Source organism: Pongo pygmaeus, chromosome 6, assembly GCF_028885625.2.
Source record: "Pongo pygmaeus isolate AG05252 chromosome 6, NHGRI_mPonPyg2-v2.0_pri, whole genome shotgun sequence".
Lineage (NCBI taxonomy): Eukaryota > Metazoa > Chordata > Mammalia > Primates > Hominidae > Pongo > Pongo pygmaeus.
In genome coordinates, this window is record NC_072379.2 from 10,806,843 (window position 1) to 11,944,384 (window position 1,137,542).

At 50.4% G+C, this 1,137,542-nt stretch overlaps 17 protein-coding genes, 1 long non-coding RNA gene and 1 other non-coding gene across 71 annotated transcripts in view; 9 read left to right on the forward strand and 10 right to left on the reverse strand.

The window, feature by feature from the left end:
* Window positions 1-30,839: 30,839 nt before the first annotated feature.
* Window positions 30,840-47,051, reverse strand: MYL10 (myosin light chain 10). Of its 6 annotated transcripts, XM_054495555.1 has the most exons (8): window positions 46,795-47,051; window positions 41,911-42,003; window positions 41,640-41,741; window positions 40,711-40,786; window positions 39,809-39,913; window positions 33,727-33,805; window positions 31,171-31,219; window positions 30,840-31,082 (listed from the first exon to the last, which is right to left on the reverse strand). In XM_054495555.1, the coding sequence occupies exons 1-8, from the start codon at window positions 46,870-46,872 to the stop codon at window positions 30,984-30,986; spliced, it is 681 nt and encodes a 226-aa protein (XP_054351530.1). In that variant the 5' UTR covers window positions 46,873-47,051; the 3' UTR covers window positions 30,840-30,983. The 6 variants fall into 6 exon arrangements, with proteins under 6 accessions (XP_054351530.1, XP_063523206.1, XP_063523207.1 ...); XM_063667136.1 differs by lacking the exons at window positions 41,640-41,741; window positions 46,795-47,051 and adding an exon at window positions 42,365-42,484 and having other exon boundaries at window positions 30,866-31,082; XM_063667137.1 differs by lacking the exons at window positions 41,640-41,741; window positions 46,795-47,051 and adding an exon at window positions 42,198-42,302 and having other exon boundaries at window positions 30,866-31,082.
* A 193,557-nt stretch (window positions 47,052-240,608) lies between these two features.
* CUX1 (cut like homeobox 1) lies at window positions 240,609-705,577 on the forward strand. 15 transcript variants are annotated; one of them, XM_063668185.1, is made up of 24 exons: window positions 240,609-240,905; window positions 340,581-340,691; window positions 452,115-452,162; window positions 494,421-494,499; window positions 521,493-521,630; window positions 528,525-528,648; window positions 535,230-535,306; window positions 538,757-538,823; window positions 579,235-579,283; window positions 590,663-590,767; window positions 598,660-598,842; window positions 609,980-610,038; window positions 614,011-614,059; window positions 615,681-615,777; window positions 616,808-617,479; window positions 618,973-619,038; window positions 620,232-620,333; window positions 621,513-622,357; window positions 624,545-624,710; window positions 625,271-625,327; window positions 648,667-648,969; window positions 655,407-655,595; window positions 660,563-660,827; window positions 669,634-679,533. In XM_063668185.1, the coding sequence occupies exons 1-24, from the start codon at window positions 240,843-240,845 to the stop codon at window positions 670,280-670,282; spliced, it is 4,563 nt and encodes a 1,520-aa protein (XP_063524255.1). In that variant the 5' UTR covers window positions 240,609-240,842; the 3' UTR covers window positions 670,283-679,533. The 15 variants fall into 15 exon arrangements, with proteins under 15 accessions (XP_063524255.1, XP_054352476.1, XP_054352478.1 ...); XM_054496501.2 differs by having other exon boundaries at window positions 240,610-240,905; window positions 598,654-598,842; XM_063668189.1 differs by having other exon boundaries at window positions 240,611-240,905; window positions 598,654-598,842; window positions 617,114-617,479.
* Window positions 614,252-614,381, reverse strand: LOC129041837 (small nucleolar RNA SNORA48). The gene has a single exon (XR_008503971.1). It is a non-coding gene; the product is annotated as a small nucleolar RNA SNORA48 (small nucleolar RNA).
* Window positions 705,578-706,703: 1,126 nt separating the features above from the next.
* SH2B2 (SH2B adaptor protein 2) lies at window positions 706,704-742,060 on the forward strand. 8 transcript variants are annotated; one of them, XM_054496510.2, is made up of 10 exons: window positions 708,539-708,820; window positions 717,240-717,479; window positions 721,919-722,679; window positions 728,164-728,265; window positions 730,244-730,335; window positions 734,992-735,083; window positions 735,168-735,338; window positions 737,885-738,093; window positions 740,673-740,844; window positions 741,651-742,060. In XM_054496510.2, the coding sequence occupies exons 3-10, from the start codon at window positions 721,948-721,950 to the stop codon at window positions 741,977-741,979; spliced, it is 1,899 nt and encodes a 632-aa protein (XP_054352485.1). In that variant the 5' UTR covers window positions 708,539-708,820; window positions 717,240-717,479; window positions 721,919-721,947; the 3' UTR covers window positions 741,980-742,060. The 8 variants fall into 8 exon arrangements, with proteins under 8 accessions (XP_054352483.1, XP_054352482.1, XP_054352488.1 ...); XM_054496508.2 differs by lacking the exons at window positions 708,539-708,820; window positions 717,240-717,479 and adding an exon at window positions 706,704-706,884 and having other exon boundaries at window positions 735,171-735,338; XM_054496507.2 differs by lacking the exons at window positions 708,539-708,820; window positions 717,240-717,479 and adding an exon at window positions 706,708-706,884.
* A 26,579-nt stretch (window positions 742,061-768,639) lies between these two features.
* PRKRIP1 (PRKR interacting protein 1) lies at window positions 768,640-799,548 on the forward strand. Of its 2 annotated transcripts, XM_054496515.2 has the most exons (7): window positions 768,640-768,791; window positions 768,879-769,442; window positions 770,534-770,612; window positions 772,439-772,539; window positions 777,471-777,556; window positions 780,295-780,359; window positions 797,895-799,548. In XM_054496515.2, the coding sequence occupies exons 2-7, from the start codon at window positions 769,317-769,319 to the stop codon at window positions 797,990-797,992; spliced, it is 555 nt and encodes a 184-aa protein (XP_054352490.1). In that variant the 5' UTR covers window positions 768,640-768,791; window positions 768,879-769,316; the 3' UTR covers window positions 797,993-799,548. The 2 variants fall into 2 exon arrangements, with proteins under 2 accessions (XP_054352490.1, XP_054352489.1); XM_054496514.2 differs by lacking the exons at window positions 768,640-768,791; window positions 777,471-777,556; window positions 780,295-780,359 and having other exon boundaries at window positions 768,820-769,442.
* A 6,838-nt stretch (window positions 799,549-806,386) lies between these two features.
* Window positions 806,387-819,875, forward strand: ORAI2 (ORAI calcium release-activated calcium modulator 2). 4 transcript variants are annotated; one of them, XM_054496517.2, is made up of 4 exons: window positions 806,387-806,518; window positions 809,089-809,197; window positions 811,828-812,065; window positions 819,158-819,875. In XM_054496517.2, the coding sequence occupies exons 2-4, from the start codon at window positions 809,190-809,192 to the stop codon at window positions 819,695-819,697; spliced, it is 786 nt and encodes a 261-aa protein (XP_054352492.1). In that variant the 5' UTR covers window positions 806,387-806,518; window positions 809,089-809,189; the 3' UTR covers window positions 819,698-819,875. The 4 variants fall into 4 exon arrangements, with proteins under 4 accessions (XP_054352492.1, XP_054352493.1, XP_063524262.1 ...); XM_054496518.2 differs by having other exon boundaries at window positions 806,397-806,518; window positions 809,066-809,197; XM_063668192.1 differs by lacking the exon at window positions 809,089-809,197 and having other exon boundaries at window positions 806,398-806,518.
* Window positions 819,876-829,624: 9,749 nt separating this feature from the next.
* On the reverse strand, window positions 829,625-837,639 carry ALKBH4 (alkB homolog 4, lysine demethylase). Its single transcript, XM_054496523.2, has 3 exons — window positions 837,498-837,639; window positions 832,442-832,639; window positions 829,625-830,805 (listed from the first exon to the last, which is right to left on the reverse strand). The coding sequence occupies exons 1-3, from the start codon at window positions 837,618-837,620 to the stop codon at window positions 830,218-830,220; spliced, it is 909 nt and encodes a 302-aa protein (XP_054352498.1). The 5' UTR covers window positions 837,621-837,639; the 3' UTR covers window positions 829,625-830,217.
* Window positions 837,640-837,664: 25 nt separating this feature from the next.
* Window positions 837,665-845,699, forward strand: LRWD1 (leucine rich repeats and WD repeat domain containing 1). The gene is made up of 15 exons (XM_054496522.2): window positions 837,665-837,944; window positions 838,578-838,812; window positions 838,915-839,031; window positions 839,949-840,089; window positions 840,329-840,433; window positions 840,672-840,797; window positions 840,873-840,987; window positions 841,164-841,264; window positions 841,465-841,672; window positions 842,186-842,258; window positions 842,354-842,494; window positions 844,750-844,841; window positions 844,986-845,141; window positions 845,226-845,338; window positions 845,443-845,699. Exons 1-15 carry the CDS (start codon window positions 837,865-837,867, stop codon window positions 845,581-845,583), a joined length of 1,944 nt encoding a protein of 647 aa, XP_054352497.1. The 5' UTR covers window positions 837,665-837,864; the 3' UTR covers window positions 845,584-845,699.
* A 263-nt stretch (window positions 845,700-845,962) lies between these two features.
* On the reverse strand, window positions 845,963-856,046 carry POLR2J (RNA polymerase II subunit J). 2 transcript variants are annotated; one of them, XM_054496524.2, is made up of 5 exons: window positions 855,944-856,046; window positions 851,268-851,377; window positions 848,668-848,757; window positions 846,818-846,992; window positions 845,963-846,188 (listed from the first exon to the last, which is right to left on the reverse strand). In XM_054496524.2, exons 1-5 carry the CDS (start codon window positions 856,034-856,036, stop codon window positions 846,153-846,155), a joined length of 504 nt encoding a protein of 167 aa, XP_054352499.1. In that variant the 5' UTR covers window positions 856,037-856,046; the 3' UTR covers window positions 845,963-846,152. The 2 variants fall into 2 exon arrangements, with proteins under 2 accessions (XP_054352499.1, XP_054352500.1); XM_054496525.2 differs by lacking the exon at window positions 855,944-856,046 and having other exon boundaries at window positions 851,268-851,405.
* Window positions 852,452-859,970, reverse strand: LOC129041183 (uncharacterized). The gene is given in 2 exon segments (XM_054496527.1): window positions 852,452-852,701; window positions 858,165-859,970. Coding segments are annotated over 2 exon segments (525 nt in total). The 5' UTR covers window positions 858,572-859,970; the 3' UTR covers window positions 852,452-852,583.
* Window positions 859,971-861,053: 1,083 nt separating this feature from the next.
* LOC129041178 (ras GTPase-activating protein 4) lies at window positions 861,054-896,069 on the reverse strand. Of its 2 annotated transcripts, XM_054496519.2 has the most exons (21): window positions 895,905-896,069; window positions 890,216-890,272; window positions 888,461-888,574; window positions 887,881-887,942; window positions 885,064-885,193; window positions 881,506-881,587; window positions 879,432-879,563; window positions 879,034-879,128; window positions 875,152-875,269; window positions 874,773-874,923; window positions 874,444-874,508; window positions 873,589-873,701; window positions 873,192-873,384; window positions 872,829-872,966; window positions 872,118-872,262; window positions 871,489-871,658; window positions 869,366-869,503; window positions 866,513-866,648; window positions 863,122-863,242; window positions 861,737-861,801; window positions 861,054-861,625 (listed from the first exon to the last, which is right to left on the reverse strand). In XM_054496519.2, exons 1-21 carry the CDS (start codon window positions 895,967-895,969, stop codon window positions 861,504-861,506), a joined length of 2,412 nt encoding a protein of 803 aa, XP_054352494.1. In that variant the 5' UTR covers window positions 895,970-896,069; the 3' UTR covers window positions 861,054-861,503. The 2 variants fall into 2 exon arrangements, with proteins under 2 accessions (XP_054352494.1, XP_054352496.1); XM_054496521.1 differs by lacking the exons at window positions 861,054-861,625; window positions 861,737-861,801; window positions 863,122-863,242 and having other exon boundaries at window positions 871,485-871,658; window positions 895,905-896,043.
* Window positions 896,070-922,820: 26,751 nt separating this feature from the next.
* On the reverse strand, window positions 922,821-929,006 carry UPK3BL2 (uroplakin 3B like 2). Its single transcript, XM_054496526.2, has 6 exons — window positions 928,699-929,006; window positions 926,677-926,838; window positions 926,260-926,479; window positions 924,942-925,018; window positions 924,532-924,652; window positions 922,821-923,421 (listed from the first exon to the last, which is right to left on the reverse strand). The coding sequence occupies exons 1-6, from the start codon at window positions 928,808-928,810 to the stop codon at window positions 923,313-923,315; spliced, it is 801 nt and encodes a 266-aa protein (XP_054352501.1). The 5' UTR covers window positions 928,811-929,006; the 3' UTR covers window positions 922,821-923,312.
* A 16,820-nt stretch (window positions 929,007-945,826) lies between these two features.
* On the reverse strand, window positions 945,827-952,151 carry UPK3B (uroplakin 3B). Of its 10 annotated transcripts, none has more exons than XM_054496546.1 (6): window positions 951,612-952,151; window positions 951,297-951,446; window positions 950,474-950,699; window positions 949,194-949,273; window positions 948,250-948,379; window positions 945,827-947,293 (listed from the first exon to the last, which is right to left on the reverse strand). In XM_054496546.1, exons 1-6 carry the CDS (start codon window positions 951,694-951,696, stop codon window positions 947,134-947,136), a joined length of 831 nt encoding a protein of 276 aa, XP_054352521.1. In that variant the 5' UTR covers window positions 951,697-952,151; the 3' UTR covers window positions 945,827-947,133. The 10 variants fall into 10 exon arrangements, 8 of the variants coding, with proteins under 8 accessions (XP_054352521.1, XP_054352520.1, XP_063524267.1 ...); XR_008503814.2 differs by adding an exon at window positions 947,389-947,549 and having other exon boundaries at window positions 947,158-947,293; window positions 951,297-952,151; XR_010127035.1 differs by adding an exon at window positions 947,389-947,549 and having other exon boundaries at window positions 947,158-947,293; window positions 951,273-952,151.
* Window positions 952,152-957,557: 5,406 nt separating this feature from the next.
* Window positions 957,558-1,006,381, reverse strand: DTX2 (deltex E3 ubiquitin ligase 2). Of its 11 annotated transcripts, none has more exons than XM_054496533.2 (12): window positions 1,006,208-1,006,372; window positions 1,004,307-1,004,480; window positions 990,804-990,868; window positions 987,240-987,596; window positions 984,850-985,489; window positions 975,744-975,844; window positions 970,677-970,817; window positions 963,060-963,139; window positions 961,121-961,279; window positions 959,989-960,150; window positions 959,110-959,199; window positions 957,558-958,172 (listed from the first exon to the last, which is right to left on the reverse strand). In XM_054496533.2, the coding sequence occupies exons 4-12, from the start codon at window positions 987,505-987,507 to the stop codon at window positions 957,945-957,947; spliced, it is 1,869 nt and encodes a 622-aa protein (XP_054352508.1). In that variant the 5' UTR covers window positions 987,508-987,596; window positions 990,804-990,868; window positions 1,004,307-1,004,480; window positions 1,006,208-1,006,372; the 3' UTR covers window positions 957,558-957,944. The 11 variants fall into 11 exon arrangements, with proteins under 11 accessions (XP_054352508.1, XP_063524263.1, XP_054352506.1 ...); XM_063668193.1 differs by having other exon boundaries at window positions 990,804-991,038; XM_054496531.2 differs by lacking the exon at window positions 990,804-990,868.
* Window positions 995,230-997,951, forward strand: LOC129041186 (farnesyl pyrophosphate synthase-like). The gene has a single exon (XM_063668198.1). It carries the CDS (start codon window positions 997,080-997,082, stop codon window positions 997,884-997,886), a length of 807 nt encoding a protein of 268 aa, XP_063524268.1. The 5' UTR covers window positions 995,230-997,079; the 3' UTR covers window positions 997,887-997,951.
* Window positions 1,006,382-1,025,614: 19,233 nt separating the features above from the next.
* Window positions 1,025,615-1,069,218, reverse strand: ZP3 (zona pellucida glycoprotein 3). 2 transcript variants are annotated; one of them, XM_054496551.2, is made up of 9 exons: window positions 1,068,943-1,069,218; window positions 1,040,641-1,040,865; window positions 1,036,294-1,036,412; window positions 1,033,192-1,033,295; window positions 1,032,608-1,032,785; window positions 1,032,100-1,032,217; window positions 1,027,323-1,027,414; window positions 1,027,051-1,027,187; window positions 1,025,615-1,025,845 (listed from the first exon to the last, which is right to left on the reverse strand). In XM_054496551.2, the coding sequence occupies exons 2-9, from the start codon at window positions 1,040,797-1,040,799 to the stop codon at window positions 1,025,631-1,025,633; spliced, it is 1,122 nt and encodes a 373-aa protein (XP_054352526.1). In that variant the 5' UTR covers window positions 1,040,800-1,040,865; window positions 1,068,943-1,069,218; the 3' UTR covers window positions 1,025,615-1,025,630. The 2 variants fall into 2 exon arrangements, with proteins under 2 accessions (XP_054352526.1, XP_054352525.1); XM_054496550.2 differs by lacking the exon at window positions 1,068,943-1,069,218 and having other exon boundaries at window positions 1,040,641-1,041,099.
* On the forward strand, window positions 1,056,776-1,077,363 carry SSC4D (scavenger receptor cysteine rich family member with 4 domains). Its single transcript, XM_054496549.1, has 11 exons — window positions 1,056,776-1,057,059; window positions 1,062,244-1,062,442; window positions 1,065,708-1,065,743; window positions 1,066,163-1,066,468; window positions 1,067,951-1,068,028; window positions 1,068,908-1,069,222; window positions 1,071,415-1,071,492; window positions 1,072,803-1,072,877; window positions 1,072,993-1,073,304; window positions 1,074,651-1,074,728; window positions 1,076,318-1,077,363. Exons 2-11 carry the CDS (start codon window positions 1,062,277-1,062,279, stop codon window positions 1,076,632-1,076,634), a joined length of 1,761 nt encoding a protein of 586 aa, XP_054352524.1. The 5' UTR covers window positions 1,056,776-1,057,059; window positions 1,062,244-1,062,276; the 3' UTR covers window positions 1,076,635-1,077,363.
* Window positions 1,077,364-1,105,618: 28,255 nt separating this feature from the next.
* YWHAG (tyrosine 3-monooxygenase/tryptophan 5-monooxygenase activation protein gamma) overlaps window positions 1,105,619-1,137,542 on the forward strand; it is a 34,360-nt gene continuing 2,436 nt past the window's right edge. Inside the window, exons 1-2 of the mRNA XM_054496552.2 lie at window positions 1,105,619-1,107,940; window positions 1,136,530-1,137,542. The exon at window positions 1,136,530-1,137,542 is cut by the window's right edge and continues 2,436 nt beyond it. Coding sequence (XP_054352527.1) covers window positions 1,107,854-1,107,940; window positions 1,136,530-1,137,186 — 744 coding nt within the window. The 5' untranslated portion in view covers window positions 1,105,619-1,107,853 and the 3' untranslated portion in view covers window positions 1,137,187-1,137,542. The remainder of the gene's footprint in view (window positions 1,107,941-1,136,529) is intronic.
* LOC134739921 (uncharacterized) lies at window positions 1,107,957-1,110,674 on the forward strand. The gene is made up of 2 exons (XR_010127037.1): window positions 1,107,957-1,109,534; window positions 1,109,621-1,110,674. It is a non-coding gene; the product is annotated as an uncharacterized LOC134739921 (long non-coding RNA).

Below are 1,137,542 nucleotides of genomic sequence, written 5' to 3' on the forward strand. Positions count from 1 at the left end.
GGCTGGGGGAATGGGTTGATTGGGTTTGGGATTGGCTCATTTGAGTAATTTCAGCAGCCTCCAGGGTATAGGGGCCACTCCTAGCTGTCTGATGTCTGGCCCTGGGATGCTGGGGGTAGAGGAATATTGTCTCCAAGAGTGCAAAAGCCAGATGGAAAAGGTGGTCGAGTTTAGGCTCTGGATTGGTTGGTTTGCATACCAAAGGCGTGCTAGCGCTCGCAGGAAAGTTGTTTACCATCTCTAGGAATTCACTAGCGCTGGAAGGAGCAGTCTCTCCAGGATTAGCAAGGCCCCCAGAAGTCAAAGCATCATAAAATACAGAAAATTTAAACAAATATTACTGATACAAGCTATCTTCTACAATGTGCTGTACACATTGAACCAACAGTCGATGCACCGTATCCCAATAGCTGGAATTGAAATGTTCCCAAAGCAAGGACTGACCCCTCCCAACTCACTCCCAGTGTCCCCAGTGGCACCAGACAGCCCGGTTTTCCAGTTGCCAGAGAAACACTTCCATTAGAAAATTCACTGAAATGGGCCAAGTGCGGTGGTTCACGCTGTAATCCCAGCACTCTGGGAGGCCGAGGCTGGTGGATCGCTTGAGCCCAGGAGTTTGAGACCAGCATGGGCAGCATGGTAAAACCTCGTCTCTACCAAAAAAAAAAAAAAAAAAAAAAGTTAGCTGGGTTGTAGTGGTGTGTATCTGTGGTCCACACTACTTGGGAGGCTAAGGTGGGAGGATTACCGAGCCTGGGAGGCAGAGGTTGCAGTGAGCCATGATGGCACCACTGCACTCCAGCCTGGGCGACAGGGTGAGACCTTGTCTCCAAAACAAATAAATAAATAATAAAACCATGAAAAGTTCCTCTGAACCTGCGTCTGTAAATGTGTAAATGTTATCTGTCACTTTGGGTTTCTTGTGCCGATGAAATAGAATTCAAAGGAAGGAGCTGCAATACTAACGGGGGTCATTACTGAGTATTATGAGGGGTCTGGATCGCTGCTGCACAGTGGAGGTAGGGAGGAGTCTGTCTGGAACATGGGGTTTCACCGGGACCCCATGAGCCCAGCAGACCATGAGGATCTTGGTGCATTCGTGCCTGGTGATAACGGTGAACAGGGGGCAGTCATGCCTGGCAGAGAACAGGCAACCAAAGGCTGGGGCCCCTCAGGGATGAGGGCCTGGGTCACCCCAGCAGGCAAGAGCCTTGGACCATCTGAAGTGCTGGCTCAGGGTGAAGGAAATCTTGCATGGGGTCTCCCTAGAGGGGACTGATGACAAGTATTAATTATGGACTTGGGACCAGCTGCAGCTGCCCGGAATGTAGCTCATTCCAACACATCTTTGTATTCACTGTCTCTGTAGCTCATGCCTGTCCACTCTCCCGAAGACTCAGTGCTACCATGGACTTGGGGTGGGCACATGTGGATCTGAGTGGTGCAAGGGGTGGACTGTGGCAGACACTTTCTGGTGCTCTGTGTCAATTTCCATTGATTTCCTTCTGATTTCTGCAGCAGCAGTGGTGGTCAGTTACGGGCAAGCGCAAGCATGCAGGGAGTGTCCCACATCAAGCATGTGACAGCATCTTTTCCCGCTCTGGCTCAGGGTCCTTTCAACAACAAGGGTCTGTTGAGGCTATGAGCAAGCTCTGTCCAGAATTGTGAGGAAGTCAGTGTCCTCAAGGGACACCCTCTACCTCTCCGGGGGTGGAGGAACAGGTGGATACATGCTCCAGGCTCCTTCTTGCAGAAGGACAATTCTGGGAGACGTTCTATACTCTTTGCAAGTGTTCCTACAGAATCAAGCCCCCTTTGCTGAAGCAGCAACCATGATAACTCACCCTGACACCAGCTTTTCCTCTTTCTCTTTAACACTCTTTTTCCTTCTGTCTGTTCCTTGAGGTGCCTCTCAAATAAACTCCCAACTCCCAAGACCTTGTCTTAGGTTCTGCTGTGAAGGCTCCCAAACAAAGACACCCCCGTGTTTTTGTTTGTTTGTGACGGATTTTCGCTCTTGTTGCCCAGGCTGGAGTGCAATGGCACAATCTTGGCTCACTGCAACCTCCACCTCCCGGGTTCAAGTGATTCTCCTGCCTCAGCCTCCCGAGTAGCTGGAATTACAGGCATGTGCCACCAAATCCAGCTAATTTTGTATTTTTTAGTAGAGACGGGGTTTCTCCATGTTGGCCAGGCTGGTCTCAAACCCCCGACCTCAGGTGATCAGCCTGCCTCAGCCTCCCAAAGTGCTGGGATTACAGGCATGAGCCACCACACCCGGCCTGTTTGTTTTTCTGAGGCAGGGTCTTGCTCTGTTGCCTAAACTGGACTGCAGTGGTGCAATCATAGCTCACTGCATCCTTGACTTCCCAAGTTCACGTGATCCTCTCACCTCAGCCTCCTGAGTAGCTGGGACTACATGCATGCATCATCATGCCTAGCTAATTTTTTGCTGAGATGGGATCTCACTATGTTGCCCAGGCTGGTCTAAAACTCCTGGGCTCATGGCTGGGTGCGGTGGCTCATGCCTGTAATCCTAGCACTTTGGGAGGCTGAGGTGGGTGGATCACTTGAGGTCAGGAGTTGGAGACCAGCCTGGCCAACACGGCAAAACCCCGTCTCTACTAAAAATGCAAAAAAAAAAAATTAGCTGGGCGTGGTGGTGGATGCCTGTAGTCCCAGCTACTCAGGAGGCTGAGAGAGGAGAATCACTTGGACCCGGGAGGCAGAGGTTGCAGTGAACTGAGATCGCACCACTGCACTCCAGCCTGGGTGACAGAGCAAGACTCCATCTCAAAAAAATAAAAATAACAAATAAAACTCCTGGGCTCAAGTGATCCTCCTACCTCAGCCTCCCAAAGTGCTAGGATTACAGGCATGAGCCACCGTGACTAGCCAAGGACACCCTGTAATCAAGCAGTCCTGGTGGAACGGCTGGGGTGGCCCAGGGCAGCAGGTGTCTGGCCAACAGTTTCTAGTGTTTTGTGACTGCTACTTATTGACACACATAAAAGAGACAGTCATACTGGTGTGTACTGGTGGAATGTCGACTCTTGTCTTCAACAATGCCAAAGTTCAGGGTTTAGTAAAAGTATTTAAACAGGGTGTGGTGGCTCACACCTGTAATCCCAGCATTTTCGGAGGCTGAGGTAGGTGGATCATGAGGTCAGGAGATCCAGACCAGCCTTGTTAATACGGTGAAACCCTGTCTCTACTAAAAATACAAAAAATTAGCTGGGTGTGGTGGCACATGTCTGTAGTCCCAGCTACTCGGGAGCTGAGGCAGGAGAATCGCTTGAACCCGGTAGGCAGAGGTTGCAGTGGGCCAACATCGTGCCACTGCATTCCAGCCTGGGTGACAGAGCAAGACTCTGTCTCAAAAAAAAAAAAAAAAAAAAAAAAAGTACTTAAACTGGGCCTGGGCCTGGTGGCTCACGCTTGTAATCCCAGCACTTTGGGAAGCTGAGGCAGGAGGATAGCTTAGGCACAGGAGTTGGAGACCAGGCTGGGGCAACGTAGTAAGACCCTCCATCTCTATAAAAATTAGCCAGGCATGGTGGCATGTACCTGTAGTCCCAGCTACCTGGGAGGCTGAGGTGGGAGGATCGCTTGAGCCAAGGAGGTCGAGGCTGCAGTGAGCTATGATTGTGGCACTGCACTCCAGCCTGGACAACAGAGTGAGACCTTGTCTCAAAAAAATAAAAATAAAAAACAGTATTTACAGGTCTGAGAACTGCTCAGGTCGAGCCATTCATAACTAGTTCTTTCATGGATTCATAACATTCCGAGACAAAACCTCCATTTAGGTGATTATCTGAATGGCTGGGGCCTACGCCACTGGTATATAGAGTATGCCGCTTGGTAAGTGGTCTCTCTTTTCCTAAATGGGGCTTCAGCCAGAAATTTGTCTTGTTTGGTTTTGTTGGGTGTTCAGGTTGTGCCAAGCATTACATATGATGCTTGAGTCATAATCACGTTGATAACAGACAAAGAAGCAATTTATGGGCCCTTCCTGTACTAAGCACTTCATATGCAGGATCTTGTATGCCTCAGAATTACTCTCTAAGGTAGCTATTGCTGTTACTTCCAATTTCTTGATGATAACACTGGCTCAGAGAGGTTAAGTAACTTGTCTGGGGCCACTCAGCAGTTAGGTGACAGAGCTGGTATTCTTGTCCTCTCCCTGGGCTGTCTTTTTAGTAGCACCTGTGAGCTCCAGAGCCTGGAAGAGATGCAGTCATTTCTGCTCACATCCTATTGGCTGGAACTGGTCACATGACCCCAGGTGAATTGCAAAGGATGCTGTGAGGTAGAGAAGCACGTGGCTAACTGGTGAACATTCGCAGCTCAGCACCAGATACAGCCGGGTGCAGGCAGGGCTCTGTGAGATGTGGTCATCTCTGCACATTGATTGCCATGCAAGGCTTGACTCAGAGCATCTGTTGGCCTGTGTCTGCTTCTCCAACCTGTGCACGCACAAATGGGACCAGCCCTCGGCATCTCTGAGAGACTAGAAGAGGCCTTGAACTCCACTCGGGATCAGCTCTTCCGAACGCAGATTAATTGCTGTTGATGTTCTTTGGACATAATTTTCCGCGAGACAGGATCATTTGGAAACCCATAAATACACATTCAGATGCACGTGATGGATAATAAACTCGGCTCCAACGAGTCATTTGAGCTGCCATAAATCTTGTTTGCATTTTCTTCCCTGGTGCTTGTAAATCAGGCCCTATCTCCGCCTTCTAGGTCCTGGTGGCCCCTACCTGCCATCCATTACACTGCAGGTGGAGCATCTGACAGCCAGCCCCACACACTGCCCTCATGCCCTACGCACATCCATCACGTGGCCAACCCTGCATCCTGCTACCCTCCTGGGGGGGCCCAGGTTCCCTGAAGTTTTACTTGTCTCTTGTGCTTTTCTGAGTAGCAGCTGTCCCCTACCCCCAAAATCACAGATTACACGAGCCTGATTGGGTTTTAACGACATGGAAGTTTTAAAAGCAAACTGGAGCGAGCTGCCACTGGGTTTCTATCCTTTCCTTGGCCTGTGTCCCTGTGAGCTGTTTTGTTTTCAACAAGCCAACCATGCAAAGAGCAGACAAAACCTCACGGGGTTTGGAATCAGATGCGGTGGGCTGCAATGGTTCTGTAATTAAGAGATTTCAGCCGAGTTCTTTCTCTGGGCCTCGGCGTGCTCATCTGCAGGATGGAGATAATAAACCCTACTTCCTCGGATTGTATCTCAGTATAATAATACTCAGGTAATCGACATTAAAGAAACCCCCAAAACTCAGTTGCTTAACCCAATGTACAGGTTTGATTTTTGCCCCATGCAAAATCCAGTATGGCAGCTTCCTTCTCTCTTACAGCTTTGTTTTCTGGAGTGGATATTCCTCTAAGATCACTGCGGCAGGAGAGGAGAGAGACAGAGGACACTGGCTCCTAACTGCTCCAGCCCAGAAGAGATGCAGTCACTTTCTGCTCACATCCTATTGGTTGGAACTGGCCACGTGACTCCAGGTGAATTGCAAAGGATACTGGGAGGTAGAGAAGCACATGGCTAATTGGTGAACATTTGCATTCCTGCAAGAGTGGTTGTGAGTGTTCGATCACATGCAGTTCTCGGGGCAGGGCACCGGAGGGCTCTAGCAGAGCCTCGAGATGTCAGAGATGAGCCTAAAATAAGATTGACCGGGCGTGGTGGCTCATGCCTGTAATCAGAGCACTTTGGGAGGCGGAGAGGGACGGATCACTTGAGGCTGCCTGGGCAACATGGTGAAACTCCGTCCTTACTAAAATACAAAAAATTAGCTGGGCATGGTGGCATCTGCCTGTAGTCCCAGCTACTTGGGAGGCTGAGGCAGGAGATTCACTTGAACCTGGTAGGTGGAGGTTGCAGTGAGCTGAGATCGCTTCATTGCACTCCAGCCTGGGTGACAGAGTGAGACTTTGTCTCAAAAATAAAATAAAATAAAATTTTGCCTGTGACCTGCTCTGGGCTGGGCAGCAACTTTTGTTCCTTTGGAATCCAGGCAGGACCCAGAGGTCAGCCCTGGATCAGAGGGACTGTTCCTCCTTCCTTCCTCCTCCCACCCTAAGGATGAAATCTGTTGCTTGTCCTGGTGGAATTCTCTTTTTCCAGCTCCTATTCTCAAAAGCACCCCATAAAATACCAAAAATAAACACTGTGCATGGCTTCCATTTGGGGAGGATTTGTCTTTTTCCTTTAATACTTCTTACCACGACATACCAGCCTTTCATCTTTGCACGCCTGGGTCCGCGACCCTGGGAGGCAGGCCAAAGGCGGTGTATGCAGGCCTCTTGGGTCAAATGAGGACTTACCCCTCTGAATGCTGAGGAAAGCACAGGAGACTGTCTGGGGGAGGCAGCACGCAGTGAACAGACAGGGAGATGCTGGGTCTGGGCCTGGAAGGATGCGTAGGAGTTTGTCAAGTGGCAAAGTTGAGGGAACAGACAGGGAGACATTAGGTCTGGGCCTTGAAGGATGCATAGGAGTTTGTCAAGTGACAAAATTGAGTGTGTTCCTGGCAGAGGGAGCAAAGTGTGCAGAGAGATAGGAATGGGAATGGACTGGCGTGTTCTGGGAGCAAATGGAAGTTCAGGAAGTCTGGATGTGAGGGTTCCTGGGGATGCAGAGGCCAGGAGGACTGGGTTGTGGAAGACCAGACTTTATCTCCAGGACAGTGGGGAGCCAGGGAGCAGTGCAAGTGAGGCGGGGACGTCCCGGGACACCTGCCCGCCACGGCCAACTTTTGTGACAGCACCGAATCTTGTATTGGTGGCAGGGTGACCTGTTTTCTCCCCACATTTCACTTCCTGGGCAAAGGCAGTCTTGCAAGAATCTGAAAGGAGGCACCACATAAAATGACTCTTTTTTTTTTTTTTTTTAAGTAAAAAGTCAACAGTTCCGTGATCTTTATAAAAATTAATCAAGAACACATGCGTTCTATTTTTCATAAATTGCGAGGGATCAAAAGGAAAGGAAAATGCTCTTAGGGTAAAAGACAATGGGAGTTCCATCACCAGCTGGAACACTCCACACACTGTCTTGGAGTGGAGGGGCCTTCCCTGCACCCGGCGTCCTGGTGTGCCTCCCTGGAGAGAGAGCATGGGCTGGGCCCGAGATATGGGGTGGGCTTAGATACGACCCAGACCTGAGATACTCCCAGGCAGGAGCAGGGGACCAGGCCCAGCAGGGGGCAATGACAATCTCTGGAGGGACAGTCCATGGCCGAGGGAACCCAGAGAAGGTCTCTAAGTGTCTCGGACACAGGAGGAGGAACAATTAGAGAGGAGACCAAATGGGTGGGCTGGGGATGTACTGAGACTGTCTTTTTTTTTTTTTTTTGAGACAGGGTCTCTCTCTGTCACCCAGGCTGGAGTGCAGTGGCACGATCTCAGCTCACTGCAACCTCTGACTCCTGGGTTCAAGTAATTCTCCTGCCTCAGCCTGAGACTGTCTAGAATGTACAGCTAATGAATCTCGATTTTTCTCTTGTACTTTTCTCCCCAGCTATCTGAGGATGGGGGCACAATGGCAAAAGCCCTGGGCACAGAAAATCAATCCAGCTTTTCTCTTACACTTTGTAGGGTTTTTCATTTTTTTTTTTCTTTTTGAGATGGAATCTCGCTCTGTCACCCAGGCTGGAGTGCAGTGGCACAATCTCGGCTCACTGCAACCTCTGCCTCCTGGGTTCCAAGCTATTCTCCTGCTTCAGCCTCCTGAGTAGCTGAGATTACAGGCATGCGCTACCACGCCCTGCTAATTTTTGCATTTTTAGTAGAAATGGGGTTTCACCATGTTGGCCAGGCTGGTGTCGAACTTCTGGCCTCAAGGGATCAGCCCACCTCAGCCTCCCAAAGTGCTGGGATTGCAGGCGTGAACCACCGCGCCCAGCCCCAATCCCATCCTTTGAACCTCAATGCCCTCATCTGTAAAATGGAGATCATAATGAGCCCTACTTCCCCCAGGGGAGCTATGGACAGGTGCATGCTCTCCGGGGCCTCTCTCACACTGGCCTTCCCCTTGCGGGCCTCCCCTGGGTCTATCTGCTGTGGGGGCTGCAGTCACTCATGGGCAGGAGAGGTGAGGAAATGCAGTTGCACAGGCCTAGACCCAGCTGATGCCCTGCATGTCCAAAGCCCAGTGGGGCCTGGGCCTCTGGTGGCCGGGACACCCCTGTGTCCAACCCAGGGTGGAGAAAGAGGCTAGGAGGACATGGTGCTCTGAAGGCCTTTTGGCATCCTCAGGGGACCAGATCCAGGGCTCCTCCTGCACCCTGAGCCCCACCACAGGAGTCGAGCAGCACCCAGCCTGCCGCCAGCCACCCCCGCGGTGGCCTGGTGCCAGCCCTGCAGGCGAGCAGTGAGATAATCCGGCTAGACAGGCTGCCATCTTGGCACGTCCCAAGACGCCCGAGGCCACGGGGAGCTTCAAAAGGAAAATTAATGTCTCTTACCAGCAATTAGAGGAAATTATTCAGATAGAAATCTTGTTTTCTATCTCCTCATCCTTGTTTTTGAATCCCCAGCCTTTGATTTCTTTCTTCTCTGGGGATTCTCAGAAAGACGCTCTGAGAGCCTGGGCTGTGCACCGAGGCCTAATGAGGGCCTGGCACACCTGGCATCGCAGCCTCGCCCGGGGTAGTCGGCTTCTGAGGCCTGTGCCTCCTGAACCCAGCCCTGAGGTCTTCCAAAGAGGCTGGCGGGCCCTTGGCAGCTGAGGGCAGCTCTCCCGAGGTGGGTGGGCCTCTGCTGGGGCTGGCTCCCCCTGATGCCCAAGGGAGGTGGCACGGGGCTACAGGCGGACGTCATGCACCTGGGGTGAAGGGGTGCTGAGGGCACTCCTGGGTGGAGGAGAGGCCCGAGGGGTGGACTCAGTGGGAACTGACACCCTTCCTGTCTCAGCGGGGACCCCTCACGCTCTCCACCTTTCAGTCTTTCCCCACTGCCTCAGATGCAGCCTCAACTTCCCAATCTGGCGCTCAAAGCCCTGCGGATCTATCTCCGTCAGCTTCCCTGGCCTTTCCCCCTATCCCCTCCTCTAAATGTCCCCCACTCCACCTGCCCAGGGTGCCGGCTTATTCCAGACAAGAGCTCAGCCGCCATGACCCACGGTGGCACACACCTGGACCTGACATAAATGACCTTCTTCTCTTTTTCTACCTGGCAAACACCTGCACCTCCTCAGGTGGCCCAGCCCTGCCTCACCTTCTCAGAGATGCTGGCTTGGACCCCACCCATCAGAACAGTTGGCATCTCCGTCACCTAGCCCAGGCCACTGTCCTGAGCTAATCAGGAGCTACTCATGGGCTCTCTTCCCTAGAAGCTCCTCGAAGCCAGGGAGAAGGGCGGCTTCATCTCCAGGTTCCCAGCACCAGGTGGCCCAGAATGGGCTTTAATAAGCTCCTGCTTGAATGAGTGACACCCGATGATAATGATGGCTTGAATAAATGAAGGAATGAATGAATGGGACTGATTAGAAGAGTCACCAGGAACAAGGTGTCAAGAGACTAATCTTGAATCATGATTCAGTCACTTCCTCCCCGTGTGACATGGAGCAAGTTGCTTTACTTCTCTGGGCTTCAGTTTTCAGTTCTGTAGAATGGGATTAATAGTTTTAGCCCTGTCTTCAAAACAGTTGTGTGGCTAAAACAAAATAAAGGGGTTGCCAGGCATGGTGGCTCACATCTGTAATCCCAGCACTTTGGGATGATGAGGTAGGTGGATCATTTGAGGTCAGGAGTTCGAGACCAGCCTGGCCAACATGGTGAAACCCTGTCTCTACTAAAAATACAAAAATTAGCTGGGCATGGTGGCGGGCACCTGTAATCCCAGCTACTCAGGAGGCTGAGGCAGGAGAATTGTTGAGCCCAGGAGGTGGAGGTTGCAGTGAGCTGAGATGGCACTACTGTATTCCAGCCTGGGTGACAGAAGGAGACTTAATCTCTGAATAAATAAATGAAGAAATAAAGGGGTTGAGCATGCAATTATATTAAAGGTCCATGTACCACTCATCCCTCCCTCCCTCCATCCATCCATCTACTCATTCATCCAATTATCAATTCATCCATCCATCCACTCATCCATCCACCCATCTATTCATCTATTCACCCATCCACCATCCATCCACTCATTTATCCATCCATGCACTCACACAGTCATTCACCCCCTCACCCATCTATGTATCCATCCAATTATCCACGTATCCATCCATTCACTCATTTATTTATCCATCCAATTATCCACCCATCCATCCATTCACTCATCTATTTATCCATCCAATTATCCACACATCCATCCATTCATACACCCATTTATTTATCCATCCAATTATCTACCCATCCATCACCCATCCATCCATCCATCCATCCATCCATCCTCTTGTCCATTCATTTAACAATCAATCACTGAGACCTCCTGCATGCCAGGCCTGTGTTGAGGAATGGGGGACAGTGTGGGGTCAGAAGAAGTACCTGCCTCCAGAACACTCTCTCAGGGAGAGGTCATCAGTGGCAGCAGAGAAGCCCAGACAGGAGCTAAGGGAAGGAGGCTGAGCATGCCATCTCAAGAGTGCAGCCCAAGCCGGGCGCAGTGGCTCACACCTGTAATCCCACCACTGTGGGAGGCTAAGGCAGGCAAATTGCTTGAGCCCAGGAGTTCGAGACCAGCCTAGGCAACGTGGTGAAACTGTCTCTAGAAAATATTAGCCAAGGCCGGGCACGGTGGCTCATGCCTGTAATCCCAGCATTTTGGGAGGCTGAGGTGGGTGGATCACCTGGGGTCAGGAGTTCGAGACCAGCCTGGCCACAATGGTGAAACCCCATCTCTACTAAGAACACAAAAATTAGCTGGGTGTGGTGTCATGCACCTGTAGTCCCAGCTACTTGGGAGGCTGAGGCAGGAGAATCGCTTGAACCCAGGAGGTGAAGGTTGCAATGAGGCAAGATTACACACCACTGCACTCCAGCCTGGGTGACAGAGCAAGACTCCATCTAAAAAAAAAAGAAAAGAAAGGAAAAGAAAAAATTAGGCAAGCGTGATGGCGCATGTCTGTAGTCCCAGCTACTCAGGAGGCTGAGGCAGGAGGATCACTTGACCCCAGGAAGCAGAAGCTGAAGTGAGCCCAGATCACGCCACTGCACTCCAGTCTGGGTAATAGAGTGAGACCCTGTCTCAAAAATAAAACAAAACAAAAAAAGAGTACAACCCAAATCTCTGCTTCCCACCACCTCAAATGCACCTGCTCTTGTCATGCTCAGCCGGCTTCAGAAACCCTAGGAGGCCAGGAACACTTCTGCCAGGGGTCCAGTTGGGAGGACATTTGGAGGACCTGGTCATGGAGGTGGAGGTAAAGAGGAAGGGAAAATCAGACACAGAGAGGTGAAGAACTATGCCCCCAACTACTGTTGAATTGGGATGTGAGTCCTGAGCCACATTCTTAACCAGGTCCACATCCTGGATCAAATGGGCCCTCAAGTCAAGTGCTCGGAAAGCCTCCAATAAGTGGCTGGCCAGCATCTGTTACATACTTCCCCTGACGAGACACTCACTACCTTTCCAGGCTAGTGAGGCTCATCTGTGTATGGCTCTGACTGTGAAAAGCTCTTTCTTGGATAGAGGATCCACACTGGCCCTGGCTGTGCCCTCTGGACCCTGTATTCCCGCTGGCCTAGAATGTCCCTGCAGAAACTTGAAGACAGTGGTGTGTCTCTGAACCTTCTCTTCCCCAACATGGGTACTCTTCCCTGCTCCCCACAAGTCCTTTCACCTCCCAGCTGTCCATCTGGCACAGAAGATCAAGTGCATTGCTGACACCACAAGGGAGGGGAGGCAGCTTAGAAGATCAGGAAAAAACCTTATGACACTAATTTAGGGTCTTAGCCTCACCCTTGGCCTTATCCTGTGCTTTCTAGACATTAACTTTCGTCAGCCCCCAAATCTTGATTTAATCATTCCATCTTAATGTATTGATGTATTGTCTTCATTGCTATAAAATGCCTTGATTCCTTTTGGGGAGTAGAGATAAATAATAAATAAAGGTACTAGTTAACCCCCCCTAAGTTTTGGAAGATGATCACATCTGGGTCCTTTCTCTCTTGCCTGCTTCAAGAAACAACTGTTAATTCTTTTAGTAAGTTTCAGGCCAGTTGATGTAATGACAATATCTTGAAATCAACCATAGTGGCCAGGCATGATGGCTCATGCCTGTAATCCCAGCACTTTGGGAGGCTGCGGTGGGTGGATCACATGAGGCCAGGAGTTCGAGACCAGCCTGGCCAACATGGCAAAACCCCATCTCTACTAAAAATACGAAAAATTAGCTGGGTGTCATGGTGCGCACCTATAATCCCAGTTACTCGGGAGGCTGAGGCAGGAGAATCACTTGAACCCGGAATCCGGGAGGCGGAGGTTGCAGTGAGCTGAGATCACACCACTGCACTCCAGTCTGGGTGACAGAATGAGACTCTGTCTCAAAAAAAAAAAAAATCAACCACAGTGAGGGTCTTTACACCATGAGAATTGGCAAACGCTACCAGTCAGGGCTTTCCCCACTACATTTTCCAGCACACAACTGAATATGCCTCTCATCTTTCTTCTCCCCACACAGCAGTCAAGTGAGGAGGACTGCCTGATCCTAGAGAGTCCAACCCTCCCAAGACGCAGACCAGGGCTCTATTCTCACAGGACTTTCCCCTCACCTGACTCTCCTCTGCACATATGCTGTCTTATTCTGTATTCTTTTAGGAGCCGCAGGGCTTCAAGAATGCACCCATTCATTCAACATATGTTCAACACCACTATCTGGCAGGCCCCGGGCTGGGGACTTGTGACTGGGGACTTACGGATTGGACAGAGCTGCCTTCTCTACCAGTGCCTTTGAGGGGACTCACTCTATGTCATGTGCATGATTCATGCTATCTCATTTAACCCTCACAACATCCAGGCCCATTTTATAGATGAGAAAACTGCAGAGCCTGGAGTGCCAAGTGGGTGATTGCTATCGGTTCCGCTCCGAAGACCCAGGCTTATCACTCCAAAATGACAGTGGTGGTGATTTTTTCTTTTCTTGTTTGGTCTCACTATGGCTCTGAGAAGAAGCTGTTCGTTGCTCTATTTGCCAAGGGGGAAAACCTGAAGCTCAGGGATGTTGACCGGTCCAACTTGCAAGCTTGAATGAAAATGCAGGACTCTGTCTCCTAATCCAGGTGGTGGTGCAAAGTGAGCCCCCCTCCTGGGGTGGAACCTTGAGTTGGGAGCCCTGAGTTCTTGTCTCAGCTCCACTGGTGATGTCAAGGGTGACATTGGACAAGTCACTTCTCATGATCTAAGCCATTCTGTGCCCCTTAGCACTGATCGTTCTGAGCCCCAGACCCTGCCATCCCCTGTCACTTGAGCTTCATCATAAGATGTTCCATGAACATTGCCACTTATTGCAACACAGATGGAACTCTCTAAGCCTCTGTTTCCTCATGCGTAAAAACTGGATAACAGTAGTTTCCACTTTACAGGATATTGTGAGGATACAATAATATCATACTCTCAATGGATTCCTCACAGCGCAGTGGTGTGATCTCGGCTCATTGCAACCTCCGCCTCCCGGATTCCGGGTTCAAGTGGTTCTCCTGTCTCAGCCTCCTGAGTAGCTGGGATTACAGGTGCGCTCAGTGAATGTTAGCCATTAAGTATCTGGGAACATGTCCCCACTGTCTAGCTGGCTGTGGTACTCATGTATGAAGCCCACAAACATTCAAGTATCCAATAATCACCTAAGATGCACACAAGTTCATCCATTCAGTGTTGACATGGACAGATGGTACGATGGATTACAGATGGCTATAAATTATTTGTCATGCCTTTCAAGAAATCTATTTCCTTTCCTGTTTAGTCTAGACTATCCTCATGGCTGCTTACCCAATAGAATGCAATGGAAGGAACAGTGGCCAGTCAGTGTCCTAGTCTTCAAGACTGGCAGTTTCTGCTTCTCCCTCTTGGAACACTTGCTCTTGGGACACTGCTTCTCTGAAACCAGACATCATGCTCCAAAAGATGTACAGAAGCCACATTTAGGCACTCTGGTTGACAGCCCCACTAAAGTCCCAGGCAACATCCAACATGAGCTGCCAGTCATATGGATGGGCCATCTTGGATATTCCAGCTCACTATAGCCCCCAGATGGCTGCATCCCCAACTAACATCACATAAAGCAGAAGAACCTCCCAGCTGAGCACAGTCAACTCATAGGGTAATGAGATTTAAGATGGTTATTGCTTTAAACCACTAAGTGGTTGGGAAAATTTGTTATGCAGAAAACCAAAGTGTTGGGGCCATCTGTTATGCAGAAAACCAAAACATATAGTATTCCCATTTATGAAACTTTAAAGTATTTATTTACTACTTTTTGAAAAAGATTAGTCATTCTATACTACAGAAAACTATAACAATAATTTGCTGCCTGTATTTGTATAGCCTGCAAGGTAAGTAAGGCTTTTACACTATAACATGGCTGGAAAAAATCAAAAGAAGAATATTATTTTGTGAGCTATGTGAGAAATTTATACAAAATTCGAATTTCAGTATCCACAAATAAAGTTTGATTGTAATACAGGCATGCTCATTCATTTATAGCTTGTCCACAGCTGCTTTGTCATGAGAGCAGTAGAGTTCCATGGTGATATCAGAGGCCATATGGACCACAGCACCTAAAATATTTGCTGTCTGGCCCTTTCCAGGAAAAGTTCACCAACTCCCTTCTCTAGAGCATTAATTATGTATCATCATTTTGAACTTAAAATCCTGCATATAAGAACTTGTATGTGTCTGAACACTTACTTACTGAGTCCTGTAAGGAAAAAGCAAAAAAGCAACAGTGGGCTTTTTTGCTTATTTATTTTTAATGTTTATAGAGACACGATCTCAGTCTATCACCCAGGCTGGAGTGCAGTTGTGCAATCACAACTCACTGCAGCCTCCATGTCCCAAGCTCAAGTGATTCTACAACCTCAGCATCCTGAGTAGCTGGGACTACAGGTGCATGCCACCATGCCCAGCTATATTTTTTATGTTTTATTTTGTAGACACAGGATCTTGTTATGTTGTCCAGGCTGGTCTCAAACTCCTGGGCTCAAGCAATCCTCCCACCTTGGCCCCCCAGAGTTCTGGGATTACAGGTGTGGGCCACGGTGCCAGGTCTATTTATTTGTTTGTAAGTTTGAAAGCTTTCAGAAGTATAAGAGTGGCCCAAGCTGGGCGCAGTGGCTCACACCTGTAATCCCAGCACTTTGGGAGGCCGAGCTGGGTGAATCACTTGAGGTTGGGAGTTCGAGACCAGCCTTACCAACATGGAGAAACCTAGTTTCTACTAAAAATACAAAATTAGCTGGGTGTGGTGGCACTTACCTGTAATCCCAGCTACTCGGGAGGCTGAGGCAGGAGAATTGCTTGAACCCGGGAGGCAGAGGTTGCAGTGAGCCGAGATCACGCCACTGCACTCCAGCCTGGGCAACAACAGCAAGATTCCGTCTCAAAAAAAAAAAAAAAAAAAAAGAATGTCCCAACAGTGTGCAAACATAGATAGGAGGAACGCCTAGAAAGCATTCAAAGAGAGATCAAAGGGAAACTCTGATAATGGGGACGAACAGGGGACTTTGAAGAAAGAAACTAGAAATGGAAGGGGTCCTAGTGGGAAAAGGACATTCCCTAAGACCAGCACAGCATCCATGCCCCCAGCCCTTTCTATCCTCCCCGCCCCCACTGTCCTGCCCTGGCCAGAGCTCCAGGCCACACTGTTCCCACTGTAGGGCCTACACTAGCTGTCTCCATCTTTGTCCCCTTCCCATCTTCCTCCACTAGGGCTCAGCTTGACAACCCTTCCTCATGCAGCTTACCACCTCTAAGCCTGCATTCCCTCCCTTCTCTATGCGCTGAAGTTCTGTATATAGGACTTGCCTCTAAGATCCCACTGGCCACGTGGTAACGTTGAGACCCAACCACTCATTCTTCTGCTCCCTGGGCTGGGTGCACCTCGTGGGTAGTCATTGGCCTTATTTATCTCTGGGCCCCCCAGGAAGGCATGAGAGCCAAGCTGCTGAACACAGGGGCCCTGCAGCTTGTACTGAGCATTTGAGTACCAGACACTTCTAGGATTTCACGATGGAAGACCCTACGATACGGCATCTCCTTCCCATGCCACGCTATCAGGGACAAGGGGTGCAGAGACAACGGGGCCTCCCAGCTGGAGGGACTGTTCAGGGCCAGCTCTGAGCTGCCTCCCACCCTCGCCTAGCCTCTGGCAGGGCCTCTGGCCAGGCAGGAACGGCCAACAGAGTCACCTCCTGCTGACAAGCCTGGCGCTGACAGCCAGGATCTGGGAGAACAAGAAGTCCATTCAAGGCGCAGGGCCGGGCGGGCCCACTTTCAGGTGTATGATCTCACCTCTTGGAAACTGGCAAGCCGCCGGAGGGCCTCGTCAAGCCTTTGATGACCCTGTGCTGAGGACGCAAATCCTAGGCCTGGCCGACACCCTTCTCCAAGGACCAATGACTGAGGCCAGATAGGGTCCCAGATGGAGCCTGGGTAGGGGTGAAACTGCGCAGGCAGATGGGCAGAGCATCCACCCTGGAGAAGAGACCCAGGCCCAACCAGGCCCCAGAGCCTGCACGAGCACCTGGAGTGGCAGGGACAGCCCAGCCACCTCCTGTCCCACTTCCTGGGAAGCAGCAGCTTGTGTGTTCTGGTCAGTCAGCCTTGGCAAAGCTGACTGGTGACATCAGGCAGGCACCCCCTCTCACCCAGATCCTGGGCCCCCCACACACTGGGCCCAGCTGGGGGATGGAGCTGAAGGAACTTTGCTCCCAGCTCATCTTGTTTCTAGGCTTTGTCGCCCAATGGCCACTGGCACCCTGGTGGAAGGGACCAGCCAGGGGGAGCCGTAGGCCCCATCTCAGTTGGAATCTCCCAGGGTAACTGGGCCTGCAGCTTGCTGGAGTCCATACTCTTCTGTGAGCTCACAGGGCAGATCCCAGGAGCCAAAACTGACCCAGAGGGAATGGAACTCAGATGGTCAAGAAACCACTGCCCTCTGCCCTCTTGGCATGCGACCTTAGTTCCACCCATAGAGACCAGATGGCAGTCTCTGGCTTTTCCAAGGACCCACGGGGCAGGAATCCAAGACAGAGCACACACTGGCCTCTCACTGTGACCAGCAGTGGCCTCTGTTGTCACCTCTGTGGACAGCAACACATGCCTTCCATCCATTCCCCAAAAGGAAGGCAAAGCCACAACACCCATGCAGGGGCCGAAGCCTCGCGAGAGGTTCCCCATGCCTTTGAAATGACTACTCTGCTCTGGCTGGAGGCCCCGGGTCCTGCCACCTGACCCGAGAGCCTCTCTCAGCTCAGGTCCTGCCTCCTGATCACTTGCTGAGCTTGGCCTCCCAACAACTGTGATGACAACAGGCTGTCTACTGCCTCTCGGAGCTCCTCCTGCCCTGGTGGGCCTGGCTCATTGGTGCCCTGGATGGCTCCCCATCTCCCAGCAACCAGGACTTCCCCCTCCTCTAGGCCCCCGGGACTCTGCCTAGCCCATGCCCTGGGATGTTTATGGATGTGTCCACTGCCCAGCTTCTCAAGAACAGAGGCTGGGTGTGAGCCCATACCGATTCCTAGTGCTTAGCACGAGCCTGGTCCAAGGAGGCACCCACTGGTGGTTTGCAAAGTGAAGTCTCTGGTCATTGAAAGGGCAGTGTGACCACATCCTTGGAGTGAAAACATGACAGGCTTCGAGAGCAGACAGCCGTGGGCAGTTGGGGCCCTTGGACAAGTATCTTAGCTTATCTGAGCCTCAGTTTCCTCATCTGCAGAATGGGAATATTAGCACCTATTCCTCTACAAAATAGCACAGCAACACAAGGCTAAAGAGAGGTGTTTGTTGCTTTTGTTTTTGTTTTGAGACGAAGCCTCACTCTGTTGCCCAGGCTGGAGTGCAGTGGTGCAATCTCAGCTCACTGCAACCTCTGCCTCCCAGGTTCAAGTGATTCTCCTGCCTCAGCCTCACGAGTAGCTGGGACTACAGGTGTCTGCCACTGTGCCTGGCTAATTTTTGTATTTTTAGTAGATACGGGGTTTCACTGTATTGGCCAGGCTGGTCTTGAACTTCTGACCTCAAGTGATCCGCCCATCTCAGCTTCCCAAAGTGCTGGGATTACAGTGTGAGCCACCATGCCCTGCCCTAAGGCTGGAGAGCGGTTTTAGAGAGACCAACCATGTGAAGCCCTGTCTACCAGATTCAACACAGGTGCTCAAAAAAATCAGTCCCTGCTCCAGCTCTGGGCTTCTCTGTCACTGGCCTTCTGTGCCCAGTCCCCCGGAAACTGACCTGAGCTGGGGTGTGAGCCTTTACATCAGCGTGTAGGGAAAGTGCTGGGCCAGGGTCCTCCGCCCTGACTTTTGGGCTCATCCTGCCACTTCCTGCCTATGTGTGCAAATGAGAGCTGCCTTTTCTCTCTGAATCCTAGCTTTCTCAACTGTAAAATGGGTACTCCAGGCTGCCTGGCCCACCTCGCAGTGGAGGTCCAGGTGCTGTGTAGACTGTCGAGGGTCATGTGTCAGGTGGCCCAGGCCATCCAGGGACTGGGCAACCTCACTGGCAGGTGGGCATAGGGACGGCTCTTGTCCAGGAGGGCCTGCCTGGATGGTGACCCAGTGAGAGTCCTCAATCCCCAGCCAGGGCTGCTGTGGGCCCAGCCTGGCCTGAGATCCCATCCCAAAGGCAATGACCATGCTTCCGCCTCTCGAGTAACTGGGATTACAGGCACACAATCATACCCAGCTAATTTTTTTAGTAGAGACAGGGTTTCACCATGTTGGCCAGGCTGGTCTTGAACTACAGCCCTCAAGTGATCCGCGTGCCTCCGCCTCCCAAAGTGCTGGGATTACAGGCGTGAGCCACTGCATCTGGCCAGGCCTCCAGCTTTTAAGGGAGACTCACATCTGCTCGCTTGATGGAAGTTCTGGGCAGGGCAGGAGGGAGAAGAACCAGTATTTACCAGAATGGATGAGAGCATTCCAGGAGGGGCCTTTCACTGAATGGAGGCAGCATGGAAAAGAGGCAGGTGGGACCGGACAGTGCAGGAGCCTGAGGCTGTCCCTCCAGGCTGTCCCTGGGATCCAGAGCCTCATCCAGGCCCCATCCTTGGCTCTTCTACCGCCCCTATCCATGGAAGCCAGGAATCTTGTTGCCCCACTTTGGGAGTCAAACTTCACAGACAAAGAAAGCTCTCCCACTGGAGGTGCTTGGAGGCCTCAAACCTGCATCCTGGAATAACCCAATGCCCTGATGGGCTGGGCTGCAGAGAGGGAGGGAGAGGTTATGGGAGTGCTGGCAGTGGAAATGGCTGGAGGTATGTCATTCCATCTGCAGACCAGGAAACAAGGGATGGCAGAGGGGACCGCACAGCCAGGCAGTGACAGGTGGGGGACACAAAGGGAGACACCCCCCCTGCCACCCATTGTCCTGGGGGTGCTGCCCAGGTTCCTGAGTGAGTGGTTGTGTCAGGTCACCTAAAGAACCCTTGGAAGCCCGTGAGGAGAGGAAACCCCCTTTCAACAAATGTGGAGAAAGGCGTGGATCAGAGTGTAACAGCTGAGGTCCCCGATGACTGTGTCCCGCTCCACGCAGGGCCCGGGGCACACAAGCCTCCTTGGTCCCCTCCTGTGGACATGGGACAAGGACCAAGGTCTCTTCCCCCTGAATATCCCATCCTCCCCAGCCTCCTGCCAACTGCCTGCCTTCCAGTGCCCCCAAGGACACAGGACGGAGGCTGGATAGAGGATTGCTTCGTGGACCTTTTCTGGGGACATGTGGACAGGCAGGGGCTACCAGCTCAGAGCGAAGACATCACAGATGTGTGAAAACACTGAAGATAGGGACACAGAAGCACCGAGCGTTAGGTGGCTGGAGTCACTGGATCACAGCATCTGGAGCCAAGGGTTTCCACTGTTCCCAGGTGTAATTCTTCCCCGCAGCCGTGCAAGGCGGGTGCCCCAGCTGTACTCACTTGGCTGCTCTGTGGGTCGCACAGTCAGTAAGAGGCAGAGCTGGGACAGGAGGCCAAGCAGGTAGGTGTCTTGATTCGGTGTCTTACCCTCTCTGGCCTCAGTCTTCTCATCTGTCAAATGGTATAATAATAGGATGTACTTCTCAGGGTTGCTGGGAGGGTTACACACGTGAGTGCACAGTGCCTGGGGCTCGGTGACTGTTCTCTAAGTGTTTGCTGCTATTTTTTTTCACTTAAGGAAACAACATCGAATAGGTTAAGCAGCCGGGGCTTGAATTTAGTCTTCTCTGCACCAAAGTTGCGCTGTGGACTCTTGGGCCGACGGTGATCTAGAGATTCCCAAGCCCCAGAGGCTTTGGGGAAGGCGGAGCCAGGAGAGGCTGCTCAGCTGTCAGTAGATGGCGCTGTGGGGCCACAAGGGCCGCCCTCGCTGCAAAAGCGCGTTGACGCACCAGGCTGTGCACAGACTAGGGTCTCCCCGCCCCGGGCCAGGCCCTGCACCAGATATGGCCCCAGGAGAGGGGGTGCCGCTTACCCTGTTTCCCTGATGAGGGATATGAAGGCTCAGAGAGGTTGAACCACTAGCCTTGAGGTCACACAGCTATGAGGCGCAGAGCTGGGGCTCGCCACCCCAGATGCCTCACTGAGATCTCCAGCCCCACCCCCATCCCACCCCTCACCCTGGCCCTCCAGAGGCCACAGTGACTCCCTGGCGCTTGATGGGAGCCAGGCGCACCCGTCCTCCCCCCATGGCTGGACATTCCAATGAAGCTGAAGCCACCAGCTTTGAAGTGAGAGCTAAACCCGGATTAGGGCGGCTCCAGGCTGGCCTCTCCTTCCCAGCCCCATTGCCAGGCCCACGCCCACCAACCACGTCAGGCCAGAGTCCTGGCGGCGCAAAGGGGTCTGGGGCCCAGAGGGGGCAGGACTTGCCCCGCACAACACAGTCCCTCTCATTGATGCTGTCTGCTAAGAAGCCTTGGGGGCCCCCACGACCTGCTACTAGCCTGAAACCCCACGTCACGCGGGTGCCAGCACAGAAACTCCCACGGGGCTGGGAGGCTGTGTGTCCGTCTGTCTGTGAGCAGCCACACTTCCCTGGCCTCATCCTGCCTGTTTGGGTCCCAGGATCAAGCCTCTTTATTCAAGGAGATTTGGACTCAAGACTGGAAGATGACACTGGTATAGTGAAGCTACACCAGTTCTGGAACCCGTGTTCCAGAAGGTTCTAGAACATCCGCCTTCAAATTAATCTCTCACAGCCTCTTCTCCAGAATTCAGCTCTTTCCAGACTTCACTTTTTTATTTTTTATTTTATTTTATTTTATTTTATTTTATTTTATTTTACAGAGTCTCGCTCTGTCGCCTAGGCTGGAGTGCAGTGGTACAATCTTGGCTCACTGCAACCTCCACCACCAGGGTTCAAGTGATTCTCCTGCCTCAGCCTCCCAGGTAGCTGTGATTACAGGCATGAGCCACCACACCCAGCCTTATTTTATCATTATCTTTTTGAGACGGAGTCTTGCTCTGCCGCCCAGGCTGGAGTACACTGGTGCAATCTCTGCTCACTGCAACCTCTGCCCCCTGCTGGGTTCAAGTGATTCTCCCGCCTCAGTCTTCCGAGTAGCTGGGATTACAGGCATGTGCCACCACGCCCGGCTAATTTTTATATTTTTAGTAGAGACAGGGTTTCACCACGTTGGCCAAGCTGGTCTCAAACTCCTGACCTCAGGTAATTCGCTCACCTAGGCCTCCCAGAGTGCTGGGATTACAGGTGTGAGCCACCGCGCCCGGCCTTTTCCCAGACTTCAGTGATTCCCATTTCACTTTCATGACTTTTTTTTTTGTAGCTAAATATTGTTTACATTTATCTTTTTCCTTAAATCGACTCTATACATATGTTTATTTTAAAGAAAGCTTTTATAAAAAAGGAACCTTGCTATCAAAAATGAAAAGCTAGTCCCCTGTGCCACGTACAGACAATATATATAAAAATGCATGCCACGACTGGGCACAGTGGCTCATGCCTGTAATCCCAGCACTTTCGGAAGCCAAGGTGGGTGGATCATGAGGTCAGGAGTTCGAGACAAGCCCGGCCAACATAGTGAAACCCTGTCTCTACTAAAAATACAAAAATCAGCCAGGTGTGGTGGCAGGTGCCTGTAATCCTAGCTACTCGGGAGGCTGAGGCAGGAGAATTGCTTGAACCCAGGAGGCAGAGGTTGCAGCGAGCTGAGGTCGTGCCACTGCACTCCAGCCTGGGCGACAATGCAAGGCTCCATCTCAAAAAAAAAAAAAAAAAAAAAAAAAATTGCGTACCACGAAAACGGAACAATGCCGTTCAATTCTGGCTGGCTGCCGGGGCCTAAGGAAGGCTGTCAGCCTGGTGTCTGCTCCCCTGCTAAAGAGGGCAGTAGGCTGGTCAGAGAGCTGTCCGCAGCAAATCCAGCCTCTCTCCTTGATGCAGCCAGGAGAGAACATTGTGGAAGAAGACTCCCTTTCAGCATCTTTCATTTGGAGACTGGTCATCATCTCCTCTTTGTCTGCATTTCTCCCACCCATTCTTCAAGTTATCACCTCCTCCAGGAAGCCCTCCAGGCTGAAAAGGGCATCTCCAACTGTGCTTCTTCAGCTCCACAGGCATTTCCTGACTTGGCATTTGTCATCCTGGTTTAATAAATCACATTTCTGGTTATGTCACTCCCAAGGGAGTGAAAGTGTCCCTTTTTTTATTCCTTAGAGACAGGGTCTTGCCTTATCACCCAGGCTAGAGTGCAGTGGGACAATCATAGCTCACTGCAGCCTCCAATTCCTGGGCTCAATCAATCCTCTTGCCTCAGCCTCCCAAGTAGCTGGGACTCCAGGCACACACCACCACACCTACCTTTTTTTTTTTTCAGAGATGGGGTCTCACTATGTTGCCCAGGCTGGTCTCAAACTCCTGGCCTCAAGCAGTCCTCCTGCCTCGGCCTCCCAAAGTACTGGGATTACACACGTGAGCCACCGCACCCAGCAAGGGCCAAACCTTTACCATGGCCCACACGGTTGTGGGCCACTCCCTTCTATCCGCCACAGCCTGTCCTCTGGCGGTCTACCTTTCTGCCACCTTGAGTCCTTCTTACATCATGATGTCCTCACTGGTCATGGTGTCGGCCTTCTCCTGGATATAAGCTCATTGTGGTCTGGTGAGGTGTGATCTGTCCACCCTTGGGTCCCAAGGCCTAGCCTGCTTGAAGGAGGAGAGCAGCCTGGAAACTTAGCATCGTCACTGTCTCCATTTTCCAAATGGAGAAGCTGAGTCCCAGTGAGGTTGGTGACTTTCCCAGGGTCACCCATCTAGCCGTGGCAGACCTGGATGCAAACCCAGGCCTCCGGGGCCAGCAGGGATCCACTCTCCCCTAAACTCCCTCCCTCTCAGGGTTCTACTTCACCTTGATCAAGCGAGACGTTGTGTTTGAGAGAGACAGGAAGAGAAAAACAGACAGGGACAGACCCCTGGGACCCCCAGAGGCCCAAGCCAACCCCCAGCCAGACTGAAATCCTTAGCCCAGCCCGGGCCTCAGCTCACAGCAGGCATGGAGTACAATTTCCCAACCAGACTCTAGCTATGGGGGCACCCCCTCGGAACCTCACCGCATGCCTTCACCAGCCCCTGAGGCCTGAAATTCCATGAGGACATTTCATTGCCCTGAAGTGTGGTGTCCCAGGCTAAAGACACCATCAGCCCCTAGTCCCCACTCCCACCCCAGCCACATCCTGGCTGTGAAAAAGGTGCAGCCGCTCCCAGGATTGCCAGAAAAACAGAGTGATGGTGGAAGCCGGTGCCAGGCAGGGTCCCTCCACCAGCCACGCTGTCCTGGGAGGGGCCCCACCCTCCTGCGGTCAGCAGAGGATCTCTGGGAGAGTCGCCGCCCCGCCAGCTCCAAGCCCCTGGGGTCCGTCCTGGAAAGACCTTCAAAGGACTTGGCCATTCTTGAGTGAGTGCCAGGATGGAATCTGCTCCCAGAGTCAATTTAAGCAGACACACGGGCGGAAGGAATTTGCCGTTTCTCTTAACAGCGACCCCCTCATGATTTATGCGGGGGCCACTGTCCGAAGGCCCCCGGCTGATGGATCCCGAGCGGAAAAATGAAATGCCAAGACCCAGGCGTCTTGCTGGGCTAATTACTCTCAATGAGACCCAGCTGGCTGTGGGAGCCGGCGGCGCCGGGGCAGGCCCGGATCCCTGTACCCAGCTCCCTGGGGCTACAAAGGCCTGTCCCAACCCTGCCTGTGTTCCCTGTCTGTCACCTACCAGGCCAAGTCTGGGGCTACCAGGGATTCTAGGAGAGCCACTTTGGCCAGATAACAAGATGCATCACCTTGGATGCTGCCAAGCAAGCCCAGGACTGGCCATGGCCTTGGGTTTGCTGCTGCCCTGGGGGGTACAGATTCCTTAAGACACCAGGGGCCCTGGGGTTCCATTCTGCTTATGGGAAGTCTAAGGCCTAGACAGACAGGGAAAGTACCCTGAAGCCTCCAGGAGGCTCAGGAATAATTGCAATTCCAGCCTCAGCTTCTGCCCTGCAGTGTCTTGGAGGCCCAGAGCCACAGAGCTGCTTCCAGATAACTCCCGTGATTCAGGGCTGGCTCTCTGGGTGTCCTGGAGCCAGTCAAATATTTCCCAAGAGCCTCCTCCATGCCAGGCCCCACGTAGGGTGCTGGGGGCATAGCCATGGGCAAAATCCAGCCTACTCCCTGCCCTCAGGGACTTATGGCACTCTGGGGGAAGACAGACACCACTTACCAAAAAGCGAAAGTTCTTAGTGCCATGAAACTATATGGAAAGTGATTTGGCCTATTCCGCTGTCAGGGCCTTAGGATACGCTGCTGATCTGAGACCAGAAAGCTGAGTAGGGAGTGTGATGGTTAATACTGGGTGTCAACTTGATTGGATTGAAGGATGCAAAGTATTGATCCTGGGTGCATCTGTGAGGGTGTTGCCAAAGGAGATTAACATTTGAGTCAGTGGACTGGGAAAGGCAGACCTACCCTCAATCTGGGTGGGCACCATCTAATCAGCTGCCGGTACGGCCAAAATACAAAGCAGGCAGAAGAATGTGAAAAGACTAGACTGGCCTAGCCTTCCAGCCTATATCCTTCTCCCACGCTGGATGCTTCCCGCCCTCGAACATCGGATTCCAAGTTCTTCAGCTTTGGGACTCAGACTGGCTTCCTTGCTCCTCAGCTTGCAGATGGCCTATTGTGGGACCTTGTGATCCTGTGAGTTAATACTTAATAAACTCCCCTTTATGTATATCTATATCTCTCTCTATATATATATTCTATTTTATATAATATGTTATATAATATATATTATATAATTCTTTGTATATATAATTTTATATATATATCCTATTAGTTCTTTCCCTTGTGATCCTGTGAGTTACTGCTTAATAAACTCCCCTTTATATATATATCCTATCCTATTATATATAATATATATAATAATTCTTTATATATATAATTCTCTATATATAATAATTCTCTCTATATATATATCCCATTAGTTCTTTCCCTTGTGATCCTGTGAGTTACTACTTAATCAACGCCCCTTTATATATATATCCTATCCTATTATATATAATATATATAATAATTCTTTATATATATAATTCTCTCTATATAATAATTCTCTCTATATATATCTCCCATTAGTTCTTTCCCTTGTGATCCTGTGAGTTAATACTTAATAAACTCCCCTCTCTCTCTATATATATATCCTATTTTATATATATATCCTATCCTATTATATATATATATCCTATTAGTTCTTTCCCTCTAAGAACCCTGACTAATACAGGAGGGACTGGGCAAAGGGGGCAGGGAGTGTTCCAGGCAGAGGGAGCAGCACGAGCAAGACTCTGCAACAGGAGGAAACGTAGGGCCCCCAGTGAAACTGTGCAGCTGGAACCCAGAGCCCAGGGCATGGTGCTGCAGGGAAGTTCAAGAGGCCAGCAAGGGGTTCTTTTGTTTGTTTTGTTTTATTATTTCTTTTAGAGATAGGGTCTTGCTTTGTTTCCGAGGCTGGTCTTGAATTCCGGGGCTCAAGCAGTCTTCCCACCCTGGCCTCCCAAAGTGCTAGGATTACAGGTGTGAGCCACCGCACCCCGCCACGTTCTTGTGCCGTTAAAAAGGTGCTTCCAGAAAGAACTCTGGAAAGACAGTGTGTCCATCCACATGCTCATTCTTGCTGATTTCTCTCTGGCTTTTGGGAGCCTCAGCCCTCCACCCCTGGAAGGGCAGCTCTGTGGATTACCCCAGTTACCGGGACCAGAGGAAGAACTGGAGAGCCTGGGGTCATCCAGGTATTCCTCAAGGACTGGACAGAAAGGTGTGGCTATTGAAGGCAGCTGGTCGTGTGCCCAGGTCAGGGGCAGTGGAGACCACCAATGAACCAAAGCTTGGGAGAGAGGGGCCTCCAGGAGGCCATGCTGTGTAACTCCCAAGAGTGGCAGAGACCAGGGAGTTGGAGCCACCAGCAGCCTCACAGTCGGCTTGTGCCTTCTGAGAGGCCCCCTGCTTTTCTTTTCCCTGGGGCCCCACTGGAGTCTCGTCACTCCCATGCCTGTAGCCTACCCCCATCCTGGTATCTCCCAGCCAGAGACCGTTGAGGGCAGAGGTGTGGTGTTACTGGTGTTATTGATCACCCTTTCTGAGCACTGGTACAGAGGAGGTATAGACAAGTGGAGACACTGAGGACAGAGGAATAAATGAGATGAATGCCCCTGGCCTCCTCTCTGAGCTGACGTGGAGTCCCTCTGGCCTTCCCTGCCGACTGGCCCTGTGTCTTGGAGGAGCCGGGCTCCTGCAGGTGGGCAGGCCTAGCTGCAGGGAGCAGCTGGCAAGCAGTTGCCTGTGGCCTACGGTGCCTTGGCTCTGGCTTGGTTCTGCGGGGCACAAACAGGTCTGACAAGTTCCTCAGCAGCAGAGACAGGGCTCGGTCCATGATTTCCAGGAAAGTCAAAGTCTTGGAGAGCAAGCGGAGCCAGGCTGGGGGTGGAGGGAGGAGCTCCTCTGCCACGTACCTGTCCCCTGTGTCCTGAGCCCAGAGCTCCAGACTGATGGTGGTGCTTCTCTCTCCCGCCTCCCACAGAGGGAACAGGAACTCAGCAGTGGGGGAAGAGGAAGGGAGACCTTTCACTGTGGCCGAGGGGTTGGGGAGTGTGGCGCCTGTGGTTAAGCAGCTACCGTCAAAGCCAGGGCTGGCCCTCTGTAGGGTCCAACATGCCACCCTCCCTGGCCTCCTTCCTCCTGGCCTCTCAGGTCTGAATTCTACCCTCAACCCACAGCCTCCAATCCTTGGCTGCAGGGACCTCCTCCCTCAGCCTCAGCCACCGTATTCCAGGGTCACACCTTAGACCTGCTCTTCTCTTCCTTAAACACTCGGTTCTTGTTTCTTACTTTTCTTTCCTTTCCCTCCCTCCCTCCCTCCCTTCCCTCCCTCCCTCTCTCTTTCTTTCTTTCTTTTTCTCTTTCTCTCTCTCTCTTTCTTTCTCTCTCTCTTTCTTTCTTTTTCTTTCTTTCTCTGTCTTCCTTCCTCACTCCCTTCCTCCCTCCCTCCCTTCCTTCCTTCCCTCCTTTCTTTCTTTTCTTTTCTTCTCTTTCTTTCTTTCTTTCTTTCTTTCTTTTTCTTTCTTTCTTTCTTTCTTTCTGTCTTCCTCCCTTCCTCCCTCCCTCCCTTCCTCCCTCCCTCCCTTCCTCCCTCCCTCCCTTCCTCCCTCCCTCCCTTCCTCCCTCCCTTCCTCCCTCCCTCTTTTCCTCCCTCCCTTCCTCCCTCCTCCGTTCTTTCCTTCTTTCCTCCTTTCCTTTCTTTTCTTTATTTTTTTTTCTTTTCTTTTTGTTGAGACAGGGCCTCAGGGTCTCTCTCTGTCACCCAGGCTGGAGTGCAGTGGTGCAATCACAACTCACTGCAGCCTTGAACTCCTGGGCTCAAGTGATTCTCCTGCCTCAGCCTCCCAAGTAGCTGGGACTACAGGTGTGTGCCACCACACCAGGCTAGTTTTCTTGTATTTTTAGTAGAGATGATGTTTGGCCATGTTGGCTGGGCTGGTCTCAAATTTCTGACCTCATGTGATCTGCCTGCCTCGGCCTCCCAGGGGCTGGGGTTACAGGCATGAGCCACTGCATCTGCCCAACAGTTGCTTAGGTATAACACCCAAAGCACAAGCAGAAATAGCTAAAATAGACTTCATCAAAATTTAAAACTGTTGTGCATCAAAGGGCACTATCAAGAGAGTAAAAATACATCCCACAGAATGGGAGAAAATATTTGCAAATCACATATCTAAAAGGGTCCAGGCTGGGCATGGTGGGCTCACGCCTGTAATCCCAGCATTTTGGGAAGCCAAGATGGGAGGACTGGTTGAGCCCAGGAGCTCAAGACCAGCCTGGGCAGCTCTCCAAGTAAATAAAAAAATAATAAAATAAAATAATATAAAAATTAACCAGGTGGGGTGGCTCATGCTTATAGTCCCAGCTACTTGGGAGGCTGAGGTGGGAGGATTGCTTAAGCCCGGGAGATTGAGGCTGCAGTGAGCTGTGATGGTGCCACTGCACTCCAGCCCTGGGTGACAGAGTGAGACCCTGTCTCAAAAATAAATAAATAGACAAATAAATTAAAATAAAAAGATCTAGTATCTAGAATATATAAAGAACTTCTATAACTCAGCAACAAAAAAGTGTAACACAATTTTAAAATGAGCAATGAACCTGAACAGATTTCTCCCAAGAAGAGATACAAATGGCCAATAAAAACATAAGATGCTCAATGTCATTATCCATTATAGAAACGCAAATCAAAACCCAAATGAAATACCACTTCATACCCACTAAGATGGTTATAATTTTGGAGAAAAAAAAACAGAAAATAACAAGTGTTGGCAAAGATGTGGAAAAATTGAAACCCTTGTACATCACTGGTGGGAATACAAAATGGTATAACCTTTTTGAAAAGCAATTTGGCAATTCCTCAGAAGGTTAAATATAGACTTACCATATGAACCAGTAATTTCACTCCTAGGTATATGCCTAAGAGAATTGAAAACATATATTTACACAAAAACTTGTACACAAATGTTCATAGTAGCGTTATCCATAATAGCTAACAGAAATATCTCAAATGTGCATCAACTGATGAATAAACAAAATGTGATCTATCCATAAAATGGAATCTTATCTGGCTATAGAAAAGAATGAAGCCAGGTGCGGTGGCTCACGCCTGTAATCCCAGCAATTTGGAAGGCTGAGGCGGGCAGATCACCTGAGGTCAGGAGTTCGAGACCAGCCTGGCCAACATGGCGAAACCCCATCTCTACTAAAAATACAAAATTAACCAGATGTGGTGGCACACGCCTGTAATCTCAGCTATTCGGGAGGCTGAGGCAGGAGAATCACTCGAACCCAGGAGGCGGAGGTTGCAGTGAGCTGAGATCATGCCACTGCACTCCAGCCTGGGCAACAGAGTGAGACTGTCTAAAAAAAAAAACAAAAACTGGGTTTTATGGTATGTGAATTGTATCTCAATAAAAAGGTTTTTTTTAAAGTATGCACTCTTTTGCCTCTTTTTCCATACAACATAGTACATATGAGCAATCAACGAAGCTGTTGTGTACATCAGTAGTTTATTCTTATTGCCATGTGGTATTCCCATGTATGAGTGCCCTATCATTTATTTATTTATTTATTTACTTATTTATTTTTTCAGACAGGGTCTCGCTGTCTTCCAGGCTGGAGTGCAGTGGTGTGATCATAGCTCACTGCAGCTGCCAACTCCTGAGCTCAAGTGATCCTCCCACCTCAGCCTCCTGAATAGCTGGGACTATAGGCATGCGCCACCATGCCAGGCTAATCTTTAATTTTTTTTTTTTTTTTTTTTTTTGTAGAGATGGGGTCTTGCTATGTTGCCGGGACTGGTCTCAAACTCCTGGCGTCAAGCAATCCTCCTGCCTCGGCCTCCCAAAGCTCTGGGACTACAGGCCTGAGCCACTGTGCCTGGCCTCTTTTCAGATCGTTATGGCCATTTGGATATTATTCTTGTCATCTACCTTTTTTGGGGTTATAATCTATTATAGATATGTAGGATTTTAAAAAAAATATCTTCTGGATATGAGATCTTGTCACGATCTATGTGTTGCCGGTATCTTTTCTCGTCCAGTGCCTTTTTGCATTCTTAATTGCATCCTCTGGTGAGCAGAAGTTTTTAATTTTGATGAAGTCCAATTTATCCACTTTTATGGTCAGAGCTATGTGTGTCCCGTTTAAGAAATCCTTGCCTACCCCCTAAACATCCCTTGAAGCTACCTCTTCCCTTCTGACGTCTTCGCCTCTAGCCAGCTCTTTACAGCCAGTTTTCTCCCATGCTTCTCCATTCTTCTCCCACCGATGTCTCCCACGTCCCCACCCCACTTTTTGCCCCCTCCTCTGCCTTCCTCACTGCAGTCAGCACCATCTCCTGCCCAGGGACAGTCCTGGCTCCTCTGAGAGTCCCTGGGACCAGCACAGCCTCTGGCACGCACTAGGTGCTTAATAAAAGCTCCATAAATGAAGGCAATATCCTGTGGCTTAGCTGGGAGTCGTTAAAACTGTCAATTAGCTCTAAACACCAGCTCCTCGGGAACATTTGAGCAGAGCCAGAGAAACAAAAAAGTTTTGGAAAAACCAACAAGATAGGAATGTTTCGTTTTCTCCCTCGCTGGAGCATTTACCGCACAAACTCAGACCTTGTTAGCATTATTTATTCTTGCTTTGTCCCCAACCATAGGACAAGGGAAGCCTTTTTCCTGCGCCATCTGGCTGCAAGAGCTCCCTGTCACCCCCACAACAGTGTTTGCTGCCCCTGAATGTCGGGGAGACTTGTCATCCCCTAATCCTTCTCTTCACCATGAGTGATGACGTAGCACAGGTTTCTGTAGTCCAGGTTGCCGTACACATCTGGGGGAAACGCTGCAAACATCTGCTTGACCTGGGAAGGAGGAGAGAGTCAGCCGGCACCAGGCCAAGTGGGAGCCAGAGCAAAGAATCCGCTGTGACCCACCAGAATCCCAATTTACCTCCTCCTCACTGAAGCGGTCTGCCTGGGTCATAAGTTTTTCTTTGATGCTATTCAAGGGAGAGACACAGTCATGTTCAGGGAACGGGATACCCAGCTTGAACATGCAGATCCCAGGGGTGACGAGGGGCAAGCGGGGGCAGGGGGACATCCTGGACCAGGAGGACATCAACCTGGGGCTGGCCCTGCCGGCCCCTCCGATGGCCAAGTAGCTTCTGAACCTCAGTTTTCTCCTCCATGAAGTGGGCTTTCCTCCCAGCATCAGGCAGGGACCAAAAGCAATGACCTGGAGACCCCATCATGGGAGCTACTCCGATTTCCCATCATGCACTATAACCAAGCTCTGGATCATTGAGGGGAGACACCTCAGGTCCCCCGCCACAGAGCCTCTTTTGCCTGATTCTGGACACACTCTTTTCTCCAGCTTGTGACGTTCACTGACACCTGCACAGCGTTTTAGAGACAAGATGCTTGTGCTCCGCCAAGGGTACAGGAAGGCCTGCCCAGGTCCGTGTCCTCCTGGGCCTGCAAGGGACTGGCGCCCCCTCAAGCTTGGAGGGTCCTGCAGGGTTCTTAAGGGAGCTCAGTGGGCAGGGATGGGATCAGATGGCTGAGTGGGGCCTCGTTCACCCAGAGCGTCCTCTGGCACCGGCTGCAGCAGGCCTCGCTAAGGACCAATGCACATTTTCCATTATTTATGTTTCTGTGGGACAGTCACAGTTTCCAGCTCTCCAAGCTGGGGACTTTTCACAGACTCTGTTTCAACCAGAGCCTCCACCATGGCCTGTCTGGCCTGCCTGGCCTGCAGCCACAGATCCAGGTCCCATGTCCCAAGGCAGTGCCTTCAGTTCCCAAATTAGGTCCCCAAAGGGTCTTCCCGGCCTTGTCCTTGCACCGGTGAGAGTGAAGGTGGTTGACAGTAGAGGGAGGGCTCGGGGTTACTCTGGGGTTGCCTCTGATGCCTCCTCAGGTCCCCAGGATGAAAGTAGGAGCCACAGACCCCGAGGGAGGGGTGAAGGGGAGGACTGTGGCCTGTGGCAACCCTCAGCATCCCCTCCCCATCCCAGGGGAGTATGTGACTCATGGTCTTGGAGTTGAGAACGTGTGAGACGGGACAGACCCTCTCCACCTCCACCCCTGCTGCATCTGCCCTCTCCCTTCGAGATGGGAGAATCTCAAAACTAGCAAAACTAGCCTCAAAATGAAGGCCAGCAGCATTACAGTAATTGATCTGGAAGCCTGGGCTTGGGGAGGAATCTCACCTGCCCCAGGCCACCCTCAGGTCCAGCAAGGTTCTGAAGGGACTGCATCGGCACAGCTCAGAGGTCAGCCCTGAATCTTGGGTCCTGCGAAGGCTGCCACTCCCCTGCCCACTCGTGCCTGCAATTCTTGGCTCTCTGTTCCCTTGTTGTCACTGGGTGGGGCACCCCCTACCCTCACGATGGCAGCCCCGGTACCTGCCAGACAGCAGCCTGCAGCCACTTCCTCTTCATGCATTCCAAGTGAGCTGGTCACTTTCCCCAATCCTTACTGCCCTCTTGCCCAAGGCGGTGCTGGCTACGATCTGGCTCAGTCCTCTCCCCAGACCCTGGATCCTATGGGCACTGGCCCCTGGCTCTTTGCTTATCTGTCCGCCCGACTCCATCTCGACGGCCGTGACCCTCCTGGGAGCTGCAACCCTCTCCTCTCCTTCTCCAGGCTGGCCTCCATGGTGTTCTTGCCTAACTCCTCCTCAGGTTCTCCCATGCTCCCAGGGCAGACGCAGGGTCCAGGGGCTAGGGTGTGAGCGCCCCCCCACAGGCCCTGCCTGCCACTCTGTGCTCAGTCTCCCCTACACCATCTCCACCTGCACCCTCCAGCTGCAGCCAACTCTGAACAAACATGCACAGGCCAAGCCCTGGCCCTCTGAGCTCTCTGTTCCCTCACCTAGAATGCTGTTCCCGCCCTAGCCTGGGCAACCCGTAGTCATCCTTCAAGACCTGCCTTTGCCCCCACACCCACCCCACTAGGAAGCTCTCCTGGAGTGACCCACTACTTCTTTTTTTTTTTTTTTTTTGAGACAGTCTCACTCTGTCACCCAGGCTGGAGTGCAATGGCGTGACCTCGGCTCACTGCAACCTCCACTTCCTGGGTTCGAGCGATTCTCCTGCCTCAGCCACCAGAGTATCTGGGACTACAGGCATGCACCACCACGCTAATTTTTTTAAATTATTTTCAGTAGAGATGGGGTTTTGCTGTGTTGGCCAGGGTGGTCTCGAACTCCTGGTCTCAAGTGATCTGCCCACCTCGGCTTCCCAAAGTGCTGGGATTACAGGCGTGAGCCACCGCGCCCAGCCTGACCCACCATTTCTTATCCATTTCTACTTCCACGCACACATAGAGAAGGGGACACCAAGGCCCAGAGAGGGGAAGGGACATCAAGCGATATCACTGGGCTGGGCAGCGGCCCCCCAGCTCCTGGCTTCTGGGAGAGGAGACTGGGCGACCATCCACCCTGACCCCAGCCCAAAGCTGGCTTATTCCCCTGAGCATTTTCGGGGAGTCAGGGGAAACTTACACATCGGCCTTGACGAAACCTTTCCCTTCAGTGTCGAACACTTTGAAGGCGTGAAGAATGGTCTCCTCTGGGTCCGTGCCTATAAGCAGCACATACAGGGCAGGGAGAGAGGCAGGTGAAGAGGGCCCCACAGAGACAGGCACCAGGCTGGGCAGGGGCTGGGGATGGGGGCAAGTCCCACGGCCCCTGCACAGAGGCACAGCTCTGGGGAACTTCTTCCCCAACTTTCACTGCACAGCGAGTGCCGAGCTCACTTGAAGCAAGAGCAAGGAGGGAAACAGGTAATTGTAATCATAGACAAGGGTACCACATATATATATTTTGTGAACAACCTGCGCAACTGTACACGGAGACCCTGATTGAGCATTTAATTTGTGCTTAACCCTTCCCTATTTTGCAGATGGAAAAGCTGAGACCCAGAGAAGTTAAGTGACTTGTCCAGGGTCTCACAGCTGCATGACCAGTGGTCTGGGTGAGGGGGCATGACTCTGGAGCTCACGTGTTACCCAAGCTGTGCACAAGAGGCCGTGGGTGGAGGAAAAAGAGTTCTGTATGTGGATGCCAAAAGGCTGGGGCTTGGGCAGTGGAATTGGAGGGGTCTGAGAGACTGTCCCGGCCAGAAGTCGGGCAGGTGGGCCAACAGGCCAAGGGAAGGGATTCAGGGGGGCAGAAGTGAAGCCAGAGAAGTTCCGCTTTTATCACAGTCACAGCACAGCCTTGGGAAGAGATGTCATTAGAAGAAATGAATCTGATACCCACAATGGGATTGAATGTGCAGCCCCCACATTGCACCAATGGGAAACTGAAGCCCAGAGAGAGGAAGGGTCTTGCCCAAGGCTTCACAGGCTGCGTGAATGACAGCAGGTGACCTGGCCACCCTCGCCCGGTGCCCTTTCCCCCTCTGTCACCATGTCCCCCTTGTTCACTGTGGATGCGGGGGTGCCCCCTTCCTTTCTTCAGTGCTCAAATGTGTCATTGGTGAAAGGGGACAGAGATGGTGCTTGCTACCCACCTCACAGGAGCAGCTAAGATAACATACCATTCATGGTAAGGTTTTAACGAACATGGGTCGATCAGGGCTGCAAATACAGCTGAGCACTCTATGCCTGCAGCTTTAAGATTTTATCCCCTGGAGCTCTGAGAGCACCCATAGAGTAGATGTGGATTTCTTGGTTTATCATAGAAAAAACAGGCTCAGAGAGGTTTCATTACTTGCCCAAGGCCCCACTGATAAGAGAAGGGAGGATTTAAACCCACCTCTGTGGACTCCAGAGTCTCCTGCTCCTTTTGTCACCCTGTGCTCCTGCCTGTCAGATTAGGTCAGCCAGGGCCATGTGCCTCCCTCATCAGACTAGGTCAGGGCCATTTGTTCCTCCACCATCATGCTAAGTCAGGACCATCTGTGCCTCCCCCATTAGACTGGGTCATCACCATCTGTTCCCCCTGCATCAGACTGGGTCAGGGCCATCTATGCTTCCTCCATCAGATTAGATCAGGGCCTCATCTGTTCCTCCCCCATCAGACTGGGTCAGGGTCATCTGTGCCTCTCTCATCAAACTGGATCAGGGCCATCTGTGCCTCCCCGATCAGACTGGGTCAGGGCCATGTGTGCCTCTTCCATCAGACTGGATCAGGGCCATCTGTGCCTCTCCCATCAGACTGGGTCAGAGCCAACTGTGCTTCCCCCCTCAGATTAGATCAGGGCCTCATCTGTTCCTCCCCCATTAGACTGGGTCAGGGCCATCTGTTCCTCCCACATCAGACCAGATCAAGGTCATCTGTGCCTCTCCCATCAGACTGGGTCAGGGCCATCTGTGCCTCCCCCATCAGACTAGGAACTAGCCAGGACTGGGCAGTGTCTGAGTCTCTGCGCATCTCTGAAACTGGCACAGAGTGAAAAAACCTGGCACACCCTGGCCTCGCTGGCCTGGGAACTCCTAGAGGGCAGAGCCATGGACTGCCTCTGGGCAGGGTGGCAGGGAGCTGGTGTGCCCAGCAGAGAAGCTCAGCCCAAGGTGCAGCGAGGGCAGGGCTCCAGGCCCTCACAGCCTGGCCAAGCAGGCAGGGGGTAGCGGGTGCCTCTAGGCGGGTGAGGGTTGAGTGACCAGAGCATCACGTGGGGCACCCATGTGGGATTTGCCTCCGAGGCCACAGCCTCCCAGGTTTCACTGATTAGTTGAAAATTCCCAGCGTCTTTGAAGAGGCCTCACTGCTGGGGTAGGTTTGTGGCCGGCTCCAGCCTGTCCCCCTGCGGACCATGCACATGGGCTTAGGCACCCAGCACAGCCCTGCCACTCCCTGTTCCTGTGGCTGGCAGTCTTCCCTTCTCTCCTCCCCAGAAAGAGCCTCTGTTCTTGAGACTGCAAACCTCATAAAATCTGCTATAAAGTGGCCACCTCCCCCCATCATCGTTGGGAATCTCATGACACAGTCTCCTCTTCCCAATTAGCGGGGTGAGGTGGCGCCCGCCCCAGCACCCTGCCCTCCCGGCTCCTGTCCCCTCCCACCGGCCTCTCACGCAGTCTGGCCACGTCTGCACGACAGGCTCAGCCGGAGCCCCAGTCCCGGCGCCCCTGCAAAAATGAGAAAAAGCTGCAGCCCTGCAGCCCACACCAGGCCCCAGGTCACAGCTTCAGCTCAACCATGGACCGACACGAGGTTTTAGTCTCAATATTCCCATCTGCGAAACAGGTTTGGGGCCCACCGTGAGCTGACAGAGTCCCCTCCCCTTCCCCTGAGCACTCTTGGAGGTCTCTCTAAACTCCTGCTCTGGCAGCAGGGCCCCTTGCCCATGCCCAACACCAGGGGCGGGAGGTGCTCACAGCCTCACCTTCTGGGCCGGGCCCTGGGCCGTCCACCCTGGCAGAACCGCAGGCCACTTCCCCAGGCCCTCCCGCTGGCCTTTAACATGCCTCCTTCAGTTACATGCCTCTGGATAAAAGAATCAGGCCTGTCTGCTTCCTTTGAAGTTGCTGGCTGGAGTCACACATGTCTTTCCCATAGAGCATTCTTCTCTCCCGGCCTCCTGGGCTTCTGAGCTCTTCCAGGAGGCGGACATGGTCCTGGAAATAGGCCCTGACAAGCTGCCTGGAGGTGGGCCCAGTGATGCTCCTGATTCGGCTAGACAGCCCCAAGTTCAAAGCCTGCTCCGGATGAGCCTGCCCTCCCCAGCCCTGGGTTTCCTCATCTCTCGCACCCAGGCTGACGGCTGTCTTCCTTCTGGCTCTAGATCTGCCAGGACACGGTGCGTGGAGGCTGCTCTACCCCACAGCAGGTCACGACCCATGAGAGTACTGATTTTTCACCCCATCAAACCTGTGATGTCAGGTCGGATCACCCTGTGGTGGAATGGTGACCCCTAAAAAGATACATCCACCAGAGGCTGGGCACGGTGGCTCACGCCTGTAATCCCAGCACTTTGGGAGGCCGAGGCGGGCGGATCACGAGGTCAGGAGATCGAGACCATCCTGGCTAACACAGTGAAACCCCATCTCCACTAAAAATACAAAAAAATTACCCAAGCATGGTGGCGGGCACCTGTAGCCCCAGTTACTCGGGAGGCTGAGGCAGGAGAATGGTGAGAACCCAGGAGGCATAGCTTGCAATGAGCCAAGATCACACCACTGCACTCCAGCCTGGGTGACACAGCAAGACTCCGTCTCAAAAAAATAAAAAAAGTTATGTCCACCAGAGCCTGCAAATGTCACCTTATTTGGAAAAAAGGACTTTGCAGATGTAAGTTAAGCATCTTGAGATGCAGAGATCATCTTAGATTATCCTGGTAGGACCTGAATCCAACAGCAGGTAGATTCTGGGCACGGGGGCTCATGCCTGTAATCCCAGCAGTTTGGGAGGCCAATATGGGCGGATCACTTGAGGTCAGGAGTTCGAGACCAGCCTGGCCAATGTAGTGAAACGGTGTCTCTACTAAAAATACAAAAAATATTAGCCGGGCATGGTGGCGGGTGCCTATAATCCCAGTTTCTTGGGAGGCTGAAGCGTGAGAATCGCTCGAACCTTGGAGGCGGAGGTTGTCCTAAGCTGAGATGGCACCATTTTACTCCAGCCTGGGCAACAGAGTGAGACTCCATCTCAAAAACAAAACAAAAAGAAACAAAGAGGCAGGTGGAGGGAGGTTAGATAGAAGAGGATGGGGCCATTGACGATGAGGCTGAGATGGGAGAGGTAGAGCCACCAAAGGCTGGGAGAGACAAAGAATGGATTCTCCCCAAATCCTCTGCCAGATTTCGCACTTCTAGGCTCCAGGACTGTGAGAGAATACGTGTCTGTTGTTTTGAGCCACCCGGTTTTGCAGAATTTGTTAAAGCGAGCTCAGGAAACTATTATAAGCCCATTTTACAGACCAAAAAACTGAAGCCAGAAAGCAGATAAATCTGTGCAAGGTCAGTCTAGGAGTCAATGGGAAGCCAGGGTCTGATCCTAGGCCTAGCCAAGGCAGGGGGTCCAAGGGAGGGGGCCCAGCAGGGGCAGCCTGAGGGTCGGGGGCTGACAGTGCTCACTTTCCAGAGGCCACTGCCTAGGCTGGCCCTTCCTTTTTTTTTTTTTTTTTTTTTTTTTTGATGAAGTCTGGCTCTGTCACCCAGGCTGGAGTGCAATGGCACCATCTCGGCTCACTGCAACCTCTGCCTCCTGGGTTCAAGCGATTCTCCTGCCTCAGCCTCCCGAGCAGCTGGGATTACAGGCACCCACCACCATGCCCAGCTAATTTTTGTATTTTTAATAGAGACAGGGTTTTGCCATGTTGGCCAGGATGGTCTTGATCTCTTGACGTCGTGATCTGCCTGCATTGGCCTCCCAAGGTCCTGGGATTACTGGCGTGAGCCACCACCCCCGGCCTTCATTTGTATTTATGGCTGCATCCCATTGCTTGCATTACCATCTGAACTCTGCCTCCTGTCAGATCAGCCAAGGCATTAGATTCTCGAAGGAGTGTGAACCCTATTGTGAACTGCACATGGCATGCGAGGGATCTAGGTTGCTCCTTAATGAGAATCTAATGCCTGATGATCTGTCACTGTCTCCTGTCACCCCCAGATGGGGGTGAGCCACCACGCCCGGCCTTGGCCCTTCCTTCTAACCATGGAACCCTCAAGCTCCAGGACGTCACTATAGGAAAGCTCCCCCAGGGCCAGGACAGAAAGGAGACACAGATGGCTCCAACCCTCCACCCAACGTCTAATGCTGTGTCTCGGGCAGGTACACTGGTTACAGCCAGGGTTTGGGGTTGAGGCTGCATCCCGGCCACTTTTTGCTGGAGCATCTGGGGCAGGGGGCGTGACTCCTCTGGGTCTGAGTCTCTTCATTTGTGAATGAGCCTCCCGATCCTTCCTCTGGGGGCTCCAGTGACCACAGAAAAAGACAAGGGGAGTAACTTGCCCTGCACAGGGGTCAACCACAGCATTTTTGGAAACACCCTCCCTCCGGCACCCTCTGCCTATCCCCCCAGCCCCATGTGCAGAGCGGGTAAAAGGGGCTCACAGGTAGGAAAGTAGGGAGGCAGCATGGATGGGGGCAGTGGGATGAGTGGGCAAAGGGGTTAAAGACAGGGTTTAGTTTTTGTTGTTGTTGTTGTTGAGACAGGGCCTTGCTCTGTCACCCAGGCTGGAGTGCAGTGGTGCGATCTCGGCTCACTGCGACCTTCACCTTCCAGGCTCAAGTGATCCTCCCACCTCAGCCTCCAAAGTAGCTGGGACTACAGGCATATATCACCATGTCTGGCTAATTTTTGTATTAGTAGAGATGAAGTTTCATTATATCATCCAGGCTGGTCTCAAACTCCTGGACTCAAGCAAACCGCCCACCTCAGCCTCCCAAAGTGCTGGGATTACAGGCATGAGCCACCATGCCCAGCCAAGACAGGGGTCTTTACAGTTACCCCAGTCTGCAGTGAAGAGAGGGAAACTGAGGCAGGGCCCCTGAAGGTGCGTGCACCTGGGGGCTGGTGTCTGGGGCCACATCATGCTCCCACCTGTGTTGTGTATGTGTGTCAGGCCCCTGCCTTCCTACACCCATCCCCCTGCCATTCCCCGCTGCCCCCCAGGACTCCAGGAGCCTGGCTCACCCTTCAGCTTCTCCCCAAACATGGTCAGGAACACCGTGAAGTTGATGGGTCCGGGGGCCTCCTTCACCATGGCCTCCAGTTCCTCGTTCTTGACATTGATGCGGCCTGCGGGAGGTGAGACGTGGGGGCGCACGGGAGGATAAGAGAGAACAGAGCTTGGGCCTCAGAGGATCCCACAGAGCCTCCTCACTCAGCTGCCCCACGTGCCCCCCACTCAGCCCTAAGGCCCTGTCGCCTTTTTGGGGGACTCTTTAGGGGGCATTTGGGCCACAGCCAGCTTCCGGCTGCCTCCAGCCTCATGAGAAGGGAGCAAGTCACTCTCATCCCCATTTTACAGGTGAAGAAACTAAGGCCCAAGAAGCTGCAGCTGAGGTGCACGGGAGCTGCAGGCTCAGGGTTCCTGTGCCCCAGGAGGGGATCAGTGGATGCCTGGATGCTGGGATTCCCTGTGGTTCCAGGGGACACTCAGATTCCCAGGGGCTCAGGGCCTGGTTACATCCGTTCCGCCACCTAAACCCCGCATAGGCGACTTCAGGTTCTTCCCTGGGGCCTTAGAGGGGTCAGAAACCTCAACCTGGGAGTTGGGTCTTTCCCTCCGACTCAGCTTGTCCCCTGCTTTCCTGGCCCCTCCCCACACCCAGGGTCCCCTACACCAGGCCCAGGCCCAGGCCCATGCTGCTACTCCTGTCCCTGAAGTGTTTTCCCCTTCCCTGGCCAAATCCTTCTCCAACGCCCCAGGAAGGTCCCCCCCCACCGACTTTCCAGGCAGCGGCTGTCTTTCCCCTGTGCTCCCCAGCACAGGAGCCTCTCATGCTCACCGCGAGCCCTGCCCCGCTGGCCCCAGCTGCCCGCTCTCTCTGGATGGCCTGGCCCTAAGCTCCCCCGGCTGCTGGTTCACCCACCCAGCGCGGCAAAGGTGTCCCTCAAGTCCTCTTTGTCGATGAAGCCATCGCGGTTCTGGTCCATGATGGTGAAAGCCTGGCAGAGACACAGGTGCTAAGTGGCCACCCACCCTTCCGAGCCCGGCCACCTCCCCTAGGGACCGTCCTCCTGCCGACTGCTGCCCAAGGAGCCTCAGGGCAGGTCCCTCTGGCAGCCCAGCTGGGATAGGCTTCATCCCCAACCCCTCATTTCAGGCTCACAGCAACTCCAGTTTACAGACAGGGAAACTGAGGCTCAGAGAGAGAAAAGCCTGACCCGAGGTCACACAGCAAGCACAGGGTCAGGTACAGAGAGATGAAGAGGCTGCCTGAGGGCAACAGGTCACACACCCAGGCTCTGGGCCAGGGCCATGGCAGCCTCAAAAAGTAATGTCATTGGCCAGGCATGGTGGCTCATGCCTGCAATCCCAGCAATTTGGGAGGCAGAGGCAGGAGGATTGCTCGAGGCCAGGAGTTTGAGACAAGCCTGGGAGAAATAATGAGACCCTGTCTCTACAAAACATTAAAAAATTAGCCAGGCATGGTGATGAATGCCTGTAGTTTCAGCTACTCAGGAGGCTGAGGTGGGAGGATCGCTTGAGCCCAGGAATTTGAGGCTGCAGGGAGCATTGACTGCAACACTGCACTCCAGCCTGGGTAACAGAGCAAGACCCTGTCTCATAAAACAAATAAACAAACAAACAAACAAAACCTAATCATTTGAAAATGTAGTAATGGGCTGGGCACTGTGGCTCACATCTGTAATCCCAGCACTTTGGGAGGCCGAGGCGGGTGGATCACCTGAGGTCAGGAGCTCCAGACCAGCCTGGCCAACATGGCAAAACCCCATCTCTACTAAAAATTCAAAAAATTAGCCAGGCATGGTGGTGTGTGCCTGTAATCCCAGCTACTTGAGAGGCTGAGGCAGGAGAATTGCTTGAACCTGTGAGGCGGAGGTTGCCGTGAGCTGAGATCACGCCATTGCACTCCAGCCTGGGCGACAGAGCCAGACTCTGTCAAACAAACAAAATAATAATAATAATAATAATAATAATAATAATAATAGTAATAATGACATCTTCAGCCCCTTGAGACTGAAGACTGAGCCTCTGCCCAGCTCCTTGAGCAACTGGCGTGCATTCCAAGAATCCTCATAACAGCCCCATGGGGCAGCAGACCGACCTCTTTAAACTCCTGGATCTGGGACTGATCAAACATGGAGAAGACGTTGGAGCTGGCGGTGCCTTCTGCTCTTTTCCGAGCTCTTCTCGGTGCCTGCGAGGTACCAGACAAGGCCTTGCAGCGGCCCCTGCCTCGGGGGTCAGCCCCCACCCCCTGTCTCACCTCCCAGGGCATCACAGTCCAGAATGACACCGCTCTGCCCTCCCTGGTGCCCACAGCAGACAGACAAGGCTACCCCTGAAGCCTTGCAGGTAATCAAGACGTTTTCCCAGCCCATGGCAAGAAACCTGCACGGCGTGCACCCCCACAGAGCTGGACAGCTGCTTCCTGGCCCTGTCCCCCCGGCTCCGGAAGGTGGGCGGCCGGCGCCTGCGCTGCGGAGCAGAGGCGGGCATCTCTTCCTTCAGCCTCCCCATCTCTACCCCGGCATCCTCCACTACAGCTGGAATCTGACCTTATCGCCAGCTGCTAAAAACCTTCTTTGTGTTCTCAGGAGAACAACTGAGCTCTTAGCACCCCCACAGGATCTGCCTCTTGCCCCCTCCCAGAGCTGCTACTCCCTCTCACCCAGGCCCTCTACTCTGTCCCAGAGCTGCCTTCCCTCCCGGCGTTTGCCGCTGCCTAGTATGCGTTACTCTGTTGGAATTCCCTGCTTGGAATGTCTTCCTTGGAGAATCTATCTAGAGACTCCTACCTATCCTGCAGCCTCAGCTCCCTGTCACCTCCTCCGAGAAGCCTTCCCTGACCCCAGGCCCTTCTCCCCTCCCCGCATGGTTTCACGGTGGACTGTCACCCCCACAGCACGTATCACACTGTCCTGACATATCTGTGTGTCTGTGTCCTCGACTAAGTGGACACCTCAGGGGTAAAACCCACTTTGCCCCATCTTTGATCTCTTCTGTCCCCAACCTGAACCTGGCTCAAAGTGGGGATCAGCCAGTGCTTGGAAATAGCTGCCCAGAACTCAGGGCCAACCCACGCAGCAGGCAAAGCAGGAGGCCACCCACGTTGAGTAGTTAGATGGTCTCCGGCAGGCCTTCCTGCCTCTGTGAAGTCAGGGTGTCTGGAAGTCCACCATTGGGCATATGCTGAAAGCCCTAAGTCTCCAAGACCCCCTGTGGGTCCTGTCCCTCGGCAGCCATCCTTACAGCCCCCAGGGGCGCTGTGAGCCCCAGAATGGGCTCTCGATGGGGGAAAAGAATTGCTGGATTCCAGAGAGGGAGGTGGACGGGATGGCACAGAAATGGGTTCCCACCGCCAGCTCCTGTCTCCATCACAACCTGTACCACCCTCTTCTGCCAAGCCGTTGTCTACCCGCCCCCGCCAGAGCAGAGGAGTCCCCTCATCCCCTGCTCCCCTCCCCCCACGCCTGTGTGGTCCCCCCTGCCCCCGGCTCACTGCTGTCCCCACCCCCGCCCAGGAGCCTGCCACGTCGAGGGCGGGAGCAGAAGCGCCGGCTGACTTATAATTAGCTTTTACTGGGTGCTTTGTCTCTCCTAATCCTTTGAAAGGGGGCTGCCAGGGCGGCCGGGACGTTATGATGCTGTAAAACCTCTGTAATATTTATAAATCCTTTCAGACATCATAAAGAAAAGAACTTCCCCGCAGAGTTCATCTCACATAATTACATATACATTTCCTCCGATTAATAAAAAATGATCACTTCCGTCTGTGGGAGGTTCTGCCCTTTCTCTGGCAGACCTGGCTGTGGCCTCGGCGTCCTCAGTCCCTGCCCCCCACGCCCCCAGCCTCTCATGATCCCCCTGGTTACACCCCCACCCTACAGTGTCCCAGAGCTCCACGAGGGAGGGCGAGATCATGTTCTCTACTGCGCAAGAGAGTCCTAAACCCTAGGGTCTTTGCAGCCCAGCTGTCTTGAAAATTCCTTTTGAGAATGGGCCCCTGAAAAATAAAATATTCCCCTGAAAGGAACATCTCAGGGAAGAAGGGGGGTCATCCGGATCTGGGTTCAAAGCCTGGCTTGGCTGCTCCCAGCCTCTGTGATGTTAAGAAATTCACTTGTCTTCTCTGAGCCTGTTTCCCCATTTATAAAACCTAGAGCATGTCGAGCTCAAAGTATCAGGACATGTATTAGACATCTACGGACCTCCAGGCAGGCCCCATGCCCAGTCCTGGGGACCCAGGGCTGAATCAGGCCCCGTCTTGGTCCCCAAGAAGCTCACAGTCCTGCTGGAGGCAGTCCATAGAGGCTGACGCGGAGGAGGGACAGGCGCTGAGAAGACGAGACAGAGAAGCCCCTAGGCCCTTGGGCAGTCAGGAGGTGACAAGCCGAGGCTGACAGCTGAGTCAGAGCTCTGGGCCGAGAGGGACTAACTAATGAGGCAGGTGAGATGCAGGCACAGAGGGACAGCCAGATTGATACGCCGCAGGGAGTCCCCAGGCACAGGAACCCAGAGTAAGCCCCATGTCACATGAGGTGCACAGGCAAAGGTGAACAGGGGGACCTCGGAGTTCCAGAGGTGCCACGCTGTCCCGAACACTGACCCCCGGCCCTCCCAGGGGGCCCCTGCCCTCAGAGCCACTGCCCCTGTGAAGCCCCCAGGCCCTGCCCACCTCGTCTCTCTCCACCCTCCTCTTCCTCATTCCCCAGCAGTCCCCACGAAGTCCAGGAAAGCAAAGGCTCAAATCAGGACCCACGTGGAGAGGAGTCCCGAGTGGGGCAGGTCCAGGCATGGCATCGAGAGGGAAGAGCAGGTCAGACCAGGGGCAACATCATATCAAGGTCAGGAAGGTCAGTGAGAGGCAGGGTGAATTCAGGCAGGAGGTGAAGGTCAGAATCACACACGGAGTCAAGGTCACAGAACAAGGTCAAAGCTGGGAAATGAGGCCGGGCGCTGTGGCTCACACCTGTAATCCCAGCACTTTGGGAGGCCGAGGTGGGTGAACCACTTGAGGTCGGAGTTCGAGACCAACCTGGACAACATGGTGAAACCCCATCTCTACCAAAAATACAAAAAAAAAAAATAGCCGAGTGTGGTGGTGGGCACCTATAATCCCAGTCACTCGGGAGGCTGAGACAGGAACCTCACTCAAAGCCAGGAGGTGGAGGTTGCAGTGAGCCGAGATCGAGCCACCGCACTCCAACCTGGGTGACAGAGTGAGATTCTGTCTAAAAAGAAAAGGAATTGCAGAATGAGGTCAGGGGCAGGGGCAGGGGCAGGGGCAGGGGCAGGGGTCGGAGGGAGGGGACCGCAGTGCTGAAGCCAAAGACCCAACAGCCACAGGCCTGAGCTCCCCAGGGAGGAGGTGGAGGTGAGAGGAAGGTGGCCGTGGCAGAGGCAGAACAACCCCAGCCTACCATGGTCTGGAGAGCTCCCTGGAGCTGCAGCTGGCCTGGGGATAGCTCAGAGATGGCCCTTAAATAGTGGTCCTCCCAGGGCCCCTGGCATGCACCAGGCCCGGTGTGGAAGGTGATCCATGACAGGATGAGGACCTCCCTGCCAGGCACCTGCCTTGGGCCATTCAGAGTGGATGGGGTTGGGGGGAATCTGTGGGCAAAAACCACGGACGCAGGGACTGCCTAAGCCTCCAGGATCTCCGAGAGCCCTGGGCCAACTGTTTTCTCTAGAGCCAAGGGACCAAGGCCCAGGAAGGGGCATTTGGCCAAGGACACAGAGTAAGTTGAGGCCGGCAACCCCAATGGGAAGACTTGGCCTTGAGTCATCAGGGAGTGTTGCCCAGGGTGGGGCCACCCATGCCGGCTGGGACCAACTCAGATTGCAGTGTGGCCGGACCTCTGGAGCCGTGGGACTCTGGGTGGGACATCACCCTCTAGGAGGCTCAGCCGTCTCATAGGAATTGGGGGGAGGGTGTGACACTCCCCTGGTCTGCTTATGGAGAGGGTTTCTGCACCAACCTGGCCCTCGGGGGCCCTTTCTACCAATATGCCTATTATCAGGGCCCCCATTCCACACCCACAGGCCAGGGGACCCCCTCAGGGCACTGAAATGCTCAATGAACAGAGAAAGCAACAAGACAAATAAAAGAAAAATGGGGTGGGCATGGTGGCTCATGCCTGTAATCCCAGAGCTTTTGGAGGCCAAGACGGAAGGATCGCTTGAGGCCAGGAGTTCAAGACCAGCCTGGGCAACATAGTGAGACATCCGTCTCTACAAAATACAAAAAAATTAGCCGAGCATGGTGGTGTGCTCTTGTAGTCCCAGTTACTCAGAAGGCTGAGGCAGGAGGATTGCTTGAGTCCGGGAGTTTGAGGCTGTAGTGATCTATGATTGTGCCACTGCACTCCAGCCTGGGCGACAAAGTGAGATATTGTCTCTTAAAAAAAAGAAAATAGAAAAATGGAGGTGACTCTGATGAGGAAGAACTGAAAAATGAGACCTCCGTTCCACCCTGGCCTCACACACATACATATCCATCCCCACCAGGCCTGGCCCAGCCCAAGAATTCTCTAGTAGATCTGCCAAACAGAGCCCACACCTGCCCTGGAAAGCCCCTCCTGTGTCTAGTGCAGCCCCAGCAACCCCAGCTCAGCCTCAGAGGCTGCCACTGTCCATCTGGGGCCCGCCACATCTGATCAGCTGCCAGGGCCGGCAGTGCAGGGTTCAGGCAGTGAGCCCACAGGTCCCCAGGGGCTGGAGAGCTTAACTGTCCCTGGAGCTGGCCTCAGGCCTTCAGGCCCGGGTACAGCTGATCCCCTGCCTTGGGGGAAGGGAATATCATCATAATAATAAGAAGAGTAGCTAATATACAACACAGAAGGTCAGGCCATGTCTTAAAACACGTGTCCTCACATTCAATCCATACCCCATTTTTCAGCTGAGGAAACTGAGGCACACATGGGTTAAGTCACTCACCCAAGGCAGATAAGAAGTGGGGCCAGAGGCCAGGCACAGTGGCTCATACCTGTAATCCCAGCACTTTGGGAGGCCGAGGAGGGAGGATCACTTGAGGCCAGGAGTTTGAGACCAGCCTAAGCAACATGGTGAAACTCTGTTTCTACAAAAAAAAATTTTTTTAATTAAAAAATTAGTCAGGCATAGTGGTGAAGGGAAAAAGTTCCCTTATCCCCTTCACAGGGCATGCGATGGGGGTGTGGCTCGCTTCCTCCGTACCCCGCTGCTCAAACCTCTAGGGGGACCATGCAGACAGGCAGGCTATGGGGCTCTGACCCCACAGCAGTGTCTAGGGGTGGATGCTTACAGCTCCTGAAGCCCCAGTGGGCACGTGTTACAGGATGTTCTTTTACTTTTGCCATCTGTAGGTGGCTTGTGTTCATCAGCTCAGTTAGACCCTCTGCCTTATTGCAAGGACAAAGGGCTTTCTGTATCCTGGGGTTCTTGCCTTGGTGTACTATGAAAATTGAATCACACGTGGGCTTGGAGAATGAGTGCGAGGTTTTATTGAGTGGTGGAAGTAGCTCTCAGCAGATGATGGGGAGTCAGAAGGGGGATGGAGTGAGAGGGTGATTTTCCCCTGAAGTCAAGGTGCTCAGTGGCCAGACTCTCCTCTGACCATCCCCAGCCAAATTCCCCTGGGCATTTGTGTTATTCAGCCAGTCGATGGCCTGCCAGCATCTGCTGGTGCTGTCGATGTGCTCTTCCGATCCTCTGCTCCTCTTGATGTCCAGCCACCTGTGTGTGTGCCCACTGGGGTCTCAGGGTTTTCATAGGCACAGGATGGGAGGGGGGCGTGGTGGGTCAGGGTGGTCTTGGAAAATGCAACATTTGGGCATATAAACAGGAGTGCCTGTCCTCACCTGGGTCAGTGGGCACAGGCCCAAGGGTGAAGCCCTCTCCAGGGACCCTGCCTTTCTCCTCTCAGCACTTCCCTGTCCCCCTTCTGTATCAGTGGCACATGCCTGGAGACCCAGCTACGTAGGAGGCTGAGGTGGGAGGATCACGTGAGCCCAGGAGGTTGAGGCTTCAACGAGCTATGATTGCACCACAGCACTCCAGCCTGGACAACAGATCAATGTCTCATTTCTTAAAAAAAAAAAAAAAAAAAAAAAAAAAAAAGAGAGAGAGAGAGAGAGGTGGGGCCGGGACAAGAGCCCCTCTTTCTAGTGTTTCCAGAAGGAAGCTTCCAAAAGGTTCTGCTTATTCAAACTCTCCCCTCCTCCTGCTCCCTTCCAGTCATCCCTGACTACAGCTGACTCTGATGTCCCTAAACTCCTATGACTGAGTCCTCCTCCCAGAGCTGGGGCCAGGTCCTGCCATGATGCTGTACAGCCCGCTTTCTGCAGCAGGAAACTGTGTGCCTCAGTTTCCCTGACAGGGCTGCTCTCCTGGTGTCCTGGCGTTCCTCTCCGGGGAGACAAACCACACGTTCCACAGGTGTTCAGCAGGGCAGGGGGAAAGGAGAACCCAGCTCTGGGGATGGGAGCCTGGATTCCAGTTCCAGCCGCCTGGACCTGCTGCAGAAAGGGGCCTGTGTGACCGCGACAGTGGCTGGGGTGCAGGCTTTCCATGCCCGGTCTGTGAGCCTGGCCCTGGGGCCTCCTGGCTCTGGGCTTACAGAGTGGGTAGCGGACCTATAATTCCTGCTTCCTGGCCCTGGCTTCCTGCTGCCCTGAGGCCTCTGCGAGCAAGGGTTCTTGCCTCCGGGGAGCACGCCCAGGACCATGGCAGGGGCTCCCAAAGGCCGGGGACAGGCCTGAGCAAGCGGAGAGCCCCCCCGCCGCCTGCCCGGAGGAGGGGAAGCGGTGCTGGTGAATCACACCGGGCTTACAAATTAGTCTGAGTGGATTTCCTCCCCGGCCTCCTCCTTCATAGGACCGGAGGCAGGAAGAACCGGTGAGAAATCTGGTAGAGACGTGAAAACCCCCCGGTGAGATGGTTGGGAGATGTTTGTTCCTGGGGGGCGGGAAGTGTGAGGGTGCAGTGGCCTTGAGAAGGGGGAGCCGTGAGTTCTGCACCCTCAGTTTTCCCCATCTGAGAAATGGTGCCAGCGGCTAGGACCCCTTGAGGCTGCCATCGGGAAGCCTAGTGCCATTGGAAGGAGGTGGGCTTTGGGGTCGTCGGCCTGGGGTTTGGAGGACAGAGCCTTCCCCTGTCCCCCTTTCCCCCGTGTAGACGGAGTCCTTGACAGAACTCGCAGCCTCTCCAAGCTGCAACCCCCTCTCCCAGGTGACACTGCAGTGAGTCAGTTGTCGTGGCTGGGTCGCACTGTTTGACTCAACTGACCACAGGGCCAGGGCCAGTTCTTGGGGTCAGAGACAGTCTGAGGGGTCTCTGCTCCCAGCCAGGGGACCCTGGAGAGCAAGAATCCTCTGGAACTGGAATTCCAGGTCTGCCTGGGGTTGAGTCAGAGAATACTTAGCACTCCCGGTTTCCAGAGGTAACCGAGGTCCTGGGAGTGGCCAAGCCGGGAAGGGAGCTTGGAATGAGCCCAGCTGCCTGGCAGGGGGACAGCTGTTCCCCCAGACAACACTGGAACAAGCTGGGGAGATGCTTTCCCCTTTCAACCCTCACCCCTAACCTCTCACCTCTAACTCCTCAGGGCCAGCAGGCTGTCCCTGTCCCCCAGCCCCACAGCCCTTGACCCCTTCCCTGGCCAGCCACCACCCTGACCTTAGCTGTTCTGCAAATGCTTCCCGAAATCTCCTTCCGCCAAGCCTTTGGCCACATCGTATGTTTCCCTACTCATCACAGTCGGTCTCCAGCCTGCTTTAGAACACCTCTCGGATGGGCGCGGTGGCTCCTGCCTGTAATCCCAGAACTTTAGGAAGCCAAAGTGGGCGGATCATCTGAGGTCAGGAGGTCGAGACCAGCCTGGACAACATGGCAAAACCTGTCTCTACTAAAAGTACAAAAATTAGCCAGGCGTGGTGGTGTGCATCTGTAATCCCAGCTACTCGGGAGGCTGAGGCAGGAGAATCGCTTGAACCCGGGAAGTGGAAGTTGCAGTGAGCTGAGATAGCACCACTGCACTCTAGCCTGGGTGACAGAGTGAGACTGTGTCTCAAAAAAAAACCATAAAAAACAAAAAACAACAAAAACAAAAGGAAGCCAACAGTGCTGCCTTCGGTCTGTGGCCAAAGGCCCGAGAGCCCCTGGCAAACCACTGGTTTAAGTTCAAGAGTTCAAAAGCTGAAGAACTTGGAGTCTGATGTTCGCGGGCACCTCGAAGCTTCCAGCACAGAAGACGAAAGCTGGAAGACTCAGTGAGTCTTCTTATTCTACTTTCTTCTTTCTGCTTTATTCTGGCCTCACTGGCTGATTAGATGGTGCCTACCCAGATTAAGGGTGGGTCTGCTTCTCTCAGTCCACCGACTCAAATGTTAATCTCCTCTACCAACACCCTCACAACACACCCAGAAACAATACTTTGCATCCTTCAATCCAATCAAGTTGACACTTAATATTAGCCATCACACCTACCTACTGAATTTGAGAGCCTAGGCCACTTTCTGACCCTCCCTGAGCAATCCCAGGCTGCCATAAAAAATGCCTGCAAATTCTTTGACACTTTTTCCATGGAGAGGAGGGATCTATACCGTCATTCCTTGCCAACGGGTAGGCTTTTGTGACTGCTTTGACCAAGAGAGTAGGGTAGAAGTGTCACTATGTGACTTCTGAGGTTATAGGTCACAAAAAGCCATGGAGCTTCTACCTTATTTGCTGGGACTTTGTGCTGGAGCCCTGAGTCACTCTATGATGAGTCTGACTACCATGAGGCGGCCATGTTGTAGGGAAGACCAAGTCACATGAAGAGGCCTCGTGTCTGCACTCTAGTCAGCAGTCCTTGCCTTTGAGTCATCATCCGAGCCTCCCAGACAACAAACATGTGAATGACCAGTCTTCAAGTGATTCTGGCACCAGCTATGGAGTCACCCCTATCCTTAGAGTCCCCCAAGCTGAGGCCCTAGACATTATGACAAGCCACCCTCACTATCCCTTTTCTGAATTTCTGATCCATAAGAACCCCTGAGCACACTGCTATGCTTTGGTGTGTTTTTTTGTTTTTTATTTTTCTTTGAGATAGAGTCTCACTCTGTTGCCCAGGCTGGAGTATAGTGGTACACTCTCAGCTCACTGCAACCTCCACCTCCTGGGTTTAAGCAATTCTTCTGCCTCAGCCTCCTGAGTAGCTGGGATTACAGGCACCCACCACCATGCCCAGCTTATTTTTGTATTTTTAGTAGAGACTGGTTTCACCATGTTGGCCAGGCTGGTCTCGAAGTCCTGACCACAAGTGATCTGCCCGCCTCGGCCTCCCAAAGTGCTGGGATTACAGGCATGAGCCACCGTGCCCTGCGCTTTGGGGTGATTCTTTACAAAATATCATAATAACCATCACAGTGAGATTTAAATGTGATCTGTAGGGGGACAGACTGCACAGCCACAGCCCACTCCTCGGGACTCTGGGCCCGTGGAAAAATGAGAGCATGAATTTGAAATCAGGTGAAAGTGATTTCAAGTCCTGCCGGACCACTTGCTCTGTGACCTCACCCACATCACTGAATTTCCCAGAATCCTCAGCTTCTCCACCTGTCACATGGAATCAGTTTTCACTTGGCAAGTTTGTTACATGCCTGGCGCTTGTAGATTGCGGCTACCAATCCTGTCTGGTTATTGGCAGAGGACATGCTGCCCGTGACAAGACACTGAGCCAAGAGATGCCTCTATTGGGCTTCCAGAACGTGCTTCCTGTGCCATGGCTCCAGTGTCTTTAGTGGAAGAGAGATGCCCTCACGGCCTGCCCTTTCTGGCCTGGCCAGGGCAGCATGACTCATTGGATGACCCCTCACCCCATCCTAAATGTCACAGCCCTGCACCATGGCTTCCCTCAGACCCTGTGGCCCAAGGACAGACAGTAGGCTGGGTCCACAGGAAACACCCAAAGCCACACAATGCCATTTGCCTATTCCCCCATCTGTATCTCCTTTACCCATCTCTGTCACATATTGAGAAAATGGCTCCAGATTGGGGGTGCACACAGCCCCTGAGCTCCTGCAGCCATCAAGGCTCCTGACAGGCTGGAGCCGACCGGGAACTAGAGGCCGGCTCAGGCCAGAGCAGCCACACATAGCATTTCAGAAAGACCCTGACTCGGGGCCAATTCGCCTCTTTCTCCCTTACCCCAGAGGAAATAGCTTCTCATGTCCATCAACTCTCTCATTGCCAGGTGGGATGCCTAAGATGTTGACAGTTAGAGAGGGTGGGTTGTCTTTTCCCAAAGCCCCTGGTGTCCCCTCCTCCCCAGCTCCCGTCCCATCTGGAGCCTTCTTCCAACTGGAGGTCACTTAGAAAAGACAAGGAAACCTTTAAACTAAGAATGCCTCCTGGAATGCCTCTTGCCTGTTACATAGCTGCAGCTCAGCGGGCTGGTGAATGTGCTGTCTCGCCCACAGAAGCTCAAGAGAGGCATCCCATTCAAGGGGCCTGTGGTCACAGCATCCTGCTGTAAAAATAGCTGTGGATGGCTGGGCACGGTGGCTCACGCTTGTAATCCAAGCACTTTGGGAGGTAAGGTGGGAGGATCACTGAGGTCAGGAGTTCGAGACCAGCCTGGCTAACATTGTGAAACCCCATCTCTGCTTACAAAAAAACAAAAAAATTTAGCCAGGTTTGGTGGCACGCACCTGTAATCCCAGCCACGCAGGAGGCTGAGGCAGCAGAATCATTTGAACCCAGGAGGCGGAGGTTGCAGTGAGCTGAAATCATACCACCGCACTCCAGCCTGGGAGATGGAGGAAGACTCTGTCTCAAAAAAAAAAGAAAGAAAGAAAAAAAACGGCTGTAGAATCAATGGCTGACAGGAGAAAGAGTAGGGTTTTTCTGCCCAGTGGTACTGGAAGTCACCCTAAAAGCGAGTAGATGAGGTCTCTGAGCCAGGTCTGGGAACCTGTGGCTGGATCTTGTTTGCTATTTTTTTTCTTTTTTTTGAGACAGGGTCTCGCTCTGTTGCCCAGGCTGGAGTGAAGTGGCACAATCAGGGCTCACTGCAGCCTCCCAGCCTCAAGCAATCCTCCCACTTTAGCCTTCTGAGTAGCTGGGACTACAGGTGCACACCACAATGCCTGGCTAATTTGTGTATCTTTTGTAGAGACGGGGTCTCGCTATGTTGCTCAGGCTAATCTCAAACTCCTGGACTTAAAGGATCCTCCCGCCTCAGCCTCCCAAAGTGCTGGGATTACAGGTGTGAGCCACCACACCCAGCTGGCTTCCTGACTTTTGAGGTTTTGGGACTCCAACTGGCTTCCTTACTCCTCAGCTTGCAGACGGCCTATTGTGGGATTGTGTGAGTCAATTCTCCTTAATAAACTCCCTTTCATATATACATCCATCCTATTAGTTCTGTCCCTCTAGGGAACCCTGGCTAATACAGTAGGGGAGGCAGAATTCAAATACAGGCCTGAGGGACTCTGTCCCACAGCCAACTATGTGAGCCGAGGAAGTCCAGGAAACTCAGTGGGGGGTGGCACAGCATAGCAGGTCGTGGCTCTCTGGCTACAGCTAGGAAGGCCTGCATTTGGAAAGGGACCCGAGAAGGGAAGAGAGGTCGGGCCCCCTTTTGCTGCTGAGAATGACCTTGAGAGGAGGCTGGGCCTTCCTTCAATGCCAGCTCCCTCTGACTCAGCCTGGACTGGGGCATCACCTCTCTGGGTCTGCGTGTCCCCACATACCCTTCCTTGAGCCCCTGACCCAAGCCCTGGGGGAGGGAGGGGCTTACACATTTCTCTCTTGCCTCACTGTCCATCGACAGCTGTAGAAACTGAGGCTCACAGTCTGGGCATGGAGGCTCACGCCTATAATCCCAGCATTTTGGGAGGCCGAGGCGGGTGGATCACCTGAGGTCAGGAGTTTGAGATCAGCCTAGACAACATGGCAAAACCCTGTTTCTAGTAAAAATACAAAAATTAGCCAGGTGTGGTGGTGTACGCCTATAATCCCAGCTACTCGGGAGCCTGAGGCCAGAGAATTGTTTGAACCCGGGAGACGGAGGTTGCAGTGAGCCCAGATCGTGCCACTGCACTCCAGCCTAGGCAACAGAGTGAGACTCTGTGAAAGAAAGAAAGAAAAAGAAAGAAAGAGAAAGAAAGAAAGAAAGAAAGAAAGAAAGAAAGAAAGAAAGAAAGAAAGAAAGAAAGAGAGAGAGAGAGAAAGAAAGAGAGAGAGAGAGAAAGAAAGAAAGAGAGAGAGAAAGAGAGTGAGGGAGGGAAGGGAGGGAAGGGAGGGAAGGGAGGGAAGGAAGAGAAGGAAGAGAAAGAAGGGAAAGAAAGAAAAGAAGGAAGGAAGGAGAAAGAAAGAAACTGAGGCTCAGGACGGCTGAGCCTCCTAAGCCAGCTGCTTCACCAACCTTCTGCCAGCTCTAGCCCTTTCATCCTTCTGCCCTGTCAGTCCCTGCCCTCTGCAAGTGGGACAGGGGTGAGGGGAGTGTAGGAGCTCAGGTACGTGCATTCTCCAGTCCCCGTGGCATTTCTGCAGGGGTTTGGAGCAGAAGAGAATGGTGGGGTGGGCGGAATCCCCGGAGCCTGCGTGGAGGAGGAGAGAGAGGATGAGCTGGGCCCTGCTGGATGCCTGGTTTTCCTATCTTTCCCCTAAGAGCCAGGCCGACCTCGTCCTGCTGGACGCCTGAGGAAACTGAGGCTTGGAGCAGTGAGGGGCCTGCTCAAGGTGCACCACTGCAATTCCAGCCGTGACTCCACCCACCCCATTCCCTAAGGGGTGCCTGGGAGCTGAATAGCCTGGAAGTTCAGGTGGGACCTCCTGGAGGCTCTAGGCATCCATGTAGTGGACGGTGGCTCAGGCAGGCAGTGCCCAGGGTCGGAATCTTCCCAGGGGCCTGGAGGTTGCCAAACGGGCCCAATTTGCTGTGCTAATGTGGGCTTTCTGCTACTTGGAAACTGCGCACACCCTCCTCCGAGAGCTGAGCCAGCAGCAACAGGACAAACTATAATTATGACAAGTTACATCCTGTTGTCCTGGCTCAGTTATTAGCCACATCGCCCAGCACCCAGCAGCTTGCACTCCGGGGGTCTGCCAGAAGCAGGGAAGGTGAGGTGAGCCATTTGTTAACGCTCGCCCCCTATCCTGCCATACAACCGCTCCCCCACCCCCTGCCAACTAGGGGTGCCTTTTCCTGCTGGTTACTCATCCCCTAAACCTGACCTCAATCAGCCTCCAAGAGAGATCGCTGAGCTGGACATTCCACCAGCCTCCACAGACCGGGGCACCCACAGCAGGGAGGATGATGGACAGTAGGGAGTCCTCCCGAAAGATATCCCACAGCAACCCTCATTTTGATGCCTTTAATCCCACACTTCTGGGGCTGGGCTCTGAGACAGGAATGCCATCCGTGTTTGTGCCTTGCACAACTCCAGGGAAGCCACTCATATAGACCGCAACAACTTAGAACCTTAGACTCCAATGAAACTGTGGCCTCTGCAGTTGGGCAGTGTACAACTTGAATGGCTGTACATGTTCTGCAAGGTACAATTTCTCAACTCCTTCCCTCAAGCAAATAAGACACAAGTCCTGGAGGCACAGATCTGTCCACCCAGCTGACAAATTCCGGGACTGCATTTCCAGAATGTTCTATGTGAAGTGGGAAAAGGATTCTTTCTCTTCTCTCCTCCTCTGGGCCAGTGTCATCATGGGAGTTCTGAGTACAGTTGCAGGCCTGCTCTGGGAGAGAAACAGATACATGGAAGGAGAAATTCCAGGAGCTTGGGAGATAGCAAGGACTCATACCCAGATTATCTGAGCCTGGCTGATGTTCTTCAGTCAGCAGAGCTTCTCGGACCTCAAGTTTAGAGAGTTAGATTCATCATGAATTTTGGTTCATGGAACACCCGATCATTGGCCCATAGCTGGCCCTTTTTTTCTCCATCTGGTTGATTAATTGATTGATTGGCTGATACAATGAACATCCATGAACACCACCCAACTCAGGGACTAGAATGTCACCAATAACTATGTCACTTATGCCTTCTGATACAGTTTGGCTGTGTCCCCCGCCAAATCTCATCTTGAATTGTAGCTCCCACAATTCCCACGTGTCATGGGAGGACCTCCCATGACCTGGTGGGAGGTCATTGAATCATGGGGGTGGGTCTTTTTCATGCTGCTGTTCTCATGATAGTGAATAAATCTCATGAGATCCGATGGTTTCATAAAGAGGAGTTTCCCTGCACAGGCTATTTCTCTTGTCTGCTGCCATGTGAGACGTGTCTTTCACCTTCCGCCATGATTGTGAGGCCTCCTCAGCCACGTGGAACCGTGAGTCCTTTAAACCTATTTCTTTTGTAAATTACCCAGTCTTGAGCATGCCTGTATCAGCAGTGTGAAAACGGACTAATACATATTCCTATCCACCTGCCCTCCTCCACACAGAGGAACGACCATCCTGAATTTATGCCTATTATTCTCACCCTGATTTTATGACGTCTACATGTACACTTAAACAACACATACTTGAATTTTGCTTGTTTTTAAACTTTTTTTTTTTTTTTGAGATGGAATATTGCTCTGTTGCTCAGGCTGGAGTGCAGTGGCATGATCTCAGCTCACTGCAACCTCTGCCTCCTGGGTTCAAGCGATTCTCTTGTCTCAGCCTCCCAAGTAGCTGGGACTACAGGTGCCCACCACCATGCCCAGCTAATTTTTGTACTTTTAGTAGAGATGGGGTTTCACCATGTTGGCCAGGCTGGTCTCAAACTCCTGACCTCAGGTGATCCACCCACCTCAGTCTCCCAAAGTGCTGGGATTACAGGCGTGAGCCACCGCGCCTGGCAAAAATGCCATTCCATTTATTGTGCACTTTATTTCTATTATTATTCCATTGTAATATATAATTAAATAATTCTACAACTCACCATTGTGTAGAATCAGTGGGAGCCCTGAGCTTGTTTTCCTGCAACTAGATGCTCCCATCTGGGGGTGACAGGAGACAGTGACAGATCATCAGGCATTAAGGAGCAACCTAGATCCCTCGCATGCCATGTGCAGTTCACAATAGGGTTCACACTCCTTCGAGAATCTAATGCCTCAGCTGATCTGACAGGAGGCGGAGTTCAGATGGTAATGAAAGCAATGGGATGCGACTGTAAATACAAATGAAGGCTGGGGGTGGTGGCTCACGCCAGTAATCCCAGGACTTTGGGAGGCCGAGGCAGGCAGATCACAAGGTCAAGAGATCAAGACCATCCTGGACAACATGGTGAAACCCTGTCTGTACTAAAAATACAAAAATTAGCCAGGCATGGTGGTGGGTGCCTGTAGTACCAGATACTCAGGAGGCTGAGGCAGGAGAATCACTTGAGCCTGGGAGGCAGAGTTTGCAGTGAGCTGAGATTGCTGTCACTGCACTCCAGCCTGGTGACAGAGTGAGACTCCATCTCAAAAAAAAAAAAATGAATACAGATGAAGCTTCGATAGCACGCCCAGCCCTCATCTCCTGTGCTCCAGCCCAGTTCCTAACAGGCCAGGACCGATACCAGGGGTTGGGGACACTTGGTCTCGCCTATTGCTCCTAAGCTACAAACCTGTTCAGTACGAGACTGTACTGAATATTGCAGACAACTGTAACACAATAGTATTTGGGTATCTAAACATAGAAAAGAGACAGTAAAAACACAGTATAAAAGATAAAAAATGACACACCTGTCTACAGCACTTACCACAAATGGGGCTTGCAGGACTGGAAGTGGCTCTGGGTGAGTCAGTAAGTGGAGAGTGAGTGAATGTGAAAACCCTGGACATTACTGTACACCACTGCAGACTTCATAGACGCTGGACACTCAGGCTACATGATTTTCTTTCTCTTTTTCTTTTTTTTTTTTTTTTTTGAGATGAAGTTTTGTTCTTGTTGCCCAGGCTGGAGTGCAGTGGCCCAATCTTGGCTCACTGCAACCTTCACCTCCCAGGGTTCAAGTGATTCTCCTGCCTCAGCCTCCCAAGTAGCTGGGATTACAGGTGCACACCACCACGCCCAGCTAATTTCTGTATTTTTAGTAGAGATGGGGTTTCACCATGTTGGCCAGGCTGGTCTCCAACTCCTGACCTCAGATGTTCTGCCCGCCTCAACCTCCCAACGTGCTGGGATTTCAGGCGTGAGCCACCACGCCTGGGCGATTTTTTTTTGAGACGGAGTTTTACTCTTGTTGCCCAGGCTGGCCTGCAGTGGTGTCATCTCTGCTCCCTGCAATCTCCACTTCCTGGGTTCAAGCAATTCTCCTGCCTCAGCCTCCCGAGTAGCTAGGATTACAGGCATGCGCCACCACGCCCGGCTAATTTTGTATTTTTAATAGAGACGGGGTTTCACCATGGTGGTCAGGCTGGTCTTGAACTCCTGACCTCAGGTGATCTGCCCGTCTCAGACTCCCAAAGTGCTGGGATTACAGGTGTGAGCCACCACGCCCCGCCATTACATGATTTTTATTTAAAAAAAAAATGTCTTGGCTGGGCTTGGTGGTTCACAGCTGTAATCCCAGCACTTTGGGAGGCCGAAGTAGGAGGATCGCTTGAGGCCAGGAGTCCAAGACCAGCCTGGGCAACACAGCTAAACTCTGTCTCTACTAAAAAAAAAAAAAAAAAAAATTAGCTGGGCATGGTGGCATGTGTCTGTCATCCCAGCTACTCAGGAGGCTGAAGTGGGGGAAGATCACTGGAGCCCAGGGGTTTGAGGCTGCAGTGAGCAAAGATGGCACCACTGCACTTTAGCCTGGGCCACATAGTGAAATCACTTCTCAAAAAATGTGTATTTTTTCTTTCTTTAGTAATAACTAACCTCGGCTTACTGTAACTTTTTTACTTTATAAGCCTTCCAATTCTTTTTAACTTCTTTACTCTTTTGTAATAACATTTACTTTAAAACACAAACACATCGTACAGCTGTACAAAAATATTTTCTTAGGCCGGGCGCGGTGGCTCATGCCTGTAATCCCAGCACTTTGGAAGGCTGAGGTGGGCGGAACACTTGAGGTCGGGAGTTCGAGACCATCCTGGCCAACATGGTGAAACCCCGTCTCTACTAAAAATACAAAAAATTAGCCAGGCATGGTGGTGGGTAACTGTAGTCCCAGCTACTCGGGAGGCTGAGGCAGGAGAATCGCTTGAACCCAGGAGGTGGAGGTTGCAGTGATCTGAGATCACGCCACTGAACTCCAGCCTGGGTGACAGAGCAAGTCTCCATCTCAAAATAAATAAATAAATAAATAAAAATAAAATAAATTTTTTTCTTTATATTCCTATTCTATAAGCTTTTTGCTATTTTTAATTTTTGTTTTTACTTCTTAAACTTTTTTGTTAAAAACGAAGACACAAACACACACGTTAGCCTGGGCCTACGTGGGCTCAGCATCATCAATATCACTGTCTTCCACCTCCACATCTTATCCCACTGAAAAGTCTTCTAAAACTCCTGGGGCTGTCATCGCCTATGACAACAATGCCTTCTGGATACTTCCTGAGGGAACTGCCTGAGGCTGTTTTATAGTTAACTTTTTTTTTAATAAGTAGAAGGAGTATACTATAAAATAATGATAAAAAGTGTAGTATAATAAATACATAGGCCGGGTGCAGTGGCTTACGCCTGTAATCCCCACACTTTGAAAGGCCAAGGCGGGCAGATCACTTGAGGTCAGGAGTTCGAGAGCAGCCTGGCCAACATGGAGAAACCTAGCAAAAAATACAAAGATTAGCCAGGCATGGTGGCACATAAATCTCAGCTACTCGGGAGGCTGAGGTAGGAGAATCACTTGAACCCGGGAGTCAGAGGTTGGAGTGAGCCGAGATCACGCCACTACACTCCAGCCTGAGCGAGAGAGCGAGACTCTGTCTCAAAAACTAATAATAATAAAATACATACATACATAAACCAGTAGCATAGTCATTTGTTATCATTATCAAATATTATGTACTATATATCATTGTATGTGCTAGATTTCTTTTTTTTTTTTTTTTTTTTTGAGACAGGGTCTCGTTCTGTTGCCCAGGCTGGAGTACAGTGGTGCAGTCACAGCTCACTGCAGCTTCAATCTCCTGGGCTCAAGTGTTCCTCTTGCCTCAGTCTCCCAAAGTGCTGGGATTACAGGTGTGAGTCACTGCACTTGGCCTTGCTTATTTTTAAACTTTAAATAAAGTTTAAAGTTAGCAAAAGTCTCTAGGAGTTGCCTTTTCACTGCACATGACACAATCAGGCATCGCTTAATGACAGAGATACGTTTTCCGAGAAATATGTTCTTAGGTGATTTTATTGTTGTGTGGACATCCTAGAGTGTATTTACACAAACCTAGATGGGCTAGCCTCCTACACATCTAGGCTAGAGGGTCTAACCTGTTGCTTCTGGGCTACAGACCTGTATAGCGTGTGACTGCATTGAATACTGAAGACGCTTGTAACACAGGGGTAAGTGGGCAGGCATTTGGCCATCTCACACTATTTAGACGAGGGATTCCTCCTTCACCAATGGGGTGAGTAGGAGATGATCAGGGCACATGTGACTTGCTTTGATCAATGGCATGAGAGGAGAAATGACGGGCCAGTCCCAAATCTAAAGCCTTGACTCTCTCCTTCTGCCTTCACCCCATGCCATGACCAAGAGAGAAGCTGCACCCTCAGCTTGGGACCCAGGAAGAATATACTCAGAGCAGAGCAGCCCTGGCCAATCCCCAGACCCTTAGCTTGAGTCAGGACTTCCCACCAAGTTCAACATAGCCCCAAGCTAGATCAACCAAGCCCCAGCCAAGCTGCAGAGCCGTTAGCATTAACGAATGTAGCTTTGAGCCACCAGAGATGGGGGTGATCTGTTACTCAGCATTATGGTGTCAATGGCTAATCCATTGCATCAAAATTCACTTTTGTTGCTATATGACGTCACATGTGGCTTATTCTTAAATGTGTAACTATAGGCCCATTAATGTATCCGCTTTTCCTATTGATGAGTATTTGAGTTGTTTCAATCTTTTGCTACCATAAATAGCACTGTCTTAACCTTCTTTTAAATTTCTCAGCCAGGTGCAATGGTATATGCCTGTAATCCCAGCACTTTGGGAGGCTGAGACGGGCAGATCACCTGAGGTCAGGAGTTTGAGACATGCCCAGCCAACATGGTGAAACCCCATCTCTACTAAATACAAAAATTAGCCAGGCGTGGTGGCGGGTGCCTGTAGTCCCAGCTGCTCGGGAGGCTGAGGCAGAGAATCGCTTGAACCTGGGAGGCGGAGGCTGCAGTGAGCCAAGATTGCGCCACTGCACTCCAGCCTGGGTGACAGACTGAGATTCCATCTCAAAATAAATAAATAATCTTGATGTGTGTAGGCAAGAGTTTCTCTGGAGAATATAGCTAGAAGTAGAAACGCACATATTCAACTTTACAAGATAGTATCAAATTGTTTTTCAAAGTGGCTGCACCAGTTGTCACTCCTACCAGTTATCCATGAGACCCGGCTCATTTCATCCTATCCAATATCTGCTGTCAGAGTTGGGTGGTTTTTTATTTTTGCTTTGTTTTGTTTTGGGTTTTGTTCTTGCTTTTTTCTTTCTTTTTTTTTTGAGATGGAGTCTCGCTCTGTCGCCCAGGCTGGAGTGCAGTGGTGCGATCTCAGCCCACTGCAAGCTCCGCCTCCTGGGTTCACGCCATTCTCCTGCCTCAGCCTCCCGAGTAGCTGGGACTACAGGTGCCCACCACCACGCCCAGCTGATTTTTTGTATTTTGTTTAGTAGAGATGGGGTTTCGTCATGTTAGCCAGGATGGTCTCGATCTCCTGACCTCGTGATCCACCCGTCTCAGCCTCCCAAAGTGCTGGGATTACAGGCGTGAGCCACCGCGCCCAGCTGCGCTTTTTTCTTTCTTTCTTTTTTTTTTTTTGGGACAAAGACACAGGGTGTCACTCTGTTGCCCACGCTGGAGTGTAATGTTGCAATCATAGCTCACTGCAGCCTCAAATTCCTGGGCTCAAGCAATCCTCCTATCTCAGCCTCCTGAGTAACTGAAACTATGGGTGCATACTCCATGCCTGGATAATTTTTATTTTTTTATTTTTGTAGAGATGGGGGGGTCTTGCTATGTTTTCCAGGCTGGTCTCAAACTCTTGGCTTCAAGCAATCTTCTTGCCTCCGCCTCCCGAAGTGCTGGGATTACAGGTGTGAACCACTGTACCTGGCAGAAAAATATTTTTTTATGAATGTAGTGTAGCCCAAGTTCTCTATCTTAATGTAGCCAAATTTTTATTTGCTGTTTTGGTGTGTCTCACACCACTTCACTAATAGCAAACAACATTAACAGCAACTAGATGCTAAATGTTCTATAACAGGGATGAGTTGAATTATGTCAAACCCACACAATGAAATACTATACTGCAGGCCGGGTGTGGTGGCTCATGTCTGTAATCCCTGCACTTTGGGAGACTGAGATGGGCGGACCACCTGAGGTCAGGAGTTCAAGACCAGCCTGGCCAACATGATGAAACCCCCATCTCTGCTTAAAATGCAAAAATTAGCTGGTCATGGTGGTGTGCACCTGTAATCCCAGCTATTCAGGAGGCTAAGACAGGAGGACTGCTTGAACCTGGGAGGTGGAGGTTGCAGTGAGCCGAGGTCATGCCACTGCATTCCAGCCTGGGTGACAGAGCAAGACGCTGTCTCAAAAAAAAAAAAAAAAAAAGAAAAGAAAAATATTATACTGTAGTTAAAAATCATTATTTCAAACACATATGATATAAAAAGATATTCACATTGTAATAAGTAAAACAGCTAAGTAACAAAATTTGATTCTAAATGTGTTAGGATAAACTGAAATGTCTTCCACCTGTCATTAGACCCAGACTTAGAATAAAAATCAATCTAATCCGAGCTGAGTCCATCCACACAGGTTAGAAAAGAGCCCTTTATTGCTAGAGAGGGTTTTATGGTGATATAAGTCAGGCTTCCCAGGAAAATCTACGGAGGGGACAAGACCAACACCGTATAAATGAGGAAAACAGATTCATCTTTTTTTACAGAGTCTTTTTTTTTTTTTTTTTTTTGAGACAGAGTCTCGCTCTGTCACCCAGAGTGGAGTGCAGTGGTATGATCTCGGCTCACTGCAATCTCTGCCTCCCAGGTTCAAGCAATTCTCTTGCCTCAGCCTCCTGAGTAACTGGGATTACAAGTGTGCGCCACCACGCCCGCCTAATTTTTGTATTTTTAGTAGAGACAGGGTTTCGCCATGTTGGCCAGACTTGTCTTGAACTCCTGACCTCAAGTGATCCACCCACCTGGGCCTCCCAAAGTGCTGGGATTACAGGTGTGAGCCACCATGCCCAGCCCAGGTTCATCTTGATTTGAAATTGGCCACGTTACTTCTGAGAAAGAAATGATGAAAGCAGTGGTCGTTTTGGTGAGATGTGCTTAGTTCTTGCCCTCCTGAGGGTGGCCCCTGCAGCCCTCTCTGGGGGGATCCTGAGGTGGCCCAGGGGTGCCAATCTTTGCTCCCCAGCAAAGCACCAGAAGGGGCCAGTGGAGGGTAGGGGAGACGGGGAGAGTCAAAAATTTCTCTGTCATATAAGATTAGAAACAAGTCAAGTGTGGTGGCTCATGCCTGTAATCCCAGAGTTTTGGGGGGCCGAGCGGGGAAGATCACTTGGGCCCAGGAGTTCAAGACCAGCCTGAGCAACATAGCAAGACCCCGTCTCTACAAAAAATGTAATAATTAGCTGGGTGTGATGGCGCAGGCCTGTAGTCCCAGCTACTCAGGAGTCTGGGGTGGAAGGATCCCTGAGCCTAAGAGTTCAAGGCTGCAATGAACTATGATGGCACCACTGCACTCCAGCCTGGGTGACCAAGGAAGACCCTGTCTCTAAAAAATAAAGCCAAGAGGGCAGGTACGGTGGCCAGCACTTTGGGAGGCCAAAGTGGGTGGGTCACTTGAGGCCAGGAGTTCGAGACCAGCCTGGCCAACATGGTGAAACCCTGTCTCTACTAAAAATGCAAAAATTCCCCGGTGTAGTAGCGCATGTCTGTAATCCCAACTACTCGGGAGGCTGAGGCAGGAGAATCGCTTGAACTTGGAGGCGGCGGAGAATGCAGTGAGCCAAGATTGCGCCACTGCACTCCAGCCTGGGTGACAGCAAGACTGTCTCAAAAACTAAAAATAAAATAATAAAATAAATACAATAAAATCAGGAACTACCTATTGGAAGGTGGAACTTCTTTGAGATTTGCATCAAAGTTACATTTGTATAACAAATGCCCTAATTTATTTATATTGTCTATTTCAGGTGGCTGGGCGCAGGTGGTGGGGGTAAGCCCCTACAGAGATTGGAGGGAGAGCTAAAGATTCCCTTAGCCCTCACTTGTGCTGTGTGTGGTGTAGGTGAAAGTGACAAGGGGTTTCTTTCTCCACAGGGGAGGAGAGGCGTATCTACGACCAGGATGTATCTAACACGGGGACTTAGAGGGAGGGGATGCAGAGGAGAAAGGAAAACAGGAAGAGGGTCTTCTCCTCTCTGCTCCACCTCAGAGCCCCTAGCAGAGCTGGGCACATGGCGAATTCTCCGGGAAACCTCCCAGGCTCCGCTCACGCTCCCACCTGGCCCCAGGTGACCTCGGGGTGCCCGCGCTGTGGGGAGCCTTCAAGGCGCCCGAATGAACCTGGGGACTGTTTGAAGTCCCGGCACCTTCTAAGGATTCCGTTTAACAAGCTGGGTGCCGTGAGCACTTGGATGAAAGGCATTATGTAAAGACATGATATCATTACCTATTAAAGCTCGTTTTCTTAGAAACAGGAAGGTCCATTTGCCAAGAGTAAACAGTAAGGGCAAACCCTGCCCGGGCACAGGACCCCGCAGTTGGGAAAGTCATGCTGGGTGGGCTCAGGAGCCAGCATGAGTCAGAGTGTGGGGGTGAAGAGGGGTTGGAGGTCTCCCCCGCGCCCCAACCCCAGGAGGGAGAAGTCAGCAGAAACAGCAGCTGGGGCCCCAGGGGGCTGGAGAATTCCAGCCTAGCAGGAATGAGGGAATTACTGGCCCAGCCTGGATGGAGGGGGCCACTCTGTCAAACTCAGAAACACCCCGACATCCTCTGCAGGATGTCACCTCCATGAAGGGACAAATGGGGGTTGCTGGCCCTGTAATTCCCCTTTCATTAATTCTACAAATGTCAGGCCGGGCACGGTGGCTCACACCTGTAATCCCAGCACTTTGGGAGGCCAAGGTGGGTGGACCACTTGAGGTCAGGAGTTCGAGACCAGCCTGGGCAACATGTTGAGATCCCTGTCTCTATTAAAAATACAAACAAGTAGCCAGATGTGGGGGTGTCTGCCCATAATGCCAGCTGCTTGGGAGGCTGAGGCAGGAGAATCTCTTGAACCCGGGAGGTGGAGGCTGCAGTGAGCTGAGATCGACCCACTGCACTCCAGCCTGGGTGTCTCAAAAAAACAAACAAACAAAAACATTTTTTGGAAGAGGTGGTATCTGAGCTTCACCTGGAAGGATGAGTAGGACTTGAGGGAAGGAACAGGAAGGAACACAAGCACCTTGAATATGTCCAGGGATTTCCAGAGGCAAAATGCACTTCACTCACCCAGCAGGAGGGCCCTGGACTGGAAGCAGGGCCGGGCTTCCCATCCCTTCTTGAGCATGAACAAGCCAAGGCTTACAGTGGGCCTGTGACCCATCCCTGACCAGACCCCCCACCTCCCACCCAGCTCTCCCCCACCCCCACCATGCCAGGCCCTGGCACTGAGGTTGTACCCCGTCTCCCCGTCCTGCAGAATCCAATCAGCTCCCCCAAACTCAACCTCAGGCCGCGACCCTCGCAAAGGCCCGGAGGAGCCAGGCGCTGCTTCCCAGCAACTGCGTTTCCTCAGCCTTGTTTACAGTTGTTGAACTATTTTCGCCAAATTAATTAAATACATGCTAAATCCTCTCCAATTTGTTGTGCGATAAATTAAAGATGCGAAGATTGTGAAACGCTCAAGGAAGCTCGTTGATGCTGATAAAAGCCGGCACCATAGCCCCGAGTCAAGCGTCAGGCAGTCCAGAGTCTGCTTCTACAACCCGGCTGAATCAGAGCGGGGTTCTGAGGTCTCAGCCGCCAGGGTCCCGGGGAGACTTCATGTCTACCCACAAAGGTGACTCAAGGTGCAGGGGTGCCCCATGTCACTGGAGAGCACAGTACATGGCTGCCAGGGGCACAGGACACAAAGTCCTTCCCCAGAGTGTACCACAGGGCTTCCTACAACCCCTCGGGTCAGCAGCTTGCGGGAATAGCAACAGCTCGACCAGGCGTGGTGGCTCACACTTGTAATCCCAGCACTTTGGGAGACTGAAGTGGGAGGATCACTTGAGCCCAAGAGTTTGAGATCAGCCCGGGAAATACAGGGAGACCCCATCTCTACAAATAATTTTTTAAAAAACTAGCCGAGGCTGGGTGCGGTGGCTCGTGCCTATAATCTCAGCACTTTGGGAGGCCGAGGTGGGTGAATCACTTGAAGCCAAGAGTTCAAGACCAGCCTGGCCAACATGGTGAAACCCCATCTCTACTAAAAATACACAAAATTAGCTGGGCATAGTGGCATGCACCTGTAATCCCAGCTACTCAGGAGGCTGAGGCAGGAGAATCGCTTGAACCTGGGAGGCGGAGGTTGCAGTGAGCTGAGCTAACCTCTTTGCACTCCAGCATGGGTGACAGAGCGAGACTCAATCTCAAAAAAAAAAAGAAAAGAAAAATTAGCCAGGCATGGTGGTGTGCACCATGAGTAGTCTCAGCTACTCAGAAGCTGAGGCAGGAGGACCGCTTGAGCCCGGGAGGTCAAGGCTGCAGTGAGCTATGATCACGCCACTGCACTCCAGCTTGGACGACAGAGTTAAGAACCTGTCTCCAAAAAAAAAAAAAGAAAGGAATAGCAACAGCTAACGCTGATCTGAGATCGCAGTGCGCAGTAACTCATGTAATCCTCATGCATCTCTCCAAGGGAGCACAGGAAGTAACTGGCCAGGTTCACACAGCCTGGGAGGACAAAAGGCCTGGATAGAGGCTGGGCTGTCCAGCTGCAGAGTCTGTGCTGTCCAGCTGTAGAGGCTGGGCTGTCCAGCTGTAGAGTCTGTGCTGGTAACCGCTATGTACATGAGACCCTCCTCGAGATCCTCCTCTAGCTCCGGCCTGTGCCAGGCATGGCTTTGGCAGAATCAGCCACCACAGGCCAGACCACACCCCTAGGAGGCCTCTGGGGTCTAGGACACACACCATCCCACCCACCCCACAGCTAGCATCTACCTCGTTCTAGTCTCGTTCTGTGTAAAGTGTACCCCATTGGCCTACATGAGAGGGCAGGTCACCTGTGAAAATCCCTTCACTCAGACAGGGGCCTCCTGCACCTGCCTGGGAAAAAAAGAGAGGCATGAGTGTTCTAGCCAGAGAAACTGAGGCACAGAGGGTCTTGCATCTGTGAGTCCGTGGCCTAAGCCCCCTTTCCTGGAGCAAGGTGATGCATAGATTCAAAGTGACCACACAGCCATTGCCCAAATGTGGATCCAGTGGAACCCCAGGCTGTGTGTTTGTTTGTTTCGAGATGGAATTTCACTCTTGTCACCCAGGCTGGAGTACTATGGAGTGATCTCGGCTAACTGCAACCTCTGCCTACAGGGTTTAAGCAATTCTCCTGCCTCAGCCTCCTGGAATTATAGGCATGCACCACCACACCCAGCTGATCTTTGTATTTTTAGTAGAGAGGGGGTTTTGCCATGTTGGTCAGGCTGGTCTCAAACTCCTGACCTCAAGTGATCCGCCCACCTCGGCCTCCCAACGTGCTAGGATTACAGGCGTGAGCCACCACGCCCGGCCTGTGTTTTCTTTATTCCATGTTGTGGATGAAGAGACTGAGGTCCAGAGAAGAACAGGGACACGTGCCCAACATGCAAAGAGAGCGGGTAGGAGAGCTAAATTCAGACCCGGGAATGGCTGGCTGAGCTGCTGGTACCCAAAGCCCAGGTCCCATGCTGGGCTCCCCGGTCACTGCCATCACTCCGCTCCCCCAAGGCAGGCAGTCTGGGTGTCTTGTGGCCCAGGGTGCATTTCACAGAGCTTTGATTCCACCCTGTGAGGTGGGCACGGGTGTACCCCACCCGCTAAGCAGCACTGAGAACCCAGAAACAACTGTGGATTTGAAAACATCTCGTAAACTCCAAATCCCAAAAAGGATGGTGATTTTTGGAAATGTTGATGCTGGAGAAGAGGATGGGGACAAATTAGGTGAGCTCCAGGCCAGCGCCTCTTGCTAAGACACACGCACCCCCTCAACAGACCTCATTCCTTTAAAAAATATATATATTTTTTTTTTTAAGAGACAAGGTCTCAGTCTATCACCCAGGCTGGAACGTAGTAATGCAATCATAGTTCATTGCAGCCTCGAACTCCTGGGCTCAAGTGATCCTCCTGCCTCATCCTTCCAAGTAGCTGGGACTACAGGAGTGCACCACTGCAGCTGGCTAATTTTTTAATATTTTTAGTAGAGGTGGGGTTTCACCATGTTGGCCAGGCTGGTCTCGATCTCTCAATCTTGTGATCTGACCCCCTCGGCCTCCCAAAGTGCTGGGATTACAGGCGTGAGCCACCACACCCGGAAGCTTTTTTTTTTAGCTCATCAGCTATCATTAGTGTCAGTGTATTTCATATGTATGGCCCAAGACAGTTCTTCTTCCGATGTGGCCCAGGGAAGCCAAAAGATTGTATACCCCTGGATTGGAGGGACAGTGGGGAAGAGCCAGGAGGATATGGGACCACCTGTGATCAAGGAGAAAGCTCACCCCCACTTCCTGTGCTGTGGCCAATGGGTGGTGCCAGTCATGCTCCTTCAAGGAAGCAGAACCAGGAAGGGTATTTATTATAGAATAAGAATGAGCATTGGCCAGTCTTGGTGGCTTATGCCTGTAATCCCAACATTTTGGGAGGCTGAGGCGGGCAGATCACATGAGGTCAGGAGTTCAAGACCAGCCTGGCCAACATGGTGAATTCCCGTCTCTACTAAAAATACAAAAATTAGCCAGGCGTGGTGGTGTGTGCCTATAATCCCAGCTATTCGGGAGGCTGAGGCAGGAAAATCGCTTGAACTCGGGAGGCAGAGGCTGCAGTGCGCTGAGATGGCACCACTGCACTCCAGCCTAGGCGAAAGAGCGAGACTCCGTCTCAAAAAAAAAAAAAAAAAAGAATGAGCGCTGAGATGGATGGGACAGTCTACAGAAGTCAAGGTTCAAAGAGGGGGAGATGTACTGGGGACTAGGGAAAAGTCACTGGCCAGCTCTCCCGCAGCAGGGAGGCAGGCAGAAGAGCTGGAGCTTGTGGGGAATCTGGGAGCCCGGAGGATGTGGCTGCTTCAATACGAAGGCAGGGCCAGTGTAGACGCTCATGGAGGTCTCTTCACACCATCTCTGTAAGATCACAGCCAAGCGTCCAGGGAAGGCACGGGTCACTGTGACTTCTTAACAGGGCCAGCAGCCTGGGAGAAGAGCCAGCTACCAATCAGGGAATAGGACACGCAGAAGAGTGTGGATAAACTGGAACCTGCGGGCACCTCTCTGTCCGTCTCTCCGCCCTGCCTCTAGCCATGATGATGCTCAGAGCACAAAGTTCACTTTAGTCCAACTCTAACTCAGACCCACAGTGGGAAGGGGATTCTAGGAAACAAGGCTCCAGCTTGGCCAACTTGAGTCAGTACAAAACCACCACAGCAGGAAGAGATGGAGCCACTTGCTGAGACCAGGCGCCGGGGATGGGGCCAGGTTCAAGGATGCCTGGTATGGTTGTGTATGTTGTTCACTGCTCAAGAGCACCTGGCTAGGGAGCCAGGAGGGGCTGAAGCTGACCCTGGCATGAAGCCATATCTACTTGGAGGAAGGGGCATCTTTTTCTAACTTGCATAAGATACCATTCAAACCTGGGCAGGATGAGGGAAAGGCGTGGTGTGCTGGTTGAGGTGGGAGGTGTGGGGGTGTCCATAAGGTTAAGCTTCTCCCAGCATCTGTCATCCCCCTCTGTGACCAACACTGTAAGAGCCCCATACACAGGGCCCTTGCTGTCAGTTGGACTAACCAGTAACAGGCTTGTGGCATACGGCGATGGTCCTAAAATTCCCAGAGGGCAGGCAGTGCAAAAGCAGGCAGAGCCAGCTAACTTGGAGGGGGGATTGTGCCTTAGGCAGAGCTGTTTCAGATAGAACGAGATGTCTTTTGAGGTAGTGAGCTCCCCGTCACTGGAGGTATGCAAGCAGAGCCAGATGGATGCTTGCAGGGTTTGGTGCAGGGGATGTCATGAAGCTCCAGGTGGCAGTTCAACCACTTGCTCCTCCTGGACAGTGAGTCAGACATGAACAAGACCTCAGAAGATTGGTGTTGGGTCTCGGGCGGGGTTGGAGGGAGTTCCTATCCAGCCCTCCCCCACCCTTTGTCTCTGCTCAATTCTTTTTGGAACCAGCTTAGGTATTTAGAAGATTAATTTCATGTTTGTGCAAAGCAGGGGATTAGGAGGGGAGGAGACTGAGGCTTTCTGCAAGTTGTTAATCTAAAAAAAGACTGCAAAATCGCTCTGGCTACGAGTCACAGATGAGGGTGCCACTCACCGCCAACAAGCCAGGGCTTTTCATCAGTAGTTTGCTTTCATTTTCTGCCGTCTCAGGACCAACACTCTTGAGCTCTGGGGAAGATCAAAGGCAGAACATGGTGGGGTGGCCTCCATGCCACAGAACAAGGAGGCTGGAGTGCCACCCCATCACCCCCATCCTGCCGAGGTCCAGACTGCAGACCTCCGACAGAATTCCTGCCACGAGGACCACCCTGACTCCTCAGTCCACTGACACCTCCTGCCTCGCTCCTTGGTGCTCCTGGAGGAACCAGAGGCTCAGAGAGGGCATGGATTCACCCCAGCACACACAGCAAGTCGCTGATTCCTAGCTCAGAGCTCCTCCTCGATGCTGCCACTTAGAGTTGAGGCAGTGGGAGCTGCTGGAGCCATTCTGGGACTATCTGGAAGCACAGCCCATGCATCCAGGAGGGATTTTTTTTTTCATTATTATTTTTTTGTAACAGCATTATTGGGATAGAATTTCCAAGCCATACAATTCATCCATTTAAAGCAGGGATGTCCAATCTTTTGGCTTCCCCGGGCCACACTGGAAGAAGAATTGTCTTGGGCCACACCTAAAATACACTAACACTAACGATAGCTGATGAGCTAAACACAAACAAACAAAAAAACTGTCGCAAAAAAAGTCTCATAATGTCTTCAGAAAGTTTACGAGTTTGTGTCACATTGCATTCAGGGCCATCCTGGGCCACATGTGGCCCACGAGCCACGAGTTGGACAAGCTTGATTTGAAGTGTACAATTCAATAAACTATTGAATTTTTGTATATTCAGAGTTGTAAAGCCACCACCAAAATCAATTTTAGAACAGTTTCATCTCCCCAAAAAGCAACCGTGTACTCATTGGCAGTCACTCCTCACTCCCTTCCCCATCCCAGCTCCTTGTAAATAATCTACTTTCTGGCCAGGCAGGGTGGCTCACGCCTGTGATCTCAGCACTTTGGGAGGCCGAGGCGGATGGATCACTTGAGGTTGGGAGTTCGAGACCAGACTGGCCAACGTGGTAAAACCCTGTCTCTACTAAAAATACAAAAATTAGCCGGGTGTGGTGGCGCATACCTGTAATCCCAGCTACTCAGGAGGCTGAAACAGGAGAATTACTTGAACCCAGGAGATGGAGGTTGCAATGAGCCAAGATCACGCCACTGTATTCCAGCCTGGGCAACAGAGTGAGACTCTGTCCCCCGCAAAAAAAAAAAAAAAAAAAAAAGATGAGCTCAGGAAAGATTTGGCCAGTTTATAAGCAAAACTAGAAGGGAAAAAGGAAGAGGCCAGAAATGTCGGGGTTTGCAGGGTTAGAAAAGCCAACTGTAGGCTGGGTGCAGTGGCTCCCCCCTGTAATCCTAGTTCTTTGGGAGGCCAAGATGGGAGGATTGTTTGAGCCCCGGAGTTAGCGACCAACCCTGGTGACACAGCCAGACCCCATCTCTACAACAAATTTAAAAAATTAGCTGGGTGTTTTAGCGTGTACCTGTAGTCCAAGCCACTCAGGAGGCTGAGTGGGAGGATCACTTGAAGCTAGGGGTTTGAGACCAGCCTGGGCAACATAGCGAGTCTCTGTTGGAGTCCAAGGCTGCATTAAGCCATGATCGCACCGCTGCACTCCAGCTTGGGTGACAGAGAAAGAACATGTCTCAAACAAAACAAAACAAAATAGAAGAGAGAGAGAGAAGAAAAGCCAACTCTTTCTGGCTTTTAACTTCATATATGTTAAATGTCAATAAATTTACCTTCGTGTATGTAAAATGTCAATTAAAAAGTGCCCTTGATGAAACAAAGTTAATTCAGGAGATAGAAGATAACGTGAACAAAAACTCTAACATCCCCAGGATATTCACTAAGTAAACAAAAAAAAGAGCTCTGGGGAATTCAAAATATCTTTGCTAGAATTTTTAAAAGGTAACAAAAGAGTTGGTGATTAAAGCTGAGGAATCTCCCAGAAAGGAGAAAAAGAGAGATGGGAGATAAAAGATCAGACGTAGAGGGGAAAATCCAACCGCTCTCCCTGGGCGTTCCAGAAAGACAGAACAGAGAATATAGAAGGAAATAAGTGACCAAAGACACACAAGAAGAGAGGTTCCCAGAACAGAAGGCTAGGAGCCTTCAGATTGACTGGCCATACAGCACGATAATAAAACTAAAGATGGCAAGGTGCGGTGGCTCATGCTTGTAACCTTAGCACTTTGGGAGACTAAGGTGGGAAGATTGCTTGAGGCCAGGAAATCAAGACCAGCCTGGGCAACATAGTGAGACCCCATTTCTATTTAAAATAAAATAAAAATTTATTTTGTTTTTATTTTTATTTATTTATTTATTTATATATTTATTTTGTGGCAGAGTCTCGCTCTGTTGCCCAGGCTGGAGTGCAATGGTGCGATCTCAGCTCACTGCAACCTCCACCTCCCGGGTTCAAGTGATTCTCCTGCCTCAGCCTTCCGAGTAGCTGGGATTACAGGCGCCCACCACTGTGCCTGGCTAATCTTCATATTTTTAGTAGAGATGGGATTTCACCACGTTGGCCAGGCTGGTCTCAAACTCCTGACCTCGGCTATCCGCCTGCCTTGGCCTCCCAAAGTGCTGGGATTACAGGCATGAGCCACCACACCCGGCCAATAAAATAAAATTTTAAATAAAACTAAAGAAAAGGCATGAAGAAACATCACTGAGAAACTTCAGTAGGTGTACCAGTGATAAACAGATGGTCCTAAATATTTCCAGTGGGCAGAGGTGAAAGCAAGTCACTACAAAAGAACTGCTGATCAGCTGGACACGATGGCTCACGCCTGCAATCCCAGCACTTTGGGAGGCCAAAGTGGGTGGATCATTTCAGGTCAGGAGTTCAAGAGCAGCCTGGCCAACATGGTGAAACCCCATCTCTACTAAAAATACAAAAGTTAGCCGAGTGTGGTGACACATCCCTGTAGTCCCAGATACTTGGGAGGCTGAGGCACGAGAATCGCTTGAACCTGCGAGGTGGAGGTTGCAGTGAGCAGAGATCATGCCACTGCACTCCAGCCTGGGCGACAGAGAGAGACTCTGTCTCAAAAAAAGAAAAGAAAAGAAAGCAACAGAGCTGTGTCTTCTGGGTTCTCAAGGAAAAGTTTTTTTGTTTTTTGTTTTTTTTTTTGAGATGGAGTCTCGCTCTGTCGCCCAGGCTGGAGTGCAGTGGCGCGATCTCGGCTCACTGCAAGCTCCGCCTCCCGGGTTCACACCATTCTCCTGCCTGTCTCCCGAGTAGCTGGGACTACAGGCACCCGCCACCACGCCCGGCTAATTTTTTTTTTTTTTTGTATTTTTAGTAGAGACGGGGTTTCACTGTGTTAGCCAGGATGGTCTCGATCTCCTGACCTCGTGATCCGCCCGCCTCAGTCTCCCAAAGTGCCGGGATTACAGGCGTGAACCACAGCACCCAGCCAAGGGAAAATATTTTTAACCTAGAATTCTATACCCAATCCAACTATTGTGAACGCGGAAAATCTGAGACGGGTCTCCGTTAATTTAGAAAGTTTATTTTGCCAAGATTGAGGACACGCGCCCGTGACACAGCCTCAGAAGGTCCTGATGACATGTGCCCAAAGAGGTCGGGGCACAGTTTGGTTTTATACGTTCTAGGGAGACATGAGACATCGATCAACATATGCAAGATGAACATTGATTCAGTCCGGAAAAATGGGACAACTCAAAGCAAAGGTGGGAAGACTCAAGCAAGGAGGGGGCTTCCGGGTCTTAGGTAGGTAAGAGACAAATGGTTGCATTCTTTTGAGTTTCTGATTGGCCTCTCCAAAGGAGGCAATCATGATGACACGCACCTGTAATCCCAGCTTCTCGGAAGGCTGAGGCAGGAGAATTGCTTGAACCCTGGAGGCGGAGGTTGCAGTGAACCAAGATTGTGCCACTGCACTCCAGCCTGGGCGACAGGGCAAGACTCCATCTCAAAAAAAAAAAAGATATGCCTTTATTTCAGTGAGCAGAGGGGTGACTTTGAGTAGGATGGGAGGTAGGGCTGGGAGGCAGAGGCTGCAATGAACCGAGATCAGGCCACTGCACTCCAGCCTGAGCATCAGAGTGAGTGAGACTCTGTCTCGAAAAAAATAGATAAATAAAAATAAAAATAATAAAATGAATTTAAAAATCGAAAAATGCTTTTGTAGAGATGGGGTCTTGCTATGTTGCCCAGGCTGGTCACAAACTCCTGGGCTCAAACGATCCTCCCACCTTGGCCTCCCGAAGCGCTGGGATTACAGGCGAATGCCTGGCCTGTGAATGCTTTTTGCTTTAGGGTCCAGTTTTTCTTTCTCTGGAAGTTTCTAAATGCTGTTATTTTGCCTGCATTTTCTGCACCTTGAGTTCTTCTGGTGTTTCAGAAACAACATCAAATCTATGGGGCCCTCGTTTTCCCCGGGTTTCTGGTCACTGGTGTTCACTACTCGCTCATCCTCTTTTGCTGATCTGGATCCTGGCATCTGGACACCCCCTGGACTGCAGCTGCTATTGCCTGCATCCCATTTCTCCCTCTTTCTTTTTTTTTTTTTTTTGAGATGGAGTCTCGCTCTGTCACCAAGGCTGGAGTGCAGTGGCTCAATCTCGGCTCACTGCAGCCTCTGCCTCCCAGGTTAAAGCGTTTCTTCTGCCTCAGCCTCCCGAGTAGCTGGGACTATAGGCGTGAGCCACCACACCCAGCTAATTTTTGTATGTTTAGTAGAGAAAGGGTTTCACCATATTGGCCAGGTGTGTCTCAAACTCCTGATCTCATGATCTGCCCGCCTCAGCCTTCCAAAGTGCTGGGATTACAGGCGTAAGCCACAGCACCTGGCCTTCCCTCTTTCTTGGTTTATTTATTTATTTTTCCCTCTGGGAGGGATGGATAGACAATACACTCGTGAAGATTTTGGAAGTCTAAAAAATGGCATGGTCCCCAGGCTTGTTCAGTAGTGTGAAAGGAAAATAAATCCTGGGGCCCCCACTTCACTAAGCTAAAGAGAAAAGTCAAGCTGGGAACTGCTTAGGGCCAACCTGCCTCCCATTCTGTTTTGTTTTGTTTTGTTTTTTGAGATGGAGTCTCGTTCTGCCGTCACCCGGGCTGGAATGCATTGGCGTGATCTCAGCTCACTGTAACCTCCACCTCCCGGGTTCAAGCGATTCTCCTGCCTCAGCCTCCCTACGGGCGCCCGCCGCCATGCTTGGCTGATTTTTTGTATTTTTAGTAGAGACAGACTTTCATCATATTGGCCAGGCTGGTCTCGAACTTCTGACCCCAGGTGATCCGCCCACCTTAGCCTCCCAAAGTGTTGGGATTACAGGCACTGCACCCAATTTTTATTTTTATTTTTTGAGATATATTTATTTTTATTTTTATTTTTTGAGATGGAGTCTTGGTCTGTCACCCAGGCTGGAGTGCAGTAGCGTGATCTCAGCTCACTGAAACCTCTGCCTCCCAGGTTCAAGAAATTCTCCCAACTCAGCCTCGCAAGTAGCTGGGACTACAGGTGTGTGCCACCACGCCCGGCTTTTTGTATTTTTAGTAGAGACGGGAATTTGCCATGTTGGCCAGGCTGGTCTCAAATTCCTGACCTCAGGTGATCTACCTGCTTGGCCTCCCAAAGTGCTGGGATTATAGGTGTTAGCCACTACGCCCTGCCCCCCCAAATTTTTTTTAATTAGCTAGGTGTGGTGGTGAGTGCCTGTAGTCCCAGCTACTTAGAAGCTGAGGTGGGAGGATCACTTGAGCCTGGGTGGTTGAGGTTGCAGTGAGCTATGATGGTGCCACTGCAATCCAGCCTGGGCAACCAAGTGAGATCCTGTCTCAAAACAAACAAACAAAAATTGTGGGGTCACATTATGGTTGATGAGCAAGGCAAAGTGTGACAGTCAAGGGAAGCCTCTGAGTGGGGTGGAGAGGAAGTCATTTGCCTCACTGTGAGATAGGTGACCCTCGAGGCTCAGAGGCTGCGAGGGTGGAGGAGTGAGAGGAACCCCATAAATGGGGCTAATGTCTTCACCGAATGAGGGGTTATGGGGATCAATGGATGAGCCTCCAAGGATCCTCAGAGACATTTCTGCTGCCTGACCAGGCCAGCATCCCACAGCCCAGGAGGCTGGGCTCTGTATTTGGTTCATTGATCCAAGTTCCCTCTAGACCCCGGGATCATCTTCCTACCCCACACCACACTGATCCCTCCCACCTCTCATCTCAGCCCACTCCAATTCTGACAAACACGTTCCCCAGGACCTCATCAAATCCCACACCGGTACATGCTCGGGAAGGGGTGGAGGTGGTTCCAGAGAGGTTGGCAGTGAACTCAGTGAGGGATGGACAGATAAACTAAAGGAATTTTCCTGGAGGGAAGGGCTTGAGGGTGGAGGTTGGGCGGGGGCTGTACTCAGCTGCTGTCAGCAAACATCTGTAGAAGATCCAAGGAGGAGGACGCAGACCAACTGCAGTCTGGGACCCCAGATTGCTGAACCATCAGCAAAGGGAGGGTGCTGCAGGGAGTTCCATTTGGGTTCAAATAAGGAAGCCCACTTGAAGGACAAGGAGTGAGTTCTCCATCCAAGGGGGTGTGTAAGCAGAGGCTGCACATCCACCCTGCTGGGATGGTGCTGGTAGGATTCAGGCATGAGATGAGGATCTCCAGCCCTGAGACTCTAAGAAAAGGAGATGAAGAGCAATGGGAGGGAGGGGAGAGCAAGACAGGGCCCGAGGCTAAAGAACAGACGCCACGATCTCAGCTGTGGAAGCGGCAGCTGGAGATGGAACAAGCCCTTATGTGTGGGGAATTCGTCTCAGCAGATGACGTACAGCGAGGATGCTCACGATGTCTCCTGAAATGAATACCTTCTGGAAAAAAAACAAATTCAACAGAACCCATTTTTTTTTCCACTAATAAACCAAGCCAACTTCAGTGCCATCCTAATTTATCTGTTGAGAAAGGTCTTTATTCTCAGGAGGTGGGAATACCCCTTCTTATTATTATTATCATCATCAACATTTTTTTTTTTTTTTGAGACGAAGTCTTGCTCTGTCGCCCAGGCTGGAGCACAGTGGCATGATCTCGGCTCACTGCAATCTCCACCTCCCGGGTTCAAGTGATTCTCCTGCCTCAGCCTCCTGAGTAGCTGAAATTACAGGCGCACGCCACCACGCCCGGCTGTTTTTTTTTACTTTCCTTTAATAGAGACAGGGTTTCACCATGTTGGCCAGGCTGGTCTTGAACTCCTGGCCTGATGTGATCCGCCCGCCTCAGCCTCCCAAAATGCTGGGATTACGGGCGTGAGCCACCACATGCCCGGCCAGGCTCCCAAGTTTTCTTTGTCAATTCTTGCTTTAAATATCTTGAGGCTATGTTATTAATGTATAAAAGATAAAAATTTTCTATCTTTCTGATGAATTTACTCTTTTTTATTTTTTATTGACCCTCTTTATCTCTAATAATGCATTAGACCTTAACATCTATTTTTTCTAACATTGATATAGCTACCTCATCTTTTTTCTTTATTTGCCTAGAGCATATTTTTCATCCGTAGATTTCTAATCCTTCTGTGTTCTTATTTTTGTGTGTCTTATGTTTTTGTGTGTCTTATGAACACCATATACTTGAATTTTATTTTAATATTGTTTGACAATCTTTGTCTTTTAACTGGAGAGTTTAGTTTAGTTTATTTATTTATTTATTTATTTATTTATTTAGAGACGGAGTCTTGCTCTGTCACCCAGGCTGGAGTGCAGTGGCTCGATCTTGGCTCACTGCAAGCTCCGCCTCCTGGGTTTACACCGTTCTCCTGCCTCAGCCTCCCGAGTAGCTGGGACTACAGGCGCCCGCCACCACGCCCAGCAAATTTTTTGTATTTTTTAGTAGAGACAGGGTTTCACGGTGTTAGCCAGGATGGTCTCGATCTCCTGACCTCGTGATCCGCCCACCTCTGCCTCCCAAAGTGCTGGGATTACAGGCGTGAGCCACCAAGCCCGGCCTATTTATTTATTTATTTATTTATTTATTTTTAGATACAGAATCTCACTCTGTCGCCCAGGCTGGAGTCCAGTGGCGCGATCTCAGCTCTCTGCAACCTCCACCTCCCTGCAACCTCCACCTCCCGGGTTCAAGCGATTCTCGTGCCTCAGCCTCCCAAGTAGCTAGGACTACAGGCATGTACCACCATGCCCTGCTAATTTTTTGTATTTTAGTAGAGACAGAGTTTCACCATGTTGCCCAGGCTGGTCTCGAGCTCCTGAGCTCAGGCAATCTGTCTGCCTCAGTCTCCCAAAGTGCTGGGATGACAGGCGTGAGCCACCACGCCCAGCTAGTGAAGTGATTGGTGAGCAATTTGGGTTTATTGCTATCATCTTATTATATTTTACTATTTGACTCATGTTTTCTCCTTCTTCTTCCCTCTCTTTTCTTGTCTTCCTTTGGTTTATTAGTTAGATATTATTGTAATAATGTTGCATAACAGAAAACTTCAAAATCTCCGTGGTTTACAACACCAAAAACGATTTCTCACTCGAAGATCTGAGGCTGGCTACCGCTCTGCTAGGTCTTGTAATTATTCTATATTGTGGGACTCCTCTAAGCATATTCTCACAGGGAGCAGGCTGAAGCAGGAGAGGCTACCTAGGGCATGTTTTTCTCACAGCAGTGGCAGGCACAGAGGGACAAAGCTAAATCATGCAAGGACATTTAAAACCTCAGTTTGTGGCCAGCTACAGTGGCTCACGCCTGTAATCCCAGCACTTTGGGAGGCTGAGATGGGTGGATCACTTGTGGTCAGGAGTTTGAGACCAGCCTGGCCAACATGGTGAAACCCCATCTCTACTAAAAATACAAAAACTAGCCAGGCGTGGTGGTGTGTGCCTGTAATCCCAACTACTCAGGAGGCTGAGGCACGAGAATCACTTGAGTCTGGGAGGCGGAGGTTGCAGTGAGTCAAGATCACGCCACTGCACTACAGCCTGGGCGACAAGAGTGAAAGTCCGTCTCAAAAAAAAAACAAAAAAAACAAAAAACAAACAAACCAGAATGTAGATTTTCCCCATGAAAGACAGTTTTGCAGGGCCATTTCAAAATACATCAAAGAAATATATTTGTGGGTAAAATACTTTGATTTCTTTCAGGGCCTGCTATCTGTCATGCTGGTATCTTATTGCTAAAGAGAGTCTTGTTTTGTCAGTCTTAAGGTCTCTGTTTTAATGTGAATGCTGGTCAGCTGTACCTGAATTCCAAAGGGAGGTGGGTATAATGACACATGTCTGACCAAAGCCATTCCCATCACAGCCTGAACTAGTGTTTCAGATTTACTTTAGAATGCCCTTGGCCAAGAGGAGGGAACTATTCACTTGGCTGGTGGGGGTGCTTAGAATTTTATTTTTGGTTTACAGCTCCTAGGAGAAATATGTGTGTAGGTACACCCACCACACACAAACACCCCCCACTCATATAGATTATAATCTAAAAACAACACATTCTGGCCGGGTGCGGTGACTCACGCCTGTAACCCCAGCACTTTGGGAGGCTGAGGCGGGCGGATCACCCAAGGTCAGGAATTTGAGACCAGCCTGACCAACATGGTGAAACCCCGTCTCCACTAAAATACAAAAATTAACCGGGCATGGTGGAGGGTGCCTGTAATCCCAGCTTCTTGGGAGTCTGAGGCAGGAGAATCGCTTGAACTTGAGAAGTGGAGGTTGCAGTGAGTGGAGATGGCACCAATGTACTCCAGCCTGGGCGACAAGAGTGAAACTCCGTCTCAAAAAATAATAAATAAAATAAAAAATATAAATACATAAAAACAACACATTCTGTTAGATTCTATTTTATTTATTTTACAGAAGACAAAATGAAGTTCAGAAGTGTGAAGTGACCTGCTTGGGGCTTCCCCACTTAACAGGGGCCAGAGTTAGAATCAAAATCCTGTTCAACTGGCCCCAAAGCCAGAGTTCCTTGTACTACCTTGTCCCTCCCACCTCTATCTCTGGTCATCTCTGCATGAGGCTGAAACAAAAAGGCAGATCATTGCCTTGCTCAGCCTTAGCTGGGAACAGGTGCATCGGGCAATGCAAATCTTTCACCACTCTACAGATATCCGTAAGGGACAGCAAAAGGGAGCACCAAGTCACTGTGAGTATCGACTTTGGGATTACAAACAAATTGCAGTGTGTAGGTGAATTGACAAATGCAGAATTCATGAATGATGAAGATCAACTCTACAGATGCTCCTTGACTTACGACGAGGTTGCATCTCAATAAACCCATCTTAAATAGAAAACATTGTAAGTTGAAAAATGCATTTAATGGCTGGGCACAGTGGCTCACACCTGTAATCCCAGCACTTTGGGATGCCAAGGCGGATGGATCACCTGAGGTCAGGAGTTCGAGACCAGCCTAGCTAACATGGTGAAACCCCGTGTCTACTAAAAATACAAAAAATTCGGTAGGCGTGGTGGTGCACACCTGTAATTCCAGCTACTCAGGAGGCTGAGGCAGGAGAATCACTTGAACCTGAGAGGCGGAGGTTGCAGTGAGCCGAGATCACGCCACTGCACTCCAGCCTGGGCGACAAGGGTGAAGCTGACTCAAAAAAAAAAAAAAAAAAAAGAGAGAGAGAGAGAAGAAGAAGGAAATGCATTTAATACACCTAATTTACCAAACATCGTAGCTTAGCCAAGCCTACCTCAAACATGCTCATGTAACCAAATACCCCCATTTTTCTAAGAGATAGTTTAATTATTTTTCTCTCTCCCTTCTTTCCTCTTTCCTCCTTTACGCTGCTTCCTATTTAGCTATTTAGAAATGCAATTATAGCCTTTTACCTCCCCTGCACCAGATACTCCCTATTTAGGGGTCCCCAGCCCCCAGGCCATGTTAGGAACCTGTTAGGAACCGAGCTGTGAGTGGCAGGTGAGTGAGCATTACTGCCTGAGCTCCACCTCCTGTCAGATCAGCGATGCCATTAGATTCTCATAGGAGCGCAAGCCCTATTGTGAACTGTGCATCCGAGGGATCTACGTTGTATGCTCCTTATGAGAATCTAACTAATGCCTGATGGTCTGAAGTGGAGCAGTTTCATCCCAAAACCATCCCCTGCATCCACGGGCTGTGGAAAAAACGTCTTCCATGAAACCAGTCCCTAGTGCCAAAAAGGTTGTAGACAGCTGCCCTACAGGCAGTTAGATGTGCCCTAAGCACATCTAACTATGTGCTTAGAAGCTCCAGAGCGGAACTCTCTCCCACCAGGAAGTTGCCTTGGCAGACAACAGTCCATCTGCAGCCCAAAGTGTGCCCGCTACGAAACTCTCCCCCACCTGGAGAGTTTTTGGCCACTTCTCCAATGTAGTCCTATCCACGAAGGTGCCAGCAGTCACCAGCTCAACGGCCTGGTCATGCTAGCACCAAAGCTATCATGAAGAACCCCCCAACCTGCTTGCTTCCTTCCCTGCGTGTCACTCATGCCAAGCCCCCTTCTAAAAGCACCTTCTAAAAGCACCTGCCTTCTGCTCTAAAAGTGAAGTGATACCCTTAAGGCAGGAAGCCTGTACTTCTCCCCCTAAGCTAGCTTTGGAATAAAAAGTCACTTTCTTGGCCAGGCGTGGTGGCTCACGCCTGTAATCCCAGCACTTTGGGAGGCCGAGGCAGGCGGTTCATCTGAGGTCAGGAGTTCAAGACCAGCCTGGCCAACACGGTTAAACTCTGTCTCTACTAAAAATACAAAAATTAGCCAGGCGTGGTGGTGCGCACCTGTAATCCCAGCTACTTGGAAGGCTGAGGCAGGATAATGGCTTGAACTCAGGAGGTGGAGGTTGCAGTGAGCCAAGATTGTGCCACTGCACTCCAGCCTGGGCGGCAGAGCGAGACTCTGTCTCCAAAAACAAACAAACAAAAAGTCACTTTCTTTTTTTCTCTTTTTCTTTTCTTTTTTTTTTTTTTTTTGAGACGGAGTTTCACTCTTGTTGCCCAGGCAATGGCGCGATCTCGGCTCACAGCAACCTCCGCCTCCCGGATTCAAGCGATTCTCTTGCCTCAGCCTCATGAGTAGCTGGGATTACAGGCATGTGACACCACGCCCATCCAGTTTTGCATTTTTAGTAGAGACAGTATTTCTCCATGTTGGTCAGGCTGGTCTTGAACTCCCGACCTCAGGTGATCTGCCCGCCTCAGCCTCCTGAAGTGCTGGGATTACAGGCGTGAGCCACCGCACCCAGCAAAAAGTCACTTTCTTTATATCAGACTTTGCTCTTGTTCATTGGACTCTACAAGCAGCAAGCGACTGCACCCGCAATTCGGTTACACTCAGAACACTGACATTAGCCTACGGTTGGGCAAAATCATCTGGCAACACAGTACTCTGTCCAGTATGATTGTTTACCCTCATGGTTGCCTGGCTGACTGGGAGTTGCAGCTCACTGCAAGAGAGTATCATACTGCATATCGCTTGCCCCGGAAAAGATCAAAGTTCAAAATTCAAAGTATGGTTTCTGCTGAATGCATATCGTGAAGTCAAAAAATCCTAAGTCGCACGATTGTAAGTCTGAGACTGTTTGTATGTAATCTTTCATCCTCTGCCAGAAATATCTCTTCAATAATTGTCCAGTGCTTTAAGTACATTTCCAGAGAGCTGGGGAGTAGGGGGACAAAGGGCCTTGAGCAGAATGGTCAATGCCTTTGTGCCTCCAAACTTCATCTGTTAAATAGAAAAAAGAATCCAGGTCAGATGAGCAAATGGAATGATGTCAAAGTGCTCAGCAAACAATAATGTACAAGAAAGTGCTTAGCAAACAATAATGTATAAGAAAGTGCTTAGCAAACAATAATGCACACAAAAGTGCTTAGCAAACAACAGTGTACATGAAAGTGCTTAGCAAACACTAAGGTACACGAAAGTGCTTAGCAAACAATAATGTACACAAAAGTGCTTAGCAAACAATAATGTACACGAAAGTGCTTAGCAAACAATAATGTACACGAAAGTGCTTAGCAAACAATAAGGTACACGAAAGTGCATAGCAAAAAATAAGGTACACGAAAGTGCTTAGCAAACAATAATGTACACGAAAGTGCTTAGCAAACAATAATGTACACGAAAGTGCATAGCAAAAAATAAGGTACACGAAAGTGCTTAGCAAACAATAAGGTACACGAAAGTGCTTAGCAAACAATAATGTACACGAAAGTGCTTAGCAAACAATAATGTACACGAAAGTGCTTAGCAAAAAATAAGGTACATGAAAGTGCTTAGCAAACAATAATGTACATGAAAGTGCTTAGCAAACAATAGAAGTGTTAATACCACCTGCATTCTTGCAATAGCACTGAACCTACAACTTCAGTGACACTCTGGTTCTAAGAATGATTTTCAGTTATTCCCAAGGAACTGAAGTTGATGTAGCAATGAATGTCCCAGGAGCAACTAGACCCACTTCACTTCTCTTGATTGTCATTTAATATTCTTTTATTAAGCATCAGTTGTGAGTGCAACCTAGAGAACCACTTCATGTCAGAGACATCAGAACTGAGCTCAAGAGACACTCAGGTACCTGATCCAGACCTCAAAGGAAAGATCTGTCCAAAGTTGAGGAACTAAGAGAATGATCTGTCCACCTAGACAACGCCAGGCCCTAGGAGAAGGTCTGTCTACTCAGACCCTACAGGATAAGCTCAGGGAACAGTTTGACCACACAGGAGCTGCTGAAGAACAGCCAGTCATAGGTGCGGGGGGAGAAGGGTGCAGGGAAAGAGGCAGGAGGAAGATGTGCTTCCAGGGGGGCAGAAGTTAATGGCGCCCAATGCAGCTGAGATGTCAAGCATGACACAGACTGAGAATTACCCATTGGGTTTGGGCCATGATGTGGTTTGGTTGTGTCCCCACCCAAATCTCATTTTGAATTGTAGTTTCCATAATCCCCATGTGTCACAGGAGGGACCCAGTGGGAGGTAATCGAATCATGTGGGCAGTTACCTTCATGTTCTCATGATAGTGAGTGAGTTCTCATGAAGGCTGATGGTTTTATAAAGGCGTTTCCCCCTTTTGCTCGGCACTTCTCCTTGCTGCTGCCATGTGAAGAAGGACATGTTTGCTTACCCTTCCACCATGATTGTAAGTTTCCTGGGGCCTCCCCAGCCATGCTGAACTGTGAGTCAATTAAACCTCTTTCCTTTACAAGTCACCCAGTCTCGGGTATATCTTTATTAGCAGCATGAGAACGAATAATATGCCCCATGTGTCATCTCATCTTCAAGCACCCCTCTGGACGTGGGTTCAGAGAGGCAAGTGGCTTGCCAAAGGTCACACAGGTGAGAGGAGGCAGAGGCAGGATTTAGAGGCTGGCCAGGCACAGTGGCTCATACCTGTAATCCCAACACTTTGAGAGACTGAGGTGGGAAGATCACTTGAGGCCGCAAGCTCAAGACTGAGCCTGGGCCACATAGCAAGACCCCATCTCTACAAACGAAAAAGAAAAAATTATCCGGTCATGGTGGTGCATGCCTGTTGTCCCAGTTACTCGAGAGGCTGAGGTGGGAGGATCACTTGAGCCCAGGAAGTTGAGGCTGCTGTGAGCCATGATCACGAGACTGCACTCCAGTCTGGGTGACAGAGTGACACTCTGTCTAAATAAATAAATTAATTAAATAAAGCCTCAGTTTGTGTTACCTCTACTCACAATCATTGGCTAAAGCAAGTCATACCGTCAGACTCAATATCAAAGGTGGGGGGAGTTTGAAAACCAACGGCCTCAAATTCTTTGGTTTTGAATGTTTGAACTTGAATGTGATGAGAATCTCCAGGCTACTCATTAATTTGCATCTGAGATGGGACTCAGAAGTCCACTGCACACCCACGAGGCCCCAATAGCACGCATGGCCTCCTTCCTACTGACCCTTGTAGCCGGGGGTCCCTGAGTTCTGTTGGGCTCCCCCTCACCACCCTGCCTGCAAACACATCTGAGTACATCACCGAGGTTGCTCCCCAAGGGAGGAGGGTGGCCCCCAGGGCACTCACGGCCCCTCTCCTCTGCCTGGCCGTCCCCTGAGCTCTCTGCAGATTCCTCATTAGCAAGTGCAAAGCCAGCCCCTTCGCGCCTTCCCAGGCCTCGCAAGGACTGAGAGAGGCCGGAATGCAAGCCCCGAACCGCCCTCCAGCAATCCTTCATTATCCCTTCCCTCGCAGGTCCCACCACCAGGTAATTCCATTGTTAATTAAAATCCTGCAGCCTTTAATATCTCGGCTCATAATTGCTGTTTTCCCCAGCCCTGGATTGGCTGTGCAGGCTTCGGGGGGACCCGGGATTTTTTCCTGGGCTCTGCTTTGTACAACCACCGGCTGTCTATTTCCTCAGCCTCAGCCAAAAACCTTCTCTGTGGGCTTCAGTAGTGGAGCAATGGGGACCACCCTGGTGGCCATATTAGCACCCCCTGGATGCCTCCTAGGAAACGAGGCCAAGGAAGGAGTCGGTCTCCTCCCCCAACCCCAGGCAGGCCTCCAAGTACAACCCCCAGCAACATGGCCTGGGAGACAGAGACAGCCAGCTCCTGTACACGGCGGGCCACGAAGGCTCCAGAGTCCCGCAGAGGCCCCCTGAGACCATGTTCATAGGCAACAAGGATCTTCCTCATCCACGTATCATTTGCTGCTCCCCCGAGCCCAGAGCCCCCATTGTTCAGCTAAAGAAGAAAAAGATCAGAGAGGGAGGTGAATTTCCCAAGGCCACACAGCAGAGCCGGGAGGCCTAGAGTGCAGACCTTCTGCTCTTCTGATCATACCCTCTGCCCGTTGACCTTCAGGACCTTTCTCACCTTCCTGCTCTCAGCGTCGATACCTTTCTTCCTCCTCTGCTAGCCTCACTCACACTTAGCCCGGCCCCTGTCTCTTCCTCTGCCATTCCCATTCTAGCTAAGGAGCTGAATGCTGTAGATGCCCACAGGGGAGGCAGGGGGCCAACAGTGAGAAAGGACAGAGGACTGTGACTATTGGTCACAGATTTCAAAGGCTGGAGGACCACAGTGGAGCCAGGAGGCGGGTGTGCTGAGGTTAGCCCTGTCTTTTTTTTTTTTTTTTTGAGATGGAGTTTTGCTCTTGTTGCCCAGGCTGGAGCACAGTGGCACAGTCTCGGCTCACCGCAACCTCCGCCTCCTGGGTTCATGCACTTCTCCTGCCTCAGCCTTCCTGAGTAGCTGGGATTACAGGCATGTGCCACCATGCCCAGCTAATTTTGCATTTTTAGTAGAGACGGGGTTTCTCCATGTTGGTCAGGCTGGTCTTGAACTCCCAACCTCAGGTGATCCACCTGCCTCGGTTTCCCAAAGTGCTGGGATTATAGGTGTGAGCCACCGCGTCCAGCATGCTCTATCTTAATCACTCTGTGCTGTTGATCCAAAGGCCCCGTAAGGACTGAAGGATCATCCCCCCGTCCCCTGCCTGCTGGGAAGGGAACCGGGTATTGCCCTCTGTGGAAGACAGCACCTCACTCAAGGTCAGGCCTTTCTTGGGCAACCGTGCAGATGGGGGCAGAGCTTGGCTGGCCTGGCTCCAGCTTTAGAGGGTCTGAGAGTGGACCGAGCTCTTGACGCAACTGCCTTGCTCCTCCCTCCGTGCCCCCTGCTGCCGTCCTCCTCCCCGGCAGGTGTTGACCCCAAGACCATATGACCATAAAACCTCCATCCAGAGTCTGCATCCCGGGGGGACCTGGTCTTCTAGAACCATTTTTCTTTTTGGGATTTCTAGGGCCTGCTTCCTCTACTCTCCCTTCCCACAGGGACCCCAGACCCTGTGCACCATGACCCATTACCCACGCCTGTCCCATGCTCCTGGCTGGTCTGTCCTTTCAGAACTGGAGAACGGAGACGTATCCTCTCCACTCTCAAGAACCTCAGCTCGACCAGGTGCTACAGATCCTGCCTGTAATCCCAGCACTTTGGGAGGCTAAGGCAGGAGGATTGCCTGAGCCTGGGAGTTGGAGGCCAGCCTGGGCAATGTAGTGAGACCCTGTTTCTACAAAAAGTTTAAAAATTGGTTGGGCGCGTGGTGCATGTCTGTAGTCCCAGCTACTCAGGAGGATGAGCGGGGAGGATCATTTGAGCCCAGGAGGACGAGGCTGTAGTAAGCCATGATTGCACCACAGCACTCCAGTCCGGGCAACAGAGTAAGACCCTGTCCCCCCACCAAAAAAAAAAAAACAAAACCTCAGCTCCCCCTAACAGAAAGTCTTCAGGGGCCGAGGACCCCTTCAGAGCCCTTGATGCTTCTGAAGTCAGCTGTGTCATCCCAAATTTCCAGGAACTGGAAAATCTGTCACTGTCCCAGTTGCATAGCTGGGAGGTGTTGGAGATGGAGTTCTGAACACATCTGATTCTCATCTAATCCTCAGCTCACAGCTGCCTCAGTCAGCCTCCAACAAGATTCCTCTCTTACTGGTGGCTGTGCGAGAAAACCAATCCTTGAACTGACCAGCTCTTCTGACTGCTCAGAAGTAGGATCATGTTTTTGTTTTTGTTTTGAGATGGAGTTTCACTCTTGTCATCCAGGCTGAAGTGCATTGGCATGCTCTTGGCCCACTGCAACGTCCACCTCCTGGATTCAAGCAATTCTCCTGCCTCAGCCTCCTGAGTAGCTGGGATTACAGGCACGTGCCAGCATGGCCAGCTAATTTTGTATTTTTAGTAGAGATGGGGTTTCACCATGTTGGCCAGGCTGGTCTCGAACTGCTGACCTCAGGTGATCCGCCTGCCTTGGTCTCCCATAGTGCTGGGATTACAGGCATGAGCCACCGTGCCAGGCCAGAAGTAGGATCGTGTTTACAGAGGACTGCTTGCATTCATTCATTCATTCATTCATTCATTCATTCATTCACTCATTCAATAAACATGATGTCTTGAGCATCCCTTGTGCCAGGCAATGTGTTTGTTGCTGGGGACACCTTAGGGAACAAGATGGACAAAGCCCTGATCCTCTTGGAGCTTCTATTCTAGGGAGAAAGACACACAATCAACAAGATAAATAAGTAAAATAACATACAATAGGTTAGATAGTGCTAAGTGCTAAGGAGGAAAATAACAGGGAATATGGACAGGAAATGCCTGTGGTGGGTTAGAGGGTGAAAGTTGAGTCAGGGTGGCCAGGGAAGGCCTCAATGGGAAGGTGGCTTTTGACAAAAGGGTGCAGGAAGACCAGGTGCAGTAGCTCACAGCTGTAATCCCAAAACTCTGGGAGGCTGAGGCAGGAGAAGTTTGAGACCAGCCTGGGCAATGTAGCAGGACCCTGTCTCCACAAAAAAACTTTTTTAATTAGCTGGGCCTAGTGGCACATGCCTGTAGTACCAACTACTCAAGATGATGAGGTGGGAAGATCACTTGAGCCTGGGAGGTCGAGGCTGCAGTGAACTATGATGGTGCCACTGCACTCCAGCCTGCGTGACAGAGTGAGACCCTATCACAAATGATTGAGAGAGAGAGAGAGAGTGAAAGGGTGAAAGGGTGAAAGGGTGCAGGGCCCAGCTGGGAACAATAGGTCACATGGAGCCCTTTCTCTGGACTCTTGGTGGGGAAGTTCCTCCAAGGAAGAAGTTCCTCCAAGCAGAGGCTAAGCAGAAAGGAACGGCTGCTGCCCCAGCTTCCCAGTCTGGTTGTCCTGACAGCGGCAGCAGGAAGGGTGCACGGACACCCACCTGAGCGAGGAGCTTGCTAGGCAGGGGGCCCCCTTGTCCCAGTGCTTCCACCAGTGCACCCAACCTGAGCCCCGCCCAGGTCCTGCTCACCTGCTAAATGGCCTTCCAACACTGAAGACCTCAATCAGTTGCTTCCTGGCAATGAAACACCTGCAGCCTCCTTGCAACAAGTACTATATATTGGAAGGGCACCCTGAGATTCCAGGCGAAGGAAATCGGTCACCCAGCGGTGTTGTGTGTTCCCTGCAGGAGATAATGCAGCTTCAACCAGGTCCCCCAGCCTCCATGAGGAAAGTGCCCTGCACTGTCATCCTGACCACAGTTCCTGGAAACCCACAAGGAAATTGGCACATTCTGCAGATCTGATCTGCTGGCTTCATCTCTGTGAGGCACCTAATCAGTGACAACACCCAGATCCAGGCTAGAGCCCTGTAGCAGTCCACTAGTGAATCTGTGCTGGCTGCCCCTTCGTGTTTGCTAACAAGCCTTCTGCGGTATCAGGGAGGGACACCAAGCTCTCCCCACTGTGTGACCTGAGTGTCTCTCTTTAGCTCCCATGTGTGGAGGAAAGAAAGGGAAAGGTGCCAGCTGATATCAAAATGGACTGAGTAAAACCATGACAAATACAAGACAAACTACCTAAAGTCCTTTGGAACCATTCTGGCCTTGGGAGGTGTCTGAATCCACAAGAAAGACTCAGTGAGAGTTAAAAAGAAGCATTCTGCTCAAGACTGGAGAGCAGCTGGGATGAGGCTAAGTAGAAATGGACAACAGCTACAAATTCATGAGAACGGGAACTGCCATGGATTGGACAGCAGGGCCCTTTGTGTGTGTGTGTGTGTTTGTGTGTATGTGTGTGTGTGTATTTAAGAGATGGGGTCTCATTCTGTCACCCAGGCCAGAGTGCAATGATGTGATCACAGCTCACTGCAGCCTCAACCTCCTGGATTTAAGTGATCCTTCCACCTCAGCCTCCTGAGTGGCTGGGACAATAGGCATGCACCACCACCACCATGCCCGGCTTATTTTTAAAACTTTTTTGTAGAGATGGGGTCTCAGCCAGGTTGCCCTGGCTGGTCTCAAATTCCCGGCCTCAAGCAATCCTCCCGCCTCAGCCTCCCAAACTGCTGAGATCACCGGTGTGAGCCACCATGCCCAGACCACACACACTTTTTATTCATGAGAAAAGTGAGGCTCAGAGAAATTAAGTATCTTCTCCAAGTGGTGTGGTAGGGATTTGAACCTGCATCTCTTCAAATTTCAAGAGGCATCTTTTCGCCTTTGAGACAGCCAAACCCCTCAGGATGTGCATGTTTTCCATAGATGGAGGGAGCACCTTGAGTGCCAGCAGGAGGCAGTGTGGAGCAGAGGAAAGGCCAAAGCTTTGGACTCAGACCCACCTGGGATTGCATCTCAATGCTGTGCTATCTTGAACAAGTTACTAAGATTCTCTGAATCCTGTTGTTGTTGTTGTCGTTGTTGTTTTCCTTATTGGTGCTGCAATAAGTTATCACAAACTTAGTAGCTGAAAACAACACAAATGTATTATCATTCTGGCAGTCAGAAGTATGAGATGGGTTTCACAGAGCTGAACTCAAGGTGTCGGCAGGACTGTGTGGCTTTCTGGAAGCTTGAGGAGAGAATCTGTTTTCTTAATTTTCCTTCTTCTTTTATTTTTTATTTTTTTTAAAGACAGCATCTCGCTCTGTCGCCCAGGCTGGAGTGCAGTGGGATGACCTCGGCTCACTGCAACTCCACTTTCAGGGTTCAAGCAATTCTCCTGCCTCAGCCTCCCAAGTAGCTGGGATTACAGGCATGCACCACCATGCATGGCTAATTTTTTTGTATTTTTAGTAGAAACAGGGTTTCACTATGTTGGCCAGGCTGGTCTCAAACTCCTGACCTCAGGTGATCCACCCACCTCAGCCTCCCAAAGTGCTGAGATTACAGGAGTGAGCCACCAGGCCGTGCCTGGCCTTAATTTTCCATCTTCTAAGACTATCCACATTCCTTGGCCTGTGGTCCCCTTCCATCTTCCAAGCCAGTGTGTTAGTCCCTTCTCATGCTGCTATGAAGAAATACCCGGGACTGAGTAATTTATAAAGAAAAGAGGTTTAATTGACTCACAGTTCCGCATGACAGAGGAGGCCTCAGAAAGCTTACAATCATGGTGGAAGGCAACTCTTCACAGGGCAGCAGGAGAGAGAATGAGTGTCAGCAGAGGAAATGCCAGATGCTTATAAAACCATCAGATCTCGTGAGACTCACTCACTATCACGAGAACAGCATGGGAGAAACTGCCCCCATGATTCAATAACCTCCTACCAGGTCCCTCCCACAACAGGAGGAGATTATGGGATTACAATTCAAAATGAGATTTGGGGCCAGGCACAGTGGCTCACAGCTGTAATCCCAGCATTTTGGGAGGCCAAGGAAGGCAGATCACCTGAGGTCAGGAGTTCGAGATCAGCCTGGCCAACATGGTGAAACCCCATCTCTACTAAAAATACAAAAATTAGCCAGGCATGGTGGCATGTGCCCGTAGTCCCAGCTACTCGGGAGGCTGAGGCAGGAAAATCGCTTGAACCTAGGAGGCGGAGGTTGCAGTAAGCCGAGATCACGCCACTGCACTCCAGCCTGGGCAACAGGGCAAGACTCCGTCTCAAAAAAAAAAAAAAAAAAGAAAAAGAGAAAGAGAGATTTGGATGGGGACCCAAAGCCAGACCATATCAGCCAGCAAGGTAGCATCTTCAAATCTTCTAACACTGACCTCCTCTTCTGCCTCCTTCTGCTTTAAAGAACCTGATCACGGCTGGGTGCAGTGCTCATGCCTGTAATCTCAGCACTTTGGGAGGCCGAGGCGGGTGGATCACCTGAGGTCAGGAGTTCCATACCAGCCTGGGCAACATGGTGAAACCCCATCTCTACTAAAAATACAAAATTAGCGGAGCGTGGTGGCTCATGCCTGTAATCCCAGCTACTCGGAGGCTGAGGCATGAGAATTGCTTGAACCTGGGAGGCGGAGGTTGCAGTGAGCTGAGATCGCGCCACTGCACTCTAGCCTGGGCAACAAGTGAAGCTCTGCCTAAAAAAAAAAAAAAAAAAAAAAAATTAAAACCAGTTTTAAAAGCGATTATCTCACCAAGGTTATCAAAATCTTTAAAGGAGCCAGGGCCAGATGCTCCCTGCCACCCGCAAACCCACCCCTGGTCTGCTGTAGGCAGGCTGGGTCACAGCAGGCTTGGCAATAAGGGGGTCCCCAGGGGAAGTGCTCCCTCCAACTGGAGGCTCCTGCCCTGGCTGCGGGGATGCCCTCCTGGGAGGTGAGCTGGCTGGAGTTATGTGCCAAGACTTAATTAACCCTGGAGCAACCAGATGTCCAAGGACAACTCTGGAGCCACTGAGAATGACCCAACCTAGATCTGGCATTTCCCCCAAACAGCCCCAGGTGCAACAGACTAGAGGGGCCACCTCCCAGTCAGCCACAGCCAGCTGGCTCCGGGCCTCTGGAAGTGCTAGTGCTTGGGGTCCGCTGAGCTTTCTGACTCCTCCTCAGATATTTTAAAAATCCCAGCCTAAATGAATTTGCTACTTGCAGTCTTGTGCCTTTAAGTGAAATTCAAGCCACTGATTTCCAGAGTCTAAGTCACCAGCTGGTTTTACAAATAGACATGCAAGTTCCTAGAATCTTCCAGCTGTTTGCCTTCAAAGACGGGACACCAGATTTCTTTTATGAGGCAACCCTTGAGCCCCTAGAGGCCTAGCTTTGGAAGGAAGGAAAGATTTAGGCTGCTTAAGTCTTATTGCAGCCACTCATGGCTACCATAGACAGTTGTGCAGCCTGCGCACTGCACAAATGCCCCCATCTGGGATGTCAGGGGGAGCAAGCATGGGAATTAAGATTCAGCCACACTGCACTCACCAATGGCATATATGATCTCAGACTGGCCCCTCCCAGAGGGAGGTGCACACACAGTGCAGGCTCAAACTCTGCTTCTCAAACTAGCTGTCCATCATGCACAAAACGTGGCCTACCCGCACAAAATCAGGATGCTGCTCAAATCAAATGTGACACAGCTCAGAAGCTGACAAAACTCAAACTGGTCTATTTCCCCGTGTGTTTGAGGATCACAAACTTAGATGTCAAGGCAATGTCGAATTTCCATCTGGGTGCCTGGACGTTACTCTCAATCTCTGTGTTCATCGTGTCTCAACCTGTAACTGTTTGCCCAATGCTGGGCCTAGAGGCAGCCCTGCTCTCACCCACTGTGGGTTTCCTGCGTATACTCTGGGGCCTCCTAACCTCACTCTTTGGTAAATAGTCAGAAATCAAAGCCAGGGGTAAGTTCTGAGTCCAGAAGAAGAGGCAGTGAGGACCTCCTTCCACAGGCCCCATTTTTCTTCCTTCCTTCCTTCCCTTCTCTCCCTCCCTCCCTCCCTTCCTTCCTTCCCTCCCTTCCTCCCTTCCCTTCTTCCTTCCTTCCCTTCTTCCTTCCTTCCCTTCTTCCTTCCTTTCTTCCTTCCTCTCTTCCTTCCTTCTTTCCTTTCTCTGTTTCTTTCTCTCTCTCTCTCTCTTTCTTTCTTTCTTTCTTACAGAGTCTCACTCTGTTGCCCAGGCTGGAGTGCAGTGGTGTGATCTCAGCTCACTGCAACCTCACCTCCTGGGTTCAAGCAATTCTTGTGCCTCAGCCTCCCAAATAGGTGGGACTACAGGTGTGTGCCACCACACCTGGCTAATTTTTGTATTTTTCGTAAAGATGGGGTTTCACCATGTTGGCCAGGCTGGTCTTGAACTCCTGACCTCAAGTGATCCACCCACCTTGGCCTGCCAAAGTGCTGGGATTATAGCCATGAGCTACTGTGCCTGGCCCAGGCCTAGCTTTCTGTTACGCCTGGACGTGCTCTCAGAAGCTTACTAGCTGGTGTGGAGAGGCCGTTTCAGAGGGAACACGGACTGTCTAGGCTCTGAAAAGCTGCCTAGATTCTGTCCTGTTTGTGAGAAGGCTGGCACTGAAACCTCCACATCACCCTGAAGTCCTGGTCTAGACCCAGGAGGCATCAGCAGTGTGAGGTGTTGGCTGGTTATCTGTTGTTCCCTAACAAGCCACCCAAAGCACTGTGGCTTTACAAATTTTATGATTCTCGTCCTCATGGTTTCATAGAGCTTACTGGTTTCAGCTGGGTGGGTGGTTCTGGCCTGGGATCACTTGTGGAGTTACAGTCAGATGGCATCTGCGGCTGGTGTCATCTGACTAGAAGTCCAGGATGGTCTCCTTACTTACATGTCTGGTGGCTCAGCTAGAAGACCCAGGTCCTGGCCAGATCACTCTCTCCCCCTACCAGACTTCTCCATGAGGCTCCTTGGGCTTCCTTCCAACATGGCCACCTCAGAGGAGTCAGACTTGTTACATAGTGGCTGGCTTCCCCTAGAGCAGGCATTACCAGAGAGCCAGGTGGAAGCTACAAGGCTACTTCTGACTTAGCAGGGCACACAGTCCTGTCCACTGTGTTCTCCTGGTATACCCAGGGCCAGCCCCTATGTATTCAAGGGGAGGGGATTATATAAGGGCATGAAAACCAAGAGGCAGGCTGGGCGCGGTGGCTCATGCCTGTAATCCCAGCACTTTGGGAGGCAGAGACGGGCGGATCACAAGGTCAGGAGATCGAGACCATCCTGGCTAACACGGTGAAACCCCGTCTCTACTAAAAATACAAAAAATTAGCCAGGTGTGGTGGCGGGCACCTGTAGTCTCAGCTACTCGGGAGGCTGAGGCAGGAGAATGGCGTGAACCCGGGAGGCGGAGCTTGCAGTGAGCCGAGATCGCGCCACTGCACTCCAGCCTGGGTGACAGAGCCAGACTCCGTCTCAAAAAAAAAAAGAAAAGAAAAGAAAACTAAGAGGCATGGTTCATTGGGGCCCTCTCTGATTACTATCCATGACAAGGGCAAGCAGGTCCAGGGTGGGAGAACAGAGAACAGGTGGCCTGACTGTTCCCTCCAGCTAGGACTGAGCTGGGCTTTTCCACAAGCACCATCATCCATTTATTTCACAATTGTTCTGTCACCTGCCACAGTGATGACTCAGCCCCTGTGACTCAGCCAACTATCTTTCCTATAGGAAATGATCCTTCCAGGTGGAGAAACAATGCAAGATATTCCCGTCCTCAGTATTCAATCCAAATCACTGATTCAATATCTGTATATTTAGTAACAGGCCTGTAATCCAAATGCTTTGGGAGGCTGAGGCAGGAGGATCTCTTGGGCCCGGGGTTCCAGACCAGCCTGGGCAACATGGCAAGAACCCACCTCTATAAAAAAGATTGGCGTGGTAGTGCACGCCAAAAGCCTCAGCTACTCAGGAGGCTGAGGTGGGAGGATCATTTGACCCAGGAGGTCGAGGCTGCAGGGAGCTATGATCACACCACTGCACTCCAGCCTGGGCAACAGAGAAAGACCCTATTGCAAATATATTTATATCATATTTATATTTATATTATATAATTATATTATAAATATATTATAAAATATAATGTAAATATAAATTTATCTTTATAAACATATATAATTATATATTTTATATATATATACAGTATTGATTATAGCCCACTCCATTTTTCAGCTAGTTCAGAAAGATCCACAATTTTTTTCCTCAAGCCACAGTCTCCAAATGATTGAACTCTTTCGTGTATTTCCAGCCAGACACGCACAGCTCTCTATCCATCCACCCAGGAACTCTAAACAAGCTCCTCCCCTCCCAAGTCTTGCTTTTCTTCTGGAAGAAAGGGGGGTTATGGAGACAGAGAGGTTGACCAGATGGCTGGACTCCAAGAGCCACCATTATGATCAAGGGGCTCCAGCTACCTTCATACTCTTCGGCAGGTTCCTCCCTTATCAGAGTCTTAATCTCCTACCTGGATCACAGAAAGTCAGACAAGATGACTCTATGGGCCCTCCCAGAACCACCATTCTTCAGACTCTCATCCGACCCCCTTCTGCACATCCAGGAATACAACCACTGCCTTGGGATTGGGATTTCAGCCCAGATGTTCAGTGTAGCCTGTTCTCCCCCAGATCCCACTCCTCTGAAGTTCAAACCATTGCAAACAGGCAGACACTGCAATGGAAGCTGATCTGACTCCATTCTCTGGCTGGGTGCAGTAGTTCACACTGGTAAACCCAGCACTTTGGGAGGCCAAAGCAGGAGGATCACTTGAGCCCAGGAGTTGAAGACCAGTCTGGGCAGCATGGCAAAACCCCATCTCTACAAAAAATAAAAATAAAAATTAGCTGAGCATGGTGGTGCACATCTGTAGTCCCAGCTACTCGGGAGGCTGAGGGAGGAGGATCGCTTGAACCCAGCAGGTCAAGGATGCAGTGAGCTGCGATCACACCACTGTACTCCAGCCTGAGCAACAGAGTGAGACACTGTCTCAAATAAAATAAAATGAAATATTAATAAAATAAAAATAAATCCAGCTGGACGTGGTGGCTCATGCCTGTAATCCCAGCACTTTGGGAGGCCGATGTGGGTGGATCACGAGGCCAGGAGTTCAAGACCAGCCTGGCCAACAAGGCAAAACCCCTTCTCTACTACAAATACAAAAATTTGCTGGGCATGGTGGTGCATGCCTATATTCCCAGCTACTTGGGAGGCCGAGGCAGGAGAATCACTTGAACCCGGTAGGCGGAAGTTGCAGCGAGCCGAGATCACGTCATTGCACTCCAGCCTGGGCAACAAGAACAAAACTCCGTCTCAAAAAAAAAAATTTTTTTTTAAATCCATTTTCTGGCCCCTAGCTACCACTGAGTGATGGGGCCAGGGTGGGCAGCAGCTTAGTGTAGCAGAAAAGATTGAGATGAGGGGTCTGCCAGGCTGGGTGACAATCCAGGCTTTTCTACTTGGTGACAGCATGACCTTGAGGCATTTCTTAACCTCTCTGAACCTCAGTTTCCCCATTTGCAAAATGAGGGTTATAACGCCCACCTCGCAGGATAGGTCCTATCTGAGAAGGCCGGAGGAGTGCATGTTATTATTCAAACTGCATACTGGAAAGTGACATCTGTTTCAAAGGCAGCGGCACTGATTCTTGTCACCGGCTCAGAGCCCTCCCTGATATAATTTAGGAGTTCTGGGTTTGGGAGTGATCCCCGGGCAGAGCTGCCATCTCCCTCCACCCCTGACATCCGCAGGATGAATAAACCCTGCAGCCCGCCTGGAAGGGCTCTCGATGCAGCAGCCTCGGAAGATGCCCTGGGCTGTCGTACTCTCCGACAGGCCGTGCTAAAAAATGACTCCAAGGAAAAGTAAGCAGACACTCCGGGCCATAAATATTTCAGAGCGGAATGAACGTCCTTTCCCCAGCACCGACTTGCCATATATATTATTTATAAAACCATAACTTGAGTTGAAAGGTAGTCGTCGAAAGAATAGACAGTCTCACTCAGATTCACCCGGCGATTGGGAAAACCATCTAGATGGAGAGAAAATAGTCTCTGGGCTAGGTGAGGTCATAGGAAGTCACCTGGCCCCATCCCCTGGCCCCAGCCTCACCTGGAGGGACAGCCCAGAGAGGCCCTGGACCCAGCAAACTGCCAGGTTTGCACAACCCGGGGCCTCCCTGGTTTCTTAGGAAATCTCCATTAAATGACAAACAATAGTCACAACCAGATGGTTAAAAAAAAATCTGTTAGCCCCCTTTATAACAGGGGTAGGGCTTGTCATGACAGAGGAAGCTGAGAAGGGCTTCCCAGAGGCTATTGGGTGAGCAGACTCACTCCCCAGCTAATTTTTGTATTTTTAGTAGAGACGGGGTTTCTGGTCTCGAACTCCTGGCCTCAGGTGATCCGCTCATCTCGGCCTCCCAAAGTGCTGGGATTACAGGCGTGAGCCACTGTGCCCAGCCCTATATTGATTGTGTAATATGTATGTGGATATGAGGTAGGAGGTGGGGCTTGATAGAGGACCAGATAGAGGACTGGTTGAAACAGGGAAACAGCAGCAAAGCCCCTCTCCGTAAGACACGCCCACCAGCACCATGTCAGTTTCCCTTTGCCACAACATCCGGAAGTTACCACCCCCTTTCTATAAATTTCTGAATACTCCACCCCTTCATTTGCATGTAATTAAAACAGAGTATAAACATGTACAATAAGACAGCTTCCACTCCCTCTGATTTTATCCCTGACCCATCAGCACTACTGGCTCACTGGCTTCCCCTCGCTTACCAAGTTGTCCTTTTTTTTTTTTTTTTTTTTTTGAGACGGAGTCTCGCTCTGTTGCCCAGGCTGGAGTGCAGTGGCGCGATCTCGGCTCACTGCAAGCTCCGCCTCCTGGGTTCACGCCATTCTCCTGTCTCAGCCTCCCGAATAGCTGGGACTACAGGCGCCCGCCACCACGCCCAACTAATTTTTTGTTTTTTAGTACAGACGGGGTTTCACCGTGTTAGCCAGGATGATCTCGATCTCCTGACCTCGTGATCCACCCGCCTCGGCCTCCCAAAGTGCTGGGATTACAGGCGTGAGCCACCGCGCCTGGCCCCAAGTTGTCCTTAAAAACTCTGCTCCCCAAATGCTCGGGGAGACTAATTTGAGTAATAATAAAACTTCGGTCTCCGGCACAGCCTGGTCTGCGTGAATTACTCTTTCTCTATTGCAATTACCTGTCTTGATGAATCGGTTCTATCTAGAGAGGGCAAAGTGAACCCCTTGGGTGGTTTCAGCCACACCCTGCCATGGTGTGCATGCGCGTGTGTGCAGATGTATCTTCCTCCCCCATCCAATCCTCAGGCCGGGCTTGTGCCCCTGAAAGCCCGCAGTTCTGCAGGAGGGGGTCCCTGTGTTCCCCCCAAGATCCTCCCAGATTATGCCAGGAACCCAAGGAGGACTCACAGATGCCCTGGAAACTCCAGCTTGGCTGCAGTGGGCCCCTGAGGCTCTCCCTCTCCTGTTGCAAGGCACTGCAGCCCCCTGAGCTACTAGAACCCTCAAAGGTTGGCCACACTGCCCACCTCATGGAAGACACCACCACAGCAGACACAGGTGAAGTTCGCTCCAAAGTGTGGGTGTCCAATGTCAACAGCATCACAATCTTCTACGAGGCACCATCTCATCATCACCAAAGCTGCCACCCCCGTGATGTGGAAGCACAAGAGGAAATGGTCCCAGCCAGGGACGGTGGCTCTTGCCTGTCATCCTAGCACTTTGGGAGACCAAGACAGGAGGATTGCTTGAGCCCAGGAGTTCAAGACCAGCCTGGGCACCATAGCAAGACCTCCCCACTCCAACCATCTCTACAAAATATAGAAACATGAGTCAGGCATGGCAGAGTGCACCTGTAGTCCAAGCTGCTGGGGAGGCTGAGATGGGAGGCTCGCTTGAGCCCAGGAGTTTGAGGCCAGCCTGGGCAACACAGCAAGACCTCCCCCTCCAGCCATCTCTACAAAATATAGAAAAATGAACCAGGCGTGGCAGAGCATGCCTGTAGTCCCAGCTACTGGGAAGGCTGAGATGGGAGGCTCACTTGAGCTCAGGAGTTTGAGAACAGCCTGGGCAACATAGCAAGACATAGCAAGACATCCATAGCACAAAAACAATTTTAATAATTAGCCGGGTGTGGTGGTAAGTGCCTCTGGTCCTAGCTACTTGGGAGGCTAAGGTGGGAGGATTGCTTGAGGCCAGGAGTTTGAGGCTGCAGTGAGCCGAGGTTGCACCACTGCACTCCAACTTGGGCAACAGAGTGAGACCCTGTCTCCAAAAAAAGAGAGAGAGAAAAAGAAACAAAATAGAAACCACTGGTAATTCCGTGACCCAGAGGTACTCCAATTACCACTGGTGTCCATGTGTGTGGATGGACGGTTACATATGCATAAATATCTATACACACACATATGTATATATCCCTGTAGGATAGTATGAATGAACTTTAATTTATTTAAACTATTCCCTACTATTGTTCCCACCTAAGGCGTGGGAATCCCAGGTCCCAGCTGGAGAGAGACTGTCCCAAGGCAATGCTGTGGCAGCACTGAGGTCAGTGAATCACCAGCAGAAATGAAAGCCGCTGGGCACTGGGCCGAAGGTCTCAGGAGACTCAGAAGAAACTTCTGGGATCAAGGCCCAGCCCAGCTGTCTGGGGGCTGTGCAGTATCTGGGGACAAACCAAGGAAGGACAGGGATCTGGTGGGGTCTTCCTGGCACCGTGGTGTTCAAAATGAACACAGCACCATCTGCTCCGGCCCCCATCCCACAGATCCCCTGCTCAGACTCATGACTCCAGTGGGGTGGCCCATCCCACCCTACATGCAGGCTGGGGCTCTTCTCCATCCCTACAGTGGATCCCAATCTAGCAGCCACGGTCAACAGGACCAGGGCACGGCAGAGTGGGGCATGGAAAGGTGGGAGAAGTTGCGGGGAGGGTGCACGAGCTAGGGAAGGTCTCGAAGGCTCTCAGGGAAGGCAGAAGTTAGGCTGCTAAGGGCCTGGATGGGGCCTGATGCAGAGAGAGGAGGAGACCTTCCAGGAGAGAAAAAGTGTGCACCAAGACCCCAACCAGAAGCAGACGTCACCTGGTCGGCGGGGAGGCCCAAAAGGCCACAGTCCCCCACCACCACCCAAGGGAAGCCCCCAGGATCGGAACCACTGGCCACCCTCAGGCTCATTGGCTTGGTATGGCTCTTTATTTTATTTTATTATGATCATTTTTTAAGAGACAGGGTCTCACCCTGTCATCCAGGCTGGAGTGCAGTGGACCATCATAGCTCACTGCAGCTTCCAACTCCTGGGCTCAAGCAATCCTCCTGCCTCAGCCTCCCGAGTAACTGGGACTACAGGTGTGTGCCACCACACCTAGCTCTTTTTTAAAATTTTTCATAGAGGCAGGGGTCTTGATTGCTGCTCAGGCTGGAATGCCGTGGCGCTATCATAGCTCACTGCAGCCTCAAACTCCTGGGCTCAAGCGATCCTTCCGCCTCAGCCTCCCGAGTAGCTGAGACTACACTACAGGCATGTGCCACCACATCTGGCTAATTTTTAAATTTTCTCTAGGGATGGGGTCTCACAATGTTGCCCAGGTTGGTCTTGAACTCCCAGCCTCAACTGATCCTCCCACCTCGGCCTCCCAGAGCGTTGGGGTTACAGACATGAGCCCTGGCACCTAGCCAACTCTTTAAGATCAAATGCTGGCCGGGAGCAATGGCTCATGCCTGTAATCCCAACACTTTGGGAGGCCAAGGTGGGCAGATCACCTGAGGCCAGGAGTTCGAGACCAGCCTGGCCAACATGACGAAAATCCATCTCTACTAAAAATACAAAAAAATTTAGCCGGGCATGGTGGTGCACACCTATAATCCCAGCTACTCAGGAGGCTGAGGCAGGAGAATTGCTTGAACCCAGGAGGCAGAGGTTACAGTGAGCCGAGATCATGCCATTGCACTCCGGCCTGGGCAAAGAGAGCCAAACCCCATCTCAAAAAAAAAAAATGCCTTTTGTACCCCCAACCATTTGAGGCGGGGAAGATACAGGGCCCTACTGAGAGGGGAAGGGAGCAGGGCCCGGGGTCACTGTGTGAACTCGGGTGAGATTCCTGTGCTCAGGGGGTAAAACAGGGTTTGCAGTACCTCCCTTAGGGCTAGAAGTAAGAATGAAATGCAAGAGCAAACGTAAAAACCCCAGGCTGGAGGGCTGAGCCTATTGGTGCCTTGGGAGTCACAACAGTGGGATCATTCACACACAGACAGGCCTGGTGGAATCTTCCAGACCGGCGCCTTGTGGCGAGGAGGCAATATGTCCCACGAGGACTGCTCAGGCCCCAGGAGCCCCCCTCACTTGGGCACAGCCCAGCTACCATGCCCTCCTGGTTAGTGGGCACAAGAGTGTCGAGGGAATATGCTTTGTGGACAGCAAAGTCCTTCTTCAAAGGGGTGTTTCCACCTGCAGATCTGAGCAGGACATGAGGTCATGTCGGGCCCCAGGACAGCAGCCCCTGTCCTAGGCTCGGCCCTGACCCACCTTTTCTGGAAGCCGGTCCTCGAGTACCCTTAGGGCCTTTACACACTCACACATGCAGACACACGCACATGCACACACACACGCACACACACACACACGCAGACACACGTGCACACACACAAACACACACACGCATACACGCGCACATGTGGACACAAGCACACACTCACACACACATGCACACACGGCTGCCTCCACTCACTCAGGCCTCCAACCCCCTCCCCAGCTGTAGCCACCACCGCCACCCCCAAAATTAAAAAGAAATAAAAATAAAAAACTGAACGAGTTAATTTGCTAAAATGAACCAGAATGCAATAACTGATTACATTTTTCCCCAAAGGAAACTTGAGTTAATTTGGCCGGTGACTCATATGCCTGGCTGCCAGTGACAACACACACCATCCCAGACACAGCTCCTCGCTGTGCCCCGTTGCCAGCCGTCCCCCTCCTGGCTTCCCTCCTGCGGGAGGCGGGGACGGAGGGGTGGAGGCAGAAGTGCCCACTGGATAAAGAGCTGTTTGAGGCCTTTCTGAAAGCGCAGGATACACACGCATGCACACAGACATATATCTGTACAGAAGTGCGTGTCTGTGCACTCACACCAGGCACGCACATGCACACACACACACGCCTGCACCACAGCTGAACTCTGGCATGGGCTACTCAGTAAATCATTCAACGATAACCTCTGCATACCAATACTGGGGGAAAATCCAATTAAAGTAACTCATTACTAAGTCATTCCTATTTTCCCAGCATCTTAAAGCTCCTGGGAAGAGAAGGGAAGGACAGGCAGATTACTAATGCGACCTCTCCTAGGCTGTGGGGAAAATTCCTGGCCCGGCTCCCAGGGGTGGAGGCCCCAGATGGATTTCTCTGTCTGCTCAGGGGTGGGGGGAACACTGGGGACAGCCCCCCTCCCCATCCCTGTGCCCTGTATATGGCCATAGCCTCTCCTGAAAACAGCACACATAGCTCAAGCTAAGTCCTAGGGTCAGCAGACCCAAGAGGCCCAGCCTTGTCATTCACATGCTGTGTGACATTGCACAAAGCGCTTAACCTTTCTGAGCCTTAATCTCTTCTCTAAAATATCTTCATCTGGTGGTTGTTTTTTGGGTTTGTTTTGTTTTGTTTGAGACAAGGTGTTCCTCTATCACTCAGGCTGGAGTGCAGTGGCACAATCATAGCTCACTGCAACCTTGGCCTCCCTGGCTCAAGCAATCCTCCCGTCTCAGCCTGCTGAGCAGCTGGGACTACAGGTATGCACCTCCATGCCTAGCTGATTTTTTTGTATTTTTAGTAGAGATGGAGTCTCAACATGCTGCCTAGGCTGCATCATCTGATTTTTTTTTTTTTTTTCCTCCCTGAGATGGAGTTTAGCTCTTGTTGCCCAGGCTGGAGTGCAATGGTGTGATCTCTGTTCACCGTAACCTCCACTTCCTGGGTTCAAGCTATTCTCCTGCCTCAGCCTCCTGAGTAGCTAGGATTACAGGCACCCACCACCACGCCAAGCTAATTTTTTGCATTTTTAGTAGAGATGGGGCTTCGCCACGTTGGCCAGGCTGATCTTGAACTCCTGACCTGAGGTGATCCACCTGCCTTGGCCTCCCAAAGTGCTGGCATTACAGGCGTAAGCCACCTCATCCATTCCACCTGATTTCTTTAAACTGGGGGGTGGGGGAGGGAAGGAAAGGTACACACTTTTCCCCTCCTCTTTCCCCTTTGCCACTGGTTGGGTTACAGAAGTGATGGCAGGAGCTGAGGCAGCCGTGTTGGACACAAAGATAGAAGTCACCTACTGAGCAAGACAAGAAAACCCGGCAAGATACAAGGAAAACGGAGAATGGTTCCTTGAGACTGTGGAGCTGCCGTAGAAGCCCTGGATTGTTTGTCATCAGACTATTATATGCAAGAGAAACAAACTTCTATGTTGTTTTCAAAATATGTTACGTATATTTATGTATCACCATCATCCCTATGTTCACACATGGTGAAATCTAAAACCATTCAGAGGCCGGGCGCAGTGGCTCACACCTGTAATCCCAGCACTTTGGGAGGCCGAGGCAGACAGATCACTTGAGGTCAGGAGTTCAAGATCAGTCTGGCCAACATGGTGAAACCACGCCTCTGCTAAAAATACAAAAATTAGCCAGGTGTGGTGGTGTGCACCTGTAATCCCAGCTACTCAAGAGGCTGAGGCAGGAGAATCACTTGAACCTGGGAGGTGGAGGTTGCAGATAGCCAAGATAGTGTCTCTGCACTCCAGCCTGGGCGACAGAGTGAGAATCCATCTCAAAAAATAAAATAAAATACAAAACCATTCAGAGGAGGTCACTCGATAAAGACAAGAGATGTCCCCGGACTCCTCATCCAGTAATCCAGTGAAAGGACACTACCCAGGGCTCCAAGTTTTGGCCCAACTCACCCACCAATTTCTGTGCATCCTCAGGTACATCATTTTCCTCCCCATGCCTCAGTTTCCCTACCTGTCTTTTGACACTAATATCAGTCTCAATTTTTAAATGCTGATCAATGAAGGACTCAAGCCAAGGATAGGCAGGAAATCACTTTGTAAAGAATTGGGTTTGGGCAAGGTGGCTCATTCTTGTAATTGCAGCACTTTGGGAGGCTGAGGTGGAAGAATCACTTGAGGCTAGGAGTTTGAGACCAGCCTGGGGAACACAGAAAGACCCTTGTCTCAAAAAAAAATTTAAATTAGCTAAGCATGGTGGTGAGCATCTATAGTATAGCCCAGCTACTCTGAAGGCTGAGGCAGGAGGATCGCTTGAGCCCAGGAGTTTGAGGCTGCAGTGAGCTATGCTCACGCCACAGCACTCCAGCCTGGGTGACAGAGCAAGACCCTGTCTCAAAAAAAAAAAAAAATTATTTTAAAGAGCAGGGAGGCTGGGCATCTGGGCATGGTGGCTCACGCCTGTAATCCCAACACTTTGGAAGACCGAGGTGGGAGGATCACTTGAGCCCAAGGAGTTCAAGACCAGCCTGGGAAACACAGGGAGAACCCCATCGTTATAAAAATTAAAATTAAAAAATTAGCTAAACGTGGTGGTGCGTGCCTGTGGTCCCAGCTACTTGAGAGGCTGAGGCGAGAGGATCCCTTGAGCCCAGGAGTTGGAGGCTGCAGTGAGCTGTGATCACACCACTGCAGTCCAGCCTGGCAACAGAGCAAGACCCTGTCTCAAAAATAAATAAATAGGAGGGTGGATCACGAGGTCAGGAGATCGAGACCATCTTGGCTAACATGGTGAAACCCCGTCTCTACTAAAAATACAAAAAATTAGCCGGGCGTGTTGGCGGGAGCCTGTAGTTCCAGCTACTCAGGAGTCTGAGGCAGGAGAATGGCGTGAACCTGGGAGGCGGAGCTTACAGTGAGTCGAGATCGCGCCACTGCACTCTAGCCTGGGCAACAGAGCGAGACTCAGTCTCAAAAATAAATAAATAAATAAATAAATAAATAAATAAATAAATAAACAAACAAACCAATAAGTAAATTAAAGGACAGAGAAAAGCAGGAACTGGGTCTAGGTGTCTAGGTGGGACTGATGACTGGCTGGAGCACAGAGCGTAGAGACACCCGCAGCCACCAAGCTGGTTTCAACCTCACCTGATCCTGTTGCTAAACCACCTGGCAGGAGAGGAAGCTGAGAAAGAGAGAAAGCCCGGAGGAGAAGCTGGAATCCCACCACCCAAGCCCTACCACACAGCTGCAGGTCGTCAGAGCCTGCCAGAGCCCTGTGCCCTCCTCCCAGGCCAGACAATGGAGACAAAGGCAATCCCATGTGGGGCGCAGGTCAGGGCTCCGTGTGGCCCCAGGAATGATGACACCTGGGGACGGTTCTCAGAGTGGCCAGACGTCTGCCTAAACTCTGAGCCCAAAATTCAAGCACAGAATAACTGTCCACCATGACCTTGAAGGCCAGCTCTCACAGCCCCGGGGAGCAACAGCCAGGCTTCTGGGCAGCGGGCACCAGCGGTGCCCACCCCGAGGCACACCCAGGCCCCACCATCCCCTTGGTGTGGGTCTGAGCTCGTGCCTTTCGGCATGTGCACAGCCTTGGGGTCGGTCTAGCCTGGATTCGAATCCCACCTGTATCACTTACAAATGGAGGGACCTTGATCGAGGAGGTTTTACAACCTCCCAGAGGCTCAGCCCTGCCCCCCTACACCCAGGGGACTGCTGAGAAGCTGAGAAGCTGAATGAGATCAGGGCATAGACAGCCGCGCATGCTGTAGGCTCACACATAGGAAGGGAACTTCCCCTCCCTCCCAACCATGGCCATCTGCACCCTGACTGGCGTGACAAAAGGGCAAAAAACATTGGTCAAATTTCTATGCAGCATCCTTCAATGTCCCCAAGCCCTGTTATTTCAAGATAGAAATCGGGCCAATGTGCTTCCTCTTCTCCAGAAAACAGACTCCAAGCATGGTCAAAAAACCAAAGGTGGCTGGGCGCAGTGGCTCACGCCTGTAATCCCAGCACTTTGGGAGGCAGAGATGGCTGAAACACCTGAGACCAGGAATTTGAGACCAGCCTGGCCAACATGGCAAAACGCCGTCACTAACTAAAAATACAAAAATTAGCCGGGCATGGTGGCACACACCTGTAATCCCAGCTACTCGGCAAGCTGGAGTGTAGTGGTGCGATCTTGGCTCACTGCAACTTCCGCCTCCTGGGTTCAAGTGATTATCCTGCCTCAGCCTCCTGAGTAGCTGGGATTACAGGTGCACACCACCACGCCCACCTAATGTTTGTATTTTAATAGAGATGGAGTTTCACCATGTTGGGCAGGGTGGTCTCAAACTCTTGACCTCAGGTGATCCACCCATCTCAGCCTCCCAAAGTGCCGGGATTACAGACGTGAGCCAGCACTCCCAGCCACACCTGGCTTTTTCTTATTATTTATTTATTTATTTAGAAATGGGTTCTCACTCTGTGGCCCAGGCTGGAATGCAGTGGCGCAACCACAGCTCACTACAGCCTTGACTTCCAGGGCTCAATCGATCCTCCTGCCTCAGCCTCCCAAGTAGCTGGGACCACAGGCACGTGCCACCACACCCGGCTGATTTTTAAAATTTTTTGCACAGCTAGGGTTTTGGTATGTTACTCACACTGGTCTCGAACTCCTGACCTCAGGTGATCCGCCCCCCTCGGCCTCCCAAAGTGCTGGGATCACAGACATGAGCCACCGCGCCAGGCCCACATTTTGATTTTTAAAGCACGCACCACATAGCTTTATGTCCTCATTGTTTTCCACCTGAATCTCCTTATACAAGACTCTCAGGCTGGGCCGGGCACAGTGGCTCATGCCTATAATCCCAGCACTTTGGGAGGCCGAGGCAGGCATATCATTTGAGGTCAGGAGTTCAAGACCAGCCTGGCCAACATGGCAAAACCCCGTCTCTACTAAAAATACAAAAATTAGCTGGGCATGGTGGTGCATGCCTGTAATTCCAGCTACTCGGGAGGCTGAGGCAGGACAATTGCTTGAACCTGGGAGGTGGAGGCTGCAGTGAGCCAAGATCATGCCACTGCACTAGAACCTGGGCAAGAGAGTGAGACTCAGTCTTAGAAAAATAAATAAATAAATAAATAAATAAATAAATAAATAAATAAATAAATAAAAATATTCTCAGGCTGAATCACGAAGCAGGGTGGTCCCAAGCCCCCCTCAGCTGACACAGCCCAAGAGGGCATCTGCAAAGAGCAGGACTGTGGGTTGTGGGCAAAACGTGGAGGGGAGGTAGAGGAGAGAAGGGGACCCCCTACACCAGGAGGAATTTGCAGGCTTCGCCAGGGAAATAGGAAGGCACCCCCTGCCCCAGGGAGGCGGGCAGGGCACAGAGGGCATTTTCCAAATTGTACAGCCACAGGCACCACTCTGCCCAGAGCTCCACTCACACCCTCCAACCCCCTAGTCACACAGACACACATTCACGCACACACACTACAGTCATACACACACAGACGTGCATTCACATATACACTCACAGACATACAGATACACACTCACAGGCACACACAGACATGCATTCACATACACACTAACGCAGAGACACACACAGACAGGCATTCACAGAGTCACACTTACACACAGACATGTATTTACACATTCAAATGAATACACACACTAACACACAGAGACACACACAAACACGCACACACAGACATGTATTCACACACCAGATGCACACACATACACTAACACACAGAGCTGTACTCACGTAGACCACACACATACACACGTAGGCATCATCACTACGCTAATGTCTCTCAATGTCCTACGACAGGTGTGCACCGCCTTGCCTTGTATTGAGGTGCCACTGCAGTACTGGGGTTCCGCCATAGTACTGGGGTCCACTCACCCATAGACCGTGCATCTCCAGCTTCACGTGCAGGAATTTCCCGATGCCACAGGGCCTTTTGCTGGGGAAGATGCTGGTCTGCTCAAAGTCAACGTGGAATCTGGGCAGAGCCAGAATGACCTGCCCCAGGCTTGGGAGCCCAGCATATAACCCCCCTACACACAGCGCCATTCAGACCCTGGCACCCCACCGTTGGGCTCCCTAAAGATGTGTCCGTTCTGCTTGACTTAAACACTGTATTCCTGGTTGGTCCTTCAGTGACAGGGGAGGGAGGAAGAGGCTGTGGCTTGCAGGACAGGGGTTCAGAATATGGGCAATGGCTTGGGGACCTCCTACTTGTAAGGAACCAGGGTGGGGTCCTATTGGGGGGACGGAAGCCCCAGCAGCCCTGGCCTCACTGCCTCCGGGAATCCTCTGCCACAGGTTCCACCCCGCAGCCCATCCTGGGCCTGTGACCCACAGCCTGTGCCTCCTGTCCCCTGTCCCTCCCAGCGCATCCTGAGCCCACCCTACCCGGCCCCCGCCACCCCTGCTGCACTCCCAGGGCTGACCTTCTTCCCTGCCCAGGCTGGACATCCCGCCTCTCTTGCCTCCCCATTGACCTCCCTGATAGGACTAAGTGGAGGCTTCTGTTCATGGAAACTGGGGTTAAGGAAGCAAACTACAGGGCCTGGGGTCAAGGTCAGGTCCAAGATCAGGGCTGAGTCAGCCCTGACTTCCTTCCTCCCGCCTCTTCCCCCGGGCATCCAGGCCCTTAGGTGTCAGGAGTTACAGCCTTGCCCTCGCCTCCTGCTCCTCTGGCCGAGGCCAGGGCGGCCCCTTCCTGCCCCCCTCCCCGTCGTTCGCTCCCTGAGGGCGCAGCAGAAGCACGGGGAACTCCGGACCCCACGAGCCGCCCTGGACGAGGTCGCGCCGCCGCTTCCCCCGGACGCCGCTAGGTGGCGCCACGCTAACGAGGATCGGGATAGACCGGAGGGGCCGCGCTGCCACCAACCGAGTCCCCACTCCCCGGGTCCCCATTCCCCGGGCCCCAGGCTCGCTCCAAAGCTCAAACACGCACCCGGGGCCCCTTCCACCACCCTCCCTCCCCACCCCTGGCATCCTTAGCCCTCGGCAGCTCCCGTGGTCCCAGGGGCCTGTCCGGTCCCTTAGCAGGAGACCTGGAGTGCACGGCCCGTCCATGGCTCTGGGACGCAGGACAAAGTGGACGAATAGGAATCAACCATGGGGAGAGAGGGGCCACCCAGGAGAATCCCAGTCCACGGAGTAAGGGAGGGTGGCATGCTGAGTGCCAGGCAGAAGGCCTGGCCCAGGCGGTGCTCCCGAAGTGAGGGTGCACCCTCACTTACATCCTTCCAGGATAGTTCCTCTTCACATCCTTACAGGATAGTTCCTTGCCTAGGCATTTTCTCCCTTAGTTTGGGGGTAGTGGTTTTTAGGGCCCCGTGTGAGAGTGAGAAGGCTCAAGAGTGCCACTACCCCAAAACCAAGGGGGCAAGTGGCAGACCCCACCTGTACCAGCAGCAAGGAGCTGCTTTAATTTACTCATCCCAACATGTCTATTAGAGGTTTTACCAACGAGGAAGATGGGCTCAGAGCCCAAGGTCACATGGGGGTGGATGGCAGAGGCAGGGTTGGAACCCAGGTCTGGCAGATGCCCTTGCCATGCCCTGGGGTGCCCCAACTCTGACCACAATGAGCCCTTCCAGCTCCTTCCCTGCCCAAAACTAAACCCTGAGGCACAGTGACCGGGCCACACTCAGACATCCCTGACTCTATGCTCCACCTCTGTCCCTCTGAGACTCTCACTGTCCTACAGCTGCCTTCTGGTCTTTGCAATGGCTGATCTTCCTGCCGGAAAAGGTGTTTCCCCAGCCTCACCCTTCAGGGCCCACTCTGGCATCAACTCCTACAGGAAGCCCTCCCTGATTGATCCCTAAGTGGAGGCTTCAGGTGGGTCCCAGCCTCAGGAAACTGGCATCAGAGCCTCCCATGGTCCCGGGCTCAGACACAATAGTGAACTCAGCCAGGTGAGGGAAGACCACGATGCTGGTCCATCAGCAGCCTGTACCACACCCCATTTACAAATAAACTTTTCAAAGGGCATTTAGGGTAGATGATAAAACTATGGCCCAGAGAGGCCAACTGACTGGTGCAGAGTCACACAGCAAACCAGAAGAGAGACTAGACACCAACCAAGGTCTGTCACTATATTCATGAAAGAAAAGAAGACTGGGTGCGGTGTTTCGTGCCTGTAATCCCAGCACTTTGGAAGGCCAAGGGGGGCAGATTGCTTGAGCCCAGGAGTTTGAGACCAGCCTGGGCAACATAGTGAGACCTCATCGCTACTAAAAATGTAAAAATTAGCCCAGCATGGGGACGTGTGCCTGTTGTCCCAGCTACTCAGGAGGCCGAGGCGGGAGGATTGCTAGAGCCCAAGAGTTGGAGGCTGCAGTGAACCGTGATTGTGCCACTGCACTCCAGCCTGGGTGACAAAGCAAGGCCCTGTCTCTAAAAAAAGAAAGAAAATAAAAGGAAGACCAAAAGCAATGAATTTAAAACACACACACACACACACACACGAATGCATGAGTGCATGCATGTACTTAAGTGGTAGGGCAAAGTGCCGCTGTGGACTGCAGCTGGGAGAGAGGGTGACTCAGTGCCAAGATGCCCTGCACGGGGCCCCTCGCTTCTGAGAACAGTCCAGAAGCCGCTCCCAGCATGCAGCTAAAGCCATCCTCTCCTGTGGGCACATCCCTGGGGACAGACCCCGTCTGTCATCACCTGGCTTGTGTAACCCAGAAAGCTCTGTCCTCCAGTCACCAGGACAGTGTCACCCATAATGAATGCCCCAGAGCACCTAGGGGTAAGTTGAGCTGGGTCAGGCCAGGCCAGTCCAGGCAGCCCCCAGGGACCCCAAAACCCACTGGCATCCACCTCTCAGGGTCTCAGGCTGAGAGCCATAGGTGCTGGGGGACATTATGGAAAGTGGCCCCAAGAAGGCTTCACAGAGCAAGTCCTACACTTAGGAGTTGGATCCAGGTTCAGCCCCTGCTCTGCCCTGCCTCAGTGTAGCTCTGAGTGCTTCTCTGGGTTTCATTAATACAACCATGGGCTGGGGTGGGTGGGCACGGAGTAACGTGTGTTGAAGAGAGAGAGAGAGAGACAGACAGAAAGAAAGAGAAGGCGCATGCATATCATGCATATCTTCACACTACTACTTCTTCTCTCTTTTTTTTTTTTTTTTTTTTTTTGAGATAGGGTCTTGCTCTGTTGCCCAGGCTGGAGTGCAATGGCATCACCATAGCTCAATGCGTCCTTGAACTCCTGGCCTCAAGCAATCCTTCCACCTCAGTCTCCCAAGTAGCTATGAGTACAGGCACATGCCAACACACCTGGCTCATTTTTAAAATTTTTTTGTAGACATGGAATCTTGTGCTGTGTTGCCCAGGCTGGTCTTGAACTCCTAGCCTCAAGTGGTTCTCCTGCCTTGGCCTCCCAAAGTGCTGGGATTACAGGGCATTAACCACCTCTGGCCCTTCTCTCTTTTTCTTTCTTTCTTTCTTTCTCTTCTTCGTTCCTTCCTTCTTCTTCTTCTTTTTTTTTTTTTTTTTTTTTTTTTGAGATGGCGTCTCGCTCTGTCGCCCAGGCTGGAGTGCACTGGTGTGATCTTGGCTCACTGCAACCTCCACCTCCAGGGTTCAAGCAATTCTCCTGCCTCAGCCTCCCCCATAGCTGGAAAACTACAGGCACCCACCACCACGCCAAGTTAATTTTTTTTGTTTTTTTTGAGATGGAGTCTCGCTCTGTCTCCCAGGCTGGAGTGCAGTGGCGTGATCTCAGCTCACTGCAAGCTCCGCCTCCCGGGTTCATGCCATTCTCCTGCCTCAGCCTCCCGAGTAGCTGGAACTACAGGCGCCTGCCACCACGCCCGGCTAATTTTTTGTATTTTTAGTAGAGATGTGGTTTCACCATGTTAGCCAGGATGGTCTCGATCTCCTGACCTCGTGATCCACCCGCCTCGGCCTCCCAAAGTGCTGGGATTACAGGCATGAGCCACTGGGCCCAGCCAATTCCTTCCTTCTTTCTCTTTTCCTTTCTCTTTCATGCTTTTTTTTTCCTTTCTTTCTTTTTTTCTTTTGAGAGCCAGTTGTAAATCATTTACCTGCAGAGGCTGAGAGAGCAGCCTCTTCCTCCTCCAGCCCAGGAAGCCAGCCAGCAGCACATCCAAGCAGCAAGCTGACCCTGTCCTCCCTACCCCGACTTGACCTCTGCCCCAGGGACGCTCTGGGGCCAGACATCCTCTCTGATATTTTCAGAGAGTCACCTCTGGGCCTCCCGGGGACCATCCATACCAGGGGGTGATGGTTTCTGAGGTTCGACCCCAGGAGAACACAGCAGTAAGCCCTGAGCCTCCCGGACAATCTCCGCACCACTCAGCAGAGCCCAAGCTGATCAATCAGTGAAACGGGAAGGCAGGGCCATCGTTAATTCAGGCAGCACCGGCATGGAGTTGGCCTAATTTGGACATGGCCTCTGCTAAAGCTGGCCTTTGAACCCTCCAAGAGGGGGGAGAAAAAAAGAAAAGAAGAGCTTTACTAAGCTATAAGCAGAAGCAGGACTGTAATCGAGCTGCTTCACCTATTTAAGGAAAGTGATCATTTTCAAATGCGTTTAATGCATGAATTCGGGTACACCAAAAACTGATATCCTGATTATGATCCACCCTTTGTCCCCTAAAGGTGGTGACACCCTCCTTAGCACCACCAGCAGTCAGAATTGCTGCCAGCACTGAGCATTAAACTCCCCATCTTGTGTTTTGTTTTTGTTTTTGCTTTTGTTTTTTGAGACGGAGTCTTGCTCTATTGCCCAGGCTGGAATGCAGTGGTGCAATCTTGGCTCACTGCGACCTCCGCCTTCTGGGTTCAAGCAATTCTCCTGCCCCAAACTCCTGAGTAGTTGGAATTACAGGCACACACCACCATTCCTGGCTAACTTTTGTATTTTTAGTAGAGACAAGGTTTCGCCATGTTGTCCAGCTGTTCTCGAACTCCTGACCTCAAGTGATCAATCGGCCTCAGCCTCCCTAAGTGCTAGGATTACAGGCATGAGCCACCGTGCCCAGCCAAAACTCCTTTTTAAAGAACATCCTTGGCTGGGCACGGTGGCTCATGCCTGTAATCCCAGCACTTTGGGAGGCCAAGGCGGGTGGATCACCTGACGTCAGAAGTTCAAGACCAGCCTGACCATTATGGTGAAACCCTGTCTCTGCTAAAAATACAAAAATCAGTGGGGTGTGGTGGCACGTGCCTATAGTCCCAGCTACTTGGGAGGCTGAGACAGGAGAATTCTTTGAACCTGGGAGGTGGGGGTTATAGTGAGCTGAGATCGTACCACTGCACTCCAGCCTGGGCGACATAGCGAGATGGTCTCAAAAACAAAAAAACAAAACAAAACAAATTCTGGCCAGGCACAGCGGTTCATGCCTATAATCCCAGCACTTTGGGAGACCGAGGCAGGAGGATCACTTGAGGTCAGGATTCTGAGACCAGCTGGAGCAACATAGTGAAATCCTGTCTCTACAAAAAAAAAAAATGCAAAAACTTAGCCAGGCGTGGTGGTGCACACCTGTAGTCCCAGCTACTCAGGAGACTGGGATGGGAGGATCGCTTGAGCCCAGGAGATCGAGGCTGCAGTGAGCCTGTGATCATGCCACTGCACTTCAGCCTGGGCAACAGAGCGAGCCCTTGTCTCGAAAACATAAAAGAACATCCCGCCATCCATTCCATCAGGCAGCCCTTCTCTCTTTCATGTGGCAATGTTTATGAGAGGACAGCTGTGGCCACAGCCCTGTTGAGTCCACACACACAGATATTTTCTGTGGCACGTTGCTCCTGTCCTGCCCTTCGTGGGGTCTGATTGCAGAGGCTCTGGGGATAGGACATCACTGGACTGCAAATTAGCACCGGCGCCATGTCTGTCCCACGTCCCGCCCAAGTTTAACTTGACTTCTCTTAGTTGCTACCCCGTCAATGTTTGCCCAGTGAATGTTCACTGGTCCTGCTCACATCCCAAGTGAGTGGCTGGCAGGAAGGCCAGGGCTGTTGGGGAAAGCAAGTAACTGCCTGTTCTGGACGAGGTCAGTGGCTTTTAATTATTTTTCAGCAGAATTCTCTTTACAAGCAAAATCATAGTCAGAGCCTCCGGATGTAAAACAAGAGAGAACAAAATGGCTATAGTTGAATTGGGCCCTGCCTAGCTGCCCCTCCGCCTGGAATTTCCTGGATTTTCTCTGGATCTTCTAGTTTTGAAGTCTTTTTTTTTTTTTTTTTTTTTTTGAGATGGAGTCTCCCTCTGTCACCCAGGCTGGAGTGCAGTGGTGCGATATCGGCTCACTGCAACCCCCACCTCCCAGATTCAAGAAATTCTCCTGCCTCAGCCTCATGGGTAGCAGGAATTATAAGTGCCTGCCACCATGCCCGGCTAATTTTTTGTATTTTTAGTAGAGACGAGGTTTCACCATGTTGGCCAGGCTGGTCTCAACCTCCTGACCTCAGGTGATCCACCTACCTGGGCCTGCCAAACTGCAGGGATTACAGGCATGAGCCACTGTGCCCAGCCTAGCTTTGAAGTATCTGGTTTCCACCAGGGCCTGATCCTGCCTTCATCCAGAAACTCAGTCTCGAACTCCTGTGGGTGTAAAAGAAAATATAAGGAACAAAAATTGCTGGCACAGTGGTTCATGCCTGTAACCCCAACACTTCAGGAGGCTGAGGCAGGAGGATCGTTTGGGGCCAGGAGTTCAAGACTAGCCTGGCCTCTTCACACATAGCAAGATCCTGTCTCTCTCTCTCTTTTTTTTTTTGAGACAAGGTCTCTTTCTCTCACCCAGGCTGGAGTGCAGTGGTGTGATCTTGACTCACTGCAGCCTCGAACTCCTGAGCTCAAGAAATCCTCTTGTCTCAGCCTCCCAAGTAGCTAGGACTACAGGCACGCACCACCACACCTAGCTAATTTCATTTCTTTTTAAAATTTTTTGTACAGACAGAGTATGGCTATGTTGCCCAGACTGGTCTCGAACTCCTGGCCTCAAGCGATCCTCCCACTCCCGCCTCTCAAAGTGCTGGGATTACAGGCATGAGCCACTGTGCCCAGCCAAAACCCCCATCTCTACAAAAATGGAAAGCCTGTAGTCCCAGCTACTTGGGAGGCTGAGGCAGGAGGATCACTTGAGCCCAGGAGTTCAAGGCTGCACTCCAACCTGGGCAACAGGGTAAGACCTCCATCTCTAAAATAGAAATAAATAAATAACAAACACTGTGCCAGGTGGGTGCGGTGGCTCACGCCTGTAATTCCAGCACTTTGGGAGGCTGAGGCGGGCAGATCATTTGAGGTCAGGAGTTCAAGACCAGCCTGACCAACATGGTGAAACCCTGTCTCTACTAAAATACAAAAATTATCCAGGCATGGTGGTGGATGCCTGTAATCTCAGCTACTCAGGAGGCTGAAGCAGGAGAATCACTTGAACCCAGGAAGCAGAGGTTGCAGTGAGCCAAGACTGTCCCACTGCACTCCAACCTAGGCGACAGAGTGAGACTCCCTGTCAAAAAAATAAAATAGGGCCAGGCGCTGTGGCTCACGTCTGTAATCCCAGCACTTTGGGAGGCCGAGGCGGGCAGATCACTGGAGGTTGGGAGTTTGAGACCAGTGTGGCTGAAACCCTGCCTCTACTTAAAAAAAAAAAATAGCCGGGCATGGTGGCACACTCCTGTAGTCCCAGCTACTCGGGAGGCTGAGGCAGGAGAATCACTTGAACCCAGGAGGCAGAGGTTGCAGTGAGCCGAGATTGCACCACTGCACTCCAGCCTGGATGACAGACAGAGACTCCATCTCAAAAATAAATAAAAATAAAATAAAATAAAAGTAATAAACAAAAATTGGAAATTACAATAACGTCTCCAAAACATCATATCCTGGGCTCCACCTCTAGCTCCCCAGAGTCCCAGAAAGAAGAATTCTCTTCTTTCGCACCTAACAGCTACCCTGTCCCTCCGTGGCTCCAGGTCAGCCTGGCAGTGATGATTCTGGTTATATCATCTTCCAAACCAATGACTGGGATGCTGAGGCCTGCAGAAGACCCCGTTGTCCCTACCAGCACCTCGGACACCAGATTGGACCTAGGAGCCATCTCCCATGACTGTACAAGTGACAATAAATCACTTGTTCTTCATTCATTCATTCATTCAATGCTATCGTGTCCCTGGTGTTCAGGGCAGAGCCAGGGACAGCTGTGAAGGGCACATTCTCATTGACATGTGCCAGGCTTTGCACTGGGCACCAGGGACATGGCAGTGCCCAGGTAGACGGAGGTGCTGCCTGCGTGAAGTGTGAGATGGACTCTGGTGAGGACACGGGCAGTCCCAGCCTGGAACCACACAGGCATCCATGAGAGCAGGAGGGGAGCTCTGGGGCCCATGGAGGGATCTGATTCAATCTGGGAGTCAGGAAAGGCTTCCTGGAGGAAGTGGCCTCTGAGCTGATACCTGGGGAGTTAGCAAGAAGAAGAGGGTACAGGCTGGGCACGGTGGCTCATGCCTGTAATCCTAATGCTTTGGGAGGCTTAGGCAAGAGAATTGCTTGAGGCCATGTGTTTGAGGTCAGCCTGGGCAACATAGCGGGACCCCATCTCAAAAAAAAATTTTTTTAAAGAGGGTGGGTGCATGGCCGGGAGTGGTGGCTCATGCCTATAATCCCTCTGGGAGGCCAAGGCAGGTTGATCACCTGAGGTCAGGAGTTCGAGAACAGCCTGGCTAACATGGTGAAACCCCGTCTCTACTAAAAATATGAAAATTAGTCAGGCGTGGTGGCACATGTCTGTAATCCCCGCTGCTCGGGAGGCTGAGGCAGGAGAATTGCTTGAGGCAGAGGTTGCAGTGAGCCGAGATCGCACCACTGCACTGCAGCCTGGGCAACAGAATAAGACTCCATCTCCAAAAAAAAAAAAAGAAAAGAGGGCCGGGTGCGGTGGCTCACGCCTGTAATCCTAGCACTTTGGGAGGCCGAGGTGGGCAGATTGCCTGAGCTCAGGAGTTTGAGGCCAGCCTGGACAACATGGTGAAGCCCTGTCTCTACTAAAATACAAAAAATTAGCCAGGCGTGGTGGTGGGCGCCTGTAGTCCCATCTACTAGGGAGGCTGAGGCAGGAGAATCACTTGAACCCAGGAGGCAGAGGTTGCAATGAGCTGAGATTGTGCCACTGCACTTCAGCCTGGGTGACAGAGCAAGACTCTGTCTCAAAAAAAAAAAAAAAAAGAGGGTGCAGGCGAAATGGGGTTCCAGCAGAGGAAATGGCACGTGCCAAGGCTCAGGGTGTTGCAGGAGTGTGGGAGCTGGAGTTTGGTGTGGCTTGGAGAAAGAGGTCAAGGTGAAGGTCTGGGCTGAGGAAGGCTAGTGAGGGACAATTGGATTTCTAAGGTCCTAGTAGGCAAAGCAAAGAGGGAAACTCTATCAGTCATCACATTCATGGGTCCAGGCAGGTGCTGGGGATATGGACATTTTTTTCCAAGGACTGAGGCCAGGGAGAGAGGCCTTCTGTGTGCTCCCATAGGTGCGTACAGGGGTAGAGGGAGGGTAGCATTTTGGACAGCACCCCCATGACAGAGGCACGTTGGTAGTCTGGGGCCAAGCAAAGGCTGGTAGAAGTCAATCTGTGAGCGTCCAACTCCCAGGGGTCCCATTCCACCATACCTCTAACTGGTAACATTTGGGATCCTGGAGCAGCAGAGGGCCCACAGCAAACAGCCCAGTCCCTGTCTTCCGCTGCTTTTCCTCATCCTTCCTCAAGGCACACCTTGTACCAATGTGGCATTGGCCTTTAGCAGGCAACCTTGCCTGAGCACTGCAGAGGTGCATCCTTGCCTGCACTGGCTGGTTCCCGATGGAGCTGCAGCTGCCACCAACCCCCGGACCCCAGGCTGCCTGCTGGTGCTGCACAATCTCGGCTCACTGCAACTCCGCCTCCCGGGTTCAAGTGATTCTCCTGCCTCAGCCTCCTGAGTAGCTGCGATTACAGGCATGCACCACCATGCCTGGCTAATTTTTGTGTTTTTAGTAGAGACGAGGTTTTGCCATGTTGGCCAGGCTGGTCTTGAACTCACCACCTCAGATGATCCACCTGCCTCGGCCTCCCAAAGTGCTGGGAGTACAGGTATGAGCCACTGCGCCTGGCCTCTCCTATTGTTTAAATGCATCTCTGTACGCCTCCTGACATCCTTTTCTGAGCAAGGCAGGTGACTTGTTTATTGTTTATTGTTTATTATATTGTTTATTGTTTAGTATATTGTTTATTATATTGGTTATTGTTAACCAAATAAACAAATTCAAAATGACTCCCCACCCACCCACTCCTCCCAGTACTGAGCCATTGCCGAAAGGTGAGTGTCATGAGGCCAGGGTGACTTTATTCCCAGGGGGCCCCAGGCTTCTTGTGCCAATGAACCCAGGCAGACCTGCACCCATTCTGCATGTGCCCTGACATCTTAGGGAGGCAAGACCCCCTTCCCACCCCAAGCCATCCATCCATTCATTCACTCAGTCACTTGTTCAGCAGATGACGGGTCTGAGGCTCTAACTGGCTCACCCCCTGGCTGCCCTGGGCCTAGGGGACGTGGGCCTCAGCAGCTGACCGATGGGGCCTGTGGGACAGTCTGTCCTCACCCTGGTGTGAGGCTTGCTGCAGAGTCCGAAGTCACCATGTGCCTCCCGGCCTGGCTCTGTGCTGGCAGAGGCTGTTCCCTGGAGCAGATGCAGGCTCCCATATGGGGCCTCAGAAGCCCGGCCCTGCCCGCTGCCTGTAGCCTCTGTCACCTGCTCCTACGCAGGCATCTTCGAGGCCTCCCCTGCAGACACAGCTCCAACCTCCGCAGGCATCGGGCCAGGGCTCCCTGCAGGGCAGCCATCACCCCAGCGGGGACCAACCTCCTTCCTCTTCAGAGCTGCCCCAGGTCTCCAGGGACTGGATCCAAGGCTCTTGGGTCTTAGAGAGGACTGGAGACGCCCCGTCCTTCATCCCCTCCTCCTGCCTCAGTGCAGCCCTGGATCCTCAGATCCTTCCCCAGGATGAGAGGTGGCAGTAGAAGTGAAAGCTCCATTTCTCCTTCATGCCAATAGGCAGACAGACAGACAGACAAAAAGGCAAGCAAATAGGCAAGCAGACAGACAGGCAGACCGGCAGACGGGTAGGCAGACAGACAGGCAGGTAGGCAGGCAGAGAGATGGACAAGCGGGCAGGCAGACAGGCAGACAGACAGGCAGGCAGACTGGCAGACAGACAGGAAGATAGTCAGGGAAACAGACAGACAGATGGGCAGACAGGCAGACAGAAAGCAGACTGGCAGGCAGACCGGCAGACAGATGGACAGGCAGACAGACAGGCAGACTGGCAGGCAGACAGGCAGACAGACGGGCAGACAGATGGACAGGCAGACCCACAGACAGGCAGACTGGCAGGCAGACAGGCAGACAGACGGGCAGACAGATGGACAGGCAGACCCACAGACAGGCAGACTGGCAGGCAGACAGGCAGACAGACGGGCAGACAGATGGACAGGCAGACCCACAGACAGGCAGACTGGCAGGCAGACAGGCAGACAGATGGGCAGGTGGGCAGGGAGGCGAGCAGTTGGGCAGGCAGACAGACAAACAGGCAGACAGACAGACAGGCAGACAGTCAGGCATGCATAAAGACAGGCAGACAGACAGGAGGCCATCAGACAGGTGGTCAGAGTTGCAAAACTCCCAGGCCAAGCAGAGACATTTTGACAGAACAGGGTGGTGGGTTTCCCAGGGTCCTCTCCACTGTGGTGATGAGCAGTGGCTCAACGCCCCCACAGGAAGTTGGAGAACAAAGACCAGGCAAGGGGGCCACCTGGTCCTCACCCTGGTCACCCCGGCCATCACCCCATGGGGCCCGGCTGACCCACGAACTCTCCGTGGCTCCCGGAGGTGCCATCACCCTCATCTTAGGGGAGGGCGCCTCGCGGGGCCGAGAGTACAGAAACAGCGGAGTCTTATTGTGCACTTTTTCTTAAGTCTGTGATAAGCTCCTTCTATTAGACTATAGATCTCATCACATAAAATAGATTTGTGGACTCGCAGCCAGGGAGAGCCACGTTCTGGAGCGGCGGAAACGGCTCATTTTTCCCTCTCTTCCGAGAGTAACTGATGGTCATGAATTTTTCACCCAAATGTCGCCACTAAAGATGTCACCAGCCTCCCTCCCCTGGAGATTTTACAATCTGGCTCTAATGGGGTGGGGGTGGGGGGCCTGGGGAGAAGGGACTGGTGTGACCTGGAGCTGCAAAAAGGATTCAATGTCATCCGATGGGGCGGTGGGGAATCAAAGGGGTCAGAGGCTGGGGTGATGATGCCAGGTGACAACAGCAGTTCTGTTTATTGAGAAGTTACTGCATGCCAGACATGTCATCCACCCTCTCTGGCTGAAGTTCTTGATGCAAATAAGATAACATGAAGTAGCTGGGCCAAGATGTAAGCCATACACTTGCCTTCTCATCTGTAAGGAGAGAATAACTCTTTTTTTATTTTTTATTTTATTTTATTTTATTTTTGAGACGGAGTTTCGCTCTTGTTGCTCAGGCTGGAGTGCAATGGCGTGATCCTGGCTCACGGCAACCTCCGCCTCCTCGGTTCAAGCTATTCTCCTGCCTCAGCCCCCCGAGTAGCTGGGATTACAGGCATGCGCCACCACGCCCAGCTAATTTTGTGTTTTTAGTAGAGACGGGGTTTCTCCATGTTGGTCAGGTTGGTCTAGAACTCCCGACCTCAGGTGATCTGCCTGCCTTCGCGTTCCAAAGTGCTGGGATTACAGGCAAAAGCCACCGTGTCTAGCCTTTTTTTTTTTTTTTTTTTTTTTTTTTTTTAAAGAGAGAGAGAGTCTTGCACTGTCACCCAGGCTGGAGTGCAGTGATGCAATCGTAGCTCACTGCAGCCTCAAACTCCTGGGCTCAAGTGATCCTCCCACCTCCGCCTCCCGAGTAGCTGGGACCACAGGTGCCCGCCACCACACCTGGCTAATTATTTAATTATTCGTAGGAAGGACAAGGGCTTGCTATGTTGCCAAGGCTGGCATTAAACTCCTGTACTCAAGCGATTCTCTCTCCTCGGCCTCCCAGAGTGCTGGGATTATGGACACAAGCCGCCACACCTGGCTGGGAGTAACTCTTTTGCAAGAATCTGTGTCAAAGTCCTTCTGCAAGGCTACACTCCAGGAAAATGGGATGCTGGCTTTGGCAAGGTGTGTTTTCTGTTTGGGTAACTCATTAGGGAAATACCTACAGCCATTGTGGGAGAGGGGATGAAATTAGGACTGGAAATAGCCACTGTCTCCCTGCTCATGGAATCCCAGCCAGCCTCCCCAATCAGGAAGGGTGAAGTCCATGCCGGGAGGGCCTGACCAACACCTGAAGTACCAGGAGAGCTGGAGCCATAGACTCGTCACCCTCTGCGGAAGGATGGGAAGCCGGATTGAATGAGAGGGTTCTGGGAAACAAACAGAAAGAGGAGATCCAGGCATGGGAAGAATGTTTTTGAGGGACGTTACCCCCAAACATCCAGGCTGGCAGTGCCTGCTCCCCTCGGACGGTGCAGAGCAAGGAGAAGGTCAGACAATGGCCCCCTCGTCCTCCCACACCCTGAACCACAGAGTTAAATAACAGCGGCACCTCCATCACAGCCCAGGGTCTATTTGGTTTGCAGGGACTGGCACCAAGCGACAGACAGTCGAGGAAGGGGTGCTACTTCCTGATCAGCAGAGAAGGGACTAAAGAAATGCTCCTGGCCGGGCGCGGCGGCTCACGCCTGTAATCCCAGAACTTTGGGAGGCCGAGGTGGGTGGATCATCTGAGGTCAGGAGTTTGAGACCAGCCTGACCAACACGGCAAAATCCCATCTCTACTATACAAAAATTAGACAGGCGTGGTGGTGCATGCTTGTAATCCCAGCTACTCGGAGGCTGAGGCAGGAGAATCACTTGAACCTGGGAGGCGGAGTTTGCAGGGAGCTGAGATCGTGCCGTTGCATTTCAGCCTGGGCGACAGAGCAAGACTCTGTCTCAAAAATATAAAAATAAAAATAAATTTTTAAAAAAGTCCTCTTTCCCAGGGTGAGGAGGCCCAGCCTGGGGGAGAGGGAGGCAGTTTGCATGGAGCCCATGGGAGGGGGCAGCAAGACTGAGGGATGGGCGGCAATGGAGGAGACACATCGAACGCCAAGCCCCAAGAGGGGACTTGGGAAATGTCCAGGGATTGATTGACACTTTACAAGCCTCAAACACGTTGCACGTGGCACTCCCCAGATTATTGCCCTATAAATGAGTATGCAGCACGTTGACTGATTCATGACCGGGAGGAATCCAGTCCGAGACAAGTAAACAGATGACTGCAGTACCGCCCAATAACGCTAATAGGTGCTTTGAGAGAAGCAAGTTCAGGGTTCGCTTTCCAAGCTCAGGGTTAGTGACTGGCTTGCTGGGCAAATTACTCACTCTGCCTGGGGGCAAGGAGATGTCCAGGAAGGCTTCCTGGAGGAGGGGACAACTCACCTAATAACCATTAGGAGCACTTGGAGTGCAATTCTCTTGTTGGCAAGAGAGTGATTAATACCGGAGGTGGGTCTACTGTGTGGAGGAGAGAGTGGAGGGACAGTGAGAGAGGAGAAAAGGTTGGGGACAAGCTCAGAATCTCTTGGAGCTAGAGCGTTTTTTCTTTTCTTTTCTTTTTTTCTTTTTTTTTTTTTTTTTTTTTTTGCGACCGCGGCTCACTGCAATCTCCGCCTCCCAGGTTCAAGCAATTCTCCGGCTTTAGCCTCCTGAGTAGCTGGGATTACAGACCCATGCCACCATGCCGGGCTGATTTTTGTATTTTTAGTAGAGATGGGGTTTCACCATGTTGGCCAGGCTGGTCTCCAACTCTTGACCTCATGATCCGCCCCCCTCGGCCTCCCGAAGTGCTGGGGTTACAGGCATAAGCCATCGAGCCCAGCTGGGAGCAAGAGTTGTATTTTGAAAAATACATGCAACTTTTGCATCCTGCTCCGTAAGACAGTGTTGGTTTTTGTTTTGGGGTTTGTTTGTTTGTTTGTTTGTTTGTTTGTTTTTGAGAAAAGGTCTCCCTCTGTCTCCCAGGCTGGAGAACAGTGGCTCCAGCATGGTTCACTGCAGCCTCAACCTCCCAGGCTCAGGCAATCCTCCCACCTCAGCCTCCCGTGTAGCTGGGACCATAGGTGCGCACCACCACCCATCACGCCAGGCTAATTTTTAATTTTTTTGTAGAGATAGGCTTTCACCAGGTTGCCAAGGCTGGTCTCGAACTCCTGGGCTCAAGTGATTCTCCTGCCTTGGCCTCTCAAAGTGCTGGGATTACAGGCATGAGCCACACGCCCAACCAGCGTTGGTTTTTATGTAAAAACAAGTTTTCTTTCTTTCTTTCTTTTTTTTTGAGACATCGTCGCTCTGTCACCCAGGCTGGACTTCAATGACTGCAATGGCACATTACAGCCTCCGCCTCCTGGGTTGAAGCAATTCTCCTGCCTCAGCCGCCTGAGTAGCTGGGATTGCAGGCATGCGCCACCACACCTGGCTAATTTTCACATTTTTAGTAGAGACAGGGTTTCACCATGTTGGCCAGGCTGGTCTCAAACTCCTGACCTGAGGTGATCCACCCGCCTCGGCCTCCCAAAGTGCTGGGATTACAGGCGTGAGCCACTGCGCCTCGCCTAAAAACAAGTTTTCTAATTACTTACCACATATGAGTAGACAGGTCAATGGAACAGGAAACAAAGCCCCAAAATGTACCCCAAAACATACTGGAATTTAGCATATGATAAAGAGGGCCTTACATCAGTGAGGTAAGCATGGGCTTTTTAATAAATGGTGTTGGTAAAACAAGGAAACCATCTGGAAACAAATAAAACTGAATCTGTTCGCCAGAACACAAAAACAAATTCCAAATGGGCCCTGAGATTTAGATGTAAACATTAAAATCATAAGAGAACCAGAAGAAATATGAATGAATCCCTTTATAACTTTGGACTGGGGACCACCTTCCAATGACTTAAAATCCAAAAACCAAGAAGGGGGGATAGTGAGCATTTAAGTTGATGATGATGATGATGATGATGATGATGATGATGATGATAATAATAATAATAATAATAATAATGGGGCCAGGCACAGTGGCTCATGCCTGTAATCTCAGCACTTTGGGAGGCTGAGGCAGATGGATAACCTGAGGTCAGGTGTTTGAGACCAGCCTGGCCAACATAGCGAAACCCCGTCTCTACTAAAATTACAAAAAAATTAGCCAGGCGTGGTGACGTGCCTGTAATCCCAGCTACTCAGGAGGCTGAGGCAGGAGAATTGCTTGAACCTGGGAGGCAGAGGTTGTGGTGAGCTGAGATCATGCTACTGCACTCCAGCTTGGGCAACGAGAGCAAAACTCTGTCTCAAAAAATTAATTAAATTAATTAATTAATAACAATAATGAACAACTTCTACATGACAAAGAACATCATATGCAAAGTAAGTCAAAAGACAAACAGGGAGAAAATATTTGCAACTCATATTACAGCCAAGGGGCTGCTCTCCCTAATATGTAAAAAGTTCTTACAAAAAAGAAAAAAAAGACCAAAAATCTGGTAGAAAAATGGGCAAAGGATTTGAACAGAGCATTCCAAAGAAAAGAAATATAAGTGGGCTTTAAACATATGAAAATGCTCAACCTTATTCATATTAAGAGAATAATGGACCTCGGTGGTGGCTCACACCTGTAATCCCAGCACTTTGGGAGGTTAAAACAGGAGGATCACTTAAGCCCAGAAGTTTGAGATCAGCCTGGGTAAAAATCTCATCTCTACAAATATTTTTTTAAAAAAAGTTAGCCAGCATGGTGGCACATGCCTATAGTCCCAGCTACTCAGGAGGCTGAGGCAGGAGGATTGCTTGAGCCCAGAAGGTAGAGGTTGCAATGAGGTGAGGTTGGGCCACTGTACTCCAGCCTGGGCGACACAGTGAGACCTGTCTCAAAAAAAGAAAAGAGCGAGAGAAACGAATTATACACCACACCAGAATACCATTTCTTACCTATCAGATAGGCCAAAATCCAAAAGTATGCCAACATGGTCCAAGGATGAGGCTATTGTGTAGGCAAACAGGCCGTCTGGTATGTTGCTGGTGGGAATGCAAAATGATACAACCCCCAGTGGCAAGTGATTTAGTAATTCTTATCAAAGTTACAGATGCATTCACCCTATGGCCTGTCAGTCCCACTTCTGGGAATTTGTTCAACAGTTTCACCTTGAGCATTTAAGAAATGATGTACATATAAGCTTAATCATCGCAGCTGCGTGTAGCAGCAGAAAGCTGGCAGCAATCCAGTTGTTTCACACGTTATCTATGCAAAAAGACAGTGAAATAAATCATGGTACATCCACGCAATGAAATACTATGAAGCTGTTGAAAAAGGAGGAGGAGGAGAAAGAGGAAGAGGAAGTGGGAGAGGGGAAGAAGAGGAGGAAGAGGAGAAAGCTCTCTATACACTGACGTGGAAAGATCTCCCAGATAGAATATTAGGTAAAAAACACAAGGAGTAGAACACCATAGGCTGGTGGGGTGTCTCATGCCTGTAATCCCAGCACTTTGGGAGGCTGAGGCAGGAGGAACGCTTGAGCCCAGGAGTTCGAGACCAGCCTGGGCAACATAGCGAGACCTCGTCTCTGCAAAAAAAATTTTTAAATTAACTGGCATGGTGGCTCACACCTGTAGTCCCGACTACTTGGGAAGCTGATGTGGGAGGATTGCTTGAGGCTGGAAGGTCAAGGCTGCAGTGAGCCGTGATCATGGAACTGCACTCCAGCCTGGGTGACAGAGCAAGGCCATCTCAAAAAAAATAAAAATAGGCTGGGTGCAGTGACTCACGCCTGTAATCCCAGCACTTAGGGAGGCCGAGGCAGGTGGATCACCTGAGGTCAGGAGTTCGACACCAGCCTGGCCAATATGGTGAAACCCTGTCTCTACTAAAAATACAAAAATTAGCTGAGCATGATGGTGGGCGCCTGTAATCCCATCTACTGGGGAGGCTGAAGCAGGAAAATCACTTGAACTTGGGAGGCAAAGGTTGCAGTGAGTTGAGATTGTGCCACTGCAGTCCAGCCTGAGTGACAGATTGAGACTCGGTCCCAAAAAAATAAAAATGAAATAAAAATAAAAATAAATAAAAAGAACAGCATCTATGTCAGCAAATACAGATTGCTTTATGCATTTGCATAAAGAAATACTAGAAGGATACACAAGAAACTAATTGTTCCTCTAGGGATCAGGGGGATGAGATCCCTGGGACATGGATAGAAATGGGACTTGTGATAAATGCCTTTTCATCGCAGTTTGGACTTCAAACCGTGTGAAAACATTACATATCCACACTTTTGTAATGATATTAACATAAATAACTTGCCAAGAAAGTAAACATCGATATTTATCAGGTATAGGTCTGGTGGTTTGTTCATTCCTGAATACCAAGTCCTAGATCCATGGGAACTTGCCCCCCAGTTTGGAGGAAACAGCAATGGGGAGCCATTGAAGGTCTCTGAGCAGGGCAGGCACATGGTGAACCCAAGAAAGCCCATAGCCCTGCAGCCAGTGCTCAGGGCCAACTGACAGCTGTAGGGCCAGGGGACCTATGGCTGCAGCACTATGGGCAGCTTTGGATCAAAGCAGAACTTCCTTGGGGGCCCAAGCCCCCATGCACCCCCGTATCCGATGTCCAAGCTGCCCTGGAAGCAGCTTATCACTCAGCTCTTGCCTTCTGCTTCCTACATAGGGAGGAGATTTCTACTATCGGGAGAGAGTCGCCACCCGACAGGGCTCAAGGAAGCCCACGAGAGCCGGTTTCCAAGACCTGGGGCTCAGGCTGGGCTGGCTGAGCCCAGGTCCCTCAACCATGGCAAGTTGCTGAGAAGCCTTGCATGGCAGCTCTGATACCCAATGGGGACCTAGTGGGTGTCCCTCTTCTCCCTTTCAAAATGAAGACATCCTTCCAGCTGCAGCTCAGGTATAAGTGGAGACAGAGGGAGTCCTAGGATCACTCTCCACACCCCACCTCCTTCAGGAAGCCTTCCCAGGCCATCAAGATGGTGGAACACCTCTTCAGCCTCCGTCTTCTGGACCAAAACCTGCCCTGCTGCCTTCTCCGAGTCCTCCGTCCAGGGCTGCGACCCTTGGTCCTGACTTCACACCACCCCATGACCAGCCCTCCAGCTCTGGCATGCTAGTCCTTCATCTACAGCTCCCAGCCCCTCACCTTTGCTGCCCCTGCTTGGGAGCTTGTCCATACAAACACTTTGCAAACTGTAAAGGGCTGCATACCGACAAACACTTTGCAAACTGTAAAGGGCTGTGCACCCACAAGCACTTTGCAAACTGTAAAGGGCTGTGCACCCACAAGCACTTTGCTAACGCTAAAGGGCCATGTACCAGCAATGTCTCCTGAGGTTAGGAGGAGAGGGAGGGAGAGGAGAAAGCCTCTGACTGTGGTTCTCCACCACAGGCCTGGGTTTTACTGCCCGCATGAAATGCTGTGTTTGCTTGGCACCCCACCCGGTGGCTTGTACACACCTGTACGCGGAAGACTGTAATTTTGCAGCATTAATCACAGGTAGGATCACACCCAAGTTCCTGGCACTCCACTCCCCAGGGAGGGCTGGCCAGGCCGTCGCCTTTGTTTTTCAATTATGCTGTCTTTTATTGTTTTTTTGTTTTTTTTTTTTTGAGATGGAGTCTCACTTTGTCACCCAGGCTGGAGTGTAGTGGCGCGATCTCAGCTCACTGCAACCTCAAGTGATTCTCCTTCCTCAGCCTCTCGAGTAGCTGGGATTACAGGTGCCCGCCAACATGCCCGGCTAATTTTTGTATTTTTGTAGAGATGGAGTTTCACCATGTTGGCCAGGCTGATCTCGAACTCCTGACCTCAGGTGATCCGCCTGCCTCCCAAAGTGCTGGCATTACAGGCATGAGCCACCATGCCCGGCCTTATTGCTCTTTTAACAACAACAGAAACACTTAAAGAGGCAGGGTCTGAGGGTGAAAAATGACATGCAAAAAAGCCACGCAATGCCACTGCACTTGGTACCTAGAGGAAGTTCTGTGTCTGGACAGAGCACTCCCCATAGGCGGGTGTGAAGAGGCTGTGCGGAGTAGTGGCTAGCACATGGGCTCTGGCATCCTACAGCCCTGAGTTCAAATTGTGGTTCTGGTGCTAACCAGCTGTGTGACCCCAGGCAAGTGACTTGCCCTCTCTGAGCCTCCATTTCCTAATCTCTAGAACAGTATATCAAAGACAAAGGACTGAGATGACCGTGGGGAGAGGCTGCTACTTAGTAGACCTTTGTCAATGCCAAGCCCTCCCAGGCCCTCCCATAGCTAGTGCTGTCTGTTTCTCCCTCCAATTCATATCATTTCCTACAGGTGTTCACTCACTGCTATGCACGCGGTAGGTGCACAGGGTGGCCGAAACAGCGTGGGCTTTGGAGTTGATTTTTCTTTTCTCTTTCTTTTCTTTTCTCTTTTCTTTTCTTTTTTTCTTTTCTTTCGGTGTCTTGATCTGCCACCCAGGCTGGAGCCCAATAGCGTGATCTCGACTCACTGCAAACTCCACCTCCCAGGTTCAGGTGATTCTCCTACCTCAGCCTCCTGAGTGGCTGGGATTACAGGTGCCTAGCACCACGCCCAGCTAATTTTTGTATTTTTAGTGAAGACGAGGTTTCACCATGTTGGCCAGGCTAGTCTCAGACTCCTGACCTCAGGTGATCCACCCACCTCAGCCTCCCAAAGTGTTGGGATTACAGGCGTGAGCCACCGTACCTGGAGATTTTTCATCTATTCAGTAAATATTAACTTCCTGTGGCCAGGGTGCTGGGGATCTGGCCCCACACAGACGGTGTAGGAAGGTGTCTTTTGGCCCATGCCTTCCTGATGCTGTGCCCTGGGTTGGGGGAGGAGTGAGGCAGGCGCAGGAGGAGGGCAACACGTGCGAAGGTCCGGAAGTGAGACAGAGGGGCTTTGGGAACAGTAGACTGGAGTGTGCAAGGGAGGGCAGGAGACAGGAGGCCCAAGGCCAGATCCTAAAGGGCCTTTGCACCTGGGCTATGGAGTCCGAGCTCCATCCAGAGCACATAAGGAGCCACCAGAAGGACTCAAAGCACTTTGATGCGCTAAGGGGAAATGTGGGTTACGAGGCCAGGACTGGAGGCAGAGGGTTGGTAAGAGGTTGCAGTTGTGGACCAGTTTCAAAAGATGGATGGGAGCTGGGCACAATGGCTCATGCCTGTAATCCCAGCACTTTGGGAGGTCAGGAGTTCGAGACCAGCCTGGCCAACATGGTGAAAGCCCGTCTCTACTAAAAATACAAAAAAATAGCTGGGCGTGGTGGCGGGCACCTGTAATCCCGGCTATTCAGGAGGCTTCAGCAGGAGAATCATTTGAGCCAAGGAGGCCGAGGTTGCAGTGAACCGAAATCACACCGCTGTACTCCAGCCTGGGTGACAGAGGGAGATTCCATAAAAAAAAAAAAAAAAAGATGGATGGGAACCAAATCTGGGGTTACTTTTTTTTAGAGACAGAGTCTTGCTCTATCACCCAGGCTGGAGTGCAGTGGTGCAATCACAGCTCCCTGCAGCCTCGACCTCCCGGGCTCAAATGATGCTCCTACCTCAGCCTCCTGAGTAGCTGGGACTACAGGCATGCGCCACTGAGCTGGGCTGAGGTAACTTTGTGTCCCTTCTCGGCCATTTACCAGCTGTGAGACCTTAGGCACGTGATTGACGTAACTCCAGGCCACGTTTCCTTGTTCCTAAATTGCAATAGTGATGCCTGGTTCCCAAGGTAGCAAGATTTAATAGAGATTAAAAGAGGGGCTAGCCGGGGGTGGTGGCTCATGCTTGTAATCCCAGCACTTTGGGAGGCTGAGGTGGGTGGATCACCTGACGTCAGGAGTTTGAGGCCAGCCTGGTCAATGTGGTAAAACCCCACCTCTACTAAAAATACAAAAAATTAGCCGGGTGTGGTGGCGCACGCCTGTAATCCCAGCTACTCAGGAGGCTGAGGCAGGAGAATCGCTTGAACCTGGGAGGGGGAGGTTGCAGTGAGCCAAGGTCATGCCATTACACTCCAGCCTGGGCAACAAGAGCGAGACTCCATCTCAAAAAATAAAAAAATAATAAAAGAGGGGCTATACCATACTTAATAAATAATTGCATAACTAAATAAATGGGAACAGAAAGACTGCTCTTTCATACAGTAGAATGCTGATTAATACGTGTACAAGAAAAGAAGGAAATAGGAAAGTCACCAGTAGACAATGAGTGTGGCAAATGATATCACCAATGGATGCTAAAATTGATGGATGAGAGTTTAAGCAGAAACAGGATGTGCCTGGTCTCAAAGTATCACCCCAAAATAACGGTTAACTAGCAAGAGAAGGGAGACAGTAACTGTACAGGGAGAATCCACTGTAATCAGTGAGCAAGGCTCCTACTGCAAGATGCGCACAGACTGCACTGAGATGGACGTGATGTTATCTTTGTGATATTCTCACCCAAAATGCATACACTCGCTCTGAGCAAGAGAACGCACTGGACAAACTCAAAATTGAGGGAAATTGGACAAAATAGCTGATTGGGGTTAGTCTTCAAAAGTGACTTCCGGCCAGCCACGGTGCCTCACACCTGTAATCCCAGCACTTTGGGAGACTAAGGCAGGCAGATCACCTGAGGTCAGAAGTTCGAGATCAGCCTGGCCAACATGGCGAAACCCCATCTCTACTAAAAATACAAAAATCAGCCAGGCGTGGTGGCTCGCACCTGTAATCCCAGCTACTTGGCTGGCTGAGGCAGGAGAATCGCTTGAACCCGGGAGGTGGTGGTTGCAGTGAGCCGAGATGGCACCACTGCCCTCCAGCCTGGGTGACAGAGCAAGACTCCGTCTCAAAAAAAAAAAAAAAAAGTGACTTCCAGGCTGGGCACAGTGGCAGTGGCTTATGTCCATAATCCCAGCACTTTGGAAGGCTTAAACAGGAGCATTGCTTGAGCCCAGGAGTTCAACTCCATCCTGGGCAACATAAGGAGACCCCGTCTCTACTAAAAAATACAAAAAGAAAAATAGCCTAGCATGGTGGTGCATGCCTGTGGTCCCAGCTACTCAGGAAGCTGAGGTGGGAGGATTGCTTGAGACCAGGAAGTGGAGGCTGCAATGAGCTATTATTGTACCACTGCACTCCAGCCTGAGCAACACCGCGAGACCCTGTCTCAAAAAAGAAAAAAAATGACTTCCAAAGCGTCAAGGTTATGAAAGAAGAAAGACTGAGGAGCTACCACCAACAGCAGGAGGTGAAGGAGAAATAAGAATTACATGCAACATGGGATCCTGAGAACAGGATCCTGAGACAGAGTAAAGACAGCCATGGAAAAACCAGTGAGATTCAAATAAACAGGCTTTGCAGTTTTCTTAATGGTATTGCACCCACGTTAATCTGCTTCTGATCATTGCACTGTGTTTATATAAGACGTTAACTTTAGGGAAAGCTGGGTGTCACCTATACAGAAACTGTATTTGTCCAACTTTCCAGTAAATCTAAAATTATTAATAATTTAAAATAAAAAAGTTGGTTTATTTTTTTTTTAAAGGACTATATCAGTTATCAGTTGTTCTTAGCCTCGGAGACACATTTGATCACCAAGAGACCAAGAGAGTTGTGTGTCTTGCTTTTTTTTTTTGAGACAGGGTTTTGCTATGTTGCCCAGGCTGGTCTCAAACTCCTGGCCTCAAACAATCCTCCTGCCTCGGCCTCCCAAAGTGCTGGGATTACAGGCGTGAGCCACAGTGCTCGGCCCCCAAGAGAGGTTTTTAATACTGTGTCCTGGTCCCTCCTGGGATCAGTTGAACCAGTATCTTGGGAGAGGCCCAGGCATGGTTAGTTATTAAAAGTCCCCAGGCGATGCTCATGGCAGCCCCTGTTGAAGGGTGGGCTATATGTAAATTACTTGGCCCAGAGTAGGCTCTTTTTTTTTTTTTTTTTTTGAGACAGGGTCTCACCCTGTTGCCCAGGCGGGAGCACAGCGGTGCAATCTCAGACTCTCTGCAGCCTCAAACTCCTGGACTCAAGCAATCCTCCCACCTCTGCCTCCCGAGTAGCTGGGACTACAGGCACGCAGCATCGCACCTGGCTAATTTTTTTTTTTTTTTGGAGAGATGGAGTTTTGCCATGTTCCCCAGACTGGTCTTGAACTCTTGAACTCAAGCGATCCACCCACCTCAGCCTCCCAAAGCTACACGCATGTGCCACCATGGCTGGCCTGGTTCTTCAATAAATGATCATTCCGCAATATAAATGTGTGGGTTCATCACCTGACATCTTCATGCACTCACAGACTGTTGAGCACCTACTACGTGCCAGGCACTGCGAGACACGGCAGGGATGCCACGGTGGGCAAGAAAGACAAGGTCCTCGTATTCCAGAGCGGAGTGGGGACAAGACAAACAATAAATGCATGAAATGATCACACATGGGACTTTACAAAAAAGGAGGCTTTAATGGAAATAAATGGATATGATAGGGAGTAACTGGAGATGGAGGTGCAAGCTCCATTAGATGGAGTAGTTCAGGAGGACATCCTGGAGGAGGTGACATTTTAGCTGACAGTTAAATTGGAATGGTGAGAAAGATGCAACCATAAGAAGAGCCGGGGAGAGACTAGATTTTCTGTGCAATGGAAAGACTCCAGCGATCATTGAAGGGATGAAGGGCAAGGCAGGGATGTTCTTTGATCTGATTTTGTTTTTTTTTTTTTTAAGACGGAGTCTCGCTCTGTCACCCAGGTTGGAGTGTAGTGGTGTGATATCAGCTCACTGCAACCTCCGCCTCCTGGGTTCAAGTGATTCTCTCACCTCGGCCTCCTGATAGGCTGAGACTACAGGCGACCACCACCACACCCGGCTAATTTTTGTATTTTTAGTAGAGACAGGGTTTCACCATGTTGGCCAGGCTGGTCTCGAACTCCTTTCCTCAAGTGATCCACCCACCTTGGCCTCCCAAATTGCTGGATTTACAGGTGTGAGCCACCACACCCAGCCTCATATATATATATTTTTTAAAATTATTATTTTTTAGAGACAGGGTCTCGTTCTGTCACCCAGGCTGGAGTGCAGTGGTACAATCATAGCTCACTTCAGCCTCCAACTCCTGGGCTCAAGTGATCCCCCAACCTCGGCCTCCCAAAGTGCTGGGATTACAGGCACGAGCCACTGCACCCGGCCTGATTTAGGATTTTTAAAGATTACTCTGGAAAGCAAAAAGGTTACTCTGGCTGCCAGAGGGAGGCTGATCCATGGGGGATGAGTTAGGAGGTTCTAAGATCTGTACAGGAGAGAGATGATGGTGGCTTAGACCAGAAAGGCAGTGACAGAGGAGGAGTTGAACACATTGAAACTGGCACCCCATTGAGCTAAGGGTTGGGGTAAGCAGTGCCCTGGCCGCCTAGCTCCTCAGCAGAGCAACTGCCCTTTCGTTTATTATTATTATTATTATTATTGAGATGGAGTCTTGCTCTGTCACCCAGGCTGGAGTCCAGTGGTGCCATCTCAGCTCACTGCAACCTCCACCTCCTGGGTTCAAGCAATTCTCCTGCCTCAGCCTCCCAAGTAGCTGAGATTACAGGTGCCCACCACCACACCTGGCTAATTTTATACTTTCAGTAGAGACAGGGTTTCACCATGTTGGTCAGGCTCGTCCTGAACTCCTGGCCTCAAGTGATCTACCCACCTCATCTTCCCAAAGTGCTGAGATAACAGGCGTGAGCCACTGTGCCTGGCCAGCAACTGCCCTTTCAAATCCAGCCAGTGCCTACTTGTTAGCACCTATCGCATGCCAGTCCCCCAGCCCAGCATCATCATGGCCACAGGCTCCCCTCCTGCAGTCACCCATATGCCTGGACATGTCACGTCCTACAGTCACCCTGTAAGCCACATGCTCCCAAAGTCCCTAATACTGATGGCAGAACTAAAGCTCAGAGAGGAGAAGACACTCAGCCAACATCACACAGCTTGTGGAACCCAGGACAGCCTGTTCCGCTGCCCCAGGTTGGTTCCCCAATCAGGACCCACCACTTCCTCTCAGCCTGGAGGATGAGGGGAGGTGTTGGCAGAAAGCCACCCTAGTGCTCCGAGCAAACAAGGACAGGATTGATCTCCAGAGCCAAGCTGGGCCCACGCAGCTGAAGATGGCAGCACTGTCATCTCCAGGGTGCCTGGGCCTCAGCCCAGAGATGTAGTTCTACCTGCCCAGCCTGATCCCCGAATTCCTAGACATCCCAGCCCAGGAAGGCCAGGTTCCCAGGAAAGCAATTCTTACTAAGGTGTGAATGGCTGATAGCCAGTCCTTTCCTGAAAGGGAGTGACAGCATGGGGACACTGAGCTCCAGAAGCAAAAGAAAGGGGAAGGTACTAAAAATAAAACCTTTGGCCAGGTGCAGTGGCTCACACCTGTAATCCCAGCACCTTGGGAGGCTGACGCAGGCGGATCACTTGACGTCAAGAGTTTGAGACCAGCCTGGCCAATATGGTGAAACCCCGTTTCTACTACAAATATAAAAATTAGCTAGGTGTGTTGGCAGGCGCCTGTAATCTCAGCTACTCAGGAGGCTGAGGCAGGAGAATCGTTTGGGGGGCAGAGGCTGCAGTGAGCCAAGATCACGCCACTGTATTCCAGCCTGGGAGACAAAATAAGACTCTGTCTCAAAAAAAAAAACTTAGCCCCTTTTCTATTTTACATCCTCTTCACAGCTGGAGCTCCTCGGGGCTCAGTTATTAGCTGCAAACTCCTCCACTTAATTCCTCAAATCAGCAACAGATGGAGGAACTCAGCTTCCAGCTCAGCCCCACCTAATGCTGGAGTCCCGTCGACAGTGGACAATTGTCCCCTCCTGGCTTGGATGCCTCCAATGACCAAGCCTTATTATGTTCATTTAAAAACCTAGTGTTATTTAACAACATTGCTATTAGAAAGTCCCTTTGCACGTGTGAGCAACAAAGCAGCAGATATAAAGCAAACACGGCTGGAACTATTGGTTTCCTTTTTACAGATGGGGAAACTGAGGCACCAGGAGGTGAAGGCATTGCCCGAGGACACCCATGAAAGAATGGAGCTGGCCAGGCACAGTGGCTCATGCCTGTAATCCCAGCACTTTGGGATGCCGAGGCAGGCGGATCACAAGGTTAGGAGATCAAGACCATCCTGGCCAACATGGTGAAAATACAAAAAAAAAAAATACTAAAATACAAAAAAAAAATACAAAATTACTAAAAATACTAAAAATACAAAAAAAAAAAAATAGCTGGGTGTGGTGGTGCTTGCCTGTAATCCCAGCTACTTGGGAGGCTGAGGCACAAGAATCACTTGAACCCAGGAGGTGGAGGTTGCAATGGGCCGAGATCACGCCACTGCACTCCAGTCTGGCGACACAGCAAGACTCCGTCTCAAAAAAAGAATGAAGCTGGGATGTAAACCAAGGCAGGGATCCTGGCTCCTGAAACCTCTCCAGTGAGTGATCTGAAGGCCCCGGACCCTGGCCTGCTGACTGCATCATTAGCTACTCCCCAACTAAAGTGTGGTCTCCCAAAGGCCACTTCCAATGCCCTGCCATGTGCCCCAGGAGGAAGTGGGGCCTTCCTGACCCAACTTTGAACATGCACTTGGAGCTGGGCGCGGTGGCTCACACCTGTAGTCCTACCACTTTGGGAGGCTGAGGTGGGTGGATCACGGGGTCAGGAGATCGAGACCATCCTGGCTAACACGGTGAAACCCCAGCTCTACTAAAAATACAAAAAATGAGCTGGGCGTGGTGGTGGGCGCCTGTAGTCCCAGCTACTTGGGAGGCTGAGGCAGGAGAATGGCGTGAACCCAGGAGGCGGAGCTTGCAGTGAGCCGAGATCGTGCCACTGCATTCCAGCCTGGGCGACAGAGCCAAACTCCATCTCAAAACAAAACAAAAAAAAAACGAACATGCACTTGGAGTCCCCAATCAAGACAGCCTGGAAGAAATGAGGGCAACATGGGCGACTCAGTGGACCCCAAATGCAGCCACCATGGCTTCCCCTGATCCACACATCTTCTCTTGTCCCCTGCCTTCCATCCACTCACATGCTAGGCTTTCTCAGCATCCCTGGCAGGGACCTCTGTCTCGGATCACAAAGATGAATAAGAGAAGGAGGCTGTTGGCCTGGCGCGGTGGCTCACAGCTGTAATCCCAACACTCTGGGAGGCTGAGGTGGGCGGATCACCTGAGGTCAGGGGTTTGAGACCAGCCTGGCCAACATGTGAAACCCCATCTCTACTAAAAATACAAAAATTAGCTAGGTGTGGTGGCGCACACCTGTAGTCCCAGCTACTCGGGAGCCTGAGGCAGGAGAATCTCTTGAACCCGGGAGGCAGAGGTTGCGGTGAGCCAAGATCGCACGACTGCACTGCAGCCTGGGCAACAGAGCAAGACTCTGTCTCAAAAAAAAAAAAAGAGAGAGAGAGAAGGAGGCTGTTTTCCTCTTGACCACAGAGTGGGGTGGGCGGGTGAGTGGGAGACAATGTAACGAGAGGACGCAGGCCTCCTCGTCACAGGCCAGCTTCAGGATGAGGCCTCAGCGGAGGATGGTGGTTCCCACCTTTAATCCCAGCACTTTAGGAGGCTGAGGCAGGAGAATCGCTTGAGCCCAGGAGTTCAAGACCAGCCTCAGCAATATAGTAAGACCCCCATTTCTACAAAAAGAATTTTAAAAATTAGCCAGGCATGGTGGCACATGCCTGTAGTCCCAGCTACTCAGGAGGTGAGGCAGGAACATCTCTTGATCCCAGGAGGTCGAGGCTACAGTGAACTGTGATCATACCACTGCACTCCAGCCTGGGCAACATAGCAAGACCTCATCTATATGTAAATAAAATATGCATAATAATACTTTTTTTTGAGACGCATTCTCACTCTGTTGCCCAGGCTAGAGTGTAGTGGCACGATTTTAGCTCACTGCAACCTCCGCCTCCCGGGTTCAAGTGATTCTTCTGCCTCAGCCTCCCGAGTAGCTGGGATCACAGGCATGCGCCACCATGCCTGGCTAACTTTTGTATTTTTAGTAGAGATGGGGCTTCACCATGTTGGCCAGGCTGGTCTTGAACTCCTGACCTCAGGTGATCTGCCTGCCTCAGCCTCCCAGAGTGCTGGGATTACAGGTGTGAGCCACCGTGCCAGCCTAATAATAATTTTTAAAAGACAAGGCCGGCTGGGCACGGTGGCTCATGCTTGTAATCCCAGCACTTTGGGAAGCTGAGGTGGGCAGATCACCTGAGGTCAGGAGTTTGAGACCCACCTGGCTACCATGAGGAAGCCCCGTCTCTACTAAAAATACAAAAAATTAGCCAGACGTGGTGGCACACGCCTGTAATCTCAGCTACTCAGGAGGCTGAGGCAGGAGAGTTGCTTGAATCCAGGAGGCAGAGGTTGCAGTGAGCTGAAATCGCACCACTGCACTCCAGCCTGGGTGACAGAGGAAGACTCTGTCTCCAAAAAAAAAAAAAAAAAAAAAAAACAAGGTCTCATCCTTTCCTGGTTGGGGCTTGGGAAATCACCTCTCTGAGCCACACAAGATTCCCTCCAAAAACAGTCCCACATCTAGAGGACACAGAGCCGTCTCTGCCCTTGCACCCCTTCCACAGTGATTGTGGACTCTGGGATGAAGGGACAGCTGCACTCATGCCCCCTTCTGCCTGTTCTCACATCCTTCCAATCCTAGACCACCCCTCACCTTGTTCTCTTGGGAACCCCAGCTGCCCTCAGCCCCAGACCCCCCGAACCATACTCCTACTGGGACCTGGGCTACCTTAATCCGGGCCCCCTCCCTCCCTGCAAAAGGCTGCGAATGCTTTTGAGGGCTGGAACATCTGGCTAATGGCGGGGAAAGTGCTGAGACGACAGGTTATTTCAACACTGTCATCATCTGTTGGGTATTTCAACACTCAGTGCTTGTGCAAGAGACTTAATGGGACCTGTCATAAACTCACGCTGTCTCAAAGCTCGGGCACGTCGCGGCGGGGCTGATGGGGAGTTGTCGGGGTTTAGCAATAGGCCCTGTCTTGGGGCCCGTAGCCTCCTTAAGGGTTATTTTGGCTCCACCGTGGAAGGCTCAGAGAGAAATCTCAAGGTGTCAGAGAAAATCCCGAGCAATTACCTCCCGGGGTAATTAGATGGTGGCACAGATAGCCTGTCTTCCTGCCTTCCCTCCTGCCCGGCAGAGGGAGGGAGAGTGGGGGACCAGCCAGCCCAGCCCCCTGCGCCAGCCCCGTGGGGGAAAGAGGCCGCAGATGACCTCATGGAAGCAACGGTGGTGAATCACGGCCCAGACCACGTTCACATTTCCCCGGGGGTGGGCAAGCGTGTTGATCACCGGAGCGGCAGCTTCAACACCCAGAGAGATGGGGGGCAGGTTGGGGGCTGGGGGTGCTCCAGGAACCCTCCGGCCTCTGTGCAGCAGACCAGAGCCTAGATCTGGACTCAAGATGTTCGATTCGGTTCAGCCCTGATCCAAGACTTTGTCTGAACTCAATCGCCTCTCTGAAAGGCTACACAGGGTGGAGGGTGGGGTAGCGCCTCCCGAAACCAGGAGGCGAGGTCCCCGGGAGGGAGGTCGCCAACCACACTTGTGAGGGCTGTGCAGAACTCCCCACCACTGGCTCTCCTGGGGCAAGTAAGAGGCCCTGCCCCATGCTGGCAACACCGGAAATGAACTAAATTGGGCAGAGCAGAGACTCTAGGGCCTCAGGCAGCCCCACTGGCCGGGAAGAGGGGCAATGGCTGAGCTACAGAGGCCTCTTGGTATAGGGATTCATAGGAGGGCCCTGGGGAGGCCTGAGGGATGAGTGATCAGAGACTCCCTCAAAGACAACCAGAGCCCCAGCTGAGAACCAGCTCGGTGCTCATCCACCCTCCCTGTTCCACCCCAACACGCTTATCCCCAGAGTGTTCCGGAGAGGTGGTTCCAACTAGGGGTCTGGTGGGAGTTCATGAGGATGGGCTGGAAAGGGAGCACAGAATTCCCAGCCCTGGATGGGACAGACGGGGAGGTGCCGGGACTGGACACCCAGGGAGAAGGAAGAACGTGGAGAACGAGGAGAACGCATCAGGTATGCCAGCAGGACTGTGTGCCGGGAGACCAGAATGCAGGCCATTAAGACACGGACCGGGCAGGCCTGGGCAGGGCAGCCCACGAGTGCGGATCCCTTGGGGCACTGGGGAGCTACAGAAGGTCTTTGATTCCTGCAGTTACACATACACCAAGGGACTTTGAGCCCCTTCTCGGGCTCGGTCTGGCAGCAGCTAGGGAAGAGTTCTAGGGGTGGGTAGGAGGAGGTGGGAGGTGCAAAAAGTCGGAGAATAATCTGAGTGAGGACAACCGCCAGGATGAGAAGGCGGAGGGGGCATGGGACTAAGGACGCTGGGAAGTAGACACCCCAGGACTGGGGCCTGAGCTAGGAGGAGCTGTACGAGGAGGGGCCCCTTCTCAGAACCAGTCTACAGAGGTGAAAGGGAGGACAGATAGGGAGGGGCTTGCTTGGACTTTGGGATCTTCCTAGAAATCGGCCACACAGGACCTAGATGGTCTCTGTGTCCCTCTGTCATGGGGAAAACAATCCTCCGCTTCAATCGGACCCTTTAGAGTCACTCATTCTCCCAGTGCATACATCAACCAAGAATACGGCTTTTTGTTTTGGTTTGGTTCGGTTTTGTGGCTTGTTTGGGTTTTTTTCCCAGACAAGGTCTCACTCTGTCACCCAGGCTGGAGTGCAATGGCAAAATCATAGTTCACTGCAGTCTCAAGCTCCTGGCCTCAAGTGATCCTCCCACCTTAGTCTCCCAAGTAGCCAGGACCACACAGACGTGCGCCACCATAACTGGCTTTATTTATTTACTTATTTTTAATTTTTTTTTTTCTTGAGACAGAGGCTCGCTCCGTCACCCAGGCTGGAGTGCAGTGTCACAATCTCGGCTCACTGCAACCTTCACCTCCCGAGTTCAAGTGATTCTCCTGCCTTAGCCTCCCAAGTAGCTGGGATTACAGGCGTGTGCCACCATGCCGAGCTAATTTTTTTGTATTTTTTAATAGAGATGGGGTTTCACCATGTTGGCCAGGCTGGTCTCAAACTCCTGACCTCAGGTCAGGAGATTCACCCACCTCGGCCTTCCAAAGTGCTGGGATTACAGGCATGAACCAACGCACCCGGCCATTTCTTTCTTTCATTATTTGTAGAGACACTATGTTGCCCACGCTGGTCTTGAACTTCTGGAATCAAGCGATTGTCCTGCCTCAGCCTCCCAAAGTGCTGGGATTACAGGTGTGAACCACCACGCCCGACCTGAGCCCCTGCCTTTATACGATCACATCACCACCTCCAAACAGAGGAGAAGCTGCCCGCCCTGCCATCTTCAGACAGACAAGGGTTGGGGACAGAATGGTTTCCTCTGACTCGCAGTCGGGACTCACCTGATGCTCACTCCTGTCCTGTGCGGCAGGCACTGTGATCATCCCATTTTACAGATGAGAAGACTTGCTGCTCACAGGTGCGGAGCCCAGGCCAGCCATCCCTGTGACCTCTCTCCTGCCTGGGGCAACTCAAGTGTCAGGACTGGCCCTCCTTTACTTTCTGGGCAGGAAACCTCGTTGGAGCTCCCCTGGGTGAGGTGGGAGGGATCCAGCCCCTGCCCCTCACCAACACTCCAGCGTGGCTTCCTGTCTGCCACCTGCCTCCCTCCCATGCCAAGGACCAACGTTGCCTGGGTACAGGGGCCCATGGTGAAGCAACCATGAAATAGAAAGGGGCCCTGGGATGGGAGTCAGGAGACGGATGCTGTGGCAGCCCCAGCCCCGACCCTAACACCTTCTGCCATCAGGAGGAAGTTATCTATCAATTCCAGGCTTCCAATTTCTGCCCTGCAGAAAGGCAGTAGCCTCAGTTTCTGGTCAAGAGATGACATCGTGGCGTGGTGGAGAAAGGCCCCCCGAGCACAGCCAGCCACCAGGTTGGGGTTTTAGTCCTACCTCTGCCTCTGGAGTGGACAACCTCGCTTCCCCAGGCCTTGTCTTCCCTTTTTTTTTTTTTTTTTTTTTGGAGACGGTCTCGCTCTGTCACCCAGGCTGGAATGCAATGGCACGATCTCAGCTCACTGCAACCTCCGCCTCTTGAGTTCAAGTAATTCTGCTGCCTCAGCCTCCTGAGTAGCTGGGATTACAGGTGTGTGCCACCACGCCTGGCTAATTTTTGTATTTTTAGTAGAGATGGGGTTTCACCATGTTGGCCAGGCTGGTCTTGAACTCCTGACCTCAGGTGATCCACCTGCCTCAGCCTCCCAAAGTGCTGGGATTACAGGCGTGAGCCACCATGCCTGGCCTTCTCATCTTTAACTGGGGTACAATAGCATCTCTCTCAGACACAGCCCAGTGCAGGTGCCACAAGAGAGACGCATGATGTTCTCAGTGTGACAGGCAACGTCCCCATCCTGCTCTAGAACCTTCTGTGGTTCCTTGACAGACCGTCCCCAGCTGGAAGGCTGGACCACCAACTACTTGCTAAAAACAGGTCTGTGGACTGTGGGCTAAGTGCAGGGGCTCATGCCTGTGATCCCAGTGCTTTGGGAAGTGGAGGCAGAAGGATCGCTTGAGGCCAAGACCAGCCTGGGCAATTCAGTCTCTACAAAAAATTAAAAAATTAGCTGGACATGGTGGTGCATGGCTATAGTCCCAGCTACTCAGGAGGCTGAGGTGGCAGGATTGCTTGAGCCCAAGAGCTGGAGGCTGCAGTGAGCTATGATCACACTACTGCACTCCAGCCTGGGCAACATAGTGAGATCCCATCTCTACAAAAAAAAATAAATAAAATTTAAAAAACAGGTTTGTGCCAGGCACGGTGGCTCACACCTGTAATCCCAGCACTTTGGGAGGCCAAGGCAGGTGGATCACCTGAGGTTGGGAGTTCAAGACCAGCCTGGCCAGCATGGTGAAAGCCCATCTCTACTGAAAATACAAAATTAGCTGGGCATGGTGGCGGGCATCTGTAATCCCAGCTACTCGGGAGGCTGAGGCAGGAGAATTCCTTGAACCTGGCAGGTGGAGGTTGCGGTGAGCCGAAGATCGCGCCACTGTACTCCAGCCTGGGCAACAGAGTGAGACTCCCTTCGTCTCAAGGAAAAAAACAGAAATACAAATACAGAGCAAGGAGAAAGCACTGGAAACCCAAGAGTGGGGAGCGTGAGGGCTGGGACAGGGGTGACAGGAAGGGTGACATTTCCTCTTGCATGCCCCGTGGCAGGCCACGTGCCGGGAACGAGATGCCCACAGTCCCTACTCTTCTCACCCCAGCTCTGAACCCAGGCAGGGCTGCATACAGCATGCCGAGAGGCTCCTAGCTCCTGAGAACGGGGCCCAGGAGGGCATCCAGACTGGCTCTGACCCCTCGCTCTGGAGCAGCCTCCCAGCCCGGCCTCCCACTCGGCACAGGGCAGCCCAGACACCATGGCTCAGGCCAAGGGCCTCCCACCGTGGCCTCTCCCTCGGCTGCACTGGATGGCACCGTCTCCTCACGCATCTGCCAGTTTACATTTCCCCAACGAAAAGCAGCTTTGTTTATGGAAAGAGCTATTTTGGTTCCACGATTTCCCTCCACTCCTCCGGCTCACAGGCGGGATGGCGGCTGCTCTCTTGGGGAGCTAGGAGGAACCGTGGAGCCATCTCCACCCCCTCGGGGAGGGGACCACAGGGCTCTGGCAGGTGGAAGGGGACAGAGACCAGGGACACAGTGCCATCACCCCCACGAAGGCTCTGGGAAAATGACCAATGCAAAAACCATGTCCAACACCAGGTCAGGGCAACCTTGCCCAGAGGCAGGAGAATGGGGTCCCCACGAGCTGCTGACTTGGGCACGGCACACTCTGCCTGCCCCAACCACGTGCCCTGGGCTCTTGGACCATACCCTCCTCTTCCCACAGCTCTGCCTGGTAAGGAAGGTTATTATCCCCATTGCACAGATGAGCAATTGAGGGTCCTGGAGATGATGAAGCATCTGCAAAATTACAAAACTTGGGGACAAGGGGCAGAGTTCCCTTCCCGGGACCCGGGGGTCTGACCCCAGATCTCATGCTTCTTCCCCTGATGCCACCCTCTGATGGAAGTAGAGACACATTTCTCATAGAGACGGGAGCCAGTAGGAGTCCAGGGTCACTGCCATGCCTCAAAAAATGTGTGGCAAACATTAACTCCAGTGACAGGAGGCAGCGAACCAAGTGTGAGTGGCCATAGTCCAGTTTACAGCATGGAGGCCTGCCTGGAAGGAAACTTCAGTTTCCTAGATGGGAGCCCCGATGTCCCAAGGGGCAGGAGGGATCAAATAACAGTGTCCCTCCAAAAAAAAAAATCAAGAGGCCAGGCCAGTAGCCGTGGCTCATTCCTGTAATCCCAGCAGATTGGGAGGCCAAGGTGAGAGGACTGCCTGAGGCCAGGAGTGTGAGACCAGCCTGGGCAACATAGCAAGATCCCGTCTCTACTAAAAAAAAAAAAAGCTAGTGCAGCATGGTGGTGCACTCCTGTAGTCTCAGCTACTTGGGAGGCTGAGGAGGGAGGATCACTTAAGCCCAGGAGTTAGAGGCTGCACTGAGCTATGACTGCACCACTGCAATCCAGCCCAGGAGATGGAGCAAGAAACAGTCTCAAAAAAAAAAAGAGAGAGAGGCTTGGCCAGACACAGTGGTTCACGCCTGTAATCCCAGCACTTTGGTAAGACGAGTCAGGCAGATCACAAGGTCAGGAGTTTTGAGACCAGTGTGGCAAACAAGGCAAAACCTGTCTCTACTAAAAATACAAAAATTAACTGGATGTGGTGGCAGTTTCCTGTAATCTCAGCTACTCAGGAGGCTGAGGCAGGAGAATTGCTTGAACCTGAGAGGCGGAGGTTGCAGTGAACCGAGATCGCACCACTGTACTCCAGCCTGGGGGACAGAGCAAGACTCTGTCTTGAGGGAAAAAAAAAGAATTATATAATAGATCTACTTCCTACTCTTCCCTCCAGATGAAGAACTCCTGGCTGGGGGTCAGACACATTCCTTTTGCCTCCCTGAACACCTCCAAATGCCCCTCCTATGTCTGGGGAATTCCCCACCTTGTGAATTACATGCACCTTTTCAGACTCCCTTGGAGCTAAGGTTTAATCATGTGACCTGGGCTCCACCAATCCATGCACCCACCAGACTCACAATAAGGAGCAATGACCCAGGAAATAGAGGCCATGTGGAATCCATTCTGGCTGGCAAAGGGTCAGCTCCCACATCCAGTTTCTGAAAGCAGCACCGTGACCCACGTCAGAGCCCAGTGGAAGGCTAGCCTGGCATGCGGTGGGATTTGGGGCCTCGCTTCTGATTGTACAGCCTCAGAGCCTGGAACTCTGGCTTTCAGGGAGATACTGAGTTACGTAGGAGCTTTGAATAAATTCCTTATCTGCCTAACCCAGCCAGAGTGGGTTTCTGTGTCTGGAATTACAGACCCTGATGTGTTCACCTCAGGATAATGAAAATGCTCCGGGAAGCCCCGGCTCAGCCCAGCTTACAAGAGTCAGAGGTATTTGTGCATGAGCAAGAGGCCTGCCCTGCCTCCTCCAAGACGGCCCTGTGATGGGCCACAGGCTGGGGATGGGAGGGAATGGAGGTCCACCAGGCCAGATCCTCCCTGGCGTGTGAGATGCCCCGACACCAAACCCAGCCCAGGACAGAGGTCTGGGCAAGAGTGGCTTTCACACCCCAATGGTCCTGCACATCCATGTGCCTCCTGTGGGGCACATCCAGAGCTGTGCCCCACAGGAGGATCACTTGGGCTCAGGACTTTGAGACCAGCCTGGGCAACATAGTCAGACCCCATCTCTACAAAATATAAATAAAAATAGCCAGGCATGGTGGTCCCAGCAACTTGGGAGGCTGAGGCAGGAGGGTCACTTGAGCCCAGGAGGTCGAGGCTGCAGTGAGCCATGGTTGTGCCACTGTACTCCAGCCTGGACAATAAAGTGAGACCCTGTCCCCCACCGAAAAAAAAGACTTGACATCTCATCTTCTCTTTCAGGAAGCTTCTAGCCCTATGCTTTCTGAGTCAGGTGCCTCCCAGGAACATCCAGAGGCACTGGGGCCCCATCAGCTAACACAAGTCCACACTAGATTGAAACCGTCCATTTCAGGTCCTGTCCGTCCATCTCCCTATTGAATGGCAGCCCCCAGAGAGCAAGGGTCATATCCGGACCACTCTGAACGCCCAGTGCCAAGCACAGTCATGACGCGGTAGATGCTCAGTGTGTTTGCTGAGTGACTATATGAGTCACAGAATGGATGTGCTCCCTTGTGGGAGAAGCCTGAGGTCTTGGCATGGTGAGAACCAGGAAGGAGAAGAGCAGTTGCAGAGTGGCGCTGTGGCTTGGTGGGCAGCACACACTCCTACCTGAAGCCCCCAGGCCATTGATCACCTATGCAAAAGGCATGAGAAGGGCTGGCCAACGCCTGCTGCTCCCACCACTGTGGGTTTATTCGTGAGCCCCGCAGAAAAGTATTTCCCAGGAATCTGGAGCTGCGGACTTGCTTCAACGCTCCACTTATCCCACTATTGATGTGGATTTTTAGACACAAGTTCTCACTCTGTCGCCCAGGCTGGAGGGCAGTGTTATTATCATAGCTCACTGCAGCCTCAGCCTCCCCAGGCTCAGGTGATCCTCCTACCTCAGCCTTCCAAGTAGCTGGGACTACAGGTATGCGCCACCACGCCTGGCTAATTTTTATATTTTTTGTAGAGGTGGAGTTTTGCCTTGTTAGCCAGGCTGGTCTCAAACTCCTGGATTCAAGCAATCCACCCACCTCAGCCTCCCAAAGTGCTGGGATTGCAGGCATAAGCCACCACACCTGGCTCCCAACCACTAATGGTCTGTATCTAGGAGACTTGCACCTCTCCATTTATTTGCCAGGGACACCTGTCCAGCATACGTCAAGGAATGAAGCAGTGATTGAGCGGCTTTGGAGTCTCTCTTCTTTCCCTAACATGGGCAGGCAGAAGGAAGTTCCCAAGGGGCCCCTCAGAGGGAATCTGGCAGCTCCAACCCGCCAGCCTGGCTGCCATCGTCAGCAGAAGAGGACAATTGCAAAGGGTCTCTGCTCCTCCAGACCATAGCTGCCCGAGACTCACACCTGGTCTTGCAAGCTGGCATCAGTGGGGTTATCCTGGCCCTACAGGGCTGGCCCAGAATGACTCACAGCCCATACCAAACCGTGGATGGTGGAAGACTCTGGACTCCCTTCCCAAGATGTCTGTGACGTCTTGTTGTGGACACAGCATTAGTCATATGTCACAATTGCCTGGGACCCAGAGCCCAGCTTCCACTGAATTTCAGTTCAGGGACAGCCTCAGCTTCTTGCATGAGATGCCTCCAGCCTCCAGCACAGCCACCAGATGTCAAAATCCTTTACCTTAATTTCCATGCCCAAACCCACTCACGACAGGCATCTCTGTGGGTAGAAGGTTTACTGTCACTTGGAGAGGCAGAGGGATTTGCTTTGCAATTATCAGGACCTATTAAAATCCTTCTCCCTGGCCGGGCGCGGTGGCTCACGCCTGTAATCCCAGCACTTTGGGAGGCCGAGGCGGGCGGATCACGAGGTCAGGAGATCGAGACCATCCTGGCTAACACCGTGAAACCCCGTCTCTACTAAAAATACAAAAAAAATTTAGCTGGGCGTGGTGGTGGGCGCCTGTAGTCCCAGCTGCTCGGGAGGCTGAGGCAGGAGAATGGCAAGAACCCAGGAGGCAGAGCTTGCAGTGAGCCGAGATTGCGCCACTGCACTCTAGCCTGGGCAACAGAGCAAGACTCCGCCTCAAAAAAAAAAAAAAATCCTTCTCCCTAGATGTTTCTGTGTCATCTCTGCTCTGGCCTCCGCCTTCTCCTTCCTCCTCCCGCCCCTGAAATCCTGCCTACCATCCAAGCAGAACAGTCCAGCCCCCATGGTCCTGCCTTCAATCCCGAAGCATCTGATCCATTTTCCTAAACAAGGAGGATTTGCTTCTAAGCAGAATTTGGTGCTGGTTCTTAAAATAATGGATTTTTTTAAAAAAATCCCTTGACACTGGGATCAGAGTCATCTTCTCAGCACAGTTCCTGGTACTTCTTATGTTGCAAGAACCTGAACTGAATGCACAGAGACTCAGACCTCAGAGAGTCCAGGAGAGGTGAGGCCTACGTGGACAAGAGCAGAGCCGGTGGGGTGATAACAGGATGAGAGAAGGCAACCCAGCCCTGGCGGGGACTAATGAGAGCAGTGGCCTCTCCTTGGAGGAGCCAGAGAAAGCTTTTTCTAGAGAGGTCACAGGAGAGCCAGTCTTGGAGGGGTTTCATGAGCAGAAAAGGCAGCTGGGATGGTCAGCCAGCAATACCTCTCCAAGATGCAGCACTCACACTGCACCGTAATCATTGGGTTCAGACCAGGCATGGTGGCTTACGCCTGTAATTCCAGCACTTTGGGAGGCTAGGGCAGGAGGATCACTTCAGACCAGGAGTTTGAGACCACCCTGGGCAGCATAGCAAGATCCCACCTCTACAAAAAATAAAAACAAAAAATTAGCCAGGCGTGGTGGCACGTGCCTGTGGTCCCAGCTACTCAGGAGGCTGAGGTGGGAGGATTGCTTGAGACCAGGAGTTAGAGGCTGCAACGAGCTATGATTGCACCACTGCACTCCAGCCTGGGTGACACAGTGAGGCCCTGTCTCTAAAAAATAAAGATTAAATTAAAAAAAATAATCCGGTTTAGTGTCTGCCTCCTCCATCAGACTGGAAACTCATGGAAGGTGAATGACAGGGGCTGAGGTGCAAGTTCAGTCAGCCTCTGGCCCTGGGAGGAAGAAAGGGAAAAAGCGGGTTAGGGGATGGGACTGCAGTCACAGCTCAGAGGCCCTGCGTGCCTCTGACACTGAGGCAGAAACAAGGGAGAGCATTAGCTGGATTTCTATCCTACACGTGTCAGCGGATGTGATGGCTTCAAACTGAAAGTGAGCAGGTTGCAGGTCGTTGGGCCACACCTATGAAAGGCTTTTTTATTTTTTATTTTTTGAGACAGGGTCTTGCTCCATCACCCAGGCTGCATTGCAGTGGTGCAATCACAGCTCACTGCAGCCTCAAACTCCTGGGCTCAAGCAATCCTCCCACCTCAGCCTCCCAAGCAGCTGGGACTATAGGCAGGCACCACGATGGCCAGCTATTTTGTTGTTGTTGTTGTAGAGATGGGGTTTCACTAGGTTGCCCAGGCTGGTCTTGAACTCCTGGCTTCAAACGATCCTTCTGCCTCTGCCTCCCAAAGAACTGGGATTCGAAAGGCCTTTTATATGAAGCATTTGTGACCCACCAAAAATCCCATCGTAAGTCCTGTTGCTCTGACAAGCACCATAATTCCGCATCTGTCCAGAATTCTGCATTTAGGAGGAGGCTTCAAAGCCCACGTGCTCAGAGCTACGGTGTAGACTCTATACTCCACCATCATCCCACAGGATTCAGGGAGCAGCTGGAGGTGAGATAATTGTAGGCTCCGGCTCTGCACCCTGGGTGGGATTAGCATTAGTTAGTAGGTTTCTCTGTCCCCTCAATCTCCCCGCTCCCGGGACTTGCAAAGCAGTGAGAGTGGGCAACACGCCGTCTAACACAGTTAATTACACGTTGCTTGCATTGTGCTCTAATTACTGTTCAGGCGTGTGGGGCTCCTCGCCTGCACTGGATCCTGGAACTCAGAGAAAGAAACTTCTGTCTCCTGTAATCCCAGCACTTTGGGAGGCTGAGGTGGGCAGATCGCTTGAGGTCAGGAGTTTGAGACAAGCCTGGGCAACATGGCGAAACCCCATCTCTACTAAAAATACAAAAATTAGCCAGGCGTGGTGGCGGGTGCCTGTAATCCCAGCTACTCGGGAGACTGAGGCAGGAGAATCACTTGAACTTGGGAGGAGGAGGTTGCAGTGAGCCGAGATGCCACCAGTGCACTCCAGCCTGGGTGACAGAGCGAGACCCTGTCTCAAAAATAAAAATAAAAATAAAAATAAAAATTATAATAAATAAAATAAAATTGATTGTAGAAATTGCATTAATGGATACATTAGAAGTCATTGAATTGTATATTTTTAATGGATGAATTGCATGTTATGTGAATTATATCTCAATAAAGCTATTACTTAAACAGGAGAAAATAAAAAACCCCAGCGACAATCTTCCTCAAGCTCCTTGGCAATAGGAGGCCTTGCCATCCCCACCCAGCCTGCCTGAGTTCCTGCTTACAATTGCTTGTTTGTTTTTTTTTTTCCTTTGACACGGAGTCTCCCTCTGTCACCCAGGCTGGAGTGCAGTGGCGCAGTCTCAACTCACTGCAATCTCCACCTCCCGGGTTCAAGTGATTCTCCTGCCTCAGCCTCCCGAGTAGCTGGGATTATAGGCACACACCATGATGCCCGGCTAATTTTTGTATTTTTATAGAGATGGGGTTTCACCATGTTGGTCAGGCTGGCCTTGAACTCCTGACCTCAAGTGATCCGCCTGCCTTGGCCTCCCAAAGTGCTGGGATTACAGGGGTGAGCCGCTGCTGTCAGCTGCTTCTTAAATGCAGCTGGGGACAAGCAGAAAGATGGCCCTGTCTCATGCCAGGCAAATGCAGAGCCCACTGGACAGAGTTCCCTGAGATCGAGGCAGGGATGACGCATGGCTGCCTTGTGACCAGCTGTCTCTCCGCTCTCTGGTGAACTATTCCAAGCCAGATCGTGGTTTTGTAATCTGAAGTCTAAGGCCGTGAATCAACATAATCTACTTATCAAGACCAAAGGCTGCGGTTGCCGTGCATGTAAAAGGAACAGCTCACAGTGCATGGCGCCTTCATGCCAGAGGGCTGGGCCACACCCTGGTGCCCACTGGGGGTGGTGCCCAAGGATCCTGCTGGACTAACCAAACACAGCCCTGGGCCACACCTTCCCACAGGCCTCTCAGCCATCTCAGCTCTTCCACTTGGAGCCTGAGAGTCTGACACCCCCCACCTCACCCCCAGTCGGCTCTGTGACTCCCAGTGCTCTGGCTTTGGGATTTGTTTTGCTTATTTTAGAGACAGCGTCTCTCTCACTGTGTTACCCAGGCTGGGGTGCAGTGGCGCCATCATGGCTCAATGCAGCTTTCAACTCCTGGCTCAAGCGATCCTCCCACCTCAGCCTCCAGGGTACCTGGGATGACAGGCATGCGCCACCATGCCCAGCTAATGTTTTAAATGTTTTGTAAATGTAGGGGGTCTATGTTGTCCAGGCTGGTCTCGAACTCCTGGCCTCCAGCGATTCTCCCACCTCAGCCTCCCAAAGCCTTGGGATTATGGGTGTGAGCCGCCGCACCCAGCCTGGCTTTGGCTTCGGCATTTACTTTACGTTGTAAAAGTTCAATCAAGGCCAAGTCTTTCAGCTTAAAACCCTTCAGTGCCTTCTGGGGATAAATACTGAGCTCTTGGACCCAATTTCGTTTGACCCCTGGGAGTCCTGCCCTGACTGGGAGCCCCCACAGCTCATCCTCCCCGTGGCCCCTTCACTCCAGATACACAGGTCTTATTTTAGCTCTTTGGTTTTTTGTTTGTTTGTTTGAGACAGAGTCTCGCTCTGTTGCCCAGGCTGGAGTGCAGTGGTGTGATCTCAGCTCACTGCAACCTCCGCCTCCCGGGTTCAAGTGATTCTCCTGCCTCAGCCTCCCGAGTAGCTGGGATTACAGGTGCGTGCCACAATGCCCGGCTAATTTTTGTATTTTTAGTAGAGACAGAGTTTCACCATATTGGCCAGGCTGGTCTCAAACTCCTGACCTCATGATCCACCCTGGCCTTGGCCTCTCAAAGTGCTGGGATTACAGGCGTGAGCCACCACGCCTGGCCTATTTTAGCTCTTTGTAGTCCTCCTGTCCCCTCTTACCTGTGAGCCTCTGGGTAACGTCTTCAGCCCGTTGTCTTTGCATCCAGCTAATTAGGTCACTTATCCCTACAGAAACCCATCTTTCAAGGAATGGCCATCCCTGCTGAGGCCACTGAGCCCTGTTGACTCTGGACTCTCTCCCGTCTCTCCGCGGCGCTGGTCAGTGTGTCCATGTTGCTGCGATTGCTGAATTAATGTCTGTCCCTCCCTCCAGGCCATGCATGATGACACCCCCTGTAGCTGCCATGGAGCCCAGCACCCAGCGGATATGCAAAAAGCCCACGTAGGCCAGGCATGATGGCTCACGCCTATAATCCCAGCACTTTGGGAGGCTGAGGTGAGATGATCGCTTGAGGCCAGGAGGTTGCAACCAGCCTGGGCAACATAGTGAGACCCCATCTCTACAAAAAATTAAAAAATTAGCCGCGCATGCTGGCATGCACCTGTCATCCCAGCTACTCTGGAGACTGAGGTAGGAGGATCACCTGAGCCCAGGAGTTCCAGGCTACAGTGAGCTATGATGACACCACTGCACTCCAGCCTGGCCAACAGAGTGAGACCCTGTCTCTGAAAAAAAAGAAAGAAAAGAGAGAAAGAAAGAGAGACAGAGAGAGAGAAAGAGAGAAAGGAAGGAAGGAAGGGAGGGAGGGAGGAAGGAAGGAAAGGAGGAAGGGAGGGAGGGAGGGAGGGAGGGCGGGAGGGAAAAGAAAGGAGTGGAAAATTCAAGGTTGGTGTAAGCTGAATGAAAAAGCATTGTCCTGGAGTTGCACTTAAGCCCATTCCTGTTTTCAGCCTCTCAAACTCTCCCATTTTTCCCAAGCATAAATTGATCCCAGTCCTCCTCTACCTATAACCCACCAAGAGCTTCCCATTGTGATTGTAATAAAACCTAAGCTCCTTACCATCACTCACAGGTGACGTCACCTACAGGTCCTACAGGGACATGGTCCCTGCCTCCTCTTACATCACAGTGGGAAACTCTTAGAGGGTTCAAGGAGGAGAAGCGTCTTCCCTCCTAGATTGACATTTCAGCCACTTTGTGCCCTGACCCTCTCCAAGTTCATTTCCGTCTCCCTCTCTGCAGGGCCAGGTGAATCAGAAACTGATCGCATGCTGGAGAACCAATGACCCACTGCCCTTGAGCCTCTTCACAGGGACATTTGCAAGAGGAGTTTTTTTTTTTTTTTTCACCAACGTCATTCGGAATTGCCAGGACAAGGTGATAATCAAAAGCAGACGGCTTTGAGTAATTTTATTATTGTTATTAAATTGGCTACAGACAAGGCATTCCCTCATTACCTGCACCTGGGAGGGACCATTTGTACCACTGCCAGCCCCAGCCCCAGCCCCAAAGGAAGACATCCACCATCCGTCCCTCTGCTGGGCAGGCATAGGAACAGAGGATGTGACCTCATGGCCACCCCATAGGGTCACCTGATACAGAATGAGGCAGGCACCAGCATGGATTTTATGTCACCCCACCAGGGTGGTGAGGGGGGCAACAGGCCCTCAGTCATGTGGTGACAGGGCAGGCGTTCAAGGAGTATCCACATGACAGGTTTTTGATTTGGGGCTTGGAAAGAAGTAAGGCATCCATGGCCAGGTGTGGTGGCTCACGCTTGTAATCCCAGCACTTTTGGGGGGCCGAGGTGGGCAGATCACCTGAGGTCAAGAGTTCGAAACCAGCCTGGCCAACATAGTGAATCCCCGTCTCTACTAAAAATGCAAAAATTAGCCTGGCATGGTGGTGGGCGCCTGTAATCCCAGCTACTCAAGAGGCTGAGGCAGGAGAATCACTTGAACCCGGGAGGTGGAGGTGGCAGTGAGCCGAGATTGCATCATTGCACTCCAGCTTGGGTGACAGAGTGAGACTCTGTCCCAAAATAAATAAATAAATAAATAAAAGAAGTAAGACACCCACCACACACCCCTCTGTCAGCTTCCTCTGGGACTAGCGTGGATGTTCTCAAAGGCAGCAGAACTCTAGGACCATTCCTTTATTTTTTTTTTTTTAGAGACAGGATCTTACTCTGTTCCCCAAGCTGGAGTACAGTGGCACAATCCTAGCTCACCGCAGCCTCCAATTCCTGGGCTCAAGCGATCCTCCTGTCTCAGCCTCCTAAGTAGCTGAGACTACAGGTGCATGCCACCATGCCTGGCTAATGTTTAAATCTTTTTGTAGAGATGGGGTGGGGGGTCTCACTATGTTGCCCAGGCTGGTCTTGAACTCCTGGCCTCAAGCCATCCTCCCACCTAGGCCTTCTAAAGTGCTAGTATTACAGGCCTGAGCCACAGCGTTTGGCCTAGGATCCTTCCTTAGAGTCCCTGCTGTGAAGCTGGGCTGGGCTGCTGACGGATCATGGCAGATGCTGATTACAGGGAACAAGAACAAAATAGGAAGAGCCTCTGAGCATCCTTCCCTGGCTGTTCCCTATGCTTGTCCTTCTCCTTGCCCTGAACCTACACCTGTTCCATGCTCTCTCAAGGAGGTCCAGTTCTGTGCATTTTATTTTTTTTAAGAGGTAAACTGGAGCAGGCTGGGCAGGGCACAGTGGCTTATGCCTGTAATCCCAGCACTTTTGGAGGCTGAGGTGGGCAGATCACTTGAGGCCAGGAGTTCGAGACCAGCCTGGCCAATGTGGTGAAACCCCATCTCTACTAAAAATACAAAAATTAGCTGGACATAGTGGTACATGCCTGTAATTCCAGCTACTCAGGAGGCTGAGATAGGAGAATCGCTCGAACCCAGAAGGTGGAGGTCACAGTGAGCCAAGATCGTGCCACTGCACTCCAGCCTGGGCAACAGAGCGAGACTTGTCTTAAAAAAAAAAAAAAAGATGTGAACTGGAGCAAAGTTACAGCCAATGGGCTCTGGTTGCATGCCAGCAGGGGTTTTTTCATTTTGCCTCTCTGGGAACCCTCATATTCCCTGTACCCCTGCCCCCTAACAACAGAGAGGAGCTCCAGGACAGCAGGAAGAAGAGACAGGACTGGGGAATGGATCAAACACGGTCCTGCTGAATAACTAGCCAGGCAGTGGAAATGCTTCTGAACAGTAAAATTTCAACAGAAACACCAGAGAAAGGAGACGCCGGCCAAGTGGGCAGAGAAAGCTTGGCCCCGAACACAGCCTCCCGTTCCAGCTTCCGCAGGGGGATTAAAGACAGATTCGGCCGCTCACATCCAGCCCTTGTGAGGGGCCCGCCGCTGCCCCAGGCATTAACACCCACCTCCTGATTCATTTTGTCCTGACCACAGCCCTTGGGGGAGGAAGAGGCATGCCCATTTTACTGGTGGTGGCACTGAGTCTCTGAGAAATGTAATGATTGCAAGGGAAGCCAGGCTCTTTGCCTGCTGGCCCAGGGCTGTTTTCAAGGGAACCTGAAACCTGACCTCCCTGCCCTGGCTCTCAGCACAGCCTCCTGCCACCCTCCCACTGTCCCCCCCGCCCCGCCACTCCCATCCCCCTTCTCACACACCTGCCTGCAGGCTGGTGGCTGGCCACTACTGGAAGACTTCCAGGCGCTCTCCCCTCTCCATTCTCTGAAACATTTTGGAAGAAGGGAGAGGCCGGGAACTTTGGGCCCAACATGAAGGACATTAGTAGGTGTTAGAAAAAATAGTCAAGTGTGAAATAAATTCCTGCAAACCTCCCGGCCTTGCTGGGAACCTTCACTTCACTATCCGACAAACCCACAGCTAATAAATCAGAGGCGGTGACCAGAGTTGGAATGACCAAAACAGCCTGAGCTGGATCCACACAGAGCCTCAGAGGGGCAGAGAAGGGAGCGCTCTGGCCACCTGCCCCTCTCCTGTAGCGCCAGCTCCCTGAGCATTTTTTTTTTTCCAAGACAGAGTCTTGCTCTGTCACCCAGGCTGGAGTACAGTGGCGCAATCTCGGCTCACTGCAACCTCCGCCTCCTGGGTTCAAGCGATTCTCCTGCCTCAGCCTCCCAAGTAGTTGGGATTGCAGGCACGTGCCACCACACCTGGCTAATTTTTGTATTTTTAGTAGAGACGGAGTTTCGCCCATGTTGGCCGGGCTGGTCTCGAACTCCTGACCTCCAGTGATCAGGAGTTCACTGCGGTGATCAGGCCCGCCTCGGCCTCCCAAAGTGCTGGGATTACAGGTGTGAGCCACCTCACCCAGCCCTCCCCAAGCTTTTTGAGTTCTCCCTGCAGACTTAGAATCTTTGGACAGCCTCCAAAATGACTCCCTTACAGCCAGAGCTGGGTCCCAGGTCATGAGAGGTTTTCAGAGCATCTGAACAGACAGGCCAGCTTGGGGATCGCTGAGAGGGTATACCTCCCACTCTACGAAGCCTCCTCCTGAGACCGCAGCCCCCATACCCTGAATCCTATCCCAGCTGGCCAGGCCTTGTGCCACCTCTTCTCACCAGGCAGGAATTGAGGCCCACAGAACAGAAGAGATCTGTCCAGAGCTTACTCTGAGTCTATGTTCCCTCTCTGGGCCCCAGCATGTTGTGTCTGTACCTGAAGGGTATATGTACAACCTGACGTCTCATGTGAGCATGTGAATTCTAGCCGGCTGGCCCAACCAGAATCCAAGCGCTGTAAAGGCAAGGCTTGAGCCTGGTCTAATTTTTGCAGGCTAAAATGCTAGCTCAGACCCCAGCTATAGAAAGAAAGAAGAAAGGAGGGAAGAGAGGAAGAAGAAATGTGAAACAAGTAAGGTTTTGGAACTGGGATTTTATTCTGATGGGGCCACAATAACAATGACTTGTACAATTCCTTCAGGCGCGTTGGCTCACACCTGTAATGCCAGCACTTTGGGAGGCCGAGACGGGAGGATCGCTTGAGGCCTGGAGTTCCAGACCAGCATAGGCAACAAAGCAAGACCCCAAATCTACAAAAAATTTTAAAATTAGCCATGTACTGCATTCCCAGTGGTGCGGGCCTGCAGTCCCAGCTACTCAGGAGGCTGAGGTGGGAAGACGGCTTGAGCCCAGGAGGTCGAGGCTGCAATGTGAGCTATGACCATCATGCCACTGTCGTCCAGCCTGGGTGACAGAGGGATATTCTGTCTCTAAAAAATAAAAATTAGCAGCCTGGCACAGTGGCTCACACCTGTAATCCCAGCACTTTGGTAGGCTGAGGCAGGCAGATCACAAAGTCAGGAGATCGAGACCATCCTGGCTAACACGGTGAAACCCCGTCTCTACTAAAAATATAAAAAATTAGCCAGGCATGGTGGCACACACCTGTAATCTCAGCTACTCTGGAGGCTGAGGCAGGAGAATCATCTGAACCCAGGACGTGGAGGTTGCAGTGAGCTGAGATCATGCCACTGCACTCCAGCCTGGGCAACATAGTGAGAATCTGTCTCAAAAAAGAAAAATTAAAATTAAAAATTAGCCAGGCATGGTGGTGCATGCCTGTAGTCCTAGCTCTTCAGGAAGCTGAGGCAGAAAGGTCACTTGAGCCCAGGAATTCAAGGCTGCTGTGAGTTACAGTCATACCACTGCCCACCAGCCTGGGCGACAGAGCAAGACCCTGTAAAAGAAAAAAAAGAAAAGGGATTTTGTTCTCCTGCTCTAGAGTGTGAAGTCCCAGGGAAGGACTGTGATAGGCCCAGGCAGTGTCATGTGACCACCCCATTGGCCCAATCACGATGACCAGAACTGAGTCTGTTCCAAGAAACAAGGAAATGGCCCAGGGCAGACAGAGTCCCAGATGTCCACTACAGGTGGGTTTATTTCGTTTGCCCAGCATATCAGCTCTGGAAAGGAAGGCAAGAAGAAGGGGTAAGTACTATGGCCTCCACCTTCTGGCTGAGAAACTGAGACCTTAAGAGATTTCTTTTCTTTTTTTTTTTTGAGGCAGAGTCTGGCTCTGTTGCTCAGGCTGGAGTGTAGTGACATGATCTCGGCTCAATGCAACCCCTGCCTCCCAGTTTCAAGCGATTCTCCTGCCTAAGCCTCCCAAGTAGCTGAGATTACAATCGCCCACCACCACATCTGGCTAATTTTTGTATTTTTAGTAGAGACGGGGTTTCACCTTGTTGGTCAGGCTGGTCTCAAACTCCTGACCTCAGGTGATCTACCAACCTCAGCCACCCAAAGTCCTGGGATTACAGGCATGAGCTACTCTGCCCAGCCAAGATTTCTCCCATCATGAAACACTAAGTGGAACCTGTACCTGCCTACACCCATCTCCCACAAAGCCCAGGCCACAGCTGCCCCCACATCAAAGGAAAATTCAACTGGGGCCAGACACAGTGGCTTACGCCTGTAGTCCCAGAACTTTGGGAGGCCGAGGCAGGTGGATCACCTGAGGTCAGGAGTTCGAGACCAGCCTGGCCAACATGATGAAACCCTGTCCCTAATAAAAATACAAAAATTTAGCCAGGCGTGGTGGTGGGCGCCTATAAACCCAGCTACTCTGGAGGCTGAGGCAGGAGAATCGCTTGAACCCGGCAGGTGGAGGTTGCAGTGAGCCGAGATCGCGCCACTGCACTCCAGCCTGGGCAACAAGATTGAAACTTCATCAAACACACACACACACACACACACACACACACACACACACACACACACACACGAAAAAAAAAGAAAAGAAAATTCAATTGGGACTTAACTCCTGCCAGAATTAAAGTGAGAGAAGGGAAAATGGATTTCAAATGTGTTTTGAGAGATTTCTTCAAGACTGAAATGGCATTTTCTAGTACATGTCTCAGCACAAATCCATGTAGAGAAGGAAGCCGTGTTCAGATGAGAATCTGAGAGCTCTGCGTGATAGAATTGGAAGAGGTCCGGCCAGGCGTGGTGGCTCACACTGTAATCCCAGCACTTTGGGAGGCTGAGGCGGGCAGATCATCTGAGGTCAGGAGTTCGAGACCAGCCTGGCCAATATGGTGAAATTCTGTCTCTACTAAAAATACAAAAAGTGGCTGGGCATGGTGGCACATGCCTGGAGTCCCAGCTACTCGGGAGGCTGAGGCAGGAGAATTGCTTGTACCCGGGAGGAAGAGGTTGCAGTGAGCCGAGATCAAGCCACTGCACTCCAGCCTGGGTGAGAAGAGTAAAACTCCATCTCAAAAAAAAAAAAAAAAAAAAGAATTGAGAGAGGTTTTAGCAATAATGTCATCCCCCCAGGTGGGTGGTCTCACAAGTTCATGCAAAACCAGAAACAGGCTAATAATGGCTGTTTATTGAGTGCTGGACATTTTTTGTATATTTGGGGAGCACTTCCTCCCCGACCCCTGAAGTTTGCATTGACAATGAGGAGTCCCCTCTTCACTTCCTGCTTTTCTGATCCACTTCCTTCTCCCCTAGGAGGAGGACTCATCTGATTGGTGGGTTTGGGAAAAGGAAGTGACTGCCCATTTTAGTCCCTTCTAGGCACATTTCAGTCCAATCAGCTGCCCACAGAGGGTGCCTTCCCATCTCAATTGATCCAACTCCTGCAAGTCTCTTGTGTCAATTGAGTTCTGAACTTCGGAGGAGGAGTTTGAATGTGTGTGTGTGTGTGTGTGTGTGTGTAAAATATATATAATACATAATAATATATATTGAATTCCCAACAATATATATTACTATAATTATCAACAATACTGTGAGATGAGTATTATTCCCACTTTATTTTTATTTTATTTTATTTTTTGAGATGGAATTTCACTCTTGTTGCCCAGGCTGGAGTGCAGTGGTGCTATCTTGGCTCACTGCAACCTCTGCCTCCCAGGTTCAAGCTATTCTCCTGCCTCAGCCTCCCGAGTAGCTGGGATTACAGGCACCTGCCACCATGCCCGGCTAATTTTTGCATTTTTCATAGAGACAGAGTTTCACCATGTTGGCTAGGTTGGTCTGGAACTCTTGACCTCAGGTGATCCACCTGCCTTGGCCTCCCAAAGTGCCGGAATTACAGGGGTGAGCCACCACCCCAAGCCTCTCTTTCTCTTTCTTTCCCTTCCTTCCTTCCTTCTTCCTTTCTTTCTTTTTCTTTTTTTTTGAGACAGGATCTTACTCTGTCACCCAAGCTGGAGTGCAGTGGCACTATCACAGCTCACTGCACCTCACCTGGGGTCAGGAGTTCGAGACTAGCCTGGCCAACATGGCGAAACACCGTCTCTACTAAAAATACAAAAATTAGCTGGGTGTGATGGTGCGCACCTGTAATCCCAGCACTTTGGGAGGCCGAGGCAGGCAGATCACCTGAGATCAGGAGTTCAAGACCAGCCTGGCCAACATGGAGAAACCCTGTCTCTACAAAAATACAAAAATTAGTTGGGTGTGGTGGCACACGCCTGTAATCCCAGCTACTCAGGAGGCTGAGACAGGAGAATCACTTGAACTCAGGAGGCGGAGGTCAGCCGAGATTGTGCCACTGCACTCCAGCCTGGGCGACAGGGCGAGACAACGTCTCAAAAAAAAAAAAAAAAAAAAAAGAGAGAGAGAGAGAGACTGGAGGGAGGGAGGGAAGAAGGAGGGAAGGGAGGGAGGAAGGAAGGGAAAGAGGGAGAGGGGAGGGAGGAAGGAAGACTATCTACTTTTCAGGGTTAGTATGTAGCATTCAATGTAAAACTACACACAGAGTGATTACAACCGGTCATAGCACACAGTGAACACCAATACAGCCTGTCTACTGCAGTTATTATCCATGTGCCCTTGAACAAGTCTCCTGCCGTCTTGGAACCTTGGCTTCGCTATCTGCGTAGCAGGTGAAATGGTGGCACCCCGTGAGGTGGTTCACATGAGTGTCACATGGGAAAAGTTTTGGAGAAGGTCTTTGCAGTGTGTCCAGCTCAGATCAAAGGCAAGGGGTTGGGATTCTCTCACACCCTACAGGAGCCCCAGTGCATAAAAATGGGCTGTTCCTGCCCTCTGGGAGCTCACGGTCCAGTGCAGGGGATTATTAAACTATGCAAGGAAATACAGTATGGAAGGACCTGCAGGCTCTGACATATGGAATTTGGATTTTGTCTTAAGTCCAATGAGAAACCATCAAAAAGTTGTAAGCAGGGGGAAATGTGATCTGATTGACATTTTAATAAAATTACTCTGGGCCAGGCGCGGTGGCTCACGTCTGTAATCCCAGCACTTTGGGAGGCCGAGACGGGCAGATCACGAGGTCAGGAGATCAAGACCATCCTGGCTAACCAGGTGAAACCCCGTCTGTACTAAAAATACAAAAATTAGCCGGGCATGGTTGCAGACACCTGTAGTGCCAGCTACTCGGGAGGCTGAGGCAGGAGAATGGCGTGAACCCGGGAGGCGGAGCTTGCAGTGAGCCGAGATTGTGCCACTGCACTCCAGCCTGGGCAACAGAGCGAGACTCTGCCTAAAAAAAAAAAAAATTACTCTGGTTGCCAGGCGCAGTGGCTCAGGCCTGTAATCCCAGCACTTTGGGAGGTCAAGGCAGGAGGTTCACTTGAGGTCAGGAGTTCAAGACTAGCCTGGCCAACATGGTGAAACCCTGTCTCTACTAAAAATACAAAAATTAGCCATGTGTGGTGGTGCACGCCTGTAATCCCAGCTACTTGGGTGGCTGAGGCAGGAGAATTGCTTGAACCGGGCAGGCAGATGTTGCAGTGAGGCCAGATCGTGCCACTGCACTCCAGCCTGGGCGATGGAGTGAGACTCCATCTCAAAGAAAGAAAAAAGAAAAAAAGTTACTCTGGCTGCAGGGTGGAGGATGAGTGAATTGGAGGTGGAGCGAGGGCAGAGGCCCCCACGGGTAGGGCAGCGGAGATGGCCAGGAATAGCTGGATTGGGGTACTTTTGGGAGCTGGAGTCTACACAGTTTGATGTCAGATTGGGTGGGGAAGGTGAGGGGCAGGGTGATGTCAAGAAGGACTCCAAGGCTTCTGGCCTGAGCCCTGGGTGGAGGGCGGGGACATTCCCTGAGAGGGGAGAGCCTGAGTTGAGTTTGGGACACGGGGAGTTGAACATGCCCTTGAGACATCCAAGTACAGGTCCCAGGGACAGCAGGGTACACACCGTGACAGAAGGGACTCAGTGAGTGGGTGAGGGCGGGTCTGCTATCCTTGGAAACAGCGCTTCAGAGGACCTAAGGGTGAGACCCTTGGGCCAGGGAGACCTGGACGGCCCCAACCCCTTCTTCCCATGTCCCACTACTGCCAACTCTAGGGGAAATCTGGAGTCTTCCAAGGACTTGGTCCTAACACAGTGGTGCACATTCCTGCAATTTTCAGGGAGAGAAGGGGCCCAGAGGGATGGAGCCAGCCTGGGCAGTCTCCAGGGAGGAGGAAGAGGAGGAGGAGGAGGAGGAGGAGAGGCACAGAGTGTGGCCTGGAAGCCCCTTCCTCAGTCTGTTTGCACAGCTGTCCAGGCCTGGCTGGGCAGGGAGGAAGTGAGTCATGGGTTTCCGGTTCACCAACCCCCACCTCCAGGGGAGGACAAGGTGCCTGCAGGTATGGAGTTTGGTGATTAAGTCTCCCCTGGGGAAGCTCCTCCTCTCTCCCTCCTCCCCAGCCCTTTGACCACACCTCTGGGGATTGTTTTAGCTTTGTTTTTTGGCTTTTTGTGTTTGGTTTTTAGAGATAGGGTCTCGCTCTGTTGCCCAGGCTGGAATGCAGTGGTGTGATCATAGCTCACTACAGCCTCCAACTCCTGGGCTCAAGCCATCCTCCAGCCTCAGCATCCCAAGTAGCTGGAACTGTGGGCACACACCACCACACTTGGCTAATTTTTTAATTGTTATTTTTTGTAGAGACGAGGTCTCGCTATGTTGCCCAGACTGGTCTGGAACTCCTAGCCTCAAGCGATCCTCCTGCCTTGGCCTCCCAAAGGGCTGAGATTGTAAGTGTGAGCCACCATGCCTGAGCAATCCCCATTTCACGGTTTAAAAGGAAGACTCGGGGCCTAGCGCAGTGGCTCACGCCTGTAACCCCAGCACTTTGGGAGGCTGAGGTGGGCAGATCACCTGAGCTCAAGAGTTCGAGACCAGCCTGGCCAACATGGCAAAACCCCATCTCCATTAAAAATACAAAAATTAGCTGGGCATGATGGCACATGCCTATAATCCCAGCTACTTGGGAGGCTGAGGCAGGAGAATTGCTTGAACCCAGGAGATGGAGGCTGCAGTGAGCCAAGATTGCACCACTGCACTCCAGCCTGGGTGTCAGAGTGAAACTCCAACTCAAAAAAAAAAAAAAAAAGGTGGATTCGGGAAGGTCAAGTGACTTCCCAAGGGCATTAGGCATCTCTGTGCTGGGCCTGCTTGACCCCAGGTCTCTGCTCCTGCCCACTGTGCCCTCACAGGATACCTCTCAGAAGTGAGAGAACTCTCTAGGTAGGAAACAGAATAGCATGGGGGGAAATTTCCCTCCCAGACCCATGATTTGGTTACTCCTCTCCTCAGCCCTGCCAACAGCCCCAAGGTACACAGAGACCTTGCTTCTGAGACTCTGGCCAAGCTGGCTCTGAGAGTGAAAGGCTCAGTCTCTCTTGCCTAGGGAAGAAAGATGCAGCCTTTACAATCATGCAAGTAACCGTTTACCCACTTGGCTTCCTGTTAGGTTGTGTTTTTTTTTTTCTTCCTTCCCCCAAGGGGTGTCTCTTATCTGAAGGTTCTTAGGGGCTTTTGGTGCTGGGCTGTTTACCAATGCGTGACAGTTAGTGTCAGAACCAGCCTCTTGGGAAGAGTGAGGTGAAGAAAAGCAAGACCAGGTGAGCCCTCGGTCATCCACACAGACACAGGAGTACAGGCTGGATGGGACAAGCACGCCCTGGGCAGTGAAGGACCATGGCCACATCCAGCTCTCCTGCCAATTTCAGGCTCCGTCTTCCAAACAGGGCCCGATTTAGCCAAGTGAAAATGAGTTGGTGGCTGGGCGTGGTGGCTCAAGCCGGTAATCCCAGCACTTCGGGAGGCGGAGGCAGAAGGATCACTTGAGGCCAGGAGTTTGAGATCAGCCTGGGCAACATAGTGAGATCCCACTCTATAAAAAATTATAAAGTTAGCCAGGCATGGCTACACAATCCTGTAGTCCCAGCTACTTGGGAGGCTGAGGAGAGAGGATCACTTGAGCCCAGGAGTTTGAAGCTGCAGTGAGCCACAATTGCGCCACTGCACTCCAGCCTGGGCAACAGAGGGAGGTTCTGTCTCTTCAAAACAACACATTTAAAACATTTCGGCTGTAATCCTACCACTTTGGGAGGCCAAGGCAGGTGGATCATCTGAGGTCAGGAGTTCGAGACCAGCCTGGCCAACATGGTGAAACCCCATCTCTACTGAAAATACAAAAATTAGCTGGGTATGGTGGCTGGCACCTGTAATCCCAGCTACTTAGGAAGCTGATGCAGGAGAATCACTTGAGAGGGGGCGGAGGCGGAGGTTGCAGTGAGCTGAGATCATGCCACTGCACTCCAGCCTGGGCAACAGAGCAAGACTCTGTCTCAAAAATAAAAAATAAAATAAAAATAAAACATTAGAACAGTGCTTGGTACACAGTGATGGCTCAGTAGGTGTGAGCCAGTTATGCAGCACTTAAAGCATAGCCTGTGCAAAGAGGCCATGCTTCTAGCTTAGCCTTTCCAACAGCATCTTTCCAGAACTTTCTGTCTCCGGTGGGCAAGGACCATGAGAAACACCATAACCTGGAGAGGAATTCTGGGTCTCGAGATGGCTCCAGTTGTGCCTGTCTTAGGCAAGTGGGGTGGTGTGTGTGTGAGGGTGAGGATTCCAGGAAGGGTCCCCGCACTTCACTCCTGCACCTCTCGCTCCCCACAGCCCCCCTCCCCTTCTCTAACTCCAAAAAGCCCAGAGGCCCAGCCGTGTTTGGAGAAGGAGGGGGCCCTGAAGCTTGGGCCACCTTCAAAGTGACTGCAGGGAGGAAGATGTGGACACTAGACTACGTACTGACCACTCTGAGAAGGAAACCCGCAGGGAAAGGTGGATGGGCGGTGGGCGTCACGGCAAAGGGGTTTAGGGGATACAGGGATGTCTGTGAGCTGTGGGAGGTGCACACTGAAGACCCAAGAGGTGAGAATGGATGGAACTGCCCCTGAGAAGGGCGACAGGGGTCCCCTCCTCCCCTGAGAAGGAACAAACCCTTGCACTTGTCGGCAGGGCCCTGAGAAGTGGAAAGTGGATTTGGTCTTCCTTAGGAGACCATCACTCACCCGCAGCACCCTAGAATGTAAACAGGGCTGGGAATGCAATGACCAGGTCCTGGTACCTTAAGGGCTGGTACCTCTACCTCCATCAGGACCTGGTGCCAGAAATAAGAAGATTCTTAGACTATCCCCACTGGAGGCTGGGCGCAGTGGCTCAGCCTGTAATGTCGGCACTTTGGGAGGCCGAGGCGGGCAGGTCACTTGAGGCCAGAAGTTTAAGACCAGCCTGGCCAACACGGTGAAACCGCTCTACTAGAAATACAAAAATTAGCCGGGCATGGCGGCGGGGGTCTGTAATCCCAGCTACTCGAGAGGCTGAGGCAGGAGAATCACTTGAACCCGGGAAGCGGAGGTTGCAGTGAGCCGAGATTGTGCCACTGCACTCCAGCTGGGACGACAAGAGTGAGACTCCATCTAAACAAAATAATAAATAAAAAATAAAAATAAAAAAAGAATATCCCCACTGGAAGGGTCCTGCAAGGCCAGCCACGAATCTATACAAGTCCTCGGACAGACTGAGAAACTGAGGCTCAGAGAGGCGGCCCCCACCCCATCGGAGTGTCCCAGCTCCAAGCGCGCGCCTGGCAGGGGGCGCCCTTCCCCGCCGCGCGTGCCGGGCAGGGTCCCCCAAGGAGAAATCCCTCTTAAAAGAGTTTTTCCTTTCGCGTGAACTCGCCGCCTGCATCCAGCGGCGCGGTCTCCAAGGTGAGCCTCGCACAAATGCGTTGCAGATGTGCTCCTTCCATTTCTGGCTACCGCAGAGCTGCTCGGGAGCGGCGGCGGCGTCCCCAGAGCGATCCAGCCCGCGTTTTCCGTTCCGCCCGCCAACTTTTGCAAGCTATAGTTATTTGATAATGATTTTTTTTTTAAAACCTCTCCCAATAATTGTTATCCTCCCCGCCCGGTGCAGCTCAGGTGATGGGCACAGACGGCAACGCAGCCGCCGCCTCCTCCTCCTCCTCCTCGTCCTCCTCCTCGTCCTCCTCCTCCTCCTCCTCCGGGTGCGCTAGGCTCTGGCTCCAGCCCAGGGGGAAGAGCCACAGCGGAGGCGCCTTCTGCAAAGGCAGCGGGGAGGGCCCCCGAGGCTGGGCCAGAGCGACCCCGGATCCGCCCCCGCCCCCCTCCGTGAGGCCTCTCACATCCTCCCCCGGCGCAGGCCACCTCCCCCAAAGCCCACTCTCCGGAGGCCAAGGCTGTCTGGTGAACTGCTAGGGGCTGCTGGGCACAGAGTTCAACGTTGCAAATATTTATTAGGCACCTACTGTGTTCCCAGGCCCTGAGCAGAGCTGGCCTCCAAAACAAATGAGAACAGCCCTTGCCCTCAGGGAGACTGGGGGACGCCACCCCTAACCTGGGAAGGTGAGAGGGCTTCCAGGGCAGGGATCCCCCCACATAACCTGCTCAAAGTGCCAGTGATAGACAAGGAGGGAAGGCTTGGCTCCGCAGCAAAGCTCAAGGCAGAGCTCCGCCCCATCCCCATCACCTTCAGCCCTTCCTCCGGTTTCTGCCAAGGGTCATCACTGAAAGCAACCTCAGAGCCTCTTTTAGAAAGCTACGGGTCTCTGCGGTCTTGTTGGCTCACGCCTGTAATCCCAGTACTTTGGGAGGCCGAGGCGGGCGGATCACTTGAGGTCAGGAGTTCGAGACCAGCCTGGCCAACAAGGAGAAATTCCGCCTGTACTAAAAATACAAAATTTAGCCAGGTGGGATGGTGTGTGCCTGTAGTCCCAGCTACAGCCTGGGCTGAGGCAGGAGAATCGCTTGAACTGGTGATGAGCCGAGATCGTGTCACTGCATTCCAATCTGGGCCAGAGCAAGACTCTCTTAAAAAAAAAAAAAAAAAAAAAAAGAGCTACCGGGCTCAGAAAATGGAGTCAGGTAGGTAAGAGTGGAAGCAGGTGCTGAGAGGCAGACCCACACTGACTCCTCTTTGGAATCCCTGAGATGCACACATAAACAGGAGTGGGAGGAGGGCAGGCTGGGGAGAGCCCAGGTGAGCTCCTGATCCCCACTGGGAGGGGGTCACATCTGGGTCTGATGGCTCAGCCACAAGTGGTTTGAAAGGGGCCCTTTGCTGGAGGGATGTGAGACCAACCTCAGCTTGGTTACATCCCCAGAAAGCCCGGAGAGTTCTTTTTTTGTTTGTTTTTGTTTTTTGAGACTGAGCTCATTTTTTAAGTTTTTAAGTGAATATTCAGTTTTGGTTTAAAGTTTTTAAATGAATACTAAGAGTTTTCGTTAAAGTTTTTTTATGCATACTAAGTTCTTTCTTTCATTAAGCCTGGGTTGATTTTCAGCTTTTTAATGAATACCATTTTAATTATTTATTTTAAATACTAAGGTTTTGTTTTTTGTTTTGTTTGTTTGTTTTTGTTTGTTTGTTTTTTGAGACGAAGTCTCACTCACTTTGTCACCCAGGCTGGAGTGCAGTGGTGCAATCTGGGCTCCCTGCAACCTCTGCCTCCTGGGTTAAAGTGATTCTCCTGCCTCAGCCTCCCGAGCAGCTGGGATTGCAGGCATGCACCACCATGCCTGGCTAATTTTTGTATTTTTAGTAGAGATGAGGTTTCACCATGTTGTCCAGGCTGGTCTCAAACTCCTGACCTCAAGTGATCCACCCACCTCGGCCTCCCAAAGTGCTGGGATTACAGGCGTGAGCCACCGTGCCTGGCCTTAAATGCTAAATTTTTATTTTAATAAGTTTTTAATGAATTCATTTTAAGTTTTTGGGGGTTTTTTTGTGGGGGTCCGGGGGGACAAGGTCTTGTGTGTGGTTCTGTCACCCAGGCTGGATGCAATGGCATGATCATAGCTCACTGCAGCCTCACACTGCTGGGCTCAAGTGATCCTTGGTAGTGGCCGGAGTTCTGGGTACCTGGAGGTGCGCAGTGATAGAGGCATTTCCCAGGCAGGAGGTACCACTTAGGTGATGACTGACTCCTGGTAACTCTTTGGCCTTCCCTGAACCACGAGTCACTCTGGAGCAGCGAATGTATTATCTCTATCTCGCCAACCAAGAGCTGGTATAGATAGGACATTATTGAAGATCTGTCTAAAGGCAGATGGAAGAGGGGCCCGTGAAGCCACACTCCAAGGTCTAGTTTTCTTCTTGTTTTTTTTTTTTTGTGGGGGGAGACAATTATGGGTTTTTGTTCTTTGAGGGGTTTTGGGGGTTTTGTTGGTTTTTTGGTTGGGTTGTTTGCTTTTGAGACAGGGTCTTGCTGTGTCACCCAGACTGGAGTGCAGTGGCACAATCATGCCTCACTGTAACCTCAACCTCCTGGGCCCAAGTGATCCTCCCACCTCAGCCTCCCAAGCAGCTGGGACTACAAGCATGCACTGCCATGCCTGGCTCATTTTTAAATTTTTTTTAGAGATGGGGTCTCACTATGTTTGCCCAGGCTGGTCTTGGACTCCTGGCCTCAAGAGGCCCTCGGCCTCCCAAAGTGCTGGGATTACAGGTGTGAGCCACATCACAGTTGCCTAAAGTCTAGTTTTATCTTGTGAAGAGTGAGGAGCCACTATGAGGTGATAAGTCAGGGTCCTTCCAGACCCTTCCAGGAAGCCCACTCCAACTGTTACCCTGGGGTTCACTGGTATCTCTGAGCACCTTGTGCCTCTGAGCCAGGTCCCCGGCTATGGAAGGGGTGGGGGCAATGCTCCTAGAGGTTGGAGGACAGATCATGAAGGACAGAACAGTCTGATTTTCCTGGAGGATGCCGCTTCTTAGACAGGCCAAGCCCCCAGCCAGTGCCTCCTCCTTCCCAGCACTCAATGCTGCTCCTCTGCCTCCTTCATCTTTCACTTCCTCTTCCTCCACCTTCTGCTGCTCACCAGAGCCCAACTCACATTTCTTTAAAAACTTAAAATGGGCTAAGTGCATGCTGGCATGCACCTAAAATCCCAGCACTTTGGGAGGCTGAAGCAGGAGGATCGCTTGAGGCCAGGAGTTCGAGGCTGCAGTGAGCTATGATCACACTGCTGCACTCCAGCATGGTTGACAGGCTGGTTGACAGGCCCATCTCTAAATATTAATAATAATATTATTATGACAGGCTGGGTGTGGTGGCTCATGCCTGTCATCCCAGCACTTGGGGAGGCTGAGGAGGGCAGATCACCTGAGGTCAGGAATTCGAGACCAGTGTGGCCAACATGGTATAACCCTGTCTCTACTAAAAATACAAAAATTAGCCAGGCCTGGTGGCGGGCACCTGTAATCCCAGCTACTCGGGAGGTTGAGGCAGGAGAATCGCTTGAACCTGGGAGGCAGAGGTTGCAGTGAGCTGAGATCGCACCACTGCACTCCAGCCTGTGCAACAGACCATGACTCAGTCTCAAAAATTAATAATAATAATAATAAAGCTTCTTTGATGAATGGATCCAAACTTTTCCAATCAGAAAATCTAGAAAGAAGCTATTTTAATTTCGGCATATGTATAAGTTTCATGGTTTCAGGGGTGTCCAAGGGAGAGAATACAGTCACCGGTTCTTAGTTTCTGTTTCTGGTTGGGCCAGTAAATCCCCTTCCTCATCCCTCTTTTCCGCTTGTCACTAGAGACAGAAACTAAAAACCATGGCTTCAGGCTGCTAAAAGCCTAAAACGGAACAGAACAACAACAACAGCCACATAAGGCAGGTTGGACAAGCTTGATAGGGTTTAGTATCATTTTTTATTGTTTATTCTCTGTGGACAGGGCACATCATCTGCTCATTGTGGGACCTGCGCAAGACCCAGATCAGGGCTACCTCCTCCAGGAAGCCTTCCAGGCTCTACAGGCTGCATCAGCTCCTATCTGCCATGCTCCCACAGCCCCTGGGGTCCTCACCATTGCAGTCCTCAACACACGGTATTGGAGTCATTGGTTTACCCATCCCTCTCCCTCATCACGAGCTCCTGGGGGCAGAAACTACAGTCATTCCTCCCTGTGTCCCCAGCAGTGCAAGCAAGGTGCCAGGAACAGTTAGTGGCACTGAGTCTGAGAAGCAGCCTGGCCTGTGTGAGTTGCCTTCTGCTCCAGCTGTGTCCTGGGTCGTGATGGGATCAGGCCTCCTTATAAGAGGCCCTTTCACAAGCTTGCCACCCTCCCCCACCGGGTTGTGGGACCCTCTTCGGAGCCTCGGAGAAATCCCTCTCTTCCTGTCTCCCTGGGCTCAGCCACCACCCTCCCAGCCTGCCGGGAGGGGCTCCCACAGGCACCTCCCCTCCCTGTCCAGCCCGGAGGAAGGGGATCAGATGCCGGGCTGGAGGCCCCTTGTCTGCACGGAGGCAGGATTTATCTCAGTTTGGGGAGGTCTGGGGCCCCCAAAGTCCTAGATCATCATTAGTTCCATCAAAGAGGCGGCTGTGATCTCAGAGACAAGATGCATGGTGTTCAAATTGGAAACAGCCTGGTGGGCCGAGGGGCAGCACTGGGTGGGGTGAGGGTTCGGGCCGCCTCCGGGGGAGCCCAGGACACTGGAGGCATCCCACAGACGGTCACAGGAAGAGGAGGAGGAGGAGGAGGGAAGAGAAAACATTCCACTCAGGCTCCAGGGAAGACAGCCATGCACAGATGGAGCAGAGCCAAGTCTGCGAGTCAAGGCGACCTCCCCACGGAGGCTGGAGAGAAAGGATGGCCAACTGTACTCACTACTCACCCCATGAGGGTCCTACTGTGTCCCACCCCGCACCGCAAACCTTCGTGGGCCCTGTCTTACCACCCACAGCAACCCCTGGGAACTAGAAAGTGAAGGAATGCATTGCCTTTGCTTTACAGATGGGGAAACTGAGGCTTGGGTGGAGGGGGGCAAATGGATGTGCCCTAGATCACCAGGATTACCCGGCACGGCTGGGGTTCCAGCCCAGGTGCCTGGGTCTCTGGAACTTCACCCCGACTCTGGAAAGCCATATCAAGGAATTGGTTTGTTTGTTTTTTTTAAACGGAGTTTTGCTCTTGTTGCCCAGGCTGGAGTGCAGTCTCGCGATCTCAGCTCACTGCAACATCCGCCTCCCGGGTTCAAGCGATTCTCCTGCCTCGGCCTCCCAAGTAGCTGGGATTACAGGTGCCCACCACCATGCCTGGCTATTTTTTTTTTTTTTTTTTTTTGTATATTTAATAGAGATGGGGGCCTGGGCGCAGTGGCTCACGCCTGTAATCCCAGCACTTTGTGAGGCCGAGGTGGGTGGATCACGAGGTCAGGAGATCCAGACCATCCTGGCTAATATGATGAAACCCTGTCTCTACTAAAAATACAAAAAAATATTAGCTGGGTGTGGTGGCGGGTGCCTGCAGTCCCAGCTACTCGGGAGGCTGTGGCAGAAGAATGGCATGAACCAGGGAGGCAGAGCTTGCAGTGAGCCAATATCGTGCCACTGCACTCCAGCCTGGGCGACAGAGCGAGACTCCGTCTCAAAAAAGAAAAATAGAGATGGGGTTTCACCATGTTGGCCAGGTAGACCTCAGGTGATCTTCCCGCCTTGGCCTCCCAAAGTGCTGGGATTACAGGCGGGAACCACTGTGCTCGGCCAAGGGATTGTTGAGCGTGTACAGTTCTCTATCCTTGTCGCTGCCTGTTAGCGGCTGGCACCGAGACAGCAGTTCGATTTGAAACTTGAGGTTTAAAATAGAGCTGGAGAAACAAAACAGAAATTTCTCCTAAATATTGAGAAGTAGCCATACTAGCAGACAGAATGAGATTTAACTAGTACATTCAACTATAGAAACAAACATAAAAGATCTCTCCCACACTACTGCTCTTTGTGGATGACCATCTCTGTCTAGACCCCCTCCAAAGGATGTCCTCTAACCCCTGCCCAGCCCATAGGCCTCCAGACATCTGGTCTCTCTGGTCCCCCTGGTCCTCCACCTGCGCTCCCCACATACTCCCCACAAGTCCCTTTCCAGTGGATGGAGAGTAGTTGAAGCCGCCGTCTGCTGGTGCTGTGGGCCACCTGGGCGCAGTCCCTGCCCGGCTCTGCTGAAAAGAGAGAGGCTCTGACTTACTGGATGTGGCCCCCAGCCCCCAATGGACAGAGGGAGCCTCCAAGAGGTAGCCAAGACATTAAAATGCCTGCAAGGCGGGTGGGGTGGTAATGGTTTAGTGGACAATAGGACCAGAGAAGTGATCAGGTGAGGAAGCTGTCCCTAGGAGCAGGGGAGAGAGAGGAGATAGGACTTCTGTTGGTCAGGCATGGCAGTTCGTGCCTGTAATCCCAGGACTTTGAGAGGCAGAAGCAGGAGGCTCACATAAGGTCAGGAGTTCAAGACCAGCAACATAGCAGGACCCTGTATATAAAAAAAAAAAAAAGCCTTCTGCCTAAGAGTGTTTCAGAGACTCTGTTTATAATGGTGAAAAATGTGGAACAACCTAAATTTCCAGCAATAGTTAACTAATCCCATGTGATGTTCTATCAAGTCGCCATTACAAGCAATGCTTGTGGACTTCTTTTATTAGCATGGGAGAAGTGCTGTCAGCACGATACAAGATTAAATGAGATAATTTATGTAAAGGATTTATCACAGTGCCTGCCACAATATAAACACTCAAAAACTGTTAGCTGTGGTGTGTGATACAGGCAGGAATGAAAAAACATATATATATGGAATAATTCCAGATTTGTAAACAACAACAAACACGTTTTAAAAAGCAGGAGGGGCTGGGCACGGTGGCTCATGCCTATAATCGCAGAGCTTTGGGAGGACGAGGCGGGAGGATCGCTTGAGCCCAGGTTTTCAAGACCAGCCTGGGCAACATAGCAAGACCCCATCTCTAGAAAAAATTTTAAAAATTAGCCAAGCGTGGTGGCGCATGCCTGTAGCCGCAGCTACTCTGGAGGCAGAGGTGGGAGGATGGCTTGAGGCCAGGAGTTTGAGGCTGCAGTGAGCCATGATTGCACCACTGTACTCCAGCCTGGGTGATACAGCAAGACCCTGTCTCAAATAATAATAATAATAAAGGCAGAAGGAAATATTAGAAAATATTGTTGAGTTGTGGGATTATTGGAGATTTGGGGGCTCACTCCTCTGTATTCTCCAATTTTTCTATGACTGGATATATTTTTCTATTAGTGGAAATTTTTTCCAGCATTTTATTATGCAAATTTTCCAACATGCAGCAGAGTCGAAATAATGTTACAATTAGCGAATATATACCTCTTCCTGGATTCCACACTAACACTTTATTATCTTTTATCTCACAACCATTCACCTACCTAACCTCGCTCTATCCAGTCATAAATCAATCTTAGTTTTCATAATGCCTTTTAATTAATTAATTTATTTTTTTTTTGAGATGGAGTCTCACTCTGTCCCCCAGGCTGGAGTGCAGTGGCGTGATCTCGGCTCACTGCAACCTCCGCCTCCTGGGTTCACGCCATTCTCCTGCCTCAGCCTCCCAAGTAGCTGGGACTACAGGCTCCCACCACCACGCCCGGCTAATTTTTTTTGTATTTTTAGTAGAGACGGGTTTTCACCGTGTTAACCAGGATGGTCTTGATCTCCTGACCTCGTGACCCACCTGCCTTGGCCTCCCAAAGTGCTGGGATTACAGGCGTGAGCCACCGCGCCCGGCCCTATAACGCCTTTTAAAGTAAACTGCAGACACCTTCCCGTAAATACTTCAACACGCGTATCAGGAAAAGTAGGGTTTTTTTGTTTTTGTTTTTGTTTTTGTTTTGAGACAGAGTCTTACTCGTTGCCCAGGCTGGAGTGCAGTTGTGCGATCTCTGCTCACTGCAACCTCTGCCTTTTGGATTCAAGTGATTCTTCTGCCTCAGCCTCCTGAGTAGCTGAGACTACAGGCGTGCACCACCATGCCCGACTAATTTTTGTATTTTTTTAGTAGAGTCAGGGTTTCACCATGTTGTCCAGGCTGGTCTTGAACTCCTAAACTCAAGTGATCCTCCCACCTTGGCCTCCAAAATTGCCAGGATTACAGGCATGAGCCACTGCACCTGGCCAGGGAAAGTAGTTTTTAATAGTTACCTAGAGGAGAGAGGCTGTCCTCAGCCCTGAGAAAGCAGCCCCCCTTCTTCACCCTTCTTGCAACAGGCTAGTCTGGAGGGGCTGCCATGGGGTGGGGTGAGGCCCAGCCCTCCAGCCTTCCTCTCTGGGGGACCTAATTGGCGCTTGCAGCCCCTGGGTTTCTCCTGACCTGATGCAGAGACAATGAGATGTAAATAAACCTCTCTTCTCTTCATCACCGAGGGTGTGGTGAAGGTTACCTGAGATTAATCTGAATTCACCTTGGGCTTCCTATAGGGGTAAAGTTGTCAGATTAAGCAAATAAAAATATAAAAATCAGCCAGAATTGGTGGCATGCACCTGCAGTCTCGGCTACTCAGGATGCTGAAGTGGGAGGATCACTTGAGCCCAGGAGTTTGAGACTGCAGTGAGTTATGATCGTGCCACTGCACTCCAGCCTGGGCAACAGAGCAAGACCCTGTCTCTAAAAAAAAAAAAAAAATTGCCGGGTGCAGTGGCTCACACCTGTAATCCCAGCACTTTGGGAGGCCGAGGCGGGCAGGTCATGAGGTCAGGAGATCAAGACCATCCTGGCCAACATAGTGAAACCCCGTCTCTACTAAAAATACAAAAAATTAGCTGGGTGTGGTGGCGGGTGGCTGTAGTCCCAGCTACTTGGGAGCCTGAGGCAGGAGAAGGGAGTGAATCCGGGAGGCGGAGCTTGCAGTGAGCCGACATCACTCCACTGCACTCCAGCCTCCTTGGCAGGGCGAGACTCCGTCTCAAAAAATAAAAAAAGAAAACAAAAAATACATAATATAAAAAATACAGGACACCTAGTTAAATTTGACTTTCAGATTAACAAATTTTTTTAGTGTAAGTTTATCCCATGAAATATTTGGGATATACTTGTACTAAAAAAATGACGCAGTCTGTATTTTATCTGGCAACCCTATGCAAGAAGGGAGAATCAAAGTCCCAGAAAGGAAAGCATGTCAGGAGTTAGGATACGGGATGGGATTTTTTTTTTTTTTTTTTTTTTTTTTTTGAGGCAGGGTCTTACTCTGTTACCAAGGCTGGAGTGCAGTGGTATGATCATAGCTCACTACAGCCTCGACCTCCTGGGCTCAAGCAATCCTCCTACCTCAGCTTCCTGAGTAGCTGGGACCACGGGTGTGCACCACCACACCTGGCTAATTTTTTTATTTTTAAGAGAGATGGGGTCTCACTATGTTGCCCAGGCTGGTCTCAAACTCCTGGCCTCAAGCAATCCTCCCACCTCAGCCACTCAGAATGCTGGGATTACAGGCGTGAGCCACCATGCCTGGCCCAGCTGGGGATTTTTGATAATAAAGTCTCACATTTGTACTGTTCATTGTAGCCCACAAGGTGTTTTCAGTTTGTCATCTCACTCTAGGCTCGTTATCAGTACCCAGGAGAGTAGGATTTTATTCCCATTTTAGAGTTGAAGAAACTGAGGCTCCTAGAAGCCCAGCTTCCAGCTTCCCCACCCAGCTGAAAAGGTGCGGGGTTGGTGCTCAGCCGCGGCATCTGGCCTCCCGTGCAGGCTGTCCCCAGTCTGGTTTCTTGCTCTGAGCTCTCAGTAGACTACACGTTTTTATCCTGAAACCCACAAGCGGGGTTCCGGGACCAGGCTTTCAAGCCTGCAGCTCCAGCGAGCTTGAACGACCCTGTTTAAATGGACGTTAAAACGATGCAGAGAGAGTCCACCATCTCATCTCACTCAGAGGGGTCACGCAGAGTCAGAGAGAGGCCTCTGCAGGGTCTGCCTTCTCTGAAGTCCCTACTTTCCTATTTGCAGGGCACCTGTGTGCCTTGCAGGGCTGTGTGCAGAGCCGAGAGGTAGGCACTTACTAGGCGACAGAGTTGAACCACCAGCCAAGACCAGTGATCCAGGCAGAGGCTGAGCTCTGTGTAGCTTTGGTGCAATTGAAGTTTTAGAGTCTTTCTTACATCAAGTGAGAAAGACCATTATCTGGCCGGGCGCAGTGGCTCACACCTGTAATCTCAGCACTTTGGGAGGCCAAGGCTGGTGGATCACCGGAGGTCAGGAGTTTGAGACCAGCCTGTCCAACATAGTGAAACCCCATCTCTACTAAAAATACAAAAATTAGCCAGGTGTGGTGGCACGTGCCTGTAATCCCAGCTACTCAGGGGGCTGAGGCAGGAGAATGGCTTGAATCCGGGAGGTGGAGGTTGCAGTGAGCCGAGATCATGCCACTACACTACAGCGTAGGGGATAGAGCGAGACTCCATCTCAAAAAAAAAAAAAAAAAAAAGACTATTATCTCATATATCTGCATGCATGTGGCCATTGCTTCATCTATTGGTTGCTTGGTTTGTCTGGAGACAGGGTCTCGCTCTGTCACCCAGGCTGGAGTACAGTGATGCAATCATAACTCACTGCAGCCTCTCACTCCTGGGCTCAACGATCCTCCCACCTCAGCCTCCCAAGTAGCTAGGACTACAGGTGTGCATCACCATGTCCAGCTAATGTTTAGTTTTTATTTTTGTAGAGAGTGGTTTTGCTATTTTGCCTAGGCTGGTGTCAAACTCCTGGCCTCAAGTGATCCTCCTGCCTCAACCTCTCAAAGTGCTGGGATTACAGGTGTGAGTCCCTGCACCCAGCCAGTTCAATGCATTTAAGCAGTGATTTTAAAACGTACTTTCTTTTGCTATCATTATTCACTGAAAAATGTGCATTTAAATTTAGTAACGCAGTAACCAAATCTTTCTAGGTTGAATATCGTTGCATGCTGTTCTGACAAAGGAGGGGAAAACTCCCTGTCTGAATTTCCATGTTCCCTCCTCCTACACACATACACATCCTGTGCCACAACAGACTTTTTCTTTCCCAAAAGGAAGGTTCTTTTTTTTGTTTTGTTTTCACTTTGAACTCCTGAGATTCGTTTCTGGCAAGGTTCCTTTCCTCTCTCTCTACCAAACGGTTTTGAAACAGTCATCATTTCTCTGAGATGATAAACAGTGAGAGATTGCTTTTACTTTTGAAGGCAATGAAAACACGTCTATGGTTTCACTTTGAAACACATCAGGAAAAACACTCCTATCACATTTAGCACGTGTAAAGGAATTCTCCATTCATGGGCCACCTGTGTGTCTGATGATCGTTTGATACTGCTTCCCAAGTTTCAGCAATCGCTGGAAGCCACTCAATCACATCCAGCCTCGCGATGTGCTACCCGATGTGTTTTCAGCAGTTACCCAGCGTTCTGCAGGTCTCTCCGCCACTCCCGTTACATGTGTTTTTGGGTAATCGCCAATCTTTTCACAGATGAATGCCAGAACGTGGAACAAAGGCTTGAATGCAACGAAAGCACGTCGCGGTTTTTTATTTTTTCTACAAAAGCGTCAGCATCACAAATTGCAATGGACAATGGTCCCCGATGTGCCTGCACAGACCCCGTTATTCCACCTTGTACAATACCGCGGTGCCGCCAGCATTCCCCACAGATGCGTCCACCCTTCTGTTGCGAATTCGGCCCCATGTGACAAATTCCACTTTCATTAGCGGATGATAATTCATTACTGACAGTTTCATTAGGAAGTCAATATCTTCGCCTCGCCCAAACTGCAACGATTTCAGATGTGCTTTACTTCTTCTGTATTTTCAGAATTTTTACAGAGATTTTATTTTTCAAAGCAGAAACTCCTGTGCTATGTGAATGAGTCTATATATATATACAACTTTATATATATACACAACTTTATATATATTATTTATATATTTATATATATTATTATATATTATATATTTATTTACATATATTATATATCATATGTAATATATTATGTATATGTCGTATATCATATACGATATATTATGTATATGTCGTATATCATATACGATATATTATGTATATGTCGTATATCATATACGATATATTATGTATATGTCGTATATCATATACGATATATTATGTATATGTCGTATGTCATATACGATATATTATGTATATGTCGTATGTCATATACGATATATTATGTATATGTCGTATGTCATATACGATATATTATGTATATGTCGTATGTCATATACGATATATTATGTATATGTCGTATGTCATATACGATATATTATGTATATGTCGTATGTCATATACCATATATTATGTATATGTCGTATGTCATATACCATATATTATGTATATGTCGTATGTCATATACGATATATTATGTATATGTCGTATGTCATATACCATATATTATGTATATGTCGTATGTCATATATCATATATTATGTATATGTCGTATGTCATATATCATATATTATGTATATGTCGTATGTCATATATCATATATTATGTATATGTCGTATGTCGTATATCATATATTATGTATATGTCGTATGTCGTATATCATATGTATATGTCGTATGTCGTATATCATATATTATGTCGTATGTCGTATATCATATATCATATATAATGTGTATGTCGTATATCATATATCATATATTATTTATATGTCGTATATCATATATCATATATTATTTATATGTCGTATATCATATATCATATATTATTTATATATCCTATATGATATATCATATATTATTTATATATCATATACGATATATAAATTCTTTATATAGTATATGATATATGATATATTATTTATATATCATATATGATATAGATATATTATTTATATATCGTATATGATATACGATATATTATTTATATATCGTATATCATATATTATATATTATTTATATATCGTATATCATATATTATATATTATTTATATATCGTATATCATATATTGTATATTATATTATATATTATATATACCATATTATATATTATATATACTATATTATATATTACATATACTATATTATATATTATATATACCATATTCTATATATACTATATTATATATACTACATACTATATTCTATATATACTATATTATATATACTATATTATATTATATAATATATAATATATCACATTATGTATTATATATAATATATAACATATCACATATATAATATATAACATATCACATTATATATTATATACAATATATAACATCACATTATATATTATATACAATATATAACATATCACATTATATATTATATACAATATGTAACATATCACATTATATATTATATACAATATGTAACATATCACATTATATATTATATACAATATGTAACATATCACATTATATATTATATACAATATATAACATATCACATTATATATTATATACAATATATAACATATCACATTATATATTATATACAATATATAACATATCACATTATATATGATATAATATATAACATATCACATTATATATGATATATAATATATAATACATTACATTATATATGATATATAATATATAATACATTACATTATGTATGATATATAATATATAATACATTACATTATGTATGATATATAATATATAATACATTACATTATGTATGATATATAATATATAATACATTACATTATGTATGATATATAATATATAATACATTACATTATGTATGATATATAATATATAATACATTACATTATGTATGATATATAATATATAATACATTACATTATGTATGATATATAATATATAATACATTACATTATGTATGATATATAATATATAATATATTACATTATATATTATATATAATATATTACATTATATATAATATATATAATATATTACATTTTATATAATACATAATATATTACATTTTATATAATACATAATATATTACATTTTATATAATATATAATATATTACATTTTATATAATATATAATATATTACATTATATATAATATATAATATATTACATTATGTATTATATATATTATATATATTACATTATATATAATATATAATATATTACATTATATACAATATATAATATATTACATTATATATAATATATAATATATTACATTATATACAATATATAATATATTACATTATATACTATATATTACATTATATATTATATATTATATATATTACATTATATATTATATATAATATATAATACATTACATTATATATTATATTTTATATATAATACATTACATTATATATTATATTTTATATATAATATATTATATGTTATATTATATGTTATATTATATTTTATATATAATATATTATATGATAGATTTTATTTATAATATATTATATGTTAGATTATATTTTATATATAATACATTATATGTTAGATTATATATTATATATAATGTATTCTATATTATATTATATATAATGTATTGTATTTTATATTATATTATATATAGTGTATTATATAATATATTATATATAAAAAAGACATATATAAGTTGCCCATATATTATAAAGTTGTATATATATACAACTTTACATATATATACAACTTTCTATATATACAACTTTATATATATATTTATATATATACAACTTTATATATATATTTTTATATATATACAACTTTATGTATATATTTTTATATATATACAACTTTATGTATATATTTTTATATATATACAACTTTATGTATATATTTTTATATATATACAACTTTATGTATATATTTTTATATATATACAACTTTATGTATATATTTTTATATATATACAACTTTATGTATATATTTTTATATATATACAACTTTATATATATATTTTTATATATATATAACGTTATATATATATTTATATATATAACGTTATATATATATTTATATATATATATACACACACACAACTTTATAATATATGGGCAACTTATATATGTCTTTTTTTTGAGATGGAGTCCCCCCTCTGTTACCCAATCCGGAGTGTAGTGTTTCAATCTCAGCTCACTGCAACCTCCACCTCCTGGGTTCAAGAGATTCTCCTGCCTCAACCTCTCATGTAGCTGGGATTACAGGCATCTGCCACCGTGCCCAGCTAATTTTTGTATTTTTATTACTGATGGGGTTTCACCATGTTGGCCAGGCTGGTCTCGAACTCTTGACTTCAAGTGATCCACCCGCCTTGGCCTCCCAAAGTGCTGGAATTATAGGCATGAGCCACCATACCCAGTCTATATATGTCTCCTTTTTTAGAGAGAGATGGGGTCTTGCAATGTTGCCCAGGCTGGTCTTAAACTCTTGCTCTCAAGCAATCCTCCCACCTCTGCCTCCCAAAGTGCTGGGGTTACAGGCATGAGCCACTGCCCCTGGCCTCAACTTATGTATGTCTTTATGACCATATATATAAGTTAGTCTTAATCATCTTTTCAATACCAGCAAAATCAAAGAGTCTCTATAAATTGAGATAGTGATTCAGATTTTTCTTACCTAAACTACAGTGGTTCTTTCCCTTCCCAGAGATGGCCTTTACATGTTATCAGGAAACATGGATTTCATCTGCCATGCCCTGCAATGTTTCTGCTTTTATTTTTCTGGTGATTTCATTTTGAATTTGCTGACTTCTATAGGCATCAACAGATTCATACATTAGAATCACTCTCTTTTATGGCCTCCCAAAACTCCCTCCAAATTGGCTTTATTCACAGAAGGAATATTCTTGTCATGACTCCTTAAGGATAAACACTGTTTCGCAAGAAATAAAATATGTTTAACTTTGAATTTCAGGTGTGTTCTTGTTTCCTCAAGCTGTTATGAGTGAGCAGATAATAATTTGTTAGTGACAGTTTCACTAGGAAATCAATATCCTTTCCCAATTGCAAATGATTTCAGGTGCATTTTACTTCTTTTGTATTTTCAGAATTTTTACAGAGATTTTCTTTTTCAAAGCAGAAACTCCTTGTACTGTGCAAATGAGTCTGCTCTGCAAAACATTGACAGAAACAATGAGGAGGGTTTTTTTGTTTTGTTTTGTTTTGTTTTGTTTTGTTTGAGACAGGGTCTTGCTCTGTCGCCCATGCTGGAGTACAGCGGCATGATCTCAGCTCACTGCAACCTCTGCCTTCCGGGCTCAAGCAATTCTCATGGCTCAGCCTCCCAAGTAGCTGGGACTACAAGCACATGCCACCATGCCTGGGTAATTTTTGTATTTTTAACAGAGATGAGGTTTCGCCATGTTGGCCAGGCCACTCTCGAACTCCTGACCTCAACTGATCCACCTGCCTCGGCCTCCAAAAGTGCTGGGATTACAGGTGTGAGCCACCTCGCCTGGCCAGGGAGGGTGTTTTTTTTACCCCATTTCCTACCCTGGAAATCTGACTCCAAGAGTTTTCATCACTTCCAGATTTGCCTTAAACTCCTCACACATTAAAAATACATTTTAAGACTCGGTAACATAGTGAGACTCCATCTCTACTAAAAATTAAAAAAATTAGCCAGGCGTGGTGGTGCATGCCTGTGGTCCCATCTACTCAGGAGACTGAGGTAGGAAGATTGCTTGAGCCCAGGAGTTCAAGGCTACAGTGAGCTATGATCACACCACTGCACTCTAGCCTGGGCAATGGAGCAAGATCCTGTCTCAAAAAACTTAAAATTAAAAATAAAGTAGAAATAAATTTTAGCTTATCTATCACAAATGTCAAACTATGTGTGGCATCCTGGCATGAAACCCTGTAATTTTCTATATCTATATTGCCGTCATTTATATACAGATTAAGTACTGGTGATAAAGGCATACTTGAAACATTGAGTCCCACCATTTGACAACATGACTCAAGAATGAAAAACAGATCGGGTACGGTGGCTCACACTTGTAATCCCAGCATTTTGGGGGGCCAAGGCAGTAGGATGGTTCAAGCCCAGGAATTTGAGACCAGCCTGGGCAGCATAGTTAGGCCCTCATCTACACAAAAAATTCAAAAATTGCCAGGCACGGTGGTTCACGCCTGTAATGCTAGCACTTTGGAAGGCCGAGGCGGGCAGATCACCTGAGGTCAGGAGTTTGAGACTATCCTGGCCAACATGGCAAAACCCCGTCTCTATTAAAAATATAAAATTTAGCCAGGCCTGGTGGTGGGCACCTGTAATCCCAGCTACTTGGGAGGCTGAGGCAGGAGAATCACTTGAACCAGGAGGTGGAAGTTGCAGTGAACCGAGATCGCGCCATTGTACTCCAATCTGGACAACAAGAGTGAAACTCCATCTCAAGAAAAAAGAAATCAAAAATTAGGTAGGTGTGGTGGCACGGACCTGTAGCCCCAGCCACTTGGGAGGCTGAGCTGGAAGGATCGCTCGAACCTGGGAGTCGAAGCTGCAGTGAGCGATGACTGCGACATGGCGCTCCAGCCTCGGTGACAGAGTGCGACCCTGTCTCAAAAACAAAACAAAACAGAAAAAACATTGCTGGCATTCCTAAGAATGGGGTCAATATCTTCAGAATCGAACTGCCCTGGACTCAAAACGCTCCCACGTTTCCACTTATCCACAGGCTTTTTAGACTGACTGAGCCAAACTCTTAGAAATATAAACACAGAATTTGATTTTCACATCTTTTTTCCAATAATTGCACTTACCAAGAGAGAAACCATAGCTGACCATGATCAATGTATCCAATGATTGAAGGAGTGTAAGACATTTGTCTTCTCAGCAATACAAAGGTACGCACTTGTCAATGTGAACAGGAGGTTTACTTCAGTCAGCAGACACAATATTTGTCAACTGAGGATGCTAAACTGATGGATCCCATGGTGTTGGCTTTCATTTTTCTTTTGTAAGTGCCTTTTTAATTTTTCTTTTATAGAGATGGAGTCTCACTATGTTACTCAGGTTGGTCTCGAACTCCTGGACTCAAGCGATCCTCCCACTGCGGCCTCCCAAAGTGCTGGGATTACAGGCATGAGTCACCATGCCCAGCCAGCTTTCATTTTCTATCTTGATGAGGAGATAACTATTTTTTATTATTACTATTATTTTATACTACTACAGCAGAAAGAGAAGAATGGGCTAGGTGTGGTGGCTCACACCTGTAATCCCAGCACCTTGGGAGGCCGAAGCAGGAGGATTGCTTGAGGGCAGGAGTTTGAGACCAGCCTGGGCAACATAGCAAGACCCCAGCTACAAAAAATTTAAAAATTAGCCAGGCCTGGTGGTGCATGCCTGTAGTCTCAGCTACTCAGGGGGCTGAGGCAGGAGGATTGCTTGAGGCTGGGAGTTTGAGACCAGCCTGGGCAACACAGGAAGACCCCATCTCTACAGAAAGAAAAAAAATTTTAATTAAATTGTTTTAAAAAGAGCTGGGCCCAGTGGCTCACACCTGTAATTCCAGCACTTTGGGAGGCTGAGGCAGGTGCATCACCTGAGATCAGGAATTCGAGACCAGCCTGGCCAACATGGCGAAACCCCGTCTCTACTAAAAATACAAAAATTAGCTGGGCACGGTGGTGAGCGCCTGTAATCCCAGCTACTCGGGAGGCTGAGGCAGGAGAATTGCTTGAACCCGGGAGGCAGAGGTTGCAGTGAGCCAAAATCGCACCACTGCACTCCAGCCTGGGGGATAGAGCAAGACTCTGTCTCCAAAATAAAATAAAATGAATTGTTTTTAAAAGAGGATGATGAATTGTATTTCATACATATGTAGCTAATTCCACGTTGTCTGACTTCTCGAACACGTTTTTGACATTAATGCAGTTTTTCTTCTCTGCCTTTTTGGGAAATCGGGGTCACTCCTGGGATGTTCCATTCACCCTCTTACTCCTTGGACTTTTGAGGAACATTTCCATTCCAGGGACACAGCTGAGCCCTGGACATACAGATGAACAACCCATTCCCTGGCCTGGAAAGCTCATAACTCCAAAGGTAAGACAGCTGTTGACAATTCCAAACTGTTTTTATTTACAACACTTCTAACACCAAACCCAAACGTGTGAGGTTTTCTTCCCCATATCAACCAATTCTCCAACTTTCCGGATACCAACTGGGTGTCCTACAATTCAAATCAATTCTTCTTTATTTTATTAATTTATTTATTTTGAGACAGTGGCCCAGGCTGGAGTGCAGTGGTGCAATCACAGCTCACTGCAGCCTTGACCTCCCAGACCCAAACAATCTTCCTGCCTCAGCCTTCCAAGTATCCTCTGGGACTACAGCACCACCATACCTGGCTAATTTTTAAAAAATTCTTTTTGCAGAGACAGAATCTTCTTATGTTGCCCAGGCTGGTCTTGAATTCCTGGGCTCAAGTGATCCTCCCACCTCAGCCTCTAAAAGTGCTGGGATTATAGGCATGAGCTGCAACACCCGGCCAATTCAATTCTTTTTTTTTTTTTTTTTTTTTTTTGAGACAGAGTTTCTCTCTGTTGCCCAGCTGGAGTGCAATGGCATGATCTCAGCTCACTGCAACCTCCACCTCCAGGGTTCAAGAGATTCTCCTGCCTCAGCCTCCTGGGTAGCTGTGACTACAGATGTGCACCACCACACCTGGCTAATTTTTGTATTTTTAGTAGAAATGGGGTTTCACTATGTTGGCCAGGCTGGTCTCGAACTCCTGACCTTAAGTGATCCACCCGCCTCGGCCTCCCAAAGTGCTGGGATTACAGGCATGAGCCACTGCACCCAGCAATTCAATTCAATTCTGACACTAACTGCCAGGAGTTAGGGCAGATCCCACAGGATAAGGACTCAGTCCCGCAAGATTGCTGCCCACTTCAGATGCCAATCACATGTATTGAGTGCACAGAGGACCCACTTTTCTTTTGAGATAGGGTCTTGCTCTATCACCCAGGCTGCAGTGCAATGGCACACACAATCATACCTCACTGCAGCTTCGATCTCCTGGACTCAAGCAGTCCTCCCGCCTCAGCCTTTCAAGCAGCTGAGACCACAGGTGTGTGCCGCCATGCTCGGCTAATTTTTATTTTTTATTTTGTAGAGACAGAGCCTCGTTATGTTGCCTAGGCTGGTCTCAAACTCCTGGACTTAAGTGATCCTCCTGCCTTGGCCTCCCGAAGTGCTGGGATTACAGGCATGAGCCACGGCACCCAGCCCCATATCCGCATTTTTGTCCAACTTGGCTATAAAGTTGTGGGTTGGTTCCCACAACCCCCTCCTCAGATTCAGTAATTTGCCAGAATGGCTCACGGAACTCAAGGAAACACTTTCTTTACTATTACCGGTTCATCTTCAAGGATATAATAAGGGATACCGATGAAGACACAGAAGAGATTACACACGGCGAGGGGTGGGGGACTGGTGGAGTTTCCATGCCCTCTCCAGAGAGCCATGCTCCGCCCAACTTTTTTTTTTTTTTTTTTTTTGAGATGGAGTTTTGCTCTTGTTGCCCAGGCTGGAGTGCAATGGCGCAATCTCGGCTGACGGCAACCTCTGCCTCCCAGGTTCAAGCAATTCTCCTGCCTCAGCCTCCCTAGTAACTGGGATTACAGGCATGCACCACCACGCCTGGCTTATTTTGTATTTTTAGTAGAGACGGGGTTTCTCCATGTTGAGGCTGGTCTGGAACTCCTGACCTCAGGTGATCTGCCCACCTCAGACTCCCAAAGTGCTGGGATTCCAGGTGTGAGCCACCACGCCCGGCCTCTCCCCGCATCTTGATGTGTTCACCAGCCTCAAAGCCCCCTCAACCCAGTCATTTTTAGGGGTTTATGGAGGCTTCGTTACATAGGCATGATTGATGAAATCATTGGCCATTGGTGATTAATTCACTCTCCAGTCTCTCTCCCCTCCTTGTAGGTCCAAGTTGGGGCTGAAAGTTCCCACCTTCTAATCATGTGGTTGGTTTTTCTGGCATCCACCCCCATCCTGAAACTGTCTGGTGACACAGAAAGTGTCACCTCATTAGCATAAACTCAGATTTAGTGGAAAGGAGTTAGTGATGAATAATAACAGACACTCTTGGGCCGGGCGTGGTGGCTCACACCTGTAATCCCAGCACTTTGGGAGGCTGAGGCGGGTGAATCACCTGAGGTCAGGAGTTCGAGACCAGCCTGGCCAACATGGTGAAACCCAGTCTCTACTAAAAACACAAAAATTTGCTGGGCGTGGTGGTGCACACCTGTAATTCCAGCTACTTGGGAGGCTGAGGCAGGAGACTCACTTGAACCCAGGAGGCAGAGGTTGCAGTGAGCCAAGATGGCACCACTGCACTCCAGCCTGGGTGACAGAGTGAGACTCCGTCTCAAAAAATACATATAAAAATAAAAAAAAATAAAAGACACTCCTAGCACTCAGGAAATTCCAAGGGTTTTGGAGGCCTGTGCTTAGAACCAGAGACAAAGACCAAATATAGATCTATTTCTTACTATATCACAGTTACAGTGGGATAACTGCAGGAGATCGGTAGGTCATTTCTTCCTGGTGGGGTGAGGAGGAAGGAGCAAAGGTTTCATAGAAGTGACTGGCAGCCAGGCAGGGTGGCTCAGGCCTGTAATCCCAGCACTTTCAGAGGCTGAGGCAGGAGGATTACTTGAGTTCAGGAGTTCAAGACCAGCCTTGGCAGCATAGCAAGACCCCCATCTCCACAAAAAAAATTGAAAAATTAGCCAGACATTGTGGTGCACACCTATAGTCCCAGCTACCCAGAAGGATGAGGCGGGAGGATAGCTTGAACCTCAGAGGTTGAGGCTGCAGTGAGCTGATTGCATCACTGTACTCCAGACTTGGTGGCAGAGTGAGAACCTGTCTCAAAAAAAAAAAAAAAAAAAAAAAAAAGGCCAGTTGCGGTGGCTCATGCCCTGTAATCCCAGCACTTTGGGGGGCTGAAGCTGGTGGATCACCTGAGGTCAGGAGTTCAAGACCAGCCTGACCAACATGGTGAAACCCCGTCTCTACTAAAAATACCAAAAATTAGCCAGGCATGGTGGTGCACGCCTGTAATCCCAGCTACTCGGGAGGCTGAGGCAGGAGAATTGCTTGAACCCAGGAGGCGGAGGTTGCAGTGAGCCGAGATCGCGCCACTGCACTCCAGCCTGGATGACAGAGAGAAACTCTAGCTCAAAAAAGGAAAAGAAAAGAAAAGAAAAAAAGAAGTGACTGGCAGTGGCAGGAGCAGGGGATGACTTGTGGCCACCCATAAACCCAACCAACACCCAAGCCACCACCTCCAAAATCATACAACCTCAGTGGAAAGGCCATGAAAATTCAGTTTCAAGACAAGTTCCCAGTTTCTCTACCCAACCTGATTTCAACCCTCAACCCTCTCCCAAATAGAAATTTGGTGGGGGGGTTGCTTTTTCAGGCCCTTTGCCCACCTTTAGGGAGAGACAGCCTCCTCCTCTGGCACTAAGAGGATGCTGGTGTTAGCTAGTGCCATCCTTCACATCCAGAAAGGACTCCCTGCTCCCGGCCCCCAAAAGCAGACCTTGTTCCACCTTGGATGGGGCTGATATGACAAACACCGGTGCCTGTCCCAGGATCAGACACATTTCCACAGAATCTCTGGGCATGGGACCTAGGTGTCTGCATGCATTTAAAACAATTTTTTTAATTTTTATTTTTTATTTTATTTTATTTTATTTTATTTTATTTTTTTTTTTGAGACGGAGTTTCGCTCTGGTTGCCCAGGCTAGAGTGCAATGGCGCGATCTCGGCTCACCGCAACATCCGCCTCCCAGGTTCAAGCAATTCTCCTGCATCAGCCTTCCAAGTAGCTGGGATTACAAGCATGCACCACCACGCCTGGCTAATTTTGTATTTTTAGTAGAGACAGGGTTTCTCCATGTTGAGGCTGGTCTCGAACTCCTGACCTCAGGTGATCTGCCCACCTCAGCCTCCCAAAGTGCTGGGATTACAGGCATGAGCCACTGTGCCTGGCCAAATTTTTTTTATTAAAGAGATATGGAGTCTCACTCTGTCGCTCAGGCTGGGGTGCAGATTATAGTTCACTGCAGCCTTGATCTCCCAGGCTCAACTGATCCTCCTGCTTCAGCCTCCCGAGTAGCTGGGACTAGAGGTGCGCACCACTACACCTGGCTAATTTTTTAAAATTTTTGTCAGCCGGGTGTGGTGGCTCACACCTGTAATCCCAGCACTTTGGGAGGCCAAGGCGGGCAGATCACCTGAGGTCGGGAGTTCGAGATCAGCCTGACCAACATGAAGAAACCCCACCTCTACTAAAAATAAAAAATTAGCTGGGCATGGTGGCACATGCCTGTAATCACAGCTACTCGGGAGGCTGAGGCAGGAGAATCACTTGAGCCCAGGAGGCAGAGGTTTCAGTGAGCCGAGATCGCACCATTGCAGTCCACCCTGGGTAACAAGAGTGAAACTCCATCTCAAAAAAAAAAAAAAAAATTGAAGAGACAGGGTCTCACTATGTTCCCTAGGCTGATCTTGAACTCCCGGCTTCAAGCAATTCTCCCACCTCAGTCTCCCAAAGTGCTGGGATTACAGGCATGAGCCACCGTGCCTAGCCCTGCACTTTTAAACACCTGCCCGATCACCTGTTATGCACACTGAAGTTTGAGAACCGCTGCTCTTACCTTTTGTTTCATAAAGGGGAGTGGGGCTCCCTGGGAAGCCAGACCCCCAGGACAACCAGGATCACTGATGCCCATTGGAAGGCTGGGCCTTGGAATTGAAAAACCTGCCTGGTTGTGAATTTGGGCTCTGTCCAACAGCCTCACCATGGAGGACGTCCTCCATCTGTCAGGCCAGCCTGACTCCCACCCAAACCAATCCAGACAGAGGAAGGAAATCAAACATAGCATCTGGATTTTGCCAGCAACCAGGCACTCGGGACCTTACCCGCTTTTCCATTTCCTGGGCTCACAGCCCGCACCCTCTTCCCCCTCCCCTACGACACGGCCTTGAGTCAGGTCTCCCCAGCTCCTACAGCTTCCTCTATGGTCTTTCTGCCTCTAGTCTCTGCGCCTCCAACCCATATGCCATTCTGCTGCCTGGGCAATCATCCATAAATGCAAATTGATCTGATTTCTCCCCATCAAAATCCTTAAATGACTCCTCATTGTCTATGAGGAAATGTCCAAATTCATCAGCCCAGCATTTAAGACCTTTCAGACGTCCGACTTCCTTTCCTTGTCTCCGAATAGCCCCACTGATGTTCCTACCCACCACCTACCTGCTCCCTCATCCCAGCATGTCCAGGCGCCCCTGATGCAGTGTAGACAGTGGTTATGGACTCAAGCTTCTGGAGCCAGACCTCTTGAGTTAAGATCCTAGCCATGCCTTTGACAAGATCTTGGGCCTGGCTGGGTGCCATGGCTCACACCTATAATCCCAGCACTTTGGGAGGCTGAGGCAGGAGGCTCGCGTGAAGTCACAAGTTCGAAACCAGCCTGGCTAACATGGTGAAACCCCATCTCTACTAAAAATACAAAAAAAAAAAAAAAAAAAAAAAAAAAATAGCTGGGCATGGTGGCAGGCGCCTATAATTCCAGCTACTCGGGAGGCTGAAGCAGGAGAATCATTTGAACCCGGGAGGTGAAGGTTGCTGTGAACCGAGATTGCACCACTGCACACCAGCCTGAGTGACAGAGTCAGACTCCATCTCAATAAATAAATAAATAAATACAAATAATAATAATAATAATTTTAAAAATGTAAAAGCCTGGCATCCCTTTTGCTCCCTCTGTTACCATGTGACACACCTGCCCTCCCTTTACCTTCCACCATGAATAAAAACTTCCTGAGAGGCCGGGCATGGCAGCTTACACCTGTAATCCCAGCATTTTGGGAGGCCAAGGCATGCAGATCACTTAAGGCCAGGAGTTCAAGACCAGCCTGGCCAACATGGTGAAACCCCCTCTGCACTAAAAATACAAAAATCAGCCAGGCATGGTGGCACATGCCTGTAATCCCAGCTACTTGGGAGGCTGAGGCAGGAGAATTGCTTGAGTCTAGGAGACGGAGGTTGCAGTGAGCAGCCTGGGCAATAGAAGGAAACTCTGTCTCAAAAAAAGAAAAAAAAAAGGCTCCCTGAGGCCTACCCAGAAGCTGAGCAGATGCTGGCACTATGCTTGGACAGCCTGAAGACCCCTAAGCCAAATAAACCTCTTTTCTTTATAAATTATCCAGTCTCAGTCATCCTTTTTTTTTTTTTTTTTTTGAGACAGTGTCTTGCTCTGTCACCCAGGCTGGAGTGCAGTGGTACAATCTCGGCTCATTGCAATCTCTACCTCCCAGGTTCAAGCGATTCTATTGCCTCAGCCTCCCAGCTAGCTGGGATTACAGACACGAGCCACCATGCCTGGTTAATTTTTGTATTTTTAGTAGAGACAGGGTTTCATTATGTTGGCCAGGCTGGTCTCGAACTCCTGACCTCAGGTGATCCACCTGCCTCGGCCTCCCAAAGTGCTGGGATTACAGGCATGAGCCACTGCTCCCAGGCTCAGGCATCCTTTATAGCAACGCACAATGGACTAACACATTTACCTTGTATCAGCTTGAGGACCAAACACTAAAAGCCACATGATAAAGGAGAACGCTGATTTTTATTTATGCAATGTTTCCTAAAGCCATAAAAGACGATGAATATTTCCAAAAAGAAGAAACTGAACAGAATAAAAGGTTAGACTTTTTTTTTTTTTAATATCAGAGAGGTAATAAAATAGAAAACCTTTTTTGTTTAATTAGTCATTATGATCAGGTATCTATGGAAACAAGTCCGTGATCATGCTGGAAATAGGTAAATCATCTCCTCATTGAACAATGTAACAATCAACACAAAAGCTGGAGGTGTGAAACATCAACGTTCATTTCTTCAACAAGTGCTTTTTTTTTTTTTGAGACAGGGTCTTGTTCTGTCACCCAGGCTGGAGTGCTCTGTTGCCCAGGCTGTGGTGCAGTGGCGTGATCTTGGCTCACTGTAACCTCCGCCTCCCCCATTCAAGGGATTCTCATGCCTCAGCCTCCCGAGTAGCTGGGACTATAGGCACCTGCCACCACCCCCAGCTAATTTTTTTTTTTTTTTTTTTTTGAGACAGAGTCTCGCTCTGTCGCCCAGGCTGGAGTGCAGTGGCGCAATCTCGGCTCACTGCAAGCTCCGCCTCCCTGGTTCACGCCATTCTCCTGCCTCAGCCTCCTGAGTAGCTGGGACTACAGGTGCCTGCCACCGCGCCTGGCTAATTTTTTGTATTTTTAGTAGAGACAGGATTTCACGGTGGTCTCGATCTCCTGACCTCGTGATCCGCCCGCCTCGGCCTCCCAAAGTGCTGGGATTACAGGCATGAGCCACCGTGCCCAGCCCACCCCCAGCTAATTTTTACAATTTTAGTAGAGACAGGGTCTCACCATGTTGGCCAGGCTGGTCTCGAACTCCTAACCTCAAGTGATCCACCTGCCTCAGCCTCCCAAAGTGCTGGGATTACAGGCACAAGACACCATGCCCAGCCTCCTCCTAGTAATTTTCTATCCACTCACCCCACCCTGCTCCCAGGCTATGAATTCCCACTTTTTCCTGTGGTATTTGTAGTTAAGTCCAATCTCTTTCCCTACTGCAAGATCCCATCGTGGTGGTTCTTTACCCTGTTGCAGTGGGCCCCGCTTTTATTCAAGGTGTTAATTTTTTCTTTAACACTGGAAACTTGTTAGAAACACAGGGTCTGTCCAGGCCCAGTGGCTCATACCTGTAATCCGAGCCCTTTGGGAGGTCTAGGCGGGAGGATGGCTTGAGCCCCGGAATTCTAGACCAGTCTGAGCAACACAGCAAGACCCTCATCTCTATTTTAAAAAGATTTCAAAATTTAGCCAAGCGTGGTGGCACACGCCTGTGGTCCCAGCTACTCAGGAGGCTAAAGCGGGAGGATCGCTTGAGCCCAGGAGGTCAAGGCTTCAGTGAGCTGTGATCGCACCACTGCGCTCCAGCCTGGGCAAAACAGTGAGACCTTGTCTCCTAAAAAAAAGAGAGAGAAAAACAAAACAAAAAAAGATCACAATGAGCCTTTTTTCCGTTTTACAGGTGAGGAAGCTTCAGCTCAGAGTTGAGGGTTTCCTAAGTGGCCCAATAAGGGTGGCCTGGTGCCTTGCTCCAAAAGGCCTTATCAGTAGACCTGAGATGATGGGCTGTGTGGTCTTCATTAACCTCTGAAAGCATGCCTGGGGAGGAAGGGACCAGCCCGGGCCCTGAGGGCCTCCTCAGAACAAGACCCTGCTTGTCCAAGTGCCTCACTCCCAGGTGGCTTGATTTCCAGGAATATCAGAGCAGTTCCCTGCAACGCCCACTCAGACCCAGGAGCCTTCCTGGTATCAGTCCTGATCCCAGCAAACTGCACAGATGGCTGTGTCCATCCCCCGGCTGTGCAGGGAAGCCCAGGGAGAGCCTGAACTTCAGCCACTGGTCCCCGCTTTCAGGCCTAACCCTGCAGCAGCTGAAACCAGGGAGAGTGGGGGCCGGAGTCTGCAGGGGTGGTAGGGTTTCTCTCTGCTACTGTGAGCTGCAAAGTCCATTTCTGGCCTCAGCGAGGGCTGCCTCCTGCCCTCTGTTCTACTCTTAACCCCTACACCATGGGACCATTTGCTGGTCTCCAGATTTCTTTTCTTTTCTGTTCTCTTTTTTTTCTTTTCTTTTCTTTTCTTTTCTTTTCTTTTCTTTTCTTTTCTTTTCTTTTGAGACAGAGTCTCACTCTGTCACCCAGGCTGGAATGCAGTGGAGCAATCTCGGCTCACTGCAACCTCTGCCTCCCAGGTTCAGGCGATTCTCTTGCCTCAGCCTCCCAAGTAGCTGGGACTACAGGCACCCACCACTACACCTGGATAATTTTTGTATTTTTAGTAGAGACAAGGTTTCATCATGTTGGCCAGGCTGCTCTCGAACTCCTGACCTCAAGCGATTCGCCCGCCTCGGCCTCCCAAAGTGCTGCAATTACAGGCATGAGGTCTCCAGATTTCAAGCTCGCACATGTTAGAGCTCACCCTTGGAACTCAAGCCAGCTCTTCATTGTGCAGAGAGAAAGATAGAGCCCAGAGAAGGTAATGGAGCTGCCCTGGTCACACAGCAAGCCAGAGGCACAGCCAGCCTGGCACCCAAGGCTTCCCTTTCCAGGGCTTCAGCCTGCCGGCCCACCATGTGCCCCAACGTGGCCATGGCCAGAACCTTGCCCCAAACACCCACTGCAGGGCCCTGTACCTGCTGTTCCCTCTGTCTGGGAGTCCCATCCTCTCAACATCCCTATGGCTTATTTTCTGCTCTCTGCTCACAGATCAGCTCATTGGAGAAGCCCTGTCTGACTCTACTTTCTAAAACAGACCCCTCCCCACTCCTGCTTTGTGGCTGTGCACAGCTCTAGACATTGTCTGATATTATATTCTCTGCTAATTGTTTTATTTCGGTCATTTTCTGCCTCTCCCTGGCCTGAATTTAAAAGCCAAAAGGGCTGGTGTGGTGGCTCACACCTGTAATGGCAGTGCTTTGGGAGGCTGAGGCAGGAGGGTCACTTGAGGCCAGGATTTCAAGACCAGCCTGGGCAACATAGCAAGACCCAATCTCTAGAAAAACTAAAACTAGGTCGGGCATGGTGGTGCACACCTGTAGTCCCGGCTACTTGGGAGTCTGAGGTGGGAGGATCCTTTGAGTCCAAAAGTTTCAGACCAGACCAGGTGTGGTGGCTCATGCCTATAATCCCAGCACTTTGGGAGGCTGAGGTAAGTGGATCGCTTGGAATCAGGAGTTTGAAACCAGTCTGGGCAACATGGTGAAACCCTGTCTCTACCAAAAATACATAAATTAGCCAGGTGTGGTGGTATGCACCTTGTAGTCCAAGCTAATTGGGAGGCTGAAGTGGGAGGATTGCTTGAGCCCGGGAAGTGGAGGCTGCAGTGAGCTATGATGGCGCCACTGAACTCTAGCCTGAGCGACAGAGTGAGACCCTGTCTCTGTTAAAAATAAATAAATATTTAAAAAGAAACAATAAAAGCCAGAGTGGCAATGACTTTGTTTTGTTTGTTGCTGTGCCTCCTGTGGCCGGAACAGTGCTTGACATAGCAGAGGTTTTCACTAAGTATCTGTGGAGTGAATGCATGAATTCACCCATGCTTTCCAGGTCTGAGGGTGGTGAAATATTCCCTCACCATTGTGTGCGGAGAGCTACAAACACATCCCAGCTTCTTCCCTTCATCTCCTCTCTGGTTTGCAGATTCAGCCTCTCACAATTCACTGTTTCCAGGGAATTGCATGAGGGAAACGGGCCTCATCTTCATCTTGTCCTTAGATTACTGGTCTTTATTTCCCCCCACACACAAGCCCCAACCACCAGCCACCACCATCCTCCCCTGGGCCCTTCTAATTGCTCATCTTAGAATGGTCTCTCCCACCTTCCAGGTGAAATGGCAGACAGTTTGCAATTCTATCTCCTTGTCTATTTAATCCTCACGGCCATCCACAGATGCCATCACAGCCACACTCAGCATCCTGACCCCCAGGCTCAGAAAGAGTGAGTAACTTCCCCGAGACCACACAGCTAGGAAAGGAGCAGAATAGACTCAAGCCCCGATGCCCTGATTCAGAGTTCTTTTGTCAGCTTTTCTCTCTCCCTTTCTCTCTTTCTCTCTTCCTTTCTTCCTTTCTTTCTTTCCTTCCTTCCTTTCTCTCTCTCTTCCTTCCTTTCTTTCCTTCCTTCCTTTCTCTCTTCCTTCCTTTCCTTCTTTCTTTCCTCCTTCCTTTTCTTTCTTTCCTTTCTTCCTTTCTTTCCTTCTTCCTTTTTCTCTCTTTCTTTCTTTATCTTCCTTCCTTCCTTTCCTTCTTTCTTTTTTTCTTCCTTCTTTTCTTTTCTTTTTTTTTGAGACGGAGTCTTGCTGTCTCCCAGGCTGGAGTGCAGTGGCGCCATCTTGGCTCATTGCAAGCTCCACCTCCCAGGTTCACGCCATTCTCCTGCCTCTGCCTCCCAAGTAGCTGGGACTACACACGCCCACCACCACACCCGGCTAATTTTTTGTGTTTTTGCTAGAGACGGGGTTTCACCATGTTAGTCAGGATGGTCTCGATCTCCTGACCTTGTGATCCGCCCGCCTCAGCCTCCCAAAGTCCTGGGATTACAGGCATGAGCCACCGCGCCCGGCCTTTTCTTCCTTCTTTTCTTCCTTTCTTCATTTCTTTTTTCGTTTTCTTCCTTCTTTACTTTTTCTTCCTTTCTTCCTTCCCTCCTTTCTCCTTTTCTTTCTCTTTTTCTTTCTCTTTCTTCCTTACTTTATTTCTTTCCTTCTTTTTTTCTTCCTTCTTTTCTTCCTTTCTTCTTTTCTTTTTTCCTTGTTTCTTTCTTCCTTCTTTTCTTTTCCTTCCTTTCTTCCTTCCCTCCTTTCTTTCTTTCTCTTTTTCTCTTTCTTTCCTTCCTTCCTTCCTTCTTCTCTTCTTCTTTCCTTCTCGTCTCCTTCTTTCCTTCCTTTTTTTTTTTTCTCAGATGGGCTCTTACTTTGTCACCCAGGCTGGAATGCGGTGGCATGATCACAGCTCACTGTAGCCTCAACCTCCTGGGCTCAAAAGATTCTCCCACATCAGCATCCAAAATAGCTGGGACTACAGATGTGTGCCACCATACCTGGCTATTTTTAAGGTATTTTTTTAGAGACACAGTCTCACTATGTTGCCCAGGCAGCCTCAGATTCCTGGGCTCAAACAATCCTCCTGCCCCAGTCTCCCAAGAAGTAGGTGCACATCACCATACCTAGCTAATTTTAAAAATTTTTGTAGAGATGGGGTCTCGCTATGTTGCCCAGTCTGGTCTCAAGCAATTCTCTCACCTCAATCTCCAAAAACATTGAGATTACAGGCGTGAGCCCCTTGCCCGGCCATCTGCCTTTTCTAGGTCATCTCTGAGGTCCAGCATGGAGGGAAAATGCCAACACTAAATCAACACTGGGGGAGTAACGTGAAGTGCCTATTAGGTTGCCGGTGCTCCGTGAGGAACCGTGATCCCAGACCAGGGGGCTCTGTTCGTGGAGTCTGTTCTCTTGGGATGCCGTCCAACAGGTTGGGCAATCCTCCTTCTTTGGCCCCTTCTTTTTTTTTTTTAAACGGAGTCTCGCTCTGTCACTCAGGCTGGAATGCAGTAGCGCGATCTTGGCTCACTGCAACCTCTGCCTTCTGAGTTCTAGCGATTCTCCTGCCTCAGCCTCCTGAGTAACTGGGACTACAGGTGCCCGCCACCACACCCAGCTCTGGCTAATTTTTATATTTTTTAGTAGAGACAGGGTTTCACCATATTGGCCAGGCTGGTCTCGAACTCCTGACCTCATGATCCACCTGCCTCAGCCTCCCAAAGTGCTGGGATTACAGGTGTGAGCCACGGCGCCTTGTGGCCCCTTCTTTTAATTAATTTATTAATTAATTTATTTTTATTTTTATTTTTTTTTAAGGTGGGGTCTCACTCTGTCCCCCAGGCTGGAGTGCAGTGGTGCGATCTCGGCTCACTGCAAGCTCTGCCTCCCAGGTTCATGCCACTCTCCTGCCTCAGCCTCCCGACTAGCTGGGACTACAGGCGCCCGCCACCACGTCTAGCTAATTTTTTGAATTTTTAGTAGAAACGTGTTTTCACCGTGTTAGCCAGGATGGTCTTGATCTCCTGACCTCATGATCTGCCTGTCTTGGCTTCCCAAAGTGCTGGGATTACAGGCATGAGTCACTTTGTCCGGCCTAAATTTTTAATTTTTATTTACTTATTTTTTTTAGAGAGAGTCTCACTCTGTCGCCCAGGCTGGAGTGCAGTGGCGCAATCTCCTACAACCTCCGCCTCCTGGGTTCAAGAGATTCTCCTGCCTCAGCCTCCCGTGTAGCTGGGATTACAGGTGTGTGCTACCACGCCTGGCTAATTTTTGTATTTTTAGTAGAGATGGTGGTCTCACAATGTTTGCCTGGCTGGTCTCGAACTCCTGGCCTCAAGTGATCCTCCTGCCTTGGCCTCCCAAAGGAGTTGGAGATCCACAGACCTCACCTCTACCAAAATATAAAACTAGCAGGGCATGGTGGTGGGCACCTGTAGTCCCAGTTACTCAGGAGGCTGAGGAAGAAGAATAGCTTGAACCCGAGAGGCAGAGGACACAGTGAACTGAGATCACACCACTGTACTCTAGCCTGGGTGACAGAGTGAGACCCAGTCCAAAAAAATAAGAAAGAAAGAAGGAAAGAGAAAAAAGAGAGAGAGAAAGAAAGAGAGAGAGAGAGAGAGGGAGGGAGGGAGGGAGGGAAGGGAGGGAGGGAGGAAGGAAAGGAGGGAGGGAGGAAGGAAGGAAGGAAGGAAGAGAAAATAGGCAGAGAGGAGAGTATTTAAGGAGGGAGGGAGGTATGGCCAAAGTTGTGAAGTTGGTAATGATCATGGTGTATTTCCAGGAAAAGTAGGTCTGGCAGAGCCAAGCATTCCCCATGGGAGCCCCGTAGTGAACAGGGGAGTGGAGACAGATGATGGACGGCCTTGAATGTGACAGGCTCAGGGATTTGGACTTCTCATAGGCCACGGGAAATCACTGAAAGTTCATCAGCAAAGTGACATAATGGCTTATGATTCAGAAAATGTATGGATGGACTGTAGGGGTGGGTGGAGCAGGAAGGCAGCCCATATTAGGAGGCTGCTCTTCCAGCCACACAGGAGCAGAGGAATGATAGAATATCACCCTGAGGTCTCACCCCCATCATCCACAGGTAAGAAAACTGGGGTCCCGGAAGGGAAAGTGACGGCGACATGCCCAAGGTCGAAAAGCCACCGAGGAACAGAGCCTGAACCTGACTTCTGGGTTTTAATTTTTTTTACTTTTAGAGACGGGTTTTGCTCTGTCACCCAGGCTGGAGTGCAGTGGCACAATCATAGCTCACACAAGCCTTGAGCTCCTGGGCTTAAGTGATTCTCCCACCTCAGCCTCCCGAATAGCTGGGACTACAGGCGCACACCACCATGTCTGACAAATTTTTTTTTTTTTTTTTTTTTTTTTTTTTTTTTTTTTTTTTGTAGAGATGAGGTCTCACTGTGTTGCCCAGGCTGGGAGATTTTTTGTTTTTATTTTCCTTGGAGACAGAGTCTCACTCTGTTGCCCAGGCTGGAGTGCAGTGGCATGATCTTAGCTCACTGCAACCTCTGCCTCCTGGGTTCAAGCAATTCTCCTGCCTCAGCCTCCCAAATAGCTGGGACTACAGGTGTGTGCCACCAAGCCCGGCTATTTTTGTATTTTTAGTAGAGACAGGGTATCGCCATGTTGGCCAGGCTGGTCTCAAACTCCTGACCTCAAGTGATCTGCCCGCCTCGGCCTCCCAAAGTGCTGGGATTGCAGGAGTGAGCCACCGCGCCTGGTATGTTGTTGTTGTTAATTTCTAGTCCCAGTGTCTTTCTGTTACAGGAGACCCTCCCCGAGGCCACCCAGACCATAGAACCCAGTAGATATTCAAAAGATAAATGCGGATGTGATGGTTTGATGTGCTGCCCCGCTTAGGTTGGTGGCAGTAAGGAGGCATAATAAGTGTGAAAGACAAGGCTTAGGGATTGATGGTGGTTTGGAGCAGGGTAGGAGGGGAGGTGATCAGCAGGGCTTAGACCACCATCGAAGATGAATGACAGCCAGAGGAAGTCAGGCCAGGATCTCATTTGTCTGACACAGGAGGAGCTCATTCCCAGAGATGGCTACACAAGAGGGTCTCCTCTAGGTTGGAGCTGCGGAGAGACCCAAAGTGCATCAGAGCCGGGTGCGGTGCCTCACGCCTGCAATCCCAGCACTTTGGGAGGTCAAGATGGGAGGATCACTTGAACCCAGGAGTTGCAGACCAGCCTGGGCAAACATAGCGAGACCCTGTCTTTACAAAGGATTTTAAAAATTAGCCAGGCGTGGTGGCACTTTCCTGTGGTCCCAGATACTTGGGAGGCTGAGATGGGAGGATTGCTTGAGCTAGGAAGGTCGGGGCTCCAGTGAGCTGTGATCAAGCCACTGCACTGTGATCATGCCTGGGTGACAGAGCTGAGACCCTATCTAAAAAAAAAAAAAAAAAAAAGCAACAAGAACAACACAAAAACAGGCCGGGTGCGACAGCTCACACCTGTAATTCCAGGAGTTTGGGAGGCGGAGAGGGGAGTGGATCACTTGAGGCCAGGAGTTCGAGACCAGCCTGGCCAACATGGTGAAACCCCATCTCTACTAAAAATACAAAAATTAGCTGGGCATGGTGGCGGGTGCCTGTAATCCCAGCTACTTGGGAGGCTGAGGCAGGAGAATCGCTTGAACCCGGGAGGTGGAGCTTGCAGTGAGCCGAGATCGTGCCGTTCCATTGCACTCCAACCTGGGGGACAAAAGCAAAATTCTGTCTCAAAAACCAAAAAAAAGAACAACCCAAAAACAAAGGGCATGAGAGACGCCCTGATCCAGAACCTGGGTGTGGAGAACAGGAAAGGGAATTCGAGAATTCCCCTGAGGGGCCCTTCCAGGAACACCCCAACTTGCTGGGCATCTGCAGGCCCCCTGCACAGTGGGAGGCCCAGCATGGGAGAATGGAGGCCCCCACCTCCTGGCAGCAGAGCCAGCGGGCTCTCCTGATGACTATGAGCTAATCACTTACCTTCTTTGTGTCTTGGCTTTCTCATCCGTAAAATGGGAATGATGATACTTCCCTACCTCATCGCCGAGTTATGAGAATTAATTAATGTTTATAAAGGACTTGGAGATCCACAGATGAAAGCCTCTAGAGAACTACAAAGTATCATTACCGTAATTACATTACACTATTATATCTCGGGCCAAGGGCTTTCTGCAGCTTTGCTTATTACTGAGAATGGGCGATGGCGTGCAGATAAAACCCAATCTCCTCCAACCATCGCGCAAAACGCCGACCCAACTTCATCTAGATCTAAGCTCCGGGAGATTCCATCAGGCTTGGAAGACATGACAAGCGTCTCCAGCATGAAAATCCCCCAGGGGCAGTGAGACATGGAGAAAAGACTACCTTCTCAGTTTCCTCCTGGGAGCAACAGTTCTGGGGGTCTTAGGGAATCAGGGGCTACTCTGCCTTCCTCCAGAGGCCACCTCCTCATAGGTCAGTCTGATTCAGCATCATCCAGTCAGGCTTTCTCTTCTGGGGGGCACCCCCCACTTTTTTTTAGCAGAGACACAGGTCTTACTTTGTTGCCCAGGCTGGTTTGAAACTCCCGGCTTCAAGCGATCCTCTTGCCTCAGCCTTCAGAAGTGCTGGGATTACAGATGACATGAGCCACCGCACATGGCCTCTTGGGGACCCTTTTTGATGTTAAACTGGGGCCTCTATAGGATCCCTGCCCATCATTTCCCTGGCTCCAAGTCAGACTCTCCTTCCAGACCCAAAGAAGACAGCTGCTTGGCCTCGGATGGTAAACTCTCCCTCGTTTATTGAACCTCCAACGATTTTGGTGTTTACCCATCTTCCCTCATTTCACAATAGCCCAACCTGACCGGGTAGGCGAAAGCTAGATCAGAAAGAAATATAATTACCTTTTTACGAGCTTATGACATGGTTGCACCCTACTCTCCTGCCAGCTTGTCCAGTCACTCACGAATGATGATATACATACTATAAATTATATCATTATCGACCTATAATTACAGGCAACATATATATGAATCCCCCTGAAGGAGATTTAGGCTCCAAGATTACGTACCCTCGCCCCTTGGTCCCTTGGGAAAAAGCCCGTTGCAAGAGGGGAGGTTGTTACCAATTTCCAAATATCACAGACGCTCTGTTAAAACAACAGAGACGCCCCCTCCCAGCTTCATGTATACACACCCCCGGGCTCCCTTAGAACAAATCAGCTCACCCCCCAGCATGCACAAAGCCTGAGATGTTGGCAGGAACAGATCTGGACGTGTGAGGGCTGATTCTCAGGGGGAGACCAAGGGCAGAGTGCCCTGGCTCTGGGAGCTCCAGGGAGAAGGACTGGAGTGCGTGGAGCAGGACGAGGCCCTAGGATACCAAAGTAGGGCAAGGCTGGGAGGGCTATTGCTCCCCTCTGTCCTCAAAGGACACCCTTAAAGACACCTGCACCTCCCAGGACAGAGCATTGGTGCCCTCAGAGATGCCCTCTCTCCATCAGGACATTTCCCAGTGCCCGGCAGTGGTCTAGCCACACAGTCACCCTACATCATCCTGAAGAGTGATCTGGAGGGCTAGACCTGGCTGAGATGGGCTGCAGACGCTCCTGGGCCTTTGGCTGATGGCAGGGGGGTGTGACTCCTGAGCTCAGCTCAGTTCCTCATGGGAACCCTGGGCCGGAAGGAGATAGTAGGCTTGGTATAGGAAGGGGACCAGGACCACTCCAGATCCCCCGCTAGGTGCTAGAGCTGGCCAGCCTTCCACACCTCTCTTCCTCCCTTCTATGGGCTTCCTGGAAGCTCTGGGGCAAGCTCTGGGGAGCAGACATGAAAATAGCAAGTGGAGCCGGGCGTGGGGGCTCATGCCTGCAATCCCAGCACTTTGGGAGGCTGAGGTGGGTGGATCACCTGAGGTCAGGAGTTTGAGACCAGCCTGGCCAACATGGTGAAACCCTATCTCTACTAAAAATACAAAAATTAGCCGGGCGTGGTGGCGGGTGCCTATAATCCCAGCACTTTGGGAGGCTGAGGCGGATGGACCACCTGAGGTCAGGAGTTGGAGACCAGCCTGGCCAACATGATGAAACCCCATCTCTACCAAACATACAAAAATTAGCTGGGTGTGGCGGTACCCATCTGTAATCCCAGCCATTGGGAGGCCGAGGCAGGAGAATCACTTGAATCTGGGATGTGGAGGTTGCAGTGAGCCGAGATCAAGGCTCTGTCTCAAAGAACAACAAAAAAAAAAAACAAAAAGAAAAAATAAAACAGCAAGCCTCATTCATCCTTAAGGAGCTCAGAGAGAGAGAGAGGCCTTTGGCCAGAGGAGCATGTATTCTGCAATGAACGTGACACCAGAGGGCCCGGACAGAACCCAGGGGCAGGACAGAGGGAGGTGGGAACTTGACAGATCAGGAAGGATTTTGCAGGTGGGAAAATGGGAAAAGGAGATTCTGCAGAGAGAGCATCTCCCATGAAGGCATGGAGGTCTGTCCACGCTGCAGTGAGCACGCCTGCAGTACTTACAGCACTAGCCAGGCAGAGGTGAGAGGGGAGGCTGGATCGGGCCAGCCCTCCCCACTCTACCTTTCCTATCTTACCTCCAGGTTTTCTTCATACAAACCCACACTCAGCCAACCCGACACCTTGGCGTCTCCAGTGATCCCCTCAGTCTTCTGCAACATTTCCTCCTTCCTCTTCCTTCCTTTGTGACATCCCCTCCTCCCGGTCCCACCAGCTTATCTGGTCACACTTGGGATGTGAGGGCCTGGATGATTGTCTATCAGGGTATGACACACACTCTGATCCCCAAATAGCCTTGCCCTGGTCAGCTCCTCCAACCAGCCCGGGACCGGGCACACAGCGGCGGGAGCAGGAAGAGGAAGAGGGTGCCGGGGGACAGAAGGGTTTTACCCAGAGTCACAAGTGGCAGACTCAAAACAGCCGAAAGCCTCCTCCATCTGGATGGCAGGCGACCCCAACTGTGGCTCTCCCTCGAGTCACATCTTGTAAAAAAATCATTTGCACATTTGAATTCAAAGCCCCTCAAAACAGTATAAACACCACCATCCCGCGTACCATAAAAACCACACTGAGCATTTATGGAAACTGAAACATGTGTATTAACATATGGCAAAAATTTCACTTACTGCATCTTTTTAGCATTGGACTGATGCATGAGGCATCTGTGCAAAAAGCGTTGGAATGGAAGCTTCAGAAACGAGCAGAACGAGAAAAAGGCTGTCGCGGAGGCTGGCAGGCCAGCAGGGCGGCAGGGAAGCCCGAGGATCCGTCCCTGGCACAGGCTGGTGGCTTTGGCAGAGAGGCAGGGGTTGGCCCACCAAGGAGCAGGGCCCAAGAGCATACGCAGCACAGCCATCCACCGCAGACCCTCCGAAGCAGCCCCCACCCGCCCTTCAAACGATTCTCCCACCTCGGCCTCCCAAGTAGCTGCGATACAGGCTCCCGCCATCATGCCCAGCTAATTTTTGTATTTTTACTAGAGACGTGGTTTCACCATGTTGGCCAGGCTGCTCTTGAACTCCTGACCTCAGGTGATCCATCCGCCTCCGCCTCCCAAAGTGCTGGGATTACAGACGTGAGCCACTGCGCCCAGCCACTGCCTTCCTTCTTCTTTCTTTTCTCATTTTTCTCTCCCTCTACCTCCAAGCAGTAGATGGATCTTAGACGCTGGAAACAGGAGAAGCAAGCTCACTTCTTTTTTCTCACCTCCGGTCCCAGCAGGAGAGAGTCGAGTCATTCTATGCTCCACCATCCATGATTGAATATTTTCTTTACGATTTATTTATTTATTTACTTACTTATTTTTGTAGAGATGGGGGTCTGGCTATAGTGCCCAGGCTGGCTCCAACTCCTGGCCTCAACAATCCTCCTTCCTTTGCTCCCAAAGTGCTGAGGTTACAGACTTGAGCCACAGCACCTAGCCTCATGATCGAGCTTTGATGGGAGTCCCAGAGTAGGACCTTCACTAGCTTCTGCTTGGAACCAACAGCCAAGTGTCCCTTGTGGCTCATCTAGGGTTGAGATGGCTGCAGCCTGCCCCATTATCTCATCTAAAAGGCCAGTTAGGGCCAAACACAGTGGCTGACGCCTGTAATCCCAGTGCTTTGGGAGGCCAAAGTGGGAGAGTCAGTTGAGCCCAGGAGTTGGAAGCTGCAGGGATCTACCATCATGCCATTGCACTCCAGCCTGGGTGCCAGAGCAAGACCCTGTCTCAAAAAAAAAAAAAAAAAAAAAAAAAGGCAGGAGGCAGTCAGCAATGTTCTTCTCCTTCCTTAAAGGAATGTTTGTGGTTCCAGGACACACAGTCCCTGTTCACTGAGCCAACCCCCCATGCTGGGCTTCATGTCTAGGAGTGGCAGCTGCAAGCAAGAATGCCAAGACCCTTACCAAACCCAGCATTCTGATGGTCATAGGTCCTTCAGCATCCTTCAATTCTAGCTGGCAGCAGCCTCAACCTGGCAAGTGGAGGCCCCCTTCAGGCCTGCAAATGGGGCTCTACCCGGAGTCCTCACATCAGCACGTGGCATGGAGCCATGCTTAGGGATGTGCTAGTCACTCTGAGTTGCTTTGAAAGAATAAGCCAGCCTTGGGCCAGGCGCAGTGTGGCTCACATCTGTAATCCCAGCACTTTGGGAGGCCGAGGTGGGCAGATCGCCTGAGGTCAGAAGTTGGACACCAGCCCGGCCAACATGGTGAAACCCCGTTTCTACTAAAAATATAAAAAGTATCTGGGCGTGGTGGTATGTGCCTGTAATCCCAGCTACTCAGGAGGCTAAGACAGGAGAATCGCTTGAACCCAGAAGGCAGAGGTTGCAGTGAGCCGAGAGCCACTGCACTCCAGCCTGGGTGACAGAGCGAGACTCTGTCTCAAAAAAAAAGAAGGCTGGGCACAGTGGCTCACGCCTGTAATCCCAGCACTTTGGGAGGCCAAGGTGGGTGGATCAGAAGGTCAGGAGATCGAGATCATCCTGACTAACACAGTGAAACCCATCTCTAGTAAAAATACAAAAAATTAGCCGGGCGTGGTGGTGGGCGCCTGTAGTCCCAGCTACTCAGGAGGCTGAGGCAGGAGAATGGCATGAACCCGGGAGGTGGAGCTTGCAGTGAGCGGAGATTGCGCCACTGCACTCCAGCCTGGGCGTCAGACTGAGACTCCGTCTCAAAAAAAAAAAAAAAAAAAAAAAGAATAAACCAGACTTGTAAATAGCCACTGGCCCAGGGTGAGTTACAGTTTCCATGAAATTGAGATAACAAGAAATGTGCTTTGGGTTACTTTGATACTGTGTGTCTTTGACAAGAGATCATGTGTCTTTGACAAGAGGTCAGGTGGACTTTCAGCTTCCCTTTGAGTGAGAGAGCATCCAAAAGGGTGATGCAAAGAACGTAGCCACGTGGCTGTGGAGCCTGTGGGATGGGGACATGCAGCAGATCCACTCATGTCATGACACGAATGTGGAGAATGAAGGCACCAGAACCGCCACACCTCACACTTTGCAGGCTCAGGCATCTGCTGGCCTCTGTCATCTGATTGGGGTCTCTGCTAATTGAGGGACAGGTGTGAGAGTGAATAGCCACAATCCTGAAAGCAAGGTGGAACAGCATCACCAATGCATAAACATGCTGGCTGCCAAGAAGGGCCCTTCCGGCCGGGCATGGTGGCTCTCGCCTGTAATCCCAGCACTTTGGGAGGCCGGCGCAGGAGGATCATTTGAGCCCAGGAGTTTAAGAGTTTAAGACCAGCCTGGGCAAGCTAATGACACCCCCATCTCTACCAAAAAAAAAAAAAATATATATATATATATATATATGTATGTGTGTGTGTCATGGATAGTAGCACACACCTGTAGTCCCAGCTACTCAGCTACTCAGGAGGCTGAAATGGGAGGATCACCTAAGCCTGGGAAGTCGAGGCTGCAGTGACCCTTGACGGTGCCACTGCACTCCAGCCTGGGCAACAGAGTGAGACCCTGTCTCAAAAATAAATAAATTGGTCAGCACGGTGTCTCATGCCTGTAATCCGAGAACTTTGAGAGGCTGAGGCAGGTAGATCACCAGAGGTCAGGATTTGGAGACCAGCCTGGACAACATGGCAAAACCCTGTCTCTACTAAAAATACAAAAATTAGCTGGGTGTGGTGGTGGGCACCTGTAATCCCAGCTACTCAAGAGGCTGAGGCAGGAGAATCGCTTGAACCCAGGAGGCAAAGGTTGCAGTGAGCAGAGATTGCACCATTGCACTCCACCCTGGGCAACAAGAGTGAAACTCCATCTCAAAAAAAAAAATAATAATTAATTAATTAAAATAAAGAAGGGGCCTTCCAATGTGGGGGCTTATGGGTCCTTGGGGTTTTTAAATCCAAGGCTGAGCAAGTCTGTTTCTCACGGGTGAGGGGTAGCCAAGCTGGTCTGGAACTGGGAGCCTCCATCGATTTCTCCCGATGGCAGCTTTCCAGGTCCACAGTGCTGATTTGTGCTGGCGTGCTATCCTATCTGTTAATCAATGGCATGGGAGAGAACATGGACCGCTGGGCAGATCCCCACAGTGCCTATCAAAGAATAACACTGAGTCTCAGCCTTACACGGAAGGAGGAAATTAATCCACTGCCCTCCCACTCATGAGGATGCTCCTCCCTGCACCCAGACACGCAGTTTGCAAAGTGCTTCCATACACATCCACACGGTTGAGATGTGCAGCCACCCTATGAGGGAGGCATCCTGACCCTCACCTTCTTAGATGGGAGGAAACTGGCTGGGCGCCGTGACTCCCGCCTGTAATCCCAGCACTTTGGGAGGCCGAGGGGGGCAGATCACCTGAGCTCAAGAGTTCAAGACCAGCCTGGCCAACACGGTGAAACCCCATCTCTACTAAAAATACAAAAATTAGCCAGGCATGGTGGCACGCGCCTCTAATCCCAGCTACTAGGGAGACTGAGGCAGGAGAATTGCTTGAACCCAGGCGGCAGAGGTTGCAGTGAGCCGAGATCACGACACTGCACTCCAGCCAGGGCAACAGAGCAAGACTCCATCTCAAAAAGAAATAATAATAATAATAAATAAAAATAAATAAATAAAAGGGAGGAAACCGAGAATCAGAATATTGAAGTGACTGGCCTAGGGCCATATGGTCAGTGGGTGGCAAAGACATGACTCAGAACAATGTGCCCTGGCCCAAGGGTTCCTCTCTCTTCAGAAGATTCCCCCACCTCCAGTCAGGAAATCTTAACTCATATTAAAAGCCAGACACTAGGTCCTAGCCCTCTTTCTTGCACAGTGGGTACTGCGTGGGTGGCTGCTAACTCCTTATCAGAAAGTAGACTTTCAGCCTAATGCAGTGGCTCGTGCCTGTTATCCCAGCACTTTGGGAGGCCGTGGCAGGAGGATCACTTGAGTCCAGGAGTTCGAGACCAGCCTGAGCAGCCTAGCAAGACCCCATCTCTACAAATAAAAATAAAAACATGAGTCAGGTGTGGCGGTCCACAACTGTAGTCCCGGCTACTCAAGAGGCAGAGTTGGGAGGATCCCTTGAGCCCAGGAGGTTGAGGCTGCAATGAGCTATGATGGTGCCACTACACTCCAGCCTGGGCCACAGAGTGAGATGTCTCAAAAAAAAAAAAAAAAAGTAGGCTCTCTTAGTCAACCAAATTGCCTAACATTCTATCTCTTTAACCATCAGAATATCAGAACCTGGCCCTGAGACAAAAGAATATCTAACTTTCCTTTCTTGCTTTGATAAAAATCAAAGCCCAAGAGGTAAAGTCAAGGATTACCAACCATTCCCCGCAGCCAGCATCCCGGACTTGGGGTTTATCCCTAGCCTTATGGGGTTCCTGGCCAGGCAAAAGGCAGGCAGGGCTTCCTAGCTCTCTCTATATTTCCTGTTCCTCTCATAAAGAAAAAAAAAAATGTGGTGGGGCCCAGAGCACAAACAAGTTGCAAGAAGATGAGATGATACGCTCTTGTCACCATCCTGGTATTTCAGTATCTAGAGAATGGCAGCTCAGTGCTTGCACTGGCAAAGAAAGTGGGGTAATTGATATATCTTACGACATCTTTCAGAATGTGCTCCTCCCTGCTTTAATTTCAGCCTCAAGGTGTGGAGAAGCAGGCTGCTTTCTGAAAAACAAGAAAAATACATCCTTCCGTTAACCAGGGTACTAAATGGCTTCAGGCCTTTCTCACACCTACAGCCCCAGAGGGCCCCCAAGAGTCCTTGGGTGGTCTAGGAACCTTTCTTTATTATTATTAGGGACAGGGTCTCCCTCTGTCTCCCAGGATGGAGTGCAGTGGCACAATCATAGCTTACTGCAGCCTCCAACTCCTGGGCTCAAGCCATCCTCCTGCCTTGGCCTCCCAAAGCACTGGGATTACAGGTGTGAGGCTTAACATCCAGCCCTAGGAGCCTTTTTTATTGAATCTGTCCTGGTTTCCTCCTGCTGGAAAAGGGGTGGGAGGATGTGATATGATTTGGCTGTGTTCCCACCCAAATCTCTTGAATTGTAACTCCCACAGTTCCCTCGTGTCGTGGGAGGAATCCAGTGGGAGGTGATTGAATGATGGGGGTGGGTCTTTCCTGCACTGTTCTCGTAATAGTGAATGAGTCTCAAGAGATCTGATGGCTTTAAAAACAGGAGTTTCCCTGCATAAGCTCTCTTTGCCTGCTTTATATCCTGGCCACGCCAGCAGCTGATTAGCTGGTGCCCACCCAGATTAAGGGTGGGTCTGCCTTTCCCAGTTCACCGACTCAAATGTTAATCTCCTTTGGCAACACCCTCACAGACACACCCAGGATCAATACTTTGCATCCTTCAACCCAATCAAGCTGACACTCAGTATTAATCATCACAGGTGGGTGTGGGGTTGGATGGCCTTCCAGAAGATTCTGTTCTGAGTGACCTTGGGAAGCCAGGCTGTGACGTTGGAATGAAGGTCCAGCGATGACTGTGTACAAAGGGAAGGTAGAACGTGGGTGGGCAGGGGACAGGGTTTGCTGTGTTTCTGGCATTCAATGTCCACTGTGATGGAGGAAAAAAACCCTTCCTGAATTCCAGGGGGAATTTTGAGTGATGTCAGGAGAAGCAGGCACACAGGTGTGCAATGCATGTTTGCCAAGACAGCCACATAAGCCGTCGGCAGGAATCAAGGTACAGGAAGGGCTTCCTGGGGTACTCAGTTGGGAAAGGGGTGCTTTGGAGTATCTGGGAGGGCTGGAGCACTTAGAACACTTAGCCCACTGGGAGTCACTCCATGGACAGAACATGATAAGGCAAAGGCCACATGGAGGACCTGAACACCTCTGGGTGACCTCAGACTGTCACTTCTGGTCTCTGGCCTCCGTCTCCTGTTCAATCATCAAAGCTGTTTACCGACTTCCAAGAGTCACTGTAAGTCCCAAGTGTGGCGACAGGCATGCAGGAAACTCACACACTATAAATTCCCTTTCAAAAGTCAGGAGGAAGCCGGGGGAGCGGACGTTGGTCTAGACTGCTGTGACATTTCTGAAGCTCTTCTGAAAATCCACCACCATCCGCAGTGTGCCAGGAAGAGCCTCTGTCTGAGGACAGCCATTGAGAAGTGGACAAGAGTGGGTACATTTACAATTTGCAGAGAGGAAAAAAACAAAAAAAGGAAGAAAAACAGTCATCCGCGCTGGCTGGCTCACGGTCACACACATTTCTGGGTCCTTCCCCAGCAGGCAATGACATCTGGTAACCCCATTGTCTGCTATCTGCAGGGAAGAAAGTGTTAGACACGAGGGCAGATGGAGTTTGCCTAACGTGTCTGTTCTCTTCTTTGCTGCCTTTTCAACTCTTCTTGGGAATGCAGCAAAATAGCAGCTGTTCATAATTTCATGAATAAAGAACTATGTAAATTTCAACTATGAAAATGTGTTGCGTCTCTTGTGGGCAAAGTGTGGTGTATGCTCCTGCGCCGTCTCTATTTCCATCTCGTGCGCATGTTGGAGTTTATCTAAACGGCACTCTCTGGGTAGCTGCTCAGTTTCAGATTCAGACTCAGCTAATTCATGACAAACAGCTTCGAGAACTATCCCTGCTTAGCCAGAGCAACAGGCTTGGAGGCCAAGCTCTCAGGGTTATAATTCAAGGCCCATTGCCTCTGAGTAGGATGTCAGTCTCTTCTCTATGCCTTTCTTCCTTTTCTTTTTTTTCTTTCTTTCTTCCTTTCTTTCTTTCTTCTCTTTCTCTCTTACTTTCTTTTTTCTTTCTTTCTTTCTTTTTTTCTTTCTTTCTCTCTCTTTCCTTCCTTCCTTTCTTTCTTTCTTCTTTCTTTTTTTTTTTTTTTGACAGGGTCTGGCTCTGTCACTCAGTCTGGAGTACAGTGGTGCAATCTCAGCTCACTGCAACCTCCACCTCCTGGATTCAAGCAACTCTCCTGCCTCAGCCTCCTGTGTAGCTGGGATTACAGGTGTGCATCTCCGTGACTGGCTAATTTTTTGTATTTTTAGTAGAGATGGGGTTTCACTATGTTGGCCAGGCTGGTCTCGAACACCTGACCTCAGGTGATCTACCCACCTCGGCCTCCCAAACTGCTGGGCCACCTTGTGAGCCACTGTGCCAGCCTCTATGTGTTTCTTTTTATTGATCTGTAAAATGGGTATAATGATGTGGAAAAAAAACAGAAAAGAAAAGAAAGGAAAAACACACACACACACAAAAACGGAACATTTGTGGTCTGGGTGTGCATACCTACTGTGGGAGGCCCAAACAGAAGGATGGCTTGAGGCCAGGAGTTTGAGATCAGCCTGGACGTCATAGTGAGACCCCATCTCTATGAAAAACATTTAATTAGCTGGGCATGGTGGTGCACACCTGTAGTCCCAGCAACTTGGGAGGCTGAGACAAGAGGGTTATTTGAGTCCAGGGAGGAGTTCCAGGCTTCAGTGAGCTGCAGTCGCGCCACTACACTCCAGCCTGGATGACAGACAGAGACCCTATCTCTAAAAAAAAGAAAGAAAGGAAGAAAAAAAACAACATTTGCATAATAATTATGGAGGCCAATTATGTTTAGAGTTTTCTTCCAAATTCCTGCACAAGGCCAAAATTACCAGCAAAGGATTCTAGTCCCTAGGACCTAGATGGGTCTCCATGGGTATACACAATTCTAAAGCTGTCATATCCTCGACTCCTGGGACCTCCAGGCAGCTTCTGGACAGTTATGGACGCCATCTTGCTGGGGAAGTTACTGCACTCTTTGCGAACAGTCTTTCTAGTTCATTTCAGAAGGGCAGGGGGCACCCCTTTTTGGATGGGTGTCATCTGGGAAAGATACTGAACCTATTGTGAAGGAATCCAGTGTGTGGAGCGAGGACCTATGAGTGGACACTGTAGAAATTCCAAGTTCAGGCTGGGCGCCGTGGCTCACACCTGAAATCCCAGCACTTTGGGAGGCCGAGGCGGGTGGATTGCTTGAGGCCAGGTGTTCAAGACCAGCCTGGGCAACATGGTGAAACCCCGTCTCTACTAAAAATGCAAAAATTAGTCAGGTTTGGTGGCACACACCTGTAATCCCAGCTACTTGGGAGGCTGAGGTAGGAGAATCGTTTGAACCCAGGAGGCGGAGGTTGCAGTGAGCAGAGACCGTGCCACTGCACTCCAGCCTGGGCAACAGAGCAAGACTCCGTCTCAAAAAAAAAAAAAAAAAAAAAAAAAAAATTCCAAGTTCAGCCCCTTAAAAGGAGGAGTTTTCTGGTGATGCTCCAGAGATGGACCAGACTGCTCTGGAAGGATGAGGGCAGAGTCCTGGTTTCCGGTTGGTTAGGGTGCTGCAGAGAAGCACCTCTCATGTTTTGATGCATGCAGGAATCACCTGAGGACCTCGTTCAAATGCAGACTTTAATTCAGCAAGTCCAAGGTGGGAGGCATTTCTAACCAGCTCTCAGGCTTTTCTAACCTGATGCAGGTGCAACTTGTCCCCAGACCATACTTAGGACGCTGATCTTTCTTTCTTTTTTCTTTTAATTTGTGATGGAGTCTCGCTCTGTCGCCCAGGCTGGAGTGCAATGGCACCGTCTCAGCTCACTACAACCTCCACCTCCCAGGTTCAAGTGATTCTCCTGCCTAAGCCTCTCAAGTAGATGGGATTACAGGTGCGTGCCATCACACCCAGCTAATTTTTGTATTTTTAATACGGACGGGGTTTCACCATGTTGGCCAGGCTGGTCTCAAACTCCTGACCTCCGGTGATCCACCCTCCTCAGCCTCCCAAAGTGTTGGGATTACAGGCATGAGCCACCTCGAGGACACTGATCTTTCATATCTCCCCAGCCCCAAGGTCTGTCCTTCTGTGATTATATGATCAAATGACCATTGAGTTAATGGCACAGAGGGTCCTGGTTGGCTTTGACCAGTGAACGTAGCAACAGGAGTTAGAGAACCTCCATTCACAGGGTGTTCTTCTTAATGCCCCCTGCTTTTATCCTCATAGACAAATGATTTCTGTGTTGTGTTGTGTTGTGTTGTGTTTTGTTTTGTTTTGTTTTGTTTTGTTTGAGACAGGGTCTCGCTCTGTCATCCAGGCTGGAGTGCAGTGGTGCAATCTCAGCTCACTGCATCCTCAACTTCCCGGGCTCAGGTAATCCTCTTACCTCAGCCTCCCAAGGAGCTGGAACTACTGCCTGCCACAAGGCCCAGTTAATTTTTGTATTTTGCATAGAGACGAGGTTTTGCCATGTTGCCCAGGCTGATCTTGAACTCTTGGGCTCAAGCGATTGGCCCGCCTCGGCCTCCCAAAGTGCTGGGATTACAGGTGTGAGCTACCACGCCAGGTTAACTTTTGTAACTTTTGTAGAGATAGGGTTTTGCCATGTTGTCCAGGCTGGTCTCGAACCCTTGGGCTCAAGTTAATGGCCCACTTCAGCCTCCCAAAGTGCTGGGATGGTTTTCTGTTTTGTGATTAGCAGAGAGAGTTCCGCTGGGATGGTTTTCTGTTTTGTGGTTAGCAAAGAGAGCCCCACTGCACCTGACCCTCCCTCCCTGAGGCCATTTGGGAGATTGTGGAGTCAGACCACATTGAAAGCTCAGCCCCAAAGGGCTTCCACTGAGGAGGCTGGGGCTGGTGTGGTTTGTAGCTTCAAAGAACTCAGACAGAGGTCTTTTCCAGAGTCAAGGTGAAAAGAAGAGAGCAAATTACAAGAATGTCATTGTGCCTGCAGGCAGGGAATTTGTGACTAAGACCCTATCTCTGTCCTATGTTGCCTATGGCTCCCCCTCATTCCCCAAGCCCAGTCCATTCCTGCCCACCCTGATCAACACCAAACCATCAGATTAAGCCAAAGCACATCACGAAGATTTTCCTCCCCTTGCCAGGCACCAGGTCTGGAGCTGGGGACCTTGAGGTGGGCCAAGCACAAGGCCCCTCCTCATGTTGTACCATGAAGACCAAGTGATCAGTACAAGAAGAGAGATGGAAAGGACCCCTGTGGACTGGGGTAATCAGGGTGGGTTTCCTAGGAGAGGTGAGATTTCAGATGGGTCTTAAATTATGAAGATAAAGATCATTGACCTAAGTGTCCATCAACAGTGGATTGGCTAAAGAAAATGTGGAACCATATACACCATGGAATACTAAGCAGCCATAAAAAAGAATGAAATAATGTCCTTTGCAGCCACATGGATGCAGCTGGAGGCCATTATCCCAAGTGAAATAACTCAGAAACAGAAAACCAAATACCACATGTTCTCACTTATAACTGGGAGGTAAACAATGGGTACTTATGGATATAAAGATGGAAATAATAGGCCAATCAGGGTGGCTCACACCTGTAATCCCAGCACTTTGGGAGACCAAGGTGGGTGGATTACTTGAGGTCAGGAGCTCGAGACCAGCTTGGCCAACATGGTGAAACCCCATCTCTACTAAAAATACAAAAATTAGCCAGGTGTGGTGGCACATGCCTGTAATCACAGCTACCTGGGAAGCTGAGGGAGGAGGATTGCTTGAACCCAGGAGGCGGAGGTTACAGTGAGCTGAGATCATGCCACTGCACTCCAGCCTGGGAAACAGAGCAAGACTCCATCTCAAAAAAAAAAAAAAAAAAGATGGAAACAATAGACACTGGGGTCTCCAAAAGGGGGGAAGGGGCAAGGGCTGAAAAACTATGTCATGGATATTATGTTCGCTATTTGAGTGATGGGTTCACTAGAAGAGCAAACCCCAGCATCACACAATATACCGAGATCACAGACTTGCACATGTACCCCATGAATGTATAATAAATAACAACAACAACAAATTAACAAGATATTTAAAAAAATAAAGATCACTGGCAATGGGTCAGAGGTGAGGCATATTGTGGAGATTCCACAGAAAAAGCCCACTGAAGAAGCATGGGGGCCGGGTGTGGACACTCAGGCCTGGAATCCCAGTACTTTGGGAGGCCAAGGCGGGAGGATTGCTTGAGGTCAGGAGTTTGAGACCAGCCTCGCCAACATGGTGAATCCCCATCTCTACTAAAAGTACAAAAATTAGCCAGGTGTGGTGGTGCATGCCTGTAGCTCCAGCTATTTGGGAGGCTGAGGTGGGAGGATTCCTTGAGCCCAGGAATTTGAGGCTGCAGTGAGCTATGATCGCACCACTGTGCTCCAGCCTGGGCAGCAGAATCAGACCCTGTCTCTAAAAAAATTAAAATTTAAAAAATTAAAAAAAAAAAGAAAAGAAAAGGAGAAGAAGCATGAGGGTAGTTCTTGGCCCAAGACTCCTCAGTCATGTGCTTAAAGCTTTACCTTTGACCAGCAAACGCTACCCCTATGCCCTCAGCAGCCTATTCCCAATCAGGCCCCCTCCCACCTCTCTGCTTGTATTAGGTCAAACTCAGTTCTCAATTAGCTGGTCGTGGTGGGCGTCTGTAATCCCAACTACTCAGGAGGCTGAGGCAGGGGAATCACTTGAACCTGGGAGGCAGAGGTTGCCATGAGCCAAGATCATGCCATTGCACTCCAGCCTGGGCAACAGAGCAAGATTTCATCTCAGAAAAAAAAAAAAAAAAAAAAAAAGGCTGGGTGCAGTGGTTCATGCCTGTAATCCAAGCACTTTGGGAGGCTGAGGTGGGCAGATACCATAGGTCGGGAGTTCGAGACCAGCCTGACCAACATGGAGAAACCCCGTTTCTACTAAAAATGCAAAATTAGTCGGGTGTGGTGGCGCATGCCTGTAATCCCAGCTACTCGGGAGGCTGAGGCAGGAGAAGCGCTTGAACCCAGGAGGCGGAGGTTGAGGTGAGGTGAGATTATGCCATTGCACTCCAGCCTGGGCAACAAGAGCAAAACTCTGTCTCAAAAAAAAAAGTCAGTTCTCCGGGAAGCAGACTCTGAGACAGAATTTTCAGTGAAGAAAGCTTATTGGGACTGGGTGAATACTTCTGGATCAATACATTTAAGGAAGTGAGGGAAGGGCTGAGCTGCTCTAAAGTCACAAAGGCCACAGTGAATCCTGTGAGGTCCCCTGGAACTGGGTTCACCCATCAGGATTGTCCCACCCTGAGGCATGGGGACTGGGCCTTTATACCCTCTACACTGAGAAGCCATAGATGTTGGCTGCCTTCGGGGAGGGACACGGACTTGACCAAGGTGGCTGTCTTTGGGGAGGCTGTATTTGCAAAAGGACTCAGCTAAACGCTGTTAGCCACCGGCATTCCCAGCAGCAGGGCACTGAGGGTGTCAGTCCTGAAGGAATGACGGGCAATGCCCCACCCTCCACTGTGCAGCCAGACCTACTCCCCACCTGGTCAGAGAGAGGAGCCTCACCTAAGAGGAGGGACCTGTGCCCTTGGCCTTATAGCACAGAGAAAACAAGAGAAAGCAAACTTGTTTCCAAAGGGCCATCATAAAAATACTCTTTATTGATTTTTCTTTTTTTAATTAAAACATGTTTGTTTTTTTTTTAATTATCAATCATAGAGATGGGATCTCGTTATGTTGCCCAGGCTGGACTCGAACTCCTTGTCTCAAGTGATCCTCCTGCCTTGGCCTCCCCAAGCTCTGGGATTACAGGTATGAGCCACAGCACCCAGCTCCCTCTTGTTTTTAAATCTTTTTCCCTCCCCTTCTCCTGTTCGAAGGCATCGTGGCACAAGTCTTACTCTTGAAGCATCAGCCTCTCTGACCGTAGAGAAAGAAACATCAGTGAAGAGTTTTCAAATGGCAAAAATAATGACAGTAATCAGCCGTCTTGTTATTTCTTGGGGACTGGGTGAAGTCAGTCCTTATTCAAAGAGATGGAATTTTCAGCATGGTTCCAATATATCTTTTAATGGTTACACACATAGGTCCCTGAAAAGTATCCATGAGAAATAAAAAGAGCTGGGCTGTTTCTCTGGGTATTCTTTCAGCAGAAAAAAAAGAAAAAAGAGAAAACTGACTTGAGGGTATTGCTAAAAGATTTTCTGGTGTGGTTTTCTTTTCTTTTTCTTTCTTTTTTTTTTTTGTTTTTTTGTTTTTTTTGAGACAGTATCTTGTTCCGTCACCCAGGCTAGAGTACAGTGGCATGATCACAGCTCACTGTAAACTTGGTGTCCTGCACTCAAGTGATCCTCCCACCTCAGCCTCCCGAGTAGCTGGGATTACACGCATGTGCTACCATGCCCAGCTAATTTTTGTATTTTTTTGTAGAGACAGGGTTTCGCCATGTTACCCAGGCTGGTCTCAATCTCCTGGGCTCAAGCAATCTGCCCTATTTGTTTTCATTTGCGGGACAGGGCATCATGTATTATTTAAAAAAAAAAAAAAAAAGCACCAGGCATGGTAGCTCACCCCTGTAATCCCAGTACTTTGGGAGGCCGAGGTGGGAGGATTGCTTGAGCCCAGGAGTTCAAGACCAGCCTGGGCAATATAGTGAAATCCTATCTCTACAAAAAATTTAAAAATTAGCCAAGCGTGGTGGCAAATGCCTGTAGTCCCAGCTACTTGGGAGGCTGAGATGGGGAGATCGCTGGAGCCCAGGAATTCCAGGCTGCAGTGCGTGGTGATCACACCACTGCACTCCAGCCTGGGCGACAGAGCGAAACGCTGACTCAAAAAAAAAAAAAAAAAAGGAAAAAAAGAAAGAAAGAAAGGAAAACAAATTGGATCATCAAATTGTCTGAGTCAGCTGAGAAACCACAATTTAATGCCACCTTTCTATACCCAGAGTTCCTATCTTTGAATCAAATTAAGTGGAAAAACAAGTTTAAAAAAAATCCTTAAATAATTATGGAGGTGGGCAGAGGTTTGTTTTTTTTTTTTTTTTTGTGATCGAAATGGTTGATAATGCTTGTAGAAGAAGGGAAAAACATCTCATATAAAAATTTAATCTGAATGTTTTTGTTGTTAAAAGTCTCCTGTGAATCATGAATTATGAAAAACATGACCCAGGAAAGCTGTGAACAAGTTGATTCAAGTATCTCAGGCATGTGATGATCTCACGCCCCAGTCCAGCTTGGCTTCTGGGACGGTTAGGATTTTATCAGGTTCAGGGAGCACTGATGGCCTAATTCTGGCTCCAGGCCTCGCTTGGCTCTTTTCACACTGGCGCCAGATGTTTGGGAAGTTTTCAGGAAATTGTGGAAAACCAGACCTCAGGCTGGTCACCTTCCAGCAAGGTAGGAGGTGGCTGGTATGGTTTTCCCATTATTTTTTTCTTTTTCCTTTTTTTTTTTTTTGAGACAGGGTCTTGCTCTGTCACTGAGGCTGGAGTGCAGTGGTGTGATTTAAGCTGACTGCAATCTCAACCTCCCAGGCTCAAGCGATTCTCCTTAAGGATTGCAACCTCAGCCTCCCAAGTACCTGGGACTACAAGCCCACACCACCACACCTGGCTAATTTTTTTATTTTTTGTAGAGACAGTGTCTTGCTATGTTGCTCAGGCTGGTCTCAAACTCCTGGGCTCAAGCAATCCTCCCACCTCAGCCTCCTAAAGTGCTGGGATTACAGGCGTGAGCCACCGTCCACAGCTGCTCACCCATTCTTAAATACAAAAGGAGACCCTGAAAATAAACTGTACAGAGGGATAGATTAGACCTCATGACCCTTGACCTTTAACTCTTCACTGAGGAATGAGTCTGGCTCATTTTTTCCTACCTGCACTCATCAGACATTTATTACACGTGGTGGGGCGTGGTGGCTCACGGCTGTAATCCCAGCACTTTGGGAGGCTGAGGCGGGTGGGTCACCTGAGGTCAGGAGTTCGAGACCAGCCTGGCCAACCTGATGAAACTCCGTCTCTACTAAAAATACAAAAAATTAGCCGGGTGTGGTAGCGTGTACCTGTGATCCCAGCTACTCGGGAGGCTGAGGCAAGAGAATAGCTTGAACCCGGGAGGTGGAGGTTGCAGTGAGCCGAGATAGCGCCACTGCACTCCAGCCTGGGTGACAGAGCGAGACTCTGCCTCAAAACAAACAAACAAAAAGACATTTATTAGATGCCTACTATGTGTCAGGCCTGTAGAGAAATATGACAAGGTCTCCACCCTGAGGTGGAGCCCAGGCCAGTGGAAGAAACTGGAAAATAACTGAAACACAGTGAGACCAACAGACTGCAGGCAACATCCGATTCTGAGATGAAATCCATGCGACGTGCTCTGAGGGCCAAAGGACAGCCTTGGCCTGGAGAGTTGGGCACCCTCACAAAGTGGGACAGAAGACCTGCCCGCCCCTTGCATGGAGTGATTAAACCCCGGGCAAAGAAAGGAATCAGTGATGACTCTGGTGCCTGGGACGTTCAGATGTGGGTGGATGTTAGAAAATGCTTTAACAACTGTCCAATCAGAAGGGAGGGACCCTGACCAGTCATGGTGGACGCTGGCCATTAAAGGACCGTGGGGCCCTATTGGTGTACATGGTGTCTGGGGAGGAGGGAGGAGGGAGGATTCTGGAGGGCTGGAGCACTGATGGAAGTATAGAGGCTGAGACCGGAAGTAGGGGCCTAGAGCTTAACTCCAAGGAAAATAGCGAGAAGCCTGAAAGACTTGCCAGACAGTGGCCAGGTGGGGCATAGTGGCTCACGCCTGTAATCCCAGCACTCTGGGAGGCTGAGTCAGGTGGATCACATGAGGCCAGGAGTTTGAGACCAGCCTGGCCAACATGGCAAGACCCCGTCTCTACTAAAAATACAAAAATTAGCTGCGTATGGTGGTGCACACCTGTAATCCCAGCTACTCGGGAGGCTGAGGCAGGAGAATAGCTTGAACCCAGGAGGCGGAGGTTGCAGTGAGTTGAGATTGCACCACTGCACTCCAGCCTGGGCAACAGAGGGAGACTCTGTCTCCAAAAAAGGGAAAAAAGGAGAGATGCCAGAGGTAAGCATTTCAGGAGGCTCACTCAGGTGGCCCTGGAGAATGGCCACTGGGTGACTTCGTCCCTAGGTCCTGTGAACTTGAGAGTATAGAACCCAAGGGGGAGGGAATGAAGGGAAATGAAAAGCAGAAGCAGGTTGGGAGCAGTGGCTAACACCTATAATCCTAGTGCTTTGGGAGGCCGAGGCGGGCAGATCACTTGAGGCTAGGAGTTTGAAACAAGCCCAGGCAACATAGTGAGATCCCATCTCTATAAAAAAAAAAAAAATTATCCAGCAGTGGTGGCATGTGCCTGTAGTCCCAGCTACGTGGGAGGCTGAGATGGGAGGATCCCTTGATCCCAGGAGTTTGAGGCTACAGTAAGTTATGATCACACCACTGCACTCCAGCCTGGGCAACAAAGCAAGACCTTGTCTCTAAAAAAGAAAAAGAAGGCCAGGCGCAGTGGCTCATGACTGTAATCCCAGCACTTTGGGAGGCTGAGGTGGGCGGATCACGAGGTCAGGAGATCGAGACCATCCTGGCTAACACGGCGAAACCCCGTCTCTACTAAAAATACAAAAAATTAGCCGGGCGTGGTGGCGGGCGCCTGTCGTCCCAGCTACTCAGGAGGCTGAGGCACGAGAATGGTGTGAACCCGGGAGGTGGAGCTTGCAGTGAGCCGAGATTGCGCCACTGCATTCCAGCCTGGGTGACAGAGCAAGACTCCATCTCAAAAAAAAAAAAAGAAAAGCAGAAGGGTCTGGGCTGTCGTTCCCAATCTTTCCCTCTTTCTGATGCACAGTGAGGGTCCAGTCACGTAGTGTCCACTTCTATCATCTCTCCACCATCCATGACCTAGAAGCCGCCCAAGGCAGAAACTGGGCTTTACGGACGTGATTTCTGTATCATCATTTTTTTTTTGAGGTTTTTTTTTTTTTTTTTTTTTTTTGAGAATTGCTTTTCAAGCAATTCTCCTGCCTCAGCCTCCCGAGTAGCTGGGACTACAGACACACACCACCACACCCAGCTAATTTTTGTATTTTTAGTAGAGATGGGGTTTCACCATGTTGGCCAGGACGGTCTCAATCTCTTGACCTTGTGATCCTTCTGCCTCGGCCTCCCAAAGTGCTGGGATTACATTGCACCCAGCCTTGCATCACCTTCTTAAGCCCCTTTTTTCCGGCCCCACCTAATACCGCACACATCGGGGTTGCCTGGCCTAGCGCAGCACAGCCTAGCCTGGAGGAGAAGTCCATACTTAACCTATGCCCGGTGGGGGATGCTGCCTTCACCAAGGTGTGAGCCCATGGAGGCTGGCCTCCTTTAAGAGTCTGGCCAGAGGACTTGAGGTGGCCTAAACACACCATGAGCAGACTAATGACATCAAAGTGGAACCAGAATGATAAGTCCTAGCTCGCCAAAATTTGAGCGTCTGTTCTGTGCCAAACACTATAGCAGACATTTTATTATTTATATATTTATTTATTTTGAGACAGAGTTTTGCTCTTGTCACCCAGGTTGGAGTGCAATGGCGTGATCTCGGCTCACTGCAACCTCCAATTCCCAGTTCAAGCGATGCCTCAGCCTCCTAAGTAGCTGGGATTACGGGTGCCCGCCACCATGCCCAGCTAATTTTTGTATTTTTAGTAGAGATGGGGTTTCATCATGTTGCCCAGGCTGCTCTCGAACTCCTGACCTCAGGTGATCCACCCGCCTTGGCCTCCCAAAGTGCTGGGATTACAGGCATTAGTCACCCCGTCTGGCCTATGCTACTTCCAAAACCCTACCATTGTCCTTTTAGTGATGACCATACCCAGGCGATCTCGATGCCCAAGATTTAAGGTGCAGGAAATCCCACTGGAGTTCAGAGCTGCTGCTTTTTTTTTTTTTTTTTTTCCTCCAAGAGGAATTGTTAAAGTCAAATTGACCAAGTTCTTTCTGCAAACCCGATGCCTTCACATGCCTGTCTCCAGATCCATGCTTCAAGGCCAAGTGTTATTAATAAAAGTAATGCAGATTGGGAGGCCGAGGAGGGCAGATCATGAGGTCAGGAGTTCGAGACCACCCTGGCCAACATGGTGAAACCCCGTCTCTACTAAAAATAGAAAAATTGGCCGGGCATGGTGGCTGGCACCTGTAATCCCAGCTACTTGGGAGGCTGAGGGAGGAGAATCTCTTGAACCCAGGAGGCGGAGGTTGCAGTGAGCCGAGATCACACCACTGCACTCCAGCCTGGTGACAGAGTGAGACTCCATCTCAAAACAAAACAAAACAAAAAGCCATCCTGGCTAACACAGTGAAACCCCGTCTCTACCAAAAATACAAAAAAATTAGCCGGGCGTGTGGCAGACACCTGTAGTCCCAGCTACTCAGGAGGCTGAGGCAGGAGAATGGCATGAACCCGGGAGGTGGAGCTTGCTGTGAGCTGAGATTGTGCCACTGCACTCCAGCCTGGGCGACAGAGTTAGACTCTGTCTCAGAGAAAAAAAAAAAGTAATGGAGAAGCTGAAGGTTACCCAACTCGTTTCCTGGGCTTGCTTCTCTCTGTCACAGTTCCCTGACAATGATGAAAGCCTGTTCTTTCCAGCCCTCGGCCTCTGTTGGTCCTCACTTTGCAAATGTCTTTCCCGATCTTCACCCACACCAGAAACTCCACGTCTCCCCATGAGAGTTCCCAGGACATCCCATGAGCCGTTTGCAAGAGAGTGTATCACCTTTAACTCGCCCCTGTCTGTTGCAGGAAACAGGGGTCAGACCGTTCTACGCTTTGAGCACATGGCTTTTGAGGCTTCTCACTTGATCCTCAGAGCTAAATGCTCTCAGGTCAGAACAGCAAAGGACTTCGGCCTCAGCCCCAGCAAGAGATATTGTCATTGCATACAATCAGCCGGGAATACCTTCATTCATTCTACACATCTTTATTGTCACAGCCTGGCCCTGAAGTCAAGAGAATGAGAAAGGTGGAAGACAGGCTCGGTGCCTGCCTCCCTGTGTTTAGAGGTTAGCAGAAAAAGAACTAAATCAGGGATGCATTAGAAGTATGGTATTATGCCACCATGGAATACTATGCAGCCATAAAAAAGAATGAGTTTGGCCGGGCACAGTGGCTCATGCCTGTAATCCCAGCGCTCTGGGAGGCTGAGGCGGGTGGATCACCTGAGGTCAGGAGTTTGACACCAGCCTGACCAACATGCTAAAACCTCACCTCCACTAAAAATACAAAATTAGCCAGGCATGGTGGTGCATGCATGTAATCCCAGCTACTTGGGAGGCTGAGGCAGGAGAATCACTTGAACCTCGGAGGCAGAGGTTGCAGTGAGCCGAGATGGCACCACTGCACTCCAGCCTGGGCAACAAGAGAGAAACTCCATCTCAAAAAAGAAAGAAAGAAAGAAAGAATGAGTTCATGTCCTTTGCAGGGACATGGATGAAGCTGGAAGCCGTCATTCTCAGCAAACTAACACAGGAACAGAAAACCAAACACCGCATGTTCTCCCTCCTAAGTGGGAGTTGAACAATGAGAACACATGGACACAGGGAGGGGAACATCACACACCAGGGCCTGTTGGGGGGTGGGGAGCAAGGAGAGAGAGAGCATTAGGACAGATGTCTAATGCATGCGGGGCTTAAAACCTAGATGACAGGTTAATAGGTGCAGCAAACCACCACGGCACATGTATACCTATATAACAAACCTGCACTTTCTGCACATGTATCCCAGAACTTAAAATTTTTTTTAAAAAGTATGGTATTATGCATACTAGGCTGGGTGTGGTGATTCATGCCTGTAATCCTAGCACTTTGAGAGACCGAGGGGGGTGGATCGCCTGAGCTCAGGAGTTCAAGACCACCCTGGGCAACATGATGAAATCCCGTCTCAACTAAAATGCAAAAAATTAGCCAGGCAAGGTGGCGCACCTGTAGTCCAGCTACTCAGGAGGCTGAGGCAGAATGGCTTGAGCCCAGGAGGTGGAGGTAGCAGTGAGCCGAGATCACGCCACTGCACTGCACTCCAGCCTGGGCAATGAAACGAGACGCTGTCTCAAAAAAAAAAAAAAAGAAAAGAAAAGAAAAGTGTGGTATTATGCATACTGACAACAGGGAAAAGTGAACCAGCTCCCAGCTGAATCCTACTTTGCTAAGTTGTGTACATGTTTTCTTTACTCATTTCCATTCACTTATGTATGTTAAATATATATTTTTTAATTCCTGCTGTATCAGTTAAAGGACTAGCAGGAAACAGAATCAAACAGGGACGATTTAAGAGAAGTTAAGAAGGGACTAGGAGGCTGGCTGTGGTGGCTCATGCCTGTAATCCCAACACTTTGGGAGGACTGCTTGAGTCCAGGAGTTTGAGGCCAGCTTGGGCAATATGGCAAGACCCCATCACTATAAAGATTGTTTTTGGCCGGCCATGGTGGCTCACGCCTGTAATCCCAGCACTTTGGGAGGCCGAGGCAGGCAGATCACTTGAGGTCAGGAGTTCGAGACCAGCCTGGCCAGCATGGTGAAACCCCATCTCTACTAAAAATATAAAAAACTAGATTGGCATGGTGGTGCTTGCCTGTAGTCCCAGCTACTTGGGAGGCTGAGGGAGAAGGATTGCTTGAACTTGGCAGACAGAGGTTGCAGTGAGCCGAGATCGAGCCATTGCACTCCAGCCTGGACAACAGAGCGAGACTCTGTCTCAAAAAAAAAAGTTTTTTTTTTTTTGTTTTTTTTTTAATAGCTGGGCATGCACCTGTAGTCCCAGCTACTCGGGAGGCTGAGGCGAGAGGATTGCTTGAGGCCAGGAGTTTGAGATCAGCCTGGGCAACATAGAGAGACCCTGTCTCTACAAAAAAATTTTTTTTTAATTAGCCAGGTGTGGTGGCACACTTCTGTGGTCCTAGCTACTTGGGAGGCTGTGGCAGGAGGATCACTTGAGCCCAGGAGTTTGAGGCTGCAATGAGCTATGATTGCTCCACTGCACTCCAGCCTGGAAGACAAAGTGAAATCCAGTCTCCAAACAAACAAACAAACAAATACCTCACAAACCATCAACAAGCAAAGGACAGTTAGGAGAGTTGGTTAATCCGTGCTCTTTCAGGAAGCCAGGGTGCACAATTTACTCTCAAAATAAGAGTGGGCAGGGGTGGAGATGGTAATCATTCATTACCATTTTGTCTATATTAATCGACTAAACCGATAACCAGCAGCTGTCTCGCGTCTTTGTGAATTCACAGACATAATGTGTGTGCATCTGGATCTTAACAAGAGATCATGGAGGCTGAGTAATGTTTGGGCAGAGAAAAAAATTATTGCATTAAGCAATATGATCTTCAGCAATCGACAGCTGGTGATACAGAAGCTTTCAATCTTTTATTTTGTCTTAGGCTGAAAGGCGAAGTCTGGTGTTTAGCTGTATTTTGTATTGATTTTCCAAATGACAAAGAAAATTTCAAAAGCTGTCAAACAAACACGAGACGCTTACGAAGTGAAGCTGTGTTTCATTGGGATTTATGCTTTCTCCCTCATCTATTATGGATATTTCATTAGCGATTAGTCAGAAACTTTTGAAGCTAGCTTTGGAGTTTGTCATTTAGAGCTTTCATATCAATTTCCTTAAAACATAAGAAATAACATTCCTATAAATAAGGCAAAGGGCTAAGGCAGATAATATAATGCAGAAGGCAAAACATAATTTCCAAACATATGCAATTATGAAAAATAGAATAACAAAGTAGGCAATGTTTCAAATGAAGTTCCTAAATGCACATTTCATTTAAGCTTAATAAAATATCACTTATATTGCAGTAATACCATTTAATTATTAAAAATTCTATCCAACCGGATTAATAACTATGTAAAAGATGCTTGTCTAAATTCAAAATTTTCCTCCACTCAGCAGCCTCTCATTATGAAGACTAGCCCTCATTTAGAATGAATTTTCTTCTGTCCATCAAAAACCCTGCCTGTTAACTCATTTTTAACACTGTAAATTATTTATATCAGATGCTTGGAAACACAGAGCAAAATAGAGAAGATGTCACCCACGCATCATTTTATGTTCATTTTTCATCTACTATATCTTCTTAGGCTCAGGCAATTTTTAAAAAGCAAATTTTTTGAGACAGAGTCTCACTCTGTTACCCAGGCTGGAGTGCAGTGGTACGATCTCAGCTCATTGCAGCCTCCAACTGCTGGGCTGAAGTGATTCTCCTGCCTCAGCCTCCTGAGCAGCTGGGACAACAAATGCATGCACCACCATGCCCCAGGTAACTTTTTGAATCTGTTGTAGAGACGTAGTCTTACTATGCTGCCCAGGCTGGTCTTGAGCTTCTGGCCTCAAGCCATCCCCCCACCTCGTCCTCCCCATGTGCTAGGATAGAAACTGGCCTTTATACATGCTAGGTGTCCCACAGACATGGGACATGTGTTATTTTTATTTATTTATTTATTTTGAGGCAGCGTCTCACTCTGTTGCCCAGGCTGGAGTGCAGTGGCAAAATCTTGGCTCGCTGCAACCTCTGCCTCCCGGGTACAAGCGATTCTCCTGCCTCAGCCTCCAGAGTAGCTGGGACTATAGGCGTGTGCCACCACACTTGGCTAATTTTTGTATTTTTAGTAGAGATGGGGTTTCACCATTTTGGCCAGGCTGGTCTTGAACTCCTGACCTCAAGTGATCCACCCGCCTTGGCCTCCCAAAGTGCTGGGATTACAGGCATGAGCCACAGCGCCCGGCCGACATGTGTTATCTTAATTATTCCTTACAAGCTCGTGAAGCAAGTTTTATTGCCCCCATTTTACGGATGGGAAAAGTGAGGCATAAGGAACTCATACAACCAGTACAAGCAACTGGGCCTGTTCTGAAACTTTACAATTTCTGCCTTTTCCCGCTCATCACACCGCTAAAGCAACTTGTAATTATTACCGACTATAATTTCCAAAGAATTCTGTGGCTTTGTGATTTGGCTTTTGTTGCATTATGAACAACCTGTTTTTGTTATTTTTTTTTTTTCGTTTTTCAGCTAGAGTCTCGCTCTGCCGCTCAGGCTGGAGTGCAGCAGTACGATCTCAGCTCACTGCAACCTCCACCTCCCGGGTTCAAGCGGTTCTCCTGCCTCAGCTTCCCAAATAGCTGGGATTACAGGCATGTGCCACCACACCTGGCTAATGAATCATGAACAAGCTTAATTCCAGATAACAGCAATGGGGCCTGTCTCACCCATGATACACGTTGGGAGTAGATCTTAAATTGATGGTTTTATTAATCAGCGACATGTCACGGAAATTCAATCTCACAGAGTTTGGGGACTAGACAACCAGACAGGATGTGCTGGGAAGTTTCCATCTGTGTTTAAAATATGTTTTAGAAGTTGCTGCTGGCCTATTGTGGTTGCTTTTTACTCAATCGTTATTGCAATCTTGGCCTCAGGATACCAAAGAGTAAGACTTCAGTTGCTCAGTGGGATCTGAGATGGGCAGGAAGGCGGTTTTTATTCTGTGCAACAAGACTCTTTGCTTCTTTCACTTAGTTTGGGATCCAGAGTCTTTAGAGGCTTTGGTGATTTCACCCGACCACTATTTCTAGCAAGTCAGGAAGATGAGGCCAGTGGCTCAGAGGTTGAGGCCACAGCCTGGGAAAGGTAAGGCCACGGCCAGGCACAGTGGCTCATGCCTATAATCCCAGCACTTTAGGGGTCTGAGGCAGGAAGATCGCTTGAGGTCAGGAGTTCAAGACCAGCCTAGGCAACATAGGGAGACCCTGTCTCTACACATATATATATATATACTTTTTTTTTTTTTTTTCTGAGACAGGGTATCACTCTGTCGCCTAAGTTGGAGTGCAATGGCGTGATCTCAGCTCACTGCAACCTCTGCCTCCCAGGTTCAAGCAATTCTCGTGCCTCAGCCACACGAATAGCTGGAGTTACAGGTGTGCACCATCACACCAGGCTAATTTTTGTTATTTTTAGTAGAAATGGGGTTTCACCATGCTGACCAGGCTGGTCTCAAACTCCTGACCTCAAGTGATCCACCTGCCTTGGCCTCCCAAAGTGCTGAGATTACAGGTGTGAGCCACCACACCCAACCAAAAAACGAAAAAATTAGCCGGATGTGGTGGGGTGTGCCTGTAGTTCCAGCTACTCAGAAGGCTGAGGCAGGAGGATTGCTTGAGCCCAGGAGTTGGAGGCTGTAGTGAGGTATGATGACACACCTCACTGGGTGACAGAGAACGAACCTGTCTCAAAAAATTTAAAAACAAACAGAAATTAAACCATATTGGCTAGGTGCAGTGGTTCACACCTGTTATCCCAGTGCTTTGGGAGACCGGGGCAGGAAGATCACTTGAGCCAGGAGTCTGAGACCAGCATGTTTCTACAATTATTTTTTTTCCGAGGTGGAGTCTCACTCTGTTCCCCAGGCTGGAGTGCAATGGAGCAATCTCAGCTCACCGCAACCTCCGCCTCCTGAGTTCAAGTGATTCTCCTGCCTCAGCCTCCTGAGTAGCTGGGATTACAGGCACCCACCACCATGCCCAGATAGTTTTTGTATTTTTAGTAGAAATGGGGTTTCGCCACGCAGGCTGGTCTCGAACTCCTGACCTCAGGTGATCCGCCTGCCTGGGCCTCCCAAAATACAGGGATTACAGGTGTGAGCCACTGCTCCCGGCCAAAAAAAAATTTTTTTTTTTTTTAATGCTAGCTCGATGTAGTGGCACACAGCCCTAGTCTCAGCTACTTGGGAGGCTGAGGCAGGAGGATCGCCAGAGCCCAGGAGTTCAAGGCTTCGCCACTGCACTCCAGCCTGGACGACAGAGGGAGATTTTGCTTCTGAAAAACAAACAAACAAACAAACAAACAAACAGAACCATATTGACACATTGTTATGACATCGCTATTAACTAAAGTCCACAGTTTACATTAGGGTTTACCTTTCTAGTTGTACAGTTCCAAGGATTGTGAAAAATGCATGTCACGTGCTTACCATTACAACATCACACATAATATTTTCCCTGTCCTAAAACTGCAGTGCTATGGCTCCATCCCTCAGGTATTTTCGTCATCCTGAAGTTAAGCAAAAAATGATATTCCAGGAACAAGAAAATAAGAACAAACCCTACACTCCCGATGGGCTGAGACCATTATAGGATATGGACCTGGGATGGTGAATGCAATGTTCTGATAGCGATGAAACAGAGTTATTGAAGGAGAGCAGGGCCAAAGATCCCTTCTGGAATGAGGAATAAGGAGGAAGAAAAATTAAAACTGTCACTGAGGGATGACTGTGCCGAGGTCTAATGTGTATTAACTCATTTAATCCTAACAAAGATACGACAAGGTATGTTCAATAATTATCTTAACCTCCAGCATTGGATGTCATTTTGAACACAGCCATAGGGCTGGGTTAGGTAAGGTTCAGATATTACAGGTGAGGACAAGGTGACTCAGAGAGGTTAAGTAACCAGCCCAAAGTCGCCCAGCAAAAAAGCAGCATGCAGTGCTTAGGGTTTGCACACAGGTCTGTCTGTCTGACGTCCACATCTGTGACCTTCTCTCTGCCCAATGGCGCTGGCTCCTCTGAGATGCAGAAGGGTGAGGATTGAGCTTTTTTCATCTGCAGACTGCCCGCTGCAATTGTTCTAGGGAGTGTGAGGGAGGCAGTTTTTAAGAGACTCAGCAACAGGAAATTTGGTCTATTGTTTGAAACAAGAGGTGCAAACAAGTGCCCGCTTTGAAGTGCTGAATAACAAACTCTGCCGGGAGTGGAAAGGCAAGAGGCTACAAGATTCTAGAGCTGGTGTCAAATGCGCAAGACACGGGGCAGAGGGGAAGAGGTGGTGCAGGAGAAACTGGGGCAAGATCTGTTTGAAGAGAACGGGTCTTAAATAGATCAGGCTACAGGGGACAGCAAGGGGTAGGGGGACCCAGAGGGTCATTTCTTTCTTCTTTTTTTCCTTCCTAAGGGAGCATGTGTGTGTTTTAAAAGAAAACATAACAATCACAGGTGGGGGTAAGAGGCAACCAGGTGAACAGTAAAACACAGACCAGTTTCAAAAGAAAACAAAACCAAACCCCGCCACCTGGTCTGACTTGGTTGGTAATAAAACGCTAGTGGATAAACGGAGCTTGTGTAAACTAATCCCACCTCCCACTCACAAGTCAGTATTAAATTTAGGAATGAGAGAGTCTAAGATACCGACTTGGAATTACTTACAATTGTTTCACTAAACTGCTCGCCTTGGACTGTGTAATAGCACATCCATGACCCCACCCTCCCAGCCATAGCTGCCAGAATGGGATTGTTAATCAGATACTTCCCCAGACAGTCCATGAAACCAGACTCCCCTAAAGTGAAGATAGAGCCCACGGCAATTAGCAAGTAGATTCCCAATGATGACTTGGAAAACACACCCTTTTCTAGCTGCTTAGACTGCCAACCACCCGTCTTCCTGTACTTAAGGGGGACTTTTGACTCTTCCCGACGTCTCTCATTTGCAATCAATGTCTCATTCAAGACCAAGGTCAAGTTATCAATCTTGATTATAGATGCCCTGGACCGGGGTGTCTGGAGCCTCCACCGCCGCAGAGAGATGTCTGGAGACAAAGCCTCTACGGGGAAGGATTGCTGGCAAGCAGTTTGCGGCAAGGTAAGTTGAAAGAATCCTTCCTGGGCAGGTAATACCCAGGACTTCCTGAAGGGGGGAAATTGAGGCTCCCTTTTGGACAGCTCAGGTAGGTTCTGACCAGTTCAGGGACCAGGTGTGGCAAAACAGCTGCATGTAAGTCTGGGGTGGTACCGAAAGTCCACACTTTGGCTTACCAGAGAGTAAGTCGTTGTGGAGAAGTTCTTTTACCTTGCTGAGCCTCAGTTTCCCCCTGTTTAAAAGGGAGATAATGCTTTGTACCTTGCAAAGCTGCTACCAGGGTTAGAGAGAAGCTGTGTAGAGCTCAGTGGGTAATAACTGTTGTGATTAGGCGGTTTTACAGGCAAAGATGACTCTTGCAGACTTGTGACTTCCCATCTGGCCTTTCCAACCTCAGGAGGATAGTAGATAACAGCAATGTCCCTTCGTGGCTCTATTCCCAGTCCCTTGCCAAGAGTTCTCATAAACATTTTATTCTGGGGAGGCGTGAACTCAGAAGTCCCCCACAGGGAAAGAAGTCTAAGAGAGGTGTATGGCTGAGTCAGAACGAGGGACCCTGAAGTCTTAAGAACATTTTCTTCTAGCTAAATCTTGACTCACAAATACAACCAAGTAGTACCAAATACGATTTTTCATGTGTACATCAAATAATTGGCTTAATAGGATCAAACCAATTACACATTTTCCAGATCTTCCCAGTTGAATTTTAAGCTCTCTCCCGGGCAGGAGCTACTGTATTTCAGGTGGCTTTATATACACTCGGCCACCTTGCCTTCTTGCCTGCTCCAGCAAACACACACACACACACACACACACACACACACATCCCCACCACCACCACCAATACCACCAGACTGATACAGGCTTCAGGAACAGTTGCTGACTTTATTTTGCATGACATTTGAGAAAACGGGAAACTTGACTTCTCTGTATAGAGCTGGGGGGGTCTCAGCCCTGGTTTCTGAAATAAAAGGTCCCAGGTAGACAGGCCTGGAAGCTGAATATTAGACCAGTCTTAGCAGGGTTTACAGGCATGAGCCAATGTGCCCAGCCCATTATTGTTTTCACAGGTTACTGCCCTGTTCCCACTCCCAACTAAATTGTAAGCTTCTAAGGGCAGGGACTTAGTTCACCTCTGCCATGTGGTTGGTTTTTTTAGTGTCTGACACAGCACTTTGCTCAACACATAGTGTTTGGTGATTGGACAATGGGCTTTCCAGCATTATTGGTGACATCCTTATCTGCCCCTCAGAAAACCTTTTTAAAGAATACAGGCCAGGAGCAGTGGCTCATGCCTGTAATCCCAGCACTTTGGGAGGCTGAGGCAAGAGGATCTCTTGAGCACAGGAGTTCGAGAACAGTCTGAGCGAGATAACGAGACTCTGTCTCTACAAAAAATTTAACAATTAGGCTGGGTGTGGTGGCTCACTCCTGTAATCCCAGCACTTTGGGAGGCCAAGGCGGGCGGATCACAAGGTCAGGAGATCGAGACCATCCTGGCCAATATGGTGAAACCCCGTCTCTACTAAAATACAAAAAATTAGCCGGGCGTGGTGGTGCATGCCGGTAGTCCCAGCTACTTGGGAGGCTGAGGCAGGGGAATAGCTTGAACCTGGGAGGCGGAGGTTGCAGTGAGCCGAGATCATGCCACTGCACTCCAGCCTGGCGACAGAGCAAGACTCCATCTCAAAAAAAAAAAAAAACAACTTTTAACAATTAGGCATGGTGGTGTATGCCTGTGGTCCCAGCTACTTGGGAGGCTGAGATGGGAGGATCACTTGAGCCTGGGAGGTTGAGGCTGTAGTGAGCTATGATCATACTACTGCACTCCAGCCTGGGCAGCAGAGCGAGACTCTGTCTCAAAAAAAAAGTAAAAACAATTAAAAGAAAAAAGAAGACAAAGATCTCGAAGATCCAGTTCAGCGGTTGGCATTGTGTCTGCTGCCTTCCTCAACTCGAGGTAATGACTTCAATTTCTCTCAAATGCCTTTGTTTTTATGTTCACTTCAATTAGCACTAATAGAACAACACTTCGCACCTTCATAAGGTCTTTCCTTGGAAAGCTCTAAAGCATTTTACAAGAAAGTGTTAATTATTCCCATTTTACAGGCCCGAAACCTGAGGCAAAGTGAAACAGTGACTCAGTGGCAAAATTAGGACGTGATTTTCCCTCTCTGTTTTCAATTGCCTACTATAATCATTAGATCACAAGACCCCTTTTAGGTTAGAGTTAAGTTACTGTTTAAAGAGATGAGAGGCTGACACGGTGGCTCACCTCTGTAATCCCAGCACTTCGGGAGGCCAAGGCGGATAGATCACCTGAGGTCAGGAGTTCAAGACAAGCCTGGCCAACATGGTGAAACTCTGTCTCTACTAAAAATATAAAAAATTAGCTGGTTGTGGTGGCGGGCACCTGTAATCCCAGCTACTCAGGAGGCTGAGGCAGGAGAATCACTTTATCCCAGGAGGCGGAGATTGCAGTGAGCTGAGATCGTGCCATCGCACTCCAGCCTGGGCAACAAGAGCGAAACTCTGTCTCAAAAAAAAGAAAAAAAAAAAAAAAAAGACCAGGCGCAGTGGCTCACGCCGGTAATCCCAGCACTTTGGGAGGCCGAGGTAGGTGGATCACGAGGTCAGGAGTTCAAGACTAGCCTGGCCAAGATAGTGAAACCTTGTCTCTACTAAAAATGCAAAAATATTAGCCGGGCATGGTAGCGGGCGCCTGTAATTCCAGCTACTCCAGAGGCTGAGGCAGAGAATTGCTTGAACCTGGGAGGCGGAGGTTGAGGTTGCAGTGAGCTGAGATCACACCACTACACTCCAGCCTGGGCGACAGAGTGAGACTCCATCTCAAAAAAGAAAAAAATAAAAAGATGACATAGGCTCTAATGTGTCCTTATTTTAAATAACATTTACTATTTCCCTGCATTATACAGGTGGTATATACTCATGTAGAAAATATATAAAATATAGAAATAAGGCTGGGTGCTGTGGCTGATCCCTGTAATCCCAGCAGGTTGGGAGGTCGAGGAGGGAGGATGGCTTGAGGCCAGGAGTTCAAGATCAGCCTGGGCAATATAGAGAGACTCTATCTCTACCAAAAATTGTTTAAAAAAATTAGCAAGGCTTGGTGGTGTATGCCTGATGACTTGAGCCCACAAGTTCGAGGCTGCAGTGAGCTATGATTTTACCACTGCCCCCCAGGATGGGGAACAGTGAGACCATGTCTCAAAAAAAAAAAGAAAGAAAGAAAGAAAAGAAAAAATATTAAGGAAAATAAGTCACTTATAAATTCATCATCCAGAGACACCCACTCTTAGGAGTTAGCCTGTTTTTTCCCTAGCATTCTTTTTTTTTTTTTTTTTTTTTTTTTTTTTGAGACAGTCTCTCACTGTTGCCCAGGCTGGAGTGCAGTGGCGCGATCTCAGCTCACTGCAACCTCCGTCTCCAGCGTTCAAGCGATTCTCCTGCCTCAGCCTCCCAAGTAGCTGGGATTATAGGCGCCTGCCACCACGCCGGGCTAATGTTTGTATTTTTAGTAGAGGCGGGGTTTCACCATGTTAGCCAGGCTGGTCTTCATCTCCTGACCTCAGGTGATCCACCGACATCAGCCTCCCAAAGTGCTGAGATTATAAGCGTGAGCCACCATGCCAGGCCCATATAGGCTTTTCAAATTATACAAGTGTGTGTGCCTGTGTCTGTGGGTGAATATTTTGATAAGAAAAGTAAGTGCCAGAGTCGAGGCTTACTTTCCTTACTTCTTCCTTCTGCCATTTACCTCTCTCACACAAAAATAAAATGTTGACATCCCCTTAGATTCTACCCTGGTTAAAGCTAGCTTCTTAAACCTCTAAAGATATTATAATACAGACTCTCAAAAACTGACACTACATCAAATATTTCACGTGCATGGAGCTTGAGGGAATGAAAAAGTTTTCTACTCCTGCTAGAAATACAAGCTTTTCTATTTCCTATTTTCCACTGGAACGATCTTTCTCTTCTCTTTTTTTTTTTTTTTTTTTGGTCAGAGTTTTGCTCTTGTCACTGAAGTGCTGTGGTGCGATCTCAGTTCACTGCAACCTCCAGTTCCCGGGTTCAAGCAAGTCTCCTGTCTCAGCCTCCCGAGTAGCTGGGACTACAGGCAGGCGCCCACCACCATGCCCAGCTAATTTTTGTATTTTGAGTAGAGATGGGGTTTCACCATGTTGCCCAGGTTGGTCTGGAACTCCTGACCTTAAGTGATCCCACCTCGGCCTCCCAAAGTGCTGGGATTACAGGCATGAGCCACCGCGCCTGGCCGGAACAAGCTTTCAAAATCTTGCAAAACACACTTACTCAGGAAAAAAAATAATATACAATCTGACAGTGCTTATGACAAAAGAAAATCTAATTACATTTCATGAAAACAAATCTTCCTTCAACACCAACTGTATAACTGTGGAGAAGTGTCATGAAAGAAGATGTAGAAAAATATTTTGCTTTGTATGATGAATACAACTGGAAAAAAAAAAAACCCAACCCATGTCTATACCCTACATAGCCTAGCACCAGGGACATAGTTGTTGTTTAAAATATTGGACGGCAAACTTATGTTATAAGAGCAATATTAATAATGAAAGCTCAATATAAATAAAATGCACATGGTTCATATCTCCCAGGAGGAAAGCAAAGAAATTAGTATAAGTCTGAGCACAGAACTTGAACTTTACATGAAGCAAGTTAATAATAATATTTATATAGTGTTTTACATATCTCAAGTCCTTTCAAGCTACTGTTACCCTATTAATTTCTAGTGATTCAGCAATGACATCAGTGAGAGTCACAGAAGATGGCATTTATTTTAATTGTGTACAGGAAATGGGTAATATGACATCTCTGTGGGAGTCTCATGATGTGGGGGAGATAAAAAAGGAAAAGCGAGATTTGATATTTGAATAAACTCGAAATATCAAGAAAATGTAGGCCTGGGTGTGGTGGCTCACGCTTGGAAATTCTAGCACTTTGGGAGGCCGAGGTGGAAGGATCCCTGGAGACTGGGAGTTGGAGACCAGCCTGGGAAACTCTGCTCTGTACAAAAAAAGAAGAAAAAAAATAGCCAGATGTGGTGGCACATGCCTGTGGTCTCAGCTTAGCAGATTGAGGCCGCAGTGAGCCTTGATGGTGCCACTGCACTCCGGCCTGGAGTACAGAGTGTGACTCTGTCTCAAAAAATAAAGAGGTCAGGCGCGGTGGCTCACACCTGTAATCCCAGCACTTTGGGAGGCCGAGGCAGGTGGATCACTTGAGGTCAGAAGTTCGAGACCTGCCTGGCCAACATGGTGAAACCCCCATCTCTACTAAAAATATAAAAATTAGCCAGGCCTGGTGGCGCATGCCTGTAGTCCCAGCTACTCCAGAGGCTGAGGTGGGAGAATCGCTTGAACCCGGGAGGTGGAGGTTGCAGTGAGCCGAGATCTCGCCACAGCACTCCAGCCTGGGCAACAGAGTGAGACTGTCTCAAAAAGTAAATAAAAAATAAAACAAAATAAATTAAAATAAGAGAAAAGAAAACCAAATTTATATTAGAATATAAATTTGGTAAGAAAGAGATTGCAGCCAGGGGTCAGTGGCTGGTGAGATGGGCTTTGGAAGTTTGTGTGATAACAAAAGCTCCAGGTCTCTTGTTAGAAACTTGAACGTCCTAAAGCAAGGAGGAGTCAAGTCCATTAAGCTTGATGTATTTTCTTCTTTTCTTTTCTTTTTCTTTTTTCTTTTCTTTTCTTTTTTTTTTTTTTTTCTGAGATGGAGTCTCACTCCGTCACCTAGGCAGAGTGCAGTGACGTGATCTCGGCTCACCGCAACCTCTGCCTCCCGGGTTCAAGCAATTCTTCTGCCTCAGCCTCCCGAGTAGCTGGGATTACAGGCACACACCACCACACCCGGCTAGTTTTTGTATTTTTAGCAGAGACGGCATTTTACCATGTTGGCCAGGCTGGCCTTGAACTCTGGATCTCAAGTGATCCGCCCGCCTGGGCCTCCCAAAATGCTGGGATTACAGGCGTGAGCCACCTCTCCGCCATAGATGTATTTTCAAAGTGTAAGCCACTACCATCTGAGTAGCCAAGCTGTACACTTTTTTTGTTTAAGACAAATCGGACAGAACAGAACATAATCATTAGAGGTGTCGAAAGATACCTAGAGTGAATGTCATTAACATATGCTGTCCAGAAGTGGAAAGAAGGGGGAAATGGTGGGCCAGACATGAAGTCTCTGAAGATTTCCAAAAGGAGACCGAGAAATGCTGTCACCAGGGCCAGGGTGGCAGGGTGGGAGGGTGGTGAACAGGAGTCTACTGTTTAGAAATCATTATAGTTTGTTCTTACAAGTTGGGCAGGTTTTTGGTACAATTATATAACTACACATACATTCAGGGTATTGAAATGAATGATGTACTATACATGTAATTACATGTAGCAAAATGTGTACTTTTATTTGGTGGGTATTTACATATAGTACACTGAATAGTGTACTTAAAAATAATTAACATAAAACATTCTTTTAAAAACAGAGCAATTAAAAGTAGTTTGGTTTTCTTGAGCTCAAAAAATAAAAGAATCTGGAATCTTCCTTTCATTTATTCCAGTAGTCTATGCCAAATCATTCTAAAAGGCAGTCGCCAAAGACAAAAGAAAGAGTCATTCTCCTCTGTTATTCATAATCTTTTGATTTCAGGAAAAGGGATTTTCAAATGTAAAGTGTCTCAAAACTTCTGTCTGGTCTTAGTCCTAAATTTAAAACATTTACAAATTCAGGCAGCTTGCATTACTACCTCGATATAATTTTGAACTTCTATGTTTGTAAAGTTGAGATTCTCCACATAACTTTTTATTAAGAGTAGGATTCCTTTATACCATACATCAAAATAGTCATATCTTTATGTTTATTTATGAATAAATTATGATGTAAGCATTTAGCATTATGAATTGTTTCTGATTATCCAAAATATTTCTTGTTGAAAACTATTTGAAACTCGTTCTAGTTTGTATGCAAAAAAAAAAAAAATTCAGAAAATAGATTAAGGTTTTAGAACGAACCTCTTGATTTTTCCTTTGAAGTATATCTGATTTCTGAGTTTTTTTCATTTTCCTTCTAGCTTGGTAAAAATTATAGATTATTCCCCAACTTTTCTTGGGGATAAAGTTTCTTAACTTTAGGTGAAACTTAATTGTATGAGTCCATAAGAAAAGATCTTGTATGGGATAAAGAAAATGGATTTTTAATATAATGCCTTACAGTGTAAGACATTTTTCAATTTGGAAGAAATTCTTGATAGTTAATTCCTTCAAGGAATTAGGTGAAGTATAACAGAACAACTTCTAAATTTGAATCTTTAGAAAACAATGCGACACAGTTTCATTTCTTGGGGTTGCCAAGAGGGCCAATTTAGTAGTAATCTACCCATATTTTGGAGAATTGGACAATTTTTTTTTTTTTACCTTAGTGGATTTAATAAACTGTAGGTGGATGTCAGGGAAAGGAGAATCCATTAGTGTTAGGAGGATAGGAAAGAATGAACTCCCAAAAGCACTTTACAATTTTCTGCAAGTTAAATTAGTTAGTATTATCACATCCCCCATGTGGCTACTTACTGCTTTTTAGGCAAAATAAAATGGGCCAGAAAAGAGATTTAGGAATTCTGGGCTCAAATATTAATTATTCAGTTACCTTATTTGGGGCTAAGCTGTATTTCATTTAAAGGCGTCAGGAACAAACATCATCTTGGTGAGTTCCTCCATCTGGTGACTGGGGGCTTGATTTTGAAAACTTGGGTGGCAAATTGGTCATATACTTGGAAACTGTGAGGTTTCATCCCCTAAAGGGAGAGCCTGAGTGTCGAAAAGTGACCAAATGCCTGTGGATTGTTTTTTTTTTTTCCTCGTTTTTCATTCTAAGTAATATTAATTATGTGTCCAGGTGCCCGAGGTATTTCTTGGTACTGGGCCATTTATCTTGAGAACTTACCTGCCTCTCACACTATGTTCTGGGAGGTCATAGCCATTACTGTATTATCTTTGTAAGTGCCAGTGGAAATCTAGGTCCTAAAACCTATAAAATATTTTGTAAATATTTTATGCAGTGCACAGCTTTGTAGATCCACTCTGCCAGTGGGTATTTCTGGGTTTTTACAATGGTGGGGCTAAAAGTCAATCTGAAACAATACAAAAGAAACAAAACAGTCTTTGGAAATAAATACAATTTGCTTTTATTCTGTGTCTATACTTGCTCAAGAAAAATCAAGTGCACTTTAAAAATTTTTTTTAGGTCTCTGCTGTTTCACTCAACGCAGATAACTTTTGATCAGTGGTTTATTTTGAATGATTTTCTTTTTACAAAGTAACGTTTTATGGTGCTGGTGAAAGTTATTCTAAACTCCCCCCTTCCCACCACCCCCTGCAGAGAGCAACAAGGTTTATGTAACCCAAAGCTTTGGTGGGAGAAATCTAAACTGTATTTAAATAGAGGTTAACCTCTGGGCCATCCAATATAGTGTGTCTGTACTAAGTCAGGTTAGCATGTAAATAATATAAATATAACCAGAAATGTAACAACGGTATTTAATAGTCATCAGATTTATTTCTAAAATATTGCCATGGATTCAGAATCCTGAATTCCAACCAGATGTATTTCGGGAGTATTACACAGGTCATATATATTTCACTTTTTTGGTTCAAACCCAGGGGATCTACACGATAATTAGATTGAGAACATCTGCATCAAATCCAAACCATTTCCCTGATCCTTCCTTGAGCCTTCCCCATGGGAGGGATTTCTTTTTTTTTTTTTTTTTTTTAAGCCCCTGCACATTTTATTTGTCTAGCCACCTTTAGCGCAATTCCTAGGTCTCGCCTGCCTGCCACCGCAGAAATAGACATGGGAAGGGAAGGCGTAAGCACCACCCCCCACCCCCGCCGCCTCCCCGAGTGTGCAGGCATCCTTAGAAGTCGCATTTCCCCGGCACAGTAGTGTCCCGCGGTGGCAATGCCGCTTCCCGCCAGGAGCCTGAATCCGGGACAGGGCGTGGCCAGGCGCGGGGGCCTGGGCGCGCCGGTGGGCACGTGCGCGGGGACCCGAGGACCCGAGTGTCGGGGCGCCGCTGCCCTCTACCGGGCGGCGCGGTCGGAGCTACAGCGCGGCGGCCGGCCGACTGCGCGCGCGGGCTGGGGCGCCCCACACAGAGGCAGCCCTTGGTCACCCGAGATCCACAGTGCCCTGCTCTGCGCGGCGTCACCGCATCTGGGGTGGAGGCTCGCAACGTGCCCCCCGACGCCAGCGCGCTCCCACCCACCAGCGAGTCAAGGTTGCGTTGGGGAGGCAGTGAACCCCGTTCCCGACATCAGGAGCCTCCCCTTGGGGAAACTGAGGCCCCTGGCCAGCAGCGCAAGACCTGGAGACACGCGTGTTCTCTAAATCTTGGGACTTTCATTTCCAGCCTCTTCCTCCAAAAATGCCGAATTCACTGCGCCAACCCTCGAACTCGCTTGAAAAGCAATTGTTTTCCACTTGCGCGTTTTATTTTGTATCCTATACAGATTTTATTTACATATGCATTTTGAGATTAAGGAATTTGGGGACTTGTTTTAACTAATTACTCGTTCAATGAAGTACGGGAGAGTCAAAGAACAGTATTCCTACTGGAAACTCCAAGTCACACGTGTGTAAAATCAATGAAAGATGACGATCATAAAACGTGTGCTTTCGCCAGCTTTCCGCGAGGAGAGAAATCAAAAGAGAATTTATTTTTTGGCTTGCATTTTAGCATTTCTGTAAACTTGGGACCACGCTTTCCGTTTTCAGTGAGTGCACCCACACTTTCCAACTTTCTGCGCCCAAAGTTGCAACAAACCAAGGTGTCTGAACCACAGGAAGTTTCTTGGGCTGTTCCGCTGAAGCGGCGCGGGGGGACACAGAACTGGGCTCCCAGACTTTTCCTGTCGTGGCCTAAACTGGAACGGCTTGGGCGAATGGGGGCTGCCGGGACCCCCATCGCCACCGCCGTTGGGGTGCGTTCGGGTGCGACGCTGGCACCGCCGCGGTCCAGGTGTGGGGCATCCACGCGTGCGGCCCCGAGAGGGTCAGGGCTGTTTCCCCCTCAACTCCACTCCTCCAAACATGCCACGCTGTTCCTGGTCGTCTCGGTGTCCCCGTCCTCGCTGGGCGCAGAGGGATCAGAGTGTCGCCGTCCACCGTCGGGGCGCCTCCCACGCACGCCGCTGCGGGGGGCCTGAGCCACTCAGGGGTCTGGTGGGGGGGTCCCGGGCAGGTGGTAGCGGCGTCTCCGCGCTCTGGACACTAACCACTACACGGGCGCTCCGACGTTCCCCCCAACCGGAGCCTTGAAGGCGCTGCGCTCGGCCACCGCGGGCGATCGCGATCCCTGCGGGAGACCCCCCCCCCAGCCCTCCCCAGGTGCGCGGTGCCAGGGGACCCCGGGCGCTGCCCTCCAGCGCCCCCTCGGGGCCGGGTCTGTGGCCGGCGCGACCGCGGACTTTGAGGGGGGGTTGTCCCGAGGGGCGGGGGTCGCCGGCCGGCCCGCGGAGGGGAGGGGGAGAGCGGCGGTCGGGGGGTTGGGGGAGCAGGGGCCGGGGCCGCGCGCGCGAGGCCGGGCCGCGGCCGCCGCGCCCTGGGGCTGCGACTCCGGCTCCGGCTCGGGCTCGCCATGGCTGCGGCGGCGCCGTGAGGAGGAGTCCGCGTCCTCGGTGGCGGCGGCGGCGGCCGGCTCCAGGCCGGGTTTTGGCGCCGCCCGCCTGCTGCCTCCTGGCGGCTCCTGAACTCCAGCCCCCTCTCTATCAGCCGCTCACTCCGTCTCAATATGTCTCAAGATGGCGGCCAATGTGGGATCGATGTTTCAATATTGGAAGCGCTTTGATTTACAGCAGCTGCAGGTCAGGCTCCTCCGCGCTCGGCCTCGCGCCCGGGGGTGGGGGCTGCGGGCGGTCGCGGCCTCCGCCGGGGGCCCCGGGCTGGCCCAGCCGCCGGGGGGCCCGCGGCGGCGGGGAGGAGGGGGGTGCCGGGCACCGCGGGGCCGAGTCGGGGCCGAGTCCCTCCCGCTCCCCGGCCCCCATTGATCACTCGCTTGATCGGAAATTGATCCTCTTTGTTCAATTCATCGATCAGCCCAAGATGGCGCCGGGAGCCGCCGCCGCCACCACTGCCCCCGGTGTCTGCCCCCACCCCGGGCGCCCCCCCGGGCCCCGCGCCGCCGCCGCCGCCGCCGCCAGCGCCGCCGCCGCCGTTGCCGCCGCGGGACCGGGGAGGGGGCGGCCCCGGCGGCCCGCGGGGCGCGCGCGCGAGCGGGGAGCGGGGAGCAGGCGGCGGGGGGCGGGCGGCGGCGGGCGCCGGGAGGGGGCCGCGGCCCGGCGGTGGCGCCCGCCCGCTTGCCCCGCGCCCCCGGCCCGCCGTATTCCCGGGGAAAGTTTGTGGGGAGTTGCTGCGGGGGGTGAAGCGCCTGCCTCTCCAGGAGGAGCCGCCGCCACTGCCGCCGGCGCGGCGGAGCTGGGGCTGGTGGCGCTGTGGTGCCGCCGGCTCGGGGGAGGGTCAGAGCGGCCACCGGCGGCGGCGGCGGCGCGGCCCGGCTCCGGCCAGGCGGGCGGGTGGCCGGGCGGGCGCCCGCGCTCCCTACCCCCGGCCGGCCCCGGCCGCCGCCCCCGGCTGTCACCGGCCCGGGCCGCGCCGCCGCTCCGGCACCCCGCGTGTGGCTCCCGGCGCGGACCCCCGGGTTTGTTTACGTCCCGGGGAGCGCCCCGGGGCCACCCGCGCACCTCGCGGCCGCCCCGCTCTTTTGTGTGCCTGTGTCGGTGACGCGGACCTGTCCCTCCGTGGCGGACCCCCGCGGGGGCGCTTTGGGGAAACTTGGCGACGGGCTGCGGGGGTGCCCCGCGCGCAGTGCCGCTGGGTCCCGGTGTCCCGGACCGCCGGGTGCGGGCGCGGGAGGAGGAGGCTGCAACTTTCCCTGAACGCAGGCCCCGCGCTGTTCCCCCGGGTGCCCGGGCGGGGTACGCTGTCTCCCCGCCGCCGGTCCGAGCCGCGATCGCCGCGCACCTGGGGGCTCCGGCGGCCCCCGGTGACCTGCCGTGCCCGGTCCCTTCCTTGCCTCCCCTCGGGGCTTCTGCCCTCTCTGCAGGGCCCGCCATGGAGCGCGCGGCGGGTGCGCTCGGAGATGCCTTCTCGGGCCGGGTTTTCGAAAGCAGAGCCCCGGGGGCCCGTTGGGACCGTGGCGTGCCGGGCGGTGGTCCGCGCGCGGAGTCCCCGGCGCCGCGGGGGGACCGTGCCGGGGCTCCCCGGCCCGCGCCCGAGCCGCCGCCGTGCCCAGGGGGCGAATGCCCGCCTGCCACCCCCCGCCCGGAGGAGCGGCGCACCCTTAGGGTCCGCCCCGCACGTGCCAGCTCGGCGCCCGCGGCGCCCGGACAGCCCCGGGACTCTGCCAGGTGGATGTTGTGCGTAGCCGGAGCCAAGCTGAAGGTGAGCGGCGTGTGGGCCAGAAGTCCCGAGATTGCAGGCGCGAAGGGAACCCGGGATGTCGGGGGGTGCCCGGGTCCCGCGGCTTAGAATGCCCCAGGGCGGCCTGGTGCTCTGGGAGGGGATAGGAGGGTTCCTCAGGGCCCCTGGGGAACTGCAGCTGCTCCCAGCTGCTAAGGTGTGCGTGAAGGTAAACTTGGCTGAACTTTCCTAACCTGGAGGACTGGTGACAGGGACCTACAGCAATACCTTTGGGAGCAAAGCTCGAGATGCAGGCTTGTATGAAACGAAGCGGGTTGCATTAAAACATATTTAAATGGAATCTGACAACTTTAATTGTATATGCTTGTTTTCTGCTCTTGCCTACTAAGAACGATAAAGCCGAGTCATAGTCGTTATGAAATTTCCTGAAATTTCTCGCTTAACTAGGAAGAAGACTATGCGAAATATGTATTTCCGATAAGATTAAAACTTAAAGGAGTTTAAGTATTTATTGACTAAAATAGATTACTCCAAAGTGTCTATTGTGTAAATTAGATTCCTGGATGTAATGAACACAGCCGAATGGCATTTTTGATAAATTGGTCTACCCTGTTTTAGTAAAAATAGCTCCCTTTTACCATAATTTAATTCCTGTGCTTACTGTAAAACCCGTTGTGGAGTTTTAAGAGACAAACCTTATTATTATTATTTTTCTCTCTTGTCTTCCTAAATGTGACATCCTAGCTTAATATCAATGAAGTGTCTTTTTTAAAGCATCCTGGCAAAATTGCCTGGAAAATGGATTTGGTTTCTAGAGTTACTAGATTGTAAGAACTCTAAACCATCCTGTCCCCCATATTAGCTACTTCTTCAGGGCATCAGGGCTCCAGGATTCCACCGAAAGTTTCCATGTCAGTTTACTTGCACTTTATGTGGATATTAAGAAGAAACCAAAACCAAACCCCAAAACAAAATCCCTTATTTGAATGCCATTCCTCTTTACTCCTTTGCTTTTGGTGGTTGCTAACGATTTGGCCTTAGATGATTTCCAATGGGTTTGCAAACTTCAATCGAATACGGAATGTCAAAGTTCAAGTCTCAGGCCAATCTGGTTCTTTTCTCTGGGCGGTGAGGAGGCCTTTGGAGTTGGTGTCTGGTTAATTCCCACCGATAGTCAGTGAGTCAATAGAACGACAGTTTGAGAGAGAATTCATTAGTTCCAGATTTTTCTCATTTTTCCAGACCTCTTTATACTGAGATTGGGTTGCCACCTGGGGGTAAAGAGGCTGATCGGTCTTAGCAGAGAGAAATCCAGGTTGGAGATGTCAGCGGGTCCAGGTGAGGTTGGGCAGTTCCGCAGTTCTGCAACCCTGGCTCACTGGGTTCTAGTCCCTCGGCTTCCTGGGTCTTGAAGCTGCCGCCTTGGCACAGGAGTGCGTGCTCAGGAAGAGAGTTTCTGAAGACTGTGTTTTATTCCGTTTCCTTTTTAGTCCCAAAGGCTTATGGCATAGAAGTTTCAGTGCTTTGGTATTGCTAAGACTAGTTGGACAAGTTTTTTATCCTATCTCAGACTTGTAAAAACCAGGATTTCTTTTTAAATAAGAAAAGCACTGTTGTATAAATTTGTCTTTTAAATACATATTTGAAAAGAGGACAGTTTCTAAGACAAAGCTCATGGCACTCTGTATGTTAGTGGAGCTTTGAACTCTTTGGGATGGGGCCCGCCAATGATTGCCTTCCCTTTGGGACACTATTCCCACATAGTGACCAGCCTTCCCCTTTAAGCCGCCTCTGCAAAAGTAAACTTGAAAAGTTGCCTCCTTTTTCAGAATCAAAAAACAATTTCAGTTTTGCTGAAAGTCCATTTTCTGATGGCTTTTCTTCCCCCTGTTGTGGAAGTGTGTATGTTACTGGCTGTCCAGTACTGTTTGCCATAATAAGTATATTATTTTAATTAAAATGTCCCATCTAGTACCCTTTATAAAAGAACAGTTCAAGAAATTACACCACTGCTGCTCCTGCTTTTGTTTTCTTGGTTCTTTTAATATGGGTGTCTTTGAGGTTGGATGTGGGAAGGGGTCATTGGCAGTTGATTTAAGTTTTTTCCTGTGTGAAACTCTTTTTTTCCTTAAAGGTACAAGTGGTGAGTTAATGCAACAACTCCTGGTACAGTTGAGTCCACAGAGACCCCTTTGACTACATCCTCGGCTTCGTGTATCTTCTGTCAGTAGTTAGCCAACCTAAGAAAGTTGAAAGGGCCAAATAGTCCAATACCTTCAGGAATGATTCTCTCCTAAATCCACTGAGCTAACCTTAAAAATTCAGTCTGGCGAACTGTGCTGAGCCTAAAACCTTTAATGGCTATTTAAAAAGTCTCCTGTTTTTGCACAGTTAAGACAAACCCACCAGGGTTTATATGGGAGCTGTGAAGGAACAGTAGTTTGTGCCCTCTGATTCCCTTCTGGGTCTACCTGTAGCAGTAAACAATCAAAACCACTCCTGAGGCTGTACTCACTTTCTGTGTCTTAGGAGAGAAAACAAGGCTAGAAGTAGAAAATCCACATTTGTTTCAGCTCCTCTGTAATGCCCCAGGAACGTCTGTTTTTAGTGAAATGAAGGAAGGACACGTTAGGGGAAAACTCATACATTTCATAAACAGAGAAATTCATCATATGAAGAATCCTACAGAGGTAGGTTAAATTCCTACCCGTGCTTCCATTTCAAATAGTTTACACATTTGTCACGTGTAAATTTCACAGACAGGTATATCTGACGAATTGTAACACAAATGCTGCGTAAAAGGCAACTCTAACCATTATTCGAATATACAGGATCCAGGATCGTGAGTTATTGTAGAAATTACTTAAGACCTATTTAAAATTATTGAATACATAACTTTAAAAAATATAATTGCTCTCTCTATGAAAAGTGACTTTTATTATAATTGTCAAAGACAGAAATTTGTCTGTTTTGTCCTTTTGTTTTGTCTGAAGCCCCACGTTATCGCTGCAGAGAGAGAGTTTTGGTTTCCACCGAAATTTCCCTGCCTCCGATTGTTTAAACCAGACCCTTAATCTTATTTTAACATATTTAAAATGTTCGAAAAACCCGGAAGAATTGTTTTGTGTAAGTAGCAAGCGAATGTAGCTTAAACACTCAAGCAATTCTGGTATCTAATTGGAAACAGGTGGAATTCTTGGAATCCCATGTTTGAGTCTTTTTATAGCAAAGCCCAGGGACACTTTTCACTTATAGCCATTCGTTTTGTCGAAGCTATTTGTAGAGGGGCCCCACAGCCTCTCCTTATGTCCCACTGTTACTTACCTGGACAAAGCAGTCGTGCTGGGCGCTTTAGGAACTGGATACCTGTGAATGCCTGGATGCCGAGAGAAGTGTGTGTGTGTGCCGATAATGGAGTGAAAAAGGAATCTAATGGTATAGTTAGACAAGCAATTTAATATCTGCATTGTTATATGACTTTAGAGCAAAGAATTTGTGAATTCATTTGTGATTTCTGACTTGATGAACCTTGACTGACCAGAGCATGTTAGGTACATTTTATTATACCCCAATAATGATATAGAATTCAGAGAGAAGATACTTCCCCCCCCCCCCAAAAAGTTCTACATTTAGAGAATATAAACTCCACCAGCAACCAAAAAAGTATTAACTTGGTGAGGGGGATATTTTCTTATTTTTTTTGAGACGGAGTCTCGCTCTTTCCCCCAGGCCGGAGTGCAGTGGCACTATCTCAGCTCACTGCAAACTCTGCCTCCCGGGTTCACACCATTCTCCTGCCTCAGCCTCCCGAGTAGCTGGGACTACAGGCGCCGGCCACCACACCTGGCTAATTTTTTGTATTTTTAGTAGAGGACGGGGTTTCACCGTGTTAGCCAGGATGGTCTCGATCTCCTCACCTCGTGACCCGCCCGCCTTGGCCTCCCAAAGTGCTGGGATTACAGGCGTGAGCCACCGCACCCGGCCTATTTTCTTTTTCTTTTTTTTTTTTTTGAGACGTGGTTCTGTCGCCCAGGCTGGAGTGCAGTGGTGCGATCTCGGCTCCCTGCAAGCTCCGCCTCCCGGGTTCAGGCCATTCTCCTTCCTCAGTCTCCCAAGTAGCTGGGACGATAGGCGCCCGCCACCATGCCTGGCTACTTTTTTTGTTTTGTTTTGTTTTGTTTTTTGAGACGTAGTCTGGCTCTGTGGCCCAGGCTGGAGTACAGTGGCGCGATCTCGGCTCACTGCAAGCTTCGCCTCCCGGGTTCACGCTGTTCTCCTGCCTCAGGAGTAGCTGGGACTATAGGCGCCCGCCACCACGCCCGGCTAATTTTTTCTATTTTTAGTTGAGATGAGGTTTCACCGTGTTAGCCAGGATGGTCTCGATCTCCTGACCTCGTGATCTGCCCGCCTCGGCCTCCCAAAGTGCTGGGATTACAGGCGTGAGCCACCGTGCCCGGCCGATATTTTCTTAAATATTAATGGCAGGGCCCTCTGGATTGACTGTGTCATTTGACCCATTCTATTTCCAAGGCGTGGTCTTGAAAAGCAGTCGATCACCCTGGTTTTGGGATGTGTTTCAGAACCAAGTTTCGATGGTGTGTCAGTGTTGGATTTTCCTGCTGAGGACAGCTAAGGTTTGGTATGGAGCAATTTTGGATTTGCTGAGCTGTAATCAGTCCAGCTTCTCTGCTGTCTTCTGAGAAGGTTGATGGAGGAGAGTGGTCTTTGGCGGGGATGGAGGTTTCCCTGCAGGAAATGAACCAGGACTGAGGGGAACCTGTGCTGTTCCCCTCATTTGTGCTGCGCCTGAAACAGCTTTGAAGCACCTGGCTTGTGACTTAAAAGATTTTTAAAAAGCATTTGTGCTGCCCTATTCGGGTATTACACAGTGAGGGTGAACCATTCTTTTCGAAAGATGTCTAAGGCCAGGCGCAGTGGCTCATGCCTGTAATCCCAGCACTTTGGGAGGCCGAGGGGGGCAGATCACTTGAGGTCAGAAGTTCGAGACCAGCCTGGCCAACATGGCAAAACCTCATCTCTACTAAAAATACAAAAATTAGCCTGGCGTGGTGGTGCATGTCCATAATCCCAGCTACTCGGCAGGCTGAGGCATGAGAATTGCTTGAGCCCAGGAGGTGGAGGTTGCAGTGAGCTGAGATCGTGTGACTGCACTGCAGCCTGGGTGACAGAGCGAGACTCTGTCTCAGCAAAAAAAAAAAAAAAAAAAAAAAAAAAAAAAGACATCTAATTTGTTGTAAAACCTGTCAAGAATCTTCCCTTTAAAAAGCTAACACCTCTCTAATAAAAATAATTTTAATTTTGTTGTAATTAAATTCAGAGAGGATGATGTTAGTGCACAAAATAAAGACTGTCAATTTCTTTATTTTAATCCAGCGGCATTTCCTTACTGCAGGAGGCCCAGGACCGTTGGCAGAAATTTTGTGATTAGAGCCTCGGGCCATGGGAAGTGCAGGTACTGTGGCCACAAAGTTCGTCGCCCAATCCCTGGCTGACCCCACAAGCAGGATTGGTACAGATCCCACCCTCAGGGGTCTTCCTACACAGAGAAACATAATCACACAGGTGACTGGAACGGAGCCAAGGATGGCAGTGTTCCTCCCAGGGATTTACTAACACTGCCAGCAACTCAAGAACTAGCCAGCCAGGAGTTTCATAGTAAGTGAAACTGACTTGGTTCTGCTTCCTTTCATGAAAACCTTTGTGAAAATGAGCCCAATAAGGGGTCCAAACCTTTATAAAGCACAGGCCCCCCCAGAGTGGACCAGGCCCTGGCTGACTCCATCAGCCAAAGCTTGAAATCTTGGATGGTCTGGATGGTCTTGACCGTGTGTGATTGATGCAGTTAACAAAGGAGGAAATTAACAGAGCTTATTCTGAGACACCAGGGAAGTGGCTTGTTCTTTCTTCGGGTTACTTTGAGTGGATACTGGCACACTGCTTGTTTTCTTATAGATACCCTTCTATTGGGCTGTGCTTATTCAATAAGGAAATGCAGTTAACATTTTTTTAAAAAATGAACCACGGGTTATGAGGTGTTCCGAGTTTGGTTAAGGGAAAAACAAATTGACAAATTAGCTCTTTCTTAAGTGAGTATTGCGAAACAGTGAGAAATAGAATGCCTGTCGTACCGTCATTAAAAATTTATCTGGGTGTTGACAGCTTTTTGTTAAATGTAAGACATTCAGATCCTGTCCACCCAGCATATGAAAAAACCAAACCAAACCAAAAAACAAAATGCAACACAAAACCTTCTTTCCATTTCCCCCCAAAAGCAAGACAATTTTTCTTAAACTGGGGCTTTCTCCCTAATGAATTGCCATGATTTTGTTTTCTCTAATATAGTTTTATATCTTTAAGACAGAACAAATATCAACTCTTTTTATTTTATTTTTTGAGACGGAGCCTCTCTGTCGCCCAGCCTGGAGTGCAGTGGCACAAACTCCGCTCACCGCAACCTCCACCTCCCAGGTTCAAGTGATTCTTGTGCCTCAGCCCCCACGAGTAGCTGGGATTACAGGCGTGCACCACCACGCCCGGCTAACTTTTGTGTTTTTAGTAGAGACAGAGTTTCACCATGTTGGCCAGGCTGGTTTCAAACTCCTGACCTCAAGCAATCCACCCACTTCGGCCTCCCAAAGTGGTGGTATTACAGGTGTGAGCCACCGTGCCTGGCCTCCACTCTTTTTAGACACCTTTGTTGAGTTGTTGTTTTGGGCCTGTAAGTTTCTCTGGCTTATTGCCACTTTCCCCTCCTGTTTCTAGGGGAGAAATGATTATTTAGATAAAAAATAATTTGATAAAAGGTAGCAGATGATACCAAAGGTAAATCTTTGTTTTGAAGAGCCTGAAGCTGTGAGCACTGGTAAAGCCCCGGGCTGCAGTGAGGGAAGGGCCGGCTCGGAGCCACCCTCAGCCTAGCCTCCGGGTGTTAGCTGGAGTCCTTGCTGTCAGGATGGCCTGTCACTTCTCGCCCTTCTCCTGCCCTGCCAAGCCTGTCCCTTCCTGTGTTGTGACAACTTTTTTTTTTTTTAAACAAGTATTTCTACAGCTCCATTATTTTGAGATTCTTGGAAGAAAGATACTATGTAAATGAAAATTAAAAATAAAATTCTCGCTGGAGGGAATCGTATACATGTAATGTTTTTGATGAGGTTTGGAAAAGACTTTCGTTCTCCCTCTGGAACTGGGAACATTCTGTGGCTCCCGTCACCATTTCTGTGTCACTCTGAAAGGTGTGGCAGATAATGGTGAAACATATTATTTTCTGTTTTTCACCAAGTAGTTGACCCAGAACTTGAACCCATGCAGTCCTGGGTCCAGTGAATTATTTCTGTTGCATACAGTTCTGCTGTGTCCTCGCCGAGAACGTAGTCAGCAACCGCCCGGAGAACACCAACGTTTCAAAAGAAAAAGGGCTGGAGTCCCCAACATACAGAGATTACAGCTAAAATTACGACCAGAGCTGTAAATCAAATCCCGTCTTCCCTTCCTATTCACACAGCAGAGATGTTATAAGCCATACAGGTTTGAGACAGAAAATTGAGAGCAGAGGAGCATGTGTTTAAACCAGCATAGAAACATTCATTTACCAGAATTGCTTTATTTCAGCCGTATCTCAGCTCGTTGCTTACACAGTAACGCATGCTGTCTCGTCACTCCGCCAAGTGGGAGACAAGTTCAGGTTTCTGCTCCATGGGATCCAGGAGCCTGCAGTCACCGGTGAGCCTGGAGGACCACAAGGTGGCCGGGGCCCTTGGAGAGCTGTGCTGCGGAATCGTAAAGCTACCACCCGGAGCTGGCCGTCCCAGACGGAAAGCTTGGTCATCTCTTCCCCTCCACCTGGTCCTCAGCCCTGGTCCCGCAGTTTGTCAGCATCGACGTGGGACTGGGAGAGGAAGGATATTGCCAGTTATGGTTGAATGTCATTGTCAGGAGAATAAGAAGTAGTTTGTGATTGTTTTACGTGGCTCTGTGTTGGTATATAATTATGCTGTCATCTTAAAACGCCCTGATACCTTAATGAAATCTGTGTGTGTGTGTGTGTGTGTGTGTGTGTGTGTTTGCAGTTAGTCTTCGGGACTGCTTATTGTGTGTGAGAGTCAAGTCTTTCTAACACACACGAGCTGAGTGTATCATCTTTTACTTGTTTCAAAACAGCCCATTCGAAACAGGTCGCAATCCGTTATAAATGCAGCTGCCAGATTAATCTTCCCGAACCATTGATTTCATCATGCCATTCCTCTCCTCAAACATCCATGGTGGCCCCACTTAGGCACAGAATGGAGACGACATTTCTTAGGGTAGCAGACAGAGTTCCTGATAGTCCTTTCTGCCCCACCTAAACCTTTTCCATCGCAGCTAGAATGACTCCAGAATCTTGCTTATTTAGGGGAGCTCCCTCATCCTCCCTCTGTACATCTGAGCTTCAAGCCTACTTCAGAATTTTTTTTTTTTTTTTTTTTTTGATTTTTTGAGGCAGGGTCTTGCTCTGTTGCCCCGGCTGGAGTGCAGTGGTGAGATCATAGCTCACTGAAGCCTTGACCTCCCGGGCTCAAGCAATCCTTCCACCTCAGCCTCCCGGGTAGCTGGGACTATAGGCATGCACCACCATGCCTGGCTGATTTTTCAATTTTTTTTTTTTTTTAGAGACAGGGTTTTGCCCTGTTCCCCAGGCCGGTCTTGAACTCCTGGGCTCCAGTGATCCTCCCTCCTTGGTCTCCTAAAGTACTGGGATTATAGGTGTGAACCACTGCGCCCGGCCTTCAAGCCTATTTCATGCATTCCTTTTTCTTTTGCCCCTGTGTGCCCGGCAGTAGTGATGGAGACTTAAAATAGCAGTGGCTTCTCGCCTAGAGGGGCAGACAGGACTGGCAGGACGAGGCTGGGATGGATGGAGCAGTGTGTCTGAGCCTCTGGGAAGGCTGCAGGAAGGGCTTGGAAGGCGGGTCGGGGAGTGGGCAGGGGGCGCCCACTGAGTTCTGTGTGCTTGGGGAGGTGTGGGAGAGAGGGCTTTCCAGCAGAACAGTCGTGGGGTGGCCAGGGATCTCTAGGGCTCCCCTCTGAGCTTGGGTTCCCTCCCTCTGCCCTGATTATCCCTTGGGTACCCACCACACCATCGCCACACAGGCCCCCACTCTCTGCCTTGTGTGTCTGATTTAGTACTCATTCAGCTGCTTAAGAATGCAAAATTAATTCTTTTTTTTAATATAGTGAAAGCAGGTAGATTATATTAAAACGGCTGTGTTTTGAAAGCTACTGATAGGTACACCTATGGAATAGATGTTTCTTTTTCAGTCCCATTAATTATCTTTCTGTGCAAAGTAACATAAGTGTTACTTTTTCAGTCCCATTAATTATCTTTCTTTGCAAAGTAACATAAGTGTTGGTTAAAATACAGTTGACCCTTGAACAACATGGGGGTTAGGGGCTGATCCCTTCTTCTGTTCCCCTCCACCCTGCCTGCACAGTCAAAAATCCACCTATAACTTTTTTTCCCTCCCCTCCGCTCCCCTCCCCTTCCCTCCCCTCCCCTCCCCTCCCTTTCCCTCCCCTCCCTTTCCCTCCCCTCCCCTCCCTTTCCCTCCCCTCTCCTCCCCTCCCCTTCCCTCCCCTCCCCTCCCCTCCCCTCCCCTCCCCTTCCCTCCCCTTCCCTCCTCTTCTCTCTTTTCTTTTCTTTTCCTTTCCCTTCCTTTTCAGACGGAGTCTCACTCTGTCACCCAGGTTAGAGTGCAGTGACATAATCATAGCTGACTGCAGCCTGGACATCTGGGGCTCAAGCAGTCCTCCCACATCAGCCTCCCAGTAGCTGGAACTACAGACGCTCACCAGCATGCCTGGCTAATTTTTAATTTTTTTCTTTTTTTAGAGACAGGTTCTTGCTTTGTTGCCCAGGCTGGTCTTGAGCTCCTGGGTTCAAGTAATCTTCCTGTCCCAGCCTCCTAAAGTGCTGAGATTATAGGCATGAGCCACCAGGCCCACGTAAAACTTTTCATTCCCCAAAAACTTAATTACTAATAGCCTACCGCTGATGGGAAGCCTTACCGATAACATAAACAGTTGCTTGATTAACATGTATTTTGTATGTTAATATGTGTGATATACTGTATTCTTAGAATGAAGTAAGCTAGAGAAAAAATGTTATTAAGAAAGTCATAAGGAGAGAGAATATATTTACTAATCAGAATGTAGAATGGATCATCATAAAGGTCCTCATCCTCTTTGCCTTCACATTGAGGAGTCTGAGGAGGAAGAGGAGGGGTTGGTCTTGTTTCAAGGTGGTGGAGACGGAAGGGCTGGAGCAGGTGGAGGGGGAGTCAGGAGAAGCAGGCCCAATTGGTGTAACTTTTTTTTTTTTTTTGAGATGGAGTTTTACCCTGTCACCCAGGCTGGAGTGCAGTGGCGGATCTCGACTCACTGCAACCTTCGCTTCCCAGGTTCAAGTGATTCTCCTGCCTCAGCCTCCTGAGTAGCTGAGACTACAGGCACCCGCTACGACGCCCAGCTAATTTTTGTAGTAGAGACGGGTTTCACCGTGCTGGCCAGGTTGGTCTCAGAATTCCTGACCTCAGATGATCTGTCCGCTTCGGCCTCCCAAAGTTCTGGGATGACGGGCGGGAGCCACCGCACCCAGCCCCACTCAATGTCACTTTTATTATGGAAAAAAAAATCTGCGTGTAAATGGCCCTACACAGTTCAAACCTGTGGTGTTCGAGAGTCAGCTATATGTATAATTGTACCTGTGGCACATAGAACACAAAAAGATCCACATTTTTAAAAACAGCACTGGGCAGAACAATTTTTTGACAGAGGTTTGTTGCTTGACTCTGCTGATGGCCTGAGCGGGAAGAAACTTCCCCATGTGAACGAATGGGGAAAGTGCATGTTGTAGTTCTCAAAACCCAAAAAAATCTAAGAGAAACCCAGCAGCAAGAAACACAGAGGTTTGGGTGTCAGCATCGGAGGAATGTCTCACGTCTGCCTTGTCCCCCAAACCCCGTCCCAGGGGTCTGGCCTGTGTCTGGGCAAAGGCACGCCCTGCTCCGGGTCGGCCCCATTTCAGAGCAGTGGCCCTCATAGGCTTTGTGCCCTCTTCATTTAGTCCAAGAAAGTACCTAGGATATTTTTGTAGAGGTGACGTCACTGTCTGGCTGCAGAAGCATTTGCTTGGATTTGGGGAAGTGAGGGCTGGGAGAGGAGGGCTTAGAGAGGCAGGATGCCCAGGCCATTGCGGTTGGCTAATGAGAGGTGGGCTTAGCGTCTGCAGGGACAGGGTGGAGGGAGAGGAGCCATCCCCAGCAGGGGGAGGGGGTGTGCCCCCTTTGGGATATGGAGGTTTTGGGGGGCTGGTGGGAGGGAATTCCAGGAGTCGAGCCCCTGGGGAAAAGGAGGCTTTAAGGTCAGTGGAAAAGTGGGTGCCGAAGTCTGGAAGATGAGTTGAAACCTGGAGTTTGAAGCCCGGGGAGGATTTTATTGGAGTGTTGGCTGGTGCTGGAGAGTTTTGCATCACTTGGGGTGGGGTGGGGTGAAGAATTAATTTGAACTGGCACAGCACCCCTTTGTCTTGACTTTCCATGTTCTGGAGTGAGGACGGCTTGATGTTTCAGCAAAAGGAGTAGTGGAGAGAGAGAATATTGCTTGTAGGATTGGGTTCCACATACCATATCCAGTTTTACATCCACTGGTGACAAGACAGGAGCTTTTCAATTTTTGTTTTGTATTTTTATGTTTTTGTGCACTAACAGTAATGGTTTCATGGGAACAGATGGTGGGTGGGCACGGGCTTAGGCTCTTGGTTTATTTCATGTTACTTGCATGACAGCCCTATGGAGCTGCGTACCTGCCACAGGTGAGAAGCCAGGAGTTGGGGTTACATCCTGGACTTTGCCGAGCTCCAGGCGTGTTTTTCCTCCCAACCCGCGCTGTTCCCTAGACAACCCTCAGCCGAAGCAGTGGGGTCATCGGGTGACTCAGAAGGAACCTCTTCTCAGGGGCCACCCAAGATGAACTTGGCTGGGTCTGGGTCAGTTAGCAGTGAGCAGCTGGGGATGGAAATGGGGCCGGGGTGGGTGGGCTTGAGGGGAGCACTTTCTCGGGGAGGCCTGGCTGGAGCCTTGCCCTGGCAAGAGACTTCAAACTCAGCCCCGCAGAGAAGGGCCATCTGATGATAGAATCACAGCTGCCCCATCATTCCCATTAGCAAACTTAATCTTATAGTTGGGGTACGGTTGTGGCTCGGGTTGTAAGGAGCCCCCCTGTTGCATTACTCGGTATCCTCAGATGCCCCATCCTTGCCTGAAGCAAGTTTGTTGGGACAGTTTTGGGGAACTGTTAGGAGAGAGGCCTGGTCATGGGGCCGGAGGGGCCCAGAGGAGCGGCCTGCCCTGTCTGTGGGCGGTTCAGTGAGTGCTAGATGGGGTGTCTCTTTACAGGACTTTCCTCTGAGATGCCAGGGCTATGCCCCTGGGTGCTGGGGAGTGAATTGCCCGTAGATACTGATACCTGTACTTAACCCTGTGACGGTCAAGACCAGATCCCCACTCTCCAAGCCCCTGGGAAACTGGTTGATGTAGCCCCTGCAGTGATACCGCACTCAAATCCATGCAGATCCCCTGACATGATCGGGGCAGCACCCACCACACAGGCTTCTGTTCTGAGCTACATGGGATGTTGGGCGTGTGTTTTCTAAGAGACTGATTTCATAAAACATGTACCAGTGGCCGACTGGCCTGAGAGAAACAGCCTGGTCACAGCGACATCCCTGAGATCTTAGCTTCTTTTCCTCAGGGAATTATCATTGGACTGGAAAACTGAGGTTTTGGGCCACTCTGGATTCAGATGCTTTTGTTGTTGTTGTTTTGAGACAGGGTCTTGATCTGTTGTGAACTGCAGTGGTGGGATCATAGCTCTCTGCAACCGCAAACTCCCAGGCTCAAGTGATCCTCCTGCCTCAGCCTCCTTAGTAGCTGGACCACAGGTGTGCCCCACCATGCCTGGCTAATTTTTTTTGACATATTTTAATACAAACAGGGTCTTAGTATGTTGGCCAGGCTGGTCTCAAACTCCTGGGCTCAAGTGATTCTCCTGCCTCAGCCTCCCAAAGTGCCGGGATTATATAAGCGTGAGCCACCGCGCCCGGCCCAGATAACTCTTGCCTGCCTGATTTTTTTATAATGATGCACTTTGTTTTGTTAAAAATTTATAAATTTAAAGACAAAATATGCAAAAATGTGCACTGGTCTCAGAAATAACACAGCACATTCGAGTGAAGTTGTTGGCAGTTCCGTGTGTTTTGGGGTGACTCATTTTTTTCATAGGCCGTTGGGGCCGTGCATCCATTCGTGTTCTGAGCATATCTCCATGGTACCTGATGACTCGAATGGATCCTGTTCAAGCCCCTGGGTTACCCAAGGAAATACACTCCTGGCCTGCTGGTTGCTCAGAGAATGCAGGACACATTGGGGTATCACGAGGTGTCCGATGGCAGCGGGTTGGATGTGTCTGCTGTGTGGACAGGGCAGGGGTTTGGAAAGATGGACTCTGGCTGTCTTGCTCCAAAGACTTCCTTAGGCCGTTGTTGAGCATTTATTGAGTGTCTCCTGTGTGCCAGGCAGCATTCTAGCATAGGAATTGAGTGACCAGACATGGAATCCTTGCCCTCAAGGAACCGACATTCTTTTTTTTTTTTCCCAAGATGGAGTCTTGCTCTGTCGTCCAGGCTAAAGTGCAGTGGTGCAATCTCGGCTCACTGCAACCTCTGCCTCCTGGGTTCAAGTGATTCTCCTGTCTCAGCCTCCCGAATGGTTGGGATTACAGGTGTGCACCACCATGCCGGGCTAATTTTCTGTATTTTTAGTAGCGGCAGGGTTTTGCCATATTGGCCTGGCTGGTCTCGAACTCCTAACCTCAGGTGATCCGCCCACGTCAGCCTCCCAAAGTGCTGGGATTACAGCCGTGAGCCACCATGCCCGGCCGGAACTGACATTCTTGCAAGGGTGATGGAAAACAAAGGCAAGGGATAAGTGAGTGCCCAGTGGCTGGGAACAGACGGAGCAGGACTGATACCCAAAGCCCCACAGAGTCACTTCTGTCTTCTGAAGGCCCTGAGAAATAACTTATTATTATTATTATTATTATTATTATTATTATTATTATTATTTAGAGACAGAGTCTCGCTCCGTCACCCAGACTCCAGTACAGTGGTGTGATTATAGCTCACTGCAGCTTTGACCTCCTGGGCTCAAGCGATCCTCCCACCTCAGGTTCCCGAGTTGCTGGGATTACAGGCATGCGCCACCAAGCCGGGCTAACATTTTGTATTTTTTGTAGAGATGGGGGTCTCACTGTGTTGCCCAGGCTGGTCTTGAACTCCTGGCCTCAGGCGATCCTCCTGCCTTAGCCTCCGAAAGTGCTGGAATTCCAGGCCTGAGCCGCCACGCCTAGCCCCGATTTTTAAACTGAAGAGGGATGGTTCAGTTGTTGGGGTATGTCTTGGAGGATCCTTCCGGAAGCCCCACATGGAAGGCGGGCTAGAGTGAGGAGGGAGGGGTGATAATGGAACCAGGAGGGTGTGGTGGTCATAGCCTGGTGAGAGGATGCCAGGCTGTGGCTGTGCCAGACTCAGTGTGCCTGGCCCTGGCATTTCAGGCAAGGATCACTGAGGGGTAATGGGAGAGATGGGTGAGTGGCATTTCTGCAGGCATCCAGAGGGGTGTGAAAAACTGAGGTTGGGGAACAGCAGGGGCAGGGAACAGCCTGTGGAGGATGTGGTCATCAGTGTCCCCCACCGACATGGCACATCCAGCGAGCCCACTGTGTCCCCAGCACCTGCGGTGCAGGGGGCTGGCACCTCCAGGGGCGGGCTCTGTGCAGACGTCCACCCAGTCAGGCCCCACAGGTTTATCAAACACAAGTGGGGTGATAGGACCCACACTTCGGCGTTGGACGTGACTCACGCGGGGAGTCGGCTTGGAGTTCCTTTATTCATCCCTATTTGCTTTCTGTCTGTAATCCTTTGTAATTGCCTGGTTTCGTGATGTAATTCTAATGGAAATAAACTCGAACCTTTCAAAATTCTGTAATTAATTGCATTCAGCTTCAATGACAATGACTAATTATAGTGATACCTGGTGGCAAGGCAGGTACCTACTGCTGGGGGGCTCCTGTCTGCTTGGTACTAGGACTGCCACTTCTGGGCGCATCGGAGCGGCTGCACGGGGGTTGGCTGGCTGCCCTGTGGCCTGCTCCGGTGCCTCTGGTCCCCACCTTACCAGGAGCAGCGCCATGGCCATGCAGGGAGGGGCCGGAGAGGGTGGCGGTGTGCAGGGAGGAGCTGCTTAGGGGTGGGAGGGCTTGGACTTGTCTGCAGGTTAAAGAGAAGTCTTGCTGGGAAAGTAACTTCAGGGCTGGTTCCCTGAGGGCATTCTTCTCTGATTCACGTATTTTCCTGAGAAAAAGGAGGGAGGGTGCGTCCGACTGAACATGAAGGGTTCAAGGAACGGAAAGGCAAGCCAGGTACAGTGGCTTACACCTGTAATACCAACACGTTGGGAGGCTGAGGCAGGAGGATCGCTTGAGCCCAGGAGTTCAAGACCAGCCTGGGCAGCACAGTGAGACCCCGTCTCTACAGAAAAAAAAAAAAGAAAAGAAAAGAAATTAGCCCAGCATGGTGGCTCACACCTGTGACACCAATACTTTGGGAGGTCAAGGCAGAAGGATCGCTTGAGCCCAGTAGTTCAAGACCAGCATGGGCAACAGTGAGACCCTGTCTCTACAGAAAAAAAAAAAAGAAAGAAATTAGCTGAGCATGGTGGTGCACACCTGTGATCCTGGCTACTCAGGAGGCTGAGGCAGGAGGATCGCTTGAGCCCAGGAGTTGGAAGCCGCAGTGACGTATGACAGTGCCACTGCACTCCAGCCTGGGCAACAGAGCAAGAGGAAGACTGTCTCTTAAAAAAAAAAAAAAAAAAAAAAGAATCCAAAAGCAAGCTTATGGAGAAGGGAGAAAGTGCGACAGTCACCTCGAGGAGTGGGAGAACAGAAGATGGATGTCAGGTTAAAAACCATTACTGTGCTGTAGTATTTCCAGGAAGCCAAGTCCAGGGCTCTGGGACCTGTACACTGTGGCATCAGACCCTAAAACAGAGCTCTGAGGTTTTAGCCTTCCCAGAAAGTCTGTATCCTTTTTGCAGACTGGTTTTATTTTGTGTTAGGAGGAGGTGATTTTGCTAAGAAATCTTCACTCCAATTCTTCCCCCCAAATCAGGGCACTTAGCATCTCCTTCTAACGGGCGGTGCAGAGTCTGTCCTAGAATGGGACACACAGTGTTCACATGAGGACCGAGTAGGTGGGGTGCTGGGCCGGCCCCTCTTATCCGGTCCTACCCTGTGCAGCCACGTGCCTTTCCTTATCCCCAGACTCCTGTTGTCACGATTCTTCCAGGGAAGAATCTGGAAGTGGAATCCACAGGGCGGTGCCCAGGGATGGCCTTCAGTGCCTAGTGTTCTGTTTCAGAGAGATGCCTCTTATTTATTTGAAAAGCTGATTCTTTCTTTCTTTTTCTTTTTTTGAGATGGAGTCTCCCTCTGTTGCCCAGGCTAGAGTGCAGTGGCACTATCTCAGCCCACTGCAACCTCCGCCTCCTGGGTTCAAGCAATTCTCCTGCCTCAGCCTCCCGAGTAGCTGGGACTACAGACACCCGCCACCATGCCCAGCTAATTTTTGTATTTTTAGTAGAGATGGGGTTTCGCCATGTTGCCCAGGCTGGTCTGGAACTCCTGACCTCAGGTGATCTACCTGCCTCGGCCTCCCAAAGTGCTGGGATTACAGGCATGAGCCACCACGCCCAGTCTTATTTTCTATTTTTAAAGAAAGAGCAGGACTGAAAACATTTGCACGCACAGTGCGTTTTAAAAAGTTCCTTTTTTAGAGAGGACCAAGAAGGTGCAGAGTACTCTTGAAAAGAAATTTTTTTTCTGTTCTAAATGTGCCGCTTATTGCCCTGGTGCAGAGAGCAGTTCTTTTGACACAATACCTCCGTCCCGTAACTTTTTTTTAAAGCTAAAATTCATATAATGTACCATTCACCTTTCCAAAGTTTAAAATTCTGGCCAGGCCTGTAATCCCAGCACTTTGGGATGCTGAAGTGGGCAGACCACTTGAAGCCAGAAGTTTGAGATCCGCCTGGCCAACATGGCAAAACCCTGTCCCTACTAAAAATACAAAAATTAGCCAGGCGTGGTGGTGAGTGCCTGTAATCCCAGCTACTCAGGAGGCTGAGGCAGGAGAATCTCTTGAACCTGGGAGGCGGAGGTTGCAGTGAGCCAAGATCTCGCCACTGCACTCCAGCCTGGGTGACAGAGCGAGACTCTGTGTCATAAATAAATAAATAAATAAATAAATAAAGTTTAAAATCCATAGATGTTTGGTATATTCACAATGTCTTGCAGCCATCACCACGATCTAGTTCCAAAACGTTTCCAACACCCTGACAAGAAACTCCCATACCTGTCAGCAGTTACCATCTGTCCTCCCTCCTGTACCCCCGGCACCCTGTAACCATTCGTCTATTCTCTGCCTCAGTGTGTCTCGGGAATCACGGATCATGTGACCTTCGTGCCGTGGCTTCTCTCACGTAGCACAGTGTTTGCAGGGCTCACCCACATTGACTCATGCACGTGTCTGGGTAGCATTCTTTTTTATGGCTGAATAATATTCCCTGGTATGGGCATACCAGGTTTTGTGTATCTTTTCATCAGCTGGTAAACATTCGAGCTGTTTCCACTTTTTTGGCCATTGTGAATAACGCTGCTGTGAACATTCATGTACAAATGTTTGTGTGAATGCAGTTTTCCATTTTCTTATGTGCAATTGCCAGGTCATATGTAGTCACTCTGGGCTTCACTTTTTGAGTCAGTTGTATTTTATTTATTTATTTTTTTATTTTTGTGGGTGTGCATATTTATGGGGTACATGAGATGTTTTGATACAGGCATGCAATTCATAATAATCACATTGTGGAGAATGGGGTATCCATCCATCACAGATTTATTCTTTGTGTTACCAACTGTCCAATTATACACTTTTAGTTATTTTATTTATTTATTTATTTTGAGTTGGAGTTTCACTGTTGTTGCCCAGGCTGGTGTGCAATGGTGCGATCTCGGCTCACTGCAATCTCCATCTCCCGGGTTCAAGCGATTCTCCTGTCTCAGCCTCCCAAGTAGCTGGGACTACAGGTGCCAGCCGCCACGCCCAGCTAATTTTTGTATTTTTAGTAGAGACGAGGTTTCACCATGTTGGTCAGGCTGGTCTTGAATTCCTGACCTCAGGTGACCCACCCGCCCTGGCCTCCCAAAGTGGTGGGATTACAGGTGTGAGCCACTGCGCCCGGCTGCTTTTAGTTACTTTAAAATGTATGATTAAATTATGATTGGCTATAGTCACCCTGTTGTGCTATCAAATACTAGGCCTTATTCATTGATTCTAACTTTTTTTTTATAGCCATTAGCCGTCCCCACCTCCCTGCATTGTTGCATTTTGACCTGTGTAAGTCCCGTTTGTTCTCCAGAATGCTTCTTTTAACACCCAGCCCATTCCATCTCTCTCTCTTCTGCCCTGGGTGTCATGCCGTCTCTTCCTCAGATCTCTCCTGGGGTGTAGGTGCTCCCCTGCGAACCACTGCTGTGCACAAAGTGATTTTGTGCTCCGGCAGGTGGATCGCTTGAGCCCAGGAGTTTGAGACCTCCCTGGGCTACACAGTGAGACTCCATCTCTACAAAAAAATGGCTGTTGTGCAGTTTGGGATGAGAGTTGGTTGCCCCCGCAGTCCTTCCTCCCCCCAACCCCACCTGCCCTCCTTGCTCAGCAACAAGGGACCCCCGTCCCTGGGCGATGAAGCCTGAGGGTTGTCTAAATCAATCCTTGGCCAGGCGCAGTGGCTTATGCCTGTAATCCCAACACTTTGGGAGGCCACACTTTGGGAGGCCAAGGCGGGTGGATCACCTGAGGTCAGGATCACCTGGCCAAGGCTCTGAGACAGAGCAGCGAGACTCCTTCTCAAAAAAAAAAAAAAAAAGAATCCTGGCTGTTCCTTCCCCACGGCCAGTGGGCATTACACTTTGTTTTGGCCGGAGAAACTGGGAGTGCCCATTGACTGCCTGGGGACATGCCTGTGGGAGAAGAGGCTGCCCCCACCTGCTACCACCATCCCAGCATGGGTGTGGGGCGGGGGCAGGGGAGACAGAGTAAAAATCGCAGAGGACATGGGGCAGGAATATGGAAGGAACCTGGGCCCTCGATGACTCTGAGTGAGCCAGTCCTGCAGTGCCCCGTCCCCATTTTTCTGTGGCCTGAGAAAGTCAAATTTCCTCATCCTTTGTAGTTGGCCATTGTGTTATTTGGAGGTGGAAAAGCATTCTGAAACAAGCCGCTATAATGAAAATCCAGGTCGTAGCAACTTGCCGTGCACGGCTTTGGCTTGGCATGGACTTACAGTGACGTCTTTGAGATGCACTGGTCCGGGGTGCAGGTATATTTGATAGTGTGAGGAGGACATATGTCCTCTAAGCTCTGTTTTCTAAAGGCAGCAGAATTCCATTTGCCAAGCCAGATGTCCCTCAATACGTTAGATCCCGCCAATAAAACATTAAGCAATTACAATGGTTAATATTCAGTAAAGTATAATTAGAAGCTGGCCGTAAATTGTGAATGAAATTGGCAGGTTCCATACGTTACAGTGAAATACCAAATCTTTTTTTAGTTGTATATGTGTATCTCAGTGAGTCTGTCAACTCAGATGGGTGAATCTTACCTCCTCTGTGGATAGAAACGAGCTCAATTTCAACTCAGTTCACTATAATTTTAAATGTTTAAGAACATCTTGCCAGTTGTTGTATCATGTTAAAGATACTGAAATCTGGCTGGGTGGAGTGGCTCATGCCTGTAATCCCAGGACTTTGGGAGGCCGAGGAGGGTGGATTGCTTGAGCCCAGGAGTTCAAGACCAGCCTGGGCAACATAGTGAGACCCTCTCTACAAAAAAATCCAAAAGTAGCTGGGCATCATGGTGATGCACACCTGTGTTCCCAGCTACTCAGGGGGCTGAGGTGGGAGGATCACTTGAAGCCGGGAGGTCGAAGGTGCAGGGAGCCATGATCGTGACACTGCATTCCAGCCTGGGTGACAGAACGAGACCCTGTCAAAAAAAAAAAAAAAAAAAAAAAAAGGATACCAAAATTCTCAAGTCAAATTATAAGGGTTTTAACATTCCCATTTCCACACCATGTGCAAGAAAAACCAAATCCTTGTTTTCTGCCTGCCTTTACGGTCCATTCTCATTTTCAGCCCCCTTTCCTTATTCTACTGTATTAATTATGCCTTTATATGGATGCAGACTTATAAACTATGTGGCCTATTTTGTGTGTATACGTGGTTTTAATTCATAAGTGTGGCATTGTGCCCTAAATCTTTTTCTCCTTCCTTTTCACTCATCACATTTTTTTTTTTAAATGACACAGAGTCTCGCTCTGTCGCCCAGGCTAGAGTGCAGTGGCTCAATCTCGGCTCACTGCAACCTACGCCTCCTGGGTTTAAGTGATTCTCTTGCCTCAGCCTGCTGAGTAGCTGGGACTACAGGCGCCCGCCACCATACCCGGCTAATTTTTGTATGTTTAGTAGAGACGGGGTTTCACCATGTTGGCTAGGCTGGTCTTGAACTCCTGATCTCAGGTGATCAACCCACCTCGGCCTCCCAAAGTGCTGGGATTACAGGCGTGAGCCACCTCACCTGGCCTCACTCATCACAGTTTTTGAGATCTTGTTGTCTATGTCATTCCCTGTGAATTTTGTTTGTTATGACAGCCGTATTGAAATCCATCTTCAGGGCCAGGCGCAGTAGCTCACGCCTGTTATCACAGCACCTTGGGAGGCTGAGGTGGGTGGATCACCTGAGATCAGGAGTTCGAGACCAGCCTGACCAACATGGTGAAACCCCCGTCTCTACTAAAATACAAAAAATTAGCGGGGCGTGGTGGCGCATGCCTGTAGTCCTAGTTACTTGGAAAGCTGAGACAGGAGAATCGCTTGAACCTGGGAGGTAGAGGTTGCAGTGAGCCGAGATTGTGCCATTGCACTCCAGCTTTGGCAACAAAAGTAAAACGCTGTCTCAGAAAAAAAAATCCATCTTCAGAATTGACCTGTGTTAATCTGTCCAGACTGCCTGCCGTGACAGAATACCATAGATGGGGTGGCTTACACATATTTACACAACACATATTTATCTCTCATAGTTCTGGAAGCTGGAAAGTCCACGATCCGGGTACGGGCCAGCGTGGTTCCTGGTGCGGGCCCTTTTCCTGGCTTGCAGATGGCCTTGTTTTTGCTGTGTTGCTACACAGCAGAGAGTGTGCGCAGGCAGGCAAGCCAGCTCTCTGGTATCTCTTGTTTTAAGTACACTAATCCCATCCTGAGGGCTTTACCCTAGTGACCTCATCTCATCCTCATGAACTTCCAAAGGCCACACCTCCAAGTACCATCATATTGGAGGCTGGGGCTTCAATGTATGAATTTGAGGGGGATGGATGACACAGTTCAGTCCCTAGCAGCACCCTAGCTCACACGTCCATTTCCCTGGGGCTGGTCACCCTCGGTGGTATCTGACCCCCCTCCCCCAAGCCCCTCCACGCACAGCACTGCTAGGAACGTTCTTACACACGTCCCTTACCGGTATCCAGGAGCAGCCTTGCTGGATCCAGCCAGAAAGTGGTCCTCCTTTCACAAAGCACCTCCAGATCGCTTCCCAGCGTGGCTGCCCCACTTACTCCCCCACCCACAGTCGTGAGAGTTTCTTTCCCCCACAATCTCATCTGTGCTTTGTGGAGATATTTTTTGCCAGTGAGATGGTTTTAAAGTGGTACTTCAGTGTTGTGTCATTTTCTCTGATCACCAGGAAAGTCGATCTTTGCGATAAGCCTCATTTTATACTTGTCAGCTTTTCAGATTTCGCCTTTCGTAAATTGTCTGGTCATATATTTTGTCCTTTTTTTTTTTTTAATGGTTTACCATCTTTTTGTTGATTTGCAAGAGCTCCTTGTATGTTTCACATGCGAATAATTTGTCAATTTTCTTTCTTTCTTTCTTTTTTTTTTTTGAGACAGAGTTTTGCTCTTGTTGCCCAGGCTGGAGTACAATGGTGCGGTCTCGGCTTACTTCACCCTCTGCCACCCGGGTTCAAGTGATTCTTCTGGGTCAGCCTCCCCAGTAGCTGGGATTACAGGCATGTGCCACCACACTTGGCTAATTTTTGTATTTTTAGTATAGATGGGGTTTCACCATGTTGGTCAGGCTGGTCTCAAACTCCTGACCTCAGGTGATCCGTCTGCCTCGGCCTCTCAAAGTGCTGGGATTATAGGCGTAAGCCACCACGCTGGCCGTTATAGTTTTTTAAATTAAAAAAAATTAAAATTCTAATAGATTATTGTGGTATAAAGGAAACAATTGGTTTTTGTTGATTTTGAAGCTGGGAAGCTTGCTGTTAATATTTTTACTAATTAACTTGATTCTGTTGCATTTTCTCTGGAGATAATATTATATGCAAAAAAATGCAAGTTTTTATTTGTTCCTTTCCTTCTGATTCTTACAGTGGAGTGACTTGCTGGCTAGAATCTGAAGTACTCAATTACAGGGTGGTGGTGATAGAGGCTGCCCTTTTCTTTTTCTATCAAAGGAGATTTTTGGTAGAAGGTTTAACCAGGTGAAGGAACTACCTTAACTCCCCTTTCCATAGTTTTTAGAGAATTTTTTTTTGTATAAATAGGCGTTATCCTCTTGCAAATACTTTTCCTTAAAACCTATTCATGTCCATGCAATTTTTATCCTTTAGTTTATGAATGTGGTAAATTACATTGATTGACTATATGATGTTGAATTATTTATTGCTTTCTGGGATAAACTCTTCTTCCTCTTGTATTTTAAAAATATTGTTGGATTTGATTTACAGTTTTCAAATCTGTGTTATTAAGTGAAATTGGCCTATAATTTTCTTATTCAGTTGGAATTGAGGTTTATTAGTCTCATGAAATGGGTAAACGTTGTGTGGGAACAATTTATATAACATGAGGATTATCTGTATCTTAAAATTTGATAGCTCACCTTTGAAACCATCAGGGCCTGAGACTTTAGAATGGTGGCTGGGAGGCATTGAACATTTCACTTTTTTTTGTTTTTGGTCTATTGAGGTTTTCTATTCTTTTTTTTTTTTTGAGACGGAGTCTCTCTCTATCGCCCAGACTGGAGTGCAGTGGCGTGATCTCGGCTCACTGCAACCTCCACCTCCCGGGTTCACACCATTCTCCTTCCTCAGCCTCCCGAGTAGCTGGGACTACAGGTGCCCGCCACCACGCCTGGCTAATTTTTTGTATTTTTAGTAGAGACGGGGTCTCACCGTGTTAGGCAGAATGGTCTCGATCTCCTGACTTTGTGATCCGCCCACCTCGGCCTCCCAAAGTGCTGGGATTACAGGCGTGAGCCACCACACCCGGCAGGTTTTCTATTCTTATGCCAATTTTGGCATTTTATAATTTTCTAAAAATGTTTTCATTTTATCTTGGTTTTAAAACTTAACTGTTCTGTGATCATAGTATTTTTTTTGTAAATCTGTTTTGAACTCTAGCTGTCTCCCATTTCTACAGTCTGTATTTCTGAATTTATTTACAACTCTTCTCTTTTTATTTTTAGTTGTGCATAGAGGTTTGTTTAATCTTACTGATCTTGAAAAAACAGCTTTTGGTCTTGTTAATCTTGCCTTTTTGTTTATGTGGCTTATTTCTCACCATTATTTTACTCTCTGAGTGCATTTTTTTTCTAACTTATTTTTTTGAATACTCAGCTTTTTATTTCATTTCATTTCATTTCATTTATTTATTTATTTATTTTTGAGACAGCCTCACTCTGTCACCCAGGCTGGAAGGCAGTGGTGTGATCTCGGCTCACTGCAGCCTCTGCTTCCCGGGTTCAAGTGATCCTCCCACCTCAGTCTCCCGAGTAGCTGGGATTATAGGCGCCCCTTCCACCACGCCCGGCTGAGTTTTGTATTTTTAGTAGAGACAGGGTTTCACCTTGTTGGACAGGCTGGTCTTGAACTCCTGACCTTGCATGATCCACCCACCTCAGCCTCCCAAAGTACTGGGATTACAGGCATGAGCCACTGCTCCCAGCCTTGAATACTCAGCTTTTTAAATTGGGATTCTTTCTTGTTTTGGATAAATCTATTCAAAGCCGTAACATTTCTGCTAAGTATTATTTTAGCTGTGTTCCACAAATTTTGACATGTAGTGCTTTCATTTTTATTCATTTTGTAATTTTCTATTCATTTTGTAATTTCCCTTATAATTTTCTCTTTAACCTAAGGGTTATTTAATACTGTATATTTCTTAGATTTTTGACACTTTTCTTTAATGGCTTTTAAAAATGTTGTTGGTGTCATTTTTATCACATATGGTCAGAGAACATAGTTCACGTAATCCTGGTTCTTTGGAATCTATGAGGTCTTCTTTTTGGTGCCTTGCACATGGTGGATTTTTGTGAATTTTCCATATGTGCTCAAAAATAATGTGTTTTTTGAGTAGAAAAAAAGTTATATATGCAGTATACAAGTGACATATACAATATAGTCATACAGTTTGTTTGGTATATGGAATATATTCATGTCAATGTTTCTTTGATAATTTTCTTCCCATAGTTTTTTTTTTTTTTCTTTCTTTTTTTGAGACAAGAGTCTTACTCCATCACCCAGGCTGGCATGCAGTGGCATGATCTCTGCTCACTGCAACCTCTGCCTCCCAGGATCAAGCAATTCTTGTGCCTCAGCCTCCCAAGAAGCTAGGATTACAGGAGCACACCACCATGCCCAGCTAATTTTCGTAGTTTTAGTAGACTGGGTTTCATTATGTTGCCCAGGCTGGTCTTTAACTCCTGGCCTCAAGTGATCCTCCTGCCTCAGCCTCCCAAAGTGTTGGGATTACAGGTGTGAGCCACCATGCTGGGCCTTCCTATAGTTTTTGACAGTTGTTACATTATATTAGGTTAAGGCTGTACTGTTACATTGCATGTATGATCATGATCTTTAGATTTTCCTGATCTATTGGGTTTTTTTTTGATGTCTATATAGACTCTTATGATGTTTTTCACGTTAAATTCTATTCGTTTTGACATTAAAATTATTCTTTTTTTTTTTTTTTTTGAGACAGAGTCTCGCTCTGTCGCCCAGGCTGGAGTGCAGTGGCGCGATCTCGGCTCACTGCAATCTCCACCTCCTGGGTTCACACCATTCTCCTGCCTCAGCCTCCTGAGAAGCTGGGACTACAGGCGCCCATCACCACACCCGGCTAATTTTTTGTATTTTTTAGTAGAGACGGGGTTTCACCATGTTAGCCAGGATGGTCTCGATCTCTTGACCTCGTGATCTGCCCGTCTCGGCCTCCCAAAGTGCTGGGATTACAGGCGTGAGCCACCGTGCCTGGCCTATTCTCCTATTTTTTTGTTTGTTTTTGGTTTCCATTTGTTTGATGTTGCTTTTTCTCTTTAATTATTTCCAATCCATATCATTTTGCTTTCATTGCATTTGTTGCAGACCTGTGATGTAAGATCTTGTTTTTAAAACCCAGGTTGAGAATCTTTGATAAGTGAATTTAGCTGACACACATTTCTGGTAGTTGTGTTATATTAGGATTTCTGCCATCTTATTTTGTGTTTTCTGCTTACCATTACTTATTTTTAAAAAAGCTTTTCTTGTAGTGCTTTGTAGGGTTGAACTTTCTTCTGCTGGATTTTAAAGTTGTGCCATCTATTTTATTCTTCTAGAGCTCAGAATTGTGATTATTCTTAAAATTATTAAGAGCCACTTATGTGATTAGTTTTTCCTATCCATTTCTTTTTTTTTTCTTTTAGAATATAATTGATTTTTAAATTCACTTACTTGTTTCAACTGCCTGGAGTAGGGATTCCTGTCAGTTTCTAAAGCCTATTAATATCTTTGTCTTTCTGTCAAACAAGTTAAGTGATAGGGACCTCGTTTCCTCCCTTCAGCCCTTTGAGATCGTCTAGATTCTAGGATAATGGTGCCATATAGGATTGTGGCCCTCGGGTGTCACCAGGTATTAGACTTTCAGTATTAATGTTCTCTCCTTGCTAGAATATGTGAACAAATGTGAACCTTTTGAAAGAGCCCATCCTTCAGGATGGATCCAGAGTGGCTAACCAGGTCTAAATTTAAAATAGAGCCAGACGGCCATTTGCAGATTAGAAGTCACACACTTAGTCTGAGTTCCCTGAAAACCTGCACCTTTCTTAAGTTTGGGACTTTCAGAGCTCACCTGACCCAACTAGTCTGAGTTCACCAGCCCTGGCCAATCAGGGCTCAGCTGTGTCAACCAATCAGCCCTAAGCACGTTTGAATCATTCATAAAGAAATCTGATTGGGAACCTGGGTGGGCACTTTTGCTATTAACAAACACCGCCCCCCCCCACACACACAACCCCAGCACCTTCTGTTTACACCGAAGGCTGCATCTCCCTGGTTTGCACATTGTTCACGGGAATAAAGTCTCTTTCCTCCAGATTCCTTTTCAGAGCACTTTTGTTAAGAAGTATTTTAAATGATAGTGCATTTAAAGAAGTCTTTCTGTGATAAACTTCCTGAGACTTTAAAGTCTGAGTCTATACTTATTCCACCCTCATATTTAAGTGATACATTAGCTGGATGTAAAATTGTAGGTCAAAATTCTTTTTCTTCAACACCCAGATTATTTCCCTGTTTTCGTTTTGCACAGAGAGTCACGGTTGAGAAATATGAGGACAGTGTGATTCTTACTGCTTTGGAGGAAGTCTGGTTTTTCTTTTTATCCCTGTCTTCATTCTTTTTTCTTTTTATCCTTGTCAGCATTCTTCTCTTTTTTTTTTTCCCGAGACAGAGTCTCTCTCTGTCGCCCAGGCTGGAGTGCAGCAGCACGATCTTGGCTCACTGCAACCTCCGCCTCCCGGGTTCAAGTGATTCTTGTGCCTCAGCCTTTTGAGTAGCTAGGATTACAGGCACCTGCCCCCACACCCGGCTAATTTTTGTATTTTTAGTAGAGACGGGGTTTCACCACGTTGGCCAAGCTGGTCTCGAACTCCTGACCTCAAGTTATCCACCCACTTTGGCCCCCCAAAGCGCTGGGATTACAGGCGTGAGCCACTGCACCTGGCCTGTCTTTATTCTTTAATGTCACCAAAATGTATCTAAATAATGATTTCTTCCCCCTACCTATCTTATTTGGCACTTGACTGACCCTTTGATTCTGATGTCTTATTTTTTTCTTTTATTCTAGGGAGTTCTCATACATTTATCTCTCCAAATATTTTCTCTCCTCTGTTTTTTCTTCTTTCTAGGACACCCACTGTACAGGTGTCAACCCTTCTTCTGTTGTCCATCTCTCTCTGTCTCTCTTTTTGAAATGGAGATGGGGGTCTCACTATGTTGCCCACTCTGGTCTCAAACTCCTGGGCTCAAAGCAGTCCTCCTGCTTTAGCCTTCCATAATGCTGGAATTACATGTGCGAGCCACCACGCCTGGCCTGTTCTCTGTATCTCTTAACATTAGCCTCATTCTCAAACATGAAGAGAGTAGCCTTGGTGTAGACTGGCCACGAATTGGCGATTGTTGAGATGGGTGATTGGTAGTGAGGGTACCCATGAATTGGCAATTGTTGAGACAGGCGATGGGTGGTGAGGTACTGTTTGTATGTATTTGAAATACTGTCTGTGTATAGCTCCAGTTGACTTACCTCCTACTGAGACCCACTGGCTTTAGCCTGTGGTGTGGGGTTGAAAGTGGGGAGGGAATAGAGGAGGAGGCTGGCTAGATAGGCCTGGGGCTGGCTGCCAGGACAGTTAACATGACTTACATGGCACATCTTACATTTCTATGGGACAGTGCTGTTCTGATTTAGCCCCTTGCTAGGCAAAGTGATTCATGAACCAGCAACAGTGGTATCGCCTGGGAGCTTGTTAGAAATGCAGGATCTGGCCAGGCACAGAGGCTTATGCCTATAATCCCAGCACTTTGGGAGGCTGAGGCCGGAGGACCACTTGAGTTCAAGACCAGCCTGGCCAACGTGGTAAAACCCCATCTCAACTAAAAATACAAAATTAGCCAGGTGCAGTGGCACATGCATGTAATCCCAGCTACTTGGGAGGCTGAGGCAGGAGAATCGCTTGACCCCAGGAGTTGGAGATTGCAGTGAGCTGAGATTGCGCCACTGCACTCCAGCCTGGGTGACAAAGGGAGACTCCATCTAAAAAAAAAAAAAGAAAAAATGCAGGCTCTCAGGCCCCACCCCAGGCCTCCTGAGTCAGAATCTGCATTTTTATGAGACTGCCAGGTGAATCATACGCACATGAATGTTTGCACATTAAATGAGCACTGGTCTGGATCCTTTAAAAAGGGATGATTGGTTTTATTTAATTCATATTTTAATAGAGTGACTCCTCCCTTATCTTCCAAGTTGAACTCTCCCAGCCTAGATGGCCCAGCTACCAGGGCTGATGCCCACAGTCTGTGCATAAACAGGGGAGTTCCCGAGCCCTTTTCCAAGCCGCTTTTAAATGCAACTCCTTTTTTTTTTGAGATAGGTTCTTGCTCCATTGCCCAGGCAGGAGTGCAGTGGTGCAATTCTAGCTCACCGCAGCCTCGACCTCCTGGGATCAAGCGATCCTCCCACCACAGCCTCCCACCTAAGCCCCCTGAGTAGCTGGGACTACAGGCGTGTGCCACCACACCCAGCTGATTTTATTTTTTGTATTTTTTGTAAAGGCGATGTTGTTCAGGCTGGTCTTGAACTCTTTGGCCTCAGTGATTCTCCCACCTCAGCTTCCCAAAGTGCTAGGATTGCCAGCGGGAGCCACTCTACCCAGCCGAACTCCTTTCTTACACATAGTTCTGACAGTATCGATCATCCACCCTTCAAGGTGCTAATACATTAAAACAGCAAATTGGAAGTAGGCCAAGGAGGTGCTAGTGGCAGCCCCACGGACAGTAGCATTTAGGACCAGCTGCCAACTTGATAGTGGGAGACCAGAAAGACTAAAAATAATTGCAGGCTGCGTTGGTCTGGTATAGATGCTGACTTCCTGACATGTAGCTGGGTGCAGTGGCTCATGCTGTAATCCCAGCACTTTGGGAATCCAAAGTGAAACGATAACTTGAGGCCAGGAATTCGAGAGCAGCCTGGGCAACATAGCAAGACCCTGTCTCTACAAAAAATGAAAAAAATAAAAAAAAATTAGCTGACGTGGTGGCACGCACCTGTAAGTCTCGGCTACTGGGGAGGCTGAGATGGGAGGATCGCTGGAGCCCAGGAGTTCGAGGCTGCAGCAAGCTGTCATTCTATCACTGCACTCTAGGTTGGGCAACAGAGCGAGGCCCTATCCCCAAAGAAATGACAAAATAAACAGTCAACCACCTGGTGGAGAAGGTAGTATTTTCACCAACGCTGTAGGGAATGACAAGGCCAAGACAAACACTTGTTTGGAAAATTTAGTTTTGGGGAACCTCCTCTCCTCTAGTGTGCTGGATTCATGATATATTGTTACCTGGAAATGGCAGCTCTCAGTGGATAAGAACCTGGGATTTTAGAGATGGCGCATGTTTGGAGGCACCTGATCCCTGTCAGCAGCCATGCGTCCCACTGTCTAGGCAGTGGCCAAGGGTGCTCTGTCTTGGATGGCAGACAGCACATCTGATTTGGAATTTTTGTCCCAGCACTTCTTAGCTGTGTGACTTTGGGCACTGCTGAACCTGCTTCCTCCGTGAAACAGCCAGCGATAAAACTATTTACTGTGTAGAGGATTCTGTGAGACTCAACGTATGGCAGTGCCTGATGTACTATTCTAAATTTATTTTTATTTTTATTTTAGAGATGGGGTCTTGCTGTGTTGCCCAGGCTGGTCTTGAACCCCTGGCCTCAGGTGATCCTCTGGCCTCAGCCTCCCAAAGTGCTTTTTCATTTTCGCCTCAAAATGAGAAAGTAAAGTGTTGTGGTGTTGGCAGCTCACCCATAGAAACTGCTTTAAAGGCCAGGCACGGTGGCTTATGCCTGTAATCCCAGCACTTTGGGAGGCCAAGGCAGGCAGATCACCTGAGATCAGGAGTTCAAGACCAGCCTGGCCAACGTGGTGAAACCCGTCTCTGCAAAAATTAGCTGGGCATGATTGCGGGTGCCTGTAATCCCAGCTACTCAGGAGGCTGAGGTGGGAGAATCACTTGAACCTGGGAGCCAGAGGTTGCAGTGAGCCAAGATCGCGCCATTGCACTCCAGCCTGGGCAACAGAGCGAGACTCAAAAAAAAAAAAAGAAAAGGAAAGAAAAAAAGAAACTGCTTTATATTAAAAGAAAAATAATGGTCATAATCTGGCCTTAGGGGCCATAGCATCAATGGTGAGGCCTAGATCGCCCAGGTCACTGGGCGTGTATTGACGTTGTTTACATGTTTTATTTCTTTTATGCTTTTTCCCAGAGATTGATTTTTTTTTCTCCCTTATGTGATTAAAAATATCTGCTTACACGTTAAACCCAGCTCAGTTGGCATAATGTCTTTTTAAGGCACAAGCCAGCTTCCTGGGTGTGAGCAGCTTCCACATCAAATGTTCAGTGGGCAAATGAAACATGTGAGTCACACAACACTTGGCACCTCTGTGGCTTTTAATATTTGGTGGCAAACTTCCTACTGCGAGGAGAAAATTTTCAAAGTGGAAGTCCTTTCAGATCCAGATGGCGAAAGAATTTGTTGGGCGAGGGATCTTGATTCTTAATGTTGAGGGGACTAGGAATGTTTGAATTTTCTCCCCCTTGTATTTTCCCAGCCTGGTAGGCCTCCATGGGGGCCAAATTTAGTTGCGAATTTGACCACTTTTGTGCAGAGTGAGGCTCCATCTATGGAATGTGCTTAACCATAAGGATCAGAAAAATTTCTAGTAGCTTTGTTAAGTGCACAGCAAACAGAAGACAAAGTGTGGCCGGGTGCGGTGGTTTATGCCTGCAGGGCAAGCACTTAGGGAGGCAGAGATGGGAGGATTGTTGAGCCCAGGATTTCAAGACCCAGCCTGGGCAACATAGCAAGACCCCCTTCTCCAGGAAAAGGAAAAAAAAAGAGTTTGAAAAAAGTGTGTAGACTAACTGAACACTTGCAAGACAATTTTTTTTTTTTTTTTTTTTTTTTTGACTGTCTGGAGAGCTTGGGTTCCGTGAACACAATACAGCTCTTGTTCCACGTGACTTACAAGTTGGGCCCCGGGTTTTGTTTTCTTGGCCGAGATCTTGAAGACTGTCTCCAAGTAGGTGTTTCTTCCTTGGCAGCAGGTTTGGCCAGTTATGTAGTCAGCCCTGTCCTTCTCCGAAGGGTGGGTAGTTGAGTTGGGGGTATGAGAGGGGTGACAGTGGGTCATCTTAGCTTTTTTTCCTATTTCACGCCATTGTTCATGGATAAAAGTGCAGGTTTGTGACATAGGTAAACTTTTGTCATGGGGGTTTGTTGTACAGATTACTTCATCACCCAGGTATTAAGCCCAGTATCTATTAGTTTTTGTGTGGTTTTTTTTAGTTATTTCTCCTGATCCTCTCCCTCCTTCCACCCTTCACCCTCCAAAAGGCCCCAGTGTGTTTTTTCCCCTCTCTGTGTCCATGTGTTCTCATCATTTAGCTCCCACTTATAAGTGAGAACATGCAGTATTTGGTTTTCTGTTCCTGAGTTAGTTTGCAAAGGATAATGGCCTCCAGCTCCATCCATGTCCCTGCAAAGGACATGACCTCTTTCTTTTTTTCTGGCTGCATAGTATTCCGTGGTGTGTATGCGCCATGTTTTCTTTATCCAGTCCATTATTGATGGGCATTTACATTGATTCTATGTCTTTGCTATTGTGAATAGTGCTGCAGTGAACATACATATGCATGTATCTTTATGATAGAATGATTGATACTCTTCTGGGCCTATACTCAGTCATGAGATTGCTGGATTGAATGGTATTTCTGTCTTCAGGTCTTTGAGGAATCACCACACTGTCTTCTATAATGGCTGAACTAATTTACACTCCCACCAGCAGTGTATATAAGTGTTCCCTTTTCTCCACAACCTTGCCAGCATCTGTTACTTTTTGACTTTTTAGTAATAGCTATTCTGATCGGTATGAGACAGTATCTCATTGTCTCATGCAATTTTTTTTTTTTTTTTTTTTTTTTGACAGGGTCTCACTCTGTCGCCCAGGCTGGAGTGCAGTGGCGCGATCTAGATCTTGGCTCACTGCAACCTCCGCTTCTGGGTTCAAGCTATTCTTCTGCCTCAGCGTCCCTAGTAGCTGGGATTATAGGCATGTGCCACCACGCTTGACTAATTTTTGTATTTTTAGTAGAGATGGGGTTTCACCATCTTGGCCAGGCTGGTCTCAAACTCCTGACCTCAGGTGATCCGCCTGCCTTGGCCTTCCAAAGTGCTGGGATTACAAGTGTGAGCCACCATGCCTGGGTTATTTCATTTTAAAATACAATTTTTCTGAAGGTAGTCATTGTTTTTGCATGTTTTCTTTTCTTCAAAATATTTTTCATTTGTTAACATTTTATAAGGCTTAATATTAAAAAAGAACCAACCCCACCCCACTTCTCCCCACTCTCATTTCCTACACCCAAGAGCAGCCCTGGTTTTCTTTTTCTTTTTTTTTTTTGAGACAGGGTCTCGCTCTGTTGTCCAGGCTGGAATTGCCATGGTGCGATCATGGCTCGCTGCAGCCTTGACCGGGTGTAGGAAATGAGAGCACTGTGCCCAGCTAATTGTTGTATTTTTTGTAGAGATGGGGTCTCACCATGTTACCCAGGCAGTCTCGAACTCCTGGGCTCAAGCGATCCTCCCACCTCCGCCTCCCAAAAAGCCGGGATTACAGGCATGAGCCATTGTGCCCAGCCAGCCCCTGGTTTTCTAAGTAGCAGGCTTATACCACTTGTCTTTGATATTTCAGTGTTAGGTGTTGACTTACTGATGTGTTTTATGAGACATGGATGAGGATTCCGGCCTCAGAAAAGGCCGCCTCCACCTCTCTCTTTCTCAGAATAGTCACATTTCACCTGTAATTCCAGTGCTTTGGAAGGCCGAGACAAAAGGATCACTGGAGGCCAGGAGCTCTTGACTAGCCTCGGCAACATTGCAAAACTCTGTCTCTACCAAAAAAATTAAAAATAAAAAAATTATCCAGGTGTGGTGGTGTGCACCTGTAAGTCCCAGCTACATGGGTGGCTGGGGTGGGAGGACTGCTTAAGCCGGGGAGGTCAAGGTTGCAGTGAGCTATGACCACACCCCTGTACTCCAGCCTGGGTGACAGAGCGAGAGTCTGTCTCTTAGAAAATAACAAATAAATACATCTTCAAAAGCATAGTCATACTTCTCTTTTTGGCTCAATCAATTTTCAAATATACAGTGTTTCCATAGCTATGATTTTGTAAATATTAGTATTCTTTGTACACTACTTAACATATCCCTAAACTCTCCTCCAGCAACATAGATCTCTTAAAATATGGAAGGCCATCAGTGAGGTAGGGTTTCATCTTTCTTGAAGACAGCCCTTCTTGGCCCCCCTATTCTGCCCAGCTGGGTCTCCCATTCCTCATCATCTCGGGGGCTTCCTCCCGTCTCTCTCCAGCTTTGGATCTCCTGACTCCTGTACGCCATGGCTTTGTTCTTCCTGGTTAACCTCTCATTTGCTGCAGGGACGTTCTCCGATTGCTTCCTGATAGATGGTGACCATATCTGTGATCTGACAAGACCTTTATTCTGTCCTCAAATCCCAGGTTGGAAAACACTTCCTGCAGAATGGGAAAGATTTGGCTCCCCGTTTTCTAGCATCCGTCAAGGGCGTTCTGCATTTTTGTCCTTTGTTCTAACACCTTGTAGAGTTGTCTTTTTCTTCTTCTTCTTCTCAGATTTCATGAACATGCACCTTGGCGTGGTTCTCATGGCCTGGTCTGTTTTCTGTCTTCCAGAGTTGCGTTAGTCAGACGTTGCACTTTGTGGCCTGATCTACTAATTTTTCTTACTTTTCATTTGTCTTTCTTCTCTCTTTTTTTTTTTTTTTTTGAGACAGGGTCTCACTCTGTCACCCAGGCCAGAGTGTGGTGGCACCATCATGGCTCTCTGCAACCTCCACTGCTTGGGCTCAAGGGATCCTCCTGCCTCAGCCTCCCCAGTAGCTAGGACTACAGGTGCACACCACCATGCCTGGCTAATTTTTTAAGTATCTTATAGAGATGGGGTCTCACTATGTTGCCCGGACTGGCCTTGAACTGCTGGTCTCAAGCAGTCCTCCCACCTTGGCCTCCCAAAGTGCTGTGATTACAGGCGTGAGCCACCGCGCTCCGCCTTACCTTTCACTTTCATGCCTCTGTCTTTTTTGATGTGTTTTCTGCAGGAATTTCTCAACCTTCCAGTCTTTCTAAACTTTTATGCATCTTATTTTAGATTTCCAAGTTTTCTTATTCTTTGAACATTTTTATGGTCTGTTCTTTCATGGAAGCATCATCCTTTATATTCCTGGCTACATTCATCACAGTTTTTTAAAAAAGTTTTTGGCCAGGCAAGGTGGCTCATGCCTGTAATCCCAGCACTTTGGGAGGCCAAGATGGGCTGATTGCTTGAGCCCAGGAGTTCGAGACCAACCTGGGCAACATGGCAAAACCCTGTCTCTACTAAAAAGATAACAATTAGCTGGGCATCGTGGCGCACACCTGTAGTCCCAGCTACTTGGGTAGCCGAGGTGGGAGGATGGCTTGAGCACTGAAGGTGGAGGTTGCAGTGAGCCGAGATCACACCACTGTACTCCATCCTGGGCAACAGAGCAAGACCCTGTTGCAACAAATAAAAAAAATTTTAAAACGTTTTCTTCTGTTCTCTGCGTTGAATTTTTTTTTTTTTTTTTGAGATGAAGTTTCACTCTTGTTGCCCATGCTGGAGTACAATGGCATGATCTTGGTTCACTGCAACCTCCACCTCCTGGATTCAAGCAGTTCTCCTGTCTCTGCCTCCCAAGTAGCTGGGATTATAGGCGCATGCCACCATGCCTGGCTAGTTTTTTGTATTTTTAGTAGGGACAGGGTTTCATCATGTTGCCCAGGCTGGTCTTGAACTCCTGACCTCAGGTGATCCACCCGCCTCGTCCTCCCAAAGTGCTGGGATTATAGGCATGAGCCACCGCGCTTGGCCTCTGCGTTGAATTCTTACTGTCTTTACTTTGTAAAATGTTTTTTAAAAATATGTAAACAGTTGCATACCATGCATTTTGGTTGCAAAATATAACACAGTGAACACCCAGGAACCCTCCACCCAACCCTAAGAACCAGAGCTTTGCCAGTCAATTGCATCTGCCTGTATATTCCTCCTACCTCCTATCCCTGCCCCCCCCGGGACAGGTGACCCATCCTAAGTGGTGTATTTATTATGCTCTTGCCTAAAATAATGTATTTTCTGCACCCATGAATAGATGCTTAAGTAGTATATGATTACTCTTCCCTGAGTTTGAGCTCTATAAAAATGGTATTATTCTGCAATAGTCTTGCAGGATTTGCTTTTTGAACTTGAGTTAGTGCAACCTTATCTGTGAGGTTGTCTATTATAACTGTGGTCCATTTATTTTCTCTGATGCTTAAATCCAGTTGTGCGGCTAGACTCAAATTTCTTTAGCCTTTGTCCTGTCGCTTTGTCTCTGTTCCTCGTTTCACTCTTTGTTTTGGTCCCAGTTAGAGGTTTCCTCAAATGCCTAGTGACGTGTTGTTGTTTGTTCATATATCAGAGCATGGCAATAGAAGGGTGCGGGTGTGTGTCTGTGTGTCAGGGTGAAGAGCAGTTTTGGTGGTCCCCACCGTAAGTGATTAACCCAGGTGTCTAGTTGCGGGGAGCCCCCAGGCATGGGTATCAGTGGCTCATTCTCTTGGACTGGTCAGTTTCTCCAGCAAGGAGCCCTCAGTGTTCCTGCTGGGTGGTGCAGTTGGGAACTGTTAGTCTGACCACCTGTCTTCTAGGCACCAGGTTGGGGAATGTGCTGGGATATTCACTCAGCCCCCTGCCCATGGTCATGAGAAACCCCAGTCTTCTGCCCATAGTGCAGGAGGGACCTGACCGCAGTGGCATTTTGCACACCTGCCGGCCTCCAAGTCCTGCAGCTCGAATGAGCTTGCTTGCTGCAGGTGGCCTGCTCCATCTTGAGGCTTGTCTGGAAAGGCGGCTTCGGCTTTCCAGTACTTTCCAGCTTCTGAGATTTTGGGGGCTTTTCATTTGCTCTTGCTTTCCTGTTCTCTTTGTCAGGTGAGTTTATACCTTTCTGTTCCAAAGCAAGCAGGATCATCTGCCGTGTTGAACTGGATGTCAGACAATTCTGAAATGTGTGCATAGGGCAAGGCTGTGTATGATGATACCATTTTCATAGGAAACACTTCGGTTTTGGTTTTGTCTTTCGAAGTCATCTTTTGTGAGCTCCTTCTAGCCGGGCTGCCAGTGAGTAACATACGATTAACATAAGTTTGGAGTCTGTCTGCAGAGCAACTTTATGAAATGCTCAGAAAGCCAGTCTCCTAAGCATAGGAGCCTGTTTGGTGGTGATGGGATGAGGAAGCAGTGGGGGCTTTGGTGCCAGAGGCCTGGGCTCAAATCCTGCCTCCATCATTTAGGGGTTGGGCATCTCCATTCCCTTATCTCTGGGTGGTGAGAACTTCCTAAGTTCTTAGTGTTTGGAAGGGACCCCCTCCATAAAGTGAGGTGCCTCTTGGCCACTGCTCAGCCAGTGGGGGCTGTTCCTAGCAGTTGCCTCCTCCGATTGCTGGACTAAGAAATGACACCCTGTCTCCCATTTCTGTAGCACCCCATTCTCAACAGCGATGCTTCTGCCTGTTTTTAGTCACACACACCTGCACACTTAAAAGGACTAAAAATGGACTTTTTTTTTGTTTTTTTTGTTTTTTTTTTGAGACGAAGTCTGTCTCGCTCTGTCACCCAGGCTGAAGTGCAGTGGCATCATCTTGGCTCACTGCAACCTCCGCCTCCTGGGTTCAAGCGATTTTCGTGCCTCAGCCTCCCAAGAAGCTGGGACTACAGGCATATGCCACCACACCCAGCTAATTTTGTATTTTTAGTAGAGGCGGGGTTTCACCAGGCTGGTCTCAAACTCCTGACCTCAAGTGATCCTCCCACCTCAGCCTCCCAAAGTGCTGGGATGACAGGTGTGAGCCACTGCACCTGGCCTGGACTCAATTTGGATTGCAATGCCCCGCAATGGTGACTTTCTTCTTTTCTGTTAATGCATCCGCTTACCTCTTGCTTAAAAATTTCCCCAGTGCCGTGGCATCTTACCTCCTGCTGAAGTGGGTGCTGATGCTTTGCTGGGGGCTGGACCCCGTCCCTTGGAGCCTGGCCCAGGCCCTGCCTCCCAGCAAAACCCTGGCCGCCTTTCCAACTTCAGAGGCTCTATCTCCTCCCAAACCCTGTAGCCCTTCCAGTCGCTGGTCACTGACTTCCATTAATTGGCCCGGTGGCCTTGCCTGCCAGGGGGACCATGAGGTGAGGGGCCGTGTCCTCCAAGTTGTCTCTTTCTCCAGGGTGCTGGGGACCCAAGAAATACCTGGTCGTTTCTCCTAGGTTGATAAGGAAAATGAGGCCTAGGTAGGGACAGGCAGGATTTCACCTGAATTTACAAGATGACGCAATGGAAGAGTCTTCAGTGTATTTTCAGGTATTTTAGAATTGAGTCACAACATTCATTTTGGTACTTTCTCTGTGTTCTTCCCATGTGTTAAAAAGCAGCTTAAGGCCGGGCGCGGCTAATCCCAGCACTTTGGGAGGCCAAGGCGGGTGGATCACGAGGTCAGGAATTCGAGACCAGCCTGGCCAACATGGTGAAACCCCGTCTCTACTAAAAATACAAAAATTAGCTGGGCGCGGTGGCAGACGCCTGTAATCCCAGCTACTCGGGAGGCTGAGGCAGGGGAATCGCTTGAACCCGAGAGGCGGAGGTTGCAGTGAGCCAAGATCGCGCCATTGCACTCCAGCCTGGGCGATAGGAGTCTCCATCTCAAAAAAAAAAAAAAAAAAAAAAAAATGCAGCTTAAGTGGTGGCTTAACGCCTGTAATCCCAGCACATTGGGAGGCTCAGGTGGGAGGATCACTTGAGCCCAGGAGTTTGTGACTAGCCTGGGCAACATAGCAAGAATCCGTCTCTACAAAAAATAAGAAAAATTGGCCAGGCATGGTGGCGTGCATCTGTAGTCTCAGCTCCTTGGGGGCTGAGGCTGAAGGATCGCTTGAGTCCAGCAGGAGGTCAAGGCTGCAGTGAGCTATGATCAAGCCACTGCACTCCAGTCTGGGTGACAGAGTGCGACCCTGTCTCAAAAAAAAAAAAAAAAAGGGAAACAAGAAAGAAAAAAGCAGCTAAATTCTGCTGGAAGTGTGCAGTAAAGCACAAGTTTTCAGCCATCAATGCAGGGAGCCGTTAATCACGACCCATAATAACCAGAATGTTATTCCACAGTTGCGGTTTGTTTATTTCATTAGAGTTGTGTCTTCACCTATTTCCCTCCCTACTCTTAATTGTTTATCCAAGTTAGTGTTTTCCATTCTTTCACTGAAGGCTCTAAAAATGGTCCCATCAAGAAGTCTGGTAGATAACGGAAGACGAAGTTGACTTTACAGAAAGATGAATTTTCTTCCCTAGAGCTGGAAAACCCTTCAGCGTGTCATGCGTTCCCCAGCCAGGACAGACAAAGCCACGCAATCTGTTTCCTGCAGGCCCAGAGGGGAAGGCTTCCTCCTTGTGGTTAGTGACTTCAAAAGCTGTCCCCACTAGAGCAAGTCCAACTCTTCCTCTAGTTCTGATGACCTCATGGCAGCCAACTGAGCTGCTGAACGCTGTTTTTTTCTATGCAGAAACCCTCCCGACTTTCACGAGGAGTTGACAGGTTTTCCTCTTCACTCGGGTTCCCTCTCATCGTTAAACTGAAACTGCCTTCTTGTAGCCAAATTCTGTGGTCCCTTTTCGGCCTCGGCCTCCTTGACCTCTCCGTGTCCCCCCCTTGGCTCTCCCACGCCTGCCAGCCCCTGCCAGCCGTACCACAGGCCCCGGCTGTGAACCCTCCCTCCGCGGTCATGCGGCCACGCCTCTGCTCAAGCTGTGCCTCCTCCCGGGCGCACCCTCCCTCTCCCATCCTTCAGCGTCTGAAGTCCTGCCCAGCTCCGGTTCCTGTTTCTGTTAGGACGAGGCCCTTCAGATCCTCTCCAGCAGGTGGACTCTGTCCTGCCCCGTACCCCCCGCCGCGGGCCACTTTTTGGGCCTGCGCCATGTTCCTGCCCTTACCCCGCCCGATGTTAGCGTCACGTGGGTCCTGATGTCCTCCCGCTCCCAGGCCTCTGTTTATCTGATTGGGGGCTGTGCTTGACTCTGAAACCCGGGCACCTCCCACAGGGCATTTTGCCTGTCACAGGCCTAGCATTCAATACCTATTCTATTTTTGAAATATCTGCAGAAATAAAAAGAAATAACTATTTTCTTCTTCAGGAGTTAAGATGCATGGCCACCAACTACTTTTCAATACATAAAATATGTTTTCAGCACAGAAAGGCCTTTCACCGCTCTTACTTACAGCCTGCTTTTGGTATGATGGGGACGGATGAAAAATGAGGACTGTAGGCCTCCGAAATCAGCTGTTTTGAATTAAAGAAAGCAGCGCACGCTTTGAGTCAGGTGAAGCGAGGATGGGGTTTCACCCGTAGAGGATGAATTTGCTGGGTTACTTTAAACTGGAACTGTTCTTTTCAGAAATGAGTGAGGCAGGAAGGGAAAGACTGAGCTTGTCTGGCTGGGTCGGATGACCCCCTTTGCAAGGCCATCACCCTGCTAGGTTGACTTAGCTCAGAATGACTTAGCTGTGCTATAGCTTTGCATAATTGCAAGGAGCTTTGTTTCGTTTTTTTTTTTTTTTTTTGGCAGGGAATTTTTTTCCCCCTTAGCTCTTCCTCCTGGTGTATTTGTAGAGATCAGCTTCATCATGGTCATTTAACAGTAAGGGCCGGGGGTGGTGGCTCATGCCTGTAATCACAGCACTTCGGGAGGCCGAAGTGGGCGGATCACTTGAGGTCAGAAGTTCAAGACCAGCCTGGCCAACATGGTGAAACCCCATCTCTACTAAAAATACAAAAATTAGCCAAATGTGGTGGCACGCACCTGTACTCCCAGCTCCTTGGGAGGCTGAGGCAGGAGAATCACTTGAACCCAGGAGGCGGAGGTTGCAGTGAGCCAAGATGGTGCCACTGTACTCCAGCCTGGGCAACAGAGTGAGACTCTGTCTCAAAAAAAGAGAAAATAGAACATACTATTTTTGTTGTTTCTGAGGAGTAGGGTTTCTTACCAGGGAACCTGCTTAAAAAAAAAATGCAGTACGTAGATTCCTTAAGAACAAAGTTAAGCAGCAGCTAACCAAGCACATGGCTAAAAACCCGGCCAAGAGCATTGTAGTATCTGGTTTTGGGGTTGGTGGTGGGGATCCCATTTTAGAGGCCGACTTTGGTTTGTGATGGTTAGGTTTTACTTTCTTAGGTCTCAGCTCAGCATGTCCCCTTCTCAGAAGAGCCATCCTCACCCATCCCTTCTTGGTCCCTCCCCACTTCCCTGACTTTTTCTTCTTCAATGACTTACCTGCACATGATCCCCCTACTTACAAAACCTGTGTCTTCCACTCCTCTTGCCCAAAAGAATGTTTGAATTCTGAAAACAATGACTTTGTTCTTAGCACCCACAACAGCAGTTGCTCAGTGAGCCCTATGTTGAGTGAGTTAGTTGTGAGCTGTGGTGGTTTAGTGAGGGTATACTTTGGCCCTTAGAATGGGAATGGCTTTTTTTTTTTTTTTTTTTTTTTGAGAAGGCGTCTTGCTCTGTGGCCCAGGCTGGAGTGCAGTGGCGCGATCTCAGCTCAAGAGATTCAAGAGAGTCTCCTCTCTCAGCCTCCTGAGTAGCTGGGATTACACGCACTCACTACCATGCTCAGCTAATTTTTGTATTTTTAGTAGAGACTAGGTTTCGCCCTGTTGGCCAGGCTGGTCTCAAACTCCTGACCTCAGGTGATCCGCTCCCCTTGGTCTCCCAGGGAATGGCTGTTTAATCACAAGAAAGTCTTCCCTTCATGTGTTGTGAAAACCAGCAGTATTTTAATTGAAGAAATCCGGTATTGTTCGGCTTTCTAGATTTGGAAGTAGGTCAGGTGGCTAATGATTGAAAATGGACCGGCAACCAGAGGGCCTTTGTAAACTGTAGCTCGACTTCAGGCTATAGTTTTGTTTATGCCCTTGTCACTAAAGGCACTGCCCATGAGAGCTGGGTTTGCAGTCCCTGCTGAGCCGGGGGTTGAGAGCAGAGCCCTAGAGTAACTCAGCAAAGGCATCCCTCCCTGCACCTGAGCTGGGGGAGAGGCGGCTTATGATTAACTCAGCGATGTCTCAAATGCCATTTCTAGAGGCTGAACACATTAACTTTTAAAAAATGATTTAAAAATTACCAATTGACCGTATCCGGGGCTGAACCTGCGTGATTCAGCTTCTTTTAAAAATATCTTTTCTCAACAAATTGCTTCCTTAACATTTTAATTTGTTGATCATCAAGGAAGCTTGCCAAATATTAGCTGTTCTTTTCCATTTCCTACCGCCTCAAGCTTCCCATATTTGGCCTATTTCAGTGGAGCTGTAAGGTCACTCCCTATTTTTCTTCCCAAATAACTGTATTTATTACTGTCAGGTATTGGCGGGTTTGATCCAGCTGTCATCAGAACGTTTGGAAATACCGATTTTTGCCAGAATGCTGATTTAATGATCTCATACTGACATGGCTTGTTCTCTCTGCAGACTTGATAACTTGTTGAATATGTTCCCTTTTCTTATTGAGCAATGGTGCTTTTTGAAAATTTTTCCCAGCCAGAAGGCTTTGTGGGTAGTATCTTTAAGATCCTAGCAGAAGGTTGCTTTTCTCTCTCTTTCTCTCTCTCAATCCTTTCTTTTTCTCTTTTGTTTCTTTCTTTCCTTCTTTCCTTTTTCTTTCTTTTCTTTCTTCTCTTTCTTTCTCTTTTCTTGGCTTATTTCCTTCTTTCCTTTGTCTTTCTTTGCTCCTTCCTTCCTTTTTTTCCTTCCCCTTTCTTTTTCCTTCCCTCCCTCCCTACCTTTCTCCCTTCCTTCCTTCCTCTCTCTTTCTGTCTCTCTGTCTCTGCCTGCTTTTTCCTCTCTCTCTCTCTCTCTCCCCCCCCTTCTCCCCTCTCCTATCCTCTTCTTCCTTTTTTCTTTTCTTGGAAGGCCCAGATTAGTAGCAGAGACTCTCCTTGAAGGGGATAGATGCATTGTCACTGTTTGGTATTTTGAACAGATTCTTAAGAAAATGTTTTCCTGGTGGAAGATTTCAAACACACATGAGGTGAGAATAATGAACCCTGTGTGCTGCCCCCAGCATGATCAGTTCCGAGTTATCGGCCTGTCTAGTTTCATCTCCGCCCCTACCTACCCCTGGAATTTTGAAAAGGACATCATATTATTTTGTCCATAAATATTTCAGTATGTATCTCTAAAAGATAATGTCACTTTGAAAAAAATACCTAATACCACGATCACACCTAAAACATAAACGAACAATATGAAGGGTCAGTTTCTGCTGTGTGGCACGGCAGAATGATGCTCTGTGGGGTCCCAGGGGAGAGGTGAGCTAAGTTCAGTGTGTCACCTGCAGTCACCTGCCATCACCTGTCCCAGGGCCTGGGGCTAGCCACTGCTCTTTTGTGAGCCTCAGTTTCTTCATCTGTAAAACTAGAGGATTGCACTAGTCTGTCTTTCTTTCCTTCCTTTCCTCCCTTTCCTTTCCTGTCCTGTCCTTTCCTGTCCTGTCCTTTCCTTTCTCCTCTCTCTCTCTTTTTCTCTCCCCTCCCTTCCTTCCTTCCTTCCCTCCCCTCTCTCCTTCTCTCTTTCCTTTTTTTAAAGAGACAGAGTCTTGCTCTGTCACCCAGGCTGGAGTGCAGTGGCGCAGCCATAGCTCACTGCAGCCTTGACCTGGTAGTCTCAAGTGATCCTCCCACCTCAGCCTGTGAGGTTCCGGGAGCACAGGTGGGCAACACCATGCCTGGCTAATTTTTAAATTTTTTGTAGAGACAGGCTAGTCTTGAACTGGCCTCAAGCAATCCTCTTGCCTCAGGCACCCAAAGTGCCGGGGTTATAGGCTGAGCCACTGCACCTGGCCTGCGCTAGTTTTTTTGTCTCTAGAAATCTGCATCTCTGAATGTGTGAGGTCCTGACCTGCTTTAGAACAGATCTCAGCCACCCTGCTCCTTCGAACCCACATTTCTGCCCCGTGCCTGCTGGTCGCAGGAATTGGCACATTTTCCTTTAGCTGCGCCCACCAGTCCTTGCACGTATACTCCTGGTCACTTTTTTAACGTCTGGCAGACGGTTTCAAGTGTAATGGCGTCTCTGCATAATAGTTGATTCTCTAAAGAACAGAGTCTACTAAGTGGAAGCTGCGTTTCCACATTTAGCAGTTAGCTGTTAAGAGCCAGTAACAGGTGCAAATTTGCAACCCGTTTTTTCCCCAATCTTTTGGAATGGAAATGGTTCAGTCATTTGAATTTAACAAACTGCCTGCCCGCCATGCACTGCAGATGCTGGGCTGCAAAGCTGGTTGTGGTGGTGGTTGGCCCCCTGGGTGCCCCTGTCTACTGAGGGTGGGACAAGTGGAGGACTGGAGGCTCAGTGCCGCAGGGGCACATGTAGGGTGGGGTGGGGTGGAGAAGAAGTCCTGACCCGTCCTGATTTGGTGGTGCTGGTGCTTATGGGCTAGTGAGATTTCTGCATGCCCAGGCTGGCTGGTAGCCATGTGTCAGTCATTCATAATCCCAGTACCAGAGTTATCATCACCCCTAACTTTTTTTTTTTTTTGAGACGGAGTCTCACTCTGTGGCCCAGGCTGGAGTGCGGTGGCACAATCTCGGCTCACTACAACCTCCACCTCCCCGGGTTCAAGCGATTCTCCTGCCTCAGCCTCCCACGTAGCTGGGATTACAGGCGCCTGCCACCATGCCCGGCAAATTTTTATATTTTTAGTAGAGATGAGGTTTCACCATGTTGGCCAGGCTGGTCTCAAACTCCTGACCTCATATGATTCGCCCACCTTGGCCTCCCAAAGTGTTGGGGTTACAGGCATGAGCCACTGCGCCCGGCCACCCCTAATGTTTTGATTTATTTCCTTTGGATTTTTTTTTTCTCCGAATAAATGGATTGATGATATCTATTGACATAGTCAGAAACTCAAGAAACATCTATGGAGCATCTAGCCATGGAGCAGACACTCCTCTTGGTCTCGGGGGTGTGTGATGGGAAGGTCAAGGTCCTTCTAGTCCTCCAAGAGCTTCCAGTCTGGTGGGTCCCTAGAATATAATACATTGTGTATTGTCATAGGCGGGACCTGCACGCTGTGCAGTTGGCTTTACGGTTGACACCAGGCCACCAGTGGCCTCCTCCGCCTGCCCTTCCAGCCTGCGGTTGTCCTTCAGCTGCTGCCTATGAAATGTGATCCTTTCCATAAGTCCCCAGCACAGAAACTGGGAAGGCAGTTTCTAAGAAGGCCCTTCTGCTGGGCTGGCTCAGAACCTGCCGCCTTTCCTCTGACTTGCCTATAAAAAGGTGGGTTTTTCCTCCTGCCTATAAAAAGGTGGGATTTCACACTGACATAATTTACATCGAGGGACATATTAAGCCTGGTGTAATTTGCAAGTGTGCCCCAAACACGTTTCATCATCAGGCTCGTTGTGGAGACCACGGTGTCCCTTTCCTTCCCATCGTAAGTCCCCGGTGTGTGTGTGTGTGTGTGTGTGTGTGTGGAAATGTCACACCCAAAGTTTAGAGCTCAGAGAGGATAAAGACCCATATTCCCAAACTTATCAGGAAAATGTGGCTTCAGATTATTTTTTTCGCAGCAATAATTGCATTTCATGTATTTTTTTTTTACTTATTACACAAAATTTCAAATATATACCCAAACAGAAGAAGATCATGAATGCTTTTGTGTCCGTGACTCAGCTTCAATAATAATTACTTACTTGTCGTTGGCCTTGTCTTATCTGTAACTTTCTCATCGCTCACCCGACTTAAATTTTGAAACAAATCCCAGACATCATATCTTATGCCATCCACAGATACATCAGTGTGTATCTCTAAAAGAGAAGGACTTTGCAGAAAGTACAACCACAATACCATTAGCACACCCTCGAAAAATGACAAAAATTCATCAATATCAGCTATCCAGTATCAAACTGCCACTTTCCCACAAATGTCATAATTAAAAAAAAATTTGTTTCAATTAGAACAAGAAAATCCAAGTGAGATTCAAGAGTCCCACTGGGACTGGTTCATGTGTCTTAGTCTTTTGAGAGTTCTTTTTTTTTTCTTTTTTTTTTTTTGAGATGGAGTCTCGTTCTGTCGCCCAGGCTGGAGTGCAGTGGCACGATCTTGGCTCACTGCAACCTCTGCCTCCTGAGTTAAAGCGATTCTCCTGCCTCAGCCTTCCGAGTAGCTGGGATTATAGGCATGTGCTACCACACCCAGCTAATTTTTATATTTTTAGTAGAGACGAGGTTTTGCCATGTTGGCCAGGCTTGTCTCAAACTCCTGACCTCAAGGGATCCGCCCGCCTCGGCCTCCCACAGTGTGGGGATTACAGGTGTGAGCCACCGTGCCCAGCCAGGACTCTTTTTATATTGCAAAACTGAAACTCTGCACCCATTAAACAATAACACTCCATTCTTCCTTCCCCACCATGCCCTGGCAACCATGATTCCACTTTGTCTCTCTGCCTTTGACCACTCTAGGTCCCTCGTCTAAGTGGAATCATACAGTATTGTCTTTCTGTGACTGGCTCAGTTCACTTAGCACAGTGTCAAAGTTCCTCCATGTTGTAGCTTGTGTCAGAATTTCCTTGCTTTCTAAGGCTGAACAATATTCCCTGGTGTGTGTATACCCCATTTTGTGTATTCATTCATCAATCAGTGGATGCTTGCGTTGCTTCTGCCATTTGGCTGTAGTGATGCTGTGTGAACTCTGGTGTGTATATATCTTTTCAAGATCCAGTTTTCATTTCTTTTGAGTTTATACCCAGAAGTGGAATTGCCGGGTCTTATGGTAATTCTATTTGGGTTGCACCATTTTAGATTCCCACCAACGGTGCACAAGGGTTCCAATTTCTCCACAGCCTCACCAGCATTTGTCATTTTCTGGATTTTTTTTTTTTTTTTTGGAGACAGGATCTTACTGTGTTGCCCAGGCTGGAGTGCAGTGGCACAATCATGGCTCACTGGATCCTTGACCTCCTAGGCTCAATCAGTTCATCCACCTCTGCCTCCTGAGTAGCTGGGACTATAGGTGCGCACCACCACACCCCACTAATTTTTATATTTTTTTGTAGATACGGGGTCTTGCTGTGTTGCCCAGGTTGGTCTTGAACTCCTGAGCTCAAGCGATCCTGCTGCCTTGGTCTCCCAAAGTGCTGGGGTTATAGGGGTGAGCCACCATGCCCAGCCTGGATCTTTTTCTTTTTTAATGGTAGACATCTTAGTGGGTTTAAGGTGGTATATCTCATTGTGGTTTTGATTTGCATTTCCCTAATAGATAGTTATTTTTATTTTTATTTAAAAGGAGTCTCGCTCTGTTGCCCAGGCTGGAGTGCAGAGGTGCTATCTTGGCTCACTGCAACCTCTGCCTCCTAGGTTCAAGCAATTCTCCTGTCTCAGCCTCCCGAGTAGCTGGGACTACAGGCGCACACCACCATGCCCAGCTAATTTTTATATTTTTAGTATTTATATATTGGTCAGACTGGTCTCGAACTCCTGACCTCAGGTGATCCACCTGCCTCGGCCTCCCAAAGGGCTGGGATTACAGGCATGAGCCACTGCGCCCAGCCTAATAGATAGTTATTTTTAATACTTATTTAAGCTTCATGTTTCAACTGGGGGTGCTTCATGATGGGGAATATATTAATATTTAATGAGCCACCTTAATTATTTCTAACAAAGTAAAAAAGGGAAATACTATCTCCCACATGGTATTTATGATGTATATCATTTTTTAAAATGTTTTGTAGAATCGGACAAAAATCGGACCAGTCCTCTCAGTTTATCACCAAGATACCAAAACCCAGAGAGAATGAGGCTTTGCCATAGCCTCGGCCCTGGGAGATAGAAGAGGAGCCTGGGGCCCAGGTTCCCCCTGCCCTGGCTGCCCAGTCCTTCCCCTGACACCATTTCAAGGTCCCCTTGTGGAACTTCGGTGGGGAGGCCAGGTGCACAAAGTCCGGTTTGTTGAGCTACAGATGCCCGCCAGCAGTTGCTGTTATTATAGACTGGTGGTTCTGATTTGTCAAGAAACCCAGAACAACTGTTTTTCTTCTTTGCAGTGGATGTGTGTGCACATGACCTTTTGAGAACATATTTCCTGATATGGTGGAGGCACTGATGTTCGTGCAGACTAGCTAAGTTAAATCTTCATTTCTTTCAGCTGAAATTGCCTAGCTGCTCCTTTAAGAAGTGCGCTGTGTGGAGTTATCATGTTTCTCATGCTGTTAAGTGTTTACTGGCAATCCTGTCTACCTTAGCGTATTATTGTCAAATGACAAGGGAGTCCCCCGTCAGAGAGCAATGACGCAGCCTGTACTTCTGGGGGCAGCCAGCGTCTGAGCGTTTCCACGTTCATTCTTACGCAGTCGGTAGGCTCAGGATGTTTGTGAACGCCGAAGGGTGTGCGTGCACCCTGGAGTGTGGAGATACTAGCATGCTACTTAATGATGGCCACCACGGGACGTGCGCGCTCATTCATTAAGCTAACGTTTTATGGTTTGTTGAGTGAGAGCAGGCACAATGGTAGGTAGTAGGTAGTGGAGCAAATGACTGCACCGGCCCTCATGGGACTTCCATTTCAGTGGATTCAGGGGAAAGCAGCACATGTTTTTGAGAGACCTTGGCAAGGCAGGTGACCTTGACGTCGACCAAAGGAAGAGAGATTTGGAATGCTTGTTTTACAGCCTCCGGTCAAAAAAAATCATATGGGACCCTTTATTGCAGACTGGAACATTTATTTCAAGGTCTCAAATTAAACTAGAGGAGCCCAGGCATGGTGGCTTACACCTGTAATCCCAGCATGTTGGGAGGCTGAGGTGGGAGGATTGCTTGAGCCCAGGAATTTGAGACCTGTCTGGGCAACGTAGTGAGACGCCCATCTCTACTAAAAAAATAAAAATTAGGCTGGGCATGGTGGCTCACGCCTGTAATTGCAGCACTTTGGGAGGCTGAGGTGGGTGGATCACTTGAGGCCAGGGGTTCAAGACCAGCCTGGCCAACATGGCAACACCCCGTCTCTACTTAAAAAAAAAACAAAACAAAAATTAGCTGAGTGTGGTAGTGCACGCCTGTATTTCCAGCTACTTGGGAGGCTGAGGAACTAGAATCTCGAACCTGGGAGGTAAAGGTTGCGGTGAGCCGGGATTGCACCACTGCATTCCTGCCTGGGTAACTGAGTGAGACGCTGTCTCAACCAGAACAAAAGTTAACCAGTTGTGGTAGCACTTGCCTGTAGTCCCAGCTATTTGGGAGGCTGAGGTGGGAGGATCACTTGAGCACAGGAGTTGGAGGCTGCAGTGAGTCATGATCATACCATGGCATTCCAGCCTGGGTGAGAGAGCAAGACCCTGTCTCTTAAAAAAAAATTAAATTAGAGTAGATAAATGAGCAGGCATAGTTGTTTGCTGATCATTCACGGTTGAGACAATGAACAGCTCATTAAATAAATTGTTGGTAACAATGAAATCAGGAGAATTTCAATCCTAAGTCAGTGTACACAATACAAGGCACAAAACGTTGAGTTAAAGGTGGTTCTACTTTGCCCTCTAAGCATTTTATTGACTTCAAAACCTACAAAGGCGGTGCCATGGCAGCCTTTGGGGGAAACTGATACATAGGAATAAGAAGTTTCAAAAAGTTTCACAAAAGTTGTATTTGGGGCTGGGCACAGTGGCTCACACCTGTAATCCCTGCGCTTTGGGAGGCCAAGGTGGGCGGATCACTTGAGGTCAGGAGTTCGAGACCAGCCTGGCCAACATGGCGAAACGCCATCTCTACTAAAAATACAAAAACTAGCTGGGGGTGGTGGTGCCTGTAATCCCAGCTACTCGGGAGGCTGAGGCAGGAGAATGGCTTGAATCTGGGAGGCGGAGGCTGCAGTGAGCTGAGATTGTGCCACTGCACTCCGACCTGGGAGACAGAGCAAGACTCTGTCTTGAAAAAATAAAAGTAAAAAAAGAGAGAGAGAAAAGCAAATTATCTGAAATCCAGAAAGATCAGAGAAGGGAAGGAATGGCTGGAGTAAGTGTTGATCAGCGGACACACTCAAGGGTTTCGTAATGCGCTCGCCCTGCCCCAGGCATCAAGGGAGGTGCACACTCTGTGCGCTCAGAATCCCACCAGGGGCCCACCTGCCACCCCGTTCTCACCTGTGACCACTCACGGCAGCCACAAGAGGCACAGGTGTTAGGTCTGCCCCAGCCACGACACCTCAGCACGTGGTGTGTGGCTTCAACCAGGTCACCACGGGCACACTGGGAGGGGAGGGCTTCTGTGCGGCCATGCTTGATAAACAGTCTGCCTGGGAAACTGAGCATCCAAAGTGCCCTCTGAAGGAGCGGGATGCTGCTGCCCGTGGTAGCTCCGTCACACGCATTCTGGAAGGTACCTCCCGGTAAGCAACCTGATGTTTCATCTATCACTGTTGACGCATCTCCATGTTAGAGAATTAAGCATATGGAAGCAAAACGCCGCAGGAATACAGAACGCATTCATGATCACCACGGAAAATCAAATCAAATCAAATCAGTCCAAATGCAACTTTTTTTTTTTTCTGAGACAGGGTCTCGCTGTGTCGCCCAGGCTGGAGTGCAGTGGCACTATCTCATCTCTTAGTAGAGATGGGGTTTCACCATGTTGGCCAGGCTGGTCTTGAACTCCTGACCTCAAGTGTTCTGCCCACCTTGGCCTCCTAAAGTGCTGGGATTACAAGTATGAGCCTCTCTTTTTAAAAAAAAATAGAGATGAGGTCTCGCTATGTTACCCAGGCTGGTCTCAAACTCCCGGCCTCAAGCGATCCTCCTGCCTTGACCTCCCAAAGTGCTTTGATTACAGGCGAGCTTTTCTCTTTTTAAGGCAACTTGTGTGTAGAATCATTCACTTGTGCCTTTTGCTGTTGTCTCTGTGTTGAGGAATCCAGAGTCCAGTCCTTCTAGACTTATCTGGGGACCCGAGTTTCCTTCTGTAGAGTTAAAAATACCTGTCGCATCCATCCCCAGTCCCTTTACGGCACCTGTGTAGGTCTGTGGTGGAGCTGGCTTTTGTCCTTTGCTGTCCCTGGCTGAGCCTTGGCCTCGTCTTGGGCCGATGCCTCCTCCCGTGGGCTGCCGTGATGTGTTGGCATTTCCTGGGGAGAGTCTTGTGCTTGCTGTTTTCTCCTGTCTCAGTCTTTTCCCCCAGGGACCTGGCATGTCTGTGTGTTGGGGACCCTTTGTTCATCTTACACACTGAGGACAGGCACCTTAGCGCTTCGTGCCCTGGGATGAAACAGCCACTAGACACCCAGCCCTGTGCCCTGTGTCCACTGCAAACCTGATCCTGTTTTTTGGAGCCCCTCACTTGGCAATGAGACCTTCATGGGTGGGGTTACTGAAGCAGGAGTTGGTTTAAGTTAAATACCATCAGCCGCAAAGCTCAGAGTGGATGATGAAGTGCTTTAGGGGTTGACAGGGCAGAGCTGGCTGTAGGGAGTGATGGAGAGAGGCTCCCAGGAGGGGAACCCTCTGACGTGGGAGTTAAAGGACTGGGGCTATTTGTCGTGGGGGGATGGGAGCAGTGGCTTGGGAAGGGACAGAACCGGAGCAGGAGGGCCTTGCGCACCGATGCTTTTGAGGACTGGATCTGAACGGGAGCGTGGGGAGAGGGCTGGAAACCTGGGCGGGAACAGGAGAGGAGAGGCCTCTGGATGCCAGCAGAGCTGTAGCCATGATCTGGGCCATGCCCTGGGAGACGCTTCCGCAGGAGGTGGTGTGGCTGGGGCGGAGACTTACTGGCTTTGGAGGGCGGGCGAGGGGGCAAAGGGCCTGGGGCATGGACTTGGGTAGGTAGCAAAGGCCAGAAGGAGTGAGAATCATTCCACCTGGGATGTGGGAATGGCTGGTGGGGACAGGCAGGGGGAGACCAGGATGAGCCCCATGTGCGCGTGACCTGTGGCAGAGGGGCTGTGTCGGAGCCCCGGGTGGCGGGAGGAGCGTCAGTGTGTCCAGAGGACGCGGTGCCTTTCAGACCTCTTGAGTAAGAGACAGAGTGGGTCTGTCCTGTCTGGGCTGAGTTTTCATTGCCCAGCACAGTGCCTGGCACACAGTAGGTGCTTAATAAACACGTGGACTGAACACAAGAGGTTGAGGGAAAAGGTAGGAATTGGCCACAGGTCTCCTAATGCCTGGCATGTACGTTAACGCATCTGTGAGGATGGAATTTAAAGGCAAGAGCCGGAGGCCCAGGGCTGAGGCTGTGGGGTGAGCGCAGCATTTGCGGGGCCCGGGCAGGGTGTGGCTGGTGGGGCGGGGGAGGGAAACCAGCATGTTAGAAGGTCAGCCCAGGTCAGGCGGCCAGCAGGGCGGGAGGAGGCGTTGGTGTGCACACGCGGGGAGCCTCCGTGTCCTCAGGACACCATGGAAGACGGCAGGACACACGTGCGAGCCACAGCAGGTGGGCGGGAGCACACAGGCTGCAGAGGAAGTGCAGGGGAGGCGCAGGGGGGGAGGCAAGGCTCTGGCGTTTCCCAGGAATGTAAACCCGGCTTCAGCTTTCCCGTGGCTCCTCTCCGCCACATCTTAAATCCTCTTGCTAACACGCGCTCCACCCCCTGCGCTCCGCCCCTGTGGCCTTATTTCCCACCGTGGTGGGCAGCTTGTCTGCCGTCCCCTTCCAGGTGCCCCGCAGAACCACCACTCCTCGGAAGGCGGCTCCTCGTGCCCCCCCGCCCCCTTGTGCCTTCCCTCCCCAATGCCTTTTCTGACCCCCTCCTGAGACCGCCTCCCTGTGGGCCATTTGAGCACCTGTAGCGTTCCATCCTGTGTCTTCACCCCTTTGCTCTTTGTAGCTGTCTCACCCCGCTGTAGCTTGTGAGGCCACGCAGGCCCTGATGTTTAGTGTTTTTTTTTTTGTTTGTGTGTTTTAAAGACAGCATCTCCCTTTGTCACCCAGGCCGTTGTGCAGTGGCACCATCCTAGCTCACTGCAGCCTCAACCTCCTGGGCATAAGAAGTCCTCCCACCTCAGACTCCTGAGTATCTAGGACTACAGGCTCTCGCACCCACCACGCCGGGCTAATTTTTGTATTTTGTTGTTGTTGTTGTTGTTGTTTTGTGGAGACAGTGTTTCACCATGTTGCTCAGTCTGGTTTCGAACTCCTGGCCTCAAGCAATTCACCCGCCTTGGCCTCTTAAGTACCGGGATTACAGGCATGAGACATTCCCTGATGTTTAGTTTTAAAGAGGGGGTGGTGCTATTTATCTCCAGGCTCAAAGCAGGGCATTCTTTCCTTAGGATCTGCGATACTCCAGTCAGGGCTGTCTCTTTTCTGCCTTTTGTAAAACTCTTGTCTAGAAATTAATGGATGAGGGAAGCTAGGGACTCTTCTCAGATTATTTCTTGTGAAAACCTCAAGAGTCTGAATTTACAGGGAAATCTTACAATTAGCTTGATGTGGATTACAGAGCGGCAAACAACCTTAAGTGGCAGAGCTGGTTCTGCAAGATTTTTCCAACCCTTTGTGGTCTAGTTTTCATTTTTCCCCTTTTAAAGTTGTTTTCAGCTAAAGCTGCGAGGACAGTATAGAGTTTTGCCTTGTAAAATTGGTAGTGAGTAATTTTAGAATAGATGCTTGTGAAGTCTGTAAATAAATAGTAAGGCGCCTTGCCTAGTTCCACGCACATGTCAGTTTCGTAACTATCTCCCGAAGCTGAGCTCACCTGCCGGTGCCTTGGATGGACCTAGCCGCCAGGGGCTGCAGATGAGTAGGAGAGCGGGTGTTGCCCAGAGCAGGGTGGACACCCCTGTTCCCTGTCATGTTTTCTTCTCCAAAACCGGCCGCAGGCCATTGGAGAGCATTCCTGTTGCTCTCTGCACCCCTCTTTCTGAAGCATTTTACTATGTGATCCTAGCATCTGTGGTTCAGGAGATCCTGCTACGTTTTCCTGACTGCCTTGCTCTGCCCGGGAATACCTGGCTCATCAGCAGAATACAGGCCTCTGCTTAACTGAATTTGGTCTTGTAGTGAGGACTGAGAAGTGATGTACTCAGTTACATGATAATTCTAAAAAATAAAAAAAGCCTTTTTTTTCTTTTAACACCCATCATAGTGGCAGAATCTTAAGTCTGCGTGTAGAGGGGGTTGGCAGGGCAGTAGAAGCAGGGGGCCCTGTGTCCTGTTGGTAGAAGAGTGAGCAGAATGGCCACTGGAGAGCCACTCGGTGGAGGTGCCTGCAGCACAGCAGACTAGCCTCCTTCCCAGATGAAACATGCATCTTAGAGGCAACCTTGGGCACGTGCACAGTGAGACAGGTACAGGAGTGTCTGTTGTCATATATTCCAGGACGCAGATGTGCATGCGTGGTGCTGGCCCCCATCAGGTGGCATCTAGTAGAAGTAAGGGTGGTGGTGGCATGTGTGGTCACCTCGCCAGCATGGCCTCACACAGGAAATGGCTGTTGAAAATTGTGTGGGCCAGGTGCCGTGGCTCTCGCCTGTAATCCCAGTTCTTTGGGAGGCCAAAGTGGGCGGATCACCTGAGGTCAGGAGTTCAAGACCACCCTGGCCAAGTTGGTGAAACCCCATCTCTACTAAAAATAAAAAAATTGACTGGGCATGGCAATGTTTGCCTGTAATCCCAGCTACTCGGGAGGCTGAAGCAGGAGAATTGCTTGAACCCTGGAAGTGGAGGTTGCAGTGAGCCAAGATTGCACCACTGCACTCCAGCTTGGGTGACAGAGTGAAACTCCGTCTCAAAAAAAAAAAAAAAGAAAAGAAAGTTGTGTGCAGCGTGATTCTGTGAGTTCAAGATGCAAAGCAATGACTTTATGTTATTAAAGATCTAGCAGACATAGAAGGATATTTTATTTATTTATTTATTTATTTTTGAGACAGAGTCTCTCTCTGTTGCCCAGTTTGGAGTGCAGTGGCATGATCTCAGCTCACTGCAACCTCTGCCTCTTGGGCTCAAGTGATTCTCATGCTGTAGTCTCCCGAGTAGCTGGGATTACAGGCGCCCATCACCACGCCCGGCTAATTTTTGTATTTTTAGTAGAGATGGGGTTTCACCATGTTGGCCAGGTTGGTCTTGAATTCCTGACCTCAAATGATCCACCCACCTTGGCCTCCCAAAGTGTTGGGATTACAGGCATGAGCCACCGCGCCCGGCCCATAGAAGGATTTTTTTTTGGGGAAAGAATCTGTAAAGTGATTATTTTGGAGGTGGAGAGGAGAAAATGAGACTAAAGAAGATAGAGTGGGGGCTTCTATGATAATGTTTTGTTTTTTTAAAAATAGCAGATATGACAAAATGATAAAATTTGGTAAAGCTGTGTGTTAGGTACATAGGAATTTATACTTTTCTGTGTGCGTGAAATATTATGAAAAAATAAACCCACGTACACTATCTGTTTTTGTGTGTGTATGTGTCAATAGGATTTAGGCCTTTTTTGCACTTCTACGTTAAAGTTTTCAAGATGAGGGTATTTTTCCCCCTCTCTGTTAGAGAATACTAAAGTTATGTTGGTTTTATTTTTTATTTATTTACTTAGTTTTTACAGTGTACCATTTTAATCATTTGGGTATCCTTTTTAAAATCTCTGAGCTTTTTTATTTTTTATTTTTTTTGAGACAGAGTCTTGCTCTGTCACCCGGGCTGGAGTGCAGTGGCCCGATCTCAGCTCGCTGCAACCTCCGCCTCCTGGGTTCAAGTGATTCTCCTGCCTCAGCCTCCCGAGTAGCTGGGATTACAGGCATGCACTGCCATGGCCAGTTAATTTTTGTATTTTTAGTAGAGACGGGGTTTCACCATGTTGGCCAGGATGGTCTTGATCTCCTGACCTTGTGATCCTCCCATCTCGGTCTCCCAAAGTGCTGGGATTACAGGCATGAGCCATCGCGCCCGGCCTCAGCTGCTTTTTTTTTTTTTTTTTTTTTTTTATTTTAAGTTCCATAGTACATGTGCAGGATGTACAGGTTTGTTACATAGGTAAACGTGTGTACCATGGTGGTTTGCTGCACCTAGGTATTAAGCCCAGCATGCATTAGCTATTTTTCCTAATGCTATCCCTCCCCCCACCCCATATTTTTTATTTTATTTTTTATAGAGACAGGGCCTCACTATGTTGCCCAGGCTGATCTCGAATTCCTGGCCTAAAAGCGATCCTCCCACCTCAGCCTCCCAAAGTGTTGGGACTACCAGGTGTGAGCCACCATGCCCGGTATTATGTTGGCTTTAATTATATTTGTGGAAGAATTTCTATGTTCTCTTTCCTTATTTTAAATATTGGGAGGTAGATGAAGCATTTTAGGTTTCTTTACATTTGAAGAAGAGGTATATTTTCTTAGGTTCTTCTTTTTGTGAGACAGAGTCTCGCTCCATCACCCAGGGTGGAGTGCAGTAGCACAATCTTGACTCACTGCAACCTCCACTTCCCGAGTTCAAGCGATTCTCCTGCCTCAGCCTCCGGAGTAGCTGGGATTACAGGCGTGCACCACCACACTCGGCTAATTTTTTGTAGTTTTAGTAGAGACAGGGTTTTGCCATATTGGTCAGGTTGGTCTCGAACTCCTGGCCTCAGGTGATCCGCCTGCCTCGACATCCCAAAGTGCTGGGAATACAGGCATGAGCCATGGCGTCCCGCCAGGTTCTTCCTTTTGATAGAATAATATAGGTACTTGCCTCTGTTTCTGTTCAGTATCAGTGAATTATCTACAGGAAAACGAACACAGGAAGACTGCTGAAGTAAAGAGGCCCACAGTGCCTGCATTCCCTTGCCTCATGTAGTCTTAGACTATTCAGGATGCTTTGAAAAGAGTAAACTGTAAATCATATTTCATATTCTCTGGGCCGGGAGTCTGGAATGGTTTCATATTGCCCATGAAACAAGAGATGCTTCTCAGAATGAGATTTCTGGCTTAATTGAATTAGGATTATTGCAGGCAGGATGGGAGTGAAATGGTACATTCCTTTCATGCCAGTCGTGGAGAGGATCTCCGTGCAGGCCGTTGATAGAATAATATCCTGCGCTTCCTTGGTGTCTCTCTCTGAGGAAATAAGGGCTTAATATGTCCTATTCAATTAATCCTCACCGCATCCTTAAAGGTAACTGGAAGGCAGATAGTATTAACTCCATTTTACTTAAAAAGCAGCGGAAACATGATGATTTGGAGCTCCCTGGGAGCCCTCGAACTTTTCTCTAAACTCCACCGGTAGCTGAGGAGCAGGACGCACGCACAGAGGAAGGACATATTTATGGCGCTTCGCCTTGGTGCCAGGCACCGTTGGGAACTTTTTAAGATCGTGATGTCTTTGAATTCTCAGGACGTTTCTGCGAGGTGGTGGGCGGTATCATCCTGGTTTTTCAGGGAGAAGCCAAGTCACTGGCCCAGGTCCCCAAGCTGGCCAGTGTGGCCTGGTCTGACCCCGAGGTTCTGCCCGGGTTTCTGTCCCTCCAGCCTGGCATCGTGAACTCAGGGGAAACAGATGGGGAATCTTGTTGTTGTAGCAAAGATTCTAAGGATTTGAAGCAAAATCAACACACTCAGTTGTAGAGGGTACCACGTGGTTGATACCATTGAAAACAATTGCACCTAAATGAAATAATTTGATGGCGTGGAGTTGAGTTTCAGAGTGCTTGCATCACACCTTCTGACACCGGGCTGGGGGGCCGCCTGTCCCAGAGCATCGAGGACAGACACCGCTGCTGTTAGATCTCATTCCACCCCTTTAGTGGGGACCCACCGCGCGCCGGCCACAAGACTATTTTAATTTGTAACAATTCTGCTTGATGACAGGAAGGCATCAAAAAGGACAAATCAGGCTAATTGGGGCTTCTTGTCCACTTGGGGGGCATGTCTCAGTGTCTTGCCTGGGGCCTTGTACACACCCTCTCTTACTGGGAGTAAAGTGAGGTTTAGAAAGATTACCTTTGTCCTGGGTCATTTTTCCTTAAATGCACAGCTAGGATGCAAACCCAGACCTCTCTGACGACAGTTTGCAAGCTCTTTCAGGTACCGCGTCAGCCACATGCCAGGCCTTCGGTGGGGTGATGTTTTTTGTTGTTTTTAGAAAATACTGCTAATCACTCATGGGAAATAGGGACGAGGGCTTAGATTTCAGCTGCTTTGCATTAGACAATGATTTCTCTTATTATAAGCAGAGCTCTCTATTAACCAAAAACACTTGGCTGTTAGACATGGTGTTTAATTGCTGTTAGAATATATTTTTGTCACACTGCCCTATAATAAGCCAAAGAACTGTTTGTGCCAAACAGCGAAGGGAAGCTAAGGGAGGATGAAAACCGTGCCTGCTACTCCACCTCCCTTCTTTCGAGGTCGTGGTGTTTTGTTTGCTGTTTTAGCTGTGATGTGTGCGTACCACTCGTACCTTTCACAGGAGGACACCTCAACTGAATACTAGTCAGGACCTGAGACGGGATGAGCCCTCCCCACAGTGCCCATGGGTAGGTACGCCACTCTCTGCCCCTTAGCCGGGAGCTCTGCTTTTTCTACCTTTAGAGATTTCTTTCATCCTCTATTATGTAGGCCTGACTTTTTGCCTAATAAAGGAAAAACAACCATCTATTTAGCGCTCTTTTTTTTTTTTCCAAAATGGAAATGACTTTCTCTCTGATTTTTACAAAGCAAAAAATGAGAGTAAAGATTAAGAAACTACAAGAAATTATGGTGAAGGGAGTAAAGATGGCCATGAATCCTATGACTGCCGATGGTTTGGTCCCAGGATGCATTATTCAGATATTTTCTCCCTGTGGGCTTATGTAAACAGAAAGCTAGGTGAGTGGAAGTAACACTTCAAATACTGATTTGTGGCTGGGTGTGGTGGCTCACGCCTGTAATCCCAGCACTTTGGGAGGCCGAGGTGGGTGGATCACCTGAGGCCAGGAGTTCAAGACTAGCCTGGCCAACATGGCGAAACCCCATCTCTACTAAAAATACAAAAATTAGCCAGGTGTGGTGGCTCACGCCTGTAGTCCCAGCTACTCTGGAGGCTGAGGCAGGAGAATCACTTGATCCCAGGAGGCGGAGGTTGCAGTGAGCCGAGATCGTGCCACTGCATTCCAGCCTGGGCGACAGAGTAAAAAAAAAAAAAAAAAAAAAAAAAAAAAACCTGATTTGTAACAATTTTGTGTCCTAGCCTAGAGTTTACCGTACTATTGAAAATGTCTTTTGGCTGGGCACAGTGGCTCATGCCTGTAATCTCAGCAGTTTGGGAGGCCAAGGTGGGCAGATCACGAGATCAGAGATCGAGACCATCCTGGCCAACATGGTGAAACCCTGTCTCCACTAAAATAGAAAAAATTAGCCGGGCGTGATGGCACGCACCTGTAGCCCCAGCTACTCGGGAGGCTGACGCAGGGGAATTGTTTGAACCTGGGAGGCGGAGGTTGCAGTGAGCTGAGATCGGGCCACTGTCCTCCAGCCTGGCAACATAACAAGACTCCGTCTAAAAAAAGAAAAAAAAAAGAAAATATCTTTCAACGATAGCTAAACGTATATATATATACACACACACACTGTATTTGAAGTGACATGTTACATGGTGTTCCACTATATGATTTCTCATATTTCATCAAATTGATCCTCTCGAACTCCTGACCTCAAGTGATCGTCCTGCCTCGGCCTCCCAAAGTGCTGAGATTCCAGGCGTGAGCCACTGCGCCCCCTCTGATCTTCTTTTTTTTCATCTTTTTCCTAGTTTCTGACCTTGCTACCACCGTGTACCACATTGGGATGGGTATCCTTGTACATCCATGCAGCTTTTTGATGATTTTTAATGTCTGATTATTTTCTTAGGTTAAATTTCTAAAAGTAGAAGTGAACAGCGTGTGCACATTTTTATGACTTTGGGTACATTTCATTACATTACTTTCCAGAAAAGTTGGAACAATTCATAGCAGTAACTGCACTGAATTTCTTGTATTACTTACCTATTTTTAAGCAAGTAATATAATCTCTTGGTTCCAAAAACAAAGCATAAAGAAAAGTCTCCTATCTGCCTACCTCCCCACCCACTGTTGCTGATTTTTTGGTGTGTATCCTTCCAGAGTTTCATTATGTACACAGAAACAAATACCAGTGTCACCGTCCTTTGTATGCACATAGTCTAGCGTGCTATGCATACTCTTGTGCAAGTGGCTTTTTATTTTTTTAAATTAACAGGCCAGGTACAGTGGCTCATGCCTGTAATCCCAGCACTTTGGGAGGCCAAGGAAGGCGGATCACTTGACGTCAGGAGTTTGAGATCAGCCTGGCCAACATGGCAAAACCCCGTCTCTACTAAAATTACAAAAATTAGCTGGGCATGGTGGCGGGCACCGGTAATCCCAGCTACTGGAGAGGCTGAGGCAGGAGAATCACTTGAGCCCAGGAGGTGGAGGTTTCAGTGAGCCAAGATCGTGCCACTGCACTACAGCCTGGGTGACAGAACGAGACTCTGTTTCCAAAATAAATAAATAAAAATTAACAGTGTTTCTTACACTTTTCAAATCAGTACATTAAAGTCCCTCCAATTGTGTGTGTGTGTGTGTGTGTGTGTGTGTGTGTGTGTTAAAGCAACACCATTGTTCAATGATATGAATAGGTATATTTTATATACTTGGTTACATTTTGATAGATATTCAGGTTGCTTCCCTGAAGAATGTTGTGCGTACACCGTTTGACACAGGTGCAAGCTTATCTGCAGGGTGAAGCTGATCTACAGGACTCATTCCTATAGGGAGAGGGGCTGGGCCCAGGGAGTTAAGTGTTTGTGAATTTGTAGGAACTGCCAGCTTACCCACACTTACCAGTTTACACCCCTTCCCTCCAGCACTGTCTGCAGAGAGCCCTGTCCTCCAGGGCCCTAATGCTAATTCTTTCATGATTGCACTAATTATATGCACAAAAGGAATGCAACAGAACAAAACAAACCACCTGGTTTTGTAGGTGTGGAAGTGCACATTGCAGTAAGGAGTCAGTGAAATCGGTTACTGTGGGATACTACACTCCCCTCTCCTCGGTTATTTTACTAACTTGGAATAACGTCACTTCCTTGTAGGAAACAGGCAGTGACTGTCAGTGCGTGTGCCCAGGAGAGGGGTGGGTCCTTTTAGAGACCGACCTCGCAGTTAGCCAGCAACAGGCTGCAGCTTAGCTAGATGAAAAGTTAGTTTGAGAAGCTAGATGAAAAGTTAGTTTGAAGTCATTGCCGCTAAGGCTGGCAAGGTGTGGCTGGGGCCAAGTTGGGGGAATGTCATAGCCGGCCCTGTGCGCCTGAGCCCACAATTACTGCGTCGCTGCTGGGGTCTGGCAAAGCTCACCTTGATGCAGTTTTGTTCAAAGCAGTGCGATTTCCAAGCCACAAAACAGATCCTTTTCAATACAATGTGATTCTAAAAATTCTATTAATAAAGAGAAAAAAAGACTCACCAGCAGCTTACAAGATCTTTTTTTTTTTTTGAGACAGAGTTTCACTGTCGCTGAGGCTGAAGTGCAGTGGTATGATCTCAGCTCACTGCAACCTCTGCCTCCCAGGCTCACACAATTCTCCTGCTTGAGCCTCCTGAGTAGCTGGGATTACAGGTGCGCACCACCATGCCGGGCCAATTTTGTATTTTTAGTAGAGATGAGATTTCGCCATGTTGGCCAGGCTGGTCTCAAACTCCTGACCTCAGGTGATCCTCCCGCCTGGACCTCCCAAAGTGTTGGGATTACAGGCATGAGCCACTGCACCCAGTCAGGAGATCTTAAAGTAGAAGTAACTATGGTATTTTTTTCGAGAATTCTGTTAGGGCAAGAAGCCCATTCATACTGTGCTGGAACCATCCTGACCCCGTCTGTTCTTTGCAGAAACTCAAACCAATATGCCTAAGGAGCTGAAAGTGTTACATTTCAAAGCCTTTTCAAGCATATCTTGAGGACACTGTTCCCTGCAGCTGAACTGAAGTCTTGATCTGAGCCCAGGAGGAGTCCCTGGGGTTGTCTTGTTGGGGGTGGGGGAGTGGGAATGCTTGCACTCAGCTTTGGGGGACCTTAACCCTTTGCCCCCTCCCCTGTCCCCTTCACATAGCTTTAACGTGAAAGTCTTTCTGTCCGTCAGATCTCCCCTGTACAAAGAGTGGTCTACTCTAAAAATTGCTTTGAAATTGGAATGGACCCCTCCCTCTCTTCTATTTTAGTTCTAGTTTCTAGCTCTTTAAAATAATGCAGCTTTTCGCTTTATTGTTCTAAATAAATGCATTCTAGCCATTGGCTGTCCCAGTTGTTTCCCTGTGGCTAGGAGCCCCTCTTGGTGGTTGAGGCTGGTCTTACCATTGCTCCAGTGGTCTTCGGCCTTCTGGGGTTTACTTCCCCTGCCCTGGAGGCCTGGGGCCAGCCAGCCAGTGTAGTGTGACCCCCCCCCGACAGTGGGCTCTCCCGGCTGGCCCAGTCGAGGGTGGTCAGTTCCTTTTGTGGCCTCGCCTTCTTGGGAGGTAAAAGTGGCCCCCTGGGTGCCGTGTGGCCCACCCGCAGGGTCCTTGGTGGAGCTCCAGCATTGATTCCTGCAGGTTCAGCTCCTGCCCCAAGGCAGCGTCCAGCTGGCTGAGTGGGGTTCTCCCAGGGTCCGTAAGCACAGAACAGCCTGCTTCTGCATGGGGGCGCACAGGGGACCGCAGAGTTACACTCAGACCCTTCTCCCACCTCCTGACTTGTGGACTTTGGTGGTGGGTGGCGACAAACTGGAGTCCACTGGGTCTGTGGCAGAGAAAGGTGGCTTTGCTGGGGGCTGGGGGAGAGGAGGCGTTTTTGGATCGCAGCATATACCTTGTCTAGAATTGTATAAAAACGTACAGGAAAAGGCTGATTTTTTTTAAAAGGCTGTTTTTTTAAAAACAACTAAAGGCACAAAAACTCCAAGTGTGAGAATATCCAGAATGCGTTTATATAATGTGCACCGTTGAAAGGAACATTGAAAAAACAAAAAACAAAAAACTCCGAGGAACAGGTCATCGGTTTTGGAGAAGTTTCCTTCAGAAAGTTCTCTTCCTGCTTGTTCACTGTGGATCAAAGCTCGTTGGCAATTTCGGAAGTTCGCGTTCTTGAGACTTGGTGCCTTTGGAACGATGGCTCACAATGAGGACGGTGTGCGTTCCCGGCAAGAATGAGTGGTGGGGGCATTTCTCCTTATCACCCGTTCCCCAGACCCCTCTCGCCGGCCTCATAAAGAAACAGATGGTGCATCAGGAATAGCTCAGAAATCACGTTGGCTCCTGGCTGTATAAAGAGTGGGAACTGGGATCATAAAAATTTGAAATCTCCTAGGAAAGGACAATGATTCCCTCAATGAAATATTGATGTAAAGGGAGCATTTTAAAAGGCAGAAATGATGAACCCTGATTCAGGTTGAAGCTGGTAGTGTACTTTAACCTTTTTGAGAATTGTTAATTTAAAAGCAAATAGAATGAAATATAGACTATAAAAGCAGATTAAATCATTTTTATGCATTCTGGGTTTTTTTGGTGTCACATGACAGGAAGAGTTAATACAAAGAAGACCAGGTTTTGGAAAGACAGTGGGGCTCACGTGATGAAACGCAGGCCATGACCCCTTTAGGAATTGGAGGGAAGCCAGCCAGGCCAGGCCCCCCACCCCCGGGTCCTGGGTTGGGGCTCTGTGGGCCCAGGGAGCCCCCCAGAACCAAATTCTCCACTAAGAGCAATTTTTAGAAGAGCAGCTGCCCATCCCATGTCCAATTAGAGCGAGCAGATGTTTAAGAAACATGTCTGATTGATTTTGGGAGAGCCCCCCGCAGTTTGATGTTTTGCTTGGAGGTAGGGGAAACGGGGGCTGAGTTACAAGTATCTACCTGTAGGAATAAACAATTCTTTTGAAATATCAGTAGGGAAGAAAGAAAAAAAAAAGGCAGCTTAAGATTTATCTAAAAAGGAAGTGGAAAGTTAAAGTTGCTGGAGATCTCATTACTGTCTGTCTCGCTCACCGTAATTAAAAAATGCCTGAATGATCTTAATAACACATGATTCAGCTGACAAGCACTAATTGCCCTGTATCAGGCCAAGAGAAGATGAATGTTGTCAAGAAAACCACAAGTCAGACAAGCTGATTCTCTGTGAGTCTGACACCGTGTTCCCATGTACAGACCAGTTTTTACTGGAGTTCTTCCAGCATCAAAAGCAGCTTCTTACCTTCCCATTAATTTTCATCGCTGGCAGGCCCGAGTTGTTTGCAATACACTGACTACCTCCCTTGATTCCTCCTGGCTGGCTCAGGAGCTTGGGTCTGCAGACAAAATGTAAATATGTTTCTTGCTCTTATCTTTGTCCTTTTTCAGAAAAGAAATCTGTTCCCGTCCAATACGAATGCCCTGGTGGGCTTGTCAGTGAATTACATGGTATTTGGGAATTGATTTTCTGACGCCACCGATTTGTCAAGAACTTCTCCTGCCTTTTCAGTGATTTGACAGCACCTGTTAGGCTGTAGGATCATGTGATTGGGCAGTTCTTCTGCCGAGAAAAAGGGGACTGATGACTTTTTGTCACTTTGGCATCCAGAAACCTCCTTGAAGGTGGAGGTTATTGAGGGAGGAGGCAGGAGTGGAAAAATGCTATTGGTTTGTTCCTGCGCTTTTATAGAACAGCCGAACCATTCTATGGCAATAAAACAGAATCATAGGGCAAGGTGTAGTGGCTCACACCTGTCATCCCAGTATTTTGGGAGGCTGAGGCAGGAGGATCACTTGAGCCCAGGAGTTTGAGACCAACCTTGGCAACATAGTGAAACCTCGTCTCTACCCAAAAATAAAAAAAAATTAGCTGGGCTTGGTGGTGCGCGCCTGTAGTCCCAGCTCCTCGGGAGGCTGAGGTGGGAGGATCGCTTGAGCCTGGGAGGTGGAGGTTGCAGTGAGCCGTGATCACACCACTGCACTCCAGCCTGGGCAACAGAGTGAGACCCTATCTCAAAAACAAACAAACAAACAAAAAAGGAACTTGTTTCCTAGCAAGAAGCAGATGAGGCTGGTGAATAAGCTTACCACATAAGTAAGTAATCCACTCACTTAGGGAATTTCGTGACCAGTCAATCAGCACGTCCTGTTGCGAGGGGGACGGCTGACCAACAGGATCATCTCAGAGTCACCCTCACACAACTTGGCTTAGCCTAGTTGGCAAAAGTGTCTCTTTTCAGAGACCTACCCTCCTGGAATTGAAATAAAATGAAAATTTGTGATGACGATCAACTACTGTCAGCGTGACTTAGGTGTAGAAATTAAAAAAGAAAAAAAAGACCACTCTAAAGGCATTTGTGCATGAAGACACCCACAGAAATAAAGCCGGGGTGCTGTTCTTGGTCTTCATTCAGGCTAGCACCTCTCATCACCTTTTCACTTTGGAGCTCAGGGCCTGGTTCACTCAGCAAGTGAGTGGCTCACACAGTAGATGCTCTGCACACAGTAGATGCTCTGCACGCAGTAGTAGCTCTGCACACAGTAGTAGGTACTCAGAATATAGCAGCTGTTGATGTACATGTTTCCGGAGGGGCCAACACAGGAATCTGCACGTGGGTCCTTGCTTTAAGCCCAGCCCCTCTCTGTGGGTGTGGGATGGAGTCTTCCTTTCTTGGTGACCGGCGCCCTCTGGGGTCACTGGAGGCCTGGATTTCCCCACTGGCCCAGTGACCTTGTTTCCTTGTTCCCTGTCTCGCCCAGCCTTGGCTGTCCTGGGATTTGAAAATCTGGGATAAAGCCTTTTTCGGTCCTCTAAGGCCCTGCTGGTTCTGCGTGTTCCAGGGAGCTGCACCTCTGGGTGGTGAGCTGGCCTCTTTGGCATTTGATTTATGTATAGCCCTGAGTCACTGGGAGCGGATCTAGAGTCCAGGCCAGTGACTGATTTCAAACATTAACACTCTTGGCTCAGGCTCAGGTTTCAAGTCAGCCTCCAAAGGGGATGTTTGCTCATTTCGTCATCTTCCTATCACAGCAATTTTCGTCATATGGAGGGGTGGCACTCATGTACCTTGATGATTATTATTCTTTTAAAAAATGAAGTTATTTATGTTATGGGGCGAGTTCGTCACACAGTCCGAATGTGGAATGTTGCCATCCTTTTCATCCCAATCCTGCCAGTGATTTCTGTTTACAATAGAACTATTGACATTGTATGGGGATGAAACTAGCATGAGATAGTAATTGTTGGCTTGCCTGAGATTTTCATCATATGTACACAGAGACAAAACCTGGCTTTAGTTCCTAAAGCTATTGCTATTTATTGTACTTTTATTAGCCAATGTTACAGATCCCCATAGCATGCCAGAGGCTATTAAGAAATACAGGGGCGGGGGGTGGGAACGAAGTCCCTGGCTATGGATCATGCAATTGATCTATAGTTACTTTTTTTTTCTTTTTCTTTAAATTTATTTTTAAATTTTAAATTATTATTATTACTATTTTTTGAGATAGAGTTTCACTCTTGTTGCCCAGGCTGGAGTGCAGTGGCACGATCTCCCCCTCCCAGGTTCAAGCAATTTTCCTGCCTCAGCTTCCCAAGTAGCTGGGATTATAGGCGCCTGCCACCATGCCTGGCTAATTTTTATATTTTTAGTAGAGACGGGGTTTCACCATGTTGGCCAGGCTGGTCTTGAACTCCTGACCTCAAGTGATCCACCCACCTCAACCTCCCAAAGTGCTGGGATTACAGGCAGCAGCCACCATACCTGGTCCAAATTATTATTATTTTTTATAAGACAGGATCTTATCACACAGGCTGGACTGCAGTGGTGCAATCATAGCTCACTACAGCTTCCAACTTTTGGGCTCAGGTGATCCTCCCACCTCAGCCTCCTGAGTAGCTGAGACAGCAGGTACATGCCACCATGCCAGGCTAAGTTTTAAAATTTTATTTTGCTAGGGGGTCTCGCTGACTTGCCCAGGCTGGTCGTGAACTCCTGGCCGCAAGTGATCCTCCTGCCTTGGCCTCCCAAAGTGCTGGGATTATAGGTGTGAGCCATGCTGTTGGCCAATTTTTAGTTATTATGGATACATAATAGTTGTACATGTTCATGGAGTACTTATGATGTTTTGATATAAGCACACAGTGTGTAATGATCAAGTCAAGGTAATTGGGATATATACTTACAGTTAGCCTACAGTCTTATTGATAATGTTCTCAGAAATTTCTGATTCCAGAACTCCTTGCTCCTCTCCCATAATTAGATAATGTGTTTTTCTGTCCAGTAATTGCTGCAGTACTCATTTTTAGATGGGGTAGGGAAGGCTGTGTGCCATGTGGGGGCCTCATCCCAAAGACCTTGTGCTGTTTGGAACAGGTAATTATTTAAAGCCCCGTGCGAGGTGGGTGGGTGTTAAACTCACACTCTCCACACCTTCCCAGAGTGCCTGGGAAAGCAGGCTTCTCTAAGAAAGTGGAATAGCAAATAGGCACTGATCCCTGAGAGAGATAAATAATGATCGTCAGTTTCATGGATTACAGATAATTCCGTTTAATGTCCTCTGTTTTTCCTTTTTGCAAATTTCTATGCATTATATAGAACATTGACTTTAGCATAGAAAGTGCTAATTCTTGATTTGGCACTTTAATGGATATTTACACAGTGACACCATAAACATTGGATAAACAGAGGATTTGTTTTAATGAGATCTTCGGTGATTTGAAGCCATTTCCCCCTTGCCTTCTGGAATCCCGGGCTCCAGTTCTGCCTGGTTTTGGTGATGCTGTCACAGTGGAGGGCTGACTGCAGGCCTCGACTGTGAGCCCGCACTCGGCCACCTTTTCATTTCCTCGCTGGGTTCCAGGCTCTTTGAAGCACTCGCCTCCTCCCCTCCCTGCATGTCCTCTGCAGGGCCTATTTCTGTGATTTGCATATGGCAGAAATATTTGTTGAACTGAATTATTTTTACACACAAGCCTTTCATGTGGCCAACATTTTGAGGTCTGTCTCCTTTGGCGGGAGTCTGGGAGGAATCGTCCAGTTCACTAAGAAGTGTTTGATAGCTTCAGGGCAGGCGTGCCCTGATTGGGGCTGGATGCAGCCCTGCCTCCATCCAGAGGCTCTCTGTCCAGGAGGGGAATGAACCAAGTGCCCAGATCCCCCCTCTACAATGTTTTTGCAGAGGTGACTGTCACCTGCCAATGGTGACAGTCCACCAGGGAAGTCCAGAAGGCCTTTGGATTAAAGCTACAGGACAGGCAGATCCCCCCGCAGGGTCAGAAGGGGAAGAGAGAAGAGAGAGAAAACCAAAGGTGGGAAGGTTCAGCTACTCGGGGCTGAGGTGGGAGGATCCCTCAAGCCCAGGAGGGCAAGGCTGCAGTGAGCTATGATTGCACCACTGCTCTCCAGCCTGGGTGACAGAGCGAGACCCTGTCCCAAAAAATAAAAAATAAAGATGGAAAGATGGGAGGATTCTCCCCAGGAAGGCCCAGGCCACAGGGTCCCCTTGTCCTTAAAGGCCAGCTCAGTGAGGCTACAGGTCCCCTTGCCCCAGTTCCCCAAGCACAGAGCAGGCATGGCCTTGGACGACTTCCTCTTTGTGTCTCATGGACTACTCAATAAATATTAATGTTTTCCAAAGATATCTTGCCCAGCTCTCCCTGACGAGGCTGTTGGCTTGAAGGAATAACAACACTCGTTGCACTCACGGAATATTAAGTCTGTGCCAGGGCCTGTTCTGAGCTCATCACTTGTGCTGACTCGGTCTCTCCCCACAAGCTCACAGGGCGGATGCTATGTCACCGCCGTTTATAGGAGAGGAAACTGAGGCACAGGGTCCTTCTGTGACTGGCCCCCATGAGCAGGCAGCACATCTGGAATTCCAGCCTGTGCAGCCTGGCCCCAGGATCCCTATGCCTTGTGGGGGACACTCTGGAAGTGACAGGTGAGGCACTTCTCTGGCCTCTCTGGATCTCCTGCTGGCCCTGAATGTGGGCGGTTACCCTTTTGGGGTGCTGTCGGTGCCTCTTAGATGTCTCAGTGACCCTACAGGGTCTGCCTTCCATAGGACTGCCTTTTTCTTCTTTTTTGAGACAGGTTCTCACTCTCCTGCCAAGGCTGGAGTGCAGTGGCCCAATCTCACCTCATTGCAACCTCTGTCTCCTGGGCTCAAGTGGTCTTCCTACCCCAGCCTCCCGAATAGCTGGGACTATAGGCGTGCGCCACCATGCCCAACTAATTTTTTTTTTGTAGTTTTTTTGGTAGAGATGGGGCTTCACTGTGTTGCCCAGGCTGGTCTCAAGCTCCTGGGTTCAAGTGATCTGTCCACCATGGCTTCCCAAAGTATTGGGATTACAGGTGTGAGCCACTATGCTCGGCCGGCACCCACCTTTTTGTGGACTTTTCTTTGTTGACTTGGCAACCAGCAAGGTGCAGGCTTTTGCCACCAACACGATACCCATGGGGAGAAGCCCTGTGGCCTCCGTGCCTGCCAGAAGAAAGGCTTAGGATCCCCTGAGAGGGCCCACACGTGCACTGCATGCCTGGATAGCACATGCCAGCTTCACTGAAGCCGGATTTAGTTCCTGAGTATGTTATGGAGAAGTGCCCAGAGCAGACTGCAGGGACCGCAGGCACAAGGTGGTCAGGTGGGCCTGGCCTTTGGAGGAGGCTGGGCACGGCCACCTGCTCCTCCTCTCTCCCGTGGGCAGGTTGGCCTTGTTGCCATTGGAAACTCTCGAGAGCTCACGGGTGTTTTCTGGTCATGTGACCTAAATGGGAGGCTTGCTGAAGGGTAGATGCTGCTTCACCAGCAACAAGAGAAGCCCCCAGACCTCAGCCACAGGGCAGCCCCCACCCCGCTCAGCCCCCACTTTTCGCTCCCTGCTCAGCAGAGCAACACATACCATTGCCCAAAGGATGGACCAGGCACAGTGCGGGGCCCAAGAGCAAATGTTCTGATGAAGGAGGTCAGTGCTGGACACTGCTGGGTGTTGCTGAGTCCTGGGCTGGCAGGGACAGTTTTGCAGGGATGCTTTGGAAGGGGCTTTGCTGGGGAGGGGGTCTCTAGGAGGGGCAGCCCCTGAATAGGGCAGCTGAGTTGCTATGACTGCATCTTCCTTTCTTCCCGATGGGGGCAAAACTCACTCTTCTTTTTAACCATTCTCTGTTATCTGTTTTTCTTTTCTTTTGAAACTTTTTTTTCTTTCTTTTTTTTTAGAAAGAGGATCTTGCTCTGTTGCCAGGCTACAGTGCAGTGGTGTGATTATAGTTCACTGAAGTCTTGATCTCCTGGGCTCAAGCAGTCCTCCTACCTCAGCCTTCTGAGTAGCTGGGACTACAAGTGTGAGCCACCATGCCTGGATAATTTTTATTTTTATTTTTTTAGAGATAGGGTCTTGCTATGTTGCCCAGGCTGGTCTTGAACTCCTGGCCTCAGGTGATCTCTGCCTCGGCCTCCCAAAGTGCTGGGATTACAGACATGAGCCACTGCACCCGTCCATGTCCTCTTTTTCTGAATCAGGAGGATAAGGGCTCCCCATGACACTGGCATCAGCATTGGGAGCATTTCCGTGACCCCAGGGCTGCTGATACGCCCCGTGGACAGGGCAGGATCCACAGCTAAGTCAGTAAAGCACCATCCTCTGGGACTGGCTGTCATATGACATTTCTTGCTTTTAGGACCATTGGACTGAAAAACCAAATCCTGCCACTGTATCTGGTGATGACAGTGACCTTTTTTTTTTTTTTTTTTGCTTGTTTAGAAGCTTATGATTCATCAGATCTCTTTTGGTTTATGGAAAGCCCAGATGTCGTGGTCGCTCTGTGTGCCCACTCCAGGAGAACGCATTCAATGTCAAGGAACCCTGTAGTGTGCAAAGTTGGATTTAGGGATTTCCCGGATAAAGCTCACGGAGGGTCAATGAGTTCCATAAACATTATTGAGGCCGGGCGCGGTGGCTCACGCCTGTAATCCCAGCACTTTGTGAGGCTGAGGGGGGCGGATCACCTGAGGTCAGAAGTTCCAGACCAGCCCTGCCAACATGGAGAAACCCCGTCTCTACTAAAAATATAAAAATCTGCTGGGTGTGGTGGCACATTCCTGTAATCCCAGCTACTCGGGAGGCTGAGGCAGGAGAATCGCTTGAACCCAGGAGACGGAGGTTGCAGTGAGCCGAGATTGCGCCACTGCACTCCAGCCTGGGTGACAGAGCAAGATTCCGTCTCCAAAAAAAAAGAAAAAAGAATTATTGAATGTCTTCCTTGTACCTGACACTGTGCTTTATCCCATTTAATTCCACTGGATAATATGTTGAATTCAGACTTGTTCATAGATTTATATACATCTACATATCCATCTTAATACATTGGTTTATTCTGTTTCTCCATGTTCATACCGCCAGCCTGATGCCTCATTTGCACAAATGAATGGATGAGTGAATCCAGCTTGTTCTTTTATTTCTCCCCAGGATCTGGTATGTAAGAGATGGTTATTTTTTAATTTGAGACAGAGTCTCACTTTGTCACCTAGGCTGGAGTGCAGTGGTACAATCTCAGCTCACTGCAGCCCCTGCCTCCTGGGTTCATGCGATTCTCATGCCTCAGCCTCCTGAGTAGCTGAGATTACAGGCGTACACCACCATACCTGGCTCATTTTTGTATTTTTGGTAGAGTCAGCATTTCACCATGATGGCCAGGCTGGTCTTGAACTCTTGACTTCAAGTGATCCACCTGCCTCGGCCTCCCAAAGTGCTGGAATTATAGGCATGAGCCACCACACCTAGCCAAGAGATGGTCATTAAAGTTGAATTTTGGCACTCCTTACAGAAACCCTACAAAGTTGGTATCACCTCTATTTTGCATATCAGAAAACTGATGCTGGCCAGGTGCAGTGACTCATGTCTGTAATCTCAGCACTTTGGGAAGCTGAGGCAGGAGGATTGCTTGAGGCCAAGGGTTCAAGACCAGCCTGGGCAACATAACCAGACCCTGTCTCTACAAGAAAATTAAAAAATGAGTTGGATGTGTACCTGTGGTCCCAGATACTTGGGAGGCTGAGGTGGGAGGATCGTTTGAGTCCTGGAGTTTAAGGCTGCAGTGAGCTATGATTGCACCACTAAATTCCAACCTGGGCAATGGGGCAAGACCCTGTCTCAAAAAAAAAAAAAAAAAAAATGTGCTGAGAGAGAGATCGTTTCCCCTGAGGGTCTTTGGATAGTTTGTAGAAAAACAGTACTTTTCCTTCTAAAGCCCTGTGGCTTTTTCCCTATTCCAGGTGCACATTGGCCTTTGAGGCTGGAAAACACTTTTACTTACTTCCAGCTTTATGGGATTCATAAAATGGCCTTGAGAAAAGTAAACCGATTTTTCTCCTTTTAAAAACATCCAGTGGGCCAGGCGCAGTGGTTCACACCTGTCATCCCAACACTTTGGGAGGCCGAGGCCGGCGGATCACTTGAGGTCAGGGGTTTGAGACCAGCCTGGCCAGCATGGTGAAACCCCATTTCTACTAAAAATACAAAAAATTAGCTGGGCCTGGTGGTGAGCGCCTGTAATCCCAGCTACTCGGGAGGCTAAGGCAGGAGAATTGCTTGAACCTGGGAGGTGGAGGTTGCAGTGAGGCGAGATCACACCGCTGCACTCCAGCCTGGGCGACAGAGCAAGACTATATCTCAAAAAATAAATAAACAAACAAAAACATCCAGTGCAGGTAAAGTGTTCAGGAAATAATTTCCTGGAAGAAGGAACTCTGCAGTTGCAAATGCGGCCTTCTTACATGTCGCTTGTAGGGTGTTGAAACTCTCTCGCAATCCCAGTGACTTGAGATGCTCTGTTTTCTGGAAATCTAAGCTTTTCCACCTTCACTACGGGGTACCAGGGTCTTTGTAGCAGAGATGCAGCTGCCTTGATGGTGGAACCACTCCCGCCAGTGTGTGGTGGGGTGCCCCTAGGGATTTGGGGAGAGAGAAGGCCAGTGGCAGGGACTGGCTGGAGGAAGAGGGTGCGAGGAAAAACACTGGCTGACATTTGAAGGAACGTGCTTCAGTATCAGGGAAGCCCAGCGTGGGATAATCGGTGTCTTGGCAGATGGGCTTGACGGGGAGCTCTGAAGCCGGCAGTGTTTAGAGATTCAAAGAATAGGGGGGCTGTGGGGAGTCTTTTGGTTCACAGCAGTGTCCCCCAAACCGGCACAGTGGTATGAGAGTGGGCCGGCCAGGGAAGGACAGGGTGTTAGGTCCAGAGGTGCTAAAATCCCCAACCATGGTCAAAATGGGGACATGAAAGACTCGGGGTTCAGAGCTCACCTGAAGGATGACTGTCTCCGCCTCTGCCCCCACCTTGGGTCAGAGCTGGCTGGGAGAGCCCACCCTGAAGCCTGTCCTTTGTGGGAATCAGCATGAGGGGTGCAAAGCGTTTGGCAAGGCCCAGCACCAAGTTTGTTCTTGGGATCAGAGTGACACACGCACCTTACATTTTTAAGCTGCTGGTTTTGTGGGTCAGTACAGGGAAAAACGGTGAGTCTCTTTTATAAAATATATATAGAGGTTGGTGCGAAAAATAGCAGCTTGTGTCTGCTTGTGTATTTCTACTCACTGCTGGGACACAAATCTACCCTCCCGTTTTCTGAATTGTATTCATTCAAACTCTGATTTAACCTCTATTAAGTTAACGAATTGGGCACGTTAGCCTCGAACTCTTCAAGGCTGTGGCTGTAACCGTCACCATCTCCTGCTTCTCAGTTTACACACTCACATGAGAACTTTTTTATTTCTGAAGTGTGGCCTGACATTGTTTAGGCTGTTGTTTGGTGCTTATTTTTAACTCTTCTTTTGTCACTTAAGTATGATGTCTTAATTCTTATTTAGTGTTAGATCACTTAGCAGGATTTTTTTTTTTGAGTGGGGTGGGGGGGTGGAATATGATTTTGTGTCACATTTTGAATACTTCTCTATGGCAGTATCTTTTAGAGTTATTATGGACCCTGTAATTCTGTTCTCAAAGACGTTTAACCACTAGAGGTAGACACCAAAAATGTTTTATTTAATTGTCTCATTTGGGACTCTAATTCAGTGAAGTTGGCTGTTTGGAGTCTGAGACTGGGTCTGTTTTTTTGTTTTGTTTTGTTTTGTTGTTGTTTTATTTGTTTTGAGACAGGGTCTTGCTCTTCTGCCCAGGCTGGAGCGCAGTGGTTTGATCACACGTCACTGCAGCCTCTAACTTACAGGCTCAAGCGATCCTCATGCCTCAGACTCCCAAGTAGCTGGGACCACAGGTGCTCACCACCAGGCCCAGCTGATTTTTGTATTTTTTCTAGAGACAAGGCCTCATAAGTAGTTGTTGCCGAGGCTGGTCTTGAACTCCTGGGCTCAAGTGATCCTTCTGCCTCAGCCTCCCCAAAGTGCTGGAATTACAGGCATAAGCCATCACACCCAGCCAGGACTGGATCCCTTGACTCACTTAATGATCGGGTTTATTTCTGACCTGCATGAGGTGCGGTGGGGAACCCAGAGATCAATAAGACAGCCCCTACCTTCTTGGAGCTGTATTTAGCAGGGTCATAGAAGACACACTCATAATCAGAAAGCATCCAGAATGTGACTTATGGCTAGGGAGAATAGGGAAGGGTTCATGGAGATGGTGGCATTTGACTGAATTCTGAATTTGGGGTTGTAGATTTCAAATATTAGTTTGGGGACAGTCATCCTTTTATTTTCTTCTCTAAATTTAAAGAAATTGTTATTTTAAAAACCAATTGGAATGGGTATTGAATTTCTGTGTGGAGAATGTCTACCAGTTTTTCATCATTTTCTCCATTGCATAGTGTCAATAAGTGTTAAATGGAATGGTCTGTAAGGCTTTGTTGATAATTTTCTTTTCTTTGATTTAGACTTGTAAACTAGAAACCCTGTGTGGGTAATGAGCAGTGCCTATTTCAGCTTCTTGTCCCCAGAAATCCACTCCCTAAAAGGCTTGTTGAATGAATCAGATGTAGGAGCATCTCTTTTGTGTTGGAGCGGAGAGTCAGTCCGGACTTTGAGCCTCTCCTTGCACTGACCAGCGGCAGGCTAAAGACAGTTGGACTTAAGAAAACTTCATCTAGAAGCAATATGCTGGTCAGATTCTTTCAATGCTAGGTTTAGTATCGTTCCTTTTTCTCCCATTTGGTGAAGTGGTGTAATGCTTTAGCACATTTTAAATAAGATTACACAAGCGGCTGTTAGTTGGCATCAAGAATCTTTTAATCTGGAAAGAAAATGTTACCTCCTTCATTTGCAAAACAGAGTGTTTCTGGCACCGTATCCCAAAGTGTCTTCTGGTTGTTCTGTTTTTCAGAAGTTACTGTGGGCTTCTAATTACCCTCATTTAGACATCCAGGACAGAAATTGCCACTTCAACAAGAAAATTTTGTAATGAGCTGGAGGAAATGGTTTCATCATTACTACGTTATATGCAGTCTGAAAGTCTGCGTGGATTTTTATTTCACAAGAATGTGACTGTTTAATTGAAAAATTTTGTTAAAATGTGCTTTCTGTTCCTATCAGTATGTTGTTAATGCTTATATAGCCATGCTCAAGTCAGTGAAAATTGGTGCCCTTTGCCAAAATACTTTTTTTCATTTTTGTGTAGAATTTTGTGAGCTAGATCTCTTTTTGTTTAATTAGGCCCTACAAGAAAATGAGGGAGAGCTGTATTTAAATTTTTAGACCATTAAAGGGCCTAAAACTATCCTAGATGAAAGGCCCCCAAAATTAGCTTTAATATTTATTATATGAATAAAACCAATAGGGAAAACGTTTCCAGAAACCCTTTCTCTTTTTCCTTCTTCAGACAGCTGGCTAAGATTAATTGCAGGCCTGAACATGGGCATGTTTGCTAGTTTCTCTTGTTCTATTACTAGAAAATAACTCTTAGGAGAGAAATACCGTCTCCTTGTATTTGGGGGGCAGGTTGTACATTTTATAACTCACTAATATAATAAAATGTTTGTTGATAACATCATATTTTGCTTTCTGATAGAAAAGTCCTAATTTCTATTTTCTTTTTACTTTTTATTTTTATTACTTTTTTTTTTTTTTTTTTTTAAATAGAGATGAGGTCTTGCTGTGTTGCCCAGGCTGGTCTTGAACTCCTGGGCTCAAGCAACCCTCCCACCTCAGCCTCCAAAAGTGCTGGGATTACAGGCATGAGCCACTGCCCCTGGCAAGTTTGTTTTACTTTTTATTTTTATTACTTTTGTTTCTAATTTCTACTTTCGACAGGATTCCTTTTAAAATTTTAATCTAGGAAACAAAACTGCACATGAAAGATTTGCCTTGTAGACGGAAAGTTCTGGAAACATCAGCTCCAGGCTGTGGTGTGAAGCTGTCGGGCTGATACGCCTGGTAAGAAGCGCGTTTGGGGCACGGACCGTCACCTTGCCCCCTGCGAGCGTTCTTTCATCAATTGAGCAGTCAAGCATCCCTTTTGAGCCAAGGGTTTGCCAAAGACTCTTACGTGGAGAAATGGACAGACCCAGTTGCATGCTGATGTTAGGGGCAGAGAGAAAGAAGGAAAGATCGTTGTCTAGCTCAAGCTCTTGTGCTTCTTCCCCACATGTATTTGACTTCCCAAATTGGATTGCCTGTTGTGATTGAAAAGATTGTCAGCACTATGTAAATGAGAACGAGAAGTAAAAGTGCATCTCATGCAGATAATTTCTATGTAGATAATTTGCCATAAAAATTTATATTGCAGTCCTTAAAACCTTCGGAGATTTAGTCTGTCTAGGGAAAGGTGATTTATATGGCGTTAAAACACTTTTTATGTCCCAGTCCTTTAGATTTAATGTTTATTGCCTATAAAAATGAAATCTTCTTGTGGATATTTAAAAGTTTTGGTACTGTGTGAAATATATATTCAAGTTAGAAATGCTTTGGAGATGTTGTAAATAAGTGGCAAATCTCTTGCTCCAAAGTCCACTGTGTGGTCTGGGCCCGCGTCTTGGCTTCACACGCCTGAAAAGCTGCCTCGGGCACCGGTGTCTGATCAAAGTAGGAGAATGTCTTATGTAGGGATTGTGTTGGTTTTTCAAAAAACTTAAATGAGCTAACAAGGATGGAACTATTATAATTCCTCAGAAAGTTATGCAAGGTCTGACCAGAATTTCATTCCAATCTGCAGAAAGACTGAATTATGGCGCAGGTTTTTTTTTTTGGTTTGTTTTTTGTTTTGTTTTATTTTGAGACGGAGTCTCGCTGTGTCGCCCAGGCTGGAGTGCAGCAGCACGATCTCGGCTCACTGCAAGCTCCGCCTCCCGGGTTCACGCTATTCTCCTGCCTCAGCCTCCCAAGACGCTGGGATTACAGGTGCCCACCACCACGCTCGGATAATTTTTTGTATTTTTAGTAGAGACGGGGGTTTCGCCATGTTGGCCAGGCTGGTCTCGAACTCCTGACCTCAGGTGATCCACCCGCCTCGGCCTCCCAAAATGCTGGGATTACAGGTGTGAGCCACTGCGCCCAGCGTATGGCGCAGGTTTTAAAGAGTGGAAGTGCTTTGACAATGCACTGCCCAGTACAAAGCAGTTTTTAGGCCTTTGCAGCCACTCAGATTCATAACGGCAGGCTTCAATTCTGGTCTTAAATAAAACTCTCATGGAGTAAATAAATCATATGGTGGGGGCAGCACTGCTGGGGAGGAGAATACTATTTAAGCATTTTGGGGGTTCCTGAAGGATGTTTCTCAAAGTGAGCGCTGGAGAGGAGTACCTGGTTTGATTGTTGAACTAAAGTGTGGTTTCTGTAACCCCAGGGAGTTCTTCCCTAGGTATGATTGAGCTCCCTGAGTGCTGGGATGGTGGCCTCCCCAGCCTGTCTCCAAGTCCGAGTGCTGGTCGGCTTCTTAGACTCCTTAAAACACTGGGTATTTTATTTAATTAATTAATTAATTTTTGAAATGGAGTCTTGCTGTGTCGCCCAGGCTGGAGTGCAATGGTGCGATCTTGGCTCACTGCAACCTCTGCCTCCTGGGTTCAAGCAATTCTCCCGTCTCAGCCTCCTGAGTAGCTGGGATTACAGGCATGCACCACCACGCCTGGCTAATTTTTGTATTTTTAGTAGAGACGGGGTTTCACCATTTTGGCCAGGCTGGTCTTGAACTCCTGACCTCAAACACTGGGTATTTTAGAAATCATGTGGGAAGTGCTTTTCCTAGAGTTTTGTAGCTCCTCAAAAAGGCAGAACTAATCGACCAGGCTTCCCCATTGTAGCCACAGTTGGATCCCAATGGTAAGGGCCATTGGGAAACCATCTAGCCTGGGTGAGTCTGGCCTGGGACCCGGCATGGGGAAGAGACTGGACATGAAGGCTTTGGATGGGCAGCTTGGTCTGGACAGTATTGGGAATAAAGGAACTTGAGACTTTGAAATTGCTGTGATGGGGGTGTTCTCACCTGTCCATAGGGGTGGGATGTCAGTAAGCTTTGCTGGTGTCTGTCACATAGATACTCAGCTCTGCATTGCAGCCCCAAAAGGAGCCTGCATTCTTAAAAGAATTTTAGGGGAAGAAAGATTTAAGAGAGCACCTGAAGTCCTGAATCCCTTCAGATGGAATTCATGGCTGCCTGTAGTCAGCTGCCAGTCCAACTCTGCCCTCCAAAAGAAGTAGCAGAGATTGAGTTTTCAGTGAGGCAGTGAAAAGTTGTCACATTTGCCTAATTCTTGTAGAGGCAAGAGTGGGAATAAACTGGAAGGGGGTGGATTATTGGTGATTTGGGGGCCACGTTTCCTTGTATCACCTGTAAAGTTGTTTTTTTTTTTTTTTTTTGGAGACAGGGTCTTACTCTGTCATGCAGGCTGGAGTGCAGTGGCACGATCACGGCTAATTGCAGCCTCAACCTCCCCAGGCTCCCAAGTAGCTGGGACTACAGGCATGCACCACTGCACTTGGTGTATGTATGTATGTATTTATTTATTTATTTATTATTTTTTCAAAGAGACAGGGTCTCCTTATGTTGCCCAGGCTGTTCTCAAACTCCTGAAGCAATCCACCCACCTCAGCCTCCCAAAGTGCTGGGATTACAGGTGTGAACCACCATGCCTGGCTCACCCATAAAATTAAAATGAAAAGAGCAGACCACAGCCAGCAGTCTTCAACCTCCAGCTCTCGCAGGTGGTGGGCAGCCTTGCCCCAGGTGCAGCAGGTAGGCCAGGAAGCAGGTGTAGGAACAGAGCAGCAGCAGGCACTGTGGGAACATGCAGAGTAAGCGTCGAATCGTTGTGCAATTGTGGAAACGTGAATGGGTGAATGAAGGGGTGTACGAAGGTATACACAGGAACGCCACCGTCAGCTTTGTGTAAAGTGGACCAGTGAACAGATTGCTGGTATTGCTTCTGACAGCTCTGCTCCTCAGGGGAAAACGGTGAACTCACTTTAGAACTCGCCTTTGTCAGCTCCAACTAGACTCTGGAAGAAACACAAACACTCAGACTTCCCCATGACAGACTGTGAACCAAAGCCAGTTACACAGCTACAGTCACTAATATTTTTGGTATAAAGCAGTTGCTAAAATTAATTCCAGTCTGAAACCTGATGAATTCTCAGTCATGGAATTAACAGGTCTCAAATGGGAAAAATAAAAAATTAGCTTGATTAAAAATAAATGTTTGTGCTGGAAATGTGGAGCCTGTCTGTCCCTAACAAACTAAATATGAAGTTTTTCATCTTAGAGGATTTGTTTGCCTTTGAGTATTCATAGGGAAAGCGCATGTTTGTACCAGAAATTTAGAGACGCACTCCCAATAAGTTCTTATGAGCAGTCAGTATTATCCTTTTTGTATAAGGCCAGCAATCAGTCCCTATGAAGAGTAAGATACAAGCCTGGCTCAGCAGTGGCCCCCCGAGCCCATCTGATGTGCAGAAAAGTCACACACACACAACTGTCTTGAAGGGCAGCTTCCTTTCAGCCAGCACCCATTTACTCCCTCTTATTAGGCCTTCCTCTGAATTTATATCAAGCAAACTATTTAGGACACATCTGTGAAGCAGGAAGTGTGTTTCATTTTGTTTTTAATGAGGTTTCAAACTCTCTCTTCCCATCTCTGTCCCTGGATGACAGCGCAGAGTTTTACATCATTTGCTGTTAGACGTCTTGTGGCTTGACATCCTCGAAGGCTCAGCCACCCCTGGGTGTGATTGGTTAATATAGCAAGTGAAGAAGAAGAGGTGGTCTGTTAAGAATTTGGAGATTCTGGCCAGGTGCAGTGGCTCACGCCTGTAATCCCAGCACTTTGGGCCAGGGCCGGAGCAGGGGCGTTGGGGAGGGGGCGGGCATTGCTTGAGTCCAGGAGTTCGAGAGCAGCCTGGGCAACATATCAAGGCCTCCTTTCTATAAAAATTTCTAAAAAGTAGCTGGGCATGGTGGCATGCACCTGTCATGTCAGCTACTTGAAAGGCTGAGGTGGGAGGATTGCTTGAGCCCAGGAGTTCAAGCCTGCAGTGAGCTATGATCGTGCCACTGTACTCCAGCTGAGTGAAGGGCGAGATGTTGTCTCTTAAAAAAAAAAATAATAATAATAATACAGTAAAGAAAAGAAAAAAGTAGAGGTTCTGTGCTTAGTTAGAAGATTTCTAACAACACAATTGGTTAGACTTTCATAATTATTTCGCTGATGTGAGTATCACAACGCAGGTCATGGGCAACAGCTTACTATTTTCACACCCAGCTTCAATGTTAAATGACCCCCAGAGTATAGCGTGACCAGTGTGATATTATCATCTCCAAATCTTTATAGTTTTAGCTGTTGGGATGGATAACTGAATAACCATTTTTTTTTTTCCAGTGTGGTGGTCTTGGCGTTTTGCTTATTGGTGTGTGTGTTTCAAGAGGAACCTCTGTTCCTCGGACTTGATGTTCAAGTGGCAAGTCATGCAAAAAGCTGGATTTTATCAATAGTTTTTGTCTAAAAACCAAAACCAAAAAATTCTTCCCCCACAGTACCAGTGCTTGAAATAAACTGCCCTCCTACCCCCATCCAGCTTGCCTGCGTGGATCCAGTAGCACCCCCGGTACCCCGGTGGGCCTTTTTGGCAGCCCCGAGGGGTCAGGGATCTAGGGGGATGAGTCACCGCGGGGAGCACAGATGTACTTGGAGTGGGGAATGGTTGGGGGGGACCCATTCCCCTGCTTTAAACCGCAAATGTCTTTTGATATCTAGTAAAATTGGCAAGCAGAATGATTGAAAACATGTGAGAGGTAACTGGATCTAAGTCTCAAGTAGTACATATTTGAGAAGTTTTCCCCAATGTAAAAGTCACTCTTTAAGAGCCTTAAACTAATAAAAACAAGGAAATTCCATGTTACGGCTGCCACTCGGCCTTTTCATTTTTATTCCAGAAGTCAGATCTGACAGGTCAGCAACTCACTGGCTCTGGGCTCCCTGTGTTTAAAGCAGTGGGGACGAGGAGAAGAACTGGCAGCCGCCGGGACGGGGAAGTCTCCAACGCCATTCAGTGCCAGGCTCGTAATTCCATCTTAGTTTATCCTATTTTCTCTTCTTGGGGCAGCTTCCTGTATTTACTTTATTCACTGAAGCTGCTTCAGGATTACTTTAGAGACTATTCTTGTTTCTTTCCGTTTCTGTGTCTTTTTTTTTTCTTTTTTCTTTTTTTTGAGACAGAGTCTCCCCCTGTTGCCCAGGCTGGAGTGCAGTGGCACAACCTCAGCTCACTGCAACCTCCGCCTCCCGGGTTCAAGCGATTCTCCTGCCTCAGCCTTCTGAGTAGCTGGGATTACAGGCACGCACCACCACACCTGGCTAATTTTTATATTTTTAGTAGAGACAGGGTTTTGCCATGTTGGCCAGGCCAGTCTCGAACTCCTGACCACAGGTGATCTGCCTGCTTCAGCCCCCCACAGTGCTGGGATTACAAAGCGTGAGCCACCGCACCCGGCTATAGTTACATTGGCTTGGAAGAATAACATACTGAGTGGCATGGAAGGCGTTGGTGCACATAGGTGCGGCATCCCAGAGCCCCGTCCACTGGCAGCTGCTTGTGCATGGCTGCCTGTGGCTTCTTGTCTGTGATGGAACCTCGTGGGCAGAGGAGTGGCTGGAGAGCATCACCAAGGCTGCCTGGTCCAAGTTGCTTCCTGTTGCTGCATGGGCGGTGTTCTGGGGTCCAGACCCTGGGTGGTAGCGATAAGATGGTGATGGGGTGGAGTGGGTCCTTATAGATCCCACATTACTGGGCGGCCTTTTGCCCTTCAAACCAGATCACAGTCCCCTCCCTGCCAGGTGGTCCTCAAGAAGTCACAGGAGGCTGGGCGCGGTGGCTCACGCCTGTAATCCCAGCACTTTGGGAGGCCAAGGCGGGTGGATCACTTGAGGTCAGGAGTTCAAGACCAGCCTGGTCAACATGGCGAAACCCGGGCTCTACTAAAAATACAAAAAAAATTAGCCAGATGTGGCGGTGCACTCTTGTGATCCCAGCTACTCGGGAGGCTGAGACAGGAGAATCGCTTGAACCCAGGAGGCAGAGGTTGCAGTGAGTCAAGATTGGATTGTGCCGCTGCACTCCAGCCTGAGTGATTCTGTCTCAAAAAAATAAAAAAAAAAGAAGTCACAGGAGGCCCAGCATACAGAGAACATCAGGTATAGAGAGATGTCCTTCCTGGGCCAAAACAGGTGGTGTCATTTTGCTGAGTTTGATAGAGAAAAAATCCTGATGTCTGTGTACATAAGAACTGACATCTAGAGTTCGAGAAAAACCAGTGATGAGAACTTGAATTTGGAGGAGTCACAGGGAGATCGGGAACGCTTGGTAATTGGCATGAATTTCCTGCCTCCAGGGGCCTGGCATAGAGACCTAGGATGAAGAGGGGGCCATCGAGCGTTGTGTGAACTTGGAGAGTGTGGGGAGCTGCCCCAGCCGAGGGCACTGGATGGGAATTCATGCCAGAACCCCATCACATAGCGGCAGGAGCTGTAATTGTGCTTCTTAATTGTGTATCTTCATTTAGTGCGAGTTTAGGTGGTTAGCAGTAGCTCTTTAGCTAGCTTTACAGAGTTTAAGTTAAAGAGCCCCCCAGCTATCTTGTAGAAAGCACCCTGGACAGGATGGGGTGATGCTGACAGCGGGAGTTGCTGTTCCAGCACCCAGAATGGGGAGACTAGCAGCACTTCTGGGCAGCGCATGAAGCAGCCTCTTCCCTCCGCCGGTGTCCCTCATGTCCAGCAGAGCTGGAAGTGAAACTCACTGAGGATTGACGCGGCCCCTTTAAAATCGCATCTCCGCTCTTGGCACCAGGAGCTGTCATGTAGTGTAACCTGTTGGTGCCCAGAACCCAGGTTTCCTGGTGGCAGCCAGCGGTACTGGTGCCAGGAGGCAGCGAAGGAATCACTTGCGACGCCCGCTCTCTCTGCCATACGAGCGTCATTCTGCGGGGCCATCTGGCTGGCAGCAGCTCTCAGCCAATGGCAGGATGTTGTAAACCTCACTCGCTGAATGCGGCACCGAAAATCTTGAAAATTAACTGCAAAAATAAAATCAAAGCTGGCTCCGAGATGGTATTTCTTGGCCTGGCATAAGCTCTCCGGATGAACTTGCTCTGCCTTGTTGATAGATGCCTCTTACTAGTTTGGTTTTTTCCCGGGAGCCAGTTGGCATCTTTTAACTTTTCCTTGTAAAATCCAGGCAGAAACATTTTGAGAGCTTTCTGGAGTTTTTATTTGCTAATTAAAATGTGAGAAGGGAACGCAGCCACAGGTAGAGGTCTAGTGCAAGCCACAGCTGTGATTCAGAAGAAGAAGAAAAAAAAGCCAAACCTGACAGTTTCAAAATGAAGTTATTAGCACTTCACCTATAACTGTGATAGCTTTTAACTTGCATGATCTGTCTCTTAGGCACCACCTCCCATCCGAACCCCAGAGCATATGGGAAAAGGAGCTTATGTGTGTAAGTTGCAGGATACTTAATCGCTGAAGAATCTAACAATGATAACTACTATCTCTCTGGAAGTTTTTTTTAACTTAGAAGAGTATGTCTTGTTCTGTTTATATATCACATAGTTTTCCAACGACCCTGGGAGGTGAGGTAGGTGGTATATTTTACCAATGGGAAAATTGAGGCTCAGGAAGTCTTGGTGACTTGCTCAAATTCCCATAACGAGAAGCTGCTGAATCCAGGATGGAACCTGGTCTACCCCAAATACCCCTACTGCTTCCTAGGGCCCAGTAATGCCCCTGGGTAGGGCGGGCCCAGCTCTGGAAGAAACAGGGCTATGCAAAAAATCACCCAATATTGGATCACTAGCCTTCTTCCCCTTGCTAAATAATTAAGCAAAATCTGTTTTTATTTGTTTTTGAAACAGAGTCTCGCTTTGTCGCCCAGGTTAGAGTGCAGTGGTGTGAACTTGGCTCACTGCAACCTCCACCCGTAGGGTTCTAGCGATTCTCCTGCCTCAGCCTCCTGCGTAGCTGGGATTACAGACTTGCACCACCACACCCGGCTATTTTTTTTTTTTTTTTGTATTTTTAATAGAGACAGGGTTTTGCCATGTTGGCCAGGCTAGTCTCGAACTCCTGACCTCAGGTGATCCACCTGCCTCAGCCTCCCAAAGTGCTGGGGTTACAGGTGTGAGCCACTGTGCCTGGGCACAAAATCTATTTTAATTCTGCAAGTCATAAGCAGCCAGTGGCCCACCAGGCCCAGCTGTATGTTCCCAGGGACCCCCCCAAAGCGTATATGTCCCGGGCACACACACACTAGGTGGTTTGTTTTGTTCCCCAGCAGCCCGTGTCTGCCCGGGCAGATGTTAGTGGCTGGGGAGCCCCAACAGGGAGTGAGCCACAGGCCCGCGGGTGGCTTCCCCGCCAGTGTTCTCCTCGCGAAGGGGAAGGGAGCCCTTGCCAGAATGGCTGGTGCCCTAACAAATTGATTCCTGCCAAACAATAGAAATAAATATTTTCAGCAGACAGAAATGTTGGCTCTGAAAGCATTCAAATTAAAGGCTTATTTCTGAAACAAATACTTTAGGAGGAAAACATTTTTACCAGCGCAGATGAGATCAGAGCTATTCCTTTTGGCAGTGGCAGGACTATTTTGAGACTCAGCCACAACGGTTTCCCTGCCCCTGTCTCGTTTTTCACTGATGACCTCGCCCCCTGTTTCATGGAGACAGGGAATTGCATTCAGCTAGAGGCATGGGGAAGAGATGGTGGCATGGTGTTCTGCAGAGAGCCTCAGCTGGACAGTCGGCCGAATCTGGATTCAAATCCAGGCCCTACCTCTCCTGCTATGATTTCGACAAAGCCAGTCAGTCATCTGATCATCAGCTTCCTCAGTCTGTGAAATGGGGCGGTGCCTACCTTGCAATGGTTAATAGCGTTATCCTCAGGACCTGGGGGTCATTGGAGGCCAGCACTGTCCCTAGAACTCTCTGTGTTGATGAAATGGTCTCTACCCGCCCCAGCAAATATAATTGCCACTAGCTACGTGTAACTGTTGGGCCCTTGAAGTATAGCAGCTGGAATGGAGGGAACAAATTTTAAATTTAACTTAGATGAAATGTAATCCACATGTGGCCACTGACTACCATTTTGGATAGTGCAGTTCCCGTTCATCCCTCTCATTTCATTAGTTGGTCCCTGGAGCCAATTAATTGGTTGGAGGGTCAACCCACTACGAATCTCCCAAGTCTTTCTCTGTGCCGGATGCAGCTGTGCAGAGTTTGGGCCTGTCTGTTGTCTTTGGCATCCGTCTTCTGTCCTGCAGCCAGAGCAGTGGGGCAGTGCCATCGAGCTTGGCAGAGGAATGAATATCTTAGCCATGAACTCCCCAAATCAACCTTCATGGGCATCTCTTAATTTTCTAAGAGATGGGGTCTTGCTGTGTTGTCCAGGCAGGACTCTTGGGCTCTTTCCGCCTCAGCCTCCCGAGTAGCTGGGACTGCAGTTGTGCACCACCACAACCCTCTGATGCTTCTTAATTTTAATGGCTGATGTTTCTTAATTTTAACAAGTTCCCATATGTCTCAAGATGTATGCTAAGTATAAAAAATAATAATAGAAGGCATGAAGTCAAGGGGCCTGTTTCCCGGGCGTTTGTTGCAGTGGTGAGTCACATTCATGCGAAGCCTCGGTTTCATTATCTGTAAGACCAGATCAGCAAACCGCCTGTGACGGCCTCTCTCCCTGGTTGACCCCGAGGCCAAGAGGAGGGGCAGGGTCAGCAGCCGGCCAGATCTCAGCAGCCCCTCCCCATCCTGGTCTGGGGGAACACAGGAGGTAGAAAACAAGTGACCCACCCAAGGCGGGCGGTGGCAGGGGAGGTCCCACTTTAACAGGAGGCAAGATGGCCGGAAGAAAGCTACAGGGAACCCAGGCAAATGGAGATGAGCAGACCCCAAGAACTATACCTCAGGGGCTGGCTGGGTGGAGGGATTAGGGTCCTTTGGGCTCCTTGCAGAGCCAAAGATTGTAGTGGGGAGCACCACGTGTGCCTACAAGGCTGAGCCTGGCAGGCAGAATTGTGTGTTGTTTTGAGATAACAGCCACAACAGAGCAGTAAAGAATACTGCTTATAAAACGGACATTTTTTTGTAGCTCAAAAATGGTCAAATATCAGTAATTTCATGCAGTTTGAGTAATCCATAAAGCAGAGCCCTTCTCGTTAGGGCTGAGAATTATCCTCCCCTCTCCCTGCCACACAGCCGGCCACGTGGCCTGCCCCCGGCACCTGCTCCGCCTTACATGTCATTATGCGTCTCCGAGACAGCGTCTCTCACATCTCACCGTTTAAATGAGCGTCTAGCAAGTATTCTATGGAGTGCAATGCTTGTTGGATACATCTGGCATTTTCGTCTTTGCAGAGTGGGTTTGTGACGGGGTGAAAAACAAAAAAAACAAATTCTTGATTCTTGATGGAAATCTCTCAGTCCTGAGAGATTTATAAAAAAGGCTTGTAGGAAAACTTTGTACGCATAGCTTTTGTACTCCAAATTATTTTGTAGACCAAATTATAATTTTTTATTCAATCTTATTTTCTGAATAGGTAACGTGTTCACTTGGTCTAAAATCAAAATTTTAGCCAGGTCCAGTCACTCACACCTGTAATGGCAGTACTTTGGGAGGCTGAGGTGGGGGGCGGTCACTTGAGTTCAGGAGTAACATGGCGAAACCGCGTCTTTACAAAACACAAACACACACACACATACACACACAAATAAGTTAGCTGGACATGGTGGCACGCGCCCGTAATCCCAGCTACTCAGATGGCTGAGGGGGGAGGATTGCTTGAGCCCAGGAGTTCGAGGCTGCAGTGAACTGTGATTGCATCACTGCAGTCCAGCCTGGGTGACAGAGTGAGACCCTGTCTCCAAAAAAATAAAATTCGTATGTTTATATACTGAGAAATTTTGTCTCCGCCTCTGTCCCTTTTTATCCCTACTGTTTACCCTAAGTCAGTACTGTACTTCTGTTCATTTTCTGGGGGTGTGCTGAACAGATTCAAGAGAATAGCATTTCCATGGAAAGTCCACAGCTCGTAAGTTTCACTTGAATTTCCGTGATTGGGAGTTAATATCAAATAATCTCTCAGAATCAAGAAATACTGATACATATCAAATGTATAATAACATTTTGAGATTTTTTTTTTTTCAGACAGTCTCACTCTGTTGCCCAGGCTGGAGTGCAGTGGTGTGATCTTGGCTCACTGCAACCTCTGCCTCCCAGGTTCAAGCAATTCTCCTGCCTCAGCCTCCCAAGTAGCTGGGATTACAGGTGCCCGCCACCACACTCAGCTAATTTTTGTGTTTTTAGTAGAGATGAGGTTTCACCATGTTGGCCAGGCTGGTCTCAAATTCCTGACCTCAGGTGATCCCCCTGCCTTGACCTCCCAAAGTGCTGGGATTACAGGCATGAGCCACTGCGCCTGGCCCCATTTTGAGAATTAAAGGAACATGGGCACATAATCTTTATACGAGGTGGAGTCAGATTGAATAGCAAGAGGAAGAGAAACTGACATCCATGCTCATTGCACTGGGCGTTTTATGTGACTTAATCCTCATAGCAGCTCTATGAAGTATGTATCAGAGGGTGTCCCCATTTTACATTAAATCGCTTGCCTGGATCACTCAGCTGGGGAGGGTGAGAGCCAGGTGGCCTACCCAAGGCTGTGTCTCTGGGTGGGGGGCTCAGAACCTCTCTCCCTCGTTTTGTAGTAGCCAGACATTGTCTCGTATAAACTATAGCAACTGGAAGTGAACCAGGTCTTTTCCTGCCCTCTGATTTTGGTGGAAGATGTGACCTACCCAGGAAAAGCGCTATGATTTTAGGAGTTTAGGTGCACAAAGCTATTTTCCAAGCATGCTCATTCTTCTCCCAATTTGGGACTCATTGCTGCCCCTCTGCCCTCATCTGTGGGGCCGAGGGAGCTGGAGTGACAGCCACAGCAGACCGCTCTGCATCCCTGTATGCCTTGTGGGAAACAGCAGAGGAGGTGGCGTTGCGCCCATCTTACAGATTCGGTGGCTTGCCGAAGCCGTTCACCCAACAGGCAGTGGGAATCCGTGTTCACGCTGGTCCTTTGGATCAGAAATTCAGTGCCCTTCCCTCCACACCACGCTGTAGACACCTCTTTCCTCTCCTAGACCCGGAACATCCTCTCTTCTTCAGGGTACTGGGGACCAGGATCCACCCTCGTGGTGAGAAAACCACACCATAAATAAACACAGCCACCATACGCCGTGAGATCTGGCCAAGAGGTTTCCTTCTGTTCATTCGGCCCTAATCTCCAAGATGGGAAAGCATTGCCAGCTGCCCTGTGTAGAGATTCCTGAACACGCAGTGTTTCTTATTAACCCCCCCAGATAACCAGAAAATCAATCTTTGGGCAAGCGCTTGCTTCTCCACATGCCCAGTATTTTCTTTCTTTCTTTCTTTTTTATTCTTTTTTTCTTTTTTTAATGAGACAGGGTCTTGCTCTGTTGCCCAGGCTGGGCTCGAACTTCTGGCCTGAAGTGATCCTCCCACCTCAGCCTCCCAAACAGCTGGGACTATAGGTGTGCGCCACCGTGCCCAGCTAACTTTTTTTTTTCTTTTATTTGGTAGAGACAGGGTGTTGCTATGTGGTCCAAGCTGGTCTCAAAGTACTGGGCTCAAGTGATCCCCCCACCTCGGCCTCCCAGAGTGTTGGGATTACAGGTGTGAGCCACTGTGGCCAGCTATTCTTTAATTTACTAGCGGTGACTACCTGCCTGTGATGTCGCCAGGACTCTGCAAAGTTCTAGGAAATTCATAGTGAGCAAAACACAGTCCCTGCTGGAGTTTGCAGCCCATGGGGAGACGGCACCAACCCTGTGCCCAGACTAGGAGAGCTGCCACGCAGCCACTCACTGAGCTGAGCACACAGGTTCCCATCTCTTATGAGGTAAGGCAGGAGGAGCAGGGAGGGAGTTGGGGAAGTGGCATCAGAACATTTTTTAGAAGAGAGAAAGGAAAGGTTTCCAAGCAGAAGGATTAGCCTGTGGCGAAGTCCGAGGGGAAAGGAGGGGACCCTGTTCTCTGGGGACACTAGGGGAACGTCAGCGTGCCAGGTCAGGGTTTTGGGGGGCCCTGGGTGGTCTTATCCGTGGCCCCCAGGAAGCCACAGAAGGCATTTGAGCAGGGAACGCCAAGCTCATGGCGGGCTTTGGCAGGGCGCGCCCCGTGTCCTGGAGGACTGTGTCCTGGTCATCTTTCCAGGCCCCCACTGCACGCCCTTGAGGACTAGGAAGGGTGCCTCCTTCTCTGCATCAGGCTGACTCCTAGCAGCTGCCGTCTCTCCAGCTTTCCCGCTTTCAATTATGCTTTTTGTCTCCTTTTCCTCATTGCCAGCCCAGGCCTGTGTGGGGTGGTGGAGTGGGTAGGAGCTCACTGCTTAGGGTGGGTGGGCAATGTGGGTGGTGGTGGTTCCATGGGTCTCTCCCTCCCACTGTCCTGTCTTTGCCACTCATCTGCTGCCCCCCCCGCCCCGGGACCCCTTTTGGAGGTCAGTCTCACTCTGTGGAAACCCTGGCTTCCTGGTTCGAGATGCCCCCTCTGGCCCACGTGTCTGACATCACATACCAGAACACTGTGGCCATCATTCAGGATTTTTTATGACATAGCAGTGAATCAAAGCCTGTCAGTGGGAAAGTGATGGGGAAGGATTAAGTGTCTGAGGATATTTGGGAAATATGAGGTTAGACCTGGTTCTCAAACTTACAGAATAAGCGAAAACATGAACGTTCACTTTGGGAATTCTGCAAGATTCTCCTTTAAATGGAGTCCATGAAGAGAACAAAATGAATTTTCTGCAGCGTTACGCGGGAGCACTTTTCGGAAATGAGGTTTCCTAGGACCTTGTCAGCCCTTCAAAGCCTAGGTCTCCTTACTAGGGGGGAAGAAATGAGATTTTATTTATTTTTATTTTTATTTTTTATTTTTTGAGACCAGAGTTACTCTGTTCCCCAGGCTGGAGTGCAATGGCGCTATCTCGGCTCACTGCAACCTCCCCCACCGGGTTCAAGCGATTCTCATGTCTCAGCCTCCCGAATAGCTGGGATTACAGGTGTGCGCCACCACACCTGGCTAATTTTTGTATTTTTAGTAGAGACAGGGTTTCACCATGTTGGCCTGGCTGGTTTTGAACTTCTGACCTCAGGTGATCCACCTGCTCCAGCCTCCCAAAGTTCTGGGATTACAGGTGTGAGCCACCCACCGGCCACAAACTTATGAAATAAGCAAAAACATGTACTTTAACTTTAGGAATCTACAAGGTTCTCCTTTAAATGGAGCCCACAAAGAGAACAAATGAACTTTCTGCAAATGAGATGTCCTAAGACCTTGTCACCCCTTCAAAGCCTAGGTCTCATTACTGGAGGGGAAAAAGTAAGATTTTAAAATATCAATGTTTAGCCAGAGTCAGTGGCTTACCCCTGTAACCCCAGCACTTTGAGGAGGCTGAGGTGGGAGGATCACTTGAGCCCAGGAATTCAAGACCAGCCAGGACAACATAGCAAGACCCCCATCTCATTAAAAAAAAAATTTGTTTACTTTTAGGAGTAGGCATTACATTTACGTGCTTAAAATACCAAAGGTACCCAAGTGTAGATATGAAAGACTTTCCTGCCCCCAAATGAGTGCCCAGCCCCTTAATTTCTTTCCCCTGATATGGATACTGCCAGTATCTTATGTTTGTAGAACCTTCTACAGAACCTTGTGTAGGTAGAAGCAGATTCTATGCATCTATGTATATCTGTGTATTTGCGGTGACTAGATTGATTGCTGTTGATGGACATATTCTGGGGAGGTGTTTTTACACTTCCATTACCGAGCACAGGCTCACAGGATGGCACTTTCCCGCATGTGCCACCATGCCTGGCTAATTTTTATATTTTTAGTAGAGACAGGGTTTCACCATATTGACCAGGCTGGTCTGGAACTCCTGACCTCAGGTGATCTGCTCGCCTCGGCCTCCCAAAGTGCTGGGATTACAGGCATGAGCCAATGTGCCCAGCCTGTTTTTTGTTTGTTTGTTTTTAAATAGAGACAGAGTTTCACTATGTTGGCCAGGGTGGTTTTGAACTCCTGACCTTAAGTGATCCACCCACCTCAGCCTTCCAAAGTGCTGGGATTACAGGTGTGAGCCACCGTGCCTGGCCTTGTTTTCTCCCTTTTCTAAGCCCCCCACCTCTGTTTTTGTCCCACGGTCTGGTCCTGTCTGTCTTGTTGCACCTGGCAGTCAGGGTTGACTTGTGATTTACCTGCACCATCCGTGGAGCCCCTGGCCTGGTGGGGGATGCTGGTGGCAGAATGAATTCGGGTCTGAGGTCAAGCGTGTGTCTGTGAGAGTACAGAAAATGAACCGTGATGTAGCGTTTACCGTGCCACAAACTTGAAATGCATCATCTTGATTATGTCCAGAGAAAGGAAGTCATTTGACCACAGCCACACAGGTTACAATGGGAATGGGGCCTGGAGTCCAGGTGTGAGCTACCACACCCAGCCCACATACACTTTAAAGATGACCAAATCCAGGCTGTAATCCCAGCACTTAGGGAGGCCGAGGTGGGAGGATCACTTGAGGCCAGGAGTCCAGTCAGGTTTGGGAGGCCGAGACAAGAGGATCGCTTGAGCCCAGGAGTCCAGTCAGGTTTGGGAGGCTAAGGCAGGAGGATCGCTTGAGGCCAGGAGTCCAGTTCAGGTTTGGGAGGCCGAGGTGGGAAAATTGCTTGAGGCCAGGAGTCCAGTTCAGACACCACTGTTTGAAGCGTCTTGAGATGTTTTCAGTAGGGGGCTGGGAGAGGTGATGGAAAGAGGCTGGTGAGTGGGCTTAGGCCCACCACCTCTTTCTAGCCAGAGAACCCTCCATTCATCGAAATGATTCTGTTGTTGGAAATGAAACAAAAAATAAAATGCTCTTAGGACCTTCCTGTGCGGGAACCATGGCCGACCTTTCCCTTTTTGTACAAGTGATCTATTTTTTTCACTAACAAAACCATTTAAGATTTCTATATAGGATGTGCTGTTTGATTAGTTTGACAGATAATCCCCCAAGAAACATCAGATGAACTCACTCTTTGGATTAAAGTTTGAGATAATAAAACAAGAATACTTGTGTTGCTGTTGTGGACAGCCCAAGTATGTTTTTCCCACCAGCCCAGGGGTTCTGGGGGCAGGAGGTGTCCTTTGCAGGCCTAGAAGGACCCACCTTGTGGGAGCCTGGCCCTGTGCGTCTGCAGAGAGCACTTGCCGGAAATCTCAGTGGGAAATGGTGGGGATGCCTCCCATACCTCCCACTTTAGAACAAACAACTGACAATTACACTTTTTTTTTTTTGAAACAGAGTCTCGCTCTGTTGCCCAGGCTGGAGTACGGTGGCACCATCTCGGCTCACTGCAACCTCCGCCTCCCGAGTTCAAGCGATTCTCCTGTCTCAGCCTCTCAAGTAGCTGGGATTACAGGCGCACACCACCATGCCCAGCTAATTTTTTGTATTTTTAGTAGAGACGGGGTTTCACCATGATGGCCAAGCTGGTTTCAAACTGACAATTACACTTGTTGAGACAGGCTCTCCCTCTCTCACCCAGGCTGGAGCGCAGTGGCTTGATTATGACTGACTGCAGCCTTGACCTCCTGGGCTCAAACGATCCTCCCGCCTTAGCCCCCCAAGTAGCTGGAACCACAGGCACCCACCACCATGTCCAGCTAATTTTTGTATTTTTTGTAGAGATGGGGTTTTGCCATGTTGGCCAGGCTGGTCTCAAACTCCTGGGCTCAAGTGATCTGCCTGCCTCGACCTCCCAAAGTGCTAGAATTACAGGCATCAGCCACTGTTCCCGGCCCACATACACTTTAAAGGTGAGCAAATCCAAGCCAGGCATGGTGGCTTATGCCTGTAATTCCGCACTTTGGGAGGCCAAGGCGGGCAGATCGCTTGAGGCCAGGAGTTCAAGACCAGTCTGGCCAACATGGCGAAACCCCCTCTCTACTAAAAATATAAAAATTAGCTGGGCATAGTGGCTCACACCTGTAATCCCAGCTTCTCAGGAGGCTGAGTCTTGAACCCTGGAGGTGAAGGTTAACCAGTGAGCCGAGATCACACGAGTGCACCCCAGCCTGGGTGACAGAGCAAGGCTGTCTCAAAAAAAAAAAAAAAAGGTGAACAAATCCAAATGGATCTCTGGTGTTATTTAAATACTTATTTGGGAAAAAAATTTTCCCACAATTTCTGTTAAGCAGACAGCTGGTTACATGGTAGTTTTTTAATTTTGTTTTTAATAACATCTGAAATGCCTGGCTGAAAGTCTGGAGTTGGGGGCAGAAAGAAACTTAAAATGTTAGGAGCTTTGCCCTTTGAGGAGCTGTCAGAATTGGAGAAAAAACATCCCAGAAATTGTAATCAGTGAGGAAAACAGGATTCCAGCTATCCACAGCACCCCAGCTGTACACCAGCGTCACGGGATGAGGGATGCCTGTGTGCACGTAGCCCTTGGTTTCTGAGCTGAGACAGCAGCAGCCAGGCCGACTTGGTGATAGGCTTGGCCTGCCCCTGCGGTGGACTGCCTGGGCCTGAGCCTTGGCCTTGGTCTCAGCCCTGTGGTGGATGATCTGAGCCTTGGCTTTGGCCCTCCAGTGGATGGCCTGAGCCTTGGCCTTGGCCTCGGTCCTGCCATGGATGACCTGAGGCTTGGCTTTGGCCCTCCAGTGGATGACCTGAGCCTTGGCCTTGGCCCTCCAGTGGATGACCTGAGCCTTGGCCTTGGCCTTGGTCCTGCGGTGGATGACCTGAGCCGTGGCCTTGACCTGTGAAGCTCTTCTATGCAAGGGCGGGGCTCCCGTTGGTGACACCCACTTGTTGAGTCTACACCTGGGAAGCTCTTGGTCAGCTTGGCCCATTGACTTGAGTGAGGGATAGTTGCCGTCCAGCGAGTGCTGGGGGTGTAAGGTGGACCGGGCCACACGGCTGCCAAGGGGCCGGCTGGGTGGGACTGAAACCTGACCCATGTGGGTCCTCATTGCCTCCTGACATCAGTCATCCCGTGATCTCTTGGAAAGATAAAAACACATTTTCTGCGTTCTGGTGCCTCTCCTTGCCAGACATTTTCTCAGTAAAGTTTGTGTCTCTTTCAGCCTAGTTGGAAGTGCCAGGTTCTGAGCCCATCAGTTTGCTGCTAGCCTGCCAGCTTCCCATGACCTGGGGCCTGGGACCAGGGGCCCACAGGTGTTTCTAGCTGGAGAGGAATTCTAGATAGTTCTGAGTGGATACCCTCTTCTGTCTTCCTCAGGAGAGTTCTGGCTTGGCTGGGTGGTGTTTTCTGTGACCAGCAGTGGCCACCGCCACCACCAACCCCTCTTCCCCCTCCCCTCTTCCTCCCCCTCCCCCCTCCCTCCTCCTCCTCCATCTCCCTCCTCCTCCTCCATCTCCATATGCCCTGAGACTGGCCAGTGGGCAGCATATTGTGCAAGAAACAGCTGTTGTTTTGACAAAGGACATACTCGCCTCACTTCTTGCATCACCAGACCCACGAGGCTCTGGATTCCAGGCCTCTGCCCCTGCAGGTGGACACACAGACCGTAACGCAGAGGCTCACGTGTCCCACACTATGCATTACCATTTGTGTACACACTCGTTCACATTTAGCAGCATTGTAAAAATTAATAGATAGTGCACTTCTTCCAGCTAGATAATGCATGCAAATGGCAAGACAGTCCAAAGATACACACTATGGAGTAAGTCCCTCTCCCCACCGGCCCCTCTGGAGAGAGCCAGGCACGGTCACAAGTTTCTTCTGTATCCCTCTGGAGATAATCACAGCCTATGTGAGCATATGGATGGATATTCTTTTAAACATTGTGTTGCGGTTTGCTTTTTGGCTTGGATGTATCTGATGATTATCATATCCCTTACAATACACCGTGTTTTTTTACATTGCAGGAAAATCTGTGAGGGGCTAAACCGACAGGGTATTGCTGGGCATGGAGGAGGTTGGGTCCAGGTTTTTTGCTCTTTGTGACTTTGTAATGCCTTTCAGATGTGACGACTCTCCATACGCCATCTCACACGTGACCCGTGACTCATGGGCCGAGGGCTCTGCATTTGGGACCCCCACCTCCACCTCCCCAAGATGCATTTCATTCCCTTGTTAATGTGTCATTGTAGTTGACGCTTTGAGGATAGGCAGGCTTGGTAGATAATAAAACAGTATTTGGCTTATGTTTAATCGCTGTCTCCTCCCACAGCCCGAGAACGCCTTAGCGTCCTTCAGAAAGGATTTGGTGGTGCTGTTTTTTATGTGTGTGTGTGTGTGTTGTTTTTTAAAAAAATTTTCTCCAAGGGACCCGGTCAAAGATTTCAAGCCTTAAATCTGATCAACCCAATCTGGGGCGGCGGCAGCTCAGTCTCTCCTCCTCGCTGTGCCAATCTGTTTCTGTGGTGACGGGTGGCGGCTTGGTGTTAAATTTGGAGACCCCCGTGGGTTTCCCATGCCGACCTGCATATGTCTGCAGGCGCGGGGAAGGGAGGGCCGCAGACCCCCGTCGAGTCCCCGACTGCCAGCAGCAAGTTGCCGCAGGTGCACTGGCTCTGCAGCCCCGGGATCAAGGTGGGTTCACCTTGCACCGGGCCACCTGTTTCAGTTCCCTCCTCCACCAGGCAGGCTCTCTGACAGATCAGCCCAGGGAGGGGCAGGTGGGGGCCGAGGGGGATGGAGGGGGCCCACAGACCCCCTGCTCATCTGGCATCTTCCCCAGCGTTTCCCACACTTGACCCACTAGATGAGAAGTTGGGGGTCGGGGCTGGGACCTCACAGTCCCCTTCATACCTCCAGTGCCTGCCGACTCAAAGACATCAGTAGACGCCTACCGATTGGCTAACCGCCCCCAGCACCCCCACCCTGCTAGGCTTCCATGCAGTGGGGGAAGTAGGGACCCCCGGCCGAAAGCAGTCATGTTCTTTTTGTTTTTCTCCTAAGTTTTCTGCGTCTGTGTGCGATTGGAACGAAACATCAACTCTTTTTTTTTCTTTTTTGTCATATTTCAATATTGGCTTTCTTCCCCGCCTTCTTTCGAAGGCTCCTTTTATAACTTCGGCTGCTGCTGCTTAAATATAGATGTCGAAGCCCTCCTCCCTCCAGATTGTTTATATTTTTGAAGAGCCTTCTGCTTCGCTGTGACTGCTCCTCTCTTATCTGTATCCCCCGTTCCACCACATTGGTTTCGGTTGCTCTTTTTTTTTTTCCCTGCCTTCCCTTAACTGGGATGTGTTTCAAATGTGGTCTATCAAAATGTTCAGTGTTTCCCTTTTTTCTGCAATAGCTTTGACATCTGTTCTTGAATTCTAGCCCACGTTATTCCTTAGGACTTGTTTGCCCAAGATGTGCCTGAATGCCAGAAATACTAAGGGGAGAAGAGTGTGGTGTGGTGGTATCTTCCCCTCGTCGCCTGGTTTGTTGTTTTATTGTTGTTTTTTTTCTTTCTTCCCCTGCTTTTTAAAGTGTCTACAATTCCTTCCTTCCTTCCTTCCTTCCTTCCTTCCTTCCTTCCTTCCCTCCCTCCCTCCCTCTCTCCCTCCTTCCCTCCCTCCCTCCCTCTCTCCCTCCTTCCCTCCTTCCCTCCTTCCTTCCTTCCCTTCCTCCTTCCTTCCTTCTTTCTTTTTTCCCATGGGACACCTCACTCTATTGCCCAGGCTGAAGTGCAGTGGCGTGATCTTGGCTCACTGCAACCTCTACCTCCCTGGTTCAAGCGATTCTCCTGCCTCAGCCTCCCAAGTAGTTGGGATTACAGGCATGTGCCACTATACCTGGCTAATTTTTGTATTTTTAGTAGAGACAGGGTTTCACCATGTTGGCCAGGCTGGTCTCAAACTCCTGACCTCAGGTGATCCACCCACCTCAGCCTCCCAAAGTGCTGGGATTACAGGCGTGAGCCACCTCACCCGGCCTGTTTGTGATTTGTAAGTTGACAGCATGCTTTCATCCCATCTGGCATGGCCCACCCCGTAGTGGTACCAAGGAGGCATTTCCCAGCAAGAACTTGTAACGTGTAGGTTTGCTGGTTTACTTCCGCCAAGGAGGAAAGCCTGTGGGACTTGGTGAGGTGGGTGGTGGGGGGTGGAGAAGGAGAGGCTCTAGTGTGCTTCTTGGAGGTGTGGGGATAAATCTTCAGCTTTGATTTTTCTCGCCGTTCAGCTCTGCTTGGACTCAGGGTGACGGTCCCCACCATGAGAAGCCAGCTGGAGCAGCCACCTTGGATCCCAGCAGAACGGGCCGCTGTGTGTCTTTAGTCGCCGAAGCGACTCGGCAGGAAAACAGGCCTTTTGGTGGCGACAGCAGTGTGTCCTTGGGCGCCTGCTGTCAGCCTGGAACACCATTCTGGGGCCATCTGCTGCAGGCTTGTTGGAAACAGATCCTCTTGGCAGCTCTTCCCAGAATTTCTGAGGCCAGGGCACAGGTTCTCTGGCGCGTTGATTATCGGTTTGTTGCGGGGAGCAGAGCCCAGAGCCCTCAGCCCCCTAGCGGGTCTCTCATGGGGAACCCACTCCTGGTGGTCCTCAGCGTTCCCGCGCAAGTAATGTGATTTGAGAATAACCGCCAATGCCAGGTGCCTCGTTTCTGAAAAGTGGTTGGAAATAATTATTCTTGGAATGTACCTTTTAAAGGTCCCTCTTGAAAACTAATCATAGGTTAATGGTCTCGAACATGATGCTTGGCCTAGAGTGAGCTCACCATAAATATTTGTTGAATGAATACAAACCAAGTATTAGTCCCAGAGATCCCAGGCCCCCAGCTTTGAAAGACAGAGGGCATAGCTCAGCAGAAGGACTAGAGCCCAGGAGAGTGGCTGGCTGGAAGGAACCCTTGGGAAGAACAGGCGTGGAGTAGCTTGGGGAGGCGGGTCCTTTGGGCATTAGCCTGATAGTTGTGGCTGGAGCAAGAAAGATGTTTCTGTGTATTCTGTTACGGGAACAGTCATTTATGGCGTGCACATTGAGGCACGACCCATGATGTCGAACAAACTTGGTTTTCTCAACCACTTCACATGGGATGGACGTGGGATGGGGGGATAATGTTCATTTCTCTGCCTTCCCGCCGCCCTCCAGCCCCTCCTCTGCCAATGAGTTGATGATCCCTAGAGCCACTGGGGTCTCTCCCCCAGTGTTCTGGTCAAATGCAAATAGGACCCTCCTCTAGTACACTGCAATTACAATCTCACTTTTCCTTTCCTGTTTCCCCAACAGAGAGAACTCGATGCCACCGCAACGGTATTGGCGAACCGGCAGGATGAAAGCGAGCAGTCCAGAAAGCGGCTTATCGAACAGAGCCGGGAGTTCAAGAAGAACACTCCAGAGGTGAGGCGCATGACCATCGTGTTCGCTTTGAAGGGATCTTAGAATGCTGGTGCATATTCAGGCGACGCTCCGTGAGCGTTTCATTTTCATCAGACGAATGCACGGCCGGCAAACAACCCGTTTCTTTCCCCAGATGTCTTCAGCCCCATTTCCAGCAGAACGCATGCCATCCTGCAGGCTGTGGGGATGTGGAAATTGATAGGTTGTCTGGAAATATGGAAGTCAGAGCTAATTCCAGTTGCAGATACTAGACTAGCTGGGTCTGTAAGAACACGTGGGCAGGTGTGTGGGTGTGTCAGACCCTGGAGTTCGTCTCAGACCCTGTCCCATGTCAGTTAGCAAGCCACCAAAGTCCATAAGGGATCCTATGGGGTGGAAGGTCCTCGGAGCCTGTTTCCCCGGTGCTGGGGCAGGCAGAGTGTCTGAAGGCTGCACGCATCTGGGCATAGCAACACGCCTAACGCTTCTTGTAAAACAGACATTTTGCCTGCTAGGCCTTTTAAATGCCTCTCTGTTTCTTGAAATATGCCGTAAAGGGCAATGGAAATGTGCTTTTTACATACTCCTGTTTTTTCTCTCATGAGTGTGCAATTGGGGGACAGTGTTGAGTTGCTGGGGTGGCATTTTTCTGCTTGTTTCCTGGGCCCCTTCTTCCTTCCCTTCAACCCTACCAGGGGCTTAGTAAGAAAAAAAAAAAGACCCAAGCGTGTTGCAGGCAGATGAGCAGTCGCAGGAATGGCTTTCCAGGTGACATCTGCCAGTTTGGTCCCCATGGTGCTCATCCTGCGGGCTCGGACCCCAGCCTCTCTTACACCTTCCCCTTGTATGGGAAGGGGTCGCAGCAGCCCACAGCTTCGGCCCAGCTTCCGGGCTTGGGGAATCTTCTCCATAGCTCTTGGCTCTTCCATATAGGACATAGGAACATGCCTGGAGGCAAAGCTCCTTTCTAGGAGAGATGCCCCTCTCTTACTTACATAATATTGCTGGGAAATTATATGTGAACTGCATTTTTAAAAGCGGGCTCATTTAAAATGTTTCAAAGGAGGCTTGCTAGTCAAGGGAGTGCTGGCGTGAATCATTATAGAAAACAAATTAATAACCTTCTGTCTTCAGAATAAATATTTTGGGAGAAAGCCTGGTAGCAGAGTAGAAAGAAGGTAGCCTTTGGCCACAGAGCCAGCTAAGGGTTCAAATCTCACACCCGCTGCTCGCCTCGGCTGCCCCTAAATGCAGGTACTCCATGTTTCACGAGACCAAAAATGCAGGTGGGATCACTGGTGCTTGGGGGTTTCTGCCTTCTCTGCCAGTGTTGGGGAGTGGAGGGCCCTATTCTCCATGTCAGTCTTGCCATGAGTAAAAACAGGAGGAAAAAAAGAGCTGGGGACAGAACGTCCTTCTTCTGTTGCCTCCAGCGGCTTCAGAGCAGACTTTCCTGGAACTCTGGTTTCCTGAGCGCTTGTCCTTGACTCAGTTTCCCCAGCTCAAGCCCCGCCACATCCATCTTGCGAGCTCCTCTTAGTGCCATTCCTATAGCTAGTGGTCGTCCGCCGTTCTGTATCGTCACTGCCCTTTCCTCGGTGACCACATGTCTGCGGATTTCCATAGAAAATCTTAGAGGTTTGGCTGGGCGCAGTGGCTCACGCCTGTAATTTCAACACTTTGGAAGGCTGAGGCAAGCAATCACTTGAGGTCAGGAGTTCAAGACCAGCCTGGGCAACATAACAAGACTAATCTCTGTTATAAAAAGTAAAAAGAAAAAAGAAAACATTTTATGATTAAAAACAAACAAACAAAAAAACCCAGAAAATCTTAGAGGGGCAAGGCCATCCTTCAGAGGCCACGGGCAATAAATACACGAGTGTAATCAGCCAAAGAATGAGGTTCCTAAGAGGCCTGGCTTCCCGGGTGTTCCTCAGAAGTCCCCAACTCCTAGTGACAGTAGAGGAGGAGCGTGTCCCCCTTCGGTCACCCTGTCTGTTCCTTATGCTCTGCTGATAAATGCCGCTCGTACTGTGCTGAGCCCTATCCCTCCATCGTGCCTTGTGTCGAATTCCACATTAGTTACTCAAAGACATCTGGCCTTAAACTTGGTGTTTTTATCTCCTTCTGATCCCAATAAATGGAAGAGGCCTGGGGAGGCAGCAGCCTGGTAGGTACCTGCCACTTGGGGCATTTCTTCTCAGGACACATTTTTAGACTCTGTCTTCAGGGAGAAGGAGGCTGGAACTCACCAGGAAGGGGAGGCAGAGGATAGAAGGTCACCACCTGCTTGGCCCCAACCCTGCCACTGCCAGTGGATGGAGGGTGGCGCCCACTTCCTCATCTTTGGCTGTAGTAAGGAGGGTCTCACTGCAACATGTGGTCCTGGGGAGGCGGGGAGCGGGGAGCTGACTTCAGGCTTCTGCCCCACCGGCCCCATGCACCTTCTCATCCAAGGACCAACCTGGAAATCTGTGGGGCACCCATGCAGAAAGTCCAAGATGAGGCCCACTTCACTCGTGCCAGCAGCCAGAGCCTCCTGCTGGTAACTTTTTTTTTATTTTTTGAGACAGAGACTTGCCCTGTTGCTCAGTTTGGAGTGCAGTGTCACAATCTCGGCTCACTGCAACCTCCACCTCCTGGGTTCAAGTGATCCTCCTGCTTCAGCCTCCCAAGTAGCTGGGATTACAGGCGCACGCCACCACCACACCCAGCTAATTTTTGTATTTTTTAATAGATTTCACTATGTTGGCCAGGCTGGTCTCGAACTCCTGACCTCAGGTGATCCGCCCATCTCAGCCTCCCAAAGTGCTAGGATTACAGGCATGAGCCACCGCACCCAGCCCTCCTGCTGGAAATTTTGAAACCACATAAGACCAGAGCAGTGGTGGGAGCGGGAGGCTGTGGCCGGAGTGTGCTGGGTGTGCAGGAGGCGGAGTTCCTTGCTGTTCCCTGTGACAGCAGGTGTGTGTGGGGGGGGAGCTGTGACAGTACGTGTGTGTGTAGATAGCACATGTGTGGAGCCTCAGCTCAGTGCCTGGCCTGTGCCCCGAGGGGACATTGGGTCACCGTTTGGGGTCTCAGTCTTGAGGAGCTACCACTGCCCCGACACTGGTTGCTCCTCTGGCCACACCGCAGGATTGATTACTATCCGTGGAGGTGACGTCGGGATGTTGCATGTGTAGAAACGAGGCTTGCTTAGAGCTTTCACCTGTCGGGTAGGACAGCCTGGCTTACCGGAAGGAGGGTGTCCTCTTCCCTACGGATGCAGCCCACGATCCCCACGGCAACATACCTTCCAGGGCACAGCGTGGCAGAGCCAGGGCTGGTGGTGTTCCTGTTGGTGTGATACCAAGGGTGTTGATCTTGATGGAAACGCCCACATCTCCCTTTGTTCTGGGAAAGGAGGAAAGGTTTCCCGGTGTCTGATGAATGTCTAATGTGTTCCACGGGGAGGATTAGGCACCCGCGAGGGTTCAGTGGGGAGTAAAGTTCGTCTGCCGTCGGAGATTTCACCTTCTAGACTGGCCCTTCCCAGATGTCACTGGGAAAAGCTCTAGTCCAGGAGGGAAAAGGTGGCTTCTGACGGGGAAGTGGCCGGGGAGGGGTGCTGTGTGGTGGCTGGGACTCCGACAGGTGGGAGAAGCTACAGGAACATCAGGAGGTGAGCGCCAGGATGTCTGGAGCCTTGAAGGGTTTTTCTGGGGACAGGATCCTGCTCTGTCACCCAGGCTGGAGCGCAGTGGCACGATCACAGCTCACTATAGCCTCCAACTCCTGGGCTCAAGTGATCCCTCCGTTTCAGTATCCCGAATAGCTGGGATTACAGGAACGTGGCACCACAGTGCCTGGCTAGTATATTTTATTTTACTTTATTTTTATGTTTTTTTTTTTTTTTTTTTTCTTCAAGAGTCTTGCTCTGTTGCCCAGGCTGGAGTGCAGTAGCGTGATCTTGGCTCACTACAACTTCTACCTTCTGTGTTCAAGCAGTTCTTCTTCTGTGTTCAAGCAGTTCTTCTGCCTCAGCCTCCCGAGTAGCTGGGATTACAGGCATGCGCCACCACGCCCAGCTAATTTTTTTGTATTTTTAGTAGAGAGGAGGTTTCACCATGTTGCCCAGGCTGGTCTTGAACTCCTGACCTTGTGATCCACCCGCCTCAGCCTCCCATAATGCTGGGATTACAGGTGTGAGGCACCGCGCCTGGCCGTAGTTTTTAAATTTTTTGTAGAAATGGAGCCTTTTGCTGTTGCCCAGGCTAGTCTCAAATTCCTGCGCTCAAGCAGGGTCCTCCCACTTTGGCCTCCCAAAGTGCTAGGATTACAGGCACGAGCCACCGCGCCCGGCTGAAGGTTTTCTGTTTAGGATTAGTTTTTTTAAGTTTCAGTTTTATATCATTAGATTAATATATTTGTCATCATTTGATATTGTGTCTTTTTAATCCAGAAATTGTAGTTAATTTGCAGAAGATTGCAGTTCCTCTGCAGATAAAATTGTATACATTTTCTTTGAATCTACAAAAAGAGTCTCTTTGAATCTACAAAAAGAGTCCCTTTGAAAGAAAAACGTTTTTAAATATTCTAACTGAACATCCATTCCCTATTGAGTTAAGAATCAATCGTGGAACATAATACGTGGTGGAGTGTTTCTAGGGTATAGTGCTTCCTATATTTTTGTTTTTTGGAATATAGTGGCACAATCATAGCTTACTGTGGCCTCGATGTCGTGAGCTCAGGTGATCCTCCCCTTATAGCCTCCAGAGTAGCTGGGACTATAGGTGCGTGCCACCACACCCTGCTAATTTTATGTTTTGAAGAGACTGGGTCTCACTTTGTTGCCCAGGCTGGTCTCAGACTTCTGGGTTCAAGCTAAATCACCCACCTTGGCTTCCCAAAGTGTCAGGATTACAGGTGTGAGCCACTGCGCCCAGCTCTGGTTTTTGTATTTCTTACTTCAGGCGACATACTTAGTAGCTGTGCGTCTTGGGGCAGATACCTCCCAAAGCCCCAGTTCTGTCATCTATAAATAATGTAACAACAGGGCCCCGCTCACAGGGTTGCTGTGTGCACATATGTGTGTGTACGTACCCATGTGCCTGTACGAGAAGGGCTGCACGCAGGCCTGTCCCTAGAGTTTAGCTTATGTTCATTATTAGTATTAACCTGGGAATACTCACTCGCCGTGTAACTCATGAGATACAGTGGATTTCTGTTCCTCAGAGCTAGCTTGGGGGAATTTCTATATTTTATTTTATTTATTTATTTAATTTATTTATTTACTTACTTACTTATTTATGAGGCGGAGTTTCACTCTTGATACCCAGGCTGGACTGCAGTGGCACCATCTCTGCTCACTGCAACCTCCGCCTCCGAGGTTCAAGTGATTGTCTTGCCTTAGCCTTCTGAGTAGCTGGAATTACAGGCACCTGTCACCACGCCCGGCTAATTTTTTGTATTTTTAGTAGAGACGGAGTTCCACCATGTTGGCCAGGCTGGTCTCGAACTCCTGACTTGAGGTGATCCACCGGCCTCGGCCTCCCAAAGTGCCAAGTGGCATGAGCCACCGCACCCGGCCTTAGCTCAGGCAACTTTAAAAAAAAATAAGAACAAATATAGGTAGTTTCAGCTTAAAGTATTTCAAAAGTTGGTTTGTGGCCAGGCACAGTGGCTCACGCCTTGTAATCCCAGTGCTTTGGGAGGCTAAGGTGGGAGGATCGCTTCAGACCAGGAGTTTGAGACCATCCTGGGCAACATAGTGAGATTCCATCTCTACAAAAAATCAAAAGATTAGCCAGGATGGTGGTGTACACTTGTAGTCTCAGCTATTTGGGAGGCTGAGGTGGGAGGATGGCTTGAGCCCAGGAGGTTGAGGCTGCAGTGAGCCATGATCACACCACTGCACTCCAGCCTGGGCAACAAAGTGAGATCCTGTCTCAAAAAAAAAAAAAAAAAAAAGGGTTTGTAATAACAGTTAATCATCTTACAAATATTTATTGAACACCTTCCATGTGCCAGACAGTTTGGCCCTGGGAATAAAACTCTATCTCCATTCTTTAAAAAGTTTCTTATCTTTCTTAGCGAGCAAATAGAACCCAATGGCAGAGCATGTTAAGTGCTAGGATAGAATGACTGGAATCTTCTGACTGTAGACTTTCCCCACAGAAACACTCTTATGTCAGTGGTGATAAAGTTCTCTGGATAAGCCACATATGGCTCAGTAACCCTTTTTATAGATAAACAGTTCTGCTTTTTGAGCCTTGGTTCTTAACCTTTAAAATATCCATAAAAGTTGAGGACCTAAGCCCCTGAGAAATGCACGTTTGCAGTTTCTTGGGGGCTCTCAGACACTCATCCATGCAGCCCTAGTTTGGAACACAGTTCCCTGGGCCCATAGTCCCAGTTTCAGCTCACCATTCCAGGAGAACCATGTGGGTCACCTCCACCCTCCTTCTCCTCCTTGTGCCCTGGGGTGGAAGGGGATGAAGGAGGGAGGAGGGGGGACTCTAGAGCTTTAGGGTGGGTGACAGATGAGTGCCAAGGCCTGACCGCTGGGCAGGGACAGAGTGTACCTGGCCTTGGGCTGGGTGCTGGTGAGTGGGAGATGGGTGAAGGAGCAAGGCCACCTGATGTGACAAGGGGCTCCACGGGCTAGCAGCAGGGGCGGCACCTCTGCACTGGGCTGGCCACAGCATGTCAGGAGGGAGCAGCGGCAGCTTTCTGGAAGCCCGGTGGTGTTAGAATCATGTATGTGAGCAGTGGAGGCTGAAAGCCTAGCTCTCGCAAACCCCAGAAAGTGTCTCTTAGCCTTTCCGTTTGCCGTTTGCTTTTCCGTGGCTTTGATCGTGGCCAAACTCTGATTTTCCGCGTATGTGATTCCAGAGTTCTTCTGGAGGTGAGGTCACGGGAGGTCTGCAGCACGTCTGACCTGCAGCCCCGGCTCACTGGCCTGGCTGTAGGGAGTTAGTGGATGGAGAGTGGCTGGGCAGGTTGGAGACCAGGTAACCCGGCGTGGGGTCCTCCCTGGAGAAACCCCCAGTGCTCCTGTGACATCAGCCTGGCTTCAGAGGTCTGCTATTTGAATGTGATGCTCAACTCTCCAATAAATGGTCGTCTGTGTTAGCTTGCTTCCAGAAAGAGCACAGGGATGGTTTTGGGCTTTGTTCTGCTTCTTTTCAGTATGGGAGGAACCTTTCCTGATGGGAGGAAAGAGAGGAGGAGAACCACATTCCTGAGATGCTGTGATTTTATCATGAAACCATCCCCAGCCCTCATCCTGGTGACGTCAGTCGGCCCAGTCCTACTCCAGAACGCTTCTTGGGTGTCTGTCTGCAGGACTTTGCTCGGTTAATTTTTGTCTCCTCTAAAACAGACCCCGTTGCTCTGGGAGGAGAGCCGAGCTGCGGCTCAGGGGCCGTCGCTGGTCATTTTTGCCCTGATGTATTTTTGCCTCCACATTTCTTGATCTCTGGAACATTAATCCCAACGATGCCTGGTCCGCGGTGCTCACAGTCTGCGTCTGTGCTTTCTACACCTGTCCTGCTCAGATGCACGTGATGTCACACCCAGGTCTCCATCCTGGCTCTTGTTGGCTGCGGCGGCAGCCGTGACTGTCGGGGACGCCTGGCTCAGCACGCCCACCTTGCAACAGGGAGCACCCTTTGCTGCTCACAGAACTGCCCATCCACTTTCTTTTCCTTTCCTGGGTGCCAACATCTTCTGCTCCTTCTACGCCGGCCTGGCGTATTTCTCTGATTTCTGTGTTCCCAGGTAGCAGTTGTAAAAATTCAGGCTTGGGAGTTGTCTTGAGATAGGACTTGGAATGGAATCTTTTACCATCCTTGAAATTGGCTAGATTTGTGGATTCCTTCCCAACCCCGGCAGGCGCGGCGAGGGGAGGGGGTCCCTCCTTTTTATTGATCAGGATGCACTGTGTGCGGGGTAAGCCAGGAAGCCACGCACCTGACACTATCTCTGCCATGGTGAGGAAGACAGAGGATGGGAAGATGCTGTGAACTTTTATGATTCGTTTTTCACTCTCGGTGAGAAAAGGAGCTAGCAGGATGGGTGAGGGAGTGGAGGGCAGTAATATATAGTTGTGGCCTGGGCCCAAACGCATTTAGTCACTGCCTCGACAGCCTTTATATAGACACCACCAGAGTGACTCAGCCTGGAAAAAGAGAGTCACTTAAAAATAAAGTTGCGACTCCAGTGGACACGTGGTGCACAGGCTGCCCTGAGATAGTCACCAGGGCTCCATGGCCCTGCACGCCCCCCATGGCCCTGCGCGAGTCAGGTGGTGAAGTGAGGGTGATCATTGTAACCCCATCTTGGCATTGTCGTGAAGATTTAGCAAAGTCACATATCATCCCCGATTACTTTTTCCTTTTTTTTTTCTTTTTAGAGACAGGGTCTTGCTCTGTGGCCCAGGCTGGAGAGCAGTGGCATGATCTCAGCTCACTGCAGCCTCAACCTCCCAGCCTCAAATCATCCTCCCACCTCAGCCTCTTGAGTAACTGGGACTACAGGTGTGCACCACCATGCCTGGTTAATTTTTTTTTTTTTTTTTTTTTTTTGTAGAAATGGGGTCTCACTTTGTTGCCCGGGCTGATCTCGAACTCCTGGGCTCAAGTGATCCTCCCACCTCAGCCTCCCAAAATGTTGGGATTACAGGGGTGAGCCACTGCACCTGGCCTTTGATGCTTTTTAAACATGAAACAGCATCCAGGCATCATCAGCTACTCCTTGATATGTCAGTGTTACCCACTGGACTCTCAACTCTTCTCTGTTATCAACAAATTTTGTTTTACTCCTCATTAGACCCCAAAACCACTGCACACAGAAAAGTGAAAAGCCCAGCCTCATTTTCCTTTCATCACGTTGAGCCCATTGAGTTGGCTTCATTGAAGGCCCACAGCCCTGATGTGACACAATGGGGCCTTTTTTTGAGCTAGAATTCCACTCCATCACCCGGGTTGGAGTACAGTGGCTCAGTCTCGGCTCACTGAAACTTCTGCCTCCCAGGCTCAAGCAATTCTCCTGCCTCAGCCTCCCAAGTAGCTGGGACTACAGGCATGTGCCACCGTGCCCAGATAATTTTTTTGTATTTTTCGTAGAGATGGGGTTTCACCATGTTGGCCAGGTTGGTCTCAAACTCCTGGCCTCAAATGATCCACCTGCCTCGGCCTCCCAAAGTGTTGGGATTACAGGCATGAGGCACAGTGCCTGGCCAAAAGTAGATTTCTATAGAGATAGAAACCCCCAGGGGTGAGGGGATAGAGGAATGTGGAATGACTGATAGTTGGTATGAAGTTTCTTTTTGGAATATAAAAATGTCCTGGAATAAGACAGTGGTGACACTTGCACAGCTTTGAATATGCCAAATGCCACTGAACTGTGTACTTTAAATGGGTGAGTTGTATGGTATATAAATTATATATCAATAAAGCTGTTATTTAAAAAAAAAAAAATTCAGCCAGGTGGCCAGGTGCAGTAGCTCATGCTTATAATCCTAGCACTTTGGGAGGCTGAGGCAGACGGATTGCTTTTGCTCAGGGGTTGGAGACCAGCCTGGGCAATATAGTGAGACCTCACCTCTACAAAAAAATAGAAAAATTAACTGGGAGTAGAAAAATTAGCTGGGAGTGGTGGTGCGTACCTGTGGTCCCAGCTACTCAGAAGACTGAGGTGGGAGGGTCACTTGAGTCTAGCAGGAGGTTGAGGCTTCAGTGAGCCATGATTGCGCCACTGCATTCCAATGTGGGGGACAGAGTAGAGACCCCCGTCTCAAAACAAAACAAAACTAAACTAAATTAAAAAAGAATTCCTCTCTTCATGGGGGTGTCAGAAACCCCTGAAGAGATTTCTTATTCAGTTGTTCTCTCATCCCCTAAAGAAACTCCCCACAGAAAAGTATCTTGTGAATTTTCATTTTTGCAGGGGGCAGTTAGGTTTTAAAAAGGCTGCTCCAGGATTTGGCAAAATGAGAAAACCCCAGTAATCAACTTGGGTGTTTAATCATTCTAGAATCACCTACTGTTAAGTTATAATAAGCCTTTAACTAGACAAAGCTTAAAAATTAAAAGTGAACTTTTAACTGTTACCAATTAAACCCTTTAAGCCAGTTTATCAACCCAAGACATTATTTTCTTTCTTTTGGGTCTCTAGGGGAGAAGAGGTGCCTTGAGTGGGACCAGTAATGAAGGCAATTTGAACCTAATTCGGGCCCCAGTCAGGGAGGGTGGCTGCATTATCCCCCTACAGCCCAGCAAGACCTTGCCGCATGGTCTGCAGAGCACCAGCGGGGGCCCGTAGGGAAGAGGAGGTTGCCTGGGCCCAGGGACATTGAGTGCTAGTCAAGCCCTGGTTTCATTTGCTCCAACAGCATTAATAGTATTGTGACTTCCATGGCACTGTGACAGAAACTTAACCCCAGTTTCTTTGTCTGCAAAAACATACCCTGCCTACTTCAAGGGGTCCTGGAGGCTGAATGTTCAGTCTCAGGCCAGGAGTAGAACGCATAACTAGTAAGTGGTGACATGCAGTGACCTTGAGCAAGGTCACAAACTGTTCTAAGACTTGGTCACCTTATGTATAAGCAGGAAGAATTGGTGCTATCCCATTTCACCCAGGAGGTGAAATGAATTCAGATGCACAGAGCATATAGTAGGTGCTCAATAAACACCCTCCTCTCTTCTTTCCTTCCTTGCTTTCTTTTACAAGTAGTGCTGAGCCCTTTTCTAGGGCCAGGGGCAGTCAGATACAGCAGGGATGGAGGGAGAAGATTCCAGATCTCACAGAGATCCGGCAGTGGCCAAGTAAACAAATGATGCACAAGATAATTTCAGGTGGCGGTAAGAGCTCAGACAGAACAAGATGGCAGTGAGTGATCAAGGATGGGCAAAGGTACTTTGGGGAGTCAGAGAACGTTTTTTGATCTTAAGAGTGCAAAATGACTTTTTGTATCACCTGTCAGCACAACACACACACACACACACACACGGAGGCTTTAGTGCAAATTTTGAAATAACCATCGATAAATTTGGGCAAGCTGTTAGCAGTGGAGTGCCCCACATTTCTTCCATGTAAAGCCCTGATCATCTTGGCTCTAACCACTCACTTACTTTGAAGCGTCAGATTCAGTCTCTCTGCTTTCTAAGACCAGGGATGCTATTTAATTTGGGCATTAGAAAATTCAGTTGGCCAAGTGCAGTAGCTCATTTCTGTAATCCCAGCACTTTGGAGGCTGAGGCGGGAGGACTGCTTGAGACCAGGAGTTTGAAACCAGCCGGGGCAACATAGCGAGACCCCATCTCTACAAAAAAATGAAGAAATTAGCCAGGCGTGGTGGTGCACACCTGTAATTCAGGAGGCTGAGGTAGGAGGATCCCTTGAGCCCAGGAGGTCAAGACTGCAGTGAGCTATGATTGCGTCACTGCACCCCAGCCTGGGCGGCAGAGCAAGACCCTATCTTCAAAAAATACAAAAACACACACACACAAAATTAGTCAATGAATTGTGGAGTTTCAAAGAGACCTTATTTTGTTTGTTTGTTTTCTGGGCCAAAGGCCCAGAAATTCTTAGGTAATTCTTCGGTAATTAATTCTTAGGCAATTCTTAGGTAATTAACGAGGAGCTAATCTCCCAGTTGCTCTGTTCCTTGTCACTGGAAGTGGTCAGAGCCGTGGCGGGGCTTGGCCCAGGGGCGGCGGGTGGCATCTGAAGACCCCGCAGGCCCTGCTTTCCTTCCGGGAGCATCTCAGGACGGCCGCTCTGTCTGTCTGCTCCCGCCCCTTGCTGAAACATCAACAAGGCCGGCATCCCCTTTCCTTCCTGAGAGCCATGTGTCGCTTCCTTCATGTGTCCAGCCGTTTTTACAGGGCTATTTTAAGTATAACAGACGCATTATCTGAGAGTTTAATAACTGTCAAAAGGGAAGCACTGTCATTAGATTCATGTGCCCTGGAATTTTGGTCGAAAACATGCTGCGTTCTGTCACGTCTGAGCCTCTATTTTCTTATCTCAAAAAATAAGAATGATAACGACCTCGGAGTCATTATGGGCTGGATGAACTTTTACAGGGATTCAGAACAACCCATGCACCAAGTAGAAGGTCAATAAATGGCTTATTGTGTTCATGTTACCAAAATCTACTCTTTTGAGAAATTGTGTTCACAAATGGCCTTTTTTTTTCTTTTTTTCTTTTTTCTTTTATTTTTTTGTTTTTTTTGAGATGGAGTCTCCCTCTGTCACCCAGGCTGGAGTGCAGTGGCGCGATCTTGGCTCACCGCAACCTCTGCCTCCCGGGTTCAAGCGATTCTCCTGCCTCAGCCTCCCAAGTAGCTGGGACTACAGGCACCAACCACCACGCCCGGCTAATTTTGTATTTTTAGTAGAGATGGGGTTTCACTATGTTGGCCAGGTTGGTCTCAAATTCCTGACCTTGTGATTCACCCACTTCGGCCTCCCAAAGTGCTGGGATTACAGGTGTGAGCCACCGTGCCTGGCCTCACAAATGGACTTTAAAGCTATAAATGTGACGGGGGCCAGAGGCTCACACCTAAAATCCCAGCACTTTGGGAGGCTGAGGCTGGTGGATCACTTGAGCTCAGGAGTTTGAAGCAGGAGAATTGCTTGAACCCGGGAGATGGGGGTTGCAGTGAGCCGAGATTGCGCCACTGCACTCCAGCCTGGGCTACAGAGCTTTATTATAAAATAAAGCTATAAATGAACACTTTAAAAAATTCTTAAAGCCTAGGGTAGACCCTAGTTTCTACTGCGGACTTGAACAGATACAGTAAAATAAAAACTTGCCTTCTTCCGTATGTGTCTAGAGAGTTATTTTCTCTCCTTTTGCATTAGTTTCACTGTTCATAGAGTGGAAATGTTTGCTGCTGGACTTTCTTTTTTGAAGCTATTCTTTGAGAGTAGCCCATAACTTGTCTTTCTGGTCAATAACCTCAACTGAAATGCATTCTGAATGGAGAACGTCATTCTGTGTAGGATTTAATAATAACTTCGGCACAGAAAAGCACTCTCTGCCTCTTCTCAGCAAACAACTTTGTTGAGCATGATTTTAAAGGTGTAACGGCTAAATGTGAAAGCCATATGATTTGGTTGAAATCGTGGTGAGCTGTTATTAATATTTATTGAGTACTTGCTAGGAGTCAGGCATTATGCTAAGTGCATGACAATCATTTCTCTGCCCCTGGAAGTCACCCTGGGAGCTAAGTATCATCGGTGCCACTTAACGGAGCGTAAGCCACCCACCCACCTACCAGGATTTTCCCAGGCAGACAGACTCCTGGGAATGAGGCCATATAATCCCCCGAACAACCTGCCTCCTTAGGGTTCCAGAAGCCAATTTTTTTTCTTTTTTGAGACAGATTCTTGTTCTTGTCACCCAGGCTGGAGTACAGTGGCCTGATCTCGGCTCACTGCAACCTCTACCTCCCAGGTTCAAGCGATTCTCCTGCCTCAGCCTCCCAAGTAGCTGGGATTACAGGCACCAACCACCACGGCTGGCTAATTTTTGTATTTTTAGTGCAGATGGGGTTTCACCATGTTGGCCAGGCTGGTCTTGATCTCTTCACCTCAGGTGGTGACTCACCTGCCTTGGCCTCCCAAAGTGCTGGGATTACAGGCATGCGTCACCGCGCCCGGCCTAGAAGCCAAATTTTTAGTCACTTAACCGTTAGCAATTCCTCTCCATTAGATTTTTTTTAAAATTGCTTTTGAGTATTTCTTTGAAGTGGCATACTCATTTAAAGGATTCTATATGTCAGGGGGAACGTTTTCTAGGAGTGTACTTAGGAAGGAACATATCGTTATAGCCTAAAATTTGCCATTGGCCGAAGAAAGCCTTCTTAACTTACGGAATTGATTATAAGCCAAAGCGTGGGAAAATCTCCCCTTCCACTTTGAGATTATGTCAGTCAAGAAAATGACAATTGGATGCCAAGCCATGCTAAGTCTGATACTTGCTGTCTTCGTTTTCTTCTTTCTTTGGCTAGGGGGCTGGGGCGCATGTGGTGTGGGTGGGACTAGTCACTGAGCATGTTATTGACTAACATTGGCTTTTCATTTTAACTTGCAAATGTGAGTGGCATAAAAGTGAGTTTACGAGGAGCGTGACTGGCGTGTTATGCAGAGTCTTGTAATTTTGTTTGTGGCCCTTTATTTTAAGAAGATGTTGTGTTATATAGTTGGTGTCCTTAAAGGAGTATATAATTGGATCCGGAAGCTTAGATTCTGATTCTGACTTGGCCACTTAATGAATGCAAGATCTGAGCAAGCCATGTCCTCTCTGTTGTTCAGTCTAAGAAAGGAGTTGTTGGTGCTGAGCGCGGTGGCTCATGCCTGTAATCCCAGCACTTTGGGAGGCTGAGGCGGGCGGGTCACTTGAGGCTGGGAGTTTGAGACCAGCCTGGCCAACATGGCGAAACCCCGTCTCTACTAAAAATACAAAAATTAGCCGGGTATGGTGGAGCGCACCTGTAATCTCAGCTACTCAGGAGGCTGAGACGGAGAATCACTTGAACCTGGGAGGCAGAGATTGCAGTGAGCCAAGATCATGCCACTGCACTCCAGCCTGGATTTCAGAGCAAGACTCTGAGGTTGTGTGTGGCTGAGAGCCACAAATTTTGCAACAAGAGACTCGTCCCTTTTCCAAAGGTGTGCTTATTCCTATTGATCTTACCTGTGGGCCCAAGACTTAGGCACATCCCTTTCTTCTTAAAAGGCATCACCTCCTCTGCCTCTTGGAGTTTTCCTACCTAGAATTCATTCATGTGCGCAGCAAATATTCCTGGCAGTCCCATTGTGTGTGGAATGGGGTAAACCAGGAAGGCTGTTGTAAGGGCTCGGTAACTTCAGGGACACAGCCGTCGTAGCTTATGATGGCAGCTGATATTTAGTGAGCACTTACTGCATATCCAGTACTATTCTAAACACTGAAAAGGCATTTAACTAACTTAATACTCACAGTATCCCTACAAAACAGGTACAGTGTTTATTTCTGTTTCAAAGAGAGGGAAACTGAGGCCCAGAGAGGAGGAGTAACTTGCCTAGGCCCACAAGTGGCAAAGCTGCCTGAAGGTTTTTTTTTTTGAGACAGAGTCTCACTCTGTCGCCCAAGCTGGAGTGCAATGCCACGATCTCAGCTCACTGCAACCTCTGCCTTCCAGGCTCAAGCGATCCTCCCACTTCAGCCTCCCAAGTAGTTGGGGCTACAGGCACGCGCCATGGTGTCTGTCTGATTTTTGTATTTGTTGTAGAGAGGGGTTCTCACTATGTTACCCACGCTGGTCTCAAACTCCTGGGCTCAGTCCCTCACAAAGTGCTGGGATTATAGATGTGAGCCACCGTGCCCCTCAGGAATTCTTATTTTTTAGATGGAAATTTTAAATTGGCTTTTATTGGAATCTCATTAAATTTGTAGATTTGAGAGGCTTTAGAAGGCATTTTCAAGTTTTGATTGATTGTTTTAGATTTCATTCATAGGTGAATTTCATTCTCTATATTTGACTCGAGGGATCCACAGAAACTACCTACATGGACTTCACTTACTCTGGTTCATTGTGTGGGATACAAAATCGTCAAAATTGAAGGATTGATCATTGTGTCTGGAGCCAGGCATAAAAATAAACCTCACTCTGTTATCATAGGTGGCTGTGATTAAGATCGAGAGAAAGGTCGGCCCTGGGCCTCCTAACATTGACAGTTTCCTTCAGAAGATTAAGTGCGGCTTCATTTTTGGCCCGGGCCATCAGTAGCTTAAAGCCATTACTGTCTATTGGCTGTTTGGTTTGTCTGAAATATGGGGCCGGCCTCAGCCTATTTCCCTGGGGTCAGGTGTGTTCACACAATCAAAGTGCCAGGAACCCATATCGCATGCAAGCATGTGTGTTCAAATTAGCCTTCTCCAGGGAGGAATTCACAGCGCCGGCAATACGCGCAGAGATGTTCTTTTGCACTTTTGCATTTTAAAACATGCATCGCTTATGAGCGCAGCATTTTCAAGCCTTTTCTTGAGATCAGCTCGTTCAGTTACATGTGCTTTTGAAGATGACCATTTGTGAAACCGTCAACCACTGGCAAAGTGAAGAAAAATGAAGATTTCGGCCTGGTTGATGTGTGCTCGGGGAAGGGTGATAGCTTCTGTTTCCTTGAATTAAAAGTTGCAGACAAGTATATTTTCATTTATTTTGTTTATATATCAACAACCCACGAAAGGTATTTCATACGTATTTTAATGATTGCTTTGCCGCCATCACGAAAAAATACTGTTTCACTTAACAGTGAATTGAGACAAGGGACAGTGATGTGTGAATAGAAATAAAGAAATTAAAGTGAAAAACAGGATCAGGGTAGGTTCAAGGGCTAATAATTTAAGAACAGAACATGTGGTTTAACTCTTTTTGCCACTCTAAGGAGAGGTGATATTTGTATTTTTCTTTTTACTGAAACCAGATCGTGAGACACGCTTTTCATTCATACTTGAAACTTGATAAAATGTTTGGCTTTATATTAATTTTCTCAATTATAAGTGTGGGAAATGAATTCGTTGATAACCCTTTTCAAGTAAATGAACTGATAGATTAGAACCAGAAGAGCCGAGAGTCATTTTTATTTTAAAATTCTTTTTGCATGAACACATCTGTAGTGTTGAGGAATATGTGGAAAATTGAAATATTGCTTCTCTCCTACCGTGTCTCCAGTGCCTCGATAAATCACCTTTTTTTTTTTCCTTTTAAAATGTCTGGCCTTATAATTTATGTTTGCATAACCCATTACTAAATTCATAGTAGGTGTTTTAGTTGGCAGGCATTATTCCAGGGATTTGGAGGAGTTAAAAAAAAAATACAGAGCCTTTGTTAGTATTTATACTAAGTGGACATTTTCCTTTTTTTAACAACAACAACAAAAAAGAATTAGATTTTTAAAAAAGAATTCAGAGCTAGCTATTTACCTTTTTCCTAGACAAACACTACTGAGTCCATATTCTCACATTATTCATTGTCTTAATGGAGATTAAGATTTCTTAGTGGACTTTATAGCTTTTCTTTCTGTTTTTCAAAATTAGAACTGGCCGAAGAAAATGCTTCTGCTATTAAGATTGGGTGAATTTCTACGGAATTTTCAGTAGGTGTCATGTTGTACAGGAAATAAGCATTTCTGTTTTAGTAAGTTTTCGATTTCTTACCTCCCGTTGACCGTTTTGATGAAAGTGAAGATGAATACATTCATTCATTTACTGCAGTCTTTGGTACTTGAACAGAAATAGCAATGTTCTTGGTTTGTTCGCATACTTGTGGCTTACCTTTGAGACTTTCTAATTTTTAACCAGACATTTAAAAATAGCCATTCTGTCTTTTAGCCCTAATTTAGAAAAACTTGTAGCGCTTTCCTTTGAAATGATGAAAAGAAAAGTTCTTTCTGTTTTCTATCATCAAAGTTTAAAAAGCAATGTTTGGATATTTTAAAAGCCGGAAAGACCATGTATGGTGTGCTGAGGAAGTTTGCTTTGTTTGATCATTTTCTCTTCCCCTCACCCCCATCAGCTGGCTAATAATGTTTTCCATGTAAAATGTGTATCACAGCCTGTTGAAATCCCTGTGGTTAATCAGAAGAGAAGTTGTTTCTATCCTATGGAACCTTAATACAGTTGTCAGGAGGTTTGTGGCATCTTTAGTCTCTTTGTGAAATAGAATGCCTGTTACTATTAAAAGGATAATAGTACGTTAAACAGAAATTCAGAATTCATCACACCGTAACCATGATCTAAAGGTCAAGTTGTACAGTATAAATTTGAAAATCTCTCTCTGACTTCCTTTCCACCTAAATTAGAGCCTGAAAGTCATGAGAATTTTGTCTTATTTTTGTTTATTTTAGAGATAGCGTAGTCGATGTTTTAAAAAGTTGCCACCTTTTCACTATAATGCGCTCCCATTATCAGAAATGTTTATTCTGGTTGTATCTCTCTGACAACCTTCAATACTTCACAGATTAATTTAGTTTGAATTCATAGAAGTGCCTCTTCTATTTCTGTGTTTGTTTCTAGAAACTTTGAGGTGGAGGAATTATTGTTCCTTCTTCTTGGCAATGTGCAGGGTTTCACGAATCTGACTTTCAAAAGCTCAGCTCTCAGCCCCGAGCCTCTCAAGTTAAAGAAAGGGTTTTGCAGCTTTTGGTAGACGAGAAACACATTTTATGGCTCTTCGTGAAGTCGCCTGCTCCGTCCACGTCCTGTCCTCTTCCTCTTTCCCGGTTTCTGGGTTCCCTGGCTCTTGTCATGAGGCTTTCAGTTTTGTGTCCCAGAAAGCGCTTTCCCCGGGGACAGTGCCATGCCAAGGCTGGGAGAAGGGAAAAAGGAGGTGTTTATTGCCTTGAAGATGCCTTCCAGCCTTTATTATTAACTCCCTTCCAAAGTAAACTTTCGGGTTTTTTTCAAGTCTGTTCTGGCCAAAGTACAGGTGGGTTTACCGTGTTCTCTGGGAGTAGAGGTGAAAACAGCATTGCCCGGGGTAAGGAGCAGGAGGAAGAGGAGGAGGAGGAAGGGTCCACGTATAGGAGTGGATGGAGGGGATCTGTGAGACAGCTGCTGGGACAGATCTGACTTATAGACTGTCAGGCCTCTGAGCCCAAGCTAAGCCATCATATCCCCTGTGACCTGCACGTACACATCCAGATGGCTGGTTCCTGCCTTAACTGATGACATTCCACCACAAAAGTGAAAATGGTCTGTTCCTGCCTTAACTGATGACATTGTCTTGTGAAGTTCCTTCTCCTGGCTCATCCTGGCTCAAAAGCTCCCCTACTGAGCACCTTGTGACCTCCACTTTGCCCACCATAGAACAACCCCCCTTTGACTGTAATTTTCCTTTACCCACCCAAATCCTATAAAACGGCCCCACCTCTTTCTCCCTTCGCTGACTCTCTTTTCAGACTCACCCCATGTGCATCCAGGTGAAATAAACAGCTTTATTGCTCACACAAAGCCTGTTTGGTGGTCTCTTCACACGGACGCGAGTGAAAGAGACTGCCATACATGAACGGACAAGGCCTGGCTCTGTCCACGCTTTCCCAGCTCTGTGTCCTGCCATTGGACATGCTGGCACATCTGCTGTGGGTGCCCTGCACTTCTCCGGGCACTCCTGGCCCAGCTGGGGAGGTTGGCATGGTATCCACCATTTTGATCTAAAGTAGTAAATGAACTCGTGGGAGGGCAGCACCCAGCAGATGTTTGGAGCTAGAGACAGGGCTCTGGGGATGTGTAGGAACCCGGACCTGGTGTGGCAACGGTGTGGGGCTGTCACGAGGCGTGAGGAGGCTGGGGTGGTGTTGGGGACAGCACACGATGGTGGGGCTCAGGCCAAGTGAAGCTTGGACTTCATTCTGTCTAAGGCCTTGCCAAGTGTCAGAGGGTGCACACTTGGGAGTCACATGGCCAGGCTCACATTTCCAGCCGACGTTACACTCTACAGCCTGGCAGCAGATGGACGTTTGGGGACAGAGGTGGAGCCAGAACAGCTGAGACACTGTTTTAGAGGACTCTGCGAGAAACACGCTCTTAAAACAAGGAAGCGGTGGTTATGTCTTACCCATGCAACACCGATCTGTTGTGGACCAGCTATGTGCCGGGCAGTTGCAGGCCCTGAGGCTGCAGCAGTGAGCAGAAGGCCAAGGTCCCTGCCCTCACGGTGCTTACATTCTAGTGGAGACAGACGTTAAACCACAGGGCAGGAAAACACTGTTCAAGGAGATGCGGGTGGAGGATTCTGTTCAGGGAGATGCAGGTGGAGGATTCTGTTCAGGGAGATGCAGGTGGAGGATTCTGTTCAGGGAGATGCAGGTGGAGGATTCTGTTCAGGGAGATGCAGGTGGAGGATTCTGTTCAGGGAGATGCAGGTGGAGGATTCTGTTCAGGGAGATGCAGGTGGAGGATTCTGTTCAGGGAGATGCAGGTGGAGGACTGTGGAACTGGGGCATAGAGACGGTGGGTTTTGAAAGCACTTGGCTGAGAAGGATGGGAGGAGGGAAGAGGGCGGGTACATCTGTAGATGGACCAGGTTAAGGTATGGACTTCCCCATCCTGACAAGGGGGAGCCCCAAGCTTGTTTCCAGGTGTGACGGGGGTGGGGAGAAAGGGAGCATTCCAAGAGAGGCACGAACGTCATTTCCAGAGGGAGATGAAGGTCACAGAGTTTGGGAGGAGATGGGATCGGGCACTGGGGCTGGCGGGCGGACAGGAGGGAACTCAGGGAGATGGGAACCCCGGGGAGGAAGTTAGGGCAGGATCCCCTGGGAGTTTTCCCGGATAAGTAGGAGAAAAGCTTATCCTTCAAGGGTGAGCGGGGGCTAAGTGCAGGGGACAGAAGAGAGGAAAGCCCGGCGACCATTATGCCCGGCTGCCGTGGGTGGTCTGGATTGGAGGCGGCAGCCGGGCTGTGTTTGTACGGAGGGTGGCAGGGGGCCAGCGGAGGAAGCTGCCCAGGCGCCAGCCCTGCCATCCCCACCGGCCTCCTCGCTTTGGGGTTTTGCTTTCTGCCCTGGCCACGTGGGACCGGCTAGGTGGAGATCATGCAGTCAGGGTTCCTGGCTCTCAGAACCGTAATGGTTAAGCAAGCAGCTTCGTTTCCAGGCACGCAGGAGCTCCCCCGTGTCAGCGTTTTCCTAACATGGCTAATCATAAAAACCTCCTGGGTGTGTGTGTATGCTTGTTAAAAATACTGTCCCTGGGCCCCACCCTAGACTTAGTGAGACACAGTCACCGGGGAAGGGCCTGGGGACTTGCATTTAGAACCAGCCCCTGGAATGCTTACTCTGAGGCCAGTTTGGGCCCCCTCCCATGGCCTCCGTCTGTGTCCCTTCCTCCAGATGCTGATTGAGATGTGTCCCCTGCCGGGGCTGTGGTTTGCATGTCTCTGTCTCTGTCACAAAGTAGATGCCTGGGGAGTGTGTGCTGTGTGGCCCCCTGAAGACCCTGTACCGGGATGTCAGCACCCCAGCCCCCAGCTCCTCCCCCTGTGAAAGACATTAGCTCCTGGAGGGGCTCAGGTGGTGGAAATGAATCTTACCATCAATGTTTAGACCTAAAAGCCGTCTCCAGGTTATCACAGCACAAGACAGAGATAGAGGCAGAACCTGGTGTCTATAGGATTATTTTTGAGCAAAGATCACCCAAGCTTTGGCAGAGGCCAGGGTTATTCACATGTCCGAGTCCCTGGAAGTGAGGTGTGAGGAGGTTGTGGGGGGCCTTCAGAATGAGGGAAAAGGGATAAATCAAAATCAAGTTTTTTTTTTTTTTTTTTTTTTTTTTTTAATTGAGACGGAGTCTCGCTTTGTCTCCCAGGCTGCAGCGCAGTAGCACAATCTTGGCTCACTGCAACCCCTGCCTCCCAGGTTCAAGCAATTCTCCTGCTTTAGCCTCCCGAGTAGCTGGGACTGCAGGTACATGCCACCATGCCCAGCTAATTTTTTTGTATTTTTAGTACAGACGGGGTTTCACCATGTTGGCCAGGCTGGTCTCGAACTCCTGAGCTCAAGTGATCCGCCCGCCTTGGCCTCGCAAAGTGCTGGGATTACAGGTGGGAGCCACCGCGCCCGGCCTAATGATACAAATATTAGTAGATTTCTGCTTACTCACTTCATCACTACCAGCATTTTCTAGCAAATGTGAGTTCAGCAGTCACCAAAGATTTTTATAAATCATAGGAGACAGTCTTTAACGTTGAGAAGATTCTGTTAACTCATCTGTTCTACCCGCACTCTTGCCCTTCCCCCCTCACAGAAAAGCCAGAAGGTGAATAATTGAATTACAGATGGCAGTAAATATTTGGATCTAGCTACTTATGAGGCCTTAATGATATCAGTCAGTACAAAAGGTTGATATGTTGGTGTGTGTATGTTTTTTTTTGGTTTTTTTTTTTTTTTGAGACACAGTCTCGCTCTGTCACTCAGGCTGGAATGCAGTGACGTGATCACAGCTCACTGCAGCCTCCACCTCCCAGGTTCAAGCGATCCTTCCATCTCAGCCTGCTGGATAGCTGGGACCACAGGCGTGTGCCACCACACCCAGCTAATTTTTTGCAGAGACAGGGTCTCACTGTGTTGCCCAGGTTGGTCTCAAACTCTTGGGCTCAAATGATCTTCCTGTGTCGGCCTCCCAAAGTGCTGCGGTTACAGGCATGAGCCACTGTGCCTGGCCGATATCCACCATGTTTGGAGCCTGTTTTTGGTTACATTTCATCCTCATCTACTGGCCTGCAGATATTGGTGTCAATCAGCTCTTCACTGGGGGAAGAGATTTTTTTAAAAAGTCAGATTTACACTCAGTAAGATTCACCCTTTTCAGGTGTCCACTTTGATGAATTTTGACAACCACATATAGTCATGTGCCACCACCACTATTAAGATACAGGACAGGCTGGGTGCGGTGGCTCACACCTGTAATCCCAGCGCTTTGGGAGGCTGAGGCGGGCAGATCACTTGAGGTCAGGAGTTTCAGACCAACCTGGCCAATGTGGTGAAACTCCGCCTCTACTAAAAACACAAAAATTAGCTGGGCATGGTGGTGTATGTCTGTAGTCCCAGCTACTTGGGAGGCTGAGGCAGGAGAATCGCTTGAACCTGGGAGATGGAGGTTGCAGTGAGCCAACATCGTGCCACTGCAGTCCAGCCTGGGCAACAAGACCAAAACTCCATCTCAAAAAAAAAATATATATATATATAGGATGGTTCCACTGTCCCCCCATTCTCCCAGGCCTCTATGTAGTCAGTCCCTTCCCCCGCCCTCAGCCCATGGTAACCACTTACCTGTTGTTTGTTCGCATCATTTTGTGTTTTCTGGAGTGTTACATGAAGGGATCATGCCATATGCAGTCTTTGAGTCTGGCTTCTTTCACTTAGTGCGGTGCATTTGCGGTTCAACAACGTGGCCGCTGTCAGTGCCAAGTAGTATTCCATTGTATGGATGTGCCACAGCGTGGAGGGATTTTTAAGGCTGGTCAGGCAGTGCTTATGTCACGAGTCCAACATCCAGTCCCCTGGACCATTTAAAGCCAAGCACAGCCCCACACCTAACCCTCGTCTGAACGATCTTGTACAGCCACTCTGCAGTTTCACATCCTGAATGTAAGCAGTCTTTTTTAAAGAAGGAGGTTTTGGGCCAGGTGCAGTGGTTCCTGCCTGTAATCCCAGTACTTTGGGAGGCTGAGGCTGGTGGATTGCTTGAGCCCAGGAGTTTGAGACTGGCCTGGGCAACATAGTGAAACCCCACCTCTATAAAAAAATACAAAAATTATTGGTGGTGGTTGCCTGTGGTCCCAGCTACTTGGGAGGCTGAGGCAGGAGGATCACTTGAGCCTGGGAGTTTGAGACCAGCTGGGGCAACATAGTGAGACCCCTGTCTATAAAAAATACAAAAATTGGGGCTGGGCACAGTGGCTCACACTTTGGGAGGCCAAGGTGGGTGGATCAGGAGGTCAGGAGTTCAAGACCAGCCTGACCAACATGGTGAAACCCCATCTCTACTAAAAAGACAAAAATCAGCCAGGCATGGTGGCGGGTGCCTGAAATCCCAGCTACTTGAGAGGCTGAGGCAGAGAATTGGTTGAACCCGGGAGGTGGAGGTTGCAGTGAGCCGAGATTGCACCACTGTACTCCAGCCTGGGCAACAGAGCGAGACTCTATCTAAAAAAACAAAAAAGTCGGGCATGGTGGTGTAAGCCTGTGGTCCCAGCTACTTAGGAGGCTGAGGCAGGAGGATTGCTTGAGCCCGGGAGGTTGAGAATGCAGTGAGCTCTAATTGTACCACCGCACTCCAGCCTGGGTGACAGAGGGAGACCCTGTCTCAAGAAAAAAAAAAAAAAGGAGGTTTTAATGTTCGCAAAGCTGGTCAGTTTCCAGTCTGGTGTCACCAGTGGAAAAAAGATGTGAGTTTTGTTGGCAAGAGAAGCTCGCCCAGAGACACGCTCCATGAAGTCCCTGGACCCCGCTGGGGGTGCCTGTGACGGAGGGCAGGCTGTGGTGCCTGCAGGCGCGCACAGGCGAGATGGAAGGAGTAAGGGGTTATTCCTTCCGGGCGCAGCTCTGCCTGGAGGCCAGATGTCCTCCTCCCTTCGATCTCTGAATTAAAGACACTCTTCTAGTATTTTCTTATATTTATATATATGTGTATATATATATGTGTGTGTGTGGGTGTTTTCTTATTGTTCTAGTTCTTATATTGTCATTTAATTCCTTTGTCCTTTAGCGTGCAAGGGAATGTGTTTTCTTATTAGATTGTAAGCTCTGGGAAGGTAAGACCAACACTTCCACCCTCCCAGATCCTTGGTTGGGCACGTTATTGATCAGTCCACATCTGCTGCTTGGCTGATTGATTAAATGCTGTGGTGCCTGTATTCACTGAGGGATTCCAGACCCCTGTCTAGCCCAAGGATGCCTCACAGTGGGAATGCTGGCACAGCTGTCTTGGCAATCAGTAGACCATCCTGTCAGTTCTTCAAGCCCAGAGAGGGTCTGTGACTTGCCCAGAGTCACACAGCAATCCATTAGTGAGGCCGGCCCCTTCCCTGGGCTCTGCATTTCTCTTGTAGTGAAGAGCTCCTCACAGTTTATTTGCATACTGTAAATTTGCAAAGTCAGAAGGAAAAGGGCAGGGAGCCGGGCTTCCTTGAGGCAGGTGGCTCTTTTAAGGCTGGGGCATGTTGTCACCAATCTGAGCTTGTTTCCATGGATGCAGCCAGCTGGGCAGCCTGTTCCCGTCAACCTGAGCCCTGATGGAGCCTCGGACCTGACAGGCTGCCTGAGGAACTCACTGGGAGGAGGGCGGGTCGGGGGAGACCCAGGAGCCATGCTGGAGTCTCTCTCTGGCCTACTTTTTGCCATAGTTTGAAGGGAAAGTTAGTGAACTGCCAGGCTCAACCTGCAGTTTCCACAAAACTGGCACAGGAGTGGCCTTCATCGCTGCATGGGGAGACCTCATTTGCGGGTCTGCTTAGCGGTAGCTGGAGTGTCTCTGAGGAATACCTGGCTTTCCTCACTGTTCCTGGAGAATCTTAAAGACGAAAATGGAAGAAAGGGCTCACATCTTTGTTTTGTGCTGCAAGCAAAGTCTTGGAAAAACGAATGATGCCAATGGAATCCATTTCTTGTAATTAAATTTCCTTAAGCTACTGGATCTCCTTTTCTTGCTGAGTTTGCAGTTTGGCAGTTGCAGTTTGATAGCCCAATTCTGAGACTGGATCCCTCTCTTCCCTTGTCTGGTAGTTTTCACGTAGGGGCATTCCTGAACTCCGTCTGCCTCGTTTCAGGCTGGGATCACAGATCAGGAGCAAAGGCTTTATGATATTAACTAGTCAACAGATATATTCTTTGAAGAATTTCTGTGTTTTTAATTACGCCACGCAAGCCTTTGGACGCAAGGGTTATGAGGGGCATTTTGCATTGCTAAATTCCAGCCTTGATTGCAAACCTGTAAAGAGCAGAAACTGCTCAGAACAAATTGTTAAAACCACAGACACAAGGGAAAGGTTTCTCTCTCTCCCTCCCCCTCTCTCTGTCCCTGTTTTTAAGTCCTTTCAGCTGGAGGTGAAACTGCAACATTATCAAACATGCCAGTACACACTGTTTCCCAGGCCTGTTTTTGCATGAGTTGGGGTAGAAATGTACCCAGCTTCTGTTCCAGTAGGTGGAGAAAGATGCTTAAATCCTAGAAGCACTGTTCACCTACCTTTTTAGGGTACTGCAGGTTTAGCTCGAGGGTTGGAGGGCGTCCAGAAAAGCATGACTAAGAGAGAAAAAGACTACTCCCAAAGCTAACAGGGTGGAGTATCATAGCCAGGACAGGAAAATTCCCAGCAGGGAAATGGTCTGTCTGTAATGCAGACACATTGGGTCATAGGTTTGCTTTCACAGAATAAGTGAAATGGAACAAAAATCTTTTTTGAATTCTCATTCCAAGAGGCCCAGTTTCTGCAGGTGTGTCTTTTCGATCTCACCTTGTATTCAGTATTATTTCAAGCAATCTCCATTTTAGGCAGTGTCTACTCCAGACCAAAAAACCTGGCTAAGAAAGAAATTTTGTTGTTTTTGAGACAGGGTCTTTCTCTGTCACTCAGGCTGGAGTGCGGTGGTGTGGTCTCAGCTCACTGCAGCCTCGACCTCCGGGGCTTCAGCAATCCTCCCACCTCAGCCTCCCTAGCAGCTGAGACCACAGATGCCCGCCACCATACCCAGTGAATCTTTAAATTATTTGTAGAGACAGGGTTTCCCTGTGTTGCCCCAGGCTGGTCTTGAACCACTTCTGGGCTCAAGTGATCCCCCTGCCTCAACCTTCCAAAGTACTGGGATTACAGGCGTGAGCCACCGCAGGCCTCCCAGACTCTGGGTCGCTTTTCATGTTGCGAGGGCAGCTTGAGCTCCTCCACCGATTGCTCCAAGCCTTTGCTCCAGCTCTTGGTGCCTGGGGTGGTGGGAACAGCATGGGCTTCGCTGCACACGGACCTGGGCCCAGATCTTGGTTCCATCGGCTGCTGGGAGATCAGTTCCCTTCTCTGTACCTCCATTCAGCTTGGATGGGAATCTGTCCTTCCTAGAACAGCTGTGATTAATAACTGAGACCACACCCGTGTTCGTTGTGGCTTAGCGCCATGCACACAGGTACCTAGTGGATGTTAACTTTCCTCTTCATCCTGGTCAGTGCTTTTTTTTTTTTTCTTTTTCTTTTTTTGTTTTTGAGATGGAGTCTCGCTCTGTCACCCAGGCTGGAGTGCTGTGGCGCAATCTTGGCTCACTGCAACCTCCACCTCCCTGGTGCAAGTGATTCTCCTGCCTCAGCCTCCTGAGTAGCTGGGATTACAGGCGCCCGCCACCATGCCTGGCTAATTTTTGTATTTTTAGTAGAGACGGGTTTTCACCATGTTGGCCAGGCTGGTCTCGAACTCCTGAGCTCAAGTGATCTACCCGTCTTGGCCTCCCAAAGTTCTGGGATTACAGGCGTGAGCCACTGCACCCGGCCTCTGGTCAGTGCTTCTGTTGAGTTCAAGAAAAATGACCAATTCATCTAAAACTCCGAGCTGGCAGATGCTCTTCTGCGCTGTGGCGGCTGACATCAGTGCTGCTTTCGGTGTCCTTGGTGCAGTCTTGGCGTTTGCTCTCAAATGGGCTCTTTTCAGTATCACGTATCATATGCAGGATGCAGAGGGGCCCGGGTTACATACCGAGAGTCAGAGGACTTATGCGGCCACAAGTAGGTTGGGAACAGTGTCCCCTAATAGGATGAGTTTTGGGCTTTAAAATTAAAAAAAAAAAAATGGGGGCATCAATGAGTCTCGTTGGCACCTTCTGGTTTGTGGAGGCTCATGATCTAATATTGGTCTCTGCTGTATACCCGGCACAATACCTGCCACTTAGGCATTCCATAAATATCGTTAAATAAGTGAATTAGGCTGAGTGCCGTGGCTCACACTTGTAATCCCAGCACTTACGGAGGCCGAGGCTTGAGGATCGCCTTGAGCCCAGGAGTTTGAGACCAGCCTGGGCAACATAGCTAGACCGCGTCTCTATTTAAAAATTTTAAAAAAAATGACGACTTGAGCCGCACACAGGTTCTTGCCAAAGCCTCTATTAGTGCTGTGACTCAGGAAAGAAAACTTGTTTTTTTCTTCAGTTGACTGGGCTCAGCCATCCCAGGTGTGAGTGATCCAGGCCTTGAGAGCAGGTAATGGGTCCATAGGGAGCCCTGTCCCCACCCAGGGAGACTGTCCCAGTCCCTCCTGATGGCTCCTTCCAGAAAGGGGTGCAGTGGGCTGAGTTGCAGGGGGTAGTCGTGTCCAAGAGTCCTGCAGGATGGAGTGGGAAGAGGCGGGAGGGCTGCCCTGCACTGCCAGCTGTTCATCCACCCCAGTGCCATGGAAACAGAGCTCCTGCTTTTCCCCAGGAAGGCGTTGATACATTTATAGGCCAGCATTCAACATTAGCGTTGTGCTCTGGCAGTCTCAGCAGTAAGACATAAACGTACCAAGGTCTGGGGGAACCACTGGGTGTTACCATCCTGGCTCACGCGGGAGACGCATGCTCCTCCGTGACTGTTTGTGGCCAGTGAGCCACCAGTTGACACCGGCAATCCAGCCTTCTGCCCCTCTCACTTCACAGATGAGGGAAGTGGGGACCTGCCTAAGGTCACGCTTTGGTGCATTTCTCAGATGAAACCCAGGAGCCGGAATTTTTCTACTGAGCTCCTGCTAAGAGACCCTGGGCCGTTTCCTCTGGGCAGTCCATGTCATCTGCTGTGGCGTGTATGTTCATGGGTGATTCTGTTTCTGTTTTTAAACCCTGTGCCTCTTGGTTGGTGCTTTTCCTCCTGGAGGGTCCTGCAGACCTGCAGCAGTCACCTCGGGCCACCCAGGGAGCAGGTGGGCACACCCAGGTTGCATCTGTCGCCACACTGGTGCAGGCCGTGTTGCACATCACTGCTGCCGGGTTGACCCCGCTTGGCATGAAATGCGAGGACCTCTTTTCTGAAGCAAGGTGTTGCAGTTTAGCCTGGGGATGAAGCTGCTTCTTCCAATACCCAGAGTTAACACCAAATGCCCCAAGAATGAGAAAATAAGACAGCATTGCACTTTCCCAGAAATTGTCACCCCAGGGTGCCACCCCACCTCCCAAGCCCACTCTGGGACTCCTTCCACACACAGTCACCCACTGATTACCAAGCCTGCGGGGCAGGTGCTAGGTGCGTGCTGGGAGTCGGGGGTGGATGAGGTCTTTTGCAGACAGGGCAGAGCGACCTCAGGGCAGAGCCATGAGGGCCTGTGTGCAGCGGTTCCCACCCAGGCAGGCTCCGGCTCTGCACCTTCAGCTACAGGATACATTTGCTTTCGACACCTCCACTGTCATTTAGACACAAAGCACACCACCACCGAAACCACTCCACAGAACGTAGAGTTTCTTGCCAGGAAAATAAAATAAATTAAAAGTCACTAATACTTTTATTTAAATGGCGAGTACATTTCCTCTCTGTTGCATTTTGTAATTTATACCTGGGAGTTAATTTATTGTTATTTACAGTTGCACAAGGACTCATGGAAACGCCGTGTGTATCGAGTGTTCTCATCATGCTGGGCATGGTCCCAGGTGCTGGGGAGGCAGGTCATAGTCCTGGCCTCGTGGAGCTGATGTTCTGAACGAGAGTTAAGTTCCCAGTGGGACATCCTGAGAGCCCAATGCAGGTCCTGGCCAGGGTTGTGGGGACTGAGGGGAAGACCTGGATGGCGAGAGGAGATCTACAGGATTCTGTGTGCGGGGCTGCAGGCCAAGAGGGAGGAGTTGGGGGTTCTAGTCCGCCACGTTCAGGGAGCCAGACGTGTCTGCTGTCCCAAACCTCCTGTGCGCAGGAACGTGGTTGTGATGAGCCTGTATCACCTTCCCTTCCCTCCACCTATGGGTCTGAGTGGCAGGAAGAGTTCTAGCTCTGTCAGCCAAGGCCGAGGACACCAGAGGCACAGGGCTTGGTTTAGGAGTCAAGACAAGGCGTTTGCTTATTTAAAGAATGAGTTCTGCGCACTTCCAGTGAGCGGTTCTGTGGTCAGGAGGGCGGCACCTGGAGAGACGTCAAGGTAAAATTGTGGATTTGGAAGGGTGGAGGATGGAAGGCCCCAGAGGAAACCAGCGGTCAGGGACTGAGGAGGTGATGGCATTCTCTAGTGTGATGTGTGGACAGACAGAGTAGAAGAAACAAAACCAGTCTTGAAGTGACAGGTGGGTCAGACGGCAGCTTTCTCTGGACTCGGGTCAGGAAGAGAAGGGTTTCCAGCAGGAGGGAAGATTGCGCTTAGGAAGAAAAGGGTTTGCTGGGCTCGATGGCTCACGCCTGTAATCCCAGCACTTTGGGAGGCCAAGGCATGTGGATCACCTGAGGTCAGGAGTTCATTTTGAGACCAACCTGGCCAACATGGTGAAACCCCGTCTCTACTAAAAATACAAAAATTAGCCCAGCGTGGTGGTGTGCGTCTGTAATCCCAGCTACTTGGGAGGCTGAGGCAGGAGAATCACTTGAACCTGGGAGGCGGAGGTTGCAGTGAGCCAGGATCTTGCCACTGCACTCAAGTCTGGGTGACAAGAGCGAGACTCCGTCTCAGAAAAAAAAAAAAAAAGAGAGAAGGGTTTCCAGCAGGAGGGTCAGTGGCGGTCAAGCTTGCAGCTGGCAAATGTTGGGTTGGATTTGGGGTGGGGAGTGAGGCCAGGAGCTGGTAGAGGGGGGCAGAGGAAGGAAAGATCACTCACTGCTAAGCCTTTCAGATGAGTTCCCCATGGTCATCAGAGGTAGGCCTTGCTGTCTTAATTTTACAAAAGATGAAAGTCACAGGAGGCGTAGACTTGCTCGGTGAATTCGTACTCAGTTCAGCAGACTCCAGCATTGATGCTCAGCCCATGCTGCCGCTGGGGAGGGCTCAGGGGCCAGTGTTAAGTGAGACCAAGGAGGTGGCACCCCTGAACCAGTCTCTCCGTGAGCTCGGTGGTGAGAAAACGGTGCACAGGGAGAGGAGCCACAGAAAGCCCGGGATGTGTCACCCAGGGTTTCAGCTGGGAGGGGACAAAGCCGATTTGGGTGGGAGAGTGGAAGCAGGTCCCAAGAACGAGGAAGCAGTGACCAACTTTTATTTTAAATGTTTTGATGACAGGTTTAAAACTTGAGTAACTTCACTGTAAAATGGCCAGGCGTGGTGGCTCACACCTGCAATCCCAGCACTTTGGGAGGCTGAGGCTGGAGGATCCCTTGAGCTCAGGAGTTGGGAGACCGGCCTTGGCAACATAATGAGAACCTGTCTTAACAAAAAATTAAAGAATTAGCCAAGTGTGGTGGCATGTGCCTGTAGTCTCAGCCACTTGGGAGGCTGAGGCAGGAGGATTGCTTGCGCCCAGGAGCTCGAGGCTGCAGTGAGCCGTGATCATGCCACTGCACTCCAGCCTGAGCAAGAGCGAGACTCCGTCTCAAAAAAACAAAAACCAAAAAAACCACCTCACTATTCTAGGCACGAGCCCGAGCTTAAATATTTACCCCATGTCCAACCATAAGTTAATCCTGCACACACCTTCATCAGTTTCTTAAAGAAACTGGTGCCCCAGCACAGGGCATGCCAACGTATTAGACAGGCAACAACTTAGACATGGGGATGAAACGAATTCCATCTTAAATCTCAAAGTGCACAATACAGTCTCTAAAATTAAAGAAAAGAAAGATTTATTTCCAAAAAAGCCCACAGTGAAATAATTGTCTCAGTCTGTGGAGAGAGCTAATTTGGACAGAATCACATATTTTGATTCCTGGGATTTTTTTAAAAGGAATCTTTTAAAGCAGTAAATGAAATATTTTTGGATGTAGACGAAAATGACTTACTTAGCCATTCCACTGGCAATGTGGAAAGGATGAAGACCAATTTTGAGTTAGCAAGGACACCTTCAGAAAGTTCAGCTCCCAGGAATTGTTGACCCTAGCCATCCATGTCTGTATTTCCTCAGGACTATTGCTTACGGAATTAATTGGGACTAATTTCTGTTGCACCTGATCTCTAGCCAAAACACTCACATTTTGCCTCATCTACAGAGACCTGGGCTGAGTTTTATCTCTGCGTCACTGCCGGGTTCCCTGCCCCCGCTCTGTTAACAGAGCTATAATTAACTCACAGGACGCCAGGCAGCCAGATTCGGCCAGGCGCCAAGAAATCAGCCCCAATTACTATATTCACATTGTCAGTAATGCCCACTTCACAGCTTCTGCTAATTTGAAATGGCAAGTTCCAACTTTCCATAGTAAAATTACCATTTTTGTCCTATTCTATTACGTGGTGATATTTGTCCATTATTTGGGCTCCGTAAACTTGGCATTATCACGACAATTAGTTGTTGAGGGTTTTCTAAAATGATTTGCAATTACATCTCTTAAGCGGAAAACTGTCTGCTCTGATGGAGTGAGAATCCATTCCCTCTGTGCCCTAGATCCACTTTAGGAATTGGCTTTTCATAGGGGAACGTGGTGTCTTGGGATTTTATAATAAAGTCGAGCCTTTAAAATAAGGGCTAGCCTTGGAACGTTGCCTGCTTTGTAGATTTCCAGCGTTCAAGTTGTCTGATTTCTTTATAAAGATGGAGAAGTGTCTCTGTCCCTCTGGGTCTCCGAGTTCCCTTGAGTCTGGGCCTCTGTATCTGGATCCCCTCAAGCCCTACATTGTTGTAAGAGCCAAATTAGCCAGAGGCTACTGGTTGGTGGCTCTGCTGGGGCATCACAGAGTCTGTCTTCTCTGACATTTGCTGACCTTCAGCCCTCCCTGGTACAGGAGCACCCCATTGAGGTCCTCCGTTTTCCAGAGTGCTGTCCCTGAGGAATCACCTGCCTGAGTCCCTAAGCTTGGGACTGGCTGGCCTGGTTGTACATTTTGTTCTCTTTTCAGCAGAGAAACCTCAGGAGGCACCATGCCGGGCCACTGTGCCCCTGCAAGTGTGTCTGAGTGTGGCCCAGGACCCTGGCCATCACTGGTCTGCAACAAGATAAGCACAGAAGTTCAGAGTAGGTGTCTAGAAATGTTCATAGCAATTTAACGTGACGGTGACATCCAAGTGGCATTTTAATTTTATTTTATAAAGATCTCAGTCCACAATGGGCTGGAAATTTAAAAATCTGTCGTGTGTTCTTCTCCCACAGATTGTTTGACAAACATTGGTCATTATTATTATTATTATTATTATTATTTTGAGACAGAGTCTCACTCTGTCGCCCAGGCTGGAGTGTAGTAGTGCGATCTCGGCTCACTGCAAGCTCCGCCTCCTGGGTTCATGCCATTCTCCTGCCTCAGCCTCCCGAGTAGCTGGGACTACAGGCGCCCACCACCACGCCTGGCTAATTTTTTTTGTATTTTTAGTGGAGACGGGTTTTCACCGTGTTAACCAGGATAGTCTTGATCTCCTGACCTCGTGATCCGCCCGCCTAGGCCTCCCAAAATGCCGGGATTACAGGCATAAACCACCACACCCGGCCAAACATTGGTCATTATTTAATCTCCTCATCTCTGATTGGATTTCACTGTGATCATTTACTGTGGCTAAGGCAGAGTGCTTGCTTTTTTTTTTTTCTTTTTCTTTCTTTTTTTTTCTTTGAGACAGAGTCTCGCTCTGTCGCCCAGGCTGGAATGTAGTGGCATGATATTGGCTCACTGCAACCTCCACCTCCCGGGTTCAAGTGATTCTCGTGCCTCAGCCTCTCAAGTAGCTGGGATTATAGGTACACATCACCATGCCCAGCTAATTTTTGTATTTTTAGTAGAGATGGAGTTTTGCCATGTTGCCCAGGCTAGTCTTGAACTCTGACCTCAGGTGATCCACCCACCTCAGCCTCCCAAAGTGCTGGGATTACAGGCATGAGCCACCACGCCCAGCGAGTGCTTGCTTTTTCTGCTAGACAGGGATCCTCAGGCCCAATCCCTGAGAGAGGGGCTTCTGAGAGGTGAAGGAGGCAGGAGTTCTTGCCCCTGACTCTCAGGAGCTGGTGTCTCCTGGGCATCACTCACGGATGGGCTGGTTATTGCTCATTACCCCACAGGATCCAACAGTTCCAGTACAAGCTTCTTCTTTGAGACAGAGTCTCACCCTGTCGATCAGGCTGGAGTGCAATGGTGGCGCTATCTCAGCTCACTGTAACCTCCGCCTCCTGGGTTCAAGCAATTCTCGTGCCTCAGCCTCCTGAGTATCTGGGATTACAGGCGCCCGCCACCATGCCCGGCTGATTTTTGTATTTTTAGTAGAGACGAGGTTTCACCTTGTTGGTCAGGCTGGTCCTGAACTCCTGATCTCAGGTGATCCGCCTGCCTCAGCCTCCCAAAGTGCTGGGATTACAGGCATGAGCCACTGCGCTTGGCCCAGAAGACTTATATTTTATGATATAAGAAAATTATATGAAATTCCCAAAAAAACCCAGAAAATTATATGAAATTCAAATTTCATTGCCCATATTTGTTGTTTTTTTTTTTTAAAAAAATTGTAGTAAAATACACATAACATAAAATTTACCATTTTAGTTATTTTGAAATCTACAGTTTAGTGGAATTAGGTACATTCAGTGTTGTGCAAGCCATCACTGCCATCCATCTCCAGAACTTTTTCATCATTCCATACCTCACCTCCATAAATAAAGTTTTATTGGCACTCAGCCATACTCATTTGTTTATCTATTGTCTGTGGCTGCTTTTCTGGGCTACAGAAGCAGAGTTGAGTAGTTGCAACAGAGACCATATGGCCTGCAAAACTTAAAATATATTTTTTTTCTTCTTTCTTTTCTTTTTTTATAGAGATGAGGTCTCACTACGTTGGCCAGGCTGGTCTCAAAAATCCCAGACCCAAGCAGTCTTCCTACTTTGCCTCCGAAAGTGCTGGGATTACAGGCGTGAGCCACGTAGAATATTTACTATCTGACCCTTTCCAGTGAAACTTGGCCAACCCCTGTCCTGGTGCACACTCTCCTTACTTCTTAGTTACCATAGCAACTGCCTAACTGGTCTCACTTCCTTCGGTTTCATTCCCTTTCTGTATATCTGCCCCCCGGAGGAGTTTTTCCAAGATACAATTCTGATTGATTAACTTCCCTCGTTAAAATCTTTTAGCAGGCTGGTGCGGTGGCTCAACTTGTGATCTCAGAACTTTGGAAGGCCAACGTGGGCAGATCACTTGAGGCCTGGAGTTCTAGACCAGCCTGGCAACATAGCAAAACACCATCTCTACTAAAAATACAAAAAATAAGCCGAGTGTGGTGGTGCATGCCCATGGTCCCAACTACTTGGGGGGCTGAGGTGGGAGGATTGCTTGAGCCTGGGTGGCAGAGGTTGCAGTGAGCTGAGATCATGCCACCACACTCCAGCCTGGGTGATAGGGTGAGACACTGTCTCAAAAAAAAAAAAAAAAAAAATTTCCTTCAGCAGCATCCCGTAGACTAATGCCATGTCTGGGAACACCAGTCCCAGGATAACTGCACTAGTTATTAAAGGCTCTATAAACTCTTGCAGAAAAGAAACCTGCTGAACATTGATCAACCCAGTACCCTTCAAAAACTCATTGACTGTGCAAGTCTTTTTGGTTTTTCCCTTTTTTGTTTTTTTTTGGAGACAGTCTCGCTCTGTTGCCCAGGCTGGAGTGCAGTGGCGTGATCTTGGCTCACTGCAAGCTCCGCCTCCTGGGTTCACGCCATTCTCCTGCCTCAGCCTCCCGAGTAGCTGGGCCTACAGGCACCCGCCACCACACCCTGGCTAATTTTTTTTATTTTTAGTAGAGACAGGGTTTCACCATGTTAGCCAGGATGGTCTCGATCTCCTGACCTCATGATCCGCCCGCCTCGGCCTCCCAAAGTGCTGGGATTACAGGTGTGAGCCACCGCATTTTTCCTTTCTTACCACCCATTCTCATTAGCCTACAGCAGGGATTGGCAAACTGTTTACTTTAAAGAAACAGATGGTAAAATACTGTAGGTTTCGGCAGGGCCATATGGTCTCTTACAAAGACTCAACTCTGCTGTAAAGTAGCCATAGATAATACAAAAATGGTGGGCGTGGCTGTGTGCCGATAAAACTTTATTTAAAAAGACAATCAGGCCCATTTGAACTCCTGTCCTATAGAGCAGTGGCTGTCAAGGTGTGGCCCAGACCAGCAGCATCACAGGACCTGGGGACTTGTTAGAATTGCAGATTCTGACCAGGCATAGTGGCTCATGCCTGTAATCCCAATGCTTTGAGAGGCCAAAGTGGAAGGATTGCTTGAGGAGTTCAAGACCAGCCTGGGCAACATAGCGAGACCCCATCTCTACAAAAAAAAATACAAAAATTAGCTAGGCGTGGTAGCATATGCCTGCAGTCCCAGCTACTCAGGAGGCTTGAGGATTGCTTGAGACCTGGAAGGCTGGAGCTGCAGTGAGCCATGATCGCGCCACTGCACTCCAGCCTGGGTGACAGAGCGAGACCCTGTTTCAGTAATAAATAAATTAAAAGTACAGATTCTCAGGTCTACTCCAGACCTGCTGAATCAGAAAATACGAGGGCAGGCCCAGCCGCCTGTGCCTTCACCAGCCCTCCTGGCTAAGGCCTGAGAACCCTGCTAACGGAACCCCGAGTACCTCTCAGAACATGTCGACCTCATTCGCAGGGATCAGTGGCCCTTTGCCATCTGGTCTCTGGCCAGTGTCCCTCCCTCATCTGGTGGAGTTGGTACTGATGCCAAACCACCTGTGGGTTCCGAACGTGCCATCGTTTGTCCCACCCACGCATTTGCACAAATGTGGTCCTGTGTGGCTCACTCCCTTTTCTGCCGCCACCTTCTCCCCCACTGCACCGTGCTGGTCTCGGCTCAGGGCTTACCTGGTCCCAGAGGTGTGTTGGGAGGTCCCCACCCCTTCCCTCTGCCCGTTGCGTTTTCCGCCCCTGCACTGGGTGTGCATAGGTGTGCAGGGCACATCTGTGTGTCCTCTGCGGTCACTGACTTGATTGTCTGCCTTTCCCAGGAGGACGTGGGCTCTGTCGGGACATTTTATCCGTCTGTTTACAACATGAAATAGACACCTCCGAAATGTGTGTGTGTTCCGTAAATGAAGGAGCAGAGGGACCCCTTTGGAGCATCTCAGAGGCCAGGAAGCCTGGCTTCTGGCCGCCCTGCCCGCTCCTCACGTGTGAGGGGAACTGGGGAAGTCGAGTCAACCCTCTGGGGTTCCTGATTTTCTGCGGTTCTGGGAAGAGCTGGCAGTGGAAGGCCTCCCAGCCATTTCCTCTTCTCCCTCAACTCTGACTCACTGATTGATTAATGTTTGGAAATTGTGACTCATCTTGTTAGAGAAGGAAAAGGAAATTTTATTTTCTTCATTCTCCCTCCCTTTCAAATAAGTAATAAATAAAAAGTGGCTGATCTTCCACTTGGTGCGGTAAGAAGCATTTAAATACATTCCCTGCCCTCATAATTGGTGGCTTCTTGGAGAAAGGTACTTATTAGAAGAAAAACACTTCCCTATGTGTTGGTGTTCAGCCTTCTCGTTGATGAAATTACATGGTGAGTTGGTGAGTGAATTTACCTTCCCCCTTTTTAAAGGTATTTGTGGCAGCTCTTGTTGTAGGAATCGGGGGAGAGGAGCCACTTCTCTTTTAGTAAGAAATGCGAAGAGTGGCCTCTCCATCTTCAGAGTTTCAAAATGAGTTCACTCGGGTGGTGAGTAATGATGTCTTAAGCTGGCTTATTAAAGGCGGAGGAATAAGATGTTCTTGCTTTACCTCACGTACCAAATATAGATAAGGCGCTGGATCAGCAGGGCCTCAGGCCCGTGCCAGGACACAGTCGGGCCTGGCGATGTCTGTTTTGTCTCACGACGTGGAGGGTTGAAGGGGAAGCACAGCCTTTGCTTTTAAGGGTTTTCTTCTGGGAAATCCACAAAAAAAAAAGAGGCATTTGTTCACTTCTCACGTTGTGATGTTGAAATTATGGTTTGGAGTTTTACATTTGCCTTTTAATTCTCTTTATGGGCAGCATGTCTATATGTCTTAGGCTCTTGGTTCTGGAAGACCAAGTAAATTCACTATCTTTTCAAATTGTAACCCTCTGGTCTGGGTAACACAGCGAGACCCCCATCTCTACAAACAAAATTTTTTTAAGTCGGCCAGGCATGGTGGTGCGCACCTGTAGTCCCAGCTACTCAGGAGGCTGAGATGGGAGGATCGCCTGAGGCAGGAGTTCATGACCATCCTGGGCAACATAACAAGACCCCATCTCTATGAAAAAATTTAAAAATTAGCCGGGTACAGTGGTGCACACGTGTAGCCCCAGCTACTTGGGAGGCTGAGGTTGGGGGATAGCCCAGGAGTTCAAGGCTGCAGTGAAATATGATGGTGCCACTGCACTCCAGCCTGGGTGACAGAGTGAGATCCTGTCTCAACAAAATAAAATTGTAATCCAAAGTAAGGGCTCAATAGATGTTAGCCACTGTGATTATTCTATTATTCTCATCCTCGTTGTAAATATTTGTGTGGCTTGGTGCCTAGCGTCTTTTGTACCTGTATGTATTGCCAAGGAGAATCCCAAGGAAAAAAAGTAGAAATATGGTTAAAGCTGGCTGGGCACAGTGGCTCATGCCTATAATCCCAGCACTTTGGGAGGCCGAGGCAGGCAGATCACTTGAGTGCAGGAGTTTGAGACCAGCCAGAGCAACATAGCGAGACCCCTTCTCTACAGTGTGCTGGCATTTGCAGTGCAGGCACCATTGCCCATGGTAGCGATGAGGAAGCTGTAGCTTAAACCAACTTCCAGAATCACTACTCTGGTCACACAGCTGCTCGCAGGTGGCATCATGAACACGCCTAGTCTGCCTGCTGTTTAACCACGACAAACTCCATCCCCTTCCACTTTGCCTGGCTGAGGATTGGATGCATTACGTAGAAATATTTGAACTTGGAAGCTGTTGAAATGCAGGTTCAGGCCAGGCATGGTGGCTCACACGTAATCCCAGCACTTTGGGAAGCCGAGGCAGGCGATCACCTGAGGCCAGGAGTTCGAGACCAGCCTGGCCAACATGGTGAGACCCTGTCTCTACTAAAAATGCAAAAATCAACTGGGCGTGGTGGTGCACGCCTGTAATCCCAGCTACTCGAGAGGCAAGAGAATTGCTTGAACCCTGGTGGCGGAGGTTGCAGTGAGCTGAGATCATGCCACTGCACTCCAGCGTGGGTGACAGAGACAGATTCAGTCTCAAAAAAAAAAAAAAAAAAAAAAATGCAGGTTCAAGGAAGGGAGAGGATGATTTGTGTTCCGCTCTACACCTCCTCCCTGGTCCATTCCCTTCTCCCTGTTGGACCGTTGCTGTGACACAGGTGATCTGAGCGTCAAGAAAAAGGCACTTCTTGCTCCTCAGTGATGATATTAGCCAGCACCTGCTGCTTGTATTCACTGTGCTGAGTTCTACCCATTTATTCTCTCATTCAGTCTTTACATCTCCCTGATGAGGAGGCATAATAGTATCAGCCCATTTTATAGACTTGAGGGAACTGAGCCCAAGCCACTCAGCCAGAGAGTGACTGAGCTGGGGTTCCACCAGGTCTGTCTGCTCTGATAGCAGGCACGCCTGACCTCCGCACCTACCCACTTCCCCACTTCCCCACTTCTGCAGTCTCATGCGTCCCAGGGAATGCACAGCTGGGGCCCCTCTCTTAATTTGCACCCTTCCTGAGCCAGTTCAGAAGTCCCAAACTGTGTCTTTCTGGTTGGCTATGTCACTGGGCCCAAGGATGGCGCTACAGGATTAAAGATCTTCCACACTGACCCTCTCCACTAACGGGAAATCAGAAAAGGGAACTTGCAGAGAACATTGGCACCAATGGTTGGACCTAGGGATTTGTAGCCACCTTTCTAAGGGAGATAGAGGACAGGGCTAAGAGTCACAACTTTTGTTCTCTACCCTTGAGTAATCGAATACTTGCAAAGCCCTGTTTCTAAGGTTATAAAAAAAAAAAAAAAAAGGCCGGGCCCGGTGGCTCGCACCTGTAATCCTAGCACTTTGGGAGGCCAAGGCGGGTGGATCACGAGGTCAGGAGATGAGACCATCCTAGCTAACACGGTGAAACACCGTCTCTACTAAAAATACAAAAATTTAGCCTGGCGAGGTGGCACATGCCTGTTGTCCCAGCTACTCGGGAGGCTGAGGCAAGAGAATGGCGTGAACCCGGGAGGTGGAGCTTGCAGTGAGGCTATGTCTCAAAAAAATAAAAAAGAAGGCAGCTTTGAGGGACAAAACATTCAGCGTGGCCGGCTCTCCGCATCTTACAGTGGTAGGGATGAAATGCACGCGCCCACATTTGAAATGAGAATCGCGGTGCCTCAGTCAAACGGCAGCCTCTCCGGATGCCAAGCTGAGATCATTTCCATTTCTGTGCCGAGATCGGCCTTTTGCAGAGATAGATAGGTTATATTTATCACCAGCTAACTTATTAGCATGTGACACCAGATACACCAAACTGTAATCTGACTCATAAAAGGATACGTAGTTCATGATGGTGAAGCAGGTCAGTTTCAAAAAAAAAAAAAAAAGACAGATAATGGAATCAACGTTTCCTTCAGAAAACTTCTTCAGGGGTAAACTGGTGTAATAGGAATGTCCGTTCAGACTGTTCTGTAAACAGTTACCTTAAGAATTTTATATTCCTTTGACCCAGCAATCTCCCTTTTGAAAATCTATCGCAAGGAAAAAAATTAGAAATATGGTTAAAGCCGCCTGGGCACGGTGGCTCACGCCTATAATCCCAGCACTTTGGGAGGCGGAGGCGGGCAGATCGCTTGAGTGCAGGAGTTTGAGACCAGCCAGAGCAACATAGCGAGACCCCGTCTCTACACAAAATACAAATTGTTTGCTAGGCATGCTGGTGTGCACCAGTAGTCCCAGCTACCTGGGAGGCCAAGGCGGGAGGATCGCTTGAGCCAGGGAGGTCGAGGTTGTGGTGGGCTATGATCACACCACTGCATTCCAGCCTAGGTGACACAGTGAGACCCTGTCTCAACCAAAAAGAAAAAAAGAAATATGGCCATAGCTTTATGAACAATAATGTTTATTATAGTGTTATTGATATACTAAAAACAGGTGGGAGGGAACAAGGCTAGTGTCCAATATAGAGGAATGGCTAAATGATGTTAAAAATCATTCATTCAAATTATTATGTAACTGATATTGTTTCCCAAGAATATTTACTAACACGGAAATATCATGATATCACCCAAAGTGAGAATTACAGATGCTGTATCATCCTAGTTTTATGAAAGAAAAATGTTCAAAAATATAAAGACAAGATGAATATATGGACATACAGCACAGTAGTTGCAAATACCTGCACATCACACAAGGGCTGGTGAACAAGAGGACACTGGATTCTTCCAGGCCTTTTTCTAAGTCTTAGCAGGGATTATTTTTGGTTGGTGTGAGATTGGCTTTTTTCTTTGTTATGCTTTTCTGTGTTTTGCAGATTTTCTCTATAGAGAATGTTATTTTTTTTAGGCAGGGCACGCTGGCTCACGCCTGTAATCCCAGCACTTTGGGAGGCTGAGGTGGGCAGATCACCTGAGGTCAGGAGTTCGAGACCAGCCTGGCCAACGTGGTGAAACCCCCTCTCTACTAAAAATACAACAAAAATTATAGCCGGGTGTGGTGGCAGGTGCCTGTAGTCCTAGCTAGTAGGGAGGCTGAGGCAGAAGAATCGTTTGAACCTGGGAGGTGGAGGTTGCAGTGAGCTGAGATCACGCCACTCCAGCCTGGGCGACAGAGTGAGATTCCATCTCTTAAAAAATTAAATTAAAATAATAAAAAAAAACCCAAGAGAATGTTACTTTTTAATTTGAAAACAATAAGAAAATGTCCAAGTCTGCAAAATAGAGTCTTTTTGAAAGACTCTTTGTACTTATTAATTTATTTACCAGACATCTTTAAACAGAAACAGTGGTTAAGCATGAGAGTTTGGAAGTCCCATAGATCAGAATCCCAGCTGCCGTTTACTCACTGCAGTCCCTGCGCGAGTAATTCAGTCATCTTAAGTTTCCTTGTCCCTACCTTTGTAATGGGGGATCTCTGGTACCCATCTCATGGAGCTGCTAAAGTGATTAAATGAGACAAAACTATGCGAGCCCTTTGCTGGAACATGTTTCTGGAACACTTGCTATTATTAGTGGAAATATTGCCACCGTGGCATGTGCCAGACTCCGTGTGAAGTGTGCAGAGTGCTAGGTGGGTAAGAATAGCCCCCCTCCTTCTAGAACCTCCAACCCCAAGCTGGGAAGGGGCACACAGGTAACAGAAATGACAGCGTTGACGTCTGGTGTGTGCTGTGTAAGTCATGTCATCTGTGCTGAACCCTGGGACTCAGGAGAGATGTAGTGGGGCTGTCGTGGGAACTGGGCCCTACCTGGGAGCCAGGATGTGGGCCCGGCCTGAAGCTGCAGCTGCAGCAGCAAGATGTGAGAATATTTAGGAGATGGAACTTGGTTCAGTGGGAGGAGTAACCCAAAAGGACTCTAGGGTGGTCCTGAGATTTTCTTTCTTTCTTTTTTTTTTTTTTTTTTTTGAGGCGGAGTCTCACTCTGTTGCCCAGACTTGAGTGCAGTGACACAGTCTCAGCTCACTGCACCCTCCACCTCCCACGTTCAAGTGATTCTCCTGCCTCGGCCCCTCAAGTAGCTGAGATTACAGGTGCACACCACCATGCCTGGCTAATTTTGTATTTTCAGTAGAGACAGGGTTTCACCATGTTGGCCAGGCTGGTCTCAAACTCCTGGGCTTGAGCAGTCTGCCCACTTCAGCCTCCCAAAGTGCTGGGATTACAGGCGTGAGCCACTGTGCCTGGCCGGTCCTGAAGTTTTCGCAGAAGCATGAAAACACAGAGAGAATTCCTTTTCTGTCATAAGGAGATGATATCTTTTTTTTTTTTTTTTAAGAGACGGTATCGCCCTGTCGCCCAAGCTGGAGTCCAGTGGTACAGTCGTGGCTCACTGCAGCCTCGACCTCCCTGGCTTAAGCAATCCTCCCACCTCAGCCCTCGTAAGTAGCTAGGACTACAGGCTCATGCCAGCCACCATGTCTGGCTAATTTTTAAATTTTTTATAGAGACACAGTCTGGCAGCGTTGCCTAAGCTGGTCTCAAATTCCTGGGCTTAAGTGATCTGCCCACTTCGACCTCCCAAAGGATTATAGGTGTGAGCAACTACGCCCAGCCTGGATGACTGGATGATGCCTATAGATTCAGGAAAAAGACTTTTCCCCCAGAATGTTTTCCTTACCTAGCTCTATGTGTGTGCAGTGTGCAGTGTGTGTGTGTGTGTACAAGAGAGCGTGGCTAAGACAAGGGTATTCACCTGGCATCCTCATTCCCAAGTTGCCAATACTCCTCTCCCTTTTTTTCTTAACTCACCACCTGGGAAGTTTTCCTATTTCTCTTCCCCCTATCCCAGATAAGAAGAATTGCCTTCTTTCCTCCCAGCTGATTTGCTTTTCTCGTCATTATATGGCAAACCAGGCTGCACTCCCCTCCTAAGGCAGGCGGTGGTTCGCTTTGGGCTCTGAGTCCTCAGTGTTCTGCCTCTTCGGGTGCCAACCAGGAAAGCCGCCTTCCGCTTTTAGAGCAACGTGAAGAAATCATGGCAGCCCACGTAAGATCTCTCATTATTTCTGTTGAAACTGATTCTATCGAGGGTGGAGTGCATTGCCTTTAATTTCTTTGTTTGCGTGTATTTTTTTTCCCTCTCTCTCAAAAGAAGTATATTCTTTTCTTTCCTGTTTGTTCCTGCTCGATTTGGGGAGGCTGCTGTTTCCACTGCCTAATTAATGGGAAGATGTTCTGCAGAGGATTTCACCGCATACATGTTCTCTGTTTGGACATGGTACAACCTGTGGACCCTTTTAAACATAGTTACATGTTTGACTCTTTATAGGGTAATAACTCGATTAATTTTGCAAGGCTTTTTAGAATACTATTGTTCTCTTGAAAAGAACAGGTTTGCTGTTTTAACAAGACTTTAATGCCATCGAGATGCCTCACATTGGCACGGTTGCATAAGAATCGCACAGTCCCATGAAATGAAATTGAGAGAGTTTTTTCTGGCGCCTGGTTGTTTGGGACGGCCTCCGTTCGGTGCTTTTTTCATCCTCGACCCAGTGACCAACTGTGTTTGCCCTGATATTTCTTTGAATTCCACCATTCCGAAATGTCTCCGGAGTCTGTCGTTTTAGCTTTTGCAGCAAGGTTCATTGTGTTTGTCTTGCCCGCTTCAGGTTTCTCTAATGAGATTCACGTGTAAAGGAGGATTGGCAATTAATCGGATGACTGATTAATTGTGAGATTCTTATTCTTACCAAGGAATGCTATAGAAGTCCTGGCTTCAGATAAAATTCTCAATGAGGGCCAGGTGCAGTGGCTCACGCCTGTAAGCCCAGCACTTGAGGAGGCCGAGGTGGGAGGATCACTTGAGCTCAGGAGTCTGAGACCAGCCTGGGCAATATAACAAGAACCCATCTCTGCCCAAAAAAAAAAAGAAAAAAAAAATTAGCCGGGCATGGTGGCACACACTTGTGATCCCAGATACAGCTACTTCGGAGGCTGAGGTGGGAGAATCTATTGAGCCTGAGTGGTTGAGGCTGCAGTGAGCCGAGATGGCACCACTGCATTCCAGCCTGGGCAACAGAGCAAGACCCCGTCTCAAAAAAAAAATTCTCAAAGAGGCCTTAATATAAGTTTTTTAATCGTAAGCTTTAAGAGCCTGGTCATGCAAAGAGAATTCAGTGAGATGAAAGATTGTTTATTTCCTTCTGTGCATTGGTCACACCTTTGATTCCACAGAAAGGCAGTGTGCTGTCCTAACAGAGCTGAGTGTGTGGAGTCTTAAGACCTTCCTCCCTCTCAGCAAATGTCTATTAAATGTTTCCACTTTGCCAGTTCCAGTGCCAGTGCCCTGTGATTAGAAGGTGAGCTTCACTGAGGCCTCCTGGTGTCGTGGAGAGGGAGCCCCAGGAATGGCTGGATGCAGAGGGTGAAGGTTGAGACGCAGGAGAGGAAGCAGTCAGCCTTCTGGCTTGGGCTATGGTGGGTGGTGCTCTCCATGAGATTTCAAAAATGACTAGTTTGGGGAGGAATGAAATTGGCATTTGGAGAGTGTAAGATACTAGTGGGGTCTCCAAACAGAGCTGCCCAGGAGACAGGCTGACCATGAGGAGAGTAGTATTGACCTGGATGTAGATTTGGGAGCCACTCACTGGGAGAGAGATTCCATCTGTGCGTCCCTGGGCAGCGTGATCATGGGAATACCGCTTAACCTCAAATCCTTGGCTTTCTCTGTAAAGTAAATGTAATAAGATCTCCACAGGGTTTGCTGTGAGGGTTGAACGAGCTCAGTGCACATGAAAGTGCCCTATACACTCAAAACCAGCTATAAATATTGGTTATTATTGTTAGGATGCTGACGTTCAAATATAATTTGCCAAAATCATTTGGGAAGCATTGCATACTCCAGTCCCACATGGAGATTTGCAGGGCATGTGATTATCTGTTTGTTCATTTAGTCACGATATTGATCAATATAGAACAACTAAAGCAGTATATTTTAAAAATCAACCAGGAGCAGCCATGCTTTGAAGTGTTACACAACCATTAAAAATTAGGTTTGGCCAGGCGCGGTGGCTCAAGCCTGTAATCCCAGCACTTTGGGAGGCGGAGGCAGGCAGATCACCTGAGGTCAGGAGTTCGAGACTAGCCTGGCCAACATAGTGAAGCCTTGTCTTTACTAAAAATACAAAAATTAGGCATGGTGGCAGGCGCCTGTAGTCCCAGCTATTCCAGAGGCTGAGGCAGGAAGATAGCTTGAACCCGGGAGGCGGAGGTTGCATTGAGCCAAGATTGCGCCACTGCACTCCAGTCTGGGCAACAGAGTGAGACTCCATCTTAAAAAAAAAAAAAAAAAAAAAAAAAATTGCAGAGAGTTTGTAGTACCTGGGTCAGGCTCAAGCAAAAAGAAAGCAACTTAGGAAGTATATATACAGTATTATTACAACTACAAAAGAAACAGGCAGAAAAAACCCTGGAGGGAACCATGCCAAAATATTAAGTCCCCTTTAGGGAGCAGGACTTGGAGTCATATTTCTTTATGTTCTCCTGTGCTTTAAACATACTCTGCCATGACATATTCCTTCTGTGATCAGAAAAATATAAACTAACATTAACAGCAGAACATCCCTTCCCCCCAAATACAGGTGGGAATTAGATGTCTGAAGAGCTGAAAAGACAAGTGTATCGATTTCATCTTTTTAATATTTCCCTGCAATTCATCTTGCCTTAATCACCGTTTTCTCTCTGGCCGTGGGATCACAGAGCTAACTGCACAGAAACGGTGTGAATGAAACCACGTTGGCCCTACGTGGAATCTCAAATTGCTCTGCCCTTTCGGGATCTTCCGTTTAAGTTTTTGGATAATGAAAATTTGATCTCGATTTCAACTAAAGCTGTTGTGTATAAATCTAACGTTTCTATTTAGCGAAGGTTTTTAGCGGTCCATAGAGGCCGGAGATAACGAACTGTTACTTGTCTTCTGTCTTTCCCGTGTCTGCCGTGGGTTCTGGTTTGTAGGCAGATATAAATGCAGATACGTGTGCCCCTGTCATGTCTGAAAGGATGATAGAAGCGAGCTGAAGACTCTTTCCTGGGAGAAATGGATTTCTCCCTTGCTTTTAGAATTCTCGACTCCTCCCATTCATTCTGAGCAATAGCCATCATACCATATTTCATCAATCTCAGATTTCTTTTTTCTTCCTTTTTGTGAGACAGAGTCTTGCTCTGTCACCCAGGCTGGAGTGTAGTGGTGCAATCATAGCTCACTGCAGCCTCAAACTCCTGGGCTCAAGCAATCCTCCCACCTCAGCCTCCTGAGTAGCTGGGACTACAGGTGTGCACCACTGCACCAGGCCAATTTTTGTATTTTTTTGTAGAGACAGGGTCTTGCCATGTTGCCCAGGCTGGACTCAAACTTGTGGCCTCAAGTGATCCTCCTCCCAAAGTGCTGGGATTCCAGGCATGAGCCACTGCGCCCAGCCCAATCTCAGCTTTCTGGTTTGGCCAAGGGATTTACTCTCAAGTTGTAAAGTAAACAACTTGTGCTTTTCTGCTTTTGCCATCTCCTGGTTCCCCCTGCCGATGCCACCTCTGATGCCACTTGTCACCTTTCTCTAAACCACCCCCTTCTCTCACCTGGCAGGAAAATTCCCTCCCTATCCTTCAGTGACCCCAGCACCGGTTTCAGTGCCAGAAAATGTGCTGTCCTCCCTGTATTTGGCTCGCCTGTCCTCCTCACTGATATTTTCTGCTCATTGGGTGGGGGAGGAATCACATGGGTTAGGTGCCCATCCGTCCACTCCTGTATTCCATGCGCAACCACGGTGGCCCAGAGTTGGATTCCAGCGTGTGACGTTGAATGAGGTAGGCGTGGCTCCCGTCCCCGGGCTGCACCCAGCAGTTCATCCCGGATGCAGGCCTCTGCCTTCCTCTACTCTCACCTCTTCTCTGCAGAGAAGTGACCGCTGCTGGTTAGTAGGGCAGGAAGTGGAGGCTGGAGGGCATTTGAGAGGGCAGAGCTGAGTTCTGGCCTGATCCAGTCACTCAACAGCCCATTTCCTCATCTAAAAATAGAATAATAATCAATTACTTAGTACCTGTCAACACAAGCCTATGTGTATATATATATTTTTTAAGAGACCAGGTCTTGCTCTGTTGTCCAGGTTGGAGTGCAGTGGCATAATCATGGCTCACTGCAGCCTCAACTCTTGGGCTCAAGTGATCCTCCCACCTCAGCCTCCTGATTATCTGGGACTACAGGTGTGTACCACCACATCTGGCTAACTTTTTAATTTTTTATAGAGATGGGATCTCACTATGTTGCCCAGGCTGGTTGCGAACTCCTCATCTCAAGTGATCCTCCCACCTCACCCTCCCAAAGTGTTGGGATTACAGGCATGAGCCACTGTGCCTGGCCAAGCCAATATTTTAACAGGCCCTTTACCTACGTAATTTCACTTCAACTTCTCAACAACCCTGTGAGGTCAGGAGGTCGGGTATTCTTGTCAAAGACACATCAAGAAATGACAGGGCGGTACCGGGCACAGTGGCTCATGCCTGTAATCCCAGCGCTTTGGGAGGCTGAGGCGGGTGGATCACCTGAGGTCAGGAGTTCGAGACCAGCCTTGCCAACATGGTGAAACTATGTCTCTACTAAAAAATACAAAAATTAGCCTGGTGCAGTGGTGAGCACCTGTAGTCCCAACTTCTCAGGAGGCTGAGGCAGGAGAATTGCTTGAACCTGGGAGGCAGAGGTTGCAGTGAGCTGAGATCCTGACAGTGCACTCCGGCCTGGGCAACAGAGCGAGACTCTATCTCAAAAAAAGGTGAAAGAAATAACTGAGCAGGAATTTGGGCCCAGGTTTCATCACCAAATTTTGTATGTTTTAGCTATCATTATTGCTGTCCTTGTTATTGATGTTATCGGCCCTGAGGGTATAATGATGAGCAGAATATATCCCGATTCTAAGAAGTCAAGAGGAAAGCAAGCTAGCTTTGCTTTATTTCGAGTTTCTCATTCTTTTTTGCCATCATTCTTTTTTGATCACGAAATGCCCACCTGTGCTCTAGAAACCACGTCTCCATTGGACACGCTTTGGGAGTACTGGCTCCAGTGATTTGGGTGGTTTTGCATTGATTTCACATCCAGCAAGCAAACCTCAACACCTTCAGACTGTCCCCAGCAACCAGAATATTGTTGTTTCAGAGTTGCGAGGGACCACAGCTGTCAGCCTGTCTGTCCACCCTGCCTGGCACTGGCCTTAGTTGGAGGATGGTTGCATTTGGACCAGAGCAGAGGCAGATATCTCATTCCTCCAATGAAATATGAGGGCTTGTGCAACAGGCTTCTTATCTCATCTCCACCTGATCCCAGGAGCCTGATTCCTTTCCAGGGAGCAGCAGATGAGACCTTTCTCTTTCCAGCACCAGTGTGTGTGAGACAGTGAGTGAGTAGGGTTTAATGGTGATTAAAGGCGTGGTCTTCATTTTGACACCTTTTGTTTTATAACAAGCCTAACAACCATGGACCTACTTCTTGCCAGACAGAAAAGTCATTCCCGTGCCTTGCTCCTGAGCCTCCTTGGAAATGGCAGATCCGCACACGAGGAATTACTCTTCCTCGAACAGCAGCGTATGAGTCGTGCCTCTTCCCTAACTCTGCTTTGCAGTTTGTGACTATAATCAAATGACTCCAGCGGATGTTGATCAGGTCCTTGGTGTGGGCGAGGCACTGTACCACGGGGAGGGGGCTTCCTTCCTTTGTTCCTCCCCAGTGCAAAGCAGTGGGTATCACAGACAAAACTCACAAGCCACAAAGAGGTTCCCAGGTCGGGCTGGCCTTTGTGCCCATGACCTCTCCCTCCCAGACCTATTCTCCTTCCACCATCCTTGGTTCCCAGTCAGGGCGTGGTGGTGGGGGAAGGGCAGGGCCAGCAGGGCATATGGCCTGGCCCTGTCCTGCAGTGGGGTTGACTGTGGCACTGCTCCAGAAAAATGGACTTCGTTGCCAGCGTTAAAAAATGATGACTTGGAGATTGAAAGAGGTTGAAGAGATAGGAGCCAAAGGCCATGTGTGGACCTCATTTGGATTACAGTTGGAAACAAACCAGCAGAAAACATGCTTCTGAAACAACTGGAGAAATTAGAACAGTGGATTTCTGGATATTTTATGATATTGAGGAGTTATTGCTGTTATTTATGAAGTGATAATAGTGTTTTATTTTGTTTTGAGACAGGGTCTCACTCTGTTGCCCAGGCTGGAGTGCAGTGGCACCATCAGGGCTCACTGCAGCCTCAACCTCCCCGGGCTCAGCTGATCCTCTTGCCCCAGCCTCCCAAGTAGCTGGGACCACAGGTGCACGTCACCATGCCTGGCTAATTTTTGTATTTTTTGTAGAGGTGGTGTTTCACCACATCACCCAGGCCCCAGATAATAGTGTTTTGACTGTCTTTTTTTTTTTTTTTAAAAAAGGATCCTTATCTTTTAGAGAATTCACACTGAGATATTTCTGGATCAAATGACGTGATATCTGAGATTTGCAACAATTAATATAGTAAATGAAACAAGCCTGGCTGAGAGTTGATACTCATTGAAAGCACATGATGGGCACATGGGGACTGGTGTTACTGTTTGCTTGATGTGGGCTTGTCTTTGAGATGTTCATAGTAAGGTGGTATTTTGCACAAAACCCCAGCTCTGATTTTTCTGGGAAAAGGGAAGGCCTGGTGACTGCAGGCTGCTGGAGCTTTAGATGGGTGGGAATGTCCTAGGTGGCGGATGTCCCATGGCCATGTGGAGGGAATGATAGGAAGAGCATGGCAGGGGGCCAGATGCCTCGACAGGTGAGGGCCACCTGCAGGGAACATCAGCGGCGTGTGCTTCTTGAGGGTCGTTACCCACGGTCTGTATCTCCCTATATTCACCAAAATACACATGGGACTTCCCTTCTGATCAGGTACACAGCCAAGGGGATCCTCTGGGCCGAGCGGACCTGCCAGGGAAGCCCTCAAGTGGTCTGGATAGAACAAGCAGGGGGCTTCTGCGACAAGCCAGCCTAGCTCCAGGACACCCCCATCCAAGAGGGATTTGACAGATCCATCCCAGCCCCACAACTTGGTTCCTTTGCAGAGGGATCATTTGGGATTCTTTTTTTTTTTTTTTGAGATGGAGTCTCACTCTGTTGCCCAGGCTGGAGTTTAGTGGCGCAGTCTCGGCTTACTGCAACCTCCACCTCCCGGGTTTAAATGATTCTCTTGCCTCAGCCTCCTGAGTAGCTGGGATTACAGGTGCCCTCCACTTATGCCCAGGTAATTTTTGTATTTTTAGTAGAGATGGGGTTTCACCGTGTTGGCCAGGCTGGTCTTGAACTCCTGACCTCAGGCTATTCACCCGCCTTGGCCTCCCAAAGTGCCGGGATTACAGGCGTGAGCCACCGCGCCCGGCCAGGAATCTTTTTCCATTTGCCACACTTGTGACTCAGCCAAGTGTCTTTTTCAAAGACTAATAAAGCCTTCACAGCTTCCGAAACACCGCACTAGATCTGGTAGCGGCGGACAATTTGGATTCCTTCTCCAGTGGGAAAGATTCAAAACTTCAGGTTTCAGAAGCCTTTAAAAGCTTCTTGTTTGTGTGATGTTCATTGAATGCAAATTCTTTCGCAAATAATGGCCTGCATCTGCTTTAAAGAAGTAAACTCATCTTGCTGAGCCCGGGCATGTATGTGTCTATGGTGAAAAACTGCAAACACACATTCTGTTAGCAGAATCGTTTAATTAAACCACATTCTTGAAATGGTCTGCGCTGTAGGAAGGGATGTTGTGTGCACCACACTTTCTAAAAAGATATGTAAAGGGTCCCCAGAAACATATAATCAGAATTTATCCTAGACAAGTAATTTCCTCTCCCCATGTCTGTGTCCTCATCTGTAAAATGAGATAGTGGGGCCAGGACGTCTGCAAGGTCCTTGGAGTGATGCTGTTCACAGGTGCTGTTACTTGGGGGAATCATAATGCTCTAGGGTTTTTGGTTTGGGGATTTTTCTTTGTTTTTTTGAGACGGGGTCTCCCTGTGTTGCCCAGGCTGGAATGCAGTGGTGTGATCGTAGCTGCCTGCAGCCTCAACCTCCTGGGTTCAAGCAGCTCCCCCTGCCTCAGCCTCCAAGTAGCTGGGACTATAGGTGCACACCACCACAACTGGATATTTGTTAAAATTTTTGTACAGGGGAGGTCTCCCTGCATTGCCCAGGCTGGTCTCCAATTCCGGGGCTCAAGTGATATTCCCACCTTGGCCTCCCAAAATGTCGGGATTACAGGCATAAACCACTGCACCTGGTACTAGGGTTCTATCCTTTGTCTTTTAAAAAATCTTCACATAAAAGTTAATTGTGGGGTGGGTGGGAGTTCCTATATCAAAAGTATGTCAAAATACAAGAGTCAAGAGGTTGAGTCTGGGGTCCAGGTGGGTCCCCTGGACAACCCTCTGCAGACTTGCTGCTGCTTTTGTTAAAGTGTCTGGGAGTCCCAAGCCACATGGGGTAGGGGCATCAGAGGAGTCTAGAATTATTATTATTTATGAGACGTGGTCTCGCTCTGTTGCCCAGGCTGGAGTGCAGTGGCGCCTTCTCGGCTTACTGCAGCCGCTGCCTCCCAGGTTCACGTGATTCTCCTGCCTTAGCGTCCTGAGTAGCTGGGGTTACAGGTGCGTACCACCGTGCCTGGCTAATTTTTGTATTTTTAGTAGAGACAGGGTTTTCCCACGTTGGCCAGGCTGGTCTCAAACTCCTGGCCTCAAGTGATCCCCCTACCTTGGCCTCCCAAAGTGCTGGGATTATAGGCATGAGCCACCATGCCCGGCCTGAAGAGCCTAGAATTCTTCAGCCCTCTCCAGGATATCCCTGCTGTCTGGGGGGAGGCAGGGGAGAGTTGGTGAGGAGAGGACTGTGCTGTGGGGGTATGACTCTGCAAGGTGACCCTGGCTCTGCAGCTGATCAGCTCTGTGGCCTTGGGCAGGACACTGGGCTCCCTGAACTTCTCTCTCCACATTGGTAAAGGGTCTGGTCAGGCCAGCTATGGGCTAGTGGTGAGAGTAGCAGAGATACTGGTCTGTTACTGGGAACACCCATGAGCTGATTGCTGTCATTAACCTCCCTGCACTGAGAGTTAAACAAACAGGCACCTAGGATGGGGGCAGTGGTTCACACTTGTAATCCCAGCACTTTGGGAGGCCAAAGCAGGAGGATCACTTGAGGCCAGGAGTTTGAGACCAGCCTGGGCAACATGGTGAAACCTCATCTCTACAAAAAAAAAAAAAAGCAAAAAATTAGCTGAGCGTGGTGGCGCACACCTGTACTTTCAGCTACCCAGGAGGCTGAGGTGGGAGGATCGCTTGAGCCCAGGAGTTCCAGGATGCATTGAGCCAAGATTGCGCCACTGCATCCATCCTGGGTGACAGAGCAAGCCCCTGTCTCAAAAAACAGCAAAAAAAAAACAGGCACCCAGATTTTCCTGTACCGTAAAGAGAAAAACCTTGAATTTAGATTAGGAAGGTCTGACCCTGTCACAAACAAAAGTGACCAAATCATACATTTTGAAATTCACCTCCTTTTGACAAAGCCAGGATCCTCATGAAAGAGAAGATTGTGATGTGAAGTCAGCCCTGCACTTTCAGCATTTCCAGTGTGCAGGTTGATAGAATCCCACACTTTTTAGCGGTCGAAAGGAACTTAAGATGTAGCAGTTATTTCAGAGTTGTGAAGCAGAGACTAAAATAGTTTGAAGCTGAATTTTAAGCCTCTTTTGGCCAGATCAAAGAAACCCAAACTTCTAAAAATACCAAATTAGCTTTTTAAGCATAGTTTCTATCTTTAGTTGAAAATGTGTGCAGTGTATACTTCTGGAACCTACTTAAATGTATCCATTGAAATGAAGATGTACCTTGAAAAAAGAGGCACCTGGTCTGCAGTAATAATTAAGTAACTTTCTCTGCCCTTGACTCTCGCCCCAACCCGTATCAGGATTCCACGGTCCCCTTTCTCCTTCCTTTTTCAATTCTGAATCCATCCTTGTCTTCTTGCCGGAGTTAGCACCAAAAAAAAAAAAAAAAAAGTTACTCTTGTAGTTGACATGTCATAAATGAAAATGGATATTCCCTCCCAGGGCACAATCTGAAATATTTGTATTTGGGTTTCAAATGTGTGATAAGATGCTCTCTGTGGCAGATCGGCCTTTCTAATTGCTGTGCTTGTTAAAATTCAAATTAGGCTTTATTCTCTTAGCAAACGTTGACTGACAGTTGCAGAGAGTGGCCCAGAATGGGACTGAGTGTTGGGTGGCCAGGAAGCCTGCGGTAGGAAATTCACGACAGACCCTTCATAGAGAAGTGGCCTTGACTTTGAGTCCTTCCATCCCAGGTGCTTTAGAGACAGAGCTGCCTGACCCTTCCTTAGCTTGGCCCAGGAGAGCGTTGGAGGGGGCTGTTCCCACCTGCAGTTCCTGAAGGACAAACTATCTGATACAGGCTTCATGTGGGGCTGGCCAAACCCCACCCCAGGACTGCAGAACCTGAGCTCGAGGAGTAGTGGGACATGACCTCCCCACACCTCTGCTGAGTATCCCAGACCTTCCCATGTCTTTCTTTTCTTTATTTCTTTTTTTTTTTTTTTGAAAAGGAGTCCCACTCAGTCGCCCAGGCTGGAGTGCAGTGGTACGATCTTGGCTCACTGCAATCTTGGCCTCCCAGGTTCAGGCAATGCTCCTGCCTCAGCCCCCCGAGTAGCTGGGATTACAGGCACGTACGACCACACCCGGCTGATTTTTGTCTTTTTAGTATAGACAGGGTTTCACCATTTGGGGCGGGCTGGCCTTGAACTCCTGACCTCAGCTGGCCCACCTGCCTCGGCCTCCCAAAGTGCTGAGATTACAGGCGTGAATCCCCGCACCCAGCTGAACCTTCCCATTTCTAATCAGGACTGACCCTGGGATCAACTGACCTCCTTGGAGTATAGAGGCATCCTGGTTGTCTGGGGACTTTGGGTGGGATCTCTGCCAGTTTTGCCTGCAGCGGAAGGAAAGGGAAGTGACTTATCTTGGGCACCTGCTTTGAACAAGGCACTGAGCTGAGCACGTTCACATGCATCTGCTAATTTAATCCTGACAACGGTCCTGAAAAAGATACTTTCCCCATTTTCCATCTGGGGAGACTGAGGCTCAGAGAGGTCACTGGCCTGCCCAGGATGGCGCTGCCAGCAAGGGGTGAGCTCATATTGAGTCTGGGTCGGTGTGACCCTACAGCCATGCCCTTGCCACTATGCCATTCCTGCCCTCCTGGCTGGTTGTGTTCTGCCCACTTCCAAGAATGATTTCCAATGGCCTGCAAAGGTACAGTTAGCACAGTATGACAAGCAAGGCATGAGACTGGGAGTGAGTGGGAATGAAGAGGAAAGAAAGTGAGAGGAGGCTGGGCATGGTGGCTCACACCTGTAATCACAGCACTTTGGGAGACCAAGGCAGGAGGATCACTGGAGCCCAGGAGTTCAAGGTCAGCCTGGGCAACATAGGGAGACCCAATCTCTATTGTAAAAATAAATTGTAAATAAAGTGAGAGAAAAAGGCAGTTAGAACCAGAATTAGACAACTATCCAAAGTTCCCCAAGCCCTGTGTACTTTGTAAAGATGAGATACAGACTTGATTGTGAGCTTCCCAGCAACCAGTGCAAAAAGGGCAACCAGGTGAGTCATGTGACTCACACTGTCCACAAGCTCGAAACAAAGCACGCGTTGAGGGAAAGCAAGCTCCTCTGGTGTTGGCAAAAAAAATTCTCCCTAAGATCCTCGTAAAAAGAAGTCACTCGGTTTCATTGCCAGTTACAAGTTACTGGCAACCAAGTGCCACTGGCAGGTATCTTACAGCTTAATAGAAGCAGCATTACATTGATCTGAAAGAAGATGAGAATTACAGGCCCATTTTTAGGAGTGGATACACCTCTTTCTAAAGGTAGAGGAACTTCTGTCTGGATTTATGAGTTGGGTGATTTCAGATACTGATTTTTTTTTTTTTTTTTTTTTTTTTTTTTGAGACGGAGTCTTGCTCTTTTGCCCAGGCCGGACTGCAGTGGCGCTATCTTGGCTCACTGCAAACTCCGCCTCCCAGGTTCACGCCATTCTCCTGCCTCAGCCTCCCAAGTAGCTGGGACTACAGGCGCCCACCACCACGTCCGGCTAATTTTTTGTATTTTTAGTAGAGACGGGGTTTCACCATGTTAGCCAGGATGGTCTCGATCTCCTGACCTCGCGATCCGCCCGCCTCGGCCTCCCAAAGTGCTGGGATTACAGGCGTGAGCCACCGCACCCGGCCCAGTTGCTGATGTTTTGAGTTCAGATACAGAGTAAATGTAGCTTGTAAAGTACTGGTCATTAGAACCAGAGAATGAACTCTGTCCCTCTCTTTTAAAAAATCTGGTTGGTTTAGTCTTTTTAGACACATACCATTTGGGGACAAAGAGATTGATCAGAATTTTCTTGCCTCCTCGGACGGCATCTGACCTGGCTGGGTTGCGGGAATCTGTTGGAGAGAGAAGCGTGTCATGGATCCCATGTCGAAAACAGCCTTGAAGAGGGCCAGGAGCACGGAAGACCCGGGGAGGGCCCTGACCACTGGGCACATCTGCCCTTTGCCTCTCCTTTGGCGTTTTCTTTCTGCCGGTGGCCCTTTCTGCTGTATTCACGCGCCCTCACCACCTCCTGCGTATTCGTGTGCTGGGGTTCAGCCGCCAAGGTGGAGAGAGACTCCCTGTTGGGGAAGGACTCCGGCCCCAATGCCTCCTCTTCCAGGCCAGTCCGCCATGGTGGGTGGGAAGAGAGGCCACTCCTAGAGAAAGAGACACTGTCAGTAGGTGTCAGGAGGGGTCCCGGTAGCTCGCCGCATGGTAACCAACAGACACAGCCCTTCTTGGCATTCAAAGTTGCACCCTGATGCCTGCCAGGGAGTCGTGACTTTCTGTTACCACTGACCCAGGGCAGAGTTTTAAACAGTGACCTTAAGGCGAAAAGCTCCAGATCTCGTTACTGACCAGTGCAGCCAGCCACTGCCTTCCTTCCTTTTTGATTCTAAAAATGACACTCGGGTTTTAGAGGGTTGCTTTTCAGGCAGCCGAAATCCCCGCATGCACCTTCTGGTACATTTCAGGAGAGAAGAATCAAGTCCATCCACGGTATCCTTGCCCAGGTACTGGTATCCATCAGAGCGTGATTGGGGTTTCAGCAGAGCCAGGCCTGCTTTTCCTGGCAGAGGCTGGGCCCCTTTAGATTTTTCTTGTAGCCTGAATGCACCTCCCAGCCCTTCCTTGCTCAGCACCCGTGACCCACTGGGTCACAGTGACCCACATCCCATGGCTCTGACCGCAGCTGGACTCATCTCACACTCACAATCATCACGGTCCCCAGAAGGCACGTGTTTTTAATGAGAGGCTCATTTCCACCACTGCCCCCCAGCCCTCCACAGCAAGCCAGTGCAACGCCAGGACAGAGTCTGCCGACAGGGGAATTGGAGACTGGAGGGAGCAAGTCTTACCTTTTTGGCTTGACCATTTAAATTGAAGTCATGCATACAGGGAAAGTTATGCATATAGAAAAATGTACACTTCATACTGTGTGCATTCAATTAATTTGTGCAAAATGAATGCACCGGTGTCCCCTACACACAGATGGAAAATGCCACCAGCACCCTTACCAGCCCCCACCTGGCCCCCTGAATTGGAGTGAATTTTAAAAGAAGAGGGAAAGAAAGTGACATTTCCCAATTAGAACATATGGGACAGGCACTTTGTATACTGTCCACCTTGCCCCAGATTCTTTTTCTTTTCTTTTTGAGATGGAGTCTCACACTGTCGCCTGGGCTGGAGTGCAGTGTCGTGATCTCAGCTCACTGCAACCTCCACCTCCCAGGTTCAAGAGATCCTCCTATCTCAGCCTCCCGAGTAGCCAGGATTACAGGTGTCCGCCACCATGCCTGGTTAACTTTTTGTATTTTTAGTAGAGACAGGGTTTCACTGTGTTGGCCAGGCTGGTCTCGAACTCCTGACCTCGTGATCCACCCGCCTCGGCCTCCCAAAGTGTTAGGATTATAGGCGTGAGCCACTGCGCCCAGCCCAGATTCTTTTTTTTTTTTTTTTGAGATAGGGTCTGGCTCTGTCGCCCAGGCTGGAGTGCAGTGGCGCAATCTCACTGCAATGTCCACCTCCCTGGGCTCAAGTAATCCTCTCACCTCAGCCTCCCGAGTATCAAATTCTCATTTTAAAAATTTAAGAATCAGACCCAAAAAGAACAAATGACTTGACCATGACTGAGGCCACAGAGCCGAAAATGTCCCCATCCTGGAGTCTTACTGTGGCACAGTCTCATCTTAACCACACGCTTGAGTTTTATCCTCTCTGCGTCTTTCATAGATTATCAGGAAGCGAAATAACCTGTTAATATTTTCAAAACTTCTTATGAAATGTGAAGTGCTGTATAATGATTAAGATAGAAAGGAGAAACTAGGAAACGAGAGCTTTTAATCCTAGCTTACAGGAAATTCTAACTAGTAGGAAATCTAATTCAGGCAGCGCTGGGAAACATCACAGGCTATGAGATGAAAGTCAGCTAAATTGGGATCTAATTCTATAATCTAAATATAGATGTAGATATATTACAGGTTGGCCTTTTCAGCTGGAGAGAATATCATTCACTCCAAAAGTGCCTTTTGTATCACAGAGAAGAGCGCAGCCAGGAGTGGTATCAGCTGAGGAAGGGGGCGGGCAGCTTGGCGTGAGGGGCTTTCATTCATTCCTTAGTCGTCTCTATTTCCTTAAATTTTATAGTAGGAATTATTTGTGCGTTGTATGTATAATAAACACATGGAAAAGAAAAGAGCGAGGAAGGCATCTCAGGAGTGTTTTTGGGAAGAAGGCTGTCATGGTATGTGGGCAGAGGGAGGCCTGGGAATGGGATTTGCTGGATCAGAAAGATGTCCATGTTCTTTGCCAATTTGGCATCAGAAATGGCCCACGCCAGCCAGGTGTGGTGGCTCATACCTGTAATCCCAGCACTTTGGGAGGCTGAGGTGGGTGGATCACCTGAGGTCAGGGGTTCGAGACCAGCCTGGCCAACATGGCAAAGCCTCGTCCCCACTAAAAATACAAAACTTAGCCGGGCGTGATGGCAGGTGCCTGTAATCTCAGCTGCTCAGGAGGCTGAGGCAGGAGAATCCCTTGAACCCGAGAGATGGAGGTTGCAGTGAGCCGCGATTGTGCCACTGTACTCCAGCCTGGGCAACAGAGCAAGACTCCGTCTCAAAAGGAAAAAAAAAAAAAAAGAAAAGAAAAGGCTCACATCTGTAATCTCAGCATTTTGGGAGGCTAAGGCAGGAGGAGCTTGAGACCAGCCTGGGCAATATAGTGAGACCTCCTATCTCTACAAAAAATGAATTTTTTTTTTTTTTAATCAGCTAGGCATGGTGGCATGTGCTTGTAGTCCCAGTTACTCAGGAGGCTGAGGTGGGAGGATCACTTGAGCCCAGGAGTTTGAGGCTGCAGTGAGCTATGATTGTGTCATTGTACTCCAGCCTGGGTGACAGAACGAGACCCCGTCTCTAAAAGAAAAAAGAAAATGCCTGTTTCAGTTGTCACTCCTCACCAGTAAGGCATGGGAGTGTTCTCTTCCTCCAAACTTCACTAACCCTGGATAATGGCATTGTGATAAATTTTCTACTGGTCAAAAAATATATATTGCCTTAAATTCAAAACTCGTCAATCAACAGTGAGGTTGGCTGTCTTTCCGTGTGTTTGTTAGCCAGTGGTATCTCCTGTGTAAATTACCTTTTGACATCCTTTGTTTATTTATTTTGGTTGGTCTTTTACCTGGTCGTCGTCTTACTCACTTTTAAAGAGCATGAATTAAGGCCGGGCACAGCTGCTCACGCCTGTAACCCCAGCACTTTGGGAGGCCAAGGTGGGTGGATCACCTGAGGTCAGGAGTTCCAGACGAGCCTGGCCAACATGGTGAAACCCCGTCTCTACTAAAATTAGCCAGGCGTTGTGATGGATGCCTGTAATCCCAGCTACTTGGGAGGCTGAGGCAGGGAGAATCACTTGAACCTGGGAGGTGAAGATTGCAGTGAGCCGAGATCACACCACTGCACTCCAACCTGGGCACAGAGAGAGACCCCGTCTCAAAAACAAAAACAAAAAACCACAGTATGAATTAATTATTTCTGTCTTACATATTGTAGAAATTTTCCCCAAATCTACCATTCATTTTGTAAACATAAACATATATTTCTGTACTCTCTTATAGTAATTGTAGATTTCTAGTTTTTCACTTGGTTTTTGAATCGACAACAGTTTTGTGTGTAGGATGTTGTAGTGTAAGGGATCTGTTTTTCCCCCCAAGCAGATAGCTCATTTTCCCAATGCAATATTCCTTTAAATATTCTGAATAAAAGAGAATTTTAAAAATCTGTTTTTGAGCGATGGGAAATGTGAATCAAAAATATGCATAAGGAATTTTTGATTGAAAAACCCAGACGGGGGCAGGAGTTTGAAATGAACTACCCCTAAAAGCCAAAACTTGTAGAGGTGGCAGCCTGAGGGCTTTCCAGAGAGCTGTAATTGACTGTTTCTCCCATCAGCCACTCTCCTCTTTCTCATAACTTTTTTGGGCAGCCATTAAAGATCTGATGACGAGCGTGAATGTGGCAGCATTTTGGCATTTTGGATGGTGGCATAATTGCACATATTGAAAAACTCTAAATTTACATCGGTGGATCCAGTGCGTCTCATTATACTGGAGGTGTGAAAACTCCATGTGCCTCTTTGAACAATTGTTCTGCTCTGTCACAGTTCAGGGGAAACAAAAGTAGCTCCAACTTCCCGAGATTTAAATTTGACTTTATTCCATTTAGTTGATATTGTAACTAGAATTTGAATAGTCTTTTCCCTTTCTGATTTTTTTTTTTTTTTTTTTTTTTGAGATGTAGTTTCATTCTTGTCACCCAGGCTGGAGTGTAGTGGCATGATTTCAGCTCGCTGCAATCTCCACCTCCCAGGTTCAAGCAATTCTCCTGCCTCAGCCTCCCAAGTAGCTGGGATTACAGGTGTGCACCACCACACCCGGCTAATTTTTGTATATTTAGTAGAGATAGGGCTTCACCATGTTGGCCAGGCTGGTCTTGAATTCCTGACCTCAGGTGATCCTCGCACCTCGGCCTCCCAAAGTGTTAGGATTACAGGCGTGAGCCACTACACCCGGCACCCTTCCCGATTTCCATTTCCGCTTTTCTCTCTCCACTCCTGAAGATATATCAACCCACAAGGAACTTCCTTCCAGCCCTTACTTAAAACATTGCTCTTTTTCCAGCTCCAGATATTCTCTACATTGGCTGCCACTCCTCCTTGTCTCTGTTCAGTCTTGGAAAATTGGTTTGGTCCAAGCTGAAGCTATTCTTTGAAGAAATACCATTATTTTTAAATAAAAGGATTCCCCAGCCTGGACAGTGTAGCAAGACGCAATCTCTACCAAAAAATCAAAACTTTAGCCAGGCATGATGGTGCACACCTGTAGTCCCAGCTGTTCAGGAGGCTGATGCAAGAGAATGGTTTGAGCCCGAGAGACAGAGAGAGGCTGCAGGTTAGCTATGATCGTGCCACTGCACTCCAGCCTGGGCAACAGAGTGAAACCGTGGCTCAAAATAAATAAATAACATAAAAAGATTCCTCCTTTGAGAGAATCGCTTGAACCCGGGAGGCAGAGGCTGCAGTGAGTCGAGATTGCACCACTGCATTCTAGCCTGGATGACAGAGTGAGACTCCGCTCAAAAAAATAAATAAATAAATAAATAAAAAAGATTCCTCCTTCCAGGAGCCAAGAACTAGGAATCTCAAGCTGCAATCTTGCTTTTTAAGCATGGTTATATATGGGGGGTCAGCAGAGTGTGTGAAAATTATTAAAAAGTAAAGCATGAGACGTGACTGAGCTCTTGAGAGCGGACCACTCTCCCCTTCTTAAAACGTTTTTTTTTTTTTCCCTGACCCCTGTCTGAGATACAGGCTCTCCTGGTTCAGCCCACCTTACCCATCACTCTCTGCTGGGTCCCCACTCACGCCCTGCACCTGAGGTTGGAGGGCACACAAGTCTCGGGGACCTGCCCTTTGATATCTACAAGACCCTGTCCTCAGGGGATCCCATCGACTCTCGTGGCTTAAAATACCATCCACAGAAGGATGGCATCTATATTTATATTAACCCAAATATTCAACTGAATATTCAACATCTCTACTTGGAAAGACATCTTCCAGCTTCACATGGCTTCAAAAGAGAACCGTTGACCCCTCCCACACACACCGCCTGCACCACCAATCCCAGTCCCCCTGTCACCTCGGGAAATGGTGTCACCACCCAGGGGCTGCTCAGGCTAAAACCTAGGTGTGCCCTGGGGCTCCCCGTCTCTCCCCCGACATGCCCGGTCCAGCAGCAAGCCCGTCCTTCCTCCTGGATACACCTGGGCTCCCAGCTACACGCTGTCACCTTGGCCCAAGCCACTGTCATGGCCACCCCACCACCACTTCCATTCTTAGCTGCCTTCTGTCCATTCTCTTTCCCCAGCGGCCCCAGTTTTATTTCTAATGAATGCAGTTCAGATCTTTCCGTCTCCCTGCTAGACCCTCTGATGCCTTTCCATCCAACCTTCCACATTCGGTGACCGCACATCACCTCACTGGCTGGGCCATGGCCCCTCTAGCCCCGGTCTTCACCCTTGAACCTGCCTAGCCTCTGTCCTCCTCCTTTGCACCCCATGGCTTCTTCCACTTTCTTCCACCTGGATCACCTGGGAATTCCAGCTACTTGTGCTCTTCCTGTCACACGTTGCCTGGTGTGTCATTTCCATCTCTGTCTACCTTTCCCTCCTAGAATGCCATTCCCAGGCATGAAGAGTACTTTCAGGTCACTTCATGGCGTACCTCCAGCCCCAGGCCCAGAGCCCGGGATATTATAGGTGCACAGTAAAACATCTGTTGACGGGCTGGCTGGATTCTATGTGGGAAGCATAATGGCCAGTGTTCACAAATTCCCGGGGCCAGAGGGGCGTTGCCTGGTGTTAACCACCTGGTGCCCACCCTACCTTTAAAGCCAAGAGTGTCCATTTAATGAGCAAGAAGCAGAAATCCTGGGCAAGCAGTGCAGATGTAGGTTCTCAGGAACATGTTGACCACTCAGAAAACCTTCCAGGAGATGAGTACCAGGAGATGGAGGTGCTCTAGCCTGTGATGCTGGGAAAGGATTGTGGGCTGGAAAAAGGGCTCCCTAGTGTCGGCGTATGGGCCGCTGGGTGGAAGAGGGGCTCTGAGACCCTCACCCTGGAGCAGGTCATCACCCACACCAAAGGAACGAAGCGTGAATTCAGTCATGCTTAAAATGTTGAATTGTTGGCAAAAGTCCAAGTTAATGAAATAGCATGGAAAATGGACGTGATGAGATTTTTGAATTGTAATTAGATTAACATTGTCACTAGTTATCAGTCTGATATATCTTATAAATCAAACGTTGGGTTGATTTATCTTGTATCACTTCTAGGGACTTACTCCTAACAGTAACTCACAAACCAGCCCCAAATCAGAGCTGGTAGGATGGGCTCCCAGCTATCTTTAGGAAGTTTGTTTGTTTGGGGAAGACAGCTCCCCCTTGGCAGGGCTCAGGTGTTTTCTTTCTTTTTTCTTTTTTTTTGAGATGGAGTCTCGCTCTGTCATCCAGGCTGGAGTGTAGTAGCACAATCTCGGTTCACTGCAACCTCCACCTCCTGAGTTCAAGCAATTCTCATGCCTCAGCCTCCCGAGTAGCTGGCACTACAGGTGCCCACCACCACGCCCAGCTAATTCTTGTATTTTTAATAGAGATAGGGTTTTACCATGTTGACCAGGCTGGTCACGAACTCCTGACCTTAGGTGATCCACACGCCTTGGCCTCCCAAAGTGCTGGGATTACAGGCATGAGCCACCGTGTCCGGCCGCATGTTTTATTTCTTCGTCCGTTATTCAGGAACTTTGTTTCCAGCGCTGTGAGTAGAGGCCCAGGGCTGGGTGACAGAGTGCGGAGAGCGGGGCCCTACCCTTGAGCTGTTTCTGGAAGGGCTCCCAGCCAGCACCGGGCTTAGGGAGCAGTGCCCTGCAGTGTCATTCTAGGCCAGGAAGGTTGTGATGAATATTATTCTCAACAGAGGGTCCCCAGGGCAGTGATGCCACTACTCAGGATCTTACAGAAGAACCTTCAGGCTGGGTGTGGGGGCTCACACCTGGAATTCCAGCACTTTGGGAGGCCGAAGTGGGAGGATCGCTTGAGCCCAGGAGTTCGAGACCAGCCTGGGCAACATAGCAAGACCCTGTTTCTACAAAAAAAAAAATGTTTAAAAAGTAGCTGAGCATGGTAGCATGCACCTGTGGTCCCGGCTACTCGGGAAGCTGAGGTGGGAGGATTGCTCCACCCGAGAGGTCGAGGCTGCAGTCAGCTGTGATTGTGTCACTGCAGTCCAGCCTGGGTGACAGAGGGAGACCCTGTTTCCAATTAAAAAAACAATAAAAATCTTCATTTTGAAGAATCTGACCAGTTCTCTACCTGGCACTTGAGTGAAAAATGACACAATCCAAAGTAGGTGGCAGATTGGTTCTCACTCAGGCAGTCCCTGGAGACACCTCTCCCGCTTCTGACTCAGGGGAGAGTGCGGTGACATAAACCTCCTTCTGCTCTAGGCCAGCTTGTAACTGTTCAGCCAGCCATCTCCTAGCTCTGTGAGCCCCCGGCCCAAGAATGGGGCTCCTCAAGGCCCCGAGAACCAGCCCGCCATCCCCACGGATGTACCTGGAAGCCACAGTGCCCCACACCCCGTGGGACTTTCTCCCGAACACAGCACCTGCGCTTCCTGACTCCTCTCTCTGAATCTGGCCTTGGAGTTCAATGTCCTAGGAACTTAACTCTAGGATGCTCTTTCCCCCTTTAGCTACCGAGTCACATGCTGCGTCTTTGGGAATTTCAGGCAATATTTAAGTTGGTGCAAAAGTCATTGTGGTTTTTGCAATTAATTGCAAAAATATTAAATGGAAAAATGAATTTGTGGATATCAGGCTTGCCTAGGGAGATGACCTAGGAAGAGGTCTCATTTGGCATAGCTCCTGAACAGGGAGAGGTCCTGACATGAATACCCCCCTTCTTTTTGTGAATCCTGACCCAGTACTGTGTCCCCGGCCCCCTCCTCTCCCAACCTATACACACACCTCCCTTTCCCTTACAGGATGTTTTCTACCACAATTCCTCTCTCCTGACATTGTATATGTTTGTTTCTTACTTGTCTTGCCGCATGAGGATGTAAGTTGCCTGAATTCAAAAACATGTCTTATTTTTTGTGAATGAAAGAGTGGCTGGCATGTAGCAGGTACTGAAATTATTTGTAGAGTGAATGATAAATCTCAGTTCAGGGCACTCAGTGTGGCCTGGGCTATGTGGAATAGCCAATTGGTGGCCACAGAGAGTGGCCAGCCATTCCCAGGCTGGCAATGTGAGTCTTAGCCACTCTCTTTTACAGATAATGTGCTTATTAAAATGATATCCCAGGCGTTCCCCAGTGGTGTTTGAATCGTGAATGCAAATGTCAGAAGCTCTGAAGTTTAAAGTCTTTTTTTTTTTTTTTGAGATGGAGTCTCGCTCTGTCGCCCAGGCTGGAGTGCAGGGGCGCGATCTCGGCTCACTGCAACCTCCGCCTCCCTGGTTCAAGCGATTCTTCTGCCTCCGTCTCCTGAGTAGCTGGGATTACAGGCAAGCACCACCACGCCCGGCTAATGTTTGTATTTTTAGAAGAAACGGGGTTTCACCATGTTGGCCAGGCTGGTCTTGAACTCCTGACCTCAAGTGATCTGCCACCTTGGCCTCCCAAACTGCTGGGATTACAGGTGTGAGCCACCGCACCTGGCCAAGTTTCAAGTCTTGACTCTCATAAAACCAGGGAGGTTTCGCTCGGCTACACAAGTGGGAGGGAAAATTAACTCTTGTTTTCTGTATTCACCAAGATGGCCTAAAATAAGCAAGCAGAAAGGGGAAGAAAGAAAACCAAACCCATGAGGTTGTCCAGGTCGATCTTGGCAGGTGTTTTCTTGCCTGTTGATTGCTAGAGTTTCCCTCTACCTGCATTGCAGGCTGAAATGTCTGACTCAGCCCTGGCCAATAACATAGCCATAAAAAGTACTTTCCCCTGAGAGCTTTCTCTTCCTCCATAGCTGTGAGTGGCCACAGCTTCCACTGTAAGTGAGAAAAGCTGAGTGTGCCCCGGCTGCCTCGTTTTTCTCACCAAGGTGTTATGAGCTGGTGGGGAAGGCCAGGAGCTGGGGCAGCAGCTTTAGAATTAGTGCAAGAGACAGGAGGACAAGTCACTGGGCCTCCTGAATTTCCTCACCTGTAAAACAGGGACAGTTTTTTAATTTCTTTTTTTGTTTCTTTTTTTTTTTTTCTTTGTTTGAGGTGGGGTCTTGCTCTGTCACCCAGGCTGGGGTACTGTGGTGTGATCTCGGCTTACTGCAACCTCTGCCCCCCGGGCTCAGGTGATTCTCATGCCTCAGCCTGCTGAGTAGCTGGGATTACAGATGCAGGCTACCATGCCTGGCTAATTTTTGTATTTTTAGTAGAGATGAGGTTTCACCATGTTGGTTAGGCTGGTCTCGAACTCCTGGCCTGAAACGATCTGCCTGCCTCGGCCTCTCAAAGTGCTGGGATTACAGGTGTGAGCCAACAGGGACTTTTTTTTTTATTATTATTATACTTTAAGTTCTAGGATACATGTGCACAACGTGCAGGTTTGTTACATATGTATACATGCACCATGTTGGTGTGCTGTACCCATTAACTCGTCATTTACATTAGGTATATCTCCTAATGCTATCCCTCCCCCCTCCCCCACCCCATGACAAGCCCAGGTGTGTGATGTTCTCCTTCCCCAACAGGGACAGTTTTAATCAATCCCCTTTTTGGGTGGTGTCAGGACACCCACAGAGGTGTGGGTCTAAGCTCTTTGTGAGTGTCCATGTCCTGTGCCTAAGGAAAGCACTAGTCATTCATTCATTCACCCAGCAGTTACTGACGGCCAACCTCAACAGGAAGGAATATTATACAGCCACTAAAATGTAAAATCACCAGTGCTGTTTAGAAGGATGGAGATGTTTATGTCATTGGCTGTGTGACCAAAAGAAAAAGTTCTGCTGGGGATGTGGGATGGGCATATACATGTTTTGAATATAAGATCTTTCTTTAATGCTGTTATATTTGGTCTCCATAAAATAATTATTCTTTGGGTGACAACCTCTTAGAAAAAGAAAGAGAAAAGCAGCTATTTGCATAAACCTCAGCCCAGGTGTGGTCTCCTGCCCCAGGAACCTTCTCTAACACCCCTCCCATCCTCCCACCAGTGGTTCCTCCCTCGGTGGCATGAGGTGGTTCATTTTTTTTCCTCTGTGCCCACCCTGGGTGCCCTGGGCCCATGGCCACTGACTGCAGTGAACAATTATGTATGAGTCTGTTAGTTCATTTGCATTGCTATAAAGAAATACCCGAGGCTGAGTAATTTATAAAGAAAAGAGGTTTAGTTGGCCCATGGTTCTGCAGGTTGTACAAGAAGCATGGCGCCAGCATCTGCTGCTGGTGAGGCCTCAGGAAGCTTCCAATCATGACGGAAGGCAAAGAGGACTTGACATATCACATGGGGAGAGAGAGAGTGAGAAGGGGGAGGTCCCAGACTCTTTTAAACAACCAGATCTCACAAGAACTCAGAGCAAGAACTCACTCATTACCAGGAGGTGGGCACCAAGCCATTCATGAGCCATCTGCCGTCATGGCCGAAACACCTCCCACCAGGCCCCACCTCCAGCACTGGGGATCACATTTCCACATGAACTTTGGAGGGGACACTAGCCAGGTGTGGTGGCATGTACCTGTAATCTCAGTTACTCGGGAGGCTGAGGCAGGACAATCGCTTGAACCCGGGAGGCAGAGGTTACAGTGAGCTGAGATTGCGCCACTGCACTACAGCCTGGGTGACAGAGCTGAGATTGCACCATGCGCTCCAGCCTGGGTGACAGAGCAAGACTCTGTCTCAAAAAAAAAAAAAAAAAAAAAATATATATATATATATATATATATATATATATATATGTGTGTATATATATATATTAGGGGACAGATGTCCAAAGTGTGTCAGTGTCCATCATGGCTATTAGACTGTCAGGCATTGAATATGGGCCTGTGTTTTATTTGTCTTTATTTCCTCGTTGTTGAACACATGGGTGTGCCTCCTATGGATGGGACCAGTGGCTGACTCACCTTTCCAAACTTGCGTCCTGATGATCTGTAAAGTGTACCCACCCTGTAAGATTGTCGTGGGACAATGTAGATAAAAACCTCGATATACAGCCTAGTACACAAAGGACGGTGTAAATATTCTCTTCCGTGCTTCGTAGATTTCATTTTTGAACGCTCAGATTGTTCTCCGGCAAAAAAAAAAAAAAAGTGCTTGCAGTGAGAACCTGCCCTGCACTCTCAGGCGAGCTGTTGGGTGCAAGTCCTGCAGGACTGAGCTCTGAAGGCCACCCACTCCCTGGGTTGTGCTTGGATGATGGCATCCCTCCTGGCACAAGCGCAGATGGGCAGTCGGGAGGGAACATCAGCCTGGGAAAACTAGATGTCAGTGAAAAATGCTGGAGGTGGCTGGCATTCGCAAAACTCAGTCGTAAAAAACAGCACATTCTCAGTACAAAATGAGCGCTGTTAAAAATAAACCACGCAAGAAGAAATATATTTGAATACGAGGGCATGGCAAACAGTTTTGCAAGGTATTAAGATCGCATTAATCTTAATTTTATTATATATTAAAGTTTCTAACTTTTCAAATAATGCAGTTTTCGTTGTTTTAAAACATCTGAGAATTATAGAGCTATTTGGTGTGGCTGTCAGGCAAGGACTCCTGCCATTTATTGGGGCCCTGGTTTTATTTAATAGCCAGATGAATGGAATAGTTAATAAAAGAAATATTGCTTTATTCCCTGACATTTATGTCCTTGGTTTCCAATAAAGAATTGAAATTATGAATAGTTGATGGTTTAAATTGATGTTTTATGTTGAACGCTAGCTATAATTTGCCCTCTGAGGATTGTAATACCGAGAAACAGATGGTTTCTCACAGTAACAAATTGCTATGTGTATACACTCTATAGTCTTGGCTTTCAGATACTTTCACCTTCGGTTCTGAGCTGCCCTGCAGACGGGAGGGGGGTGGTGCGGGGAGATCAGCCTCTGGAGGAAGGGGTTTCCTGCCTGGTGGGGGAGACACAGACAGGCCCTGGGGGTTCAGGGAACCTGGGGAAATGTAGCTGGCCTGGGATGGTGTCAGTACCTGGGGCCAAGAGGAGCGTTCTGTCCAAGATCATGGTGGCAGCTGCAAGGTAGTGCCTGCAGGACTGCTGTGCGTGTGGCCGTTTGACACCACGCCGTGCTGCAAACTCCACATCTTCCTAGAACAACCAGGAAAATGCCGTGGAGACTTGTTGCCAGATTTTTGCAGTTGCCTTGCAGTGGAGAGGTTAAGACCTTGGACTCCGGAGCCAGGTGGTTGGGCCACTTTGGGGGAAGTTTCCCAAATTCCCACATCTCAGTTTCCTCATCTGCAAAATGTGCATAAGAGCAAAAGCCACCGCCCTGTTTTGAGGATTCAGTGAAACCATCCCTCTAACACAACACTGAGCCCAGTGCCGGGTATGGTGTCAGTGTCTGCCAGGTAATGGTGTAACGAAAATTACAAAGCAGATTGATGTGGTGTGATTCTTGACGTTACAAAAGCTTCCTTGTTTTTCAGAGGAAGTTCCCACAGGGGTTCTTTAGACAGGCAGTGCATTAAGGTTGCAGAAATTTACTTTCCAGAACGTTTTAAAGGAACGCAGCTTCGATGGCAGCAAGGTACCTGAAACAGGAACCCTTTCCAGAGTGTCTCTGTTTTGTTGGCCTTTGAGACCTGCCGCTTCTGACTGCGGGGACCTGGGCTGCCCCAGATCTGCCTGTCAGAAGCCTGGAGTTGTTAAGCTGGTGAAATTTAACACCACTGTGAAGAGCCCCTCACAGACAATTCAGGAACACTTACAGATAGAAACGGGTCCTGGTTTTAAGGTGTAATTTTGCACAAGTGTTAACAACAAGAGATGGAATTGGTAATGAGGCACTGGGGTCAGATCTTCATATTTTTGTCACATTTCATCGGTGAGATCAGTAGTTCTGTCTTCTCTAAGAGGAGTGTGGAATTTAATGTTTTTCCTTTTTTGGGCTGTGACCCAAGAGCTTGTTTTCAAGATATGTATTTATTTAGAATACAAGGCTCTTTTCCATAAGGAAAGAAAATGTTACAGAAATGAGCTCTCAGTTAATTGAATAAGAAACCTGTTCGTCTCATGACTCACTTAAGAGAGAGCTGGCAGCCCTTCCTGAATGCCTGTTACAGGCGGCACTGTATCCTTTTACTTAACCTTCCCAAGGAGGATGAGGGTTGCAGGCTCCCCAGGCCCATCGCTGTGTTGGTGAGTGACAGAGCCTCTGTAAAGGAATGGGGATGAGCTCTGAGCCCTTTTCCCATGGGCTCTGCTGCCTGGAAGCATGCCCTCCCTCGGCTTGTCTTCCAGCTCTCACACAGAACCAAGTGTTAACTGGTGGTGGTTTGGAGACGAGAGGAAATGGACTGTAAGGACCATTGAGTTGGCATAAGGAGACCAGGGCCCAACTCCGGACCCTACCAGAGCAGAGTCTTTCTCCTCTGTAATGTGAGACTGTAGAGCTCTAGAATGTTCCTTCTCCAACTCCTAGCTAATGCTGTCAGGGCCCTGCTGCAGGGTCCTTCAGTGGCTCCCTGTGGCCTGAAGGACAAGCCAGCTCCTGCTCTGGAAGCCGTGGGGATGTGGTCCTAGCCTGTGCTCCTGCCTCGCTCACCTCTCTGGAAAGCCAGGGCCACCTCTCTGGGCTCCTCCTGTGCCCCAGTCTGCTCCCGCCACCCCTGTCCCACCGTGCTTCCTCCCTCCCTGTGCCTCGGCTCAGGCCTTGCCACCTGGAGCTCTGACCTCGTCCGTCTTGGAATGAGGCACCTGCGTGGGTAGCCTGTGGGTGGAGTTGCGATCATCTGTTTGCTTTCGGTTCACTCCCGCGTCCCGACACAGTGCCCAGCACATCGTCGATGAATGAGCGTGGGACAAATGCTTGCACAGAAGTCCTTGTGTGAGCCACGACGGTAAACAGAGGCGCTCCTCTCGTCCTAATGTGGAACTCCCCAAGCTGCGGGAAAGGGCTGCATATGGACCACTGCTCACTCACGGCTCAGATACTTCCACGGTAATGGGTTGGTGACAGTGACTCATAGCTTCTCATAGGTTCAAGCGGAAGAAATGGTGAGTCCTGGAGCACTGCTTGCTTTGAAGTCTGTTTCAGATTAGGGTCATGTTTCAAAGTTTTTGAATTTCTTTTTTATTCAAAAGACATTTGATGAGTTGACTATTGGGGGGACCTTGACCCCGGTGACTCCGTGGGACAGGGGAGACCCCTGGGCTCCCTTATAAGCCTGCTGACTCACCGCCTGTTCTCCATCTTCTGTCTTCTGCATTAGAAGCAAGGGCGGGGATGTTGCCTTTCCCGGCCACTGCGGTGTCCTGGCAAAGGGCACATGCCCGAGGGCCCTTGGTGATCCGAGGGAGGGCTGCACCAGGGACATCGGAGTGCTGATCTTAGAGGAAACGGCAAACGAATGGAACTGATCTGACTCCATATTACTCCTTACGCAGATGCAAAACAAATACACATGATTTTTCGTCCTAGAAGAAAGTCTAAACGAACTCTTGACAAAAACAGCCAAGTTCAGAGAAAGCTGACTCTGTTGGTGTAAGAAGCTTTTTTCAGGCCGGGCGTGGTGGCTCATACCTGTAATCTCAGCACTTTGGGAGGCTGAGGCAGGTGGATCACTTGAGGTCAGGAGTTCGAGACCAGCCTGGCCAACATGGGGAAACCTTGTCTCTACTAAAAATAGAAAAATTAGCCGGGCGTGGTGGCGCATGCCTGTAATCCCAGCTACTCGGGAGACTGAGGCAGGAGAATCACTTGAACCTGGGAGGCAGAGGTTGCAGTGAGCCGAGATCACGCCACTGCACTCCAGCCTGGGCAACAAAGAGAGAATCTGTTTCAAAAAAAAAAAAAAAAAAAAGATAAGAAGCTGTTCTCCATGAGTCAGCCCCGGTGTCTGATAAGTGTCTGCAGCTGACAGCTCAGAGCTGGTGTCAACCCACTTTGGAGGCTGGGGTGGGAGGCAAGAAACCCAGACAGAACCCCTCCTGGCTACAAAACCTCCAGGCTTAACTGTGGCGCCCACTCCATGGTGGGTCTTAACTCTTCTGAAAACACTTCATGGGCTGCAGTCCTCTCGGGTGCTTCTGCGCCAGCTCTTCCTCTTCACCTCCTGCCACAGATCTGTGTCCCCAGGTTCTCCTGTGTGTCTCCCTGCTCCTCCTTTCCCTCCAGGTCCGATTCCACAGCCCTGGGCTGCCTTTCCACCTCTGCCTTCTCTGGGGTATGTCCTCACCTCTCCTGTCACCATTGTCCTCAGGGATCGTCCAGCTTTCCAGGCATTTGGAAAGAGGCCTCCATACCTTGATGTGGCCTCCCAGGTTCCTTGTGACAGATTCCGGCATCGGGATACCGGGGGCTGGGCGCGGTGGTTCATACCTGTTATCTCAGCACTTTGGGAGGCCAAGACAGGAGGATTGCTTGAGGCCAGGAGTTCGAGCCAGCCTCGGCAGCATAATGAGATTCCATCTCTACAAAAAAAATAAAATTTAGCCAAATGTGGTGGCGTGCACCTGTGATCCCAGCTACTCGGAAGGCCAAGGCAGGAGGATTGCTTCAGTCCTGGAGGTTGAGGCTGCAGTAAGCTATAATCGTGCCATTCCAGCCTGGGAGACAGGGTGAGATCCTGTCTCAAAAAAATAAAATAAAATAAAAATAATAATAATTGTGGGGGAAGGACACTCAGATTTCCTACTGGAAGCAAGGCTTCCTCATTCAGTCAGATTCTGCTCCTGCTCCAAGGCTCGGCTCAGGGGCCTGCCCCTCCGTGAACCTTCCCAGCCCTCAGCCCCCTTCCTTCCTATTCCCGCAGCACCGACGTCACCTCGTCCCGCCCGACTCTGTAGCATGCAGACCTCCGTCCTCCACCCAACTGCAGAACCGGAGACCTCAGGTGGTATCTGGTTCCACGTGTCCCCAATGGCACCTCGCCTGGGATGCTGTCTGCGCCGACCAGTGATAACAATGGAAATAGCAGGCGTGGCTGACCGTGTGCTGAGGCTTGGTGTGCCGCACTGGTCACCCGTGATTTCATCTCAGCCTCTAGCATCCTGCTGGGGTAGGTTAATAATCCCTGGATTTCTCAGATGCGAAATGTTAGGAAAGTCTGTAAGCCCCCATGGAAGGTCCCGGAGCCCAAATTCAAACCCGAGTGGAGCGTTCTGTTGCTTCACTGTGCTCTGGTGTGAATTTTAACGTAAGGTCCTGGTATTTAAGAGCTCGAAGACACCATGGAGGTGGAGAGCTCAGCCCTGTCATTGGATGGAAGCTGAGACTGGTGAGATTCTCACCGGGGCTTTTGCAGGGAGTTTGGGGGAATTTTGAAGGCGGTACAGGTGTTCTGACCCCAACACCGTCTCCTCTAGCTGGGCTACACACTTATTTCCTGCTCCTACCCTGGGTTAGCCTCATGGACACGGTGGGCCTGGAGCAGGAACCCACCCGATAGAAGACACTTAAAGTCTGTCTGTACACGTTCGGTGTGGGCATCGCTTGCATGCAGGTGCAGCTTTTGCTCTGGGAAACCACTTTAAATGAATTGATGGCCTCACCACGGTGGAGCCATGGCTCGACTGCGGAGAGACTCCATTGTAGAGAAATATTTGAGTAAAAGATTTCATGTTAGAACAGCATCTGCATGCAAATAAGAGGCATGGGCGGGTGCGGTGGCTCACACCTGTAATCCCAGCTACTTGAGAGGCAGAGGCAAGAGGATCTCTTGAGCCCAGGAGTTTGAGACCAGCCTGGACAACATGGTAAGACCCATCTCTTAAGGAAAAAAAAAAATGTTTAAATTAGCTGGGCGTGGTAGTCCCTGTAGATGAAGCTACTCGGGAAGCTGAGGCGAGAGGATTGCTTGAGCCTAGGAGTCCAAGGCAGTAGTGAGCTATGATTGTGCCACTGCATTCCAGACTGGGCAACAGAGCCAGACCCCATCTCTTTTTTGTTTGTTTGTTTGTTTTGTTTTTTTGAGATGGAATCTCGCCCAGCCTGGAGTGCAGTGGCGAGATCTTGGTTCACTGCAACCTCTGTCTCCTGGGTTCAAGCGATTCTCCTGCCTCAGCCTCCCAAGTAGCCGGAATTACAAGTGCCCACCACCATGTCTGGCTAATTTCTGTATTTTTAGTAGAGACGGGGTTTCACCACGTTGGCCAGGCTGGTCACGAACTCCTGACCTCAAGTGACACTCCCACCTCGGCCTCCCAAAGTGCTGGGATTACAGGTGTGAGTCACCGCACCCAGCCCAGACCCCATCTCTTTAAAACAAAAAACTACATGGGATAAATGGGGAAAACGCTCTTGAGACAAGACCAAAACATAGAGTGGCTGCTAAATGTCAGTGCCACGAGCCCAGGGTTCTCCTACATCCCCTTTCGTGGTCAGGGAGGACCTCTGGGCTCTGTGTCTTCTGTGATTCTCCCCTGGCTCGGAGCCCTTTGCACCTGCACCTCACAGCACCGCTCAGGTCCCTGGGGGTAAAGTGCCATAGGATAAAAGCCACAGGAGGGTTTTGAAATTCTCTTTTCCTCTCAAATATGTATTTCCGCATCTTTACAGAGTCTCGTCAGTGCTTTTTAAACCTCCCCTGGGATTTGAACCAGCGCCCATAGATACAGATGGCTTGTCAGGTCAGCCAGGTGCTGCTACTGAGGCGGCATCTGTCCCTAGCCCCGCACCCACAGGTTCAGAAGGGGAACGCTTCCCCCGGGTGGCTTATGAGACCCAGTACTTCTAGTTTCACTTCATTAAAAACACTGTACAAAAGAAAAAGGCTGTCAAAACACAAGCAGTGTTTGAAACGAAGCTTTGTAGATCCCCCTGCACCACCACCATCGTGGGCAGCATAGCGGATGAGTTCTGGGACATCAGCTAAAATGTGTGCAAGAGAAGCCAGGGCGCGTGGCAGATGTGTGTGTCTTTACGGGATTCAAGTCATGTCTCTGTTTTGTTGACCAACTTCCGCTAGAATTCATAGCCATCTAGCATATGTATTGGATTTTTATTTCTGTGATGTCTGCTTCTTTTAAAAATATCAGATGGGGCCGGGTGTGGTGGCTCATGCCTGTAATCCCAGCACTTTGGGTGACCGAGGGGGGCGGATCACTTGAGGTCAGGAGTTTGAGACACACCTGGCCAACATGGCCAAACCCTGTCTCTACTAAAAATACAAAAATTAGCCGGGCATGGTGGTGTGCACCTGTAATCCCAGCTACTCGGGAGGCTGAGGCAGGAGAATCACTTGAACCCAGGAGGCAGAGGTTGCAGTGAGCTGAGATTGCACCACTGCACTCCAGCCCGGGGGACAGAGTGAGACTCCATCTCCAAAAAAAAAAAAAAAAAAAAATCAGTTAGTAGCCAAGCACCATGCACACACCTATAGTCCCAGCCACTCAGGAGGCTGGAGGATCACTTGAGTTCAGGAGTTCAAGACCAGCCTGGGCAACATAGCAAGACCTCATCTCTACAAAAAATAAAAAATTAGCAGGGCATGGCTGCACATGCCTGGAGTCCCAGCTCCTTGGGGGAGGCAGGAGGATCTCTTGAGCCCAGGAGTTCGAGACCAACTTGGGGAACATAGTGAGATTCCATTTCAAAAATATATATCAGTAGGTTAATCCAGACTTTGTGACATGGGCCAACTGGCCAAAGTCACATCTTAGAGTTGTGGACTGTGTAATCAGGTAAGTGTGGCTACAGTCACAGAAAGTCAGGGTAGAAAGAGGCTTGGAGGGGGGTGCACTTCTTCTAGCCAGAGCTTTCCTACTGAGCTCCTTAAAGCTCAGGGGAAAGTGGGACGGGGTTGGGGGCGACCTAAAACCCACCCCCTCCCATCTTCAACCAGAGCGACCCCGTTTTTACCTGCTCAGCAGTATTGTGCATCCGTGTAAAATTTTACTTGAAAATGGCCTTCTGCTGTTAAAACTACAAAAAAAGGTTGAAAGTGGCCAACTTAAACTCCACTCTGTTTCTTTTTTGATTGGGGAGACTGGTGTGCATAGAAGGGAGGTGTCAGCTAACGAGACTGTGACCTCACCACAGATGCCCGCCCGTGGGTGATGGAGCTCCCAAGTCCTGGGCCACACCCTATGTGCCCCGTGCCCAGCAAGTTGGTGGGGGAGGGGTCAGTACATGTTTGTAAGATAAAGAAAAACATGCTTCCCAATCGGCCATATTACCCAGAGGGTGATACTGATTTAGGTCTTATTTCAGTTTGGTTAGAGAAGCTCAGGTACCAGTGAGCAGAAGTCTGGCCATTGTGGTGGCTTCTGGAAGATGATGTGCCATACTGTTAGCAGGGGTGCAATTTGGGGTGTGAGGCCACCAGAGCTTTGATTCCCCCCCGCCCTTGTATTATTTGGAGTTTTTTTGTTGTTGTTCATGATAATTACCTGCTATTAGACAACAATCTAGTTCCATTTGCAATAGGGAATAATACGTCTGTGACACAGTCTCCAGACTTAGGGAGCCTCTGGCCACCCCGAGGGGGACCTGGTCATTCTGCTGCTGGTCATGCTTAGCTCCGGGTGGCTGACTAGGTGGCCTGGGCGGGAGGGTCCACCCTTTGCCTTTATAAAAAGAAGGGCTTGGGCCAGGCGTGGTGGTTCATGCCTGTAATCCCAGCACTTTGAGAGGCCAAGGCGGGAGGATCACCTTAGGTCAGGAGTTCAAGACCAGCCTGACCAACATGGCAAAACCCCGTCTCTACTAAAAAATACAAAAGTTAGCCAGGTATGTGGTGGTCGCCTGTAATCCTAGTTACTCGTGAGGCTGAGGCAGGAGAATCGCTTGAACACGGGAGGTAGAGGTTGCAGTGAGCCGAGGTTGCACCATTGCACTCCATCCTGGGTGACAGTGTGACTCCGTCTCAAAAATAAATAAGATAACAAGGCGCGCTGGAGATGGCCACAGGCCTGCAGCAGCTGCACCATCAGGGAAATGGAGTCAGAGAGAGCTGCAGCTGCTCTGATGGGGGGGTGGGAGTGTGCAGGATCCTCTGGGGGTGGCTCAGGCCTCCCAGGGGAGCACTTACCTTTTCATTTCATAGTATGTCGGAGCTGCTGATGCAGGAATAAAGCAAAGTGCGTGCCACTCCGTGCGACTGCTGTTTTTTCATTCATTCATTTATTTGTCCTTCCTCTACACATGTATGGCAGATTAACAGAAGCACCTCCACGGCCTAGCGATGTGGCCCCCACGGGTTTCTTAGCCTCTCTGAGCAAGTTGGACAGGGCTGCCTTTTCCTCTCCCTAACTCTGACTTCTGCCCCAGCCTCTTCCATCTAATGTCAGCCCTCGTCCCTGCACTGCGCCTCCTGATGCAGACTGGGACGCTCTCAGGCTGTGTTTGAGCCACCCCTTCATCCTCTGTGCTTTTCCCTGGCATCCTGGACTACCCTCTCCCCTTTGTGGTGCTCCTAGGCCATTCCCAGTGCTCCTGTTACTCTCTGTCCTCCCAGCCCCAAACCCGTCCAGCTCTGTATCCATCTGCCCAGCTGCCATTCATGCTGCAGACGTAGCACTCCCGGAACCCATCTGTCTCCACACGTTCAGGCTTCCAGCCCCCTAACCCCAGTAGTGGCCGCAGTGCCCAGTGGGCCACCCCAGCCAAGCCCAAGAGTGGCCACGTGGGAGCCCTTTTTCCATCTCCCTCCCCTCATCCACACATTACCAAGTCTTGCCAATTTCATCTCCTGAGGACCTCAGCTTCTGACATTCTCTCCCCATTATACTGCAGTTGCCACCATTATTTCTCTCCTAGACCTTGGCTGGCATTACTTGGGCATTCATTTCTTTAGAACCTCTTGGCCAGCCTTGCACACCTTTAACTAGACTAAGAAGATTTGAGGCTGGGGGCGGTAGCTCATGCCTCTAATCCCCAGCAGTTTGGGAGGCTGAGGTGGGCAGATCACCTGAGGTTAGGAGTTTGAGACCTACTTGTGCAACATGGTAAAACCCCATCTCTATTAAAAATACAAAAATTAGCCAGGTGTGGTGGCACACGCTTGTAATCCCAGCTACACGGGAGGCTGCGGCAGGAGAATCGCTTGAACCCAGGAGGTGGAGGCCACAGTAAGCCAAGATTGTGCCACTGCACTCCAGCCTGGGTGACAGAGCGAGACTCCGTCTCAAACAACAGCAACAAAAAAGAAGATTTGAGCTCCCTTCCTAGATCCACGTCTCTGGACCTGGGCTGAAGGCTCTACTCCCTCCATCGTCACCTTCAGGAACCTGCTTGTTACTTTCCTCCCAAGAATGTTCCAGAAGGTCTTGGTTTAATTTCTGGAGGGCATTCAAGAACTCAGAGTCATCTCACGTGTCTAGAAGAGAAACATTAAGGCCAGGCACAGTGGCTTATGTCTGTAATCCCAGCACTTTGGAAGGCTGAAGCAGGAGGATCACTTGAGCCCAGGAGTTCAAGATCAGCCTGGGCAACATAGCAAGATCTCATCTCTACAAAAAAAAAAAAATAGCCGGGCATGGTGGCACATGCCATTAGTGTCAGTTACTTAGAAGGCCGAGACGGAGGAATCATTTGATCCCAGGAAGTCAAGGTGCAGTGAGCTGTGATCCTGCCATTGCACTCCAGCCTGGGCAACAGAGCAAGACCCTGTCTCAAAATTAAAAGAGAGAAACAGAAACATGGCGGCTCAGAAACCTGGCTGGGGGTGATTGTGGGGAACTGCTGCTGACGGGCTCTCGGGCACACCCCCCACTCCAGCCATTTTGCCTGGATGCCTTAGGAAACACTCCTCATACCCTCCTGAGAGTCCCATCCAGGCCGCCGTGGCTCACTTATCCCTGCCACCTGGACTCCAGAAAACATTCTCGGTAGAAACCCACAGAAACTGTTCCCAGTCACAAAGCACGCCAGGTGCATCCTGTTCTTTCTGTCATTTAAAAAAATGAATGTATCTTTATCCCTCCTTCTTATAAAACAGTACCCTCTCACCCTGCATGGCTTGAATTCTGGTCTGTTTTACGCCTTTGGATTCAATGACCTTCATCAAATGTCTGCAAGGCAAGGGCCATTTACAGTAAACATGGTTGGAACTTCACTTAGCAGTGTACTTGGGAAATAAATTCTGGTCACAAAATAGAGAAGCAAATGCAACAAATAATCCCACAGACCATTATAAAATGTCTTTTAGACGATAGTTGTCAAGGATTAGAGTTACTCGTCCAAAACTGTTGTTGGTGTTTGGAAGCATCCGAACATCGGCTGGCCCATGTCCCATAGGGGCGTCTGCTCAGCACCCTGGTGAGTGGAGAGTTTTGTGTATGGGGACTTAGCAGAGCGGTAGGCAGTTTGCAGGAAGGTTGCCAACGCTTATTAATATTTACCAAAAAGATGCAGGACCAGCCGCGGTGGCTCACGACAGTCCTCCCAGCACTTAGGGAGGCCAAGGTGGGCGGATCACCTGAGGTCAGGGGTCCAAGACCAGCCTGGGTAAAATGGAGAAACTCCGTCTCTCCTAAAAATACAAAAATTAGCTGGGCATGGTGGTGCACACCTGTAGGCCAGCTACTCGGGAGGCTAGGGAAGGAGAATCGCTTGAACCCAGGAGGCGGAGATTGCAGCGAGATGAGATCGCGCCACTGCGCTCCAGCCTGGGCAACAAAGAGCAAAACTCCATCTAAAAAAAAAGAGAGAGAGAGAGAGATGCAGGACCATCTGCCTATGTTACATTTTGGTGATGATATCTGACCTTCTGGGAGAAGAGAACGTCTTACCCCCACAGACCCAGGAAGGCGTGCACGTGAGGATGGCAGGAGAGTGACTGTGGACACTTCCCGTGTCACCATCCTCTGCTCTAGGTGGGTACTGGTCACAGGCACAGGACAGAAGGCTCCCCAGAGTCCGATCCCATCTCTTGAGCCTGGCTGGCTATCCTGGAACCCCCCAACCTGCTGACCTTTGGAAGTGGACAGCAGCCCACGCCTGCAGGTGTCCCGGCCCCGCTGTGCAGCCCTGTTACAGCATGTTGTGTTTTTCTGGCTTGTCTCTGCCCAGCCCCATGTGACCATGGAGGGGGCCCCGAGCAGACCTGGGGGTGGCGATACCGAGGCAGAGGCAGGCGCACAGTGGTTTCCAAGGGAGAAAATGAATTCATGATCTAAAATGCAAAACCTTAATTATGCCTGACTCCTTTCCTCCCTCCCTCCCTCCCTCGTTTCTTTCCCTCCCTCCCTCATTTCTCTCCCTCCCTCCCTCCATCCATCCTTCCCTCGTTTCCTTCCGTCCCTCTTTTTCCTTCCCTCCCTCACTTCCTTCCTCTCTTCCTCTTACCCTTCTTTGACCTTCTTTCATTTTGTGACTTTGTCAAATACAGCCCCAGGCTATCTTCTCTTTCTCCTCTGCTCCAGGCTGTTTTCTCTTGCTCCTCTGCCGCACACATACCCTTCCACCCTGTGTCTGTCCATAGAAATCTCGCGTCCCCTCCAGTATTCCTGCCCACAGTGGCCTCTGTTAGGAAATTCCAGCGCAGTCTCTTTACAGGGCGGCCCTTCTGGGAATCGCTCCCCTGCGCTCGTGTGCACTCCAGCCCAGCCCTCAGAGCTGCTTACCTGACTCTTGTCTTGTGTCCTCTGACCGCCCATCAGGGCCTGTCCGTGGGGCTGTGTCTGCAGGGGAGCAGCCCCAAACACAGTCCTTGTCAGCACCCCGATCTGGACCTGAATTGGGCCCTTGCGCACACTAGCTGTGGACCGAAGACAAATCAGGTTCTCCCCGTCCCCAGAGTGGGGAAAGCGGTAGTGTGGGCCTCCCTGAGGTGCCCATGATGGTGTAATGAGCGCGTGCACGGAGCCTGCTCCACGTCTCTATGGACATTGCCATAACTTTTGTTTTGTTTTGTTTGTTTGTTTTATTTTGTTTTTTCTGAGATGGAGCCTCGCTCTGTCACCCAGATTGGAGTGCAGTGGCGCAATCTGGGCTCACTGCAACCTCCGCCTCTTGGGTTCAAGAGATTCTCCTGCTCCAGCCTCTCTAGTAGCTGAGATTACAGGCGTCCACCACTACGCCTGGCTAATTTTTGTATTTTTAGTACAAACGGGGTTTCACCAGGTTGGTCAGGCTGGTCTCAAACTCCCGAACTCAAATCATCCTCCCGCCTCAGCCTCCCAAAGTGCTGGGATTACAGGCATGAGCCACCATGCCCAGCTAACTTTTCCGTTTATAAACACTAATACCTACTTGTGTCCCATGGCCTCATCTCAGCCATGAGAGGCTGATGTTGTGCCCATTGTACAGATGGCAGAGCAGGCTCAGGGTCAGGAAGCTGCTGGAAGCCACCCAGCCATGTGGCGCAGAGCACAGCCGTGTGTGCAGTGCGGGTTGCAGGACTGTGCCTGAGTCTGGGACAGGGTCTTCGCGACAGCTCTTGGAATCCTCTCTTCTCATCATTGTTATCTCAGAGAGCTTTCACTGTTGGATAAAAGGCTGACCCCAGACCCCACCCCAGTGCTGCTGGGCCCTGTGGGCACTCACAGAGCAGTCCTTACTGGCCTGACTCATTCCTGAGTCTCAGGGGTTCCTGTGCCACCAGAGAACGAACTCCCCAACTGTCAGTCACTCAGCTCAGTGCCTGTATCTTAAACTGGGCACCTTTAGCAAAAGTGCAGTATAGAACTGTGTACCCTCCTGCCCCAGCCCAGGACCTAGCACACAGCCGGGTACTGTGCCATCATAAGCCTTGGTAAAGACTGCTGTAGGCATCACAGTACAGATGGCAGGGCTGTGCCCGGGCTGCAGGCACCCATTTACCACATGTGTGCAGTGTGGATTGCAGGGCTGTGCCTGGGCTGCAGGCACACATTTACTGGGTGTGTGCAGTGCGGATTGCAGGACTGTGCCCGGCTGCAGGAACACATTTACCGGGTGTGTGCAGTGTGGATGGCACGGCTGTGCAGGCACACATTTACCGGGTGTGTGCCACGTGGATGGCACGGCTGTGCAGGCACACATTTACCGGGTGTGTGCCGTGTGGATGGCAGGATCGTGCCCGGCTGCAGGAACACATTTACCGGATGTGTGCAGCGTGGATTGTAGGGCTGTGCCTGGGCAGCAGGCACACACTTACTGGGTGTGCGCAGTGCGGATTGCAGGTCTGTGCCTGAGCTGTAGGCGCACGTTTACCGGGTGTGCACAGTGTGGATTTCAAGACTTAGAGATGAGACAGCCAGTTCTTGTCCTGCCCAAGGGTCGGGCAGGGGTAAGCATCAAAGACCCAGGGTATCTTTCCCAGCCCGGGCGGTGCCCCCAGCCATTGCTTCTCAGCAGGACGGCCGGCAGGGCATCTGTCGTCTTCGTCCACCAGCATCATGACCTGTATGGGGGAGAAGTAGTATTTCCACACCCCACTCAGGCTGATAGCGTTTGAGGAGGAAGAGAAAGAGAGACTTTTGGCTTTCCTGATTTCAATCTTTCTGAAGGTGGACCCATCACTGGTGAAAAAAATTGGTTTTTTTGGAACCAAGAAAGCGGCCTCGGCCTCCAGTGCCCGAGCAGACTCTGGCCAGGGCATAGGATCCTGGCGACGATGCTGTGCTGTGTTGGGCAGGAAGCCACTTCCTCCCTCCAAACGTCAGTGTCGCTCTCTCTTCCTCCCTTTCTTAAGTTGAGGGAGCTGCTATGCCAAGGGCAAGCAAGGAACAGACCCCTGAGCGCCCAGGTTCACGGCTGGGCTTTGAAGCAGGAGTTTCCTCTTGGCCCTCTGGCCACACCTCTGTAGGGTGCCTCTGCAGCATTTCCCTCCTCGGGCAGGAGCCTGGCTTGCAGAGGACAGACAGGCAGGAAGAATGCTGGCCTCCACCGTGCCACCAGATCCTGTCCCCAGGCCAGCAGGAGGGGAGGGGAGGCAGTCTCATCACTGCAGCAGGAGGGGCCACCTCTGGAGTCCTCATGGCTGTGGCTGGGCTGTGATTCTAGAAGCAGCAGCTCTCGCCTCCACTCTCTAGGGATTTTTCTCTTTCCTTTACGAACCTTTTTTTACCTTCTTTTTTTTTTTTTAAGATGGGGTCTTGCTTGTTGCCCAGGCTGGTCTCAAATTCCTGGGCTTATGCGATCCTCATGCCTCAGCCTCCCAAAGTGATGGGATTACAGGCATGAGCCACTGTGCCTGGCCAATTTTTATCTTTCCTACCAGCCTTTTCATGTGAGCTGAGCCTGCAGGCTGTGCCTAAGCATAGCCCTTTGAACTTGATTGACCATGAGCTTCGAAAGGCTCCTTTGCAGTCTCAGTTCTCTGGCAAATACACCAGCTCGGTTAAGACGACTTTTCTTTGATTGATATTGGCTACATCTAGAAAGCAGGATTGCCACCACTCCTCGAAGCACCCCACGATTAGAGTGTCTGAGTGCCGCTTCTGCTCTGCCGAGGCTGGTGACAAATTGCCTGGAAAGACCTCCTGACAGAGGATGACGGGCTCGTCTGCAGCAGGGCCGCTTGCAGCCCAGTTGCTTCCAAGATTAAACCTTTCCAAGGCAGCCTGCACTGCCCCGTACACAGTTGGGCTGCTTGGTTTAAGATTACGGATGAATGTACTGAATTGGATCTCATTTAAAAATATATAGGTTTTGAAGTTTGAGGGCTCAGGAAGAAAATGAAATCCTTTGTCTCAAACCAGGGCCTGGTTTTATCAGTGGTGTGCGTGCGTGTGTGTGTGCGTGCGTGTGTGTGTGTGTGCGTGTGTGTGCGTGCGTGTGTGTGTGTGTTCTAAAGAGACCCTAGTGGCCACGCACCGTGGCTCACGCCTGTAATCCCAGCACTCTGAGAGGCCAAGGTAGGAGGATCACCTGAGGTCAGGAGCTCAAGAGCAGCCTGGCCAACATGGCGAAACCCTGTCTCTATAAAAATACAAAAATTAGCTGGGCGTGGTAGCAGGTAACTGTAATCCCAGTTACTCGGAAGGCTGAGGCAGAAGAATCGCTTGAATCCGGGAGGCGGAGGTCGTAGTGAGCCAAGATTGCGCCATTGCACTCCAGCTTGGGTGACAAGAGCAAAACTCTATCTCAAAAAAAAAAAAAAAAAAGAGAGAGACCCTAGTTTAGCTCCTTCGGAAAGCAGCTGCCCTGCATTGAGACACATGTGTCTTAAGCTTGCTTCTGGATGCTAGCACTAAAATAGCAATCGGACTCTGCATGCCTCTCACAGGCAACTTGTCCACAAAACCGCTTCCAAATGTTTTCCCAAGTGCATGTGTCCGACCCAGTCTTCTTTCTCATCTGCCTCCTGTGGAAGGAAGATCGCATCTTGAGTTCTAAAGATTTTTAAATAATCTCGTACCTGCAGAGCAATGTATGTTTCATGTCCATTGACATTGGAAAACATTCTTGTCTAATCAGTCACTCTGGTCCTGCTTTAGATTTCTCCAAAAATAGCCAGATCCCGTGGGCACGTTGAGGCTGCAGCCCATTGTGCAGAATTGCTTAATGTGTACCTCACCTGGTTTTGGCCTTCACTCAATTGTTGCTCCCTTAGCAAGATGTTCGTTTGGTTGGGTTTTATGTGCAGAAATGCTGGTGGGTTGGCTGAGTATTAGTATTTAAGGGAAGGTTTTGTTTTTGTTTTGTTTTGTTTTTAAGAGCTAGGGTCTCACTTTGTCACCCAGGCTGGAGTGCAGTGGTGCGATCATAGCTCACTGCAACCTCAAACTCTTGGGCTCAGGTGATCCTCCCACCTCACCCTCCCTGAGTAGATGGGACTACAGGGTGTGCGTCACCATGCCAGGCTAATACTTTTTATTTGTATTTTTGTAGAGGAGGGGTATCTCTTTGTTGCCCAGGCTGGTCTTGAACTCATGGGCCTCAAGTAATCATCCCACCTTCGCCTCCCAAAGCATTGGGATTGCAGGCATGAGCCACCATGCCTGGCCATAGGGGAAGATATTTTTAAACATGATTTGCTTTCGACTCGTGTCCTGCATTTGTTAAAGACCCTAGATTGCTCCAGGTGTTCTAAAAATAACCAAGCCCACCTCCCTGCCTTCTAGACGTGGGCTGGAGGGTCTGCCAGGAGCATTCTTGGGGATTCCCAGTAGCCCCAGTTAACCCAGGCTGACTTACAGTTCCTCCCTCTCTTAACTAAAATAATGTTGAATTTTTGTGTTCCTTGTCTTTTAACTGAAAAGCTCTGGTTTGTTTGTTTGTTTTTTTATTTTCTGAGACAGAGTCTTGCTCTCTTGCCCAGCCTGGAGTGCAGTGGTACGATCTCGGCTCACTGCATCCTCCGCCTCCCAAGTTCAAGCCATTATCCTGCCTCAGCCTCCCGAGTAGCTGGGACTACAGGTGCCCTCCACCACACCAAGCTAATTTTTCTATATTTAGTAGAGACAGGGTTTCACCATGTAGGCCAGGCTGGTCTCGAACTCCTGACCTCAGGTGATCCACCGCCTCGGCCTCCCAAAGTGCTGGGATTCCAGGCGTGAGCCGCTGCCTGGTGGTTAGGATGTTCCTCCTGGCCATGCACGTGTAGGACACACAACAGGTTTTCGATAAGTGTGTGCTGAGCAAAACTCACTCCTTCCTTCTGGACACATTCATCACAGGTGTGCTCGAAGCAGCAAGAGCTTGCCCCTGCTCAGAAGTGCTTAGATGCTAATTAGCTGTTTCCGCAAAGGTACTGAAATTGGAGGCATCAGTGTTCATCCTTTAGCTATAGCGTTGGAAAAATGTGATTGATTTACAACTGTGACTAAAAAGGTGTTTAGAGAACTGTTCTATGTAAAACAAGACGGTAAGCTGGGCACGGTGGCTCGTGCCTGTAATCTTGGCACTTTGAGAGGCTGAGATGGGTGGGTTGCTTGAACTCAGGAGTTCTAGACCAGCCTGGGCAACATAACGAGACCCGCATCTCTACAAAAATATATTTTTTAAAAAGGCTGAGCATGGTGGTGCATGCCTGTAGTCCCAGGTACTCCAGAGGCTGAGGCAGAAGGATCTCTTCAGCCCGGGAGGTGGGGGTTGCAGTGAGCTGTGCTTGCACCACTGCACTCCAGCCTGAGCATCAGAGTGAGACCCTGTCTCAGAAAGAAAAAATAAATATATATAGTGTGTGTGTGGTTGCAACTTTTGCACATCACCTTGAGTTCTGGGCAAGGGGAGAGGAACTGAGTTTGGTCACTCCCTTCTTGCGTGGATGGCTGTGGGATTTGGGTGAGTTTTTTGCTCCATAGTACTTTTCACCCTGTATTTTCTCATAGGTTTTGCCCCACTGGGGCTTTGTGTAGAGATTGGGGCTCTCAGGTCCCATATGGCACTTACTAGCGAGAGTTCCGAGTGGCCAGTCCCCTCCCTGCCCTGGCATTGGTACAAGGGGGCCTTGCTGTTGGACCACAGTCTTCCAAGAGTCCAGCTCCCCTGTTCTATCGAGTCTGAAGCAAGGTCCCACTTGGGAGTTATAGATGAGGCTCCTTTGATGTCAGAGCATCGCAGCGGAATTCTAGGCCACCCGGCAGTGAGTGCTCTCTGCAGATCTGTGAGCGGTGCTGGGCCGCCCTGCCACATCCATCCCTAGCACCGTATCTGTGTGATTAAAGCCGTGACCTGCCCCTTGGGTGGAAGCCTTCCAGTCCTTGGAAGGGAAATCTTTGCTGCTGCTACTGTCTGCAGAGAGACTCTTTTTTTTTTTTTCTTTTTGTGATGTAGTCTTGCTCTGTCACCCAGGCTGGAGTGCAATGGCACAATCTTGGCTCACTGCGACCTCCACCTCCTGGGTTCAAGCAATTTTCCTTCCTCTGCCTCCTGAGTAGCTGGGACTACAGGTGCTCACCCCCATACCCTGCTAATTTTTGTATTTTTAGTAGAGACGGGGTTTCACCATGTTGGCCAGGCTGGTCTCAAACTCCTGATCTCAGGTGATCTGCCCACCTCGGCCTCCCAAAGTGCTGGGATTACAGGCATGAACCACCACGCTTGTCCCAGAGGGACTCTTTAGAGAGAGGCTCCTTGATCCCACAAGGGGCGGGGGTCTCTGACCAGGCACAGCCCCTCCCCACTAAGCCCAGGACCTGGTGCTGAGCACACACACACACACACACACACACACACACCCGCCCCCCGCCCCACTGTTCTGTTGTCAGATGTGTTTGTTGTTTTCTTGTAAATAAACAGTATGACCATAAAGGGAGGTTACTTCTTAGCTGCTCAGAAGGTGACCAGAGCAGGGCTGGAGTGCCAGCCTTGCATTCATTGTTTGCTTTATTGCAAGGCTGCTTGGAATTGAAGGGGATCTCCGTTCGAGTCTGAGCTGGAGGAAGGAAGGGGCTTCTGCATCGTGGATAGAACTTGGGCTGTCCCCGAGGTCAGGGGCCTGGGCTCTGGTGCAGCCCCACCACTTCATCAGGTCACCCCAGGCGGTTTCAGCCTCTGATTTCTCATCCCTGGAATGGGGTGTTTGCAGCCTCGTAGGTTGCTATGGGGATTGAATGAGATGTGTTCGTGAGCCAGTAAGGCAGCCAAGATGTCACTTACATGGAACTTACATTGCAACCCCAGTTTTAGAATGACATAGGATATTAAATATCACCATCTCCTTGAATATTCACAGTCCGCAGTTCACTTCATGTTACAAGGTGTTTAGTTCTAGGCTGGGCCTGTAATCCCGCCACTTTGGGAGACCAAGGTGGGAGGATCACTTGAGGCCAGGGGTTCAGAACCAGCCTGGGCAACATGATGAGACCCCTGTCTCTACAAACTATATGTATACACATATAAATTTTATAAAGATGTTTAGTTGTTCTGAATTTCCTAAAGAATACAGCTTAACTTTTTTGTCTTCCTTTACCTGCACCTGGCTGCAGTGGGAAAGATTTTCCCGGTAGCACAAGGTGGACCAGGTGAGCTATCCTCACCCGATGGGGCTGAAAGACAGGGCTTTGGTATCCTGCCCCAGAGCCTGGCTGTTACCACATGGCTTGATTCGCGATGCCAAGCAGCCTTCCTTACGGGTCCACACACCTCTGGTTTTTAGCGTGAGATTGGGGCAGCTGTTCCTCCTCTGGCCCAGCCAGGTATAATCAGGTACAAAGGAAAGTGACCTAGAATGAAGAGGTTGCCCTGACCTGGTGGTGGAGTTGGAGGCTGGGAGCACAGGTCGGATGGCTTAGTTCATCTCTTTGGCAGTGGATCAAATCCCCCTTCTCCCACATACTTGATTTATGTGGACTGGGAAAGAATGTTGGGTTTCAACGTAAAGAAAATAAATTTGGCTGATAACTCATAAATCACAATAAACTTTCCTTCCAAGAGTGTTCTGAGCTTTTAAGAAATATATTCCTATCCCACATCTCAGTTGATATTCACAGCCACCACTGAGCTAGAGTCATTCCCAGGTGGAGAAACTGAGGCTTGGGAGTTACGCCTGCCTTGGAGAGGGATGGGGCTAAGACTTGGGCTCTGGTGTCCTGACCACCGAGCCTGGTTCCTTCCACGTGGCCTGATTCCTGGGATGTGAAGCAGCCATCCTCACAGGGCCACACACCTGGACAGGTACACAGTGCAGCAAGTAGAGAGGCAAAGAAACAAGGGAATTGATCAGGGGTCCACACGCTTTCTCTAAAAGAGCCTGGTGCTACATATGTTAGTCTTGATGGAGAAAGAGGCAAAATCAGGATATCCTGTAGGCACTTATGTAACCACTTTAAATGCAACCATTTAAAAGTGTAAAAACCATTCTTAGCTCATAGGCCGTAAAAATCCCAGCAGCTGGCTGGTTTGGCCGGCTCGCCGCGGCTTGCTGACCCCTGGGAGAGAGCATCTGCTGCTGTTGCAGGCAGGGGACTGCAGGTCGTCCCCCTGTTCGGGTCCCACTCCTGCCCGTCATTCAGGCTCTGTCAGCTTCTACCCAGAAGTACCTGGGAGTCGGGGGTTTTGCTGTGTCACAGAGAACTTGGCTCTCGATAGAGTCAGAAAGGAATTCTGGGAAAACTCTAGAGATGCATTAAAAAATCTCCACTGGGCCGGGCGCGGTGGCTCACGCCTGTAATCCCAGCACTTCGGGAAGCTGAGTCAGGCACATTACCTGAGGCCAGGAGTTCGAGACCAGCCTGGTTTTTTGTTTTGTTTTGTTGAGACAGGGTCTTGCTCCATCCTCCAGGCTGGAGTGCAGTAGCGCGATCATAGCTCCACTGCAGCCTTGAGCTCCTGGGCTCAAGCGATGCTCCCACCTCAGCCTCCCAAGTAGCTGGAACCACAGGTGTGCACCACTGTACCCGGCTAAATTTTTTTATTTTTGCAGAGATGATAGTCTCCCTATCTTTCCCAGGCTGGTCTCAAACTCCTGCCCTCAAGTGATCCTCCTGCCTCGGCCTCCCACAGTGCTGGGGTTATAGACGTGAGCCGCTGCGCCTGGCCTCTTTCTTCCTGAGGCTAGTTTTCCTGACTGTGTGATTCCCAAAGCTTCACCCCACTGATGCTGGGTTCCCCTTCTCTCTCTACTCCACCTACTGAGGCTGGGGCTCTCAGGGACAGTCAGCAGCTCAGCCTCTGGAAAGACCTGGAAAGATCACATCCTTCTGGGAACCTGCTTCTGGAGGCACAAGTGGTGTAGCTCCTCTTAGGCCCTTTCAATGAAGTAAGAGCAGCTCATTAGCATCCCGGGCTATAAAGCCTGAAACCCTTTGCTTTTACCAAAACCAGAGGGTCTAAAGAGAAAAGTCATGAGGAACGAGCGGCCGTGTAGATGAGGTTGGCCAGAGAAACTGGTTTGTTTTGGAAGCCGATAGAAGATCCGCTTGGAAAGCTAAGGCTGCCGAGGTTGAAGTCTGTCGTTCTTAGTTGCAGACCCTAGGGAGGAAGTAGGAGGACCCCGGTGGGGCTGCAGCCATTCAGAAAGAAAGCTGCCTGGGGTTTCCCTTCAGAACCTCCCTCCTTTTAACCTGGGAGTAAAAAGAAAAAGACCCGCGGGGTTCACTGGCTCGGAAGTCGGTCTCTTTCAGTTTGGAGCCTCCAGTTGGAAACCTGCCTTTTAATGGCCAGGCTGATGGTCTAGTTACTCTTTGAACAGGGAAGCCTCGTCAGGCTCTCTGCTGACCACGCCTCAGTGCTCCCTCGAAGGACAACTCTGGAATGCCAGTTTTTATCGCCTCTTGGTAGAATGGATTTTTTTTCTTTTCTTTTTTTTCTTTGTGACAGAGTCTCATGCTGTCACCCAGGCTAGAGTGAAATGGCATGATATCGGCTCACTGCAACCTCCGCCTCCCGGGTTCAAGCAATTCTCATGCCTCAGCCTCCCAAGTAACTGGGATTACAGGAGCGTGCCACCATGCCTGGCTAATTTTTCTATTTTTAGTAGAGACGGGGTTTCAGTATGTTGACCAGGCTGGTCTCAGGCGATCCACCCACTTCAGCCTCCCAAAGTGCTGGGATTACAGGCGTGAGCCACCGTGCCCGGCCCTAGAATGAATTTTTCTTTTAGGGAAAATAAGGTTATTGGTGAATGGGTTTGGGCTGTCGTCTTCAGAAACTGATTTAATCTAGAACAGTTTGTGACGGGCAGATGTGGAATAAAACTACTGGATGCATCAGGTGTCACTGCCAAGGGTGCAAGGGGCTGCTCCATGCTGGGTGTGCGAGAGGAGCAAGAAGCCATCCCTGCCCACCACGGTGCAGGCCGGGATGCAGTGGAAAGCCCTTGCTTCTTAGATTTCCCACACAAAAGTGTATTTCTTGTAGATTTCGCCAGTGCGGGCCTCCTCCTCTGCTTGGCAGTGGCTCTCTGCGAGCTGCCTCGGGGTGGATCTCTCATCTTTGCTGCTGGCCTCATCCAAGGAACAGACCCCACGCAGGGAGCCGAGATGCCCCGAGGTCTTCACTGATGGCCCTCTGAGTTTTTATTTTGTTTGTATTTCGTTTTTTACTGATTGAATTTTTGAGACAGGGTCTCGCTCTGTCACGCAGGCTGGAGTGCAGGGGCGCGATCCTGGCTCACTGCAGCCTCGGCCTCCTGTACCTAAGCCATGGCCCTCTCTGACTTTGAACCCCTCAGTTAATTCTCAGATTAGACCACTCACTCACTGAGGCCCTCGGCTCTTCCACAGGTCTCAGCCTTTTGCCCCTTTTAGTTTTTAATTGTTGCAGCCTTTCTGTTCTCTTCCCCTCTCCTGTTAAGGGGACATTTCCAAGGGCCCTGGCCGTAGAACTTCCTCACCTCCCACCCTCCGCCCCTGGGTGCCAGGGCCTGGGTCCCCTGTGGAAGTCCTTCCAGCTCCGGATATTTCCCAGCATGGATTTCTCATCATCTTCACCACTGGATCAGTTCCTGGCCTGTGCCCTTCCTGTCTGGCTCGTGGCAGGGGCTGCCACCCTCACCCTCACCTGGGCCCTAAACTTCTACAAAGCCCCACTCTCTCCTGTTCCCATCAGTCTGCTTGCCAAGTCCAGTTTATTTTAATTCTGGGGAACGTTGTCTTCCTCCTCCCCGCTACCTCGCCACCACCCACCTCTGGTGTTTTTTTTTTTTTTTTGTCTCGCTCTGTCACCCAGGCTGGAGTGCAGTGGTGCGATCTCGGCTCACTGCAACCTCCGCCTCCTGGGTTCAAGCGATTCTGCTGTCTCAGCCTCCTGAGTAGCTGGGACTACAGGCACCTGCCACCACACCCGGCTAATTTTTGTATTTTTAGTAGAGGCAGGGTTTCACCATGTTGGTCAGGCTGGTCTCGAACTCCTGACCTCAGGTGATCTACCTGCCTTGGCCTCCCAAAGTGCTGGGATTACAGGCACCACTTCTGGTTCTGTTACCTTCGTCCAAACTTGTATTTCCCAGCTGGTATCTTCCATCTCCAGGCTTTCCCCTCTGGCCTGTCCTTTAGCAGGAGTCACCTTCCTGAAGCAGACCCTGGTCTGGTCTCTGCGTACTACCTTTTGCATGGTTGGTGGCCGTCCACCCGCCTCTCAGGCCATGTCTGGGTTCTTCTAGGGGCTTTGGTGATCTGGGAGCCTGTCCCCGCTGGCCCCCTCTCCCATGTCTTACTCCATCAGCTTCACCTTGTTTGTATCTCTGGATCTCCTCTTTTTTTCCTTCTGTTTGCATCTTGTCTCTTTCTAGAAAGCCCCCCCACCTCTAGTCGCCCCTCTGTGTGCAAATGTCACCCAATTCAGGTGCCCCCAGCCCAGCAAAGAGGGATTTTCATTCCTTGGGCCCCCGTCGTAGGCTAGCTGCTCCTGTCTTTCGGCACATTTCATTTCCTGCCTGGTATTTCAGTCGTGTGCGTGTCTTTATTCTCCTCGTGTAATCCCTGAGGTGCAGAGTGCGTGTCTGTCCTCCTCTGCCCTCTCCAGAGGTCGGAATATGACCAGTGTTCAGCACCCAACCAAAAGAGCCCAAGAATCCCAGGTCCCCAGCCTGTCCTGCTCTGCTGGGGGCCCACATGCCTGGGGACGAGGCACCTTTCCTTCCCTGACCTTGACTAGGACAGGACACAGGGTAGGGTCTGAACATTGAGCAATTGTCAAACTGCCTACTTACGATGAACAAAATAGCTTTTCAGGAGGCAATACCACAGCACAGTCATGGTGAATCCTGACGCGCACCCCAGGTCTTTTATCAGGATTTTTGTTTTTCCTGGTGGGCACAGATGTGGGTGGAGCAGATCAGAGGCCTCTCAGGTTCTTGATCACTCATGGCAGTTCAGGCCTGCCAGTAGTGAGGTCAGAGATCCATACAGCAGGGCAGAGGAGGGGGAGGTACAGGGAACCCTCGGCCCCGCGTGCTCCAGCAGGTCTGCGTGATTAACCTGAATTGCAGTGTTCAGAGGCTCGGCCTGCCAGCCACGGCGGTTCCAGATGAAATGCAGCTTAGAAGGCAGCGTGGCGTACTAGCTTTGGCGCCAGCCGCACCCAGAGTTTGGATTGTAGCCAAATGGCCTCAGGTGCAATGTACAACCTCTGGGAATTCCAGATTTCCTATTTACACGACAGGGATGATTCCATACCTGAAGGGCTGTTCGGAAGCATCTAGAAGCAAGCACAGTGGAGTGGCTGTCATGATGCTGACCGCACAAATGATGGTGTTAGGATCCCTCCACGGATGTGGCCAGGTGACACCCCTCACCTGGGCCGCACAGCACCCTAATGTCCACACTGAAGAAAGGCTGCATGGGGCTGCAGAGCGGCTCATTTCTAAGAAGGCCAAAGAAATTGCTCAGTCCAGACCAGGGAACCCAGCTTCTCTTTTAGAGGTGGGATCTTGCTATGTTGCTCAGGCTGGTCTCGAACTCCTGACCTCAAGTGATCCTCCCGCCTTGGCCTCCCAAAGTGCTGAGATTCCAGGCATGAGCCACTGCACCCAACCTGTAGCCTCTTTCTGCAAGTAAAATGATTCAGGTGAGTTCAGGCCCACGCCAGGTCTTAAACCCTGGCCCTCCGCCCATCTTCCAGCCTCCACCCCTTCTCTCTCCTTACAGAATCTTCTGTCCTTCTGCATACCAGCGTGGCAGACAGGTTGGCCAGCGGCCTTGGACTTCTTTATCTCTAGTACATGTTCCTGTAAATTTAAACCTCCTCAGTTGGGTAAAAGCTTTGGAATTACTAACATTCCTTTTGTGCTGCCTAATGTTCTTGCCATTTAAAAGATTAGCAGGCATAATTTCAGTGAGCCTTCATGACTGGCGTGCCTCACTTAGCTTAATCTCTGGTTGGTACATGTTAAAACCTATAAAGACAGCCTCTCCAGCACACACGGGGAGCTTGAAAATGAAAGAAAGGTTGCTCTGACCTCTCAGAACAGCGGACTTCTTAAAAAGGAAAGAGTGAGGTGGGCGGCCTCCCTTGCTGCCGGTGCTAGATTCCATGATATGAAACAGCAAGGGTGCAGCTGGGCGCGGTGGCTCGTGCCTGTAATCCCAGCACTTTGGGAGGCGGGGGTGGGCAGATCACCTGAGGTCAGGAGTTCAAGACCAGCCTGGCCAACATAGTGAAACCCCGTCTCTACTAAATAATACAAAAATTAGCCAGGCATGGTGGTGAGCGCCTGTAGCCTCAGCTACTCAGGAGGCTGAAGCAGGAGAATCACTTGAACCCGGAGGTGGAGGTTGCAGTGAGCTGAGATCACGCCACTGTACTCCAGCCTGGGCAACAGAACAAGAAGACTCTGTCTCCAAAAAAAAAAAAAAAAAAAAAAACTGACTTGCATATGTGCTTACATAAGAAAGGGAGATGCACCGAGTGGACCATGCATAGCATCTCTTAAATCTGTATCATGGAATTCGTGATTGGGCATCTCTTTCGTATCAGGCAACATACAGGTGTGTACATACCTGTAGCTTCCCGGAAATGGAAGGAAGTAGAGATGACATTGTCTGTTACTTGTTTGTATGTGTGTATGCGTATTTAAGTTAATATGTGTCTGTGTGCATAGGGACATGTCACATGCATGTGTGGCACATTTATAGGATGAAGGGGTGTCTAAAAGACATTCGGGAAACTCAGTGAAAGGAGTTCTGCCGGTGGGCATGAGGACCACACTGAAAGATGCCAGTTGTGCTTTGTGTCTAAGCCAAAAGCGTGGATATCATTTTATAAAAGTAAAATTATATTGGCCAGGTGTGGTGGCTCATGCCTGTAGTCCCAGCACGCTGGGAGGCCGAGGTGGGCGAATCACCTGAGGTCGAGAGTGTGAGACCAGCCTGACCAACATGGAGAAACCCCCATCTCTACTAAAAATACAAAAAACTAGCCGGGCATGGTGGCACATGCCTGTAATCCCAGCTACTCAGGAAGCTGAAGCAGGAGAATCACTTGAACCTGGGAGGCGGAGGTTGCCATTAGCCAAGATCACGCCATTGCACTCCAGCCTGGGCAATAAGAGCGAAACTCTACCTCAGAAAAAAAAAAAAAAGTAAAATTATATTATTATTGACGGTCTCTTTGTTCAGGTAAGCCGTCTCCGGATATATCATTGTATGGTGTATCCATGCCAAGGATTTGGTGTGAGTCTCGAAGCATTCACACCAAATTGTGGCCAAGCCCAGCACTGAGAGCGCAGTGGGCGTTCGGAGGAGGGCACTTTTGGATTTCGTGATCGTCTGCCTGGCAGGAGCTGCTCAGCCCCTACAGCCCCTTCCCCGAGACCACCAATGCCTTTCTCTTCAGTTTCACTATTCTTATACGCTGGTGATGGGATTTTGGAGACAAACATGGTCTCTTCTGCTTGCTTGCTTGCTTATTTATTTATTTTTCCTCCCGGGTTCAAGTGATTCTCCTGCCTCAGCCTCCCAAGTAGCTGGGATTACAGGCATGCGCCACCATGCCCAGCTAATTTTGTGTTTTTGGTAGAGATGGGTTTCACCGTGTTGGCCAGGCTGGTCTTGAACTCCTGACCTCAGGTGACCTGCCCACCTCGGCCTCTCAAAGTGCTGAGATTACAGACATGAGCCACTGCGCCTGGCCTTCTGCCTTTTTTTGTTAACTCCCTGTGGGTGGGAGAACTACCCAGTGGAGTCGGTGCCTAACCAGGGCAGGACACGGAGGTACACCCCTCTCATTTTCGGCGGCAGGGTGAGAAGATTTTTATTATCTTACTTAGACACTTGAATTTATTTGTTTATTTTGAGATGGAGTTTCGGTCTTGTCACCTAGGCTGGAGTGCAATGGTGTGATCTCTGGTCACTGGGTTCAAGCAATTCTCCAACCTCAGCCTCCCAAGTAGCTGGAATTACAGGCACCCGCCACCACACCTGGCTAATTTTTGTATTTTTAGTAGAGACGGGGTTTCGCCATGTTGGCCATGCTGGTTGACACTTGAATTTATTTATTTATTTCAGATAATTTTGGACTACAGAAGGGACTCTTTGAAAGGGTATTCTAAAATAATTTCACCCAATTAGGTTTTAAACATAGACTGCCATATTGTTGATTTCACAGGATTTGCTTTTTTAAAAAAAAATGTATTTTATTTATTTAGAATTTTTCTTTAAGAGACGGGGTCTCACTCTGTTGCCCAGGCTGGAGTGCAGTGGTGCGATCTTGGCTCACTGCAACCTCCGCCTCCCGGGCTGAAGCAATTCTCGTGTCTCAGCCTCCCAAGTAGCTGGGACTGTAGGCACGTGCCACCACACCTGGCTAATTTTTGTATTTTTAGTAGAAACGAGGTTTCACCATGTTAGCCAGGCTGGTCTCGAACTCATGACCTCAAGTGATGCACCCGGCTTGGCCTCCCAAAGTGCTAGGATTACAAGCGTGAGCCACCATGCCTGGCCTTCAGTAGCTTTTAAAGGTTGTAGCTGAAGATTTTGTACTTGTCACATGGGGGAATATGATAATGAAAGCAGAAGACAGACTAGCCACTCTAGTTTCCCCAGCATCCTCTCTGGCTGGACTCTTTGAAGGTACTGCCCGGGATCATGAAGAGATGGCCCTGGCTGCTTCCAGAAGGTATACATTCCCGTGTCCACTCTGTGTCCTGGAGAGTAGGGGCAGGGGGGGACTGTCCATCTTTGTATCTCTGTCTCTTAGTACAAATTGAATGAATGAAGCAAGCATTCCCCCAGAGAATTCTTAAATCATCTTAGCCAGTCATGGAATTTCCCAGCAAGTCAGCTTTTAGAATCCTGAAAATATTTTCAGTATTCATCTCTTTAAGGAATATATCAAAAGCAGTCAGCACCAACCACGGTTTTTCAGCTGATTCCCAAATGTGTGATAAGAAACACCTAATTCCTTGGGGGGAGAAAACTTGTTCAGGTGAAATTCTTGCGGTAATCCTTACGGCCCTGTGGTGTTCGCTAAGATGTAGCAAGAATGTAAATAGCTAGGTACTTTGATCTACCTCAAATACTTACTAGTTTAAACATTCTGCCGTTCTGCTGTCATACCCAAAAAAAAAAAAAAAAAAAAGGCACCGTCCCAGGGTCATGAATGACATTACTGTCGTTGGACATGCTGTCTTGTGTGGCTGAGACATAGATCAAGAGAAATTTGTAGGAAAGACAATAAGGTACAAAAATCGCCGAAGCTAATGTCAAGATGGAGATAAATAGATCTATATTTGCCATATATGGTAGTAAAAGAAAAGTCTGTGCAAATTTGCTCGACATTTATGGACTTCTATGATTCATCTACCAGGGCCAGCAGCTCCAGCCAAGAGATATAGAATGTCTTCAACTGTATTTCTTTCCTAAATTGTTTCATTACAAAGAAGCCATGTTGTGTATTCAGAAGAAAATTCCAGGACTGCGTGAAAGTCACTATTTGGGAACAGGCCTGAGAAAGCTGGCTTAGAGGAATTCCGAAAGTATTCAAAAGGCAGTTATTGACCAAACACATAATAATTCTCTAAGCATCAACAATTTTCCATAGATTCAAGCTCACGTATACAGCGTATTTTCTGTGGCTAGTCACTCCAGAAATAGAGGGTTCCCTGCTTTCTTGACTGACTGACTCATATGCAAACTCTTCTCATTTCATTTTATTATTTTTTTGAGAAAGGGCTTGTTCTGTCTCCCAGGTTGGAGTGCAGTGGCACAGTCATGGCTCACTGCAGCCTCAACCTCTCTGGGTTCAAGCCATCCTTCCACCTCAGCCTCCCGAGTAGCTGGGACCATAGGCACATGCCACCACGCCTGGCTAATTTTTGTATTTTTTGTAGAGACAGGGTCTCACCATGTTGCCCAAGCTGGTCTCGAACTCCTGGGCTCAAGCAATCCTCCCACCTCAGCCTCCCAAAGTGCTGGGATTACAGGCATGCATCAACATGCCCAGCCTGTTTTTCGTTTTAATCTGTTATTGAGTAAGTTGCAATTTGTGGCTCCATTTCCAGGGACAGAGTACAAAACAGATATTGAGCCATGTGTATCCTTCAGGTCCAGCAGCTTCTAAACTGTGTCTATATCTGTTCAGGTCCCTGGAACTCTCCTGGGCAGCAAGCTCACAAGAGACCGACCTCTGTGGCCTTCGCAGCGGGTTGCTGTTAGACACACCTTTTAGAAGCTACATTCATAGTATCTCAAAAGACAGACATAAGGGGTACTTGGTATGGCCACCACTCACTCCCAGAACACAGCCACCATTTCCCACCCAGAATTTCCTGTCAAATGTGCTCATTATAAAACAGCACGCATCCTGAGAATTGCAAAGTTGGACATAGAGATCAATACAAATTAGACTTCTTTTTAGATACACTCTACGCTCTGTAGAGCCCTCTGGGGTCTCCAAGGGCTGGGACCTGCTGGATAAAACTGGATGAAACTAAGTTGCTGCTTCTTTGGGTCCCCTTCCTAGCCGCATGCTGCTCTGCCATCGGGGATGCTAAAGTCGGGGAGGGCCAGGAAGCCTTTCTTTGCTTGGAAGTTTTTGTTTCTCATTCGCCTGCTAGGCTGGGATAATCCATTGGGAAGCCTCTGAGCGTCTTTAAACATAAAATCTAGTTTCAAAGGTTTAAATTCCCTAGTTGCCCCCTAAGTTATATGTTGCTTAGGCTTGGTTGCTATCTGTATGGTATAAATAATTCCATTTAGAAATTAAGAAATTATGGGCTGCATTTTCAATGTCAGTGGCTCTGTAGTATCCCCCAACCACCAAAAAAAAAAAAAAAAAGCATCTAAAAATTGTGAGGTTACCGCTTAGATCTTTCTTTCTGGCTGCACATGGGTTACCAGGTGCCTTGCCAAGATCCTGCCTCCGTGTCCATGTGTGAGTTTGAATGAGTGTCCCGGAAAGCATATACACCATGCTTTGTGTCTGCAAGTAGATTTACCCATCGTTCATTATTAATTATTCCTCTGAGCAGCTCTGTGAAGCTAGTAAATATTAATAAACAATATGTGCTGATTATGAACCTAAGACGAAAGGATGTCTTTTTCAAGCCGCTTAATTTTAGGTAAACTAGTTGCACACAAGCAATGAATAAACGTGAAGTCAGGCATCCAGGCGGAGAAACAAAATCAAACTGGAACTGCGAAAGGAGAGTGCCTGAGATCTGATTTTATTTTATTTTTGGGATGGAGTCTCGCTCTGTCACCCAGGCTGGAGTGCAGTGGCGCGATCTCGGCTCACTGCAACCTCTGCCTCCCAGGTTCACGCAATTCTCCTGCCTCAGCCTCCCAAGTAGCTCGGACTACAGGCACACACCACGATGCCCAGCTAATTTCTGTATTTTAAGTAGAGACAGGGTTTCACCGTGTTGGCCAGGCTGGTCTCGAATTCCTGACCTCAGGTGATCTACCCGCTTCAGCCTCCCAAAGTGCTGGGATTACAGGCGTGAGCCGCCATGTCCAGCCGAAAGGATACAATTTATTTGAAGACAAAGGAAAAAGAAAAGCCATAATTGTGTTCACTTAGAAACGTCTCCCATTTCATACCGATGTCTTTCCTGGTGGTGGTGTCCAAATGCTTATATGTGTGTGAGATTCATTGTTATCATGTTGGGGTCAGACTGTAAACATGCTTTATAAAAGTTCGTGGCTCCTTTCACTCATCCGCCCCCTATGCATCGTCCAGATCTGAGTTCACGTGCTCCTTCCCCAAAGGAGCCTTCTCTGCTGTCTAGGGTCAGGTCTGCCTCTTTTTTTCTTTTTCTTTTTTTGGAAGCAGGATCTCACTCTGTCACCAGGCTGGAGTGTGGTGGCGCGATCACGACTCACTGCAGCCATGACCTCCTAGGCTCAAGCAGTCCTCCCACCTCACTCCCAAGTAGCTGGGATTACAGGCACATGCCACTACACGTGGCTACTTTTTAAAAATTTTTTGTAGAGATGAGATCTTGCTCTGTTGCCCAGGCTGGTCTCGACCTCCCAGGCCCAAGCGATCCTCCCTTAGCCTCCCAAGTAGCTGGGACTACAGGCTCATGCCACCACACCCAGCTAATTTTTTTGATTTTTAGTAGAGACGGGGTCTGGTTATGTTGCCCAGGCTGGTGTTGAGCTCCAGAGCTCAAGCAGTCCTCTCGCCTTAACCTCCCAAAGTGCTGGGATTACAGGCACATACCCCTGTGCCCGCCCAGGTTTGCCTCTTAAACTCCCTTCGCTCCATGTGTCCCTTCTGCAGCACCGGCCACAGATCCACAGATAAGTGTCATCCATGCTGGTGGTGATTTGACTCATGTCTCACCTGCCACACAACAGAAGCCCAGGAGGCACAGCAGCCTGTGGTCTCTGCTCATGATTGAAGGAGCCCCTGAAACAGGGCCGGAAGGCCCAAAATAGCCACTCAACAAACATCTGTCGAATAAATGGAAGTCACGTGCCTCATTCCAAGTCTTTGCTGTTCTTCAAAAAATAATGATACTCCAGGCTACAGTGAGTGATGACCACGCCCCTGCACTCCAGCCTGGACGACAGAGCGAGACCTCGTTTCTTACAAAGAATTATACTGACTACCTAATATGCGATTGTATTGCTTTAGTAGAATTCTCTCATAAGTACTCCCCTGGTGTCGGAATCCACATTGTTCCCAGTTGTTCTCTGTTCTAAACTCATGCTGAACATTCTTGTGCATAAATCTCTGTCTACATCTCTGATTATTCTTACGGATAGAATCCTGAAAGTACTAAGAGAAAGGATTCATCTGCATTCTGATTTTAAACAGCTCATTTGTCTAAATGTTAGCAGGGCCTAAGATCTGGAGTAAATGACACAGTGGCAAAAGTTGGAGTCACACATCCTGGTTGGTTTCAGAGAGTCCTGGGCTGAAATGGTGCCTTTGGGGTCCATCCCCGTCTAGCACAGGAGTCCCCTTTGCAGCAGTGTCCATAAAACGTTAGCTTGGGCTGGGCGTGGTGGCTCATGCCTGTAATCCCAGCACTTTGGGAGGCCGAGGCGGGTAGATCACCTGAGGTCAGGAGTTTGAGACCAGCCTGGCCAACGTGGTGAAACCTTGTCTCTACTAAAAATGCAAAAATTAGCCTGATGTGGTGGTGGGTGCCTATACTCCCAGCTACTCAGGAGATTGAGGCAGGAGAATTGCTTGAACCCGGGAGGCGGAGGTTGCAGTGAGCCAAGATCGCGCCACTGCACTCCGGCCTAGGCGACACAGTGAGACTCCATCTCAAAAAAAAAAAAAAAAAAAAAAGTGAGCTTGGTGATGAGTCTGGGAAGAGCATCTCTTCATTCATTCAATCCACAAGTATTCACTGAGTGTCTGCCCTGAACCTAGCACCATCCTTTGGCCCAGGAATAGAACGGAGGAATGTACATCTCCTAGAAATTGAGACCTCACCGTTCTCGCTAGAACATAAACTCCCTGAGGGCAGGGACTGTGACTGTCTCATTCACTGCTCATAGTTAATGCTCAAATGGTTTTTGAATAAATTAAAATACAGTATGTGGGCCGGACGCGGTGGCTCACGCCTGTACCCCAGCGCTTCGGTAGGCCAAGATGGGTGGATCACCTGAGGTCAGGAGTTTCAGACCAGCCTGGCCAACATGGAGAAACCCCATCTCTACTAAAAAATACAAAAATTAGCCAGGTATGGTGACCCAAACCTGTAATCTCAGCTACTCAGGTGGCTGAGGCATGAGAATCGCTTGAGCCTGGGAGGTGGAGGGTGCAGTAAGCCAAGATCACACCACTGCACTCCAGCCTGGGCAACAGAGCGAGACTCTGTCTCAGAAAAACATGTGGTTCCTCTCTTTGACAAGTTCCAAATCTATTGATGTATATAGATGCATCAGTAAATCACAGATGTATTTTCAAAGTTCTGAAATGTACCTAGAGATTTGTTTATTTTTGAGATGAAGTCTTGCTCTGTCACCCAGGCTGGAGTGCAGTGGCACGATTATAGCTCACTGTAGCCTCAACCTCCTGGGCTCAAGCGATCCTCCCACCTCACCCTCCCGAGTAGCTCGCATTGTAGGCACTTGCCACCATGCCTGGGTAATTTTTTTAGAAATTTTTTGTAGAGCAGGAGTCTCTCTGTATTGCCTAGACTGGTCTTGAACTCCTGGCCTCAAGCAATCCTCCTGTCTGGGCCTCCCAACATGCGGGGATTACAGGTGTGAGCCACTGTGCCCAGTCAGAGGTTTCGACATGAGCAGTTATTCAGAAAGGGGCCTGGAAGAATATTTTGAAATCAGACCTAGAGTCAAATCAGACTTATTTAAGAGAATTAACCAGTGGAGCCTGAATTTGGCTTCTCCCATTTCTTACCACTGATCCCCTGGCCATGAGGACAGCCCTGCAGGAAATTCCTGTGCCAGGTGGGCTAGCCCAGGACACATGGCTTTGGAGACTGGGCAGGGCAGATCCAGCCCAGGGTACTAGAGCTGGCACTTGCATGCCCCTCTCACTGGGGTGTCTGATCCCCAGATGCCAACGAGGCTCTGGCTGTCCTGTCTGAGCTGCCCCTGAGGCCACACACAGGATCTCAGAGTGGACAAACAGCCTTTCCCTTGACAATGAGCAGTTCTCAGCTCTGAGACCAGAAGAAGCCTTAATGCAACCATTTCTCAAAGTTTCAGTCTGTTAAAACTGGGGACTCCAGAGAGCTTGTGTGCGTGCGTGCGTGCGTGCATGTGTGTGTGTGTGTGCTGTATCTCTCGGTATTGACTGTGTTAGACATGAAAGCTGAGGAGTCTGCAAAGCACAGGAACACACAGACACACGAGGCACTGGTGTCAGAGTGAGGCTGTCATCACACATCGCAGCCATCTGGAAAACTCCACTGCACACTTGCGGGAGAAGGTGAGGAAAAGGCAAGTAACAAGAGTAGTTTTGACCTTGTGGATCCATGAAAGGATCTGGGGAGCCGGGAGTCCCCAGACCCTGCTTTGAGGATCGCTGGCTTAGTGGCATTGGCATCCAGGCTCCGCCATAACCCTGAGCCATGGCCACGTGCTGCCAGATCATGGCCTCTGTGCAGTTCGAATCTGCCCTTCTTCTGAGTCCTTTGCACCATCCTCAGCCTTTATCCTCCTCGGTCCACATTCAGGCATTAGCACTTAGATAACTGCCCCCGCCGCCCCCTCTCCACACGCACACACCCCACTTTTCAACATCAGACAAGTCTTTTGTCTGTTTGTTTGTTTTTTGAGACATAGTCTCATTCTGTTGCCCAGGCTGGAGTGCAGTGGCACAATCTCGGCTCACTGCAGCCTCCGCCTCCCGGGTTCAAGAAATTCTGCCTCGGCCTTCGGAGTAGCTGGGATTACAGGCACATGCCACCACGCCTGGCTAATTTTTCTATTTTTAGTAGATTCGGGGTTTCACCATGTTGGCCAGGCTGGTCTTGAACCCCTGCCCTCATGTGATCCACCTGCCTTGGCCTCCCAAAGTGCTGGGATTACAGGCATGAGCCACCATGCCCGGTCTCATCATCAAACAAGTCTTGCAGATCCCCTCTTTCTCGGGAACTCAGGGGTCCCCGCCTGCAGCTTCAGGGTACCCCTCACTGCTTACCAGCAGGCACCCTATGTTGAAATCCTGCACCCTCATCTCAGTTCCCGATCCCACCAGTCCCCCAAAGCCAGCCCTTCCCATGGTGGAGTTATAGCAGGTACCACGCGAAAGCCACAGCATCAGCATTGGAGACTCTGCCAGGACACGTAACGTGTTTTAAATGGCGCAAAGACATTTAAATGGGAAGAAATTATAGCAGGAGTGAGTTTATCCCTTTCAAGATAATCTTATTTAATAACCAAAAAACTCACAAAGATGTGCATTTTATCTAACTACAAAAGCAGCATGGCGGGTTATATATTGTGGTAATTACATGTTTGGGGTTTCATTCCTCCTTTAAACCAGATTTCTTTCATTTCAGAAAATCAGCCATTGTAGAAAAAGACTATTCATTTATTTCATTGCTGGGTGGTCCATACACTGTAAAAATAGGTCAAGAACAGTAATCTAAATTGACTGCTGATAAATAATTAAAGCTAATGGAATTTTTCTCAAACCTGTGAACTAAAATCTTTGAAAAATTGCCAGGACATACTTACTGTCTGCTGTTGTATAGAAAGATATTTTTTATTTAATACTTGAGTTTCAATGCCATTTAAAATTACCCTTTTCTATCACAAGGACTGGAAGGAATATGTGTTCATCTACAAAAGTAACCAAAGGAACGATGCCACGTTGATGGTTATATGGTTCATCTCCAGATGAGATGGGAAGTGACGGTTTCAGTATCCTGAGCAAAAGAAATTTCATTTTTCACTGAACTGGATTTTAAGTTGAAGTCTACAGTCCACATATCATATAATATATATTGTCTTGTTTTTAAAGACTCCATACCTGGTCTGAGCTCTTGTATACATTGATAAGGGAAACTTACAGCTATCTTACATGACATCCAGGAAAATAAATACTAAGAACATTTTTTCTTTCATTAGTAATTACTGTTCTCCCATTGGTGCTACCAGGACCTTATAAAAAGACATCGGGGTCAGGCGTAGTGGCTCACACCTGTAATCCCAACACTTCAGGAGGCCGAGGCAGGTGGATCCCTTGAGGTCAGGAGTTCAAGACCAGCCTGGCCAACATGGTGAAACCCCATCTCTACTAAAAATACAAAAATTAGCTGGGCATGGTGGGGGGGGCGCCTGTAATCCCAGCTACTTGGGAAGCTGAGGCAGGAGAATTGCTTGAACCCAGGAGGCAGAGGTTGCAGTGAGCTGAGATCGCGCCACTGCATTCCAGCCTGGGCAACAAGAGTGAAACTCCGTTTGGAAAAAAGAAATTACAAAGTGAGCTAAGACCAGAGGAGAGGGGAGAGGCAAGAGCGGAGAATTACCCCAGGTGGGGGAGATCTGGAACAGAAGGTGACAACAGGCCAAGCCACAGGGCCAGGTCCCTAAGGGTCCCCACCTCTAGCACCATTGGCAACAACCTTGCGAGAGTCAGAATCAAGTCTTTCAGAAGTGACCCAGTTCAGCCCCTCACTACCCCCACCCTGCCCCAGTGCTCTTAGAAAGACTACATTGTCACCAAAGGAGAAAGGGTCCCACCCCTGAGCTGTCACTGTACAGGATGGGGTACCACCAAGAGATGTTGCACCTCTTAAATGCAGTCAGGGTTATTTCCCAAAAAAGTATCCAAGTTACTGTAGAGTGAAAAAGACATCCAGGAAAACCTGGATTATCAGATTTTTTTTTTTTTTTTCCCCATTTGGAGACAGGGTCTTGCTCTGTCACCCAGGCTGGATTACAGTGGCACAGTCATAGCTCACTGCCGTCCCAAACTCCTAGGCTCAAGCCATGCTCTGCCTCAGCCTCCAAAGTAGATAGGACTACAAGCCTGCACCACCATACTCACTAATTTTTGTATTTTTTCTAGAGACGGGGTTTCACCATGTTGCCCAAGCTGGTCCCAAATGCCTGGGCTCAAGCAGTCCTCCTGCCTTGGCCTCCCAAAGTGCTGGGATTACAGTTGTGAGCTACCAGATACTTTTTTTTAGATGGAGTTTCGCTGTTGTTGCCCAGGCTGGAGTGCAATGGTGCAATCTCGGCTCACTGCAACCTGCTCTTCCTGGGTTGAAGCGATTCTCCTGCCTCAGCCTTCTGAGTAGCTGGGATTATAGGCATGCACCACCACGCCCACCTAATTTTGTATTTTTTGTTAGTAGAGATGGGGTTTCTCCATGTTGGTCAGGCTGGTCTCCAACTCCTGACCTCAGGTGATCTGCCCGCCTCAACCTCCCAAAGTGCTGGGATTACAGGTGTGAGCCACCACCCCCGGCCCAGATATTTTAAAAATAGAAATGACTTGATGACTTTAGAGATGTGTTTGTAATTCACAGCCTCCTTCTGTGTGTGCATTGTGTTTGTGCTGATTCCAGTGAGCCTCTCGCTCCTGCAGACAGAGGTGAACCTCCGTGCAGCAGCTCAGCGTGTCACCAGCTCTGGGTCCCTGGCACGTGACTCTGGGATATGGGGAGTGGAAGAAAGCTCATGGGAATTGGGAGCACGAGGCCCTAAGATGGAGCAGAGCCTTCCAGAGAGGGCCTGGGAGTGTGTGTGTTACGACTCTCGCTCGTACATTACAGGTGCAATTGAACACTGCATGACGATTTTGTCCTATTTTGCTTTTACATCAGAATGGTTTCCTCCAGCAATTGGCATTACCTAGAAAATTCCTTAATAGCATTTTGCTGTTCAGTCCTCTGACCTAAAAACTGAGTTGTGAATCAGCGGTTTCGAGAATAATGGAAATCCGGCCAGACACAGTAGGACACGCCTGTAATCCCAGCACTCTGGGAGGCTGAGGTGGGTGGATCACTTGAGCCTAGGTGTTTGAAATCAGCCTGGGCAACATGGCGAAACCCCGTCTCTAGAAAAAATGCAAAAATTAGCCGGACATGGTGGCGCGTGCCTCTAGTTCCAGCTGCTCGGGGTGCTGAGATGGGGGGATTGCTCGTGCCCGGGAGGTCAACACTGCAGTGAGCTATGATTGAGCCACTGCACTCCAGCCTGGAAGAGCGAGACACTGTCTCAAAAAAAAAAAAAAAAGGAGAAAATAATGGAAATCCTTCCACATAGAAACATCTCTGTGTAAACATCATTTATTTGCTGTGTACTCAAAGGAGAGAAGGTTGACATGAGCTATTCTGGCTTTCGCCAAAAGACATATGATAGGAATTATCTCAAGAACATCACTTTCTGTGCATTAAGATGTTTGTTGCTTTTTGCCCAATAGATGGGATGGGATGGAAACAAGGTGAAAACATCACTGACAAACCTGAATTAAGTATATAACTGAATTAAGTGTGTAACTTGAATTAATTAAGTTTTAAAATATGGCCAGGTGCAGTGGCTCAAGCCTATAATCCCAGCACTTTGGGAGGCCGAGGTAGGCAGATTACTTGAGGTCAGGAGTTCGAGACCAGCCTGGCCAAGATGGTGAAAACTTGTCTCTACTAAAAGTACAAAAATTAGCAGGGCGGAGTGGCTCACACCTGTAGTCCCAGCTACTTGGGAGGCTGAGGCAGGAGAATCACTTGAACCTGGTGGGTGGAGGTTGCAGTGAGCCAAGATCACATCACTGCACTCCAGCCTGGGTGACAGAGCGAGACTCCATCCCCGCCCCCGCCGCAAAAATGTTTTTAAACATGTGTTCACTGCCTCATTATCATTTGTTCCACTGTGGTTTTGGACGGCCTTAACCCCACTTTTTCCAGTTTATGACCACAAAGAAGGATTGTGCGGGTGTGCATGAGGACCAGTAAGCGGCAGAGTCTGCATTTTCTGGTGCTGTCCAGACAGCAAAGAGTGCTGTGTTCTAGAAAGACAGTAAATCGTATCATGTCCTTGCTAACCAATGACGGAGAATTTTGTGGGTCAGAATTGAGCATCTTTTTTGAGACAGTCTCTCTCTCTGTCACCCAGGCTGGAGTGTAATGGCACGATCTTGGGCTCACTGCAGCCTCAACCCCCCGGGTTGAGATGGGGAACCTCCCAATGTGCTGGGACTATAGGCGTGAGCCACTGTGCCTGGCCAGAATTGAACATCTTTGTATCTTTCTTCTTAGTTTAGTACAAAACTGAATAATATTTGCAGGCAGCAGAATTGGATCGGGAATTTCTCAAACTGCCAAAGATGAAATTAGAATGAGTGATTTTTGGCTGGCAGCTTGAAGTACATATATATCAGTTTGTGTATGATACGTGTGAGTATATAGTGGTTTTTCCCTCTTCAACTGTCTTTAAATATGTGTGCGTGCGTGAGTGTGTGTACAAACACACATGTAACTTTAATATCAAAAAGGTTATTTTTGTAGGTCTGTTAGGAGACATGAATATGCTCAAAAGGGAAAAAAATACATGGATAGGGTGAGAGGAGTTTGCTTTATTTAAGGACATTATAAAAGGCATAGCCCTTCTGCCTTTCTGGAATGCTGTGACAGAATATAGAAATAATTGTGTCATCTCCTGTACTTCTCAGAGCTGGTGTTTGCATGAGGCTGGCCCTGTGCCAGGTTGGCAGGGTTGGGGGTAACCCGGGAGCATGCCTGCTAAGGCACACTGCCATTTAGGGCCTGGCCTTGCCCCTGCACATCAGCCCCCTGCTCTCCTGCATCAAGCTCTGCCCTCTTCCATTTCCCTGCTGTAATCTGAAATCTCTCAGCCCCACCAGCTTTCTCATTCCATGACCTCATCTGGCTTGTCTCCTTCCCCTCTGAATCTGAGCCCTTGTTAAGCCTTTTTTTGTTTTTTCTTTGAGACAGAGTCTCACTCTGTCACCCAGGCTAGAGGGCATTGATGCGGTCTCAGCTCGCTGTAGCCTCTGCCTCCGGTGTTTAAGCGATCCTCCCACCTCAGCCTCCTGAGTAACCTGGACTACAGGCATGCACCACCACGCCCAGCTTATTTTTGTATTTTGAGTAGAGATGGGGTTTCGTCATGCTGGCCAGGCTGGTCTCAAACTCCTGACCTCAGGTGATCCACTTGCCTCAGCCCCCCAAAGTACTGGGATTACAGGTGTGAGCCAGCGTACCCAGCCATAGCTATTCTTCCATTCATTCCCTCATGCACCCTTTCCATGTCTTTTGAGTCCCCACTGTGTGCCAGGCCCCATGGTCGTTTTTCCTGGACCCTGCTGGGATCACAGTAATCTTTCCCCCATCATTCTTTACGCCTTCCACCCTCTTTTCCCTTGTTACCCTTTGTGTTATATTTTGTCCTCTACTTTTCTGAAAAGCATAGTGGGTGAAATGCGGTGATGTGTTAGCTTCCTGTTGTTGCTGTCGCAACCTGCCATGCGCCGAGTGGCTTAAAACAACAGAAATTTATCATCTGACAGTGCTTGAGTTCAGGAGTCCAAAGTGGGATGGATTCCCCAGGCTGGAATCAAGGTGTCAGCCAGAGTTGTGTTCCTATTAGAAGCTCTGGGGGAGAATCAGTTTCCTGGCAGTTTCCAGCGTCTCGGGCTGCCCGCATTCCTATAGCATTCCTATAGCATTCCTATAGCATTCTGACCTCTGCATCCGTCCTCAGATCTCCTCTGACTCTGAGCCTCCTGCCTGTCTCTTACCAGGAGCACTGGGATTACACCGGGCCCACCTGGATAATCCAGGATCATCTCCTGACTCATGATCACTGACATAATCCCATCTGCAAAAGCCCCCTTTACCATTGCAATCTAATGCATTCACAGATGCCAGCTATGAGGACGTGGTTATCTCTGGCGGACTATTATTGGTGCTGACCATAGATAGCCTTATTTAATATAAAAAGAGATTGGTGGCCAGGCATGGTGGCTCATGCCTGTAATCCATAGCACTTTGGGAGACCAAGGCGGGCATATTGCTTGAACCTGGGAGTTCGAGACCAGCCTGGGCAACATGGTGAAACCCTGTCTCTAAGAAAAATACAAAAACTAGCCGGGTATGGTGGCGCATGTCTGTGGTCCCAGCTACATGGGAAGTTGAGGTGAGAGGATCCCTTGAACCTGGGAGGCGGAGGTTACAGTGAGCCGAGATCATGCCACTGCACTCCAGCCTGAGTGACAGAGCCAGACCCTGTCTTAGGTGGGGAAAAAAAAGATTGGTAAAGAATCTGATTATTTTTTGTCATGGAGCCTGGTGTAAAAATATAGAAAGTCATCTAGTTGAGGAAGTAACAGGATTGACTTCTCCAAGGAAATAATGGTATCACGTTTAGAAATGCATCCTTTGGAACAGTATATAGTTAAAAGGGAAATTATAATGCTTCTTGACCAAATGTTTCTACAGGATCACAATACAAAATAACGTGGGCTGGTGATATTTGTCAAAAAAACTTGTGGTACGGTGGCCAGGCACAGTGGTTCACACCCGTAATCCTAGCACTTTGGGAGATCGAGACAGGCAGATGCTTGAGTCCAGGAATTCAAGACCAGCCTGGGCAACATAGCAAGACCCTTATCTCTACAAAAAAATAAGAAAATTAGCAAGGCATGATGGTGTGCGTCTGTAGTCCCAGCTACTCAGGAGGCTGAGATGGGAGGATCTCTTGAACCGAGGAAGTTGAGGCTGCAGTGAGCTATGATCTATCACACCACTACACTCTAACCTGGGTGACAGAGCAAGACCCTGTCTCAAAAAAACAAAAACTTGCTGTACAGGTCTGTCCTCTAGGTCCCTCTGCAATGATGGAAAAGTTCTGTGTCTGCATGGTTGGAAGCAGTAGCCACCAGCGCCAAGTGGCTACCGAATCCTTGAACTGTGGCTAGGGTAACTAAGAAACTGAATTTTCCAAATTTATTTAACTTTAAGTTATATTTAAATATAAATAAGCACATGTGGCTGTATGTGTTGAATAAGAAGACTTCTTCATCTGGGATCTTGATAGGTCTTACTTAGGAAGCCTCTGATAAAATAATTTGCAGAGTTTTATTTCTAATGGCAAGGTCAGTAGCTTTCCTCAGATTCTCAGAAGGCTTCATCAACTAAAATGTAGGCCTGGCGTGGTGGCTCATGCCTGTAATCCCAGCACTTTGGGAGGCTGAGATGGGCGGATCACCTACGATCAGGAGTTTGAGACCAGCCTGGCCAACATGGTGAAACCCCATCTCTACTAAAAATACAAAAATTAGCCAGGCGTGGTGGTAGGCACCTGTAGTCCCAGCTACTCGGGAGGTTGAGGCAGGAGAATCACTTGAACCTGGGAGGTGTAGGTTGCAGTAAGCCGAGATCTCACCACTGCACTCCAGCCTGGACAACAGTGAGACTCTGTCTTAAAACAAAAACAAACAAACAAACAAACAAAAACAAAAAAAACATAGTTTCAATGCCTAAACTTTCAGTAAATAAGATATGATCTTAGTCGAGTCTTTTCAAAGTTTTTGAAGCACTTTCTCAGTTACTTCATTTTAAATAAAATGCTCTGAACAAGATCATAAGCACACACCTATGGGATGTCCTGGTGTTTCGAAATGGGCACTAGTGGCATGGGATAAAATTTATTGTGACTGTCAGATGCAGATTCAAAACAGGCTGTATCTCCCACTTAACAGTGCATTAAAATGGCAGCTAGGGCCGGCCACGGTGGCTCACGCCTGTCATCCCAGCACTTTGGGAGATGAAGGTGGGCGGATCACCTGAGATTAGGAGTTCGAGACCATCTTGGCCAACATGGCGAAAACCCATCTCTACTACAAATACAAACATTAGCCGGGCGTGGTGGCGGGCGCCTGTAGTCCCAGTTATTCGGGAGGCTGAGGTGAGAGAATCACTCAAACCCAGAAGGCAGAGGTTGTAGTGAGCTGAGATCTTGCCACTGCACTCCAGATTGGGCGACAGAGCAAGACTCCATCTCAAAAAAAAAAAGAAGCAGCTAAGACACAGTGCAGTAGCCCAGGTCCATTTCAGATAGAAACAGCCAGGCAAACCCCCCCATTCTAGTCTATTTTATTCTAAGCAAATTATCTCACTTAGACTGACATCAGCGAAAGCTTTAGTCTGTAGCACATTCAAAATGAGGTATATGTGACCAGGAGTTAGTTGAAATAAAACATCGTTGTAGGCCGGGTGGGGTGGCTCACGCCTGTAATCCCAGCACTTTGGGATGCTAGGGTGGGAGGATCTCTTAAGCCCAGGAGTTTGACCCTCGCCTGGACGACATGATGAAACCCTGTCTCTACAAAAAAATACAAAAATTAACCAGGCATGGTGGCAAACGCCTGTAGTCTCAGCTACTTGGGAGGCTGAGGTGGGAGGATGACTCTAGCCCAGGAGGCAGAGGTTGCAGTGAGCTGGGATTGTGCCACTGCACTCCAGCCTGGTCAACAGAATGAGACTTTGTCTTCAACAACAACAACAACAAAGAACCACCTCGTTGTATTCTTAAATAAGTTTAAATCCTGGAGCGCCAGTTGGCATTATTTATGTTTTAGGAGTGCAGGAATGGATGAGGTCCCAGGCTTGCTTTAGATAATGATAATCAGCACTGACTGCCACACTGTTTTTAGGAGGCCTTAACCAATGTTTCCCTTCTTTCTCCTTCTCAAATGGCTGCTTCCTGACCTCCGCCTCCTGCTCCAGGATTTGCGCAAGCAGGTAGCGCCGCTGCTGAAGAGTTTCCAAGGAGAGGTAAGCTTTTCTATTCATTTTCTATCCTGAGCCACCCTTCGTGGCTAATTGGTCTTTTTATTCACGTTAAAGAAATGCTCCGGGCAGAAGGTGCTGCCCAGATGGTGCCTTCCCGGCTGCTCCGACCCAGCGTCATGCAGATTTTGCGCTCTGCGATGTGATTTTCCACTGGGTCCTTGGTGAAAGCCCTCCTGGAAAAGGAAGCTATGCGCAGAATATACAGAGCTGTGGTGGATTCCCAGCAGAAGCGCCCCGTGTGTGGTTGCAACAGGCAGGTTGTTGGCGCCACGGCCTTTAGGAGCCCATGCGTCCCCTCTAGGAAGTCGCCTTGTCCCCTGAGCTGGTCTGGGGCTGCCAGTGCCATGAGTGTGTGCCATAAGTGTGGTGCTTTGGTGAGAGGCTGGCGGGGGCACAGGGATGCCACTTGATCACAGGCTTGAAACACAGAGCATCTGGCAGAAGCCATGAGGAGCAAGCCTAGGCTCGGTAGAAGGAAGTGGTTTCTAACGGATCCTTCCAGAGAAGGACGGAGCCATCTGGCAGACGGCACGTGGGTGGCAAGTCATCGGGACATCTGCCCTGGCTACCTGTTAGCGGGAACAGCAGCCATAGAGGGGACTGGGCTCCATGTGAGTGACACTCCTTGCCAGCCCTTTGTGTAAAGATTCAGTGATGTTTAGAAAACCAGAAATTATATTATTCTTGCGGATTTATTGAATCTCACCTCTTTAGCTTCTCCCGTTGGAAAAACAGAAAGTGGAATCATAGCAGGCTGATAAGGAAAGGAAACGAGACATTTCCAAAGCCCCTGAAAGAGCCCATGTTGGTACAGTCTTAGGGAATTTTTTTTTTTTTTTTTTTTTTTTTTTTTTTTTTTTTGAGACAGAGTCTTGCCCTGTCACTCAGGCTACAGTCCAGTGGTGCAATCTCGTCTCACTGCAACCTCCGCCTCCCAGGTTCAAGTGATTCTCCTGTCTTAGCCTCCCGAGCAAGTGAGATTGCAGGTGCGCACCACCACACCCAGCTAATTTCTCTATTTTTAGTAGAGACGCAATTTCACCATGTTGATCAGGCTGGTCTCGATCTCCTGACCTCAGGTGATCCACCTGCTTTGACCTCCCACAGTGCTGGGATTACAGATGTGAGCCACTGCACCTGGCAGGGATTTTATTTTCTTGCAACTACTAAGTCACAGGGAACACATGGGGGAAGGGACAGGAGAGATATGGCCATGAGATATACAGTAGGTTCCGCTTGGGACACAGGTGATGTGGGCCTTATATATGGAAGGCTGGGTTCCTGGGCCCAGAGCTCTAGAGCAAGTGGTCGGGCTTCCGTTTGGGAAATTCATCAGCTGGGAGCGAGAGCAGGGAGTGAGTGAATGAAGGAGGCCAGGGAGATTGTAGCCAGAGACAGAGAGGCAATTTCAGGACATCAAAAGGGACCAGCATAGAAAGAAGACACAGCAGTTGGTGATGGCTGGAAATTTTAGAGGGTAGAACAGTGCTCCTCTCTTTTTATGATTTTCTTCCTGCCTCATTCAGCCCCCATGCACGTAGCTTGGTCCGGCCAGCAGGACACCCGCATCCCAGGGCTTAGATGGACTTGAACAGTCTTTTTCTCAGAACTTCATCTCCAAGCCCGTAGTTGATGAGTGAGGCTGTTACCTGACACCTACCCACGTTTGATCTTACCTGTTCTGTTACCTGTCCAGCGGCTTTTGGGAGACCCACTGGCTTCCTATTTCTCTCACTCAAAGAGTTCAGTGTGCTTTCTAGGTGTTTGCTTGTTTTTCTTTCTTACTGAAAAATTTCAAAGCTGTGTAAAAATGGAAAGATTAGTACAGTGAACAACTGTATTTTTTTTTTTTTTTTTTTTTGAGACGGATTTTCGCTCTTGTTGCCCAGGCTGGACTGCAGTGGCACGATCTCGGCTCGCTGCAGTGGCATGATCTCGGCTCGCTGCAACCTCTGCCTCCCCGGGTTTAAGCAATTCTCCTGCCTCAGCCTCCCAAGTAGCTGGGATTACAGGCATGCGCCACCCCCTCAGCTGATTTTTGTATTTTTAGTAGAGACGGGGTTTCATCATACTGGTCAGGCTGGTCTCTCATTCCTGACCTCAGGTGATCCGCCCGCCTCAACCTCCCAAAGTGCTGGGATTACAGGCGTGAGCCACTGCGCCCGGCCCACCTATACGCTCTTTACCCAGATCCACAGTCGCTAACATTTCACCTCATGTACCTCCCCCCTCCCCTCCCTACCCACCACTTTTGCTGAACATTCAGAAGTAAGTTGCAGAAGCAGGCACTGTGTCCCTCAAACACACATGGAAGGCTCCCGAAGTTAAGGAAATATTAGCATTCTCCTACATTACCACAATAACCACAAATATCACACCTGGGAGAATTCACAGTAATTCCAGGTCATCTCATATTTGATCCAAAATCAAATTTTTCCAATTATCCCCAAGATGTCTTTTATAATGGCCCTCCTCACAACTGAGGTCCAGTCAGGTTCACACATTACATTTGGAAATCTGTCTATCAATTTTCTATTTTAAAAAGTGTGTTTTTTTTTGTTTTTTTTTTTTTGAGACAGGGTCTCGCTCGGTAACCCAGGCTGCAGTGCAATGGTGCCATCATGGTTCACTGCAGCCTCCACCTCCTGGGCTCAGCAATCTTCTTGCCTTAGCACTCCCCCGCCCCCCCCAAGATAGCTGGGACTATACGTGTGCACCACCGCATCCGGCTAGTTTATTTTTATTTTTAGTAGAGACGAGGTTTCAATACGTTGCCCAGGCTTGTCTCGACATCCTGGGCTCAAGCCATCCTCCCATCTTGGCCTCCCAGAGTACCTTGATTACAGACATGAGCCACTGTACTTGGCCCCTGCATTATCTCTTTTAATGTAGGACATCCTCTCCATCTCCATCACCTTTATTTATTTTTATTTTTATTTTTTTTAGACAAGGTCTTGCTCTGTCCCCCAGGCTGGAGTGAAGTGGCGCAATCTCAGCTCACCACAACCTCCACCTCCCGGGTTCAAGCAATTCTCCTGCCTCAGCCTCCCTAGTAGCTGGGATTACAGGCATGCACCACCTTGCCCAGCTAATTTTTGTATTTTTAGTAGAGATGGGATTTCGCCATGTTGGTCAGGCTGGTCTGAAACTCCTGACCTCAATGATCTGCCCGCCTCAGCCTCCCAGAATGAGTGCTGGGATTACAGGCATGAGCCACATCACCTGGCGTGATTTGTTTGTTTGTTTGTTTGTTTTGAAGAGTCTTAGCAAATTATCTTGTAGATAGCCCACATTCTCAGTAGGATAATGGGTTTGATTCCTGATACCTTAAATTTGAAATACCCAAGAAACATCTAGGCTAAGCTTCCATTTGCCTATTTTTTTTAAAGGCCATATGAAAGCTAATCATAAATAAATACATAAAATTGTCATAGATTTTGAACCCACAAAAGAAGGTAATTTTTTGGTACCGTTAATTAATATTTATCAAGCCTCTGCTAATTTATAAATAAATTTTATTATGTATACTTAAGGTATACAACATGATGCTATGGGATACATACTGACAGTAAAATGGTTATACAGGGAAGCAAATTAACATATACATCGTCTCTCATAGTTACTCTTTTTTGTGTGTGTGTCAGGAGCAGCTAAGATCTCATTTAGCAGAAATCCCTCATATTGCAATTATATTTACTATAGTCCTTGTTTGCACATTAAACCTCTAGACACTCCCAGCATCATCCCTCCCAAAATGTTACATTTATATTAAATAATTTGTACTTTTTTTGTTGGTTTTTTTTTTTTGAGATGGGGTCTGGCTCTTTCACCCACGGTGGAGAGCAGTGTGGCATGATCTCGGCTCACTGCCACCTCTGCCACCCTGGCTCAAGCAATTTGCCCACCTCAGCCTCCCAAGTAGCTAGGACCACAGGCGCTTGCCACCATGCCTGCCTCAATTTTTGTATTTTTTGGTAGAGGTGGGAGTTTCACCATGTTGGCCAGGCTGGTCTTGAACTCCTGAGCTCCGGTAATCCACATGCCTCAGCCTCCCAGAGGGCTGGGATTACAGGCATGGGCCACGACGCCTAGCCTGAAAGTGGGTTTTAAAATATTTTACTTCCATCCTTTCATTATGATGTGTTCCTATTTAAAAGGTGATCATGCCTGTAATCCCAGCACTTTGGGAGGACAAGGCAGGAGGATCGCTTGAGCCCAGGAGATCGAGACCAGCCTGGTCAATATAGTGAGACCCCGTCTCAGGCTCGTGCCTATAATCCCAACACTCTGGGAGGCTGAGGCAGGTGGATCACCTGAGGTCAAGAGTTCGAGACCAGCCTGGCCAACATGAGGAAACCCCGTCTCTACTAAACATAAAAAAATTAGCCGGGCATGATGGCACGTGCCTGTAATCACAGCTACCTGGGAGGCTGAGGCATGAGAATCAGTTGAACTCGGGAGGTGGAGGTTGCAGTGAGCCAAGCACTCTAGAGCCACTGCACTCTAGCCTGGGTGACAGAGTGAGACTCCGTCTAAATAAATAAATAAATAAAAGTTTCAGATAATGAAATGATTACTTATAATTATTATAACAAAATCACAAAATGTAACTCACACTGAAATTAGATATCGATTGATTGATTATGATACCTAATTTTGGGTGTTTCACAAGCCCAGCAAATTGATGGGTGGTGTGGGGGAGGTGTACCCTTAATATGAAGTCCAATTTAAAGCTTATTCTAGCCCAACAATAATTTAGACAATCCCTTTAGTAAAGTAATGCACATACCCTCTAGGAAAATGCTGTCTTTCCACTAGTCTGGCCAATCCTTGCTTCTCTCCCTGAGAAGGGGCGTGGTATGGAAGGTTGAGGGGATGAGGGGCTGGCTCAGAGAACCTCTTGGTAGTGGGGGACAAGTGTCCTCAGGGAGGAAAATCCTCTTAAGAAATAACTTGAGTGCTCGTATTAGAGAATAAATGAAAAACTAACAATCTGTGAACTAAGCATCGGCTTTATAAAATTACGGTAGGCTGGTGTGATGGCTCACGCCTGTAGTCCCAGCACTTTGGGAGGCCAAGCCGGGAGGATCATTTGAGGCCAGGAGTTTGAGACCAGCCTGGCCTAACCTAGCAAGACTCCATCTCTATTAAATAAATAAACAAACAAATAAGTGTACAACAGAATAAGTTCAAATAGAATGAAAGAAATGACAAATATAATAATAAACATAAGAATAGAAATGAATGAAAAAACAAAGAGCCAGGAGAGAAACATTGCAGAAGTCATTTATTTGAAAATACCACTGCAACTGACAAACCACTGTACTCATCAGGACAAAAAATGTTGGGAATAAAATTGGGGATGACATTGCAGCTGCTGCAGAGATTAAAAAGATAAAGGGAATGTTATAAGCAACTTTATGCCAATAAATTCTGAAGTCGAAAAAGTTCCAGAATTCTGTTACTAGCAAAATTGATTAAAGAAGAAACAGACAACTTGAATAGCTTTGTAACTATTACTGAAATATTTCCATAAGGTCTAGACAGTTTCCGAGAGAGTTTTATCAATCATTCATGAAATAGAGAGTTCTCATACTTAGCAGACTCCTTCAGAAAATAGAAAGAGCGAGCACTTCTTAACTCCTTTTATGAGGCTAATATAACCTTGATGCCAAAACAAGACAAGAACAGTACAAGAAGGGAAAATTAAAAGTCAGTCTTATTGGCCAGGCGTGGTGGCTCACATCTCTAATCTCAGCACTTTGGGAGGCTGAGGCAGGCAGATCACTTGAGGTTAGGAGATCGAGACCAGCCTGGCCAACATGGTGAAACCCCATCTCTACTAAAAATATAAAAATTAGCCAGGCGTGGTGGCAGGTGCCTGTAATCCCAGCTACTTGGGAGGATGAGGCAGGAGAATCGCTTAAACCCAGGAGGCGGAGGTTGCGGTGAGCTGAGATCATGCCACTGCACTCCAGCCCAGGCGACAGAGTGAGACTCCATCTCAAAAAAAAAAAAAAAAAAGTCAGTCTTATTATTGAATAAATACGCAGAAGTCTTTTCAAAGGTATTAGTAAATTAAGTCCATTAAGCTTGGTATATCCCAAGAATGCCGTTTTTTTTTAAATTTTCAAAATTTATTAACATAAATCCATGTCATTAGCAGATTAAAGGAGGAAACAATTTCAGTAGTTATACGAAAAGATTTTGATAAAATTTAAATCCATTCATGATTAAAAACTACCAACAGGCCGGGCATGGTGGTCAGGAGTTTGAGACCAGCCTGGACAATGTGGTGGAACCCCGTCTCTACTAAAAATACAAAAACAGGCCGGGCGCTGTGGCTCACGCCTGTAATCCCAGCACTTTGGGAGGCCGAGGTGGGCGGATCACAAGTTCAGGAGATGGAGACCATCCTGGCCAACATGGTGAAACCCCAGCTCTACTGAAAATACAAAAATTAGCTGGACGTGGTGGCATATGCCCGTAATCCTAGCTACTTGGAAGGCTGAGTCAGGAGAATCACTTGAACCAGTGAGTCAGAGGTTGCAGTGAGCCGGGATCATGCCACTGCACTCCAGCCTGGTGACAGAGAGAGAGACTCTATCTCAAAAAAAAAAAAAAAAAAAAAAATACAAAAACAAAAAATTAGCTGGGTGTGGTGGGTGCAGGCCTGTAAACCTAGCTACGCAGGAGGCTGAAGCAGGAGAATCACTTGAACCCGGGAGGCAGAGGTTACAGTGAGCCGAGATCGCATCACCACACTCTAGCCTGGGCAACAGATCAAGATTCCATCTCAAAAACAAACAAACAAACAAACAAAAAACCCTACCAACAAACTAGGAGTAGAGGGAAACATCTTAGGAATAAAACTTCTTTAATGTGGTAAAAGGTATTTATCAGAAACATACATTAATCATCAGACCCAGTGGTGGTAAAAAAAAAAAAAAAAAAAAAAAATTCCCAGAAAACCAGGAACAAGACAAGAATACCTACTATTGCTACTTTAATTAACACTGTACTGGAAGTCTTAGCTAGCAGAGAAGACAAAAAGAAATGAAGTACAGATAGCTCTTGACTTAGGATGGTGCAACTTTAGGATGATGCAAAGAAACTGTACTTTGAGTACCCATACAACCATGCTGTTTGTCAGTTTCAGTACAGTATTCAGTAAATTACATGAGCTGTTGAATACCTGATGATAAAATAGGCTTTGTCTTGGATAATTTTCCCCAACTATAGGCTAATGTAAGTCTTCGTTACTACTTTACTACTTTAAAATATATTTAAAGTAGGCCAGGCTAAGCTATGATGTTTGCTAGGTTCGTTTATTAAATACATTTTTGACTATAATATTTTCAGCCTACGGTATAAGTATTGCAACAGAAGAAATCAAACTGTCATTTTTCAAGTGAGCCTCAATTATTTAACCAGGTTACTAGGTACAAAATCAATATACAAAAGTAATTATATACCCCTGTATCAGCAGCAAACTTAAAAAGTCATTTAAGTTTTTAAATTTGGCTGGCTAGAGATAGCCAGCCAAAAAAAATCTATAGCTAGAAATAAATGTAACAATACAAGGGAAATCTTTCTGGAGAAAGATGTAACATTTATATTGAAGGATATTAAAGGAGATTTAAATGGAAAGAGAGAAAGTATACAAGGAGAGCAATTTCCACTACTATTGAAGCGATCACTTTTCTCCAAATTGATCACAGAATCGGTCATTGTAGTTCCAGTAAAAATCCCAACAAAATTTTTTTTTTTTTTTTGAGACAGAGTCTCGCTCTGTCACCAGGCTGGAATATAGTGGCACCATTTCAGCTCACTGCAACCTCCGCCTCCCGGATTCAAGGTTATCTCCTATTTGATCTAAAATCAAATTTTTCCAGTTATCCCTAAGATTTCTTTTATAACGGCCCTCCCTGCAACTGAGGTCCAATCAGGTTCACATATTACATTTGTGTAATCCCAAGTAGCTGGGATTACAGGCGCCTGCCACCACACCCAGCTAATTTTTGTGTTTTTAGTAAAGATGGTTTCACCAGGCTGGTCTCAAACTCCTGACCTCAGGCAATCAGACTGCCTCTGCCTCCCAAAGTGCTGGGATTACAGTCATGAGCCACCGCGCCTGGCCCCAACAAGAATCTTAATGAAACTTTTGAAAAGCTGATTCCAGAATTTTTATACATATGCAAGAACAAATGGTAAATAATAGTGAACATAATACTGAACCAGTCCAAGTTAGAGGAATTGCCCTACCAGATTATTAAAGCTACAGTAGTTGGCAGAGAGTGAGATAAATAAACTAAAGGAACACAATAAAGAAATCAGAATCTGGCCGAGCGCGTTGGCTCTTACCTGTAAGCCCAGCACTTTGGGAGGCCAAGGCAGGAGGATCCCTTGAGGTCAGGAGTTCCATACACCACCCTGACCAATATGGTGAAACTTCGTCTCTACTAAAAATACAAAAATTAGCCTGGTGTGGTCACGTGCTCCTGTAGTTCCAGCTACTTAAAAGGCTGAGGCAGGAGAATTGCTTGAACCCAGGAAGCGGAGGTGGCAGTGAGCCGAGATCGTGCCACTGCAGTCCAGCCTGGGCCACAGAGTGAGACTCCATCTCAAAAAAAAAAAAAAACCGGAATCTGGCCTATGCATATATATAGAAGCTGAATAAATTGCAAAGATGGTATGGATCAGTGAGGAAAGAGGGGACTTTTCATGGTTCTCTGACGATTGGCAAATCCTTATAGATTAAACGAAGTTGAGACCGAGTGCACTGGCTCCTATCTGTAATCCCAGCACTTTGGGAGGCTGAAGCAGGCAGTTCCCTTGAGCCCTCGTGTTAGAGACTAACCTGGGCAACATGGTGAAACCCTGTCTGTACAAAAATTTACAAAAATTAGCTGGATGTGATGGCACACACCTGTAGTCCCAGCCACTTGGAAGGCTGAGGTGGGATAATCATTCCACCTTTTGTGGCTTGAGCCCACAAATTGGAGACTGCAGTGAGCTGTTGATCGCATGCCACTGCACTACAGCCTGGCTGACAGAGCAAGATTCTGTCTCAAACAAACAGACAAACAATTAACTAGAGTTGGAGCCCTACCTTACACCGTGTGGAAACACAAATTACAAGGAGAGTCTTAGATCAAAGCTTTTAACTTTATAGAATAAAATATAAAAGATGATGACTTTGGGCTGGGTAGAATTTCTTTCTTTTCTTTTCTTTTTCTTTTTTTTTTTTTGAGACGGAGTTTTGTTCTTGTCGCCCAGGCTGGAATGCAATGGCACGATCTTGGCTCACCACAACCTCTGCCTCCTGGGTTCAAGTGATTCTCCTGCCTCAGCCTCCAGAGTAGCTGGGATTACAGGCACCCGCCACCACGCCCGGCTAATTTTGTATTTTTAGTAGAGACAGGGTTTCTCTATGTTGGTCAGGCTGGTCTCGAACTCCCAACCTCAGGTGATTCACCCACCTCGGCTTCCCAAAGTGCTGGGATTACAGGCGTGAGCCACCACGTCCAGCCCTGGGCTGCGTAGAATTTCTTTAACAGAAAACCATAAAAGAGATTGTTGCAGTGAACTACCTTAAAATTTTTAAATAGGAGCTTTTTTCATGGAAAGATACCCTAAAGAAAGTGGAAAGATGGCCGGGTGTGGTGGCTCATGCCTGTAATCTCAGCACTTTGGGAGGCTGAGGCAGGCGGATCACTTGATGTCAGGAGTTTGAGACCAGCCTGGGCAACATGGTGAAACCCTGTCTCTGCAGAAAATACAAAACTTAGCTGGGCGTGGTGGCACATGCCTGTAGTCTCAGCTACTCGGGAGACTGAGGCACCAGAGTTGCTTGAACCTGGGAGGTGGAGGCTGCAGTGAGCTGAGAGCATTGCACTGCAGCCTGGGTGACAGAGTGAGACTCTGTCTCAAAAAAAAAAAAAAAGAAAGAAAAGAAAAAGCGGAAAGATAAGGCCAGTGCACTGCTAGCTCCATGGTATGTTCATGTGAACTAGAAAAAAGGTTTGCCATTCTCAGTACTTTTCACATCACCTGTTGGAAACTTGCCGTAATAAAGATTCATACTTACCTCAGTGTTTACCGTGATAGATTCAGACGTCCAGAATGTGAAGCGTACTGTCTAGGGCTGTGCATCCCACCATTGTATGTGGGGTAACCTTGGCCATGATTTACAAATCTGGAAGAGGTAGTTGTCACACCTGTAATTAACAATGTTCACAAGATATTCAAAATGCTCGCGTGTCAATGGGGGGAAAAAGCCAGTAAGGAAATGAGTACAAGTCATGAGCGTAATTGTCAGAACATTGGAATGGTCAGTAGCTATATGGAAAGATGTCTAGGTTGCATAATAGCCAGGGATATGCAGATTAAAATGACTCATCTGCAAGTTATTCCTCCCCACCAAGTTGGCTAAAATTAAAAAGTCAAGTTAGGAGCGTAAGTTGATTTAACCTTTTTGAAAGCCAGTTTGGCATCTGGTGATAAAGACTCACCTGTACCTTGATGCAGCAGTTTCACTCCTAAATATATACGCTAAAGAAACTTAAGCATGGCGGGCGTGGTGGCTCATGCCTGTCATCCTAGTACTTTCGGAGGCAGAGGTGGGAGTGGCGCTTGAGCCCAGAAGTTTGAGACCAGCTGAGCAACGTAGTGAGACCTCCATCTTGACAAAAAAATTAAAAAGTTACCCAAGCATGGTGGCACATGCCTGTAGTCCTAGCTACTCAGGAGGCTGAGGCAGGAGGATCACTTGAGCCTGGGAGTTGGAGGCTTTGATAGCAACACTGCACCCCAGCCTAGGAGACAGAGCCAGACCCTATTTCAAAAGAAAATTAAATAAATAAATAAACTTAAACTTGTTTGCCCTGGAAAACCAGTTCAGAAATTTTGAAAATAGTTAACATATGTGAACAACCCAGCCGGCCATGAACAGGAAAAAGAATATGATAAAACTTTGTTGTAACAAAAGATTAATAATAGAAAGCATATGGATTTATTTACTGAAAGTTACGAGCTCTGTATACCCAGGGCCTCTCCTTCACGAGCACTAAATAAGTGTTTATTGGATGGATGGATGGAAGCATCGTCCTCATCTTACAGATAAAAGGACTAAACCCGAGAGAGGATTCCAAGTCACACAGGTCGTAATGGCAAGACTGGCCTCGATCCTGGGGCCGTCTGGCATCCCAGAAGTGCTAACGCTGGTGTACTCTGATACTGCTTGAGCGGGGCCCCTCCCTGATCTCAGCCAACCTTTCCAGTCTTTGATTGACACTTTGAGAGGCCGAGACAGGCAGATCACTTGAGCCTAGGAGCTCCAGACCAGCCTTGGCAACATAGTGAAACTCCATCTCTACAAAAAAATGCAAACATTAGCCAAGTGTGGTATCACACACCTGTAGTCCCAGCTACTTGGCAGGCTGATTTGGGAGGATCATTTGAGCCCAGGAGGTTGAGGCTGCAGTCACCTGTGATCGCACTATTGCACTCCAGTCTGGGCAACAGAGCGAGACCCTGTCTCTATTTCAAAAAAAGAAAAAAAGATTGATGTTCATCTTGCGTACAGTGCTCTGCAAACCCTGCCTGAAGCCCCCTTCCCTTCTAACCAGCCCCTCCTAGATAAATTCTGGAGCTTGTTGCATTGTCTCACGTGTACATCCGTAACTGTGTCCACGCGCTTTGCTACAACCACGATCTGCATCGTTGGAAGGAGTGAGGCCCAGGTTAACTGTGAATTTCATCACAGCATCACCGGCCAACATGGCCTGAGGGAGGGACCAAAGAATGATCTGAAACTTCCCTTTGTGCCGAATGTCTCCCTTACGTGCAGCGTGCTGGGCCACATTCAGGGCTGCATGCAGGACGTGCTCTCGGAGGCTGGGTTTTACTCTCTGGTCTTCATTCAATGCAACCTTTTCGGGAGCCGCCTGCTTCCAGCTATGGGCCAAACAGTTGCTAAAGGTGTCTCATTGAATACAGTCAACTAGGATCCTGCTATTGTAATGAAGGGAAACTGATGATAAACGCAAAAGGCAATGTTAGATGGCACCAGGCACTGCGAGGGAGACACACTGGGTCTTGGGGTAGAGCGGGAAGAGGTGGTAGTGACTTCTTCAGTCATCCAGGGAGGATGACGGAACATCAGAGGGAAGAAGCAAGGAGAACCAGCCACACTCGGAGCTGGGAAAGAGCAGCAGGAAGATGGGGGCAGTGAGTGCCAGGGCTCTGCAGGGATGGGCTTGCCTGGCAGGGAGCAATACCAAGGAAGTTAGTAGGGCCTGGGTCATGCCAGGGCCTTGTAGGCAGAACCCTTAAGTTTCTTTGTAGGGACCCTTTGGTCTCCCCTTTGAACTAGGCCCTTTCAAAGAGGTACAGTAGAAAGCAAATTCCCCATGGGCACCGGCAGGATGATTTGACAGATTCTAATCAAATAATTGGGGAAATAAAGTTGGGTGAACTACAACAGTCTATGAATGAGTTAAAAGTGACTACGAGTCTGCTGCCCATCTTGCAGCCCATGTCTGTTGAGCTGTAACATATTTAAGCATTCAGATCTAAAGGCCGTTGCTAAATAAAGCCAGGGCGTCCATGTGGTTCGCTCCAAAGAGCATTTCACAGGGAGCCGGTCCAGGCGCTGCCGCCCACCACCTCTGTGACCTTGGGTGAGTCTCGGGGCCTCTTTCTGCCCGATTTTGCTCATCTGTAAAACAAGTGGGTTACCCAGATCCTCCCCCAAGGAGCTCCGTCGCCCTGAAACCTCATGAGACTCACTGGAGCAGTACTTTCGTTGACTATCGCTAGCAGAACCGAAAAGGACATTTTCCAGCAATGTAGATCTGTTTGAAAATATGATGAGCTGGCTGGGCGCAGTGGCTCATGCCTGTAATCCCAGCACTTTGGGAGGCTGAGGCGGGTGGATCACAAGGTCAGGAGTTCAAGACCAGCCTGGCCAACATAGTGAAACCCTGTCTCTACTAAAAATACAAAAAAAATAAAAATAAAAAAATTAGCCAGGCATGGTGGTGGGTGCCTGTAGTCCCAGTTACTTGGGAGGTGGAAACAGGAGAATTGCTTGGACGACCACCTGCCAGAGAGATTGTCACCTCTTATCCATTCTTTTTTTTTTTTTTTATGAGATAGAATCTCTCAGTGTCACCCAGGCTGGAATGCAGTGGCGCAATCTCGGCTCACTGTAACCTCTGCTTCCTGGGTTCAAGCGATTCTCCTGCCTTAGCCTCCTGAGTAGCTGGGACTTCCAGGTGTGCGCCACCATGTCCGGCTAATTTTGTATTTTTAGAAGAGATGGGGTTTTACCATGTTGTTCAGGCTGGTCTCGAACTCTTGGCCTCAAGTGATCAACCCGCCTTGGCCTCCTGAAGTGCTGAGATTACAAGCATGAGCCACCATGCCCTTGCCTTATCCATCTTCTAAATGCCAGATCCTCCAAGTCTTCCCAAAATACCCAGCCAGAAACAGATTCTTCCTCTTCTCATCTCTGATAGTCTGATAGGGCTTCATTTATATCTTCCTTTTTATTTTTTATTTATTATTATTTTTTTTTGAGATGGAGTCTTGTTCTGTCGCCCAGGCTGAAGTGCAGTGGATGATCTCGGCTCACTGCAACCTCCACCTCCCGAGTTCAAGCGATTCTCCTGCCTCAGCCTCCCAAGTAGCTGGGACTACAGGTGCTCACCACCACGCCTGGCTAATTTTTTGTATTTTTAGTAGAGACGGGATTTCGCCATGTTGGCCAGGCTGGTGTCAAACTCCTGAGCTCAAGTGATCTGCCTAGTGGTTAGGATTCGGCGCTCTCTCTCCCTTTTGGTTTTGAGCCTAAAGACATTCTGCCCTTATAGTTTACTTACCAAGGCCTTATGCTTCTAAAATGTAGAAGGGAGGATGTGTGTGTGAGTGTGCGTGAGTGAGTGTGTGTGCGTATGTGTCTTTGTACCTATTTCTTTCCCCATCTTACCAGTACTTGCCTAAATAACTGCATTAAGCATCATGGGTGAAATAGGATTAGAGAAGGTTGGACCAGATCAGTGGCTCCCAAAGCTGCTGCTGGGTTGGACCAGTGCTGCACTGGCCCTATGAGAATTGCTCACATGTTTCCAGAAATACAGCTCCCCGGGCTCCTACCCTGACATTCTAGTGTAGAAAGCCTGGGGTGGAACCTTAGAATCTGTCATTTTTCAAAGCCCACCTCTGATGCTCATGCACTGCTAGTTGTAGGAACCACTGGGCTCGGTTCCCTGAAAGAGCTCTTTCTCCTGGTAACAAGTTCTGTGACTCTCTCTGGCCACTCAAGCTCCTTAGATTGGTGTGTTAGGAGCTCCATGACTTGCCTTTGAAATATTTTTCCAGCTTCAAAGTCTTGGACTTCTACTCTGGCCGAACTGGCCTGTGTATTATGAGTCACCTGAACATACTTTTTGATTTCCTGAAGCCTCTGTTATTGTTAAGATCCTTTTGCTGTTCCCTACCTATAAAACTCATTTCCATCCTTTAGGGCTGAACTGAAAAGTCTATCTCCTTTGATCATTTTCCTGACCCTCTCAACCAATTTCTAACTTTTTCCCTCTTTTTTTATCCTCAGCTCTATGAAAGTATCATTAACAAAGAAAAGTTGTATATATTTATAGTGTATAATGTGATGGTTTGGGGTTTTTATTTTTTGAGACAGGATCTCCCTCTGTCACCCAGGCTGGAGTGCAGTGGCATAATCAGGGCTCACTGCAGCCTTGACCTCCCGGGCTCAAGCGATCTTCCTTTTTCAGCCTCCCGAGTAGTTAGGACTATAGGCGCCTGGCCAGGCTAATTTTATATTTTTTCGATTTTAGTAAAGCCAAAGTCTGGCTGTGTTGCCCAGGCTGGTCTTGAACTCCAGCAGCACAATCTCAGCTCACTGCAACCTCCACCTCCTGGGTTCAAGCCTCAGCCTTCTGATTAGCAGGGACTGTGGACGTGTGCCACCACGCCTGGCTAATTTGTGTATTTTTAGTAGAGACGAGGTTTTGCCGTGTTGGCTAGGCTGGTCTCGAACTCCTGACCTCAAGCGATCCTCCCACCTCATCCTCCCAAAGTGCTGGGATTACAGGCGTGATCCACCACACGCAGCCCAATGTGATGTTTTGATACATGCATACATTACAAAGTGATTTCCACAATCTGACAACATGCCCATTAGCTCACAGTCACTGTGTGTCTGTGTGTGTTGAGAACACTTGAGATCTACTGCCTTAGCAAATGTCATGTATATGATTACAAGATTATTAACTATAGTCACCATGCCGTACCTTAGAAAAGAAAACCTACTTTTCTTGCATAAGTAAAACTTTTACCCTTTGACTGGGGGACCTTGAGTATGTGCAGATTTTGGTACATGCAGGGGGTCCTAGCACCAATCTCCTCAGTGTACCAAGGGATGACCGTGTGTATAGAAAATCACATGTTTATTACCCATTTATTTGTTGTTGGATGCTTAGTCTGTTTCCATATCTTTCTATTGTAAATAGTGCCGCAGTGTACATGGGTGTGCAGATAACTCTTAACAATACTGATTTCAGTCCCTTTGTGGTGTTGCTGGATCGTATTAATTTTGGGGGGAACCTCCGTACTGTTTCCCATAATGGCTGTACCAATTTACATTCCCACCAACAGTGTACAAGGGTGCCCTTTTCTCCATGTCTCACTAGCACTCATGTGTCTTTTTGGTAATAGCCCTTCTAACAGGTATCAGGTGATACCTCATCGTGGTTTTGAGTCAGATTTTCCAGATGATTAAAGATGTTGAGCAGCTTTTCATATACCTGTCAGCCATTTGCGTGTCTTTTTTTAGAGAGAGACAGGGTCTCGCTCTGTTGTGCAGGCTGGCGTGCGGTGGTGTGATCATGGCTCACTGTAGCCTTGAACCCCTGGCCTCAAGTGATCCTCCCGTCTTGGCCTCCTAAAGTTTTTGGGATTACGTGAGCCACTGCACCAGGCCTTATGTGTCTTCTTTTGAGATCCTTAGCCCATTTTCCGTTTTTTTTGTTTTTTTTTTTTGGAAAGAGTCTTCTGGAGTGCAGTGCTGCGATCTTGGCTCACTGCAACCTCCGCCTCCTAGGTTCCAGCGATTCTCCTGCCTCAGCCTCCCAAGTAGCTGGGATTACAGGCGTGTGCCACCACACCCGGCTAATTTTTGTATTTTTAGTAGAGACGGGGTTTCACTATGTTGGCCAGGCTGGTCTCGAACTCCTGACCTCAGGTGATCCGCCTGCCTTGGCCTCCCAAAGTGCTGGGATTACAGGTGTGAGCCACTGCGCCCGGCTACCTTAGCCCATTTTCTAAACAGGGTGCTTGTTTTCTTGTTATTGCATTGTTAACTTTTCCCCTCTTTCCAGCCCACTCTTAAGATTGTACACGCTTTGAGGGCCTGTATCTTGTCTTAGATGCTTTATCTATTCTTTGCCTTATGGAACTGGTTAGGTAAAACATTCTTAGCTGAATTTCCCGCTGCTTCTCGCCTTCTCCTTGTTAATGAGTACTTACTGAGTGCAATGTGCGAGCATCTACTTTGGTTCCTAGACGCCCACAGGCAAAATAGGTCAGTGCCCTGCTGGGAGTAGGGAGAGGTTGTCAGGGTCTTCTTTGGGTTTGTGGCCAGACAGGCGACTGTGGAGCAGGCCAGGCACTCTGGGGACAGGATGACGCGTTCTGGCTGGAAGATACAGGGAGGCTTCCCAGGGACCCTAACACAGCCTGCTGCCCTGGACCTTTGCTGGGGAACTGACTTCTCACCCAGTATGTCTGTCCGCAGGCTCTTGGGCCTTCTGCGGTGGTGGAGGTGACAGTGGTGTTAGCTGTGGTGGTCACCGTGGTGATGTGGCTGCTGTACTGTCATTATCTTATGGCAAAACCCGCAGGCCTGACACACACAGTGTCTCCCTGTAAGTTCGCGCCATGATGGCTCAATTAGGGACCCATCGGACTGCGTCTCAACATCCAGGCCAGCTGCGTAATTGAAAGCACATTTTCTCCTCCAAAGCTGCAGCTGGTTTGGTTCTGCTCATGCAGAAAGGGATCTAACCTTGCATAACATAGGAAATGAACAGTTGAGAGAGAAGCCAAATTCAATTTCAGTCAGATATGTTGAGGCTAAGTCCATGATCTATGGAAGCCGGGGCAGGAGCCGTGCGCCTGTGGAAAGGGGCGCTCTCAGCAGTCTATTAATCACGGCCGCCCGCCCGGCGCTGCCGCCACTGCCGGGTGCCACCGCGCCCGCGCGCCCCCTCCGATGCGGGCTGGAGCGCAGCCAAGCACTCCAGAAGTTAACCTCTTAAAGACCCGGAGCTGCTTTCTGCTGAATAAATGTAATTTTGTGGTCAGAAATAAATGCTTGTGATATAGCAGGAGCTTTGAAAACAACGGCAAGCCGGAGCGATTACAAATTGCTCCATGTTGTACAAGTCAACAGCAGACATCAAAATTCCACGTGGAGGGCAAATTGATTTCGGCCCAGAGCTCTGCAGCTATTCAATAAAAGTCCTATTAAACCATTGTATGTAATGAACAATCCAGAGCAAATCTAATATTTTCAGTGGATAATTATTTTTAACATCCTCTCGGTAACCGCTGGTAGATTTCTTGGATGTTTACAGCTCGAACTCTGGCAGAGTGGGCCTTCTCAGCTGTCATTTGGCGTCAACGCCCGGGGGCCCGCTCCAGGGACCCAGCTGCCTACATGGCTCCTGAACATGGGGTTCTGGGCCTGGGGTTCAGGCTGCCAAGGAAGGGTGCATGGGGTTTCTGAATCTCCCAGTGCCTGGGATGTAGTAGATGCCTGGGAAGTGTTTGTTGAATTGAGCTGAACTGAGTTGAAATGCACAAGAGGAAGCTCTAAGAACCCCAGAATGACTTAGGAAAATGATATTGTGGTAAAGTTGACTCAAAACCTGAGGCTGAAGAGACCAGTGGGTTGCAGGTAAGGAAATTGAGGTCCCTTGGGATAGAGAGACCAATGTCAGCCCCTATGGGAGTCGGGACAGAGCTGGCACCCCGGGAACCCCAGGACTTACCCATTTCACTTCCCTTTTTTGGAGATGGACTCTTGCTCTGTCACCCAGGCTGGAGCGTAGGGATGCGATTTCGGCTCACTGCCACCTCCGCCTCCCAGGTTCAAGTGATTCTCCTGCCTCAGCCTCTGAAGTAGCTGGGATTACAGGCACGCACCACCATGCCTGGCTAATTTTTATATGTTTAGTAGAGACGGTTTCGCCATGTTGGCCAGGCTGGTCTAGAACTCCTCACCTCAAGTGATCCACCTACCTCAGTCTCCCAAAGTGCTGGGATTACAGGCGTAAGCCACTGTGCCCAGCCCCCATTTCACTCCTGTTCTGTTTTGGTTTGGTTTGGATTTTTTTTTTTTTTTTTTTTTTTTTTTTTTTTGGAGACAGTCTCACTCTGTCACCCAGGCTGGAGTGCAGTTGCACGATCACAGCTTGCTGCAGCCTGGACCTCCTGGGCTCAAGCAGCCCTCCAGCCTCAGCCTCCTGAGTGGCTGGGACTACAGGTACACAGCACTACACCCAGCTAATTTTTGCTTTTTTTTTTTTTTTTTTTTTTTTTTTTTTTTGAAGAGATGAGGGCTTGCTGCGTTGCCCAATATGGTCTTGAACTCCTGGCCTCAAGTAGTCCTCCCACAAAGGCCTCCCAAAGTGTTGGGATTACAGGCATGAGCCACCACACCCAGCTGACTTCTGTTCTTGACAGCTTACCAAGTGCATGCTTTGTCAAGGAAGCCACACTGGGAGAGTCGCCAAAGCAATCTTGTTGCTCATCTAGTGTTCCCACCCCCGGGATGCTCCCCTACCTTGCTCATGACGAGACTAACCCTGTCCGCTTCCAGACCAAGAGCTTCTCAGGGAAGGTCTGTTCATTCATTGATTCATTAAATATTTGCTGAGCATGTGTGCCAGACTAGACCAGAACTAGACCCTGGTTAGTGGTGGTAGGTGAATGAATGCAGCCGTTGCTTTCATGAAGCTTAACAGTTTAGCAAGATCTGTATCCCCATGTGGCACAGTGCCTGGCGCTCTGTTAAGTGATGGTGCATGGGTGGATGGATTGGTGGACAAATGGGTGGATGGTGGGTGGGTGGGTGGGTGGATGGATGATTTGATAGATAAACGGGAATGAATAGATGGTTGATTGCATGGAGGGATGGGTGAATAGGGGATAGATGCATGGATGATTGGATAGAGGGACGGATGGCTGGATGATTGGATAGAGGGACGGATGGCTGGATGATTGGATAAAGGGATAGATGGATGGATGATAGGATAGAGCTATGGATGGATGAAGGGAGAGATGGAGGGAGGGAAGGAGAGAGGGAGGGAGTGATGGATGGATGGATGATTGGATAGAGGGATGGATGGATGATTAGTCTAGAGGGAGGGAGGGATGGAGGGATGGATGGATGGATGGATGGATGATTAGAAAGCACCATGTGTCTGTAAGAATAGATTGACTCTTACTCATTTTCGTCTCCTGGAGTAAAATCATCCAACTTGTAATGCTCAGTCATACGGTATTTATTTGACTATCGTGGAATTTAAATTTCTAGGGTATTTTATTTTCTGCAGATCTCCCTTCCCTTGGAAAAACTCAATATGGATGTTAATTGGGTTTTACTAAAGTTCCATCAATTTAATGCAGTTGTTCCTTAAATGAAACTGACACCAAGGACCACATAGCCAAAGGGAGCCCACGTTCCTGTGTGTGGTTCTGAGGAGGGAGCACAGGATGCAGTTTGATAACAGCTGAGAGCCCTGAGGAGTTTGTTGCTGGATGTGGAGTATTCCACGTCTCGTCCCTCCCCTAGTCTTTTTCCAGTTGTGTCACAACTCCCTTTGCTAATAATATTTTGCACAGCATTTTACGTCTACAAAGCACCATTTCCATGATGTCACTCACCCTGCCTCACCACCCTGTGCTGGGGGCATCATCATCATTCTGAGTTACCAACAGGAGGGGTAGCAGAGAGTCCAAGGAGCAAGGCAGGGACTCCCAGCTCCAGGCTCCAGCCTCTCCTCCCCTCCACCCTCTCCTGGTCCTGTCCTGAAATCTTTGGCTCCCTTGAACCTTGTTATGCCCAGGCAAATGCCACCCTCATGCCACTGTATTCCCACCACCTCCAATGAGTGTCCCCAGCCTGATGGGGTCACACGCTTGTCCAGCCACCTGCACAGAAAAGCCTCACGGACACAGCCCTGCGAGGTCAGAAATAGACCGAACAGGGTCACTCGGTTGGAAGCGGTGGTAGTGTTAGAACCCAGGTGTTTGAACTCGGTCTAATATTCATTCCACTCTCTCATACACACATAAGGGCACATGACCACTATTAATCAAATTAAAAAAAAAAATCAGCCAGGCACGATGGCTCATGCCTGTAATCCCAGCAATTTGGGAGGCCAAGGCGGGCGGATTACCTGAGGTCAGGAGTTTGAGACCAGCCTGGCCAACATGGTGAAACCCCATCTCTACTAAAATACAAAAGTTAGCCACGCATGGTGGCACACGCCTGTCATCCCAGCTGCTCGGGAGGCTGAGGCAGGGGAATCACTTGAACCTGGGAGGCAGAGGTTGCTGTGAACTGAGATTGTGCCGCTGCACTCCAGCCTGGGCAACAGAGCGAGACTCCATCTCAAAAATAAGTAAATAAAGGGAATTTAACATAAAATCATTAATGTTGACTGTTTCAGCCTGGGTGACAGAGCGAGACTCTATCTCAAAAAAACAAACAAACAAACAAACATGAGCTCCGTGTCCGTTTCATCTGTTCCCCTCTAAGTGTAAACTTGCTGACCCTTCAGCCAGGTGGGCCGGTGGTCACCGAGATCCCTCCTCGCTGGGGGAGGGAATAGGCCTCTCCCTGCTTTGCTGCTGTTCTTTGGCCTTGCCCGCTGCCTCTTTTCTTGGACCACCTACAAGGACCTAGAGGGACACAGTACTGAGGGCAGGAGCTGGGAAAGGCCTGCCATGGTTCACTGATAGTAAGAAATAGAGACTCTGAAACAGAGCAGACCCAGCGCAGCCCTTTGAGCAGATGAAGGAGGGTGAGAAGAAGAGCATCCCTTCAGCAACAGCTGCGTGCCAGAAGCTTTGCTTACGTTCTCCCATTTCATCTGCACAGCAGCTCAGCCCGGAGAGGAGAGGAGTAAATGGGCCCAGAGAGATCAAGTAACTTCCTTGGAGCTTGTCAGCCTTGAGCTGAAACTTGGACTCTGATGTCGAACTCCGAAGCCCATGCTTATTCTGTAAAGCCTGAAGAGTGTCTTGGAATTGCTTTAGAAGTAGGAGAAGAGGGGGAACCTGTGAGATTACACTGTCTTCCAGCATAACAAGAAAAGAGAAACCAGTTGGATGCGGTGGCTCACACCTGTAATCCCAGGTGTGATGGAGAGGCCGAGGCAGGAGGATCGCTTGAGCCCAGGAGTTTGAGTCCACTATGGCAACATAGTGAGATCCCATCTCTACCAAAACAAAAACAAAAACAAACAAAAAAAGAAAAACAGAAACCCATGAAATGATCCATGGGTACATAGGAAGGGAGAGAAACTGGTTCCTAGGGCTGTGGGAGGAATGACCGCAGGCCTGCCCTGGGAAATAGCTTTGCTTTTCAGGGAGCCCCTTGATGTTTGGGGACTTAGGAGAGCAAGTCTGGCCCTGAGATGTGGGACCAGGCATCCCCACAGAGCATACATCAGCAGGTAAGGGCTGCCGCTCTAGGAACAGTCTTGTCTCGGCGCAGGCACGAGGAGGGCTCAGGAGTCTGGCTTCGAGCATTCCTGCCATCCCTACTGAGGAGCTGCCACTGTGGACCAGGACACCCCCATGATAGGAGCAGACTCCTGGGGTGTAGGCACTGCTTCCCTTTTCACACTGTCTCCTGAATTTTCTCCTGGGTTCCTGCTTAAAGGAGCGGAGAAAACCAAACCGACAAGTCACTGATCTTGGAGTCAGATCTGGATTTGAATCCTGACATCATTTGCCAGCGTGACCTTGAATATCTCATGTCTGCTTCTCTGTCCCATCCATATAACAGGAAATCTGTCTCGCAGAGCAGAGACGTTATATGCACATGTTTAAAGATGATGGCATAAAAGCAGTGCTGGATGGGAGCTGGTAGCTATTTATTGATTATAGGATCTTCCAGGTCCTTTAACTTCTTCAATAGCCGTACTCCCCAGGATTTAACCTTTTGGGGCTTTCCCTGTATCTCTGTCCCACTGTCCCATCCACACTCCAGAGTAAACTCATCTGGACTGTTTGGGGCTGGTGGTTCCAAATTTTTGCCTCTGGCCTGGGCCTGTCATCCAACATCAGGCTTCCCTGGGGCTCCCACTTTGGGCACCTCACTAACTAATAATCTTCATTTCCCATGTAAACATAGGCACCTCCATATGCCCCATTTCAGGAGAGGTAACCAGCCCCTAGTTGCCCTGGCCAGAACTCTGGGAGAAGCTATGTTTAGTATTAGATCCTGTGAATTCTTTTTATTATTATTATTATTTACTATTATTATTGTGTTGGGCTCTCGCTCTGCTGCCCAGGCTGGAGTGCGTTGGTGTGATCATAGCTCACTGCAGCCTCGAATTCCGGGGCTCAAGTGATCCTCCCGCCTCAACCTCCCGAGTAGCTGGGACTACAGGCGCATGCCACCACTCCCTGCTAAGACCCTGTGAATTCTATTTCCCTAACCTCGCTGGAATCGGCTCCCTGCTTCCCAGCAGTTAGCTTCCTCCCTCTCTTTCCTAGTCTGGTCTGTCTGCCACCAGTTGCCATCCTGTCCCGAGTGCTTGCTTCATTTCCCACCCTGATTGACATCCTCAGGGATTCCCCTTCAGCATAAGCTGCCTCCCGTGGGCGTGGTCCCCTGCACCTCCCTCCACAGGCTGGCCCCTGCCTGCCTCCTCACCTCACGTATCCCCAGTCACCTCCTCTGCTCCAAGGCACGGCAGGTCCCTGTCCTTCTCTGAACAGGTCACTCTGTTTGAACACGTCTCTGTGTCTTTGAATAGCCCTCCTCCCCCCACTGAAGCCTTGTCCCTCCCACCACGAATGAAGATGATCTTTGTCTTCTTTAAAACTTGCCCTAAGTTTGCAAAACACAGGATGTAGAGCAGCATCTAATAGCCTATCATTTGTGTTTGAAAAAAAAAATAGGGCCGGGCGCAGTGGCTCACGCCTGTAATCCCAACACTGAGAGACTGACGCGGGCATATCACCTGAGCTCAGGAGTTTGAGACCAGCCTGGCCAACATGGTGAAACCCCGTCTTTACTAAAATACAGAAAATTAGCCAGGCATGATGGTGTGCAACTGTAGTCCCAGCTACTTAGGGTAGGAAAATCAGAGGCAGGAGAATCGTTTGAACCTGAGAGGCAGAGGTTGCACTGAACCAAGATCGTGCCTCTGCACTCCAGCCTGGGCGACAGAGCGAGACTCCGTCTCAAAAGAAAAAAAAAAAAAAGGAAGACAGTGCATGTCTATAGGTGCTTGTAAATGCATAAATATCTCTGGCAGGATGCCCAAGACTATCTTTACCTCCAGACCAGGCAGCTGGATGACAGGTGGATGTGGATGGGAGGAAGACCTACTTTTCACTATCAACTTTGTTTTCGCTTTGCTTTGCTTTTTACAATTAAATGACTTTTAGTGTATTCACTAAGTCGTGCAGCCATCACCCTAATTCCAGAACATTTTCGTCAGCTCAGAAAGAAACCTCATACTAGCCAGGCGCAGTGGCTCACATCTGTAATCCCAGCACTCTGGGAGGCCAAGTCGGGCAGGTCACTTGAGGTCAGGAGTTTGAGAACAGCCTGGCCAACATGGCGAAACCCCATCTCTACTAAAAAAAAGAAGTACAAAAAAATTAGCCAAGCCCGTGGTGGTGGGCGCCTGTAATCGCAGCTACTCAGGAGGCTGAGGCAGGAGAATCACTTGAACCTGGGAGGCAGAGGTTGCAGTGAGCTGAGATTGCACCACTGCACTCCGGCCTGGGTAACAGAGTGAGACTCTGTCTAAAAAGAAAGAAAGAAACCTAACACCCATTAGTGGTCACTCCTCATTTATCCCAACGCCATCCTTTGGCAACCATGAATCTCCCTTCTGTCTCTGTAGATTTGGCCATTCTTAACATTTCATATCAATGAGATCAAATAATATATTAGTTTTTTGTTCCTGGCTTCTTTTACTTAACCATGGTTTCGATATTCATCTATGTTGTAGCATATACCAGTACTTGCTTTCACTCTTTTTATGGCTGAATAATATTCCACTGTATGGATGTCCCATGTTTTATTTATCCAATTATCAGCTGATGGCCATTTGGAGTTTTTTTTCCCACTTTTTGGCTATTATGAATAATGCTTCTATGAACATCCATATACATAAGTTTTTGTGCAGGTAAACATTTTTGTCTTTCTTGCCTACCTAGGAGGAGAATTGCTGGGTAATAGGGTAACTCTATTTTTAACATTTTCAGGAATGGCCAAACTGTTTTCCAAGGTGGCTGGATGGTTTTACATTTCTGTCAGCAATGTAGGAGGGTTCCAGTTCAATTTCTCAACATCCTTTCTAACACTTAGTATCATCTTTTTTTTTTTTTTTTTTTGGAGACGGGGTCTCGCACTGTTGCCCAGGCTGGAATGCAGTAGCATGATCTCAGCTCAGTGCAACCTCTGCCTCGCAGGTTCAAGCGATTCTTCTGCCTCAGCCTCCTGAATAGCTGGGATTACAGGCGCATGCCACCACGCCCAGCTAATTTTTTTGTATTTTTAGTGGAGAAAGGGTCTCGCTCTGTTGCCCAGGCTGGAATGCAGTAGCGTGATCTCAGCTCAGTGCAACCTCTGCCTCGCAGGTTCAAGCGATTCTCCTGCCTCAGCCTCCTGAGGAGCTGGGATTACAGGCACGTGCCACCACGCCCAGCTAATTTTTTTGTATTTTTAGTGGAGACAGGGTTTCACCATGTTGGCCAGGCTGGTCTTGAACTCCTGACCTCAGGTGATCTGCCCGCCTCGGCCTCCTAAAGTGCTGGGATTATAGGCGTGAGCCACCGCACCCGGCCCCATTATCTGTCTTTTTGATGATAGTCATCCCAGTGGATGTTGTGGTATCTCATTGTGGTTTAGATTTGCATTTCCCTAATGAGTATTGGCATTGAGCATCTTTTCATGTGCCTATTGGCCATTTGTATCTTTGGAGAAATATCTATTCATATCCTTTGCCCATATTCTAATTCAGTTACTTTTATTAAATTTTTTATTTTTAATTTTTGTGGGGACGTATATATATATTTATGGGGTGGAGCACATGAGATGTTTTGATACAGGCATGCTATGTGTAATAATCTCATTATGGAAAATGGAGTATCCATCACCTGAAGCATTTATCCTTTATGTTACAAATAATCCTATTATACTTCTTTAATTACTTTTAAATGTACAATTAAGTTATTGACTGTAATCACCCTGTTGTGCTATCAAATAATAGGTCTTAATTCATTCCTCCTGGCTTTTTTGGTACCCATTAACCATACCACCTTTCCAGCCCCACTACCCCTCCCAGCCTCTGGTAACCATCCTTCTACTTTCTATGTCCAAGAGTTAAATTGTTTTTATGTTTATATCCCACAAATATGTGAGAATAGGAGATGTTTGTCTTTCTATGCCTGGATAATTTTTTTTTATTTAATGAGTTGTAAGAGGGCTTATGTATTCTGGAGTATCTTTTCAAAACTTCCATTCTGTGGGTTGTCTTCTCACTTTTTTTTTTTTTTTTTTTTGAGACAGAGTCTCACCCTGTTGCCCAGGGTGGGTGCAGTGTCACGATCTCGGCTCACTGCAACCTGTGCCTCCCAGGTTCAAGCCATTCTCCTGCCTCAGACTCCTGAGTAGCTGGGATCACAGTTGTGTGTGCCACCATGCCCAGCTAATTTTTGTATTTTTAGTAGAAACAGGGTTTCGCCATGTTGGCCAGGCTGGTCCCAAACTCCTGACCTCAGGTGATCCACCTGCCTCAGCCTCCCAAAGTGCTGGGATTACAGGTGTGAGCCACTGCACCCAGCCTCTCTTTTCACTTTTTTGGTAGCGTCTTTAGAAGCACAGAAGTTTTACATTTGATGAAATCCAATTTATCGATTTTTCTTTTGGTGTTTGTGCTTTTGGCATCCTACCTAAGAAACCATTGCCTAATCCAAGGTCATAAAGGTTACACCTGTGTTTTCTTTTAAGCGGTTTTATAGTTTTAGCTCATACATTTTGGTCTTTGATTTATTTTGAGTTAATTTTTGCATATGGTGTGAGGTAGGGATCAAACTTTGCTCTTTTGCATGTGGATATCCAGTTGTCCCAGCAACATTTGTTGAAACACTGTTCTTTTACCCTTGAATTGTCTTGTCACTCTTGTCAAAAATCAGTTGATCATAATATGAGGGTTCCTTTCTGGGTTGTATTGATCTTTATGTTTATCCTTATGCCACTACCAGTTCAGGTCAATGTAGTTTTATATTTAGTATTGAAATCGGGAAGTGTGAGTCCTCCAACCTTGTTTCCTTTTTCAAAATTATTTTGGTTATTTGGGGTCACTGCATTTTCATATGAATCTTAGAATCAACTTGTCAATTTCTGCAAAGAAGCCAGCTGTGTCTAGGTACAGGGGCTCTTGTCTGTAATTCTAACACTTTGGGAGGCCAAGGCAGGAGGATCACTTGAACCTAATAATTCCAGACCAGCCTGGACAATATAATGAGATCTCATCTCTACAAGAAAAAAATTAAAGCTTAGTCAAGCATGGTGTCACATTCCTGTAGTCTCAGTTACTCAGGAGGCTGTGGCAGGAGGATCGCTTCAGCCTGGGAGTTGGAGGTTGCAATGAGCTGAGGTTGTGACACTACACTCCAACCAGGGTGACATAGTGAGACCTTGTCTCCAAAAAAAAAAAAGAAGCCAGCTGGAATTTTGATAGGCATTACCTTGAATGTGTAAATCAACTTCGTGACTATTGCCATCTTAAAAATATTAAGTCTTCCAATCCATAAGCATTGGCCATCTTTCCATTTAGTTTAGTGTCTTTCAGCAGTGTTTTATGGTTTTTAGAGCACAAGTTTTGTATTTCTTTTGCCAAATTTATTCGTATTTATATTTTTTGTGAGGCTATTATAAATGGGTTTTTTTTTTACTTTCACTTTCAGATCATTTATTGCAAACATATAGAAAGACAAATGATTTTTTTACAGGGATACTTTGTTGCATTGACCTTCACTTTTTTATGCTTTGAAGATACTGTGTTTCTTCACAAATTGAAGTCTGTGGCAACCCTGAGTCAGAAAGTGTTGTGTCAGCATTATTTTTCCAACTGCAGGTGCTCACTTCATTTCTCTTTGTCACACTTTGGTAATTCCCACAATATGTCCAATTATTCACTATTATTATATCTGATATGGTGATCTGCAGTCAGGGAGCTTTGATATTACTATCGTAATTGTTTGGGGACACCACAAACTGTGTCCCATATAAGATGGCAGACTTAATTGATAAACATTGTGTGTGTTCTGACTACTCCACCAACCAGCTGTTTCCCATCTCTTCCTGTCTTTGGGTTTCCCTGTTTCTTGAGACACAACAATATTGATATTAGGCGAATTAATAATCCTACAATGGCCTGTTTAATTAAGTGAAAGGAACAGTCACATGTCTATCACTTTAAGTCAAAAGCTAGAAATGATTAAGCTCAGCGAGAAAGGCATGTTGAAAGCTGAGGTAGGTTAAAAGCTAGACTTCTTGCACCAGTTAGCCCAGTCGTTAGTGCAAAGGAAAAGTTCATCAAGGATATGAAAAGTGCTGCTCCAGTGAACACATGAATGATAAGAAAGCCTTATTTCTGATAGGGAAAAAATTTTGGTGGTCTGCATAGACGATCAAACCAGCCACAACATTCTGTTAAGCCAAAGTCTAATTCTCTTAATTGGCTCTTAATTGTCTCAAGCCAAAGCCCTGACTCTTCAATTCTGTGAAGACTGATGGAGGTGGGGAAGCTACCGAAGAAAAGTTGGAAGCTAGCGGAGGTTGGTTCATGATGTTTAAGGAAAGAATTCATCTCCGTAATACAAAAGTGCAAAGTAAAGCAGCAAATGCTTTGGTGGAAGCTGCAGCAAGTTATCCAGAAGATCTAGCTAAGAATCAATGAAGATGATAGCGCTACTCAACAGATTTTCAATGTAGGTAAAGTAGCCTTTTCTTGGAAGAAGATGTAATCCAGGACTTGCATAGCTAAAGAGAAGTCAGTGTCTTGTCTTCAAAGCTTCCAAATGCAGGCCAACTCTCATTAGGGGATAATGCAGCTGGTGACTTGAAGTTGAAGCCATTGCTCATTTACCATTCGGAAAAATCTTAGGGCCTTCATAATTAAGCTACACCTACTCTGCCTGTGCTCTAGAAATGGAATAATAAAGCCTAGATCACAGCATCTGTTTATAGCATGGTTTACTGAATATTTTAAGCCCACTGTTGAGACCTACTGCCCAGAATAAAAAAATGTTCTTTTCTTTTTTGAGACAGTCTTGCTCTTGTCACCCAGGCTGAAGTGCAATGGCACGACCTCGGCACACTGCAACCTCTGCTTCCCAAGTTCAAGTGATTCCTTCGCCTCAGCCTCCTGAGTAGCTGGGATTACAGGCTCCCACCACCATGCCCGGCTAATTTTTGTATTTTTAGTAGAGATGGGGTTTTGCTATGTTGGCCAGGCCGGTCTTGAACTCCTGACCTCGTGATCCACCCGACTCAGCCTCCCGAAGTACTGGGATTACAGGCATAAGCCACCACACTCAGCTGATAAAAAGATTTTTTTTTTTTTTTTTTTTGAGACAGAGTCTCACTCTGTCACCCAGGCTGGAGTCTAGTGGTGCGATCTCGGCTCACTGCAACCTCTGCCTCCTGGGTTCAAGTGCTTCTCCTGCCTCAGCCTCCCAAGTAGCTGGGATTACAGGTGTGTGCTACCACGCCTGGCTAATTTTTTTGTATCTTTATTAGAGACGGAGTTTCACCGTGTTAGCCAGGATGATCTCGATCTCCTGACCTCGTGACCTGCCCACCACAGCCTCCCAAGTGCTGGGATTACAGGCGTGAGCCACCACGCCTAGCCAAAAGGTTCTTTTCAAAATATGACTGCTCATTGACAGTGCATCTGGTCAACAAGAGCTCTGATGGACATGTACAAGATGAATGTTGTTTCCATGCTTGCTAACGTAACCTGCATTCTACAGCACGTGGATCAGGGAGTAATTTTGACATTCAAGTCTTATTTTTTAAGAAATACATTTTGTAAGGCTATAGCTGCCATAGATGGTGATTCCTCTGATAGATCTAGGCAAATTAAATAGAAATCCTTTCCTTCTGGAAAGGAGTCACCATTTTAGATTCCATGAAGAACATTTGTGATTCATGGGAGGGGGTTGAAATAGCAACATGACAGGAGTTTGGAAGAAATGGATTCCAACCCTCATGGATGACTTTGAGGGGTTCAAGGCTTCAGTGGAGGAGGGAACTGCAGATGCGGTGGAGATAGCAAGGGAACTAGAATCAGAAATGGAGCCTGAAGATGTGACTGAATTGCTGCAACCTCATGATCAAATTTGAATGGATGAGGGGTTGCTTTTTATGATGAGCAAAGAAAGTGGTTTCTTGAGATGAAAACTACTCTTGGTGAAGATGCTGGGAATATTGTTGAAACGACAACAAAGGATTTAGAATATTCTATAAACTGAGTTGATAAAGCAGTGGCTGGGTTTGAGAGGATCGACTCCCTATTTTTTAAGAAGTTCTACTGTGGGTAAAAATCTATCAAACAGCATCGCATGATACACAGAAATCTTGTGTTAATGAAAGAGTCAATCAACCTAGCCAATTTCATTGTTGTCTTAAGAAATTGCCACAGTCACCCCAAACTTCAGAAACTACAACCCTGATCAGTCTAGCAGCCATCCAACACCAAGGCAAGACTCTCCACCAGCAAAAAGATTACAACTCCCTGAAAGCTCAGATAATCGTTAGCATGTTTTGGCAATAAAGCATTTTTTAATTAAGATATGTACATTTTTGAGACATAGAGCTGTTACATACTTAATAAACTGTGATATAAACATAACTTTTATATTCACTGGAAAATCAAAAAATTTATGTGACTTGCTTCATTGCCATATTTGCTCTTTTTGTCGTATTTGCCTTTTTTGTTCTATTTTTGAGACAGTCTCCATCACTCAGGCTGGAGTACAGTGGCACAATCTCGGCTCACTGCAACCTCCACCTCCTGGGTTCAAGCGATTCTCATGCCTCAGCCTCCCAAGTAGCTGGAATTACAGGCGTGTGCCACTACACCTGGCTAATTTTTTTTTTTTTTTTTTTTTTGTATTTTTAGTAGAGACAGGGTTTCACGATGGTGGCCAGGCTGGTCTCAAACTCCTGACCTCAGGTGATCTGCCTTTCTCAGCCTCCCAAAGTGCTAGGATTACAAGCGTGAGCCACCGTTACCTGGTCTGTTTTTACTTTCTTATGGTGGTCTGGGACCAAACCTGCATTATCTTTGAGGTATACCCATATATTGATCTTGCATCATGCAGTCTTGCTGAATGTGTATGTTTTTATACATCTACAATTTTTTTTATTGTACACATATATTATCTACTCACAACAATGGTGATGTAAAAATCTCAGGTAGGCATTTATCCCCTAGGAAGCCTGCCCCACACCCCCACCGGCATTTACCCGAGGGAGGTAGGGGAGGGGAGCATTACCCCATCTTAAACTTTTTGGGAGCAGCAGTAGGAATCTGTGTCTCCCATAGTCTGGAATAGAACACGGCCTAGCACATCTTAGCCTCCTTAAATGACTTTATTGACAGAATGAAGGAAGAAGTGAAGTGGGGGTGAGCAAGCAGCCAGCACCTCCTTCCTCTGAAGAGCCTGCTGCAGGCAGGTTTCCCTGTTGTCTAAGCCGTGATCTGCCGTCCTGGAGCATTTACCTGCTCGTTCTGGTTTTGCACTGTGGGGAGAGAGAAGACAGCTAATCTTTCTTCCCCAAGACAGCCTTTCAGATAGATGTTGACAGCCAGAATGGCAGATGTACTTGGAAGGGCTTTGTAAACTCAAGGAGAATAGAAATCCTCGTTGCTGTTTTTATCATCTTGGCTTTTAATCTTATGCTATCCCCTGCCACAAATCTCCTCTATGGATCCCACACCCTTTCTCCAAGCCAGCGGCTTCTTCGGGGCCTCTCTAGTTTTCCTCTTAGAAACTTTACTAAGTTTACCTGGGGCCAGGTACTGTGACTCACACCTGTAATCCCAGCACTTTGGGAGGCCAAGGCGGGTAGATCACTTGAGGTCAGGAGTTCGAGACCAGCCTGGCCAATGTGGTGAAACCCCGTCTGCTAAAAATACAAAAATTAGCAGGGCGTGGTGACAGGTGCCTGTAGTCCCAGCTACTCGGGAGGCTAAGGCAGGAGAATCACTTGAACCCAGGAGGTGGAGGTTGCAGTGAGCCGAGATCGTGCCACCTCACTCCAGCCTGGGTGACAGAGTGAGACTTCATCTCAAAAAATAAAATAAAAATAAAATAAAATTAAACCCTCAAGATTTGGCCTGCGTACATGTCTGTTTTGGACAGCACCCGGCTCAGTCTTAGCTGACTTCTAGTGTTTAATGTGGCCCTTCAAACCATACTTTGCTCTTGAAAACATTCTACAGCCAGACTTTGAGTGAGACAAAACTACCCTATCATATCCCTGCAGCTTTGTTGATTTTTATTGGCCTATAGTCCGACAGAGCTCATCGATTTGAAAATTCTTTTAATGGCCTGTGTTTATTTCTAAATCATTAGCTTGTAAACTCCCAAGGCATACAGGCTAGTGGATTGTTCTTGAATATGCCGTCTTAACTGTGGTCTTAAATGTTGCTTAGGGTCCGGGCGCGGTGGCTTACGCCTGTAATCCCAGCACTTCGGGAGGCCGAGGCAGGCAGATCACTTGAGGTCAGGAGATCGAGATCATCCTGGCTAACATGGTGAAACCACGTCTTTACTAAAAAAATACAAAAAAATGAGCCAGGCATGGTGGTGGGCGCCTGTAGCCCTAGCTACTCGGGAGGCTGAGGCAGGAGAATCGCGTGAACCCGGGAGGTGGAGCTTGCAGTGAGCCGAGATCGCACCACTGCACTCCAGCCTGGGTGACAGAGCAAGACTCTGTCTCAAAAAAAAAAAAAAAAAAAAAAAATGTTGCTTAGGGTCCTGGTCTTCCAGGACTTTCCACATCTTGGCTTCCTGCTTGATTTGATCATGACGGGGAATAACCTATGGTGTGGTGGAAAGAAAGGTGCTGACTTTGGATTTATTAGCGAAGGTTAGCGATGTTGACCCGGTTTCTATCCAGACAGTGTCAGATACTTGATGTAGGAGGTTCCCACGTTTATAATCACAACAGCTCAACAAGGAGGGAGTTACTACCCTCACTTAATAGACAAAGAGATCAAGGCTTCATTATATGTATACACACACATATATGCACATACACATACATATATGCATATATGTATACACACACACACACACACACACACACTTTGCTGCCCAGTCCTAGAGTGCAGTGGCATGGACTTGGGTTACTGCAACCTCCGCCTTCTGGGTTCAAGCAATTCTCCTGCCTCAGCCTCCCAAGTAGCTGGGATTACAGGTGCCTGCCACCACGCCTGGCTAATTTTTTGTACTTTTAGTAGAGATGGGGTTTCACCATGTTGGCCAGGCTGGTCTTGAATTTCCTGACCTTGTGATCTGCCCACCTCGGCCTCCGAAAGCACTGGGATTACAGGTGTAAGCCACCATACCTGGCCTTTTTTTTTTTTTGAGACAGAATCTCACTCTGTCTCACTCTAGCGCAGGTTAGAGTGCAGTGGCATGATCTCAGCTCACTGCAACCTCTGCCGCCAGGGTTCAAGTGATTCTCCTGCCTCAGCCTCCCCAGTAGCTGGGATTACAGGCGTGCACCACCATGCCTGGCTAATTTTTGTATTTTCAATAGAGACAGGTTTCACCATATTGGCCAGGCTGGTCTCGAACTCCTGACCTCAGGTGATCCATCCGCTTTGGCCTCCCAAAGTACTGGGATTTACAGGCGTGAGTCACCGTGCCCAGCCAAAGACTTCAGCATTTAAGTAACCTGCCTCCCAGTCACCCAGCCAGTGTGTGCTGGAACTAGGATTCCAACCCAAGTTTGTCTTTTGATCAAACCACACACTCTTTCCATTGACCATATGGCCCCCAGCCCCAGTGCCCAATGTTGGATGTTATCATATCCCTAGGAGGGGCCAGGAGCCAGGTTCCAAGTAACTTGGTGGGTTTCTGCATCTGAGAAGTGAAGCTGGTGAGACGGCGGTTCCTTCACTGTTTTCCAAGGGCTGCCACGGCTTTGATCTTGACAGCAACCAAGATGTATCTCCCCACTTTGCAGATAAAAAAACTGAGGCCCAAAGAGGTTAATTCAGTGGTTCAGGCAGAGCACCTGTTTTACGTTGGAGCTGGAAATCAAACCCTGGTGTGCCAACAGCATGCCCAGGCTCTTGGCTGTGTGTGGCGTGGACTTGCCTACCACATGGGCATGACCAGGCCCCTGTGGTACACTGGAGAGATGAGCCTTTTTTATTTCAAAATACACAGCACTTCTTGGCCGGGCAAAGTAGCTCATGCCTGTAATCCCAGCACTTCGGGAGGCTGGGGCGGGTAGATCACCTGAGCTCAGGAGTGAGCCACTGTGCCCGGCACTGTATGTTACTCTCTTAGAGATATGGCCAACTCTTGAGATCTGTAACCATCAGCTTTTACTAGATTATGCTGCAGTAACAAACTGCTACAAATCTCAGTGGCCTGTGGCAACCAAAGATCATTTCTTGTTCGTGTGTCATGTTGCCTGGGGGTTGGCTGTGACTGTGCCCCAGCCCCGTGGGTGGTCCTCATTCTAGGATCTCAGTGGAGGAAGTAGGTCCTATAAGGTCCTCGCAGCGGAGGGAGGGAGCATACTGGCTCTTAAATCTTAACGCTCAGATAAGACACCATCACTTACATACCATTGGCCAAAGCATTTCATGTGGCCATGCCTGACATCACTGGGGACGGAAAGCACCCAGGGGGAAGTTGCTGTTATACCACAAGTCACGTGGCAGTGGGCAGAGATGTGTGACGCCTCCTCCAGGGAGCCTAGATGGTAGTTGGGAGCGGCAGCAGCATGTTCCATGTGACTCCGGGAGCCCACAGCACAGCCCTGCTGGCACTCACATGGTTGGGCACTTTCTCACCCCTTCCGTATCTCAGAGATCTGGTGGATTTCTATGAACTTGTTTTCCAAACCTAGACTGGGTTTTTGTACTATCATAAGCAGATACTGTTTGAGAGCTAGATTAAAATACCTTCCTTTAGACATTTGTCTTTATCTTACTTGAGACAGGATCTCACTGTCACCCAGGCTGGAGTGCAGTGGTGCAATCATAGCTCATTGGAGCCTTGACCTCCTGGGCTCAAGGGATCTTCCCAAGGAGGTGGGACCACAGGCATGCACCACCACACCCACCCAGCCAATTTTTTATTTTTTGTAGAGACAGGATCTTGCTACGTTGCCCAGGTTGATCTCGAACTCCTGCACTCAAACGATCCTCCCACCTTGGCCTTACAAAGTGCTGGGATTATAGGCGTGAGCCACTGCGCTACGCATTTGTCTTTAAATGTAACACTTAGCCGGGCGCGGGGGCTCATGCCTGTAATCCCAGCACTTTGGGAGGCCGAGGCGGGCGGATCACCTGAGGTCAGGAGTTCAAGACCAGCCTGACCAACATAGAGAAACCCCATCTCTATTAAAAATACGAAAATTAGCTGGGCATGGTGGCAGGCACCTGTAATCTCAGCTACTCAGGAAGCTGAGACAGAAGAATCTCTTGAACCTGGGAGGGGAGGTTGCAGTGAGCCAAGATCGCACCACTGCACTCCAGCCTGGGTGACAGAGCGAGACTCCGTCTCAAAATAAATAAATAAATGTAACACTACATTAAAAAAAAAAAAAAAAACTCAACCTTATGAAAGTGATGTTGCTGAAAACATAACCGTGGAATCCAGTAGCAGCCATTAGTGCAGATGTGCGGGTCACTGCAGGAAGACAGCTGGAGAGCGCTGTTGGGTGTGTACAGTGGAGAAAGACTACGTCCCAGGAGCTACTGCCAGCCAAGTGGCTGTCATCATCTCACAGCACACAAAACAGATGCTTACTGCACAGAGAACTTTTTACATATTAAGCATTTCCTTTCCTTTTTTTTTTTTTTGAGACGGAGTCTCACTCTGTCGCCCAGGCTGAAGTGCAATGGCACGATCTTGGCTCACTGCAAGCTCTGCCTCCCGAGTTCACGCCATTCTCCTGCCTCAGCCTCCCGAGTAGCTGGAATTACAGGCGCCCACCACCACACCCAGCTAATTTTTATAGTTTTAGTCGAGATGAGGTTTCACCATGTTGGCCAGGCTGGTCTCGAACTCCTGACCTCAAGTGATCCACCCACCTTGGCCTCCCAAAGTGCTGGGATTACAGGCGTGAGCCACCGCGCCTGGTCAAGAACCCTTTACATATTGAACATTTTCATAAATATTTAAACCTGGATTCCCGAACCCTTGGGTCACGTCTGCAGACCATGCAATTTGCCATTGCGCTTCCGCATATTAAAAGCATATTAAACACCCACTGCGTGCCCGTGGTCGGGAGGAAAAACAGTTGATGCTACAGCTTAGTTTTCCAGGAATTCAGGATCCCTGAGTCAGGCAGCCTTATCTGTCATCTTAGAACTCCAGGACAGCCCCAGGTGGTGGTGGGAGTGGCCGCGGCTGGGAGATGGATCTGCTCTGGGCCTGCGGATCAGGGTAGCATTCCTGGGAGGCGCCTTCCAGGCGGAGGGGAAATTGCTCATGTGTTCTGGGAACTGGGAGTGACTGGGTGTGGCAGGAGTGTGAGGCATGGCAGGAGGTGAGCCTGAAAAAGAGGCTGATCCCTCAGAGCAGGACAGGTTTTACCCAAGGCCGCAGGCCAGTGTCTCACCGTCTCTAGATCCGTCCCGGTTTAGCTTCTTCTAAATGGTTTTGTGTCTGTGTGAGAGAGTGTGTGAAATGGAGTTTTGCTTTGTTGCCCAGGTTGGTCTTGAACTCCTGGGCTCAAGCGATCCTCCCACCTTGGCCTCCCAAAGTGCTGGGATTACAGGCATGAGCAACGGTGCTGGCTCTAAATGGTTTTAAGGGCACGGTACCTACCTCAAGCTAACGTGCAGGCAGGCACGAGCGAGCTGGAACCCTAGCCTAGGATCCTCTCTTCAGCAATCCTTGCCTTAAGACCTCGCCTTAGACGTTTGCTCATTCACAGATCCCTCCCCTTCTCAGAGGGAGCTGTGTTGCCAAGCCTTGGCTTGCATCTCCAAGGCACGCAATGGATGGGCTGGGCTCCCTGCAGGGAGTCAGGAGGGGGTGGGTGGGGGGCGTGAAGGTGAGCAGGACACTGTCCCTTCCTCCCTCCCTCCCACGGGTGCTCTTCCTGGCTGGTAGCCATGTGGACACCTTGGGGGAAGCTGTTCTGTGTGGCAAAGTCACTGTGTTGTGTCTGGTACTGGGGCCCTTGCCAGGGTAGGTCAGTGACTCGTCCAGCCCCAGGAGGCTGCTGCTGTCCCCTCCTCGTGCAGATGAGGTGGGGCTGGCGTTCAAAGCCCTGGCTCCCTCCCTCCCTCTAGACTCAGAACAGCCCAGGAACCCAGCTCGAGGTCTGGAGGAAGTGGTGTGTGCATTGGGTCTTGCAGCATAGATAGGTTTTGAGTGGACGGAGAGGTTAGCGAAGAGTGTTCCAAGTAAGCAAAGCACGGAACTAGGAAGTCACCGGCTGCAGCAGGGAAGTCACACGAAGGAACAACCCACCACAGACTGGGTGAGCTGCAGAGGGAGGATGGACCACATTCCAACTTCAGGGTCATTCTGGTTTTTTTTTTTTTAAGACAGGGTCTCTCTTGGTCATCCAGGCTGGAGTGCAGTGGCTCAGTCATAGCTCACTCCAGCCTTGAACCCCTGGGCCCAAGTGATCCTCCCACCTCAGCCTCCGAGTAGCTGGGACTACAGGCGTGGACCACCGTGCCTGGCTAATTTGTATTTTTTTGTAGAGATAGGGTCTCACTCTGCTGCCCAGGCTGGTCTTGAACTCCTGCCTCCATTTCCTAAATTGTTGAGATTACAGGCCTGAGCCACTGCGCCCAGCCTTGAGGCCCATTCTTGTCTATGGGGCGGAGGGGACTTTATCATTTAGAAAAGGATCTTTTAAGTCATCTCTTTTAAGAAACCTCATGGTCCATTTGCATACTAAATTAATTAAACTCATCGGCCTGACCGTTCCTCAGGGGTGGGCTGGAATTTCCCTGTGTTAGTGGAAGAGGGCACGGGGAGAGGACTGAGAGTCGTGGTCCCTGTGATACAGCTCCAATGAGTGGAGGAACACTAGGGTTTTTGGTTTTTATGCCGGTTTAGATAAAATGACATGGATACACGTGGAGTGGTTGTTTTTTTTTGTTTTGTTCTGAGATGGAGTCTCGCTCTGTCGCCAGGCTGGAGTGCAGTAGCGTGATCTCGGCTCACTGCGACCTCCACCTCCTGGGTTCAAGCAATTCTCCTGTCTCAGCCTCCTGAGTAGCTGGTATTACAGGCGCCCGCCACCATGCCCGGCTAATTTTTGTATTTTTAGTAGAGACAGGGTTTCACCATGTCAGCCAGGCTGGTCTACATCTCCTGACCTCGTGATCCACCTGCCTTGGCCTCCCAAAGTGCTGGGATTACATGTGTGAGCCACCACGCCCAGCTCAGTGGAGTGGTTTTAAAACCCCAGTGTCCACGGGGCTAGTTCCTTCTGCTGGCTGTAGGGGAGAATCTACTGTGTCCCTGTCCCAGCTTCTGGTGGTTTCCTGGTCATCTTCATCTTGCAGATCATCAGCCCAGTCTCTCCTTCATCTCTCTGTGACATCCTACCTGTCTACATGTCTGTTTCTGTGTCCAGGTTTCTCCTCCTTATTGGATCCTATTGGACGAAGCCCCAGGCTAATGACCTTGCCTTACCTTGATCACCTGCAGAGACCCTAGCTCCAAATAAGGTCACCTTCACAGGTATTGGGGGTCAGGACTTCATCATCTTTCAAAAGACACAATTCAACCCATTATAGCCCCGAAGTGTGCCGTGTAAATTACCAAACCCCACATCCAGGGGAATAACCCAAACAGGAGACAGGAGGACAGAGTTCGGGATCCTTCCAGATCCCAGCCCTTGCCTCCAGGAGATGCAGCCACCCGGTACCCTGAGTTGGAATACCTGGGAAGTGAGGGGCCCTCCCTAGGCAGATCCTAAGCCAGAAAGAGAAGCCTCTGTGTGGCCATCAAGCAGTACGGACAGCAGCCGGGGCGTCTGCCCAGCTTTCTGGACAGACTGTTACCCACCTGCCTCTCTCAGAAGAGCCCCAGGGAGCGTTCCAATTCATCTGGAGAAGCAACTCCAAATCCGTTGCTTACTCTAGACATCTATAATATGTGGGCTTAGGTACAGTTGAAACAGTGCCATTTAGTTCCCAAAATTTGTAATAGATATTGAGAAAGATATATGATACAACAGGGAAAGAAAACACAACGCACAGTCTTACGTATAGGCTGATTTCAAGTACTTACGTACATGCATTTTAAGCAGCTTGATTGAGATATAATTCACATACCATATAATTCACCCATTTAAAGTCTGGAGTTCATTGACTTTTAGGATATTCACGAAGTTGCACAGCTGTCACCACAGACAATTGTAAAACATTTTCATCACCCCAAAAGGAAATCCCACACCCTTCAGTTGGCATCCACCAGCCCCTCCTTCCCACCCACCCCCAGTCCAAGACCACTCTAATGTATAATACATCTGTCTCTTGTTTGCCTGTGTGTCTGCATTTTGTGTAACTTTTTTTTTTTTTTTTTTTTTGAGACGGAGTCTTGCTCTGTTGCCAGGCTAGACTACAGTGGTGTGATCTCAGCTCACTGCAACCTCCACCTCCTGAGTACAAGTGAAGCAATTCTCCTGCCTCAGCCTCCTCAGTAGCTGAGATTACAGGTGCATGCCACCATGCCTGGCTAATTTTTGTATTTTTAGTAGAGATGAGGTTTCATCATCTTGGCCAGGCTGGTCTCAAACTCTTGACCTCATGATCTGCCCACCTCTGCCTCCGAAAGTGCTGGGATTACAGGCGTGAGCCACCACACCTGACTGCAACTCTTTTTTTTTTTTTTTATAATTAGGAAAAAAAATTAGAAATAAAGACCTGATAGTCTGACTCCTGCCGGTGAGTGGCAGATTTTAATTATACTTTTAAATTTTTTTTCTATATTTTTGATATTTTTCTGATCACACAATGAGGATGAGTTGCTAATAATGGGGGAGGGGGTTATTTTAAAAACAAAGCGTGGTCTTGTCATATTAATAGTCCTTGTAGGCAAGGCATGGTGGCTCATGCCTGTAATCTCTCCTGACCCCTGAGGTCAGGAGTTCAAGACCAGCCTGGCCAACATGACGAAACCCCGTCTCCACTAAAAATACAAAAAAAAATTAGCTGGGCATGGTAGCGCACTCCTGTAGTCTCAGCTACTTGGGAAGCTGAGGCAGGAGAATTGTTTGAACCCAGGAGACAGAGGCTGCAGTGAGCTGAGACTGCGCCACTGCACTCCAGCCTGGGCAACAGAGCGAGCCTCTGTCTCAAAAAGAAGTCCTTGCAGATTGTTCTGAAACTCTACTCAACACCAAATTCGCAACCTTGTTTTTTGTTGTTGTTTTTTTGTTTTTTTGTTGTTTTTTTTTTAATTTGAGACAGGGTCTCGCTGTGTTGCCCAGGCTGGAGTGCAGTTGTACGAATACAGCTCACTGCAGCCTCGAACTCCTGGGCTCAGGCAGTCCTCCCACCTCAGCCTCCCAAGTAGCTGGTATTACAGGTGCATTGCCACCCGCTCAGCTAATTTTTTTGTTTTTTGTAAAATTTTTATTTTTAAATTTTAATTTGTAGATAGCTCATTATTTTGCCCAGGCTGGTCTTGAACTCCTGGGCTCAAGCTGTCCTCCTGTTTCTGGCTCCCAAAGTGCTATGATTACAGGCGTCAGCCACCACACCTGGCCTAGAATCACAGCCTTATCTTATCGGGTTGAGGGGAGTGGAAATGTGTCTGAGTTCCAAACAATTGACTTCAAATTGGAATCTTGGTGCACAGCTTGTTAGAAGTTGGAAATGCTTGCATTGCACTAGGCTGCTATGCGTTCGATTTTCTAGGCCCAGCTCCCGCTAGCCATCGTCCCCCACTTCTGAGCGCCCCACATCCTTTATTAGGAGACCTCTCTCAGCCCTTAACAAACTGCCCTGTGGCTCAGGTGAGAGGCCCTGTAATTAAACCACATCCTTTGCCTCTGTAATAACATCGGAGACAGCATAGTTCTAGGAGGGGACAGACGGAATATATAATTTCCTGTCCTTTGCCTGAGCCAGTATGACATTGGTACATGTGCAGTCTTGTGTATTTCGGCTGTAAAGTGCGATCTGTTGTCTCAGCAAGTGTGTAGGTAAGCTAAATATTCTAACAAGTCGGTCCAACCACGGCAGGCTCTTTGCATATGCGTCCAGCATAGTTGATGAACAGACGTCTACACTAGAGGAAACTGGCTCAGCTAGTCAGTTCACAAAGCAAACCAATCCTGGCCACCGTCGCAAAACCTTGCCAGTTGCCTAATCTGGAATCCCCTGGACCGTCCTCGATTCACCTTGTTCTTCTGGGCCTCACATCAACTGTGTGTGTCGCTGATCTCTCCAGCCTCCCCCTCCTCCTTCTCAACACCCACAACCACTGCCCAGCGCATCTCACTCAGATGAAAGCAGTGATGTCCGAGAGGTCTCTTCCTCCCTGCCCTCTGCTGTGCTTTTTCCACCCTGACTGCTGCCCAGGTGATGAGGGTCGCCCTGCACCATGTGCCCTTGTGCCCCTCAAAATCTCACCCCACTTACTTGTCCAGCTGCATCACCCACAGCTCCCGCATATGTATCCGCATTCCCACCTGGCAGACTCTCGTGGGTCCCCTATGCCCCATGGTGTGTTGTAGCGTGTTGGTGGACTCTTAATCTGGACTCCAGGAATGGAGCACAGGCTGACATATGAATAAGTGTCTTAAAACAGAACACACAGGCCAGACGCAGTGGCTCACGCCTGTAATCCCAGCACTTTGGGAGGCTGAGGCGGGCAGATCACCTGAGGTCAGGAGTTCGAGACCAGCCTGGCCAACATGATAAAACCTCGTCTCTACTAAAAATACAAAAATTAGCCGGGCATGGTGGTGGGCACCCTGTAATTCCAGCTACTTGGGAGGCTGAGGGCAAGAATCGCTTGAACCTGGGAGGCAGAGGTTGCAGTGAGCTGAGATCATGCCACTGCACTCTAGTCTGGGCGACAGAGCAAGACTCTGTCTCAAAAAAAAAAAAAAGAATTTTATGAAATTCTTTGCCCTCGGGATTTAAATGCGTTCGTCCGTTTACATGCAGCGTCTTACCCGTCCACCTGGGTGAAATGCTTTTTAAGACTCTGCTCCAAGGTCACGAATTACTGCCTGAAGTTCCCTTCTCCATGTGCCCGGGGATTTAATTACTTGTTAATTACAAACCTGTTTCCCTCCTAGACCCTGAGCTCCTGGGGGTAGGAACTGTCTCTTCCCGCCCACCTCTGATCCCCAGCAGGGTCTCGCACATGGCCAGCTCCTAAGTCAGTACTTGGAGAAGAAAAAAGACCAGGAAGGGCTTGCCAGACCATTCTCTATGGAAGACGCACCCAGTGTTCCCTGCTATAGAGCGAATGGCTCCATACTCCCAAATCTCTGCTCCTCCCTCGTTTACCTTCATGAACAGGGTCCTTTTGTGTTTGCAGGCATTTCCTCTAAGAGGTTGAAGCCCAGTTGTCAAGCATCTATGCGGAGGAATCAGACTTCCCCTTGCTACGGGAATTCACTAGATGTGTAATGCTTTGTAAATTACCTCTTGACAAATGTTGAGCTCTTTGTTTTTCTTTCTTTCTTTCCTTCCCTTTCAGATTGATGCACTGAGTAAAAGAAGCAAGGAAGCTGAAGCAGCTTTCTTGAATGTCTACAAAAGATTGATTGACGTCCCAGGTAAGCCCCAGCATTAATGGCCCACCAGTGGGGGGCGTTGTGTCTGGTGAGTCAGTGGGTTTTGGGCTCATTCTTCTTGGCTTTCCTAAGGAAAATAAATACGCCATCAGTGGCAACTTACCCCCAAGAAACCAGGGAGTGCAGGACACGTGAATTCTCCACAACCCAGACTTTGGGTATGGAGGGAAATTGGATGCACTTGTTGAAGTACTCACGTAATCTCTAGGGGATGACTTCGTAAAAGCAGAGACCCAAATCTCTGGGGCTACAGCATAAAACCCTGCACGTACTGCAGAGAAGATGCAGACCCGATGTGTGTGTGCTGTGCGGAAGTCCCTCATACTGCCCAATGCCACCTTTAAGACTTTAGGAATGGCCCTACTAAGACACCTGGAGTGTCCCGCTCCCCTGCCACGTCATCCAAGATCAGTGGCCCCTGGACAAGCCCTTCACTTAAGGGTTATGGGCAGAGGGTAACTGATAATCCTTGCAGCTACAACCAAGTATATCAGTTGTTTCTTTTATTTTTATTTTTCTAATTTTATTTATTTATTTTTGAGACAGGGTCTTGCTCTGTCGCCCAGGCTGGAGTGCAGTGGCACAATGTCCGCTCACCGCAGCCTGCACCTCCCGGGCTCAAGCAGTCCTCCCACCTCAACCTCCCAAGTGGCTGGGAGGTACGTGCCACCACACTCAGCTAATTTTTGTATTTTTTGTACAGTGAGTGCGATGAGGTCTCACTTTATTGCCCAGGCTGGTCTCGAACTCCTGGGCTCAAGCTATCCTCCCACCTCAGCCTCCTAAAGTGCTGTGAGGTTAAAGGCGGGAGCCACCACGCCCGGCCCCGTGTCTTCTTTTAGAGGGATTGAAGAATTAAAATTTAAATATGTTTGTGAGGCATTCTAAGAGGTGATGACTTCCGATTCTTTATTCTGGAAAAGTGAGAAGGCAGGTAGAGTGTCTTGAACTCTCTGGTCCTGTTTGTGGGTCCTCAATTGCCTTAGAATCTGGAGTAAGGTGATGGACATAACTATGTGGGGCCCAGCTCAGCCCTGGAGAGATGCTGATCAGAAAATTAGGAAAGTCACTTGATGCCTTTCTCTGCCAAGCAAGGAATTGGAATTACCACCACCCTCCCCTCCCCACCCATTACAGTTGCGCACTTGCCCTTGTTAGCAATTCTTTGAATATCATTGACGTCATTAGAGCTACATTAACAGAGCGAGGCAGACTCAGGTCTCCTTTGTACCTGTACTTGTGTTCTGATTCAGGTCCACCACGGGCTTTGCTGTCCCCTCTTGGAGCTGGGATTAATAGAGGTCACACCAAACACGGGACAGCAGAAAGCACTTCGGACAGGGAATGGGGAGACCCAGATTCTCCTTCCCTGGATGACATTCCTTTTCCTCTCTGGACTTCAATGTTCTCATCTGTAAAATGGAACAGGGTCAGGGAACAGCCTAACCGTAGAGAATGGTTTGCTTTGTTCTAAACTTTTGCTGTCTTAGGAACTTATCTAGTTATTAGTTCTAAATTCTAGCCTTTTGATTTTCTGTGAGAGTTTGTATCTGACTAGGAGTTCCCTGAAGAACCTGACTGAGCCTCACGCGGCGGCTCCTTCACAGTAAAATGGATCAGAGTGTTACCACTGGAGGGTGTCCACGTTCTTGGCGTTTTGAGCAATGAATTGGACAAAATGCACAAAGCAAGGAAAGAATGAAGCAACAAAAGCAGATTATTTACTGAAAATGAAAGTACACTCCACAGGGTGAGAGTGGGCTGAGCCGCCGCTCAAGGGCCCAGATACAGATTCTTCTCCAGTCCAAATATCCCCTGGACGTTTCCCATTGGCAATTGGTGTTCACCCCATGTAAATGAAGTGCTGGCCCTCAGTCAGTCTCATCAGTTGTAGAAAGCAGCCAACCAGAGGCTGAAGTGAAGTTACAAAGGTCACGCTCCTATGCAAACATCTTGATTGGTTGTGGAAAGTAACCAATCAGAGGCTAAATTGAAGTTACAAAGTTGCACTTCTGTGCAAACAAAGACTTGGCCCTGCAATCAGTCTGTTTGGTTGCAACCAATCAGAGGCTGAAGTTACAAAGTTACGCTTCTCTGCAAACATCTGATTGGTTGCAGAAAGCAACTAATCAGAGGTACTTTCAATTTCCCATCTGCAGTGCAGAAAAGGTGGGGGTTTGCAAAGGAAGTAGCCGCTGGTCCTTTTGTTACTTAGGCATGGAAAGTGGGGGTTTTTCCTTCGATTTAGTTCTAGGAAGTCAGGGTGAATCGGCCTTTGGTTCCCTGCCTGCAGACCCTATTCTCCTGCCTCAAGAGCACTGTCCCTCGGGCGTCAGCAGCCTGGCGGGCATCACTGGCATTTTCTTGTGCGTAAGGTAGTGACTGAGAATTTTCTCTCTGGACTATGTCATGTCCATACTGACGCAGGGATAAAGAATTTACAGAAAAAGCGTGACCTGGGCTTTGAGAAATTTTATTTTGTGTTTCGAAAGAGTTCATTTTTTGACTTTTTGTTGGTTTCTCAGGCTCAGGAAGGTTCTGCTCCATTCTATTCCCAGAAGTTCTTGCTACCACTTCTGGGAGCAGGATCCCAGAAGGGGAGTGTTTTCCAGCTGAGAACTTTGTCCAGTTGGTGACTTAGTCGAAAGAAGACTGGCTCACTTCATCTTTGCCAGAGACCCAAAGACTCTTTAGCTGCTGTTTTCTAAATAACATGTAATCTCTTTTTTTTTTTTTTTTTTTTTTTTTTCTGAGACAGAGTCGCACTCTGTCAAAGAGGCTGGAGTGCAGTGATGCGATCTTGGCTCACTGCAACCTTCGCCTCCCAGGTTCAAGCAATTCTCCTGCCTCAGCCTCCCACATAGCTGTGACTACAGGCACCTGTCACCACACCCAGCTAATTTTTGTACTTTAGTAGAGACGGGGTTTCGCCATGTTGGCCAGGCTGGTCTCAAGCTCCTGACCTCAGGTGATCCGCCTGCCTCAGCCTCCCAAAGTGCTAGGATTACAGGCATGAGCCACCATGCCCAGCCTAGCTGCTGTTTTCTAAATAGCCTGTAATCTCTTTTCAAAAAGTCAAATTTGTACCTCAGTTTTTCCCTAGTGAAATTTTCCAACTGGGCAGTCACTTTAAAACATTGCTAGGTTTCTTTCTCTGCAGTTACGTTCTGTGTTAATTTCCCATAGAAAAAAGACCGTTTTTCTCATCAACGTTTCCTCTTTACCTGAGCCGACCTTGTCCATGTACACGTACAAATTTTGTAGAATTTTGATCATAGCATGGGTGTATATTCATATTCTGCCTTTCTCACTTAATATTATGATTCTTATTATTACCGTAAGCATTTTCCTATATTGGTAATATTCTTCACAATTTTTATTTCTGGCCAGAGAATTGAAGTTTTCAGTTTAAATTGATGAATGGTGGGAGCAAAGAATGTTTGATGTTTTCTGTAATACTAAAAGTCAATACATCTACATTCCACATAGATCACTTTCACCCACCGCCTCCCAGGTATTTCTTAAAAATGCTGTAATCTGCCAGATCTAACAAGTTACTTACGAATCAGGAATGGTGCTCGGAGCACTCTCCCTGTGTTTTGAAGTCTGATTATTGCTCAGATGCAATCATTTCTGTGACTGAGGCTTACAGAAAGGGCCCGGTCAATAGCGATGATGCATTTACTGACAGTCACTCAGTCGAGGGGAGTTGGGGTGCCTTAACTGTCTGCATACTTCAGGTCTTAATCCAGTGGAATCCAGAAATATTAGTAGGGTACAGTAAGTTCTGCTAGTTGCAAGAGACAGCAACTCACACTGTCACAGGAAAAGGCAGGAAGCCCATGGGAATAATGCAACAGGCATTCCAGCTATATGCCACACAGCCCTGCTCCTGGATCACAGGGACAGCCGCCAAGCTGGCCCCAGGAACAGCGGAGCCAGAGTCCCACCCAGCCCAGGAGTGACAGGCACCTGACCGAACCAGCTCCCACCTGCTTCCCCTTCCTGAAGTTTTATTTTTTTGTGCATTTCCTTGTTGCTTATCTCTGGGTCTCATTACAGTGACAGCTCCGTGAGGATAGGGCTTTGCATTGTGGCTCTCTGCCCAGTGCCTGGCACGCAACAGGTGGGACATAGTCAATGACTGAAGGAGTCAATGGACCCAAATTCCCGCCACTCCCACTGAGTCCTCAGCAGCGGAGTTCACCAAGGGTTGCACTGGTGACTCTCAGAGCTTTGTCCCTGGTCCAGGTCTCACTCCTGAGTGCCAGCTTGCATATCCGACTGCCGCCTGGACTTTCCTGCTGGGATGGCTGGTGGGCACCCACCTGATGTGTCCGGCAGAAGCCGTCTTCTTACTGCCTTCCTTCTTTTGGCAGGTAGCATCACCTCCCACCTTGCTGCTCATGTTCTGAGCTTTTTGTTTTTCTTGAGACGGGGTCTCGCTCTGTCACCTGGGCTCGAGTGCAATGGTGTGATCTCTGCACACTGCAACCTCTGCCTTCTGGGTTCAAGCGATTCTCATGCCTCAGCCTCCCAAGTAGCTGGGATTACAGGCGTGTGCCACCACACCTGGCTAATTTTTCTATTTTTAGTAGAGATGAGGTTTCACCATGTTGGCCGGGCTGGTCTGAACTCCTGACCTCAGATGATCCACCCCCCCCCACCCCCCGCCCCCTTCAGCCTCCAAAAGTGCTGGGATTACAGGCCTGAGCCACCATGCCTGGCCTGTGTTCTGAGCGTTTTGTCACCAACTCTGGCCATCCGACCTTTAGGATGTGTCTCAATTCCATCCACTTCCTTCACCCAAACTCCTGCCCTACAGTCTGCAGTTCACGTTGATGTGAGTCTAAGTGCTTACAGGGCGGCCAGACTCTTCCTGGCTAATCACCACTGACCCCTCTGGATTAACCTGTTGAGACGCCACTTCCTGACAGAGAGGCCTTCCTGGCCTCCCCAGCTGGTTTAGGGGACCCTTCCCATGCACACACACACCCTGGCCGGGGACCCTGCCGTTCACTTCATCGTAATTCCTTGGTAACTGTTTGGCCGAGAGACTGGTTCAGTGCGGTTTTGTCCCTATTTCCTTTGTTTCCACCCCAGTGCCTGCCATGTGGCAGAAACTCCATAAATATTGCTATAAACGAATGCGGAAATTAATGAATCAAATTATTTCTTCAAAATGCTGAGTGTTTTTTTGGTCTCAGGCTCCTACTGTTCCCACTGAACCACCCTCCCGAGGTTGAAGCTTCCCAGTGAGGGCAAGCACTGCAGAGCGCTAAGACAAGTCAATTGCAGGAGAACAGAATGTATCTTTTATTGAGTTGTAGCAGTTTAATAGCTCTCTGAACTCTCATTTTACTTTGGTGTCACTCTATAAAGATTTACGTGCCTGCATAGACATTTATACAGCACTTAGCATTCGGAGTTGCCCAAACCAGCACATGTGCATCTGAGGACTTCGGCTTTGGGGCCGGCCCTTGGTGCCTGGGATCTGTGTTTGGTTTACCAGACGTCCCGCCGGCGCCCCAAGCCCAGCACACAGGGTAGGATCTCCCTCCACCCCAGCTAATCCCCCACCATCCCCACCCGCCCACTTCTCCCTCGGTGTTCTGGCTCCTCCCTCTTCTTCATCTTCCACCTTCTGTAATTTCCTTCACATTAAAGACACCAAGGCCGGGCGTGGTGGTTCACACCTGTAACCCCAGCACTTTGGGAGGCTGAAGCGGGCAGATCACCTGAGATCAGGACTTTGCGACTAGCCTGGCCAACATGGTGAAACCTCGTCTCTACTAAAAAAATACAAGATATTAGGTGGGCGTGGTGGTGGGCACCTGTAATCCCAGCTACTTGGGAGGCTGTGGCAGGACAGTCGGTTGAACCCAAGAGGTGGAGGTTGCAGTGAGCCAAGATTGTACTACTGCACTCCAGCCTGGGTGACAGAGCAAGACTGTCTAAAAAATAAAGAAAATTAAAAAAAAAATAAAGACACCAAATAAGCATTTAGCAATACAGTAGCATTGAACCATCGTGGTCCTCATATACCCTCTGAGTAGGTTTGATAGTTCAGACCTTGCTGTTTCTGTTCTTTTCATTTGCCACCAGATCAGTTCTTATTCCTTAGTCAGTTTCGCGAGTATTATCAGACTTATCTTCCTGGGTATTACTCGGGTCAATGCCTGAGACCCCAGCACCCCTCATCCCCCACACCATACCCCCAGGGCATCAAGAACCAGGCCGAGGCCCAGGGATACAACAGCCAGCTCAGTTCCTGCCCTCAGAATATACAGCCTGGTGGGAATATGAGCATTAAAAAGTAATTGCGACCGGGTGCAGTGGCTCACACCTGTAATCCCAGCACTTTGGGAGGCTGAGGTGGCTGAATTACCTGAATTACTTGAGCCCAGGGGTTGAAGACCAGCCTGGGCAACACGGTAAAACCCCGTCTCTACAAAAGATACAAAAGTTAGCTGGGCATGGTGGCGTACGCCTGTAGTCCCAGCTGCTCAGGAAGCTGCGGTGGGTGGATCACCTGAGCCCAGGAGGTCAAGGCTGCAGTGAGCCGAGATCGTGCCACTGCACTTCAGCCTGGGTGACAGAGTGGGACCCTGTCAAATTAAAAAAAAAAAAAAAATTAGAAAAAAGAAGAAGAAAAAGTAATTGCACAAATAACTGAATTTTAGGCGTGATAAGCAAAGGCCACTGGGCAATGAGAGTATAGAATAAGGTGAATCAAGCAGGACAGAGGCAGCTGCCCTCAGGTGGCACCAACTGAGGCCAGGAGAAGAAGACACAGGAAGCAGTTTTCTGACCAGAGAAAGCAGCAGCAGGGAGGAGCTGGGACGAGAAGGAGACCAGCAGGTGGGGGGAATGTCGGGTCAATGGGGCTCAGTGAGCAGAAGAGGAAAAGGACCCAGGAGCAGCCAAGCCCTGCAGCAGCCAGACGGAGACACTGAAGTAGTCAGAGGGGCTGTGAATAATGACTCTGGGGATCGGGCGCAGTGGCTTACTCCTGTAATCACTGTACTTTGGGAGGCTGAGGCAGGAGAAGTATTTGAGGCCAGGAGTTCGAGACCAGCCTGGGCAACATAGCAAGACCCCCCCCTCCCCCACCCAATCTCTTTAAAAAAAAAAAAAAAGATAAGTAAAATACGCAGCCTCTGTCTCTAGTTCGAGACCAGCCTGGCAACATAGCAAGACCCTCCCATCTCTTTAAGAAAAAAATAAACAAGTAAAATAGGCAGCTTCTGTCCCTTACTGTAATGAAATGAGAAATGTCTCTGCTCTTAAAATGTGACCCTCTGAGATAGCTGGGAATATTCTGGAATGACCGCTTCTAACAGGCTCTTGCATGGCTGGAATTTTACTGAGTTCTGAGCAAAGTTATGACAGTATGCATAATTCGTCAGTAATTAACCTTGTGTGGGTGACTTGCTCTTGCTTCTTGATACTTTTTTTTTTTTTTTTTACAATGAGTATGTATGTATTTCTACAATGGCGGAGAGCATAAATTAGGAAAATATTCAACTCGCAATCTTAGTTTCTGAATAGGCCTTATTAATGTATTGCAGATAAGAACTTAGTCAAGTAGTTGTAGGATAAAACACAAGTGTGACTTTTCTGTTCCAGAAACATCTTAGTAATGGTTTTGGGGGGTTTTGTTTGTTTTTTATTTTTTAGCAGCGGGGTCTCTGTTGCCCAACCTGGAGTGCACTGGTACCATCATAGTTCACTTAACAGCCTCCTGACTCAAGTGATCCCCCTGCCTCAGCCTCCTGAGTAGCAGGAACTACAGGCACACACCACCACACCTGGCTAATTTTTAAATTTTTTGTAGAGATGGGGTCTTGCCATGTTGCCGAGGCTGGTCTCAAACTCCTAGGCTCAAGCAATCCTCCCGCCTCGGCCTCCCAAAGTGCTGAGATTACAGGCATGAGCCAGCACACCCGGCCTAGTAATGGTGTATTTTAAAGAGTTCCTAGGTAGAAGAAAAAGACTAGGCACTCCAGAACTTCTGTGCTTTGGTTGCAAAGTTCACTGGAAGCATCTCTTTGCAAGTTGTCCTTGCCTCTGTCTATGACCTGCTATCAGAACCGTATTTTACTGCTTGCTGAGATGCAGTTTAGTTCCTACAGACACAAACCTTTCAAACATAAAGGCAGTGCCTGGAAGGGTTTATTTTAAGATTTAAATCTTAGGAAGCACATTACCAGTGATATAAAATATTCATTGACTCATGAAACACTGCTAGAAGTCGCTCTTTCGTGACTGACTTGTCTCCCTTTATTTCCATAGGTTAACTGGTCTGCCTTTGTGAAAAGTAGATGTAGGTTTTTCGAAAGTCCTAAAAGAGAGCTGGCTGGAAAGAGTGCATTTGTAGACCATTCCATTTTCAGAGCCTGCTCCCAAATGCCCATGCTCTGAGGTCCTCCCCCCGGGAGAGGTTTCATTTTGGATGTAGGAAAACCATCTCTCCTGGTGACTATCCTTGTCTGCCTAGCATCTGAGAATCTAGAAATAAAATGGAATGTCATCATTTTTGAGAACTGCTTTTTAATGCTCCTCCAGGAGAATAAAATAGCAATCTGGTTCTTGGTGCCTGCTACTTTCAAGTGAGGACACATTACAGGTTAAAATTAGAAAACACTGTTCTTTTATACTTCTTTCTCCGCTGCCTGCCCCTCACTCAAAGATCCCACATTAAGACTCCTGGAAAAAAGAGTGAAGAAATCAGCCCAGCGTGGTGGCTCACGCCTATAATCCCAGCACTTTGGGAGGCCGAGGCAGGCGGATCACCTGAGGTCAGGAGTTCAAGACCAGTGTGACAAACATGGTGAAACCTCGTCTCTACTAAAAATAGAAAAATTGGCCGAGTATGGTGGCGTGCACCTATAATCTCAGCTACTCAGGATGCTGAGTCACGAGAATCGCTTGAACCTGGGAGTCGGAGGTGGCAGTGAGCCTAGATCATGTCACTGCACTTTACCCTGGGCAACAGAGTGAGACTGTGTCTCAAAAAAAAAAAAGTGACAAAATCTTACGATTTCGTTAGAAATAGCCCCTGGTTTTCATGCCAAGATGTTCATCAATGTGCCACTTGGTAGCCTTCTCGAAGGCGATAGAAATGTGGCCGTTGCAGCCTGATTCTGTACGGTGACTCCAGTCCACGTATTCCAGGTCTCCTGGTGTTGGCAAACAAGACCTGGGACCCAGGGCCCCTCCGGAGAGCTTCCTGTAACTTCGGTAGTGGGAGACATGCGGGATCCCTTTACAAATCCTCAGTTTGCCTTCATAAAACATCTTCATTCATGTGATTAAGAAGCAATCACAGGCCCCAAACAAAACAAGACAGAAAGAGGAACTGGGTCTGGAAGAACAAAGCCCCGTGGGTGGTGGATAATGTGCTGACTCCTGTCCAGGATACAGGTCCCTGGCCCCAAGCTGGTCCTGAAACAGCCTCGGGGGACGAGGCTATATGCTCTGTCCCAGTTACACTCAGGCCCCGGCATTAGGGAAATTGGAAACCAGGCATGGAAGCAGCCCCTACCTTCCTCGGCCAGGTTCACAAACCTGGGGCTCAATCCGCCTCTCCATGTAGGACACTGTATGTTTGCAGGCTGAGGAATTGGCCACCACTGTTCTAAAGACAAGCGGGCATGACAAGATGGGCGTTAGGCCCGTCGCTGCCAGGTTTTGGCGGCTGCCGTCCTTCCCAAGGCTTTCCCTTCTCCATCCATCCTCCCCCCGGTCCCTCGACACAGCACTAGAGTGAGAACACCCTGGATGTGACTTGGGGACTCCTCCTCGGTGTGCTTGCATGGAGAGTGGAGAGGTGCGTCGCTTGTGACCCGCTTTGCCGTGACCGGGGTGGTCCTGGCATGCCGGGTATCTAGACAGCTTTTCATCAGTCGCTCATCAGCATGCTAATTGCCGTATGACTAATTATGCCCTGAATTCCAGTTGATTTTCTTAATGAGACAGCTGGGTTAATTATGTAATCGTATGATTACATTAGCCTAGAGTGCCCTGGCGAAAAGTAGCGTCTGCCGCACTGTGATGTCATCGCGGGGATGGTGCTCACAAGGGGGACATTCATCCTCAGGCTGGTGGCAGGGGACGGCCCCCATCGCCCGCAGAGCGCACTGTGCAAACATGAGCCTCGTATCTATTAAGATTGGCCTTTTCAGCCCTCACAACCTGCAAGAAAAGCAGTTCACCACCAGCAGTCTCCTCGCCACCCTGCGCCCTCTCCACGCCCCCAGCCGAATCCAAAAGCCGCCTGCAGGCCTCTGCAGCTCTTTTGAGATCCAGCCATGTGTCCTTTCTTCTCACAGGACCTCTCTGCACAAGGCTGTTGGGCTTTATCAGGGTACCCCAGCACTTCCTTCGGAGTGATCCGAAGAACTCAAAGCAAAATGTTTGCATTAAAGTCCCAGAGCGACTTAGTTTACGATAACATATAAACAAGCCCTAGACTGGCCCCGACCTTAGATCCCACTGCGCACCCCAGATACGCTGTTTCATTCCTTCTTTCTGCCCTGATCTCTAACACACATCATATTTACTAGGAAAATACATGACCGATACCTTCTGGTTTCTGGCCGCTTCACTACTCCCCATCACAGCAGAACTCCCCTGGGAAGTGACTGCCTGCTGAATCCACTTCTTCACCTATTTACACTCTTCCTCCTTAGACTTTTGTGGCCTTCTCCTCTTCCTCTGCCAGGGCTCTAAATGTTGAAGTATGCCAGGACGTTATTCTTAGCCTTTTCCTTTTCATTTACATTCCCTCCCTAGGTGACTTCTAAAACTCCACATGACCAAAAGAGAATGATCAGTTCCCCCCACGTGCTCCCAAGACAGTCAGTGGCATCACCATTCACACAGGTGCTTTGGCCACTGATATGGTTTGGCTCTGTGTCCCCACCCAAATCTCACCTCAAACTGTAATCTCCACATGTCGAGGGAGGCGATTGGATCATGGGGGCAGTTTCCCCGTGGCTGTTCTCATGATAGTGAGTTCTCGCGAGATCCGATGGTTTTATAAGTGTTGGGAAGTTCCACCTTTGCTCTTCTCTCTCCTGCCGCTTTGTGAAGAAGGTGCTTGCTTCTCCTTCACCTTCTGCCATGACTGTAAGTTTCCTGAGGCCTCCCCAGCCATGTGGAACTGTGAGTCCATTAAACCCCTTTGCTTTATAAATTACCCAGTCTCAGGTATTTCTTTTTTGAGACAGAGTCTCACCATTGCCCAAGCTGGAGTGCAGTGGCACAATCTCGGCTTGCTGCAACCTCCTCCTCCTGGGTTCAAGCGATTCTCCTGTCTCAGCCTCCCTGAGATTACAGGCGCCTGCCACCATGCCCGATTAATTTTTGTATTTCTAGTAGAGACAGAGTTTCGCCATGTTGGCCAAGCTGATCTCGATCTCCTGACCTCAGGTGATCCATCCGCCTCCGCCTCCCAAAGTGTTGGGATTAGAGGCATGAGCCATCACGCCTGGCCCAGGTATTTGTTTATAGCAGTGTGAAAATGGACTAATACAGCCACAACACACAACTCAGCCTGGGTTCCCTTCTTTCTTTCACACGCAATAGCCAGGCTGTCAGTAAGTCCTAGTGAGCCAGCAGCCTCCAGAATGTATCCCAAATTCGGCCACTTACCCTTCAGCCACTGTCACCTAGTCCAAGCCACCTGTCTCTGTCACCTCACTGCACTCACACCTCCACCTAACGTCCTTTGCACAGCAGGCAGACGGGTCTACGTCAGTGGTCTCCAAACTACTTTTGCTTATGCACCTCAAGAGTAAAAAAGTTTGAATTGGGCCAGGCACGGTGGCTCATGCCTGTAATCCCACCACTTTGGGAGGCCGAGGCAGGCAGATCACCTGGGGTCAGGAGTTCGAGACCAGCCTGGCCAACGTGGTGAAACCCCGTCTCCACTAAAAATACAAAAATTAGCTGGTGTAATGGCAGGCGCCTGTAATCCCAGCTACTCAGGAGGCTGACGCAGGAGAATTACTTGAACCCAGGAGGTACAGTAAGCCAAGATCGCGCCACTGCACTCCAGCCTGGGCAGCAGAGCGAGACTGTCTAAAAATAGATACATACATACACACATACAATGAAATGTACTCATTTCAAGTGTGCAGTGTGATAGCGTGGCCACCTTCACAGTCAAGATGTAGAACATTTCTGTCACTTCAAAAGTTCCCTTCTGATCCCAGTACCCAGCAACTGCTGTTCTGCCCTTTGTCACTTCTGGAGTTGTATAGAAGTGGAATCATTTGGTCTGTGGTCCTACATCTGGCCTCTTTCACTCAGTGCAGTGTTTTGGGATTCATCTAAGTTGCTAGTATCATTAGTCCTTTCCTTTTTATTGATGAATGATATTCCACTGTGTGGATATATACCAATTTGTTTATCCAACAGGTATGTTGACAGACATTTGGTTGTTTGTGGGTATTATGAATCAGTCTATAAACATTCATGGAGAAGTTGTTATATAGGTATATGTTTTTATTTCCCTTAGGCAAATACTTAGGATGAGGGTCAGGGTACCTGTACATTTTACCTGATAAGAAACGCCAAGCTGCTTTTCAGTGTAGATGTATCACTTTATTAATTTTTTTCATTTTCTTTTCCTCAGGATAGCAAAGTTACAGTTGTATTATTTTATCCCCTCATGAGAAATTGAGAGGAGTTCCAGTTGCTCCATGTCTTTTGTTTCACTGGTTATTTTCTAATTTTAGACATTGCTAGTGAATGTGTAATGTATTTCGCTACGATTTTAGTTTGCATTTTCCTGATGATTAATGATGCAGAATATTTTTTCATGTGCATTTTTGCTTTCATAGATTTTTATTTATAAAGGTTTCAATCCCTTGCACATTTGAATTTTGGAGACAGGGTCTTGCTGTGTTGCCTAGGCTGGAGTGTAGTGATGCAGTCATAGCTCACTGCAGCCTCAGTCTTCCAGGCTCAAGCGATCCTCCCACCTCAGTCTCTCGAGTAGCTGGGACTACAGGCATGTGCCACCACACCCGATTAATTTTTTATTTTTTCTAGACATGAGCTCTAGCTATGTTGCCCAGGCTGGTCTCAAACTCCTGGGCTCAAGCAGTCTTCCCACCTTGGCCTCATGAAGTGCTGGGATTATGGGCATGAGCCACTGCGCCTGGCTTCTATATACGTTTTAGATTCAGCTTGTCAGTTTTTACAAAGGAGCTTTCTGTGATTTTGATTAGGATTCCATTGTATTTGTAGATCAATTTGAGGAAAATTGACAACGCTATTTATTCTTCCAGTCTAAACATAATATATTTATTTAGTTCATCTTTAATTTCTCTGAGCAGTATTTTACAGTTTTGATGTATAAACCTGGCACAGATTATGTTCAGTTTATTTCTAAGTTTAAGTCATGTTTTTGAATGTTATATTAAAGGGTATTTTCTTTTTAAAAAAATCTACAATCTGTTTATTTAATTATTATTATTTTTAATCTCGCTTCATCACCAAGGCTGGAGTAAAGTGACGCGATCTCAGCTCAGTGCAACCACTGCTTCCCAGGTTTAAGCAATTCTCCTGCCTCAGCCTCCTGAATAGCTGGGACTACAGGTGCCTGCCACCACACCCGGCTAATTTTTGTATTTTTAGTAGAGACAGGGTTTCACCATGTTGGCCAGGCTGGTCTCAAACTCCTGACTTTGAGTGATCTGCCCACCTCAGCCTCCCAAAGTGCTAGGATTACAGGTGCAAGATTAAAGTTTATTTTCTTTGGAAATTTATTTTCCAATTGTTTGTTGCTTTTATATAGAAATATAATGAATTTCATATATTATATAATTTTTACATTTTAACAAATAAAATATATAAATATATATTTTGTATTATATAATGTTTATATAATAATAATATAGGTGACCTCTTAATGCTCACCTATTAGCTCTAGAAATTGTTTTCAAGTTTTCTTGAATTGTCCATATGCCCTTGAAGACAATATATACTTTTTTTTTTTTTTTTTTGAGACACAGTCTTGCTCTGTCACCCAGGCTGGAGTGCGGTGGCACAATCTTGGCTCAGTGCAACCTCCGTCTTCTGGGTTCAAGCAGTTCCCTGCCTCAGCCTCCCAAGTAGCTGGGATTACAGGTGCCCGCCACCACGACTGGCTAATTTTTTTGGATTTTTAGTAGAGACGGGGTTTCACCATCTTGGCCAGGCTGGTCTCGAACTCCTGACCTCGTGATCTACCCGCCTTGGCCTCCCAAAGTACTGGGATTACAGGTGTGAGCCAACGCACCTGGCCACAATATATACTTTATAGATGTTGGATGGAATGTTCTATAAACATCAGTTAGGTCAAGTTGGTTGATAGTGTTGTTCATGTTTCCTGTATCCGTACTGATTTCTGATCTATAATGCTGTATATTTATTTTCCTGGCTTTTTTTTGGCACTTGCTACCTGTATATAATGTTGACTAGAACTAGAGAAAGCAGACATCCTTGCACTGGACCCAACATTAGGGAAAAGCATTCAGACTTTGATAATTAAGTGTAATATCAACTGTAGATTTTTTTGTAGATGCCATTTATAAGATGGAAATTCTCCCATTCTCAAATGTTAAACAAATCTTGCATTCCTAGGATAAATCTTACTTAGCTATGCATTTTATGCATATTATGCATTTTATCATATATTTTGTGCATTTTAAAATTTGCTGGATTCAATTTGCTACTGTTTTACTGAGGACTTTTGCCTTTAAATTTATGAGGAACGATATGGTTTGGCTGTGTTCCCACGCTATCTCATCTTGAATTGTAGTTCCCATAAAACCCACATGTCGTGGGAGGGACCCGTGGGAGGTAATTGAATCATGGGGGGTGGTTACCCCCATGCTGTTCTTGGGATAGTGAGTGAGTTCTCACAAGATCTGATGGTTTTATAAGGAGCTTTTCCCGCTTTGCTTGGCACTCCTTCCTGCTGCCATGTGAGGAAGGACATGTTTGCTTCTCCTTCCGCCATGACTGTAAGTTTCCTGAGGCCTCCTCAGCCATGCTGAACTGTGAGTCAATTAAACCTCTTTCCTTTATAAATTACCCAGTCCAGGGTATGTCTTTATTAGCAGTATGAGAGCAGACTAATACAGAAATATAGAACTATAGTTTTCTGGTTTTTTTCCTTTGAATGTCTGTATAGGGTTTTCACTTTAAGGTTGCACTGGTCTTGTAAAATAAGTTACAAAGTGCTCCCCCTTTCCTCTATTTGCTGAAAGAGTTTGTATAAGATTGCAGTTATTTTTTTCTTAAAACTTAATTCATCAGTGTTGCCATCCAGGCCTGGAATTTTCTTTATGGCAAGTTTTTAAATTATAAATTAACTTCTTTAACAGATGCAAGGCTATTAAGATTTTTAAATTTCTTCTTGAGTCAGTTTTGGTAATTTGGAATTTTTAAAGGAATGATCCATTTCATCTAAATTATCAAATTTGTTGGCATAATATTGTACATAATATTTTATTAACTTTTAAATATCTGTAGGATGTGTAGTGATGTCCTTTCTTATATTTCCTGACATTAGAATTTGTGAATCCTCCCCCCAGGCTTTTTTCCTTGGTTAGTCTGGCTAGAGGCTTATCAATTTTAAAGTTGTTTAAAAATAGAACCAGCTTTTGTTTGCATTGGTTTTTCTCTTTTTTTTCTCCTTGTTTTCAGTTTCGTTGCTTTCTGTTCTTATTAGCTACCTTCTACTTACTTTGGGTTTAATTTGCTCTTCTTTAGGAGTTTTACTAAGTGGGCATTGTTTTATTTCATTGTGATCAGAGAACATGTTTGTATGATTTCTGTTCTTTTGAATTTATCAAAAGTTGTTTTCTCATCCTATACATCGATGAATGTTCCATGTGTACTTAAAGAGAATGTGTATTCTGTAGTTGTTTGAATGGCATGTTCTAGAAAAGTGAGATCTGTTTAGTTAGTGGTGTTCTTCAAGTCTCTTATATCCATATTGACTATATAAAAATCATAATATTAATTAATGTGAATGGCTTTTTTTTTTGTTTTTTTTTTTTGAGACAGAATCTCACTCTGTCGCCCAAGGTTGAGTGCAGTGACACGACCTCGGCTCACTGCAACCTCTGCCTCCCAGGTTTATGCAATTCTCCTGAATGTGGATGGCGTTTTGAAATCTAATTATTATTTTGGATTTTTCTTTTTTCTTTCAGTTCTGTCAGTTTTTGATTTGCATAGTTTGAAGCTTTGTTTTGGGGGAAATATACCTTTAAGATTATCATATCGTCTCTCAATTGTTTGATTCTTTTAAGTTTATACAGTGACCTTCATTATTCCTGGAAATATTCCATATCGTAAAGTATTCTTTTTCTGATTTTAATATAAGCACTCTGGCTTTCTTTTGATGAGAGTTTTTATGTTATATATTTTTTCTATCCTTTTACTATTAACCTGTCTGTATCTTCATGTTTAAGTTGTGTAAATAGCTACATCTTGCTTTTTTATACATTCTATCTGCCTCTTAACTGGAATGTTAGATCATTTACATTTAATGTAATTATGGATAAAGTTGGATTGAAGTCTACCATCTTACTTTTTCTATTTGTCTTGCCTGTTTTTTCTTGTATTTTTCCTGCTTTTGATTAACTGATTTTTTTATGTTTTTATCTCCCCAATTATCTTATTAGCTATAACTCTTATTTTCTTAAGGGTTACTTTAAAGTGAAAAGTAAGCTGGCCATGGTGGCTCACACCTGTAATCCCAGCACTTTGGGAGGCCAAGGTGGGCAGATCACCTGTGGTCAGGAGTTTTAGCCCAGCCTGACCAACATGGAGAACCCCTATCTCTACTAAAAATACAAAATTAGCCGGGCATGGTGGCACATGCCTGTAATCCTAGCTACTCAGGAGGCTGAGGCAGGAAAATCTCTCGAACCCGGGAGATGAAGGTTACAGTGAGCTGAGATCGTGCCATTGCATTCCAGCCTGGGCAACAAGAGCAAAACTCCATCTCAAAAAAAAACTGAAAAGTAACCATCTTTAACTTGTCATTTTATACCTACAAATAATATACCACTTCACATACAATATAAGAATCTTATAATACATTGTCACTTTCTCACTCTTGTTCTTTGTGCATTTTTACTGATTTTACTTCTACCTATATTATAACGCTATAATACATGGTTACTATTTTTTCTTTAAGCTGTTATCTTTTAAAGAAATTTAAAATGAAATTATAATATTTTATTTTTACTTATCTATTTACCGTTTCCAGTGTTGTTTATTCCCTTGTGTGGATTCAAGTATGCACATGAAATCATTTTCTTTTGGTCTATAGAATCTCCTTTTAACATTTTTTATGATATAGGCACACTGGCAATGAATTCTGTTAGTTTCATTCATCTGGGGAAAAAAATACGTTAATCTCACCCTTTTTTTTTTTTTTTTTTTTTTTAAAGACAGAGTCCTGCTCTGTCACCCAGGCTGGAGTGCAATGGTGCGATCTCAGCTCACTGCAACCTCCATCTCCCGGGTTCAAGGGATTCTGCTGACTCAGCCTCCCCAGTAACTGGGATTACAGGTGTGCGCCACCACGCCTGGCTAATTTTTGTATTTTTAGTAGAGACGGGGTTTCTCCATGTTGGCCAGGCTGGTTTCAAACTCCTCACCTCAGGTGAAATGCCTGCATTGGCTTCCCAAAGTGCTGGGATTACAAGCATGAGCCACCGCTTCCAGCCACCTTCATTTTTAAAGAGTATTTTTTGTCAGATATAAAATAGTTTCTTGGGTCTGCCAGTCATGGTGGCTTATGCCTGTAATCCCAACACTTTGGGAGGCTGAGGCAGACAGATCACTTGAGGTCTGAAGCTGGAGACCAGCCTGGCCAATATGATTAAAGCCCTGTCTCTACTAAAAAAACAAAAATTAGCTGGGCGTGATGGTGCACACCTGTAATCCCAGCTACTCAGGAGGCTGAGGCAGGAGATTCTCTTGAATCCAGGAAGCAGAGGTTGCAGTGAGCTGAGATCGTGCCGCTGCACTCCAGCCTGGGTAACGGAGCAAGACTCTATCTCAAAAAATAAATAAAATAAATAAAATTAAATAGTTTGTTAGTGGTTTGGGTTTTGGTTTTTTCTCTCTCTGGACTGACTGTTTCTGAGACAGGACATCTCCAGTAATCCATATATTTTTTTTTAACCTATATACAATTAATCTTTTTCTCTCCACCATTTAAGATTTTCCTTTTCTAATTTTGATTTCAGAAACTCTCTTACGCTTACTGGTGTTCTTTGGGTTTATCCTGCATGGAGTTTGTAGAGTTTCTTGAATGTTTAGGCTTATAGCTTTTATGAAGTTTGGAACATTTTGCCACTGTTTCTTCAATACACCCTTTCCCCCTGTCTGGGAAATGTATGTTTGGTTGCTTAATTTTGTTTCATAGGTTGCCGAGGTTTTACTAACTTTTTTTTCAATCTTTCTCTCTGTGTATTTCTGTTTGGTTTGTTTCTGTGACTATATCTTTAAATTCACTGATCTTTTTCTTTCACTGTATCTAATCTATTTTTCAGCAAATCAAATGAATTTTTTTCATTTCACATATTTTAAGCTTCACAATTCAATTTGATTCTTTATGTTTTCTGTTCCTCTCTGTATTGTATTCATATTTTTCTTTAAATCCTTGGACATGCTCATAATGGATGTTCTAGTCTACTTCTTCCATTATCTCTTGTCATTTCTGGTTCTGTTTTTATGAAGTGATTTTTCCCCTGATCATCCTGCTGCTTTGCATGTCTAGTAATTTTCTATTGAATTTTAGACATCATGAGCTTTAACTGGATTTTGTTGTCTTATTTAAGTTTGGGCAGGCAGTTAAGTTACTTGCAGGTCAGTTTGATCATCCTGAGACTTGTTTGTAGCTTTTTGGAGTGGATATGGGCAAGCCTTGAAGATGAGTTGAGCCCTCCACTCAGGTGGGACACTTCCAGTGTCTTTACTCTTTAACAAGTCCTTGCTCTTCAACAAGTGTGTCCTCTCTGGCTGGTCGCAGTTGGAAAGTCCTCCAGCCCTCAAACTGTGGGGGGTTTTCAGCTCAGACTTTCCTTTCTATTCTTGCCTGGCCTTAGGAGTTTCACCCTGTGTGTAGGCACTTTAGCTCTTGGCAACAGATTGCCTCTCTGCAGATTTCTGTAGCTCTTGTCCCTCCTTTTCAGCGCTCTGCCTTGCAAGTTCCAATTGCTGCAGCCATCCAATCTTCTGATGTGTGTCCTTCAATGGACAGGGAGACCAACACACTCTGCTTGGGTTTTTTTCTTCATTGTGATGCAATCCAGAGAGTTCTTCCTGCCAGGAAGGGTAGCATAGGGCTCATCTCATTTGCTTCCCTTCCTTCAGGGAAGTCTTGTTCCACCAGTTGTCCAGCGTCTGTAAATAGTTGTTTCATTGACTTTGCCTAGTTTTCTAGTTGTTTGTGACCAGAGCGCAAGTTGAGTATCAGTAGATCTGTCATGGCCAGAAGCAGAGACTCCAAGTTCTGTTAATTTTGATTTTTGGATTTCATGGAAATGGCTGGAAAAAATAACTTACAAAGATACATAGATTCAAACCAAAGAAACACATTATTGGCTATCTTTACAAAAATAGGATTCATATTTATGAAATCTAGGTATAGGTTGAGTGTCTTTTATCCAAAATGCTTGGGATCAGAATGTTTTGGATTTGGGATTTTTGAATTAGTGATACTCAGCTTGTACTAATTATGAGAAGGTATTTGTTGAAACTCAGCTAGTCAGTTTTCATTTTCCATGATACAATTTTTTTTTGGTTTTTTTTTTTGGGTTTTTTGTTGTTGTTGTTGTTGTTGTTTTGTTTTTTGAGATGGAGTCTCTCTCTGTCGCCCAGGCTGGAGTGCAGTGGCGCAATCTCAGCTCACTGCAAGCTCCACCTCCCAGGTTCATGCCAGCCTCCCGAGTAGCTGGGACTACAGGAGCCCGCCACCACACCCAGCTAATATTTCTGTATTTTCAGTAGAAACAAGGTTTCACTGTATTAGCCAGGACGATCTCGATCTCAATCTCCTGACCTCATGATCCGCCCACCTCAGCCTCCCAAAGTGCTGGGATTACAGGCGTGAGCCACCACACCCGGCCTCTTTTTTTTTTTTTTTTTTTCTTCTAGCTTTTCAGAAGATCCTGCGTTTCTTATATTAATTAACAAACGATTTGAAACTTCTTTTGGCAAATGTTTACTCAGATTTGAGTTGGTAAATAATAGTAGATAACATTTATTGAGTGTTAACTCTGTGTGTGGCAATTTTCTTAAGTTAATCCTCACGACAGCACCATGACATTGGCACAGTTACTATGCCCAATTTATAGATGAAGAAACTAAGGCACAGAGGGGTTAAGTAACTTGTCCAAGATTGCACAACCAATAAATGAGAGAGCTGAGACTTGAACACATGCAGCCTGGCTGATACTGCAGACCATTACACTACGCTCCCTCTTGTGTGATATAAGGCATTGAGCCATTTTTGTAAGAGGTGCTGTCTTTGCCCATCAGTATATAGATGATGGGAACATTTCCATATATTCACTTTTAGAATGCTGTCACTGTAGCGTGAAATAGTTATTTTCCTCAACAAGCATTAAAGCACCACATTTATTGCAACAATTTAGAGTATGTGTTTATTTTTTCAAAAGTATCTGTCAAGCGGCATATTACTGATATGATAGCCATTTACCATCACAAAACAGGGCAGGTAATTTGGGTCCGTTAGCTTGCTTTTTTTTTTCTTTTCTTTTTTTCTCTCTGTTTTGAGGACAGGGTTTCGCTCTGTTGCTGAGGCTGGAGTACAGTGGCATGATCATAGTTCACTGCAGCCTCTAACTCCTGGCCTCAAGCAATCCTCCCACCTCAGCCTCCCTAGTAACTGGGACTACAGGTGTTTTCCCACCATGCCCAGCTAATTTTTTATTTTTTATTTTCAGAGATGAGGTCTTGCTATGCTGCCCCAGCTGGTCTTGAACTGCTGGCCTCAAGTGATCCTCCCACCTCAGCCTCCCAAAGCACTGGGATTACAGGCACGCACCGCCCCACCCAGCCAGGATCACTTAGCTTTTCTAAAGAAAATCGTATAGCTCATCTTTAAGCTTAAAACTCTTACATACTTTTGCCAAGAGAAAACCAACAAACCATTGTGTGGGTTGAAGTACTACAGTTTTGGTTTGGTTTGGTTTGGTTTGGTTTGGTTTGGTTTGAGATGGAGTCTTGCTCTGTCACCCAGGCTGGAGTGTAGTGGTGTGATCTCGGCTCGCTGCAACCTCCACCTCCTGGTCTCAAGCAATTCTCCTGCCTCAGCCTCCCAAATATCTGGGACTACAGGTATGCGCCACTACACCCAGCTAATTTTTGTATTTTTCCTGGAGACAGAGTTTCACCATATTGGCCAGGCTGGTCTCAAACTCCTGACCTCAGGTGATCCACCTGCCTTGGCCTCCTAAAGTGCTGGGATTACAGGTGTGCGCCATGCCGTCCATCTCTGGCTGCTTCTTGACAGGAACAGAATAGCATCCAAATTCTGACCATTGGCTCATTTCAGACATTGTACTTTCAGCTCTAGCATTTAGTTTGCTTCTTTTTATATCTTCTTTTTCTCTCCTCCTTGCACTCCTATTTTTCTTAAAATCCTTGTGCGCAGGCTCCCTCTCCCTGATGTCTTTTCCCTTCCTGTTCTCCCTCTCCTTCCCTGGGACCACACTGGCTTCTCACTATGCCTTGACCATGCCCTGTTCACAGCTACCACAGGACCTTTCACTAAGCGCTGCCTCTGCCTGGGGTGAATCCTTGCAGTGCCAGGATTCATCCCCGCTCACTTCTTCAGAGGCCTTCCCTGTCCCCTTGTCTCTAGGACCCATTCCCCTCACTCCCTGTGCCTCTCCTTTCCATGCTCGGCAGCGCAAATGCTCCTCACTCACAGTGGGGCTATGCCCCAGTCAACCCATCACAAGTGGAAAATATCATGAGTCAAAAATATATTTAATACCCCTAACCTACTGAACATCATAAGTTGAAAATATCATGAGTCAAAAATATATTTAATACCCCTAACCTACCGAACATCATAAGTTGAAAATATCATGAGTCAAAAATGTATTTAATACCCCTAACCTACCGAACATCATAAGTTGAAAATATCATGAGTCAAAAATGCATTTAGGCCGAGCGCAGTGGCTCATGCCTGTAATCCCAGCACTTGGGGAGGCCGAGGTGAGCAGATTGCTTGAGGCCAGGCGTTGAAGACCAGCCTGGGAAATGGGGTGTGAATCCCTGTCTATACTAAAAATACAAAATTATCCTGGCATGGTGGTGCACGCCTGTAATCTCAGATACTTGGGAGGCTGAGGCAGGAGAATTGCTTGAACTCGGGAGGCGGAGGATGCAGTGAGCCAAGATAGCACCACCGCACTCCAGCCTGGGCGACACAGTGAGACTCCATCTCAAAAAAAAAAAGAAAAGAAAAAAAGAACTCCTTTTCCCAGTTTCTCCAGGAGCGCTCTTCCACTCATCTGGTCTCCTGCCTTGCGTTTGTCATTTACATGCATGGCTTATCTCTGCTATGAGGCTGAGCCTTTCCCAGAGCAGCTAGTTGGTTCTGTTGCTTAGGAAATATTTGTTAAATTAGTACTGAAAGAGATTTTCTTTGGCTGCTGGTTAAGAAAACAGAAACTGGTTTTTTTTGTTTGTTTGTTTGTTTCTGAGACAGGGTCTCACTCTGTCCCTTTTCTGAGACAGGGTCTCACTCTGTCCCCCAGGCTGGAGTGAGACCCTATCTCTTAAAAAAAAAAAGTCATAGCTCTCTGCAACCTCCACCTCCTAGGCTCAAGGAATCCTCCTACCTTAGCCTCCCAGGAGCTGGGACTACAGGCGTGCACCACCATGCCCGGCTAATTTTTGTATTTTTTCCAGAGACAGGGTCTCACTTATGTTGTCCAGGCTGGCCTCAAACTCCTGGGCTCAAACAGTCTTCCCTCCTCAGCCTCCCAAAGTGCTGAGATTACAGGTGTGAGCCACTGTGCCCAGCCAGTAAGCAGAAATCATACTGAGAATTTTTCATACTCGTTTGCCTGGCCGGCTTCTTTCCTTCTTCCTTCCCTCCCTGGGTGAGATGCACCCACCCCATCCATTGCAGAGCGGGCTCCGCCAGCCTCTGACTGCGATGGCTGGAATTAACGAGATAATGTTGCGTGCACTTAGGAAAAGGTGCTGAATATGTACAGTATTGTTGTTTGTAATAATTATGTTCTTTGAGCCCTGTGTTGCATAACAAGCTATATAATACCTCCAAGATTGCTTTAGGAATTAAGTATCAGATGATTGTAAAACACTTTACAAGATTGTCGCATTGGGTGGGTGGAGCTGGCAGGAAAGCGTGTTGAATCGGAGGAGGAGGCTGGGAAGACAGGGGTTACCAGATTTTGTGTGTTCCTGTTTTATATATGGGTGTGTCCTCTTCGCCTCCTCCAGACGATTCCCTAATTGAGCTGCTAAGATCGGAGGCATCTGAAGTTCACATAAGACCTGACAATCCTTTTGTGGGGTTTAAATGGCATTGGAAATCATTAACGAGACAAAAAGCTATGATTTCCGTAGATTAACGCACAGGTTGGGTTTTGGCATGCCAAAATTCATTGTTTTGGTCTTTAGCCCAAACATGCTAGAGTCATTATATTGTCATGCAGTAATTAGCTGTTCCTTTAATACAAGTAATAAAAATTAAGCCTAAGAAGTTCTTTAGCAATGCCTCTTACATATCCCAAAACAATATTCAAATGCTGTAGGCATTTAGCCATTCAACTGTACTGTAGTAAAGTTTGGAGTTTAATGCACAGAGATGTTTGAACATTTAGTTCATCCTTTAGTCTGTGACCAGCTTTGCTACATAGGCATTAACCTTTAGTAGTGTCAGACTAAATATACATGCCGTAATGAATGATGATGAGATTGCCTGAATTTTCATTTACAGTATAAGGCTCTGAAAATTGGTGTAAAGGTCTGGTTCCTTGGTTCCTCCTCACTTGATAATGTGCGTGTCATTTTCATGTCACCGGATTCCTTGCTTAACAGCATGGGAGAAGCTATTTTTTAATTCGAAGCAGATACAGTGGGGTCCTGGCCTTTTGAAAAGAATGGACTGGAAATGTTGTTGACAGAACTTTTAGGGAGGGCAGGCAGTATACTAGGTTTGTTCTTTAAAGATATAATTTGCCGGCACTTGTGCTAGAAAGCCTACATGAACAACTCTTAATAGAATTTTATACGTGATCAAAGGTTCCTCTCTTTACCTCCTCTTCCCTGACCTCTATGACAAGTTTAAATCGTGGTTCTGTATAAAGGAGGCTGTGAACGAACGGGCTGTTCACTTTCTTGAGACCATTTGCCCAGCACAAGGCCGTGAAGGTGGGGAAGAGGGGCAGGCCTGAGAAGGTGAAGGTATCCAGAGAAGTTACGGAAATTTTTTTTACAAACAGTACCTGGAATGTTTTCGGGAATTCTGTTTTTGTGTGTTATCACAACTCCTGCTTGCAAAGAACCATCTCCCCAGGATAGCTTCCCCCCCCCCCCCCCCCCCCCCGAGACAGAATTTCGCTCTGCTGCCCGGACTGGAGTGCAGTGGCTCAATCACAGCTCAATGCAACCTCGACCTCAAGGGCTCAAGCGATTCTCCTGCCTTAGCCCCCCTAGTAGCTGGAACTACAGGGGTACGCCACCATGCCTGGCTAGTTTTTTGGTTTGTGTTTTTGTTTTGTAGAGACAGGCTTTCACCATGTTGCCCAGGCTGGTCTCGAACTCCTGAGCTCAAGCAATCCGGCCACCCTCGGCCTCCCAAAGTGCTGGGATTACAGGCATGAGCCACTGCAGCCAGCCTCCAAAATAGCTTTTGGAGTCAAATTTAACATAAATATTTTGATGCTGATTAAAATAATAATGAAAAGCCATGCACCAGAAAGAAATGCAATTATAGGCTGTGTATACGTGCAGAGTAAGTGCCCAGCAGCCAGGGATTCTGCATGATGGACTGTGTTGCTGTGAAACCCCAGCACCCGGGATCTGCTGACGTTGAACCCAACATATCCCAGTGCCTGCCTTTTGTAAACTCTGCAAAGACGCTGGCATCCTAAAGAGTCCCTGGCTCCCGCTGGATACGTTAACCGAGGCATGGTAGACCTGGCCCTCAATTCCAGGAACCTAGGGTGGTCTGAAAAATTAATGACTCTGGCATTTGAAAATTAAGTGAGTTCTTAAATATATACTCTTGTTGATCCGCTGGGCATGGTGTTTGGCATTCTTCGACTGGAGACTAAATCTCTGCAGCCATCTCACAAGTGACGCTGGCGCCCATACCAGAAATATATTCAATAATCTTTCTAAGCCCTGTGGACTTGCGTATTCTTCCACTCTGATGGAGCCCGAGAATTCCAAAGGAAGTATGCCCCAGGTACCCAGCAGGCGGAATATAATTGCCTCTTAGGCAGCAGAAGGAAAACTAAAGATCGCATGGATGCGGAAGAACATTTAAGGTCTCTCTATCCTGTGTTGAATTCACAGTAAAGGCGAGAGCCGTGAGTTTATACTGTAAATTCCAGGTCTGTGACTTCTGACTTTGGATTAAAATCCAGTTTTCTGGAAGTGAATCTGATGGCAGATGTGACCTTGAATTGGCCGCAAGACCCCAGCACTGGCCTGGCTGCCGTTCAGCGCGCGCTGCTCTGCACTTTGTTATCATCAGGATTGTGGTGGCCTCCTGGCCAGCTGGTCTATGACAGGGCCATGCCAGGCCACCAGCTGTGCCTCTGCAGGGGTCTCCAGCCTTGGGACCTGCAGCCACTAACCCCTGACTCTTCTGAACACCCTTCATTAGTGAAGGAGGATCGTAATGGAAAGTGGTCATGTCGTGAAATGGGGTGGCTTCTTATAAAGCCTAAGTGTTTCTTTCCTCTGCTTCACCAAGTGACCTACCTTGTTGTAAAGAATGGTCACTCAGGGCTGGGTGGGGTGGCTCATGCCTGTAATCCTTTGGGAGGCTGAGGCGGTCAGATCCCTTGAGTCCAGGAGTTTGAGACCGGCCTAGGCAACATAGGAAGACCCTATCTTTACCAAAAAATATAAAAATTAGCCCAGCGTGCTTGTGCATGCCTGTAGTCCCAGCTACTTGGGAGGCTGAGGTGGGAGGATTGCTTGAGCCCAGGAGTGGAGGCTGCAGTGAGCCGTGATCATGCCACTGCACTCCAGCCTGGGCGACAGAGTGAGACCCTGTCTTAAACAAACAAACAAAAAAGCATGATCACTTGGAGTTAACAGACTTAGGTGTGCATTCTCCATGCCAACCAACTAGCTGGGTGACCTCAGGTGAGTCACTCCGCTTCCCTGGGCTTTAGTTTCTGAGGCCTCTTTCTCAAGATCTTTGTAAGGCTCAAAAGACAAAATGTCCATAAAGTGTCCCGTGAACTGTGTGGTGTTCTCAGGCATCAGGTGTTACTTCCAACCTCATAATCACTGGACCCTTAAACATCCCGGCACCTGTCCACAGACTAGTCCGTCCTCCACATGCAGCTCCGGGGATGTGATTGACCTCCTGGGGCTGCTACCTGGTGTATTTCTCTACTTATCTGATCAAAGAATGAAAATCATGAAAGTGTCACACCAGGCAGGAGTAATCGGGAAATACCAGTGAATCTCGTGGCTATTGCCAACCCATTTTCACACCTTGAGGACCCCGGGCTGGGTCCCTCCTTTGTAAAGCACTTGAGAATTCTCCCACCCAGCAAGGGGGCTGGCTGCAGGGGCATGACTGTGGCCTCTAGGGAGCCCCCTGGAGCTGATGTCCCAGGAGCCCTGCTCTGAGCCTGTGTACCACCGTGGAGGGGGCCTGTTTGCAGGCAGAGTGGGGTGATGGCTGTTTTCCTGTTGTGCAGATCCCGTACCAGCTTTGGATCTCGGACAGCAACTCCAGCTCAAAGTGCAGCGCCTGCACGATATTGAAACAGAGAACCAGAAACTTAGGGAAACTCTGGAAGAATACAACAAGGAATTTGCTGAAGTGAAAAATCAAGGTTGGTGGAAAATGGGTTCTTGGCTTTTTCTTCTCTTCTTTTTTTTCTTCTCTTCTTTTCTTTTTATTTTAATTGGCTTTTCCCATACTTTTGAGACCAGCTCTCCTTGTAATATACACGTCATAAAGTCAGGGTGGGGCAGGAATCTGAGTCGTTAAAGAGAGATGATAATCATGCTGAGCTATTTCGAAGTAAAACTTTTCCTCTGCACAACAACGACGACGACGTAAGATTTTATTGCCCTCTGATGAGACCGATCAGGATTCTTTGAAAATTCTTCCTGTATCATTACGTGATTGGGTCTGCCTCTTGAAAGGCCGATGCGTTGCCTCCAGGCGACACCTGTCAGAGAGCCAGCTCATGATCAAAGGGTCACACACAGTAAGTCATTTAATAATTGCTGCGGATACATTAAGGCTTCAGACACATCTTAAAGGCTGCATGCTTAAGCCCCGCTGTTGCCTTGTCAGCATCGCCTATTCATTAGGAATTTAATGAAAGAAAACAACCTCTTGGTGTGTTTGCCCAGCCGTCAACAAGACAGAGAGGGCAAAGGTTGCCTGGCTTTTCCCGTCAGGGAAGAACAAAGGAATCTCTCCTCTACCTAAAATCCAGAGGCACTCAGGATCCGGGAGCCTGTTGGCTTCCTTGGCTTGAAGGAAAATCATAGCCCCCCTCTGACAGCAGCAGCAGCAGGTTTTTCAGCCAGCTCCAAAGAATAATTCGGCCTGTTTGTTTTTGTTTGGGAATGTGAGTATGGAATTAAATTGAAAGGGGAGGCTGCCCATTCCTAGTGGCCTTCCATTGACCATTTGTAGAGACCTCAATAAAGAGTTAATTGGGGCCACGTGCGGTGGCTCACACCTGTAATCCCAGCGCTTCGAGAGGCCAAGGTGGGAGGATTGCTTGAGGCCAGAAGTTCGAGACCAGCCTCGGAAACCTAGCAATACTGTGTCTCTACAGAACATCAAAAATTAGCTGGGCATGGTGGTGCACACCCATGGTCCCAGCCACTCAAGAGGCTGAGGCGGGAGGATCGTTTGAGCCCAGGAGGTCAAGCCTGCAGTGAGCCGTGATTGTGACACTGCACTCAGTCTGAGTGACAGAGCAAGATTCAGTCTTTAACAACAACAGAAAAAGTTAATTGGCAAAGACTTTTTTTTTTTTTTTTTTTGAGACGGAGTCTCGCTCTGTCTCCCAGGCTGGAGTGCAGTGGCGCAATCTCGGCTCACTGCAAGCTTTGCCTCCCGGGTTCACGCCATTCTCCTGCCTCAGCCTCCCGAGTAGCTGGGACTATAGGTGCCCGCCACGGCACGCAGCTAATTTTTTTTTTTTTTTTTTTTTTTTTTTTTTTGATTTTTAGTAGACGGGATTTCACTGTGTTAGCCAGGATGGTCTCAATCTCCTGACCTCGTGATCTGCCCCCCTCAGCCTCCCAAAGTGCTGGGATTACGGGCGTGAGCCACCGCACCCGGCCAATTGGCAAAGACTTCTAAAAGTATCCTGTGGCTTTAAAAACACTGCAGACAGACCAGGGAAGAAGAATTGTCCATGGGAATGATCCAGAAAGCATCTGTGATGATGTCTGAAGAGCCAGAGGTAGAGGCGTGGGCTGTGAGGGCAGCGGTGCCCAGGACCTCCGAGCACACCTCCCTGCAGTGTGGGCATGGGGGTACTCAAGTCCTCAGGCCAGCAGGGCTTCTTTGCTGAAATTTGGGGGCATGAGGTGACAGGCAGTTGGGGAAGCCAGACCCCACTTCTTTCTGACTTTGCAGAGAGTGGTGAGCCTTTAGGACCAGAAGGGACAGCTGTGTCCTGCTAGAGAGCGAGGCATTGGGCTTACTAGGCTGGAACTGCTGTGAGGGAAGGTATTACCTTCCCCTGTAGGAAGCATTTCATGCCAGAATCACTCCAGTATTACAGTAAAAGGTAACCTGCAAATCTGCACATTGAGTTTTCATAGATACGCTACCCGAAAGGGGAGTATCCTGGCTTTTTTTTCCCCCCTTCATTGTCCTCTGATATCTAATTTTGATAGATCCACTCTCTGGTTTGTTTGGTGGGTGTTTTTTATTTATTTATTTATTTATTTATTTATTTATTTATTTATTTTAGATTCAGGGTCTCGCCCTGTCACCCAGGCTGGAGTGCAGTTGCACGATCATAGCTCACTGCAACAACCTTGACCTCCTGGACTCAAGCAATCCTCCCGCCTCAGCCTCCTGAGTAGCTGGGACTACAGGCATGTGTACCACCGTGCCCAGCCTCTTTCTGGCTTATTTTATTTTTTTGAGTTTGCTTTTGTTTTGTTGGAGGGAGGTGGGGCCTGGAGGGCTGTGCAGGATTGTCCTTCCCTTCTCCTTCTATCACCGGTGCCTCAGTTACCACCTTCCCAGTGGCCAGGGCTTTGCACTGGGGTTGACCAGGATCCAAGCTGGGTGTGGATGTTCTCTCCCCAAAGATCTCATCCACACTCAGGAATGGCTTTTCACAATGAGTTATAGAGTCCAAGATTTAAGAACAGCTCCAGGCCAGGTGCAGCGACTCACGCCTGTAATCCCAGCACTTAAGGAGGCCAAGGTGGGCAGATCACTTGAGGTCATGAGTTCGAGACCAGCCTGGCCAACATGACGAAACCCCATCTGTGCTAAAAATACAAAGATTACAGGCATGGTTGGGCACGCCTGTAATCCCAGCTACTCAGGAGACTGAGGTGGAAGAATCACTTGAACCTGGGAGGCGGAGGTTGCATGAGCTAAGATCACACCACTGTACTCCAGCCTGGGCAACAGAGAGAGACTCCATCTCTAAAAAAGAATGGCTCTGGAGGCAGACAGACAGACAGACAGACCTGGTTTGAGTCCTTTTATTGCTACCACCTAGCTGTGTGACCTTGGGCAAATTATCTCACTTTGCTAAAAGCCTCTTTCTCTTGGGAGGCAATTCTGATATTTACCAGGTAGGGTTGGTGTGGGATTAAATATGTATATACACACAGCATTTGGCACTCAATAGTACCTGCTACTTATTCAGCAGTGTGGTTTTTGCCAGAAATTTACCCCCCTTTATTTGGATAACAAGTTTTCCCAAGCTCCAGAAAAATGTCATTTCCTCTCCCCACTTTCCAAGAATAAAAGTGATTATAATTTGAGAAGGTGGGCGGTGCATATCACTTCTTGTAATTATCACAGCAGTAGTGTAAATGATTAAAAAGTTAGAGCAGGGGCCAGCACAACGGCTCATGCCTGTAATCCCAGCACTTTGGGAGACCGAGGCGGGAGGATCTCTTGAGGCCAGGAGTTCAAGACCAGCCTGGACAACATAACAAGGCCCTATCTCTTAAAAAAAAAAAAAAAAAAAAAAAAGGATGGTGTGAGTCCACTGTGTGTTGCTGTAAAGAAATACCTTAGGCTGGGTAATTGATGAAGAAAAGAGGTTTATTTGGCTCATGGTTCTGCAGGCTGTATGAGCACGATGCCAGCCTCTGCCCAGCTTCTGAGGGTCCTCAGGAAGCTTTTACTCATGGCAGAAGGTGAAAGGGGATCAGGCATGCCACAGGACGAGAAAGGTGGGGGGCATCCCAGACGTCTTAACAACCAAATCTCAGTGACTCGTCACCAGAGAGAGGCCACCAAGCCATTCATGAGGGATTCACCCCCATGACTCAGACACCTCCCACTTGACCCCACTTCCAACCCTGGAGATCAGATTTCGACCTGAGATTTGGAGGAGACAAACATCTAAACTATATCAGGTACATAACAAAAGTTAGAGCAAAGAGGGAACTTCTGCCTCATGGGCCACAGCCCCACCCACCCCGCAATGATGAGTCAATGGAGGCCCCAAGTAATGCCAAGCCCTTTAGATTCCTCTCTGTTATGCTGGCCCCCTCCTCCCCTACACGTGCCTGGGAGGCCTACTGAGACACCTAGCATCTGCGCGGGATGCAGCCTGGGCCAGAAGGCCAGAGGCTCTAGGATGAAGTGGCCTCTGGCTGAGGTTGGGCTGGTCCGTGAGCACTCACCAGGGACCAGGGGGTGGCAAAGAGACCTCATCAGGCACAGCATACTGTCGAGGTCACACACTGTGATGTGTCACTGAGGAGCCCCACTGGAGCAAGCATTAGGGTCCAAGTGCTGTACAGCCACTTCCAGCTGGTCCTTAAAGGCAAAAATGAAGCCAGGCGTGGTGGCTTATGCCTGTAATCCCAGCACTTTAGGAGGCCAAGGTGAGCACATCATTTGAGGTCAGGAGTTCAAGACCAGCCTGGCCAACATGGTGAAACCCTGTCTCTACTTACAAAATACAAGAATTAGCCAGGTGTGATGGCACACGCCTGTAATCCCAGCTATTCGGGAGACTGAGGCATGAGAATTGCGTGAACCTGGGAGGCAGAGGTTGCAGTGGGCCGAGATTGTGCCACTGCACTCCAGCCTGGGTGACAGAGCGAGTCTCTGTCTCAATAAAAAAAAAAAAAAGGCAAAAATGCCGCATGTTTACACGAGAATGTAGACCATTGACGTAGCAGAGCAGTGCGGGATTTTTCAGAGCTGACCTGTCTGGAGTCCATTCTGGAAATGTCCAGCTCTTGCCTCACTTTGGCCTCATCTGTGTGGCTTGAGAGAGATGTATCACCAACCATTGTGTGCGCAGAGCATTTCTTCCAGGCCCTGAACAGCCAAACCAAAAGGCAGAAAGGTGCCCAGTCCCCTCTCCTGTGCCCTGATGGGGTGGTTGGTGGAATTCCACCTCTATGGAAAGCACTCTGGGACACACCTCATGAAAAAGGCCAACCTCTTCTCTTAACAAAAGAGCCTTTAACACAAAAATTAGCCAGGTGTGGTGCGTGCCTGTAATCCCAGCTACTCAGGAGGCTGAGGCAGGAGAATTGCTTGAACCCAGGAAGTGGAGGTTACAGTGAGCCAAGACTGCACCACTGCACTTCAGTCTGGGCCACTGAGCGAGACTCTGCCTCAAAAAAAAAAAAAAAAAAAAAAGCCTTTAGCTTGTATGCACTAAGCCGCGTGGGTGTTAATCCCCCAGGTGATGTGCTCCTGCTCTGGCCAGTGCATGTCTGTGCAGCTCAGGGAGCAGGAATGGGTGTGAGTTACACACCTGGCAGGTGCCCTTGCTGCACCAGAGGGAGCTCCATTGCCACAAGCCCTGTCTGGGCCTCCCCCAGCTCTGCCCGGCCTCGGCTCCTTCAGTCATTCATGCCACAGTGCTTTCCTGAGCATGCGTCTGTTTGCCGGCGTGCAAAGAAAATGAGCCTCGCCTGCTAAGAGGTAGATCTGTAGCAGCGGGCGACAATTCCTAAGAGCTCCCCTCTCCTGGGGGCTGGGGCCACAGTGCTTCTCCACAAAGCATCCAGCATGCGGAGTGGCATAGGCGTATCTGGAGGAGGGCGCAGGTGGAGTTGTCCTGCCCCAGAGCCACCCACACACAAGGCATCCAGCATGCGGAGTGGCATAAGCATATCTGGAGGAGGGTGCAGATGGAGTTGTCCTGCCCCAGAGCCACCCACAGGTCTGTTCCATTCATCAAATCTGCTTTGATGTTCCCCATTTGGGCAGTTGAGGTGATGTCTGTGAACTTGCAGTTGGTGGTACGGGAGCCACTCACCAGAGCCGCCTGGGCCTGCGCTTTCCCAAGACAGCCCTGCCTCCCATGGGGCCCCTCGCTGCCCCACATCCCTGGTGCTCACACGTCACTCTAGGACTCCTCCAGGCCACATGCCAGTCACCGGAGCATCTTCCCCTAGGCTACATACAGCACCCTCTGCTCTGCACATACAGCCCATGACCACCAGAGTGGAGGGCACTCCAGGGTGGGTCCCTTCCAGCCCAGTCCCTCCATGCTTTATCCACCTAGCACCACATGTTTCTTGTCACTTGTGAACCAGCAGAGCTGCGAGGCCAGGCCTGCTTGCTTGCTTCCTTCCTTCCTTTTCTGTCTCCGTCTCTTTCTTTTGCTGTTTCTCTCTGTTTCTCTCTCTCTCTCTCTCTCTCACTCACTCACTCTTACTCTGTCACCCAGGTTGGAGTACAGTGGCGCAATCATAGCTCACTGCAGCTTCAAACTTCTGGGTTCAAGACATCCCTCCACCTCAGCCTCCCAAGTCCCTAAGCTGGCACTGCAGGTGTGCGCTACCACGTCCAGCTAATTCTTGCCCTTTTTGTAGAGGCGGGACTCGCTATGTTTCTAGGGTTGGTGTCAAACTCCTGGGCTCAAGGGATCCTCTCACCTTGGCCTCCTAAAGTTCTGGGATTACAGATGTGAGCCACTGTGCTTGGCCTGTAGACTTTCATCTTTTTATTTATTTATTTGTAATTTGTGTGGGTACATAGTAGGTGTCTATATTTATAGGCTACATGAGACGTTTTGATACAGGCATGCAGTGTGAAACATCACATCATAGAGAATGGGGTACCGTAGACTTTCTTGACTCCACTTCGATTGCTTCTTCCAAAATGCACACACCATTATGAACTATTTTTTTTCTGAGAAAGTACTTAAACCCACCTAAAACTTTATTAATCGTCCCTCAGTTACAGGACTAATTTAAGACTCATCAATAAGATAGTATGATATTTTACCATTGATTTCCATCTCCCCCCACCCTTTTTTTTCTTTGACTGGTACTACAGGAACCAAAGCTCTTCTTTTCAGCAAAATCCATTGATCCTCCTCAGCCTAAACGTTTAAAGTTCAATTTAACATTTAGGGAGTAAAAGGTCTCCAAAGGGACTCGTAACCATTGATTTTGTGTCAGAGTTGAAGAGCTAAGGTTTAAAACACACCGATCCTACCAGGTTATGAGAGCCTTGTACCTATAGCCATATGGAATTGTGTGCTTCTCTTACTGTAGGTTTTTTTTTTTTTCCTTTTCTGCAGAGGTTACGATAAAAGCACTTAAAGAGAAAATCCGAGAATATGAACAGACACTGAAGAACCAAGCCGAAACCATAGCTCTTGAGAAGGAACAGAAGTTACAGAATGACTTTGCAGAAAAGGAGAGGTGAGCGTGGCTTCCAGGCACACACAGACTGACATAGCATTTGCCCCCGAACTTCACATCACAAGACATGTTGATAAATGGATCTGCAAAATAAGCCCAGGTTGTAACCCCAAATCTATAAGGGGCAAAATGTTTGAAAAATGATATTCTGGCCGAGTGCGGTGGCTCACGCCTGTAATCTCAACACTTTGGGAGGCCGAGGTAGGTGGATCATGAGGTCAGGAGTTCGAGACCAGCCTGACCAACATGGTGAAACCCTGTCTCTACTAAAAAATACAAAAAAAAATTAGCCGGGTGTGGTGGTGCGCATCTGTAATCCCAGCTACTTAGGCTGAGGCAAGAGACTCACTTGAACCCAGGAGGCAGAGGTTGCAGTCAGCCGAGATCGCGCCCCTGCACTCCAGCCTGGGCAACAGAGTGAGACTCTGTCTCCAAAAAAAGATATTCTACATTTGTGAGGTTTCCTTGAGCAAAATGCATCTGTCTTTCCCAGTCAGTGGATGGTGTCAGGCAGCCAGTGAGCCCGAGAGTATCCAAGCCGTGTAGGTGCAGAGGTGAAGCTCAAGGCATGAGTCGTTAGCAAGGTGGCACCCGGCAGCTGGACCTGGGCTGAGACCACAGAGGAAAGCCCATTTCCCAGTGTGTGTCATCTGGGGACAAGCCCTGGGCTAGTGCTAAACTCTTTCTGCCTTCTCAAGCGAATTGATATTTAATATTACACACACACACACACACACACACTCACTCTCTGATGTGATATTTAATATTACACACACGCGCACACACACAATCTCGGTGGGTTTTTTGGTATTGCCTCTTTCATTACCTCACATATCAGGGAGTTAGTAAAATATATTAATGCCCTGTGTAACTGATGTGAGTTTTAGATTTCTAATGACTTACATTACCAAAAACGTTTCCCACAAACAATGAGCTGGTTTTCCCCTAGCGTGATGAGTTAATGAAAGTTAGATTCCTTGTAACAACAATAAGGACTATTGAGCTTACGGATCCCAACCATATAGATCGTTTTTTGTTTTTTTTTTTTTAAGAGTTTCACTCTCGTTGCCCAGGCCGGAGTGCAATGGCGCAATCTCAGCTCACTGCAACCTCTGCCTCCTGGGTTCAAGTGATTCTCCTGCCTCAGCCTCCCGAGAAGCTGGGACTACAGGTGTGCACGCTACCACGCCCAGCTAATTTTTGTATTTTTAATAGAGACGGGGTTTCACTTTGTTGGCCAGGATGGTCTCGATCTCTTGACCTTGTGATCTGCCCACCTCGGCCTCCCAAAATGCTGGGATTACAGGCGTAAGCCACCACACCCAGCCCTTGGTGAACTTTTATAAGGTGGGCTCTGTAACAACATCATTGTAAAACTGCCCACCAGTGTGCCACATCAGTTTACCATTGCCATGGTAACACCCAGGAGTTACCACCCCTTTCCACAGCAATGATCTCACAGCCCAAAAGTTACTACCCATTCCCTAGAAATTTCTGTATAAACTGCCCCTTAATCTACCGGTAATTAAAAGTAGGTACAAATATGACTACACAACTGTCCTCAGCTACTACTGGCAGCACATGGCCTATGGGGCAGTCCTACCTCACGAGACCAGTCACAGAGCTGTAACGCTGCCACCTCCATAAAGCTGCCTTCTTCAGCCCTACCACCAGCTCGCCTTTGAATTCCCTCCTGGCTGAAGCCCAGAGCCTTTGCCAGCTAAGCCCTCCTTTGGGGCTCGCCTGCCCTGCAGCATCATGAAGGCCTCTGAGGAGTGCCATTAAGCTGACTTCATTCAAAAAGAAAACTGGCTGGGCACAGTGGCTCACATCTGTAATCCCAGCACTTTGGGAGGCTGAGGCAGGAGGATCCCTTGAACTCAGGAGTTCGAGACCAGCCTGGGCAATATAGAGATATGCCATCTCTGTGGCATGAATGAATGAATGAATGAATGAGCCATGCATGTCAGCATGTGCTTATAGTCCCAGCTACTCGGGAGGCTGAGGCAGGAGGATTACTTGAGGTCAGGAGTTCCAGGCTGCAGTGAGCTATGATCAGGCCACTGCAATCCAACATGGGTAACAGAGCGAGACCTTGTCTCAAAAAAAAAAAGAAAAAAGAAAAAAAAAAAAGAAAAGAGGCTGGGCGCGGTGGCTCACACCTGTAATCCCAGCACTTTGGGAGGGTGAGGTGGGTGGATCACTTGAGGTCAGGAGTTCAAGACCAGCCTGACCAACATGGTGAAACCCCATCTCTACTGAAAAAATGCAAAATAAGCCGGGCGTGGTGGCCCATGCCTGTAATCCCAGCTACTCGGGAGGCTGAGGCAGGAGAATTGCTTGAACCCGGGAGGCGAAGGTTTGCAGTAAGCCAAGATCACGCCATTGCATTCCAGCCTGGGCAACAAGAGCAAAACTCTGTCTCCAAATAAAAAAGAAATAAAAGAGAACTGCCAGCTTCCGCCCACCCAGGGCCCTCCCTGCATCAGAACTTGGCCGTAGGCTTTCAGTACATTCTCTCACTAATTGCCCAGGATGGATCTGTAACATAGACCATCTCTTTTCATAGAGGGAGAAAGCAGGTCGTGGGTGAGGTACCTCCTACAGCTTTTGCAGCTAATCAGGGCCAGAGGTGGGACTTTGCAACTCCAGACTGGCACCTGCCCACCTCTGCAGCCCTGGCCTTCCCGTCTGCTCCATTGTGGCCACCTGGAGCCCTGGCTGCCAGACCAAGGCCAGTCCCTTGGGGCCACGCCCAACCCTGCAGGTGGAGGCCACATCCATCGTCCCTGGGGGAGTGCGACAGGGCACAGACTCTAGGAAAGGAGTGCGCATCACAGAGTCAAGGCTCGGACAGATGGGCAGACCCTTGACCCCGTTGATATGGATTTGGTCCTAAGTAAATGCCTTTTAGGAAAGCACTCCTCACCAGTGAGTGACCAAGGGGGAAAACGCAAGCAATCTCAGTGCCCTGCCGTGGGGAAATGGGTTAGTAAAAAGAAGGGACCATCCCTAACTGGGATGTTATGTCACCATTAAAATATTAATAATAGTTATGGAGAATTCATAGTAATGTGAGAAACGTACCTAATATAATATGAAGTCAAAGCATGCACCATACAAAATTATTTACAGTGCAGTATGATTGTACATCTTCCTACAGCAAACTCATGCATTACCACAATGTGGAAATAAACACATACAGGAATTAAATATTATTCAGTTGACTTTTCTTGTTTTTTGAGACGGAGTCTTGCTCTGTCACACAGGCTGGAATGCAGTCTCACAATCTCAGCAACCCTCCGCTCCAGGTTGAAGTGATTCTCCTGCTTCAGCCTCCTGAGTAGCTGGGATTACAGGCGTGTGCCACCAAGCCTGGCTAATTTTTTAGTAGAGACAGGGTTTCACCATGTTGCTCAGGCTGGTTTTGAACTCCTGACCTCAGGTTATCCGCCCACCTCACCTCCCGAAGTGCTAGGATTACAGACATAAGTCACTGTGCCCAGCTCTTGACACTTCAAATTAGGTAAAGGGATTAGCTATATTAAAATATACGATAACTGATTCTTAGAGGGAAGGGCTGAAGCTAGAATTTACTTCATTCATTTTGTGTGTGTGTGTGTGTGTGTGTGTGTGTGTTTTGAGACAAAGTCTCACTCTGTCACCTAGGCTGCAGTGCAGTGACACGATCTCAGCTCACTGCAACCTCCACCTCCTGGGTTCAAGCAGTTCTCCTGCTTCAGCCTCCCAAATAGCTGGGGTTATAGGTGCCCAACATCACACCCAGCTAATTTTTATATTTTTAGTAGAGACAGGATTTCACCATGTTGGCCAGGCTGGTCTTGAACTCCTGACCACAAGTGACCTGCCCACCTTAGCTTCCCAAAGTGCTGGGATTACAGACGTCATTCTTTATACCAAAAAATTGTTGATGGATCTAGGATTTAAATATTATAATTTTTTATTGTCACAAACATACTGGAAGAAAACTGGGGTGCATATTTGTTTTTATTAATATGACTATTTAAAACTTAAAACAGATTCTCAAAAACAAATAATAACATTTTAAAAGCATCAACAAACTAGGAAGAAATATTTGTACCATGTAAGACAAAAGGCTAATTTTCTTTATATACAAAGAGGTCTTCTAAATTAATAAGAACAAAATCCGCTCTACAAAAATAGGCAAAGGAGATAAGTAGGCATTTCATACAAAGAGAAATAACATAGCTTTACTCAGCAGTAAAAATTTAAATTTGATTTTATCTTGTGTTGGCAGAGTATACGAAAACACACTTACATATTGTTGGTGGGAGTTTAAATTGGTGAAAGTTTTTTGTTGGGAAGTTTTTCACTATCTATCAAAACAAGAAAACTGGCCAGGCGAGGTGGCTCATGCCTGCAATTTCAGCACTTTGGGAGGCTAAGGCAGGCAGATCACTTGAGGCCAGGAGTTCGAGACCAGCCTGGACAACATGGTGAAACCCCTTCTCTACTAAAACTACAAAAAACAACCAGACTTGGTGGTGCACACCTGTAATCCCAGCTTCTTGGGAGGCTAAGGTATGAGAATTGCTTGAACCCAGGAGCAGATGTTGCAGTGAGCCGAGATCATGCCACTGCTCTCCAGCCTGGGTGACAGAACAAGACCCTGTCTCCAAAAAAGAAAAAAAGAAAGAAAAAATTGCAGATACCCTTTAGCCATTGTAATTCCTCTGTTAGCATTTCATCCAACAGATTCACTCTCAAAATTATACAACAATATCTCCACGATGATCATTGAGGGACTGTTCAGCAGAAAGAAACCTAGAAACAATCTGAGTGTCCACAGAGGCTTAAGTTAATTATTTAATAAGAATGAGGAAGAACTGTGTTTGCTGGAATAGAACATTTCCAAAATACGGAGAGAAGTGAATAAAGAAACCCAGAATGTGGTGCATGTTGTGATCACCTTTGTATTAAAAGAACAAGGCAGGGAGATTATATTGTACTGTAGTATATTAAACACTTCTTTTTCACTAGCCTATTTCATATTCATATTACACTATAGTATATTACATTACTTCATTATTACACTATAGTATGCTACATATTAGTTCATACTGTGCTATAGTATATTACATTCATTCATATTTTGCTGTACTGTGACATATTAATTTATATTGTGCTATAGTGTGTTACATATTCACATTATGCTATAGCATGTTACATATTAGTTCATGTTACGCCGTAGTATTTTACATTAGTTCACATTCCACTATAGTATGTTACATATTAATTCATATTATGCTATAGCATGTTACATATTAGTTTGTATTACACTATAGCTTGTTACATGTTAGTTCACATTACGCTCTAGTGTGTTACACATTCGTTCATATTACGCTCTAGTGTGTTATGTATTAGTTCATATTACCCTATAACGTGTTACTTAGTAGTTTATATTACACTATAGCATGTTACGTATTTAGTTCATATTACACTATAGCTTATTACATATTAGTTCATAGTACACTATCATTTGTTATGCATTAATTTCTATTATGCTATAGTGTGTTATGTGTTTGCTTATATTAATTAGACTCTAGGCTGTTACATATCATAGTTACATATTCGTATTTTGCTACAGTATGTTACATATTTGTTCATATTACACTTTAGCCTGTTACATATGATGTTGTATTTCTGCACATGCAGAAACATTTTAGAAAAATACAAATGAAGTCTATCTGAGGAGCGGAAATGAGCCAAGGGTTAGTAAGAATCTTCCACTTTCCATGCTCTTGTCGTATTTGATTACATCCCTGAGTGTCCATAATTGAAATACATGAAAATATTAGCAGTGCTTTTCTAGAGGTGATAAGAATTGGGGTGACTTTGTAAACTATGTCATTTCTACTTTTCTGTATTCCCAGTTTATTATTATGAGAGCATATGTTATATTCATATGATATAAAAATAATAAACTTATTTTTGGAGGTTTTTTATTTTTTTCCCCCCAGATTAAGAGGAAGGAATGCTATTTATCGACCAGGGAATTCACTTAGAGATCCTGGGAAATCTGAATCTGTGGAATGCAGTTGCGAGCATTCACAATGTCCCCATTAGGTATTGCAGTTGCGTTTGCATTCCATTATAACAGAGACAGAACAGCTGCCACATCTATTTAGTGCATCCTTTATTCCAACAAACTCCTTCATTGTGTCAGCAGAATGTAAATGGATCATTCTTCTTGGGCTAACTTCAGAAAACAATGAGTGCGTGATGATGATTTTTTTTTTTTCTTTTTAAGATCTGGCATTTCAAGAACAAATTACATTTAGGATAACCTTCTACGCCAATTACCACCCATCAAGCCCCACGGGTTGCACACTTGCCGTGATGTGACACGCAGTTACAAAGTTGGGGTGTGGAAGCTGCGGGAGCGGGGCCCACGGCACACGTGTCGTTGCCGGCGATACCCCGTGGCGCGCCTGCCGCCAGCTGAGCGCAGGGAGGGAGCTGAGCTCAGCCGAGAGGCACACGTGCATTTCAGTTGGTAAAGGAGATGACCAATTTGGCTTCATCCTCTTCCTTTGCAGAAAGCTGCAGGAGACACAGATGTCCACCACCTCAAAGCTGGAGGAAGCTGAGCATAAGGTTCAGAGCCTACAAACAGGTTTGATACTCTCGTTCCTAGTACCATGGATGTGGGGAGGACCCAGGGGGAGAGTTGGGTCAGCCCCCTGACCGCCCCGGTCCCCGCGGATACCTGTTGCTCTTCGGGCCGTGGGAGCTGCCAGGAGCCCACGCTGAAGAATTCCGCAGCACGCCCGCCAGCTGCTGCGCCTCATTCCTCACTGACTTTGAGTTGTTAATGTAGAGGTGGGAGGATCTCAATTCCATTTTCATCCCTTCCACACGCCATCCTTGCTTCCTGCTCTTTTTCCAACAAACACGTCTAAATCACCAAACTGTCAAGGACTGACATTTCATTTGGAACAATAATAGAAAAAAAAAAAAACTCACTTCTACCCTAAGTGAAGTTAAGGAGAACAGTAATTTCAGACCTTTAAAATTTAAAAGCCACCAAAAAAGGTTATGCTCAAGTTTTTACAGTATCTTTAAACTTCTTTCTCTTGCTCTCTTTTTTTGTTTTTTTTTTTTTTTTTTTTTTTTTTGAGACGGAGTCTCGCTCTGTTGCCCAGGCTGGAGTGCAGTGGCGCGATCTTGGCTCACTGCAAGCCCCACGTCCTGAGTTAATGCCGTTCTCTTGCCTCAGCCTCCTGAGTAGCTGGGACTACAGGCGCCCACCACCACGCCCGGCTAATTTTTTGTATTTTTAGTAGAGACGAGGTTTCATCATGTTAGCCAGGATGTTCTCGATCTCTTGACCTCATGATCCGCCCGCCTCAGCCTCCCAAAGTGCTGGGATTACAGGCGTGAGCCACCGCGCCCATCCCTCTCTCTATTTCTTGTTTTGTTTTGTTTTGTTTTGTTTTTGTTTTTTTGAGACAGGGTCTTGCTCTGTCACCCAGGCTGGGGTGGCATTGGTGTGATCTCAGGTCACTGCAACCTTAACCTCCGTGGGCTCAAGCCATCCTCCCACCTCAGCCTCCCCAGTAGCTCGGATTACAGATGCCCGCCATAATACCCGCCTAATTTTTGTATTTTTAGTAGAGATGAGGTTTCACCACATTGGCCAGTCCGGTCTCAATCTCCTGAGTTCAAGTGAGCCACCACACCCAGCCTTTCTTTTTTATTTCTGAAAGAGAAGCATCACTATGTATTTCATTTAAATGTATTTTTAAATTTTTATTATTTTTTTTGATGACCCAGAACTGAGCAGATTATTTAAATGTAGACAGACATCAGAAGTCATAATTCAACTTAAAACACAAATGACGAGAGTGGGAGAAGATAATCACAACAAATTTGACAAATGGATAATTAAAAAATGTAAAGGCTGCCAATCAGTCCGTTAAAGGAGAGAAGCAGTGCAGTCGAACAATAAGCAAGGGATATGAACAGTCAGTTCACAGAAGAAATGCAAATGGAAACTACACATATGAAAAAATGCAAAGTTTTTTTTACAGCTGGGGAGATGCAGATTCAATTAGTGAAAGACTGTTTTGCCTGTCAGACTGACAGCATTTTTTAATTATTTATTTATTTATTTTTGAGACAGAGTCTCGCTCTGTTGCCCAGGCTGGGGTGAAGTGGCACGATCTCGGCTCACTGCAACCTCTGCCCGCCGGGTTCAAGTGATTCTCCTGCCCCAGGTTCAAGTGATTTTCCTGCCTCAGCCTCCCGAGTAGCTGGCATTACTGGTGCACACCACCATGCCCGGCTAATTTTTGTATTTTTACGAGGTTTTGCCATGTTGGCCAGGCTGGTCTCGAACTCCTGACCTCAAGTGATCCACCTGCCTCGGCCTCCCAAAGTGCTAGGATTACAGACGTGAGCCACTGCACCTGGCCTAATTTTTTATTTCGTTTTAGAGACATGGTCTCTCTCTGTTGCTCAGGTTGGAGAGCGAGCAGTGATACAATCATAGCTGATTGCAGCCTCAAACTCCTGGGCTGAAGTGATCCTCCTGCCTCAGCCTCCCAAGTAGCTGGGACTGCAGGCACACACCACCACACGTGGCTAATTTTTTTTTTTCATTATTTCTTTTATGGACATGGAGTCTCACTGTGTTGCCCAGGCTGGTCTTGAAGTTCTGGCCTCCAGTGATCCTCCCACTTCAGCGTCCCAAAATGCTGGGGGATCACAGGTGTGGGCTACTGCACCTGGCCTTTAAAAACAATATAGCAATTCTGGCCTGACAAAGACTTGTCAAAAATTATTGAAACATCCAGTGTTGGTGAGGGTGAAGTGGCACTTATGGAATGGATGGGCATGGAAGGAGCCTCTTGGGAGGCCAGCTGGGTGGCATTTATGTAAAGCTCCAGTGCCCAACCTGTTCAGCCAGCAGCTTCACTTCCAGGTATCCTGATGAGAGAACTGAAGGTTATTGCCACTGCCTGCGTCCACGTGTGGAAGGACTCCCATACCATACTGCCCAGGAAAAAGGGCTAGTCTCAAGAAATATTCATACCGTCCCATTTATGGGAGTAGAAAATTAAAAAAGATATATACACACACATATATACATGCAATTATGTATGGAAAATTTTTTCTTAATATAAAATACACTTTCTTTTATTTTGTTATACTTTTTTGAAATGAGTCTCGCTCTGTCACCCAGGCCTGGAGTGCAGTGGCATGATCTCGGCTCACTGCAACCTGCATCTCCAGGGTTCAAGCGATTCTCCTGCCTTATCCTCCCAAGTAGCTGGGATTACAGGCTATGTGCCACCACGCTTGGCTAATTTTTGTATTTTTAGTAGAGACAGAGTTTCGCCATGTTGGCCAGGCTGGTCTCAAACTCCTGACCTCAGGTGATCTGCCCGTCTCAGCCTCCCAAAGTGTGAGCCACCTCACCCAGCCAGAAATAATAAAATACACCTTAAAACATGAAATCATCCAGGTACAGTGGGCCACACCTGTAATCCCAGCCCTTTGGGAGGCCAAGATGGGAGGATGACTTCAGGCCAGGAGTTCCAGACCAGCCTGGGCAACACAGCAAAACCCTGTCTCTACAACAGTGTTTTAAAATATTAGCCAAGCGTAGTGGCTTGCACCGGTAGTCCCAGCTACTTGGGAGGCTGAGGCAAGAGGGTGGCTTGAGCCCAGGAGTTCAAGGATGCAGTAAGCTGTGATTGTGCCATTGTACTCCAGCCTGGGTGACAGAGTGAGAAAACTTGTCTCTTAAGAATGGAAGGGAAAGAAAGAAGGAAGGGAGAGTGGGAAAGAAGAAAGGAAGGGAGGGAGGGAGGAAACTATTAACATTGGTTCTGTCTTTGTAGGTGCTTGGGATTAGATGAGGCAGAAATGAAAGGGGATTTCCTATTCCATTTTTTATATTTTCATCATCTTGGCCTCTTTTGTGTTTCTTTAATCTTTATTTTTCCATGCACCTTGCTCTTCACAGAAATCTTTGCCTCTTTTGAAATGAGAATAGATTACCTGTGTATGCATTCTTTTAAAATTTCATTTAAATAGTTAGTAATTCTTTGCCTTTCAGCCCTGGAAAAAACTCGAACAGAATTATTTGACCTGAAAACCAAATACGATGAAGAAACTACTGCAAAGTAAGTCTCTCTGCTTGGCCTCCCTTATCTGAACGCATTTCTCACCTGATTTTGCTTGAGTAGGGCAGGATCGAGAAGGTTCTTGACCTCCATGCTGCTGCAGGGACACAGTGTCTTTCCCATGAGTTACTCGCGTCGGTTCAATGCACGTTCTAGCACTCACTGGGTAATCCTTCCAACAAACTTCCTTCTTTGTCGTGATGGCTGGTCACTGCTATGCCTTCTGCCATGAAAATTTGGGAGTTAGTTTATATAAGATGTGACACATGGGACATTTTTTGTGTGGAGTTGAGTCTGGGTAAATCACATGTCTTTTTCCCTGGGCCACAGTTCTTCATTTCTCCCAGGGCCCTTTAGGAAGGCCTGCCCCAGAATAAGCACATTCCCACGCAGGCGTAGGGGTCATGTCACACCTAACAACGCTAGGTGTGGATATACGGATAGACACAGATTTGGGCAGGCAGAGTCACAAAAGGCCAAGTTCCTACCCAGCTCTTGTCCAAAGGAAATTAGAGGTGTCCACTACAAGTGTACTTTTTACCAGCCCATCTTTCATGCAGGACACCAGCAAGGAAGAAATAATAATTGACATAAATCATGAAAAGATGAAGAAATGGCAGAAATTGCTCCTAGCCATGGCCTCCTCTACCAAATTCCCGGGGGGCAATGCCAGGCTAGAGTTTGAACCCCTTTTTCCTGTTCTGGAACGCTCTTCCCATCTTCCATTGAAACACACATGCGTGCTTACTGCCATGTCTCTCGGGTTTCCCTGTTCCAGTAACAAAGGTCCCTGCACTCAGCTCACACAGTGCCTCCGTGGGCATCGGCAAGAAGATGGGTGCTTCTGAATGGCGCCGCTGTCCTGCCAGGCTCCAGCTCTGTATGGGGTGCTGGCACTTACTGTCCCTCTGCCCCATCTCACGTGACCTTGGGCTTTGAGGTGCTGCTGGGTCTGTTGCTTTCAGGATGCTATATGGGGTTCTTGGCCCTTTGCTCTGGGTCGTTTAGTAGCCCGAGAACTCGAGAGCGCAGCTTCCCAGCCTAGTGGTCAGAACGGATTCTGATCATGAGTATGAAACTTACAAAGACTAAAACATCACCACTAGATCAGCTAGTCTTCTCTCAATTACTTCTGCTTGGACCTGATTAAGCAACTTACTTACTTGCACTGAGTAAGTTGTTTTTCTCATGAAATCTGATTTTTAAAAATTAGTATATTTCACCGGGCATGGTGGTGTGCACCTGTAGTCCCAGCTACTTGGGAGCCTGAGGTGGGAGGATCACGTGAACCCAGGAGTTGAGGCTGCAGTGAGCTGTGATCGTACCACTGCACTCCAGGCTGGGCAACAGAGCAAGACCCTGCCCCTAAAAAATTTTTTAAAACATTTTTTTAGTTTTAAAAAACATGTCAGGGGCTGATTGTCCTTCACGTAAAAATTAGCCCTGTCTCAGGACTGTAGCTGAGAGGTCAATGGCTCTCTTGGGGTGCGCCCCACCTGCCCTCTGAAGTAAGAAACATTCTTGGCTCCCCGGTGGTGAGCCAGGCCGAGGGGTGTGGTGTGCACGAAGGGAAAGAGATTCACTCGGTTACATGATAGGCACGGCTCAGAGATAATAGATTCATTCATTGATTCAACAGATGTTCACAGAGGCTTCCTCTGTGCCTCGCCCTGTGCAAATTCTGAGACTTTTATGGCTCCATGGGGAGACAGGCCATTGCAATCCAGCATGCCCAGTGCTGCAATCAAGGGGACGGGGCGCTGACTGTCAGCAGGTCAGACAGGGAGCCTGCAGGTGGCAGGCAGGGCACTCCCATTGGGATTGTCAGAAAAGAGTTTGGCAGGGTGCAGTGGCTCACGCCTGTAATCCCAGCACTTTGGGAGGCCGAGGCAGGTGGATCACCTAAGGTCAGGTGTTCGAGACCAGCCTGGCCAACATGGCAAAACCCCGTCTCTACTAAAAATATAAAAATCAGCTGGGTATGGTGGCGTGCACCTGTAACCCCAGCTACTGAGGTGGCTGAGGCAGGAGAATCGCTTGAACTCGGGAGGCAGAGATTGCAATGAGCCGAGATAGCACCACTGCACCCCAGCCTGGACTACAGAGCCAGACTCCATCACAAAAAAAAAACGGTCAGTATTGGGCCTATTTGCAGAGATGCAGTTCCTAGGCTCGTAGTACCGGCAGAGTTTCCACGCCTGGGTTTGAATGAGCCAGAGGGGGGAAAGGTAGCTAGAGCCTGAAGGTGAGGGTCCCCTCGAGGGGAGCCGTGGCCTTGGGGAGGGGAGAGGGACCCAGGGCAGCGCCAGGAACCCCTTACCTGGTCCCCTCTCTCCTCCCACCAGCCAGGGCAGCTGGGGAAGGGCATAGTACATCCCTGGCACCAGGGGAGCGCAGGGAAAGAACTGTCAAGCAAGCCTTCCTAAAGAGGGTGTATGGGATTCGGGATTGGAAGATGAGTCAAGTCAGGGTTTGCAGAGGTTTGTGAAGATGCAAGGCTGGTGAAGCCTGTCTTGGGGAGGACCTGCCAGAGGTTTTGAACGATTTGCCTGTGGCAGGATGGGCACAGGCTGGCAGGGCATTTCCCACATCAGAAACGGTCTGGACACTGACAAAGGCAGCCTAGGACTAACCACGTACTGTAATAGTTCCCGGAGTAAGTCATCCCCCAAAAATGCAGAGAATGGCCTGAGAGAATTGGATCTTGGCTACTTTCTTTTAACTTTGGAGGCCATGGGCTCATTCTGAGACCTCCCCCACTGCCTTTCCCTCCCCTTTTATTTTCCAGGACAGATTTGTCACTATTCCATCTGCTTCAAGTCCAACCTACACATATTTTATTAGACCAGACACGTTTTTATTCATGTTTGTGAATATAAGCCCCTTGGGGGCAAATCTTTTCACATATGGTCTTACAGCATTTCAAAAACAATTTATTTTCCCTCTTTTGAAGGAGGGATTCTTAGGGCCAGGCACGGTGGCTCACACCTGTAACCCCAGCACTTTGGGAGGCTGAGGCGGGCGGCTCACTTGAGCCCAGGAGTTCAAGATCAGCCTGGGCAACATGACGAAACCCCGTCTCTACAAAAAATACAAAAATTATCCCAGCATAGTAGCTCCTAACTGTAGTCCCGGCTACATATGGGGCTGAAGTGGGAGGATTGCTTGAGCCCAGGAGGTCGAGGCTGTAGTGAGCCTAGATTATACCACTGCACTGCGACTTGGGTGACAGAGCAAGACCCTGTCTAAAAAAAAAAAGGAGGGATTCTTAAATATTTGTTGACGGGAACTGGAGAGGCATGAAGGAAGATGGGTTTTGGAGAAAGACTGACTTGGGAGTGATTCACTAGGGTCCACTGCCAGTTCTCTGCAAGACCCTGAATGAGCTATGAGCTGTCCACCTCCCTTTCTGACCTGTATAATGGGCATACCAGAAGTCAAGTCACTGGGTGGTTTTTGTTGTTGTTGTTGTTGTTGTTTTGTTTTGTTTTGAGATGGAATCTTGCTCTGTCGTCTAGGCTGGAGTGCCGTGGTGCAATCTCGGCTCACTACAACCTCCGCCTCCTGGGTTCAAGCGATTCTCCTGCCTCAGCCTCCCAAGTAGCTGGGATTACAGGTGTGCACCACCACATCCAGCTAATTTTTGTATTTTTAGTAGAGACGGGGTTTCACCATGTTAGCCAGGATGGTCTTGATCTCCTGACCTCATGATCTGCCTGCCTTAGCCTCCCAAAGTGCTGGGATTACAGGCGTGAGCCACTGCACCTGGCATGCTGGGTGGTTTTGAAGAGGAATGGGATATGTGTGTACAGCACCTGGCATGGTGAGAGTCTGAGGCCAAGCTGTCAACAGATAGAAGCTATTCCCAGCAAGCTCAGAGCAGGGCGTGGTAGGCGTTTCTGAAATTAACGGCCTTGGAGGAAATTGACCTTCACCGCATCACCACGATGGACTGGGCCCATGTTGCCTGTCTGTCTTGGGGAGATGTCACAGGGTACCCATCCCTCTCCCCTGTTTTGGAGAGAAGCCCGCAGGTCTGTGGCACCGAGGCTGCTCTGAGACCCCAGTTTATCGTGAGCAGTCATCGCCATGCGTCAGCTGGGACAGCACGGGCTGACTGTGGCAGAGACAACGGCAGTAAAGTTTTCCATGTGTAGGCTTGAAGCAAAATGTAATTAGCCTTTATGTGCAGAACAAGGGCCCATTGATGAATACAGCTGGTCTTTGTTTTGTCCTGTCGTTGAGAGTGGGAGGTAAAAGTGTTCTTCTTCATGTTTATTAATGCAAGATTCCTTAGACAAATGGCAAGCACAGTTTAATATTTGTTGGAACATGGGGGCTTTGCCAAAACAGTTGTTGTGTAAGAGGATTGCAAGGTTTCCGATTATAACCATTTCTGGGTTAAATAAATGAATTATTTCTGCCCTTTTTTTCTTTTTTGAAATTTTTTTTAGTGTCAGGGTCTCACTGTGTTGCCCAGAGTGGTCTCAAACTCCTGGCCTCAGGTGATCCTCCCGCCTTAGCCTCATAAAGTGCTGGGATTACAGGCATATGCCTGACATTCTTTCTTGTTTAGTTAAAAACATAGCTCCTTCTCAGATGGTCACCCTGTGTACAGATCTTCCCGCTTCTCTTAGCAAATGGAGATTTACCACCCTAATAGTCTTAACCTTGGAGACTCTAGCAAAGGAACATGGTGTGGATTTTAACATCTAAACAATTCCTTGGGATGGATGGCCGTGGAGGTGGCAGATCCCTGGAATCACGCAGCAGCAGCCGGCCCAGAGAGAGGCCTGGGCATCCCTCACTGTCCCAAGTTCCTGCATCCGTCTCCTGCAGCTGTTCACTTACTTGATCTTGGGTTTGGGTTGCTACTGCACCCTCCAGCAGGAATGTCGCCCTCCCAGCCAAGCGGCTAGTGTTCCGGGCAGAATTGCAGGAATTCCCATTTTTGCTGAAGTCCACGATCCTATGCCCTGTCCCCATGAATCTGGATTGGAAAAGGAGTTCCAGCTGCAATACACACAGTCAGCTTCTTGCATTCCTCCCCACTCGTGGGCCGAGGCACTGAGCCTTGATGAAAGAAAATATTGAATCACACTGAAATACTACATTTTTTATAGCTAACATTAGTCTTAGGAGAATTTGCACCTCCCAAACCTTTCCTGCCAGTAAAATTCATATTTCTTAAGGTTACTCATGTTGTATTCCTAGCCTATATGCTTTTTTCAAAGAACGACATTGTATATACACATACTTACATAGTACGGTTACAAAAGAGACATTTACGAGGAACTTCACTTGGGTTAATTTTAGAGTATTTTCTTTATAATGTGTATATAACCAGCACTTTATCACAAAATACAACGTGCTCTGAAATAGCAGAAAACTTTCCCGTAGCTAACTCAGCATTGGGGAGCCTCTACACTTCTTTGGAGGGATAGAGAACTCCAGGTCCCAAAAGAGGACATAAGACAGAATTTGAAAAGGGGAGGAGGCTGGGCACGGTGGCTCACGCCTGTCATCCCAGCACTCTGGGAGACTGAGGTGGGAGGATCACTTGAGCCCAAGGGTTCAAGACCAGCCTGGGCAACATAGTGAGACCCCACCTCTACCAAAAAATACAAAAATTAGCTGGGCATGGTGGTGTGCCTTTAGTTCCATTTACTTGGGAGGCTGAGTTGGAAGGTTCGCTTGAGCCTGGAAATTCCAGCCTGTAGTAAGCTATGATTGCATCACTCTACTCCAGACTGGGTGACAGAACGAGAGCCCATATCTAACAATAATAATAATAATTTTTTAAAGGAGGGGAGGAGCATACCAGCAGTTCAGGACACAACTCTCTGCATGGCGAATGTGGATGGGATGGATACTTTATTTTATTTTTCATTTTTTTGAGACAGAGTCTCTCTCAGTTATTCAGGCTGGAGTGCAGTGGTGCGATCATGGCTCACTGCAACCTCCACCTCCTGGGTTCAAGTGATTCTTCTGCCTCGGCTGCTGGAGGAGCTGGGATTACAGGCTTGTGCCACCATGCCTGGCTAATTTTTGTTTTTTTGTTTTTTGTTTTGTTTTGTTTTTTTATTGTTTCTTTTTGAGACTGAGTCTTACTCTATTGCCCAGGCTGGAGTGCAGTGGCACGATCTTGGCTTACTGCATCCTCCGCCTCCCGGGTTCAAGCGATTCTCCTGCCTCAGTCTCCCAAGTAACTGGAATTGCAGGCATCTGCCACCACACCCAGCTAATTTTTTTATTTTTAGTAGAGACGATGTTTCGCCATGTTGGCCAGGCTGGTCTCGAACTCCCAGACTCAAGTGATCTGCCCGCCTTGGCCTCCTGAAGTGTTCGGATGACAGGCATGAGCAGCTGGGATGGATACTTTGTTTACGTACTCTTCTGGACTATTTCACAATGATTTCCTGAGTGTTATCTTGCTTGCCCTTTCCTGAAGTCGTTGGGGCAGCTTTTATTGTGCTCATTGCATGGATGAGGAAGCAGTCCCAGGAACACGCAGTCAGGCCCCGGACCTGGTCCTTTAGGCTCAAATTCCACTGCTCTTTGCTTGAGACCATGGTGGTCTTCAAAGCCCCTTTCTGGTGCCAGCTTTGTAATCAAGCAGCAAAGGTGAGGGCTAGCCAGGTGAAGGCAGGCGTTCCTGGGGGGTTCAGCCTTTCCCAGCCTCACAAGCCCCTGTTGTATTTACCATAGCAGATTGATTTTTCCCTTTTTGAACAATAATTCTGCATGAAAGACTCACGGAACTGGGGCCAGGTAGAGCCCGGTTGACTAAACCTGAGAATCACCCAACTGTCTTGACCATCATATTTAGACAAATATTGCATCCCCTGATTGAATTTGAAAGGGACAACTTAAGCATACTGAAAATAGAATCTGTCTGCTATACCTTTAAGAATGTAAAATTTTCTATTTCCTGTCTTTTTGATGAGTCATCAGTTTCCAGTACGAGTTGCTGTAATTACCCTGGTTGGATTAATTTCCCTAAAAATAGAGAAGCAGCCACTTTTATGGTTTTCAGAGTATGGACTTGAATAAAGAACCTCCTGTCCCTTAAACCTTAGAGAGCACTAAATCAGACTTGCAGGGAAAAACCAATGGCCTTTTTTTTTTTTCCTTCCTGTGTCTTATCTCCAAAAGCGCTTGTGGATTTTGTAGAATTCTTTGGATTTTTTTCATCTCTGTACAAGTATTTTGCTCCACACCTAAAAATTGATGCCTGGGTGAGCCCTGAAGGATTTTCCTTGTCTTTTGTATTAACACCAGCTGTCTTGGCCCCCTCTGAATAGTACAACCATGACCTGGTGTCTCCTCAGGCTGGGGACTAGACAAAAACAAGGGGGTGGCTTCGTAGTTCCAAGTCCAGGTAGAAATTCCTCTGAGCGCTGAAGATTCTTTGCCTGGTCTGTGGACCCCAGACATGGCTAGGAATTGTAATTGACATGTAATAGACATGCCTATTGCAAAGCATCAGTGAGAATTGCCAAACTTTACTCCTCTCCTTCATTGATGTTTAGGGAAGGCCTGCTTTACCGTGGTAGGTGTGGTGTCAGGTGCTGGAACGATAGAGTAAAGACAGGGTGGGAGGGGGCTTACAGACATCACATGCACACACACAGGCTCACACCCTCTGTACGCAAAAACACGTACACATAAATAGAGAGGCAGCTGGGCACGGTGGCTCACACCTGTAATCCCAGAACTCTGGGAGGCCGAGACGGGTGGATCACCTGAGGTCAGAAGTTCAAGACCAGACCAGCCAACATGGTGAAACCCCGTCTCTACTAAAAATACAAAAATTAGCCGGGTGTGGTGGCGCATGCCTGTAATCCCAGCTACATGGGAGGTTAAGGTAGGATAATTGCTTGAACTTAGGAGATAGAGGTTGCAGTGAGCCGAGATGGTGCCACTGCACTCCAGCCTGGGCAATAGAGTGAGACTCTGTCTCAAAAATAAAAAAATAAAAAAATAAAACCAGGCACTGTGCATGTGTCCATTTATATAAACATGTTTGTGAATATAAACATGCAATCAGTTTTTTAAAAATTTTTATCGGCCGGGCACGGTGGCTCACGCCTATAATCCCAGCACTTTGGGAGGCCGAGGCGGGCGAATCACGAGGTCAGGAGATCGAGACCATCCTGGCTAACATGGTGAAACCCCGTCTCTACTAAAAATACAAAAAATGAGCCGGGTGTGGTGGCGCGCGCTTATAGTCCCAGCTACTCGGGAGGCTGAGGCAGGAATGGCGTGAACCTGGGAGGCAGAGCTTGCAGTGAGCCGAGATTGCGCCACTGCACTCCAGCCTGGGTGACAGAGCGAGACTCTGTCTCAAAAAAAAAAAAAAATTATCATACAGTCTCGCAACCAGTCCTACTGCTTTTATTTGTTTATTTTGAGACAGGGTCTCACTCTGTCACCCAGGCTGGAGTACAGTGATGCGATCTTGGCTCACTATAACCTCCACCTCCTGGTTTGAAACGATTTTCCCACCTCAGCCACCCAAGTAGCTGGTGTCACAGGTGGGTACCACCACACCTGGATAATTTTTGTATTTTTAGTAGAGACGGGGTTTCACCATTTTACCTAAGCTGGTCTCGAACTCCTGAGCTCAAGTGATCCACGCATCTCGGCCTCCCAAAGTGTAGGATTACAGGCATGAGCCACCGCGCCTGGCCAATAAAGCAATCATATTCATCCAGCATCCTTTGAGAGGGTAGAGAAAATCATTATTCACAGACTGTCACCTGGGTTTGGCGTGCATTCCTACAGATTTTACCTATTTAAGAGATCCTTAAAGTTTTTCTGATTCACTGTTAAGGTAAGCCTAGGGATTTCACAGTGTATATGTGAAGGAAATGGGTAACGGACGGTTGAGTGAATACAGTGTATAGATCGTAGCACATATGGTGATCTGTGAAATGGGGGTGTCATGACACACCCCTTCCTGCATCCCAGAATTGTGGGGGTCAGGGCGGATAACGGACGTTTCTGCAGCCTTCATAGCAGTGCCAAATGCAGGCTGCAATCCAGCAATGTCACTGCTGGGTATTTATCCAAAGAAAGGAAATGGCTGTGTTGCAGGCATGCCTGCACTCACACATTTATCACAGCACTATTCACACAGCAGCCTATGTGGGGAAGTGACCTATGCGCCCAGCTTCAGATGAATGGATGAAGAAAATGTGGTGTAGATCCACAGCGGAATACGATGGAGCCTTACAAAAGGAAATCCTGCCATTTGCAACAACAACATGGATTCATCTGGGGGGTGTTACATTAAGTGAAATGCACCAAGCACAGAAAGACGAATACCACAAGATCTCACTCATGTAAAAGGTTGATCACATAAAAGTTAAGAAGAATGGTAGTTACCAGGGGGTGAGGAGAGGTTGGTTAAATGATACATATTTATAGGTAAACAGGAGGAATAAGTTTGAGAGATGTATTAGACAGTGACTATAGTTAATGCCGATATATTGTAAAATTGGTTAGTAGAAATTTTCTTTTTTTTTTTTTTTTTTTTTGAGACAGAGTCTCCCTCTGTTGCCCAGGCTGGAGTGCAGTGGCATGATCTCAGCTCACTGCAGCCTCCGCCTCCAGGGTTCAAGCGATTTTTATGTCTCAGCCTCCCAAGTATCTGGGACTACAGGCACAGGGCACCATGCCCAGCTAATTTTCGTATTTTTAGTAGAGACGGGGTATCGCCATGTTGGCCAGGCTGGTCTCGATCTCCTGACCTCAGGTGATCTGCCCACCTCGGCCTTCTAAAGTGCTGGGATTACAGGCGTAAGCCACCGTGTCTGGCCCCATTTTTTAAGTGTTGACTGAAAACTACCTCAAAAGAGGGACTTTATTCCACACTCTGTACACCACAGGCTTAGCAAATCGTGGCTCTGCAGGAACTCTTGAGCCTTCCCTGTGATGATGAGTGGGTCAGGGTTACCGCAGAGCTGAACGGCCTCTGTAGCGTTCAGCCTGCAGCCTGCCCAGTGAGGACATTTGCGCTCTGGAAAGGTAAACTCAGGATGCTGTTGGCTCCTAAGCAGAAAGCAGGCACCACCCAGCCTTCAAGTGCTTCAACAGTGAAGAGTTAGGATGGAGGCCCAGCCTGGAACATTCACGCCACCTTCTGCCCCCAGTAAAATTCCTTAAAGCTATGAGGTTCTGACTCACCACGGGGAGTCCCTGGCCGCCGCTGGGAGGGCCTTGGCCACGCAAATCTCAGTGACATAGCACGTCTTATTTGCTTCAGAAGTGGCAAAGGAGAAAGTGACTTGCCTCACGCTGCCCGGTTCCACCCAGGGACCTTGTGAAGAGACGCAGGAGGGCTGGCAGAAAGGAGAACCATCCTTCCCTTGGGATACTCCTGAGATCGCACCACTCCACTCCAGCCTGGGTGACAAGAGCAAAACTCCATCTCAAAAAAAAAAAAAAAAAAATGAACAGGCACTATACATGTGTCCATGTATATAAACATGTTTATGAATGTATATAAATTTTTTAAAAATTTTTGTCATGCAGTCTCAGCCAGTCCTGCTGTTTTTATTTTATTTTATTTTATTTATTTTTTTGAGACAAGGTCTCACTCTATCAACCATCCTGGAATGCGGTGATTGGATCTTGGCTCACTACAACCTCCACCTCCTGGGTTCAAGCAATCTTCCCACCTCAGCCACCCAAGTAGCTGGAATTATAGGCTGTTTCCTTTTACATGACATTATTTTCCTTTTTATTTTTTATTTTATTTTATTTTTGAGACAGAGGCTTACTCTGTTGCCCAGGCTGGGGTGCAGTGGTGTGGTCTCAGCTCACTGCAACTTCTGCCTCTTGGGTTCAAGCGATTCTCTGGCCTCGGCCACCCGAGTACCTGGGACTACAAGTGTGCACCACCACTTCCGGCTGTGTGTGTGTGTGTGTGTGTGTGTATTTTTTGTAGAGATGGGGTTTTATCATGTTGGCCAGGCTGGTCTTGAACTCCTGATCTCAAGTGATCCGCCTGCCTCGGCCTCCCAAAGTGCTGGGATTACAGGCGTGAGCTACCGCGCCTGGCCCATGACATTATTTTTAAGTACAAAAGCCGTACATGTTTACTATACAAAATTTAGAAAATTCTCAAAGATTTTTTTAAAGGAAGCAGATCATCACTCATAATCCCACAGCAAAGATGATCATTGTTAACATTTTGGCCTATTTCCATAGTCTTTTTTTCTATACAGATTGTTCCTTACAATGGCATTATGTCCCCCTAAACCCGTCGTAACTTGTAAATACCTTAAGTCTAAAATGCGTTTAGCGCACCTAACCTAAATGTCATAGCTTAGCCTCACCTATTTTAAGCGTGCTTAGAACACCCACGTTAATTAGCGTACAGTTAGGCAAAATCATCTAACACAGCTGTCCCCAACCTTGTTGGCAACAGGGACCGGTTTTGTGAAAGACAGTTTTTCCACGGACCAGTGTGGTGGGGGGCACGGTCCAGGATGATTCAAGCACGTTCTATTTATTGTGCACTTTATTATTGTGACTTGGTAATATATAATGAAATAATTCTACAACTCACCATCAAGTAGAATCAGTGGGAGCCCTGAGCTTGTTTTTCTGCAACTACACAGTCCCATCTGGGGGTGATGGGAGACAGTGACAGATCATCAGGCATTAGATTCTCATAAGGAGTGTGCAGCCTAGATCCCTCACATGCGCAGTTCACAGTAGGGTTTGCGCTCCTATGAGAATCTAATGCTGGTGCTGATCCGACAGGAGGCAGAGCTCAAGCAGTCATGACAGCAATGCGGAGCAGCTGTAAATACAGACGAAGCTTCCCTCCTGCAGCGCATCTCCTGCTGTGCGGCCCACTTCCTAACAGGCCACAGATGTGGCCCAGGGACTGGGGACCTCTGATCTATATAGTGCTTTCTTTTATGAGATAGGGTCTCACCCTGTCACCCAGGCTGCAGGGCAGTGGCACTATTGTAGCTCACTGCAGCCTCCAACTCCTGAGCTTGAGCAATCCTCCCACTTCAGCCTCCGGAGTAGCTAGGACTGCAGGTGTGCACCCCACACCGGGCCAGTTTTGTATTTTTTGTAGAGACAGGGTCTTGCCTTGTTGCCCAAGCTGGTTTTGAACTCCTGGGCTCAAACAATCGTCCCACCTTGGCCTCCCAGAGTGCTGGGTGGAATTATGGGCATGAGCTACTTCGCCCAAACTCGTCTGCTTTTTACCAGTGGCATAGACTGATAACATGATTTTGATTTCTAGGGTTTGTTTTTTTTTTTTTTTTTTTTTTTTACCTGACATGTTGTAAATATTTCTTGCTTATCATTAAATATTCTTCAGAAACACAGTGCATACTGTGTGACATTCCATCATGTAGGTGATGGAATAAGACTTACCGCTTATTTCCCTGCTGTTCAGGAGCCTGATTTATTACACTGCTTTCATTGCCCTGTGGGTTTTAATCTGGGGAGCTTTGTCCCTGTTCTTTCTATGCCTTCATGTTCTGCCAGTGGCTGTGGCACCTTGTTCGTGTTTTTTGTTTGTTTGTTTTGTTTTGTTTTGTTTTGTTTGAGACGGAGTCTTGCTCTTTCACCCAGGCTGGAGTGCCGTGGCATGATCTCGGCTCACTGCAACCTCCATCTCCCAGATTTAAGCAATTCTTCTGCCTCGGCCTCCCGAGTAGCTGGGACTACAGGTGTGTGCCACCACGCCCAGCGAATTTTTGTATTTTTAGTAGAGACAGGGTTTCGCCATGTTGGCCAAGCTGGTCTGACCTCAGGTGATCGGCCCACCTCAGCCTCCGGAAGTGCTGGGATTACAGGCTTGAGCCACCATGCCCAGCCGCCTGTGGCATCTTGAGGTAGCCTCCCAAGGCCATCATCAGACAAGAGCGTTTGGAAGCCCAGAACTCTCCAAGGGCTCACAGCAGTACTGTCACGGGGCCTCTGTTCCTAGACTGCTGCTCCATGACGTTTGTAGATGCCTCTAGTGAAAAGTCAGGGACAGTGGATGATGTGCACGGCTCAGAGACCCTGACTCTGGTCCCATCTGTCCCCAGGTGTGGCCCCACAAAGCCCCTCCCTCGGCCGCAGCACCGGATCGAACCGGATTGCCAGGCAGGACGGAGGAGCCGGACCCTTTGTCAGCCTCTTGCACTTTCTTGCCCAGTTCTACTTCCCAGAGACCTGGATCTCTGATGCTGTCTCCCAGCAGGGCCTGTTTGTGGAGTGGCCTTCAGGCAGGGCTGCATCCAGGGCACCGGGCACGGCATGAGTCTCGGTGGGAAGAACCTGGGTCACAACATCGTAAATACCTGGGTTTAATTCCCAACTCCATGAATTATGTAACCTCAAGCAGGGCAGGAGGTTTCCTCACTCAGACCTTAGTATTTTCATAAGTGAAATAAAAGAATGCCACGCCTCACCTGTAATCCCAGCACTTTGGGAAGTCAAGGCAGGTGGATCATTTGAGGCCAAGAGTTTGAGGCCAGGCTGGCCAACATGAGGAAACCCTGTCTCTATTAAAAACACAAAAATTTGCCGGGCGTGGTGGCAGGTGCCTGTAATTCTAGCTACTCAGGAGGCTGAGGCAGAAGAATCACTTGAACTGGGGAGGTGGAGGTTGCAGTGAGCTGAGATCCTGCCACTGCACTCCAGCCTGGGCAACAGAGACTCTGTTTCAAAAAAAAAAAAAAGAAAAGAATGCCACATTAGTGCCTGGCACAGGACCTCTATAAAGGGTGGCTGACATTGCTGCTGCTGCTGCCTGCAAGGCACCTGGGATCACCTGGCACATTTTAAAAAGGTCTGCTTACCTCCCCCTGCTCAAGGTCTCTTCCCACTCTTAAGAATTCTGTCGCTTTCCATGATGAATTTGTAAAAATCGTTATCCGCACTGCAAGACCTACTCATCCATATTAGCCTGCCACAGCTGGGGCACCCAGGTGCAAGGCTTTGTTTCCCATCATCTTCCTCAGGGACCCTAAATTTTAAAATCTGCATCAGTCACCATTGAGGTGCCACTAAATGTGGTGGCCAAAAGTTCCAAGTTCAAACCATTGCACAGCTGCAAATGCCTTCATAGATGTGTCTCTAAAAAATCAACACCGGGGCCAGGCACAGTGGCTCACCTCTGTAATCCCAGCACTTTGGGAGGCCAAGATGGGCAGATCACTTGAGGTCAGGAGTTCAAGACCAGCCTGGCCAACATGGTAAAACCCCGTCTCTACTAAAAATACAAAAATTAGCTGGGCGTGGTGGTGGGTGCCTGTAATCCCAGCTACTCGGGAGGCTGAGGCAGGAGAATGGCTTGAACCCAGGAGGCAGAGGCTGCAGTGAGCCGAGATTGTGCCATTGCACTCCAGCCTGGGAAACAGAGTGAGACTCCATCTCAAACAAAAAAAATCAACACCAGAGGTTAATAATCTAGTAACTAACTGTCTTCTATGTGCCACATTTTTGCAAGATCCAAGTTTTAAAGTGAGAACAAGCTGTTCGGTCCCCTCCCAGCTGACTGTGACACCAAGGTGGCGGCCCACATTGGAGATCTGGCTCCATCTGATTTGGAGAATTTGGGGCACCCTGGGCTGGTGTGAAACAAATTCAAAGAGGTGCCAAACAGCCAGGCACCCAGCAAGGATGCCCAGGGCTCTTGTTCGGGGATTTCGTTAAAAAACTTTTTGGAACCCACCTCAAAGAATGAAAAGTTTCCTATAGGAAGGCAGGAGCGAGCGAGATAATTGAACTCATTGATTTCCTTCACGGCTTGTTTGCCCTTTCATTCTCTTCCCGAGGTGCTATTTGTTGAGGAATGTCTCCAATTGCCAGAAAGACAGTGGGGTGTCTCCTATTTCCTCGCCACCTCTCCTTTCAGCCAGTGCTGAGTTCTAAGGCAAGCCTGCAATATGAATTTTTAATGCCGAGCTTTATGGCATCACTCCTGCACAGCCCGACTGCATCGCTCTCCTGAGCCTTCAGATTTAATGCTCCAATGAACAGAGCAAAGACTGGGGCATTCAACATCGGTGAGAATTAACCCCCACATGACCACGGCGGTGCCCTCTGATTTTCCTAAAGGGAGTTGGGAAAAAATAAAATAAAAATTATGTAGTGTTGGCCGGGTGAGGTGGCTCACACCTGTAACTCCATCACTTTGGGAGGCTGAGATGGGTGGATCACCTGAGGTCAGGAGTTTGAGACTAGCCTGGCCAACATGGCAAAACCCCATCTCTACTAAAAGCACAAAAATTAGCTGGGCATGGTGACGGGAACTTATAATCCCAGCTACTTGGGAGGCTGAGGCAGGAGAATCACTTGAACCCAGGAGGCGGAGGTTGCAGTGAGCTGAAATCACACCACTGCACTCCAGCCTGGGCAACAGAGCAAGACTCCATCTTATAAAAAAAAAATCATGTAGTGTTGAGAATCCTTGCTATCAAAATAGCCTGAAGCACAAAAGCACAGCTTATTCTTGAAATTTTATGGAATAGCCTATATTTTTACCTTTTCGCTTCTAAGTTGGACGATGTGTGCTTCGATGCATTTCTGTGATCTTCCCACCCTTAGAAAAAAAAAATCTCTGCAGGCTGGGAGCGGTGGCTCATGCCTGTAATCCCAGCACTTTGGGAGACTGAGGTGGGCAGATTGCCTGAGGTCAGGAGTTCGAGACCGGCCTGGCCAACATGAGGAAACCCTGTCTCTACTGAAAATACGAAAATTAGCCGGGCATGGTGGTGTACGCCTGTAATCCCAGCTACTCAGAAAGCTGAGGCAGCGAGATCATGCCACTGCATTTCAGCCTGGTCAACAGAGTGAGACTCCATCTCAAAAAAAAAAAAAAAAAAAGAACTCTCCAATTTGTAGGATTTAATGAATATATAGATGACCGGCTGCTCTGCGGTTTCCATGGAAAGCCCAAATGTAATTAGAAATCCAATTTCCGATGGATTTTTCCAATGGAAAAAGGACAGGTTGTGTTAAGTGGCTACTTCTTTTTTTATGCAGATGGTTGATTGTCATTTTCTTATAGTAGCTGTCTGAATTTTTGCAGACGTCAAAACTAAGAAAAAGTTGTATATAAAAATTGCTCAATTGGCCAGGTGCAGTGGCTCACGCCTGTAATCCTAACACTTTGGGAGGCCGAGGCGGGAGGGTCGTTTGAGGCCAGGAATTCAAGACCAGCCTGGGCGAAACAGCAAGACATAATTTCTATTTAAAAAAAAGAAAAAAGTTTGAAAATAAAAACTGCTCAAATTTAAGTACATTAAAGAAGGACAGAGTTGTTAGTAAATGGTAGAGTAACAAGCCAACTATGTAGAAGTCAGTAGAATCAGAGCTGAGCCCCATGCAAAATAAAGTCTATTTAGTTATTTTTATTTATTTTTTATTTTATTTATTTTTTTTTTTTTGAGACAGGGTCTTGCTCTCTCGCCCAGGCTGAAGTGCAATGGCGCAATCTCGGCTCACTGCAACCTCCGTCTCCCGGGTTCAAGCAGTTCTCCTGCCTCAGCCTCCTGAGTAGCTGGAATTACAGGCGTGCACCACCATGCCTAGCCATTTTTTGTATTTTTAGTAAAGATGGGGTTTCACCATGTTGGCCAGGCTGGTCTCGAACTCCTGACCTCAAGTGATCCACCCACCTCTGCCTGCCAAAGTGTTGGGATTACAGGCGTGAGCCACCACGCTCAGTTTAGATGTTTAAAACATTTAAATGTGACCAAAAAGAAACCCATAAAAAACACTAGGAGCAATTTTAGGTATATATTTATACGATAAGGGGGTGGAAAAAAACCTTTTTTTTTTTTTAAGCATGATGCCAAAAGTAGAAATCACAAAGGGAAGAAATTCAGAGCTTTGTGGAGATGGATGGGCGGGTGGATAGATGGATGGGCGGGTGGATAGATGGATGGATGGACGGATGGATGGGCAGATGGATTTAGACAGACTGGCAAAAATATTTGCAGTGTATATGAGAGAGAGAGAGAACGTGTGTGTGGGTGTGTGGGTGCGCGCGCACGCGCGCGCACCTTTACAGAACAATAAGAAAAAGTTTCATTTCCCAATAGTAAAACCTCTATATTTTCAGTTTCTTACTAGACATTTCTACTATGAGCCTCTCAAACTCAGATTAAGTTGTTATTCTCCATAACTTCCCCCTTCCCTATAGTCAGCCCCGTTCTGCTTTCTTCCTCTGCCCCGACCATACCTGCTCCTCCTTCATTCCAGAAACTGAGGGTATTTCGTCACTCCTTTGTGAGCCCTCCTGTCTAATTCATGTTAGTTCTGCCTTCTTGCAACATTTTACATTCCCAACTTCATCACCACTCTAACTACCGTCATTTAAATTTGTTTTTCTTTGCTTTTCGGGTTTTTTTTTTTTTTTTTGGTTTTTTTTTTTTGGTTTTTGAGACAGGGTCTCACTCTGTCACTTGCAGTGGTGCAATCTCTGCTCACTGCAACCTCCACCTCCCAGGTTCAAACGATTCTCCTGCCTCAGCTTCCTGAGTAGCTAGGATTACAGGCACCCGCCACTACACCTGGCTAATTTTTGTATTTTTAGTAGTGACGGGGTTCACCATGTTGGCCAGGCTGGTCGCAAACTCCTGACCTCAAGTGATTCACCTGCCTCAGCCTCCCAAAGTGCTGGGATTACAGATGTGAGGCACTGCACCCGGCCTTAATTTGTTTTTCATCTCTTGGTCTCACTTCAAGATCTTCTGAACTTGACCATCTGCCACCAGTATCTCCCTGGACAAAACCACCCTTCAAGCATCTCCTAAAGTTATCTTTCTAAAATCTGTCCCACTTAAAATCTCTCCGTGGCGCCCTCTCTCGTATCTAAGGGAAAGTCCAAAATCACAACGTGATGCACAAGGCACTTTGGGATGCAGCCCTGCCTTCCCAGCCTCATCTTAGGCCAACTCAAACTCCACCGTCCTATAGAATACCAGGCCTTTCTTTCCCCAGCTCACCTTGCAGCTGGCTCCACCTTTCCTGACAAGCAGATCCCGCCCTGCCTTGCCTGCTCCCATGCTCACACTTAACTGCTCTGGTGAAAGAGGGTTCTGGTCTCCCTCATTATAGGGGCTCTTCATGTGGGGTCTATAGAGAGAACCCGGGAGCTTCATGAATTGGAGCCAGAAAAAAATACGTCTTCTTTTTTTTTTTTGAGATGGAGTCTTGCCCTGTCACCCAGGCTGGAGTACAGTGACGCGATCGCAGCTCTCTGCAACCTCCGCCTCCCGGGTTCAAGCGATTCTCCTGCCTCAGCCTACCAAGTAGCTGGGACCACAGGCGCGTGCCACCACACCCAGCTAATTTTTGTAGTTTTTAGTAGAGACGGGGTTTCACCATGTTGGCCAGGCTGGTCTCGAACTCCTGACCTCGTGATCCGCCCACCTCGGCCTCCCAAAGTGCTGGGATTGCAGGCGTGAGCCACCGTGCCCGGCCATTTTACCAACTTTTATAAATTAACTTGGGAGAGAAATGTATGTTTCTTTATATTTAATGCAACTGTACATAAATGTATCATTCTCTTCCTTTGCTCCAAGCATTTTGTAATCCAATTTTTCTACAGATGGAATTTATACTATGTTATTTTAATTCCCATGTGCTTCTATGTTTACCTCTGTTGTAAATGAGATAGATCTTTTATTTCATTTTGTGGATGTTTATTACTGGTATAGGGGAATTTGTTATTTTCTTGTGTTTACCAAGAAACATAGGGCTTTGCTGAGTGCTTGATTGTCCCAGCCCATTTGCTCAAGTGAAGCCCTTGGATTTGGGGAGCGTGGGACTGCATTACCTACAAGTAGTGAATGTGGCACCCTGTGTGACACTCAGAACCTCCTATCCTCTTTTTCATTCCTGTTTTCAGAAGGAGCATTCTGTTATAGGTCTGGGAAGAATCGTGGAGGCTCTTGGTTTAAGCCTGTGTCCTTTTCCATGTTAACCAAATGCTCCAATGATTTCCCCTCTGTAAATTGAACTGTGACCTGGTTTTTAGATTCCATGGGATCAAAGCCCCACAACTGTGTTAGATCCTCCTAGTGGGGTAATTTTCTATTAGGTCGGTGCAAAAGTAATTGCAGTTTTTGCCATTAAAGGTAATGGCAGGTCGGGCGCGGTGGCTCACACCTGTAATCCCGGCACTTTGGGAGGCTGAGGCAGGCGGATCACCTGAGGTCACGAGTTCAAGACCACCCTGGCCAACATGGCAAAACCCTGTCTCTACTAAAAATACAAAAATTAGCCAGGCATGGTGGTGGATGCCTATAATCCCAGCTACTCGGGAGGCTGAGGAACGAGAATTGCTTGAACCCGGGAGGTGGAGGTTACAGTGAGCTGAGATCGCGCCACCGTACTCCAGCCTGGGCGAGAAGAGTGAATCTCCGTCAAAAAGGAAAATAGTAATGGCAAAACTGCAGTTACTTTTGCACCGACCTAATAGTAGGATTATACTTTTATATAGTACATTTCATTCCATTTTTATTTTACATATTTTATAGATTTTCTTGCTTATTTAAGACAAGTTGAAGCTTATGTTTCTATTTACTGTGCCATTTAGCATTTCTTATTTCTCCCTAACATTATTATGCTACATATAATATTGATTAGTCTGGCTTCAAACCTTACCTTAATTAGCCTTAAAAAAAAAAATCTAGTTGGCCAAGTGCACTGGCTCACACCTGTAACCTCAACAATTTGGGAGGCCAAGGCAGAAGGATCACTTGAGCCCAGGAACTGGAGACCAGCCTGGGCAACGTAGTGAGATCGTCTCACTAAAAAAATTAAAAATTAGCTGGGCATGGTGGTGCTCACTGTAGTCTTAGCTACTTTGGAGACTGAGGAGGGAGGATTGCTTGAGCCCAGGAGGTCAAGGCTGCAGTAAGCCAAAATCGTGCCACTGCACCCCAGCCTGGGCAACAAAGTGAGATCCTGTCTCCAAAAACAAAAAAGTCTAGTTAATCTTTGCCTTTTTACTCAAAATGTGTTTCTACCAACATTTTTGGATTTTTAAAAAATATGTATTTTATTTTTATGGGTAAATTTGGCCTAATTACATTTACTGACAGAACTCTTAAATTTCTCTTTATTGTTGAACTGTTGATCCTTTTCTTTTTTCTAATTCACAGTATCTCTGTCCTAGGCTTTCTGATCTATTTAAGGAAGATTGAATGAACAGCCTAATTGACCCTCTGAATGTCCCCTGAGCCTTCTAATCAGCCCTGCCTTGAGCCTCCTCTTGTAGCTGAAATTCACTTTCTGATGCAGAACCATTGAGCCCCTCTGAAACCTTTTCAAAACTATATATTTAAATTTTCTTATCAAACTGTACTGTTATTAGATTACATGTCTAGCATAGCAGCAAATTATACCTCATTATATTAACCTTGCCACTTCCCTCTACAATGAGACCCGATCTTTTATAAAATACTCTGGACCTACAAATTCCTGCTGGTGAATTCTTTAAAGTTATATGGATTTTCAACGATTGTCTGCTCCCTTTATAAAGCAGCTGCTGTTTAGCAGGATTATTCATTAGTGGTAAGAATCCTTTATTCCCTAGCATATGCTAAATATTTTTTTTACCAATTTGAGGTATGCCACTTAGATCCCATGGGGTTTACACTCATAGACAAAGGCATTCTTCTCATCACATTGTTTTAAACAATCCAGCTGCCATTTTAACTTTCACTAAACTCAGAAATGTATCAGCTTGGCCAGGCGTCGTGGGTCACGCCCATAATCTCAGCACTTTGGGAGATCGAGGCAGGCAGATCATTTGAGGTCAGGAGTTTGAGACCAGCCCTGCCAACATGGAGAAACCCCACCTGTACTAAAAATACAAAAATTAGCTGGGTGTGGTGGTACGCGCCTGTAATTCCAGCTACTCGGGAGGCTGAGGCCCGAGAATCGCTTGAATCCGGGAGGCAGAGGTTGCAGTGAGCCGAGATCGTGTCGCTGCACTCCAGCCTGGGCAACAGAGAGAGACTACATCTAAAAAAAAAAAAAAAAGGAATGGTATCAACTCGACACTGGTCCTTCTGTAAGTTAAAACCTGGGAAGTGCCCTACCCTGGCATTTGAAAAGTGGCTGAATCCAATTTCCTGTCCAGAATTACAAGACATTGTGTTGATCTATTGATGATCAAAAGCATAGCTAAGCTGTAAGGCTGGTTATTGGATATACATCTTCCTAGAGGAGAGATTATTACCACCTGAAACAGCTTTTGGCTTGTCCAATAAGACTCCTTTCCAGCCAGGCATGGTGGCCCACACCTGTAATCCCAGCACTTTGAGAGGCCAAGCTGGGGGTACTGCCTGAGCACAGAAATTCGAGACAGGCTGGGCAACATAGCAAGAACTCATCTCTACTAAAAATTAAAACCCCTTTCCAAAATGAATTTTTTTTTTTAAGACAGGATCTTGATCTGTCACCCAGGCTATAGTGCAATGGCACAGTCATAGCTCACTGCAGCCTCAAACTCCTGGGATCAAGCCATCCTCCTGCTTTACCCTCTTAAGTGGCTGGTTCTACAGGGGCACACCAGCACACCCAGCTATTTTTTTTTTTTTTTTAATTTATTGTAGAGACGGGGTCTTGTTACATTGCCCAGGCTGGTCTCAAGCTCTTGGCCTCAAGCGATCCTCCAGCAGTCCTCCCACCTGAGCCTCCCAAAGTCCTGGAATTACAGGTCTAAGCCACTCCGCTCAGCCCAAAACAAATTCTATAACCATACCAGAAAAGTTGTTTTTCGTTTAGCTTTTTACCTTAAAACTTTCATTACCCCTACTTCCAACAAAGTATTTGAGGTGGATTTAACACAAGACACAGAATCAATAAAGCTCTTAAGTGAAGTCTGAGATTTAAAGGAGAATAGCTCAGTGGGGAAGATAACTTCTAAGGCTTGGCTTTGAATAAAGCCCAACTCTTCAATAGCCTGGTGTGACTAAGACATGCTCTACCTATGTGGGTTTTTTTTTTTTTTTTTTTTTGGAGACGGAGTCTTGCTCTGTCACCCAGAGTGGAGTGCAATGGCATGATCTCGGCTCACTGCAACCTCCGCCTCTGGGTTCAAGCAATTCTCCTGCCTCAGCCTCCCAAGTAGCTGGAACTACAGGCGCATGCCGCCGCGCCCAGCTAATTTTTTGTATTTTAGTAGAGACGGGGTTTCACCATGTTGCCCAGGCTATTCTCGAACTCCTGAACTCAGGCAATCCGCCTGCCTTAGCTTCCCAAAGTGCTAGGATTACAGGCGTGAGCCACTGCACCCAGCCTCTATGTGTTTTTTTTTTATTGTTAAGAGTTCGAGGCTGGGTGCAGTGACTCATGCCTGTAATCCCAGCACTTTGGGAGGCCGAGGCGGGAGGATCACTTGAGGTCAGGAGTTCAAGACCAGCCTGGTCAACATGGTGAAACCCCGTCTCTACTAAAAATACAAAAAAAAATTTAGCTGAGCGTGGTGGTGCACGCCTGTAATCCCAGCTATTGGGGAGGCTGAGGCAGGAGAATCTCTTGAACCCAGGAGGCAGAGGTTGCCGTGAGCCAAGATCATGCCACTGTACTCCAGCCTGGGGGATGGAGCAAGACTTCGTCTCAAAAAAAAACAAAAACAAAAACAAAAAACAGTATTACTATGCCACCCTGATACACTGTTTGCTTGGCTAGGAGGGAAAACTTCTTGTTGCAATTAACCTTTCTATTTTTTTCACTACGTCTAAGTATTGTGAACTTCCTTTGTGGTATTTTAGTGATTAGACAGGATGGAGGGCGTTCTTAAAGATTCATGGCCAAATCCGATGATGTCAGAGTGAAGGGAACGGACGGTCTTCATGGGGCCAGCAAGTCTGGCCCCATCTGAATTGTTTGTCTAACACTTCACAAGCAGAATAGGAACCGCTGAATTATTCATTTTCAAGTTGCCCTAAAAAAAGGTACTTAGCCTGCCCAAAGGCAGACTTTTGGTGCCAGCAAGAGGAAGAGGAAGGATGCTGTCTTTCCTATGAACATTCTCGTGCCTCCACTGCCTGGGTCTTCAGTTTCACTTCCCAGCCCCGCGGGGTGCAGGAAACCACCAGCTAACTTAAGTGCAAGGCAATTTAGCAGGGAGGGAATTGTGGACAAATCTATAGAACTCTGAAGCCACAGGTGAGCCAAGCATTGAGTTTACTCGGGAAAGACCAGGGGGAGGAAGGTTGAAGGAGCTTGGGTTGGTCAGAAGGTGCCAGGATTTGGGACCTGAGCCAGGGAGGTGGGCCCAGGAAGTGGGATTGGGCTTGGGGAAGGAGAAGGAGAGGAAGCTGAGAGCAATAACTAGTATGCAATCAGAAATTTTTTTTATTCTTAGTTTTAGCTTCTCTGCCTCTGCCACCAAATCTGGTTTTTTTTTTTTTTTTTTTTGAGACAGGCTCTCACTCTGTTGCCCAGGCTGTAGTGCAGTGGCACAATCTTGGCTCACTTCAACCTCTGCCTCCCGGGTTCAAGCAATTCTCCCACCTCAGCCTCCCGAGTAGCTGGGATTACAGGTGCATGCCACCACTCCCAGCTAATTTTTTTTTTTTTTTTTTTTTTGTATTTTTAGTAGAGACAGGGTTTCTCCATGTTGGTCAGGCTGGTCTTGAACTCCTGACCTCAAGTGATCCACCCACCTCAGCCTCCCAGAGTGCTCGGATTACAGGCGTGAGCCACCGCGCCCGGTCCCAACCTTTCCTTAACACTTCCTACCACGCAGTACTTAGGGGAGAAAGTCATTAGAAACCCTTGCATTTGGGAGTAAAGATAGGGCTTTTAGTAGAGACAGGTTGCCTACCATGCCCTTGAGCCCATGCACCACTGTGTCACCCTGCGCCTCAGTTTCCCCACTTATGAAATCCTAGCAGTCTTCCTCTGTAGGTCTGCACTGCTCCCCTGTGGTGTGTCTTTTGTGTAGCGCAGGAGGCAGGTGAGAGAGAGAAGCCCGCGTCTTGTCCAAAATACGATTTGGCTCATTCTTGGGCAGCGTCTGTTGGAGCTACAGGCGGGATGCTTACAGGTGAAGTAAACCAGGAATGGCAAACAGAACCTGAAAGGTGTTCTGAAAGAGAGAATGCAGAAATTGGGCAAGCAGTACTCCCACCAGTAGGAAAGTTTGCTGGCAAAGTTTCACACTAAAACATGAAGGAGACTGCTAAAAACAATGGGTATAGATGACAGAAGAGCATCCCTTCCTAAACCTTTAAAAGTCTGAAACTAGGGCCAGGTGTGGTAGCTCACACCTGTAAGCGCAGCTACTTGGGAGGCTGAGGCAGGAGGATCACTTGAGCCCGGGAATTCGAGGCTCCAGTGAGCCATGGTAGCACCACTGCACTCCAGCCTGGGCAACAGAGCAAGACCCTGTCTCTACAAAAAATAAATTAGCCAGGTGTAATGGTGCACACCTGTAGTCCCAGGTATTCAGGGGATCGAGACGGGAGGATCACTTGAAGACAGGAGTTCAAGACCAGCCTGGCCAACATAACGAGATTTCGTTTCTGCAAAAAATTTAAAAATTAGCCGAGAGTGGTGATGCACACTTGTAGTCCCAGCTACTTGGGAGGCTAAGGCAGGAGGATCTCTTGAGCTCATGAGTTCAAGGCTGCAGTGAGCCATGGTCAAACCACTGCACTCCAGCCTGGGCTAAAGAGCAAGACCCATCTATTTAAAAAAAAAAAAAGTAATAATAAAAACAAACACATCTGAAAGTAAAGAAGTAACAACCGGTCCCCATTTCCTGCCAGGTTGCTGTCTACCCATGATTCCTGGCACAGTTGGGGCAAGTCCCCAGAGTGCAGGAGCCATGTTGCCTGCGTCTTTGTAACTGTCCCATGGCCAGGGGGCTCAATGGATGGCAGGCTGCCGGCCCACGATGTCAACAGCAGGAACTTGTGCCTCAGTTTCCTCCATCACCTAAGTGTAGGCCTCTCACCATGACAGTTCCCTTCCTGGGTCAGATGGTACTTGGGGGGTTCCCTTCCAGAATTCATTTTCTTCCCATTCTCTGTTCTTGGCTAACAATCTTTTTCTTTTTTTATGAGACAGAGTCTTGCTCTGTCGCCCAAGCTGGAGCACAGAAGCGCGATCATAGCTCACTGCAGCCTCCAACTCCTGGGCTCAAACAATCCACCCACATCAGTCTCCAAAGTAGCTGGGACCACAAGTGCATACCACCACACCCAGCTAATTTTTGTATTAATGTTTTGTAGAGATGGAGCTTCACCATGTTGCCCAGGCTGGTCTCGAATTCCTGGGCTCAAGCGATCCTCACACCTTGGCCTCCCAAAGTGCTGGGATTATAGGTGTGAGTCACTGCACCTGGCCCAAACTTTTTCTGTGTCAAAGAAAAACATATATATGGTATATTATTTTTTAAAGCCACATTCTTCTTATAGAGATGTGCTCTTTGTATACATTTTTTTCCCCTTGACAAGTGGGTAAACGAGATTCTGGGAAGGTAACTGTCTTGACTAAAGTTAGCAGAGTCTGGCATCAGGCGGACCGCACAGGACGGCCACTTCTTTTGTTTTTTTGTTTTGTTTTGTTTGAGACAGAGTCTCAATCTGTCTTACCAAGACTGGAGTGCCATGGTGCGATCTCAGCTCACTGCAGCCTCTACCTCCTGGGTTCAAGCCATCCTCCTGTCTCAGCCTTCCGAGTAGCTGGAATTACAGGCATGCACCACCACACCCAGCCAATTTTGTATTTTTAGTAGAGATGAGGCTTCACCATGTTGGCCAGGCTAGTTTCGAACTCCTGACCTCAGGTGATCCACCCACCTCGGCCTCCCAAAGTGCTGGGATTACAGGCGTGAGCCACTGCGCCCAGCCAGGACGGCCACTTCTAATCCATATTCTTTGCCACAGCCACAGCCACGCAGCATCCTTTAGATTCTCCTTCTTCTTGAGTATTTTTATGTCTTGCTTATCACCTTGTTTCATTGCAAATGGAATAGTAGCAGTCAGCATCAGCGCACGCTTTACAATTAATGAGTGACGATGGAGGGATACCTGACTACTGTGATGCTCTTTGCTTTTTTTATTGTCTTATGGGGTTTTTTGTTTATGTTTCATATGTTAAATTTCCAACCTACGCGTGACCTGGTGCCAGCATCTCCCGTTCATGGCCCATCCTGCCTCACCTGTCCCCACTCCTGTTTTGACTTGAAGCTACTCCCAGAATCCTTTCATTCCCTTTGTAAACATTTTAACACACATATCCTCACAATAAGGACTTTCTTTTTTAATATAGTCACAGTGCAATTAGCACATTCAAAAATAGTTTTTCACCAGCAGTCCCAGCAACTCAGGAGGCTGAAGTGGGAGGATTGCTTGAGCCCGGGAGGTTGAGGCTGCAGTGAGCTATGATCACACCACTACACTCCAGCCTGGGTGACAAATCGAGACCCTGTCTCAAAAAAAAAAAACATAGTAAAAATAATAATCATAATAATTTTTTAATATGATCAGGTAAATCTAGCCAGTTTTGAAATTTCTAGTTGCCCCCAAACTTCATAAATGGTTTTATTTTCTAAAATTATTTTAATTTAGGCTGGCACAATGGCTCACGTCTGTAATCCCAGCACTTTGGGAGGCCGAGGAGGGTGGATAACTTGAGGTCAGAAGCTCGAGAACAGCCTGGCTAACATGGCAAAACCTCGTCTCTACTAAAAACACAAAAATTAGCTGGGTGTGGTGGCGCACACCTGTAGTCCCAGCTACTCAGGAGGCTGAGGCAGTGGAATCACCTGAACGGAGAGGCGGAGGTTGCAGTGAGCCAAGATCGCACCACTGCACTCCAACCCGGGCAACAGAGTGAGACTCCGTCTTAAAAAAAAAAAAAAAAAAATTGAATCTGGATTCAAGTAAAATCCACACTTTGCAGTTGGCTGGTGTATCTTTAAGTCTTGGTCATTGTATAGATTCCCTCTTCGTCACTTTTTGTTTTCCTTGCATTGTATTTATGCTAGAAATGGGGTCATTTGTCCAGAAAAGATTCTCCACCCCACTGCTGAGATTTTACTGATTGCCTCCCCAGAAATAGTTTATCATGCTCCTCTGTCCTCACGCTTTCCTGCAAACTTACAGTTGAATCTAGAGGCTTGATAAGATTCAGGCTAGAAGTCTTTGGCCAAAAGCCACTTCGTGGGTGGTTGTGATGATCTCGTGATGGTCTCAGGTACTGGAAGTGAGCGCTTACCAGAGGAGAAAGGTCCTGACTTTGATATACAATCATAATGAATCCAGGCGTGGAGCTTGGTGGTTTACAAAACCTTTTCCTTTCTCTCTGTGTTCTTGTTTTATCCTCATGCCAATTTCTTTGAATTTCATGGCCCCTCCTGTATAGGTGACTGTCCAGCTCAGAAGTCTGTCCAAGGTCAAACAACTAAAAGACAATAGGAGGGCCGGGCGCAGTGGCTCACGCCTGTAATCCCAACACTTTGGGAGGCCAAGGTGGGTGGATCATCTGAGGTCAGGAGTTCAAGACCAGCCTGACCAACATGGTGAAACCCCGTCTCTACTAAAAATACAAAAATTAGCTGGGCATGGTGGCACACACCTGTAATCCCAGCTACTCATGAGACTGAGGGAGGAGAATTGCTTGAACCTGGGAGGCGGAGGTTGCAGTGAGTCAAGATCGTGCCATTGCACTCCAGCCTAGGCAGTAGAGCGAGACTCCATCTCAAAAATACATAAATAAAAATTTTTACAAAATAAAAATGCAGTGGAGAAGAATTCCAACCTGTTTTCCACCAGCCACACTCTATTCTGTAGACCACAATTTTCCTAATTTCACTTGATTTTAAAAAACAAAGGAACCTCCACACCCAGCCCGCTCTCCACTTCTTTGGGTAGAGCAGGGCTGTTAGAACTCAAGAGAGATGCAGGAAGCAGCCGCCGATGAACCCAGATGCTCATCCCTGGAGGCACTGTGCGGTCTCAGGAGCAGAAGCCGAATGAATTATGCAATATCAGAGCCTCATTCCCTGGGCCACAGCTGTCCCATGTTCCCTGCCTGGAGATGACTGAAGCCCGAGTGACAGTCACAGGCTGTTCCTGATCATGCCGAGGGTCACACGCTCTGGTGAGCACCCAGCTGGCCAGAGCTGTGCTATTGGTTTGGCACAGGTAGAAAGTTGACCCCGCACGTGCCGTAGAAGGTCATTTCGTTCGGTTCATCAGCTATACTCGGACGGAGCTAAAGGAAGATTTTATTGAAATTGTTTCCCATGAGCAAGTCAACTAAGTAGTGGGGCAGGAAGGGAAATTTTCTTCCCGTTTGGGATTGAAAAGATGAGGCTTAACCAAACTCGTTTTTATGTTGTTTTTTTCTTTCTTTCTTTCTTTCTTTTTTTTTTAAACAGAGTCTCACTCTGTCGCCCAGGCTGGAGTGCAGTGGCGTGATCTCAGCTCACTGCAACTTCCACCTCCCAGGTTCAAGCAATTCTCCCACCTCAGCCTCCTTAGTAGCTGGGATTACAGGCACACACCACCACACCTAGCTAATTTTTGTATTTTTAGTAGAGACGGGTTTTCACCATGTTGGCCAGGCTAGTCTCAAACTCCTGAACTCAAGTGATCCACCCGCCTTAGCTTCCCAAAGTGCTTGGGATTACATGAGTGAGCCACTGCCCCTGGCCTAAACTTGTTTTTAATCATTACTGTTGTATCATTTAAATTACTATAATGGTAATCTACAAAGAACAAATTCTGGTTAATTTCTGAGCAGGCAGAGGTGACATCCTGGCCGTTTAACTGTCTCTCGGCACAGTGTTACTTCCAGCAAAAATGAAAACCTCTATTTCCAGAAGGTTATCTGTAGGGATAAAGCTCCACAGACTGGACCGACTCTCTTTCCAGGCCTTTGATTGGGGAGGGGTGGGGCCACCCTGGAGTGTGACACATTTGATCCGGGGCTTGGAAGATGCAAGATGGCTTCATCCTCCCCTCTACTTCTGCCAAAGCAGAAGTGGTTTAACCTTGGGTGGAGAACGAAAGATAGGGCAAGTCGTACAGATGAGGGCTGCCAAGAAAACCTTTCCCCGAAAAACACTCTCTCCTCCCCTCCTCCCCTTCCCCATCAGCCTCCGTGTCTTCAGTCCTGACCTGGTTCACAGATCCGTGTTGGGCACGGGGATGAGTGATGAGTGGTGAGCCGGGCCGCCTGGTTCTGCACTCCAGGACCTCACAGTCCAGTGGACAAAAAGAAGCCTAATTCTGGGTCTTTCTATACTTCTCCCCCAAGACTATTATTGCCTTGTTTTTCAAAGGCTCTGAAAAGCGAATCATTTTCCTTCTGCAATAACATCTTGTAGGCTCTTTCCTTAAAAGTCGTATTTACAATTTGGCAAAAGAAATCTACCCTTTCTGCCCTTTAGAATACTAGCCAGTGAATGGCTGTCTGTCAAGAAGAGAGGGGACCTCAGGTATCACAGATGTCGTTAATTTGCATATTTGGGCCGGTGCGGTGGCTCACATCTCTCATCCCAGCACTTTGGGAGGCCGAGGCAGGTGGATCACTGGAGATCAGGAGTTCGAGACCAGCCTGACCAACATGATGAAACCTGGTCTCTACTAAAAAAATAGAAAAACTAGCCGGGCATGGTGGTGCATGCCTGTACTCCCAGCTACTCGGGAGGCTCTGGAGGCAGAGGTTACAGTGAACCGAGATCACGCCACTGCACTCCAGCCTGGGTAACAGAGTGAGACTCCGTCTCAAAAATAAATAAAGAAAGAAATAAATTTGCGTATTTGGTCAACCAGTATTTTGTGAGTACCTGCTGTGTTCTCTGGAACTATGGCAGTGGATAAGCAAGTAATCAATATATGAACAAGAGACTTTGAGACGGGAATAAATGCAACAGAAACAAAATGAATGGACATTGGAGAGTGTGGCTGTGGAGAGGCCTCTCAGAGGAGGGCCAGGAGGGCTGAGACCTAGAATGGCTACCTAGGCCTGAAGGTGGGACAAGCATGGTGCTTCCAAGGAACAGAACAGGACTAAAGAGGCTGGGCACGGTGGCTCACACCTGTGATCCTAACACCTTGGGAGGCCGAGGCAGGCAGATCACCTGAGGTTAAGAGTTCAAGATCAGCCTGACCAACATGGTGAAACCCCGTCTCTACTAAAAATACAAAAATTAGCCGGGCGTGGTGGCACACACCTGTAATTCCAGCTACTAGGGAGGCTGAGGCACAAGAATCACTTGAACCCCGAAGGCAGAGGTTGCAGTGAGCTGAGATTGCACCAGTGCACTCCAGCTTGGGCAACAGACCAAGACTCTGTCTCAAAAAAAAAAAAAAAAGAAATACCCATCTTTTATTTAAAAAATCTTAGTAAAATAGGAATATAGTTGGATATTTCATTAATAAATGTGTATATATATAATTATGTTATGTTATATATAACTACATATTAATGTATGTGTTTTATATATAATATATATATAAAGCCAAAATTCAGCAACATGGCTTCATGGTGAGCCATTAGATCTGGTACCCACATATCAGTCAGGCCCCAAACCAGGATTCTCTTGTGTTTAAGATAGTTCTGGAAGCACTAGTCAGTTCAGTTGTCCAAGAGAAAGAAAGACGAAGATTTTGGATTTTGGGGGAACAGGTGGTGTGTGGTTACATGAGTAAGTTCTCGAGTGGTGATTTGTGAGATTTAGGTGCACCCATCACCTCAGCAGTATACACCGCACCCAATATATAGTCTTTTTTCCCTCACCCCCTCCCACCCTTTCCCCCCGAGTCTCCAAAGTCCTTTGCATCCTCATAGCTTAGCTCCCATTTATGAGTGAGAACATACAATGTTTGGTTTTCCATCCTTGAGTTACTTCACTTAGAATAATAGTCTTCAGTCCCATGCAGGTTGCTGTGAATGTCATTAACTCATTCCTTTTTAGGGCTGAGTAGTATTCTGTCATGAGATAAGTATTCAAAGGGAGTGCTGAGAGACTCTGCCATCTTTATTTGCAGATACGGCCACAGGATGCCTCACAACCCCGAGAGAGCCACTGAAAAGTTGTTACAAAATTGAACAGGCTTCCGTTTCCCTGTGTCCTCTGTCTCTAGACGGCCGTACCTCTCTACCCCAGAGTCCCCTGCTCAGTAAATCTGTCCTCATCCTCCAGGGTACAGACTGGATGTCCCCTACTCCAGGATACTGTTTGTCCTGGTGTCTGCAGAGGCCCTTGTACCACTTTCTGGGATGTCACTGTGCTGACTCGCTGGTGGCTGCCATTTCCTTCCACCTCCCGCTGGGTAGACAGGAAGGGGGTCCCTGCCCACCGACCCACCCATGCCCGGTATATCCCTGCTGAGCTCCTAGGATGTGCAGGGTGTACTCCTGTGTGCTAGCGAGAAGGGAGTCCCAGCGCCACTACGCCATTGCCCACTCCTCCCCTGGGACATTTGTTTCCCTTGGGTGTGGTTCATGGTAGGTGCCCCTACCATGGGACATTATTGGTGGGAGACCGCCCTCTCTCAGTCTGAGCTGGGCCCATCACCATCAGGGCGCGACAGCCACAGCAGGTGCCTTTGCTGGGAGTAATCTTGCCCTGGCTCGCATGAGACTGCAGACCAGACCTTCCTCTCCGTAAGATCAGGCATTTGTGCTCCGATCAGCTTTTCCTATAGTTTTGTCCCCCACCCCTTGCCCAACTCTTTGACCCCCCGAGTTAAGGGGATTCCAGACCCAGAGCCAAGTGACCTTCCTCAGAGCCTGGCCCTGTCTCCACTGCTTCAGCAACCTGCTCTTTCTGGACAAGGTCCAGCGAGCCCCACCTCTGTCCATTTCCTGTACCCCCTGTGCTAAGAAAGCCTCACCTGCAGTGTAGGTTGTGGTGAAAAATGACCCCCCTTAAGGACAGAGCAGGTCATCACATGCAGCCCTGGGGTGGAAGGGGAGAGTTCGCTTGTCCAAACCTAACTGGAGCTTTTCTACTAAAGCAGGAAGAATTAATCTGTAGATATTTCTCCTTTCAGTGCCAAAAACTTTCTGATCTGGTATTGAGACTACTGGTGGGTTTTTTTGGGTTTTTTTTGTTTTTTTATTTTGTTTTGTTTTGTTTGAGACAGGGTCTCGCTCTGGTACCCAGGCTGGAGTGCAGTGGCACGATCTCAGCTCACTTCAACCTCCGCGACCGGGGTTCAAGCGATTCTTCCGCCTCAGCCTCCCGAGTAGCTGGGATTACAGGCGCTCGCCACCATGCCCGGCTAATACTTGTATTTTTAGTAGAGGCAGGGTTTCATCATGTTAGCCAGGCTGGTCTCAAACTCCTGGTCTCAAGTGATCCACCTACCTCGGCCTCCCAAAGTGCTAGGATTACAGGAGTGAGCCACTGGGCCCGGCTGAGACTATTGGCTTGTGAATCAAGTCTAAGAAGATACACTAGTCTTTGAAGGCCGCTCTGTATGTTTTTCCAACTGCCTTGTAGATATACTTTGTTTTAGCAGCTCCTGATGCCAGCGTGCTTATTTGGGTATTGAAATATGTGCCAACAGCGTGCCCCGATGCCATGCGTTAGCCCCCAGGAGGCTCGTGTGAAAGTAAATACTAGAATTTCTAGCGTGGATATAATTTCCCTTCCATCGACCTTCACCATGTCCTTTTCAGTTCCTCATAAAAACTGTGTGTTAGCCCAGAGAATACCCTGAAATGATCTGTAGTGAACTGATTGAACGAACTACATATTCTAGGCCAAACTGAAATTATTCGCTATTTGAAGTCAGAGCCGAGCGTAATACCGGGCAGGTTAATAGATCAGTGGAAGCTGTTTTGTCAGCTCATAAAAAGGTGAGAGATCTAAATTTTTATAATAAATCATTTTGCTGAGCAAACAATATGTGCGGTTATTACGGACTTTGGAAAATAAATGATTTTAGACCAATGTCAGGCTGCAGATACTGATGTGGTTAGTTGAGCCTTCAGCATGAAGAGAATGAAAAATCTTTGGAATACTGTTGACACTCACGCTATGAAACCACATGCCATTTAATTCATTACTGCGCTTCCAAGATTACATTTACAGTTGTGGTATTAACCCCTGGGCATTTTTGTATTACTTATTGCAGACACTTTGTCAGGCAGGATTAATTCAGTGGGGGAGGAGGCAGCAGTTTGGAGAGAAAGTGGATGATTAAGACTGGGGTGGGGCTGGGTGCATTGGTTCACGCCTGTCATCCCAGCACTTTGGGAGGCCGAGGCGAGTGGATCACCTGAGGTCAGGAGTTCGAGACCAGCCTGGCCAACACGGTAAAACCCCGTCTCTACTAAAAATACAAAAATTAGCCGGGTGTGGTGGCGCATGCCTATAATCCCAGCCACTCGGGAGGCTGAGGCAGGGAGAATCGCTTGAACCCAGGAGATGGAGGTTGCAGTGAGCTGAGATCATGCCATTACACTCCAGCCTGGGCAACAAGAGTGAAACTCCGTCTCAAAAAGTAAAAATAAAAATACAAAAATTAGCTGTGATTGGGTGCGCCTGTAATTCCAGCTACTTGGGAGGCTAAGGCAGGAGAGTCACTTGAACCAGGAAGGCAGAGGCTACAGTGAGTTGAGATTGTGCTACTGCACTCCAGCCTGGGCGACAGAGCAAGACTCTGTCTCAAAAAAAAAAAAAAACCAAGGAGGCAAGACCCGCCTCCTTGGTCCTGGTCTGCAAACACTGACAGCCACACTTCACATCTTCCAAAGCCCCGATCGCACTTACTCAGCTAGTTGTATTTTTCTTTCGGCTTTTAAAAAAGAATACCTCCTTAGAAAAGTTAATAACGGGCCAGGCACAGTGGCTCAGGCCTGTAATCTCAGCATTCTGGGAAACTAAGGCAGGAGGATCGCTTCAGGCCATGAGTTCAAGACCAGCCTCGGCAACATAGCAAGATCAACCTTGTCTCTACAAAAAAGAAAAAACTAGCTAGGTGTGGCAGTGCATACCTGTAGTCCCAGCTACTCAGGAGGCCAAGGCAGGAGGATTGTTTGAGTTCAGGAGTTTAGGACCAGCTTGGGCAACATTGTAAGACCCCCTGTCTCTAAAAAACAAATTTGTCTTTTAAATTAGCTGGGCTTGATGGTGCACACCTATAAGTCCCAGCTACTGAAGAGACTGGGGCAGGAGGATCACTTGAGCTCAGGACAAGAGTTGGAGGCTGCAGTGAGCTATGATTGCAACACTGCACTCCAGCCTGGGCAACAGAACCAGACCCTGTATCAAAAATAAAAAAGAATTCTCAGAAAAATGAATAACAAACATACAGACGGTTTTTTTTTTTGAGACAGGGTCTCACTTTGTCACCATCATCTTGGCTCACGATCCTCCTGCCTCAGCCCCTCAAGTAGCTGGGACTACAGGCATGCACCACCACACCCTGCTAATTTTTGTACTTTTAGTAGAAACGGGGTTTCACCATGTTGGCCAAGCTAGTCTCGAACTCCCGACCTCAGGTGATCCACCTACCTTGGCCTCCCAAAGTGCTGGGATTACAGGCATGAGCCACTGCACCTGGCCGACTTTTAAAATAATAATCATAATGTTTCCTCACCAACTGCATCCCTGGTTCCTCCCATTGTTTCCTCCTGTGGTTTCTGGTCCCTTCTGTGAATGGAGGCAGCAGCCCCTCCGGGCCTAGCTGTCACCACAATCCCTGGTATGGAATAGGCCTGCCCTGCAACTGCAGAGTGTGGTGTCGTCATTGTCATTTGAAAGCTTGGGGAAAAGAGAGTTGCTTTCGTCATGAAAGGTAAGTGCAGTCCTTGTTATCACATTTAATATTTTGGTCCGTTTAGCAGTTGCTTAGTAACCAAAGCGCAACTGACCAGGAGATGGAAAAGTTGACATTCACTTCTAGGGATTGCCTCACACTGCCAAGTCTGCACCTTCCCGCGTCAATGGGACTGATTTTTTTTATAAGTGACGTGAAATCTTCTGGAGATGAGGCGTGGTTTTCCGGATATTGGGTGTCCTGATGAAAATCCAAAGCCATGTGCTATCTGAGAGGAAATCCAGAGAGTGTGCACTTTCCAGGAGGTGCCCAAGCCCCACCCAGGCCCCATAAACCTGGCAGGAACTGGACTCGACCCGCACGGACCCCAGCCCTGCCAAGCCGGCCTCTGTGTAAAGCTGGGCCCCTGGAACCTTGCTCTTCTCTATGCCTGGGCCTTTGGCCACTGGCAACACCAGGCCACAAGTGAGGAGTGGATGAAAGCAGCCAGGGGCGGGCCGGCACCCCCAGGCAGCCACGCCTCCAGCTTTTCAGCTCAGCACTCCCAAAATCAGGGAGCTGCACCCAGGGAGACGGCGTCCTCCTGTTGCTGCTACTCCCAGAAGAGTCAAGGCTAAGTAAGCTCCCTGGCCAGAGGGTTTTCCTGGTTGACAAGCAGCAGAGAGGAGGCATCGGCGAGGCATCTTGGAGACTGGGGCCATCCCCTTCCCTTCCTTCCTGTCTTCAGCGGAAAGGCATTGAATGCCTACCGTGTGTTTTTCTCCTTCAATTCGCTTGAGAGACACACAGCAGGGCTGGCTTCTCTGTCCTCCCACCATGTACATTGCCAGAAAGAGCTGCTGGTATCCCTGGAGGACCTAAACACACAGGCAAAAACAGCTGGGCCCCAGAGGAGGGCAGTGCTTCTGAAAGACACACCCAGACCCCAACAGTGGGTGTGATATGAGGCGGGACAGCTGGGCCACAAAGACAAAGTCAGCACCACAAAGGCACGCAGGGAAACAGAGGAAGATATTGGCGGTGTGAAGCGAAACCAACAGGTAATTTTCAAATGGACCAAGAGGAAGTAACAGCATAAAAAAATTAAATAACTTAGGAGCAAAGAAGAAAGGATACATTGCCAGCTGGGTCTGGTGGCTCATGCCTGGAATCTCAGCACTTTGGGAGGCCAAGGCCAGAGGGTTGCTTGAGCTCAGGAGTTCGAGACCAGCCTGGCAACATAGCAAGACCCCATCTCTATAAACAAAATGTTTTTAAGTAAGTAAATAAAAGAATCAACACAAGCCTGGAAAATGAAGATATTTCCCAGAAAGTAACTAAAAAGATGTAGATGTAGATGTTAGAAAGAAAAGAAAATTAGAGATCAATTCAGGAGCTCCAACATCCACCTAATAGGAATTCCAGAAAGAGGAAGTAGAAAATAGGCCAGGTGCAGTGGTTCACACCTATAATCCCAGCACTTTGGGAGGATCGCTTGAGCCCAGGAGTTCAAGACCAGCCCGGACAACATAGCAAACCCCCATCCGTACAAAAAAAAAAAACAAATAGAAAAATTAGCTAGGCATGGTGACATGCGCCTGCAGTCCTAGCTATTAGGGAGGCTGAAGTGGGAGGATCGCTTGAGCCCAGGAGATTGAGGCTGCCTTGAGTCGTGATCATACCACTGTACTCCAGCTTGTCTCCAAAAAAATAAATAAATAAATAAATAAATAAATAAATTGCTAAAGACCAGTTAGATCAAGTTAACCTTGATCCAGAAGGCAGCAAGAAAAAGCAAAATATAAAAGTTGAATGACATGGAGGACAGAAGTAGCTATGCCAACAATATCCAAATAACAGCAGTCTCAAACAGAATAGAAGTATTCAAATGAAAATAAATTAGCCAGAATCAAAGAAAGAGAGGGCTTATATAGGGGCCACACTGAAGCCATTAGGAAAAGTCCTCACCTAGACCCACATTCAGTGTCTCTTCACTCACCAGCCGACCAGTCCCCATCCACCTCCCAAGTTCTGCAGCCAGCTCTGCTGATGCATTCAGAGGAGGATTTAGGCAATTGTCAACCTCTGCACATCTTGTTGTGGGTACACAGCAGCTATGTATTTTCATTGTCATCTTTTAAATCTACGACATTGGTGAGATACGCAGGACCCAAGCCTGCATCTCTATGTGCCCATTCCAGCACCAGGAAACTTTTAGGGGTCTGAAACGCTAGTGGAGCAAGTGAATGAATGAATGAATGACGGTAGCCAGGGCAGTTTTGACCTGTGTATGTGGACATTGGAAATACACGATAGGTAACTAACTGAAGTACAAAACTGTGTTTAAAACTTGTGATTTGGGACAGGCGCAGTGGCTCATGCCTATAGTCGCAGCACTTTGGGAGGCCGAAGCGGGTGGATGGCTTGAGCCCAGGAGTTTAAGACCAGCCTGGGCAACACGGTGAAACCCTGTCTCTACCAAAAAAAAGAAAAAGAAAAAATTATGTGTGCTGACGTATGCCACTAGTCCCAGCTACTCTGGAGACTGAAGCGGGAGGACTGCTTGAGCCCAGGAGGCAGAGGTTGCAGTGAGCCAAGATCACACCACTGCACTCTAGCCTGGGTGAGAGTGAGACCCTGTCTCAAAAAGGAAAAAAAAAAAAAAAAAAAAAAAAATTCCTTGCAATTTGCCTTAAGAAAAGTTTGCAAGCTTTTATTTTGTGTCTGAAGGAGTTTATGCTCTGAATTCTTCATCAACAGGGCGTCAAGGTGGCAGCTTTCTGCATTGACTGGTGATTATCCTTTTCTGATATGTTTTAAGACCCTTAACACTTTTAATTTTTTTTAATTACCATTTGTAGTATCAGACTATCTTTGCACAGCAATTTTTCTGTCAGATCTTGGAGGTTTCACTTTGAGATGATACAGTAGGATGTTTCATCATTTAAGTAGCCCCGTCCCTTCCCCACTCCCTGCACCCAGCACTGTACTGCAGAGGCCCAGTTTGGGTATTTATCTTTCAGAGACACTGCCTTCTTCATGAAATCGTCCTAAAAATAGCTTCATTTAACTAGGCCATTTGACAGGCTTTTTCAGACTTTTTCTCAGACCAGTCTGAAAGCCGGATATTATTTCAAACAGATACAATGAACATTGAACCTGATCACAAGGCATCTGTTACCCTATTCAGGCTGCTGGGAGTTGATAAGGCTACCTCAAATCACTGTGTGCAGTTAAAGGCTACAAAAGCCTCAGGCCACAAAAATTCCCCAGCCCAGGGGCCTGGAGACACCCAGGGGCCCGGAGACAGTTTTTCCAGCTCTCAGTGTCGAGGGTGTACCTTAGCCCGTTTTCTGTTGCTGCAACAGAACACCTGAGGCCAGGGTGATTTATAAAGAAGATAGGTTTATTTGGCTCACGGATCTGCAGGCTGGGAAGTTCAAAGACATGGCCCTGGCTCCTGGCGAGGGCTTCAGTGCTGCATCATAACATGACGGATAGGGTCAAAGGGGAGGTGGATGCGTGCCAAGAGGAACAACCCAGGGAGGTTCCTGGCATTATGATAACCCACTCTCAAGGGAACTCATCCAGTCCCTAAAGTCTGGTCAGAGCAAGGACTCATTCACTGCCAGGACAATGGCACCAAGCCATTCATGAGGGGATCCGCCCCCATGACCCAAACACCTCCCCCTAGACCCCACCTCCCAATGCCCCCACACTGGGGATCAAATTTCAGTAGCAGTTTTGGTGGAGACAAACCGTAGCAGGGTGGGTGGGTACTCTCACTTGGACCTGTCTCCTTGGGACCATGGAGCAGGTTTCGGAAGGACAGAGCTCTCATTGTCAGGCCTGTCCGGCACCCTGGGCTGTCCCCAGGAGTAGACTTGCCTGTCACTGACAGGATGGGCCACATCCAGGACTCTGGCATCCAACGTGACATGCAGCCCTGTGAATACAGGACAAATTCTAGGGATATAGGGCAAAAGGGACCTATGGCCCAGCATTCAGAGACAGCTCACAGCGTGAGCACCCAGTGAAAACTCAAACCTGGAAACTAGGACTAGGGACAGTGCCACTTCCTGAGACAGAGCCGCTGAGAGGGTCTGGGAAGGGTGGACGGGGTGGAAGTGGGAGATGAGGTTCCCTGGGACGAGAAGGCATTCAGGCAGGCAGCGCAGGTGGAGGCCTAGTGATGAGGAAGGCCTGGCTCTTCGGGGTCCCGCACGAGATGGGAGTTGTTAGAGCACAGGGTCCTGAGAATGAGTGGCGGGTAAGGCCAAGAGGAGGAAGGACCCTTGGTGTAGAAGGGCCTTGCGTGTGGCTGAGGGAGGGATTGCATCCTGAAGGCAGCAGAGTGCAGATGCGTGTGGACTCAGACCCACGGCATGAGAGCCCTCAACCCCAGCCAGGTCCCTGTGGCCGTAACATTGGCTCCACGTCCCTTGGGCATGCTAAAAAAAACCTTCCTTGGGTCACAGACAGTTCCAGCCTGCGGCCTCCTAACAGAGACCATCCTCAGGACCTGCTTGCAGACGTTGGGGTGGTGGTCTGCCCGGATGTCCTGCTCTAACCTCCCATAGGCTTTTGGAGTTGGCCGTGCCCTTCTCAAAAGGACTCTCCAGGCCGGGTGCAGTGGCTTATGCCTGTAATCCCAGCACTTTGGGAGGCCGAGGTGGGTGGATCACCTGAGGTCAGGAGTTCGACACCAGCCTGGCCAACATGGCAAAACCTTGTCTGTACTAAAAATACAAAAATTAGCTGGGCGTGGTGGTGCACGCCTGTAGTCTCAGCTACTCGGGAGGCTGAGGCAGGAGAATTGCTTGAACCCAGGAGGCAGAGGTTGCAGTGAGCTGAGATCTCATCATTGCACTCCAGCCTGGGTGACAGAGCTCTGTCTCAAAACAAACAAACACACAAACATAAAAGCACTCTCCACATTCCTCTCTCATCATGCTCTGTGTTGGTTTCACGTGTTTGCCTTTAGATTACTCAAGGAAGTACTTTCAATACAGAAAAAGGGAAAGGCAGAACCTGGACAATTGCTTTTACAAGCAGGCTGGGCCATAGCAATGAACCCAGGCAGTCTGCACCGCAGCCTGTACAGTCCCCCAACCTGTGTCTCCATCCTCACCTACCCTCCTCACCTCCAGTTGGCCACCTTCTCCTGGTTTCCTCATTCCTGGTGAGGCTTTCACTGCCAAGTGCCTTTTCCTAAAGTAGCCTTTCCCCAGCTCCTCCTCTCACCCCCGGCCTGGCAAACTTCTACTCATCCTCCAAAACCCCACTTACCTGTTACCTCCTCTGCAGCCTTCCTTGATTCCCTCCCACAAAGAGAATTTATTTCTCCCTCTGTTTTTCTCAGAGCACTCTGCTCAGAGCTCTTTTTGAACCCTTGGCAGGACATGCTGTATTTTATATTTTTATGGTTATGTCTCCCCAATGAGATTGGGACCCCATCAAAGGCAGGCACCCCATGCGCACCAGACACGTGATTATCAAAAGAGCGCATGGCGTCAGCAAGCACATCTCTTCCCCCAGTGTGAGCCCACCTCCTCCTGCTGGACAGCATTGGCTCACGGGTCTGCACAGCCTTCCCGAGCCCTGAGCTAGGAAGCTGTCCCATCAGTCACCCCCTGAGCCGGTCTCCTTGTGACTAACCTGCTCTCTCCCTCTCACCCTCCTAGGGCCGACGAGATTGAAATGATCATGACGGACCTTGAAAGGGCAAACCAGGTAGGACCCTGGACGCTTTTAGTCCTAAAACCCACAATAGCGGGCCCGTTTCTGGCATCTCGGAAGATGCGTCACCCGAAGTTAGAAGGCCAGTTATCCTTCCATTTTTTACTGACAGCTTTCAACGTCGATGCTCCTTCTGATGTCGTGAGAAGTAGGAGAAGACATAAAAAGTCCCAGGAACCATTTCCTTGGCAAAGTCTTTGATGTGGTTCCAACATCTCAGACATCCCATGGTGAACATCCCCTCTAAAGTGGTAACTGTCTCCTTTTCCCTACTCCGTCTCTAAACACCCGTCTGTGTAGCTGTGGCATCCGCGACGGTGTAGACATCTCCCCATGGAATTATCCTCGGAGAGTTCCCTAGTGTAGACACCTCACCACGGTGTTATCCTAGGAGAGTTCCTTACCACCACGTTCTCATGGGTCGCAGCCACTTGCTCCAAAGAGGGCTCTCAGCTGACGGCCCCCTTTTGGCTGACACTTGGTTCTCAGAGAGGCCTTATGGCAAGTACCCAGCACAGTGTCCGGCACAGATCCAGCACATGGTGTTGGGTGATTCTAAACACTCTGCATCCTGGAAAATTCAGCCATCCCCAAAACCCCTTCCTCCCCACAGGAGCCCACAGAACAGGAAAACATTTTGCTTTAACCGGTGCTGCTGTTGCTCTGAAAAGAAAGTGGTCCCCCGGCCGGGCGCGGTGGCTCACGCCTATAATCCCAGCAGTTTGGGGGGCCAAGGTGGGTGGATCACTTGAGGTCAGGAGTTTGAGACCAGCCTGGCCAACATGGTGAAACCCCATCTCTACTAAAAATACAAAAATTAGCAAGGCGTGGTGGCAGGCGCCTGTAATCTCAGCTACTCAGGAGGCTGAGGTAGGAGAATCACTTGAACCCCTGGAGGCAGCGGTTGCAGTGAGCCAAGATCTAAGTGTGGGCAACAGAGCAGAAACTCCATCTCAAAAAAATACAAAATAAAATTTAAAAATAAGAGCTTTGGGCCGGGTGTAGTGGCTCATGCCTGTAATCCCAGCACTTGGGGAGGCCGAGGTGGGTGGATCACTTGAGGTCAGTAGTTCGAGGCCAGGCTGGCCAACATGGTGAAGCCCCATCTCTGCTAAAAATACAAAAAGTAGCCGGGTGCGGTGACATGCACCTGTCATCCCAGCTGTTCAGGAGGCTGAGGCAGGAGAATCACTGGAACCCGGGAGGCAGAGGTTGCAATGAGCCAATCACGCCACCATACTCCAGCCTGGATGATAGAGCAAGAATCTGTCTCAAAGACCAAAAAAGCAGTTACTGGAAGGAGTTACCTTCATCACAGATCACTATTCCTATTTCTTAAGTTTCCACCGGCTGCCCCTCTCCCCTCAAGGCCAGTCTTGGGCATGCCTTGCCTTTAGATGGCTCTTCTGGGCAATCTAACGTGCCCAACAGGAGAGCCTGGTTTGTTAAACGGGAGAGCCTTATCCTGTGAATATCAGTGCACTATCCGGAACAGACACTCTGTGGTCTCAGAGACATTCCCCAGGTACCTAAGAAGTTTGGCAAAGCAAATGCACTTCTCAAGGTGCCGAAGCCACTCAGTGGATCCCAGTCTCAGGAGACACCAGACAGGGCCGTAGGGACAGGTGCTGACTCCAGAACGACACGGGTTCAGTTCCTAACTCGGTATTTCCTGTGTGGCCTTGACGGGTCTCTTAATCTCTTAAATTTCTTGGTCATAAAAAAATCAAAAGAAAAGTGAACCTTGAGGCCATTATGCCAGGAGAAATACGCCAGTCACAAGAAAAGACAAATACCAAATGATGCCACCTGTATGAAGTATCTAGAGGAGCCAACTTCAGAGAGACAGAAAGTGCCACGGTGACTGCCAGGGACGAGGGGAGGAGGGAAATACGAAGTTGTTGTTAAATGAGTTCAGAGTTTTGGTTTTGCAAGATGAAAACATTCTGGGGATTAATTGCACAACCACGTAAACGTCCTTGATGCTACTGAAAAGTACGCTAATGGTTAAGATGGTAAATTTTATGCTTCGCGTATTTTACCACGATTTAAAATATGTTAAAAAAAAATTTGAAAGAAAGGAAGCGAATTTAGCTAGTGCTTCCTTTGCAAGGTTGTTTTGAGGATTTGAGGTAAAATGCCAGAGTAAAAAGTAGATGGTGGCCGGGCACAGTGGCTCACACCTATAATCCCAACACTTGGGAAGACCGAGGCAGGCAGATCACTTGAGGTCAGGAGTTTGAGACCAGCCTGGGCAATTTAACAAGTCCCCCATCTCCATAAAAAATACAAAAGTTAGCTGGGCGTGGCAGTGTGCCTGTAGTCCCAGTCACTTGGGAGGCTGAGGCAGGAGGATCGCTTGAGTCCAGGAGGTAGAGGTTGCAGTGAGCTATGATTGCACCACTGCACCCCAGCCTAGATGACAGAGTGAGACCCTATCTCAAAAAAAATAAAGCAAAAGAAGTAGATGCCTAAATAAATGTTAGTTCCGTAGCTGATGAAGAAGCACAGGTTTTGGGGGAATTGTAAAGTCCTGCCTTCAGGAAAGGGTGGTGAGGGGTAGAGGCGAGTTCTCACCAACAACTCAGCCAGAGTTTATAGCCTGATACAGCTGCATTAATAGAAATACAGTTTCTAGAATGAAGGAGGTGGTGATTCTGCTCATTGGCAGCAATGAGTCCATGCCTAGGAAATTCCTTTTTTTTTTAATTTATTTATTTTTCTTCTTTGAAATGGAATTTTACTCTTGTCTTCTAGGCTGGAGTGCAATGGCACGATCTCAGCTCACTGCATCCTCCACCTCCTGGGTTCAAGCAATTCTCCTGCCTCAGCCTCCCAAGTAGCTGGGATTATAGGCGCCCACCACCATGCCCGGCTAATTTTTGTATTTTTAGTAGAGACAGAGTTTCACAGTGTTGGTCAGGCTGGTCTCGAACTCCTGACCTCAGGTGATCTGCCCGCCTTGGCCTCCCTAAGTGCTGGGGTTACAGGCGTGAGCCACCGTGCCCAGCCGGAAATTCCATTTTAGACTGGAAGCCACACTGTAAGGAAAACAGCTCCTTGGAGTGCGTTCAGAGACGACTCCATGGCCAGGACAGGGAGGGGCTCTAACATAAAAGGAACTAGGGGGTTTGGAGACGTTCCTAATCTTGGGGTAGCAGGGAAAGATGGCAGCACCACTGGACAGCAGGAGCAAGAGGAATAATTTCAGGAATCTGGGATACGAAAAGATAAGGGGGAAGGGTCATGGGGGCATTTGTGGGTTCTGTCCTTGTAGTTCTCAAGAGCCGACCAGAAAGAAAGGCCAGGGGACGGAGCCAGGCTTTTTCTGAGAGACCCCTGTAGACCCCAGCCAAGCATAGAGGCTGGTGAGAGGAAACTTTTTTGTTTTTGCTTCTGAGACAGTCTTGCTCTGTTGCCCATGCTGGAGTGCAGTGGCGCAATCTCGGCTCACTGCAACCTCCCTGTCCTGGGTTCAAGCGATTCTCCTGCCTCAGCCTCCCGAGTAGCTGGGACTACAGGCATACGGCACCACGCATGGCTAATTTTCTTATTTTTAGTAGAGATAACTCCTGGGTTCAAGCGATCTGCCCACCTCGGCCTCCCAAAGTGCTGAGATTACAGGCACATGCCACCACACCCAGCTAATTATTGTGTTTTTAGTAGAGACGGGGTTTTGCCATGTTTGCCCAGGCTGCTCTTGAACTCCTGGGCTCGAACGATCCACCCACCTCCGCCTCCCAAAGTTCTGGGATTACAGGCGTGAGCCACCGCGCCCAGCCAGGAAGCTTCTTCACAGTGGAGTTCCTCCTCAGTCTGGCTCTCCAGAGTTGCCATGCTGAAAGATACTTGCTCTGGAGAGAGTGAGCTACCTGTCACCAGAGCTATGCAAGCAGATTCAGGCCAGCCCTCCCGGAGAGCATGAGATGGGGAATCACGCACAGAGTGGACCGAAGGAGGCATTGAACAAGAAGGCTCAAAGGGTCCCTTTTGACCCGGAAGTCTAGGATTTCGTGAAGCTACAGGTGAACCCATTGGCATGAGAAGCATCCAGGGAGGAAAGAGGCAAGCCCTGGAATATCGAGAGAATATTTCCAGCAGGAAAAGAAGTGGAAGGTTAAAGGAAAGCCAGAGAAGGGGACGTTGGTCTGGGCCATCAACTAAGAGAAAAGCTGCCCAGAGCCAGGCATGGTGGCGGCGGCGGCTGTAGTTAACCAGCACTTGGAGAGGCCGAGGCAGGAGCATCACTTGAGCCCACGAGTTTGAGACCAGCCTGGGCAACATAGTGAGACTTTTTTCTCTACAAAAAAGTTTTAAAAAAATAGCCAGGTATGGTGGTGTGCATCTGTGGTCCCAGCTAACCCAGGAGGCTGAGATGGGAGGATCTCTTGGGCCCGGGTGTTCAAAACCAACACCAGAGATGCAGGTCGGAGAGTGGGCTGGTAGGAGGGGACCTGACCAGGCCTGTGGGAGGGTCTGAGTGTGAAGGATTCATCCTGGGAGTAGTGAAGAATTGTGGGCGGGATTGAGACATCAGGTTTGAGTTCTAGAAGGATCTCTCTGGCTATACGTTGGAAAACAGATGGGAGTGGAAAGACCAGAAGCCAGGAGATCAGTGGGAGGCTATTGTGACAGTACGGGGATAGATGGCATGGGCCTGAGCCGAGGCCATCCCTGCGGAGGTGAGCTGGAGGCGGGCTGGGCAGGAAGAGGAGGGCGCAGACGCGGTCCCACACTGTTGCAGGCGGCAGGCATCTGGACCAACGCCTTTCTCATCAGGAAACCCCCAGGAGGAGCAATTTACTACCTCACTGGCATACAACATTCATTTTCCCTAGGTGTGTAGTTAGAATGTTCTACTGAGACCTGAAGTGCTCGTTTATTGCTAAACCACTGTGCTCCTGTTATGGAGAAGTAGCAGAGCAGTCGGCACCTGTCAATTACCTCCGAGCCTCATTCACCCCTGTTTGTTGAACATCAGGGCACTGGCATAAATACTCACTGTCCCAATTGGTGACAGTAAAGGTTCAGAACTCTTGAGACTTCAGGGTAAATAAGAAGCCACAGCTTTGCACTTTGAACTGCGTGTGAAACCCCCTCCCCGGGCTTTCAGGCTTTCAGCAATTCACGACTTTTTTTGCAGTGAAAAAAAGCGGCCCGCCCACTGCCCCTCCGGGGCCTCCTTTCTGAGCAGTGGTGATCCGAATTGCTGGTGGGCCTTGGTCTCAAACTCCTGGGCTCAAGCTATCCTCTTGCCTTGGCCTACCAAAGTACTGGGACTACAGGCATGAGCCACTGCGCCCGGCTTTGAAGCCAGCATTTCTTTACTACCTACGAGGCCTGCTCAGAGTCCGTGCTCAAAAAGATGTACTGAATGAATATGGGCTTTGACGGGCAGGCTGGAGTGCAGTGGCATGTTCTCCTAGCCCACAGTGGGGCTGGGAGGGAGTCATTGAAGTGAGCTGCCCTTCTCCTGTTCACCTGCCTGGTGTTTATGTCACAAGACTGCCCTAGTGGAGGACCCTCCAGGTTGAGGTTAGGGGTTGGAAACCACAGCTGACCCTCACCACGGAGAGTGGGTCTCCATGGAGGCCTTGGCCACTGGTGCAGCATCAGCGTGGGACACGTGGTGGTCAGCATTTGGTCTCCAGCTGTGGTAGATGTTCCTGACCTTCCTGCAGAGTCATTGACATGGGGTTACCTCTGGGAGTCAAGATGTTCGCTGTAATTGCGCGCTGGGGGTAGGGCAGCAGGACCTCAGCCCATCATCAGCTCCTGGGTCTACTTCGTTCCTCGGGGGACTTGTTCATCTCTGGTGTCCTCAAGCCTGAGTTTTAATGGCCATGCAAGCAGAGAACAAGAGACAAAGCCTGGGGCCAAGAAGGAGGTGGAAGATTGGATCAGAGACTACCCCCCTCCCCCGCCATATAAAACCAGGGACTTCAAAGGCCACACTCTGAAAGTGTAAACTGGCGGGGTGGGGGAAGGAGTCTGCCCTTAAAGGGAGACGGTGAGGGTTCTCTCTTGTTGGTTCCAGAGGGAGAAGAAAATGAGCCTCCCAAGAGAATTCCTAACCATAGCCACCTCTCCACAGGTCTGGGGCCACGTTTCACATGAGACCCCCCAGCCCTCTCCTCACACCTTCGCCCCACCAGGCTGCAGCTGGCCCAAGGCCCTGTCTTTATCCTCTGCAAGCCCACCCCTCTCTGTGTCCTTCCCATGATGCCTCACCACATTTTATGAGTCAAATTATTCAGACTTCAGAGGCCTGGAAGTAGCTGTCTACATCCTGTATTCACATCCCAATCAGGGGCACTGCGGTTAGGGGAAAGCTTTTTTTTTTTTTTCTGAGATGGAGTCGCGCCCTGTGACCCAGGCTGGAGTGCAGTGGCGTGATCTTGGCTCACTGCACCCTCCCCCTCCCGGGTTCAAGCAATTCTCATGCCTCAGTCTCCCAAGTAGCTGGGACTACAGGTGTGCACCCCCCACACCCAGCTAATTTTTGTATTTTTAGTAGAGACAGGGTTTCACCATGTTGACCAGGCTGGTCTCAAACCCCTGACCTCAAGTGATCTGCCCACCTCAGCCTCCCAAAGTGCTGGGATTACAGGCGTGAGCCACTGCACCCAGCAAAAGCATTTACTTGCTATACTTCCTGGGGCCTTTCAGGGACCCTTGAGGGATGGGCAGGGGTTGGGGGGCCCGTGGAACTTCCTCTAGGATGAAGTGACCTCGTGGTCCCCTGGTTCCGGCTCTCCTTCCCCAAATCAGCCAGTGAGGAATATGACGCCAGCCCAGGGAGCAGAAAAGCCTCCTTCACCTTCCCCAGAGACGTGAAGCTCCCCTGGGTCTCACAGTGGAAACCATCTCTGTATTTGCTGGCTTGACTCTTAACAGGAAGAATTCCTGAGACACGGTGTCGCTGGCTGCTTGCTACCTCCCAGGTGACTGCTGAGGGGAGGCAGAGTTTAACCTGATGCCAGCTAAGAGTAATTTCCCCCAAAAGGGTCTTCCATTTTGAGATGAGGAGGATGGTGAGGTGTGCCTGGGGCCACACATGCCAGGGACCTTCATGACAATGTCCTGGACACCATCACCAGGTGATGGGCATCGGCTTGTGTGAGCCCTGTGGCCGCCAGTCCCCTTGCCGGGTGGCTGTTTTCTGCCATCATGGTCTGGGTTACCACCAATATGCAAGCAGTATCCTCCTCACCCCCATGTTTCTAGCATCAACTCTGATTTCTCAGCAAATGACAGAGAATAGGCAAGAAACAGCAAGAAAGATCTCCCGGGACAGTGCTCAGGCTCTGCGAGGGGCCATTCTCATGGTGGGGCAGACACAAAAGTAGAACGAGGGCTCCCAGTGGCCCTGCCTCTGCAGGGACACAGGAGGAGACGGGAGCCTGACGGTGACCACAGGGAAGTGATGTCTCAGGGCCGCCCCCGCTCTTGCGTCTGGGGTTCCAGATCTAGAAACACAGCTACAGCTGGTTGAACAGGGGTCTTCAGGAAGACGCCAGAGCCTCAAAACCAGCATCACCACGCGCCGACCCGGCACAGGGCCCCCTTCTTCCTGCCTCAGCTGCCAATGATGGGCTACACTTACTTCTCAGCTCCTGAAACGAATTCATCCCAGCTCCAGATCAGCGTCTGTTTCCCTGTTCCTTCCTTTCACTGCCATTAGGCCTGTTTTTAGTTTGAATTCTGCTGTTTCGTGGATGTCTCACCGCACAAACCACCTCAACGCTTCGTTTTGTGAGTTTTGTATTTTTTTCGACGCCCTCAGGACAGAAATCCTGAATAACTATGTGATCAGAAAGTTGCATGAAAGTAACGAAGTCAAGCCAAAAGTGATAGAGGTCTGACCACCGTGACCGCCAACAGACGGGCCACAGAGAGACTGTCTGTGAACTTGGAAACTGATTGCAAGTACAAATGCTACACAGAAATTATACAATCAGGCTGGGCTCGGTGGCTCCCACCTGTAATCCCAGCACTTTGGGAGGCCGAGGCGGGCGGATCACTTGAGGTCGGGAGTTCGAGACCAGCCTGGCCAACATGGTGAAACCCTGTCTCTACTAAAAATACAAAAATTAGCTGGGCATGGTGGAGGGCGTCTGTAATCCCAGCTACTCAGGAGGCTGAGGTGGGAGAATCACTTGATCCTGGGAGGTGGAGGTTGCAGTGAGCCAAAATCACACTGCTGCACTCCAGCCTGGGTAACAGGGTGAGACTCTGTATCAAAAAAAAAAAAAAAGAAAGAAAGAAATTATGCAGTCAGAAATTGACATCATCGACAGCTGGATCCCTTCTTTTGTGAACTGTCACCCTGTGATGAGATGGTATCCTCTCTGAACAGCTAAATGCCCGCTTGAGACCCATGTAGGCTCCTGGGGACACCTTGTAACCAGATGCCCGGGACATCCCCAGCGCTGGCCGTTCCAGAACACTTCAGAGCCAGTGTTACAAGTCAGGGTGGTGAGGTCACCTCCTTGGCTGCCACCAGAACAGCTTCTCCACTAGGCTAAGAAATAGGTTTTCTAGCCCAAGAGACCAGGAGAAATATCTCCAAATACATCTTATTCCAGGCAGAGTCTTAGATATTTTTTGCCCAAGAGTTGAACTGACCAACAAGGCAGGCATAAGCTCTTCAATGATTTGAGTGATCGTCAGAAAGACTTGGCGTGACCCATCTGGAAATAAACTGGGAAAAATCTTTTTTGTTGAAGAGGACATTTTTCTGTAGTCTTAATAGTTGATTAGGCCGGGTGCAGTGGCTCACACCTGTAATCCCAGCTCTTTGGGAGGCCAAGGCACGGATCACCTGAGGTCAGGAGTTCAAGACCAGCCTGGCCAGCATGGCAAAACCCCGTCTCTACAAAAAATACAAAAATGAGTCAGGCGTGGCGGTGCGTGTCTGTAATCCTAGCTACTCGGGAGGCTGAGATTCAAGGAGAATCGCTTGAACCCGGGAGGCGGAGGTTGCAGTTAACTGAGATCGCACCACTGCACTCCAGCCTGGGCAACAGAATGAGATTCCATCTCAGGAAATTAAAAAAAAAAAAAACAGTTGATTAATTAGCATGAACCAGAAATCACCTCTACAGTCCTGGACATACAGGTCACCTTGCCACCTTCCTGATGGCTGGTTCTAGATTCAGTGTGGACGAGAGATAGTGACAGAGGTGACCTGCTTGGGCCTAGGCAGACCCACCCAGGCACCACATGAATTCAACTGAATGTAATTCCAAGAGCTCCTGGAGAGTCAAGACAGGCGGCCACCAGCACCATCCTGGGCAGACGGAACTGCCATTAGAAATATCCTAAATTGGCTGGGCGCGGTGGCTCATGCCTGTAATCCCAGCACTTTGGGAGGCCGAGGCAGGCAGATCATCTGAAGTCAGGAGTTCGATACCAGCCTGGCCAACATGTGAAACCTCATCTCTACTCAAAACACAAAAATTAGCCAGGCATGGTGGGCACCTGTAATCCCAGCTACTCAGGAGGCTGAGGCAGGAGAATCGCTTGAACCCAGGAGGTGGAGGCTGCAGTGAGCCAAGATCATGCCACTGCACTCCAGCCTAGGTGACAGAGCGAATTTCCGTCTCAAAAAAAAAAAAAAAAAAATTCCTAATTTGTCTGTATGCAGGGCAAATAGATTCAATGCTGTTGCCACATAATTGCTTAAAGCTGCCAAAGCCACTCCTCCTAGAACTAGATTAATCAGCCAGTTCCAGGGCAGGCCAACTTCTTGTGTCTTTCTGAGTCCTTTCTCAGCCATTGTTAGCCACACGCTGCCATGCCACAAAATAAGAAAACACACGATGGAGAAGCTGCTTGGCCAGGCTTGGCTTTGCTTTTTTTTTTTTTTTTTTTGAGTTAGTTTTGCTCTTGTTGCCCAGGCTGGAGCGCAATGGCGTGATCTCTGCTCACTGCAAACCTCCACCTCCTGGGTTCAAGCGATTCTTCTGCCTCAGTCTCCCGAGTAGCTGGGATTACAGGCATGTGCCACCATGCCCAACGAATTTTGTGTTTTTAGTAGAGACGAGGTTTCTCCATGTTGGTCAGGCTGGTCTCGAACTCCCGACCTCAGGTGATCTGCCCACTTCAGCCTCCCAAAGTGCTGGGATTATAGGCGTGAGCCACCGCACCTGGCCAATTTTTTGTACTTTTAGTAGAGACATGGTTTCACCATGTTGGCCAGGCTGGTCTCGAACTCCTGACCTCAGATGATCCACCCGCCTGGGCTTCCCAAAGTGCCAGGATTACAGGTGTGAGCCACCACACCCAGCCTTTGGCCAGGCTTTTCTGATGGAATGTTTCTAGCAGTGGAATGTAAGTCTGGGAGGAAGAAGCGGAACTTTCACCTCAGCCCACGTGTCCCATGTCATTCGCCACCGTCTCCCACCTGTCTTAGAACTGTGCCTCAGTCCTAAGTATTAAGCTGGCACAAGGCCATTCACAAACGACCTCTGCCTGAGTTCTGTGTCCCGGGCACTTCCGTGACTAGGGACCGTGTTCCCATTTTACAGACAGGTAGGCGGCAGCTCAGTGAGTTTGGGTAACTTGCCATGGTATGTCTTTTCCCAGACACCCTGTTGGGTGGCGGGCACTGGGGTGACCTGTCCTCTTCATCCAGTGGGAAATCCCCATCTGCTCTCTGGGGGTGGTGGTTTCCTTGTTCAGGAATTGCAGGCAAATGATGGAAAAGTCCACTCATTTGTCCCGCAGCCCCCAGCACTGGTCTATGCCATCCTCCTGCCTACGTCCTCGGATTGGCCTGGTTGGCTGAAAATGCCAGGATCAGCATTCAAAACACTTTGTCCAGTGAAGGGTTAAATATGTTGAAATATGCCCGGCCTTTACAAAAGCAGTGGCATTTACATCCTGTACGTTTATGGAAATCCTTGCTGAAGAAAAACAACCACAACATTGTATGTGCGTGTTTTTAGGAAGAGAATGGCCAAAGTGTCTTTAATTCACTGTTTACCCGTGAGAATTACTCCCAGGAGTAATCCCGCAATAAAATCTTCTTGGTCTATGAGAATAGAAAGAAATTGAATCAAAAGACTCGATTTCCACTTGTATTTATTCAGTCTGGGAAATTCAGTGGGCCGGAGTATTAGTATCAGCAGGGGATTCCTTTGCTCCTAGCGTTAAATTACTGTCATAATCGCTCAATTATTTCTTCCTTGTACTGTTTAAAATAAAAATCCATCACATTCTGTGTTTTTTTTCCTAGCATTTATTAGGTTGAGTGTTTAGGAAAATCAATTATAGTCAGTCAGGCATGAATTGATGAATGTTCTTGTAATAATTGTCAGTTGTTAAACTGAATGTACTTTCTCTTTCACCCCTTTTCATTTCCTTCAGAGGGCAGAGGTGGCTCAGAGAGAGGCGGAGACCTTAAGGGAACAGCTCTCATCGGCCAATCACTCCCTCCAGCTGGCCTCACAGATCCAGAAGGCACCAGACGTGGTGGGTAGCCCCGGCCCCGTGGGGGACTGTCCCCGCCTGGCCTCTGCACCTTCAAGTTACAGCCGCTTGCTCCTTTTTGTTTTCAGCATCTCTTTTTGGGAATCACGTTTTAACCAGTACTGCTTTCTCGGTGGGGTTTGCTTTGACCAACTGGGGGCTGGAGCTTGTTAAAGTAGAAGGAAGAGCTTTGCTAACTGTGCGTGGGTGGGCTGAGGCCAGCGTGGCGTCCATCCAGGGCCAAGGTGGAGGCTGCGCAGATACAGTCACAGACACAGTCACTGTGCCCCAGCCCGGCCTGGGGTGTGATTGCTGGCGTGCGGGTGGAGACCTGAACCAGGAGCCGCTCCAGAATGACACGGAGAAATTGAGGGTTTCCGCTGTGCCCTTCCAAGATGAGGAACAGTTCAGGATGAGCTGGGAGGGTAGGGGTGGGTGGGCAGAGGTAATAAAATAACATTCTGCACCGAGTTTATAGAGCAGGAAGAGTGGGTATCACACCACTTTTTTGCAGCTTGCTTTTTCTGAAATTCGCGCAAATGGCTCTTAGCCCAAACATTCCTAGCTCGATCAAGGTGGCTTTGAACTTTGGGTTTCCAGACTCTTTTTCAATGCTGTGTAGGGACAAGGAACAGCGTAGGAGCTAAGACCTTGGGTGTTGGAGCCGTAGCCCCCGGTGCAGACCCCAGCTCTGCAGTCTGGTGATGGGGACAAAGGAACTTAATGTCCCTGAGTCTCCGTTTCGCCGCCTGTAAACTGAGGGGTTGGCGCAAAAGTTATTATGAGCAAATAATTTAGAGCAAAGCTGGACATGTAATAAGACTAAGTAAACCTTAGCAGTAATTCTGATCCCTCAGAATTTATCTCTGATCCCTCAGTTTTGGGGGTTTTTTTTTCTTTTTTTTTTATTAAGACAAGTTCTCTCTCTGTCACCCAGGCTGGAGTGCAGTGGCGCAATCTCGGCTAACTGCAGCTTCCACCTCCCAGGCTCAAGGGATCCTCCCAGCTCAACCTCCCGAGTAGCTGGGACTGCAGATGCACACCACCACACCTGGCTGATTTTGGTATTTTTTTGTAGGGACTAGGTTTCGTCGTGTTGCCCAGGCTGGTCTCAAACTCCTGGACTTAAGTGATCCTCCTGCCTCAGCCTCCCAGAGTGCTGGGATTACAGGCGTGAGCCACCACGCCTAGCCTGATCCAATTTCTAGCACATAATTTCATCACTAGTTCACTTACAAACCTCAGTTTTCCCATGTGTAAAATAGGAATTAAGTGATCACAAGGCCCCTCTAAGTAGCCCTCATCCTAATATTACAATGAGTACATATCAGTTGTAGGAGTCCTTTTATTCAACAGTGACTCTGTTGAGTCCTTGCTATATGCCAGGGCTTGTAGTGGACACCCGAAGAACCATAAGGAGTAAGATGAGGCTGATTGCAGAGAGTACAGTCTCGTCAGAAGAACTTGCTCTTGTAATAAATTCATCTGTCAGTTTGACAATCATTATTTCCACCCAATCTGTTAAACAGGGTACCGTTATTTCTTTTTTTTTTTTTTTTTTTTTGAGACAGAGTCTTGCTCTGTCGCCCAGGCTGGAGTGCAGTGGCGTGATCTCAGCTCACTGCAACCTCCACCTCCTGGGTTCAAGCAATTCTCATGCCTCCAGCCTCCCAAGTAACTGGAGTTGCAGGCGCATACCACCACGCCCAGCTAATTTTTGTATTATTTGTAGAGATGGGGTTTTGCCACATTGCCTAGGCTGGTCTTGAACTCCTGTCCTCAGGATGTCCACCTCCCAAAGTGCTGGGGTTACAGGCGTGAGCCACTGCGGGATCTCACTAGGTCACCCAGGCTGGAATGCAGTGGAGTGATCATGGCTTACCTCAGCCTCCCAGGTCTTGAACTCCTGTCCTCAGGTTATCCACCTCCCAAAGTGCTGAGATTACAAGCATGAGTCATCATTCCGGCCCTGTTTTTTTATATAGATGAAGAAACAAAAGCTCCATGAATGTAAACACCTTTTCCCAAAGCACAGTCAATCTAATGGCTGAGCTAAGACCTGAATTAGGCCTTCTGGCACCTCAGTCTGTGGCTTTTAAATTATTCCCCAGGAGTGAATCTAAATCAAGGTATTAAGACTCCCTTCTAAGAATAGATTTTAGCTTTCTTTTTAAAATTAACATTAAATAAAACATTTGTTGCTGGGCGCAGTGGCTCACGCCTGTAATCCCAGCCCTTTGGGAAGCTGAAGCAGGAGGATCACTTGAGGCCAGGAGTTTGAGACCGGCCAGGGCAAAATATCGAGACCCCATCTCTACAAAAATTTTTAAATTAGCTGGGCATAGTGGTATGTGCCTATAGTCCCAGCTACTCAGGAGGCCGAGGCAGGAGAATTGCTTGAACCCAAGAGGCAGAGGCTGCAGTGAGTTATGATTGTGCCACTGTGCTCCAACCTGGGCAACAGAGAGAAACCCTGTCTCCAAAAAAGTAAATATGAGACTGGGTGTGGTGGCACACACCTGTAATCTTAGCATTTTGGGAGGCTGAGGCGGGCAGATCACCTGAGGTCAGGAGTTTGAGACCAGCCTGGCCAATATGGTGAGAACCTGTCTCTACTAAAAATAGAAGAATTAGCTGGGCGTGATGGCGGGCTCCTATAATCCCAGCTACTCAGGAGGCTGAGGTAGGAGAATCGCTTGAACCTGGGAGACAGAGGTTGCAGTGAGCCGAGATCGTGCCACTGCATTCCAGCCTGGGCGACAGCAGGACTCCATCTCAAAACAAAACAAAACAAAAAAGCAGATATGATTGAAGTGTTTCTGGATGTAGAGAAAAGATTTGCATTGAGCAGGCCATCACGTCCTTCATACTTCATGGACTCTGGAACTTAATTTTAACTGAATGTCCCTTTGGCTCTGTTACGGTTCCTTCCTCTAAGTTTAGACAAACTGGATGCAGCACCATGGCTAGGGTGGGAGGCAGCCTTCAGGACAGGGTCAGCGGCTTCCCCTGGCCCCTGGGGTCCTGCTTGGTTCTGCAAAGGAAGCCGTCTATTCTGATGTGTCTACATGGGGCCCCTGAGCTCAGTGTTTTGGTTGAAAAGAATTCTGGCACTATCCTGGACTGCAGCAACCAAAACATTTCAGAAGGAAATGAATGTTTTTGCAGGTAGAGTCCGTTGTGGATCCTAGGGGCGCTTAAACACTTCATCATCGGTTAAGTGCTGTGTTTACATGGCACCGGTTCAGTCTCCCCAGAGCAGCCCTGTGGGGCTCCCCGCGGGCATGTATTTGCACATAGCCAGTGGGTTCCAGCTGCAGCCAGTTGGGGAGCAAACATAGGAAACTGGGCCAGCGGAAAAATGGTCTGTTGGGCTTGGCTGGCAGAATGCAGCAGAGAAACAGTGGAGTCTGTAGATCTAGCAAAGGCCAAAACCCATCCATTGGGTATCCCAGTGGAATCCGCAATTCTAGAAGGTGAGCGGTCACTGAGTGAGCTGCTGGCCCAAGTTTGCAGCCATGCTGGGCTTTACATAGTTTTGTTTGTTTGTTTGTTTGTTTTTTAGTGAGACGTAGCCCCGCTCTGTCACCCAGGGTGGAGTGCAGTGGCGCAATCTGGGCTCACTGCAACCTCCACTCCTGGGTTTAACCAGTTCTCCTGTCTCAGCCTTCTGAATAGCTGGGATTACAGGTGTGCGCCACCATACCTGGCTAGTTTTTGTATTTTTGGTAGAGATGGAGTTTCACCATGTTGGTCAAGCTGGTCTTAAACTCCTGACCTCAGGTGATCCGCCCACCTCAGCCTCCCAAAGTGCTGGGATTACAGGCGTGAGCCACCGCACCCAGCCTCCCTAAAGCTTTGAAGGCCACCTCTTCCTCTCTCTGATTTCCTCTCTAGCTTTTGCCCATGTCTCTCCCAGCCATCACCCTATGGACTGACAGGCCGCTGCTTCTCATCCAGGCCCCCTGGATCGCTCCCCAAGCCCCTCTCCATTTCTTTCTTCGTTCTCCCTTATGTCCTTGTGACAGGACAACTGGGAGTGCCCACTGTGTTGAGATGGAGTGAGCCACAGTTTCAGATAAAGGAAGGATGAGCCAGGCGCAGTGGCTCACGCCCATAATCCCAGCACTTTGGGAGGCCAAGGCAGGTGGATCACAAGGTCAGGAGTTCGAGACCAGCCTGGCCAAAATGGCAAAATCCCATCTCTACTAAAACTATAAAAATTTGCCTTTGCCAGGCATGGTGGCATGTGCCTGTAATCCCAAGTACTCAGGAGGCTGAGACAGGAGAATTGCTTGAACCTGGGAGGCGGAGGTTGCAGTGAGCTGAGATGACACCGCTGCACTCCAGCTTGGGTGACAGAGCAAGACTCCATCTCAAAAAACAAAAACAAAAAGATAGAGGGAGGATGGTCATGTCTGTGTCATTTCCAAGGCCTTACTGCTTTGGGGTTCATTTTCACCTCGTTTAGTTCATGCGAGACAGCGATGATTTTTGCTATTTTATGAAGGAGGAGTTTGTGGCTTGAGTTGCTGGGAGTTGGCCAGTGCGGCCAAGCTCTTGTGGCCATGCCCAGCCGGGTGCAGGAGTTGAGCCCTCGACCCGCTGCCTGGTCCCCACTCTGGGTCCAGGGACAGCACTGAAATCCACACCTTTGACCTGTGTCATTAGAAGCATCTGTCCCAGATACATTCACTTTGACTTGCCCCTGGTAAAACCCACATTCCCTTGGCTGGTTTTACTGACCCTTTTCGTAAAAGCCCTTTAATCAGTGTCTATGGCCAGCACCCCTCAGGGTGGAAGATTAAGATGAGGATGTGATATAGTATGATTCAACCTGTGCCCAAACTGACCTCCCTACATGTCACTTCTGCCATGTCCCCTCCTTGCTCCAGAGCTGGCAGGGACTCCCCAGGGCTGCCACCACACGTCCAGGCACCTCTGGCCACCCCTGGCAGCCGTCACTCCTCCAGCCCTGCCCCACGCTCCTGCCAGCCTCTGCACCTGCCTGCATGTCCTCCACCCTTCCCCGGCACCCACACTGAGATGGAGCCCCCTTTCCTTCCGACAAGGTCCCGCCAGCCCTCCCGAGGCCCACCCATTCCCCTCTCCTGTGGGTCAGCCCCACGTGCCGTTGTCCTGGTCCTCCTACCCTGGAGGGCTCGTGACGTTGGCCCTGCCCGGCATTATTCAGAGCGGTGCTTTCCAGACTCCCTGTGATGGACAGTTTTGTTTTGTTTTTTAAATTTCCAGTCTGTGGCAGACTGATCGTTTTATATAAAAGACATTTAAAATGTCACCGAAATGCCGAATCGCTATAAAAGTTTCTAAACACTTATTCTCGATTTCTGTAATTGCCTCACTGTGCATCAGCAACAGTTTGCAAATTGGCAACGATCCGTGCAGCTCACGCTGCACAGAATGGGCCTGGACAGCCTGTGCCTGGTAAATAAGCCGACAGGAGATGCTCACTGCAGCCCCCCAGGGCCACGCACACAGCTGTCAGAGGTCAGGAGAACCGAAACACCTCTTTTACAACCTCATACAAATCAAAGAAGCAGGAAGGAGTACCCTCTTTGCACACAAAACTTTACAAACTTAAATGGTAAAGGCCTCATTTTCCCCGAGGGAGATATGAAACATTATTTCCCTGAGTGAATGCCTGTCCCCAAATTTGAAAATCCGTGGTGAGCACACGGTGCATGGGATGGCCCAGCTGCACCTGCCACCCGGGGCCACGGTGCCACCCTTTCCCCACAATACAGGCAAGATCAGGACGTGAAACTGAGCACTTCAGAGGGGGGACAACGGCAAGGACAGTGGCTTTCTGTGTTACAGCATGAGCTGCCCCCAGGATTCGGCTGTCATAGACACCATGCAGCTCTGCCCTCTCCACCCCGGCCCCCGTCTGGTCTGTCATGCGCAGAATTGCATCTGCCCTGCAGAAAAGATTTCAGAATCTTTCAGGAGCCAGGATTCCCTTTTTTTTTTTTTGGCTTTGACACAGAGTCTTGCTCTGTCACCCAGGCTGGAGGTCAGTGGTGCAATCATGGCCCACTGCAGCCTCAACCTCCCCAAGCTCAAGCGATCCTCCCACCCCAGCCTCCTGAGTAGCTGGGACTATAGGCGTGCACCACTATGCCTGGCTAATTTTTGTATTTTTTTGTAGAGATGGGTTTTCGCCATGTGGCCCAAGCTGGTCTCGAGCTCCTGAACTCAGGTGATCCACCCACCTCTGCTTCCCAAAGTGCTTGGATTACAGGTGTGAGCCACAGCTCCCAGCCCCATGATTACTTTTAAAGCTTGAAAAAAAGTACTTGAGTCATTGGGAAGTAGAAGTACAGATTTGACTTTTTCCTTTTTTTTTTTTTTTTTAATACCTTGCCTTTTTTCTATTTTGCATATTTTCCACAATGAGCATTTGGTGAGGTTAAGGGGGGGGGTAGCCAGTTTTTTTAAAATCAGTTATCCTAAGAGTTCTTCAACAAAGGAACACCAAATATACATCTTCCACATCTTTTAATTCTTTTATTAAATAAAATACTGGCTGGACACAGTGGCTCATGCCTGTAATCCCAGCACTTTGGGAGGCCAAGGTGGGTGGATCACTTGAGGTCAGGAGTTCGAGACCAGCCTGGCCAACATAGTGAAACCCCATCTCTACTAAAAATACAAAAATGAGCCAAGTGTGGTGGTGCCCACCTGTAATCCCAGCTACTTAGGAGGCTGAGGCAGGAGAATTGCTTAAACACAGGGGACGGAGGTTACAGTGAGCCGAGATGGCGCCATTGCGCTCCAGCCTGGGCGACAGACCAAAACTCCATCTCAAAAAAAAAAAAAAAAAAAGAAAAAGAAAATGCTGATAGAGAGTTTCCAATTTGTCAGACAATATCTCAGCTTCCGGGTAATTTAACAGTGAATCTCAAGGACCTTGGATCCCACCTTGTGGTAGAAAATCTCATTGGTTTGGGAGCATTCGAGGGAGGCTTCCTCCCCTGAGCCACCCACTCTGCCGTTCCCCTGCCTGGAGCACTCTTCCCTCTTCCCCAGCACTCAGCAGCCCCTCCCCACCTCCTCCACATCTTGGCTCACACATCACCATCTCAGTGAGTGTTTTCCTGGCCATCTTATTAAACCCCCTGCCTCTCTCAACTCTGACTGTGTGGCCTCTGTTTTAAGTCTCCTTTGACAGTGGTCACCCTGCACACTTTTCATTACTAAGTGTATTTTCTGCATCTCACTCACCCGGCCCCATCTCTGCTGGGCTGTAAGCCCTGGAAAGACAGGGACTTTTCTCCTGGTTTTTTTGTTTGTTTTTTTGTTTTTGAGACAGAGTCTCATTCTGTTGCCCAGGCTGAAGTACAATGGTACAATCTCAGCTCAGCGCAACCTCCACCTCCCGAGTTCAAGTGATTCTCCTTCCTCAGCCTCCTGAGAAGCTGGGATTACAGGCCGCCACCACGTGCCTATAATTAGCCCAGCTAATTTTTGTATTTTTAGTAGAGACGGGGTTTCACCATGTTGGCCAGGCTGGTCTCGACCTCCTGACATCAGGTCATCCACCCACCTCAGCCTCCCAAAGTGCTGGGATTACAGGCGTAAGCCACTGCAGCTGGCCTGGACTTTTGTCCTTGGATTCACTGCTATATGGTTGGTACATGGTGGGCACTCAGTACATATTTGTCCAGTGAATGAATCCAGGTGGCAGCTAACCGCAGGGGGAGGAAGGTGGTATAGGGGAAGTGCAAGCAAGGGCAAGAAGTGACGTCCTGCCATCACCATCCACACACTGACGTCTGTGCAGCTTCTGTCTCAGTTGCCAGCACAGGTAGCCCGGAGCACCTGCCTCAAGGCCAGCGCAGTTTTGTCATCTCTTTTCTCCTCCCCAGGAGCAGGCCATAGAGGTGCTGACCCGCTCCAGCCTAGAAGTTGAGTTGGCCGCCAAGGAGCGGGAGATCGCACAGCTGGTGGAGGACGTGCAGAGACTCCAGGCCAGCCTCACCAAGCTGCGGGAGAATTCGGCCAGCCAGATCTCGCAGCTTGAGCAGCAGCTGAGCGCCAAAAACAGCACGCTCAAAGTAAGGGGGCTGCAGGGGCCGGGGGTGGCCCAAGGAGGCAGGGTGGGTGGCTGGACATGCACACGCACACACACCTCTGCCTTTCTGGACCTGATAGCAAGTGTGGCAACCTTGAACCTCTGTAAAGTAGCACCAAGCAGAGTCCTGGAGTCCATGGCAGGGAGACTGGATGTTGAACCCTGCCATCAGCCCTTGTGTAGACAGCATTTCCCTCTTTTTTTTTGGAGTCGGAGTCTCGCTCTGTTGCCCAGGCTGGAGCATGGTGATGTGATCTCGGCTCACTGCAGCCTCCACCTCCCAGGTTCAAGTGATTCTCCTGCCTCAGCCTCCCCAGTAGCTGGAACTACAGGCGTGCGCCACCACGCCAGGCTAATTTTTATATTTTTAGTAGAGGCGGGTTTCACCGTGTTGGCCAGTCTAGTTTCAAACTCCTGACCTCAGGTGATCACCAGCCTCGGCCTCCCAAAGTGCTGGGATTACAGGCGTGAGCCACTGCCTTTTTTTTTTTTTGAAAAGGAGTCTCACTCACTCGCCCAGACTGGAGTGCAGTGACAGGATCATAGTTCACGGCAGCCTCGAAGTCTCGGGCTCAAGCGATTCTCCTCGCCTCAGCCTCCCAAGTAACTGGGACCCTGGGACCAAAGACATGCCCCACCACACCCAGCTAGTTTTTTAATTTTTTATAGAGATGGGATTTCACTATGTTCCCCAGGCTGGTCTGGGACGCCTGGGCTCAAGCAGTTCTCCCACCTCGGCTCCCAAAACACTCTGGGATTATAGGCATGAGCTGCTGCACCTGGCCCAATGTCTTTTTTTTTTTTTTTTTAATTGAAATTTTCTTTTCGACACATGACCAAATTTATGCCAAAACTCAGTTTCCAGCAAATCTATTGCTGATGCTGATGGCTCCCACGACCCTCCCTCGCTCCTTTCTTCTGCCTCTTTGGGGTGAATTTCACCCATTCACTGAGAACTGTCCAGCACCAGGTCCCTTGGAGGAGACAGTCCTTCCGACTTCGGGGATAATGGTTGAAACCTGGTTCCGTCTGTCCTCAGCCAGGTCGTTTATTTTTCATGTTATGTTATGTTATGTTATGTTATGTTATGTTATGTTATGTTATGTTATGTGTTATGTTATGTTATGTTATGTTATGTTATGTTATGTTATGTTATGTTATGTTATTTGAGACGCAATTTCATTCTGTTGCCCAGGCTAGAGTGCGATGGTGCCATCTTGGCTCACCGCAACCTCTGCCTCCCAGGTTCAAGCAATTCTCCTGCCTCGACCTCCCGAGTAGCTGGGATTACAGGCATGAGCCACCACTTCCGGATAATTTTGTATTTTTAGTAGAGACGGGATTTCTCCTTGTTGGTCAGGCTGGTCTCGAACTCCCGACCTCAGGTGATCCACCTGCCTCCGCCTCCCAAATGCCGGGGTTGCAGGCGTGAGCCACCGTGAGCCGGGTCGTTTATTTTGTCACCGCCATTTCTTCCTCTCTCATCGGCTTACCCAATGAGTACCAGGATTCAGTTTTTATTTCTAGATTTAATCTCATTTTCTCATGTTACAGCCATTTCTGACCCCAGCAATGGCATCATTATGAGATAATTTGCCTTTCTCTCCATTGTGGAGTTAAAGGGCGTGACTCAGATACACACCGGCTACAAGAGAGCAAGGTTGTAGACCTCACATTTTTTATTATAGAGCAATTTCTTCCAAATCAGTTAAGGTTTCAATGTTTGCCTTCACAAAAAAATGAAATGCGGTTTTGCAAATTAATGTTCGTTATCCGTATCTTGGGGGAATTGTTTAATACCGTACAGTTAATGAAACAATTCAGCGATACTTCTTCCAAAATCATTGCTACCTTATCTTCATCTAATCTAATAATCAAAACATATCTTCTAGTAACAAGACTTCTGGTTTTAATTATCTTAACTCCTTGTTGCCAGATTTCGCTGATACGAAACCCACATGCAGAAACCAGGGTTTCCTCTCACCCCAAAGGAATAAGGTTAATTGAATGAGATACCTTCCGAGGGCTTTTTGTTTTTCCTAATGTGTATAATGTATAGCCTCAAATATAACCTAAAGGAATACAATTGTTAGGAAAATATTTTTATGAATAAGACTCGGCAAATTGGCAACCTGATGCTTTTGCCATGGGGAACCCTGCCCCCGCAGTCTTGGCTACTCAAAGAACTCACCTTTACTTACCACAGAGCTGCTTTCTTTTTTTCTTCTTCCTGTCCCCTTCCCCTCTTTTCTCTCTTACGGGGGACCCTCGGACGCACGATGGGGCCTTGAATTAGGTTGCTGTTTGGGAGAGGAGGCTCCAAGCTCCCAGCTCTGGGCTCAGCTGTTTGGAGTTGCGAGTGGTTTTCCCATGAACACTTGGCAGCGGGTCCTTGATCTTTGAGACATGTGCCAGGGTGTTTGGTGACAGTCACTTGGGGAGAGGGCATTTCCCATAAGCAGAAGGCTTATTGGGCAGAATCTTTTGTTCTGAGTTCGTTGAATTGTCTCCACCCATACTTTCCAATGATACTTTCTGTAGTTGGATATATGGGAGGACTGACTAATTGGTTTTCTTTCTCTAATCCATTGAAATTCTCCATCTTTCTGCCATTGAAATTTCTCCTCTTCCCTCAAATTTGATTTGTCATTTCACAAGGATACCAGACAGCTGCACATCTTCGAGTCTGTCCTGTCCAGGGCTCTACTTTTTCAAGCAAAGTTCCCCATAAGCGCCCCGCTATCCACGTGTGTCACGGGACATCTCTAACCTTTAATTAGGCATGGAAACAGACGCAGAAGTGGAAGATGTTTCCTCCTGCCTAATCTGACAAGTGCTTAAGCATAGTGCCACTTGTAAAGAAGAACTCTGTTTTTGCAATTAATGAAATAGCCCGACCGCCGTGACAAGACTGCTTTTTGATAACTCTCTATTCTGTGGTCTTGTGTTGGAATGCTTTAATATAGAAGCAGTATAATTAGCTAGTCAACTGCACTGTACTTGCTACAGCACAGAAGATAATGCTACTAATAGCTTCGATTTAAAATAGATATTTATAAGAAAGGCTAACTAAAAGAACACCAGTCTCCCAGAAGAAGAAATTATATTTTTCTAAAGATGCGTTAAAGATCAGTGCTTCCCACTGGGTGGATGGTCACATGCGTTAGAATCACCTAGGGGTCTTTTTCCAAACTGCTCCTGTTTCCCCACCCCTCGCCCCACCTCCTGAGGTTCTGATGGGTCCCATGGAGACACTATGGGATGATGCTGTGTCCCTCAGGGTGCTGAGGTGGTATAAAACCCACCATCTCCCCACACCCTCTGGCCTTGGGGGTCTCTCTTTTCATCTTGCATTCTCGGATCCCAGGAGTTCAAGACCAGCCTGGCCAATGTAGTGAGATCCCACCGCCCCCCCGCCTTTTTTTTTTTTTTTTTTTTTTTTGGAGACAGAGTCTTGCTCTGTCTCCCAGGCTGGAGTGTAGTGATGTGATCTCGGCTCACTACAACCTCCACCTCCTGGGTTCAAGCAGTTCTCCTGCCTCCGTCTCCCAAGTAGCTGGGATTACAGGCGCCTGCTGCCAAGCCCAGCTAATTTTTTGTATTTTTAGTAGAGACAGTGTTTCACCATGTTGGCCAGGCTGGTCACGAGCTCCTGACCTCGGGTCATCTGCCCACCTCAGCCTCCCAGAGTGTTGGAATTACGGGCGTGAGCCATCGCGCCCGGCCCCATCTCTTAATTTTTTTTTTTAATGAGCCAGAGTGGTGGCACATGCCCGTTGTCCCAGCTACCTGGGAGGCTGGGGAGAGAGAATCACTGGAGCATATACAGCACCCACCCCATTGCTTTGGAGATTTGGACTCACCATCCAGAGTCCAGAGTATCCTTGGGCTCCTCCCCAACTCCCAGCATCAGCAGAACCTAAATCTCCATGCCTGCTGCCTCTCCCTGAGGAACCATGGAGACACATGTCCTCATCTGGGGAGAGTCCTTGTCCAGTAGAAAAGGAGGGGCATGCTGCCCAGGCCTGGACCCCAGAGATGCAGTGTCAGCTAAGGGTCTGTGCCTCAGACCCCTGCCCTGGGCCAGGGGGTCCCCGTGAGGCCGAAGACTCCCACACCAACTCTAACCTGAGCCAGTCAGACAGTACCACATGGAGCCTGGCCCCATTTATCTGCACTGCAGATGCCACTCTGCCCCCACGGTCAGAATTTTATGGAAAAGAGATATTGTCACCTTGACCGCTGGCTGTGCAACCTGGAAGACACGACCTTTCCCTGGGTCTCTGCCTTAGTCAGACCTGCCAGAGGCCCCTTTGCTGTTTTTTTGAGACAGGGTCTCACTCTGTTGCCCAGGCTGGAGTGCAATGGCACAATCATAGCTCACTGCAGCCTCGACCTCCCTGGCTCAAGGAATCCTCCCACCTCAGCCTCCCAAGTAGTCGGGACTACAAGCACACGCCATCACACCCGGCTAATTTTTATATCTTTTGTAGAGACAGGGTCTTGCTATGTTGCCCAGGCTGGTGTCAAACTCCTGGGCTCAAGTGATCCTCCCACCTCAGTCTCCCCTAGTGCTAGGGTTACAGGCGTGAACCACCATGCTCTGCAGTAGATAGACATAGTTTATAGATTGAACACGTAATTTGCTAATGCCAAAATAGTTGGCATTGTAAAGTTTATTATCATTTAAATCTTAGCCAGGCTTTTAAGAGCTTCAAATAGATAATTCTTCTGGCACTTCAGGACCCAGCTGGGGAGCACCAGCTAGGTTTCTGGAGGCATGTGGGCTCCGTGTATCTTTTCCATCGTATTATTACAACAGGCGTGTTTGATTGGCACTTGATCATCCTACATCTCACCACTGTCCTTTGAAAACCCATATTCATTCTGAATCTCCCCATTCTTCAGATGAGAAACGTGAGGCCCAAACAGGCTAAGGTTATCCAAGGTCACAGTCAGCCGGGGTAGGACCAGGTTGGCAGCCAGGTCTCTGACACTTGGCCTTTTCTTACCTGTCTGTGTAAAGCCCACGTGTGTTCCTTAGATTCATGCATTTTATTTTCTTTTATTTTTAAAGACAGGATCTTGCTTTTTTGCCCCAGGATGGAGTACAGTGGCGTGATCATAATTCACTGCAGCCTCAACCTCCAGGGCTCAAGTGATCCTTCCACTTTAGCCTCCCAAGTAGCTGGAACTACAGGTGTGCACCACCACACCCAGTTAATTTTTAAATTTTTGTAGAGACAGGGTCTCTCTATGTTGCCCCTGCTGGTCTTGAACTCCTAGGCTCAAGCAATCCTCCTGCCTTGGCCTCCCAAAGTGCTGGGATTCCAGGCATGACCCACCGCACCCAGCCAGACAAGTGCATTTTTCAGGAATATGACCAGTTCCCAGATTCTCTTTCCACAGCCTTGGACATGAAGTTACCCTCGACAGCGGGAGCCACTCCAGGGCACATGTGCTCTTTATCTGTGGCTCTGCTGCAGAATAGCGGGGACCCTGGGAGGTGACAGGCTGAGATCCCGAGACCTTCACGAACAGAGACCCTGGAGAAACAGAACCAGAGACTCTCTTCAGATCCAGTGTAGCCAGATTCAACCCCACCTAGCAGGGATGTAGTAATTGTTGTAACAAGGACAGTAACAGTGCTAACCACCATTTACAGAGCACTTTGCCATGTGCCCAGCACTGTACTAAGCTCTAAGTACCCAATATTTTTTAATCCTCATCAAAGCACTGTAACACATAAACACGATCCCCATTTTATAGATAAGGAAACTGAGGCTTGGAGAAGTCAAGTCTGGGTGGGTGGGTTGGTTGGTTGGTTGATTGGTTGATTTATTTATTTATTTAGAGACAGGGTCTCACTCTTTTGCCTGGGGTGGAGTGGCACCATCACGGCTCACTGCAGCCTCCACCTCCCAGACTCAAGTGATCCTCCTGCCCCAGCCTCCTGAGTAGCTGGGACTACAGGCACATGCTAACACACCCAGCTAATGTTTTGGGGTTTTTTTTTTGTAGAGACGGGGTCTTGTTATGTTGTTCCTGCTTGTCTTGAACTCGTATGCTCAAGTGAGCTACCACACCTGACCCAAGATGTTAAGTCTTATCTAGGTTCACCCTGCAAGTACATGGTGGAGCCAGGATCTGTTGGACTCTGGAGCCCAGGTTTGCAGAGAGCCCCTGGCTCATCCTGGCCTCTCTGGCGTCTCTGGTCCCACTGCAGGCAAGTGGGACCGGCCTCAGCTCTGTCGAGATCTGCACTGTAGGACCCCAGAGATTTTTTTATTTATTTGGGTAGTCAGACCCATCTGCAAAAGTTTTGCAATCATGAAATCAGATAGCGTATGAAATGCTAGGAATAAGCACAGGTCTAGCATACCACGCGGCCAGCGGTAGCGTGACCTGACAGGAGGAGTGCGTCTTCAGAGACATTGAGAAACTGGCGTGCCTGTCGCCCGTCCCAGGTTCAGAGTCTTTGAAACCGTGCTTTCTGGGAACCCAGCAAGGAGTTTCTGATTGAAGAACCGCACTGAGGACAGTTAGTCTTTTTTCCACACTGGGCATTTTCAGCATCGGAGGCCAATGGGAGCCCTGCGTCTGCAGGTTTTGAGATGTGGCACTCACAGCAGGGTCACTAGAATGGAGACGTCCATGGGACTGGGTTACAGGTGCTCCGCCAGTTGGGAGAAGTGTCACCAAGCAGCCTCCCCTAGGCTCCATCCAGCTTGTCTGCCCAAGACAGGAAACGTCATAGAAGGTTTACAGAAGAGATCTTGGGGACTTCCTAGTTCAACTGCCCCTAGGTGGATGGCAGAACTCTCAATGGAAGCTGTTTAGCTCTCAGCAAAAACTCACGGCCAACTAAAATACAGTCGTGTGTCACTTAACAGTGAGGCTGCATTCTGAGAAATGCGTCATTAGGTGAATGTGTTGTTGTGCAATCATAGTGTGTACTTGCACAAACCTAGATAGTATATATATATATATATTTTTTTTAATGCCTATTTTTCATACAGAAAACCAAATGTCCCAGCACCATTACTGAGCATTAATCATTTCCCCTGCTTGATCTGCAGTGCCTTTATAAAGGGCCGTATGTCAGCTTTCCCTGTATGTTCCATCAGAATCTTACGGGACTCAGGCCAGGCACGGTGGCACAAGCCTATAATCTCAGCACTTTGGGAGGCCGAGGCAAGTGGATCACCTAGTGTCAGGAGTTCAAGACCAGCCTGGCCAACATTGTGAAACCTCATCTCTACTAAAAATACAAAAGTTAGCCAGACGTTGTGCGGGCACCTGTAATCCTAGCTACTTGGGGAGCTGAGGCAAGAGAATTGCTCGAACCCAGGAGGCGGGGGTTGCAGTGAGCCGAGATCGTGCCACCGCACTCCAGCCTGGGCAACAGAGCGAGACTCCATCTCAAAAAAAAAAAAAAAAAAACTCTTATGGGACTTAGGCAGCCTTTGTTGACCAAAGCGTTATGCGGTGCATGGTTATACACGGATTCCACTCCTAAACCTTCCGATTAGGGCCAATCACAGGCCTTCGAAGAAGACCTGCAGCCGTGCCCTTAGACAGAAACCGTAATGGGACTTAGCAGTGCTAAGAGTCCCAATATCAAGGCCGGGAACCTGGAATCTCGGCACTTTGAGAGGCCAAAGCAGGAGGATCACTTGAGCCCAGGAGTTCAAGACCAGCCTGGGCAACATAGTGTGACCTCGTCACTACAAAATAACTTTAAAAAAAAAAAAAGTCCCACTGTTGAGGGCCCAGAGTTGCCAACATCTGCACCGGTTCTTTGCTTTGTGCAAACCCTTGAGTAATTGCTGTTATTCCCATTTTACAGATGAGAAGTTTATTAACTTGTCCATAGGCACCCAGCTCATAAGTGACAGACTCGAGTGCCAGGCTTAGGCCGTCGGCGTTCTTGGTCTGTGCCATGCCAGGCTCTGAGACCCTCTGTGTGCTCCTCCGTCTGCCTTATTCCCAGCCAGCTCCTATTCTCTGGATATGACCACGTTTATGCACGTTCCGTATCCAGCTTCGGTGATCGCGACCGTCTGACATGCATTTTGGATTCCAGTGACACTGAATAATCTCTCGCAAGGGAATATGAGTATATTAGTACCAACTGCTATTTGATGGTAGGGAAGAGAATAAAATAATCACTTCTTGACAGGCCCCTTCTGAGAATCTTTTGTAGGAAAATGAGTGCCTTTTACCTCCTGTTTGATTAGGACTGAGAAAACCATCATAATATACAAAGTCAGCAAGAGGCTTTCAAAGGGACCTAGGGCAGAGCAGTTTCATGCAACGGGAAAGGCACACTCAAGAAATCACCAGCGAAGGCAACAGAAAAGATGGGCCCAATGAAGGCTGGGCAGCTGGAATCCCAGCACTTTGAAAGGCCAAAGCAGGAGGATCACTTGAGCCCAGGAGTTTTAGTTAGTTAGTTATTAATAGTGTGTGCTTGTACAAACGTCGATAGTATATATGTTTTTATTTATGTCCCAGCCCTGTTACTGAACAGTAGTCATTTCCCCTGCTTGATCTGCAGTGCCTTTATAAAGGGCCATATGGCAGTTTTCTCTGTATGTTCCATTAGAATATTAGGGACTTAGGCTGGGCATGGTGGCTCAAGCCTGTAATCCCAGCACTTTGGGAGGCCGAGGTAAGCAGATCACGTAAGGTCAGGAGTTCGAGACCAGCCTGGCCAACATGGTGAAACCTCATCTCTAATTATTATTGAATAATTAGTTAATTATTTATTAACTAATTAATAAAACACCTGAAAAAAAATTTTTTTTTTTTTTGAGACAGAGTCTTGCTCTGTCACCCAGGCTGAAGTGCAGTGGTGCCATCTTGGCTCACTGTAAGCTCCGCCTCCCGGGTTCATGCCATTCTCCTGCCTCAGCCTCCCGAGTAGCTGGGACTACAAGCGCTTGCCACCACGCCCAGCTAATTTTTTGTATTTTTTTTTTTTTTTTTTTTAGTAGAGACGGGGTTTCACCATGTTAGCCAGGATGGTCTCAATCTCCCGACCTCATGATCCACCCGCCTTGGCCTCCCAAAGTGCTGGGATTACAGGCATGAGCCACCGCGCCCAGCCCTGAATTTTTAAAACAGCGGGCAGGTTGGGATTTGGATGGCGCCATCTCCTCCCCAAAGTCTAGAATGTTCTCAGTTGGCTTTAAACTGTGGTCTTAGCCATGGCTAGTCAAGCAGAACCTGAAAGGGCACCTACAGCTGGGCATGGTGGCTCACGCCTGTAATTCCAACACTTTGGGAGGCTGAAGTGGGAGAATCACTTGAGCTCAGGAGTTTGAGACCAGCCTGGGCAACATAGCAAGACCCCATCTCTTAAAAAATAACCAGGTGTGGTGATGTGCATCTGTAGTTCCAGCTACTCAGGAGGCTGAGGCAGGAGGATCGCTTGAGCCCAGGAGTTGGAGGCTGCAGTGAGCTATGATTGCACCACTGCACTCCAGCCTGGGTGACAGAGCAAGACCCTGTCTCTTTTTAAAAAAAAAAAAAGAAGAAGAAGAACAAGAAGCATAATACCTAGAAACCCTGTAGAGGGGAAGTTACTGGAAATGACAATTGTTCACCTCTAGCTTGGAAACATGCTGAATGGCCAGAACACCCGCCCGGCACCGCCCCTCCATGTTCTTGTTTTATGTAGAGTTGCCTCATTTCCTCCAAGGAGCTCCCTTTAGAAACGATCAAAAGCAAACTAGTCCAAAAACACCTTCAGAAAAGAAAGCACCCTCTACGACCACCCCACAGCAATGGCTCCTCTCACAAGAAAGCTCTGCAGAGCTGTGGGCAGAAATGGCCACATCAGGCTGGGTGGGGTGGCTCACACCTGTAATCCCAGCACTTTGGGAAGCTGAGGTGGGAGGGTCACCTGGGGTCGGGAGTTCGAGACCAGCCTGGCCAACATGATAAAACTCCGTCTCTACTAAAAATACAAAAAAAATTAACCAGGAGCGGTGATGTATGCCTGTAATCTCAGCTACTGGGGAGGCTGAGGCAGGAGAATTGCTTGAACTTTGGAGACGGAGGTTGCAGTGAGCCAAGATCACGCTACTGCACTCCAGCCTAGTCAACAGAGCGAGATTCCGTCTCCACCAAAAAAAAGGATTAAAAAGAAAAAAAAGAAACAGGCCACATCAATCCCCAGTGAGCTCACAGACCTTTCTGGAGCCCACTGGATCATCACCGTACTTTGGAAATGTGCCATCCCTCCCCTAGGCCCCTGAGAGGGAGCAGCATCTCGGTCAGGGCCCTCCCCGCAGGACTCAGACCAGCTGGCTGTCAGGGAAGCCACCAAGCACTCGACTGAATAGGCCCCTGCTCCTAAAACCCCAGCATCCAGGGGTTCAGGAGCTCAAAGGCCTTTGCCCTGATGCCTATTTGATGCCTACTGTCAACACAAAAGGGCTATGTCTCTTGTTAGCGGAGGTCCTCCCAAAGGTGTTGACAACCAGCTGTATGAGTTCCTCAGCCTAACATATTTTGTTTAAAACCACATGCTGCTTTTCAGATACCAGGAAAGCCTCTCCTCCTTCTGTTTGCTGTTTCATGGCACTTCCTACAAAGTACACTTTTCCTCCTCTGCTTTTCACCTCTGGAAAGATTATTCCTTCTTTTTTTTGCGGGGGCGGGGGGAGCTTTTTTTTTTTTTTTTTTTTTTTTTTTTTGTAGAGGTAGGGTCTCCACTCCTCACTCTGTCACCCAGGCTGGAGTGCAGCGGCACAGTCATAGCTCACTGCACCCTCTAACTCCTGGGCTCAGGCAGTCCTCCCACCTCAGCCTCCCAAAGTGCTGGAATTACAGGCATGAGTCACCACACCCAGCCTTCATTCTGCTTTTGCTAAGTTGTACGTTACAACCTTACAGCATCCCTACACACGTTGCTGTGCCTGGGCACGCACTCACACTGGGCAGGCCAGGAGCGTGAAGGACAAAAGATGGCCCCAGCACTGTTGACTCCATTCGCAAGGGCTGGCTTCCCCTCTCAGGCACAGCTGGCTGTTCCGCAGTGAATGCCATCGGTGAAGTCCATCGACCTGTTGTCAGGCATGGCCACTGATCAAATTATTCTCTGTTTTCAGCAACTGGAAGAAAAACTCAAAGGCCAGGCTGACTATGAAGAGGTGAAGAAAGAGCTGAAGTAAGTACGGAGAGCCCTGTGGCCCCTCACAAGCTGGGGCGCGTTAGGGCCATCTGCTAACAATGCCAGGCCGGTGGCAGGCAGCCTTGGCCCCCTGCCCTCTGGCTCAGCAAATGCCCGTAAATGCAGCCAGAGTTCTACCACTCCACGGTGTCCTGGGCTACCCAACACTGTGGGCATTTGCCCTCGGACCTGTCCCTGAATTCTTTGGGCTTTTGCTAAAAGCTGTGCATTGCAGGTATTCCAGAATGTATGGAATCAGGGGCATAGGGCTTTTACAGAAATGATCAAATATGACCTTGTTTTGCAACTATAAATTCCCCAAACAGAAACAAAGCACAGGAGGAAAACGTTTTCGGGTTGAAGGTGGGCATATGGCCTCACGCTGCCCTGGCCTCCTGGACTCAGGAACTCTGTCTTCCAAACTCTATTCTCCATCTGTGAGGCTGTAGCGGAAAGCTTATCATCTTTTCAGGGCTAATGATGGCATTCTCAGTTCTCAAGCTTCAAAGTTCCCTTCTCGGCCAGCAGCCCCCACCTCTGCCTCCTCACCCTGAGCCTGCTTTGGCACTCTGGAGCTCCCAGGTCCTGGTCTTTACCTGTCCCCCCACATCCATCGTGCTCCAGGCTTACTGACCTCCCCTGCAAGCCTGGAGCCTGTGGTCAGACCCTCTACGTTCATACAGCTCCCGTGGATCGTCAGCCATTCCAAGCCTTCCCACTGGCATCCCTGCCTCACTCCTAGGTTATTAAGCACTGCAAACGAAGGTTGCCTAGGGCATGGTGACCAGCCCCACAAGTCCCCCGTGCTTCTCGTGGCTGGAGCTCTGCTGGTTCGAGGCTTCCTCAGGGGTTCCTCCCTGCCCTTGTCACTGTTACCCCAACCACTATCCACAGATGCCCTAGCCCTCTGCTAGGGACAGACTCCCGCCTCTGGTCTCAGGTGCCACCTCCCATCGCTGCAGGCTGCCCCTTCCGCCTAGACCTTGGGTCCCTTCCGTCCTGCCTCTCCTGCTGTCCCATCAGCCCCTTTCTCTCTTGCTGGTATCTTCCATTTCTCCTTTTAAGATGAGCCTACACCCACTCACCACGTTTTCTTTGTATTGTTAATTCCATTCTGCTAAGAAAAGCTCATCGGGCATCCTCTTGAACCATCTCACTTCCATGACCAGCTGCCTTCTCTCGCCTGGGACCCCCAGCCTCCCTGGCATCTGCTGGCCCTCGTAGTCCCTGTCCCCGTCCCCACCATGCTCTCCCCCTGAGTGGTCTCATCCCCTCTCCAGCTGCAAAGCCTCTGCCGGCGCTTCCTCGGACAGACCCCTACATCCCTCTAACAGTTCCAGCTTCTGTAACTTACTTGCTTGCTTACTTATTTATTTATTTGACAGAGTTTAGCTCTTGTTGCCCAGGCTGGAGTGCAATGGTGCTATCTCGGCTCACCGCAACCTCCGCCTCCCGAGTTCAAGCGATTCTCCTGCCTCAGCCTCCCAAGTAGCTGGGATTACAGGCATGAGCCACCACCCCAGGCTAATTTTGTGTTTTTGGTAGAGATGGGGTTTCTCCATGTTGGTCAGGCTGGTCTCAATCTCCCGACCTCAGGTGATCCACCCACCTCAGCCTCCCAAAGTACCGAGATTACATGTAACTTATTATTAAACATTACCTGGTTAACCTTCTCTACCTGCCTCTCCTATCCCATTCTTTCCTTCCTTTCCCTCTTCTTCCCTCTTCCAAAAAGAAAAAGAAATTGGGCCTTTTAATTTTGAGCCAGAGAAACTCTGCTGCGAAGGCCTTTCCCCAGCCTCACCCTGGGAGTTAGTCGTTGTCTTTGTTGTCTTCTTCTTCTTTCTTCCTCTTCTTCTTTCTTCCTCTTCTTCTTCTTCTTTCTTCCTCTTCCTCCTCCTCCTCCTCCTCCTCCTCTTCCCCCCCAACCCCCACTTTCACTTCATCCCCTGGGAGCTGAGGCTTCCAGGCTCCAGCCTGCAACACATACCGGTCTACTCCCTCTCATCCACAGCCCTCTGGGCCACAGGCTGCCCCTACCCCCACTGCAGGGCTGCTTCGCCAGCCCCGCTTGTCACTGCATTTCTGCTGACTCTTTCTGTTGCATCTGCACACGACAGGCCCCACCACCATGTGCACATCTGGAAGCCCCACTCAGGTGGCTTCTTTGCCCAAATGCGCTCCTAGCTTCCCACTTCCTGGTGAACCAGCTGTGCTTTTGGGTTCTTGCCTGCATCCCCTTCTCAACATCGTCCCATTTCCACTTTCTCACCCCCACGCAACAGGGGATGCTGACCTCAGATCCTCACGCGCTGTAGCACAAGACACCCTGTCCCTTTAGGGCCCTTCTCCAATGCTTGTTCATCATGATTTTGAGACGTGGTCTCCAACCCATCAAGATCCCTCCTGCTGGGGTCCTCACAAGTTCTGTCTCTTAATGGACCACTTGGAGTCTTGCCTATTACCTGTAATGGCCTGTAAATTTCCTGGAGTACGGACCAGGAGTGGTTCTGACTCCCCACGGCGACAAGCGGATAGCAGGCTGCTGGTAAAGATCTGTAGAATAAAAAAAGAGACACGTGGTCTTTTATTACATAATCGTAAAGAAAATAGGAAACAAAGGACAGGATTCCATCTTAAAAAACCGCTTTTGGCCGGGCTCAGTGGCTCACACCTGTAATCCCAGCACTTTGGGAGGCCGAGGTGGGTGGATCACCTGAGGTCAGGAGACCAGCTTGGCCAACATGGTGAAACCCCATCTCTACTAAAAATACAAAAATTATCCAGGTGTGGTGGCACACACTAGGGGGACAGAGGCCGAAATCGTGGCTGCAGGAACACGGTGAAGGTCCGGTTGACTCTGTACCTGCGAGTTGTAAATCTCACGGTCCAGCCAGCCTGCTCTGAGTCTCTCTCTTCCATCCTTGGTATTTCAAAGAAACGCTTACAGCTCCTTCAAAGCCACATAGCCTCACTTCCCCTCTTCTCCCTGGTAAACTCAGCAAAAAAGGGACATCTACAGCAAAAGGAACTCAAGAAACAGTAATAATCTGGGGACCTGGACTCACTGAGACAGCCCAGAGACCGCAGTGATCAGGGTGCGGCCCTTTTCAGTGCCACTGAGAACAAGGGAGGGAGAAGTCACCTTCTCTTGCCACACCTTTGTCATTGCGCTCCCTCCCCAACCTGGGGCTGCAGAGAAGTTCTGCCCACCTGGCTTCTGAGTCATCCAAGTCTAGGACGTTGCTCTTTGCCTGTGTCCTCTGGTCCCCAGGTAGGTGCCAGTTAGGAGTGAGGTGTGGACAGTGGCCGCCCTGGTGGGTTCCCCTCTCTCTGGCTTCTCCTTACAACTTTTTCCTTCCCTTTAAGCTTTACAAATACATTCCACTTGCAACAATGTTATGTCTGTATTAAACTTTAAAATTATACTCTGAACAGACCTGGTGTGATTCCATATGGAATGATTTACATGCTAGGCAAGAAACTTTTGCCAGCCAACTGCTAGTTGAATAGTTATTCTAGAGACATTATCAGATTCTATTACTGCCAGGAAAGTTGTTAAAGTTGACAGTTCTTCAGTTCCTGGAGAGCAGGAAATTGTAATGTTAATGCTTATTAATGTGGCTATTGTCAAAGGTATAAGTAGAAAATAATCACTCTTGTGGCTCATGCCTGTAATACCAACACTTTGGGAGGCTGAGGCGGGTGGATCACTTGAGATCAGGGGTTCGAGACCAGCCTGGCCAACGTGGTGAAACCCTGTCTCTACTAAAAATACAAAAATTAGCTGGGCATGATGGCACATGCCTGTAATCCCAGCTACTCGGGAGGCTGAGGTAGGAGAATCGCTTGAACCTGGGCAGACGTTGCAGTGAGCCAAGATCGCGCCACTGCACTCTAGCCTGGGTGACAGAACGAGACTCTGTCTCAAAAAATAAATAAAATAACCCCTCTGTCGTGCTCTTGCAGCATTCTGAAGTCCATGGAGTTTGCACCGTCCGAGGGCGCTGGGACACAGGTACGTGTCTCACTCAATGGTCAGCACTAGCCTCAGCCCTGCCACTGGTTACCACTGGTCCCTCCGGCATATCCCACGATCTCACTGTTTCTACGAGACCTCTCACTTACAGCTGATGAGTCATACTTCAAGAACATTTAACCAAGTTAAAGCAAATTATCTTTTCTTTTTTTTTTTGTCTCTCCTTTTTTTCCATGTGTCCAAGCCATGAACCAGGCATAGATCAAAAGCCAAGCTGGGGATGAACAAGGGATTGCTTCATCCCTGACTGATAGGAGATGGGCACTACCGTAAAGCAAATTGTCTTTAACAAAAAGAGGCAAAAAGAGAGAAGCTAGTGTTTTCCAAACTGGTAACTGAAGTGAAATTGTGATTTCACTTGAGCAGGTACTAAGAACATAAATAAAAAACAATTTCAGATTGTGTTTAAGAAGGCCAGGTTCAGTAGCTCATGCCTGTAATCCCAGCACTTTGGGAGGCCAAGACAGGAGGATCGCTTTGAGGCCAGGAATTTGAGACCAGCCTGGGCAATATAGCAAGACCACATCGCTATTAAAAAAAAAAAAAATAGCCAAGTACTATGGCATATGCCTGTGGTCCCAGCTACTTGGGAGGCTGAAGCAGGAAGATCGCTTGAGCCCAGTAGTTCAAGGCTGTAGTGAGCTATGATCGCACCACTGCATTCCAGCCTGGACAACAGTGAGACTGACTCTATTTTTTTTTTTAATTGCATTAAAGAGCAGCCAAAAGTGGATTGGTTTAGGAAATTTAGTTACACGCTGCCTCAGTAGAGAAGGCACAAGGGAAGGATGACAGTGGCCCAGGGTCATCTGGTGGCCAATTAAAATTGACATCCCAGACCAAGCACGGTGGCTCACGCCTGTAATCCCAGCACTTTGGGAGGCTGAGGTGGGTGGATCACTTGAGGTCAGGAGTTTGAGATCAGCCTGGCCAACATGGTGAAACTCTATCTCTGCCAAAAATATAAAAAATTAGCTGAGTGTGGTGGCGCATGTCTGTAATCCCAGCTACTTGGGAGGCTGAGGAAGGAGAATCACTTGAACCCAGGAGGCAGAGGGTACAGTGAGCCAAAATCGTGCCACTGCACTCCAGCCTGGGTGACAGAGTGAGACTCCATCTCAAAAAATTAAAAAATCAAATCAAATAAAATTGACATCCTAAGTGGAATCTGACTCCTGATGCCCAGAAGACAGCCAACATCTTTGTGGCTGGCAAAAAAAAAAAAAAAAAAAAAAAGTTCCCTTTACAGTAACGTTCGGACAGACGTTTGTGGCTTGGCAGCCAGTCTTACGGCCAAATGAGGCGCGGGTTCAGGTCGCTTGAATTTGAGAACAGATGAGAGAATAATTTTTTAGAAGCTGTGGAAGTCTAAGAAGGAAAATGACTTCAACTAGAATCCATTCTTTCTAAAGGGAACTTGTTTTCCACGTGTGTTAAACGTCTTGGGAGGAAATCAGCTGTCCGCAGCCCACTTCCTAATCAGATCGAGAGCTGGGTGGAAATGCGGACAGATGGAGGGAGGCAGGGCTCCGGGCCTGGTGGCCTGGGGAGCGGATGGGTGGCCGGCCCCGCAGTGAGACCCCTGCTCTGCCCCTTCTAGGATGCGGCCAAGCCCCTGGAGGTGCTGTTGCTGGAGAAGAACCGCTCGCTGCAGTCCGAGAACGCCGCGCTGCGCATCTCCAACAGCGACCTGAGCGGTAGGTTGGCCGGGCTTCGCGCGTGTGCGGTGCTTGGTTCGCTTCCAGGGGTCGGTCGAGGAAGAGGAAGGTGAATCGTGAGTCTGGGCAGATGCATGGCCAGAGAAGCGCCGGTTGACGAGAACCTTTGACTAACGCGTGTTGGGTGTCCTCCTCCTCACCGCTCCTCCCTTCCCTTCCCCACCCTGCTTAAAGCTGGATGTCGAGACGAGCCAGCCGCACAGGCTCTGCGGAGGTCAGTTAGGGGCAGTGTGGCTGGAATCCCCGGGAGGGACAGCTCGGAGGACGTCGGCCTTTCTGATCCGTGTCTGGTTGTGCTGCACAGAGGCCAGGGGCAGTGTGAACCCAGCCTCGCTCTGGTGGTGTTTTCAGGGACAGCCCCGGGCCTGCCGGGTCCAGTAGAGGTTTTTCTTCCTTGGTCAGGTTTCCCCTGGGGACGCGTCCCCCATCCTTAGCCTTTCTTGGCTCATCCTCCAAATGGTGGCGTCACTGACTGTGCTTCTGGTTTGGGCAGCTGGTAAAACGCGTACAGGTGTCTCGGGCTCTAATGGTATTGCATTCTCAAAACGGGCGCGCGCCTCCAGATGAGGGGGCTCGGTACGGTGCATCTGCCTCAGAGCAAGAAGTGCGAGCGAATCCATTGGTCCTAAAATGTCAGTGTTTGCTGCTCCTCCGGCCGGGGCCAGCGGGCCCAGTAAGAGGCCCGCGACCCGTCAACTCTTCCCTGTGTGTGTCACCGGCTCCTTGTCACGCTAGGAGTTTGAGTCTATGTCAAGGGGACTCTCCAGGCTGCAACGTACAAGAAAGGCGCAAACATGAATGCATGTTGCTTGTTTTGGGAAGCCTCCTTTGGCTGACTTACAAATTTAATCGGAAAACAAACCAACCCACCTCATTGGCCCTTGTAAAAAAAAACCTGCACTTTTTTTTGTTTTCCCTTTTGCGGGGGCAAACTTTTGCATTTTGGTCTTGGTTTTTTTTTCCCCCTTTGGAATCCCCCATAATGCATTCTGTTTGCCCTTCCTTGTAGGGTCAGCCAGGAGGAAAGGGAAAGACCAGCCTGAAAGTCGGCGCCCGGGATCTTTGCCGGCCCCCCCTCCTTCTCAGTTGCCCCGCAACCCGGGGGAGCAGGCTTCCAATACTAATGGTACACACCAGTTCTCACCAGCGGGGTTAAGTCAAGACTTTTTCAGCTCATCCCTGGCAAGCCCCAGCCTACCCCTGGCTTCTACAGGAAAATTTGCACTAAACTCTCTTCTCCAGCGGCAGCTAATGCAGTCCTTCTACTCCAAGGCTATGCAGGAAGCCGGAAGCACAAGCATGATTTTTTCAACAGGTCCATACAGCACAAACTCCATATCTTCCCAAAGTCCATTACAACAAAGCCCAGATGTCAATGGCATGGCCCCATCCCCCAGCCAGTCAGAAAGTGCTGGGAGCGTCTCCGAGGGCGAGGAGATGGACACTGCAGAAATCGCCCGGCAGGTCAAAGAGCAGCTGATTAAGCACAATATCGGACAACGTATTTTCGGACATTATGTGTTGGGACTATCTCAAGGGTCCGTCAGCGAGATTCTGGCCCGGCCCAAGCCGTGGAATAAACTGACTGTTCGCGGCAAGGAGCCATTTCACAAGATGAAACAGTTCCTCTCCGATGAGCAGAACATCCTGGCCCTCCGTAGCATCCAAGGCAGACAAAGAGGTGAGAGACTGGCGTTGGGTGGCGCCAGCGTGTGAGCCCGTCACAGAGTTGCACGTGTGTGTGCATGCGTGTGTGTGTCTGTGTGCGTGATGAAACATTTGTGCATCACATCAGGTAAAGTTCTCTTTACTTCTGCCACGTCCAGAGCTCAAGGGTGACCCGGCATGAGTTAAGGCTGTTAGATTTGGGAGATCTGGCCTTTGAAACGCACTCAGCACTCCGTACTTAGGAAACCCTATAGTATTTCAATACTAGAGATCATATCAGAGGGAATTGCATTACATGATGTATAGCGTCTCAGTATGCTTAGTGGCTATGGGTCCAATTGGCCTTGGGTGCTGGTCTTACTTTTGGGAGGAGCCCTTAAGTCCCCTCCAGCCCCATAGCAGCAACGCTGACTGGGCTCGATCCTCATGCAAAGCTGGTTCTGTAGGGAGAACACATCACAGATGACACCTCCCCTCTTCCCACCCCGCAGAAGAGGGCGTGTCCCATGGCCACCTTCCCTACATTGTTCACAGTCCATTAGTGATTTGTTTAGCATTATGAGTAAAACAGGCCTGGCTTGAGTAGAATACACAAAAGTTTTATTTAAGCACCCTTTCTACCCAACCCTCCATAAAAAGATAAAATGTCAGTTACATTCGTAATTTCAAAAATCCCAGCCGGGCACAGTAGCTCACGCCTATAATCCCAGCAGTTTGGGAGGCTGAGGTGGACGGATCGCTTGAGTCCGGGAGTTCAAGACCAGCCTGGGCAACATATATTTTGTAATCTTTTGATCTACAAAAAAATCAAAAGGTTAGCTGGGCGTGGTGGCGTGTACCTGTGGTCCCAGCTACTTGAGAGGCTAAGGCAGGAGAATGGCTTGAGCCCAGGAGGTGGAGGCTGCAGTGAGCCATGATTGAGCCACTGCACTCCAGCCTGGGTAACAGAGTGCGAACCTGCCTCAAATAAAAAAACAAAAAAGAAAGTTCCTTTTCTGTTTAAGACCAGGGGATCGATGTGCCACATCAGCAGAGCTATAGAGAGGTCATTTCATCAGACATATTTGAAACACCCTGAAATTTAGACTCAAACAGAGCAGGGAGATGTTTTGAACAGCATCAATTTGCACCAAGAAAATGCAGTGTTTTATGAGGATGTTAGCCGAAATTGAATGTCTTTGGATGATTAATGCGAGCTTTGTTTTGGGGGCTGGCGGGTGATCCTCCTTCAAGGGAGTCCTCCCTCCCGTGGACCTCCCTGGCCTCGATGCCGTAGGTCGCGACTTAGATTTCCCCCATCTCCTTTTGCAGCAGAGCCACGGCCTCTGCGGGCCAGTCAGCCAGGGAAGGGCCTCTGAGAAGATTCTAGAAACTCCCGAGTTGCACAGGCAGCCCTGAGCCCTTTCTTTAGCGACAGGCGGCTCAGATTTCATGTCACACAGCCCATATCGTCAACACCACCATTCCCCTGATTGTTTTGTTCTTACCACACTTGTTTTTCAACAGAGAATCCAGGCCAGAGCCTGAACAGACTATTTCAGGAAGTACCGAAACGAAGAAATGGGTCTGAAGGTATGTTGCAGGCAGGCGTTTTCTTTGCAGTCAGTCACCTAGGGAAGCAGCATGTCCTTAGCTGTGTATTTGGGTTAAAACTGTGCAGTGTGATTCTGGCCTGGAACCTGATGGAAAAACAGCTAGTAAGTATAAAACAAGGCACGGGTTCAAGCACACCCAGCCCCTTCCTCCCGAGCTGCCTGCCCTCTCCCAAGCGCAGGAGGGGGTGAGAAGAAGCATTGCTAAGCTAAGCCCCCCGAGTCTGAATCCCAGCCCACTTCAGATCCTAATTACCCGGTCCCCCGTTTTTCTCAGACGCAGTTGAAAAAATAACAACGGTTGCTCTGAGAAAAGTCAGGTGACCCCATCAAATTAAATACTGCTGCTTCCTTGTATTTTTAACTCGGAAACACACTCAAGGTCCTACGGAACGGACGCATCCCACATCGTCCCGGTGGCATACTTGTTTTTAAATGGTGGTATACTTGTTTTGAATGCAGTGGTTCCTATTTAGGAAGGTAGTAAGAAATTAAACTATCCGGGTGGCTTCCCGAAAGAGCTGGGGCCAGCCCCTGGGCCATAGTAGCTTCATTTCATCAGCACGTGTGCCTGCACAAAACATCACCATGTGGCTGAAAGAATCCATCCTCCCCTCTTAGGAATTTCTGCAGGCTCCTTTCCTCCTTTGTAAATTTTAAAAAGATACTATGTGATAATAGGTGCAAACAATTTTTTAAGTTAAGCCTGTCTTTCTTCACCCTGTGCCTCTGAATGATTGATAGACAATCAGCCTCAAACCCTCTACCCTCCTTTCCCGTTTGTCCTGTGTGGGACCCCAGCCTCCAATAAACATCTAACCCCGAGGAGAGTCAGTCCCAAGCCACAGCAGTTGCTTCTAAGTGACTCATGAGAAACATTGCCTTCTATATATGTGGATTAAATGATCGGTTCTCCCGGGTACTAACCTACGGGTGGTGTCCGGCTCTGGCAGAGTAACATTGACCGTAAGGTCAAATGAGCAGGAAATCCCTCCTGCCCGGTGTCGCTGTGAAGTTGCACTCACAGCAAACACAGGCCACTGGGAGGCCACATCTGCCTCCTTGTGTCACCAGCCCCCACCCGGGGCTATATATCAGAATGACGTCTTCGCGCAGCGCTGATTTTTGTCCGAGGTTTGGGTTTGATGTCATTGGCGCAACTTCTCCCCGCAGGTAACATCACCACCCGGATCCGAGCCTCGGAGACTGGCTCTGATGAAGCCATCAAGTCCATCCTAGAGCAAGCCAAGAGGGAGCTCCAAGTGCAGAAAACTGGTACAGCTTCCATTTCTTCACCCACTGTCTTCCAAACTTAATTAAGAGAATTGTCATGAGTGCTCTGGTCAGCAGTAATTAACTTTTTTTTTTTTAAACAATAATGAATGTCTGTTCTCAAGCATTTAGGCACATAGAGAGAAGCAGGTCTATGTGATCTGTATTTGCCTAATAGTTACTTTTTTTTTTTTTTTTTTGAGATGCAGTCTCGCTCTGTTGCCTGTGCTGGAGTGCAGTGGCACGATCTCAGCTCACTGCAACCTCTGCCTCCCGAGTTTAAGCAATTCTCCTGCCTCAGTCTCCCGAGTAGCTGGGGCTATAGACATGTGCCACCATGCCCACTGATTTTTGTGTTTTTAGTAGAGACGGGGTTTCACCATGTTGGCCAGGCTGGTCTCGAACTCCTGACTTCCAGTGATCCGCCCACCTCAGCCTCCCACAGTGCTGGGATTACAGGCGTGAGCCACCGCGCCTGGCCCCTAGTTGTAATTATTCACAGAAATTACACTCCTCAACTTTGATAGAACCACTTGCATTTCAGAATATAGCACAGGAAAATGAATACCAAGTATAAAAATTATCAGAGGTCAGGTGCGGTGGCTTACACCTGTAATCCTGGCATTTTGGGAAGCTGATGGGGGAGGATGACTTGAGTTCAGGAGTTTACGACCAGCCTATGCAACACAGTGAGAGACCTTGTCTCTTAAAACACTAGCCAGGCATGGTGGCATGCACCTGTGGTCCCAGCTACTTGGGAGGCTGAGCTGGGAGGATTGCTTGAGCCAGGGAGGTGGAGGTTACAGTGAGCCGTGATGATGCCACTGCACTCCAGCCTGGGCAACAGCGAGATCCTGTCTCTAAAAAAAAAAAAAAAAATTCTCGGGGAAAGGAGCCCCAGGAGGGCATGTCAGGGAGCACTTTCACTGACACCCCCTTTATTACCCTCTACATCTGTGTGTACCAAACGCCACCAGGTCATCGAGCTGTAGCGTCAGGCCCTGGTCCTTGGTTCAGACAAGATGCCTGAATGTCTCACTGACAGGGGCCATGCTGGGGAAATACACAGTGTGGTTCTCCCAAATAACCCACACTTTGCAGTAGGTCAAGTTAGGATGAGAAGCATGTCCCCAGCTGAAGGGGGCTGCCCTGCCACACTCTCACCCCTGTTTCTCCGTGCAGCAGAGCCGGCCCAGCCTTCCTCCGCATCCGGCAGCGGGAACTCTGATGACACCATCCGCTCCATCCTGCAGCAAGCCCGCCGGGAGATGGAGGCCCAGCAGGCCGCCCTCGACCCTGCCTTAAAGCAGGCACCACTGTCCCAGAGTGACATCACCATCCTCACCCCCAAGCTTCTCTCCACCTCGCCCATGCCCACCGTGTCCAGCTACCCGCCTCTCGCCATCTCCCTGAAGAAGCCCCCCGCAGCTCCCGAGGCTGGTGCCTCTGCTCTGCCGAACCCCCCGGCCCTCAAAAAGGAGGCCCAGGACGCCCCCGGGCTGGACCCCCAGGGAGCGGCCGATTGTGCACAAGGGGTCCTGAGACAGGTGAAAAACGAGGTGGGCCGCAGCGGTGCCTGGAAGGACCACTGGTGGAGCACGGTGCAGCCGGAGAGAAGAAATGCCGCCTCCTCCGAGGAGGCCAAGGCCGAAGAAACGGGCGGCGGGAAAGAGAAGGGCAGCAGTGGCAGCGGAGGTGGCAGCCAGCCTCGGGCCGAGCGCAGTCAGCTCCAGGGACCCTCGTCGTCAGAGTACTGGAAGGAGTGGCCCAGCGCCGAGTCCCCTTACTCCCAGAGCTCAGAGCTGAGTCTGACCGGGGCCAGCCGCAGCGAGACACCGCAGAACAGCCCCCTGCCATCCTCCCCGATCGTGCCCATGTCCAAGCCCACCAAGCCCTCGGTCCCCCCGCTGACCCCCGAGCAGTACGAGGTCTACATGTACCAGGAGGTGGACACCATCGAGCTCACCCGGCAGGTTAAGGAGAAGCTGGCCAAGAACGGCATCTGCCAGAGAATCTTCGGGGAGAAGGTAAGGGATCTGATCTGGGGGCTTTGGTTCTCCCGTCTCTTCTCCTTGCTGAGGACCAAGTATCTATCCCAGAGCCTGTGACCCTCACCCATTTCAATTCACCCAAGAGCGGAGCGTAGGGCATCCTCTGCTCCCAGACTTCCAAGGTGCGGCTGGTGAACATTCCAGCCCCTGATCCCATTTGCCGAGCCCGGACTGCAGCCAGGTTCTAGGCTCAGACTTTCATCTGCATGCTGCCCTTTCGACCTCTCAGTTACGCTGGGAAGTGGATGGTAAAATCCCCAATTGACAGGGAAGGACACCAAGGCTTGGGGACGTTAACTACTTGCCCCAAGCTGGCCAGCAGCTGAGTCCACATCCAGCTTTTGCTGCCAAGGGGAGCTGAGGGGCACCCCTGCAGGCTTCTTTGGCCAAAAAAGATCTGATCTGATCACACAGAGGGACCACCAGTACGCAGAAAGCCAAAAGGGACTTACTAGAAAAAGCTGCAGAGAGCATTATTGTTCCTTTCTGTGTAACTCTTGGATATTGTTCAGTCAGAGAGGTCAAGCAACCTGCCCAGGGACACACAGCTTGGGGATGGCCCAAGCAGGGTGGCCCGTGTTTCCCCGTCATCCTTCCCTGGCTCAGGAAAGTGTAATCGTGCATGGACGAGCTTCTAGGCCTTTCTGTTCTTGACACTTTCGTGGTCACTGAGATTCAGGAGAATGAGGGTTAACCGCGCCTGCCAAATCTAAAATAAACAGCATGTCCTAGTATCATTTTATTTATTAATTTTTTGAGATGGAGTCTCACTCTGTCTCCCATGCTAGAGTGCAGTGACGCTATCTCGGCTCACTGCAACCTCTGCCTCCTGGGTTCAAGCGATTCTCCTGCTTCAGCCTCCCGAGTAGCTGGGATTGCAAGTGCCCACCACCACACCCAGCTAATTTTTCTATTTTTAGTCGAGTCGGGGTTTCACCACGTTGGCCAGGCTGGTCTCCTGACCTCAAGTCATCTGCCCACATTGGCCTCCCAACCCCCTACCATTTTAGATTAAGTAATGGAGTGCTGAATAGAAGGAGAAGCACCACTCTCCCCTAAAAGGCACCTTCCTGAGGGAGCACGTGGCTGGATCAGCAGGGGACAAATCCCACCCCCTCCCCTGCCAAGCCAGGGTCCCTGCATGGCGCCGTCCCCGCACTCCCCGCCCCGCCTTCCACTCAGTGTTTGCCATATGCTGTGCTGTGAATCCTGGTGGTGTCCGATGGCGAACTTTGCCCTGATTTTGCAAAAGGTGAAGGGGGGCGACTAGAAATGAGGATGAGTATTTCAAGCCCCTTGAGATTTCTAGTTCAGTGTTGTAAAAATACCATTTGAGAACATTGAAATAGACATTCGTGCTCATGCCTTAAATTTAGCAGAGACTTAATAGCATTGAACTTGTTTGGCCCGTGAGTGCAGTTTTATTCTGGAACTTGAGAACTTTTCAAAAGAGTGATCGGATGCAGCCCCTAAATATCCCAGGGCGGCATCTGTGTCCTGTGGGGGGTGTTTGTGCCTATACATATGTATGGCCATATGGGAGCATCAGAAAACTCGGGTGTGTACACGCAACTCGGCAATCATCTGCGGCGGAATGTCACTCCCAGGCTGGCTCCCCAGGTCCCACCAGCTCACCTCTGGGCCCCCACCTTTGATCAGGATGTGGTCAGAGCAAGCAGACGTTTCTAAATGCCAGCCTGGCTCAGCGTTTGCAGAGGACACCAGCTTCCCCGGTCCCACCGGCACCCACTGCCCCACCTCTGGAGGGATCTTGTCCCTGGCACCTTAGCCTTTCCCGGTACCACCAGGTGAAGAGCAAGGTGCTTGTACACACCTCCTCCGCAGGGTGTCAGGGTGACAGCCCTGCCATCTTGGCAGGATCAAGACCCTGGGATGAGACCCTCTTCCCTCCCTGGGAGCTAAGAGCTGTGGCTGTAACCATGGCTCACCTGGAAGTCCCCCTGTGCTGAGGTCTCAGCCACCGTTGATCTTTAAATGGGTATTCCCTGCCCACAAGCTGTCACCACCACCAGGCCGCGGTTCTGTGCTCAGAAGTCAGCCCTAGACACGCCCTGTGCGTGGTGCGTGTGCATTGCAGCAGCATCTGTGGCGTCATGCTAATACCCAGGCACTGATGGCCATATGTGTTCGGTGCCACTCCAGGTGCTGGGCCTGTCCCAGGGCAGCGTCAGCGACATGCTGTCCCGACCGAAGCCATGGAGCAAGCTGACGCAGAAAGGCCGAGAACCCTTCATCCGGATGCAGCTCTGGCTGAACGGCGAGCTAGGCCAGGGTGTTCTACCCGTCCAGGGCCAGCAGCAAGGGCCAGGTAATGGGAGTCCTGCCACAGGAGAGGGGCTGCCCCCACTGTAGCAAGGACCTGGTCACAGCAGCCCCACCTGGGCTATGCAGAGAGGGAGGAGGGAACTCCACCCCAGGAGGTGGCCAGCCACACTCCCCACCGTGGGCTGGTGCTGGGGACAGAACCGTCCCCTTCCTCCACAACCTGTCACCATGGGACTGACTTTAGTGTTTAGGAGAGAAGATCATGCCTGTCTAATTTTATAAGCAGCAGAAAATGAGTTACCAATTTAAAAAATGCTGTTTATACATAAATACAGGTAAAAGTCAAGTAGCTGAATCAGGGAGTCTGGAAAGAAAGTCAGCCAAAGGTATTAAAGTGGAAGATGTCACAGGCAAAACCTTTCACCTGCTCCTGGCCCGGGGGCCTGGCCTTGCAACAGCAGCGCCTCCCCGGCCCGCGGGTCCCCATGCCCGCCCCTCCCCAGGAGGAGTGGGAAGCCTCCCCGGGCCTTGCCACATTCAGTTAGGAAGCTTTAAGCCCTGGGCCACGTTCCTTCCTTTAATTATAACCTTTTTCTACTTTAGTCCTCCACTCCGTGACGTCGCTCCAGGACCCGCTGCAGCAGGGCTGTGTGAGCTCAGGTAAGCAGCCAGTTTCTGTTGCTTTTGCATGAAATGTCTCACTGCCTTTTCTGTTGTCCCGTGCTGTGGTCTGTCCCGGCGAGACTCCAAGGGACTGCACGTTCTGGATTTGGGGAGCTGAAATATGGCATCCTGTCTGCAAACGGGGTCCCTCTCTGTGTCAGTTTCTAATGGAGAGCGAGCTGACAGTGCGTGGAGGGACTCTGCCAAGATTTGCACACCCACTGTCATCCTTTGTCAGCCCAGAGCCTTGTGTTCAGGGCTGGAGTCTAAGTCGGAGACAGATTCCCCACTCAGGGGGCTTACCGTCTGATAGGAAGGGACAAAGCACAAGCACACGTCCCTCTCTTCAGGGTCATGTTGGGGGACTTCTTGTCTAACCGGAAGACATCCAGGCAGCCTCTGAGCAGGAAAATGGGGAGCTTTGAGCTTGAGCAGTGGGAAAGGTAGGGTAGCAGAAAGGAAATGGCCAGGAAGCCCCTGAAGACAGCTCAGGTGTGAATGGATGGAGAGCTGGGAACTGAGATCTGAGCCTGGGAGCAGGTGGTGGCAGAGGGTGGTGGCTGCAGGCTGAGAAGTTCGGGCTCCTTCCTGTCTGCATTTCACAGCCTCGAGGTCTCCAGCCACACTTGTTCTCTTTGCCACATGGTGCCTGGATGCAGCCCACCGAGGCTGACTCATGGCCACGGCTCCCAGGCTCCCTTCTGCGCCCCCCGCCTCCCTTCTCGTACGCCGATCCCACACTTGGAGCTGAGCTTTTCACAGCCAGCTTTTAGGAACAGCCAGCACTGTGAGCTGGTCCTCTTTTTCCCTTTCTGTATTTTTCTAAACATGTTGATTCGTCTCCATATCCCATTGATTCATTGAAAACACAAACAAAGCTAACAGGAGCACGAAGCCCGCCAGCTTGCCGCAAGCTCCACGAGGGGGAACATGTGTAGCATGGGGAACAGCTGTGTGGCAGGGGCTGCTGCTTCTGCAAGAGCCCAAACCCTCACACAGATGCAGCCGGAGCACCTCGGTGGCATCCAAGTCCCCAGTTGAGAGTTCTGCGTGTTTTCCGTGTTCTGATTTGATTCTGACCAACGTGGGGGTCGGGAGGCTGCATCTCACCCACGCCGTGGGTCTTCTTGGCTGGACATCTAGGTGGAGCAGGCGCCCATTGGAAGAAGGGATCACTCATTCTGGCTTGGCCAATTTAATTAGAAAGTACCAAGAACTAATCCAGATCGGCTCGAGTTCAGAATACTTCAGGGGAAATAATGGACGTAGCTGTTTGTGCTGGAGTTTTACGGACGTCTGCTTGGAAAGTTAGCCTTGATCCCCTGCTCTAACGGGAAGTTGGCCTTCTTTAAACTCACGAGAGTATTTGAGTCCATTGAGGCAGGACTGAACTTGGCAGAAAGTGACTAATGTGTTCTAGGTCAAAACCCCTCTTTAGGCCGGGTGCGGTGGCTCACGCCTGTAATCCCAACATTTTGGGAGGCCGAGGTGGGTGCATCACCTGAGGTCAGGAGTTTAAGACCAGCCTGGCCAACATGGTAAAACCTCATCTCTACTGAAAATACAAAAAAATTAGTTGGGTGTGGTGGTGGGAGCCTGTAATCCCAGCTACTCAGGAGGCTGAGGCAGGAGAATTGCTTGAACCCGGGAGGCGGAGGTTGCAGTGAGCTGAGATCGTACCACTGCACTCTAGCCTGGGCAACAGAGCGAGACTCCATCTCAAAAACAAAAAAAAATCCTCGTCCTACATAAAACAGGAAGTCTCCCCTGGTGCCAGGCCTGCTAACGATCGATGCCAGAAGCAACTTCTCCGTGACGGAACAAATCCTTGAAGAATGACGTTTTACTTTGTATTGTAACAGATCATCGCCACTGTGCTGGAACATTCGTACAACAGTCACATTTCAAACCTAGGAAAAACACACTAGGCTCCTAAGAGGAATGTAAATGATATTTGTAAAATATCAATTGACTTTATAGAATAAAGTTAGTTAAGACTCCTGGGCAATCTCGCAGATTGGAAGCAGGAGAGAGAAAAAGGCGATGAGCCCCTGGATGAAACGGAACAGAGTATAGAAGTTGCCAGTGGTTTTTTTGAAGAGGCAGCAGATGGGTGTGTCTCCCCCGCCCGCCTTCCATGTCATTCCAGCAAGAGGGGAGGTTGAGCACAAATCACTTACCCAAAACCCTGAAGTCATAGGAAAGCCACCAGCAGAAGCAAAAATCATGGTGACTAGGGAGAAAAATGGAAAAAGATTTCTTATTTGCAGGAAAATTTTTTTTTTTTTTTTTTTTTGAGACAGAGTCTTGCTCTGTCACCCAGGCTGGAGTGCAGTGGCGCAATCTCAGCTCACTATAACCTCCACCCTCCCGGGTTCAAGTGATTCTCCTGCCTCAGCCTCCCGAGTAGCTGGGAATACAGGTGCCCACCACCACGGCCGACTAATTTTTGTAGTTTTAGTAGTGACAGAGTTTCACCATGTTGGCCAGGCTGGTCTCGAACTCCTGATCTCAGGTGATTCCCCCCACCTCGGCCTCCCAAAGTGCTGGGATTACAGGTGTGAGCCACGCACCCGGCCAGGAACATTTTTAAAAATTGTATAGCATAATGATGGCAAAGTGAAAATATTTCTCTGGACCAGGAAGACTAGGAGGGCTTTGCCGAAAGAAAAGAGATTATCATATGGCTTTCCTCGTCTGAATCTTTACTGTCAGAGGTTACTTTTCAAGGGAGTTTCACACAGAGGCTCATATCTGTAATCCGAGCACTTTGGGAAGCCAAGGCAGACAGATCACCTGAGCTTAGGAGTTCGAGACCAGCCTGGGCAACATGGTGAAACCCCATCTCTACAAGAAATGCAAAAATTAGCCAGGTGTGGTGGCACGCACCTGTAGTTCCAGCTACTTGGGGGACTGAGGCGGGAGGATTGCTTGAGCCCGGGAGGTCGAGGCTGGAGTAAGCCAAGATCACGCCACTGCACACCAAGCTGGGTGACAGACGGAGACCCTGTCTCAAAAAAAAAAGAAAAGAAAAAAAGCTATGTTCACAGTATATGGAGTGTGTGTGTGTGTGTGTGTGTGTGTGTGTGTGTGTAATGGAGTCTCACTCTGTCGCCCAGGCTGGAGTGCAGTGGCACAATCTCAGCTCACTGCAACCTCCGCCTCCTGGGTCCAGGCGATTCTCCTGCCTCAGCCTCCCAAGTAGCTGAAACTACAGGCATGCGCCAGCACACCCAGCTAGTTGTATTTTTTGGTAGAGACGGGGTTTCGCCCTGTTGACCAGGTTGGTCTTGAACTCGCAACCTCAGGTGATCCACCCACCTCAGCTTCCCAGAGTGCTGGGATTATGGGCATGAGCCACCGTGCCCCACCTAGTATATGGAATTTAATTTAGAAAAATAGAGTTGCTTTCTAACAGTGGGTTTTAGTAATTCCTTGGGATGAGTGACATGAGAGACTCTAGAATCTTCCTTGACAGTGTCTCTGCGGAAGCTTCCAGCATTGCTGCCCCTGAAGCAGGGGAGCGAGCCTCTGTCCTAAGATTGCTACAAGGATTCCGATTCCCTGTTCTTCCCATGGCTACCCCAGAATCCTTTCAAGAGGCCCCCAGACCCAGAAGATGCTCCCTCCATTGCCTGCCTCAAGTAGCTCGCCGTGGTAGAACCAATGTCTGCAGGAAGGTCATTGCAAGCCCGGCTTGGCTTCTTCCTGAATGTCAGTGAGAAATGCTCAGTGCTTGAGATTCTGGGCCTCGAAGATGGACTGGCGGTTGGTTTTCCTTCCCAGGTAGGCAGGGACTTTGGACAACTTGCTCAGCCAGCCACAGCCCTGCAGTAAGGGAAGCGGGCTTACAGTGGAGTCCGTGGGGGCGGATGGCTCTGTGCTCTGTGCTCGGTTACCATGGCGATCAGGTGCCCTGCTCTAGAGTGGCCTCGCCCATCTGAACAGCAAGCTGCCAGCCCAGGAGTCTATTTTCTTTTCCTCACTGAGAGCTCCTGTCAGCCTTTTCCTGCTGGGCTCTGTTGCCCTGTCTGTCCTTCCATTTTCCTTAATGACTTAGATGCCAATTTGCCAAAAAGGAGGGAGAAATTGACATTTCATTCACATCATCACTTTTTCCTCTTGGCGGATACAACTGGCTTTGAATGTTCCTCTAAGAATCCGAGCATGGGGGTGACGGCCTTGGGCATTAAGGAAATTTAATGCCATTTTTAAGCAGCAGCGTCACTAGTGTCCCACCACTTTTTCTTAGACACTGTTGAGGCCTTGAAAAGGCGTAAGGTGAGCGATAGGTTCCATGCCAGTCATGAGTAACTTTTTTTTAAGAAAAAGGATTTTTAAGAGACAAATCTTCAGATCAGTTACCTGTTCATAGATTTCGTGGTACGTCTTAACTTTCTACAAATATTTTGTTGTTGTTGGCTTCTTGCAAAATGCCCAGCACCTTGGGATATAAAGGGGGGTGTAGTTATAACCAGGGTCATCTTTGATCTCATTTGGAAAACTTCATTTCAAGATGGAGTTGCAGGTGGTCCTTGGGGACTGATTCTGCAAGCTCCTTTTGTCTGTCAGTCATTCCAGGCTTCATCCCTCATTCCTGGACCTCACACTACTTAACCATAGCAAACATTCGTTCATAGAGGAGAAGGTAGGGGCTCATTAAGGCTTGTTTGCTCAGAATGTGCCCTTCTTATCATTTGGCAATTTATTTTATCTTATTCTATTTATTTTATTTATTTTTTATAGATAGACGGGGACTCACTCTGTTGCCCAGGCTGGAGTGCAGTGACACAATCACAGCTCAATATAGCCTCAGTCTCTCAGGCTCAAACAATCCTCTCTCCTCAGCCTCCTGAGTAGCTGGGACTTACAGACACTTTCCACCACACGTGGCTAATTTTTTTATTTTCTGTAGAAGTGGGTCTCTCTTTTTTATTCTTTCTTTTTTTTGTTGTTTTTGTTTTTGTTTTTGTTTTTTGAGATAGAGTCTCGCTCTGTCGCCTGGGCTGGAGTGCAGTGGCGTGATCTCAACTCACTGCAGCCCACACCTCCCGGGTTCAAGCAATTCTCCTTCCTCAGCCTCCCAGGTAGCTGGGATTACAGGTGCCTGCCACCACACCCGGCTAATTTTTGTATTTTTAGTAGAAATGGGGTTTCGTCATGTTGGCCAGGCTGGTCTCGAACTCCTGACCAAGGGTGATCCGCCTGCCTCGGCCTCCCAAAGTGCTAGGATTACAGGTGTAAGTCACCACACCCGGCCTTTTTTTGTTCTTTATTTCCAAATACCCAAGTAAGCTGGAGAAGTAGGGGGTCTCTGTTGCCAGGGCTGGTCTCAAACTCCTGGCCTCCCAAAGTGCTGGGATTACCGATGTGAGCCACCACACCCGGCCACTTTGTAACTTTTTAATGTGGAAGCATTTCATTGCTGTTGCTAACAAGCTGTTAACGTCTGCGTTCACACTGGCTTCAGGTGTATTATGGCTATCCAGGTGGAAGGACGGTCCCCTGCCCTTGGCTGAATCGTGAAATACCCAGCTCTTTCCTGGCGTGTTAGGAATCATGGGTTCCAAGCCTTCTCTGCTGCCTGTTGCTGTTCCCAGTCAGCCAACAGAGTATCAGTTGCCTCTTTGAGGAGACAGCTGCTATGGTCTGTCTCTAACGTGGGTGGTCCAATGTGTGCCCCTCTTTGACGTGAAGCCCACGGGGCCATGGGCTGTCCATGACCTTGTACAACCAGGAGATTCCCGTGGCCGCAGCCCCTTTCGCGGACAGGTCCACGTTCCTTTTGAATGTGCGTGTGTATCATGGTCATGGCTCTTAGCTGGTTCCCACCAGACAGCCAGGAACACGTGTCCAGGGCTCGTGAGCTTTGAACTCTGCAGTAAGATTCTGAAGCAGTGTCCTTGATAAGCAGTTGGCTCTCCCATGTTCATGGCTAACAGTCAGTGTGGGGGGCATGTGGATAGCATGTTCATAGGGACAGGAGGGGCTGATTGCACCCCTGGGAATTCCACGGCACTGTCTAAAGCAGGCAGGGGCCAGGCATGGTGGCTCACACCTGTAATCCCAGCCCTTTGGGAGGCCGAGGTGGGTGGATCACTTGAGGTCAGAAGTTTGAGACCAGCCTGGGCAACATGGTGAAACCTGTTCTCTACTAAAAATATAAAAATAAGTCAGGCATGGTGGCTTGCGCCTGTGATCCCTGCTACTCAAGAGGCTGAGGCAAGAATATCACTTGAACCCAGGAGGTGGAGGCTGCAGTGAGCAATGATAGCACCACTGCTCTGCAGCCTGGGTAACAAAGCGAGACCCTGTCCCCCCCAGAAAAAAGAATATCTCCTCAGTTGGAGACATTAAAGAATCAGCTTTTTGGCCGGGCGCAGTGGCTCACACCTGTAATCCCAGCACTTTGGGAGGCTGAGGCGGGTGCATCACCTGAGGTCGGGAGTTCGAGACCAGCCTGGCCAACATGGGGAAACCCCGTCTCTAGTAAAAATACAAAAATTAGCCAGGCGTGGTGGTGCACACCTGTAATCCAGCTACTCGCGAGGCTGAGGCAGGAGAATTGCTTGAACCCGAGAGACCAAGGTTGCAGTGGGCCGAGATCACACTATTGCACTCCAGCAGGGCAACGAGCGAAACTCCATCTCAAAAAATAAATAAAAAAATAAAAACTCAACCTGATCTCGGCTGAGCTAAGATGCAAAGGGACTGGCTGTGCCACCGTGAACCCTTCCAGAGGCAGGTGAGGCAGGCCGCGCGGGACCAGCACGGGAAGTCCCGGCTGATGAGACGAGGCTAGGGGGCCGCCCCAAGAACCACAGGAGGAAGGGCACATGCACTTCTCGAAAGTTCCTTGATGTGTGATGTGTAGGGATCACTCGGGGACCTTGCCAGAAAGCCCCTTTGTCACTGTGCGTGACCTGCTCGTTCAGTTCCCCAAGCCCCTCCAGATGCTTGTGGGATTCACGGTGGGGGCTGGCCACATGTTGCTGGAACCAGCACCCTGTGACATTTATGCAGGAGAACACGGGCGTGTGGAGGGTCTTTTGTTCCTGGACAGCCCTGCGTGGGGGACCCTGCACACCCAGATCCTGCACAGATGTCCCAGGCAGCCAGTGCTGAGTACCACAGCCCACTTCAGGTTTTGTTTCAAAGCAACAAACGTCGCTGTCATCAAGTGAGCAAGGCGGCCTACGCAGGCTGCCAGCACCGCCCCAGCACCCTGCAGTCCCACCTCCCAGCACCACCCATCACACACCCTTGGGGAAGGCTGCTTTGCCAGAACTCGGCCCCCAAAGTCTCTGTTCCTAGAGCAGAATTTGTCCCTGTGCCTCACCCAAAGAGAGGGGAGAAGTCATAGCCCAGAGTCATAGATTTATTTGACTTTTTTGTTTTTATTATGATTTGCAGGATTTTTTCCAAGAAGTAAAATGCACGATGGTTACAAAATGCAAGCATTCAAACTTACAATCTTTTTAAGAAATCGGTCACCATCCCTCCCTCATCCTCCTGTCACATACCACCCGCCCCCCACACCCCACCCCACCACCATCCCCAGTTTGTCGTGTGTCCTTCAGGACAGTCATGCATCTAAATATTTATTCCACGCAGATGGGGGGCGTGCAGGCCTCAAAAAGGCCATGTGCCTTGCTTTTCTCACTTAGTAACACACCGTGGAGACCTTCCTCCATCAGCACATGGAGAATTTTCCCTTTTTGTGTGTACATGTGTGAGAGGGAGTCTCGCTCTGTCACCCAGGCTAGAGTACAGTGGCGTGATCTCGGCTCACTGCAGCCTCCGCCTCCCGAGTTCAAGCAATTCTCCTGCCTCAGCCTCCAAGTAGCTGGGATTACAGGTGTGCGCCACCACACCCGACTAATCTTTTGTATTTAGTAGAGACGGGGTTTCACCATGTTGCTCAGGCTGGCCTCGAACTCCTGACCTCTGGTGATCCACCCGTCTCGGCCTCACAAAGTGCTGGGGTTACAGGTGTGCACCACCACGCCCGGCCAGATGTCTGCTTTTAAAACAGACTCTAATTGCATCTTCCCACCTCCTTTGGTGGAGATTGTCCCTTGCAGATGGTGCAAGGTGCTCCTGGCGCCTCAGTCCTGTGAGAGGTGATCTATATGTGCCTTTCCAAAGTCTCGACTTCTACAAAATGCTATTCCATCCTTGGAAGTTGCCTGTTCGTTGACCAATTCCTTAAAGTGGATACAAAACCTTGAGCTTCCAGAGTAAGACTATAGGGCCTAGGTCATTGCTCAGGCCATCTGGGGCCAAGCTAGTATGGAACCAGGCCAACTAGGCTAGAAACAGCCGGCGAGGCTGAGGGGTCACATAACTCTCGTTCTTCCCGTCGCTTTCCCTGGACCCACCATCCTGGTGCTCCCTGGTTTCCCCTTCTGAAAAGGCCCGACAGGCCCAGTCTGGCTTATAGACACATCCCGTTCTTTCCCCTTCAGGCTTTCCATAGAAAACAGAATTTACAGCACATTGGACATTCAATACAAGAGGCAAAAGTAGGTCATAGGAGCAAATGAGGACTTCAGTTTTCAGCGGTTGAATTCTAGGGAAGGAATGAAGAAGCTTAAATGCCTAGGTGATTGCAGAAAGGGGGGTGGGAATAAAACAAGGGAGTCCACATGCTGGCGTGGTCTCTGTGCCACTCACAGAGCTGATGTCCTTAATCCTTAATCAGTAAGTGAGGCCGGGTGCAGTGGCTCACGCCTGTAATCCCAGCACTTTGGGAGGCCGAGGCGGGTGGATCACCTGAGGTCAAGAGTTCAAGACCGGCCTGGCCAACATGGCAAAACCCTGTTTCTACTAAAAATACAAAAAAATTAGCTGGGCGTGGTGGCAGATGCCTGTATTCCCAGCTACTCGGGAGGCTGAGGCAGGAAAATAACTCGAACCCAGAGGTGGTTGCACTGAGCCGAGATCACGCCACTGCACTCCAGCCTGGGCAACAAGAGCAAAACTTCGTCTCAAAAATAATAATAATAATAATAATAAGTGGAAATGGTTCCCTCCTCTTATGGATGGAGTAAACCAAGGCTCAGAGATAAGAGGTGATTTGCCCCAATCAAGAAGAAGGTAGTGGCCAGGCGCGGTGGCTGACACCTGTAATCCCAACACTTTGGGAGCCTAAGATAGAAGGATCGCTTGAGTCCAGGAATTTGAGACCAGCCTGAGCAACATAGCAAGACCCCATCTCTACAGGAAATTTAAAATTTAGCCGAGCATGGTGGTGCGCGCCTGTAGTCCCAGCTACTCAGGAGGCTGAGGCAGGAGGATTGCCTGAGCCCAGGAGCTGAATCAGCAAATCAGTGACAGCATGGAAGCCACGTTTACTAGGTTTGGCTGTTGGAAAATGCATAATCCACCTGGCCTAGGCTGCATGGAGTGTCCGTGCTCCTTTGAAACCTCTTCTGGTCTAAATTCAGTGAACCTATACACACTGGCTTGAGGTCTTCTCCCTGCTACAGGGCAGCCCTGCCTTTCAGCTGTCACGGTTCCCCGGAGTCATGCCAACACCCAGGCCCCAGCCCCAGGCGGACTGGCCCGAGGGACCTGCTCCGCTCCCGGCGAGGATGAGGAGGGGAGTTTCTTAACAGCATTGCCCTGGATAGAATGGGAGCCAGGCAGGAGGCTTCCATCGGGGCCTCCTCTAGATTTTGTGTTTACTTCTTCCCTTTGGAACCGGATTCCTAAATATAGCCCGAGTCTGAATTGGCAGATGTTGGGTCTGTCCTTTCCATGAGGGCCAAAATTAGTCTGTCATTTGGCACCTAAATAAAGCAGCCAAACTGCCTTTATACCAACTTTGCAATTAGGCAGTAGTTGGAACATTCTATTTGATAAGGCAAGTTTTATGGATGCCTTAGCAGCACCTCTGAACCTAGGAGGCTGAGGAGAGAGGACACCCGGGCCCCAGAGGGACACTCCTTCCTCGCCATCATCAGGCCTTCTCATTCCAGAGTTAAGGTCAATTTTGTTTCACGTGGCTTAAAAACACCTCGTGAATGTGGAAAAGACAATCAATGCTCCCCAGAAATAGCATTCTGAGAGCACGGCAATGGTTACTCCAACTTTTTTTTTTTTTTTTTTTTTTTTTTTTGGCAAGCAAAGAAAAATCTGTCCAGAGTGCCTGGAGCTGGGTTAGTGCAGGGACTCCCCAGGGGCCGCAGAAAGATGTTATACTCAATTATCACATCATAACACTGATGTATGATAATTACTGAGTGTTTCTCCTGAGATAGTGCAGCATTTGGCTGGGATGCCGCTCTTTCACGGTCCACTGCCTGATTAATATGCAAATAATAGGCTGATTGCATGATGAATGCAGAAATGAGTTCGCTGATAACGTGAGCACCGAAGCGGGAAGATGATAAATTACTTTTACTGACTGTCCTACATTAAGTACCCTTTCTCAACAATTTCATCACAAATTAAGTAAAGCAGTATGGAGAGATTAGGAGGACGTGTAAAATAATGTACCTTAATGGTTTTTCTAATACCGTCGCGGAAGACGAAAATCTCAACTTGGTTCTGCCCGGTGCTGCCCCGGGTCTTTGTAGGGCCAAGTGAGTTCACTCACCTGGGCATTGAGTGGAAGACAGGAGGCACCCCACCACACCGGCATGTTCCATGGGCCATGATCAGCCATGGATTCTCCGAGGAATATTCCATTGCAGCCCAGATGTCACCCGCACACTGGGCCAACAGGCAGCATCATGGAGGAAGGAGGACAGGCTGCTCTTGGGGCAGACACAGCATCCTCCACATGGATGGGCACCCCCAAGCCTGCTGTCCACCATGTGCCTGCAGGAAAGGAGCATTTCTGAGCTGCAGGCCTGGAAGACTCGGAAAGAAAACATTTAAGACCTGCTGCCTGGGCACAGTGGCTCACGCCTGTAATCCCAGCACTTTGGGAGGCCGTGGCCGGAGGATCACTTGAGGCCAGGAGTTTGAGACCAGCCTGGACAACATGGGGAAACCCCATCTCTACAAAAAATACAAAAATTAGCCAGGCATAGTGGTGTGCATCTATAGTCTATAGTCCCAGCTACTTGGGAGGCTGAGGCGGAAGGATCATTGGACCCTAGGAGGTGGAGGTTGCAGTGAGCTGAGATCACACCACTGCACTCCAGCCTGGGCAACAGAGCAACACCCCATCTCAAAAAACGAACAACAAAAAAAGACCTCCTTGACTTTTTAGCTCTTCCAAGTCTCAGAAATCTGGAAAAATTAATTTCACTATTAGAATGGCAGTGGGCACACTGGCCAGAGAGCATGACTTGGTAAGGGACGGGTAGGTTTGCCCAAAGCCAGAATTGAACCCTTGAGAAAAAGAGGGTGTGCACACACACACACACACTCTCCCCCACACACACACACTCCCACACACACACACACTCTCCCCCACACTCTCCCACACACACTCACTCTCTCCCACACACACACACATACACTCCCCACACACACACTCTCCCACACACACACACACTCTCCCCCACACACACTCCCCCACACACACACTCCCACACACACACACACTCTCCCACACACTCCCACACTCTCCCACACACTCTCCCACACACACTCCCACACTCACACACACACTCTCCCCACACACTCTCCCCGCACACATTTCCACACACATTCACCCACACACACACTCCCACACACACTCTCACCCACACACACTCTCACACACACTCACACACACACACACACTCTCCCACATACTCTCTCCCACACGCATACACTCCCACACACACACACTCTCACACACACACTCTCCCACACACACACACTCTCTCCCTCACACACACACATTCTCTCTCTCCCTCATACACACACACATTCTCTCACACACACATTATCTCTCACACACACACACTCGCAGTGATTAATCTTTGATTACAGCAAAGCAATTTAACTAGAGGCTTTGTTTTTTCCCATCTTAGTAATATGTATTTAGACTGTTTGTATGGCATACATTTTGTCTTAATGCACAGGGACGCATTGATAAGTGTTCGTACACACAGCTGGCTTGGTAATAAGGTTATTGAAGGTAATTTGAAAGCGTCATTTCTAAATCAGTATGGATCTGCAGAAAAGCCGGAACAAGGCGAGCCTGTGCCCCTGAAGCAGGGCCATCTGTGTCACCCAATGTCCCTTCAGCAATCTGGCCAGACTGCGAGTTCACTACCAAAATCGAATTGTAACTTAAGCAGGGTTTTTAATTTTTAATATCTGCAAGCTCTGCTTTTGATATGCTTATTTCCTTAAGAGCTTATAAAAGATACACAAGCCAACTGAGCCTGGAGGAAAAGCAAGTTTCCACTCCGAATCCCCGGCAGGTCCCCTCCCTGCCCACGGGTGAGCTCTGGTTCTGTGCAGGTTCCCTCCAGCCACAGGGCCTCATCACCTCTGCAGCTTCCTCCTCATGCATTTCAGTCCAACACAGAATTTCTAAGATCATTTCTCCCCAGCGTACCTTCCCATGTCGGGGAGATGAAAGAGGAGAGTCGAAAACCATCCCAAAGGGAGGGAGGCTCCGGATGGATGCGATGGTGTCTAGAGGGAGGGAGACTCTGGATGGACACGATGGTGTCTAGAGGGAGGGAGGCTCCGGATGGACACGATGGTGTCTAGAGGGAGGGAGGCTCCGGATGGACACGATGGTGTCTAGAGGGAGGGAGGCTCCGGATGGACACGATGGTGTCTAGAGGGAGGGAGGCTCCGGATGGACACGATGGTGTCTAGAGGGAGGGAGGGTCCGGATGGACACGATGGTGTCTAGAGGGAGGGAGGGTCCGGATGGACACGATGGTGTCTAGAGGGAGGGAGGGTCCGGATGGACACGATGGTGTCTAGAGGGAGGGAGGGTCCGGATGGACACGATGGTGTCTAGAGGGAGGGAGGGTCCGGATGGACACGATGGTGTCTAGAGGGAGGGAGGGTCCGGATGGACACGATGGTGTCTAGAGGGAGGGAGGGTCCGGATGGACACGATGGTGTCTAGAGGGAGGGAGGGTCCGGATGGACACGATGGTGTCTAGAGGGAGGGAGGGTCCGGATGGACACGATGGTGTCTAGAGGGAGGGAGGGTCCGGATGGACACGATGGTGTCTAGAGGGAGGGAGGGTCCGGATGGACACGATGGTGTCTAGAGGGAGGGAGGCTCCGGATGGACGCGATGGTGTCTAGAGGGAGGGAGGCTCCGGATGGACGCGATGGTGTCTAGAGGGAGGGAGGCTCCGGATGGACGCGATGGTGTCTAGAGGGAGGGAGGCTCCGGATGGACGCGATGGTGTCTAGAGGGAGGGAGGCTCCGGATGGACGCGATGGTGTCTAGAGGGAGGGAGGCTCCGGATGGACGCGATGGTGTCTAGAGGGAGGGAGGCTCCGGATGGACGCGATGGTGTCTAGAGGGAGGGAGGCTCCGGATGGACGCGATGGTGTCTAGAGGGAGGGAGGCTCCGGATGGACGCGATGGTGTCTAGAGGGAGGGAGGCTCCGGATGGACGCGATGGTGTCTAGAGGGAGGGAGGCTCCGGATGGACGCGATGGTGTCTAGAGGGAGGGAGGCTCCGGATGGACGCGATGGTGTCTAGAGGGAGGGAGGCTCCGGATGGACACCATGGTGTCTAGAGGGAGGGAGGCTCCGGATGGACACCATGGTGTCTAGAGGGAGGGAGGCTCCGGATGGGCACGATGGTGTCTAGAGGGAGGGAGGCTCTGGATGGACACGATGGTGTCTAGAAGGAGAAAGGCTCTGGATGGACACGATGGTGTCTCTTGGGCACGATGGTGTCTAGAGGGAGGGAGGCTCTGGATGGATACGATGGTGTCTAGAAGGAGAAAGGCTCTGGATGGACACGATGGTGTCTCTTCTAGTTAGAGGAGCTCATGATTGACTTCTCAGAGCAACTTCTCGCTCGCTTGGCAGCAGGGACCTGTCACACCCCTGTGCTGTGGCCAGGACCATGCTGCCTGCACTGCTGCACCTCCAAACCCTGCCCTGACACTGCTCTCCCCAGAAACACCCTCGTCCCAGACTCTGTTTGAGTGACCCGCTTAGTGACTTCGGCCTCCCGCTTTGGTTACAAGATGTGGGGGCGCAGGGTCTGCCTTGCTCATGGCTGTACCCCCACACCTGGCACATGGAGGGTTTCCCCATTGTGGAAAGCACAGGTCCCATCTTCAAGCAACTTAGAAGTCAGGTTTGGGGAGGTAAAATACACATCACACAAGTTAAACAACCTTGCTCTAATTGAAACAGGTTTTCTTTGGGGGCCAGATATGGTGGCTCATGCCTGTAATCCCAGCACTTTGGGAGGCCGAGGCAGGAGAATCACTTGAGCCCAGGAGTTCAAGACCAGCCTGGGCAACATAGTGAGACCCTATCTTGACAAATAATAATTATAGTAAATTAGCTGGAATGGTGGTATGTGCTTGTAGTCCCAGCTGCTCAGGAGGCTGGGGCAGAGGGATTGCTTGAGCCCAGGAGGTCGATGCTGCAGTGAGCTGTGATTACACCACTGCACTCCAGCCTGGGCAACAGGGTGAGACCATGTCTCAAGAAAAAAATCAAGAGAGAAAGAATTTTGGCTCCCATGTCATTATAAGAGTTTCTTGGGCAAACCTAAAAACATACATTGTTGGCCAGGCACGGTGGCTCAGGCCCGTAATCCTAGCACTTTGGGAGTCTGAGGCGGGAAGATCACTAGAGTCCAGGAGTTCAAGACCAGCTTGGGCAACATAGTGAGACCCCCATCTCCACAAAAAATTAAAAATAACCAGGCATCGTGGCGCACGCCTGTTGTTCCAGCTACTCAGGAGGCAGGGGCGGGAAGATCACTTGAGCCCAGGAGGCAGAGGCTGCAGTGAGCCAAGATTGCACCATTACTCTCCAACCTGGACAACAGATCAAGACCCTGCCTCAAAACACACACACACACACACACACACACACACTATGGCTATATAGTTGTCACACAGACACACCCCAGCACCTACTAGGTACCAGAGACTTTGAGTTCATCTTATCCTATTCTTTCTTTAGTCCTTGCAGAGGGTGTGTGTGAGAGAGAGAGAGAGAAAGAAAGAGAAATCATTGCTGTTCCATTTTATAGAAGAAACTGGCACCCATTGGTGGGGGTGGGGGGGGGGCATTGATCTTTCCTGGAGTGGGGCAGAACTACCACCCGTCCCCTCTAGTTCCTCTGAGGCGTCTTCCCACCCACTCCAACCCTTCTCCACCTCCCCCCCCCCATACTCCCTACAGAATCTTTCTCAGGTTCTTTCTGCTGTTGAAAAACAGTGATTTGATAGGTTTGGGGCTGGCAAGGGATGTGTCCAAAGCTTGATGCTGCCACTTGTATGGGCACGGGCCTTCCCAGGGGGCAGAAGGCCAACCCGGGACCCTCGGGAATTGGACCTTCCCGTCGGCCCCCCCGCTGGCATCAGGCATAGCTGCTCACCTTCTTGGAAAGAAAGCCATTTTGTAGTTTGGCCACGCTGGGTACGTCTCTGATATTCCTTAGTATGTTGTTGGGCTACTTTTGTTTCTTTCGTGGTAGGGAAACATCCAGTGGCCCAGGAAGGAGGTGTGGAAGGCTCATGAGTGTCTCTGTGACATCTGCTAAAGTCACTGCATATTTTGTTTCAAGCTCTTGCTAATCAGTCAAGATGCCAGTCTTACTCAAAAGAAGAACACATAGGTTTTTATATGGGCTGTGTCTAATGGAGACGGAGGACTGTTCGGGTGGAGATCCAGCAGGGCTGTGAGCTTCTGCTGCTGGATTCAGAAGCAAGGCTTGGGAACCGAGGAGCCCAGCGTCGCTGCCACGGCCGAGGAAAGGCTTGGTGTTCAGAAATTTCGGAGCTGGTCATGCAAGAGTGTCTCATGTTTGTGATATGAGCCTGTATGACCAAAATACAGGAGGCCAGGGCCGGACACGGTGGCTCACACCTGTAAGCCCAGCACTTTGGGAGGCTGAGGCAGGCAGATCACTTGAGGTCAGGAGTTCAAGACCAGCCTGGCCAACGTGGCGAAACCCCATCTCTACTAAAAATACAAAAATTAGCTGGACCTGGTGGCGCACACCTGTAATCCCAGCTACTCAGGAGGCTGAGGCAGGAGAATTGCTTGAACTGGGAGGCGGAGGTTGCAGTGAACCGAGATTGCACCACTACACTCCAGCCTGGGCAACAGAGTGAGACTCCGTCTCAAAACAAAAAACAAACAGGAGGCCAAATGAGCGTTGCTGTTCCCCTTTGATGCTGAGAAACTCACTCCAGGCATAAACCCCCAGGGGGTGTGGTCTGTTCAGAGCACAGGGTCAGTTCCAGAGCAGGTCTGGTGCCCACATCACGATCTGTCCCTCTAAACCCAGCTAGGAAGTATCCAGGCTGGTGGTCACCCTGTTGTGGCTTCTGAAGCTGTCAGCGCCAGTCGCTAGAAAGGCCTGCAGGCTGGGAAGAGTCTTTCTGAGCCTCCAGGGCTCCTGCCAGCCCCAGCATGCCCACACTGGGCACCTCAGAGCCCGCCGTGCGTCCTTGTATCTTGCACCACTCCCTGCCACCTCAAGGCCCATCCCTCCCTCGGGCTCTCCTTTCCTCTCCTCCCGGGCTCCCTTGATGTTTTTTATTTGTGTTTTTTTATTTTGTGTTTTATTTTATTTACTTATTTATTTTTTTGAGATGGAGTAGCTGGGACTACAGACATGCGCCACCACACCTGGCTAATTTTTGTATTTTTAGTAGAGACAGGGTTTTGCCACGTTGGCAGGGCTGGTCTCGAACTCCTGACCTCAAGCGATGTGCCCACCTCGGCCTCCCAAATGTTGAGATTACAGGCGTGAGCCACTGTGCCCGGCTTCCCTGCTCATTCACACTTACATGTGCCAGGCCACGACCACCCTCTCCTCTCCCCTCTCCCCTAACCTCCTCCCTCCTTCCTCCCGCCCTTCCGTACGTGTCTGTCTGTATAGTCATTGGAATTTCCTGGCTTGGCATGGGCTCAAAGCCGAAACCATGGACAGAATGAAAAGTGGCGCATCAGACCAGCCGCCAGTTAAATAATGTTTGGGTTCTTGTCAGAATGTCACGGAGTACCCTGTCATTTTGTTTCAGCAACTTGTCCTTCCGAATGCACAGTTCGCCTTATGGCATGCCAGCAGTAAAAATGTCACTTACAATAATTACTTTTTGGTGAAAATGCTTGCTGACTTCCCACCTTCAAGCTGTTTTTTACACAGTGGGGAGATAATAAGAAACGACTGTATCCTGACTGCTCAAATGAACACTAAATGGAATTTGGGTTCTTATTACTGCGGATAGAGGGCCAGGTATGGAAATTTCAACAGTGGATTGGAGGAACTGCGGAGAGATGTATCTCCGAGAATTACGGCAGGTGCGGGTTTTCAATTGGCTCCCATTGAAAACTTAAGGCAGCTGTTGTTTGCCTGCTGTTTTTGGAATATAATATTTTTCATAATCCTTTTATAGTTCCTGAATGCCTTGTGTGTCTCAGAGGGGCTTGAGTCACTATCTCTGCTTTCTGTAGCTTGCTAACCAAGCTCCTCTTATGCCAGATTCAGTGCCTTGTAAAAAAAAAAAAAAAAAAAAAAAAATTAATTCACATAGATCACTTTTTAAATGTAACACCTTACTATTGCTGTCAAAACTGGATGGATGGGACTGTGCAGTGGGGCTTTTAAAATATGCAAATTACCCATTTTCAATTGTCCTGGTCCTGCAGGCTGCAGGGTCCTTGGAAGCGAGGTTTTTGTCTGATTTCTCCCTTATCCCCAAGACACAGAGTAGGTGCTTTAAAAATGTGTGAGTAGGCTGGATGCGGTGACTCATGCCTGTAATCCCAGCACTTTGGGAGGCAGAGGTGGGTGGTTCGCTGGAGCCCAGGAGTTCGAGACCAGTCTGGGCAACATAGCAAGACCCCATCTCTCTACGAAATATACAAAAATTAGCCAGGCATGGTGGCACACACCTGTGGTCCCAGCTACTTTCAGTCATGCATTGGCAAGAAGGCTAAGGTGGGAGGGTCTCTGAAGCCCAGGAGATCGAGACTGCAGTGAACCATGATCACACCACTGCATTCCAGCTGGAGCAACAGAGCAAGACCCTGTCTCAAATAAAATAAAATGAAAGTGAAATGACGCAGGAATGACAGTAGGCTGCAATTCAGAATCACGTGGTGTTGGCAGATAGCAGGATGGGTAGGAACGTCGAGGTTTTCCCCTCCTAATCTGGTTCTGATCCTTGCACCATCTGTGTGACTTTAACCAAGTCACGTTGCCTGTCTGAGCCTCCTCTCACCTGGGATGTAGGGTGTAAATTTCCACCCCAGGGGCCATTGGGAGAATTGAATGAACCACATGCAAACGCCCTCAGCTCGCTGCTCCATTCACGCCTGGTATGAAATGTGTTTTGGTTCCCTTCCACAATCCTATGAGTGGATCAGCTTTTTGTGACTCATCGTTAAGTCTTCGAGATTCACGCATGTCGATATGTGGGTTGTAGAAAAACTGTGCCTGGGAAGGCAGGCGCAGTCACTCTGTCACTAACGCACACTTGGGTGCAGGGTGCAGGCGCCACCAGCTGTACAGGGGCTGTTTAGAATATGGCGCATCCACCTAGCTCCTGGCTGTGTGTCTCGGGGCACCATATCTTTTTTTTTTTTTTGAGACAGAGTCTCACTCTGTTGCCCAGGCTGGAATGCAGTGACACGATCTCAGCTCACTGCAACCGCTACCTCCCGGGTTCAAGCAATTCCCCTGTCTCAGCTACCAGAGTAGCTGGGATTACAGGCGCGCGCGCTACCACGCCTGGCTAATTTTTGTATTTTTAGTAGAGATGGGGTTTCACCATGTTGGCCAGGCTGGTTTCGAACTCCTGACTTCAGGTGATCCGCCCGCATCAGCCTCCCAAAGTGCTGGGATTACAGGCATGAGCCACTGCGCCCGGCCAGGGCACCATATCTTACCTGTGTAAAATGTGGGAAGTGGCTGGGCACGGTGGCTCACACCTGTAATTCAGCACTTCTAGAGGCCAGGGTGAGAAGATCACTTGAGGCCAAGAGTTTAAGGACCAACCTGGGCAACATAGCAAAACCCTGTCTCTATTTATTAAAGTTTAAAAAAAGTTTCATGTTTTAAAAAAGATAAATGCATCATACAGGATGTGGCCTTTTGAGTCTGTCACCAGCGTCCCTGTCATGTGCCAGGCATTGTGGGAGAAATAGCACTCAGTCATAAGATTTATGTTGACTGTAGGTCTTTATAGAAACAAATACATTTGACTAGGTGCAGTGGCTCACCCTGTCAGGGTGGCGAGGGTGAGGGGACCATCTGTGCAGCGGGGAGAGTTGGCTTCCTGTAGGATTCACTGTCTGTCCTAACAACAAAAATACGGTCAATAGAAAAGAAACATTACTTCTCCTTTCCAAACATTAGCAAATGGAGCCCTGTGATTAAAACGATACTCTCTGAAACAACAAGGCTTTGCTCTGTTCCATGCAATTAAAAATAATAATTAAAAAAAGAAAAAAAGGGCCAGGTGCGGTGGCTCACACCTGTAATCCCAGCACTTTGGGAGGCCAAGGTGGGCGGGTCATCTAAGGTCAGGAGTTGAAGACCAGCCTGGCCAACATGGTGAAACCCCGTCTCTACTAAAAATACAAAAATTAGCTGGGCTTGATGGCACGAACCTGTAATCCCAGCTACTCGGGAGGCAGAGGCAGGAGAATCATTTGAACCCGGGAGGCGGAAGTTGCAGTGAGATCGTGCCACGGCACTCCAGCCTGGGCAACAGAGTGAGACTCTGTCTCAAAAAAGAGAAAAAGAAAAGAATGACTTTCTTCCCAACGTGATATTCTGAGCGCGTGGATTCACGGTGTCTCCAACGCGTCTGTTTGCTGTGGCATCTCTCCATGCCTGTGCAAAAAACATGTACTCAATCCTGTTTCTTTGACCTGAGACCGTAGCCACAACTGTGCATGCGGATGTCTGTTGGCGAGTAAACTATCTCCCAGGAAGAGTGCAGCTTCCAGCTGTCTTCTACATTTTAATTAATTAATTTATATATTTATTTAGAGACAGAGTCTCACTCTGTCCCCAAGGCTGGAGTGCCGTGGCACGATCTCAGCTCACTGCAACCTCCGCCTCCCCGATTCAAGCAATTCTCCTGCCTCTGCCTCCCCAGTAGCTGGGATTACAGGCACCCGCCACCACGCCTGGCTGATTTTTGTATTTTTAGTAGGGAGGGGGTTTCACCATGTTGGCCAGGCTGGTCTCGAACTCCTGTCTTCCAAGTGATCTGCCCGCCTCAGCCTCCCAAAGGTCTTCTGCATTTTAGACTCAGACTGAGAGTGGAAAGACAGATACAAGCCACCTCCAGCAACCAGCCGCCACATGTCACTTTCACACGCCTGGACCTCTCAGGGCTGGGACAGGGCTTTGATCTCAGGGGGCCCGCCTTTGTCTGTAGTCACAGGCTGGAGCACAGAGGGACACCTGTAACAGTAGTGAGCACCCCTGTTTAGTTCTCCTGGGGGTTCATGATGGCAGAAATCCACACCACTGGCTTGCAAGGCGTGCTGGAAGAAAGAACTGCACAGCCTCTGAGTTTCACAGTGACTGCCTCCGCCAGCACCCAGAACAAAACGGGGAGGTGCCACAGCAGCCGGCACCACACTCGGTTTATTAGCCAGGCAGCCGTGATGTTGACCTTGCTGTGGGTTAAAGGACACAAAACCTGAAAAGAAATCTGTTTATCATTTGGGAAATTCATGCCATCCTTGACGGTATCCGGTGAGCAAGATGGATGATCTGCCAGGCCGGCCCCTCGCATGGGTGAATCACGCCATCCTTACAGTATGATTCCTCTGCCGGCTTCAGACACAAAAATAACATTTGTGGGGTTTTATATCCAGTTCTCTGGTGACCTGGGGGGTGAGCAGAGAGAAGAAATCTGATTTGTAAGATTCACATTGCCCTAAAGATTTATACAGACCATTTCTGCCTCTTACGCTTGTCTCTTCTACATCTTTCAAAAACCGGTTTGGCGTGTGTTTTTCTCTTTGTAACCTGATTTCCCAGGTCAAGGACACAGCCTTATGCGATGGCGGAAGTTTGTGCCGGTTCAGGATGATAAACGGGTTGATCGCTTAAGTTGCAAATGTTTTATTTGAGGCTTTGCTCTTTCTAGGTATGAATACAAAATATTCCTTGTAGTTGGAATGTATTTATGGCAGGTTAGTGTATCCTGGATACAGTATGTCCAGAAAAGGACTCTTGAGATAAATGGTAAATTGAAGTTAAGTTGCTGCTCTATGCTACATTTTCTTTTCAGCCAGGTAACAAGTATTTTAGGCTATCTACCATGGTGCTGATGTTGACTGAGTGACCTGCTAGGGCCCGAGGGAGAAGCAGCAAGAGTAAGACCCTTGGCCAGGCATAGTGGCTCATGCCTGTAAACCCAGCACTTTGGGAGGCCGAGAAGGGAGGATCACGTGAGGCCAGGAGTTCAGCCTAGGCAACATAGCAAGACCTCATCTCTACAAAATAAAAAATTAGACAGGTGTAGTGGTGCACATCTGCAGTCCCAGCTACTTGCGAGGCTGAGGTGGGGAGGATTGCTTGAGCACAGGATTTTGAATCAGCCAGGGCAACCTAGCAAGACCCCATCTCCACACAAAAAATTTTTACAAGACCCTGGGAGCAGAGAGCATGGCCTGGGCCCTCTTACCTGGCACTGTGGGGTGCTACTCTGTGTCACCCTCTGTGGGCATCGGGGGAGAGATTGTGCCAAGACACTGAGCTGGGCCAGGGGCAGATTCTGCCTTGTAGGAAGGACCTCAGCCCGAAGCCACATCTTCCTCCTGGACAGTTTCTATCTGCAGAAATTAGGAAATGGTCTAAGTCTTTATCTCAGACATCCCGGAACTGAAATCCAGCCTCTTTTATCAGGTTTTATGGGATGTTATCAGAGGCCAGAGGGATCACTCACCAACAGAGCCCAGCTGGCATTTCCCACTGGGCACCCACAGCGACCCCAGCAAGGCAGAAGAGAGTGTAGACTCTGGCTTGTCCACACCAGCCCAGTCACTTCTGCTGTCGGTTACAGCATGGCTTATACCAGCAAAGAGCTCAATTTTCAGAAGCAGGCAGAACGGGCAAGTCCCAAGGTTGTAGGTAGAACTCTAAAATGGAAGAGCTGGGGAAACAGGGTTCTCCTCCTCTCCTTGCCTCTCTCTGTCTTCCCCTAGAGGTGGGTGCTGTGGAGTTCTGTGCTCTTCACAACAAAAAAACAGCTGGGCATGGTGTTGTGCACCTGTGGTCCCAGCTCTTCAGGAGGCCAAGGCGGGAGGATCTCCTGAGCCCAGGAGGTCGAGGCTGCAGTGAGCCATGATTGCACCACTGCACTCCAGCCTGGGCCACAGAGCAAGACCCCATCTCTAAAAAAATAAAAATAAAAATAAACCACCCTAGGTCCTGAGACCCAGTGCTGGGGGACCAGAAGCTATGGCCTTATGTTTCCACAGTTTTTGGTGTTTTTTCTTTTTTTCTTTTTTGAGATGGAGTCTCACTCTCACTCTGTCACCCAGGCTGGAATGCAGTGGCGCAATCTCAGCTCACTGCAACCTCCACCTCCCGGGTGCGAGTGATTCTCCTGCCTCAGCCTCCTGAGTAGTTGGGATTACAGGCGTGAGCCACCATGCCTGGCTGATTTTTGTATTTTTAGTAGAGATGGGGTTTCACCATGTTGGCCAGGCTGGTCTCGAACTCCTGACCTTAGATGATCCACCCGCCTGGCCACATTTCCTCTTAAGGGTCTTCATAACTGTGGTGACTACGTATTATGGGCAGCCCTCATTTAAAACAATCTGTCTATGCTTTTTGTTCTGGAAAATATGGACAACATAACTACACAAGTTATGATCTAGCCAAAGTGCTTCTGAATTACCAAATGATGGGGTTTCATTAGAAGAAATCATGACAGCGATAATATGATTAATAGGAGTTTTTTTAGCAGAATGCCCTCATGTTAAGCCTTCCGAAGCCTTTCTTTTAAATCCCTAGTTTTTCTCGCAGTGATGTTATTTTTGTTTTTTAATATGGAATATTAGAGGTTACTCTCAGTCAAAAAAATATGAAACAGTTCACTAAGACCCACAGAAAACCCTACCGTCTGCTTCTCCTACAGAGCGTTTAATTAGTATTTCCTAGATAAGGAACGTAGATGGTCGTGGTGAAAGACGGCTATTTTCAGGCACGGTTTCTCGTGTGCTTTAATTACAGAAAGCACTCCAAAGACCTCCGCCAGCTGCAGCCCTGCCCCTGAGTCCCCGATGAGTTCCAGTGAGTCGGTGAAGAGCCTGACTGAGCTGGTCCAGCAGCCCTGTCCCCCCATCGAGGCGAGCAAGGACGGCAAGCCACCGGAGCCCAGTGACCCGCCAGCATCCGACTCCCAGCCCACAACGCCGCTGCCTCTCTCCGGACACTCGGCCCTCAGCATCCAAGAATTAGTAGCCATGTCCCCGGAGCTGGACACCTACGGCATAACCAAGCGGGTGAAGGAGGTGCTGACAGACAACAACCTCGGTAGGTTCTCCTCTCGGCTGCTGAGTCAGGAGGTGGCAGGGAGTTTGCAGGAGGAGCAGGTGAAGGGCGGGCCCTAGGCCAAGCCAACCACAGAGTCTCAACTTGTGTAGGCACCCTCTGAGAACATGAAACGTCCTATAGTTGTGAACAGTAGGGAGCGGGCGTTCTGCAGGTCAGTCCCCACCTCCTCCCCACCCTGCACCCCCATGGGGACCAGTTAGAAGATGAACATGGGGTCTGAGTGGACTCCAGAGGATCCATGCAGACTCTTTTTTTTCTGTCTTTTTTTTTTGTTTTTTTTTTTTCTTTTTTTGAGACAGTCTTGCTCTGTCACCCAGGCTGGAGTGCAGTGGCACAATCTCAGCTCACTGCAACCTCTGCCTCCCCGGTTCAAGTGACTCTCGTGCCCCAGCCTCCTGAGTAACTGGGATAACAGGGGCCCACCACTACTCCTGGCTAATTTTTGTATTTTTAGTAGAGATGAGGTTTCACCATGTTGGCCAGGCTGGTCTCGAACTCCTGGCCTCAAGCAATCTGCCCACCTCAGCCTCCAAAATTCTTGGGATCACAGGCATGAGCCATCTTGCCTGGCTTGGATGTATCTCAATAGAGACAGTCTGAGTAAGTCCAGATTGCTTGAGGCCACAGTCTGAGACCAGCCTGGGCCACATAGCAAGACCCCATCTCTACAAAAAATTTTAAAATTAGCTGGACGTGTTGACGTGCACCTGTAGTCCCAGCTACTCAGGAGCCTAAGGTGGGAGGATCACTTGAGCCCAAGAGCTCGAGACCAGCCTAGGCAACATAGCAAGACCCCTTCTCTATAGCAGATTTAAAAATTAGGCTGGGCGTAGTGGCTCATGCTTGTAATCCCAGCACGTTGGGAGGCCACAGCAGGAGGATCGCTTGAGTCCATCCAGGAGTTCGAGACCAACCTGGGCAGCATGGCAAAACCCTATCTCTACAAAAAATATAAAAATTAGCCAGGTGTGGTGGTGCACGCCTGTAGTTCAGCTACTCGGTGAGGCTAAGGCAGGAGAATCGCTTGAACCCTGTAGTTTTAGGCTGCAATGAGCTATGATCATGCCACTGTACTTCAGCCTGGACAACACAGTGAGATTCTGTCTCAAAAAAAGAAAGAGGTAGACACCCAGTAGAGCCTGGCATCCTTGGGGCTCCAGAGCTGGGCAGCGTCCACCCGACAGTGCCAGGATGGCTTAGTGGAAGGTCTGACGAACCCCGGTTCTCACTCTGCTCACTGAGTCCGTGATGCTGGCCAGGCGGCCTGCGTTCTCAGATCCCCCTCCACGAAACTGGAATAACCACACCTGCCTGGGGGGTGTGAGTAGCAGCAATTTCTAGCACCAGGCCTGACTGGTAATAATAGTCATTGTTACTTTATCATTGCTATTCCTGCTGCCTTGCGAAGCCATCTCCATTTCACAGCCCACAGCTGGGGCGGGCAGCCCCTGGGGAACTCACTTCGTCACCCTGGCATCCCACCGTGCCTCAGACCTGGCCCCGGCCTGGCACATGCTCCAGCCCCCTGGGTGCTCGGCCTCGGTTGGTTCTCTGTGCTCTGTGTCACTGCTCATCAGCTGCTGTGGCTGTAAGAATGTTACAGTGTTTCATCATTTTTATTTATTTATTTTTTTTGAGATGGAGCCTCACCCTGTTGCCCAGGCTGTAGTGCAGTGGCGCGACCTCAGCTCACTACAGCCTCTTGGCTCACTGAACCCCGGGTTCACATGATTCTCCTGCCTCAGCCTCCCAAGTAGCTGGGATTACAGGCATCTGCCACCACGCCCAGCTAATTTTTGTATTTTTAGTAGAGACGGGGTTTCACCATGTTGGCCAGGATGGTCTTGAACTCCTGACCTCAAGTGATGCACTCGCCTCGGCCTCCCAAAACGCAGGGATTACAGGCATGAGCCACTGTGTCTGGCCTTTTTTTGTTGTTGTTGTTGTTTTTGAGGCAGAGTCTCACCGTCTCACTCAGGCTGGAGTGCAGTGGCACAATCGCGGCTCACTGCAATCTCTGCCTCCTGGGTTCAGGTGATTCTCCTGCCTCAGTCTCCCAAGTAGCTGGGATTACAGGTGCCTGTCACCATGTCCAGCTAATATTTGTATTTTCAGTAGAGACAGAGTTTTGCCATGCTGCCAAGGCTGGTCTCGAACTGGCCTCTGGCCTCAGGTGATCCACCTGCCTTGGCCTCCAAAAATGCTGGGATTACAGGCATGAGCCACCACGCCGGCCAAGCCTATTTTGTCCTTTTAAACCACCGTGCTCCTCCAGTGTGGTGTTAACCAGGCAGGGTTCCCTGGTTTAGGCACGCGGAGATTGGAAACCCACCCTTTCTATCTTTATTTCCCAAGGGTGAAAGTCAGTTAAAGGGGCAGTGTTCTCTGCAGAGCATGCAAGCACAGCCCTACCAAGTGGTTGCAGTGTGTCTGCTGCTCATGGAAAGGCCTTGTGTGTCTTTTGTTTCTCCCATAGGATGAGAAGAGAAGGGAGGCTGAGCACGGTGGCTCACTTGAGAATGACAGGTGGCCTGTAACCCTAGCACTTTGGGAGGCTGAGGCGGGTAGATCACCTGAGGCCAGGAGTTCTAGACCAGCCTGGGCAACACAGTGAGACCCCGTCTCTACAAAAAAATAAATTAAAATTATTATCCAGGCATGGTGGCGCCCACTGTAATCCCAGCTGCTTGGGAGGCTGAGGTGGGAGGATCACTTGACTCCAGGAGGTTGAGGCAGCAGTGAGTCACGGTGGCACCACTGCACTCCAGCCTGGGCAACAGGGCAAGACACTATCTCAAAAAATAAAAATAAAAAATAAAATAAAAAAAAGAACAGAGTAGCTGAGTACCACTAAAGTTTGCTAGTGATACTAAACTAAAGTTTGTTAGTGATCTAACAGCCTGGGGGTTAGGCCAGCTTGTCCAGTGGAAGCCTCGCATCCCCATGTCTGTACGATGCAACAGACAAAACAGAATGAGAGAAAAAGTCATATCAATGAGACCTTATATAATTAAGTCAATTCATAAAAATAAAAATGTAGCTGTTGATTGGAAAAAATGGCTAATTCCCATATGTTCATCAGTTATTGAATCATGCAGGGATTCCTAGACTTGAGTCATCTCCCCCTTCATGACTCGTCACACATCCAAGGAAGCAGACCAGTTGCATCACTCCCGCCCACCTCCTTATAGGAAGTGGCATTTCGTGTAAATGTTGAAAATCAGATAGGGTCTAGCTCTGTTGCCCAGGCCAGAGTGCAGTGGCGCGATCATAGCTCACTGCAGCCTTGAACTCCTGGGCTCAAGCAATCCTCCCACCTCAGCCTACTCAGTAGCTGGGACTACAGGCACACACCACAAGCCCGGCTAATTTTTTTTTTTTTTTTTTTTTTTTTGAGACGGAGTCTTGCTCTGTCGCCCAGGCTGGAGTGCAGTGGCGCGATCTCGGCTTACTGCAATCTCCGCCTCCCAGGTTCACGCCATTCTCCTGCCTCAGCCTCCCAAGTAGCTGGGACTACAGGTGCCTGCCACTATGCCCGGCTAATTTTTTTGTATTTTTAGTAGAGATGGGGTTTCACCGTGTTAGCCAGGATGGTCTCAATCTCCTGACCTCGTGATCCGCCTGCCTCAGCCTCCCAAAGTGCTGGGATTATAGGCGTAAGCCACTGCGCCCGGCCTTTTTTTTTTAAAAATAGAGATGGGGTTTCACCATATTGCCCAGGCTGGTCTCAAACTCCTAGGCTGAAATTATCATCCATGCCACCATCATTGCTGGAGTTTTCCTTGATGTTGGTTTTACTGGGTGAAGGTTTGTAGCTTTCTTCAGGCTCTCAAATGGGTCTGTAGCCCCAAAACGATTAAAAGTCATGGCTAGGAAACATCTAGGAGTCATACAGATAATTTTCCAGGAATAATCATCTGATTTTTTTTTTCCCCATTCAACTGGGAGGCCTAAGCAAAGAGCAACTAGCTATTCATATATATTGCTTTCCCGAACATAGCAAGCTCCTTGAAATGAAAATAGATTCTTTTACCATGTTAGCATTAAGTAAAATTTTCTCTTTTTTTTTTTTTTTTTTTGAGAGGAGTCTCGCTCTGTCGCCCAGGCTGGAGTGCAATGGCACGATCTCGGCTCACTGCAAGCTCCGCCTCCTGGGTTCACGCCATTCTCCTGCCTCAGCCTCCCGAGTAGCTGGGACTACAGGCGCCCACCACCACGCCCAGCTAATTTTTTGTATTTTTAGTAGAGACGGGGTTTTACTGTGTGAGCCAGGATGGTCTCGATCTCCTGACCTCGTGATCTGCCCACCTCGGCCTCGCAAAGTGCTGGGATTACAGGCGTGAGCCACCGCACCTAGCCAAAATTTTCTTATAACAACTAAAAAAAAAAAAAAAATCATAAGGACTTGGGACATTTATAAACTAAAGAGTTTGAAAAGCAGAGAAACACAGGTTTACAAAATCAGTAAATTTATCTTTAAGTTTTTTGTTTTGTTTTGTTTTGTTTGTTTTTTTCTTTTTAAGTTTAAAATGACCAAGCCAGGCGTGGTGGTGCACACCTGTAATCCCAGCTACTCGGGATGCTGAGGTAGAACAATTGCTTGAGCCCAGGAGTTCGAGTCCAGCCTGGGCAATATAGCAAGAGCCTGTTTCTTTAGGGAAAAAAATAAAAAAAGACTGATAAGAAATTAATGTCTCAGCTTCAGTGCTTTCTAGGCAGTAAACTTTTACTTGGAGGCCCCCTTCTTAGAAGCCATTGTGTGGTGTTTCTATTTCACAGACAGGATGTAAGCCACAGAGAGAACAAGCCAGCCCTCTGTCGTCTCCCTGCCCCGGACGGGGAGAGGTGCCTTCTGTTCTGTACGCTTTATGGGGTCAAACGCTGGCCCCTCTGATCCCAGTCTCCACTTCCACCTAATAAGTCCTGTTCATTCAAGTACTCCCGTCAGGCCATCCAGGTTATCACTGATCCTAATTTGTATCTTTACAAGCGGTGGCCCTCTAAACCAGCAGCAGAATGGCCCTCAGAGAAGTGAGCCTTTCTTTCTAAGCTCCTGACAAGCATTGCCAACTCAATGCGGCTGTGCTCTCCACAGCGAAATGCCCTCTGATCAGCCTGTGAAGCGGGCTGCCTACCCCTGCCTGGGAGAAGAAAAGGTATCGGGAAAGGGGTTTTGATCCACTTCCAGCTACTTTATTTAGCAAAGGCAGCCTAGACTGCAAAAGCAGACTTTGGAATTGGAATTGGCCGGCCTCTCAGAAAAGCAGAGCTGGGCAGCTCCCTCTCCTCTGTCCTGCTGTGATTGTGGGTTGCCTGCCCCGTTTTCTCAGCGAGACCTGATAACCTTGCTAATTGTGGAAGGAGACTCAGGTTGCCCTCTGATTTGAGGTTGTACAAGAGAGGTCTCCTGTTTGCTGTTTGGCCTTCTGAGCTCTGGCTTAGAGATTTCACTGCCTCTGAGAAACACCACAGGTGTTAGTGTGACCGCAGCACATACAAAGCCTGAAGGCTTTTTTTTTCCTTTTTTTTTTTTTTTTTTTTTTTTTTTTTTTTTTTTTTTTTTTTTTGAGACACGGTGTCTCTCTCTGTTGCCCAGGCTGGAGTGCAGTGGTGCAATCATAGCTCACTACTGCAGCCTCAACCTCCCAGGCTCAGGCAATCCTCCCATCTCAGCCTCCTAAGTAGCTGGAACTATAGGTACACGCCACCACGCCTAACTAATTTTTTGTGTGTGTATTTTTGTAGAGACTGAGTCTCACTGTGTTGCCCAGGCTGGTCTCAAACCCCTGGGCTCAAATGATCTTCCCGCTTCAGCCTCCCAAAGGGCCCTTCTGGCCACCACACCAGGCTGAAGGCTTAAGAGAAACGTCATTGGCCGGGTGTGGTGACTCACGCCTATAATCCCAGCACTTTGGGAGGCTGAGGGGGGTGGATCATCTGAGGTCAGGAGTTCAAGACCAGCCTGGCCAACATGGCAAAAACTCGTCTCTACTAAAAATACAAAAATTAGCCAGGCGTGGTGGCGAGCACCTGTAGTCCCAGGTACTCTGGAGGCTGAGACAGGAGACTCGCTTGACCTGGGAGGCGGAGGTTGCAGTGAGCCAAGATTACACTACCGCGCTCCAGCCTGGGTGACAGAGCGAGACTCCATCTCAAAAAAATAATAATAAAGAGAAATGTCATTGGTTGTGTGTACGGAGAATGCAAGAGCAATGCCAACTCCCTGGCCAATGGAGAGTATTAAAAGTCTGGTTGAAGATATATTTCTACCACGTGTTTGCTGTAAGCTAGGATGTCGCCAGCCCAACCCTGGGCCTTTAAACTCCTGTGTCTGATTTTAACCTTGACAAGTACTTGGCCCTTCAGATCCCTGGCTCTCGGTGACAATACCTGTCTCGCTTCTGTTTTCTCTCTAGGCCAGCGCTTATTTGGGGAGACCATCTTAGGGCTCACCCAAGGCTCTGTCTCCGACCTCCTTGCCCGCCCCAAACCCTGGCATAAGCTCAGTCTGAAAGGACGAGAGCCCTTCGTCCGGATGCAGCTGTGGCTGAACGACCCCAACAATGTGGAGAAGCTGATGGACATGAAACGGATGGAGAAGAAAGGTAAGTCTCCCTGCCCCGCCAGGGCCAGCTGCGTCCTCATTCATAGACAGGCTGTTTCTTCCAAATCTTTCACACACAGCTGATGAGGGACATTGACCCATGACCAAGGGACTGGAGGACAGGGCAAAAATATTTTTGGATGGTCATCCGCTAATGAGTACCTAAGAGGGCTGGGAAGATGTGTAACTTTTTCTCTCCAGCAGCCTGAATCTAAAGATTTTTTTAGCACTGGGAGCACTTTTAACCAAGGAGAGCGGAACAGCTCTGGGGGCGCTGCATTTGGTTTTTGTGTCGTGTGGGTGGCTGATCGGGCTATCACAGCATTTACTGAGCATGTACCAGGTGGCTAGAGGCCTTCCTTTGTTATCAGAGAGAGAAATAAGAAATGCATTTTGTAGGCAGGGCACGGCGGCTCACGCCTGTAATCTCAGCACTTTGGGAGGCTGAGACAGGCGGATCACTTGAGGTCAGGAGTTCAAGACCAGCCTGGCCAACATGGCAAAACCCCTTCACTACTTAAAAAAAAAAAAATAGCCAAGCGTGGTGGCGTGCGCCTCTGTAATCCCAACTACTTGGGAGGCTGAGGCACAGGAATCGCTTGAACCCTGCAGGCGGTGAACAGAGATTGAGCCACCGCACTGTAGCCTGGGTGACAGACCATGACCCTATCTCAAAAAAAAAAAATGCATTTTGTAGATCAGGAAACAGGTTCAGAGAGGTTCGGTGCCTCCACCAAGGTCACCCAGCCTGGAAAGTGACAGAGCAAGCTCCTGCCACAACAGATCTCTCTCTTGCTGTTATTTCCCAGCCTGTGGGGATTTGGCCTCCCTAGAGGAATAACCCCACATGCACCCACATGTCATCTCGAATGTGGATTCCTGTTCTTCTTGCAGCCTGTAAGCTACAGCATAGGAAAAATGCCTAAAGCCCGGTGTGCTGTGCCTCGTGGTTTGCAGTTTCTAAGCGCTGGTCCTCGCCAGTGAGTCCGCCTCTCGAGCACCCTCAGTCCTCAGGTCACCCATGGTGCTGGGAGCTCACTGGGTGGCTGAACTGCATCCCTTAGGGGCAGAGACTGGGAACCAGCTGCTGCTGGTCTGACCGTAAGAAGAGGCAGCCTCCCTGATCAGCTAACGCAGAGGACCGTAACTAAGAGTGGGCATCCCAGGGGCCGGGCGCAGTGGCTCACGTCTGTAATCCCAACACTTTGGGAGTCCGAGGCAGGTGGATCACTTGAGGTCCAGAGTTCGAGACCAATCTCAGCAACATAGTGAAACCCCATCTCTACTGAAAAATACAAAAATCAGCCAGGCATGGTGGTGCACGCCCATAATCCCAGCTACTTGGGAGGCTGAGGCAGGAGAATCGCTTGAACCCGGGAGGAGGAGGTTGCAGTGAGCAGAGATGACACCACTGCACTCCAGCCTGGGCAGCACAGCGAGACCCCATCTCAAAAAAAGAAAAAAAAGGGCATCCCAGGCCCTTGAGTGGTTCTGCCCCAGCCCACCCTGCCCCCACCCCCCCAACACACACAGAGCATCTGAGCCAGGGGTGGGTACGGAACCCAGGCCTGTCAGTTCTTAATTCACCCAAAAATTCCAGCCAAGCAACACCGTTCTCACCCAACCTAGGAAAGGGCTGCTGAAGGAGAGAGAGTATCTGGTGCTTTCTCTACAAACCCTATGGGGGTTCCTTTATAATAATAGAGGCTTCTATTTTCTGAGAACTGCCCTGTTTGCCAGGCACTGCGCTAAGACTGCTCTCCATCCACACGACCCTGCTTAGATGTCCTTATCCAGGAAATATGAAGCTCGGGGCTTCATGCAGCCTAGCAGATTTCAATAGCTCCTATCAGTAGGGAGCGGGAATTCACACTCAGGGCTGTCCAATTTCAAAGCAGATGCTCTTAAATATACGTCCGCTGCCTGTGCTGCGAGCTGCCCCCCTGGGATGACCGAAGGACACTGCTGCTGCCCACTGATGACCTGCCCAGGTAGTGGCCTCTGCCCCATTCAGGGCCCCTCTAGCGGGCTCTGGCCTGTCCTTGGGCCTGTAGTCTAAGGGTCTGAGGTAGGCCACGCCTCTTGGGCAGCCCCAGGCAGCACTGTAAGCTGCAGAGGCCTGGTGCCACATTGCCCCCCCCAAAAGTTTTCAACTTATTTTTCGTTTTGTTTTTTTGTTTGTTTTTTAAAGTCTCGCTATATTGCCCAGGCTGATCTTGAACTCCTAGCCTCAAGCAGTCCTCCCATCTCAGCCTCCCAAAGCGCTGGGATTACAGGCATGAGCCACTGCGCCCGGCCCTTTCAACGTCTTATTATGGGAAATCTCCAACATAAACAAAAGTAGAGAGAATGCTGTCATGAACACAATATATCTGTGCAGAGTTTCCCATTATCCCATCATCCGAGCAGCGTGAAGCTTCCTGCCCTCGCCAGGAGGCAGCCCTCGGCCCTTAGGAGGGAGGAGGCCCTGACAACCGGGCTCTCTGCTGTGTTTCTCACCCTGGGGCCCTTAGGAAAGGACCTTAGTCCCCGCAAATACGTCTCCAGGGCTTCCCAGGCCTCTCATCTTTCCCTCTGCACAGGCTCGGGGCGCCCTCTTGTGTTACAAATGAGTTACTGTTTCTGCGGGGCCCAGACCTTTTCAAAGGTGCCCCAGTCTCCAAAGCCACTGTGGTCCCGTGGCCTTCTCTTCACTCCTGGGGGTGCCGGACACGACGGCTGCTCCCTAGAGAGGCCTTCACCAGCCCCCCGCTAGCCCCTGGTCAGTTGTCTGTCCCCTAGGAGGGAACTGGAGGGAGTCCCCAAGGTTGGACAATCCAACTCCTTTCTCTGGATCCAACAGCTTTGACTCCGCTGTTTGGGTTTTCTGTGGGGAAGATTTACCTTCTCAGTTGCTTCTGAGTTCTCATGACAAAATAGCAAGTTAATTAAGGAAATCCCTTGCCTAAGTTGTTTATTTTATTTTATTTTATTTTTTTAGAGACAGGGTCTCTGTTGCCCAGGCTGGAGGGCAGTGATGCAATCATAGCTCACTGCTGCAGCCTCGGTGTTCTGGGCTCAAGTGATCCTCCCATCTCAGTTACCCGAGTAGCTGGGACTACAGGTGCATGCCACCACACCTGGCTAATTTTTAAATTTTTTTTGAGACAGGGTCTCGCTATTGTTCTCCAGGCTGGTCTCAAACTCCCAGGCTCAAGCAATCCTCCCACCTCAGCTTCCCAAAGTGCAGAGATTATAGGCGAGAGCCACCGCACCCAGCGATGTCCTTCAAGATTCAGTTTAAACATCATCTCTTCTAGGCAACTTCCCCTTCCCCCTCCCCAGGTGTAGGGACCAGCCCCACAGGGTCGGTGGGTCTCTCCCTGTGTGCGGAGACGAAAGAGTGTAGAAATAAAGACACAAGACAAAGAGATAAAAGAAAAGGCAGCTGGGCCCGGGGGACCACTGCCACCAAGACGCGGAGACTGGTAGTGGCCCCGAATGCCAGGCTGCACTGATATTTATTGGATACAAGACAAAGGGGCAGGATAAGGAGAGTGAGCCACCTCCAATCATAGGTAAGGTCACATGGGTCACGTGTCCACTGGACAGGGGGCCCTTCCCTGCCTGGCAGCCAAGGCAGAGAGAGAGAGAGGAGACAAAGAGAGAAACAACTTACACCATTATTAGAGACTTTTAGTACTTTCACTAATTTGCTACTGCTATCTAGAAGGCAGAGCCAGGCGTACAGGATGGAACATGAAGGCGGACTAGGAGCGTGACCACTGAAGCACAGCATCACAGGGAGACGGTTAGGCCTCCGGATAACTGTGGGCGAGCCTCCACAAGAGGTGGAGGAGTAGAGCCTTCTCTAAACTTCCCCTGGGGAAAGGGAAACTCCCTTTCCTGGTCTGCTAAGTAGTCGGTGTTTTTCCTTGACACTGAGGCTACCGCTAGACCACGGTCCACCTGGCAACTGGCGTCTTCCCAGATGCTGGTGTCACCGCTAGACCAAGGAGCCCTCTGGTGGCTGTGTCTGGGCATAACAGAAGGCTCGCAGTCTTGTCTTCTGGTCACTCCTCACTATGTCCCCTCAGCTGCTATCTCTGTATGGCCTGGTTTTTCCTAGGTTATGATTGTAGAGCGAGGATTATTATAATATTGGAATAAAGAGTGATTACTACCAACTAATGATTAATGATATTCATATATAATCATCTCTAAGATCTATATCTGGTATAACTATTCTTGTTTTATATTTTGTTATACTGGAACAGCTCATGTCCTCGGTCTCTTGCCTCGGCACCTGGGTGGCTTGCCACTCACACCCAGGCCTGGCTGAGGAACTCTTCTCAGTATCCCCATGGTCCCTTGCACTTACTTACCCCCACCCCACTTTTCACTCTGCTGGGAACATCTCTCTGGATACTTCTCTGCCTCCCCTACTAAACTGTTAAGTTGTGCAGGGACAGGTGAGGACCTCACATTCCGTCAGAGCAGGTCCTTGGTGAGCATGTGCTGGAAACAGAATGGCTCTCATCTTAGTGTTGTTTCTTTTGTTTTGTTTTGTTTTGTTTGAGACGGAATCTTGCTCTGTTACTCAGGCTGGAGTGCAGTGGCACCATCTCGGCTCACTGCAACCTCCACCTCCCGGGTTCATGCAATTCTGCCTCAGCCTCCCTAGTAGCTGGGATTACAGGCGTGCACCACCACGCCCAGCTGATTTTTGTACTTTTAGTAGGGACGGGGTTTCACCATATTGGCCAGGCTGGTCTTGAACTCCTGACGTCAAGTGATCTGCCCGCCTCAGCCTCCCAAAGTGCTTGGATTACAAGCATGAGCCACCGTGCCCAGCCTCATCTTAGTGTTTTGAGATGCTCTATGCAAAGTCCCGCAAGCCGGCACTATGCCATCCCGCTAGCGGGACTGGGGATTTGGGCTTCTGTCCCAGCTGGGCCTGACCTCAGTCTGCCATCTCTTCCTCCGCAGCCTACATGAAGCGGCGGCACAGCTCAGTCAGTGACAGCCAGCCCTGCGAACCGCCCTCTGTCGGCACCGAGTACAGCCAGGGCGCCAGCCCACAGCCCCAGCACCAGCTGAAGAAACCCCGGGTGGTGCTGGCTCCGGAGGAGAAGGAGGCGCTGAAACGAGCCTATCAGCAAAAGCCATACCCGTCACCAAAAACCATCGAAGACCTCGCCACCCAGCTCAACCTGAAAACCAGCACCGTCATCAACTGGTTCCACAACTACAGGTACGGCTGGCTCGCAGGGAGCGCCAGTCGGCCCAGGGGAAGGGGCTGATGTGTCCGGAGGCCGCCATGGCGCACAGGGGTGAGGCTGGGGGGCGGGGAGGGGGGCGCTGGAAGCTCGGTGATTGGTCCGTTCCTTGGTCCCTTAGGTTTTTTTTTTTTTTTTTCTTTTCTTTTTTTTTTTGAGACGGAGTTTCAATCTTGTTGCCCAGGCTACAGTGCATTGGTGCAATCTCGGCTCACTGCAACCTCCGCCTCCAGAGTTTAAGCGATTCTCCTGCCTCAGCCTCCCAAGTAGCTGGGATTACAGGCATGCACCACCAAGCCCGGCTAATTTTTGTATTTTTAGTAGAGACGGGGTTTCACTATGTTGGTCAGGCTTGTCTCAAACATCCTGACCTCAGGTGATCTGCCCACCTCGGCCCCGCAAAGTGCTGGGACTACAGGCGTGAGCCACCACGCCGGCAGTTCCTTAGGTGTTATTGGAGGTTTTAACTCCAGAGATGTAAGGCCACGTCCCTTCCCGTCATTGTCACATGGTTAGAAACAGGTGGTGTCTGCCATGACCCAGAAAGAAAATCACCTCTCGATTACATCATTTAGTAAGGGAGAGTGTAGGCATCCATGGTTCAAAAGGAGTGAAACTTTTGTGGTTTAGTTTATATATATCTATATTTATATTTGTATTCATATTTATTTATTTTTAGAGACAAGGGCTTGCTCTGTCACCCAGGCTATAGTGCAGTGGTGCAATCATAGCTTACTGCAGCCTTGAACTCCTGGGCTCAGGCAGTCCTCCCACCTCAGCCTCCTGAGTAGCTAGGATGCCAATGCACCACCATGCCTGCTGATTTCTTATAGAGACAGAGGTCTCACTCTGTTGCCCAAGCTGGTCTCAAACTCCTGTACTCAAGCAGTCCTCCCACCTCAGCCTCCCAAAGCCTTGTGATTATAGGCATGAGCCACCGCACCTGGCCTGAACTTTTATTTCTTAGTGATTTTGCAGTGCTTTCTCGAGGTCTTCTGCCGTGTTATCTTCCAAATTAGTTTGATTAGTTCTGTAATTAAATAAATGAAGTCATTTAAGACCTTTGCATTTGGGAAAGTTCATGAGTTAACGAAGACAGATTGAGCATCTTCTAGATCTCAGATTCTGAGCTAAGTGTTTCACCGAGTTATATAACTTAATCCTCACAGCTCACAAATGTGTATGAGATAACCATATTCTCATCATTCCTTTTTTTTTTTTTTTTTTTTGAGACGGAGTCTTACTCTGTCGCCCAGGTTGGAGTGCAATGGCACGATCTCGGCTCGCTGCAGCCTCCTTCTCCCAGGTTCAAGTGATTCTCCTGCCTTAGCCTCCTGAGTAGCTGAGAATACAGGTGTGCACCACCATGCCTGGCTAATTTTTATATTTTTAGTAGAGACGGGTTTCATCATGTTGGCCAGGCTGGTCTCGAACTCCTAACCTCAAGCGATCCACCTGCCTCGGCCTCCCAAAGTGCTGGGATTACAGGCATGAGCCACCGCACCCAGCCACTTCTCTTCATTCTACAGATGAAAAATATAGAACTCAGAGGGGCTAAGGAGGTCAGGCCCCAGTGCTCTCTTGGTAGAACAAAGTGCGCTGGGATGAAGTGTTTGGAGTAGATGGAGGAAACCCACTGAAGGATCCTGAGTTTCTGATCATAGCTATAACCATACTCTCTACTGCTAGAAACCAAGAATTCCAGGGCCCTGATGGAGATCCCTAAGCTAGTGCCTTGCCATTGACCATCTCAGGTGCTGCTTCCCATTGTCCCTAGGGCACAGTAACATTGGGGTAGGTGCTCCTGGTTCAACCAAGGTCACCCTACGTAGGTGTAGCTGATGGCAATGGGGCCCTCCCAGCTGTGCACGTGACACAGTCATGGGCAGTACAAAGTCACAGTCAGGCTGGAGGGGAAGTTGTGTCTCTCACCAGGCCCTCCCTCCCCCATAAGGTCCACTGGAGTTCCTGAAGGGGCCCAGTAAACAACCCAGGCTCTGAACAAATTGGGAAACTAAAATATTAGGTCGGAGCCCAAATCACACCTTTATTGCCCATAGAGGCAAAGTCACAGGATGCTGCTCATTGTGAGAGCTGAGCGCACCTGCTCCGTGGACCCTAGACCCAGGCAAACTTCCCCACAATGGCAGCCCTGGCCCCGCACAGGCCTCCCCGTGTTCCGGCTGCCTCCTGCAAGGACAAAATCCAGGATTAGCCAGGTGTGGTAACACTCACCTACAGCCCCAGCTACTCAGGAGGCTCGCTTGAGCCCAGAAGGCAGAGGTTGCAGTGAGCCGAGATCACACCACTGCACTCCAGTCTGGGTGATACAGCCAGACCCTGTCTCAAAAAAAGAAAGTCCAGGAGCTGCACAGCCAGTTTCTTCATTCCAAATTTAGCAATCAGATCAAAACAGAGGCAGAGGGAGGCCAGCAGTTAGAACAGTGGAGGTCCCTCTACTTGGAAGGAAACTTCAACAGTAATGAAGCAGAATGAAGGAAATGAACGGAAACGTGGACAGGGGTTTCCTGAAGCTTCTCTTCGACAGGTGCCATGCTATCCCATTTCCACTTTCTTTCTTTTTTTTTTTTTCTGAGACAGAGTCTTGCTCTGTCACCCAGGCTGGAGTGCAGCACCACAATCTCGGCTCACTGCAACCTCTGCCTCCTAGATTCAAGCCGTTCTCCTGCCTTAGCCTCCTGAGAAGCTGAGATTATAGGCCCCCGCCACCATGCCTGACTAATTTTTTGTATTTTTAGTAGAGTCTGGGTTTCACCATGTTGGCCAGACTGGTCTCAAACTCGTGACCTCAAGTGATCCACCCACCTCGGCCTCCCAAAGTTCTGGGATTACAGGCGTGAGCCACCACGCCTAGATGCCATCTCTACTTTCTAGCCACAAAGATGCGTGCACTTTGAAGTCTCCTGCAATTCACATCCATTTTAGGGCATGTGTGATAACTCTTTCTATCATACAGACGCATGCAAAGCCCTAGGTTACCATCTGGGCATAGATGCTACCAATTATACAAAACAGTTCCAAAAGTATGTTCCCTGGCCCTGCTGGGGCCACGTTTGTTTCCCAAGTCCCCCAACAGGCCTCAGCTGCATGGCAGTCACTGCCCCCTGGCCAGGGTACACCCCCTCGGGTTTCTTAGTTTGCTGCTTGTCTTGCTGGTCTTCTGATAGTCATGCCTATCACACTGTAGTCTGTGGTCATTGTGGGGATGCCTCTTTTGTGCATTTTAGCACTAGGAAATTCAGTGGTACACCTGTGGCAAAGATAGAGAAGGGGAGAGAAGAATACCAGTAGGACCTCAAAACTTAGTAAATAAAATTTAGTAATCACAGGTCTGGGCTGGGTGTGGTAGCTTATGCCCGTAATCCCAGCACTTTGGGAGGCCAAAGCAGGTAGATCACTTGAGGCCAGGAGTTCAAGACCAACCTGGCCAACATGATGAAACCCCATCTCTACTAAAAATACAAAAATTAGCCAGGTGTGGTGGTGCACGCCTGTAATCCCAGCTGCTCAGGAGGCTGAGGCAAGAGAATCGCCTGAACCTGTGAGTTGGAGGTTGCAGTGAGCCATGATCATACCACTGCACTCCAGTCTGGGTGACACAGCGAGACTCTGTCTCAAAAAAATAAACGAATCCCAGGTCTGAATCCAGAGTAGACACTCAACAAATGCTTCCTTTCAAAAATAACTCCACAACAAAGCAGGCTGGGCTGAGTCAAATATGGGCTCCAAGAGATGAGTTTGAGCTGCAGAGATCTGGAAAAATATCATGGAAGAGGTATGAGATGAGTAGGCTCTTGAAAGGAGGATTGGAGTAGAGAAGAATTTTATAAGCAACGAAACAGGTGGAAGGAGAAACGAGGGGCCGAGCACAGTGGCTCATGCCTGGAACTCCACCACACTGGGAGGCTGAGGCAAGAGGATGGTTTGAGGCCAGGAGTTCGAGACCAGCCTCAGCAACATAGTGAGACCCTGTCTCTACAGAAAATAATAATAATAATAATAATAATAATAATAATAATAATAATAATAAAATAAATGAAGGAGAAGTGAGCATTCAGAATTAGCATGAAGTCGCTTGTCTAAGATCACCCAGCAGGGGCGGGCTTGGTGGTTCACGCCTATAATCCCAGCACTTTGGGAGGCCAAGGCGGGCAGATCATCTGAGGTCAGGAGTTCGAGACCAGCCTGGCCAACATGGTGAAACCCTGCCTCTACTAAAAATACAAAATTAGCCCGGTGTGGTGGCACATGCCTGTAATCCCAGCTACTCTAGAGGCTGAGGCAGGAGAATCTCTTGAACCCCGGAGGCAGAAGTTACAGTGAGCCGAGATTGCGCCATTGCATTCCAGCCTGGGCAACAGAGCAAAACTCCGTCTCAAAAAAAAAAAAAGACCACCCACCCAGCAGGCCAAGGGCAGAGGGGCAGAGCAGAGATGCAACTGAGTTTTTTCTCCAAGGCTTTGGTTCTTTCACTAAATGCTTTATACAGACCAACCTGCCGTTATACCCGACAGAGCTTCCCAACACTGGATGTGTTAAATCCCTAACCGAGAATGTAGTTGTTTACGTTCTTTTCTCAGGGGTTAAACAGGAAAAGTAAATTTTCTTTTCTCCTGCCCCACTGGAACCCTCAGGGAGTAACACTTGGTGTCAATTTTTGCCCCCTCAAAAATAAAAACCAAGCTTTATTTCTTCTTATCCTTTCACTTTAAGGGAATTAGGAATATCTCTGGCTAAAGGCAATTAAAAATATCTCAGGCTGGGCCGGGCACGGCCTGTAATCCCAGCATTTGGGGAGGCCAAGGTGGGAGGACTGCTGGAGCCCAGGAGTTTGAGACCAGCCTGGGAACGTAGTGAGACCGCATCTCTACAAAGAATAGAAAAACTTAGCCGGGCGTGGTGGTGCGTGCCTGTGATCCCAGCTACTCAGGAGGCTGAGGTGGGAGAATCACTTGAGGAGGTTGAGGCTGCAGTGAGCTGTGATCATGCCACTGCACTCCAGCCTGGAGAACAGAGCAAGACCCTGTCCCCCCGCAAAAAAAAAAACATATCTCAGGCTGACCATTTACCCAGGATTGACGACGAGATTGCCAGAACAACACGCCACAGGACACTGCTCTCCCCTGGAAAAACAGGTCCACCCAAGTAGGAACTCGGATTCCGAACCCTCGTAGCCATGGCATTCCACGAGCCTTGTGTGACTTCCCTAAAAACCACAACTGCTCCTGGTAGCTCATCTTTCTAGGCCAGAAGACAGTATTCCTTAGAAACATGGAGACAAATCTAGGCTAAGAAGGATGATGTCTCACATCTGTGGAGCACAAAGGATGTGCCAGGCACTGAGCCAAAAAGTTTTTTTTGTTTGTTTGTTTTCTGATTTTGGTTTTAGTTTTGGTTTTGGTTTTTTGAGAAAGGGTCTCGCTGTGTCGCCCAGGCTGGAGTACAGTGGCAAAATCTCAGCTCACCGCAGCCTTGAACTCCCAGGCTCAGCCAATCCTTCCATCTGAGCCTCAGGAGTAGCTGGGGCTTCAGGTGCATGCCACCACACGTGGCTAATTTTTTGTATTTTTCTGTAGAGATGGGGTTTTGCTGTTTTGCCCAGGCTGGTCTCTAACTCCTGAGCTCAAGTGATCTCCCACCTCAGCCTCCCAAAGCCCTGGGATTACAGGCATGAGTCCCTGCACCCTGCCTGAGCAGACAGTTTTATAGATGTACCATCTTATTAGTCCCTCCATCAGCACCCAAGTGCAGTGCTGCTGGCCCCATTTTACAGGCAAAGTCTGCACACAGGGGCCAAGCTCACAAGCATGGAAACACAGGCCCCATGCCTAACGGTGTCCCCTCCCCACCCCAGCCTTAGGGCTTATCACAGCACACAAACAGCGGCTGGATAGGGGGAAGGGTGACCCCTTTTTGAGTGGCTACTTTGGGTCCTACATCATACATTTAATACCTTATTTAATCTTAATAACTTCTCTGCAAGGAAGATACCATTCTCCACATTTTTCAGACAAGAAATAAGAAAACTGAAGTTGTAGCCAGGCGCGGTGGCTCATGCCTGTAATACCAGCACTTTGGGAGGCCAAGGCAGGTGGATCAGCTGAGGTCAGGAGTTCAAAACCAGCCTGGCCAACATGGTGAAACCTGTCTCTACTAAAATACAAAAAATTAGCCAGTTGTTGTGGCACGTACCTGTAGTCCCAGCTATTCGGGAGGCTGAGGCAGGAGAATCATTCGAACCCAAGAGGCGGAGGTTGCAGTGAGCCGAGATCACACCACTGCACTCCAGCCTGGATGACAGAGTGAGACTCCCATCTCAAAAAAAAAAAAAAAGAAAAAGAAAAAAGAAAGAAAAATGAAATTTTCTTATTTCTTACAGAATCCTATGGCTATGAGGTTAAATAACTTCTCCAAGTTGCACAGCTAGTAAGCACCATAGCCAGATATCCAACCCAAGTGTGCCTGCTTCCAAAAAGCCTGTACTCTGGTTTTGGGTCGGGCTGGGACCAAACCTCCGTATAGCCTCCCGCCTCCCCAACCAGAGTAGGTGGGGTGGAGAGTTTCACCCCAACTAGCAGTCTCACTGCCAAGGAGCTTGAAAGCCATAGCGCCCAGGAACCTGTTCACAGAAGCCACCATTTCCTGGGCTCCCAAGGTAGCCCCAGGGAAAGGGGAAAGACTTACACACCTTGGAACTTCTGGGGGGCTTCTCAGAACCTTTCCTTTCTGAACCAGAGCTCACAAATCTTTCAGGGCAAGGTTCAGAGCTCACTGCACGCAGGAACCAAATAACTCCGTAGCAGATTCACAACCCCCTGCACCCCACCAGAGTTCAATACCCTGGGCTAAGCTACAGTAGGATCTTCCCCAGGGGAGTCCCCACAGTCAGCACAGGATCCGGCGCAGAGTAGGAACCCAGAAAACCTTTTTTTTTTTTTTTTTCCTTGAGACAGGATCTTGCTCTGTTGCCCAGGCTGGAGTGCAGTGGCACAGTCTTGGCTCACTGTAACCTCCGCCTCCCAGGTTCAAGAGATTCTCCTGCCTCAGCCTCCTGAGTTGCTGGGATTACAGGTACCTGCCACCACGCCCGGCTAATTTTTGTATTTTTAGTAGAGACAAGGTTCCACCATGTTGGCCAGGCTGGTCTCGAATGCCAGGCCTCAAGCCATCTGCCCGCCTCAGCCTCCCAAAGTGCTGGGATTGCAGGCGTGAGCTACCATGTCCAGCCTCAGAAAGCCTCATTGGCCGGGCTTGGTGGCTTACACCTGTAGTATCAACACTGGGAGGCCAAGGCAGGAGAATCACTTCAGCCCAGGAGGTCAAGTTTGCAGTAAACTATGATCTTGCCCCTGCACTCCAGCCTAAGCAACATCATGAGATCCTGTCTCTACAGTATTTAAAAAATTTAGACATGGTGGTATATACCTGTTGTCCTAGCTACTCAGGAGGCTGAGGCAGGAGGATCACCTGAGCCTGGGAGGTGGAGGCTGCAGGGAGCTATGATCACACCACTGCATTTCAGCCTGAGTGACAGCAAGACACTGCCTCTAAGTAAAATAAGGAAAGGAAAAAAAAAAGAAAAAGTACAGAATTTGGTGGAATTCCACCCTACCCTGGACCACAAGCCCCCAACCTGACCTTCTGTGGCTCAGAGATTAAAATTGTCACTTTGGCCACTATCCAATAATTGGTCCTCTCTCCTGAAGTCCTGCTGGATGCAGCGGTTATCAGGCAGTTTCATTGATGAACTCACCCAGCCTTCATTACTGCACACCAGGCACCAGTGCAAGGCCTGGGTGTACAAAGAATAAATAGGACCTTGCCTTTCTCAGTCTGGTTGGAGTGGGATGGGATCAGATGGAGGAAACGTGTCACTCGATAAGAACCCTGGCCAGAAGTGGTGGCTCATGCCTGTAATCCCAGCACTTGGGGAGACCCAGGCAGGAAGATTGCTTGAGCCCAGGAGCTCCAAGACCAGCCTGGGCAACATGGCGAGACTCCATCTCTTAAAAAAATTTAAAAATTAGCAAGCATAGTGACACAGTTGTGGTCCTAGCTACTCAGGAGGCTGAGATGGGAGGATCACTCAAGCCCAGTAGTTGGAGGCTGCACTGAGCTGTGATGGCACCACTGCACTCCAGTCTGGGTGACAGAACAAGGCCTTGTTACCAAAAGGTTTTTGAAAAATAAAATAAGTGGCTGGATGCAGTGGCTCACACCTGTAATCCCAGCACTTTTGGAGGCCGAGGCAGATAGATCACGTGAGGTCCGGAGTTTGAGACCAGCCTGGCCAACATGGTGAAACCCCATCTCTTCTAAAAATGCAAAAATTAGCTGGATGTGGTGGCGGGTGACTGTAATCCCAGGTACTCTGGAGGCTGAGGCAGGAGAATCACTTGAACCCAGGAGGCAGAGGTTGCAGTGAGTGGAGATTGAGCCACTGCCCTCCACCTGGGCGGCAACAGGGAAATTCTGTCTCAAAAAATAAAAATTAAAATAAGTGCCCGTGGCAATTTGTTGCAGTGGAGAAGAGGGGAGTGGTGTCCCAGCCCTGGGATGGCTCCTGGCCAGGCCCGGAGGGGTGGTTGGTGACTCTGGAGAGGGGTTGCCCCGTGGCCCCAGGGTCGCTGGAGGGGCACGGAGGGGCCTCCAGGCTGGATGGAGCAGGAGCCCCAGAGAGAGGGGTCTGGCTGGGGTAGCACCAGAGGCCCTGACCCCAGCAGCATCCCCCTCACGTCCCTGCCGCTTGTTGTCTTGTAGGTCTCGGATCCGCAGAGAACTGTTCATTGAGGAAATTCAGGCCGGGAGCCAGGGCCAGGCGGGCGCCAGCGACTCACCCTCAGCCCGCAGCGGCCGGGCGGCGCCCAGCTCGGAGGGCGACAGCTGCGACGGCGTGGAGGCCACTGAGGGCCCAGGCAGCGCCGACACCACCGAGGAGCCCAAGTCTCAGGGAGAGGCCGAGCGGGAGGAGGTGCCGCGGCCGGCGGAGCAGACGGAGCCGCCGCCCTCGGGGACCCCGGGCCCGGACGACGCCCGCGACGACGACCACGAGGGAGGCCCCGTGGAAGGCCCGGGGCCCCTGCCCAGCCCCGCCACCGCCACCGCCACCGCCGCGCCCGCGGCCCCCGAGGACGCCGCTACCTCAGCCGCCGCCGCCGCCGCCGCCGCGCCGGGGGAGGGCCCCGCGGTCCGGAGCTCCGCGCCGCCGCCCAGCAGCAGCAGCAGCAGCAGCAGCGCCCCCCGCAGGCCCAGCTCGCTGCAGAGCCTTTTCGGCCTCCCCGAGGCCGCGGGCGCCCGGGACTCGCGCGACAACCCCCTGCGCAAGAAGAAGGCGGCGAACTTGAACAGCATCATCCACCGCCTGGAGAAGGCCGCCAGCCGGGAGGAACCTATCGAATGGGAGTTCTGAGGGGCCGTGGCCCCGGGGCGGGCAGCCAGGCTGGGCCGCAAGGGCCTGGACGGGGTCGGACGGGGCAGGCGCTGTGGACACCGTGGCCTGGGCTTGGCCCACGGCCTGCACCGACCCAGGGCCGGACCTGAGCGCGCAGCCCAGACCCACTCCACGGTCCGCAGCCTGCACCGACCCGAGGCCCAGATCCAAGGCCGCGGCCCAGACCCACTCTGCGGCCCACACCGACCCTGAGGCCCGGGCCGACCCTGCGGCCTCCACCGACCCCGCGGCCCAGACCCAGCCCGCGGCCTGGACCGCTTTGCGCACTTACCGCCCTGCGGGCCACAGGGCAAAATCGCCATAGGCCAAGGTGCATATAGAAAACAAAGGAGCATTAAGCCCAATCTATGTCGTGTTTTCAAGGAAGAAAACGGAAATGTGTGGTCGAGCTTTTTTGTACCCTGAAGTGTTTTTTTAATTGCCCTAAGTGATTTCCACAGGTTCTGGAATAACTCTTACAGCTTTGCCTTGTGTCCTCCTGTTCCGTGTGGGCTTTAAAAGAAAAAAAATCAAACCCACATATTAAAAGGGGGCTTTTTATCTGCCATCTAATGGCTTCAGAGCGATAATACACTATTATCTTCTTAAACCAGGAAAAAATAAAAGGGGAGGGGGTGGGATTTTTCAGAAAAATTAAAAAAGAAAGTTTTTGTAGCTGTTCAGTTGCCACTAAGAGATTGCACAGTCAAAACGACTCTAAACACACTAGTTTGGATTCCTAAATATTTTCAAGAAAAGAATCTTCTCGTTTGAAACTTTGAATTAAAATAAAACACATTTACTCCACATATTTTTTAACAAAAAGAAAACGTCACATCAGGAAACTCTGATTTTGTGGTAGCTGACATAGTGTTTTCTTGTATGTGAATAGAATCCTGACATGTAGTGCACATCGATGTATAGCTTTAACTGACCCTGGGTTTTGCAGACCAGGGTTTGTTTAATACACTCCATTCTAGGCCAAATCAGGACAAAAAAAAAAAAAAAAAAAAAAAAAAGAAAAGATCCGAATCTAGGTATTTTATAATCTGCTTTTTAACCTCTAACCGCAGAGCACGCTGATCAGACCTCATATCTTGGAGGTTTAGGAGACAAGTTAGAACTGTAGCATGTACCTGTTAATTTTGTTTAATTTATGGTGTCTCAGTCTGTCTGTGCGTCTGCACGTGTGCAAGCATTGAAAGAAAGGAGAGAGTAGTCCGGGCGAGCACAGCAGGCAGTTCCAGGGCCAGACGGGCCCGTCCCCAAGTAGATAGCAGTCTACGGATCTCTCTCTGGCACAGAAGGCACCTCACCTCACACCACTCTCCTGGACACCTGATGAACTGAGCCCTCCCAGGGGAAGACACTCCCCAGGCCTGGGCAGGGCTTACACGCGCACTCTCTCTCTCTCTTTCCCTTTTTCTTCCCACCGCAAGCACTGATGACCCTGTTGAACTCGTGGGAAACTTCCTTTCTCTGCAGGAGAGAGAACGTGGCATTCTGGGCTCCCCACTCCCATCCCTGTAGAAATGGCCCAAACTCACACCAAAACGTGGATGCTCTTCAACTTCCAAACCTACCATTTGCCCTTCTTTCATTTCGCCTCTTAGAAAGTTCTTTTATGCACAGTTTTAGGGCAGTCTAAGTACAAACTGAAAGTCTAACTTGTCTCTGATTCCTCCCTTGTCTATGTGTATATGCGTGAGAATAGAGGCGGGTGAGAGTGTGCGTGCGTGTGCGTGTGTGCAATTTTATACGTCTGTGTATTTTCTTAAGTACCTGTGCACACGTAGAGTGCATTACTGCCACCTTTTTCAATAAGCTGTTTTATCAGTTACGGCTTCTACAAGTTTGCTAATTTAGACTCCTTTATTGCCATATCTTTAAACTAACAATAGATGATTTCGGTATATATATATATTTTTTTTTGCTTATTTATAGGTGCTGTATTTTATTATCTGATTGTTAGGAAGGGATGAAAGGGGCAAATATTCTTTAGAGGGATAGACTGCCGGCAGTATTGGGTATAATTTACAAGATGTAGTTGTCATACTGTATATTACTGATTGAAAACTTTTTGACCGTATTGTGTATCATTGAAACCTTTGTCTTAGGTCAACATCTTTGGATGACATTTTAATGGTGCATTCATTATTTCTTAAGTTTAATTAATATTACTTTTTTTTTTATTTGGGGGGTGGGAGGGAGTTATAATTTTAAAGGTATGCTCTGGCTATTCCACCTCCGTGTGCTTGTTAATTAACTTGTAGGACTTTGACTGTAAGATGTGAAACCACGTTTCTTGCATGATGTTTTAGAGATTATTTCATTTACAGTCTTTTAACCTGCAACTGCAGCACTTAGTTCACGTTTTCACAAATTTTGAGAGTCACTACACTAAAGACAATGCCTTTTCATGAATAAGAAGTTTTCAGAAGGCTCTAGGGGGCTGGGAGGCAGGCCGTTTGTTTGTCTTTTGTTGGGGGTATCATTTCTGAACTTGAAATCCGGTTCAGGGAGAAGAGAATTCAAAATTAGAGGAGCTTAAGGGGACACGGGTCAACATCTAGCTCAATTCAGGTGCATGGAGAAGAGTGAGTTCACATCAGTGACCCTTAGGACAGTGAGTGGCAGAGCCCTGATGACTGTGGCGTCCTCTCCACAAAACCCTCAAGGGACTTTTGTCACCATGTGTGATGAATCTTTAAATATTGTCTAATTTTTATAAGAATGAAAATAAGTTAACAGGAAATAGTAGGCTAGGGTTTAGTTTTAAAGGCATGACTGTTATTTACAAAGGTGTTAAATCTGAGGAAATTGACAAATACAGATTTGTCCCTTCTAGTGGCCAAACAGTAACAGTCTAAAATGCAGTCATTTTGACCCTCCCAAGCAATTTAGTCATATGTGTTGTTTTCTCTTTTTTGTTTTTACTTCTTAGATTTTTAACTAGGTTACTGTTTGTTCCCCTTCTGTCTTTTTTGCCAGACTTACATCTGGTGCCGGATACAATCAGTTGGTTAAATTTTGCTTGCAGTTCTGTGTATTTTTTTCCTCTATTATTTATTTTTTTTTTTAAATGGAGATCCTAACCTTAGATTTTTGATGTGAAGCTAGCACTGTCTGTAATACTTCTAAGAGCTGCCACTAAAATAATACAGCAATCCGTGGCCAGGGGAGCACCCCCTCCTGGTTGGGCCCCTCAGTTGGAGTCTAAGGGTTAATCTCTCATCTTGCTAAGCAGTATTCAAGTGCCTTGAACAGTGTCCCCTCGGCATGGCTCCCCTTTAGCAGGCTGGCATTCCAAGCAGTGGCCCCCGCAGGCAGCCGACCCCCTTCCTCTTCACGCTCTACGAGTTTAAAAAGCTGATTTATACCTCTCCCCTGGGGGAAACGGTTCCATATAAAACACTAACACTTAATTACAAGCTCCATTATGCCATTTTAAATGGCTTCTTTTTGTTAATTGGAGGCAGTGTTCATAACTTAAGGCTTTTGCCATTAACTTAGCTGGCTAAGCAGAGGCTCGGCATAAAATCAGTGTTTGCATTTAGCCTCTTGACCCGGGGTTCTGGCCCAAGCTCCCTTGTGATAGCTGAGATGGCAGGTGTGAGAGTTCTGTTCTAGACCTGTGCCCAACTCACTTCCATCCCAGAGGAGTCTTCTATCCTCCTCCCCAATCCCCGAGCTCCCAGGTAACCTCCTCTTGAACTTCTGTATCAGTGAAGACATCTGTGGTTTCTGCTCACCAGGCCTCTCTTTAGAAAGGGTTATCAGAGCCATGGAGCTTAGCTCAACTGGATTCTTCTAGACGATCTTAGGAGGCATCTTGGCATGAGGCAGCTTCTAAGCGTCTCCTGGGACAGGATCGGGGTGGCAGCCCAGGGATGCATGCGTGGGAGAACTCTCTGAGAAATGCCAGGATCGTGGCTCACAGGGACCCACCATCAAAACCTGCTACTTTGTGCAAGTAATTGAGGCAAAAGATACCAGTTGACGGCCTCCCTGGGGTAGATCCCTTGTACCTCCAAAGTACAAATACCTCCCTGCTCAGTTTCCTTCCTGTCGCCATCTTTGTTTTCTTCCCATTGAAAAACCATCCTGTCTGATGTGGACGTTCAGGTCTGCTGGTTGGCGGTCCGGGTCCTGAGTGCAGCAGAGCTCTGGGTTAAATATTCCTTTCTGGCCACCGCCCAAGCCCAGGTGGCCAGCTCTCATACCCCATCTCCCTCCTTGGCCAGGGCCAGCATCAGGCGTGCAGCTCACGACCAGTTTACACAGGCTGCAAAGAGATCACTGTGGGCCTCAGCTGACTACTTTAAGATCATGCCACAGCCAGGCCCTAAAAAGAGAGGGGAACAGGAGTCCCCAGGTGAGCTCTCTCACGGGCAGGTGCCTTCCCGACTAAGGTTGGACTGGATGACTTTGTTCCTCCTGCATGCATGTCCTTTGATACAAGGGTGATCAGTGAACTCTGTTGACATTCTATGCAATGTTTTTCATTCCTCTGATTTTAGCAAAGCAAATCTTACTGAAAAATAGCAGAGCCAGGGGAACAGACGCATGTCCTTCTGGGAGTCACACAAAAGCAGAGATTTTGAACTGAGGGGCGACAGCCTTTGCCTTAAATGCACTATGACAGGCGCTTCTTGGCAGACCAGTAAAAACAAAAGCCCATAGACCTTACTCATCCCAAGGCCGACAAGCCAGCTGTACAGGGCGAGATGTAGCAACACGGGGCATGAGCAGTGGGCGTGCTGGGCTATTCGCTGTGGTACTTTAGGCTGGAGGTTTGGCTCCTGTGCTGCCGGTGGGGGGCCCTGTCCCTCCCCAGATATCCTCCCTCTTCTTCACACTCCTCATTGTCCCTTCTACCTCACTAACCTGTGTTCTCCATCTGATGTCACCCAGAACCACACCCCACAGAACTGTGAGGCACGTGGGCTGGAGAGGGCAGAAAAGCTGCCAGCGCAGCAGACACGAGCATCCCTCTGCCTGGTGGGCCGGCTTTGTGTGTCTCTCCTTTTGTGAGCACAACACGGAGAAACAGCTGTGCTCTGCAAGGCACACGGATTTTTCTCTTGACTTCCACCTGTTCCCAAAGCTCCAGCAGCTGTTTCTTTTGCAGGCAGGGCGTGGTCTCGGGCCTCCGAGGGTCTTGTCTTTTGTCCGCCTTCCTTTCTGTCCAGTCCTGTTCAGCTGTTAAGATCCATCATGGCCATTATCCTTGCCCCGGACTGCCCCAAAGTGGCCACATGAGGACACTTCCCAAGATTCCCAGCTGGCTTTGGGGAACGCCGTAGCTCTTGGGTGTCTGTCGTCTGTGGCGTGGTTTTAGCGTCACTGCGAACGCTACTTTGCAAACATCAAACATCTCAAAGACGGAAAGGATAGATGGCTTTCTCCAGCCTACATGCCCCGTCCACAGTTGCATCACCCTCTTATCCCAAAAGAATATGCCAGTTCCCATCCAGCACCGAAGAAAACCGGCTCCTGGGGCTGCTGGTTGGAGGTGGGTCTGTCCACCGTGGGGGCCAAACTGTTCCCCTGCTGGAGAGAGTTTGCAAGTAAGAACCTAAGGATGGGGACAGCATCCTGTGCTTGGGCATCGACCAGCCAAAGCTCACATTTAGAAATCCCTCAGTGCTTCTGTGGTTTCACCTGGGCATTGATGACATTAGGGAAGCCTTTGTGACCACAGGGCAGGGCTTGTGCCCTGAGTGGCAAGGTGGTGACCTGGGGCCAGTGTGATGTGGTTGGATCTCAGTGTGTACTGAATGCCAGTCTGGCCAGCACACTCGAACGCTAAGAGAATGGTCCAATTTGATGATCTTGTTTCTATTTCGATCAGGTTTTGACTTTTTGTAGATGAAAACTACCAGGGAAAAGGGGAAGCAGGTACCCAATAAAGTTTAGAAGGATCCAGTCTGTGAAACCCTTAGAGATGGGCCGAAAGTTAAGTCCACAACCCTTGGGCTTAATCAGGATGGAAGAGGAGGGGGTGTGGGGGGCAGAGCGTAAAACAAGCCCCAGCCCTACTCCCGGCCCCCCAGCCCAGTCTTCCCAATCCCAGAGGCCCCGGCGGCCTGTGCTCCTCACCACCCTGGTCAGGGCAATAGAAGGACATGCAATTTCCACCTGTCTGCCCGACTTCCAAAAACTGCCTCCTCCTGCCCAGGCCTCTCCCACCGCCACCTCCCCTCCAAAGATAACCGTGTCCATGCCATCCGTGGCATCATCTCGAGTTTTCATTTTTGGATGAAGTGACATTTAGCTTTAACAAGACATTTCCAAAGCGCCTAGTCTCCTCCAAAATGCTAACTTTAAAAGTTGGGCATTGTAGGCGAAAAATCCCGAAAAAAAAAAAAAAAAAAAAGACAAAAAAAAAGGCTGGCGAGAGAAAGACATTTGGCTATGCATAAATGTGCACTTCCCCCATGCCCCCGTTCTTAAACTCTTAAGATGCCTTTGAGTTGCTTTTCATGAATCCTTTTAGTTTACCCGATAATGTTAAGAAAGCATTAGTCTGCGTTACTGTAATTTCTGTAGTGTTTACGCTTTAATTTCTACCACAAAATATGCTATATGCTATGTATCAAGCTTTCTGTAATCAGAAAGAAAAGGTGCCTTATATCCCAATGTCACGGCTACATCCCTATGGAAATTAATCAGAAGCACAGTGTGTACGGAAGCATTGGGACTTCTGCTGGTGAAACAAGAGACCATTCAGCAAGACACATTGAAGTGGCACGGAGCTGCTTTTGTTTTATAATTCTTTTTTCCCCCCTTTTGCTTCTTCTTTTTTATTATTATTTTTTTTTTTGTAGTTTGCTTTAAACAGAAAGCACTTAAATAGATGACTATGTGTAAAAGCTCTGTGCAATTGAAATCATTTTTCTTCATTTTTAAAAAATAACGTATTGCACACCAAATGAACTCAAAGTAAGCTTTAGACCAGGACGATTCAGGTTATGAATGAGTTTGTTCACTGTAGTTCCGTTTGTTCATGAACCGAAGGGAAAACAGGCCTCCCCGACTCCCTCCAGTCTCCCAGCCTGCCTCTTGGTGACCACTGTGCTGGGCGTGCGGGGCCCGAGGGCTCTGGCCGGAGCCGCTGGCCTGACGAGGCAGGTTGGGGAGTGTCCGTGATTCAGAAGCTGAGAGGCTTCCCCAGTGTCTGAGGCCACAGCCATCCCTTCCAGCACTTAATCTTGTCTTGTTGAAATGGACTGACTGCTACTGACCTGCCGGCGTGCGTGAGGGTGATTATAAAAGGATGTTTCCTTGAGAAAAAAAAAAATTATTTCTATCCTCTTCTATTTATTATTAGGTTAATCATTTAAGTACTTATCAGGAGTGTATTGTTATTTTGTGTTTTGTTGTCATAAATGCTTTTTGCTGTCACTCTAGTGGTTACTATCCTCTGCCTTCCTCTTCTCCCCCACTCCCCCAGAGAACCAAGGCATCTGGGGGATTGACTGGGGGCAGAGGGGGTTTCCCCAGCAAAATCAAACACCTGTCTCCAGAGTAGCCACTCAAAAACTGGTGGTCTCTATGTGTCTAACTTTTTAAATGAGAGAGTTTATGAACAAAAAAATCTACCAACGTGTGAGGGAGTTGCTGAGTTGAAGAATGCTCGCTTGAGGAGCTTCAGAGGAATCTTAGCAAAGCCAAGTTCAGTTCCCCAAAGCCTCCTAGAGCCTCTGGTAAGACTTCTGGGTTCATGAAGTTTCGGCGAGCCGTGGTCAGAGAGGGCGCGGTGGCCTGGCCAAGACTTTACCTCCAAGCGAGAGAGTGATTTCTTGCAAGGCCCGCACGGGTTGATATGTTTTGGTTGGTTTTTTGTTGTTGTTGTTTTTCTTGCGTACAAAGTTGGTCAAAACCATCTTTCAAAGCAACAGTGTTTTGTAGTACCAGGCTGTGGCTTGAGGGCTCACCTAGGAGATCATAGGCAGAGGGCCCCTTTCCCCTCTAGGTGGTTCAATGTGGAGGAAGGTTGGGTGTGGAGATAGCTTGCTGTGGCCCCAACCTCAGCCAGCAGGACACCCAGATGTTGCCAATCGGGTGTGAAGGTGAGGCGCCCTGCCTCGATCCCGTGGGCCCAGCAGAAGGAAACTTATCCCAGGCCAAGGCAAGGGCCCTGCTCACCCCAAGGTAGGCTGGGAAGAGCATCTCTTTCCATACCATCACCTCCCCTTCTCCAAGATCGCCGGGGGCCCTGATTTTGTTCTCTCTTTGAAAGAAACCCTCCACCAAAACAGTGGTCCCCATCTCCCAAAAAGGCTTTTTTTTTTTTTTTTTCATTTTTCTCTAATTAGTCTATGCATTTCTCTCTCTCTCAAACCATTTTCTGCCTCTTCCCTTGAGAAAACGGGCATCTCACGTACCCCCATCTGAGACCTCTTGGAAAAAAAAAATCCCGTGTATTCTGGAGATGTGAGAATTCACCCAAAATTCTTGAAGCATTGGAGAATAGCTTGTTATAAAATAAAAGTGGGGGTAAAAAGAAGGTGGTTTTCCCCATATCCCTTTGCATTGAATAAGAGACCTAGTTCTTTGCGTTTGTGCAATAACTCTTTGCTGCTTGCCTTGAGAGCGGGTAGCACCACGCTCCTGTCCAGACTACTAACAGCACAAGACGCACTCGCAGGGTGGCGGAATCTTCCGGAAAACTCTTTATAAGCTCAGCTCTCCCCACCCCACCCCCGCTCCAGTGTTTTGTCACGTCTTACATTTTAGCAGTATTTTATATTTTCTGTAACGCATCAAGTCTTAGATCTTTCTAGAGCTTGTTTGTTCATCCTCACAATCACAGATTTTTTTTCTCCAATCCTCACAGAGACCCAATTGACCAAAAAAAGAAAAAAGGAAAAAAAAAAAAAGTCGTCCTTTTTTTTTTTTTTTTTTTTTTGTACAAATCGCTTTGAGATGCCTCTGGTGTGTTGCTGTGTGACATCTCTCTGATAACATTTTATTTCTTGCTATTTGTTTTTCTACATTAAGAGTCAAAGTTGACCTGGCTGGCGTGGGGGTGGGGGAGGCACCCGTCGGCCCCTTGGTGTTGTCCCTCTGTCTTTGGTTAGCCATACGATGTTTGTTCTCAGCACTGTACAACGGTCCCTATATAATACGGAGAAGCAATATCACTGTATGAGACTCACACCATGTATTATTATTCACTAGCACCCTAGGTGTGATAATTGAAGTAAATATCTTTTATACAAACACGAGAATGTGTGGGTTGTTTTTATTTAAAGTGCTCTGGCCTGAGGACGAGCAGCAAACACTGTCATTCGGGGTCCAAAGGGCACCTCGAGAATCGCCGTTCCCGAGGTCGTCCTCCTTGCACCTGTCCGCAGGTCCTTGGGCGTGTGGCTTCCAGGCACACAGAAAACCATGTGGCTCTAGGATACATGGGGATCTCGGGCACTGTTCTGTCAATCTGCATCCGGTTCACAGGAAGGGCTTCGCCGGGGCCTGCGTTCCTACTTGCTGTTGTCACCAGCACTGTTTGTCTACCCTTGAACCAAGCCCTTACCCTCCCTGGCATCCGCTTCCTTGTCTGTAAAATGGAGACACCATCGCCTGGCATATAGGCTTGCTGTGGGGAACCAGGAATGGTGGCCAGTGCTGGTGTGGCACTGGGCTGGTGGTGGCAGCCCCAATCGATGGCACTCGGGCAACCGGGACTACGGCCAGGCTCCTCTGCCATGTGGCCTGCAGCTGGTCAGTGGTGTGGCCTCAACCTTCTGTGTGGGGGTCTCACTGTGCCCCTGACTCCTGATGTAACAGAAAGACAAGTGAAAGGCACCAGTTAATGCTTGCGAGTGGGGGACACGGGGATTGGGACAGTGGCTTGCGGGTCTCTGGAGCGCCAGGGCCACTGAGAAGAGTCTCTTTCCAGATGGCGCTCGGGCTGGACGGGGGGGGAGAGCTCTGCAGAGGTGGCTGTTAGGCTTCTCCGCGCAGTTGTGACTCAGAGGCTGTTGCTCGTCTTGAGACCTACCGGGTTGGAAAAGAGCCGTCTGCCAGGCCAACGTGTGTCTGGTGGAAGTGGGGGATGACTTGGTCGCGTATTAATTTGGAGATTTCAGATTGTGAAACGCCCACATGTGATACAGAATCATAAGCCCCTCTCTGAATTAAACTGGATTCAATCCTCCCTCCAGTGGGAGAACCCAGAGTATAGGATGGAGACACCCCCCAGTGCCAGGTGCCCTCGGCAGCCCCGCGTCGCATGCAGTCACTTAGGGCTGGGGGTGTCTCTAGAGTTGCCCAAAATGCCGGTCCCCTCAGATAGGAGAGGCGTGCATAAAACCCTAAGAGCTGGCCAGGCGCAGTGGCTCACGCCTGTAATCCCAGCACTTTGAGAGGCCGAGGCGGGTGGATCATTTGAGGTCAGGAGTTCAAGACCAGCCTGGCCAACATGGTGAAACCCCATCTCTACTAAAAATACAAAAATTAACCAGGCATGGTGGCGGGTGCCTGTAATCCCAGCTACTTGGGAGGCTGAGGTAGGAGAATCGCTTGAACCTGGGAGGCGGAGGTTACAATGAGCCGAGATTGCGCCATTGCACTCCGGCCTGGGCAATAGAGCGAAACTCAGTCTCAATAAAACAAACAAACAAACAAATAACCCTAAGAACTCTGCCAGTTTGGTATTTGACAGACTGAAGTCTAACGTGGTTAATTTTTCTGTTTGCTAGTTTAGGTATGCCCCTATGTATTTAATGATCTGCTAACTAAATTAAAATAAGAAATGTTAAAAAAAAAAAAGGAAGGAAGGAAAGGAAGGAAGAAAGAACAGCTGGGCACAGTGGCTCATTCCTGTAACTCCTATAAGCCCAGCACTTTGGGAGGAGGTCAAGGCAGGAGGATTGCTTGAGCCCAGGAGTTTGAGACCAGCCTGGGCAACAGAGTGAGACCCCATCTCTACAAAAAATAAAAAATTAGTTGGGCATGGTGGCATGCGCCTGTAGTCCTAGCTACTCTGGAGGCTGAGGTGGGAGGATCACGTCTGCCCCGGAGTTCAAGGCTGCAGTGTGCTATGATGGCACCACTGCACTCCAGCCTGGGCAACACAGCAAGACCCTGAATCTTGGAAAAAAAAAAAAAAAAAAGGAACACTTAGCTCAAAGTCTTCTTCCCCAGAAAGTTGAGACAGGGTCTCAAGTCTGTCACCACCTCCTCCTCCCAGGCTTAAGCAACCCTCCCATCTCAGCCTCCCAAGTAGCTGGCACCACAGGTGTGCACCACCATGCCTGGCTAATTTTTTGTAGAGACGGGGTTTCGCCATGTTGCCCAGGCTGGTCTTGAACTCCTGAGCTCAGGAGATCCACCCACCTGGTTCTCCCAAAGTACTGGGATTATAGGAGTGAGCCACTGCGTCCGGCCTCCCCAAGTGCTTCTAAAGTGAGATATAATTAAGCAAAACTGCAGTTGTAACTGGTTTTGCAGGGTCAGCTGCAGAGGCAGAAAAAGAGAGTGAGATTTCATGCTCTGACTGCAATTGGGCGATGCCTCCATTCCAGGCAAATGGTTCAGCCTTGACCTTTCTCCCGTCCCTGCAGTTATGTGGGTCTGAACAGAACCTTGTTCCTTGCTTTTGTTTTTGTTTGAGACAGAGTCTCTCTCTCGCCTAGGCTGGAGTTTAGTGGCGCTATCTCGGCTCACTGCAACCTCTGTCTCCTGAGTTCAAGCAATTCTCCTGCCTCAGCCTCCCGAGTAACTGGGCTTAGAGGTGTGCACCACGACACCCAGCTAAATTTTAGTATTTTCAGTAGAGATGGGGTTTTACCATGTTGGCCAGGCTGGTCTCGAACTCCTGACCTCAAGTGATCCGCCCACCTTGGCCTCCCAAAGTGCTGGGATTACAGGCGTAAGCCACTGCGCCCGGCCCCTTATTTGTTATTTGTTTTGTTTCGTTTTTAAGATGGAGTCTGGCTCTATCACCCAGGCTGGAGTGCAATGGTACAATCTCGGCTCGCTGCAACCGCCACCTCCTGGGTTCAGGCGATTCTCCTGCCTCAGCCTCCCAAGTAGCTGGGATTATAGGTGCCCACCACCACACCTGGCTTTTTTTTTTTTTTAATTTAATTTTTTTTTATTTTTTATTTTTTAGTAGAGATGGGGTTTCACCATGTTGGCCAGGCTGATCTCGAACTCCTGACTTCAAGTGATCTGCCTGCCTCAGCGTCCCAAAGTGCTGGGATTACAGGCTTGAGCCACCGTACCCAGCCACGTTCCTTACTTGATGCTCTGAGGAAATACAATTGCACGTAGACAGGGTGGCGCGACGTGATGATGAGATATATTAGAGCACTTGAATTGTCTGCAATGGTCCTGTGTGCTTCTGTTAAAAAGCCCCTCTGAGTGGCTGCCTGGGGGCGTGCTGCTCCTCTCCACGGTCCTAGCATGCCAGCTTTGGGGGCATACAGCTTGCTGGTGTCTACTTCAGCTCATCACTGATTCCTGTGAGGTGGCAGAGGCCCAGACCTGCATGTACAGACCCAACCAGGGAACTAGGAGGGCTCCACAGAGCTACTGTGATGTTGCCGGGGCTCCCGGCCGGTGGGCCATTGCTCAGCAAACAACTCATACAGTGTGGAGTGACTGGCCTCCATAGACAGGGGAGATACAGCCTGGGCCCAGCCTTGGGCAGGCATTGCTGAAGTTCCTGTCTTTTCCAAGAAATTCAGACTCTTAGAATACCAACAGGAAGGGCCCTGGTCGAGCATGGTGGGTCACGCCTGTAATCCCAGCACTTTGGGAGGCTAAGGTGGACGGATCACCTGAGGTCAGGAGTTTGAGACCAGCCTGGCCAACGTGATGAAACCCCATCTCTACTGAAAATACAAAAATTAGCCAGGCATGATGGCGCATGCCTGTAATCCCAGCTACTCAGGAGGCTGAGGCAGGAGAATCGCTTGAACCCAGGAGGCGGAGGTTGCAGTGAGCCAAGATTGCGCCACTGCACTCCAGCCTGGGCAAGAGTGAGACTCTGGCTCAAAAAAATAAAAAATAAATAATACCAATACGAAGAGCCCCTTTTTTTTTTTCAAGCAGAATCGAGTATGGATAAGTAATAGCAGAGCTGCCCATTTGGGGCAGTGGTGTGTCTCCAGGGAGCAGGATTTGAGGACAACCCTCCCACTGTTCAGGGAGGTGTTAGTGTCTGTGGTCAAGAGACACTGGCTGTATCAGGATCCCAGCAGCGTTTCTTAGGGGCTGATGACCGTGAGCAAGTCTTAAGTCGACACTCAGGAAATCTTTGAAAGAATGAATGAGTTTAACTTCCTAGTGCTTCTGTTTCTGTCTCTGTAAAGGGGATATAAAAAGCCAAACTCGGTCGGGCACGATGGCTCACACCTGTAATCCCAAGGCTTTGGGAAGCCAAGGCAGGAGGATCACTTGAGGCCGGGAGTTCAAGACCCATCCTGGGACACAGAGCAAGACCCCGTCTCTACAAAAATCTTTAAAATTCGCCGGATGTGCTGGCACATGCCTGTAGTCCCAGCTACACGGGAGCCTGAAGGATCGCTTGAGCCCAGGAGCTCAAGGCTGCAGTGAGCTGTAATTGCACCACTGCACTCCGGCCTGGGTGACGGAGTGAGACCCCGTCTCCAATTGAAAAAATAAGAGGTAGGTGGCTCATGCCTGTAATCCCAGCACTTTGGGAGGCCGAGGCGGGTGGATGACGAGTTCAGGAGATTGAGACCATCCTGGCTAACACGGTGAAACCCCGTCTCTACTAAAAAGACAAAAAATTAGCCGGGCATGGTGGTGGGCACCTGTAGCCACTCAGGAGGCTGAGGCAGGAGAATCGCTTGAACCCGAGGCAAAGGTTGTAGTGAGCCGTGATACCTCCACTGCATTCCAGCCTGGGCGACAATGCAAGACTCCATCATGGATGGATGGATGAATGGATGGATGGATGGATGGATAACTCACAGGGTTACTGAGAGGACCCAGTGAGAAGACCTGGAAACCACTCACCCAGCACCCAGTGGCAGGGCAGAGCCTGGAAGGATCCAAGTGAGGCCTATGCAGTTACTGGCAGTGGAAGCAGCAGAGGACTGGCTGGCCCTGCCAGGGCCTTGCTGCCCGTGGCCAGGCCCCATCTCCTGGGGTCTCTAGTCTCCTCTAACACACATGGCCTCTGGGTTTGGCTGTGATGGGGTGGGACTGAGCCGTGGTAGATGCTTACATCAGACGGATCGCAAAGAGGGCCAGCTGTGCCCCAGCCTGGGAGACCCTGCAGCTGTGGGAATCCCGGTGCAACTTTCCAACTGAGGAAACAGATGCTTGCCGTGGGGTAGCATTCACTCGCCCGTGAGCTAATACATACCGAAGGCTGACTGTGGGCCGCTGCCTTACACGCTGGGGTTATTACAGGGCAAACCAGGAGCTCACCTTGTGGGAGGGACAGACAGTAGACGTAATAAATAAGTGAATGAGATAGTTGCTTCGAAGGTGATCAGTGTTATAAGGAGGATGGGAAGAGCAAGTGAAAAGGGTTAAAGTTTTGTTTTTGTTTTTTTTTTTTTTCTTTTTTTTGGAGATGAAGTCTTGCTCTGTTGCTCAGGCTGGAGTGCAATGGCATGATCTCAGTTCACTGCAACCCCCACCTCCCAGGTTCAGGCGATTCTCCTGCCGCAGCCTCCCAAGCAGCTGGGATTACAGGTGCATGCCACCACGTCCAGCTAATTTTTGTATTTTTAATAGAGACAGGGGTTTCACCACATTGGGCAGGCTGGTCTCGAACTCCTGATCTCAAGTGATCCACCCGCCTTGGCATCCCAAAGTACTGGGATTACAGGCGTGAGCCACCCACACCCAGCCTTTTTTTTTTTTTTTTTTTTTGAGATGGAGTCTCACTCTGTTGCCCAGGCTAGAGTGCAGTGACACAATCTCAGCTCACTGCAACCTCCTCCTCCCAGGTTCAAGCAATTCTCCTGCCTCAGCCTCCCAAGTAGCTGGGATTACTGGTGCATGCCACCACGTCCAGCTAATTTTTGTTATGTTTAGTAGAGACAGGGGTTTCATCATGTTGTCCATTCTGGTCCCAAACTCCTGACCTCAGGTGATCTGTCCGCTTCAGCCTCCCATAGTGCTGGGAGCCACTGCGCCCAGCCGAAAAGGGTTAAAGTTTTAAATCGGGTGGTCAGGGTAGGCCTCCCTAAGAAGTTCGCGTCTTTGTTTAATTTTTTATCTTTTTCTCTTTTTTTTGAGACAGGGTCTCACTCTGTCACCCAGGCTGAAGTGCAGTGGTGTGATCATAGCTCACTGCAGACTCTAACTCTTGGGCTCAAGTGATCCTCCCAGCCTCCCTAGTAACTGGGACTACAGGCACACATCACCACTTTTGGCTAATTTTTATATTTTTTGTAGAGACGAAGTCTCGCTATGTTACCCAGGCTGGTCTCAAACTCCTGGCTTCCAGCAACTTTTTTTTTTTTTTTTTTTTGAGACGGAATCTTGCTCTGTCACCCAGGCTAGAGTGCAGTGGCGCGATGTCAGCTCACTGCAACCTCCACCTCCTGGGTTCAAGTGATTCTCCTGCCTCAGCCTCCCAAGTAGCTGGGATTACAGGCGCCCACCACCGAGCCCGGCTAATTTTTTGTATTTTTAGTAGAGACGGGGTTTCACCATCTTGGCCAGGCTGGTCTCGAACTCCTGACCTCAGGTGATCCACCCGCCTCGGCCTCCCAAAGTGCTGGGATTACAGGCGTGAGCCATCGCGCCCAGCCCAGAAGTTAACTTCTAAACAGTCCTGGCAGAGCTGAGGGAACGAGCCCTGCAGATGTGAGAAGGAAGGACGTTCTAGGCAGTGGGAACCGCCAGTTCAAAGGTCTCGTGGTGCAAATGTCTCTGGAAACCAGCATGGCCGCAGCACCGTGACCAGGAGGGAGCGGGAGGCGATAACGTCAGAAGAGACCAGGGAGAGGCGGAGCATGGGGGCCTTGTCGGTCATTGCCGAGGCTTTGGTTTTTACTCTGAGTCAACTGGGGGCCCTTGGAGGGTTTGAACAGAGGGTCCTGGCTCTGGTGGAGAAACAGGAAGTAGGAGTTAATCGTAGGAGTGAGTAAGGAGGGGTCAGCACAGGGGAAGCCCTCAGAAGCTCACCCAGGAGGCCACGACTGGGGCTGGGTTTGACCCCCCGAGCCATGCCAGATGAGCTGCTTCTCAGCCACCGTGTGGGATCAATTTCTTTCACACTGAGCTTGGTCGAAGCCCGCTGCTTTGTGCTGTGGATCTTCTGGCAGCCAGGGAACGTGGACTTGGCCCTGCGTATGGCCTCAATCACACGCCCATTGTTCTGCTGTTAGTACGGATAGACACAATGACCTGGCCAACGTGAACCCTGGCTGTCACACCCTGGGGCTTTCCAAGGGCACCCCGAATACTTGCCTGGTGCCACAGACAGCACGAGGTCAGAGACACAAATGTCCAGTGGAAAGAATTGTCTCCAAGGTTCCTTAGGGCAACCCATATAAGAAACAGACTATGTGGCCGGGCGTGGTGGCTCACGCCTGTAATCCCAGCACCTTGGGAGGCCAAGGTGGGTGGATCACCTGAGGTCAGGAGTTCCGGACCAGCCTGGCCAACATGACGAAACCCTGTCTCTACTAAAAATACAAAAATTAGCCAGGCATGGTAGCGGGCGCCTGTAATCCCAGCTACTCGGGAGGCTGAGGCAGAAGAATTGCTTGAACCCAGGAGGCAGAGGTTGCAGTGAGCCGAGATTATGCCACTGTACTCCAGCCTGGACAACAAGAGCAAAAATCTGTCTCAAAAAAAAAGAGAAAGAAAGAAACAGACTATGTACTTTACTGAAGAGGCTGTTGTCTGCAACCACTGCACCTTACGAGCTCACTATTTTTTTTAAGAGACAGGGTCTCACTCTGTTGCCCAGGCTGGAGGGCAGTGGCATAATCATCGCTCACTGCAGCCTTGACCTCCTGGGCTCAAGCAATCCTCCTGCCTCAGCCTCCCAAGTAGCGGGGACAGGCGTGCACCACCACACATGGCTAATATTTTAATTTTTTGTAGAGACAGTTTGGCTATGTTGCCCAGGGTGTTCTCAAACTCCTGGACTCAAGCAATCTTCCTGCCTCAGCCTCCCAAAGTCCTGGGATTACAGGCATGAGCCAGTTGCACCTGACCAACTTTTTAAAAGGCTCTCTCTGGCTGCTGCTTGGTGCCCAGAGCATAGATGGCAGAGGGAGGCCAATGAGGAGGCTGATGCCATCATCGCAATGAAAGGTGGTCATGACTCAGACTAGGTGGCAGCAGTGGTAACAAGGGACTGGATTCTGGAGATATTTTGAAAGTAGAGCCAAAAATGAGACTTACGGCAGGCACAATGGCTCACACCTGTAGTCCCAGCACTTTGGGAGGCCGAGGTGGGCGGGTCACTTCAAGCCAGGAGTTTGAGACCAGCCTGACCAACATGGTGAAACCCTGTCTCTACTAAAAATACAAAAATTAGACGGGCGTGGTGGTTCATGCTTGTAGTCCCAGCTACTCAGGAGGCTGAGGCAGGAGAATCTCTTGAACCCAAGAGGTGGAGGTTGCAGTGAGTCGAGATGACACCACTGCACTCTAGCCTGGGTGACAGAGTGAGACTCCGTCTCAAAAAAAAAAAGAGAGAGAGAGACTTAAGACAGATTCAGCATCAAGAGTGATGGAGAGGAGTGAGGCTACCTCCGGGGTTTGGTCTGAGCCACCGAAGGGTCGCAGAGAGCTGGGTCAGGCCGGGAAGGGGGTCTCTGCCTATCCCTGCAGATGTCACCTCCCAGGGCTGGACTACAGGGGTCCACACTTGGGCTTGGGGAGGAAGGGATCAGGCTGAAATTCAGACCTGTGAAGGTTGAAATGCCAGTAGAAGATCAAGTAGAAGATAAATCCAAGGAGAGGCTTGGACTGGAGTCCCACACTGGGGAGCCATCGGCTTGTCAGTGGCATGCCGCATGGCCAGAGTGGATGAGAGGGCAGAGTGAGGCATCTGTGGACGGTCCCTGTGCAGCAGCAGCAAGAAGCTTAGCAGGGAGGGCAAGGACCAGTCAAGGAAACAGGGACAGAGCAGCCAGCCGGGGAAGGAGGCCCAGGAGGGTCGGTGACCTGGAAACTAGCTGCTAACACAGCAGCTCAGATGAGAGCCGAAAAACAAGGACGTGGCAATGTGCGGAGGTCATTAGGGACCTTGGCAAGGACAGTCGGCGTTGGGGGGCGGCAGAGTCTGATGTGAAGGGCTTGAGGAATTGGAGGAGCGGAATTAGATGCTTGAGAAGAGACAGCTTCTTCAAGGAGTTTTGCCGGAGTGAGGTCAAAGGAAGGGGCGTGTGTGCATGTGTACATGCCTGGTAGGAGAACATGCTTGCCTGTATGTAGAAGGAAGAAGCAAGAGCTGGCGCTGCAGGAGAGGGTGGCATTGCTGGAGACCCCATCGAGTAGGGGTGGGGGCCAGCACCTGCAGGCATGGAGAGCCGGCCGGGGGGGCTCAGTGGTCACCTGTGGCTACCTGCAGGATCTACAGGTGCAGAGGCAGGGAGGGGTGGATGAGGCAGCAGCTTGGCCCCCTCAGTGTCCTCCTAGCAGAGATACCATGTGCACCGAGCATCTCCACCGTTCCTACCTGGCCTGCAAGTGATTTAATAAGACAGGGGCGGCTGGGCGTGGTGGCTCATGCCTGTAATCCCAGCACTTTGGGAGGCTGAGATGGGTGGATCACATCAGGTCAGGAGTTCAAGACCAGCCTGGCCAACGTGACGAAACTCTGTCTCTACTAAAAATACAAAAATTAGCCAGGCGTGGTGGTGCATGCCTGTAATCCCAGCTATTTGAGAGGCTGAGGCAGGAGAATCTCTTGAACCTGGGAGACAGAGGTTGCAGTGAGCCAAGATCACAACATTGTACTCTAGCCTGGGTGTCAAGAGTGAAACTCTGTCTCAAAAAAATAAATAAATAAAAAGACAGGGGCCCGTCATGCCTTCAGGAAAACCGTAGGTACAACACCGCTGGCCTTACTATGATAAGTCTCTGCATTTAATCCTTCTGCAGTCAGAAATCATGCCTAGACTTTTTTTGGGTGTGGGGCAGAAGGGGACAGGGTCTTGCTCTATCACCCAGCCTGGAGTGCAGTGGTACAGTCGTAGCTCTCTGCAGCCTTGAACTCCTGGACTCAAGCGATCCTCCCACCTTAGCCTCCTTAGTAGCTGGGACCACAGGTGCACACCACGATGCCTGGCTAATTTTTTTATTTTTCTGTAGAGATGACGTTTTGCCATGTTGCCCATGCTGGTCTCAAACACCTGAGCTCCAGCGATGCTACCACCTCTGCCTCCCAAAGTGCTGGATTCCAGCCATGAGCCACCGCGCCGAGCCCTCCTGAAGTCTTGAGCTTAAAGATGCTTTGATTCCCTCCTCCCCTCTGTGAGGTGCCCCCTCTAGGATGTCTTTCCGGGTTCTCTCAGAAGGATGAGGTCCCAGTCTTTCGTGAGGGGAAGGGGACCATCTTGGGCCCTTGCCCCACAGACTCCTTTTCCAAGCCCCTTTCCCTGTCTTATGCTCACTTATTCATCCATCACCTGTCATCCCCCTCTCTCCCCTAAACAAAATCTGTCCCTCTCTCCTGGGTTTCTGGGTTGCAGATGGTCCATTCCACACACTCCATGCTTCTCAAGATCCCCTCTCGGGCACATGTTACTGCTCTTTCACCAGTTCTGCCCATCGGGCTGTGCCTTGCAGCCCTGCATACCCCCACCAGCTCGACGACAACACCTTCGCCTCGCTCAGCCTCTCTGTAGCTTCTGACCCCCTGACCCTCGGTATTCATTGACCCTCCTGCCTCATCTTGGTGCCTTCACATGCATCCTCCTGGTGTCTCCCCTGCCTTCTGCCGCCTCTTCTCAGGGTCTTTGCGGGACCCCCTTTGTGGGTCACCCCCTGAGGCTCTGGCCACCTCACAGCAGCACTCTCTCAGGACCTGTCCACCACCCCTGATGTTCTGTATTAGCTGTTCTGGCATTGCTATAGAGAAATACCTGAGGCTGTGTAATTTATCAAGAAAAGAGGTTTCTTTGGCTCATGGTTCTGCAGGCTGTACCAGAAGCGTGGTGCTGGCGTCGGTTTGGCTTCTGGGGAGGCGTTGGAGCCTTTACTCGTGGCGGAAGGCGAAGTGGGAGCAGGTGTGAGACATGGCGAGGCCAGGAGGAAGAGAGAGAGAATGGGGGTGGGGCAGGTGCCACGCTCCTTAAACAACCAGATCTCTATCTCAGAGACAGCACCGTGCCACGAGGGACCCGCCCTGTCCCCCAAACACCTCCCACCAGGCCCCACTTCCAACACTGGGGATTAATTACATTTTTTTTTTTTTTTTTTGAGACAGGGTCTCACTCTGTCACCCAAGCAAGAGTGCAGTGGTGTGATCACAGCTCACTGCAACCTCTGCCTCCTGGGCTCAGGTGATCCTCCCATCTCAGCCTCCCTAGTAGCTGGGACTACAGCTACACCACCACACCCAGCTAATTTTTTTTGTGGGTTTTTTTTTTGTAGAGACAGGGTTTTTCCATGTTTCCCAGGCTGGTCTTGAATTCCTGGGCTCCCTCCTCAGCCTCCCAAAGTGCTGGAATTATAGGCAAGAGCCACTGCACCTGGCTTGATTACATTTCAACATGAGATGTGGACAGGGATGAATATCCAAACTGTATCATTCCACTCCTGCCCTCCTCACGCAAATCTCATGTCCTTCTCACATTGCAAAATACAATCATGCCTTTCCAACAGTACCCCAAAGTCTTTTTTTTTTTTTTTTTTTTGAGATGGAGTTTTGCTCTTGTTGCCCAGGCTGGAGTACAATGGTGCCATCTCAGCTCACTGTAACCTCCGCCTCCCAGGTTCAAGCCATTCTCCTGCCTCAGCCTCCCAAATAGCTGGGATTACAGGCGCCCGCCACCATGCCCGGCTGATTTTTTTTTTTTTTTTTTTGTATTTTTAGTAGAGACGAGTTTTCACCATGTTGGCCAAGGCTGGTCTCAAACTCCTGACCTCAGGTGATCCGCCCACCTCAGCCTCCCAAAATGCTGGGATTACAGGCATGGGCCACCACGCCCACCCCCAAAGTCTTAACTCATTACAGCATTTTGGTCACAACCATCGAACCAGTCTCTAAGAAGTTCCAAAGTTTCCCTCATCTTCCTGTCTTCTTCCAAGCCCCCCAAACGCTCCCAAGCTCTGACCGTCGGGGCCCTAGATCTCCTCAACCAGCATCTCCAGCCTCAGGTCCACAGGTCCAAACCCCACCACACACATACCCTTAGCTGTTCACAAGCACCTTTGTGCTTACCAGAACCGAGCCATCCAGCTGCCCACCCCTTCCCCCACAGGGGGCCAGGCCCGAGCCTCCCCACCTGGGTTCTGTACAGCGATGGGGTCCACAGCTCTCTCTCCAGCTCCTTCTGTGGCCTCGCCCCAGAGCCCTGTACTCCAGAGGTTGAAGAACTTGCCGAAGGTCGTGAAATTCATAAAAGGCAGGGCCAGAATGCAAGCCCGGTTCTGGACTTGACATCAAGTGGCCACCAGAGATGTGACCCCAGCTTCCCCACCTGCGTGTTCCAGCCTCCAGCAGAGAAGGCAGGGTGAGGCAGCTGGTGGGGGATAGGGGACCCTCCCGTGGCTGGTGAGGCCCTGTCCTTCTCTAAGTACATCTAACTGAGGCCCCTCTCTGGGGGAAGCCCGCACAGCCAGTCTCCTGGCCTTCGCATCCTCCCAGCATGGAGTGACAGTTTCAAAGCACAGCTCTGGTTGCTGCTGGGATCCAGCTGGGCTCTGGAACAGTGTCCAGATCCTGTCCCCTGCAGCCTCCAGTTCTCTGTCCACCCCCCTCTACCCAGAGCCTTCCCTCCAGTCTCACCGCCTGCCAGCCTCTGCTGCCCTGTCTTACCCAGCCTGTTCTCTCTGCCTCACAAGCAGCCATCCCCCAATTCTGCTGCCCGTGCAACTGGCCTGTGCTCCTATCACCCCAAGCCACCTCTTCAGGGATGGCCTCCCCCAACCACTCAGCCCTGCACCCTGAGATCCCCTCAGGAGCTAACCCAGTGCCCAGAGCGTCTGCAGCAGCGCCAATGGCCAGGCCTCCAGGCCAGCTTAACACATGGACCCTCTCCAGGATAGCGGGCCACCAGCTGGGAACCAGGGCAGCCTAGGATAGAGAGTTTGCAGCCAGGGTGCTCACACCCGCACAGAATGTCACCTATATGCACAGCGGGACGGTGTGCCCACCCCTGCAGGAGCAGGCACAGGAACAAGTGCACAGGGACCAGGCCCACGCACCCCATCATCTCCCTGGTGCCCACGGATGGCGCTGGGAGCTGCAAGTCGCTGCCACCCCAGGGACCTGACCAAGACCACACTGGGGTGGCCACAGACTGGGGGCAGATAAAACAGGCAGTGCAAGGAATCATCTCAGCAGCTTTTTATCTACCCCTCTTGCCAGGCGCACACCTCCAGGGAAAAGGGCTCACTCTGGCCGGGCAAAAGTCACCTCTGCAAAGGTTCCCCATCTCAGCCCTGTCTCTCTGTCCCCCAGGCCCTCATCCCTGAGGTGGAATGTGGTTTCCCTGAGCCTTGTTGGGGCTTAACACCCTCTTTTTATCCCAGGAGTCTGTCCCCATGGGATCAGTCCCAGCACAGTTCTTGGATGTGCTCCTGTTTGTGGCCAAACTGAAGCATCCCCTCCCTTGGTCGAGGCCCTTCACCTCTATTAATGTGACCCAAGGCCCCATTAGCTTTCTGGTGGTTTCGTCTCCCTACATCTCACAACTGCTGTCCACCTCCCATCCTAAGCATGCGTGGCCGGCTCTGCCATCCCATCCCACAGGCCAGGACCCAAGAACTCTGCACCCAGGCCAGGAGGGCATGGCATTTATCGTCTCTCTGGTCCTCTCCCCTTTGGAGTCTCCTTAAAGTCCCTGCAGGTGGCCCAGGGCCAGCCCCAACCCTGCCCCCGACAGTCCTCCCTCCAAGGCCGGGTCCTGTCTTCAGGTCCTGCCTCTTCCTTCATCCCCTCCTCACTTCCGCAGACACCACCTTCCTGCCAGGGACCCAGGGGCTCAGTGAATGTCTGAAGGAAGAAATCCATTTAGGGGCCCAGCGCAGTGGCTCACGCCTGTAATCTCAGCACTTTGGGAGGTTGAGGCGGACAGATCACTTGAGGTTGGGAGTTTGAGACCAACCTGGACAACATTGCTAAACCCCGTCTCTACTAAAAATACAAAAATTAACTGGGTATGGTGGCAGGCGCCTGTAGTCCCAGCTACTCAGGAGGTTGAGGCAGGAAAATTGATGGAACCTTGGAGGCGGAGGTTGCAGTGACTCGAGATGGAGCCACTGCACTCCAGCCTGGGTGACTGAGTGAGACTCTGTCTCAATAAAATAAAATAAAATAAATCCATTCGGGGCCTGAACGAGGCGAGACTCTGGTGTGGTCAAGGGCTTAGACAAAGCTGGGGGTGGATGCCTTGGGTTTGGTTCCAGGTCTGGAAGTCTCCGTTCTTCGACTGTAAAATGTGAATCGTCTTTTCTGACTCATCTGTAAGGACTTGGTGTGCAGTGGGAACCCAGGAGCATGTGGGGGTGAGGCTGGGCTGCCCCATCCTGGCCCAGGACTCTGAGCCCAGCCAGGGCAGGTATGACAGCCGGTCAGCGGGCCGCGCAGTCAGGGATGAGTCCAAGGAGGAGGCCGCACATACCATTTCCCTGGCACTGCCCACAGCCTGCAGCCTTTGTGCATTTCTGAGGCCACAGTGCCCCCTGGCGGCTGTGCAGCCTACCCCAAAGGACAGCGTCCTGGGTCTCAGGCCTCCGACTTCCTCTCTGCAGCCCCAACAGCTCACCCTAAACAAGGTTATTGTCACCATGTTACATGTCATCATTTGGGACCAGAAAGGGAGATCCAGTGGCCCTGAGTCGCACAGTCAACCAGAAACAAGGCCAAACCTCACCCTCAGGGCAGCCTGGCTCCTGGGTCACTCAAGTCCTGCCTGGCAATGCATGCTTGGGTCTGGGTCCCTTCCCCGACGTCTCTCACCCTCCTGCAGGGCAGGAAAGTCACAGTTTGGATGCTTTGTTATAAAGATGACCCTGGCACCTGGAGGAGGGAGAGACAGACAGGGCTGTGGGTCAGGGGACTCCTTGGGGACCACACCACCCCCACCACTGCAGCTGGAGCCTCTGTTGGGGGCGGGACCAAGCACCTCTGCTGTCAGCCCAGAGATGGGACCCCTACACACCCCACTGCACCCCCGGCAGCTTTCTCTGCCTCTCCTACCCCCAGGCTTCCCACTGGACATTATCCCAGAACATCAGCTATGGAAGCAACTTAAGCCTCTTTGCCCCTGCATGACAAGCAAAGTGAGGCCCAGAGAGGGAAAGGTGCTGGCCAGGGCCCCCCAAACAGCCGTGGGGAGAGCCACGTTGCACCGGTTTCTCCTAATCCCTGACCTGAGCTCCTTCTCCTACCCAGGGGATTTCACCAATCCAGAGAGTGCATGGGGCCAGGAGTGCCTCTGACAGTCAGGGAGGGCTTCCTGAAGGAGGCCCTAGGTCTAATGGGGTCTTCTAGGCAGTGGTGAGTTGGGAAGGAAGAGCCAGCACTCTCATGGCATCCAGGCGGCCCTGCTTCCAGACCGTGGGTTGGAGGGGCAGAACCAGGGGAGGGCACCAAGCGTCCCACCAGGCTCCCTCTGACAGCCATGTCTTCCTTTGGCCACAGGACGCTGTGCGGAGCTGCAGGTCCGTGTCACTGAGGCTGTGGCCACAGCCACTGAGCAGAGAGAGCTGATCGCCCGCCTGGAGCAGGACCTGAGCATCATTCAGTCCATCCAGCGGCCCGATGCTGAGGTGAGCCCACCTCCCTGCCCCATGGCCATCTCGCCACCTACCCAGGGTTATTTTAGCCTCTGCAAACACTGACTTCCCAGATTCGCCTGTGTATCAGGCAGCTGGGGACAACCCAGAAGGGCTGTCACCTAAAACCATTGGGTTCTCCCTGCTTACTCCATGAATACCACCCTGCCTCCGATTTGGGGTGACAGGCCATGGGGCAGAGGCCACAGGGCTTCCTAGCGGTAGCACGGAGGCCCCTCTTTCCAGGCACTGCCCTGAGAGCAGAGGCAGAGCAAGGCCAGGACCATGCACCCATCTCCCAGCTAAAGGACCTGGAACCCAGAGATCACAGCAGGCTGGGGCATAAACAGCCCAGGGAGGGCATCTCCTCGCCCACCTGCCATTCTATAGAGGCCACAATGGGACTCCGGGAGAGAAGTCTGGGCTGTCCCAGGTCTCGTGGCAGGCTGGTTGCAGGGCCAGGGAGGCCCAGGTGTCTGATGCATGTCAAAGCTGAGTGGCTGCGAGGAGAGCCGCACTGCTGCTGAACTCTGGCCTCAGGAGTGACTCAGGGCCCAGCCATCTCTTCTTTGATAGCTCATGCCACACGTCCAGGTCCGGGCCCTCCTGCAGCCAGCCTGCACCCCGGACGGCCCCACCCACTCCTTGCCACACCCACCCCGCCATTTGCCTTGGCCATGCTGAAAGGGAATATTCCGTGCCCACTGTGTGAAGGCACCTCCTCATCGCTTCCTGTCACCTGCAGGGTGCCGCCGAGCACCGCCTGGAGAAGATCCCGGAGCCCATCAAAGAGGCCACTGCCCTATTCTACGGTAAGGAGAGGCCTGACCAATGGAGGGAGGAGGAGGGAAGAGGAGACAGGTGATACCGCCTGAGAACCCAGATCCCCAAAGAGTAGTCCCTTCCTCTAAGAAGGTCAGGCCCCCACGCCTGCAATGCAGCAGCAACCTTCGAAGGGTCAGGTAAGGCCAGGTGTGGTGGCGCACATCTGTAGTCCCAGCTACTTTGGAGGCTGAGGTGAGAGGATCGCCTGAGCCCAGGAATTGGAGGCTGCAGTGAGCTATGATGGTGCCACTGCACTCCAACCTGGGCGACAGACCGAAACTCTGTCTCTAAAAAACAAAAAGGTGAATGAGCCCCCAACCTGCCTTTCTGGATCTTAGCCTGACACCCCCCACCTTGGGGCCCTGACCCTTCGGCCCTGCCGGTAGCCCGTGAAAGGCTGGTGAGTGGTGATCAGCCAGGCCTCACTGCCAAAGTGCAGCCGGAGGTCCATGCAGTGAGGCGAAGGCAGCCTCCTTGGGTATTGAGGACAGAACCTGAGGCTGCTGGACTGGGATACTGGGGGTGTGCCCATGCCTCCCCAGTTCCCCTCCTGCCCCTTCGCTTCCCCAGGGGATATAGGCCTAGTCTGACAGCTGCAAGGGTCTCAGATTCAAGGACAGAGTGACTGGGAGGGGAGTTCTGGGCCTGGCCCTCTGACAGTGCAGACGGGGTTGCTGGGCCCTTCCCCAGAGTCCGTATTGTCAGGGCAGCCCCTGCCATCCATTGTCACACTCCCCAGTTCCCCCGGCTATCCCCTCCCCTTCCCTGACCTGCCCAGCACCAGGGAGTCAGACACCATGTGGCTTCTACCCCATGGCATTTGGCCAGAAGTCCCCCAGGGCTGGGGGACCCGCCCCAAAGGGCCCCCTGCTGGGTTCCGCCTCCTGCCACCCCAAGCCACCCTCCTCTACCTGCTAGGACCTACAGCACCAGCCAGCGGTGCCCTGCCAGAGGGCCAAGTGGATTCACTGCTTTCCATCATCTCCAGCCAGAGGGAGCGCTTCCGTGCCCGGAACCAAGAGCTCGAGGCCGTGAGTCACATCCTTCTCTCCCTGATGCTCCTTGGGCCCAAGGATACAGTGGGGGAACACACAGGCTTTCAGGAGAGATGCGGCACAGACCGTAAACCTCAGGGGGAAGAGATTTGTTCTGTGCAGTCAGGAAGGGCTTCCTGGAGGAGGTCATGCCACACTGGGCTTTGAAAGAAGACTCAGATGCTCACAGTAGAGGAGATACGGGGGCCAGTGAGCCAGAAGGGAGCATAGATCATTCCAGGCGAAACAAGTCACCAGGCGAGTGCCCTCTTGCCAGGCTGGGGGGCATGGCCTTCAATCTGCAGGGAGGGGCACCAAGGAAAGATTTAAGCCAGGCAGTGGCGCTGCAAGAATGCAGGGTGAGCCCGGCGCGGTGGCTCACGCCTGTAATCCCAACACTTTGGGAGGCTGAGGCAAGCGGATCACTTGAGGTCGGGAGTTGGAGACCAGCCTGGCCAACATGGTGAAACCCCATCTCTACTAAAAATACAAAAATTAGCCGGGCGTGGTGGCAGGCGCCTGTAGTCCCAGCTACTTGGGAGGCTGAGGCAGGAGGATCGCTTGAACCTGGGAGGTAGAGGTTGCAGTGAGCCGATGAGATCGTACCACTGCACTCCAGCCTGTGTGACAGAGCAAGACTCCATCTCAAAAAAAAAAAAAAAAAAAAAAATCCTTCCTTTTTAAGGCTGAATAATATTTTATTGTGCATAAGAGCACATTTTGTTTATCCATTCAGCTATTCATTTCCGTTGCTTCCACCTTTTGGCTGTGGGAAATAATCCTGCTGTGAACATGGGTGTATAAATATCTCTCCAAGTCTCTGCCTTCAATTCTTTTGGGTATCTACCCAGGAGTGATATTACTGGATCCTATGGTAATTCTATGTTTAACGTTTTTAGAGGACGCGTCATACTGCCATATACTTTTTTTGTACTGCTCAAGTTTTGGTTGTGTTTGTTTCTTGAGACGGAGTCTCGCTCTGTTGCCCAGGCTGGAGTGCGGTGGCACAATCCCGGCTCACTGCAACCTCTACCTCCCGGGTTCAAGCGATTCTTCTGCCTCAGCCTCCCGGGTAGCTGGGATTACAGGCATCTGCCATCACACCCAGCTAATTTTTGTATTTTTAGTAGAGACAGCGTTTCTCCATGTTGGCCAGGCTGGTCTCGAACTCCTGACCTCAGGTGATCTGCCCACCTCAGCCTCCTAAAGTGCTGGGATTACCGCGCTGGCCACTGCTTGAATTTTGAATAGTGTGAAAGAAACACTTATTCAAGCATTTGAATAAATTGAAAACTGAGATTCCATTTCACCTTGCCCTTAGATTGGCAAATATGAAAACCACACAGTGTGTGATTCCATGAATACGAAACATCCGGTATAGGCAAATCCATAGAGACAAAAAGGAGACTGCCGGTTACCAGGCAGTAGGGGAGGAGGGAATGGGGAGTGACTGCTGGCAGGTTTGGGGTTTCTTATTGAGGTGATTTTAAATGTTCTGGAATTAGGTAGTGGGGATGGTTGCATAACATTCTGAATACAAATGACCGAACTGTACATTTTGAAATGCTGATGTTTATGTTATAGGTATTATATCTCAATAATAGTTTTTAAAAGGCTAATACCAATGACAAAAAAAAGTATGAAGAAATCTGACCAGGCATTGTGGCTCATGCCTGTAATCCGAGCACTTTGGGAGGCTGAAGTGGGAGGATTGCTTGAACCCAGGAGTTTGAGACCAGCCTGGGCAACGCAGTGAGACCCCGACTCTGCAAAAATAAAAAAGTAGCTGGGCATGGTGGTGCGAGCCTATAGTCCCAGCTACCTGGGAGGCTGAGATGGGAGGATCGCTTGAGTTGGGAGGCTGAGGCTGCAGTGAGCTCTGGTCATGCCACTTTATTCTAGCCTGGGTGATAGAGCAAGACCTTGTCTCTAAAATATATAGACAGCGGCCAGGCGCAGCAGCTCACACCTATAATCCCAACACTTTGGGAGGCAGAGGTGGGTGGATCACCTGAGATCAGGAGTTCGAGACCAGCCTGAACAAAATGGTAAAACCCTGTCTTTACTAAATACAAAAAAAACTAGCCAGGCATGGTGGCACATGCCTGTAATCCCAGCTACTTCGGAGGCTGAGGCAGAAGAATCGCTTGAACCCGGGAGGCAGAGGTTGCAGTGAGCCGAGATTGACTGCGTCATTGCACTCCAGCCTGGGCAACAAGAGCGAAACTCCGTATCAAAAAAATAATAAAAATAAAAATAAAAAATAAAATAAAATATATAGACAGGGTCTTGCTCTGTCATATATTAAGGTTGATGCAAATGTAATCATGGTGTTTGCCATTACTTTTAAGGGCAAAAACCACGATTACATTTGCACCGACGTAATACATATGAAGAAACCTGACCCAAGATCCCTGACTTCTGCCTGGGGTGGGGCCGTAGTGGGGGAGGGGGCAGCTTTACAGAGTCAGGCAGGTCAAGGAGAAGGTTGTGGGCACAGAAGGCGCTCCAGGTAGACGGAGCAACACCTGTGCCTGCACCGAGGCCTCTCCCCCACCCCTTTCCTTGCCCCTCTCCCCATAGGAGAACCGCCTGGCCCAGCACACCCTCCAGGCCCTGCAGAGTGAGCTGGACAGCCTGCGCGCCGACAACATCAAGCTATTTGAGAAGATCAAGTTCCTGCAGAGCTACCCTGGCCGGGTGAGGGCCCTCCCCTGGCCTCAGCTGCAGGTGGACCAGGCAGGGAGAGAGAGGCCGATCAGGGCTCTGGAGGTGGGAGGGTCGGGGACCAAGACCTGCTGGGCAGCACTGGGCCCCAGAGGTCCCCTGAGGCCTTCCGACATCTCCCCACCCACCTGCCTGCTAGCTGCCCTCCCTAAGCCGGGAGAAACTCACAGAGTGGAGCTCCTGTCCAGATTCATTCATAAAAACTGGCCAGAGGGGCCAGGCATGGTGGCTCATGCCTGTCATCCCACCACTGTGGGAGGCCAAGGCCGGAGGATTGCCTGAGCTCAGAAGTTTGAGACCAGCCTGGCCAACATGGTGAAACCCCATCTCTACTAAAAATACAAAAAAAGTAGCCAGGCATGGTGGCGCACACCTGTAGTCCCAGCTACTCAGGAGGCTGAGGCAGGAGAATCGCTGGAACCCAGGAGGCAGAAGTTGCAGTGAGCCAAGATCACACCACTGCACTCCAGCCTGGGCAACAAGAGCGAAACTCCGTCTCAAAAATAAAATAAAATAAAATAAAATTAAATTAAATTAAATTAAAATAAAATAAATAATAAAATAAAATAAATAAAATAAAATAAAATACTAGCCAGAAGGGCCGGGCACGGTGGCTCATGCCTGTAATCCCAGCACTGTGAGAGGCCGAGGCGGGTGGAGTTTGAGACCAGCCTGGCCGACATAGCGAAACCCCGTCTCTACTGAAAATACAAAAATTTGCCAGGCATCGTGGCACGTGCCTGTAGTCCCAGCTACTCAGGAGGCTGAGGTGGGAGGATCACTTGAGCCCAGGAGGTAGAGGCTGCAGTGAGCTGAGATCCAGCCACTACACTCCAGTCCAGATGACAGAGCAAGACCCTGCCTCCAAAAAATAAAAATAAATAGGCTGGGCATGGTGGCTCAGGCCTGTAATCCCAGCGGTTTGGGAGGCTGAGGCGGGCGGATCACTTGAGGTCAGGAGTTCCAGACCAGCCTGGCCAACATAGTGAAACCCCGTCTCTACTAAAAATATAAAAATTAGCTGGGCGTGATGTCATGCACCTGTAATCTCAGCTACTCAGGCAGCTAAGGCAGGAGAATCGCTTGAACCTGAGAGGTGGAGGTTGCAGTGAGCTGAGGTCACACCATTGCACTCCAGCCTGGGTGACAGAGTGAAACTCTGTCTCAAATAAATAAATAAGCAATAATAAAAAATGTAAACAGGATTTGGTCCACACTCCAAAAAGCAACCAAGAGAGTGGATCAGAAACTCACTTGCCGAGTTTTTCTGGGCTAGGGAGGCCTGTGCGTAGCTTCTCTCAGACCCCAGGCCTCCCAGGGACCACCCCGTGCCAGGAAACCCTTTCTATGAGTGAGAGAAGAGCGTGGGGCACAGTGGGGCAGGGATTCATCTCTCCCCCTCCCTTTGGGGCCCAGCAGCCACCAGCCCCGTCCCCACCCATCAGAGCCGCTCCTTGGCCACCAGAGGGCACTCAGACTCTGCAAACCAGCCTGGCTCTGGGTGGCCAGCTGGGGGGCGTCTCCTCTCCCAGCTGCCTGCCGGCCCGCATGACCACCCCACACTCCCAGCAAACCCACCTTCCTGCACCTGCGCCCGGCCCTACCTGGGCATCAGTTCCCCATCTGTGCCCAGAGGCACTGTGGCCCTGACCCCATGGGTAACTCCATGCCCCTGTGGCAGGAGGCACCAGCCACATTCACGTTGTCACCCCAGCACCCTCTCCTCCCACCTCTGGGATCTAGGGCTCCCTCCCCCACTTCCCTTTTTTGCAGATGAGGAAACTGAGGCTCCCCTGGGCTCCTGCCCTTCCCGCTGGGCCCCAAGGCACTGACTGGGTCTCTTCCCCTCCCTGTCTGTGCAGGGCAGCGGCAGTGATGACACGGAGCTGCGGTACTCGTCCCAGTACGAGGAGCGCCTGGACCCCTTCTCCTCCTTCAGCAAGCGGGTTCGTGAGCCCAGCCTGGGCAGGGGAGGGGAGGGGAGGGGCCTCAGCCCAGGGAAGCCCCCATCACCTGGCCCCCATCCCTGAGCACTCGGCCTTCCGTGGCTCCCCTCGTCTGGGTGCTCTCGGCCAGCCTTGCCACGCCAGCCCTGCACACTCTGGCCCCTCAGGCCAGGAGCCCCCCCAGGACAGCCTCCCCACCGCTTCAGTGCAATGTAGGCCCAGGGCCCATTCAGGAACACCTGCCGACGGCTACCTGAGGGTGTGTGGCAGTGACCAGGTTAACCTGGAGTGCATTTGGGGGACAGGCAGACAAGGAAAAACCAGTTACAGCTCCCAGAGTCAGGCGATCCATGGTGGGGACCCCACCCTACAACTCCCCTCCCCCACCCAGACTGCAGAAGCTCTGCCCGTGGAGAACTTTCCCGTGGGCAGAATGGGCGGCTGCAGAGGCGGGGAGGGGCTCTCACAGATGTCAGGGGAGTCCAGAATGTCTCACTGAGTAGACTGTGCACCCAGGGAAGCCCCTGGCAGCACCCTGGCAGCCCCCTGGGGGTCTGCAAGAACAGCAGGCAGGGTATCCTGTGGCTGGCCAGGCCCTGCTCTCTGCCACAAGCCAGGGCCTGTGAGGTCCTCTGGGGTCCTTTCCTGATTGTCCCTCCCTGTGCAGGAGCGGCAGAGGAAGTACCTGAGCCTGAGTCCCTGGGACAAGGCCACCCTCAGCATGGTGAGTCCCTGCCCCTACCCACCCCTTCCCCGGACAGGCCTGAGCCTCTGTCTCCAGGCACCTCTTCACCTGCCCTACAGCCCAGGCTGGAGGAGCCACCTGCCCTGCCAAGAGTGGCTGTGTGATCTGGGACAGGGTCTCTCCCCTTCCCGGGCAGATCCTCTGAGATCATGGTTCACAGCGTGGTTCTGAACTGGGCTGTAGCGGGGGCCATTCCTCAGAATTCCTGCAGCCTAGAGTCAGGCGTGGTGGCTCACACCTGTCATCCCAGCACTTTGGGAGGTGGGAGGATTGCTTGAGCCCAGGAGTTCGAGACCAGCCTGGGCAACACAGTAAGACCCTGTCTCTACAAAAAATAAAATTAGCCAGGCGCAGTGGTGTGCACCTGTAGTCCCAGCTACTCAGGAGGCTGACGGAGGAGGATCACTTGAGCCTAGGAAGTCAAGGCTACAGTGAGCTATAACCACTACATTCCAGCCTGGGCAACCTTGTCTCAAAAAAATGTTTTTAAAGAATTCCAGTGGCCGGGCATGGTGGCTCACGCCTGTAATCTCAGCACTTTGGGAGGTCGAGGTGGGCGGATCACCTGAGGTCTGGAGTTCGAGACCAGCCGGGCCAACATGGTGAAACCCCATCTCTACTAAAAATACAAAAATTATCTGGGTGTGGTGGCGCTCGCCTGTAATTCCAGCTACTCAGGAGGTTGAGGCAGGAGAATCACTTGAACCCAGGAGGCGGAGGTTGCAGTGAGCCAAGATCGTACCACTACACTCCAGCCTGGGCGACAGAGGGAGACTCCGTCTCAAAAAGAAAAAAGAATTCCAGCAGCCCATGTCCCTGGCCCATAATGGTGGAATGGGGGCCCCAGCTTCCTGTCCCTTCCCTCCTCTTGCCACCCTAGGGCCCTTTCTGTGAAGCCCAGGCAGCCCTGCAGGGGTGGGTGAGGCCAGCCCCATCCCCACTCACCCCTCACCCCTTCCTTGCTCCCAGGGGCGTCTGGTTCTCTCCAACAAGATGGCGCGCACCATCGGCTTCTTCTACACACTGTTCCTGCACTGCCTGGTCTTCCTGGTGAGTGTGCACACGGGTGGGCCAGGGACACATTCACCACCCCCAGCCCTGACCTCCAGGGCAGCAGGGGCCTGTTACGGTGGCCTGGCCCCTGGGCCTACCCCAAGTTGCATCTCAAGCTTGCGGCCGTGCCTCTCCCCTTTGAGAGCCTTGGCCCACCCCAGGGACAAGAAGGACCCACCCCATTGGGACCTCTGGCCAGGGCACCAGCCGGGCCGCTCAGTGAAAAAGGCCTGGCTGATTGCCTCTGGGACTGGTCCCAGAGGGGCTTCGTAGGAAGAAGGGATGGAGTGGGAAGGGAGCAGGTCTAATGAACTCCACCAAGGGATAGTCACGAAGGCTGCACAGGGAAGGGGCGTCTTGAACTAACCTCCTCAGCTGTGGAGATGGCATTCTAGTTAATGGATAAGGGCCTCCATGTCTGCCAAGTTGGGGGAGAGGAGGGGTGGAAGGCTGTGTCTCTGGAAGGATCCAGCCTTGGGGACTCCTGTCCCCAGCACAGTCAAGATGGCCCCTACAGGGCTAACCTGGGCTCAAGTTCTGACCGCAGGGCCCAGGAGGTCCTGGCCCTTCCAAGGGTTGGCCCACAGTATTAGAGGCGGTGCCTCCGTGTCTGGGCCCATCTGACCATCTGCAGAAACAGTCGGCGCAGGAGCATGTCTAAGGCCACCCGCCCCGGAGCCTGGGGCTCAAGAACCTTTATGTTCCATGCCAGGCCCAGGGGCCATGGGTGGGCTGCAGGGGTGGCCTTGAGGCGAATGGGCAGCTCACCGTGTCTCCACCTGGCCAGGTGCTCTACAAGCTGGCATGGAGCGAGAGCATGGAGAGGGACTGTGCCACCTTCTGTGCCAAGAAGTGAGGACCCCCACTTGGGCCCCCCCTCAGCCCCACAGCGAGCTCCCAGCACCCCCCGCAACACCCCCGAGTTCCTGCCGCATGTCCCCCACTCCTTAGCCCTCCATCACAGCCCCCCATTCTGGCCCTCCCCCTATCCCTACTCCTGGTGTCCACTACCCGCCAGCCCCACCCCATCACATGGTACACACCCCCCTTCCCCAACACACACACTTGGCCTCAGCAAAGCTTCCCGTGTCCCCCAGGTTCGCCGACCACCTGCACAAGTTCCACGAGAATGACAACGGGGCGGCGGCTGGTGACTTGTGGCAGTGATACCCCGGGGCCTCCCCCGTGACAGTGTTGGCTGTACCTCCACCCCGACTGCTCAGTGCATCTAATCACTTAGACTCCCCTGAAGAATCCCCCATGGAAACTGCCCTTATCTGCTGTCCAGCAGCTGCCAGAGGCCCCAGGTCCCCTTGGGTCCCCTTGAAAGAATGTCTCGGTCACATCAGGCCCGCTAGGACCAGAGAGCCAGCCCCCAATGCCCGGCCAGGCTAAGCCGCAGAGACCCTCTCAGCCCCCACCTCAGGCTAGGGCTCTGCCCGCAGCCTGACCTCTAGCCCTGGTGGCAGAGGTCCCTCAGCTGCGAGGCTGATTGGGTGACCACCCATTCCAGCTGCGGTTAATCCAGCTTGGGCCTGTCTGCACTGCGATCCTCTTGGGCTCTCCTAGGATCCCCCCATGCCCCGTAAGAGGTGGAAGGCGCTTCCTTCCAGGACAGCAGGCTTTGAGTCCAGCACCCCCAGCCTGCCTTTGCCACCGGCCCCACCCTGCAGAGTATATGAGGCTTGACAGAGTCTGCCTCCTCCCCCACTGCACCCCAAAAGAGAGAGCCCCAGCCAGCAGAACAGTTTCTATTACCCCCTCCCTGCCCCCAGACCCACGTGATTTCTGCTGTCTTCTTTAGCAAGATATTCTGGTTTCTAGATAAGGAAGAGTCTCTAACGAGCCCCGGAGCCCCAGTCTCTTCAGACTCATGGATTGGTCTGAGGGGTCTGAACGTCTCCTAGCCAATCAGAACTGGCTGTGGACCACCCTAGCACGGCCACCTCTCAGGGCCACTGGCAGGCCTTCCTGAGTTAGATTTGTAGTTGCATATTTAGCTTTGCACATTTGAAATAAACCACAGTTGCAGCCACCCTGGTGCCCTGTGCTCTGGGACGCTGGAGGGACTGGAGGCTGGTGGGGACGCCTGCGGTGCCACCCCTGGGAGCTGGAGCTGGGGCTGGCCTCACAGCTGGGCACACAGAACATTCCTCCCCCTCTTCTCATCTCCAGGAATTCCATGAGTACGTTCAGAGCTCTGCTGAAACCCAGATCCAGTGTCCGAGTGCTTTTGAGAGGACAAGTAGCACCATCAAAAAGAGAAACCCATTCCTTTATTCAAAAACCACGCGGGGCCAGGCGCGGTGGCTCACACCCGTAATCCCAGCACTTTGGGAGGCCGAGGCAGGTGGATCACTTGAGGTCAGGAGTTCGTGACCAGCCTGGCCAACATGATGAAACGCTGTCTCTACCAAAAATACAAAAATTAGGCGGGCATGGTGGCGCATGCCTGTAATCCCAGCTACTCAGGAGGGTGAGGCAGGAGAATCGTTTGAACCCGGGAGGCGGAGGTTGCAGTGAGCCAAGATCGTGCCAGTGCACTCCAGCCTGGGAAACAGAGTGAGACTCCATCTCAAAAAAAAAAAAAAAACCACCTGTCAGGCTGTGGTTGGGTGTATGACGTGTCTTGGTCCACGTCAGTTCCTGGGGAATCTCTGCTTCCCTTTCTGTGCTCCCCTTTCCCATGGGCCCCCACCTGCCAGGGGCTGCAGAGCCCATGCCCATCAATCCCCCTGAGCACCAGCCTCGCATGGGAGCCCCCCTGAGCCACAGGTTCTGGGCCACCTCACCTCCAGCCCAGCCTCGGATGGAGGAGCGCATTCTCTGGGTCTGGAGTGGGTGCATTAACCCATTGTCCAGGCATCCCAAGACTGGCTACAAACCCAGGTCCCCCACTGCAGCCCACCAGGCCAGGGTCTCCTGTGCTACCTCTGTCTCCATTTTAGTTCTGAACAGTCTAAAGCGTGTGTATCCAGGGGCCTTTCTTTGGGGTCCCAGTCCCAGCACCCCTCATCTCCCCTATGAGGACTTCCTCCAAGCCCCTCAAGCCTCCTGCCCTCAGGGACCCATGATGGACCTTTCCTCCCCGACCCTCATTCCTATCCCCAGCGAGGTGACAGCTGCTCTTGGCCAACCACGCCCCCTCCACCCCCACAGCCACTTCCACATCTCCATCAGTTCCTCCTTGTGGGTCCGAGGCGCTCTGCCGCCGGCCCCTCCTCGCTTCCTCCTCCCTGGGGATGGATCCAAGCTATTGTCCTGCCCATGGCTTCCCATCTCAGGACCCTCTCTGGCCACTATCATCCCAGCAGTGGAGTTCAGCCCACTACTCTGAACCAGGTTAGTCCACCGCGGGTCAGGCTCTCCCCTCTCCCGGGAGGGTGGAGACCACAACCAGGCCATTTATGGAGCTTCCCTTTCTCCCACTCTCGGGCACCCCCTCCTCCCCTTTCCCGGCCGCATTCATAGGTGTCCTGGTTCCCAGCCAGGCGTGCAGGCCTGTGTGCAGCTCCGATCGAGGCCTGGCGCACTGCCGAAGCTTTCATTAAAGTGTCTGCTGGCCTGGTCCTGCGGAGGGAACAGAGCGGAGATGTGGGGCAGCGAAGGGGCCTGCCTGGCTTCCGTGCCCCCGTGGAGGGCAGCACGGGGGTTCTGGGCAGCAGGTGAGGGCTCTGTCCCCTCCACCTTCAACTCTGGAAGCCCCACCTTTCCATCCCTAAGAAGGGTTTGATAAAAACCCTTGTCTGTCCAGCCTCCTGGGAAATTAGAGATGGGAAATGGCTCTGGGAAAAGTCAGAGGTCAGTTTGGGCCCAGGAGGGCGACAGATGGAGGCAGCTCCGGCTGGCAAGGAGACCAGGACAGAACTGCCAGAGGTGGGGACAGGGGACAAGGAGGGAGATGAGAGGAGAAGACACCCAGGGATCCCCCCTGCTATCTCTAGGAGCAAGACTACTCTCTTCTCTGAGCGGCCCCTTCCACACCTCTGCCCCCACCGAAGCCCTCCCTCCCCTCTCAGACCCCTTCCAGGCCTGCTGAGCCCCCTGCACCTCTTTCAGGAAGCCTCCCAGAGCCCCCGCGCCGTGCCCTCAGCACCAGGGGTCAGGCTACAAGTGCCCCGCAAAGCCCAGCGGGACTGTTTCCTTAGCCCCACTGGTCTCTGCCCTAACGCAGGCGAGTTCTGGAGCCAGGCAGGGGTGAGCGAGGTGCCAGGGCTGTGGCCCCTCATCGCCCCTCTATGATCTCTGACACCTCTCCGAGTGGCATCAGGCCCCCATCACAGCGAAGGCTGCGTGGTGGGGGCACTGCGCTCAGGGAGGCCGTCCCACCCTGTGGCCCGGGGACGATTTCCCGCACCGGAGGGCTGCAGGGAGGGGGCGTGGAGGCGCCCTCGGGATTTATGAGAACCAGGCGTCGACTTCCTCCGTTGCGACATCCAGGCCTCCTCGAGGCTCCCATTGTCCCCGCTGCGGAGGGTCTGGCCACAGCGGCGGCTCCCGCGAAGCACCCGTCAGCGAGGGGCGCTTCCAGGGCGTCCGCGTCCCATACACCCGCCACGCAGGACATTCCCCCGGCCCCACGCGCCGCGCTCCCGGGGCCACCACCACCACCCTGGGCTCGAGGAGTGGCCTCCGCGAGGAGGAGTGGGAGTCCCGCGCCTGGCCTGGGGCCGGCTCGGCGACATGGGGACCCCCGCCCAGATGGGGCGACTCGGAGCCGGCTCCTAACCCCTCTCTCCGGGCCCCAGGGCCGGGCAGTCTCGGCACCGCAGCTGCGGGGAGCCAGCAAGCACCGGCCACCGGCGCCTCTCGGGCTCGGCGGATGGCCGGGGGCGCGGCGGGGGCGGGGCCTGAGCGGCGCAAGTGGGGGCGGGCGGGGCGGGGATCACAGCGGGGACGGGGGCGGGGCCAGGACGCGCGAGGGGGGGCGGGGCCGGGGCTCGCGGCGGGGGCGGGGCGGGGGCGGGGCGGGGGCGGGGCCGGGGCCGGGAGGCGCGCGCCTTGCGGGCGGGGGGCGCGCCGCGCGGGGCTGGGCTCGGAGCGCGCGGAGCTCGGCTGCCAGAGAGCCGCGCGGGGGACGCGCCAGGACCGCGAGGAGCGCACGAGCCTTCGAGGCGGTGAACGAGGGAGGGAGCAGCCGCCACCGTCGCCAGCTCGCTCCCGGAGGGAGCCCAGTCCGCCGCGGGCCATGAGCCACCGGGCCCGGGGAGCCCGGCCGCGGTCCGGACAGCGCTCAGCCGGCGCCCCAGCCCGCTCGGCCGCAGCTGCGCGCCTGTAGGTATGGCCTCCTTATACCCCGTTCCTCGCTCCCTGGTCCTTCCCCTGGGACTCCTGTCTGTCCCCGGGGACGTGCGCTGTGTGCGCACCGCTGCCCGGAGGAGAGCGGCCGCACGCGCCTCAGTCCGCGCGTGTCGTCTTTGTGTGCGCGGGTGGGAGGGAGGAGGGCGCGCGAGGGAGGGGACGCGCCCCTGGCTGGATCGGCTCCCCGATCCCCATCCCGGGCGGGGCGGGGAGGGGAGCCGCTGGAGGGGCCGAGCCGCCTCTGGAGCAGCTGCGCCCCCGCCCCCTGCTAGGGCCCCGGCCGGGTAGTGGGGCGAGAGCAGCCGGGCCCTTAGAGGAGGGGTCTCTGGTTGGGGGAGGGGGTGCCCAGGTCTCTTCCCTACGCTGGGAGCGCTGGGAGGGTGCGTCAACCTAGAATGAGGGTGAGGGCCACGGGGTGGGATCGGGGAGGACCTCCTCCAGGCCACAGTCTCTGGGCAGGCACGCCCTCCCTTTGGCCCAGGCCCCCCTTTCTCGACCCGCCCAGCCGGGGAGCTCCCCGGAACCCCCGATTGCGGGGAGGATCGTGGAGGGTGCCCAGGAGGCCGGCGCCTTTAAGAAGGGGCGGGTTCGTGCCCTCCATTCAGGCCCTTGGGCCTCGGCCATTGATGAACCTGCGGGCAGCGCGGGCCGGAACCGCGCCAGCCCAGCGGGCTGAGGCCGGGCAGAGGCAGGGACGCATCCTGGGCCCCTGCAGCCCCGAAGTGGGGGCCTTCAGGGAGGGAAGTCTGCAGTGACTGGAGCCTCTCAGGAGCCACGCAAGGCAGACCGGGCAGCCCCAGGCGAGACCCTGAGCACGAATAAGCCAGGATCTACGTGCACTTCGAGCTAGTGCAAGGGAGAGCCTCAGGCTAGGCTGTCAGACCTGGGTGGAGCCCTACCAATGCCCCCGAGCCAACATCACCTACCCTGTAAAATGGGATGGTGCTGCCTGCCTCCTGGCTAAGGGACCGGCAACTCCCGGCAGGAATTGCGTCCCAGAGTCAGGTCCCTGGAGCTCCTCTGGGAGGACTGGGGGCAGGGGGTGTGGTTTCCCCAAGAGGTTTTGACTGCCTCTTGAGCTGAAGCCCCCCTACTCTGTCCCACCTTGAACTCTTCCAACCTCTTCCCTCCTGGCCTCCTCGCTCCACGCAGGAAGAGGTTGGGAGAGTGACCTAGAACTTTTCAGCTCCAGGAACTTTGGGAGAGGTCTGGTGGTGGCGGTGGTGGCACTTCTTTTAGGCTAGTGTGGATCAGGGCATTTTTGGGGGTCTCAGAGACAGTTTCCCGCCAGCTACTTCCTTAGAGGTCTGTCCCAACAACATACAAGAACAGCCCCACCCCGTGGCAGGCCGGCTTCTGATGCTGCTTGGTTGAATGCTTCTGGGTAATCAAGGGTTAATGCGCACGCTTTTCTTTTTACCCTTGTGAAAAATCTGTCTAAAGTGTCTAAACCCCTCTTCCCTACTTAATGTGAGTCTCCTAGGGAGGACTTCTGTACAAATACCCAGGGGTGGCCTTCCCTTGGGGGTCTTGGAAGTGGGATCTCCACCCAAGTGATCCTGGGCCTCCCAGGGCTGAGCTTTTGGTTTCAAACTTACTTGTGCCAAGCTAAGGGCATCAGGGTCGCTGTTCGTGTCATCTTTACAACAACCCTGTGGGTTTAGTGCTATTATTATCCCCACACACTTAGGGAAGGGAGGTGACTGGCCCAAAGTCCCGCAGTCAACAAGCCAGGCCTCCCAACCACTGCTCTCTGACAAGAGGCTGGCACTTCTTGCCCTGCCTACCCAGCCTGGGTTGCAAGGAATTGGGGGTTTAGGGGCTTCAGACCTCCTGGCTGCTGTCTTCCTGGGGCTACGCTCATTCTTACTGTCCAAGTGAGGCCAGGGGACTGGTCAGAGCCCTGGGTCCTGGGGAGGTTTCTCTTCCCCGCTCACCTGGCTGGGTGCTGTTTTATGGCTATGCTGTGTCTAGGGGGATAGCAGGTGTGACCCCTCAACACGAGGTCACAGCCCACACCTGTTTGGGCAGAGCAAAGCAGGGCATCGCTGTGTGGGCGTGCAGCATCTTTTGGTTCCTCTGGGTGAAGCAGGGTTTGGGCCCCATTCTCCACATACTTCCGGGCCATCTGAGGGTAGCGCCCACCTGCGGGGTGGGGAGGACAGCCAGCCAGGAGCTCACGGTCTGGTGGAAGAGACAGGCCACAGCCATGCGGTGTGGTGGAGGGGCAGGGGGCAAGGGTGGAGGTGGGGACAGGATCAAGGGGCGTTCCCGAGGCCTCTGTGGGCTTGGGGGCCTGCCTGCTATTGGGGCAGAACAGGGGAAGTAGGCAGTGCCTGGCTGGGTGCTGAGGCTCTGTGCAGAGGACAGGCAGGAATTGGAGGAAGAGGATGTATTCGAACTTGGATGTGGTGAGTTTGAGGTACCTGGAGATCAGCCAGGCTGGGAGTTGAGCTCAGAGAAAAGCCCATGGAAGCTTTATTAGCACCTGTAGTCCCCAGAGTTCGGGGATGCTCAGATCTTAGGGGTGCCACCAGAGGTCTCAGGAGGCACTGGTATGAGTGTCCTGGAAAAGCCAGAAGGCAGCTGGGTGGGATGAGTTGGTGAGGGGCACTAAGGGGGTATCCTGCAGGTTTAGGGGGCTGGGCCAGGGCCCATGTGAGACTTATGACACTGGGGGAGTGGAAGGGGCTGAGTGTCTCAGGCCAGAGCTGGAGATGGGGGGGAACCTCTGCTGTGCAACCCCAGAAAGGCAGGGTGGGGTGGGAGTAACCAGGGCCGGTGCAGCTGGAACCAGCCCAGCCTGCCCTCCACCTGCAGAGCCCATCCAGGAACTGTCCAGCACTGGGCGCTCCTGAAGGAGGCTGAGTCTGCCTCTTGAGCCCACAGGCCCTGGCTTAGCTTGTTGTCCTGGCCCCCACTCCCTGCTCATCTGACCCCCACTTCCTGCAGAGCCCAGCTGTGGATTCCCCTACCCCCACCCAGCCACTCATAGTGCCCCATCCTCTAAAGGTAATCATTTCCTTTCCTGAAACAGGGATTCAGTCTTCCCACTCTGCCCTTGGAAGCGGAGTTCCCCAGAAACAGGTCTCAGAAAGGGACCAGCCTGGAACTTGGCTCCATACCCCTTTTCTTTTTTTTTAATTTTTTTGAGACAGAGTCTTACTCTGTCGACCAGGCTGGAGTGCAGTGGCGTGCAATCTCAGCTCCCTGCAACCTCCACCTCTGGGGTTCAAGCAATTCTCATGCCTCAGCCTTCTAAGTAGCTGGGGTTACAGGTGTGCACCACCATGCCTGGCTAATTTTTGTATTTTTAGTAGAGATGGGGTTTCAACGTGTTGGCCAGGCTGGTCTCAAACTCCTGACCTCAAGTGATCCACCCACCTTGGCCCCCCAAAGTGCTGGGATTACAGGTGTGAGCCACTGCACCTGGCCTCCCCTTTTGTCCATTCCACGCCAGACCCCTCCCACCTGGCGCCTGACACACAGTGGGAGCTCACCACTTCGTGGTGGCCAGAGCATGGTGGGTGACAGTCACCTCCCTCCCCAGAACCCCATTTCTTCATCTCTACATTGGAGAAACAACTCTTTCTTACAGGGAAGATGTGGGGAGAAGGGTTTTAACAGGGCCATGGCCCACTGAAATGTGGTTTCTAGAACGCTGACCTTGGCCACACTGGAGCCTGGGTTTATGTGTTGGGGCAGTGGGTACCTCTGCAGCCGCCTGCACGAGCAGTTGGAGGAAAAGGGAATGAATAGAGCTGTGATTTTTAAACAAATTGCTTATTTAATCTTCATGACAGCCCCTTGAGGTTGGTACTGCCGTCACCTCCATCTTAACAGATGGGGAAACTGAGGCTGCAGAGTCCGAGGGGTCATTTCACGGGGTAGCAGGGCAGCTGGGATCCAAACCCAGACAGTCTGACTCCAGATCTCAGACTTTTAACACTGTCCCAGTGTGTCAAATGACCAGAGGTGACCATAGGGAGACGCCCAGGCAGTGGGGCTCCCTTTGCTGGGGAACAGCTGTCAAATGCAACTGTGGGAACCCCTGGGACTGAGGGTCTGCAGGCCCCAGTGCGAGCAGGGCTTGTCAAGCTTGGGATGTCTGCAAAAGCCGGGGGGCTCAGCAGAAGGGCTCCCACCCTCCCATGGCGGAGGTAAAGGCTGAGCGTGGCATGAGAGGCCTGGGGTTGTCCTGGGTGCAGGGCTGTTGTAATAGCTGCCTCCAAGCGATGCTGCTCAGGGCGGGCCTTGGACTAGAAAGTTATCTGCACGGAAGAGCAGCTAGAGAAACTAATGCTCAGAACAGCCAAGACCACTTAGTACCTACTCACCCGTACAGAGGCATACAAGTCCCAAGGGCTCTGAATCCACACCTGTCCCCATCGCCTGCCAGAAGGCCCCCCCCCACCCACTCTGCAGCAAAGTCACAGCAAGTTCAAGGGTTAAGTTAAGACCAGAAACCATGCCTACTTTGCCTTCTGCCAGGGTGGTGGAGTGAGCGCAGGTATTCTGGGAGGGGAGAGTTGGGGAATTCCAGCCACATCTGGCAGGAGGCCCTGGTTCAGAGCCTACCTTGTGGGGATGTGGTCTCTGGGGAGGTGAGAAGTAAGATGGGCTTGAAAACCAACACCCACGTATTCAGCAGTGAAGCAGAGACTGTGCTGTGTGCTGTGTTCCTGAATCCACAGGGGAGAGAGAGACTCATACCTAGTCAGCGGGTGGGAGTCACTCCAGGACAGAGGGATGGCCTGCCCAAAGAGCATCTGTGTCCTGCCCAGGGAGGGGTGCAGAGAGGAGGCTGGAGGGGTGGAAGGGACTGCCCCACCAAGGCCAGGAGGGTGCTTGAGGAACAGCAGGATTGAAGGAGCCTCTGTTGTCCAGAGCAAGGCTGAGCGGGCCAGGCCAGTGCTGCTAAGGTCCTGAGGACCCCTAAGGGCAGTGGACATGAGAAGGCATGGCTGGGCAGCTTTTCTGAGGATGGTGGAGGTGAGCAGAGTGAGGCCTTGTCTCTTGTGTCAGGCAAGGAGGTACCCCAAGAAGAGGCTGCACGAGACCAGCCTGGGCAACATAGTGAGACCCCCATCTCTACCAAAATATCAAAAAATTACCCGGGACCAGGTGCGCTGGCTCACATCTATAATCCCAGCACTTTGGGAAGCTGAGGCGGGCGGATCACCTGAGGTCGGAAGTTCGAGACCAGCCTGGCCAAGATGGTGAAACCCTGCCTCTCCTAAAAATACAAAAATTAGCCGGGTTTGGTAGGACGCACCAGTAGTCCCAGCTACTCAGAAGGCTGAGGCAGGAGAATCGCTTGAACGCAGGAGGCGGAAGTTGCAGTGAGCCAAGATCATGCCATTGCACTCCAGCCTCGGCAACAGAGCAAGACTCCGTCTCAAAAAAAAAAAAAAAATTACCTGGCCATGGCATCATGGGCCTGTAGTCCCAGCTACTTGGGAGGCTGAGGCAGGACAATTGCTTGGGCCCAGGAGTTCGAGGCTGCAGTGAGCTATGATTGCACCACTGCACCCCAGCCTGGGCCACAGAGTGAGACTTTGTCTCAAAAAAAAAGGGCCTCAGTTTCCCCATAGTGAATGGTTCATTGGGGGGTAGGTGGCACTGCCCACCCCAGGACGTAGGAGAGGACCCTTAGTTCTGACCGTCTCCTTCATGCACTTGGTTCTCTGCTGCTCTGAGGACGAAGCTAAGTGAGGGTGCAGGAGGAAGGGGGGTCTCTTGGCAGTGGGGCGCAGCCTTTTGAGGTGCTGCATAGCTAGTTTGACCTGTGGGACCACTGACCATCCCTCCTCTTCCCGGTGATCCTGGTCTCCTGTGGCTGGGATGGTGCTGGGGAGGAGGTGGGGGGGCGCCCGCTGGACGTGGGCGGGGCTCCTGCCTCTCCCCGCCCCCAGGGCCACCGCCCACTGTGCCGCGCATCGATTGGTCGCAGGCCCATTAGCTGGGGCGGCGAGTCCGACTCATCAATATTTTAAGGAATGACCCGGCCTTGGGGTCCGGAATTGCTGCGCGGGCGGGGGCTGAAGACCGGCTTTTTTTTTTTTTTTTTTTTTTTTGTCCTCCAATTGTCAGCGCTATTTTTACCGCCGGAAAGCCGCCGCCCCCTCCCCCATGCCGGCTGGACCTACTGTCTAGCCGGGCTGGGGGCTGGGGTCTCTTGTCTGAGTTGCTGGTCGTGGGGTTAGGAGAGGCCGTGGCTTGGAAAGGCGATGAGCAGGGACTCCATTAGACTTCCCCTGCCGTCCTCGCTCCATCCCCCACCACCAAAAACCCCTCTGAAGCCCCCATCCCATCAGAGATGGGAAAAAAAACAAAACAAAACAAAACATTTTTTTCAGGAGGAGAAGCCAGACAGCCCAGCTGAGCCTAGAAAAACCGGAGGTGGAGGGGTGTAATGGATGGGGGGAGGGTGGTCTACCCGCCCAGTGCTCTGAGGAGGGCCAGCACCATAAGGGGCCCTGGGTGGGCTTCCTTTGTCTCCAACGCCAGTCCTCAGAGAAGCAGCCTGTGAGGGGGAGAGGCAACCCCCTACCTGTCCCTAGTCCCAATGGAATGACAGCCCAGTCTTCAATGTCCAAGGCCATCACTTCTGCATCAAAATCAGGAGCCCCTAGAAGCCACACACAGCTCCAGCAGCCCCATTTTACTGATAGGGAAGTGGAGGCACCAAGAGACACAGGGCCCGGCCCAGGACAGAGTCCAGATCTCTCAGAGCCCAGTCCAGCACTGCCTGGCACCAACTCAGCTGGTCTGTTCGGACACCTTGGGACCATAGGAGGAGAGCTGACCACCAAGAGAGTTAAAGACCATAGGGGTCTTGGAGATCAGAGGGGGAGAGCAGTATAGGGAAGTTTTCCTGGGAGAGGAGAAGGTTTTGTTTTGGTTTGGTTTTTTGAGACAGAGTCTCGCTCTGTTGCGCAGGCTGGAGTGCAGTGGTGCAATCTCAGCTCACTGCAGCCTCAACTTTCTGGGTGAAAGTCCTCCTGCCTCAGTCCCCCAAGTATCTGGGACTACAGGTGTGTGCCACCACACCTGCCTAATTTTTGTATTTTTAGTAGAGACGGGGTTTCACCATGTTGCCCAGGCTGCTCTCGAACTCCTGAGCTCAAGTGATCTACCTGCCTCCGCCTCCCAAAGTGCTGGGATTACAGGCGTGAGCCACCACATCCAGCCAGAAGAGAGGGTTTTGCACGGTCTAAAGGGAGGGAAGATGTTGACTAGTCGGAAGAGTAAAGTCCCTAGAGAGGGCTTGAAACACCAACCTTGGCAGCACCGAGGTTGGAGGAGCTCCCGCCCTGTCCATGCCTGCACATGGGTTATAACATTTCAGACACCACCTCCTGTGCCATCTTGCCACTGAGTGGTCAGAAACTGAGAAGAACGGGCTCAGAGGTTGAGAGTGTGGTCAGTGTCACTCACTCAGGGAGCACCCGCGGGGTCACATCTTGAGCCCAGGTCAGCCAAGCTCCCTACATGGGGTCTCCTCCCCAGTTCTGGTCCCAAAGGTGAGTGGGGACAGTGCACTCCTGCCTCTGCCACAGCCAGGCCCCCTTCTCTGTGTCTTGCAGCCTCCCCTCTACAGAGAACCATGTCCGGGCCTCCCTCTCTCCATCTGTAGCCAGGTGGAGGCCTCCCTGCTGGCACTGCTGTTTGGAGACTTATACCTCTAGCTGCTCAACCTGCTTCCTCTGTGCACCCGGGGCTGGACCTACTGAGGGCTTCTGAGCCTGGCATCAGGCCCACAGGCTCCTGGGTGGCCTGCAGGGTTAGGTAGGGGAGGTCAGGGCAGTCCCAACCTCCCAGTGCCTCCCAGGCCAGTCCCTGCCTAGGACCTGGCCACACCTGCCATGTCCTTGGAAGATTCCTCTCTAAGTTCCACTCCTACTCCAGTGAGGGTTACCTGAGACCCACCTGCGACAGCCTCCCCCAGGGCCCTGTCCCCCATCTCTGTGCCTTCTCCCTACCAAGGGTTCCTCCAGCCAGGAGGAAGAGCTGGAGGCGACAGGGATTGATGTCTGAGGACTCGGCACTGGGGCTGACTTCCTGCCTGCCGCTGCCTGCCCCATGTGGGGGCATAATCATCTCACTCAGGGACCCCACATCTACCCTTCCCAGGCTGCCAAGTCACTGGCTCTGAGCCCCGTGGGGGTCGTAATGGTATAGGGAGAGAGGTGGCCACCGTCAGGAGCACTAGGCTACCAGATAAATGGATGGGCTTGGAGCTCAGGGACAGGGTTTCATGGGTTCAGCTGCGGCCCCACCCCCACCCCAGGAAATGCCACCCCTGCAGGTCATGGCCTGGGCCTGGGCTCGTGACCTTCCCTGGAGGCCGTGGTGGTGGTGGTGACAGGTGTGTTCCCGTCTCCACCCCTCAGGGAAGAAGCAAGTTCCAGGAGCCTGGACTTTTGCCCTGTGCACTCTCTGTGTCAGATGGGGAGACAGCCATGAGGACAGACACTTGAAGTACCCTATAACTGGCACCATGCAAGAGAGACAGGCAGGAGGAGACTGTGGGAGCTCAGAGGAGACACTTGTACTGGCCTGGATCAGGGAGAAAGGAGGGGTGTCAGGGAAGGCTTCCTGGAAGAAGTGGCTTCTGGATTAATTATTGAAGGGTGAGTAGGAGTTAGGGGAAGAAAGGAGGAAGCACGGGGCAGGGAAAAGGTCAGGCATGAGCAAAACTCGTGGGTTCCTCAATCCCCATCCTCCCCCCACCTTCCTGAACTCTAACCACCACCACCACTACCCAACCGCCAATGTCCTGATAAGTCCTGCCCCCAACTCATTGTTCAGGCCCCCAGCACCCTCTTTATGTTCTTTGCACTCAGGAAGCCCAACGCAATAACCACCTCTTGAAAGAAACCTTCCAAACTCCCTGCTCCCCTCCCCCAGTACCAAGGCAGGAGTCTCCTAGGAGACCGCTGGTTTGGAAACCTGTCCTTGAAGCTAAGCAGGCTCAACCGGGAGCCCTGTTCTGTCCCTGGGGCTGTCCCTTGGTTATTGACTGCAGATTGATCGCGAGGTTGCCCCAAGGAGAGAGGGAATTCCCACGGTGCCCTATGGCCCAGAGGCCTCGCAGATGATCTCACAGAAATGGGGCAGCTATTTTTACCTGGCATTTAATTACATGGTTTGGATCCCAGAGGAGAGATGAGATGGTGATCCCAGGAGCTGCGAGGGAGGGGCATTCCGGAAACTGTGGGGATCCTGGGAGGACAGGCGAGGGCATGATCCTCTAACTCAGTTCCTTGGAAGGATGGTCGCTTTTCCCCCAACACTAGGCTGGCTCCTTAGACAGGGACTCCCCAGGCACTACATCACTGCACTTTATCACTATTGGTAATTTTCCCCCTGGCTTGGATGGGGGCTGTAAGCACACAGCAGGTTGGACCTGTGTCCCCAGGGGCAATGACAAGGCCCCCAGGTCTGATGGGCTGGGCCCAAGCCACACAGTTTAGCCATCCAGAGCTGTGAAGGACAGAGGGGCCTGGGAATAAGAGGATGAAGCTGGGGTGAGGAGACAGCTGGGATTCCTGGATTGGGGATTCAAAATCGGATTTGAATGGGAATTCTGGGGGAAGCCAGATTCCAGAACGTGGGAATGTAAAAGTAGAAGCGTGCAGGCCATTGTGATGGAAAGAAGCAAGGTCTTCAATGTCAGTACAAAAACTTGGTCCCTTTAGCCAGGCATGGTAGCTCTTGCCCGTAGTCTGAGCTACTCGGAAGGCTGAGGCGGGAGGATCGCTTGAGCCCAGGAGTTGGAGGCTGCAGTGAACTATGACCTCGCCACTGCACTCCAGCCTGGGAGACACTGCAAGACTCTGTCTCAAAAAAAAAAAAAAAACAAAACCTTGGTTCTTATCCACAGCTTTGCTTTCCAAGGCTTCAGATACCCGTGGTCAACAGAGGTCTGAAAATATTAAATAGAAAATCCCAGAAGTAAACATACAAATAAAAATGTAAATTGCAGGCCATTCTGAGTAGCAGGATGAAGTCCCAAACCGTCCCGCTGTTCTGCCTGGGATGTGAATTATCCCTTTGTCCGGCATATACGCACTCTAGATATGACCCGCTCGCCACTTAGGAGCTGTCTGGGTTATTAGATCCAAAAAAACATAGTGGACCAGGTGCAAGTGGCTCATGCCTGTAATTTCAGCACTTTGGGAGGCCAAGGCCAGAGGATTGCTTGAACCCAGGAGTTCAAGACCAGCCTCATCAATAGAGTGAGATCCCGTCTCACACACACACACACACACACACAAATACAGTGTACAGAGGTTCAGTATTAGCCAGTCTCAAGCATCTGCTAGGGTTCTTGGGACATATACCCCTTGAACAAGAGGGAACTACTATATTTGATCCACACTAGGAGGAGACCCCTCAAGTCCTGGAGTCACTGCAGACCTGGGTGAGAACCCTGGACCTGTCTGGTCACTAACAAGCTGTTTGTCCTCAGGCCCCATGTGAGGGCTTAGGCGGTGACAGCTGTGACATGCCTGGTGTGCCGAACTCATTCATTTGTTCCTTCAGTCAGTGTTTCCCAAGCGCCTGCCATATGCCCAGCACTGAAGACACAGCCATTTCTAGGACTGGCAAAATCCCTGCCTTATGAAACTGGCATTCTCGGGGGAAGGGGGTGGAGGGGGACACACAACCAAGCAACTAAATATATGATCTGTCAGCCGGCAATAAGGATAATGGTGAAAATAGGCAGAGTGCATGGAACGCATCAGAGGGAGTATTGTCATCAGAGGGATTTGTCATTCTCAAGAGTGGTCAGGGAAGGCTATCCGCCAAGCCATTGGTTGAGCAGAAACCCGAAGAAGGTGAGGGAATGTGGAGGAAAGAGCATTCCAGGCATGTGCAAAGGTCCTGAGGTAGAAATTTGGCTGCTATGCTTCTGGGAGGGCAAGGAGGCAGGTGCAGCCAGGGAAGAGTAGCAGGAGGTATATCCAGAGGGGTAAACAGAAGCAGATCATGTCAGACCCTAAGGGCTGTGGATAGGGTTTCGGCTTTTACTCTGACTGTAATAGGAACCACTGCAGGATTTTGTGCAGAGGAGGGACGTGATCTCTCTTGTGTTTTGGTTTTGGGTTTTTGTTTTTGTTTTGTTTTGTTTTGTTTTTGAGTCAGAGTCTCTATCACCAAGCTGAAGTGCAGTGTCACGATCATAGCTCACTGCAGCCTCCAAATCCTGGGCTCAAGCGATTCTGCCACCTCAGTCTCCTTAGTATCTAGGACTGTAGGCATGCCACCACATCCAGATTGGTTTTTGTTGTTGTTGTTTTTGAGACAGAGTCTTGCTCTGTTGCCCAAGCTGAAGTACAGTGGTGCCATCACAGCTCACTGTAGCCTCAACCTCCCAGGCTAAGGTAATCCTCCTGAGTAGCTAGGACTATAGGCATGTCACCACATTCAGATCAACTTTTTTTGTTTATTTTTTGGGACAGGTTCTCGCTCTGTCCCCAGGCTGGAGTACCGTGGCCCCATCACAACTCACTGTAGCCTCAACCTTCCAGGCTCAGGTGATCCTCCTGAGCAGCTGAAACTACAGGTGTGCGCCACCTTGCCCAGCTAATTTTATGTATTTTTTGTAAAGACAGGGTTTTGCCATGTTGCCCAGGCTAGTCTTGAGCTCCTGAGCTCAAGCAGTCCGCTCACCTCGGCCTCCCAAAGTGCTGGAATTACAAGCCAATGTGTAAGCCAATGTGCCCGGCCAAGACAATTTTTTCGTTATTACTTTTTCTTTTTTTCTTCTCTTTTTTTTTTTTTTTTTTTTTTTTTTTTGAGATGGAGTCTGGAGTCTCGCTCTGTCGCCCAGGCTGCAGTGCAATGGCGCGATCTCGGCTCACTGCAAGCTCCACCTCCCAGGTTCACGCCATTCTCCTGCTTCAGCCTGTGCCTGCCACCACGCCCAGCTAATTTTCTGTATTTTTAGTAGAGATGGGGTTTCACTGTGTTAGCCAGGATGGTCTCGATCTCCTGACTTCGTGATGCGCCCGCCTCGGCCTCACAAAGTGCTGGGATTACAGGCATGTGCCACCACACGTGGCAGTCTTGAGTTTTGGAAATGACTGGGCTCCTGGGAGGAGAACAGACTTCAGAAGAAGTGCGATCAGGATCCCGGGGACCATAAAGCAGCTGCTGGAGTGCTGCATGTGGGAAAAATAGTTATGTGAATCCCAGGACGGCAGCCTGGACCTGGAGGAAGGAGCTGAGTCCTCGGTATATTTCAAAGGTCCAGCCAGCAGGATTCCATGTGACTTCTTCCTTTGTACCCGGCTTTGGGGAACATCAGAAGAGGTCACTGAGGAAGTGAGGTCACCAGAGACGCATGGGGACCCCACTTGAAAGCATCCGTCATCCCAGCCTCTTCTGCCAGCCCCAGGAATGACCCTGAGGTTCCCTGAGACTACTGTTTGGGGAGAGAATGAATGCAGGGCTGGCCCTTCTGCAGACACCACCTCCTGCCTCCCCAGTTGTCTTTCTCTTTCTTTTTGCAGTCTCCCTCTGTCGCCCAGGCGGGAGTGCAGTGGCGCAATCTCGGCTCACTGCAACTTTTTCCTCCTGCGTTCAAGTGATTTTCCTGCCTTAGCCTCCGGAGTGGCTAGGACTACAGGCGTGTGCCACCACGCCTGGCTAATTTTTGTATTTTTACTGCAACCTCCGCCTCTTGGGCTCAGGCAGTTCTCCTGCCTCAGCCTTTTGATGGCTAGGGTTACAGCGTGCACCACCACACCCGGCTAACCGGCTAATTTTTGTATTTTTAGTAGAGACGGGGTTTCACCATGTTGGCCAGGCTGATCTCGAACTCCCAACCTCAGGTGATCCACCCACCTCGGCTTCCCAAAGTGCTGGGATTACAGGCGTGGGCCACAGCGCCCGACCCCAGTTGTCTTTCTCTTTACACACATCCATGCTGCTTGGAATGGCTGCCTGCTGTAGTCCCACAACACACACAGCCCCAGAGAGTCCTAGGGGAGCTGGAAGGAGGGGACAGGTGGGCGCACTGATCACAGGCCTGAAAGCCACTGCGCGCTCTTCTCGCCCGCAGCCGCAGGTGGCTGCGATGGGACGGAAGCCATGAATGGTGCCGGCCCTGGCCCCGCCGCAGCCGCCCCGGTCCCGGTCCCGGTCCCGGACTGGCGGCAGTTCTGCGAGCTGCATGCGCAGGCGGCCGCCGTGGACTTTGCGCACAAGTTCTGCCGTTTCCTGCGGGACAACCCAGCTTATGACACGCCCGACGCCGGAGCCTCCTTCTCCCGCCACTTCGCCGCCAACTTCCTGGACGTCTTCGGCGAGGAGGTGCGCCGCGTGCTGGTGGCTGGGCCGACTCGGGGCGCGGCCGTGCGCGCGGAGGACATGGAGCCGGAGCCCGCGGACACCTCTGCACTCAAGGCGGCGCCCTACGGCCACTCGCGGAGCTCGGAGGACGTGTCCACGCACGCGGCCACCAAGGCCCGCGTTCGCAAGGGCTTCTCGCTGCGCAACATGAGCCTGTGCGTGGTGGACGGCGTGCGCGACATGTGGCACCGGCGCGCCTCGCCCGAGCCCGACGCGGGAGCTGCCCCGCGCACCGCCGAGCCCTCCGCCGAGCCCCGCGACAAGTGGACGCGGCGCCTGAGGCTGTCGCGGACGCTGGCTGCCAAGGTGGAGCTGGTGGACATTCAGCGCGAGGGGGCGCTGCGCTTCATGGTGGCCGACGACGCGGCTGCGGGCTCCGGGGGCTCGGCTCAGTGGCAGAAGTGCCGCCTGCTTCTGCGCAGGGCCGTGGCCGAGGAACGCTTCCGCCTGGAGTTCTTCGTGCCGCCCAAGGTGAGTTACCCCATAATCCCACTTCCTGGGGGGACCAGAGGAGGCGCCTGGGCAGCAGCTGAGGGTGCCAGGGACTGCCTTTGGGGACCGTGTGGTCTAATCTGGTTGACAGGGTGAAGTATTTGGTGCCAGGACCCTGGGAGGTGGGCCCGTCATGCCTCTTGGACAAGTCACGCCTTCAACCCCGGTTCTTCCTTTGCCAGGAAGGGTCCTCTGGCTACACCAAAGGGTTCTGGGGCACTGGTCTTTTCTTTCTTCTTTGTGTGTGTGTGTGTGTGTGTGTGTGTGTGTGTGTGTGTGGTTCTGGGGCACTGGTCTTTTCTTTCTTCTGTGTGTGTGTGTGTGTGTGTGTGTGTGTGTGTGTGTGTGTGTGTCGCTCTGTCGCCCAGGCTGGAGTGCAGTGGCATGATCTCGGCTCACTGCAACCTCTGCCTCCTGCGCTGAAGGGATTCTCCTGCCTCAGCCTCCCGAGTAGCCGGGATTTACAGGCACCCACCACGATGCCCGGCTAATTTTTGTATTTTAAGTAGAGACGGGGTTTTGCCATGTTGGCCAGGCTGGTCTTGAACTCCTTACCTCAAGTGATCTGCTTGCCTCAGCCTCCCAGTGTTGGGATTACAGGCGTGAGCCACCATGTCCAGCCTTTCTTTCCTTTTTATTTTGAGACAGGGGCTGTCACCCAGCCTGGAATGCAGTGGTACAATCATGGCTCACTGCAGCCTCCACCTCCCAGGCTCAAGCAGTCCTCTCTTAGCATCCCAAGTAGCTGGGACCACACACACCGCCACTCCCAGCTAATGTTTTTTATTTTTCGTAAAGACGGGATCTGACTATGTTGCTCAACTGGTCTGGAACTCCTGAGCTCAAGAGATCTCCCCCCACCTTGGCCTCCCAAAGTGCTGGGATTACAAGCATGAGCCACTGTGCCCAACCCAGGGCACCACCGTTCTTAATGTTGTTCAAGAGCCCGGCTACCTGCCCTCCTCTCCTGCACCCCAAGGGTGCCTGGCACCTCCCAGAGCTGAGGCCTGCAGGGATGAGGGCAGGAGTGACAGCACATTCGCAGAGGGCTCCCTGGGAGGTCTGTGTCTGACTCCATGGGGCTCTGCTCTTCCCCAGCTCAGCTGCCAGGCTCCAGCCCAGCCCCTGCCCAGGGGGTCCTTTTCTGGCCAGGGGGATGCCAGGCTTCTTTCTGGCTGTCACCAACATTGTTGCTCACTGGCGTGCACTGACCCTTCCCCTCTTAGGGGCTGGCCATCAGGTCCCTGGCAGTAGTGTCATGTCTTCTCCAAGGTGGCCCCCCTGCTTTGGAAAGTGGGAATAGCTGTAACAATAGTGCACACACTCTGAGAGCCCACAGGTGTCCAGACCCCAGCGTGGTGGGCATCTGCACAGACACACTGTCATCCTCTGGGTACCCCACCCCAGCAAGGTGAGCACATGGTCCTCAGATTACAGAAGAGAGCGCAGATGGATGCTCAGAGAGGGAGTGTGGCCTGCCCAACGTCACCCAGCTGGCAGGTGCCAGAGCTGGACTAACATGCCAGGGCATGGTGGCGCGCACCTGTAGTCCAAGCTGCTTGGGAGGCTGAGGCAGGAGAATCGCTTGAACCCAAGAGGCAGAAGTTGCAGTGAGCTAAGACCGCGCCACTGCCCTCCAGGCTAGGCGACAGAGTGAGACCCTATCTCAAAAAACCAAACCAAACCAAAACAAAAAACTGGGGGCCGAGTATGGTGGCTCACGCCTGTAATCCCAGCACTTTGGGAGGCCGAGGCAGGCGGATCACCTGAGGTCAGGGGTTTGTGACCAGCCTGACCAACATGGAGAAACGCTGTCTCTGCTAAAAATACAGGATTACGTGCCTGTAATCCCAGCTACTTGGGAGGCTGAGGCAGGAGAATCACTTGAACCCGGGAGGCAGAGGTTGTGGTAAGCCGAGATCACGCCGTTGCACTCCAGCCTGGGCAACAAGAGCGAAACTCTATCTCAAAAAAAAAATAAAAATAAAAATAAAAACTGGTCTAGTGATACCTGCCACCCTGGTGGTCCCAAGAATGAAGGGACATGGGAGTGGAGGTCCTTGGGCACTGGGAGGTTTGGGCAGGGGGAGGTTTTGCTGGTACAGTAGCCGACAGCACCCCCAGGGACCACTGGGGGCCCCACACCCGCCTCCCGCATCAGGGCCCACTCTGTCCCTGGGTGCTCTCTGAGTCACCCACCGCTTCTTGGCTCTCTCTCCATCTCTCAGTCTGCTGGGGTGCAGGGGTGTGGGCTCCCCAAGGCTCCGTGCCCATGAGCCACATGGACCCTGGAAAAGTGACTTCCCAGGGACACAGCTACTCTCTGAAGAGCTTTTTCCCCAGGTCCCAGCACCCCTACACTTCCCTAGGCCTTTTTTCCTGCCCAGGCCCTTGCCTTTAATTCCCTGGGAGAAATCCTAGACCCCTAAGCCCGACTCCACTCCTTGTCAGAAAGGGAGACCGAGGCCCAGTGACGGGTGGGGTGGGGCTTACCCGGGTCACCCAGAGGGCAGGGACAGAGGCCCAGGGCTCCAGGGCTCCAGCGCCTTGGGCCTGAGTGACAGTCACAGCTGCCCTTCTGTAAATAGCAGTGTCTGCTGCCCTCGGGGGAGGGGAGGGAGCAGCTGGTGCCCGACCCCCACCCCCCGCACCGCTTAGTCCCAGCAGAGCCCACTGATTTTGCTGCTGGCAGAGGGCAGTGTTCCTGCAGGGTCACTGGGCCCTTCCCCTCCTTTGTGTCATGCAAAGGTGGGGGCATTTGTGGGTATTCAGGAGTCATTCCCATGGGAGGGCAGCTCCTACCATGCTAAGAACTTGGTTGAGTTTCCCAAATGTGTCTGGTCCCAGGAGACAGGCTCCCAGGGTGAGTGAGCCCCCTGGGAAGCCCCGAATGATACCCCCACTGCCTCTGCACCCACCCACGGTCCAGATCTCTTGCCTCCGAGAGGCCTAGATGCACCCTTAGAACAGTCAGGAGCTCGGGGCCTGCAGGCTCAGAAGCCATTGCCTGGCACCTTAGATTTCTCTCTCACACAACCTTTGAGGAGCCAGCCCTGGTGAGTCGGGTCTCTGGCTTCCTGCCTCCTCACCCCAGCAGGAAGAGCCTCCTGAACCCCAGGTCCCCTTATTGCCCTATGCCAGGCCAAGCCCTGGGGACGCAAGGAAGAATGAGGCCGGCCCCCTGCCATTAGGGATACCACTGGGAAACCTGGTATTTTCAGGATGCTTGCAAATCTTACTGGGGTGAGCCCCAGAGGAAAAGTTTGGGCTACGTAAGTGTTCACCAGGTGGCCAGGACCCTGGAACGGGCACTTTTGGAGGTTCAAGCTCTGTGGGCAAAGGCCTGGAGTTGTAAAAGAAGTTGACCATTCAGGCACGTAGGCACAGTGAGTTGTGGCTGGAGTGGGTGGGAGGAAGCCGGACCAGGACGGATGGACCTCAGATTCCAAGCTGGGGAACTATAGCATCTCTGGCCAGCAGGATACCTGCTGAAGCTTCCAGTCCAGGCCTCCACTGCAGGCCTCTGTCTGCTCTGTCCCTGGCCCCGCTGGCCAGCATGATGGCCGCACACCAGGGTCAGCCAGGCCCGGTTCATGCTCCAAGCCTAGCCCTGCACCCGCTGGACAGGGGCCAGTTCTTCCTGGAATTCTCATCTGCCTGCCCATCAAATGTGTGGCCTTTCCTTTTCCTCCTAAGAAAGTTCCTGTCCTGGAGACAGCCCTGCTGGGAATCTCACTCAGGCCAGCCCCAAAGGGGCCTCAGGCTCACGGCAGGGAGCTTTGAGGCAGAGTGAGTGGGGCCAGGCACAGAGTGGCGGTCCCACAGAGCCCTGCCAGCTCACCTTGAATCAACCCTGCCCGCAGCGTTGTTGGGAACACTGGTCCCTTTTACTCACTCCAGGAAACGGTGAGCCCCGTTCTGAGTCGGGGGCTCCAGGCCCTGCTCTGGAAGGTCGGGTCTGTAGCAGGAGACCAGCATTTTTTCTTTAAGCAACCAGGTTTTAAGACCATCATTTTTTATTTTTTTATTTTATTTTATTTTATATTTTGAGACAGGGTGTCACTCTGTCGCCCAGGCTGGAGTGCAGTGGTGCAATCTCAGCTTACTGCAACCTCCGCCTCCCAGGTTCAAGTGATTCTCGTGCCTCAGCCTCCCAAGTAGCTGAGATTACAGGCACGCACCACCACGCCTGGCTAATTTTTGTATTTCTAGTAGAGATGGAGTTTCATCATGTTGCCCAGGCTGGCCTGGAATTCCTGACCTCACCTCAAGTCATCCTCCTTGGCCTCCCAAAGTGCTGAAATTACAGGTGTGAGCCACCACACCCAGCCAAGACCAGCATTTTTTAAAACGTGAACTAGAATAGAATAGAAAATATCACACTCTATCCCACACAGGAAGGGTAACTATGTCTGGTGAGATGTTTGTTTCAGAGATATTTTTACCTGCGTATGTGTGTATTGGGCCCCAGTGTTAAATGTATTTCTCACAATGGGTCAAGGTCAAAAATAAGAAAACCACAGATCTCGTGGGTACGTTGGGCAGAGGGCAGCCCAGGTGGGGTTCTCTCCTCAGGGCTTGGAGGTAGGAGGCTCAGATGTCAATTCTGGTTACGTTCTGGACTTGCAAGGTGACTATAGGAGGAGGTCCCTTTTTTTTTTAAGGCATCGTCTCACTGTCACCCAGTTGGGAGTATAGTGGTGCCATCATAGCTCATTGCAGCCTCGACCTCCCCTGATCAAGCGATCCTTCCACCTCAGCCTCCCAAGTAGCTGGGACTACAGGCACGCATGCCACCACACTTGGCTAAGTTTTTTGGTCTCTTTTTGTTTTGTTTTGTTTTTCTGTGAAACGGAGTTTCATTCTTGTTGCCCAGGCTGGAGTGCAATGGCGCAATCTCGGCTCACTGCAACCTCCGCCTCCTGGGTTCAAGCGATTCTCCTGCCTCAGCCTCCCAGATAGCTGGGACTACAGGCATGCACCACCACGCCCAGCTAATTTTGTATATTTTTTAGTAGAGATAGGGTTTCTCCATGTTGGTCAGGCTGGTCTCAAACTCCTGACTTCAGGTGATCCGCCCGCCTCGGCCTCCCAAAGTGCTGGGATTACAGGCGTGAGCCACCGCACCCAGCCCGTTTTTGGTCTTGAGTAAAGATAAGGTCTTGCTATGTTGTCCAGGCTGTCCTTGAACTACTGGACTCGGGCCATCCTCCTGCCTCAGCCTCCCAAAGTGCTAGGATTACAGGCATGAGCCACCATGCCTAGCCAGGAAAAATTTCTTTCTTGTTTCAGAGAAATGCCTTCCTCACCTTCCCCATCTGTGAAATGGGGATTGGGACTCCTCTGTACCAGGGTGGCTGTGGCAGTCTATTTGAGGGCCACTCTAACGCCTGGCAGCAGGGAGGGGATGGAGAGGGTGTCGGAAAGTGCTGGGCCACTCACTGTCCTTCTTCTGACCCCCAGGCCTCCAGGCCCAAGGTCAGCATCCCACTGTCAGCCATCATTGAGGTCCGCACCACCATGCCCCTGGAAATGCCAGAGAAGGATAACACATTCGTGCTCAAGGTGAGGCCTCACCCCTAACCCCAGAGATCCTCCGGCTGCCCCAGGCCACCTCCCCTTTAGGTGCTCCAGCTCCGTAGGGGAGCGAGGGGAAGGAGCCTAAGGTGGAATGGTAGTGGGAAGGAGCCCTGGTGTGGGGGGCGTCCCCAGACCCTATGACAGATGCCTAGCACATAGCTAAGACTTGAGTCTGGGCTCCACAGCCAAGTGCCTCGGGCGTCGCCCAACATCTGGGCCCCTTGCTCCCATTTACCACTGGGCCTGGGCGAAGCTCATCAGTTTCACTTCCTGCCCTCCCATCCCCCACTGGAGCCAGCACATACCCACCCGGCTGGTGGCCAGCCGGCAGCAGTTATGCAAATGTTCCCGTCCCAGGGCACTGGAGTGTGGGAACTGGGCGGTCTCCCACAGAGGGCACAAAGGCATCAAGGGTGGGCGGGGAGGCACCCCGGCGGGTCTAGGGGCAGCCCAGCCTTTTCCCAGGCCCCACACCGCTGCCAGGGTGGCCTGCAGGGGTTTCTGAGGACACGGCTCCAGGCTGCCAGAGCTGTGGTCCCTGGGCCTCCACAAAGGATCAGAGGGTGTTGGTGAAGCAATGTCCCCGGGGAGGCCTGGTCCCACCCACTCATCCTGCATGAAGCCCCCACCCTCTTCTCCCAGCTTCTGGTTGTGTTTGTGTTTCTGCCTGTTCTCATCTGTTTAGTCACGGACTCACTTATTCATTTAGTGAGTGTTTACCAACCCCGGACCCTGAGTCATGCCAGGCTGGGGGCTGGGGACACAGCCCCTGCCCACCTGGTACCCTCTAAACTGCTGATCATGCATGACAGCCTTGAGGCAGAGGGGCTCACCTGCCTCAGTTTCCCCATCTGTTCAGAGAGGGATTAAAGGCAGTCTCCGAGAACCCTCCCAGCTCTGTCATCCTGGGAGCCCAACAACTACATTTTTTTGGTTTTTTGTTTGTTTGTTTGTTTGGAGATGGGTCCCACTCTGTCACCCGGGTTGGAGTGCAGTGGCATGATCTCAGCTCACTACAACCTCCTCCTCCTGGGCTCAGGCGATCCTTCCATCTCAGCCTCTTGAGTAGCTGGGACCAAAGGCACACGCCACCATGCTTGCCTAATTTCTGTATTTTTGGTAGAGATGGCGTTTCACCATGTTACCCAGGCTGGTCTCGAACTCCTGAGCTCAGGAGATCTGCCCGCCTCAGCCTCTCAAAGTGCTGGGATTACAGGCGTGAGCCACCACACCCGGCCCAACAACTGCATTTTGACAGAGGCAGCATGGGACCTGGGTGTCCCAGAGAACCGGGTTCAGGCCCTGGCCCTGCCACTGGCTGCTGTGTGACTTTGAGCAAGTTCCTTGGCCTCCCTGAACCTTGGTCTTCTCATCTATAAAATGGGGGAAATGGCTCCTCTCCCTCACAGGGCCGTTGGGAGGAGTTGAGCAGAGTGCAGGGTTATGCTCTGGGCCTGGCCCCAGCGGGGATGTCTCCTGCCCTCTTCCCCTTCAGAGGCTGCGTATCTCAAGTGCATGGCCATGCCGGTAGAACTCCAGGCACTAAGACATGCAGGCCCCCCTACTCAGTGTGCTTGGCCAGCTTGCCTCTCCACTTAACTTGAACCCCACCCCTGGGGTGCCAGGGCATGGGTTTGGGATGCTGGGCCACCCATCCCTCCCCCTGCCGGCATGACCTCCTCAGAGGCTGCGTCTCCAAGGCAGAGGAGCTGAGATCAGTGGGGTGGGACATATCCCCAGTGGGGAGGCCCAGCAGGGAGGGAATACAGAGTGTGAGCTGGGTCCCTGGCCTGAGTTCCAGGTGGTACCTGACGGTGACCCCCCTGTCTTTCCTGCTGCTCATGCCCTTGAGCCCTGCTGTGGGAGAGGGGGATGAGCCATTTGAGCCACTCTGGCCCTATGTCCTGTGGTCTGGAGCCTGTCTGCTGACCATGTTCTGCACTCCTGGCCACCTCCTCCCCAGGTAGAGAATGGAGCCGAATACATCTTGGAGACCATCGACTCTCTGCAGAAGCACTCGTGGGTAGCTGACATCCAGGGCTGCGTGGACCCCGGGTGAGTCCAAGTGGCCCGAGGATGGGTGGACAGTCTGGGTATATCCTTGGTCCAGCCTTCACCAGGAGCATCTTCCTAACAGGGCGGAAGCTCAGCTTGAGAAATGAGCAATTCAATGCAATTCAGGTTGGTGCCAGCCAGGATCATCCTCCTTTAAAATACCCCCTACCTCCAATCCCCAGCAGGCGCTATGAGGCCTGCTCTATGGGGCCAGGGCCTGGGGACCTGGAAGGAAGTTGGACCAAGTCTTGTCTTCACCCCAAGAGAGCCTCAGAGCACTAGGAGTTGGGCAGAGATGGGAGTGAGTCCCCAAAGGGCTGGGGGCCTGGTGCAGTGGCTCACATCTGTGACCCCAACACTTTGGGAGGCCAAGCTGGGAGGACCGCTTGAGCCAGGAGTTCAAGACCAGCCTGGGCAACATAGCCAGACCCTCTCTCTCTTTTTTTTTTTTTTTTTTTTTTTTGAGACAGGGTTTTGCTCTGTTGCCCAGGCTGGAGTGCAGTGGTGTGATCTTGGCTCACTGCAATCTCCACCTCCCAGGTTCAAGCAATTCTCCTGCCTCAGCCTCCTAAGTAGCTGTGATTACAGGCGCCCACCACCGTGCCCAGCTAATTTTTATATTTTTAGTAGAGACGGGGTTTCATCATGTTGGCCCGGCTGGTCTCGAACTCCAGACCTCAAGTGATCCGCCCAACTCAGCCTCCCGAAGTGCTGGGATTACTGGCATGAGCCACTGTTCCCAGCCAACCCTGTCTCTTAAAATAAAAAGAAATAAAAAGAGTTGGAGAGAGGCTCCTAACCCAGCCCTGGGCTCAGGTCAGGGAAGGGTTGCTGGTAGGCGTGCTCACCTAACCCGAGGCTTAAATAAAGAGTGGACCAACGCCAGGCAGAGGAGGATAGGAGAGGGCAGAGAGAAAAGCCCAGCAAAAAGAGTGGAAATGGAACTGGGCACGGTGGCATGCATCTGTTATCCCAGCTACTCAGGAGGCTGAGGCTGAAGGATCGCTTGAGCCCGGGAGTTGGAGGCTGCAGTGATCTAGGATTGCGCCACTGCACTCCAGCCTGGGCAACAGAGCAAGACCCTAACTCTTAAAAAATAATAATAAAAATTTGGCCGGGGCCAGGCACAGTGGCTCATGCCCATAGTCCCAGCACTTTGGGAGGCCGAGGCAAGCGGATCACCTGAGGTCAGGAGTTTGAGACCAGCCTGGCCAACACGGTGAAAACCCATCTCTACTAAAAATACAAAAATTAGCCAGGCATGGTGGTAGGCATTTGTAATCTCAGCTACTCGAGAGGCTGAGGCAGGAGAATCGCTTGAACCCGGGAGACAGAGGTTGCAGTGAGCTGAGATTGTGCCATTGCACTCCAGTCTGAGCGACAGAGCAAGACTCTGTCTCAAAATAATAATAATAATAATTTTAAAAGGTGTGGAAGTGTACAGGCACCTGGGACTCGCAGGGAACATCAAGGCCTTTGGGACAGCCAGTGAGGAGGAGATTTTGATGAAAGCTCAGGAAATGGGTAGGTCAGGGACATTGGGAGCCATGGCAGGTAATAAGCAGAGGGCAGTTACGGTCAGCTATGAACAGGAAAAGCAGCAAGAAGGTTGACTCCACCATCCAGGAGAGATGCCAGGCCAGGAGTAGGAGGGACAGGCAGCCCGACAGGCCGAGCAATTGGCAGCAGCTCTGCTGGCTAATGGGGTGAGCCAAGCCCCGGGGGGAAGGGCCGCTGCTTTCTAATTAACAGCTTCATTTAAAGAAACACAATTAAGGTCCTGGGCGCCTCCCAGGCCCTGATCCACAAAGTGATTGTAATCCCTCCTCCGCCGCCCTCCGGACCATCTGCTCTGCAAACTCTTTCCCCAGCCGCTGTGAAGGTGAACCTCACTTGGTGGAATTTTCAAGCTGGCAGGGTCCCAGACACCTCGCGTCACAGATCGGGAGAGAAACCTTCCCACCCTCTGAGGCTCTCCACGGGATCCCAGGAGGAGCCCAGCCCCTCAGGGATAGTGGGCAGGGATCATGGGCCCTCAGTGGGGACTGCCCACTTAGTGGTATCAGGGCCAAGTGGTATCCTTGGCTTTCTGAAGTTTCATTGGAAAATCAATTTGCAAACGGCAGATAAATGAGAGAAAAGGCATACACATTTATTTATTTTTTTTTTTTTTTTTTTATTATTTTATTTTTTAGAGGTAAGGTCTTGCTCTGTCACCCAGGCTGGAGTACAGTGGTGCAATCAAGCTCACTGCAGCCTCGACCTCCTGGGCTCAACTGATCTGCCTGCCTCAGCCTCCCAAGTAACTGAGACTGTAGGCACATGCCACGATGACTGGCTAATTTTTTTTTTTTTTTTTTTTTTTTGAGATGGAGTCTCGCTCCATCATCCAGGCTGGAGTGTAATGGCACAATCTCAGCTCACTGCAACCTCCACCTCCCAGGTTCAAGCAATTCTCCTGCCTCAACCTCCCGAGTAGCTGAGATTATAGGCACCTGCCAACAAGCCCAGCTAATTTTTGTATTTTTAGTAGAGACGGGGTTTCCCCATGGTGGTCAGGCTGGTCTCGAACTCTTGACCTCAGGTGATCTGACAACCTCATCATCCCAAAGTGCTGGGATTACAGGCGTGAGCCACTGCACCTGGCCTAATTTTTTTTTTTTTTTTTTTTAGAGACGGGATCTTGCTATGTTGCCCAGGCTGGTCTTGAATTCCTGGGTTCAAGAGACCCGCCTGCCTCAGCTTCCCAAAGCACTGGGATTACAGGCATGAGCCACAGTGCTTAGCCGCACAAGGCAGATTAACAGGCGAAAAAGCGTGTAAATTTATTTAACGTGTATACATAGGAGCCTTCAGAATGAAGACTCAAAGATACAGGGGAGGGCTGGGCGCAGTGGTGCACGCCTGTAATCCCAGCACTTTGGGAGGCTGAGGCAGGCACATCACCTGAGGTCAGGAGTTCGAGACCAGCCTGGCCAACATGGGGAAACCCCATCTCTACTAAAAATACAAAAATTAGCTAGAGGTGGTGGCGGGCCCGCTGTGATCCCAGCTACTCGGGAGGCTGAGATAGGAGAATTGCTTGAACCTGGGAGGCGGAGGTTGCAGTGAGCTGAGGCTGCGCCACTGAACTCCACTGGGTGACAGAGTGAGACTCAGTCTCAAAAAAAAAAAAAAAAAAAAGCCCAGGCGTGGTGGCTCACGCCTGTAATCCCAGTACTTTAGGAGGCCGAGGCAGTCAGATCACGAGGTCAGGAGTTTGAGACCAGCTTGGCCAACATGGTGAAACCCCATCTCTACTAAAAATACAAAAATTAGCTGGGCCTGGTGGTGGTGTGCGCCTGTAATCCCAGCTACTTGGGAGGCTGAGGCAGGAGAATCACTTGAACCTGGGAGGCAGAGGTTGCAGTGAGCCGAGATCACACCACTGCACTCCAGCCTGGGCAACAGAGGGAGACTCTGTCTCAAAAAATAAAAAAAGGATACAGGGAAATGGTCCATTTTTATGCTCAGGTTCAGCAAAATATGGACAGCAGTGTAGAAAGAGGATTGGACACAAAGGGTAGGATCTAAAGGGAATAGACGGAGCAGGGGACCCAGCCAGGCCTGTCTGTCCAGATTCTTCTCGGCCTCTCTGAGCAGCATTCCTTCCTTCTGGATGTGGGACAGAACCCTATCTTGAATGGGGGGGGTCTTATGACCTACAGTCAAACCAGGCAGATTGGGTAATTTCTTTCTTTCTTTTTTTCTTTCTTTCTTGCTTTCCTTTCCTTCTTTCCTTTCTTTCTTTCCTTCCTTTTGTTTTTACTTTTTTTTTCTGCTCCATTGCCCAAGCAGGAGGGCAGTGGGGCATGATCAGAGCTCACGGCAGCCTCCAACTCCTGGACTCCATTGACCCTCCTGCCTCACCACCACGCCCAGCTAATTTTTTTTTATTAAGACGAGATTCTCAGGGCCGGGTGCGGTGGCTCATGCCTGTAATCCCAACACTTTGGGAGGCCAAGGTGGGCAGATCACCTGAGGTTGGGAGTTTGAGATCAGCCTGGCCAACATGGAGAAACCCCGTCTCTATTAAAAATACAAAATTAGCCGGGTGTGGTGGTACATGCCTGTAATATCAGCTACTCAGGAGGCTGAGGCAGGAGAATCGCTTGAACCCCTGGGAGGCAGAGGTTGCAGTGAGCCGAGATCACACCACTGCACTCCAGCCCTGGCAACAGAGTGAGGCTCCGTCTCAAAAAAAAAGAGTATTTTTAGGTTTTATGAGTATGTTTTGGAAAAAGGGGTTCTGGTTTCTGTGACCCACCTTGGGAAAGAGGGACTTTTGTTTCTCTGGTGCCTCTGGGGAGAAGAGGACTGAGAGACAAGTAGGCAGGAGAAGGTCAGAGAAAAACTTTTTTGTTCGAGGCTGCTGCTGAGGACTTTGTTTTGGGGTATTGTTTTCTGAGCCCCAAGAGTGGCCTGGTCAATCACACGGTGGCCACAGAGCCAGCGTAGGTGGGACAGAGGGACATGGAGGCAGAGGGAGGTGACCAGAGCCAGGAGGCCTAGATTCTGGGCCATGGGACTGCCAGCCACTGCCTGGCCACGTAAGTAGCCTGTGGTCCGAGTCCAAGTCCCACGGCAGGACATGGCTTCCATTTCTTGTCTCCACAGTGACAGTGAGGAAGACACCGAGCTCTCCTGTACCCGAGGCGGCTGTCTGGCCAGCCGTGTGGCCTCCTGCAGCTGTGAGCTCCTGACTGATGGTACATAGGGGGACAGGGTTGGAGGAAGGGCACACTCGGGGTGGACAGATAAAGATACGTGCATCTTACCTGCCACTTCCCCAGCAGTCGACCTGCCCCGCCCCCCAGAGACGACAGCCGTGGGTGCAGTGGTGACAGCCCCCCACAGCCGAGGTCGAGATGCCGTCAGAGAGTCCCTGATCCACGTCCCGCTAGAGACCTTTCTGCAGACCCTGGAATCCCCGGGCGGCAGCGGCAGTGACAGCAATAACACAGGTGCCAGTGGGGACAGTCTGCTTTTCCCACCCCACCTCTCCTGGACCCCCACCCCCGGCCATGGCCACCCGTGGGCTCCCTAAACCTTGCTAAGCCTCAGAAGCTGTGACGTCTCATCCCCCTGGGTCCTTCACACATCTCTGAAGTACTTCTGGCCTTTGTAGACTGGTCTAGGAACCTGGCCCCTCCCACTGGACCCAGTTTCAATAGAAAATGTTCACAGGGGCCGGATGCAGTAGCTCACACCTGTAATCCCAACACTTTGGGAGGCCAAGGCGGGCAGATCACCTGAGGTCAGGAGTTCGAGACCAGCCTGGCTAACATGGTGAAACCCCATCGCTACTAAAAATACAAAAATTAGCTGGGTGTGGTGGTGCACACATGTAGTCCCAGCTACTGGGGAGGCTGAGGCAGGAGAATCACTTGAACCCAGGAGGCAGAGGTTGCAGTGAGCGAGATCATGCCACTGCACTCCAGCCTGGGCGACAGAGTGAGACTCTGTCTCAAAAAAAAAAGAAAGAAAAGAAAATGCTCACAGGGGCTAGGTGCAGTGTCTCACACCTGTAATCCCAGCCAATGTTTTTTGAGGCTGAGGATCACTTGAAGCCAGGAGTTTGAGACTAGCCTAGACAACATAGCAAGACCCTATCTGTACAAAATCTTTGAGACAAAGTCTCACTTTGTTGCTCACGCTGGAGTACAGTGGCAGAAGATCACAACTCACTGCAACCTCCAACCCCCAGTTCAAGCGATTCTCATGTCTCAGCCTCCCAAGTAGCTGAGATTACAGGCGCCCGCCACCACACCTGGCTTATTTTTGTATTTTTAGTAGAGATGGGGTTTTGCCATGTTGGCCAAGCTGGTCTTGAACTCCTGACCTCAAGTGATCCTCCTTCCTTGGCCTCCCAAAGTGCTGGAATTCCAGGCGTGAGCCACCACGTCTGGCCACAAACTTTTTTTTTTTTTAATTACCTGGGCAGTTTGGCGTGTGCCTGTAATCCCAGCTACTTGGGAGGCCGAGGTGGGAGGATCACTTGAGCCCAGGAGGTCGAGGCTACAATGAGCTGTCATCACACCATTGCACTCCAGCCTCGGCAACAGAGAGAGACCCTGTAAAAAAAAAAAAAAAAAGAAAGAAAGAAAAGAAGAAAGGAGGGAGAGAGGGAGGGAAGGAAGCAGCTCACAGAAAAGGATCCATAGGGTTGGAATCAGGGGCTGGAAACAGGCGACTGGATTTGTTCCTAAGTTTGTTGATGACTTACAGAGCAACTCCAGGATAGTCCTTCACAGCTCTGTGCCTCAGTTTACCTCATAGACTTCACCAGTGGGTTGGGTCTCCTGCCCAACTCTAAAATTATTCCAGCTGGGCACAGTGGCTCACACCTGTAATCTCAGCACTTCAAGCAGCCAAGGCAGGAGGAGCTTGAGCCCAGGACTTCCCGACTAGTCTGGGCAACAAGACTCTGTCTCTACAAAAAATAAACAAAAATTAGCCAGGCATTGTGGCACAGGCTTATAGTCCTAGCTACCCAGGAGGCTGAGGTGGGAGGATTGCTTGAGCCCAGGAGGCCAAGGCTGCAGTGAGCTCTGATTGTGCCACTGGACTTCAGCCTGGGTGACAGAGCAAGACCCTCTCTCAAAAAATAAGTTAAATAATAAAATTATTCGGCTGGGCACAGTGGCTCACACCTGTAATCCCAGCACTTTGGGAGGCCAAGACGGGCGGATTGCCTGAGCTCAGGAGATCAAGACCAGCCTGGGCAACATGGTGAAACCCTGTCTCTACTAAAAATACAAAAATTAGCCTGGCATAGTGGTACATGACTGTAATCCCAGATACTCGGGAGGCTGAAGCAGGAGAATCACTTGAACCTGTGAGACGGAGGTTGCAGTGAGTCGAGATCATGCCACTGCGTTCCAGCCTGGGCAACAGAGCAAGACTCTGTCTCAAACAAAAAAATATTCAGGCCAGGTGCAGTGGCTCACACCTATAATCCCAGCACTTTGGGAGGCCGAGGCAGGAGGATCACTTGAGCCTAGGAGTTTGAGACCAGCCTGGGGAACACAGCAAGACCTTGTCTCTAAAAAATAAAAACTAAGGCCGGGCGCAGTGGCTTACGCCTATAATCACAGCACTTTGGGAGGCCGAGGTGGGTGGATCATCTGAGGTCAGGAGTTCGAGACCAGCCTGACCAACATGGTGAAACCCCATCTCTACTAAAAGTACAAAAATTAGTTGGGTGTGGTGGCGGGCACCTGTAATCCCAGCTACTCGGGTGACTGAGGCAGGAGAATCGCTTGAACCCGGAAGGCAGAGGTTACAGTGAGCCACTGGGATTTCGGCATTGCACTCCAGCCTGGGCGACAAGAGCAAAACTTCGTCTCAAAAAAAATAAAAACTAAAAACCAACAAACATTTTAAAAATTATTCCAACAGCATTTTGCATGTAAAAAACCAACAAGATGTCACCTCTCTTCTCACATTTATTTATTTGTCCCCCTTTCTCCTTCCCCCCATGTTCCTCACACTGTCATCCCCACCTCAGGGGAACAGGGTGCAGAGACGGATCCCGAGGCTGAACCCGAGCTGGAGCTATCCGACTACCCATGGTTTCACGGGACACTGTCCCGGGTCAAGGCTGCTCAACTGGTTCTGGCAGGGGGACCCCGGAACCATGGCCTCTTCGTGATCCGCCAAAGTGAGACTCGGCCTGGGGAGTACGTGCTGACCTTCAACTTCCAGGGCAAGGCCAAGGCAAGTGTGCATGGGGCGCCATGGGGGTGCAGTGGCCAGCCCTGAGGGAGAGGGGTCATGGTGACCCGGGTCCTGAGTCTGTGCCCCGGAAACAGCTGCAGGCGAACAGGTGTGGCATGACTTCCCACGTGCCCCACTCGCCCTAGCCATGCTCCATGAGCCACCTGCGTCCCTCCTACACATCATTGAGGGACTACAGTCAGCCCTATTTCAGCCTCTCCATTCTCCAGAAGGGGAAGCCACCTACTGGCGGCTGAGCCCTCAGGAGGCTGGGCCCTTCTAATAACCCAAATCTGCAAATCCTTCAGCCCCTGCGCTAGGGGGATCTCATAGCACTGGAGCTTCTGAGGTTCTCCACCCAGAGATCCCCCAGTGCGGAGTTGGAGCCAACTAAGGCCCTCAGAGCCCCACCTTCTGCCCCACCCACCCCAGACAGCCCCTCTTCCCTGCCCAGGTCAGGTCACCAACCCCTGAGAAGCACACACGGGCAAGCCCTAGAGACCCAGCAGGGGAGGAGGAGCTGGGCTGGGTGGGAGAGCTGTGCAGGGTCTGGGGGGTGGGGTTCAGCATTGGAGGGGACAGCCTGATCAGACACCTGCAGGGGAGGGAGAATTGTAGAGGGGAAGACAGTCAGGAAGGCGATCCCGACAGCACCCAGCTGGATCAGAGGCATGATGGTACACCCAGGCGGTGTGCTTTCAAGGAAGAGGATTGCATGCTATATTGACCTAAAATGCTTTTTTTTGAGACAGTCTCGCTCTATCCTCCAGGCTGGATTGCAACATCGCAATCTCAGCTCATTGCAACCTCCACCTCCGGGTTCAAGCAATTCTTGTGCCTCAGCCTCCCAAGTAGCTGGGATTACAGACACGTACCACCACACCTGGCTAATTTTTGTATTTTTAGTAGAGACAGGGTTTCACCATGTTGGCCAAGCTGGTCTCGAACTCCTGACCTCAGGTGATCCACCAGCCTCAGGCTCCCAAAGTGCTGGGATTACAGGCGTGAGCCACCACGCCCGGCCTATTGACCTGAAATTCAAAGGAAAATTTGACAGCAAAGCCAAATGATTATGGGGGGGTGCAATGTGGCCAAAGGGGGCAGGAACCTCAGTGCCCGCCTCCGCATCCCAGGTTTCCGATAAGGAAACACTCAGCCCGGGCTCCTGCCAAGACGGATTTCCTGGCGGCCCCTACGAGAGGAGGAAGAACCTTAGGACTCCTGCTCCAAGCCTGCAGCTAGGGGACAGTGTCTCTCTGCAGGGACCCCGGCTGCCCTAACCCCTAGTGGCCCAGTGCAGACCCTCTAGTGGCTTCTCTCCTGCGCCGGGTTGGCCCCACCGTGCAGAAGGTAGCACCTCCACCAGCGACATTTCCCTGGCAAGCAGCCACTCTTACAGTTCCTCCGACAACCAGGTGCTTAAGGCCATCCCTGGTGATGCGCAGTTTACTTCTCAGCCAGTGCTGCTCCAGGCAGCCTCCCAGAGGGCCTGGATCTGACTCATGCCCAAGCCAGAGGCTAGGATGGGGGAACAAAGGGTGGGCGGGAAGCTCCTCTCCTTCCTGGAACGAGACCCAGCCTTGAACCTGCCTCTCACCTCTCTACCCGGCTGCTCTTCTCCCAGAGTGGAGATGACTGCCCCAGGCCTGATAATTGAATGGTGGGACAAAGTAGGAACCCCAGCCTCCAGCTTACATACCTCCTGGGAGGGAAGATCACTACCTTCCCAGAGGCAACTTTTTCCACCTTCACGGAATAAACGTCTGGAAGGTCTGGCAGAAGATTGGGATGCGTCCAACTTGCTTCTCCTCACCCCTGGGACCCAGTTGTGCCCTGTGCAGGCTCTGCCCAGCTATGAGGCTGCGGTGGGACCCCTCTGTGCTGTTTCTCTCGGGCTGAGTCCCTGCATTGTCCTGGCAACTTATTCTGCTAAGTGGCAGAGCTCACTTGTGGGACTGCCACCCTGCTCCAGGGATTGTCTGTATTTTTTTGTTTGTTTTTTAAAGGGTTGGGGGGGATCTCACCATGTTGGCCAGGCTGGTCTTGAACTCCTGACCTCCAGTGATCCACTCCCCTCAGTCTCCCACTCCTCCCTAGCCAGCCCTGGGGAGCTTTCCACGCCTCCGGGTTTTGACTCTGCAGGGACAGAGGGCCAACCTCTAGCCTCCTGGGCTGGGGGAACCACCCAAACAGGAGTTTTCTTCCCTGCTCTGTGCCCTGTGACCATGGGCCAGTCATTCCCCTTCCCTGGGCCTTGGTTTTCGTATCTCTAACATGGGGGCAGTAATCCCTATCTTCTGGCATCAGGGAGGGGATTAGAGATTATAGGTGTGTAGGGCATGGGCCCATAGTGGGGGTGCTCCCAGTGTGGGGACAATGCCTGATGCCTTCTGTCCCAGCCTGGGTCCGTTGCCCCCATTCCCCATCTCCAGATGGGGCTCATGTGTGAGGGGCCCCCTGGCCTTGACACAGCCCCATACAGCCCCTGTGAGCCTTGGTCCTTCCATCAACCCCCAAAGGCGTTTACCCAGGTGCCCAGCCCCGGACCTGCCCCTGACCACACCCACCTGTACCCACAGCACCTGCGCCTGTCCCTGAACGGCCACGGCCAGTGTCACGTACAGCACCTGTGGTTCCAGTCTGTGCTTGACATGCTCCGCCACTTCCACACACACCCCATCCCACTGGAGTCAGGGGGCTCGGCCGACATCACCCTTCGCAGCTATGTGCGGGCCCAGGGCCCCCCACCAGGTAAGATGCCGCCACCTGGCTGGTGTGATTACTCACGATGACTTCCCGTTGATTACTCAAGAAGGTGGCCCCTGGGGTGGGATGAGCCCCAGGTCTTCTGTCCCATAGCCTCAGCCGTGTCCCTCCCACCCTAGCCTAGCCACAGCAATTTCAAGCAGTCAGGTCATAAGGAATGGAGGCAGAAGTGGCAGCCTAGAGGCAGCCAGGTCCCTAATGATTCCTGGCAAGGGGAAGGGGGTGCCCAACAGCAGTGCAGGTGGGTGTATGGGGGTGGGGACAGGGGTGTGGATTAGGGCAAGTGGAATGAAAGGAGCTGGGGATATGGATTCCCAAACCCTGCACGGGGGAGGCTCAGAGCAAAGCTGCTGGGACCGAGCACTAAGGGCATGGGTGCACGTGCATGCGTGTGCTTGTGTGTGTGCATGAGTGCATGTGTGCATGTGCCCGTGTGTGTACGTTTACGTGTGCGTGTGTGTGCGCATATGCATGAGCGTGTGCAAGTGTATGCATGGGCGCGCATGCGCTTGTGTGTGTGTGCCTGTGTGCGAGCGTGTGCATTATGTGTGCGTGTGTGTGCACTCCTGTGCGTGTGGCTATATGGGCGTGCACACGCGTGGTTAGGTACATGTATGTGTGTGTGCTCCTGTTTATACATATGGGCGGGTGTGCTTGCATATGTGTCCGAGGACATGGGCTGCAACTCGGAAACCTGAGCGTGGGCCCTGGCCCTTTGAGGGATCCCGGCCTCCCTGCAGGATGTGGCCAGCCCAGGTCCCCACTCATGCCCTGCCGTCGCCTTATTGCAGAGCCGGGCCCCACGCCCCCTGCCGCGCCCGCGCCCCCGGCCTGCTGGAGCGACCCGCCCGGCCAGCACTACTTCTCCAGCCTCGCCGCCGCCTGCCCGCCTGCCTCGCCCTCCGACGCCGCCGGCGCCTCCTCGTCTTCCGCCTCGTCGTCCTCTGCCGCGTCGGGGCCCGCCCCCCCGCGCCCCGTCGAGGGCCAGCTCAGCGCGCGGAGCCGCAGCAACAGCGCCGAGCGCCTGCTGGAGGCCGTGGCAGCCACCGCCGCCGAGGAGCCCCCGGAGGCCGCGCCCGGCCGCGCGCGCGCCGTGGAGAACCAGTACTCCTTCTACTAGCCCGCGGCGCCGCCCGGGTGGGACACGCCAAGCTCTTCAGTGAAGACACGATGTTATTAAAAGCCTGTTTTAGGGACTGCACCTGGCTCTCCTGTCGTCCTTTCTCCCACGGGGAAGGCGGGAACTGCGGGGCAGCCACTCTCAGAGACCCCCGTCCGTCAGGGACCCCCGTCCAGCCCAGTGTGACCTGACACCTGCCAGGCCCCCTTGCAGCTCTGTCTCTGGTGGGACAGCTGAGGGACTCCCCATGGGGCGTCGGGCAGCACCTGAAAGAGGGCCCAACAGCAAAGGTTAGGGCTTAGGATCGGGAGGGGGCTTTAATGGAGCTGTGAGGGAGAGAGATGGGGGTAGTAACAACGAGGGGTGCTGGAAAGAGAGGAGGGGCATTCAGGACACAGTGAGGGATGGGGAGCACGCCCAAGTCATACGGAGAACTTGGATGCCGGGAGGAGGAGTGGAGGCCCGGACTAGGAGGGTAAAGGCGTTTTTGGGCAGATCTATGAAGCCTGGCGGTGTGGACAGGGCGGCAGGGCAGGATGTCTCTGTATTAGCCCTTAGGGGATTGGGCAATGGAAGAGGCTGGATTTCCCAGCTCGGTCATAGACTTAAACTTAGAAGAAGCTTAAAGAGCCCTCCCACCCACCGCGCTCCACCCCATTCACACCCCGTCCCCACCCCCTCCCATTCCCACCCCACACCTACCCACAAGTGGAATTCCAGCTGTGACTCCCATGACCCCAGGCTCTGGAGACACTGCTTGCTGGCAGTCCCAGCACCCCAGTCCCCAGGCAGTGTTCAAGAAAGATCCTGTTCCTACTAAGCCAAACCTCTGCCTTCCCCACAACACCCCAGACCTGGGGTCACAGACCCACAGTCCCCTTGCCCAAGACTGGCCTTGCAGGGCTTGGGTCAATGATGCATCCATCTATTTTTCTTTCTTTCCCCTTCCTTCCTTCCTTCCTTCCTCTCTCTTTCTTTCTCTCTTCTCTTTCTCTCTTTCTTCTGTTTCTCTCTCCTTTCTTTCCTTTTCTTTCTTCTTCTTTTTTGAGACAGGTGCAGTGGCACGATCTTGGCTCACTTGCAGTCTCAACTTCCCGGGCTCCAACTGTCCTCCCACCTCAGCCTCCCAAGTATCTGGGACTACAGGCATGCACCACCATGCCCAGTTAATTTTTTTTGGTAGAGACAGGGTTTCACCATGTTGGCTAGGCAGGTCTCGAACTCCTGAGCAATCCTGGGTGGGAGGTGATCCACCCACCTCAGCCTCCCAAAGGGCTATGATTATAGGCATGAGCCACTGCGCCGGGCCAGTGATGCGGATTTCAGATCCCTAGACATCTAAAGCTCTCAGGACTGTAACTAAGACACTCACAGCCTCTTCCCCATAAAAGGGGCATGAACACCCTTGGGCGGCTCCCAGGACTTTCAGCCACCCAGTCCCCATGCACAACATCATCAGGAAGTGACAGAGCAGGGCCCCCTGCTGCCCCATGGTGAGGGAAGACTACAAATTCAGAGGTCAGGAGAGCACCCTGCTACCTCTGCTTCCAGCACCTCCATTCGGTTGTGACCGGAGCCCTTCTGCCCCCGTGCCTTGGTGGTTTGGGGTCTATGCCAGGCCAAGTGCAAGACCCCATTCCATTCCAACAAGAACAAAGCAGGCTCTGGACTGAGGCTTGGGCTGGGCAGAGGAGCAGGGGCAGACTTAAGACTTAGACCCACCAGGCGGGGGCAGTGGTTCACGCCTGTAATCCCAGCACTTTGGGGGGCCAAGGCAGGCAAATCACCTAAGATCAGGAGTTCGAGACCAGCCTGGCCAACATGGTGAAATCCCTCCTCTACCAAAAACACACACACACACACACACAAAAACTAGCCAGGCATGGTGGTGCGCACCTGTAATCCCAGCTACTTGGGGGGCTGAGGTGGGAGGATCACTTGAACCCAGGAGGTGGAGGTTGCAGTGAGCCAAGATCGCGCCACCGCACTCCAGCCTGGGTAACAGAGTGAGACTCCATTTCAAAAAAAAAAAAAGACTTGGACACAGAGTGTGCCAGCCTTCAGGCCCTCCTGTCCTTTCCTCCTGATGTTGTCAGCCACAGCAGAGGCCACTCTCCATGCTGAATGCTCAAAACAGAATCAGCACAGAAGCAGGCAAAAGCACTGATGGCTGTCGCCTTTGCTCAATGGGGGGCTCATGCACATACGCACACGCGTAGAGTATAAGACTGTGGGAGAGGGTCTGTGCCCATCCTAAGGGGGCAGGTGCTGTTCCTGGGTTGTTCCCAGGCTAAAGTGAATTCGGGGGGACAACAGAAGTTGATACAGTGATCCCCCGGGCTCTCCCAAAGGATGCAGCAGGAAGGCCCAGGAGGTCAGTGAAAAGGGGGCTCTCTCTTCAGTATGGTCACCAGCGTGAGATCCTCAAGCCTGTCACTCAAGAGGGTGGTTCCAGACAGCCCAGACTCAGTGGGGGCTCTGGCGAAATCACAGCCGTTGCACAGATGGCAGCAACATTTTCAAGGGGTTTCATTTGTTCCTCAACAAGCATTTCAGATGCCTGCTCTGCGCCAGGCCAGGCCCATGGGGTAACTGAGCCAAGCTTTGGGACCACAAGTGCCCTGGCTGACTGTGACACTGGGTGTCGAGGACATGGGGGACTGCAGGTGCAGGAGCAGCAAGGTGGGATATGAGACCTGCAAGGTAGAGAGAGCCTTCAATGCCAGGCCAGGGAGTTTGGAAGGTGCTGAGAGCCAATGCCAATTAAAATGGTAGCTGAGATCACCCTGTGGCCAGAGGGTTGGGGCAAGGATGGATTGGAGGTGGCAAAATGAGGCGGGGGGCCAGGGAGGCTCTGGTGGGTCTAGGTGAGGGGCAAGGGGCCAGGGCAGGGCAGCAGAGAGGAGGACAGTGACGGAAGAAAGATCACAGCCGCGTGTGGTGGCTCACGCCTGTAATCCCAACACTTTGGGAGGCCAAGGCGGATGGATCACTTGAAGTCAGGAATTCAAGACCAGCCTGGCCAACATGGCGAAACCCCGTCTCTACTAAAAATACAAAAATTAGCCGAGCGTGGTGGCGCGTGCCTGTAATCCCAGTTACTCGGGAGGCTGAGGCAAGAGAATCGCTTGAACCCAGGAGGTGGAGGTTGCAGTGAGCCGAGATCATGCCACTGCACTGTAGCCTGGGAGACAAAGAGAGACTTGTCTCTAAATAAATACATAAATAAACAAATAGAACTGGCGTACAAAACAAAATAAAATACAATACAATAAAAATCAGTTCCTTCTGGTGGGCATTTCTGTTATATTTTTCTTTTTTTTTTTTTAGGGGGGATGATGTGACCCTGCTTTCATGGTCTGTCTTCCTACTGAAAATCAACATCAATCGAGCTTCTGCCTTCCTGCTCCGGGGTAGGGCTTTTTGTCTTCCCTGAGATCACCTTAGCCCCTGTTGGGCACTTCTAACTTAGAAAAGTTCTAGCCCATTTGGGGTAGAAGAAATAAACTTCCTGCAATGTCGAGGAGCTCTTACATCCCTAGTATTAAGAGACAGCAAAGCAGCCAGGTGCGGTGACTCATGCTTGTAATCTCAACACTTTGGGAGGCCAAGGCAGGCAGATCACTTGAGGTCAGGAGTTCGAGACCAGCCTGTCCAATATGGTAAAACGCCATCTCTACTAAAAATACAAAAATTAGCCCAGCATGGTGGTGGCGCCTGTAATTCTAGCTACTCAGGAGGCTGAGGCAGGAGAATCACTTGAACTCGGGAGGTGGAGGTTGCAGTGAGCCAAGCTTGCGCCACTGTGCTCCAGCCTGGGCAACAGAGTGAGACTCTGTCTCAAAAAGAAAAAAAAAAAAGCAAAGCAATGCACTAATGTGAATGTTGAGTAATGAATCTCAATCATTGTCCCCACATCCTACATTTATTTCTTATTTATTTTGAAGAGTGTCTTGATCTGTCACCCAGGCTGGAGTGCAGTAGGGCAATCACAGCTCACTGCAGCCTCAATCCCCTGGGCTCAAATGATCCTCCCACCTCAGCCTCCCAAGTAGCTGGGACTACAGGTGGGTGTCACCACACTCTGCTAATTTTTAATTTTATTGTAGAGACGAGGAATCTCACTATGTTTCCCAGGCTGGCCTTGAACTTCTATCCTCAAGCGATCCTCCTGCCTCGGTCCAAAAGCCTTTTTTTTGTTTGTTTGAGACAGAGTCTTGCTCTGTCACTCAGGCTGGAGTGTAGTGGTGCAATCTTGGCTCACTGCAACCTCTGCCTCCCAGGTTCAAGCAATTCTCATTCCTCAGCCTCCCGAGTAGCTGGGACTACAGGTGCCCACTACAACGCCCAGCTAACTTTTGTATTTTTAGTAGAGTTTTAGTAGAGACTGGGTTTCGCCATGTTGGCCAGACTGGTCTTGAACTCCTGACCTCAGGTGATCCACCCGCCTCGGCCTCCCAAAGTGCTGGGGTTACAGGCATGAGCCACCGCACCCGGCCTCAAAATCCTTTAATAAGAAAAAAACATGTATTTGGCCAAAACATGCATTTGGCTAGGTAGAAAGTTTTCTGCAGTGCTCACCCTTCCCCTAAAAGGCCCTAAGCCAGGGATTTCTAATCTCTTTTGTGCCTCAGGCCCCTGACAGTCTGGGGAAGACTATTATGCCCTGCTTAGCATAATGTTTAAAGTGTACAGAATCAAATACACAGACTTGCAAGGAAAACCAATTACCCTGAAATTCAGTCAAAATATTAAATACAATTAAAAAGTAATCAAAATATTTTTTTTTAACTGGTGATGTGGTAATATACATGCTTCTTTATTAACACTTTAAATAGCAAGCTTTCATAGCAGCCCTCATAACTACTGTAATTTCAGTCAATGATGAGCATGAATGATACTTTGGAGTTCTGTAACAAACTAGACGTGCTGTGAAAAGATCCCTTATTTGGATAAGCTCAGTGGCTCACATCTGTAATCCAGCACTTCGGAAGACTGAGGTAGGAAGATCGCTTGAGGCCAGGAGTTCAAGAACAGCCTGGGCAACAGAGTGAGACCCACCCCACTCTGCAAAAAAATACAGAAAACAGCTGGGCACGGTGGCTCACACCTATAATCCCAGCACTTTGGGAGGCAGAGGCAGGCAGATCACTTGAGGCCAGGAGTTCAAGACCAGCCTGGCCAACATAGTGAAACCCCGTCTCTACTAAAAATACAAAAAAATTAGCTGGGTGTGGTGGCACGCGCCTGTAATCCCAGCTACTCCGGAGGCTGGGGCAGGAGAATCGCTTGAACCTGGGAGACGGAGCTTGCAGTGAGCCAAGATCGTGCCACTGCACTCCAGCCTGTGCAACAGAGCAAGCGAGATCTGTCTCAAAAAATAAATAAATAAAATAAAATACAGAATTTTAGCCGGGTGTGGTGGAGTGTGCCTGTGGTCCCAACTACTCAGGAGGCTGAGACAGGAGGAACACTCAAGCCCAGGAGTTCCTGGGCAGGAACACTCAAGCCCAGGAGACAGGAGGAACACTCAAGCAGTGGGCTATGATCTGGCACCACTGCACTCCAGCCTGGGTGACACAGCGAGACACTGCGTAAACAAACAACAAAGAAAAGAAAAGATTCCTGATTTCCATTGGTGGCAAAGTAGCAGCTGCTGCTAATACTGTTGGTGGTTTCTCCTTAAATGAAAGAAATGTAATTTTTCAGTTAGAAGTTAACTAAAATAAGGATGTAATTTTTTACCCACTTAAGTTTACGAGCCTCCTGAATTTTTTTTTTTTTTTTCCGAGACAGGGTCTCACTATGTTGCCCAAGCTGGTCTCAAACTCCCGCTTCAGCCTCCCAGAGCGCTGGGATTATAGGTGTGAGTCACCATGTCCAGGCCAAACTTCCCGAATTGTATCTGTGAACCATTCAAGACCCTTAGATGAACAACCCTGTTCTAAAGAGTGGAGACACATTGCAAGAATTTGAAATAAAATGTTCAGGCCAGGCGTGGTGGCTCATGCCTGTAATCCCAGCACTTTGGGAGGTCGAGGCAGGGGGATCACTAGGTCAGGAGTTCAAGACCAGCCTGGCCAAGATGGTGAAACCCCGTCTCTACTAAAAATACACAAATTAGCTGGCTGTGGTGGCAGGTGCCTGTAATTTCAGCTACTTGGGAGGCTGAGTCAGAGAATTGCTTGAACCTGGGAGGTGGAGGATGCAGTGAGCCGAGATCACGCCACTGCACTCCAGCCTGGGCAACAGAGAGAGACTCCATCTCAAAAAAAGGAAAAAAAAATGTTCAGGCTCACACCTATAATCCCAGCATTTTGGAAAGCCGAGGCGGGTGGCTCACCTGTGGCCAGGAGTTCGAGACCAGCCTGGCCAACATGGCGAAACCCCGTCTCTATTAAAAACACAAAAATTAGCCGGGCTACTTGGAAAGCTGAGGCAGGAAAATCACTTGAAGGATTTTGGGAGATCAAGGTGGGCGGATCACCTGAGGTCAGGAGTTTGAGACAAGCTTGGCCAACGTGGTGAAACCCCATCTCTACTAAAAATATAAAAATTAGCCAGGCTTGGTGGCACGTTCCTGTGTCTACCACTCCGTCTCCAAAAAAAAAAATTTATTTGAGACAGGGTCTCGCTCTGCCACCCAGATTGGAGTGTAGTAGTGCGAACATGGCTTACTGCAGCCTCAACCTCCTGAACTCAAGCGATCCTCCTGTTTCAGCCTCCCAAGTAGCTGGGACTACAGGTGTGCACCACCACACCCAGCTAATTTATTTTTTTTATTTTCTGTAGAGGTGGGGTCTCACTGTGTTACCTAGGCTGGCCTCGAACTCCTGGCCTCAAGTGATCCTCCCACCTCAGTTTCCCAAAGTGCTGGGATTGCAGGCATGAGCCACCGTGCCCAATGTTTAGTAAATATAATTTTCACTTCCTTTGTGTGGTGATGATGTAGTCACCACACATGCAACTTTGGGAGTACCAGCATCACATATTTAATGTGTGCAAAGAGAATGGGCGCCGTGGCTCTTGCCTGTAATCCCAGCACTTCGGGAAGTCGAGACAGGTGGATCACGAGATCAGGAGTTTGAGACCAGCCTGGTCAACATGGTAAAACCCGGTCTCTACTAAAAATACAGAAATTAGCTGGGCTTGGTGCACACCTGTAATCCTAGCTTCTTGAGAGGCTAAAGCAGGAGAATTGCTTGAACCTGGGAGGCGTAGGTTGCAGTGAGCCAAGATCACGCCACTGCACTCCAGCCTGGGCAACAGAGAGAAACTCCGTCTCGGAAAACAAAAAACAATTAAATTAATTTGTGCAAAGGTTCTGAAGTTTGCACCAAAGGTAAGAAAAGCTTACGGTGTCTTTTACAGTTAGTTACTATTGCTGCAAATTACTGCAAAACTTAGTGACTTACAGCCGCAACAATCATTTTGTTCTTTCTAATAATTGCTGTGGGTCAGAAATGCAGGAAGAGCTCTGCTGGGCAGTTCTGGCTTATTTTGTTTTTATTTTTTTATTTTATTTTATTTTTTAGATGGAGTCTTGCTCTGTCACCCAGGCTGGAGTGCAGTGGTGTGACCTCAGCTTACTGTGCACACGCAATTTTGGGAGTACTAGCATCACGTGTTTGTGCAAAACTTCTGATGTGTGCACCAAAGTTAAGAATAGCTTACGGTATCTGTCCTAGTTACTATTGCTGCATAAATCACCCCAAAATTTAGTAACTTACAGCCTCAACAATCATTTTATTCTCTCTTGTAGTTGCTGTGGGTCAGAAATTCAGGAAGGACTCTGCCATGCGGTTCTAGCTCAGGTTCTTTTTTTTTTTTTTTCATTCTTTTCAGATAGAGTCTCACTCTGTTGCCCAGGCTGGAATACAGTGACACGATCTTGGCTCACTGCAACCTCCGACTCCCTGGTTCAAGCAATTCTCCTGCCTCAGCCTTCCGAGTAGCTGGGATTACAGGTGTGTGCCACCATGCCCGGTTAATTTTTGTATGTTTAGTAGACACCGGGTTTCACCATTGGCCAGGCTGGTCTTGAACTCTGAACCTTAAGTGATCTGCCCACCTCAGCCTCCCAAAGTGCTGGGATTACAGGCGTAAGCCACCAAACCCGGCCTCAGATTCTTAGACAGTTGCAAACAGATGACAGCTGGAGCAGAGCAGCTGGGCCTGGCTGAACATCTCTCTCTCTCAAGTGGCCACAGGGTCTCTCCATATGGGCTAGCTTGGGCTTCCTTACAGCATGGTTGCCTCAGAGCTGAACTGTTTACCTGGTGGCAGAAGGCTTAAAGAACAAGTATTCCAGCAAGAAACCAAACTTAAAAACCATTCAATGTCACTTTGGCACAGTTGGTTACAGCCTACCCAGAATTCAGGGGGAAGAGAATCAGACTCCATCTCTCCATGGGAAAGTAGTAAGATTCTAAAGGAGCCTGTGAGATGAAAGACTTTTTTTTTTGAGATGGAGTCTTACTGTAGTGCAGTGGCATGATCTTGGCTCACTGCAACCTCTGTCTCCTAGATTCAAGCAATTCTCCTGCCTCAGCCTCTTGAGTGGCTGGGATTACAAGTGCCCACCACCGCGCCCCACTAATTTTTGTATTTTTAGTAGATAGGGTTTCACCATCTTGGTCAGGCTGGTCTCGAACTCCTGACCTTGTGATCCACCCGCCTCGGCCTCCCAAAGTGCTGGGATTACAGGGGTGAGCCACCATGCCTGGCCTGGAGGACGTTCTTGTAGCTATTCTTGCAGATATTGATGGAAGAATATCTTGTAGACATTCATCTTTAGAAGATAGAATCTGCCAGTGTCTGTGGCTGTACCTATCTCACTTTCTTCTGCTTTTAAAAATAAATAAACTGGCCGGGCACGGTGGCTCACACCTGTAATCCCACCACTTTGGGAGGCCGAGGCAGGCGGATCACGAGGTCAGGAAATAGAGACCATCCTGGCTAACATGGTGAAACCCCGTCTCTACTAAAAATACAAAAAATTAGCCAGGCGTGGTGGCAGGCGCCTGCAGTCCCAGCTACTCAGGAGGCTGCGGCAGGAGAATGGCGTGAACCTGGGAGGTGGAGCTTGCAGTGAGCCCAGATCATGCCACTGCACTCCAGCCTGGAGGACAGAGTGAGACTCCGTCTCAAAAAGAACACAAATAAATAAATAAATAAATAAATAAACAAACAAACTCTAAAGTATGCCACCAACCAAGCTGATCTTAGGGACTATAGGAATAAATGCAAACCTAGTTTGGTAACTAAAATGTATTATAATCCAAGTATGCTGGTGGTATCTTTTTATAAATTGACTCTTGAGGAACTTACAGTAAAAATGATCAGGAGTTTGAGATCAGTCTGGGCAACATGGCAAGATCGCTTAAGCCAAGTGGAGACTGCAGAGATTGCAGTGAGCCAAGATCACACCATTGCACTCCAGCCTGGGTGACAGAGTGAGACACTGTCTCAAAAAAATTAAAAAAAAAAAAAAAATTCCAGGACCAGATGGTTTTACTGGTGAATTCCACCAAACATTTACTGACACTCACCAAAGAAGATACATGGATGAGCCTGGTACGGTGACTCACGTCTGTAATCCCAGCACTTTTGGGGGTTAAGGCAGGTGGATCGCCTGAGGTCAGGAGGATCGGACAGGTGTGCTACTCGGGAGACTGAGGCAGGAGAATCGCTTGAACCAGGGAGTAGGAGGTTGTAGCCTGGCCAACATGGAGAAACCCCGTCTCTACTAAAAATACAAAATTAGCTGGGTGTGGTGGCGCATACCCTGTAATCCCAGCTACTCGGGAGGCTGAAGCGGGAGAATCGCTTGAACCAGGTAGGTGGAGGTTGCAGTGAGCCGAGATTGCGCCATTGCACTCCAGCCTGGGCAACAAGAGCAAAACTCTGTCTCAAAAAAAAAAAAAGGAATATTGACAGCAGTAAATTAAAACACATCGAATAGGCCAGGCGCAGTAGCTCATGCCTGTAATCCCAGCACTTTGGAAGGCTGAGGTGGGAGGATCACTTGAGACTAGGAATTCAATATCAGCCTGGGCAACATAGTGAGTCCTCATCTTTATAAAAAATAAAAATAATTTTTGTATCTTGGTTGGATGTGGTGGTTCATGCTGGTAATCTGGTAATCTCAACACGTTGGGAGGCCAAGGCGGGAGGGTGGCTTGTGCCTAAGAGTTCAAGACCAGCCTGGCAACAGAGTGAGACTCCGTGTCTATAAAAACAAAAACTGAAAAATCAATCTATATATTGGTATTTTTTTCCTCATCTTGGTTCCCCTTCTCTACAAAAAAAAAAAATGAAAAAATTTGCCAGGAGTGGTAGGGCACATCTGTAGTCCCAGCTTCTTGGGAGGCTAAGGTGGGAGGATCACTGGAGTTCAGGAATTGGAGGCTGCAGTGAGATGTGATTGCACCACTGAGATCCAGCCTGGGCAACAGAGCAAGACCATGTCTCTAAAAACAACAACAACAAACCACACACACACACACACACACACACACACACACATCAAATATAATCTCAGTCTAATCAAGAGAAAAATATCAGACAAGCTGGGCACGGTGGCTCACGCCTGTAATCCCAGCGTTGTAGGAGACCCAGGAGGGTGGATCATCTAAGGTCAGGAGTTCGAGACCACCCTGACCAATATGATGAAACCTCGTCTCTACTAAAAATACAAAAATTAGCCGGACATGGTGGCGGGCTCCTGTAATCCCAGCTACTCGGGAGGCAGACACAGGAGAATTGCTTGAACCTGGGAGGCAGAGTTGCAGTGAGCCAAGTTCGCACCACTGTACTCCAGCCTGGGCAACAGGCCAAGACTCCGGCTCAAAAAAAAAAAAAAAAATCAGACAAATTCCAATAGAGGGACATTCTACAAAATAGCCGACCAGTACTTCTCAAAACTGTCAAAGTCATCAAAAGCAAGGAACGTCTGAGAAACTGTCACAGCTAAGAGGTGCATGAGGAGACATGACAATGAAGGTAATACGGTGTCCTGGATGTTCACATTAGAAGAGAATGTGCCCATCAGAATGCATCGCTTACAGAGAGAGCACCAGACAACGGGATAATAGGATGACTTACACATTGCGGTCAGAAAATATACTCAGTATGATTTCAGTCTTTTGAAAAGTATTGAGATTTGTTTTACAGCCCAAGCATGTGGTCTATCTTGGTGACTATTCCAGTGCATTTGAAGAAAATGTGTATTCTGCTATTGTAGTGTGAAATGTTCTATAAATGTTAATTATGGGTCGGGCGCAGTGGCTCACCCCTGTAATCCCAGCACTTTGGGAGGCTGAGGCAGGAGGATCACCTGAGGTCAAGAATCCTAGACCAGCCTGGCCAACATGGTGAAACCCATCTCTACTAAAAATACAAAATTATCCGGGCGTGGTGGCAGGCTCCTATAGTCCCAGCTATTCGGGAGGCTGAGGCAGGAGAATCACTTGAACCCAGGAGGCAGAGGCTGCAGTGGGCTGAGATGGTGTCACTGTATTCCAGCCTGGGCGACCGAGCAAGACTGTCTCAAAAAAAAAAAAAAAAAAAAAAAAAAAACAACTCAATTAGGTCAAGCTGGGAAAGTACTGTTCAGATCTTCTATATTCTTATTGTTTTTGTCTTCTTTTTAAAAAATCAATTGCTGAGGGCTGGATGCGATGGATCATGCCTGTAATCCCCAAGCTTTGGGAGGCAAAGGCAGAGGATTGATTGAGGCTAGGCGTTCAAGACCACCCTGAACAGTATAGCGAGACCCCATCCCTAATAAAAATAAAAAAAGTAACCAGGCATGGTGGTGCATGCCTGTAGTCCCAAGCTACTCAGGATGCTGAGGCGGGAGAATCGCTTGGGCCCAGGAATTCGAAGCTGCAGTGAGCCGTGATAGCACCACTACAGCACTTTGAGAGCCTGAGTAACAGAAAAATACCCTGTCTCTAAATTTTAAAAGTTAACTAAGTCTGGGCACAGTGGCTCACGCCTGTAATCCTAGCACTTTGGGAGGCCGAGGCAGGTGGATCACCTGAGGTCAGGAGTTTGAGACCAGCCTGGCTAACACGGCAAAACCCCGTCTCTATTAAAAATACAAAAAAAAATAGCCAGCATGGTGGCTCATGCCTGTAATCCCAGCTACTCAGGAGGCTGAATCAGGAGAATCGCTTGAACCCAGGAGGCGGAGGTTACAGTGAGCCGAGATTGCGCCATTGCACTCCAGCCTGGGCGACAGAGCAAGACTCCATCTCAAAAAAAAAAAAAATAATAATAAAAAAATAAAAATTAACTAATTAAAAACAGATAACATCAATTGCTGAGGGAACAGTGTTAAAGTGTCCAAATGTGATTGTGGGTTTGCCTATTTCTCCTTTTAGTTCTGCCAGGTTTTCCTCCTTATATGTTGAATGCTGTTATTGGACCATGCACATTTAGAGCTGTTGCATCTTTCTGTTGAATTGACTCTTTTATCATGAAAAACGCATCTGTCTTTTTCTCTGGTAGTACTTTTGGCCTTATAAACCACTTTGTTAATAATTTAGCCACACCACCTTTCTCATGGTTGGTGTTTGTAGTCCATAACTTTTTTCATCCTGTTATTTAAATATGTCTGTGTTCTTATATTTATTTATTGTATTTATTATTATATTTTTGAGACAGAGTCTTGCTCTGTCACCCAGGCTGGAGTGCAGTGGTATGATCTCAGCTGCAACCTCTGCCTCCCAGGTTCAAGCGACTCTCCTGCATCAGCCTCCCGAGTAGCTGGGACTACAAGCATGCACCACCACACCCAGCTAATGTTTGTATTTTTAGTAAAGACAAGATTTCACCATGTTGGCCAGGCTGGTCTCAAACTCTTGACCTTAAAAGATCCACCTGTCTTGGCCTCCCAAAGTGCTGGGATTACAGGCGTGAGCCACCAAGCCCAGCCTATTTCATTTATTATTATTTTTTAAGACAGGCTCTTGCTCTGTTGCCAAAGCTGGAGTGCAGTGGTGCAATAATAACCCATTGTAGCCTCAACTTCCTGGGCTCGAGTGGTCCTCCCATCTCAGCCTCGCAAGTAGCTGGGATCACAAGTTCACTCACTGCAACCTCTGCCTCCTAGGTTCAAGTGATTTTCCTGCCTCAGCCTCCCAGGTAGCTGGGATTACAGGCGCGCACCGCCACACCCAGCTAATTTTTGTTTTTGTTTTTGAGATGGAGTCTTGCTCTGTAGCCCAGGCTGGAGTGCAGTGGCGCAATCTCGGCTCACTGCAACCTCTGCCTCCAGGTCCCGGTTCAAGCAATTCTACCTCAGCCTCCCAAGTAGCTAGGATTATAGGTGCATGCCACCATGCCCAGCTAATTTTTGTATTTTTTTTAAATTTCATTTTATTATTATTATACTTTAAGTTTTAGGGTACAGGGGCACAATGTGCAGGTTAGTTACATATGTATACATGTTAATTTTTGTATTTTTTAGTAGAGATGGGGTTTCACAATATTGGCCAGGCCGGTCTTGAACTCCTGAACTTGTGATCTGCCTGCCTCAGCCTCCCAATAATTTTTGTATTTTTTAGTAGAGATGGGGTTTCACCATGTTGGCCAGGCTGGCTGGAACTCCTGGCCTCAAGTGATCCACCTGCCTTGGCCTCCAAAAGTTCTGATATTACAGGTGTGAGCCACTGCGTCTGACCTGGGTAACTTATTTTTAAAAAGAAGTTTATTTACCTCACAATTCTGCAAGTTGCACAAGAAGCATGGCGCCAGCATCTGCCTCTGGGGAGGGCCTCAGGCTGCTTCCATTCATGGGGAAAGGTGAAGGGGAGCCCGGGGTGTGCAGAGGTCACGTGGTGAAAGAGGAAGCAAGAGAGAGGAGGAGGTCCCAGGCCCTTTTTAAACAACCAGCTCTAGTGGAGACTCAGAGTGAGAACTTGCTCACCCCCGAGGGATTCACCTATTCACAAGAGATTCACCCCCATGACCTAAACACCTCCTGTTACGCCCCACCTCCAACCTTGGGGATTATATTTCAACATGAGATTTGGAGAGTCAAAAATCCATACCATAAGCTGGGCACCGTAGCTCACCCCTGTCATCCCAGCACTTTGGGAAGCTGAGGCAGGCGGATCACCTAAGGTCAGGGATTCCAGACCAGCCTGGCCAACATGGCGAAAGCCCGCCTCTACTAAAAATACAAAAACTGAGCCCGGAGTGGTGGCGGGCGCCTGTAATCCCAGCTACTCAGGAGGCTGAGGCATGAGAATCGCCTGAACCCGGGAGGCAGAGGTTGCAGTGATCCGAGATCATGATACTGCACTCCAGCCTGGGTGACAGAGGGAGACTCCATCTCAAAAAAAAAGAAAGAAAGAAAAAGAAACTGGGCTCAGACAGGTTAAATAATCTGCCCAGGGTCACATAGCAGTAAATGATGGGACTGTGATTCTAACATAGTGTCTGACTCCAAAGCCTATATCCTCTCTTATTTTTGACTTTTATTTTAGAATTGGGGGTACACGTGCAGGTTTGTTGCAAAGGTATACTGCATGATGCTGAGGTTTGGAGTACGAATGAATCTGTTACTCAGGTAGAGAGCATTTTTTAGCTCTTCCCCCTCTCTCCTCCTCCAGAAGTCCTCGGTGTCTATTGTTCCCACCTTTATGCCCATCTGTACCCAATGTTGAGCTCCCACTTATAAGTGAGAACATTCAGTATTTGGTATTCTGTTCCTGTGTTAATTTACTTAGGATAATGGCTTCCAGCTGCAACCATGTTGCTGCAAAGGATATGATTTCATTCTTTTTTATGGCTGCATACTATTCCATGTTGTCCAGGCTGGTCTTGAACCTTTATGACTGATCTTCTCTTTTCCCAGTGAAGTTGGGAGGCTCCTAAGGACAAGGATGCAGGCCTGGCTCTGGGGTGGCTCATGCTTGTAATCCCAGCACTTTGGGAGGCCAAGGCGGGCAGATCACCTGAGGTCAGGAGTTCGAGACCAGCCTGGCCAACATAGTGAAACCCCATCTCTACTAACAATACAAAAATTAGCCAGGCGTGGTGGCGGGCGCCTGTAATCCCAGCTACTCGGGAGGCTGAGGCAGGAGAATCACTTGAGCCCAGGACACGGAGGTTGCAGTGAGCCGAGATTGCCCCACTGCACTCCAACCTCGGCAACAGAATGAGACTCTGTCTCTAAAAAAAAAAAAAAAAAAAAAGACAAGAATGTAGGCCCTGCTAGTCACACTAAGACTTCTAGGGAGCTAAGAAGGATCCAGTCACATTCTCGGTTCAAGACTATCTGGGCCAGCCAGCCAGGGAGACAGAGGTGTGTTCCTATAGAAGGAAATTCTGTAAGGAGAACTGTGGTGTGGCCCATTCTGCAGCAGCTTCAGGAGGGAAAGGTGCAATTCCAGAGAGTGTGAGTTGCTCAAGCTGCAAATGAGTCAGGAACGGGTAGAGGGTTTTCAAATAAAAAGCGTGCAAACTCAGCTGCTACCCAGAGCCCCAGGAAAGGGAAGCAGTGTCCAACCCGCCCCCATCTCACTGGGCCGTGATCGCACTTCAACTTCTGTTTTCCGTACAGTTCTGCTTTGTCCTTGGGAAGAGCCCTGCATGAAGTTGAATGGGGCCAAAGGAAAGAACAAGGAGGCATAAATGAGCTCTGAAGGGTCCCTGAGCAACAGAGAAGGGAGAGGTGAGAGCAACTGCTGGGAGGAGGCAGGGCCCAAGGCATAAAGGACTTTCGGCCAAGGAGCTGGATTACCTGATGGCATCATAGCATGCTAATTAAGAACACAGGGCCGGGAGTGGTGGCTCACGCCTGTAATCCCAACATTTTGGGAGGCCCAGGCGGGCAGATCACCTGAGGTCAGGAGTTCGAGACCAGCCTGACCAACACGGAGAAAACCCATCTCTACTAAAAATACAAAATTAGCCGGGCTTGGTGGCGCATGCCTGTAATCCCAGCTACTCGGGAGGCTGAGGCAGGAGAATCATTTGAACCGGGGAGGTGGAGGTTGCAGTGAGCAGAGATCACGCCATTGTACACCAGCCTGGGCAACAAGAGTGAAACTCCATTTCAAAAAAAAAATAGTATCAGCCGGGCATGGTGGCTCTTGCCTGTAATCCCAGCACTTTGGGAGGCCACGGTGGGCAGATCGCTTGAGCCCGGGAGGTTGAGGCTGCAGTGAGCTATAATCGTACCATTGCACTCCAGCCTGGGTGACAGAGTGAGACTCTGTCTCAAAAAAGAAAAAAAAAATGTCTACTAAGACCTCCACTCCCTGTAATGGCACATTAAGTATCTCCAACCAACCCACTCAGTGAGTAAGATAGGAAAGCTGGTCAAATGTAGTTTTTAAAATCTTAAGCCATTGTAATGTTGACGAGGTAGTGAAGAATGATGAGGCTACAGCCTGGGAGAAGAACAAAAAATCTAGAGAGGTGAGCCCAGCATGGCAAACTACTTTTTCCTGGAGTTGTCTGCCAATTTGGAAGAGGTGGATGAACGTCTAAAAGGCTGAGAAGCCTTTCAACAGCCTTGTTGGGCTAGGGGACAATTATTTGAATACAGGACCTGCCAAGGCAAGGGGCCCTATTAAAGCCTCTGTGCTTTGGAGTGAAACCAAAAAAAAAGGCTGCATCCTAGGAATCAGAAATAGACCAGAAAGCCAGGCACAGTGGCTCACACCCATAATCCCAGCACTTTGGGAGGCCAAGGCGGGCAGATCACTTGAGGTCAGGAGTTCTAGACCAGCCTGGCCAGCATGGTGAAACCCTGTCTCTACTAAAAATACAAAAATTAGCCGGGCATGGTGGTGCATGCCTGTTGTCCCAGCTACTTGGGAGGCTGAGGTGTCACAAGAATTCCTTGAACCCAGGAGGTGGAGGTTGCAGTGAGCCGAGATCACACCACTGCACTCCACCCTAGGTGACAGAACGACACTCTGTCTCAAGAAAAAAAAAATAGGAAAGAAAGAAATAGACCAGCCCTTCTGTGAACTAAAGTCCAGCTTCAAATCATCTCAGTTCCTAAAATTGAATAAAAGTAATCATAGATTCATAGACTGTTAGCACTCTCAAGCGCTAGCAATGTATATCCTGGCGGAAGCCAAGGTAAATTCTCTCCAGAGGTAGTTAATATAATGCTAAATTAAAAACAAATATCAAGGTTTAAAGGTTAAAAAAATTATTCCTCAAGATAAAGAGTAACTCTTCACTGTAATAAAAAGTTACATTCACCAGGAAGCTATAAGAATTCTAAATTTGCATGTACCTAATAATATTGTCTCAAAATACATAAAGCAAAAATCAACAACTCTATAAGACTAAATAGCTAAACCAAAAATAGTGGGAAATTTTAACATACTTTTCAACAGAAACTGATAAAATAGTTAGACAAATAATTAGTAAGGATATAGAAGATTTGAACAACTTAATCTATGGACATATATGGTCAGAGTGACATGATGAAGCTGGCTTGTATCCTCTCATGAGAACCAATTTTTAAAATTTCAAGACTTTTGTGAACCAGCTGATATCACCCTAGTAGCTTGACATTGACCACTACGGGAATATTTATATAATAGTATGATAGACAAATGCTACCAATCACAGTTTTATCCCCTTCCCCTCTGAAGCCAGTTAGTTTTTTTACTTTTTCTTTTTTTTTAATAGAGATGGAAGTCTTGCTGTATTGCTCAGGCTGATCTTGAACCCCTGGACTCAAGCCATCCTCCTGCCTCAGTCTCTAGTAGCTGGGATACCATGTCCAGCCAGTTGTTAAGTTTTGTTTGTTTGTTTGTATTTGAGACTGAGTCTCACTCTATCGCCCAAGCTGGAGTGCAGTGGTGCGATCTCAACTCACTACAACCTCCGCCTCCTGGGTTCAAGAGATTCTCCTGCCTCAGCTTCCCGAGTAGCTGAGAGCACAGGCGTGTGCCACCACACCCGGCTAATTTTTTTTTTTTGTATGTTTAGTAGAGACGGGATTTCGCCATGTTGGCCAGGCTGGTCTTGAACTCCTGACCTCAGGTGATGCACCTGCCTCGGCCTCCCAAAGTGTTGGGATTACAGGCGTGAGCCACTGCACCTGACCATGCTGCATCTTCTTTGCCCTAAAATGACCCCTTGGTCTGAAGAGATGACATAGGAGATCCCTTGCCCACAAGTCAGATGCATTTTGCAAGCCCTTGAACGATGGTGCTGGCAGAGGTACTGCAGATAGAAAAGGCAAGTCCATTTCTGGTGTAGTACCAATTAGAGTAAGACAAATCAATGCCTCCCTCTAGGATGAAAGGCGGCCAGTGTAATCAACTTACCCCCAAGAGACTGACTGGGCTCCTCAAAGGATCATGCTGTATCATGGGTCATTCAGTTCAGGCATTCAGTGGCAGCAGTAAATATATCAGCCTTGCTGAGAGGGAGCCCATGCCATCATGCCCATGTGTAGCCTTCAGTCCTGCGCGTGGCCATTCTGCTCATGGACCAATTGTACAATCACTGGAGTGGCTTAGGACAGACACTGCATGACCTCTATAGACAAGCTATCTTTTTTTTTTTTTTTTTTTTTGAGACAAGGGCTCACTCTGTCACCCAACCTGGAGGGCAGTGGTGTGATAATCACTTTTGGAGGCTGAGGCAGGAGGATCACACGAGCTTGGGAGGTCGAGACCAGCCTGGACAACAGACCAAGACACCATCTCTACAGAAAATTTAAAAATTAGCCAGGCGTGGGCCGGGCGCGGTGGCTCATGCCTGTAATCCCAGCACTTTGAGAGGCCGAGGCGGGCGGATCACGAGGTCAGGAGATCGAGACCATCCTGGCTAACACGGTGAAACCCCATCTCTACTAAAAATACAAAAACTTAGCCGGGCGTGGTGGTGGGTGCCTGTAGTCCCAGCTACTCGGGAGGTTGAGGCAGGAGAATGGCTTGAACCCAGGAGGTGGAGCTTGCAGTGAGCTGAGATTGCGCCACTGTACTCCAGCCTGGGCGACAGCGAGACTCCATCTCAAAACAATAAATAAAATATAAAATAAAATAAAATAAAATAAAAATTAGCCAGGCGTGGTGATGTGCTTCTGTAGTCCCAGCTACTCAGGAGGCTGAGGTGGGAGGTTCACTTGAGCCCAGGAGGTTGAGGCTGCAGTGAGTTATGATTGCACCACTGCCTTCCAGCCTGGATGACAGAGTGAGACTCTGTCTCAAAAATAATAATAATAAGTAAACCAATAAATAAAAAGAAGTGTAGGGGCTTCAACCACATTGGCCTCTGGGTTTTCAAAAACCTGTCACTCCAAGCCTTGGCCTCATGGTGGGCAGGCCCGAGCTGCCTCAGAGGGTACAAGGAGCTTAAGGCTGAACTCCTCCCCAAAGCAACTCAGACAATGGAGGGTTAGCTCCCCTGCAACCTGGCAAATCCACATTGTTAATTAGGTCAAGTTTGTTGAGGATCAATGTTCATACGATTAAGTCCACCCTTTTAAAGTATATGGTTCAAGTCCAGGCATGGTGGCTCACACCTGTAATCCCAGGACTCTGGTTTGAGACCAGCTTGGGCAACATAGTGAGACCCCATCTCTACAAAAAAAAAAAAAAAAAAAATTAGCCATGCATGGTAGTGTGCGCCTGTAGTCCCAGCTACTCGGGAAGCTGAGATAGGAGGATTGCTTGAGGCTGAGAGGCAGAGGTTACAGCGAGCAGAGATCGGGACACTGCACTCCAGCCTGGGCAACAGAGTGAAACCCTGTCTCTAAATAAATAAATAAATAAATAGAAGTATATGGTTCAACAAGTTTGATAAATGTGGATGGTTGTGTAGCTGCCACCACAATTCAGATATAGAACATTTTCGTCATCCAAATATTATGCAGAGAGGCCAGGTGCAGTGGATCACGCCTATAATCCCAGTGCTTTGGGAGGCTGGGGATGGAAGGATCGCTGGAAGCCAGGAGTTTGAGACCAGCCTGGTCAATATAGCAAGACATCGTCTCTACAAAAATAATAATAATAATAATAATAAAGTAAAAAAAATAGCCAGGTGTGGTGGTGTGCACTGATAGTCCCAGCTATTCAGGAGGCTGAGGCAGGAGGATCACTGGAGCCCAGGAGTTTGAGGCTGCAGTGGGCTATGGTCACACCGCTGTGCTCCAGTCTAGGCAACAGAGTGAGACGCCATATCAAAAGAAGGAAAGAAGGGAAGAAGGGAGGAAGGGAGGGAAAGAGGGAGGGGGAAAGATATCCATTACCCTGAGGCCCTTTCAAGTCAGTCCTGTTCTCCTACTTGGCCCGTGGCAACTGCTGATCTGTTTTCCGTCCCTATCATTTTGGCTTTTCCAGAACATCAAGTAAATGGAACCATTCAGGTTGTGGCCTTCTATTAATAGGTCTGACTTCACTCACTAAGCATAATGCATCTGAGATCCATCCACGTTGTTGCAAGCCTCAAGAGGTCCTTCCTTCCTTTTTCTTTTTTTCCTTTTTTTTGAGACAGAGTCTCACTCTGTCGCCTAGGCTGGAGCAGAGTGGTGGGATCTTGGCTCACTGCAGGCTCCACCTGGGTTCACGCCATTCTCCTGACTCAGCCTCCTGAGTAGCTGGGACCACAGGCGCCCACCACCATGCCCAGCTAATTTTTTTGTATTTTTAGCAGAGACAGGGTTTCACCCTGTTAGCCAGGATGGTCTCGATCTCCTGACCTCATGATCCGCCTGCCTCGGCCTCCAAAAGTGCTGGGATTACAGGCCTGAGCCACCTCACCTGGCCTCCCCCTTTTTTTTTCTTTTGTGATGGAGTCTCACTCTGTCACCCAGGCTGAGTGCAGTGCTATGATCTCTTAATCCACCTTCTTAATCCGACTCACTGCAACCTCTGCCTCCCAGGTTCAAGCGATCCTCCTGCCTCAGCCTCCCAAGTAGCTGGGATTACAGGTGTACACCACCACGTCCGGCTAATTTTTGTATTTTTAGTAGAGATGGGCTTTCATCATATTGGCCAGGCTGGTCTTGAACTCCTGGCCTCAAGTGATCCTCCCTCCTCGGCCTCCCAAAGTGCTGGGATTACAGTCATGAGCCACCACGCTCAGCAAAAGCTCCTTCCTTTTATTGCTAAATAGTATTTCCCTGTAGGTCTGGATCACAATTTGACGGACATATGGGTTGTTTCCAGTTTTTGGAAATTATGAATCAAGCTACTGTCTGTATTCACACAAAGGTCAGTCAGTGGACATATATTTTCATTTCTCCAGTTCGAGACCAGCCTCGGTAACAAGAGTGAAACTCCATCTCAAAAAAAAAGAAAAGAAAAAGAAAAAGAAAGAAGAAAAAAAAACTTTGCTGTTTTAGTACTTTAAATATCAACCTCCTTTGAGGAGTACTCCTTTGAGTACTCCTACTCAAAGAATTGAGGTAGGAGTACCCACTCCTCTAGGGTAATCAACCATCCTGACTTGCCAAAGATTCTCTTGGTTTTAGCACTGAAGGTCCCACTTCCTGGGAAACCCTTCAGTCCTAGGATCAAACTAGGACAGGTGTGGTCACCTATTTTTTTTTTTTTTTTTTTTTTTTTTAGACAGTCTCTCTCTGTCTCCCAGGCTGGAGTTCAGTGGTGCGATCTTGGCTCACTGCAGCCTCCGCCTCCTGGGCTCAAGCGATTCTCCTGCCTCAGACTCCCCAGTAGCTGGGATTACAGGCGGCCCCCCAACCCCCCACGCCCAGCTAATTTTTGTTGTATTTTTAGTAGAGACGGAGTTTCACCATGTTGGCCAGGCTGGTCTTGAAATCCTGACCTCGGATCATCCACCCACCTCGGCCTCCCAAAGTGCTGGGATTACAGGCGTGAGCCATGTTATTGAGTGTCAGGCACTGTTCTGGGCACTGCATGTCCAAACATCATTTTACCCATGCGCCAGCATCAAGGTAGTTTCGCTTGTACCAATCTTGCACATAAGGAAACAGCCTTAGAGAGATTAGGTTGCTTGTGCAAGCCCAGGGTAAGTGGCACCCAGTCTGCCATCTGCAAAGCACTGGTATCTTCCAGCCAGTAGACCTTGCTCCCTGGGTGCCCAGTTCTGGGTCTCAGGAAAGGTGGATTAAGGCTCCTAGTGGCGGGACCTGGGTGGGGATTTGCTGCCCTCTGGTGGCAGAAGGGACATCACCCTGGGTGTGAGACTTGTGGGCATCTGTGAGGCGGCCTTTCATCCCAGGGAGCCGGACCTCAAATCTGACCTCAGTTAGCTGAGTGCGGTGGCACCAGCCTGTGGTCTTAGCTACTCAGGGGTCCAAGGCTGAAGAATTGCTTGAGGTCAGCCTGGGAAACATATCAATACCCCATGTCTACAAAAAATGTGAAAAATTAGCTGGGCATAGTGGTACATGCCTGTAGCCCTAGCTTTTCTGGACACTGAGGCAGGAGGATCCGTTGAGCCCAGGAATTTGAGGCTGCAGTGAGCTATATTGGCACCACTGCACTCCAGCCTGGTGACAGAGTGAGACCCTGTCTATTGAAAAACATATATCTGCTGATAAATATGTCCACAATTTAGACCAGACTTAGACACTGAAGTTATTACCAGCTCCTTCACGCCCACATGCCTTAACTCTCTCTTGCCTTCGTGCATTCCTTCACTCCATTCATTCGCTTAACTTCCATCCAGCAGCTCTGTGCCAGACACTGAGGCTGGGGGTGCCAGGGAGACCTTTATCAACCGGACAGACACTGCCCTGCACTCCTGGCTCTGTAGCTTTCCGATAGTCCATTGCCTCACATGTTCATTTATTAAGTGTCCATTTATTGATTGAGCCTTCATCCATTCTTTCTCCTAATGTCCTTATTCATTCATTCATCTGTCACTTGCTCACCTCACTGACATATCTATTCAGTCTTCATATATCTTTTCATTCCTTTATTCTCTGAGCATCCCGGAAGTACCCACTCTACACCACACCAGGGTTAGATGCTGGGATTCTAACCCAGCCCACTACCCTGCCAAGACCATGGGGACGCAGATAGTGAGGACATAGTGGTAACTACTTCACCAATTATTGGGATTCAGAGCTGGGGGAGCACCAAGAAGCGAGCAATTCACTTCCTGGAGGTGAGGGGTGGGAGAGGCAATCTGAGAAGTCTTCTTGGAGGAGGTAGCATTTTGACCAAGTTGAGAAGCCTGTATGGGAGTTCTCCGAGGAAGAAAAGATGCTTTGTTTTGTAGACAAAAGTCTTTGTTCTGTGGAGTGTTTGGAGAAAAGTGAGGTACTGGTTGCTAACGTATGTGATGCTGGGTGAGTTTGTGTGCATGGCCCCAGCCAGGCCAAGCCCTCCCCAGGTTCCAGTGACACACCTGGGCCACTAAGGACCCTTAATTCCACCCTGAGCTCCTAGAAAACCACCCACTATTGGGCAGCCAGGAACGACCTTTGGAGAACAAACACTTCACCCTCCAGGTATCATCCACTTGTCCACCTGTTCATCCCTCTGGGGACTCAGTAGGAGGGCGACCCTGTCCCTAGGAGCCCGTGTCCCTCCAGCAAATGTTTCTTTCATTTTTATTTTTATTTATTTATTTATTTTGAGACAGAGTCTTGCTCTGTCGCCCAGGCTGGAGTGCAAAGGCATAATCTTAGCTCACTGCAGCCTCTGCCTCCCAGGTTCAAGCAATTCTCCAGCCTCAGCCTCCTGAGTAGCTGGGATTACAGGTGTGCACCACCACACCTCGCTAATTTTTGTATTTCTAGTAGAGACGGGGTTTCACCATGTTGGCCAGGCTGGTCTCAAACTCCTGACCTCAGGTGATCCACCCACCTCGGCCTCCCAAAGTGCTGGGGTTACAGGCATGAGCCACCGCACCAGGCTTTTGTGGTCATGGAATGGTCTTGTGTGATGTGGGTGTCCTGGAAATTACTTTTGTTTGACAAGAGAACACCAAGACCCAGCTGTGAATGTCTGGCCAGCTCCCAGGGAAACAGAACAGGAACTGGACAGAGCTTCTCCTTCACATTCTTTCCCTTTTTCCTTCTCTTGTCCCACTGATCACAAAACCCACACCATTACCTCGCTGACAATATACCTGCTAACCCCGAGGCTTTAGTCATACAAAGAAAATAGCCATTCTTCTGTGCTCTCGTAACATTTAATCATGCCTCTTACTTAAAGAATTCCAGCCGGGCATGGTGGCTCACGCCTATAATCCCAGCACTTTGGGAGGCCGAGGTGGGTGGATCACCTGAGGTCGGGAGTTCAAGACCAGCCTGATCAACATGGAGAATCCTTGTCTCTACTAAAAATACAAAATTAGCTGGGGTGGTGGTGCATGCCTGTAATCCCAGCTACTCGGGAGGCTGAGGCAGGAGAATCGCTTGAACCTGGGAGCCGGAGGTTGCGGTGAGCCAAGATCGTGCCATTGTACTCCAGCCTGAGCAAAAACAAAAAGAGCGAAACTCTGTCTCAAAAAAAAAAAAAAAAAAAAAAAAAGAATTCCAGAGACTGGCCTTAGGAGATCCAAATATCAAATGAAGCTTGCGGAGTGTCCCACCTCGGGAAGGAATGCTGAACAATTGATTGACACGCTTGTTGCCACCAGCCAGACTACCAGGTGACTCATTACTTAAGATAACCATCGCAACCAGATATGTGACCTGCATACCCTCACAACCAGATATGCGACCTGCATACCCTCACGTGCTTTGCCCGGCCCAGCCTGCATACCCTACCCCTGATGTCAATTCTCATGCTTTGCCTAATAAAAATTTCCCAGCCAGGCGCAGTGGCTCATGCCTGTAATTCCAGCACTTTGGGAGGCCGAGGCGGGCGACCATGAAGTCAGGAGATTGAGACCATCCTGGCCAACATGGTGAAACCCTGTCTCTACTAAAAGACAAAAAATTAGCCAGGCATGGTGGCGTGCACCTGTAGTCCCAGCTACTTGGGAGGCTGAGGCAGGAGAATTGCTTGAACCTGGGAAGCGGAGGTGTAGTGAGCCGAGTTTGCACCACTGCACTCCAGCCTGGCGACAGAGCAAAACTCTGTCTCACACACACACAAAAATTCCCCACTGGCTTTTCCACAAGTCAGCTGGAGGATCCCTTCACTTCTGCTTCCATTGTCTCCCCTGCACTCAAGCAAAAGCTCTGAAATAAACGCCTTGTCTGAGAAATCTGCTTGGATCCCTGTTAAGTCTCATTACAAGGGGAGCCAAACAGCCTATGGTCTGTAACACCAAATGTATGTGAGCAACAGTTTTTCTCTTTCTCTTTCTCTCTCTAATTTTTTTTTCTTTTTCTTTTTCTTTTTTTTTTTTAGACACAGAGTCTTGCTCTGTCACCCAGGCTGGAGTGCAGTGGCACGATCTTGGCTCACAGCAACCTCCATCTCCCAGTTTCAAGCTATTCTCCTGTCTCAGCCTCCCGAATAGCTGGGATTACAGGCACACACCACCACACCTGGCTAATTTTTGTATTTTTAATAGAGATGGGGTTTCACCATGTTGGCCATGCTGGTCTCGAATTCCTGACTTCAAGTGATCTGCCCATCTTGGCCTCCCAAAACGTTGGGATTACACGTGTGAGCCACCATGCCGAGTCTTTTTTCTTTCTCAATGTCAACTAAACAAAAAATCAGGCTTTTAAAAAATTAAGGTTAGTTTTTTGCGATCTTACTGAGGACTGTAACCAGGGGAAGTCTTTCACAGAGTTTGTTAAACTGCTCCAAAACAGAGTTTCAGCACACATTTATATATTTATATGCAGTTTATATAAAAACATTTATATACAGTTGGTGGTACCCTGCATGTGCTCAGAAGTTATATCAAGCTGGGCGTGGTGGCTCATGCCTGTAATCCCAGCACTTTGGGAGGCCCAGGCGGGCGGATCACCTGATGTCAGGAGTTCGAGACCAGCCTGGCCAACATGGTGAAACTTCATCTCTACTAAAAATACAATAATTAGCCAGGCGTGGTGGCGTGCACCTGTATTCCCAGCTACTCAGGAGACTGAAGCAGGAGGATCGCTTGAACCTGGGAGGCAGAGGCTGCAGTGAGCCGAGATTGCACCACTGTGCTCTAGCCTGGGGGACAGAGTGAGACTCTGTCTCAAAAAAAAAAAAAAAAAAAAAAAAAAAAAAAAGTTATATCTAATGTGCTCAGAAGTTACAATAGAGCAAAATTTCATCAAGGCTGTGTGTGAGGGTATATCTAGTTACAGATTACAGAGGCTTGGCTGGGCATGGTGACTCATGCCTATAATTTCAGCACTTTGGGAGGCCCAGGCGGGAGGATCGCTTGAGCCCAGGAGTTCAAGACCAGCCTGGGCACCACAGCAACACCTTGTCTCTGAAAAAATAAAAATAAAAAAATTAACTGGGCGTGGTTGCATGCGCCTGTAGTCTCAGCTACTCAGGAGGCTGAGGTGGGAGGAGTGCCTGAACCCGGGAGTTCAAGGCCGCAGTGACCTATGATCGAGCCCCTGCACTCCAGCCTGGGCAACCAAGCGAGACACTGTCTCTAAAAAAAAAAAAAAAAAAAGTTACAGAAGCATAATCATTAATCCCATCAGGAAGAGGCAGGGGCTAGGATCATTGAACTTGTCTTTTCTAAAAATGCAGTGATTCAGGCAAAAGAGGTGGAAACCTGTGTTCTCTCTCTCTTTCTCTCCCCAGCTTATTGTTCAGGGCGTTATTGGAGAGGGCTGAGCTCAGTCACCGAGTCACGGCCTTTGTGAAATCCTGCTCGCAAGCAGAATGAGCAGACATGGTTCCTTAGGTTTACTACTTTGTCTCACACTACGAGAGGGTCATTCATTGGCAGAGGTGTATTTGCGGCGGGCCAGGTATAGAGTAATTCGAGGCGGACAAAGGAGGCAGGTCCCAGTCTTCAGGGAGCTCAGTGACATGTTTGCGCTGTCTTATGTAAACAGGAGATTGTCAGAAATGGAGGAGGGGGCACTAGACCCAAGGAAGTGCCCGGACAAAGCCGGGAGGAGAGGAGAGCCGACGGGGAGGAGGTGCCGAGAGCATCAGCAGGGCTGCTTGGTGGCACGAAGACGCCCGCGGGGACTGGAGAGGTCTGCTAGGGCCAGGCTACTCAGCTACGGAGGGCCACCTCCCCTCCAGGGACGTGAGCATCTAGCTGCACTGATTTGTTGTTCAGGAACAGGAAATGAAACCCCGCAGCTTTGAACACAATAACCCACGCCAGCCTCAGGCTCATGAATATTCAGCAGGCTGCTAGCGCCTTGCAACCCCGCCTCCGTCCCCCTCTGCGGAGACTGCGTATGCGTCGCCGGCGCGCGGCTGTGTCGTCATAGTTGCGCGCCGCCGCCGCCGCCGCTCGCTGGGGAAACTGGAAGGCTGCCATGGCTAGCCCAGCCGCCTCCTCGGTGCGACCGCCGAGACCCAAAAAAGAGCCGCAGACGCTCGTCATTCCCAAGAATGCGGCGGAGGAGCAGAAGCTCAAGCTGGAGCGGCTCATGAAGAACCCGGTGAGACGAGGCCCGGGCTCCACGGCCCGTCCGAGGCCCACCCCCTTCCTCTGCAGCGCCTCTGGGTTCTCGCAGGTCCACCTTCCGCGCCTCCAAACTCAGAAACTCAGTATCCGACCCTCCAAGAGCAGTCTTTGGGGAGGAGGAGGAGGAGGAGGCTGTCCCGGAGATAGTGAACTTCCCGTCTCTCCTTGTGTGAGAGCCCAGCTTGAATCAAAGCACGGTGGAGCGGCTTCCCGTGCTCCAAGACCCCTTCTGGTTTAACTTTCTGTGAACAAAAAGCGTTAGACTGAAAAGGTAGAATTTGTGGGTTAGCAAAAGGGTATACTCTAAACAACACTAATCGTTAGAAAGACAGTGGCCGAGACGTTTGGAGCGGGTCACTCCTCTCCCGCCCACACCCCCTCTGGGCCTCGGTCCCCTCAATCATAAAAACAATTGAACGGGAACGGGAACGTCCTTTATACCTTTAACTAGAAAAGCTTGACTCTTCTTATCTAGTAGTGTTAAAGTTGGCGGTTTCTAGCTGGAAACTATGGCTCAGGTTTCTCAGTTCTGCTCTGGAAAGCGTACCCCTGGGAAGGTGTGGACTGTGTTATACCCAAGAGTACATAGAATGAAAAAAACCACGACAGAGGGAAGAACACAAAATCAGCTCTGTGTCCAAGCAGCAAAGCAGTCCTGCTTCGTTAGTCAATTAAAGTTGTTTGGTCATAAGAGATGTAACTTGGGCTGGGTGCTGTGGCCTCTGCCTGTAATCTCAGCGCTTTGGGAGGCCAGGCGGGAGGATGATCTGAGGCCAGGAAGGAGTTCAAGACCAGCCTGGGCAACATAGTGGGTCCCTGTCTCTACAAAAATAAAAAAATTTCCTGGTGTAGTGGTGCACGCCTATGAGTCCTAACTACTCTGGAGACTGAAGCGGGAGGATCACTTGAGCCCAGGAGTTCAAGGCTGCAGTGAGCTCTGATTGCACCACTTCACTCCAGCCTGAGGAACACAGCAAGAACCTGTCTCTAAAAAAAAGAGAGGGAGATATATAATTTTGTCAACAGGTTTATACTTAGAAATGCTTTCATGTTTAAATGTTGCAGGACAAAGCAGTTCCAATTCCAGAGAAAATGAGTGAATGGGCACCTCGACCTCCCCCAGAATTTGTCCGAGATGTCATGGGTAATGTCTGTGTGTGTGTGTGTGTGTGTGTGTGTGTGTAAATATAATTTTTTAAGGTAACTATAGGCTGGGCGTGGTGGCTCATGCCTGTAATCCCAGCACTTTGGGAGGCCGAGGCGGGTGGATCATGAGGTCAGGAGATCGAGGCCATCCTGGCTAACACCGTGAAACCCTGTCTCTACTAAAAATACACAGAAAAAATTAGCCGGCATGGTGGCAGGCATCTGTAGTCCCAGCTACTTGGGAGGCTGAGGCAGGAGAATGGCGTGAACCCGGGAGGCGGAGCTTGCAGTGAGCCGAGATGGCGCCGCTGCACTCCAGCCTGGGCAACAGCGCAAGACTCCGTCTCAAAGAAAAAAAAAACGGTAGCTATAAAAACCCTGTAGTTAGTATTTGTTAAATCCCTGATGAGGGGAAATATGTGTTCACATGTTCGTGTTTTGCTTTTACAATGATGGGGATATAGTTGCTTTTACTTGTTTTTCATTTGACGTCGGTAAATTTAGCTTAAGGGCTGTAGTTGCTTATGGTTTGGCACTATAGAATTTTCTCCTACAGTATTGCGGGTTTTTTTGTTTTTGTTTTTGTTTTTCTTTTGGAGACAGAGTCTCACTCTGTCACCCAGGCTGGAGTGCAGTGACACAATCTCGGCTCACTGCAACCTCCGCCTCCCGGGTTCAAGCGATTCTCCTGCCTTAGCCTCCTGAGTAGCTGGGACTACAGGCCCGTGCCACCATGCCTGGCTGATTGTTTTATTTTTAGTAGAGACTGGGTTTCACTATGTTGGCCAGGCTGGTCTTGAACTCCTGACCTCAGGTGATCTGCCCGCCTCAGCCTCCCAAAGTGCTAGGATTACAGCTGTGAGCCACAGTGCCTGGCCATCTCCTGCATTATTCTTAATAATGCATTGTGGGGTTTTTTGTAAATAAAAATAGTGTTACTATTTTGTTGGATCATAAATTAACATATCTACAGGCTTACCATGGAGATAGTGCGGGTTTAGTTCCAGGCAACCTAGTTAAAGTGAATGTCGCAATAAAGGGAATCATATAAATTCTTTAGTTTCCCACTGTACGTACAAGTTTTCTTTATAATGTACTATAGTTTAATGTGCAGTAGCATTATGTCTTTAAAAAGCAACGTAGGCCAGGCACGGTGGCTCATGCCTGTAATCCCAGCACTTTGGGAGGCTCGAGTTCAAGACCAGCCTGGGCAACATAAGAAAACCTCATCTCTACTAAAAATGTAAAAATTAGCCAGGCATAGTGGTGCACACCTGTGGTCCCAGCTACTTGGGAGGCTGAGGCAGGAGGATCGCTTGAGCCCAGGAGGTTGAGGCTCCAATGAGCTGTGATTGTGCCACTGCACTCCATCTTGGGTGACAGAGCAAGATCCTGTCTCAAAAAAAAAAAAAAGCTGAAGAAAAAACACTTTTACAAAAATATGATTTTTCTACATATACTACTTTGTAAGCACCTTTATTTCATTTAATGTATCATGGATGTCTTTTCAACTCACTAGAAATCTAGCATGTCAAATGTGAAATCATGGAGGAGGTGAGAAAGTCACTTAACCACAGTCTGCCCCTCCTGATACTGCATTTGAGTGGGATTTTTAGTGACTTCACATTCAACATTCATAGAACAAATAATTCACGACATCTACAATATGCCAGGTACTGGGCCAGTTCTGGATACAGTGGGGAGAAAGGAAGGCATGGTCGCTTCCACAACTTCCACTTTTTGTTTCTTTAGTCCCCTTCGATTAAGGGTCACCTGTGTTGGTAACTGAATTTCATCTAGAACTGTGGACTGTTCTGGCTACAGGTTCAAGTGCTGGGGCCGGCAGTGGAGAGTTCCACGTGTACAGACATCTGCGCCGGAGAGAATACCAGCGACAGGACTACATGGATGCCATGGCTGAGAAGGTCAGTGAGCCAGAAGGCTGGCTGAGGCCCCATGTTTGGGCAGTGTGCATGGACTCTCTTTAGAAAAAAGCATTTGAGGAGGCTGGGCATGGTGGCTCACGCCTGTAATCCCAGCACTTTGGAAGGCCGAGGCAGGGGATCACCTGAGGTCAGGAGTTTGAGACCAGCCTGACCAACATGGAGAAACTCTGTCTCTACTAAAAATACAAAATTAGCCAGGTGCATGCTTGTAATCCCAGCTACTCGGGAGGCTGAGGCAGGAGAATCTCTTGAACCCAAGAGACGGAGGTTGCAGTGAGCCAAGATCGTGCCATTGCACTCCAGCCTGGGCACCAAGAGCGAAACTCCATCTCAAAAAAAAAAAAAGAGAAAAGAAAAGAAAAAAGCGTTTGAGGAAGAATAGATACTGCTGGTTGTGGCTGGTGTGAGGTCTGCCTTCTATGGACAGCACGAAATGCAGAGTCTCAAAAATACAAAACCCCATCTCTACTAAAAATACAAAAATTAGCTGGGCATGGTGGTGGGCAACTGTAGTCCCAGCTACTTGGGAGGCTGAGCCTGGAGAATCGCTGGAACCTGGGAGGCGGAGGTTGCAGTGAGCCTAGATTGCACCATTGCATTCCAGCCTGGGCGACAGAGTGAGACTCCGTCTCAAAAAAAGGAAAAAAAAAAAGACACCAAGCAATAATCATAAAATATTGTAATATTTAGCCATAAAAAGGAACAAACTACTGCTCTGTACAACAACTGGGATGATTCTTTAAACATGCTGAGTGAAAGAAGCCTTGCACAAAAGAGATCATATTGTGTAATTCCATTTATATGACGTTTTAGAGCAGGTACAATTAGTATGTGTGAGGAAAAAAACTGGTTGTCTGGTTGGGGTCACGGTTGACTGGGAAAGACATATGAGGGGACTTTCTGGGGTGATCAAACTGTACACTCGAGATCTGGGCATTTGGTTCTGTGTAGATATTAACTTTATTATTTTGAGATGGAGTTTTGCTCTTGTTGCCCAGGCTGAGTGCAGTGGCGTGATCTTGGCTCACTGCAACCTCTACCTCCCGGGTTCAAGTGGTTCTCCTGCCTCAGCTTCCTGAGTAGCTGGGACTAGAGGCACGACCCACCAGTCCTGGCTAATTTTTTGTATTTTTAGTAGAGATGGGGTTTCAGTATGTTGGCCAGGCTGGTCTTGAACTCCTGACCTCAAGTGATCCACCTGCCTCGGCCTCCCAAAGTGCTGGGATTACAGGCGTGAGCCACCGTGCCCGGCCAGCTATTACTTTAAAAGGAAAAAGAAAAGCATACACAAATATGAAACCCTGTTTAATAATGTGCGTGCTCGAATGTTCAAGAATGGAACGTCCTGATGTCTGCAGCTTACTTTGAAATGCACCAAAACAAACAAAAAAATGATGAATTGATGGAGGAATAGAGGTATGAGTAGAGCTCTGGAAGGGAGGAATTATAATTTTCCCCATTTTATAGATGAGGAAAATGAGGCTTGGAAACAGGACTGCTGGGAAGACATAATACAATGCATACCAGTAGAGGTATGGATAGATCGATAGGTATGTGATAAAGAAAATCCAGCACAACAGGAATTGTTGAGTGAAAGGGGAGTGGATATATCGGCTGTATAATTCTTTTAACTTTTCTGTTGGAAATTTTCAAAATAAAACATTAGGGAAAATTTAAACCTAAGAGACAGCCAGGATACAGAAGAAAATATGTAAGAATTTATTGGAATGGCCAAAATTGAGTTAGAAAAAATTCTGCTTTTGGGGGCCAGCCGTGGTGGCTCATGCCTGTAATCGCAGCACTTTGGGAGGCCAAGGTGGGTGGATCACTTGAGGTCAGGATTTTGAGACCAGCCTGGCCAACATGGTGAGACCCCATCTCTACTAAAAATACAAAATTAGCCAGGCGTGGTGGCACACGCCTGTAATCACAGCTACTCGGGAGGCTGAGGCAGGAGAATCACTTGAACCCAGGAGTTGGAGGTTGTGGTAAGCTGAGATCACGCCATTACACTCCAGCCTGACCAACAAGAGCAAAACTCTGTCTCAAAAAAAAACAAAAACAAAAATTAACCAGGCGCAGTGGTGCACACCTGTAATCCCAGCTACTCGGGAGGCTGAGGCAGGAGAATCACTTGAACCTGGGAGACGGAAGTTGCAGTGAGCTGAGATTGTGCCACTGCACTCCAGCCTGGGCGACAGAATGAGACTCCTTGTGAAAAAGAAGAAGAAAAAAATCCTGCTCTGGGCGCAGGATGGGGTCATTGTTGTGCTGGCTGTCAACTGATACTTGCTTGTCCTGTAGTTTTTCCTGGCCCCTGGGTGTTGGTGGTTCTTCTTGTTCCTGCCGTCTTCTGTTGGTAACAGTCTCAATCCTAGTGAGAAGTATTAGACGGTTTTTGTCACAAAACTCTACCAGGTCACTGCAGTGGGTTTGCCTGTCAAAAATAGTGCTCTGTGTATAGAAACCATCAAGCTGGGTGCGGTGGCTCACGCCTATAATCCCAGCACTTTGGGATGCCAAGGTGGGAGGATCACTTGAGCCCAGGAGTTTGAACCCAGGCAACGTGGCAAGACCCCATCTCTACAAAGAATGCAAAGACTAGCCAGATGTGGTGGCAGCCGCCTGTAGTCCCAGCTGCTTGGGAGGCTGAGGCAGGAGGATCGCTTGAGCCTGGACTGTCAAGGCTGCAGTGAGCTGTGATCACGCCACTGTACTCTAGCCTGAGTTAGTGAGCAAGACCCTGTCTCAAAAAGAAAGAAAGAGGGTGGGGGGTGGAGGGAGGGAGGGAGAGAAAGGAAAAGAAACTACTATCAGAAACACTTTATAAACTATTTTAGAGGGGAGGACATAGAGCAGGTTGCTGTCTCAAACACTGTAAATTCATCTGAAGTTTTTACATATTTATTCAAGACTCAGAGAAAATACAGAAAAATGTTTCACAAACCTTGGCCTCTATGCAAATGCAAAGATTCTTATTTTGGATGGCAAAAGACAGTCTCTGAGATTTAAAAAAAAAGGAAAGAGCATCCTCGTTTTTTAGTGACAGATCACCTCCATCAGAGCCCAGTCCCACTCACCCCTGCTTGAGACATTGCCTCTGCCAGGTACGGCAGCCAGCTGGGGCTCTGTTTAGTTCACTTGCTGGTAAATTCGGCTTCTTCAGCAGCACAGAGTAAGACATTCACAGCTCAGCTTTTTTTTTTTTTCTGAGACAAGAGTCGCGCTCTGTCACCCATGCTGGAGTGTGATCTTGGCTTGCTGTAGCCTCTGCCTCCTGGGTTCAAGCAATTCTAGTGTCTCAGCCTCCCGAGTACCTGGGATTACAGGTGCCTGCCACCAGGCCTGGCTAATTTTTGTATTTTTAGTAGAGACAGGGTTTCACCATGTTGCCCACACTGGTCTCGAACTCTGGACCTCAGGTGATCTGCCCACCTCAGCTTCCAGTGTGCTGGGATTACAGGCGTGAGCCACCGCACCTGGCCTTCACAGCTCAGCTTCTAAGCAAATCAAATCTTTTAGATTTAAGTCATTTGCTTTTTGGTTGTCCAGAAAGTTGATTAATTAAAGTTGATTTCCTTCCTGAAGGAATATTTTCTGCCCTCAGAGAGAGGGCTTGTTTGGTTTGGTTTCTGTGCCACTGTAAGCAGATGCGTACAGCCCTGGCAGTGCAGACCAGCAGAGGTGTTGAAGGCACCTCTTCCTCCTTTGCCGGCTCCTTATTTTTTGCTCCATTGACCTTTATGGCAGTGACTGGAAGAAACAAGAGATGACACTTTGAATCAGTAGATGTCTTTGTAGTTTACAGGTGGTTTTCTATTTTTTTTTTGAGACAGTCTCCCTCTGCCGCCTAGACTGGTATGCAGTGGCGCGATTTCCGGTCACTGCAACCTCTGCCTCCTGGGTTCAAGTGATTCTCCTGCCTCAGCCTCCTGAGTATCAGCCTCCCAAAGTACTGGGATTACAGGCATGAGCCATTGTGCCGAAACCCTTATTTCATTATTGTTCCTAACAGCTCTGGGAGAGAGGAATTACAATTTTCCCCATTTTATAGATGAGTAGACTGAGGCTTGGAGACAGAACTGCTGAGAAGAAGTAATGCAGTACTTACAAATATCTGTGTGGGTGTGGGTGTGTGCTTAGTAGCAGGTCATGGCAGCAGATGGCATGCGTTACGCTGCGTTAGAATCAGTCATTTGGTGGCTGGGCACAGTGGCCTGTAATCTCAGCACTTTGGGAGGCTGAGGTGGGAGGATCCTTTGAGGCCAGGAGTTTAAAACCAGCCTGGACAACATAGCCAGAGCTGTCTCTACAAAATAAACATAAGAATTAGCCAAATGTAATGGCATGCACCCATAGTGCCAAGTACTCAGGAGACTGAGACAGGACGATCTATCAAGCCCAGGAGTTCAAGATTGTAGTGAGCTGTTGTGCCACTGCACTCCAGCCTAGGCAACAGAGTAAGACCTTGTCTCAAAACAAAAACAAAAAAACTCAGCCATTTGGTAACTATGGTTGGGCTTAGGGCTTGAAAATGCCATGGTTCTGACCCTCCAGCCATTCCTTCTAATGAGCTGTGGGCAGTGTCGGAGGCCCCAGCTGAGCAGACGGTGAGCGCTGCCCTCAGAGTGTCCTCTGCACTCCCTCCTGTATTGTCTCCTATATCGTGCTGTGCATGAGTGGTGCCTCCATCAACTGAAAGAGTTACTTCGCCATCGGAGACCTATGTATTGATTACCTGCCCTGCCTCTGGGACAGCCTTTTAAAGTTAAAATGGCCCTGGGGACCCAGGTAGTGCCTCTAGCACCCCCAGTGGTGTGACTTCTAGAACTCTCCTACTTTGCCTGAGCAAAACCTCCCACAGTCTGCCCAGACCAGAGCGTGTCTAAATGATGTGGGTTTTGTTGCAGCAAAAATTGGATGCAGAGTTTCAGAAAAGACTGGAAAAGAATAAAATTGCTGCAGAGGAGCAGACCGCAAAGCGCCGGAAGAAGCGGTAAGCGGCATGGCCTAACTGTGATGACACTTAAGGGCCAGGGGTGGTGGCTGGGTGAGCTGAGTCCTTGCAGTCAGTAGTAGTTCCTCTGCGTGACCTGTAGGGGTCATGAGTGTAAAGCAATGACTTCAACTACCTAAGCAGAGAGCAAGTTCCTTATGACCCTCCAGCTGGTTACAGATTGTCCAGAGCTTGCAAGTCAGGACTTCAGTGATCACATTGATTTCTGTGTCTCCTTCAACTCTGTATTTTTTTTTTTTTTTTTTGAGACAAAGTCTCACTGTGTCCCCCAGGCTGCAGTGCAGTGGCACAATCTTGGCTCACTGCAACCTCCGCCTCTTGGGTTCAAGCAATTCTACTGCCTCAACCTCCCGAGTAGCTGGGATTACAGGTGCCCGCCACCATACCCAGCTAATTTTTGTATTTTTAGTAGAGACGAGGTTTCACCATGTTGGCCGGGCTGGTCTTGAACTCCTCACCTCAGGTGATCTGCCTGCTTTGGCCTCCCAAAGTGCTGGGATTACAGGCATGAGCCACCACACGCGGCCGCATCTGTATTTTAACAAGGTGCTGCAATCAAACTTCCCATTTAGCATGTTTCTTAAATTACGGTTTATGACTCCCTCAAGTGACTACATGGTATATAGGCTGTGTGTTTATATGTATATCTGTGTGTTTACATAAGTGGTCCCTCAACTTTTGCAGTTAGAGCTGAGCAGGATTCTAACAACAGCCCCTAAATATCTTGAAATGAAAAAGCATCTTTAGGGACCAGGCATGGTGGCTCACAGTTGTAATCTCAGCACTTCAGGAGGATCACTTGAGCCCGGGGGCTGAGGCTGCAGTGAGTTACGATCGCACCACTGCACTCCAGCCTGGGTGACAAAGTGCAACCCTGTCTCTACAATAATACAAAAAATTTTTTTTAAAAAAAAAACATCCCCGTTATTTCTGAGGTTGCTTTGCCTCAGGGTGCCCCGGGATTTGCTCTTGAATCCTAATGAAAGCAGCTGATAAGGATGGACTGGCAGAGTCATGCAAAAGTTTTGGTTGGTGCAAAAATAACTGCAGTTTTGGACCGTGAATTTTAGATCATTATAACTAGGCTGAAACCATGTTTATTGATCAACATTACAATCAACACATTTTCACCAGTGAGAAATAAGTTTATTTCTATAACGTAAAAATCCATGCTCCGGGATTTGAAGAACTCTTGGAAAGCATTTTCTGCATCCTGCCGGTTGTGGAAGTGCTTTCCCTGCAAAAAGTTGTCAAAGTGCTTGAAGAAGTGGTAGTCGGTTGGCAAGAAGTCAGGTGAATATGGTGGATGAGGCAACACATTGCAGCCCAATTTGTTCAGCCTTTGAAGCATTGGTTGTGTGACGTGTGGTCGGGCGTTGTCCTGGGGAAGAATTGGGCCCCTTCTGTTGATCAGTGCTGGCTGCAGGCGTTGGAGTTTTCAGTGTATCTCATCGATTTGCTGCACGTACTTCTCCAGTGTACTGGTTTCACCGGGATTCAGAAAGCTGTAGTGGATCAGACCAGCAGCTGACCAGCAAACAGTGGCCATGACCTGTTTTGGTGCGAGTTTGGCTTTGGGAAGTGCTTTGGAGCAGCTTCTTGGTCCAGCCACTGAGCTGGTTGTTGCAGGTGTCATGTAAAATCCACTTTTCATCACATGTCACAGTCTGATCAAGAAATGGTTCATTTTTGTTGTGTAGAGAAAGAGAAGACGACACTTCAAAATAATGATTTTTTTGATTTTCGCTCAGCTCATGAGGCACCCACTTACCGAGCTTTCTCACCTTTCCAGTTTGCTTCAAATGCTGAATGACTGTAGAATGGTCGATTCTGAGTTCCTCGGCCCCTTCTCATGTAGTTGTAAGAGGATCAGCTTCCATGATTGCTCTCAATTGGTCATTGTCCAATGACTGATGGCTGGCCACGATGCTCATCTTCAAGGCTCTCATCTCCTTTGCAAAACTTCTTGCCCCACCACTGCACTATACATTCGTTGCCAGTTCCTGGGCCAAATGCGTTGTTGATGTTGTGAGTTGTCTCCACTGCTTTACGACCCATTTTGAATTTGAATAAGAAAATCACTTGAATTTGCTTTTTGCCTAGCATCGTTTTCATAGTCTAAACATAAAATAAACAAGTAATAAGTTATTAGCAAAAAAAAAAAAAAAAAAAAGCCGATTAAAATGATGTATAACATAATCACATCTATTTAAGAATATATTGGCTGGGCGTGGTGGCTCACACCTGTAATCCCAGCACTTTGGGAGGCCAAGGTGGGCGGATCACAAGGTCAGGAGATCGAGACCATCCTGGCTAACACAGAGAAACCCCGTCTCTATTGAAAATACAAAAAATTAGCTGGGCGTGGTGGTGGGTGCCTGTAGTCCCAGCTACTCGGGAGGCCGAGGCAGGAGAATGGTGTGAACCCAGGAGACAGAGCTTGCAGTGAGCCGAGATCGCGCCACTGCACTCCAGCCTGGGTGACAGAGCGAGACTCCATCTCAAAAAAAAAAAGAATATGTTCCAATATCAAACAGCAAATTCCAGCAATGCAAAAACGGCAATTACTTTTGCACTCACCTAATATTTTTCTTATTTTGTTATCGTAATGTTTGTGTTATTCCTCAGGTTTTAAAGATACCATAAGGAGGTGTTTATTTTCTAAAATATACCATAAGGTAGTTAAGGAATCAGTGTATATGGTTTTACATTTTTAGCCAGAAGTTAAAAGAGAAGAAATTACTGGCAAAGAAGATGAAACTTGAACAGAAGAAACAAGAAGGTGAGTGGTGCCCACTTTTCTTGGCTGTAGCCTCTTTCTTGCTGTTGGTCACAGTGGCTGAACTGTCAGGAAACACAGGGACGGAGAGTTTGGGCTGGATGGCTGGCCACTGAAGAAATAACAGCTTATTCATATTAGCTAGGACCCATTGAATTGCAAGTATCAGAAAACCAAACTGGCTTAAGCAAAAAGATACTGGCTCAAGTTAGGTCAAGGACAGACCTCCCTTCTGGCATGGCTGGTCAGGGAGATCAGTGACATTATTGGTTATTGACATCTCCTCCTCTGGCCTGGTGTCCTGTCCTCAGGCAGCTCACACTCCTTGTGGTTTTGAGGTGCCTGCAGCAGCTCTCGGGGCTACATCCCTCCTCGATCTTGTCCAGGAGGGAAAATTGAGAGGATGTCTCAGCTTTCCTAGCAGAAGTCTTTTTGTGTCTCTCTGGCTCTGATTGAGTCACTTGCCAGGTCAGGTAAGAATGCTTTTGGCTACAAGCAACAAAAAAGTGCCTAAACCACGAGGAGTTGGTTTTTTTTTTACAAGATGAGAAATCTGGTAGTAGGTGGCAGCGTGATGTGGCTCAGCAGTTGTGGGCTGGCTCCCCCGCACGTTCCTTGGCCTTTACCCTGAGAGTGTGAGGTGGCTCCCATGGCTTCTGGCACCATACCTGTGTTCAAAGCAAGAAGAAGGGGAGTGAGGTGGTACTTATGTGGTCTGCCTTTTTTAAATTGGAGAGCAAAAGTTTCTCCAGAAGTGCCCAGAAGACATCACGTTAAATACTAGGTCTCTTTGCCATCCCTAGCTGCCGTCAGGCTAGAGGAATAGAAAACAGAACTGTTGTAACCAACTCAAACCTATCGTGATCCAGCACTGCGAGCTGCGTACATTGCCACCCTAGCCAGATTCCAGGTCCCATTAATAAGGAAGAGTGGGGGTCAGGGTTGGCTGTTAGGTCAGCATCCCACCGTGCTGCCAATCCTGCCACCTCTGAACTCATCACAATGCTAGTGGTGCTATCCCCCATCCCTGGGAACTCATGGGCTGTGAATAAGGGAGGGGGGCCCCAGCTGGAAAGGACCAAGGTTGCTAAGAGACCAAAAAATGACACTGTCCCCCACGTGACTGAATCTATGGCTATTCCATGCTTGACTGGATCTGCTTCCTGAGTGCATGATTGTGGTTTTTGGTTTTAGGGTGAAGTCAGACTTTCATTGACATATTAAAATAGAATTGGGCTGGGCATGGTGGCCCATGCCTATAATCCCAGCTACTTGGGAGGCTGAGGCAGGAGAATCACTTGAACCCAGGAGGCTGAGGTTGCAGTGAGCCGAGATCACACCATTGCACTCCAGCCTGGGCAACAAAAGCAAAACTCCATCTCAAAAAAATAAAACAGGCCAGGCATGGTGGCTCGTGCTTGTAATCCCAGCACTTTGAGAGGCCAAGGTGAGTGGATCACCTGAGGTCAAGAGTTCGAGACCAGCCTGGCCAACATGGTGAAACCCCATCTCTACTAAAAATACAAAAATTAGCTAGGCGTGATGGCAGGCACCTGTAATCCCAGCTATTCAGGAGGCTGAGGCAGGAGAATTGCTTGAACCTGGGAGGCAGAGGTTGCAGTGAGCCGAGATTGTGCCATTGCACTCCAGCCTGGGTGACAGGAGCGAAACTCTGTCTCAAAAATAAATAAAATAAAATATGATTGGCCACTTCTAGGAACCACTTCCTTATGAGTTGTAAATGTACTGTGTGACACATCGGATATAGTTGTAGGTTGTTCCTTACCCTTTCCTAGAAGAAATTATTTTAAACTGCTGAAATGTGACTGATAGGACCTCATCTCTCAAACCACCTCATCCCTTCCCCTCCACCGCAACAGCAGATTGTGGAAGTACTTGGCCCAAGTAGGAGGATTGGGCATAAAAGCTATTCTCGCAATCTGTTAAGGGGTTATTGTAGCTTGGACCGATTATATTTGGAAATTTGAGACCAGCCTGGGCAGCATAGTAAGACCCCATCTCTACAAACAGTAAAAAATCAGCCAGGCATGGTGGTGCACACCTGTAGTCCCAGCTTTTTGGGAGGCTGGGGCAGGAGGATTGCTTGAACCCAGGAGTTCAAGACTAGTCTGGGCAACATAGTGAGACCCCATCTCTACAAAAAGTTTTAAAAATTAGTCAGGTGTGGTGGTGCACGCCTGTCGTCCTAGCTAGTCTGGAGGCTGAGGCGGGAGACTCGCCTGAGCCCAGGAGGTCAAGGCTGCAGTGAGCCATGATTGTGCCACTGCACTGCAGCCTGGGTGACAGAGCAAGATTCTGTCTAAAAATAATAATAATAATAATAATAGATCTCCTTTGCTGAGTAATTTGACCCTACCTCCTCAGGGTTTGTTGGTTTTGCTGCTTATCATTGTCATTGTTGCTATTTGTGTGTTTAGTGACTTTCCTAACAAATTCTGTAAAACCTGTATTCTTTGTTGTGTTTGGACTCTGAAGTCTCTGCTCGGTCAGCTTAGTTGGTCAGTGGAAGATGACAGATTTCCTTGAATGTCTTGAACCACCGCATCTCCCAGTCTTTGCCAAGGAGCTCTGTGTGTGTGTTGGAATGTGCCTCCAACCCCCTGGCAGGCAGTCTGCAATTTGCTGTAGCTTTTACTTCCTGCTTGCACAGAGCCTCCAGGGCAGCAGAGGTGAGCGGTCGGGGCCTTGGCTGTCTTTCTTGGGCATGTGCACTGCTCTGGTGGCCCTCTAGAGTCCCAGCTTTTCCTTTTCAGCTTTTTGGTCAGTTTCTTGTTTGTGTCCATCGTTACTGCTGTCTTGGTTGGTGGGATGTTAAACAGTTGTCACTGATGGTTTTTGACAAACGCCCAGAGGAAAAAGCTGTTCATGTTGAGTGAGCTCACCTCAATACTGAGTCAGATCAACTAAAGACAGGCCTTGCAGGTAGACGTTTCCAGGGAACTGCCAGACAGGTCAACTAGGGCCAGTACCCTGGGAATGGAACTTCCAACAGCTCCCAACCCAGTCAGCCTCCTCCCATTTTTACAGCTACTGTGGCAGGGGGGCTCTTGGTTTTCAAGACTCCCTCAGATCTGGGGAGAGGGAGATGGGAAATTAAAACCCACAGAGCTCATGCTCTTAGTGAGGTTCAGGCATTTGAACAGCTTGAGGAGCATTTCCAGAGTTCTGAAAAAATTGATTTTTAGGATTTTTGCCAGTGTTCTGTTACCTTTATGGAGGAGCAGATTTTTGGAGACCCTTACTCTGCCATTCATCCCTTTAGATTTTAACTTTCAAACAGCACTGCATTTGAAGTATGTTTCCTGTATGTCAAATGTTTGGGTCATGTTTTTTAATTCCTTCTGACAGTCTGTCTCTTTCGTGATATGTTTGGATTCAAGGGTACCATTTAATTTGTTTTTTGTTTTCATTTTTGTGTTTTTGAAGCAAGGTCTCCCCTTGTCACCCAGGCTGGAGTGCAGCAGTGCAATCACGGCTCACAGCAGCCTCGAACTCCTGGTGGGTTCAGGCAATCCTGCTAGCTCAGCCTCTTGAGTAGCTGGGACTACAGGTGTGTACCACCATGCCTGGCTAATGTGTTATTTTTTTATAGAGATGGGGTCTCACTATGTTGTCCAGGCTTGTCTTGAACTCCTGGGGTCAAGTGATCCTCCCACTTCAGCCTCCCGGGTAGCTGAGACCACAGACCTGTGCCACCACACTCAGGTAATTTTTGTGTTTTTATAGAAACTAGGTTTCACTATGTTTTGAACTCTTAAGCTCAAGTGGCCCTCCTGCCTTGGCCTCCCAAAGTACTGAGATTTCAGGCATGGGCCACCATGTGAAGCTGTCGTGGTTTTTCTCTGGCTGCTTGGTGTTTTTTTTCTTTTTTTTTTTTTTTGTTTTTTTAAGATGGAGTCTTGCTCTATCACCTAGGCTGGAGTGTGGTGTGCAGTCTTGGCTCACTGCAACCTCCGCCTCCTGGGTTCAAGCAATTCTCCTGCCTCAGCCTCCCTAATAACTGAGATTACAGGCACGCACCACCATGCCCAGCTAATTTTTGTGTTTTTAGTAGGGATGGGGTTTCACCATATTGGCCAGGTTGATCTCGAACTCCTCACCTCAGGTGATCCGCCCACCTCAGCCTCCCAAAGTTCTGGGATAACAGGTGTGAACCACCACACCTGACCTTAGTTCTATTTTTAATTTTTGTGTAATCACCATACTTTTCCATAGTAACTGAACCATTTTATACTCCCACCAGTGCAAAAGGGCTATAATTTCTCCACATCCTCACAACACTTGTTTTCTGTTTTTGAGGGTTTTTTGTTTTGTTTTTAGGTAACTATCTTAATGGGTGTGTAGTGGTATCTCACTATAGTATTGATTTTTGTTTCCCTAATGATTTGTGATGTTGGGCATCTTTGTTGTTGTTTTGTTTGTTTGTTTGTTTTTGAGACAGTCTCGCTCTGTCGCCCAGGCTGGAGTGCAGTGGTGTGATCTCGGCTCACTGTAACCCCTGCCTCCACCATGCCCGGCTAATTTTTGTATTTTTAGTAGAGATGGTGTTTCACCATGTTGGCCAGACTAGTCTCAAACTCCACCCACCTCGGCCTCCCAAAGTGCTGGGATTACAGACATGAGCCACCACGCCCAGCCAGCACCTGAACATATTAAAAAATGGTTAATACCCCATGACTGTACATGCTTTGTACCAAATGGGAAGAATAGAGTGTTCTAAGGATAACCGTCATGAAAGTGGTTTGGGCTTGGACTCATTGGCTCACATCTGTAATCCTAACATTTTGGTAGGCCGAGGTGGGACGATCACTTGAGCCCAGGAGTTTGAGACCAGCCTGGTCAACAAAATGAGACCCCATCCCTACAAAATATTTAAAAATAAGCAAGGTGTGGTGGTGCACACCTGTAGTCCTGGCTTCTTGGAAAGCTGAGGTGGGAGGATGGCTTGAGCCCAGGTGGCTGAGGCGGCAGTGAGCTGTGATTGCACCACTGCACTCCAGCCTGGGTGGCAGAGCAAGAGCCTGTCTCAAAAAAGAAGTGGTTCGTATGCCATTTATCTCACCTTCTCAGTTTCCTTCTTTATTTTTCATTTTGTGAGAGTAAGCAAGCTTTTCCAGTTATCCGGTGGAAAGAAATGGGAGTAATGTGGTAATACCGAGTTGCGCCCCAAGGTGGCTTTGGTGCTTCATGGGTCCTGGATGGACTCAGAGGCACAGATCACTCAAGCTACTTTGGCTCTTCTCCTAAAAAGCAGGAGGGGCAGCTGGCTGGGTGTTCTGTTGTTGGAGAGGACATCTCACCGCTTGTTTTCTGTGCTGATCCAGTAGCTCGGGGAAGACTCCCAGCAGTGTGGGACTTGTGTCTGAATGACAGCATAGGATGACATTAAGCCAATGTGGATTATTCTGAAGCCTTGAACTCCCCAGATGATGTATTCCCACACCACTGTTACTTATCCTAACATAGGCCTGCCCGTCAAAGAAATCCAGGGCGCCCTTAGGGGATTTGTTACTAGGCACATCTAGAGCAGAGCTTCTCCATAGTTGCACTACTGATGCTTCAGGCTGGAAAATGCTGTGTCATGAGGGGCTGTGTCTTGGTCACTGCAGGGTGTCTCACGGCGTCCTAGTGTCTACCCCTGCTGAGGCCAGGAGCACCCACCTTCCCCCAGTCATCAGCAATTGGAAGTCTTCAGACACTGCCAGATGCACCCTAGTGGAGGAGGACGGAATTGTTCCTGCCTGAGAGCTCCTGATCTAGGGGCAGGTATCCGGTGTCCAGAAGGCACTCAACATGTGTTTGGATCAAACTGTTTCTTTCAGAGCCAAAATCCTTCAACATAATATGCTGGAAAACTACCCACATCCTTTGTGTCTTTGGAGAAAAGAGATACTCTATGATCATTTTAGAAATTTTTAAAATATGCAGAAAAGAACATCATCAAAAATAAAAGTTGGCTGGGCACAGTGGCTCATGCCTGTAATCCCAGCACTTTGGGAAGCTGAGGCTGGAGGATCATTTGAGGCCAGGAATTTGAGACCAGTGTGGGCAACATAGCAAGACCTTGTCTGTATTTTGTAAATAAATATAAGTTATCTGTAACCTGTACTAAAAATGACTTTAACACTTTAATATAATTTCTTTGATTTCAGTTTTTTCATATATAAGCCTTATTTCTATAAATGCCATATTTATAGATGTCCTGATTTTATCACGTAACATTGTATCACAAGTGTTTTCCCAAGTCTGTACTTACAAGGATTTTTTTCTAATCCATCTGTTAAAAACAAAGTGTGTGCTTCAGTTGCAGTCAGTGGCATTTTACCCAGTATGCCTGTAGCCTGTGAATAAAATTTCAGATTCCTGGATCTTAAAATATTACATAAACAGTAGTAGAAGAGTACTGGAAGGAGGGCCGGGCGCGGTGGCTCACACCTGTAGTCATAGCCCTTTGGGAGGGCGAGGCGGACAGATCACCTGAGGTCAGGAGTTCAAGACCAGCCCAGCCAACATGGTGAAACCCTGTCTCTACTAAAATACAAAAATTAGCCGGGCATGATGGCGCGTACCTGTAATCCCAGCTACTCGGGAGGCTGAGACGGGAGAATCACTTGAACCTAGGAGACGGTGATTGCGGTGAGCTGAGATTGCGCCACTGCACTCCAGCCTGGGCGGCCAAGTGAGATTCTGTCTCAAAAAAAGAAAGAAAAAAAAAGAGTAGGGGAAGGAAATTATGGAGAAAGCTCAAATATCATCACCCAAATTGATCACCTTTTTCTCTATTCATTTTCTGTGAGTCTCCATGTGCACATCATTTGTGTGTAGCTAGAATTATAGGAAGTTTTCCATTTTGCTTATTTTATTTAACATTATACACATATTGCTTAATGAAGCAATTCCTTCATAATTTTTTCAGTGACTGGTAATATCCAGCAGTTGACATGCCATAATACACCTAATCTTTCTCCTTTTATGAAACAGTAGATTGATTCCAGTACTTGTCTTCTGTGAATATCCTGTGTCTTTCTCCCTTCCCCCTTTCTGGGGTGATAGATTAAGATAAATTTCTAACCCAGGCATGGTGGCTTACACCTGTAATCTCAGCACTTTGGGAGGCCAAGGCAGGCGAATTACTTGAGCCCAGGAGTTGGGAAACCAGCCTGAGCAACATGGTAAAACCCTATCTCTACACAAAGTAAAAAAATTAGCCATGTGTGGTGGCACATGCCTGTATTCCCAGCTACAAGGGAGGCTGAGGCAGGAGGATCACCTGACCTTGGGGAAGTTGAGGCTGCAGTGAGCTGTGATCATGCCACTGCACTCTAGCCTGGGTGACAGAGAGAGACCCTGTCTCAAAAAGGAAAAAAATAATAAAGATAAATTTCTAACCATGGGAATTACTATATCACACAGTATAAAAAGAACTCCTGGCTCTGGAAGTACATTGCAGGTTACTTTCCAAAGGGATAGCCCCAGTTTTTGCCGTTGACGGTGTGTGTAACAGGGTACACTCTCACCATATCCTTAACATTTTACTCTTCCTCCACATGGGTAAGAATGGGGCACATGAAAGCCACTCAAGGTCTTACTGGGGATTGAGTAAAAAGCCTTACAGAAATACAGTGCAGACCTGCAAGACCGTGGAGGCAGTCCCACTCTCTTGCCATTCCACCCACCACACACCCACCTGTGTACAGCCTCCAAAGCTTTTTTTTTTTTTTGAGACAGTCTTGCTCCATCACTCAAGTTGGAGTGCAGTGGCGCCAGCTCAGCTCACTGCAACTTCTGCCTCCCAGGTTCAAGAGATTCTCCCACTTCAGCCTCCCAAGTAGCTGGGATTACAGGCACCCGCCACCACACCAGCTAATTTTTGTATTTTTAGTAGAGATGGGGTTTCGCCATGTTGGCCAGGCTGGTCTCGAACTCCTGATCTCAGGTGATTCACCCGCGTTGGCCTCCCAAAGCGCCGGGATTACAGGCGTGAGCCACCACGCCCAGCCCCAAAGCTATTTTATAAAATGTACATTGGATTGTCAATCATTCTTCTGTCTTTATAACAATACCCAAGATCATGGAATGCTTGTTACGTACCCCTAGTTCTAAATGCTTTGCTTGTATTAACTAACAATCCTCACAGCAGCCCTGTGAGGTAGTCAGTGGTGCTGTTATCCCCATTTTACAAATGACAGACCTTAGGCACCGTGCGGTGATGGTGCCCGCAAAGCTGCAGAGGATGTGGGCAGCAGGCCAGGATGTGATCCCAGGCACCCACACCCGCCCATGAGGCAATGCTGCGTGAAACCCTGTCAGCAGCCCCAGTGTTCCTGGCCCTCACGGTCTGGCCCCTTCTGGTCTCCACCATGCTGGTCTGTCCACTCCCTTCCACATGCCCCCAGCTCTCTGTCCTCCAGCCTCACTGCATGTGCTTAGGCTGCCTGTACTCTCTTCACGCCGCCTGACTTCTCATCTGACTGGAGAAGCTCTCTTCACCTTCAGCTTCCTCTTACAATGCTTTCTGTTTCTGTGTAAAGCCTCTCCTCACCTTCCTCCGGCGCCCGGCCCTAGAAGTCGCCTTTCCTGCCAGCCTGCCCCATGGGGTTGTGTGGGGTTGTGTGTGCCCTTGGCTGCAAGCCCTGCCAGATCAGATAAGGTGCTTGTCCATTCAGCTATAATGTCAGTTCCATCTTTTTCAAAATAAGCCTCATTTTAAAATGACTTTAGATTTATAGAAAGATTGCAAAGATAGTACAGAGCGTTCTCATATATCCAGTCTCCCCATTGTTTAACTTCCTAAATTAACCTGGTACATTGGTGACAATGTGTGAACCCACATCGATACACTTGTTAGCTAAAGTCCATACCTTATTCCAGCTGCCTTAGTTTTTACCTGCTGCCCTTTTCTTGCTCCAGAATCCAATCCAGGGCACCGCATCACATTGTGTTATCACCCATTCTTCGGCTCCTGTTGGCTGTGACAGTTTCTCAGACTTTCTGTGGGTCCAGTGCTCTATAAAATGGCCCTCAGTTGGGATTGGTCAGATTTTCTCATGATTTGACTGGGGTAGTTTGTTTTGGGGATGAGGACTACAGAGGGAAAGCACCCTTCTCACCACACATCAGGGCGGTGTACTGCCAATGTGGCCATCAGGTTTTGTGGCGTGTTTTTTTTTTTTTGGTTTTTGGTTTTTGGTTTTTTTTTTTTGGAGACAGGGTCTCTCTCTGTTGGCCAGGCTGGAGTACAGTGGGACCATCTCGCCTCACTGTAGCCTTGAACTTCTGGGCTCAAGTGATCCTCCTTCCTCAGTCTCCTGAGTAGCTGCAACTACAGATGCGCACCTCCACACCCTGCTAATTTTGGTGTTTTGTTTATTTGTTGAGATGGAGTCTCGCTCTGTTGCCCAGGCTGGAGTGCAGTGGCGCGATCTCGGCTCACTGCAACCTCCGCCTCTTGGGTTCACGCCATTCTCCTGCCTCAGCCTCCTGAGTAGCTGGGACTACAGGTGCCCACCACCACGCCCAGCTAATTTTTTGTATTTTTAGTAGAGACGGGGTTTCACCACGTTAGCCAGGATGGTCTCGATCTCCTGACCTCGTGATCCGCCTGCCTTGGCCTCCCAAAGTCCTAGGATTACGTGTGTGAGCCACCACACCCAGCTAATTTTGGTATTTTTTCTGGAGACGGGGTCTCACTGTGTTGCCCAGGCTGGTGCCATCACTGTTGATGTTTACCTTGATCACATGGCTGAGGTAGTGTGGTCAGGTTTCTCCCCCATACGTTTACTCTCTTTTCCCCTTCCTGTACGTTACTCTGTAGAAGAAAGTCATTGTGTGTAGCCCACACGTAGGGAGTGTGGGGCTGTGTTCCTCCTCCCTGACAGTGGAGAATCTACATGTGTCATTGAAGTCATTCTGCACGCTAGGGTTATTTCTTCTTTCCATGTATTTATCATTATTTAATCATTTCCATCTATCAGGATGAGCTTGTGGATATTTATTTTGTACTTGATAGTCCATTATTACTGTATTTGTTTTACTACTCATAGTATTCCCAGCTTTGGCCATGGGGAGCTCTTTCAGTTGGCTCCTGTGTTCCATTGACAAAGTCCCATCATTGTGGGTACTTTTTTTTTTTTTTTTTTTGAGACAAGGTCTCTGTTACCTAGGCTGGAGTGCAGTGGCACCATCATAGCTCACTGCAGCCTCAAACTCTGGGCTCATACAATCCTCTCACCTCAGCTTCCTGAGTAGCTGGGCCCACGGGCGTGCACCACCATGCCCGGCTAAGTTTTAAAATTTTTTTGTAGAGACAAGGGTCTTGCTATATGGCCCAGGCTGGTCTCAAACTCCTGGGCTCAAGCAGTCCTCCTGCCTCAGCCTCCCAAAGTACTGGAATTATAGGCATGAACCGCCACACTTGGCTTCCTTACTTCCTGGTACTATAGGATATTCCAGACTCGTGTCTTGTGTTTCCTGCCCTGGACCTGGGATCAGCCATTTGTCCAAGAAGTCCTGGCTGCTGCTTTCTTCTTCTTCTTTTTTTTTTTTTTTTTTTAAGACAGAGTTTCACTCTTTGTTGCCCAGGCTGGAGTGCAATGGAGCGATCTCAGCTCACTGCAACCTCCGCCTCCTGGGTTCAAGCAGTTCTCCTGCCTCAGCCTCCTGAGTAGCTGGGATTATAGGCACGTGCCACCACACTCAGCTAATTTTTATATTTTTAGTAGAGACAGGGTTTCACCATGTTGGCCAGGCTGGTCTCAAACTCCTAGCCTCAAACAGTCCACCTGCCTCGGCCTCCCAAAGTGCTGGGATTATAGGCGTGAGCCACCATGCCTGGCCCCTGGCTGCTTTTACTAGAGAAATGGTATTAAAACCCAAGGTCTGCAGACTAGGCATGTTCTGTGCTACAGGATAGTTGCTTTTAGGCTCTCTCAGCTGACAGAGCCAGGAAATTTACCTGTGTACTCCACCAGTATATATGTACATATCTGTCAATACTAATACCCATAACTATCCTCATCCATATTACACTAACCTGAGTTCATACTGATGTCTCCAAGTCCAGCCCAGTATGACATGGCTCATTCTAGCCTTCTCTCCTTGTTTCTCTGTCACCTCTCACTCCAATAGTGAGTATCTTTGCTACCACCATCCACTAGCCATTTGCTTAATTGCTCAATTCCAGCATACATGGATAATGGTTTCAGAATTGTTTACCGTTACCCTGGGGGAAGCATCATTATCAACTAGAGGACATTGCTATGTGCAGTCCCTTCAGCCTTACAGCTTACAGAGGCCACTCGTTTCAAGAATTATTTAGATCAGCACTTTCTTTGTTTATAATGTTTAAAAAAAATTTGAGACGATGTTACATTTTATCACCCAGGCTAGTCTTGAACTCCTGGGCTTAAGCGATCCTCCGGCCTCAACCTCCCAAAGCCTGGGATTACAGGCGTGAGCCACCACACCTGGCTGATCAGCACTTTTCCCCACACTCCCTTCACAGAGGTCATTTGGTACATTTATGATACGTTTGGATTCATGTGTCACCTTCTACGTTCCATCCTGGGACCCCAACTTCCTAAATGACTTTTAAAATTAGCATAATTCAGCCAGGCACAGTGGCTCATGCCTGTAATCCCAGCACTTTGGGAGGCTGAGGTGGGCGGATCACTTGCGGTCAGGAGTTTAAGACCAGCCTGGCCAACATGGTGAAACCCCATCTCTACTAAAAACACAGAAATTAGCCAGGTGCTGTGGCGGGCACCTGTAATCCCAGCTACTCAGTAGGCTGAGGCAGGAAAATCACTTGAACCCTGGAGGTGGAGGTTGCCGTGAGCCAAGATCACACCACTGCAGTCCAGCCTGGGTGACAGAATGAGACTCCGTCTAAAAAAAAAATAATAATAATAATTAAGTTTTAATTACTTGTGCTGTAAGGTTCTGTGGATTTTGTCAAATGCATAGTACCATGTATCCACCACTGCCATATCATACAGAAGAATTCCACTGCCCTAAAATAATTCCGTGTTTCCCCTGTTCAGCCTCCTTCCCACCCCCAGCCCCTGGCAGCCCCTGACCTGTTTACTGGCTCTGTGGTGCTGCCTTCTCCACACTGTCAGAGTCGGAATTAAAGCGTATACAGCCTTTCCAGATCGGCTTCTTTTCCTTACCAGAACGTGGCTTAATGCCCCATTCCTTTGGCCAAATAGTTTTCCACCGTCAAGATAGACCACGGTTCACCCACTGAAGGACAGCATGGTTGCATCCAAGTTTTGGTGATTATGGATAAAGCTGCAACAAACATTTGTGTGCTAGTGTGTGTGTGTGTGTGTGTGTGTGTGTGTGTTTGAGATGGAGTCTCTCTGTCGCCCAGGCTGGAGTGCATTGGCGCAATCTCAGGTCACTGCAACCTCTGCCCTCTGGGTTCACGGGTTCAAGCAATTCTCTTGCCTCAGCCTTCAGAGAAGCTGAGCCAGGCATCTGCCACCGCGCCTGGCTAATTTTTGTATTTTTAGTGGAGACGGGTTTTCGCCATGTTGGCCAGGCTGGTCTCGAACTCCTGACCTCAAGTGATCTGCCCGCCTCGGCCTCCCAAAGTGCTGGGATTACAGGCATGAGCCACCGTGCCCGGCCTTGTGTGCTAGTTTTTGTGTGCACATAAGTTTCATATCAACTGAGTAGTACATCTGCAGGAACATGATTGCTGGGTTGTATGATAGGATTAATCTTGTTAACTTTGTAAGAAACTGCCAAACTGTCTTGCAAAGTGGCTATTCCGTGCTGTGCTCCCACCAGCAATGATAGTTTCTTACCTCACATCCTTCTCAGCACTTGGTATTGTCCGTTTTTGAATTTGAGCCATCCTAATATATGTGTTGTGCTTTTTGTTTTGATTTGTGACAGTATCTTTTTAATTCTTATATCACCAACATGAAGCATAGTAACTAACAGGAAATAGCCACTTGATGATTTCTTACTGTTATATATTTGTTATGTTGAAGGAATGAACTGGGGTAATTTTGTCAAATTGCCAAATGACTTGACTGTGCTCCCGGTTTCTGAGTTTCTCCTCCCTGAGAGTGATACTCTTAGACCCTGACAGTGGGTCTTCCACACACACAAAATCCCTTGTGTTGACCATTAGTGAGATACAGGTTGAGCATCCCAAACCCAAAAATCCAAACTCGAAAATGCTGCCAAATTCAGAGCTTTTGAACACTGACATGACGCTCCAAGTAGGAATTCCACCCCTAACCTCATGCAAGAGGGCACAGTCGAAACGCAGATACACAACACAGATTATTCAGTGTCTCCCAGGGACAGAAGACCCTCCCAGCCTCCTTTAGCTGCAATACAACCTTTCCACATACACCCAGATTTTTCCCCCACACAGGCACACCTACACAGGGTAAGAAAATGGCGCCTCTCCAGACCACACACACACCAGCGGCAGGTTCCCCACAATGCCCCACACGGCGCCCAGACCTCCATGCTTACTCAACAGTTTCTTTGCTTGTTCTCTGCTTTGTTATGTAAAGATACTGTTGAAAACGTGAAAAAGGCCTGCAGATCCCCTGTGGGTAACAGTGATAAGAAAAGGAGGAAGCATTTGTGTTTTTCTGTAGCCCAGAAAGCCAAGAATGACTGCCACGCATGACCTGAAGAAGCAGAAAGATAAAAGGTTGAAACACCAAAAGCCATGAACAGAAGTTGGTGAAAAATTGAAAAATGAGGCCGGGCACAGTGGCTCATGTCTGTAATCCCAGCACTTTGGGAGGCCAATGAGGGAGGATCACTTGAGCCTAGGAGTTCAAGACCAGCCTGGGCAACATGGTTGAGACCTCGTCTCTACAAAAAAATACAAAAATTAGCCAGGTGTGGTGGCACACACCCATAGTCTCAGCTACTCAGGAGGCTACAGTGAACCGTGATCACACCACTGCACTCCAGCCCAGGTGACAGAGTGGAAACCCTGTCTCAAAAAAAAAGGCCGCGTGTGGTGGCTCATGCCTGTAATCCCAGCACTTTGGGAGGCCAAGGTGGGCAGATCACAAGGTCAGGAGATCAAGACCATCCTAGCTAACATGGTGAAACCCCGTCTCTACTAAAATACAAAAAATTAGCCGGGTGTAGTGTCACACACCTGTAGTCCCAGCTACTTGGGAGGCTGAGGCAGGAGAATTGCTTGAACCCAGGAGGCAGAGGTTGCAGTGAGCCAAGATCGCGCCACTGCCCTCTAGCCTGGTGACAGTGTGAGACCCGTCTCCAAAAAAAAAAAAAGTGTCCAGTAACCCTTTAATCCAAACACAGCATAGTAGGTGGGGATTGAAAGCCTGTTGTTACCATTTAGCAGCCGATCCAGGTGTTCCCGTGACACAGCTGTGCTGCTTAATTACTCTGAACATACTATTTTCCACTGTATGAATGGCCCATCGTATTTATTACTGTTAAGCACTTACGTGTGAATAAGTGTAGGAAAAGGATTGCTTATCAGTAGCAAATAAATTCAGAGTAAGAAATGATGGTGATGCCTAGCCACAGATCAGCCACATGGGTGAGAGACAGACGCCTTTGCTTTCTGATGGTTCATTGTACACAATGAACCATACACAAAATTATTATTATTATTATTTCATACACAAAATTATTATTATTATTATTATTATTATTATTATTATTATTATTAGAGATGGATTCTAGCTCTGTTGCCCAGGCTGGAGTACAGTGCTATGATCTTGGCTCACTGCAACCCCTCCCTCCTGGGTTCAAGCGATTCTCCTGCTTCAGCCTCCCAGTTAGCTGGATGACAGGCATGTGCCACCACGCCTGGCTAGTTTTTTTTTTTTTTTCTGAGTGTTTCACTTTTGTCCAGGCTAGAGTGAAGTGGCATGATCTCGGCTTGCTGCAACCTCCACCCACCCCCCACCCCCTGTTCAAGCAATTCTTCTGCCTCAGCCTCCCAAGTAGCTAGGATTACAGGTGCACCACCACGCCCAGCTAATTTTTGTATTTTTAGTAGAGACGGGGTTTCGCCAGGTTGGCCAGGCTGGTTTCAAACTCCTGACCTCAGGTGATTCACCCGCCTCGGCCGTTGAAAGTGCTAGGATTACAGGCGTGAGCCACCACACCCGGCCTAATTTTTGTATTTTTATAGAGATGAGGTTTCACCATGTTGGCCAGGCTGGTCTCACACTCCTGACCTCGAGTGATCCACCTGCCGCGGTCTCCCAAAGTGCTGGGATTACAGGTGTGAGCCACCATACTCAGCCACAAAATTATTTTTAAATGTTATATTTACCTTCAGGCTATGTGTATGGGGTGTATATGAAACATAAGTGAATTTCATGTTCAGACTTGGGTCCCATCCCCAAGATATCTCATTGTGTAGATGCAGATATTCCAAAGTCTGAAAACATCCAAAATCTGAAACACCTCTGGTCCCGAGCATTTTGGATAAGGGATCTGCAGCCCATACTGCATTTTCAAAGGCTTTTCAGCCATGGGGAACGCTTCCAGTCCTCCTCTGTTGCTCCCTTCCACAAACATCCAGCTCAACCAGTATTCTACGATTCATCAGAAGCAGAATTAAAGATCAGACCCTATGCTCTTTTTTTGTTTGTTTGTTTTTGTTTTTTGAGACAGAGTCTGCCTCTGTCACCCAGGCTGGAGTGCAGTGGTGCTATCTTGGCTTACTGCAACCTCTGCCTCCTGGGTTCAAGCGATTCTCCTGCCTCAGCCTCCCAAGTGGCTGGGATTATAGGCACCCGCCACCACGCCCGGCTAATTTTTGTATTTCTAGTAGAGATGAGGTTTCCCCCATGTTGGTCAGGCTGGTCTCAAACTCCTGACCTCATGATCCATCCACCTCCGCCTCCCAGAGTGTTGGGATTACAGACGTGAGCCACCGTACCTGGCCCCTTATACAATTTCTGCAGACAACATAGGCAGAGGCTGAGAGAGTCAGAGAACGTGTTTGAGCCTGGGTCCCTGTCTTAGCGAATAGGAGATCTCGAGCAGCAAGTTCCTCCACCTCTCTGGTCTTTTATCTCCTTCATCTGTAAAATGGATATATAAGAGTGGTACTTACCTCATAGACTATTGTAAGAATTAAACAGGGTACTCTATGTACAGACTTAGCACAGTGCTTCCATGTAATAGTGTTGGACAAATATTAGCTATTAAAATATCCTCACCATTTAAACTTTAAAAAAAAAAAATCTGTTCCCAGGCTGTGGTGCAGTGGCATGGCTCACTGCAGCCTTGAACTCCTGGGCCCAGAAGGTCCTCCTGCCTCAGCCTCATGGGTAGCAAGGACTATAGGCATGTGTCACCAGGCCATTTTTTGTAGAAATGGGACTTGCAGTGTTGCCCAGGCTTGTCTTGAACTCCTGGACTCAAGTGATCTATCCTCCTCAGCCTCCCAAAGTGCTGGGATTACAGGTGTGCACCATTGCACCCGGCTTCCCCGTTTGAACTTTCAAAGCTAATCATGCTGTGTGGTATGAGGTTGAGGGGAAAAAGGGATGCCCCAAATTAATGAAACTAAATCTTCCAGATGCTTTCGCCAGAGCCGTGCATGTTCTTTCTGGGGTCCCATCCTGGGTATGACGGTGAATTTTAGGCTGGGCTGTGCCTTCGGCTGTGCAGGGCCCCCTGCTTAGAGGCCCTTTGCCTGACCTTTGGTGACACAGCAGTAGCAGCGCTCAGGGTGTGTAGTGGGCGTGTGGGTGGCCAGGGCAAGCCCTGCCCATGTGCGGCGAGGAGCATTGGCTGGCCCGGGTGAGCCCACGCATTTGTGAGTTGCTGAGGCCACTGTGCCTGTGGCCGGCGTCCTGGCATGGCTGAGCCGGGCCATCTGCTGCTGCCTTGTGGTCTCTGCCTCTGCCTTTCCAACTCTCACTTGTCCTCCTGCTCCCCCATGAAGAGGGGGAGGGGAGGAGTTGGAAACACGTTGTCCTCGTGCTCCGCTTCTGGTTGGCAGTCATGATGGGGGACAGGGAACCTGTGCTGCTCACAGGTGTCAGGAGGGGCTTCCTGGGCCATGCTTGGGAGGAGTTGGGAAGCTGGCATATGTGTTGAGGGCAGAGCCCTCTGCCACACAGGTTTCGGAAATCCTTTTGCGGACAGCAGTGAGAACTTGAGACTTCAGCGAGAGTGTTGTCAGCCTGGCATTAGGTGTTGAAGAGCTGGGTCGGGAAGTTGCCCACCCAAGAGGCAACTTGAACCATGTAAAAGTAGTAGGGCCTGGTTTATGAGGTGTCGGGTCTTGCGTGTGCCTCTGGGCCTTTGGGTAAAGATGGGGTGCACCCGTGAGAACAGTGGTAGATCAGGTCTGTGACCCACCCTTACTCCTGGGGAATGGCTCAGAGGACTGGCGGGCGTGAGGCATGACCCTGGTTTCTTGCTGTACAGTCCAGGAACGGGGACTTCTGTCTTCCCATCAGCTCTCCTCTTTGAAAGCACCCTTGACCCTGAACGATTTTGCATGTCTGTAATTTGAATGTTATGTGGTTACAGGACCCGGTCAGCCCAAGGAGCAGGGGTCCAGCAGCTCTGCGGAGGCATCTGGAACAGAAGAGGAGGAGGAAGTGCCCAGTTTCACCATGGGGCGATGACAATGTTTGCCACAGCCTCTGCCTGGAACCTGGCTCGTGCTATGACCAGAAGGGAAAGGCAGCTGTTTGGCTCTTTCTCCCCCGCAAGGACCCGCTGACCCGCTGGATGGAGAGCAAAGGAGACCCCTCCCAAGCCGCTCGCAGTCCTGCATTTGGCAGGGTTGGGAGCCTGAGGGGCCATCTCCCTGACACTCAGAGGCACTGCCTTGCAGACGCCATCAGTGTTCCTGGTAAAAGGGGACAGAGAGCCTCACCTTGCCACATATTTGAACAGTGATGAGTTTGGGGCTGGTTTCTGGGAAGGGAACGTTTATTTAGTAAAGAGCAGAACACCCTTGCGTTTTGTTGGGACATGTGGACCGTGAGTCACAAACACTCTGGAGAAGGCTGAGATGCCACCATTCCCACGGGGACTGAAGACACATTACGTGGACCTGGTCCCAGGCTCAGTGAGGAGATGGCCTCGGCTGTGGGGCTGGTCCATGTTGCCCACTCACTCCAGTGGGAAGTGGGGACCACGCCACAGAGGGTCTGCTCCCACTGCAGCTCCCGGTGCTCTGGTGTTCTGGGAAGCCCTGGGTGTGTGCACAAGGAGGCCCGGGCCAGGGGCTTCACCAGGGGCTGGGGCACAATGGCACAGGGTGTGTGGGAAGTGCTGTGGGGGAAGAGCTGGTCACCGGAGAGTGAGCAGGCGGAGACTTCAAGCTGAGCTGAGCCAGAGCAGAAGGCGAGGGATTCCCAGCCGGACCAGGGTTCTCACCGACAGCTGCATTTTCATCCCAAAGCGGAAGGGGGTCTAAACAGAACGGGCTGAGAGAGGCGGGACTGGGTCAAGTGGGTGGAGCTCCTCCTTGCATGACTGCAACCGTCAGGGCTTTCAGCTGGCTCACAGCAGTTGGGGCCAGTGGAGAGAAGAGAGGCAGAACTGCTGTGTCCTCAGGTGGCGCAGCCCCAGACTGGCATCGAGGCACTAGGCCCGTGCAGAGAAGGCACCTGCAGAGAGCAGGGCAGCCTGGCACAGGGGCGTGCGCCTGGAATCCCAGCTACTCGGAAGGCCAAGGCAGGAGGACCGCTTGAGTCCAGGGATTCAAGGCCAACCTGGGCCATAGAGCGAGACGCTGTCTCTTAAAAAACGATGATGATGATGAACACAGAGGATGGGGCACTGTGCTGGGAGCCAGGGGACCTGGGAGGAGCTGAGACCAGCCTTTTACCTCGGGGTTTTGAGGCAAACAGGGACGACAGAGACGGTTTCTAGTTAGAGCCTTGGCTCCATTTTTGGATGATTTAGCCCCGAGTTCCTGTGTCTATTTTATGCCCCTTACATACTTTGATAGAACTGAGGAAATAGTGGTTTTGAGTGAAGGGAAAGGAAACCCAGAAACATTTTACGTTGCTTTTACTTCTGTAGTGTAGATTTCCCCGGCCCCTCTCTGAGCCCTGTAGCATCTGTGATAGCTTCTGTCCCTTCATCGGTTCGTGTCACAGGGATTTTCTTTCCCAGGAAGCGGACACGGAGAGTTATCCCTAATAAATGAGCACATGCCCTGGCTGTACATTTTGAAACCTGTTTTTCTCTGTCTGGGACTGGCTGGTTTGCGTTTCGGTTTTAGTTCTATCTTTGGACTGTTGGTTTCCATCCCTCTCCCCACCCCTACATGTGTCACAGCCCCTGCCCTGAGTCTGCAACCTGGAGCTTGTGAGCCGCCTCAGTGCTGCGGAGGGTGCTGGGGCTTGGAGCCTGATGACCTGGCTTTGAATCCTGCCCCTGCCTCCGGTAAGCCAGGGGACTGTGAGCGAGTCCCTTCCTGCCTCTGCCAGCTCACTGGGCCAAGAGAGACAGTCGCCACAGGCGTGCGTTGGGTGGATGGGCACATGGCGACACAGCAGGATGCCAGGTTGCGGTGGGCTTCACCCCCATGGGGTGCGGGAGATGATATTTAGGCAGGACATGTCCTGTAGCCCTTTCTGGCCATTAGTACTAGGTTATCAGCCTTAAGTTGAGAGATTCTTTCTTCAGGGCATCACTTATTTAGGAAAAGAGGAATAAACAGATGTCATCATTGAGAAGGGAGTGGGTGATACTGAGCCCCTGCCCTCCCCCACCAAAAAAAAACCACGATTAGGGGAGAATCATGAAGTAATGTCCCTCATTGCTCGTGGGTGGGAAGGAGTCTGGAACTGAACACAGAGGTGTAGTTAACAGAATCGTCTCAAAAAAACTCACACACAAGAATTCTTATGTCCAGGCGTGATGAGCTCACACCTGTAATCCCAGCACTTTGGAAGGCCGAGGCGGGAGGATCGCTTGAGCCCAGGAGTTTGAGACTAGCCTTGGCAACACAGTGAGACCCCATCTCTACAAAAAATTTTAAAATTAGCTGGGCGTGACGGTGCGCACCTATAGTCCCAGCTACTTGGGAAGCTGAGGTAGGAGGATCCGTTGAGCCGAGGAGTTCAAGGCTGCAGTGAGCCGTGATCACTCCACTGCACTCCAGCTTGGGTAACACAGTGAGACCCTGTCTCAAAAACAAATATATCTAGGTTCCCTGGTGATGCCCCTGTAATTCTGCATCATTTACGATTCATGCCCAAATACACATTTTAACAGGTATTTTACTGTTTAAACAGGAGATTGTACTACAGAACCCACCCCTTTAATTAGTTAACTTTGAGACAAGGTCTTGCTATGTCGCCCCGGCTGCAGTGCAGTGGCGCCATCATTGCTCACTGCAGCCTCCAACTCCTGGGCTCAAGCATTCCTCCCACCTCAGCCTCCCAAGTAGCTAGGACTACAGGCATGCACCACATGCCAGCCTAATTTTTGTTTGTTTTTGAAACAAGGTCTGGCCTTTTTGCCCAGGCTGGGATGCAGTGGCATGATCTCAGCTCACTGCAACCTCCACCTCTCGGGCTCAAGCCATTCTTCCACCTCATCCTCCCAAGTAGCTGGGACTACAGGCGTTCACCGCCATACCTGGCTAATTTTTGTATTTTTTGTAGAGACGGGGTTTTGCCATCTTGCACAGGCTGGTCTCCACCTCCTGAGCTCAAACGACCCTCCCACCTCGGCCTCCCAAAGTGCTGGGATTATAAGTGTACACTACCGAGCCCTGCCCTGTTACTATTTTAAATTTATTTCCCTGTTTCCAACATTTATATTTTGGTAAAAAACAAAAACGACATTAAAATTGAGTTAGAGGAGTGTTCTACTAACTCTTGGAAATAGAACTCAGGCCAATTCTTTTTCATTCATGGTGGAGACACGTGTTTTCTCTTTCTCCCTCTTGGAAGTTAATTTCTGTTTACTATTTGGTGTACTTGACTAAAGTGAGCTACGATTACCATATATTAACATATATTTCACTAGAGAGAACACTCTTGGAAATTAACCTGGAGCAAGTTCCAGGAGGCCGTTTCCTGTTTCCTTCACAGAACGTCGCAAATCCACTGGGTGTGGTGGCTCTTCCCTGTAACCCCAGCACTTTGGGAGGCCTAGGCGGGAGGATCACTTAAGGCCAGGAGTTCAAGACCAGCCTGAGCAACATAGTGAGACCCCACATCTCTACAAAATAAAAATTGAAAAGTGCACCTGGCCTAGTGGCATAGTCCTAGCTACTTCCAAGGCTGAAGTGGGAGAATCACTTGAGCCTGGGAGATCGAGGCTGCAGTGAGCCATGACTGTGCTGCCGCACTCCAGCGTGGGTAACAGCAAGACCTCGTCTCAGAAGTAAAAGGCTGGATGCAGTGGCTCACACCTGTAATCCCAGCACTTTGAGAGGCCAAGGCGGGTGGATCACCTGAGGTCAGGAGTTCGAGACCAGCCTGGCCAACATGGTGAAACCCCATCTCTACTAAAAATGCAAAAATTAGCCAGGCATGGTGGCAAAAGCCTGTAATCCCAGCTACTGGGGAGGCTGAGGCAGGAGAGTTGCTTGAACCCGGGAGGCAGAGGTTGCAGTGAGCCAAAATGACACCACTGCACTCCAGCCTGGGCAACAAGAGTGAAACTTCGTCTCAAAAAATATAATAATAAATGAAAAAAGATAGCAAATGTTTATTGAGCACCAACTAAGTGCAAAATCCAAGGGATTCCAAGGCCCATTGCTAGGCACTGGGGATGGTGGTGGACAAGACACAGTCCTTGCCTTCAGGGGGCTCCAGGTCTGAGCAGGAACAGGACTGGGGAGAGCAGCACAGCCTGCTGTGTGGGCACCTGACCCAGGCCTCTGTGAAGGCGAGCACCGAGCTGAACTCAGGTGGCTCAGGAGAACAAGAGTCCCCAGAAAGCGAGCTGGGGAGGGAGGAGGCACCCTGCCATGGCCTCAGACCCTGTTAATCAGGGGACTGGAGTCTCAAAGGCCACAGGGTAGGGGCTGGAATGGAGAGACATGGGGGACCTTTGAGTTTGTGGAAGGGGACAAGGCTCCTGCCTTGCCATGCAGACCAGAGGTGATGGTGGCCTGAGTTAGTGCAGACGCAAGTGGGGACAGGGAGAAGTAGGGGAGAGGCCAGCAACGTGGAGGTGGGGAAATTCTCACGACCCGATGGGGAGGGGACTCATGGGTGCCAGCAGCTGAGTGGGTGAGGGAATCCTTCTGAGACGGCTGACCCAGGCGGTGGAGCAGGAATGTGAGGGAAGATGACAGATTCGGCTGTGGGCCTGCTAAAGTGGAAGGCCCTAGGCATATTTGCTGGGAAGAGAAATCAAGGCTGAAGGTGATGATGGGGTCGTGAGGCTGCCCTGGTCCTTGGAACTATGGGAGTAGATGAAACCAGTCAGGAGCATAGAGAGGAGAGAGACCCAGACAGAACCCTGAGAATCGTGTATCGAGGGGACAGAAAATGGGGGGACAAGCAGGCAGACTCACTGGAGCCAAGGAACAGGGTTTCCTGGTGGAAGGAGGGGTCCCTGATGACAGGGCTGACGGCTGAAACATCCTCTGGGTTTAGGAGCTGGGTTTAGGCGGGCAGATCAACTGAGGTCAGGAGTAGGAGACCAGCCTGGCCGACATGGCAACACCCCATCTCTCCTAAAAAATACATACAAAAATTTGGTGGGCGCCTGTAATCCCAGCTACTTGGGAGGCTGAGGCAGAAGAATTGCTTGAACTCGGGAGGTGGAGGTTGCAGTGAGCCAAGATCATGCCATTGCACTCCAGCCTGGATGACGAGCGAAACTCCATCTCAAAAAGAAGCTATTATAGGCCAGGCGCGGTGGCTAACCCCAGTAATCTCAACATTTTGGGAGGCTGAGGCCGGCAGATCACTTGAGGCCGGGAGTTCGAGACTGGTCTGACCAACATGGTGAAACCCTGTCTCTACTAAAAATACAAAAATTAGCCAGGCATGGTGGCCCGTGCCTGTAATCCCAGTTACTTGGGAGGCTGAGGCATGAGAATCGCTTGAACTCAGGAGGTGGAGGTTACAGTGAGCCAAGATGGCACCACTGCACTCCAGCCTGGGCAACAGAGCGAGACTCTGTCTCATAAATATGAGAGAGAGAGAGAAGAAAGAGAAAGAAAGGAAAGAAAAAGGGAGGAAGGAAGGGAAGGAAGGAACGAAGGAAGGAAAGGAAGGGAGGGAAGGGAGGGAAGGGAGGAAGGGAGGGGAAAGAAAAATGAAGGGAGGGAAGGGAGGAAGGGAGGGGAAAGAAAAATGAAGGGAGGGAGGGAAGGAAGGGAGGGAGGAAGGGAGAGAAAGAAAAGAGAAGAGGGAGGGAGGGAAAGAAAAGCAAGCAAGCAAGCTATTCTGTGTTTGGTTAGGAAACCAACTCTGCAAAGCACTGGCAATTATGACTTGCATTTTGCTTCTGTCTGGGCATGCTGGATAAATATGCCTGGGGGGTGGCGGCATCAGTAACAGGCACAGGAAGCTTTCTCAAGGATGAGTGAAGTCGCTGCAAGAGTGAGAATTCAACAAGCAAAGGACTCCTTTGCTGAAAGCATGTTCATCTATGATGCAAACTACTGTCGTTTACAAAGTGTTTTCTTCCTGGTTTTTTTTTTCTTTTTTGAGACAGAGTCTTGCTCTCTGGCCCAGGCTGGAGTGCAATGGCGCGTGATCTTGGCTCACTGCAACCTCCGCCTCCCAGGTTCAAGAGATTCTTCTGCCTCAGCCTCCCCAGTAGCTGGGACTACAGGCGTGCGCTACCATGGCTGGCTAATTTTTGTATTTTTAGTAGATACGGGGTTTTACCAGTTGACCTGGCTGGTCTTGAACTCCGGGCCTCAGGTGATTGGCCTCCCAAAGTGCTGGGGTTACAGGCATGAGCCACCGAGATTCATTTTACCAAGAACTCCACGTTGGAAAGCCATAACATGATTGCTTTTTGAGGACTTCACCCCTGAAATTCAAATGATCCCTTACCCATAGCCATTGATGGGGGTGGCGGGAGGAGGGCCAGTAAGGAACCCTGGGATTTGCTTATGCCCATGTTAGAGCCTAACCTGCCTTTTAGGTCAGTAACCCAGAGGGGAAAACCTGGTTTATTAGACTAAGTGTCCTCCTGGTTTCATTCTGGCTCTCAGCAGTAGCCTGTAAAATACAACTCGAAGTGTAGATGGATTTAACCTGGCGTCCGTAACATCTACTCTTCCAATTGTCATAAGATGTGGGCTGGCTGACATGAGTGGAATTTTTCCTTCGTTTGGATAAATGTGTCACGGTCCAATGCTGTTGTGACAGATGGAAAAATCCTATGTAGGGCACGCAGCAGCCTACCCGGCACGGAGGAAGGACTCCAAGGGACCGTCTGGCACCGCTGGGCTGATAGGAACCCATCTTGTCTGTCTGTGAATTATTCATGTGCTGCACTTCCTGAAAAGAACACTCCCGTTTGACTACCTCGCTCGTAAAACCGCAGAGAATTCACCGTTAAGGGTGAGAGGCTCCTTGCAGTAGGGAGTGGAGAGGCCGGGGCACAGCAGAAACTCTTTGCTGCTGTCTGCGAACAGCATGAGAAGGACAGCGCGCTGCACTGGAGTTGGGACCCCAGGGGTCTCGCTGGGCCTGTGAGTGGCAGTGCGCTCTGGGTGGCAACCCCCAATTAGCTCAGTGCAAGCTCTTCATGGTGCCATCCAACACCCTGGGCAGGGGCCAGGCAAGGTCGCTCATGCCTGTATGCCCAGCACTTTGGGAGGCTGAGGTAGGAGGATCACTTGAGCCCAGGAGTTCGAGACCAGCAGAGGCAACATAGCGAGACCCATCTCAATTTTTTTTTTTAATTTAAAAATTAGCTGGACATTGTGGCACATGCCTGTAATCCCAGTGCTTTGAGAGGCTGAGAGAGGATTGCTTGAGGCCAGGAGTTTAAGACCAGTCTGGGCAATACAGGAAGACTCTATCTCTAAAAAAGAATTTTTTTTTTTTTTGGCCGGGCATCGTGGCTCACGGATATCATCCCAGCACTTTGGGAGGCCGAAGCGGGTGGATCACCTGAGGTCAGGAGTTCAAGAGCAGTCTGGCCAACATGGTGAAACCCTGTCTCTACTAAACATACAAAAAAGTAGCCAGGCTAGTGGCGTGCACCTGTAGCTCAGGAGGCTGAGACAGGAGAATCGTTTCAACCCCGGGGCGGGGGTTGCAGTGAGCTGAGATGGCACCACTGCACTCCAGCCTGGGTGGCAGGGCAAAACTCCCTCTCAAAAAACAAACAAAAGCAAATTTTTTAAAATTACCACGGTGTGGTGGCTCCTGCCTGTAGCCTCAGCACTTTGGGTGACTGAGGGCAGAGGATCACTCGAGCTCAGGAATTCTAGGCTGCATTGAACCATGATCGCACCACTGCAGTCCAGCCTGGGCGACAGAGCCAGACCCTGTCTCAAAAACAAAAAATTTAAAAAAAATCCTGTGAAAACTCGGGCGTGGCCAGACGGATTCTCCCCTCCCCACCTTCCTTTCCCCTCCACTGCCCACCTGGCACCCGCCCGCCCTGTCCCCACTCCCCACCCCTCCACGCAGCCAGCGTCCAATGCTGGGCACCCCCCGAGGCTCACCCTGCCAAGGCTGGGGCTCCCCTTTTTCGCCCGAACCCAGGGGCAGGGAAAGACCAGCTCGTGGTCTGTGGGTAGCCGGACCCCCAGTGGGGCTGGGGGGGCCTCGCCTTGACTCCCAGAGCTGGGGCCGGGGACAGGAGCTTGGACAGGAGGGATGCGCGCGGGTCAGGGTCTTCCCACCTCCCCTGCTCCTCTCCCTCGCGCGATCCCGGGGTGGTTCCAGGTGAGGCGGGGACCCCCACCCCCCCACTCTCCGAGGAGGCGCCGCCAGCCCCGCCCCTCCCGGCCCGGCGGGTGACGTGGCCGCGGCTCCCCCGCGGGCGGGTCACGTGTTGGCGGCGCCTCGTTGCCTTGGCAGCGGCTGCGGCGGCCGCGGGGGCGGGGTGGAGGCGGGGCCGGGGGACCCCGCGCGACAGGCGGAAGGAGGGAGGGGGCCGCGCTCGGCGCCCCGGCCCGGCCACTGGGCCACAGGCCACGCGGCCACGCAGTCCGAACGGGAGCCGAGCCGGGCGGGGCGAGGGCAGCTCCGGTGAGTGTGGTGGCGCGGGGGCCTGGTGCGGGGAGCGGGGTCCCTGCGGCTGGGGGGGGCCGGAATTGGACCGGGGACGTTCGGCGGGGAAGGGGACGACTGTAGGCTGCCGGGGCGCGGTCACTACCCATCCGGGGTTGGTGACCTCCACCCCGCGGGATCCCTGGCGGGGTGCGGCGCCCAGAGGATCAGGGTCGGGGGCGCAGCCGGGTCCGGACACCGGGGCGTCCCTGGGGGAGGGACAGGGATGCTGGCTGGCGCCCCTGGGAGGCCCCCTCCCAGTGCGCCTGCTGGAGAGAGACACTCGCCATTGCCGGTGCCCCAGATGCTTAGAGGAAGTCAAACTCCAAGATCGCCCTCTGGAAATGTGTCCAATAGGCCAGCCAGGAAGAAAAGCTCATCTCTAGAGAGGGGATCGCGTTATTCTACAAGACCTGTTTTCTCTGACTGCTCATTAAAGCAAAAAAAAAAAAAAAAAAAGCAACCCCACAAGGTTCAGTCCCGGAGCATCCTCTAGGGTCTGTGCCACCTAACAGAAGTACAGGGCTCCATCCTGCCCCACCCCACCCCCCGCCTGGGATCCAGTGTGAGGCCCAGACTCTGTCCCTCCCCCTGGGCCACCGGGCCTGGCACACACAGTTGGCATTGGGAACATAAAGGATGAATTGGAACCCCCTCCTGGGCTCCTTCGAGACCTGCAGACCTGTCTCAAGACCTAGCTCCAGGCAGACAGACATCGTTTCCTCCACAACCCCACCTACTCTGGGGACATCTGCAGGGCCTCACCGATGGGGCATGGGAGGCCTGGCGGCTCCCAGGAAGCCACCCTCAGCCCTCACTGCCCTGAGCTCTTCACCTCCACTCTCAGACCTGAGCCCAGCCCACCCTTACTGATGGGGCGTCCCTCTTGTTCACCCTTCCTTCCTTTGGAGGCCACCAGGCTCTCCCTTGCATCCCACTCCTGCCAGTTGGCCGGCCATTTCCCTGGGTTGAACTGTGGTCCCAAACCACAATGATCTAGCAGTGCCCAGACCGTTCCACTCACCAATTTCTTCTGTTCTCCTGTGGCTGGATGCCCAGTTATGCTGCCCAGACCCTCCGGCTCTTTCCACAGCCCCAGGCTCCAAGTGTCTTCCACCCACATCTCCCTGCCCCCTCCACCCCCCAGGTGGCAGCCAGCCTTCCCTCCATACCTCCTGGACAAGGAGAGCCACCCCACACGTACACCTGGAGTGGCCTTCCCATCTCTCGGAATCCTTCCGTGCAGGCAGCATCTTGTCTTTGAGGAAAGGTCCCTCTTTTTTGAAATTCTTTTTAGAGGCTGGGTGCAGTGGTTCACGCCTGTAATCTCAGCACTTTAGGAGGCCAAGGTGGGCAGATCACTTGAGCTCAGGAGTTCTAGACCAGCCTGGCCAACATAGCAAAACCCTGTCTCTATCGAAAATACCAAAAATTAGCCAGGTATGGTGGCACACACCTGTAGTCCCAGCTACTCGGGAGGTTGAGGCGGGAGGATCGCTTGAGCATGGGATGTAGAGTTTGCAGGGAGCTGAGACTGTGCCACTGCACTCCAGCCTTGGTAACACAGCAGGAACCCCATCTCAAAAAAAATTATTTTTAGAGACAGCATCTTACTCTGTTGCCTAGGCTGGTCTCCAGCTCCTGGCTGCAGGTGATCCTCCGACCTTGGCCTCACAAAACACTGGGATTACAGGCATGAGGCACTTTGGCCTGCAAAGGGCCGCTCTGTCCCCTCCCCGGTGTTACCCGCAAGCACCTTTTCCTGGCCTCAGTGTGAGGCAGCCAGTCCTCTGCTCCCTGCCCTCCAATGAAGCCTTTAGCTCAGTGGATGAGGAGTGCCCCTAACTCTTTTTTTTTTTTTTTTTTTTTTTGAGATGGAGTCTCGCTCTGTTGCCCAGGCTGGAGTGCAGTGGTGTGCTCTCGGCTCACTGCAACCTCTGCCACCACACCCGCCTATTTTTTTTTTTTTTGAGACAGAGTCTCACTCTGTCACCCAGGCTGGAGTGCCGTGGTACGATCTCGGCTCACTGCAACCTCCGCCTCCTGGGCTCAGGCGATTCTCCTGCCTCGGCCTCCTGAGTAGCTGGGATTACAGGCGCCCACCACCATGCCCAGTTACTTTTTGTATTTTTAGTAGAGACAGGTTTCCACCATATTGTCCAGGCTAGTCTCGAACTCCTGACCTCTAGTGATCCGCCCGCCTCAGCCTCCCAAAGTGCTGGGATGACAGGTGTGAGCTACTGCTCCTGACCCACATCCCCTTATCTTGCTGCCCTACTGGGAGGCCATGAATTCTGGCCTCTTTCATCTTGGATCTTTAAGTGCCAAGTGCGCTAAGCACCTGTGTGATGGAGGAGGGAGGACGGAGGGAGCAAAGGTTAGCGTCTCACCCCTCCAGTCTCTGTATACTGCGGTCATCAGACCTGCATGCTCAATTCTGTTAACTATGGGGGTGGGGGGAGAGGAAAAATGCAGTTTCCAAATTACAACATTTTCCATTATGTGGAGCTAATCTATGGATTGCAGCGTTTCTCTGAATTCTCCCCAAGGGAAGGAACGTCCCAGGGATGGAAGTGCTTGGACGCAGTGCTGCTGGCTGTGGATGTGCGCAAGGAGATGGGACGGAGAGCCTGAGCTGGCATTCGTATAAATGACCTGGTAATTGGCATCCCCTGGCAGAAATAGCACAGAACTGTTCCCAGAGGTCCTGTTGGCCAGGGAAGGCTGTGGCTTTGTAGCCTTGTTGAGAACAAAGGGAAAGGCGACACTGTTTTCCACCTCCAGCACCTTCCTGTGTAATTTCCAAATTAGGGCATTTTCAATTATGGGGGGCTCGACTCTGGCATGGATGGACTAAGTTTGGGGCATTTCCTCAGCTGCTGACCCTGTTAAGCACCCCCCACTCCACTCATCCACCCCAGCCACACTCCCTGGGACCTAGAAACACGGATCTGTGTGTAACAGCCTGACATAGACTTTCCATGGGGCCTATGTGGGCCTGGACATAGAAGGTTCTTCTCTTTTCTTCTCTTCTCTTTTTCTTTTTCTTTTTCTTTTCTTTTCTTTTTTTGAGACGGAGTCCTGCTCTGTCACCCAGGCTGGAGTGCAGTGGCGCAATCTTGGCTTGCTGCAACCTCCGCCTCCTGGGTTCAAGCGATTCTCCTGCCTCAGCCTCCCGAGTAGCCAGGATTACAGGCGCCTGCCACCACGCCTGGCTAATTTTTGTGTTTTTAGTGGAGACGGGGTTTCACCATGTTGGCCAAGCTGGAAAAGTCACTCTTTTTGATGCCAAGTAAACCACAAGGTGCCTGTGCCCTTGAAGCACGCCCTGCAGATTAATTAGAACTGGATCCTGGCATGTGGCCGAGCAGCCCAGCTCCTTGGGACACACGCGACCGCCAATCCCCTACTTAGTGGAGATTTAGGTTTAAATTCACAAATCTTGACAGATCCGTCCTTCTGATGTTTAATCCATGTTAGTCAAACCAGATGTTTACCAGGTGTGAGTCCAGGCATCTCCGCCGTCTGTTTCTCCTTAAAATGTGGTCATGTGAGTTGGTGGATTTCATTTTTCATCTTGCTAAAAGTTTGCCTTGTAGCTTAGATGTGGCTTTAGTTATGTAAGTCCAGTGTTTTTCTTAGGGTGAACTGTACTGATCAAAATTTAAGTTGAAGGCCAGGCGTGGTGGCTCACACCTGTAATCCCATCACTTTGGGAGGCTGAGGTGGGCGGATCACCTGAGGTCCAGAGTTCAAGACCAGCCTGGCCAACATGGTGAAACCCTGTCTCTACTAAAAATATAAAAATTAGCCAGGCATGGTGGCGCATGCCTGTAATCCCAGCTACTCGGGAGGCTGAGGCAGGAGAACAGCTTCAACCCAGGAGGCGGAGGTTGCAGTGAGCCAAAATTGCGCCACTTCACTCCAGCCTGGGTGACAGAACGAGACTCTGTCTCAAAAAATAAATAAATTTAAAAAAAATAATAAAATGTAAGTTGGATCTGTGAAACTAGCAGCTACTTGGAAATGTTTATTCCATGGCTGGCACCTGGACGTTGGAAGAAGTCTTTCGTCTTCAGATGCATTATCTTATTCAAAAGCCCTAGAGGTGAGGCCGGGTGCAGTGGCCCACACCTGTAATCCCAGCACTTTGGGAGGTGTAAGAGGGAGGATCACTTGAGGCTAGGAGTTCAAGACCAGCCTGGGCAATATAGTGAGATTCCTGTCTCTAGGAAAAATTAAAAAATTAGCAGGCATGGTCCTGTGCTTGTGGTCCTAGCTCCTCAGGAGGCTGAGGCAGAAGGATCCCTTGAACCTAAGAGTTCGAGGCTGCAGTGAGCTATGATCGTACCACTGCACTCCAGCCTGGGCAACAGAATGAGACTCTGTCTCTATTTTTTAAAAAAGTAGGCTGGACGTGGTGGCTCACACCTGTAATCCCAGCACTTTGGGAGGCCGAGGCAGGTGGATCACCTGAGGTCAGGAGTTCGAGACCAGCCTGGCCAACATGGTGAAACTCCATCTCTACTAGGAATACAAAAATTAGCCAGGTGTGGTGGCGGGCGCCTGTAGTCCCAGGTACTTGGGAGGCTGAGGCAGGAGAATCGCTTGAAGCCGGGAGTCAGAGATTGCACCACTGCACTCCAGCCTGGGCAACTCGGTGAGACTGTCTCAAAAAAATATATAAAATAAAATAAAATAAAAATAAATAAAAAGTCCTATAGGTGGAAATATCCCCATTCTCAAGATGAAAGATCCAGGTCAGAAAGGTCAGCTGTCATGCTCAGAATCACAGAGTAGAGTCAAATCCAGGTTTCATAACTTTAGGTCCTGGAAGACTGGGCGCGGTGGCACATACCTGTAATCCCAGCACTTTGGGAGGCGAGGCAGGCGGATCACTTGAGGTCAGGAGTTTGAGACCAGCCTGGCCAACATGATGAAACCCTGTCTCTACTAAAAATACAAAAATTAGCCAGGCGTGGTGGCGGACACCTATAATCCCAGCTACTCAGGAGACTGAGGCAGGAGAATTGCTTGAACCTAGGAGCCGGAGTTTCCAATGAGGTGAGATTGCCCCACTGCACTCCAGCCTGGGCGACAGAGCGAGACACTGTCTCAAAAACAAACGAACAAAGAAACATAACTTTAGGTCCTGGGCACTTTCTAAACCCCTGGGCTCTGGCGTGGGCTGTATATGGCAGCCTCTGTAGGTTGAATGGGCTTGGAGTCTAGCTCTTCCAGGCTGCAGTAACCTAGGATGTCTGAGCATGTCTCTCTCTCACCCTCAGCCTAGCTCCCACCATGAGCGCTGAGCTCAATGTGCCTATCGACCCCTCTGCTCCTGCCTGCCCTGAGCCCGGCCACAAGGGCATGGATTACCGGGACTGGGTCCGCCGCAGCTACCTGGAACTGGTCACCTCTAACCACCACTCGGTACAGGCCCTGTCGTGGCGGAAGCTCTACCTGAGCAGGGCCAAGCTGAAGGCCTCCAGCAGGACCTCCGCCCTCCTCTCCGGCTTTGCCATGGTGAGTGTGGGTGCCAGGTGAGGAGCACACTGGTCAGATGGGCTTTGCTAACTGAGGTCCTGGGATGCCTCGGGGACCAAAGCCTTCCCTCCAGTCTCTGGCAGCCAGGATGGACCAGTGGGAAGCATCTGCCCAAGTCCCAGCTCCTCTAAGAGGACGACTCTATCAGTGCGAGTGGGGGTGCTGGGAGTTGCCAGGGGCTCCCAGCTCTAGAATCTTCAGAAAGCCCACTCTGTCCTGTTCACATCAAGTATTTGCTTAGCAAGGAGGGAGGTTGGTGCGGGGTAATTATAGTAGCTCAGGTTCTGTGACTCACACCTGTAATCCCAGCACTTTGGGAGGCCAAGGCAGGAGGATAGCTTGAAGCCAGGAGTTTGAGACCAGCCTGGGCAACACAGCGAGACCCCTGTCTTTACAAAAATAAAATAAATAATTAGCCGGACGTGGTGGCACGCACCTATAGCCCCAGCTGCTTGGGAGGCTGAGGCGGGAGGATCACTTGAGCCCAGGAGGTGGAGGACTCGAGTTATGACCACACGACTGCACTCCAGCCTGGACGTCAGAGTGAGACCCCATCTCTAAAAAGAAAAAATAAAATTTATTTACTTATTTATTTTGGCCAGGCGTGTTGGCTCACACCTGTAATCCCAACACTTTGGGAGGCTGAGGTGGGTGGATCACTTGAGATCAGGAGTTCGAGACCAGCCTGGCCAACATGGTGAAACACCGTCTCTACTAAAAGTACAAAAAAATTAGCTGGGTGTGGTGGCAGGCGCCTGTAATCCCAGCTACTCGGGAGGCTGAGACACAAGAATTGCTTGAACCTGGGAGGCTGGAGGTTGCAGTAAGCCAAGGTCACGCCGCCATACTCCAGCTGATCAAGAGTGAGACTTCGTCTCGAAATAAATAGATTAATTAATTAAAAAGATAAAATCAAATCAAATCGCTGCATGGTACAGGGTTTCCTGGAGAAAGGTGCCCATATCTGCCCCGTCTCGGGCACCACCCAAAAGTTTGGAACTCTCAGGGATCTCTGAGCAGGGCCTCAGGGATTGATTGGGGTTGGATCAGTTTAGCCCAGTTAGCGATGCAGACGTTCCTGGAATCTGGCCTCCAGGGTGACAAAGGAGAGCTTTTGGCCTGGCTCCCAGCGGCCACCTTCCCTCTGAGTCATCCCCTAGGACAAGAGTCAGTTTCCGACAAAGCTGCGGCTCTGACAAGGGGCCCATCTCCTGTTGACTCCAAAGCCGCTGACCCACACCCCTGGAGGGAATTGTCCCAGAGGTTAAGGACTCACAGTGAGGACACAACAGTGTGCTCACAGGTCCTATTGGGTGGAAGTGATTTATTTGTTTTTTGTTTTGTTTTTAGAGACAGGGTCCCGCTCTGTTGCCCAGGCTGGAGAGGGCGGTGGTGTGATCATGGCTCACTGCAGCCTCTACCTCCTGAGCTCAAGCCATCCTCCTGCCTCAGCCTCCTGAGTAGCTGGAATTATAGGCACGTGCCACCATGCCTGGCTAATTTTTTTTTTTTTTTCAGAGACAAGTTCTCTGCTCTGTTGCCTAGGCTGGAGTGCAGGAGTCCAGTCATGGCTCACTGCAGTCTTGAACTCTCAAGTGATTTTCCCACCTCGGCCTCCCAAAGTGCTAGCATTGCACCTTGTCCAGCCTGTTTCCTTATGTGAAAACAATTATTGTTTTTCTTTTTGTTTGTTTTTGTTTTTTGTTTTGAGATGGAGTCTTGCTCTGTCACCCAGGCTGGAGTGCAGTGGTGTGATTTCAGCTCACTGCAACCTCCGCCTCCTGGATTCAAGCGATTCTCCTGCCTCAGCCTCCCAAGTAGCTGGGACTACAGGCACACGTCACCACGCCCGGCTAATTTTTGTATTCTTAGTAGAGATGGGGTTTCACCATGTTGGCCAGGCTGGGCTCAAACTCCTGACCTCAGGTGATCCGCCACCTTCGGCCTCCCAAAGTGCTGGGATTACAGGCAGGAGCCGCCATGCCTGGCCTCAATTGTTTTTCTTAGGCCAGAGCCTCAATTGTTAGATTGATGGTGCAATTTAAAAGAAAAAGCTGGCTGGGCATGGTGGCTCACTCCTATAATCCCAGCACTTTGGGAGGCTGAGGTAGGCAGATCACCTGGTCAGGAGTTCGAGACCAGCCTGGCCAACATGGTGAAACCCTGTCTCTACTAAAAATACAAAAATTAGCTGGACCTGGTGGCAGGTGCCTGTAATCCCAGCTACTCCGGAGACTGAGACGGAGAATTGCTTGAACCCGGGAGGCGGAGGTTGCACTGAGCTGAGATTGCGCCACTGCACTCCAGCCTGGGCCACAGAGCGAAACTGCATCTCAAAAAAAAAAAAAAAAAAAAAAAAGAGGTGGCTCTTGCTATGTTGCCCAGGCTGTTTTTTTTTTCTTTAATTATTGTTATTTTTTTCTTCATCTTGTACCAAGGGAGAAATATTGTTGTTTCATTTTGTATTTTTCCCCCAAGTATTTTTGACCTGCGGTTGGTTGAATCTGCAGATGTGGAACTCACAGCTACAGAGCGCCAGCTGCAGTGGGAAGCAAGTGAACCGTCTGGCGTGGAGCTGAGCCTCCGGGGAGCTGCAGTGCACCTGCTTGATTAGATTAGCATAGCACCATCAGGTCAGATCGTTCTTCACACTGCAGGGCAGCCTGGGAAAAATAAGTGACAAATACAAATCATCAGAAACTGTAGCTGAGTCGGGGCAGTGCCCTGGGAAGAGGCAAAGGTACAGATTGCTAGGTAGAGTTCGCCCTTTATAGTGTGTCTTCCCTCATTAGAATTGCAAAGCTGTTCCTTTGTCTAGCAACACGTGCTTATGCCTAACGTGAAGCTTAGTTCTTGATGCGTATTCTTCCCCCAACACAGAGAACCAGTGATCCGAGGCTCCACCTCATAAAACCTTTGCATAGGCCAGGCGGGGTGGCTCACGCCTGTAATCCCAGCACTTTGGGAGGCCGAGGTGAGCAGATCACTTGAGGTCAGGAGTTGGAGACCAGCCTGGCCAATCTGGTGAAACGCTGTCTCTACTAAAAATACAAGAATTAGGTCGGGCGCAGTGGCTCACACCTGTAATCTGAGCACTTTGGAAGGCCGAGGTGGGCGGATCACGAGGTCAGGAGATGGAGACCATCCTGGCTAACACGGTGAAACCTCGTCTCTACTAAAAATACAAAAATTAGCCATGCATGGTGGCACACGCCTGTACGCCCAGCTACTCGGGAGGCTGAGGCACGAGAATCACTTGAACCCGGGAGGCAAAGGTTGCAGTGAGCCGAGATCTCTCTACTGTACTCCAGCCTCGGCAGCAGAGCGGGACTCCGTCTCAAAAAACAAAAAAACAAAAATTAGCCAGACGTGGTTGCTGGCACCTGTAACCCCAGCTTCTTGGGAGGCTGAAGCAGGAGGATCACTTGAACCTGGGAAGGGGAAGTTGGAGTGAGCTGAGATCATGCCACTGCACTCCACCCTGGGCAACAGAGCAAGACTCCGTCTCAAAAAGAAAAATATATTAGTCAGCTGTGGTGGCGCATGCCTGTAGTCCCAGCTATTGGGGAGACTGAGGAAGGAGAATCGCTTGAACCCGGGAAGCAGAGGTTGCAGTGAGCCAAGACAGCGCCACTGCACTCCAGCCTGGGCAACAGAGCGAGACTCTGTCTCAATTAAAAAAAAAAAAATTATTTAAATAAAAAAAATTCTGCATAAACACAGTGAAAAATTGCCTTCTTTTTTCTTCTTCTTTTTTTTTTTTTTTAAAATAGAGATGGGGTCTCGCTTTGTTGTCCGGGCTGGTCTTGAACTCCTGGGCTTAAGTGATCTCCCGCCTCAGCTTCCCAAAGTGCTGAGATCACAGGTGTGAGCCACCTCACTCAGCCCCTTTTCTCTTTTTTTTTTTTTTTTTTGAGACGGGGTCTTGCACTGTCACCCAGGCTGGAGTGCAGTGGCGCGACCTTGGCTCACTGCAAGCTCCGCCTCCCAGGTTCACGCCATTCTCCTGCCTCGGCCTCCTGAGTAGCTGGGACTGCAGGCGCCCACTTTTCTCCTTTTTTAAGGTGGAACAAAACCACTTTTTGCAAGCCCTGCCCCCTATCTCGTAATCATCTTTATTTCCTGTCTTGGAGGCCTCTGTGGTTTGTAATATTTGTCACTTGGGCCATATCTTTTGAGGTGACCATAACCAACCCAGGGCCACACTGAGAAAAACCACCCCTCAGCCCATGTTCTGTGGCTACTGGTTTTTGGATACGTTTCACAAGGGCCCCAGCCGTATTACTGCTGAGTTGCTTTCCGGCTCTGGTCCACTAGGACTGCCGTGTCTTTTTTTTTTGAGATGTAGTCTCGCACTGTCGCCCAGGCTGGAGCACAATGGCGCGATCTTCGCTCACTGCAACCTTTGCGTCCCGGGTTCAAGAGATTCTCCTGCCTCAGCCTTCCGAGTAGTTGGGATTACAGGCGCCCGCCACCACGCCCGGCTAATTTTTGTATTTTTAGTAGAGATGGAGTTTTGCCATGTTGGTCAGGCTGGTCTCGAACTCCTGACCTCAGGTGATCCGCCCACCTCAGCTTCCCAAAGGGCTGGGATTATAGGTGCCCGGCTATATCTTCTTTTATCTAGGAAGCGTTCCCTCACCACTGAAAGCGAGGTGAAGAAATGAGCTGCTAAGAGGTGGCAGTTGCTGAAGGACATTATGAAATCTTCATATATATTATTTTATTTTATTTTATTTTTTTCCCCAGACAGGATATCGCTCCATTACCCAGGCTGGGGTGCAGTGGTACATTCATAGCTCACTGCAGCCTCCAACTCCAGGGCCCAGCCTCTTGAGTTATTTTTTTATTTTATTTATTTTTTTGTGGCAGGGTCTCACTCTGTCTCCCAGGCTGGAGTGCAGTGGCATGATCTCAGCTCACTGAAACCTCTGCCCCCCGGATTCAAGCGATTCTCCTGCCTCAGCCTCCCGAGTAGCTGGGATTACAGGCACGAGCCACCATGCCTGGTTCATTTTTGTATTTTTCATAGAGAAAGAGTTTTGCCATATTGGCCAGGCTGGTCTCGAACTCCTGACCTCAAGTGATCCGCCCCGCCCCCCTTGGCCTCCTAAAGGGCTGGGATTACAGGCATGAGCCACCGCACCTGGCCTGAGTTTGTTTTTTTTTTTTTTTTTTTTTTTTTTTTTTTTTTTAAACAGGGATAGCTTAGGTCTAGGAGGGAAACACAGTGGATAGAACCTTCCCCAGGCTTCTTCTTTTTTTTTTTTTTGAGACAGAGTCCTGCTCTGTCACCTAGGCTGGAGTGCAGTGGCATGATCTCCACTCACTGCAACCTCTGCTTCCTGGGTTCAAGTGATTTTCCTGCCTCAGCTTCCCGAGTAGCTGGGATTACAGACGCCCGCCACCACGTCCAGCTAATTTTTTGTATTTTTAGTAAAGACGGGGTTTCACCATGTGGGCCAGGCTGGTCTTGAACTCCTGACCTCAAGTGATCCACCCACCTCGGCCTCCCAAAGTGCTGGGATTACAGGCGTGAGCCACCGCGCCTGGCTGACCTCACATTTCAAGACACCAAGCAGAGCCTGCCGTTCCTTGGTTTGTTCGTTTTAGACCATACCTGCTGTAACCTCTGACTGTGGTTGATGATTTTGCTTCCTTAGGAGACCCAGCCATGCCTCCTTTCCACAGCTTCCCTCCTCACCCTCGGCCTCACTTCCATCACCTTTCCTGGGCTTTAGAGATGCCGGCTCTCACTGGGCTTTTGGCCTCTGCTGAGGAGGCACCATGTGGTCTGTCTGAGGCCGTCCAGGTGTGCAGCTCTGAGTCTGGGGACTCTCCGCAGTTTCAGTTGTTCTGTTTTAAAAGGTCCGTTTCCCTTTTTTTTTTTTTTGTCAAGATGGGCTCTCACTATGTTGCCCAGGCTGGTCTCAAACTCCTGCACTCAAGCGATCCTCCTCTGCCTCCCAAAGTGCTGGGATTACAGGCATGAATCATCATGCCTGGTCAGTTTTTACCTTTTGAAAGGTCAGTTTCCTTTTTTTGTAGAGACGAGGTCTCACTCTGTCACCCGGGCTGAAGTGTAGTGGTGTGATCATAGCTCACTGCAGCCTGTTATCTCCCGGGTTCAAGCAATCCTCCCACCTCAGTCTCCTCAGTAGGTGGGACTACAGGCGTGTGCCACCATGCCCGGCTAATTTTGTATTTTTTGTAGAGACAGGGTCTCCCTCTGTCCCCCAGGCTGGAGTGCAGTGGTGTGATCGGGGCTCACAGCAGCCTGGAATTCCTGGCCTCAAGTGATCCTCCTGCCTCAACCTCCCAAACCACTGGGATTACAGGCATGAACCATTATACCCAGCCAGTTTTTCACTTGTTTCTTTTGTTTCCTGCCTTCCTCCCTCCCTCCCTTTTCTCTTTCTTTTCTTTTTCTTTCTTTCTTTCTTTTTCTTTCTCTTTCTTTTCTGTCTTTCTTTCCTTTCTTTTCTTTCTTTTTTTTTAACTTTTGTGGCTTGTTTTGTTTTGTTTTGAGACAGAGTCTCACTGTGTCACCCAGGCTGGAGTGCAGTGGTGAGATCTTGGCTCACTGCAGCCTCCGCCTCCCAAGTTCAAGTGATTCTCCTGCCTCAGCCTCCCAAGTAGCTGGGATTATAGGCGCCTGCCACCATGCCCGGCTGCTTTTTGTATTTTTAGTAGAGACGGGGTTTCACCATGTTGGCGAGGCTGGTTTCCAGCTCCTGGCCTCAAGTGATCCACCAGCCTCGGCCTCTCAAAGTGCTGGGATTATAGGCGTGAGCCACCACGCTGGCCTCTTCTGTACTGTTGAGATGTTTTTCTCAGTGCAGTCTTCTTTAGATAATTAGAACAAAGGAAAATGTGAAACATTTGATCAGTGAGGAGGTTGTCCTCTGGTCTTCAGGGCCCAGAACATGGGTGAGTCCTGCCAGCAGGTGAGCCCATGGCTACCCTGTCCCCCAAACCTGGCCCAGCCCCTGCTCTGCCTGGTAGGTGGCCCTGGTGGGGCCGTGCCTTACCCTCCCCACACCCAGGAGCACCCGTCTGCTGTCCCCACAGGTGGCCATGGTGGAGGTGCAGCTGGAGACGCAGTACCAGTACCCGCGGCCGCTGCTGATTGCCTTCAGCGCCTGCACCACGGTGCTGGTGGCTGTGCACTTGTTCGCCCTCCTCATCAGCACCTGCATCCTGCCCAACGTGGAGGCCGTGAGCAACATCCACAACCTGAACTCCATCAGCGAGTCCCCGCACGAGCGCATGCACCCCTACATCGAGCTGGCCTGGGGCTTCTCCACCGTGCTTGGCATCCTACTCTTCCTGGCTGAGGTGGTGCTGCTCTGCTGGATCAAGTTCCTCCCCGTGGATGCCCGGCGCCAGCCTGGCCCCCCGCCCGGCCCCGGGAGCCACACGGGCTGGCAGGCCGCCCTGGTGTCCACCATCATCATGGTGCCCGTGGGCCTCATCTTCGTGGTCTTCACCATCCACTTCTACCGCTCCCTGGTGCGCCACAAAACGGAGCGCCACAACCGCGAGATCGAGGAGCTCCATAAGCTCAAGGTCCAGCTGGACGGGCATGAGCGCAGCCTGCAGGTCGTGTGAGGGGCTGAGGGCCGGGGCTGGGGGCGGCCCTGTGCCCGGGAGTCCGCAGAGGCGGGGATTTGTCAGATGCAAACATTTTGCAAGGCTGCCGGGTAGTTCAAGACCAAAGTTTTCCTCTTGTCTTAATACCATAAGGACTGGATGACTTCTCCTGAGATAGAACCGTTTGGTTCAATGACGGACTGTGTTGCTAAGAGCGTTGGGGGCAAAGCCAGGCTGGTTCCTTGGCCTCGGGGTTTCCTGGGTCGGGGACACAGTGAAGAGGCTCCAGCGGGATCTGCCCATCAGTCCTGGGCCAGGAGGGGCTCCAAGCAGCACCCAGTGGTCCGGGGGAGTCTCAGACCTGTCATGCGTGGCTGGCAGACCTGGGAGAGCCAGGGTAGGGTTTTGCTTTCAGAGAAGGATTGCCCCAGATACCCGTGGTGGACTTCATGGGTGCTGAGTGGCCTGTGTGACAGTGATGACACGAGGGCTTCAGCGTTTGAGTGGGTGCAGGTGCATGCCAGGGCTTGCTGCTTCCCCACCTGGCCCTGGAGGGAGCTGGGTGGCCTGGCTTCGGGGGAAGACAGGAGCCAGGACACACGTCAGCCCAGCAGGTGTGGGGGGTGCTGCAGCCCTCGGCAGTGGGGTCAGGCCCTGGGGGATGTTTCCAATGGTGGGCAGCCTGGCCAGGCTGGAGGAGACATGTTCACGGGCATCTATGAGATGCCCCCTTGAGGAGGCTGAGTTATTTGAGGGCTGCTACAAAGTACCCTAGGCTCAAATTCTCTTTTCCCAGCCAGAGCCCTGGCCACACGGACTCAGCGGGGCCACCGGGGTGGGGAAAGGACCCCTCCCCCGCCCCCCGCAGCCACCGGCCTCCAGCTCTCGGCCACAGAACGGCCTCTAAGGCTGACTCAGCCGCTCCCCTGGGCTGTGGCAGCAGGAGGCGGGGGCTCTGGCTCAGGGCCCGGAGCCTGTGCAGCTTGCCTGTGGCCCCAGGCAGCGAGGGGACAGCCTGGGGGACTTCCTGCCTAGGCAAGCCCATTGGCCTGGCCTGGCCTGTGGATGTGGGGCCAGGGGCCGGCCCAGGCCAAATGAGTGCCCTCCTTGTTATGACACCAAGTGACTACAAGGGAGGCAAGACCCCTCCAGGCCTCTCAGCCGACACTGGGTCCTACCACACACAGTGACCGTGCTGTGCAGTGCAGGTTCTGGCCTTTTCCCTGAAGGCATCTGGTAGACCCGAAGCCACGCTCTTGGGCCGCACATGCACGCCGCAGCACCAGCTGCCCTGAGCTGCTTGTACAACCAACCACCTTTCCCCTCTTCTCCAGCTGTAACCTGGAGAGTCAGCCATGCCTTGTCTTTTGTTCTCATAAATAGTCACTGGGGCCAGGCGCAGTGACTCACGCCTGTAATCCCAGCACTTTGGGAGGCCAAGATGGGTGGATCACCTGAGGTCAGTATTTTAAGATCAGCCTGACCAACATGGTGAAACCCCATCTCTACTAAAAATACCAAAATTAGCCGGGCATGGTGGCGGACGCCTGTAATCCCAGCACTTTGGGAGGCCAAGGCGGGCAGATCACTTGAGGTCAGGAGTTCGAGACCATCCTGGCCAACACGGTGAAACCCCGTCTCTACTAAAAAAATACAAAAAATTAGCCGGGCGTGGTGGCGGGCACCTGTAGTCCCAGCTACTCGGGAGGCTGAGGCAAGAGAATGGCGTGAACCTGGGAGGCGGAGCTTGCAGTGAGCCAAGATCACGCCACTGCACTGCAGCCTGGGCGACAGAGCGAGACTCCATCTCAAAAAAAAAAAAAAATACAAAAATTAGCCGGGTGTGATGGCGGGCACCTGTAGTCCCAGCTACTCAGGAGGCTGAGGCAAGAGAATCACTTGAACCCAGGAGGCAGAGGTTGCAGTGAGCTGAGATCACGCCATTGCACTATAGCCTGGGCAACAAGGGCGAAACTCTGTCTAAAAAAAAAAAAAAATCACTGGGCTTCTTCATGCTCTGATCACATCTCTTGTAAAAGCTTCAGCTCTCTCCGGGGTTCAGGTTGGCCGTGCCGTGGAATTCTGGGTGGCCTGGTTGGGGTCTCTGGAAATGTGGCTGCAGCAGAGAACAGAGACCCTGACACGCAGTTCCCCGTGCTGAGGGGCCCTTGGGGAGTCATGCCGAGGGTCCCCACGAGAAAGTTGTGGCAACCCCGGGGGCCGGAGAAGAGCCCCGTGTCTTCTGAGGGGTTCGTCCTTTGTGTACCCTGCAGACATTTGTCTGCGACCTTTGCCCTCCAGCACGTCTGTACTTTACTGCAGCCTATAGAAACGCCTCTTACGGTTTAATATGTGTTTGCTTTGCTAAAGAATATCAACATCGGCCAGGCGAGGTGGCGCACGCCTGTCATCCCAGCACTTTGGGAGGCCGAGGTGGGAGGATCACGTGGGCCCAGGGGTGCGAGACCAGCCTGGGCAACATAGCGAGACCCCATCTCTTAAAAAATTATTTTAAATTAGCCAGGCCGGGCGCAATGGCTCGCGCCCGTAATCTTAGCACTTTGGGAGGCTGAGGCAGGCAGATCACTTGAGATCAGGACTTTAAGACCAGCCTCGGCAACAACATGGTGAAACCATCTCTAGCAAAAATACAAAAAATTAGCCGGGTATGGTGGCGGGTACCTGTAATCCCAGCTACTCAGGAGGCTGAGGCAAGAGAATCGCTTGAACCCAGGAGGCAGAGGTTGCAGTGAGCTGAGATCGTGCCACTGCACTCCAGCCTGGACAACAGAGCAAAACTCTGTCTCAAAAAATAATAAAAAAATAAAAATAAATTAGCTGGGCGTGGTGGTGCATGCCTGTAGTTCCAGCTACTTGGGAGGCTGAGGCGGGAGGATTGCTTGATCCCAGGAAGTAGAGGCTGCAGTGAACTATGACTGTGCGAGTGGCTGGGCGCGGTGGCTCACGCCTGTAATCCCAGCACTTTGGGAGGCCAAGGCAGGCGGATCACTTGAGGTCAGGAGTTCGAGACCAGCCTGGCCAACATGGTGAAACTCTGTCTCTACTGAAAATACAAAAAATTAGCTGGGCGTGGGTGGTGCTCACCTGTAGTCCCAGCTACTTGGGAGGCTGAGGCAGGAGAATCGCTTGAACCCAGAAGGCAGAGGTAGAGGTGAGCCAAGATGGTACCACTGCACTCCAGCCTGGGCAACAGAGGGCGACTCCTCAAAAAAAAAGAAAAATAACTAAAATATGATTGTGCCACTGCACTCCAGCCTGGGTGACAGAGGGTGACAGAGTGAGACCCTGTCTCTAAAAAAAAAAAAAAAAAAAAGAAAGAAAGAAAAGAGAAGAAAGAAAAAGAAAAGAATGTCAGCATGTCAGCGTTCCTCCAAGGAGGGGCTTTCGGTCAAGACAGGCCGGCTCTCCTAAACAAATGGCTCCCCACGGCTGGGAGAGGCAGCAGCCCCTTACCCTGGCCTGAGTCTTTTGGGAGGGGCCCTGCTGGGCCTTCTTCTGCCACCCACCTTCCTGGACCATTTGTGCCCCTACCCACACAGTACCACACTCCCCAGACTGTGGAACGCCATCTGGGGGCCAGTTACTGTACCTGGTCCCCAGGCAGAGCTCTTGGCCTGGCAGCATCCAGGCAGGTATTAAGTGCCCAGTGATGGTGGCACTTGTGTGGGGACGGAGCCACATCCAAGTCTAGCCCTCTGATTAGGAGGATGACGGTCTTGGAATTTCTTGTTCTTTTTCTCCTAGGGTTCTCGTTCTCCCGGCTCCAGCCTTTCTAGTTTCGCGGCACGAGGCAAACCATTGCTGTGGGAATAGCAGTGACCATGGGTAGGGCCATGGTGGCCGGGAGAGGAAACCTCAGGGTCACCCCAGAGCCTATGGGGAGACAGAGGGTGAGCTGTTGTTGGAGCTGCAGAAACGCCTTGAAGGGCAGCATGGGCGATGGGGAACACCATTGCAGCTTAGAAATTCAGTTTCTGGAGGTTTAGCCTGACTTTGAAGAGTATTTAAGAACAGAGGGCTCCAGTCCAGGTGCGGTGGCTCACATCTGTAATCCCAGCACTTTGGGAGGCAGAGGCGGGCAGATCGCCTGAGATCAGGAGTTCGAGACCAGCCTGGCCCACATGCTGAAACCCCCATCTCTACTAAAAATACAAAAATTAGCCAGGCGTAGTGACACACGCCTGTAATCCCAGCTGCTCGGGAGGCAGAGGCAGGAGAATCACTTGAGCCCGGGAGGCAGAGGTTGCAGTGAGCCGAGATCACGCCACTGCACTCCAGCCTGGGTAACAGAGCGAGACTCTGTCTCAAAAAAAAAAAAAAAAAAAAAAAACAGGGGCTTCTGCCTCAATTTGCCCAGGAGCCAGCCGGGGCCCATCCTAATTTGGAGCACAGTCTTCCCGGTGCCCAGACATGCCAAGGCCCCTCCCATGTGGGACACCCTCTCCGTTTAGTACCTGACCACCTGTTTCAAAACGCAGGTGTTTCTGGTTTAGAAACTTGGAAGGCGGAATGTGTTTTTGCGTCTTCTAGGAAGGGTCTGCTGAGGACCAGACCACGTAAGCCTGAGTGGATCCTGACTCAGCTGCAGCCCTTACCTGCCTCGTGCTGATGATCTATGCATGGTGTTATGTAGATCACGTGCAGCAGACACATCCACTGTCCTGTGTGCGGGTTTTTAAAACAGTTGCCCTGGATGAAACTGAATAAACCAGTGACGCTGTTCAAAGTCTTTCTGTTCTTGGGGGGACGCTGTGGGCAGAGGGGATAAATTGCAGCCCCTGGCCCTCCCCTGGCATCTGCTGACTGGGGGACCCACATCGTGGCATGAAAACCTTCTCCTGGAGCGCCCTCTGGCCTCCTGTCGCTGGTCACTGGCCAGTGTCCTCCCAGCATGCCCCGGCAAGGGGGCGTGGACATCTCTAGAATGGAGGCAGGGTACTCATGTCCAGACACGCCGCCGTGGGGCTCCACCCCGAGAGCGCAGGGTGCCTCTGCTTGCTGCTTCCCCTCCCAGACAAGGCCCTCTCTTTCCAGAAGCAAAAGAAGGGGCAGCCCCAGAGGGTGGCTGAGCAACAACAGAGCCCACCTGGACAGGGTCAGCTTGGAGGTCCCCCCAGTCCCTTCAGGAGAGGAGCCACCGGAGCACTGGTCACCTCAGGACATTCTCCAGCCCCAGGTCCCTGTGGGGCAGCAGGAACAGGTGGGTCCCTCCTGCGGGCTGGTGGCACTGCTGAGGAAGCACCAGACAGCCTTTTTTTTTTTGAGACAGAGTCGCTCTGTCGCCCAAGCTGGAATGCGGTGGCATGATCTTGGCTCACTGCAACCTCCTCTTCCCGAGTTCAAGCGATCTTGTGCCTCAGCCTCCCAAGTAGCTGGGATTACAGGCACGCACCACCATGCTTGGCTAATTTTTGTATTTTTAGTAGAGACGGGGTTCACCATGTTGGCCAGGCTGGTCTCGAACTCCTGACCTCGTGATCTGCCCACCTCAGCCTCCCAAAGTGCTGGGATTACAGGTGTGAGCCACCTTGCCCGGCCTATGTTTATAGATTTATTTTAGAGACACGGTCTGGCTCTATTGCCCAGGCCGGAGCTGGAGTGCAGTGGTGCAATCACAGCTCTCTGCAGGCTCCAGCTTCTGGGCGCAAGCAATCCTCCCACCTCAGCCTCCCAAGTAGCTGGGATTACAGGCACACACCACCACGCCCAGCTAATGTTTTTTTGTAGAGATGGGATCTTGCTATGTTGCCCAGTCTGGTCTTGAACTTCTGGCCTCAAGCGACCCTCCTGCCTTGGCCCCCCAAAGTGCTGGGATTACAGGTGTGAGCCACCATGCCTGGCCCATTCTGTTTTTTTGTCGGCCACTGAGGTAGAGGCCCTCTTCTAGGAAAGAATTTCTGTTTGTTTTGTTTTGTTTTTTTGAAACAGAGTCTCTCTCTGTCTCCCAGGCTGGAGTGCAGTGGCATGATCTCAGCTCACTGCAACCGCCACTTCCCGGGTTCAAGCAATTCTCCTGCCTCAACCTCCTGAAAAGCTGGGACTACAGGCATGCACCATGCCCCGCTAATTTTTGTTGTTGTTGTTGTTGGTTTTTGAGATAGAGTTTTGCTCTTGTTGCCCAGGCTGGAGTGCAGTGGCACAATCTCAGCTCACCGCAACCTCTGCCTCCCAGGTTCAAGCAATTCTCTTGCCTCAGCCTCCCAAGTAGCTGGGATTACAGGCATGCGCCACCACACCTGGCTTATTTTTGTATTTTTAGTAGAGATGGGGTTTCTCCATGTTAGCCAGGCTGGTCTCAAACTCCCGACCTCAGATGATCCGCCTGCCTCAGCCTCCCAAAGTTCTGGGGTTACAGGTGTAAGCCACCGCACCCAGCCTTTTTTTTGCATTTTTAATAGAGACTGAGTTTCATCACACTGGCCAGGCTGGTTTCGAACTCCTGGCCTCAAGTGATCCGCTGGCCTCAGCCTCCCAAAGTGCTGGATTACAGGCATGAGCCACTGTGCCAGGCCTTGTTAATATTTTTAACTCTGGCACTTCACCCTAGAGGCTGCTAGGAATCAGGTGTGCCAAGCAACTGGCACCACTCCATGGAAAGCGTCTGGGGCAGTGCCTTGGTTCTGCCAACCCTGAGAGGCCAGGCTGCCCCTTGGGCTGGGCAGTGGCCTCAGTACCGAGCCCCGGGCCAGCAAGCCCACAAGCCTTGAGAAAGACTGCACTTCCGGTGGAGGCTGCAGTTTCCTTAAAGGGAAAATCTGCCCCACCCCTGTCAAGGGCAGGACACAAGTCACTGGCATTGAAGGACCCACTCCACACCCAGCAGATTATCGACGCAGTCTTTTTTTTTTTTCCCCAGATAGAGTCTCACTCTGTCGTCCAGGCTGGAGTGCAATGGTATGATCTTGGCTCACTGTAACCTCCACCTCCCGGGCTCAAGTGATTCTCCTGCCTCAGCCTCCTGAGTAGCTAGGATTACAGGCGCCCATCATCACGCCTGGCTAATTTTTGTATTTTTAGTAGAGACGGGGTTTTGCCATGTTGGCCAGGCTGGTCTTGAACTCCTGACCTCAAGTGATCCTCCTGCCTCAGCCTCCCAAAGTGCTGGGATTATAGGCGTGAGCCACCTTGTCCGGCCCAAGACTTTTTGCCTCAGATGCTGCAGAGCCCTGGTGAGGCCCAGGAGGGCAAGGCCCAGACAAGAGCCAAAACCCATGTAGAACCTGGCAACCTATAGCTCACACCTGTAATCCCAGCACTTTGGGAGGCTGAGGTGGGCGGATCGCTTGAGCCAAGGAGTTCGAGACCAGCCTGGGCAACAACATGAGACCCTGTCTCTACAAAAATACAAAAATTACCCGGGCTTGGTGGCGCCTGCCTGTAGTCCCAGCTACTGGGGAGGCTGAGGTGGGAGAATCATCTGAGCCCAGGGAGGTCGAGACTGCAGTGAGCCAAGATTGTGCCACTGCCCTCCAGCCTGGGTAAAATAAGTGAGACCATGTCTCAACCCCTTTCCCAGCCCGTCTGTGGCCCACTCACCCATGGGTACTGTGGGATAGGGGACAGGCCGGCTGAACACAAATGGAGGCAGGAATAACCCCAGAGAACGGGCTTTGCATGGAGCTTGGCCCCTGTCCCTGCCTGTGAGGGAGGACCAACCTCAGCCTCACCACCTGCCACTCTGAGCAAACAGGAAGTGCTGTTTCCTGAGCATCCTTCCGAAGCGGCTGAGGGATGTCAGCTGAGCCCCCGCTGGGCCTGCTCTGGAGCGGGATATCTCCGGAAGCCGCCCTTGGAGCAGGCACTTCCCTATTTGGGCGTGTCCCAGTCCCATGCCTCACCGTCCCCTTGCTTGAAGCTCCAAGAGCATGAGAGTGGGCGGCTTGTTCTGCTGAGGAAAGTGTGCTGATGGATGCAGAAATGGCCGCTCCAAACACGGGTAAGCAGACGTCACCCTGTAGCTGGTGGCTCCTGGGGCCCAGCCCTGCAGAAACACATGGGGCAGGCTGGGCAGAGGGGCGCACACCCGTTATTCCCAGCGCTTTGGGAGGCTGAGGCGGGAGGATCGCTTGAGCCCAAGAGTTTGAGACCAGCCTGGGCAACATAGCAAGACTCTATCTCCACTAAAAATCAAAACAAAACAACTAGCTGGGTATGGTAGCACATGCCTGTAGTTCCAGCTACTGGGGAGGCTGAGGGGGAGGATGACTTAAGCCCAGGAGTTCAAGGCTGCAGTGAGCCACGATTGTGCCACTGCACTCCAGTCTGGGCAACAGAGCAAGACCCTGCCCCGCCCCACCGAAAGAAAGAAAAAAGAAAAGAAAAAGAGAAAGAAAGGAAAAGAAAAAAGAAAAAGGAGACATACGAGGCTATGGGGCAGTGTACGGGGGCCAGGCTGTGGCAGAAGCATCCCAGCGTGGCCTTCTCCAGCCCCATCCTGGTTGGGTAAGGTGTCACCATGGGTCTTCGTGTCACAGCTTCAAGGACAGACCCAACTCTGGTGTCACGAACTTAACAGGTAATGGAGTTTCCTAAAGTGTGCTCTGCAGGAGTGCTGGAAGGGCCAGCATGGAAGGACCCCAGGGAGGGAGGTTTCTTTGCTCCACAGCATCCCCAAGCCTCACCAGGCCTCTCCCCTCCAAGTCTCTGTGTGCATCGTTCTCCAGATGTCCCTCCCCATTGCTGGAACATCCTGCAGGGGCCAGCCCAGCCTGTCGGGGGCAGAGACCCTGCACTGGCCCCCTCAAGAGTGGACCCGCGGGCTGGCTTATCTGCTCCAGTGCAGTGAGGATCAGCTGGAGCTCCGACCCGACTCACATCTGGATGCGCAGTGAGGGGCCCGTTGGGGCTGTGATACGGTGAGGAAGCCGGGCTCTGTGCTCTTGCTCCAAGTGAGTTGACCAGGGAGCCGAAGTTAAGGTGGCCTGGGAGCCACTTCCTCCTACCCGGTGGCTGGGCTGTCACAGCCACTGGAAACCCATCAGCCTCTCCCCGGGGTCTATGCGGGGCTCTTCAGCCCTCCTGGGGGCTCAGTGGCTGGGACGCTGCTTTACAGACAGTGCATGGCTCCGCCACCTGACAGCTCCCAGAGGGTTCTGGGGGTGACTATAAAGAGTGGTGCTGGCCCCGAACCTTTCCTGTTCCCCTGGATTTAGTTCCCAGCAGGTGGTGGGGAACTGAACATTTTTTCCCATAGTGGTGGGAGAGGGCTGGCCACATGGGTCCAGGCCACCCCCTCAGCCTCCACAGCCTGCCCCTCGCCCAGCCACAGGAACAGCAGAGCAGCTACCCCATCCAGGTAAGCCCCCCCCACACAGCCCCATCACAAAGGAATAGCCTCCTGGTGAGGTGGGAGGTGAGGAGCTTTTTATGTTTTCCTTTTATTTATTTTAGGGACAGGGTCTTGCTCTGTTGCCAAGTAAGTGCAGTGGTATGATCATGAGCTCAATGCAGCCTTGACCTCGTGGTAAAGCCATCCTCCCGCCTCAGCCTTTCGAGTGGCTGGGACTACAAGTGTGTGCCACCATGCCCAGACGCCCAGCTAAGGTTTGTATTTTTTGTAGAGATGGGGGTCTCACTATGTTGCCCAGGCTGGCCTCAAGCGATCTTCCCACCTCAGCCCCGCAAAGTACTCGGATTACAGGTGTGAGCCACTGCGCCTGGCCGGGAGCTTTAATTTTTCCTACTTGTTAACAGCGTTATGGGGCTGGGAGGAGGCTCTCAGATTTCCCTGCCCTCCTCACATCCCCAACCCCCGTGGGCGTGGGGGTGTCAAGCATGAGTCAGGCTGAGCCTGACTCTGAAGAGCTCTTTAGTCTAAACTTCAAATCTTCAACCAACCAACTCTGTTCCCTAATGCAACACGTTCCCCAAATGAAGGGACTGGACGGTGAGATATCAGGAAACCCCATGAAAATAGATGCATAATAAAGGTGAAAATCATTTAATATGTTCCCTTTTTTTTTTTTTTTTTTTTTTTTTTTCAAAACAGTCCTGCTCTGTCGCCGAGGCTGGAGTGCAGTGGCGTGATCTTGGCTCACTGCAACTTCCGCCTCCTGGGTTCAAGCAATTCTCCCACTTTAGCCTCCCGAGTAGCTGGGATTACAGGTGCGAGTCACCACACCCGGCTAATTTTTGTACTTTTTGTAGAGACAGGTTTTCACCGTGTAGGCCAGGCTGGTCTCGAACTCCTGGCATCAAGTGATCCACCCACCTCAGCCTCCCAAAGTGTTAGGATTACAGGCGTGAGCCACTGTGCCCGGCCCCTAGTATTTTTTAAGCTCAAATGGTCCCATGTCCCCAAGACTGTGACAAACTAAATAACCAAAGCAAGTGTGGCCACGGTCCAGGTGGAAGGGTGCTGCCCGGAGGTGCGTTCCCAAACCTGGGCGGGGCTCACACTGCTCACAGCATCAGGGGTCAGCCATCTTCTCTTGAAACCCCGTGAGTTGCAGGAGGCCCTGTTCTGTGCTCCTCATTTCAATCCCAGGATCAGTCAAGTCTGGAGCCAGGGAGGCGGCTCACACGGGTCTTCCCTGGAAGGAGAGGGCGATCCGCAGCAGTTCCTGGCCCAGCTCTTGCTGCCTCCCTCCGGGGCCGAACTCAGCCGACAGCTCCCGGAAAGTGACACAGACGCGGCGGGCCTCGATGTGTCTGCGGTGGATGGCGTGCTTCCACTGGTGCCGTGCGGCCCCCGTGAGGACCAGCAGGGAGCGGGCGGGTAAGGGGATGGCCACCTCCACCTCCTGGCATAGCACCGACCTGCTGGGTGCTATCACGCTGTCCACCAAGGCCTCCGGGGCAGCCGACGGGGCCGAGCAGAGGAGCAGGCTCCCGGGCGCCTCCCGACACATGGACAACACGGTGGGGGACAGGAGGTTGAGGCTGACCAGCCGCTCCCCCCACAGCCAGGCGTCGTCCAGGTGGGGGTCGATGGCAGAGCCCCGCTCGGGGCAGTAGTCCAGGTTGCACTGCTCGACGGGCCGGAAGCCCTCCAGCCCCGGGTAGAGGCCCATCCTCCGCACCACCTCCCGGCTGAAGCTGGGGAGCCCACAGAAGCCCTCGGTCTTTAGCTTCTGTTTCCGAAAGTTGACTTTGGGGCCATAGTCCTAAAGGATGAAGACAAAAAGGACGTGAGGTGTCTGAGTTTACCAAGATGTCTACCACAGACTAGGTCGGAAGAATTCAATCACAGTGACCGAGGCAAGCAAAAGCCCCCTGGCTTCATGGAGGTGAAGCAGGAGGAGGCAGACTCAAGGAGACAGAAGTGACAGCAAATGGCCGGGCGTGGTGGTGCGTGCCTGTAATCCCAGCGCTTTGGAAGGCTGAGGCGGAAGGAGCTCTTGAGGCCAGGAGTTCGAGACCAGTCTGGGCAACAAAGTGAGACCTCCTTTCTACAAGAAATTTAAAAATTAGGCTGGGCATGGTGGCTCACGCCTATCATCCCAACACTTTGGGAGGCCCAGGCAGGTGGATTGTTTGAGCCCAGGAGTTCGAGACCAGCCTGGGCAACATAGCAAAACTCCGTCTCTAGTAAAAAAACAAAAATTAGACAGATGTGGTGGCACAGGCCTTAGTCCCAGCTACTTAGGAGGCTGAGGTGAGAGGACTGTTGGAGCTCAGGAGGTTGAGGCTGCGGTGAGTGGAGACTGAGCCACTGTACTCCAGCTTGGGAGACAGAATGAGACACCCTGTCTCAAAATAATAATAATTATCTGGGCTTGGTAGCACATGCCTTAGTGTCAGCTACTCAGGAGGCTGAAGTAGGAGGACCGCTAGAGCCTGGGGGGGTCAAGGCTGTGGTGAGCCGAGATCGCACCATTGCACTCCAGTCTGGGCGACAGAGCGAGACCCTGTCTCAAAAAAAAAAAAAAAAAAAAAAACAAAAAACCTGTACACAAATGTTCACAACAGCCAAAAAGTGACAACAACGCCAATGTCCATCGACAGATGAATGAGGAAATGAAATGTACAAACATCCAACAGGATGTCACAAAAGAATGGGGCCGGGCGCGGTGGCTCATGCCTGTAATCCCAGCACTTTGAGAGGCCGAGGCGGGCGGATCACTTGTCAGGAGTTCGAGACCAGCCTGGTCAACATGGTGAAACCCCGTCTCCACTAACAATACAAGAATTAGCTGGGCATAGTGGTGGGCACCTGTAGTCCCAGCTACTTGGGAGGCTGAGCCAGAAGAATGGCTTGAACCCGGGAGGCAGAGGTTGCAGTGAGTTCAGGTCATGCCACTGTACCCCAGCCTGGGTGGCAGAGCGAGACTCTGTCTCAAAAAAAAAAAAAAAAAAACAAACTACAATGAAGGGTGAGGGGGCACCTGGGGATGTTTGGACACAGGTGGGGAAGGAGTTGGAGGGAGCGGTGGGCCCGGGGAGGGGGAAGGTGGGAATGCGTGTGAGGAGACAGGACACTGATGGTGACAATGGGAGGTGGGGGCGCCTGCAGCTTGGGAGAATGGGGTGCCTTCACCACGACCAAGCCAGCTGCAGAGAGGGGCAGAGAGCCCAGCAGCGCATATCACGGGGAGATGGGGTGCCCGGGTGCACCTCTGCCCGTCGGACACATGTCCTGCAGTGAGTCTGGCTGCCCACAGCCCCAAGGTCTGGGGAACTCGCCCACTACCAAACCTGGAGGTTTGTGGGGTGTGGCTGCAAGGAGGGGGACGGCCCCCAGCAGTAGGGCTGTCCCCTCAGCGCAGCCCAGCACCCCCCATGAGCTCAGGGTCAGTCTACCTGCTTCCTCCGTCCAGACTGGGAGAGCTTCCAGGGGTCACGGTCCATGAGCCGCACCAACTCAGCTTCTTCCTCCCGGGTCACAAAGTCCTCGATCAGCATCACTCCTGGGAAGGGGAAGGCCCAGCCCTCAAAGTCAGACTCCTCTGCGCCCACGGCCCAGCCAGTGTCGGAGCAGTAAACGAAACGGTATGTTTTCTGCAAAAGAAACACAGGTCCACAGGCTGGGCAACACAGCGAGACCTGGTCCCTACGAAAAGTTAAAACAGGCCGGGCGCGGTGGCTCACGCCTGTAATTCCAGCACTTTGGGAGGCCGAGGCAGGTGGATCAGCTGAGGTCAGGAGTTCAAGACCAGCCTGGCCAACATGGTGAAACCCCATCTCTACTAAAAATACAAAAATTAGCCAGGCGTGGTGGCAGGTGCCTGTAATCCCAGCTACTCAGGAAGCTGAGGCTGGAGAATTGCTTAAACCCAGAAGGCAGAGGTTGCAGTGAGCCAAGATGGCACCACTGCACTCCAGCCTGGGCCACAGGGTGAGACTCAAAAAAAAAAAAAAAAAAGTTTAAATAAAAATTAGCTGGGTGTGGCAGAGCACACCTGTCATTTCAGCCACTCAGGAGGCTGAGGCAGGAGGATCATTTGAGCCTAGGAGGTTGAGGCTACAGTGAGCCATGGTTGCGCTACTGCACTCCAGCCTGGACAACAAAGCAAGACCCTGTCTCAAAAAAAAAAAAAAAAAAAAAAAAAAGGAAAGACACATCCTGGAGCCATGGCAGCCCCTGGCACTTGTGTGCCCTCAGGAGCCCCTCTGATGGCTCATTCTTCCCCTCAGGACACCGTGGAAGGCAGCTGGAGTCTAAGGGGAGGTGCAGGCAGAGCCTCTGCCCCAGGCTGACCGGGGAAGGCCCGCAGCCCTCTTGAGCTAACACGGATTTGATTGGTTTCCTTTCTCACTTTCCTCCCCCATAAAAGAGAAGGGTTTGTACAACACGTTTTTCCTTCTCCATTTTACAAATGAGGCTCAGCAAAGTTAAGGAACCAGCCCGAGGCTGGACAGCACCTCCTGCACTCCCATCTCCTCAGCTGCTTCCAGGAGGCCCCAAACTGCCTGACTACCTTGAATCTGTGCACCCTAATCTCTTTAGGTCTTTGCTGATGCCACCCCGGTGTCCCAGGGTCTGGCCCGTGCCTATCACCAGCCTGAGGGTCATCTAGGAGGGCAGCCTCCTTCCCTACAGAGCTGAGTGTTCAGCTAAGCTCCTCAGTGCCCCAACCTCCCTTCTCTTCACTCTTGTCCTCAGGGCACCTTTCCAGACCCAGCATCACCCCTCAATCCTCATACCCTGGGCTGTCACTCAACTCCCACCCTATGTCCCTCTCTGCTCTGCCACCATCCCCGAGGCCTGGCGGTACTCTAAGGGCTCCCCCATGCTAAAGAAAGTAGAAACCACACCGGGCATGGTGGCTCACGCCTGTAATCCCAACACTTTGGGAGGCCAAGGTGGACGGATCACCTGGGGTCAGGAGTTCGAGACCAGCCTGGCCAACATGGTGAAACTCCATCTCTACTAAAAATACAAAAACTAGCCGGGCATCGTGGTGCGTGCCTGTAGTCCCAGCTACTCAGGCGGCTGAGGCAGGAGAATCCCTTGAACTCGGAAGGTGGAGATTGCAGTGAGCCGAGATTGTGCTAGTGGACACCAGCCTGGGTGACAGAGTGAGACCCATTTTGAAAATAATAATAATACATTTGTTTGTTTTTTTGAGATGGAGTCTCAGTCTGTCACCAGGACTGGAGTGTGGTGGCACGATCTCGGCTCACTGCAACCTCTACCTCCTGGGTTCAAGTGATTCTCCTGCCTCAACCTCCCGAGTAGCTGGGACTACAGGTGCACGCCACTACGCCCAGCTAATTTTTTTCTTGTATTTTAGTAGAGACGGGGTTTCACCATGTTGACCAGGATGGTCTTGAACTCCTGACCTTGTGATCCTCCCGCCTTGGCCTCCCAAAATGCTCGGATTACAGGTGTGAACCACCACGCCTGGCCAATAATAAATTTTTAAAAAAGAGTTTCACCCATGAAATAGCCAGTATTTGCATCCATGGCACTGAACATTTTACATGGATTATCTAGCTTCATCCCCAGGACAGCCCCAAGAGGAAGGTACCATAACTATCATGGGCAGGAGGTGTAGACATGCAGAGGTTCTGGCCAGAGTCACCCACTGAGGACCTCCGAGGCCACCAGAACTCAGCCCTGGGCTCTGTGGCCTGTCTCCTCTTCCTCTCCCATCTCCAGGCCCCTCACACCCTGGGCTGCCACTCACTGTGGGCCGCTGTCTTTCTCTGTTCTTCCCTCCAGGAACCTCAGCCCCTTCTAACACTTTACTTCCAGCCACCGACTCCAGCTCAGACACCTCCTGAGATTGGCACTATCTCCTCCTGCTCCTGGGGCCCTCCCACGGGAAACATTAAAACTGGGAGTCCCTTGTATGTCAGCTGAGCAGGATGGACTTGTCCGAAAGGCCATGGAGCACTCTTGAAGGGTTTTAAAGGAGTGACGAGGTCAAATGTGAATTTTAGAAAGATCTGGAGGGGGGAGGGGCAGATATGAAGGGGTGCAGGCTGGAAAGCCAGTGAGGAACTGCCCCCGGGCCCTGAGATCCTGGACACCTCACTCTCCTTGTTCCATAGCCATCGGGTTGGGAAGGTGTCACCTTCACATGGCCACTGGCACAGGTCAGACTTGCCACAATTTTTTTTCTTTCTTTTTTTTTTTTTTTTTTTTGTTTGAGGCAGGGTCTCGCTCTGTCACTCAGGCTGGAGTGTAGTGGCGCTCACAGCTCACTGCAGCCTTGACCTCCTGGGCTCAGGCAATCCTCCCACCTCAGCCTCCCAAGTAACTGGGACTATAAGCACACACCACCACATCTAGCTAATTTTTAAATTTTTTGTAGAGACAGGGTCTTGCTATGTTGTCCAAGCTGGTCTCAAACTCCTGGACTCAGACGATCCTCCTGCCTCAGCCTTCTAAAGGGCTGGGATTATAGGCATGAGCCACCGCACCTGGCCCCTTCCACAAATTAAAACTCTTAAGTTCATTCATATTGGTGTACAGCCATCAGCACCAGTCAGAACTTCTTCATCTTGCAAAACTGAAACTCTTTCCCTATTAAACAACAGGTCCCCATCTCCCCTTCCAGAGCCCCTGGCAACAACCCTTCTACTTTCTGTCCCTGTGACTACCCTACATAGCTCACACAACAGGAATCCTGCAGTATTTGTCTTCTGTGACTGCTTCCTTAACTTAGCATCGTGTCCCCAAGGTTCATCCATGCTGTAACATATGTCAAAATGTCTTTTTTTTTTTTTTTTTTTTGAGACAGGGTCTCACTATGTTGCCCAAGCTGGAGGGCAGTGGTGTGATCACAGCTCACTGCAGCCTTGACCTCTGAGGCTCAAGCAACCCTCCCACCTCAGCCTCCTGGGTAGCTGGGACTACAGGTGCGTGTCACCATGCATGGCTAATTTTTTGTAGAGGTAGGGTTTCACCATGTTGCCCATGCTGGTCTCAACTCCTGGGTTCAGGTGATCCGCCTGCCTCAGTCTCCCGAAGTGCTGGAATTACAGGTGTGAGCCACCGTGCCCGGCCTGTCCTTCCTTTTTAAGGCTGAATAGTATTCCACTATGTACACCACGTTTTGTGGATCAATTCATCTCTTTTTTTTTTGAGAAGGAGTCTTTCTCTGTCACCCAAGCTGGAGTGCAGTGGTGATCTCGGCTCACTGCAACCTCTGCCTCCTGGGTTCAAGCGATTCTCTTGCCTTAGCCTCCTGAGTAGCTGGGATTACAGCTGTGCCTCACTAAGCCCGGCAAGTTTTTGTAATTTTAGTAGAGGCAGGGTTTTGCCATGTTAGCCAGGCAGGTCTCAAACTCCTGACCTCAGGTGATCTGCCCACCTCAGCCTCCCAAAGTGCTGGGATTACAGGCGTGAGCCACCACACCCAGCCCAAGTATCTTGATAGATACTTGGTTTGCTTCCATCTTTGGGCTGTCGTGAATAATGCTGCTATGAACATGGGTGTGCAAATATCTCTTCCAGACCCTGCTTTTAGTTCCTTTGGATATATACCCAGAAGCAGGATTGTGGATCATGGGTAATTCTATGTTTAATTCATGAGGCATGCCATGCTGTTTCCATAGGACCTTGGGCACTTTTACCATGGACGTTGGGGCAGTTTCTTCACTGGCTTCCCAGCCTCCACACCTTCATATCTGCCCCTTCCCTTCCCAGGATCTTTCTAAAATTCACATTTGACTTCATCACTCCTTTAAAACCCTTCAAGCGCTCTCCATGGCCGTTGGGACAAGTCCAGCCTGCTCAGCTGATGCACCGGGGACCATCTGTGATCAGACCCCCGCCAACCTCTCCAGCCTCATCTCTCTCACCTGAGGCATCACCAATCCACCTTCCTACCCCACGCAGTTTTCTGGGTTGGAATGCCCTTGCAACCAACCACAATCCTTCCATGCCAGCCCAAAGGCGCTGAGTTCTTTTTCTTTTTTTATTATTTTCTTTTTGTGAGACAGTGGCTCGATCATAGCTCACTGTAGCCTCCAGCTCCTGGGTTGGAGCGATCTTTGGGTTCCTCTTCGTTAGTTAACTGGAATTCACTGTCTCCTTGCCTATTGCCGTCCACGGCCTTCAGGCATCGTTGGACTGGTATTCAGAACCCTCGATCGACCCTTTCCCTGTCATCTCCCTGCAGGCCCGTGAAGCTCCCAGCGCCAGACCCGAGAGGCTACGTCGAGGTTTGCAGGCAGATCCCCCCAGAGTCCCCGAGGTGACCTGTAATCGAACCCACCCACGTTCCAGCTCCTTCCCCACTCCCAGGCCCGCTCCTTAAAGCCCTCATCTCCTCACCGTGCATCACCCCTACCGCAAGGGTCCCTCACAGGCTTCGATCCCGGTCCCTATCCTGGCCAAGCTGGACCTCAGTTTCCCCAGATGCAGAGCGACGCTTGTGGGCGCGGCCCCTCTCCCACCCCTTACCGCTGGGGGCAGCTCCCAGGGCGGGTCACCGCCGCGCTGCCGCTCGCAGATCAGACAGGTCCGGATGCCCTTGCAACCGCATTCCCGAAGGACTTCGGGGGTCTCGGCGGTAGCCGCCGCCATCGCGCCGTCCGGGTGGCCAGTGCGCAGGCGCGGCCGTGGGGGCCGCTGGGAGTTGTAGTCCTCGCGGGGCGGGGGCACGAGGCCTAGGTTCTGCTTCCTTCCGGTCGTTAACGCCCACGGGCTCGCGCGGCGCCGCCTCCTGGGCTCAGTTACCGCGGACGCCAGTACCGGGCTCCAGGAGACGCGGGGCGACGCTAGACGCCGGGGTGGCCGACTGGGTCAGCGCGGGCTGCGCCTCCTCGCCATGGGCCCCCTCTCGGCGCGGCTGCTAATGCAGCGCGGGCGCCCCAAGAGCGACCGGCTGGGGAAGATCCGGAGTCTGGAGTAAGAGCCGGGCAGGGGGCGAGGCTGTGTCCTCGGGGCCGGGCGGTCGGGGGGAAGAGCGGGGACCCTCCCCAGCGGCCCGCCTGTCCCCGTTATCGCCCTCTGGGTTCGGCAGAGTGGTCCAAATGTCTTCTTGTTGGGAGATCGTGGTCCCACCCGCTCGCCGGGAGCCCCGAGGGGCCTCATCCCCTTAAGGGAGCCCCGACAGTTAGGGGCACAGCCTGCCGCTATCGTTAGAGGGCCTGGGAAGCACAGACGAGCCCCCGAAGGATCAGGAAGAGCATCCTGGAGGGGGCTAGGATGCCCCCCAGTCCTAAAGTAGTTGCAGTTTTTTGTTTTTGTTTTTAAGTGGTAGGGAGTCGGGAGTAGTGGCGCGCGCTTCTAGTCTCAGCTGCTCGAGAGGCTGAGGCGGGAGGATCCCTCAGCCCAGAGTTGGAGGCAGCAGTGAGCTATGATCGCGCCTAGGTGACTGAGTGACACCCCGTCTCTAAAAATAAAGTAACGGGGGGATGGGCAGGGCGGCTACACTTGTGCGAGAAATGTCAGGTGAAAAAGCCTTCTGAGGTAGCCGGGGCAGATTGGTGTGGGGTGCAAAGCCTGCCCGCCCCCTAAGCCTTCTACCCCCAACTCCAGCCTGTCAGGATTGGAGCTGCTCTCCGAGCACCTGGACCCCAAGCTCCTGTGCCGCCTGACGCAGCTGCAGGAGCTTGACCTGTCTAACAACCAGCTGGAGACGCTGCCGGACAACCTGGGCCTGTCCCACCTGCGTGTCCTCCGCTGCGCCAACAACCAGCTGGGGGATGTTACTGCTTTGTGCCAGTTCCCCAAGCTCGAGGAACTCAGCCTGGAGGGCAACCCCTTCCTGACGGTAAGTGGGGGCCTCCCACCAGCTTCATACCTGGGGCCAGGACTCTGTTGGGCTCAGGCTCAGCATCTCCTGAGCCACTGCCCTTCACCCCCTCTTCCCCAGGTCAGTGACAACCTGAAAGTCTCCTTTCTCCTGCCCACGCTCCGTAAGGTCAATGGCAAGGATGCGTCCTCAACGTACTCTCAGGTGGAGAACCTGAATCGGGAGCTGACCAACAGGGTAAGGGGATGAGAGGATTATTGTGTGCTTAGGAGCTGTGGGGGCGTTGGGAGAATGATAGAATTGGACATCAGGAGGATGTTGAGGAGGGTGACTGATAGGGGCTCTTTGCCCCAACAGCCCCTAGCCTGATGTGCTACTTTTTTTTTTTTTTTTGAGATGGAGTCTCACTCCGTCGCCCAGGCTGGAGTGCAGTGATGCGATCTTGGCTGACTGCAACCTCTGCCTCCCAGGTTCAAGTGATTCTCCTGCCTCAGCCTCCCGAGTAACTAGGATTACAAGCACCTGCCACCACGCCCAGCTCATTTTTTTGTATTTTTAGTAGAGACAGGGTTTCACCATGTTGGCCAGGCTGGTCTCAAACTCCTGGCCTTAGGTGATCTGCCCACCTTGGCCTCCCAAAGTGCCGGGATTACAGGTATGAGTCACCACACCCGGCCTGACGCTTCTAAGTAGCTTTTTCTGGGGTGTTTCTTTTTTACTTTACTATTTTTTTTTTTTTTAGAGACAGGGTCTCGCTCTGCTGCCCATGTTGAAGTGCAGTGGTGTGATCATAGCTCACTGCAGCCTCCAACTCCTGGGCTCAAGCGATCTTCCCGCCTTAGCCTTCTGAATAGCTGGGGCTTTAGGCGCATGCCACCACGTCTGGATCATTTTAAAATTTTTTGTAGAGATAGGATCTTGCTCTGTTCCCCAGGCGCAAACTCCTGGCCTGAAGCGATGCTTCTTCCTCAGCCTCCCAGTGGCTGGGACTATGGGCACCTGGGCTGTTTCTGATGTGTGTGTGGGTGGTGTTTATGAGGCTGTGATTCCAGGAGGCTTCCAGCAGGTGGCGGGATTGAGATTCCCTGAGATGGAGGGCTGGGTCCGGAGGAGCTGGGGTGGGCCGGGCCTGGATCTGGTCCCTCTTGCACCAGGTCACAGCTCACTGGGAGAAGTTCATGGCCACACTGGGCCCTGAAGAGGAAGCTGAGAAGGCCCAGGCGGACTTTGTGAAGTCGGCTGTCAGGGATGTCCGCTACGGGCCCGAGTCCCTCAGCGAGTTCACCCAGTGGCGGGTATGTCCCTGTCCCAATGTGCAGAGAGTCACTGGCTCTCGTATCCCTAGCTGCCTGGAGGTCCCTGGCCGTGAAGGGCTGAGGGGCTGTGGGAGTGGAGTGAGTCAGGGTGGGCAGCCCTGTTGGCTGGAGAGGCCCTTCCCCAACTCTGGAAGCACAAGCTCCCCCTGACTATGCATCGGCAGGGCTGGGGGCACCTGGGACTCTGCCCAGCTTCCTGATGGCCTGGCCCCACCCAGGTGCGGATGATCTCTGAGGAGCTGGTGGCCTCCAGTAGGACCCAGGTGCAAAAGGCTAACAGCCCAGAGAAGCCCCCAGAAGCTGGAGCTGCCCACAAGCCCAGGGTGAGTGCAGCTCCCAGGGCTCTGAGGCCAGCCCAGTCCCTCCTGCCTGGAGAAGCTGCAGGAGACCAAGGCGTCCTGGGCATGTGCCCAGGAGGCACCCCAGGTCCCGGCTCACTCCCTAGGTGACCCCGGGCCAGCCTGGGCCTCCTGCACCCACAGTGAGGTGGGGTCCAGTCTGTGATGGGGAGGAAGGAAGCCCCAGGCAGACAGGCCCATGGTCACAAGGCCCCCTCCACAGGCCAGACTGGCAGCCTTGAAACGGCCAGACGACGTCCCACTCAGCCTCTCTCCCAGCAAGCGGGCGTGTGCCTCCCCGTCGGCCCAGGTGGAGGGCGGCCCTGTGGCAGGCTCCGATGGCAGCCAGGTGAGCTGAGGTGGCAAGGAGCAGGTGGCAGATGAGCCGGGGCTGGGCAGCCGTGACCCTCCTCTCCCCCTACAGCCTGCCGTGAAGCTGGAGCCCCTGCACTTCTTGCAGTGCCACAGCAAGAACAACAGCCCCCAGGACCTCGAGACCCAGCTGTGGGCCTGTGCCTTCGAGCCGGCCTGGGAGGAGGGTACATGGTGGCGGGCGGGCGGGGCAAGGGCCGCTGGAAATGGGGCCGCCTGGATGGGTGGGGGATCAGGAGACAGAGCTTAAAAGGCGCCATCAAGGCTGGGAGGAGGAGGCTGCAGGGAGGACCTGGATGGGAAATGTCTCTGTTCATCTGACCTCTCAAAACCGGGTACTCAGGGGCCACATCCCAGACTGTGGCCACGTGCGGCGGGGAGGCTGTGTGCGTAATTGACTGCCAGACGGGCATCGTGCTCCACAAGTACAAGGCACCTGGCGAGGTGAGTGCAGGGCCCTGTCCCTGCTGGGCAGGGGTGCCAGACTGACTCCTGAATAGCAGCATGGGGATGGATGCAGGCTCGGCCCCCTGCCCCGCGGCCTTTCTCTTTCATGCTGGGGCTCCCTCCCCCAGGCCCGGGCTACCCGCATGTTCACACCAATACCTCTGCCCCAGTGACTGTTTCCTCTAACCCCCGCCCAGGAGTTCTTTTCTGTGGCCTGGACCGCTCTGATGGTGGTCACACAGGCCGGCCACAAGAAGCGCTGGAGTGTGCTGGCGGCCGCAGGCCTGCGGGGCCTGGTCCGGCTGCTGCATGTGCGTGCTGGCTTCTGCTGCGGGGTCATCCGGGCCCATAAGAAGGCCATCGCCACCCTGTGCTTCAGCCCCGCCCACGAGACCCACCTCTTCAGTAAGCCCCTCCCCTTCACCCCTGGGACCCCCAAGCACCCCTGTCCTGCTGCCCCAGTAGCCTCCACGCTCCCCTCCCTGGGATGGCTGGGAGCTCGGGCGCCTGCCAGGCCCCAGTCTGCACCGCTCCGACTCTAGCTTTGGCAGGAAGCCATGTCACTTCAACCCTGGCTTTATCCACAGCCTGCTCTGTGGCCTTGGAGTTTTCCAACAGCCTGGGCCACCACTCTGTCCCCTGTCAGTGACCTGGGGGGATGCCCCTGCCCCCGGGTGTGGCGCCCCCGGCAAGCGGGATGGATGAGCCACAGGAAGTGGCCGCTGGAGCCACCGCCTCAGGTTAGCGCAAGGAGACAGGGATTGCAGGCCCGGGAGTGTTCCTGTTTCCTAGCCTCGGCCCGCCCTCCCTGCCTCGGAGGGGCTGGCCTTGGGACCGTGGGCTCAGCCTGGGTTGCAGCCAGCAGGAGGGAGCAGGGTCACCTCAGGGCCACTTCTCCCCTGCCCCACCCCTCCTCAGCGGCCTCCTATGACAAGCGGATCATCCTCTGGGACATTGGGGTGCCCAACCAGGACTACGAATTCCAGGCCAGGTGATGCTTCGGGCGAGGCTGGGGAGTGGCCAGCTGCTGGGGCAGGGACACCTCGGTCCAGGTCTGATGCTCTGCTCCCCCTTGCCCACTGGCAGCCAGCTGCTCACACTGGACACCACCTCCATACCCCTGCGCCTCTGCCCTGTTGCCTCCTGCCCGGACGCCCGCCTGCTGGCCGGCTGCGAGGGCGGCTGCTGCTGCTGGGACGTGCGGCTGGACCAGCCCCAAAAGAGGAGGTGAGGCTGGGCAGGGGGCACCTTGGAAGCCAGGCCTCTGCACAGGGTGGCTGTTGGCCCAGATGGGCTCACAGCAGCCTGGGCACACCCGGGTAACCATAAGGGTTGTTTCTAGGGGCCTCTTCGCAGAGCTGGTTTGTCCCACCTTCCTGCCAGGCTCTGGAGGAAAGGACTCTAACCCTGCCCTCACTCTGGGTTCAGCTGTGGGACTGGGCTATGATGACCTCCCTTCACCTGGGGCTTCCGCACCATGCTGTGCCCACGTGATCCAGCCCACTCCTGCCGCTCAGCAGCAGTGTGATGTCCTCTGTGCTAGCGTAATGTCCTCATCTGTAAAGAGGGGCCGATGGCTAGCAGAGGGCAGGTGAGGTGGTGTCTGGGCAGGCAGGCTTTGGAAGTGCCACGCTGAGGCTTTGTGGCTCATCCGTCCCACCTGGAAGGCCTCTGAGACAGGGCTTGGCAAGGGGTCCCTGTCCTCTTGGGGCCACCAGCCTACTGGGGAAGACAGATGCTCAGCAAAGGTAGCCAATCAAAATCCCACAGTGATGCCAGCTACGAAGGACAGGGAAAAAGAGTAACGGGCAGAGGGACACTAGCGTGGGGGCCTCAGGGGACTCTGCTGAGGTGACCAGCGGCAGATGGATATTCTGGGGCTCATGCTTTCCTCCCTGCAGCCCGGCGAGGGAGTCGGCGGGCGGAGGGAGTCGAGTCGGCGGGCGGAGGGTGGGAAGGTGCTTGCATGGAGGAAATGGTATGTGCAAAGGTCAGTGGCAGGGGAGCTGGCTGGCCTGCTCGGCCATGTGGCCACAGCTGGGTGGACCCAGCCCAGAACGAGGTGGCAAGGGTGCCTGGGCGGGGCATGCCGGGCTTTGTCAGCTACAGTAAGCTTTGCATTTCTCTTTATTTACTTTTTAATTGAGATGGAGTCTCCCTCTTGTCACCCAGGCTGGAGTACAGTGCCTCGATCTCGGCTCACTGCAACCTCCACCGCCAGGGTCCAAGTGATCCTCCTGCCTCAGCCTCCCGAGTAGCTGGGATTACAGGCGCATGCCACCACACCCGGCTAATTTTTTTTTTTTGAGATGGAGTTTCACTCTTGTTGCCCAGGCTGGAGTGCAATGACACGATCTCGGCTCACTGCAATTTCCACCCCACCGGGTTCAAGCAATTCTTCTGCCTCAGCCTCCCGAGTAGCTGGAATTACAGGTGCATGCCAATATGCCCAGCTGATTTTTGTATTTTAATAGAGATGGGGGTTTTGCCACGTTGGCCAGGCTGGTCTCGAACTCCTGACCTCAGGTGATCCACCCGCCTCAGCTTCCCAAAGTGCCAGGATTACAGGCGTGAGCCATTGCACCCAGCTGATTTTTGTCTTTTTAATAGAGACGGGGTTTCGCCATGTTGGCTAGGCTGGTCTCAAGCTCCTGACTTAAGGTGATCCACCCACCTCAGTCTCCCAAAGTGCTGGCATTACAGGTGTAAGCCACCGCCCTGGGCCAAGATTTGGATTTTTAGCCTACCTACAACAACCCAGGAGGAGCTTCGACACAGCAGCTGCTATGTTGAAAGGAACAGCAGGGGCCTTGGTGGCAGAGGTGGTGGCGGCGGTAGTTAAGGGCTTATCTTTCTCACCAGCAGCCCCTGGGCTGCCTCCTCCCCTCCCTGCCCATATGTCTGGTCCCTGTGTCTAAGATGCTGCTTCTCATACCCTCTGCCCAACTGGCTCAGGCCTGGCCCATGGTTAGCTGCTGGGCCACTCTCCTGGCTCTAGGCTAGCCTCCGAGAGTCAGGTAGCTGCCGGGACACTTCAAGCAGACACTCCCACGCACTCTCAGCTCTGAAACATTCAGCAGCCATTCCCCTGTCTTTAGAGTCAGAGCAGATGCCCCCAACAGCCCCCTGGGCCATGGCCTGGAAACACCTGCCCTACTTGGCTGCCAGGAGGCCTCTGCTCATCTCACTCTCGGTCCCAGAGGCACCGGCTCGCTTTTCTGACCACCTGATCTAGCCCTGTCCTGGAAGAGCCACCCCTCATGCCTCTAGGTCACTACTGTGACTCGGGACACTCAGGTGCTGGCTCCCCCTTCCAGGACAAACTGAACCTTCCTGGGGCCAAGAATATCTCTTTGGTGCCATCTTCTGTGCAGCTTTCACACAGGGCAGGGTCCCCAGCAGGTGCCCTGCAGATGCCTGGGTGACTGGGCAGCTCTCTATCTGCAAGGAATGGCCAACTGGCATCTCCTGCTGCCCCACAGGGTGTGTGAAGTGGAATTCATCTTCTCTGAGGGCTCCGAGGCATCTGGACGGAGAGTGGATGGGCTGGCATTTGTGAATGAGGACGTCGTGGGTGAGTGAGCCCAGCTCGCGGGACAGCCTGGCCTCCGGGCACACAGATGGACTGCTTGTCCCTGGGCTGGGCTTCTGAGGATCTCTAGTGGGAGGAGGTATCTGGGAGGGGTCACCCTGCACAGCTCTCCCTTCTCCCCCACAGCCTCCAAGGGGAGCGGCCTGGGCACCATCTGCCTGTGGAGCTGGAGGCAGACGTGGGGGAGCCGGGGCAGCCAGTCCACGGTGGCAGTGGTGGTCCTGGCGCGGCTGCAGTGGTCGCCCACCGAGTTGGCCTACTTCTCACTCAGCGCCTGCCCTGGTGAGCCTGCCCCCCCTGCCTGCCCCATCCTGCACGGCCTCCGGGAGCTCTGCCCCTACTCAGACTCCACCTCTGTCCTGGCAGATAAGGGGATTGTGCTCTGTGGGGATGAGGAGGGCAACGTGTGGCTCTACGATGTCAGCAACATCCTGAAGCAGCCACCCCCGCTGCCGACAGCCCCGCAGGCCCCCACGCAGGTACCGCCCGGCTCATCCTGCCCAGGCTTGGGCTGGCAAGGCATCAGGGGCCCTGCCTTTGGTCAGCAGGAGCCCAGCCCAGCCCTCCTCTCTCTCCCCACCAGATCCTGAAGTGGCCCCAGCCCTGGGCTCTTGGCCAGGCGGTGACCAAGACCATGGTGAACACGGTGGTGGCCAATGCCTCCTTCACCTACCTCACCGCCCTGACGGACTCCAACATCGTAGCCATCTGGGGGAGGATGTAGCCTCACGCCATCGCAAAGGACCAGGGACACAGCTAACTTATTCAGCTTTGGGCCGATGCAGGTGGGGGGTCTTTCTATCAGTGAATATTTTTATTAAACTCTACTGTGGACAAGAAGCCTGTGGAAAAGTGTTCCTGCTTTGATTGACAGGCAGGCCCAGGAGCTGAGGCTTCTAGAGCAGAGACTCTTGGGAGCTCATGGGTTTGCACACTTCCCTCCGGCTCAGCACAGCCTCCGCAGCAGCCCCTGGACTCCGGATCTTTGGTCCAGAATAAATTCATCCCTGCCAACCGGAGGCCCCGAAACAGGTCATCTGCCTGCATCAAGCCTGACAATCCATTTGCTTGTGAAGTCACTGCTGCTCAAGTCCACATCCAGGTCTCTTCCGCCATACTTTATTAGGAATATAAAACCTAATCTATGTACACGACACGTCGGTGTCAGGGTGAGGGCTGGCCACAAGGCGGGCCATGGCTGGGACTGGCCGCTCTCTTCGGCATGGTACCTGGAGTGGAGGCGGGCACAGGTAGGTACGGGGCTCACAGGCCGAGCAGAGCCCGCTCTGGCCCCTACTCAATTCCTTCCTGCTTGTCTTTTATGGCCACCTGGGAGAGAAGAAGGCGGCAGAGACTGAGCTAGAACGGCTGGGGCAAGGACGCTGGAAACACAGGCCCAGCATCCCCCAGCCAGGCCCTTCCTGGAAGGCAGCCATGGGCCACACTCCCCAGGACAGTGGAGCAGCCGAAGGGCCCTCCCAGCTGGCCCAATCCAGCAGTTCTCTATGGCAGCCACAGAGGCTTCCTGGTGAGCAGATGACTCAGACACTGAAATCCCCCAAGCTGTGGCTCTTTCCCCTCTAAACTGTTCTAGACTCCCAGGCGCCCTGCCAGGAACAGGCGTGGGCCACCCTGGGGTGAGCTGCCTCCCAGAGGCCTGGAAGGACCAGGCCTTGCCGACCACCGACAAGGGACATAGAAGAGCACCCCCAAAAGGACTGCAGGTCCCCGATCTGACCCACAGCACCCGAGGGACCCTGCAGTGCTACGGAAGTCCCGACGGGAGCCACAGGCCTGGACTCCACAACCCCTCGAGCCTGTGGTGGAAGTCCCTGCTCTTCCATCACTGCCGCCTCTCCCCCAGGACCTCCGAAGAAACAGGCCAGGGCTGTCCCAGGCCTGGGCACACGGGCCAGTGTCCAGCCCATCCCATCTGCCCCTCCAGGCCCCGCCCTCACCCGGAAGCGCTCCTCCAACAGGGACAGCTCGCTGATGAGGTCGGTGATGGCGTTGGTGAAGGCTTCCTGGGGGCTGTAGTCCGGCGTGGTCTGCACTCGGATGATGATCTTGTGCTCCAAGGGGTGGGGGACTTTGTAGCCAGCAAATAGCACCTGCGGGTCCTTTAGGAGTTGTCTGAGGTCCAGGGACAGACAGTGTGAGGGTCTAGCCTCGTGCCCTTGGGGCTCAGGCCCAAGCTGGGTAGCAGCCAGCTCAGAGCAGAAGAACAGACTTTCTAGCCAAAAATCCCCCCCAACTTTTTTCCCCAAAAGTCTTCAAGGAAAGTAACACTTTTAGGAAGATACCTCGTGGGGACACCCTACCCCCGCCACACACACAGTCCCCCACACCCTCCACATCCATAAAGTTGAAGGACCTGAGCTGGAAACGGATTCCAGCAACCTCTTCCCACCGGGCAGTGCTGGCAAAGAGATCTCCCAGGCAGGGAATGTCCAGCCAGTGTTCAGTGACTTAGAACCAAAAAGCCCGCAAAGAGCATCCACGCAGCAAATAAAGGCAGCAGGAGAGGAGGGCCAGCTCCCAGCAGTGAGTGGAATGCAAATGGAACTCCACCCTCCAAGCAGCACAGCTGCCAGCGGCTGGCCACACACACTGGGCCCTGTGCCATGGGGCTGCGTCACGTACTGTGCCCTGGGCACGCAGGGGTCTCCTCTAGAGCGGCTCAGAGTGGTGTGAGCACCACGAGGGGGACCCGTGCATAGGTGGCAACACTAGGCTCAACAGCGGGGGAGCAGCAGGGCCCCAGGAGAGCTTGGGTGCCCCACTGGCTGGGCTCCGGGCAGGAGTCCTCCATCCCCGTGCCCGACCACACCAGGAGACTGGGCAGACCCCACTCACAGACGGGGAAAGGCCTGGCTTCGCTGGTGGCACCAGAGGGAAGAGCCAAGTCTACAGTAAAATGACAAGTCCCTGGGCCAGAATGGCAGACACATCCCTGACCAACCACCTGGCTAGGACCTCATTGGTATAAACAAACACCCACCAACCAATGCAGTGCGCCCATGAGGGGCACTGGATAGCCACAGAACTCTCCTACTTCTCTTGTTAAATAGAAGTTCTAGTCTCTGCCACATACATTTTAGAGGCCCAGGTGGCACTGAGGTCACAAACGGGTGGCATGAGGGGAGCTAATCTTGACTGCTTTTCAATGCCCCTCAGCATGAATAACACACAGGCCTACTGTGCTGGAATCTGCTGCTCGTTCATTTACAGAACGTGCACTTAATGGTGAATGTAAGGCCAGGCGCAGTAGCTCACGTCTGTAATCCCAGCACTTTGGGAAGCCGGTGGGGAATCACCTGAGGTCAGGAGTTCGAGACCAGCCTGGCCAACACAGTGAATCCCTGACTCTACTAAAAATACAAAAATTAGCCGGGCATCGTGGCGTGTGCCTGTAGTCCCAGCTACTAGGAAGGCTGAAGCAGGAGAATCACTTGAACCCAGGAGGCGGAGGTTGCAGTGAGCAAGATCGCGCCATTGTACTCCAGCCTGGGCAACAGAGAGAAAACTCCATCTCAAAAAAAAAAAAAAAAAAAAAAAAAAAAAAAACAGTGAATGTAAACGCACGTGTTCATTTACAGAATAAGCCGCTACAGAAGCATGGCTTATGTGAACACATGGAGGTCGGTGTCATTTTGATAAAAAGGTACCAAGATTATAAAATGCCCAGAGCAAGCCCCCAGAAGGACTTCCTGTAACTCAGAGAGACTGAGGAAGATCTTGGAACTTGCGCTTTGCCCAGAGGGGCCCATTAAACGCAGCCCCTGAGAGCCTATGACAGGAAACTTACGATTTAATGATGTTTCCCAGTGTGTGGTCTTCTTTGTTGATGGTGAATAAACAGGCATTGGGTACCTTGGTGTCCTTGTTAATGGTGATCCTAGGAAGACACAGAGGCCACAGATGAGGGGCAGGGGCTCCCCTCCTCCTGGCCAGGTGTGGTGGCTCGTGCCTGTAATCCCAACACTTTGGGAGGCTGAGGTGGATGGATGACCTGAGGTCAGAAGTTCAAGACCAGCCTGCCCAACATGGCAAAACCCTGTCTGTACTAAAAAAAAAAAAAAAATTATCTGAGTGTGGTGATCCATGCCTGTAGTCCTAGTTACTTGGGAGACTGAGGCAGGAGAATCACTTGAACCTGGGAGGTGGAGCTGCAGTGAGCCGAGATCATGCCACTGCACTCCAGCCTGGGCAACAGAGTGGAACTCTGTATCAAAAATATAAAAATAAAAAGGAAAAATAAGCTCTGCCTCCTCCTGGAGGCCTTTCTCAATCTCTTCATCCCATACAGGCCTCGCCAACCCGGTCCCCTACTTCCTGCTACCCCAGGACTATGGAACCTTGGCCTTTTCTGAATTCCTTTTTTTTTTTCGGTAGAGATGGGGTTTTGCTTTGTTATCCTGGCTGGTCTTGAACTCCTCACCTCAAATGATCCCTCCTGCTGCCCAGGCTGGAGTGCAATGGTGTGATCATAGCTCATTGCAGCCTCCAACTCCTCGGCTAAAGTGATCCTCCCGCCTTAGCCTCCTGAGTAGCTGGGACCACAGGCGCACGTCATCATGCCTGGCCTGTTCCTTTTTTCTTATGCCAACATAATGAAGCAACCAAAAGGTGAAGAAGGGAGGCCCTGAAGTTACACGGTGAGGCTGGTCCTGACCCTGTGAGTTCCGAAAGCAACCATCCCCCTGGCTGGACTGTGTAGTCCTTCCATCCATTCCCCAGAACAAGTCATGCTCTGGCATTTACTATGATTTTAGTGAACGCTTAGATGGACAAAGACAGGAAACTTCATTGGATTTTCCAAGACAAGTGGTTTTCAGAGTGCAGCTCCCAGATAGGCAGCATCAGAATCCCCTGGGAACTTGTTAGAGTCTCCCACCTCCCGCTTACTGGACCCAGAACTCTGGAGGTGGGGCGCAGGGATCTATGGTTTAAGAAGCCCTTCAGGTGATTCTAATGCACACTCAATTTGAGGGCAACTAGGCTGACAGTAAAATCTCACACAGGTGAGAAGTATCAAGTTGAATATCCTTTTTTCTAAGGTGGTTTTTCCAGGTTGACATCACACACATTTTAGGGTGCATAATTCTTTCTTGTGGGGTGCTGTCTTGTGGACATTGTAGGACATCAGCAGCATCCCTGACGTCTATCCAGTAGATTCCAGTCATAACCCCCTTTGACAACCAATAATGTTCCCAGTTATTGCCACATGTCCCTTGTGGGGCCAAATGGACCCCAGTTGAGAGTCTGCTCTAAAGGAGGCCGAAGTGGCTGGCAAGGGCCAGACCAAGACCTCTGCACGCCAACCTGGGAACAATAAGAGCCAATGGTTATGAGGTCTTCCAGGTGCTGAGCTTTGGACCAAGAGCTTTACACAAATTACCTCATCCAATTCTTTTTATTTTGAGACAGGATTGCGCTCAGTCGCCCAGGCTGGAGTGCATTGATGCGATCACAGCTCACTGCAGCCTGTAACTCCTGTGCTCAAGCAATCCTCCCACCTGAGCCTCCCAAAGTGCTGGGATTAAAAGCGTGAACCAGCGCACCTGGCCAGATCCCTTTTTTGTTTTTTGAAACGGAGTTTCGCTCTTGTTGCTCAGGCTGGAGTGCAGTGGCGTGATCTCCGCTCACCTCAACCTCCACTTCCCAGGTTCAAGTGATTCTCCTGCCTCAGCCTTCTGAGTAGCTGGGATTACAGGCATCTGCCACCACGCCCGGCTAATTTTGGATTTTTAGTAGAAACGGGGTTTCTCCATGTTGGTCAGGCTGGTATTGAACTCCCGACCTCAGGTGATCCGCCCGCCTCGGGCTCCCAAAGTGCTGGGATTACAGACGTGAGCCACCGCACCCGGCCTGAATCCCATGTTTAAGTACAGTAATAAACTCATCTTCCAGATGAGGAAACAGGGCCTCCGACAGATCACGCCACTCGCCCACAGATACAGAGTAGCTAAGTCCCCACTTAGCCGAACCCAAGCTCTCTCCCCTGGACTCCTTCAACCTGCAGGCAGCGAGGAGCCACTGCGGCTTTTACGCAGGCCGCTGACAGATCGGAGGGGATGGAGGATGGAGATGGCGGGCAAGAGACAAGAGAGGAAGCTGCCAGATCCCAGAGAAAAAGGGCTATGGAGAACCAGACACTCTGGGTTCGAATACAAGCCCCGCCACTTCCTGTGTGTCCGGGACAACTTGCTCGCCTCCAAGCCTCAGTGTCCTCATCTGCAAAATGGACACACTCGCCACTGCCTCGCGGAACGGCCTTAAATTTGGCCGACACAGGCCGAGCGGACGATCAAGCAAAAGCTGTTTCCCTCCCGGGGCAAGAGACACCCCAGAATGCGACAGTCGCACGCCCGCGCACCTCGGCCCGCCGCTGCCGGCGTCACTTACTTCTTCTCGCCCTCGAAGAGCAAGAACGATTCGAAGGCTGGAGGGGCGTTCATGCTCCCGCCGCCGTCGCGTCCAGACCCCAAGTGTCCACAGCCACCGCCTCCAGAGCCCTAATAAGAAGCGTCTTCCGGATTACTCCGGCGGGGCAAACCCGCGTAAGGATCGGCTCATCGCCCTCTGTCGGGCTGGAAGATCTTGTGCAGGCGCGAGAAAAGCCCGAGAGGCCGGTGCCTCTGCGCATGCGTCAGTCGAGAGGCTCCCCCCCGACCCCCCGCCGCCGCCGGCCTTCCCCCCGGTATGGCTTTCCCCGTGTGCGCTTTTCGGCGCATGCTCAGAGCGCCGGGAGGGCTGTTCTGCCCCTACAGAGGTCTCCTAGTCCTGGCTGAGCGGGAACTTCAAGCTGTACCTTTCTCCGTTCCCCATGTCCCTTGATCTCTCTTTGGAAACGTGCACCCCCTTGGAGTGCGCAGCAGGAGGCCCCTGAACAGAGAGAATAAAGCTAGGGGGTAGTGGACAGCTGCGGCTAGCAGCCGTAGGGGGAGCAGAAGAAGGTCTCGTGGCCAGAGGCAGATCTATGATAAACCCCCTGCCCAGGCTGCCTACACCGACTGCTGCAGGACCCCTGCCTGGGGGGTGCCGCCGGCTTGTTAGCCGGGAGGGACAATTGGGTGAGGGATGCAGAAGGAGGCAGGTGTATACAGCAGTGAGAGGGGAGCCCGGAGGGTTACGTATATCCTTTTATATATTATTTATTTAGAGGCAGTGTCTCCCTCTGTCACCCAGGCTGAAGTACAGTGGCGCCATCATGCAGCCTCCAACTCCTGGGCTCCAGAGATCCTCCTCCCTCAGCCTCCCGATAGGACTGCAGGCATGTGCTGTCACACCTAGCCATTTTTTTGGGGGGGGATGGGGGGGTCTCCCTATGTCGCCCAGGCTGGTATTGAACTCCTGGCCTCCAGCAGTCCTCCCGCCTCAGCCTCCCAAAGTGCACTTGGTGGATGTGGGTGGCAAGCCACCCAGGTGCTGAGGCAAGAGACCGAGGGCACGAGCTGTTCCAGTATAATAAAATATATAAAATAAGAATAGTTATACTAGATATAGATCTTAGATATGATTATATATGAATCATTAATCATTAGTTTGTAGTAATTAGTCTTTATTCCACTATTATAACAATCCTCGCTCTACAATCATAACTTAGGAAAAACCAGGCCATACAGAGATAGGAGCTGAGGGGACATAGTGAGGAGTGACCAGAAGACAAGAGTGCGAGCCTTCTGTTATGCCCGGACAGGGCCACCAGAGGGCTCCTTGGTCTAGCGGTAACGCCAGCGTCTGGGAAGACGCCTGTTGCCAAGCCGACCGTGGTCTAGCCGTAGCGTTAGTGTCAAGGAAAAACACCCACTACTTAGCAGACTAGGAAAGGGAGTCTCCCTTTCCCTGGGGGAGTTTAGAAAAGACTCTACTCCTCCACAGGCCGGCCCGCAGTTACCCGGAGGCCTAACCGTCTCCCTGTGATGCTGTGCTTCAGTGGTCACGCTCCTAGTCCGCCTTCATGTTCCATCCTGTACACCTGGCTCTGCCTTCTAGATAGCAGTAGCAAATTAGTGAAAGTACTAAAAGTCTCTGATAAGCAGAAATAATGGTGTAAGCTGTCTCTGTTTGTCTCCTCTCTCTCTCTGCCTCAGCTGCCAGGCAGGGAAGGGCCCCCTGTCCAGTGGACACGTGACCCACGTGGCCTTACCTATGATTGGAGGTGACTCACTCTCCTTATCCTGCCCCTTTGTCTTGTATCTAATAAATATCAGTGCAGCCTGGCATTCGGGGCCACTACCAGTCTCCGCGTCTTGGTGGTAGTGGTCCCCCGGGCCCAGCTGTCTTTTCTTTTATCTGTTTGTCTTGTGTGTTTATTTCTACGCTCTCTCATCTCTGCACATGGGGAGAGACCCACAGACCCTGTGGGGCTGGACCCTACAGGTGGATAAGTGTATCTTACCCTTTTTGGTTTCATTGTTTTGCAGACTACAGTTTAGCATAAAGGCCCTCCTTGAGCTGTTTGAAGCAACAGGGACTGGGGTCTCAGATGAGCTACCAGAGCCCTAACAGTTTGGCAGCTGTTTCTCCAAGGCTGGGCAGCAGCTACAGTGCCGAGGAGATCTGGAGCTTCTACCCCTTCTGGGAAGGCCCATTTCCTACTTGAGTTCTTGCACCCTGGCAGGAGGAAATCTCATTCTGCAACAGCCCCACACAGAATCTGACTTTCCAGGCGAAGTGGGTGGGCACCTCTTTAACTGGAGAGGAACAGAAAGTGATACGGGTAGGCCGGGCATGGTGACTCACGCCTGTAATCCTAGCACTTTGGCACTTTGAGAGGCTGAGGCGGGCGGATCACTTGAGGTCAGGAGTTCGAGACCAGCCTGGCCAACATGGTGAAACCTCATCTCTACTAAAAATACAAAAAATTAGTCGGGTGTGGTGGCGTGCACCTGTAATCCCAGCTACTTGGGAGGCAGAGGCAGGAGAATCGCTTGAACCCGGGAGGCAGAGGTTGCAGTGAGCCGAGATTGCGCCACTGCACTCAGCCTCCCAAAGTACTGGGATTACAGGTGTGAGCAACTGTTCCTAGCCAAGGGTAGCATCCTTGACCCAAGCTTTTCCAGGGTGACCCAGAAGTGTGGAGGTTATATCCTCAGGGAATTATTACCCTTATCACTTTTTTTTTCCTTTTTTTTTTTTTTTTTTTTAAGATAGAGTCTCGCTCTGTCGCCCAGGCTGGAGTGCAGTGGCATGATCTCAGCTCTGTTGTCCAGGCTGGAGTGCAGTGGCGAGATCATAGCTCACTGCAGCTTCAAGCTTCTGGGCTCAAGGAGTCCTCCTGCCTCAGCCTCCCCAGTACCTGGGACCACAGGCAGGCACCACAGTGCCCTGCTAGTTGTTGTGTTTTTTTTTTTACTTTTTGTAGAGATGGGGGTCCAACTTTGTTGCCCAGGCTGGTCTCGAACTTCTGACCTCAAGCAATCTTCTCGCCTTGGCCTCCCAAAGTGCTGGGATTATAGGCATGAGCCCTGCCCCTGGCCACACACACCATGCTAATTTGTTACACATTGGCTGTGGTTGCTTTCGTGCTACATGGCGTGGTGGTTATGACTGAGAGCTGCATGTCTGGTCCTTTACAGAAAACGTTTGCTGATCCTCATCTTGGGGATTGTGCTTGTGTTGACTTTGCTATTTATTGTTTGGTTACAGCCCAGACACTGAAGTTACTTATTAGCTTGTGGGTTTCTATCCCGTAGGAAAGAAAACTTCATGGTCAGGCGCGGTGGCTCATGCCTGTAATCCCAGCACTTTGGGAGGCCGAGGTGGGCGGATCACCAGGTCAGGAGATGGAGACCATCCTGGCCAACATGGTGAAACCCAATCTCTAAAAATACAAAAATTAGCTGGGCGTGGTGGTGAGCGCCTGTAATCCCAGCTACTCGGGAGGCTGAGACAGGAGAATTGCTTGAATCCGGGAGGCGGAAGTTGCAGTGAGCCAAGATCGCACCACTGTACTCCAGCCTGGATGACAGAATGAGACTCCGTCTCAAAAAAAAAAGAAAGAAAAGAAAACTTCATTAATTAACCAGTTTTGTATGTAATATCACAATCTTATTCTAGCATTCTTCTCTTAAAATGCTTACAGGCCAGGCACAGTGGCTCACATCTGCTAGTCCGAGCACTTAGGGAGGCTGAGGGAGGATTGCCTGAGCCCAGGAGTTTGAAACTAGCCCGGGCAATATAGCAAGATCTTGTCTCCACTAAAAATTTAAAAAATCAGCTGGGCATAGGAGTGTGTGCCTGTAGTTCCATTTACTTGGGAGGCTGAAGCAATGGGATTGCTTGAGCCCAGGAGGAAGAGGCTGCAGTGAGCTGTGACTGCACCACTGCACTCCAGTCTGGGTGGCAGAGCGAGACCCTGTCTCAAAAACAAAACAAAACAAAACAAAAGAATGCTTACAAATACACGAAATACATGTACCCAGCCTCTCAGAATGATCCATGAATCAGAGTTCCCACTCTTTTTCTGAACTGGTGCGTAATAGATCTTTGATATGTGTTCATGATATATATGAGTCATCTTTTTTACGTATTTGAAAATTATACTTTGAAAAGGCCTTGTCCGGAGGTGGTTGCTGCATACCTGTTTCAGATTTCCTAAGAGGTTGAGAGAAACAGGTACTGGGTGAGCTGGGTCCACTCAAGCCTTCCCAGGGTGCCTGCCCTGCCCTGTGGTGAACACCAGCCCCCTGGGCTGCAGATATCTGCCTGGGGGTCCAATCAGATCCTCAAGATATCTGGGACTGGGCATGATGGCTCACGCCTGTAATCCCAGCACTTTGTGAGGATGAGGTGGGCGGATCACTTGAGTTCAGGAGTTCAAAACCAGCCTGGCCAACATGGTGAAACCCCATCTCTACTAAAAATACAAAAATTAGTCAGGCGTGGTGATGGGCACCTGTAATTCCAGCTATGCGGGAGGCTGAGGTGGGAGAATCACTTGAACTTGGAAGGCGGAGGTTGCAGTGAGCCGAGAATGTGCCACTATCCTCCAGCCTGGGTAACAGAGGGAGACTCTGTCTCAAAATAAATAAATAAATAAATAAAAAGAAAAAAATAGGCCAGGTGCGGTGGCTTACATCTGTAATCTCAGCACTTTGGGAAGCTGAGGCAGAAGGATCATCTGAGGTCAGGTGTTCGAGACCAGCGTGGCCAATATGGTGAAACTCCATGAAACCCCATCTCTACTAAAAAAAAAAAAAAAAAGACAAAATATTAGCTGGGAGTCGTGGCAGGCGCCTGTAATCCCAGCTACTCAGGAGGCTGAGGCAGGAGAATCGCCTCAACCCAGGAGGTGGAGGTTGCAGTGAGTTGAGATCACACCACTGCCCTCCAGCCTGGGCGACAGAACCAGACTCCATCTCAAAACAAAAACAAACAAACAAAAAACATCTGGGAACCTGCCCCAGGCGCCAGTTGAATGCCAGGGCTTGAAGTCTCTGGGAGGGGGTGGTACAGACTTGCGGGACAGGTGGAAGGTATACCCTCTCCTGTTCCTCTCGCTTTTCCAGGTGGCCTTCAGAAACAATGTGGCATCCTGGGCTATGGGCAGCTCTGCTCAGGGCCTGAGAGGAGAACCGGGGGGCAGTGCCAGGCATGCACTGATGTTAACTTCCCTTCCAGCTGCAGTGGTCAGGATCTGGGGAGGGGAGGAGAGGAGTGGTGGATGCTGCCAGAAGGGTAGCTGTGTGTGTGCACTCAAGATCCAGGTATCCACTTGCAGCCCTAATAAGTCCACGGCTCTTTCCCTTTCACTGCCTGCATTTAGGCTCAGGAGACCCTGGAGGCCATACTTCCTGGATAGTATGTCCTTGAAACCCAAGGAGATCCAACAGGCATGAGGATTTTTGTGTACCCCTAAGGAAGTAGAGAACCAGGTGCTGGTGATTTGGGGTGGGGTAGGGGCTGCATCAGGCTCAGCTGTCCCTGGACCCAGGGCCTTGGGACAGGAAGGGAGCAGAGGGACCCAATCCAGCAAAAAGGCTTAGGAGCCCATAGGACGGCAGAGCACAGGAGACTATGACGCTCTAAGGGGTCGGGCTGGTGGGCTGCCTATGGGGGAAATAGTATCCACCAAGGCCGCAGCCAGGAGAAAAGGCTGATATGGCCCCAAAAGCCATAGGGAAGAGGGAGATGGCAGGCCCCTTGAATCTTAATTTCTCCTTGACTTTTTTTTTTTTTTTTTTTGAGACAGCATCTGTCACCCAGGCTGGAGTGGAGTGGCCCAATCTCAGCTCACTGCAACCTCCACCTCCCGGGTTCAAGCATTCTCCTGCCTCAGCCTCCCAAGTAGCTGTGATTACAGGCACCTGCTACCATGCCCAGCTAATTTTTGTATTTTCAGTAGAGACAGGGTTTCACCATGTCGGCCAGGCTGGTCTCTAACTCCTGACCTCAGGTGATCCACCCACCTCGGCCTCCCAAAGTACTGGGATTACAGGCATGAGCCACCGTGCCCAGCCGTCTTTGCCTTTCAATACAGTTCCTGGAAGAGCCAAGGTATATGGGCTGCCCCACTGGCCCTGCCCCAGAACCTAGCTGGGCAGCCAGGTCAGGGGTCATGTCTGAGCCCTGGGACTCTGGGGGCTGTCCTAGGCTAAGGACAAAGAGGGGAGGCTCAGAGCTTGCTTGGATGAGCGTTGAGAATGTGTTCGTGGCTGGGTGCGGTGGTCCTGTAATCCCAGCACTCTGGGAGGCTGAAGTGGGAGGATGGCTTGAGCCCAGGAGTTGGAGACCAACCTGGACAACATGGTGAGACCCTGTCTCTACCAAAAGCACAAAAAATTAGCTGGGCATGATGGTGCACACCTGTAGTCCCAGCTACTCAGAAGGCTGAGGCAGGAGGATCACTTGAACTCAGGAGTTGGAGGCCGCAGTGAGTTATGATCACTCCACTCCACTCCAGCCTGGGCAACACAGTAAGACTCTGTCCCAAAAAAAAAAAAAAAAAAAAAGATGTTCTGGAAGACTCTGCCCCTCCTCTGTCTTTTTTTTTTTTTTGAGATGGAGAATCACTCTGTCACCCAGGCTGGAGTGCAGTGGCACGATCTGGGCTCACTGCAACCTCTGCCTCCCAGGTTCAATCCGATTCTCCCAAGTAGTAGGGGTTACAGATGCGCACCACTGCACCTGGCTAATTTCTGTGTTTTTAGTAGAGACTGGGCTTCGCCATGTTGGCCATGGTTTGCCAGGCTGGTCTCGAACTCCTGAACTCAGGTGATCTGCCGGCCTCAGCCTCCCAAAGTGCTGGGATTACAGGTGTTCTCAGTCTTGTTAATTACACTGGGGTTTGCTGTGTACAGTGAGGTCAGGATGAGGGTGGTGGGGTGGTGATCAGGGGGACCCATGCTTCTGCTCAGGGGGTTGGCAGAAGCCAGCAAGGCTTGGGGTCTCCCTGTTTGGAGCTCTCCAAGTTGAGAGTGCAGAGGAGTGTGAGATGCGTGTGAAAATGCAAACTTGGCCCTCCCTGGCTGGAGGCTGGCATTGGGTGAGTCTCTGGTAGGACCAGGCCATGTATACTTTTTAAGCTTTTTTATTCTTGAAAAGTTCAAAGATACACAAAGCTAGACTATGCTGGATAATGAGCCCCCACATACTCTGCATCTCTTGTCTGTAATTATCAGCTCGTGGCTACCTCTACCTCTCCCCTCTACCTCTTGTCTCAACTCTACCTCTCCCCCAACCCCTGCCTCTGGGTCATTTTGCATCAAATCCCAAATGCCTATATCATTTATCCTAAATATTCCATAAATAGTCCACTATGTAGCTCTGAAAGATAAGGACGCTTACAACACAACTGCAATATCTTTTTTGTGTGTTTTTTTGTTTTTGTAAAGATGGGGATTTCACCATGTTGCCCAGGCTGGTCTCGAACTCCTGAGTGATTCTCCCACCTCAGCCTCCCAAGTAGCTGGGATTACAGGCATGTGCCACTGTGCCCAGCCAAGTGCAGTATCTTATCACACCTTTAAAAATTAATAATTCCAATCAGCCTATAGTTGATCAGTGTTCACATTTCCAATTGCCTCATAAAAAGATCATTTCTTAACATTTTGTTTTATTGCAATTGGTTGCTGTAAGTCACCTAAATATCGTCTGTTTTTTATACTTTTTATTGTAGTAAAATAGGTATAACATAAAATTTGCCATTTTAACCATTTTAAGTGTTTAACTCAGTGGTGTTAATCACATTCACAATGTGTAGCCATCACCACTATTTAGTTCAAAAATTTCAAGTCTCCTTTATTTTCCTTTTTTTTTTTTTTTTTTTTTAATTTTAGGGACTAGGTTTTGCTGTGTTGCCCAGGCTGGCCTTAAACTCCTGGCCTCAAGGTGATCCTTCTGCCTTGGCCTCCTGAGTAGCTGAGACTACAAGTGTGCACCGTCATACCCAGCTTCAAGTCTCTTTTAATTATTATAAAGTTCTGGCCATGCACAGTGGCTCCCAACTGTAATCTCAGCACTTTGGGAGGCCAAGGCGGTCAGATCACCTGAGGTCAGGAGTTCGAGACCAGTCTGGCCAACATGGAGAAACTCCGTCTCTCCTAAAAATACAAGAATTAGCTGGATGTGGTGGCACACGCCTGTAGTCCCAGCTACTCGGGAGGCTGAGGCAGGAGAATTGCTTGAACCTGGGAGGCAGAGGTTGTAGTGAACCAAGATCAAGCCATTTGTACTCCAGCCTGGGCAACAGAGTGAGACTCTGTCTCAAACAAAACAAAACAAAACAAAACAAAACAAAACAAAAACTATAAAGTTCCCCTTCATCTGAAAATTGAATGTGATTTTAAACAACCTATTTGAGCTCTGAGGTGGATGTCTAAGTTCCAAGCCCACTCCTCCCTTCTGGGGGTCCCAGTTTCATGATCTCTTCTTCCCTTTCCTTCCTGGTAGCTTAAAAAAATAGAGGAAAAAGGTGAGGAATGAAGGAATGAATGGATGCAGGCAGATGTGAAAACAGCGCCTACCTGGAGGGCTGGGACCACCTGGAGACGCCCTGTGTCTATGAGCTGCTGTTGTGAGGAGCCTGGAGCCAGTGGACACTGGGAGGGAGGAGGCTTTAGAGTGGGGGGCAGCCACGGGAGGAAGGAGGTTGGCTGAGCCAGGTCTGGGGGCCTCAGGGACTTCTGTGTCCTCATAACACACAAAGGCCCTGCCCACCCTGCCCAGGGCCGCCCACAGTAGCAGCGGCTGGTGGTCCCTGCAGCCGGTCAGCCCCAAGAGCAGTCACAATGTGTGGCTTGGGTACCACAGGGCCGGAAGAGAGGGACAGGGGCCCTGCTCCTGTCACCTGCTGCTTCTGCCACCCCAGGACCAAGTCATTGGTGTGAGCCGGTGGCCAGACATCACTGCCCTGCAGGCAGTGGGGGCTCCTCTTGGGCTGGGGGCAGGGCTTGGTGGGCAGCCCTATGGGAGGGGGAGCTGGTGGGGGACCACAGGGACTGACCAAAGAAAGGCAGGCCAGATCCCAGGACACCAGGGGCTCTAAGTCCCCAAGAGTGGGGACTGGGCCAGAGTCAAGTTTTGCCGACCGTCGGACCAGCCCCGGGCCTCTATGATGAAGGCATCAGAGAAACCCCATGGGGCCAGGAAGGGGCTGGGGCAACAGTGGACCTTTGGGATCTGGGGTCAGAGGGGGAAGGAGGTGACTGCGTGGCAAGGCAAGAGCTGAAGGCCTTCTGGAGAAGGAGGGTCCAGGCCTTGTCCCCGCCCTGATCCAGGTCACTGTGGACGCAGCTGGGAGCTGAGCCTGGCAGCCCATGTGACACCATGGTGGGGGGATGGGAGCCCCTACGTGGCCAACACTGCCAGCCACACAACTAGAGGGCTTGGGGTAAGGGTTGCGTGAAGAGGAATGGGGTCTCTGAGTCCCGCCTCTGTGCTGTCCTCAGGGACACCCTAGAGAAGGGACTTGCTTGGGGGCTGCTTTGAGGAGAGAACAGCTGGTTGGACACTGGGCTCTGTGGCCTGCGGGACATGATAGAGGGGACCCAGGGGCATGGTGGGGACAGCAACTGGGAAGGGAAAGGAACCCCCGACCCCAGAAGAGTGGGGAGAAGAAAGAGGGGGGAACAGGGATGCCCAGAGCCCATGCTGTCAGCCCCATCATCGGCACATCCACCGACAGCCTCCGGCGTCCCCCCGAGCCCACTTTCTCCCCAGACCCTCATCACAAGACCCCAGAGCCTGGACAGTAACAGCAGGTTTACTGTTGGCAACAGCACAGCCCTGTGGCACCCAAGGGTAGCGGGTGGGGTGGCGGCCGGGTCTCCTGGGGTCCCGTTCTCCCTCCCATTCTCTAGGTCCCTGGAGGCCAGACCCCTGGGTGTGGCCCGTCCTAGCAGTGGTTCTGGCTGGGTCTGTCCTAGGCAGGAGAGGAGGGTCCCTGGAGAGGCAGTGATGGCTACAGCGGCTGTAGGGAGCCGGGGACACTTCAGGCCAGCCATGACAGGCCCAAGCCTGCTCAGCTCTGCACTTCTGGGGATCCCCTTATTCCTGACTCTCCCCCCTCCCCCATTTGGAAGAGACCTAGGGCCTGCACCCTAACGAGGAGGACTGGGGTGAGGGGGTGCAGAGCGTCCTGGGGCGGGGCTCCGAGCGCTTGGCAGGGGACTCGGCAAGGGGAGCGCAGGGCAGGCCTCACGTCTGCAGCTCCAGGAGGCAGTTGGGCTCTGAGGGCGGGGAGCCGGCTGGGCTGGAGCTATGGGCCTCCCGGAGGTCCTGCAGCACCTGGAGCAGCCGGGCCAGTGAGTCCTCCGGGGCTGCGGGCAGAGGCAGCCGTGAGGGCCCCTGGGAGTGAGCGCGAGGATCCCACCCGTGCATCTCTGGAGGGGGCTCGGGCCACGAGCAAGTCCCAGGTGGGCAGGACCTACCTTCGCCAGGGCTCGAGAGCACCGTGCCTGCCTCTGCGCCCCCGCTCAGCTCCCGGTGCCTCTCCCTGTGGGGGAGGTCACAGTGAGGGCCAGCAGCCTCCACTCTCCCTGCCAGAGCTTCTGGTGTCCTTGTGGGAAGGCTGGGGGTGGCCCAGCATGGGCCTCCTGGACTAGAGGTGGCTCTGGGGGTGATGGCAGGGCTGACTCTTTCAGTCTATGAAGAGGAAACACGGGCCCAGCCTCGGCCCTGGGCCACCTTCCAACTTCTCCCTCCCCCGTGTCTTCTCCTCCTCCCCACCCCACTGTGGGTTGACCAGAAGGCCCTTTGCATTTGTTTTGTTTTGTTTTTGAGACAGAGTCTTGTTCTGTGGTCCAGGCTGGAGTGCAGTGGCGCAATCTAAGCTCACTGCAACTTCCATCTCCTGGGTTCAAGCAATTCTCCTGCCTCAGCCTCCCGAGTAGCTGGGATTACAGGCGCCCTCCACCACATCAGTTAATTTTTGTAATTTTAGTAGAGAAGAGGTTTCACCATGTTGGCCAGGCTGGTTTCAAACTCCTGATCTCCAACGATCTGGCTGCCTCCACCTCCCAAAGAGCTGGGATAACAGGCATGAGCCACCACGCCCCACCTTCGTGGGTTTTGAGGGCAGAGATAAACTCTGGAAGAGTCGATGAGGAATGGGGAGGACCACACCCTTCCTCCTTGCAGAGTGTAGGGGTGTGAGAGATGAACGAGCTCCAGTTCCAGTTGGCTCAGGGGAAGCTGAGCGCGTGGGAAGCACTGGATCACCTTGAAGTATCCTGGCACCGGCCGCATCTCCAGAGACCCTGAGTGATGGGGCCTTGGCATCCTGTTTTTTAAAGCTGATCTTTAAAAGCATCCTGTTTTTTCTAAGCTTCTGCCAGGGCTGAGAACCACTGGATGAAGCAAGACGGCCAAGGAACTCAGGGAGTTGGCCGAGGCTGTTCCTGTGCTCCAAGGGCCTGGGGGGAAGAGCTGGGCAGGTTGCAAGATGGGCTCAGCACACGGCATGAAGCAGGCATGGCCCTGACCCTTGGGGCCTCTGTCCTAACCTGAGCTGGCCTCATGCTGCAGAGAGGTACTCCTGGTGCCGGGAGTTGGCTGAGGCTGTTCCTGTGCTCCAAGGGCCCGGGGGGAACAGCTGGGCAGGTTGCAAGGTGGGCTCAGCACACGGCATGAAGCAGGCATGGCCCTGACCCTTGGGGCCTCTGTCCTAACGTGAGCTGGCCTCATGCTGCAGAAAGGTACTCCTGGTGCCCTCCCCAGATGTGGCCAATTAGAAGAGAGGTGACCAGCCACCACGGAGCAGCCCCAAGCCTGGCGCGTTCCCCGGGCTGCACAGGCTCTTCTGGGTGGGACTCACCACAGCATGGCCTCCACGCCCAGCAGGTGCCGGTAGATGAGCTGGGCCTCAAGGTCATGGTCAAGAGGGTCATTCCACTCCTGCAGGGTCACCCGTGACCGGGTCTTATCGCAGCCCTGACCTGGGGGCACAGAGAGGGCAAAGTTACCAGCAGACACTTGGGACTACCATGTCCAACATTGGGGTTGCACAGATGGAGAAACGGAGGCCTGGAGGGGAGAGAGATGCACTCGGGGGTCCCTAGTGAGGGTTGGGCTGGGAGCACAGCCTGCTAAGTCTGACCCAGGCCCTGCCTCGGCTCCCCACCCTCTGGGGGCAGCCGCTTCTCTTGGGGTCAGCCCCTGCACCACGGGATGCGTGACTGTGGAGCGTGGATGTCATCAGGATATGACTCAGGGAGCCGGGTAACTTTTTTTTGTTTTTTTTGAGACGGAGTCTCGCTCTGTCGCCCAGGCTGGAGTGCAGTGGCGCGATCTCAGCTCACTGCAAGCTCCGCCTCCCGGGTTCACGCCATTCTCCTGTTTCAGCCTCCCGAGTAGGTGGGACTACAGGCGCCTGCCACCACGCCCAGCTAATTTTTTATATTTTTAGTAGAGACGGGGTTTCACCATGTTAGCCAGGATGGTCTCGATCTCCTGACCTCGTGATCCACCCGTCTTGGCCTCCCAAAGTACTGGGATTACAGGCCTGAGCCACCGCGCCCGGCCAGGGGGCTGGGTAACTTTCTGGAAGGCTGTCTGCCTGGAAGGGAGCAGGCTGAAATGTTAACATCACGGTGAGGTGGGCCACAGGGGGTTCATGCCTTAGAATGAGCTGGTCCTGCAGCTTGCTGTCTTTATGACCTTACCAAGTCATCTGCCTTCCCTAAGCCTCAGCTTCTCCTCCATACACTGGAATAACAGGCCCTGTCTCTTGGGCCACGGTGGGTCCCACCTTGCCAATAATGAGAGTATCGCTATGATGGTTACAGGCAGAAGCTGCAGGTCATATCAGCCAGCCAGCAATGCCCTTGCAAAGAGTCACCAAGAGGTCAGGCACAGTGGCTCACACCTGTAATCCCAGCACTTTGGGAGGCTGAGGCAGGAAGATAGCTTGAGGCCAGGAGTTCAAGACCAGTCTGGGCAACATAGTGAGACCCCGACTCTACAAAAAAATAAAATAAAAAATAGCTGGGTATGGTAGCATGTGCCTGTAGTCCCAGCTGTGCAGGAGGCTGAGGCAGGAGGATGGCTTGAGCCCAGGAGGTCAAGGCTGCAGTGAGCTATGATTGTGCCACTGCACTCCAGCCTGGGTGAGAGAGTGAGAGACCCAACCCAAAACAAAAACAAAAAGAGTCACCCATCCCTATACAGTGCTTGGCTGTAAATCCAGGGCTGGGCTAGAGTGGGTGGGTCAGTTTTTGATGGCCTCTGCCACACTGGGCTCTGGGGACCAAGGTTTGGCCTGGCCTGAAGGACAGGGGACTCGAAGTGCTGAGTCTACTCTGTAAAGTAAGTGTGGATAACAGGGAGAAGGTCTCGAAAGTTCTAGAACTGTGCTGTTGTACAGGGTGGCAGCTAGCCACATGAAGCTATTTGAGTTAATTAAAATTAAAACAACTTTTTTTGTTTGTTTCTTTTCTATTTTTTTTTTTTTTTTTTTTGAGATGGGGTCTCGCTCTGTCGCCAGGCTGGAGTGCAGTGGCACCATCTTGGCTCACTGCAACCTCTGCCTCCCAGGTTCAAGCAATTCTTCTGCCTCAGCCTCCTGAGTAGCTGGGACTACAGGCCCACACCGCCATGCCTGGCTAATTTTTTTTTTGTATTTTAATAGAGATGGGGTTTCACCATGTTGCCTAGGCTCGTCTCTAACTCTTGAGCTCAGGCAATCTGCCCACCTTGGCCTCCCAAAGTGCTAGGATTACAGGCGTGAGCCACCACACCCGGCCAAAACAACATTTTTAAAAATGTAAAACTCAGGCCAGATGTGGTGGCTCACTCCTACAATCCCAGCACTTTGGGAGGCTGAGGCAGGAGGATTGCTTGAGCCTGGGAATTCAAGACCAGCCTGGACAACATAGCAAGACCCCACCTCTAAAAAAATTTTTTTAAATGAGCCAGGTGTGGTGATGCATGCCGGTAGTGCCAGCCTACTCTGAGGCTGAGGCAGGAGGATTGCTTGAGCCCAGGAGTTGGAGGCCGCAGTGAGCTATGACCGTGCCACTGCACTCCAGCCTGGGCAACAGAGCAAGACCCTGTTTTAAAAAATTAAACAAAAAAAAAAACCCCTCGGCTCCTCAAGCCACATTTCAAGTGCTCAAGAACCACAGGTGCTAGAAGCTAGAGTACTACACAGTATGGAGTCCTTCTAGAAGCTCCTCTATGCCATCCCTCTAGTGCCCAAGTCTCAGGGTCCCCTCCCACCCACAGCTCCGGATTCAGATGGCCAGCATTGGAGTGTGTGAATCCAGGGGCTCTCTGGCTCTCATTAGCAGGGGGTTCCTCGAATGTGTTCCTGAGAACACCAGTTCTGTAAGAAGCTCCTTGGGGAAGAGTAGGGTTCCCTGTCAAATGAGTTTGGGAAGTGCTGGGTTAAACCACGTTAGAAATGGAACTCTAGGCTGGGCATGGTGGCTCACACCTGTGATCCCAGCACTTTGGGAGGCCGAAGAGGGCAGATCATGAGGTCAAGAGTTCAAGACCAGCCTGGTCAACATGGTAAAACCTCATCTCTACTGAAAACACAAAAATTAGCTGGGTGCAGTGGCTTGTGCCTGTAGTACTTGGGAGGCTGAGGCAGGAGAATCACTTGAACCTGGGAAGCGGAGGTTGCAGTGAGCCAAGATTGCACCACTGCACTCCAGCCTGGATGATAGAGCGAGACTCAGTATCAAAAAACAACAACAACAACAAAAAACAAGAGCAGCTTGACCAACATGGTGAAACCCCATCTCTAGTTAAAATACAAAAAAATTAGCTAGGCTTGGTGGCGAGTGCCAGTAATCCCAGCTACTGGGGAGGTTGAGGCAGGAGAATTGCTTGACCCTTGGAGGTGGAGATTGCGGTGAGCTGAGATCGTGCCATTGCACCCCAGTCTGGGGGACAGAGTGAAAGTCTGTCTGAAAAAAAAAAAAAAAAAAAGAAGAAATAAAAAGAAACGGGATTCTAATGTGTTTTCGGGCCTCCTTAGAGCCTTCAGCGAATTCACTCATATGCACCACACACATCACGTGGCATTTCCCAAACCACCTGGTCCATGGCACCCTTTCTGCCCAGAGCTCCTGGAGGGGCCAGCATTGCTTGGGTTAGGTCCCTGCAGGTGCACAGCAGGGCTCAGGGCCCCGTCGTTCAGCCAGAGGCCCAATCTTGCAGTGGACGGATGCAGAGCCCGGGGCCCAGGCCTCCTCTCCCACCTGTCTTCTCTTTTTGGTGGCAGCAGCTCCACTTGTCCCCACGGAAGACGCCAGGGTGGTAGGAGCCCAGCAGGCCGGTGTTGTTGATGCTCACCTTCCACAGTGCAGACAGCCACTGGTTCAGCTCATTCACACACTGCAGGGGACATGGAGGGGGAGGCCTGTTCAGACGTCACCTCCTCTAGGAAGCCCTCCTAACTCGGAGCTCCTGTACCACACCAGACGCCATGTTCACCACCACCCCAACCCAGCAGCTTTGAATGAATTAGGAGAGGCTGCCCTTCCTCCAGTGGAACATGACCCACGCCCGGGGACATGGCCTGGAGAGCAGGTGCAGTGGCTCACTCCTATAATCCCAGCACTTTGGGGGGCCGAGGTGGGAGGATCGCTTGAGCCCAGGAATTCAAGACCAGCCTGAGCAACACAGCAAGACCTCATCCTCTCCTCTCCTACCTGTCTTGTCTTTTTGGTGGCAGCAGCTCTACTTGTCCCTGAAGAAGGCACCGGGATGGTAGGAGCCCAGGAGGCCAGTGTGGGCTGGATTTCAGCCGCTGCTGGCCCCTTGGCCACGCTTGTAGGTATTCCAGAACCCGCCAAATATATTTGGTGGCCCTGATATCACTACTTTTCCCTGTGGCTCTGGCCCCTGACACAAAAGGGAACCCCTAGAGGGAAGGGCACAGAGGGACAGGTCTGTGACTTCCTCCCCACAGGCCATGACGGTCACACCCAGAAGAAACCAACCCCCCTCCAGCTGCAGGCTTCCTACTTGTCTCACATGTCCCTGCCCTAGATACACATCTGGGTCACCCTCCTACAAGGTCCCTGCTCGAATGCCACCCATCAGAGGTCTTCCCTGACCACTCTTTAATTTTTTAAGGTTTTTTTTTTTTTTTTTGAGACAGAGTCTTGCTCTGTTACCAGGCTGGAGTGCAGTGGCTCGATCTCGGCTCACCGCAACCTCCACCTCCCAGGTTCAAGCGATTCTCCTGCCTCAGCCTCCTGAGTAGCTGGGACTACAGGCACGCGCCACCACACCCAGCTAATTTTCATATTCTCCCTGGCCACTCTTAATAGGGCAGACCGCTCCCTCCTATACCCCACTCTGTTCCCTCCCTTGCTCCCTCAGTCTCTTCTGGTTCCCTTCAAGTCACTATCACAATTTGACTTTTCTTTTCTTTTAAGAGACAGGGTCTCACTCTGTTGCCTAGGCTGGAGTGCAGTATTGTGATCATAGTTCACTACAACCTCCAACTCACTGCAGCCTCCAACTCCTGGGCTCAGGCTATCCTCCTGCCTCAGCCTCCCAAGTAGCTGGAATCACAGGTGCATGCCATCATGGCTGGCTAATTTTTTTTTGTAGAGATGGGGTCTTGCTACATTGGCCAGGCTGTTCTCAAACTCCTGGCCTCCAGTGATCCTCCCACCTCAGCCTCCTAAAGCACTGGGACTACAGGCATAAGCCACTGTGCCTGGACCGACATTTGAAACATGTATTTATTGGCCCATCTTCTCCCCGGGATATCAGCTCCATGAGGGCAAGACTCTGCCTCATCTGCCACTGTATCCCCTCACCTAGAATCACGCCTGGAACCTAGGAGGTGCTCAGTAAGTATTTTTTAAATAAACGAATGAATGAGTTAATGAAGGAACAGATGAGAAGGTTATTTGAGAACATGCACCCAGAGCCACACAGAGCATAACGTTTGATTATTAGGCATTGATACAGACACAGAAACGCACAGGTGCCAGCTCAGACTTTCTGTTTTAGAGACAGGGTCTTGCTCTGTTGCCCCGGCTAGAACGCTGGGATTATCGGCATGAACCAGCGTGCCTGGCCCCCATCTCAGTTATCTGGAAATAGTTTCCAACAAACGGGTGCACATGCAAATTTCACATCATGGGGATGCACCTGTCTGTGCACTGGCCCACACACAGACCTACACATGGATGCTCTGGGAAAGACATGGGCCATGGCCTCCTGGGGGCTCAGACCCCTGGACAACACACACACACCTGTCCCTGACACCTCCCAGATTAGACATACCCTGCGGTGCCTGATGTAGCTGGTAGGGGGGCGAGAGGCTCAATCAACTCTTTTCTCATCCAGTCCACTCAGGCCACTCCCACAGCACCCAGGCCACTCCCACAGAGCTCAGGCCACTCCCACAGCACCCAGGCCATTCCTACAGCACCCAGGGCACTCCCATAGCACCCAGGCCACTCCTACAGAGCTCAGGCCACTCCCACAGCACCCAGGCCACTCCCACAGAGCTCAGGCCACTCCCACAGCACCCAGGCCATTCCCACAGCACCCAGGGCACTCCCATAGCATCCAGGCCACTCCCACAGCACCCAGGCCACTCCCATAGCATCCGGGGCACTCCCATAGCACCCAGGCCACTCCCATAGAGCTCAGGCCACTCCCACAGCACCCAGGCCTCTCCCATAGAGCTCAGGCCACTCCCACAGCACCCAGGCCATTCCTACAGCACCCAGGGCACTCCCATAGCACCCAGGCCACTCCCACAGAGCTCAGGCCACTCCCACAGCACCCAGGCCATTCCCACAGCACCCAGGGCACTCCCACAGCACCCAGGGCACTCCCACAGCACCCAGGCCACTCCCATAGAGCTCAGGCCACTCCCACAGCACCCAGGCCTCTCCCACAACACTCAGGCCACTCCCACAGGGCTCATGCCACTCCCACAGCACCCAGGCCTCTCCCACAACACTGAGGCCACTCCCACAGGGCTCATGCCACTCCCACAGCACCCAGGCCACTCCCATAGCACCCAAGCCACTCCCACAGTGCTCAGGCCACTCCCACAGCACCCGCTCCCCTCCCCACACCTTGCACTGCAGGTAGGCAGTCTGGGGCCTTCCGGCGTCGTCCGTGTAGATGACCTGCATGACGTGCGAGCTGCCAAAGCTCTTTTCCTCCACCTTTTCCGCTGCCCGGATGTTGGCTAACTTGATGAGGGCGCTTTTCTGGGACAGGCGGGGAGGAGAAGGCTCAGGGACCTAGCCAAGGCCATTCCATTCCCCATCTCTGGGCCTCAGCCTCCCCTTCTGCAGCACCAGGGGTAGGTGTGGGAGACCCAGAGTGACCTCAGCCAGGGCAGAGCACAGACTGATGGTGACCAAGTGCCCAGCAACTGGGAGGGGAGGACCTGGCCTCTCAGGGGGGAACTCCCAGAAGGCCTGGGAGGTGTGAGCTTTGGGGTAGTGTCTGGACAGCCAGCATTCTCTGGGCTACAAAGCCAATCCAGCCGTGGCCAAGGCTTTGTGACTTTGCATTTATTAATTTTCCAACTTGTTTTTGTAGTCCCAGGCTCTAATAGTCATATCCTGACTGGGGGCACTGGCTCACGCCTGTAATCCCAGCACTTTGGGAGGCCGAGGCCGGTGGATCACCTGAGGCTGGGAGTTCGAGACTAGCCTGACAAATATGGAGAAACCCCATCTCTACTAAAAATGCAAAATTAGCCGAGCATGGTGGCGCATGCCTGTAATCCCAGCTACTCGGGAGGCTGAGGCAGGAGAATCGCTTGAACCCGGGAGGCGGAGGTTGCGGTGAGCTGAGATCGCACCATTGCACTCCAGCCTGGGCAACAAAAGCGAAACTCCATCTCAAAAAAAAAAAAAAAAAGGGACCAGAATTAAATAATGCCCATGTAGTCAAATCTTTCAAACCTGGCAAGGAAGATGTATAATAATCATCTGAATGCTTTGGGAGGCTGGGGCGGGAGGATTACTTGAGGCCAGGAGTTTGAGACCAGCCTGGGCAGCATAGCAAGACCCTATCTCTGCAAAAAAAGTTAAAGAAAATTAGCTGGGCTTGGTGGCACGTGCCTATAGTCCCAGCTACTTGGGAGGCTGAGGCAGGAAGATTGCTTGAGCCCAGGAGTTCGAGGCTGCAGTCAGCTATGATCGCACCACTGCGCTACAGCCTGGGTGACAGAGCAAGACCCTATCTCAAAAAATAATTATCATCATCTGAGGGGTCTTTGGTCGGAAGGGGCAGGCCCCTTGTCTGGTGGGACCCCTGAGCTGGTTCTTTGAGAACAGGGTGGGTGATGAGCTTCTTCACCTACCCCTAGCCCACTCTCACCTGCCCAGGGCTAGGCTGGGTACTACTGGCAGATCATCCCCATAGCCTGCATGACTGGGGGCAGGTGTACTGCAAGGGGTCACCAGGTCCATGGAGGAAGTACGTCCTCAGCCCTTCCTGGGAGAAGAGAGCTTGCAGGAGGTGACCCATGACTCAGAGAGGGCTGTACAAGATGATCTTTGAGATCTCTTCCCACGCCAAGATTCTGTGCTTCTATATTCCTGCCTCTTCCAGGAAGCCTCCCCTAGTTGCCCTAGCCTCCTCCTCATCTAGCAGCCCAGGTGACATACTATCTTTAATAATACCATTTGCCTAAATAGTACTACCTGCCAGGCCCTGGGTCAGGACCCTTAGGGAGATCATCTCATTTAATCCTCAACAACCTGGTAAGGTCGGATCATCTTCCTCCCTTTTTTTTTTTTTTTTTTTTTTGAGACGGAGTCTTGCTCTGTTGCCCAGAGTGCAGTGGCACGATCTTGGCTCACTGCAACCTCTGCCTCCTGGGTTCAAGCGATTCCCGTGCCTCAGCCTCCTGAGTAGCTGGGACTACAGGCACCCAACATCACACCTGGCTAATTTTTTGTATTTTTAGTAGAGACGGGGTTTCTCCATGTTGGCCAGGCTGGTCTCTAACTCCTGACCTCAAGTGATCCACCCGCCTTGGCCTCCCAAAGTCCTGGGATTACAGGCGTGAGCCACTGTGCCCGGCCCTCCTAGGTTCTGATAAGCAGTACAGATGCCGCACACCTGGCTTTCTTCTCTGACCCTGGGGGTACCTCAGGTGGGCTCCAAGGAAGAGGACAGGTGCCTCTAAGGTGCCATAACCTCTCAGCCCCACTTGCCGGCCTCTCTCCTTACCTACCTTGGAGCTGGGCGTCTTGGCGAAGCTGAGGGCCTCGGTAGTGAGGGAGAAGTAGAGCTTCTTGAAGGAGGAGGACATGAGGGGGCCCTTGCCCTTGGTCCTGTGGATGAAGAGTGGCCCCTCCTTCACAGGTGGCGCCTGCAAACTCAGCATCCGCTGCAGGTCCAGCTCTGCCAGGCCAGGGAGGGAGGGGAATAGAGAGCCCAGTGAATGAGGGCGGGACCGGGGAGGGCGGAGCAGTGGGCGGGGCCATGGGGCTCAAGGGCTGAGCAAATCTGAACAGCAGGTAGTGGACGTGGTCATGGGGCTCAAGGGCGGAGCAAACATCAACAGCAGGTGGTGAGCGGGGTGACAGGTGGACTGAGGAAGGCAGGGCCATGGGCTTGGAGGCGGGACACGCGTCAATAGCAGGTGGCGGCGGGGCTATGGAGCTCAAGGATGGAGCAAATGTCAACAGGCACAGATGATGGTGGGTGAGGCCATGGGTCTAGGGGTGGGGCAAATGTCAACAGCAGGCGGTGGATGGGGCCACGAGAGGAACAAACAGCGGTGGGTGGGGCCATGGGGCTCAGGGGCGGAGCAAACGTCAGCAGTAGGCTGCGGGCGGGTCTGTGCAGGGCGGTGCGCACCATCCTTCTCCTCGATGTCCACGAGCTTGGTGATGAAGTCCTTAAGCTGCGCCACGCCCTGGCGCACGGTGGGCTGCAGCGGCTCCATCCAAGCCTCCTTGGCCCTGGAAGCCGGCGTGTCCATGTTGCCCACGTTCTGGACTGCCTGGAGGTGACAGCAGGAAGAACCAGGTTCTGCTGGGTTAGGGGCCCAGCCACTGCACCCCCTCCCACCCCGCCCCCAAGTCTTTGCTACTCAGCTGGAGAGATGGAGGCAGAGGCGACAGAGGCCATGCCCACGGGCCCCCTCCAGCCCCACTAGGGATCAGGGAGGAGAGGATCATGAAGTTTGATGCCTTATGATAACTGAGACCACTTGGGCCTTCCTCTGTAGGTTTAACTGACGCTGCTGCACTGGGTACCCCACCCCGGTGCCAGGCACATAGGTGCAGCCTGAGAGTAAGCAGACCGGGGTTGGAAGGTCCCGCGATTCACCACCGACAGGCTGGGCGGCCTTGGCAACCTCCGACCCCTCGCAGGCCTGTTCCCTTATCCATGAGATGGAGCTCGGACAAGGTGGCCACAGGAAGGCTTTGCAAACTGTGAAGTACAGTGCCCACGTGGGCGTGCCAGTGGCCTCGCCGGAGCCGGTAGGGAACACTCTGCAGTCCAGGCCAGGGCCCCGGTGGGACACCCAGCTGTGCATCCCGCCCGTGGCCGCAAGGCCCGCACCTTGGCCAGCAGGAGCAGTGTGCGGCTGGTGCGGGCGTCCGCGTGGCGCTCCCGCAGGTGGAAGAGCTTGGGCGACATGATGGCGGGAGAGAAGAAGCGCAGGCACAGGAAGCTGGTGACGGCGATGAACGGTACATTCTGGAGGGGTGCGGGAGAGTGCGGGCTGGAGTCCCCCAGACCTGGGCTCCTGGCAGCCCCCTCCCCTTAGGCTCCCTCCCTGACCCTTCCCGGGACACAGCCTCCCTGGTCCTCCCCAGCGCTCCCTGGTTCTCCCCAGCGCTCCCTGGTTCCCCACCGCTCTTCGCCCCTCGCCCCAGCCCAGTCCAACCCGGCCCAGCCTAGCCCGGCGGGTGGAGGGCGCACCTCGTGCTGGGCGCCGGGGAAGCGCTCGCGCACGCGCCGGAAGAGCTGGCGGAAGGTGGCGCGCACCACGGCGGGGCACGCGCGAACCGAGCGGCTGAGCGCGCTCAGCAGCGTCCCCAGGTGGGCGCGCAGCGTCTGCGCGCTTTGCTCCAGCACCTCGGCCTCGGTCTGCGGGCGGTGCAGCCCGGAGCACCTGCGTGGAATGGGGCGGGTTGGCAGAGGGGGTCGCGGTCAGCGCCAGGGCCACGACAGGAACAGTGGCTCTCACAGTAGCCAGGACACGGACACAGGGGACAATACACGGGTGGGCAGAGGCACAAACACACGTGCTGACAGGGCCTGATCCCAACCTGCTGCCGCTGCGCCCCGCACCCCCTGGAGTTACCCCCGGCCTCACCCTACATCCTTAACTTCCACTTTGCTGGGGTCCAGCTCCACGTACTTCTTCTCCTCAAACACCTTGTTGATGATGGGGCCCAGGACGCCGTGCAGGTACTGCATCCCGGCCACCTGGGGACCACCACAGGTCACATTGATCCTGTGTCCCCAGTCCCACTCCAGCTGCCCACCCTCTCCCGGCAGCTGCCCCTGCACCATTTGCCTGCCGTATCCGCCCAGGAGGGGGCCAGGTACACATGCAGGGCAAACTGTTTATCCATGAATGAATGAGTGAGTGAATGAATGAATGACTAGAATTCTTAGCCCTTGTAATCCCAGCACTTTGGGAGGCCAAGGCAGGAGGATCACTTGAGGCCAGGAGTTTGAGACCAGCCTGGACAACATAGTGAGACTGTCTGTAACTTAAATTTTAATCACACACACACTCTTTTTGGGAGGGGGCGGGGCACGGAGTCTCGCTCTGTGGCCCAGGCTAGAGTGCAGTGGCGTGAGCTCACTACAACCTCTGGCTCCTGGTTCAAGTGAGTCTCCTGCCTCAGCCTCCCCAGTAGCTGGGATTACAGGCACCCCCCACCATGCCAGGCTAATTTCTGTATTTTTAGTAGAGATGGGGTTTCGCCATGTTGGCCAGGCTGGTCTCGAACTCCTGACCTTAAGTGATCCGCCCGCCTCAGCCTCCCAAAGTGCTGGAATTACAGGCATGAGCCACTATGCCCAGCCACATTCTTAACCTTAAAGGGCTCTGAATACGGAGCTAGAACACTGGAGTGGAAGTCCCAGCCCCCTCTGTCGCTCTCTCTGAAGCTGGGTGTTGTCATTTGTAAGATGAGGACAATATAGCATGCAACCTCACCTTCAGAAAAGACTCCATGCATTTTGAGGCCAGAGAGTTGCTCCGGAACAGGGTGTTGGTCTCACCTACAAACAGAGGTCCCAGTGGGTAGGGGGCTGGGACAAAGCTTTTAGGGGAGGGGGAGGACAGAGGACCCTGGGGCTGGGGGATCTAAGCTGGCCCCTCAATAAAGGGCCTCCTCGCCACCTCCCAGCCCACTGTCCCACCTCTGCCCTTGGCTCTGTTCCTTGCCACCCTCCTGTCTGACCCCATCTGCCTCCCACAGGAGGAGCCCACCCACCCCCAAACACCTCCCAGTGTTCTGGGCCCAGCTCCCTCCCAGGCCTCACTGGTGCGACTCAGCTCCAGCTGGAAGAGCAGGTCCAGGAAGTCCTTGGCCAGCCCCTGCCCCAGGAAGAGCTTGAGCAGGTTCGTGGCCACATCCTGGCGACACTCGGTGCTGGTTGTCTCCTCGATGAGTGGGATCAGCTGCCCTGGGCCCTGCAGGGAGAGGCACGGGGGATCCCAAACCCTTCCCTCTGAGGACCTCAGAGCATCCCAGGGAAAGAGGACATTTTCCCAAGGGGTGGCTGGGGACGGGGCCCTGGACACTGGCCAGCTCCTCACATCCCCAGACCTCAGTTTTCTGCTCTGCAGAATGGGTTTAGAAGGACAGGGGCACAGGCCTACCGCCACTGGACCCTCCCACCATGCCCAGGCCCCCCTCACCTGTATGCCCAGCTTGACCTCGTGGCACAGCAGCTGCACCAGCGGCTGGTAGGAGCTGGAGGGCAGCACCATCTCGTCCCGCAGCCGCACCTCCAGCTGCAAGGAGCCCAGGTTGCCCCTGGAATGGGCAGCCTGTGACCTCTCCACCAGGGACTCAGGCCACCCTGGACCACACTGCTCCCATGGCCTCCAGTTTTTTCCCTTGGGGCCAGCCTCCCATCTGTCTGCTCAGGCCCTCCATCTGGGTGCCCTGCACAGCTCTGCCTCCCAGGCTCTGCCCGGGCTATTTATTTTCTCTTTTTGGAAAGCCCTTCCTGTTTCTGCACTCAAGGCACCTCTATCTGTCTTCAAGGTCTGGCTCCCTGCCACCTCCAAGCTTGGGTATGTGGAGCTCCCAGCCTTGAATCTATAAACTCCCAGATAATGGCACCATCATGTGTATACTTTACAGCAGAAGCAAATCCCCAACCCTCATAACAACCTAATAGGGAAACTGAGACCCGAGCCAGTTCAGCAACTTGCCACATTAGATCGAGCTTCCAAGCTTCCCTGTTCTGACAGGGAAGGTCAGAACAGAGGAGGGTGTGGACCAAGGCATGACATCCTCTAAGGCTCCCACTGCCCCTGCTCAGCACGAGCCTCATGCACAGGAGCAGTGTTAAGATGGGCCCCTGGGCCTGGCGCAGTGGCTCATGACTGTAATCCCAGCACTTTGGGAGGCCAAGGCAGGTGGATCACTTGAGGTCAGGAGTTCGAGACCAGCCTGGCCAACACAGCAAAACCCCATCTCTACTAAAAAAAAAATACAAAAATTAGCCAGGCATGGTGGCAGGTGCCTGTAATCCCAGCTACTTGGGAGACTGAGGCAGGAGAAGCACTTCAACCCAGGAAGCAGAGGTTGCAGTGAGCCAGGATTGTACCACTGCACTCCAGCCTGACTCTGTCTCAAAAAAAAAAAAAAAAAAAAAAAGATGGGAAGATGGGCCTTGGCTGGTTCTATGGAAACACCTTGTGCTGGACACACAGCCGTCCACCTGCCCCTACCCTGTTAAGGATGGGAATTGGGGGAAGGGGGGTCTGGGGCCTTCCACAGAGACACAAAGCTGAACCATCGAGGGCTGTGGGCTACAGCAAACAAGCCAGAGGGCTTTCTAGACAGGCTGCCAGATTTAGCAAAATGACCCAAGACACCCAGTTAAATGTGAATATTTTATTTACTTATTAACTATTTCTTTAGAGATGGGGTCTTGCTACGTTGCCCAGGCTGGTCTTGAACTCCTGGGCTCAAGCGATCCTCCTGCCTTGGCCTCCCAAAGTGCTGAGATTACAGGCATGCGCCACCACACCCAGCCTAAATTTGAATATTTTTAGTATAGGTATGTCTCAAATAGTGCATGGTCATTCTTCTTTTTTTTTTTTTTTTTTTTTTTGCTGAGATGGAGTCTTGCTCTGTCACCCAGGCTGGAGTGCAGTGGCGCAATCTTGGCTCACTGCAACCTCCACCTCCCAGGTTCAAGCAATTCTCCATCCTCAGCCTCCCAAGTAGCTGGGATTAGAGGTGCCCACCACCACATCCGGGTAATTTTTGTATTTTTAGTAGAGACGGGATTTCACCATGTTGGCCAGGCTGGTCTTGAAGTCCTGGTCTTGAAGTCCTGATCTCATGATCCACCCGCCTCGGCCACCCAAAGTGCTGAGATTACAGGCATGAGCCACCGCACCCAGCCGTTTTCTTGAGACGGAGTTTCGCTCTTGTCACCAAGGCTGGAGTGCAGTGGTGGGATCTCAGCTCACTGCAACCTCCATCTCCTGGGTTCAAGCGATTATCCTGCTTCAGCCTCCCAAGTAGCTTGGATTACAGGTGCCCACCACCATTTTTTGTACTTTTAGTAGAGACGGTGTTTCACCATGTTGGCCAGGCTGGTCTCGAACTCTTGACCTCAAGTGATCCACCCACCTCAACCTCCCAAAGTGTTGGGATTACAGGTGTGAGCCACCATGCCCAGCGGTTATTCTTATACTAAAAAAGTATTCACAGCCGGGCGCAGGTCAGGAGTTCAACATCAAGCCCGGCCATCACGGTGAAACCCCATCTCTACTAAAACTACAAAAAATTAGCCAGGTGAGGTGGTCCCAGCTACCTGGAATGTTGAGGTGGGAGGATTGCTTGCACCCAGGAGGTGGAGACTACAGTGAGCTATGATCACCACTGCACTGGTGATACAGGTGCATGCCTGTAATCCCAGCTACTCGGGAGGCTGAGGCACGAGAATTGCTTGAACCTGGAAGGCAGAGGTTGCAGTGAGCCAAGACCGTGCCACTGCACTCCATCCAGCCTAGGTGACAGAGTGAGATTCTGTCTCAAAAAAAAAAAAAAATTATTCACTGTTTATCTGAAATTAAGTTTTAACTGGGTGTTCTTTTTTTTTTTTTTTGAGACAGAGTCTAGCTTTGTCACCCAGGCTAGAGTGCAATGGCGCAATCTTGGCTCACTACAACCTCTGCCTCCGGGGTTCAAGCAATTCTGCCTGCCTCAGCCTCCCCAGTAGCTGGGATTACAGGCGCCCGCCATCTGGCCAGGCTGGTCTCAAACTCCTGACCTCAGGTGATCCACCCACCTCGATCTCCCAAAGTGCTGGGATTACAGGCATGAGCCACCACGCCTGGCCTAATTTTTTATTTCTTTGTAGAGACGGAGTCTCACTTTCTTGCCCAGGCTGGTCTCAAACTCCTTGCCCCAAGTGATCCTCCCACCTTGGCCTCCCAAAGAGCTGGGATTACAGGCATGAGCCACCGCTCCTGGCCAACAGTCAGGAGCTTATCTCACAACCCTATTCCTGGAGAATCTGGCATAGGGAGTTGGAGCTATGGCTCAGGGACACTGACCTTGGAGACTTGAACTCTGGTCTGAGGTCTGCAGGGAAATTTTCAAAGGGAAAATGTCTGAGCACTTGTTTTAGAAACTTCCAGAGGCAGAAAGCAGGAGACCTGTACAACCTGTGAGCTAAGAAGACAGACCTGACCGGGTGCGGTGGCCCATGCCTGTAATCCTAGCACTTTGGCAGGCTGAGGCGGGTGGATCACTTGAGGTCAGGAGTTCGAGACCAACTTGGCCAACATGGTGAAACCCTGTCTCTACCAAAAATACAAAAATTAGCCGAGCATGGTGGCATACAGTTGTAATCTCAGCTAATCCGGAGGCTGAGAGGCAGGAGAATCACTGGAACCCAGGGGATGGAGGTTGCAGTGAGCCAAGATTGTGCCGCTGCACTCCAGCCTGGGTGACAGAGCAAGACTCCATCTCAAAAAAAAAAAAAAAAAGACAGAAGACAGAGCTGAGCTGAGTGCGGAACTGTGGGGAAAAATAAAGGGGAGGGGCAAGGCGCAGTGGCTCACACCTGTAATCCCAGTACTTTGGGAGGCCGAGGTGGGCGGATCACAAGGTCAGGAGATCGAGACCATCCTGGCTAACACGGTGAAACCCTGTCTCTACTAAAAATGCAAAAAATTAGCCGGGCACGGTGGCGGGTGCCTGTTGTCCCAGCTACTTGGGAGGCTGAGGCAGACGAATGGTGTGAACCCGGGAGGCGGAGCCTGCAGTGATTTGAGATCACGCCACTGCACTCCAGCCTGGGGACAGAGCGAGACTCCGTCTAAAAAATAAATAAATAAATAAATAAATAAAAAATAAAGGGGAGGTGGAGCCCAGCCAGGATGAGAAGGATGCTGGCCCGGTGGGCAGAGGCTGAGGGGATCCTGGAGCTGTGTCTCCTGACCTCTTACCCCTGAGCAGCCCCCCTGCCCTGCCTGCCTGTAGCCAATTCCCAAATGTCAGCCCCCACCCCACCCCTTGAGGCCGGCTGCCCAGCCCCACACACTTACTCGTCATGCCGCCGGCTCTTGGACTGGTCGGGCTGCAGCCGGAACCAGCCTTCCTCCTGCTGGGCCACCTGCAGTCTCTGGACATCGATCACCACCTGGGGACATAGTGGCTGTCTTCCTGGAGCTGGGAGACTTAGGTCTCCTCCTTGCCAACTACTGTTCTTAGTGGGGAGGGGCTCCTTCCAAGGGTCCCTGAGTGCCAGTGGCAGTGGGGGAAGTTGCTGGTTCTGGCAGACGGTGGTGGGGTAGTCCCAGCCTTCCTGAGTGTCCCTCTTTGGGGAAGCCGGAGGGAGGTCCCTGAGGATGGGATGGCTGCAATGGAGCCAGGTGCTGGGGGACAGCAGGTTTAGCCTGCCGGGGGTGGGGGGATGGGGAGGAGGCGGGGCGGTGGTGCTCACTTTGCCCAGGAAGTCATTTCGGCTGACAAGGTCCCAGTCCCAGGCCTCCACGCACAGCGCCTCCGTGGCCCCCTCCTCCAGCTCAAATTCAAACGTCTCATTCCAGCGTGGGTAGCATGACTTCTTCACGATCTGCCCAGAGGAGGGTGGGAGGGGGTTAGGCTGATGTCACTGGACTCCCCAGGCTGGGCAAAAGGCAGAGCTGCCCCAGACACCTCCCCTGGGTTCCCCACAGCCTCCTTGCCTTGGAGTTTCTGCCACAGCAGAGGTTAAAATGTCCTGTCCAAGCTCCCACCCATTTATCAGATGGGGAGAATTGAGGCCCAGGGTGGGGAAAAAACATATCCAAGACCACACAGCCAAACAGTACTGACTATGAGAATGTGGTGAACAGGGAACACCTCTACACTGCTGGTGGGAATGTGAACTAGTACAACCACTATGGAAAACAGTGGAGATTCCTTAACTAACTAAAAGTAGAATTACCACTTGATTCAGCAATCCCACTACTGGGTATCTACCCAGAGGAGAAGTCATTATACAAAAAAGATACTTGCACACATATGTTTTTGTTTTGTTTGTTTTGTTTTGTTTTTGAGACAGAGTCTTGCTCTGTTGCCCAGGCTGGAGTGCAGTGGCACGATCTCTGCTCACTGCAACCTCCACCTTCCGGGTTCAAGTGATTCTCCTGCCTCAGCCTCCCAAGTAGCTGGGATTTCAGGGGCCTGCCACTACGCTCGGCTAATTTTTGTATTTTTAGTAGAGACGGGGTTTCACCATGTTGGCCAGGCTGGTCTCAAACTCCTGGCCTCAAGCAATCTGCCAGCCTTGGCCTCCCACAGTGCTGGGATTACAGGTGTGAGCCACTGTGCCTGGCCAAGATACTTGCACACGCATGTTTATAGCAGCACAATTCGCAATTGCAAAAATGTGAAACCAGCCCAAATGTCCATCAATCAACAAGTGGATAAAGAAACTGTGGTATATATATACGATGGAATACTACTCAGCCATAAAAAAGGAATGAATTAATGGCATCCACAGCAACCTGGATTGGATTGGAGACTATTATTCTAAGTGTAGTAACTCAGGAATGGAAAACCAAACATCGTATGCTCTCACTCATATGTGGGAGCTAAGCTATGAGGACGCAAAGGCATAAGAATGACACAGTGGACTTTGGGGACTCGGGGGGGAAGGGTGGGAAGGGGATGAGGGATAAAAGACTACAAACTGGGTGCAGTGTATACTGCTCGGCTGATGGGTGAACCAAAATCTCATAAATCACCACTAAAGAACTTATGTAACCAAACACCACCTGTTCCCCAATAACCTATGGAAATAAAATATTAAAAAACAAAGCAAAACAAACAAAAAACACAGGGCTGGGAGTGGTGGCTCATGCCTGTAATCCCAGCACTTTGGGAAGCCAAGGCGGGAGGATCACTGGAGGCCAGGAGTTCGAGACCAGCCTGGCCAACATGGTGAAACCCCATCTCTACTAAAAATACAATAAATTAGCCTGGTGTGGTGGCGTGTGCCTGTAATCCCAGCTACTCGGGTGGCTGAGGCAGGAGAATCTCTTGAACTGGGAAGGCAGAGCCTGCAATGAGCTGAGATCCAGCCACTGCACTCCAGCCTGGGTGACAGGGCGGGACTTGGCCTCAAAAAAAAAAACACCACAAAACACAAAGCACAAAACAAAAACAGTAGCAACTATACTGAGAAAGCAGACCTTGGTGTCTTCGTGCCCAGGACTGGGCCCCCGACCCTGGACGTTTCCTGGGGGTGGGGAAGGCAGCATGGGTGTTCCCAGATAAACCCCACTCCGGCTATCTCAATCCCCTCCTTACCCCCAAGCATGGCCAGGAGTAAGCGGAGTTGGCCCAGAGTTCCTGGGACCTATTATGTCCCCTCAGAGAGGTCACCCTTTTCCCTCGGCCTCCTCTGTAAGACTGTGGCCCCCAATCTGTCCCCCCAGGGAATGGTGAGCAGGTGGTGAGGTGAGCAATGGGGGCGTGGCTGGCAGGTCCCCCGAGCCTCCTGCCCCTTCCCTGCCCTCTGGCCTCCTCACCGAGGTCTCCTGTGTCCGGCCCTTGTAGCGCACTCGGACGAAGGGGTCAGATGCGCCATTGCGGTCCTTTGGGGCCAGATCCCTGGTGGGGGTGGAGGAAGATTGGATCATCGACTTGTCCCTGAGCCCCCCCTCCCCCACTTGTCACCACCATTATGTAACCACAGCGGGCCAAAAGGCCTGGGCACATTCCGTCCCTGGCAAGCTGACTGTGGACAGTGCGCCTCTGCCCTTTCTGGGCCCTGCTCCCATAGCCATCTCCCCAGGGTCACCCATGTGGCCAAGAACCCCCCAAGGTGGAGGCCATGGGTCCTTCCCACCAGGCAGCTGCAGGCCAGTGGCTGCACCTTGCTCTGGGGGTGGCAGAGGGGCGGTGTGAGTGCTGCCAGAGAACCGCTGGGGCAATGTTCCCGGCCCTCCGTTCCCGGGGCTGCCCTGAGCCTTGGTTTCCTCAACAGGAAAATGGAAAAGTGAATCGCTACTGGGCTCAGGTTTAGGGAGAGAGTGTGCTTCTGGAAGGTCTGCCCCAGTAATGTCGCTCTACTTGGTGGAGGGGTGAGGTGCAGCCCTGATGGGCGGCCCTGCCCTTTCTCCATAGATGGGTCTTTACATAGCCCTAGTCTAGTCATGGTACCCCCAGCTTTTTTTTTTTTTTGAGACGGAGTCTCGCTCTGTCACCCAGGCTGGAGTGCAATGGTGCAATCTTGGCTCACTGCAACCTCTGCCTCCCGGGTTCAAGTAATTCTCCTGCCTCAGCCTCCTGAGTAGCTGGGATTACAGGTGCCTGCCACCACGCCCAGCTAATTTTTGTATTTTTAGTAGAGACGGGGTTTCACCAGGTTGGCCAGGCTGCCCTCGAACTCCTGACCTCAGGTGATCCACCCGCCTTGGCCTCCCAAAGTGATGGGATTACAGGCGTGAGCCACCGCGCCCGGCCCTTTTATTCTTTTCTTTTTTTTTTCTAAACAAGGTCTTGTTCTGTTGCTCAGGCTGGAGTACAGTGATGCAATCATAGCTCACTGCAGCCTCCACCTCCTGGGCTCAAGCAATCCTCCCACGTCAGCCTCCCAAGTAGCTGGCACTATAGGTGTGCTCCACCACAGCTGGCTAATTTTTAAATTTTTTTGTAGAGACAGCGTCTTGCTGTTGCCCAGGCTGGTCTCGAAATCCTGGCCTCAAGAGATCCTCCTGCCTCTGCTTCCCAAAGCACTGGGATTACCGGAGTGAGCCACCGCACCCTGCCAGTATCCCCTACTTAGAACTCTTTGTGGAAGAACACCAAAGCCCACTCATCTTCGATATTTTAAGCCTCTCATACCTGCCTTTCTTCCCCTCAAGACTGTCTAATAAAACCCCAACATTGAGGCTGGGTGCAGTGGCTCATTCCTGTAATCCCAGCACTTTGGGAAGGAGGCTGAGGCAGGAGAATTGCTTGAACCTGGGGAGGCAGAGGTTGCAGTGAGCCAAGAAAACACCACTGCACCCAGCCTGGGCGACAGAGCCAGAATGCCTCAAAAACAAAACAAAACAAAACAAAACAAAAAAAAAAAACAACAAAAAAAACCAGCCCGGGCGCAGTGGCTCACGCCTGTAATCCCAGTACTTTGGGAGGTCGAGGCAGGCAGATCGCCTGAGGTCAGGAGTTTGAGACCAGCCTAGCCAACATGGTGAAGTCCGGTCTCTACTAAAAATACAAAAAATAAGCCAGGCGTGGTGGTGCACACCTGTAATCCCAGCTACTAGGGAGGCTGAGGCAGGAGAATTGCTTGAACCCATGAGGCAGAGGTTGCAGTGAGCTGAGATCAGGCCACTGCACTCCAGCCTGGATGATGGAGCGAGATTGTCTCAAAAACAAAAAACAAAAAAACCCCAAGGTTTTATTGAAATATTGAGAATCTCCCCAGAAAAAATAAGGAGGAAATGTTCTTTCTTCCTCTGCAGCAAATGGACCTTCTTAGGCTGACTTGGAATTGCAGCAGGAGTCTCATTGCCGAGGACAACGGGGGACAAATCCCCTCACTCTGAGAGAGGCCTGGACATTCCTCTCCCCTGCTAGGACTCACTAGGAGAAGGCCAACCACTGTGGCCCCAGAGGATGGGAGAGAGGAGATTCCTGGAGAGAGGGGAGGGCCAGGGAGATATGCTTCAGTGCCTCCCATCTCCGTGGGTGACGATGGGTGCCTGGGAGAAGTGGCCCCGAGGTCCCAGAGCCCGGCCACGTGTGTGAGCGGGTGCACACGTGTGCATGCCTGTCCCCCAGACAGCCTGGTGCCCGGCAAGGATAAGGATGGAGGAAGCAGGTGAGTTGGGGTGGGGCGGGGGGGAATGAATGGCGGAGGCCAGAGAGTGAGCGAGTGTGGGGGCGTGGCTGAGGCTCAGCCCAAGCCCAGACATTTTCCATCCATTTCTATTTTCCCAGCACAGAAAATAACTCCGGGGAAGCCAGAGTGAGCAACATGGGCATCATCCGACCCACACCCCTCCTCTGCCCAAGGGAAGTCTTCCTCTTAGACAGGCTGACCCCTCAAGGGTGGGGGGAACACTGGCTCCATAGGGCTGCCTGGCTGGGGGCCACCCTCCTGCCCCACAGGCAGGGAGTGACTTGGGGAGGTGGGTTTGGAGCCGGAAGGGAAGGCGCTTCTCACGGACAGAGTGTGACTCAGGCCCAGACGGGAGTGCAGCCTGCAGCTAAAAATACCCTGAGGGTTGGGGCTGTGGCCCTGTCACAGGTGACTCAGGCCCATGGAACCATCCAAACCACTGTCCCTCCTTGGGGGAACCCTCAATTTGCCCATCGGGAGATTTTCAGCAACATTTTCACCCCCCAACCCCACAAAGACCCACTTACCCACACACACACTCCCACCAGGCCAAGTTCACACTGGGGTGAAATAAACATAGGGAAGCCGGCCTTAGCACTGGGGGACTGAGGCTGTGTGATCAGAGTTTGGGGTCCCCTCACCCCTACCCCCTACTCGGCGTCTCTGTGACAGCTCCAGTCCCTCCACGAGAACATTAGACTGTCCCTTAAGGGACACGTCCCCTTGAGTGGAAATCACCCAAGAAGCATCTTCAAGTCCAGAAAACCTTCCCAGACCCTGTCTTTTTCTTTTTCTTTCTTTCTTTTTTTTTTGAGATGAAGTCTCGCTTCTCACCCAGGCTGGAGTGCAGTGACGCCATCTCGGCTCACTGCAACCTCTGCCTCCCGGGTTCAAGACTCCTGCCTCAGCCTCCCGAGCAGCTGGGATTACAGGCACCCGCCACCACGCCCGGCTAATTGTTGTATTTTCAGTAGAGACGGGGTCTCACCATGTTGGTCAGGCTGGTCTTGAACTCCTGGCCTCAGGTGATCCACCTGCCTCGGCCTCCCAAAGTGCTAGGATTACAGGTGTGAGACACCGTGCCTGGCGAGACCCTCTCTTGAGAGCAGGCTTTGATGGGAGGTGGCCAGCTCTGGGACCATGAGGTAGAGGTGGGGCGAGGTGGGGCTCAGCTTCCTCATTGGGTTTCTCTAGTTGCAGGGGACCCACTGCCCGCCCCCAGGCCCCTGAGTCTCACCTGGCCTCTAACACAGAGCAGCGTAGCCGGCAGGCCCGGGCCCCTGGCCGCACTTCCAGCCGCAGGTGGATCTCGCCCTGCACCTCCTCATCGGGGTCGACCTCCGTCAGGTGGGCCCACCCGCTGAAACCTGTGGGGTCAGCTCAGCCAGGAACCCAGCCCTGAACCACCACACCCTCCACCCTTAGCCCCACCAGGCACCTTGAGGCACCTCCATAATCTCCTGGGAATCCCCTAGGCACCCATGAAGCAGGGGCTGGTATCCCCAATGACAGATGGGGAAACTGAGGCTCAGCAGGTGAAGAAACAGCCGTTGGAAGAGCTGGGATTAGAATCTAAGTCAGTGACCTGGGGCCTGTGCCCTCACTACTGTGTCATTTCTTTGTTGTTGTTTTTAGAGACAGGGTCTCACTCTGTGTGTGGTGTGGTGGCACATGCCTGTAATAACAGCTCCTCAGGAGGCTGAGGCAGGAGAATTGCTCGAACTCAGATCGTGCCATTGCACTCCAGCCTGGGTGACAGAGCAAGACCCCATCTCAAAAAAAAAAAAAGATGGAGTCTTGCTATGTTGCTCAGGCTGGTCTCAAACTCCTGACCTCAAGCAATCCTCCCACCTCAGCCTCCCAAGGTGCTGGGATTATAAGCGTGGGCTGCTGTACCCAGCCAGATTCCCCATCTTAAAATGGGAAGAGAGTGGCCCTCCCCTAGGGCTGCTGGGAGGAGGGTCTGAGGTCTGGATGGGGAAGCTACAAGATTGCACCATTGCACTCCAGCCTGGGTGACAGAGCAAGACCCCATCTCAAAAAAAAAAAAAAAAAAAAAAAAAAGATGGAGTCTTGCTATGTTGCTCAGGCTGGTCTCAAACTCCTGACCTCAAGCAATCCTCCCACCTCAGCCTCCCAAGGTGCTGGGATTATAAGCGTGGACTGCTGTACCCAGCCAGATTCCCCATCTTAAAACAGGAAGACAGTGGCCCTCCCCTAGGGCTGCTGGGAGGAGGTCTGAGGTCTGGATGGGGAAGCTACAAGGCACCCAGAGGAAGCCTCACTGGGGCTACTAGACCCCAGAGATGCCGGCTAAGGCTGCAGGTGGGAAAGGCCTTTGGCCTGGCAGGGGCCAAGAGGCCCCATGAGTCAGCAGAACCTGCCTCCGCCCTGCCCCCATCCCTGGCCCAGTCACAGGCAGGAGCAGGTGTGTGTGGGGGGAAGCCAGTAAGCGGGACATAAAGGCTCTGATGGCAGAGCCCATAGCATCCAAGAACTGGTTTGAACCCTCAGAGAAGCCCAGAGAAGGCAAGAGCTGCCCAAGGTCACACACAGTGAGGCTGGCACGGGGCTGAACCCTCAAAATCATGTCTGAGCAGAGCATGGTGGCTCACACCTGTAATCCTAGCACCTTGGGGAGGCCAAGGCGGGAGGATCCATCAAAGCCAGGAGTTCAAGACCAGCCTGGGCAACAGAGTGAGACCCCCATCTCCATTTTTTTTTTTTTTTCGAGACAGAGTCTTGCTCTGTCGCCTAGGCTGGAGTGCAATGGCGCAATCTTGGCTCACTGCATCCTCTGCCTCCCAGGTTCAAGAGATTTTCCTGTCTCAGCCTCCCTAGTAGCTGGGATTACAGGTGAGTGCCTCCATGCCCAGGTAATTTTTATATTTTTAGTAGAGACAGGGTTTCACCATGTTGACGAGGCTGGTCTTGAACTCCTAATCTCAAGTGAATTGCCACTGGGATTACAGGTGTGAGCCACCATGCCCGGCCTCCATCTCTGTTTTTCTTTTGGAGATGGAGTCTTGCTCTGTCATCCAGGTTGGAGCAATGGCGTGATCTTGACTCACAGCAACCTCCGCCTCCTGGATTCAAGCGATTCTCCTGCCTCAGCCTCCTGAGTAGCTGCGATTACAGGCGCCCACCACCACGTCCAGCTAATTTTTTGTATTTTTAGTAGAGACAGGGTTTTGCCATGTTGGCCAGGCTGGTCTTGAACTCCTGACCTCAGGTGATCCACCTGCCTCAGATTCCCAAAGTGCTGGGATTACAGGTGTGACCACTGCACCCGGCCTCTATTTTTTTTTACCTATACAAAAATTGTCGCTGGGCGCGGTGCCTCATGCCTATAATCCCAGCACTTTGGGAGGCCGAGGCAGGCGGATCACCTGAGGTCGGGAGTTCGAGACCAGCCTGACCAACATGGAGAAACCCCGTCTCTACTAAAAATACAAAAAAAGCAGGGCGTAGTGGCACATGCCTGTAATCCTAGCTACTAGGGAGGCTGAGGCAGGAGAATCGCTTGAACCTGGGAGGCAGAGGTTGCGGTGGGCAGAGATCGCACCATTGCACTCCAGCCTGGGCAACAAGAGTGAAACTCCATCTCAAAACAATGTCTGCATCCCAGAAATAATTGAAAGGGATCTCCAGCCTGGACTGGCTCTAGGCCAACCCTTCAAACTTAGGACACAGTGGTACTACGGCCCAGGTGGAGGCGACCCCATGGGTTACAGAAGGAGCTGGCCCGATTCGGAGAAGGGGTCCCTACGCTTCAGCAATGGAGTGTAAGGAGGCCCCTTCTTCTGCCAGCAGAGGCCTCAGATTCCACCCGTAGCAGCCCCTCTTCACCCTAGGGAAGAGGCAGTAACAACCAGGCTTGGGGACATGCAGCAGAACAGAGGCCAGGAGTATAGAACGTGGCCCCGGCTTCTGGGGAGAGTAGAAATGGCTTTCTCTGAGCAGGAGACCAGATGGAGCCTAGAGGGGGGGTCTCTGAGTGGGAGGGAGGCCAGGGACTGGGCAGACCAGTGCGGGAGGGAAAGGGAGAACTTACCCTTAGGGTGAGAGGCTAGGGTGTCCCTTGTAAGGCAGACCTTTCCGATAACGTCGTCCCGGCTAGAGGAGGGAGATGGAGCCAGAGCTGGGCAGGGCTTCAGTACCTGCCCTCTGGGGCCTCCCACCAAGTTCAGGGCCCCCCGGAGGGAGCAGGGTGGTGGACACCACCGTTATTTCCAGAGTAACCCAACAGAGCTGGACCTGTGGCCCTTCTGTAGGCTGTGGGTTCTGGACCCTCTAGGGGGATGTGATTGGTTTCTCGCATGCCAGCACATGCCAAGCTCATGCTCTCTGGGTGCCTATCTCACAGCTCACACCTGCACGCACACATGTAGTCCATGCACACTTGTGCCCGCATGCCTGCACACACACGTGTGTGATGTGGCGCATGCACCATGGAGCCACGCATGTGCACACCCACACGCTCAAGCCTTTCGCCCTCCCAGGCCCCCAGGCTCTGCCTCCCTCCAGGCTGCAAAGAGGATGCCAAAAAGGACCCAGGAGTTCTGGTGGTGAAATGGGCCAGGGAGCAATCAGATGGCCAGGTCTGGGTCCCAGCTGGAGATGGGGGCACTCACCTGAGGGCATCCTCATCCATGACGTAGAAAGCCACAGCGTGGAAGGTGGGCGGCAGGTGCACTTGGTACTCCTCACCCCAGAAGGGGCACAGGGTCTTCCACACCGTGGCTGTCCTGCAGGAGAGAACCCTCAGCACGTGCCCAGGCCACTCCCAGGCCCTGGGCTGGGACCTTCCTTGTATCTCCCCCTACCCCTATAACAACTGGCTCTGCCACTGATGTGTTTTCCCTGTGCCAGACCCTACTGTTCACCACCAGTCACTACCCCCTGACCTTCCTCTCTGCCCTGGATGGGGCACAGGGCTGCCTTTCTCTGGCTGTTATTTATTTTATTTTTTTGAGACGGAGTCTCGCTCTGTCGCCCAGGCTAGAGTGCAGTGGCGTCATCTCGGCTCACTGCAACCTCTGCCTCCCAGGTTCAAGCAATTCTCCCTGCCTCAGCTTCCTGAGTAGCTGGGATTACAGACGCCTGCCACCACACCCAGCTAATTTTGTCATTTTAGTAGAGACAGGGTTTCACCCTGTTGGCCAGGCTGCTCTCGAACTCCTGACCTCAGGTGATCTGCCCGCCTCGGCCTTCCAAAGTGCTGGGATGACAGGCGTGAGCCACCGTGCCCAGCCTCTCCAGCTGTTTTACATTTGGGGAAACTGAGATCACAGTTGGCAGGCATTGGCCTCAGGTCACAGGGTAGCTGCCTCGGCGACTGCTGAGCCTGGCCTCCCATCCTCACCCAGCTCTGATCAACCACCTGTGGATCAGAGCCTTCAACTCATGGGACTCAGCGGGCTAGCGGGTGGGGAGACGCTGAAGCCCCCAAGGACCCAGATGAAAGTTCACGGGACCACCTCATGCCAACCACTTCTCAGACAGGTCATCTGTTTCCCTTCTGTATCAAGAGCATCAGAGACATCACACCCCTCTCCCTCTTGCTGTCTGTGGTTTGCAGACCCTCGAGAAAGGCTGGGAGCCTACTAGCAGGTGGGGAAGGACTGGGAGTTTGGTGGCCTTGGCTCCGAGTAGGCCACGGGTATTCAGGCGGGCAGAACAGCAGGGCAGCTCTGGCCATGAACTTGGAAGCAGGAGCCTGGGTGAAGGAAGAGAGAGGACAGCAAAGATCCTGCCCAGAGATCATGGGGACCATGGAGGAAGGGACATCTGGAGGAAGTGACTCTTCAGGATGCAGGCTGGGGTTGCCCACCCTCGAGGGATAATCACTATGGGACTCTCAGGGGACATGACCCAAGTTAGAGCCAGGACCGGGGAGGGGAAGGGAGCTCGGGTTCTGGGGCGGCCAGACTTGGGCTCCAGTGTGGCTCTGCCACTTTTACTAGGCATGTGACCTTGGGCAGGGTAGTTAGTCTCCCTGAGCCTCAGTTTCTTGGTCTGTAAATGGGGTCTAATGATATCGTATCTCGCTAATTGCAAGAACTAAACGGTCTGGAAAAGGGCTGGCTCCACAAATGAGAGTTGTTGTTACAAATCGTCAGCATCTGTCTCTCCCGGAGGTTGTGATGATTGCAAAGATGAACAGAGTCCGGTGGGAGGCCCTTGGCCAGGCCATTTCCCGGAAGGTCTTTCTCACCTCTTAGCTGGGGTGTCAGGGCGAGGTGGGGAATCCCAGGCAGGGGACCAGATGCTTCAAGCCCCCTCCCATCTCCGTACAAAATTCACAACAAAATTCACACCCCTTTGCGGGGAGAGCGCGGGCCGATGAGGGGCTGAGCGCCCCTCGGTCCTGGGGGTGGGGGCGGTACCTGATGATGGGCTCATTGTCCACCTTCACGATGCAATAGGGGTCGCTGCTGCCGGTGCTGCAAGGCAAATAGGCAGGGGCGGGGCTGGAGGACGGAGGCGGGGCGGGGCCTCGCGGCACGCTCCTCCCTCTTCCGGCCCCTCGGGAGGAGTGCGGGGAAGACAGCGGAGGCTGAGTCTCCGCGTCCTGGTTTGGAGACCGCAGGCTCCTCCGGCCAAACACGGGTCCCCGCCCTCAGCCGGGGAGCGGATGGTGAGGGAAGGGCAGGAACCCGCACCAGGGCTCCCCTTTGGCGGGCAGGGGTGGGAGTAGATGGAGGGAGAGTTGTGGGGGAGGGAGAAGGAGGGGGAAGAGACAGGGATGAGTAGAGAGAGAAAGGAGAAGACGGGGGGGGGGGGAAGGAGGAAGGGGAGAGACTGGGAGAGGGACAGAGGGAGGGGCAGAGAGGGAAGGGGACGGACAGGGAGGTGAGAGAGAGGGAAGAGGAGACGGAGGGGGCTGAGAGGGAGGAGGAGAGAGAGGGAAGGGGTTAAGAGGGAAGGGGGTGATAGGGAGGGGGAGAGAGAGGGAGGAGAGTAAGAGGGAGGGAGTTAAGAGGGAGGGGGAGACTGAGTGAGGGGGTGAGAGGGAAGGGGTGAGAGGGAGGGGGAGAGAGGGAGGAGAGTAAGGGGAAGGGGAGTAAGAGGGAGGGGGAGACTGAGGGGATGAGAGAGGGGAGAGAGGGAGGGGGAGAGGAGAGTGAGAGGGAGGAGAGTAAGAGGGAGGGGGAGACTGAGTCGGGGGTGAGAGGGAGGGGGAGAGAAGGAGGAGAGTAAGAGGGAGGGAGTAAAAAGGGAGGGGGTGAGAGGGAGGGGTAGAGAGGGAGGAGAGTAAGAGGGAGGGAGTAAAGAGGGAGGGGGTGAGAGGGAGGGGTAGAGAGGGAGAGGGGAGAGACAGGGAGGGGAGGGAGAGGGACAGAGGGAGGGGGTACTGGAAACCTCCTGTTCCTCCCGCAGGGGATAGAATGTTCCTCCTTTCTATGCCCTCCTACCCCATCCGTGCCTCCCTCCAAAACAGCTCCAAGCAACAGCCCCAGGCAAGCTCCTGGACCCCTACCCTCCACACCAAAGTCGAGCCCCTTACTCTCCCTGGAGCCTTTGCTCCTGCTCTCCCCAACACCGACACTGCTGTCCCTCCTGCCCAGTCGGCCTTCAGCCCTGCCAGAGCCCTCCCTTGCCCCAGGGCGGGACGGGGAGGAAGGCCTCCCTGGACTCACACTGCCTGCCCACTTCATCCAGCCTGGTAGTGATCAGCTGCTTCCCACCTGCTCTGAGCTACCTGGGGGCGGGGAGCATGCCTGTGTCCCCAGGGCCCCCACAGGGCTTGGCACAAGACAGGCGGCCCATGAGTGTTTGCCGAATGAACAGATGAATGAATGAACTGATGAGTGAATGAATGAATAAATGTAACAGCTATCTGGGGAAAGAGGGATGGGCGAAGGCAAACGCACGCTCAGTTCCAAGGGTCTCAGGTGTTGGGGGGCTTCTGGGGCTGGGAGAGGCCTGCAGCCAGGCCTAGGGCTGGTACTGGGTAAAAGTGGGGGAGTGAGGGCTGTCTCTAGAGCTGTTCCTCCACTGAGTGTCCATAAAAAGGAAGTGTGTTTCTATGGTGGAGGGTGGGGAATTCCAAGCTCTGCTTCCCTTCTCAAAAGGGGCTCTTCCGGCAGAGGAAGGCACTTGGGGCCAACAGCTCCAGAAGCTCCTGGACACAGACAGGAAATGTCTGCCAAGACTCAGTTTTCCTACCTATAAAGTGGGAAGTGTAACCCCGGCCCACAAGGGAGCTTCCCTGGGTCCTGAGACGATAGAGAAGGTCTTGGAGGTGCTCAGTAAATGTTAGCACTGCCTGCATCTCTGACTGTAACCTCCCCCTGCCATCATTTGAGAGCCCCCTCCTCCTGGCCAGGTGTGGTGGCTCACACCTGTAATCCCAGCACTTTGGGAGGCCGAGGTGGGCAGATCACGTGAGGCCAGGAGTTCCAGACCAGCCTGGCCAACATGGCGAAACCCCGTCTCTACGAAAAATACAAAAATTAGCCAAATGTGGTGGTGTGCATCTGTAATCCCAGCTACTGGGGAGGCTGAGGCAGGAGAATCCCTTGAACCCTGGAGGAGGAGGTTGCAGTGAGCCAAGATCGCGCCACTGCACTCCAGCCTGGGCAACAGAGCAAGACTCTGTCTCAAAAATAAATAAATAAAATAAAATAAAGAGCCCCCTCCTCCAGGGAGCCCCCTGTGAATACCCCAGCTTGCATCCCATCAACCCAAAGCCAGGGGACTCCAGGTCCTAAGCAATCAGGCCTCTGGACACCCCAGGTGCTGGGCTGGGCTGCAGGATCCAGGAGCCATAGAAGGAGCTCAGAGGAGGCAGGGAGAGGTCAGTACTGGCTGAGGCAACAGGGGACCTCCCTGGGCTGTCCCCCACTACTGGGCTGCTACTGCTTCCAAAGGCCTGGAAGCAGGACCCGAATCCTGGTGGGCAAGGACTGTGAAGAGCTGGGTGGCTGGATCAGAGATGGGGCAAGAGGACGGTATTGAGAGCAGGCCGAGGCCAGATTTAAGAACCTGGGCCCAACCATGGTCCCCAGTGGGCTGCTGGGACCCAAGCCCTGCCCAGTTCCTTCTTCGCTAGTGTTAAGGCCCCTAGGCTGCCCACCTCTCTCATTTCTCCTTTCCCGAGCCAGTTGCCACTGGCCCTGTCTGGCTACTTTCGGGGCCTCTATATTTAGGGCCTTGGCAGTTTCTAGACTGTGGAAGGAGGATCAGGGAAAACCCCGAAATAGCCTTGGGCCAGTCCCCAAGGCCACTTGGTGTGGGAGACAGTGGGTCACTGGTCATCGTGAGACTTGGCTCATGCCTAGGTACGCGGGGATGGGAGACAGTGGGAAGGGGCAGGGCAGGAACAGGCAGGCTCTGAAAGCTAGCAGTGATGGGGAATGCAGCTGTGCTCTATGCACTTTAGAGGAATAAAAACCCATGAGTAGAAGTGGCAGGAAGGCAGCTGGCAGCTGTGTGAGGACAGCTTCCTCCTTGAAACTGTCTCAGTCAAGATGAGCCACTATGAGAGGTGGTGAGCTCCCCGTCCTCAGAAGTATGCAAGCCCTGGCTGGAGGGGATGCTACTCAGAAGATAGGCGGGGCGCTGGTGAGGCACAGTGAAACTCCAGTACTCAGTGAGGGCCTCCCATGATCTCCAAACCCCTGCCCGACTCTGCAGCCAAATGCTTTGCATAGGATTTCCGAGGCTCAGTCTCACTGAGCCCAGCCGCAAGCTTGCAGCCGTGGGCAGGCTAGTATTCTCAGCCTGTCGGCAGCAGACAAAGGCAGTCTGAATCCTGACTTCTCTACCTACCCTCTTGGCAAATGACTTTCACTTCCTGAGCCTCAGTTTCCCAGTGTGCAAACTGAGGATGTCTATCTTATAAAGTTAAGAAGAGGATTAAGTGGGGGAAGTCCTCAACACCTCTTATTCTCCCTACTATGGACCTGGTGCCAGGATGAATGAGTCACGGTCCCTGCCCTCATAGTCAGCTGGGACAGGCACCACTTGATGGAGGAACTGCCACACCAGGGGCTTCCTCCTGCCACCCAGAGTGGTGGGGGGCGAGACCAGGAGCCAGGAACTCTGCCCAAGGGCACCAGGGAATGCCCTGGAGAGGAGAAGTTTGAGAGGGGTCCTGAAGGTTGAATAGGAGTTTACTGGAGGACTGAAGTGGAGTGCTTGAAGGCAGAAGTCCCCACACATGGGCGAAGGCAGAGATGTGAAGGGTAGTAGCCCAAATGTGAGGGACTGTTTATGGGATGGTTTAAGAGGCGGCTGACAGGTCAGAGCTGTGTATGCAAGCCACAGGGGAAGATGGGGGGTTGCAAAGGAGACGTGAGTAGGGCAGGCAGGGGGGCAGGGTGAGGATCGAGATCCCAAGGCACCCCTCCACTGTAGATGGAACCCCTTTGCCCAGAGGCAAAGCACTGGGCAGGGAACCAGGCACTGGGCTCCCAGGTGGGCATACTCCAAGAGCTTCGCTGCCCTGGGCTGGAGAGAGCCTGGAGCCAGGCACTAGGGCCAGCTGCTGTGGGGATGAGGAGGGAGGCGACAGACGGAGGGGCTGCTCCTCCCAGCCGCCACCAGCCAGAAGAGGCCAAGATGACCTAGTTCCTAGCGCCAGTGGTGGCAGGGGGTGGGGGGTGCTTAAAGGCTGGGCCTGGAGGCTGAGACCCTTCTCAGAGCTCCTCTGCCTTCCCAGCCCACAGACCTCACTGCCAGCTCCCACTCCACCTCCCTCCAAGCCTCCAAGCATGGAAACCCACCTAGGGATGCCCACTGCCCTCCCTTCCCCATTGTCATGGTAACTGCTGAGCTGGGTCTCATCAGACCCAGGGGGCCTGGAACTGGCACTGCTCTCGGTGGTGGCGCGCTGAGCATGCTGGGAAGCTCGCAGGGGCCACCATACATATGTGTGAGCAGAGTGCCTGTCCCCCACCCCGCTCCACCCCCTCGCCCATGCTGGCCACTTCTCTGCATCCAGGAGCCCGGGGCGCCTCGAGGAGGAGCCCAAGGGGTGGGGAACTGCAGCTCCGCAGACTTTGGACTCTGTTTCCTCCAGGCTCCCCTTCTCCCCCTCCCACCCTCCTCCTCCAGGCAGCCAGTGCCCCTCGACCTTTGAGCTTTCCCCCTCTTCCTCTAGAGGGATTTCAACCCCTAGTTTAAAGAGGGGAAACTGAGGCTCTAGGAGCAGGGAGCTGCCTAAACCCTGCACATAAGGAAGGTGGTGGCAAGACCAAGATGGGGGGCCAGGGGTCAGGCAGCTCAGCCCTGGGACCTACTGAGAAGAGTGAAACAAGGGGCCCCTGAAACCTCCCCAAATCGAGCCAGGGACCAGGGGAATCCCCAGATGTCAGTGCCTGTTAGAAGCCCTAGACTCGAGACCCTGCTCTGCCTGCCACTTGGAGCCTGCATTTCACGTCTCTGATCCTCAGTTTTCTCATCTGTAAAATGGAACGGTGAGAACTGCCTTTCGGGGTGGTTGCGAGGATTAACGGGATGGCTCAGGTGTAAAGCCCAAGTCACAAGCGACAGTTACTACCCTCCTTCCCTCCCCCACAGTCCTGCACCTGTCCTGGCCTCCTGACCTGTTCTCACTTTTCATGCCAGTCCCTCCTACCCAAGTGCACAGCAGGAAGCCCGGGGACAGCCCCTGGGCCCCAGCATGTGCTTCAGGTGCACACTCAGGGGCATTAAGGGCTCTGGAACTACTGAGGAAGACCCTTCCTTTGCAGGGGGACACCCCACCCCCTCCAACCACACCCCGGGGGCAGATCACCAAGACGTCTCCCCTGGCATGTCACCCGGCTCCAGCTCCTGTCCTATCAAAGCCCCTTCCCCTCGTGAGCCGCGGGTCGCTGACAAATTCTCACCCCCTCCCTAGTTCCCAGCCCCCAGCCCTCGGTGACACTTTCCCCCCCGGTTGTCACCCCGTCTGGTGCTCGCAGCAAATGTCACTGTCCCCATTTTCCCCGCCGATCCCCCACGGCGGCCGCACTCCCGCACCCTCTCCGCTGCTCTACGTGTGGGTGGACCCAGGAAAGGTCAGGCGTCCTGGGGGGCAGTGCCCCTCCCCGGAAAGTTGGGGCTCCCACCCCCGGCCGCGCTCACATGTCCTTGGCGGGCAGGTTCTTCCCCTCCACGATGCGGATGTACAGCGAGCTGCGCTTGGCCATCGCGGGGTCCCGGCTCGGGGGAAGCCAGACACCGGGGTCCGGGGTGGCGGGCGGCGGGCGCTGGACTGGGCGCCGCGGGGGGGCGGGCCCGGGAGGAGGCGGGGGCGGGGCGGCGGGGGCGGGGCTTCGCTGCAACTCCACTCACCCCGCCCCCGCCCCACGTGCGGGGGAGACTGCGCTCGGGCCGGCCAATCCGCGACCGGGGTTCCCCGGGGAGGGGCGGGGCCGGCCGGGGCCGCAGCCCTCATTGGCCGCCTGGGGCGTGAGAGGCGGGGCCTATGCGGAGGCGCTGACGCTCGCCCGGCTGCCGGCGCGGTGGCTCTAGGGGGGCGCCCCTGGAGGCGCGGGTGGGGGATCCGGGCCGCGTGGCCTGGGCCGCGGGTGCGTGTGGGCGGCGGGTGTGGTCCGAGCGCGAGTACCGAGGAGCACCGAGCACCGGGGGATGGGGGGGACTCTCACTGTAAGCTGGGGACACGCGGGCCTGGCCGGGGAGCGCGTGCAAGGAGGGGACACGTTCCCACCGCGCCGGGACCACCGAAGTCTGGCGCGTGGAAGGCCCTGCGTGGATGTGAGTTGAGTGAATGAGCGTTCGGACGCATGTAACAAACAGCCAACAGGAGTGTTTATATCACAGCCACCTGGACCCAGAAGGAGACAAAGAGAGTCCGGGCAGCTCAGAGGTTTTGGAAACTGGCATTTGGGTCTGAGAGACCTGTTTTTGTTTTGATTTTTTGTGCACCTGCTTGGGAGGAGCGGCTTCCTCAATTGTCACCTCATTTACTCCTCCTGCGTCCCCCCACAGTGGGAACCTGGATGAGGTTCACAGTGGGAAGATTTCGTGTTGGAGGGTCACGAGGTCACACAGGTAGCACCGGGGCGGGGCCGGGTTTGCCAGGCTTGGCCTCCCAAGTAGTCCCTGATGGCAGGTCTTTCCACTGGAGCGAGGTCCTTCTCACAGATTCTGTCCAGAGCGGAGTTTCTAGAATTATCCATCTTCATGGCTCAGTCTTGGGGCCCTGCACAGCAGTGACTGGCCCTGGGGAGCTGGCTCCCCTGGGGGCATTGTCGAAGCATGACCGCAGAGTTGGGTCAGGACCCAGCTTCACCACTCCCTTGCTGGGTGACCCTGGGCAGCTTCCCGAGCTTGTGAGCTGGTTCAGTTTCATCGACTGCAAAGAGGTCGTGAGAGCAGAAACACCTGCTCAAAGTACACAGGAGATATTGTGAGGTGCTGGCCCACGCTTGTACTCCCAGCACTTTGGGAGGCCGAGGTGGGCGGATCACCTGAGGTCACCTGGCCAACACGGTGAAACCCCATCTCAACTAAAAATACAAAAATTAGCCGGGCATGGTGGTGGGTGCCTGTAATCCCAGCTACTCGGGAGGCTGAGGCAGGAGAATCGCTTGAACCTGGGAGTGGGAGGTTGCAGTAAGCTGAGATCGAGCCACTGTACTCCAGCCTGGGTAAAGGAGTGAGACTCTGTCTCAAAAAACAAAGTACACAAGGAGATACGGTGTGTGGGGGGATGTCTAGCACAGATTCTAGTTTCTGTTATATTGTTTTCTTTTCCTATTTTGTTATTTGTATGGTACATGCACATTTGATCAAATTCAAAAGCAGAGACTGCTGCCAGAACGACTCACAAGGAACTAAGAACACTAGATGCCTGTGGGAGGGAATCTGTGTGGCTGGGTGAGACTTGCAAGACTTACTTTTCTTTTTTTTTTTTTTTGAGACAGAGTTTTGCTCTTGTTGCCCAGGCCGGAGTACAATGGCGCGATCTCAGCTCACTGCAACCTCTGCCTCCCCGGTTCAAGTGATTCTCCTGCCTCAGCTTCCTGAGTAGCTGGGATTACAGGCACCCACCACCACGTCCAGCTGATTTTTTGTATTTTTGGTAGAGACAGGGTTTCACCATGTCAGCCAGGCTGGTCTCGAACCCCTGACCTCACATAATCCACCCACCTCAGCCTCCTAAAATGCTGGGATTACAGGTGTGAGCCACTGTGCCCGGCCGAAAATGTGTCTTTTAAAAGAAAGAAAGAAAGGAAAAAGAACTTTGAGAGACTGAGGCGGGCAGATCACCTGAGGTCAGGAGTTTGAGACCAACCTGGTCAACATGCTGAAACCCCATCTCTACTAAAAATACAAAAATTAGCTGGCCGTGGTGGCACACGCCTGTAGTCCCAGCTACTCAGGAGGCTGAGGCAGGAGAATCGCTTGAACCTGGGGGGAGGCGGAGGTTGCAGTGAGCCAAGATCGCGCCACTGCAGTCCAGCCTGGGCAACAGAGCAAGACCCTGTCTCAAAAAAAAAAAAAAAAAAAGAGAGAGAGAGAAAGCAAGCAAGCATGCTCATTCTATCACTGGGCAGATATACCATCTCTCTTCAACAAGTCTGGGTTCCCTGTTAGTGGACAGGCCGATTGTTGCCAACATTTGCTTTTACCTGACAACTGCGTGGCTCACACATTTTGCATGGGAGCAAATGCAGCTGAGAATAAATTCCTAGAAAAGGAATCTCCAGGCCAGAAGACACGTATGCAGAAAGTTCATTGGATTTGCCATGTTTCCCGAGGTGGTCGCTGTTTCCGACTACAGGGCCACCAACATTCAGGAGAATGTCAGCTCCCCCGGTCCTAGTAGCCCACTCGTTGTCAGTCTTGTCATCCTTTTTCTTTTTTCTTTTTTTGAGATGGAGTCTCACTCTTGTTGCCCAGGCTGGAGTATAATGGCGCCATCTCAACTCACTGCAACCTCTGCCTCCCAGGTTCAACCAGTTCTCCCATTTCAGCCTCCCAAGTAGCTGGGATTACAGGCACCTGCCGTCATGCTCAGCAAATTTTTGTATTTGTGTAGAGACAGGGTTTCACCATGTTGGCCAAGCTAGTCATGAACTTCTGACTTCAGGTGATCCACCCGCCTCAGCCTCCCAAAGTGCTGGGATTACAGGCTTGAGTCACCACACCTGGCCTCTTTTTTTTCTTTTTCTTTTTTTTTTTTAGAGAGAGACACGGTCTTGCTCTGTGGACCCTGCTGGAGTACAGTGGTAGGATCACGGCTCACTGTAGCCTTGACCTCCTGGGCGCAAGTGATCCTTCCACCTCAGCCTCTGGAGTAGCTGGGACCATGGCATACACCACCATGCGCCACTAACTTTTTATTTTTTTGTACAGATGGTGTCTCACTACGTTGCCTAGGTTAGTCTTGAACTCCTGGTCTCAAGCAATCCTCCTGCCTCAACCTCTCAAATACCTTTGACTGTAGGCACAAGCCAACATGTACGGCTAATTTAAATTTTTTTTTATAGAGATGAGGTCTTACTATGTTGCCCAGGCTGGTCTCAACCTCCTGGCCTCAGGCAATCCTCCTGCCTCAGCCTCTCAAGTAGCTTTGACTATAGGCACAAGCCAACATGTACGGCTACTTTTTAAATTTTTTTTGTAGAGATGAGGTCTTGCTACGTTGTTGCCCAGGCTGGTCTCAAACTCCTGGCCTCAAGCAATCCTCCCACCTCAGCCTTCCAAGAGAGGCCCTTGGGGCCTAAACCATGGCTAGTCTCCCTAGAACAGTTCAGCCAGCACATCCCTCCCTCCCCCAGAGCCTTCACCCACCTCTGCCAAGAGTTCTAGACCCCACAGTGACCTGGTCACCAGCCCTTCTAGAGTATAGCTGCACAAAACAGATGTAAACAAATGAAATCCTACCTTCTCCAGAGCAGTAGACCCTCGATAATGCCACCCACAATCCCCTTAGCTTTGTTGTGCCACGCTTTCCCGGTTTCCGGTTCAAAGCAGCAAGAACCAGCTCCAACTAAACAAAAAAGGATTCATTAGATGGATATCTAGTATGTTACAAATTCTCCAGAGAATTAGGCACGAAGGCCCCACGTCACATTGTACAAGTGGCTTGGTGCAGACACCCCCATCGCTGGCCCTGGCCCCAAACCCCTCATCTCACACCAACATGGGACGCCCTGTGCTACCGCTGCAACTGTTACACTCCGAATCCCTCTTCAAGACAAGGCTGGGAGAGCCAGCGACAGATTGTTGGCATCTGTGCTGGGAGCCGGGAGAAGGAGGCCCCTGGACAGACAGAAAGGGAGTTCTTGTGCTTGGGAGCCCAAAGACTGGCTAGATTCACCGTAGTATCTTAAATTTCTCCATGTCAGTTCGAGACTAGCCGGGGCATCACAGCAAGAACCCGTCTCTACAAAAAAATTAAAAAATTAGCCAGGCATCGTGGGGCTCACCTGCAGTCCCAGCTACTCGGGAGGCTGATGAGGCAGGAGGATTGCTTGAGCCTAGGAGGTTGAGGCTGCAGGGAGCTATGATCATGCCACGCCACTCCAGCCTCAGTGACAAAGTGAGACCTTGTCTCTTAAAAAAAATAAATACATAGGCCCGGCTTGGTGGCTCATGCTTGTAATCCCAGCACTTTGGGAAGCTGAGGTGGGGGGATCGCCTGAGCCCAGGAGTTTGAGACTAGCCTGGGAAGCACTGTGAAACCCCCTCTCCACAAAAAAATACAACAAACAAACAAACAAACAAACAAAAAAAAGGAGCCATGAGTGGTGACATGAGCCTGTAGTCCCAGCTAGTTAGGAGGATCACCTGAGCCCAGGAGGTGGAGGCTGCAGGGAGCTGTGATTGCACCACTGCATTGCACTCCAGCCTGGGCGATAGAGCAAGATCCTGTCTCAAAAAAAAGAAAGAACAAACAAAAATAAACAATGCCAGGCACAGCAGCTCACGCCTATAATCCCAGAACTTTGGGAGGCCAAGGCGGCTGGATCACTTGAGGTTAGGAGTTCAAGACTAGCCTGGCCAACATGGTGAAACCCTGTCTCTACCAAAAATACAAACAAATTAACTGGGCATGATTAACTACTCAGGAGGCTGAGGCATGAGAACTGCTTGAACCCAGGACACGGAGGTTGCAGTGAGTTGAGATTGTGCCACTGTGCTCCAGCCTGGGTGACAGAGGGAGACCCTGTTTCAAAAATAAATAAATAAAAATTTAAAAATAAATTAATTTAAAAATGGAATTTCTCCGTGTCACACCCCGGATGACAGCCTTTAGCACCCACTAGATGTCCCCTGGACTCCTGGCACCCACAGTTTTCTCATTTGATTCTCATGACACTCTGTTGGGTAGATAATCACCTCTATTTGCCTGAGATTCCTGTGACATGCCAAGAATCCTACAGCACACTCCATTTCAGAAGGAAACTGGGGCCCAGGCACAGGGGCTCACTCCTGTAATCCCAGCACTTGGGGAGGCCGAGGCAGGTGGATCGCTTGGTGGTGGTCAGGAGATCGAGACCAGCCTAGCCAACATGGTGAAATCCCTGTCTCTACTAAAAAAAATACAAAAATTAGCTGGGTGAGATGGTGGCGCATGCCTGTAACCCCAGCTACTCGGGAGGCTGAGGCAAGAGAATCGCTTGAACCCGGGAGGTGGAGGTTGCCGTGAGCCGAGATTGGGCCACAGCACTCCAGCCTGGGCGACAGAGTGAAACTCTGTCTTAAAAGAAAAAAAAAAAAAAAGAAGGCTCCCTGCCTGGGGGTTGCTGGACTGTTCTCAACACCTGCCATTCTGCTGTAGCTCCAGCCCCTAAGGGCACATGAACCCCTCCCCTTCTCATCCCCATCATCCCTCCCCATGGGAGCACGGCCTGTGAGCTCGGGGACTCCTAGGGCAGAACATCCTTGACCCAAGATTCAGCCAGGGAAGAGAGCCAAGTTTTTAGCACATTCCCAGAAACTGCTCTCTGGGGAGGGGGTGAGTCAGATGGTGGGGCTGGGAGGGGAGCCTAGTCCTGGCTCCACCAGTTAGTCCAGACACACCAATCTCTGGTGGGCATAAAAACAGCCAGGCACGGTGGCTCACACCTGTATTCCCAGCACTTTGGGAGGCCAAGGCGGGGAGATCACCTGAGGTCAGGAATTCAAGACCAGCCTGGACAACATGGTGAAACCCTGTCTCTACTGAAAATACAGAAATTACCCAGGTGTGGTGGCGCATGCCTGTAGTCCCAGCTACTTGGGAGGCTGAGGCAGGAGAATTACTTGAACCTGGGAGGTGAAGGTAGCGGTGAGCCGAGATTGTGCCACTGCACTCCAGCCTGGGTGATGTCCACAAAAAAAAAAATTAATTTTTTTTTTAAGTAGAGCTGGGTTCTTGCCATGTTGCCTAGGATGGTCTCGAACTCATGGGCTCAGGCAATCCTCCTGCCTCAGCCTCCCAAAGCACTGGGATTACAGTCACCATACCCTAGCCTCTGGCTATGTATTTTTAGAGACCCACAAAAATGTTTTTATTTATTTTATTTTGTTTACTTATTTATTTATTTTTTTGAGATGGAGTCTCGCTCTTTTGCCAGGCTGGAGTGCAGTGGCACGATCTCGGCCCACTGCAACCTCCACCTCTCGGTTTCAAGCAATTCTTCTGTCTCAGCCTCCCAAGTAGCTGGGATTACAGACGCGCGCCACCACGCCCAGCTAATTTTTGTATTATCAGTAGAGACAGGGTTTCACCATGTTGGCCAGGATGGTCTTGAACTCCTGACCTCAGGTGATCTGCCTACCTCGGCCTCCCAAAGTGCCGGGAATACCGGCGTGAGCCATCGTGCCTGGCTGTTTTTATGTTTTTTAGAAGCAGAAGAAAAAAAAAATATATATATATATTTTCGAAACAGGGTCTTACTCTGTTGCCCAGGCCAGTCTAATTTCAAATTCACAACTGTGCACCTCAAGTGGGGTTGATTGGTTGGTGTATGTATGTATGTATGTATGTATGTATGTATGTATGTATGTATGTATGCATTTGAAACAGGGTCTTGCTCTGTTGGCTGAAGTGCAGTGGTACAATCATAGCTTACTGCAGCCTCAATCTCCTGGGTTCAAGCAATCCTCCCACCTCAGCCTCCCATGTAGCTGGGACTACGGATGCATATCACCACGACTGGCTAATTTTTTTTATTTTTAGTAGAAATGGGGGGGGTCTCATTATGTTGCCCAGGCTGGTCTAGAACTCCTGGCCTCAAGTTATCCTCCTGCCTTGGCCTCCCAAAGGGCTGGGACCACAGACGTGAGCCACCATGCCCAGTCAAACAGGAATATAATAGTAATGAATATGTAATAATGAATCTGGCCTGACTGGTATCAGTCAGTCTTTATGCCAAAGCAGTTGTAAAATATACATTTGAATATCTTTTTTTTTTTTTTTTTTTTTTTGAGATGGAGTCTCGCTCTGTCACCCAGGCTGGAGTGCAGTAGCGCAATCTCAGCTCACTACAACTTCTGCCTCCCTGATTCAAGGCATTCTCCTGTCTCAGCCTCCCGAGTAGCCAGAACTTTAGGGACCTGCCACCACGCCTGGGTAATTTCTGTATTTTTAGTAGAGACGGAGTTTTACCAGGTTGGCCAGGCTGGTCTCAAACTCCTGACCTCAGGTGAGCTGCCCACTTCAGTCTCCCAGAGTGTTAGGATTACAGGCATGAGCCACCGGGCCTAGCCATATTTGAATATCTTAACCCATATAAGTCAAACATGCCTAGGGCTCACAAAAGTTACAGTGCATCCTGGCACAGGAGAGGAGGCAGCTCTTGAGTTTCAGTGCATGCTTTTGATATTCACTATAGGTCAATGTCGTTGAAAGAAAAAGTGTTTGAGGCTGGGCACAGTGGCTCACGCCTATAATCCCAGCACTTTGGGAGGCTGAGATGGGAGGACCCCTTGAGGCCAGGAGTTCAAGACCAGCCAGGGCAACATAATGAGACCCCCTTTGCTACAAAAAATAAAAATATTAGCCAGGCATGGTAGTGTGTGTCTGTAGTTCGAGCTACTCAGAAAGCCAAGGCAGGAAGTTTGCTTGAGCCTGGGAGGCAGAGGCTGCAGTGAGGTATGATCGTACCACTGCACTCCAGTGTGGGCGACAGAGCAAAACTCTGTCTCCAAAAACAAAAAACAAGGCCAGGCACGGTGGCTCACACCTGTAATCCCAGCATTTTGGGAGGCCGAGGTGGGTGGATCACCTGCGGTCAGGAGTTCAAGACCAGCCTGGCCAACATGGTGAAACCCCATATCTACTAAAAATACAAAAATTAGCTGGGCGTGGTGGCGGGTGCCTGTAATCCCAGCTACTCGGGAGGCTGAGGCAAGAGAATTGCTTGAGAACCCGGGAGGCAAGAGAACCCGGGAGGCAGAGGTTGCAGTGAGCCAAGATCGCACCATTGCACTCTAGCCTGGGCAACAAGAGTGAAACTCAGTCTCAACAAACAAACAAACAAACAAAGCAAGGAAGGAAATTCTTACACATACTGAAAGATGGATGAAACTTGAAGACATAATGCTAAGTGAAATGAGCCAGTTACAAAGAAAGACAAATACTGGTTGCTTCCACTTATGGGAGGTATCTGGAATAGTAAAATTCACAGAAGCAGAAAGGAGAGTAGAAGTTTTCAGGGGCTGGAGCAGGGTGGGGAAAGCGAGTTGTTTATTGAGTATAGGGTTTCAGTATTGCAAGGTGAAAAAGTTCCAGAGATCTGTTGCATAACGATGTGCATATAGTTGATACTACTGTGCTGTCCACTTAAAAATAGTGAAGATGGGCCAGGCGCGGTGGCTCACGCACGCCTGGAATCCCAGCACTTTGGGAGGCCGAGGTGTGTGGATCGCCTGAGGTCAGGAGTTCGAGACCAGCCTGGCCAACGTGGTGAAACTGTGTCTCTACTAAAAATATAAAAATTAGCTGGGCGTGGTGGCGCACGCCTGTAGTCCCAGCTATTCAGGAGGCTGAGGCAGGGAGAATCACTTGAACCCGGGAGGTGGAGGTTGTGGTGAGCTGAGATGGCGCCACTGTACTCCAGCCTGAGTGACAGAGAGAGACCTCCTAAAAAAAAAAAAGGCTTAAGGTGGGCTGGGTGCGGTTACTCATGCCTGTAATCCCAGCACTTTGGGAGGCCAAGACTATCAGATCACCTGAGGTCAAGAGTTCAAGACCAGCCTGGGCAACATGATAAAACATAAAATTTTAAAAAATAAAGAAATAAGGCCAGGCGTGGTTCCTCACACCTGTAATCCCAGCACTTTGGGAGGCCGAGGCGGGAGGATCACTGGAGGTCAGTAGTTGGAGGCCACCCTGGCCAACATGGTGAAACCTCGTCTCTACTAAAAATACAAAGATTACCTGGGCGTGGTGGTGCACACCTGTAGTCCCACTACTCGGGAGGCCGAGGCAGGAGAATCGCTTGAACCCGGGAGGTGGAGCTTGCAGTGAGACCAGATGGCGCCACTGCACTCCAGGCTGGAGACACGGTGAGACTCCGTCTCAAAATAATAATAATAATACATAAAATAGTTAAGATGGTAAACCTTATGTGTTTTTTACCGGAATAAAAAAAATGTACCCATACCCCAACTTTGTCATATATTTTGGCTATATAAAACAATTGAAAAGAATTTTATAACTTAACTTTCAAAGCGGTTTGGGGGCAAGTAACTCATTTGATTTGCTCCTGGCCTCGACTTCTCTACCAACATCACGCATTCTTGAGAATCTTAGGATTCTTCCAAAGTGAGAAAATGTGACCTACAAATTGTTTTCACACGCAGTGATGCATTTTGAAATCCTAAATTTAACAATGGATGAAACTGACATAAAGTTATATTTAGAAGACATTTCAGTAAACATTTACAATTTTTTAATGTTGCAGTTTTAATATTTTGGAGCCAAAGCATTTTCCTCTCTTAAACCTCGAGGAGTTTTAGGAGCTGGAGGCCTCACGCCTCTCCTGGAAAAAATTGTCCTTGCCCGAAGGAAAGACTCCTGAGCCACCTTCTGTCCTCACCCATCAGACTCTAACAGTGGCTTCTGGTGCCTGTCCTGCTGTGCCATAGCCCAGAGCCCCCAGAGAGCACTTCTGGGAGGAGGCAGGTCCTGGAAGAATGAGACCAAAGGCATTGCTGGAGGAAGAAGGAGAAGCCCAGAAAACTGGATAGGAGGCAGGAGCAGGGGATGAGGAGGAAGCTGGGTGGCAGGTGCAGAGGGTGGCAAGGGCAGCCCTCTCCGAAGGCCAGAGGAGCCCAGCTGTGAACCGGCAAAAGCTGGGCACGGGAGCCAGGGACACAAGGATCCCTGGCAGACTCTGGGCCAAGTGACAGCTGTATGTTAAGAAGTCCTGGCCGGGAGCGGTGGCTCATGCCTATAATCCTAGCACTTTGGGAGGCCAAGGCGGGTGGATCACGAGGTCAGGAGTTCAAGACTAGCCCGGCCAAGATGATGAAACCCTGTCTCTACTAAAAATACAAAAATTAGGCGGGCATTGTAGCAGTTGCCTGTAATCCCAGCTACTCGGGAGGCTGAGGCAGAGAATCGCTTGAACCCGGGAGGCAGAGGTTGCAGTGAGTCGAGATCATGCCACTGCACTCTAGCCTGGGCGACAGAGCAAGACTCTGTCTCAAAAAAAAAAAAAAACCAAAAAAATCCTGGCTGGCCAGAGGAGCAGGCTGGGAGGCATCAGAGGCCAGATGGGGCTCTATCCCCAGCTTCCCCCTATCCCACCAATCTTGACACTCCTACTGCACCATTTAGACAGATACCATTGAATAACAGTTTTAAAGCCAAGGTCCACAGGCTGGGCTTGGTGGCTCAATGCCTGTCATCCCAGCACTTTGGGAGGCCAAGGCAGAGGATCGCTTGAAGTCTGGAGTTCAAGACCAGCCTAGGCTACATAGCGAGACCCTGCCTTTACGAAAAATAAAAAAATTAGCCAGGCATGGTGGTGCACACCTGTAGTCCCAGCTACTCAAGAGGCAGAGGTGGGAGGATCGCTTGAGCTCAGAGGTCATGGCTGCAGTGAGCTGTGATTATGCCACTGCACTCCAGCCTGGGTGATAGAGCAAGACCCTGTCTCCAAAAACAAAAAGCAAAAACCACAAAAAACGAGGTCCACAGTGAAGATTGCAGGCTCTGGAGCCAGACAAGTGAGTTCAAATCCTACCTCCACTGCTATGATAGGAGCTGCTGTGTGACTGTGGGCCAGTTATTCAGCCTCTCTGGGCTTCATCTGCCTAATCTGTAGAGTGGGGCAATGGTGGCTGCACCCTGCAGAGTGGCTGGGAACAGAGTGTGCTGGTGAGCCACTTGGTCACCAGACCGCAGAGGGCACCTCCCTGGGGCAAGCACTCAGGACATCCTCACGTTAATCCCCAGAAGCAGAGGAGCAGGGCTGTTCTCACCATCCACCCCTCACCCCCCCCCCTTTTTTTTTTGAGATGGATTTTCGCTCTGTTGCCCAGGCTGGAGTGCAATGGCGCAATCTCGGCTCACTACAACCTCCACCTCCCGGGTTCAAGTGATTCTCCTGCCTCAGCCTCCCGAGTAGCTGGAATTACAGGTGTGTGCAACCACACCCTGCTAATTTTTGTATTTTTAGTAGAGACAGGGTTTTGCCATGTTGGCCAGGCTGGTCTTGAACTTCTGACCTCAAGTGATCCGCCTGCCTTGGCCTCCCAAAGTGCTGGGATTACAGGTGTGAGCCACTGTGCCCTGCTAATTTTTGTATTTTTAGTAGAGACAGGGTTTCACCATGTTGGCCAGGCTGGTCTCGAACTCCTGACCTCAAGTCATCCACCCGCCTCGGCCTCCCAAAATGCTAGGACTACAGGCATGAGCCACCATGCCCAGCCTCACCATCCCCCTTTCATGGATGCAGAAATCATGGACTGAACCCTTAACTCTGCACCGGCCAGCCTCAACACACCAGGTCCTCACCAAGGACTCCGGGACTAGATGCTGGTGTCCTGTCCACTTCATAGATAAGGAGCTGCAAAGTCACAATGACAAATTCACCCCGCTCCTAGCACGGCCCCCAGCCTCGCAGAGGTCAGAAAGAAAGACCCTGCTCTGAAAGAAAGACAGACAGACAGACAGACAGACAGAAACAGATGGAGAAACATAGAGGCAGAGAGACAGGACATCAGAAAGAGAAAATTCAGGCTCATGCCTGTAATCCCAGCACTTTGGGAGGCCAAGGCAAGTGGATCACCTGAGGCTAGGAGTTTGAGACCAGCCTGGCCAACATATTGAAACCCCATCTCTACTAAAAATACAAAAAATTAGCCAGGTGTGGTGGCAGGTGCCTGTGATCCCAGCTACTCGGGAGGCTGAGGCACGAGAATCGCTTGAACCTGGGAGGCGGAGGTTGCAGTGAGCCGAGATAGAGCCACTACACTCCAGCGTGGGCAACAAGAGCAAAACTCCGTCAAAAACCCCCCAAAAACAAAAAAACACCAAGAGAGAAAATTCAGAGGCCAGGAGTGGTGGCGTGAACCTATAATCCCAGCTACTTTGGAGGCTGAGGTGTGAGAATCGCTTGAACCCGGGACACAGAGGTTGCAGTGAGCTGAGATTGTGCCACTGCATTCCAGCCTTGGTGATAGAGTGAGACTCCGTCTCCAAAAGGGAAAAAAGAGAAAATTCAGAGACAGAGAGGGCTGCTCTGAACACTCAGACTGAAGTAGGGGTGAGGGTGGGGGGAATGTTGCCCCCAGTTTTCCCAGGGACCGCTTGTGGGAGGTGGGGTGGGAAGAGGTTGCAGGTCCCCTCTGGGCATCTCAGGGGTGGCTGAGAATGGTCTCCAGCAGAGGCGAAGGTGGATAGAGGCAGGCATAGGGCTGGTGACAGGTGTCACCTTAGGACGTGCCCTGAGTCCATGGGGATCCAAAAAGTGAGCAGAGCATGGCTGCCAGGAGGGCTTCAGCCCTGCAGTAAAGAGAGGGTTTCTGTGTGGTCTTAGACTCTGATGCTCTCCTTTCCCTTTTTTCTTTCTTTCTTTTTAATTTTTTTTTTTTTTGACACAGAGTCTCCCTCTGTTGCCCAGGCTGGAGTGCAGTGGCGTGATCTTGGCTCATTGCATCCTCTGCCTCCCAGGTTCAAGTAATTCTCCTGCCTCAGCCTCCCAAGTAGCTGGGATCACAGGCACCTGCCACCATGCCCAGCTAATTTTTTTGTATTTTTAGCAGAGACGGGGTTTCACCATGTTGGCCAGGCTGGTCTCCAACTACTGACTTCAAGTGATCCTCCTGCCTCGGCCTCCCAAAGTGCTGGGATTACAGGCGTGAGCCACCGTGCCCGGCCAAAATTGTTGTTGTTGTTATTGTTTTTCTTTTTGGAGGGCTGGGCGTAATGGCTCATGCCTGTAACCCTAGCTACTCCGGAGGCTGAGGCACGAGAATCACTTGAGCCTGGGAGGTGGAGGTTGCAGTGAGCTGAGATGACAGAGTGCCTGAGTGACAGAGTAAGACTCTGTCTCAAAAAAAAATAATTAAAAAAAAAAGAAAAGAAAAGAAAAAAAAGAAAAAAAACTTCTAAATTTTTTGTAGAGATGATGTCTCACTGTGTTGCCCAGGTTGGTCTCCAACTCCTGGACTCAAGCCATCCTCCCACTTCGGCCTCCCAAAGTGCTGGGATTAGAGCTGTGAGCCACTGCATCCCACCTGTACCTTTTTCTCTGAGGCCTCCTGGAGCTGCATCCCTTAATCCCCTCAGCCCCAGCCCCTGTGGGTGAAAACTGCTGCCCGCTCTCGAAGTGAGAAACTGACGCGTAGCAAGGCAAGTGAAGCCCCAGGAGTAGGTGTTACCTGCCAGCCCAGAGCTGGGAGTCCAGAGTCTTGGGTCCAGATCTCTGCCATACACTCTGGGAGCAACCAAGGACACACTGCTCCCACTGAGACTGGAGATGGTCCCAGGGGGCTTCCTGGAAGAGGCAGCACCTGAGCTGGGCTTGAAGAAGGGCTGGGAGAAAGAACAGGAGGAAGAGCTGGGAAGTGGGGGAAAGAGGCCAGGTGCAGCTCTGAGGGCACTCCCCGAGCAGAGATGGCCCAGGGCTGGGGGAGACAACGTGATTCCAAGGGGACTCTCGCCTCCAGAACCCTGTGCAGGACCTGGCCAGGCCTCTTCTGACTCCACAAGGAGAAAAATGTGTGTGCAAGCAAGGGGACTTGGGATGGGGCCAGTGCAGCTGCGGCTGGAACGTAAACCTGTCGTGGCTTCTGGCGCCACAGCCACCCCCAGCCAGGGAAAGGGCCCTGGCTCGGCTGATGAGAACCAGGAGCCAGGATGGAGTCACAGTGGGGACGTGGGAGGGTGGAGGTGACGGCTCTTGTTTTTCAGCCTGACCCTTGCCCATCCACTACTCCCCCTATCCACTACTCCCACAGATCCTGGGCACTGTGGGTAACGGGAACCCTGGCCTCTAGATGCCCCCAGCCCTTGGATCACTGGCGTCCCCCAACCACTTAGCTGCCCCCAGTAGGTCCCCCACCATCCCCCTTCATCTCTGCCTGGGATCTTCTGCGTGGCTGTTCCCCCATCCCTCCAGTGCCTGACGCCACCCAGTGTCTTGCTAACCCACAATTCTCCGGACTACTCCATGGATGCTTGCTGGATAGAGGTGGACATTTTGCATACAGAGAACTGCACAAATATTTTATTTATTTTTTTGAGATAAGGTCTCGCTCCGTTGCCCAGGCTGGAGTGAAGTGGTGCGATCATAGTTCACTGCAGCCTCAATCTCCTGGGCCCAAGCAATCTTTCCACCTCAGCCTCCTAAGTAGCTGGGACTACAGGTGCATGCCAGCATGCTCAGATAATTTAAAAAAAAAATTTTTTTTAGAGTCAGGGGGCTCGCTATGTTGCCCAGGCTGGTCTCGAACTCCTGGCTTCTAGCAATCTGCCCACCTCGGCCTCTCAAAGTGCTAGGATTTCAGATGTAAGCCACCACATTCAGCCAAAGTGCACAAATCTTATGTGGACAGCTCGAGGAAGTCTTACACGGGCCTATGACTGCATCACCATCTCCCAGATCAAGAACTAGAACATTCCCAGCCCCAGGTGGCTTCCTTGTGTCTCATACCAGTCATCACCACCTCCGGGAACAACTTCTATCCCAATTTATTGCCATAGATTACTCCCACCTGCTTTTTTGAGATAGGGTCTCACTCTTTCACCCAGACTGGAGTGCAGTGGCACAATCACAGCTCACTGCAGCCTCCAACTTCTGGGCTCAAGTGATCCTCCTGCCTCAGCCTCCTGAGAAGCTGGGATGATAGGCCTGCACCACCACGCCTGGCTAATTTTTTTTTTTTTTTTAAGATGGGGTCTTGCTATGTTGCCCAAGTTAGTCTCAAACTCCTGGGCTCAAGCGATTCACCCCCCACAACTGGCCTCCCAAAGTGCTGGGATTACAGGTGTGAGCCACTGTGCCCACCCGGCCCTCCTGCCTGCTTTTGCTCTTTATATAAATGGAATCCTACAGTGTATATTAGCTTGTGCCTGGCTTCTTTGCCAATGTTACGTGCAGGGGAGTCACCCATGTCACTGAATAGCGTTCTACGGTGTGGGCGGAGGCCTCACAACCTGCCTCTTCACTAGCCTGTGGATGAACGTCTGTTGTTTCCTGTTTGGGTCTGTTACAAAGAAGGCTGATCTGAATGTTCTTGCACGTGTCTTTTTTTTTTTTTTGAGACGGAGTCTCACTCTGGCCCAGGCTGGAGTGCAATGGTGCAATCTCGGCTCAATGCAGCCTCCGCCTCCCAGGTTCAAGCGATTCTCTTGCCTCAGCCTCCCGAGTATCTGGGACTACAGGCGCCACCACCAGGCCTGCCTAATTTTTGTATTTTTAGTAGAGACAGGGTTTTGCCATGTTGGCCAGGCTGGTCTCAAACTCCTGACCTCAAGTGATCCGCTCCCCTTGGCCTCCCAAAACACATGTCTTTTGGGAGGCTCAGTGCTCATTTCTCATGGGGAGATATCTAGAAGCAGAATTGCTGGGGCCCAGCGCAGGTGTAGAGCACTGGATTCTAAACAGGCCAGTTCTTACTGTGCCTCTCCAAGCATTTCACACACGTTCCCACCACCTTCCCAGGGGACCTACCACATGTCTCCTTCACCTCCCTTTATTCTCCCAGTAACAGAAACTTCAGATCTGTCAGCCTCTGTTTTGCAGAGCAGGGCAGCCCTCCTGACCTTGCTCCTATCCTAGTGGGCCCAGGGCACACCCGTCACAGCTAAAGGGCCCACTGGGTTGGCCAACAAGGAGGGAGCCCTTTCCTGCAGGCTGAGAGCCTCAGAGCCTCTCTCTGTCTTTCTCTCTCTCTTTTTTTTTTGAGGTGGAGTCTCGCTCTGTCACCCAGGCTGGAATGCAGTGGCACAATCTTAGCTCACTGCAGCCTCTGCCTCCCAGGTTCAAGTGATTCTCCTGCCTCAGCCTCCCAAGTAGCTGGGTTTACAGGTGCCCGCCACCATGCCCGGCTAATTTTTCTATTATTTATTTATTTATTTATTTATTTATTTTTAGTAGAGATGGAGTTTCACCTTACTGGCCAGGCTGGTCTCGAACTTCTGACCTCAAGTGATCCACCCACCTCGGCCTCCCAAAGTGCTGGGATTCCAGGCATGAACCATCACGCCCAGGCCCTGAGAGCTTCTCTGATGGCACTTTGGGACTGTCTGTTTGCAGTCCATCCCTCTGTGGCCTGGCCATCCCTTTACCCCCAGGATAGAGACTGTGGTCAAGCTATTCCTGCACCCAGTGCCCAGCACACAGCTTGATGTGGACAACAGGGAACCAGCGGCTCACAGATAGGTGGGGTGGGAGAGAACAGCTTAGAGACAAATGTCTCCTAGTTTGAGGACTAAGTCCAGAGATGTAGCTTCAAGGTCCAGTTTCTCTGCTTGGGCCTGGGGAAAGCTTTTCACTTTTTGGGATCTTATTATGAGCCTGGTGTCCCTCCAGGGTCCAGGTGGGCCCTTCCATTCACCCCAGCCTTAGACCCAAGGCAGATGAGTTGAGTACAACCAAGAACCATTGGCCACACCTTCCCAGGCCCTGGGAGGTCACTTCCTGGACAGCCCAGGCTGGAACTGGCCCACGGTGGGAAGAGAAGGGGTCTCCCACTGGAGATAAGGCCTCCAGTCAATGTCTCTGACATTCATGGAGATCCCTCTGGGGCTCGGTGGCTGGTCAGAGGGGTCGAGGCAAGGCCCTGGGCAGCGGGTGGACAGGCTCCGTGTCAGAGGGACCGTCAGTCACCCCGCCCTTGGCCGTCAGCCCAGACCCAGGTTCCTCTCTTCCCAGAAGTTCATCCCCCTAAATGGACTTACGTGCTTAGCTCTCATTAACCTTCTGAACCTTCCAGAAAGGGAGTGGAAATGTCCTGCCTCGTCTCCTGCTGAGGAAGCCTGGGTAGGAGTGGAGGAAGATAAAGGGACCCCCCCAAGGGCTGCTGCTGGGGCCAGAGATGTGGGGGTCCCAGGCAAGGGTGTTGTCCTGAGCAGGGTCTCTGCACCAGCTCGGTCACCAAGGGGGCTCTGCAAGTTCACCCAGCAGAGGTGGGAGAGCTGGACACCCCTGCCTCTGTCTTAGGGATCCTTGACTCCCTCCGCACCAGCCCAGCACTCCCCCGCCAGCCGCCTCTCACTTCCCTCCTCCAGCAATTCTTTTTGTTGCTTTTTTGAGATGGAGTCTTGCTCTGTCCTACAGTGGTGCGATCTCAGCTCACTGCAACCTCCGCCTCGCGAGTTCAAGCAATTGCCCTGCCTCAGGCTCCCGAATAGCTGGGATTACAGGTACCCACCACCACGCCCATTTAATTTTTGTATTTTTAGTAGAGACGAGGGTTTTGCCATGTTGGCCAGGCTGGTCTCGAACTCCTGACCTCAAGTGATCCACCCACCTCAGCTTCCCAAAGTGCTGGGATTACAGGTGTGAGCCACTGCATCCGGCCCAAGGGCCCATCTTAACACTGCTACTGTGCATGAGGCTTGTGCTGGGCAGGAGCTCCCTGGGCTGGGCTGAAGTGACCAGGGGTAGCTGGCATGGGTGGTCTGAGTCTCCAGGTCTGTGTTCTCATTGCTCATCTGTCTCCCTCCGTCCCTTCACCCCAGCAGAGACAGATGACAGCCTGCGCCATGGGTGGCCAGGAGATAATCTTTCTTTTAATTTTGTATTTTATTTATTTATTTATTTATTTTTTGAGACACAATCTCGCTTTGTCACCCAGGCTGGAATGCAGTGGCACAATCTCAGCTCAGTGCAACCTCCAATACCTGGGTTCAAGCGATTCTCCTGCCTCAACCTCCTGAGTAGCTGGGATTACAGGCATGTGCCACCATGCCCAGCTAATTTTTGTATTCGAGATATTCTTTTGTATTCAATATACTTTTTTTTTTTTTTTTCGAGATGGCGTCTTGCTCTATCACCCAGGCTGGAGTGCAGTGGCGCTATCTCAGCTCAGTCCAACCTCTGCCTCCCGGGTTCAAGAGATTCTACTGCCTCAGCCTCCTGAGTAGCTCGGATTACAGGTGTAAACTACCATGGCCAGCTAATTTTTGTATTCGAGATATTCTTTTTTTTTTTTTTTTTTGAGACCGAGTCTCACTCTGTTGCCCAGGCTGGAGTGCAGTGGCACAATCTTGGCTCATTGCAATCTCCACCTCTCGGGTTCAAGAGATTCTCCTGCCTCAGCCTCCCAAGTAGATGGGATTACAGGTGCCCGCCACCACGCCCGGCTAATTTTTGTATTTTTAGTAGAGACGGAGTTTCACCATGTTGGCCAGGCTGGTCTCGAACTCCTGACCTCAGGTGATCTACCCGCCTCAGCCTCCCAAAGCGCTGGCATTACAGGTGTGAGCCACCGCACCCGGTCGATATTTGAGATATTCTTGAACTCTGTGTAATTTGGAGGTTGACAAACCACTCGAGGTGGAAGAGACAGAAGTGGTGGAAGCATTTGAAGAAGGCATTTGAAGCTGAGCTTGGAGGACCAGAGGACTGGAGCTCCAGGAGAAGGGGTGGGAGGTGGGGGAAGGGTGCCAGGGAGCAGCTGGTGTGAGCCCTCGTGCGCCATCCTGGAGACCCAGGAGCCTTGGGCCTGACAGCACAGCTCAAATCCGTCCAGCAAGCAGGGGTTCTGGCCCCTGCAACACTGAGTCCCCCAAATCCCTACAAGTCCCCAGGGGCATCTGGGGACAGTCTGCATTTCAGCCGGGAGCTCACCTATGGGTCCTGGGAGCAAGGGGAAGCCATCCCCTTTGCCTGGGGTGTCCTGATTGGGAAGGGCCCCCACAGCAGGGTGGCTGGGACCCCAGAGAGACCCCTCTCTCGAACCATAGCCCTTGCCTTTTTGTGACCGTGCAATGGAAATATCCCCCAGGAAGGTTACTTTGATGGGGTCAGACCGGGTAGCCCCCGCCCACTCGCTGCCCCAGACTCTTGGACAAGCTGATTCCCTCCCCGAGGCTTCACAGCCCCCCACTGCCCAAGTCTTCCGACCCCTCAGGTAAACCCTTATTTCCAAGAGCGCCCCGGCTCCCATGTCAAAGAGGGGGTGCAGAGACACACTGTGTGGGTGAGTGGAGGGCTGCCTGGTTTCCAACAGTGGTCCCCTTGGGGCACCTGTGCTCCTGCTGCAGTGGACGGCTGGGTGTCTGGAGGAAGGGCTGGGGTGTGGAGACAGCGTTGGGGCACAGCCAGCAGGGGAGAGGGTTCCAGGCTGACCCCCTCTGCATCTGCTGGCTTCAGGGGGATGGGCTGTGAATGGTTTCTGTCCCCTGATATCCACTTGTTCTTTTTCCTTTCTTTTCTCCCTCTCCCCCTCCCCTCCCCTTTCCTTCCCTTTCCTCCTTCCTTCTTTCCTTTCTCTCTCCTTCCTTCCTTCTTTCCCCTTCCTTCCTTCCTTCCTCTCAGTCTCCTTCCTTCCTCTTTCTTTTCTTTTTTCTTTCTTCTTTCCTTTTCTTTTCTTTCTTTCTTTTCTTTCTCTTTCTTTTCTTTTTTTTCTTTTCTTTCTTTCTTTTCTTTCTCTCTTTCTTTCTTTCTCTCTCTCTCTTTCTTCCTCCCTCTCCTCTCTCTTTCTCTCTTTATTTCTTTCTGACAAGGTCTCAGGGTCTTGCTCTGTGCCCAGGCTGGAGTACAGTGATGCAATCATAGCTCTCTGCAGCCTCGACCTCCTGGGCTCAAGCGATCCTCACACCTCAGCCTCCTGAGTAGCTGGGACCACAGATGCACACTACCATGCCCAGCTAATTTTTAAAACTTTTTTAGAGATGGGGGTCTCCCTATGTTGCCCAGGCTGGTCTTGAACTTCTGGGCTCAAGCGATCCTCCCGCCTAGACCTCCCAAAGCGCTGGGATTACAGATGTGACCCATCGCACCCAGCCCCTGTTCTTTCCCTGCTCTTATTTCTGCTGCTTTTTGCCCTTTTCCCCACTGAGTCCAGCCCTCGAACTGACGCCAGCTCTCTGATTTTATCTTGTGTTTATTGGGAAATAGTGGTGCCCATCTCTGGGCCAGTCCAGACAGCTTCCCCCTAGGAAGTGAGCCGAGTTCCCACGGTGTGTCAGAGTTAAAAACAAGGACAAGAGACAGCATGAAAGACGTAAGAGAGGGGGTATAGAGAAAGACAGAAAAGCAGAGAGAGGGACACACAGGTCCCCTACTTCCCCTTCTGTTTGTTCATTAATCAGGCTAATGTCAGGTGGCACGGGGGGCACTGGACATCACTTCATGGCTCCAGATCATTGTCCCCAAGTCTGTTTTCCCAGGCTGTCCCCTTAAGAGCTGGGCTGCCGCGACCACACCCTGCAGTCCATGTCACCCTCCAGCCATTGGTGCTCTGTGGGTGTGCCCGGCAGAGCCTCCAGCTCTGTGCCTGCCCCTTGGAATGCCCCTAAAGCCCTCCCAGCCCCTTACCCATCCTTCAAGGCCACACCTGTACCCCTCCTTCATGCAGCCACCAGATGGGATCGGGAGGCAGGGTGCGCCTCTCTGTCCCTCAAGGGTTCCCTGGTCATCTCTGTGCATGTCTAGATGCCACTGAGATGGACTGGCCTTGATGGCCGGGACTCTATGTCTTAGCATCCAGCATGGCCAGCTGAAGTCAGTGGCTGCAGACTGTGGGAATGAGTGAGTGAGTGAATGAATGAATGAATGAATGGGGGAGAACAGAGTGACCCGAGGGAGGGCCAGACCTGGACAGGAGCTTCTGGTGCCTCTTGTCCCTCCTTTTTTTTTTTTTTTTTTAAGATGGAGTCTGGCTCTATTGCCCAGGCTGGAGTGCCGTGGCACAATCTCAGCTCACTGCAACTTCTGCCTCTCGGGTTCCAGTGATCCTCCTGCCTCAGCCTCCTAAATAGCTGGAACTACAGGCGTGCACCACCACACCCAGCTAATTTTTGTATTTTTAGTAGAGACGGGGTTTCGCCATGTTGACCAGGCTGGTCTTGAACTCCTGACCTCGTGATCCACCCACCTCGGCCTCCCAAAGTGCTGGGATTACAGGCGTGAGCCACCGCATCTAGACCCCTCTTGTCCATTCTTTTCATGGATGAGGAGGCTGAGGCCCAAGCCAGTCGGGGGTGCCAGGACTGGGGCTCCGACATTTTCTCTCCCAAGGGATTCTCAGGATCCCTCTCTGGGAACATGATCAGCGGCTTTAAGAGGCCAGGGGCTTTCCCTCCAGCCAGCCCTGGACTCCCAGCCCCAGAGAACCTGGAGAAGCCAGCCTTGCATGGCTGGGATTTTCTTTTTTCTTTCTTTCTTTTTTTTTTTTTTGAGACAGAGTTTTGCTCTTGTTGCCCAGGTTGGAGTGCAGTGGCACGATCTCGGCTCACAGCAACCTCCGCCTCCCAAGTTCAAGCAATTCTCCTGCCTCAGCTTCCCGAGTAGCTGGGATTACAGGCATGCATCACCATGCCCAGCTAATTTTGTACTTTTAGTAGAGACAGGGTTTCTCCATGTTGAGGCTGGTCTCAAACTCCTGACCTCAGATGATCCGCCCGCCTCGGCCTCCCAAAGTGCTGGGATTATAGGCGTGAGCCACTGTGCCCAGCCTATGGCTGGGATTTTCATCGGGAGAATCTCACTGGCTATGTACTGCACTCTCTCCCAGCCCCTGAGATTGGGCTCTGGGCTCAGCACTGAGCAGGACCCAAGGAAGTGGCTTAAGTCTTTGTGGCCAGGCGGTGTCTGCTGTAGAAAGCAGTGTGGCATGTGGCCGGGGGGTACTGTGGTCAGGGAGAGAGGTTGCCTGGGGCTGTCCAGGCTTCAGCCTGGGAAAGGGAGCACCCAGGGAACCAAGACGAGGTGCAGGGATGGGGGCAGCTTTGGGCTCGGCTGTCAGGGAAGCATATTGGCATGAGGGGCCTCCTGGATGTCCGGTCAGAGATGGCCAGGGGACCAAGGACATATAAGAGGCAGCTGAGGGTTGCTGGGCGAGCTGCCTCACGCCTGTAATCCCAGCACTTTGGGAGGCTGAGGCGGGCAGATCACCTGAGGTCGGGAGTTCGAGACCAGCCTGGCCAACATGGTGAAACCCCGTCTCTACCAAAATACAAAAATCAGCCGAGCATGGTGGCGGGTGCCTGTAATCCCAGTTACTCGGGAGGCTGAGGCATGAGAATCGCTTGAACCCAGGAGGTGGAGGTTGCAATGAGTCAAGATCGCACCATTGCACTCCAGCCTGGGTGACAGAGCCAGACTCTGTCTCAAAAAAAAAAAAAGAAAAAAGAGAGGCAGCTGAGGGGAGGGACAAGGGTCATTAGTCTACATTGGAACTGGCTGAGGCTGGTGCCCAGGCATAGGGGAGCTAAGTGGGTGCAGGCCCAGGAGGTGAGCAATTGCCAGTGACACCTGTCCCTACAGGCGGAGGAGGAGTTGTGAGCTCAGCTGCACAGGACATTACTCCAAATGGGGCTGAGGAGCAAGGGGGACCCCCACACTCCCCACCTCCCAGTGCTGAGGCATGTGGGTAGGGGGCTACCCAGGAGGGCTTCAAGGAGGAAGTGTTCTGAAGGAAGAGGCAGGAGGGTAGTGAAGGGGACGTGTGGGGGCCACCCCTTCTCCGGCTGGCAAAATTGTCCTGTCCCCGCTGGGTGCGGCGGCTCATGCCTGTAATCCCAGCACCTGGGGAGGCCGAAGCGGGAGGATCACTTGAGGTCAGGAGTTTGAGACCAGCTTGGGCCACACGGTGAAACCCGCACCCCACCCCCCACCCCACCCAATCTTTACTAAAAATACAAAAATTAGCTGGTCATGGTGGTGCACTCCTGTAATCCCAGCTACTCGGGAGGCTGAGAGATGAGAATCACTTGAACCCAGGAGGCGGAGATTGCAGCGAGCAGAGATCGTGCCATTGTACTCCAGCCTGGGCAACAGAGCAAGACTCCATCTCAAAAAAAAAAAAAAAAAAAAAAAATTTGCCCTGTCCCCTGAGACTCAGTGGTCAGCCCCTGCAGAGTCCTCTCTGCACACCTCCAGCCCCACCCCGGCCTCAGCAGACCTCTGTCTGGGCAGGACTTTGTGGCCTTCTCTCGTCTGGAGACCAGAAGGCCAGGAAGGGAGGCCAGGCATGGTGGCTTATGCTTGTAATTTCAGCACTTTGGGAGCCCAAGGTGAGAGCATCTCTTGAGCTCAGGAGTTCCAAACTAGCCCGGGGAACATGGCGAGACCCCATCTCTACAAAAAATAAAAAAATTAGCTGGGTGGTGGCACATACCTGTAATCCCAGCTACTTGGGAGGCTGAGGTGGGAGGATTGCTTGAACCCAGAGGTTCAAGGCTGCAGTGAGCTATGATCGTGCCACTGCACTCAAGCCTGGGTGACAGAGTGAGACTCTGTCTCTCCAAAAAAAAAAAAGAAAGAAAGTTAGCTAGTTAGCTAGGTGCCTGTAGTGCCTGTAATCCCAGCACTTTGGGAGGCCAAAGTGGGAGGATCGCCTGAGCCCAGGAGTTCAATGCTACAGTGAGCTATGAAGGCGCCACCATACCCCAGCCTGGGCAACAGAGCGAGACCCCATCTCTAAAAAAGGAAAAAAGAAAAAAAAAAAAAAGAAAAGAAAGAACAGGAAGGATCTAATTCCAGTGGATCAGCATGAAAGTGGCGTGTGCCTCTGTACGTCCGTTTTGCCTTCTCTGTCCTGCTCTGACCCAGCAGATTGGCCTCCAGGGACTGCACCACTCAGACCCCACACTCTCTTGCTTCTGGTGAGGTGTGGCCAGTGGAGGCACTGGCATGAGATCAGGGGGCGGAAAGACAGAGCCCTGTTCCCTCTGGTGGCTTCATCCTTCCACCTACAGCCCCTGCTCCTGCAGGGCCCCTCACCCATGGCTACTGCCTGCTGGTCCTGGAAACATCACTCCCTCCCTCCTATCAGCAATCAGATCCAGGAGTGCTTAGGGCCCCATTAGAGCCAAGTCCCAGGTCACCCTCTCTTGTCCATTCCCCTAATGCTGCCCACACCTTTGTAAACGCTCTCAATTGCCCTGTGAGACAGCGTACCATCTGTTTCCTGCCAGGGCCCGACGCATACAGGGTGTGGGCAAGGGTTTGTGAAATGCAGGGTCTTAGAGTTCACCCAGTTCAACCTTCCCTTTTAAAAATGTTTCATTTTAGAGACAGGGTCTTGCTCTGTCACAGAGGCTGGCGTCCAGGGGTGCCATCATAGCTCACTGCAGCCTCCAACTCCTGGACTCAAGTGATCCTCCCACCTCAGCCTCCATAGTAGCTGGCTCTGCAGGTTCACACTACCATGTCTGGCTAATTTTTCTTTTGTTTTGTTTTGAGACAGTCTTGTTCTCTGTCACCCAGGCTGGAGTGCAGTGGCACGATCTGGGCTCACTGAAACCTCCTTCACCTGGGTTCAAGTGATTCTCCTGCCTCAGCCTCCCCAGTAGCAGGGATTACAGGCATGCACCACCATGGCTGGCTAATTTTTGTATTTTTTGTAGAGACGGGATTTCATCATGTTGGCCAGATTGGTCTCAAACTCCTGACCTCAGGTGATCCTCCTACTTCTGCCTCCCAAAATGCTGGGATTACAAGTGTGAGCCACCACGCCTGGCCTTAACCACCATGCCCGGCCTTAATTTTTGTATTTATATTTTGTAGAGATGGGGTGTTGCTATGTTGCCCAGGCTGGACTTGAACTCTTGGCCTCAAGCAATCCTCCTGCCTCAGCCTCCCAAAGCACTAGGATTAGAGGTGTGAGCCATCTGCACCTGGCCTAACCATTGCTTTTTATGTAAGGGGAAACTGAGGCCCAGAGGGTGTGAGTGATCTGTCTTGGGTCACTCAGCCCCAGGGTTGGGGCTCATAGCTGTTCTGAAAAGGTTCTGGAGAGGGCAGGGCTTATCTCACAGAGGTTGGCAGCCTGTCTGCCCCGTGCCCTGCCTGCCTCTCCCAGCCTGGTAGCTTCAAGATCATTTGAGCATTTCCTCCACAGCAGGAGCCGGATGCATCTGCTCCACCTAATAACCCCATTAGGGCCATTTGCACCTCTCAGGGGCAGGCGCCTAGGAACCCAGCCAGCGCCCTCCTCCCTGACCTCTTGCCCCAGAGGGCGGGGCCCCTCCACATGGCACAGGGTGTCTTCTGGTCTCCTCTCCATCCCTCACCCTCCCCTACCTGCCCATCAGCAACATGTTGCTCCTCCTGCCTGGCACCCTTCCAAGGTCCACCTGGCCCAAGTGTCCTGCTCCTTCTTCAAAGCCACCCCTCCCCAAGATGCTGCCTCTGAAGCTCAAACAGTCCATCTCCCTGACAGCTGTGCCGTCTCCTTCTCTCGTATGTGGTAGTATCACTGTCCTCCCCCTACAGCAGTGGGCACCTTGAGGGCAGAACCTTGCCTCGGGCATCTCTGGCCCCTGGGGTCCGAGCACTGAGCGGGAATCCTGATGATAAATGTTGCATGAGCTGGGCACAGTGGCTCACGCCTGTAATCCCAGCAGGAGGATCACTTGAGACCAGGAGTTCGAGACCAGCCTGGGCAACACAGTGAGACGCTGTCTCTACAAAAATTTAAAGAATTAGCCAGATGTGATGCCATGTACCTATAGTCCAAGCTACTCAGGAGGCTGAGGCGGGAGGATCGCTTGCACCCAGGAGTTTGAGGCTGCAATGAGCTATGATCACACCACTGTTCTTTCCAGCTTGGGCAACAGAGTGGGATTCCATGTCTACAAAAAAATTAAAAATTAGCTGGGCGTGGTGTCATGAGCCTGTAGTCCCAGCTACTCTCAGGAGACTGAAGTGGGAGGATCACTTGAGTCTAGGAATTAGAGACTGAAGTGAGCTATGATGGTGCCACTGCACTCCAGCCTGGGCTATAAGGCGAAACTCCATTTCAAAAAAAAAAAAAACAACGAAACTGCGCCTTTTGCCTTTTGTGTACTCCAGGAAAGGATTGGAGGAAGTGGAAGCAGACGGCTTGAAGTCCTCCAGGCAGCAGGGGGCAGGCTGGGGAGAGGGGCCACAGGGAGGATGCTTGGGTGGAAAGACAGCAAGTGCCAACCATGCTGCCCCGTGGCCTTTGGGTACCAGGAGGCTGTCTGGGCAGGACAAGAGGAGCACCTATCTCAGGTCCACAGTCCGCCAACAAGCCCAGCTAATTTTTTTGTCATTTTTGTAGAGATAGGGTTTCACCATGTTGCCCAGGCTGGTCTCGAACTCCTGGGCTTAAGTGATCCTCCTGCCTCAGCCTCCCAAAGTGCTGGGAATACAGGCCTGAGCCACCACAACCGGCTTTGGGTCCACAGTCTTCACAGTTCCCAAGGCATGTTCACCTTGGTTTAGTCTTACGGTGGCCTTGTGGGTTCAGGGTTAGCATCCTCATTCTACAGATAGGGACAGTGAGGCTGGCAGAGAGGCCTGTCCTGCCCCCGGTGACAACTGCCCTAGGATCCTGAGCCTCGCCCCGGTCCTGCAGGCCCTTGGGGACCTCCCTAGGATGAGGAGCCAGGGGCAGTGGTACAGAAAGACTGCCCAGGTGTACCATGTCACAGGCAGGCAGGGAGGTGTTGGGGGCATTTATTTCTGATAGAGACTGGCACAAGCTTTGGGCTAAGGACACCCGCCCCCCACCTTCATCTAGAAACAATCTCTCTCGCCGGGCACAGTGGCTCACGCCTATAATCCCAGCACTTTGGGAGGCCGAGGCAGGCGGATCACAAGGTCAAGAGATCGAGGCCATCCTGGCCAACATGGTGAAACCCCGTCTCTACTAAAAATACAAAAATGAGCTTGGCATGGTGGCGTGTGCCTGTAGTCCCAACTACTCGGGAGGCTGAGGCAGGAAAATCGCTTGAACCCGCGAGGCAGAGGTTGCAGTGAGCCGAGATCGCGCCAGCCTGGCGACAGAGTGAGACTCTGTCTCAAAAGAAAAAAAAAAGTAAAGAAAAGAAACAATCTCTCTCAGGGTCCAGAAGCTTCAGGGTGTGTCCCAGCCCAGGCTCTGCAGCCTGGCCTGGGAGGAGGTGGAGGGACACGTGGGCCCCTCTGGAACCCCTCAGGAAGCCCCCTCGGCGGGAGTGCTGAACGCGAGGTGTGTGGTGTATCTTCTCACACTCCCTGTCTCCTCTGGGCCTGATAGGGAAGTGCTCCTGCAGCTGTTGAAGCTTGGGAGGGGAGGAGAGAGGGAGAGATGATGGATGCTGAAGAAGGGCTCTGGCCAAGATCCCACAGCCATTGGCTACCATGCTCCGACCCATTGCATAGGGGGAACTGAGACTCCACTGGCCGGGCGGAATTAACCAAAGGGACTGAGGCGATTCCTCTAAACCTCACAAATCTAGCGCATCGCTCCTACCCCCCATCACTCTCCCCCTCCACCCTCCACACCTCAGGACCCCGCTCAAACATTATCTGCCTGTCTCCCCTGATCAAAACCCACTCCTGGCTCCCATAGGCTGCAGGATACAGCCCAGTTCCTCAGCTAGGCACCTGGGGCCCCTGGCCTGGCCTGGCTGCATGCACCCCTCCTGCCCCTCCTGCCCCCACACCTCCCCACCCCCTTTTTAGAGTCACTCCCTCTCCCCCTCCCTCTCCTGCCAAATCCCACCAGGGCTAGGTCTCCCCTTTTCTCTAGGAAGCCTTGTGGACACTCTCTGTGCCCCAGGCTCAGGCACCTGAGCTCTGTATGAAACCCTGACACCCCCTTTTTTTTTAAATGGAGTCTCACTCTGTCACCCAGGTTGGAGTGCAGTGACGCAATCTCAGCTCACTGCAACCTTCACCTCCCAGGTTCAAGCCATTTTCCTTCGTCAGCCTCCTGAGTAGCTGGGATTACAAGCACGTGCCACCACGTGCTTGTAATTTTTTGTATTTTTAGTAGACCGGCTAATTTTTTGTATTTTTAGTAGAGCTGGGGTTTCACTATGTTGGCCAGGCTGGTCTTGAACTCCTGACCTCAGGTGATCCGCCGGCCTCAACCTCCCAAAGTGCTGGGATTACAGGCGTGAGCCACAGCACCCGGCCTGTATGGCGTCTTGAGGCAATGCTCAGAGCTTGGCCTGAAAGCAATTCACCTCCTCCCGGGGCGCCTCCCCGACTGGGGTGTCCGCAGGCGGCACCCACTTGCAATCCCAGATGCTGCCACCAGGGGGCGCACAGTGCCCGCTTGGAAGGTGGACACGGGCGGGCGGGGAGGAACTAGAGAGGGAGGGGTTAATGCCCAAGGGCCCCGCCCCTCCCAAGAGGCATGGGCGGTCTCAGCCCGGTCCACTCACCAGGTGTATATGAGCACAGCCAGGAGGACCGTAAGGAGGACGGCCAGGAGGATAGACAGGATGGCGATGATGACCACGGTGCCCGGGCTCTGGGGGCCGGGGACAGCCCGAAGTGCCTGGGCTGAGGGCAGTGATGGGAGCCGCAGAGGCCGGCAGGAAAAGAAATTTTACCTGACCGGAAAGGGCCCTTGGGCAGAATCCAGACCAATCACCGCCCTGCCTCCCCTTCCACCACCCAGGCCTGGGGGAAGGGGGTGGCTGGGGGAGGGGCGCCTGCAGATTGCAGGATGGTTGGCTGCCTCTGACTGAGTGGTGAGCTGACCTGTTCCCCCAGCCCATCCTCAGTCCTCAGGACCCCCAGACCCCCCGCCCCCTGCCCCTACTGTTTGACCGGAGCCTCTGGCCCCTACCGTGCTGCAGGAGAGTGTCGCTGGACCACTTTGTTTCAGCCACGAGTCCTTCGTCATTCATCACCAGGAACTTCACCCTGAATGGGAGACGCAGCATTGGCCATGGGGATCCCCCAGACTCCTGAAACCATCAGACCCTGGTGCCTGCAAGTCTGTCCCCTGGAGTCCCAGGCCCTGGGGAGAGCAGCCCTGGGAGGGGGCCGGAGGCTGGGGCTAAAGAGCCCAACAGAATGTGTTGGAATCTAGGTGTGACATTTCCAGCGGTGTGAATTCCCTCCCCCTCTCTGGGCTTCTGTGTCCTCATTTGGGAAAGGTAGGGGGCGGGTATTAGATCTCTCAGAACTGAACACGCGGGAATCAAGCATTTAGTGAGGGGAGACCCTGTCTAGATGGAGAGACACCACCTGAGTGGTCCACACGGCCCGTGGGGACTGGGGCTTGAGGTGGGGAAACTTCTGCTCAAGAAAAGCAGGATAAGCCAGGCATGGTGGCTCACGTCTGTAATCCCAGCACTTTGGGAGGCCAAGGTGGGCAGATCACTTGAAGCCAGGAGTTAAGACCAGCCTGGCCAACATGGCGAAACCTCATCTCTACTAAAATTACAAAAATTAGCCAGGCATGGTGGCAGGTACTCGGCCAACATGGCGAAAGCCCGTCTCTACTAAAAATACAAAAATTAGTCGGGTGTGGTGTCAGATGCCTGTAATTCCAGCTACTCGTTAGGCTGAGGCTGGAGAATCGCTTGAACCCGGGAAACAGAGGTTGCAGTGAGCCGAGATCACACCACTGTACTCTAGCCTGGGTCACAGAGCAAGACTCCATCTCAAAAAAAAGAAGAAAGGAAGAAGAAGAAAGAAGAAAGAAGGAAGAAGGAAGAAGGAAGAAGGAAGAAGAAGAAGGAGAAGGAAGAAGGAAGAAAGAAGAATAAGAAGAAGAAGAGAGAAGGAGAAGAAGAAAGAAGGAGAAGGAGAAGAAGGAAGAAAGAAGAAAGAAGAAGGAAGAAAGAAGAAGAAGGAGAAGAAGGAAGAAGGAAGAAAGAAGAAGAAGAAGAAGAAGAAGGAGAAGGAGAAGGAGAAGAAGGAGAAGGAGAAGGAGAAGGAGAAGGAGAAGGAGAAGAAGAAGAAGAAAAAGAAAAGAAGGATAATTCACGTAATTCATGAAGGCCTCCCCAGCCCCTGCCTGCTGCTTCCTCTTCTCTTTGGCCAAGCAGGAGCAGGGGACCCAGGCATCCTGCTGGGGCCCTGGTGAGCCTCGTAGGAGCTGCCCCAGGCTCCGGCTTGGGTGCAGGCAGGAGCCAGGGCCTGGCAGAGCCGCTTACCTGTAGGGGCCGGGTCCCGGTAGGGGATGGTTGCAGCCAATTTTTGTTGGTTGGCAGCGGGTATCATTGCCAACGCGGAGGACACGGAGCTGGCCTCTGACCTGGCCACGCTTGTACAGCACCCGGTTAGCCCTCAGTGTGAGATAGTAGCCCCTCTGGGAGAAGTTGGCAGGAGCAGGGATGTCCTGGTTTGTCTGTGGGGCCGTGAAGCTCTGGGTGGCTAAGGGTGGCACCATGGTCAGACAGGTCACACAGCAGGATCCCACCCTTACCCCACCAAGCCTGACAGCCCTCCCCAGCCCCAACCCCTGCAGCACCTGCTCCCTGCATCTCCCCGCAACACACCTGCTACTGCCCTCAGGCCCGCAGGCCCACTTCACAGAGGGAAAACCGAGGCCTGGCCCCAGCAGCACCCACCATTGCTGAGGGCCACCACCAGCCATATGGTATCCAAGTCAGAGATGTTGTGGCTGCTAAACTGGTCCAGAGGCTGCTCCAGCGTGAAGGTGGACTGGGTGAGCCTCCCCGCCAGGGTGTCGTTTGAGAGCTGGGGTACATAGCTGATGTGCTCTGGGGCAGCTGGAAGGGGAGGGCAGAGAGGAGAGGCCAAATGGGGCAACCAAGCCCCCAACAGCTCTGGTCTCCCCCGGCCCAGATCCAGACTTAACATGGGAGCCCCAAGTTAGGGGCACTTCCTGGGAGGTCAGGTCCGGTATGAACCAGGAAGCTTCCCCGGCAACTCTACGCCCCATGGGCATGGGTGGGAGGCCTGAGTCCAGCCCCTGGCCCCTCTCTTAGGAGCCTACTAGAGGTGGGCACTGTGGGAGGTCTAGGACAATGGTGGCATGGGAGGTCCCACCCTGGCGGTAGGCACGGTTCTCCCGGGCCGGGCCATGTTGGTATGGAACTGGAATTTGGGGGCAGCCTGACCCTAGGCTGAACTCTGCTCCTGACATGCCCAGTGACCTCCAACTTAAGTCCCTCCAGCTCCACCCACATGGTCTAGGTTGTTTTGATTGATGAGAGGATGCGTGGCTTGGCAGGGGACACAGACTGCCCAGAGGGTCCGGGGACTCTGAAGCCAGAGCTTGGTTCCGAGTCTAGAACGTCCTCTTCAATCCACCTGGTTCTCTGCCGCCTCCCAACACAGCCCCAAGGCATCTTCGCCTTCAGGACCAGGTCCCCCTCTCAGACTCCCACCTCATCTCTCTGGGGAAGGGTGGCAGACGAGGACAAGCTTCCCAGGTCCGTACCCCAAAGGGGACTCAGGATTGGCAACTTGGCCTGTGTCCAGCCTTGCTGGTTGGAGAGCTCAGACCTCCCCAACTGAGCCTCCCAGGCAGGAGCAGGACCATAGCGCCCCTCCTCTCCCCAACCCCAAATACTGGTCCAGGAGAAGCAGAATGATGGAGTGGGCTTCTATGCAAGTCTCCAGCAGCTGCCCCTGTTTGGTTCAGTTCAGTTCAATTTGATTCATTTACTCTGAATTCAACTCAACTCCAAAGGTTCAAGCTAGAGTCTTCCTTGGGGGCGACTGTCATGATTCCTTTCTTAGAGCTCCCAGTCCTATCTCGGAAGCCCAGGGCACTCTGCGTGCAGGAGGCACTTAATGTTTAGAAAGAGAAGTGGAGACTGGGGGCGGTGGCTCACGTCTGTAATCCCAGCACTTTGGGAGACTGAGGTGGGCGGATCACGAGGTCAGGAGTTTGAGACCAGACTGGCCAATATGGTGAAACCCCATTTCTACTAAAAATACAAAAATTAGCCAGGCATAGTGGCGCACAGCTGTAATCTCAGCTACTCAGGAGGCTGAGGCAGGAGAATTGCTTGAACCTGGGAGGCAGAGGTTGTGGTGAGCCAAGATCGCGCCACTGTACTCCAGCCTGGGCGATGGTGGGAGACTCTGTCTCAAAAAAAAAAAAAAAAGAAAGAAAGAAAAGAAAGAGAAGCGGAGCTGGCAGAGATTGGGGTTGGGGGCAGAGATTGTAGGATTGTATCTCTCAGCCTGTCCAGTTTTTCTTTTCTTTTCTTTCTTTCTTTCTTTTTTTTTTTTTTTTGAGACAGGGTCCTGCTGTTCGGCCCAGGCTGGAGTGCAGTGGTGCATTCACAGTTCACTGCATGGGCTCAAGCCATCCTCCCGCCTCAGTCTCCCAAGTAGCTGGGATTACAGGTGCACTCCACCACACCTAGCTAATTAAAAACAAAAATCTTTAAAAAAAAAATCTTTTTTAAAAATGGGGTCTTGTTATGTTGCCCAGGCTAGGCTTGCCAGAGCTTCCTGGGGACATGCATTGTCCTGGACATCTAGAAACCTCTCCTCAGGGAAAGGAAGGAGGCAGGAGCCATGTGTGAGAATTTGGAAACAAAGTGAGGTCTTGGGTCTGTCCTGCAGCCTGAGATGCAGCGGGTACCCCCGTGCCAATCCCCACCCTTACTCACCCACGCCTGTCCCAGGCTGGACACGGGTCAGTAGCAGCAACAGCGACATTAGCAGCTGGGACTGTCCCGCAGAGAGCCCTATGGCCGGGCCAAGCCTCCAGCTGTTGTCCATCTGTCTGTCCGTCCGTCTGCAGTGTCTGCAGCCCCAGAGGCTCCCCCGTCTGTAGTCTGTGCTGGGCTAGGGGAAGCTGTTCCTGGCATCTCCTGCTGCCCCTCCCAGGTACCCCCTCCTCTCAAACAACTGGTTGGACAGGTTTTGGGGCAGAATCTGCCAGCCCAGTGAATCTGGCATCACCAGGGAGGGGTCTGAAGAGAACAATCAGTTGCAAGACAAGCCTGGACTCCCCCCACCCCCTAGGAGCGCCTGACCAGGGAGGGGCTGAGGAAGGAGGAGGGGCAGCCTCAGGATCCAGGCACAATCTCAAAAAATAATAATAATATAAAATATAAAAAATAATTTCAATCACACATCACACCAAAAAATAATAATAATCTTGCTCTGTTGCCCAGGCTGGAGTGCAGTGGTGTGATCATAGCTCACTGCAGCCTTGACCTCCCAGGATCAAGTGATCCTCCCACTTCAGCCTCCCTAGTAGCTGAGACTGCAGGTATGAGGCACCATGCCCAGCTAATTTTTTGTTTGTTTGTTTTGAGACAGAATCTCACTCTGTCGCTCAGGATGGAGTGCAATGGCACGATCTCGGCTCACTGCAACCTCCACCTCCTGGGTTCAAGTGATTCTCCTGCCTCAGCCTTCTGAGTAGCTGGGATTACTGGTGTGCACAACCACTCCTGGTTAATTTTTGTATTTTTGGTAGAAATGGGGTTCGCCGTGTTGGCCAGGCTGGTCTTGAACCCCTGACCTCATGTGATCTGCCTGCCTCGGCCTCCCAAAGTGCTGAAATTACAGGTGTGAGCCACTGCGTCCGGCTGCCCAGCTAATTTTTTAATTTTTTGTAGAAACAGAGTCTTACTGTGTTGCCCAGGCTGGTCTCAAATTCCTGGGCTCAAGTGATCCTCCCACCTCAGCCTCCTGAAGTTCTGGGATTCCAGGTGTGAGCCACCATGTCTGGCCTGTATAATACAGTTTTTCCCTCTCTCACTCCCTTTCGAAAGGCAGTTGAAAGCAGACATCGGAATGTGGGAAGAGCTTGTTTCCCCTTTTTGAAAACACGTTCTTGCTCATCGACTCATACGCTCCTTGGGTCCCCAGAGATGGGCAGGGCAGGTGTTATGACTAATCTCATTAACAGATGAGAAGAAACCTGGGGCCCGGCAGGGAGAGAAACTTCCTGCAGTCCCAGGGCAGGTCAGCGGCAGGGCTGGGACCCAACCCCAGGTCTCCTGTACCTAGGCAGGACTCCCTCTTTGCCTTTTTTTTTTTAATTTAATTAATTAATTTGAGATGGAGTCTTGGTCTGTCACCCAGGCTGGAGTGCAGTGGCACAATCTTGGCTCACTGCAGCTTCTGCCTCTGGGGTTCCAGTGATTCTCCTGTCTCAGCCTCCTAGGTAGCTGAGATTACAGGCACACGCCACCACGCCTGGCTAACTTTTGTATTTTTAGTAGAGACAGGGTTTCACCATGTTGGCCAGGCTGGTCTCAAACTCCTGACTTCAGGTGATCCACCCGCCTTGGCCTCCCAAAGTGCTGGGATTACAGGTGTGAGCCACTGTATCCAACCTGTCACCTTTTTTTTTGAGACTGAGTCTCCCTTTGTCACCCAGGCTGCCGTGCAGTGGTGCCATCATAGCTCACTGCAATCTGTCTCCTGGGCTCAAACGATGATCCCGCCTCAGCCTCCTGAATAGCAGAGACTACAGGTGTGCACCACCATGACTGGCTCATTTTTAAATTTTTTGTAGAGATGGGGTCTCACTATGTTGCCCAGGCTGGTCTTGAACTCCTGGGCTCAAGTGATCCTCCTACCTCGGCTTCCCAAAATGCTGGGATTACAGGTGTGAGCCACTGCACCCGCCCTTGAATGGATCTTAAAAACCCACCTAGGCTGGGCGTGGTGGTGCCTGTTTGTAGTTCCAGTGCTTTGAGAGGCTGAGGCCGGAGGATCACATGAGGCCAGGAGTTTAAGGTTGCAGTGAACCATGATCATACCACTGCACTCCAGCCTGGGCGACAGAGTGAGACCCTGTCTCTAAACTAATAATAACAATAATTTTTGAAAGTGTTAAAATCCACCTAGAATTTATTTTTGGTGTGATGTGTGATTCAAATTATTTTTTTCTCAAGTTAGCCCATTATTCAAACACTAAAATATTGAAAAATGCATCCTAAGCCGGGTGCAGTGGCTCACACCAGCACTTTGGGAGGCCAACGCGGGCGGATCACCTGAGGTTGGGAGTTCAAGGCAGCCCGACCAACATGGAGAATAATAATAAGCCGAGACTGCGCCATTGTACTCCAGCCTGGGCAGCGAGAGTGAAACTCCATCTCAAAAAAAAAAAAAAAGAAAGAAAGAAAGAAAGAAAAATGTATCCTTTCCCTATTTGAATTGAAATGCCTTTTTTTTTTTTTTTTTTTGAGACGGAGTCAGGATGGAGTGCGGTGGCGCAATTTCGGCTCATTGCAGTGTCCGCCTCCCACGTTCAAGTGATTCTCCTGCCTCAGCCTCCCAAGTCGCTGGGATTACAGGCACACACTACCAACCCAGGTAATTTTTGTTTTTTTAGTAGAGGTGGGTTTTCACCATGTTGGCCAGGCTGGTCTCAAAATCCTGACCTCATATGATCCGCCCACCTCGGCCTCCCAAAGTGCTGGGAAGACAGGCGTGAGCCACCGTGCCTGGCCTTAAATGCCGTTTTTATCATGCGCTGCAGACTAAGCATCCTCAGTGTCACTTCTCAGCTTGATGTGGGACAAGCCACCAAGGGTGTCCTCACCACGGCCCCGCTCAGGCCACCAGTTGGCTATGTTTGCCCCTGCCACCCCAGGCACACAGGAGTCCAGGAGTCCTCTCTGGCCTTGCCTTTATCCTGGGGCAGCTGCAGGTGACAACCTCTGGAAGAGGCGGTAAGAGGAGGCAGGACACAGGCCAGTCTGAGGGACACGCTCCTCCCACAATCCTGGAGAGGCGCCTGCATGTTTCTGCACCTGGAGGGCCGGGCCAGGGTGGGGAAGACTGGGGATGGGGGGGAGGCTGGACCCTGCAGGTTCTTGGACCTGTGGTCAACCGGGAAGCCAAGTCCCTGATCTGCAGTGAGGCTGCGGCTGCCAGCCCCTCGAATAGGCACAGTAAGCACCTCCCAGCAATGCCACTGTGCAGAAGAGATGCCGATGGTGACAAGGGGGGCCAGGGCGGTCCCCAAACCAGACACCCCACCTTCAACCTCTGCCATTTTCCTTCTCCAGGTCAGCCCTGGGGCCCCGGCACAAGCTCAGGAGGGGAGAGAGGCCATGCAAAGTGACCACACTGGACCCTCTGCCCTGAGAGCCTGGGCACTGGGAACCAGATGTACTGTGATTTAGAAAAACGCGGCCAGGTGCGGTGGCTCACAGCTGTAATCCCAGCACTCTGGGAGGCTGAGGCAAGAGGATTGCTTGAGCTCAGGAGTTTGAGACCAGCCTGGGCAATATGGTTAGACCCATCTCTACTAAAAATACAAAAAATTAGCTGGGCATGGTGGTGCATGCCTGTAGTCCCAGTTACTCATTAGGCTGAGGGTTGAGGCATGAGAATTGCTTGAGCTCAGGGTGGTCAGGGGAGGTGGGGGGGATGGAGGGTAGAGCGGAGGTTGCAGTGAGCTGAGCTGGGATAGTGCACCACTGCACTCCAGTCTGGGTGACAGAGTGAGACCCTGTCTCAAAAAAAAAAAAAAAAAAAAAAATGCATCTTATACCTCGAGGGCCATGGAGACTTTCACGCCTTCCTCTGTGTGTGTGTGTGTGTGTGTGTGTGTGTGTGTGTGTGTGTGTATGTGTGTGTGTGTGTGTGTATTCAGGTCAACTTCTGGAATTTCTGTTTCATTCCTTGGATCAATCTGTTCAGGTGTCAGTACTAGACTATTTTAATCCCTCTATGTATGTATGTATTTATTTATTTATTTATTTTGAGACGGAGTTTTGCTCTTGTTGCCCAGGCTAGAGTGCAATGTTGCAGTCTCGGCTCACTGCAACCTCCACCTCCTGGGTTCAAGTGATTCATTCTCCTGCCTCAGCCTCCCAAGTAGCTAGGATTACAAGTGTCCACCACCACGCCTGGCTAATTTTTGTGTTTTTAGTAGAGATGGGGTTTCACCATTTTGGCCAGGCTGGTTGAGAACTCCTGACCTCAAGTCATCTGCCCACCTCTGCCTCCCAAAGTGCTGGAATTACAGGCGTGAGCCACTGTGCCCAGCCAATCGCTGTATTTTTATAATCTGCTTTGTTCTGTAAATGATCCCTCTCGAGTGTAACTCACTAGTGGGCTGTGTCCTTTGGTGAATGCCTCTTTTTCCCATTAAACTGTAACTCTCTGAGGGCAGGGACTGGATCTGTTTATCTGTTTAGTTCTCCCACTGAACCCTCACTGTTAACCTAGGGGTCTGGCACCATAGTTGTGTCCAGTAATTTTTTGTTTTTTTTTTGAAGCAGGGTCTTGCTGTGTCACTCAGGCTGGAGTGCAGTGGTGCAATCAGAGCTCACTGCAGCCTCGAACTCCCAGGCTCAAGTCATCCTCCTACCTCAGCTTCCTTAGTACCTGGGATTACAGGCACATGTCACCACAACCATCTAATTTTTAAATTTTTTACTTTTTCTTTTTGAGATGGAGTTTAGCTTTGCTGTCCAGGCTGGAGTGCAATGGCATGATCCTAGCTCACTACAACGTCTGCCTCCTGGGTTCAAGCGATTCTCCTGTCTCAGCCTCCCAAGTAGCTAGGATTACAGGTGCCCACCACCATGCCCGGCTAATTTTTGTATTTTTAGTAGAGATGGGGTTTCACCATGTTGGCCAGGCTGGTCTCGAACTCCTGACCTCAAATGATCCACCCACCTCGGCCTCCCAAAGTGCTGGGATTACAGGCATGAGCCACTGTGCCCAGCCAATTTTTTTTTTTTTTATTATTATTACTATTATTTTTTGAGATGGAGTTTCACTCTTGTTGCCCAGGCTGGAGTGCAATGGCTCGATCTCGACTCACTGCAACCTCCGCCTCCTGGGTTCAAGCGATTCTCCTGCCTCAGTCTCCCGAGTAGCTGGGATTACAGGCATGTGCCACCACGCCCAGCTAATTTTGTATTTTTAATAGGGACAGGGTTTCACCATGTTGGCCAGGCTGGTCTTGAACTCCTGACCTCAGATGATCCACCCACCTCGACCTCCCAAAGTGCTGAGATTACAGGCATGAGCCACTGTGCTCAGCCCCAATTATTTTTTGAAGATAATAGGGACATCTCCTTGCTCTCTGTGTCTGGCCAAGTAGCCCTGGGTGACACTCGTTTTTTTATTTGTTTTTTTTTTGTTTGTTTGTTTGTTTTTGAGACAGAGTCTCGCTCTGTTGCCCAGCCTGGAGTCCAATGCCATGGTCTCGGCTCACTGCAATCTCCGCCTCCTGGGTTCAAGTGATTCTCCTGCCTCAGCCTCCCAAGGAGCTGGGACTACAGGCGTGTGCCACCACACCTGGCTAATGTTTTTATTTTTAGTAGAGACGGGATTTCGCCATGTTGGCCAGGCTGGTCTCGAACTCCTGACCTCATGATCCACCTGCCTCGGCCTCCCAAAGTGCTGGGATTACAGGCGTGCGTCACCGTGCCCTGCCATGACACTCGTTTTATAGCATTAGGCTGGTGACCAGAATGTCACAGCTTCTGGGCAGAGGCCAGCTTCCATGCTGTGTCCCATCTTCCTAGTGCAGATGTCCCCAGCTGCAGTGAGTACCAGTGTGAGGGACTGGGCTCCAGACGCCCAGAGGGGCCAGAGGAATGGCCAAGCCAAGCTCTCAGGAGTAGCCGATTCCCCAGCACCTGCCTGCCCATGCACCTTTGGGGTGACTCATGAGACAGGGTGGGGCTCCCACCTGCCCTCTCCCAAAAGGCAATCAGCTATAAAGGCTCTCAGAGGCCCACCCAACCCCAGGTCATCAAACAAGGCCCCAGCTCCATGGCAACCATTATACTCATTCATCAAGGAGGAGCAGAGGGAGGTGCTTCCTGGTTCACCTCACCCTCAGCAGAGACAGACCCCAGATCTGGGCCCAGGACTTTGTGCGGGAAGGGGAAATGCAGGTGACTCAGCCCCTACTCCTCCATCAACTCGGCCTCAGGCCTCTCCCCAGACCCTGATGGAGATCTGTCTGTGATAATAATATCAAGAGGAAAAGGCCCCACGTTCATCCATCCCACCCTGGCTCTGACTTTTTTGTTTTGTTTTGTTTTTTGAGACAAAGTCTCGCCCTGTCCCTGAGGCATGATCTTGGCTCACTGCAACCTCTGCCTCCCAGGTTCAAGTGACTGTCATGCCTCAGCCTCCTGAGTAGCTGGGATTACAGGCATGCACCACTACACCTGGTTAACTCTTGTATTTTTGGTAGAGACGAGGTTTTGCCCATGTTGGCCACGCTGGTCTCGAACTCTTGGCCTCAAGTGATTGGCCTACCTCGGCCTCTCAAAGTGCTGGGGTTAGAGGTGTGAGCCACCGCGCCCGGGCCTTTTTGTTTCTTTTTTTATTATTATTCTGTTATTTTATTTTTATTTATTTTTTGAGACGGAATTTCATTCTTGTTGCTCAGACTGGAGTGCAATGGCATGATCTCAGCTCACTGCAACCTCCGCCTCCTGGGTTCAAGTGATTCTCCCACCTCAGCCTCCTGAGTAGCTGGGATTACAGGTGCTCACCACCATCCCCGACTAGTTTTTTTTAAGACGGAGTTTTGCTCTTGTTGCTCAGGCTGGAGTGCAGTGGCATGATCTTGGCTCACTGTAACCTCCACCTCCCGGGTTCAGGTGATCCTCCTGCCTCAGCCTCCTGAGTAGCTGGGACTACAGGCGCATGCCACCATGCCTGGCTAATTTTTGTATTTTTAGGAGAGACAAGGTTTCACCATGTTGGCCAGGCTGATCTTGAACTCCTACCCTCAGGTGATCTGCCACCTCAGCCTCCCAAAGTGCTGGGATTACAGGCATGAGCCACCATGCCCTGCAAATTGTCTCTTGCTGCATAACAAATGCCTCCAAAACTCTGAGGCTTAAAGCAATGCTACCTTATCTCTCGAGGTTCTGTAGGTGGGCTGGGCTGGGCTGGGCTTAGCTGGGAGGTTCTTCAGCTAAGTACGGCATCAGCATTAGCTGGGGCTACTCATGCAGCTACAGGCAGCTGGGAGCTGGGCTTCACTCACGTGTTTGGGATGGCTGGAACAGCTAAGGACTGGCTGGATCTCTCTCTCTCTCTCTCTCTTTCTCTCTCTCCCTCTCTTTTTCTCTCTCTCTCTGTCTCCATGAGTCCCTCATTATTCAGTGGTCCAGCCCAAGCTTGTTTACCTGGCAGGAAGAATTCTGAAAGGGCAAAAATGGAAGTTGCCAGCCCTCCAGTCACAAGTCCCAGGTAGACATGAATTTTGAGGGGACACTATTCAACCAAATGCAGGGGGCTAGGGCTTTTGGGGTGCTCAGTGAGGAGGTTACTGTGGTCGGCCAGGCAACAGAGCAGAGTGGTGGCAGCAAAGACCCTCTCTAACTTCATTTTCCATACTGGGGCTGTGCAGAAGTTCTAGCCTGAGAAAGGGCCCAACTTCCATGGCTCCAAGTTTTCCTAAAGTTCTGATGCCTTCTGTGCTGAAGCTCAATTGGCCAGACACTGGCTAGAGTGATGATCTTAGAGGACAAGTGGTGGATCCCAAGTGCTACCAGGCACCCCTGCCCTGACCCTGGGAGCAGATGGGTCAGGTGTTTGTGGGAGAAGTTGTCCCCCAGGGCCTGGCTTACGTCCCCCTCACTGCTCTGCCCAGGATCACCCTCCCTGCCGCTCACACCACCTCAGCCACTGAAGATCTTCCTCAACCCAGTCTGCTCATCTTGCTTGGGCATCCTCTGCATGGTCCAGCTTCTTGGGGGTGGCATTCAGGGCCTTCCACCCCTTTCCCAGGCCATATCTCTTACCACACCCTCTTGACCTCCCCAGTTCCACATCCCTTGCCCCGGTCAGCTGAGCCTTTCCACAAACCCACTGTGTTGCCCAGTTCCTAGTTTGTTTGTTTTGAGACAGAGGGTCTCGTTCTGTTGCCCAGACTGGAGTGCAGTGGTGCAATCTTGGCTCACTGCAACCTCTGCCTCCTGGGTTCAAGCGATTCTCCTGCCTCAGCCTCCTGAGTAGCTGGGATTCCAGGCATGCGCCACCATGCCTGGCTCATTTTTATATTTTTAGTAGAGACGGGGATTCACCACGTTGGCCAGGCTGGTCTTGAACTCCTCAGCTCAAGCAAACTACCTGCCTTGGCCTCTCAAAGTGCTGGGATTACAGGCGTGAGCCACTGTGCCTGGCTAATGGCCAATTATTTATCTCCCTTCCCTCCATCTTCAACAGGGGCTCCAGCTCCAATGCCACCTCCTCCAGGAAGTCCTCCTTGCACCTCTGCCCCACATTAGGCTGGGCCAGGTGTCTCCCTTGGGCTCCCAGCACTGCCTGTGTTGCCCCCATCATAGCTCCTCTCCCCTGCACCACACTTTCTAGGCCAGGTCCTATCTGGACCCCCAGTTCTGTCTGGCAGGGGACCCCAAGACAAAGAAGCACCCAGATACATTTGACAATCTGATCCTGCTCACAACTCGCCACCCCTCCTGCCCAGCTCAGCCTCTCCAGCCCCCAGCCCGAGTGTCCCCTGACCTAGGGCTCTCCCACTGGCCTGAACCCCTGGAATCAGGGCTGAGACAGGGCTCCAGGTACAGGGGCAGGGAGGGCGTAGCTGAGACCAGAGCTGCCATGAAAGCCTCTTGGGGACGTTGGCCCCCCTCCCCTGGGGAATGAAAGGTGGGGGCAGAGGAGGGAGGGAGCGGCCAGGATGATTAATGGGACATTTCTCTCTGTCCCTCGGGGGAGAAGCCAGGGAGAAGAATGGTTGTCAAGGGCAACACATTCTTTCCAGGCTAACTCTCATGTGTCACTCACATCACAGGGAGTGGGGTTTCGGGGAGGCTGGACTGCAGCGTGGGCCCAAAGGGACCTTGGAGATCTTCTAGGTAGAACGCCCATTTTACAGAGGGGAAACTGAGGCCGGGGAGACAGGCATGGTGCCCCGGTGGGGCTTACACAAAAAATGAGGCTTAAAAAAGGGGCAATCCTGGGCTGGGCACGGTGGTTCATGGCTGTAATACCAGCACTTTGGGAGGCAAAGGTGGGAGGATCACTTGAGGTCAGGAGATCAAGACCAGCCTGGCCAACATGGTGAGACCCCATCACTACTAAAAATACAAAAATTAGCCGGCCATGGTGGAGGGCGCCTGTAATCCCTAATCCCAGCTACTTGGGAGGCTGAGGTAGGAGAATTGCCTGAACCCAGGGATGGGCATGAGCCACCGCGTCTGGCCAAGCATACGAATTTTGAAGGAACACAATTCAGTCTGTAGCAGGGGGGGTGCCTCTCCCATGAGTGGGACGCTCTCTAAGGACAGAGACTGGACCCGAGCCCTCCGCTGAGCCCATGGGTCTTAGACTGGGTCTAGATCTGTTGTCCTGCCCAACAGTGGCTGCTCCAGGGGATCAGGGGCGGCTGCCAAATGAGCAGTCAGGCGTGTCCCTCAGCTCCTGTTTCTTTCTGGCCTCTTCTCAGAAGGTGGTGCCATCCTGCTCTCCACCATAGTCTGGGCAGCTTCCCAGGCTGCTGTGGGCAGAGATCAGAGGCAGATCCAGGGAGGCAGTGGGCTGGGCTGTTGGGGGCCACTGCCCTGCAGTGTCGCCAGGAGTGGAGATGCCCAGCTATGACCCTCTATGGACAGTGGGGAGGCCAATCTCTGCAGAGTGACCTTGTGTCCCCAGGCCTGGGGAGGGGATGGGAGGCTCTGAGGTGGCGGCTGTGCATGGTCAAAGTGACAGCTTAGGCCGGATGTGGTAGCTCACACCTGTAATTCCAGCACTTTGGGAGGCTGAGAGGGAAGGATTGCTTGAGCCCAGAATGTGAAGACCAGGGTGGGCAATGCAGTGAGACCCCGTCTCTACAAAAAATTTTAAAATTAGCTGGATGTGGTGGTGCATGCCTGTAGTCCCAGCTACTTGGGAGGTTGAGGTGGGAGGACCACTTGAGCTGAGAAGTTCGAGGCTGCAGTGAGTGAGCCCTGATGGTACCACTGTACTCCAGCCTGGGCAACAGAGTGAGACCCTGTCAAAAAAAATAAAAATAAAAAAAAGAAATCGGCAAAATGAGAGGTGAGTAACAAAGCTGAGGAAAGGCAACAGCCAGAGCATCTTTTTTGTTTGTTTGTTGTTTTTTTTTTTTTTTTTTTTTTTTGAGACAGAGTCTCGCTCTGTCGCCCAGGCTGGAGTGCAGTGGCTCAATCTCGGCTCACTGCAAGCTCCGCCTCCCGGGTTCACGCCATTCTCCTGCCTCAGCCTCCCGAGTAGCTGGGACTACAGGTGCCTGCCACCATGCCCAGCTAATTTTTTTGTATTGTTTTTAGTAGAGACGGGGTTTCACCCTATTAGCCAGGATGGTCTTGATCTCCTGATCTTGTGATCCACCCGTCTTGGCCTCCCAAAGTGCTGGGATTACAGACGTGAGCCACCGTGCCTAGCCAGCAAACCATTTTTTGTTTGTAAAGTTGGGATCTTGCTATGTTACTCAGAGTGGTCTCCAACTCCTGGCCTCAAGTGATCCTCCTGCCTTGGCCTCCCAAAGTGCTGGGATTACAGACGTGAGCCACCGTGCCTGGCCAGCAAACCATTTTTTGTTTGTAAAGTTGGGATCTTGCTATGTTACTCAGAGTGGTCTCCAACTCCTGGCCTCAAGTGATCCTCCTGCCTTGGCCTCCCAAAGTGCTGGGATTACAGACGTGAGCCACAACGCCCAGCCAATGCTCACAGTTTTAAATGTCTAATTACAAAATGAAAAACATGCTGTGAAGGAAAAGGACACAGCTCTCAGAGAGCTGAGAGTTCAGAAAGGGCTTCCCTGAAGAGAGACAAGGGAAGGGCAAGAGGAAGAGGCGCCTGGGGGAGGAGCCGTCTATGGACAGGGAAGGACAAGGGCAAAGGCAGGGCGTTCTAAACAAGGGTCTGTGTGGCTGGAACAGTGGCAGCAAGAGAAGGCTTATGGGGGTACCATGACTGAGATGATGAACTTAGATTATGTTTTTATTTATTTACTTATTTTGAGCAAGGGTCTTGCTCTGTTTCCCAGGCTGGAGTGCAGTGGAGTGATCATAGCTCACTGCAGCCTTGACCTCCCAGGCTCAAGCGATCCTCCCATCTCAGCCTCCCGAGTAGCTGGGACTACAGGTGTGCAACACCATGCCTGGATAATTTTTTTTTTTCCCTGTGACAGAGTATCACTCTGTCGCTCAGGCTGGAGTGCAGTGGTGCGATCTCGGCTCATTGCAACCTCTGCCTCCTGGGTTCAAGCAATTCTTGTGCCTCAGCTTCCCAAGTAGCTGGGACTACAGGTGTGCGCCAGCATGCCAATTTTTGTATTTTTTAATGGAGATGGGGTTTCGCCATGTTGGTCAGGCTGGTCTCAAACTCATGGCCTCTGGTGATCCGCCCACCTCAGCCTCCCAAAGTGTTGAGATTACAGGAGTGAGCCACCACACCTAGCCTATGCCTGGAAAACTTTTTTTTTTTTTGAGACGGAGTCTCGCTCTGTTGCCCAGGCTGGAGTGCAGTGGCGTGATCTTGACTCACTGCAACCTCTGCCTCCCAGCAATTCTCCTGCCTCAGCCTCCCGAGTAGCTGAGACTACAGGTGCTTGCCACCACGCCCAGCTAATTTTTGTATTTTTTTTAGTAGAGATGGGGTTTCACCACGTTGGGCAGGCTGGTCTTGAACTCCTGACCTCAAGGGATCCACCCGCCTCGGCCTCCCAAAGTGCTGGGATTACAGGCGTGAGCCACTGCACCCGGCCCACCTGGATAACTTCTAAAAATATTTCATAGAGATTAGATGTCAGTATGTTTTATTTTGTTTTGTTTTGTTTTGTTTTGTTGAGACAGAGTCTCGCTCTGTCATCCAGGCTGGAGTGCAGTGGCATGATCTCAGCTCACTGCAACCTCCACCTCCCAGGTTCAAGCAATTCTCCTGCCTCAGCCTCCCAAGTAGCTGAGATTACAGGTGCCCATCACCACGCCTGGCCAATTTTTCTATTTTTAGTAGAGATGGCATTTCACCATGTTGTTCAGGCTGGTCTCAAACTCCTGACCTCAAGTGATCCGCCTGCCTTGGCCTCCCAAAGTGCTGGGATTAGGGGCATGAGCCACTGTGCCCGACTGGATCTCTTTATGTTGCCCAGGCTGGTCTCGAATTCCTGGCCTCCCAAATTGATCCTCCTGCCTTGGCCTCCCAAAGTGCTAGGATTACAGACGTGAGCCACCACACCTGTCTGAACCTAGATTCTCTTCTTGCAGTGTGAAGTTCCTGAATGTTGGGAGCAGAGGTGCAATGTGATCAGGTTTAGAACCTGGTCCTGGCTGGGCGCAGTGGCTCACACCTGTAATCCCAGCACTTTGGGAGGTCGAGGTGGGTGGATCACCCAAGGTCAGGAGTTTGAGACCAGCCTGGCCAACATGGTGAAACCCCGTCTACTAAAAATACAAAAAAATTAGCCAGGCACGGTGGTGCACGTGTATAGTCTCAGCTACCTGGGAGGCTGAGGCAGGAGAATCATTTGAACCTGGGAGCTGGAGGTTGCAGTGAGCCGAGATCGCACCACTGCACTCCAGCCTAGGCGACAGAGTGAGATTCTATCTTAAAAAAAAAGAAAAGAAAAGAACAAAGAACCTGGTCCCTCTGGATACTGAGAGGGGAATGGGCGACGGGCAGGAGTGGACATGGAGAGTTCAGCTAGAGAGAAGCCAGGGACACGGACATCCCAGCGGGAGACCAAGGTGGCTCTTGCTTGGGGATTGCAGGGAAGATGGAGAGAAACGGGTGGCTTAGACACTCCAGGGAGGTAAAGCGATCGCTGGAAGTGAGAATGAGGGAAGGGTGCTTTCTGGCTGCCTGTGCCCACCTGCTGCCATCCAAATTCCTTTGATGTTTGGCCTGCTGAGTCATCTGCAAGTCATTACCCCACAACAGTTGCTGTTTTTCCTTTTTAACAATGCATTTGTTTCGAACCATTGAGCCATTATGTTCCAGGCCAATGGATTTTGTGGTGTTTCCCCAACTACACAGTCCTGGGGAATATTTTAAATGCCATTTAATAAAAAGTTCTGCACGGTGCCGTTCCCATGGACGTGTTCTGCTCAAAGCCGTCACGAGCTAGTACTCAAGGGGATGGGGTTCGGCTGAGGACCCTCTTGGGTGTGACTCTGCTGGGCAGAACGCCCTGGCACAGCTCCCCAGGGCCTGATGTGACTTTGCCTGTGCTGGGCAGTGCCCTTGGGTTCGTCTTTTTTTTTTTTTCTTCAGACAGAGTCTCGCTGTGTTGCCCAGACAGGAGTGCAGTGGTATGATCTCGGTTCACTGCAACCTCCGCCTCCCGGATTCAAGCGATTCTCCTGCCTCAGCCTCCCGAGTAGCTGGGACTACAGGCACGAGCCACCGCATCTGGCTATTTTTTGTATTTTTAGTAGAGACGGGGTTTTGCCATGGTGCCCAGGCTGGTCTCAAATTCCTGAGCTTAAGTGATCCACCCGCCTCAGCCACCCAAAGTGCTGGGATTACAGGCGTGAGCCACCATGCCCCGTCTTGTCTTTCAAAAATATTAAGGATATATTAATGTTCTTGTGGAACACACTTGCCGTTAAGATGACATCCCCAGAACCCCTTTTCCTGGGGCCGTAAAGCAAACTGGGGTGGTTCACTCACTTGCAAAGCACAGAAGACCCCAATTTTTGCATTCACGCCCAGGCCACATCAGAAACTAGGCATGGCCTCTTCCCTCTGCCTCATCTCCCAATTCCTGCGGCCACCTCCTGCATATTTCTGGAATCCAACTCTTCCTCTCCAATCCTCTTTGTCTGCCCTGGTTCAGATCTTGTTCTTCCCAGCCCACAATCCCTGCTGCCACCCCTTGGCCACCATGGGTGCCACTGCAGAGCAGGACCGTATACATCCCTGGTCTCTCTGAATAGCTCTCTCTCCTCCTCTCTCCTTCTTCCCTCTTTTTAAAAAAACTTTTTAGAGATGGGGTCTTGCTGTGTTGCCCAGGCTGGTTTTGAACTCTTAGGCTCAAGAGATCCTCCTGCCTCAGCCTCCTTCTTCCATTTGCCCTTCAAAATTCAGCTCAAGGCCGGGCATGGTGGCTGTCACCTGTAATGCCAGCACTTTGGGAGGCTGAGGTGGGAGGATCCGTTGAACTCAGGAGTTTAAGACCAGCCTGGCCAACGTGGTGAAACCCTGTCTCTACTAAAAATACAAACAAATTAGCCAGGCATGATGGCAGGCGCCTGTAATCCCAGCTACTCGGGAGGCTGAGGCAGGAGAATCACTTGAACCCAGGAGGCGGAGGTTGCAATGAGCCAAGATCACGCCACTGCACTCCAATCTGGACAACAGGGCAAGACTCCGTCTCAAAAGACAAGAAAAGAAAAGAGAAGAGAAGAAGAAAAGAGAAGAGAAAAAAAAAGAGTCAGCTCAGAAATAACCCCAGGGACCAGGCGTGGTGGCTCATACCTGTAATCCCAGCATTTTGGGAGGCTAAGGCAGGTGGATCACCTGAGGTCAGGAGTTCGAGACCAGCCTGGCCAACATGGTGAAATTTCGTCTCTATTAAAAATACAAAAATTAGGGGCCGGGTGTAGTGGCAGGCGCCTGTAATCCCAGCTACTCTAGAGGCTGAGGCAGTAGAATTGCTTGAACCCAGGAGGCGGAGGTTGCAGTGACCTGATATCATACTGTTGCACTCCATCCTGGGCGACAAGAGCAGCCTGGGCGACAAGAGCAAAACTCGGTCCCCCCCCCCAAAAAAAAAAGAAAAAAGAAAAAGAAAAAGAAAAAGAAGAGAAAGAAAGAAATAACCCCTAGGAAGCCCCCTTGGCTCTCGGTGTGGGCCAGTAGCCTCCCCTGGGCTCCTGGACTATGATTCAGTCTTTACACCCTAGGTTCCAAGATCTGTTTAGAGGGTGTTTCCAAAGTCAAGTTCCAGGCGGCTCCTGAGGGTGCCGGCAGCTCCTCAGTGGGCACAGAGAGGCTGTGCAGAAGGGAGGGGCAGCCGCAGGCTCGCACGGGAAGTCCCTGGCGCTGCGCCTGGCATCAGCACGGATTCTGACAGTAAGAACAAACACAGAAGGGCCCCAGGACACGCAAAAGCCTGTGGCCAACATGGCGAAACCCCATCTCTATTGAAAGTACAAAAATTAGCTGGGCGTGGTGGGGGTCACCCGTGATCCCAGCGATTCAGGAGACCAAGGCTCGAGAATCACTTGAACCTGGGAGGTGGAGGTTGCGGTGAGCAGAGATCGCGCCACAGCACTCCAGCCTGGGCGACAGAGTGAGACTCCACCTTAAAAAAAAAAAAAAAAAAAGTCATGGCAATCCTGCCCCAGCTGGTCCTTGAACCCTGGGAGGATTCATTCATCTTTTCACACAGCAAACACCAATGGCCCCCTCCTTCTCCCTGTCATACCCCTCTGGGGCTGGGCCCCTAGCTGACTGTCTTGGGTCTGGATAGAACAGCGTGAGGCAGTCTCTGCTGGGGGTCACTGATAGGGAGGTGGTCTTTTAACCTGTCTTTTTTTTTTGAGACGGAGTCTTGCTCTGTCGTCCAAGTTGGAGTGCAGTGGCACGATCTCGGCTCACTGCAACCTCTATTTCCCAGGTTCGAGTGATTCTCCTGCCTCAGCCTGCCAAGTAGCTGGGATTACAGGCACCCACCACCACACCGGGCTAATTTTTGTATTTTTAACAGAGACAGAGTTTCACCATGTTGGCCAGGCTGCTCTCAAACCCCTGACCTCAAGTGATCCGCCTGCCCTGGCCTCCCAAAGTTGGGATTACAGGCGCGAGACACTAAGCCCGTCTGTTAACTCTCTCTCAATTCCAGGCAGAGGGACCTGGGCTCCACTGTAGTGGGGGTTTTGTTTGTTTGTGTGTTTTGTTTTGTTTTGTTTTTGAGACGGAGTCTTGCTCTGTCACCCAAACTGGAGGGCAGTGGCAAGATCTCAGCTCACTGCAACCTCCACCTTCCGGGTTCAAGTGATTCTCCTGGCTTCAGCCTTCCAAGTAGCTGGGATTACAGGCCCGCGCCACCATGCCTTGCTAGTTTTTGTATTTTTGGTAGAGACAGGGTTTTGCCACATTGGCCAGGTTGGTCTCTAACTCCTGATCTCAAGTGATCTGCCCACCTCAGCCTCCCAAAGTACTGGGATTACAGGTGTGAGCCACTGAGCCCAGCCTGTTCGTTCAAGACAGGGTCTCACTCTATTGTCCAGGCTGGAGTGCAGTGGCATGATCACAGCTCACTGCAGCCTTAAACTCCTGGGCTCAGGTGATCCTCCTGCCTCAGCCTCCCGACTAGCTGGGGCTAGAGGTGCACGCCACCAACCCTGGCTAATCTTTTTTTTCATTTTTAGTAGAGATGGAGTCTCGCTATGTTGCCCCAGCTGGTCTGGAACTCCTGGGCTCAAGTAATCCTTCTGCCTGAGCCTCTCAAAGTGCTAGGATTCCGGGTGTGAGCCATGCAATCGTGTAACTTAAAGGGGCTGGCTCCCCTGGCCAGACGTCACCTGGGACACCAAGGCATTTGACTGAATCTGTTTCTGTCTATACCTGAAGGGGTTCTGGTGGCTGGTGGGGGTGCAGGCAGCATGGAGGAGGGGCCTCCAGAGATGAGGCGCTCAAGGGCTTGCTTGGGAGGGAGCACTACCCAAACCACATACCTGGCCCTGAAACGCATGTGTGGATTTTCCTAGGAGATGGGGGCACCTCAAAGTACAAGCCGGGACAGCAATCAAGGGACAGGCTCGGGGTAACCCCATGGGGCAGAAGCTGAGCAGGGCCCTGGGCTCCCGGTATAAATTTCCTGTCCCAGCAAGGGCACTATTCAGGCCAGGGTGGGCTCCAGAACGCATTTATTCACCTCCAAAGAGGGCTGCAGACCAAGGGTCACCACCGGGCTCCCTCCGCTGGCAGGGCCTGCATGCTGGGAGCCGCGGTCACATTAGAGGGTCCGGGAGCGCAGCCCAAGGGGGGCGTGTGCAGCGGCCGTGGACAGAGTGCAGCGGGCAAGTCACTGAGCCTCAGTTTCTCTATCTAGAAAATCGCTGCGGCTGTGCGGACTGCATGGCACGCACTGGGCTCTCAGGCGTGATTGCTCAACCCTCTGGCTTGGCGGAGGGAGGCCTAGAGTCCCGACCTCCACCGACCCCGCCAACGTGGCATCTGCTACCGCCTCCGAGGTAGAAGGGGTAGCGAATAGGAGAGCGCATGCGCACCGGCCGTGAGGCGGCCTGGCTGCGGCTCACCGGCGACCCCGAGTGGCGACGACGGGAACCACCGGCCTTGTGCACAGATGGACGCTTGAGGTTCTGCACAGACGGTCCTTCCAGGTGATGGAGGCTCCTGGGTCCTGGAGAGCCTACTGGGGTGACGGTCTAAGGGCGTGACAGACCCCCGAAGCTACAGGTCACATCTGGACACGTGGTCGTCTCAGGTCTAGAGAAGGCAGCTCCCCAAGGTCAGGACCGGCTGTGCCTGAAGCCCCAAGTCTAACACTGTATGTGGCATACAGCAGGTGCTTAATAAATGCTTGAGGGGGTGGATAAGGGCTAGAGCCATCCATATGCACAAGAGGGTTGGAGGTGGTGGCCAGAATTGGTAGTCAGATGACCATGGAGAGTCCCACTCTCAGAAAGGTGCTGTGCCCAGGGGCAGTAGAGACACCTCTGAACCCTCACCCCGCCCAGCCACTGATGTGTGGGACGGGGGACGGAGGGTGGCTCAGGTCTCATAGGCCCCAGGATGGGCTCAGCTCCCTGCATCAGGCAAAGCACAGTCCTCTGCAGGCCTCCTCCTGGGGTCTGGAAGCTTGCGCGGTCAGGGCGGCCTGTCCACATGGTCTCCAGCCTCCCTCGCAGGAGGTCAGGTGAGACAGAGGTGGGGATGGAGGTGGGGACTGGGTATCCAGCCTGCCCATGGCCCTCCCCTACACCCTCTTGAGTGCAACTTACAGATGCTTGGAGGGGGAGAGAAACCGGAAAGGCAGAGGCTGGTGCTGGGATTCCAGGCAGGGTAGGGGGTGTGCTGGTGGGGGGGAAAGGCAAGGAGCCCTGAGGGGGCCTGTGGGTGCAGGAGCTGGGACAAAGCACCATGCACTCGCTCCCGGCGCCCCATCTCCCCCAGCCCCACGCAAAGAGGCCAGGCTAGGGGCTGAGGCTGGGGAGGGGGTCCAGGCCAGGCTCGCAGCCCACTGGTAGTGTGGTGGCCTCGCTGGGTGGGATGTGGTGGGTCATGTAGCGCTTGCCCATGAAGGAGCCAATCCGCAGCTGCTCCGGGGCCTCCTCCGGCCACCACAGGCTGGAGCTGGGCAGGGAGAGGAGGAGGAAGAGACGTATGTCCCTGCCACATGGGGCACGTGCTGGGTCAGGGCCTGCTCTCCTCCCTCCCAGTTCCCTCACCTGCAGTCTCTCTCTCTCTTTTTTTTTTTTTTGAGATGGAGTCTGGCTCTGTCACCCAGGCTAGAGTGCGGTGGTGTGATCTAAGCTCACTGCAACCTCCGCCTCCGGGGTTCAAACGATTCTCCTGCCTCAGCCTCCCGAGTAGCTGGGATTACAGGTGCCTGCCACCACACCCGGACAATTTTTGCATTTTTAGTGGAGATGGGGTTTCACCATGTTGCTCAGGCTGGTCTTGAACTTTTGGCCTCCAGTGATCCTCCCACCTCGGCCTCCCAAAGTGCTAGGATTACAGGCGTAAGCCACTGCACCCGGCCTCACCCGCAGTCTCTGATCCCTCCTTCCTCCCTTCTAGAACCAATTGGAGGACCACCTCTCCAGGTGGCCACCCTGCCTACCCTGGCGTCAGCTTACTAAACCACCAGAGGATCCACAGACAGCAGGTGAGGCCCGGGAGGAGAAGGGCCTTGACTGAGGACACACTGAAAAGACAGGGCCCGAGTGAGGCGGGCCCTCCCGAACCTGTCCTCAGAGGGGCTGCTGGCCCCATCACTGACCCCCGAGGTGCGAGATACTCAGGGTGGGAGTTCTCTGCACAGGCCCTGGGAGGGGCACTGCCCAGCTTGAAACCACGGGGCTGGGCAAGGTGGCTCACGCCTGTAATCCTAATACTCTGGGAGGCCGAGACGGGAGGATCGCTTGAGCCCAGCAGTTCCAGACCAGCCTGGGCAACATAGCAAGTTCCTGTCTCTACCAAAAATAAAATAAACCCCATGGCATGCCTGGAGGGCTTCCAGACACTGGGACCAATTCAACAGAGGGGTTCTGGGTGGGAGAGGGGCCCGAGGGGGTGTCCCCACTCACAAGTGCACGGTAGAGGCTGCCAAGAAGGCCAAGAGTAGGAGGCCGGCCAGAGAAGAGAGGATGGAGGTAATGACGATCATGCTGCCACTTCGCCGCCCTGGCCAGGTGTCGATGGATCCGTGGTTCTTCCCTGCACACACACCAGCTGCTCAGAGGGGCTGCCCCTTGACCCCAGTGCTGGCTGTCACCTCCTCCCTTGCTCCCTCCCCACTCATGCTCGCCTAGCTTCAAGGCCTGGCTGTCTCATATCCCCAGGCACCCCCGCTAAGCCCACCCCCCTGTCCCTCTTCCTCGGGACGGCACAGCATCTGTGCTCTACCAGCCTGGACCACAGCCTCTGCCCTGCTCCTACCTTCTAGGCTGCTGCCACCCACGTGCTCATCCACTGCCCTGCTCCCTGTAGCCCAGCAGTCAAGGCCTTCAGATGACAAGACTTCCACCCTACACCCCCTGACCTCTGAAGCCGTCTCCCAGGAGACCCCCACCCCTGACACCCAGGCCGTGGCACTTGAAACTTCCTGGGTCTGGTACATTCACATTCGCCCCTTGGGGTCTGCTCAGAACTCAAGCTGGCTGCCTCCCCAGCCAGCCCCGACCCTGACCCTGACCTCCTCCACACCCTCTTCCTCCCTCCCAGCAGGGGCTGACACAGGCTGACTCCCTATAGGAGGGGGGAGGCTGTCTGTGCCCACAGTGTGGCTGGAGCCCAAGAGTTGGCAAACGCTTGCGTATGGGCCGAGATGGTGCCCCTGCCGAGGGGGCTGGCTCGGTGCCCCACTCCCCTGACATGAGGTTCCGTTGAGGGCTGGGCCCGACTTGGACATGGCCTCCAGGCCCCCAGCCCTGTGGGAGCAGGGGTGTGGCCAGCTCAGCAGAGGGTGACGAGGTGGCCCAGAGAGATGGGTGAGTCCACCGGGGGCAGCGCCCCTCCTGCCCAGCGCTACCTTGGTGGAGAGTGATGGGGTCTGACCACCTGGTCTCGGCCGTGGGTGAGCCCCTGGCATTCATCAGGAGGAACTTCACCCTGGGGATGGGAGGTGGTGGGGGAGGAGGGGAGAGCTTCAGAGGCCGGACCGCCCTGGGCAGGGCCAAGCCCCAGGCAGCTCCTCTGGGCCCCTCCCATGGATGTGGAGTGGGGGTGCCTGTCAAGAGCAGCAGCCCGTGGCCTGGCCCTGCTCTGAGAATCCCCTGAGATGTCTCCAGCCACTTGGCCTGTGCCACCACCCCCCACCCCCCTGAGCAGTTGCTCTCCAGACACCAGACCTGGGCCGGGGATGCTGGTTTAGGGGCTCTCGTTCCTAAATGTCACAAGCCAAAAGAGCAGGTGAAGGTGGCTTAGCAGGGCACATGGGCAGGGGTCCCAGGCCTCCCAGAGAGGCAGCAGTAGCCGGGGGGCGGGGGGCTCAATCACCAGCAGCCTGAGGACCCAGGGCACCAGGAGCCCCACAGAGAGGCTCGGTTTGTGTCTTTGCAGGGCTAGGAGCTCTGGAAGGTCTGGGCAGCGGGGAAGGACCTGGCAGGTTGGCATTGAAAAGAGTGGCTGAGGGGGATGGGGCGGGGCATGGAGCTGGAAGCTGAGCCAGGGTGCAGCAGCAGGGAGGGCAGAGCGTGGACCTGGAGAGTAGGTGAGAGGGCAGAGGGGGGCTGGGTGGAGCGGGGTGCTGTTCCAGCCTCACCACGCCCTGCCTTCCCGGCTTCGCCTGGCCTGGTCTTCCGGAGGCCACCCCGCCTCCTCCTGTGTCTGGACAGTCCTGACCTGGACACACTGCCTGCTTCCCCCTCCCGGCTCCCCCTGGACATTGGCAGGCCACTTGACCTCCTGTGCCTCAGTTTCCTCATCTGTAAGAGCGAGTGGGAGCCGCCTCTCCTGCTCCCTGCCTCATACCCACGAGACTGGGTCTGAACTCGGCCCCCGAGTTTCCTGCCAGATCTGCCCGTGGTAGGGGGCCAGGGGCCTAGACTTTGGGGAAGTTGCCCCATCCCACCTTGACTAAGATCCCGCCTCCCCAGAGTGCCCACCCGCTCCTCCTGGGCCTTGCCCGGCCCCAGCTGGGGTGAGCACTGTTGCTGACTCTACAGTGGAAGGAGCCCAGGATTGCAAAGGGGAGGACCGGGGCCGGGGGACCCCTCCCTGGGAAGATGCTAGAGAGAGCATCCCTGGTCCCAGCAATGCCTCCGCCCCAAGCACAGCCCCAGTCCCAGGGCCCCAGTGGAGACCACCCACCGATAGGGTCCAGGGCCAGGGAGGGGCACATTGCAGAAGGGCTGCTGGTGGCAGCTGTGGTCATGGCCCACCCGCAGCACAGGGGCGCCACCGCTGCCCGCCATGGGGTCGTCACAGGGTAGCCGGTCCAGAGACAGGGGCAGCGTCATGTAGTGGCCATCGGTCAGCAGCTGTGGGGAGGCCGGGATGTCAGCCAGTGTCTCTGGGTTCTGGAAGCCCCTGGAGGCTGCAGGATGAGAGAACAGATGGAGTTGGGAGGGGAGAAAGCAGCTTTGTCCTTATGAGTGGGGGTTCTGTGTTCGCCCAGTCTCCAGCCCTGACCCCCCATGCCACCTCCTTCCTCAGGGCCCCCAGAGATAGTCCAGACCCAGTCGACTTTGTTACCCCTGAAGGGGAGCTTCCCTCTGGCGTTCTGTCCCCACCCAGAGCCAGGAGTGGGGAGCAGCGGGCAGTCCCAACCTGCCCAGCCCCAGCCCCATCACAGTGCACCGGCCCTGCCCCACAGGAGGCCACATCCTCCCAGGTCGCAGCCTCGGTTCCCCATCCAAAGGAAGAACTACTTGGGTTCAGAGAAAGGGTTGCAGAGCCCTTGACAGCTGACAAACCCGCCAGTTACACTACTCCCGGGATTTGGTGCTCACTATGTGTGTATTTTTCAATACACATATTACCCCTTGAGATAAAGCCCAATTCATCCGTACCTACTCTCCCAAAGGCCCCCACAGGGGCTCAATCATTGAAGGCGCTTGCTGGTGAGGGGCTCCTAGGGCCCACCACTCTCCTCGGCCGTCACCCTCACCCAGGTCCCAAGCTGTCCCCGCACCATTGCTGAAGGCCACCACGAGCCAGACGGTGTCACTGGCGCTGGCATGCCCATCGAAGACACAGCGCGGTTGCTCCAGGGAGAAGGTGGTGGCTGTGACCTTCCCTTCCAGGTCCCAGGCTGTTATCTGCGGCGTGTAGGGCACCAGCTCTGTGGCCATGGGGGACAAAAGGTGAGCCACGGAGACGGGTGTGGGGGTCCCTGGGGCTGCCTCTCCCAATCGGAGGGGGGTGGGCGCCCAGGGTCCAATCACTCCAGCAGGGCCCCCAGCCCCTTGGGTCTGGCTGGATGCGTCCATCCAGGACCCTCACTCACCCAGGTTCAGGCTGGGCCGGAGACAGTTCAACGCCAGGAGGAGCATCTGCAGCCCTAGGTGAGGCTGCCCCCAGGGTAGCCCCATGACAGCCGCCAGCACCCGGGAGGCTCAGGCTGGTCTGGCTGCCTTGGGCTGCACCCCACCCCCAACAGCTTGGCCCTGGAGAAGCTGGTTAATCAGGCTGCCCCAGGGGCTGGAAAGACCTGCAAATGTAAGTGCACCCCACCCCCTTCCTCCCAGTCCAGCCCACAGCAGGGAGGAGCTGGGGGGACTCTGGTGGGAGGCAGGCCAGTGCCCAGCCCCACTGCCAGGGCCGAGGGAGAGGGGCCACTGGAACCCCAGATGCCAGCCAGGCCATCCCGGAGCCTGGATTGGGGCCCCTCCCAGTCTCTCCGCCCTGGGGAGGAGGGTCTGGCTTTTGGAAACTTAGGCTCAGGACCACATGCCTGAGATTCCTGTGCCCCAGGTGCCAGGAGCCTCCCTCTGCCTTCTGTCCCCACCCAGAGTCAGGAGTGGGGAGTAGCAGGCAGCCCCAACCTGCCCAGCCCCATCCCCATCACAGCACGCTGGCCCTGCCCGCCACGAGGCCACATCCTCCCAGATCACAGCCTCGGATCGCAGCCTCGGTTCCCCGTCCAAAGGAAGAACAACTTGGATTCAGAGAAAGGGCTGCAGAGCCCTTGACAGCTGACAAGCCCGCCACTTAAACACTACTCCCGGGATTTGGCGCTCACTATGTGTGTATTTTTCAAGATATAACTCACATACCTTCACAGCTCAGTGGCTTAAATATATATATGTCACCCAGGGAGGGCAGTTCACAGCTAACTGGAGCCTCAAACTCCCAGGTTCGGTTAATCCTCCCACCTCAGCCTTCCCAGTAGCTGGAACCACAGGCACACAACACCATGCCCCAGCTAATTTTTTAAATTTATTTAATTAATTTTTTTTTAAGATGGAGTCTCCTCTGTCGCCCAGGCTGGAGTGCAGTGGTGTGATCTGGGCTCACTGCAAACTCTGCCTCCTGGGTTCAAGTGATTCTCCTGCCTCAGCCTCCCAAGTAGCTGGGATTACAGGCACATGCCCCACACCCAGCTAATTTTTGTATTTTTAGTAGAGACGGGGTTTCACCATGTTGGCTTGGCTGGTCTCAAATTCCTGATCTCAAGTGATCTACCCGCCTTGGCCTCCCAAAGTGCTGGGATAACAGGCGTGTGCCCCCGTGCCTGGCACCCCCGCCAATTTTTTTGTTTTTGTTTTTGTTTTTTGAGACGGAGTTTTCACTCTTGTTGCCCAGGCTGGAGTACAATGGCTCGATCTTGGCTCACCGCAACCTCCACCTCCTGGGTTCAAGCAATTCTCCTGCCTCAGCCTCCTGAGTAGCTGGGATTACAGGCATGTGCCACCACACCTGTCTAATTTTGTATTTTTAGTAGAGACAGGGTTTCTCCATGTTGGTCAGGCTGGTCTCGAACTCCCGACCTCAGGTGATCCACCCACCTCGGCCTCCCAAAGCGCAGGGATTGCAGGTGTGAGCCACTGTGCCTGGCTGGCCAATTTTTAAAAATATACTTTTTATAGAAACAGGATCTTGCTATGTTGCCCAGGCTGATCTCTAACTCCTGGGAGGATCAAGCAAACCTCCTGCCTTGGCCTCCTAAAGTATTGGGATTACAGGTGTGAGCCACCGTGCCCGGCTTTTTTTTTTTTTTTTTTTTTGAGATGGAGTCTCACCCTGTCGCCCAGGCTGGAGTGCAATGGCGTGATCTCTGCTCACTGCAACCTCCACCTCCTGGGTTCAAGCAATTCTTCTGCCTCAGCCTCCCTAGTAGCTGGGACTACAGGCACCCACCACCATGCCCAACTAATTTTTGTATTTTTAGTAGAGATGAGGTTTCACCATCTTGGCCAGGCTGGTCTCGAACGCCTGACCTCGTGATCTGCCCGCCTCGGCCTCCCAAAGTGCTGGGATTACAGGCATGAGCCACCGTGTCCGGCTGCTAATTTTTAAAAATATAGTTTTGAGGCTGGGTGTAGTGACTCACGGCGGTAATCCCAGCACTTTGGGAGGCCGAGGTGGGCAGGTCACTTGAGGTCATGAGTTTGAGACCAGCCTGGCGAACATGGTGAAACCCCGTCTCGACTAAAATTAAAAACATTAGCCAGGTGTGGTGGAACATGCTGGTAATCCCAAGTATTCGGGAGGCTGAGGCAGGAGAATCACTTGAACCCGGGAGGTGGAGGTTGCAGTGAGCTGAGATCGCACCACCGCGCTACAGCGTGGATGACAGAGTGAGACTCTGTCTCAAAAAAATATATAAAAATATATTTCTTGTAGAGACAGGGTCTCACTGTGTTGCCCAGGCTGGTCTCGAACTCCTGGCTCAAGGGATCTTCCTGCCTCAGCCTCCCAAAGTGCCCAGATTACAGGCATGAGCCACAGCGCCCAACAGCTTTTAGTATATCAACAAGGTTGTGCAACCATCACCAATTCCACAACCTTCTTACTTCCCCAAAACGAAACACTACACCCATTAAACGGTAACTCTCCATTCTCCCGTCCCCAGTAACGACTAAGCTACTTCTTGTTTCCATGGATTTGCCTGTAATGGGCATTTCATAGGATGCAGTCACACAAGAAGTGACCTTTCGTGTCTGGCTTTTCTTACTTTTTCAAGGTTCCTCCTCGACCGTGATTGCTTCATTCCTTTTCACAGTTGAGTAATATTCCATCCTGTGGACGTATCACACTTTGATTCATCAGTGGATGCATAATTTGGTTTTTTCCACTGTGGGGCTACTGTAAATAATGCTGCCATGAGCATCTGTGTGCACGCTTCCGTGGGCACATTTTCAATTCTCTTGAGAATGTACCTAGGAGCAGAACTGTGGTCATATGCTAATGCTGCTTTTTGAGGTTCTGTTTGCCAAAGTGGCTGCATTTTACATTCCCAGTAGCAGTGGATGAGGGTCCCATTTCTCGACATCCTCTCCAACATTGCTTTTTTAGTATAGCCATCGTAATGGGTGTAGTGTGGCATCTCATGGTTTTGTTTTTATATGTATTTTTTGAGATGGAGTCTTGGTCTGTCGCCAGGCTGGAGTACAGCGGCGTGATCTCGGCTCACTGCAACCTCCGCCTCTCGGGTTCAAGCAATTCTCCTGCTTCAGCCTCTCCAGTAGCTGGGATTACAGGTGCGTATCACCACACTTGGCTAATTTTTTGTATTTTTGGTAGAGACGGTTTCATCATGTTGTCCAGGCTTGTCTCGAACTCCTGACCTCAAGTGATCCACCCACCTCGGCTTCCCAAAGTGCTGGGATTACAGGCGTGATCCACTGAGCCCAGCCTGGCCATTTATCTTCTTTGGAGGAACATCTATTTGAGTTCTTTGCCCATTTTTAAATTGGGTTGTCTTTTTGTTGAGGTTTTTTTTTTTGTTGTTATTTTTGAGACGGAGTCCAGGCTGGAGTGCAGTGGCGCAATCTTGGCTCACTGCAACCTCTGCCTTCCGGGTTCAAGCAATTCTCCTGCCTCAGCCTCCCGAGTAGCTGGAATTATAGATGCACACCACCACGCCGAGCTAATTTTTGTATTTTTAGTAGAGACGGGGTTTCACCACGTTGGCCAGGCTGGTCTTGAACTCTTGACCTCAGGTGATCCACCCACCTCGGCCTCACAAAATGCTGGGATTACAGGCATAAGCCACTCCACCTGGCCTATTGCTGAGTTCTGCGGATTCTTTATATACTCTGGATACTAGATCCTTATCAGGTATGCAATTTGAAAATATTTTCTCCCATCCTCATCTTCAGAATCCTTTCAAGAAGCACCCAAGTCTCAGGCACCCACCCCAACTCCTGCACTCACAGGCAGTGTGAGTACAGAGTCTCAAATGTGGAACCAGGCTGGGCACAGTGGCTCATGCCTGTAATCCCAGCACTTTGGGAGGCTGAGGCGGGAGGATCACCTGAGGTTAGGAGTTCAAGACCAGCCTGGCCAACATGGTGAAACTCTGTCTCTACTAAAAATAGAAAAATTAGCTGGACGTGGTGGTGGGTGTCTGTAGTCCCAGCTACTCGGGAGGCTGAGGCAGAAGAATCAATTGAACCCGCGAGGTGGAGGTTGCAGTGAGCTGTGATCGCGCCACTGCACTCCAGCCTGGACGACAGAGCAAGGCTCTGTCTCAAAAACAAACAACAAATCAAATGTGGAACCAAACAGGTTTGGGGTCCAGCTATGCTGGGTTGTTTTTTTTTTTTTTGAGACGGAGTCTTGCTCTATCACCCAGGCTGGAGTGCAGTGGCACAACCTCGGCTCACTGCAAGCTCCGCCTCCTGGGTTCATGGCATTCTCCTGCCTCAGCCTCCCGAGTAGCTGGGACTACAGGCACCCGCCACCACGCACGGCTAATTTTTTGTATTTTTAGCAGAAACGGGGTTTCACTGTGTTAGCCAGGATGGTCTCGATCTCCTGACCTTGTGATCCACCCGCCTCAGCCTCCCAAAGTGCTGGGATGACAGGCGTGAGCCACCGCACCCGGCCAACGCTGGGGTCTTCTAGAGAGACCTCACTACCCTTTTTATGCTGGACCAACTTACCATTAGGCACAGTGCCCTGGGCCCACACTGTAAGAGCTCACATACATTTTTAATTTCTTTTAAAATCAGAAGGGAAAAAAATGAACCTTTAGGTGAGAGAAAATCCTCTAGTATACATTAATATATTCATCTTTATACCAACATGTTGTAAAATAGATTTTTTAACAGAGAAAGGGGCTCACCAACCCCAAAGTGCCTCTGCTTCCCACAGCCATGAATGAGGTGGCCCTACCGTCCCCCTCTGGTCCCAGGCCCAAACTACTCCTCCCGGACAAGCAGCAAGATCTTGACTGGGGATATCTGATCCTCCTTCCAAGAGGAAGAATTATAACTTTGAGAATGGTGTCAGATCAACCCTGGCCTGGATTCCACCCACCTAGCCAAGCATTCAATCTGTGTCTTTTAATTATTATTTTACAGATGGGATCTTGCTCTGTTGCCCAGGCTGGAGTGCAGTGGTGCAATCATAGCTCACTGCAGCCTTGAACTCCTGGGCTCAAGCGATCCTCCCGCCTCAGCCTCCCGACCGCTGGGACTACAGACAGGTGCCACCATGCCTGGCTTATTTATTTTTTTGAGACGGAATCTCGCTCTGTGGCTCAGGCTGGAGTGCAGTGGCACCATCTTGGCTCACTGCAACCTCCACTTCCCAGGTTCAAACGATTCTCCTGCTTCAGCCTCCTGAGTAGCTGGGACTACAGGCGCATGCCACCACGCCTGGCTAATTTTCGTATTTTCAGTAGAGACGATGTTTTGGCACGTTGGCCAAGCCGGTCTCAAATTCCTGACCTCAGGTGATCCACCTGTCTCTGCCTCCCAAAGTGCTAGGATTAGAGGCGTGAGCCACCGCACCTGGCCTAATTTTTTTTTTAGAGATGAGGCCTTGCAATTTTGCTCAGGCTGGTGTCAAACTTCTGGACTAAAGTGAGCCTCCTGTCTTGACCTTCTGAGCACCTGGGATAACAGGCATGCGTCACCATGCCTAGTTCAAGTCAGTGCACCTTTGAACCTGTTTCCACATCAGTAAAACAGAGACAGCAGCTCCAATCCTGAGTGGCATTTTGTGAACCACAACCCCAGGGCCACAAAGGTGACAGCTGGTGCTGTGGGGTAACAGCCCCTGGCACGGCAGGGAGATCAGTGCCGGGCATGTGGAGGCCGCAGAGCCCAGCACCGTGGGCTCCTCCATGCCTCGCTGTGGCCTTTTCTTCAGTTATCAAATGGGAGCTGATGAGCCCATGGGACCCCTTCTTGCTCTGATGCAGGAAGTTGGGGGGGGCACACACACACACACACACACAAGTGCACACACGCATGCATGCACACACTCAGGACCTGCTGGCTTTGGCCATAGAGCATTTATTGCAAACAAAATTGAGGTAAAAGAAGCTGACCCAGAACCCATGCCCGTCCAGGCTGGGGAAGTCTCTAGTCACCCCACGCCAGGCCCCGAGCACCACGGGCCCGAAGCAGCCCCCAGAGGACAGACGGGCCCTGCGCACTGAGGTAGCTGCATCTTAAGCCCCCATGAGTACAACTGCCCAGGGCTGCCCAATTCCCGGAGGGGAGGAGAGAGAGGGAGGCAGGGGGAGCCCCGGCTTCAGGTGGGGCACACCCCCCACCCTCAACAAACCTCCCAGCCTCTTGAGCTGGGCACTTCCTGCCTGGCCACCCAGCCAGCCATGGGGCAGCGGGGTGGCCACCAGAGGCAGGTGTGCTGGGGTGCAAGGTCACTGTTGCTCCAGGCAGTCCTCGGTCACCCCCTGGGCAGCCAGCTCAGCCAGCACGTTCTGCAGGTAGTTGGGGTCAGGATAGCCGTGGCCCGTAACGTTGCGGTCCATCTCTGTCTTGTGGTGGATCTCGTTCCACACCACGGTGTCCGTCTCACCCGTGGTGCTGGACGTGCCCACTGTGAAGATGAGCCGCCTCTTCCAGGCCACCTTCAGGAGCTCTAGGACCTGCCCGGGGAGGAGGAGGGGGAAGAGGAAGGAGGGGATGGGGAGTGAGAGGGGCTCAGTGAGCAGGGACAGGTTGGCATCATGTTCTTCCCATCCCAGCCCCTCCCAGGTGACCTCATCCACTCCCTGGCACTCACCCCATCTGCGGGGACCCCAAAACTGCCCAATGGACAGTACATTAGGATCCCACGTGAGCCTGGGCTCCAGCCCACCCCGCCTCGGTGCCCGGCACTGCCATCCGTTTGGTCCTGATGCCCAGGCACCACGCTTGAGTCCTCCCTGCTTCCACAGCCAGTGCTGGACGAGCGCCCGCCCACCCACCCTCCCTGGTGGAATCCAGGCCTCCCTGCCCTCTCCCTGCCATCCCCCCGCCTCCAGCTCCTCCCCCTCCAGCCCATTCTCACACGGCCAGAGCTTTTCCAAAGCTCCATCAGCAGCTCCACCTCCGTGGCTTTGCTGGGCACTCAGAACCAGCTCTACCCCTGGGGTTGGCCTGGGGGGCAGCCCTGTCTTCACACCCACACCTCGGGCTTCCACCCTCCTCGCCAGCTGTCCTGCCTTCCTGGAAGGCTCGTCCCCAGCCTTCTCTGCAGCCACAGAGTCCCTATTCATGTCTCAGTGCAGACACGACTGCTCCAGCCTTCCTTGGTCACCTGGTCTAACACGGCCCCTGGTCCCTCCCTGTCACACTCTGACTCTCAGGAGCTCCTGACCCCACCCAGCAGGGTGCTGGAAGGTGATGGCCTCTCCCTCAAGGCTCTGTGAGGTCCAGGCTGCCCTCCCTGTACCCACAGCGGGTCCCCAGAAAAGAGCAGCAGACACTCGGCCCGGCCTCAGCCTCTGTCCTCCACTGCAGAAGCAGAGTCCAGTGTGGCGCCTGGCCTCCCGCCACCTGGCCAGGGCCCCGTCCACCCCCGGGGCGTGTAGTGGCACTCACCTTGCGGCCCTGGGCGTTGTCTGGAAGGTAGCACTGGCGGGGAAACCCTCTGGCAGTGAACGGCTTTCCGGGATTGGGGTGCTCAGGGCCCTGCGGGAGGAACAGACACCAGGATAGGGTGCTCCGAGAGCCCGCACAGGGACAGGCCCCTGCACAGCTCCAACTCCTCCCCAACTCCGAGATGCCAACCCTGAATGTTCCTGAATTTCCCTCTGAGCTGTGGAGAAGTGGAGAGAAACCAGGGCAAAGGCTCATGGTTCAACAAGACAAAAAGACGCCTCCATCCACCACAGGTGGACCTTGGCTGGCAGCCAGTGCCCGCTGCCTGCTGCCCCGTTATCTTCCCACCCTGCCCCAGGGCCTGTGATCCACCTTGGCTCAAAACAGGAGACCGAAAAAACAACCAGGCGACCGAAAGGGCCAGGGCCCGTCTGAGTCTCCTCTGGGACCCTGGGGCCTTGTGCCTAGGCTCCTGACACCCACACACCTGGCCCTGCCACTCCCAACCCAAGGTTCCTCGACGCACAGCCTGCTGTGGCCCCGCTTCTCCAGCCCCTCCGCAGGGTTCCTCCCACTGAACCGCCTGCCCTTCTGCCCAGAACAAGTCCAGCTAAGATGGCTCCTCCTCTAGGAAGGCTTCCCTGGTTCGGGAAAGAGTGGACGGCCAGCTCTTTGCTGCCACAGCCCTAAGAGCTTGCCCTAAGCTCTGGCACTGCCTCCCCATTCCTGGCCCTCCATGGCCCTGGCCTTAGGGGACCTGGGGACCTGAGCTTGGCCACACGGGCATCCTCAGCCTTGATCCAGGGACAGACTGCTGGGACGTGGGCGGGGTGGGAAGAGGAGTGGCCAGGAGTGGGGGACTCCAGGAAGGCCCCTCACCTGGATGCCATGGGGAATGTTGTAAACTATGAGGATGGTCCCGCAGTCCTCGTGGCCGGGGAGCGACATCTGGAACCGTAATACCTCCATCTTTCCTTGGGGCTGGGTCCCCGTCTTCTCTCCATAGATGGTTTTGCAGGAGGGACACTGCAGACTTCCATCCTGAGAGAGGCAGACGCAACCCACTGAGCTGACAGTCTGAGAACACCCAAGAGCGTTACCTCCACCATCAGATGGTAAACGGCCCCGGGAACGGGCCTGCCGCCATCCCAGGGAGTTGCTGGCAGCCTCCTGCCCAGAAACTGGCTTCCAACAGCTTCCCTGCAAAGCTTTGTTTTGCACCAGCAACTCATGCCATTTTTGTTAAAGGGGCATGCTATCAGGAGACAGGTGGCAAGTGGGAAAACTCGGATCCTAAGCAGAAATCTCCATGGGTGAATCGCATTTGCAGTTGGACAGACAGCCTTGCAGCGCCTGATCTGCGGAGCTGGGCCCTGGCTGCCCAGGATGGCAGACACTAGGGAAGCCTGAGCCAGGCTCCGATGCACCACATGACTCAGTTCTCTAAGCCTCCAAACTCTGCCCATCTCTCCTGAAGGCTGATGCAGAGAGAGCAGCTGGGGGTCGGTCTGGGCGCGGCTCTTCATGTGTAGGCTGCCGTGGGGCCCAGGGTCAGCCCTGCCTCGAGGCCTGGCTCCCACCTCCCAGCAGGGTGACCCTGGGCACAGCCCCTGCTCTGAGCCTCTCCCTCATGAGCACTGTGCTGACTACACAGGGATGCTGTAAGGAAGAAGGGAGACAGTGTCTGCAGTGCTTACAAGTGGCCGAGGGGGAGGCGGTGCCCTGAGGCTCAGAGAAGCCCAGAATCTTCTCAGGCCTGGCTGGAGGGGTGGAGGGAACCAGCCGCATTGGTCCTCCTTTCAAAAGTGTGGGGTAGACCTAGGGGAGTAGGGCAGGCCTAGGAGAGCCGGCCAGGCCTTTAGAAAGGTCTTCAAGCTGGCCCCAAGCCCAGCACCATCTTTTGCAGAGGCCCGTTCCTACAGTCAAACCTGGAACCCTCCCGTCCCTGCAGGGGACAGCTCAGGACCGTGGGGGCGGGCCACCCGCCTCCGCCTCGGGCCAGTGGGGGCACCTTGTTGCCATTGCAGTACATGGCCAGCAGGCACAGCAGGTGGAAGGCGTGGCTGCACTTGGTGAGGCGACCCACAGCCAGGGGCCCGACTGCCTTGCTGTCAGTCACATCACTGTATCCAGACGTTGCGGACAGCTTCTCCATGCAGATGATGCAGTCCTGGAGGAGACCAAACACGGGTCATGCTCACCAACAGTGGGCTGGGCTGCCGCGGGCCAGTCTTGGAAAAAGAGGCTTTCATGTGCTGAAACGCTGGAAGTGCGGTCAAAGTCAATTCCAAGGCCAGGCGCAGTGGCTCAGGCCTGTAATCCCAGCACTCCGGGAGGCCGATCACTTGAGGTCAGGAATTTGAGGCCAGCCTGGCCAACATGGGAAAACCCCATCTCTACTAACAATACAAACATTAGCTGGGCGTGTTGGCGGGCGCCTATAATCCCAGCTACTCGGGAGGCTGAGGCAAGAGAATCGCTTGAACTCAGGAGGCAGAGGGTGCAGAGCTGAGATTGTGCCACTGCACTCCAACCTGGGCGACAGAGTGAGACTCCGTCTCAGGGAAAAAAAAAAAAAAAAATAGTCCATTCCACAGGCTGGAAACACAGGTGAGTCACCGGGACCTGTGCCCTTGAAGGGCTTACCAGCAGCACAGGCCCGACATGACAGCAGGAGCCACCAAATGGCGAGGACGGACAGGGCAGGATCCCGGCAGAGGCCCTCGGAGTGGGGTCTTACAAGGGAGACAGGAATTGCCAGACGGACAAGCACAGAGTGGGCGCCTGGGAAGCGGGAGGAGGACGCTCTGAACGAGGACCAGCACACGGGCACTAAAGCTGGCAGGGGGTGGGCTGGAAGCAGGAGATGAGACAGAATCAGGGAGAGGCGGGCCCTCGGGGCTCTGGCTGCCACACTCAGGGGCTTGGGGCTGTGTGTGAGTTGGGAGTCCTGCTGGGGGTTCCAGGCAGGGAGTGCTCCCATGATCCAAGCTGCGTGCTGGCTGTGCAGACGGCAGCTTGGAGAGGAGGAGCCTGGGGTGAAACGGCCCAGTCACACCAGATGGGCACCAGGGCCGAGACAGAGCTGAGCGCTGGGCAGGCGGGAATGTGGCAAGGGCTTGTGGAAGGGATGGGACACATGAGGAGGACTTTCAGGCTCCTTTCCAAACCTTTACTTACCAGATTTTTCTCATGGACTCAACAGACTGGAGAAAGAGACAAGTGAAGAGTCCCTGGGTACTGGGGCTCCTTGCCTTCCACCCGCCCCCAAGTAACGGAAGATCTCTGGGTACTGGTACTCCCGGCCATTCACCCACCACTCCAACAGTATATCCAGGGCTCCCCGCTAAAATCAGGGGAAAGTGGTGCTGCAGTCCCCAAAACGTGGCTCAGCAGAGGTTCAGGTTCTATGGAAGCGCAACAGGAGTCTGACTGGTCCCGTTCATTACAGGAGGCCAGGAGGACAGGGCTGCAGTGAGCTGTGATCACACCACTGCACTAAGCCTGGGCGACAGTGCGCACCCCTGTCTTTAAGAATAAAAAAATTATAGGAACCTTGACCAGCTCTCCCAATAGCCGGGGGGCAGAACAGCCACCTGGACGAGGCCACCTCACTTCTACACCAGCATCCGCACGGTGGAGAGTGGGGCAGGCTGGCCCATCCCTTGTCTCTGGAATTCCTGCTCCCAGGACGGCCATCAGGCTATGGAGAGGCCAGGGCCGGGAGAGCAGGGGCTTTGCTCAGGACCACAGCTCCTTAAGTGCAAAGCTCAGACCATAACGGTGTGGGTGTCGGGAGGCTGGGAGATGAAACCAAAGGGGCTGGAGCAAGGCCCTGGCACACAGAGGCACCTGGGAAGCACCCTTCAAGCGAGAAGGGGCGGATGTCCTTTCCATGTGGAGTTGTTTCCAAACAGAAACAAAGGCAGCCAAGGTCCCAAGACACAAACCTCATCTGGGGGCACTTTCAGCTCTTCCGTGTAGTTTTTTATGACCTGCTCTGGCTCTGGCTCTGGCTTCGGGGTCGCTCCTAGAAGAGAGAAGTACATAAGTAGCGTCCTGAGGAGCACAGGCTGGAGAGGAGGCCAAAGGGCGAGGAAGGCAAGGGAGAGGTCCAAGCTGCCAGGAGGAAATGCGAGAGGGGCCCAGACAGGGAGGCCAGTGTGCGGGAGGGGAGAGCTCAGCGTCAGGCACAGAGCCCCGAGCTCCGTCGGGCAAAGCCTTCCCCAGTCCCACCGTCCGGGGACCCGGCTCAGCCCCAGGCGCCATGGAGGATGCAGAAGAGCAGAAACAGCAGCACAATCTCCTGGGAGCCGCATCCCCGCGTACATTCAGTGAGGAAACCGACCCCGGCGCTTCTGAGGCTGCGCGGAAGAGTCAGACAGCCGCTTCGGGTACAAACTACTCCAGGGGGCGTTGTGGCAGCACGATTTGATTCAACTTGCATTACCCTGGCATGAACATCGCAGGGAGAAGGGAGTCTGGGGTCCAGCGTGTACGGGCAGCTGCACACGTGCCGCCTGCCACACCGACACTGTCCCGGGAAACGCCTGCCGCTGACTGGGAAGGTCTGTCACGTGCCGTAGCTCCTAAGTCCAGCGACTCTGGGGAGGGGCCAAGACGTGGCAGGAGCCCACCCTGACGGCTTCACTCGCTGTCTGTGCACACGTGCACGAAGCTGGAGGGAGAAGGGCTGCATCTCCATAAACACCGAACCCCACATCCAGTAAAGCCTCTCCTACAGACAAGAAGCTCCCTGAGCTGGTGAGGATCGGCGCGGCCCAGAGCGTTCTCTAGGTAGCGGGAGTAGCAGAGAACCACAGAGGCCAGCAGCCAAGCCCGTGCGGGGGTGAAAGAGGGACGGGGAGCCCAGTGCCACCCGTGGAGGCGCTCCTGAGAGGGGCTCCACCCCAAGGTCATGGTGGGGCTGCGGTCGTCCCAGACTGCAGGACCAGAAGGGGCTCTGGTTTGAACCCAAGCTCATGGCCATCAGGGGCTGCAGAGAGTTCTAAGCCTGAGGGCTCACAGCCGCACCTACTCAACTCCCTTTACACCAAAAAGGGCCAGGGAGGGGACAGTTTGGCAGGGAGGTGGCGTGGTTTGGCGGAGGCTAGAGTCGGCAGGGTTTCTTTAATTCTGGTTCTCTTGCTGTGGCCGAATCATGCCACCTCTGAGCCTCGGTTCCCTGATCTCAAACGGGAAAGACGAATATGTAACCAAGCTGGAGTTGCTGTGATGGCATTGGCGGCTGTGACCTGGAGGGAAGCTGCTGGCAAGACCACACCCCCCGACCCCCATCCACACACCACACACCCACATCCACACCCCCACACCTCCACACACACCACACCCACACCCACACCCCCAGCACCTCCACCCACACCACCCACACCTCCACACACCCCCAGCACCTACACACACCACACACCCACACTCCACACACACACCCCACACCTCCACCCACACCACCCACACCTCCACACACCCCCACACATCCCACACCCCACACACACCCCCACACACCCACACCCCACACACACCCCACAACTCCACCCACACCACCCACACCTCCACATACCCCCACACACCCACACCCCACACACACACCCAACTCCACCCACACCACCCACACCTCCACACACCCCCACACCCCACACACACCCCACACACACCCCACACACACCCCACACCTCCACCCACACCACCCACACCTCCACACACCCCCACACACCCACACCCCACACACACCCCACACCTCCACCCACACCACCCACACCTCCACACACCCCCACACACCCACACCCCACACACACACACCCCACACCTCCACCCACACCACCCACACCTCCACACACCCCCACACACCCACACCCCACACACACCCCACACCTCCACCCACACCACCCACACCTCCACACACCCCCACACACCCACACCCCACACACACCCCACACCTCCACCCACACCACCCACACCTCCACACACCCCCACACACCCACACCCCACACACACCCCACACCTCCACCCACACCACCCACACCTCCACATACCCCCACACACCCACACACCTCCACCCACACCCCCAGCACCTACACACACCCCCACACATCCACACCCCACACACACACCCCACAACTCCACCCACACCACCCACACCTCCACACACCCCCACACATCCCACACCCCACACACACACCCCACAACTCCACCCACAGCACCCACACCTCCACACACCCCCACACATCCCACACCCCACACACACACCCCACAACTCCACCCACAGCACCCACACCTCCACACACCCCCACACACCCACACCCCACACACACCCCACACACCCACACCCCACACACACCCAACTCCACCCACACCACCCACACCTCCACACACCCTCACATATCCCACACCGCCACACACCCCCCACACACACCCCCACAACTCCACCCACACCCCCCACAACTCCACCCACACCACCCACAACTCCACCCACACCACCCACACCTCCACACACCCCCACACACCCACACCCCACACACACCCCACAACTCCACCCACAGCACCCACACCTCCACACACCCCCACATATCCCACACTGCCACACACCCCCCACCCACACCCCCCACAACTCCACCCACACCCCCCACAACTCCACCCACACCACCCACAACTCCACCCACACCACCCACACCTCCACACACCCCCACACACCCACACCACCCACACCTCCACACACCCCCACATATCCCACACCGCCACACACCCCCCACAACTCCACCCACACCCCCCCACAACTCCACCCACACCCCCCACAACTCCACCCACACCCCTCCACATCTCTACACACCCCACACCTCCACATCCCACTCACCCCACACCTCCACACACCACACACACACCCCCAACTCCACCCACACCCCCCACCTCCACACGCCCCACACCTCCACACACCCCACACCCACCTCCACACACCCCACACACCCCACACACCTCCACACACCCCACACCTCCACATCCCACTCACCCCACACCTCCACACACCCCACATCTCCACACATCCCACACCTCCACACGCCACACACACACCCCACACCTCCACACACTCCCACATATCCCACACCTCCACACACCCCCACATATCCCACACCTCCACACACCCCACACCTCCACACACCCCACATCACACACACCCCCACATATCCCACACCTCCACACACCCCACACCCTACACACCCCCACATATCCCACACTTCCACACACCCCACACCCCACACACCCCCACACCCCCACATATCCCACACCTCCACACACCCCATACCCCACACACCCCACACCCCACACACCCACCTCCACACATCCCACACCTCCACACGCCACACACACATCCCACACCTCCACACACCCCACACCCCACACACCCCACACCCCACACACCCCACACCTCCACACATCCCACACCTCCACACGCCACACACACACCCCACACCTCCACACACCCCACACCCCACACACCCCACACCCCACACACCCCACACCCCACACACCCCACACCCCACACACCCCACACCTCCACACATCCCACACCTCCACACACCACACACACACCCCACACCTCCACACACCCCCACATATCCCATACCTCCACACACCCCCACATATCCCACACCTCCACACACCCCACACCCCTCCACACACCCCACACACACACCCCCACCTCCACACACCCCACACACCACACACCCCACACCCCTCCACACACCCCACACCCCACACCCCACACCCCGCACACCTCCACACACCTCCACACCCCACACACCTCCACATACCCCACACCTCCACACACCCCACACCCCACACACCCCACACCCCACACACCCCACACCCCACACACTCCACACCTCCACACACCCCACACCCCCACACACCCCACACCCCACACACCTCCACACACCCCACACACACACACCTCATACCTCCACACACCCCACACACCCCACACACACACCCCCCATACCTCCACACATCCCACACACCTCCACACACCCCACACACACCCCCCCATACCTCCACACATCCCACACACCTCCACACACCCCACACACCACACACACACACACCAACTCCACCCACACCCCCACCTCCACACACCCCACACCTCCACACACCCCACACCCCACACACCCCACACACCTCCACACACCCCACACACACACCCCCCATACCTCCACACATCCCACACACCTCCACACACCCCACATACCCCACACACACACCCCCCACAACTCCACCCACACCCCCCCACACCTCCACACACCCCACACACCACACACACACACCTCCCCAACTCCACCCACAACCCCCCACACCTCCACACACCCCACACCTCCACACACCCCACACCCCACACACCCCACACACCTCCACACACCCCACACCACACACACGCCACACCCCACACACCTCCACACACCCACTTCCACACACTCCACACTTCCACACACCACATACCCCACACCCCACACACCTCCACACACCCCACACCTCCACACACCCCACACCCCACACACCCCACACCTCCACACACCCCACACCCCACACACCCCCACACATCCCACACCTCCACATACCCCACACACCCCCACATATCCCACACCCCACACACCCCCCCACCCCACACACCTCCACATATCCCACACCCCCACACACCCCACACCTCCACACCTCCACACACCCCACACCCCCACATATCCCACACTTCCACACGCCCCACACCCCACACACCTCCACACACCCCACACACCTCCACACACCCCACACACCCCACACACACACCCCCATACCTCCACACACCCCACACACCTCCACACACCCCACACACCCCACACCTCCACACACCTCCACACCCCACACACCTCCACACACCCCACACCCCCACACACCCCACACCTCCACACCCCACACCCCCCACACCTCCACACACCCCACACACCTCCACACACCCCACACACACACCCCCATACCTCCACACACCCCACACACCTCCACACACCCCACACACCCCACACACACACCCCCACCTCCACACACCCCACACACCTCCACACACCCCACACACCCCACACACACACCCCCATACCTCCACACACCCCACACACCTCCACACAACCCACACACCCCACACCTCCACACACCTCCACACCCCACACACCTCCACACACCCCACACCCCACACACCCCACACCTCCACACCCCACACCCCCCACCCCCCACACCTCCACACACCCCACACACCTCCACACACCCCACACCCCACACACACACACCCATACCTCCACACACCCCACACACCTCCACACACCCTACACACCCCACACACACACCCCCACCTCCACACACCCCACACACCTCCACACACCCCACACACCCCACACCTCCACACACCTCCACACCCCACACACCTCCACACACCCCACACCCCACACACCCCACACCTCCACACCCCACACCCCCCACACCCCACACCTCCACACACCCCACACACCTCCACACACCCCACACCCCACACACACACCCCCATACCTCCACACACCCCACACACCTCCACACACCCCACACACCTCCCCACACACACACCCCCACCTCCACACACCCCACACACCTCCACACACCCCACACACCCCACACCTCCACACACCTCCACACCCCACACACCTCCACACACCCCACACACCCCACACCTCCACACCCCACACCCCCCACACCCCACACCTCCACACACCTCCACACACCCCACACCCCACACACACACACCCATACCTCCACACACCCCACACACCTCCACACACCCCACACCCCACACACCCCACACGCCTCCACACACCACACACCCCACACACACACCCCACACACCCCATACACACACCCCCCATACCTCCACACATCCCACACACCTCCACACACCCCACACACACCCCCCCATACCTCCACACATCCCACACACCTCCACACACCCCACACACCCCACACACACACCCCCCACAACTCCACCCACACCCCCCACACACCCCACACACACACACCCCACAACTCCACCCACACCCCCCACACACCCCACACCCCCCACACACCACACACACACACCCCCCACAACTCCACCCACACCCCCCACACCTCCACACACCCCACACCTCCACACACCCCACACAACCCCCACACCTCTACACATCCCACACACCTCGCACACCCCCCACACCTCCACACACCCATACAGACTGCCCGAACCCAAATCCTGTCACCATGGCGAGAACGCCAGACCAGAACGATGGCCCCCAGCTCAGGGTGGCCCTCCGTCTGGCTGGAATGCCCTGCTCAGGCTGAGGGGGGCCTTTTTGTTTGGAAAAGCCTGCCAACTCGAGCCATCTCCGGGTGAGCCTGGGCCTCACCTCTGCCCAGCCCTGGTGAGGCCGGGCACAGCATCCCACCCCCGCCCACCCAACCCAGCCCTTGCAGCTTTTCAGAACAGAAGGGAGCTTTCTATTAGCCACGTGTCTCAAAAGGGGCCAGTCAGGTGAACCGCCAACAGCGTGTCCTTCCCAGGTAAACCCGAGTGCCACAGAAGGTTGCCGGCCTGGTCTGCCAACAAGTCCGGCTCCTCCCCCAGGGCAGGGGAAGGGCAGGGCGTGCAGAGCCCTGGGCTGAGGGCAGGAGCTCGAGGCCCACCCCTCCCTGAGCCCGCCTCCTCGCCTGTGGCTGGAGGTCGGACACGATCGGAAGCCACCCTTGCCGCATGCCAGGCGCTTCGAGTATTTCCTAGTCCTCGCCAAGCCCCTCTGCTAAGCGGAGGCTCTGAGAGGACCTGCTGAGATGACACAGCCACTGAGAGCCAGCAGGGCCACGGCCACCCTCCCTGCCCGCCACCACGCCCACTCAGGAGCGTCTGGACTGGCCGCAGTCCACACTTCCACAGCCCAGGGGTGGAAGCAGGGCCAGTACTCTCTTGGGAAAGGTTCAGAACTTGACCATCACAGGCTGCTCCGAGCAGGTCTTGCTATAACTCCCTGACCTGCTGTGGTCCTAAAGTCCCTTCTTCCCTGGCCATGCAGGGCAGGGGTCACCGAGGGACCCCTCTCAAGCAGCCCACGTGGTGGCCACACAGGGCTGGGGGCCAGGGCAGCAGACCTGGGCAGCAAACCTGGGCCGCTGTCTGGGGGCCTTTCCCGAGACACATGCTGGCCCTGGCAGAAGTGACAGTTGTCCCCGCATCCTGAGTCGGGCACCGCCTCTCACCCACAACTTGTTGCTTACAAAAATCACAAAGTCCTCAAGAACAAGCCCCCCTCATGCCAGCTGTGACTGGAGGAGAGGAGCTGAACTCTGGGGCTGTGGTGGAAAGTCAGCTTCCAGGGGCTGCCTCTGCTGCTGAGCGGGGGCAGGGAGAAGGGCCACTGAGCCCCTTCCCCCAGGAGTCAGGGAGCAGAGAGAAGGAAGAGGGTCTGTGCAGAAGAGTCAGAGGCAGGAAGGCTGGAAGGAGGCTTAGCAAAGGTCAGAGAGCTTTTGGGAACAAGAACTACCTTTCATGGACATTTTCCTCAATCTCTTAACTGAGCTGTGACTTTTAGAAGCCAGACGGGAGGCGGGAGGGCTGGTGGGCTGGGGTGCGCGGCTAAGACACACGGGGAGTCCAATGGCTGACATCAGAACACTCGTCATGCCTGCACGGGTGTGAGATCAGACACGCAGAGAGGGAGAGACATTAGAAGACTCATTCGGCATGTGACGCCAACAAACCCTGCTCAGGCCAAGGACGTGACACCATCAATGGCCACGGGGACCCACAGGTCTCCCTGGGGAATGTGGCCTCTGGGGGCTGCCAGGACTACCCAGGCCAGGAATCAGAGGGTGGGGCAGCCTGGCTCATGGTAGCCCTGGCCCCAGAGCCCACAGGTTTCTATAGGAGCAACAGACAAGCCCGTGCCCTCAGTGCGCAGGTGGGGACCGGGGCGGGACCCGTGACTTCAGGACAGCAGAGGGCGGAGGACGCCACTCCAGGAAGCCGCCCACGGCATGGGGTCTCCTGGGTGGGGCTGGCTCCAAGGGCTCAGCTTCCCCAGGAGGCCCTGGGCCCTCCTGGCTTGGGGTTACTAGTCCTGCATCCTCCACTGGGTGCTGTGTGTGTGCTCCATGCCCCTCCTGGCTCATCTGGGTGCCACGGCCTTCAGTGACAGCGCTGGGGTGGATGGGCAGGAACGTGGCCTCTGGGCCTGCTCCCACACTGCAGCGTCCCCATCCTGTGAGGGTTGGGCTGCAGCAAAGCCCCAGGCTGTAGCTCTGGCGCCCTTGGGCAAGGGTGGGCCTGTGGCCAGCAGCTATGCTGAGACTGACCAGCCACTCTTTCCAGAGCTCACCACTGCCCGATGCCTGCAGGGAACCCAACACTTGTCCTGGGGGACTCTCCTCTGACACTGCTTCCTTCGTGCTCCCTGATGACCCAGCGCTTCCTGGGACACAGCGTGTCCTGCTGGACGAACCCATTCCTGCCACACCCTCGGCCTACACCGCTCTCCATAGTGCCAGCTCCCTGGTCCTCCCTGTCATCGGTCAGTCAGGTCAAAAGCACCTCCTCTCCAGAAAAAAGGGAAGCCCGGAGCTTCTTAGCCATCCCTTAAGGTGGCTTCCAGGGTCTGCAGAACCTGGCTTAGGAGCTGGGCACATCCGGGTGCCGGGGGAGTTGGTAGAGATCCCAGTCCTCCTGGACCCCACTCCCCGTCCAGGAACAGACGGCGTGACTCAGGGGTGAGGGGCGGCCAGGCCAGCCACTGCGCCCCCACTAGAAGAACAAAGCTTCTCAACCCAGCACATGTGCCTGGCTGTGGGGACAGAAGCAGAGGCCAGCCACCAGCCTGGGCGGCAGAGCCGAGGCGGGCAGGGTGAGTTGCAGTGGCCGCTCAGCAGGAGACACCAAAGCGTGCATCAGAGGACAGAGGTTCGAGCCCGGGAGCGCAATGCCCCCCACATCCCAAGCTTGTTCCTGGGCTCAAATGCAGTTCCTGTGGGAACTGAATGTCGGGTGGAGAGAAGGACAAGCGGGCGCGGGTGGCAGAGAGATGGGAGAGGACAGGGACAGGTGCAGTTTTCCTCAAGAGAACCTGGTGCCTCTGCACTGCCCACGTCGTCTGGGAGGACCAAAGGCCAGGACACGTCTCCCTACCCAGGGTTCTCCGGCAACACTGCCTCGGTGGGCAGGCCTTCCCTGAACACTGCCTGACGGGGCCTGTCCCTCCAAGCCTCCCGTCCCGCCCTGCTGGACTCCTGCTTTGCACTCCCCTCTGTTTCTATGGACTGTCTTCCCTCAGCACGAGTTCCACAAGGTCCCACCCGCAGCTGCATCTCCAGCGCCCCACCGGGGCAGTGCCTGGTCCCTAGGAGGCCTGCAGCCCTCTGTGTTTGCTGAGGAAGGAAGACATCCTTGGGCCGCCACCAGCCCCCAGGAGGCCGCATGAGTGACACACGTGTCCTTTTCAACACAGGACCCACTCCCCTGAATTCAAGTCACAAACACACAAGTTCCAACCCAGAAGCCTGGAGAGGAGGAGGGCTAGGGACAGCTCCCCAAACTCCTGACAGCCCCCAAATCACCTGAATAACTCAGAGGGCCACAGCCTTTTTCTCCACCCATCTGGGAGGATTCCCGCTGTCAGAGCCCCGAAGAGTGAAGCCCCCACTCACTGACTCTCACTTCAAATTTGCAGACACCCCTCCTTCTGACACCCAGGGCCAGAGCTGAGACTCTGACCTCCCCAGCCTGGGTTCGAGCCCAGTGCCAGCCCTCACCAGCTGAGCAATCCTGGGCAGGCTGCTGACACCCATCCCTGCCCCGGGCAGCAGTGTGAGCTGTGGATGGACTGCTGCTGTGACCAGGTGAGGGATGGAGACCCTGGCCCCAGCCTCACAGTCCCTGCCCGCCCCCCCCCCATAGAGGGATTGGGCTACGCCACAGCCAGGGGAGCTGTCACCTGGAGGCACTGTCACCTGGAAGCAGTGCCTCCAACACCCAGTCCTTCCAAAGCATGACCTCCTGGTTATAAACCTCCCTGCAAAACCCTGTGTGCAAAGGCTCGTCTCCACAGCTGGGCATGGTATAATTCCTCAACCCACAAGCACACCAGGGTGACAGGACACTGCTCTCCAGCTCTGGCTCCGGGGTGCTGGCCAGGCTCCTCTCATTCCCTGCCCCCCTAGACAATGCTCCCCCAGTAGGTACCAACACTGGGCCTTGAATTGGGGGAGGCAGCAGTCTACACAGCCTCCAGGCTCTCCTATTTCCTTAGGCCTGAACCAGCTTCCCGAATCTGTTTCCCCACAAGTAAAATGGACGTTAAAATACCTGCTTTAGCTCCAGGATTGCTCTGAGAGCAACGGGGACAGAGAACAGGATGGACAATTTGGGACACAGCCTGGACAGGACCTTCAGCCTCAAGAGCAGAGGAAGGGGGCAGGTGCTAACTCCACACCCAGGACACTCAGATCTGTGTCATGACCTCAGAGGTTGCTCACTGTCAGGCCTGGCCACAAAGGCTCGCAAGAGCCCCAGAGCTGGAAGGAGCTGGGCCATGAGGAACCGTGTGGGGAACCCGTCTGTTTACCCGCAACCTGTCTCCAATGCCACCACGGCCGCACACGCGCACACGGTACACTGTGACTTCCCTACGGCGCCGCACAGTGACTTCAGTGGGCAGGGACTTTTGGCCAGTGTGTCTTGCTCATTCTGTCCCTCCTGCCCCCCCCCCCCCCGCCCCGGCTGCTCCTTCATTTTCTCTTCAGTCCCGCCCAAGGTCTCTGTGGCGCACACGCCCCCGTTCCACCCAAGACTGCTCTTCTGAGGCCACAGCCAAATCCCACTGCCCCGGAACAGCTCCACGGGCCACTCCACAGCCATCACCCCCTCCAGACCTCCCCCTAGACTCAGCAGCACCGAACTGTCATAGGCAAGAAGGCCCGGGGCTGTCTCAGCTCTGCCAAGGGCTGGCAGAGAATTTTTAAATTCTCCGAGCCTCAGTTTCCTCTAATGAAAATGGGAACAACAGCCCCCACCTCAGTGATTTAAGGATGAAATGAATTCACATACGCCAAGCCCCAGGCTGCTCCTCAGTCGTGACTGGCTGCGCTCCAGCAGGCCTCAGTCTACCCCCAATCCCCCCTCACAACCCCCCGCCTGACGGCTCCTGCCTCTGAATGTTTCAAGCCAAACCTCCCCCTCCACTCCACCGCCTCGAAGCTGGTCAGGCCTTGGCTGGTGCCCCCAGGTCTGAGGTCAGGCTCTGCACCGGCCGCCCTGCCTCCAGGCCTGTCCCCTCTCAGCCACTACGACAGCGACTCCCCTAAAACACCAACTCATTATTGAATTCCGCCACATCACCCTGTGAACAACGATGGCGCCATCCGCCTCCTTACATACCTCGCACTTTCCAGAAGTTAGAAAATAACCTCAGCTGGGTGTGGCAGCTCATGACTGGAATCCCAGCGCTTTGGGAGGCCAAGGCATGAAGATGGCTTGAGCCTGGGAGTTCAAGACCAGCCTGGGCAACACAGTGAGACCCTGTCTCTACAAAAAATAAAAAACTTGCCTGGCATGGTGGCATGTGCCTGTAATCCCAGCTACTCAGGAGGCTGAGGCAGAAGGATCACTTCAGCCCAGGGGTTGGAAGCTGCAGTGAGCTATGACTACACCACTGCATACCAGCCTGGGGAACAGTGCAAGATCCTGTCTCTTATAACAAGAAAAAAAAAAAAAAAAAAGGCCAGGCGCGGTGGCTCATGCCTGTAATCCCAGCACTTTGGGAGGCCAAGGCAGGTGGATCACTTGAGGTCAGGAGTTCAAGACCAGACTGGTCAACATGGCGAAACCCCATCTCTACTAAAAATACGAAAATTGCCCAGGCATGGTGGCATGCAACTGTAATCCCAGCTACTCGGGAGGCTGAGGCAGGAGAATTGCTTGAACCTGGGAGGCAGAGGTTGCAGTGAGCTGAGATCGCGCCACTGCACTCCAGCCTGGGCGAGAGAGACTCCGTCTCAAAAAAAGAAAAAAGAAAAAAAATCCTGCCACCTGTGGAGCTTCTGAAAACCCTGCTAGCCAGGCTGCTAAAACAGAATGGGTGTGGGGGCCAGCAGTAGGTATTTTTAAGGATCCTTAAGGTGAAAGGATTGCTTGAGCCCAGGAGTTCAAGACTTCAGTGAGCTGGGTTAGCGCCAATGCACTCCAGCCTGGGTGACAGAGTGAGACTCTTATCTCACAAAAAACCAAACTAAACCCAAAACAGTTCCAAGATGTAAGATGTATGGTTAGTACAGCAAAAGATCTGGTTGGACCCAAAAGGTGCCTCTTATTCAACATGTAAGAGTAACTACAGCCGAAATAGGACTATTAATGCAGGCCCCACGTCCCCAGAGAGCCAAAGGAGGGGCGCCTGGGCTCACTCTGGGGTGACACCATCACCAGAAAGAGGGACTGCTCCCCCAGGGAGCCCCTTTGGCTCTCCCTGAGGATCCAGAGGGTGACAAGGCCCCACATCACAATTTCCTCCCCACCGAGTCCCGCGGGGCACAGACTGCTCTGCAGCCCGAGGGCAGGAACCTACCTGCGAGCGCCTGCTGGACTCTGCTGGGCTTTGGCATCTGCACGGGCACAGTGGCAGGGACGCTCCCCGGGCTGCTCGAGGGACCGCTGGGGAGGGAGGCACTGGGGGAGAAAAGAGCAGAGCTTACGGCGCGCCGCTGACTTATTGGAAACGAAAGCTGGAGAAACACTGCGTCATAGCCAACTGGGAGTCACTGAGGCACCTTCACACTTTCACGCTCCTTGGGTGCCTGTGTGGAGGCCTTTGGTTTTGTTTTCCTGGGCAATTCAGAGAGACTCAGGAGGGGTGTGGTGGCTCACACCTGTAATCCCAGCACTTTGGGAGGATGAGGTGGGAGGATAACTTGAGGCCAGGAGTTTGAGACCAGCCTGGGCAACATAGTGAGACTTCATCTCCAAAAAAAATTTTAAAAGTCTGCCAAGTGTGGTGGTGCACACCTGTACTTGGGAGGCTGAAGCAGGAGGATGGCTTGAACCCAGGAGGCTGAGTTTGCAGTGAGCCATGATCACGTCACTGCAGTCCAGCCTGGGCGACAGAGTGAGACCCTGTCTCAAAAAAAAAAAAAAGACTCCTAAAACAATCATTTCATACCTGTTGTGAATAAAGAAAAGAAAAAGAAAAAAAAAGGTATTTTACACTCACTAGTGTCATCAAAATGCAGGCTTTCAGGCCAGGCGTGGTGGCTCACGCCTGTAATCCCAGCACTTTGGGAGGCCGAGGCAGTTGGATCACAAGGTCAGGAGATTGATACCATCCTAACGCGGTGAAACCCCATCTCTACTAAAAATACAAAAAATTAGCTGGGCATGCTGGCACACACCTGTAGTCCCAGCTATTTGGTAGGCTGAGGCAGGAGAACCACTTGAACCCAGGAGGTGGAGGTTGCTGAGATCGTGGCACTGCACTCCAACCTGGGCAACAGAGCAAGACTCTGTCTCAAAAAAAAAAAAAAAAAAAAAAATGGCCGGGTGCAGTGGCTCACGCCTGTAATCTCAGCACTTTGGGAGGCCAAGGTGGGTGGATCGCAAGGTCAGGAGTTCAAGACCAGCCTGGCCAAGATGGCAAAATCCCGTCTCTACTAAAACTACGAAAATTAGCCAGGCGTGGTGGCAGGCGCCTGTAATCCCAGCTACTTAGGAGGCTGAGGCAGGAGAATTGCTTGAACCTCGGGCAGCAGAGGTTGCAGTGAGCCGAGATTGCACCACTGCACCCCAGCCTGGGCGACAGAGAGAAACTCTGTCTCAAAAAAAAAACAAAAAACAAAAAACAAGCAGGTTCTCATAGCACCTGTTTAGAGGAGAAAAAACCTGGCAGAAACCACTTTAGCAAATGATCATGACCTTCATCACCAGTAAAAGACAAGTCAGTATCATAAACCCCATGATAGGACGCTCTGGGAGGGATGCAACACCATTTTGGGGGGATTTAATGTCAAAAATGCATTATCTAGCCTGGGCAACAATCAAGACCCCATCTCTAAAAAATAAAAAACTAGCCAGGTGTGGTGGCATGCACCTGTGGTCCCAGCTACTTGAGAGGCTGAGGCAGGAGGATCACTTGAGCCTGGGAGTTCAAGGCTGCAGTGAGCACTGTACTCCAGCCCAGGCTGGAGACTCTGTCAAAAAAGAAATAATAAAGGGCATTATCTTTGTCCAAACATGGGAAAACAAGACAAACTCAAATTAAGGGACATTCAACAAAGCACCTCTTTGAAAGTAACAAGGTTATGAAAGATAAAGACTGACAAACTGTTCCAGCCCAGAGGAAGATGGGGAGAATAAGAACTGAAAGCGAAGTGGGACCCTGGATTGGATCCTGGGACAGAAAGAGGACAGTAGTGGGAAACTGGTGAAAAATCAAGGAAAAAAAAAAAAAAAACTTTAGTTAAGAGTATTATACCAGCGGTAATTTTCTTTTTTGGGGGGTGAGGGGACGGAGTCTCGCTCTGCTGCCAGGCTAGAGTGCAGTGGTGTGATCTTGGCTCACTGCAACCTCTGCCTCCCAGGTTCAAGCGATTATCCTGCCTCAGCCTCCTGAGTAGCTGGGACTACAGGTGCACGCCACCATAATTGGCTAATTTATGTATTTTTAGTAGAGACGGGGTTTCACCATGTTGCCCAGGATGGTCTTGATCTCTTGACCTCGTGATCCGCCTGCCTTGGCCTCCCAAAGTGCTGGGATTACAGGAGTGAGCCACCGTGCCCAGCCAACCAGTGGTAATTTTCTGGTTCTGACAACTGAACCATGGTTATGAAAGATGTTAATGTCAGAAGCCAGATGACGGCGATATGGAAACTCAACTATTTTTGTTAACTTTTCTGGAAACCTAATTACCATAAAATAAAGGTTCTTCTTCTTTTATTTTTAATATGAGGGTTTTGTTCCCTACAATGATTATGTTCAAGTCACTCATTTGGTCTTTAGATTTATTTTTTTTTTTTGAGACAGAGTCTCGCTCTGTGGCCCAGGCTGGATGGAGTGCAGTGGCGTGATCTTGGCTCGCTACAACATCTGCCTCCCAGGTTCAAGCAATTCTCGTGCCTCAGCCTCCCAAGTAGCTGGGATTACAGGCATGAGCCACCACACCCTGCTAATTTTTGTATTTTTAGTAGAAACACGGGTTTCACCATGTTGGCCAGGCTGGTTTCAAACTCCTGACCTCAGGTGATCTGCCCATTTCAGCCTCCCAAAGTGCCGGGATTACAGGCATGAGGCACCATACCTGGCCACTCATTTGGTCTTAAGTCATCATATTTCTTTTTTTTAGAGGTAGGGTCACGCCGGTAGAGTGACACAGCGGAAGCATGCTGGGCCCATAGAGTTGGGGTCTTGCTCTGTTGCCCAGGCTGGAGGGCAATGGTGTGATCATAGCTCACTGCAGCCTCCACCTCCCAGGCTCAAGTGATCCTCCTGCCTCACTCTCCTGAGTAGCTGGGACTACAGGTGAGCACCACCACACCTGGCTAATTTTATATAGAGAGAGAGAGACAGAATCTTGCTATGTTGTCCAGGCTGGTCTGAAACTCCTGGTTTCAAGAGATCCTCCCACCTTGGCCTCCGAAAGCACTGGGATTATGGGCATGAGCCACCGTGCATGGCCTGTTTGTTTGTTGACTGTTCTCAAACAGTATTGCCTCTGTGGCCGTGCTAAGCAAAGAGCAGCTTCTTGCTCTCCTTGCCTACTCCCGATCCAAAGGCAAGGCTGGTAGTGGATCTGGGGGCCCTGATAATGCTAAGAAGGGCAGGGAGTCTGGACACCTGGGTCAAGGTCCTGGCTCTACTGAACACTCAGTTTCATTCATTTGGAGCAAGCCCCTCCCCTTCCTCAGCCGGTTTCAGCTCTTCCCCCTACTTTTTTTTTTTCTCGGAGTCTCACTGTCGCCCAGGCTGGAGTGCAGTGGCGTGATCTCGGCTCACTGCAAGCTCTCTGCCTCCCAGGCTCAAGCAATTCTCCTGCCTCAGCCTCCTGAGTAGCTGGGATTACAGGCGCCTGCCACCACGCCCTGCTAATCTTTGTATTTTTAGTAGAGACGGGGTTTCACCATATTGGCCAGGCTGGTCTTGAACTCCTGAACTCAAGTGATCCACCCACCTCGGCCTCCCAAAGTGCTGGGATTACAGGTGTGAGCCACCCTGCCCAGCCCTCTTTTCTTTTTTTTAAAGGAAAGCGGATCATCTCTGATGGTCTCTGCAACTCTAAGGTTCCATAAGTGAAGGCATTCAGGACCCTCTAGGGCAGCACTGAGCTCAAGCCCGTAGTTGGAGCCCAGAAAGCTGAAGTTTGGCACTGCAAGTCTACAAAACAAACGGGCTATGCAGCAGGCTAGGCAGCACTGGCCCAGAGGGGCTCTAAGCCCATGGGGCGCCCCCCTCCGCCCCACCCCCACCAGAGATGGGGTCCCTGGCTGCTCCATCCCACAGAAAAATCCCAGGAAGTGAGGTCTTCCTTCACCAGGGAGAGGCACATATCTGAATGAGAAGGCTTGCTTCCGTTCTAACAAGAACGAATGAGAAGTCCTTGCTTCCAAGGACTAGAGGAAAAGCAGAAGCACAGCGAGGCTTCCAATGGGCGGCTCACCCTGCGAATGGAGAGCAGGAACCAGGAGAATGTTCTGTAGAAAGCTCTAAAAATGTCACCACTTCCCCCATATAATCACAGTTCCTCCCCAGTGTGTGTCCCTGCTGTGACCTCTAGGAACGGAACTGTACAAGGATCCAGAGGTTCCCAAGATAGGGGCCCCTAGGGGTGGACGTAACCTCAGAGGTTATCAATCACCCTCACCATCCTCAGAGGGCTCGGACCTGTAGAACGTTCCCAGATGGGGGCACCAACTGCCCCCTGAAGTGTCCTTCTCTGAGAAGTCCCTATAGTCACGGCCTCAGGCACCCTCCTCCTTTCCCCAACTCCTGGTCCACCTATTAGGCCCTCCCTGGCTTTCCTGTCTGTGACCATCTCCAGGAGATCCCAGACAGAGTGGGAAAAGTGAGACATGAGGACTCCGAGTCTTCTATGCAGGGCGAGGGGCAAAGCCAGGAGGCCGGAGAGAAAAGAGATCCAAAGCCCCTCTCCAAGTCCACACACTCTGGGATTGGGGCTGGCAGCCAGTCCCATGAGCTGCAGAGGCTGGAGACGATGCTAGAGGCGTATGCTCCCGCTCAAAGTCGTGTGTGCTGGGCATGGCAAGTCCCCTTCCCGAGCCTCAATTCCTCTACCTATGAGGATGATTCCCAAAGGCCGCCAGGGCAGTGGTGAGACCCAGGACAAATATCCATGGGGTCCAGGTCTTGGAGGAGCAGAGGGAGGTGAAGCCAGGCCCTAAGGGCCACCAGGCACTTTCCTGTAGGGCCCTAACTACATCCTGAAAACCACAGCAACAATAGAGCAGAAGGCAACCTCAGAAACCGACCAGCTCAAAAGAAGAAGAGGCAGGGCACGGTGGCTCACACTTGTAATCCCAGTGCTTTGGGAGGCCAAGAGTTTGGGACCAGCCTGGGCAATACAGTGAGACCTGTCTCTACAAAAAAATTAAAAAATTAGCTGGGCACAGTGGCACAAGCCTGTAGTCCTGGCCACTCAGGAGGCTGAGGCAGGAGGATCCCTTGAGCCCAGGAGTTTGAGGCTGCAGTGAGCCACGATCATGCCACTTCACTCTAGCCAGGGTGACAGAGTGAGACCCTGTCTCTTAAAACAAAACAAAACAAAACACAAAGAAAAAGAAAAGAAAGAAGGAAAAAATAAAGAGAGAAGAAAAGAGACCCAGGGCCTATCATAAGTCAGGAGCAAGGCTCCATCTGGGCCCCATGACTCCAATCCCACAAGCCAAAAGACAGGTGGCAGCAGGAGGAAGAGGAAGTGAGTTCTTTTAGAGGCAAGGGCAAAAGCAGTAGCAGCAGCAGCCCACCACAACAGAAAGCCACCAAGAGCTGAGCACTGTTTTGTAGGGCCACTGAGCCATTCAGCACAGAGCAAAACGCCCACAGGCTTCACCTCGCTGAGCTGTGACAGACTGCTGGTCATAACCACCACCCCAAGCCATGCGAATGCTAAGCAGTGTCACACCCTCTCCATTAAGGGAGACAAGAGCATGCATGACACATTTAGGAAAGATTTCCATCCAACATCATTAAAACACAAGTTTTGATGCTTAAAGGGATTAACTTTAGCTACCAGGAAATCTACTGCCACGCAGCAGCTCAGCCCCAGATGACACGCTTTCTTGTATCACGGCCTGTTCCCAGGGGGCACGTGGAAGCTGTGCACATGAGTTCCAGGAAATTTTTCGATTTCACACGCTCACATGGTATTTCCAGTGGCTGCCAGTAAAAAGTCGGTTCTCGGGCTTCCCCAGGCCATGGCGCTGGTTCTAGACGGGCCCGCCTGCCCTGCCTGCCTCCTCACATCCAAGATAACTTTCACCTGATGCTGCTGACACGCACTTGGCTGTGAGAACCTTGCCGCCTGCTAGGTTAAGAGGTCAGGTATTTACTAAGCCCCGTCTGGCTCTATACCCATCAGAGGAGGGTTAACTGCAGGGGGCCTCACTACAAATCAGGCAGGGGAAAAGCCTGTTTTTCAGCGTGTAGATAGGCTCGTGCAGGTGAATTACACCTCTCCCAGCTCCAAGAAAACCAAACGAATCAGGATGCACCTACACCTACCCCAGGAGGCACGCCACTTTGAGGCTCTTTCCACTAACAGAGCCTGCTGGCCCGGTTCCCTCCTGACTTACAACGTGGGGCAAGCCACAGCATGCCCAGCCCAGCACCAAGGGAAGACAGACTGGCCCATCCACCTTCTTTTCTGTAACTTGCCTGGCCCACACCGGTAGGACCCACATCAGCACTTCTGGGGACCCTCAGGCCGGGGACGGGGACCCCAGAGACATACTGGGAGAAACGTAAATGGTTTAGGAAAGACCAACGGGGCTCAATACCAGGAGAAAGGAACAAAGCCACATTAAGTGACTTAACTCCAGAATCCCAGCTCTAGCACTATCTAGAAATTTGCCTCAAAATAATTCCTAAGAACTTAAGAAGCTCCAGGAGGCTGGGTGGAACAGAGCTGACAGAAGTCCCAGCACCTCTAAGAACCCTCCTAGGGCGGCAGATAGGGCACACTGTTCTCTGAAACAGGCTGACCCAGATACTCAGGGAGGGAAGTTGGGGGAGCACGTCCCTGAGCCTGGCTTGCCTATGTCTATGTCCTCAGACAGCCCCGATGACACCTTCCTGTACTCCCAACTCCCAGAAAGATCTCAGATGCACGTGTCCCAACTCCTGGCAGAAGATGCCCAGGAAAACTCTGACTCACCCAAGGCCCATCACCCTCCTGTCTACTGGCCTCCTCCTAGCACATCCCTCAAGAGGCCTTTTGGGCCAGGTGTGGTGGCTCATGCCTATAATCTCAGCACTTTGGAAGGCTGGGGCAAGAGGATTGCTTGAGGCCAGGAATTCAAGACCACCCTGGACAACATGGCAAGACCTTGCCTCTACGTAAAACTGAAAAATTAGCTGGGTGTGGTGGTGTACACCTGTGGTCCCAGCTACTCAGGAGGCTGAGGCAGGAGGATCACTTGAGCACAGGAGTTCAAGCCTGCAGTGAACCATGATTGCACCACTGTACGCTAGCCTGGGTGACAGAGCAAAACCCTGTCTTTAAAAATAGTAATAAAATAAAATTAAAATATATTAAAAGAGCCCCCTGCCTTCCCGGGAATGTCAATAACTCCCCATGTGCCCCAGATAGCCCACTCTTGGGGTCTGGGCTGAATCCCAGCTCTGCCACTTGCTGGCTGTGTCGCCAACCTCATGGGCCTGGATGTGCTCTCCCGTAAGCGAAGAACACTGCTCAGCCTGAGAGCGTCGTGGGATGACTGAAGTCACTCATGCAGCCTGCTCAGGAGGGCCTGGTACATGACACGAACCAATGAGCGGGAGGCGCTGTCACTGTGTCCTACACAAGCTGGCAGGGTCCTCGGAAACCCAGTCTGAACAAATACTAGAGGTCCAAGAAGCTGCCAAGGAGGTCTCAACCACCCTGTGAAGTTTCAGCCCTTGACGTGGGTGCGGTGGGCAGGGGTGGGCCAGTGAGCAGGGAGGCAGCAGGATGCTGACCAGGGCCAGTGCAGAGAAAGGAGATGATCTCCTCCCTGGGACCAGGGTGGCCCCCGGCCCACCCACTCCCTCACCACCCGCACCAGGGCACTCTCAGAAAGCCCTGTCCTAGCTACCACTCTGAATTCTCAAAATGTGCTCCAAGCCCAACATTCTCAATAATGAATGGCGAAGCCCCAAGTCAGCCAGACAGTCAGACGGCTACGGCCAGCCCAGAGCATTCACCTTGGCCAAATCCAGGGAAATCCTGGGGGGGGTTCCTCATTTTATCTTTTTTATTTTTTTCCCCCGAGATGGAGTTTCGCTCTTTGTTGCCCAGGCTGGAGCGCAGTGGCACGATCTTGGCTCACTGCAACCTCCACCTCCTGGGTTCAAGGGATTCTTTTGCCTCAGCCTTCCAAGTAGCTGGGATTACAGGCACTGGCCACCATGCCTGGCTAATTTTTGTATTTTTAGTAGAGATGGGGTTTCACCATGTTGGCCAGGCTGGTCTCGAACTCCTGACCTCAGGTGATCCGCCCACCTCAGTCTCCCAAAGTGCTGGAACTACAGGCGTGAGCCACTGGGCCCAGCTTTAAGACAGGGTCTCGCTCTGTCACCTAGGGGGCTGAAGTGCAGTGGCGCGATCACAGATCACTGCTGCCTTGACCTCCTGGGCTCCAGCGATCCTCCTGCCTCAGTCTCCTGAGTAGCTGGGATTACAGGTGTGCACCACCATGCCTGGCTAATTAAAAATTTTTTGTGTGTGGAGATGGGGTCTCGCTATGTTGCTCCGGCTGGTCTCTGACTGCTGGCTTCAAATGATCTTCCTGCCTTGGCCTCCCAAAGTGCTGGAATTAAAGGTGTCAGCCTCTGTGCCTGACCAATCTCCTCATTTTAATTGCCACCCGCTCTGTCTGCACTGGGCCCGTGGTATCATTCTCTCTCTCTCAAGGAGCTGAGCGCTCTACCAGGCACTCTGGGCTGGGCTGCATCAGCACGGGGGCCAGGTCACCCGTGCCACCTGCAGCCACTGCCACGTGCTCCATATTCTGCCCTCCCTCACACCGTGCTGATAGCCCTTTGCACTAGACTGGGGCTCAGGGGTAAGGGCTGATACTCTGGTCTCTGGGTCTTTAGGGCCTGGCACAAGGCGGGAGTCAGTGTACAGGCAGTGACCCGGTGTTCTCGGGCACAATGCTCGCCGTGCAGCCCGCAAGCACAGGCCACAGGCCTTTAACTCTGCTCCATGTGGAGGCCCTTAATCATCGTGAGTGAAAGGACTGTAGATTCTAACCCGTGTGGTGACTGCCAGGACTCGGGTACAAGGGGTCAGGTAGGCTCTGGATGGCCACGGCACCTCGGCACCCACATGGCACATGCAAATGAGATGCCACAGCAGGGACCACCTAGGGGGCAGGAGCCGTGTCTGCAGGAATTGGGGTGAGTCTTCCCGGCTAAGTAAGAGCAGAAACACAGGGCAGACAAAACGAGCAGCCGTTGCCCACGATACCTGACTGCGCCGGAGGTGGAGGATCCTGGGGGCAGATGCTGCGGTCCCAGGTGGGAGAGGCTGGAGCGGTAGAGGGGCTGGCTCCCCAGGGAGGGAGCAGCTGCGCCCCAGGGGTTGGTGGTGTTCAGCCTGGGCGCAGACCGGGCCCCGGAGAGTGAGGGTTTGTTGTACGGTGCAAAGGCCTGGTGGGTCCCAAACACAAAAGCGGTCCTGTGTGGGGGGTGCTGGGGGGCGGGGTATGCAGGGAGGCTGGTCATGGAGTGGCGGTAGCGGCCTGACACGGGGCCAGTTCCGCTGCCACTGAGGCACTGGTGGCAAGAGCAGGCGACGCCTGTGTGGCCCGGCGGAGCGATGATGGTGGTCACCGGGTAAGGCGGCCCTGCTTGGCGCCGCACGCTGCGGCAGAAGCTGGAAGTCTTGTTGGTCTGTGTATGGGTGGCGTAGTTGACAGTGTAGTTGTATCCCAGGGGGGCCAAGTCCACAAGCTGGTTGCCCCTGGCCACCTGCTGCTCCAGATAGTCACAGACGCTGGCTTCATAGGCGGTCCAGGAGCCATCGTCGCTCAGCCACTCCCAGACGACACCTCGGCCAGGGGCTGAGTGCTGGGGGAACAGGTGTCTCCGCACAGCCCGCATGGTGCCTGTTTTCAAAGGAAAACAAAAGGTTAGTCTGCTAGCGTCCCCAAGATACAGGGAACGTTCAAATTCTTTTTTCAACCGCCAAAATAAACAAATAGGAACACAGTAGGTACACAGTCATGCTGCTATTTGTTTATTTATTTATTTCTAAAGGCAGGGTACCCCTTTGTCGCCCAGGCTGCAGTGCAGTGATGTGATCATAGTTCACTGCCACCCTGACCTCCTGGGCTCAAGCGATCCTCCTGCCTTAGCCTCCTAAATAACTGGGACTACAGGCACATGACACCACACCCAGCTAACTTCAAATCGACCTCTATAACACCTGCCACTTTCAGTCCCCGATTAACACTTCCTGCTCTCTGCCAAATATGCAATTTCCGTGTTATTATTTATCCTGTCTGCTATCTTACTCAGTTGACTTCACACACTGTGAAGGCAACGACTTGGGAGCTGACTGACAGCCACAGTTTTCACAGACTCTATGACACTCCTGGAAACACATAGTTTCCAGGGCTGGGCGTGACGGCTCAAGCCTGTAATCCCAACACTTTTGGAGGCTAAGGCAGGAGGATCACTTGAGCTCAGGAGTTGAAGACCAGCCTGGGCAACACAGGGAGATGGAGACCCAGTCTCTACAAAAAACAAACAAACAAACAAAAATGAAAAAAAACCCATACTTTTAAAAATAAAACTAAAATTAAAATTGAAAAAAAAAAGGAAAAACCTGTTTCTCAAGTCTCCTCACTGGTGACACTGTGGGCCAATAACTCTTTATTGCAGGGCCAGCCCGGTGTGCTACAGGATGGCGAGCAGCATCCCTGGCTTCCACCCACCAGATGCCAGGAGCACCCCCACCTCCCACCCACTCAGCTGTGACAACCAACAATGTCTCCAAACATTGTCAGATGGCCCTGGGGACAAAATCACCCCCAGTGACAACCACCAGATTAAAGGAAGGGATGGCTCTGAGAGGAAACTGGTGCCTCATTCTCAATAATACTGATCAAAACACACTGCAAGTCCAGGCGCGGTGGCTCACGCCTGTAATCCCAGCACTTTGGGAGGCCGAGGCAGGCAGATCACTTGAGGTCAGGAGCTCGAGACCAGCCTGGCCAACGTGGCAAAACCCTGTCTCTACTAAAAATACAAAAATTAGCCAGGTGTGGTGGTGGGTGCCTATAATCCCAGCTACTTGGGAGGCTGAGGCAGGAGAATCGCTTGAACCCAGGAGGCAGGGGTTGCAGTGAGCCGAGATCGCGCCACTGCACTCCAGCCGGGGCAACAGAGCCAGACTCCATCTCAAAAAAAAAAAAAAAAAAAATAGATCAAAACACATCGCAGACCAAAAAGCAGAAACGCACACATGCAGAGGGGCGCAGTTGCCTGCCCAGGGAACAGTTCCCTCCCAGGGCACACAGCCACTGAGTGGTGGGGCAGGGCCCTCTGAACTCCTATGACGTACCACCTCCATGCCGGCCTGCCGGCCAAAGGGACCCTCCAACCTCTGCGGTCGGGACAGGCATTTCTACTTTGCAAGACAAGGGGAAGGGCCTCCCACAGTGCCTCTCCACTGTGAGCTGCACTCAACCTATGTGGATGTTCCCACTCACTGCACCCACCCACCACCACGTGTGCTGCAGGGAGAGAGCAGAAGCTCTGTAAGTCACGTCCATCACCCCAACACCTGGCGCAGAGCCTGTGGGAAAGCAGGCGCGGCGCCCAGATATGTGCGAGAGGCAGACAGCGTCTTACCGGTGTCCTGGCGGAACTGGGTCCAGCTGGGGAGGTCAATAATGTAAGGGGCCAGCGAGGGGTCTGCCTGGCCCAAGGGGATGCTGTGGGCCAGGCTCCCAAGCCCAAAACGTTGGCCCTTCTGCTGGACAAACTGCTGCTCGATGAAGCTGCAGACGGCGGCACTGTAGGGATGCCAGGTGCCCAGCCCGTCCTGCCATTCCCACACAGCCACAGCCACGGGGCTGGTGTACACCTGCACCAGGGAAGGGCTTGGGGCCATGGCCATCTTCCCAAGGAGTCCCGCTGCTTTCCCAAACGGCTTCAGACCCCTCTGGCCTGGAGTCCCGAGGTCATTGCCTAGTGCCTCTGGCAGATCTGTGAACAGGACAGACACGAGCAGTTACCAATGCACATCAGTAGCCCTGCAGAGTCAGCCTCAGCGCAGGGAAAATACATGATGCTTTTCCACAGCTGATTTTTTTTTTTTTGGATACAGGGTCTCACTCTGTCACCCAGGCTAGAGTGCAGCAGTGCGATCTTGACTCACAGCAGCCTCAAACTCCTGAGCTCAAGCAATCCTCACAACTCGGCCTCCAGAGCAGCTGGGACAATAGGCATTCGCCACCACACCCAGCTGATTTTTTTACTTTTTGTAGAGATGATGTCTGTGTTGCCCAGGCTGGTCTCAAACTCCTAGCCTCAAGGGATAGACTCGCCTCAGCCTTCCCAAGTGCTGGGATCACAGGTGTGAGCCACCGCGCCTGGTCTCACGCTTGCTTTTCTTCCCCTAACACCTTAAGGGCATCATGAATCAAGAACCTGATCCTGCCTCTTTGCTGTGGCAGCCAGGAAGAATTCAAAGTCAATCCTGCAGCCTACCTACCGCCGCACAGGCCCATGAAGAAAGGCAGCATAAATTCCGGGTGCTAGTCACCAGCCCAGCTTCTTTCTTGCTACTGATAATTCCCCTCTGACCCAACTGCTTAGTGTGTTTCATCATGCATGTATTTTTTTTTTCTTTGAGATGGAGTTTCACTCTTGTCACCCAGGCGTGTGATCTCGGATCACTGCAACCTCCACCTCCCGGGTAGGTTCAGTGATTCTCCTGCCTCAGCCTCCCGAGTAGCTAGGACTACAGGCATGCACCACCGCGCCCAGCTGATTTTTTTGTATTTTTAGTAGAGATGGGGTTTCACCATGTTGGCCAGGCTGGTCTCAAACTCCTGACCTCAGGTGATCCACCCACCTCAGCCTCCCTATTAGCACCCACCATCCTGAAGATGAGAACCCACCATGTCTTGGAAAGCAGCAGGGGTTTTGGGACACCCAGGGAGCAGGGGCAGAGCTGGGAACTGCAGCACAGGTTCTAGCTCCTCATGTCTCCAGGGTGCCCTGAAGCATCACTAACCAAAAAGTAAGCCCTAGATGGGCACCGAATCACCCCTCTCTGGCCTCTCCAAGGCTCTCTGCACCCACTCCCCCACCTGGCCCCTGATGACCGGCCACCAGGCCCAGGGAGCTCTTCCCCACATCCCGAGCTCCACCTCCCGAGACCTTCTCCTTGCAGTCACTCCAGCCCACCCTCTTCCCTTGCGAACACTCCACGTCCTCCAGGCCCAGCTTGCATTGCTCAGGGTGACCCATCACATGCCCTCTGCACCCTCCACAGCACCGACCAGAACTCTAGTAACCGCATCCACGGGTGGCTGTGACTTCAGTCCTTCTGCTCCTCCCCAGGTGGCAGCAACCCCAAGCCTGCTTTGCTCACAGCTGCATCGCCGGGACCCAGCAGGGGCGTGCCACGTGGTGAGTGTTCTAGAATGTTCTACACACCGCTTCAGAATGACAGAGTGAATGTGGACAATGATTCCACTCAGCACCTGCAGCTGTCTGAATAAGAAGAGGCCTGTAAATGCCCCACCTGATGGCCGCCCCCCAGGGCACCGGCTGTTGGAGTGCCGGTCCAGGGTCCAACATTTAGTGACCAACATCAAATGTACTTGTCTCTCCTAAGCCGCACTGACTGCCATGGTGACATTTCTCCCACTTACAGACAGGAAACCAAGGCTGAAAGAGGTCAAGGGGACTGGGTGTGGTGGCTCACACCTGTAATGCCAGTGTTTAGGGAGGCTGAGACAGGAGGGTCGTTTGAGCACAGGAGTTTGAGGCCAGCCTGGGCAACACAGTCAGATCCCATCTCTGCAGAAAATTTAAAAGTTAGCCAGGTGCGGAGGTGCATGCCAATAGTCCCAGCTACTCAAGAGGCTGAGGCGGGAGGATGGCTTGAGCCCAGGAGTTAGAGGCTGCAGTGAGCTATAATCCCAAGGCACTCCAGCCTGGGTGACAAGAGGTCCCACCTCTAAAAAAAAAACAATCAGAGCTGATGCAGCGTGTGTGTGCACACTGATGCCAGAGCCCAGGCCTGCTTCTTTCCAGGTGCTGCTCCAGATCTGTCTCCCTTCCAGGGAAGGTGGTCTTACCCTTCTCATTGAAACCTTGCTGGGGTAGTATAGTCTGGGACCACACCAGAAGCCCAGGGTCCCCATCTTATCACAAGCCACGCAACTATGAAGACGTCACTGTAACTACCTAGGTCTCAGTTTCCTCATTGGCAAAATGGGGATAAAATATGATGTGTATGCTTGGGAATCACCAGATTGTATCAGTGGGGGCCCTACTGGCCAGGGTCCTTCATGGGTGTGTTGTCACAATGAGGGTGTATAGTGCTTGAGAGATGAGGGTCGTTCTCTCCTTTTCGTTTCCCCCTGTTTAAGAAGGGCCTGTAAGTGAAGCCCAAGGTGAAGCTCAGACTGAGCCCTCCTCGCTAAGAAAATGGGCCTTAGAGCCAGACCCGACCTGGGTTTGTTCTTTGTGCTGCCTCTTAGTCGTGTATGTGTGACCTTGGTTGAATAACTCAAGGTCACACATACACTATTTAATAAAAGGTGACATTTATTTATTTATTTATTTATTTAGAGTCCGAGTCTCACTCTGTCACCCAGGGTAGAGTGCAGTGGCCGCGATCACCACTCACTGCAGCCCCATGGCCTCCTGGGCTAAAGCCATCCTCCTGCCTCCACCTCCCGAGCAGCTGGGACTACAGGCATGTGCCACCATACTCAACTGATCTCTTAATTTTTTGTAGAGACAGGGTCTCCCTCTGTCACCCAGCTGAGACTACAGGCATGCGCCACCAGGCCTGGCTATTGTATCATCTTGATAGAAGTATCTAAGCTCTCCAAGCTTGCTTTCTTTGGGAAAATGGAGTTATCAACATGTATCCTAAGTGTTTTTCATGAGGATAACACAGACGGGTGTGTATAAGGTGCCCACACAGCACTAGGCATACAGCAGAGAGTCAACCCATCTTGGCCTCCCTGCCTCTCCTGGCACTTGCCCACCCTTTCAGTCTCCAGGAGGAACGGCCGCACGGGCAGCCCCGAGTACACAGCATGAGAATACAGGTGAGTCAGGCCTGCTACAACTCCGAACACAGGAATTGGCAGCTCTGTGAGTGCCAGGCCTGCCACAGAGCTGCCAATTCCTCTGACAAAAGCCCACAACCCGCCCCGAAGATCAGACCTGGAGTGCCCTCGGGCGGGCGGGCGGGCGGAATAGTTCAGCTCAGTGTCTTCAATTAGAAGTTTCTGTAACCACAATGAGGTACAAATCAGAGGACTGCCTTCCAAGCCAATTACTCCTGGGTGTCACGCATCTCTCGGGCAGCCAGGGCCGCCTCCATCATTGGCACACGGGGTATGTCCCAACATGTCCTCATGGCCCGGATGAACCAACTCTCACAGCTCTGCAAAACAGCCTGGGAAATACAGGCAAGGACTTCAGCTAAAACTTTCCACGACGGCACGCAGCCTCCCCAATGGAGGGCGCGCCATGGCCCGGGCCCTAGGAGAGTACTGGAGACTCCAGAGGATGACAAGGCACACAAGCCCCTCCATGACCAGCCACTGTTCCTACTCACACCAAGCCCGCCACCTTTGATACCTACATCTAATTCTAGAAAGTTCCAGAACATTCCAAGCCACTTACCACCTTCTAGCAATTGATCCTCCCTCTATACCAGCCCCCAAGCAAACACGCCCATCCTTCCAGACCCAACCATGGTATCCCCTTCTCCTGGGCCCCCTGACCCACAGCTCGCCAGAGAGGGCTGGCTCCACCTGCCCTTGTGTGCACGGTGCAGGGCAATTACACAAACACAGCTGCACTCCCTGGTTTCAGTGGCCTTCTCTCCACCAAAACAGAAACTCCCTGAGGGCAGAGCTGGGGCTGCAGCTCTTCAGGTGCCCAATATCCCAGAGGCTCTGAAACACCAAAGGAGGGGTGAGCCTTCTGCTCCGGGGGCACAGGCACCTTTGAGTCACTGCCCAGAAACGCCCACTGCGTTCCCCTCGAACCCAGCAATTACGCACAATACAGTGGCGTGTTGGTGCACCAGTCTCTGCAGCAGCCTCGGCTTAACCATCACTTAGCTGCAGCTTAAAAACCGAATTTGTTCCAGCTCCTAATGATGTGGGTTCTTCATTATGAAAATTATTAGTATTATAATTGGCCATGGGAAAAAGCCTCAATTTGGAGGCAGCCTAAACACTTTACAATAAAGGAATTCTTGCACCAATTATGGAACATTCTAATGATGGAATACAAATCAGTCTTAAAAAAATGAAAGAAAGGGCCAGGCGCGGTGGCTCATGCTTGTAATCCCAGCACTTTGGGAGGCCAAGGCGGGCGGATCGCTTGAGTCCAGAAATACAAGACCAGCGTGGGCAACACAGCAAAAGCCTGTCTTTACAAAAAATAGAAAAATTAGCCATGTGTGGTGGTGCGTGCCTGTAGTATCAGCTACTTAGGAGGCTGAGGTGGGAGGATCACTTGAGCCCTGGAGGTTGAGGCTGCAATGAACCATGATTGCACCACTGCACTCCAGCCTGGGTGACAGACAGAGACCCTGTCTCATAAAAATAAATTAATTAAAAATTAAAAGTCTGGAAAGAACAACACTAAAATGTCACTGGAATCAAAGAATTATGGGATTTTTTTTCTTTTTTTTTTATTTTTGAGAAGGAGTCTTGCTCTGTAGCCAGGCAGGAGTGCAGCAGCGCAATTTTGGCTCACTGCAACCTCCGCCTCCCGGGTTCAAGCAGATCTCCTGCTGCAGCCTCCCAAGTAGTTGGGATTACAGGCACGCACCACTATGCCTGGCTAATTTTTGTATTTTCAGTAGAGATGTGGTTTTGCCACATTGGCCAGGTTGGTCTCAAACTCCTGACCTCAAGTGATCCACCCACCTCAGCCTCCCAAAGTGCTGAGATTACAGGTGTGAGCCACTGCACCTGGGCTATTCTTTCTTTACCTCTTTCTGTACTTGCAAATGTTCTAAAATAGTCATATAACTTTTTAATGATCAAAGGTTTTTTTTGTTTTTTTTTTTGAGACAGAGTTTCATTCTTGTTGCCCAGGCTGGAGTGCAATGGCATGATCTCGGCTCACTGCAACCTCCGCCTCCCGGGTTCAAGCGATTCTTCTGCCTCAGCCTTCCAAGTAGCTGGGATTACAGGCACCCACCACCAAGCCCAGCTACTTTTTTTTTTGTATTTAGTAGAGACGGGGCTTCACCATGTTGGCCAGGCTGGTTTCGAACTCCTGACCTCAGGTGATCTATCTGCCTTGGCCTTCCAAAGTGCTGGGATTACAGGCGTGAGCCACTGCACCCGGCCGAAGTTTTTTTTTCTTTTTTTTTTTTTTTAATATTAACAACTTTGACCAGGAAAAACAAACCTTGCTTTTCTTTTACAGTCTCTCGTCAGGTTTTCACTGCAAATCTCTGTCCAGAGGATCGTGGCTGAGGCACCATGGAATGCTGCTGTTCTACTGGAGATGCAATTTCATCCAAAAGAAAAAGGGAAAAGTATCCAAGTCTTTCTAGTCTCCGGGCATTTAGAAAAGCTTTAGAACAAGATCTGCGCTGGCACAAGAATCTGAGTGGAAATCACCCTGCCCAGCTGTGAGCCCCGGGGCGGGTGAGCCACACACTTGGATCTCAGTGCAGTTGTGGCCTCTGGGAAGAAGGCTTTGGATGCAGATTTTAAACAGGTACTCAACTCAGACTGAGTAACGGCTACTTTCAACTTAACAATATGTGAGAAATCCATCTCATCACTGCAGACCTGCTGAAATCTGTTACAACTAATCCTTCAATCCTCACCAGAATGCTGGCTGTCCTGCCTCTGCTGTCCCGAGAGAAGATAAAAGCTACTGGGTGGCCACAGGGCAGTTATGTCCCCTTCTCTAGGTTCTGTGATTCTGGCAGTTAGAATGGGTTTCCAGACTTTTACAAGCAGAAACCCTTATACATGTGATTATATGCTGTCCATCAACATGTAAAACAGGCCAAGTGTGGTGGCTCACACATGTAATCTCAGCGTTTTGGGAGGCCAAGGTGGGAGGACCACTTGAGGCCAGGCGTTTGAGACCAGTCTGGGCAACATAGCAAGACCCTATCTCTAAAATAAAAAAAGAAAAGAAAAAAAGAAAAAGAAAAAAAAAAGTAGGCCAGGCACGGATCACCTGAGGTCGGGAGTTCGAGACCAGCCTGACCAACATGGAGAAACCCCATCTCTACTAAAAATACAAAATTTGCCGGGCGTGGTGGCACATGCCTGTAATCCCAGCTACTAGGGAGGCTGAGGCAGGAGAATCGCTTGAACCTGGGAGGTGGAGGTTGCAGTGAGCCAAGATTGCGCCATTGCACTCCAGCCTGGGCAACAAGAGCGAAACTCCGTCTCAAAAAAAAAAAAAAAGTAAAACACAGAAATGTGGGATGTTGTTTTTGACACAGAGGTGGCCTCCATTCCTATTTTTCTTCAAGAGAACCATGAAGCTCCTTTACAAAATAGGTGAGTTCTTTTCTTTGAGACAGAGTCTCCCTCCATCACCCAGGCTGGAGTGCAGTGGTGCGATCTTGGCTCACTGCAACCTCCGCCTCCCAGGCTCAAGTGATTCTCATGCCTCAGCCTCCTGAGTAGCTGGAACTACAGGTGTGCACCACACCACACCTGGCTAATTTTTGTATTTTTAGTAGAGACGAGGTTTCTCTGTGTTGGCCAGGGCTGGTCTCAAACTCCTGGCCTCAAGTGATCTGCCCACCTCGGTCTCCTAAAGTGCTAGGATTACAGATGTGAGCCACAGCACCTGACTGCAAAATGGGAGAGTTCTGAGAAGTGTGGACTGGAAACCAGTGAGAGGAGGTAACTTCTAGAACCTCTTCCCAGCTCTGACTCCACTAACATGGTCTAAACTTTCCAAACTCAACCCACACCACTGTTTTTTCTAAGCTGTTTCTCTTTCGGGCAGTTTCCAGGAGGCCTGGGCCTGAAACTCCACACCCCACCAGCTGACACAGTGTACGTGACCTGGAACTAGAAATGACCTTCTCACAGGGCAGATGGCCACCTACGGGGGATGCCTTGTTAGAAAGCCTCTCCAAAGACCTGGGAGAGTCGAATCCTGACACAAACATATCAAACAAATGTTCTACTTTACCAGAAATTTTGTTTAAAACATACAAGTTAAAATCAGCAGCTGAGCATGGTGGCTCACACCTATAATCTTAGCTACTCGGGAGGTCGAGGGAAGAGGATCGCTTGAGGCCAGGAGGTCAAGACCAGCCTGGGCAACACAGAGAGACCCCCATCTCTATTTATTTAAAAAAAGGGAAAAGAAAACAATTTGGTAATATATATATCAAGAGGCTTAAAAATGTTCACTTCCTTTGATCCAATAATTAAGACTCTAACTTCAGAAAATTATAGAAGAATTTTAACATGAAGCTATTCACTACAGCACTATCTCTATTACATAAAACAGAAGCATAGGGCAAACTCCATAGAAGTCAATAAAATGTTAACAGCTGTCTTTGAGTGGAGAAACGATAGGAGACCTTTTTTTTTCTTTTTTTTTTTTTTTACTTGCTTCTTTTCTTCTTCATATATAGGAGACATTTTGTTTGACTTCCTTATATATCTGAACTTTTCACATTTTCTAAAGTGAGAAAGTATTACTTCTATTATCAGAAAAAAACTCTCCTGGCCAGGCGCAGTGGCTCATGCCTGTAATCCCCAGCACTTTGGAAGGCTGAGGGGGGGCGGATCATCTGAGGTCAGGAGTTTGAGACCAGCCTGGCCAACATGGTGAAATACCGTCTCTACTAAAAATACAAAAATTAGCTGGGCATGGTGGCATGCACCTGTAATCCCAGCTACCTGGGAGGCTGAGGCAGGAGAATCCCCTGAACCCAGGAAGCAGAGGTTGCAGTGAGCCGAGAACTGCACCATTGTACTCCAGCCTGGGCAACATGAGCCTCAAAAAACAAAACAAAAAACAAACCTCCCTTAAAATGCCAAACACTTTTAAAAGGTCATAAATATAAACCAAACCACCACCACCCCTGTGTCTTACCATTATCACTTTAAAAGGCTGCTATCCCAGTGTAGTTTCACTAATATCAGGCCCTGTCAACTTACCATGGCACCTCCCTGACAACAGACACATCCCCCCATCCCCGAGCTCCACAAGAATGGAAGAACAAACCATCCATGTTCCTGACTATGACAGTAGTCCTGTGAGTACAGCGAGATGGGGCTTTGCTTGAAAAGGGATCACTCAGACCAGTGCCTCCCACACCTTACTGGAAGATGTCACGAAACTAGCATGTGATTTGTCGCGAGATGGGGCTTTGCTTGAAAAGGGATCACTCAGGCCAGTGCCTCCTACACCTTACTGGAAGATGTCACAAAACTAGCATGTGATTTGTCTCTTGCACAGTGGGTGGCTGGAAGGGAAGTGACAACTCTTCTGGCTGGGGCCTCCAGGGATAGGTCAGAGCAGAACCTTCCAAAGGGCACCCATGGTGCCGGCCCCAGTAACCTACGATTCCCTTGTGGTCAACCAGCTTCTCCAGAACCAAGAACCCACTGGCTCCTGGATGGCCAAGAGCAATCTGACCACCTGCAGCCAGTCAGAAGGTGGAGACCTGGTTTACGGGCCTACCCAGAGGGCAAAGTACTGGAGTAATGGGGGCAGCAGTGGATGTGTAGTAGTAACAGTAATAGCAGGCCTGGTGCGGTGGCTCACACCTTGTGATCCCAGCACTTTGGCTGGCTGAGGCAGAAGGACTGCTTTGAGCCCAGGGGTTCAAGGTTGCAGTGAGCTATGATCATGCCACTACACTCCAACCTGGGCAACAGAGTGAGACCCTGTCTCTTTAAAAAAAAAAAAAAATTAACTGCCAAGCAGGAACCCGCATCCAGGAACACAACCCTTTGCTCCTCCTTCAGAATGAATGGAAACTAGGCTGGGCGCGGTGGCTCACACCTGTAATCTCAGCACTTTGGGAGGCCAAGGTGGGCGGATCACGAGGTCAGGAGATCGAGACCATCCTGGCTAACACAGTGAAACCCTGTCTCTACTAAAAATACAAAAAATTAGCCGGGCGCGGTGGCGGGTGCCTGTAGTCCCGGCTACTAGGGAGGCTGAGGCAGGAGAATGGCGTGAACCCAGGAGGCGGAGTTTGCAGTGAGCCAAGATCTCGTGCCACTGCACTCCAGCCTGGGCGACAGAGCGAGACTCTGTCTCAAAAAAAAAAAAAAAAAAAGAACGAATGGAAACCAGAAATCAGATGTTTATGCCCAAGAAAAGCAGGATTTTGTTCAGCACTACTCCCAGATCGTTAGGGTGCTGACTGAGGATGAGATGGGGCACCCAGAGACAGGAGATGCTACTGCCCGGCTCAAGGAGGTCCTGGAGTACAGTGCCATTGGAGGCAAGTATCACTGAGGTTTGATGGTGCTAGTAGCGTTCCGGGAGCTGGTGGAGCCGAGGAAACAGGATGCTGATAGTCTCCAGTGGGCCCTGACTGTGGGCTGGTATGCGGAACTGCTGCAAGCTTTCTTCCTGGTGGCAGATGACATTATGGATTCATCCCTTACCTGCCAGGGACAGATCTCCTGGTATCAGAAGCTGGGCATGGGTTTGGATGCCATCAATGATGCTATCCTTCTGGAAGCATGTATCTACTGCCTGCTGAAGCTGAATTGCTGGGAGCAGCCCTATTACCTGAACCTGATGGAGCTCTTCCAGCATTCTTCTTATCAGACTGAGATTGGGCAGACCCTTGACCTCATCACAACCCCCCAGGGCAATGTGGATATTGGCAGATGCACCGAAAAAAGGCACAAATCTATTGTCAAGTACAAGACAGCTTTCTACTCCTTCTACCTTCCTGTAGCTGCAGCCATGTACATGTCAAGAATGGATGACAAGAAGGAGCACGCCAGTGCCAAGAAGTTCCTGCTGGAGATTCAAGAGTTCTTTCAGATTCAGGATGATCACCTTGACCTCTTTGGGGACCCCAGTGTGACTGGCAGAGTTGGCACTGACTTCCAGGACAACAAATGCAGCTGGCTGGTGGTTCAGTGTCTGCTACGGGCCACTCCAGAACAGTACCAGATCCTGAAGGAAAATTACAGGCAAAAGGAGGCCGAGAAGGTGGCCCGGGTGAAGGCACTATACGAGGAGCTGGATCTGCCGGCCGTGTTCTCGCAGTATGAGAAAGACAGTTACAGCCATGTTATGGGTCTCATCGAATAGTATGCAGAGCCCCAGCCCCCAGCCATCTTTCTGGGGCTTGTGCACAAAATCTACAACTGGAAAAAGTGACCTAGAGACTGCAAGGGCAGGGAGAGAAGGCTCTCAATAAATAAATTATTGTGTAAAATAAATAAATAAATGAATAACAGCAATGGCTACCAGGTAAAGGTTTACCAGGCACCAGGCACCGTGCTAAGCCCCTCCACCTGACTAGTAATTCTCGTTGGTCCTCACAACTGGGGAAGCGGGATATTTCCATTCCACAACTGAGAAAATTGAGTCACCAGAAGACATGCAGCTTCCCCAAGGATATCCAGGGACTAAGAAAACCCAAATCTGTTTCCAGAGTTCCTGTCTTTCCCACCAAGACAGACTGATGACGGACAAACTGGCCTGTAGATGTGTTTTGCTTGGGCTACTAAGGTTTGGCTTTTAAAAACTGAGCTGATGTTTAAAAATTGGAATATTTGGCCGGGCTCAGTGGCTCACACCTGTAATCCCAGCACTTTGGGAGGCCAAGGCAGGCAGATCACAAGGTCAGGAGATCGAGACCATCCCGGCTAACTAGGTGAAACCCCATCTCTACTAAAAATACAAAAAATTAGCCAAGTGTGGTGGCGGGCGCCTGTAGTCCGTTACTCGGGAGGCTGAGGCAGGAGAATCGCTTGAACCTAAGAGGCAGAGGTTGCAGTGAGCCGAGATCACGCAACTGCACTCCAGCTTGGGCGACAGAGTGAGAATCTGTCTCAAAAAAAAAAAAAAAAAAAATCTAGATTTCAAGCTTCCCTTGAAAATCAGAAAAGATGGCAACATTTGCAGGCTGGACCTAGATCCATGATCTACCTAGCAACACCAGCTAAACTACAATGGTGGCTGGGACGTCCTCTCTGGGTGGCCACAGCTACCACAACTCCCTATGGCTGGGGCCAGCATGCTTTTCCTCAGACTTTTTTTTCCTGCAAAGGACAGAAAAAGTCTTTGCAATAACTCTGCCACTAGACCACAAGAACAGCCATAAACAATGTGTAAACAGGAGGGGTTGCATACCAATAAAACTTTATGAACAAAATCAGGCAGTGGGGCTGAACGCGGTGGCTCACGCCTGTAATCCCATCACTTTGGGAGGCTGAGGTGGGTGGATCATTTGAGGCCAGGAGTTTGAGACCAGCCTGGCCAACACAGTGAAACCCCATATCTACCAAAAAAATACAAAGATAAGCCAGGTGTAGTGGCATGCGTCTGTACTCCCAGCTACTTGGGAGGCTGGGGCAGAAGAATCACTTGAACCCAGGAGGCGGAGGTTGCAGTGAGCCAAGATTGCGCCACTGTACTCCAGCCTGGGCAACAGAGTGAGACCCTGCCTCAAAAAAAAAAAAAGAAAAAAAAAATGCTGGCCGTGGTGGCTCACGCCTATAATCCCAGGGCTTTGGGAGGCCAAGGGGGTGGATCACCTGAGGTCAGGAGTTCGAGACCAGCCTGGCCAACATGGTGAAACCTTGTCTCTACTAAAAATACAAAAATTAGCCAGGCATGGTGGCAGGTGCCTGTAATCCCAGCTACTCAGAAGGCTGAGGCAAAAGAATTTCTTGAACCTGGGAGGCGGAGGTTGCAGTGAACTGAGATCGTGTCATTGCTCTCCAGCCTGGCAACAGAGTGAGACTCCATCCCCAAAAAAAAAAAAAAAAAGGCAGTGGGCCAGATTTGGCTGAGGGGCCATCATTTGCAGACCTCTGCCCTGTGGCCTCCCTCACATCTATTACTGTACTTTCACACTCCTACAGTTGAGCAATACTTCTCTGAACTCATGTCTCTATCAAAAAGTGAGAGAGCGCTCTGCCTCTGGCTAGCTTTGCCAACAACACGCCCTGACCTCTGCAGACATGTCAGCCTTTGCCCAACACCTAAGGGTGAAATACAGCATCCAATAGCACAGCAGGCAGCATGCCAACAGCACCCGCCCCTGGGAAGCCCCAGGTGCTCCCCAGAGCCACACCAGGCGTTGATAACATTCTCTGCATCCGGGAATCAGGCCCTGGCCTCCCTCTCACCTCCTCTCTCCATTCCCCCCGGATCCTCAGGATCTGTTCCCATGGCTTCAATATTCCCTTGCACACAGATCACCCAAAGCTGTCTTCATGATACCCTGCCCGAGCCCCTCAAACCGTCAGTTCCCGCCATCTGGACCTCCTGGCAGTGCCCAGGGCAGGTCAGGCTGTTTCATGCCCTTCGTCCCCCACTGAGAATGCCCATCGCACTTGTCCACTTACTCATCTCTTAATTCCTAGCTCAAGACTCTGCCCTGTGAGATCTTTCCTACGTTCACTCCAGCTCCACAGGCAGAAGTGGCCACTTCTAACAATCAATGCCCACATGACGTCTGAGTGCCATTATCTGTCTCCTCCACTGGAGAATGCATACGCTCCTTAAAGGCAAGGGTTATGCTCGGGAAAAGACTTCAAACCAGACCCAGAAAACTGAGTACTAGGGAAAAAATACATTTCGCTATGTTAACATGAAGAATGGCTGATCAACAGAAGACACCTTAAAGAAAGAGGAATAATAGGTTAAAAGCTGGGAGAGGATATTTGCAATAGACACGAAGGATTAAAATCAGCAATATATAAAGAGCCCTATAGATCAACAAAAAATAAAGCACCAAGAACCCTACTGAAAAACTGGCAAAAGACATGAATATTTCACAGGAAACACATATGCCAATAAACATAAGAGGAGATATTCAGCAGCAGGGCTCAGGGACCTAGAAACCAAGTTCCCAAAGATTCCATTTTCTACCCATTCACTTGGCCAACAGCAAATGTTGGTAAAACTGTGGAGCTGCAAGACACAGGACGCTGCTGGTAAAGTGGATATTGGTATAAGCACTTCATTCAGGAAACGGTCTAGCAACAGCTATGAAAGATGAACATTGCCGAGCATGGTGGCTCAAGTCTATCATCCCAGCACTTTGGGAGGCCAAGGCGGGTGAATTGCTTGAGCCCAGGAGTTCAAGACCAGCCTGGGCAACACAGTGAAGCTGCCTCTACACAAGCTTTAAAAATTAGCTAAGCATGGTAGCCTGTGCCTGTAGTCCCAGCTATTCAGGAGGCTGAAGGGGATGCAGCCCTTGAACCCAGGAATTTGGGGCCACAGTGATCCATGATCATGCCACTGCACTCCAGCTGCCTGGGTTACAAGGTGAGACACTGTCTCTAAAAAAAGAAAGAAATAGGCCGGGCGCGGTGCCTCACGCCTTGTAATCCCAGCACTTTGGGAGGCCGAGGCGGGTGGATCACCTGAGGTCAGGAGTTTGAGACCAGTCTGACTAACATGGAGAAACTCCATCTCTACTAAAAATACAAAATTAGCCAGGCATGGTGGCACATGCCTGTAATCCTAGCTACTCAGGAGTCTGAGGCAGGAGAATCGCTTGAACCCGGGAGGCGGAGGTTGCAGTGAGCCGAGATCGTGCCATCGCGCTCCAGCCTGGGCAATAAGAGTGAAACTCCGCCTCAAAAAAAAAAAAAAAAGAGAGACAGAGAAACAAAGAAATATACATGTAAGATAAAACTAAGAAAAAAATGAAAGAAAGGAGAGAATGATTACCTCAGGGTAAGAACAGAAAACAAATGAAATGATTAGATGTTCTAAGGGGACCTGATAAAGTAGAAAACTTTGTAAAGTTTTTTAAAATTAAAAAAAAAAAAAGATTAGACATATACTTTTGTTTCATGATCCCAGCTTTTGTTTTGGGTGCCTAGATTGCCAGAGCTTACTACATTTATTAAAAATAACTTACTAAATAAGGAAAAGTAGGTCAGGCATGAACACTGAGGAGTGTGTACTAATCAATCTTGTTCTCAGCTTAGCTGATAAGGCAAACACCAAAGAGACTGCTGAATTCATCTTTGTACTCCAAGTGCCAAGCACAAGCCCCGGCGCACAGAATTTCGGGAGGCATTTGGGGAATGAATCAGGGCTCTTCTCTCTAGCCCATGGCCTCATTTCCTGTTGGCCTCTTAATACCTTCAACACGTCTGAGGCCAAACGCATCTTCCTTCCTCATTCTCCTTTTCCCCCTGGATTTCCCCCAGGAGGCCAAGAGAAAAACCTCAGATTCTCAGTCCTCCTCAGCCTGCTCCCCCAGGCCTAGCAGCTGCCTGTCCTGCTCTCTCCTCACCTCTGAAGCCCCCTGCTAACACCTGGCCAGGACCCTTATGCCTCTCACTTTAATAAGTACCCCCTCCCTGCCGGGTGCAGTGGCTCACGCCTGTAATCCCAACACTTTGGGAGGCCTCGGTGGGTGGATCGCCTGAGGTCAGGAGTTCGACACCAGCCTGGCCAACATAGGGAAACCCCCGTCTCTACTAAAAATACAAAAATTAGCCAGGCATGGTGGCAGGTGCTTGTAGTCCTAGCTACTTGGGAAGCTGAGGCAGGAGAATCACTTGAACCCGGGAGGCGGAGGTTGCAGTGAGCCAGGATGGCGCCACTGCACTCCAGCCTGGGTAACAGAGCGAGACTGTCTCAAAAAAACAACACAAAAAACAAAAAAACAAATAAGTGCTCCCTCCCAAACAGCTTCTCCAACTCCGCTTTCCAACCCTCTTGTACATCTCAGATGGGGGGGCAGACAAGATTAAGCTTCCTGAACTAAGGTTCTGATCCTGTCTTTTACACACCTCCCCTGGAACTCTAGAATGAAATTCAAATTCCTTAGGCTGACAGTCAAAGCCGATCACGATACGGCCCCTCCCTTACTATCAACAATATTTGCCGGTGCGCTTCCCTTCCATCCCCTCATCTATACCTCCCTCTCCACAATCCCCCTCCAGAGTGTAAGTGAGGATCCACTACTCCCATCTGCATCAGGGTGTCTGTCCCCACCCCCGTGACTCTGCTCCAGCCTGAATCCCACCCACTTGGTCCCCTGTCCTCACCTTACCCACCCTTTTCTGGCCCAATTTAAACAGCACTTCCCACGATGCCTGGATGTGCCCAGCAGAAAGCAAACACCCTCTAAATTAGCCAGGCGTGATGGTGTGCACCTGTAATCCCAGCTACTCGGGAAGCTGAGGCACGAGACCCTCTTGAGCCTGGGAAGCGAAGCTGCAGTAAGCTGAGACTGCATCACTGCTCTCCAGCCTGGGTGACAGGGTAAGACCCTGTCTCAAAAAGTAAACAAACAAAACAAAACAAAACAACAACAAAAAGAATGAAAGAGAACACCCTCTTAGCAACTTCCTTTTCAGTTCTCTATGTTCCCTTTATCTCTTCAACTAGACTATGAGCAACTGAGGGCAAAACCACTCACCTGCCTCTCCCCACGAAGAAGCTGGCGTGGTGTAAGAAGACTGTCACAAAGCGAATAATCCAGTCTAAACCCATTCCACACGTTCCAGTGTGCTCCTTTAAAATGTCCCTCACGAGGCCAGGCACGGTGGCTCAGGCCTGTAATCCTAGCACTTTGGGAGGCTAAGATGGGAGGATCCCTTGAGGCCAGGAGTTAAGAGACCAGCCTGGACAACGTAGAGAGACACTGTCTCTAGATAGAATTAAAATATTAGTCGGGTATGGTGGTAGGCACCTCAGCTACTCCAGAGCCCAGGAATTTGAGGCTGTGGTGAACTATGATCACTCCACTGCACTCTAGCCTGGACAGCAGAAGCAGACCCCAACTCAAAAAAATAATTAATAAAATGCCCCTCATGGAAATCTCCTAAAATCCTTCCACTCCCGAGTCTTGGCATGGCCCACATAACCCTCCCCGCTCAGAGCCCTCTACCTGCTTTTCCAGCCTCCTCTACCACATACTAAGCTACCTACAGTAGCCCAGCTGTGTCCCGGTAGCTTCATGACTTTGCAAACGCTGACTCCTCTCCCAGGCGACTGTGCCCCACTTTCTAAGTCCTACTCCTTCTTCACAACCCCGCTCAACTACCACCTTCCAGGACTCTTCCTGACCCTCCCTCTAACCGTCCCCTTTCTGGATGTGGGTAGGAGGGCCTTGTGATTTCTCCCAGCTCAGTATATATCACACTGACAACACCTTGTCACTGACTCTGGTTTGTCTTTTCCACCAAACAATGCGCTCCCAAAAGACAGAGATCTTGTCTGGCACCCAGTAAGGGTTTATGCAACAAAAGAAATGAAAACTGCCAGTTCAAATGCAGAAATCGTGACTTGTGTCTTCTATCCCATTAAGCATGTCTTAAAGTGGAAAGCATCTTCTAAGACTAGTTAGTTAAACAGGAGAAGCAGCTGGCAAGACGCCACTGCAATTTATTTGAGACAGGTAGCAATCAACAGTCAACTCCCAGGGCACATGTTTATCCTGCAGACCTCAAATTCCACCCTCACTAATCCCCACCTTCTCTGCACCAGATAGAGAAGACAGCAAGGTCAAGTCCCCATGGCTCTCACCTTTTCTCTCTGGAGAGCTGGCGCAAACTGTCCCTTCTGGATGAAGACACCAGCTCCTTAGGAGGAATGACTTGTTTGAGTTCCCATCTTGATACAAACCACAAACAACAAAAACCCGGCAAATCTGAAAGGCTTGCTGACTCAGCGACACAAATTCCAAGGCACCTTTGCCAACTAGGAAGAAGATGATCAGGTTTTAAATTAAGAAACAGCAGTTAGTAAAAACAAAGGTACAGATGTTGGATCCGTGTGCTGTGCCTGGGGACTGAAAATCAACAGATTTATTTTCCAATAGCCTGGGCGCAGCAGGAGGTACAATAGTCTTCTTCCACCCACTTAACAATCAAGGAGATGGTTGAAAAAACAACAAAAAGCAAACAAACAAAAAAACCCTGAGCTCTTTTTAACATTTTTTATTATTATTAGTTTTTGGAGACGGAGTCTTGCTCTGTCACCCAAGCTGGAGTGCAGTGGCGTGATCTTGGCTCACTGCAGCCTCCGCCTCCCAGGTTCAAGCAACTCTCCTGCCTCAGCTTCCTGAGTAGCTGGGACTATAGACTCGCGTCACCACGCCTGGCTCTGAGCCCTTTTCTTTAAAAAAAAAAATAATAATAATAATAAATAAAAATAAAAAGTTCGTTTTGTTTGTTTTTTGTTTTTTTGAGATGGGGGTCTCCCTCTGTCCCCCATGCTGCAGTGCAGTGGTGTGATCATAGCTCACTGCAGCCTCCAACTCCTGGGCTCAAGCGATCCTCCTGCCTCAGCCTCCCAAGTAGCTGGGACTACAGGCACCCACCAACACGCCCATCTGATTTTCTACAGAGACAGTGATCTCAGGAATCCTCTTCGTTTCCCAGGCTTGTCTCAAATTCCTGGACTCAAATGATCCTTCCACCTCGGCCTCCCAAAGGGCTGCGATTACAGGCACGAGCCACCGTACCTGGCCTGAGCCCTTTCACAGAAAACTCTAAAAGGACTTCATAAGCCAGTCTGGCAGCTAAGCATCCAGGAAATCAACACACCAGAGAGGGTAAATATTTAAGGTCACAGAGCAACCCAATCAGAGGGCTTGATATCCGGATGGCTTAAGCCCGGATGGTGGCTACCAGAAAGTCTACCTTCTAGGGCGCTAGAGGAGCTAGGAGGGCATGCAGAAATATTCTGAGTTTCTCAAGGGTCCAGGCGTCTGTACACACGCTATTTATTTCCATCGCTGTTGGCGCTTAGAGAAGTGGAGCCAGCTTGGAGGAGGAGGGCAGCTGGCTGAGACAGTCGCGATGAAAGCGCAGCTCCAGAAAAGGGAACCGAGTTCTAAATCTTTTTCGGCACCCCTTACGCACCCCAATAAGTGACCCAGGGCCCCAGGAACTCCTGGGAAGGACCCCATAGGAAAGCAGGGAAGCAGAGTTAGGAAGCAAACTCCTCCAAAGTACAACCCCCGGCCCAGTGAGTCCCTTCACCTGGGGGTAGACCCCAGCAGGACCAACCCCTCGTCAGGGAGAAGGTGGCAATCTCGTCACCGCCTCCTCCGGGTACTCTGGGAAAGGGTGCGCTCCTCCCGAGCGACCCGGACTCCCAGGGGCCGCGCCCCTCCGCCTGCGAGCCCCTCAGCCTTCATCCGAACGTCCCCTTTCGCACCCGGCACCCTGTCCCGTCCAAAGCTGCCGGCGCCTCCCAAGTCCCCCAACTCCCGCCCTCAGGACCTTGATCCCGGAGACCGATCCCCCCGACACCCCCGATCTTCCGGGACCCCCAGATGTCCCCGCTGCCCCGGCCATCGGCCCCCCTCACACCCCCGCCCGCCCCCTTCCGGTCCCAGCTAGGCTCCGGCTCCCCGCGCCACCCCGCGCCCCCGGGACCGCAGCCCTAGCGACGCGCAGGTGGCCTGCCCGCCCTCTCACCGAGGCTGAGGAGGACAAGGGGACGGGGCTGAGGGCACCACCGCGCTGGGGCTGCAGCTCCGGCTCGGCCTGGGCAGGGCTCTGCCTGTGGCTCCGACTCTCAGGAGAAGGCAGCCAGAGTGAAACTCGGCGTCGCAGCTTCCGAGCGAGCAGCTGCGCATGCCCGGGGCGTGCGGCCTTCTGGGAAATGTAGTCCCGGTAGGGCCCAGGGGGCGGGCAGAAGGCGGGGCTCAGCGGGGGAGGGGCTCAACCGAAGGCGCACCTGCTCCGGTCTATGTTTTCTTCCTTCGCCTGCTCACTCATTGACTTATTCCTTCATTAATTACTGACTTAATTTTAACTAGTTTTTACTAGCACATACATAGTGCCAGGTCATGTGCTACTGTGTTTCTCTTTTTTTGTTTTTAAAATTAATTTTATTTTTCTTTTTTGTACAGATGGGGGTTTTGCAATGTTGCAATGTTGCTCAGGCCGATCTCAAACTCCTGGCCTCAAGCGATCCTCTTGCTTCAGCCTCCCAAAGCACTGGGGTTGCAAGTGTGAGCCATCGAGCACAGCCTTTTTAAATTTAAATTTTTGTCTTTTTCTTTCCTTTCCTTTTCTTTCTTTCCTATTTATTTTTAATATTTATTTATTTATTTAGCTACTGTGTAGTGGGAGTGTGGGAGTGAATAGGTGAATCAGAAATGGTTTCTTGGCTGGGCGCAGTGGCTCATGCCTGTAATCCCTGCACTTTGAGAGGCAGAGGCGGGAGGATCACCTGAGGTCGGGAGTTCCAGACCAGCCTAGCCATCATGGCGAAACCCCGTCTCTACTAAAAATACCAAAAAAACTAGCCGGGCGTGGTGGCTTGTGCCTGTAATCCCAGCTACTCGGGCGGCTGAGGCAAGAGAATCGCTTGAACCCGGGAGGCAGAGGCTGTAGTGAGCCAAGATCGCGCCATTGCACTCCAGCCTGGGCAACAGAACAGGAATCCCTATCAAAAGAAAAAAAAAAAAAAAAAGAAGAAGAAGAAGAAAAGAAAAAGAAAAAGGTTTCTCGCCGGGAGTGGTGGCTCCCCCTGTAATCCCAGCATTTTGGGAGGCGGAGGCAGCCAGATCACGAGGTCAAGAGATTGAGGCCAGGATGGCCAACATGGTGAAACCCCGTCTCTAGTAAAAATACAAAAATTAACTGGGTGTGGTGGCGCGTGCCTGTAATCCCAGCTACTCGGGAGACTGAGGCAAGAGAATCACTTGAACCCTGGAGGCGGAGGTTGCACTGAGCCAAGATCGTGCCTCTGCACTCCAGCCTGGAGGACACAGTGGGAATCTGTCTCAAAAAAAAAGAAAGAAAAAAGAAAGAAAGAAGAAAGAAGAAAGAAAAAGGATTTCTTTCCTGGGAAAGCTTCGTATCTAGTTCGAAAGTCTGGCACTTAAACACACAATTACGATATAGTGGGGAAAATGTTTGGATAAAGGAGGGCACAGAAGGGTATGCCTAACTTGGGGGTGGGGAGAAGACATCACAAGACAGAAAAAGGCTATGTGGATTTTTCAGTCCATAGAGAAATTTGCCAGTTGGAGCATAGGTAAGCTCTTGTAAAGCAAGAGAGATGTGAAAGTGCCTCATGCACTCTAGAGGCAGTGCAAAGTTCCTGGTGGCCAGGACAGAGGACACATGGAGGGAAGGGAGTGAGGAAGGAGAAAATGCACTAGGCTATGGCAGGATCTGAGGAGTATGGGGAGAAGCTAGGGTAAGATTACGATGAACTTTAGATAATGTGAGTGTTTGCACATGTGTGCACATACTGCGTATGTTGAATACTATGTATACAGTTTCAGGGGGATCAAGGTCCTCTGAATCTTGGAGGACCAAGAACCCAGTTAAAGATACTTACCTAGAATGACATTATCCTAAGGTCATTGATCCTTTATCAAGGATTTTTATTTTCCTTTTTTTTTTTGTGAGACGGAGTTTTGCTCTTGTTGTCCAGGCTGGAGTGAAATGGCACAATCTCGGCTCACTGCAACCTCTGCCTCCCAGGTTCAAGTGATTCTCCTGCCTCATCTCCCAAGTAGCTGGGATTACAGGCATGTGCCACCACACTCAGCTAATTTTTGTATATATATATTTTTTTGAGATGGAGTCTTGCTCTGTCGCCCAGGCTGGAGTGAAATGGCACAATCTCGGCTCACTGCAAACTTCGCCTCCCAGGTTCAAGCAATGCTTCTTCCTCAGCCTCCCGAGTAACTGGGATTACAGGCACATGCCACCATGCCCAGCTAATTTTTGTATTTTAGTAGAGACAGGGATTCACCACGTTGGCCAGGCTGGTCTTGAACTCCTGACCTCATGATCTGCCCGCCTCAGTCTCCCAAAGTACTGGGATTACAGACGTGAGCCACCGCATCCGGGCTAATTTTTGTATTTTTAGTAGAGACAGAGTTTCACCATGTCAGCCAGGCTGATCTCAAACTCCTGACCTCAGGTAATCTGCCCACTGCAGCCTTCCAAAGTGCTGGGATTACAGGTGAGGGCCACTGCATCCGGCCAGAGTTCCATTTTTAAAATCTGAAAAGACGGACTATTTTTATTTGGGAAAAATAAAGAGTTCTGGTTGTGAAAAGAAGTAAAATAGGACAGTATCAAGAGGGAGAGTAGGGGGCATGGACTTTTATATTTTAGACAGGAGAGAGAAGAGTGTGCTGATTTCTGAAATTGCAGCAGGATGTCTGCCCCCTGGGAAAATGGAAATGAGGGAAACAGGCTTGGCCACTTGCAAAGTGAACTTTAAACTAATATACGTAGCAAAGGGCCAGAGACAAAAGAACTGCCTGGCAGGAGGGGGCTGGTTAAATAACCCCGGAACACTAGGTAGCCCTACAAGGAATGAGGAAGACTCACAGTGCCCTAGATCTATTGTTAAACCAAAAAGGAACTTTGAGCCAGGCAAGGTGGCTCATGCCTGTAATCCCAGCACTTTGGAAGGCAGAGGCAGGTGGACCACCTGAGATCAGGAGTTCAAGACCAGTCTGGCCAACCAACATGGTGAAACCCCGTCTCTACTAAAAATACAAAAATTAGCTGGGTGCAGTGGTGCGCACCTGTAATCCAACTACTCGGGAGGCTGAGGCAGGAGAATCGCTTGAATCTGGGAGGCAGAGGGTGTAGTGAGCCAAAATTGCACCATTGCACTAGCCTGGGTGACAGACTGAGACTCGGTCTCAAAAAAAAAAAAAAAAAAAAAGGAACTTTCAAAATAGAGGGTAGAGAATATGAGAATATGCACCCATTTGTGTTTTTTAAACAATTGCATACAATAAACGGGCTTGCAGACGAAGAAAATTTCTGGGAAGAGACCCAAGAAGCCCCCAGAAGGTAGGGGGATAAGCTGAAAAATTGTTAAAGATTTTATTTATTTATTTTCTGAGACAGTGTCTCCCAGGCTGGAGTACAGTGGCGTGATCATAGCTCACTGCAGCTTCGACCTCCTGGGTTCCAGTGATCTTCTTGCCTCAGCCTCCTAAGTAGCTGGGACTACAAGCGTGCACCACCATGCCCGGCTGATTTTTGTATTTTTTGTCAAGACAGGGTCTCACCATGTTGCCCAAGCTGGTCTCAAACTCCTGGGCTCACGCATTCCTCTTGCCTCCGCCTCCCAAAGTGCTGAGACTACAGGCATGAGCCACCGCGCCTGACTGAATTTTTAAAGATTTAGAGAGGGCTGTCAGCTGGGCACAGTGGCTCATGCCTCTAATCTCAGCACTATGGGAGGCCAAGGTGGGAGGATCACATAAGGTCGGGAGTTTGAGAACAGCCTGGCCAACATGGGGAAACCCTGTCTCTACTAAAAATACAAAAATTAGCCAGGTGTGGTGGCATGCGCCTGTAATCCCAGCTACTGGGGAGGCTGAGGGAGGAGAATCTCTTGAACCCAGGGGGCAGAGGTTGCAGTGAGCCGAGATCGTGCCTTTGCACTCCAGCCTGGGCAACAGAGTGAGACTCTGTCTTTAAAATAAAATAAAATAGGGCTCTCTCCTCTCTGGCAGTACCCCACTCCCCACAACAGTAGGGCAGTTTGCCACTCACATTCTTGCATAAAGGTCCACAGCCCAAAGGGCAGCGGCAGGAAATGTTCCTGGCAGGGGTTCTTTGTCTGAAATTTTCCGCCTAGAGATGGTGTCTTTTTTTTTTTTTTTTGAACTCCTCAAAGGCTGGGGTTTGTTCAACACACCCAACGGGCCACCAGTGCTCTGAAGCAACTGAAAATGAATGACGTGGCCCAAGAAAGAATGTGACTGTTGGCCACAAAATGGGGAGTGGTGTTGAGCAAAGAAATTTAAACTCTAATACCCATAGTCCCAGCACCTGGGGAGGTCCAAGTGGGAGGATCGCTTGAGCTCAGGAGTTTAAGACCAGCCTGGGAGACAAGGCAAGACCCCATCTCTACAAAAAATAAAAAAATTAGCCGAGTGTGGTGGGACACCCCTGTGGTCCCAGCTACTTGGGAGACTGAGGCAGGAGGATCACTTGAGCCCAGGGGGTCCAGGCTGCAGTGAGCTATGATGACACCACTGCACCCCAGCCTGGGTGACAGGGTGACATCTTGTCTCTAAAAAAAAAAAAAAAAAAAAAAAGGGCCAGGTGCAGTGGCTCACGCCTGTAATCCCAGCACTTTGGGAGGCCAAGGCGGGTGGATCACAAGGTCAGGAGATCAAGACCATCCTGGCTAACATGGAGAAACCCTGTCTCTACTAAAAATACAAAAATAAAATAAAATAAAATTAGCCGGGCATGGTGGTGGGCGCCTGTAGTCCCAGCTACTCGAGAGGCTGAGGCATGAGAATGGCGTGAACCCGGGAGGCGAAGCTTGCAGTGAGCCGAGATTGCGCCACTGCACTCCAGCCTGGGCGACAGAGTGAGACTCTGTCTCAAAAAAAAAAAAAAAAAGGACAACACGTGGGGGTGGGGTATGGGTAGAGGGTATTTGCAAACTGTTAGAACTTTTCAGATGAATGAACGGCAAGCACATGTACCTTATTTTAGATTTGCCACAAGGGAACCAGTGAAAAGGGTGAGCCTTTTCTTTTGTTTTTGAGATGGAGTTTCACTCTTCTTGCCCAGGCTAGAGTGCAATGGTATGATCCTGGCTCACTGCAACCTCCACCTCCCATATTCAAGTGATTCTCCTGCCTCAGCCTCCCAAGTAGCTGGGACTACAGGCGCATTCCACCATGCCTGGCTAATTTTTGTATTTTTAATAGAGATGGGGTTTTGCCATGTTGGCCAGGCTGGTCTTGAACTTCTGACCTCAGGTGATCTGCCTGCCTCAGCCTCCCAAAGTGCAGGGATTACAGGCGTGAGTCACCTGCCCAGACAGGTGAGCCCTTCCAAAACATGTTCCAAGGGGCTGGGACTTACATAAGATAATTATCTGGGGAAGACTGGTTTACTCCTCAGGGCTGTAAAGCCATCTTTTTTTTTTTTCCGAGACAGAGTCTCTCTGTGTCGCCAAGGCTGGAGTGCAGTGGCATGATCTTGGCTTACTGCAACCTCTGCCTCCTAGATTTAAGTGATTCTCCTGCCTCAGCCTCCTGAGTAGCTGGGATTACAGGCGCCCGCCACCACGTCCGGCTAATTTTTTTTTATTTTTATTTTTAATACAGATGGGGTTTCACCATGTTGGCTGCAAAGCCATCTTGCTTTTCTTTGTTGTGCAGGTTACACCAGGGTCCTGAGCTGGCGCCATCACCGGAGACGCCAGGTGATGTCCATTCATCAGAAATAATGAGCAAAGCAGCTATGACTTCTAATCAGACCATCCCTCCAGGGTGTCAGATGGAGGCCAATTAGTGGAGGCACTAGACAACCAAATTCTGCCTTTCCAAGCAAAACATCAGAAAGTGTTCTAGCCCTTAGCATTGATGCTGGAACCCAGTGTCTTGCTTCTGCTTGGGTTTTCATGATCTTTCTTTGCTCTGGGTGAGCTGGGGGCTGGTTCTAGGATCAGAACCTTCAGAGGCACTAAGAAATGCCACCTGGAGTGGAGTTAAAGAAGTTCTTTTTTTTTTTTTAACTCATAATATTGTCAGAGGCGGGTGAACCAGAGCAACTCCATTTTGAATAGGGACTGGATAAAATGAGGCTGAGACCTATTGGGCTGCATTCCCAGATGGTTAAGGCATTCTAAGTCACAGGATGAGATAGGAGTTTGGCACAAGATACAGGTCATAAAGACCTTGCTGATAAAACAGGTTGCAGTGATGGCCAGGCGCGGTGGCTCACGCCTGTAATCCCAGCACTTTGGGAGACTAAGGCGGGCGGATCACAAGGTCAGGAGATTGAGACCATCCTGGCTAACATGGTGAAACCCCGTCTCTACTAAAAATACAAAAAATTAGCCAGATATGGTGGCGGGCGCCTGTAGTCGCAGCTACTCGGGAGGCTGAGGCAGGAGAATGGCGTGAACCTGGGAGGCAGAGCTTGCAGTGAGCCGAGATCGCGCTACTGCACTCCAGCCTCGGCGACAGAGCGAGACTCCATTTCAAAAAAAATAAATAAATACATAAAACAGGTTGCAGTGAAGAAGCCGGTTAAAACCCACCAAGACCAAGATGGCGACGAGAGTGACCTCTGGTCATCCTCACCGCTACACTCCCACGAGCGTCATGACAGTTTACAAATGCCATGGCAATGTCAGGAAGTTCCCCTATGTGGTCTAAAAAGGGGAGGCATGAATAATCCACCCCTTGTTTAGCATATTATCAAGAAATAATCATAAAAATGGGCAACCAGCCACCTTCGGGGCTGCTCTGTCTATGGAATGGCCATTCTTTTATTCCTCTACTGTCTTAATAAACTTGCTTTCACTTTATGGACTCACCCTGAATTCTTTCTTGCGTGAGATCCAAGAACCCTCACTTGGGGTCTGGGTAGGGACCCCTTTCCTGTAACACTATCATTCTCAAGTTTTGTTTTTTTTTTGAGATGGAGTCTCGCTCTGTCACCCAGGCTGGAGTGCAGTGGCGCGATCTCAACTCACTGCAACCTCCGCCCCCCAGGTTCAAGCGATTCTCCTGCCTCAGCCTCCCGAGTAGCTGGGATTACAGGCACGCTGTAATTTTTGTATTTTTAGTAGAGACGGGGTTTCACCATCTTGGCCAGGCTGGTCTTGAACTCCTGACCTCATGATCTACTCGCCTCGGCCTCCCAAAGTGTTGGGATTACAGGCGTGAACCACTGCGTCCGGCCCATTCTCAAGTTTTGTTTTGCTTTGTTTTGTTTTGTTTTAGAGACAAGGTCTCACTCTGTTGTCCAGGCTAGAGTGCAGTGATGTGATCACGGCTCACTGCAGCCTGGAACTCCTGAGCTCAAGCGATCTTCCTACCTCAGCCTCTTAGAGTGCTGGGATTATAGGCTTGAGCCACTGCATTCAAACTCAAGCCCTTTTTCTTTTTTAATCTAAATTCCTTTTTTTCTTTCTTTATGAGTTGGGGTCTTGCTCTGTTGCCCTGGCCAGAGTGCAGTGGCTGGATCATATCTCACCGCAACCTCCAACTCCTGGACTCAAGTGATCCTCCCGCCTCAGCCTCTGGAGCTAGGAATACAGGCACTCACCACCATGCCTGGCTAATTTCTATATTTTGTTTGGTAGAGATGGGGTTGCATTATGTTGGCCGGGCTGGTCTCTAACTCTTGGGCTCAAGAGATCCCTCCACCTAAGCCTCCCAAAGTGCTGGAATTACAGGTGTGAGCCACCGCGCCCAGCCCAAATTGACTGTTTTTTTTTTTTTAATTTCACTTTTCCCCCTGTGATACAGCCCCAGGAGATCCCCAAATAAATTCTTAAAACAGTCTTATGACTCTAATGTCAGAAATCCTATCTATAGGAACAATGGTATGCAATGGTCAGGAACTAGTGCCACCTGACTTTTAGCAACAAGGAAGTGGGCCAAAATGCAGCCTGATTAATGCTTAATTATAATTCTATTTCTGTCCAGAACCCAGCATGCAGTTCTTGTCACTCCTGTGGGGATAGTTTCATTCTCATTGTAAATGAATATTCTGGTGTGTTGGTTTGGGATATATAAGTTGTTCAAGAAAAGGGATCAAGCCTGGTGCGGTGGCTTATGCCTGTAATCCCAACACTTTGGGAGGCTGAGGTGGGTGGATCACCTGAGGTCAGGAGTTTGAGACCAGCCTGGCCAACATGGCAAAACCTCCATCTCTACTAAAAATACAAAAATTAGCTGGGTGTGATGGTACACACCTGTAATCCCAGCTACTCAGCAGGCTGAGGCAGGAGAATCACTCAAAACCTGGGAGGCGGAGGTTGCAGTGAGCCAAGATAGCGCCATTTGCACTCCGGCATGGCCGACAGAGCGAGAATCCACCTCCAAAAAAAAAAAAAAGAAGAAAGAAAGAAAAGCAAAGCATGCTTGGTGACCGTGCTAGGTTTTTTGAGATAAGTTTTTTGTTAAATAAGAGCAATTTTGTTTAACTTGGGGGTTATTTAAAGATTGTTTCAAAATATGGATTTAGGAAGGAAATAGAAACAAGGTGGGAAGAAGGCCAGTAAGTAGGAGAAATGTGAAAAAAAGTTATAAGTATGAGGATGTATTTTTGGTAAAGAAAGTTGAAAAGAGAGTAATTTTTCATTTTGCATAAGAGAGGACTTTGGTCAAAATCAAGAGGAAAGGAAAGTAAATTTCTGTCCTAAAGTAGATTGCTAATATAAAAAAAGAAGTATAGGACAAAATCAAAGATTTAAGGAAGTTGTAGAAGGTTTGTGGAAGATTAATCTCATGAAAGGAATTTGGTGTGTGATTAAGCTGGCTGAAATTAAAAGGGGATTATTTATAAGATTTTCAGCCAGGCGTGGTGGCTCATGCCTGTAATCCCAGCACTTTGGGAGGCCGAGGCGAGCTGATCACCTGAGGTCAGGAGTTCGAGACCAGCCTGCCCAACATGGCGAAACCGCATCTCTACTAAAAGTACAAAAAGTTAGCCGGGCGTGGTGACAGGCGCCTGTAATCCCAGCTACTCACAAGGCTGAGGCAGGAGAATCACTTGAACCCAGGAGGTGGAGATTGCAGTGAGCCGAGATCACGCCACTGCACACCAGCCTGGGTGACAAGAGGGAAACTCTATCTCAAAAAAAAAAAAAAAAAAAAAGCCATAAATATTTATAAGATTTTCTAAAAATTGAACTTTCTTTTCCTTTATTTTATTTATTTACTTTTTTTGAGACAGTTTCACTCTGTCACCCAGACTGGAGTGAAGTGGCGTGATCTCGGCTCACTGCAACTTCCACCTCCCCGGTTCAAGCGATTCTCCTGCCTCGGCCTCCTGAGTAGCTGGGATTACAGGCATGCGCCACCACACCCGGCTAATTTTTGTATTTTTAGTAGAGACGAGGTTTCACCATGTTGGTCAGGCTGGTCTTGAACTCCTGACCTCGTGATCTGCCCACCTCAGCCTCCCAAAGTGCTGGGATTACAGGTGCGAGCCACTGTGCCCGGCCTAAAATTGAAGCTTCTTTTGAGGCAGGGTCTCACTCTGTCACCCAGGCTGGAGTGCAGTGGCATGATCATAACTCACTGTAGCTTTAATCTCCTGGGCTCAAGTGATTCTCCCACTTCAGCCTCCCAAGTAGATAGGACTACAGGTGTGCACCACCACACCTGGCTAATTTTTACTTTTAGTAGCGGTGAGGTCTTCTCATGTTGCCTAGGCTAAAAACTGAGCATTAATGTTGAAAGTACACTGATGGATACAAGGCCGCAATTTGGGCCCCTATGTTGCAACCACAGAGTTTTTCTGGACCATTGATCTACCCTTTAGAAGAAAATTGTAAAAGATTTTTCTTTACCTTTTAGGTAACTGGCCTAGGAAATAGAGAATCTGTTTCATCAAGAATATTGGCCAGGGCCGGGCGTGGTGGCTCACGCCTGTAATCCCAGCACTTTGGGAGGCCAAGGTAGGCGGATCACGAGGTCAGGAGATTGAGACCATCCTGGCTAACACAGTGAAACCCCGTCTCTACTAAAAATACAAAAAAATTAGCTGGGCGTGGTGGTGGGCACCTGTAGTCCCAGCTACTCGGGAGGCTGAGGCAGGAGAATGGCGTGAACCCAGGGGGTGGAGCTTGCAGTGAGCCGAGATCACGCCACTGCCCTCCAGCCTGGGTGACAGAGTGAGACTCCATCTCAAAAAAAAAAAAAAAAAAATTGGCCAGGCATGGTGGCTCACACCGGTAATCCCAGCACTTTGGGAGGCCAAGACCATCAGATCACCTGAGGTCAAGAGTTCAAGACCAGCCTGGCCAACATGGTGAAACTCTGTTTCTCCTTAAAATACAAAAATTAGCTGGTGTGGTGGCGAGCACCTGTAATCCCAGCTACTTGGGAGGCTGAGGCAGGAGAATTGCTTGAACCCAGGAGGCAGAGGTTGCAGTGAGCTGAGATCACACCACTGCACTCTAGCATGGGCAGCAGAGCAAGACTCCCTCTCAAAAAAAAAAAGAGTATTTACTGTGCTTTGTGTCTTTGAAATCTTTTCTCACTTTGGTTTTATTTCACAGTGACTTGTGATCTTACTTTGATCAAGCGTTTTAAAACTTTGATATTTGACAAACTTTTCAAAAATCAAAATTAAGGCAGACACAGTGGCACACACCTGTACTCCCAACACTTTGGGAGGCTGAGGCAGGATTGCTTGAGCCCAGGAGTTTGAAACCCACCTGGGCAACATAACAAGATCCCATCTCTACAAAAAATAAACAAAATTAGCTGGACATGGTGGCACATGCCTGTAGACCCAGCTACTCTGGAGGCTAAGGTGGGACAATCACTTGCTTCAAGAGTTCGAGACTGCAGTGAGATATGATTGTGTCCATGCACTCCAGCCAGGGTGACAGAGTAAGACCCTAGCTCAAAAAAAAAAAAAAAAAAAAATCAAAATTAAGTATTTTTGACCTCAAACTAACTTTAGGATGTTCCAGAGGACCCCTGAACCTCTCAAAGGATCTGAAAAAGAAGAAATATTAAACCAATTGGGCTTATCTGATATATTAAATTATATGAGGCTGGGCACAGTGGCTAATGCTTGTAATCCCAAGGGACGCCAAGGCAGGAGGGTTGCTTGAGCCCAGGAGTTTGAGTCCAGCCTGGGCAAAATATCGAGACTCCCGTATCTACAAAAAATTTTTCATTTTTTTTTTTTTTGAGACAGAGTCTGGCTCTTGTGGGCCAGGCTGGAGTGCAGTGACGCCATCTCGGCTCACTGCAAGCTCTGCCTCCCAGGTTCAAGTGATTCTCCTGCCTCAGCCTCCTGAGTAGATGGGATTAAAGGTGCCTGCCACCTTGCCTGGCTAATTTTTGTACTTTTAGTAGAGACAGGGTTTCGCCATGTTGGCCAGGCTGGTCTTGAAGTCCTGACCTCAGGTGATCCACCTGCCTCCGCCTCCCAAAGTGCTGGGATTACAGGAATGAGCCACTGCACCTGGCCAAAAAATTCAAAAATTTTAAAAATAAAATAAAATATAAGGCCGGGCATGGTGGCTCATGCCTGTAATCCCAGCTCTTTGGGAGGCCGAGGCAGGCAGATCATGAGGTCAGGAGTTTGAGACCATCCTGGCTAACACGGTGAAACCCCATCTCTACTAAAAATACAAAAAATTAGCCGGGCGTGGTGGCAGCCACCTGTAGTCCCAGCTACTAGGGAGGCTGAGGCAGGAGAACGGCATGAACCTGGGAGGCAGAGCTTGCAGTGAGCTGAGATCGCATCCCTGCACTCCAGCCTGGGTGACAGAGCGAGACTCCGTCTCAAAAAAAAAAAAAAAAAAAAATACATAAAATAAATTGTAAGAGGACTGGCAAAATAAGAAATATTTCACCTTGAGATATATTTATATGGGTATGTTATTAATATATTCAAAAATTGTATAACATATCTAAAAATCTGATGTGTCTTGGTATAAATGGTATCAGTCAATTTTGGTTCAGAAATAACATTTTTGTCAATTATGTCATCACTACCATGGACTCAGACCAGGTTTTGGCTGTGGTCACTTGAAGTCTTCATGTCCACACTTAATTGCTTTAGTCTAATGTCTTTCTGAAAGCTTCTTGCAGGCAATTATAATCCCAGAGAGTTATGTCTTCAAGGAGCTTCATGGAAAGAATGAAGTCTGACAAGTACGGGTTTCTAATAACTTTGAGTTCACACTATTGAACTAAATTTCCAAAAGTCGGCCAGGCACAGTGGCTCATGCCTGTAATCCCAGTACTTTGGGAGGCCGAGGTGGGCGGATCACCTGAGGTCGGGAGTTCGAGACCAGCCTGACCAACATGGAGAAAACCCGTCTCTACTAAAAAAAAAACACAAAAAAAAATTAGCTTAGCTGGTCGTGGTAGCAGATGCCTGTAATCCCAGCTACTCGGGAGTCTGAGGCAGGAGAATCGCTTAAACCCGGGAGGTGGAGGTTGCGGTGAGCTGAGATTCTGCCGTTGCACTCCAGCCTGGGCAACAAGAGCGAAATTCTGTCAAAAAAAAAAAATTCCAAAACTCGAATGAAGAAACTGATGGGTTTGTGAAATTGCTAATACAGATCAGAGCAAGAATTAATTACAAGACTGAATGAACTGATGAAAAATAATTATTAATCTTTTTTTTTTTTTTTTTTTTTTTTTTTGAGATAGAACCTTACTCTGTCGCCCAGGCTGGAGTACGGTGGTGTGATCTCGGCTCACTACAACCTCCACCTGTCAGGTTCAAGCGATTCCTTTGCCTCAGCCTCCTAAGTAGCTGGGATTACAGGTGCCCGCCACCATGCCCGGTTCATTTTTGTATTTTTCCTTTTTTTTTTTTTTTTTTGAGACAGAGTTTCATTCTTGTTGCCCAGGTTGGAGTGCAATGGCGCGATCTCAGCTCACCGCAACCTCTGCCTCCCAGGTTCAAGCGATTCTCCTGCCTCAGCCTCCCTAGTAGCTGGGATTACAGGCATGTGCTACCACGCACAGCTAATTTTATATTTTCAGTAGAGACAGGGTTTCTCCATGTTGGTCAGGCTGGTCTCGAACTCCCGACCTCAGGTGATCTGCCCGCCTCAGCCTTCTAAAGTGCTGGGATGCTGGGATTACAGGTGTGAGCCACTGCGCCCGGCCTCATTTTTGTATTTTTAGTAGAGATGGGGTTTCACCATGTTGGCCAGGCTGGTCTCGAACTCCGACCTCAGGTGATCCACCTGCCTAGGCCTCCCAAAGTGCTGGGACTGCAGGTGCGAGCCACCTAACTGGGCCTGAATCTTTTTTTTTTTTTTTTTTTGTACGGCAGGGTCTTGGCTCTGTCACCCAGGCTGAAGTGCAGTGGTGTGATCATGGCTCACAGCAGCCTTGAATTCCTGAGCTCAATCGATCCTCCCACCTCAGCCTCCCAAAATGCTGTGATTACAGGTGCGAGCCACTAGACCCAGCTGAATTATGGATTTTTAAAGCCGCTTTATGTCAAACATTGTGGGTTCTTTTAATATTGTTTTCTAGATTTAAGGAAACTTTTTTAAGCTTTGTATAATTTATAGTAATCTCGTAAAGTACTTTTGAAAACAAAAATGAAAACATTTGCTTTTCCTCTCTACCTGAACTCTCCAGAATTTAGAAGCAATATATGATTATTCTTTATTATTATTATACTTTAAGTTCTAGGGTACATGTGCACAACGTACAGGTTTGTTACATACATATACATGTGCCATGTTGGTGTGCTGCACCCATTAACTCATCATTTAGCATTAGGTAAATCTCCTAATGCTATCCCTCCCCCATCCCCCCACCCCGCAACAGGCCCAGGTGTGTGATGTTCCCCTTCCTGTGTCTATGTGTTCTCATTGTTCAATTCCCACCTATGAGTGAGAATATGCGGTGTTTGGTTTTTTGTCGTTGCGATAGTTTCCCGAGAATTATGGTTTCCAGCTTCATCCACATCCCTACAAAGGACATGAACGCATCCTTTTTTATGGCTGCATAGTATTCCATGGTGTATGTGTGCCATATTTTCTTAATCCAGTCTATCATTGTTGGACATTTGGGTTGGTTCCAAGTCTTTGCTATTGTGACTAGTGCTGCAATAAACATACACTTGCATTTGTCTTTATAGCAGCATGATGTATAATCCTTTGGGTATATACCCAGTAATGGGATGGCTGGCTCAAATGGTAATTCTAGTTCTAGATCCCTGAGGAATCGCCACACTGACTTCCACAGTGGTTGAACTAGTTTACAGTCCCACCAACAGTGTAAAAGTGTTCCTATTTCTCCACAGCCTCTCCAGCACCTGTTGTTTCCTGACTTTTTAATGATCGCCATTCTAACTGGTGTGAGATGGTATCTCATTGTGGTTTTGATTTGCATTTCTCTGATGGCCAGTGATGATGAGCATTTTTTCATGTGCCTTTTGGCTGCATAACGATTATTCTTATGTTTACAGCAACATGGTTATTTGCATAGGTTCAGTAAGAATCTGTTCTCTGGCCAGGCACGGTGGCTCACACCTGTAATCCCAGAACTTTGGGAGGCCAAGGCAGGCAGATCACTTGAGATCAGGAGTTTGAGACCAGCCTGGCCAACGTGGCGAAACCCTGTCTCTGCTAAAAATACAAAAATTAGCCAGGTGTGGTGGCATGCACCTGGAATCCCAGCTACTCGGGAGGCTGAGGCAGGAGAATTGCTTGAACCCGGGAGGCGGAGGTTGCTGTGAGCCGAGATTGCACCACTGCATTCCAGCCTGGGTGACAGTGAGATTCTGTCTCAAAAAAAAGAAAAAAAAAAAAAAAAAAGGAGGGCCAGGCATGGTGGCTCACGCCTGTGATCCCAGCACTTTGGGAGGCCGAGGGGGAGAATCACGAGGTCAAGAGTTCGAGGTGACTATAGGGAGAAAAATTATATTTCAATAGAAAAATGATAGTTTACCTGTTATTATAGTAATGTTCATTGTTTGAGTTACTTATCTACCTGTAGACTGGATTAGATTCTGGATTCTTCTAGTTTTCTCTGATGTCTGGCTACAATCTCCAATGAAGAATGAGAACTGGCTGGGCGCGGTGGCTCATGCCTGTAATCCCAACATTTTGGTAGGCCAAGGCAGGAGGAGCAATTGAGGTCAGGAGTTCAAGACCAGCCTGGCCAATATGGTGAAACCCCGTCTGTACTAAAAAAATAAAATAAAATTAGCCGGGCATAGTGGCGTGCCCCTGTAATCCCAGCTACTTGGGAGGCTGAGGTGGGAGGATGGTTTGAACCAGAGAAGTCGAGGTTGCAGCGAGTTATGGTGGTGCCACTGCAATCCAGCCTGGGCAACAGAGTGAGACCCTATCTCAAAAAATTAACCCACACCCGAAGTATTGGTTAACAGAGGCTTTCCAATGCCATAGGAAGTTTCTGGAAACTTTAGGGAAAGAGGAGGATTAAACAATGGAGTCAAGAGAACTCTCAGTGGCTTGCCACTGCCTTTCATTTCCAGTCTAGTTCCTCTAGGAGGCAGGCAGGCCGAGCCCTCTGAATCGCTGCTGGAGGCTGTCTCTCCTGGCAAAGGCCCAGGGAAACTCCTGCTGAGGCCCATCTGGAGGCTGGCAGGGAGCTGACATTCACGGCCACATCTTAGTCATAACTCCTCCCCTCCCCTGACATAGCCACTTCCTCTTTCTGCTGAGAAAAGAAGTTGAATGAAGGACAAGCTCTCAGAACGTTGCAACCTCTAAGAACTTGAGTATAAGGAAGAGACAGGTGTTGATTGCAAGAACCGTTCCCCGGTGTCTCCTGGCTCATAGAACAGCTCCAACAACACATGCTTGGATGCCAAGTGTGCCGTGAAGACCAATTCTTGCTATAACCCTGATGGAAAGAACTTCCCCATCTGAACAGAGGATGGTGATAAGTAAACAGATTGTCAGGGGTAGAAGTGCCCATCGGACCCCAAGCCTGGAGCATTTTGCCAGAGACCCCCTTTTTTTTTTTTCTTTTGAAACGGAGTCTTGCACTGTTTCCCGGGGTGGTGCAATCTTGGTTCGCTGCAACCTCCGCCTCCCGGGTTCAAGCAATTCTCCTGCCTCAGCCTCCCAAGTAGCTGGGACTACAGGCACATGCCACCACGCCCGGCTAATTTTTGTATTTTTAGTACAGACAGGGTTTCACTATGTTGGCCAGGCTGGTCTTGAACTCCTGACCTTGTGATCTGCCCACCTCAGCCTCCCAAAGTGCTGGGATTACAGACGTGAGCCACCACGCCCGGCTCAGAGACCTCTTGCGTGAGCCATGATTCTACCAAGCGCTCTACTCATTCCCCCAAGCAATCAAGTCATCCCCTTTTACAGATGAAGTCACCTGCTAAGCTAGAAGTGGCAGGAAGAAGCCAGGTGTGGTTTGTGGCTGCTTGGGAGGCTGAGGCAGGAGGAACGCTTGAGCCCAGGAGTTGGAGTCCAGCCTGGGCAATGTAGCAAGACCTCGTTTCAAAAAAAAAAAAAAAAGAGTAGCAGTTGGGACTAGGGCCTGGGGATATGGCTTCAAGGATGTTTCCCAGCCTGCAGGTGCATTCTCTGCCATTCCAGTTGATCATCTTGACAGGGAAAGTCTACCAGCACACGCATGCTTAGATGGGCCAGCATCTCCCTTATCTGGCCCATGAGGCCTCCCTCTCCAGGCCAAGCCCAACTCTTTACTAGGCATTGAGGCCTTCCATGCCCCCAGGGCACAGATTCTCCCTTCTCTCCCCCCTTTTTTTGAGATAGTCTCACTCCAACACCCAGGCTGGAATGCAGTGGCATGATCTTGGCTCCCTGTAACCTCCATCTCCCGGGTTCAAGTGATTCTCCTGCCTCAGCCTCCCCAGTGGCTAGGACTACGGGCACCCACCACACACCTGGCTAATTTTTATATTTTTAGTAGAGATGGGGTTTTGCTATGTTGGCCAGGCTGGTCTTGAACTCCTGGTCTCAAGTGATCCCCCCACCCCGGCCTCCCAAAATGCTAAGATTACAGGTGTGAGCCACCATATCCACCTCCCCATGGTTGAGGATTTACTTCTGGATCACCACCTCCAGGAAGCCTACCTCCGCAACCCCTAGGCAATTTTGTTTTTTGAGAGGGTCTTGCTCTGTCACTTTGGCTAGAGCGCAGCAGGAGGCAGCAAGGCTGGGACCCGGGCAGTGAGTACAGCTCACTGCAGCCTTGAATTCCTGGGCTCAAGTGATCCTCCAGCCTCAGCTTCCCAAGCAGTTAGGACTACAGGCACGTACCACTGTGCTCAGCTAATTTTTGTATTTTGTAGAGATAGGGTCTCACCATGTTGCTCAGGCTGGTCTTGAGCTCCTAGGCTCAAGCCGTCTTCCCACTTCGGTCTCCCCCAAAGTGCTGGCATTACAGGCCTGAACCACTGTATCTGGCCCTTTTTGACCCCCAGGCTGTTACTCCCCTATAGATCACACCACAACCTGCTTAGGCCGCAAGCGGCTCACCCAGAACAATCCCTTCGTGCCACAAGTCCCTGGCTCAGTGACCTTAACCACTCAAATCACCTGGGGTTTTTTTTTTTTCCCCCCTGAGATGGAGTCTAGCTGTTGCCCAGGCTGGAGTACAGTGGGTGATCTCAGCCCCCTGAAACCTCTGCCTCTCCCAGGTTCAGGCAATTCTCCTGCTTCAGCCTCCCAGCTAGCTGGGATTACAGGCACCCACCACAATGCCCAGCTAATTTTTTTTGTATTTTTAGTAGAGACGGGGTTTCACCATATTAGCCAAGCTGGTCTTGAACTCCTGACCTCAGGTGATCCACCTGCATTGGCCTCCCAAAGCGCTGGGATTACAGGTGTGAGCCACCGTGCCCACCCCACCCTGGGATTTAAGATGCAAATTTCTAGGTCTGGGATGGGGCTTTAAATGATACACTTCCAACAAATTCTCGGGTGATGCCAACGTTCACAGACCACACTTAGAGTATCAAAGGCCTTCCTGCTCTCAGTAGGTCCAAAGCTACCCAAACCTTGCTCTGAATGCACTATAGACATGTCTATACCCGAGTCAACACGCTGGAGCCCCTGCCCTCAGCCAGACAGGCCATGCCAGTTGCACCTGAGCGTCTTTCAGCTTTCGTCAGCTTATGCCTAATCCTGCTCAGTAGGTGCCACCCCCATCTTGCCCACGAGGACTGGCAGGCTCACAACAGGTAGCCAGCCAGGCTGGGACGCCGCAGTGAAAGTGAACTTCCCTGAGCGAGAATGGCTTGAGTTTGGGGCAAGCCTGGAGCCAGCTACTGAGGGATGTGAAGCCTCCCACGGAGGTACCATGAACACCTTCCCCAGAGAAGGGGGCACAAGTTCCCTGGGTATCCTCCTTGGGGCACCATTCCCTTACTCACTCCTAGGGACTATGGCCAAAACCTGGGGGAGGGAAGCAGCCTATTTAGGGAGAGTGACAAAGGTAGGGGGAGGTTGAGAAGCGGCTCCCCTCGGTGACAGTGAGGCCTCATGTCTGTAATCCCAGTGCTTATGGAGGCCAAGGGGAGAGGATCATGTGAGGCCAGGGGTTCGAGGCCAGCTTGGGGAACATAGCAAGACCCAGTTCCTACCAAAAATAGAATTGGGCAGTGGCTCATGCCTGTAGTCCCAGCAACTCAGGAAGCTCAGGCAGGAGGATTGCTGGAGACCAGGAGTTCCAGGTTGCAGTGAGCTGTGATTGTACTACTGTATTCCAGCCTGGGCAACAGAGCCAGACCCTTCTCTTAAAAGGGACAAATCAAAACAAACCCAAAACCCAAGCAGGTTCTCAGCTCTCCTGAGGCCTCCTACCACCAAAGCAAAAGCATCCACCTCAGAGCCACCTCAGGACCACTGGCTTATGACATGGGGCTGCCTCCTGGAATGGCTTGGAGTGCCAGTCACCCTTGCTACAGCTTTGACAAGTTCATACCAACATGCCCCAAGAATAGCTTCAAGCCCAAGGTGACAGCTAAGACCAGGCAGAAGCAGTACTCTGATCACTGCCGTACTGGGAGGGCCCAATCACGACTGGCCTTCTGGCCTCTAGCATCTGGCCAGAGCTGGCTGCCTGCTTGCCTTGGAGAAGCGGGCCTGGAAGCTCTCCCCTCCCCACTCCCATGTCTAGAGTCAAATCCATGGGGGCCAGAGATACAAGATTCTTTGCTAGCCTAGAAGTAAGGCGAGTCCAGCCGGACTGACCTTCATCTAAGAGTTTCCATGTTGGTTCCCATGGAGGTGATAGATTTCTATTGTCTAAGGACATGAACCCTGCCCAGTTTAGAGACACAGTAGTGCTTGCTGGACTATGCTGTGTGAGTGCACGGGGCGGGTGGTATACAGTCTTCCCCACCCGACACAGTCAGTACTAATTCTGACCTTCCATCTGACCACCACACCACGACCAGATATTGCTTTCTTTTATTCGGAAGCAGACACAGGGCGGGAGGCAGTGCGACACCTCCTGGTGAGAACCAGGATAACAGCAGTCAGAGTCAGGGATGCCACCACGGCCAGGCCTATACCCAGCAGCACCACTGAGGTGTCAGAAGGCAAGGCCCACTGCTCTACTTCATAGTCACCACTCCTGTCCAGGAAGATCAGTGGCCCCACGGTGACATCTGCTTCTTCTGTCACTGTGGAAGGAGAACACACACCCAAGGGTCATCTTAGTCCCTAACTGGGAACTGGGTTGGAGGTTTTATTCTGCCTCGGTGGGCTAAACTAATATGTTGTCTTTTTTGTGTGGGCTAAGAAACAGTTTATAGGCAAAAAAAAAAAGACAGCTTTCTCGGCCAGGTGTGATGGCTCATATGCCTGTAATCCCGGCACTTTGGGAGGCCGAGGCGGGCAGATCACCTGAGGTCAGGTGTTTGAGACCAGTCTGCCCAACATGGCAAGACCCGTCTCCACTAAAAATAAAGTTAGCTGGGCATGGTGGCAAATGCCTGTAGTCTCAGCTACTTGGGAGGCTGAGAATAGCTTGAACCTGGGAGGCAGAGGTTTCAGTGAGCAGAGATCGTGCCATTGCTCTCCAGCCTGGAGAACAGAGCTGGACACCATCTCAGTACAGGGGAGGGGGAAGAAAAAAGAAAAAGCTTTCTCATACAGAGAAAGCAGGTCACCCAAGAGGGATTCCCTAGTACATCATCTTTTTTGTAGAGACAGGGTCTTGCTATGTTGCCCAGGCTGGTCGAGAACTCATGGGCTCAAGTGATTTCCCTGGCCTCAGCCTCCCTAAGTGCTAGGATTATAGGTATAAACCCACTGTTCCGGCCAGATTATTATTTTTTTGAGAGTTTTACTCTTGTTGCCCAGGCTGGAGTACAATGGTGCAATCTCAGCTCACTGCAACCTCTGCCTCCCAGATTTAAGCGATTCTCTTGCCTCAGCCTCCCAAGTAGCTGGGATTAGAGGCATGTACCACCATACCTGGCTAATTTTGTATTTTTAGTAGAGATGGGGTTTCTCCATGTTGGTCAGGCTGGTCTCAAACTCCTGACCTCAGGTGACCTGCCTGCCTTGGCCTCCCAAAGTATTGGGATTATAGGTGTGAACCACTATGTCCAGCCAGATTATCTTAACAGTCGCTATATTTCCCCTACATGCCTAATTATATCTCAGTAGAAGCCTAGGATGACAGCAGAGCTACCCTGGCTGCCACCGAAGTAGAGGACTGTGAGCCCCTCCTGCTTAGCCCCAAGATTTGTGTTAGGGAAAGGTAGCTGCAGGCCTAGATACAAGCAGTTTTAATGGAGGACAAGACCACCCTGAAATGACAGCAGGTACCCTCAACTGAGTAGGGGAAAATGAACAGTCTCTTGGCTGTCCTGTGACATACCATGCCTGCGGTTACGGGAAGCAGACCTGGACCACTGGCTCACGACATGGGGCTGCCTCCTGGAATGGCTTGGAGTGCCACAGTCACCTTTGTTACAGCATTGACAGATGTCAGCCGGGCCTTCCACTGGGAACCAGCTGAGATGAAAGACAAGCAGCTTAGATTTTTGTTGCCTCTGCAGGAAGCAGTTTGCTGATAATATATTGGGGGAAATAGACAAGGGGTCGCAGATTCAGTTTCTACTCCAGTCACGGAGCACCTGTCCTCCTCACCTGTTGGAAGGCTTGCTGAAGGAACAGGCTTTGTTGAGTTCATCTGGGTCCTGTTCAGCTAGGGTGACCTTCAGGTGGCAGGTGATGTATATCTGCAAGGAATAACAGCTAGTTCCAGGCTGTGCCTGGAGTTTAACACACCAGTTCTCATATAACCCTTAACCCTTTAAAGAGTGAGAAGGGGCCAGGTGCAATGGCACACACCTGTAATCCCAGCACTTTGGGAGGCCAAGGCAGGTAGATCACCTGAGGTCAGGACTTCGAGACCAACCTGGCCAACATGGTGAAACCCCATCTCTACTAAAAATACAAAGTTAGCTGGGCATGGTGGTGGGTACCTGTAGTCCCAGCTACTTGGAAGGCTGAGGCAGGAGAATCGCTGGAACCTGGGAGGCAGAAGTTGCAGTGAGCCGAGATCATGCCATTGCACTCCAGCCTGGCTGAGAGTGAGACTCTGTCTCATAAAATAAAGAGGGAAGGAAGAGCCTCATCTCTAAAATGGTGTAAAGGTTCACTTACCCAATGTTAGAGTAAGTAGCAACTAGTTTTAGACTGGAATCCAGCACTTATTCCCCCAGTCTTTTCCAAACTTACCCAATCATTGAGTATGCTTGACCCTGGGCTTCTGAGACAGGGTCTGTCACCCAGGCTGGAGTACAGTGGTGATGACTCACTATAGCCTTGACCTCCTGGGCTCAAGGGATCCTCCCACCTCAGCCTCATGAGCAGCTGGAATTATGGGTACAAGCTACAACACCTGGCTAATTTTGGATTTTTTTTTTCCCCCTTCTTCCAGAGATGAGGTTTTGCCATGTTGCCCAAGCTGGCCTCAAACTCCTGGGCTCAAGTGATCTGTCCGCCTCAGCCTCCCAAAGTACTGGGATTACAGGCGCAAGCTATCCGTGCCCGGCCAATCCTGGGCTTAACTCAGCATTGCTAAACCCCACGCCCATCCCCAGGTGACCGAGGTGAATGGTAGACACCTTACTAGCCAGCAGCTTAGCTGGGCTTCTGACGCTGCCACCTGCCACTTGACTAGTTGACAAGCTACTTTTCTTCAGGGATGTAGTCACTGTATTGCCAGCTAAGGCAAGACCAAGTTGTTTGTGACCCGAGGTCCTTAGGCACATAAAGAAGCCTTTTGGACTTGCTTCTATGGAGTTTCCACTTCAGACTTAAGAGGGTTTTTTTGTTTTGTTGTTTTGTTTTTGAGGTGGAGTCTCACTGTTGTCCAGGCTGGAGTGCAATAGCACGATCTCAGCTCACTGCAACCTCTGCCTCCTAGGTTTGAGCAATTCTCCTGCCTCAGCCTCCCAAGTAGCTGGGATTACAGGCACCTGCCATAATGCCTAGCTAATTTTTTTTGTATTTTTAGTAGAGACAGGGTTTCACCATCTTGGCCAGGCTGGTCTTGAACTCCTGACCTTGTGATCCACCTGCCTTGGCCTCCCAAAGTACCGGGATTACAGGCATGAGCCACGGCGCCTGGCCAGACTTAAGTTTGATGGCTCACTCCTTGGGCAAGCTTCCCTGGGCTTTTCCTCCTTGCATACACCTCTGCTATTAGTCAAGCCTAGGTCAGCCTCCCTTCACCTGTAAGGGATATGATGACCAGAAGACTCACCAGGCTGATCCCCTGACAGTCCTGGCCTCTGGGAAATGTTTACCCACCCTTGTTAGACAAGTATGAGGGAATGAACCCAATATGAGCTCCTGCTGGGAGCTGAAGGACCCCCCTACCCAGGGAATAGTCAACTACCCTGTAAGCTCCGTCCCCTAACCTTTTTTTTTTTTTTTTTTTTTGAGACAGAGTCTCACTCTCTAGTTCAGGCTGGAGTACAGTGCTGCAATCTCAGCTCACTGTAGCCTCTACCTCCTAGGTTTGAGCAATTCTCCTGCCTCAGCCTCCCAAGTAGCTGGGATTACAGGCACCTGCCATAATGCCTAGCTAATTTTTTTTGTATTTTTAGTAGAGACAGGGTTTCACCATCTTGGCCAGGCTGGTCTTGAACTCCTGACCTTGTGATCCACCTGCCTTGGCCTCCCAAAGTACCGGGATTACAGGCATGAGCCACGGCGCCTGGCCAGACTTAAGTTTGATGGCTCACTCCTTGGGCAAGCTTCCCTGGGCTTTTCCTCCTTGCACACACCTCTGCTATTAGTCAAGCCTAGGTCAGCCTCCCTTCACCTGTAAGGGATATGATGACCAGAAGACTCACCAGGCTGATCCCCTGACAGTCCTGGCCTCTGGGAAATGTTTACCCACCCTTGTTAGACAAGTATGAGGGAATGAACCCAATATGAGCTCCTGCTGGGAGCTGAAGGACCCCCCTACCCAGGGAATAGTCAACTACCCTGTAAGCTCCGTCCCCTAACCTTTTTTTTTTTTTTTTTTTTTTTTTTTGAGACGGAGTCTCACTCTCTAGTTCAGGCTGGAGTACAGTGCTGCAATCTCAGCTCACTGTAGCCTCTACCTCCTAGGTTTAAGTGATTCTCTTGCCTCAGCCTCCCAAGTAGATGGGATAATAGGCACCCACCACCACACCAGGCTAGTTTTTGTATTTGTAGTCGAGATGGGGTTTCCCCATGTTGGCCAGGCTTGTCTTGAACTCCTGGCCTCAAGTGATCCACCTGCCTTGGCCTCACAAAGTGCTGGGATTATTGGCATGAGCCACCGTACCTGGCCAAGCCTTCTCATTTTAGACTGACATTCCATCCTGCCACTGGGGCTAGGGGCCATTTTGACAGAGCCAGGGCTCAGTCTAGCCTTGGCCTGCCCCCAGGTCAGTTTCCCTTCATATTCCAGGCAGGGCTGAAATTCCTCCCTGCTCAGCCTCGGGCAGAGCAGGGCAATTCTGCCACCTTCCAGCAGAAGCCTCAGAGCCACAAGCCTCAGTCACCACCTAGTGGCCAAGTGTACCAGCAGAGAAACTTGAAAGCACGTAAATTCAGACTTCTAGAAACAAGCCAGTTTAGCAGTTGTCTGGCTGCCCATCTTAGCCACCTGCCCTCCAAGTAAGAGGCTTCCAAGGCCCTGTTTATTCCACAAAGGAAATGTACTTTCATCCTTAGCTTCTTCCTAGTATGTTTTTCTGGTGCTAACTGGAGTCTAAGATCCCAGGGTAGTTCCCCTATAGCGGCCTTTTAGAAGCAGGGTCTAGGCTGGGTGTGGTGGCTCATGCCTGTAATCCCAGCACTTTGGGAGGCTGAGGTTGGTGGATCACCTGAGATCAGGAGTTCGAGACCAGCCTGGCCAACATGGTGAAACCCCGTCTCTACTAAGAATACAAAAGTTAGCCAGGTGTGATGGCGGGCGCCTGTAATTCCCAGCTACTCAGGAGGCTGAGGCAGGAGAATTGCTTGAACCCAGGAGGTGGAGGTTGCAGTGAGCTGAGATTGTGCCATTGCATTCCAGCCTGGACTGCAGAGCGAGACTCCAACTCAAAAAATAAAAGCTACTTGAGGCTGGGCATGGTGGCTCACGCCTGTAATTCCAGCACTTTGGGAGACTGAGGCAGGCGGATCACCCGAGGTCAGGAGTTTGGGACCAGCCTAGACAACATGGTAAAACCTTGTCTCTACTAGAAATACAAAACAATTAGCTGGGCATGGTGGCGGGTACCTGTATTCCCAGCTACTTGGGAGACTGAGGCAGGAGAATTGCTTGAACCTGGAAACCTGGAATAGCTGGGACTACAGGTACCCACCATCATGCCCAGCTAATTTTTTGTATTTTTAGTAGAGAGGGGGTTTCACCATGTTAACCAGGATGGTCTCAATCTCTTGACCTCGTGATCTGCCCACCTCGGCCTCCCAAAGTGCTGGGATTATGGGCATGAGCCACCACACCAGGTGATTTACTTCTAACCATTTACTTCTAACCAGTACTTCCTGGCTAGATGTCGGTCCTTGCACCTGCACTTCCTACCGCATCCCTCCCCACCTCAGCCATCAGAGGCAGTTCCCATCTTCATTCCTTCCTTCTCCTTCCCTCTAAGTGTCAATTTGAGCTTTCTAGTTTAGGTTCTCAAGGGGAGGCCCCAGACAGGCAGAACCAACACTTAAGAATGCAGATTCTAGGCCTCACTCAACCACCTGAATCAAACCCTGGGTTGGGGCCCAGTCATCAATTTCAACAAACCCTCCAGGTGAGGATGATGCCTTCAGAATCACTAGCCTAGCCTATGACCAAATTCAAGAAGCCACCCTGGCTAGGAAGTTCACACTGGCTTTCTTTGCCCCTGCAGAAAGCTTCCAGGGGGGCTAACACCTGCCTTTTATTTATTTTTTTTGGAGATGGAGTCTCACTGTCACTCAGGCTGGAGGTGCAATGGCACAATCTCTGCTCACTGCAACCTCCGCCTCCCAGGTTCAAGCTATTCTCCTGCTTCAGCCTCCCAGGTAGCTGGGATTACAGGTACCCAACCACCACACTCAGCTAATTTTTGTATTTTTAGTAGAGTCGGGGTTTCACCATGTTGGCCAGGCTGGTCTTGAACTCCTGACCTCAAGTGATCCACCCCCGCCCCCCCCTTGGCCTCCCAAAGTATTGGGATTACAAGCATGAGCCACTGTGCCCGGCTTCTACCTCTTAAGGCTTCGTATTGTTCATCCTTCTGCTTGAAGGCCTCACTAAAGCTCATGGCTTTACTTGTAAGTGAGTTACTGGGACAGAGCTCTAAGTCATTTGCTTAAGGGTAGAGCTAGTGAGTGACCCCATTCAGTAGGATATGAAGGTTGCAAGTTCAGCCTTCTTCCAGGCTGTTAAAGCTCTTACCATGTTTCTGGAGTCATTAGCAAAGTGGAAGACATCTACTGTGAACTGGAGTGTATCTGGCCCGGGTCGAGGAACTTTGAATGCAGAAGAGGCATCAGTGAGACCGTCGACAAGACAGCTTGGAAGAGAACAGAATGGTGTTAACACCAGACAGGTGGGCCGGGCATGGTAGCTCACGCCCATAATCCCAGCACTTTGGGAAGCCAAGGTGGGTGGATCACTTGAGATCAGGAGTTTGAGACCAGCCTGGCCAACATGGCGAAACCCCGTCTCTACTAAAAATACAGAGATTAGCTGGGCGTGGTGATGGGTGCCTGTAATCCCAGCTACTTGGGAGGCTGAGACAGGAGAATCACTTAAACCCGGGAGGCAGAGGTTGCAGTGGGCAGAGATCAAACCTCTGTATTCCAACCTGGGCTACAGAGTGAGATTGTCTCAAAAAGCCAAACAGGTGGCTTCAGGGTCATCTTGCTAGGAAGGTTCTCTAGGCAGGGAGCCCAGTGCTCACCCATGGAAGTCCACGATGGTGTGATAAGGGGAGGCATTCTGTTCTGGTGTTGGTGTGGCCACACAGTGGTCCACAAACAACCGTAGTGGCACGTGGCTGCCAGTGTGGATTTCTGCCTGGAGGTGGGCCGCATCTCCCAGGTGAAAGGTGGGGGACCTCTTCTCAGCGTTCCAGTTCTCTGAAAGACACAGCCAGCTGGGCATGGTGGCTCACGCCTGTAATCCCAGCACCTTGGGAGGCCGAGGCAGGTGGATCACCTGAGGTCAGGAGTTCGAGACCAGCCTGGCCAACGTCGCAAAACCCCATCTCTACTAAAAATACAAAAGTTAGCTGGGTGTGGTGTCACAAGCTTGTAGTCCCAGCTACTCGGGAGGCTGAGGCAGGATAATCGTTTGAACCCCAGGAGGCGGAGACTGCAGTGAGCTGAGATCATGCTGTTGCACTCCAGCCTGGAGGTCAGAGCAAGACTGTCTCAAAAACAAACAAACCAAACCAAACAAACCAAACAAAGACACAACCAAGGGCAGGGGTTTGAGATGGCCCAGGTCTTTCCACAGCTGTTCCACCCAGGCTTCTTTTCTTACCCTCCATCAGACGCAGAGAGAAAGTCAGCTTCTCCTCCGAGAACACCGTGGTCCTGAAGGGCAACCAGGTGGGCAGGATGGCCTGGCTGCTCACATTGCCCTGCCTGAGAGAAGAACAGCAGCTGTGCACACCTGCCTCAGGTCACACCCACCTGGGCCCCCACTGATGGGGAGTTATCTCACTGCTACCCCACTACAGTGTCCTCAGCTATGGCCCAGCCAGATAGCTGGTGCAAGATGGCTGAACAGACACCTTGAGCCTAGGCTGCCCCTGCACCCTCCTGAACTTCTGCACCTGTGAGTAGCCTAACCATCCTAACTTATGCTATGATGCTATCTGGGCTGCTGAAGACAGATACAGCTGAACCTAGGAGTTTCATTTCCAGGCTGAAATCTGCTCCCTCTTGAGCCCTGGACCTGAGTGCGGTGGCTCATGCATGTAATCCCAGCACTTTGGGAGGTGGAGACACGAGGATTGCTTGAGGCTAGGAGTTTGAGAGCAGCCTGGACAACACAGCGAGACTATCTCTATAAAAAAGAAGAGGCTGGGCATGGTGGCTCAAGCCTGTAATCCCAGCACTTTGAGAGGCTGAGGCGGGCGGATCATGAGGTCAGGAGATTGAGACCGTCCTGGCTAACATGGTGAAACCCCATCTCTACTAAAAAAAAAAAAAAAGTTAGCTGGGCATGGTGGCAGGCGCCTGTAGTCCCAGCTACTCAGGAGGCTGAGGCAGGAGAATGGTGTGAACCCTGGAGGCAGAGCTTGCAGTGAGCCAAGATCGTACCACTGCACTCCAGCCTGGGCAACAGAGCAAGACTCCATCTCAAAGAAAAAAAAGAAAAGATAGCTGGGCATAGTAGTATATACCTGTAGTCCCAGCTACTCAGGAGGCTGAGATGGGAGGATTGCTTGAGCCCAGGAGGTCAAGGCTGCAGTGAACTATGATGGCACCCACTGTACTCCAGTCTGGGTGGCAGAGTAAGACTTTTTAAACAACAACAACAAAAAAAAACAAAAGCCACCACATATACTTTAGCCCTAGACGTTCAGGTTTGGGGTCTGATAGCAGGCCCTGCACAGTACTCCACAGGATGCTTGAGAGGAGAATTAGCTAAGGCCATCCTTTAGAGATCAAAGACAGGCCCTTAGGTCTTGAGATGCTACCGAGAGCCTGAACCTGCACCAGTGACTGGGAAGTCCACGGAAGCAGGTCTGGGTATCTGCAGATACCTACACCCTGCTGACCCCACAGGATCTGCTGGAAGAAGCTACTCCCAAGTGATGGATGCATCTATTGATAACCAGACTCAGGTATCTGGAGCCAGGTTAAAGCATCCCAGCCTACAACCAGCCTCTCTAGTACTACCTGCAGCCAATGGACCAGGTGAGCCACCATCCTCAGCGGTTAGGCCCAGAGACTGAAGTCAGAGACTTCCATGGTCACAGGAGGGCTTCAGTCCCTCCTGCGGGCTGGGCAACCTGCCCTTGACTCCTCTATCTCCTACCCACATAGACACCAAGCTCCTCCAATTGCTCTTAGCCCGAGTCAGCCTCTACAGTCCCTGCAACTACGAGTCAGCCTTCATCGAATCCCAGTTTTCCAGCCTCCCAGCTGGTTCTCATTAGTTCCTGCTTGTCTTCTGTACCAGCCACCAGGTGACCCTGGGCGGAGATTCAGTCCTAACCCATTCCAGGAGGGGCACCTGTGGTGAGGCTGGTAGAGGCTGGTGAGCCCATCTGTCTGGCTCCCTCGTTACCCCAGTCCCTGGGCTCCAGCCCCCAGGCTGCATGTCACCTGCTAAGGGCACACTTCCCTCCCGTGGGGTGTGTGGCCACATGGCTCTGCCCAGGCCATCTCAGCCTCAAGGTCCCACTCCAGGATCCTGTTCTAGGATAACCCCTACCATGACCCCTCCCAGGGGCATGGCTCATCCCTCATGATGTCCTGACTGGTATCAGCTCCCTACCCACTTCACACTAGCATTTTCTTTTTGAGATGGAGTCTCGCTCTGTTGCCCAGGCTGGAATGCAATGGTGCCATCTCAGCTCACTGCAACCTCTGTCTCCTGGATTCAAATGATTCTCCTTCCTCAGCCTCCTGAGTAGCTGGGATTATAGGCATGCACTACCACACTCTGCTAGTTTTTTTGTATTTTTAGTAGAGATGGGTTTCATCATGTTGGCCAGACTGGTCCCGAACTCCTTACCTCGTGAGCTGCCCACCTTGGCCTCCCAGAGGGCTGGTATTACAGGCATGAGCCACTGTACCTGGCCGCATCATCTTATACCCACTCCCAGACTGGTGCAAGGGCAGGGACAAAGTCCCCTGCACCCCATGCTGAGGCCAGCACAGGACCCAGCATTGTCCTTGGGAGCCATAGTTTCTCCTCCCACTTCAGGGCCTGAGTTCACAGGCACGTGCTTGATGCCAGGGGCTTGAGGACCACAGAAAAGTAGGCCGCCACCGCCCAGGTCAGATTCTAGAACCCAGCCTAGCACTATTTTATTATTATTATTTTTTGAGATGGAGTATCGCTTTTTTGCCCAGAATGGAGTACAGTGGTACAATCTTGGCTCACTGCAGCCTCTGCCTCCTGGGTTCAAGCAATTCTCCTGCCTCAGCCTCCTGAGTAGCTGGGATTATAGGCACCCGGCTAATTTCTGTGTTTTTAGTAGAGATGGGGTTTTACCATGTTGGCCAGACTGGTCTTGAACTCCTGACCTCAAGCGATCCACCTGTGTCAGCCTCCTAAAGTGCTGGGATTACAGGATGAGCCACTGCACCTGGCCCCAGCCTAGCACTATTGGAAGGCCATTTCTGAACCCTAAGGAGGGCCGAGGCTGGCATAGTACCACCATCAGGGCTGGGCAGCTCTGCAGCTTCCACTAAGCGGCAGTTGGGCTCCTGATACTCTCCTGGGGCTCGAACTAGACTCAGCAGGCCCCGCAATCCCACCCAGTACAGTAACCACAGCTGCAAACACTTCGGTAGGTAGTTCTAATAGCCATGCTGCAAGCTGCCGCCCATAGCCAGCCCACTTGCCCGTAGCCACACCCAAGGGGCTTTCGCACCAGGGGCCATGAGTCAGTCCCACACCGACCTCGGGTAGCGGCACTCGATGGGAATCTCTGCGCGGTTAGTCCTCACGATGGACAGGTTTCCCACAGGGCGGGGGTCATGGAGCAGGAAGGTGCTGTACACCAGGGCATCATCAGTTACCTGGAGGAAAGGTGAGAAGTTAATGCTACCGGCCATCACCTGCCCAGGTACTCCCAAGCCATACATGAGTGCTCAGGGAGGGCAGCCCACAAGGGGACAGAAAGACCACAGGGTCAAGGCCAGGTGCAGTAACTCATGCCTGTAACCCCAGCACTTTGGGAGGCCAAGGATTGCTTGAGGCCAGGAGTTCGAGACTGGCCTGGGAAACATAGCAAGACCCCATCTCTACAAAAGAGAACACAGGCTCTGCCACTGCTCAGTAAAGAGGCAGGACAGGTACTGTCTTTGTACCTCGGAATCTTTACCTGACACCACCACACGTTGACACCACCACAGGCAGTCTGGATCAACCACATGGCAGATACCATGTAGCACCCAAGCAATAGAGGCATCAGGATACATGCTTCCCTTCTGACACTCCCCCTCCACGCCCCCTAATACATACAGTTTCCTCTTTCAGGAGAGGCCCAGGGCCAAGATAGCCCCCAGGAAGCAGCCAGGAAGTGCCCAGCTGTTAACATTTATCAGCTTCTGGCTGGGCGCTGTGGCTCACGCCCGTAATCCCAGCATGTTGGGAGGCTGAGGCGGGCAGATCACCTGAGGTCAGGAGTTTGAGACCAGCCTGACCAACATGATGAAACCCCATCTCTATTAAAAATACAAAAATTAGCTGGGTGTGGTGGCACGTGCCTGTAATTCCAGCTACTCAGGAGACTGAGGCAGAAGAATCACTTGAACCTGGGAGGCAGAGGTTGCAGCGAGCTGAGATTGTGCCATTGTACTCCAGCCTGGGCAACAAGACCAAAACTCTCAAAAACAAGAAACCCACATCAGCTTCTAACCTATTCAAGCCTATTTCACATAAGGTAGGGGAGACTGATTCAGAGGTTGCCCGAGGCAGGAAGAGCACAGGTGAGTGCTACTGGGGAAATTTGCATCGTCCAATAGGGCTACAGAAGGTAGGGCCTGCTTGGGAGAGAGTTTTATAGCAAACACCTGTGTTTGAAGATTTTGCTAGAATATTAGAAAAATGTGACACCAGGCCCTACCCCAATAGAATGAAGGTATGAGATTCTCTTTGAGAATCAGTATTTTTACCTTTCCAGGTGATTAGCCTAGAGCCAGCACTGGAAACCCCTACTTTAGTCACTTCCTAACCACCTTTTGTTTTTTTGAGATGAAGTCTTGCTCTGTCACTTAGGCTGGAGTGCAGTGGCATGAACTCGGCGCACTGCAACCTCCGCCTCCCAGGTTCAAGCAATTCTCCTGCTTTAGCCTCTGAGTAGCTGGAATTACAGGCACGTGCCACCATGTTTTTTTTTGTTTTTTTTTTGTTTTTTAAATAGAGACAGGGTTTCACCATGTTAGCCAGGCTGGTCTCAAACTCTTGGCCTCAGGTGATCCACTTGCCTCAGCCTCCCAAAGTGCTGGATTACAGGTGTGAGCCACCGTGACTCAACCCCTAACCACCTATTCTAAGCTCACTATACCCACCTCTCATCTCAGGGAGCTTGTTTAAAAACTACTTGAGGGCTGGGTGCAGTGGCTCCTGCCTGTAATCCCAGCACTTTGGGAGCAGGGAGGATTGCTTGAGGCCAGGAAGTCAAGACCGGCCTGGGCAATAGAACTAGACCCCATCTCTACAAAAAGATAACTTGGCTGCTCACAGCAGTATATGCCTGTAGTCCATCCCAGCTATTCAGGAGGCTGAGGCGGGAGGATGGCTTGAGCCTAGGAGGTCGAGGTTGCCCGAGAGCTCAGGTGGCTGCCTGGCCCTGACCAAACTCGATCTTCAGGGAACAGTCCTAGACCTTATTAGCAAGTGCCCCAGCACAGACAGAACCAGCATAGCTCGTGGAGCCCCTTATTTAAAAGTTATTACCATTTCAGGCAGGAGGGCATTCCATCATTAAGCACTGGGCCCCACAGAACTGCACAGGCTGTATACCTAGGAAACTGGCCATGGCTGTAGGTAATTTTTTTTTTTTTTTTTTTTTTTTTGAGACGGAGTTGCTCTGTTGCCCAGGCTGGAGTGCAGTGGCACGATCTTAGCTCACTGCAACCTACACCTCCCGAGTTCGAGAAATTCTCTGCCTCAGACTCCTGAGTAGCTGGGATTACAGGTGCCTGCCACTACACCGGCTAACTTTTTTGTATTTTTAGTAGAGATGGGGGTTTCACCATCGTGGCCAGGCTGGTCTTGAACTCCTGACCTCGTGATTCACCTGCCTTGGCCTCCCAAAGTGCTGGGATTACAGGCATGAGCCACCGCGCCCGGCCAGCCGCAGGTGATTCTCACCGGGCAGAACTGGGAACCACACCAGAGGAAGGAGTTTGCAGGCTTTGCTCCTCATTGGAGTCACCTGAGATCCTTATTACCCACAGCTGGTCCCACATCCTTTCTATTTTAGCAGCCTGGACATCAGGAATTTTAGAAGCTCCACAGGTGGGGTTAATAAAAGAGGGTCTTGCTCCGCCTCCCAGGCTGGAATGCAGTGGCGCAATCGTAGCTCACTGCAGCCTCCAAATCATGGGTTTAAGCAATCCTCCCACTTCAGCCTCCCAAGTAGCTGAGATTAAAGGCAGGAGTCACCACACCCTATTTTGTGTGTGTGTGTGTGTGTGTGTGTGGTAGAGAAAGGGGTCTCATTATGTTGCCTAGGGTGGCCTTAAACTCCTGGGCTCAAGCAATCCTCCCATCTCAGCCTCCCAAAGTGCTGGGATTATAGGTGCCATTGCACTCCAGTCTGGGCAATAAGAGCAAAACTGTCTCAAAAAACAAAAATGAAACAACAACAACAACAAAATACCACTTATCAGCTTCTAACCTATTCAAGCCCATTTCACAGAAGGTGGGGGAGCCAGACACCTGGCTCCCCAAGTAAATCTAAGACATGTTTGTGAGCCTCTAAACTAGAATAATTCCTCAAGTAACTCCTGCAGCTCTCTGGCCTCCCTCCCCAGGAAAACAAGGGCCTCGAGTCCTCAAAGAGAGCCCAGGAGACCACACTTAAGACCAGAGCTCTGGCCGGAGGGCTCCAGGGGCTGGACTTGCCCCCATCCCAGGCAAGCTACTGGGTCTAGACCCAGGTGAGGAGGAGCCAGGTTCCCGAGGCGGGAGAGGACAGGCCCTCCATGGGGCTGCAGGAACTTGGTCCAGGGATCAGGGTTTAGCTGGGGAACTGTGTGCCCAGCCCTGCCCTGCCGTAAGGCCTCTTCTTGCAGCCTCTTTCCCCACCAGCTAGGGAAAGGGAGGTCTGGCCTGGATTTCTTGGTCTTTTCCTGCATGTACCACAGGTTAAGCCTCTCCCCCTTGGAGCTGCCCCCAGGGACCCACTGATGCTTTTAAGGTCTTCAACACCAAGGTTATGATGCCCCCGCCCCCATACCACTTATCTATGTGGGATTTTTTTTTTTTTTTGAGCCAGAGTCTTGCTCTGTTGCCCAGGCTGGAGTGCAGTGGCACAATCTCAGCTCACTGCAACTTTTGCCTCCTGGGTTCAAGAGATTCTCCTGTCTCAGCCTCCTGAGTAGCTGGGATTACAGACACGCACCACCATGCCTGGCTAATTTTTGCATTATTAGTAAAGATGCGGTTTCACTGTGTTAGCCAGACTGGTCTCAAACTCCTCAGCCTCCCAAAGTGCTGGAATTACAGGTGTGAGCCACCACACCAGGCCCCAGTTAGTTTTTTTGAAGGCTTTTTAAGAGATGGGGTCTCACTATGTTGCCCAGGCTGGCCTCAAACTCCTGGCCTCAAGTGATCCTCCAGCCTTGGCCTCTCATAGTGCTGGGACGACAGGAATGAGCCACTGCACCCGGCCCACTTGTTTTTAAGATAATGAATACTTTGGGTCTCTTCAGAATGAGTTCCTAATGCCCCAAACATTAGAAACAGTCCCTTAGGCTACCCACAGGGCTGTCCTATCACACATGCCTGTGTGTGTCACAAACCCACCTGAGTCAGAGTGGCATGGCTTGGGCCAGCCCGAAGTGCACGGCCACCTCTGACTCCACCCCACCTACCCAATGTCGGCCATCAGAGGCAGGAGCTGCCCTGGGCCCGGTGCCCTCAGCGCCCAGCTTCAGGCTTCAACAGGGCCACCTCCCCACCTACAAGTGAGAGGGATCCATCCAATCCCACCTCCCACCGACTGTGGCCACACTCCCCATCCCCAGCTGCCTCGAACATCCTCCCACCAAAGCCAGGGCCCCCAGCCTCTCTTACCTGCATGCTGTTGCCACACTCATGGAGTCCAACCTCAAATCTGACCACATCCTCTGTGTCCATGGAGACCAGAGGCTCACAGGCCTCTGGGCCCAAGGTGAGGTCAGCAGCCCTGATGAGCTTCCCAGTGCCAAAAAGGTCTTTGCTGACCGTGAGCATCAGGGTGGCCTCCCGACACTCCACCAGTACGGGCTGTACGGACGTCTCAGGATGGCTGGCTCCACCCTGCAAGAGCCAGAGGGGTTGGGGGTAGCACAGCTCAGTACTACCCCAGAGCAGGAGGCAGATGAAGAGCCTATAGCTCAGCTCCATGGCGCCTGCAGAGCAGCGGGCAGCAAGCAGCCGCCTCTGGCCATCTTATACCCGTGGGATGCTGGCTGCTGCCACCTGGGCTCTCAGCTGCCTCCCTTCCCTAGCCAGCTGGTTGTTGCATAAAGTGGTCTCCATCCAGCAGCATCAGTAACACCTGGGAGCTTGTTAGAACTGCAAACTCTCAGCCCTCACCCCAGCCTGACCACAGCAGAATTTGGTTTTTAGCTTGGAAATCCCCCACGTGTATCCACCTTAAAGTTTTTTTTTGCTGTGTATGTGTGTGTGTTTGTGGTTTGTTTGTTTTTGTTGTGTTTTGTTTTGTTTTGAGACAGTCTCGCTCTGTTGCCCAGGCTGGAGTGCAGTGGTGCAATCTCGTTTCACTGCATCCTCCACCTCCCAGCCAGGTTCAAGTGATTCTCCTGCCTCAGCCTCCCAAATAGCTGGGATTACGGGAAGGCATGCACCACCGCACCTGGCTAATTTTTGTATTTTTGGTAGAGACAGGGTTTCACTACGTTGGGCAGGCTGGTCTTGAAGTCCTGACCTCCGGTGATCCTCCTGCCTCAGCCTCCCAAAGTGCTGGGATGACAGGTGTGAGCCACCGCACCCGCCCCAGCCCACTCGAAAGTTTTTAGCTTGTAAATCCCCATGTGTATTCATGTAAAAGTTTGCAAAGAGTGTGCTGGCTGCCTGGTGCACCACAATGTATCACAGCTTCCCTCCAATCCCCTGCTGGCCCTGCCCTTAGGAAGCTCGCAGCCTGGCAAGGGAGCTGTCCCGGGTCTGTGGGGGACACAGGAGAAAGCCCTTGATTGAAGGGTCAGGGGGATTAGATCCGAGACATAAGGAGCTCATTCCAAGTGTGAGAAAAAGGAGGCGGTATCATTTAGGAGACAGGAGGAATTTCATGGGTCTCTGCCTTATTTTATGGGAGGCCGGGGGGTAGGTCAGTTCAGGCAGAGGCAGCTGTGTGAAGAGAGGTGGAGAAGGGGCCCTGCGTTCTTCATTCCTGGGTGATTCCCCGGGAGTTCATACTGAGACACAGCAGAAGCGGGGCTTGGCTTCAGCTCACCCCTACCAGGGCATTCTTTTTTTTTTGAGACAATCTCACTCTGTTGCCCAGGCTGGAGTGTAGTGGTGCAATCTCAGCTCACTGCAACCTCCGCCTCCCAGGTTCAAGCAATTCTTCTGCCTTACTCTCCCAAGTAGCTGGGATTACAGGCTTCTTCCACCACGCCCAGCTCCTCACCACAAGGGATCCGCCCACCTCAGTCTCCCGAAGTGCTGGGATTACAGGCGTGAGCCACCACACCTGGCCCAACCACCGCACTCCTTCCTGCATTCCCAGTGATCACCAGACCCATACCATGATTTCACTGACATCATCATGTGGAAACATGCCTATTACTTAAGAGAATCCCAGGAACTGACCTTAGGAGATTCAAATATCAAACCAAGGTTGTGGAGTGTCCCACCTCAGGAAGGAATGCCGAACTGATTGACAGCCTTGTTGCCACCAGCTGGACTACCAGGTGGCCCATTACTCAAGATAACCATGGCAACCAGATAATGCCAATCTGCATACCTTCACGTGCTTTGCCCAGCCCAGCCTGCATGCCCTATCCCTGATGTAAATTCCCATGCTTTGCCTAATAAAAAAGCCCTCCTGGCTCTTTTCAGAGAGTCAGATAGAAAAATCTCAATCTCTTTCCCTCTCTCTCTCTTTTCCTCTCTCTCCCTCTCTCTTTCCCTCTCCCTCTCTCTTTCCCTCTCTCTCCCTCTCTCATGCTGCCTCCTTTATGTCTGGGCATAAGCTCCAATGAAGCCTTGTCTAGGAAAACTCATTTAGCCTCCTGTCAATTTCTTTTCTTTCTTTTCTTTTCTTTTCTTTTCTTTCTTCCTTCCTTTCTTTCTTTCTCTCTCTTTCTCTCTTTCTTTCTTTCTTGACAGGATCTCGCTCTTTTGCCCAGGCTGGAGTGCAGTGGTGCTATCTCGGCTCACTGCAACCTCTGCCTCCTGGGTTCAAGTGATTCTCCACCTCGGCCTCCCGAGTAGCTGGGATTACAGGCACCCATCACCACGCCTGGCTAATTTTTGTATTTTTAGTAAAGACAGGGTTTCACCATGTTGGCCAGGCTGGTCTCGAACTCTGGACCTCAAGTGATCCTCCCTCCTCGGCCTCCCAAAGTGCTGGGATTACAGGTGTGAGCCACTGTGCCTGGCCCTCATGTCAATTTCTTTTCTTTCTTTTCTTTTTCTTTTTTTTTTTTTTTTTAGACAGAATCTTGCTCTGTCGCCCAGGCTGGAGTGCAGTGGCGTGATCTCAGCTCACTGCAACCTCCTCCTCCCGGATTCAAGCAATTCTCCTCCCTCAGCCTCCTGACTAGCTGCGATTACAGGCGCCCGCCACCAAACCCAGCTAATTTTTGTATTTTTAGTAAAGACAGGGTTTCACCATGTTGGTCAGGCTGGTCTCGAACTCCCGACCTCAGGTGATCCGCCTGCCTCGGCCTCCCAAAGTGCTGGGATTATAGGCGTGAGCCACTGCACCCGGCCACCTCATGTCAATTTCTATTGCACTGAGGGCCTGAGGACCCATGGTTGGGGCAGGTAACAAGACCTGGTGAAGCCTCAGGTCCCTGGGAGTGAGAGTAGCAATTTAGGAGGCCGGGGAGGTGGGCGGGGCAGAGCCCTGTGGGTGCCAGGCTGAGATGCCGGGCTTAGCCCTGTGGGAAAAAGAGGCCGTGAAAGGAATAGTATTGGCCGGGTGCAGTGGCTCACGTCTGTAATCCCAGCATTTTGAGAGGCTGAGGCGGGCGGATCACCTGAGGTCAGGAGATCGAGACCAGCCTAGCCAATATGGAGAAACCCCATCTCTACTAAAAATACAAAATTAGCCTCGTGTGGTGGCACACGCCTCTAATCCCAGCTACTTGGGAGGCTGAGGCAGGAGAATCGCTTGAACCCAGGAGGTGGAGGCTGCAGTGAGCCAAGACCACGCCGCTGTACTCCAGCCTGGGCAACAGAGCAACACTGTCTCAAAACAAAACAAAACAAAACAACAACGACAAAAAAAGTCTACTGCAAGGGTCCTATCAGGAGATGATGAAGGACTGACAGGTACAGCATTTACCAATGGCCTGCTCTATGCTGTCCCTGGGCGAAATTCCTGCAAGAGAGGAGGAAGAATACAAAAACTAATGGCATTAGACGGGCGTGGTGGCACATGCCTATAGTCCCAGCTGCTTAGGAGGCTGAGGTGGGAGAATTGCTTGAACCTGGGAGGCAGATGTTGCAGTGAGCCAAGATTGTGCCACTGCACTCCAGCCTGGGTGAGACTCCATCTCAAAAAAAAAAAAATTATACGTGTGTGTGTGTGTGTGTGTGTGTGTATACACATATATATATATAAAATTTTAAAAAATTAAAAATTTGCCAGGCACAATGGCTCACGTCTGTAATCTCAGCACTTTGGGAGGCTAAGGTGGGAGGATTGCTTAAGCCCACAAGTTCGAGACCAGCCTGGACAATACAGTGAGGCCCCATCTCTACAAAATCAAAGAAATTAGTCAGGCATGTTGGCACACACCTGTAGTCCTAGCTACTTGGGAAGCTGAGGTAGGAGGATTGCTTGAGCCTGGGAGTTCTAAGCTTCAGTGAGCCATGATCATGCTGCTGCATTCCAGCCTGGGCAATAGAGTGAGACCTCATTTCAAAAAAATGTGGAGATGGCTGGACGCGGTGGCTCATGCCTGTCATCCCAGCACTTTGGGAGGCTGAGACAGGCAGATCACGAGGTCAGGAGTTTAAGACCAGCCTGAACAATATGGTGAAACCCCATCTCTACTGAAAATACAAAAAATTAGCTGACGTGGTGGCACACGCCTATAATCCCAGCTACTCAGGAGGCTGAGGCAGGAGAATCACTTGAACCTGGGAGGTGGAGGTTACAGTGAGCTGAGATCGTGCCACTGCACTCCGGCTTGTGTGACAGAGTGAGACTTAGTCTCACTAAAAAAAAAAAATGTGGATACACACACACACACACACACGTGGAAATATATATGTGTATATATATATTATATATAGACATAAATATAGATACAGGGAGAGAGAGAGGATATGTATCAATCTTCATATTGGCTGAACCTGGCTAAAAGGTAAAGAGGTGTTCTTAGTGTTATCTGTGTAACTTTCGTCAGTTTAATTTCAAAATAAAAAGTAAAACAAAAAATAACCAAAAACATAAAAAACTCTCTGTGTCAGATTCAAGTGAGACAGAAGACGATGCTGTTAACCAAGTTCCAAAAGCAATTGCTAAAACAAAATATGAAGTTCCTAGGTATAAAACAAACAAAAAAGATATGTAAGATCTTTGAGGAAAAATTAACAAAACTGTATTGGCAGTCAGAGTAAAGAATGCCTAAATGTACAGAGGTATTCCATGTTCATGGATGGAAAATGCAATATCATCATCATTTCAATTCTCCCAAAATTAATCAGTAATTTCTATCAAGATCCCAACATCTTTTAGCTGTACGTGGGCAGAGCTTAGTAAACTGATTCTAAAATTTATACGGAAGAGCTAAGGATCAAAAAGCCAAGGTTCTTGCAGAAAAAGAACATCTGGTGTGAGTGTAGTGACTCACACCTATAATCCCAGCACTCGATTTTGGGAGGCCGAAGCAGGAGGATTGCTTGAGGCCAGGAGTTTGGGACCAGCTGGGCAACATAGTGAGACTTTATCTCTATGAAGAAGAAGGAGGAGGTGGAGGAGGAGGGAAGAAGAGGAAGAGGAATAGGAAGGGGAAGAGGAAGGGGAGGAGGGGGAGGAGGGAGAGAAAGAAGAGGCTGGGCGTGGTGGCTCATGCCTGTAATCCCAGCACTTTGGGAGGCTGAGGCAGGAGGATCACTTGAAGTCAGGAGTTTGAGACCAGCCTGGCCAACATGGAGAAACCCCATCTCTACTAAAAATACAAAAATTAGCTGGGCGTGGTGTCGCGCGCCTGTAATCCCAGCTACTGGGGAGGCTGAGGCAGGAGAATCCCTTGAACCTGGGAGGTGGAAGTTGCAGTGAGTGAGCCAAGATTGTGCCACTGCACTCCAGCCTGGCAACAGAGCGAGATTCTGTCTCAAAAAAAGAAGAAAGGGAGGAGGAGGAGGAGGAGGAGGGGAGGGGGAAAAAGAAAGAAAAAGAAAGAGAAAGAAAGAGATAGAGGGGGAGGGAGGGAGGAAGGAAGGGAGAGAGAGAGAGAAAGAGAACGAAAGAAAGAAAGAGAGAGAGATAGAAAAGAAAGAAAGAAGGAAGGAAGGAAGGAAGGGAGAAAGAAAAAGAACATCATGAGACACACACCGTAACAGATATAAAAACATATTATAGAGCCATGGAAATTAAGACACATTGCTGTTAGGACAGAAAAGAAACAGTGGAATAGATGAGAGAGCCTAGAAACAGCAACGTGCATATGTGGAAACATGATACCGGACGGAGGAAACAGATGGACTCTTCAAGAAAAGGAGCTGTGTCAATTATTATCCATCTGGGGAAAAACTGGATTTCACTTCCCACATAAAAATGAATTCTAGATAGATTAAAGATCTGAATGGGAAAGAACAAAACTAAAATTTTGAGAAGAAAATATGATCTTCAGGGCAGAGTGAGCTGGAAAATATTTACTAAATAAGACCCTACCCTCTAAAAATAATGCACAAATCATAAAGAAAAAGTAACTTTTTAGAGCACTTTCATAAATAATGACCAAAATTATTATAACAATAATGACCATTTATTGCTTATTCTCAATACGGCAGGGACTAGACTGAGTCCCTTAATCCTGACACTCATCTAGGAAGGTACTATTTGCTCCATTTTACAGCTGAGGGAATAAGCACTCAGAGAAGTTAAGGAACTTGCTCAAGTTTGCACAGCCAATGAGGAACCAAACCAAGATTCAAGGGTCTCTCTGATACTTTCTGAGTTAACAACACCCAATGTGTACATTGGGGGAGATATATCCAAAAAATAACTCCAATGCAAAGATGTGTTATTATTTTGGCCTTTTGTTTTTTGAGACAGAGTCTCGCTCTGCCGCCCAGGCTGGAGTGCAGTGGCACGATCTCCGCTCATTGCAAGCTCGGCCTCCCGGGTTCACACCATTCTCCTGCCTCAGCTTCCCGAGTAGCTGGGACTATAGGCGCTTGCCACCATGCCCGGCTAATCTTTTGTATTTTTAGTAGAGACGGAATTTTACCGTGTTAGCCGGGATGGTCTCGATCTCCTGACCTCGTGATCTGCCTGCCTCAGCCTCCCAAAGTGCTGGGATTATAGGCATGAGGCACTGCACCCAGCCTTTTTTTTTTTTTTTTTTGAGATGAAATCTCGCTCCATGGCCCAGGCTGGAGTACAGTAGTGCTATCCTGGCTCACTGCAACCTCCGCCTTTCAGGTTCAAGTGATTCTCCTGCCTCAGCCTCCTGAGTAGCTGGGATTACAGGTGCATGCCACCATGCCTGGCTAATTTTTGCATTTTTAGTAGAGGTGTTTCACCGTGTTGTCCAGGCTGGTCTCGAACTCCTGACCTCAAGTGATCTGCCTGCCTCAACCGCCCAAAGCAATATTTTGGCTATCTTAAGGACTTTATGGACTCACTCAGATATTCAGTAGGTGTTTTTTAAAAATAGCACTATTCGCCAGGCAAAGTGGCTCACATCTATAATCCAAGCACTTTGAGAGGCCAAGGCAGGTGGATCACCTGAGGTCAGGAGCTGGAGACCAGCCTGGCCAACATGGCGAAATCCTGTCTCCACTAAAAACACAAAAAATTAGCGAGGTGTGGTGACTACGTGCCTGTAGTCCCAAATACTTGGGAGGCTGAGGCAGGAGAACCGCTTGAACCCGGGAGGCGGAGGTTGCAGTGAGCTGAGATTGTGTCATTGTACTCCAGCCTGGGCAACAGAGTGAGATTGTGTCTCAAAAAAAAAAAAAAAAAAAAAAAGAAAGCACTATTAAAGGCCAGACATAGTGGCTTATGCCTGTAATCCCAGTGCTTTGGGAGGTGGAGCTGGGAGGATCAATTGAGTCCAGGAGTTCCAGCCCAGCCTGGGCAACATAGCAAGACCCCATCTCTGCAAGAAATAAAGTAAAATTAGCCAGGCATGGTGGTGTGTGCCTGTAGTCCCAGCTGCTAGGGAGGCTGAGGTGGGAGGATCGCTTGAGTCCAGGAGTTCAAGGCTGCAATGAGCTATGATCACATCACTGCACTCTAGTCAGGGAGACAGAGTGAGATCTTGTTTCGGAAAAAAAAAAAGAGTAAAAGAATAAATAGTACTTTTCTTTCTATTTGTCAACCTGGGAAGACAAAATACCTGGCGTGTGATGGAAAATAAGAGGAACCACAAATTTGAGAATGTGCCAGACACATATACATACATAGTGATGATCATTAATTCTACAGCCAGAATTCATTAATTCTGTATCCAGACTTTAGCTGGAAGGACCAGAGTGGGTTGAGATTTAGCCCATTTTTTGCACAGTAGGGGATGAAATGAAAGTTAGGGATATGAGGCCGGGCACGGTGGCTCACGCCTGTAAACCCAGTACTTTGGGAGGCTGAGGTGGGCCGATCGCTTGAGGTCGGGAGTTCAAGACCAGCCTGACCAACACGGAGAAACCCTGTCTTTACTGAAAATACAAAAAATTAGCTGGGCATGGTGCATGCCTGTAATCCTACCTACTTGGGAGGCTGCAGCAGGAGAATTGCGTGAACCTGGGAGGCGGAGGTTGGGGTGAGCCGAGATCGCACCATTACACTCCAGCCTGGGCAAAAAGAGCGAAACTCTGTCTCAAAAACAAACAAACAAACAAAAACAGAAAGAGATATGAAAGGAAAGGGTCTCTGGAAGTATGTGGGGACACTTTTCACTACCTCATCATTAAATGCCAAATTATATCTATATATATACATATAAATACATATAAAATATATATAATTATATATTTTATAATTTTATATATATATATATATATATAGAGAGAGAGAGAGAGAGAGAGAGAGAGACAGCATCCTGCTCTGTTTCCCAGGCTGGAGTGCAATGGCATGATCTTGGCTCACTGAAGCCTGTGTCTCGCAGGCTTAAGCGACTCTCCCATCTCAGCCTCTTGAGTAGTTGAGACTACAGGTGCATTCCAGCACACCCAGCTATTTTTTTGTAGAGACAGAGTTTTACTTTCTTGCCCAGGCTGGTCTCAAACTCCTGAGCTCAAGCAATCCTCTTGCCTCAGCCTCCCAAAGTGCTAGGATTACAGACGTGAGCCACCTGCCTGACTAATATATAAAATTTATAGCCTGTTTCACCTCACATGTGACCCTGACTGCAGCTGAGGAAAATAAATATTTTGTACAATATTTTGGCTTTTTATTTTGTTGAGACAGGGTCTCACTGTCCCCCAGGTTGGTATGAAGTTGGGCAATCATGGCTCACTGCAGCCTCGACTTCCCGGGCTCAAGCAATGCCTCCACCTCAGCCTCCTGAGTGGCTAGGACTATAGGTGTGCGCCACCATACTTGGTTAATTTTTGTATTTTTTTGTAGAGCCAGGGTTTCACCATGTTGCCCAGGCTGGTCTTCAACTCCTGGGCTCAAGCTATCCTCCTGCCTCAGCCTCCCAAAGTGCTGGGACTACAGGCTGAGCCACTGCACCCAGTCTGCTTTCTTTTTTTTTGAGATGGAGTTTTGCTGTTGTTGCCCAGGCTGGAGCGCAATGGTGCAATCTCGGCTCACTGCAACATCTGCCTCCCAGGTTCAAGCATTTCTCATGCCTCAGCCTCCTGAGTAGCTGGGATTATAGGTGTGCAACACCACACCCAGCTAATTTTTGTATTTTTAGTAGAGATGGTGTTTCACCATGTTGGCCAGGCTGGTCTCGAAATCCTGACCTCAAGTGATCCGCCTGCCTCAGCCTCCCAAAGTGCTGGGATTACAGGCATGAGCCACCGCAGCTAGCCCTAGCCTGCTTTTTATTATAGAGTGTTTAAAATCAGCTAAAAAATAAAATCTAGGCCAGGTGTGGTGGCTCACACCTGCAATCGCAGCACTTTGGGAGGCCAAGGCAGGTGGATCACGAGGTCAGGAGATCAAGACCATCCTGGCTAACATGGTGAAACCCCGTCTCTACTAAAAATACAAAAATAATTAGCCGGGTGTGGTGGCGGACGCCTGTAGTCCCAGCTACTTGGGAGGCTGAGGCAGGAGAATGGCGTGAACCTGGGAGGCGGAGGTTGCAGTGAGCCGAGACTGTGCCACTGCACTCCAGCCTGGGTGACAGAGCGAGACTCTGCCTCAAAAAAAAAAAATAAAATAAAATCTAAAATAAAAATCAAATCCACTCCTGCCACCCCCAGCCATTGGTAACCGTTGTCATAGTTAATAGTTTGTGCTGAATCATTCCAGACCTTTTAAAAATTTTTTTTTTGAGACGGAGTCTCACTCTATTGCCAGGCTGGAGTGCAGTGGCGCGATCTTGGCTCACTGAAACCTCCGCTCCCCGGGTTCCAAGGATTCTCCTGCCTCAGCTTCCCAAGTCGCTGGGACTACAGGCATGCACCACCACACCTGGCTAATTTAGTAGAGACAGGGTTTCACCATGTTGGCCAGGCTGGTCTTGAACTCCTGACCTCACGTGATCCGCCCACCTTGGCCTTCCAAAGTGCTGGGATTACAGGCATGAGCCACCGTGCCAGGCCTCGTTCCAGACCTTTTAATGCCTATATCATAATTGTAAAATGTGCTTACTAAATGCAATGTGGTATCCTGGATTGGCTCCTGGAGCAGAAAAAGGACGTTAGTGAGAAAACTGGTAATACTAGTTGAAATAAAATCTGTAGTTTGGTTAATATTCATATGCCAATGTTAATTTCTCAGTTTTGACAAATGTACCATGGCTGCACAAGATTCGGAGTTGTGCTGGTTACTGTGGCACTCATCTTGCATCTGTAGTGCCAGCTACTTGGGAGGCTGAGGCAGGAGGATTGCTTGAGCCCAGGAGTCTGAGGCCGCAGTGAGCCGAGATCGCACCTCTGCACCCCAGCCTGGGCAACAGAGTGAGACCCTGCCTCTAAAAAAATAAAATAATTATGCTGAGTGAAATAAGGGAGACTCAAAAGTGTTCATACTATATGGTGACTATCATTGTCGTTGTTGTTTTGAGACAGGGTCTCGCTCTGTCGCCCAGGCTGGAGTGCTGTGGTGCGATCTCGGCTCACTGCAACCTCCGCCCCCCGGGTTCACGCCATTCTCCTGCCTCAGCCTCCGGAGTAGATGGCACTACAGGTGCCCGCCACCACGCCCAGCTAATGTTTGTATTTTTTAGTAGAGACGGGGTTTCACCATGTTAGCCAGGATGGTCTTGATCTCCTGACCTCGTGATCAGCCTGCCTAAGCTCCCAAAGTGCTGGGATTACAGGCGCGAGCCACTGCGCCCAGCCACTATATGGTGACATTTATATAAAATTCTATTTTGGCCGGGCATGGTGGCTCATGCCTGTAATCCCAGCACTTTGGGAGGCCGAGGCGGGTGGATTACGAGGTCAGGAGTTCAAAACCAGCCTGACCAACATAGTGAAACCCCATCTCTACTAAAAATACAAAAATTAGCCAGGCGTGGTGGTGGGCGCCTGTAATCCCAGTTACTCGGGAGGCTGAGGCAGAAGAATCACTTGAATTCAGGAGGCGCAGGTGGCGGTGAGCCGAGATCACAGCATTGCACTCCAGCCTGGGTGACAGAGCAAGACTCCATCTCAAAAAAAAAAAAAGGAGGAGGAGGAGGAGGGGAAGGGGAAGGGGAAGGGGAAGGGGAGAAGGAGAGCCTGTTCCTGCATGAGAAGGTCTTTTCCTAACTGTCCTAAATGGAATCATCAGCATTTGAGTGTTACTGACCTCCTGGGAGTGGAAGTGTTGAAGAAGCACACATTCCGTAATAGGCAAACTCAGAGAGAATCCACCTACAGACCATAGGCAGATTTCCCCACTCTCCAGTCATGCCAGGCTGCTCCCAAAGGGTCTTTGAGGAGGAAAATCAGTGAATCAACCCCCTAGGCACCTGCAGCTTCTCATGTCAGGAAAAACCACTTGTCAGAATCCATTTATCACACCTTGAGGTGGTGACTTAGAGAAGTACTAAAATTTTTTGCTTTCGAATACAAATATTAATATGGGGCTGGGTGCAGTGGCTCACACCTGTAATCCCGGCACTTTGGGAGGCTAAGGCAGGCGGACTGCTTGAGGCCAGGAGTTCAAGACCAGCCTGGGCAACATGGCGAAACTACATCTCTACTAAAAATACAAAAATTAGCCGGGTGTGGTGGCGCACACCTGTAATCCCAGCTACTTGGGAGGCTGAGGCATGAGAATCACTTGAACCCAGGAGGTGGAGGCTGCAGTGAGCTGAGATCACGCCACTGCACTCCAGCCTGGGTGACAGAGGAAGACTCTGTCTCAAAAAAAAAAAAAAAAAAGAAGAAGAAGGAAAGAAAGAAAATCAGTATGGGCCAGATGAGGTGGCTCATGCCTATAATCCCAGCACTTTGGGAGGCTGAGGCAGGAGGATTGCTTGAGCCCAAGAGTTCGAGGCCAGCCTGGGCAACATAGTGAGACTTTGTCTCTACAAAAAATACAATAATTAGCTGGGCATGGTGGCACACGCCTGTAGTCCCAGCTACTTGGGGAACTGAGGCAGGAGGATTACTTAAACCTAGGAGTTTGCAACTGCAATGAGCTATGATCACGCCACTACACTCCAGCCTGGGCAACAGGGAGAACTTGTCTCAAAAAATAAATGAATAAATAAAATTAAAATATTAAGTCTGTTTTGTTGTTGTAAATCAATTGAGGCTTTTTTAAAAAAAGTTTTATTTTGAAATCATTCTAGATTCACAGGAAGTGGTGGCTGGGCACGGTGGCTCAAGCCTGTAATCCCAGCACTTTGGGAAGCCGAGGTGGGAGGATTGCTTGAGCTGAAGAGTTTGAGACTACCCTGGCCAACGTGGCAAAACCCTGACTCTACTAAAAAAAAATACAGAAATTAGCAAGTTGTGGTGGCATGCGCCTGTAGTCCCAGCTACGCAGGAAGCTGAGAAGCTGAAGCGGGAGGATCGCTTGAGCCCAAGAGGTTGAGGCTGCAGTAAGTTGTGATCACAGCATTTCACTCCATACCGGGCAACAGAGCAAGACCCTGTCTCAAAAAAAGAAGAGGCCAGGCACGGCGGCTCACACCTGTAATCCCAGACTTTGGGAGGCCGAGTTGGGTAGACCATGAGGTCAGGAGTTCAAGACCGGCCTGGCCAACATGATGAAACCCCGTCTCTACTAAAAATAGAAAAATAGCTGGGCACAGCGGCACCCGCCTGTAGTCCCAGCTACTTGGGAGGCTGAGGGAGGAGAATCGTTTGAACCCAGGAGGCAGAGGTTGCAGTGAGCCGAGATCACATCATTGCACTCCAGCCTGGGCAACAGAGAAAGACTCCGTCTCAAAAAAAAAAAAAGAAGAAGAAGAAGAAGGAGGAAGAAGAAAGGAAAGAAAAGAAAGGAATGTATAGGGATGTGTGGTTACCCTTCACCCTAGTTTCCTCAATGTTTACATCTTTTTTTTTCTTTCTGAGACCGAGTTTCACTCTTGTTGCCCAGGCTGGAGTGCAATGTCGCGATCTCAGCTCACTGCAACTTTCACCTCCCGGATTCAAGCGATTCTCCTGCGTCAGCCTCCTGAGTAGCTGGGATTACTGGCATGCACCACCACCCCTGGCTAATTTTGTATTTTTAGTAGAGACGGGGTTTCTCCATGTTGGTCAGGCTGGTCTCAAACTCCAGACCTCAGGTGATCTGCCTGCCTCGACCTCCCAAAGTGCTGGGATTATAGGTGTGAGCCACTGCGCCCAGCAATGTTTACATCTTACATAAAATTATAATACCAAAACCAAGAACATGACACTGACACAAAGTGTGTGTATAGTTCTGTTATTTTATCATATACAATTAAGATACAAAACTATTTCATCATCATAAATACTTCCTTTGTACTACCTCTTTGTAATCACACCCACTCTTGCCCTCCACAATCCTTAAACCTAAACATTACTAGTCTGTTTTTCACCTGTGCAATTTCATCATTTTGAAGATGTTGTATAAATGGAATCATACAATGTGTGAGCTTTAAGACTAGCTTTTTTTACTCATTATAATGCCCTTGGGATACATCCAAATTGTTGCATACATCAACAGTTATTCCTTTTTTATCTTTATCTTTTCTTTTTTTTTTTTTGAGACAGAGTCTCGCTCTGTCCCCCAGCCTGGAGTGCAGTAATGCAAGCACAGCTCACTGCAGCCTCAACTTCTTGGGCTCAAGTGATCCTCCCACCTCAGCCTCTCGTGTAGCTGGGTCCACAAGAATCACCATGGCTGGCTAATTATTTAATTTTTGTAGAGTTGGAGTCTCACTGTGTTGCCCAGGATGGTCTCAAATTCCTGGGCTCGAGTCATCCTCCTGCCACAGCCTCCTGGGTAGCTGAGACTACAGGCACACACCACCTCGCCCAGCTAAAGGAAATTTTGAATGCTTCCAGTTTTTGGCTATTACAAATAAAACTTCTATGAACATTCACATACTGGTTTTTTTGTGAAGATGTAAGTTTTCGTTTCTCTGGGATAAATGCCCAGGAGTACAATTGCTAGTTCATATGGTGAATGTACATTTAGATTTTTAAGACACTGTCAGACTATATTTCAGAGTGTCTGGACCATTTTACATTCCCATCAGCAATGTGTGAGGAACCCAGCTTCTCCATATCCTCACTAGCATTTGATATCACCAACTATTTTTCTTCAGCCATTCTGATAGGTAGGTGGCAATAACTCATCACAGTTCTTTTTTTTTCCCCTAAAACAGGGTCTCTCTCTGTTGCCCAGGCTGGAGTGCAGTGGCATAATCATAGCTCACTGCAGGCTCAACCTCCCAGGCTCAAGTCATCCTCTCACCTCAGCCTTGCAAGTAACTGGGACTACAGCCCAATGCACACCATCACGCCCGGCTATGTTTCTAATTTTTTATAGAGATGGGGTCTCCCTATGTTGCCCAGGCTGGTCTTGAACTCTTGGCCTCAAGCGATCCTCCTGCTTTGGCTTCCAGAAGTGTTGGGATTACAGGCATGAGCCACTACTCCTGGCCACTGTTTGCCTTAATGAGAAAGATGAGAGCTTGCTTACAAGCCGAAAAATCTGGTTGGGAAGGAGCAGCTGAACGTGGAAGACAGATAGATGTGCAGATGGAGGGAAAGAGGTCCCTGAGATGACGGAAGGAATGGAATCTGGACTTCGGGGAAGAGGCTTCCCCAGGCCAGGGGAGGAGGGAGAGAGGAAGGATGGGTGCAGGCAGCAGGGGCGTGGAGATTTTGCAGCATCGTGATGGCAGCCTTCCATCAAGTATTTTCTTTTCTTTTCTTTTTCTTTTTTTCTATTTTCTTTTTTTTTTTTTTTTTTGAGATGGAGTCTTGCTTGTTGCCCAGGCTGGAGTGCAGTGGCATGATCTCAGCTCACTGCAACCTCCACCTCCCGGGTTCAGGCGATTCTCCCACCTCAGCCTCTCGAGTAGCTGGGATTACAGGCACCCGCCACCATACCTGACTAATTTTTGTATTTTTAGTAGAGACGGGGTTTCGCCATGTCAGCCAGGCTGGTCTCGAACTCCTGACCTCAAGTAATCTGCCCACCTCAGCCTCCCAAAGTGCTGGGATTACAGGTGTGAGCCACCTCGCCTGGCACATCTAGTACCTTCTTTTTCCAAGAAATAGGAAACAGCATCATGACCAGGAGTCACGAAATTAAGTCCCGCCGGGCCCACACTCTTGCCACCTGTTTTCCTCCCTTGGCCTCAGTCTTCCCAGCCTCACCGTAAAAAGCTGGGACTGGTCCCCAATTTGTTTGATCTTCAGGAGCTTCTCAACTTTTTTTTTTTTTTTTGGCCAGGTGCAGTGGCTCATGCCTGTAATCCCAACACTTTGGAAGGCTGAGGCAGGAGAATCCCTTGAACCCGGGGAGACAGACGTTGCTGTGAGCCGAGATCACACCATTGCACTCCAGCCTGGGCAACAAGAGCGAAACAAGAGCGAAAAAAAAAAGAACTACACAAGAAGGCAAAATTAGGCTGGGTGCAGTGGCTCACACCTGTAATCCCAGCACTTTGGGAGGCCGAGGCAGGCGGATCCTTTGAGGTCAGGATTTCAAGGCCATCCTGGCCAACATGGAGAAACCCAGTCTCTACTAAAAATACAAAATTAGCCTGGCATGGTGGTGCATGCCTGTAATCCCAGGTACTCGGGAGCTGAGGCACAAGAATTGATTGAGCCTGGGAGGCGGAGGATGCAGGGAGCCGAAATCGTGCCATTGCACTCCAGCAGCCTGAGTGACAGAGAGAGACTCTGCCTTAAAAAAAAAAAAAGAAAAAAAAAAAAAGAAGGCAAAATCAGCAGCCCCCGAGTGAGGTTGTGAGGCCCTGCCTATGTGGGAAACCCACTCCATACACTGTGGCTCCTGGGACCATTTCCAAACTCTCAGCTGAGATGTGGGTCGGGACATCATCAGGGGGACTCCTGGGCTGGATCAGGGCTACCTCCAAAGATCAGGATGCTTGGCTGCCCTGCAAAGGGGTGGAGACCTATCCAGGCCTTTCTGAAACCTGAACCCTGGGGTGGGGGGGCTGTGGGGGGAGGAGGGGCTGCCTGGCCCTGAGAGTCCATGACTCCCCCAACCACATAGCTCCGCCTCCACCTGGGTGCCCTTTTACTGGGGCCGCTCCAGCTGGTGCCGGCCACCTCCGCTCCCCTTTGCTTCTCGCTGTCCCTAAGGTTGGATGGGGACAGGCTGGGGCCACCAGCCAGCTCCATGGACAGGGACTTTGCCTCTGCTCACCTTCCAGCTGTGGAAAGAAAAGAAGAAACGCCTGTGTTGATTTCCATTCGGAAGATCCTTCCTCCTCCTAAACTTCCAGGGGCAAACAAAGTGATTCGATCTTGGATTGATTATAGAAGAAGGGACAGAAAGAGCCCAGAACATTCCCCCAGGTATGAATCCTTCGCTTTTGCTGGGGTGTTTGTGCGTGTGTGCGTGTGCATGCGTGTGTGTGTGTGTGTGTGAGACAGAGAGAGAGAGGCAACCATTTCCCACTGGTCAGATGGGAAATTGTCCTTGTTAATCTCCCAAGCCCCTTCTGGCTGCTGTTTTCTATGGTTCTGTAGCCATCACCTTGATTCAGTCACTCAACAAACATTTCCTGAGTATCCACCCTGTGCCAAGTGCAACCACTGAGTAAGATCTGGTTTCCGCCCTCGAAGGTCTGCAGTCTCGATGGAGAAACAGTAATGATAACAATAGCTACCACACCTAGAGTGGGCCAGACACTGGGCTAAGGCTTGTGAAAACATTTGCTCATTGAACTTGGCGAAAATGATAAGGGGTAAGTGGATCACGAACGCCATTTTACAGATGAGAACAGTGAGGCTTTGCAAGGTGAAGGTCATACAGCTAGGAGATGGTGGAGCTGATGCTGCAATATGAACCGCTGTGTTAGGCTGCCGGCTGTACTGTAGAGAATGTAGGCAACGGATGGACTCGGAAAGGGATATGAAGGGATGCGAGGGCTTTCAAGAGCCCTAATCACCAAGGACAGGGAAGGATGAAGCCTCATCTTGCCAGTGTTCCCCAGGGCATGAAGCAGGAGCAGACTGGAGGGGCCCACCTTGGAGCTGGGAGGGTGAGGAGGCAGGCTTGGCGGAGGGCTCTGGGGTCACCTGGGATTTGAAATCTGTGGGGATCAGGATCGGGGGTCCTTCTCCCTCATGCCGGGGCTGAGGTGGCAGGGGATAGAGGTGGGGAAGCTGAGGATTCCTGGCAGGGTCTCTGGAAGTTGCCTGTCCCCAGGGTGGGGGCTGATCTGGCCTGGGGGGCCAGTATCCCAGCAGCCTGAGAAATGGGTGGCACCGAGGCCAGGAGGCAAAAGGAGGCCAAGATAACTATGTGCCCCCCCACGACAAGCAAAGACTGGACTGTGACTTTCCCCCTCCTCGTGGTTCTCAGCTCCCATCTCCCAGCTGTCCCCAGTCCAGGCAGAAGGAGGACAAAAGGTGATTATTCCACTGGGGGCTGTCCTGGGCCCCATGAATGGGGTGTTGAAATCCCCATGTCTGCACCCAGATAGGCTTTCATCTTCTCCCCAACCAGACTTTGTACACCAGGGCAGAGGTAAAGCCAGAGAGAGGAGGGGGTTGGGGGGACGGTGGGGAGCTCCTTCTGGGACGAGCACCCATGTCCCCCAGTCCCACTCTCAGTGTAGCCCAAACAGAACCATCGTCTCCACCACTGCCTCCTACAAAGTCCCCATCAGGGTGGCTGGGAGCCAAATGGATGCTCCTAGCTCCCTGACCCCCAACACCAAGAGAAGCCCAGTCCTGCCAGTTCAGTCTCCCATGTATCCTTCGCATCTCTCCTTCCTCTCTGCCTCCTGTGGCCTGGAGTCTGGACAACTGCATCAGCCTCTAAACCAGCTTCCCATCTCTCCCCAACCAACCAGTCCACAGTCCACACAATGCATCAGATCCTTGCTAGAAGTCTGTGAGAAAAGGGGACATGAGAGAGGCTTCTGGGATGCTGATTACATGGTGTGAATGCTCTTTGAGCTCTAAGCTCATGGTTTATGCACTTTTTTTTTCTTTTTAGTTAGAGACAGGGTCTTGCTCTGTCATTCAAGTTGGAGTGCAGTGGCGCGATCATGGCTCACTGCAGCCTTGAACTCCTGGGCTCAAGTGATCCTCCTGCCTTAGCCTCCCAAAGCACTGGGATTACAGGCATGCACCAGCATGCCCAGCTAATTGTTTTTTAGTTTTGTAGAGATGGGGTCTCACTATGTTGCCTAGGCTGGTCTTGAAATCCTGGGCTCAAGAGATCCTCCCTCAATTAGCTGGGCGTGGTGATGTCCGCCTGTAATCCCAGCTACTCAGGAGGTTGGGGCAGGAGAATCGCTTGAACCTGGAAGGTGGAGGTTGCAGTGAGCCGAGATCGTGCCAGTGCACTCCAGTCTGGGCGACAAGGCGAGACTCCGTCTCAAAAAAAAAAAAAAAAAAAAAAAAAAAAGAGATGCTCCCTCCTCAGCTTCCCAAAGTGCTCACAGGAGTAAGCCACCACACTTGGCCCAGAGTTAATTTAAATCAGGGCCAGGCCTGGTGGCTCACACCTGTAATTCCAGCACTTTGGGAGACCGAGGCCGGTGTATCACTTGAGGTCAGGAGTTCCAGACCAGCCAGGTCAACATGGGGAAACCCCGTCTCTACTGAAAATACAAAAATTAGCCGAGTATGGTGGCACATGCCAGTAATCCCAGCTACTCGGGAGGCTGAGGCAGGAGAATCGCTTGAACCCAGGAGGAGGAGATTGCAGTGAGCTGAGATCAGGCCACTGCACTACAGCCTGAGTGACAGAGGGAGGCTCTGTCTCAATAAATAAATAAATACATACATACATACATACATACATAATTTAAATCAGAAGAAATGAGCCAATAAAATGAGAAAAAATATTAAGGAAATCATAATTACCATGACATACAAATACATAAAAAAAAGTGAAGGAAGGTCTGAGAGAGTAAACGCTGCTTACAATGCTCGGCCCATTTTGGGCGGAAAGGCCTTGAAGATTTTTTTTTTTTTTTTGATTTAGGATTGGGGTGTTAAAAACAAAAAAAGTCCAAGACAGGAGGATCACTTGAGGCCAGGAGTTCGAGACCAGCCTGAGTAACACAGCATGAGAGCCCATCTCTACTAAAAAGAAAAAAAGAAAAATAATTAGCTGGGTGTGGTGGTGCAAGCCTGCAGTTCCAGCTACTCAGGAGGCTGAGGCGGGAGGATCCTTTGAGCCCAGGATAGGGAGGTTGCAGTGAGCCATGATCATGCCGCTGCACTGTAGCCTGGGTGACAGAGTGAGACCCTATCTCTAAAAAATTTTTTTAAAAATCTTTAGGCTGGGCGCGGTAGCTCACGCCTGTAATCCCAGCACTTTGGGAGGCCGAGGCGGGCGGATCACAAGGTCAGGAGATCGAGACCATCCTGGGTAACACGGTGAAACCCCATACTAAAAATACAAAAAAACAATTAGCCGGGCGCGGTGGCGGGTGCCTGTAGTCCCAGCTACTCAGGAGGCTGAGGCAGGAGAATGGCGTGAACCCAGGAGGCAGAGCTTGCAGTGAGCCGAGATAGCGCCATTGCATTCCAGCCTGGGCGACAGAGCAAGACTCTGCCTCAAAAAAACAAAACAAAAAAAACTTTAAAGTAAAAAAATTAATTAATTTGAAAGAGAAACTTTATATTTTTCTAATAAATAGAAAACCAGAGTCCTTTATAGAAGGCATTGTAAAATTTAAAAAGAATTAATGAAAATCAAACAATACATGTGTATTTATATCCTCCCAAATTAAGTGGGTTGCTGTCAGTGGCACCAACACTATATTTCGAACGCAAAGACCGGGTGTGGTGGCTCATGCCTCTAATCCCAGCACTTTGGGAGGCCGAGGTGGGCAGATCACCTGAGGTCAGGAGTTCAAGACCAGCCTGGCCAACATGGTGAAAACCCATCTCTACAAAAAATGAGCCAGGAGTGGTGGCAGGTGCCTGTAATCCCAGCTACTCAGGAGGCTGAGGCAGGAGAATCGCTTGAACCCGGGAGGCAGAGGTTGCAGTGAACCGAGATCACGCCATTGCACTCCAGCCTGGATGACAGAGTGAGACTCCATCAAAAAAAGAAAGAAAGGAAGAGAGGGAGGGAGGGAGGGAGGGAGGGAGGGAGGGAGGGAGGGAAGGAAGGAAGGAAGGAAGGAAGGAAGGAAGGAAGGAAGGAAAGAAAGAAAGAAAGAAAGAAAGAAAGAAAGAAAGAAAACAAAAATCAAATGTGCAGCCCTGTAGGATAACCTGTGAGCCCTTGGGCTGGTCATGGTTTGGGCCGAGCCAACCCTCCCAACCCCCTCTCCCACCATTTGCCCTCTTCACACATCCTCAGCTCCAGCCATGCCCGACTCCTCATGTGTTTCCATCCAAGCAGCATCTTTCTCACCTCCCAGCTTTTGCCTCTGCCATCGTCTCCACTCAGAATGCCAAAGGCAAGTGGAAATGTCATTTTCCCCTGAAGCTGACTCCTCCAGGAAGTAAACACTTGGAACTTTTTTCTTTTACCTGCGGCCTTGGTGCAAGTGATCCTCCTACCTCAGCCTCCCAATTAGCTGCGACTACAGACATGCGTCACCGTACCCGACTCATAAAATAGAAATGTTCTGGGCCGGTGCGGTGGCTCACGCCTATAATTCCAGCACTTTGGGAGGCCAAGGTGGGTGGATCCCTTAAGGTAACAAGTTCGAAACCAGCCCGGCCAATATGGTGAAACCCCCTCTCTACCAAAAAAAAAAAAAAATATATATATATATATATATATATAATTAGCTGGGTGTGGTGACGCACGCCCGTAATCCCAGCTACCCAGGAGGCTGAGGCAGGAGAATCACTTGAACCTGGGAGACGGAGGTTGCAGTGAGCCGAGATTATGCCATTACACTCCAGCCTGGCCACAGAGTGAGACTCTGTCTCAAAAAAAAAAAAAAATTTCTACTAATTTTTGTATTTTTAAAATTTAATTTTTTTTCTATTTGAGGCAGAGTCTTGCTCTGTCGCCCAGGCTGGAGTGCAGTGGCATGATCTCAGCTCACTGCAACTTCTACCTCCCGGGTTCAAGAGATTCTGCTGCCTCAGCTTCCCGAGTAGCTGGGATTACAGGTGCACTCCACCACACCTGGCTAATTTTTGTATTTTTGGTACAGACGGGGTTTCACCATGTTGGCCAGGCTAGTCTCGAACTCCTGACCTCAAGTGATCTGCCTCCCTCAGCCTCCCAAAGTGCTGGGATTACAGGAATGAGCCACCGTGGCCGGCCTAATTTTTGTATTTTTTTGTAACAGACGGGTTTTCGCCATGTTACCTAGGCTGTATCTCGATCTCCTGGGTTCAAGCGATCCACCTGCCTCAGCCTCCCAAAGTACTGGGATTACAGGCATGAGCCACTATGCCTGGCTTCATTTTTAAAAATTTTTTGTAGAGATGGGGTCTCACTATGTTGCCCAGGCTGATCTTGAACTCCTGGGTGCAAGCAATCCTCCCACCTCGGCCTCCCAAAGTGCTGGGAGGCCCAGCAACATTTGGGATCTTTAATTTCAGATGTTCCAACTGTGACTTCTCCCTGGTGCCTTGATGGGAGCATCTGAAACACCCTTCACCATCTGGATGAGCAAGGAAGCAGAGATGCTAATTGGCCCCCAGCCGGATGAGAAGGGCTGGGGGTGGAGGTTGGGAGATGGGAGTGCTGCCCCTCCCTTCCTCCCCCAAGCCCTGTCTTTCCTTCTCCTCCTGCCACTGGGTGAGTCCTCCCCTGTTAGCCCTTGCCACTTCCTCTTTCTGGCTCTCGGTTGTCCCAGCTGTAACTTTATCGTAGGAGGGGTGTTGTGAATGAGCTCGTTCCTGCTGTTCTTTCCAACGCTGACCTTTGCCCAGAGTTGACGAAAGAGCTAAGAGTCTGAGTTTGGGGAATGAAGGGCTCAGTACTGGAGGTGACAGGTAAACATACCCGGGGAATGGGCAGTTAGGGGACACTGGGCACAAGGAAGGAGAGAAAGAGGGTGTGCTCACCAATCGCTGTTGGAAAGACAGCTGGTGAAAGAGATGAAATCAAATGATCTAGGGACTATCCAAACATAAGAAGAAGGCTGGGCGCGGTGACTCACACCTGCAATCCCAGTACTTTGGGAGGCCAAGGCGGGCAGATCACCTGAGGTCAGGAGTTTGAGACCAGCCTGGCCAACATGGTGAAACCCGCGTCTCTACTAAAAATACAAAAATTAGCCAGGCGTGGCAGCGCGCACCTGTAATCCCAGCTGCTTGGGAGGCTGAGGCAGGAGAATCACTTGCCTGGGTGACAGAGTGAGACTCTGTCTCAAAAAGAAATAAAGATAAATAAATAAGAAGAAGTGGAGTCAGCCAGGCATGGTGGCTCACGCCTGTAATCCCAGCACTTTGGGAGGCTGAGGAGGGCAGATCATGAGGTCAGGAGTTCAGGACCAGCCTGGCCAACATGGTGAAACCCCGTCTCTACTAAAAATACAAAAAATAGCTGAGCGTGGTGGCGTGCTCCTGTAATCCCAGCTACTCAGGAGGCTGAGGCAGGAGAATCGTTTGAACCCAGGAGGTCGAGGTTGCAGTGAGCTGAGATTGCACCATTGCACTCCAGCCTGAGTGACAGGGTGAGACTTTGTCTCAAAAAAAAAAAAAAAAAAAAAAAGAAGTGGAGTCTCAGTTTCTTCATCAGTAAAATGGGTACACAAGTACAGGCTGTAGGGGGTGGTTATAAGGATTCTACAAGATACTCTACGTGAAAGTGTCAGAACTGTCATACCCGGACCACAGGTGAGGAATTACTTTTGGGCTTTCTATTTTGCCTAGTAGGCAAATTTCACTTCCCTGTTTCTTCTCCCACCTCCACTCTCAAGCATCGTGCTCAGAACTGCATGATGAAGAAGAGTATGGCTGTCTGGGTAGTCTCTCAGCTCTACCCTTGATTTGCTATGTGGCCTTGAGTAAGTTGTCTAATCTCACTAACCCTGAAGTTGCCCTGTCTGTAAAATCCTGCCTAACTTATAAATTATCCTAATGATTAACTGAGTTCGCCTAAAGAAAGCAATGAGGGCCGGGCACAGTGGCTCATGCCTGTAATCCCAGCACTCTGGGAGGCTGAGGCAGATGGATCACCTGAGGTCGGGAGTTCGAGACCAGCCTGACCAACATGCAGAAACCCCATCTCTACTAAAAATACAAAATAAGCTGGGCACGGTGGTATGCCTGTAATCCCAGCTACTTGGGAGGCTGAGGCAGGAGAATCGCTTGAACCCAGGAGGCGGAGGTTGCGGTGAGCAAAGATGGCGCCATTGCACTCCAGCCTGGGCAACAAGAGCGAAATTCTGTCTCAAAAAAAACAAAAAAGAAAAAAAGAAAGCAATGAGGACGTACATGATAGCTGAAGCAGAAAGACTCAAGGCCAGGCAAGGTGGCTCACACCTGTAATTCTAGCACTTTGGGAGGCTGAGATGGGAGGATCACTTGAGGCCAGGAGTTTGAGACCAGCCTGGGCAACAAAGTGAGACCCCTGTCTCTACAAAAAATTAAAAAATTAGGCCGGGAGCGGTGGCTCATGCCTGTAATCCTGGCACTTTGGGAGGCTGAGGCAGGCAGATCACTTGAGGTTAAGGGTTCAAGACTAGCCTGGCCAACATGGTGAGACCCCATTTCTACCTAAAACATGTAAAAATTAGCTGGGTGTGGTGGTGTGCACCTGCAGTCCCAATTACTGGGGAGGCTGAGGTGGGAGAATCACTTGAACCCAGGAGGCAGAGGCTGCAGTGAGATGAGATCATGCCACTGTGCTCCAGTCTGAATGGAGTAAGACTCTATCTCAAAAAAAAAAAAAAAAAAAAAAGCTGGGTAGGGTGGCAGGAGCTTGTAGTCCCAGCTATTCTGGAGGCTGAGGCGGGAGGATGGATTGAACCCAGGTATTGGAGGGTGCAGTGAGCTATGATCATGTCACTGCACTCCAGGCTGGGTGACAGACTGAGACACTGTCTTAAAAAAAAAAAAAAAAAAGAAGAAGAAGAAGAATGAAGTAGAAGGACTCATCCAGGTAAATCTTTAGGGAGGGAAATATAATGAATCCCAAAGCCAATTTACACATTTAAGGTGGAGCTACTGAACATCTGCTGAGTACCAGGTTCTGAGCGGAGAGTCTGGGGACACAGAGTTGAGACAGGCATGGCCACATTACCGGAGAAGGCCTCGAAAGAGGCCTGGGTATGTAGTGCCCAGGAATTCAGAGGAAACAGACAGCACTTCTAGCTGAGGGCTCCAGGATGGCTTCCCAGAGGAAGGAGCTCCAAGCTGGGAATTGAAAAAGGCTCTTGCCTAGGTGTGTTGGCTCACACCTATAATCCCAGCACTTTAGCAGGCCAACGAGGGTGGATTACCTGAGGTCAGGAGTTCGAGACCAGCCTGGCCAACATGGCAAAACCCCATCTCTACTAAAAATACAAAAATTAGCTGGACGTGGTGGTGCGCACCTGTAATCCCAGCTACTCGGGAGGCTGAGGCAGAAGAATCTCTTGAACCCCAGAGGCAGAGGTTGCAGTGAGCTGAGATCGCACCATTGCACTCCAGCCTGGGTGACAAGAGTGAGACTTTGTCTCAAAAAAAGAAAAGAAAAGAAAAGAAAAAAGGAGAGGCTGGTCAGAATGGTTAGAAGATTCTAGAAGGTTTTGTAGTGAAAGCTCAGGAGCTGAGACTCCTGCAGGTAACAGGGGTCATTATGGGATTTCGCATTAGTTTGAGACGTGCAGATCTACAGATTTACACCTGCAGATCTCTGTGGGTTGGCCCAGGGACCACTAGGAGAGGGGTGAGGCAGGGAAGCCAATCAGGACAGTCAGAGAAAGAGACAATGGGGCTTTGGCAAAGCAGGGGTACTGAAGTCCAAGAAGACGGGGGTGATGTTGAGGACTGTGGGGGTTGGGGGGGTGTGTTCCTGGGACCAGGGAGCCATGGTGTGGGCAGACGGACCAATGCTCTTCCTCACTCTGTTTCAGCCAGCGCCCTACAGCCCACTCCACTGCCCTTTCAAGGTAGGTGCCCCACCCCGCCCTTCCTCACCCTTACCTGTCCCCCAGGTACTCCAGCCTCAGACAGGGAACCACAGGAAGTGATGACTAACCAGCCCCCCTTGACTCTAGATGCCCCCATCTCAGGGGAGCTGTAGTCTCCCCATTTTCCAGAACGGATTGATCCCAAGGTTCCCATGGCTTCATGGCAAAGCAGGTAACCTGGCTGGGTCCCGTTAGCGTACGTCTGTGATCCTAGTGCTTTGGGAGGCCAAGACAGGAGGACCACTTGAGCCCAGGAGTTTGAGACTAGCCAGGGCAACATAGTGAGACCCCATCTCTACCAAAAAAATAATAATAATAAAATAAAAGGACACCCTGGAGTGGGCATCCTGGAGGTCGGACTCAGTGACCCCCTGGTGCCAGCTCCACCCTCTTCACAGAGCTGAGGCTGGTGGGGGGCCCCAGCCGCTGCTGGGGCCGCCTGGAAGTCATGCACGGTGGCTCCTGGGGCAGCGTCTGTGATGACGACTGGGACGTGGTGGACGCCAATGTAGTGTGTCGCCAGCTGGGCTGTGGCCTGGCGCTGCCCGTGCCACGGCCCCTCGCCTTTGGCCAAGGCCGAGGCCCCATCCTGCTGGACAACGTGGAGTGCCGCGGGCAGGAAGCTGCACTGAGCGAGTGCGGCAGCCGGGGCTGGGGCGTCCACAATTGCTTTCACTACGAGGATGTGGCTGTCCTGTGTGATGGTGAGTGGAGCCCTGGGACCTGGAGGGACAGACAGGCTATGGCAGGCAGCAGGGCTGTAGGCTAGATAAATGAAGAGACTTCCCACGGGTAAGGCTGTTCCATGCAGATCAGGCCAAAGGCTACAATGCCTGGTGCCGGGGAAGAGCCCCAGCCTGGGTCCCAGGGATTCTTCTGGGGCATTGCCTGACCCTGACCTCGGACCAAAAGAAAACCAGCACTACTGCTTCTATGTAAGGCTTTGACTGTCCCAGCAGAGCCCCTCTCCCTTTAAAAAAAAATTTTTTTAGAGATTTTGGAGACGGGGTCTCACTCTTTGGTCCAGACCAAAGTGCAGTGGTGTGATCATAGCTCACTGCAGCCTCAAACTCCTGGGCTCAAGGGATTCTCCCGCCTCAGTAGCTGGAACTACAGGTGCAAGCCACCCCGCTGGTTCCCCTCTCCCAGTTTTAAAACCAGACAATCAGCCGGGCATGGTGGCTTATGCCTGTAACAGCTCCAGCCCTTTGGGAGGCCGAGGTGGCAAGATTGCTTGAGCCCAGGAGTTTGAGACCATCGTGGGAACATAGTACCTTATCTCTATGAAAAATCAGAAAAATTAGCAAGGCGTTGGGGGGGTCCCAGCTACTTGGGAGGCAGAGGAGGGAGGATCGCTGGAGTCTGGGGGGTCAAGGCTGCAGTGAGCCGTGATTGTGACACTGCACTCTAGCCTGGATGACAGAGCAAGATCCTGTCTCAAAAAACAAAGAAAAAACAGACTATTGGGGTCACACCGGCCATGCACTCCACGGAGAGCTGCAGTGAAAACTGAGAGCAGTGCTTCTAGTTTTCAAGAAAATCAGGGGGTCTCATGAAAACACAGATTGAGGCCCAATCCCAGAGTTTCTGATTCTGCAGGTCCGGATGGGGCCTGAGAATCTGCATCGCTAACAGTTCCCAAGGGAGGTGAACTGCTTTAAGAACTGTGCTTCAGGCTGGGCATGGTGGCTCATGCCTGTAATTCCAGCACGTTGGGAGACCGAGGCAGGCGGATCACCTGAGGTCAGGAGTTCAAGACCAGCCTGACCAACATGGTGAAACCCCGTCTCTACTAAAAATACAAAAAGTTAGCTGGGCATGGTGGCAGGCACCTGTAATCCCAGCTACTCAGGAGGCTGAGGCAGGCGAATTGCTTTAACCAGGGAGGTGGAGGTTGCAGCGAGCTGAGATTGCACCATTGCACTCCAGCCTGAGTGACAGAGCAAGACTCCATCTCAAAAAATAAAATAAAATAAACAACAACAAAAACCGTGCTTTAGAGGAGTCCAGGACTCTGGTGTGGACCCTCTCCTCTCATACCCCAGGGTTCCTGGCTGTGACTCTTTGTGTGGCCAGAGGCTCTGGCGGCAAGCACCTTATGGGTCCATCCTCCTGCCCCTTAAACACCCCCTGGTGTGAGGATGGAGAACAGAAAGACCCCTGTATCCACTTCACTTCCTTTCCAGAATTCTTGCCAACGCAGCCCCCAACAAGGAAGATGTTAACCAGTAGAGCACCTCCTACGACACTGCCGAATGGAAAAAGTATGTAAGCATAATGTGAGCACCACCTGGGTTTTGGGAGAGGAGTCTCTCACACCCAACCCTAGGCAGTGGGAAGACAGGGATTAAAACTAAAGATGTAAAGTTAGAGAAAATGGCTGGGCACGGTGGCTCACGCCTGTAATCCCAGCACTTTGGGAGGCCGAGGCCAGTGAATCACTTGAGGTTGGGAGCTCGAGACCAGACTGGCCAACATGGTGAAACCCTGTCTCTACAAAAAATACAAAAATTAGCCAGGCGTGGTGGCACATTCCTATAGTCCCAGCTACTTGGGAAGCTGAGGCAGGAGGATCACTTGAACCCAGGAGGCAGAGGTTGCAGTAAGATAATGCCACTGTACTCCGGCCTGGGGGACACAGTGAGACCCTGTCTCAAAAAAAAAAAAAAAAAAAGAAAAAGAAAATGAGTGGGTGGTGAGACTGGAGCTTAATCTCACAGGAAGGTCAGATGAGCCCAAGAATGATGATCATGACTAGAACAAGAAAATGAAAAGTGCTCTAAAAGAGGGACAGTGAAAGAGGCAAGGAAGTCCAGAGGTGGAAGAGCGTCCCGTTCCTCAGGAGATCAGGGAGGGCTTCCTGGAGGAAGAGGTGTGGGGCTGTATCTTGAGGATGTCATTTGCAGTAGATGAGAAAGCAGCACGTCCCAGGCTGCCAGGAGACAGGGAGCAGGGTAGGGGGGTTGGTTTTAGGCAGAAATGATACTGTGATCCCACAGTCTGGACCAAGGAGGCGGTACCCTGGGCAGCGGGGTGAGCAGATGCCCCTGGGTTGTAGGTCCTGGGACACCGGGCTGCCCTTGTGGTGTGGACGGGGGCAGAGGCCAGTGGGAGATGCGCCCTGCCCCCGCCCCCGTCCCCAGGTGAGGGCAGCGTGCGCCTGGTAGGGGGCGCGAACCTGTGTCAGGGCCGAGTGGAGATCCTGCACATTGGCCTGTGGGGCACCGTGTGTGACGACGACTGGGGGCTGCCGGATGCCGCTGTGGTCTGTCGTCAGTTGGGCTGCGGGGCGGCCATGGCCGCCACCACCAACGCCTTCTTCGGCTATGGCACGGGACACATCCTGCTGGACAACGTGCACTGCGAAGGCGGCGAGCCCCGCCTGGCAGCCTGCCAGAGCCTGGGCTGGGGTGTGCACAACTGCGGCCACCACGAGGACGCGGGCGCGCTCTGCGCAGGTGCGGGCTCTGGGGGCGGTGGGCGGTGGGCGGTGGGCGGGGCCCTGTGGCAATGCTAGAGGAGGAGGCTTCGGTGGGGAGGTGGATGGGGAGGGTGTTTTGGCTGTCTTGATGCTCCCCAGAGCTCTCCAGGCAGCATCCAAAAGTACTTCTATCTCAGTCCTGTTCTAGAAGTGCCTCCGAATATCCCAGAACTCCTTGTGGTACACTCCATGGCTATGGAACAATACTGCACTAATCCAGCCTGGCCAACATGGCGAAAATTAGCCGGGCGTGGTGGTGCATGCTTGTAATCCCAGCGACTCGGGAGGCTGAGGCAGGAGAATCGCTTGAACCCAGGAGGTGGAGGTTGCAGTGAGCCGAGCTCACGCCACTGCACTCCAGCCTGGGTGACAGAGAGAGACTCCGTCTCAAAACAAACAAAAAAAAACTGTACTATTGCTTCACCAATACTCGAGAATTCTATAGCAATATCCCAAGAATGCCTCCAGAACGTTCCAGCAAGTACTGTTCCTGGACCACTTTAGAGTAACACTCTAGGATAACACTCAGAGTAACACTCTAGAATTGCCCCAGAGATATTCCAGAATTCTCTGATGCTCACAGCATTACCTAGCACACCCCTCTGTCATCCTGATGCTCTAATAATAGTATTTTCTCCCCACCTAGGCCCTCTCCAATTTGGGAGGGTTTCTCAGCAAAGAGGAATAATAGGGCCAATAATGCTATTTCACAGATGGACTCTGCTCTGTAAGAGATAAAGTGGTTGCCCACAACTCATAACTCATAGCAAACTAAGGGCTATCATTCCAAGTGTATAGGTGGGAAAGCTGAGGCCCAGAGAATCAGAGCCTCGCCCATGGTCACACAGTTAATGCAAGGCAGGCAAGCCCCCAAATTGAGGCTTAGTCCAGGAGGGTTTTTGGTTTCCCTCAGCAAAGAATTTAAGTGCCAGCTGGTGTTAGCAGCTTTCATTGACGCGGCAGTGCACGGCGGCAGCAGAGGTCCTGCTCCTTGCTGAGCTACCACACCTGGCTACCCCACAGGCAGTGTGCCCAGAGTAGCAGCTGAGAGGCAGGTCTGCAGTCGTAATTCTATTTACTTTCAAGTATATGCAAATTAGGGGGTGGATTATGCAGATATTTTAAGAACTAGAATGGTAATTTTTGGGTTGTCTGCGTTGCCATGGAAAGGTAACTCCAGGTGTTGCCACGGCAATGGTAAACTGACATGGCATATGGGTGGGCGTATCTCATGGAGAGGCACTCCCACCCCATCCCTGTTTTAGCTAGTCCTCAATTTGGTCCGGTGTCTGAGCCCCACCTCCTGAGTCGAGTGAGTCTCCCCTCCTGCCCCATTCCCCACTCAAGAGATTAGTTGTTTTTTGTTTTGTTTTTTGTTTTTTTACTTTAAGAGGGGCCATAGGAGGGCAGAAGTCTGTCTCAGTGAGCCCTGACAGAGCCCCTGCTAACCCTGGGCATGGCCCTTGCCCTGCTAGCCCTGTTTTCTCTGTAAAAGGGGGATAATGGGCTGGGGGAGGTGGCTCATGCCTATAATCCCAGCACTTTGGGAGGCCGAGATGGGCGGATCGCCTGAGGTTGGGTGTTTGAGACCAGCCTAGCCAGCATGGTGAAACCCCATCTCTACTAAAAAAAATACAAAAATTAGCCAGGCGTGGTGGCAGACGCCTGTAATCCTAGCTACTTGGGAAGCTGAGGCAGGGGAATTGCTTGAACCTGGGAGGTGGAGGTTACAGTGAGCAGAGATCGCACCATTGCACTCCAGCCTGGGTAACAAGAGCAAAACTCCATCTCAAAAAAAAGAAAAGAGGAGGATAATGAGAACTCAGGACTGTGTATGGTCCTCCCTGATGGGCAAGGCCTTCTGTACTCCATGTCTGTTGGACACAGAGGGCTTCTGATGAGAACATGAGACATTGGAGAGAAATAAAAGCGTGTCTGTTGAGAGCCCTGTATAAACTGAAGTGTACACCTCACAGCACAAGTGAATTACAACCACTATCAAAGTGGGGACAGGCCTCCTTGGAACCCCGCTGCGGCTGGGCCACCAGCCCTGGAAGTAACATCTATTCTCTCCTCCAGGGAGACCCTCCCATCCTCCCCTGACAGCCCATGGCTGACTAGAGACCAGAATCTCAGCCTCTGACCCTGTCCCCTTCTCTCCTGCCCTAGGCCTGGGTCCCCCAGCGCTCACAGCACTGCCATCCTCAGCCACAAGAGAGGACTGGGCTTGGCACACAGATCCCTCCGGTAAAGAGCTCAGCCCTCCAGGCGGGAATGTTAGGGGTACAGTGGGTGCGGCTGGGAACTGGGAAGAATGTTCTGGATTCACAGGCGGGGGCCCTGGCTAACAGGCCAGGGCTTTGGCCAGATGGTGCAGAGGTGGGTGAGACAATTATGAGCAGACGGAGCAAGGATGATGAAACTCAGAGCTCTGAAAACTTCAGCGGGGTGGGAGGAGGCAGTAAGAGATTTCTTCAAAGCACAGAAGTAAAATTTGGGATGTGGGTGGTAGCTCACTCCTATAATCCCAGCACTTTGGGAAATAGGCGGGAGGATCTGTTGAGGGCAGTTAAAGACCATCCTGGGCAACGTAGCTAGACCGTGTCTCTAAATACAAATAAATAAATATATATCTTATATATATATATATCTTATATATATTTATATATATCTTATATATATATATCTTATATATATTATACATATATATAATATATACATATATTTAAATTGCCAAGCACAGTGGCTCACGCCTGTAATCCCAGCACTTTGGGAGGCTGAGGCAGGTGGATCACTTGATGTTGGGAGTTCAAGACCAGCCTGGCCAACATGGTGAAATCCCATCTCTACTAAAAATACAAAAATTAAAAATAAATAAATAAAAATACAAAAATTAGCCGGGCGCCTGTAATCCCAGCTACTTGTAAGGCTGAGGCAGGAGAATCGCTTAAGCCTGGCAGGCAGAGGTTGCAAAGAGCCGAGATTGCGCCACTGCACCACAGTCTGGGCAAGACAGAGCGAGACTCTGTATCAAAAAAAAAAAAAAAAAAAAAAAATTAGTTGGGCATGGTGGGTCGCACCAGTCCTAGCACTTTGGAATACCGAGGCAGGAGGATCGCTTGAGGCCAGGAGCTCTAGGCTGCAGTGAGCTATGATCGCACCACTGCACTCCAGCCTGGGCAACAGAGCAAGACCCTGTCTCGAAGTTAAAACAATTTTTTTTTCAATGGGATGATGCTGAGATTGGGAATTGAGAGACCTTATGAGGGGTCGATTGAGATGAAGGTTGAATCAAGGTTAGCAGTGCAATTGGAATTAGGATAGGAACTATCCCTGGGCCTGAAGTTAGGATAATACCTAGAATTAGCTTTCGGTTCATTCAACCGTTTCCCGGAGATCCCAACGCGCGCCAGACAACGTGGTGACTCTGGGGTTGCAGCTGAGTGGGGGTACCGGTGTGGTAGGGTTGGGGGTCTTGGTAGGCGTCCCCGTGCCCTGCTGCAGGACAGAAGGCCTCCTCGTCCCCTTCGAACGCTCTAGATGCCCTGTCTCCACAGCTACAGGAGTTGGCCCCCAGCCTTCCCGGGAGACGGCACTGCTCACCACCGCCGCCTGGGCCGCGGGGAAGAAAAGTAAGTGGCGGTGCCCTGGGTCTGCGGGGGGTGGGGAAGGGTAGGGCTGGGGCTCTGCCCAGGAGCCGACAGCCCCAGCCCAGCCCCTCTGGCCGCGGGCCTGTGCGCCCCGCAGGTGGGCGGCTGCGGCTGGTGGGCGGCCCGGGTCCGTGCCGCGGCCGCGTGGAGGTGTTGCACGCCGGGGGCTGGGGCACCGTGTGCGACGATGACTGGGACTTTGCGGACGCGCGCGTGGCCTGCCGCGAGGCGGGCTGCGGGCCTGCGCTGGGCGCTACGGGACTGGGCCACTTCGGCTACGGCCGCGGCCCCGTGCTGCTGGACAACGTGGGCTGCGCCGGCACCGAGGCCCGCCTGAGCGACTGCTTCCACCTGGGCTGGGGCCAGCACAACTGCGGCCACCACGAGGACGCGGGAGCGCTCTGCGCAGGTGAGGCTGACAGCGGGGCCGCGCACTGCGGCGTGGGAGGGGCGGGGCGGCGCCACGCGCGAGGCCTCTCTGCGGCACTGCCGCCCGGGGAGCATGCGCACTCCGCAGAGGGGCGCCGCCCCGCCGTGCGCGCGATCTGCGGCTGCGCAGCGGGGCGGGGCCAGAACGGAGAGCCTCCTGCAGTGGAAAATGGGGCGGCGCCTGGGGAGGGCCGCGTGGTGCAGCTGTGAGGGGTGGTGTCCGAAGGTCAGGGCTAAGGCCGATCCCAGTTCGAGAAAGGCATCAAGTCCGTAAAGGGTGGGGCCGTTTGCTCCCGGCTAAATCTAGACCCAGCAAAACTCTATTAAGCAGAGAGTGGATCACCCTTACCAGAGCTAGCGTGTGACCTTTGGGCGGAGTCAATGGAAAGGGGTGTTTGCAGTTTGGCAGAACATTTTGAAATTCATTGATTGCTGTGGGAATTGATATCTTCACCCTCATTTAGTGCCCCAGGGCTAGTAGGCCCTACTTCCCATAGTTTTGGCCACAAAGGGTTCTGTTTTGGGGCCAAGGTTTGGAGAGGCACACCACCTATTTCTTTTTTTTTTTTCTTTTGAGACAGAGTCTTGCTCTGTCACTCAGACTGGGCTGCAGTGGCACGATCATAGTTCACTGCAGCCTTAAACTCCTGGGCTCAAGCAATCCTACTCCGCTCAACCTCAAGAGTAGCTGGGACTACAAGGGGCATGCCACCGTGCCTGGCTAATTTTTGAATTTTTTTTTAGAGATGAGGTCTCACTGTGTTGCCCAGGCTACTCTCGAACTCCTGGCCTCAAGTGATCCTCTCACCATGACTTTTTTTTTTTTTTTGAGACAGAGTCTCAGTCTGTCACCCAGGCTGAAGTGCAGTGGCTCACTGCAACCTCCGCCTTCCAGGTTCAAGCGATTCTCCTGCCTCAGCCTCCCGAGTAGCTGGGACTACAGGTGCGTGCCACCACGCCTGGCTAATTTTTGTGTTTTTAATAGAGACGGGGTTTCACCATGTTGGCCAGGCTGGTCTACGAACTCCTGACCTCAGGTGATCCACCCGCCTCGGCCTCCCAAAGTGCTGGGATTACAGGTGTGAGCCACCATGCCCGGCCTTACTTTGACCTCTTAAAGTGCTGGGACTACAGGTGTGAGCCACTGCGCCCACTCAGTGACACAACCTGCATTTCTGATCAAGGGGAGCAGTTCTTTAGGAACCTGTGAAGTCCTTTTTGTCCCTAGGACAGGCTTTCCTGGGGAGAGCAGGAGGGGACCTGGCCCTAAGGAACATGCTTCCCATTGTGACAGCCACCTCTTTATCTCTGTCCTTCCTGAACCAGGCCCAGAGGAGCTGGGACTGCAAGTCCAGCAGGATGGTTCTGAGACCACGCGGGTGCCCACTCCTCGGCCCAGGGACGGTAGGTGCCCATAATCCCCTGAAAGTGGGTGGAGGCATCGGGGTCTGAAGGACCTGGATTGGGGGAGGTCACAGTCTAGGTTATAAAGCTCAGCAGATTCACACTGGGACCTGGAAGTCTTGTCGTTTTTGTTGGTCTCAGGCCTCCTTTGTAGGAATATGGTGTCCAGAAAGAAGGAGGTGAGCTTTAAACTACAGCAATCTGGAGATTTCTAGAGGTGAGATCAGAATGAGGGGATAAGGATCCTGTCCTGAGCAGAGCAATGAAAAAATTCAGAATGTAGTTCTGGGAGCCCAGGGGGGTACAGGAGACCGTGATGACCTTCAGGGGACACAATAGGATGTAACAGAGTCTCCAAACAGCCAGCCTGGGGCTGGGTTACTGGAATTATGAACAGAGGACTAGAGAGAGAGCAGACATGAAGCACCCAGTGCACGTCGCGGATCACTCAAAAATGTTTGCACGCTTTCTCCCAGTCCTGAGACTATGGGTCTGGACTGATGCTCATCTTATTTATTTATTTGTTATTTTATTTTTTTGAGCTAGAGTCTTGCTCTGTCACCCAGGCTGGAGTGCAGTGGCGCAACCTCCACCTCCCAGGTTCAAGCGATTCTCGTGCCTCAGCCTCCCCAGTAAGTGGGATTATAGGCATGTGCCACCACACCCAGCTAATTTTGTGTGTTTGTATTTTTAGTAGAGACGGGGTTTCACCATGTTGGCCAGGCTGGTCTCGAACTCCTGACCTCAAGTGATCCGCCAGCCTTGGCTTCCCAAAGTGGTATGATTACAGGCATGAGCCACTGCGCCTGGCCCCATCTTATTTATGTTTGAGACAGACTCTTGCTCTGTCATCCAGGCTGGAATGCAGTGGCACAATCATGGCTACTGCAGCCTTGACCTCCTGGGCTCAAGCAATCCTCCTGCTTCAGCCCCCCAAGTAGCTGGGACTACAAGGCACACACCACCACACCCGGCTAATTTTTGTTTTTTTGTTTTGTTTTGTTTTTAGAGACAGGGTCTTGCTATATTGTCCAGGCTGCTGTCCGGCTTCTGGGCACAAGCAGTCCTCCCTCCTCAGCCTCCCAAAGTGCTGGGATTGCAGGCATGAGCCACCGCACCCAGCACCAATCTTCTTTTTTGTTTTTTTGAGACAGAGTCTCGCTCTGTCACCCAGGCTGGAGTGCAGTGGCACGATCTCGGCTCACTGCAAGCTCCGCCTCCCGGGTTCACGCCATTCTCCTGCCTCAGCCTCCCAAGTAGCTGGGACTACAGGCACCTGCCACCACGCCCAGCTAATTTTTTGTATTTTTAGTAGAGACGGGGTTTCACCCTGTTAGCCAGGATGGTCTCGATCTCCTAACCTCGTGATCCGCCAGCCTCGGCCTCCCAAAGTGCTGGGATTACAGGTGTGAGCCACCGTGCCCAGCCAGCGCCAATCTTACTTTAATTTTATGTGTCTGCTTTCATCTAGTGGATCCTAGGGCAGTGCTCAGAGTGTCTCAGACCTCTCTTTACTCCCAACCTGACCTGGCTTGGGAGTGGCCTGGCATGGACCAGCCCCTTCCAACCCAGCCCTTGTCCCCCCACAGGGCATCTACGTCTGGTCAACGGAGCCCACCGATGCGAGGGGCGTGTAGAGCTCTACCTAGGGCAACGGTGGGGCACTGTCTGTGATGATGCTTGGGACCTGCGGGCGGCCGGTGTCCTGTGCCGCCAGCTGGGCTGTGGCCAGGCCCTCGCAGCCCCTGGCGAGGCTCACTTTGGCCCAGGCCGAGGCCCCATTCTCCTGGACAATGTCAAGTGCCGTGGGGAAGAAAGTGCCCTGCTGCTCTGCTCTCACATCCGCTGGGATGCCCACAACTGCGACCACAGCGAGGATGCCAGTGTCCTGTGCCAGCCTTCATGACCCAGCCTGCTCTGCAGACCACCTCTTCTTCTGGGAGCTGTGACCTGCCCTTCCTCCTCCAGGAAGCCCTCCTCTTGTGATGACTACAGTTCACTTTGCCCCTCCTTCCCTTGCCTGGGAGAGAGCCTACCTAGACAGTGCAATCCTGTGTGGGGGAGCCTGGCTGTACCCCCGTCCACTTACCGCGTGACCTCAGCCTGTCATCGACTGTTGTGAGCCCAATTCAGTGAAAGCTCCTGTGGTTTTGCTCAGCCAAAATCAAAACGAGGGGAAGAGAATGATTCCTAACTCTTCTCTTTGGTGGGGCTCTTTTTATAGCACCAGACCCTGCCTTCCTTGACCTAGATCCAGGAGGCTCAGAGGCTCTTTAAATGGGGTATCTCCTCTTCCCCCAACCCATCCTGGGATCCCCAAGAAGAGGGAAGGCAGGAGGGGCCTACAGCTCCTACCTTGGGCCCTCAGGGGCTGCAGAGGAACCTAGGTCCCTGTCCTGCCCTGCTCCGCGAGGGCCTGGACTCACTCAGATGGTGCTCGGCTGGACAAGGGGACTGGGGGAGGGGCCAAAGCAGGGACAGTGGCCCCTCCCTGCAGCTGGAATCAGCATCTCTGATTTATGCCGTCTCCACCACAGAGCCTTCACTTTGCAGGAGCAAAGAACCCTGGGGGCCTGTAGCCACCGGTTCATAGGTGCCAAGTCAATAAAGCATTGTCCCCTGTCTCTTATAACTGAAGTCACTGTTTGAGCGCAAATGCATTCTCTGTGGCAGCAGGAGAGACTCTGGACAGGGCTCTCGGGAGGAAACAGGGTTCGGAATGGAGGACGGTTCAAAAGCATCATCCAAGAGCTCTCAGCAGATCCATCGCATCCTGGAAATGCTGAGTCACAGTGTCAGGCCTCCATGGTCCCTAGTGAGTCCCTTAACCCGACTCCTCTCTCCTTTCACATATATAGAAATTAACGTCCAGCAAAAGGAAGGGGCTTGCTCAAGGCCACATAGCAAGGCGTTGGAGTCACTAGAAGAGAGAAGAAATTTTTTTTTTTTTTTTTAAGACAGAGTCTCACTCTGTTGCCCTGACAAGTGCAGTGGCACAAACTCGGCTCACTGCAACCTCTGCCTCCTGGGTTCAAGTGATTCTCTTGCCTCAGCCTCCCGAGTAGCTGGGACTACAGGCACGCTCTACCACCCCCGGCTAATTTTTGTATTTTTAGTAGTGACTGGATTTCACCATTTTGGCCGGGCTGGTTTTGAACTCCCAACCTCAGGTGATCTGCCTGCCTCGGCGTCCCAAAGTGCTGAGATTATAGGCGTAAGCCACCACGCCCGGCCCTTTTTATATTTTTTAAGAGACCGAGTCTTATTCTGTCACCCAGTTTGGAGTGTAGTGGTCTTATCATAACTCACTGCACCCTTGAACTCCTGGATGCAAGCAATCCTCCCACCTCAGGCTCCCAAGTAGCTAGGACCACAGGTGCATGCTACTATGCCCAGCTGTTTTAAAATTTTTCGTGTAGAGATGGGATCTTGCTTTGTTGCCCAGGCTGGTCTCAAACTTCTGGTCTAAAGAGATCCTCCTGCCTCAGCCTTTCAAACTACTGCGATTAGAGGTGTGAGCCACTGTGCCCAGCTGAGAAGAAATTCTTTTTCTTCGGTTTTGGTTTTTTGAGACAGAGTTCACTCTTGTTGCCCAGGCTGGAGTGCAATGGCACAGTCTCGCCTCATCGCAACCTCTGCCTCCCAGGTTCAAGCGATTCTTCTGCCTCAGTCTCCTGAGTAGCTGGGATTACAAGCATGCGCCACCATGCCTGGCTGATTTTGTATTTTTAGTAGAGACGAGGTTTGTCCATGTTGGTCAGGCTGGTTTTGAACTCCCAACCTCAGGTGATCTGCCCACCTCGGCCTCCCAAAGTGCTGGGATTACAGGCGTGAGCCACTGTGCCTGGCCTTTTTTTTTTTTTTTTTTTTTTTTTTTTTTTTTTAAACACAGGGTCTCACTTTGTTGTCCAGGCTGGAGTACAGTGACATGATACCATGTCAGTTCACTACAACCTCTGCCCAGGCTGAAGCGATCCTTCCACCTCAGCCTCCCAAACAGCTGGGACTACAGGTGCATGGCACCACACCCGGCTAATTTTTGTTTGTTTGTTTGTTTGTTTTGAGATGCAGTTCCACTTTTGTTGCCCAGGCTGGAGTGCAATGGCATGATCTCAGCTCACTGCAACCTCCGCCTCCCAGGTTCAAAGCGATTCTCCTCCCTCAGCCTCCTGAGTAGCTGGGATTACAGGCACCCACCACCATGCCTGGCTAATTTTTTGTATTTTTATTAGAGATGGGGTTTCACCATGTTGGCCAGGCTGGTCTCAAACTCCTGACCTCAGGTGATTCACCCGCCTCGGCCTCCCGAAGTGCTAGGATTACAGGCATGAGCCACCTCGCCCGGCCAATGTTTGCATTTTTTGTAGAGACACAGTCTCACTATGTTTCCCAGACTGGTCTTGAATCCCTAGTTTCAAGCGATCCACTGACCTGGACCCACCAAAGTGCTGGGATTACAGGTGTGAGCCACCATGCCCAGTCCCTTTTTTTTCTTTGAGACAGTCTTGCTCTGTCAGCCAGGCTGAAGTGCAGTGGTACAATCATGATTCACTGCAGCCTCGACCTCCCAGGCTAAAGTAAGCCTCCCACTTCAGCCTCCCGAGTAGCTGGGACTATAGGTGTGTGCCATGACACCCTGATAATTTTTTAAAAAGTTTTTTGCAGAGAGGGGGGTCTCACTATGTTGCCTAGGCCAGTCTCAAATTCCTGGTCTCAAACAATCCTCCCACTTCGGCCTCCCAGAGTGCTGGGATGGCAGGCGTGAGCCACTTTGCCTGGTCTCTCATCTCCCTTTGTTGACTGTATGTCTGCCTCCCCCATCTTTTAAGTTCTCTTGTAATTACATTAGGCCCACCTGGGTAATCCCGGATAATCCTCCATCCCGAGATCCTTAATTTAATCACATCTGCAAAATCTCTTTGGCTTCGTAAAGGAACATATGCACAAACTCCAAGGATTAGGGTATGGGAATATTTAGGGGCCAGTATTCTGCCTCCAGCAGGCTCCAAACTGGGGTTATGGCTCTCAGCCAGGGAGTGAGGTGGACACTTTGGCTCCAAACTCCATTGGCTCCTGGCAGTCATGGCTTTGTCTCCATTTGTCAGGGAGTTCTCTGAGCTGTGTCATCGGAGGATGAGGCCTAGAGAAATGTTTTTTGTTTTGTTTTTTGTGAGACGGAGTCTCGCTCTGTCACCAGGCTGGAGTGCAGTGACGCAATCTCAGCTCACTACAACCTCTGCCTCCTGGGTTCAAGTGATTCTCCTGCCTCAGCCTCCCAAGTAGCTGGGATTACAGACGCACACCATCACGCCCAGCTAATTTTTGTATTTTTAGTAGAGACGGCGTTTCACCATGTTGGCCAGGATGGTCTCGATTTCTTGACCTCGTGATCGTCCGCCTTGGCCTCCCAAAGTGCTGGGATTACAGGCGTGAGCCATCGTGCCCGGCCGAGGCCTGGAGAAATGAAAGATGAAAATGCTAAGAATTCGAGGAGCTGGGGCAGAGGGACTGGAATGTTCTAGCTGCCTTATGGTCTCTAGCACATTCAGAAATTCTTTTTTTTTTTTTTTTTAAATTGAGATCAGGGTCTCACCATGTTGTCCAGGCTGGTCTCAAACTCCTGGGCTAAAGCGGATCCTCCTGCCTCTGCCTCCAAAAGTACTGGGATGATGGCCAGGTGTGGTGGCTCATGCCTGTAATCCCAGCACTTTGGGAGGCTGAAGCGGGCGGATCACTTGAGGTCAGGAGTTCGAATCCAGCTTTGCCAACATGGTGAAACCCCATCTCTCCTAAAAATACAAAAATTAACTGGGTGTGGTGGTGAGCGCCTGTAATCCCAGCTACTCCGGAGGCTGAGGCAGGAGAATTGCTTGAATCCAGGAGGCGGAGGTTGCAGTGAGCCAAGATCACGCCACTGCACTCCAGCCTGGGCAACAGAGCAAGACTCGGTCTCAAAAAATAACAATAATAAACAAAATACTGGGATGGTGGGCATAAGCCATTGTGCCCAGCCCACATTCGGGGATTCTGCTCTAGTCATAGCCATTCCAGCCACCACGCACTTCAGTGCTCTCTGTTGTCCAGAGAAACTTCACAGCTTCCTGTCCCTGGAATCTCTTTCCTATCTAAGCAAAGCACCATTATGTCTCAGCGTCCTCAGGGGGATTGATTCTAGGACCCTCTGAGGATGCCAAAATCCAGGATGTTCAAGTCCCTGAATATAAACTTATGTAGAATTTGTATATAACCTATGTACATCCTCCCATATACGTTTGTTTTTTTTTTTTTTGAGACAGAGTCTCACTCTGTTGCACAGGCTGTAGTGCAGCAGTGTGATCTCCACTCACTGCAATCTCCGACCACCAGGTTCAAGCGATTCTCCTGCCTCAGCCTCCCAAGTAGCTGGGACTACAGGCATGCACCACCATACCTGGCTAATTTTTTGTATTTTTAGTAGAGACAGGGTTTTGCCATGTTGGCCAGGCTGGTCTCGAACTCCTGGCCTCAAGTAATCCACCTGCCTCGGCCTCCCAAAGTGCTGGGATTACAGGCATCAGCCAAGCCACTGAACCCAGCCGTTTAAAAAAAAAAATACAGGCAGGGTCTTGCTATGTTGCCCAGGCTGGACTTGAACTCCAGGGCTCGAGCAATCCTCCTGCCTCAGCCTCCTGAGTAGCTGGGACCACAGATGAGCACCAGCACACCCAGCCAAGCCAACTGTTATTTAACTTAGAGTCTCAACTTTCATTTTCTCCAGATGGGCTTCATAGACACTCCCTGTTGTCTATGAACTGGGAGCCTTCATCCCACTTTGTACCTCCCCAGTGACCATGCTCGCCCTTGCACTTCATGAAACTGCTGCCTAGGCCGGGTGCGGTGGCTCACACCAGTAATCCCAGCACTTTGGGAGGCTGAGGTGGTCGGATCATCTGAGGTTGGGACTTGGAGACCAGCCTGGCCAACATGGTGAAACTCTGTCTCTATGAAAAATACAAAAATTAGCCAGGCATGGTGGCAGGCACCTATAATCCCAGCTACTTGGGAGGCTGAGGCAAGAGAATTGCTTGAACCCAGGAGGCAGAGGTTGCAATGAGCTGAGATTGTGCCACTGCACTCCAGCCTGGGCAACAGAGCAAGACTCCATCTCAAATAATAATAATAATAATAATAAACTAAAAAAAAAAAAAAAACTACTGCCTTGACTGTATGCTGTACTAGCCCAGTGGAATACTAAGGGCTAGGGCTGTGTCTGTTGTGCCTAACTTTGTGCACGTGTGTCACACACAGTGGAGGCTGAAATAATATTTGCCAAGTGAGGCTGGGCACGGTGGCTCACACTTGTAATCCCAACACTTTGGGAGGCCAAGGTGGGCAGATCACGAGGTCAGGAGTTCAACCCTGCTAACATGGTGAAACCCCGTCTCCACTAAAAATACAAAAATTAGCCGGGTGTGGTGGCATGCACCTGTAATCCCAGCTACTCCAGAGGCTGAGGCAGGAGAATTGCTTGAACCTGGGAGGCGGAGGTTGCAGTGAGCCAAGATCGCACCATTGCACTCCAGCTCTGGGCGACAGAGCAAGACTCCGTCTCAGAAAAAAAAAAAAAAAAAATTGCCAAGTGAATACAGCACATGCACAAATATTTCTGAAGCCCTGTGTACTAGGCCAAGTACCATGCTGGCCTCTGGAGCTCCAGAGCCAGAAGAGGCCTAGACCAGGTTCCTGTTTGCCCGACAGAGATGACCTTCAAGAGGAGAAGACAGCCAGACACGGTGGCTCATGTCTGTATTCCCAGCAGTTTGGGAGGCTGAGGCAGGTGAATGACGTGAGGTCAGGAGTTCGAGACCAGCCTGGCCAACATAGTGAAACCCCGTCTCTACTAAAAATACAAAAATTAGCCAGGTGTGGTGGCAGGTGCCTGTAGTCCCAGCTACTCAGGAGGTTGAGGCAGGAGAGTCACTTGAACCCAGGAGGCGGAGGTTGCAAGGAGCTAAGATCGCGCCACTGGACTGCAGCCTGGGCAAAAGAACAAGACTCTGCCTCAAAAAAAAAAAAAAAAAAAAAAAATGGAGAAGACAAATGACAAGACATTAACCAAATCAATGAACTAGATCATCTAATCTAGTGATTAGTGCTAGAAAGAAAATGAAGGCCAGGCGCAGTAGCTCACGCCTGTAATCCCAGCACTTTGGGAAGCCAAGGCAGGCAGATCATTTGAACCCTGGAGTTGCAGACCGGCCTGGGCAACATAGCAAGACTCTCCTGTCTCTACAAACAATGAAAAAATTAGCTGGGTGTGCTGGCTCGCGCCTGTAGTCCAAGCTACTTGGGAGGCTGGAGTGGGAGGTTCACCTGAGCCCTGGGAGGTTGAGGCTGCAGTGAGCTATGATCGTACCACTGCACTCCAGCCTGGGCAACAGTGATAGTCTGTCTCAAAAAAAAAAAAAAAAATTAATAAAAAATAAGAAAAAAAGAAAGAGAAGGAAAGAAAATGAAGCAGGGTCATAAGGTGGGGATTGGGTAGTCAGGAAAGGCCTCTAAGGAGGTGAAGTCTGAGCTGAGCCTGAGCAGGAAGAGGGAGATGGCCATGAACCTTTTGGCTATGAAACGGTTTGGGAAGCGCTATTCCACTTCAACGGAAACAGCCTGGCCTGCAGAAGGACCACGGAGCGTTGTGATTGGAGCAAAGAAGAATGTGCTAACGAATCAGAGAACCCGGTAGGGCCTGGGCCACTGAGGGCTTTTTAGACCACAGGGAGGCGTTTTATTCTAAAGATGATGAGAATTCATTGGGAAGTAAAGTGACAGAGGCGTCCTGAGTGTCAAATTGGTTCTAGGACCCCACTCCCATACCAACATCCACAGATGCGCTAGTCCCTTATATAAAATGGCGCAGTATTTGCATAGAACCTAACACACCATCCTCCTGCATACTTTAACATCTCTAGATTGCTTATAATACCTCATATGATGTAAATGCTAGGTAAACAATTATTATACTGTTTTGTTTTTGTTTGTTTGTTTTTTTGAGAGGGAGTCTTGCTCTGTTGCCCAGGCTGGAGTGCAGTAGCACGCTCTCACCTCACTACAACCTCCGCCTCCTGGGTTCAAGGGATTCTCCTGCCTCAGCCTCCCGAGTATCTGGGATTACAGGCCCACGCCACCATACCCGGCTAATTTTTTATATTTTTGGTAGAGACGAGGTTTCACCACGTTGGCCAGGCTGGTCACCAACTCCTGACCTCAAGTGATCTGTCTGCCTCGACCTCCTAATATTTGTATACTTTTTATTATATTGTTATTTTTTATTGTTTTAAAAATATTTTCCATCCACAGGTGGTTGAATTCGTGAATGTGGAACCCATGGATACAGAAAGCCAAATGCGTATTCACAGGGGTGTGCAGCCATCACCCTGTCTAATTTTAGAACATTTTCTTTTCTTTTTTTTTTTTTTTTGAGAGAGAGTCTCACTCTGTCACCCAAGTTGGAGTGCAGTGGCGTGATCTCGGCTCACTGCAACCTCCGCCTCCCAGGTTCAAGCGATTCTCCTGCTTCAGCCTCCCGAGTAGCTGGGATTATAGACACTTGCCACCACGCCCAACTAGTTTTTGTATTTTTCGTAGAGATGGGGTTTCACCATGTTGGCCAGGCTGGTCTCGAACTCCTGACCTCAAGAGATCCTCTCGCTTTGGCCTCCCAAGGTGCTGGGATTATAGGCATGAGCCACCGCACCCGGCCTACTTCACTCCTTTTTATGGTGGAAGAATATTCCATTGTATGGATTTACCACCTTTTGTTTACCCATTCATCTGCTGATGGACATTGGACCATTCGTACCTTTTGACTATTATGAATAATGCTGCTATGAACATTTGTATTCTAGCATCTATTTGATAACCTGTTTTCAGTTCTCTTGGGTGTATACCTCAGATTAATGCTGTTAAACATTTTGAGGAACTATCAGTTTTCCTCACAGTGGTTTCATCATTTCACATTCCCAACAGCAGTGCACCAGGGTTCTAGTTTCCCCACATCCTCACCAACACTTGTTATTTTCATTTTTTTTTTTTTTAATTATTGGCTGGGTCTGGTGGCTCACGCCTATAATTGAAGCACTTTGGGAGGCTGAGGCGGGCGGATCACGAGCTCAGGAGTTCGAGACCAGTCTGGCAAACATGGTGAAACCCTGTCTCTACCAAAGATAGAAAAATTAGCCGGGCATGGTGGCATGCGCCTGTAGTCCCAGCTACTTGGAAGCCTGAGGCAGGAGAATTGCTTGAACCTGGGAGGCGGAGGTTGCAGTGAGCCGAGATCGCGCCATTGCACTCTAGCCTGGGTGACAGGGTGACACTCTGTCTCAAAAAAAAAAAAAAAAAAAAAAAAAAAAAAAAAAAAATTCTAGCTATTCTAGTGGGTATGAAGTGGTATCTCCTGGTTTTAGTTAGCATTCACATCTTTTTTTTTCTTTGGAGACAGAGTCCTGTTCCGTCACCCAGGCTGTAAGGCAATGGTGTGATCTCAGTTCACTGCAACCTCTACCATTCTGATTCCAGCAATTATCCTGCCTCAGCCTCCTGAGTAGCTGGGACTACAGGCGCACGCCACCACGCCTGGCTAATTTTTATATTTTTAGTAGAGACGGTGTTTTGCCATGTTGGCCAGGCTGGTTTCAAACTCTTGACCTCAGGTGATCTGCCCACTTCAGCCTCCCAAAGTGCTGGAATTACAGGTGTGAGCCACTGCGCCCAGCCTTCAGTTGCATCTTAATGACTAATTATGTTGAGAATCTTTTCATCTGCTTATTGGCCACTTATCTTCTTCGGATAAAGCGTCTATTCAGTCCTTTGCCCATTTTCCATTAGACTTACTCATTTTTTAAAAATGCAGAACTGTCTAGCTATCCCAGTCTAGTGGCTATGAGACCTAGCCTTTGAAAATTGCCCTTTTTGTTTTCCTAGGTCTCTCCTGCCTGGCAGAGTGGCTCACACCTGTAATCCCAACTCTTTTTTTTTTTTTTGGAGACGGAGTCTTGCTCTATTGCCCACGCTGGAGTGCAGTGGCAGCGATCTCAGCTCACTGCAACCTCCGCCTCTGGGGTTCAAGCCATTCTCCTGCCTCAGCCTCAAGTAGCTGGAATTACAGGCATGCGCTACCATGCCCGGCTAATTTTTGTATTTTTAGTAGAGATAGGGTTTCTCCATGTTGGCAAGGCTGGTCTTGAATTCCTGACCTCACACGATCTGCCCGCCTCAGCCTCCCAAAGGGCTGGAATTACAGGCGTGAGCTACCTCGCCCAACTAATCCCAACTCTTTGGGAGGCTGAGGAGGGAGGATGGATTGAGGCCAGGAGTCTGAGACCAGTTTGGGCAACATAATGAGACCCCATCACTACAAAATAAAAAAAATAGCCAGGACGTGGTGGCGCATGCCTACAATCCAAAATACTGGGGCGGCTGAGACAGGAGGATCACTTGAGCCCAGGAGCTCTAGGCTGCAATGAGCTGATGCACGGGATCACACAGCTGAGATCTGCACCCTGAAGGGTGGAATTCCAAAGCTCCATGCTATTCCTGTAACTCTTGCTGTCTTATCCCCAAATCTCCAAGTGTTTATTGTTACCTCCTCTGTACAGAAGAGAAATTAAAGGCCAGGGAAGCCTCGGAGGTTCTTCTGGATCACATACAAAGACCAGGGACTAGATCTTGGGACACCCACCCCAAACCACAGATCTCCCCGCCCCGATGGCATAGACAACGGGGAACAGAGAAGGGCGCGGAGTGATTCGGCCTTTCCGGCCGGCCGGCCCAGTCTGGTCGCGCCTTCCTGCTGAGTCACGGCCTCCGCGGGGAGCCGCGCGGGGCGGGGCTGGGGAGACTACGGGGAGAGGGAGTTCGCCCCGCGTGGGAACCGTAGCCGCACCCCTGGCCCCACGGCAGCCTCCTGATTGGAGAGCCTGCGACTGGCACAGCCTGTCACAGCCAGCTGCAGAGTCCTGGTGAGGCGGGGCCGAGGGCGTAGGCCACACCCCCTCCCCCTCCCCTAAACCCGCCCATCGCGCCGCACCCCTCCGGGCTTCTGGGGACATCCCGGGCCCAGCCACTGGATGGGCGGGGCTGACTGGGCCCTGGGCACGGAGCCCTGCGGCCTACGCGGGGACAGGAAGGAAGGTACAGGAAGGGCCTCCACAAGCCTGGCGTGAAGGCGACCTTATTAGTCTATGCGGCCACTCGCAACTTACAAAGAGCGTTTATCTCCCCCCAACCCCGCCCCCTCCCACCAAGGCTAGGCTGGGGTATTTACTCTTGTTTTCAGGGGTCTTTACCCTTGTAACCCAGAGAGGCCTGTTAAAATTGTAAAGCCTCGGCTAGGTGCGGTGGGTCACGCCTGTAACCCCAGCACTTTGGGAGGCCGAGGCGGGAGGATCACTTGAGCCCAGGAGTTCGAGACCAACCTGGGCAATATAGTGAGACACCCCCCCCCCCACCCCTCGCCCAATCTCTACAAAAAAAATTTAAAAAATTACTCAAGTTGGTCACACGTGCCTGTAGTCCCAGCCACTCTGGAAGCTGAGGTGGGAGGATCACTTAAGCCTTGGAGGTAAAGGCTATAGTGAGTTATGATGACAATACTGCACTTCAGCCTGGGTGACAGAGTGAGACCCTGTCTCAAAAATAATAATAATAATAAAACCAATTTTTAATAAAACCAGGATTGGAAAGGGAGGGGCTCCTGCACACTCGCAGACATGTGCGCTAGAGTGAGGGCTTAACAGAATCAGCTGCCTACAGGCACCCCAGCAAAGGCATGAGAGTGCAGGGTCTCCAGAGTGGGCCTTGGGGCTTTTTGATTTTTCGATTTCTTTTGATATGGAGTTCACTGTGTCACCCAGGCTGGAGTGTAGTGGTACGATCTTGGCTCACTGCAATCTCTGCCTCCCGGGTTCAAGTGATTCTGTTGCCTCAGCCTCCCAAGTAGCTGGGATTACAAGCATGTGCCACTACACCCAGCTAATTTTTTGTATTACTAGTAGAGGTGGGGTTTCACCATGTTGGCCAGGCTGGTCTCGAACTCCTGGCCTCAAGTGACCCCGCCTGGCCAGATTTGAATCCTTTTTGGTTTTTTTTTGAGACGAAGTCTTGCTCTGTCTCCCAGGCTGGAGTGCAATAGCGCGGTCTTGGCTCACTGCAACCTCTGCCTCTTGGGTTCAAGTGATTCTCCTGCCTCAGCCTCCCGAGTAGCTGGGACCACAGGCGCGTGCCACCACACTCGGCTAATTTTTTGTATTTTTAGTGGAGATGGGGTTTCACCATGTTAGCCAGGATGGTCTCAATCTCCTGACCTCGTGATCCGCCCGCCTCAGCCTCCCAAAGTGCTGGGATTACAGGTGTGAGCCACTGCACCCGGCCAGATTTGAATTTTTAAAAGATCACCCTGGGTATCCCACGGAGAAGAGATAGTAGGGAAACAGGGAATCCAGAGATAGTAAGGAGCAGGGAGTCCAGTTTGGAGACTGCTATGATAGTACAGGGAGAGAAGCTAGTTTGAACCCTGATGGGAGTGATACAGACAGTGAGAAGAGGATGAATTGTTGACCTGTCTAAAGTGGGCTGTCATGCCCAGGAGAATTAGAATACAGCTCCCTCCCTGAGGCCCCATTTCATTATTTGTTCATTTATCCTCTCATTTTTCTTTCTTTTTTTTTTTTTTAGAGTCAGGGTCTTGCTCTGTCATCCAGGCTGGAGTGAAGTGGTGCAGTTATAGCTCACTGCAGCCTCCAGCTCCTGGGCTCAGACAGTCCTCCTGCATCAGCCTCCTGAGCAGCTGGGACTACGGGCATGCATCACCATGCCCGGCTAATTATTTTCTCATTCATTCAACAAATATTTGAGCACCACTCTGGGTCAGAAATTATGTCCGGTCTGCCAGGGAGAGGGTCTGCTGCTGGATCCATTGAAGGCTTGGAAGGCAAAGGGTGATGTCTGCAAAGGGATTGCTGCAGACCTCACGGCAGCCCCACAACTGCACAATATTTGGACATTGTCTTGGGGGGCCTGGCCTCATCTTCTTGCTGCCAGCCAGCCAGAGATTATTATTTTTTCTTGGCAGATGCAGAAACTGGATGCTCAGAGAAGGGACCAATCTGTTCAAGGTCACCCACCCTGAGCTAGAGGCAGTCTTGGAACCTGAGTATCTGGGCACTCACCCTCTTCTCTTCCCCCTGCAGTCTGGCTGCCCACATTGGTTTGTTTCATGCTCAGAGAGTCCCTCCGTCACTCTCAGGCAGGAGGGGAAGCTGCAGACAGAGGGACATTTGCTCCCTGCCTCTCTGAGTCCAGCTCCGGTCTTGAGATTGCTGTATTATTAGTAACAGCCCACGACTGCGCAGTGCTTAACGGCCTCCAGTGAGCCAGGGAACTTTGCATGCAATATCTCATTTGATCCACCTGGCCAGCCACAACTGGGAAGTGAAAATTATTGTGCTCATTTTACAAGTGGGGAAACTGAGGCTCGAAAACTGTATGCATTCATTGAATTACATTGAGGTTCAAAGACACACAACAAATACATATCCACCAAATTCGGATCCCCTGCTGCTGTGGGATGCCTAAATGAACAGGATGTGGACTCTGCACCCAGAAGGAGACAGCCTAGTGGGATATAATGCATATACATTCCTAGGCCTTGTGTAAGACCCCATGTGGGGGACCTTGCAGGAGAAATGTTATGGGCATCAGAGGCAGAAGAAAAGGTCCTGCCTAGTAGAAGTTCTGGGAAGCCTTCTGGAAGAGCAAGAATTTAGCTGGGGTTGAAGGACCTGGATTTGGATAGCTGGGGAAGGGGAGATGGGCTCCCTCCATATCTTCTCCCAGCATCCTGCATCCTAGTCTTCTTCCATTGGTGTGTCTTTCTTTTTTTTTTTTTTTTTTTGAGATGGAGTCTCGCTCTATCGCAGTGGCATGATCTCAGTTCACTGCAACCTCCGCCTCCCAGGTTCAAGCGATTCTCCTGCCTCAGCCTCCCGAGTAGCTGGGACTACAGGCGCATGCCACTGCGCCCAGCTAGTTTTTGTATTTTTAGTAGAGAGAGGGTTTCACCAGTTTGGCCAGGCTGGTCTTGTACTCCTTGCTTCAAGTGATCTGCCCACCTTGGCCTCCCAAAGTGCTGGGATTACAGGCGTGAGCCACCGTGCCCGGCCCAATGTGTCATTATTTTATGCACCGAATAGGCACTCAACTTTTTTTTTTTTTTTTTTGAGACTGAGTTTCGATTTGTTGCCCAGGCTGGAGTGCAGTGGCGTGGGGACAAGGAGGTGACGGACAGGAGCCCTTAATTGGTGGGATCGTTAAAAATTATGCAGCCCTGTATTCAGGTGGCTGAGGCAGGAGAATGGCATGAACCTGGAACCCAGGAGGCGGAGCTTGCAGTGAGCCTAGATCGCACCACTGCACTCCAGCCTGGGCGACAGAGCGAGACTCCGTCTCAAAAAAAAAAAAAAAAAAAAAAATTATGCAGCCCTGGGAGCTGGGATCACAACCTATTCTCACCACTCACCACCCTCAGCTCAAACTGCTTGGCTGGATTTTGAAACTATTGAAACCATCGCCGAAAGATGCTGGGTGCAGGAGGCATATATTAACTCTAAGTTCTTGCTGGACCTGAAGGATACCTTATACCCCAGTCTCATCCAGGTCCCCATCTCTATGGGGCAGGTGAAGACTTGCTCTGAATCACTGAGAACTGGGGAGGTTGTTCTTTTTTTTTTTTTTTTTTTTTTTTTTTTGAGACGGAGTCTTGCTCTGTCGTCAAGCGAGAGTACAGTGGCGCCATCTCAGCTCACTGCAACCTCTGCCTCCTGGGTTTAAGTGAGACTCCTGCCTCAGCCTCCCGACTAGCTGGGACTACAGGTGCGCGCCCCCATGCCTAGCTAATTTTTGTATTTTTAGTGGAGATGGGGTTTCACCATATTGGCCAGGATGGTCTCAATCTCTTGACCTCGTGATCCACCCACCTCGGCCTCCCAGAGTGCTGGGATTACAGGCGTGAGCCACTGCACCCGGCCGGTTGTTCTTATTTTACAGATGAGAATAAAGACTGCAAGATGTGGGCTGGGCGCGATGGCTCATGCCTGTAATTGCAGCACTTTGGGAGGCCAAGGTGGGAGGATTTCTTGAGCCCAGGAGTTTGAGACCAGCCTGGGCAACACAGGAAGACCCCTGCTCCTCATCCATTTCCTGTCCCAGAAAGTAAAAATAAACAAACAAACAAATACAATAACTGGGCCTAGCTACTAGGGAGGCCGGGGCAGGAGGATCCCTTGAGCCCAGGAGGTTGAGGCTGCAGTGAGCTATGATGCCCTCCGGCCTAGGCAACAGAGCAAGACTCTGTCTCCAAAAAAACAAAACCAAAAAAGACTGCAAGGAGCTCAGTGGCTGCCAAACATCACAGCTAGAACTAGATAGAGTCCATGCTTCCAACGCAGCCCCATCCTACGACGTCATCCTCCCCTGGAGGAAGCCCTTCAGGGGCTTGCCTCGGTCTGCGTGTGGGGAAACAGGGTCACCCTGCTGGGCTTTCTGCAGCAGTTTGTGCAGATGGAAGAGACGCCCCAGCTGCCTGGCCTGGTGGCCTCCACCTTCCCCGAGCAGCCGTCCCTCTTGCGCGGATTGGGTCCATCCCAGCAGCTTCCGGGATGAGTCTGGGGCACCTGGCCAGGCGCTCAGCGCCTTGTTTCCCTGTCTCCATCTCCGGCAATCTGTCTTCCTGTCTGTCCCTCTGTCGGATCCTCATCTCTCTCTGGGGCTGTGTTTCCACCACGGTGTGTCTGTTTCTTTTCATTACCCTTTTCTCATCTTTATTATTATTATTTGTTTTGTCTGCCTCAAGGTTTCCTCCCTGTTCTTTCTCCTATCCCAGGAATGGCCTCAGGACTTCCAGCCCCTTAGGAATCACAGTGGCCCCTGCTCTTCCTGGTCCTCTGCTGCCTACATAAGCCAGTGGATAAAAAAAATTACAGGCCAGCCACCGGGGCTCACACCTTTAATCCCAGCACTTTGGATGAGGGCGGATCACTTGAGGCCAGGAGTTTGAGACCAGCCTGGCCAACATGGCAAAACCCCATCTCTACTAAAAATACCAAAATTAGCCAGGCGTGGTGGCGGGCACCTGTAGTCCCAACTACTCGGGAGGCTGAGGCAGGAGAATCGCTTGAACCCGGGAGGTGGAGGTTGCAGTGAGCCGAGATCGTACCGCTGCACTCCAGGCTGGAGGACAGAGTGAGACTGTCTCAAAAAAAAAAAATTACAAAGGAAGGGGATCCCATTGTCATGCTCCAATCTGTTCAAGCCTTTGGCTTCCTCTTCCCTCATTGTGAAGCCCAAGAATCCGACACTGTCCCCATCTTACAGAGGTGGATGTGTTGCCCAGAGATCAGACTTACTGAGTGAAATTAGAGCATGTCAGGGCCTCTGTCCCAGGCAGAATGGAAAGGTGTGGAAGCCCAAGGCCCTGGCTGCCCCACCCATCATGCTGCCCCTTCCAGACACCTTGGGCAAACCCCTTTCCTCAAAGCTCAGGTTCTGCAGCTCTGTGAGCTGTCCCTTTGCCCAAACCACCTGGTCCTAGGTGGGATTCCTGAAACCTTTGGTCTCTGATTGTAGTTTTCCTCCTTCTCCAGCCCCTGCCTCATCCTGGGGAATTCCTGCATTGACAGCACACGGCATCTTCCATCAGAGCATGTCAGGGTGAACCTTCTCAAACCTGGGCTTCAGCCCACATCCATATCAGCCCCCCATGACCCAGGGGTTTCTGTGGATCTTGGGGGACCTCCCAGAACCAGGACACTCCACTCTCCACTCTCCTTTTTTTTTTTTTGAGACGGATTCTCACTCTGTTGCCAGGCTGGAGTGCAGTGGTGTGATCTTGGCTCAATGCAACTTCTGCCTCCTGGGTTCAAGCAACTCCCCAGCCTCAGCCTCCCTAGTAGCTGGGACTACAGGTGTGTGCCACCATGCCCAGCTAATTTTTGTACTTTTAGTATAGACCGGGTTCCACCATGTTGGCCAGGATGGTCTCAATCTCTTGACCTCATGATCTGCCCGCCTTGGCCTCCCAAAGTGCTGGAATTACAGGTGTGAACCACCGTGCCCAGCCACTCCACTCTCTTGATGCTCTGGCACCTCTACTCCATTGTCCCCCTCTACCTATTCTTCAGGGTCCCCCAGGCCTCCAGCCCCTGACTGCCTCCTCCTTTCCTTTCTCCACCTTGGCCAGTCTGAGCACTCACTTCTTCGGTATATTGAACTCCTTATCTCCCGATCTCATGGCCGCAGTGGGCCACTGCTTGCTGTGGGTGGTCTGACCTTGGCTTTCTCAGCTCCTGGCCCAGGCTGCTGAGGGCCCTGGAGAAAACCACAGATGGGGGGCCCTCAGGGCCTGGTCTCCAGGCCCAGCTGATATTCCAACGGCCAGTCCTTCCCCAGCATCCTCCCCCACCCTCTCCGGAGGCTCCTGGAAACCTTCAGCCTGTTCTCCAGCCTCCTCCCATCCTACTCCATGACTCAGCAGATGACTTCAGAGAAACACTTGTCAGAGAAACAGGTTCCCAGGGACCTGTCTGCTCTCTGCTCAGAAGTCCATTCACTCGCCTTCCACTTCAGTGGGACCTCCCTGAGTGCTCCAGACCTCCCCGTTTCCAGTTATCCACCTGTCCCTCCCACCTCCACCCCCTAACCCTCCAGCCTCACTCTCTCTAGGCTCCTGCAATTAAACCGTCCCAGGCATCTCCCAGCCTAATGAAGCCTTCCTATTGCCCGCAGCCACCAGCAGTATCAGCTCCTCCCTCCTTCATCTGACCATTAATTTACTGTTCAAAACAGTTGTTTCCAAATCTTTTTTCCTTTTTTTTCCGTAAGAGATTGGGTCTTGCTTTGTCACCCAGTCTGGAGTGCAGTGGTGCAATCATAGCTCACTGCAGCCTCCAACTCCCAGGTTCAAGCAATCCCCCTGCCTTAGCCTCCTGAGCAGCTGGGATTACAAGTGTGGCTCACCACACTCGGCTAATTTTTTGAATTTTTTATTTTATACACACGGGGTCTCACTCTGTTGCCCAGGCTGGTCTCCAACTCCTGGACTCAAGAGATCTTCCCATCTTGGCCTCCTGTAGTGTTGGGGTTGTAGGTGTGAGCCACTGTGCCCAGCTGGGGCTCCAAATCTTTTTTTTTTTTTTTTTTTTTTTGAGACGGAGGCAGAGGTTGCAGTGAGCCCAGATCACGCCACTGCACTCCAGCCTGGGCGACAGAGCAAGATTCTGTCTCAAAAAAAAAAAAAAAAAAAAGAAAGAAAAAGAAAAGAAAAGAAATGAAGGTCAACAGCTAGTCCATATTCAGGTTTTGCTTCTCAGGACCTTTTGTTTATCTTACCCTCCCACAGCCCCAGAACCTAGGAAATCCCCATGATACCATTGCGCCCTCTTTATGTATGTATGCATTTTCTCTTTCTATGAAATGGGGTCTTAGTATGTTTCCCAGGCTGATCTTGAACTCCCAACCTCAAGCAATCTTCCCACCTCGGCTTCCCAGATACCTGGGATTACAGGCACATGCCACCGTGCATGGCTCATTGAGCACTTCTTAACTTTTTTTTTTGAGATGGAGCCTGGCTCTGTCACCCAGGCTGGAGTGCAGTGGCACAATCTTGGCTCAGTGCAACCTCCACCTCCCGGGTTCAAGCCATTCTCTTGCCTCAGCCTCCTGAGTAGCTGGGATTACAGATGCATGCCCAGCTAATTTTTATTTGTTTGTTTGTTTTTCTGAGACAGAGTTTCACTCTTGTTATCCAGGCTGGAATGCAATGGCGCCATCTCTGCTCACCGCAACCTCCGCCTCCCAGGTTCAAGTGATTCTCCTGCCTGAGCCTCCCAAGTAGCTGGGATTATAGGCATGCGCCACCACACCTGGCTAATTTTGTGTTTTTAGTAGAAATGGAGTTTCTCCATGTTAGTCAGGCTGGTCTCAAACTCCCGACCTCAGGTCATCAGCCCACCTTCACCTCCCAAAGTGCTGGGATTACAGGTGTGAGCCACAGTGACTGGCCCATTTTTGTATTTTTTTTTTTTTTTTTAGTGGAGACGTGGTTTCACCATGTTGGCCAGGCTGGTCTCGAACTCCTGACCTCAAGTGATCCATCTGACTCGGCCTCCCAAAGTGCTGGGATTACAGGCGTGAGCCACTGTCATTGAGCACTTCTGATCTGCACAGGATAGCTGGAGTTCAGATAACTTTGACAAAGGCAAGAAAATGCAAAGTTTTTCATATTAACCCAAGTGTCTTGTTTTGAGCTGATGGATCATTGGTTCCTCATTTAGCAAAGGAGAGACAGAGATCCACAGAAGAGAAGTGATTGCTTTAAGGTTATTTAGCAAGTCATTGTTGGAACCAGGCCTCTAGGGTTCTATTTGCTGTCCTGGTTCCTGAATCCGGCATGGATGGCCGCAGTCTTCGGCAGTCCACCTGGCAACTGTGCTCCCTCCAACTCTCCAGTGGGGCCTTGACTTTGACTCACCCTGTCTCTTGCAGAGACCACACTCCTTCTCATTCCCATGAGGGGGCAGGTCTTTCGCTTCTTCCCTCTGTCCCCTCCCTCACCTACCTACCTTCCTCTGCATCCTCCGATAGATGGGGTTAGACATAAATCCAGTTGGCCAAGCACGGTGGCTCACACCTGTAATCCCAGCACTTTGGGAGGCCAGGGCGGGCAGATGACCTGAGGTCAAGAATTCAAGACCAGCCTGACCAACATGGTGAAATGCCATCTCTACTAAAAGTACAAAATTAGCTGGGCATGTTGGTGGGCACCTGTAATCCCAGCTACTCAGGAGGCTGAGGCAGGAGAATTGCTTGAACCCAGGAGGCGGAGGTTGCAGCGAGCCGAGATCGTGCTACTTTGGGGCTGGAGGCCAAACCTTCACTTGTCCTAAGGTGCTCTTTGGCCTTACGTAATGCTCTGGGTTCATATTTCTCAAAGGGGGTGGTGTCGAGAGCTTAGCACCTCATGTTGTGGCCACTGATGTCATTGGTCATCTTTCCATTTCCATCGCACAGCAGGCATTATGGATGGAGAGAAGCACGTGGTGAAAACCTACTCTCCACTCCTGGAGAGTGTCCAATGTGGGGACAAAAGGGCTTCACACATTCTGGTGTCATTATTGATTGATTGATTGATTGATGTGGAGTCTCGATCTGGCGCCCAGGCTGGAGTGCAGTGGTGCGATCTTGGGTCACTGCAACCTTTGCCTCCCTGGTTCAAGAGATTCTCCTGCCTCAGCCTCCTGAGTAGCTGGGACTACAGGTGTGTGCCACCACGCCCGGCTAATTTTTGTGTTTGGTGTCATCTTTAACAGCTGCTGGGCTGGGCGTGGTGGCTCATGCCTGTAATTCCAGCACTTTGGGAGGCCGAGGCGGGCAGATAACGAGGTTGGGAGATTGAGACTATCCTGGCCAACATGGTGAAACCCCATCTCTACTAAAAATACAAAAATTACCTGGGCGTGGTGGTGTGCGCTTGTAGTCCCCAGCTACTCGGGAGGCTGAGGCAGGAGAATCACTTGAATCTGAGAGGCGGAGGTTGCAGTGACCTGAGATTGCACCACTGCACTCCAGCCTGGCAACAGAGCGAAACTCTGTCTCAAAAAAAGAAAAAAAGCTGCTGGAAGCTGGGAGTGGAGGCTCACACCTTTAATCCCAGAACTTTGGGAGGCCAAGGTGGGGAGGATCACTTGAGGCCAGGAGTTTGAGACCAGTCTGGGCAACATAGCGAGATCCTCATCCCTACACAAAACAAGTTAGCTGGTCATGGTGGTGCCTGTAGTCCCAGCTACTCAGGAGGCTGAGGTGGGAGGATCACTTGAGCCCAGGAGTTGGAGGCTGCAGTGAGCTATGATCCCACCACTGCACTTACGCCTGGGCAACATAGTCAGATCTTGCCTCTACTACAAGTTAAAAAAATTTTTTTTAATTTAAAAAGTTGTTAGGGAGAAGGAAAGTTACCCTTTTTCTTTTCTTTTTTTTTTTTAGATGGAGTCTCGCTCTGTCACCCAGGCTGGAGTGGAGTGGCATGATCTCAGCTCACTGCAACCTCTGCCTCCCAGGCTCAAGCCATCCTCCTATCCTAGCCTCCCGAGTAGCTGAGACCACAGTCGTGCACCATCACACCCAACTAATTTTTTGTATTTTTGGTAGAGATGGGGTTTCACCATGTTTCCCAGGCTGGTCTTGAACTCCTGAGCTCAAGCAATCCTCCCGCCTTGGCCTCCCAAAGTGCTGGGATTACAGGCGTGAGCCACCGCACCCGGCCCATATTTTTTTTCTTTTAACCCCAGAGGGTAGTATAAGAAAGCACGGGCAGAAGGTTCTGAGAATGTGAGAGCTGTCCCACAGTGGAAAGGTGACCTCGGGGAATGGTAAATTGCCTGTGGCTGGAGGTGTGCTAGGAAGGGCTGAGAACAAGCAGATGGAGAGCTGTATAAGGGATCTCCATCCTGGACAAACTAGAGTCCCTCTGCAGTCCTTTCCAGCTTAGCAATCCCAAACTCCAGGAAGACAGGAAGGGCACCTGGCTGGCTCTGAAACCTAGAAGGCACTGCAGGGTCCACGCCCCTGAGTCATCTTGACTGTGCTGGAAGCTGGAGGTGGAGATGGTACCTTTTGCCCCTGTCTGTCCCCAGGCTCAGAGCAAGAAGTTGGGGCTGAATGTCTGCGCCTACCTCCTGCCCCGGTGCAGCCTGGGCTTCTGTCTGCCTGCTGCGTCAGCACCGGCGTTCCTATTACATGACCAAGTGGGATTTGCACTCTGGAAGCATTAGTGCTGGGCTGACTCGGCAGAACGGCCAACATCAGAAAATGCCAGCTCCTGCACCCCTTCCAGCCGGCTCCTGGGACCCCTCCTGGCTGTTTTCCTTCCTTTTCAGGCAACCCAGGCTGGCCTCCTTCAGACCACTGGTGGTGCACAAACCCTCCAGAGAGATTTGAAAACATACAGATCCTCAGACCTCTCAGCACTGGAGACTCTGACCCACTCTATGTCTAGGTGGGGTCTGGGGCCGTATTCTAGATCAGCTTCCTCAAAGTGTTGGGGGACTGTGATGCACAGCTAGGCTGAGGACCACTGCTCAGCATTACCGATGAGCAGTGGTCTCTGTCCCCTGACTCCCTTGCCATTGCTGGACAGCTTCAGCTTATGGAGAAATCACTTCCTTGAACTGAGCTGAAATTGATGGGCTCTCTGCCACTTGGAGTCCTCTAAAAACACAAAAAGAGCCATCAGTGGTGGCTGACACCTGTAATCCTAGTACTTTGGGAGGCCGAGGTGGGAGGATTGCTTGAGGCCAGGAGTTTGAGACCAGCCAGGCAACACAGCGAGACATTGTCTCTAAAAAACAAAATCAAAATATTAGTTGGGCATGGTGGTGTGCACCTGTAGTCCCAGCTACTTGGGAGGCTGAGGTGGGAGGATTGCTTGAGCTTGGGAGGTTGAGGCCTGCAGTGAGCCGTGATCACACCATTGCACTCCAGCCTGAGTGACAAAGGGAGACCCTGTCTCAATACACACACACACACACACACACACACGCACGCACACGCCCCCACCCCCCCCCCCCACACACACACAAGAAAAACCACGGGCTGCCATCATCCCCACCGCTGTGGGTCCCCCACAAATCATTTGTCCTCTGTTGGTATTCCAAGTACCAAAACACTCCAGATTCTTCTACGAAGTCGAAGAATACTCCTGTTCATTTCACAGTTCGATTCAAAGGGCATGGTACAGATTTCTCTTTAAGATTCAGTTGGGGAACCCAAGCTCTAGATTGGTAAAGTACTTGGCCTAAGTTCACACAGCTGAGTTTCAGGAGAAGACTGCAGCCCAGGCTCTTCTCCCTCTTGAGAATACTTGTCTCTTTGAGACAGTGGCCCATTTTTTTCATAGTGACACACATTCCCTTGGTGGGATAATTTTATTTTATTTTTTAAAGGAGTCTTGCTCTGTCACCCAGGCTGGAGTACAGTGGCGTGATCTCGGCTCACTGCAACCTTTGCCTCCCAGGTTCCAGCAATTCTCCAACCTCAGCCTCCCCAAGTAGCTGGAATTACAGACGTGCACCACCACGCCTGGCTAATTTTTGTATTTTTAGTAGAGACAGGGTTTCATCATGTTGGCCAGGATGGTCTTCAATGCCTGACTTCAAGTGATCCACCCGCCTTGGCCTCCCAAAGTGCTGAGATTACAGGCATGAGGCACTGCACCTGGCCTCCTTTTAAAAAATTGTTTTTTGTTTTTTTTTTTTTTTTTAATTTTTTGAGATAGCATCTCACTGTGTTGCCCAGGCTGGAGTGCAGTGGCGCCATCATAGCTCACTCCAACTCCTGGGGTCATGTGATCCTCCCACCTCAGCCTCCCAAAGTGCTGGGGTTATGGGGTTACAGGTGTGAGCCACAGTGCCTGCCCTGATTTCCTTCTTAAAGAAGAGAGTCTCCTTCATTGAACACAACTTCGCTGAGCACCTGCTCCATGCTAGGCTTGGAGATCAGAGATGGCTCAGACTGAATCTATGTCTTTGAGGAATATGACCCCAGGGAAGACAGACTCATATACATCTGAGTGCTATATGGTGGGCTCTTCTCTAGAGAACATGGCAGGAGAGCCCATGGGGACTGAGGAGAAAGTGGTTAGTTCAACTCAGTGTCTGAGTCTGAAGGATGAGGAGGTCTGGGTCTAATGTGGGTGGGCATAGAAGGAGCTTTCAGCACAGGGAACAGCTTTTGAAAAAGCCCGGACTGGGCCAGGCGCAGTGGTTCACACCTGTAATCCCAGAACCTTAGGAGGCCGAGGTGGGTGGATCACCTGAGGTCAGGAGTTCGAGACCAGCCTGACCAACGTGGAGAAACCCCATCTCTAATAAAAATACAAAATTACCTGGGCGTGGTGGCATATGCCTGTAATCTCCTCTACTCAGGAGGCTGAGGCAAGAGAATCGCTTGAACCTGGGAGGTGGAGGTTACAGTGAGCTGAGATTGTGCCATTGCACTCCAGCCTGGGCAACAAGAGCAAAACTCCGTCTCAAAAAAAAAAGAAAGAAAAAAGCCCAGACTGCTCAGATGTGGTGACTCATATGTATAATTCCAGCACTTTGGGAGGTCGAGGCAGGAGGATTGCTTGAGCCCAGGGATTTGGGACCAGCTTGGATAACTAAACATAGACCCTATCTCTACAAAAAAAAAAAAAGAATAGAAAATTTTTTTCTACTGGGCGTGGTGGTGTGAGCCTGTATTCCCAGCTGCTCTGAAGGCTAAGGCAGGAGGATCATCTGAGCCTAGGAGGTCGAGGCTGCTAGTCCAGCCTGGGCAATAGAGCGTGACCCTGTCTCAGAAGAAAAAAAAAGATATTTTGGATCTTTCACTGGGGAGAATGGAAAGACACTGAGACAGGGCCATTAGCTGAAAAGCTGTTGCTATAAACTGGAAGATCTTAAGAAGCATCCACCTGGTTCCTCTATTTTATAGATGCACAATCTGAGAACCAGAGAGGCAAAGTGATTTGCCCAAGGTCACCCAGGAAGATTAATGGCAAAGCCAGGGCTTCAACCTGTGGGTCCTGCCTCTTGGGTTCATGCCTCCTCCACTGGCCCGAGATCCTCAGGAGAGGCAGGCTGCAGAGATTTCCTGTCATTCTTTGCCTCTGCTGCAGGACAGCCTGCTAAGGCAGTGACAGGGAAGTGTTCCCAGAGGACAGGGTGGGGAGCATTGCTGCTTGGCTTCAGAAGATGCTGCTGCTGCTGCCTCTGCACTAATCAGGGAGCTTTCCAGCCGCAGGAGGAAGCCAGAAGCCAGGGGATGGGGCTGCAGTGATTTATGACCGCACAGAAACAGCAGGACAATCATGTCCCTGGCTGTCCTGCGTGTCTGCCAACCCAACCGGACAGTATGCATTTAAAAGGTCACGTCCTCCAGTGCTGGAGAAAGGGCTGGAGGGTGCCCTTCGGTCAGGTTGATCACTCCTTTCCTGAGCAGATGCCAAGGAGGGTAGATCCTGGACAGGAAACAATGCCTTTGCTGCTAAGAGTCTAGGAGGTCTGCCCGGGTTTGAATTCAGGCTCTGTTAGCTGAGACACGGAAAGGCTGTGTGGACTTTTGGCTGATCACACAGCCTCTCTGTGTCTCTGCTTCCTTGTCTTAAAAAACAGGGATGAGGCTGGGCGCAGTGGCTCACACCTGTAATCCCAGCACTTTGGGAGGCCGAGGCAGGTGGATCACCTGAGGTCAGGAGTTCGAGATCAGCCTGGCCAACATGGTGAAACCCAGTCTCTACTAAAAGTACAAAAATTAACCGGGCATGGTGGCACATGTCTGTAATCCCAGCTACTCAGGAGGCTGAGGCAGGAGATCACTTGAACCTGGGAGGCGGAGGTTGTAGTGAGCTGAGATCGCACCACTGCACTCCAGCCTGGGCAACTGAGCAAGATTCTGTCTCAAAAACAACAACAACAACAAAAAAAACCAGCCGTGCACTGTGGCTCACGCCTGTAATCCCACCTCTAGCTCTTTGGGAGGCTGAGGCAGGCGGATCACCTGAGATCAGGAGTTTGAGACCAGCCTGACCAACATGGAGAAACCCCGTCTCTACTAAAAATACAAAAATTAGCCGGGCATGGTGGCGCATGCCCGTAATCCCAGCTACTCAGGAGGCTGAGGCAGGAGAATCACTTGAACCCGGGAGGCAGAGATTGTGATAAGCCGAGATCGCGCTATTGCACTCTAGCCTGGGCAACAAGAGCGAAACTCCGTCTCAAAAAAAAAAAAAAAGGAAGAAAAGAAAAAGAAAAAAAAAAAAGAAAAGAAGAATAAAAAGAATGCCAGTAGCTTCCATTTCAGAAGAAGAACATGCTGAATCTAGAACTATGACTCATCACAGCTGGGTGGGGCACTTAGTGCTCCTTCAGTTTAATTTCACATTTTCAAGGTGGGGAAATTAGACCCAGAGAAGGGACAGGTCTTGCCCGCAGAGCTAGAGGCCAGACAGAAGCCAGAATGCTAGCTCTTAACGTCCTTGCTCCAGGTTTCTTTCTGCACCACCAGGCAGTGGAGGAGGAAGCCAGGATCTGAAGCCATTTGCTCTTTGTGATGTCGTCATGCCTCTGAAGCCGCCCTCTAAACAGCCAGGACCTGTGGGCAGCTGCAGCTGGAAGCATAGAGCTCTGCAAAATCAGAAGGAAAAGGAAGGCAGGGCCAACTCTCCCCTGCACCGTTGGAGGGGAGGCTCCTTGTGGAGGCTGCGGATGTCATTTCTGTTTGGCTGTGAAACATCCTTTTCTTTGCATCTGCTTTATTTTACTTTTTCCCAAACAGATTTGGCCTGAGCTGTTTTTTTTGTTTGTTTGTTTGTTTTTTTCTCTTTGTGCATTAGACTGTTGGGGGAAGGAACTGAGGTGGAGAGGTCAGAGAGGTAGCCTGAAATGGGCCAGGAAGTTTCTGAGATTTCACATCTGGTCCTGAATCATGAACCCGTTTAAGCCACATGTGGGCAACCCAGGTTGGTGGTCAGGGCTCATTCCCATGGACTAGTGATGCAGGGGCCAGAGGAGCTCAGGCCTGCCCTGCAGGGAGGAAGAGAAAGGAAGAGGAATGACTTGGCGAACACTCATGCAAGAGACAGAAGGAAGTGGGAGGGTTTATTCACCAGCAGGATCGCATTTTGCTGGGTGGTGTGGTAAGAGAAGAGGGTCCGGGCCAGATCTTATGTTGGAGGAGGGGGAGAAAACTATTTCTAGACTCTCTCCCCACTCAGTCCATCTCCTCCACCTCCTGCCAGTACAGTCTCCCCAAAGCGCACTTTCTTCCCTCATTCATCTCTTTCTTTCTTTCTTTTTTTTTTTTTTTTAGAGACAGGGTCTTGCTCTGTTGCCCAGGCTGGAGTGCAGTGGTGTGATCACGGCTCACTGCAGCCTCCAACTCCTGGGCTCAAGCAATCTTCCTGCCTCAGTCCCCAAATAGCTGTGATGACCATGCCCAGCTAATTTTTAAATTTTTTTTTTGTAGAAATGAGGTCTTGCTATGTTGCCCAGGCTAGTCTCAAACTCTTGGCCTCAAGTAATCCTCCTTCCTTGGCCTCCTGAGTAGCTGGGACTACAGCCACATTCATTTCTTGTTTTTCTTTTCTTTTTTTCTCTTTTGAGACACAGTCTCACTCTGTCGCCCAGGCTGGAGTGCAATGGCACAATTTTGGCTCACCGCAACCTCCACCTCCTGGGTTCGAGCGATTCTCCTGCCTCAGCCTCCTGAGTAGCTGAAACTACAGGCACGCGCCACCACGTTTGGCTAATTTTTGTATTTTTAGTAGAGACAGGGTTTCACCATGTTGGCCAGGCTGGTCTCAAACTCCTGACCTCAGGTGATGAGCCCACCTCGGCCTCCCAAAGTGCTGGGATTACCGGCGTGAGCCAGTGCACCCGGCCATATTCATTTATTTATTTCCTATTCTCTATGTACTTATCATGTGCCAGGTACTCTGCTGAGCACTGAGCAGCCAAGGTGAGGATGAAAAAGACAAAACCCAAATCTGATCATTTTCTGCCATTGTTAAAATCTCTTCACAGGCTTCCGATTAATTTCAGAATAAAAATTTAACTCCTGGGGCTGCCATTCAGTGCCCCTCATGTTCTGGCCCGTGACTCTATCCCCAGCCCCTTACCCATCACCCAGGCACCAGATACATCAGATTCTTTGCCTATCAATAAATATTTCAGGGGAGCTGGATGTGGTGGTGCATGCCTGTAGTCCCCACTACTCAGGAGGCTGAGATGGGAGGATCACTTGAGCCCAGGAATTGGAGGCTGCAGTGAGTTATGATTGTGCCACTGTACTCCAGCCTGGGCAACATAGTGAGACCCCCACCTCTAAAAAATAAGTACATAAATAAATAAATCAGGGAGGAACTTGCCTTTGAGTCTTGCTACCTGTGCCTCTGCCTGCTCTCAAATCCTACAATCCTTTAAAGGCTGGGTTGGAAATGTTACCAAACTCCCTGGTGAAGCTTTTCAGAACCTCTTCCTATGCAGCCTGAAAGAAGTTATTTTTTAAACAAAATATTTACAGTGCTTAACACACTCTGAATTCCTTGAGGACAGGGGTCCTCCAGCATCTGGCATAGAGCCTGCAATATTCCCCCATGGAAACTCTTTCATTCCACATTCTCATCCACACTTCATGTTTCCTATTTTATTTTTCACTTCTTATTGATTTTTTGGTTGTTATTTAGTTTTTCTTTCATAGTCACAAACTTAACTCTGCAATCCAGCCAGACATGGAAGGGAATAAGAAAATCATGAGAATCAAAGGGAACTGTAGCAAGAGCACAAAGATGATAGGATACTGGGAACAAATGGGGTGGATGGATAGGTGCTCTCCTGAGCTACTGAAGGAATGGTCTGGTGGTTAAGATAAAACACAAGTCAAATTTATTAGAGTTGTCCACAGTCAGCAATGGTGATTTTACTTTATTTAATTTATTTTTTAGACGGAGTTTCACTCTTGTTGCCCAAGCTGGAGTGCAATGGTGCAATCTCAGCTCACTGCAACCTCTGCCTCCCAGGTTCCAGCGATTCTCCTGCTTCAGCCTCTGGAGTACCTGGGACTACAGGCACCTGCCACCACGCCCAGCTAATTTTTGTATTTTTAGTAGAGACGGGAGTTTCACCTTGTTGGCCAGGCTGGTCTTGAACTCCTGACCTCAAGTGATCTGCCCATCTCAGCCTCCCAAAGTGCTAGGATTACAGGCGTGAGCCACCGCGCCCGGCCATAGCAATGGTGATCTTCTTGCTGGTCTTGCCATTCCTGGACCCATAGCACTCCATGGCCTCCACAATATTCATACTTGCTTTTACCTTGCCAAAGACCACCATGCTGGCCATCTAACCACTTAGTCTTGGCAGTGCAGATGAAAAACTGGGAAGCATTTGTGTTGGGTCCAGCATCTGCCATGGGCAAGATGCCAGGATCTGTATGCCTCAGGATGAGGTTCTCGTCATCGAATTTCTCCCCATAGATGGACTTGCCACCAGTGCCATTATGGTGTGTGAAGTTACCACCCTGACATATAATCCCTGGAGTAATTCTGTGAAAGTAGGAACCCTTGCCGGGTGTAATGGCTCACGCCTGTAATCCCAGCACTTTGGGAGGCTGAGGCGGATGGATCACAAGGTCAGGAGTTTGAGATCAGCCTAACATGGTGAAACACCGTCTCTACTAAAAATACAAAAATTAGCAGGGCGTGGTGGTGCGCGCCTGTAATCCCAGCTACTTAGGAGGCTGAGGCAGTAGAATTGCTTGAACCTGGGAGGCGGAGGTTGCAGTGAGCCGAGATTGCACCACTGCATTCCAGCCTGGGCTACAGAGCGAGACTCTGTCTCAAAAAAAAAGAAAAAGAAAAGAAAAAAAAAAGAGAGAGTAGGAACCCTTATAACCAAATCCTTTCTCTCCAGTGCTCAGAGAACGAAAGTTTTCTGCTGTCTTTAGAACATTGTCTGCTAACAGCTCCGATGTTACCATGGCTTTACGGTTTAGATGAGTGGTCACTTTTTTTTTTTTTTTTTTTGAGACGGAGTCTTGTTCTGTCGCCTAGGCTGGAGTGCACCGGCGCAATCTCGGCTCACTGCAAGCTCCGGAGAGGTCACTTGGCTTCTTGGTTTCCACGCCCCTAACGTTGAAGGAGACGCAGCCCGACGGCTCAACAGTAATGTCAAAGAACACGGTGGGATTGACCATGGCCAGTAGTAGAGTACTCCTGGTGGCAGCAGCGTCTGCAAAGCTCACTTTTTTTTTTTTTTTTTTTTTTTGATGTGGAGTTTCGCTCTTGTTGCCCAGGCTGAAGTGCAATGACACGATCTTGGCTCACTGCAACCTCCACCTCCCAGGTTCAAGTGATTCTCCTGCCTCAGCCTCCCAAGTAGCTGGGATTACAGGCGCCCACCACCACGCCCAGCTAATTTTTGTATTTTTAGTAGAGATGGGGTTTCGCCACATTAGCCAGGCTGGTCTCGAACTCCTGACCTCAGATGATCCACCCGCTTCAGCCTCCCAAAGTGTTGGGATTACAGGTGTGAGTCACCGTGCCGGGCCAAAGCTCACTTCTTTTTTTTTTTTTTTCGAGACGGAGTCTTGCTCTGTCACCCATGCTGGAGTGCAGTAGAGCAATCTCAGCTCACTGCAACCTCCGACTCCCGGGTTCAAGTGACTGTCCTGCTTCAGCCTCCCGAGTAGCTGGGATAACAGGTGGGCCCAGCTAGTTTTTTTGTATTTTTTGTAGAGACGGTTTCATCATGTTGGCCAGGATGGTCTCGATCTCCTGACCTTGTGATCCGCCCGCCTCGGTCTCCCAAAGTGCTGGGATTACAGGTGTGAGTCACCGTGCCCAGCCTTTAAAAAACTTTTTATTTTATTTTTTATTTTTGAAACGGAGTCTTACTCTGTCGCCAGATTGGAGTGCAGTGGCGCAATCTCAGCTTACTGCAACCTCAAAACTCACTCCTTACTGACTTCTAGCATACTGTACATATCTCACCTATTTTCTTGGGCAGGGATTTTTGTCTGTTTTGTTCACTACTGTACCTCGTGGCTTAGAACAGGGCTTGGAACACAGTAGCTTTTCATAGATAATTGTTGAATACATAAAGTAAATAAAATGTGCAGTCAAAACTATCGGGCCTGCAGGCATAGTGGCTCACGTCTGTAATCCCAGCACCTTGGGAGGCCGAGGCATGAGGATCGCTTGAGCCCAGGAGTTCGAAACCAGCATGGGCAACAAAACTAGACCCCCGTCTCTACAAAAAAGCAAAACAAAGCAAAAAAACCTATGCTATCTGCAAGCTATGGAATAATATGAACGAGAATATATCAGCGTGATCTCAGTAGGTACGTATGTCTTAGGAGGGGAGAGAAGGGCTGGACAACCAAGCCCTAGACGCAACCCAGTTAGACGTGGAGTAGGCTCCTGGTAGCTGAACTCAATCTTTAGCACTCCACCCTGGAGAGGAAGAAGGGGTTCTCCAGGGTCAGCCAGCAGACAGCTGCATCCTTTCTGGAAATCAACCACTGTGGCCAGCCGGTATTTGTCGTTGGTCCATGTTTTCACCTATTCAGGCCCAAGAGCCTCAAGGTGGGGTGGGGGGTTTAGTGGAAGCTCCTAGCGGGAGGAGGTGACAGTCCCCAGGGTCTGGCCCCTTAATTCAGCCATCCCGCGGGCAGGCACCACACCTGAGAGTCTGGATCTACAATGGACGCGCCTCCTGTCCTTCCCCCACCACGACCTGCTACGTGATCTCGGAAACAGGGTCTAGGACTGAGGCTCCTGCCCCCTCCTCTCGTAATTTCCCGGAGAGTATGGGGCGGGGCGGTGAATCAGCACTCGCAGGGACTGATGCAGCCCTGATCCCCGCCAGGGGTCCCCAGCAGCCTCGGCATTCGAAACACCCCCCCCGGTCCTCCTGCGCCTGCGCGCTACGTCCGCTGGGAGTTGTAGTCTCGACCGCCCCTTTGTCCTTGGTCTCTTCAACGCCTCAGTCCACTGCAGGTTACACTACAACTCCCAGGGGCCCATGCGTCCGAGGCCTGGCGGGGCGGGAGGCTCAAGGGGGAGGGGTAAGGGGGCGTCTGGAGAAGCTGGGGTAAGGGAACTGGGAAGTGAAGTGAAAAAAGGGGAGAGTGGGGCGCAGTGGGAAAGGACAGGGTGCCCGGAAGACGCGCAGTGAGCCCACCTGGGGAGCGGGGAGTTCTAGCCGCTGCCGGGCCCGGGCGGGGCCGGGCGGGGCTTGCGGACGGGCGGGCGGGGCCTGCCTCCGTCATGCGGCGTGGGCGGGGCCGCAGGGGGTTGTCCGTCCGTGGCACGCACAGCAGCCGCAGCCGCCTCGCGCCCGGTCCCGCGGTCGCAGCTCCAGCCACCTCGTCCGCGCAGCCGCCGCCTCAGCCGCTCGCTCCGTGGGTCGGTCGTCTCCGGCACTTGGGCTCCAGTCGCGCCCTCCAAGCCCTTCAGGCCGCCCCAGTGTCCTCCTCCTTCTCCGGCCAGACCCAGCCCCGCGAAGATGGTGGACCGCGAGCAACTGGTGCAGAAAGCCCGGCTGGCCGAGCAGGCGGAGCGCTACGACGACATGGCCGCGGCCATGAAGAACGTGAGTGTCTCCTCCCCTCCCCCGCCGCTCCCTGCCCCTCCGAAGACGCGGTCCTTGGCGTGGAAGGCCCGGGGCTTCGTCGCCCTGTCGCGATGGCGGGGTGACCGCCCCGTCTCGCTCACTGAGGGGGGCTGGGGAGGGTCCCGAGAGGCGACGGGAACCCGGGCTGTGACGCGGCCTCTTCTCGGAGTGCCCGTGGCCCCGCGGCGCTGCCATTCAGGCCCGGCGCGGGCGCGGGCCGGGGCTGGGTCCCGCGGGGCTGGACTTGGGAGCGGGGTCTCCGGCTCCCGTGGCTCTAGGGGTGCAGGGGACCCGAGCGGGGAGCCGTGCGCATCCTTTGTGCCCCACTTCTCCCCTCCTCCCAGCCTGGGCGTGGGGGCGGGGGACCGCATGGATGCGGTTCCTCTTTCTCTCCCTGGTGTCTGGGCGGCGCCTTTCTCATTCACTCAGCAGGTCTCCCGGTTTTCCACCTCCCCAGCGCCCCCAAAATCTTCCCCACTGTCTGTCCCGACACATCCCTGAGAATCTTCCCAGAAACATTGTATAGGGTCTCTTGAAAACCTGAGCTCCGTGGTGCAAAATCGAAACCACCTTGCTCACGTTTTTCTTAACAAAAGGCTCTTCTTTCTCCATTCCCCCAAAGCAAGTCCTCCGGCTTTTAGGAAGGGGGAACGTTTGTCTCGCTAGCGTTTTCATTGATCATTCTCAACATGTCATCTCCATTTTATTCCCTAATGTTTTTGTATTGAAAAGGGTAGGTATTGCCTGTAAAATAAAAGGTGGTGAATGTAGCTGACTAGTTCGATCCGTGCGACATATGCCATTTCTTTTTTGAATACAGGCACGCGTCTGTTGAAATTCCTGTAAGTTGGGGGAAAAAATATTCTGTCTGATCTGATAGTGCAAACAAAGCCGTGGTGAGAGGCAGTATCAAGTCATTCCAGAAGATTCTGCATTTGTCATATTGCAGAGAGCCTAGACTGGGTGGAGGCTGGGAGGAGTTATTTTAAAGGGGAAAAAGTCTTTTTAAAAATTTTTGGTTGTTAGATGCCTCTGAGGCTTTTTTTTTTTAAAGCGAGTACATCTTCATGCTGATGAAAAGAGAATACCGATCTCCAGTTGTCGCATTTTGTCTGGGTTGCAGATTCATCCCTGTATTGCACCATTTTGTCAGTAACAGCACATTTATCTAATGGGCTGTCAACCAGTTTGATATTAGAGGAGGGGGAAGTATTGAACATTATGAAATGAAAGGTAGAAAATTAATCTAATGATTTCGGGCCCCCACTGTCTTAATATTTAATTTCCTGCCTTATGTAACAAAGCTTTTCAAATTCATCTCCATTGTGAAGTGGATGCTGGAGTGTACCTTGCGTGTTACATCTTTTAAATGAAGGATTATTGATATTACAGATCAATTCTTGAATAACTTTACTGGTTCTCAAAAGAGGACAATGCTGATACCTTTGTTTTTAAACCAGCTATATTAACAAAGAAAGGTTTTTGTCTTATTAAAGAACAGAACTGATTCTGAAATTCGGAATACTGCTGTGGCCACAGTCGCTGTCTTACAAGGTTTTAATGCTTAAATGATGTAAGTTGTACTTCTAATAGGTGTCGGTATTGGAAATATCTTCAGTTCGTGTTATTTAGACTCTTCTAATTTTTCCATATTTCTAGTTCCACAGGAAAGCGAGTGACCTCGCACCTATATCCATAGCAACCAAGTGATGTCACACACAATGACACAGAGGCTGCAATGCACCTAAGGGCTGGTAGGGAGTGTGCAAATGGCATTTATCCAAGGTAATGCAGAAATTAGCCGATAAGCCAGGTGGAATCGAGCACTTCATATTCCACCAGATAAGAATTAGTCCAAAAAATAAGGATATCATTTACCCTTAGACATGCAAATCCGTGACCTCTAGCTAGGCCTCGTTCACGCTATTGCCAGCTTTCTCACAAAAGTTTATAAGATGCTTTTTTATATTTTTAAACATTCATCTCATTTATTTAAAATACTGGGCAATGATGGAATAAAAGTAGAAGTTTTAAACGATAATTTATGGAATAAAAGTAGCAATTTTAAACAAGAATATAGTTTATGACACTAGTGCAGAGACGGGATGTATACTTGTGTTTATTGCAGATAATTAATTTGGCAGGTTTTAATAAAAACCTTAAAAAAATGATGACTTCCTATTGAGTCATTTTCAGTTACTAGTAGGGAATGAAAACCCGTTCCAAAGCCTTTTAAGTTGAGATTTGGGAAGTTTGTTTTTTACTAGATTTGTGCTTCTGCTCCTTCACAATATAGAGGAAAGAACAGTTTGTAAAATAAAAACCTTTTTTCAAATCTGTTTCCTGTGACTTTAAGGAAATAGGCTCTGTCCCTCATCTTCCTCGTCTGTGAAATGGGACAATACTTGAAACAGTTGTGCAGATTCAATAAGAAATGTAGTAGGTGTTCCAAATGGCAACTACCTAAGAAATTTTCTTCCTGTTTATAAAAGTCATCGTGGGGAATTTGGAAACTGCAGAGAAAGAAACCAATCTTACCACTCAATTGAGCTCTCTTTTAAGGCCGAAATCATCCTTAATGATGATAGAGGGATTAAAATTTATTTGAGTTTAATGAAATTATCCTAGTGCTAACACTATTGGGATCTGTGCAGAATGATAGTTCTTTGTGGGTAACCAGGACAGAAATACTGTATTGTGCATATTTTGAAAAGAAGGAAAGAGGAATGTTAGGTCTTTTAAGACAGATGTTTAGTCTTGTATTGAAGGAGAGTGAACACCTAGATGTATCCTACGTATTAGACAATATTGTCTTGTCCTTTGACTTTTAATAGTCTCTTGAGAAGTTAATATTTTAAGTAGGCTACTGATACTTGCCTCGGGGGGAGAAAAGGTTCAGGGTTACTAATTTTGTTGAAGTTACTGAGTTAAGCAGTTTAACTCAATGAGGGGTGGGAGGGCAAAGGTGGCAAAAGGCTATCGTAATTTTTCTAAATCTTCCTAGTGGGATCGATAGACTTTCAAATTCTTTCTATCTTAAATATTCCATTTCCCCCCCAGCTCTTCCAGGAGATCAATAGCTATTACCACTAATGTAGTAATGGTACCTCTGTAGACTCTTCAGAGGTGGAGTTCTGCCAACCATTATTCTAAGTCATGTGGCTTGAATTGTTCTCTTCTTGGGCGTGGAAAGAATACAGACCATACAGCTTGCCTTTCATGTGTTAGCCTTCACAGTAACTGAAGCGGATATTAAGTGCTTTTTCTGATTATTTTGGAAATCTATGTGTCTTTTGAATTCTACTGAGATTCAACATGGCGCTAAATGTTCACCCTCGTTGCAGTCCTGGATTAACTGCAAACCTTGGGTAGGGTTTCATCTCTTGTACTCAGGGAAGCCTTATTTATTAAGCCAATCTCTAAATTATTGAAAAGAGTGGAGAAAACGGTGTGTTTTTATCAAGGTAAAAGTTGCGTAACATAACTTTAACATAGTCGCATCAGATTTCAAGTGCAGTTGAGTGGCATGGGGTACATTCAGTGTTGCGCAGCCATCACCTATGTTCAAGAAGAGAAAGTGGTTATTTTTAAAAAGTGATGCCGGTCTGGACTACAGCTGGCTGGAATTCAGCACGCCATTACCTATTCAGGAATGTGTCGATAATGGAGTGCCCACAACAGCTCACAGCCAGCAATAATTGTCTATCCCTTTGTCTTCGTTTCCAAGCGTCTGAACTGAAACAAGGGAATTAGCTTTAGCTACGTTTGTACTGTATTTCCACTTAAAAAGTTATGGAACTTGAACGCTGTATAATGTTCACCCAAATAAATAAGAACAATTTACTTGAAACCTGAGCAAATCGTTAACTCTTTGGGGATTATGGAAATTTTGCTGGTGTTCCAGTGACTCGTTTTCAGCCCTAAGGCTGGCTTTATTATCAGTGATTTGCCGCCTGTGTGGTGGTGGTTTCCTAATGAGCAGGATGCAGGGTTGAGACTGGGGAACTCCTGCAGCATGAAGCTCTCAACTGATGGGACGCCAGCACAAGACATTCAATACATTGTGGCTGTCAGGAGCTGGATGGGAAAAGTGCAGTTACTTTTCCCTTCTTTGCCCACTCCCAATATCAGCAGTCCTAACCTTATTTTATTGTACTGTATTTTATTTTAATTTTTTTGAGATGGAGTCTTGCTCTGTCACCCAGGCTGGAGTGCAGTGGGCAGTGGTGTGATATCTTGGCTCACCGCAACCTCTGCCTCCCAGGTTCAAGTGATTCTCCTGCCTCAGCCTCCCAAGTAGCTGGGATTACAGGCACCCACCACCAGGCCCAGTGAATTTTTGTAGTTTTAATAGAGGCAGGGTTTCACCATGTTGGCCAGGCTGGGCTCGAACTCCTGACTTCAGGTGATCTACCCACCTCAGCCTCCCAAAGTGCTGGGATTACAGGCGTGAGCCACCGTGCCCAGCCTCAAGGACCACTTTCTATGCTCAGTAGTCAAAGGGAAATACCACTTTTAAATGATATAAAACATTATCTTCTCTTTGCCTTCTTTTGAAAGCTACTTAGTGTTTTACCAGATATTCCAGTCTATAATTATGTGTGCGTTTTATTGCTTGATTTTGTTTTTTTCTTTTTTTGAGACAAGGTCTCACTCTGTCACCCAGGCTGGAGCATGGCTCACTGCAGCCTCCACCTCACAGGCTAAAGCTGTCCTGCAGCCCCAGCCACACAAGTAGTTGGGACTACAGGAGCATGCCACCACACCCGGCTGATTTTTTGTATTTTTTTTTTTGTAGGGACGGGGTGTTGCCATGTTGTCCAGGCTGGTCTTGAGCTCCTGGACTCAAGCAATCTGCCCATCTTGGCCTCCCAAAGTACTGGGATTACAGGTGTGAGCCACCACACCCAGCCCAGTCTATAATTACAATGCAGCTAAATGTTGCCTTTCTACAAAGGCTGCCAATACCAGCTTCCTTATGGCCTCTCCTCTCAGAATTATTTTTCTGTATCTTCCCCAAATTCCATTTTAGGTGTCAGCTATCATTTTGATTAACTACCAAAACATATTATTTTACTTAAAATTGTCATTTGTAGAAATCTTGAAAATTTTGATATTTTGCTAAATGAATTTATGAATTTGAGTGGTCGAAAATTAGTTACAGAAAAACTGATTTAAAAAATTCCCTGGGTCGGGCATGGTGGCTCACGCCTGTAATCCCAGCACGTTGGGAGGCTGAGGCAGGCGGATCATGAGGTCAGGAGTTGGAGACCAGCCTGACTAACATGGTGAAACTTGTCTCTACTAAAAATACAAAAAATTAGCTGGGCGTGGTGGGGTGCACCTGTAATCCCAGCCACTTGGGAGGCTGAGGCTGGAGAATTACTTGAACCTGGGAGGCGGAGGTTGCAGGGAGTTGAGATTGCACCACTGCACTCCAGCCTGGGTGACAGAGCAAGACTCCATCTTGAAAAAAAGAAAAAAGAATTCCCAAAAGAAAGCTTTAATTTTAAGGTAAATAGTTGTAAATAATTGGTTTGCTACCATGATTTTGTAGAAAAAATAAAAATTGTAAATCTCAAAAGACCATGTGCGTGAGTCTTTTCTTTCTGTTTAAATAACTGGTGAAGTCCTAGTTAAATTGCTCCCAGCATTTCACTTGTTAAGTGTGTGTCCTACAGAAATAGACTTTTCTTTACCTGAGTTGAATACTACTAATATGTGCTGCATGGCATTAAGTTTCGGTTGTGGGCCGGGTGTAGTGGCGTGTAGTGGCTCACGCCTGTAATCCCAGCACTTTGGGAGGTCGAGGTGGGTTGATCACTTGAGGTCAGGAGTTCAAGACCAGCCTGGTCAACATGGTGAAATCCCATCTGTATTAAAAATACAGAAATTAGCTAGGCATGGTGGCACGTGCCTGTAGTCCCAGCTACTAGAGAGGCTGAGGTAGGAGAATCACTTGAACCCAAGAGGCAGAGGTTGCAGTGAGCCGAGATCACACCACTGCACTCCAGCCTGGGTGACAGTGCAAGACTCTGTCTCTTAAAAAAAAAAAAAAGTTTTGGTTGTGAATAGGAAAGAGAGTGTTCTTACATAATATAGATTTTTAACATAACATTAAAACAATAAAATTATTCCAAATAAACTCTTGGGCTTCTTAACCTTTGGAAGGGTACCTGTCTTTGGAGAGAGAAAGCCCATTTTGGTGAGTGGGACCCAGGTACCCAGCTTTCCTCTGAGCAGGGGTGTCCGAGTTGGGAGTATGACAGTGACAGCAATGGCCAGCTGAACATGTAATGACAGTAGCTGAAGAGGAGTCACTGATCCACCCCCAACCTGCCGCAAGCTGAGTATGAAGAGCAGCTGCCGTGGGCAGGGAAGTGAGGAATGGCTAAGGGAGTGAGGGGAAGGCTTTAAAAAGCCAGGTTTCTTTTGAAGCCATAGAGATGATTTACATTTCTTGAGCTGTCTGAAAGGAGTTACTCATATGACTCTTAAGCTACCATATTTAAAAAACCTAGATCTGGGAAACAAAATGCCTGTGGTGCTAGTTCTTTAAGAATGTAGAAATCAGCTTGAATTTTTGACTGTTTCTATACAGACTGCTTTTGTAGCAATCTAACATGAAGCAGTGAGCATGTCTTTGCAGTGGAGGTGCAGCACAGTGAGTAGCCATGCAGATAACCCCATACTCATTGGCGGTATGTTATAATGTGAGGGCCTGCCTGGCCTGGGTAGGCTAAAGAGCAGTGTTCCCCAACCTTTTTGGCACCAGGGACCCGTTTCATGGAAGACAGGTTTTCCATGGACTGGGTGGGGTAAGGGGTAAGGGGATGGTTTGGGGATGAATCAAGCACATTGCATTTATTGTGCACTTTATTATTGCTACATTGTAGTATGTAATGAAATAATTATACAACTCACTGTAATGTAGAATCAGTGGGAGCCCTGAGCTTGTTCTACAATTAGATGGTCCCATCTGGGGGTGATGGGAGACAGTGACAGATCATCAGGCATTAGATTCTCATAAGGACCATGTAGCCTACATCCCTTTCGTGTGCAATTCACAGTAGGGTTGGCACTCCTTTGAGAATCTAATGCCACCGCTGATCTGACAGGAGGCGGAGCTCAGGTGGTAATTCGAGCAGTGGGGAGCGACAGACTTCCTGCTCTGCAGCTGGGTTCGTGACAGGCCATGGACCCGTTGGGGACCCCTACTATAGAGAATAGAAAAAAATAAATAAATAAATAAACTAAAAAAAAAAAAAAAAAAAAGAGAATAGATGTTACTATTTTCAAACCTTCACATTGGGTCTTGTATCTGTGTAACAGAGGTTAAGACTGAAAGTTATTTTTCCTACTAGGTTGAAAAAAATGACCCTGCCCAGAAAGGCGAGAAGAACGAACAGGAGAGGAGAATATGAACAACAGAAAAGGGCATTCCAAGGCGAGGAAAGCTAGTGGGGACAAGGAAGTAGGGAAGGAATATTCTAGAATATCTTGGATTTTGGAATGCCATGCCTGTTTAAGGGAGTCTGTAGTCTTTGGAAGGCTGTGAACAATGGGATTGACTACTGAAGACAAAAATGTTGGTGGCCTTTCAGGATGCTAGAAATTTCGGGGGGAAATGACAAGAAGAATCACCATAATGATTCACATGCAGGGATATTTCCATCGTGTCTTTTTCTACAGTTTATATTCTTTTGCACCTTGCCTTTTTCACTTGACATCATTTCAATGATATTCTGTCATTATTTTCAGTAGCTGAATAATCCTGTGGATATATCATAATTTAATTATTTTTTTACTTAGTATTTAGGCTGTTTCCAAATTTACATTGTAAATAATATTGATGTGGGTATAGATGGTCCCTGATTTCAGATGGTTTAACTTAACGATTTTTCTTTTCTCTTTTCTTTTTTTTGAGACAGTCTCGCTCTGTTGCTCAGGGTGGAGTGCAGTGGCGCGATCTCAGCTTACTACCACCTCTGCCTCCTGAGTTCCAGCGATTCTCCTGCCTCAGCTTCCCAAGTAGCTGGGATTACAGGCGTGCACCACCACACCCGGCTCATTTTTGTATTTTTAGTAGAAATGGGGTTTCCCTATGTTGGCCAGGCTGGTCTCCAACTCCTGGCCTCAGGTGATCTGCCCGCCTTGGCCTCCCAAAGTGCTGGGGTTACAGGCATGAGCCACTGCGCCTGAACTTAACCTGATGATTTTTCGACTTTACGATGGTGCAAAAGCAGTAGGCATTCAGTAAGCTCCTCCACTTAGAAGGGTCATGTCCCCATAAACGAGTTGTACGTCGAGGAGCATCTGGTATCTTTCAGGCACAATTCGTACGTTAAGACAGACCCAAGAGGGGAATTACTGGAAAACCAGCTAAGAATAATGTTTAAGGTCCTCACTAGTACAGGGTATTCTTTCTTGAAAGTTTTGAAAGATTTGTTTGAATAGGTATTACGTATACATGTTTCAGAATTCAAAAGGCACCCATCGCCCTTTGTCCTCTAGGAAGGAAAATGAGGTTGAAGCAGGGGTAGGCTCAATGCCAGCTTATTTGAGGCAGGGCCCATCTCCCTTATGCTTCTTTGGAGTGATTGCCTTTTTTTTCCCTTTGACTAATGGAAACTTTCAAACATACAAAATAAAGACAAATAGTACAGTAACCCCCGTATACTCAGCTTCACCATTTTTCAGCACATTGGTCTTTTATCTGTATTTTCTTACTCTTCTGGCCTCCTTGGGGATTATTTACCAATTTGGAAGATGGCTTTTTGGAGACAGTCTTGCTCTGTTGCCCAGGCTGGAGTGCAGTGGTGCAATCTCAACTCACTGCAACCTCCCCCTCCTGGATTCAAGCAGTTCTCTTACCTCAGCCTCCCCAGTAGCTGGGATTACAGGTGCCCACCACCACGCCTGGCTAATTTTTGCATTTTTAATAGAGACCGGGTTTCACCATGTTAGCCAGGCTGATCTCGAACTCCTGACCTCAAGTGATCCACCTGCAGGCATGTTTTTGTTTTTCATTGTTTGCTGGCCATGTAGAAAAAGACTTCAGATTTTTGGAACTTGATCTATTTATTGAGGAAGGAAAAACAATATGGCAGAACTTCAAACAAAGCTATCATTAACAGATTAAATTTTTAAAACTTACATAGAATATATTTCTACCGACATTATTTGGAGCTGTGGCATGTAGATTCTCAAAAACACTTGCTGAGTGAATTACAGCTACCTCTTACTTTTATTTTTTGGTACCCTGTTGCATTTTTATCTTAGTTTTCTCTGTTCATCATCTGGCTGTCGGGGGGGGTGTGTGTGTGTGTGTGTATGTGTGTGTGTGTGTGTGTGTGTGTATTAATAAATGATGACCAAAACGCGTCTGGACCGCAATGTAAAACTTACGGTACTTTTTGGTTTTTTTTTTTTTTTTTGAGACAGAGTCTTGCTGTGTCGCCCAGGCTGCAGTGCAGTGGCATGATCTCGGCTCACTGCAAGCTCTGCCTCCCAGGTTCACGCCATTCTCCTGCCTCAGCCTCCCGAGTAGCTGGGACTACAGGCGCCTGCCACCACGCCCTGCTAATTTTTTTGTATTTTTAGTAGAGACGGGATTTCACCATGTTAGCTAAGATGGTCTCGATCTCCTGACCTCGTGATCCTCCTGCCTCAGCCTCCCAAAGTGCTGGGATTACAGGTGTGAGCCACCGCGCCTGGCCTGGTATGAATTTTTTTACATCTATTCTCTAAATTTCTGCATTGACTTAAAATCTTCTTGGGAAGACGAGATTTTTATTTTTTTATTTATTTTATTATTTTATTTTATTTTATTTTATTTTATTTTATTTATTTATTTACTTTTGAGACGGAGTCTCGCTCTGTTGCCCAGGCTGGAGTGCAGTGGCGCTATCTCGGCTCACTGCAAGCTCCGCCCCCTGGGTTCACACCATTCTCCTGCCTCAGCCTCCTGAGTAGCTGGGAATATAGGCGCTCGCCACCACGACTGGCTAATTTTTTGTATATTTAGTAGAGACGGGGTTTCACCGTGTTAGCCAGGATGGTCTCAATCTCCTGGCCTCGTGATCCACTCGCCTCGGCCTCCCAGAGTGCTGGGATTACAGGCGTGAGCCACCGCACCCAGCCGGGAAGACGAGATTTTTTAAATTACACACTTAGATGAAATATTGTAATATAGTTTGACGTTTACTGTCACCTTGGGAAGCATTTTTATGTACTTTTCCCATTTAATTTCACAACAGTTTTATAAAGTGATAATCTTCTGATTTTAAAGGTGGAAATGTTTAATTTGCCTTAAAAAATTTTTTTCAAAGTCTAAGGCTCATGGTTTGTAATCCCAGCACTTTGGGAGGCTGGCTGGCTTACGCCTGTAATCCCAGCACTCTGGGAGGTAGAGGCGGGCGGGTCACCTGCGGTCAGGAGTTTGAGACCAGCCTGGCCAACATGGTGAAGCCCTGTCTCTACTGAAAATACAAAAATTAGGCCGGGCGCGGTGGCTCACACCTGTAATCCCAGCACTTTGGGAGGCCGAGGTGAGCAGATCATGAGGTTAGGAGATCAAGACCATCCTGGCAAACACGGTGAAACCCCGTCTCTACTAAAAATACAAAAAAATTAGTCGGGCGTGGTGGCAGTCACCTGTAGTCCCAGCTACTCGGGAGGCTGAGGCACGAGAATGGCGTGAATCCGGGGTGGCGGAGCTTGCACTGCACTCCAGCCTGGGCAACAGAGCAAGACTCTTGTCTCCAAAAAAAAAAAAAAAATTAGCAGGCATGGTGGCATGCGCCTATAGTCCCAGCTGCTCGGAGGCTGTGGCATGAGAATCACTAGAACCAGGGAGACAGGCTACAGTGAGCTGAGATTGTGCCACTTGCACTCTAGCCTGGGCGACACACTATCTCCAAAAAAAAAAACAAAAAACACAAAAAAAACAAAGTCTAAGGCTCTTGTTTTAAGTTTTTGTTTTTTCTAGAAAAGGGGTCATGGGTAAAGTGGATAGCAGCTGTTGTTTCAATTGATCTCTTTCAATTAATTTTAGCATATGTTCCATTGCTTGCAGATGCATGGAAAATCCTTTTAAACTACTACATATTTAATAATTTTTCCATTGGTTAACCTTGAGGTGGTGGCGTGTCATCTAGGTTTAAATACAGAAGAACTCATTTCCTTTAGGACAGTTGAAAGATGTATTACTCAATACAAGTGTAACCCGGTTTCTTTTAGAAAACATCATTTGATCCCACGATTGCAGTGTGTTTTTTAAATGTCATTTAACAAAGGAGAGCTTGAGATTTTTAACATGAGGTAAGTGCTGTAGTTTTGCTGTTGGAGTCTTAGAGATACTGCCAGGAGGCGTGAGGGTACCACTCAGAACCGAATGGAAGCAGATACCTCACTCAAAAGAAACAGATCTGGGAGGAAGAGAAAACCTTTTGTATAGCAAATAAAAACCAGAATAATATGGTTTTATGTGGAATTTGCAAACTGGAGTTTGGAGCATGTTTTGAGGATTTGGGTGAAGATCAAAGGAGGAAAAGAGATGCTATTGTGTATAAGATATTTTCGTAGACATTTGAGTGTTTTTTGTTTCTTTGTTTGTTTTCTGAGACGGATTTTCCCTCTTATTGCCCAGGCTGGAGTTCAATGGCGCGATCTCAGCTCAGTGCAACCTCCACCTCCCAGGTTCAAGCGATTCTCCTGCCTCAGCCTCCCAAATAGCACACGCCACCATGCCCAGCTAATTTTTTTGTATTTTTAGTAGAGACAGGGTTGCACCCTGTTGGTCAGGCTGGCGTTGAACTCCTGACCTCAGGTGAACCACCTGCCTTGGCCTCCCAAAGTGCTAGGATTACAGGCATGAGCCACCGTGCCCAGCAGACATTTGAGTATTTGAATGTAAGCATTTGAATATTTTGTAGACATTTTAGGCAGGTGGAAGAAATAAATGCACTGATCTAAAATCCTAGGAAAGATACAGTTGTGATGGGAGTCCTGTTGAACATCTGTGGGGATCTTGATTCCACAAAAGAAATCGAAGTAAGCCTAGGGCGCTGTGCTACTGGAGACGGACGTTGAGTTCACACTGGTCGTCAGGGAGGGTTTCCTAGAGGAAGTGATGCCTGCGCAGTGTCTTTGGGGGACTTGAGGGAGGAGGAGAGGTTGGAGAAAGGAATAGCCAGGCAGAGGGCATAGGACGCTTAGTTTCAGGATGGAAAAGGAGAACTGGTGGCGTGATTGTTTAGTCCCTGTTGGTGGCACTCAGGGAATGCTGTGGAGGTGCGCTTTTGAGGGAGTAGCAGGAAATGAGTTGAAAGAGGTTAACAGGAACCAGTTCATGAAGGGCCTTCTAGAGTTTGTTTCTTCTTAAGCCATGGTGAGTCTCTTCAGGCTGAAGAGGACTATAATCTAATTTTTGGTGTGGAGAGATCCCAGGCAGCAGTGTGGAAACTGAGTAGGACAGTGAGGCAGAGCGAGGGGAGACTGAGGAGTAGATTGTCGGGTCTAGTCTTCAGGGACCTGGACAAGAACGGCGAGGGCAGGTTGGAGAGGCAGAAATGGGTGGCCGGAGATAGAAGAAGAAAGAGGAGGAGAAAATGGTGGAAAAGATGAATTCTGGTGTTCTCCTGAATTTGAGGAAACACTTAAGTGGAGGCAAATGAACTTGGCTACAGGTCAATTTGACCGGCATTTGTAACAGTGCCTGGCACAGTGTAAGCAAAGAAACATTTAGGATCCCCTAATAACCAGGCTGGCCTAACAGCTGCAGAATATAATATCCTCTTCCCTGGTAGAACTGACATTCAAGAGGGAGCCTTCTTGTATCCCTGTGTGTTGGAACCATGCAGAACAAAGGTCACCCAGAGAAAAATGTAGCATCTGTGTCACAGTGTAAAGCGCTAGGGAGTGGTTGGCACTTAAGTAGTGACTGGAACGAGGAAGGAAAGACCAGGAAAGAAAGCTGACAAGGGGAGGAGAGCCTCAGGAAAGAGTGGTCATCAGCGTTAGATGCCTCTGTGAGTTCAGACTTAAGATGAAGACCAAGAGCACTGGATGCCTGGGGTCGGAAGACAGTGACGACTGTGCAGGGCTGTGGGGTTGAGGAGGGAGTGAAACATTGAAGAAATGGTAACAGTTGTAGACTTAATTCCAGAACCTTGATTTTGAAAGAACCAGGAAGAGGTGGGATTGAAATGCATCATTTATTTTTTATTTTATTTATTTACTTTTTTATTTTTTTATTTTTTTGAGGCGGAGTTTCACTCTGTAGCCCAGGCTGGAGTGCACTGGCGCGTTCTCAGCTCCCTGCAACCTCCGTCTCCTGGGTCCCGGTTCAAGCAATTCTGCTGCGTCAGCCTACCTAGTAGCTGGGATTACAGGCTCGCACCACCATGCCCAGCTAATTTTTGTATTTTTAGTAGAGACGGGTTTCACCATGTTGGCCAGGCTGGTTTTGAAGACCTCATGATCTGGCCACTTCGGCCTCCCAAAGTGCTGGGATTGCAGGCCTGAGCCACTGCGCCCGGCCTCATTTTTTTAAATCTTAACTTTCATTGTATGTTAATGGGAAAGAGTAGGAGAGGGAGAATAAAAGAATGTAATAGAATGACCAGTGGGAATCCATGGAGGGGAAGAAACATCTTTTGTTGGCACTCAACAAAGGAGGCAGTGATAGGTGCATCTGCTTTTGGAAGAAAGGTCTGGCCGGGTACGGTGGCTCACGCCTGTAATCCCAGCACTTTGGGAGGCTGAGGCAGGTGGATCACGAGGTCAGGAGATTAAGGCTATCCTGGCTAACATTATGAAACCCCGTCTCTACTAAAAAATACAAAAAAATTAGCTGGGCGTGGTGGCAGGCGCCTGTAGTCCCAGCTACTTGGGGGTGGGGGGGGGCGGTTGAGGCAGGAGAATGGTGTGAACCCGGGAGGCGGAGCTTGCAGTGAGCCAAGATCGTGCCACTGCACTCCAACCTGGGCGACAGAGCGAGACTGTCTCCAAAAAAAAAAAAAAAAAGCCTTAGGATAGGCTTAACTAATGGTCACTTTCCTCTATGAAGAAGAGGTGGCAATAACCTAGGATTGCCAGGCGATTTGTAGTGACTTCGACCTCTAGTTCTCTCTCAGTGTCCCCCTCCCTCACCTAAATCTTGGCTGTGAGGGTGGGAGGAGAGGCAGGGGGTTGGACTGATCTGGGTATTTTAGGGATGGTGTAGCAGAAGGACAAGACAGTGATATGCCTGCAGAAAGAATGGAGTTGCTGGGTCTCCATGAACCTTGCAGGGAAGGACTAAAGCCTGAAGGGAACATGCTGAGAGAGAAAGGACAGTATTCAAGAGTAAGTCTTATAGGTCAGAATGGGGACTGGGAGGTTACAAGAGTTTGACTTTAAAAGTGAATGATTCTGCATAAGGGCAAGAGTGTGGTTTGGGGTAAGTTGTCCCGATTGATGAGTTCAACTAATGTTTATAATTCATTTTTGAGAATAGCCTTGGGATAATGGAAGTGGTAGAGGTCTGGACACAGATAAATAACCCCATTTAAAGTGAGCATGACATTGATTCCAGGAGAAATTGTAGAAGCAAAGATCAGACCTGAAAGAGATTATCATGTAGGAGTCAATATGGGTGTGTTTAAGAACATTTTCAACTAATTTTGATCAAACTAATTTTGGAATAGGGTTTTTGACTGCCAGCCATGGGAGTGCTGGAACATAGTATATTAGGATTTTTTCAAGGCATTTGATGAGGTGTCTTCCTGGTATGGAGTTAGGTGAGCTGTAGAGGCATGTCATGTGCCCTAATTGTTAAAAATGTTTTAACAAGCCTAATTCTGAGGCAGGCTGATCACCTGAGCTCAGGAGTTCAAGACCAGCCTGGCCAACATGGTGAAACCCTGTCTCTACTAAAAATACAAAAATTAGCCAGGCGTGGTGGCATGCACCTGTGGTCCCAGATACTCGGGAGGCTGAGGTGGGAGCATCTCTTGGACCCGGGAGATGGAGGCTGCAGTGAGCCGATATCGCACCGCTGCATTCCAGCCTAGGCAACAGAGCGAGACTCTGTCTCAAAAAAAAAAAAAAATTCCTAATTGTTTGCTTAAAGTCCTGTACCCTGATCCCCAGGTTCAGCTGTTCCATTACACTTGGTGCAGGTGTTGCTTAACAGTAACACTTGCAGAGGGAGATAGATCTCGGGCTTTGACATCTCAATAGGAATTGAGTATGATTTGCTTTTCATAAGTCAGTTTAGTTTGGAGCTGTGAAATACAGTATTAGTGTTTGCTTGTCTCAAATTACCCCTAACAAATATTTGTTAATTCTCACAATTTAACACTGGGTGAACTGCAGTGGCCTCACCCACAGTCTCTCACCTCCAGGTTAACCCAGGCTTCTTCACGTGGTGGTGGAAGGTCCCAGCAGCGAGTCCCAGCTCACAGGCACTTTTCAAGCCTTGCTTATCTCATACTTGCTCAGGCTCCATTAGTCAAAACCAAGTCACATGACCAAGTTCAGATTATGGAGGTAGAGAGATACCCCATCTCTTGATGGGAGTAGCTGGATTCATATTGGAAAGGAGGTGGGTGGAAGGAATGACAGAGTCAGGAGGAATTACTAGGACCGTTTTTGAAAACAGTCTCAGCTGGGTACATCATGTGGAGATTGATGTCATTCAGCACACTTTCAGAAGTGACTGTTGAGTTAAGGTACCACCATGATTCATGGGTGATGCTGATTCACATGGCCAAGCCCAGATTCTAGGGGTGGAGTATGCGCATTATATTAATGTGAAGAAGCAGAGAGAGGTGTGATGGGAAGAGTCTGAGTCTGGTGGCTGGGGTATCACAGCCACAGAAGAACTCACAGCAGGGTTCTTCTGCTTCCACAATATGCGCATTCGGAGCAGATGATCCTTTGCTAATGTGGAGGACGTCCTGTGCATTGTAGGGTGTTCAGCATCCCTGGCCTCCACCCAGTAGATACCTTAATAAAGCTGATTCTTAAAAACAGCTGCAATACACCATAGTTTACAACAGCTTTTACACATAACCTAATTTTTTTTTTGAGACGGAGTCTTGCTCTGTCACCCAGGCTGGAGTGCAATAGTGCAATCTTGGCTCACTGCAACCTCTGTCTCCTGGTTTCAAGCGATTCTGCTACCTCACCCTCTCAAGTAGCTGGGATTACAGGTGCCCGCCACCACACCCAGCTAATTTTTGTATTTTTAGTAGAGACGGGGCTTCATCATGTTGGCTAGGCTGGTCTCGAATTCCTGACCTCAGGTGATCCTCCTGCCTCGGCCTCCCAAAGTGGTGGGATTACAGGCATGAGCCACTGCACCCGGCTGGTTAATTTTTTTAACAGTTTAATTTTTTGGTGGGAAAGTCCTCTCTCCCCGCCACTTCCAAATCAAATCTATGATAAAACTAGTAATTAATTAGAAATAGTCACTAGTTTGTTTGATGAGTTCAGAAAGTAGCCCAGCGGAGGTTCGAAGCCTGATATACTAAATAGCAGGCTGAAAGGTATTGATAAGCAGGAGCGCATTTAGGGGAAGATTGGGACAGGGATGGAAACAGTGAGTAAGGTTAGAGAAGACTCTAGGATATGAGAACCAGCCTTGCCAGTTTAAAAAATGCATTCTGGCCCCCAAGAGAGAAAAATCTTAAGGCCAGCGAATGGCAGTTGTAGGGAAATACGCAGCCTTGATATGAAGAAGTCAAGTACTTGTTAACCTCTGAAGGTGGAATTCAACCAAGTTCTCACGGGAGCGTGCAACAGACGGTCAGAGACCGTCCTTCACCCAGCAGGGTTTGTAAGAGGGAAGGGAGTGCTGGTTTGGGGAGGAAGGTGTGGATTATCTGCATTTCAGAGTGAGTTGTCTTAGTGTGTTTCTTCTTTGACTTTTTCCTCCGTATTGGTGGGATCGAATGCTTCATAATGACAGATACCCATGGCAGGACATGTAAATTTCCTGTCCTTTTTCATCTTTCTTTTATGATAGCTGTGCATAAATCTAAACAAGCCCTTTCGTTCACCTTTTTGGAGAGGATATTGAGAAATATAACCTGCATTACATTACTAGATGTTGGTAGGAGGTCACAAGAGGAGGATTAAATGTAAGAGCCAGAGGTCTGTGCTCCATTACAGTGAGTTTTCTCTGTGTAAGTCCACGTATTAAGAAGCATCAAGTATTTCAAATTTTGTATTTCAAATAAGTTAGCTGATGATGTTTGATTGCTGGTGTGTGTGAGAGTGCTATATAAACTGTTGTATAGTGCAGCAATTTTTCAATAGCTTTGTTGAGATATAGTTTACATACCATGCGATTCACCCATTTAAAGTGTGCAATTTAATGGTTTTCAGTATGTTCAGACTTGCATAACCATCACCACATTCTAGAACATGCCATCAACCCAAAAAGAAACCCCGTATTGGCAGTCATTCCCCATCACCTCCCCTCCCAACCCAGCCCTAAGTAACCACTAATCTGCTTTCTGTTCTGTGGATTTGCCTATTCTGGACATATTATGTAACTGGAATCACACAATATGCGGTCTTTTGGACTGACTGCTTCCATTTAGCAAAATGTTTTTGAGATCATTGGTGTAGCATGTTATCAGTGCATCATTTGTCTGTCTAAATAATATTCCATTACATAGATCACACTACATTTTGTTCAGCCGTTCCTCATTTGATGGACATTTGCATCGTTTCCACCTTTTGGCTCTTAGGACTAACGTTGCTGTGAACGTTACAAGATTTCTTTCTTTTTTTTTTTTTTTTTTTTTTGAGGCAAGAGTCTTGCTCTGTCACCCAGGCTGGAGTGCAGTGGCGCCACCTCAGCTCACTGCAGCCTCTGCCTCCTGGGTTCAAGTGATTCTCATGTCTCAGCCTCCTGAGTAGCTGGGATTACAGGTGCGAGCCACCATGCCTGGCTCATTTTTGTATTTTCAGTTAGAGATGGGGTTTCACCATGTTGCCCAGGCTGGTCTCAAACTCCTAACCTCAAGTGATCTGCCAACTTCAGCCTCCTAAAGTGCTGGGATTACAGGCATGAGCCAACGCTCCCAGCCCCTGTCCAAGATTCTGTATGGGCCAGGTGCAGTGGCTTCCCCTGCACTTTAGGGGGCTGGGGGGGGATGGGGGCAGGAGGATCACTTTTGGTGGCACATGCCTGTAGTCCCAGCTACTCGGGAGGCTAGGCTCAGGCCGAAGGATTGCTTAAGCCTGAGGCTGCAGTGGGCCCTGATCATACTACTGCACTCCAGCCTGGGTGACAGAGTGAGATCCTGTCTCAAAAACAAAGAATTTTGTATGGACTTATGTTTTTATTTCTCTTGTGTATATCTGGGAGTGGAATTGCTGAGTCATAATGCTGCTAATGAAACATTTTGAGAAACTGCTACAATTCTTATATAGAGAAATAGAGCATGGTTCCCATCTGAATTGGCAAGGGGTAGGGCTGCTTGAGGAGAGATTATTAGACCCTCCTTGGTTAAGAACTACTTGTATAGTGGAAAGCATGTGGGATTTGGAGCCAGTGTATTTGAGTTCTGTTCTTCAGCTCTGAGCCTTAATTTTCTTTAAATTAGGAATAATGATACTTAATCATAAATGATTGTCTGGAGGGCAAGGAGTTATAATTTTGTTGAAAAAACCATTTCTGATCACAAAAGTTTATTAGAAAAATATGGACTAAATGGATACTTTCTTAACATGATAGAGAAAAATACAGTTAAACCAAGAGCTGACATTTAAGAATGAAACCACTGGAAATAGTTCCATTGAATTCAAAACAAAACAAAAAAATGCTCATAAGCATTATTGACATTGGCCTTGTCCAGGTATATATGATTCAAGTATAGGAAATTGTAACTATGGGAAAAGACAGGTGATATTTGGAAACCATAGGTTATGTTTGTAGAGAACAAACTGGAAAAATACTGGAATTGATTGTTAGTGAAACAGGGCTGATCCATACAGTTGCCCCTTGCACAATGTGTGAGTTAGGGGCACAGTCAAATCCCATGTGTAACTTTTTTATTTGTTTGTTTGTTGTTTGTTTGTGTGTGTGTGTTTTGTTTTGTTTTGTTTTGTTTTCTGAGATGGAGTCTCGCTGTGTCGCCCAGGCTGGAGTGCGATGGCGTGATCTCGGCTCACTGCAACCTCCACCTCCCAGGTTCAAGCAATTCTGTCTCAGCCTCCCGAGTAGCTGGGATTACAGGTGTATGCCACCACGCCTGGCTAATTTTTTGTATTTTGGTAGAGATGGGGTTTCACCGTGTTGGCCAGCCTGGTCTCAAACTCCTGAGCTCGGGCAATTCACCCGCCTCGGCCTCCCAAAGTGCTGGGATTACAGGTGTGAGCCACCGTACTTGGCAGAAAATATTATTAAGAAAAGCATAAGAGAAACTATATTTACTCTTCATTAAGTGGAAGTGGGTCATTGTAAAAGTCTTCATCCTCATGGTCTTCGTGTTGAATAGGCTGAGCAGGAGGATAAAGAGGATTGGGCTTGCTGTCTCAGGAGTGGCAGAGGTGGAGGAAAATTCACATGTAAGTGGATTTGTGCAGTTCAAACCTGTGTTGTTCCAAGGGTCAACAGTATAGTATGTAATATTATTACTAACCGTATAAAGGTGTCCTTTGTTCTTCATTGTATCTTTATCATTTTTATACATTATCATTATCATTATTTTTATATATATTTTTTGAGATGGAATCTTGCTGTGTTGCCCAGGCCAGAGGGCAGTGGTGCGATCTTGGTTCACTGCAATCTCTGCCTCCCGGGTTCAACTGATTCTCCTGTCTCAGCCTCCCGAGTAGTTGGGATTACAGGTGTGCATCACCACGCCCAGCTAATTTTTGTATTTTTAGTAGAGATGGGGTTTCACCATATTGGCCAGTCTAGTCTCGAACTCCTGACCTCAGGTGATCCGCCCACCTTGTCCTCCCAAAGTGCTGGGATTACAGGCGTGAGCCACCGCGCCCGGCCTATTACCATTATTTTTATACAACTAAGTTAAAACACACAGAAAGCAAAGAAGTGTGGTTTGAGTTTGTTGTATACATCCATAAACTGTTTATATAAAATTGCTGGCTTCGGGCTTTTCTGAAAACTTGGCTTTCAAGATTGGCTTTAAGCTTCAATTGTAGGTATGAATAACAGGGTAAATTGTGGAGAGGGTTTGTTGGAATAGGTACTACTAGTCATCAACCTAATCAACCTTGACTGCCTCCCAGCCAGTCTGGCTTTCAGACCCTTCTAGAAATGCAGTGTGAATGCACAGATGATTTTTAGTGCCATCTAGAATTCTGTCACATGCACACGACCAGTGGATACGTGCCTGTTACCCACACTGTCACCTTCGCAATGAAGCCTTGGCAGTGTGATCGGAGAACAATTCACAGAATGAACGAGGTTGAGCATTTTTCCCATTGTTTTCCTTTTCTCCATTCCTTTTGCCTGTTTTTCTGTTACTGGTTGATCTTAGAAATTCTCCGGAGGTTTTTATGTATTAGAGAAATTAGCCGGTTCTCTGTGGTGTTGCAGTAGTTACATCAGTAGAGACTCTTAGCATAGAAAAAGAGCACAAGATTTGCAGCCCGAGGGCTGGAGTTTTTTCTGCTCTGTGGAGTGTTAATGAGGTGACTCTGGGGAAAAGTCATATGATTTCTCTGAGTCACACCTGTAAAGCGAGTGTAATACCCGCCTTGTAGAGTGGGACTTGGCGCTGTCAGCCAAACCCAGGCCCTCACCCAGCTCTCCTCTCATCTGTGAGACCTTGGCTTAGCCTTGGGTAGAAGTTTCACGACTCTGAGGCTGTTCCTCTTCCTCGAATGAATGCTTCCCTCTGCACAATTTTTAGCCAGGGTGATTGCTGCTGAGAAAACCCAACTAAAGTTGTTACTTCCTAATTAAAATTTTCTCCAAGTATTCCATGCAGTTTGCTACGTTAAGAATACCTCTGTGACTGATACTCCAATGTGAATAAGTTGTATTTTCTCTGTGTAGACTGAGTACCTTGAGTATATCCCACTAGTGTTTTGTGTCTTCACGTTGTGATTCAATGTGATGTATATACTAGATGGTCCATGGATGCTTGATGAATTAATTATTTGATAAGTAGTGGCCATTAAGCATATTTTCCCTGGTCACCAGACCTATAGAACATGTTGTATCAAGTTTTCTGGAATGAATGTGTGTTGAGAGTCCCCAAGACTGCCTCCAGGCTTCGTGATGTGCTGGGACTCAGCAAATACTTGTACTCATGGCTGTGGTTTTTTACTGGGAAGTATGCAAAGCTTAATCAGCAAAGGGGGTCGGGCACAGTGGCTCATGCCGGTAATCCCAGCACTTTGGGAGGCTGAGGCGGGCAGATCACTTGAGCTCAGGAGTTCAAGACCAGTCTGGCCAAACATGGTGAAACCCCATCTCTACTAAAAATAGAAAGTTTAGCTGGGTGTGTGGTGGGCGCCTGTAGACCCAGCTACTCAGGAGGCTGAGGCAGGAGAATCACTTGAACCTGGGAGGCAGAGGCCACAGTGTGCCAAGATCACACCACTGCACTCCAGCCTGGGTGACAGAGCGAGACTACATCTCAAAAAAAAATTAGCAAAGGGAAGAGGTGCAGGAGATGAAAATCAGAGGAAGCCGGGCACAAGCTTTCAAGAGTCCTCTCCCAGGGAAATCACATGGGATACGCGTCATTATTCCAAGCTGTGACAATATGTGAGAAATGCTGTCTACTGGGGGTCTCATTAGAGAGCAGTTGGGGGCTGGTTACTTAAGTACCCTCTGCCTGCCTAGCACATGTCCAAATCCAGATTCCCAGAAGGAAAACAGATTTAACATAAACCAGATCATTTGTACCACAGATTGGTGACAGTGAGCCATCTTTATCAGGGAATGGTGGAAACCCTCCCTAAATCCAAGTTCTCAGATGCCAGCCTTGTAGGCAGGCCTTTCGAAAGACAGCAGACTCAAGCCTATTATGTTAACTCTTCTGCACAAAAGGGAGTTCACGTTTGAGGCGTGTTATTCAGATACATGAGGTTATTTTCACAGTGTTTAGTTGATTATTTAGTAAACATAGGTTGTCTTTCGAATACACGAGTTGTGATGAAGGAGAACCGTGTCCCATCCGTTTGCAGTGGTTTATTCCACTGTCTGCATGGTGCATCCTTAACATGGACACCAGTGCACATCCTGCACTTGGTCATCTCATTCTTTCTGTTTCTATTTAGCACTCACTGCATTTCTCTTTTTCAAGGCCCCTTGGCCCTTTCAGGTGACAATATTCTCAAATTCTAGGAGCACAGAAAATGTAAGATGGAGCCAAGTCTCATACCTAGCACTTGCTAGGTTTAAAAAAAAAAAAAAAGTCGGGCACGGTGGCTCGCGCCTGTAATCCCCCCACTTGGGAGGCCGAGGCGGGTGGATCACCTGAGGTCAGGAGTTCAAGACCAGCCTGGCCAACGTGGTGAAACCCCGTCTCTACTAAAAATACAAAAATTTAGCCGGGCGTGGTGGTGGGTGCCTGTAATCCCAGCTATTTTGGAGGCTGAGGCACGAGAATCACTTGAACCCAGAAGCAGAGGGTGCAGTGAGCCGAGATCGCGCCATCACACTCCAGCCTGGGTGACAGAGTGAAACTCTGTCTCGGAAAGAAAAAAAAAAAAAGCCAGACTTTCTTAGAGCAGTTCTGGGTTCACAGTAAAATTTAATGGAGTTCCCATATACCCCCTGCCCCACACAAGCACAGCCTTCTCCCCTCAGCAGCCCCCACCAGAGGGGTACACTTAAACTGCAATTAATGAATCATTATCACCCAAGGTCCACAATTTATAGTAGAGCTCACTCCTGGTGTTCTACATTCTGTGGATTTGGACAAGTTTATAGAGGCGTGTAGCCACCACCTGAGTATCACACAGTGTAGTTTCATTGCCCTGAAAGTCCTGTGTGCTTTGCCTGTTCATCTCTCCTGGCTTATTTTTTGAATGTGAACTTCAGTTCTTTGTAGAGATTTTCAGTTTTATTAAATCAATGTGTTGGGTGAGGTGGTGCATGCCTGTAGTTCCAGGTTGAGGCAGAAGGATTGATTGCTTGAGCCCCGAGGAGTTATTTAAGAAGATTAAAAATGCAAAGTTGCATTCATAACTTTTTTTGGGGGGGTGAGGGGTGCGGACAGATCGCTCTGTTGCCCAGGCTGAAGTGCAGTGGCTCCATCTTGGCTCACTGTAACCTCTACCTCTCAGGTTCAGGTTATTCCTCTGCCTCAGCCTCCCAAGTAGCTGGGATTACAGGCATGCACACCACACCTGGCTCATTTTTGTATTTTTAGTAGAGATGGGGTTTCGCCGTGTTGGCCAGGCTGGTCTCGAACTACTGACCTCAAGTGATCCACCTGCCTTGGCCTCGGAAAGTGCTGGGATTACAGAGGTGAGCGGTTGTGCCTGGTCCCTACCATTACAATGTAAGGTTCTTGGTAGATAAGGAAATTGTGAATGACCTGGTACTCCATGGCTTAAGGTCAGAAAGTCATCTAAGTAGCTTTCCAAGAATTTCAAGAGTTGCTAATCTTAGGTAGAAAAGGTTTCTCTCCTCATCAACTCTTAGGGGAAAATAGTTGACACTAATTAACATCTGATTCCTTAGCAGCTGGGATTTGGGGAGTTCTACTTTTTAAACTGTTGGTGAGAATAACATAGATTTTTCTAACCGTTTTACCTACAGCTATCTTTAACATCTTTTAAGTCACCAAAAGAAATTTGAACTTGAGCTTGTAGTAGTAGAGAAGGCAGAAACTTTGTTTTTAAGCAGAACATACAACTCTGGGGAATAAAAACTGAAACCTTCTACATTTTCCAACAGCCATGACAGTAAATTTTGGGGACCATGTTTGCAAGTGTCCCATTCGTAGAAACAATTTATTAACCAGGGCGTGATGGGAGGCTGAGGTGGGAGGATCACCTGAGCCCGAGAAGTTGAGGCTGCAGTGAGCTGTGATCACGCCATTTCTCTCCAGCCTGGGCAACAGAGTGAGACCCCATTTCTTTTCTTTCTTTTTTTAAAGAAGAAGAAGAATGTTAGGCAGGATGGCTCACGTTTGTAATCCCAGAACTTTAGGAGGCCAAGGCTGGAGGATCACTTGTGCTCAGGAGTTCGAAACCAGCCTGGACAACATAGGGCGACCCTGGTCCCTGCAAAAAATTCAGAAATTAGGGGGCGTGGTGGGTAGATGCCTGTAGTACCAGCTTCTCTGGAGGCTGAGGCACAGGAGTTTGTGGCGTGGCTGCAGTAAGCTGTGATTGCACCAGTGTACTCCAGCTAGGGCAACAGAGTGAGACCCTGTCTCTGTTTAAACAACAACAACAAATTTAATGACTGTTTTGAAAAATGTTACCTCCCTTCCCAAATGGTACAAGATCCCATATCTTCCCACATTGAATAGTCATTCTGTCATTCTGTCTTGATTAAATCTTTTTAGACACTATTAGAATGACTTGTTCTTTTAAGAGGTTATCTTTTGACCTTTAAAACTAATATGGTGGGGATCTCTTGTTTTAATTTAAAAATAACAGATTCGCATGCAAGTAATTATGATCTAAAGGATAAAGGATTTTTAAAAATTCTGATTTAAGGTGTTCAGAACAACCTTTCTTTAGACTTTTTAGAGCTGAAGGGTTTCCCCTCTAACTTAGTTTTTCACTGGCAGAGAACATCTGGGCGTGTTCCAAATGTGGTCGAGCTACTGTATCCAAAGGTGATCCTGGCATTTCATAATCTCCTTGTTCCAATTTGTCTGGGGACAGCTAGGCAGACTTTACATAAGTACAGATTGCCACTCTGGGCGCTGCAGGGAGACTTCATTTGCAGCAGGAGGAGCCCCCCCAGGACTGGTGAGGTAATTTGAGCTTTAAATAGCTCCTGGCCCTTGAAATAAGGACAGCATGATTTAGGGGAAAGGCCAGAACTTGATCTCTGTGGCCTTCGGCACGCTGGCCTCTCCTTGCACTGGAGGCAGTCATGAGGGCTATACTGCGGGGCGGTTTGTCTTCAGCGTTCGCACACTCAGGAAAGTATGCCAGAGACGGGTGGCAGCAGTGCCCGACTGCTCAGCTCCTTCCAAAGCCAAGTCTGGGCAGTTTCTTTTTCAGGCTGTATGGAACTAGGGTTTTTGGAAAGGAAGCAATGTGAGGCAGCTAAGGCAATTTCCACTTAAAATAGAGAAGAGGATGAAATGGAGAAGAGACAGTCGATACAGGAAGATGAGCTGGGAGATCATTGGGAAATGTAGACATCCCTTGTGGTGAGAACTAAAACGAAGGAAAATTATTCAGGGTATTCTTAAAGTAGTTCCTCACGTTTCTCTAGCATTTTACTTTTTCAAGAAGACTTTGCTGGGCACAATGGCTGTCACCTGTAATCCCAGCAGTCTGCGTGGCCCAGGTGGGAGGATCACTTGAACTAAGGGTTCGAGACCAGCCTGGGCAACATAGTGAGACCTTGTCTCTACTAAAAATTTTAAAATGGCTGGATGCAGTGGCTCACACCTGTAATCCTAACACTTTGGGAGGCTAAGGTGGGTGGATCACTTGAGGCCAGGAGTTCAAGGCCAGCCTGGGCAACATGGCAAGACCTTGTCTCTACAGAAAAATACAAAAGTTAGCTGGGCGTGGTGACACGTGCCTTAGTCCCAGCCACTCAGGAGGCTAAGGTAGGAGGATTGCTTGAAGCCCTGGGAGGCTGAGGTTGCAGTGAGCCAAGATAGTGCCGCTGCACTTCCAGCGGGTTGACATAGTGAGACCCCGTCTCTAAATAAAGAAATAAATAAATCAGCCATAGGCTGAGGTGGGTGGATCACTTGAGGCCAGGAGTTTGAGACCAACCTGGCCAACACAGCAAATCCCTGTCTCTACTAAAAATACAAAAATTAGCCAGGCATGGTGGCACACGCCTGTAATCGCAGCTACTCGGGAGGCTGAGGCACAAGAATCACTTGAACTTTGGGGGAGGTTGCAGTGAGCCGACATCATGCCATTGCACTCCAGCCTGGGCAACAGAGTGAGACCAGGTCTTTTTGAAACTCTGTCTCCAAAAAAAAAAAAGAAATCAGCCATACATGGTGGTGCACACCTGTAGTCCCAGCTACTATGGAGATTGAGGTGGGAGGGTTGCTTGAGCCCAGTAGTTTGAGGCTGCAGTGAGGTGTGATCATGCCTCTGCACTTCAGCCTGGGAAACAGAGTAAGACCATGTCTCAAAAAGAACAAAAAAAGACTTTCTTATTTGTCTGATATACCTGTATATTACCTTATGAAAGAAGCAGAAATCCCCATTTTGTAGATAAGAAAACCAAAGCCCAGAGAAATGAAGCAGCTTGTCCCCAAGATTGCTTAGCAAATGATGGACCTGGGAAAAGCCCAATCTTCCAGTTATTTGTGGACACATCAGAATTCAGCATGAGCGACAGCAGTCTGCTGGATGACAGTCAGTGCAGAATGAGACACGAGGTGCCTGTGTTTATTCATGCAGGTGGAGTGTTTGCAGAAGTGCGGGGAACAGGAGGTGGTGGAGCAAAGCATCTCTTTCCTGATTTCCTTCTGCTCTGAACTCAAGTAGTACCCACCCCCTATTCTTCCCCTCTTTTGAGTCTGTTTCACTGAGGGCACGGCTGGTAGGAGTAACATTGTTCTCCAGCATTAAAACAGAGCATCAGTAATGTCTAGGAAAAGGTTAACTTTAACAACACTACTAATCAGTTTAGAGAATATTTGAGCGTATAGCACTTGCTGATCAGTTCATTCAGAAAATGAATTGCCTGCCATAAACTAATAAGCATGATTTGGTTTATGTTTTGATTTAATTATCTCTGAGTAGATGCTGCTTGAAGTAATGACTATAACCACTTTTGCCAAGTATACCCCCCGTTTATAATTTAAAAAAAAAAATTTTTTTTTTTTGAGATGGGGCCTTGTTATGTTGGCCAGGCTGGTCTTGAACTCCTGGCCTCAAGCAGTCCTCCCCACCTGGTGTCTCAAAGCATTGAGATTACAGGCATGGGCCAACATACTGAACATAATGATTCAAACATAGAAAAAAAAGTCTCCTGGTAGTTCAGTTCCCCCATGCCCCAGGAGTTTAGTACAGGGGTGTCCAGTCTTTTGGCTTGCCTGGGCCACATTCGCTTGGGCCACACATAAAATACACTAACACTAACAATAGTTGATGAACTAAAAAAAAAAAAAAAAAAAATCACAAAAAGAATTCTCAGTGTTTTAATAGAGTTTACGAATTTGTGTTGGGCTGCACTCAAAGCCATCCTGGGCTGCATGCAGCCTGTGGGCCACAGGTTGGATAAGCTTGGTTTAGTAGATCTTTTTGGATTCTAGGTCCCTACCTGTCGTCTCTGTATGTAATATGTTATACAGATGCTGCAGTTGATCAACACAGGGAACAGTGGGGACTCAAGGCACAGGGAGTAACCACTTTTCTTCTCTCCTCTCCTCTCCCCATCCCCAGCCAGTTGGCGTGTGCTGGTAGTCCCAGCTCCTCGGTAGGCAGAGTTGGGAGAATCATCTGAGCCTGGGGAGGTTGAGGCTGCAGTGAGCTGTGATCCTGCCGCTGCACTCCAGGCTGGGTGATAGAATGAGACCGTGTCTCAAATATAATAATAATAATGTATTTCATATAGTTGTCAAGTAATTTAATAGTATATGACTCTGATACTATAGAAACCAGGTAAATAAATTTAGTATTATTGGCTGATATTAATAAGCAGTTATTTGTAGTCATAAAAATATACAACATTGGTTTGAGATGCCACTTTAGTCTTCTGAAAGTGATTAGTCTTGGGGGTGATGAGGGCGGGAGCCTTGAGAAATGGCCATCTTGGGAGAAGCATTGATTCCTGTTGCCCAGCTAGAGGCGCTGTGCTCGCCTCATTCTTTTGTATTGCTGGTTGTAAAGTTGTATTCAGTCAGACACTCCCACTGCCACAAATACATGTTCCCTGGGTTGCTAAAGTATCACAGCGATCAGACTCCATCCTATGCCCCTTATTTGGACTCCCTGAGGTTTAGAACTCACGTGGTCTTGGCATATGAGCAGAAAGGCCTCCATGTTTCTTAGAAGTCAGCTTGAAGTCGACTCAGTATTTTCTCATCCAGAAGGGATGGGACTGAAGTTTAGTAGACAGGGCAGGATTAGGAGGAATTTGTCAGTCTGTTTTCCTAAAAAACCGCTGAGTTAGACCATCTGTACTCATAGTCTCTCATCTAAGGCCTAGACTTGACAGTGTTTTGTGGAACGCACATGATAAGCCTGTGTCCTTTTCTGGGGAGGAAGCCAGGGTTCAGACACCATTGATCCAGCTGCACTTTTCCCTCCCTTGTGTGTGCTCCACCTCCAGCCCCCTTCCCCCAGCCCACACAACGTAATTTCCTTCTGTTCATCATGTTACTCGACAGAGCTCTGTTCTAGTGTCTCAAAGATACAGTTAACCCAGTGGACACCATCTATACCATAACAACTCTGTTCTTCCCTCCTGACAGGTGACAGAGCTGAATGAGCCACTGTCGAATGAGGAACGAAACCTTCTCTCTGTGGCCTACAAGAACGTTGTGGGGGCACGCCGCTCTTCCTGGAGGGTCATCAGTAGCATTGAGCAGAAGACATCTGCGGATGGCAATGAGAAGAAGATTGAGATGGTCCGTGCGTACCGGGAGAAGATAGAGAAGGAGTTGGAGGCGGTGTGCCAGGATGTGCTGAGCCTGCTGGATAACTACCTGATCAAGAATTGCAGTGAGACCCAGTACGAGAGCAAAGTGTTCTACCTGAAGATGAAAGGGGACTACTACCGCTACCTGGCTGAAGTGGCCACTGGAGAGAAAAGGGCGACGGTGGTGGAGTCCTCCGAGAAGGCCTACAGCGAAGCCCACGAGATCAGCAAAGAGCACATGCAGCCCACCCACCCCATCCGATTAGGCCTGGCTCTTAACTACTCCGTCTTCTACTATGAGATCCAGAACGCCCCAGAGCAAGCGTGCCACTTGGCCAAGACCGCGTTCGACGACGCCATCGCCGAGCTTGACACCCTCAACGAGGACTCCTACAAGGACTCCACGCTCATCATGCAGCTCCTCCGTGACAACCTCACGCTCTGGACGAGCGACCAGCAGGACGACGACGGCGGCGAAGGCAACAATTAAGGCCCCAGGGGGACTGGCAGCGCACGCGGATGCTACTACTGCAGTCTTTATTTTTTTCCCATGAGTTGGGGGTCGGGTGGGGGAGGGAAAGGGAGGGATGACCTTCCCAGGGAGAAACCCACGACCTGTCCTGTCTTTGATCGCCTCTTTGACATTTTTGCCAAAATACCACTAGTGGAAAGTCAGGCTAGCTGTGCTGGTATTGGAATAGCAGCCTCACACTGGCGTCTGGACTGTTCTGTAGATTCATGCAAGTGGAGCTGTCTGTCTCTAATTTAACTTATTGCTAGATAATAGGGTTTTCAGATGAAAAGAAAAAGAGAAATGGCCCTCATTAAGTTCTGTGGTTCCAGTAA

Excerpts from the sequence above, each read along its gene's own strand:
- MYL10 (XM_054495555.1), bottom strand. The coding sequence starts at position 46,872 with ATGTTGCTTAGGCTGGTCTCAAACTCCTGGCCTCAAGTGATCCTCCCT. Across the intron at positions 42,004-46,794 it reads CCAAAGTGCTGGGATTACAG|GCACCGAGAAGAGCTCGGAA; the intron begins GTATGAGCCACT and ends GGTACCTCGCAG. Across the intron at positions 31,083-31,170 it reads ACCGCTTCAGTGAGGAGGAG|GTCAAGCAGATGTTTGCAGC; the intron begins GTAAATTGGGAT and ends CCTCCTTCCCAG.
- CUX1 (XM_054496498.2), top strand. The coding sequence starts at position 242,152 with ATGGAGCGCGCGGCGGGTGCGCTCGGAGATGCCTTCTCGGGCCGGGTT. Across the intron at positions 625,328-648,666 it reads GCAGGGCTGTGTGAGCTCAG|AAAGCACTCCAAAGACCTCC; the intron begins GTAAGCAGCCAG and ends CTTTAATTACAG. Across the intron at positions 648,970-655,406 it reads GCTGACAGACAACAACCTCG|GCCAGCGCTTATTTGGGGAG; the intron begins GTAGGTTCTCCT and ends TTTTCTCTCTAG.
- SH2B2 (XM_054496507.2), top strand. The coding sequence starts at position 706,785 with ATGGATCCAAGCTATTGTCCTGCCCATGGCTTCCCATCTCAGGACCCT. Across the intron at positions 738,094-740,672 it reads ACTTCCAGGGCAAGGCCAAG|CACCTGCGCCTGTCCCTGAA; the intron begins GCAAGTGTGCAT and ends CTGTACCCACAG. Across the intron at positions 740,845-741,650 it reads GGCCCAGGGCCCCCCACCAG|AGCCGGGCCCCACGCCCCCT; the intron begins GTAAGATGCCGC and ends GCCTTATTGCAG.
- PRKRIP1 (XM_054496514.2), top strand. The coding sequence starts at position 769,317 with ATGGCTAGCCCAGCCGCCTCCTCGGTGCGACCGCCGAGACCCAAAAAA. Across the intron at positions 770,613-772,438 it reads ATTTGTCCGAGATGTCATGG|GTTCAAGTGCTGGGGCCGGC; the intron begins GTAATGTCTGTG and ends TTCTGGCTACAG. Across the intron at positions 772,540-797,894 it reads TGGATGCCATGGCTGAGAAG|GACCCGGTCAGCCCAAGGAG; the intron begins GTCAGTGAGCCA and ends ATGTGGTTACAG.
- ORAI2 (XM_054496517.2), top strand. Across the intron at positions 812,066-819,157 it reads TCCTCTCCGGCTTTGCCATG|GTGGCCATGGTGGAGGTGCA; the intron begins GTGAGTGTGGGT and ends CTGTCCCCACAG.
- ALKBH4 (XM_054496523.2), bottom strand. The coding sequence starts at position 837,620 with ATGGCGGCGGCTACCGCCGAGACCCCCGAAGTCCTTCGGGAATGCGGT. Across the intron at positions 832,640-837,497 it reads CCTGGGAGCTGCCCCCAGCG|AAAACATACCGTTTCGTTTA; the intron begins GTAAGGGGTGGG and ends TTTCTTTTGCAG. Across the intron at positions 830,806-832,441 it reads AGTCTGGACGGAGGAAGCAG|GACTATGGCCCCAAAGTCAA; the intron begins GTAGACTGACCC and ends TTCATCCTTTAG.
- LRWD1 (XM_054496522.2), top strand. The coding sequence starts at position 837,865 with ATGGGCCCCCTCTCGGCGCGGCTGCTAATGCAGCGCGGGCGCCCCAAG. Across the intron at positions 839,032-839,948 it reads ATCGGGAGCTGACCAACAGG|GTCACAGCTCACTGGGAGAA; the intron begins GTAAGGGGATGA and ends CTCTTGCACCAG. Across the intron at positions 841,673-842,185 it reads CCACGAGACCCACCTCTTCA|CGGCCTCCTATGACAAGCGG; the intron begins GTAAGCCCCTCC and ends ACCCCTCCTCAG.
- POLR2J (XM_054496524.2), bottom strand. The coding sequence starts at position 856,036 with ATGGAGTTTCACCATATTGGCCACGCTGGTCTCGAACACCTGACCTCA. Across the intron at positions 846,993-848,667 it reads CTGGGAAACATCATTAAATC|ACAACTCCTAAAGGACCCGC; the intron begins GTAAGTTTCCTG and ends CCTGGACCTCAG. Across the intron at positions 846,189-846,817 it reads TGTTGGAGGAGCGCTTCCGG|GTGGCCATAAAAGACAAGCA; the intron begins GTGAGGGCGGGG and ends CTTCTCTCCCAG.
- LOC129041178 (XM_054496519.2), bottom strand. The coding sequence starts at position 895,969 with ATGGCCAAGCGCAGCTCGCTGTACATCCGCATCGTGGAGGGGAAGAAC. Across the intron at positions 873,385-873,588 it reads GTGGAAGTTAAGGATGTAGG|GTGCTCCGGGCTGCACCGCC; the intron begins GTGAGGCCGGGG and ends CATTCCACGCAG. Across the intron at positions 871,659-872,117 it reads GGACATCGAGGAGAAGGATG|AGCTGGACCTGCAGCGGATG; the intron begins GTGCGCACCGCC and ends CTGGCCTGGCAG.
- UPK3BL2 (XM_054496526.2), bottom strand. The coding sequence starts at position 928,810 with ATGGACAACAGCTGGAGGCTTGGCCCGGCCATAGGGCTCTCTGCGGGA. Across the intron at positions 924,653-924,941 it reads CGACACTCTCCTGCAGCACG|CCCAGGCACTTCGGGCTGTC; the intron begins GTAGGGGCCAGA and ends CACTGCCCTCAG. Across the intron at positions 923,422-924,531 it reads GCTGTGCTCATATACACCTG|CTTCAACAGCTGCAGGAGCA; the intron begins GTGAGTGGACCG and ends TCCCCTCCCAAG.
- UPK3B (XM_063668194.1), bottom strand. The coding sequence starts at position 951,594 with ATGGACGCATCCAGCCAGACCCAAGGGGCTGGGGGCCCTGCTGGAGTG. Across the intron at positions 948,380-950,473 it reads CCTGGCCCTGGACCCTATCG|GGAAGAACCACGGATCCATC; the intron begins GTGGGTGGTCTC and ends GTGTGTGTGCAG. Across the intron at positions 947,294-948,249 it reads GCAGCCTCTACCGTGCACTT|CTCCAGCCTGTGGTGGCCGG; the intron begins GTGAGTGGGGAC and ends CTCCCTGCCCAG.
- DTX2 (XM_054496532.2), bottom strand. The coding sequence starts at position 987,507 with ATGGCCATGGCCCCAAGCCCTTCCCTGGTGCAGGTGTACACCAGCCCC. Across the intron at positions 975,845-984,849 it reads TCCACCTCCGGCGCAGTCAG|TGCCTCCCTCCCCAGCGGTC; the intron begins GTATCGTGGGCA and ends TTTCTCCCCCAG. Across the intron at positions 970,818-975,743 it reads AGTCCAGCAGGCGCTCGCAG|GCATGACGAGTGTTCTGATG; the intron begins GTAGGTTCCTGC and ends ACACCCGTGCAG.
- LOC129041186 (XM_063668198.1), top strand. The coding sequence starts at position 997,080 with ATGGTGCTAGTAGCGTTCCGGGAGCTGGTGGAGCCGAGGAAACAGGAT.
- ZP3 (XM_054496550.2), bottom strand. The coding sequence starts at position 1,040,952 with ATGGAGCTGAGCTATAGGCTCTTCATCTGCCTCCTGCTCTGGGGTAGT. Across the intron at positions 1,027,415-1,032,099 it reads CTAATGACTCCAGAAACATG|ATATACATCACCTGCCACCT; the intron begins GTAAGAGCTTTA and ends TATTCCTTGCAG. Across the intron at positions 1,025,846-1,027,050 it reads TTCCCGTAACCGCAGGCATG|TGACAGAAGAAGCAGATGTC; the intron begins GTATGTCACAGG and ends CTCCTTCCACAG.
- SSC4D (XM_054496549.1), top strand. The coding sequence starts at position 1,062,277 with ATGGGAGCATCTGAAACACCCTTCACCATCTGGATGAGCAAGGAAGCA. Across the intron at positions 1,069,223-1,071,414 it reads CGCGGGCGCGCTCTGCGCAG|GCCTGGGTCCCCCAGCGCTC; the intron begins GTGCGGGCTCTG and ends CTCCTGCCCTAG. Across the intron at positions 1,073,305-1,074,650 it reads CGCGGGAGCGCTCTGCGCAG|GCCCAGAGGAGCTGGGACTG; the intron begins GTGAGGCTGACA and ends TTCCTGAACCAG.